Here is a 1,153,433-nt window from a genome sequence, read left to right as displayed (position 1 = left end):
CGCGACCGCAATCCCACGTTTCCTCCCAAACACTATCTGCTACTAATGCCGCTAACACCACCATACTTATGCACGACCGTAGCTAACAAAAGACAGGCCTAGGACAGCACAAACAATAAAAGTAAGACATGCAACGTGATATGCAGATGTGAAGAAATAAAAACAATAAAAAGGTGTAATGAAATTATCAAGAAATAAAATTAGTAGAACCACATAGGGAGCCAAACCGACACACTACACATAAAAGGCCAGGGATGCAGATAGTGCAACACTGCGTACAGGGTAACCTGCATAATCGCAGCGCATAAAATCTTCAGTGACGTAGTGCCATACAGTTGTTACTACAGTAAGTCGTCATTTCACTAAATCACAAAGCGTCACACTGAATAAAACTCGAGCATTATATAGGACCACGCATCCAAATGATGCCGCGGAGGCTTCAAGATCGTACAATCAGGACTGAAGATATATTTCACAAATTCCGAAAGAAAAGTAAGAACAGTAATTGAAGCGTAAGTTAGATAAGTTCGTAAAGAAAAGCTGGAGGTCAACGAGGCGGAGAAAAGGCCCCCAGCGCCATGTCATAATATAAGTGGTATTCAAAAAGAAACGAGCCGGAGGCGCAATTACAGAAGCCAGTACATGTATGTTAGAAGTATTGACCCTGGCTGTGAGACACTTGTCCCACTGCGACACAAGGCGGTGAATGGCTGTCTCATAAAATTCCCTGGTCTGCGATGTTAACCAGTTCCACATGTACAGCTGGATGTCGTCGTCCGAGGTGAATCGTTTGCCCCTCAGAGCCTTTTTAAGGATACCAAAAATGGCGTTGTCACAGGGAAAGAGGTCTGGACTGTATGGAGGGTGGCAGAGAACCTTCCATTTGAAAGTGCCGCAACTGCGTTGGCCGTATGAGGCTTTGCATTGCCGTAGAGCAGAATGACCACACGTGTGAGATTGTCTGGTCGTTTTGAGCTGATCGCTTGGCGAAGGGTGGTCAAGGTTTGCGAGTAACGCTGGGCATTCTCAGTTGTCCTGTGCTGCAGGAAGTGAATCAGAAGGGGGCCATCTTGGTCAAAGAAGAACGCCAGCATAACCTTTCCTGCACTCGCGTGGATGGCCTTGGCATTTTTTGGTGGTGATTACCTTGGATGCTTCCAATGGAGACTGTCGTTTTGATTCTGGTTCGAAGTGATGACACCATGACTCATCTCCAGCCACCACTCGTGCCAGGAACACATTCCCTTCCCGAGCATAGTGCTGCAGGTGAGCAAGTGGGTGGGCCATTCGACATGCTTCCTGGTGTGGTTGAAAACTGTGGGGCACCCATTGGGCACACACTTTGCCCATGTGCAGTTGTTCCTTCACACTTCACACTTCCGGCGCTTAATCTGCCTACGGCGACTGTGGCTTTCACTGTCACTCGGCAGTCCTGGTTAATGCGTGTAAAAAAAGTTCAAATGTGTTTGAAATCTTATGGGACTTACCTGCTAAGGTCATCAGACCCTAAGCTTACAAACTACTTAATCTAAATTATCCTAAGGACAAACACACACACCCATGCCGGAGGGAAGACTCGAACCTCCGCTGGGATCAGCCGGCCATTAAAATAGCTACACCAAGAAGAAATGCAGATGATAAACGGGTATTCATTGGACAAATATATTATACTAGAACTGACATATGATTACATTTTCACGCAATTTGGTTGCATAGGTCATGAGAATTCAGTACCCAGAACAACCACCTCTGGCCGTAATAACGGCCTTGATACGCCTGGGTGTTGAGGCAAACAGAGCTTGGTTGGCGTGTACAGGTACAGCTGCCCATGCAGCTTCAACACGATATCACAGTTCATCTAGAGTAGTGACTGGCGTATTGTGACGAGCCAGTTGATCGGCCATCATTGACCATACCTTTTCAATTGGTGAGAGATCTGGAGAATGAGCTGGCCAGGGGAGCAGTCCAACATTTTCTGTATCCACAAAGGCTCGTACAGCTGGACGATGTCATCGGCAATGCAGTGTGGTGCTCCAGACCGTGCATCATCGGCTGACTACACCCGTCCTTCCCTGAAGCGCTTGTGCCACGCCTTGATCCTTGCAAGGGACATGCAGTGTTCGCCGTATACTTGTGACATTCGTCGATGAATGTCCGCTCGTCCTACTCCTTCCACTGTCAGAAAACGAACAACACGTCTTTGCTCTTCATTTGACGCCTCCATGTCACTGTTTGCAATGCGACTCGCAGCGTTGGACGACTGATGCGTGCTGCTGCTGGCTCTGTATGCGTGCCCTCTAGCGACGGGCTGTGAACTTCCACGCTCTTGTCGGAACCACACCTCGTTATACACGCCACGATGTTACCTTCCTGTCCCTAGTTTGCGCATTCCACACTACGGCTCGTTTCTTTTTGAACGCCTCTTATACTTTAACGCTTCCTCAAGGGTTGGTAGTAACTCGATTCCACCCTGCAGTCCGAGGCGAGAGGGCGCGCCTCGGCAACGATAGGAGCGCCGACAATGTAACCAGACAGCACAGGCGGCTTCTGTCGGTTACAGTTAGGTACTGACTGAAGTAAAAACTTTATGCATCCCACCTTTACATGGCTTGTGTTTCTTGGGATTTCTTTTAATGTGCCATCAGCACCTTCTCACGAGCTGCTTGATTGTGAAGTAGCGGTTCCGGTTTCGTAAACTGATGTACGGCCAGGAGAGCGGTGTGCTGGCCATATTCCCCTACATATCCGCATCCAGTGACGCCTGTGGGATGAGGATGACACGGCGGCCGGTCGGTGACGTTTGGCCTTCATGGGCTGTTCGGGCGGAGTTTAGTTTTAGCGCCTTTTCCCGTACTTTCCTATATTAACAGTAGTAGCACTTCAAAAGTAAGTTCGACATATCGCCCCACGCAGTGCTCATGGCGCAACAAGAGTGGAACATTGTCAGAAGACAGTAGATGTTGTGGGCTTCTTGCAGGCACACTTCTGCTGCAGAATAACACAAGTATCACAGTTTGGGAATGAAATGACGCAGCAGTGACGTGGGACAGTATGAGTCTTGAGGACAAAACGTATTCATTCCGCTCAGATTCACCGTGAAATTCTAGCCGTGTATGTGAACCCAAGGCAATGTCGCGTTCAGCAGCAGTGAAATGGTGCTAAAAATATGACGTGAGTGATGCTGATCAGGGAAGGAGGACATCGACGTGACAAAGACGATAATGTCCAGAAAATCGAGGGACTGATTCGCAGCAATTGTAGATGTTTTGACCCTGAGGGCATCCACACAGCTGTTCTCTAATTGCTCCTGGACCAAGGAGCGGATTTCTGCTGTCGAGAAATAGAACCACTGGTAGAACGTTCAAACAACTGTTTACAGAGGCTTAATGACTATGTTAAAAAGAAAAATATATCGTACACGTGTCGCTTTGAAATGTAATGTAGTGTTTAATAAAAGTTACTTGGCTTGCCATAATGTGTGTAACTTAGTTTTTGAACTGCGCGCGCCTTGATGCATATGTATGGTCCTACATTAATGCACTAGGCTTGTACAGCGTTCGTTATCGCATGTTGTGATTTAGTGATCTGACGAGTAACTGCGGTAACAATCATACGCGATGTATACATTTTATAAAAATGGATGTATGTGTGTGTGTGTGTGTGTGTGTGTCTGGTGAAACGTTACGGGTATGAAGGGGACCTAATCGCCCGCTTAGAACTGGTGCGAGCTCAGGCGAAGTTGTTGGCGAAGCTGAGGCCCCAGGGCCGGGAGCGCTCTGCGTCTCGGCCTCTCCCAGGCGAGCCACGTTTGTTAGCGGAGGACCGGAGTCGGGGAAAATCCCTCAGCTGGGAATCTGGAAGGTTGTTACACTACTGCCCATTAAAATTGCTACACCACGGAGATGACGTGCTACAGACGTGAAATTTAACCGACAGGAAGAAGGTGCTGTGATATGCAAATGATTAGCTTTTCAGAGCATTCACACAAGGTTGGCGCCGGTGGCGACACCTACAACGTGCTGACATGAGGAAAGTTTCCAACCGATTTCTCATACACGAACAGCAGTTGACCGGCGTTGCCTGGTGAAACGTTGTTGTGATGCCTCGTGTAAGGAGGAGACACGTACCATCGCGGTTCCGACTTTGATAAAGGTCGGATTGTAGCCGATCGGTATCGCGGTTTATCGTATCGCGACGTTGCTGCTCGCGTTGGTTGAGATCCATTGACTGTTAGCAGAATATGGAGTCGGTGGGTTTAGGAGGGTAATACGAACCGCCTTGCTGGATCCCAACGGCCTCGTATCACAAGCAGTCGAAATGACAGGCATCTTATCCCCATGGCTGTAACGGATCGTACAGCCACGTCTCGATCCCTGAGTCAACAGATGGGGACGTTTGCAAGACAGCCACCGTCTGCACGAACAGTTCGACGACGTTTGCAGCATCATGGACTATCAGCTCGGAGACTAAGGCTGCGGCCACCCTTGACGCTGCATGACAAACACGGGCGCCTGCGATGGTGTACTCAACAACGAACCTGGGTGCACGAATGGCAAAACGTCATTTTTAGGTTGAATCCAGGTTCTGTTTACAGTATCATGATGGTCGCATCCCTGTTTGGCGACATCACCGTGAACGCACATTGTACGTGTGTATTCGTCATCGCCATACTGGCGTATCACCCGGCGTGATGGTATGGGGTGCCATTGGTTACACGTCTCGAGCACCTCTTGTTCTCATTGACGGCACTTTGTACAGTGGACGTTACATTTCATGTGTGTTACAACCCGTGGCTCTACCCTTCATTCGACCCTGCGAAACCTACATTTCAGCAGGATATGCACGACCGCATGTTGCAGGTCTTGTACGAGCCTTTGTGGATACAGAAAATGTTGGACTGCTCCCCTGGCCAGTTCATTCTCCAGATCTCTCACCAATTGATAAGGTATGGTCAATGGTGGCCGATCAACCGGCTCGTCACAATACGCCAGTCACTACTCTAGATGAACTGTGATATCGTGTTGAAGCTGCATGGGCAGCTGTACCTGTACACGCCAACCAAGCTCTGTTTGCCTCAACACCCAGGCGTATCAAGGCCGTTATTACGGCCAGAGGTGGTTGTTCTGGGTACTGAATTCTCATGACCTATGCACCCAAATTGCGTGAAAATGTAATCATATGTCAGTTCTAGTATAATATATTTGTCCAATGAATACCCGTTTATAATCTGCATTTCTTCTTGGTGTAGCAATTTTAATGGCCGGCTGATCCCAGCGGAGGTTCGAGTCCTCCCTCGGGCATGGGTGTGTGTGTTTGTCCTTAGGATAATTTAGATTAAGTAGTTTGTAAACTTAGGGTCTGATGACCTTAGCAGGTAAGTCCCATAAGATTTCAAACACATTTGAACTTTTTTTTTAATGGCCTGTAGTGTGTTTAGATGCCCTTTGTGCAGGAGGTGCTTCAGGAAACGGCGGAGTGTGAGACAATCTTAAAGATGGCTAAGTTACTGTTCTTTGAGACTCGACAATACCTCACATCAAACATTAGTGCATATCTGAATACATTTACGATCTCAGAAAAATGAGGTGCATCGAATGCCACAACAATATCTCAATATCTATAAAACTACAGAAGTGAATATCTCACAGCGAATAAAAATTTTCACAAAGACCTTCTGAATTAACAATTTTTAATTGCTTTATGCGATTTCAACAAACGTTACCTCCGATAATAGCATTGCACGATAACTACCGTCTCTGAAAGCTACGTATCTGTAGCTATTTTACTTCCTGATTTATTACGTTTTTATATCCTTTTTATTACGCAAACGTTTGTCAGAACATCCTATTCTCCGCATTAACACAGTAAAAGAACACAGTATCAGTACCTCATATTTTGTCATACTTGTGTTTGTACTTAATGAACAGTTTACAATTTTGCCTGTAACTTTATTTAAATGTTGATTTCAAGTGCTATTAAAAACTATGCTAAGTTAAAATTGGTCAGTCGCATGTGTTAGCGGACACCACAATAAAAAAAAGGATCAAAAGATGCTTCTGTCAAGAAGGAATAAATAATAAATAACTGTTTGAAAGATGTTTAATGTGGGCGCACTTCCGCAAGAATACCGGCTTATCAATTTATGGACAAACCCGTTTTTATGTTTATTGTGAATGTTCTGAGTGTGACCGAATGTTTACAACATTTGATTATTTAAATATTGTCGTAAAATATTATTTTGTCCGGGAAGTCACATCGTGTGTGTAGGTCGTAAGAATCTGGAGAATCTTTCGTGTCTTGTGATTACGAAATTGACTTAGTCAATTGAAGGGAATTGACACAATGAATCCTGTGGAGCTGCCCGGAAATCCGCAAGAGTACGAGGGGTTGGAGATCTCTTCTGAATACATGTTGCAAGGCAACCCAGATATGCTCAATAGCGTTCATGCCTGGGAAGTATAATGGCCAGCGGATGTGTTTAAGCTCAGAAGAGTGTTCCTGGAGTCACTCTGCAGCAATTATGGACGATTGGAGTGTCGCATTGTCCTGCTGGAATTGCCCAAGTCCGTCGGAATGCACAATGGACTTGAATGGATGAGAGTGATCAGAGAGGATGCCTACGTTTGTGTCACCTGTAGAGTCGTATCTAGACGTATCAGGGGTTCCGTATCACTCCAACAGCAAACGTCCCACACAATTACAGAACCCTCACCAGCTTAAACAGTCTCCTGCTGACATGCAGGGTTCATGGATTCATGACATTGTCTCCATACACGTACACATCCATCCGCTCGATACAATTTGAAACGAGACTCGTCCGACCAAGCAACAATCTTTCAGTCATCAATAATCCAATGTCGGTGTTGAAGGGCCCAGGTTGGAGCTGTAAACAATAAAGCTCCGAAAACCCGTATCGATGATCTTTTGTTGAAGTTTTTGAACGCTCACATTTGTTGATGGCCTAGCATTGAAGTCTGCAACAATTTGCGGTTCAAAATGGTTCAATGGCTCTAAGCACTATGGGGTTTACATCTGACGTCATTAGTCCCCTAGACTTAAACTACTTAAACCTAACTAACCTAAGGACATCACACACATACATGCCCGAGGCAGGATTCGAACCTGGGACAGTAGCAGCAGCGCGGTTCCTGGCTGAAGCGTCTAGAACCACTCGGCCACAGCGGCCGGCCGAAGTTTGCGGAAGGATTGCGCTTCTGTCACGTTGAACGATTCTCTTCAGTCGTCGTTGGTCCCGTTCTTGCAGGATCCTTTTTCGGCCGGAGCTCTGTCGGAGATTTGATGTTTTACCGGATTCCTGATATTCATGGTACACTCGTGAAACTGTTGTACGAGAAAATCTCCACTTCATGTTGTATCCCATCGCCCGTGCGCCGACTATAACACCACGTTCATACTCCTTAAATCTTGGTAACATGCCATTGTAGTAGCGGTAATCGATCTAACGATTGCACCAGAGACGTTGTCCTATATAGGCACTGCCGACCATAGCGGCGTATTCTGCCTGTTTACATATCTCCATATTTCAATAAGCAGTTTCTTTGAGGCTTCAGTATATACACTCCGGAAATCACTGTACAGTGTCTCTGAAGTGTAGCTTGTATCAATATTTGCAGTTTTATACCTCTATCAGGTTTGATTCCATGGGGAAGCAGTTGTGCCCAACGACTGTATCTACTTCAAGTAGTAAAAGGTTCTGGAGTCAATAGAGATTTCGTTCACTGTGTGGCCGTCTTCAATGCTAAACGACGTATAAAGACTGAGTTACAATAAGGTAACAGGCATGTATTACTAGAAGTACACTTGTATAACCTTTAAATGTGAGTCATTCACAAAATACATACCAGTAAATCTTACTTAAACATTAAAATCATTTATATATGCACATAGTCTTAACAGGACTATTCATGACGAAAGCTGAGTTCACTCTGAGGCTGCTGTTTAAAGTTACAACACAGATCGCTTCACTATACGTCATAAAAATTAACAGCGCCCTCTTTGCATGTGTGATGCGTTGAACGTGTATCTGCTACTATGGTAAAATTCGTGACAGCGTGGCGTCAGCTTCTAGAAAAATTGGCATAATGTGGCGTTTTCTACTACGGATAACTTGGGTAGAATTTTAAAAATAGTATTGAATAACGAAATGTTCGTGAGTCAGGTGCCTATAGAACTGAATGTCCCAACTTCAATGCTTGATATGAGGGCAAACTGGTAGACGGCTGATAACCATAGCAAACATATTGTATTAAATCGTAAAAATGCTTCCGAAGAATCTAATTTCGTTGCCCACCTTCTTGACCGTAGGCATAGTGCATCAGTTTTGTCCTCACTTATCAGGCTGCTCCATCCACGCGAGAAGGGAAGACGTATGGACCGTAATGAACACGTGGCCACAACAAGGTCCCAGTTTTGGGAATTGTTGAAAAATCATTGTGCCGATACCAACAGACGGGGTAATCTGTCAATAACGACCTAGTTATGATTACACTCCCTCTATATAGCATATGCAGACAAATATAATGTATTCCTGACATTGTTACCTAACTTACTTGAAAGTTATTTGTTTTAACACCAAACTATGTAAATTATAATGTACTTTTATGTGAAAACTACGACGGAGGACATGTTAAGGCAAAACAATTTATGGCCCTTTTGACATATCGCTGATGGTACGATAATTTATGACACCACTCTTGTACTCGTATGTTCCAATTCCTTCAACTGCACTTGGTATGTCACACGGTTTTAATAAAAATTTTATTCACTTTGGTATTTTGAACAAGATTTTTGTTTCTTTGTTGAAGTATGTTCAATTGTATAATGTACAAAAATCACCTGTGTCGTTGGCTAGCTCACACAATTAACACCACAAATAACCGTAGAACAGTGTCACTGGTTTTAGTTACAACCATCTCATTTGTTTTATGTACATAATTTCTTAAAAAGTATAAAATAATAAATGAAATGATAAAAATACGACGTATAAACTAAAGTTAATACACGTCGTCAAAGTATCTCACATGTAAAGTTCGCTTCGTAGATTGGTATGACGTACACTGGAGCCAGCTGGGTTGTAACTGTAAACAGTGGCCTCAGTGTGACCTCCACTTTTGACATGAATAGTCCACTTGGGACTATGTGCATTCATAAGTAGCTTTATTGTTTTAATTTACGTTTACCTGTATGTATTTCACGACTGATTCACCTTTAGAGCTTATACAACTGCACATTTGATAATGCATTCACATTACCTTACTGTAATCGGTTCTTTATATGTTCTTTAGCACTGAAGATGGCAACATAGTGCACGAAATGTGCCTATGCAATAAACATTATTTGCAGCTGACTGATATATCCTTTACTACTTGTATTTTGTATCCTATTCCACTTGCCTGCGAAGAGAGAAGAAAGAGACTTTTTATGCACCATAATTTATTTAATCGTATTTCCACTATTCCAGGGTGATGTACTGGGTTGATCAGTATTCCAGCAAAAATTTTCAGTGGTGGTAGTATGGAGAAAAACAACAAAAAGGTTTTTTAAACATGGACTCCAAAATGCATTCCTAAAAAGCTGAGAGCACTGTTCGTCTTCGCTACTGTGACACTTCTACTCCACTGAAAGCTCTTTGCTTTCCAAATTCTGAGAGGTGGTGGAAAGAACCGAAACAAGGAAAAATGTCCAGCAAACATGGGCTCTAAAATAGTGCAGTGTTGTCTCCTAAATACATGTGAAGCAAACTTGGTTCTCATAAAATGTATTCCTCATAAAAGAGAATTTTCATCAAGTAATAGGAGCTGGATAACGAAGTAGAATAATCTGAGTTATTCTCTACACAAAAATTCTTCTCAAGAAACTGTATTAAAAAGTTTGTCTCAAAAAATTTCCTGACTGTATTCCATTTACAAAATCTCACCAATGAAGGTTTAGCTAACAATAAGAAATTATTTCGTTACAAATTACGATTAAATAAGATCAACACTGGAGAAATACGGGGTGTTCAAGAAGTCTCTCCGCAGTGCCTTATGATTGTTGGCCGCGCCTGCCGTACTCGCCTGCCTGGGATTTTCAACGAAACAATAAATACACAACGATACTGCAGTGATATTCTGTACCCATTCATAGGAGAACTTGTGTTAAGTGAAATACTGAACGGTTATTTTCAACAAGATGGTGCAACAGCGCATACAGCTCGCGTTTCAATGTCACTGCTTGCTGATGTTTTTGGTGATCGCAGAATTTCACTGGGACTTTGGCCTTCACGATTGCCTTACCTAACACCACCCGACTTTTTCTTCTGGGGTGCATCGAAAGCAACTGTCAATAAAAACCGTCCACAATCCATCGATGAATTGAAGACTACAATATCCACTTTCACTGCTTCTGTTACAGAAGAAATGATCACACGAATTGAATTGTGTATTCAACAACAGAGGGGGACACATTCAACATTTGATTTATAAGTAAAAATGAGTATTCAATAAATTAATAACCTGCATTTCACTGAGTTTCATTTCGGCTTATTCACTGCGGCATAAGGCACGCGCGGCAGTCATACGGCACTGCGGAGACACTTTTTGAACAATGTACAAAAATTTGACTCAACATGAAAATTTATTCTAACGCTAAAGTCCTCATACTAATTATTAAATTCTTTCTTTTCAAATTCATTGACATTGTCTGTTACAAAACTTACCAAAATCGCAATAAATTCCTGGTCTGATGTCTGTGTTGAACCAAGAATGCGTAACTAAGTGCTGCTGAAGTAAAGTAAAATATGTACACTCACCTTTCAGCCGTAAGAAACGAATTTTAGAGCCCATGTTTACTAGGCATTTTTTTCGTGTCTTAGTCCGTGATAACACCTCTGAAAGTTTGTCAGTGGAGTTCTGGTTCACCTTGTAGACAGAAGAAGCGAAAATGTCGGGAAGTTTACGTTGATTATTAGACCTTTAAATTCAGGATGTAAAGGAAAAACGTCGTCTTACTTTGCAATATTCATTATTAAACATCCTGGCAGATTAAAACTGTGTGCCGGACCGAGACTCGAACCCGGGACCTTTGCCATTCGCGGGCAAGTGCTTTACCATCTTTTTTTCTCATTTTATTCTATAATGTTCATTGAATTTGTTCGGGACGGAAGTCCTATGACACCCGTTCAAGTTCGTTGTTGATCCTACTACTAGCGGACTGGCGGAAGTAGAATGTGAGGACGGGCCGTGAGTCGTGCTTAGGTAGCTCAGGTGGTTCGCCGCCACGGTAGCTTAGCGTGTTCGGTCAGAGAGCTGGTTAGCCTCTGTAATAAAAAAACTAAGTGAAAGGATCAACAACGAACTTGAACGGGTGTCATAGGACTTCCGTCCCGAACAAATTCAATGAACATTATAGAACAAAATGAGATAAAAAAGATGGTAAAGCACTTGCCCGCGAATGGCAAAGGTCCCGAGTTCGAGTCTCGGTCCGGTACACAGTTTTAATCCGCCAGGAAGATTCATGTCAGTGCACACTCCACTGTAGAGTAACAATTTTCTTCTGGATTCATTACAGAGGGGTCCAAAAAAATGTATCCACAGTTTAAAAGTCCATAACTGGCAAACTAATTGACGGAGTTGTCTCATCTTTGGTAGTGTAACAGTTTGTAGTTCCGGCAACCGCCACACAAGCGTTGTATTGCGTTGTTTTGTTTTGTCAGATGACAGTCGCCAGATAGTCAGTGTTTTGTTCTTAGTTGCACCCAGTTACTGCAGTAAACATGGCTGGCGCAAGGCTTACATTCGATGAATGGAAGTCAGTTTTGAAGTGGTATTTTAAGTACGAAAACATTTATGAAGTTCAACGGCAATGGCGAAATGAGTCTCAAACAGAGCCACCGACACGTTTAACGATTCCTCGTATTCGAGACAAATTTGAAGCCGAAGGCTGTGTTAAAGATGTACACAAACACGATCTGGATGACCTGTAACAGTAAAAAGCTCAGTTAACTCCCGTCGTGTGTTAAAATTCACTCGCTCACCACAGAAGTCTATGAGACAGTTTGCCCGTGAAACTGGAGTGAGTCGCTCAAGTGTTCGGAGAGTTTTGAAGACAGCAAAGTGGGAGTGCTACATCCCATGATTGCTACACGCAGTGAACGAGGACGACCCAGATCGTAGAATGGAGTATTGCGAGTGGTTTACTAACATGGACGCAACGATGAAGAGTTTGTAGAGATGATTACGTGGTCTGAAGAGGCACAGTTCAAACTCAGTGGTACAGTAAATCGCCACAATTGCATCTACTGGGCCGCCGAAAATCAGAACGTCCATGTAGACAAAGCCGTGAATTTGCCAGGAGTAAATGTATGGCACAGTTACTGGCGAGGTGTACCTTCAGAAGCTTCAGACATCCATTTTACCTGCCATCCGAGACTTGTATGGAGACGGAAGAGTTTACTTTTAACAAGATGGTGCCCCAGCCCACTACCAAAATCGTGTTAGGGCGTATCTCGACGGAAATCTACCAGGAAGATGGACAGGCCGTAGAGGTGCTGTGGAGTATCCACCACGTTCCCCAGACCTAACTCCTATGGACATTTACCTGTGGGGAACACTAAAGGACATCGTTTATCGACAAAAGCCACACACATTGAATGAAATTCGAGAATCCATCGTACATTCATGTGCAAATATCCAACTGATCCAACTGAACAGTCAGTAGTTCGGGCTGCACTTCGGCGCCATCGTTTGTGTGTGCATGTTAATGGTGACCATTTCGAACACCTGCAGTGGTATCTTTAAGTTGGACTTTAAGCTACACTTTCACCAAAGTGAAACAAGTCCGTCAATTAGTTTGCAAGTTATGGACTTTTCAACAGTGGATATATTTTTTGGACCCCTCTGTAGTAAGTTTCTTGAGCATTTCTACTACAGTTCTGCATGTACTATACTGGCAGGCTATGTTACTAGCACCACGTCTCTGAATTCTTTTTCGGTGTATGCCATCGTGCCTTTTGCCTGGAGCAACACCCAAAAATTGGTCGCTCTTGAGTATCGTACGCGATTTAGTTCAGAGATGCTCTTCATCTGTCCAGAATCCCCCCCAGCATACCGCACGAGCCCGCTAGATGCGGCCTTCTGCATAGTGTAGGATAGTCTACAGGAAGTGTTGAGGTGCAGCCTGTGGTGCGGCAAGCTGCTGATGAGACATTATTCTACTGACAGTCATTTACTTCCGAGAGTTTGATAATCACTCTTCTTTCCAGTGCGGCCTACTATCAGCCGTGGTGCACCTGCATTGCAGAGGGGCAGGGCAGCGCGTCAGCGCCCCGCGAGGAATCCGCTGGCGCAGCCCATGGCGTAGTCTGAGGTCAGCGCCGTAGCCTCCACAGGCTCCACTCGGCCGTGCGCAGCTTCGTAATAGCAAGCTCCGAAGATTGGCGTGTCACTCCGCCGGGCATGTCTGAAGGTGTTCTTGCGTCGTTCCTTGGTGTAGCTACTACATGTGGCCCTGCTGGCAGAACAACATTGTGTCTGCTCTGCACTGTTGTCGTAAGCGCTCAGTCAGCTGTTCCTGAAGTTCTCTCGCAGTCTGAGGCAATCAGCTCCATGCTTGTTTGTCTTTTGGCTCTTCCGAGTGTTGGCATTGGGTACGCCATAGTTGCGTACTCAAAGGGCGTGCTCCATTTAGTATCGTCCATGTCGGTTTTGACAAAATTTTATCCCTCGCTTAATTACTATTCAGCTGTACAACACTATCCATTCCTCTGCTGCTGCTTCATCCCATTTCATATCGCTTCTTTATATTACCCCTGCGTATTTAAATTAGGTGACGGACTCCAGAGACCTCCCATCAATATTGTAATCAGGTACGATCAGGTCCTTTGTCTATGATTTAAGAATTATCTTGTACTGAATCAGATTGAGAGGGAGCCACCAATAACTATATCGAGTGGAAATTTCAGCCAATTTTCATCTCATTGTGATCAGGCAACAACAATACTTTCCAACAGACAGAAACGTTGCCAACGGACAATGTGACATTGCTGCTGAACCCCATCTGATGAATCGTTACGTATGCCTAGGATATTAACGGTCCTTCATTTGAACGGCCCCATGTGCCACGCAGTGTCACGTACAAAGTCATAAATTGCTGGATCCAATTGCGTATCTGTGAACAAATAATGGGTATAATCGTGTTTTCTTTACCAGTTGGCAATGTGGTTCAGTTGCGAACGCCACTCGGAAAACTAGAAAGACCGAATCAGACTGTTCACCTGCATATACACACACCAAAAATGTTTTGCGTCACCCCGATTCCCAGAACTCCTGAAGATAGACGTTGATTGTGGATATTGTATCACAGACACAGTCCTTTTGACTATTCAGATATGTCAGTAAATGCACCCAAAGATGTAAACAACCACGCATGAGCAACGCCTATTAGATGGAGGGGTCTGACAGCCAATCAGTTCCAGTCATTCCACCAGGAAGGAGGTACACAGCTCGTGCTGTCTGTAGTTCAACTATGCCTAGGCGGTCAATACTACGGTTCAATCGCGTCCGCATTGTTACTTTGTGCCAGGAAGGGCTCACAACAAGAGAAGTGTCCAGGCGTCTCGGAGTGAACCAAAGCGATGTCGTTAGGATATGGAGGAGATAGAGAGACAAGAACTGTCGCTCAGTCCGCCCAAGGGCTGCTACTGCAGTGGATGACCGCTACCTACGGATTATGGCTCGGAGGAACAGTGACAGCGATGCCATCATGTTGAATGATGCTTTCGTGCAGCCACAGGATTTCGTGTTACGACTCAAACTGTGCGCAATGGGCTGCATGATACGCAACTTCACTCTCGACGTCCATGGCGAGGTCCATCTTTGCAACCACGACACCATGCAGCGCGTTACAGTTGGGCCCAGCAACATGCCGAGTGGACCGCTCAGGATTGGTATCACGTTCTCTTCACGGATGAGTGTCGCTTATGCCTTCAACCAGACAATCGTCAGAGACATGTTTGGAGGCAACCCGGTCAGGCTGAACGCCTTAGGCACTCTGTCCAGCGAGTGCAGCAAGGTGGAGGTTCCCTGAAGTTTTGGGGTGGCATTTTGTGGGACCGACGAATGCCGCTGGTGGTCATGAAAGGCGCCGTAATGGCTGTACGATACGTGAATGCCATCCTCCAACCGATAGTCTAACCATATCGGCACCATATTGCCGAAGCATTCGTCTTCATGGACGTCAATTCGCGCCCCCATCGTGCACGTCTTGTGAATGACTTCCTTCAGGATAACGACATCGCTCGACTAGAGTGGCCAGCATGTTCTCCAAACATGAACCCTATCGAACATGCCTGAGTTGGATTGAAAAGGGGCATTTATGGACGACGTGATCCACCAACCACTCTAAGGGATCTACGCCGAATCGCCGTTGAGGAGTGGGACAATCTGGACCAACAGTTCCTTGAAGAACTTGTGGATAGTATGCCACGACGAATACAGGTATGCATCAATGCAAGAGAACGTACTATTCGGTATTATACGTACCAGTGTGTACAGCAATCTGTACCACCACCTTTGAAGGTCTCTCTGTATGGTGGTACAACATGCAGTGTGCTGTTTTCATGAGCAATAAAAAGGGCGAAAATGATATTTAAGTTGATCTGTATTCCAATTTTCTGTACAGGTTCCGGAACTCTCGGAACCGAGGTGATGCAAAACTTTTTTTGATGTATGTAGTATTTGCCAAGTATGGTGTATGAACAAAGCAAACTCTGTTTCATGACTACTCTGCAATTCACGTTTAAGTGCTTGACAGAGGGTTCATCGAACCACAATCATACTATGTCTCTACCATTCCACTCCCTAACAGCACGCGGGAAAAACGAATACCTAAACCTTTCTGTTCGAGCTCTGATTTCTCTTATTTCATTGTGATGATCATTCCTACCTATGTAGGTTGGGCTCAACAAAATATTTTCGTATTCGGAAGAGAAAGTTGGTGACTTAAATTTCGTAAAAAGATCTCGCCGCGACGAAAAACGTCTTTGCTGTAATGACTTCCATCCCAATTCGCGTATCATATCTGCCACACTCTCTCCCCTATTACTTGATAATACAAAACGAGCTGCCCTTTTTTGCACCCTTTCGATGTCCTCCGTCAATCCCACTTGGTAAGGATCCCACACCGCGCAGCAATATTCTAACAGAGGACGAACGAGTGTAGTGTAAGTTGTCTCTTTAGTGGACTTGTTGGTTCTTCTAAGTGTCCTCACATGAACGGTATTCCCTGAATCTGGGCTTTTTCTTCGTCAGAAGCATCTTTACCTCCGGCAACATCACAATGTTTGAGCTTAATATATGATCTATAATCCTAAACGAATAGGTGTTAGCGGTAGCGGTCTGTAATGCTGCGCATTAGTTCTTTTTTCTCTTTTTGTAAACAATTGCGACTCTCTTGGACATGGTTCCGCTGCATATTCAAAGTAAAAACTATTAGTATTACTGCCAGGACCTGATGTCTTGATCGCTTTGATTAGTCTCAAAAGGACTTTTCCTGTCACGTTGAGTCGTGAATTTTACTCACTTTACATTACGAATAAATGCTATCAAAGTTATCAGAGTGAGTGGGGAGACGTCAAACGGAAGTGCAGACCATCGTGCAGCTGTGACCAGCCGCCTAGCGTGCGACCACTCGCCTCTCACAAGATCACTGGATGCTGCGCTGTGCTGTACCAATCTCAATCTCTCAGGACATTGCTGCATTCCTGATTGGACTTTTGTACGCATTGTACATTGCTACTGAGTGAAAGAATTCTTTGTATTTAGTTCCCATTCGTTCCATTGGTGTGGTATGCACATAACATTATTCGTGTTCTACATTTACATCTACATGACTAAGCTGCAGTTCACACGAAAGTGCCTGGCAGAGGGTTCATTGACCTACTTTCAGACTATTTCTCTGCCGTCCCACTCTCGAACAGCGGGCGGAAAAAGAGGAACACTTAAATCTTTCCGTGCGAGGTCCGATTTCTCTTATTTTATTACGGTGATCTTTTTTCCTGTATATACACTCCGGGAAATGGAAAAAAGAACACATTGACACCGGTGTGTCAGACCCACCATACTTGCTCCGGACACTGCGAGAGGGCTGTACAAGCAATGATCACACGCACGGCACAGCGGACACACCAGGAACCGCGGTGTTGGCCGTCGAATGGCGCTAGCTGCGCAGCATTTGTGCACCGCCGCCGTCAGTGTCAGCCAGTTTGCCGTGGCATACGGAGCTCCATCGCAGTCTTTAACACTGGTAGCATGCCGCGACAGCGTGGACGTGAACCGTATGTGCAGTTGACGGACTTTGAGCGAGGGCGTATAGTGGGCATGCGGGAGGCCGGGTGGACGTACCGCCGAATTGCTCAACACGTGGGGCGTGAGGTCTCCACAGTACATCGATGTTGTCGCCAGTGGTCGGCGGAAGGTGCACGTGCCCGTCGACCTGAGACCGGACCGCAGCGACGCACGGATGCACGCCAAGACCGTAGGATCCTACGCAGTACCGTAGGGGACCGCACCGCCACTTCCCAGCAAATTAGGGACACTGTTGCTCCTGGGGTATCGGCGAGGACCATTCGCAACCGTCTCCATGAAGCTGGGCTACGATCCCGCACACCGTTAGGCCGTCTTCCGCACACGCCCCAACATCGTGCAGCCCGCCTCCAGTGGTGTCGCGACAGGCGTGAATGGAGGGACGAATGGAAACGTGTCGCCTTCAGCGATGAGAGTCGCTTCTGCCTTGGTGCCAATGATGGTCGTATGCGTGTTTGGCGCCGTGCAGGTGAGCGCCACAATCAGGACTGCATACGACCGAGGCACACAGGGCCAACACCCGGCATCATGGTGTGGGGAGCGATCTCCTACACTGGCCGTACACCTCTGGTGATCGTCGAGGGGACACTGAATAGTGCACGGTACATCCAAACCGTCATCGAACCCATCGTTCTACCATTCCTAGACCGGCAAGGGAACTTGCTGTTCCAACAGGACAATGCACGTCCGCATGTATCCCGTGCCACCCAACGTGCTCTAGAAGGTGAAAGTCAACTACCCTGGCCAGCAAGATCTCCGGATCTGTTCCCCATTGAGCATGTTTGGGACTGGATGAAGCGTCGTCTCACGCGGTCTGCACGTCCAGCACGAACGCTGGTCCAACTGAGGCGCCAGGTGGAAATGGCATGGCAAGCCGTTCCACAGGACTACATCCAGCATCTCTACGATCGTCTCCATGGGAGAATAGCAGCCTGCATTGCTGCGAAAGGTGGATATACACTGTACTAGTGCCGACATTGTGCATGCTCTGTTGCCTGTGTCTATGTGCCTGTGGTTCTGTCAGTGTGATCATGTGATGTATCTGACCCCAGGAATGTGTCAATAAAGTTTCCCCTTCCTGGGACAATGAATTCGCGGTGTTCTTATTTCAATTTCCAGGAGTGTAGATGAGACTAGACAAAATATTTCCGAATTCGAAGGAGAAAGATGATGATTAAAATTCCATAAAAAGCTCTCATCACAACGAGAAACGCCTTTCTTTTAATGATTGTTACCCCAGGTTGCGTGTCAGATCCGTAAAACTCTCTCACCTATTTCGCTATAATACAAAACGCTCTGCCCTTCTTTGAACTTTTTCGATGTTCTCGTCATACCTGTCTGGTACGGGTAACATACCATTCAGCAATACCCCAGAAGAGGACAGACAAGCGCAATGTATGCACTCTCTTTAGCGAATTTGTTGCATCTCCTAAGTGTTTTGGCAAAGAAACGCAAGTTTAAGTTGTTCGTAATTGTAATTAAGGCCCCGCGAGTAGACAACATTCCGTTACAAACACTGACAGCCTTGGGAGAGCCAGCTATGACAAAACTCTTCCAACCAAGGTATATGAGACATGTGGAATACTCTCAGACTTCAAGAAGAACTAATAATTCCAATTGCAAAGGAAGCAGGTGCTCTCAGGCGTGAAAATTAACGAACTATCAGTTTAATAAGTCACGGTTGCAAAATACAGAAGAATAAAAAAACTAATAGAGGCTGACCTGGGGGAGATTAGTTTGGATTCAGGAGAAATATAGGAACGCCCGAGGCAATACTGTCCCTACGACTTATCTTAAAAGATAGGTTAGGGAAAGGCAAACCTACGTTTATATCACATGTAGATTTAGAGAAATCTTTGAACAATGTTGACTGGAACACTGTGATTCAAATTCTGAAGGTGGCAGGAATAAAATATAGGGAGTGAAAGGCTATTTATAATTTTTACAGAAACCAGATGGCAGTTATAAGAGTCGAGAGGCACGAAAGGGAACCAGTGGTTGAGAACGGAATGAGGCAGGGCTAGCGTGTCCCCGATGTTATTCAAACAGTATGAGCAAGCAGTAAAGGAAACAAAAGAAAAATTTGGATTAGAAATTAAAATCCAGAGAGGAGATTTAAAAACCTTGATATAAGATGAACATCAACAAAATCAAAACGAGGATAATGGAATATATTCGAATAACAAACAGCATTTATAACTTGGCAACATATTTACAAGAATAATATTCAGCGCAACTAATAAAACAAACTTTGCAAGACACGTAGAAAATGTACGATAATCCACAGGGTTGTGGTGTTATAAAGTGCCATTTTTGTTAAGTTTTTTGTGTTTGATGGATTGAGGATGTGTACGCAACAGCACTGCCTTTGCTTCCAGTGTTATTAAGGATTGTCTACCCTTTTCTCTTAACAGTATCTCTTCCTGAAAAAATTTACGTAAGGGTTTCATCCAAACGTCTATTTTATACTTCTCGTCCATTAATTCGATTGGTGTAAACTAGTTGATGAGTGTGGAAAATCATTTATTATTTGCTGAACGGACATCACGTCTTTAATCCACTAAGAGTGTGTGTGTGGTGTATACGTTCTGTTAAACCTGTTAAAATCACGAAATATCCGTTCTATTGGCCTGGCCTTCTAGAGATGAAATTGGGATACATAAATATGTTTCATGTTTTGTGACATGACAAATTCTTTGCACTTCGCGCTTGTGAAGCTAATTCATTATCAGTCAGAATAGTTTTTGGTTTACTCACTCTCACAAAATATTCTCTAGCAGTTTACTTGATTAAAGGCTCTGCTGTAACGAGTTTTAATGGTACACATCTGTAGCTACTTGGAAAACACATCGTACAATCCTAGTACGTATTTCAATCCGCATTTTGCTGTCGGAAAATGTCCTGGGGCGTCGACTGATACACAGTCAAGGGTTTTTACTGGTGTAATAGAATGTAATTCACTGGATCGTGATCAGTTTAAGTGTTTGGTCTTTTGACTGAATACACATTTCTTGATGACCTGTTGTGTTCTACATCCAGTGTTAGGGTAATAACAGTATGACCTTATTTTCTGAGCACACTTGGCTACACCGTAATGACCCCACAAGTTATATGTATGCCTGAATAAACTGTCTACATATGTTTAGGGTAAATAAAAATGCCAGTTACCAGATTGAGAATTCAACAAAAAAAAGCTCCATTATCCAACTCAACGTGTGCTCGAAACTGCATCATCAGTACATCTTGTTAGTTGTGTCTTACCTTGTTCCATCAAGTATTTTCCCCTTGAAGCTGACACATTTTTACACGTTTTCACCTAATAGGGCCTATATATACCATCACACGTGGGTAAAATCCTAAAGCTGGATGTTTCTTCTGTTAATTCCGTATATTCATTGATTCCATGTGGAAGTCTCGACAGGGCATCTGTCAAAATATTCTGTTTACTTTTCAGATAAATTACCTCAAAGTCGAACTCTTGAAGAAAATGACGTCATCTGGCTAATCATTCAAGCAAACTTAACATCAGTAAGAATGAAAGTGCTTGATGATCAAAATGTGAGTATGGTGTAATTTTCCCATAGGAAGTACTGGAACCTGCGGGATGCCAATACTGATGCGAGTGCTTCAAGCTCGGCTATGAAATAAGCTCTCTCACATTTTGTCGGTGTGGGGCTGGCAAAGCTGATTATATTTACATTTTCATTTTAAATATCATGTTTATCTGAAACAATATTGCCCCCAGAGCCTTGAACAACGCATCGGTGCTGATGCAAAACTCTTGTGTCATATAAGGATGTACTAATATGTCACAGTTTACGAAAGCTTGTTTTATGGCGTCAAAATCCTTCTGGCGATTTTCTGTCCACAGCTATGTGCGGTTTTTTCTCAAAATATTGAGCAATGCTGGTAAGGCACATATTTACAGAAGAATTAGACTACACCTAAGAACGCTTTTAACTGTTATTTTAGTTTATGGGATAGGGAAGTGTCTGATGGTGTATAATTTGTGTGGATGAGGCCGAATGCCTCGTGGTGAAAAAATGTGACCTAAGAACTTAATCTCATTTCTGTCAAATTCTGATTTCTTTAAATTAAATGTGACTTCATAAGTGGAAAATTTGTCTAGCACACTTCTTAACACTCACAAATTCTCATCCCATTCAGCTGTAGCATTAAGTAAATCATCCACATAGACTGTTACTTGACTCAATAATTCAGGCTCTAGTGCCTTATCCAAAGCTCCAATAAATACTGCTGCATTTAAAGTAAGTCCGAATGGTAAAGTGCCAAATTGATAACTTCTACCATTATAGACAAATGCTGTAAATTGTTGACTCTCTAGATGCAACAAGATTTGCCTGTAGATTCTCTTAGATCTGTTGTTGTAAGAAATTTTATCCCATGGAATTTTAATAATTGCTCCTCTAGGTTTTCTGGTTTGTTTCTTACAGGCATTGTGATTTTGTTAATTTCCCTTACATCCAAAACAAGTTGTACGCTTCCATCAGGTTTGGCTGCCACTAGATTGGGGCTGGAATATGGAAAGTGACATGGTTCAGTAACACTCCAGTTAATAATATGTTCGTTCTCATTTCTTACTGCTTCTTTCTTTGTCCAAGGAATTGTATATGATGTACGACAGAAAGTTTCGTGGGGTTATAACTTCCAAATGATAGACATATTCTTTAATTACTTCTGGTTTCTTTCCAAAAACAGTCAAATATTGCGATAACACTCTACCTATCTCTTGTTTCTGTATAGCTGATAAACTACACGATTCTTCTATCTTACTCTAAATAGCGTGTAAAATTGTCGTTTCCTCTGTGATCTGCTCATAGCATTGCTCATTCACATGAAAGACTTCTGCATACATCAGATGGACGCTAACTTTAACTGCTAACTGGTTATTCACACAAGACTTTCTTTTCATTAAATCAAGTGAAATTTCATTATCGCCTGAGTAAAGATAATATTTGCCATTGCCTAGATTAATTTTCACTTGTTGTTGCCTGAAAAAGTTCATTCCTAGGAGAGAGTTAACTATTACTTTTTCTACCACTAGGAATGTACAAATAACTGGAATATACGTTTGTAACTTGATGCTTTTTGAGCTACTTCCTATATCTGTTAAAATACGGCAGTTCTGCACAGGTAAAGTAGATCGGTTTGGTTTACCTTTTATTTCGTTGGACAAGCTGTGTGAAACAAGATTCGTACCCAGTCCTGTGTCTAGTATTATATTTAAATCTATTGTTCCTGTTTTGGCATTAATCTCCATCTTTACATAATCATTTATTCCTTTTATATCATTTATTTTATGTGTATATAGGTAATCTTGCAAATCGATTTCTTTGTCATACCTTAAGAAATAACTGTTTATTAGCATCATGAGTCATCATCCGTTTTCGGTCGGCGGCCAACCTATTGTTCTCTTTTGATTGACAGCTCCTTAATCTATTGTTTTGCTAAGAGGATTATAACATCCTTTTGAATGACAGGTTATTACACAGTTGTTTGGTTAAGTGTAGATTATTCAATAAAAATCCAGTCAGTCTTCCAAAGGGCAGGAGGCAAGACATTCACTCTGGTGTGCATGCTCCCTGCCCCGGGGGCCCCGCTTCGGCTCAAGGCATGGCCACGCGGTAGCCGCAGGACTGGCCGTGTACTTCCTGTAGCATTTGAAATATCTGCAGCCTTCCTCTTTCCCATCCCCGGTGCACAGATGCCTTTTGCTGTTGAACACGAACTGATTTTGGAGTTACCATAATACATATATAACTTGAAGACGTCACAGTAACTAAATGTGCCATTGCACAAAGAGAGTGAGTGAGCTTTGCAGATGACACAAGAATATTTAAACAATTTGCAATGTAATTACACGTACGTTTTATTCGGAGGAGTGCCATCACCCCCACTCTGGTATATGGACTCTAAAAAGAAAAAGAAATAGCGAAGCACACACTTGTGACACCATCACTGAGACACTTTCTGCACATTTGTGAGAAATGCCCTTGTCTTTGAGCACAAACTGCTTCAGGAGTTTCTAAATCCAATTGAATGTGCCTCTAAATCCACTTTCAAAAAGATCACTGCACAATAGTTTGTCTCAATTTTGTGATGTATACGGCCACACTTGATCACTGACACTAAAAAGATCACAGCATGCTTGTGAAACTTCCAGAGACACTTCATACACTTTTGTGGGAAATAGCATTGTCTTTGAACACAGGCTTCTTCAGGAGGCCTAAATCCAGTGGAATAGGTCTCTGAATAAACTTCAAAAAGAGATCGTTGCACAGTAGTTTGCATGTTTTGTGATGCATACTACAACGCTCGAACATGGGCTCTAAAAAGATCGCTGCACACTTGTGAAACCTCCCTGAGACACTTCACACGCTTTCGTGTGAAAAATATCCTGAAACCCATATCACCTGCAGTATCTGATTTTACACACCAAAAGACGATATTTGGAAGTCGAAATAAATATCTCTGTAACTGTAAATAGGACACTCATAACTTTTCGAGTTTTAGCTGCCTGTTTGAAAGCACTGCCAGAGGGAGAAAAATTTTTGAGCCCTACAGCTGGCTGTGGTGTTCATCACTTTCCCGAAAACAATGAGTGAGCTTAGTGTTATATTTGCTGCTACTGTAGTTAGAGACATTATTTTCCTCTGTTCTCGAAGTATACACTGGTGTCTACGCACAGACGGGAAAATTGGAACAATTACACCAACAGAATTCGAAGCACTGTTCTACAGAAGATAAAAATGGCTGTAATTTTCGGTGAATTTCCAATATCCTACAGTTGCTGGTTTGGAGGTGCTCTAAAGCCACAAAGGGGGGGGGGGGGAGAGAGGGAGGGGGAGGGATATCATCCTGCTTAATCGAACCAGAGGAGGATGGTCTGCTAGGACTTATCTCTGAACACGTGAACAAAAAAGACAACACGTGACTCTCAGACGTCACAGAAATTTCTGTACATACATTGCCACCATCTTGTTAGAATGTTAGAACCACTATGTAGGCACTTCTATGCTCTGCAGACAGACAAATTACAAGACTTTCAGTGGTAAAACTATTTTTGAAAATCGGAAGAAAGCATACAGCAGCCAAATTGCACTGAAAACTAAACCCTGCAAAAGTGGTCTACAGATCATGAAATATGGAAACTACCACCAAAGACACTTCCTCATTACACTGCTCTGCTACTGTCGAAGAAAGCTCGAATTTTTCTGTGTGAAACTGATCTCCAACTGGGGTATATCACCACATACATATACCTGTAGTAAACACAATCTAATCCTGCTCCATACAAAATCATCACATTGGCACCTGGCATATAGCTGTTGACCTCTAGACACTCGTACATATACCGCGCAGACAGACAGAAACGCAAGAACACACACTGTTATAGTCCTCACAGCACTAGATATTTCCCACAACGGTGGTCAGTCATCCACCGCGGCCAACGGTCACGGGTCAACTGCTCCCGCACACGCTCCCCAGAAACGCGACCAGAGTGCCCTCAGCAGACTGCCGGCACTCTCCGAACTGGTGTACAAATATTGGACTGGTTTGCCTGGCACAAAGGCGTTAATGTTTCAAGCCTCAAACTGCTTGCTTCTTTGCTGTCATACTTTCTACAGCCATCTTCAGACTTTGGGATTACAGAAACACATGTATTTTCACATGGTTTGCCAGAATATCATACTATTTATGCGATAGTTCTCGATATCAAGCAAATAGCAGTTTGCTGTCAATTCCTTGTACAGTATAATCCCGAAGATAAAGAGTGGAAATTATAGCTCTAGAAACCCAAAACTTTAGTGAAGTGCACCGAGGTGGGAAATCCAGCAAACCACTGAGTAACGAGAACTTATCTCATCTGCAAAGATCTTTACATGAATTTTGAAAATAGAGAATACTGATTCTCTGACTCGAATTTTTTTAACGTGTGCCAACGTCAATGATATGACAGATTCCAAATCATCCTTCAACTAAGGCGTTTCTCATGCACAGAGAACCAGCAAACGAGATTCCATCTGTCTTTCACCATCTAGATGCACACAACACACTCCACAATCTATGTTGTCTCAACCAAATAAATATGGGAGATGTGTAGAAGCAGCCAACTGGACAACTTACATGGAAGGGAATAAAGGTCCAGTGCAAACACACGCCTGTATTGAATCTTCTGAAATTTCCACGAAGAACACACGTCATCACGAAGGCTGCCTAACACATACTGAGTATTAGTTCGCTATTTAGCCATCTAGGGTACGACACAGTTAAGTTAACAACATTCCTGTACCCCAGCCTATTTTCCCATTAGGAAGGCTCGCAATGAAAGCTGGAAATGTCAATCGTTCTGGCTACAGGTCACTGCCACCACGTACTTCTCACACATCAGGCAGAATTTCCCTAGGAAAGAAAGAAACCACATACATATTACTACTGTGCTTACAGTTAAATATTACGATTGCAGCCTCAGTATGGGGTCATTCCATGTCAATTCAAACAATCTGAGAAAATGTTGCAGCTGATAGTCTCTTACTTATGCAGTAAGAGACTATCCATTTCAGATTCATAAGAAGACAGCGAAGAGTAGCCTCAGAGAAATTGGTATAAAATCAGTATTGAAAGTGCATGGGTCTTAACATGAAACCAGGACAAAAGTTATGTTCCAGGTGTGTTACACTGATAAAAAAAACTAAGAATATTCTGATAATTTAAATAACAGTGACGAAGAGTATCAGCCACCTACAACCACAGTGGATGGCCAATTAAATACTTCAGTGACCGCTCTTGGTTTGTCTACCATGAAGGCACACAAAGTTGGGGAAAGAGACAGGCCCAGTTATGGTAGAAGAAAACTACAAGAAGTTCAAATGGAATTAAAACACAAAATAGCTGACACACTAATGGTGGAAGAGGAAGAACTATCTGCTCCAAAGGAACAGAAATCATGCCATAAATGCTCTGATTTCGACAAAATTCTGCATGATTTGAAAGAAAAATGTGCCATATCCAGAAAAAGTAGCTATTCTTACCCTTGCACCTTCCAGCTGGTCTATTGACTACACTGCAAAGGAATTCAATGTTTCCACATATATGGTAAAGCAAGCTATGAAAATAAAAGCAACCCAAGGAGTGATTCCACAACTTCAGCAGGCTCAGGGTAAGCAATTGAGTTCAGAAATGAAGGTGGTAGTGTCAGATTTATGAAAATAATGGCTACAGCCGAATAATACCTGAAAAAAAGACTATGTAACGATGAAAATGGGAAATGTACATGTACAGATGCAAAAACGACTGTTGCTATGAAACATATCAGAACTATATGTAGAATTCACGGAAAAGTATCCGAATACCAAAGTAGGTTTATCGTCTTTTTTCAATCTTCAGCCAAAATGGGTTGTGCCTGTAAGTGCAAGGCGCACACACAATGTTTTCGTATGTGAGACCCATCAAAATGCTAAGCTGATGTTTGCTACTATAAAGGATTCTGGTCTGGATTACAAATGTGCAATGAAGCTGCTAGTGTATGACATCAGTTCCTACCAGTGCATGATACACAGGTCTCAAAGGAGTCCTGGTGAGGCAAATCTTGCAGAACACATGAATAACAAACAGTATGGTGAACTCCTTACGGATGACGATGAACTTGTTTCTTAAAGACAATGGACACACATGGAGGAGGAGGAGGAGATTAGTGTTTAACGTCCCGTCGACAACGAGGTCGTTAGAGACGGAGCACAAGCTCGGGTTAGGGAAGGATGGAGAAGGAAATCGGCCGTGCCCTTTCAAAGGAACCATCCCGGCATTTGCCTGAAGTGATCTAGGGAAATCACGGAAAACCTAAATCAGGATGGCCGGACGCGGGATTGAACCGTCGTCCTCCCGAATGCGAGTCCAGTGTGCTAACCACGGACACACATGGATCGCACAAGTCTTGAAACAAAGCAAAGTACAGTGGAAGATTTTGTTGAAATGTGTTGTCAAAAAACGGACAAACTGACCACACACAGCTTCACAGCAACAGCACAGTCGGCTTATCTCCAGTTTTGTAAGGATAAATTGAAACATGAAATTATAGTAACACTAGACTTTTCTGAAAATTATGCGTTTATAGTTCAAGATGCCATCCAAGGATATCATTGGGACAACAGTCAAGCAACTCTCCATCCATTTGCGATTTACTATAGAGGTGAATCAGGTGATGTGTCTGTCATGAACCTGTGCGTTTTTAGTGACTGTTTAATTCATGACGCCATTGCAGTTCATGCCGACATTCGCACTGTCATGGGATATGTGAAAAACAAGCTGCCTCACATACATTTTGCGAAATACTTCAGTGGTGGGGCAGCTAGTCAGCACAGAAACTTTAAAAATCTCAAAAATTGATGCATGCATTACCATGATTTTCAGATTCACGCAGAATGGAAATTTTTCGCAACAAGTCATGGTAAAAATGTATGTGATGGTATTGGTGCTACCATTAAGTTCATGGCATCACAAGCTAGTCTGCAGCACCCTACAGAAGGTCACATTCTAACACCTCTTCAATTATTTACCTGGGTACAGATAAACATCTCTGGCATTCAATCATTCTATGATTCGAAAGATGAGGTGAAATCAGTCGAAGAGTTGCTAAAAAGCAGACTAGAACACGTTAAAACTGTTGCAGGCACAAGGAGCCATCATCACTTCTCTCCAGCGGACTCTGACAATTTGCAGATGAGTAGACTGTCCGGTTATAACTATGGGTTCATGCACAACATCGGTCTTCAGAGTGTGTCTGACTCAGGATTCAGAAGCAAAAGCAGCAACATTCAACCAGGTTGCTATGTTATTGCTGTTTATGATGACAAATGGTACTTAAGATGTGTTGCAGAGTGCTGTGAAGCAGAAGGTGATGTGTTTGTGAACTTCATGGGACCAGCACGACCAGCAAGATCATTTCATTGGCCACGTTTGGCAGACAGGTGTTGGATTCCTTTTGAACATATTCTGATGACAGTTCCAGTTCCTACCACAGTGTCAGGAAGAAGTACAATTTGCCACTCAATTTACACAGTACAGTATCTAAAGTGTGGGAGAACTTCTGTTCGAAGCACAGTCGACTGGTTTTTAGCAGTTAAGGTGCAGTAAACATTAATGATAGGTTGTGTTAATCTGTCTATATGTTGTTGCTTAGTGATTAAACAGTTGTCAGGGAGGATAATAAGAGGCAGAACAGTTTACGATACGTTTTTACAAAATTGTGTTGTAGAGCAATGGCCACATCATCAAATACATCTGTCAACTTTCATTGTACACAATATCTTGAAATGACATGCTGAAATTTTGCGATATATATCATTATGGTCTACTTACTTATGCAGTGTGTGAAATTTGGCTTGGATACCACTTGTCCCTTTCGTGCTACCGCACTTAGAAAATTAATGTTTTTCAGGTAATTTTTCAAATTTTTGTATTTTCGTGTGCATGTAACTCTGTGTGACTGATATGGGCAATATGAGTTCTGTGTGTTTAGGCGACATTAAGCTTACCACAAAAAATTTGTACCCTTTTTGAGTGAATTATATTTGGCATAGAGCGCACTAACAATATGTAACTTTTAACTATTACATTTTTTAATCACATTTTGGAATTTTTTATTTTCCCTCAGAAATATGTTGTTGGTGGTTTGATTCATAGTGTGTTCTCTAAATGGATGTTACTGAGTTGTAAAAATTTCACTGGACTGTGCGGAATAGTTCCAAAGTCATTAAGACCTGAAGTTGGGTCTGAAGATAGATTGCCAGATGCGGTTTGCAATTTCCGGGTCATGCCACCTTTTTTCACAAGCCATAATTCTGGAACTAATTGGCAGGGGAAACTAATACTTTGTACACAAGTGTTCCACACATGGTAGAATTAGTGTACTGAATTTCAGTCAAATCTGAGACTATGAGCTGGAGCCCCTGGTTGAACTGACATGGAATGACCCTGTGATGACATCCAACAAAGAGTGATGGCTGGAAATATAAATATCCTTACCATTCTTATGACTAGATATAATTTTCCGCATAAAGAAATATTTCACCCTTTCTGCAGGACATAATCATTTTCTTTGCAGTTGTCGGAATGCTGAACACAGTACACATACTTCATAAGCATGTTGATCACAGTGAATCTATCAAACATCCCCTACTAAGAATAATACTTCACGAATAAGTGAATGCTTGTGACACCACACAATACGAAAGAAAATCCGCGATGGAAGGATATCTCTCTTTCTTTTGTGAGTGGTACCTTTGTGCTTTAGGAAGACAGACATAATTGTCTTTCAAGTCACCAGATGTTAAAAACACGATCGCAACGTCTAAGTTACTGTCGCCCTGCATAAAAAGTGGTCTTCGTTCTACATGTACACGCAAGTATTACTAACGATATCCATGTTAAAAACCATACAAGCTTTATAAATCGAGGTATGTTATTGCTTCCAAATGAAGTGGTCTTCCACACAAATACCGTGACATTGAATATAGTAGATGATTGCGGGATGTATACTAACAGACCGAAAGTGCAGATACATATCGCCAATGATGTAAGTTCGTAATAAAATCACCGAATTTAGAAAGTGATTCGGCTAAGGAACGTGGTATGAAGCCGGTTTTTGTAACTCCCTCATGCTACCGCTAGATATTTCTTCAGTATTTGTAATACATTCTATCCCGATGAAATGTCACAGGTTCTGCAGTATATCTGCAGGGGAGGACAATGGTTGATTGAGAATGGTCACATACAGTAGATGATGTGCTATGCGATGAATAACTTAAAAAAATGCATCGCTAGATTGATGTCACAAGAAATGTACACTGGATTTTCATATCTGTACTGTTATGATTTCTGGTAGAAATGCTGTCTGCGATTTGAAATCGGGTCATTACATTCAACCACATACCTGTGTTGGATCGCAGGAGATGTCTTTTAATGATACAGCCACAAGTCAATCATATTCGTGGCACTCTCATATCTAGAAATGAGTCACCTTTTTCGAAGCTATCTGCTACACTAAAACTCCAACATGGTTTCAGACGGTCCCACTGCATCTTGCAAGTGTTACTCAGGCTCTCCCTATCATCCATGTAGCGTTGTCTATGTGATCGCCCCAATTTAAGTCGGAACTGAGGAGAAATAAGAGAGCACTATATCTACCACCTTCTGCAACCCATGTAAAAATAGGGTGAGCTGTGTTAATGCGACAGGACTCAGTGGAAGATGGGAACATGTTGTTGTAGCTCAGGCAACCATGTACAGCATGTAAGGCCAACACCAAACGAAGCTTTCTCCTACAACACAAGGTTGTAGAAAAGACTGTACATACAGTTCCGGGATCTGGGAGAAGGAAGATGATTTTGTTACTGCATTGCGATGCCTTTCCAAACGACATACAGATACTGCAGACCGAAGGAGATCAGTATCCCCCAGAACACATTCTCACTTTTGCCCAAACATTCTCTCTATCATCATTACATTACACCATCCAACAGAGACAAAACCACAAACTATGAAAGCTCCACTAACTTCTTCAAACGGTGTGGGTTCCTGTTTTGTTGTTTCATACATGTTTTTTCTGCTGTAACGTGTTCAAGCAGTGCTTTGTACACCGCCATCCTTTTTGTTTTCTCCACCATGACTTTGAGGTCTGTGTTAGGCTCTAAGTAGACATTAACATATTTTGACCTAATGGCTCCCAAAGAAAACTGGAGATCACAGACTTTAAATTATGCTGCTGCTCCTACAACACATGTAGGATGACTGAAGTAAAACACGAAGGTGGTGCTTCTTATTGATAAAAATGTGGAAGATGTGAAACATATTGAAACTGGAAGAGTTTTGTGGAATTGTACAGCATCTCCAAACAGCTGCCCAAAGATGATTGATGACCTCTACCTTTAAACTCACCTTAACAGTGACAGCTTCCTCCATTAATCATGGACCTTGTCATTGGTGGGGATGCTTGCGTGCCTCAGCGGTACAGATAGCCGTACCGTAGGTGCAACCACAACGGAGGGGTATCTGCTGAGAGGCCAGACAAACGTGTGGTTCCTGAAGAGGGGCAGCAGCCTTTTCACTAGTTGCAGGGGCAACAGTCTGGATGATTGACTGATCTGGACTTGTAACACTAACCAAAACGGCCTTGCTGTGCTCGTACTGTGAACGGCTGAAAGCAAGAGCAAACTACAGCTGTAATTTTTCCCGAGGGCATGCAGCTTTATTGTATGGTTAAATGATGATGGCGTTCTCTTGGGTAAAATATTCCGGAGGTAAAATAGTTCCCCATTCGGATCTCCGGGCGGGGACTACTCAAGAGGACGTCATTATTAGGAGCAAGAAAACTGGCTTTCTACGGATCGGAGCCTGGAGTGTCAGGTCCCTTAGGTTAGAAAATTTAAAAAGGGAAATGGATAGGTTAATGTTAGATATAGTGGGAATTAGTGAAGTTCGGTGGCAGGAGGAACAAGACTTTTGGTCAGGTGAATACAGGGTTATAAATACACAATCAAATAGGGGTAATGCAGGAGTAGGTTTAATAATGAATAAAAAAATAGGAGTGCGGGTAAGCTACTACAAACAGCATAGTGAACGCATTACTGTGGCCAAGATAGACACGAAGTTCATGCCTACGACAGTAGTATAAGTTTATATGCCAACTAGCTCTGCAGATGATGAAGAAATTGATGAAATGTATGATGAGATAAAAGAAATTATTCAGGTAGTGAAGGGAGACGAAAATGTAAAAGTCATGGGTGACTGGAATTTGAGAGTAGGAAAAGGGAGAGAAGGAAACATAGTAGGTGAAGATTGGGGGTAAGAAATGAAAGAGGAAGCTGTCTGGTAGAATTCTGCACAGAGCACAACTTAATCATAGCTAACACTTGGTTCAAGAATCATAAAAGAAGGTTCTATACATGGAAGAATCCTGGAGAAACTAAAAGGTATCAGATAGATTATGTAATGGTAAGACAGAGATTTAGGAACCAGGTTTTAAATTGTAAGACATTTCCAGGTGCAGATGTGGACACTGACCCCAATCTATTGGTTATGAACTGTAGATTAAAATCTGAAGAAACTGCAAATAAGTAGGAATTTAAGTAGATGGGACCTGGGCAAACTGACTAAAGCAGAGGTTGAACAGGGTTTCAGGGAGAGCATAAGGGAACAATTTACAAGAATGGGGGAAAGAAATACGGTAGAAGAAGAATGGGTAGCTCTGAGGGATGAAGTAGTGAAGGCAGCAGAGGATCAAGTAGGTAAAAAGACAAGGTCTAGTAGAAAACCTTGGGTAACAGAGGAAATATTGAAATTAATTGATGAAAGGAAAAAATATAAAAATGCAGTAAATAAAGCAGGTAAAAAGGAATACAAACGTCTCAAAAATGAGATCGACAGGAAGTGTAAATTGGCTAAGCAGGGATGGCTAGAGGACAAATGTAAGGATGTACAGGTATCTCACGAGGGGTAAGATAGATACTGCCTACAGGAAAATTAAAGAGACCTTTGGAGAAAAGAGAGCCACTTGTATTAATATCAAGAGTTCAGATGGAAACCCAGTTCTAAGCAAAGAAGGGAAAGCAGAAAGATGGAAGGAGTATATAGAGGGTCTATACAAGGGCGATGTACTTGAGGACAATATGAAAATGGAAGAGGATGTAGGTGAAGATGAAATGGGAGATACGATACTGCGTGAAGAGTTTGACAGAGCGCTGAAAGACCTAAGTCGAAACAAGGCCCTGGGAGTAGACAACATTCCATTAGAACTACTGACGGCCTTGAGAGAGCCAGTCCTTACAAAACTCTACCATCTGGTGAGCAAGATGTATGAGACAGGCGAAATACCCTAAGACTTCAAGAAGAATATAATAATTCCAATCCCAAAGAAAGCAGGTGTTGACAGATGTGAAAATTACCGAACTATCAGTTTAATAAGTCACAGCTGCAAATACTAACTCTAATTCTTTAGAGACAAATGAAGAAACTGGTAGAAGCCGACCTCAGCGAAGATCGGTTTGAATTCCATAGAAAAGTTGGAACACTTGAGACAATCTTAGAAGAAAGTTTAAGGAAAGGAAAACTTACGTTTCTAGCATTTGTAGACTTAGAGAAAGCTTTTGACAATGCTGACTGAAATACTCTCTTTCAAATTCTAAAGGTGGCAGGTGTAAAATACAGGGATCGAAAGGCTATTTACAATTTGTACAGAAACCAGGTGGCAGTTATAAGAGTCGTTGTGCATGGAAGGGAAGCAGTGATTGGGAAGGGAGTGAGACAGGGTTTTAGCCTCTCCCCTGTGTTATTCAATCTGTATATTGAGCAAGCAGTAAAGGAAACAAAAGAAAAATTCGGAGAAGATATTAAAATCCATGGAGAAGAAATAAAAACTTCGAGGTTTGCCGATGACACTGCAATTCTGTCAGAGGCAGAAAAGGACCTGTATGAGCAGCTGAACGGAATGTACAGTGTCTTGAAATGAGGGTACAAGATGAACATCAACAAAAGCAAAACGAAGATAATGGAATGTAATCGAATTAAGTTGGGTGATGCTGATGGAATTAGATTAGGAAATGAGACACTTAAAGTAGTAAAGGAGGTTTGCTATTGGGGAGCAAAATAACTGATGATGGTCGAAGTAGAGAGGATATAAAATGTAAACTGGCAATGGCAAGGAAAGCGTTTCCGAAGAAGAGAAATTTGTTGACATCGAGTATAGATTTAAGTGTCAGGAAGTCGTTTCTGAAAGTATTTGTATGGAGTGTAGCCATGTATGGAAGTGGAACATGGACGATGAATAGTTTGGACAAGAAGAGAATAGAAGCTTTCGAAATGTGGTGCTACAGAAGAATGCTGAAGATTAGATGGATAGATCACATAACTAATGAGGAGGTATTGAATAGAATTGGTGAGAAGAGGAATTTGTGGCACAACTTGACAAGAAGAAGGGGCCGGTTGGTAGGACATGTTCTGAGGCATCAAGGGATCACAAATTTAGCATTGGAGGGCAGTTTGGATGGTAAAAATCGTAGAGGGAGAGCAAGAGATGAACACATTAAGCAGATCCAGAAGGATGTAGGTTACAGTAAGTACTGGGAGATGAAGAAGCTTGCACAGGATAGATTAGCATGGAGAGCACCATCAAACCAGTCTTAGGACTGAAGACCACGACAACAACAGCAACAACAACAGTGACAGGATAGCACATGGGTCGGTGTTCCCTTTTGTTAGATCCCTCATATTGCGGTCATGTACATGATCACTGTTTCAGTGCTAGCCATCCCTGGGAGGTGTTGCCCTCCACCAAGACCCTTTCTTCATCTCGAACAAGTTATGTCGGTCAATCATCATGTTGTCATCAACAGCATACCAGTGGATAGATGGGATGGAAAAGACACTGTCAATGTACTGTAAATAACATCTCAGTTAATAGTGCAATCAATTTTAGCAGCCATGTGGGGTAGCCTTGCATAGTTTGTGTGGCTCCCCCAGTCGGAGGTTCAAGTCCTTCCGCGGCCATGATTGTATGTGTTGTCGTTAGCGTAAGTTAGTTTAAGTTAGACTAAGTAGTGTGTAAGCCTAGGAACCGATGACCATAGTAGTTTGGTCCCATAGGAAAGTACCACCAATTTCAAATTTTAGCAGTTTTACCATTTTTTTTCTGTAATTTTAACGCAGACTCGGCAGCATGTATCATGGGTTCCGTATCATCGTTATACCACCCCTCACTATTTTTCGAGTACCATTGTGAGTGTAGATAGATGACTGTCAAGTACACTCATTCATTGTTAATTCTCGAACATATATACCAAAGGATATCAGATAGTGATCTACATATTTGCAGCAATTTGACTACAGTTCGTAATTTACGATGACGATTGCCCATTTTCCCCTATATGGATTGGAGTCACAGAGCATTCTCGCATTCTTAGGATGAAATTAGTGATTGAAAGACCTCTTCTCATTGTCTTTGACCAACCCTCCCTGAAACTCTGTCACCGATTTAATCTGCAGCTGACTAGACGTAGACCAATGCATTCCACGTCTCATGAAGGAGCTTAGTGAGCCAAGTCCGTAACTGCTGTTCTGCATGTATCTTACTCATGGCACTCTGCCAAGTTCACAAGATTTCCCTAGATATGTGCAGGAGGGGGTAAGCACCCCTTATCGGTGTACAGCAGGTGTAAAAGTGTTGTGATGATATAACAGACGGTTAATAAAAAGAAGAAACGTGTTGTTTTTCTGCATGATGGTGCTCCAGACAGATGGAATCTGAAGCATTTTATGTAAGTCAACTGCGCTATCAATTCTGAAGTATTGTTTAGTGTCTGGGGTCATACCAAGAAGTTATTGGTAAGAGAATAATGTAAACACATGCACTCTAATGCAGGACATAAATGTCCAACATCTGACATACATCTACCCCACTCACAATGGTGACAAACTTTAAGAAGACAAATCTACTTCCTTAAAGCATCGATACTGTGTGATACGTGCAAAGTAGAGCTTTCCAGAGATGTATAGCGCCCACTGATCACATTCTATCATGGTTCAGAAATTGTACTATGCTGGCATCAGTCCTATAAAAATAATGATCCTTAGTAACGTAATATAGGTACAATATTTACGTTGTTAAAAGCACAGTGTTCAAATAGATAGCTATTTCTAGTGGCAAAAGAAAAATAGTACATCACAAAAAAGAAGAAGGAACATGGCAAACAGTGTGAAAAAGTTCGGAATACAAAATTGTGCTTAAGTTCCGGAAATGAAGTGGTAGTGCGACCTCCAGACCAGATGAGAGGAAACGCATATCACAGCAAACTATCCTACTGAAGATGCCTTAGAGCAAGAAACAGATGAAACGCCTCTGGGAAAAATAAGCAACAAGGAAGGGCCATTTTATTTATAAAACAAGTATATAGCTTTCATATTGCACTGACAGTCAAACACTGCAGAAGTGGTCTACAGATCATGAATGGAATGGAGTGCGGTATAGTAGCCGCAGTTTGGGGTCTCTCGTGCGTGTCTCTATCGTCAGGGTACCGCAACGAAGGTCAAAACCGCCCAGTGTCCTAATTACAGATCACGTTACTAAATACCACCGACTTGGCCTTCTTTGATTTTGCGGTCCCCAAACAAAACATCAAGTGGCGGCATTCTGTTGACTGGGAAATACCAGACTCGCTTCCTGTCTCTGTCTTTCACAACAGGCCACTTACCCCAGGAAAATTAGTAAGAAATTAGCAAATGGGGAAAAAATGTATAAAGTTTTGAAACTTCGGGAAAATACTCACATGGGGCGTAGTAATAAGAAACAGAAAAGTTCCCCTTCTATCCCCTCCAAAAGTCAATTTGTACCATATTTTAAATTCAAATGCAAAAAGGTTCGTTTTTGGAACAGAGCTCTTATTAATAAAAATATTCCTCACAAAATTGTACACGAAAAAGATATTGTGCATCTTTTCATTTATACAGATGGTATTTGAGGTATGAGAATTGGAATAGAATCCCGTTAACGTAATAGTTTGCAGTTCTTGTTACTTAGCAAAGTATTTAAATGGAAAGTGTAATTGAGGATATGGAAATATTTCGCAGCCCACATAGTCTACTTCGTGATATTACTTTTGCGATCAGTATTGTTGAAATCAGGAGTATATGGCAACAATGAAAACGTCAAGTTCCCCTTACCATTCACTCAAGCGCTCCCCTACCACTATTGTCTCTGCCGTTTCTTCCTACCCAGTGTGCAGTTCAGCTGAGTTAATATTGTGAACTGTCAAAGTAGTGCCAGAGAGTTCTGTTTTTGTGACAGTATTTATGTTTTTGATGTTATGAAGCGCTTCTTCTTAGTCTCATTTCTTTTGTCTGGACTGAGAAAACAATAATGCTGGACCCTACTACCAGTTTTATTTGTGGTAAGTCTGTTTCTGGAGGAGAGACATCAGCAGTGACGAAGGGCTTGGAAACTCTAACACGTCAACAAGGAACGAAAGGATGGGGCTCATAATCTTCTACAGAACGCCGGACTGATTGAAGTGCGTAAGGTATGTCGACGTGAATATATTAAGAAACGTAATACAAGGAAACTAATTAATGAGAATGTTGTACAAACAGATGAGAAAAGTTTCAGATCTTCTTCCTCTCATCCATTCAATTTTTTAAAAAAAGATTGTTTCATATGTGCTGAAAAGTGTCACAGAGGCGGAAACAAAAAAAAAAAACATAAAAAAGTTCGCTCTTGAACTGTGAAATATACGCTGCTTGAGAAAGCAGAGAAATGCGATGATGATTTCGGTAGAAAGGTTGCCGAACGCATCAACAGTGTTTTGTGTTTAGTAGGTACAGAAGCCCATCATCATCAAGATTGCTGTGCTAAATTAGTGTCGAACTCCTCATCTGTTCGAAAAAGAGGCCGCCCTCAAGATAATAACTTTGATGTCGCTTTTCAATAATTACGCAAATTTATTGATAGTTCAGAGGAATGGCAATTTCACTGCTCGATTTGTTGCAGAAAGTTAATGAATGTCTCCAAGAAGGAGAGACAATGACTATAAAAACTCTGAAAAACAAACTGACTGCACACTTCGGTGATAGGGTCTTGTTTGCCACATTGCCAAAAAATCCCCCAGTTGTATGTTTTCGTGGCAGTAGCCACAAACTTTTGAATTAATGGTACAATGAACGAGCTGTCAATGAAAAAGATGAGAGAAAGAGAATGTTAGATGCAGAAGAATGACTCCTCACAGTATTGCCGAATATTTAGATATCAATGACTTGACCGAGAATGCTGAAGTTATGGTTCCTTATGTCTCGAATATGGGTCTCTGCTCTTCGTATAGCACTGTGGCTTTATTTGAGGCTTCTGCCATTCAGTTCTTGAAACTTAATATTTCAAATGATTCGTTATCACACTTTGTTTTCGATAATGTTGAGTTCAATATTGCAACAACGACGGGCAAAGGTGCATTCCACGCTATGGGTGGAATCAGGCGTGTGACTCCTGGGAGAGCGATGGAACATCGGAAAGTAACGAAACTTCCTGCAATGCCCAGCTCTACTGAAACAGCAAGTGCCAAAAAAATTACTCTGCTAACATTCCGAAGGCAGAATAGAGTTGGAATTGCAGAAATTGTTCAGCAAAATGTCTACTCAGAACAATGATTCATTAAAGCAGCAGTGCCTACCAATCACGATTTATACGTGGATGCTGTGAAAGTTTTCACAGCTTTCTATTACTGCATGGCGAGGTTTTATGGAGAAAATCGCAACTGGAGAACCTTATACGCATTCAAATGTATTAGCGCTTCCATTCATCAACAACTCGTCCACAGATTAAAGCACTATTTTAACTGCTTTAATTTATGACATCGTGGAGAGTAAGAAGACCACACAGCAAACATGTATCGTGACGTTTGATAAACCACTCTACATGAAAGCTAAAGATTTAGTTGCAGTAGAGGCTAATGGAGGGAATGAGCTATTCACTAATGCAGTTATTCGATTAGGAGGCTTTCACTTGATAATGTCTTTTCTAGGAGCAATAGGATTCTTAATGAGAAACAGTAGAGTCTCAACTTTCGGGGACCGTATATGCTGCAGCACCTGTTCCCCATATACTTTCTGGTTGTGCATACACGAGGACAATTCAGGCTCACTCTGCAGTCATAACACTGGAGAAAATGACAGTCAGGGAGGAGCAGAAGCAACATATTAAAGACTGTATGTCTGCTTTGAGTGGAGACGGTGCATCTTTCGGCGATTTGGAAAAAGGACAAGTGACTGGAAAGTTGAAAAATAAGTTTATCAACACAATGCTGATACCATTGCAAAAGCAGGAGAGAAATTTATACTCTCTCTCTACACACAAAAACAGTAGAGAGTCCTGATGGTGACAACTTAAATGCCATTCGATTTAAATGTTTTAATGTACTTATGGGTCAGGCAAACAATGCTGTCATACTCTCTCGTTTGCAACCCAGTACTGATGAAGGACGCCTCCATACTTACCGAGTTTACCTACAATCCAAACTCTGGCTGGAGAACAACTTGGATCCCAGAAACTGAGGCTGGAGGGAATCAAACTCATCCTTCTCCCCGATTCACATGAAACGACCACCTGCTCCAGAGAAAATACAGCTACTGATTTCATGCGGCTGCACTCAAGGCTGCGGAAGAAAGTGCGCATGTGTGAAGACTGACCTACATAGCACAAACGATGTGAAAAAGCTGTCGGGGACAAAGTTGTCATAATGTGCCTCGCAGTTATTTGACAGAAGATTTGGATGACGGTTTTATGTAAAAAAAAATTGCTAGATTTTTTTTGATAGATATTGTGGTATTTTCATTGTCTACATGCTGAACATATGATTGTAAATATATTACAACAAAAATAATTGTTGATTAGTTTTACAGTAATTCTTAATTTTCATGGATAACAATTTTCCTTCTAATATTTTAAGTTATATAAACATAAAGTAAAAGACTGTAAAGCAAAATTGTTCTGTATAAATAAAAGTCTGTTTTAAAAGACATTTCACTTTCTTTTACCTTCAAATTTTAGCTCTCATAAACTAATTACGTTGCTTAAACATGCATTTGACTCACCCTGAATAGAATTTCACCAGAAATATTTTCTGTCATATAAGTAACTTCGTTAAATGAGCCGTTTTCTGTAAAGCTTAAAAAAGGAAAATAAATTACATTAAGGGGTGGGGAGGGGAAAACTCTCGGATAGGGAAGGAACTCTTCTGTTTTTTACTGCTACATCCCCCAACAGTGTTTTTCCGAAGTTTGAAAACTTTATAATCTTTTTCCTTATTTGCCTGGACTAACTTCCTGAGTGTGTGAACCAACGTTCTGAAACATACAGAGGTTTCCATCTCTCTTCAGAATACAATGTTCCTATTGGCTAATGCTGGAGACAAAGGCAGACTGATACAAGAATAGAGTGAAATAAGCCATTTGCACTGTCCTTTCACATTAATTGTTTAACATTTTACATCATTCAAATAGATCGCTTAAAACACTCGCCTTCACCTTACGATAATTCTTCTTCATAATAAAACGTATTTTCTACGTTTTGAGTATCACATACAAACATTATGCAAACCAAGTAATGAAATTTCCACCACAAATAAATTTTAGTGCTAAATATATGCGAGGTCTTTTACGCACCGACGTTTGGGAGCGCAAACACCCTCCTGCACCAGAATGTTCCACACCTGAACTCATGTGTGCACACAATACAACTGTCAGAAACAATAAATTGATCGATCTGGAGGTTAAGTTCGCGATTGGGTTTTTAAAAGAACTGTAGAATTCCTAAAGAGGTTCTTCCACTACATACGGAAAAAAGGAGGATGAGGAAGGTTCTAGTGCGTGATAGGATAGAGACAACAGCAAATACCACTATGAGACAGAGTCCACTGCAATTTATTTAGAAACACTAAACATGACACACTTTAACCACGATCCACTCCGTAGCAGTAGCTGTCATGACTAGATGTCGGAGATAGCTGAAAACACTCGCTCACCCTTCGGTACCCTGTCCTGAGGTCCACACGCAACGTGCCCGCCCCCAATGTATACCGCCAGCGCCGCGTACAGAGGTCAATGAAAATTTCCGCCGCGGCCGCAGTCGCAGTCATGGATGCCAAGTGTATGCCAGAGTGCGCCACCCCCGGCAACGGGGGGAATCCGGAGATGACAGGAGTAGTAGCAATTCACATTTTATCAATATGTCCAGTGCAAATGTCCATCATTTTGAATCTTCTCTCACGCAAAACGCACACACATTCGCTTCTGTCGCGCACACCCAGCACACTGGTCACTTTGGCAGCCCTCTCTACTGTGGGCAAGTTAAGGCAGGTAGGAGCATTCTTTGCACATCTCAAAGGCCGAACTAATCCATTACTTCCAGTTGCCGACTCCTCGTGACCTCCCTTGCAGGCAGCCGCAGTGCACTGCGAAACAAGGAGCTGCTACGTATGCAGCAGTTCTAAACATAGACGCACCCGTTAAAAAAAAAAAAAAAAAAAAAAAAAAAAAAAAAAAAAAAAATTCTGTGTTACTCAATCCAAGGCATCGATGTTGTTGACCATACACCTCGAATTTCTCACGCGAAATGTATATTCATCCCGCTTATATGAATTATTTTCGAAGATCGACGAAATCGGACTATACATACGTTTCCATGTAGCTAAAGAATCTTTACTTCTTGTGAAAATCCTGTTCAGGACTATGGCATAGGCTATATTCCTTCTAAGCATTCTTTCATCAGGTAGAAAAATATATTTCTTTATCTGTCACGTCATGCACCACAGAACTAGAATATTAAACTCATTTTTGTCTCATGACGGAGAGCTAAAATCTACCACTGTCACAGGACGCCTCCTCACTTTCGAACTCTCTTAAGATAACCAAGGTGTCGCCACGTACGAAATCTCTTCTTATTGAGGAACACTATTGAGAACCGACATTTGAAGCTGACCACAGAAGGATTCAACCGCCGGCAACATACATTACGCATAAAGGCCAGACTACTAGAAACACGATCACAATGACTAAGTTGCCGTCACCAAGCATAAAAAGCAGTATTGGTTCTACAGGTACACACAAGAGTCACTGAAAATATAACGCTTTCAGGTAGAAATGCTGTCAGCGATTTGGAATTAAGTCTCCCCATTCAACCACAAATTGATTTGGATCCTATGGAGACATCTTTTAATGATTGCAGCCACTGATGAATAATATTCGTGCCACTCTCATACCTCGAGATGGATCGCCATTTTCGAACCTATCTGCTACAGCAAAACTCAAACGTTGTTTTAGACAATTCGTCTACTTCTTGTAACTATTCCCCTATCTCTGCCCCGGTCATCCTGCAGCATCGTCCCCGTGATCGTCCCAATTTAAGTCGGAACTAAACGGAAGACAGAGTCTGCTATATATAGCACCTTCTGCAACCAATGTAGAAACAGATTGAGCTGAATTAATGCAACAGGACAGCTTTTTGACCTCTTGATGGAAATAGGAATATGTTCTCATAGTTCCACCAATGGTGTACAATGTGAAGGTCAGCGCCAAAACGAAGCTTTCTCCTTCGACTCGAGGTAGTATAAAAGTACGAGCAGTTACGATGGAGATTCTTAACAGGAAACTTAGGAAGACTCGACATCATACAGGAAATGGAAGGAAGGACGTGGACTTTGTTAATGTATTGCGATGCATTTCCGAGCTACATACAGGTACTACAGTCTGAAGATCTGCGTACCTCAGGGAGCATTCTCGTCTCCCACCCAAAATTCTATCATCGTTCTTTTGTACTATCCAACAGAGAAAAAAACTACGAACTATGGAAGCTGTGCTAATTCCATCCAACAGAAAAAATGATAAAATTTTTACCGTACCTCTCTCTTCCGATACCGTCTGCTTGTTTGCATCGTGCATGCGTGGTGATCCTATTAAATATAGAATGATCGAAGTCGCTTGCACAGACCAGTGTAAAGTTTCATCGCATGTATTGTAAGAGAACCACATCCCACAGGCTATCAGTCGCAAGGGAGAGTCCATGTTTTGTTGTTTGATACACTGTTTGTTTCTGCTGTAACACGCTTTGTACACCGCCACACATTTTGTTTTTTCCGCCACAACTTCGAGTTCTGTGTGAGGTTCTAAACTGACATTAACACGTTTCAGATCCATTGGCTCTCACAGAAAATTGCTGTTCTTCACTATCCTATCATGCAGTAGGCGTTCTTTCTTACGAATGTAGTGGAGAAAACCAATTTAAGTATTCTATGGTGCTTGAACGGTTTATTTCACTCTATTTTTGATATCGAAATTGTATCTGTCTGCCTTTGTCTCCAGCATTAGCCACTAGAAACAATGTATTATGAGGAGAGATGCAAAACTCCATCTGCATGTTTTGGGACACTGTTTCACACAGACAATCAGGGAGTGGCCCCTTGAGAAGGACAGAGACAGGAAGTGAGTCTAGAATTTCCCATCAATAGAAGGCCACCACTTGATGCTTGGTTTGGGGGCCAAAAAATCAAAGGAGGACAATATGTGGTCCGTGGTCAGTGTATTTAGTAACGTGTTCTGTAATTAGGACATTGGGCGGTTTGGACCTTCGTTGCGGTGTCCTGACGATAAAGACAAGCACGGGAGACCCCAAACGGCGGCAACTATACCGCACTTCATTCCATTCACGACTGGTAGACCTCTTTTGCATGGTTTAACTGTCAGTGCAACATGACGGCTGCATGTTTCTCGATCTGTACAAAATAGTTTGCCACAAAGATTCTAGTAATTTGTCTGTCTGCAAAAAGTGATGGTGAGTTTCGAAATATTTCATGAACCTTTAGATATGTAATTGTTCTAATAAGAACTTTAACAGCTCTGACTCTGGCAGAAAATATAAACTAAGCGTACTCAGCGTTTCGAAGTGTGATCAGAATAAAAATGCGTCGCAATTGTTTAAATATTTTATACTGTGATCGACTTCCTGACAAATACTTTAAATAAACTATAATCCATACACCATTTTGTATGCTGTAAATTGTTTAAATAAAAATAAATAAATAATCTATATTCTATAGACCACCTTGTATCGCGAAACTGTTTAAATAGACAATATACCACACAATGTATAAATCTTTTACACCGTATTCCACATACTGCAATCGATTTCCTGACAAATTCTTTAACTAAATAAATGAACTATACTCTATACACTGCTTTCATTCCCTTAAATTGTTTAAATAAACAATAAATATTCTACACATTTTATAAATTATTTAAACAATATTCCATACAATGCACATGACTTCCCTCCAAATGACCTATCAACTGAGTCTTTTTCCAGTCAATTTTCGAGAGGGGGAGGGTAGGGGGAGGCAAGAGGGTTTCCCAGAGGGTAGGTTCAACTAACTGATGGATTTAGTTAATTAGTCAATCAAATTGATATCAAAAGTTTGATTGTGTTGGCGAGACGGTTTCCCTGAGGAAAGGGTGAGGAGGAGGTGGAGTGATGTAGGAACAACAGGTCAAGGACCTGTCAAAGAAAAGGATAGACTACCTCCTGGGTGTCTTAATACTCTTAGCAGAACAATAGGTCAAGGAACTCTCAATCAAAGGAGAACAATAGGTTTGCCCCTGAATATATACTTGCTACTGATGTAGGCAAACCTCACTCAGAACATACTTTCTCCCGCTACTGATTTTCCTTCATACTAGAATGTTTTTTGTCTAGCTGAATGTACATATTAGTAAGTTTGGTATCTAGTTTATTGGTTGCATCTGTCAACTGTATGTCCAAGACAGTATGCAGATTTTCAAAGTCATTCGAAAGTGTGACTTTTTGGTCTAATGTTCTATATTGTCAAGACCAGTGGATACGTTTCTGATTGTATTCACATCTGTGCGTAGCTCAGTAACCATTTGTATTAACTCCTGTAAGTATTATTCTATAGCTGATACCTGTGAAAGATGTGCATACAGTTTGAGTCTGTGTATATTCATTCCATTAACTCAGTATTGAGCTCGGAAAATTTCCTATGTCTGTTTCATTGCTTCTATCAAAATTATATTGAAAAGAGACATTTACTTTTGAGGACTGTGAATTAACCTCATCGACTGTTAGCGATGTGACATCGTTTAGTCAAACATTCTGTCCATGCATTGCAGTCAAGTGCAGTTTTATATTGTCTTCCAAATGTGTCATTAGCATCCTGTTGCGATGCATTGTCATATTCATTATAATGTTGTATAATACATAAGTTCTGCTCGAGTATTTTCGTAATCACTTCCGTTAGTATTAATTTTTTCAAAGGCACTTGATCCCATTTTTATTGACAATAAAAGGTACACACTGTAATGGAATTACTGAAATATAACAGAAACTCAATAGTTGTGGAAAAAATCACACATGCCAGATGTCACAAAGAAAAACAAACCATCGGAAAGAGTAACATGGGGCATTTCACAGACTTAACAATCCTCCATCAAAACATGCAATCAATAAAAAATAAAATACAAGCATTAGAAGTTGAGCTCCAATCTTTGAACTGCACAGTAGTTTGTATTACTGAGCACTGGTGTAGAGACACAGAAATCCAACATGTAGTATTATCATTGTATGAAAGGGCAAACTCTTACTGCAGAACTACTTCAAGGGGTGGAGGATCATGCATTTATATCAGAAAAGGAACACAGTTCAAATCTAGACATGACCTCAGTACAGTAAGTGAAGACGAACACATTGAAATATCAGCTATTGAATTATCAGGGCTCGATATCACCAAGAAATTAATCATTTTGTGTGTGTATAGATCTCCCAGTGGTAGTGTGGACACTTTTTTCAATAAATTAACAGAAGTTCTAGATAAAGTCTCAAGTACAAAGGTCAACATAATTCTGTGTGGGGACATAAACATCAACACTAATATCATAAATGAATCCAGCAGCACCTTCATAAATATCCTTCAAAGTTTTGGCATGTCCCTATTGGTCAATAGTGCAACAAGGGTTACTACAATGACTGCATCAGTAATTGACCATGTGGCCACAAATATAGACAGGGAAAAATGTGATGTAGCTGTAAAAGATCTCGGACTATCAGACCATCTCTGTCAAATAACAACAGTAAAATCAGGCATCGAATCATTCCCTAAACTACAAGCCTATAAACGACATCTATCAGAAATCAAAATAAAAGATTTTTCAAAAGAACTAGAAAAACAAAGCTGGGATGAAGTGTATAAGGAAACCAATGTGAATATGAAATTCTCAAAATTCTCCACATTGTTTAAATTGAACTTTGAAACAGCATTTCCAAAAGTATGCATGACTGTATCAACATCTCACAAAAACAGATGGATAACAGCAGGTATTAAGAAGTCCTCCCAAACACTTAAACACCTCAGTTCCATGAAAAAGATTCACAATGATCCAGAATTCTTAAATTTCTATCATAGATACAAAAAGATTTATAGGAAGGTGCTGATTGCTGCAAAAAAGTCATTTAATGACAAAATAATATATAATGCAGAGAATAAAAGCAAAGCAGTCTGGGATGTTATAAAAAAGGAAACGGGGAGAGGCAAACAAACGCAGAATAACATACTGCTAAGGGAGGGGGATAAGGTAATAAATGATCCACAACACTTAGCAAACTATGTAAACGAGCATTTTTCAAGTATTGCAGAGAAGTTACAGCAAAAATTCCCCAAAACAAATATAACACCTGCAAAAATTGTTGCACTAGATACAATGATGTTACTTCCAACCACAGAGAATGAAGTCAATAAAACTGTTCAAAAGCTAAAAAATAAAAAGTCAGAAGGCTTAGATGATGTACCAATGTGTGTACTGAAACAATGCATAGGGATTATACAAGGCCCATTAACAAATATAATAAATGAATCCTTCACATCAGGGACATTTCCAGAGCAGCTAAAACAGGCAAGAGTTGTACCTTTGCTTAAGAAAGGTAATGCAGAAGACATAGAAAATTACCGGCCCATTTCCCTGCTGTCAGCATTCTCAAAAATAATAGAAGCAATTAAGAAAGACACATTAATGAATTATCTGAATAAATACAATCTTTTAAGCAAATCACAGTTTGGTTTTTGAAGTGGCAAAAATACGGAGTCAGCCATAGTAGAATTCACAAAAGTTGTACTTAATGCTCTTGATAAAGATGAGTGTGTCACAGGCATATTTTTGGATCTTTCTAAGGCTTTTGATACAGTCGACCACAAGATTCTATTAAATAAATTAGAAGCATTAGGAATAAGAGGGGTAGCTAATGACTGGTTTCGATCATACCTAACAGATAGGGTACAAAGAGTAGAGATAACACATACTTCAAATAGATCTAAACATTTAGTAAAATACTTATCAGAACCAAAACATATTAATATAGGGGTTCCACAAGGTAGCATATTAGGACCAATACTATTCCTGATATACATCAATGACTTTCCCAGTAGTGTTACTCATGGTGAGAAAATTCTCTTCGCTGATGACAGCAATATTATAGTCACTGAGAGAACAAGAGAACTCCTTACCGAGAAAGCAAATGAAACTCTCAAGGAAGTTTACGATTGGTCAATAAGCAACAAATTGACATTAAACATAAAGAAAACTAATGCCATGAACTTCAGTTTGAAGAGGAAAAATGACAATGTTAAATTAAATGTAGATGGCACCTCTATAGACTGTGTAACAAATGCAAAATTTCTAGGAATGAATATTGACTCTCAGCTGAAGTGGTGCGAACACACAAAGGTACTTGCAAACAGAATGTCATCAGCATGTTATGCCCTTAGAATTCTATCATCTGTGTGTAACATGCAGTGTCTTTTAGTTACATATTATTCATATGTACACTCAATTCTTAGCTATGGCATTCTTTTTTGGGGAACAAATCCACAAAATATGAACACAATTTTCAAACTCCAGAAAAGAGCCATAAGAATAATAACCAGAAATAGTAGTCGAGCTCATTGTAAAGATCTGTTCAAAACACTGGGAATTTTAACTGCTCCATGTGAACACATTTACCAGTCAGTTGTACACATCAAAAGTAACATTGGCAATTACTGCACAAACAGCTCTGTCCATGACCATGCAACAAGAGATAGACTCAACTTACATTTACCAAGAAAAAATAAACATAAAACTCAAAACAGCATTTTCTACTAAGGAATAAAACTGTACAATAAATTACCAAAAGAGATTAAAGAAATTTCAAAAATACACTTATTTAAGAAGGCAGCTAAAAAGTACCTGTTATGCAATACATTTTATACATTGAAGGATTACTTAGATAAAGCAGAGTAGGGGTTTGATAAAAAAATGTTATACAAACAAATAATAATAATAATGACGATTATAAAACATCCAATATTCCACATAACACCTTCACTTTATTATTTTTCTTCTTTTTTCCTTTCTAGAGACACTCTCCCCTCAAGCTATGCATAGCACAATACTAACACCTCTTCCTCTTTCTGAGCTCAACATCTCACTCATTATGAAGGGATGCTGACTCAGTTTTTCAGGATAGCAAATGGGAACTTGCAGTACAGAAAATGGCCCAAGGATCACCTGTGTGTGTGTGTGTGTGTGTGTGAGTGTGTGTAGTGAGTGAAGTGTTATGAAACAATGTGTGTATAGTGTGTGCAGTGACTGATAGTGAAATATGAGTGAATAGTGTGGCATTACATTATTTAATGAGTAATTTGTAAATAAATTATTGTATACCAGGAGTAAAATCTAATGATTGTCTCTAACTAGAAGTCTGTAAATATATGTGTATACGAATTAGCTTATTGTAAATTGATCTAAGCTTGTAAATACTTTGACATGTCCTATATCCTTGTAAAAAGAGATCTACGGATGAATAAAACTACTACTACTACTAAATTTCACCCGCGATAAGCGTTAGCGACAAGATAGCTTGGCATTATTGTCACGGTTACTTATATGATAATCATTTACTACTACAATGAAAAATCAACTCCATCACAAATATTATTGCTTTCAAAAAGGTTTTAACCAGGTTAAGGATCAGGATACTGTGGCGAAATTGCTTTTGCGTGCTATGATCAATGGAATATACTTGATCCTACCTTTGGTTGACATACTTCTATTCACGTTCCGTAAGATTCAGTTACTTGTCTGTGGAGAAAATTTTCTTCACTTTCCATAATTTTATTCCGTTTTTACTGGTAACATTTTCCTATTCTCATTGTGTCGTCATTGTCGAATACGTGAATCAAAGACAAAATACAACTAGTATTTCAATAATCATTGTTAGAATTACCTCAATTTTTACTTCCGATCCGAAGATTGTGGGATCTGGTCTCTGTTCGGTTGTCAGTATATTCTGTTTTTACTACTGACTGAATAATGCACAAGAATTTTTGAATTGGAAGTATTTTATGATTTTTAACTGTGAAGTCATAAATGGAAGTTAATGAAATGCTTTTACGGCTGGCTGCTGAGCAGACACCAGGAACATATCTGAAAATTTTACTTGACTTTATTTATATGAACTAAAAATCCAAAATTATTGACAGAACTGTGACAATAGGAGGAGCTACATAATGTTTGCGTCATCTCTTCATCAAGACACACCATAGACTCCTCTCTTGCTGCCAATTTAAAAGAAGTGACAGTCGCATCTCACTCTTCTGCTGCAGCTATCGCTTCCTTACGTGTATCCCTTTGGAAACATCTAGCAACTGTAATTACAACTCTCAATATCTATCACATGGTCGCATAATGGACGGGCAGCGCAAAATTTTCTGTGAGACGCAGTTGCAACACCATTTAGAAAGAATTTAAAGATGTAACTGATGATGAAAGAGCTAAAAATAATAACGAGCGACAAACGATTTGTCGGGGTTCATTATTCTGTACATCAAGGAGCACATTATGTTAAAAAATCAGGCAAAGAACATGTGATGGAACTGGTGCTGCAAACCGTAAGTTTTTGAAAGTGGCAACACATTATTACATCGTCACTTGCAACAGTTTTTGATGAAACTGAGGATAGATTATGGAGACGCTATATGCTGCTGCACGGTACGTTAGTTAATTCAAATGACATGCCTGGGACGAGTTTCGATTTAAGATCCGCTACATTAGAATTTCTAAAGGAAGGAGGAAAGAAAGAATGAATATTAGAAGGTCTATATTGAATTACAGACCTTGCATTTTAAATAGTTTTGACTGCAGATTGCCGTCAGTAAGACACTGTAAGGCTAAAAGCAACTTATTACTTATTTCAGAGCGAAAGTGGATGTATTTAGAAAGAAATTCGCGTTGTGGAAGTGACAACTTCTGGCAAGGAACACCGTCCATTTCCCTAAGCTTACTGAATTCGAAAAAAATGCGACGTTTGAAAAATTCACTGTGGCTTTAAAATAATTACAAGGCCAGTTTTGTAAACGTTCTGAGGCCATTGGCAATCTTACTTCTGTTTTCGAGGTGTTTGCGAGACTGTTTGCCATTTCAGTTGTGCGGATGGAACTGACTGATCTGCTTTGTAAACCCATGAAAAAAATCTCTTGCACCACCTCGGTTCCGAGAGTTCCGGACAGAAAATTGGAATAGGGGTCAACATAAACATCATTTCCGCCCTTTTTATTGCTCATGAAAACCACAAATTGCATTTTGCACCACCATACAACGAGACATTCAGAGGTGGCGGTCCCGATTGCTGTACACATCGGTACCTCCATGAAGACGAATGCCTCTCCAATATGCTGCCGATATGGTTGCACTATCGGTCGGAGGATGGCGTGCACGTATCATACAGCCGCTACGGCGTCCTCCATGACCACCAGCGACGTACGTCGGCCTCACATAATGCCACTCCAAAACCGCAGGGAACCTCCACCTTGCTGCACTTGCTGGACAGTGTGTCTAAGGCGTTCAGACTCACCGGGTTGCCTCCAAACAAGTCTCCGAAGATTACCTGGATGAACACATATGAGACACTCATCTGTGCAGAGGACGTCATGTCATCCTGAGCGGTCCATTCGGCATGTTGTTGGGCCCGTCTGCACTGCACTACATGGTGTCGTGGTTGCAACGATGGACCTCGCCATGGACGTCGGGACTGACGTTGCTGTCAGGGTTCCTTCGAGCCACAGTCCGTAGGTAGCGGTCATCCTCTTGCGTAGTAGCCCTTGGGTGGCCTGAACGAGGCATTTCATCGACAGTTCCTGTCTCTCTGTATCTCCTCCATATCGGAACAACATCTCTTTTGTTCCCACCGAGACGCCTGGACAATTCCCTTGCTGAGATCCCTTCCTGGCACAAAATAACGATGTGGTCGCAATCGAACCACGATATTGACCGTCTAGGCATGGATGAACTACAGACAACATGAGCCGTGTACCTTCTTCCTGGTGGGATGACTGGAACTGATCGGCTGTCGGACCCCCTCCGTCCGATAGGCGCTGCTCTTGCATGATTGTTTACATCTTTGGGAGGGTTTAGTGACATCTCTGAACAGTCAAAGGGACTGTTTCTGTAAATACAATACCCGCCTACCTTCAGGAGTTCTGGGAGCCGGATTGATTCAAAACTTTTTTTATGTGTGTACTTCCCGTTTAAAAGACAACGCTTTTACGTTAATACTTTCTAGAAGTTCTAAGTTGTTATCCTTGGGAAGGGTTTCCGCGTCTCCATAATGAGGTTGTAGACGTGATACCAATGTTTCGATCAACATATGTGGTTGAAAAGCTTTTTTCGATAGCGATAATGAAACTGAAGAAGTCACTATTATGTGGCAACTTGGGTAGGGAAAATCTGCGAAACTCTCTGCGTCTGTCTGTAAGCCGACGTTCGTGCCAGATAAATTTTGTTTTTTCGTGCCAAAAATAATACTAAAAATTTGTTTTATTTGTGAACTATGTTGTTAAGAAATGTGAAGTGCGAAACAAAGCTGCAAGCCGCATCTGGTACTTGCCAAGTTGGCTCCCTGTCTCTTACCCTCTTTCCGCTCAAACACACAGCTTGGTAAAGGGGAAAGTGTGCACTTGGGTGAGAAAGATTGGCACGCATGCACGAGAACCACACGCGTGCAGTGTTCCTGGCCGTGCGTGCTGTAGATGATGTAGAACTGGTACCAGGTGATCACGTGACCCTCCGCTGCTGACATAACTCAGCGCAATGAAACGTTGTATATGTGCCACTCGGTTATATAACTCCAGAGCAGTAAGATGCGTCAACGTAAAGGCACGACAAAATGGCAGAGAGAAGCTACGCCCGTGACCATACCGTGAATAAAGTTTGCCAGATTTGTTGGTGTATCAGTATGAACTGTCCAAGATATTTGAAAGAAATAAAAATGTGCGCTGCAGCACTGATACAGAAAAAAAGGGGAATTAGTGATTTCTTCACAATATCAACGTCACTGCAAAGTGAAAGAAAGACATTTTAAGAGATATACGGAAACAACGAAAAGAATTTATGTAGAAGTTATAAGCAGGCTGTTTAGGTTTTTATGTTGGTAACGCAAGGTAGTGCTCTGTATGAAAGTCGCTGACTGCATTGTGTGCAGTCTGGCTGGTTGGACTCATTGTTGGAATATTCGCTAGTGTAGTGTTGGGCAGCTGAATGAGAACAGCGCATAGCGTTGGGCAGTTGGAGGTGAGCCGTCAGCAGTTGGGTTGGGTTGGGTTGTTTTCGGGAAGGAGACCAGACAGCGAGGTCATCAGTCTCATTGGATTAGGGAAGGAAGTCGGCCATGGCCTTTGAAAGGAATCATCCCGGCATTTGCCTGGAGCGATTTAGGGAAATCACGGAAAACCTAAATCAGGATGGCCGGACGCGGGATTGAACCGTCGTCCTCCCGAAGGCGAGTCCAGTGTCTACCCACTGCGCCACCTCGCTCGGTCCGGCAGCAGCGGTGGTTGTGGGGAGAGAGATGTCAGAGTTTTGAGAAGTTACTATAAGCGGATGATCTGGACTTTTGTCCGCCAGAAAATGGAAATTTGTAAAGATGGATGTCATGAATAAGCTTGCACAAGATAGAGTAGCATGGAGAGCTGCATCAAACCAGTCTCAGGACTGAAGACCCTACATCCTTCTGAATCTGCTTAGCGTATTCATCTCTTGGTCTCCCTCTACGATTTTTACCCTCCACGCTGCCCTCTAATACTAAATTGGTGATCCCTTGATGCCTCAGAACATGTCCTACCAACCGATCCCTTCTTCTGGTCAAGTTGTGCCACAAACTTCTCTTCTCTCCAGTCCTATTCAATACTTCCTCATTAGTTATGTGATCTACCCATCTAATCTTCAGCATTCTTCTGTAGCACCACATTTCGAAAACTTCTATTCTCTTCTTGTCCAAATTATTTATCGTCCATGTTCACTTCCATACATGGCTACACTCCATACAAATACTTTCAGAAATGACCTCCTGACACTTAAATCTATACTCGATGTTAACAAATTTCTCTTCTTCAGAAACGCTTTCCTTGCCATTGTCAGTCTAAATTTCGTATCCTCTCTACTACGACCATCATCAGTTATTTTGCTCCCCAAATAGCAAAACTCCTTTACTACTTTAATTGTCTCATTTCCTAATCTAATTCCCTCAGGATCACCCGACTTTATTCGACTACATTCCATTATCCTCGTTTTGCTTTTGTTGATGTTCATCTTATATCCTCCTTTCAAGACACTATCCATTCCGTTCAACTGCTCTTCCAAGTCCTTTGCTGTCTCTGACAGAATTACGATGTCATCGGCGAACCTCAACATTTTTATTTCTTCTCCATGGATTTTAATACCTACTCCAAATTTTTCTTTTGTTTCCTTCACTGCTTGCTCAATATACAGATTGAATAACATCGGGGAGAGACTGCAACCCTGTCTCACTCGCTTCCCAACCACTGCTTCCCTTTCATGTCCCTCGACCCTTGTAACTGCCATCTGGTTTATGTACAAATTGTAAATAGCCTTTCGCTCCCTGTATTTTACTCCTGCTACCTTCAGAATTTGAAAGAGAATATTCCAATCAACATTGTCAAAAGCTTTCTCTAAGTCTACAAATGCTAGAAACGTAGTTTTGCCTTTCCTTAATCTAGCTTCTAAGATAAGTCGTAGGGTCAGTATTGCCTCTCGTGTTCCAATATTCCTACGGAATCCAAACTGATCTTCCCCGAGGTCGGCTTCTACTAGTTTTTCCATTCGTCTGTAAAGAATTCGCGTTAGTATTTTGCAGCTGTGACTTATTAAACTGATAGTTCGGTAATTTTCACATCTGTCAACACCTGCTTTCTTTGGTATTGGAATTATTATATTCTTCTTGAAGTCTGAGGGTATTTCGCCTGTCTCATACATCTTGCTCACCAGATGGTAGAGTTTTGTCAGGACTGGCTCTCTCAAGGTCGTCAGTAGTTCCAATGGAATGTTGTCTACTGCGGGGGCCTTGTTTCGACTCAGGTCTTTCAGTGCTCTGTCAAACTCTTCACGCAGTCTCGTAACTCCCATTTCATCTTCATTTACATCCTCTACCATTTCCATAATATTGTCCTCAAGTACATCGCCCTTGTATAGACCCTCTATATGCTCCTTCCACCTTTCTGCTTTCCCTTCTTTGCTTAGAACTGGGTTTCCATCTGAGCTCTTGATATTCATACAAGTGGTTCTCTTATCTCCAAAGGTCTCTTTAATTTTCCTGTATACAGTAGCTATCTTACCCCTAGTGAGATAAGCCTCTACGTCCTTACATTTGTCCTCTAACCATTCCTGCTTAGCCATTTTGCACTTCCTGTCGATCTCATTTTTGAGATGTCTGTATTCCTTTTTGCCTGCTTTATTTACTGCATTTTTATATTTTCTGCTTTCATCAATTAAATTCAATATTTCTTCTGTTACCCAAGGATTTCTACTAGCCTTCATCTTTTTACCTACTTGATCCTCTGCTGCCTTCACTACTTCATCCCTCAAAGTTACCCATTCTTCTTCTACCGTATTTCTTTCCCCCATTCCTGTTAGTTGCTCTCTTATGCTCTCCCTGAAACTCTGTACAACCTCTGGTTCTTTTAGTTTATCCAGGTCCCATCTCCTTAAATTCCCACCTTTTTGCAGTTTCTTTAGTTTTAATCTACAGGTCATAACCAATAGATTGTGGTCAGAGTTCACATCTGCCCCTGGAAATGTCTTACAATTTAAAACCTGGTTCCTAAATCTCTGTCTTACCATTATATAATCTATCTGAAACCTGTCAGTATCTCCAGGCTTCTTCCATGTATACAGCCTTCTTTTATGGTTCTTGAACCAAGTGTTAGCTATGATTAAGTTGTGCTCTGTGCAAAATTCTACCAGGGGGCTTTCTCTTTCATTCCATATGACTTTTGAACATTATTAGCCGAACGGGGTGGTCGAGCGGTTCTAGGCGCTACAGTCTGGAACGGCGCGACCGCTACGGTCACAGGTTCGAATCCTGCCTCGGGCATGCATGTGTGTGATGTCCTTAGGTTATTTAGGTTTAAGTAGTTCTAAGTTCTAGGGGACTGACGGCCTCAGAAGTCCCATAGTGCTCAGAGCTATTTGAACCATTTTCGAGCATTATTGAGGTAAATGCCTTGTTTGTTCTCTATCAAAATCTTTCATTTGCTAACTATGCCTATCAGTAGTTAGTGCCTTCAGTAGTTTGAATCTTTTATTTAGCTGACAGTAGTGACACTCGCTGTATTGCAGTAGTTTGAGTAACGAAGATTTTTATGAGGTAAGTGATTCATGAAAGGTATAGGTTATTGTTAGTCAGGGCGATTCTTTTGTAGGGATTATTGAAAGTCAGATTGAGTTGCGCTAAAAGTATTGTGTGGCAGTTTAGTGATGATCAGAATCAGTAAAGAGAGAACTCTGACTACGTTCAGTTTTGTTCAGCTGTTTGAAAATTAAATAACGTAGAAGTTTACCAGCACAGACATTATTAATTTTCAAAGGGGACCTTTCAAAGTCTGGATGGCGATTTTAACGAATGTTAATCATGTCTTAGAATATCGCTCAAGTATGTGGGGCCTACACCAAGCGGAACTAACCGGTGATGTTGAACGTATTCAAAGAAGAGCGCCACGAATTGTCATGGAAATGCTGGAAACGCTGAGCTGACGGAGGCTAGAGGGTTAACGTCAACTATCCCGTGAAAGTTTGAATATTTTCACGCATAAAGGCGTCTGGATTGTATTTTTGCTACGTTTTGACTACTGCCATCATCGTTCATGTTGGCAGTTGACGCCCCTGTCAGGCATATGATTTATTACAACAGAAACTTTCACGAGTTGTAAGTATTGTTCTGACAATGGCAACAGGTGAAATGTCGTAATACATGTAAGTACATTAAGCGATCCAGACGGCTTCAGTCTTAAAAATAGTCAAAAATGCTCACTTGCACTTATGCTTGGGGACTGTACACGCAATGGTAACTTTCCAATGCACAGAAGAAGTATTCTATGACATGTAACACGGGTTAAAATTAGTTTGTCTAAATAATGCTGTTGTTATCTGTTGGGCTAGAAACGATGCCGCAACTGGTTTCAGTTATTGATAGTCTCTTATTACTTCACCAAAACAGCAAGAGAAGGAAGATTAGAGTTTAATACACCGTTGAAAGCGATGTTATTAGAGGTGTATGAAAATCTCGTGTCGGAAACGGAAAAAGACCGTATCCTTGCCAATGAAACTATCCTGGCATCTTCTTCAAAAATCCGAGAAACCCGTGGAAATCGCTGCTCTGCAAGGAGGGATGGGGATCCGTTCCGCCGTCCTGCAGCACACAGGGAGAGGATCTCTCACCACTTTTCCACTTAGCTCAGCGGCACCGGTAAAACTATTCATTACAGGGGTCTGCAGGTTATCGTGCAGTAATCTTGTTTTCTCGACAGAATCTGTCACAAGGAAGCACAATTCACGTCAGTTAGCTACGTTGCTAACTGATTTGTCCGACAAGAGCCGCGGAATTTAGGTGCACCGCGACTGCCCATCGCGCCCAGTCCGGAATATTTGCCCTCCGTCGAGATTTTCTAGATTTCAGTTGGCGGTGTCCCAGAAAGAAGCGGTGTACCGTTGCATTCTTCCGAGGTCTGCGTCTCCAGGTGACCCGCAACCAGGTGGAGGAATCCAAAGCACGCTGCCGGTGCGACCACGGGGACGAGGTACAGGTGACGACTTTGGCCACAAGTAGCACGATCTCGTGCGAAAGCGAAACAAAAGTCTGCGTTTTTTGTATATTTCAGGGCGCGTGCGATACTACAGATAAAAATTTTGGGCCGTCGAGAGTATGCTTTTTTATAGTCTATTATCCATACTAGTTGGAGGCAAACTATTTTCGTCAAATCCCAGAAACAACTGATGGCTTCCCCAGCAGGAGCACGCCTTACGTCTCACCGATTTTAGCGAACCTCAACGCTCTACTCGGGGAAGCGCTTAAGAGTAACTCATGTAGAAGTGTTTAAGTCACTATGCTTCCGTTTCTAAGACAGGCAGTTATGGTCACGGTACTGAATCCAGAACGGATCATTTGAAATCTGTAAAACAATTCAAAAAACTCTGTTTCAGGTGACAGGTTCGCGACTCAACAATTTTCAGAAATGGAATAATTAGTGATTTTCAGCCGCCTCACTAACACTTCGACAGCTACACTGATATACGTGAGTTTTCTGGGTATGTACCTACGAACTTCCACATGGGGTAAATTGTTAGAGCAGGATCTTTTCCTAACAATATCCATTATCGTTTGAGATGATGTAAAAACAGAAAAGCAGTCAAAAGTATTACGCTACTATTGTAGAGCCTATCGCCCACCACATTTCACTATCCTGTTTCCAACTGATGGAATTTCCAAAGGGCAAACTGGTATACGTTCTCCGAGGAACTTCATAAAGTAATGATACGGATACCAACTTTATCTAAAAATTATGACGAATTTGTTGCAGCCGTAATCTCGGCTGCAAAGAAGAATATGCCGAGGGGATACTGTCCCGGCAGCCGAAAGGGGCCTCCCGGCCAACAATGCCATCCAATCCGATCTTTTTTTTTTCACTGTAAGGAATATATTCCATGGTGGAGCCATGAATGTGAAGAACTGTATGAATCATATATTGTGGTTGGTGAACCTGATCTAGCACATGAAATGAAGTGAAAGTTGAATCAATCAAGAAGAGAGATATGGATCAAAACAGCAACCGACGTGAACTTTAATGTACCATGTCGTCAGTCCTGGAGCCTGCTGAAGAGGTTGGATGGAAGGAGCCCAACAATTCAAGTGGATTACTCGGCGACACCAGAACAAATAGCAAACTGAACTGTTTCACTCTCAAAAGCCGCACGAGTCAACAAGCATTTTCGAACATTAGAAAAGGAGCTTAGTAACATTCGGCCAGAAACACCTGCTAAGACACTGTTCTCTGACGATTCACACTGGAAGGACTAGAAACAGCTGTCCAGGATGTAAAGACAGGCAAGGCGCTTCGTTTTCATTGGATGCACCCTGAGTTGCTTACTCGCTGTGGGAAAGGACTAGAATATGGCTGATAAAATTTTTTACATCAATCCTAAAATCACGATGTTTCCCAAAAAGCTTTAAAAATTATTAATGTTATTGCTGCTCTGAAACCTAAGAATCTTTCGGATAAAGTAAAAAGCTGTTGTCCAATAGCATGTCTCAGTTATTGTTAAAAGGTTTTGGAGACACTTCTATTAGATACGTTAGGTACAACAATCTTTGAAAACGTCCATGCACATGAAACAGGTTTGAGAGTTAAAATAAGCTGCACAGACCAGGTTCTAAACTTGGTCACACATATGCAAGCTGGATTTCAGAAACAGTTGAAGAGATATACAGACTTTGTCGTCTTGGCTGACGCCCTACGATACGCCTCTTATACGGGGCATAAACAAAACGGTTGACAACGTACCACAATAGGGGAAGTCGTGAAGAACAGTTTAATGTAGGATTCTTGTCGTCCATGAAGTCGGGAAACTACCTCAAATTGGGGTACGAAAACTACCTAAGCTACAGCGCAAGGGTGTCGCGTGACATTTTCAATATTCTCTCGCTCTCGTAGTGCAAACTATTAGATCTAGAAAAAAAATGAATAGGACCTTTTGATATGAAATTTAATGTAGTTTAATTTTGTACTGGAATACGTTTTCGCTAGCGGCTGCGATTTTCGAGTAATTCAAGAAAAAACATACGAAAGTGACCTTCAAACACACCCGTACCACCCCTCCTCCCTCTCCCCACCGGTCACGTTTTTTAGTATGTTGCTCATGTCACTCCTTTCTACCGCTTTACAAAGTCTTCCTACTACACCAATTATTCCTCATATTCGACATATTTTGGTCTTCATTTACTGGGCTATTATGCCACTGGCTTAGTCGGTAACCTACAAATTGTAACATTGACGTTTCTGTCAACTGTACCTCAGAATTTTGTGAATTTTAACAACACAAAAATAAAATTAAATCTTTTTTTGTCTTCTTACTACTAAAATACTGTGCTAGTAAAGATTAAACTTAAGACGAATTGCTAACGTAATCTGCTATTGCATAACGTTTACAAGTCGTTTTACTTTCATTATCCTCACGGGAAAGTTTAAGTTAATAGTGTTAGCGAGATAGCGGACCCAGCTGATTGCGTGTAGCCCAGTCAATAAGGACCAAAAAGGCGAATATCGGGAATGATGGGTATAGTCGCAATTTTTTGTTGAGTGGTAGCAAGAAGTGTCGTAAACAACATACTAAAAATCCTGATCAGTTAGGGGTATGTCTGGGGTTGGTGGTGTGTTTGTAGGTTACTTTGTGCGTTTTTCTTTAATTACTCGAAAACAAGGTCTCTAGAGAAAACCTATTCCAGTAAAAAATTAAATTATACTACATTTCATACAAATAACTTATGATTCACGTTTTCTCTGTAACTAATAGTCTTCGAAAAATAGCGAGGTAACACTGAAAACCTTCCGCTGTGGTCATGCCCTGTAGGGTGTATCAAAAAGAACCATCCGATTTAAACAAAGAATCATAACCATTGTGTTATTTGAGATATGTGGGTGAACAACGTATTGTTGTAAAGAGCAGACTCTAGAGTATTACACAATTCCCGCTAGGTAGCAGCAGTGTGCGCCCACTTCAGTTCTAGTAAAAATGGTGTCGGAACAACGGAAAGCGTTATGTGTTCTACGTTTTGTGCAGTGTGGATCAGTAATAACCGTACTTTCGTACGGACCTTCCTACAGCACAGAGCATTAGACGATGGCATGAAAAGTTCCGAGAAACAGGTTGTTTGTGTAAAGGTAAATCGCCGGGCCGTCCCAGAATGTCTGACACAGACGCCAAACACATCCACCCTACTTTCACAAGCAGTTCGCATAAATCCGTTGGCCGTGCAGCTCGACACATCAACGTGCCCCCGATGTCCGTCTGGCGTGTGTTCCGTCGTGTTTACACGTGAAACGATACAAAATTTAGCTACTGCAAGCTCTTCGTGGACTTGACAAACAGCAAAGCCTGTAGTTCCGTAATTTCGTTCTTGGACTGTACCAAATTATTAAGCCTTACATTACTGGCCCCAGAGGTCGCCGGATTTGACTGTGTGATTATTTATTGTGGGGGTTTGTAAAAGACTCTGTTTATGAGCCTCCGTTGCCAACAACAATGTATGAACTGAAACATCGCATAGCAGCAGCTGCCGATGGTGTAACTCAAGAGATGCTCGCTGCAGTGTGGGAACAATTTGAATACCGCATTGAGATATGCCGTGCAGCTCAATGGGGGCATATTGAACACCTATGAAAAGGTACGGAAAAACTTTTTGAGTTTCTTGTTCATCAAAAAACAAAATTCATTGTACATGTTTATTAGCTTCAGAAATGTAGAAGTGCCAAACTGGGGGGTTCTTTTTGACACACCCTGTACCTTAGGTAGCTTTGTGGGTCAATCTGAAGCAATTACCTGACTTGATAGATCACAAGTGTCCAGTATCAAACTGTTTGTCTCGACTTCCTCTACACCACTGTAGTATGTTGTAAATAGATCTAGTTTATCCCCTGCATAAGTTGATTAAAGTCGTTCCTGCCTAACCACACTAAGAATAAAGAATAATATGCTTTTAGAGAAGCTCTTACGAGTAGTACAAAGTACTCTCAAGAGCTGTGAAGGAAACTAAATAATGGTCTACCTCAGAGGTCAGTAATATCCCCAATAATTTTCAATCTCTATATTTCTGTTACACCTGAAACGAGCAGGTCAACTCAAGAAATTTAAAAGTGCTGAAAATAATTTAACTGAATATGTCAACAAAGTAACTAAACGATTCACTGTGTGGAGAATCACACTTAATCTTCCTAAAACCTGCCATCAGCTTCCATTCCAACAGCAGTGCAGCAGACTACAAACTGGAGGGCCACATGAACGATACAGTGCTGCCCTATCAGATGCACCTAAATTATCTAGGGATGACTCTTGATAGGACACAACCTGCATGTATGGGATGAGCAGTCCAGCACAAGCTGTGATTATGGCGTACCGAACCAGGCTATAAAACATACTGTCAAGGAGTGTAAATTGAGAGAGCCTTCCTGAGTGATTTAAATGACTTTTTCATAGCTACACCATTGAGAATTGACTGGATAAGGAGATTAAACATTAGCATATAACAACTGTTTGTTAGTTTAGTGTACCATTTGTACTTATCCCCTGCTTTTTATGTATCTTTGATTATATTTCATATATAACGCTAAATAAATATATGTAATGGATGCACTTATTTTCGTATTATTTTGGTTCACTTTCAAAGAGTGCCATATGGTGTTCATCATAAGCATGGAAATGCTCTGCTTTAGACACTGCAGATGACAACCACCCTGGACCACACACATTTTTCACCAATTTTTCATTGGAAACCACAGTTGCTACATGCTCAACAATCTATCACTTGATTTGAAGAAATAAACTGAGAGACATGGGGCTAGGGTTATGAAGGAAACTGTATGAAGCTATTTGCAATAAAAGAAAGCCTTGATTAATCTGTTGCATAAATTGACAGAAAAATACAACTTTACTGCAGATACTATAATGACGTAGAATTTTTCAGTCAGTCAATATTTTTATATACTCCACAATTCCATGAGATTTAAGTCATTTATCATATCATTAATTACAAAACCTATGCAATCACACTCTGCTACCATGAAACAAATATCATGCAATTATTTGAAACAAAAGAAATGCCTTCTTTACCTACTAAAGGCAACGACAGGAAAATAGGGTTTATTAACACCAACGATTAACCACAATGAGTATGACTTCATTAACACCTTCAGTGTCATTCTTGAATGGAGGGAGTTGAATTATATGACTGCCTTAAGTTTTATTTTATTGTTTTTTTTTTAAATCTTTCATTCCAGCTCTAAAGTAGAGCATATCCCTTTTCAGCCAAGAGCCTTACTGCCGAAGGAAAAACCTCGCAGTCGAACAAAAAACCAGATGGAATTGGCTGTCTGTTGTTCGTCTTATATATCATCATATTATCTCAATGGTGTTGATAATACTATATCGATATCTTAGAATTTTGTTGATGTAGAAAACCCCCGTCTAATTCTGTGGAAGACCAAAAATTTGAAAATGTAGTCGGTGTAGAGAATATTCTCATCTTCTATAGCAGCTGACTGAAGTAATTTTACTCAATGAGCTGTTCTTTCTATACTAGCGTGCTACATCGTTCCAAATCCTTGTAGGTGTTCTTGGTCTGTTGATAATTTCATTGATTTCTTCGTTTTCTGGAGGATTTTGTTGATGAAATTTGATACTACTTCGAAAACACTGTAGGGAGGAAATACATATTTGAATTGCGGAAGGTTAAAAGGTGTAGGATTGTGCTACGGCGGTGACTGTAAGTCCATGTTACGTAGTTTCTTGAGCCCGATTCTGGTGATTTATTCTTTTATTCTGCCTAGCTTGTTTTTAGTTGTAAGTGTTTAGTGAAAAGAGTTTGTTGGAAAGTCACAGAGTAGATCTCCAGATATTCGAAGCATCCTCTGGTCAGCAGATAGAATTTTTTTCGTTTGACTAGGTGACATAATCCATGCTTGAGATCCATATTCGAGAATGGGTCGGACAAATATTTTGTACGAAAGAAGAGCAGCTGGTTGCTCGACTCCACATTTGGTATTTCATGAGAACTTTTAAATTAAGTCGGCTTTCAGCTTGTTTATTCTTTTCAGTCGTGTTTATCTGGTAATTTAAGAGTTCATCTAGATAGATTCCAAGATATTTGACGTTTGGTTATAGAGTATCTCTTGGCCAAAAAATCGAATGTTGCGTTTGTGGAGGTCCTGAGGTTGGCGACTCGTAAGATTTCTACATATGAAAAGGATAAGTTGACTTTTGGTTGGATTAGGTCGGATTCTCCATTTACTGAACCAGATTTCAAGTTTGGTGATGTAGCTGTTGGCTTGTTGATTTATTGCATTGCAGGTGGATGCATGACACCAATAAATGTTGTCATACGCGTACAGAGCCTTGCTGTCATTCCACAACCTGGGACTTAGGATGTCAGCTATACATATCTCTATAACAATGGGGAGATGACGGCACTCTGAGGGACTCCCACGTTGGGACTGCCGTAGGACGATTTTTGATCCCCAACTCATACTTGTATTTTTCTATTTCCGATGAATTTAGCTCTTAATTGCGACTATTTCAGGTGAAAAACTATTTTAGTATTTTGTGAAAAAGTCCCACATGCCATACATTATAAAAGGCACGTTCTATGTCCAGAGAGACAGGCTTCTGCTATTTTTCTAGTTAGTCGTAATAACGGATCAGCGGTAGTGTGTTTCCTAAAGCAGCTTCTTCATGTGGTATAATGATGATGCCTTCTGCAGACTGTTGTAATCTGTTGTTAATTATTGCTTCAAATATTTTGACAATTATTGGAAGTAATGTGATAGTTCTGTATGAGTCAAGGTTGTTTTTTGGTTTTCCAGGTTTCGGAATCGTTGTACTATGCGTGTGTTTCCATTCGGATGGTACAATTTTCTTAGTTAAGGTTTTAGTGTTTGAGCAAGTCTCAGTGGTAAAAGTAGTTTGACATGAAATCATTCAGTGTCCTCATTTGCAGGAGCTGTTTTTTTGTCTCTTAGTAAGCCAAATGATATCTCATATTCTGTTATTTCTTTCAGTTGTGGATACTAGTGTGGTATTTTTGTATAGGATATCCTTAGTAATAAGATCGCTAGTAATAAATTTCTTGTGTTAGCCGTCAAATTTAAGGCCTATAGTAGATTTATTTATTTTAAAGTGTTTCGATAATAATTTTTACCATTTATTTATGACATCATCAACATGTACGGTAAGTGGTAGAGGACACATTTACCAAAGTCCTTGGGTTATTTCATCTTGCGTCAATCCATTTAGAAAAAAATTATATACAGTTTGTTTTGTTAAAGAAATTTTGTATTACTGTTACTAAATGTTGCGGAAGATCCGTGCCCGATGAGACTAAATAAGTTCGTTCTGTTTACCACGTCAAATGCATCTTTATAATCAAGAAGAGAAATATAAAAAAGTATGTTAAATTCTCAGTGTTTTTGTATTAACTGTATTAACTGTGAAAACATAGTCTGTGAACTATCTGCTATTACAGAAATTGTTCTGTGCATCATTTGTAATAGCTTCTGTTATTATGGGAACTCTTATCTATACTGTTTTTGCGTATATTTGATGTACCGTGCATATCAAGCTTGGACTCCTGTAATTTGAGGTTTTAGTTATATATTTCTTCTTAAATATGTGAATTATGGAATTTAAAAGAATCTACTTTGCAAGCTCGCCAGTTCATGTGCATGCAGCAAGAGAGCAGTGCAGGAAACTCAGATCTTTTAAATTTTGAGGAGAATGGAGTCTGGTAATGTGATGCTTCACATTTGCTGTTACCCGAAATACACATCTGATTACTTTTGGGGCCGTGGAATGGATGGAGATCTGGGAAGAGAATGTGGCAATGTAAGAGTGGTCACAGGGATGGACCTTGTGTATGTGTGAAGGGGCTGGGGGACGGGGATGATTTGTTACTTCCCACCTACAATGTAATTTGTTGTTACCTTAACTCCTAATGTGCCGCCACCCATTTCTTTGATTTTAATGACAATAACAATATATAAATTGTTTTATTACAATAATAATCTTAATTATCTTTTACATTAGTGCTTATTACGCCGCTGTGGCATAGTATTCAAGTAACTGTAATTCAGTAACATACATCATTTTAAAAGCACTCGTCCGAAAATGGAAAGATCCCATTGACTGAGGCTGGACTCGGTCAGCCAGTGACTTTGCAGCCTGTCACATGAGTTTGCGGATGAGATTGTTCCTGGTGCAAGGAAGACGCCTCCTCGATGACTGCGAAACAATTGGGCATGTCCTGGGCAACATTGAGGGAAACCTCAACGGCTAGCCGGCTCCTGTAGCCGAGCGGTTCTAGGCTCTTCAGTCCGGAACCGCACTGCTGCTATGGTCGCAGGTTCGAATCCTGCCTCGGGCATGGATGTGTGTGATGTCCTTAGGTTAATTAGTTTTAAGTAGTTCTTAGTTCTAGGGGACCGACGACCTCAGACATTAAGTCCCATGGTGCTCAGAGCCATTTTTAAACCTCAACGGCTCAGTCTTTCATACCAAAGACACTACAGTGGTTCTATGATTGATTTAGGAGCTGTAATAGCAAAAACTCTCACAATGTCGACACCGTCATACAGTGCCCATTCACATTAATGTGACCACCTGTCAAAATCCGGAATTACCACATTTTGCAGCGCAGACCACTGTGATGAGTGCAGGAAGAGAGTCAATGAGGGTCTAGAAGGTACCGACAAGGAATATAAAGCCATGCCGACTATCATGCTGTGAGCAGTTGTGTTAGGATTCTCAGCTGGGGATCCATGGTGCGAAGAGACCGATCGATTGGATTTAAATACAGGGTGTTTGGTGGCCAGGGGAATACAGTGAACTCACGCTGGTGCTTTTAAACATTGCACATACATTGCTAGCTGTGCTACACGTAGCACTGTCTTCCTGGTAGATGCCATAGTGTCGAAGAAAAAAGCAAACTGCGTGTAGGAGTGCACATGGTCCCAAAGTGCAGATGCATTATTGTGTTGATCCATTGTACCTTCCAGAATGACGAGATCACCCAGGGAATCCCACGGAAACATTCCCCGGACCAAAACGCTCCTGCCTCCGACACAGGCCATTCCGACGATTGTTGCGGGGCCGTACACACCAACGGTGATCTGTCCGATGGAACATAAAACGTGATTCATCTGAAGGCCGCCTCTCGCTACTCACTGGAGGTCGAGTTGCGGTACTGGCGTGCAAATTCCAGCCTTCGTCGATGCTGCACAGCAGTTAGCATGGATACTGGAACCAAACGCCTGCTGCGAAGACCCGTACCCAGCAACGTTCGCTGAACGGTCGTTGAGGTGACGCTGATGAGAGCACCTTGATTCATCTGGTCGGTCCGTTGCCCAACAGTTGCACGTCTGTTCGATAGTAAACACCTCCGCAGCCGTCGTTCACGCCTGTCATCTATGGCCCGTAGTGCACCACAGTTGCCTTGGCGTCAGTTTTGGGTGGCACCGTTTTGTCATGCACTGTATACTTCAATCATGGCGGCACGCGAACTGTTCACAAACTTAGCCGTCCGAGAAATGCTTCCAGGCTTAGCCTGAACGCCAAAGATCATGTTCTTTTGGGTGTCGGGTAAATCGTTTCGTTTCCGCACTACGACAACTGCTGCACTGTTTTCCACGTCTCCCCGGCACGCTTTATATACCCTCCACTGCTACCTACCGTCTATGGGTGCTCATTGCACGTTTACGTTGAACATAGGCGGTGCTCATATTAATGTCAGTGGACCATGTAATTCACTCCTATAGAACTAAACTGCGCACACACTGTTTTACGTACTTCACTTGGTACTACAACTGTAAACGCAGGTCTGCAGTCAAGGCGCACGAGAACAGATAAATGAGGGAAACGTTGTTTCCTTCACCCGTTTCTCCTTCTGTTCTGTCTTTCTCTTTGTCCTGACTTACTTGGTTCAAATGGCACTGAGCTCTATGGGACTTAACTGCTGTGGTCATCAGTCCCCTAGACTTAGAACTACTTAAATGTAACTAACCTAAGGACATCACACACATCCATGGCCGAGAAAGGATTCGAACCTGCGACCGAAGTGGTCGCGCATTTCCAGACTTTAGCGCCTAGAACCGCTCGGCCACCCCGTCCGGCTCCTGACTTACTCAGCTCCCTGTCAATTACCCGTTTGGCTGGTAGACTCGCGAATCGTGTCGGATTTGTTTTTTGTCAGCAGGAGCGGAAAGCCACAATTTAAGGCAGTACATTATATGCAGTACTAGCTAACCCGGCGAATTCTATTCCACCTTAAAGCCAATAAATAATCAGATTTTGGATGTTAAGTTCAGTACAAACAAAAAATTAAGTATTTTAATGATTCTTTATTCTTTATGTTTTTTGGTGCATAGCTTCCACTCTTCAATTAAGTACCTTGTGATACACGACATTTTTTTGTTTTATTATCATGCGCAAGAACAAACAACGCAGATGGTCTTCCGACCCGTGAACATTTCACATATAATTGACCATGTGCAAAACATTGATATTCCAGATTTAAAACCACAAACTTTCAAGGATTGCCCTTGTGATTTGTTAATGGTCAGCCGGCCGCGGTGGTCTCGTGGTTCTAGGCGCGCAGTCCGGAACCGAGCGACTTCTACGGTCGCAGGTTCGAATCCTGCCTCGGGCATGGATGTGTGTGATGTCCTTAGGTTAGTTAGGTTTAAGTAATTCTAACTTCTAGGGGACTAATGACCACAGCAGTTGAGTCTCATAGTGCTCAGAGCCATTTTTTTGGTAATGGTCATGGCGAACGCAAGACGGATGGGAAATTGAAGTCTTTTAAACTCAAACAGCATATCGGTTGGGATAATCAGGATCCTCGGAATGATAACTTCCTCACCTTCGAATTTTCCTTTGAGTATCGTCGCGTAAATAACATTGTTACTTGCCACCAAACGCGTACCGTTGCACAGTTTTGGTTGGTTTATGTTTCGAAGCATGATTACTACGGAGCCAACTTTTAGGCATAAATTGTGCGGTGGTAAGCCAGGCACATCTAAGGAGTTTAAAAATTCAATTGGATAGTTGTTGGCTTCATCTTCATTTGTTACACCTTCAATAGACTTGAATGAATGCATTTTACCAATGATCTTATTCTGAATTATGTTATCTACATCTTAATTCTTAGCTGCTAAAACTGCTAGTTCACTCAACCATTCATTACTTTCGTAGTTAGTAATTATGTTTGGGAATACTTTGTTGATAAGTTCGTCTTTCGTTGAGCTATCGTATTTTTGGGTGTTTGCAAGAAAATGACGTGATTCGGGTGTTTCGCCACAAAGCAATGAATGCAATGGCTCAGGTGGCGAAGTCAATAATGGCAATTTCACTTTCCCACTGAGGCAGCACAATCCGTGCATTTCTCCGGAAAACTTCAATGAGCCACAACACTCGCAAACAACGTCCATGCAAAAGCAAGGATGCAAGCAGTAATCAGTGCTGCAATTGTATCTAAACGCTGCTCGATTCAAATCATCACGTGATAAATCTCTTCTTGTGCGTCAAAAATTATTTACATGTTGATCTCAGTTGTGCGCTCGACGATTTCGCATTGCCGACAGAGCCGTTTCCCGGGCTGCCTCACTTTGCTCTTGTGATTGAGAAGCACGAAGTCGAGCCATACTAACGCGGCGCTCTTCACGGGCAATTTATTGTTCTTCTTCAGTCCCTTCATTCGCAATGTTTTGTATCCTTCTTGCATTACGGCTTTGTCGAAAAATATTCGATCGTCTTGGTCGCGGCATTCTTAATGATGATTCAAAGAAAATACAAATTATTTCTTTATATTTTTAATTAATGGTTTATACTGATACTTAACCATAGACGTTGGCTGTCTTTTGCGTTTTGCTACTCCATGCCAGATGCGTTTTTGTTATACCACGTTTTATAGCGGTCGAACAGGGTAAAAAGTATCCTATGTCCGTCTCCTGGTTCTAAGCTACCTCTCCACCAATTTTCAGTCAAATTGGTCCAGCCGTTCTCGAGTTATAAATAGTGCAACTAACACGACTTTGTTTTGATATATATAGATTTCTTGACACCTTAAAAGCGTTTGGCTGATTACCACCCTACGCTTATTAGCGAAGGTTCAGTCTTATGGGGTATCAAGCGAAGTTTGTGACTAGACTGAGTAGGAAGGATGCAGTATGTTAATTTGAATGCAGTCTTCGACGGATGTCGTGCCCCAGGAAGGGTGTTGGTGTCCTTGGTAATAATGTTACGTATTAATGACATAGTAGAAAATATTAATACTAAATTAACACTTTTCGCAGATGATATACTTATCTACAATGAAGTATATTTAGTCATATCTTGATAAGATTTCAAAGTGGCGCAAAGACTAACAACTTGGTCTAAACGCTCAGAAGTAAAATACTGTGCACCTCACAAAACTAGTCAACTTTAAAATTACCTGGGTGTAGCAATTTGTGGGAATTAAAATTCAGGGTGAAAATATATCAAAGGTCAGATTCGCTGTTGATTTGCCTATCCTCAAGGAAAGTGACGAACAATTACCACAGGATCTGTTGAATGGAATGAACAGTCCTAAGTGTGCAGAATATGGGTTGAAAGTTAACCTGGAATTGTCAAAAGTAATGGGAAGTAGCAGAAATGAGAAGACTGCAAAATTTAAAACCAAAATTTGACATCACGAAATAGATGAAGTTAAGCAATTCTGCTACCTTGGAAGCAAAATAAACCGTGACGGACGTAGGAAGGAGGACTGGCTGAAAGAGCATTGTTATGTACTGACATCAAACACAGACCCAACCTGGGGAAGAAATTTCTGATAACGTACGTTTGGAACACAGAATTGTTTGGTAGTGGAACATGGACTGTGGAAAAACAGTATCAAGAGAGAATCGAAGCGTTTGAGATATGGTGCAACAGAAGAATATTTAAAGTTAGACTGACTGATAATGTGAGGGATAAGGAGCTTCTCATCAAAATCGGCGAGGGAAGAAATATATGAAAACCACTCACAACAAGAAGGGAAAGGATGATAGGACATCTTTTAAGACATCGCAACGTAACTTCCATGGTACTAGAAGAAGCTGTAGAGGGTGAGAACTGTAGATGAACATAGAGACCGGAATGTTGTTGTTGTTGTGGTCTTCAGTCCTGAGATTGGTTTGATGCAGCTCTCCATGCTACTCTATCCTGTTCAAGCTTCTTCATCTCCCATTACCTACTGCAACCTACATCCTTCTGAATCTGCTTGGTGTATTCATCTCTTGGTTTCCCTCTACGATTTTTACCCTCCACGCTGCCCTCCAATACTAAATTGGTGATCCCTTGATGCCTCAGAACATGTCCTACCAATCGATCCCTTCTTCTGGTCAAGTTGTGCCACAAACTCCTCTTCTCCCCAATCCTATTCAGTATCTTCTCATTAGTTATGTGATCTACTCATCTAATCTACAGCTTTCTTTTGTAGCACCACATTTCAAAAGCTTCTATTCTTGTCCAAACTATTTATCGTCCATGTTTCACTTCCATACATGGCTACACTCCATACAAATACTTTCAGAAACGACTTCCTGACACTTAAATCTATACTCGATGTTGACAAATTTCTCTTCTTCAGAAACGCTTTCCTTGCCATTGCCAGTCTACATTTTATATCATCTCTACTTCGACCATCATCAGTTATTTTGCTCCCCAAATAGCAAAACTTCTTTACTGCTTTAAGTGTCTGATTTCCCAGTCTAATTCCTTCAGTATGAACCGACTTAATTCGACTACATTCCATTATCCTCGTTTTGCTTTTGTTGATGTTCATCTTATATCCTCCTTTCAAGACACTGTCCATTCCGTTCAACTGCTCTTCCAAGTCCTTTGCTGTCTCTGAAAGAATTACCATGTCATCGGCAAACCTCAATGTTTTTATTTCTTCTCCATGGATTTTAATACCTACTCCGAATTTTTCTTTTGTTTCCTTTACTGCTTGCTCAATATACAGATTGAATAACATCGGGGAGAGACCGAGCGAGGTGGCGCAGTGGGTAGACGCTGGACTCGCATTCGGGAGGACTACGGTTCAATCTCGCGTCCGGTCATCCTGATTTAGGTTTTCCGTGATTTCCCTAAATTGCTCCAGGCAAATGCCGGGATGGTTCCTTTCAAAGGGCACGGCCGGCTTCCTTCCCTGTCCTTCCCCAATCCGACGAGAGCGATGACCTCGCTGTCTGGTCTCCTTCCCCAAAACAACCAACCAACCATCGGGGAGAGGCTACAACCCTGTCTCACTCCCTTCCCAACCACTGCTTTCCTTTCATGCCCATCGACTCCGTCTGCTTTCTGTGCAATTTGTAAATAGCCTTTCGCTCTCTGTATTCTACCTTCCCTTCTACCTTGCAACCTTCAGAATTTGAAAGAGAGTATTGCAGTCAACATCGTCAAAAGCTTTCTCTGAGTCTACAAATGCTAGAAACGTAGGTTTGCCTTTTCTTAATCTAGCTTCTAAAATAAGTCGTAGAGTCAGAGAGTGGAATACACATAGCAAATAATTGAGGACGTAGGGTGCAAATGCTACTGAGACATGAAGAAGTTAGCGCAAAGGATGAATTCGTGGCGGGCTGCACCAAACTTTTCAGAAAACTGTCGACAAAAATATTAAATAGAATGATGCAAAGACTCAGTCGTAGAATTCTTTACCATTTTCGAGAGTTAATTTTCATACGGTTACAATACAGCAAAGAGTTTAAAGACGCAAGATCCCTTTTGAAGTATTATATTCCGGTTGTTTTCGTGATTGTTATGTTTTTGTTTATTTATTTCTTTGTTAAATACTGTCAGTTTCAGTATTATGAAATGAATTTTACATAAAATATTAAAAGCAGTTTTTGTGAGTTTTGTATAGTAGACACACTGGCAATCTCAAGAACGTTGTTTTATTCTAAATTCAACGGTACTGTCTGAACGGAAAAATAAATTCTTTCGAGTATGCAGTCTGTAGCGACCACAAAGGGGACGTGGTTTAGCTGCCAGTGAAAGAGTGTGTGGCTCGGCGAAGTGGCTATGCGTACAGCAATGTCTTGCAGTTACGAGAAGCGATACAGTTCCGATGGGCCACAGTACAATGGTAATTTATTATGAGGGTTGAAGGGGATTGAAATCGAAGTATACTATTTGGCGAAAGCACGCGAAAGAAATATTAACTGGGATATGGACATATTTATTGTAATTGTTGTGCCGGAGCTACTTCTTTGTGTCACCAGCTTCGCAGCAGGTAAGATGGAAGTAGTCTAGATTCTTAATTTTGTGAAAGGCTTGCCATTACTTTAAAGCTTTCGGAATAATACTAACTTTTGTGAACTTCAATAGCTATTTTGTAGTCGTCATTAATTAAAGTCATTGCCACCAAAAACAGGAGACCTATCCTGTTATATTATGAATGAAAATAAAATACATTACCAAAAAGATGACAGTATAGTCGAATTTTCTATTGAATTGAAAGCTTTTTCATTTCATTTTATTTGGTTCTAAGCTAGGCCCATTTCACCTGAAACAAATATTTCACATAACGATACGGACAACGCATCGATCTGATTTCATTACAAAATATGAAATGTAGTTGAATGAAATAACTAGTAAACGAGGTACATTAGGCTAACTGCACCATCACATAAAAGCAACGAAATAATTCTAACATAAAAACCAGTTTATATATTGTATATTGTAATTGTTCGTGAATGAATGTACTTGCATTTATCACATACTGTTCGTATAGTACATACAACGTCCTCATCAGTGAGACAGGAATCACAGATTGCAGAGGGAATGAATTTTAATAAATGTCTCCTTTTATTAGTATTCATGTGACCTGCTCTTAGTCTGTTAATAGTGACAAATTGTCTTCTCGTAATCGTCAAGTCGAAAAACCAAGGTTGGCGTCGGATCTCTCCCCGAATCGCCCAACACCATGAACCTTTGGCGTTACGGTCCATGATCATTAACTTCGCACATTCAGTTTTTCTTAATTTGCGAAACTACTACGAAAATAACTGTGTGGTAGAGGTCTGTCGGTGGCAAGTAAACGCTGCACCATTTTCGCCAGTTAAGCTGCATGTTCGTTGCCCCTAGCTCCAACGCTTCCTGATACTCATTGTAAACGAATCAATAGATTGAGCTCGATCGCACGATTAACACTTGTTAGTATATCGTGTGCTAAAGGATTTCGCTTTTTCATTTGGTTACTTTCGTAAAAGACTGTAGGCACTCGTCGAGCCAGTACATATATTGAAACGTCCCGTTAGAAAAATTGTACAAGACTGTGCTTAAACTGACACACAATATTTTTAGCGCAGCGCAATCTGACTTTCAATAATCCCTACAAAAGAATGGCCCTGACTAACATTAACCTATACCTTTCACAAATCACTTACCTCACAAAAAATCTTCGTTACTCGAACTACTGCAATACAGCGAGCACCACTACTGCCAGCTAAATAAAAGATTCAAACTACTGAAGGCACTATCTACTGATAGGCATAGTTAGCAAATGAAAGATTTTAATACAGAACAAACAATGTATTTACCTTAATAGTCATAATATATATATATATCAGTTCGTGACACCAATTCTTACAAATTTCAAAACTCCGCCATCTCTCTCACCACGTCCACCACTGCTGGCGGCTCACCTCCAACTGCGCAACGCTACGCGCTGTTAGCATCCAGCTGCCGCTGCTCAACACTACAATGGCAGACAACAATGCAAACTAAACACAGACTGCGCACGGCACAGCCAGTGATTTTTATACAGAGCGCTACGTGGCGGCGGCGTTACCAATAAAAAAACCTAAACAGCTTACTTACAATATGAGTAATCTGTCAACTTGTAAGTCAACTATGTAAATACCAGTCATGTCAGTTACGATGGAAGTTCTCACTGCAGCCGGTGTTACAGAACCTTTAGTTATATAATCATCATACATATCACAAGGAATTTCTGTATAGATATCGTTTACTTGACACTATACTTCCTCTGCGAAACTGATGTTAACATTGTGCTGTCTGATGTTACAGGATTTCATCGTACTCTATGACAGGGGTTTGGGTTTTTCGATCAGTGTGACTTTGTAATGGAGGTAATTTCCAGCGCAATTGATGACTGATGGAGGATGTGACGCTCAGCTTGTATCGATCACATAAGAGCTTTCGTCTCATAACGAGTGGGGGCATTGCCAGGTCCATTTTCATTAGAGATACAAGTGTCGTTTTAATATAGCCGCCACAAATACACAGAATTGCTGATTGTATACGGTCTAGAATCTGCAGTCGTGACGTCGAAGTGGATTCATGTAACAGAGAGCCATGTTCGATATTGCTCTTAATTATCTGTAAAATTGTAAGAAGGTCATAGGGTCGGCTCCCCAGTCAGTACAAGACAATGTTTTCAGGACGTTAAATCTCTTATGGACATAAGGCATAAGTTCGTTGATATACTTTTGTAATGTCAGTCGAACATATAGCCACATGCCCAGAAATATAAGCTGAGTAGACTCCTAAATAATATGGCTATAAATTAGCAAGGAAATTGCTTCTTTCCCTGCGCTGCGTCTAGTAAAGTCACCCACAAGGCATTCCTTAGGCACCAAATCCATTCCTATACGAGTAACCTATTTGCCACACAACTGACACCTAATTGCAGGTAGTTCAAGGCACGAGTCTGGTCCTTGTGCTTGGTATAAATCACAAAGCCCTCTGTATACTGTAGAAAAATGACAGGATAACTTAATCGTTTGCCCGTTTCCCTTGTATATATATTAAAAAGTAACGGACTGGCGGGATCTCCTTCTGGTAAACATTTAACTGCAGTTCTGGAAATCAGTTGTCCGTCCCTCGTGCTCAGTCGTGAGATCATGCGGTGGAGTAAATTCGAGGACCATTTGACTGAAATGGAAGTTCGTTTATTATTAATTAATCAGAGTAATAACATAAATTTTGAACTACAACAACCACAATTTTGAAAGTAATATTTGTAATAGCTTTTGAAAACCGTTGACTCTTTCGAATTATATAAATTTGTCTCTTTGCTCAACTATGAAAATTACTTTTATGTGTTTTGGTAAATTTATGTAGGTATCAATGCCTTAGCGGTCGTATTTCGGTGTTGCCATGGTATTTTGTTCTTGTTTTGAAGTCCTTCAAATTTTATTATTATATTCTTGAGAGTAAATTATAATTACTTGAAAGGCTGGTTTATGAATATTAGTGACAGTATAGATTACAGCTCTGCATAATGCAATAATTCATTCATTTTTGATTTTGTTTGTAATTAATTTTAGAGCTTTAAACATTTGACTATATACTTGGATTTGATTAGCTAATTTTTTGTCACTTCCCTATACGTTGTCGCCCAAACAGGTTTTACTGATTGCTACGTTAAGTTTAAATCCAATCCTAGAACCAATTAGTTTCAGAAATAAATTGGGCACTTGAGGATTGGCGACTGTGTTATTTCTTTATTTAAATGAAATTTCGTTAAATTACGATTATCTCGTTTATGGCAAATTCGACTAACTATTCAAAATTAATTTCTGCAATAAAGTATGTTTTCACTCATTCGTTATTGGAGCAGTGTATACACTTGTCATATTAACGATCGGTTGTAAACCTTTCCACATTATTTCGGTTTGTTTTCTTCGGAATCGATACCTCTCCGATAACTTAGGTACCCATAACAGCGATCGATGGCAGCGTGTGCCCGCAGTAGTGACGGGTTACTGCGTCGGTTTGTTTACCGCTATGAACAAAATGACATTTAAAGCGGAATTTTATGTGTCAACTCGATAGAGCATTCCCACGTTAGTCTAGTGCAAAATTCGTTTTATAGCTGCTGAAGTACTGGTTCTTCTTCATGTTTTAATGTCCATATTAATACATATCGATAAAATGAATATCGCATTAAAGTAATATGGGACCGCTCTATCAAATGAGCACCCCTTAAAGATAATAATTTTGTTTGTAATGGGAAACAAATCGACACTTTCCATTGATACTGGACACCTCATGAAAGATGCAATGAGCACTGTTTATCTGGACTGACTTCGGCCAGAAATTGCGAAAACAAAACTGGAAATAACTGCCGAAACACCAGAGAAAATTCGCCTGAAAACCCTTAGGTATCGGATGTACAGGGAGAGGCCCTTAGGACAGGCCATCTGAATAACTCAGCCACTTTTAGTGATAGAAGAAATTCCTTCAAACAAAACCTGCTTAGCTTGAAGGCGGCCATATTTTGTGTTCATAATTTATTCGTACGTGGAAGAGTAGAGGAGATATGATAGTCAACTTTGTTATTTTGAATGGATTGGTCTGTTATATTACTTACCATTTTTATTAATACGTTTGGAGACAAGTACAATGCATTAGATTGTATTGGGTTTGTTGTGTACGAGGATCCATTAGTCATCCAGTATCAGGGACAAGGAACAGGTACACAACGTGGATGCTATAGTGTACGGGATAGTGCTTTTATCTGTTGCACGAAGACCATAGAATGTAAACAACATTCCACTCACTCAGCTTCGCGTATTTGTTGCATGAAGACTATTAGCCTGTAGTCTGGCGCCGTAGTGAGTAAACGACGTCTTCATAAAGTTATCAGATCTCAACGTAAAACCAGAGAAAGTTGATATGATTTGTATTTACGGCAAATGTTACCAAAATACGAGAGAAGCAGTGCGCTTGTGCGCTGAGAGATATCCGGGCGGTTCTGTTCGGCCAAGTAGCAGACAAGCTGATTGTGGGACAGATAGGGGATCTCAATCGGGAATTAATGGGATGGGCGTACAAGTTTCGGCATACGCCTTGCGACCAAGTGAAGCCTTCCCAAAAACGTAGTCGCCACCGGGGGATTGGAACCATGTTAATTTATTTCTAGGTCAACGTACATCGATTAGAACGTGCAACACGTTGGCGATCTACCTTTGCAAACGTAGTACAAACATTTCAGGTAACAGGAGACGTCGATAATAAAAAGACGCAAACAGCTTAAATCAGCAACCGAAGAGCGACGTGCAGTAGACAACTTAGCGGCTGCAGCACACATTCCACATGTTAGTGATGCTAGTGCAAGAAAGATCGAAAGTGAAGGCGGGACCAGTCAACGAAACATTCTGCGAATTCTGTATTCCAATAAATTTCACCCATACCATATACCACTTCATAAGGAGCTTCATGGCAGTGACTTTCAACGAGGGGTACAGTTCTGTGAATGGGGGCTACGGATACTGCGAACACATGACATATTCTTTACGAAGGTGTCGTTTACAGATGAAGAGCTATTTACATATCACAGTAACGTTAATCTTCGCAACATGCGTTACTGGTCGTCTGAAATCCGACAGTGGTTGACAGAATGGACAAACAAAGATGTTGGTCAGTCAACGTTTGGTACGATCTTCTAAATAACCGAATTATTAGTCCCCAATTTATTGATGAGAACTTAAATAGTACGAAGTATTTTGACTTCTTAAAAGGTGCACGACCACTATTGCTAGCATACATCCCACTGAACATACGAAAAGACACGTAGTACCAACACGATGGATGTCCTGAACATTTTGTACAGAGAATCACAGTGGCTCTGAATAACAAATTTGAAGAGCATTGGATTGGTGATACGTCAACAGTATATGGCCTGAACATTCGCCAGACCTAACGCCTCTAGATTTTAATTTGTGGGGTGAATCGAAACAGCAAGTTTACAGTGAAATTTCAACCATTCGTGAAGGAATGAAAGATCGTATTGCAAGGGCTGATAGCAGAACATGACTGAAGTAAAATAATTACCGTGAAACATAATGGAATGTACATATCTTCAAACATACACTATTGGCCATTAAAATTGCTACACCACGAAAATGACGTACTACAGACGCGAAATTTAACCGACAGAAAGAAGATGCTGTGATACGCAAATGATTAACTTTTCAGAGCATTCATACAAGATTGGCGACGGTGGCGACACCTACAACGTGCTGACATGAGGAAAGTTTCCAACCGATTTCTGATACACAAACAGTAGTTGACTGGCGTTGCCCGGTGAAACGTTGCTGCGATGCCTCGTGTAGGGAGGAGAAATGTGTACAATCATGTTTCTGACTTTGATAAAGGTCGGATTGTAGCCTATCGCGATTGCGGTTTATCGTATCGCGACATTGCTGCTCTGTTTGGTCGAGATCCAATGACTGTTAGCAGAATATAGAATCGGTGGGTTCAGGAGGGTAATACGGACTGCCGTGTTGGATCCCAACGGCCTCGTATCACTAGCAGTCGAGTCGGCAGGCATCTTATCCGCATGGCTGTTACGGGTCGTACAGCCACGTCTCGATCCCTGAGTCAACAGATGGAGACGTTTCCAAGACAACAACCATCTGCACGAACAATTAAAAAAAAAGGTTCAAATGGCTCTGAGCACTATGGGACTTAACAGCTGTGGTCATCAGTCCCCTAGAACTTAAAACTACTTAAACCTAACTAACCTAAGGACATCACACACATCCATGCCCGAGGCAGGATTCGAACCTGCGACCGTAGCAGTCGCACACGAACAGTTCGGCGACGTTTGCAGCAGCATGGACTATCAGCTCGGAAACCATGGCTGCGGTTACCCTTGACACTGCATCACATACAGGAGCGCCTGCGATGGTGTACTCATAGACGAACCTGGGTGCACGAATGACAAAAAGTCATTTTTTTCGGATGAATCTAGGTTCTGTTTACAGCATCATGATGGTCGCATCCGTATTTGGCGGCATCGCGATGAACGCACATTGGAAGCGTGTACTCGTCATCGCCATATTGACGTATCACCCGGCTTGATGGTATGGGGTGCCATTGGTTACTCGTCTCGGTCACCTCTTGTTCGCACTTTGAACAGTAGACGTTACATTTCAGATGTGTTACGACCCGTGGTTCTACCCTTCATTCGATCCCTGCGGAACGCTACATTTCAGCAAGATAATGCACGACCGCATGTTGCAGGTCCGGTACAGGCCTTTCTGGATACAGAGCACATTCTCCAGATCTCTCACCAATTGTAAACGTTTGGTCAATGGTGGCCTAGCAACTGGCTCGTCACAATTCGCCAGTCACTACTCTTGATGAACTGTGGTATCGTGTTGAAGCTGCATGGGCAGCTGTACCTGTATACGCCACCCATGTTCCGTTTGACTCAATGCCCAGGCGTATCAAGGACGTTATTAAGGTCAGAGGTGGTTGTTCTGGGTACTGATTTCTCAGGATCTATGCGCCAAAATTGCGTGAAAATGTAATCACATGCCACTTCTAGTATAATATATTTGTCCAATGAATACCCATTTGTCTTCTGCATTTCTTCTTGGTGTAGCAATTTTAATGGCCAGTAGTGTATCATTAAAAGGTAGAAAACATAACGTGCCATTCCATTTAAAATAAGAAAGATGACTATCATATAACCTCTACTCTTCCACCTACGAATATATGATGAACAGCACACGGTATCCTCCTTCAAGCTAAGTAGATCTGAAAGATTTTCTTCTATCACTAAAACTGGCTGAATTACTGTAGTGGACTGTTTTAGGTGCCTCATTCTGTATATCCTGGGTTATCCAGAACTCCACCATCAGTCTTTCAGAGGCTTTTCAGGGAAAGTTTCTGCATATTTTTATGTAAGAGCGGCTCACTACAGAGTTACTGCATTTCATTTTGTTTCAAGCCTTAATTAGCTTTACAGCTGCATTTCACTGAAACACTAGAATACAGAAGTGTACGGTATGCACTGTGTTTCTTGTTTCTAGTTGGTGACGAAACCTGTTGTTAACAACAGTAGTGTCCTCCTTGCATTCCGTACTGCTCCGTCCTGCTAGGGTTTTGTTCTCCGGCAGTGTTCGTTGTGCATTAACAGAGATGCTTAGCAGTGCTATGGATAGGTTTACTGACAAAGAGTTGGGCGATTTGCACCTCTTCTGAGGTCACTGAATGTAGTGGAAGAGCAGCATAAAGACACAAAGCCCGAACTGTTCCATTGTTTGAGGGTTGTTACGTGACTCTGCATAGTCTGTTAAATGTTTTGTTTGTTGCTTGCTACAGGCTTCTTTCTGTCAAGGTATTTTCGCAAAAACAAGGGTGACTTATGCAACAAACCGAATAAAACAATTACATTATTACTAACTAATGAGTCGACGGGGACCGTGAGTCCCTTATACAAAAATTCTTACGAGATTTTCCTGAACAACCTCTGAAGATTTGTCGGTGAAATTCTGGTTCACCCTGTATACGGGGTTTTAAGGATATAGTACGGACACTGTGATAATTGGGCCATTAATGTGTACCCAGTTCAGTGTGTTAGTTGCTTTTCCTCTCCGTCTAACAGTCTTCCCACAGACACATCACATAATTTATTACCTGGCGTTTTCTACAAGGTCGTAACTTAGCCGCCAAGTGGACTACGCCTGTCAGTATAGACGATCCGTTTTGCGTCCACACTTGTACACTTCACTAGCTGACCTGCGGCCCAGAGGAGAATAAACTTTAATGGCTTGTTTCTGCCATGCGTACTTGGAGCTCCTATGCAACGTAAAAACATACTACTCATGACAACTATAATTATTAGTTTGCAAATGAAGTGAAGACTGATGTATGCCAGTCAGTACACAGTCCTCAGTCATCAATAAAATTATCTGCACTTATACCCATAGCAGCCCGTACATACACAGCCTAGTAACATTAATGTGAGCGCCGCCTCGGTTCGACGACTACGTGCCGTAAACACTCACAGGCGACCGGTGGCAGCTCAGGGAGTGGCGGATATGCACAGTGTAGATTTTAAGCTGACAAACCATAATAACTCGAAAATAAGCTTCACACGAAGAAATGTGTAGTCACCAAAGTTGGTTATTTTCGACGGGGACATCTGCTGGTGCTAAAATTAGCCCGCCACCCTACCCTCCTGGGGGTGGGGCGGGAGGCAAGTTCAAAGTTTCAAACGGAAGCCCACATTTTTATTGCAGAGTCAGATGCTACATGAAAACTACGTACATTTTGTCTTAAACATTTGTTTTGATTCTTGGTTTTTTAAGGTTGGTTCAAATGGCTCTGAGCACTATGGGACATAACTTCTGAGGTCATCAGTGCCCTAGAACTTAGAACTACTTAAACCGAACTAACCTAAGGACATCACACACATCCATGCCCGAGGCAGGATTCGAACCTGCGACCGTAGCGGACACGCGGTTCCAGACTGAAGCGCCTAGAACCGCACGGCCACACCGGCCGGCTTTGATTCTTGGTAGTTGGCGCTGTAATTCAAGAAAATCCATATTCTCATTTTTGCGTCGAAAATGCTTACCGATAAATAAAAAATACTTATTTACTTAGTTAATTTTGATTCGCTAAAACTAAAACTCTTCCTCTCTCCCCATAGGCTATGGGGTGAGAGAGAGGAATTACGCTTTTACAAATTTTGACCATGAAATAAAGAAAACTTATTCGAATCTGCGGGAAAAATGTATATGTGAACCAACATTTGTAAAACTCTAATTCCTCTCTCAAACTCCACCCTATGGGGAGACAGAGAGAGTGTTTTAGTTTTAGCGAATGAAAATTTACGAAGTAAATAAGTATTTTTTATTTATCCGTAACCATTTTCCACGCAAAAATGAGAACACGGATTTTCTTGGATTACAGCGCCAACTACCAAGAATCAAAACAAATGTTTAAGGCAAAATGTACGTAGTTTTTTTATGTAGAATCTGATTCTGCAATAAAAAATAGGGGTTTCCATTTGAAATTTTAAAGTTGCCTTCCGCTCCACCCCCAGGCAGCTGGGGTACCGGACTAATTGTAGCACCAGCAGATGTCCCCGTCGAAAATAATCAACTTTGGATTCTACACATTTTTTCGTGTGAAGCTTATTTTTCGAGGTATTCTAGTTTGTCAACTTAAAATTTACACCTTGAATAAAGCGTGTTGTGGGGACGCGCTAAACAAAGCAGCTTTTGTTATAAAGCGGAGCGGAGCGATTTATGTTACGTCCAAAAGGGCATGATCATTGGCTTTCGTGACAAGGGTGGAAGCATTTCAAAAACGACTAAGTTTGTAAACTGTATACTAACCAACATGATTAAAATACACCGTTCATGGCAAAATACCGCTATCCAAAAACGGCGCTGAAGTAACTGTGGTACAAGAGAGACCATTGATGACAGGGCTGTACAATGACTGTGGAGATGTGTCTGTAAGAACAGACGCGCAACTCTTGGGCAACTGACGACCCAGATAAACAAAGAAGCTACCATCAATGGGTCCTCAATCACCATTCGGCAAACGTTGGTGCACATGGGCCTCTGCAGCAGGCACCTGGTTCATGCACCCATGATGCACGTGAGTACTGCAGTTGGATGTCCACTGACGACCATTGTCCTCTTTAGATTAATAACGTTCTGTGCTCCATCTGGCAGATGTTTGCTGGCGTGTACGGCTTGAAACAATTGAAAACAAACGTGTAGTAAGCAATCGGTGGAGAGTCCCAGGCCAGACAAGAGAGCGTTATGGCCTGGGGTGTTCTTCGCTGGGTGGTTTGTCATTCTTTAAGCCATAATGAATCATCAGAACTATGTATCTATCCGTGGGGAGCATGTCGATCCCTACATGCACTTTATTTTTCCTCGGTGTGATGGCATCTACCTGTAGGACAATGCAATATGTCACACACTTCGGAGTGTGCGTGGGTGGTTCAGAGAGCACCAGGGTGAGATTATCGTTCTCTCCTGGCCACCAAAGTTGCCGCATTTAAACCCAATGGAGACTCTGTGAGACCACCTCGCTTGGGCTGTTCGCAGCATGGGTCTTCAAACGACAAACCTAGCGCAACTGGCCACAGGATTGGAGGCGGCGTAGCTTCACATTCCTGTCGGTACCTCCCAGTATCTCATTGACTCTCTTCCTGCACGTCTCACAGCAGTTCGTGGTGCAGAAGGTAGTTATTCAGGCGTTTGACAGATATTCACATTAATGAGACTGAATAGCGTACATAAAATGGTATGTAAAACTTACTGACAAAAGTAACTTTCGCATGATATGTCACTGCCAAGTAACATAGCTGAATGGAGCATCTGAAAGAAATACGCATTGACACGAACAGAAGTTACAGTTACATACAGAAACATTAATACTCGTATATACACTACTAGCATTAAAATTGCTACACAACGAAGATGACGTACTACAGAAGCGAAATATAACCGAGACACAACGTTGTTGTGATGCGTCGTGTAAGGAGGAGAAATGCGTACCATCACGTATCCGACTTTGATAAAGGTCGGATTGTAGCCTATCGCGATTGCGGTTTATCGTAACGCGACATTGCTGCTCGCGTTGGTCGAGATCCAATGACTGTTAGCAGAATATAGAATCGGTGGGTTCAGGAGGGTAATACGGAACGCCGTGTTGGATCCCAACGGCCTCGTATCACTAGCAGTCGAGATGACATGCATCTTATCCGCATGGCTGTAACGGATCGAGCAGCCACGTCTCGATCCCTGAGTCAACAGATGGGGACGTTTGCAAGACAACAACCATCTGCACGAACAGTTCGACGACGTTTGCAGCAGCATGGATTATCAGCTCGGAGACCATGGCTGCGGTTTCCCTTGACGCTGCATCACAGACAGGAGCGCCTGCGATGGTGTACTCAACCACGAACCTGGGTGCAGAAATAGCAAAACGTCATTTTTTCGGATGAATCCAGGTTCTGTTTACAGCATCATGATTGTCGCATCCGTGTTTGGCGACATCGCGGTGAACGCACATTGGAAGCGTGTATTCGTCATTTCCATACTGGCGTATCACTCGGCGTGATGGTATGGGATGCCACTGGTTACACGTCTCGGTCGCCTCTTGTTCCCATTGACGGCACTTTGAAGAGTGAACATAATATTTCAGATGTGTTACGACCTGTGGCTCTACCCTCCAGTCGATCCCTGCGAAACCCTACATTTCAGCAGGATAATGCACGACCGTATGTTGCAGGTCCTGTACGGGCCTTTCTGGATACAGAAAATGTTCGACTGCCGCCCTGGCCAGCATATTCTCCAGATCTCTCACCAATTGAAAACGTCTGGTCAATGGTGGCCGAGCAACTGGCTCGTCACAGTACTCCAGTCACTACTCTTCGAGAGCTGTAGTATCGTGTTGAAGCTACATGGGCAGCTGTACCTGTACACGCCATCCAAGCTCTGTTTGACTGAATGCCCAGGCGTATCAAGGGCGTTATTACGGCCAGAGGTGATTGTTCTCGGTACTGATTTCTCAGGATCAATGAGTGAAAATGTAACCACGTGTCAGTTCTAGTATAATATATTTGTCCAATGCATACCCCTTTATCATCTGCATTTCTTCTTGGTGTAGCAATTTTGATGGGCAGTAGCGTATTACTAAAATGATCGTTGGGTTGGAGAGAGAGGGTGTAATGACACCCATTAAGCTTGCGCCCTTCCCCCTCTCCCGCCCCCCTCCCTGTCGCCTTCCCTCGGATCCGCACCTGATTGGGTATCGTGCCGAGGTGGCTGACGAGAGGAAACAACCGCCTATCGAGTGCGGGAAGAGCAGGGGATGCGAACACCTAGTGTCTCCGTGCGCCGTTAAGTGTGTGGCAGACTGGTGCGGAGAGGAGCCCGGCAGGTGCGTGCGGCGGCGCGTCAGCGTGCGTGTCGCGGCGCGGCCGCCGCGGGGTTATCGGCCCCTGGCCGGCCGCCGGCCGCTGCCGCTGCCGCCGCCGCTGCCGTGGCGCTCTCTGGCCGCTGTTTAAGCCGCCGCCGCCGCGGAATGCGCCGCGCGCGCCGCCCGCCTTATTACTCACGCACACGACGCGTGTTTCCCGGAAACAAACAATAGCCGCGCCGGCGCCGGCTCGCTGATTTGCGGTACAGTTAGCCGCCCGCTACCGCTTTCGCTGGCCCGGCCGCCGAAGACGCGCCCCCACCTGCCTCTCCGAGCCGCCGCCAAAAAGGACCAACTGCGGGGACCCTGACCGCTGTCACACTCCCCTCCCCTCCAGCCTGTCGTCACAGCTAGGCGCCGGCGCCACAGACTACTGTTACTGAAAGTGAAAACTCCAGTCCACCACTGTTAGCTACCCCTCTTTAATTGAAATACGAGGGGCGTTAAATAAGTAATGCAACACAGTTTTTTTCTGAAAGTAGGTTGGTTTCATTCAGTATTTCAGTACACCACTCTTTTGGCTACATTATCCAATTTTTAACACAACCTCAGTTCAGTGCGACGGCCTTACTCCACCTTGTGTTGTATTGTACTGTATGTTAACCGGGGGCCTAGAAACGACGGAGAGGCTCCGTCCCCGCCGCTGCTGCAGTGGTCCACAACCCCACGACGACTACCGCAGTCCACTTCACCCCTCCGCCGCCCCACACCGAACACAGGGATATTGTGCGGTTCGGCCCCTGTTGGACCCCCCAGGGAACGTCTCACACCAGACGAGTGTAACCCCTATGTTTGCGTGGTAGAGCAATGGTGGTGTATGCATACGTAGAGAACTTGTTTGCGCAGCAATCGCCGACATAGTGTATTTGAGGCGGAATAAGGAGAACCAGCCCGTATTCGCCGTGGCAGATGGAAAACCGCCTAAAAACCATCCACAGACTGGGCGGCTTACCGGACCTCGACACAAGTCCGCCGGGCGGATTCGTGCCGAGGACCAGGGGCTCCTTCCCGCCCGCAAAGCCGTGCGTTAGACCGAACGGGTATCCGGGCCGGCTATTCCACCTTACTGGCAGGGCCAGTATGCTCGTTTGGTCAATATCGGAGCCAACATCTTCCTGCATCAATACTCATCATCCACTTACTGCTTCCCGCGTAATGCATATTTTATTGGGCCATACAAATGGAAACCTGAAGGTGCGACAACTGGACTGTAGGGTGCGTGAGGAATAACAGTCCAGTGAAGTTTTGTGAGCTCCTCTCGGGTGCGTAGACTTGTGTGAGGCCTTGCGTTGTCGCAGAGGAAAAGTTTGTTCGCATTTTTGTGGTGACGAATGCATCGCAGGAGTCACAGCGACCAGTCGGCGCAAGGGAGATCATAAAGGTATGCCATCTTAGGCAATTTATAACACTTAAAACACTTGATAATGGCATTTTGAAGGCGAAATCAAGATTTTGTAAGTGTAAATGTAACAATGTAAATAAACAAAAGTCTAATGGCGGTACGGTCTTTAAAGAAATCATGAAGGTTTTCTCGACCTTGTTGCGATTATCACAGACACCTATTCCAACGACTCATCGTGCTTTTGTTCAAAATGGTTCAAATGGCTCTGAGCACTATGGGACTTATTTCTGAGGTCATCAGTCCCCTAGAACTTAGAAGTACTTAAACCTAACTAACCTAAGGGCATCACACACATCCATGCCTGAGGCAGGATTCGAACCTGCGACCGTAGCGGTCACGCGGTTCCAGACTGTAGCGCCTAGAACTGCTCGGCCACCTCGGCCGGCCTGCTTTTGTTCAATGCCAGATCTCAATAGACATTGTGAAAGCGCCTACGAATATCTGCGATGCTCTGGTTTTCCGCCCAAAGCAAATCTACGACAGGACCCCGCTTGGAACACACCTAAGTTAGAGACTCCATTTTTAGGCTGCGCATAACGCAACCATCTATAGGAACTTCATGAAACAATGGGGGCTGAAAAGGGATTATTCCACGATGTTTCACGGCAAATTTCGCATTATTTCAGCCGAAATTGGCCGCAAAAAAGTGTTGCATTATGTATTCAATAACCAAAAATGGTTAAAATGGCTCTAAGCACTATGGGACTTAACATCTGAGGTCATCAGTCCCCGAACAAATACACTTCTCGGGTTTACCGCCGAATATTATTCTCCAAATCCTATAATATTTCACTGATACAACTCTTCGACATCTTCAGGTGGTTGTAGTTGCTGCAAGACGCCACTGGTGATAACTGTGTTGTTTTGTTTTTTTTTTGTTTTTTGTAGTTTTCTCTTTATTGTTATGTCGTGCCCCTCACTCCATATGGGAAGGGGGTAGGATGTCAGCGGATACAATTTGCCGCTCTTCAGCCACATGAGAGTAAAACTTTTGAAAACATGTTATAAAAATGGTACAAATGGCTTTAAGCACTATGGGACTTCACATCTGAGGTCATCAGTCCCCTAGACTTAGAACTACTTAAATTTAACTAACCTAAGGACTACACACATCCATGCCCGAGGCAGGATTCGAACCTGCGACCGTAGAGCTCGCGCGGTTCCAGACTGAAGCGCCTAGAACCGCTCGGACATCCCGCAACTGCTATACTATTTAACTGTGGCATTTGCCACTTACACTGGATAACACAAAAACATCCATGCCCGAGGAGGGATTCGAACCTGCGACAGTAGCAGCTGCGCGGCTCTGGACTGAAGAACCTAGAACCTCTCGGCCACAGCGGCCGGCATGTTATAAAAATTACATATTACAGGTGACAAAAATCAATGTTTTTCATAATAAAAGACAGATCGTCAGTTGTGTAAGTCAAAATATATAAGGCTCAGTTGCTGATACGTTGCGATGTGTGTGGAAAATAAGTGTTGCACAAGAATATACAAAAACAGGCACACAGTTGCATACGGTAAAAGGCCAATGTGTTGACTGATTAAATTTGGTACGAGGATTGGAACTTAAATAGTGGCAACTATTTATTCACAACCCATACACCTGTTATTGTCCTTCAAAGTAGTCTCCAGCGTTGTGTAGAATCCGTTGTCAGTGATGTGGAAGGCGTAGTATACCGTTAGCAGAGCCTGTTCTGTTGATGGTGCGAATGGAGCGGTCTAAAGTTATGGTCTTCCTCGTGTACGACTGTGATGGTGCTCTCCTAACGTACTACGTTCCTCCGCGGCAGACAGTCAGTGCACAGTATTACTGTTCGTTTTTGGAGCATCACCTGCGACCAGCTTTGCGAAACAAGCGGCGACCCTACCTGCTCAACCCACCCAACATTTGCACAACAGTGCGCGGGCGTATAGAGCGCCAGCTGTGGCTGCTCCGTTCGGTCGATGGGGCTGGGAAGTACTGTACCATCCACCATACTCCCCGGACTTAAGTCTTCGTGACTTTGATTTGATACCGAATATGAAGGAACCACTTCGTGGCATTCGCTTCAGAACTGTCCCAGAGATTCGACAGACAGTAGACTGCTTCATTCGTACCATCAACAGAACAGGCTCTGCTAACGGTATACTACGCCTTCCACATCGCTGACAACGGATTCTACACAACGCTGGCTACTACTTTGAAGGACAATAACAGGTGCAAACACGTAACTCTTTTTGTATGGGTTGTGAATAAATAGATGCCACTATTTAATTTGCAACCCTCATACATAGATAAGTGAGGTGATGAATGGATGTAGACTGTCAGGATAATGGTATCATGGGAACATAGCATTCAAGGATGGTGTGTGGGAGGGGATTTGTGTAAATGGATGTTTGAAGGAGGAATTTGTGAAGAGTGAAGGGAGATGCGGTTCCGAACCAAGACTTACGAAATGTGTGGAGAGGAGTGGAGGTGAAGATAACCCTGAAAAGGGGAGGGTGGTAGCGTTCTCCTATATCTGGTAGGACTGGTATATAGTCACGGCGAATTTCTTGGCCGGGTAAGAGAAGGCGATTAAAGTTTTGTTGGGAGAGTGCGTGGGGAATATATTGCTGCGGAAATGTGATGATAGGCGTGGGGTGGCGTGGGCAATTTAGCAGGCCTGGAGCAAGAAGTACGCATACGTGAGAAGGCGCTCTTAGTCAATGAAAGCGGCCTCCTACCGGGAGCTGCAGAAAGGCCTTTGGCGCGAGCGCTGTGGGCAGTGATGGTGTGCCAGACGCTCCTGTGGTTAAAAGCTGAATTAAATCTCTGCAGTGCGCCGAGTGTCCGGCCATGAATCGAAAGTTCTTGTTTCACTCTTTTAATTTAATGGCAGCCAGCCTGGATTCCAAATGGCGCTTAACCAAATATCTGCATCTCTACTAATAAGTCTGTCCGCAAAAAATAGACCCAGAATGATAAGGCTGAGAATAAAACTTAAGTAAAACATTGCATGTCTCGTATTCAGCTAATGTTGCGTTACCGCTGATTCATCAGGTTGGCCCAGGTGTGTGTGTGGCGACGGTGTTCAACACCACAACATTCTTCCACGGTTTGAGATATCTGCCCAATAATATTTATTAAATGGGCATGGGATATTATATCGTCGCGTTCCCTCGGGCCAAGATCATCTGCCACCACCTGAGGATACCGAACAGCTCTATCGATTAAATATTGTGGGATTTGCACAATATCATCCGGCGACAAACCTGAGACGTGTGTTTGCAACAGATCCGTCGGGAAAGCCTGAAAAAAGTCGCAACGTTCGGAACGTTCTACCAATCGTTCAACTGTTCGACGATACAAATCCATTCATCGACCACAGATCCATTCGATAACTGCTTTGTGAGCGTTTTCATCATTGGACAATCTACTTCCTACAAGTGTTCTTTCGTTTGCCGAAAAAATGGAAACTGATTGATGTGAGATCTGATCTTCTGATCAGCATCACCAACATCTGTGTGGACTTTTTCAAATTGATGGTTCTGTTTCACTACGGCTATACGCAACACTGTATTTGCTCCATTTACCGCCAGAATTTCACGGTGAATCCATAGTTTATTACAGGGCTTCCCAACGTGTGGTCCGCGGACCCCTTAGAGGTCCACCGGCTCTTTCTAGAGAGTCCGCGGCCACCTTTCACCAAATCGTGTAAAATGATGAGTAAAATTATTGAATAAAAATGTGAAAATCAAACTCACCACTATTTTTCTTTTCGTGTGAAAAACATGTGTGCTTTTACTTCAGGTCGTCTTCCCAAGCAGCCTTTGCGGTTCCTAAGTGAGAACGCATACACAGTTTAGTGCCGGAGAATGCGGCTTCTCTGATCGACTGTTTCGCAACAATACGGGGGTCGTTTGTGCGTCGGCTCACGGCGCTAGGTGCGCTGAAACCTTTTACGCATGCGCGGAGCGAGCTTTGTCGACCAATCACAGCGCTCGCTGGCACTTATGCTGCCCCAGGCATTATTAAATGTTAAACTTGCTTTGTCAGTTCACTACCTATTTCATAAGCCGATTTTTGACCAGTTTATTACTTCTAACACGGATCGGTGGCTGAAGTCAGGATCATTGAAGAAGTGTGCAGTTTCTCCATTGCCTTCACAACAAGGAAAGTTTTCAGTTGAAATGAATGAGGAGAGAGGACGACCAAAGGAAGAAAATCACAAGAAGCTAAACAGCCGTATTTATTATGTGAAACGCTGCAAGTACTCCATTGGTTGCAATATCCTGTGGAAATGGAATAACCAAGAAGCGGAAGTACAACGAAAGCTATTTAGAAATGGGCTTTATGGAGACAAAGGAGGGTAAAACTCAGTGTGTAATTTGTGCGCGAGTCCTTCCAAACAGTTCAATGGTTCCAGTTAAATTGCGCCGTCATTTTGAAGGCACTCATCTGGATTTCCAGGCTGAAGACATTCATTTTTTCAACAGGAAGAGTGCTGAACTAGCTGCTTCTCAGCATTTCATGAAAACTCATGCAAAAACAATTAATGAAAATTCATTAAAAGCTTCTTTCTTGGTTAGTTATCGAGCGGCAAAAACAGACAAAGCTCATACCATTGCAGAAAATCTCGTAAAGCCATGTGTTAATGATATTTTTTCTTGCATGCTAGACGAAAAGGCAGTAAAGCTTGTATCTTCGGTGTCATTATCAAACAATACTGTGAAGAGACGCATTGTTGACATGTCTAATTATGTGAAAGACACTCTTGTTTCTAGCATCCAAGGCAATTCATTTTCTCTGCACATAGATGAATCCACTGATGTTGCAGGATTACCGATTTTATTGGCTTTTGTCCGTTATGAATATTATGGATGTTTTGAGGAGGATCTCTAATTGTGCAGACCACTACCTGCCAACACTACAGATGCTGAAATATTCCATCTGTTGGATGATTTTTTAAGGACTAACGAAGTTTCATGGTCTAATTGCACAGATGTGTGCATAGCAACTTTAAATTTCAGAGCTAAGCCCATGGGAATGGAAAGCTTCTTAGTGCAAGTGCCATGTTCCCAATGATCCGCCCCCCTCCCCCCCCCATAAGTATTAATAGTCTTTGTTTTAGAGATGAATGAAAACAACTTGAAATTAACGACCCAATTTGAATTCCTACTGTACCCAGACACTTACTAGTGGATTTACTCCTCTTGTTCAACACACTATAGCCTGATTACAATTACTTGGTAACTGGCGTTTCACATGTCGGAGCTGCCTATGGTATAAATACACTCCTGGAAATGGAAAAAAGAACACATTGACACCGGTGTGTCAGACCCACCATACTTGCTTCGAACACTGCGAGAGGGCTGTACAAGCAATGATCACACGCACGGCACAGCGGACACACTAGGAACCGCGGTGTTGGCCGTCGAATGGCGCTAGCTGCGCAGCATTTGTGCACCGCCGCCGTCAGTGTCAGCCAGTTTGCCGTGGCATACGGAGCTCCATCGCAGTCTTTAACACTGGTAGCATGCCGCGACAGCGTGGACGTGAGCCGTATGTGCAGTTGACGGACTTTGAGCGAGGGCATATAGTGGGCATGCGGGAGGCCGGGTGGACGTACCGCCGAATTGCTCAACACGTGGGGCGTGAGGTCTCCACAGTACATCGATGTTGTCGCCAGTGGTCGGCGAAAGGTGCACGTGCCCGTCGACCTGGGACCGGACCGCAGCGACGCATGGATGCACGCCAAGACCGTAGGACCCTATGCAGTGCCATAGGGGACCGCACCGCCACTTCCCAGCAAATTAGGGACACTGTTGCTCCTGGGGTATCGGCGAGGACCATTCGCAACCGTCTCCATGAAGCTGGGCTACGGTCCCGCACACCGTTAGGCCGTCTTCCGCTCACGCCCCAACATCGTGCAGCCCGCCTCCAGTGGTGTCACGACAGGCGTGAATGGAGGGACGAATGGAGACGTGTCGTCTTCAGCGATGAGAGTCGCTTCTGCCTTGGTGCCAATGATGGTCGTATGCGTGTTTGGCGCCGTGCAGGTGAGCGCCACAATCAGGACTGCATACGACCGAGGCACACAGGGCCAACACCTGGCATCATGGTGTGGGGAGCGATCTCCTACACTGGCCGTACACCTCTGGTGATCGTCGAGGGGACACTGAATAGTGCACGGTACATCCAAACCGTCATCGAACCCATCGTTCTACCATTCCTAGACCGGCAAGGGAACTTGCTGTTCCAACAGGACAATGCACGTCCGCATGTACTCCGTGCCACCCAACGTGCTCTAGAAGGTGTAAGTCAACTACCCTGGCCAGCAAGATCTCCGGATCTGTCCCCCATTGAGCATGTTTGGGACTGGATGAAGCGTCGTCTCACGCGGTCTGCACGTCCAGCACGAACGCTGGTCCAACTGAGGCGCCAGGTGGAAATGGCATGGCAAGCCGTTCCACAGGACTACATCCAGCATCTCTACGATCGTCTCCATGGGAGAATAGCAGCCTGCATTGCTGCGAAAGGTGGATATACACTGTACTAGTGCCGACATTGTGCATGCTCTGTTGCCTGTGTCTATGTGCCTGTGGTTCTGTCAGTGTGATCATGTGATGTATCTGACCCCAGGAATGAGTCAATAAAGTTTCCCCTTCCTGGGACAATGAATTCACGGTGTTCTTATTTCAATTTCCAGGAGTGTAGTTCTATATGTATAGGTGAGTCGATACAAAATTTAATTCATTTATTTCAAGAGCATCCAATCTTAATCCCATTCAGAAAGCAGAAACGGAATGTGAAGTGTAGATCACAGAACTGAAAACGTAGACATTTGAGAAAACAGGGAAAGATTTTTAAAATATAAGCCGAAGAAAAGCACTGTTATCAGTATCCTTTTCTTTCAGTGCTGCATAGTTGTAGACACCACGGCTGATATGAGCGAACACGTTTACAGACCGTCCAGGAGCAATTATTGGCGTGTATGCGTGTATGAGAGTGCACGAACGTCCAAAGACGAGAGAAACAATGATAGAGATAATTGGTGCATTAGGTATCTCTTTGGGAAGGCTTCACCTCTTAAAGCAAACCTGCCTGATTGGGAGAGATGTACTTTTGTTTCAGTCTGTGTCAAGGACAGGCGCGTACTATACAGGCGTAAGAAAACGTGAGACAAAACGCGTGCAGTGGAGCGGTCTCCAATGTAACACATGTGCAAAAGATCAGCTGAACTTCAAGTACCGCGGTCAAGAAAGCATGACCACATTAAAAACGATTTTAAAAAGAAAGGATTTAGGCCGATGTATGTGAACGAATTATGTGGCAATGACAATGAGCAGCAGATTGCAGCCTGCTGTGTTTTGATGGCACAATTTCTCTAAATTTTCTCAATAGTATTTCTCTGAAGCATCTCCGTAACATTTATGTGTTGTTCGAACCTACTAGTAACAAATCTAGCAGACCGCCTCTGAATTACTTCAATGTGTTCCTTCTATCCGACCTGGTACAGATTCCAAACACTCGAGCACTGCCGGCCGCGGTGGTCTCGCGGTTCTAGGCGCGCAGTCCGGAACCGTGCGACTGCTACGGTCGCAGGTTCCAATCCTGCCTCAGGCATGGGTGTGTGTGATGTCCTTAGGTTAGTTAGGTTTAAGTAGTTCTATGTTCTAGGGGACTGATAACCTCATAAGTTAAGTCCCATACTGCTCAGGGCCATTTGAGCCACTCGAGCACTACTCAGGAATGGGTCACATCAGGGTCCTATATGCGGTCTCCTTTTACAGGTGAACCACTCTTTCCTAAAATTCTTCCAATAAACCGAAATCAACCATTCGCCTTCCCTACCACAGTTCGCAGATGCTCGTGACAACCTCATATCGTTTTGCAACGTTACGCACAGATATATAAACGACTTGACTGCGTAAAGCAGGACACTAGCAATACTGTATCAACATTGCCGGCCGAGTGGCCGAGCGGTTCTAGGCGCTACAGTCTGGAACCGCGCGACCGCTACGGTCGCAGGTTCCAATCCTGCCTCAGGCATGGGTGTGTGTGATGTCCTTAGGTTAGTTAGGTTTAAGTAGTTCTATGTTCTAGGGGACTGATAACCTCATAAGTTAAGTCCCATACTGCTCAGAGCCATTTGAACCATTTTATTCGAACATTACAGGTTTGATCTTCCTACTCATCCGCATTAACTTACATTTTTCCACATTTGTGGCTAGCAACAATTCATCACGCCAATTGGAAACTTCGATATCTTGCCGTACACCACGGCATCGTCAGATAAACAACCGCAGATTGCTGCCCACCCTGTCAGCCAAATCATTTATACATATAGAGGACAACAGCGGTCCTATCACACTTCCCTGGGGCACTCCTGACGATACTCTTGTCTCCGATAAACACTTGTTGTCGATGACAACATATTAGGTTCTGTTGTCTTCGAACCGCTCACGTATCTGTGAGCTTATTCTATATGCTCGTACCTTGGTTACCAGCCTGCAATGGGGCTTTCCGGGAATCTAGAAATATGGAATGAACCGAGGGGCTAGCTACAGTGTCTCCTCAACGACCTTTCAGCGAACGTTGCTGCATCTGGACCTCCGCAGCAGGCGTCTGGATCGTGCAGTCGTGGTGACTGCTGTTCATCGGCGATGAAGGCTGAAATTGGCACCCAGTGCCGCAACTGGATCTCCACCGAGTGGTGACTGGTGCCGTTTTCAGATGAATTACGTTGTAAGCCCTATGACAAACACCCTGCAACAATCGTTGGAAGGGTCCAGGCCGGAGGAGGGAGGTTATGGCCTGGGGAATGTTTTTGTGGCATTCCCTGGGTGATCTTGTCATTCTGGAAGCACAATGAACCAACAGAAGTTTGCAGCTATCCTTGGAAACCACTCCACCCCTACATGAAGTTTGTTTCTCCTCGACACGATGGCATCTACCAGCAGTACAATGCAAGGTATCACACAACACGCAGTGCACGTGCGTGGTTCGAAGTGCATCAGGATGAGTTTACCGTACTCCCCTGTCATCAAAGTCCCCATATTTGAACCCAGTTCAGAATATATGGGACCACTTTGATCAGGCTGTTCGCGCCATGGATCCTCAACCGAGGAACTTAGCATAACTGGCTACGGCACTGGAGTCGGCGTGGCTCCACATTGCTGTCGGTACCTTCCAGAGCCTCACTGACTCACTTCCCGCACGTCTTGCAGGGGTCCATGTGTCAAAAGGTCACATTAATGTGGCTGGACAATGTAACTTGATGACACTCTTACCGAGTTTCTCTGAAATCGGCCCTCTCGCAGCTAGACCTAAACAAACGCCAAGTCAACACTGTCCCCATTCGCACATGTGATGTAAGAAATCACAACTGCACTTGAATCTGCTTCAAATTTTCGATCAGGTGGATGTAGCGTGGTTGTACAGTTTTCATTGCCCATCTGCACTGCTACGTCAAAGTATGTCGTATTTGATGGAACTGTTCAGAGACCATAGTCAAGATGATTCGTCGGACTAACATTTCCTTCGTATGAAAATTGTTTCAGAGTTTACGGACATATTATGAAAGTAAAACATTTCTGTTTACTTTGAAAGTTTATTAAGGTTGACCACGCAGTGTTGCTGCTTATTAAGTTTGAATACCGCAATGTTGTTAGCCAAGTAGGCACGAAACGACACACGGAAGAGGTGTAATCCCAGGGGAGATCGACACAGCTCTCCCTAGTCATTTTCGAGTCTGGCCGCTGTGCACAACGATAACGTCATCACAGTGAGAACAACAAGCTCAGGTGTGCACCGGGTTATGTTATTATTAATGGGTCGCCTAACCATGGAAAAGTTGTAGGTCAATGTAAAGGATCTTGAGATCTAAGTGAAAACTGAGTTTAATATAAATTTATTTGTTGTAATCACTGACCTAAATCACAATAAAATTACTCGAGTCAGGTTACGGAATTATCTGACGCTGTGGGGAGGTACAAAACGTGTGAATGATTATGTGGAGAAAGCGCAACAAAATGTACTCATCCGGACAGCTTGCGAAATCATGATCAGCGGCCCGCCGCTGTGGCCCAGCGGTTCTGGGCGCTTCGGTCCTGAACCACGCGGCTGCTACGGACGCAGGTTCGAATCCTGCCTCGGGCATGGATGTGTGTGATGTCCTTAGGTTAGTTAGGTTTAAGTAGTTATAAGTCTAGGGGACTGATGACCTCAGATGTTAAGTCCCATTGTGCTTAGAGCCATTTGAACCATTTGAACCACAATTACCGATACAGTGCAAGCAACAATTGATAACCAAATTGAACAGCACAGTTTGTGAGGCAAAGTAAGCAGGCAATAAGCTGCTCAGCACCTTACGGCAACTGCGATACTCACATCTCTAAAGCAACAACTAGTAAGCGCGAATCAGCAATAGATGGCGGCCCGAAGAGGTCCAGCGTAGAGCCCCATAGCAGAGTAGCCCAAAATCTTAGTTCACGAACCTCAAATGCCTAATTTTCGAAAATACCATATGGAGAGGACGACCCGTTCTTACTGCCAATGTGACAGACGCAAATGTCGTTTATTTCGTGAAAAAACAGGGACTGCATTGGAAACTTCCCACTCTTCCCATACAGAAAACTTCATGTAGGTACTGGGCTGTAGCAGTGTCTTCTCAATTGGTCTGCTTCTTCGTGGCAAGCACAATGGTAGAGCGACTCGAGTGGATGCACACAATTTTGGAACGAAAGCAAGCGGTTTTCTCACGCTAGAAGGACGGCTCTGTGGCGTCTCGAGCTCTGATGTTCAGTAATGGCGACTTGGCGCCCACTGCCGTCAGCTGGGTCAGGTTCCGGCGCTACTCGTAAAAGCCCAAGGCAGGCCGTAGCCTCACTTCCCTGGAAACTGCCTGTCTCCACGGGGTATTCCGTCAGTCGACAACATAACCGTGAGACCACACCAGAAACTCATCTTGTTCACGCAGCTTTCGCCCAAACCCATACGTCCACAACTCTTAATAAAACAGCCATCAAATAGTAGCAGAAAGTGAAATAATATCGTTTAGTGATGTATGAGCGTTATGTATGTCACAACTTGGTAGACTAATTAGCAGATGTACTTGTATTAAAACGAAAGTGAATGCCTATCATTTAACATTGATGACTAGCTACAAATATATTTGTTTTAAATTTTTCGCATGTAATTATACAAAATACACGAAGGATACAATTTTCACATCTAATATCACGTTACCAGTTATCTCTCAGTTCCCACGTCACGTTTTCAGTCTTTTGTACAGGCGATGTATATTACTAACGTCCATTTTTTTCTACAAATAAACAACAATATCTAGGGCAGTCGTTGCTCTGCGTAGAATCGAAAATCCGCTTCCATGATTCATTCCCCTGGTTCTGCTGGTGCTGTTTGCTAACAGTGTCATTATTTATTATTCGTCTGCTACTCCATCATGTAATAACAGCATATTTCGACAATAACTGCCCATGCAGTGTATAAAGGGTGGCCCACTGATCGGGACCCGGCCAAATATCTCACGAAATAAGCGTCAAACGAAAAAACTACAAAGAACGAAACTCGTCTAGCTTGAAGGGGAAACCAGAGTGCGTATGGTTGGCCCACTAGATGGCGCTGCCATAGGTCAAACGGATATCAACTGCGTTTTTAAATAGGAATTCCCATTTTTTATTACATATTCCTGTGGTACGTAAGGAAATATGAATGTTTTAGTAGAACCACTTTTTTCGCTTTGTGATAGATGGCGCTGTAATAGTCACAAACGTATAAGTATGTAGTATCACACAATATTCCTCCAGTGCTGACGGTATTTGCTTCGTGATTACCCGTGTTAAAATGGACCGTTTACCAATTGTGGACAAGGTCGATATCGTGTTGATGTATGGCTATTGTGATCGAAATGCCCGACGGGCGTGTGCTATGTATGCTGCTCGGTATCCTGGACGACATCATCCAAGTGTCCGGACCGTTCCCCGGAATAGTTACGTTATTTAAGGAAACAGGAAGTGTTCAGTGTGAAACGTCAACCACGACCTGCAACAAATGATGATGCCCAAGTAGGTGTTCTAGATGCTGTCGCGGCTAATGCCCACATCAGTAGCAGACAAATTGCGCGAGAATCGGGAATCTCAAAAGCGTCGGTGTTGAGAATGCTACATAAACATCGATTGCACCCGTGCCATATCTCTATGCACCAGGAATTGCATGGCCACGTCTTTGAACGTCGTACACAGTTCTGCCACTGGCCACAACAGAAATTACGAGACGATGACAGATTTTTTGCACGCGATCTATTTAGCGACGAAGCGTCATTCATCAACAGCGATAACGTAAACCGGCATAATATGCACTATTGGGCAACGGAAAATCCACGATCGCTGCGACAAGTGGAATATCAGCGACCTTGGCGGGTTAATGTATGGTGCGGCATTATGGGAGGACGGATAATTGGCCCCCATTTTATCGATGGCAATCTAAACAGTGCAGTGTATGCTGGTTTCCTACGTAATGTTCTACCGATGTTACTACAAGATGTTTCACTGTATGACAGAATGGCGATGTACTTCCAACATGATGGATGTCCGGCACATAGCTCGCATGCGATTGAAGCGGTATTGAATAGCATATTTCATGACAGGTGGATTGGTCGTCGAAGCGCGTCCACCGGATCTGACGACCCCGGATTTCTTTCTGTGTGGAGAGTTTGACCTATGGCAGCACCATCTAGCGGGCCAACCACAGCGCCATCTGGTTTCCCCCTTCAAGCTAGACGATTTTCGTTCTTTGTAGTTTTTTCGTTGATGCTTATTTCGTGAGATATTTGGCCCGGTCACGATCAGTGGACCACCCTGTATATCAAAGAAAAAAGTAATTTTATAATCCTATAATATTTTAGAATATTCATTCATAACTCATCCCCGTTAACTTACAAAATACGCTGGATGAAAGAAAAGACTGGCTAGGTGCGAGTAGGACTCGCGCAATCACGCTTCCGTAGAAATGTAATTACCTCTATAGACAACTCATCGATTCCGGGAATTGTCGACATTTATACTGATAAGATATCGGTCGCAGGGATACTTTTTCGGGAATGTTTTAATTTCAAGTTTGGCGTCGGGTAACAAATGACAAAAGAAATATTTTTTCGTATGATATATCTACAAATTAACAGTTTTCCGATTTTTCCTTTACTTCCACTGTGAAACCTTTCTTCTTGCCCAAACTTAATGATTCTACGTCAAGGGAAAGTACCCCATAGGTTCTGATGAGTGAGTTTGCGAGTATCGAAATATGTGACGTAACTAGCGCTATCTTCTGATTGTACACTCCTGGAAATTGAAATAAGAACACCGTAAATTCATTGTCCCAGGAAGGGGAAACTTTATTGACACATTCCTGGGGTCAGATACATCACATGATCACACTGACAGAACCACAGGCACATAGACACAGGCAACAGAGCATGCACAATGTCGGCACTAGTACAGTGCATATCCACCTTTCGCAGCAATGCAGGCTGCTATTCTCCCATGGAGACGATCGTAGAGATGCTGGTTGTAGTCCTGTGGAACGGCTTGCCATGCCATTTCCACCTGGCGCCTCAGTTGGACCAGCGTTCGTGCTGGACGTGCAGACCGCGTGAGACGACGCTTCATCCAGTCCCAAACATGCTCAATGGGGGACAGATCCGGAGATCTTGCTGGCCAGGGTTGTTGACTTACACCTTCTAGAGCACGTTGGGTGGCACGGGATACATGCGGACGTGCATTGTCCTGTTGGAACAGCAAGTTCCCTTGCCGGTCTAGGAATGGTAGAACGATGGGTTCGATGACGGTTTGGATGTACCGTGCACTATTCAGTGTCCCCTCGACGATCACCAGAGGTGTACGGCCAGTGTAGGAGATCGCTCCCCACACCATGATGCCGGGTGTTGGCCCTGTGTGCCTCGGTCGTATGCAGTCCTGATTGTGGCGCTCACCTGCACGGCGCCAAACACGCGTACGACCATCATTGGCACCAAGGCAGAAGCGACTCTCATCGCTGAAGACGACACGTCTCCATTCGTCCCTCCATTCACGTCTGTCGCGACACCACTGGAGGCGGGCTGCACGATGTTGGGGCGTGAGCGGAAGACGGCCTAACGGTGTGCGGGACCATAGCCCAGCTTCATGGAGACGGTTGCGAATGGTCCACGCCGATACCCCAGGAGCAACAGTGTCCCTAATTTGCTGGGAAGTGGCGGTGCGGTCCCCTACGGCACTGTGCAGGATCCTACGGTCTTGGCGTGCATCCGTGCGTCGCTGCACCTGCACCTTCCGCTGACCACTGGCGACAACATCGATGTACTGTGGAGACCTCACGCCCCACGTGTTGAGCAATTCGGTGGTACGTCCACCCAGCCTCCCGCATGCCCACTATACGCCCTCGCTCAAAGTCCGTCAACTGCACATACGGTTCACGTCCACGCTGTCGCGGCATGCTACCAGTGTTAAAGACTGCGATGGAGCTCCGTGTGCCACGGCAAACTGGCTGACACTGACGGCAGCGGTGCACAAATGCTGCGCAGCTAGCGCCATTCGACGGCCAACACCGCGGTTCCTAGTGTGTCCGCTGTGCCGTGCGTGTGATGATTGCTTGTACAGCCCTCTCGCAGTGTCCGGAGCAAGTATGGTGGGTCTGACACACCGGTGTCAATGTGTTTCTTTTTTTCCATTTCCAGGAGTGTATTTACTTAAAAGCTAAGGCATTTATACCGGCAATGGACCATAGACGGTCTTAACAGACGTAAGGACAGACAGACAGCCAGTTAAGAAATAACAAAAGAAATACGTGTATTTTTTCGTGTCATATAATTATAAGTTAGCAATATTCGTTTTTTTCCTTACGTTGTAGTGTGAAACTTTGCTTTTTGGTAAATTTCATGATTCTAGGTCAATAGGATGTACCCTCTAGGTTTTGCTGTGTGAGTTTGCGAGTATCAAAATACGTGACATAAATGGCCTGTATCTTGTGATTGCATTGACTCACAACCGCCTTTTTTTTTTTTTTGCACTACCAGGGGAGCGTAGACCATAATATGTGACAAACTGCAACTTGATACGCCTACGCATTCCTGAGAAAAAAAAGTGTTCTGAACAGTCGGAGAGACAAACAGGCAGGCAGACGGACAAACAGACAGATAAGAAAGTCATCCTACAAGGGTTCCTTTTTTTTATCGATTGAGGTACGGAACACTAAAATGAAAGAAAAAATATGGTGAGTCATCATTTCAGGAGAAAGTACGCTCTGACAAAGTGTCTACCTCCTGCAAAAATCATTTAAAAATCCTGAAATGGACGTATGGAATAGCTGTCTCTAACGTCTCCAAACAAGTTAGCAATCGGTTGTCCGTGTGAATTGCGGCCATCGTTGCCTTTTTTTTCTCCAAGTAGGCCAAATGTTCGCCTCCTGAAAAATTTCCTGCTTGGCAACTGGCAGGCACAATACTTTGCGCAGTGGAAGTGGAAACAAAGGGGAAGCCGTCGACGCTAGACTGCCGTTGGTGTACTGGTGCTGGTTGGGAGCTGCGCAGCCCGCTAGCTGTCAAACGTCAACTGCAGGTACTTTAAACAGGAGCGGGCGCCACGGCCCGGAAACGAGGAGCAGGTCGGCGATGCACGCCGCGGCCGTAGGAAAGCGCGCCCTGCACTACGTGCGCCGACTGTGCGCGGGGCGGGCGGCCGGCCAAGCGCTGTGGGCCAAGCGGGTCGGACGGGGCTCTGCCAGCGGCGCCCTCGCTGCTCGTGAAGCGTCCACTGGCGGAACTTAGCGACAGCGCTCTTTCTGAGGGAACCTAGCCTCATACCCTGAGTATTCGCTGTGTCAGTGCAGGAACTTGGTGGCATGTCCCTAAGAGCTCCAGTTCCGTATCCAAACCGGGCCCGGGGGAGGCGGAGTGTGGGTGGGAGGGGCTGTACCCACACACGCACGCACAGCCGGCCGGTGTTGCCGTGCGGTTCTAGGCGCTTCGGTATGAAACCGCGTGAGCGCTACGGAAGCCGGCCGGTGTGACCGAGCGGTTCTAGGAGCTTCAGTCTGGAACCGTGCGACCGCTACGGTCGCAGGTTCGAATCCTGCCTCGGGCATGGATGTGTGTGATGTCCTTAGGTTAGTTAGGTTTAAGTAGTTCTAAGTTCTAGGCGACTGATAACCTCAGACGTTAAGTCGCATAGTGCTCAGAGCCATTTTTGAACACACGCACACACAACATGCACACTCGTGCAAAACACATTATAGTGGAAGCGTTCATAACTTCACATAAATCAATTTCCAAAGTTCATTGCAGCTGTCGGAGAATAAAACAGCGTGTGAACCACAGAAACTCGAAAACGACATAGAATTTTATAAATTACGAGGATCATTTCAAAAGCCCTGCGCACTGCGTATGCGTGACAGTTGCGGTGGCGTGATCGAGCTGAAATTCATGTCAGCCGTTAGCAGGCGTGGCAGTCGTGTACAGTATGTGTTTGCTGATTCGCGAGGCTGTGTCGTGGACAATTCAGTTTTAAAATGCAAGCTGAAGCTGAATCAGGTAGGTTTACACATAGTGACCAGCATTCCTACATGAAAATCGAATCTCTACGTGCAATGAACTCAATGGAAATTTACAATGTTTTGAAAGAGGTGTGTGGGAATTGTGTAGTGGATCGTAGCACAGTATTACGGTGGTCTGCTCGTTTCCACGAAGGTCGGGTAAGCATTGGGGACAAACCAAGAAGTGAAAGGCCATCGACTGCAAAAGATTACACTTCTCAGCTTACTGTTGATAACATTTTGAGAGAGGATCGACGAAAAACATGCGAGGAAATAGCGTACGAGGCCAGAATATCTGTCATTTCAGTTTGCATTATCATAACTGAAAACTTAAAGCTGAGAAAAGCCGCTGCCGGATGGTTTCCCCATGATCTGAGGGAAGAGCAGAAAGCAGGTCGCAAAAGAATGGCAGAAGTATTGCTTCAACGTTATGGAACCGAAGGAGAAGTTTCTGAAAACGAATGTTGCAGTTAGGAAAACCTGGATACGAGCTCTTGAGCTAGAACTGTCTCAGACTTCACAATGGCAACCCTTCACGGCCGAAAAATGCCCACCGCTAACAATCAAAGGTGAAACTGACGTTGATCTTTGCGTGTGACCTGCATGGAATCGTAGCTACAAACAGTGCTCTAGGGGACGCTGTTTCTGCAAAATGTTTGTCACCCGAAAATTCGTCAACCAGGCCTGTGGTGCTTGCAGCTGGTGTTCTCATTTTTCACGATAACGAAAGACCGCAGACTGCCCTACAGGTGAGAGAAATATGGATGGAGTACTTCCCCACGCACCATGGTATCCTGATATGAGCCAACCAGACTTCGATTAGTTTCCCGAACACTGAAGAAGCAACTCCGCGCGAAACGCTTTGCTACTATTGATGGAGATTTTCGTGTGATCACCCGAGTTATCAGACAGCTCGACAATGAAAGTGCCCTATCCGAAATACGGTAGTTGGCAAAACGATGGAAAGCTGTCATAAACGAGACTGAAGATTATATTGAAGGCTTGCAAAGATATTCTGTAAAATAAATTTTCTTCACGTCTGTCTTACAGTGTACAGAACTCTCTAAATGACCCTCGTAGAAACTACGTTTAACACAGGGTTTCACACAACAGCTTGAGTGAGGGTCTGCTCACGTGTATGAGATTTCGGCCTGACCAACATCGGCTGAACGTGCCTGCCTTCAACAATAATTCTAACGTCTTTCGTGAGTCCAAAGGTAGAGTTGGCAAAACACAGGACGTAGAGAAACGGAAGACAGAAAGAAACTCCACCTAAAAAAAAATATAGAAAACCAAGGAGGGCTGACTTTCCAAATGTAGATGTGGACCGACAGAAACAGTGTTCCCGTCATTCACAAGCTTGCATAGCAATATTCTGTAGACCTTTGATCATAATGCTGGTGCAGTGTGAAATTCTAATAATGGTGAGTGCACACATCAATTTTATATCGTGCAAAGTATGATATTATCAAAGCTATGAAAGTTTATTACTATTAAGTTTCTTAAATCAGCTACATGACATATGTGCGGTAAAGTGGGGTAAAGGAAGATATTTTCGTGATACAAGTAATGTCGTGACTCTCTCTCTCTCTCTCTCTCTCTCTCTCTCTCTCTCTCTCTCTCTCTCTCTCTCTTTTTTTTTTACCTAACTCAACAGCAACCACATGCATCTGGTGGAGGACAACACGCGACTCCAGCTTGTAGTTCTGTGGTACATCACTGTTAACAGCACGTTGTTGATATGGCTGCAAGCGATCAGTCGATAGAAAAAGTTCGTACTTGTGTCTTTGTGAGCCTTGAGATCCAGTAGTTGTAGCGCTCAGTGATATAACCAGCCAAGGTAAGAGTAAAAGCTACTTATCAGTTTCTTAGACAAGCATCTGGCTAATTCGTTGTGTATTGCACTTTGTTTTATTACGTGACAGAAGATCCAGATTAAGTTTCCGAAGGAAGTCTTAGCGTTTGTAAAGGCGAAGTTAACGCGTGGCCGACTGTTTTGCGCTTTGTACTTTGTGAACATAGTGTACTAAGCAAAATTAATCTGCTGCGTTCCTTCACGTTCATGTAAATATTTTTTCGTGTCAGCATATCACGAAATTACGTAACTGAAAGAACTTTCTTCGTATTTCGGGCCAAAATATGCCTGTGGGGTGGGGCAGAGAGGGATACTCGAAGCAGAATAATGTAGGCGGTAAGTGCAGATATGTGCACTTTATTGCCGATTGCTCGATACACTGGAGAGTGCATGGGCACACAGTTACTATTCAGAATATAGTGCAGTATCGGAACTCTGTCCCGGTGACCAAAGGCAATAGATGGTTGCGTAGTCACAGAGCCCAGCGCCGGTAGATCATGAGTACTGCGAGAGAGGGGATGGGAGAAGAGGTAACCGTAGGTCGCTACGGATGACATCTTCGGACAGGCACGTGTGATCTGCCGTGATGTGGCTGGCTGCTGGCGCAGGACGTTTAGTGCCACGGTGCTGTAGAGGACGCGGTGTAGCAGTCTGCGTCGCGTCTTCATATAGTTGATATTGTACGAGGTGAGGAAGGAGAAGGAGCGGTCGGCATCAGCTTGAAAGTTGGTCTGCGTTGGAGGCAGGTGGAGGAGACAGGGCGCCAGGCTGTGTGGGTGACGAGGTCGTAGTTGCATTTGCATCTCTGAAACAAAAGTTATTTCCTTGCTGCCGTGACAGAAAGGGTTCCATTAGTGGTTGTAATCTCTTCTGGGTCTGTCATTCCCTCTGTTATCCTTAGATGGCATTTACCGGCATATCCTGTGCTTGAAAATGATATATATTAGTCGCACTACGAAGGTGTGGCTCTCGTCAGATGTATCAGACGCACTGACACTGTCTCAGGTAGTGTGCGAATTGGTATCTGTGTGGGCGGTAGCGTAGTCAGCTGTACCGGTGCTCTCGTATAGAATTCACGTGTGCTGATTGGCCTTGCGGACGAGTGTGGGGCATTCCTTGTCCATTGGTGGTTGTGCTGGTGATACAAAGTCTGCCATTTGTGTGGGAGGCTCAAAGTGTCGGATTTCCACTAAGAAGATGTGGAGGTCTACCTTACAAGCTGAACGCAAGCCTAAGGCTGCGTTCACACTGCCGGCCGTTGAATGTGGCACCAGCTGTCTACATATCAGCATTGTTACAATACTTTTCAGCTTCAACGTTGCATCCTTCTCTGTCAATGACAATATTATGAAGTAGACAAATGCACTTTACTAGGTGATCAGCTAAGCCAATGGATGTTTCAATTTCCTGCCTCAGTAGTCTGCATTTATTGGTCATTATACCAAATGCACATTCAACAACTTTTCTTGCTCTGGAATGCATTTCATTGTATAGAATCTTCTCGTTGTCCAAATTTCTGCGAGGAATAGGTCTCATCAAATTCTCCAATAAGGGGTAAGCTTCATCTCCCAAAATTACGTACGGTGGTTCCTGACACATTCCTTCGCGGTAATAACAGCTCCCCATTTGTAAGTTTCTTATATAACATACTTTTTTTAAAAAAAACGCCTGCATCAGACCGTTTACCGTAGGCACCAACATCTACAGCTATAAATTTGTAATTTGCATCAGCAACTGCTTGGAGTACAATCGAATAATACTGTTTGTAATTGTAAAACATGCTGCCAGAAAGTTTAGGACATTGGGCACGTATGTGATTCCCGAAGCAGAATAATGTAGGTGGTATACTTTATTGCCGGCATCACGATGCACAAGTGGTCTGTGCGCGCAGACATGCTGTTCAGAGTGAACTGCCAATCAATGACAGTGCCGTAGCAGAGCTCTGGCCCGTTTACCAAAGAGTCTGCTAAGGCAATTGATGGTTGAGTCGCCACCCGTCAAAGGAAAAGTCAGTATGTCGAAAATATTAGAGAAGTGCTGACTAACGTGCCCATGTAAGTTGTTACCACTTAGCATGGAGTAAGATGAAGGGAGGTATTTTCTTGATACAGGAAATTTCGTAATATTTTTCTGTTAACTCACTGTGATCACAGCTCTTAGATAGGCGACGCATAACTTCGGCTTGAAAGCTCACGAGACATCATTGTTGGCAGAGATTGTTGACCTAGCAGTACTCAAGTAATCTTCTTACAACTATCAAGAAATTACCTTACACCTATCATGAAGTTACCTACACATGTGACGAAATTCCGTACCGTGGGCCAGGCAAATGCCCATGGACATTTGTAAGCGGGTAATTGCCTTGGAAATTGCCCAAAGCAGTTTTAAATGCCAAAAATACGTGCATTTATCAAAAGCACTAAAAGTTTTTACTCCTAGAATATATAATTTATCAATCAGAGTAAAGAATGGGACGATACTCCTGATATTAAAAGTTAGTAAGTGTTTACATTTAAACCTGCAAATATCATTCATTGCCTTTATCGTTATTTTTTTTACCAAGGAAGGGCACGTGTTGCTGACAGCTTCTTATCGTTTGTAATGTCATTTTCCTTTTTACCAGTTTTACTCTCTCTCTCTCTCTCTCTCTCTGTCACACACACACACACACACACACACACACACACACACGCACAGTGTTGAAAAGCTGTATAGTAAGCAAAAAAATAAAATAATCGTGTGTTATTGTTGGCCGGGGGGCCCCATCTGGGGAAGTTCAGCCGCCGAGTTGCAAGTCTAGTTCAGTCGACGCTGCGTTGGGGGACTTCACGTGCCGGTGATGATGATGAAATGATGAGAACAACACGACACCCAGTCCACGAGCAGAGCAAATCTCCAACCCGGCCCGAAACCGCACCCAGGCCTGCTGCATCCTAGGCAAATACGTTACTACTCAGCTACCTAGGCGGACAGCTGTTTTGTGATAAGCCGGTAGAAAAGAAAGTCCTTAGGTCATCACATTCTAACGTAACACACTTTATAACGCGTATCAAATCTCTGAATATTATTGATGAAAGATTATTGACGACAAAATTATTACCAAATGTATTAAACAGCGGGCATATGTTTCTTGCTGACAAATGCGTTCTTAAATGTTAAGCTATTTTCAGTTTAAAAAAAGTTTTACTGTCAGATGTAGCGACATTTGAGATGGACTATACTTAAAGTGAATTTTATCCATAGTGGGTGCTGCTGAACTCCGTGACTGTTCGTTTATAGGGTGTAGAAAAATTACTGCTACCAGTCACAATAGAAGATTATTTATTCGTCACACGACCGGTTTCGGGCTTGTGCCCATCCTTGGGTGTTTATATATTCACGTACTTGTTTATACTGCTGGAGATCACTGTTTAAATACAAAGAAAATTATTTGTTGGTGACTAAACAGATACAAGTGGAACAGTTGTAAAGGCAAGGCAGCATTTTGCGTAAAATATGTTTGTCCTTACAAAAAGATGAAGCATCCTTATTATAATTGTGCTGTGATGACAGTTTTTCTACTTGGCTGCACATTTCTTATCATTTTCACATCCATGTTTCGGTTTTTGAAAATTTAGCTGGATATTTCACTACTATGCACACGCGATGTACACTGTGTTTACGTTCAAACATGTAGGCTATGGTCAAAGAGATGTAGGAGATGCAAAGATGTTCCTCATACAGAAACATGTAGGTTAGGTCAAAGAACTTAGCAACTTACAATTGTTCCACTTGTATGTGTTTAACCACGTGCAAATAATTTTCTTTGCGTTTAAACAGTGATTTCCAGCTATATAAACGTGAAAGTACAAAAACCCGCGGATGGACACAAGCCAGAAACCAGGTGAGTGAAGAATAAATAATCTTGAATTGTGACTAGTAAAGGGATTTTTTCTACAAACTATACTTTTCTATTCTGCTCCTTTCTGTATATACTTTTCCATGACTGCACAGGCGTGAAGATAAAATGAGAACACTAACATAAGAAAGATTTAATAACAAAGAATCGATTCCGGTACTAGTCGATTCCTAGAGAATTAGCGATTCTTGGAATGTGGAATAGGAATCGGCACATGACGCATCCCTAATTGAAAAATCATTGTGGATAAACGTTTTTACTCTTATTCCAACTATTCTAAATAAATATTAATGGTATTGCTATTACTGCAAATAGTAGATGAAATTTTGAGTGAGTGGCTGGTGATTTCAAGTAATTCATGCAATTCTGTCGATTGTTTAGTTACTTGGAATTGGCAACAGTGGTCTGACTGTCTGATAGCCATTCACGCCTATGTGGTTGACTGGGAAGCAACCTAGTTTTGTGCTATTTAACGTGCTGTAGATATTATCTGCAGTGTGGTGGCTGAGCAATCTCAAAAATGAATCCACTATTACCACCATAGTTTCAGAGCCTTAACCAGTTTTTGTTCGGTTTGCAATGACTAAAAGCAACAGCCACAATGCCGAGTACCTTGGTCACCTTATGACAAATGATTTGGGAGAAGCATGGATGAGAAAAGTTTCTGGAGGTGATAGGTGACAATGCTGCAAACATGAAAGCTGCAGTGAATCTGGTAAAGGATAAAGCCCTTCACATCGTTCCACTCAGGTGCCTAGCTCATCTATTAAACTTTCTGCGCTTAGATGTTTTAGGCTGTTAAACAATAAAAACTTTTATGGCAAATCAGTAAAAGTTGCCAAAACAGTAAAACACAACCACATTAGACAAGCAGTGTTCGATGAAATATCAGCTGAAAATAATTTCAAAGTTAGGATGTAACTGAAGTATCCAGGAAGAACAAGGTGGGGTAGCCATATTTTTTATCTTTAAAGTTTGCAGTCGAAAACAGTTATCTTACAAACCTTAGTTGTAAACGAAAAGTCGCAGTCATACCTGCAGCCTGAAATAAAAAAGACTCGACGATCATGATGATGACGTTTTCGGGGTTAGAGTTGGGAAATTGAGAGAACATTATAGTTCATTTATTTGCAGCTTTAGAGTTAAATGAGCCTCACGCTCACAAAAAAGCCACAAAGTTCAATAAGTTAGAAGAAGTTTTCATCGAGAAACTACCATCCTCTCCTCTGCAGTCTACAGCAGAAAGATCAAACTTATCTAAATTACAAGGAAGTCAGTGGGTCTTCTGTCCACCTTACAGCTAATCTTCTTGATCCAGCAATACAAGATAGTAACCTGAATCCTATCGAGATCTTTGAGGCAATAAGCTATTTTTGTGGCACAGCAAAGAACAATGGACAAAAGCTTATTCATGTTAGAGAGAACTTAGCTAATCATAGCGACAAACAAGAAGTTTGCCCAAAAAGTTTGTGTCGAAAGGAGTGGATCCTCACTCCCAAGAAGATAAAAATCACGTGTAAATCTTTTTTTGTGTTGGTGAGGTTTAAGAGAAACTTATGAATAGGCAGAAGTTGTCACAAAATTCTGGCCACACCAGCTACGTCTGCTGCTACAAATCATTCCTTCAGCGCATTTGGATGGATCCACAGTAAAAAAGAAACAGGCTCACATCAAAGGCATCTGCAAAATTACCTACCTCTCCTGTAACTGAAAGTTGATGAATGGAGCAGGAACACGGCCGCAGCCTGTTGATCACAAGGAAAGACCCACACTGAACAGCATAAGGAAAGACAAAATGAAAAGGAACCCAGTAGTTAGTGAGGAATTAGTTTCAGGAGAATCTGAGACAGAGTCGGAACTTCATGACTCTTCTTCAGCTTATGATGATCAACAAAATTTTTTTTTTGCAGTCGTATAGTATAAGTGAAAATACTACCTACAGGCTACTATTTAATATAAACGATACATTATTTCAAAAATTAGTTTTAAATTTGAATGTTGTTTTCCTATTTTATTACGTACTACCCCAAGAATTGGCATCATTAAAACGTAAATAGTTGCGTTTACAGTCCAATTTATTTCCCCTAATAAGTCTCCCCTACGTCTCAAGCAGCTTTTTCAACGTAACCACTAAAGAAGCAGTATTGCAAAACACTTTTTCCGATACAAAATATCAGCTTACAATTTTCTTATTAGCTCGGCTTATCAATTAATCTTTAAAATACATAAATGCCCGGACAGTTACGATTTTTGGGCATTTGCCTAGGCGTTTATCCTAGGAATTTGTCCGAACTTATAAATGCCTAGGCATTTTGCATTACTATCTGTGTTACTTCGTCATCATTTAAAATTTCACTTTTATTTGTAACATAAAAATTGTTATATTTCTATTTGTAGTTGATCCGATTAACATGATACACAAGGCATCTCACATAACTCTACGAACTCACATATTTTCGACATGAAACAAAAGTGAAAAACGCAATCGGCGTAAAATGGACCTTTGTCAGAGACTTACACAATGGGCAGGAGTGCACAAACGTAAACAAACATTACTTTCAACACAAAGCTATGTTTCTTTAAATGGCAATTGAATATTTTTGTACCGAAACACACATTAGAGGTACAGTAAGTGATGACAGACTTGGTTTCACTGTATTAAACCTCTTATCCTAACATTGGTCTGTTTACAGCAGGCTTCAGGGCAGGGCTAACAACCCTTGTTATGCGCTTTAAGACAGAAACTGAGGCACCATTGCCATCCTTTAATGTCTAAATGTTTCAGAAGATAAGAGTTTTGGAACAGTGAAAGCAAGACTTCTAATTATACCTCTAATTTGTATTTCGGTAGAAAAAAAACGTACATGTTCCATTTAAATAAAGGTGTTTTGGGTTGAAAGTGATATTTGTTTACTTCTATGCAGTATGCATTTATGCCCATTGTGTGAGCCCCTGACATAGGTGCATCGCTGGACAACTGCATTTTTCTCATTTCGAAAATATATAAGGTCGCAGAGTTAGTGGGACGCCATGTATATAACTGGATCAAATGCTTTCATGTTAATGTGTCCAGAATGTTCTAAATGTAAATCTGTCATGTAGATACCTGTCTTTACCTTACTGTTGCATTCGGGAGGACGACGGTTCAATCCCTTGTCCGGCCATCCTGATTTAGGTTTTCCGTGATTTCCCTAAATCGCTCCAGGCAAATGCCGGGATGGTTCCTTTCAAAGGGCACGGCCGACTTCCTTCCCCGCCCTTCCCTAATCCGATGAGACCGATGGCCTCACTGTCTGGTCTCCTTCTCCAAACAACCAACCAACCTTACTGTTAGTTCGTTTTTTGTTAGATACCTCTTTTTCAACACTCGTATGGCCCCAGTCTATACCTGTTACTGTTAAGGTGAAGTTGGGAATTATTTCCAATATTTGAAACTTTAGTTGGTCATCAAAATGTAAATAGATATTACAAAGAAAACTGCATAATATTCCTAAGTAAGGGGGTAGGTTGATACAATTCATCCAAAGACGCCAAGAAATAGTAACTGTGGCAGTGGAAAAACGCATGGTGATAAAATGTGTAGGAGGCCAAAGTTTGAATACACTAAACACGGGTTGACGTATGGCGCAATAGCTGCGCACAGATCAAGGGACTTGCACGGAGGAGAATAACTTTCAGAGCTGCACCAAAACAGCCTAAGGACTGAAGACAACATTTTTAACAGGGTATATAACAATCGGTGATTACTAACTTCCGGTGTACAGTAAAGGCATACACAAGCTATAATTAAATAAGCACAAGTTATTAAATAAGCAAGTTATCGACACGTATACCGATGCTATTTCTTCGAAGTACTAGTGTATCAATTTATGGTCTCCATCTCCAGATGTAGCCAACGGACTGTTGCATGGTGCCAGTAATGTTCTTGTGTTTATAATAAAGAGCGTGTGTCTGTCTGGGGGGGGGGGGGGGGGGAGGGGGTCTGTGGTGTACCTGTTGATTACCATGGTGCGCAGTTGTGGAGAGAATCTGGTTTCCTTGTGCTCCCGTAATTAGAAGGTCATGAACGTTCCGGTCGCAGGAAGTCACTGCCTTGCATGATTCTCCCAGTGTTGTCCAACAGTCACGCATCACTCTGACGGCAGCTTCTCAGCTGTGACACCTACTACAGAGATTCCTGAGAAGCAGATTTATTCCCCGGCAGAGTGCCGTAATTTTCATCGAGCGAGAGGGAAACAGTATTAAATTATAACTTGCGTTTTTCTCTGATATATTTTAAAGTTGAATTATAAGGTAAAATATAACACCAGTCTCCGGAGTGCATAATTTTGCTCATAACCGTCACTCACTCTGTATGTGAAAGTTTTGAGGCATCCCACCGCCGGTGGATTAGCGCCCAATTTGCATACTCGTACCTACTTAAATCTTGTTAAAGGCTCGACTCTGAATGAGATGGCGTCTGCTTGTTCGCCGTTTCCCTTGTACGGAAGCCCATCCGGGCCCACGGCGGACCGCAGGCTGGGAATTAACAAAGCTCCCGACACAATGTTATGAGTCAGCGGGACATCAGTTCTCATGGAGCCGTCGCAACGATTTGTTTGGGACACTATCTTGAAAAAAAAAAAAAACTTGGTATTTTTTATCAAGTGCGGGCCACCAATCAAAGTTTCTCAGCCGGCAGGGGCAGAAGTATATTCCTTTCATTAATTACCGTCTCGGATCCTATACTTCCTAAAAAAAAAAAGTTAATCGACTATCAGGTGCGGTTTGTGAACTCGTCGCTTCAGTGACTGCAAACTTGGCAACATTCATAGCGACGAATGGTTGTGATTAACTGGATGATCGAGTCCTTTGTTTTAAAACATTTAAGATTCATGCCTCCTACTTCGTGCTTTGTTCTTCTTCGCCAAAGTAATAATTCAGTTCCTTTGGCAATAATGAAGTGGGCTGTTTTGTTTACGTAAAGTAGTAAATTATATTAATGCATTACCAACAGCCGCCACCGACAATTATCCAGAAGCCGTCATACCACCATGAGAACAATCGCAAAGTTTTGGTGCATTATGCCAAAAAGCCCTGGTCTTTTACTACCATTCTCTATCCCAATGTAGAAAGTTCAGACATATCTTATAAAATTTCAGAGCAGTGCTAAGACTTTCTTTAATTATACAGAAATGAAAATAGTATCCTGTCAGTGAGCCACAGGTTGGGATCAGTCAGTTCATTGTAAGGAGGGGGTCGACATGTAAGGAGGGAGCATTAATGCTGGATGTAAATTCAACGGTTTAAGGATAAATTTGCATCTGACCCTAATATGTATGTAAACGCAACAGAAGTAAATAAGCATCTGACCTTAATAAATATTGAAAGACAACGGAAATAAATATAGCATCTGACCCTAATGAATGTGTAATACAATCTAAATGTGCACATAGATGTTTTGTGACTGCACTGGAGGCAATACTTCTATCTGCCCTATTATACTGTAAACAACCGCATATTGGATATTTGAGCACGCCTGCAAATTTAGGACACAATGTGGGGTCATCTCTGACCTTGATTCTAACGGTTCATACAGTAAAAAGAAATAGAGTGATGCCCGATCATGCAATGAACTTAGACCTGACCAAGTGGTCACCAAAACACATAATGGAAACGTTTGGTAAAATTTCTCGATGTAATAGTGCACTGTTCAGACGGAAGGTCTGTTTTAATAAAAATAATCGAAGCTACTGATGTAGGCGACACCTGATGAACAAGAACACTACAGATTCTTATATGTTAACAAACGTGAGGAAAATAAGTTAGCAAACATGAGAAAAAATGTGGGATAATTCATTAACCAAATGAGGTGCTTGGTGTGGTGACTCATTGCTTAAAAACTTCTAGAAATGCAATGTGCTCATAGTTCAGTCTTTGTGCCACGACTAACATAGTCTCAAAACAGGCAACGATTAAAATCCCAACACCCTTTATGTTTTTCGATAGATATTTTAGAGGTGCAAATACTATTGTACCATTTTACATAAAGATTGAGTGTTGTTATCTTCCACCTACCTAAAATGGCGCGTGTCCATGTTTGATTTTGGGCCTAGTCTCATTTAGCCATAGGATGAAATATCAGTTGCCTGTTTCGCATGTCACTTCAGCAAAGCAGGGGTGTTTTGTTCAGTTATAAAGCAATTTAGACGTGAAAATGCTGAAAATTACTCCTTTATGTATTTTGACACAGATTTTATATATGAAAATAACACTTTGACACTTTATACAAATAGTGTGTTCCTGACGTATTTTATTTAATATACGTTTTAGATACTGATTTGATGTGGAAATAGTATTAGTTAGACTCATCATTTTTTAAATTAATAACACACATGGTTTGGATACTTTGAACATGACGCCAGTTTCTGGAATTTAGATGAAGTTTACATATTTTGATAAGTAATAGAAGCCGCTGAGCTGCTTTTGAACAAGCCACAAAATTCAAGAGTGTGTGGGGAGGGTTGGGGAGGAGGGGATGTACTTAATTTGATGGCCCATTGTTCCTTACAGTAGGTATTGACAATTGCAGTTTAAGCTATAAGTTAGTTAACTGGGCCAAATCACACCAGTTTTGTCAATGTGTTTACGCATTTTTGGTGAATAATGGAATGGATTTCAGCAAGGTGCAAATGTACACAAAAGTAAGGTGAAGCTTATGTATTTTTGACATGGAATTCTGCGTGGACTACGATAACATATAGACCTTCTCCTACAGTAGTACTGCACCTGGAGCTACAATATAAATTGCGTTATGAATACATCTTATATATTACAATAGATACTACTTATCACCTGTTGTGTATATTATTATACTGTTTCATACTATGTTATTAATGCTGTTGTTCGTTTTGTAAGTAGTACCTAAACTTTGGACTACTTCACTGTTTACTCTTATGAATACTCATTAACACTTATCTCACTTTAACTCAACAATTAATTTCAGTTGTTTGACATCAGCTTTTATGCCAAATTTTTACGGGAGACTCCCAAATCTTCAATTTTTTCAAAAAAGTTTTAATGGCCATTTCAAATTTTTTTAGTGTTAACTGATAGATCCCAAAACGATTTGTCTGCATTCGAATTGCAAGTACATATAAAAAATATTTGAAATGTGGACTGCATGAGGAGCCATGGCTCACTGCCAGTCTAGTCAAGATAGTACCTATCAGAAACCTTCATGTGGTGCATTATTAACAAGCTGCACTAATGGCAAGATAAAATACAAATGAAGGTTTACTACGGTGTCATTTTATCCACGTGTCCCAAAAAACATCAGGACTTCAAGATTTCTGGCGTTGGTTTGCGCTGACAACACAACCTGCAGAAATCAAGGCGTGTTCTGTTTACGACGAACGGGTGGACGTCTAAAGAACTTGCGATGAATGAGTACCGACTGTATATTCAGAAGGTGGGCTGGCTAGGTCAGGAGCGACAGAGATGAAATACCATATGATATTTTATAGCAGCCAAAATAAAAGAAGAAAGAAATTTATTATTACAGATTTCCGGATGAAATAACACAGATTGTGGAGACTCAGAATCAGAGATAAATTCTTTAAATATAGTCTCACATGGGCTCATCCCCCAACTGAGTAGTGAAGAAGAGAAGGATGCTTTTTTTTTTAATTAAGAGTTACATGAAGTATTCACTGGATGTCCAAGAGGAGACTGTAAGATAATTTTTAAAAATATGAATGTTAAAATATGAAAGTAGATCTTTTATTGGAAAAATGTGCTCTACATGACAACTCAAATGACAAAGGATCAGAATTATACACTTTTCTTCCCCGAGAAATATGGTAGTGGGCAGTACAATTTTTAACCACAAAGACATACAGTACATAAAATGACGGGGAAATCTTCAGATGTGAATACATTTAATCAAACTGTCCATCTATAATAGATGTAGGACATCTGTCCAATGTAATGAATGATAGAAGCTATGATGATGATGATGAAGAGGTCCCATACTCAGAGGAGCATAGGGGACGATACGAAAGATCAACACCGCCGTATATGCTAATGTTGGTTGCAACTATTGCCTTGTAATAGCAACAGTCCGAAGTCGAATTTCTGATGCAAGAACAGTACGTGAATCTCATGTAAGAAAATTCGATACTGATACGCTCAGGGACCCCGAGACGGCTCACAGATTTTCTGACCCACCCAAGGAAGAACTGACACACTTTCATGGCAGTGACTGTATCAAAGAAATATGTAAGAACCTAAAAGACACCCTTACAAAAAGCTACTGACGAAGGTATAGGAAGAGAAGATTGGGTCATACAGAATGGCTGGTTCGATGAAGAGTGCACACAATTAAAAGCAATTAAAAATGAGGCGTACATGAGAACGCAAAAGGCAAGCCATACCCGAAAATATGTAAAAGGTTTTAGGATAACAAGAAGAGAGGAAAAGAGGTTGCACAAAAAGCAAAAGAGAGAACATGACAGGAAAGAACTGGAAATGAAATAGCTGAAAGAGGTGGATGAAGTGAGAGCTTTCATTAAATTTGAGTAAGAGCCAAAAGGACTTCCAGCCCAAGGCGAATTTATGTACAAACACAAATGGCTCAGTTTGAGTAGTGATGAATTTTTTCCCAAAGCGATATTGTGTCTACTACAGCCTACCATTTTATCACTTTACGCAGGCCGTAGTGTTCTACACAGACCTGTTAGCCAGTACCCATCACCCCGATCTTGCAGCAGACTGGTGCCACATGGCTGAGGCTGCACACATGGCTCCACGTGCAGCACCACGTGGAGGTGTGGCTGCAAGGAGTTCTTTTTTCTGCTGTTTGATTTGTCTTTTGTTTAGTTGTAGTAATTATACTTATCATTTCAAGAAAAAATGAGGTAATCTGAAATTAGGAAATTATAAATTTATGACATATTTTAAGAAGAGGACAAAAAGAGGACAGAAAAGAGTAGAAAAAAAATTTTGCCTTTACCAACACTAACATGGAAAGAAGGCTTGGTATTGAATTACAAATATGGCATCCCCGTGTGATGCTACCCATGTAAGTCTATTATCTGCATGAACATAGCTCTTCCGGAAAACTCGGTATGTTCAGACCATGTGGATCTAATTTAATACATATCTGTGTTGTCTGTTAATGTGCTGTGTGTGTTAACATTTATTGGGCTAAAAAACAACTACTACTAGCTTAATAAGTAAACAAACTTTACGTGGCTCTGAAACAATATCCTGTACGATCTACTCTTATTAAGTTACATACAGATGTTATGCAGCTGTAGAAAAATAAATGCCACAACCAACCTGATTATTACGCTTGTAAATGCACATTTGTATCAAAATTAGTTTCTCTGAGCAGTGTACTCGCTAATTTTGTATATATTAGTAATATCAATGATGTATAAAAAAAATGGTTCAAATGGTTCTGAGCACTATGGGACTCAACTGCTGTGGTCATCAGTCCCCTAGAACTTAGAACTACTTAAACCTAACTAACCTAAGGACATCACACACATCCATGCCCGAGGCAGGATTCGAACCTGCGACCGTAGCAGTCGCACGGTTTCGGACTGCGCGCCTAGAACCGCGAGACCACCGCGGCGCAATGATGTATCACTGCTCTATATTAACACTGAATTACAATTGTGTATTTGTATGTTACTTTATATTATATGATCTTGTTAATAATAAATGGTTACGTGAAAGCCTGCAACTATGAAAACAATGGGTTTAGAGAATGAGATTTTCACTCTGCAGAGAAGTGTGCGCTGATATGAAACCTTCTGGCAGATCAAAACTGTGTGCCGGACGGAGACTCGAACTCGGGACCTTTGCCTTTCGCGGGCAAGTGCTCTACCATGGGAGATACTGGCAGAAGTAAGGCGGTGAGGACGGGGCGTGAGTCGTGCTTGGGGAGCTCAGATGGTAGAACGCTTAACCACGAAAGGCAAAGGTCCCGAGTTCGAGTCTCGGTCCTGCACACAGTTTTGATCTGTCAGAAAGTTTCAACAATGGGTTTGTTTATAAATAACGTTCCTGCTACCAGTCACGATTTTCTCTCATTCAACTTTTACATGTGCGTTTCAGGAGATGATCCGCATTTTAAAGTGTATTTTCTCTGTGTACTATGCCATTTTATGTAATATTTTCGACATGTGCAGTGACACTTTCTTTGTAGACTTTATTGAAATGTATTAAAAAACACACAATTTTTAGTCAGTTACCGATTATTATTTGTAGTTACTGGCGAAATTTGGAAGAACTTTTAGTTAGTTTTTTGTGACACAGTTACAAAGTCATACAAAAAGAGTACATTCGTATTGATGAAAAAAGGAGCACGCAGAAAAAAATAATACTCATCGCATTAAAAAATAAGCAACAAAACAATTTTAAAGTAAAATTAAGGAACATCTAAGAAACATAAATTTACTGTTGACAGAAACTGAAAAGGAATATCTCACATTCGTGAATCCAAAGGCACTGTGACTATAAGTACAGCCAAAAATACACAAAGAAAGTAATTTGATACTTCCATGGTAAACAATATAAATAATCCAGTATATAGACTTATTAATGAAAAATTATACATATGAATCAACGTATTCTGTAAAAAACAGCAAGATACTAGCTGAAGAACTAAAACGCAAAAAACTTTCCCAAGATGCTCAGTTGTTATCACTTGGCATTATCTATCTTTACTCAAATGTAATTCAGAAGTTCCTTATAAAACATAAGAAACTTGCATACAAAGGGATTACTGGATTTATGAAACTTCTCTAGCTAACTCCAAGTTATAACTACTTTACCTTTAATGACAACATTTGTAAGCTACCAGATGACCTAGCAGTGGGATGATGTATATAAGGTACCATAGCTGACTTATACATAAATAACTAGGTACAAAAATTATTTAGCAGCCATGAATGCTGCCTATAGAAAATTGAGCTTTATAGAAGGTATGTACGTGACACACCACTGTTAGAAAAAGAGGATGCCAAAGACATAATAGACATTGTACATTGCTTCAGCACTCTATACGTGAAAATTTCATTTACAGTGGAACTTGAGCAACACGAATGCATCAGCTACTGGGACTTCAGTATCACAAGACACAACAACACATGCCGGCCGCTTGGCCGAGCGATTTCCAGGCGCTTCAGTCCGGAACCGCGCTGCTGCAGGTATCGCAGGTTCGAATCCTGCCTCAGGCATGGATGTGTGTGATGTCCCTAGGTTAGTTAGGTTTAAATAGTTCTAAGTCTAGGGGACTGATAAGGTCAGATGTTAAGTCCCATAGTACTTAGATCCATTTGAACCATTTTTGAACAACACATGGAAATTAAATATATGTAAAAAAAAAATACTATGACAGACGCCACAATCTGTCCAACCTGAATGTACATAAACAGGCAGTATACAGGTTGGTGATAGACAGGGCAACTAAAATACCTTTGAACCAAGAAAAATTGCAACAATAAATAGTGAAATAGATTGCAGTTGCTGATGGGTATACTGCTCCCATGGTTGATACAGTCCTAGACAAAGTGCAGAAAGATTCAAACACAAAGTGCACCACAGAAGAAAAAGAAAAAAAAAACAAATGTGTATCTAGTATCCCATACATTGGCAATATATCACAGAGGATTGCAAATATTTTCATAGATCCCAAAATAAAAGTTTGGTTCTCCACATCTAATAAACTACAACAAAAACTAATAACGTAATATAAAGTGTAATCGTGACAGACATTCAGACTTTTTAATATACAAAGTAACATGCCAGGAATGCTCCATGTTCCATGTTCTAGGACAAACCGCAATTCCAACGCCAGCTATATAGAGCACATTAAAGCTTAGATATACAACAGACACACAACAGTAGGAATAGCCACACATATACGTTATACAGGACTTCCATGTGGAAAAGAAGAGCAAAATGTCTAAGTACTATAGCGACCGAATAAATGACATAAAATGGGTTTGTCAGAAGAGCTGGAGATATGGCCATATTACAGAAAATATGAAGATAAACTGTTAAACGAAAAACTTGAAAGTGAGTTTCTTCAGATGGTTTGACAGTATACTTAAATAAAAATAGCAACACATAGAAATAAGCTCCATTGTAAAATAGATATAAGCAAATAATGATCCATATTGTTGAGATAAGCATATCACAGTCTGTAGAAGGCCTATAACATCATCTCTGTTGATATCTAAAACCAAATTTGTAACTGTTTGTTTATGTAACTTAGTCTCGATGTATATTGTGGACTACATCTAAAAACAACTTTGTAACTGTTTGTTTATGTAAGTTATTCTAGATGTATATTGTGCACAGAAAATTGTGTGTAATGTTTACATGAGACTCGGCCAAATAAGCGACAAGAAAGCTTTAAGTAGAAGTAATTCCAAATTTCGTCACTTACTACATATAAAAATCGATAATAACTAAAAATTGTGCGTTTTTATATATTGTGGTAAAGTCAACAAAACAAAGCTGATCATCACAAATCGAGAACATTACTAAAAACGGCATAGTACACAGTGAGAATGCGCTTGAAAATGGGATTATTTCCCGAAATGCGTCGTATAAAATATGAAATAAATAAAGTCGCGACTGGTACCAGGAAAGTTATTTATAAACAAACCCACACTTTATATTACATTCAAAACATTTGACGAACTGCTGTATAAGGGTTTAGATGAGAAACAAGAATCTTACTCCCTGTAAATACAAGGAACTCAGAAACAGGCGGACCAGCACCAACTTGGCGGCAGTGTTCAAGATACTGAAGAATAATAAAGCTGTAGGAATCCGTGTAATACTAGAAAAAATTAAAAACGTGGGAAATGAGTTTTTGAAACATTTCCCCTAGCTTGCAGTTAAGATATAGACAGATGAAAGTATCATTGTTGAATGGAAGCTAGGTGTCATATGCTCAGTACACAGGAAAGATAGCACGGTCTAACTGCAGGGGAATTTTTCAGTTCTCAGCGGGACTAAGCAGCAGAAGCAGCGTTCTCCTGAAGGCGGCGAACAGTTGGATCGCCGAAATACGGAATCGAGTTGATTTCGGGGCAGGAAACCCGAACAGACTTTCAAGATTTATTACGCCAGGAAAGCCTACAGAGTCACTACAGGTGAATTTGCCTATCAATTACGTACAACATATAAAATATTTCATAGTTCCCAATATCCTCTTTAGCGTACATGCACACAATGACGAAAATACTTTTGGTTACTGTCAATATAGATTTCATCAGGGAACATCTGCTGTTGATGAGATCTTTTGGGTAAGGTATGATACTAGAAAAAATGTAAGTAATTTGGGATTGATACACATCACCTCTTTCTGGGATGCAGACGAGCCTATGACGGTATTGACAAAATATATGTATAGCAATGGAAAAGTTAAAACTTCCTGATAAATTGATTGCTTTAGTGAGAGTCAAGTTAAAATACAGAATATGTTATCAAGTGCTGTTACTAAAAGAAAAAGGGTAAATTGGGTAGATACATAATCCTGCCTTCTGTTTAATACAGCCTTGGAAAATGTTGTAACAGATGTGGGTATCAATATTAGATGTACTGACTGTCCCATACAAATCAGTGCAGGTGCTGGCTTATGCATAAGATATTGATATAATTGCAACAACGCAAAGAGCAATGAAAGAAACCTTTACTAATCTTGAAAGAGCTGCTAGAAAGATGCAGTTACAGATGACTGAAGGCACAATATGTATCTGCTCATAAATAACAAAGGTTATGCTAATGAGCCGCCATTTATAGAAATTAGTACACATAACTTTCATGTGTGTATTTTCACTTATTTTGAATCAGAAGTAAATTCTGTGACCACTGTCATCTCTTAAACACAATAAAGAATATTGTCAGCCAGCAAGTGCTACCATGGCCTTAGCAAACATCAGAAATCTAAGCTGATGTTCAGAAAAACTGAAGTTATGGTGCATCAAAATTTAGTGAAGCCAGTGATTATATACAGTGGTCAAACAAGGACATTAACGAAATTCAATGAAAAGCAACTTGGCATATTTTAAAGATAGATCCTGAGACAAAGTCTTGGCACGGTGGAAGAAAATGGTGTCTGGTGGAGTAGATTCAACTACGGCTTATATAATCTGTATAATGAATTAGACATTGTCAGTTACATTAAGATTAAATGGTTGGAATGGGTGGGACATGTATTGATAGCTAAGAAAGAACGATTAATAAGATATTAACATATAATTAGAAACCAGCAGATGAGGTGGAAGAAAGGCGTAAGAGAGAACATAAGGAATATAGAAATTCAGAAACGAAGGAGTTTCGCACTAGAGAGGAAAGAATGGAATAATCTTCTACAGAAGAACACGGCTCACAAAGAGCAATCGTGGCGCTGATGATGATGACGATGATGATGATGATAATGATTATGAATTACAGTGCTGCCACTACACGAAAAGCAAGCTGAGGAGTCGCTACGAGCTGTTCTTGAGTTATGACGTTGCATGGGAACTGGAGGATATGGGCGTGCCGTGAAGGCTCATCTAGGCTGCGGTGAATTCGCACAGCCCCAGTGCGAGGTCGTCGACGTCGCTTAATGCACTACAGACGTCTTTATGACCTGCTCGCAGTCCGCCGACCTCTCAGTTCACTCCAGGGCTGATTTTCCACTTGCCGTATTCTGCGTCCCATCTCATCCTTACTTCTTTGACGAGTTTAAAAGCGACGAGCCTGCTCCAAAGGCTCCGAAGGCTTGACGCAACAAATGAAACGATCCACAGTGGTAAACTTGTCCAGCCAGCCGCAGCAAGAAAGCCTTGCTCATGAACTAACACAAACTACGAATACCAACGGAGTCAGATCCTCATTAGATGTCATCTATTCTCTGTATGTGGTTTCTCGCTGAGGGCAATTTAAAATGTCCGTTTCCTGATAGTGGAGTGGGTAGGGGAGAGTGTTGCACCCAGGAACATTTTACAGACTTCCACCTATAGCCAGATTTGTAATACACTGGGTGAGAAACTCAAAGTAATTTTGGGTGTGAGCCGTGCGTGGCTCGTGTTCCCGCCATCTCTTATTTTACATCCTGTTTTTTTTTCCACACTTCCACCTTGTTATGTTAGTTTCAATTTCTGTTGTCACTGAGTTGCTGCTATGCCTGCCCGTGAGCGGCAGCAACAGCGCTTATCGATATAGCCCTGCCGTATTATCTTTGCTGACTGCTATTACTTCCGGGTTGACGTCTGTCGTGCAGCGAGTTGGAACGCGCCAGCAGTGCAGGTCGGACCTGGCAGTCGTAGAGTTGGGACGCGGCGGAAGTCGGTCGTGTTGGAGCAGTAGTGAGGCTTGGGTAGCCATGACTCACCCGACCGTCGCCGGCACACCTGACTTGAACTGGGGACGGACGACGTGTATGTGCTCGCTGGTCGCTTATGGGTTGGCGGTGTGTGTCTCAACTCGTGGTTCTGCCGTGTCATAGCTCGGTCACTGCTTTTAGCACTGGTTGCGTTCTTCGTCCTAGTGTTTGTGAAATTGTGTGTAGCTTGTGATGTCGACTACTCAGTTATTTTAGTGCTGTTTCCGTGCTGGTGTGCGAGGAGTCGGTCGGTTAGTGTGGATCAGCCAGGAAATCTCCGCGCGGCGCAGTGGGCCGCGCCCGCTGGAGCTCTCTACGCAGTGTCGGAGTGTGTGGGAGATGTTCCGATTGCTACGAGGTTCGTGGCTCACCAACCCAGGACATCAAGACTGAGAGGTGATTTAATTACCGAAGACAGTCTGTTCACATTGTGCCGTTGGTTTTCATGCTTTGCTGTTGGGTGTATTCCCGTGAGCAACAGCGAGTGTTTCGAGTTGACGAAAATTTGGCCACCATCCGGTTGAGTTTAACTGTATTTTAGTTATTTTCAAGTCCAAGTGCACCAGCGGAATTTTCTGCCTTGTGGCCGGTAGCGTTCCGGCTACCTGCCGTGGCCGCTGACGTAAAATTCAGTCACTGTCTTTTCCTCACCGTGTTGTCGCTGTCCAACACGTGTATGTAGTTCTGATAGCTTATGCATACTTGATTGTGGGCGGCTACGTCTTTTGCGTTTTGGCATTGGAGTTTCCGTGTGTACTGGTCGGGTGGAAAGCAAGTCGTCTTGTCGGGAGGTCCGTTGACTGTCTCTTGGTTGGGCTGCCGGCGGATCGGATGTACTTGGCCCAACTACCTGTCTCACCTAAGCGAACGTTAATATTTCAAGTGCAGACCGACTCCCGGAAACTTCTGACCGCCGCTGACTGTACTGCCTTTTCTTATTGGTGTTTGATTGTGTATTTTAATGGATCATAGCCGATGGTTTTATTTGGGTTTTAAATAATGGGCCTTCAACCGTCTTAAAATTTAAATTCCTTACTTGTTAAATCTTTGATTGTTTGGGCCTTAAAGCCTTGGGCTTTATGCCTTCTAAAGATTTATTGTAGTTGTGTTTTGAATCATGGGCCTTCAGCCGTTTTAAAAGCAAAATTCCTTATTGTTAAGTCTTAGATTGTTTAGGCCTTCAGCATCCTTTTTCAAAAATATTTGAGGGTAAAGCTTTGGGCCTCCTGCCTTTGAAAATTTATTGTAGTTGTGTTTTTAAATCATGGGCCTTCAGCCGTTTTAAAAATTTAAGAGTTTGTGCCCTTAAGCCATAAGATTGTGTGACATATTCAGTCGATAGTTAAGGGCCGAATTTGCGCTATAATATTTGGGCAACTAAATAAAGTTATATGTTTTCGAGTGTAACTGACAGTCGCTCAATTTTGGGCCCTTTGCACAATTCCAACTACCTTTTCTGTCCTGCGGATTTAACCAGGCGTTTCAGTGTGATGTCACTGCCAAGCGACATAGATTAACGAGACTTGGACCATGTATAGAAGAAACTGCTTTACTGTAGTACAGAAGGTAACGAAGAAATACGCAATGAGACGAACAGAAATGACACATTTTTTGAAAAATAAAAATTACGCTGTCACCGTGATTTATGAGGTTCTTCAACAGACATTAAAAGAAGCGGAACGTGGTTCTTAGTAGAGTGTGTCATCACCGCAGACAGCAGTGCATGCTCTGACAAGGGCAGACACGCTGGCCGCAAGGGTTGTAATAAATTCTGGTGGTGGGGCGTTCCATCCTGCTAGCACTGCGGCTGAAAACTGCTGAATGGTCATTGGAGCGTATGAACGAGCTGAAAAACGTCTCCTCAACATATCTCACACTTGCTGACTGGAATTTAAGTTGGGGGGGGGGGGGATGGGGAGGCTAGTCCATTCGCTCTATATCCTCTCGATCCAAGAGCTCTTACATCCACGCAGTTCGTGGGGGTCGCGCATTGCCACCCATAAAAATGAAGTCAGAGCCGAATGCATCCCTGAAAAGACGCACATGTGGAAGGAATACAGTGTCACAGTAACGTTGACTGGACGGTGTGCCTCGTTCAAAGATCTGGAGTTCAGTACATTCACGCAGCATTATGGCTCCCCACACCATAACAATTTGACCTCGAAAATAATCATGTTCGTCAATGTTCTTGGGTGCATCGCGTGTTCCCGTCTCTTGCCATATCAGAGTACGTCCAGCTTTGTCGATCATGATTGTTTTGATGGTCTAGGTGCATGGCATGGGGAGGCATAATGTTGCATGGGCGTACTGACCTCCATGTCACTGAAAAGGGTACACCCACCTGCCAATGTTATTGTGATTCTGTGCTGCTTTCCACAGTGGAAATAAAAAGCCCAATTTCGTACGCTGACTTCACTAGACATACAGAGTGTCTGTTACCTCGAAAACTCCATGTCGTTCCAAACAAATGTTCTAGGTATAAAGTGAATGTTAGTAAATGGGAGATCTGTCCGTTCTACAACTGACCACCCCCTAACCACTTCTCCTATTTGGGCGGGATCAACTCTGTATTTGCAAACGTATCCCGCCTCCCCCAGCACCATTTCCATTGCCTATTCGGATTCTACGCCAAAAAAATACCCACGGTTCACTCAAACCATTGTTTTCCATTCGAGGCAGACGGCGCTGTAATCAACAAATATCAAGTCTGCTTTTTTTGCAGTTAAGAACCAACACATTTGATTCTACATTTCATGTACGGTACAAATGTAAATCTTTGTGTTCTAACCGTTCAGAGATGTTCAAATATTAGCTGAGTGTTGCAACTATGACTGTACAGTAAAAATAATGTGGCTAGATGTGTTGTTCCTGGCAAATACGCTCCTTGTACGGTAACGTAGTTTTCTGTTCCCTACGTGGTTGATTGTGATGAGTCACCAAGCCATCGAAATACTGGCTTTCGGTGGATGCCCTCGAATCCCGCCATCAGGGTGATTGATTTCGGTGTGTATTTGCACCCAAGTGTCATAACTCTAGCGCTAGCCGCTACGTGGCTACCTGCGGAATACAAACTACAGCTATTGTAGTAATACTATGAAAAGGATAGTTGCTACTCACCATATAGCGAAGATGTTGAGTCGCAGATAGGCACAACAAAAAGACTGGTACTTTTGTGCCTATCTGCGACTCAGAACGTACCCTCTATGGCGAGTAGCAACTATCTTTTTCATAATGGAAAATTATCCATCCTGGATTTTCCATCGTTTATGCAATCCAGTGGTGAGAGGCAAGAGGAATCGCCGACATCAAGCATCCCGATAGGAACAGAAAACTAGTACATCCAAGCCATAGATCCTGGATCAAGTTAAATGTAGTTTCTAACCAGAAATTGAGACGATAACCATACTCTTCTGTAAAATCAAATTTGCAACATTAAAGTAAATTTCGAACATAAATATCAACCGTTAGAACACAGAGGTTTACGTTTACACAGTAAATGAAATGTAAAATCAATTACATCCTTTCTTAATTTAAAAAAAAAAAAAACAAAGCAGACTTGATATTTGTCGTTTACAATGGTTTCAGTATACCATGCGTGCTTTTTGACGTAGAACTAGAATATGCAATAAAAATGGGGGGGGGGGATTCCCATTTGAAAATACAAAGTTGACCCCGCCCATGCAGGAGCGGTGCTTAGGAGATGGCCTGTTGCAGTACAGACGAATGTCCCCTTAAGTAATGTCAAATTTTTACCTAGAACATTTTTTCCGTAGATGCGTCGCTATCGAGATATTTAGTTGTTTTAAGTTAAAACAAACACCCTGTAGTTACAACATAGGCTGAAGAAGGATGTGACGAATTCAGATAATTGCTATGATATTGGGAATGATGGAAGGCTACATGAAGTTAGATGTTTCCCATGGGAGTGGGATATTCGCGACCATAAATTTCACTATATGAAAAGAAAATGGCAGTAATAAAGGTGGAATGTCTGCGTAACACATGAGCATGGCAACATTCTGAAAGTTCTTGAAGAAATACTGCTTCCATCATTTCACTCGAAGCTTGGTATAATGAACCAAGCTGGACATGTCACGGACTCAACAGGGAGAGGTTCTGCATATCCAACTGATAAATACTATCGTCTCACAGCTGCGAAGGTAACAGAAGATGTGTCTCTGAGTCGGAAATTCGGAGAAATTGAGGAGTGTCATTTTCGGCAGGCTTAATTTCAAAAGAGAATAGAGGATGAGTACGTTTCAAGGAGGTGACAGAAAACACCCTTGGAAAAAGAGTTACCGATTACAAATTGACGAAGAGTGGTATAATCGGAAGATATCAATGTCTGTGGTCCAAATATTTATCTAAAAGTACTTCGGACTATTTTACAGAGAGCTATAATGACATATCGTATGAGCATGCTGAAAGATTCGTTAGACTTTTTTTCCTATGTAAAGATGAAGTGAAGGTAAGTGATTCGAGAAAAGAGACACCTGGTACGAAAGAGAAAAAAGAATGTGTATAATTCTGTTTATCATGTAGATAAGATTGGCTATTATTTGTCGTCTCTCACTGAATTTTTCTTTCTTTTTGTTTTTCTTAGCCAGACATGTGTTTTTTAAATTTTTTAGCATTTGCAGTGGTTTCTGTGTCTCATAAGTCTCTTGTGTGGCCATTTCTGCTACTTTTTTGTAGTAAAATGTTCGCTGACCTGCATTTCACAACAACGCTGTTCCTTCTATTGAGGTTGGTTGTACATCAAATCCAGGAACAGTGGTGTTGCGCATTGCGCTTCGTCGATGAGATGGTTTGTATTATGGATGATGTCTGTTAGTATCACTTCATCAGGAGTCCCTCTCTTGCCTCTTGCTTTCAAGAACAGATCAGGTTCATCCGAGACGACCATTTCCGTTAATGTCTTCCGCTATTACTAATGACTGCCTAAGCATATGCTTAACACTCGGCAGAATACAATGGTAAGAACAAAGTTTTTATAAATGGCGAATTGGAGAAGTTCGGTTACTCACCCGCGTAATAACATTGTATTGTCTGAGCACCTTGTTACGAATGGGAAGAACCTGCAGCGATAGTCTACATGTCGCTGACGGGAGTAGCAGACAGATAAGTGTGCTAGAATCTACGGCAGAAATGTGTCCAACGTTTATTTAACGCGTTTATAGTCATACTTGAGTAGAATTACAGAAATCAAATTATAAAATTAAATGTAAAATGTTATTAATAATACTCTAAAAATAATGATATGTAAGAAAATATAATTATATGGGGACGACCGTAACTTCACCGACAAAATTTCGGAGGTTATCCAGGGTTATTTTTCCAGTATTTTGGTTTAAGGGACCCCTCGTTTCCAATGGCTCGTTACATAGAAATTACATTTATGTTTGCTCTATCACTGTTCATAGTTAAACGTGGCTTTGTTACGCGAATATGTATGATCTTGACACGGCTTATATGCTATGTCGGAAAATACCGTTTTGTTTGCCTGGATGATTTGGAACAGGGTTTCGATAATTCTAAATCAGTCGTTAATTAAACAAAAATTGAACCTTACAGCTTTGGCTGTTTCTATACCGAAATACATTTCGTTTAATTTCTTACTCATTGTGTCGGCATTGCACTGAAAAAATTTGCACAACAATGCAAATGTCAACGATATACACTGTGTGTCTTGTTTGGAGTCAAACTTGTTCCACTCACTCACGGTTCTTGCTGTTGACAACAGTAAGACGTATTTTACTCCTGGTGCTCAAGCTTGCATTCAGCACTGCTCGGTCCAGATGGTTACTTCAGCTGTGTTAGCTGTGCGTTAACAGCGTTGCTCAAGAGTGCGGATAGGTTTATTGATGAAGAATCGAGCGACATGGATCTTGTCTATGGAATCACTGAATGGAATGGATAATCGGCCTGATGACGCTGTGCTCAGCTGTTCCCGCAGTGACAGCAACCAAATCATAGTAGTTTTGCATCTGTACATAGGTGCCGACAAATAACCGCATCCTTTCGTGTTACTCCGTTTTGATGACAGCGTATTACAAGCCTGTTCACTGTTGTGAAAATATCTTCACAGTAGCAAAGATTATTTTGGTGAAAGAGCTGAAGAAATCATGATTACATTACTACTCCATAGCGAGTCGCCAGATATCACGGGTCTGTTATACCAAAATACTGAAAAAATATCCCTAATAACCTCCGAAATTTTGCCGGTGCAGCATTGGTTTACTCTGTATATCTGCGACATAAAATTAATCTCGTACGCTTTTCAAGAGTGAATCTAGCGATCGTTAATCTCTGAAACAAACGAGTACGAACGAGAAACAAACGATAAAAGTAATTTATAGTGGCTTAATGTACGGTATTTTTTAAATGTATGTTGTTTCATTAGGGACACAAGTTGAAATTAGAAGCGAAAAATGTCGGTTGTAGTTGTGTGTATTTGTGGAAGTGAAATAGTAATCGAGAGTTATGTTTATCGAGCTGGACAGAGGACAGAAAGTTGGACTGAATTTGTCGCCAATAAAAGGTGAGCATATTTATAACAGTCGCCAGAACACATTTGTAAGCGCGCTAGTTTATATTAATGAGTGTGTCGCTTGGTGCCAACAAATCCGCAGCGCCCAGTGATAAAATCGGCGGCTGCCAACTTTCCAGAAGTGCACCATACGTGAATGAACCAATTAAGCCCTTACTCCCGCCTCACACCGACTGGTGTATACTGCTATAGACTTTTGGTATATCTTAGCAGTGGTTTCAGTTTCTGTAGGTCCGGGAGACACGCAGAAATGATATTGGTCTAATTTATTGAAAACGCGATATCAAACTTCGCCATACTGCCGTACAATGGTAACGTTTGATAATAAATTGGACCGGGCACTTCATTACGTGGACAGCTTATAGCTTCACCGAATTGGTACGCAATAAACACCTGCTGAACACCACAGCATATCTTTGCCCGGCATGAATTAGCATAACAGGCAAAGACGAAATGTGAATTGGCGTATGTAGCAAATTCGAAAGAATAGTTCATCTTTTAATAATTCAAACAATGAAATTAGTTAAGCTTTCAGCATAGTTAAAGAATTATGCAACATATATTCAACATTGTCCACCGAACTATTTGGACAATATTAGTCACGGAACTCTATTACCCTCTGCCAGGCACTTAAATGTGATATGCAGAGTATCCATGTAGATGTAGATTACAAAACTTATCCTTCTTATTAGCTTGCTATCTTCAAACAAACTTAAACAAGTGACTAGAAGGAAACGAGAAATGGGATCAGTTTTCAAGCAGCCCACTCTTCCCTTCGGATTGAGGAATCAGAAATTACAAATATTAAAAAAAAATGACGACTGTTAAATAAACATCGATTTATTCTGTTACACACACTAACAGATTCAAATAGACACATCAGACGTTGTTAATGTGTCTGTCCTGTACACATTGTCCCTGCTCAGATAAAAGATAACTTAAAACCCATGATTAGGACCAAGGTTTTCGGGTGATTTTTGTTGGCTGAAAAGCAAATACTGCAATCGGATATTGTCTTCCCCCTAAATATTTCCGTATTAGAAATCACTCTGTCCCAATCACAGTTCACTCTGATCTGGCAGGGAAGTTCGGTGTCAGACAGCCTACATTGCATATCAGGATACAGAATAAAACGTAAGCAAAAACTCGGCCTAGGTAAATATTGTCGACCTGGAACTACTTTGAAACACAGCCTGCTTGCTGTGAGTTGAATCCGTCTGCCCTCATGTGAAGGTATCAAAGAACCAGAAACGTTTTGGGAGGTTTTCCTTGGTTATGAGTCAGTTATCGGAATTAGAAACCCCTCTCAAATATTCCTCATTGAAACTTCATCCTCACTCTCGGCTCACTGATATTTGGTCGAAAAGAACATCTTTTGTCACAGACAGCCGACCATGTCTTTTCGGGTGGTCAGTAAAACATAACTACAAGGAGGTAAATTGTACATTAATGAACAATCTATAAATAATCTATATAGTCAATGTGTTCATATTTATTTCGTGTACCTTAATGTGCATTAAATAACGAGGGTAACATAACTTAAATCACATTGCAGTACTCTCCCAAGGCTGTCAGCAGTTCTAATGGAATGTTGTCTACTCCGGGGCCTTGTTTCGACTCAGGTCTTTCAGTGGTCTGTCAGACTCTTCACGCAGCATCATATCTCCCATTTCATCTACATCCCCTTCATTTCCATAATATTGTCCTCAAGTACATCGCCCTTGTATAGACCCTCTATATACTGCTTCCACCTTTCTGCTTTCCCTTCTTTGCTTAGAACTGGGTTTCCATCTGAGCTCTTGATATTCAAACACTTGTTTCTCTTTCCTCCAAAGGTCTCTTTAATTTTCCTCTAGCGATCCGTGCTTAGCCATGTTGCACTTCCTGTCGATCTCATTGTTGAGACGTTTGTATTCCTTTTTGCTTGCTTCATTTACTGCATTTTTATATTTTCTCCTTTCATCAATTAAGTTCAATATTTCTTATGTTATCCACGGATTTCCACTAGCCTTCATTTTTTTACCTACTTGATCCAATGCTGCCTTCACTATTTCATCCCTCAAAGCTACCCATTCTTCTTCTACTGTATTTCTTAACCCCCTTTCCTGTCAATTGTTCCCTTATGCTCTCCCTCAAACTCTGTACAACCTCTGGTTCTTTCAGTTTATCCAGGTCCCATCTCCTTAAATTCCCACCTTTTTTGCAGTTTCTTCAGTTTTAATAATCTACAGTTCATAACCAATAGATTGTGGTCTGAGTCCACATCTCGCCCTGGAAATGTCTTACAATTTAAAACCTGGTTCCTAAATCTCTGTCTTACCATTATATCTGAAACTTCCCAGTATCTCCAGGCTTCTTCCATGTATACAACCTTCTTTTATGATTCTTGAACCAAGTGTTAGCTATGATTATGTTTTGCTCTGTGCAAAATTCTACCAGGCGGTTTCCTCTTTCATTTCTTCCCCCCAATACATGTTCACCTACTACGTTCCCTTCTCTCCCTTTTCCTACTGCCGTATTCCAGTCACCCATGACTATTAAATTTTCATCTGCCTTCACTATCTGAATAATTTCTTTTATTTCATCATACATTTCTTCAATTTCTTCGTCATCTGTAGAGCTAGTTGGCATATAAACTTGTACTACTGTCGTAGGCGTGGGCTTCGTGCCTATCTTGGCCAAAATAATGCGTTCACTATGCTGTTTGTTGTAGCTTACCCGCACTCCTATTTTTTTATTCAATATTAAACCTACTGCTGCATTACCCCTATTTGATTTTGTATTTATAATCCTGTATTCGCCTAACCAAAAGTCTTGTTCCTGCTGCCACCGAACTTCACTAATTCCCACTATATCTAATTTTATCCTATCCATTTCCCTTTTTAAATTTTCTGAACTACCTGCCCGGTTAAGGGATCTGACATTCCACGCTCCGATCCGTAGAACGCCAGTTTTCTTTCTCCTGATAACGACATCCTCCTGAGTAGTCCCCGCCCGGAGATCCGAATGGGGGACTATTTTACCTCCGGAATATTTTACGCAAGAGGACGCCATCATCATTTAACCATACAGTAAAGCTTCATGCTCTCGGGAAAAATTACGGCTGTAGTTTCGCCTTGCTTTCAGCCGTTCGCAGTACCAACACAGCAAGGGTGTTTTGGTTAGTGTTACAAGGCCAGATGAGTCAATCTCCAGACTGTTGCCCCTGCAACTACTGAAAAGGCTGCTGCCCCTCTTCAGGAACCACAAGTTTGTCTGGCCTCTCAACAGATACCCCTCCGTTGTGGTTGCACCTACGGTACGGCTATCTGTATCGCTGAGGCACGTAAGCCTCCCCACCAACGGCAAGGTTCATGGTTCATGGGGGGGGGGGGGGGGGGGGGGTTGTAATTAATGTATCGAAGTAATTTCATAATTTCAAAAGCTGTACATTCTCAGAGATAGAAAATGGTGTAATACTGGTTCATGCATAGAGAAAGTATGTTCACAATCATGTAAAACTTGTAGGGAAGCCCCCCCCCCCCCCCCCCCTCCGCAAGTGAAGTGGCTAGGCGGGAATAGAAAAGTTAGATCTGGCTGTGGAGCTGCAAGATTCCTGTAAGGCGCGAGTCAGTCACTGGCTAGTAAGCTAAGTGTCGGCATCTTGTGAACCGAACGAGGCGAGGAGAACTGCAATATATATATATATATATATATATATATATATATATATATATATATATATATATATATATATATATAGCCTCAGATGTGGACGTAATTTGGCTTATTATTCATGGCATACTTTGGCTGGATCTGTACCACGAAAATCCGACGCTAAGAAGAGAATTTTCAGAGCTATTTACACAGCAAGACCCATGGATACTTTTCCGTCTTTTTGTGAACAGCACGGGAGACCTACATTGCCACCACTTTCACCTAAAATTACCAGCTAAGTACTGTATAAAGGCAAGGACCAGTTATGTGTGTTCTATAAACTTCACGTTGAGCCACCGTATTTTATCTTTAGTCGTTTACTTATACAGGGTCCTATTCAAAGTGCCAGGGTAATTCCGAGTATCCCATTCACTCAACTGAAATGCAATTACCTCCCTTAACAAAGGTTAACAAACTTTGTGGATTTGTAGAGAACATAATTGTTCAATGAGCATAAGTTTTGAAATATTCAACATAATATTCTTACAAGTATAGTTAAAGTTCCATCAAAGTAGAACTGCTAACGGAAGGTTTAAAATATTGAGTTTAAAGATTGTTCTTATTCAAATAACATTGTTTATAATTTCACACGTCATGTTGTTAGCAGTGTTTCTAATACTACGTTGTGACTAAAATGTTCAGCTTAAATCCGAGTCTGTGTCCTCATGCTAATTGCTGAGGCAGATTAAATTACATGTTACAAAAACAGTACTCAAGAAGTGTAACTTCCACTCTTATAACTTTTGTCTACCACAGTAAGCAAATAGCTGCTAAAATACAAACTACACAGTAGACTCAGGTATCACATGACCCATCTGAGCTAAATAGTATAAGATAGTGAATCTCTTTTGAGAATACAAATAATAATCAGTACAAATGAGTCAATTACTTGAAATCTGCTTCAGTGCCAGAAATTTTCGATAATCAGACTGACAAAATAACCTCTTGTCCAAGTTAGTTGTGCTCCACCATTATTTATCATTTACCTGTAATAATCATTAGTTTCTTGCTGCAATGTACGGATAGTAAGTGTTAATGAAAGCCAATTATTGGCTAAACGTATTAATGGTCCTCCTGTGTCATTCATATTAAACTACCGTTGCATTACTTGCTACATTGCGTTACTGCGTTATACCCTATCAGCAAAACAGAATTTCAGTATTAAGTAAAGTTAATTCCAATAGTTAACTTTCTTTATGACTCCTGTTAGTACTTGGTACAAGTTTGCCTAATTCGGCTGGCGACCGTTCCCTACTGCATAATTACAGTTTACTTTATTGCTAACAGAATCTTGGTTCGATTCCTGATTGTTTTGCTATTGCTTCCTTTCATTAGCAATCTTTCCAGAGACGAAAACAACCGGTAGGGGAACTGGGGGTGGAACGGGATACTTAATGTTATCAATGTGTGTACAATAAGGGAACACAAGGGAACACTTCTTAAAGTCATAAAAAACACATTGTGGTGTAACCTAATGTACCTTATTTTAAAATCACTTAAAACAATACATTTTGCATTTTTTACAATTTTGCAAAGAAAGTCTTGCATATTTCCCGTGTTCCCCACCCACGGAGCAGAATGGGATAAGGTTTTTTTTGTTAAATTATTGCATAAACATTGAATTTGAATTACGAATATCGTATTAAGCTATGACAAAATTTTGTATAAAAGGCAATTCAGACTAAAGAATGTGTAATTTAAACAATTAAAAAGTCATTCTTGAAAATAAGAAAATATTTTAATGCCATTCTGAGAAATGTACAATGCTTAATAACCACCAAACCACTAACTACTAGTCCTTTCGACAATAGTCACAAATCAGTATTTCCTCTTCATCTTCACTGCCTATGCCAGCACATGGATTGTGTGCTCGTTTGAAACACCTCTGGCTTGCGACCCAGTCTTCAGTAGAGACACTCAGCACCCTCTCTCTCTCTCTCTCTCTCTCTCTCTCTCTCTCTCTCTCTCTGATTCTCTCTTCTCCTTCTTCCTTTTATTTTTCTTAAGGTCATTTTTTTGAGTGTACAGTTTGATATTTTTTACTTAAGCTGCATTGCACCTGACGTCTCTGTCCTGACACTGTTCATATTTGTGCACCCTCCTCCTTTCTGTATGCCTACTTTACGTGCGACAGCATTCTGCAGTTCCTTCTTATAACGAGAATCTATTAATACGACGGTTTTTCCTTTTCGTCTAGTAGTCCGCCGAGTATTTTGACATATTACTGGGATTGGAATGACAGCCTCGAGCGATATCTGGAAAGCTGAGTTGTTCGGCGAACATAGCTGTTTGGGAGAGTTAAACTGTGAAACTGCTACTTTGTGGAATCCCACTGTTCGAGCACCAGAAGTATTTTCTGGCTTGCTAATAGTTGGTGTAGGATGCCTTGTAATATATCCTTTAACTCAGTCTTGTCCAGCTAGACAAGTTTGTTTGTCAAATCTGTGTGGTAAGCCATTTCTTTCGGTTAGTTGATAGGCTAGTCATCTGAGATCTTTCATTGTTAGACTAAAACGTCTGCTTTCCATTGACTTGAGATATGTTACCAGCTCATGTTCTTGTGCTGCAGTGAACACTTTTTTAAATTTCCCATCTGATTTGTCAATTATGTAGCCAGGATTATTCGTAGCTTAAGGCACATATGTTTCCAATGTTGATTTCGGTTCGTTGAACAGCTTGGATGCTTTTAAAAATCCCATTTGGGAAGATGAAACGGCTAAAACTGCCATTTCCATCGCTTTTACGTCCCATTACTATCAGTCTTTTTGATATACGTTAGCACTATCTAAAACAGCAAGGGGGAAAGAAAAAGAATACAGTTTGCTTTCTACTTGCATCAAAATATGACGGGGCAGAACGGGACACTATCCCATTCTACCCCGTCCCGTTCCGCCCCAAGAGCACTTTTGAGGTTTACAACTTTTATGGAGTGTAATAACTGACGTATTTAAACGCATTAAATAACTAAAGTATAACAAATGCCATGCACTTTAAGGGATGTGTCATTTTAGTTTATACAATTAACAGTTAACAGCTTATCTGACGTTGAAATTCATCAAAGGTTAGAACAACGCAAGCGGTAACGTGATGGACAACAATTCACTTAGATCTCGCACTTCAAACTAAATAAAAATGGGTGCCCTAACTTCCCATCCATTCGGAGAAATAGTTACATGCCCATACAAAAGGTTGCAGCACTGTGTAGTCTAGAAAAGAGCAATTCTCATTGTGCCCCGCTATCTCGTTCTGCCCCGAGTTCCCCTACCTTTCCATTGCACACAGTCACTAATCAATTGGAATCAGGAAAGACAGAAGATTGTGACAACCGTGAAAATTAAAGTCTATTTATGTATAAATGTATTTATATAAAGTCTCTTTATGTATAAATATTTGCAAACTGAAAAATATGTGCACATTTATTTCGCAAACAACTACAATTTGAGAGATGTTAGTGGTGAACAGCCAAAGGCTCACATTACTCGGATGTGTGAGAGTTCACTGGCCGCCTCATGTGTTATGTACGAGGTGCATTCAAGTTCTAAGGCCTCCGATTTTTTTTCCTAATTAACTACTCACCCGAAATCCATGAAACTGGCGTTACTTCTCGACGTAATCGCCCTGCAAACGTACACATTTTTCACAACGCTGACGCCATGATTCCACGGCAGAGGCGAAGGCTTCTTTAGGAGTCTGTTTTGACCACTGGAAAATCGCTGAGGCAATAGCAACACGGCTAGTGAATGTGCGTCCACGGAGAGTGTCTTTAATTGTTGGAAAACGCCAAAAGTCACTAGGAACCAGGTCAGGTGAGTAGGGAGCATGAGTAATCACTTCAAAGTTATCACGAAGAAACTGTTGCGTAACGTTAGCGCGATGTGCGGGTGCGTTGTCTTGGTGAAACAGCACACGCGCAGCCCTTCACGGAAGTTTTTGTTGCAGTGCAGGAAGGAATTCGTTCTTCAAAACATTTTCGTGGGATGCACCTGTTATCGTAGTGCCCTCTGGAACGCAATGTATAAGGATTACGCCCTCGCTGTCCCAGAACATGGACACCATCATTTTTTCAGCACTGGCGTTTACCCGAAATTTTTTTGGTGGCGATGAATCTGTGTGCTTCCATTGAGCTGACTGGATCTTTTTTTCTGGATTGAAAAATGGCATCCACGTCTCATCCATTGTCACAAGCGATGAAAAGAAAGTCCCATTCATGCTGTCGTTGCGCGTCAACATTGCTTGGCAACATACCACACGGGTAGCCATGTGGTCGTCCGTCAGCATTCGTGGCACCCACCTGGATGGCACTTTTCGCATTTTCAGGTCGTCATGCAGGATTGTGTGCACAGAACCCACAGAAATGCCAACTCTGGAGGCGATCTCTTAAACAGTCGTTCGGCGATCCCCCAAAACAATTCTCTCCACTTTCTGGATCATGTCGCCAGACCGGCTTGTGCGAGCCCGAGGTTGTTTCGGTTTGTTGTCACACGATGTTCTGCCTTCATTAAACTGTCGCACCCACGAACGCACTTTCGACACATCCATAACTCCATCACCACATGCCCCCTTCAACTGTCGATGAATTTCAATTGGTTTCACACCACGCAAATTCAGAAAACGAATGATTGCACGCTGTTCAAGAAAGGAAAACGTCGCCATTTTAAGTATTTAAAACAGGTCTCATTCTTGCCCCTGGCAGTAAAATTCCATCTGCCGTATGGTGCTGCCATCTCTGGGACGTATTGACAATGAACGCGGCCTCATTTTAAAACAATGCGCATGTTTCTATCTCTTTCCAGTCTGCAGAAAAAAAAAAAAAATCGGAGGCCTTAGAACTTGAATGCACCACGTACAGAGCTAAAGGCACACATGTATTCCATAACTGAACAATAAAGGCAATATGTAAAGTAAAACAGTGCAGTTTAAATTCTATTAGGGAACAGCACACTGAGAGGGTCGCCTGGACTTCCAGAAAGGAGTGTTATATACTGCGCTGACAAAAGTCATGGGATATCTCATAATATGGTGTTGGGCCTTCTTTTGCCCGGCGAAGTGCAGCAATTCGACGTGGCATGGACTCAACAGGTCGTGTAGAAATACTGAGCCATGATGCTTCTAAAGCCGTCCATAAATGAGAAAGTGTTGCCGGTGCAGGATTTTATGCACGAACTTACCTCTCGATTAAGTCTCAAGAATATTCGATGGAATTCATATTGGGCGATCTGGGTGGCCAAATCATTCGCTCGAATTGTTCAGTAAAAATTCTATACTTGTTTGGAAACATGAAGTCCATGAATGATTACAATAACCATTTACGGTCAACGATCGTTTCAACTGGACTGGAGAACCCATTCCATACCATGTAAACAAAGCTATCACCATTATGGAGTGATCATCAGCTTACACAGTACCTTGTTGTCAGCTACCGTACATGGATTCGTGGGTTTTCACCACACTCGAACCCTACCCCCTACCATCGGCTCTTACGAACTGAAATCGGGCTCATCTCACCAGTCAACGGTTCTCCTGTAATGTAGGGTACAACCGATGTAGTCACGACTCCAGGAGAGACGCTGCAGACGATGTCGTGTTGTTAGCGAAGGCACTCGCGCCTGTCGTCTGCTGTCGTAGCCCATTAATGCCAAATTTCGCCGTACTGTCCTAACGGATATGTTCGTCGAACGTCCCACATTGATTTCTGCGGTTATTTCACGTAGTGTTGCTTCTATGTTAGCACAGACAATTCTACGCAAATGCCGCTGCTCTCGATCATCAAGTGAAGGCTGTCGGCCACTGTGTCCTCCGTGGTGAGAAGAACAGCCTGAAATTTATTATTCTCGGCGCCTTCTTAACACTGTGAATCTCGGAATACTGAATTACCTAACGATTTTTCTAGCGTCAACTACCATTCTGTGTTCAAAGTCTGTTAATTCCCATCGTGCGATCATAATACCTTTTATACATTGTGCACGCAGTACTACGACCATCTATGCTGACGCGCCAAAGAAACTGGTATAGGCATGCGTATTCATTACAGAGAGATGTAAACAGGCAGAATACGGCACTGCGGTCGACTAAGCCTAAGACAACAAGTGTCTGGCGCAGTTGTTATATCGTTTACTGCTGCTACAATGGCAAGCTGTCAAGGTTTAAGTGGTGTTACAGTATTCAGAACAAGACTGACCTTCCACAAAGGACTAGACAACTGAAGCTACTATGTCTTGCCTCATGCAGACGGAGCAACGCTTAAGTTGTTTTAGACAAATCTGCCGTCTGCAATTGAAAAAGAAAATACTCCCAGTGATTTCGTGGGATTGCCTTTACTCGTCACACACTTGGATTAGAATACATGGCGACAGATTGAACTGAACAACGCAACACGTGCTATAAACAATCTGCCACAAAAACTGAAAATTCAGCACACCAAACTGAAAATTAAATCGCAGAAACTGAATCTGAGAACATCGTTTACTGTTTCGCTACTTTTATACAATGCGATTTAAGCAAGTGCACTCGATGGAAACTGTTGCCGTGCTTACTACAAGATGGCTGCCTGCAGCCACTGAAGAATGACCTTCCATCTGGAGGACAGAACTGTGTGCAAAGAGAGACGGAAGTTCCCTGAACGCACGTCATATGGCTGGCAGAAACTACGTTGCCTTCCTGCAAAATTGAGACGTACTCTATCGTCCCTTTCTGCAGTTCAAAAGATTCTCCATGCTTCGGTATAGAAACCATTTCTTCTCCAAAGCAACTCTGTCAGTAACTACAAGAAAAAGAAAGAAAGGGGAGAGGGGGAGACAGAGGTACGGGGTGAGGCGGTGGTGAAGGAGACGGAGATACAAATTTACTGGTGCGCAAAAATGTAGACAGCTACTGCGTTTTTCTGCTACGTGCCTGACATAAATATTGTACCTATCCTTCACATTGAGATGTTGCAGAACTTAAAGGCTATCTTTCAAGGTCTATTAAGCTTTCGTATCACTGTCGATGTACAACAAATTTATACCCTTCTTAGATGTCTGCTATATCAGTAAAAGTAATAAACCACTAATTTTGGTTACGCGTTTTAATCTGGTTCAAATGAGCACTATGGGACTTAACACCTGAGGTCATCAGTCCCCTAGAACTTAGAACTACTTAAACCTAACTAACCTAAGGACATCACACGCATCCATGCCCGAGGCAGGATTCGAACCTGCGACCGTAGAGGTCGCGCGGTTCCAGACTGAAGCGCCTAGAACGGCTCGGCCACTCCGGCCGGCGTTATAATCTGGTATTATTTTGCTTGAGTCTCATGTATCCAGTGTAAGTGGCAAATGCCACAGTTAAATAGTATAGCAGTTGCGGGATGTCCGAGCGGTTCTAGGCGCTACAGTCTGGAACCGCGCGAGCTCTACGGTCGCAGGTTCGAATCCTGCCTCGGGCACGGATGTGTGTGCTGTCCTTAGGTTAGTTAGGTTTAAGTAGTTCTAAGTTCTAGGGGACTGATGACCTCAGAAGTTAAGTCCCATAGTGCTCAGAGCCATTTGAGCCACGTATGGTCAACAGTACACACTAACAAAACACCGCCACTGCAACTAGATTAAATTTCGTTATAAATCGACATCTTAAAACGCTTCATCCTGAAAAACCTTTGAAGGACGATTTATAAAAGCAGAGTGACTCTTCGCTGGCTTAGCACTTACGCTATATTTTGAATTACAGAGGTCTATCATTTCTGTTGCTTTTCTCCTGTTTTTGGAAAAAAACGTGGTTATTAGTTTTAGATATAATTATTTGTTTACATTGCTCTTTACTTCTTCCTGTAAATTTAGATACTTAATGCCTGTGCTCTCCTGAGTTATCAAGTAGTAGTTCTCAGTGCGTTCTTAGTATATAAAAATGCCTTTTAGTGAGTACTTCGCTTGAAGCACCATGGCCGGTCATCTAGTTTAAGTTATTGTGTCCGTACATTGCGAGAAATGAAGCTAAATCATTACAACAGCACAAAACAACATCGTCACGTTCATTACATTGTGTAATTAAACTTCTCGGTTCTTTCTTAGATCATTACCAATGCGATGAATTAGATGTGTGTTAATTTCGAGCGTTCTTCATCACTAATAGAGGAGCGTCCAAAGTTGTTAAACATTTGTGAGGAGACTGCTCCTATATTTTAAATCGATAAGGTGTGTCTAGATGATTCAGATGCGACCTCAATTACATTTTGAAGATGATCAACGTGAATGACGTCCAGAACGATCACATTTGAAATTTTCAGGAAGTGCACAATACGTCATTGGACGATCAAAGATTAGAGATTTGTAAAATATCTGATGTCATAAGGAGATCAAAGGACAGAGTGTCATGTATTACCACTTTAAGAATATTAACATAAAGAAAATTTTGTGTAAGAGGTATGTCTCAATTTTGGACTGCTGACCAAAAGAAAATGTGAAAACGAATTTATAAGCAGTTTTTAAACCTTTTAAAAATGCTAATACTGCTTTTGTGCTTCAATTTGTTAGTGCGTCCACAGTCTTACGCCAGGAACGAAACAATCGTTAAATTATTCTGTGATACCCAATGACTTCGTAACATCGACCGCATAGTCGTTTTCGCCTATTGAAAAAATTTTTCTTGCTAATTGCCTTGCAAAACGCAAAAATGAGCTGAGGAAAACTGCACTTGGTTTATGTTCACCTTGATAAACTGAGTAGGATGGACTTGCACTAAAAAAGGAAAAGAGAAGAACGAGCACCGTCAAATATCAAGCATCTTCCATTTCTTGCTGACTTGGTTCATCATCTCCTTCGAATATATATATTCTCTTTTCTTGTTTCTTCTTTTCTCTTCTACTTCTTCATTTTATTCTTTCACGCCTTCTGGCTGATCCATTTAATGCTAACGAACCGTACATTGTCATCTCCTTTCCTCACGACGTATGTTGTTTTTTTTTGTCATTGGCAGTTTATTTGCTCAAAGTAGGAGGACACTGTGTTACATTTAAAGCTTCAGATTCCTCCAGATTTAATGCCTACAATGTGCCTCTCATTACTTTTACCACACGACTTTCATTCGTAATGATAACACTTCAACGTATATTTTCGTCGCTCTCTGTTTCTTCAAAGTCTCTTCTTAAGCGCAGTTTGCTTCTCCCTTCCAATAAAAAACATTTTAAAATTTCGCACCTTTGAAATGCAAAACTCAGTAGCTATAGTTCTTTTATACCAAAAACATTTGTAAACCTTACACTAAACATGGGGGAAGTTGGGAGGGTTGTTATTTCCCCTAGCTGTTGACAGAATTTTAATGACTTAAGTAACATGTCACATATCAATCAATACATTAGTTTTCAATCCCCCCTCGCCATTTTTATAACATACCTCTGGTCAGTCACCATATTTTTCTTGTAGATTAAGCATTTCGGGCTATTGTTTACTTAAGAGTGAGCGGTACAGTTGGCCCACTTCTGTGATCTAGTCGATCTGGGGGTCTCATCCGAAGTTTCCACCAGTCTGAATATACTTCTTTACCTTACCAATGCTTTATCATATATTCGTTTCTTCTTACTGTAATGAGCAGCACATTGGTCTCTTCAATTCTCTATCGTATATTCGTTCGTTGTTACTGTAATGAGCAGCCTACTCTCTTGTGATTAAATCACTTCTCTCCTGTTGGTGCCCTCTCTCTCTCTCTCTCTCTCTCTCTCTCTCTTTCTTCTTCTTCTTCTTCTTCTTCTTCTTCTTCTTCTTCTTCTCCACTCTCTCTCTCTCTCTCTCTCTCTCTCTCTCCAGAACATTGTTTATTTCTCCTTCAACTACATTACTGAGCTAGAAGTAAGAATCTTTATTTCTCCATATTATTACCTGATCCGTCATTTTTCTCAGAGCTTTCTCCTCTGACGATCAACAGATGCAGTTTTATTGAGCAGTAAATGAATATGTTGAACATCTTCCTGTGGAACCGAAGGCCGATCTTTCTAATTACTATAGTCAGTCATAAAATAAAAAATATCAACCAACTTTTTATCTCTTAGAAGATCCTCCAGTTATGAATTTTTATAGCAGGGTAGTCTTACATGTACATTTATAGTGACAATATTACATGAATATTGCCCTGGAGTTAATAATGTTGATTTTACCGCTCACTGTTTGGCCAACGACATCACGGCTCCCCATTCAGAAGTATCAGAAACTTCGCATCTTTTTCTCGTGTCTAGATACTTCATTTATCGCACAGACGTGCTCCCTATTTCATTCAGTTTGCTCCCTTCCACAAATTCTGGATGCGACGTAAGTCCCACAACATTTTCAGTATTTTCCGGGATCTCTGGTTCACTGCCTATTTTTACATATTGCTCTACTTTAACCAAAATCATTACCCAAAATAAATATTCCTATTCTTTAGTCCCTTAGCCGTACAAAACTTAATAGTACTGCCACTAACCGTTGTAAGTGCAGTCGGTTCAAACACGGGCGCCAGAAGTTATTTGTGATTCTTGAAATATATTTGTAATGTTACTTCCTGTGGGTTAGTATGGACAGAGGTCATTGTTGGCAACCGGAATAAAATTATAATTGGATCCTTTTACCAACCTCCCAGTTCTGATGATACAGTTGCTGAAAGGTTCAAAGAAAACTTGAATTTCATTTCAAACACGTACCCGACTCATACGATAATAGTTGGTGGTGACTTCAATTTACCCTCGATATGTTGGCGAAAATACATGTTTAATTCCGGAGGTACGTATAAAATATCATCCGAAATTGTACTAAACGCATTCTCTGAAAATTATTTCGAGCAGTTAGTACATGAGCTCACGCGAGTAGTAAACGGTTGTGAAAACACACTTGACCTCTTAGCAACAAATAATCCTCAGTTAATAAAGAGCATCAAAATCGATTCAGAGATTAGTGAACACAGAGTTGTCGTAGCTAGAGGGAATATTGTAATCCCCAAATCCCCGAAAAATAAGCGAGAAATGTACCTATTCAGAAAAGCAGATAAAAATCCACTTGAAGCCTTCCTAAGAGACAATCTCCACTCATTCCAAATTAATAATATAAGTGTAGACCAGATGTGACTTAAATTCAAAGAAATAGTATCGGCAGCAATTGAGAGATTTTTACCAAATAAACTAACAAACGACGGACCTGATCCTCCTTGGTACACAAAACGGGTTAGAGCGCTGTTGCAGAAACAACGAAACAAACATGCCAAATTTTAACAGATGCAAACTCCCCAAGATTGGCGGTCCTTTACAGAAGCTCGAAATTTAGCGCGGAGTTCAATGCGAGACGCCAGTTTCCACAACGAAACTTTGACTCAAAACCTGGCAGAAAGTCCAAAGAAATTCTGTTAGCGGCAAGGAGCGTGAGTAACGTAGAAGTAAATATCCTCGGAGTAGTGAAGCAACTTAAATCACTTAATAAAAGCAAGTCTTCTGGTCCAGACTGTATACCAATTAGGTTCCTTTCCGAGTATGCCGATACATTAGCTCCATAATATAACCGTTCGCTCGACGAAAGATCCGTACCCAAAGACTGGAAAGTTGCACACGTCACACCAATATTCAAGAAAGGTGGTAGGAGTAATCCACTAAATTACAGGCCCATATCTTTAACGTCGATATACAGCAGGATTTTAGAACATATATTGTGTTCGAACATTATGAATTACCTCGAAGGTAACGGTTTATTGACACGCAGTCAACATGGGTTTATAAAACATCGTTCCTGTGAAACATAACTAGCTCTTTATTCGCATGAAGTGCTGAGTGCTATTGACAAGGAATTTCAGATAGATTCCGTATTCCTGTATTTCCGGAAGGCTTTTGACACTTTAGCACACAAGCGGCTCATAGTGAAATTGCGTGCTTACGGAATCTCCTTTCAGTTATGTGCCTGGATTTGCGATTTCCTGTCAGAGAGGTCACAGTTCGTAGTAATTGACGGAAATTCATCGAGTAAAACAGAAGCCATTTCTGGCGTTCCCCACGGTAGCGTTATAGGCCCTTTGCTGTTCCTTCTCTATACAAACGATTTGGGAGACAATCTGAGCAGCCCTCTTCGGTTGTTTGCAGATGACGCTGTCGTTTATCGACTAATAAAGTCATCAGAGGATCAAAACAAACTGCAAAACGATTTTTAAAAAATATGTTAATAGTGCGAAAAGTGGCAGTTGACCTTTAATAACGAAAAGTGTGAGGTCGTCCACATGAGTGCTAAAGGAACTCGTTAAACTTCAGTTACACGACAAATCAGTGTAATCTAAAACACGTAAATTAACTAGATACCTAGGTATTACAATTACGAACAACTTAATTTGGAAAGAACACATAGAAAATGTTGTGGGGAAGGCTAACCAAAGGCTGCGTTTTATTGGCAGGACACTTAGAAAATGTAACAGACCTACTAAGGACACTGCCTACACTACGCTTGTCTGTCCTCTTTTAGAATACTGCTGCCCGGTGTGGGATCCTTACCGGATAGGAGTGACGGAGTACATCAATAAAGTTCAAAGGAAGGCAGCACGTTTTGTATTATCGCAAAATATGGGAGAGAGTGTCGCAGAAATGTTCCCTCCAATGTCCCATCATCTACGCCACTACGGGCTAAGCTGTTCTGCACGCTCTCTTTCTATACAACGTGACTTCACAACAGGGCCGACCAGGCCAGTGAGATTAGGGAACTGGTCTGTGTTTGTCAGAATTAGACCATTCCACAATGCTATTTTTCTTTTTAAATGTATCCTCATCACATCACAAACATGTTGTTTCTCAACTTGCAGAGTCTTACTGTGGGCTGTGTAGAGTCAAGTCCACTTAAAATTCTGAGTCTCCAATCCATTCCGGGTACTCCGTTTTTCGTCCCTGCACTCCTTTTTCATTCATAAATTCGACACTAGGGGTTTAAAATCGAAAAAACGTTCCAGGTGTTGAGGCGTCGCAGCTAGCACGCGATCGCCAATTTGTTTATTAAAACTTTTTTGTATGAATGTATGTGGGCTCCAGCGTAAGCAGTCAGAATCTTATACGATCTGCAACGGGCGAGCTGTGTCCTGTTGAAGTGCGTCAGGACCATACGGCGTGACTGCAGCGTGTGAACGTAGCTTAGAGGCGCTTACAGTGTAGTTACATTCTCTGGAAATATAAAAATTAATTACTGATCTAGAAATAGCCAAAATAGCCTGAGGAACTTCATATTAGGTACATGACCTTCTGTTGTGTAAAGGAACAATCTGTCGAAATCTGAAGTCAATAACTGTCAAAATTTGGAAGTTACAAAAAAAAGCAAAGTCAGTAAAAAACGTAATTATCAGACACTTAAAAAACTAAATCAATATATATATATATATTAGTTCACAAACTGTGACTATTTGAAAAGATATGATTACACCTTCAGTGTTTAGATTCAAATTAGGAAAGTTCTCATTTTAGAAAACATTTCGTAATTTTGATGAAGTAATATTTTTAAGAATTTCAAGTAGATATTTATGTTTTGTGTTAGGGTGAGTGTGAAAGAGAGCACTTGTGTGAGTGTATGTGGGACATTGGCCAATATTAAATTTTCAGTTTGTAATTCTCTATAGGAACGTGCCTGTGTTCCAGCTTTGTACCGTGGGAACGAATCCACCAGTAGTTCGCACTACTAGTGGATGACGGATGTCCAAGCATGTTTGAATATGTAAGAGACAGCAAGAACGTTCGCCAGTATATAGTTAAATTCCAGACGTAAAGTACAGTTTATAGTTTATTTCATTTTAATCGTTTAACAAGAGAATTTTGAGTTGCTTATTTTAATGACATCGGTGAGCTGAGAGCAGTGGTTGGCTCTTGCTAGATTTTGACGGGAGACGCGCCCTGAAAGTCAGTTCTGATTGGCCCTAATTTTATGTAGCCAATAAGAAGTGAGACAGTTTGCCACCGAACGCATGATATAGAGGTGCTTGTAGAGATAAGAAGTGAGACAGTTTGCCACCGAACGCTTGAGGTAGAGGTGCTTGAAGAGGCAGAGAGAGAAGAAGGAGGTGGCGAACTAGCTTTCTAAGGAGCGGGTCTTGCTGAAATTGTCCGAACGCATTATGTGTAAAATGAAGTGATATTGTGACTTCCACTCTTCAGTACAGTGATATAGGTAGCTGGTGTTTACCGTTAACTATTTGTGAAATTTTAAGAGTCAAGAGATATTTTGTTCTGGAGAAAATCTTGAACTAAAAGCGTGACGGTTCTAAGTAATTTCTTTTTACTGAGTATTTATGGCGAGCAAAAACTTTATTTAAAGACAACCACTGAATTCCGAGGGCAAAATTAAATAGTCGTTTATTGAATGTGTTACTCTCGTAAATGATTTCGGAATTGGATAAGAAAAGTTCTGGCTGTTTGAGTGTGACCAGGACTGTGAACAGAAACTTTAATGATCTGAACACATGTGGGCTGATGATCTTGCTTAATAGCAATAAAACTACTAATGCAAGTTTAAAAGCCCGCCTCCAGTGGTGTCGCGACAGGCGTGAATGGAGGGACGAATGGAGACGTGTCGTCTTCAGCGATGAGAGTCGCTTCTGCCTTGGTGCCAATGATGGTCGTATGCGTGTTTGGTGCCGTGCAGGTGAGCGCCACAATCAGGACTGCATACGACCGAGGCACACAGGGCCAACACCCGGCATCATGGTGTGGGGAGCGATCTCCTACACTGGCCGTACACCTCTGGTGATCGTCTAGGGGACACTGAATAGTGCACGGTACATCCAAACCGTCATCGAACCCATCGTTCTACCATTCCTAGACCGGCAAGGGAAGTTGCTGTTCCAACAGGACAATGCACGTCCGCATGTATCCCGTGCCACCCAACGTGCTCTAGAAGGTGTAAGTCAACTACCCTGGCCAGCAAGATCTCCGGATCTGTCCCCCATTGAGCATGTTTGGGACTGGATGAAGCGTCGTCTCACGCCGTCAGCACGTCCAGCACGAACGCTGGTCCAACTGAGGCGCCAGGTGGGAATGGAATGGCAAGCCGTTCCACAGGACTACATCCAGCATCTCTACGATCGTCTCCATGGGAGAATAGCAGCCTGCATTGCTGCGAAAGGTGGATATACACTGTACTAGTGCCGACATTGTGCATGCTCTGTTGCCTGTGTCTATGTGCCTGTGGTTCTGTCAGTGTGATCATGTGATGTATCTGACCCCAGGAATGTGTCAATAAAGTTTCCCCTTCCTGGGACAATGAATTCACGGTGTTCTTATTTCAATTTCCAGGAGTGTATGACACAAAGTGCTTCTTGATGTACAGGACAATGAATCCCGTCTGTTGATCGTTATAATTTTTTGTTCACACCGTCAATTAAAACTTTAAAACCCTTCTACCCGGTATTGTAATGTCGTTTCATAGCAGATTTTCAGTACTCATCGATTATGCCACTGCATAATATTGCGAATTCTTATTTTTCTCTTCTGTCATTCTTAAGTGATTGTAACGATAGATCGCTGGACTGCCTCCTGCCTCTTTACGAGCAAACAGCCACTGGACCTGTGAACTTCGTTCGTACCACAAACAAATAGCGAAGGGTAAACAGTGCTGACACCCGGATTCTTTCGAATTGAAGAGAGTCGTGCCAACCGAAAAATGCCGCACCGCAATACTAAATAAAATTTCGCACTGTACCAGTTACTTCCGAGCAGGACCGAGCAATATTCAACACGCTACAGACAGATGTAGGGCTTTATTTAGCGCTCTCTCAAGGTACGCTATGCTCACCTGGGGTCTGCCCACTGAGACACAAGGACTATTTACACGTTGCGGTCGCAGGTTCGAATCCTTCCTCGAGCATGGATTGACTAGTTTGAACCTGGGACCTGTTGCTGGTAAGGAGACGCCAGACCACACATGACATGTAGAATTCAGAAGAGTTCAGTGAGATTAGCGATGATATAACCAAATACTTGATGATTTCAGCGTCAGCTCCACAGCACTCCCTGTAAAAGAATCTTAATACTAACTAGATTTAGTGGAAGGGATTCAAGGCTTTCCCATTTTTAGTTAGCTGGTAAAAGAACGTCGAAAAAGCAGTTAAGTTTAACATTGAAAATTTTATTCTACTCACAAAACATTGTTTATAAATTGCACTATTGATAAAAGGAAGTGTTTTAATACAGGATGGTAAAAACCAACTGCGTTCAACAAAAATGTGAACGAATATTCCCTGAATGGGTTTCCAAAGTTCTACAATGGATCGAAGGATGACTTATGCCATATCACATCTATTATCTAGGTTTAAATTAAGTTTCACAAAAGAGAAAACTATCAACATGGTCTACAGAGACCCTCAATTATCCTTAATTACTTATCTAACTTGTCGTAAATTACAGTGGCTGATGTGCCTTCTTAATAACTATATAACAGAAAAATCATCGCGTTTCAGATTTTTTACTTCAAGTGGCAAATGTAAACACCATGAGTTTTTTATTGACGATCGACACTAGTATTACGCAAAAAGGGGGTGTAACAGATGAGACTTCTGCAGTTCTGAGTGAAGCTTTATGCGCTGTTATGAGGCATCGCGTGCGTTCATTACCTTGTTGGTGTTCGTCAGGGGCGGCGGCTGGCGCAGTAGCCATCCAGCTCGCCGCTAAAACTTGCAGCTGGCGTTGTCCTAGTGGTTAGCTGGCGACGTTGGTGTCCAGTCCGTCCCTTACCATAGGGCCTTCTAGCTTAACACGGTTCTACTCTCGGCTTCTGTTCTCGTTTCTCCCCTCGGAACTGCGTCTTTCTCACGCTGGGAAGGTATGACATGCATTTAGGCATTCTTGTGTTAGTCTGTGGTATTCCATTTGCCCACTCGTTACTCGTATTACTTTGGTTAATTTAGTGTCACGATTTATTCGGAGCTATGTGACATACTATTGGATTTACTTATCATGTCAGGGTTTTCATGGAAGGTGTTGGATTTGCCTGACACCTTACAGTGTATGATGTCCTTAGGTTAGTTAGGTTTAAGTCGTTCTAAGTTCTAGGGGTATGATGACCTCAGAAGTTAAGCCCCATAGTGCTCAGAGCCATTTGAACCATTTTTTTTACTATTTACAAGTGAGATATTTCACCTGTAGTATTGTACTCCGGTTTGGAAAGAACCCCTAGAGTAACAATCTAACCACCTGAAAATTAATAGTGCACAATGACTAATCAGTTCAATGATAGTGAAAACCGTACGGCTTAGAAGATGGTTGCAGCTTTCTTCAAAAATAACTGTAAAGGATGAACGTTGGAGTGTACACGGATGGAAGCAAATCAGGTAGAGGAATGGGTTCAGGAGTACCGTTGTTTATCAGCCAGAAGGATACCCCTTAGTTGTAGCTCGAATTATGCAGTCAATGCTCAAGAAACCAAGCAAAGTAATTTCTAGTCTAAATCCTTTTGCGTCAATAACTAACCTAACGAATGTTGACAGAATTACAGCAATAGACCGACAGAAGGATAACGTTGGGCTCGTTACAAAATTCAAGTAAGCAGAACTTCTTGACTGAAGGAATATGATCCAAAATTAGAATATCACAGAAGCACAAGTGGCAGGTAGATTTCGAATGGCTTGAAGCTCATACAGGGGAATGGGACAATGAATTAGCTAATAATCTAGCTAAGAAACCAGCCTGATCACTAAAAACAGCCAGTTACAGCAAATTACTCTAAAACGCATTAAAGAAAGAACTAAGAGAAGAGTGTAGAAAGAAATCGGAGATTGAATGGCATCGAACTGAAAGCGGGGAAACAAGAAACCAAATTTTCCAACGTTTATGAATTAAGTTAGCACAATAGTCGGATTCTACGGCCATGTTAACTGATCACGGAAACAAGGCACCTGTTATAAATAATTCAAAATAACTGGAAACGCACTGCGCACATATAATGGAGAAGACAGAAGTATTGACCGCCCTCTTTTAGACCGCAGTAATTTAACAATAGAGAAGGAAGCTCTTAGGAAGCAAATAACTGAAAAAGGAGGACGATGGCCTAGCAACAAATCAGACTTAGTTCACAGTTCATAGTAGATTTATACAACTTACGTTATTCTAGAAGATTCTCAGGTGTATGACAATAACTGGTATCGATTATAATTTCATATATGGCTTGAAAAATCTAGGTGTATGCTAGAAGCCTAATAAATGTGTACTCCTAACTCTTACATTCATTGATTCAGTTATTAGACTGCTTCACAACACAAAGTACACCTATCCATGTTTCAGAGCTAATTTAAGTTGTAAATATCTTGAAGGCTAAATCTGTATACGTAAATATAAATGTTGAAACGCCCGCTAAACCTGCTGGGCAGAACAGATGATTAGGATTGTGTAAAGGGCCAAATAAGGTGGCGGTCAGTTCCACTTAGAAATTGTAATTTATTGTAATTTATTGTAATTTAATAACACATTTAAACCAAAACGACACATAGCCGCACCTTTACAACTACGAGTTTCAAAATCCAATTCTTTCACGGCTGAAGGCCTCCAAACAAGAAATCTTAAAAATAAACAAGATAAATTTCAAGTGACTGATGACATGCAATTAAAATTGGAAATAAAATAATTAATATATATATCACAGCTAGGCTGAAAGCCTCGAGGCAAGGTGGATAGAACAAATATAAACAAGATGCAATACAAACGGCTAAAGGCCACAATTAAATTTCAAAATTGTAAAATATGTTACCATAATCTTTTAAGGCAAAAGTTCGCAATGTTTTCGCTTGAGGAGAAATTTTAAGAATAAGGCTTAGAGTGGCTGAAGGCTCACAATTGAATTTCCAAAAATTCAAAAATACCTTAAACCTTTAAGTGGCTGACGGTGCACTAAATGAAAAGATAGCACAACAACAGTAACTTTCAGCAAAATATTCACTTGCCAGAATTTTAACTTACTTATATGGGCTGAAGGCCCTTGATTTACATAAAACACAATAATTTCTTTTAAAGCATTGGCTATAATAGATTACCAACAGTCCATTATACACCCATGAAAAGTACTGTATAGACAACGGCACTCAGACGGCTCCAGGGAGGGGAATGGGGAGGGGGTGGGGAGGGTTGGGTGAGCCTGCCCTCGAAACATTAACATTCACTTATGTGTGACAGGTGGAGGGCCCAACTACACTTAATCCGTCGGCAACCCAACCAAGAGACAGTCACGGACCGACCGACCAAAAGACTTGCTAGCCACCAATCGGTACATGAAAACTCAAAGACCAATCTGTTACGGATGTGATTATCCACAATGAAATATGTATTAAGCTGTCAAAACTAGACACCGTGTTGGACAGCGACAACACTGCCTGAAATTACGTTAGTGGCCAGGGCAGGTAACCGGAACACTAACGGCCACAAGGCAGAAAATTCCGCTGGTACACTTTAATTGTAGTGAACCAATATAGTTCATTCCACCGCACGACAGCTCGATATCACGACTACAACCACTCGGTGTTGCTCACAGGAAAAGCTCCCCGACAGCGCACCACCGAAACGAACGACACAACATGAACGGACGTGGCTTGAGTACTTAAGACACCACTCAATTTTGACGTCCTCGGTCGTAGAGCCACGAAGCTCGTAGCGATTGGACAGCTCCACACACGCTCCGACACTTCACAGTGACCGCCAGTGGACCCAGCTAACTACGCCGCACGGAGATATCCTCCCTGGTCCGCACCAACAGACCGACTGCCCTCAGAAAGCCGACAACATGTAAAATAGTCGTCAGTAGAAATAACGCCAACTACACACACAACCTGACAAACACTTGCATGAAGACCTGAACGATACCCAACAGTAACTAAGCAAGCACAAAAGCAAATCGGGAGTCGATGCGCGCGCACACACACACACACACACACACACACACACACACACACACACACACACAAAACTGACTCATGAACGATTGGCGAGCCAAAACGGGTTGTCCGGTATGACGACCGACCGACGATCCACCAAGACCATGGCCCGGCTCAAGTGATGTAGTGGTCGGGCGAGCCATGTCGACGCAGACCACACTGCTCCAATTCGACTGCACTATTTGTTTGATACCTCTGTACCGTTTCTGCTATCGATCTATAAATGTAATCATTTCATGTACTCCATATGCACTTTTACAACATTAAATCTTACGTGAACTGGAAACTTCTAAAAGCTTGTACTAATTTTTTTCTGGCTATAATGAGGCCTGTTCACGAAATAAATAAATTCCATGTGGAATTTTTTACGTAGAGTTGCCATCTCTGGCAGTAATAATGGCCCTGGATGCGCATCGAGTCGAAGTGAGCTTGAATGACAGATACGGCACTTTATTCCATGCTGATTCAGCTCTGTGTCAGAGTTCAATAATCCTAGTGGCTGGGTCTGATGGCGTATCAGACTCTCGGCAAACAATAACCAGATGTTTGCAGTGAGTGAGTGATAGGGAGAATGTGCTGGAGAGAATTCCATTCCAGTACTGTAAAGACGTAGGCCAGGACAGCATGGGCAACACGCAGTCTTTCATTACCTTATTGGAAGAAAACGTGATGGAGAACTCGAAAAAAAGGCACAGTCAGTGGACTCAGCATGTTATAAATGTAGCGACCGCTGACCAGATTACCAGCTAGGCGAATCAGAGCTGATCGTGTTGTTCACACAATGGTATCCCATCGTGTCATGTGTTGGACCAGTAGGAGAATGATGATTGCAATCTGACAACTTTCGTTCGCCTTAGATTCTCCATAAATGCCTATGTCTGCGTGATACTGTACACAGAACTGGGATTCATGTGGACAGACTATGTGCTGCCAGTCCTGTATCCAGTTTTGCTGGGCGCACCCCTCTTGGCAACTCTCACTGCAGCCATGTCAAGGGAATCTGCGGGAACCGTCGCTGTGTTGGCACTTAACGGTGCTCCTGCCGTCGTCATACTGTCTTTTTGGATACTTATCTTACTGCAAACACGTCCATTTCCTGAGTCAAGATGTATGATGTAGCTGTACGATTCTACACTGCAAGAAAAATGTCTGTCCTCTTGGGAACTAGTCACGTGGAGATTTTGAGATCCTTCATGGCGTTGAGTATGGGCCTCCTCGTGAACCCAGCGATTGCATACTCACATGACAGAAATGGGATTCTACGAGCAACAGCATTTGGTGATGACTGTTAGTGAGCATGTCAACTTTTAGTACACGTATTTGTGTCAAATCAGACTTACACTTTTTCCCTGAATATATTTCTAAAAACATTTCTTCCTTTCTTTCATCATGATTTCCGTGTGAATTAATTATCAGGATGCTATATGGTAGCCCATCCACAAACTCTCATGCAACACATTTCATGTAGTTGTAAGCACATCCCCATGGTAAATTTAGTCGACATTTTTCCACTCCATCACAACTGCAGACAATATTCAGTACTACTAGTGACTTCCCAGCTGATTACTTCGCCTCTTCCTTTACTTTTATTACAGTGAGGGGATCTCTTATTTTCTGCATTCTTGAAAACTTCTTGGCTGGATCACGTGACATAGAAGTTTACTTAAAGGGCCAGAAGGGGCTGCAAGCATGTTTAGAACTGAGAGCCGTCCTCCAGAGCAGATAGACAGCGCAGAATTTGCTTCAGCCAATCTCTACAAACAGCATGGCCCAAGGGTTGGTATGTCTGTCATAAAACTCCTTTGTACAACGCCTAAACAAATCCTTTTGGAAAGATAATGTGTGTAGCCAGGTGCAGACGCCAGAGAGAGGAAGGTTTGGGATGTGCCCTTATCCTCTGGTCTTAGCAGCAGAGAATGTTAGTTTAAAATACTTACAAAAGGCTCTCTTATTGGTTCACAACAATTATTTCTGTAGAACGCGCACTTTCGCGCATGTGTATGTGAACGCCATTTGATAAGCCAGAGCTTGAAACTAATCACGGAGTAGGAAAGATTTTCTGCCTTCCTCCCTACTCCAGGCTGTCATTGGTGTTAAACATGACAAAATCTGTGGGAGTAGAAATTTGTTTAACTTATTTACAAAATTATCAGACAGAACTCGCAAGGTCTGATTCAAATGGCCCGTGATACTGGTAGACTGGCAGAAAGAGACGAGTTTCAGAAAGCTAAGTCAGAGGATACTTGTAGAAAGACGATGGAAGAGACGACACTGGCTGCTGAGAAATGGAAAAATAAGGACCTGCTACAGATGTTAGATGAGACGTGACTTGCTGTCATACAGAAGGATGTCTCCATTTTAATAAAGAGTTCAGAGAACAACCCAGACCGCTTTCCACATTCACTCCGTATGAAAAAAGTAAGAATGAACTGGCAATATAGCTGCGCAATTTTAAGCTTCGCAACCAGTTAGGTGCCGCCATAAAGTACTTTGTTGATTCTGCTAGAGTTTTTAAACTTATTTTTGAGGGTTCTTTCTTTAATCGACTTACCATACTTGCAGTCGTAGGCCGTATTCGCGATTTAGTTTCATGTTTATTCCTCCTGTGCCAATTTTAGATTCCACAATTACAATACTTGCCCATTTGTTAATTGTCCACATGATTATCTCAGTGGGTAATTTATATTTTGATGCTTTACGGTAATAAGCCAGAGTGTTACAGCGGTAACTGCTTGTTTCTTTTGAAGGCAGATGATCCCCTTATTAATTATATCCATGTATGGTGTGGTACATATTTTCATGCCTGATTGGAACCCCCTTATTAGTTTTCTTTCAGTAAGATTTTTCCGTTGCATGTCATTATAGTTTTCTTAAATTTCTATGATCTTATGGGGAGCTTATCTTCTCTGTAGGTCTTAAGACATTGGACTTATTACATGTCAGGGGAATGCTGAAACAGCATCTCACAAGTAGTGTACAATCGGAAACTAAAACTACTTTATGTTTACTGTATGATCAAGGAGGCATCAAAACTAATGACGTGAAAAGTGTATGGTATCAGACTTTACTTGACACATTTCTTCCTCCCCCCTCCCCCCTCCCCCCTCCCCCCCACAACAACGTAGGCACGCATTCAGAAAAATGTGCTTTATGTTATTACAATATGAACAGCACGTGGCTATGTGACCTGCACTGCATAAATGATAACGGAACTCAAGCCGTCATTAACTATTATCATCCCTAACTTGATCGGTGCCTTCACTGGAATACTTTCAAAGACATAAGTGGGTAGTCCTACACTACCATTGTTACTTCGAGTATAATACATTAGGGTACTACGTCTGGTCATTTTCACACGTTATAAGGCAACAATAAGAAAACCTACGTTTGGAACATCTTTGCAATGAGTCTCTTCAGTGCAGCCAAACTGCTAAGTTTTGAGGTTAATCTTCCCCATGTACCGTCCCATTTCAATGATGAGGTACAACCGATGCGTCTATTTTTCAAAGTCATTGGACAGTCCAAAATCAAGATGCCTTTCAAGGGCTAGTTGTATGGACGGCTATTCACCGTGCTACTCTTGTGCTATTCTAGCAGAATCAAAGGCTACTAAGATCATTATACACCCAGACCACACAAACAAGGTAGGATGCTTTGAAGCAGCATGGTCTCTTAGCCCAACGGTCAGCCGGGTGTTTACCAGTCAGCAGGTTTACGGAAATTCCACACAGTGTACAACCTGTTGATTTGCTGTTGCCTGCATATCGTCTTCTAGAGTAGCATAGGCAAAAGTGTTCTGTACAACTACCAGTCCACAGGCATGCTGACGTGGGGCTGTTCAGTCATATTCCAGAGTGGGAACGCTGGTTGCCACGTGACAACCGAAATAAGATGGCATGTAGAAGACCATCGCCAGAATCCAACAATTTCGTCACACTGTAAAAGGCCGCTCTAAAGATTGTGGAAACGTCTGTTTTGCTTGTAATTATCCGAAGGATTTCATGTACTACAGAAGATGTTTCCTTATAAGGATCAGGACTGATCAAGTACGCGATGAAGTGTACGAGCAACTGACACGTGTGTGTAAACGTATAGTGTGTTCCCAACAGCAACAGGATCCCCACCACGTGCGGTGCCGGCGTTTCTGTGAGCCGTGTTCCGGAACAGGCTGCCATCGGCGTTGCGGGTGGTGCGTCCTCCAGGGGCAGGCGTCCCCACTGAATGAGCCGTCGGCCATGACACTGACACCGATAGAATTTCACAGATCGCGTGCTCCCCGCTTCACAGGCGACCGAACAGATTGTGGGGCTTCAAAAAACTACCGAATCTTCGTTCCGTGTTAGCTGGTCCAATGCTCTGCTTTCAAGGCGAAGCTCCGTCAAATTTGCTGTGGACAGAGTTTCTTGTATGATCACACGGCTACAACGCAAGGTGAAAAATACAGGGCAAGAGTCCTGTTTGCAAGAGAAAACAAATGATTTTATTACGTATCTGCAAAGTTGCTTTGAAAGTCAGACACTGGTAAATTTGAAGCACTACGAGGGTAGTCTGCAAAGTTTCCGACCTAACAGAGAAATAAGACATTTTTTCTTCAAATTTCTTTTTATTTTACAACATAATCTCCTCGTAAGTTTATACACTTCTGCCAACGATGCTCCCATCTCTTTAATCCGATAAAACAATATTTAGTGTCTTCCTCTGTAAAATAGTTGCTTACGAAGGTGTGAACCTCTTCATTCGACGAAAATTTCTGTCCTCCGATCTCAATTTTTAGCCGAGGGAACACTAAAAGTAGCTTGGGGCTAGATAGGGTGAATATGGACGGTGGTCAAGAAGCTGAAATCGCAGTTTGTGGGATTTCGCCATGGCAAAAGCTGAGGCGCGAGACGGCACATTCTTTTGGTGAAACAAATTTTTTTTCTTCTGCAAATGTGGCCGTTTTTCCTCAATTTCCACTTTCAGTTCGTCAAGTAATGTCGCGTAGTATGGTCCTGTAACACTGTTTCCTTTTTCCCTAGCAACGTTTCGTGAACTTGAGCAACGTCAACGTCATTGGTTGCAGTTCCTACTCGTCCTGAACGCTCATCGTCATCCAGGTTGTTAACGCCACATTTAAATTAAGCTGCCCAGAATTTCAAGGAGGCAAATGATGATGCAGATGCCCGGTAAGCAGCGTCCAACTCGTGTTTAATCTGAGTAAGCTTACTGCCTTTCAACATCAAAATTCTAATGACAGCTCGATACTCGATTTTGTCCATTTTCACAAAAACACTCGCGTCGACTCACTAAAACGGTATTCAGACAACAACTGCAATAATTACCTTCGTGTTGAGGTTGACAACTTTTCAGACTGCTCTCCAAGTTGTTGGAACATCCACCTCATTCAGTAAACGTGGCGCTCCGTAAGCTACTCCCATATCTAAAACTATTTGTGACTGAACAAAGTTTTGAATCCAATGAAAAAATTGTATCATGCGAATAGGATTAGGCCTATCGCGTTTCTAGAATGTAACATCCATACGAAAAAAAATAAATAGAAATAAAAATATAGAAAAATAAAAACACTCGACAAAGTACATTGACGTAAAAGTGCATTACTTTGAAAAGGGCATTTAAAGACCACGCCGTGAGGAATAACTTTTGTTAAGGCAAAATGTTCGCTGACACTTCCCTGCTGCCTACAATCCACTCACCTGCTCCACGTTAAAGAATGCAGAGTGGGCTTCTAAAATATCTTTCACCGCTTAGAGACACAAGTTCTTAAGGTTTTATTGTTGAAAATCACTCTATCAGTTTACTAGACTAGATACTATGCAGATGCAGCGCACCTGGATAGTAGATCCTGCTAGTCTGGTGAGATCTCATCGTCCTAGAACCGATGAATTCAATAAAAAGAAGAAGAACGACGCGTAAGCGAACATTTCATCTCTAACACGAGTTATTCCTCATAGCCACAGACGTGTGATGCGAACTCTATATACAGGGTGAATCCATGATGATGTTATAAACTGTCAGAGATGATGGAAAAGAGAAAACGTATCAACTTGAGGCAAGGGACCCTGGTCCGGAAACCGACCGAGTAGAAAGTTATGAGGGAAAATCTTGCTGATACCTCCGACAGTGTACCTCTTCTACTGAATGCGCTTTGCTTTCCACACTTTGGGAGAAGATACTATGGACCAAAACAAAACAAAAATACAATAAATATGGTCTAAAAACGCACATCATAAGAGGTATGAGCACTTATTCGGTAGAAGAGATGTGTTTCAAATCGTAAGAGGTATGAGCACTTGTTCGCTAGAAGAGTTGGGCTTCACAATACCGAATATGAATAAGTTCTCACAGCTCTCACGATATACACGTTAGAACCCAAGTTTACTGATTTTTTTCCTTGTTTTGGTCCATACTATTACCATGGAAGCAAAGAGACTGCAGCAGAAGAAATTCACGGTCGGAGGTATTAGAACAGTTTTCGCTTATAACTTTCGACTCGGTCGTTTCTGTACCAGTGTCCCTTTCCTCAAATTGATACATGTAAACTTCTCGATCATCCCTAATATTTGTAACGTCATCGCAGAATCACCCTGTATGTACGATGAGTTTTCATAAGTAAGTTACACATTATTATGGTAGGGCAAGTACCATTCACTGAATGCTGTACTACACTTCATAGTGACTGAGATACATGACGCTATTTTCAACAGTGTCACCATATCTCTGTAAATACCGGTCTGAACGTTCCACAAATCATTTAGTTTCTCGACGAGAAAAATCGGTTCCTTGATCGCGTAACCGTTCGACAACCGTTGTATGAAAGTCCTCATCGTTGGAAAATCTACTTCTCGCAGTTGTTCTTAAAGCTTTCCGAAAAGATTGCTGGACATCGTTACCGGTGGCCGACGGCGATAGCCTTCGTTCCCGATCAGCATTACCCATCTTTACGCTGCCTTGATCGAATAACGTTTTTTTGTTTTTTGTTTTTCTTTGTTTTTTAGTGAAAATTTTGTGTGAAAAATAAAACGTTTTGGCAATGACTTTTATGTTATTCAATAACAGTTGTGTGCGCTCTACAAAACAGTGTTTAGTTTTTTATGCGGATTGAACTTCTTATTGCTTTCAGATCGTTAAAATGGAAGGTCAAATTGACACAATACAGCATTTTCGACACCTTTTGCGTTCCACAAAATCAGCTCGAGAGATCTGTGATGTGTATGTCGAAGAAGCGAGGCCTCTTAAGACAGTTCAAAATTGCTTTAAGCGTTTTAAAGACGACAATTTCGACCTCAAAGACATGGATGATCACCCACGTACTCCTTGATCGGAACCCAACAGCGAAAGCGGAACTTTACGTCCAACAAATGCAAGGACTAAACAAAGCTACCCACCAAAAACGACCCGATCGGCGACACGGCGTTCTTCTGCAGCATGACAACGCCGTCACATCGCCAAAGAAACCATGCAAATGCCAAGAAGCCAAAGAAGCAGGGAAATACTGTCACATCCTCCATATTCTCCCGAATTGGAACCTTCGAATATCTGTCTGTTCCCGTCCGTTTCGAATGCGTTACATGGCGTTTCCTTCAATAATGACGTGGAATAGAAGGTTGGGCTGGACGATTTCTTCGCGTAGAAACCAGATGATTTCTACAGTCTAACACAGAACAGCTTGTTGGACGTTGGGAATAAGTTGCTGACAACAACAATGAAAAAAATTTTGACTGACTTGTGGTCATTTCTTGTTTATTTTCGCTATAACTTACGCGACAACAAAATAATTGCCTCTATTATACTACTTCTGTAGGTGACATTGCATTTGACCCACATATCGCCAGAATTTCACGGATAATATGTGTGCAATTTAGACGTTTTGCCCGCAAGAATCGTATTGTCCCGAGCACTTCAAGTTTGGGGTACGTTTTCAGTTGCTAAGCAATTTCTCCCGTACACGGTGATGCATCTGTTGTCTGCATTACAACAGAACTCTATCCGAGGGCACCCGACGTGTACTATGACAGTGTCCCACTCTTGTTTCGCAGTGGCCTTCACGTAGAATGACATGTGTAACTTACTTTTTAAAGTCCCTAAGTCAGAATTCCGAGTAGCGTAGTCTGTAACCAACATATTTGACTTTGGCACAGTGTATTGCCGTTGGCCGTTAGGTCTTTCTTATATGACTATTCTTCTTCCTTAAAGCATTCTCCTATAATAGTCGGCATGTAACATGTTCATGTAAATCTCTGCTACGCTTTTGCTACCAAGACTGTAAACTCAAATCCTTTCGCTAGAAGCAACATTATTATATCATTGTAGAACGGATATATGTTTCGCCAAATATTGATCTAACACGCACGTAGCTAAAGGTATTAATATATAATTCTAATTTCGTTCTAGACGGCTGCAAACTCCATATCCATATAAGTAAATAATAAGGAAGTTCGGAAAGAGCAAGTAAATCCTTAATAACAGTTTGCAGTGGTATTTACCACATTTTATGGCTGAATGTAAGTGTAGTTGTTGTTACATGTAACACATAGGCTCTTGTTTATCCTATTTGTACTAAACAGTAAAGAGCAATCAAGTATTACGCCTAGATATTTAGGTTACGGGTCGCTGTGTAACAGTGATCCACAGTCATCAATGTTAAGTTTTATGGCGACGGGCCTGTTACTAGTGTCGAATACACACACCTCTGTTTCACTGGTATTGGGATAGTGGCTCTATTGCTAAAAATACCTATTTAGCATATCTAGATCCTCTGAGGAAACTTCTCAACCTTGTTCAAAAATTTAGTTACTGTTTCTACAGCAGTATCGCCTGCGTAGCAAAACATGTTGCTGCTGGCATGTCGCTTATTTGTAATTTAAACACGAAGGGCGCCAACTCGATTCACTGGGTAAGTTCATTTTTGTTGTCTTATATGATTTACTTGAACGCTTTCACACGATTTATCAGAACGAGCGATTTTTAAGAACAGTCTCCAGTAATTTAGAGAGCTTAGCAAAGCTTATGGTCAGTTTCACCTAAGACAGTAGCCCACATAGCGATGTAATGTCGTACGCTATAGGTAAATAAAAAAAGGCAACAGGAGTATTCTGGCTTCTTTGAACTCCCGTTTCAATGAATGACGTTAGAGCTAACATCTGCTCGTAAGAACATCAGTGTAATCTAAATCCAACCATCTCCAGGGAAGTATGCTGTCAACAATTACTTTGCTGTAATTGTTTATAAGATATGCTCAACAGTGCGATGGGGCGATAAATTGCTAGGCTGTTGCTGCGTTGCCGCGGTTTTGTAATCACTAGCGTTTGAGCTTTTTTAAACTCTTGTGGGATTCATCCAGCAGTGAGACAGTGGGAGTAGAATTGTGTGGGTCATCTTGTAGCCTGCGAGCCCAAATTTTTAAAAAACTCCGAATGAATTGCATCATTTCCTGCAGCCTTCCTAAGCATGAGGATATTTATTGCTGTTTTAATCTTATCTTCAGTAAAAGGGTGACCAAGATTTTAATTTTGCTTAATTCTTTGTCAATATCTTCCAGTTCTTGCTTAACTATTTTTCAATGCAGATCGAGCGGGATTTATACTGCACAGTTTCTGATGTGATGAGCTACTACAGTGCTTGGCTTAGCACTGGCTTTAGTGTGTCGAAGCTTTCCGAATTCTGTGGGTGAAGATTTTGGTTTTCGTCATTCCATTCTATCTAGCTTTCCGAGGCTCATTTATCACCAACAGACTGCAGTATCGGTTTCACTACATCTTGGGTAAGTCTATGCTGATATTTATTGAAATATTTTACACACTCTGATTTCAACGGGGAGTGTCTGCCTCTCTACATCAGGGAGACGTATTTTATTTTCCCACAGCACTTATGATGCCTTGGAAACGATTACAAATTTCTGTGGTTGGTGTCACCCTGCGTAAATATGAGTCAACTATTTGTCTAACTCTCCCAGTTTGCTTTTCTAAAATTCCATATAACTTCTGAAATGCTTGAAACAAAAACAGTTGAATTCGGATGTTTAACGTAACTGGCCAATAATGATTGCGTCTGATGGTAGCGATAGATTGGAGCTATCAGTTCTAACATTGCATACATCCGAGTTTGTGACGCTTTGCTACCTTACTGACATGAAAGTAGTTCTGTCTTTGGTAATAAAAAACAAATAGAACCATCGCTGTTCTGTCCAGGTCACTAGACGTCCCCCATTTCGGTCATTTATTGCCTATCCCCATTTAATGTGTTCTCTAATGAAGACTCCAATGTTGATTAAGAGTCGGGAGAGGATTATATACTGACGTTATTGTAACTTCAGCTGTCTCAGTGCTGATGATTTTAAATTTGGTTTTGATGGAAGTAGTTAGTTATTTCATGTTCTTCTGTCTTCATGAATGTTACTAGGGAGCCATGGATATTTGCTGTAAAGTAATTTGCTCTGGCAGTGAGTTTGATGTATAACTACCCTGCTCATACGTTCATTCTTTTCTTTATTCATGTCATCTCTGTTTACCCGCAAGCTGAACCATACCGAAGGCATAGCGAGATAGGTCTCCTTTAAGAGCGCAGCAAAACTCATCAGAAAGCTTAAGAATTAGCCTACACAGCTCGCTCGTGTACGACAAAGGAGTTCTGGCAACTACTTCGCTACGGTATTTTAGATTTTCAAAGATCGGCGTGCAGATGCTGAAGCACATATGCTCTTTGTCCGAAGACTTCTTATTTTTCTCGCTTTCTGCCGACTGATGACTAGAGCGAGACGCGAGAATGGGTGAAGCAAGCAGAAAAGATAATGGGTTTATATGATGTGTACTAATCCCTCCAGCCAGTGCATCTGCTCTGCAACTTGAGCTTCTTGTGTATCTAATATTCAAATAATTTACCGGAGCGCAGGCGGATAATGTGCTTGACAATTTCCAATATTTCTAAAAGTGCACACGTCACTATTTTTGAGGCACAACACAAACGTGAGAATACTGTGCATGATAACTGGTCTACAAAAGGATGTTGAAGATTTGAAGATTAGATGGGCAGATCACTTAACTAATGAGGAGGTACTGAAGAGAACTGAGAAGAAAAGAAATTTATGGCAGAAGATGAGATCAGTTGATGGGACACATTCCGAGACAGCAGTGTATCACTAATTTAGTGCTGGAGTTAAGTGTGTGTGTGTGTGTGTGTGTGTGTGTGTGTGTGTGTGTGTGTGTGTGTGGTCGGGTAAGGAGGGGGGGGGCTAAAATCGTAGGGGGAGACCAAGAGATAAATACAGCAAACAGATTCAGAAAGATGTAGGTTACAGAAGTTATTCGGAGATGAAGAGGATTCTACAGAAAACAGAACAGAATAGCTTGGCGAGCTGCTTCAAACCATTCTTCGGACTGAAGACCACAACGATGCTTCGTTTCTATTAAACCTGTTTACAATGCGGGAAGTAATGGCACACCTCCGGCAGATCGCCCAGCGACGCAGCATAGCGATTACCGGATTATACTATACAATGGTGCAGGTTGTCTAGACGGCACACTCCAATATAATTTAATAAGGATTGAAAAATGTCCCTTATGTACTATTTACAGCTAATTTATAACTCCATTTACTTTGAATGTCTTCTTCGTATGCAGCGTCACAGTATTGGATTTATGCCTGAAATTCCTGTCTACGACAAAGATTGTACAGAGAGGTCCAAATCAGCCACAGACGACGGTGCAAAGCATAACGATTTTCTTCTACGATACTTAGACTATATTTTCTTCACAACTTTGTTTAATATAAAATCTTTTATCTACGAACGAAGACGTTACTTTTGAAGTAAATTGCTGATGCCGAGACAGTGTGATAAAAACATAAAGTGTTCGGGGACGACATTTAAAAGCGGAGTGTGAGGATGTTATTCGTTGTTCTCAGGCATAGCATATGGTGTCACAAAAATTCGTAGTACCATAGGACGAGATAAGAAACAGAGCGCCAGAGCACAGGCCATTCGGCATTCCGGATTCAATTCCTAAGTCTGCCAGAAAACAGCATAGCATGTATAGTACAAACACTATTTTCAACCCTCATAAAACATTCCCACATCATAAACAACGCTGCTAATCACGTAAATGTATCCCACACTACGAAACAACAGCTGTTACGTCGCTGAACACATGGCGTTTGTCAATGTAGTGAATGTAGCCCTCTGAAGGTGAGCAAATGTGTTCAAAACTGTTAACGGCAAAAAATAAATCCTTTTCAAAAGTATTTGTAACTTATTTCAGTTTATTCTAACAATTTTGATTTGAAGAACAGTCGTACGATTAATGGAGATTCATTGTGGCTAAAACAACACTCCTGCTTTTGTATTGCACTTTCAGTTTACCCTTCAGATACAGCTGATGTCTGCTATAAAGTCACTTGTCTCTCGACCTGAGAGAGGAATAAACAGCCCGTCGAAAAGCCCAAAAACCAAGTTGTACAGATGCCACCATGGTCTCAGATATATCCACAGAAGAGTAACATGTGCCAGCCCCGCAGTCAACGATTGGGTCTAGACCTTGATCTACATCTACATCTAAATAATTACTCTGCTATTCACAATTAACTGGCCGGCAGAGGATTCATCGAACCACCTTTAAGCTACTTCTCTACCGTTCCATCCTCGAACACTGCGCAGGAAAAACACTTAAATCTTACCGTGCGAGCTCTGATTTCTCTTATTTGATTATGATTGTCATTCCTCCCTGTGTAGGTGGGCGCCAACAAAATATTTTCATACTCCGAGGAAAAGGTTGGCGTTTGAACTTTCATGAGCAGCAAAAAACGCCTTTGTTTTAATAACTGCCATCCCAAATCGTTCATCACATCCGTGGAAACTCTCTCCCCTATTTCGCTATAACACAAAGCGAGCTGCCCTTCTTTGAACTTTTCCGATGTTCTCCGTCAGTCCTGTCTGATACGGATCCCACACCGCACAGCGGTAAGTGGGGTTAATACTGGACTTGCTTCTACTCATCGTACCGTTCCCGATGGTAACTCCTTTTAGATGGACTTTGATTGTTTACAACTATCGTGTGCTTTCTTCCCTGACTCATCACGAAGGATTTATCCGAATGTGACAAAAATCGGTAGATGTGATGTACATATACAGACAGAAAAATGATTACAATTTGAGAAAAATGCATGATTTATTCTAGAAAAAAAAAGCTTCACAAATTGAGCACGTCAATAACGCGTTGTTCCACCTCTGGCCCTTAACCAAGCAGTTTGACCTCGTTTGATAAAGTTGTTGTATGTCCTACTAAGGGATGTCCTGCCAAATTCTGTCGAATTGGCGCGTTAGATTGTCAAAATCTTGAGAAGTTTGGAGGGCCCTGCCCATAATGTTCCAAACGTTCTCAATCTGGGAGACATGCAGCGGCATTGCTGGCCATGCAGAACGAAGACAAGCAGCAGAAACTGTCGCCGTATGCTGAAATATAAGGATGGCATGCCGTGAAGGGCAACAAAACGGGACGTAAAATATCGGCAACTTTCCGCTGTGCTGTAAGGGTGCCGCGGGTGACAACCGAAGGGTTCCTGCTAGGAAAAGAAATGCTCGTTGTGATTTGAGAAAGCTCTTGTCACTACAAAACTTAACGATAAAGTTAGTCAGATACGGTTTATTCACAAAGGACTCAGATTTCATACAAAGGGACAGCATTTCAGGGCACAAAAACCCTTAAGAACTCACAGGTTAATGTAAAAAGTAGTGGAAGGCTTTCCACTGCCTCAAAGCTACAAGTACCGTATAACCAAAAACAAGACTATACTGCTCCAGAACAAATACACTGAATATGTTACGACAAATACACTTAAGATGGTACGAATGGATCACTTTACTTATTTTCATTTCAATAAGGATTAGCTATTGCAGTTGTGGAACGCACAGATGAATTCGTCTCTTATGGCCCGAAGATGACCTTTTGCGACCGGAATCTATGCTCAAAATAAGATTTAAGGACATCTGTGTATTTAATAATACAGTTCCTAACATATAGGAAAATTATCCAACACCACCTAAACAAAATGTACTGAAGATGCCTTTAATATAAAAAGCCAAAAGTGTTTGTAAAGTAAATAAATTTTATTGCAGCAAGTAAAACGCCGTTTCAAGCTGAAAAACGAATATTTGCGAGTTGTGTGCGAAAAATAAAGAGATCATCTTTTATCTAGCAAAGTTTTAACTTTTTTCTAGAACAGTGTTGTTCCCTTCAAAGTAGTTCCATTTGGCAGCTACACAGCCGCGGAGTCGTTGTCTGCAGTCTTGTAGCAGCGGTGAAACATTTCATCTGGTAGGACCTTTAACATGTTCGTCACAGTCCTTCGAATGTTTTCTGGAGTCCCAGAATGACGTCCTTTTAAGACTTTTGCCATTCTGGGAGAAGATAAAAGTCACAAGGACGCAGATCAGGTGAATGGAGGGGGGGGGGGGGGAGGGGGAGGAGCTGTGCGAAACCCAGATATGCCTTTTGAGGTAAAACATTCCGTGATGGAAGTGGCTGTGTGACACGGAGCGTAGTCATGATACAGCGTCTACTTATAAACCTAAAGATAATCAAAAATAATTAAACTTTAAACCCAAATAAGACATAACCTTTATAACACGAAAAATACCATTACCACCTAACTTCAATAAAACACCAGCAAGAATCATTCTACCTGAAATAGGGGCCTCTACATGAGCCTTAGGAAGCCATAAATGAACTAAAAATATTGACATCTTAACTAAAAAAGCCAAAATTATAAATACATAAAACATAAAATAATAAGAACCAAAATCAACCAATAAAGGGAAATATAAAGTATTAGAAAAATAATAAATCTTAAATAAAACCAATAATAAAGGTAATCTAGCAGCCAAAGTATAAAAAATTAAATAAACACCAGCCTGTCTGCAGTGTCTGGTCTCACTCGATCACCAAGATCTTCCTGAGCCGTTCAAGGACATCTTTGTAAAACACTTGGTTGACAGTTTGTCCTGGAGCAATGAATTCTTTATGCGCAACACCTCTACTGTCAAAAAGCAACTCAGCATTGTTTTGATCTTTGATTTGCTCATTCGAGCTTTTTTCGGTTGAGGAGATGTCTCAGTGTGCCGCTCTTCACTTTGCCGTATTGTCTCAGGATCATACTCAAAACCCCAGGATCACAAATTCGTGGTCATTGGCGACCCCCTTGAGAAGATCAACGAACACGTTTCTTAGATCCTCATTCTGCTCAGTTGCGAGATTTTTCGGCACTATTTTGGCTCAAACCTTTCGCATACCCAAAATTTGATGTACGGTAAAAGGGTTTAAGAGGTCACAAGTCATCCTTATTATTAAACACAGTCTGATCTCACAAGAGGACCCTCAGGTTCAGCGTTTGGTTTTGAAGTTGACGGTCTCCCTTAGAGAGGTTGATCTTCAAAATTTGTGCCAGCGAGAAACTTATGTTCTTGACAAGGAACATTCCCTAGAGGCCTGTTTCAACTTTTAACACTTGCAGAGTCCCCAAGTTTCACACAAAACTTGATGGCACTACGTTGCTATCAGTTATGCTATTCCACTTTCGTAACGCACAGCAAAAAGAAACTTCACTGATGGAGTTTCACAAATCGGAGCTGAAACTTGGGCTGAACATCTGGAAGGAATGAACGCAGCGGTCTATAGAAGTACAGCAACACAGCGTTGCCAGATCGCTGGCACTGTTGTCAGTCTCATTAATTTTCTCACACACCTCGTAAGTGTATTATGGTTCGCATCGCCCATCTTCGTATAAACGACATGATATGGATTCCACATATTAGGCCAGTATTCCAGTGTTTCGTAAACAGCTTTTTTTTATGGACGGACTTCAGTCTTCTTGTGTAACTTGTACGAACCGAAATTTACCTTTCTCTGTGCTTTGTTGTGCCATTGAGCCTAAGCAGTCATTTCTCATTCCTCCATCTTTGTTATTCCAGGTACTCGTGCCATAAGTTCCTATCCATTAGTTCTAGGCACTATATGTCCGAACTGACAGAACTAAGAAATCCTCAGGAAACATGGAGTTTCGTTTCGGTAAGCCTCTGCACTCGGTTTAAGAAGAAGTGGCGCCTGTCCACCTTACTGAAGCCGTTTCTGCTACATTTGCGCTAATGTACTGTACCAAGTACTTGATACTTATAATCCTGCGATGAAACCTGTGCCAAAAGATGTTCAGTAAGTACCAGTCGATACTTCAGCTGGTTGTTAACAAGGTAAATAATATCTATACTCCAGATGCGTCTTACTTCTTAAACTGGAAGCGAAGTCTGATGATGGCGCCTGCAACAATACACGTTCCACATTGACCTCAGTCTCCTGCAGGTTTTCGCACTGACAAGAATTTCAGAGCTCTTGTTGCAAATCCGACACTTTGAGCTAGTTCCAAGCAGCGAATTTCTCTAACTTCTCCTAAGACTCAGACACGACTGGACGAGCTACCATCAATCCATTCCACACACATGCGTACCATTTGTCTGTCTCACATAGAGGGTTACAGAAAGGTACGGGTAAAGTTTCAGGATCTATTACCCACACAGAGAATAAGAAAATACACTCCCTGACGACTAAGCGAAGCACAGGGAAGGGGATGAGAAAACTAAATGAAATTTCGTCGGTTCCGATGGAATGTTATGTTATTTCTGTGCTTAAAAAGCGAATAAAATATAGAAAGAACTTTGCTGTGTGAACCCACGCTCTACCCTCTATGGATAGACACACTGATTCGCTTAGGAAGAGAGCAATAAAACAGTTGTACCCTCTCCTGAGGCAAGCCGGCCCTCAGCTGTTGTAACTGGTCCTTGATATCCAGGGTACTGGACTAGGACAGAGCTGACGTTCGAGCTGCCCTCACACACGTTCTATTGGGAACAGATCTGGGGCTCGAACAGGTCAAGAGAGTACCTCAACATCACGCAGACAGTTCGCGCCGTATGTGGACGAGCATTGTTCTGTTGAAATATGGCACGTCACCGTCGCATGAGAGGTAATTCATGAAGATGCAGAACGTCCGTCACGTACCGTTGTGCTGTCAGAGCTCCCTCCATCGTTCCCAGCTGCGGTCTGAAGTCATACGCGATAGCTACCCACACCGTGACACGAGGAGTAACACATCTGTGTCTCTCGAAAACCTTGGCTGAATAAGACCTCTTTCGAAGTCGCCTAAATATTTGCCGGAGATGGGGCTGAGCAGAATTGCGATTCATTTGTGGACACAATGTGATGACATTCATTAGCATTCCATGCTTTCTGGTCAAGGCAACACTAAACGCAGCCGTTTCTTTTGTCTTTTGTGATGATAACGGAAACCTACGCATGGGACGGCAATTCCCTAGTCCGGTTGCTGCTGGTCTCCGACCAAAGGAAAGCGATGACACAGAATGTTGCAGCGTGTACATTACTTGATCGCGACTGGCAGGCGCAGATGTGCAGGCGTGGCGGTATGCTTGGTGCACAAGATACCAATCTTCCCCTGTGGTGGCCAGACGTGGTGTGGTCGACTGGAATCTCGACAGCGACTGTGCCTGCCATCGCGTTCACGTGCAGTCCAACATCAAACAAGTGTCTCACCGAATGCTCCACAAATCTGGATACTGCACGATTCGACCAGCCAGACAAATGTTGGCCCACAACACCACAGTTTCAAATTGTGTCAGGAGCTGATAACGCTGTCTCATACGAGTACACGACATACCCGTATACCTCACAGTGTTCACTCAACATCTCTGTTCACTCTCCTTGTGTAGCCTGCTAGGGCTGATAACAACACTAAACACAAACAAAGTTAATGCACACTGGCGATCATTCCACCTCTGACAAATAATTACAACTGTCAATCGTTTGTATAGCCACCGATGGTGTATACGTGTACGAAGTTACGTTGACATCCGATTATGTCTTGTGGGTGTTTCACTTTTTTGTCACGCAGTGTGTGTTACACAGGGTGTCTCAAACATCTTGGGTCAAATTTAAACAGGTGGTAGTTGGTCCGCAACTGATTTTATTGAGATAGGAAACCAATTGTCGCAAATGCATATTTAAGTAGTTGGTCGGAAATGCATATTTACATATTTATTGTGTTATGGACGTACACAGCCAACGCCGCATTACAACAACGTTGTTCATAGTAACTGTTCTCAATGCATGAAGCTCTGCTGCACTCTCTCAAAGATTCTTGGTTTCCGTTGTGCGAAGTGACAGGCACCTTGGATCATAGCAATTAGGTTTTAATCTATTTCCAAGGGGACTTCATACAGCAAAGAGTTGACGAAACCCAGAGAAACAGTCCAGAGGTGTCATATCCGGCGATCGCGCTGGCCGTGGGACAGGATCTCCCCTTCCATTTCAAAGATGAGGGTACGTGTTATTCAGCTGCTCGTGCATCATTTTGTTGAAACCACATCCTTTCGCAGGCAACAACGGGTACACTCTCCAAGGACTGCATGCTTTATTGCAGTACAAGCATTAAGACGTGATTGTCTGTTTGAACAATTACTGTGAGCTACATTGTTGTTATGTAGTGTAAACTTTTTATGTCCATATAAATATGCATTTCCGACTTATGGTTCCCTATCTCAATATAATAGGTTGTGAACCTACTATCACCTGTTTCAATTTGACCAAGAATGTTTGAGACACCCTGTATAAATGTGGATCAGGAGACGTTCTAAATATTTCCATGTACAAGAACATGCCCACATGATATTCTTACTTATATCTAATGTTCAAAATGCTATCCCTTAGTATTGATACTTGTGCTGAGATATCCCCGGAGGATCGCATTTGGTTTTACAGTCTTTGACAACACGGGCCCAAGGAACAATCTGCATATTATAACGGGTGTATATACACTATAGCTTTGAAACTCCTCCACAAATAAAGAGGTTAGTGATTATAGGTCCTGGAGATGTACAGGCTAGGGAACTGGTCTATATTTGTGTATCCATTTCTCACATAATCTGTTATTTTGAAGCAGACTGGTTTTAACAGTGAAATGAGGAAGACCCTACCTCGCACGAAGTAGGTGCTTCATCGCATCGGTGAAGGCACGTGTTGCAGCAAATCAACGTCAGTATCTCTGACGAAGCACTGCAAGTTCATTCGTCGAGCCTAGGTGACGCGTGGCTGCAATGCATAATTAAAAGTATGCTATAGGACGGCCACTGTGTTGTCCAGAGCCCCAGCCTCTAAAAGTGGGTATAAAAACACGTCCTAGCATCTGGAAACAATGCCTGCTCTAACACTGACATAAAATCTTCGTTGAATATGTGTTTTAGCAGACGCATGGTGACTGATATGAGCCAACACATGCTGATTGTGCAAATGTACAATGTGATCAAGCTAAAACGACGTTTCATCCATAACAGTTGCACTTGGTAAGAGTTGGTGTTTCATAAAATAAATCATGAGCAGAAGTTTAACCTTGCTGAAAGTGCTACACACACTGTAAATCGTGCGGATAAGTAGGTTATCATCATCTTGCCAGACAATCATGTGGTCAACATTAGCTGTTGCAGCCATTCGTACTTGTCTTGCGCTGACACAAGGATCGTCATTAACTTCATGATAAATTATCTGCTCCGGCTGCGGCGTACTCATCCTTCCGTGCTTTCCCCAGTAGCAGACTCAAATGTCTAGTACTCTTTTAAGATGACTGACAGTTGCTTTGAACGTCCTCCTGCCGGGACATTTTCAATTTGCACACCTCTTACGATAGAAGTATCGAGTGGCACATCCATTCCCATGCTCTAATCCATAGATGAATTGGCTATCGGCTTGTCAGCTACGCATTTGTGTATATGTCTATTGCACTGTAGCCACAATACCACCCCCGTGACGAACGTCAGTATGTAGTTATGTCCTACCGTAGTGATCACTTAAACCGCCGATGCTACGTGTAAGTAAGGCACTCAAATGAGGCATATATTAACAAAAGCATTTGTGTGGGTCGCAAATTAACATTACCTTCCGTAAAACGTAAAACAAAACACTGGGGGTGAAATTAAGAATTGCTATTTAGCCACTCGTAACGTAGAAGGCATTTGGCACGTTTCATGTAAGAAAGAGTTTCACATGGTACGCTGGTACATTCTGTTTCTTTACACTTCCCATTGATGATGCGCTATGAATAGTTGTAGAAAATTAGTTTTAACTTGTCACATGTTTTGTAACTGTAGTTCACGGTAAAAACATCTATATTTTAGATTTTCGTCTTTTCGGTTATTCGTGCAGCATTGGGTCCCTACTAACCAGGACAGTCGTCAGCTAGCTGCACTGTGAACAGTAACGGCCCTGACCCACTAAATTTTGTGTGTGGAGGCACATAAACCGTATTTCTTCTCCTAATACTTCGGCTTACCTTTACAGACACATTTAGATACAAATTTCTCACCATCTGTCACAGACGATGAGCGTCATCACAACTTTGGTTTACAAAGCACATAACAACGATGACGAGAGCAGTGAGCAGGATGAGCTTCTACACTCAGAGTTTTTGAAACAAATGGGTGTTCAAACAACAGGTACGTAAAAGACCACGAACTAATCCTAAAGTGGACACAACGAACAAGGAATAAGGCGTAGGGGTTTTTTAATGTGCATGTGCCTAGGGCCTCTTGTCAGGTAGACCCGTCACCTAGTGCAAGTCTGTTTTTGGTAACACCACTTCGGCGACTTGCATGTCGTTGAGGATGAAATGACGATGAAGACAAGACAGCACCCAGCCTTCGAGCGGAGGAACTCTCCGACCCAGTTGGAAAACGAACCAGCGCCCCCCGCATGGCATTCTGCCGCGCTGGCCACTCAGCTACGAAGGCACACGGAAGTTTTTAGTGCACGGCTTTCCTGCAACATGCCGGGAGCCCGTCATCAATACAATAAATTGGGTCCTCACCAAGCACAAAGTTAAAAGTGATTTTTCGCCCTCCACCAAATACGTCAGCACTTTTTGATTCAATCAAAGATGAGTTAATACTCGGCAAGACTGGGATTTATAACATGCCCTGCGAGTGCTGCCTTTCGCAGGTCGAGCAGGCGACTCGTATAGTCCACGAAAGATACACCGTATGCCGTAGCAACACCCGATTCTTAGTGCTCAATAAATCGGCTGCGGCAGAGCACTGTATCGACACAGGTCACTCTATGCGACATGCAGATGTCGCAATTCTAGCGCCGACTTCATTCAGGGACTAGCTGATGAAAAACGCAGTAACAGCTCCTCTGCTGAAGAATTTACTTAATAGATAGAGTGATTTCAGCTTAGAGAAAGCATAGAATCCGGCGGGCGATTTCTACCACTGAAGCGCCAAAGAAACTGGTATAGGTACGCGTATTCAAATACAGAGACATGTAAACAGTCAGGATACGGGGCTGCAATATTCAAGGCCTATATAAGACAATAAGAGTCTGCTGCAGTTGTTTTATCGGTCACTCGCTCCAATCGCAGGTTATCAAGATTTAAGTGAGTTTGACTTGGTGTTACAGTTGACGCACGAGCGATGGCACTCAGCATCTCCGAGGTAGCGATGAAGTGGGGATTTTCCAGTACGACGATTTCGCGAGTATACCGTTAATATCAGGAATCCGGTAAAATATCAAATCTCCGACATCGTCGCGACCGGAAAAAGATCCTGCAAAAACGGCACCAACGACGACTGTAGAGAATCGTTCAACTTGACAGAAGTGTAACCCTTCCTCAAATTTCAGCAGATTTCAATGCTGAGCCATCAACAAGTGTAATCGTGCGAACCATTCAACGAAACATCATCGATATGAGCTTGCGAGGCGAAGGCCCACTCGTGTACTCTTTATGACTGCACGACACAAAGCTTTACATCTCGCCTGGGCCCTTCAACTCTGACATGGGACTGTTGATGACTGGAAACATGTTGTCTGGTCGGAGGAGTCTGGTTTCAAATTTTATCGAGTGGATAGACGTGTACGGGTATGGAGACAACCGCATGAGTCCATGGACCCTGTATGTCGACAAGGGATAGTTAAAGCTGGTGGAGGATTTGTAACAGTGTGGGGCGGGTGCAGCCGGCGTGATATGGGAGCTCAGACACGACTGGATACGACTTTGACAGGTGATACTTACGTAAGCTTCCTGCCTGATCACCTGCACCCATTCATGCCCATTGTGCATCCCGACAGACTTGGGCAATTCCAGCAGGACAATGCGACACTCCACAAGTCCAGAATTGCTACAGAGTGGCTCCAAGTACGCTCCTGAGTTTAAACACTTCCGTTGACCAGCAGAATCCTCATACATTATTGAGCATATCTGGGATGCCTTGCAACGTACTGTTCAGAAGACCATCGTACTCTTAAGAATTTATGGACACCCCCCCAGGATTCATGGTCTTAGTTCTCTCCAACTCTACTTCAGACATTAGTCGAATCCATGCCACGTTTTGCTGCGGCACTTCTGCGTGCTCGCGGGGATCTTACACTATATTAGGCCAGTGTACCAGTTTCTTTGGCTCTTCAGTGTATAATAATCTCGTAAAGACTTTGCTACGGTGGTTCTCTTAATGATACTACGATGAACCAGCATGAACCGGCCGTGTAGCCACAGAGACAATTTTTGCTTACTTTTTTGCCGCCAATGAACGTCTCTGTATGAATCTGCGGCCGCATGCCCAGTGGAGCGGTCAGCGGGTTTAAAAAGACGGAGCGACTGCTGTACCTTCAGTCTGTCGGCTCACTCTGAGGATGACAGAAAGGCATACAGCCGAAATATTGGGTGGAGAAATAGGGCTTATGGGGCTGCTCATCCCGTATTTAAAGTATCGTTTATGAAGATGGTAGTGAGTGAGATATAATTTAAGTAACAGATTGTCGATTACTGAAGCAAAGTCGATCATAACACCTTGCAACAGACTCTTTAATCCTAACCTAACTTGATATTAAGTAAATTCTATTTTGGTTATACACAAGACATGTTTCCAATAACAGCACAACATTGCTGACTGTTTGCTGATTTTGTAGACAGCATATAACATTTCAGAAATTGTATTTTCAGATCCCTGTAAGAAATCCAAATTTCAAATGTGAATCCAGCTAAGTTCTTTGAGTCATATTTTGCTACCATGAACTGAGGATGTATAAGAACTAAGTACCATGTTAGGATAAAAGGTTTCGTGTGGGATGTGTTCTTTGGCCAATTACAAAATTATATTACATATTGACAAAGAAATCTGTTACGCATTATCAAAATTCAGTTAAATGAACTTTTGATGAGTAAAGCTCATTCAACTAACGTTAGAGGACAAAAGATAATATTTTAAACATAACGGGTGGTGATAATTAAAGTGCAGCTACTCATGGGGGTTCTTTGTTGGTTGTAATTATCGTATGGCAGCGAAACTTGGTAGAAGTGTTAATGCGACAATGCGCAATCGATTTACGCTGGAGAAACGTTAGTACCAATTTTGGTCACCAAGTGCAAATCTGCTTCTCATCGATGTCTCCGGTGCTAATATTGAAGAATTTGTGCAAGCAGTGGTTGCTAATAAAATCAACATTATGCCTTTCTCACTCTTTTAATCTTTACTGCCCACGTCCCGTTTATAAAGTGACGTAGCACGGAGAAATACGGTGTAGAGTGACTCCATAATCTGGGAACCCCATGTTGTGGCACACTGGACTCGCATTCGGCAGCTCGACGGTTCAATCCCGCGTCCGGCCATCCAGATTTAGGTTTTCCGTGATTTCCCTAAATCGCTCCAGGCAAATGCCGGGATGGTTCCTTTGAAAGGGCACGGCCGGCTTCCTTCCCCGTCCTTCCCTAATCCGAAGAGACCGATGACCTCGCAGTTTGGTTTCTTCCCCCAAACAATCTAACCCAACCCCCTATGTTATGGCAACGAAGCGGATGCAAAAATTTTTGTATGTAAAATCCGGATTGATGTGTAAAATCAGTTTTGAGTTGTTTCAGTTTCACATACGTAAACTATCTAAATTGTACTGAGTAATACATTTCTTTTCATATGAGTTACATGCCCTGATACCGCAGGAAAAGGAAGGAAAGCTGCAAAAAAAAAAAAAAAAAAAAAAAAATGCTGCTGCCGGAGCACAAAACAAGCGGTTATGTTCCTATTTATTTCAAAAAAACTTTGGCTGAAAAGTGAGATATAAGCTGCCCCATTCTACCTTTGTCAGCACCTTTAAAAATTAACCCAAAACTTTTGGCCTAAGGACATGTTATCGCTTTTTTATTATAAGACTGTAGAAGACAGTCGTAACTGCAAAGAGATGGAAAAGTACAATAGTAAAAACTAGAAACCAGCGATAATAAGAGACGAGTGTATGACAATGACAACGAGGAAGCGAGAGTTAGTGACAGTGAGAAAAGACAGCAGCAATGGGAAGGAATGAATAAGATACACTGAAGCGCCAAAAAAAACTAGTGTTGACATACGTATTCAAACACAGAGATATGTAAACTGGAAGAATACGACGCTTCGGTCGGAAGTGCCTATATCAGACAACAAGTGACTGGCGCAGATATTATGTCGGTCACTGCTGCTGCAATGGCAGGTTACCAAGATTTAAGTGAGTTTGAACGTGGTGTTATAGTCAGCTCACGAGCGATCGGTCACAGCATCTCCGAGTTAGCGATGAAGTACGGATTTTCCTTCAGGACCATTTTACGAGTGGATAGTGAATATCATGAATCAGGTAAAACATCAGATTTCCGAAGTCGACGATGTCGGAAAAAGATCCTGCAAGAACGAGATCAACGACGATTGAAGAGAATCGTTCAACGTAACAAAGCGCAACCAATCCGCAAAATGTTGCAGACTTCAATGCTGGGCCATCAACAAACGTCAGCGTGCGACCCATTCAACGAAATATCATCGATATGGGCCTTCAGAGCCGAAGGCACACTCGTGTACTCTTGATGACTGCACGACACAAACCTTTAAGCCTCGCCTGGGCCCATCAACACCGACATTGGACTGTTGATGACTGGAAACATGCTGCCTGGTCGGACGAATGTCGTATCAAATTGTATCGTGCGGATGGACTGTACGGGTATGGAGACAATCTCATGAATCCATGGACCTTGTATGTCAGCAAGGGACTGTTCAAGATACTGGAGGCTATGTAATGGTGTGGGGCGTGTGCAGTTGGAGTGATATAGGTCTCCTGATACGTCTAGATACGGCTCTGCCAGGTAACACGTACGTAAGCATCCTGCCTGATCACCTGCATCCATTCATGTCCATTATGCATTCCTACAGACTTGGGCAATTCCAGCAGGACAATGCGACACCCCAATCGTCCATAATTGCTACAGTGTGGCTCCAGGAACACTCTTCTGAGTTTCAACAGTTTCGCTGGCCACTAACATTCCTGAGCATATCTGTGATGCCTTGCAATGTGCTGTTCACAAGAGATCTCCAACCCATCGCACTCTTGCAGCTTTATTGACAGTCCTGCAGGATTCATGGTGTCACTTCTCTCCAGCACTACTTCAGACATTAGCAGAGTCCATGCCAGTCGTGTTGCTGCACTTCTGCGTGCTCGCAGGGGCCCTACATGATATTAAGCAATTGTACGAGTGTATTTGGCTCTTCAGTGTAGTAGCAGCGAGACAGACCAAGCTGGAGACAGAGTGAAAGGAGACTACAGTAGAAGGACATAACGAAGGGGATGCGGCTGCGACACAGCCGACAATGACTGACACAGTGACAATGAGGGGACTTAATGAGTGAGTGAGAATGGGCAAGTGGGAGGGGGTATGAGTTTTTTACTGCGATGGGAGTGAGTGAGGGGAGCTTGTGGGAGTTTGAGGTGAGCTGCGCGTTAAAAAAAAGGGGGAGTATGTTTTGAAAGTGCCGAGGATGTGACAGCTGGTACACAACCTTTCAGTCGTTCTCTTAAACAGGAACCTATTCGCACTCTTTGTGCACTTTCCCGCCGGTCGTTTATAGCCTTGATGTGGTAGGTAACGCCACACGGTCCTGTAACACTGGCTCGGTGTGCCGCAGAGTGTCGAGTGGGCGCTCCGGCGTGGCGGCGGTGCGTAGGTGAAGGACCGCGGCGGCAGTCAGGTGCAGCGCGGCGCGGCCCCGCCCTAATCCCTAATGACGAATGCGTGCGCCAGGGCCGGGCCGGGCCCGAGCGGTGCTGGCGGCCCCCGGCTGCCCTCTGGCCGTGCTGCGGCCTCCGTCGAGGGGCCGCGCCGGCGCTCGCCGCTCACCGCGCTCCAACCGGCGCTGCGTCACCCGTCACAGCAGCTCCACCAGCCCGTAGAGCCGTCGGCACAATGGACGAGGCAGCTTACGACTGGATATCCAACGTCACGAGACTCAGAGTCTTCGGAACTCGGCACGACCCACTTAACACGATTTTGTGCTCTCAGTGCTCTCCAGCAGCAGCTGTCGGCTTTATTTGGCATGAAAATCGTATAGTTTGTTCACGAAAATGGGCGCGAGTAGGATTCCAACTTAAGCTCTATTAAAGTGCACATTTCCTTTCTTGAACATATATTAGTCACGTTCTTCTGCCTGTAAACTCGTAATAGGGCAAATATGAGAGACACGTGTACATGCAGTAAGGACGTAAGCTTATAAAAGTTCACAAACTTACTCCCAACAAGCAGCGCACTTATATTTACGTAACATTACATATTACAGAACTTATTTGTATTAATTTCATAGGAAAGTCCCACAATCTTATATAAGAGGACGAAAACCTTCTGCCGATTCCCCCCCCCCCCCCCCCCCCTTTTCTGTAACGGGGCTTCACAACCAAGTACGCTATGCTGTAACTCTGCATCTTGCGATCTCATATTTTATGTTACAGTCTTATAAGGGCTTCAGACAACAAAATGTTATTAATTGACATTTAATTACAACAAATCCTGAAAAAAGCGGCCACTTTTCCATGAATCTGCGACAAGCCGTATCCTTAAAATGGATTTCTCGCATAACGCGCGAGTTACAACGCCAAAGTAACTAATTATAACAGATCGTACCAATAAAGATTCGTTCTCGAGACATTCAATGTGCTCGTGCTTAGAGGCAGCATAAATTCGTAGGGTGTAACGTATGACACCAAACCCACCGAATATGGGCTTCTGATGACCACGAAAAATACAGTATGGCGTCTTGCGTTCTTGCTGCCTACTGGTTCGACTATACGTGGAATTATTTTGAGTTTCATGTGACGAAATGGCTCCTCAACGTGAAATAGCAGGAACTGACGTCACAAAACTGGCAGAGCGCCCCACGACTCGGGGTCGGTATCTCATGGCGGCGAATCATACCGCGCCGATTCCAGTGCGTACATCAGGCTGCGCGCGGGACTGCCATAGCCAGCACGTGGCGGGAACCGCGTGACCACGTTGCTGCTACCGTCGCAGGCTCGAATCCTGCCTCGGGCATGGATGTGTGTGATGTCCCTAAGTTGGTTAGGTTTAAGTAGTTCTAAGATCTAGGGGACTGATGACCTCAGAAGTTAAGTCGCCTAGTGCTCAGAGCCATTTGAACCATTTGAACGTACAGCGCTAAATTAAATTTCATTTAGAAATAACTAAGTGCCATCACTGCTGAAGTCGGATTATTGTCTCTCAGCTTGAAATATAGTGAAAGGGAAATGCCGTTCCATCGAGAACGTAATTCTTAAGTAAATGCATGTAAATATTTGAATAAAGATCAGAGGAATGAAAAATTTATTCGTAAAAATACCATAATATATCAATACTGAATATATTTTATTCAAAAAATGATTACTGAATCTCATATTTCACATGCAGGTGCCCTTCGACGGACCGGTGACTCGATGTGACCATACATATGTGAAAGACAAGAAAAATCACCCTATATTAGTATTAACGCCCAAATTATTATTTAATTACCAATGAGATACTCAACTTGCAACCCAGATAACTGAAGAGAAACTGGACATTGGTTCCCATGCATTCTATCGAAACCGTGAACTCGACCAAAGAACTAACTTTAACTGCAGTGAATACCACTGCAGATATATCGCGTAAATAAATCTGACGTTGCACATTGCAGAAAAATGAAAATGCAGCAGAAGCAAGCAACCATCTCTCCATAATCCACAATCATATATATATTGAAGATGCTCATTTCTTTATCACAAGGCAAAGCCTCTGTACTAAAGTGATCAGTACGTCCTCACAGCACCAAATGGAAGAACAGAGTGTGTTGCTTTATCTCCTGACAATCCGGCCCTCGCTAACCGATTCTGCTCACCTGGCATTTATACTGCCACGCTCACCTCAGAGTTCCCATCAAAAGTTAATCTACTGTAACAGACGAACAAGTGATTAAGTTTCTTTGAGACAGTGAAGTGGTTATCGATGGGCACATGAATATATGGCTTGAAAGATGTACAACAGCAGCCGAGTTTCATACTTCCGCCATCGGCAGTTGTTCGCCTGCTACTTTCATTGTCTCATTTACTAGTCTAATTCCTTCAGAATCGCCTGATTAACTCCACTACATTCCACTACCCCTGAAACTTGAAGGGGAGGAAGGGACACGTACGCTATCATTTCTTGCGGAAGTTGAATAAACTTCGCAGTAAAAGTGTGAGATTTCAATGTGCACTTTCGTTTTAGTTACGGAGTCAAGACCGTAATGTTGTTCCAACGATTGCCAAACCACTAACAGTATCAAGCAATGGGCTCTTGTTCCTGAAAAGATACATTGTAATTGCTGACTAGGATTTCGTTTCTAAGAAGTTATGTCGACTGCATTTGATGGCTCCGTGGACAATTGCGGCAATTTCTTGGGACTGGCTGGACGGTGCTTCTTGATCACAGGCTGGCTGAGAATTATGTTCTGTCACTATGCAGCACTCGGCTACGTTTGAGCCTTTCCATAGCTTGGAATGTGATGTTACATCTCGACGTTCTGTGATCAGCCTCACGGAGAAAGCTTTGGGCGACGTAGCTTTATCCGTGGCAGGGAAAGGTATGAACCTCTCTCCAACGCCTAGACTTTTACTACTTGTTGATTTTATAAGTTCTGTCGAAGAGGCTGTTTTTAAATTACCTCCAGACTCTTGACATTAGGAGAGAAGCATGTCGTGTATTGACTGCGTGACGTTTGCCCAAGGGTAGCTTTACAGAGGCTGAGAGGGATGCTTTGCTTTCGTCCAGGGTGGATCCTGATATTATTGTACTCTTAGACGCGCGTAATTCTGCGGTTCTGTTGGACAAGCAGGAATTGTTGTACTGGTTTGATTTGACTAAGCAGGATATTGTCAAAAAGATCTTCTCACTGGATTTCTGAATTGATAAACCAACCACGTATGCACGTTTGTTGAAGTATGCAAAGGTTTTCTTTGTCCTTTCTTTTCAACATTAAACTCTTGTAGAGTTTCTTAGAATTTAAACATTGAAGGTCAGCTTTTTTCAAATTTCAGCCACCCTGTTTTCATCAGATTGACACCCTCTCCTTGTATGTGCACTTTCGTGTTAGTCATGAAGTTTCCAAAGTTATGGTACTTAATAACTCATTGTTAGACATTAGATCTGCTAGACTTCTTCCTCTTCACTGTGTTTATGACTTTGATCCAATCCTCTGGCACGTAAGGTAATATACTTTCCTGTTAACTTTTTACGATTATACCAAAACTCTAGGAACTACAAACATATACCAGAATGAGATTTTCACTCTGCAGCGGAGTGTGCGCTGATATGAAACTTCCTGGCAGATTAAAACTGTGTGCCCGACTGAGACTCGAACTCGGGACCTTTGCCTTTCGCGGGCAAGTCCTCTGCCAACTGAGCTACCGAAGCATGACTCACGCCCGGTACTCACAGCTTTACTTCTGCCAGTACCTCGTCTCCTACCTTCCAAACTTTACAGAAGCTCTCCTGCGAGACATGCAGAACTAACACTCCTGAAAGAAAGGATATTGCGGAGACATGGCTTAGCCACAGCCTGGGGGATGTTTCCAGAATGAGATTTTCACTCTGCAGCGGAGTGTGTGCTGATATGAAACTTCCTGGCAGATTAAAACTGTGTGCCCGACCGAGACTCGAACTCGGGACCCTTGCCTTTCGCGGGCTGAAAATTGTCTCAGTGGTGAAATAGAACAGGGAAATCCCAACCCCCGTTTTACGGAGCAGGAGTGTAGGAAAGGATGGACTGCGTTTCGCAAAAACTGCATTACATAAGATGCTAAAAGGAATTCTTTTCGGCTAGATAAGGTCTGACGGCCAGGAAAAACATACACCTTCAGACCGCCGGTCTAGCCATTGGATGCTCTCATACTATGCAATAAAGTTATTCGAACTTTGGGTAAGATTATTTGTGATTGACTCGAAGTAATTATTTCGATAAAGGCATGATTTCCCATGTGTGCCTATATGCAAGGCTTTTGACTGGCTGTGGTTGGAAATCTGTCATGTCGTGGGAGAGATTTCTGCCTTCTTTCCCACGCTGCACGTTTATTGGTTATTTATCACAAAGTCCGTTAGAATAGGAAACTGTTGTTTATAAAATTGCTATTAGTCGAAACGCACAAGGTCTGCTGCAACTAGCAGGCAATATTCTGACACTGGCAGAACCAGCCACGTTTCTTAAAGTCAGAATACACTTGCGGGAGACGCAATGACTAGTATACTTGTTTCAGGGATGTCACCGAGGCCGTCCTTCAGCTTAAGCAGCTGTAGAAGATACTCACAAAACGAGGTGCATCTGTCCCCTTAGCTGAGTGGTACAGTCGGCCTCTGGCTGTGGAGGGTGCGGTGCGGTACGTCCCGGCCACTCCGTGTAGCGTTTTCGGGTCTGTTGTTCTTTATCGCGCCAACGCGATAGTGTTGAGTGTTAGTCACGTTCCCGACATTCGAGGGCTCTTACATTCGAGGGCTCTTTTGTATCGGAAATCCACGATCAAACTGCGGTTTGACGAAACGTACGCTACACATAAGGCCCTCGATGCAGAGAGATTTTTACGAGACGTGGTATGTGTTGACCTGAAAGAGCTGCTGGTATCCACTGTCTATCGTCTCCAGCGTTGTATATCGACGAAGACTCTGACGATGAAGACTCATAAACTTCTCAGACGCTCGACGGGAGGTTACAGATTCTGCCACTCTGACGAAACGTGCATGTGGTAACACTTGAACGTACTGCAGTGGGAATACAAAACGTGCGCGCGTTTGAGCTACCATTTGAAGTACCAGCGGATTTGGTCACCCTTGCTCTTCGATCACATGGCACAGTCCTCGGCCATACGGCAAAAAAATGGAAGACCTACGAAACTTACTCTGCCCTTAACGGCGTGTGACAGGCCGTCTTGAACTGCACCGCCATATACCTTCGTATCTCACGGTCACCGGTTGGTGGGCAGTAACTACACTCCTGGAAATGGAAAAAAGAACACATTGACACCGGTGTGTCAGACCCACCATACTTGCTCCGGACACTGCGAGAGGGCTGTACAAGCAATGATCACACGCACGGCACAGCGGACCCACCAGGAACCGCGGTGTTGGCCGTCGAATGGCGCTAGCTGCGCAGCATTTGTGCACCGCCGCCGTCAGTGTCAGCCAGTTTGCCGTGGCATACGGAGCTCCATCGCATTCTTTAACACTGGTAGCATCCCGCGACAGCGTGGACGTGAACCGTATGTGCAGTTGACGGACTTTGAGCGAGGGCGTATAGTGGGCATGCGGGAGGCCGGGTGGACGTACCGCCGAATTGCTCAACACGTGGGGCGTGAGGTCTCCACAGTACATCGATGTTGTCGCCAGTGGTCGGCGGAAGGTGCACGTGCCCGTCGACCTGGGACCGGACCGCAGCGACGCACGGATGCACGCCAACCGTAGGATCCTACGCAGTGCCGTAGGGGATCGCACCGCCACTTCCCAGCAAATTAGGGACACTGTTGCTCCTGGGGTATCGGCGAGGACCATTCGCAACCGTCTCCATGAAGCTGGGCTACGATCCCGCACTCCGTTAGGCCGTCTTCCGCTCATGCCCCAACATCATGCAGCCCGCCTCCAGTGGCGTCGCGACAGGCGTGAATGAAGGGACGAATGGAGACGTGTCGTCTTCAGCGATGAGAGTCGCTTCTGCCTTGGTGCCAATGATGGTCGTATGCGTGTTTGGCGCCGTGCAGGTGAGCGCCACAATCAGGACTGCATACGACCGAGGCACACAGGGCCAACACCCGGCATCATGGTGTGGGGAGCGATCTCCTACACTGGCCGTACACCTCTGGTGATCGTCTAGGGGACACTGAATAGTGCACGGTACATCCAAACCGTCATCGAACCCATCGTTCTATCATTCCTAGACCGGCAAGGGAAGTTGCTGTTCCAACTGGACAATGCACGTCCGCATGTATCCCGTGCCACCCAACGTGCTCTAGAAGGTGTAAGTCAACTACCCTGGCCAGCAAGATCTCCGGATCTGTCCCCCATTGAGCATGTTTGGGACTGGATGAAGCGTCGTCTCACGCGGTCTGCACGTCCAGCACGAACGCTGGTCCAACTGAGGCGCCAGGTGGAAATGGCATGGCAAGCCGTTCCACAGGACTACATCCAGCATCTCTACGATCGTCTCCATGGGAGAATAGCAGCCTGCATTGCTGCGAAAGGTGGATATACACTGTACTAGTGCCGACATTGTGCATGCTCTGTTGCCTGTGTCTATGTGCCTGTGGTTCTGTCAGTGTGATGATGTGATGTATCTGACCCCAGGAATGTGTCAATAAAGTTTCCCCTTCCTGGGACAATGAATTCACGGTGTTCTTATTTCAATTTCCAGGAGTGTATTTACAACAGTCAGCCGAGAACCTACTCCAGGTCTGTACAGGTGGGCCATGTATGTACAAAATACCTGCAACGCCGTCTTGTACAGACGTCGATAGCAACCTCTGTGCCGATCACGTACGTTGCGGCGGCGAGACGGGAAACGATCCTTCTCTGTTCGCGCAAGCCTTGGAGGCGCCTGCAGCAGTTCCTGAGGAGTCCTCAGCGTCTTCTAGCGCCGATACCTCTGTTGCCCTCTCGTCGAGCCCAGGTGGAACGCACTCACCGCTGCAACGACAAGACGACTTTGCAGTGATAGTTGAAGAACATGATACCGCATCCACCCCCGCCCTTCTTCGAGGTACGATAGCGTAACAGAAATCCCCGAAGCGCCATAAGAAAGGGCGCGTAACTACTGAGGCAGCAGAACGGCCCGACGAAGCAACGGTGATTATGAGGTGCGTCAGCCGAAACAACGATCCGGCACGGCCGCTCCTAACGATCCACATGGGTCTATGTCTTCCCCCGCTACTGGCGTGACAGCGCACTGTGGGGATGCGGGAGATCACCGAAGCCCCGCCCCAGGGATGCACCCACCACTACGTCTGTCTCTCGAGATCCAGTGTCATCGACTTGCCTGTGAGACTGGGCGCAGGAGATGGAGATGCAGGAAGCGTTTCAGGACCTTGGCGATACACCGTTGCCGTTGGCCGCGTCTGCGTTGACGGCGAAGGAAGGTGTGGTTTATGCATGACGGAGCTCCTGATGGACAGAGTTTAAAGCATTTTATGAACATCAACTGTGTTATCAATTTTGAAATATTGTTCTAGTGGCTGGAGCCAGTACGAAAAGATATTGGCAAGAGAGAATTGATTGTAGAACATAAACACTTGCATTCCTAAAACTACATGGTTCTACATCTACATCTACATTTATACTCCGCAAGCCACCCAACGGTGTGTGGCGGAGGGCACTTTACGTGCCACTGTCATTACCTCTCTTTCCTGTTCCAGTCTCGTATGGTTCGCGGGAAGAACGACTGTCTGAACGCCTCCGTGCGCGCTCGAATCTCTCTCATTTTACATTCGTGATCTCCTCGGGAGGTATGAGTAGGGGGAAGCAATATATTCGATACCTCATCCAGAAACGCACCCTCTCGAAACCTGGCGAGCAAGCTACACCGCGATGCAGAGCGCCTCTCTTGCAGAGTTTGCCACTTGAGTTTGTTAAACATCTCCGTAATGCTATCACGGTTACCAAATAACCCTGTGACGAAACGCGCCGCTCTTCTTTGGATCTTCTCTATCACCTCCGTCAACCCGATCTGGTACGGATCCCACACTGATGAGCAATACTCAAGTATAGGTCGAACGAGTGTTTTGTAAGCCACCTCCTTTGTTGATGGACTACATTTTCTAAGGACTCTCCCAATGAATCTCAACCTGGTACCCGCCTAACCAACAATTAATTTTATATGATCATTCCACTTCGTTCCGCACGCACTCTCCCAGATATTTTACAGAAGTAACTGCTACCAGTGTTTGTTCCGCTATCATATAATCATACAATAAAGGATCCTTCTTTCTATGTATTCGTAATACATTACATTTGTCTATGTTAAGGGTCAGTTGCCACTCCCTGCACCAAGTGCCTATCCGCTGCAGATCTTCCTGCATTTCGCTATAATTTTCTAACGCTGCAACTTCTCTGTATACTACAGCATCATCCGCGAAAAGCCGCATGGAACTTCCGACACTATCTACTAGGTCATTTATATATATTGTGAAAAGCAATGGTCCCATAACACTCCCCTGTGGCACACCAGAGGTTACTTTAACGTCTGTAGACGTCTCTCCATTGATAACAACATGCTGTGTTCTGTTTGCTAAAAACTCTTCAATCCAGCCACACAGCTGGTCTGATATTCCGTAGGCTCTTACTTTGTTTATCAGGTGACAGTGCGGAACTGTATAGAACGCCTTCCGGAAGTCAAGAAAAATAGCATTTACCTAGGAGCCTGTATCTAATATTTTTTGGGTCTCATGCACCAATAAAGCGAGTTGGGTCTCACACGATTGCTGTTTCCGGAATCAATGTTCATTCCTACAGAGTAGATTCCGGGTTTCCAAAAACGACATGATACTCGAGCAAAAAATATGTTCTAAAATTCTACAACAGATCGACGACAGAGATATAGGTCTATAGTTTTGCGCATCTGCTCGACGACCCTTCTTGAAGACTGGGACTACCTGTGCTCTTTTCCAATCATTTGGAACCTTCCGTTCCTCTAGAGACTTGCGGTACACGGCTGTTAGAAGGGGGGCAAGTTCTTTCGCGTACTCTGTGTAGAATCGAATTGGTACCCCGTCAGGTCCAGTGGACTTTCCTCCGTTGAGTGATTCAAGTTGCTTTTCTATTCCTTGGACACGTATTCCGATGTCAGCCATTTTTTCGTTTGTGCGAGGATTTAGAGAAGGAACTCCAGTGCGGTCTTCCCGGAGTGTCTGGATATGCTGTTTCGAGCCACTTACTGATTTAACTTAAGACCAGAACTTCCTAGGATTTTCTGTCAAGTCGGTACATAGAATTTTACTTTCGAATTCACTGAACGCTTCACGCATAGTCATCCTTACGCTACTTTGACATCGTTTAGCTCCTGTTTGTCTGAGAGGTTTTGGCTGCGTTTAAACTTGGAGTGAAGCTCCCTTTGCTTTCGCAATAGTTTGCTAGCTTTGTTGTTGTACCACGGTGGGTTTTTCCCGTCCCTCACAGTTTTACTCGGCATGTACCTGTCTAAAACGCATTTTACGATTGCCTTGAACTTTTTCCATAAACACTCAATATTGTCAGTGTCGGAACAGAAATTTTCGTTTTGATCTGTTAGGTAGTCTGAAATCTGCCTTCTATTACTCTTTCTAAACAGATAAACCTTCCTCCTTTTTTTTCTATTCCTTTAACTTCCATATTCAGGGATGCTGCAACGGCCTTATGATCACTGATTCCCTGTTCTGCACATACAGAGTCGAAAAGTTCGGGTCTGTTTGTTATCAGTAGGTCCAAGATGTTATCTCCACGAGTCGGTTCTCTGTTTAATTGCTCGAGGTAATTTTCGGATAGTGCACTCAGTGTAATGTCACTCGATGCTCTGTCCCTACCACCCGTCCTAAACATCTGATTGTCCCAGTCTATATCTCGTAAATTGAAATCTCCACCTAAGACGATAACATGCTGAGAAAATGTATGTGAAATGTATTCCAAATTTTCTCTCAGTTGTTCTGCCACTAATGCTGCTGAGTCGGGAGGTCGGTAAAAGGAGTCAATTATTAACCTAGTTCGGTTGCTGAGTGTAACCTCCACCCATAATAATTCACATGAACTATCCACTTCTACTTCACTACAGGATAAACTATTACTAACAGCGACGAACACTCCACCACCGGTTGCATGCAATCTATCCTTTCTAAACACCGTCTGTGCCTTTGTAAAAATTTCGGCAGAATTTATCTCTGGCTTCAGCCAGCTTTCTGTACCTATAACGATTTCAGCTTCGGTGCTTTCCACCAGTGCTTGAAGTTCCGGTACTTTACCAATGCAGCTTCGACAGTTTACAATTACAATACTGATTGCTGCTTGGTCCCCGCATGTCCTGACTTTTCCCCGCACCCGTTGAGGCTGTTACCCTTTCTGTACTTGCCCAAGGCCATGTAACCTAAAAAAACCGCCCAGCCCACGCCACACAACACCTGCTACCCGTGTAGCCGCTTGTTGCGTGTAGTGGACTCCTGACCTATCCAGCGGAACCCGAAACCCCACTACCCTATGGCGCAAGTCGAGGAATCTGCAGTCCACATGGTCGCAGAACCGTCTCAGCCTCTGATTCAGACCCTCCACTCGGCTCTGTACCAAAGGTCCGCAGTCAGTCCTGTCGACGATGCTGCAGATGGTGAGCTCTGCTTTCATCCCGCTAGCGAGACTGGCAGTCTTCACCAAATCATATAGCCGCCGGAAGCCAGAGAGGATTTCCTCCGATCCATAGCGACACACATCATTGGTGCCGACATGAGCGACAACCTGCAGATGGGTGCACCCTGTACCCTTCATGGCATCCGGAAGGACCCTTTCCACATCTGGAATGACTCACCCCGGTATGCACACGGAGTGCACATTGGTTTTCTTCCCATCTCTTGCTGCCATATCCCTAAGGGGCCCCATTACGCGCCTGACGTTGGAGCTCCCAACTACCAGTAAGCCCACCCTCTGCGACCGCCCGGATCTTGCAGACTGAGGGGAAACCTCTGGAATAGGACAAGCAGCCATGTCAGGCCGAAGGTCAGTATCAGCCTGAGACAGAGCCTGAAACCGGTTCGTCAGACAAACTGGAGAGGCCTTCCATTCAGCCCTCCGGAATGTCTTTCGCCCCCTGCCACACCTTGAGACGACCTCCCACTCTACCACAGGTGAGAGATCAGCCTCAATGCGGGCAGTATCCCGGGCAACCAGAGTCCTAGTCCGATCGGGGGATGCGTGGGACGAGCTGGCCGTCCCCGACAAACCCCCATCCAGACCCCCACAGTGATGCCCACTGGCAACAGCCTCAAGCTGTGTGACCGAAGCCAACACAGCCTGAAGCTGGGAGCGAAGGGATGCCAACTCAGTCTGCAGCCGAACACAGCAGTTGCAGTCCCTATCCATGCTAAAAACTGTTGTGCAAAGAACGTCTGAGCTAATCTACAGAGAGCGCAAACAAATCAACGCAAAATTTAATCGGTTATTAAAATACAAGATTTCCTAGTAAATGCAGTAATGCTGCTACTTGCGCACTGCTGACACTGCTCGGCGGCGGTAGGAGACTACGCTATTTTACACTATTCAGGTACTAAAACGCGATGCTACAACTCTCAAATACTATAATACGCCCGAAATTTATGAATTAAACAATGCAGGTACCAAAAACACGCAAAGAAATGAAGAATTAAAATATGTAACAAATGCTCTTAATAACGCTGTAATGTTAAAACCACGTTGTTTCCGAAATATTAGTTATACAAAGTTCAACGCTCTTAATACTCTGATGCAGGACATATATGTCCAACATCTGACATATATCTACCCTCCAAGTTCTCTATCCCTTTCACTACAGTTACAAACTTTAAGATGATAAAACTCAATTCTACACTATAGAAAAACGTAGATTCTTTGTGTTACGTGCACAACATAGTTCTCCGGAGGTGGATACCACCCACGGCTCACATCCAATTACAGTTCTCATACTATGCTTGCATCAGCCGTGCCAGCCTGCTCCAATGGACCAATACCTATATACACACATCAAAAAAAGTTTGCATCACCTAAGTTCCGAGAGTTCCGGAACCTGTACAGAAAATTGGAATAGAGATCAACATAAACATCGTTTCCGTCCTTTCTATTGCTCATGAAAACTACACATTGCATTTTGTACCACCATACAGCGAGGTGGTCCAAACTGCTGGACACCCCAGTATCTCTAATACCCAGTAGCACGTCCTGTTGCATTGATGACCGAGCGAGGTGGTGTAGTGGCTAGCACACTGGACTCGCATTCGAGAGTCCTGATTTAGGTTTTCCATGATTTCCCTGAATCTCTTCAGGCAAATGCCAGGATGGTCCCGTTGAAAGGGCACGGCCGACTTCCTTCCCCATCCTTCCCTAATCCGATGAGATCGATGACCTTGCAGTTTGGTCTCCTTCCCCAAAATGAGCCAACCAATCGTGCATTGATGCATGCCTGTATTTGTCATGGCATACCGTCCACAAGTTCATCAAAGCACTTTTGATCCAGATTGTCCCACTCCTCAATGGCAGTTCGGCGTAGATCCCTCAGAGTGGTTAGTGGGTCACATCATCCATAAACAGCCCTTTTCAATCTATCCTAGGCATGTTTGATAGGATTCGTATCTGGAGAACATGCTGGCCACTCTAGTCGAGCGATGTCGTTATCCTGAAGAAAGTCATTCACAAGATGTGCACGATGAAGGCGCGCATTGTCGTCCATGAAGACGAATGCCTTGCCAGTATGCTGCCGGTATGGTTGCACTATCGGTCACAGGACAGCATTCACGTATCGTACAGCCGTTACAGTGCCTGCCTTCCATGAGCACTAGCGGCGTACGTCGGCCTCATACAATGCCACCACAAAACAGCAGGGAACCTCCACCTTGGTGCACTCACTGGTCAGTGTGTCTAAGGCATTCAGGCTGACAGGGTTGCCTCCAGACACGTCTCTAACAACTGTATGGTTGAGGGCATATGCGACACTCATCGGTGAAGAGAACGTGATGTCATCCTGAGCGATCCATTCGGCAAGTTGATGGGCCCGTCTGCACTGCACTATATGGTGTCGTGGTTGCAAAGATGGACCTCGCCATGGACGTCGGGACTGAAGTTGCGCATCATGCAGCCTACTGTGCACAGTTTGAGTCGTAATACGACGTCCTGTGGCTGCACGAAAAGCATTATTCAACATGGTGGCGTTGTTGTCAGGGTTCCTCCGAGCCATAATCCGTAGGTAGCGATCATCCACTGCCGCCCTTGGGCGGCCTGAGCGAGGCATGCCATTGACAGTTTCAGTCTCTCTGTATCTCCTCCATGTCCAAACTACATCGCTTTGGTTCACTTCGAGGCTTGGGCACTTCCCTTGTTGAGAGCCCTTCTTGGCACAAAGTAGCAATACGGACGCGATCGAACGGCGGTATTGACCGTCTAGGCATGGTTGAACTACAGACAACACGAACCATGTACTTTTTCCCTGGTGGAATAACTGTAAATGATTGGCTGTCGGACCCCCCTCCGTCTAATAGGCGCTGCTCATGCATGGTTGTTTACATCTTTGTGCGGGCTTAGTGACATCTCTGAACAGTCAAAGAGACTGTGTCTGTGATACAATATCCAGAGTCAACGTCTATCTTCAGGAGTTCTGGGAACCAGGGTGTCGCAAAACTTTTTTTGATGTGTGTATGTATTAGGATTGCAACATATCCTCAATGTCAGCACACAGACAGTGTTTGTCATTGAAATATTTGAAGAGAGGGATGCAGTAATATTTTATCAAATTCTGCGAATTGCGAAGTTTTTGTAGCTCGCAGTTTTTTGTGTTGTATGGTACAAACTAATGACGATAGAGAGAATGTTTGGGTGACAAACATGAATCAATCGTGAGGGAAGCATCTGCTTAAGACTGCAGTACCTATATGTAGTTAGGAAACGCACTGCAATGCAGTAGAAAAATCCTCGTCCTTCTTCCAGTCCTCGTATGATGTGGAGTCTTCCGCCAGCCGGTGTGGCTGAGCAGTTCAAAGCCTTTCAGACTGGAACCGCGCGACCGCTACGGTCGCAGGTTCCTGTCTCGGGCATGGATGTGTGTGATGTCCTTAGGTTAGTTAGGTTTAAGTAGTTCTAAGTTCTAGGGGACTGATGACCACAGATGTTGAGTCCCATAGTGTTCAGAGCCATTTTTTGTGGAGTCTTCCTAATTTTCCCCATAAGAAACACCACCATAACTGCTTGTACTGTCTTTTCTACTGCATCTGCGTGTATACAGTTGGCTGAGCTACCCTAACATGATCCCACCGAGTGGTCTAAACATGGTGCTGTCATATACGTTCATCCTTTCTCTCCACTGGATGCACAAGTTGGTAGATAGCGCTCTCCTGCTTCCAACTTCGTTTGGCCTGGTCTTACACGTTGTACACGGTTGGCTGACCTACGAATGAGTCGTCAAAACACAGTCCTGTTGCATTAACTCAGCTCACCTGCTTCTCCATGGGACTCAGAAGGTGCTAGCTATAGCACAATCCAACTTCCGCCCAGTTCCGACGTAAACTTGAACGATCACATGGACAAAGCTGTAGGAAGGGTGGAGCAGTGACTGAGATGCAGAGTGACTGTCTAGAACCGTGCTGAAGTTCTGTTGCATGGAGCTCTTAGCAGACATGTTCTAAAGAAGTGACTCGTTTCGAGATATGAGCGTGTCACTAGTGGCTGTAATCATTACAAGACATCTCCACAGGGTCCAACACAAGAATGTGGTTGAATGGACAGGCTTGAATCCAAATTGTAGAGAGCATTATTACCCGAAAACGTAACACTATAGATCTGAAAAGCCACGATCTTGCACATTTCTTATGACTTCAGTCTAGCATTGCATTTTTTAAGTGATTTCTGACATAGCGCACCATCTACTGTATGTGGTCATTCTTAATCAACCATCGTGCTCCCTCGTCTATAACCAAGTCGATATACTTCAGAACCTCTGTCACACTGCCTACATGGCATCAAGGTAGGATGCGCTACAATGCTGTTTGGTAGTGTAAGAAATATATACCGGTGGCACGAGGGATCTGCAAATATCGACTTAATACAACGCTTCTTAGTCAAATTAAATTCGGTGAGAAGTGTAATTTTATCATCAGCTTACAGTGCTAGCGAAGCGGGCTTGCGCTTTCGCGTTCTCCATCTATATGCAGTGTAGCAGTATTTGTGTGTAAGACCACTTTGTTTGGAAGCAATTTCCTGCCTCGATTTATAAAACTTGTATAGTTTTTAATCTTGATTCGTTAGCGATACTTGTGTGCATCTGTACAACCAAGACCACTTTTTTGCGGGGTGACAGTAAAGTTGTCGTTACGATCATGCTTTCATAGCCGGTCGCTTATCAAACGATTATGTCTCTCTTCCTAAGACACACTGGTACTAGCCGGCCACTGTGGCCGAGCGGTTCTAGGCGCTTCAGTCCGGAACCGCACGGCTGATACGGTCGCAGTTTCGAATACTGCCTTGAGCATGGATGTGTGTGATGTCCTTAGGTTAGTTAGGTTTAAGTAGATATAAATCTTAGGGGCTGATGACCTCAGATATTAAGTCCCATAGTGCTTAGAGCCAATTTTGAACACACTGGTACCATTCGTAAGGAAAACAAACGAGATATGTCCATCCATCACGGATTTGAGCTCAATACTTTTTGTCATCACCTTCATTCAGTTATCAGCGAAGTATTATACACTACTGGCCATTAAAATTGCTACATCAAAAAGAAATGCAGATGATAGACGGGTATTCATTGGACAAATACATTATACTAAAACTGACATGTGATTACATTTCACGCAATTTGGGTGCATAGATCCTGAGAAATCAGTACCCAAACAACCACGGCCTTGATACGCCTGGGCATTGAGCCAAACAGAGCTTGGATGGCGTGTTCAGGTACAGCTGCCCAAGCAGCTTCAACACTATACCACAGTTCAACAAGAGTAGTGGCTGGCGTATTGTGACGAGCCAGTTGCTCGGCCACCATTGACCAGACGTTTTCAATTGGTGAGAGATATGGACAATGTGCTGGCCAGGGCAGCAGTCGAACATTTTCTGTATCCAGAAAGGCGCGTACAGGACCTGCAACTTGCGGTCGTGCATTATCCTGCTGAAATTAGGGTTTCGCAGGGATCGAATGAAGGGTAGAGCTACGGGTCGTAACACATCTGGAATGTAACGTCCTCTGTTCGAAGTGTCGTCAATGCGAACAAGAGGTGACCGGGACGTGTAACCAATGGCACCCCATATAATCACGCCGAGTGATACGCCAGTATGGCGATGACGAATACATGCTTCCAATGTGCGTTCACCGCGATGTCGCCAAACACGGATGCGACCATCATGATGCTGTAAACAGAACCTGGATTCATCCGAAAAAATGACGTTTTGCCATTCGTGCAACCAGGTTCGACGTTGAGTACACCATCGCGGGCGCTCTTGTCTGTGATGTAGCGTCAAGGATACCCGCAGCCATGGTCTCTGAGCTGATAGTTCATGCTGCTGCAAACGCCGTCGAACCGTTCGTGAAGATGGTTGTTGTCTTGGAAACGTCTCCATCTGTTGACTCAGGGATCGAGACGTGGCTGCTCGATCCGTTACAGCCATGCGTATAAGAAGCCTGTCATCTCGACTGCTAGTGATACGAGGCCGTTAGGATCCAGCACTGCGTTCCGTATTCCCCTCCTGAACCCAACGATTACATATTCTGCTAACAGTCATTGGATCTAGACCAGTGCGAGCAGCAATGTCTCGATACGATAAACCGCAATCGCGATAGGCTACAGTCCGACTTTTATCAAAGTTGGAATCGTGATGGTACGCATTTCTCCTCCTTACACAAGGCATCACAACAACGTTTCACCAGGCAACGCTGGTTAAGTGCTGTTTGTGTATGAGAAATCGGTTGGAAACTTTCCTCATGTCAGCACGTTGTAGGTGTCGCCATCGGCTCCAACCTTGTGTGAATGCTCTGAAAAGCTAATCATTTGCATATCACAGCATCTCCTTCCTGTCGGTTAAATTTCGCGTCTGTAGCACGTCATCTTCGTGGTGTAGCAATTTTAATGGCCAGTAGTGTACTTAGTAGGTTCAAAATGGTTCAAATGGCTCTGAGCACTATGGGACATAACATCTATGGTCATCAGTCCCCTAGAGCTTAGAACTACTTAAACCTAACTAACCTAAGGACATCACACACATCTATGCCCGAGGCAGGGTTCGAACTTGCGACCGTAGCGATTACGCTGTCCCAGACTGAAGCGCCTAGAACCGCACGGCCACACCGGCCGGCGCTTAATAGGTGATGTGTGATAGATCGGCTATGATCAGCACGCTTATAAAGTATGTGTTGAGGTGAAAAGTTACTGTGGTCAGTGCTCCAACATCAACAAGGAAAATTAAATTTCCAATTAAGGGAAGTATGGATTTTACATGGAGAACTACAATTTCAGCATATGAGTAGCTGTAAGTTGGATGAAAGATTTTATACAGAAAATTATGTCCAGTCATAAGGAGGGTATAGATGATTTTTCCAGACGTGGTATTTCCGATATTTTGTGCCATTCGTAATATTTAATTGTAATTACAGTAATAAATATGTATCTGTTTTCCTATGACGACACCGTTTGGAGTGTAGGGCGTGTGGTAGAGGTAGTCGGTGCCCGGCATAAATTGACATTCCTGGCTTAAGGTACGAGCCGGCACAGTAGTGGCTGAACTGGACAGGCTGGTGTACAAGTGGGCAGCTGACGTAACCATGTCGCCCTCTTGGTGGGAGAATAGCGAAATGATACTCAGTGTGTGTTGTACAGCCTTCGTGATTGCACGTGTTGCGAGTATTCTTCGATGTTTATGTGGAAATTTGGAAATATTCGATATGCCGAGTGTTTGCGCTGGAGAATTATTCCCTCCCAAGTAAACCCACCAGTTGACTGCTTGTACTGCCATTCTACACATTTCCCGTCTTCATTTGGTTGAGAGAACATCGACTGTGATGTGTGTTGTTTGCATCTAGATGGCGAAGAACAGGTGCAAGAAACATTTTCTGGTTCTCTAGGCTTGAGAGACACATACCATTATGAATACTGAAACCATAGTTGACTTTGTAAAGTACAAGGATGATCTGGAATCTGTCATATCATTGACATCGGTGCGTGTTAAAATATTCGAAAGGAGGTACCAGTTTCCTCTATTGTCAAGTATTCATGTAAAGGTCTTCACAGACGAGAGAAGTTTGTACTTACTCAGTGGTTTGCAACACGTCCAACATAATGACCTTGCTAAAGTTTCGGATTTCTAGAGACACAATGTCCACTCTTTATCATCGGAATAGTACTGTGCAAACGATCGGTTGATAATGCTACGTGGTTGATATCTAGAACAGTTGTGTAAATGGTGTGATATTCTGGCTAACGGTGTGAATATACATGAAATTGCGGAAATTTTTATATGCTACTCGCTGATTTCAGAATAAACTGTCATAAATATATGATTTTTAGCGTGTAAAATCGGATATTGCCGCTGATATCGATTTCGAGACCGGTAAATGAATTCGCGTTTCATGAAGCATTTCTCATCGAAGTGCTCATAAGTAAATGTCCTGGTAATTCCAGAGTCTGGGGATGATTGCAACACATTGCAGAAACCACAATAGCAAGCAGGCCAGACCAGAGTCAGTACCGTTAGTGGATGCCTTTGTGCTGGGAGAACCAGCCCAGCCTTTCTACACCAGCTTGGAGAGCGACCGCTGTCTGCAGAGGGTGCTCTGATCACGCATCAGGCCAGCACAGGTAGTGTCAGATGCCTCATGACCATTGGCCATGGAGGATTACTGATCGGCCTCTTGGGAAATGTCTAACGCTGCGACTATATACGGTACATGTGCTTAGGTTTTTGAGATCTCTCTGTCTTCGCAGTATAGTGTCTCGTTGTCGATAGCTATATGCAGGATGCAGAAGTGATGATTTTGTATGTGCAGGATACGAATTTGCTTACTACAATGATATGGTATGGTGGTAAAATCTTGTATGGTGATATAGCCAGGTTGGAGATCGGTTTCACACCAAAATATTCGATCTTTCCTCAACAGTAGGCGAACAGTGCAAATGAGGAACTGTCTTTGAGGATAGTTTCCATATTTCAAGATCTGTAGACCACATTTACAGGGTTTCAAATGGTTCAAATGGCTCTGAGCACTATGAGACTTAACATCTGAGGTCAGCAGTCCCCTGGAACTTAGAACTACCTAAAGCTAACTAACCTAAGGACATCACACACATCCATGCCCGAGGCAGGATTCGAACGTGCGACCTTAGCAGCGCCTAGAACGGCTCGGCCACAGCTGCCGGGCTTGCAAGGTTTAGCTGTGTGTGCAGTATGACTGCATATGATTTTCGATCTATGAAAGTTAGTTAGCTTCTGAAATTCTCGTAATTTGTCCACCTGCAGAAAGTGGCAGACAGTGCCCCACACCAGCAGCAGCATTTTGCTGGATAAATTCTGTGAGGACCAATCGAACAAGACAGAGCCAAGATATCTACGGAAGTTCCGTGACATTCGAGTGTCACGTGATGTCTTCTCTGTTCGAGTGCTCAGAGACAAGTCCAGGCAGACCGGTATCCTCCGGCTCAGACAGGTGGGATGCTATTCCCCACCCACCATTATGGTTTTAGAGCATCCTCAGATGAGCAGTTGTAGGACATCGAAAATTCCAGCCATTTTTGTCGTCTGTAGGATGGTGTATCGAATTCTGATTGTGCTTGCCGGCCGGAGTGGCCGAACCGCTCTAGGCGCTTCAGTCTGGAACCGCGCGACCGCTACGGTCGCAGGTTCGAATCCTGCCTCGGGCATGGATGTGTGTGATGTTCTTAGGTTAGATAGGTTTAAGTAGTTCTAAGTTCTAGGCGACTGATGACCTCAGAAGTTAAGTCTCATAGTGCTCAAAGCCATTTTTTTCTGATTGTGTTTCTTTTCAAGATCTGTTGTGGGTTTCGAAATATGTTATGAACTTTTAGATATGTAATTAGTATAAATTTAATGACGGCGCTTAGACACCAGTGTTCTTCTAAAAGCGAGGAAGATAAAACACTAAGAGCCTTATCCTCCCTGACTCCAGCAGAAAATATAAGCTAAGCCCAGTCAGTGTTTCAGAAAAGTGATTAACACCACAGCAGCTGTAGAACTCAGAAATTTTTCTCTCTCTGGCAGTGCCTTCAAACAAGCAGCTAAAACTCGAAAAGTGATGAGCGTCCTATTTATAGTTACAGAGATACTTATCTCGACTTCCAAATGTCGTCTTTTTGGCGTATAAAATCAGATACTGCAGCTGATATCGGGTTTCAGGATCAGTAATTTAATTCGTGATTGATGGCTCATTGACACCGTTTACAAAGTAGATACACATGCTACTTTAGAGTCTGTGGCGGTCACAGCTACAGCTCTCATAATGCTTTGTGAAGCGAATTTTTGAATTAATATTTCTTGTAGCACATGTTCTGAAGCAGCAGCATTTGGAGAGTTTTGTGACATCTTCAGGATATGTGTGTGACAATATTCTACACATTGCTTAGACACCAGATTTAATAATCCCTGAAGCAATTTGTGTTCAATGACAAGGGGTATCGGTGTGCCACAAAAAAAAAGTGTACCAGGGAGTTGGAAGGCTGGGGTACTTCTCACATGACAGAAAGTGCTTAGGGCAGCTCTGCAAATGTTGCCGTGTCAGACCTTGGCCAGTGCTGCAAGCCAAGCACATGGCTCCTTACAGCGGACGTGACTCCGGTGGGTGGAGCGCATGGGAGAAAGATTTTCAGATATGTTTAGTGCGATCTGTGACAGTGTAATCACATGGTTCCTTTCGCTATTGGAATAACCAGCGTCAGTTTCGGGGTGTATTGTGATTTCAGAAATAAATAAGCAATATTCTTAAAAATTGTTTAAACAATGCCTTATGCTCGCTATGTTAGCATATGGTCGTGGGGTCTTTCCAGATCAAGATCAACAGCTCAACACAGACTGAGCGACTTTTTCGCCATTTTTTCCAGGCCATCATCTTGGATTACGAGACAGGAGGGGAGGGTGGCGAGGGGGAGGCGATGGGGGAGGGAGGGGGCAGGGAGTTCCCTGAGGGTGACCTATGTGCCAGCTGCGGAAATGCCTTAGCTTTATCAGGGAGTGGGAGTGTATGTAATTGATCAATTAATTAATTTGCGTAATTAAAGTGATATCAATATGTTTTCAAAATTGCACCAGAAACCGCTTTGTCCCATTACTAGCGCTACCTCGTCGAATGATCTGTACCAAACGACTGGAGAGTTGCTCGTGTCACATCGATACCCAAGAAAGAAAATAGGAGTAATCCACTGAATTACAAACCCATACCAGTAACATCTATTTGCAGTAGGATACTCGCGGTTCTAGGCGCGCAGTCCGGAACAGTGGGACAGCTACGGTCGCAGGTTCGAATCCTGCCTCGGGCATGGATGTGTGTGATGTCCTTAGGTTAGTTAGGTTTAAGTAGTTCTAAGTTCTAGGGGACTGATGACCACAGCAGTTGGGTCCCATAGTGCTCAGAGCCATTTGTACCCTTTTGCAGTAGGATTTTCGAACATATAATGTGTTTGAACATTATGCCTTACATTGAAGAGAGCGATTTATTGACAAATAGTCAACACGGATTAATAAAATATCGTTTTTGTGAAACACAACTAGCTATTTATTCACGTGAAGCAACGAGTGCTATCGACAGGGATGGCAAATGGATTCCACATTTATAGATTTCCAGAAAGTTTTTGACACTTTTCGTCTGCGACTTCTAACCAAATCGCGTTCCTATGGAGTGTTGTCTCAGTTCTACGACTTTATTTGTGATATCCTGTCAGAAAGGTCACAGTTCGCAGTAAACGACGATAGTCGTTGAGTAAAGCAGAAGTAATATCTGGCTTTCCACAAAGACGTGTAAAGGTTCTCTTTTATTTCTGGGGTATGCCAAAGATTTAGGAGACATGCCTCTTAGATTGTTTGCAGATGATGCTGTCATATACCGTCTATTAAAGTCATCATATGTGACGTAGCATGTGAAAATTGCTGGATTTGGACGGGTTACTCCTGTAACTGAAATATCAGATCTGAATATCGTTCTGAATGAACCGAAACCGGTCATATGAATAAAAAAAAATGCAATCAAGACGGTTTTTAAGTAACATTATAATGTAGGATCAATAAAAGAAACTATTCAGATCGTTAAGGGAGGCTGAAACTTAATTGTGATAGGTGACTGGAATAAGACTATACGAAAGAGGATGAGAAGGAAAAATAGTGGGATAACATGAACTGAGGAAAATGAATGAAAGGAGAAGCCGCTCGCAAGAGTTTTGCATGGAGAACAATTTAAACATTGCAAATACGTGGTTCAAAAGTTAAGAAAAAATGTTGTATACTTGGAAAAGATCTTACGACGCCGGGTTTTACGTGGATTATATAATGATAAGGCTTATCTCACTAGGGGTAAGATAGATACTGCCTACAGGAAAATTAAAGAGACCTTTGGAGATAAGAGAACCACTTGTATGAACATCAAGAGCTCAGATGGAAACCCAGTTCTAAGCAAAGAAGAGAAAGCAGGAAGGTGGAAGGAGTATATAGACTGTCTATACAAGGGCGATGTACTTGAGGACAATATTACGGAATTGGAAGAGGGTGTAGATGAAGATGAAATGGGAGATACGATACTGCGTGTAGAGTTTGACAGAACACTGAAAGACCTAAGTCGAAACAAGGCCCCCAGAGTAGCAACATTCCATTGGAACTACTGATGGCCTTGGGAGAGCCAGTCCTGACAAAACTCTACCATCTGGTGAGCAAGATCTTTGAGACAGGCGAAATACCCTCAGACTTGAAGAAGAATATAATAATTCCAATCCTAAAGAAAGCAGGTGTTGACAGATGTGAAAATTACCGAACTATCAGTTTAATAAGTCACAGCTGCAAAATACTAATGCGAATTGTTTACAGACGAATGTAAAAACTAGCAGAAGCCGACCTCGGGGAAGATCAGTTTGGATTCCGTAGAAATGTTGGAACTCGTGAGGCAATACTGACCCTATGACTTATCTTAGAAGCTAGATTAAGGAAGGGCAAACCTACGTTTCTAGCATTTGTAGACTTAGAGAAAGCTTTTGACAATGTTGACTGGAATACTCTCTTTCAAATTCTGAAAGTGGCGGGGGTAAAATACAGGGAGCGAAAGGCTATTTACAATTTGTACAGAAACCAGATGGCAGTTATAAGAGTCGAGGGACATGAAAGGGAAGCAGTGGTTGGGAAGGGAGTGAGACAGGGTTGTAGTCTCTCCCCGATGTTATTCAATCTGTATATTGAGCAAGCAGTAAAGGAAACAAAAGAAAAAAATTGGAGTAGGTATTAAAATCCATGGAGAAGAAATTAAAACTTTGAGGTTCGCCGATGACATCGTAATTATGTCAGAGACAGCAACGAACTTGGAAGAGCAGTTGAACGGAATGGATAGTGTCTTGAAAGGAGGATATAAGATGAACATCAACAAAAGCAAAACGAGGATAATGGAATGTAGTGGAATTAAGTCGGGTGATGGTGAAGCAATTAGATTAGGAAATGAGACACTTAAAGTAGTTAAGGAGTTTTGCTATTTGGGGAACAAAATAACTGATGATGGTCGAAGTAGGGAGGATATAAAATGTAGACTGGCAACGGCAAGGAAAGCGTTTCTGAAGAAGAGAAATTTGTTAACATCGAGTATAGATTTAAGTGTCAGGAAGTCATTTCTGAAAGTATTTGTATGGAGTGTAGCCATGCATGGAAGTGAAACATGGACGATAAATAGCTTGGATAAGAAGTGAATAGAAGCGTTCGGAATGTGGTGCTACAGAAGAATGCTGAAGATTAGATAGGTAGATCACATAACTAATGAGGAAGTATTGAATAGGATTGGGGAGAAGAGAAGTTTGTGGCACAACTTGACCAGAAGAAGGGATCGGTTGGTAGGACATGTTCTGAGGCATCAAGGGATCACTAATTTAGTATTGGGGGGCAGCGTGGAGGGTAAAAATCGTAGAGGGAGACCAAGAGATGACTACACTAAGCAGATTCAGAAGGATGTGTGTTGCAGTGGGTACTGGGAGATGAAGAAGCTTGCACAGGATAGAGTAGCATGGAGAGCTGCATGAAACCAGTCTCAGGACTGAAGACCACAACAACAACAACAAGACAGAGAGTTCTAAATCAGATTTTAAACTGCTAAACATTTCCAGGGACAACAAACGCGCTTTTCTTGATGACCTACGAAGTATGTTCAGTGGCAAGCAGATGCAAAACAAGTGAAGTATTCCTAGCCACTGCAGCCTCCATCCGCCATTCCAGCCGAGATTGGAGTTACTGTTCTAACTGCTTGTCCGCCGCCGGGGACTATCTGTGCCACTGAGTATAGGTGGTTCATCCGTCTATAGTTAACGTTTATCGACACAAGTGCGCGCCCTAGCCACTATCAACTTATCTGCCTCTCTCCAAAGTCGTTGGCATGGTAGCGGGGTCTCCTCAAACACTGTAAGTGCTTCCGTGGACAATTTTAATGTAGAAAAGACGTCGTGCCTGTAGATCCTTCGGTATGGTGTTGGTGTTGGTTTGAAACCAAAATACGCCAGTTAAAATTTTCTCAGTATGGCACTTGTATCATGTGAAACGCGATGCTTTGCAACTTTCATATTCATAAGACAAATCAACGTATGCTCCGTTCTTCAAAATAATCGGTAGCACCTGTATTTCTGCTTGTTCTATTTGAGCAAGCAGTTTATGACTCATACCTTAAGACGCGAGTCATCTGATTTCAAAGCCCAAAAAAAAATCTCATGTTCTAGTAGGTTATGTAAAACGATCTGTACAAGTTTCGTTCAGTCTCGATGCGAGACACAATGTCTAAATGCATATCCATAAAAAAATGCCCATTATACTCACTACGCTAAGGTTCGCACTTCAGTGTGTGTTGCCACCAGCAGGTCTTATAGAATAGATTGTAACGAGATTGACAATTTTCTTCAGTTTCAAAACAGTCAGAAGAAATCTTCAACATCGTTTCTGTCGTGTTTTCCAAGTGAAATACTTCCAACAATCTTATTATTAGTCAGTACCACATGGTTATACGGAGACAATAATAATTAATTACATTTCGGTAGAATAATTAAGTGCAACTAAAGTATATCTGTTGGAAACCTTCAACGTGGGTTTGAGTACATGAAGTTTGTCACTAACAACCTTCAAATCTTGTGGAAGACAATTGAATGTTGTCAGGTGCTGCAACCTCTTTAGAACAGTAATTAGGATGTGCTCGCAACAACTGTTGCTTCGTCTGTCGACATTAACTGGCTATATGTTAGAGTTCCTTTTAGAAGAGTATTTGGAAAGAATGCATGTATATTTAAAAACAAAAAAGCACACGATAGAATTCACGCATATGACATTTCATCCTGTGTGAGTTTCTTGTTGGTTCATCCACCTTTTCCCGCTCAAACTCAATTCCCCCCCCCCCCCCCGTTCCCCCCTCCCCGATCTCTCCTCATCTCTGACTCTCCCCTTTTTCTGACCCTCTTTCTCTTCACCCGCTCTCTCTTCTTAATAACAATTTATTTCTCCGTGATTCAAGCGATCAGAGGCATAGTTCATACGGACAATGACAGAGGAATGTGTCGGCCATAGCTTTGCTGGCGGGTTCCTCCTCTCCCTGAGTTCCTATCCAGTATCCTCATATACTTTCTCTGTCTCTTCATCTGCTGCTTGCTATGTCGACATCTATACCTGAACTATAGTGGTCGCTGTGGTTGATTTTCGGTCGATTCTGATAAGAACAACCCTGTCACTGAACTGTTCACAGTAACTTTCTCCCTGCCCTACCTTCCTATTCGTAACGAATCCTACTCCCGTTTCACCATTTTCTGGTGCTGTTGATATTTCCCTATACCCATTTGACCAGAAATCTTTGTCTTTTCCATTGCACTTCACTGACACCCACTATATCCAGGTTGAGACTTTGCATTTCCCTTTTCAGATTTTCTAGCTTCCCTACCAGGTTCAAATTTCTGACATTCCACGCCCCGACTCGCATAACGTTATCCTATCGTTGGTTATTCAGTTTGTTTCTCCTGGTCACGTCCCCTTCGGCAGTCCTCTCCCAGAGATCTGAATGGGGGACTCTTCCGAAATCTATTGCCGACGGGGAGGTCATCATCACACTTTTTCAATTACAGGCAACATGTCCTGTGCATACACGTTGTATACCTTTAATGCAGTGGTTTCCATTGCCTTCTGTATTCCCATACCGCTGATCACTGCTGATGCTTCCGCCTTTTAGGAGCAGTTTCCCACCCCAAGGGCAAGAGTGTGCCCTGAACCTCTGTCCGCTCCTCTAACCTATTTAAAAAGACCATTTCAGAATGAGGGCGAATTCTTATGCTGGAAATCTTCAGCCGCCGTCTCCGATGATTTTTATTCAAAATTTCAGCAGTGGCGGCGTTCGAATGCGGGACAGATGAAGTTTTGATTAATAATCAAAGGCGTTGCAAATACACCGCTGGTAAATGAAAAATAAATATGTAGAATGTTAATAACGTTTGCTTTTATTAAACAACTTTAAGAGCTTTCACATTAAATAATTCCGATACATAGATTTTCAGCACGCCCTCATAATACGTTACAAGATTAGACTTTCTCAATTTTCCGAAAGTTTAGTCATTCTACTTACATCACTGAGCATTTACCAGTCCTCCCAAGTCTCAATATAAGAATCAGTATTATAGTGAACATCTTTCCTATTTATTTTTTATTTCAGTTTTGTTTTCATTATGTTTTGCATCCAAGATATTTTCGCAAATGCTAAGTACTGCAGATAGTGCAAGAAGTTGAATTCCAAAGTTGAATCACTGAAGAACTACGCTACGATAGGTGCATATCTGTATGGTGAGCACAGAAAAGATGCGGAATTGTCATCCCACCAAGAGATTCAGATTCAAAGTAACCCGAAGACTGCTTGTGGAAGTCATTCATTGCTTTGCTACCAAATACAGTGCACTTCAGTACTGCATAACGTATACCTTTGACCAAAAGAGCTAAGCTGAGCTGCATCTCGAGAACCTAAAATATAAAAGGGGACATAGTAACTGGTTCACACTGTACAACATTAAGAGTATATGGACGAGTTATTTGTGCTCCTAGGCCTGGTATTAAGTAGAATTTTTGTTGCACGGCTGAACACTACGGGCCCAGGGAACAGAGCGAGCTGCGACAGCTGGATAGCTGACCGGGCTCAGGCGCAGAGACAATGAGCGCTTTGCTGGAAACGGGTAAATCCCAGAGTTGGGGATTTGGACCGCTGATGCTCGCATTGCCTTTGTGCATAATATGCTCCAGGAATTGTCGGAATGTCAGACACTCTTAAACATGGCCAAATTACAGCTCTTTGAGGTTCGACAAGAGCTCACATCAAATATTAAAGCAAATCGGAATATCTTTCCGACCTCAGAAAAATGAAGCGCACCCAGAGAAAATAATAGTATCTAAATATCTTTGTAATCACAGAACACAATTATTTACAGTGAATATACATTTTCACAATGAGCTTCTCAATTAATTACTATTAATCGCTTTATGCGAGTTCAACAAACGATATCTCAGAAAATAGCATTGCACTATACCGTTCATCACTGAAAGCTACGTATCTGTTTCTATTCCATTTATTGATTCGCGACGTCTTTTATACCTGTTTCATTATGTAAATGTTTGTCAGAACATCCTATCCACCACAATTTCACAGCAAATGAATACAGCAGGAATACCTCTGAGCCGTGGAAAAAATTGCTGTTTTGAAGAGCGCGCCGCAGCGCGTTGTGTGAAGCAGTCGCCCTCCATTTCTGGCGGTGGCACCGCTGTGGCAATCGCAGTTTTGGTGTCTTCCTCTGGAGGAAAAGGGGAAAGGTTGTCTGTTCACGTGCATTTAAGGGGTGCTATAAGCTCGCCAGTGGTAGATGGTCAGTCGGAGTGAGTCTGGGTTAGTCACTCGTCACCAGCTACTGGTCTGTCTCTCGTTCTCATTTGTGCGGCCGTTAGTGTCTGTCTGTCGTTCAGAGTGCTAGTAGGTCTGTCGTTTGGATCAAACTTTAAAGCCGGCAAAATGAGAGTCTTGCCAATCCGCCAGTAACAGAACTAGTGGTCGCCCGGTCGAGGATGAGTTCCTGCATCTGAGCCTGCGCGTTAGGCCGGGCGACGGTCATTGGCGGTTGGATCGATCGGTTGGTCGGTCGCGCACTGGGACACAAGATGACTTGTCCGACTTGAGCGTCAGCGCATGTGAGGCCGCCATCTGAGTCCAGTGGGCCGCGCCGTATAGCGAGGGATAGTGGCTTTGCCGCCGACACGAGAGCAACAACAGTCAACCTACGACATCGGCCTGGCGGGTGCGAGCTGCGACGCCGTGAGACGGGAGATCGGCGCGCCTTCCTGCGTCCGCTGTAGCGGCTGGCAGCGGACGGTTCGGGACGGCGTTTTGGAGGTGCTGCGACAGGTCTTCGGCAGAAATCACAGTTTATTAGAAGTTAAGTGACTGAAGATATGTTGTTTCATTTACTTGTTAAATTCTACTTGTTTTCTTGGTGAGGTCATGAGCCGCTTTTTGGGGTCGTCCCACCCTTCTTCTCCGTTTGCCCATCCGCGGGAATGTGGTTATTGTGAATTGGGTGGTCCGTTTTTCCCTTGTGAAGTAGGGGCGGGTTAGAGCAACATGTGGTTCGGGTTGTTCAGTAATCTCCCTGTCAATCTGCCATACGTTAGTAGCTGCCTCTGTCATGTTTCGCGGATTCGGTGTTAACGAATTTATTGCTTGAAGTGTAACGGCCGGATTCCTGAAATGTTTTTATCTTGCCTATCATCTTGAGAGGCGGTATATGTGTAATGTAGAGCATGTTTGGCTAACCTTGTATATTTTATGTAAGACTGCATTTCATGGGTTTTTATTTAAATGGTTATTTTAGTATTTAAAGTTGGCACCCTTCCACCGTAAGAGTTCTTTTTTAAAAAAATCAATTTGCACCTTCGGTGGCAAGTTAATCTTTTAATGTTAGTGTTTTGTATCATTTCCATCCCTCATGCGGGGTGCATAGTTTATGTGCTTGTGTGAGTTGTTAAAATTTTTAGTTTAAAGTAATCTGGTGTGTTGCAGATTTGCACCAGCGTAGTCTTTCAGAGGTTGTTGTGAGCGGTCGTGACTATGGCCGTGTCAAAACGGAGCGGCAAGGTTCTCAGCCCGAAAGCTCATACTGTCAAAAATTGTAACTAGATATTTAGAGGATAGAGGATGCTTTCTGATTATAATTTTGAAATCTTTTAATAAGGCTTTTAGGAATAAAATTTCCATTTGTTAAAAGAAATGTGATTTGTTTTCATCAATTACCCACTGACAACTACTTCCACGCTCACATAGTGTGATTAAATGTGTTAATGTTCTTGATTAATCGCTAGTAAATAAAGTCTTAAGAAAAAGTTTTGAAAGTAAATTCACGGTTCAACCTCATACTTGTGTTTATATTTAATGAGCAGTTTACTGTTTTTCCAGTACCTTTATTTAAAAGTTGATTGCAAGTGCTGTTACAGACTGTGCTAATTTAAAAGTAGTCAATCGCATGTGTTAGTGGACACCACAACTGAAAAGAGATCAAAAAGGCTCTTTGTCACGCAGGCCTAAATAATTGTTTAAACAATATGTAAGGACAATCTGTACTCGTTTAACATGAGCTCAATTACACAAGAATATTGGCTTATTTATTTACGTACAAATCTTTATTTATATTCATTGTGCATGGTCTGACTATGACAGAATGTTTATAACATTTCTTTATTTAAATATTGTTGCAATATTAGTTTAGTCTGGAACTGGTCAAGATGAGTCAAATTATGTATGTAGAACCTGAGAAAGATGTATACTGGTGGTGACGACATTCAGCCAATGAGAGTTGGGCAATGGCATAACACTGCTGGTGTCAAGAGGGGACTGTGACTTTTGGAGTGAAGAGCTCAAGAGAGCGATGGGGAGACTTTGTGTCGAGTGCTGGAAGAGGGCAGACCTGGCTCTGGTAACGAGTGTGATTCCATAGTGGAGGTGATTGATTCTGGGTGGTGAACGGCCGCTACAATACTTTTAACTTCTGAAAGGACTTTATTCTCGAGAGATTTGAAATTGCTCCGAATACGACACAAAGTTTTCCCGCTTGTATTAAGGAACTGAAGATAGTGTATGAGTTACAATTCTTGATATCGTGAGTGTTAATTTGTGAATCATCTTGTTGAACTCTGTACTATTATGAACTAGTGAATCTTTGGTGTATCGTGATCACGAAATGAACTTAGTTTTAGCGAGTCGTTGATGACTGTTTAGTCTGTGGATTCTGCTATCATTCTCTCAAAGCTCTCATCGTAACTTTACTGCATTTGATAAGGGTATGTTCTATTTGTCTCTTAACAGAATATCAAAGACCACTTCTCGTTTATTTCAGATGTATTTTCTTGAATAAACATTACTCAACATAATTCTGTCGTCTACATAAATTACAGACCTTAGAATAGAACCCATGTTATTTAACTTTTATTTACTATTTCCGTGTATTTTATTAACTTGTAATTCTAGCCAATGCTATTTGACTGCAGGATCACAGTTACATGTCATTATCTGCAGGCAGTTAGCTGCTGGGCATGAAAGCAGACGTGCGCGACTCGATCCTATGACTACATCGACCTATTCTTTTTAAACAGATACGTGCACAGCCCAAGTACCTAAAGTACGAGTAACCACAAGTAAAGACGCAACTGGTTTGCTCGTATGGGATGCTGTTTAGGAAGAACAACTGCACTAGCAGTAACCGTTAGGTATCGTCACGACTGCTTCATTACTTCATGACGAGCAGGAGTCGTTTTAATTTTAATTTCTTATATGATATCAACCTGTTACGCATTGGAACATAACCAATGTTTCGAAAACGCAACATACCTTTTTAGTTTTCTCTCTACTCGTGTCTAGGTTTATGTGAGACCAAAGTCGTCTTTGATTTCACTGAAAATATTCCTAGTAGGAGAAGAAAAATAAAATGTGTGCCTGTGAATGCTGTCCTGACTCACGCGAATTTACTTTCTGAATCTGAGCGGAATAGATCATACTATTCTGAACCTCCTAACTATTTTTTCTACACAACGAGTATTACATGATAATGTGAGACATCACAGCTTTACAGAAAAGTGCACCAGAAAGCTATTGGTGATAAGTTTAATACTGGAAATCTCAGTTATTTACATCTTGTTTAAACTGTATACAGGGTGGTCATAAACAGTCTTAAAAGCATGTAAGCATGTTGCAGGATGAACTGTGCTGAGAAATAATTGTTAAGAAAAAATTCGACACGTTGCGCTGTTTCCAAGTTAATTAACATTGAAGTTAGCCTATGAGACGGTTGCGCACGCAGATTCAAGTGGCCCACCAGATAAAATTTGTGTCAATTGTTCTCGTAGCGTATATGATAGCGGACCAGATGCTCGGTTTCGATTCTTACTACCGTCCGGTGTCCATTTTTTGTATCGCTCTCTTGTTCGGTTTTAGGAAACCAAACGAAGAACACGTTTGGCGACACTGCCTCTGGCGGGCCACTTGAATTTGAGCGTGCAACGGCCTTACCGACTAACTTCAACGATAATTAACTCGGAACCAGCGCAACGTATCGATTTCTTTTTCTTAAATTATGTCAAAGCACAACCTGCTTTACAATACCCTTACAAGCTTTTGCTACTGTTTCTGATCACCCTGCATATCTAATTTTAGACAGCATTCACTTCGTCGTTTCCACGCAGATGTTGCGATGTGAATGACATGGCAGATTTTCAGAACTGAAAAACCGGAGTCTGCATCGTTTTCCTGATGCTGTAAGAAATACTAGTGGGGAAAAAGCGAGAATAATGGGCATTGTTGTACATGAAATGCCTGGGCTAGCAGGCCAGAGCGGATTAGGTTGTGGAAAGGGGCCAAAATGAGTTGCTGTCAGTTGCACTCAACATACAAACTTGATTTATCAACACACAATATTACAACAGGGATGCAAAACACTCATAACTTTAATCGACCTCCTTTGAGTAACTTTAGATCAGCTGAAGTCCGCACTCAAAATCCAAGACACAAGGCCTAAGTAAACAATTGACATACAAGGCTCTTCTGGAGGTTTCACCCAAGAACATTTACTAAATCTTCGATCTAAACAGGCTGAAGGCCTTAGCAATTTAATTTTAATGGAACTCGGCTGAAGCAATAAGTGGAGTTTCAATCAAAAGGCAGAAGGCATTATCTTAAAACACTGAATGCAAAATTCGGCTGAAAGCCCATACAAAAGCATCATAATCTTATGCCTGAAGAGCAAGACAAGAACATTAATTTAAGTAATATAAAAACTCAGCTGAAGGCCGCACATCAACACAATAATTTAACGGCTTAAGGCCTTAAAAGATTTGATGTAAAATTCGGCTGAAAGCCCCATATAAGGAATAACAATCTTATGCCTAAAGCGCAAGACAGGAACATTAATTCAGGATACATAAAAACTCGGCTGAAGGCCACGCATTAACCAAAATACCAAAACTCAAACAGGGAAGTTACTATGTAACAGACACGGAACGGGTCGGCCTGGGATTGTAACACTAACGGCAGCCTGGCCAACAATCTCTAAATCGGAAGGCAACCCAACCGACAGACAGTCGACCAGCTACCTGATTTCGATCACCAGACCAAACACACTACAACCAAAATGCCAAAGCGACCAGTAACACTCGTCTTCAAATATTGGTCTGTTAATAAGCCAAGGCACAATAACTACTGACATACAAGAAAATCGCAACGACTGTGGAACTACACGCTGTGGCGGATAGCATCAAAACGGTAAGAAAACACTCACTCGCTGCTCTGTCGCAGCCGACCAACTGGCTACTGCAGTACGCAGACAGCGTTTAAAGCATTGCTCAGTCGGGCTGACACAGGATTTACAGTGTTACACGAAACACTGTCACAAGAAACTCTTAAAACGAATCACTGATGAACAACTAGAACAAATCACCGGCGGACACACACACAAACCCGAAGGACGGTCGGTGACGAAACACACCTCGTCTGACCAGACGACCGACCAACAACAAACCAAGGTGGTTGGCACTCAAACCATGTGCGTCCGCTGTCCGTCGGGAAATGGGAAACACGGCGATCAGGGCTCGGACCCAGTCATGCAGAGGTAACTCTTGCCCATTGGCCACGACGTCTCCGCACAAGAAGGAGCCGAGCCACGTCCACCAAGACGACCCAGTGACGAGGCCCAGAAACGGTCGAAATACCCAACTCACGTCGCCGAAAGAGGCGACCAACTGAACGACCGAGCAACGGTCGATCTCGCTGCCACCTGCGTCCGTCGGACAGTTCATCCTGTGTCGCGAGCGGTCAGCGAGTAATGGCTGTCCGCGCCTCCCTAGCGCTCCGTCCCCGACTGCTGCTACGTCCCGACTGCACTTCTGCCGCGTTCCAACTCCAACCGCTCCAGGTCTGATCTCTCTATACGACACGCTACGATCGGGAAGTAATAGCGGCCCAGCAATGATAATACGGCAGGACAAATATCGATACGCGCTGCTGCTGCCACTCACGGGCAGGCAAGACAGTTATTCAGTGACACCAATAATAGAAATTTAAAATGACGAGGCGGCCGTGCGGAAAAACAAGATGTTACATAATAGATGGCACGAACATGAGCCACGCACTGCTCAGTACACTTAACGAATAAATTCACTAGATTCGTTGATAACTTTGCTGTGGGACGAAAGTGGTCATCCAACAGCTTTAATACGTGGACGTGACTCCAAAAGTGAAAAACAAACATGTTTTTAAGTACTTTATCGAAGTATCTACTTCCATTTGAAATCTATAAAAGAGAGCAAGAAACATATTTCATATCAGCTGGCATCACCGGTAACATTTCGTAAATGACATAGAATTCGTCTCTTACACTGCCCTGAACGAACACCGATGAGCCAAAACATTCAGACCACCTGCTTAATAGCTTGTTTGTGAGTCTTTGAAAAGAAAAACGTCACTGATTTTGCATATCAGGTATTCGACTGTTTGTTGATTGGTTTGTGGAGGTATGTGGCGTCAGATGTCTACGATGTCAGGTCGTTGCAAGCTCAAATACAAGTGGCCCGCCAGAAGCAGTGTCACGTAAATAACGAGCTGCTGATTTGCTTACGCGACGATGGCGCCCGATAGCGATCCAGAGGGTTTCCATAGCGTGTACATCAAGCGAATTTGGTCTCCAAGACGTCAACGTGAGTTTACTATAATGTTTCTCACCACAGTAGCAAGATTCTGGCATAGAGAGACGGACAATTATACTGCTGAAAGATGACATCGCCTTCGGGGAAGACATCATTCATCAAGGGATGCAACGGTCACCGTGTTTTTGATTAGTGACACAGGTACCGTGCAAGCGCAGCAGAATGTCTCCCGTAGGATAATACTGCTTCCATCAGCCTGCGTCCAAGGCGCGCTCCACGTTTCACGCCGCTGTTCACCTCGATAACGGCGTTTGTGGAGACGACCATCGACCAAGTGTAGCAAAAACGTGTTTCACCCGAAGAGCCGAAACGTTTCCCTTGACTGACGTTCGAATCTCGATGCTCTCATGCCCACTAAAATCATAATTGACAATGTCATTGGCTCAGCATGTGAACACGTAGGGGCGGTCACCTGCAGTGCTCTATGTTCGACAATGTACGATGAAAGGTGTTCTCCGGAACACTTGTGCTTTTTCGGCAGAGATTTCACAGATGACCATCGACCCTAATTTACTTTTTCCTACTATCCGGACCCATTGTTCTGTGAAGAATGGTGTACTCCCCTCCGTTTAGAGCCTAGTGGTAGTTTCAATGCCTTTCTACCTCCTTTTGTAGATGATCACGATAGTAGCACGTGAACAGTCGACCAGCCTCGCCGTTTTTGAGATACGCAAGCTCTGCGTGATAATAATCTGCCCTATGTCAAAGTCGCTCATCTCAAAGGATTTCCCCATTTGCACCGCATAATTTCGCTAGGGTGACGCCCCGTCCGCGTCTGTTCCTCGTGTTTACTTTTGTTACCAGGCCATAGCGCGCAACGCCACCAGGAGGCATCCAACGTTGCAGTGGGCAGTGGCTGATCAGTGTATATTTAACAAGTGTAGTTCAGAATAAAGAAGTCCATAAGAAACTCATTAAGCGCCTTTGGGTCACCTAAATCTCATTAGACATGTGAATTCAGGTCTCTCTCTCTCTCTCAAACACACAAACACACTCAAACACACACACAAGCATTGGAATCATAAATGAATAGATCTCTAGAAAATATTGGCGGGCGACTCTTTCGTAGATAAATCAAATCCTTCCAGTTTCTGAAATTACTTTTCATCTACTAGTTTTGTATGGCAAATTCAATGCGTTGTTCTCCGAACAGTCAGAGCAGGATGCTTGAACAACGGCATTGATTCATGTTAAGTTCCTCTGATGGTGTGGTTCAAACAGTAGAACAGAATCTAATTAATTTTATCCCGCTAATACTTCAGAGAAACTGCGAAATATTGCACCACATACTGTTTTATTTGTATATTGTTTCTGATTTTCTGAGATATTTCAAAAGACCATAAATGTCTGAGCTACAATGTCATCTGTGAACACTTGTTTCGTTAAACGGTAGCTTTTGTTATGAATAACAACGGCTCCGCTGTTTTCCTCTGAGGCACAACAAATCTTAGATGAGTTTCTGAGTACGTATCCACATAATCAAAAGCTGTTTTTTGTTACCATGTTCATTGTAGACGTTCTGCTACCCAGTGGCTTTGGAGTAAACTGAGTGTAACTCAGGAAGAAACACTAGCCCGTGACATTACGCCAAATAAATCACGCACTTTTTTAAATTAAGTGCGACAGGGCCGTTACTGTTCACAATATTTATATGGAACATGTAGTGGGTAACGCTGGAATCTCCATTAGGCTGCTCCCAGGTGATTCAGTTGTCTATAAGACGGTAGCAACGCCGGAAGACTATAGCAATTGCAGGAAGACTTGCAGAGAATCGATGGTTTGTGCAGGGACTGACTGTTCTCGTGAACGTCAGTAAAGGTAGCGTGTTGCGCATAAATAGACGAAGATTGGTTTATTCGGTGGAAGGGGGACAAAGAACGAGGTCATCGGTCCCATTGGATTAGGGAAGGAAGTCGGCCGTGCACTTGAAATGGAACCATCCCGGAATTCACCTGAAGCGATTTAGAGAAATCTAAATCAGGATGGCCGGACGCGGGTTTGAACCGTTGTCCTCCCGAATGCGAGCCCAGTGCGCTTACCACTGCGCCACCTCGCTCGGTGATAGCAGAAGAAATCCACTGCAATCCAATTACACTATTGGCGAAAAATCTCTGGCAACACTAACGCCGAAGGAATACAAAGTGGAATATCCACATAAAACTAACTATATACAAACCAGATGCCAAGCTGAGTTCCACTGGAGGAATTTTAACGAAATGTGCGAATAATTTATCTACGAAAGAAGTAGCTTATATAACAATTGTTCGACAGATTCTTGAGTATTCTGATCCGACTGGGGTCGTTACCAGATTGCCTTAAGAGACAGAGAAGGCGCAACAAAGAGCGACCCGTTTCGTCGCAGAAGAGAGTTGCGCTCTATCGAATCTACGGTTCGGTAATGCTGGTACGGTACATAAATGATGTAGTAAATGGTAGGATTAGCGATAGTACTGGTAGCGTACATAATTAGAACCGCACTTCTTCAGTGTTGGTCCATTGTGTATTTTGTGTCCTTAATTGTGCTGTTACTCTGCACTCACCAGGACGAATACTCTTGAAGGAAATTGGTTCTGCTGTTGTGACAATTAATCACTTAGTGTCCGGACATATCTGTCCATCCGTCAGAAATTAAAGCGAGAACATTTGAGAGTTTATCTTATCTGTGACAACGACGTGAACACTTTGACAGTCAGCGTTGATCGACATTGTACCCATACTGTGGCGGCTAGGTGACTGTTAGGCAGGATGAATTGAATGAAAAGCTTTTCTCCAATACTGGGTCTCTGGCATAACGACGCTTCGAAAGCGTAATCAGTTCTTCTACGTCTGTCAGAAATTCTTGTAGGGCTGAATGTGTGCCCGATGAAACAGATGATGTGGTGTTCAAGAGACTAGTTCGCTCATCGGGTGAGGTCGCAGATATATAGCAGACATCAACGTTTCATTAGTTTTATCAGAAATGGTCTCGAAAATTTTCCTGACCTCTGGTTCCAGTGCAACACGCTTGGCAGATTGTGGACAGAGTTTGCATTTCTGAGGGTGATCTCGTAGATGATTAGCTACTGCATTATGATGTATAGTTCTACAGTAGTCGCACGTGGCTTCTGCCTTGTTTTCGGTGGTCATTGTATTGTACAATTCCCAGACTTCCAAACGATGACACATGCAGAAGAGCGTTGGTCCCTTACTAATGTTCCGCTGGCTACACGGTTCTTTATACATCCTCACTTAGTTTCTAGACGACTCTGCGCTTCCGGTTGCTAGGGGAATCTAGTAAGACAATGATCGCACACGTAAGCAAAGCGATCAAAATGAGGTAACGCCCGATAGATATACAACACATCTAATGTACAGGTAACGCGGACAGGTTCTTAACTTACCAGGTGTACTGGGAAAACTACCGTAGTCTACACGTACGTCTGATAGTCTACGATAGACTACGATCGTTTTACTACTCTGTCACAAAATCACTCCGTCGGTGCCCGTGCGTTAAGGAAATGCTCAACGTACTGCAGTGACAGACACTACAAGAGAGGCACTGTGCATGACGCGGAAATGTTTGCTATTGAATTTCCGACAGAGTGCTTGCTGGGAAGAGTAGGGCAACATATCACTTCCTCCTACGTACGGCTCGGAAAACGATCACAACAGGAAAGTCCAAGAAATTACATCTCATATGGAGGTTTACCAACAATCGAGTTCCCACAAAACTGCCGCGAATGGAACTGGAAAATGGGGACACAAAGCGTTAGGTGCCTTGCAGAGTACAGAAGTAGCTCTAAACGCTATTTTTCCACGTTGGTATGCAGTTGAGTCTGTCGGTGGAGACCAATGAATCGCTGCAAACGAGAGACTATTTTCATTTACGTCGCTATCTGATGCAGATGTCACCATCTGATTAAGAGCTTGTTAAGGCTTAACAGCTACCTAACTGACTAATAAACGTTTCAAGAGTGAAATAGAGACCGGTTTCTGTTTCCTAGGTAATCATCCTCACCCTGTAGACACAAGTTTTGAAACTGTGCAAGAATACCAAAAGAAATAAATTTCATTGGTGGGATCTTCTCAGCGCTCATTTCTCAATGAATGAATGTGGCTGTAACAGTATTCAGACTTAGTGGTCGGAACGGTAAGCAACGGCGTCACATAACCGGAGCCGCCTTTTACGAACTCTGGTAGCGTGTGTGTTCCTCATCCAGCCCGCCGAGATGAGGACGGTTGGACTTGTATTTTGACGGACGAGACACTTGTTAAGTGACATTGATGCCAAGTAGGAATAATGTCACCATACGGCATGTCACTTGTGGAGACTTCAATGCACGGTAGGAACACGAACATTAGCTTCGCACCCATAGTCCGCTCGTGTGGAAAACAGCCCTGGGACGCACATTTCGGGCAAGAACTATCAACATTGCTACGCTGCGGGGCGTGGGGGGCCTCTGGGTTAGGCGGCCTGCCGTGCCCGTGTTGAGTCAGCCGTCGGCGCTCTATTAACCTGCAAGGCAGAAGTACGACCGCGTCGTTGAAGAGCGATAGGGGGGGAGCAGGTGAGAGAGAAAGAGAAAGAGAGAGAGAGAGAGAGAGAGAGTGAGAGAGGAGCAGTAGTGTGAGGAAGGTGGGAGAAGTCTGTCTGTGCTGGGGAGAATGTCTGGAATCCCCTCCCAGCCTCCCAGGGCGCCGAGGTGGGGCAAGGCGTCGTCGACGTGCGTGTTGTTGACGACTCGGCAGCACGGAGGGGGCCGTGCGCGTCTCGCTGTCCGTGTGTGTGTGTGTGTGTGTGTGTGAAGCCGGCGGCCAGGCCGGCCTGCCGGACGGACGGACGGCCGGAATAATAATTGTGAATTCCTTTCCCCTGGTGGCGGCTGGCTGGCCGCTGGTCGTTGCCCCCTCGCGGCGGGCCGCCTATTGGTCGCCCGCTGGCCGCTCGGCTTCCAGCGACCGGCTCCCGGCTGGCGGCTGGCGGCCGGCGGGCGGCGGCCGCGACTGTGCGCAGGCCGCGCCGCGCTCGGCCGCTCAGTCTGTGTCGCGAGCACATGTGGGCCAGTCGGCAGCCGGGCTCCGGGCACCGCGCAGCTACCGCCACCAGTCACTGGCCGCCCGTTATGCGGCACCGCAAGTAGCACACGCAGCTCGCCTCGCACACAGCTCGCGGACGCTCCGCCACGCCACGCGACGAGTGCCGACCACAGCGCGACGTAACGAGCCGACGGAGCAGCAGCGAGCCGCTAAGGACCCAGCCATGCGCCGCAGACATCAGTCGCCGTGCTTCTAACAAGGTAAACTACACATGTCACACGCAGGCGCCCCGCCGGATGCGCCAATACGTGTGCCGACTGCGCAAATAGCTGACACGGCGGCGCTCGTCGTTCTCGGTACCGATGACAGCTGCTTCTGAAGTTGTTAGGCACTCGAATCACAAACGACACCTAATTCTGTGGCACTCAGATTGTTACGAAAGTGTTTCCTATAGGACCGTGAATTGCACGTGTTAAATACGTTCTGAAAAAGCGCCGTTAAAAAGCTAGTGTCTTGCGGGCTCGATCAGTTTGTTGTAAGATGCCATGTGTGGTTTTGTCGTTCACTGACCTCCGCTGCTTACACACTTTCGGGTCACCGAAGCGTACCGTTAATACTTATCGATTTCTGAAAAAAGTTTCTTTGACGTCTTTGGAGCGTTTCACACGCACAGGAGATGTAGTAACCCACAACACGCTTCACGTTGCAGTTTTGTCCAATTTGAGAGCTTTAAAATGTGAGACTAAGTTGTAAAATAAAATAGCAGCAGCAAATAGCTCAAGCGAATATATATTTACTTGACTAATGTCGCAACCTATTCCCGTCGAAATTTTTACACTCGTCACCATAGATTCTTGCATTTAAAATAATGTTTTATGCTTTCTGTAATAGTGATTCACGAGCATAAAATTTCCGTGTAATTTTCGTCTTCAGTCCACCAAGCGGTATGAGCAGCTTCCAACAGTTTCCAAATTTTATTGTTTCTGTTTTTGTCATTGAAATTCGCAATTAAATGTTTTTTTTTCCAGTCTTTGATCACAATATCAATTATTTAGACGATGACCGGTTTCAGTACGAAATGACCATCCTCAGATCTTTTTACACCATGTCCTAAAGTGATAAGGCCATAACGGCATCGTCAAACCATATAAATATAATCAGCGTAGCATCGTCACATAGATCTAAAATAAGGTGGCGATGCTCTGCTGATTATATTTATGTGTTTTGACGATGCCATTATAACCTTATCACTTTAGGACATGAGGAATTGATATTGTGACCAAAGACTGGAATATAAAACATCTGACGGTTTTGGATCAATGTGCGTATACGCGATTCTGTCGCGTGTCTCTATTTATCCGTTCACGGCGTTCGTTTTGTAATTTTCAGTGAGGAAGACTGCAAATTTTGTACTATCTTACGCCAAAGCGACTCACGAATCTGGTATTTCATATTTTCATTTATCTGTGAAATAATTATAAATTTTAAATTTTAATTCATGTACATTAGGTCTTTTTTGGCTGTCCACCTCTTCCTGAGACGTACCACACTACGTCTTCCTGACGATGCAAACGCAGTTTTGGTACGCGATTTTCGTACAGACCTGTAACATGTTTGGTCCATTTCTTATGGTAAACATCAGTTTCCGTCGTAACGAATGTGTGTCTAATTGTCTTTCGATGTTATAATTTCTCCTGTTATCTCTTTTGGAACAGTCCTTCAGTTCACATACAAACCTCACTTCTGTTGCCTAGATACACACACTTCATTTTCAATAGATTTTTTTTCTGAATTCGAGACGGCATCATACTATCAGATGGCCCAGCATACGAACGCTCTTTCAAGTGGCCTGAATCAGGGACGCTCTCTATACAGTAAACATAAGTGAAGCGGTAGCAGGTGCTTGTATTGAAACTGACAAGCACGTATGCATCGACTTCGTGCCCAGTCCTTAGTGTTTGTACCGTTAATTTCTTCGTGTCTGAATTAAGCGTTTTGCTGCCAGAGGTATAAAAAACGTGTAGAGTCACATTAATTCGTTTATTAACAACGGAAAATGTTCCCTCGGCGACTGTGCGACAAGAACATAAGTACTGTGTTGTTTCCTGAATTAGCTTATTCGTAAATTGTTTTGCACCCAGAGGAGTCAAGAAACAATTAAGTCACCTTACTTCGGTTGTTAATAATGAAAACGGTCTTCCGGAACCTATGCGACAGGAACCTACACACCACACGTACTTTTAAAAACAACTGAGTTGATGATCTGGTCCTGCGTCGCAGTAGCTGTATTGGATTCAGTTATTCGCCGAAGGCACATCTGCCTGGTACCGGAGAGGATGGTGAATGCATAATTCGTCGAAGTGACACGTTTACGACCACGAATACTGTTGCGCAACGCGCGGTGAGCCGGAGGGACAGGTGCACGTACGACGTGCGTGGCACGCACCCAGCCGCCAGCAGCGATCCGGCGATTATCGCTGGAGCTCCGAGCCGCCAGTCGCTGTGGGAACGGCCGGCCGCGCGGACGACACCACACGGCCAGCCAGCCCTCGCCAGCACGCGCCTCCGCCGTCTTCACTGCGTGCACCAGCCTCGCAGTTGGCAACGAGGTCAGGATACAACACGTAACAATACATTCTGCAAATACCGTTCCGTAATTCAGCGCTGGCGATCTTGTAGTTTTTCATTTTTTGTCTTCTCCGCCGTGCACAGAGTGGTCCGTGGCTGTGTATTGAAATGTCACTATTTTGTTTTTATATCTTTGCTCTGTACGAAGCGATTCGTGGGCGTGCTCTTATCCTCAGGTGCCTTTACTTTAAATCGCGTTTACACGGAAAATGTTTCTTAACTCAATTCAGTAGCTATGTACCACTTTTGTCCAGTCTGAAGACCATACTGGTCGGAAAATGAAATCAGGTGATCAGCAATGTACTCGTTGTGGCTGACTGTTTACTTTGAAAAAATGTCAGAGAAATGGGCTTGCTTATGCCTTGCGCGATCTTGAAAGGCAGTATGGCTATCTTGTGACACATTTAAAAAGGCAAAAACATTGCTTGCTTACAGTAAAAAGTTAGGAATATGGTAGTTCTTCTTTAGTTTCTTACACTGAAGAACTTCGCCGTCTTCAGATGCTTTCGCACAGCTGAAACTCACACGTTGTTACGAAAGCCATTATCAAGTAAATATAATTTAACGTAGAACCATTGACGATCAAGGTGTGTCAATTAAACGCATCGTACTGATCAAGCAATTAAAATAAAATAGCGCTTCATATCTATCTTCAACGGTTTCTGTTCTAAGACAGTTAACCTTCAATCGCTAAAAAATCTCTCTCTCTCTCTCTCTCTCTCTCTCTCTCTCTCTCTCTCTCTCTCTCTCTCTCCTTCTCACTCTCTCTCTGTCTCTCATTGTCTCTCTCTCACACCTCACACACACACATACCCGTATACACACGGAGAGAGAGAGAGAGAGAGAGAGAGAGAGAGAGAGCGAGAGCGAGAGAGAGAGAAAAGACTCATAAGACTTTGTTCTTTTTCATATCTTTGCTTCACGGTAAACGATAACAGCCAAACAGTTGCAGGTTAAAGATTTATTAAAATTCTTGACCACCGTTTCGGTATATCTAAATATACCTTAATCAGAAGTAAAATACACCTGTACAGGAAGACACCTTCATTAACAAAAACTTTGCATCGGAAGTGATAAAGAAAAAACACTATAGCTTAAGTAACTGTAAAATTACCAGAGTATTATAAGCACAAAAACTTCTAGTCACTAAAATCACATCCTGCACTGGAGATACATTAAAACAATTGTGCCAAAGGCGTCGTCAGTAGCTAAAACATCATCTCCATTTATACAACATAATTATGGACAGAGGGCTGATACGAACACAGCATAACACCATTATCTCGCCTGAACTAGCGTGAAGAGGGTGTGAAAGCCCTAGGGCAGACAGTTTCACCGAGAGAGGGCTCTTGTGGCACAATTGTTTTTATGTATCTTCAGTGCAGGATGTGATTTTAGTGACTAAAAGTTTTTGTGCTTATAATACTCTGGTAACTTTACTGTTACTTAAGCTATAGTGTTTTTTCTTTGCTAATGAAGGTGTCTTTCTGTTCAGCTGTATTTTACTTCTGATCAAGGTATATTTAGATATACCGAAACAGTGGTCAAGAATTTTAATAAATATTTATCCTGCAACTGTTTGGCTGTTATCATTTACCATGAAGTATTTCAACAGTTGCTGTTTCAGCCATGTTTAAAATCTTATCATATCTTTGCAACTGAAATTCCTACTAAGAACAGAGAGATTTCTCACGCAGACTTTCTGATGTATTACTAGGCCAATTGGATTGTTGAATGGCGAAATCTGTCTATAATCTTAAAAAGTAACGTTTTATCTGCCTTTCCTATGTACCTCTTGAAGCACTGTTAGATACTTTGGATTTCAGTTACTAATCAAAGCTCTTCATTCAGTTGTTAAAAAGTCTCAAAATCCGCAACATCAATGTTTTGCTACGTCCCCGCATACAGAATCGCAACGTAGTTCTTTCACATGTTTGCCTTGTACATAAACTGGAGACGCAGTGCTTTGTACAAGCCGAATTTAGAACAGGCGGATCTGTGAACACCAGACACCCTGCGATGTCATGGACGAAGGGGCAGCACGTCATTCACAGATACGCAAGCCTCCGTTTTGACAGCTTAATTAAGCCGCTACAGTCGCAATCTAATTCCCTGGCGATAAAGTTGCGCTTCGAAAAGTAGACTGAAGGTTAATAAAAACTCAGTTTTCAAGACAGCTGACAGAATTTTTCAGTACACTATATACCCCATTGTACTATAATGCCGAAACGTGAAATAGATAACCGTAGGATGACTGTTTTCTTCTCCAAATAAATGCAGCGCTCTAACCGTGTTGTTACTGAATACTGTTAAACATGTTTGGGACATCATCTTGTCAGTATCAACATCGATACATTCTAAATATATTTTTCCTCGTAGGTTCAGTGTTTTCTTATAGTCACATCATTGATGTCATGGCCGATTTTTCACAATATTTTGCTGCTTAAGATCTGCTATTACCCTTGGTAAACACTTCAGAGTGTGAATTCTCCGTAGTGTTTGAATACTCTCAAAGGACGGAAGTTTCTATTTATTAAATTCCGTTAATTTGTGGGATTGGAACTTCCCCTTGCCATAAATTTTTCTAGCCGGAGCTTCGTTCCTCTTTATGTGGACCTGCAGCCTTACTTATGTTATTCATCGAGAGAGGTGAAACTTCGATTCACTTCTGTCCTCCTCGCTTGATTCGCGCAGAAACCAACATTCTGTTCTTGCAAGATGTTGTATGTACTCTATATCGCTCAAGTATTGCGCATTTTTTGCATCCTCCAACTTCCATTTTTTTTTCAGCAGAGTTGTAACTCACTTTATTCTGTAGAATTATAGTACATTGCTTACAGTACACACACAATATTGCGGCAGTCGATAATCTTCGTTTTCCTCGTTCGACCAGTATTTCCTCAAGATCTCAAATAATAATTCGATTTTTCTCGTTCTATTACATTGTTTCCCGTTACAGTTTGTAGTCTTAACGATACTCATGGAACATATTCTAATAATGTCGGTCATTTCTTTGGATAGTATATAGGTCACAACACTCGCCTCAATTTTGGTAGCACTATGTCTAGAATCTCACGTTAATAACTGCTTTGAGTTGTGTCTGCTACAGAAATGGTCACGCGACCGTGTTAGATGAAACAATTGCATCAGAAATCGATTTTGATTTCGTTCGATGCTACTTGCTTAGCTACGCAGTTCAGTTCAAATGTATTTCGTTAAAGAAATCTATTATCTTCAGATTCACATCTGAATTTTTCAGAATCATTTAATGTCGAAAACTTACGCAGTAAACTATTTGGTATTATTTGAACAGTCCAGATTGATGCAGATATGATTTCAAAATATTTTTTTAATAAGATATAGTTTGGAAGTCAAATCACGCGCATTACATAACTCGAATTGTAGATGAAATACACACAAGTGGGGTGTTATAAGGGAAATTTTGGTACAGACAATACAGCACTGAGATTTCCAATTGTTCAATCTAAATCTTAATAGGGGTAAACTTATTGCGTAGGGCACGCGACGGAAAATAATTAACAACGCTTAAGAACGGTTTATCTCCATGTTGGACATACATAATTGTTCAACTTCGTCTTTTACACGTTAAGAAGCAGACACCGTCTCTTATCAGTCTAAAAGATTTTCTTGCTAAATTTTATTATTAACTCTGTTACCTAGACTTTAGTAACAATAATTTTATTGGTTGATGAGGTAACAAAGTTCTGGAAATTTTCATTCATATTCTCTATTAAATTGTAGCGCAACAGTGTTGAAGATTCTGAAAGAATCGATACACATTTGTGATTACAAGGGAGTTTAAGTACGACTGTAATTTTGTACTCTCGGTTTATTGTGGATTGTTCTAAGACAGTAGCAATTTCTAGTAACTTACTACGTGCACCGTGAATATTTCCAAAGCTGTCTACTTGATTACTAGAATTGAAACGGATTCGACTAATACCGCCGACGTCATTATACGGAGTATACGAAACACCGTGCTCTCGCTGTTATGACATTTAGCATCTAGACATCTAGATGCGTATTTTTCGTCCAAGCAGGAACACCAAAGTCAGCTAAAGACACATAAAAATTGCCTGAAGCGGTCCGTACCTGGGAAAGGATATAGATTTGATCCCGTTTCGATGATGTGCGAGTCATTCTGTTTGTTTCGTTATTTGTGTAGCTGCTCAGTTCTCCGCAGAAATCTGATCGCCATCCTGTCTGTTCGGTCAGCAAATATCGCCACAATTTTGTGAAATAAATGAATGGTGCCACTTGAGATAGATGCCTCTGGTGTTTTCTGAGGAAGTGTTTTATATAAGCTGTCGGTACAAAACGAATCACAAGCCGGGTAGATTTTATTTTAAAATTCTGTCAACATGACATTGGTTTTCACGTGATATAAAATATGCAACAGTGTTTCTCAACGCTCATCATCTCGTTTACTTTTGGCTCTTTGTTCAAGTTTCGAGACCCTTGTGTCACATTAAGCTAACATTGGGTCTCTCAACGCTGCTTGCAGTTTCCTTCGACAGATTCCGTGCGTGTGTTGTAAGGAACTTACAGGCATTTACAAAATAAATCTGTTATTAAGGAGGCTGAACTGAGCACCACAGAAGCTCTGTCCGATGTCCTTATCTCCCTCTGACTCCAAATCTGACTCATCCAGACGGGACCTACACTCTAGCCTACTGCAGATCTCAGTAGCGAGACAGCAGTTCCGATCGTTTAATCCTTTCATATAAGGTTAGTGCTGTTTGCATGATTACACGTATGTATCTGCTGAGACTGCGGATTCACCGACGTCGGCAAGACGTTAAGCTCGAACCTTACTTCTTTACTTTTTCCAAAACGATAATTTTGTCGATTAGTCATCTAAATATCTTAATAACTGCGACTGGGGACCTACAAAATGACTAATGACTACGTAATTAAGACCTTAATCCACCGCATTTATCGTTTCGTAAACCGAACAGCATCTTATTATCAAAGTAGTATATGTTTTCGCGATGTTTAATGTACCGTATATGTATTTATATAAGTATATTTCAATCGGCAAAACAGCCACAAAGCACGAGTAATTACTATGCACGTTATCGAATTCCTAAGATGTTGTCTAATACCTCTTATAGCTGCAAATGTTTAGCGTATTCCTTTTTCAGTGCCAAAAGTTCTCTCTCATTTGATCACTAATTTTTGTTGCGTGCACTTACATGAAGATAATCCTTTTTGTTGACAGCTCCCTTGAACACAAGAAGGAACGAGTAACTAGTAACATTACTGACGTCAAGAAATACTTCTCCGATCATTTTTTTAAATCGTTGTTTTCTTTTTAATGCCAATAGCGCAATACTCTAATTGCAGTTGCGTGTCTTTTGTGTTAAGATCTTTAAAAGAGAATGAAACAAGACAACAGACAATTTTCACTTTAATTAGGACGAAAGCTGAGAGATTTTAAAACTTGTAATAAGTGAAAAAGCTAAACTTAATCTCGAGTGCCAGCAGATCGATTTCCGTCACGCTGTCCACAGACAACTACATATTGTTAACTATTGGTTTGGTGAACTGTTAGCAAACATACTATTTGCAGAGCTTTCGACAGCCTGTGACTTACGAATAGTTAACTGGGTTAAAATAGTCGCCTGTTGCCGGGAATTCGACGCCGAACAATTTCTAATCGTAAGAGTCAATCGTTGTCTGTGGAATTAAAGGTTATGTCTAAATTAAAATGCTTTGACTCCTGCAAAAAATCTACGGTATTAATTTTATTTCTTTCCGTTTATATATTTTGTTGTTATCAGAAGTGGATTATTTAAGTGATATTTTCCATAGTGCTTGTGTACTACTCGAAATAATGATTTCAGATTCTGCTAAATCGTACATTGGATTATTCTTTAGTAGACGAAACTCGTGAGTTCTGATAGGAAGAGTGCTATATCGTATTTCCTAAGAAAGGTTAAAAATTTACGCTACTCGAAAGCGATTGATTTATAATTACTGATGAGAACCTGGGCGCTTGTAATGCTGCAATAGCTGTTCCACTGTGAGGTCTTGGAATTTATCTCATTTATCAATCCTAATAATACCTACATGCGTTAGGAATAGGAAGCTTACTGACACTAGAAGTGAACAGCAGCGAAATCCTAAATTCAGATTGGAATACATTTATATTCGCAATAACAGGCTTGAACCCAATGTTGGCGCCGTATTTATTACTGTAAAGAAGGCGATGATATCTGGTAAGGTTATTATAGATTCCGAATGCGAAGTACCGTGAATGAAGGTAAGCATCAAAGGCGAGTCACACATGGTAATCGGGTGCTTATCAGAATACCTGCGTCTGGAGCTATAGGGGCAGAATCCTTTAGGTAATACCTGAGGAATGTAGCGGGTAAATTTCCTGCTCTCCTGTTGTAATAAAGGAAGGCTGCCATTTGTCAGCTACTAAAGCTAGTACCACAGTCGAGAATTCGTGTAAGATTGTTCTGAATGTCGTATATGTAGTGTTATGAGTTACGATTTTATCGTCACCAGAATTTTTATTGTCTGTGCAGCAGTGATCTTTTGCGCCAATGCGTATTGCTCTCTTTCTCTGCTGCCAGTATTTTGTTCATTATCGATTACTCTAAGAAGGGATGAAATATTAGAGCTCTGTATCGATTACTGAAATAAGTTAGATGTGTCCTTACTTGGGTTAGGAAATTGTCCCTTTGATTATTAACACATGGTATCGAGACTTGTGGACTGTAACTGAAAATATCCAAAGAGTCTACACTACACTTATGGCGAGACTTACCCCTGTATTACAGTATACGCATAGTTATTGCGAGATTGGAGGATTACCTGTTTCTATCCTTTCAGGCTTAACATTTTTGCCATGATTCATATTGTTAGTTAATGGTGCAGGGATATCGAAAACCTGCATTCGGTGACGAGTTTAAACGTATTATTCTTACTGTTTCCAAATTTTATCCATGACAACCATTACCATCACAATCGAGCGAGCATTGCACAACACCAGTGACTACAGGGGTTAAAATCATTGTTGAGAAAGGTAGGAAAATATTTTTGCTTGACATATGTACCGGGAAAATATTATCTGAACAGTCACATCAAACATTCATCTCTGAGGATGAACTTGTGGAGGACAAATGGACAAAATTCAAAATTATTGTGCAATATCTTTTAGAGATGTGTCTGCCGAGGAAGATTGTAAGGTGCGGAAAAGATCCGCCGTGGTTCAATAGCCGTGTTAGAAAGTTACTGCAAACCAACGAGAATTTTAGAAAGTATTTAAACGAATTCAAAGTCGAGTTAAGAAGGAAAGGATAAACGAAGGCAAAATTAGAATAAGGAGATCGCTGCGAGAAGTGTTCAGTGATGTCGAAGGTAAAATTCTGATACCGATCTGCAGTTTTCGTCTCACATAAAGTCAGAGAAAGTATAAAAATAATTTATTCAGTCACTATGTGATCATACTAGTGCCAAAAAGGAAGATATCTGGCAGAGGACAGTAATACTGAACTCCTTCTCCCGAAGATAGCAAATGTATTCCTCCTTTCAGTGTTCGTACAGATGCCGAAAATATTGAGATAAGTGATCGCGGAATAGAAAATTAATTAAAGTTGCTCAATAGAAGAAAAGAAATTGCAACTGATGAAATATCTATAAGATTATACACAGATAACGCTGAATAACATCGTATGAAGCTGCGACACCGAAGTCTCCCAAGCAATTGTAAAAAAAACGCAGGTCATTCCCGCTTTCACGAAGGGTCATCACACAGATGCACATAATTAATATCGCTGACGTCAGCAGGTTCCGGAATTACTGAACACGTTTCATGCTTGCGTATTATGACGTTTTTTGGAAAAGAAAAATCTTCTATATAGTAAACACATGTATTCAGTAAAACATAAATTATGCGTAGTTGAGCTCACTCAGATCGAGAGAACGGTAGACAGGTACAAGTAGATGCCCAGTACCTTGACTTGTGGAAGGTGTTCCCTACAGTTCCACACTGTCGTTTAGTGAACACAATACGGTGGTGGTGGTGGTGGTGGTGGTGGTGGCGGTGGTTAGTGTTTAACGTCCCGTCGACAACGAGGTCATTAGAGACGGAGCGCAAGCTCGGTGTAGGGAAGGATTGGGAAGGAAATCGGCCGTGCCCTTTCAAAGGAACCATCCCGGCATTTGCCTGAAACGATTTAGGGAAAGCACGGAAAACCTAAATCAGGATGGCCGGAGACGGGATTGAACCGTCGTCCTCCCGAATGCGAGTCCAGTGTGCTAACCACTGCGCCACCTCGCTCGGTACAACACAATACGAGCCTTCCGACTGAATTAAGAATCTCCTAGTAGAGAGAACCCAACACGTCGTTCTTAACGGAAAAAATGTAAAAGTTAGCTCGTAAGTAGTCCTAGTGAGTGTTATTGGGCCGCTCCTATTCATTATATACCAAAGTCCCGTAAGGTTCTTCGCGGATAACTGTGTGGTATGTGGTAAAGTTGCACCAACAGAAAATTGGTAAAATGCAGAAAGATCTGCAGAGACTGCAAAATGACATTCTCCGTAAAGAAATGTAATGTATTGCGTGTAAATACTCGGAAAGAGCAATTAGTCTGCAACTGTGATAATTAAGTGTCTAGGAGACTGTACGAAAAACCAATGGCAAACTGAGACTCGTTGGAAGAATCCAGAATTCTTCTTGTTCGAATGATCCTCGAATACTGCTCGTCTGTCCTGGACCCATGCCACTAGATACTAATAGAATAGATAAAGAAGACCGATAGGAAAGTGAGGTGATTGGTCACGGGTTCGTTTACCAAGCGCTGCGGAGATCAAGCTTTAAACTCCAGGGATAATACAGAACAGACGCTGTGCATCACGGAGAGATTTATCGTTAAAACTCCTAGAGGGTAAGTTACAGGCTGACACCGACAATACACATCTCCTGAAATAACAACGTAATTAGAGAAAATCAAGGTTTACCGCTGGTCATCCTTCCACGAAGTACTTCCAAGTGGAATAGGAAGGAAGGGAAAATACCCTTCACCGCACATTGTAAGGTGGTTTGTGGAGTGTTGATACAGACATAGATGTTCTACTTGAAAGCATGCATTTACCGCTCCGAAGGCCATTGATTGTTATTCCCTAATGTAAAACTAGGAGCTTCTCAAAATCAAAATATGTCATGAATCTCTTTTGCTGCGGAACTGTTTAAATACCTCATTTAAAGCAGAAAAATGTCACTTCTCTTACGGATATGCTTCATCACGGACGTACCCGTAGATATTTCAGTAATACTGCGTCTGCGGTCGGTGATCATCATAGTATTACGATACGGTAGCGTTTAAGTAGCAAATGGCCATGTCTCCTAACATACCGAATAAGAAATCAAATACATCCAACGCAATTTTCACTGCAGTCGTAAGTATAATCTAGTTGATTTGACAGCACGAGTACGTGCATTTTACGACTTTTTACTGGACTTCACAGTAAAAATTGATTCCGCATTGAAGTGAGTACCAGTTGATTCGTATCGAACACCTTCAGCTTATTCAACGGTGCGGGTCTGAATAGACGTATATTTAATTATTGTCTGCTCTCCAGTGTTATACGAAATCTACTTGCCTATACGCTAGCTTTGTCAGTGGGTTTATGTCTCAAATGTTTTGGTCAACAGCTATCTGCTGATTGACAACAATTATATTTTCAAAATGTATTATGTCGATCATCGTCGAAAGATAGGTGCTCTACGTATCGGCAATCACAAAACACTGCTGAACAGGTACTGTAGATTTTGTTTCCAAATTTGTGTCTGATGTTGATGTAAGATTCCCAGAGATGACATTGTGTGTCGAATGTGTCCAACATCAAGTCAGAAGCCGGGTAAAATATATGATAACGTTTTCTGAAGTCTGTACACCATGACTCATATGAGATGTAGTGTTGTTCAATGAAGCTAAGTAATTATAGTATTTATGGGATATTCTGCCAATACATGGTGGAGCATAGGTATGTTAAAAACTATAATGCACAGTACTTGTGTACCACAATAACGAATTATTTTATATTTTGTTGTTCCCAGATACACTGATAGCTTTCCTGGCTGCTTATGTGGTATATCTTGACTAGTGGTCTTACGTTGAGTTCTAAGATTTGCGATTGAACCAGTTGTGTTGTGTGGCTTCAAACTTGTTCATTAATCTTCTGTAAATGACGGACAGTTCAGCTACGTAAGCAAATCTGATAAGATTTATGAAGCATTCAGTCGATACTTGTAGGAACATATAAGTATTGATAACTGAAATACACAATATTAGTCTTAATATAAAATAAATATTATTGTAGAATGTTAATATAATGTATTGTAGTTTTTTATAAATGATTATTGTTTTGTTGCTTTTGCAATAGTTCAGGGCACCTAAAGTATGTAATCCTCGATTAGCAAACTTATTCCAACAGCAACCAACCGTCGTTTAACTGCTTTATTAAAATGGTGAGTTTCGCTCTTAGGCTTTTAAACAGAGGTAGCGAATAGAATGGTCAGTAACATGGAGTTTCTTTTAACTAGGATACCAATTTTCATTCATTCAGGTAACCGGTAATGTTCATTATCGTGCGTAAACCTTCTTCCTGGTCTTCCTGCATTCGTTCATTCGGGTTAAACGTAAGCAAGATACCGGTATCGGTTAGGTAAATTAACTTTATAACATGAAGGTGATTGACTGCTGGAACACCTATCACTTTCACTGTCATGAAGGTCATCGTAGTATTTCGTAGGAAAACTACATTGTGCTATTATACACTAAAATGGATGGAAATACACCCAACGTTGAGGTGAGCGAAAGATTGCACTTGTGAAACTCCAAATAGCTCGTACTATAAGAGGAAAATTGAGTGACTATAACATATAAAAACTTTCGGCCGTAGCCGAGGTCGCTAATGTACGCCTGAGCAGTGGTGTTCAACTCGGAGGTAAGTGGGTTCGAATCCTGGTGGTGGATCATTTTCACTGTCGGCATTTGGCCAGCAAGGGCAGGAGAGGTGACTGCGTGAAGTTTCCGATCACCAGGCTTTGTGTGAATGTCCTGGATTAAATTCCAAAGATCTTCGCAGGGTCTCATAAAGTGAGGGCATGTGATACTGTTGACGGTCATCCGTCCGCTGGAGGGGGACGTTAAACTCGATGGCACCCTTGGTGTTATTCGAGAGTAGGATACATAGCGGCATCGGATTTCACCCTCTCCCACCCCTTCAGCCATAACAACACAAAAGCATCTCTACACTATACAAGCACTGATCAGCAACACACATACACACACGCAAACATACATAGACACACTTACTTTATACTTAATAACAGAGCAGAGGAAGGCAACACCAAACCATCTCCACTAGGACCTTGCCTAGATCTGTGGTGCAGATTTCTTGCATGTTCTCCCTTACGCTCATTCACTGAGCATTGGACTACTTTGACTTGAACGTACATAAGAGGAAATTTACGCTTGCGGTAACACCTACGTAGTTAATTTATTCACTTTTCACGTACGTCATAATGGATTTCTTCACAGAATTAATTTTGTGAGCATCGCATTGACCTAAGCAGTTAAGTCCACATTTATTCACTGTCGTTTCTCATAATTTCAGTATCTCCTCAGCAATATCTCCAGCCTGGATAGCATTCTTTATTTTTCGTAATATCCCGTTGCATAAGAAACGTTCACCGTCTGCGTAAACTGTGTCTTATTAAAGGCGCTTACTTTTCAATGTGGTCTGTGTACTTTATATAGCCTTGCAGTGTAAAAGCCGTTGGCACGTCTGTAACTTTGGAAGCAATGATGTTCGCAATCTTATTTACAGCCAACCCACACGGAAGCCACGAATTTAAATGAAACGTGTAGTGTATCCTGCCCCTCCGTTTTAAGAGTTTACCTAGGAAAGATATAGTATTTATATGTAGCTACAGCTCTAGAACAGCTCTAGAAACAATCTTCAGGTAAAACACCGTTCAGTAAAAATTGGAACTTGGACCATACGTAGAAAGAACTACTAAAGTATATATACTGCGAGATTGTGAGATAGATAGATAGATAGAGAGAGTGTGTGTGTGTGTGTGTGTGTGTGTGTGTGTGTGTGTGTGTGTGTGTGTGTGTGTGTGTGAGAGAGAGAGAGAGAGAGAGAGAGAGAGAGAGAGAAGGTAACTGAAAAAAATATGGAATCATGCGAACAGAGATTACACTTTTATTCAAAGACATTAATTACATTGAAGTCACCGCGATTTATAGTGGTCCCCTGGACACAACAAAAGGCGCGATATGTTTCTTAGTAGAAGTTGTGACCACGACGGACGGTAAAGCTTGTTCTGCAACATGCTGCCCTGCCGGCCACTTGACTAGAAAGTTCTTGTCGTAGGTCGTCTCAGTCCTCCACCAGCTCGCGGTCACGTATGTCATCCACATAAATGAAGTCAGAGCCGAATGCACCCCTGAAAGACGGCGGAGGGGTACTGTGTCATAGTAACGTCGACCGGTGACTGTACCGTGTTCAAAGGTCTGGAAGCCAGTACACCCATGCAACATTATGCCTCCCCACACTTGCACCCAGCCGGCCGCTGTGGCCGAGCGGTTCTAGGTGCTTCAGTCCAGAACCGCGCTGCTGCAGCTGCGGTCGCAACTTCGAATCCTGCCTCAGGCATGGATGTGTGTGATATCGTTAGGTTAGTTAGCTTTAGGTAGTTCTAGGTGTAGGAGACTGATGACCTCAGATGTTAAGTTCCATAGTGCTTAGAGCCATTTTTGAACACTTGCACCACCAAAAGGATCAAGTAAATTCAACTAAATACCTAAGTATTACAATCACGGAAAATTTAAATTGGAAATAAACAGAAAATGTTGTGGGGAAGGCTAACCAAAGGCTGCGTTTTATTGGCAGGACACTTAGAAAATGTAACAGACCTACTAAGGAGACTGCCTACACTACGCTTGTACATCCTCTTTTAGAATACTGCTGCCCGTTGTGGGATCCTTACCAGGTAGGACTGATGGAGTACATCGAAAAAGTTCAAAGAAAGACAGCACGTTTTGTATTATCGCGAAATATGGGAGAGTGTGTCACAGAAATGATACGGTATTTGGGCTGGAAATCAGTAGAAGAAAGGCGTTTTCCGTTGCGACGGAATCTTCTCACGAAATTCCAATCACCACCCGCTCCTCCGAATGCGAAAATATTTTGACACCGACCTACATAGGGCGAAACCATCACCACTATAAAATAACGGAAATCAGAGCTCGTACGGAAAGATATAGGTGTTCATTCTTTCCGCGCGCTATACGAGATTGGAATAACAGAAAATTGTGAAGGTGGTTCGATGAACCCTCTGCCAGGCACTTAAATGTGATTTGTAGAGTATCCATGTAGATGTAGATGTTCGACAGTGTTCCTGGCTGCATTACCCGTCCTCACCTCTCGCCACTAGAGGGAACGCCCACAATCACTAGTCAGACTGAACCCGCTCTCATCCGCGAAGAGCACGCAACTTCACCCCTCGTTGGTTCAGTCCCTACGCTCTACGCACCTCGCAAACGGTGTGGCCGATATGTGGGTGTCAACGGAACATAGCCTACTGGTCGCACAAAGAGAACACCCGCATGGAGTCGGCGTGCCACTGTGCTGCATGATATTGCATGCCTGTTAAATTACGTTGCAATTGCACCCGCTGTTTCGCGTGGGTCACTTCTTGCCGGCAGCATAACGTAAAGTTCATCTGCTGCTGTAGCTGGCGGTCGTAAAATACCTCCTCTCCTTCGGACAGCAGTGGTTCGCCACTCTCCCCATACACGTGAAACAGTGCTGTGAGCAATACCAAACTCTCCTGCTACATTCCACACACTTGTGGAGCGGCACGTTTCTTTTTACCGCCATGCCAGTGTCCAGCAATGTTCATTTGTCTAGCTAAAAGCTGTAGTAGAAAATACTAGACCACTACTGTCTATTGCAGGTCGCAACATACATGGAATTGTCCGGTGAACGGGATGTGGTTAGTACTGAAATAAAAGTTTTAACTTGCCAATGTAAATTTTCAGGTGTATTTTTAGGATAAAGATCACAGTTAATACTGCCAAGTCCGTACTAAGTGTTTACACAATGTAAAGTTCCCACGCACACCACAATCACACACGTAGCCAGTTTATGGTTTTTACACCCGTTACCGAAGTTCACTGGATCGTTTAGTTATGAAAATGCTCGCTCAAATGTTGTGCACTCTGTTCTACACGTAATACCTGTTCCAGTCTTAGATCGCACAACATGCCACGCGGTTTTAACTAACAGACAAAAGCAATAATTTTTATATTCCGTCCGAAATTCCACACGACTTTCACTATACCGTTCACTAAAATACTCTTTGTACTACTTCGCGAACTCGAAATTAGCATTTTTTCCGCGATTTTACAGTACTTTCGTCGAAGCTGCTTTCAATGAGATATTACTAGTTCGAACCCTCAGTCCCGACTTCCTTAGATCACATCAAAGGCTTTGTTCCCAGCATAGATTGGCGCGAGCCTGTATTTTTCTGATGGCTGATATCACAAACAGTAAATCAGGTTGCAGCATTATCGCGCGCTGACTCGCGCTTTACTTCAATGACCAATCATAGTAAAACATTTCTTTCTATGGCAATTCTTAAATAAATAAATTTAGAAAAGTATCAAATATCAAATTACTCCTTCTGAAATTACCGATTAATTTGTGGTCTACTCGCGATTTATTAGTACCATAAATTGACTGCACATTTAATTATAGTAAATCCCCTGTATAGTTTAACTGGTACTTTGTGAATAAACAAAACAATTTTCATTTACTTCTGTCCTTCACTCATACAACACCCACACTGCTAATTACTACACATATAAAACAATTATAAGTATGCAAATACATTAAATATTAATCAAACTTAACTTTACATTGTTTTGACTACGACTGCTAGCACTGTCCGTCAACTGCTGACCTCTGCCGCCTACTAGTACAACTACATGCAGCTGTGTAACTCAGGTCCATGTCAGCTGGTGACATCTGTCGATGACTCATGCCTATAACGATATCGTCTTAACAAGTGACAGGAGCGATGCGAAGGCGCTACGCCTCACACTTGTCCACCTTCCGTTTTCACCCTGATTCGTCTCCGTGTGAAGTCATCGATTGTTGTCTCAGTGTCATGTTGTAATGAAGAAAACCACCGCTGTGCACAGCAACTGCTCGTTGATTGGCACACACTGTCTTTTCCCGTTCCTTCAAGTGCCTCGTGTTGTGAGGCCAGGCCCATTTGGCGCTGTAGTCTCACCATGCAACGTCTTTCTGTGCGCGACTGGGAGACATGTAGCAACATGCTCCCGCACATTTATATGTTTCCTCCGAGTAATGTGTTAGTTACTTTATCTAGCTCGTCTTTAAGTGTTGCAGTACAGTATACATGCGACCTTTACATTCATTTAAGTTATTGCTGCATATCACAGCAGTTCCGGAAAGAACATTTTCTTTTCTACTGAGAAATCAGTCAATTCATGTAATGACATGTGTTAACGAAAATGAAATTTGCTTTTCTCGTCACACTGCTATGATTTGCTACATAGCAGTTACTAAAATGACCACACCTGATCACACAGTCCTCTGAAGCTGAGTAAAAGGATCAGAGGAAAGCAACAGTTGAGAGTGCGGTAAAAAAGCAATTTGCGGCTAGCGTTTGAATCAAGTCTGGCGCCTCAGTTACGTCTTTGTGTGATCACATAAAAAGTTGACCAAGGGCTGTTCACAGTTCGATAGCGTAATCGCATTCGTGAAAAGTTTTCATTCGATTACTTTTGTTGGTGTAGACGGTGGACAAGACTAGAATCAAATGCTCACCCAGCCTTCTGACTGTACGTATTTATTTTTTCCTGAAATGATTTATGTCGAAATATATTATGCATACCTTTCACACGAGTTCGGTCTCATCCTTCGCTCCGTTCATATGTGACTGAGTTAGAGCAATGAATTTGTTGTTGATATAACATTAAACACAACATGTAACAGGCTGCCTTTCTGTAATTATACTGTTCCTGCAAACAAGTTACGTATGCAGTAGCAAAATATTACCGGATTTATTACTCAAGTTAAATCCACGACGACTTTGAGACGCTAACTGTACTGAAGTGGAATTGCGTTCTACGATAAAAGTCAGCGGCAAGGTCATTATCGGCGCAGCGCAAGCTGGACCAGAAATGGAGAGGAAAAGCGCAATGTTCTTTTCAAGGGAATCGTGCCGCTAGTCATCGTGGAGGGAAACCAAGAAAAAGCTTTATTTGGATGACTGCCCAGAGATTTGAAACTCACTCCTCAGGAATAGCAGTGTTGGACGACTGCTCACCTCAGCCCTGGCGTGTTCCAAGACGAACAACCAGCACCCTGTAGCTGTTCTTCCGCCCTTCATTTCATTTCGAAACTACTAATAACACGTGAAGCAGCTGTGCCCAGCGAAAAGAAACTGTCCAGGGTCATGTTTCTTAATTTGGATACTGTAGTTATACATTTGAAGTTACGTATATTTCATTTGTTTCATAATTTTTAAGGAGATAAAAAATTTGAAATAAAAAATGTTCGATGCTTCACTAAAAATCAGGTTCATTTTTTCGTTTTCTAACAAAAAATTTGCAAACTGAATACCATTTCAGCGCCGGGTTTGGTCATCTAGTCTTCATATAACTGAGAGGTGCAGGCTAGGTTAGTCAGACTGAAATATATGTGGTCCGACCAAGATTCGTGCCGTAACATTTCGGTTTCCAGGCTAGCACCTTACCAGTAGATCACCAGGCCCCACTCCGAACAGGTAATTCGGTGTCTCGCAGTCACAGTCATTCTAATATTGGGCTTCCACTGTGTCGGTAGTGGTTGAGTGAGTCGTCTTTCTGCAGCTGTTTTGTCTTGCTGGCGAATGTTGCTCTTATTCACTTGCACTCTGACAAGGAGAGGCCAAGACGTCGAGATCACAGACTTACTTCAAACTCTGTACACCTTCAGTCAACTAGTAAGGTTCACTGCACTGGCAATTCCGAGAAAATCGCAAGGGACATTGTACTCGTCTATTATGTAACTGATGTACCTGTGCCAAGGTACTTCCCGTACGAAGTTATTGTGGTCAAGTGGTAGCCGGCACGGTGGCTCAGCTTGTTTGGTCAGAGGGATAGTTGCCCTCTGTAATAATAATAATAAAAAAAGATTAACTGAGTGAATAGATCAATGATGAACTTGAACGGTTATCATGGGGCGTCCGCCCCGAACAATGACGAACAAAATGAGATCAACAAAGGAAAAAAAGTGGTTAGGTTTGCGATGTGCAAGCGTGTCTTGGGCGAGACGACGTTTCGAATCCTGCTAGCACTTACTTTTTAATCTGCTATTTTTTCTCCTAACATTTCGACAATAGAAAGTACTTCTCCAAATTTCATTGCATCTGCAGAAATCGGAGGTGATTGCTCTATATCAATAAGATCCGCCTCATGAAGAATTTCACAGTACACGAACGCTTCTTTTAACAGACGTTTTGTAACTGCATCGTGCATCGGATCCTCATGACATTCATGAACTGCAATAGTCGAAGAGCAGGGAATCACGTTTATTTTTTTAGTACAAGTGTAAATTCTGTAATATTCAAAAAATTTTCACCTACACCATTCGTTCCTGCTACGCTAGCAACGTCTCACCGCTACGCATGTTAACTGCCTAATGGGCGTCTGCCTCTGTATCTGCAGTTCGAAGTGTCGAGGTGCAAACTAGTTCCAGACAGCATATATAAGGGATTTTGCAAATCACGACAGGCATACATTTTCAGGAAAACTTTATGCGTGTCTTCGTTTTACATCTTAACTTGTCGGTAATTATAAATATATTTATTCTAATATATAAATTAAATTAAAAATAATAAGTAATCAAATAACACGAAATTCATTGTAACTTCATGTAAATACACGTGTTTCTTTAAAATTATATTGCCTATCAAATGAAGTATAAATTAAAAAATATGACCAGTAGCGCAGAAAAATATAGGTTAAAAATTGTCTCAGAGAGTGTCGAACTGTCACCACATCCACATTCGCTTTACGAATCTCGAACGCCAACCGCTACACCACCATAAACTCTAACGTCCGCCACCGCCCACAGATACATTAGGTAATACATAGTAGCCGCATAAAATGTTTCTCGTGATTTTCTCGGAATTGCCAGAGTAGTGCACCTTCCTACTTGCAGATTATGTTGTTTTAATGGCCTACTGAAGCTTTACAAAGTTTGAAGTAAATCTGTGAGCCCAACGTTGTGTTCTCCCCTAGTGAGATAAATCTGATAGAGAAACCGTCCTTTCGTTAGGTCAGCGTGGTTTACCTCTCCTCTTATCTTACGACGAACTTAATTATTTGGACAAATCATTGATGTTAAAACAAAAAATGGATTCTCCGTATTTCGAGAGCCGTCCTGATAAAGTTCCTCTGTGGTCCTATGAACAGGTTCGAGAGAGAAGCAACAGTGTGTGCCTAAGTATCTTTTCGGTATCGCACAAGAATGAAATCACTCTAGTTTCTCAACAGAAGAGTCAGAAAGCGATTACGGGTATTAATCGGTTGCGACAAATTTGTTGTTTAGGACATCGTGTTAATAAAGGCCCGAAATGATTCGTTTGCTATTTTTGTTTCGGGATTGCGGCCGGATAACGTCGACTTCTTGCTACGATATTTCGGCTAACAGCCATTCGGCCGTCTTCAGGTGAGTGTTTAGCACTGGAGGTTTGCTAGTTGATATCGAGAAGTTCATACCAACAAATTGGGCGGAGACGTATGCGCAAAGGCAGCCACCAATTTCGCGCGCTCTTCGAATATTGCTTCATGTTCCAAAAACATATTTGTAGGCGTGTACGGCTCCCATTCTCTACCTTACATGAACTGCCAGCCATGTAGTGTCTCCAGCCAAGAACCAGCCTAGCCTGTGCTGTCAGGATTATCCGAGGATGGGTTTGCCGGTTTTAAAAATTTACCGTTCGCGGACAGAGGCATTTCCTCGACAGAGTAATAGTGTTTTCCAGGTATCATGTGACCGTAGATGTTTGTGTTCCCTCTCTGTTTTGGCAATTTCCAACGAGCAGTAGCAAGTACGAGTGGTCCGAGGGAGAAGTTCCACAATAGATGTAGTCGCAACTCCATCGGTATTCTATCTTACAACCACTCGGTCAGAGAAACGCTTGTTCCAGCACAATCTGTCACGTGGCGATAACATCTGTAAGATCGTGCGACACAAGTGTCACAACATATAGCTTCGGCAATTTGTGGATGTAGGAGATCAGCGCAATTCTGCTCGTTTGGAAAAAAGAGTAAATCACGTTCAGGAGAAACTCTTGCCATATTTTGTGAATGGTAGATCGTAAAGACGTACACTGGATTCAGTGGAGAGTTTTCTTGGAGTGTGAACACTCTAGTAATCTATAAGTCTGTACACAGGAAACCACCGCACGGTGTTTGGCGGAGCGCATGTAGTGAACCACATCACCTCCGTCCCTCCTGTTTTCGTTCGCAGATGGTACTCCGTAGGGATACAATCGGTACCCCAAATATTTACATTTCCCCCGACCTCCTCGTTACGCGAGATGTTGTTTTTTCTAATACTTCAAATAAATCATTTATGTAACTTTATACAGAATACGCTACTTTATGAGGCAACGGCCTTGCCGCAGTGGATACAACGATTCCCGTCAGATCACCGAAGTTAAGTGCTGTCCGCCGTGGCCGGCACTTTGATGGGTGACCACCCGGCCCGCCATGCACTGTTGCCATTTTTCGGGGTGCACTCAGCATCGTGATGCCAATTGAGGAGCCACTCGACCGAATAGTATCAGCTCCGGTCAAATAAAAGACGACAGGGAGAGCGGTGTGCTGACCACGTGCCCCTCCTATCAGCATCATCAGCTAAGGATGCCACGGTGGTTGGATGGTCCCGATGGGCCACTTGTGGCCTGAAGACGGAGTGCGCGTTACACTATGAAACGTCCCCTTTGAAAAATTTATACACGACTGTGCTTAAGCTGACACACAATATTTTTAGCGCAACGCAATCTGACTTCAAAAAATCCCTACGAAAGATTGGCCCTGACTAACATTAACCTATACGTTTCACAAATCACTTACCTCACACAAATCTTCGTTACTCAAGCTACTGCAATACAGCGAGCGCCACTACTGCCAGCTAAATAAAAGATTCAAACAACGGAAGGCACTAACCTCCAACTGCGCAACGCTACGCGCTGTTAGCATCCAGCTGCCGCTGCCCGACACTACAATGGCAGACAACAATGCAAACTAGCCACAGTCTGCGCACAGCATAGCCAGTGATTTTTCATATAGAGCGCTATGTGGCGTTACCAATAAGAAAGCCTAAACAGCCTACTTACAACTATCTTATTAGAAGTATCTGGTCACCTATTAGTGGACATTAATATATCGTCTGTCCACTATTCGCCTTTATGATGAGTTGCAGTCTGCTGGGGACAGTTTCAGTGAGGTGCCCGAATATCTGTGGAGGATTGGCAGCCCCTTCTTTCTCAAGAGCCGAAACCAGAGGAGGTAGTGATGTCGGACGCTGGGGTCTGGTGCGAAGCCGATGTTATAACTGATGCCAGAGGTTTCCCATTGTGATCAGGTCGGGACTTCGGAGAGACAAGTACATTTCAGGAATGCTATTGTCCATACAGAATTGCCTCACAGATGCTGCTTCATGGTAGGCTGCACTGTAATGCTCATGTAAGTACTCTTCGTCTCTATACTATTCCTCGACAATATGCAGTACACAACGCTGTAAAATGTGATTATATCGGTCCGCATTTAGCGTTTTCTTAACCACAAAAAGGGAACACAACCTTACCACGAGAAAAAAAATGAAATGATCGTATGGCATTGCTGGCCGGGAGGAACCACCCGGGGAAGTTCGGCCGCCGAGTGCGATTCTTATTGCATTCGACGCCACACTGGACAACTCGCGTGCCGGTGTTGAGGATGAAATGATGATAACAACACAACACCCGGTCTACGAGCGGAAAATATCTCCAACCCGGGCGGGAATCGATCCCGGGCCCGCTGCATGGGAAGAAAGGACGTAACCACGCAGCCAAGCAGGCGGACACTACTTCGATAAACGTCCCCATACTGTAACACCACGACCTCCATACTTCATTGTTGGCAACGGGGAACGTTCTCCAGGCATTCGCCAAAACCAGACCCTTCCATCGGATTTCCACAAAGTATTAGCAAGATTCGTCAGACCAAATCACTGGTCCGCAATTGCCCGCTGTCCACTGTCGTCGCTCTTTATACCATCTCCAGCGTTTCTTAGCAATGACTGTTGATATATGTGGCTATAAGGAGCAGCACGACCACGTAACGTGGTCTTTTTAACTCCCTGTGCGCAGTCATTGTGCTAGTTGGACTAATGGTATCACTTTGGAACTCACTGCTGATTCCTTCCACTGATTGCGTGTTATTTTTTGCAGCCACTCTCTGCAGTGCCCGACGGTCCCCGTCCACCTGTAAATGATATCTGCCTGGTATTGGTTTAGCTGTGCTGGTTCCGCCGCGCCTCGAGTTAGCAACAGCCAGTTTGGGTAGCTTTAGAAAGTTTGAAATGCTCTGTCTGGTTTGTTAATCACGTAACGTACAATGACTAGTCCACGTACGAAGTCGTTGAGCTCTCACGACTGACCCATTCTCCTGCTGTTGCTGATAAAATAGTAACCTCCGCCTCATTTTATACTGGGGAGACCGCCTGCCGCGACATCTACTTGTCAATTCCGCATTGCATATGTAACGGTGTACATTATTATTGTTTTTGTGATGTGTTAGTTATATCTAGCCGACCGCGGTGGTCTCGCGGTTCTAGGCGATCAGTCCTGAACCGCGCTACTGCTACGGTCTCAGGTTCGAATCCTGCCTCTGGCATGGATGTGTGTGATGTCCTTAGGTTAGTTAGGTTTAAGTAGTTCTAAGTTCTAGGCGACTGATGACCACAGACGTTAAGTCGCATAGTGCTCAGAGCCATGTGAACCATTTTTTGAGTTATATCTAATTTCATTAGCAAATGAATAGTTTGAAAAATGGTATTGGTATATATAACTCTTCGATGCTAAGACCGCCAGAGTACATTTAATGTTAAAACGGTAACGTAAATATTGATTTTAGGAAGGATATTGCAATAATTTTTATGTTTTTGTAGGTTTAGTTCTGTTTCTGTATCACGTGTTTGCTTGCGGCAGTTGGTTCGGCGTGCACAGGCGCGTAATTGCTTCGTTCACGTAAACGCGCGGCAGTAGCCACGATGGCTCCACAGCAGATGTTGTGTGTGCTTTCTCTCGCTGGGCTAAAGTTTGTTACACTGGTGCAACATCGTTTACGGCGTGAGTATGGACTACGACCAACTGACGATGTTCTCACTTACGTAACAGTCAAGAAATGGGACAACCGGCTTCGGGAAACTGGTAGTTTGCTTTCGATGTCGAGCCACGAGACCAAGCACGCAGTTCCAGAGGCTGTTGCTGAATTAATCCGTACGTCCTTCCAGCGGAGCTCTCGTAAGTCATTCCGACAAGCAAGTAGGCAGTTGCAGTTACCTTGTTCGACAGTACACGATGTCGTCCATAAAAGGTTACTACTATAAGAGTATAAAATGAAGTTTCATCACAAAATCAAGTCTGAGGACAGGCCACGGTGAAGGCATTCGCGGACACAATCCTAGCAAAATTGTATGAAAAGGAGGTGTTTCTCGATTTTGTCTGTTTGTCGTTCGAGGCAACATCCCAGACTTCCGGCACGGTAAATAGGCGCAGTTGCCTCCATGGGGAACTGAGCACCCTATGTAGTTATAGAGTGCGAAAGTAACTCTCCGAAAGTGAACGAACGTGGCTCTCCAAAAGTGAACATAGTGTGAATTATTGAAGGATGGGATTAGAGGCTCATTCTTCTTCACAAAACCTACAGTTAATTCCACAACGTACGGAGACATGTTGGAGTTATATACTGTGCCATCATTCACTCGTGATGTTTCAACAAGATGTTACACCATGGCATTGTTCGAACATTGTGAGGCGGTTCTTCGGTCATGAATTCCCAGATCGCTGAACTGTCAAAGGTAGTTCAAATGTGTGTGAAATCTTATGGGACTTAACTGCTAAGGTCATCATTTCCTAAGCTTACACACTACTTAACCTAAGTTATCCTAAGGTCAAACACACACACCCATGCCCGAGGGAGGACTCGAACCTCCGCCCGGACCAGCCGCACAGTCCATAGCTGCAGCGCCTGAGACCGCTAGGCTAATACCGTGCGGCTGTCAAATGTAGTCCGTCTATTGCTTGAGCCCTAGAAGCCCAGACACTACACTACTTGTTTTTTTTATTCTGTGGGGTTTTATCAATAACCAGATGTACCAGATACCAGTTCGTAATCTATCAGGTGTGCGCCATTGCATTCGAGCAGCTATCGCAAATGTCACGCCTGCAGTGTTGCAAAACACTTGGAGAAAAGTGGCAGACAGATTCGATATCCGTCATGCCACTTATGGTGCCCATATCGAAGTGTTTTAGGTGTGTCAGAAACGTTTTGAGTTACCATGCTTGCAGAAACATACCGTTAATAAATACACTGACGGAAAAAAATATCACAATACCAAGTAGGAGTTGTGCGGCATTAACGAAAGCTGTCAGACACGTTTCTACATCTGAAAGAGGATGTCCATTCTGAGTTCGCGCCAGTCATATAACAGTGGGGTTTGCTTCAAATATAAGCTGTAACGGCCGCGAGCGTTAGTTACCTTCGAGGTTGGAGGTGGTTAATTGATGTTAGTGGAGAATGCTTTTAAGGCGACAAAGACACCGTTTCAACACCTGACTGAGTTTGATGGTTCAAATGGCTCTGAACACTATGGGAGTTAACTTCTGAGGTCATCAGTCCCCTAGACTTAGAACTACTTAAACCTAACTAACCTAAGGACATCACATACCTCCATGCCCGAGGCAGGATTCGAACCTGCGACTGTAGCGGTCGCGAGGTTCCGGACTGTATCGTCTAGAACCGTTCAGCCACTCCGGCCGGCGTGTAATTAGGCTACAAGAAGCTAGATGTTCCTTCTGCGATATTGCAGGAAGACTTGGCAGGAATGTAGGCATTCTACATGATTTGTGGTAGCGGCGGTCACGAGAATGTAAGGTCGCAAGCAGACCGGTCTTTGGACTGCCAGCTGGCATTACCGAGAGTTGGCATTACGTACACGTCCAGAGTGTTCAGCACACAGACAACAAGCCCTCAATTGGCCTCGTCCTAACCAACACACCGAGGCAGAACCTACTTTCATCAGAAAACACAACTGACCTCCACCTTGCCCTTCAATGAGCTCTCGCTTGACACTACTGAAGTCGCAAATCGCGGTGGTTTTGGGGGCAGTGGAATGAACGCTACAGGGCTTCTGGGTACATGACGTAAGCAATTCGTAACATCTCAAATTGCTCCTGCAGCTGCAGCACGATGTGCCGGAGCCATATGCCAAACACGATGGTCTTTTCTCTCGGTAATGCCAACTGGCAGTCCAAAGACCGGTCTGCTTGCGACTTTACATTCTCGTGACCGCCGCTACCATAAATCATGTAGAATGCCTACATTCCTGCCAAGTCTTCCTGCAATATCGCAGAAGGAACATCCAGCTTCTTGTAGCCTAATTACACGCCGGCCGGAGTGGCTGAACGGTTCTAGACGCTACAGTCCGGAACCGCGCGACCGCTACAGTCGCAGGTTCGAATCCTGCCTCGGGCATGGAGGTATGTGATGTCCTTAGGTTAGTTAGGTTTAAGTAGTTCTAAGTCTAGGGGACTGATGACCTCAGAAGTTAACTCCCATAGTGTTCAGAGCCATTTTAACCATCAAACTCAGTCAGGTGTTGAAACGGTGTTGTGGAGTTGTAGTTTGGAGTGTCATTTCTGATGATGGCAGGAGTACACTTATGGCTACCCCACCATCCTGACTGGAAATTTGTACGCCGGTCTGGTGATTCGACCAGTTGTGCTGCCATTCATCAATAGCATTCCACTGGGTGTTTTCCAGCAAGATAATGCTCGTCCACATACCCCTGTTTTAACCCAACATGCTCTACAGAGTGTCGACATGTTGCCTTTGCCTGCTCGACCACCAGACCTGTCTCCAGCCGAGCACATACGGAACTTTATCGGACGACAACTCCAGCGTCATTAACAAACAGCATTAATCGGTCTTGTACTGACCGACCAAGTGCTACAGGCATGGAACTCGATCGCACAAATAGGCTTTCAGCACCTGTACAACACAATACTTGCATCGTTGCATGTTTTCAATCAACATTCTGGTGGTTACAGCAGTTATTATTGTATGAGCACTTCACTTTTGGGATGACTTTTGTCACGCTTGCATTAAATTCTGATCATGCAATGTTAATCACTTAAATATGTTATCTAGACATACGTATTCCCGGAATTTCATTAACTATAAATTAATTACACTACTTGCCATTAAAACTGCTACACCAAGAAGAAATGCAGATGATAAACGGGTATTCATTAGACAAATATATTATACTAGAACTGACATGTGATTATACTTTCACGCAATTTGGATGCATACATCCTGAGAAATCAGTACCCAGAACAACCACCTATGGCCGCAATAACGGCCTTGATACTCCTGGGAATTGAGTCAAACGGAACTTGGATGGCGTGTACAGGTACATCTGCCCATGCAGCTTCAACACGATACTGGCTTATTGTGACGAGCCAGTTGCTCGGCCACCATTGACCAGACTTGTCAGTTGGTGAGAGATCTGGAGAATGTGCTGGCCAGGGCAGCAGTCAAAGATTTTCTGTACCCAGAAAGGCTCGTACAGGACCTGCAACATGCGGTCGTGCATTATCCTGCTGAAATGTAGGGATTCGCAGGGATCGAATGGAGGGTAGAGCCACGGGTCGTAAAACAATTGAAATGTAACGTCGACTGTTCAAAGTGCCGTCAATGGGAACAAGAGGTGACCGAGACGTGTAACCAATGGCACCCCATACCATCACGCCGGTTGATACGCCAGTGTGGCGATGACGAAACACGCTTCCAATGTGCGTTCACCGCGATGTCGCCAAACACGGATGCGACCATCATGATGCTGTAAACAGAACCTGGATTCATCCAAAAAATTGTCGTTTTGCCATTCGTGCACCCAGGTTCGTTGTTGAGTACACCATCTCAGGCGCTCCTGTCTGTGATGCAGCGTCAAGAGTAACCGCAGCCATGGTCTCCGAGCTGATAGTCCATGCTGCTGCAAACGTCGTCGAACTGTTCTTGCAGATGGCTGAGATGGTTGTTGTCTTACAAATGTCCCCATCTGTTGACTCGAGGATCGAGACGTGGCTGCACGATCCGTTACAGCCATGCCGATAAGATGTCCGTCATCTCGACTGCTAGTGATACGAGGCCATCGGGATCCAGAACCTCGTTCCGTATTACCCTCCTGAACCCACCGATTCCATATTCTGCTAACTGTCATTGGATCTGGACCAAGGCGAGCAGCAATGTCGCAATACGACAAACCGCAATCGCGATAGGCTACAATCCGACCTTTATCAAAGTCGGAAACGTGATGGTACGCATTTCTCCTCGGTACACGAGGCATCACAACAACGTTTCACCAGACAACGCCGGTCAACTGCTGTTAGCGTATGAGAAATCGGTTGGGAACTTTCCTCATGTCAGCATGTTGTGGGTGTGGCCACCGGCGCCAACCTTGTGTGAATGCTCTGGAAATCTAATCATTTGCATATTACAGCATCTTCCTGTCGGTTAAATTTCGCGTCTGTAGCACGTCATCTTCGTGGTGTAGCAATTTTAATGGCCAGTAGTGTAGTTTTTTGGTGTTGTGATTTTTTTTCTGCCAGTGTATCAAATCATTTCTGAAGTTTCCACATTTTATATTATTATACGTTTAACCCAGACATCCCGTATAACTGATTTTGATCGTTCTTGAATGGAAATATGATTCACCCGCCACGGAGTAAATACCCAACTTGAAATTCCATTCGTAAGGTCAGTATTTGGGCCCGAGGTGTGAGGGGTTATCGGCCCATTGAGGTGCCCACACTGGAAGAACCGTTGGGTCTGACTGACCATCCAGCGGAAAAAAGAAAGTTAACTCGGGGCAAAAAGAAGAGCGCCCCGGAGTCTGCGTTTTCGCCGCTCCCAGGCGGGCACGCCAGCGCCAGACACCATCATCTCGGCCGGCGCAGCCCGCGGCAAGCAAATTTTGTGGTCGCCGCTTTTGGTGCCCTTATTGGCAGGCCGGGGTGCAGCCTCTGCATCGCGGCGCAGCGGCCGCCGGAAGTGCAGCACCGTCTCACACAGAGTCACCTCGCTGCGTCGCCTCACCTGCAACTCACTGCCAGGGAGCAGGAAAAAGCAACTACCTTGTTCACTGTTGCTAACGATTCGGTACCGCAAAAATCAGGGGCTGACAGCTGTAAATACTACCAGTTTAAAATTCGTAGTCGCAAAATTATAACACTTAATTTTTACAGAAGAATAGAAAAAGTGGTAAAAGCTTACCTCGAAGAAGTCCAGTTTGTGTTTCACGTAGGTACACGCGAAGCAATACTGGCCCTACGGCTTGTCTTAGAAGATAGGTTGAAGGAAGCTAAACGCACGTTAATAGCATTTGTAGATTTAGATAAAGCTTTCTGTCTACATCTACATCTACATGGATACTCTGCAAATCACATTTAAGTGCATGGCAGGCGGGTCATTGAACCACCTTCATAATTCTCTATTATTGCAATCTTGTGTGTAGTGCGTGGAGAGAACGAGCACCTATATCTTTCTGTACGAGCTCTGAATTCCCTTATTTTATTATGGTGATCATATCTCCCTGTGTAGGTTGGCGTCAACAAAATATTTTCGCATTTGGAGGAGAAAGTTGGTGATTGGAATTTCGTGAGAAGATCATGTTGCAACGAAAAACGCCTTTCTTTTAATGATGTCCAGGCCAACTCCTGTATCAGTTCAGTGACACTCTCTCCCATATTTCGAGATAATACAAAATGTGCTGCCCTTCATTGAACTTTTTTGATGTACTCAATGGGTCCTATCTGTTAAGGATCCCACACTGCACAGCAGTATTCTAAAAGAGGATAGACAAGTGTAGTGTAGGCAGTTTTCTTAGTAGATCTGTTACATTTTCTAAGTGTCCTGCCAATAAAACACACTCTTTGGTTAGCCTTCCCTACGACATTTCCAATTTAAGTTCTTCATAATTGTAATTCCTAGGCAAACAATCAGTTTAATGAGTCACACCTGCAAAATGCTAACGCGAATTCTTTACAGACGAATGAAAAAACTGGTAGAAGCCGAGCTCGGGGAGGATCAGTTTGGATTCCGTAGAATTATTGGAACACGTGAGGCAATACTGACCGTACGACTTATCTTAAAAGCTAGATTAAGGAAAGGCAAACCTACGTTTCTAGCATTTGTAGACTTAGAAAAAGCTTTTGACAATGTTGACTGGAATACTCTCTTTCAAATTCTGAAGGTGGCAGGGGTAAAATACAGGGAGCGAAAGGCTATTTACAATTTGTACAGAAACCAGATGGCAGTTATAAGAGTCGGGGGGCATGAAAGGGAAGCAGCGGTTGGGAAGGGAGTGAGACAGGGTTGTAGCCTCTCCCCGATGTTATTCAATCTGTATATTGAGCAACCAGTGAAGGAAACAAAAGAAAAATTCGGAGTAGGTATTAAAATCCATGGAGAAGAAATAAATACCTTGAGGTTCGCCGATGACATTGTAATTCTGTCAGAGACAGCAAAGTACTTAGAACAGCAGTTGAACGGAATGGATAGTGTCTTGAAAGGAGGATATAAGATAAACATCAACAAAAGCAAAACGAGGATAATGAAATGTAGTCGAATTAAGTCGGATGATGCTGAGGGAATTAGCTTAGGAAATGAGACATTTATAGTAGTGAAGGAGTTTTGCTATTTGGGGAGCTAAATAACTGATGATGGTCGAAGTAGCATTTTCTAAATTTACAAATTCCATTGCGTTGATTGCACCACAGTCTTTGCAATTTTTGAAGGTTGCACGGAAAAAGTGCTTGGAGCAAAAAGTTACTTGCAGCTTGTACAAAAAGCAGATTGTTATTATAAGAGTCGAAGGAAGTGGTAGGAAAGCAATGGATGAGAACGGAGACAGGGTGCTAACCTATCCGCGATGTTAGCCTATACACTAAAGATAAATTAAGAGAATAAAAATTCAATGAGAAGAAATAAAAACTTTCAGGTTTTTCGATGACATAGTAATCTTGTCACTGACAGCAAAGGACTTGGCGGATTAGTGAAACAGAATACATAGTGTCTTGAAACAAGGTTATAAGATGATCATTGACAGAAGTAAAACAGAGGTAATTGACGGTAGTCGAAATAGGGTTCGACTCAAAAGTAGTGGATGAGTTTCGCTATTTGTGGAGCACGAAAATAATTTCTGAAAATAGGAATTTTTTTACATCTAATATAAATTTAAATGTTAAGCAATGGAAAGTCCGCGTTGGAATATGAACGATATTATGAAAAGGATAGATTGCTACCCACCATAATGATGACACGTTGAGTTGCAGGTAGACACAACGAGAAAACTGTTATACACTGACCTTTCAGCCAAAGCGTTCTTCAGAAGATACAATAAAACACACAAACGTTCACAAAAGCAAGCACGTGAGTGCTCCCTCCGACTGATGCTGCCAGAATATATGAAGCCACACACGAGACAGTCCATATACAGTATAGCTTAAGGAGAACCAGAATTACTGTGGTTCAGCATACGGTATGATATGGTGTTGTAGTGAAAGGACAGTGTTTTCATCCTTAAGGTATACTGTAAATGGACTGTTTCGTGCGTGATTTCATATGTGGATTGATAATTTATTTTGTATCCCACATCACGTGGCGATGTGGTGCATATTGTTGATATAGACGTGCTTGATAATAACATGGTAGTCGAAACCGGCCAATCGAACAACAAGTAAATGATGATACAGTCTACAACGAACACTTTCTTGTACATTTATAAAATAAGAGCATCTGACGCAGAACGTTGTCTTTATAGTGCGTTGTTAATGAGACGCAAGTCCCAGGATAACAGTTCATTACAGATATAACAAAATTTACTCTCGCATTACATGGGAACAGAGGAAACTTATCTGTCCAGTACAAATATGGGGTTTATGTAAATGGATTATTTTAGCTTTGCTGACAGTTGTCGCGCAGTACTGTAAGTGAAGTGCCAATTTGATCTGTGAAAAAGTTTCGTTTAAACGTCTTTTTAAAGTATTCCTGTTGTTTCTCAACCAAGTTGATCACTTGAATACAGTATCGTAACAAAGTGATTTTTTTGAACAGTTTAGCGTTAACAGAAGTACATCCAAAGATGTCAATTTACGTCCTACCCATCACACCAGTGAAGAAACAGGTCGCTGTACTCAACGTAATGGCAGTACTCTTGACGGTTATGACTTCTCTGTATGGGTCTCTTTAAGAGCTGGAGGACTGGCCGTTGATGGATGCGATCTACCCATAGGAAAATCATTGGACATAGTACACGTGTTGAACAAAAATATGTAAACACCACGAGACATTGATACTTGAACGTAATTGCAAGATGCTAGGCCAGGCTGCAGATTGCACTGTTGTATTTGATAACGAACAGCAACTGCGCAACGTCCTCAATGCATAGCAAGTGCTAGTCGTGGTCACAGCAGCGTGCTGTATAGTTATGAGTGAACTGCGTCGTAACTAAGTGAATTCGAACGTGGCCGATCTGTTGGTACTCGAATGATTAGGACTCCCGTAGCAAAAGGAGTCAAAGTGTTTCTTGTTTTACGAGGCACGCTATCGAAGGCCGCATGCAGGGAAAGCGGAAAAACATCGTTGAAGTCAATGGTGATGAAAAATAAGAAGACGACAGCTGCAAAAGTCGCTCTCAACTGAACATCGCACTCGCGCACCCTGACAGCACCAAAAAACTCGAAGGGACCACCTTAAGCAGGAAACTGTTGGAATTTTAAAACCAGTCATGAGTAACCGGAAAATTTGGTGTCTAAGCAATAAAACCTGGACTATGGAGCAATGTAAGAAAGTCATACGGTCGTATGAGTCTTCTGTCGCACTGTTTCGAACTTCTGGTCGAGTTTATGTCTCAAGAGTGAAATAGGGCGGAGTTCGGTGAAGATTTCGGTAGGCATATCGTAGTATTTCATCAGCCCGATCGGTATACTGCAAGGTAGCATTGCTGTCAAGGTATATGTGAGCACTTCTGCTGATCAGGTCCATCCCACAGCACAATCTTTGTTCTGCAATGGAGATGCTGTGTTCAACGTCGACAGTGCCCCCGATCTAACAGCTCGCATCGTCCAGAGCGGGTTCCGCGAGCACGAGGATTAAATCCTTAGCTTCACGAATTAAAATTTGAAATTTCCTAGCTGATTAAAACTGTGTATCGGACCAACACTCGAACTCGGGACCTTTACCGTTCACGGCCAAGTGCTCTACCGAGTGGCTCCCGGAATACTCTTCTGAGTTTAAACGCTTCTGCTGGCCACCAAACTCCCCAGACATGAACATTATTGAGCATTTGGGTTGCCTTCCAGCATGCTGTTCAGAAGAGATATCCACGCCCTCGTACTCTTACGGATTTATGGACATTTGTCGAGTCCATGCCAGGTCGTGCTGCGTCAGTTCTGCCTGCTCGCGGGGGCCCTACACGATATTAGGCAAGTGTACCTGTTTCTTTGGCTCTTCAGTGTATTTTGCAAAAAATTGGCTCTGAGCACTATGGGACTTAACATCTGAGGTCATCAGTCCCCTAGACTTAGAACTACTTAAACCTAACTAACCTAAGGACATCACACACATCCATGCCCGAGACAGGATTCGAACCTGCGACCGTAGCAGTCAAGCGGTTCCAGACTGAAGCGCCTAGAACAGCTCGGCCACCGCGGTCGGTTAACTTACACCGTATTATTCGTGCTAATGTGTTGTGTTTTCTATTTTTGTCCCACTCCTATATACTTATTAGAAAACTACGTCGAAATATAAGTCCTTTTTACCTAAAATTGACAATCTTTCAGTACATCATGTTCAACCTATTGTTGTAAGCCAAGTGGTACTTCCGAAACCGAATTGTAACGTAACACGAAATTTTTCTGATACGTGAGATTAAGTGGCGACTAGTAATAGAAAGAAATCGTCGAATCGACCGAAGATCGAAATACGCACTTTGGACATACTGCCCCGTTATAACCAAGTTGATGTTGTGGCGATGATGGCCCATGCTTGATGGATGGAGGCGTCGTAAATCCATCCATTCCAGGCCCCGGTGCAAGAAGCTGCTGGTCCGTCTCCCGGTAACAGCAAAGAGGAGAGACCGGCGGCGATAGTGTCGGGTTCACGGTCGCCTCGACTTCTTTGGCGGCTGGCTGGCCGTGCCGTGTGGGAACTGCGGCCAGCCGGTACGCCGCGTCGTCTGCGGCGCCCGCCTGACTCGAATACGCAACGAGCGCTACCGGGGAAAGCGGCCGTCCCCTGCTGCTCAGCATTTCCTGCGCACTGCTCGTTCGCGTCTAGTGCAAGTTTTTCCCTAAATATTACCATTTCCTGCTGGACGTCTGCGTCGAGAATATCTGAAAGTGATTAGCGACCGCAAAGTCGCCTTCGCTCGAGCCGGGCGCTGCAGTTCGTAAGCGCGTTTCTGCCGTCAGTATCTCGTGGTGTTATACTTGTCCAATATCATTATCTAAATAACAGAGCTGTCAGGACGAAGTGCCAGGGGAAACAGGCCTGAAATGAAAATTACCACTATACTGCTTCTAAACAAAGTGAAGCTACACTACTCGCCATTAAAATTGCTACACCATGAAGATCACATGCTACAGACGCGAAATTTAACCGACAGGAAGAAGGCGCTGTGATATACAAAATTATTAGCTTTTCAGAGCATTCACACAAGGTTGGCACCAGTGGCGACACCTAAACGTGCTGAGATTAGCAAAGTTCCAACCGATTTCTTATACACAAACAGCAATTGACCGGCGTTGCTTGGTGAAACGTTGTTACGATGCCTAGTGTAAGGAGGAGAAATGCATGCCATCACGTTTCCGACTCTGATAAAGGTCGGATTGTAGCCTATCGCGATTGCGGTTTGTCGTATCGCGACATTGCTGCTCGCCTTGGTCCATATCCAATGACAGTTAGCAGAATATGGAATCGGTGGGTTCAGGAGGGTAATACGGAACGAGGTGCTAGATCCCGACGGCCTCGTATCACTAGCATTCGAGATGACGGACATCTTATCCGCATGGCTGTAACGGATCGTGCAGCCACGTCTCGATGCTCGAGTCCACAGATGGGGAAATTTGTAAGACATCAACCATCTGCAGGAACAGTTCGACGACGTTTGCAGCAGCATGGACTATCAGCTCCGAGACCATGGCTGCGGTTTCCCTTGACTCTGCATCACAGACAGGAGTGCCTGCGATGGTATACTCAACGACGAACCTAGGTGCACGAATGGCAAAACGACATTTTTTCGGATGAATCCAGGTTCTGTTTACAGCATCATCTTGGTGAATGCGCATTGGAATCGTGTATTCGTCATCGCCATACTTGCGTATCACCCGGCATGGTGGTATGGGGTGCCACTGGTTACACGTCTCCGTCACCTCTTGTTCGCGTTGACGGCACTTTGAACAGTGGACGTTACATTTCAGATGTGTTACGACCCGTGGCTCTACCCTTCATTCGATCCCTGGGAAACCCTACATTTCAGCAGGATAATGCACGACCGCATGTTGCAGATCCTGTACGGGCCTTTATGGATACAGAAAGTGTTCGACTGCTGCCCTGGCCAGCACATTCTCCAGATCTCTCACCAATTGAAAACGTCTGGTCAATGGTGGCCGAGCAACGCGTCACTACTCTTGATGAACTGTGGTATCGTGTTGAAGCTGCACGGGCAACTGTACCTGTACACGCAATCCAACCTCTGTTTGACTCAATGCCCAGGCGTATCAAGGCCGTTATTACGGCCAGAGGTGGTTCTTCTGGGTACTGATTTCTCAGGATCTATGCACCCAAATTGCGTGAAAATGGCAGGCGGGGTGGCCGAGTGGTTCTAGGCGCTACAGTCTAGTACCGAACGACCGCAAGGTTCGTATCCTGTCTCGGGCATGGATGTGTGTGATGTCCTTAGGTTAGTTACGTTTAAGTAGTTCTAAGTTCTAGGGGACTATGACCTTATAAGTTAAGTCCCATAGTGCTCAGAACCAATTGGACCATTTTTGCGTGAAAATGTAATCACATGTCTAGTCTAGTATAATATATTTGCCCAATGAATAGCCGTTTATCATCTGCATTTCTTCTTGGTGTAGCAATTTTAATGGCCAGTAGTGTACGATATGAGGCGTCTGGCCGGAACGTTTCGAGACTGGATTAACAAAAATAGAGAAAGTGAAGATGATGGTTTTAAAGCTTCATCCGTTCTACATAGTCTCTCCCCACTTGTGTACGTCTCACAGAACTATTATTCAATCATCTAAAACTGTCAGCCGGCCGCCGTCGTCTAGCAGTTCTAGGCGCGCAGTCCGGAACCGCGCGACTGCTACGGTCGCAGGTTCGAATCCTGCCTCGGGCATGGATGTGTGTGATGTCCTTAGGTTGGTTAGGTTTAAGTAGTTCTAAGTTCTAGGGGACTGATGACCACAGATGTTAAGTCCCATAGTGCTCAGAGCCATTTGAACCATTTTTAAGTCAGAGTCGTTCTTCGGGATGTTGTTCAACTCTCGCGGCACACTGTTTTATATAGCGTGTCCCGGGAATGAGTCCCACATTTCAAAATTAAATATCTTGAAAACTGAGATCAATAGATGAGTGTAACAAAAGTTGTGTTTATTGTGAAAGCTTAAGAATTGTATACAGACGTTATACAGCAGTACTTCGAAAAGCCACTAGCAGATGGCGCTGTCCGCTGTCCAGCTCGTACAGTATCAGGGTGCATAATTAAACTCGTCCTCTGCAAGCAGCTTTTCTGTCACATCACAGGCTTTTAGATATGGTCACTACTCGCAATACGGTGGTAGCGCAAGTAAAAACTGATATTTGCCATCTGACCCCGTAGTGTATCACCCGAAATGGATTCAGACGCCACACACATTGTCGATTCAGGTTCGTCCAGCGTCGTGGGATGGTTCTTGTAAACAGAGTCTTTTAATGTGCCCCGCAAAAAAGAAAGTCACAAGGCGTCAGATCGGGCGATTATGGAAGCCGATCCATCCCTGCGCCAGCAAATTTGCAATAATCCAACGCAGTTACCAAAGAGACTGCTTACACCACGTTTGTCCGCCCTTTTCTGGAGTATTGCTGTGCTGTGTGGGATCCGCATCAGGTGGGACTGACGGATGACATCGAAAAAGTAGTAAGAAGGGCATCTCGTTTTGTATTATCGCGAAATAGCGGAGATAGTGTCACAAACGTGATACGTGAATTGGAGTGGCAATCATTAAAACAAAGGCGTTTTTCGTTGGGACGGGATCTTCTCATGAAATTTAAATCACCAATTTTCTACTCCGATTGCGAAAACATTCCGTTGGCACCCACCTATATAGGGAGAAATGATCATCACGATAAAATAAGAGAAATCAGCTCTCGCACAGAAAAATTTAAGTGCTCGTTTTTCCCGCTTGCCGTTTGAGAGTTTGACGGTAGAGACACAGCTTGAAGGTAATTCATTGAACCCTCTGCCAGGGACTTTATTGTGAATAGCAGAGTAATCACGTAGATGTAGATGTTCTCCAAGTACCCATCAAGAAAGTGAACCACCCGTTCGGTACGATGTGGTCTGTCCCCACTTTCCATGAACCACTCGTTGCGTTGTCGATCCTCTGAATCTGGCCGTGTGGCGAAATATTGTTCCAAAATTGGAACGTAACTTACACTAGTGTTTATTTCTCGCATGAAAAAAGATACAATAATGCCGCTGCTGCTTACCACAGCACTCTGGAAGAAAAAATGTGGTTTCGCTTCACATGAATGGTGATTTTCGAAACCCCAAACTCACCAGCTTTGTTTATTCTCTATGTAATTCAGGTGGAAGTACGCTTCATCTGTGAACCAGACCCAGCCAACATCAAAGCCTTCATTATAAATAATTAAGAACCTGGGCAGCAAATCCAGCCCTATAGGGCATAGCTCTTACAAGTATCAGCTGGTGAATTTGGATTTTGAATGGAAACACGGTCGTGTCTGCCTCAGTATTTTCTGCTTGCTGGAACGCTTCAAATTAGTCTCTGCTGCGATTCCCTGGGATTTTGATGAATAGTTCCAGAAATCGTGACGACGTTTTAGGGAGTATATACAGTTTTCCCGGGGCCAACATTCCCCGGTAGGTCATCAGCCACGCTGCCTGTCGTTCGAATTTGGCGAAGAGCTTGCGAAAGGTTTTCGGATCGGGTCCCTTTGGAACATTAAACCGTGTTTAATAACTGTGCCTTGTTGCCGTAAGACTGTGTTCTACCCTTTGGTATTCCAGTACCAGAAAAAGACGTGGTTCAATGGAATACATTATTTCAATCTCCTTCTCCGGTACGCTAACCCCTTTCCACGTTTCAACGATTGAAATGACCGCTCTGAGCTGTGGTGCAATATTTTTGGGCACCATGTATTGCGATTACAGCGCCATCTGTTAGCAGCTTTTCGAAGTATTTCGAAACTTACGTGTAACGTCCGTATAAAATTCTTACAGTTTTCACAATAGACATACCGTTTGTGGCACTCGTCTATCAGTCTTAGTTTTCGAGATATTTAATTTTGAAATCAGGGACACCTTCACTGGGCATCATGCACGTCGGTTACGTCGTCAAAGCGTTCACCCTTCATGTGAATTTCTGTCGTTTTGTGGAACAAGCAGTCGAAGTGGCGGGACAAACTTTGTAAACACTTTTCTCTTCTTCGTAACATTTTGGAGAATGTCTTGAATACTTGATTTAGGGATGTTGCTCCATAGCGATTTGTGACGCAGCAGCACTGACACACTACTTAACACTGCCTGCTCAGAACTGCCTGGTCGAGTGCACGTTTATTTTTTACTGTTGTTAGTTAAGTTGCCACCGAAGCTACTGCGTGGTCGTTGCTTATACGCCAGAAATAAAATCATTCTCCGAACGTTCAATGGGCAGGGGCTTCTTATATATGAATAATAATTGACACGTCTTACCCATTTCTTATTCTGTACAATCTTCTGTGTGTGATCGCTATCCAACTCCGCCATCGTTTTATGAACTTGCCGCTATTTTGCAGGAAGATTCCCTTGAATCTGTGTTTACCCATTCCCAGGCGACTGGAAGCTGAATGTTTCAAATGGCTCTGAGCACTATGCGACTTACCTTCTGAGGTCATCAGTCGCCTAGAACTTAGAACTAATTAAACCTAACTAACCTAAGGACATCACACACATCCATGCCCGAGGCAGGATTCGAACCTGTGAACGTAGCGGTCGGAGGTTCCAGACTGAAGCGCCTAGAACCGCACGGCCACACCGGGCGGCCGGAAGCTGAATGCCAACAAATTTCTTACAACGTATTACGTACGGAAATATGTTGTGGTTTTGGTGTTTCCATATTTTTGCCCACCCCTTTGTCAGGTGGATGTTATCGTGAGCAAGACTATAGCTCTATCAACGGCCGTCAGTTACTTGATGTGATGAACGAGTAAGACGTAAAAAGATATAACAAGGGAAACTCCCCATCTCACCCCCCTCATATTTAGTGGTAAGATGGCCCGCTGGATAGCCCGTTAAAAACTAAACACAGATCAAGCCTGAAAACAGAAAGAAGGTGTACTGGACTGTGAAAAAAAAGACACAGTGAATGGTCCAAGAACAAGAAGTGCAATATAGAGCAACCAGCAACACAAGTGGCGTTGTGGTTAAGTAAGGGCTGCGTGCTCTCTGCAATAATAATAAAAAAAACTGAGCCAAGGAATCAACGATTAACTTGAACGGATGTCTTGTGACGTCCACCTAGACCAAACGCAACGAACTATATCGAACGAAATGAATAAAAAAAGAGTGGTTACGGTATTGCACTGCCAACTGGGAGCGCCGTGTTCAAACCTGCGTCACGTCAATATTTTTTCTTTATTAATATTTGTGTCTGTGTCCTGGTGTAATGTCCGTTTGCAACAGCTAGGTGTAAGGTAGGGACCTATATCGACAGCTGATTCTGCACGACACTCTATTAACAGCCGAAAGGAAGTGGCCTCCGAATAAGAACCGCAAACGTTTGATGGCAAGGCGACAAGTCAAGCGAATCCTTCACCGGATAACACATCTGGTGTGTCACACACGACATTGGTGACAGTACATGTGTGATACCTAGGAATCTCTTATCGATGCACCTAATTTGTACGACTGGTACGTGAGTGAGATACGCCTCCTTGCCCGATATAGGTGTTCGTGTGAATGTGACTGCGATCACTCCCAAGGAAATTATGAAAACATAATAGTTTGTCTCATAAGCTGCAACAACTGAACAATCTCACAATCACACAGTTTCTCTGTGCTCTTTCAACGTTTTTAAGGTTGCGTTCGGTTTTGGAAATCTTGACTCTTGAATTCCTTTGTTGTAACATAGTTCACAGCCGTTAATTTCTTGTTTTCATTTCTGTGAGACGTTTATGTGATATCTCGCCTGCTCTCACTATTCATCACATGTACTTGCGATGGTAACGTTTTCTTATCACGTGACTCTTATTCTATAACCAATGTACAGTATGACAACTGGGAAGATTACGGAAAGAGATCAAAAATTTCAGTGATCGGACAGACAGTTCAGAGTGTTCAGAGAGAAAAAAAAATGCACGAGGGACGTTTGAAAGTGGTTCGGCCGCTCGACAGTTCAACACCATGATCATTTACCTACAACGGTGCTGCTGTTTCAGATTGCTCTTTACTGCACTTCTTGTTCTTGGACCGTTCACTGTTTCTAATTTGGTTTTTTTCCCTACAGTACAGTACACCTTATTCCTGTCCTCATTCTTGATCTGTGTTTTTATTGTTTAACGGGCTATCCAGTGGGCCATCTTACCACTAAATCTGAGGGGGATGCGATGGGGAATTTCCGTAGTAAGAACTGTTGAAAGTTTTGCACACTTAGATAAGTGTGTATTTAATACGGTTGGACGACATATCCGTATAGTTTATATTGCTTATCATTTACGTTACGAATTGCTTCTTTTGTGATAACGAAATTATTCGTATCTCTGTTTAAAGTAAATGTAGTCACTCCACGGCTTGATGGACGGAGACTGTCATTTACATTACATCACACGGGGAAGGATCTGAAAATAAAAGTTCCGCATTTGTAACTGCCCATTATATAAAATATAGAGTAATGAAAATTTTTTTCATCATGTAGATTCAAATATCCTTCGAGCTTGACGTGTCCGTTGAACAGTAATCTCCACCTCATAGTAGGCTTCATTGATAAAAAAAATGGTCGTTTTAAACCATCAAATGCAACGATAACGAATCGTCTAAGCTACGTTTTAAGGAAATTAACTGAACAAGATAAAGAGAAAACTTTTTCATTTGTCTGTCGTTCGTAATAACGCACTCGTTGACAAATAGATGCGCCTTAATTTCTTGGCAGTCTAAAACCAGGACATGCTTCTGAAGAGGTTTTGTTAGCATTAATAAACACTTAAAAAAGACCGTTGTTAACAATGAGTTAATTACGTAACGAAATTTTTCTTGTTTACCTATACGCGGTTTTTACAGTCACGATAAGGCCCCTGAGACATTCAACCGTACGAAGTGTGCTGAACGTTTGTCTGCTATAGCATATTCCAAAATCTGGGCTCGCAACGTTGATCGCGCTGATCAACACAAGACGCGTAGTGTTAATACAATGCTCTGCTTCCATTTGTAACAAACATTCCTCTAACGTTCTATTATCAATCAAATCACCATTTCATGTCAAATTTCAGATAAGCAATATAGCGAAAGCAATACAATCACGGAATAACAAACTTCTTATGTAGTCGATGTTGTAAGATAGCTGCCAGATGAGAGAAGATTAGCAAGATCGCTGGGCTACCGTAAAAAATGGACGTATTCTTTGCCTTTTTCAGAAGTGTGATCTCGTGTTTAGTATTCGGTTTTTAAGAACAGAACTTCGCGGCAGAGTTACTGCTTTAAATACATAAGACGCACATCAATACCGAAAATACACGGTTGTCTCGAAAAACATTATGATATCAAGGCGCACGTTAGCTTACGCTTCTGAATGGCGTACACGATTTCTTGATGAACTGTTACGTTAATGAGAAACAAGGAATACAGATTAATTATGATCCACTTCTTTTCATGGCCAAGTGATGGGACAGATACATATTAGGGAGGATAGAGGATACGGAACAGGAGATGGGATTCTGTAAGTTTACTATTTTGTTTTACGTTTCTGTTGCCATTCTATTGGAAGCTACATGCCGGGTTAAAGAGAAATATTCGATAAGAGTCGTTGGCTTTGACGCGTGCCATAGGCAACATGCGGCAAATGGTGTAAATAACGTGGCGATTAAAACATGTTACCACTTGCGATTTGTTCAGATCAGTCTGTCGCCACAACTCATATTTTTAGTTTCACATTCGGTCATATTCCCACCTATCCTAGACCTCGGGTTAAGCTATAGTTCAGTCTGTCACCACAGCCAACAACAATACTGTAAATGTACCAAAATATGAGGTCTCAGCTGCCATTAACATTGCATCACTGGACAAAGGCGACAACTCGTATCGAATATTCCTCTTGACCTACATTTCGTACGATTCAAGTACTATAATGCTATTTCGTCTCGAATTATGTGATCCTGTGAACGTGTTGTCCCTGTCTAAGAACCAGAAGGAATCCTTGTTTCTTTCTTTCTTCCTTTCTTTACGATCAATCTTAACGGAGAGCAGAATCATTTTTCTCGCAGGTACTAAGGCGAGCTACCATATAAAAATATTGATTTTTGTACGTTATGTCCTCGTTATTAATGCTCTGTACAAAGCGTGTATATAGTTCCTTTTAGTCTTTTTTTTTTTCGAAGTACTTCGGATTCCTTTAAAAAGCTTCAAGATAATAAAGACAACAGTCTTGTCAACGACAGACGTCGCATATGGCATGAACGGTTCAATGGCGGTGATTTATTGTATGTATGTTACTACAGGGTGTTTCAAAAATGACCGGTATATTTGAAACGGCAATACAAACTAAACGAGCAGCGATAGAAATACACCGTTTGTTGCAATATGCTTGGGACAACAGAACATTTTCAGGCAAACAAACTTTCGAAATTACAGTAGTTACAATTGTCAACAACAGATGGCGTTGCGGTCTGGGAAACTCTGTAGTACGATATTTTCCACATATCCACCATGCGTAGCAATAATATGGCGTAGTCTCTGAATGAAATTACCCGAAACCTTTGACAACGTGTCTGGTGGAATGGCTTCACATGCAGATGAGATGTACTGCTTCAGCTGTTCAATTGTTTCTGGATTCTGGCGGTACACCTGGTCTTTCAAGTGTCCCCACAGAAAGAAGTCACAGGGGTTCATGTCTGGCGAATAGGGAGGCTAATCCACGCTGCCTCCTGTATGTTTCGGATAGCCCAAAGCAATCACACTATCATCGAAATATTCATTTAGGAAATTAAAGACGTCGGCCGTGCGATGTGGCCGGGCACCATCTTGCATAAACCACGAGGTGTTCGCAGTGTCGTCTAAGGCAGTTTGTACCACCACAAATTCACGAAGAATGTCCAGATAGCGTGATGCAGTAATCGTTTCGGATCTGAAAAATGGGCCAATGATTCCTTTGGAAGAAATGGCGGCCCAGACCAGTACTATTTGAGGATGCAGGGACGATGGGACTGCAACATGGGGCTTTTCGGTTCCCCATATGCGCCAGTTCTGTTTATTGACGAAGCCGTCCAGGTAAAAATAAGCTTCGTCAGTAAACCAAATGCTGCCCACATGCATATCGCCGTCATCAATCCTGTGCACTATATCGTTAGCGAATGTCTCTCATGCAGCAATGGTAGCGGCGCTGAGGGGTTGCCGCGTTTGAATTTTGTATGGATAGAGGTGTAAACTCTGGCGCATGAGACGATACGTGGACGATGGCGTCATTTGGACCGCAGCTGCAACACGGCGAACGGAAATCCGAGGCCGCTGTTGGATCACCTGCTGCACTAGCTGCGCGTTGCCCTCTGTGGTTGTCGTACGCGGTCGCCCTACCTTTCCAGCACGTTCATCCGTCACGTTCCCAGTCCGTTGAATTTTTTCAAACAGATCCTTTATTGTATCGCTTTTCGGTCCTTTGGTTACATTAAACCTCCGTTGAAAACTTCGTCTTGTTGCAACAACACTGTGTTCTAGGCGGTGGAATTCCAAAACCAGAAAAATCCTCTGTTCTAAGGAATAAACCATGTTGTCCACAGCACACTTGCACGTTGTGAACAGCACACGCTTACAGCAGAAAGACGACGTACAGAATGGCGCACCCACAGACTGCGTTGTCTTCTATATCTTTCACATCACTTGCAGCGCCATCTGTTGTTGACAATCGTAACTACTGTAATTTCGAAAGTTTGTCCGCCTGAAAATGTACTGTTGTCCCAAGTATACTGCAACAAACGGTGTATTTCAATCGCTGCTCGTTTAGTTTTTATTGCCGTTTCAAATATACCCTGTAGTTGATTAATCACTTAGTATGAACGAGTCGTTCAAATTTCGTCTTTCCTATAAACATTTCATGAATCTTTTTGCCCCTCACTCCAATTATTAAGCTTACGCTCTCGTGCAAAGTCTCATGAAACATGAAAACTTAGTCGTAGCAGTAGTAACGCGACCACATTGGGAAACAAATCTGGTGGACGTTCTGTGAAGCGAATAAGTTAAGTAAATTCTAGATAATACTTGTCAGGATTGTATGTAACATTTGAGAAATGTTACATACCAGATAGCGTCTTGCGTAGCAAAGTGATTATTCTAGAACACGAGCGAGCGGAAGATGAAAAGATCTTGGAGTCTGTGTGAAACTGGGAAGGCAGCAACCGGCACTTGTGTAGGCACTCCTGAATGAAATATGTAATTGCCTTATATTACTGGCGCGCAGGTCGGAGCATTATATCTCAGCTGTCATTGGGAGCTGGTCTGCACTGAAGTTCTTTGCTTATTATATCTACGGAATAATCACTCGTCCTCTGACGCACGATATTTCTTGCGTCCAGTTTACCTGGATGGCTGACGTGGGCGAAAACTGTGTTGAGTGAGATGAAAGCCTGCCGACTCTGTAACTCCTCGCCTCTGTTTCATGTAGTGTCGTGTAACAAATCGTGTACTCCGTGCTTCATTCAGCAGCAGGCAATTCCTCCGTTGCGAGTGATAAGCTCGACTGAGAGGTGACATGGTGCACGTGCCCTGTTTCAGAACAAATCTTTCACTCTGCGGTAATGGAAGTTCCTGACGAATATCACCTGTACTGGACATAGGCTACTTTACAGACTGGGCTGTTACTTCGGCCAAGGACGCGGAAGTCGTGTTGACTAATTGAGTCAATGAATCCAGCGCCGATGATTTCTCCGGTAGCTCAGTTGGTAAGAGCGTCACCCGCGAACGCAAGCGTCAGTTTTCCAGTAACACATTTCAGCTCTTAGGTTCGCGGCTCAGTGGTCAGATGCAAGACTCGCTTTCAAAACTTATGAAAGACTGTATTATCGTAAACGGGCACATATGGGCGAAAGCTAACGACATTAGTGAATTGCTGTTTGGCGCTTCAGTGTACGGTCAACCTACATGCATAGAAGAAAACAGGAACATGAACGTATGCGGAAAAGGTTGTTAGAAAAACAAAAACGAACATGACGAGGCAGTCATGGCGAGAATGACAGAGAGACGAGACGGTCACTCAGCTTGCAAGTGGATTTCCTTCATTTATTTATAGCACTTACGTTACGCCCACGACTAAGAAAAACTAGGAGAGATGGCTGCACTAGTAGAATATGCAGCGTTATGAATTTGACGAACCTAGCTTTATTTCACCTCTTCCATTAACGAAGAGAAAAAAAAGTGGCACAAAGCGCATCAGTGGAGAAAGAGACTTTTAAAGAAGAAGCATAATATTTTATTTTTTATTACTTTTCTTTTTGCAGCATCTTAGTTAAATTCCAAAAACGTGCTTTCATTTACTTACATTACGCCTGTAGTTTGTTGTCATGTTCGAACGAGGTAACGGCAGAGGCTCTTCAGTTCAAGTTAGAAGGATTTCTGCACATGTCGCGCAAGTAATGTAAGTGAACGACGAAGACTCCAGGCCAAAGAAGGCATCTCCGGGGAACGAAAGTAAGTGCTGAGAGGGAGGAAGGACACAAATAAAGGTGGGAAAGTGTCTGACTACAAATGCAAAGCTCTCGGGTTCGATACCCACTCATTCCTACCGACCGAGTCGGCGACGTAGTCAGCACACTGGACTCGCATTCGGAAGAATAACAGATTTAGGTTTTTCTTGATTTCCCTAAAATGCTCCAACCAGATGGTGAGGCGGTTCCTTTGAATGGCGCGGCCGATTTCTTACCCCATCCTCGACACAGTTTGAGCGTGTGCTCCATCTTTAACGACTTCGATGTCGATAGGACGTTAAAACCTAATCTCCCATTTTTCCTTCCCAGTCATTCCTAGGATTTTTCTCTTTCACTTATCACTTTTTTCACCTCTGGAAATGTTTGTTGGTGTGAAAAATGTCAGATTGCAACACGATTCGAAGAACACGTTAATATAATGTCTCCTTATAACCGGCTGGGTATCTCATTTGGACGGACGTAGGAAGCCAATGGTATACCACCTCCTTTGGAGCATGCTTCGTAAAGCAGTGTGGCGTTCAAATATTCAGTCTGATGACTGGTTTATCGCCACCCCACGTAATTCGACAACACGTTTCAGTTGGTATAACTTGCGTTTTCTGTACTTGTGTGTGTATTTACCTACTCATCCCGCAAAACACCGTATTTTTAGCTTTAAACATACTATGGATGTGCAGTGCGCACTAATTTATTTGTAGAATGGTAAAGCATGAACATCATATCTCTTCCAGCAATTTTATTCAAATCACTTCGTGTCGCCAAGACCTAAAAAAATGGCCAGGTGCGAACGGATTCTCAAACAGAGGGGTCCATAGAAACTATATTATATATACATACTTCATCCATTCCGGGAGACCAAGATCTCGACAATTTTTGCCTGTTATCGACATTCATACTAGTAAGATATCAGTGCCGTGGATTCTAAGCCTTTCGAGGATGTTTTAATTTCAAGTTTGAAGCCTGATATAGACAGTTTTCGGATTTTTTTCCTATGGTTGTATCATGAAACTTTGCTTCTTACCCAATTTCATGATTCTAGGTCAACGGAAATACCCTGTAAGTTTTGATGACTGAGCTTGCAAGTCTCAAAATATGTGATTAATGGTCCAGTCTTTTGACAGCATTCGCTTAGAACCTAACGTTTATTACACCGCGAAGGGACCGTAGGCCTTAGTATATGACGTAAATTTCAACTTGACGCGTATACCCTTTCATGAGAAAAAGGTTTTTGAACAGTCGGACAGCCAGAAAAAGAAACGGGCGGACGGTCAACAAAGTGATGATATAAGAGTCCCGTATTTACCTGTTGAGGTAAGTTACGGAACCCTCAAAATATCTTAAACTAGTCAAGAAAAAGTGTCTTTAATTATTTATTTGGAGATAAGCTCTGCAGTGTTGCTTATCGTAAACTTTTCCTACTACAAATCAATTTTTATGTTGTTATTGTTGTGGTCTTCAGTCCTGAGACTGGTTTGATGCAGCTCGCCATGCTACTCTATCCTGTGCAAGCTGCTTCATCTCCCAGTACCTACTGCAACCTACATCCTTCTGAATCTGCTTAGTGTATTCATGTCTTGGTCTACCTCTGCGATTTTTACCCTCCACGCTGCCCTCCAATACTAAATTGGTGATCCCTTGATGCCTCAGAACATGTCCTACCAACCGATCCCTTCTTCTAGTCAAGTTGTGCCACAAACTTCTCTTCTCCCCAATCCTATTCAGTACTTCCTCATTAGTTATGTGATCTACCCATCTAATCTTCAGCATTCTTCTGTAGCACCACATTTCGAAAGCTTCTATTCTCTTCTTGTCCAAACTATTTATCGTCCATGTTTCACTTCCATACATGGCTACACTCCATACAAATACTTTCAGAAACGACTTCCTGATACTTAAATCTATACTCGATGTTAACAAATTTCTCTTCTTCAGAAACGCATTCCTTGCCATTGCCAGTCTACATTTTATATCCTCTCTACTTCGACCATCATCAGTTACTTTGCTCCCCAAATAGCAAAACTCCTTTACTACTTTAAGTGTCTCATTTCCTAATCTAATTCCCTCAGCATCACCCGATTTAATTCGGCTACATTCCATTATCCTCGTTTTGCTTTTGTTGATGTTCATCTTATGTCCTCCTTTCAAGACGCTATCCATTTCATTCAACTGCTGTTCCAAGTCCTTTGCTGTCTCTGAGAGAATTATAATGTCATCGGCGAACCTAAAAGTTTTTATTTCTTCCCCATGGATTTTAATACCTACTCCGAATTTTTCTTTTGTTTCCTTCACTGCTTTCTCAATATACAGATTGAATAACATCGGGGAGAGACTACAACTCTGTCTCACTCCCTTCCCAACCGCTGCTTCCCTTTCATGGCCCTCGACTCTTGTAACTGCCATCTGGTTTCTGTACAAATGGTAAATAGACTTTCGCTTCCTGTATTTCACCCATGCCACCTTTAGAATTTGAAAGGGAGTATTCCAGTCAACATTGCCAAAGCTTTCTCTAAGTCTACAAATGCTATAAACGTAGGTTGCCTTCTCTTAATCTAGCTTCTAAGGTAAGTCATAAGGCCAGTATTACCTCACGTGTTCCAGTATTTCTACGGAATCCAAACTACTAGTTTTTCCATTCGTCTGTAAAGAATTCGTGTTAGTATTTTGCAGCTGTGGTTTATTAAACTGATTGTTTGGTAATTTTCACATCTGTCAACACCTGCTTTCTTTGGGATTGGAATTATTATATTCTTCTTGAAGTCTGAGGGAATTTCGCCTGTCTCATACATCTTGCTCACCAGATGGTAGAGTTTTGTCATGACTGGCTCTTCCAAGGCCGTCAGTAGTTCCAATGGAATGTTATCTACTCCGGGGGCCTTGTTTCGACTCAGGTCTTTCAGCGCTCTGTCAAACTCTTCACGCAGTATCTTATCTCCCATTTCGTCTTCATCTACATCCTCTTCCATTTCCATAATATTGTCCTCAAGTACATCGCCCTTGTATAGGCCCTCTATATACTCCTTCCACCTTTCTGCTTTCCCTTCTTTGCTTAGAACTGGGTTTCCATCTGAGATCTTGATGTTCATACAGGTGGTCCCTTATCGCCAAAGGTCTCTTTAATTTTCCTGTAGGCAGTATCTATCTTACCCCTAGTGAGATAAGCCTCTACATCCTTACATTTGTCCTCTAGCCATCCCTGCTTAGCCATTTTGCACTTCCTGTCGATCTCATTTTTGAGACGCTTGTATTCCTTTTTGCCTGCTTCATTTACTGCATTTTTATATTTTCTCCTTTCATCAATTGAATTCAATATTTCTTCTGTTACCCAAGGATTTCTACTAGCCCTCGTCTTTTTACCTACTTGATTCTCTGCTGCCTTCACTACTTCATCCCTCAAAGCTACCCATTCTTCTTCTACTGTATTTCTTTCCCCCATTCCTGTCAATTGTTCCCTTATGCTCTCCCTGAAACTCTGTACAACCTCTGGTTCTTTCAGTTTATCCAGGTCCCATCTCCTTAAGTTTCCATCTTTTCGCAGTTTCTTCAGTTTTAATCTACAGGTCATAACCAATAGATTGTGGTCAGAGTCCATATCTGCCCCTGGATATGTCTTACAATTTAATACGTGGTTCCTAAATATCTGTCTTATCATTATATAATCTATCTGATACCTTTTAGTATCTCCAGGGTTCTTCCATGTATACAACCTTCTTTCATGATTCTTAAACCAAGTGTTAGCTATGATTAAGTTATGCTCTGTGCAAAATTCTACCAGTCGGCTTCCTCTTTCATTTCTTAGCCCCAATCCATATTCATCTACTACGTTTCGTTCTCTCCCTTTTCCTACACTCGAATTCCAGTCACCCATGACTATTAAATTTTCCTCTCCCTTCACTATCTGAATAATTTCTTTTATTTCATCATACATTTCTTCAACTTCTTCGTCATCTGCAGAGCTAGTTGGCATATAAACTTGTACTACTGTAGTAGGTGTGGGCTTCGTATCTATCTTGGCCACAATAATGCGTTCATTATGTTGTTTGTAGTAGCTTACCCGCATTCCTATTTTTCTATTCATTGTTAAACCTGTTCCTGCATTACCCCTATTTGATTTTGAATTTATAACCCTGTAGTCACCTGACCAGAAGTCTTGTTCCTCCTGCCACCGAACTTCACTAATTCCCACTATATGTAACTTTTAACCTATCCACTTCCCTTTTTAAATTTTCTGACCTACCTGCCCGATTAAGTGATCTGACATTCCACGCAAATGAATTATTTCTTCTAGGCTTGTGAGAAGCGCCTACATCTCCATATATGTATATTGTTCTTCAGCCACAGCATATTCCATGGCGCTGTGTTTTCTGCACCACTATCAGCCATTCACTGTCCTATGCCGTTAGCTGTGCATAGAACGAGGAAAAAGTAACTGTCTACTTTCTCTGTACGCACCCTAAGCCCTGCTGTATTATTCTGTTACTCCCTAGCCACGATATACGAGGAAACAGCAGAATTCTTGCACAGTCTCTCTCGAATATCGATCTTTTAAGCTTACGCAATAACGTTTCGTTTCAACATCGCAGTTTTTTAGAGCTCATTTTAAAGTTACCTGAGGTTCGTTATTACGCTTTCGAGTGGGCTACATCGTTATGCTTCGATGCTAGAATCTAATACACCTTTTCCTTATCATACATCCTGTACTTCCCCAGAAACTTCCGACCAGTTCAACCCTTCTAATTGCCTTCCCTACTTCTGATTTTATTTTTTTGTGGCCTTGACTCTAGAAATTTAAACAACGAGGCGGACCCAGACGTTTGCCCCCGATCTTGTAACAAAATATTATCAATTTCTTTGTCTTTTATATGGTCCATCATTCTCACTTTAAGAATATTACTATTCAGCACAAAAACGGAGATATTGTTTCCGTCGTTCTGCACTTCCTCAAACCCAATTACACTTTTTTGTGACAAAAACTTTGTTACTTTCGTTTCTATAGTACATAGCTCAGTATAATGAACCGAGATATATATGTCAGAAATTGGAAATTTATGCTGCTGCTGATGAAATTCTAAACCAACGAGTACGTGACGTCTCCGTGTTCTTCACAGTGATCACGTAACATCTGACTCTGCTGGCGCCTCTTGTATACCCTGCTAACATCACTATACCCGAACGACATTAATGCACTCTGGTGACGGATTTTTTATCCCTATGTCTGTATTCCAGCAAGTAATTTATCTTTTAGATCCGTACAAGAACCAAATATTAATAAGAACAAGAGCTGTTTACCATATATGGTCAATTTTATTGTTTCCCAACTTCGACGGCTCACCGCATCATATATCAAATTACTTCATTGAAAAACCTCTGCGGTTCTGCGTAGAGTTTTAAGAAATAACATATAGCACGGCGTGTGTCAAACTCCGTCGAAGCCAGGCATACGAAAAATATTTTCCCACCTGTACACCTTCTCGTAGTTTTACTTGGTGGTTTCTTCGGCCGTTATCCCATCGTGCCACTTAGGATAGCAAAGATTTACAACGGTGTTTCAGATCACAAGTACGTCTAACTAATTAACACAAATGCGCACAGTACAACGAACACTGTATGAAGAGGATACACTTTTTGTGAATCCCAGAATCATAATTGAAAACAGAGTAAGCGCGTATTAGTTCCATTCCGAACCTACGATAGGAATATTGGGGCCTTTAAAAACAGAAACCTCGTATTCCGTCACTTTTACTTGAGAAGAAAATCTTAGCCGAGTAATGGATCGTAGTAATTACTTTTCATACTATTATTATATAGAGAAAATTAATTATATTCATCATGTTGACTTGTTCTTGTACACGCCGTGTTTTCAGTTAAAAGTATTGGATATAAGGCCCACTTCTCCTGCTAAACACTGTTTTCTCACGTGTCCATGCGGGTCACATGAAAAAACAGTGTTTTGTATGACGGACCTTATATGCAGTAAAATTAGTCATAACGTTACTACAATTCTTTTATTTTGAGTAACTTTGAGTCTTCACGATCATCGTTACCACCATATTATTTTGAGGAGTGCCGCCTTTCAGCCAAAGTAATCCGGAATTGCCGATCACCAACTTCTACGGAATAGAATCTGATTCCCCAGCTCACCTTAAAATAGCGCTGTGTGTACTGTTGTCTCGTCTCCATTCTTCGAGTATGCTAGGTAACCAGAGCTCTTGTCCAAAGACACCAGCTATGGAAATATTTGCACCTAGGACAGAATTTAGTCTTTGGCGCGAACTTACAACTAAGTTCTTAAGATGGAATTTGTAGACTTTTTGTTCTACCGCGACGAGCAGGTTATTGATTTTGTACGCCATAAACGCTGTAGATACCTTAAAACTACTCGGTGTGCTTCAGACCCAGGCTTTAAGCAGGTACATCCAGCTAGTCCACGTGAGTTTCATAGAACCGTGCTGAAAATGATGGAGAAGGGTATTACCATGCTCACGCATAAAAGATATGATTGGAAGGGTTGTCAGATTTAAGCAAGTTAAGCATTATCTGAAATATGCTAATGCATCTAAAATGGTTGTCATTCAGAAAAGCCATTGTTCCGGGCCCAAGCGAAGCATCTTATCAGATCCCACTCGCCATACGAAAGCTCCGTCGTATACTACTCTTCGTGAATTTGCATAAACTAAGAGTGTTATTTATTTCACTTTAAGGGACGTTAATACTTCCTGCTTGTACAGAAGACATAAAGCTTAAAAGATTTAATAGGAGCTTGGGAAGGGAAAACTACTGCTTGGGCTAGGCAGAGCATGTGTCCGGAAACACATGGCGAATCGTGAAAAAAAAGATACTATTACGAATATCTTACAAACGATATCCTGACTGAAAGCTGCTCTATGAACTGCGAGACAGAATTATAATTCATCTTGCGGTGAAAGCTCACTTTTTGTGTCCGTGTTTCCTGTAACAAATAACCATCTCTTGAAAGGATTCAATATTTCGTATAGAGGGGTATAGTGTGTGTTTGCAAGTACAGTTTGACAGTCGTGTCAACGTAGAAACCACGTGGAAAACAAGAAATAAAGAAACCCTACTGACGAATGTAAATGATCACTGAAACTTGAATTGGTGAAAAAAGAAGACAATTGTGTTTTCCAAGACGGAACGTTTTCAATAAAAGTTTATTAGTGTTAAAACTGTTTTACTGCAACTTCATGATAAAAGACTGTAACAATCAAATTCCCTTCAGAATTATTCCAAGATCTAATCATTGAACTGATGTAGCCCCACTTCTGAAAATACTCTATGTTACGCTACTGAGCTAATAGCGAACTAATGACTGTTTTTGTTGAGGGAATGCACACGGCCTCGTTTGTTAAAGGAGGAATAAATTATTTGTTTGTTGTATCACTTTTTAACTCTTGTACTTTAAAACCACTTTTGTTTCATGAAATACAAGGAAGTTCTAATAACTTCTAGGAGAATTAAGTAGACGTATAATATATACTCTAGTGGTCGGATATGACGTTCTGAGTGCAGTCAGCTGATATGGGGTCGCACATCAGCGGCGTAGAATTTGAAACTGATTAACCTTCTCTCAGTTTCAAAGCGAGGCTGGCGGCACATACTGAAGTAATTTCACTAGAACAGGCGGATAGAAAGAAATTCCAGAGGCGCCAATGACATATCTCCCGTGATGAATTTAGGTTAATTACGCGCAATAAGAAGGGAAGAAACGCAAGATAAGAATTCAGCATGTCTGGTTGACACGCGGATGACCCGATTCGATCGTAGGTACTAAAATATACTTTTCCTTGGTGAATGAACTGGAACGGCCTCATTCAGCTCTCTGAGAAAGAATGAGGAACTATGTGAAGAAGAACAGTTAAGAAGAACAGTAATGCCGTCGTCAATTAATGTCCTGGGGCTGACGATGAGGAAGCGTCGTTCCTCAGCCTTGATCGCAAACACAGTAATATTTTTTATTTATTTTTTACTACTGTGCTATACTCCACTGACAGAAAATAAGACTACGGCCGTTCTTTCTGTGTATGCAGTTATATATTATTTTTATTGGTGGACAGATTACCAAGAAATAAGCATAGTTAATGCTATAAACGTCTACCGAAGAAGGTCCGGTTAAGATGTCCACGTGTCGTACCCTGAGTGTCGAGTATTCAAACCGTGGGCCTAACACAGATGTGGGCCTTGAGGACTGATTTATACGCTGTGCTGGGTACTCCTGGCGTGTACGCAACTGTTTCTCCCGGCCTCGACGAGATCACTCTTCCGGTCGTAAAGCCACGTCTTCTTGTCCCGTTAAACGAGGCAGCGGGAAAGATCGTGGGCCCGGAATTCACGGTGAGGAAAATTAAAAGTTAAAATAAACGTGGAAGAGAGAAAAATCATAAATCCTGGTTGCCCAAAAGCACGTCCCCTTGGGTAAACACGCGACGGCGTCGGGAATCCGGGTTCGCCTGCGCCGATCGTCAAACAGCGGCGCGGTCTGCGAGCAAACAACGTGACGAGCGAGTTGCTCGCTGCTCTGTCTGGCCTGGCGCGCTGCCTTCCAGCACCTCCACCCTGGCCGGGAATGGCTCATATACTGAAGAGCCAAAGAAACTGGTACACCTGTCTAATATCGTGTAGGGCCCCGCGAGAACGCAGAAGTGCCGCGACACGACGTGGCATGGTCTCGACTAAAGTCTGAAGTAGAGCTGAAGGGAACTGACACCATGAGTCCTGCAGGGCTGTCCATAAAACTGTAATTGTACGAAGGGCTGGAGATCTCATCTGAACAGCACGTTGCAAGGTATCCGTGATATGCTCAATAACATTCATGTTTGGAGTGTTTCGTGGCCAAAGAAAGTGTTTAAAATCAGAAGGGTGTTCCTGGAGCCACTCTGTAGCAATTATGGACGATTGGGGTGTCGCATTGTCCTGCTGGAATTGCCCAAGTCCGTCGGAATGCACAATGGACATGAATGGATGCAGGTGATCAGACAGGATGGTTACGTTCGTGTCACGTTTCAGAGTCGTTCTAGACGTATCAGGGGTCCAATATCATTCCAACTGATCACGCCCCACACCATTATAGAGCCTCCACCAGCTTGAACAGTCCCTTGCTGACATGTAGGGTCTATGGATTCATGAGGTTTTTCCCATACCTGTCCACGTCCATCGGCTCGATACAATTTGAAACGAGACTCGTCCGACCAGATAACATGTTTCCAGTCACCAGCAGTCCGATGTCGGCGTTGACGGACCCAGGGGTATCGTGAAGCTTTGTGTCGCGCAATCATCAAGGGTACGCGAGTGGGCCATGGGCTCCGAAAGCCTATATCTATGACGTTTTGTTGAATGGTTCGCACTCTGACGTTGATGGCCCAGCATTTAAATCTGCAGCAATTTGCAGAACGGTTGCACTTCTGTCCCGTTCTTGCAGGATCTTTTGCCGCCCACAGCGATGTCAGAGATTTGATGTTTTACCGGATTCCTGATATTCACGGTAAACTCGTGAAATGGTCGTACGGGAAAATCGCCACTCCATTGCTACCTCGGAGATGATGTGTCCCATCGCTAATGCACCAACTATAACACCGCATTCAAACTCAATTAAATCTTAATAACCTGACATGAAGTAGCAGTAACAGATCTAACAACTGAGGCAGACACTTCTTGTCTTGTATAGGCGTTTGCGACCGCAGCGCCGTATTCTGCCTACTAAAATATTTTTGTATTTGAATGCACATGCCTATACCAGTTTCTTCGGCGCTTCAGTGTAGCACTTCCCTTGCGAACGTGGGACCTCTGGTTAACTTGTTAAGGACCACGTACCAATGAGGTCATGCCAATTTCCCGGGGAACAGCGGTCAAATCTAGCGAGGTGTCACACAGGTTAAGACACAGGCTTGCAGTTGAACGTATGGTGGTTCAAAACCTCGATCAGTCTTCCAGGTTTAATTTTTCCGTAGTTTCCCTAAATTTCTCAAAGCAAGTAGGTTACAGCAAAAGCCAGCATGGTCCTTTTGAAAAGAACAGCGGGCGCATTGCTTCCCCACCCTTTTCCTATCCGAGCTTGTCCTCCGTTTCTCATTCTATCCTCGTCGACAGGACGTCAAATCTTTGTCTTTCCATATCTTGGTCAGGTTACTTTCCATTAGGAAAGTGGGTGCACTCAGCGACTGTTATGTGATTTATAAATGATAGAGCGCAGCAATCAGTCGTCCTGTTTTTTCTTTGCAGGTTTTATCACGCAAATCCAGATTGTGTCTAGTGCCTAGCCATTATCAATGCACTATTTTTTTTAAACTCGATGTATGTTAGTTCCATGTTGTTCGGGCGTCAGTCACAGTTCTTTGAATACTGCGGTCTAGGCAGTAGCCGAAATCTAGATTTGCATAATAAAATCTGAAAAAAAGGCGGACAACTGATTGCTCCGCTCTGATACCTTATCTTCCTTCTTTTTCCGATCATTTGACAGGATGATGTGTTGCTTAAGGATAGTTGCTCTGTCATGGGTAACAAATTCTCGAAAAGAGCACTAATCAGTCACCGTACGGCAAATACACGGTCCAGTAACATTAATGTGGTCACTGCCTGTGTTCGACGTCAAAGTACAGTAACTGCTCACAGACGGCAGTTGACAGCAGTAGCATTGGAGGATATATAAAGCGTGTCGTGGGGGGGGGGGGGGGGGGGGGGGGAGGTAGGGGGGACACGGAAAACCACGACGGGCCGTTAATCACAGGGATGATCGACATTTGCGGAGGTGTTTTCGGACGGTTAGACGTGCAGTTGGTGAGTACATGACCGCCCAGATGAATCAAAGGGCATCAACAGTGTCTCGTGAATGACCGTATAGGGGACGTTGCTGCGTATGGGCCTCCGCAGCAGCCCCCTGGTTCATGTGCCCATGCTTAGTGCTGTTCATCGGCGACGAAGACTGGAAGTTCCACGCCAATACCGCAACTGGACGTCCACTGAGCGGCGGCGGGTGGTTTTTTCAAATGAATCACGTTTTATGCTCCATCGGACAGATGGTTATTGGCTGTACGGCCTCAAATGTCTGAAAACAAAGGCCCAGGCTGGAAAAGGATACAGTCTAGGGAATGTTTTCGTGGTATTTCCTGGGTGATCCGCCATTCTGGAAAGCACAATGGATCAATCCAAGCAGGCATCTATGCTTGGGGACCATGTCCACCACTACATGCAGTTTGTTTTTCCTCGGCATGGTAGCATCTACCAGCAGGATAATACAATTGAGCACACAACTCTCAGTGCACGCACGGAGTCCGAAGAGTAGCAGCCATCAAATTCCCCAGATTTGAACCCAATAGAGAGTCTGCGGTACCATCTCGATCGCACTGTTCACACCATGGATCCTCAACCAACCAACGTAGCTCAGCTGTCCAAGGCACTGGGGTCCGCATGGCTCTACGTCTCTGATGATACCTACCAGAACCTCACTCACTCTCTTACTGCAGTCCGCAGCTCGTGGTCTCACGGTTGCGTTCTCGCTTACCGAGCACGGGGTCCCGGCTTCGATTCCCGGCAGGGTAATGGATTTTTTACCTGCCTCTAGATGACTGGGTGTTTCTGTTGTCCTCATAATTTCATCATCATTCATGGAAGTGGCGAGATTGGGCTGAGCAAAGATTGTGAATTTGTACGTGCGCTGATAACCGCGAAGTTGGGCGCCCCACAAACGAAACATCATCATCATCATCATCATTTATTCCTGCACGTCTCGCAGAGGTCTGCGCTGCAAAAGATGGTTATTCAGGTTTTTGACAGGTGGCCACATTAATGTGACTGGAAAGTGCAGTACTGTCTAGCATTCCTCGTTTAAAGTGATAGCTTAATATCTAGGAACACTAGACAACATCTAGAGATTTCCTTGTCACGTACCGTCCACAACGTTTGGGATGTGGAAAGTTTTTTTCTGTGCGTTTAAGAACGCCGAAATTTCTCACATAGTTTACATATTTTTACAATCGCGTCTGTAAGCGACTGTGTAGACTGGCTGCGAGTTCCTCAGGATAACCCGTTCCGCCCTGGGCGTTGTCTCGTTAAGAGTAGGAAGCCTGCCTCAGTGTGCAGCCTGCAAGGTGACGTCACTGTGTCTACAGTGCTCTCCTCTGGCGGTGCTCGCGAAGGAAAAGAAAAAGAAAGAATGTATGTCATGCCTGTAAAAAGGAGGGGTCTCAGTTACCGCAGAGACCTCCAATATTTTGCAGAGAGTTGAGCATATATTTGCTTTTAGTAACGATATACACGGTACGTAACTTAAAATTTCTCGACCTCTAGCAGAATGCGGCCTGCATGAATCATGCATAGCGTCCGCGCATATAATAAGCTCTCGACTAACAATTGTTCCGCGTACTTTTCTTAGCCGGCACAGAACATTACTGTGTTCTGCCTGCTGTGTACTGCAAGCGCTTTTCACAGCATTTTAAATAGAGATATCCAAATGCCAGATTCGATAGATTATTTGGTATCGACTCGAATACCTAAAATTGTATCGATGTCTTGACAATACCGGAACAAAAGTATCGATACAGAAGATATCGCAAAAACCTGACTGATTGTGTGTTTTTAAGCTATTCGTGAGTACAAACGGGCTTACTAATGCAAGGCGAAATGTAAAAATTACGCTACTCATACTTCAATATGTCCCCAGCTCGTGGTCTTGCGGTAGCGTTCTCGCTTCCCGAGCAAGGGGTCAGGGATTTTCACCTGCCCCGAGATGACAGGGAGTTGTTGTGTCGTCTTGATCGTCATTATTCATCCCCATTACGGTTGGAGGAAGGCAACTGCAAGCCCCCTCCATTAGGACCTTGCAGCGTACTGCGGTGCGGGTGTCCCGCATCGTTCCTCTACCCTCTGTCAAGAAGCATGGAACTTCATTTCCATACTTTATTGTAAAAGTAAATACAAACGTAGAGAGTAAAGGACAAGTATTTCTGCTGTAAACAAAATAAGGCCCATGACATCAAATTTATGGCATCAATATGCGCTATTATTAATGTAAATCGTCAGCAGCTAGTGGTCTTGTGGTTACCGTTGCTGAGTGTCACTCTCGGGGCCCCGCGTTCGATTCCCAGCCGGATGCGGGATTTCTCCAGCTGGGTTGAGTGTGTGTTTTGTCTTCATCATCATCATCGACGTGCAAGTCGCCGAAGTGGCAACAACTAAAAAGACTTGCACCAGACGGCCGAATGCCCCGGAAGGGGGATCTCAGCACAAATCCCATAAACACATCTCATTTTTCTGTTGACCAGTACGTTCTCTTTTCGACAAAAGCTTTATTTAAAAAAAGTTTTTTTTTTCAAGAACTGCTCATTTTGAATATGAGGCATAGTATGAGACGTTTGCTACGCTTGCATGTCCAACTCGGGTATCAAAACGCGAATCATTTTCCCAAGACAGTGCATTCACACTTAATATTATTGTTGTGTGTTGTTGAAATCTGCCATGTTTGTTGTAGACTGAACACGGTATGTCTTTTTCTTATAAACTTATTTTTCCTGCATATTACATGGATACTGCATACACATTTCTCGTTGAACAACAATTCTCAAACTTCATTAGTTACTTTCTTTACCGGTAATCTGATATTTCTTACGACGCTATGAAATTATAGAATACTTGGTATCCATACCGGTCCAAAGGTATGGAATTAATAACATTAATATTTCATTATATCAATAATACCTGTATTTCTATACATAACTACAGGATGGGGTGCATTCACAATAAACAATCTGGAAACTGATAATGCTGCGTATCTTTTATGACAAAGTTTACATAGTTGCAAGCGGCATTTTTCGTAACAACACATCCATTATTCTCTTTCCACTAAAGTCAGAATCAACGAGTCTGTCGATTTTGTTGTCATGGCTTTTTACGTAAGTCATAGTTTTAATAAAATCCGCGCTGATTCAGTTAGCATTTTATTTAAATACGTCGTTAGTTTGATCGAAACTTTAATCTCTATCATCCGACTGACGATCGCTTGCCCGTGTCAACACTCAGCCGATTGTCGTACTCTTTAACTCGGATTTTGACGAATCTTTTACTTCTCTCGTGAATAGTAATTCGCGATACTACCGTATAGGTAATTTTACACCCATATCCTTTTTCATCTTGCCCGGCGATTTACGCGCCTCACGTTTCCGACCGTCGATTTTGGTTTACAATATCGATCTACGATTACATCACCCGTGTGCTCGCGTCATATGATCTGTACACTAAATACTGTCAGTTCAAAATATAACAGCATGCTCGTAACTGCTCAGAAATGCTTTCGCTATTTTTAAGGGATTCAGTCAAAAATGGTTCAAATGGCTCTGAGCACTATGGGACTTAACATGTGTGGTCATCAGTCCCCTAGAACTTAGAACTACTTAAACCTAACTAACCTAAGGACATCACACACATCCATGCCCGAGGCAGGATTCGAACCTGCGACCGTAGCAGGGATTCAGTCGATTCACTCATTCGCTTGCATTCAGTCTTACCGCCAACGGACTATCGGTGACTTAAAGTCATCGTGAACTACAGTGGAGATCGAGTAGTAACTGGTGATTCATAGAAAAAAATTCTTTTACTCATGACGGTGTATATTTTGACGGATTAAAAACTGCAGTGGTGTGCGCATGATGTCTCACTGCCAAGTAACATGCCTCGATGAAACTTGGACTATACAGGGTGGTCCATTGATCGTGACCGGGCCAAATATCTATCGAAATAAGCGTCAAACGAAAAAACTACAAAGAACGAAACTTATCTAGCTTGAAGGGCGAAACCAGATGGCGGTATGGTTGGCCGGCTAGATGGCGCTGCCGTGGCTAAAACGGATATCAACTGCGTTTTTTTTTAAAATAGGAACCTCAATTTTTTATTACATATACGTGTGGTACGTAAAGAAATATGAATGTTTTAGTTGAACCACTTTTTTCGCTTTGTGATAGATGGCGCTGTAATAGTCACAAACGTGTAAGTATGTGGTATCACGTAACATTCCGCCAGTGAGGACGGTATTTGCTTCGTATGACAGAGTTTTTGCATGCGTTCTATTTAGCGACGAAGAGTCATTCGCCAACAGCGGTATCGTAAACCGGCATAATATACACTATTGGGCACTTTGTGGGGTTAATGTATGGTGCGGCATTATAGGAAGATGGATAATTGGCCCCCATTTTATCGATGGCAATCTAAATGGTGCAGTGTATGCTGATTTCAAAATGGTTCAAATGGCTCTGAGCACTATGCGACTTAACTTCTAAGGTCATCAGTCGCCTAGAACTTCGAACTAATTAAACCTAACTAACCTAAAGACATCACACACATCCATGCCCGAGGCAGGATTCGAACCTGCGACCGTAGCGGTCACGCGGTTCCAGACTGAAGCGCCTAGAACCGCACGGCCACACCGGCCGGCTATGCTGATTTCCTACGTAAAGTTCTACCGATGTTACTACAAGATGTTTCACTGCATGACAGAAAGGCGATGTATTTCCAACATGATGGATGTACGGCACATTGCTCGCGTGCGTTTGAACCGGTACTGAATAGCATATTTCATGACTGGTGGATTGGTCGTCGAAGCACCATACCATGGCCCGCACGTTGACTGGATCTGATATCCCCGGATTTCTTTCTGTGGGGAAAGTTGAAGGATATTTGCTATCGTGATCCACCGACAACGCCGCGCGGGTTTAGCCGAGCGGTCTTGGGCGCTGCAGTCTTGGACTGTGCGGCTGGTCCCGGCGGAGGTTCGAGTCCTCCCTCGGGCATGGGTGTGTGTGATTGTCCTTAGGATAATTTAGGTTAAGTAGTGTGTAAGCTTAGGAACTGATGACCTTAGCAGATTTCACATATATTTGAACATTTTTTTCCAGCGACAACGCCTGACTACATGCGTCAGCGCATTGTCAATGCATGTGCGAACATTACGGAAGGCGAACTACTCGCTGTTGAGAGGAATGTCGTTACACGTATTGCCAAAGGAATTGAGGTTGACGGACATCATTTTGAGCATTTATTGCATTAATGTGGTACATGTACCACATTGGAACAACAGAAATAAAATGTTCAAAGACACCTACGTCCTGTATTTTAATTTAAAAAACCTTCCTGTTACCAGCTGTTCGTCTAAAATTGGGAGCCATATGTTTTTGACGATTACAGCGTCATCTATCACAAAGCGAAAAAAGTGGTCCAACTGAAACATTCATGTTTCTTTACGTACTACACGAATATGTAATAAAAAATGGTGGTTCCTATTTTAAAAAACACAGTTGATATCCGTTTGACCTATAGCAGCGCCATCTAGCTGGCCAACCATAGCGCCATCGTGTTTCCCCCTTCGAGCTAGACAAGTTTCGTTCTTTGCAGTTTTTTTTTCGTTTGACGCTTATTTCGTCAGATATTTGGCCCCGTCACGATCAATGGACCACCCTGTATATGAAGATAGATGTGTAACTAACAGAAGAACATAATTGCAATCGAGAGCGTGCAGTAGTGTACGCAGACTTCTAGTTGTTAAGTACTGAGAACGTCGCCACGGGTGTTCCCAGCGATAACAGCTTACTTGCAGCCCTGGCTCGCGGAGCCGTGACAAGTGAGAGCCGTGTCTGCAGCCTGCGCGGTGTTACTGCAGGGCGCACACACAGGATAGTGCACGGCTCTTCCTTTTTCCTGGCCGCTAACGACGGGCGAGCGCGCCGTTTCCTGCGGCCTGCTCTTAACAGCCCAATTTGCATTTTGGGCAAACAAGCCGCGCAACACCGCCTCCCGCCCGCGTGTTAACGCCGCGCCGCACAGCGTCCTAGGCAAGGATTCACACCGCACCGGCCTCCACATACTGCGGTATCCGGCATCAGACCAGCACACGCTCATTTTCACGATTACTGTCTGCTTCCGGTCGGGAACAATTTTCCTGCTGACATCGGTGTAAACCTTCACCCGTATCACAGATGGGTCTGCAGATGTCGTGACAGCTTATAGACATGTTAGCTGGCATGCCACATCGTGAACTAACAACATACCTTGAGTAATACGGCAGATAGTTGACGCTAGGACTTTGTTACTTGTGTTGCGCCTGCGCAGTGGATACATTCTTCTTACCGTGCCCTTGCCCTCTGACGGCGGATGTTTGGAAAGCGACCATAGCATGTCGTTGTTATGCCTGATTGTAGTTGCAAATCATAGCTTACAAGATACTTGAGCTGTTTGTCTTCGCGTACTGCAAGCTGAGATTCTGATAAGTTGACGGCATGGAAGGCTAGAAATAAGTTTGTTTTTAAGTAAAAATGCACTTACCTTTCGATAAAGTCTTCTTTGAGATGTAACGTTTCTCCAGCGACTGAAATCCATTCGAAAACTTAGATTGGGTAAAATCTGCGACATACGTATGTATGCTGCCATTACCTTTTCACTGCACTGAAAATATGTTCCAGTCACAAATTTCGTCACATGTGGGAAAAGGTGGGGGTGAGTCAGTATCATGTCTGGTGATATATCAACAACCTGACCTTCATGCAGGCTACATCGTTTTCTCATTTTCGAGGTACCCATTCGGCAGCTGCACTGCTCTAAAGGAAAATGTCTTGTTTTATCCGTTTGTCTATTGAAATGCCTTGTTCTTGATACGATATAACGTGTATTTACGTTCCAACCGCATCTCACCTGTTATAAAAAAGGCATCGTTGCCAGTTTTAATCTGGAATAATACAGGTTTGTTTTTACGTGCGATTCTTATACATAGTCTACGAAACAATTACACCATAAGTTTTACACGAATGAAATGTTGCTTTTGGTAACTCGTCTGTCCAGTAATTAAAATTTTAGTCGTGTAAACATCATGGTGAAAACTGTTTCGAAGTACGACTTGCAAGAATAAAACTGTATTATCGCAGATTAGCCCTAGCAATACCTAGGCATTTTCCATAACGTGCACTGTGAAAGGGGGGTGGGGAGTCCTTCATGCCGAACCTACAGGAAATTTTAAATTAGGAAATTCGTGAATTTTTTTTGAACTTTATATTAACAACGTGCTTTTTAAAGAGACACTGATGTGTAAGTAGGACCCCGAACCTGAAGATAGCTTTTAGCACACTTAGCAATATCAACGCACATTCAGTAACGTGTACTACCGACTTGTGACCACCACAAAAAAAGATTATTAAAAATGCAAATTTCATTCATTGGTGTTGACTTACTCTCAGCATACGTGTTAGAGAGATACTGATGTATAAGTAAGGCCTTGAACCTGGTAATATTGTATACGGCATTTGCTGGAGGAAGTGACGTCTACTAATTAAACTTAAATTTTTGTGTTTGATTTAACTGAAAAATTTAAAACATACAAAGAATTTGATACTAGAGTTAATTAAAAACAACAAATATGTTTTCAGAATTTTTAAATAGAAAGTAGCCCATTATATTACAGTAGTTTCCAAAAGTGCGCACAATAACCCCCCACCTCCACCCCTTGATATCGCGAGGCTTAAATCCACTGAAGATGGCTTTATTACGAAAGACGAAATGCATCCAGAATGTACGTAAACACTGTATTGCAGTAGTAAAATGACGTTTGAATTAATAAAACGAATACCTCTTCTCTTATTGCAGAAAATGGCCATATCACCATCGGTGTCTTTTTTTCTCATTCGAGGCTTTGTCTCACGTTTTTTTCAGCCAATTGATTGACTCGCGTAATCTCACCATTTAATGAATTTTCTGTCACTACTTAGTCACTAAATTAATGTGCCAACGGACTTGCCTCAGTGGTAACACCAGTTCCCGTCAGATCACGAAAATTACGCGCTGTCGGGCTGGGTTAGCACTTGGATCGGTGACCAACCAGTCTGCCGAGCACTACTCGCAAGCGGGGTGCACTCAGCCCTTGTGAGGCAAGTTGAGCAGCTGCTTGATTGAGAGGCGGCGGCTCCGGCCTCGTAAACTGACATACGGCCGAGAGAGCTGTGTGCTGACAAATTGCCCCTCCATACCCGCATCCAGTGACGCCTGTGGTCGGAGGATGACACGGCGGCCGGTCGGTACCGTTGGCCCTTTATGGCCTTTTCGAGCGGAGTTTAGTTGTAGTTTGCCGGCCGTTGTGACCGTGAGGTTCTAGGCGCTTCAGTCCAGAACCGCGCTGCTGCTACGGTCGCAGGTTCGAATCCTGCCTCGGACATGGATGTGTGTGATGTCCTTAGGTTAGTTAGGTTTAAGTAGTTCTAAGTCTAGGGGACTGGTGACCTCAGATATTAAGTCCCATAGTGCTCAGAGCCATTTGAACCTTTTTTTTTTAGTTTTAGTTTTATCTGTTTAATGTACAAGTTTCGTGTTTCGTCTAAATAAATTGTTTTTGGCTGGCAGACGTGTTTTGCTTTTTTTCTGCTGCAGCCTCTGTGGCAACTTCGTGTGGCCCTTTCTAGAGATACGTTGCGCGATGGAACTCCGTACCGATGTCTTGTACCGAGCAGGGTGTCCTGTTCTTGGTGTTTGCGTATTCAGTTCACTACATATACTTCGCGCTTTCACAAGCATGTTTTTAGAAACGTGTATTTACTCTGTGTTCCACCGCCAAACACAGTTCCATCGCGCCACATGTGTGAAGAAATGACCACGGTGAACGACCTCTGAGGATGCTTCGAAAATAAAAGAGCGTAAAGTGTCTGGCAATCAACTAGCAGCATTTTATTTTCTCGCGAAGACTGAAGTTATACCCAAAGCACGTGTTACTAATTAGGTTGCGTAATGTTCTCTATACATTGTTTATGGATGTTAATCATGGACTTTGGAAAATTGGAAAAGAGAAAAAGCGAAGTGTTCGAGAAGTGATGTCACAGAAAGATGCTGAAAATTAAATCGCCTGATAACGTAAGAAATGAAGAGGTTCGCTGCAGAACTGGCTAAGGAAGTAATATGTGGAAAAGCGCTGCCTAGAATCCTGTATGGGTGACAGTATATACACTGATCATCCAAAGCAGTAAGACCACTTGCTCGACGGCGTGTGGGTCCACCTTTGTAACGCATAGTAGCATTTCGCTGTGGTATGGATCCAACAAGTTCTTTCTATGTATACGAAGGTATGTGACATTAGATATCTATCCACAGGTCACGAAATTCCCGTAAATTAGAGACCAGTGACTTTTGGGCCCGTAGCTGACGCCCGACAACGTCTTAGATACGGTCCATCAGGTTACGATTAAGCGAATTTAGTGGCTATGTCACCATCGTAGTTCGCTGTCAAGCTCCTCAAACTACCGTAGTCCGTTTCTGGCCTTGTGACGAGGGCAGTTATCCTGCTGGAAGATATTATGCCGCTGGGGAAGACATTAAGCATGTAGGGATACATATGGTCTGCAATAATGTTCAGTAGTGCACTACTGTCATGGTGCCTCCGATTACTGCTAAGTGTTCCACAGAAGCCCAGGTAAATGTCCATCGTGGCGTAATACTACCTCCACCACCCTGCATCCGTAGCGCGCTGTGTTTCAAACAGCACTTTGCTTGAATAACGGCATATCCAGACACGATCATCGTTATCGTGTCTTTTGATGGACGCTCCTATCTCAGTGATCCTGTGCCCGCTGCAGTTGTAATTGACGATCTCGATGGTCAACATGGAACAGGGAGAGCTCGATTGCGGTGTAGCTGTACGTTCTACTACGTGCGTGGAGCAGTCTGCTCTGAAACTTTGGGATTGTGCAACCACTATCATGTCTTCCACAGATCGTCGCCTATCCTGGTTTACAGAGCGGACAAGACTCCGAGCTCCACATTCTGTGACCAGCTGTGGACGTTCAACGTTTTATTAGCTCTTCGTGGTTTCGACGTCCTTCAACCCCTTCCACTGATGCTCAAGACACAAGCACGTGAACAGTCGATCAGCTTCGCCGCTCCCGAGATACTCTTGCGCAGGGGCCAGAACGTAGAATTCTGGTTTTTGTGAAAGCCTTTCTTGTCTGGGGATTTTGACATTTGCGAAACGTTTTGTCACTAGAATTATTTCTTATTCTTCACTGCTCCACTTACAGTGATCACAACTGATTGCCAGTGACGGTCATTGTAGAAATGGAGCTAGCTGATGCGTAGAAAGGCCTTGTATCCTATGAATGCGATGCTCTGTTTCCATGGTGAACGACGGTTTTTTTTTCCTCCTATTTACCGAAAATGCTTGAGATTTTAGAGGGTTCCAGGAGAAAAATAAGCTGCAGATGAAAATCCCTGTCCAAAACCGTTATACACCAAGGCAACAGAGCTTCGCATTAGGATACAAGGTTCAAAAATGGTTCAAATGGCTCTGAGCACTATGGGACTTAACATCTATGGTCATCAGTCCCCTAGAACTTAGAACTACTTAAACCTAACTAACTTAAGGACATCACACAACACCCAGCCATCACGAGGCAGAGAAAATCCCTGACCCCGCAGGGAATCGAACCCGGGAACCCAGGCGTGGGAAGCGAGAACGCTACCGCACGACATGGAGATGCGGGCATAGGATACAAGGCCTTTCTATCCAGCCTCGATGAACATTGACGATGTAACTGAAGACGCCCCGGACAGCGATGGGCAACAACTTAACTGTGACCCACTGTACGAGCTGACAGTCAGGAGTGATGGTCTGTTGTACCATTTCACTGCGTAGCACGATACCCTTGGCTTTCATGCACAGGACCATTACAGCACAGCGGTACGTCGGCGATATCCTACAGCTCGTTTTGTTGCTCTAAATGGGCTTAAATTTCACTACACAGCTTGTATTTGTGCTTGCAAAACCCTACATTGGCCAGCAAGGCCACCAGATCTCTCCCCACCTGAAAAATTTTTAAGGATTATGGGCAGGATCTTCCAAATAGTTCGGGATTTTAGCACTCTGATGTGTCAATTGGAGAGAATTTTGCATGATATACCTCAGGAGGACATCCAACAACTCTGTCAATCAAGCCATGTTGAATAATAGCTTGCTTAGTGATTTGGGAAACTCTTTCTCTTGAGTATATCATACATTTTTTCCTGAAATTATCATTTGTTCGTCTGAAAATGTACATCACATCTACCAATTTCTGTCTCATTCAAGTAATTCCTTTGTTGATGATGTTTGGTTTGTGGGGCGCTCAACTGTACGGTCATCAGCGCCAGCACAAAGTTCCAATTTTAGCAAAGTTTAATTTTCACTCAATCCAATCTAGCCACTGTCACGAATAATATAATGACATGATGAGTACAAAACAAAGACCCAGTCCCCAGGCAGAGAAAATCCCCAACCCATCTGGGAATCGAACCTGGGACCCCGTGATCCAGAGGCAGCAATACTGGCCCCTACACCACGAGCTGGGGACATAATTCCTTTGTGGTGCATTGTTTTCTTTTTTCTTTTTCTTAGATTATATTATTGTAGTATTTTTATGGTTGATTAGCAGACCTACTTTCAGACTCCACTTGCTGAACTCTTCCATTAATGGCAGTTAACTCCATATTCTCTGCTGGCAATCGTGGCAATTAGTCGCGATCACTGAATAACAAAACAACATTACGAGACTTTCCGCCTACTGTCCGTTAGCGTACAAAACCAAATTTGCTGCCTAGGGGTGGCCTAGTAGCAGACCCCGGCCTCTATAGCTTCGACGCTCTGTAGTGGTCTTGGACGATATTTCCGGAAACGGGTTCCGATTCTCGATTTCTTCCTCAAGACACCACTCTACAACCCCTCCAAGTCTGTCGCAACATTTCTAGGACATCCTGAATACCTTTCTTATTGCATGGCGCGCTATAATGCCACCAGGCGGCATTCGGTCTCGTGTTTGGCGGTAGTCATATCATTCGCATCAGAACTGTTCCAAGGATTCGACAGGCAGTAGACCGCTTCATTCGCACCATCAACAGAACAGGCTCTGCTAACGGTATACTACTCCTTCCACGTCGCTGGCAACGGGTTCTACACAACGCTGGTGACTACTTTGAAGGACAGTAACAGGTGCAAACATGTAACTCTTTTGTATCGGTTGTGAATAAATAGTTGCCCCTATTTAAGTTCCAAACCTCGTATAAGCTTCCGAATTGCATCGCTACCAGTAAATGACCTACGTGTTCTCTATTGAATGAAGTCTGTAAACAAAAGAAGAAGCGACAAGAGAAAAGAAACGCAAAATAAGTACAAGCTTTTGCTTGGTTACACTAGGATAATAATTTTGTAGCTTCTACGTATACAACAGATCAAACTGACAAAAGATGTTCGCAAACAGAGTAGCCTAGCGGAGTGCTGTGTAGCACCGGCCCCTACTAGCGAGGGCAGTATTGATAAAGGCTAACCGCGAAGTACATCATCTGCTAAAGTCACATGTTCAACATTTATCTCCCACTTTTGGGGTATTTTCCGACATTTGCGGCCTCAAGCGTCTTATATTAACCTACTTGTCTTAGCGTCACCTACGTCGCTTCGTGGGGTTTTCAACGTTAATAATAATCATCCTGTATATCTACGTCTACATCTACATCCATACTCCGCAAGCTACCTGACGGTGTGTGGCGGACGGTATCTTGAGTACCTCTATCGGTTCTACCTTCTATTCCAGTCTCGTATTGTTCGTGGAAAGAAAGATTGTCGGTATGCCTCTGCGTGGGTTCTCAACTATCTGATTTTATGCTCACGGTCTCTTCGCGAGATATACGTAGGAGGGAGCAATATACTGCTTGACTCCTCGGTGAAGGTATATTCTCGAAACTTCAACAAAAGCCCGTACCGAGCTACTGAGCGTCTCTCCTGCAGAGTCTTCCACTGGAGTTTATCTATCATCTACATAACGCTTTTGCGATCACTAAATGATCCTGTAACGAAGCGCGCTGCTCTCCGTTGGATCTTCTGTATCTCTTCTATCAACCCTACCTGGTACGGATCCCACACTGCTGCGCAGTATTCAAGGAGTGGGTGAACAAGTGTAATGTAACCTACTTCCTTTGTTTTCGGACTGCATCTCCTTAGGATTCTTCCAATGAATCTCAGTCTGGCATCTACTTTACCGACGATTAATTTTATATGGTCATTCCATTTTAGATCACTCCTAATGCTTACTCCCAGATAATTTATGGAATTAACTGCTATATTGTAGCTAAATGATAAAAGATCTTCCTTCCTGTGTATTCGCAGCACATTACACTTGTCTACATTGAGATTCAATTGACATGCGACAATTCGTTGCAGATCCTCCTCCATTTCAGTACAATTTTCCATTGTTGCAACCTCTCGATACACTACAGCATCATCTGCAAAAAGCCTCAGTGAACTTCCGAAGTTATCCACAAGGTCATTTATATATTTTGTGAACATCAAAGGTCCTACGACACTGCCCTGCAGCACACCTGAAATCACTCTTACGTCAGAAGACATCTCTCCATTGAGAATGACATGGTGCATTCTGTTATCTAGGAACTCTTCAATCCAATCACACAATTGGTCTGATAATCCATATGCTCTTACTTTGTTCAGTCAATATCCTCTGTTAGTCGTATTTGGTATAGGCCCTACACGCTTTAGCAAAATCATACCGTACTCTGTGTCACACAACTATTTTGGTAGCAGTCTCCGTTTAGACTAATTGGATTTTTGCAGTATTCTACGGTTGTGCCGAAGTCTGCCACCTGCTTTGCCTACATCTAAGTCTATGTACTAGTTTCATTTCATATCCCTACAAATGATTGCATCCAGGAATTTGTACGAATCGATTTTAATAGTGACGCGTTGATATTATTTTACATTCTTCTTTTAAATATCAGAGCAGTTAAAGCAAATTACCAATCTTTGCATCACTTTGAAATTTTATTAAGATCTGACAACGCCTGTGCAGCTTTTTTTTCAGACAGTTGTTCGTTACAAATAAATGTACAACCTGTGAAAAATCTGAGAGTACTATCGATGTTGTACGCCTGGTAATTAACATACAACATGAACAGCAACGGTCCCACCGGCACGTCTGAAGTTACTTCTGCTTCTGTCGGTTACTACGCATCCGAGACGGCATACTCCGTCCTCCCTAACAAGAAATACTCAATACAGCCACGAATTTGGTTTGACATACGATCAGACTTCCGTTAATAAGCATTGGTATGTTACTGAGCCAAAAGCCTCGATCAATGGCTTTCTGCATGTGATGCGAGATAAGAAAGTGCTGGGTTTCACATGAACGATGTTTTGCAAAACCATGCGGGTTAAAATGGAGAAGGTCATTCTGTTATACTTCGTTACCTTTGAGGTCAGAATAGGTTGCAATGTGTACAATAAAATACGATTTCATTCTCGACGTGTGAAGTGCACCGCAACAGCCATTGCTAAATCAGGGATGTTTTAGAAACACGGGAATTGTCTCCTTCAGGTAACTACACTTTCCTAATTTTAGTATGATAGTTCTCTGTCACACGCGGTGAGGACAGCTTAGCGTCGTGGCCTGTTCGTTCGTCCGACGTGTCACGTACAGAGTACGCTTATGTTATGGTTGATCACCACCTCGTTCGCCACTGTTGTCCAGAAACCAGTTTGATTCATTGTGGGCAATCTGCGTGAACGGACATTCCTCAGGGATGTACACGCCCTCTCTCATTCAGCTCTCGGTATTTAGAAGTTACTCATTGTAGCACTTGACAGCCTCATATTGTACTGAATTCTCATAGTCTCATATAATATACAATAGAGACATCATTATCATTTCTGTGTTATCATAGACATAATCTGTGATGTAAAGTTCATATCAGTTACAACCATCCTTCTTGGTATTGAAATTTTCCTAAATTTCCATGGGTTACTACAGCTACAAACAAACAACGTCCTCACATATAAGAAACCAGCATGTCGAAACTAATACGTGTATTAAGATTTAGGTAGTGTGGTTCTGCGATAACTTTAAGTTAACCACATCCATATGCGCCACCACGTTCGACCTGTGGACAGCGTTTCTAGTCGAGATAAACCTTGAGAAGAAATCACTTCTCTGTTTATAAAGGAGTCTCAACGATCTCGCCAACTCGATCTTGAACACGTGTATTCCGAGCTGGAGCTGTGCTAAGTGCTAGCGAAGGAATGCGTCTTGATGATGAGAACCTACATCCCATGCAACCTGTTGCTTGCTCAATACTTTAAACTCACATGTCCTAAGCGTTTCTTTGTGATTCACCGTGGTTCGTTCGAATTTAACCGTAACATCGTCGATATACCACTAGATTACGTCCGCCTGGTTGTGTAAGTTAAAATCACTGCTGGATATGCTTTATAGCTTGAACTTAATCGAATAAATTAGTTGGGGTTTTCGATGTCAACACATCTTTTCGTTATGCATGTAACCCTCTCCGCTTAGTATCAGTGAAGGTATTGGGAAGAGTGTTACATTGCTGCACCGTACGATATATTGTGGAACATATTGTAGTGGCATCTTGGCTTAGTTTCATATTAAGAAATAGTTAAGTAAACTAAAACGAAGTACTTATGTCAAAGTACAGAACCCTCCATCTATGTTCCCTAATCTCACTGAGTTGCCATTGGTGTCAATAATCTTCCATTGTCCTACGATCATTGCCACGATACGGGTAACGTCACGGAAATAGTATCTCCGAAGTTGTAATGACGGGCTACAAACAATAAACAACGTCCTCGATCGTAACATTGAAACGCAGCATTTGAGATCTCCCTTTCTATATACTATGCAAGGAATGTTATCTTGCTCATTGCTTTTAACCGTGTGCTGCAAAAGATTTGCCAAGCGTGTTTTTTATTCTCTAGATGCTTGGTGCAGCTGTCGAACAGAAGGTAACATATACCATCTACGCAAGTTTCTTCACGAAGGATATATTACCGGCCAATGAAAAACACAGAACAGAGAGACTTCCCCGGGAAGAGCCATTAATTGCGATCTCAGACATCTGGCGACAAACACTTCTTATGTCAGTCACGTAGTTAGTACCACCTGCCCTAAGATACATCGACTCAGAAAAAACCGTTAGCTGTGGTACCCTCAGCGCTGTCGTCTCTAACGGAACAGCGACTTCTGCGTAAAAGCCAATGAAGGAAACCATTCCCCGTTATCACCATAAGCTCCTTCTTCCCCTTCCTCGTTCTTGCTTTCTAGGACCTAAGGCTTTTTCCGGAAGTTTAAATGGGAAATTCAGAAGAAATATTGTGACTACTTTACAGTTTTTTTATTTATCAAAAGTTCGACGACTACATATTGACAAGATGACCTAATGAAAGTTCCTAAGTTGGCTAGAGAAACTCCACAAGGAAATATTTCTACACTGATGCACACATTTTAATTCGGGGAAAATATAAACTCGCATTTGGATCTAGGATTCATTTTTTATAGTTCTCGATGTCTATCTTCCCAAAGCCGTCGTCTCACGGGGCGTGGAATAAGTAAGTAGACGAGGAGCTGGTGACAGCACATTGTGGAGCGTGAAGTAAAGAATCTGGCACGACTGATTTTTACCTCGTGGAGAGGAATCCGGCTAATGAGATTCGATATAGTTTTCCATAACATGCAGAACAAATGAGCCGCCATATTGACGGACGTTAAGCATCGTGTTTTGTGGGATCTCTCTGAGAAAGAGTATTTGGTATGAATATAAGCTGCTACAGAGCATCAGCAAATTGAGGATCTCTCGATAATGCATCGTTTTAGCTACGGTTCGTTATGATAAAATGACAGAAAATTGCATATCGATAGCTAAAGGCTTCCTATAGTTGACGTTTTTAGTGTTATAACTTTGAAACGTCCCCTTTGAAAAATTGTGCACGACTGTGCTCAAACTGAAACACAATATTTTTTAGCGCAACGCAATCTGACTTCCAAAAATTCCTATAAAAGAATGGCCCTGACTAACATTAACCTATACGTTTCACAAATCACTTACCTCACAAAAATCTTCGTTACTCAAGCTACTGCAATACAGCGAGCGCCACTACTGCCAGCTAAATAAAAGACTCAAACTACTGAAGGCACTAATTACTGATAGGCATAGTCAGCAAATGAAAGATTTTAATACAGAACAAACAATGTATTTACCTTAATAGTCATTTTATATATATATATAATGTCAGCTCATGACATCAATTCTTACAAATTTCAAAACTCCGCCATCTCTCTCCCCACGTCCACCACTGCTGGCGGCTCACCTCCAACTGCGCAACGCTACGCGCTGTTCACATCCAGCTTCCGCTGCCCAACACTACAATGGCAGACAACAATGCAAACCAGCCACAGACTGCACACGGAACAGCCAGTGATTTTCATACAGAGCGCTACGTGGCGGCGGCGTTACCAATAAAAAAAACCTAAACATCCTACTTACAACTTCCGTGGTACGAAAATATACCTTTTCAATGCTAGGGCATAATGACGATCTATCAAAAGCACGTCTTTTTGGTACAATTTGCGTATTAAATACTAGTAATGATATTTGTTGATATTGTCGTTGGACGCTGTATATCATATACGGAAGGCTGGAAGCCGTGTTGAAGCTAGATTGATAGCGTCATGAGGTGAAAGGCAGAATGTTGCACGTTCGCGTTCATCTCTTTCCAAAATTTTGTTTTGTTTACCTTTTTTTTCGTAAACGATTCTTGATCTTTCTTATTAACCTAATAGTAGGACTACCTGCAGCAGCCGATGTTATTTGTTATAAATAGCGTATTTGCTTTCATTCCTGTTGGAGAGGCCACCGACTGGAATGTTTCCCCAGTGGAGAGAAATCTTCAAACGAGTGCCAGTCTATATGAGAACGTAAACACGAGTTACACAGTGGGAGTTCTTGGTATTACGAAACATTCTGTAAGTTTATGTACCTATCTCTGGGTTTAAGGAGTGGCTGATGTTTGTACCTTGTCGGTAATTATCTATTTCAGTGATGGTGAGCAGCTTCAGAAAAATCTCCTCTACCATTAGAATGTCGATCTTGATGTATGTTACTCATGATACTCTTTTTCATTCTCCACTCCTAGGAGTGGAGCTGACTGTTCGAGACGCGGCCCATTAAGAGTCGCGTTTGTATTCAGCCAATTATCAGACAAACTGGTAGTGGAGTAATGGAGGATCTTAACTGATGTGCAAATGTTTCGTCATTCGCCTTCCAACCAAGACAATCCTCCCCCAAACCTTGGTCTGAAGTAGGGTAGTGGAACTATATTATTTTATTTCTGGGTCGTCGTCCTTCGTTGGGGATGTTGTTCCAGCCAAAAATTAAAATGTTGTGTACGTGTGAGCAGTGTAAGTGTTGTGTGTGTATATGTGTGTGTTTTACTGAAGTGTTGTTGGTGTGAAATATATATGATGAAGTACGGTATTTCAGAGTCTTGGTAGTCAATGCAACATCGAAGATTACGCATACCAAACTGTCATTGGCCACTATACCTTAATTATATTAAATTTAAAACCGAAAATTGTATGAAAATTCAGTTAAGTCAACGAATCACCTGTTAGTATGTATCTCAGATCGTTATACAGTGTTACGTAGTATTCCTTTATCAGAAATTCGATGTTTCTAGCCATCCAATTCAGAATGTTCGAAGAGATTTTTTCCGCCCTTCTACGACAGTCGCTAACAAAGTTAAGGCACCCATTTCATGCGTGTTCACTTTCGTAACTAAACTGTGACGTTTGCGAGACTAATAAAGCCGACAACGGCCGCTGGAGAGCGCGAATCACGCCGGGCATCTACCGCGTACCGACAGCACTGCCTCTGGTGACGTCGGAGTTCCCCCTCCGTGTCGACGTCAACGTTAGCAACCTCCTCCCGCCCGAGGACGGCATTAGGGTGAAGAACCATGAAACTGCCAGCATCAGATGAGATCTACAGACAGCTTAGAGGCTTGTCTGTCGTACGTGCCTCACAACTGAACGATATATATATATATATATATATTAGAGAGAGAGTTTCCACCCGTATCCTACCCTAACGAGAAATACAATGCCACGCCAGCGCGTTACATGCTACCATTCACTGTACGCCCGTACCTGTTTAACGAGACATTCCACGTGTCGCCCTCTGATTTGGATGTGATACTGCGCTCGTGTCAGAAGTGAGTCACTAATTCTTTCAAACGTCGCTGTATCGTATTCTAAATCTTAACAACACTGTTTCAGCTCTTCATCTTTTTCATTAGGAGTGCTGTACAATTCGATTCTGAGATGACCTCACATATAATTCAGATGATCGTGAAGGCTAAGATCCTGCTCGACGTACCATCTCGGTCTACACTGTCGCATTAGCTGTCGTCTTACGTCAGAAGCAAAAATACATGTTCCACATGCCGAAACCAAGGGCTATGAGTGAAATATGAATCTGATTCGAAGGTGACTTAATCTGAAGGTACACTTTTGTACTAACTAGGGCAATACTTTGCACTGAAGTCAATGGCGGCTCGTAACCACAAAATGATAGTTGTCGCGCAAACGGCTCGCTCTGGACCCATGTTTACTGGAATATCTGTGCTTCTATTAACGTATACTTCCAACAGTGTCAGTTTTATGATATTAACTGTGGTTCAACGTGTGTGTTCTGTAAGCAACTGTAATGATACTTCGTACCAGTATTAGCCTCTTTCTTCGTTGGTATTTCCTGGTCTGTATCTTCACATTACAGTGCTCTTCAGACATGTATGGAAGTCGTAATGTTGATACAGACACTGCATAAACATAAGCATTATAACCATCAATGATGTATCCATGCATCGAAGGGCTAAAATGACGATAAAATATTTGTCTCTCTCTGGGAAGGAATCACGAAACGTGTGATGGTAAGGGTTATGGACGCCGTGTCGTCTGTCCTGGGAGTGTGCACGGATAGCCGAAGTAATTAAGTTGATCGCTCGCTGTAAGCGGGAAGTGTGTGTTCGAGTATCGGTGTGACGCGATGTTTCATCTGCCACAAACAGCTGACGTCAATTCCGATTTGCAAAATTCCAATCAATTTCGTAATACTCAGAAACCCCTCTGCATTAGTACCTTCTTGATAAGAACTCCAAATATTGGAACGGTATTCTGGAGCAGGTCGTACTTATGTCTTGCATGTATTATCTTAACAGGTGCACTGTACTTTCCACGAGTCCTCCTAATAAAACTGTTTCTTCATTCACTTTCTCTGCTACTGATTTCGCTGTAGGCTCCTTTTCGCCTTTTTGCATTACCCTCAAGGTTCTTAACGATGTGACACTTACCTGGTACTACATGTTTTTCTCTTGTCTAATGGGTTGTTTGGGGGGGAGGTGGGAGACCAAACAGCGAGGTCATCGGTCTCATCGGATTAGGGAAGGAAGTCGATCGTGCCCTTTCAAAGGAACCATCCCGGCGTTTGCCTGTAGCGATTTAGGGAAATCACGGAAAACCTAAATCAGGATGGCGAGGCGTGGGATCGAACCGTCGTTCTCCCGAACGCGACTCCAGTGTGCTAATTACTGCACCACCTCGCTCGGCTATCTCTTGTCAGTGTCCATTGTCTTGCATTTCTCTACATTTAAAGTGTAGAAACGCTATGTTGTTCTGCATTTCCTTATTTTTACACAGCGTCTTATATGATGGGATTGAGATTCGACTGAAGCACTACTACAGTTGTGACTCTTGAATTAAATATTCTCAGTTCATCTTTTAACCATAACGTTAGTGACTCCCTGTCAGTTCTGCCAAACTGAAGTACTCTCTTAGTTTTCTTGATGGACTGTTACCTTCGGTGAACGTCGTCCGTAACATATGGATACATACGAGGGTTGGAACTTAAATAGTGGCAACTATTTATACACAACCGATACAAAAAGAGTTACATGTTTGCACCTGTTACTGTCCATGAAAGTAGTCACCAGCGTTGTGTAGAGCCCGTTGCCAGCGAAGTATGAGGCGTTGCATGCCGTTAGCAGAGCCTGTTCTGCTGATGGTGCTAATGGAACGGTATACTGTCTGTCGAATCTCTGGAACAGTTCTGAAGCGATTGCCACGAAGTGCTTCCTTCATCTTCGGTATCAAATCAAAGTCACAAGGACTTAAGCACGGGGAGTGTGGTGGATGGTACAGTACTTTCCAGTCCCATCGCCTGAACAGAGCAGCCACAGCTTGAGCTGTATGTGCCGGCGCATTATCGTGCAAAATGATGGGTGGGTTGTGCAGAAAATGTCGCCGCTTCTTTCGCAGATCTGGTCGCAGGTGACGCTCCAAAAACGAACAGTAATACTGTAGTTTGTTGAGCGTGTCTCTGACGCTCTCGTGACGACTAAAGAATCCCGTGACGAAACGCGCCGTTCTTCGTTGGATCATCTCCATATCTTCTATCAGTCACACGTGGTACCTCTCCCAGACAGATGAATGATACTCAAGAATAGGTCAAGTAATCGCCCCGTATGCCACTTCCTTCGTGGCTGAATTCCATTTCCTTAAGCTGGGATGTGCTTTTCCTACCTACTATTTGCTTTATGTGATCGCTCCACTTAAGGTCGCTCTGGATAGTTACTTCTAGAAATTTTACTGTAAATACTCTTTCCAGCAATTTGTCATCAATAGTGTAGTTGTGCAGTAGTGGATTTCTTTTCCTATGTATGAGCAATCCGTTACATTTATTTACGTTTATGGTCAACCGCCATAATGTCCTTGTAACGTGACGGCGATAATGAAGTCAAGTATTCACTTAGTACTAGCTGAGTTATTTAAAAAATTGTCCAGAGTCATTGCTGAATCAAGCATACTGATATTAACCGAGGAAAATATGAAATGGAAGAGTTGACACTGCAGTCGAGACCTGTATGTATTCACCTCGACTCAGCTGTCGTAATAACTAAGACGCATTGATTGGTGTATGTCACAGAACATGTAATGCGGTTGTAACACAAACGCTCTTCTGTTACATGGTACCTGCCGGTAGGAAAGAGAATCAACGAGAGAACGGTTCACCATTCACCGTTGTCACACGCTTTATTCCCGTTAGGTGACAAAGACAGACAGACAGAGAGAGATGAGGGAGGAGGGGAGGGGGGGAGAGAGATGGCGTTTAGGACTTGTCGTGGCGGTGGCGGCGTGGCCTGGGATATTCTTCACTTGCTGTCGCGCAGGAACTGCCCTAAGCGCAGCGGACTCCCTTCTTACAGTGACGGTTCGCGGAAGCAGACTGCAGCCCGAAAAACTGAAGTCGCCGCAAAAAGACTCCGTCACACGCGTGAGTACTGTGCGTCGTTTAGAGCTACCGCGAAATTTCCACTGGTGGCATCTAAATCGCGTAAGCAGAATTAGCGAATGGCACTTTTCTGGAAACTGCCCCTTCTAGTGGAACAGATCCGCAGATTCTTGCGCTTCCGCAAAAACGCTGAGGACTATTTACTTTACAGCAGCGGCGTAAATTTACTGCGGGAGAAATAAACTGCTTGATACATGATCGGATTGAGAGAACTACGGTGTTTGGAATGTTCTTTAACACACATCAATTCAGATCAAGAAGCATTCCTCAAACTTAAGGAGAAACAGAACTTATCTTTCCTCCCTGTATTTCAGTAACCTGTCGGAGCCGAAGCCACACTAGTTTTAACGCTGGAACCATCGTTCCGACATTTACAGCATGGGTACGTGCATTATCATTAAGCAGCAGCATGGAACTTGGCACACCATTCCACAACGGTGGGTTTGACAGGCATGCTGCCCCATACACATTCTCCATCTTCCGATGGATATTTACCGGTGTTCTTAATACGGAAGCCAAAATAAGAATAATAGCACGTTGGTCCTGTTTGGACGCATTTGGTAATAACATCGCCATCGTTCATGTTTCTGCATTCACCGGGCGCGCGTCGGATAGACACGAGTGCCACACTGATCCGTTGCCGGTAAGTCGGTGCTTATATACCCGCATCGGAGTCGCGTTACGTTGCATATACGCTGCAGTAACGAACTCAAGTGGAAACTCTTTGACCGTCTCTTCTTCTGAAATCGCTTCGGCATCTCCGTATGTATACTGTTGGTTGCTGTGAGGTGCCCGGCAGAGCGTGTGTATTCCCTTAGTGAGGATGGCATGTAATGTATGTATGCCTGTGCGAGAGATGTCACTGACTAAAGAATATTTCTGCACAGATTCCTGATATATTCTCGAGATGTCGGGAGAGCTGTTGGGAAGGTAATTGTTCATTCTTATTCAAATTCTAGCAGTCGAAACTGTTCATCATTTCTATGGTGCTCACTTTCGAGACCACCACATGGAACAGTGACGTCTAAAACCCGGTGAACACTAAGGTGGCAAACTTCATAGGATAGCGATATGCACATATACAGCTGGCCGTAGTATCGCGTAGACAATGGATACAAGGGCAGTGCATTGCCGGAGCTCTCACGTGCACTCAGGTGATTGATGTGAAATGGTTTCCGACGTGATTATGACCGCATTAACAGACTCTGAACGTGGAATGGTAGTAGGAGCTAGTCGCATGGGACATTATGTTTCAGAAATCGTAAGGGAATTCAGTATTACGATACACAAAGTGTCAAGAGTATTCCGAGAACGCTAGATTTCAGGCATTACTTCTCACCTCGGGCAACACAGTGACGGACAGCCTTCATTTAACGACCGAGAGTAGTGACGTTCGTACAGAGTGGTCAGTACTAACACATGAGCAAAACTTCGTGAAATAACCACAGCTATCAGTGCGGAACGTACGACGAACGTATCCGTTAGAACAGTGTGGTGAAATTTGGTGTGAATGGTTTATGGCAGCAGACGACCGACGGGAATGCCTTTGCTGACAGCACGACATCGCCTGCAGCGCCTCTTCTGGGCACGTGACCACATCGATTGGACCCTACACGAAGCAATGGGCCCAAGTTGTCAACAATGAACTGTCCAAGACGGTGGTGGTTGCATAATGGTAAGGGCTGTGTTTACGTCGAATGGACTGGGTCGTCTGGATCTTCGGCTGTTTGGAGACCATTTGCTGTCATTCATGTTTCCAAATGTCTCTGAGTACTATGGGACTTAACATCTGAGATCATCAGTACCCTAGAACTTAGAACTACTTAAACCTAAGGACATCACACACATTCCTGCCCGAGGCAGGATTCGAACCTACGACCGTAGAGTCGCGCGGTTCCAGACTGAAGCCCTAGAACCGCTCGGCCACATCGGCCATGTTTCCAAACAAAGGTGGAATTTTTGCAGATGACAGTGCGTCATGTCACCGGGCCACAGTTGTTCGCGACTGGTTTGAAGAACATTCTGGACAATTCGAGCGAATGGTTTGGCCACCCACATCATCCGAGGTGAATCCCATCGAAGATTTGTAGGATATAATCGAGAGGTTAATTTGTGCAGAAAGTCCTGCACCTGAATTTATGGATGGCTATAGAGACAGTGTGGCTTAGTGTTTTTGAAGGGGACTTACAACGGCTTGTTGAGGCCTCACCACGCCGAGTCGCTGCAGTACGTCGGGCAGAAAGAGGTCCGACACGATGTTGGGTGGATCCCATGACTTCTGTCATCCCAGTGTACATCCAAACTGAAGTGCGCTGAGGCCCCGTCAAGCCTGAATCTCATGGACTGGACAACCGAACTGGTAAGGGCACGTAATAGAGGAATATAGAAAACTAGAATGCAGTCGATTCATTCGTCTGTTTAATATGCATGGTCAATTAAGTGGTAATGGATAGCAGCTCATCACAGATACAGTCCCAATAGGTATTGATTAGCGAAGGCCACAATGCTTTACATAACATAATCAGATCGAAACAGAAAAACCGTAACATCAGCATGACTCGATGTAAGGGATTTATCCCTCCAATGCATATGGCCATGATCATTCTCCAGCTAGACGTGGAGATTATATCCCATTGTTAGTTTAAACAAGTTTTAGAAACGTGACTAAATATTAAACTGCCACATAAAAACAGTGAAACATCTAAGTTGCACTGACCTCGATCCTTGCAATTCCCCCTTGTGCGATGACTGCGTTACATGCGATACCTCATCACACCAGAACCACGCGATGCAGCCACAGCCGGTAGCCCGCCGTCAAAGATTGCTAGCGTCAACTCAAAGAAGTTTGTGCACCCGAGCTACCAACCATGCATGTTCCATTTAGTTCGATAAGGGAGAGGCCCTCACAGCATCAATGCATCTAAAATGTAGAACTGTGCAACTTGACGGAAGGAGGAAGAAATGAACCAGACGCCTTCCATAGTTTTCTTTTCTCGATCCTGTTTTTGAAATTCAACTCTTTGACAAGGCTTCAAAATATTTCACTCTTTGGAACTCCTTCAGTGTTCAGTCCATGAGATTCTGACTCTGCATTTAGTTATTTCGTTCCGGTTTCGTACAATGTCCGTGCCATTCCCCCTGCAGAAGTACATCAACATATACATCCATACTCCGCGAGCCTCCTGATGATGTGTGGGGAAGGAGGATTCCTGTACCTGTGTCTCTTCCTCCATTTCTTGCTACAGTCGCGAATGGAACGGCGGAGGAACGATTGAGCCCCCACATGAACTCGAACCTTCTCGTTTTGCCTTCATGGTCTTTTTATAAGACATAGATAGGGAGAAGTAATACATTGCTTGACTGTTGTAGTAATGTACGCTCTCTGAATTTTAATCATAAACCACACTGTGATGGATAGTTCCATGCTTCCAGCGGCTGCCAGTGGAGTTGGCTGAACATCTCCCTGACGCCTACTAAACGAGTCCACGACGAAACATACAGCATTTCTTCGGATCTTTTTCACTTTCTTCATCTGCCCTGCCTGGTGAGGGTACCAAATAGTGAAGAAATACTCAAGTATCGATCGAAGGAGGGTTTTATAAGTTACTGTACCTATTTCGTGGGTGGGCTGCACTTCCTGAGGATTCATCCAATGAATCTTAAGCAGCCATCTGATGTTTGTACAATTGAGGCGCTGAGAACCATAAGGGCTTAAAGCCCATCGTCGTTAATTCTGAGACTGTAGCAGGTATGCATGCTCCTGACATCTGTTGAGCTTTCCGTGAACCAGCTTTATCAATACTGTACACCTACATATATAGGTATGAACATTTTTGAACAGCTGTTTCGCCAATTTATCTGATACTCATCTCCATCTGGGCCCAAAGCACAAATTTTCATTGTTGTAAGAACGCTCACTGGTTACACTGACGCCCATTTCTTCATAAAAGCTGCACAATCTCGTACGAATGCCCCATCATAACCTGACGTTTCATAGTTTCAGCATTCTAGTCAGTAAAATGGGCGCTGAGGATTTCAGAATTTTTAAGAATGTTATGGTCGTCACGATCAAACCAGAAGTTTATGTTCGTGGCAACAATGTACATTTCAGGAATTTTACAATGATGAAGTGTTCAACAAGTTGTCGTGGAGTGTTTTTTATATTAAAATATTCTTCTTTAAAGTTGTAGGAGGCCATCGTTTTCTTCAAGTCACATCCAAGGAGACCACAATTTGTTATATCCTCACAATCCATAGATGCCTTGCAAAATCTACCGCCCTAATACGTAAGCGGAAGAAAATATCAACCTTGAAACACGAGGACCTAACAAAAGCTTCAAACAAATCGACTTAACAGAACTACCAGATTTTATGTCTGAAGTGAACAGCCATTTCTATCTGAACCTCAAGCCAGAGATTGTGCTTAATGAAAATGTGATAACGATGACCATGAAGCATTAGGATATGTCATGATTGTGTGTATGGTAGATTTAGTATCCGTTCTTTACGTTCTGATTCTAGTTGCACATTAATTGCAGACTACGCAGCAGTCAAAAAGACGCTATTTCCACTAGCCTATATAAGAAAATTTTGTGGATTAACATTAATAATAATAATCCCGAATGTTAACTAAAATTTCATAACATAAAGTGGGTCCATTATCTTTTGTAGGAAACATAGAGTGTTGAACTTGGTTGAAAAACACGTCAAGCCTGTGGCAGAAATTTGATTATCATAAGCATCTATTTTTCTCAAAACTCTGTGTCTATGCTTTGGCCCCTCGTGGTTCTCACAAGGGAACCTCCCCATCGCACTCCCCTCAGATTTAATTATAAGTTGGCACAGTGGATAGGCCTTGAAAAACTGAACACAGATCAATCGAGAAAACAGGAAGAAGTTGTGTGGAATTATGAAAAAATAAGCAAAATATACAAACTGAGCAGTCCATGCGCAACATAGGCAATATCAAGGACAACCTGAACTGAGGAGCGTCGTGGTGCCGTGGTTAGTGTGAGCAGCTGCGGAACGATAAGTTCTTGGTTCAAGCATTCCCTCGAGTGAAAATTTAATTTTTTTTATTTGCAGACTTATCAAAGTTCAGGCGCTCATACATAATCAACTTTGCTCTCCAAAATTCCAGGACATGTTCAGATTTGCTTGCACATATGCAGGATTTGACGGTCTACAAACGGAAAAATTTGAAAACGTTAAAAACATATGTTTTGACAGAGCACAGGGAAAACTGTGCGACTGTGAAATTGTTGCATTCATTTGTTGCAGTTTACGTGACAAACTGTTGTCATCACTTTTTTGGGAGTGATTATCACATCCACAAGAAAACCTAAATCGGGCAAGGTAGGAAACTCTTTTTACCCATTCACGAAGTGTACAAGTTAGGTGGGTCGACAATATATTCCCGTCATGTGACGCCCATGCCGTCACCAGGTTCGTATAAAATATATCAGGCGTGTTTTCCTGTGGAGGAATCGGTTGACCTATGACCTCGCGATCGAATGTTTTCGGTTCCCATTGGAGAGGCACGTCCTTTCGTGTACTAACCGCACGGTGCGGTCGCAAAACACAGGCACTGAGCTATTACAGTGAACAGAGACGTCAGTGAACGAACGGACATAACGTAACTTAGCGAAAATAAAGTAAGTAAACTTTTCACTCGAGGGAAGACTTAAACCAAGGATGTCTAGTTCCGCAGTTGCTCATGCTAACCACGGGACCACGGCGCCCCTGAGCTCACACTGTCCTTGCTGTTGCCTATCTTGCATATGGACTACTCAGTTTGTATATTTTGCTTATTTTTTTCATAGTTCCACACAACTTCTTCCTGTTTTCTCGATTGATCTGTGTTCAGTTTTTCAAGGCCTATCCACTGTGCCAACTTATAACTAAATCTGAGTGGGGTGCGATGGGGAGGTTCCCTTCTCAGTGCCTCAGATAGTTTTATAAGGTCATTCCACCGTAGATCGCTTCATAAGCATACGCTCAGATATTTGGCAGATGTGAGAGTTGGCAGCGATTGTTCTACAACCGTATAATCAAAAATAATGGACTTCACGCCAGAACTGTGGCAGGCTTGAGTCGCCTTAGCATCGTGCATCTTAAGACTGGGATCGAGAGGCGCCGTCTTGTCGTGCGTTGGAGAGTTCTGTGAAGGAGGCGGCATAGTGAGCTCCAAGGCTCAGTAAAGGGACAACTGTTCAGAAAGGTGTACAGCTCGGCAGAGGAGACATGTGGTGCGTGGCGAGCAGCGAAAAGCGGCAGATGGCGGGATGCAGGTGAGGCGGGGCGGCCTGAGGAATGTGGGACAGGCCTGGGAGCTGCGGCAGCATTCCTGGCGGCGCACAGGCCTCCCCTCTCTCACACACACCGGGGGCCGGCCCATTTTTTCTCTTTGGCCGCAGCGCCACCGTAGCGCGCCCTGCGCCTCTGCAGCCTAGACGCTACACGCCTCATTACTCTATAGCCGCCGCTGTTGCGGCCGCGTGAGCCGCGCTGGATCGTTCCGACGCGAACCCGCCTTCCAAATCACAGCGCCTCCAGAGGCATTTCACCAGTCATTCTTCCCGCACCACGTACACGAAGGGAATGGAAAGATACCCTAACACGCGCTACAATGGGAAGTACCTTCTGCCGTTAACTTTACACTAGTTTCCTCGATATGAACACATGTCTAAAGAACTCATTTGAATACAGCTTAAACCTTTTCCACAGCGGTCGAAAACGAATTATCGCTCGATACTGCGCTTTATCAATGTCCTGCGTCATTTTGTTTTGGCTGCTCTACCGGTGTGTTAAGGTACGTGTGGCGTAGGGATTTTAGTGTGTACCAAGACTGTAGGCATGTAACTAGAAACAACCAAAAAAATATTATTCTTGAAGTATTCTTTGCGTAAAGAGTATTCCCTGAAGTATTGGGGTTGGAATACTCTCTTTCAAATTCTAAAGGTGGCAGGGGTAAAATACGGGGAGCGAAAGGCTATTTACAAAAATGGTTCAAATGGCTCTGAGCACTATGGGACTTAACATCTATGGTCATCAGTCCCCTAGAACTTAGAACTACTTAAACCTAATTAACCTAGGGTCATTACACAACACCCAGCCATTACGAGGCAGAGAAAATCCCGGACCCCGCCGGGAATCGAACCCGGGAACCAGGGCGGGCTGTTTATAATTTGTACAGAAACCAGATGGCAGTTATAAGAGTCGAGGGGCACGAAAGGGAAGCAGTGGTTGGGAAGGGAGTGAAACAGGGTTGTAGCCTCTCCCCGATGTTATTCAATCTGTATATTGAGCAAGCAGTAAAAGAAACAAAAGAGAAATTGGGAGTAGGGATTAAAATCAATGGAGAAGAAATAAAAACTTTGAGGTTCACCGATGACATGGTAATTCTGTCAGAGACAGCAAAGTACTTGGAAGAGCAGTTGAACGGAATGGATAGTGTCTTGAAAGGAGGGTATAAGATGAACATCAACAAATCAAAAACGAGGATAATGGAATGTAGTTGAATTAAGTCGGGTGATGCTGAGGGAATTAGATTAGGAAATGAGACACTTAAAGTAGTAAAGGAGTTTTGCTATTTGGGGAGTAAAATAACTGATGATGGTCGAGGTAGAGAGGATAGAAAATGTAGACGGGCAATGGCAAGGAAAACGTTTCTGAAAAAGAGAAATTTGTTAACATCGAGTACAGATTGAAGTGTCTGGAAGTCGTTTCTGAAAGTATTTGTATGGAGTGTAGCCATGTATGGAAGTGAAACATGGACGATAGTTTGGACAAGAAGAGAATAAAAGGTTTTGAAATGTGGTGCTACAGAAGAATGCTGAAGATTACATGGGTAGATCACATAACTAATGAGGAGGTATTGAATAGAATTGGGGAAAATAGGAGAATGTGGCACAACTTGGTAATAAGAAGGGACCGGTTGATAGCACATGTTCCGAGGCAGCGTGGACAGCAAAAGTCGTAGAGGGAGACCAAGAGATGAATACACTAAGCAGATTCAGAAGGATGCAGGTTGCAGTAGGTACTGGGAGATGATGAAGCTTGCACAGGATAGAGCAGCATGGAGAGCAGCATCAAACCAGTCTGAGGACTGAAGACCACAACAACAACAACAACATTGGGGTTGTAGCCGGATGACATCGACTCCTTGCCACGATATTTCGGCTGACTACTATTCAGCCAGCTTCAGGTGAATGTTTTGCACTGGAGATGCTAGCCCTTTTTTATTGTGATTTCATCCGTCTCGGCCCATATGGGCTGAGGGTGGGGGTGGAGGGGTGGGGGGGTGGGGAGGGCATCTTGCACCGGTACATTCAACCTATTCTTCAGCCAGGGGACTACACACACTTAGGTGCTAATACCTAAACATGAAGACATAATGACAACAATTTTAAAATACTGGTGAAATATGAGGATTGTGAAAGACTAACGTAATAAGGGTGGTGAATAGTAAGATGCTATTTCACATTCCTGATTTTATACCAAGAGTTGGAGCGAAGACGCATGCGCAAAGGCAGCCGCTGTGTGAGTGACCTCTTATCGAGGTACTCGTGCTCGTAGCATTCCAACAGTGCGCACTTGTAGAGTCACCATTACGTATGCGCCTGCGCGCAGTATTCGAAGAGTGCGCGAAACTCGGCAGAGGTCGCTCACGTAGCGGCTGCCTTTGCGCATGCGTCTCCGCGCCAGTTTTTGCGATGTGAGCTAGCAATTTCCAATGCATAACTCGCCTGGAGATTATTAATAAGCTTATCCATGCCCACCCGGTTAGCCGAGCGATCTAACTCACGGCTTTCTGGGATGGGAAGGAGCGCCTGGTCCCCGGCACGAATCCGCCCGGCCAGTCTGTGGATGGTTTTTAGGTGGTTTTCCATTTGCCTCCGCGAATGTTGGCTGGTTCTCCTTATTTCGCCTCAGCTACAATATGTCGGCGATTGCTGCGCAAACAAATTCTCCACGTATGTGTACACCGCCATTACTCTACCACGCAAACATAGAGGTTACACTCGTCTAGTGTGAGACGTTCCCTGGGGGGTCCACCGGGGGCCGAACCGCACACTAACCCTGGGCTCGGTGTGGGGCGGAGAAGGGGTAAAGTGGACTGCGGTAGTCGTCGTGGGCTTGTGGACCACTGCGGCTGCGGCGGGGACGGAGCCTCTCCGTCGTTTCTAGGTCCCCTGTTAACATATAATGCAATACAATGCAAGCTTATCCAATACGGATATTTTATAACCCGTGACTGTTAACTGAATGTAAATTCGTAAAAAAGCGCAACCAGTCACTATTTTGAATAGTTATTTATTATTCCATGAACTGGTTTTCGAACCTTTTCGGAAGTTACATATTCATTTCTAGCAACACCCAGCATTATGTTAGAAATAGATATGTAGCTTCTGGAAAACCATCTGAGGACGAACCCGTAAAGGTTCTGAAACCGGTTCATCGAATAATAAATAACTATTCAAAAAAGTGACTGGTCGCAGTTTCATGTATTTACTTTCACCTGAAGATGGCTAAATGGCTGTCAGTAGAAATATCATGCAAGAACACGATGCCATCCGGCTGAAATCCCGATACTTCATGGAAAAAACAAAAAATGAATTACGTAACTTCGTTTTCTCGAGGAGACAGTTGGAAATGGAAATGGCGTGTGGTTAGTGCTTCCCGTCGGGTAGAAGGTTCCCCTGGTGCAAGTCTTTCGAGTTTACGCCACTTCGGCGACTTGCGTGTCGGTGGGGATGAAATGATGTTGATAAGGACAAAAATGGTTCAAATGGCTCTGAGCACTATGGGACTCAACTGCTGTGGTCATTAGTCCCCTAGAACTTAGAACTACTTAAACCTAACCTAACCTAAGGACATCACACACATCCATGCCCGAGGCAGGATTCGAACCTGCGACCGTAGCAGTCGCACGGTTCCGTACTGCGCGCCTAGAACCGCGAGACCACCGCGGCCGGCTTGATAAGGACAACACAATGCCCAGTCCCTGAGCGGAGAAAATCTCCGACCCAGCCGGGAATCGAATCCGGGCCGTTAGGTATGACATTCGTCGTTCTGACCACTCAGCTGCCAGGGGCGGACGAGCGGCGAGTTAAAACTGTATGATTGCCCTTCGTATGATGCTGACGGAGTGTACCACGTACGGAAAAATAGCACCTTCCTAGTGCAGAATGTGCTGAACAGGATAGACGGTTCTGCAGTTCTATTCTTTCTCCTTTTAAAATATTTTATTTTGCAATCTTGGGCTCTCCTATTTCTTTGCCCTGCTGTTGTTTAACCATTTGCAAGGTAATCAGCAAACATTTGTTTTCGTCCTATTAAACGCCGGTCATCCTTTCAGGCAAGTAAAATCTACTGTTCATCACCATTCAACAAATCCAGCATTCACATAGCAAAAAGTTCTCTAATAGTTTATTCTTCATATAAAACACGCCGCACTCTTTTTCAGCTACAGTTCTGTGGCCAAGTACTTGTTCAATTTTAAGCACTCCGTGCCCATCATCACAGTTTGCACATCCTTGATAGTTTCATCTGCCGAACTTCGTTAGTACGTGTAGACTGTAGAGCTTGTCGACATTCCCTAAATGACCCTAAAACAAATAAACAGAGCTTTGTGATAGCAACGCAACATGTAAAAAAATTCTAACCATGAACCTAAAATGCAAACGCAAAAGACAGAAATAACGGCAGAGTTCGTGCAAATGCAACGAAAAGATTACTGGACACAAGGTCCGCCTGTTATGCGAAACACTTGTGTTTCCATATATACATATTGAAACACCACTGTGACATTCTCAGTGAGTTTTCTTTATTTAATTTTGCTGTACCGGTAGCTTGTCATATTTAGTTTTCGCAAATCATTTTTCATGTGCCTTCTTCTAAGTTGTTGTCAAGCGCACACAAATACTACACATATTTGGCATAACTTCACTTGTAAATAACACCGATCAATCTTTTACACAGCAATGTGTAATTTTTATTGTGCGCCCTGTCTCAGACTGTGCTTCTCAACAACTCAAGATATGCGAGAACTAACTATGAAAAGCTAGCAGTACACGATAATGTACAACCTGTGAACACCGTATAAAGCAAGGTTTAGATAAAGAAAACCCACTGAGGCTGGCTCAAACGTGATGAAGCATGTTTAGGTCTATATGAAAAAAAATATTTTGCGTAACAGGCGGACCTTATGTCCAATAATTTTCATCTGCAAGCACGGGCAAGGCAGGAGCAGCAAAACCTGACGATGAATAAATACAACAGAGTGTTAAGAATAGATGCTCCCGAAGACTACGTCTGAAAAACGAATCAGAAAGCTACTGGAGTGCTGCGAAACTGAAACAGCAGGAGTGAATGGCGAGTCATAGCATACTAACAGCTCCGCGCGTGCGATAATGTAAACTAGGCAACCACTTCACAGACAGGCAAGCAGACGCCTGGTAAGAGCCAGAAATTTATTAAAGACAAACGTAACAATAACAACCGGTAAATCTGTCTCATCATTCGATGTATTTCGTGCCCCCAAAAAAACTACCGTACCCATATACTACGGGAACGAGCAAAGAAGTGTTGTATGTGGGGCGGGATCACAGCTGCTGCATTGCTGGTTTATCCGTTAGAGAATTTCCTCTATATAGTCCTCAGATGTCCTTCACGCGAATAAACTCCAAGAGAAAAACAGCTTCGTCTGAATTCAGTCGCATTTTTCTTAGCTGTTGAAAACACAGACTTTTTATAAACCGGACCATTTCTGGTTGCATATTCTTTGGTGATAAATAGCAGAAAACAAAATGTTTTATTATAGCATGCGGGCTTTCGCGGGCAGTATTTGTGATGTTGATATCTGTCTTACAGCCATTATGCCGTGATCCAAAGGCATAATTCTTTTCCTAACGTTTTGTCTTCCAGTGCTGGAGACATCATCAGTGGCTATAACAACTCAGAAAGCAGTTATAGCCTGAAACAAGCATGCTGATGTTGTTTGAGACTGTACCTGTTTTCTGAGTCGTTATAGCCTCTGATGATGTCCCTAGCATTGGAAGACGAAACGTTAGGTAGAGAATTATGCCTTAAAGCACGGCCTAATCCCCTCATACAAATATCAGCAATGAAGTATTTTATGTCTCGAAAACATCCGCCTTGACGATACAAACGATTTATTTACAAAGCCATATTAAACCTAGAACACTACAGGGGCAGTTATAGCCTGAAACAAGCATGCTGATGTTGTTTGAGACTGTACCTGTTTTCTGAGTCGTTATAGCCTCTGATGATGTCCCTAGCATTGGAAGACGAAACGTTAGGTGGAGAATTATGCCTTAAAGCACGGCCTAATCCCCTCATACAAATATCAGCAATGAAGTATTTTATGTCTCGAAAACATCCGCCTTGACGATACAAACGATTTATTTAGAAAGCCATATTAAACCTAGAACACTACAGGGGGAAAATGTTACCATCAGCACTAAACCATAGTAAATATTACTAATCTAAATTTTATTCAAAGAAAGACATACCTTATAGGTTGTGCATTACTTAATTACAGTTATTAGATGTCCAATGGTATGTTACATACCAAATTAACCACAAAATGTCCTGTCTTATACCCTACTGCAATCGTAAATTTTACAAGGGTTTAGTAATCTAGGATTAAGAAAAGAGTATGATGGAAAAGCACTGAGAGTATGGGAAAGATCTGATGATGACATTTATTGACTTAGTGAAGGCTTAAGATAGCGTCCCAAGAGAAAAGTTATGTGAAACCCTGCATAGAAAGAGCGTTGGAAAACAAAGAATTGAAATGTATGATAAAAGCTTCAGCTGTGTCCAGATCCAAGTTGAAAGAATTGATTGGTTTAGGAATGTTACGGGATTGAGGCAAGGAAGGGTAGTGTCTTCATTATTATTTATAATGGCGATGGGTGAAATTGTGAAAGAGACGAAGGAAGATCATAGAGCTAGGGAGATAAAATTATTGCTATTTGACGATTATATTGTGGTGTGGGGAACTAACACTAAGGAGATGCAAGAACAAATGGACATTTTAAATGAAACAATCGAGAGTTATGGAATGAAATGCGGTGTGGAGAAAAGCAAGAGTGTAGTGGTAAGCAGAGGAGACAGAGAAGGCCAGGAAGAAATCAACAATAAAGGACAGGATATTAATATTGCGTATAAATTTAAAGATATACGAAGTGTGATGCTGAAAAATGCAAGAATGGAAGCAGAAGTTTGCAAAATAGCGAAAGAGTACAACAGAGCAATGTATTTTACTAGTGTGGGAGGGCTTAGTCTGGAGAAGGGAGGTGGCAATTAATTGCAAGGAAGCGCTGTACAAGACGTACTTTACATCCATGCTGGTATATGCATCGGAGACATGGACAATGAGAAGAAGAGGAGAGTAGAAGTATATTATAGAAAATGGGAAGAGCCAGAGTGAGAAATGAAAACGTCAGGAACGAAATTGGAGTGGAAAAGCTGAATGAGAGAACTGAGAAGAACAGTTTAAAATTGTGTGGACAAGTAAAACGAAAGAAAGATGGAAGAATACCAAAGCGAAAGATGGAGACCAAGTTTGAGGGCGAGAGAAAAACTTAGAGCAAAATGGATTGAACCAATAAAGATGAGCTTGACAAGAAGAAATCTGGACTGGAAGAAAACAGTTATAGGATAAGAATATTGGGAAGACATAGGAAAGTGGAAAAGTACCATGAATTTCCAACCTGGCCTAATGCTGGATAAAGGAAACAAAGTAAATGACGATTAAGGAAACCAACCGCAGTTCAAACATTTTTTGTACGACGTATACTAACATAATTAAAAAACTTTCAGTAATCTCGAATTCATCTCTGTTCCAAATGAAAAATTTCCTCGTTTTTCTAGTGATAAGACTCCACAGCACCCGTTCGGGTAGCCACCTCAACTACGTGATTCGCAAACATTTCGAAAACGTACTCACAGTTCCACATGGAATAACACTAGACGCACACGGATTGGTTGCACAAAATTCAATCCCGGGAGGGAATGGGTAGACACAGGAAGGACACTCGATCATCCTCTACCACTAACATTGCTAAAGCCATAATGAAATGCTGGTTCCGTGAAGACACGGGATATTCCCAGGAAAACGAAGAAATATTTAGCAACCAACCAGATAGTTTTTGTGATCTGCGCGCTTCTGGGTTCTGTAATTCTTTCGTGCAGTTTTTAGCCAGTGGCGGATAAGGTAGTAATTTCATGTTTTCGTATCGAAAGACCGCCCTGTATATAATAACTGGGAACTTACTGGGTTGTAAGTAGCTCGCTAATATGCTTCACATTATATGTGATTTTCTGCATTTGTTTTATAGTTCTGTAACTTTTATTCATAAAATTTTAATACGGGCAGTGAGTTCTATAGGGTCACATTTTCTCTGCTCACTTGACTTGTCGTCTGACAACAACAGCTTGAAGCTGGCGCGCAAGCTACCGAATTTTCATCATAGAAGAATCTATAGCATTCGCAACTCAAAGAGATAGGACAGACTTGCTCCGTAATGTTTATAAGCTTGTTTGTCGGTCTCGTATCCATTAATATGTGGATGGCATGTTTCTCCCTCGTCAGAGCTCTAATACGTGTTTCCAGTCGACCAATACAGATTACTGGTTAGCCGCCTTATTAATACTGCAGCGTTCCATTAATTCTCATGTACGTGTATTCAGAACTTAAAGGAACCTCCCTCCGAAGCACTATGCTCTCACACGACTTTCATTTATACTAAAGTCTCTCCGTTATTAGAGGCCCGCTTGTCTTTCTAATAATAGTTTGCAGCCATTTCTTGTGGCTGCCGTTAAGCGATTGCGCGCGAAAACAGGTACTTCTGCGTATTACTAATGCCACAGCTATCACTGCACCCGTCTGCTATTACAAAACGCGCATAGCTGCTGCGCAAGGACGTGACCCTGCTTAGCTGGCTGAACTTGTTCCTAGTCTGCTGAAAGACAGCGCGCCATTTGACTCCTAGGAGTTTCTCTATTTGTAACTCGGACGTGAGGAAAACGTGCCGCCAGCCGCCGTGTTACAACTTGTCTAATCTTTTACAAGCCGCATACACTGCTGGAGCGCGCGTGTTTGCAAACGCGCCGTTAAGGAACAAGAAAAGATGTTGAATGAGCGTGTCTGTGCAGAGGCAGCAGACGCCTAAATGAAAAACAAATGCCTCACGCAGTTAACACAGACGCCTGAGCGCCGGCGGTAAGTAAATAATGCGGAGAACAGATGAATGCGAACGTACTTGTCCGAGACGCGGCTGGATATGAATGGGAAATTCCATGCTGCGCGGCAGCTGCTGAGTCTGCGTGACAGATGGGTTTAGCTCCCCGTTCCTGGTGCGACCGGCCGCCACCAGAATTCCCACGGTTATCCCAAATCATTCGAAAACAAAAAATCATAATGGATAGTTCCGTTTAATGTGGCACCTCGACCTTGCTGTGTTTGTCAGGTTCGCTTCAGAAAGGGAATTCGGAATACGTAAGGAGTAGCAAAAGAGCTAAAAAACGTATTTGCAGATCAGATTATCAAAATTACACCCTTTTGGTAATACTGATAATCCACAGATTACTAAGATGGCATTGGAGTTAATGTTTCATCAGTTTTCAAGATATTTCGTCAGGCTGCCTGTCCACCTCCTTCACGACTGCTCGACTGTCTCCACCCCAATCAGACTGCGAATTTAGTCCACTCCAAACACCGCCTTTTACAACAACGATCGTTCTCCGGTGCCGAAATGGCGTTTTATTTCAAACCTTTATAATAATGATGTGGTTTCTGACGAGATCAATGTAATTTAGCGCTGGATACCATGCTTCCCTTAAACGAACGTCTCCGTCGCCATTGATTAAATAATCCAACATTAGAATCTCGATCGACTCCTATATTAGCTGTCTCAGGCATTCTCGTATTGGAAATAAAACTGTTCGCTAAATCATTAATTCATGAATAGGAATGGTCCTGGAACAATTTTCTTCGAGCAAATGCCAAATGTTATTTTTACATGTAAATCTACAATTATTCTACGAAAGCCACTGTATGGTTTCTTAGATAGGACACCGTGAAACCTCTGTCGCTTATCTCCGCACCGAGTCCAGTTGCGAACAGTTTTCGTAAAGAACGATTGCTGGGAAGCCTCGTGGTTCATGCAAAAGAACACAGTATGGTGGTCGACTCTTCTGGAAACGACAGACCTGGGTATCTTAGCAGTAGATCACAAGGCGATGCACAGCACCAGTCGTGTAGGTTCTGCCAAGTGAAACTGGATGAGCATTTTCGTGACACGTTCGTGGTTATTAAACAAATATGTGACGAAAGACGCTGCTCTTCTTTGGATCTTCTCTTTCCTCCACCAAACCTATCTGGTGCGGACCTAAGAGTGATGAGCAATACTCAAGTAACAATCGCGAAATTTGTGCTACAAAAGTTGACTCTAACCTAAAAAAAATGACAAAACGTAACATGGTAACATACTGTAACCACCACAAAACACATTTATTACATGTATAAAAATAAACATTTACTACAGGCCACTGAAGATGCTTCACAAATAAAAGAAGCGAAACGCGTGTCGCAATTAAAAAAAAAAATACTATCTTCAGTCAGTTTCATAAACGGAATATACTTCCACGAATTTTCAAGCAACTAATGGACTATAGAAAACAGAAAAAATGACTAATATATTTTCTTTAGTAGAGGTCGATGTGGTATGCGGTTGGAAGCCTAGGGCACAGAATTTGTCTGGTTACTCTGTCCTTGTTATCTAGAACGTAGTTTGCGGAGAACGAGAGTTAGGCAGCGAACACTCAACTTTTTCAACACTACTTATACTAATTAACATACTGAAGAATCAAAACGTTACGGTCACTATTTTAACAGGCTGCTGGTCCATCTTTGAAACGGAATATAACAACGGTTGTTCGTGATATAGATTCGACATAGAGGTTTTCCCGAGTTATGTGGTACTAAATGTCTAGGAACAGATCACAAAATTCCCGTAAATCACGGGTTGGCAGTTTGTGAGTTCAGTATCATGCTCCAAAAACCAGTAGCACGATTCAGGCGTTGTGACACGGAGAGTTACTCTCCTGGTAGCTGCCACTGCATTCAGGTAACAAAGTAACCACGTAGGGATCCAGGTGGTCAGCATTAATATTCATGCAGTCCACTGCTTCACGGTGCCTTCGATTAACACCACAGATCCCAGTGATAGCCAGATGGACTTCTCCCAAAGCATAATACTACCCCCATCAGCCTGTGTCTTTGGAGCAGTGTATGTTTTGAGACGTCGTCAGCCTGGATCACAACATATCCGGCCACAACCACAGACCTGGTGCAACTAGAAACATGGTTCATCCGACCAGGGGACGCGTCTCCATTGATCGCTGTCCATTATTGATGTCGAGTGTCCACTGCAGTCGTTACTGACAATATCGTTGAGTCAACATGTAAACACGTAGAGATTGTCTGATGCGGAACCCCAGGCTCGACAATGTCCACTTAACGGCATGATCCCGGCATTCTACCCTGTCGTCAGATCTGCTACAGGTCGCTGCATTTCCTGGTTTAATAGGGGAAGGGGGGGGGGGGGGCAAGTCTCTGGTTCCCACGTTCTGTAAGTACTTCCAATATCTTGTCACCTACGTCTGGTTTCACCGTTCTTGAACCACTCTCAGTAGATGCGCATGACAGTAGCATGCAACACAGTCGATCAGCTTCGCCCTTTCCGAGATACTCGTTCCCAAGCACAGGGACATAACAATCTGCCCTTTGCCAAAGCCTTTCATGCTAGCAGATTTCCATATTTGTTACCTATTTTGTCGCTAGAAGAAGTCCCAATTGTTTTCTGCTTCGTTTTTACAGGGTGTAACTGAGGATGGTATACAGAACAACATTACATCAGTATTTCCGTCATTTGCAGAGTAATAATTGTTACTAGCTATTACAAGTCGTACGTTTTTAGGTTGGTTAGTACCTGCAAATACTTGCAGCAAGAGCAAGTCATCAATGCTTATAATTATACTCCTAGGCAGCATGTCGCTTGTTAGACCCGCCAGGGTAGCCGAGAGCGCTAACGCACTGCTTCCTGGACTCGGGTAGGCGCGCCGGCGCCGGATCGAATCCGCCCGACAAATTAACGACGAGGGCCGATGTGCAGGCCAGCTTGGATGAGGTTTGTAGGCGGTTTTCCACATCCCGCTAAGTGAATACCGTGCTGGTCCCCACGTTCCGCCTCAGTTACACGGCTCGCAGACATCTGAACACTTTTGCACTATTCCTTGGATTCCAGTCGACGCAGACAGTTAGGGTACACTAATTCCATCTCAGGGGGTACACGGTAGCGGCAAGAAGGGCATCCGGCCACCCCTTAAACTTTAACATGCCAAATCCGATTAACGATGGGGATCAGGGATTTTCTCTGCCTCGTGATGACTGGGTGTTGTGTGATGTCCTTAGGTTAGTTAGGTTTAAGTAGTTCTAAGTTCTAGGTGACTGATGACCATAGATGTTAAGTCCCATAGTGCTCAGAGCCATTTGAACCATTTTTGAACCGATTAACGATAGCTGACCCTGTGTAACTGCGGGACAAGGCTCAAGCGATAGATAGTCAACAAGCCGCTTGTTGAAGTGTGTACATGTGGATACAAAACGGTTAGCGTAAACTGACAGATGTAGTCCATTTATGGGTGCAGTTATGACTGCGCAGAAAACATCAGGTAGTAACTTACATGACGTGTGTGCGGGAGGACTGTTAGATGCAGAGGAAAAACAATCAACACGCTGCTGTGCGTACATATTAGGATACCACTCATAAAAATATCTGTAGTTATACTTGTTACATCCTGTATACTTCCTTTACCACATCACGTGTCTTTAACGCCACCAGGCGGCAGTGTTCACAGTATTCTGACTGATCAGTGGGTGTCACTTGCATTTGTAACAACGCGTCAGTTCAAGGTGTTCACTTCTATTGATGCAGCTTGCGTAGGTACGTTCAACATTTGGAACACTACTCTTGAAACATGTAGAATAATTAAGAATAATTATGCAAGTGACAAAGCAGATTTTAATTATTCACTCTTTGTTTTCAAATGGTTCCACTGACTTTCACACCTTCGGTGTTAGTTTTCACCATTACTGGAAGACGTGCGTTTGCTAAAAGCCGAGGCATAAGATGACATAGGTTCCACTCTTCAAGGGAGTATACATTGCAATGAACATTTGTTGCAAGTTAAAGCTGTGTGCCGAATCGGGCCTCGAACTGTGGATCACTCACGAATGGCTGCAGATGGCCTCCAAGTAGCCAAAATTAACCATTTCCAGTCAATAATCGCTTCAATTGGACCAGAGGACCCAGTCCATTCCATGTAAACACAGCCCATGGAACTACCGCCAGCTTGACAGTGCCTTGTTGACTACTTGGGTCCATTGCTTGGCGGGATATGCGCCACACTCGAACCCGACCATCATCTCCTACCAACTGAAATCGGAACTCAACTGACCAGGCCACGATTTCCAGTCGTCTAGAGTCCAAACGATATGGTCACGAGCCCAGGAAAGGTGCTGCACGCGATGTCGTGCATTTAGCAAACGCACTCGCATCAGTCGTCTGCTGCCATTTCACATTAACGTCGAATTTCGCCGCCTTGTCCTAACGTATACGTTCGTCGTTCATCCAACATCGATTCTGCGGTTATATCATGCGATGTTGGTTGTCTGTTAGCACTGACAACTCTACACAAACGGCTGTGCTCTGGCCGGCCGCTGTAACTGAACGGTTCTCGGCGCTTCAGTCCGGAACCGCGCGACTGCTACAGTCGCAGGTTAGAATCCTGCCTCGGGCATGGATGTGTGTGATGTCCTTAGGTTATTTAGGTTTAAGTAGCTCTAAGTCTAGGGGACTGATGACATCAGATGTTAAGTCCCATAGTGCTCAGAGCCATTTGAGAGCATGTGCTCTCGATCGTTAAGTGAACGCCTTCGGCCACGGCGTTGCCCGTGGTCAGAGGTAATGCCTGAAATTTGATATTCTCGGCGCACTCGTGACACCGTGGATCTCGGGATATTGAATTACCTAACGTTTTAGGAAAGATAATGTCCCATGCGTTGAAAGTCCGTTAATACCCATTGAGCGGCTATAATCCATAAAAACGTCGCAAACCTTTTCATATGAATTACCTGGTTACAAATGACAGCTCCGCCAATGCACTGTCCTTTTATATTTTGTATACGCGATGCTACCGCCATTTGCATATGTGCGTATCACCATCGTGACTTTTGTCAGCTCAGTGTATTTCATCATACTAGCTACGTGTGAGTTAATTTCACTTGCACAACATCTTCATCAGTACCATCCATCTAATCAATACCCTCTCCTCCCACGCTCGCGCTACTGCTATCCCTTGCTGGTCTTCCTGCAATTCGATGCAGTCTTATGAAGTTGCTACCTTCTCCGAAGCAGCTGCATCGCTTAGTGTAGATACTGATGCGGGTGTGGTGTCACCGCCAGACACCACACTTGCTAGGTGGTAGCCCTTAAATCCGTTAGTATACGTCGGACCCGCGTGTCGCCACTATCAGTGATTGCAGACCGAGAGCTGCCACACGGCAGGTCTAGAGAGACTCCCTAGCACTCCCAGTAGTTGTACAGCCGACTTTGCTAGCGATGGTTCACTGTCTACATACGCTCTCATTTGCCGAGACGACACTTTAGCATAGCCTTCAGCTACGTCATTTGCTACGACCTAGCGAGGCGCCATATTCAGTTACTATTGAGATTGATATTGTGAATCATGTACCTTCAAGAGTGACGTTCATCATTAATGGACTAAAATTAAGTATGAAAGTAATAACGTCCGCTTTCTGAATTCTCATTCCTTGTCATGTTCCAGACCTCACGTCAGTATAGTTCTTCCCTTCTCATGCCAGACTGCGTGAGCTAAAACGCGTGCATTTCGGCCTCCTCTAGTAGCACGGTGTTGGCTCTTCTGACAACCCAACAGCGGGTATTACACATTTTGTAGTGCACTCCAAAAAAACAGATGCTCTCACTGCACCAGTGGTAACCACTGTGACGAAGAATGCCAGAGCTGGACGCCGTGGCACTATGTAGCGTTTACGCACAGGAGCGCAGCCGGCTCGCCTGCGCGTTGTGCACGTGCATTACCTCCGACAACATTGGCTGACTCATTCGCTATGCATACTAACTGGCCGTTCTTGCGCTGGTGCTTATGCGCGCAGCGAAATATCCATTATCTAGTTCGTTGTAGACTGCAAATCAGCTCGTTCTGCCAAACAGTAAAATTACAGTATTCGACGACAATAGATCACTGACAAACAGTCATTATCTACCTTGAAGAATGCGGGCGTGTAGGGAAAGTAACTGCCGCCAAAGTCATTAATAATAATTGACAGCAGCTTTCCAAACAGCTTTAGCATCACGAGGAAGTGTATGTTTTACGTCGCCTCTCTATGTGCTTATCCTCAGTAATTGTGCATTTATGTTGGCTGTGTGTTAATTTATGCTCAGTCTCGTTACAAAGTGATACTTCCAATATTAACACCAGCTCGTTTTGTTACACCGTCGTTGCGCATACCTTACCGGCAAAGGATCTCTCCAGATGAACAAAAGGAAGCAAATCAAAATAGATGGGTCTTTAGTCACTGTTTTTCGATGATTATCAATTCTTTCCCTTGGAAATGTTGCGCAAATGGCTGAAAATTGCCGTAATGCATAGCGATCCATAACTAAGATATCCCTGACTCTTTTTCCATGCACTACTCAACAGCTGGTTCAGAGATTCGCAACATGACTGCAACGCGTCTTATCGCCAAGATATGGTGTGTTGCACTTTTCTGTGCTCGGCGACGTTGTGCAATGTTTAAGACGTTCAAGTCGTATTTCGATTTCGAACCTGCTTTCTGTCCTCCTGATTTATGTTTTCCATAGCTTCCCCTTCAACAGCGTGCGACAGTGTTCACCATTTCTTATACAAAGCCAACGAGCGAGTTGGCGCAGTCGTGAGGCATTCGACTCGTACTCTGGTGGACAAAGGTTCGAAACCCGTCCAGTCATCCCGATTTAGGTTTTCTGTAATTTCCCTAAACCGCATGAGGTAAACTCCGGGATTAGTTCAAAAAGCCACAATTGATTTCCTCCGTCATCTCCCATAATTCGATTACTTCGTTAGTTTAGATTAACCAAAGCCTCCCTCATATCGCGTGGTTACAATTAAAGTGCAGATACTCACATAGCTTCAGTGTGGGCTGTAATTATCACATGGCAGCGAAACTTGGTAGGAATGGTAGTGAGCTAATGCGGAACCGATTTACGCTGGAAAACATTAGTTCCAACCGTGGCCAGCAGGTTCAAATCTAGCGTTGTACACTGTCTGTATGATGGTCATTTAACAAGCCATAACGTGAGTGGGCAGCATAGCTTTCGAGAAGAGAGGCCGTACTCTGTTAGTGAGATTGTTTTATGTGAGCGGCAGGAACTACAGCGGCGCATTGAGAGAGTATTGCCAGCTGAAAGGTCTGGGGATTGACCCGAGGTCATTAAATGTTTTAAAGAAGATGACACGTAAATTCGAAACTGTTCTTGATGTGACATTCGGAAAGGGAAGTAGTCCTGTCCCGTGGAAGTTCTGGACGATGCTGGAACTGACCATGCAGCGTGTGTTTCGGGTAGCGCTAGTACTTCTGCTGTGCCAAGGGAACCGTCCATTCACGGTCAACAGTACGGAAAGTTTTGCGGTGTATTTTACACTGGTGTCGGTACAACATCCAGACGGTGCAGCAACTTAGACCTTATGATCCGCAGCAATGTTCTGAATTTGCTCTCCTGTCACTGGCACAGATCGGATTGGCTGGGCAATTTTCTTAGCAGTGACGAGACGCGTGGGTCATGGTGTGGGTTCCTGTGGTCATGTCCTAGTTCATGAACCACGGGCAACGTATGAGTGGCCAAGTAAGTGGTCCCGACAGTCGGGATACCAGTTACTTTGGAAGAAGGCTGGGCATCTCGGACATATTCTGAGTCGTGGTCACCTTTGTGCTCATACGGCAAAGACTACCAAATCCACCGGTTAGTCCCTCAACCGTTAGGGGTAAAACCCAATGGGACTCGGGGCAAGTAAGGCTAGCAACCTGCTTCCCTGGTACTTTAAATATGATGCTGGCAACAATCAGAGCAAAATGCCTCGTACCTTTGGAGATGAAGGAGTCCCACCTCTGACAAACCAGGGACTCCTAAGATACGACTTGGCAAACAAACGGTAATGAGATGGGGACCTGTTAATATCAGTGGGGGCTACTCAGGGAAGAAGGTAGAGCTGGCAGAGGCTGCAAGTAAGATGGGGCTGGACGTTTTAGCTGTTAGTGACATTCGGGTAAGGGGTACGAATGAAGAGGAAGTGGGAGAATACAAGGTCTACCTGCCAGGAGTCAAAGCAGGAATAGCACAATGGGGTGCAGGGCTTTACATCAGGAAAGAAATGGAACCCAGCGTAGTTGCAATAAGGTATGTAAACGAACGACTGATGTGGATAGATTTGACAGTGTCTAGCAAGAAAATTAGGATTGTGTCAGTATATTCGCATTGTGAAGGGACAGATCAAGATAAGATGGATAGTTTTTATGAGGCACTCAGTGATGTAGTTATTAGAGTAAAGGACAAGGACAGTGTTCTGCTCATGGGGGATTTTAATGCCAGGATTGGAAATCGAACAGAAGGGTATGAAAAGGTTATGGATAAATTTGGAGAGGATATGGAGGCCAACAGGAACGGGAAACAACTCCTGGATTTCTGTGCCAGTATGGGCTTAGTAATCACAAACTCCTTTTTTAAACATAAGAACATTCGCCGGTATACTTCGGAAGGCAGGGGAACCAGATCTGTCATTGACTATATAATAACAGATCAGGAATTCAGGAAGGCTGTGAGGGACACACGTGTATTCAGGGGATTCTTTGATGACACTGATCATTATTTAATCTGCAGTGAAATTGGGATTGTGAGACCGAAAGTGCAGGAGGTCAGGTCCATATGTAGGAGGATGAGAGTGGAGAAACTTCAGGATAAGGAAATCAGGCACAAGTACATGACAGCGATCTCAGAAAGGTAGCAGTTAGTTGAATGTAGTCAATTACAGTCATTGGAAAAGGAATGGACAAGGCACAGGGACACAGTACTACAAGTGGCTAAAGAATGTCTTGGAACAGTAGTGTGTAAAAGTAGGATGAAGCAAACAGCTTGGTGGAATGACACAGTCAAGGAAGCCTGTAAAAGGAAAAAGAAGGCGTATCAAAAATGGCTACATACTAGAACTCAGGTAGACAGAGAAAGTTATATTGAAGAAAGAAACAAAGCCAAACAGATAATTGCAGCATCCAACAAGAAATCTTGGGAAGACTTTGGAAACAGGTTGGAGACTATGGGTCAAGCTGCTGGAAAACCATTCTGGAGTGTAATCAGCAGTCTTCGAAAGGGAGGTAAGAAGGAAATGACAAGTATTTTGGACAGGTCAGGAAAACTGCTGGTGAATCCTGTGGATGTCTTGGGCAGATGGGGGGAATATTTTGAAGAGTTCCTCAATGTAGGTGAAAATACGATCAGTAATGTTTCAGATTTTGAGGTAGAATGGGATAGGAATGATAATGGAAATAGGATCACATTTGAGGAAGTGGAGAAAATGGTCAATAGATTGCAGTGCAATAAAGCAGCTGGGGTGGATGAAATTAAGTCGGAACTCATCAAATACAGTGGAATGGCAGGTCTTAAATGGCTACACAGGATAATTGAAATGACCTGGGAGTCGGGACAGGTTCCATCAGACTTGACAAAAGCAGTAATCACACCAATCTTTAAACATGGAAACAGAAAAGGTTGTAACAACTACAGAGGTATCTCGTTAATCAGCGTTGTGGCTAAAACCTTCTCAGGTATTGTTGAAAGGAAAGAGCGAGTATTAGTTGAGGACCAATTGGATGAAAATCAGTGTGGGTTTAGGCCTCTTAGAGGTTGTCAGGACCAGATCTTTAGCTTACGGCAAATAATGGAGAAGTGTTATGAGTGGAACAGGGAATTGTATCTATGCTTTATAGATCTAGAAAAGGCATATGACCAGCTTCCTAGGAGGAAGTTATTGTCTGTTCTACGAGGTTATGGAATAGGAGGCAAACTTTTGCAAGCAATTAAAGGTCTTTACATGGATAGTCAGGCAGCAGTTAGAGCTGACGGTAAATTGAGTTCATGGTTCAGAGTAGTTTCAGGGGTAAGACAAGGCTGCAACCTGTCTCCACTGTTGTTCATATTATTTGTGGATCATATGTTGAAAACAATAGACTGGCTGGGTGAGATTAAGATATGTGAACACAAAATAAGCAGTTTTGCATATGCGGATGACTTAGTTGTGATGGCAGATTCGATTGAAAGTTTGCAAAGTAATATTTCAGAGTTAGATCAGAAATGTAAGGGCTATGGTATGAAGATTAGCATCTCCGAAACGAAAGTAATGTCAGTGGGAAAGAAATATAAACGGATTGAGTGCCAAACAGGAGGAACAAAGTTAGAACAGGTGGACGGTTTCAAGTACTTAGGATGCATATTCTCACAGGATGGCAACATAGTGAAAGAACTGGAAGCAAGTTGTAGCAAAGCCAATGCAGTGAGCGCTCAGCTACGATCTACTCTCTTCTGCAAGAAGGAAGTCAGTACCAAGACTAAGTTATCTGTGCACCGTTCAATCTTTCAACCAACTTTGTTGTATGGGAGCGAAAGCTGGGTGGATTCAGGTTACCTTATCAACAAGGTTGAGGTTACGGATATGAAAGTAGCTAGGATGATTGCAGATACTAGTAGATGGGAACAATGGCAGGAGGGTGTGCACAATGAGGAAATCAAAGAAAAACTGGGAATGAACTCTATAGATGTAGCAATCAGGGCGAACAGGCTAAGATGGTGGGGTCATGTTACACGCATGGGAGAAGCAAGGTTACCCAAGAGACTCATGGGTTCAGCAGTAGAGGGTAGGAGGAGTCGGGGCAGACCAAGGAGAAGGTACCTGGATTCGGTTAAGAATTATTTTGAAGTAGTAGGTTTATCATCAGAAGAGGCACCAATGTTAGCACTGAATAGGGGAACATGGAGGAATTTTATAAGGGGGCTATGCTCCAGACTGAACGCTGAAAGGCATAATCAGGATGATGATGGTGGTGGTGGTGACGAGACGCATTTTACACTACAGAGTGCAGTGAATACACAGAACTGCCGAATTTGGGTAGTGTTAAATCGCGTGTTGCACACAAAGAGCCATTGCCCCACGCGGAAACACAAGTACTTTTATTCGCGGTTCGTTCTTCTTTGAAGAGAAGAGGGTCTCTCAGGTGTACCGTGACGTCTGCCCGTTATCGATACCTCATTCTATAGCATGTGATTCCTGCTTTTTAAGAGTGCAACTGTGCGGAAACCACTGTTTTCGTGCGGGATGGGGCAACACCTCATGTCGCTCACTGTGAAAGATGTGCTACGAACGTGTTATCTCCAGGAGTTCCCCATACGATGGCCTGCGACATCACGTGACCTGAATCTATGTGACGTTTGATTCTGGGGATATATAAAAAAAACGCTTTTACCAGGTACACGTTCGGTCTCTACCTCATCTGAAGGCAAGTTAGTATACAGGAATACGTCACACAGATTCCACCGGAAGATCTTATTGAACAAAATGTTTAAGCAGCGGTTAATAATAATATCACCATTGGGTCTTTCTCAAATGTTTCACCTTGTCTGCACACATCCCGTTCCTAACCCATTACATACGAAAAAAATTCTATACGTCTTTCTTGCACTCACAGCGTCAGATATGCACCTGGTGTCCAAAACTGGAACTAATGTTTTTTTTTTGTTTTTCAGCGTAAATCGCTGAAATAGTAAGAAGTTTCATGGTCATGCGATTATAACAGCCTACGCTGGACCTCTATGAGTAGCTGTACTTTAATTACAACCACCCGATACGTACCACAACGAGCCACAGAACCGTCTCCAAAGCTTTCAAGACAGTCAAGACTTTAAAGTGTAATCTACACTACTAGCAATTAAAATTGCCACACCAAGAAGAAAAGTATATGATGAACGGGTATTCATTGGACAAATATATTATACTAGAACTGACATGCGATTACATTTTCACGCAATTTGGGTGCATAGATCCTCAGTAATCAGTACCCAGAACAACCACCACTGGCCTTAATAACGGCCTTGATGCGCCTGGGCATTGAGTCAAACAGAGCTTGGCTGGCGTATACAGGTACAGCTGCCCATGCAGCTTCAACGCGACACCACAGTTCATCAAGAGTAGTGACTGGCGTATTGTGAGAGATCTGGAGAATGTGCTGGCCAGGGCAGCAGTCGAACATTTTCTGCATCCAGCAAGGCCCGTACAGGACCTGCAACATGCGACCTTGCATTATCCTGCTGAAATGTAGGGTATCGCAGGGATCGAATGAAGGGTAGAGCCACGGGTCGTAACACATCTGGAATGTAACGTCCACTGTCTAAAGTACAGTCAATGCGAACAAGAGGTGACCGAGACGTGTAACCATTGGCACCGCATACCATCTCGCCGGGTGATACGCCAGTATGGCGGTGACGAATACACGCTTCCAATGTGCGTTCACCGCGATGACGGATGCGACCATCATGTTGCAGTAAATAGGACCTGGATTCATCCGAAAAAATGAAGTTTTGCCATTCGTGGATCCACGTTAGTCGTTGGGTACACCATCGCAGGCGCTCCTGTCTGTGATGCAGCGTCAAGGGTAACCGCAGCCATGGTCTCCGAGCTGATAGTCCATGCTGCTGCGAACGTCGTCGAGCTGTTCGTGCAGATGGTTGTTGTCTTGCAAACTTCCCCATCTCTTCACTCATGGATCGGGACGTGGCTGCACGATCCGTTACAGACATGCGGATAAGATGCCTATCATCTCGACTGCTAGTGATACGAGGCCGTTGGGATCCAGCACGGCGTTCCGTATTACCCTCCTGAACCCACCGATTCCATATTCTGCTAACAGTCATTGTATCTCGACCAACGCGAGCAGCAATGTCGCGATACGATAAACTGCAATCGCGATAGGCTACAATCCGACCTTTATCAAAGTCGGAAACGTGATGGTACGCATTTCTCCTCCTTACACGAGGCATAACAACAACGTTTCACCTGGCAACGGCGGTCATCTGCTGTTTGTGTATGAGAAATCGGTTGGAAACTTCCCTCATGTCAGCAAGTTGTAGATGTCGCCACCGGCGCCAACCTTGTGTGAATGCTCTGAAAAGCTTATCATTTGCATATCCAAGCATCTTCTTCCTGTCGGTTAAATTTCGCGTCTGTAGCACCTCATCTTCGTGGTGTAGCAATTTTAATGGCCAGTAGTGTACCTTCCGCTTTCCATTTCGTAGTACGTAAACGGTATTTGTGATGCCTGAAAACCTTGTGGCGAGTTGGGAAAGTAACTCGGATCGGACGGGTGAATTTAGCGCACAGATTTCTTTCACTTGTTGCTACTAGTCACACCTCGTTACGTCGCCTCAGAGAACAATAAACTGAATGTGCGGTCGGTTCTGCGTTTCTTGTTTCTTTCCGTGATGCTATCCTTACTGTACGGCGGGAGAGCCTCTTGTGAGAGTCGCAGTATTGAAGAGAACTGGGGCGAAGAGTTCCGTTCACAAAGTGCTGAGATGTCACAAATATTCAGGTGATTTCATTTCAAAACAATATTCACAATACTCTTTCTATCTCATAAAAAGCGGGTGCATAATTTTCCTGCTTGGATCGATTTGTTCCAATATCAGTTTCTTCGGCGCTGTGCCATTCCTTCATTCGACACACTGTAGTCATGTTTTGTTGCCTACGGTGACACAGCTTAAAATACAGTTTTGATTGTAAGCCATCTCCTTCGTTACAGTGTCATGTGCGAAAATGAGACGCTCTGACAAATTGCCTAGTTTGGTGCTCCCAGGTGAACGTAACTTCGTAGATTTCAGCGACCAGTGTGCTCACCATAGACAAGATCCCTAAATCGACTATTTCTTCTAAATAATGATACTGTATGTGGGGCGTCCCGTTCCGTGCTCCATCATGCTGTTCAGGTATACGTGGTTGTTCTCTATTAGCTAGTTTTCGACGAAAAATTCTGTACAAATCCTGCTCCTGAGTAGCAGTGGTTCAGCAATACGCATGTAATCTGACAGCGGCGTGTCTCACAGCGTATGCGCTGTTTGGTACGAGTGGCTGCTGTTACACGAAATCTCATGATATGATTCATTCTGTGTGTGTGTCCATCGTGAGCTGTATTGAAATTCACTTTATCGAGAATGCACGAAATGTTGTCCATTTATCTCCGCCTGTAAAACTTGAAACGAATTATAGAATAAGTGAGGCGGTGAAATTACGGTTGTCTTACATCCTCTTAAGGAATAACACAACACAGTACGTGCATAGGAGGCAATTATTGGAGTTTAGTCACGTTGTACGACAGCCACCAAAGCTACCTTTCGTTTCACATAAAATTTTCAGTCCCTATACAGGGTGTTCGAAAATTTCCATTGTAAACTTATAGCACTTGTACAGGGAAGAGAGCACGTAATAATCAGAATAGGAACTCATCTCCAGAAGCATACTTTTTTCGTCATACAGCCGATTGGGAACATATTTGTTAGGAGGTATCCAACAGGATAGTCACGTTGGGGGGAGGGGGGTGGTTACTTACGTTCAAATGGTTCAAATGGCTCTAAGCGCTATTTGACTTAACATCTGAGGTCATCAGATGGTGGATGACGTTGAGTAGCCTGTACCATTATTAGTCATTTCCTTTCCTCCTCCACACACAAACAGAGCGATAGAGATACGACTGTCTAAATGCCTCCGTACAGGCCACAATTTCACTTACCTTCGTGCTCCTTATGCGGAATGTCCATTTTCGGCAGAAGAATACTTATGCATCTGAGGTCATAAGTCCCCTAGAACTTAGAACTACTTAAACCTAACTAACCAAAGACGTCATACACATCCATGCCCGAGGCAGGATTCGAACCTGTAACTAGCAGCAGTGCGGTTCCGGACTGAAGCGCCTAGAACCGCTCTTCCACGGCGGCCGGTTGGTCAGCTGATGTAATTTAACGCCTATTCCACCACTCTGGCGTGTTTGGACCCTCATCCACGTGTCTGTGAGCGTTAGCGGAGCATACCTTCTGAATATCGAAGCTCACGTTAATGGAAGAGTTGCTCGTCGCCTTCATCAAGATCGTTCTCCAGAACGTCAGATTTCCTCACACACCCTTTTCGCCAGAATTCCGGAACGGTTTCCAGAAGGGGTACCTTCACCATCAGCAGGCATGGCTGTGGTACTCCAAGGAGACGCCGCACACCCGAATTGGAGGTGGCCGTATTGCATAATGTTGAAACGAATCCGTAAACGAGTACAAGGGCAATTTCTTTGGCTGTTAATGAGTAAAACCGTTAAACAAGTGATGCAAAGGTCAAACCAAATCAATTACTTGCCAGGTTAATTCAAATGGTTGTAGTAAGGAATCTGTACTTTTCCGGACATGAGTTCCAATTCAAATTATTATATACTCACTCCCCTCTACAAGTCTTAGAAATTTGTAAAAGGTACTTCCAAACACCCTGTATCGGAGTATATAAAGTACAACGAACTTACACGAGTGAACTACGTGCACCTCAAGAGAGCGAAGCAGAAACTTGATATGTAAAGAGGGCATTTAATAGTGACAGAAATTGTGAATACTCGATTCACGAACAGCTACTAAAATCCTCAAACTTATATCAGATCAGCAGCACTATGGAGTGCTAAAAGCCTGGTATGTTGCATAAGATAAAGCACTGAATGCATCTGTATTTTACATCATTTTCTTACGCAGGCAGTTCTAGCATACCGCATGAATGTATCGACTTTCTGAAGGACACTAAGTTACTAGAGCTTAGTTTATTTGTATTTTCGTTATTGTGTCTTTGATTAGTGAGATAAACAGAAATATTGCGCCATCCGTAGCTGTATCGGCCTTCCTTGTGCAGCTGTTTTGCGAACGGAAGAAATCAGAATGTATTTACATTGGCCAGCGCAGCCGTGTCCTTTTGATGCAACTCTGTCTTGAAAGCTTGCCTTGGGCGCGGCACATAAGGATTTTAAATGAGACCGTGACCTAGGGGTCCATCATTGATCCAGAGATTGGAAAATTGTGCTAACTTGTTCGAAATCGATATCTGCTGCCGTAAAACATACTAAAGTTATAACGTATCATTCGCCTTATTCCTCAGTGCAGACTGCAGATTACTAGTTCGTGTAGTATAGAGAGTTCCGCGGAGTATTATAGTATTTGATGGATGATTATGCAAATGAAGCGCAAGAAGAGGATGAAACTGTAACCAGGCACACGGCGTCTCGAACAGCTCGGTGTGGCCACGAAGCCTGCCTGACATCTCCCTGCATCAAACGGGCCGCCATCAACAGTATCTTATGACCTCGCTCCGTGATATGCTGTGGAGGCGTTTGTGATGTAACCCAAGACGCTGACGCACAGCTGGGAGTACACCTCCAGCGCTTCTCCCTTCTCACGCTTACTACATTGAAGAGCCAGAGAAACTGGTACACCTGCCTAAAAACGTGTAGGGCCCCCGCGAACACGCAGAAGTGCCGCAACACGACGTGGCAGGGACTCGACTAGTGTCTGAAGTAGTGCCGGAGGGAACTAACACCATGAATCCTGCAGGGCTGCCCATAAATCCGTTAGAGTATGGGGGGTTGGAACAGCACGTTGCAATGCATCCCACATATGCTCAATATAGTTCATATTTGGGGAGTCTGGTGGCCAGCGGAAGTGTTTAAACTCAGAAGAGTGTTCCAGGAGCCACTCTGTAGCAACTCTGGACGTCTGGGATGTCGCATTGTCCTGCTGGAATTGCCCAAGTCCGTCGGAATGCACAATGGACATGAATGAATGCAGGTGATCACACAGGATGCTTACGTACGTTTCACCTGTCAGAGTCGTATCTAGATGTATCAGCGGTCCCATATTACTCAAACTGCACACGCCCTACACCATTACAGTGTCTCCACCAGCTTGAACAGTCCCTTGAGGACATACAGGGTCCATGGATTCATGAGGCATACGTACATCCGCTCGATACAGTTTGAAACGAGACTCGTCCGAGCAAGCAACATGTTTCCAGTCAGGTGGTGACTTCAGTTTACCCTCGATATTATAAGTTTAAAGCCGGCAGCAGGCATAAAACATCATCCGAAATTGTACTGAAAGATTTCTCAGAAAATTATTTTGAACAATTAGTTCATGAGCCCAGTCGAAGCGTAAATGGTTGCGAAAGCATACTTGACGGCTTAGCGGCAAATAATCCTGGACAAATAGGGTGTATCATGACGAATACAGGGATTAGTGACCACAAGTCAGTTGCTGCTAGGCTGAATACTGTAACATTTACAACCATAAAAAAGAAACGCAAAGTAAATCTATTTATGCCCGCCCGGTTAGCGGTGCAATCTAACGCACTGCTTTCCGGATTGGGAAGGAGCACCTGGTCCATGGCACGAATCCACCCGGTGGACTTGTGTCGAAGTCCGGTGAGGTGGTCAGTCTTTGGATGGTTTTTAGGCGGTTTTCCATCTGCCTCGGCGAATGCGGGCTGGTTCCCCTCATTCCGCCTGCTGCGCAAACAAGTTCTCCACGAACGCGTACACCGCGCAAACATAGGGTTGGGTTTACACTCGTCTGGTGTGGGACGTTCCCTGGGTGGGGGGGGGGGGGGGGGGGGGGGGAATCCACCGTGGGCGGAACAGCACATTAACCATGACAGAGTGGTTCGGTGAAGTGGACTGTGGTAGTCGTCGTGCGGTGGTGGACCACTGCCGCTGCGGCGGGGACGGAGCCTTTCCGTCATTTCTAGGCCCCCGGCTAACACACAATATAAAATCTATGTAACAAATCTGATAAAAATACTCTAAATGCCTTTTTAAGAAACAGTCTCCACTCCTTCCGACCTGATCTTGTAAGCGCAGGAAAGATGTGGAACGATTTCAAAGAGATAGTATCGACGGCAATTGAGAGATATGTACCACATAAATTAATAAGTTATGGTACTGATCCCCCATTGTACATAAAACGAATCAGATCGCTGTTGCAGAAGCAACGAAAAAACCAAGCCAAATTTATAAGAACCCAAAATCTCGAAGATTGGCAAAGTTTTGCAGAAGTTCGAAATATAGCGCGTATTTCAATGCGAGATGATTTTAATAATTTCCACGATACTCTGTCTTGGAATCTAGCAGAAAACCCTAAGAGATTCTGGTCATAGATAAAGCTCACAAGTGGCAAGACGCAATCAATACCTTCATTGCGTGATAACAACGTTAAGTCACTGATGACAGTGCCACTAAAGTAGAGAAATTAAACAAGATTTTCCGGAACTCCTTCACCAAAGAAGACGAAGTAAATATTCCTGAATTCCAATGAAGAACAACTGCCAAGATGAGAAACATATAAGTAGATATCCTCGATGTACCAAAGCAGCTTAAATCAATTCATAAAGACAAGGCTTGCGGTCCAGATTGTATATCAGGCAGGTTTGTTACAGAGTATGCTAATACAATAGCTCCATATTTCGCAATTATATACAACCGCTCGCTCACAGAAAGACTGGAAAAACTCGTTACATGAATACCCGAAAACGGAAGTAGGAATAATCCACTGAATTACAGGCCAATATCACTAAGGTCGATTTGCAGTAAGGTTTGGAACATATACTGTGTTCCAACATTTTGAATTACCTCGAAAAAAAAAACGATTTATAGACACGTAGTCATCACGGATTCAGAAAACATCGCTCTTTTGAAACACAACTTGCTCTTTATACTCATGAAGTAATGAGTGCTGTCGACAGGAGATGTCAATTTGATTCCATATTTTTAGATTTCCAGAAGGCTTTTGAACTGTTCCTCACAAGCGTCTTCTAACCAAACTGCGTGTCTATGGAATATCGCCTCAGTTCTGCGACTGGATTCGTGATTTCCTGTCAGAAACGCCACAGTTCGTAGTAATAAATGGAAAGTCATCTTGTAAAACAGAAGTAATATCCGGCGTTCCCCATGGAAGTGTTATAGGCCCTCTATTGTTCCTGATCTATATTAACGACATAGGAGATAATCTGAGTAGCCGTCTTAGATTGTTTGCAGAAGATGCTTTCATTTACCGTCTTCTGAAGTCATCAGATGACCAAAAACTGATGTTGTTGTTGTTGTTGTCTTCAGTCCTGAGACTGGTTTGATGCAGCTCTCCATGCTACTCTATCCTGTGCAAGCTGCTTCATCTCCCAGTACCTACTGCAACCTACATCCTTCTGAATCTGCTTAGTGTACTCATCTCTCGGTCTCCCTCTACGATTTTTACCCTCCACGCTGCCCTCCAATGCTAAATTTGTGATCCCTTGATGCCTCAAAACATGTCCTACCAACCGATCCCTTCTTCTAGTCAAGTTGTGCCACAAACTTCTCTTCTCCCCAATCCTATTCAATACCTCCTCATTAGTTACGTGATCTATCCACCTTATCTTCAGTATTCTTCTGTAGCACCACATTTCGAAAGCTTCTATTCTCTTCTTGTCCAAACTAGTTATCGTCCATGTTTCACTTCCATACATGGCTACACTCCAGACAAATACTTTCAGAAACGACTTCCTGATACATAAATCTATATTCGATGTTAACAAATTTCTCTTCTTCAGAAACGCTTTCCTTGCCATTGACAGTCTACATTTTATATCCTCTCTACTTCGACCGTCATCAGTTATTTTACTTCCTAAATAGCAAAACTCCTTTACTACTTTAAGTGTCTCATTTCCTAATCTAATTCCCTCTGCATCACCCGATTTAATTTGACTACATTCCATTATCCTCGTTTTGCTTTTGTTAATGTTCATCTTATATCCTCCTTTCAAGACACTGTCCATTCCATTCAACTGCTCTTCCAAGTCCTTTGCCGTCTCTGACAGAATTACAATGTCATCGGCGAACCTCAAAGTTTTTACTTCGTCTCCATGAATTTTAATACCTACTCCGAATTTTTCTTTTGTTTCCTTTACTGCTTGCTCAATATACAGATTGAATAACATCGGGGAGAGGCTACAACCCTGTCTCACTCCTTTCCCAACCACTGCTTCCCTTTCATGCCCCTCGACTCTTATTACTGCCATCTGGTTTCTGTACAAATTATAAATAGCCTTTCGCTCCCTGTATTTTACCCCTGCCACCTTTAGAATTTGAAAAAGAGTATTCCAGTCAACATTGTCAAAAGCTTTCTCTAAGTCTACAAATGCTAGAAACGTAGGTTTGCCTTTTCTTAATCTTTCTTCTAAGATAAGTCGTAAGGTCAGTATTGCCTCACGTGTTCCAACATTTCGACGGAATCCAAACTGATCTTCCCCGAGGTCTGCATCTACCAGTTTTTCCATTCGTCTGTAAAGAATTCGCGTTAGTATTTTGCAGCCGTGGCTTATTAAACTGATAGTTCGGTAATTTTCACATCTGTCAGCACCTGCTTTCTTTGGGATTGGAATTATTATATTCTTCTTGAAGTCTGAGGGTATTTCGCCTGTCTCATACATCTTGCTCACCAGCTGGTAGAGTTTTGTCATGGCTGGCTCTCCCAAGGCCGTCAGTAGTTCTAATGGAATGTTGTCTACTCCGGGGGCCTTGTTTCGACTCAGGTCTTTCAGTGCTCTGTCAAACTCTTCACGCAGTATCGTATCTCCCATTTCGTCTTCATCTACATCCTCTTCCATTTCCATAATATTGTCCTCAAGTACATCGCCCTTGTATAAACCTTCTATATACTCCTTCCACCTTTCTGCCTTCCCTTCTTTGCTTAGAACTGGGCTGCCATCTGAGCTCTTGATATTCATACACGTGGTTCTCTTCTCTCCAAAGGTCTCTTTAATTTTCCTGTAGGCAGTATCTATCTTACCCCTAGTGAGATAAGCTTCTACATCCTTACATTTGTCCTCTAGCCATCCCTGCTTAGCCATTTTGCACTTCCTGTCGATCTCATTTTTGAGACGTTTGTATTCCTTTTTGCCTGCTTCATTTACTGCATTTTTATATTTTCTCCTTTCATCAGTTAAATTCAATATTTCTTCTGTTACCCAAGGATTTATAGCAGCCCTCGTCTTTGTACCTACTTTATCCTCTGCTGCCTTCACTACTACATCCCTCAGAGCTACCCATTCTTCTTCTACTGTATTTCTTTCCCCTATTCCTGTCAACTGTTCCCTTATGCTCTCTCTGAAACTCTGTACAACCTCTGGTTCTTTCAGTTTATCCAGGTCCCATCTCCTTAATTTCCCACATTTTTGCAGTTTCTTCAGTTTTAATCTACAGGTCATAACCAATAGATTGTGGTCAGAGTCCACATCTGCCCCTGGAAATGTCTTACAACTTAAAACCTGGTTCCTAAATCTCTGTCTTACCATTATATAATCTATCTGATACCTTTTAGTATCTCCAGGGTTCTTCCATGTATACAGCCTTCTTTCATGATTCTTAAACCAAGTGTTAGCTATGATTAAGTTGTGCTCTGTGCAAAATTCTACTAGGCGGCTTCCTCTTTCATTTCTTAGCCCCAATCCATATTCACCTTTTATGTTTCCTTCTCTCCCTTTTCCTACATTCGAATTCCAGTCACTCATTACTATTAAATTTTCGTCTCCCTTCACTATCTGAGTAATTTCTTTTATTTCATCGTACATTTCTTCAATTTCTTCATCATCTGCAGAGCTAGTTGGCATATAAACTTGTACTACTGTAGTAGGGGTTGGCTTCGTATCTATCTTGGCCACAATAATGCGTTCACTATGCTGTTTGTAGTAGCTTACCCGCATTCCTATTTTCCTATTCATTATTAAACCTACTCCTGCATTACCCCTATTTGATTTTGTGTTTATAACCCTGTAGTCACCTGACCAGAAGTCTTGTTCCTCCTGCCACCGAACTTCACTAATTCCCACTATATCTAACTTTAACCTATCCATTTCCCTTTTTAAATTTTCTAACCTACCTGCCCGATTAAGGGATCTGACATTCCACGCTCCGATCCGTAGAACGCCAGTTTTCTTTCTCCTGATAACGACATCCTTCTGAGTAGTCCCCGCCCGGAGATCCGAATGGGGGACTATTTTACCTCCGGAATATTTTACCCAAGAGGACGCCATCATCATTTAACCATACAGTAAAGCTTCATGCTCTCGGGAAAAATTACGGTTGTAGTTTCGCCTTGCTTTCAGCCGTTCGCAGTACCAGCACAGCTAGGCCGTTTTGGTTAATGTTGCAAGCCCAGATCAGTCAATCATCCAGACTGTTGCCCCTGCAACTACTGAAAAGGCTGCTGCCCCTCTTCAGGAACCACACGTTTGTCTGGCCTCTCAACAGATACCCCTCCGTTGTGGTTGCACCTACGGTACGGCCATCTGTATCGCTGAGGCACGCAAGCCTCCCCACCAACGGCAAGGTCCATGGTTCATGGGGGGAGGCAAAAACTGATTACAAAATGATTTAGATAAGGTATCTATATGATGCGAAAAGTGGCAGTTGATTCTGAATAAAGAAAAGTGTGAAGTTATTCTAACGAGTTCTAAAAGAAATAATCTAAATTCCGATTACGCAATAAGTCATACAAATCTGAAGGTTGTAAATTCAACTAAATACCTGGGGAATTACAATTACAAATAATCTAAAGTGGAACGATCACATAGATAATGTTGTGGGTACAGCAAACCAAAGACTGCGATTCATTGGCAGAAAACGTAGAAGGTGTAACAGGTCTACCAAAGAGGCTGCTTACACTACGCTTGTCCGCCCTATTCTGGAGTGCGGTGTGGGATCCGCATCAGGTGGGACTGACGGATGATATTGAAAAAGTTCGAAGAAGGGCGGCTCGTTTTGTATTATCGCGAATTAGGGAAGATAGCGCCATAGACATGATACGTGAATTGGAGTAGCAGTCATTAAAACAAAGGCGTTTTTCGTTGCGACGGGATCTTTTCATGAAATTTCAATCACCAGTTTTCTCCTCCGATTGCGAAAACACTCTGTTGACACCCACCTACATAGGGAGAAATGATCATACTGATAAAATAAGAGAAATCAGGACTCGCACAGAAAAATTGAGGTGCTCCTTTTTCCCGCGCGCCTTTCGAGAGTGGAACGGTTGAGAGACAGCTTGAAGGTGGCTCATTGAACTCTCAGCTAGGTACTTTATAGTGAACAGCAAAGTCATCACGTTGATGTAGATGTTTCGTGTAATGGTTTGCACGCTGACACTTGTTAATGACCTGGGATTGAAAACTGCAGCAATTTGCGGAAGCGTTGCACTCTGTCACGCTGAATGATTCTCTTCAGTCGTCGTTGGTCCTGTTCTTGCAGGATCTTTTTCGTCCACAGCAACGTCGGAGATTTGACGTCTTACCATATTCCTGATACTGATGGTACACTCGCGGAAAGGTCTCACGGGAAAATCCCCACTTCATCACTACCTCGGAATGCTGTGTCCCATCGCTCGTGAACTACTGTAACAACACGTTCAAACTCACTTAAATCTCGGCAACCTGTCATTGTAGCAGCAGTAACCGATCTAAAAAACTGCGCCAGACATTTGTCGTCTTATGTAGGCGTTGCCGACCGCAGCGCCGTATTCATGTCTGTGTATTTGAATACGCATGCCTACACTAGCTTCTTTGTCGCTTCTGTGTATGTTATAAAAACGTTTTCCATCTCGTGTATTCACATCGGCTACCCCCAGTTTGAAGGCGGTAACTCCGTCAATTCAGAAACAGAGTTGAGACCGTTACCGTACCTGTTCTCAGACAGAAATTGTACAAATAATTAAGATCTTAAGGTAAAATCCAGATATTTGAACACAACTATTATACCTACCGAGGTGATCCAATGGTTTATACGATGGCCTCGCGCTCTAGAGGATGAAGGTTGACATCTACATCTACATCTACATCTACATCTACATCTGTATTGCGCAGGCCTGTCACTCTCGACTTTTTCCTGTTGCATTCGGGAATGGCGCACAAGGAAACCACTCCGCAATCAACTAAAATTTCTGATTTTCCCATCATAGCTATTTCGAAAGCTGTTCGTGGGAGGAAGTAGCATGTCGCCCGACTCTGTAAGTTTCTCGCGATGCGCAGCACCTCTGTTGCAGCGTCTTCCACAGTGGTGTGATGCGCGTCGGTGTGACGCTCTTACGGTAAATGAACGAACGTGTGCCTAATCGAGCCGCTACTCTTCGGACCTTCTGTATTTTAACTTCTGATCCTTCCTCGTAAGGTCCCTGATTGGCAAGTAATACTATATAATCGGTTAATTACATTATTCTAGAAGTACTATAATGAATCAGTGTGTCACTTTTAGAGCCTATTGCACTTTAGCTCGCTTCGCGCTTTCCATTCCGTCCGTACAGATTTGGATTTTAGTGGTTAAAAAAAAACTGTGATCCTGGGTCTTATGTTTTGAAAAGGACAGGCTTATTTACTTCTCCATCCTTGTCCATTCCGCCCTATGTCTCACAAACAATAGGCACTGATGAATAGGCTGATATCGTCTTTCTGCATTCCACAAAGGCGTTCGACTTTGTGTCACAATACTTATTGATAGTAACGATGCATCATGCGCAATGTTGTCTCAGATATGTGACTGGTCACAGTTCGAGGGGCGTTCAATATGAAATGCAATATATACACTCCTGGAAATGGAAAAAAGAACACATTGACACCGGTGTGTCAGACCCACCATACTTGCTCCGGACACTGCGAGAGGGCTGTACAAGCAATGATCACACGCACGGCACAGCGGACACACCAGGAACCGCGGTGTTGGCCGTCGAATGGCGCTAGCTGCGCAGCATTTGTGCACCGCCGCCGTCAGTGTCAGCCAGTTTGCCGTGGCATACGGAGCTCCATCGCAGTCTTTAACACTGGTAGCATGCCGCGACAGCGTGGACGTGAACCGTATGTGCAGTTGACGGACTTTGAGCGAGGGCGTATAGTGGGCATGCGGGAGGCCGGGTGGACGTACCGCCGAATTGCTCAACACGTGGGGCGTGAGGTCTCTACAGTACACCGATGTTGTCGCCAGTGGTCGGCGGAAGGTGCACGTGCCCGTCGACCTGGGACCGGACTGCAGCGACGCACGGAGGCACGCCAAGACCGTAGGATCCTACGCAGTGCCGTAGGGGACCGCACCGCCACTTCCCAGCAAATTAGGGACACTGTTGCTCCTGGGGTATCGGCGAGGACCATTCGCAACCGTCTCCATGAAGCTGGGCTACGGTCCCGCACACCGTTAGGCCGTCTTCCGCTCACGCCCCAACATCGTGCAGCCCGCCTCCAGTGGTATCGCGACAGGCGTGAATGGAGGGACGAATGGAGACGTGTCGTCTTCAGCGATGAGAGTCGCTTCTGCCTTGGTGCCAATGATGGTCGTATGCGTGTTTGGCGCCGTGCAGGTGAGCGCCACAATCAGGACTGCATACGACCGAGGCACACAGGGCCAACACCTGGCATCATGGTGTGGGGAGCGATCTCCTACACTGGCCGTACACCTCTGGTGATCGTCGAGGGGACACTGAATAGTGCACGGTACATCCAAACCGTCATCGAACCCATCGTTCTACCATTCCTAGACCGGCAAGGGAACTTGCTGTTCCAACAGGACAATGCACGTCCGCATGTATCCCGTGCCACCCAACGTGCTCTAGAAGGTGTAAGTCAATTACCCTGGCCAGCAAAATCTCCGGATCTGTCCCCCATTGAGCATGTTTGGGACTGGATGAAGCGTCGTCTCACGCGGTCTGCACGTCCAGCACGCACGCTGGTCCAACTGATGCGCCAGGTGGAAATGGCATGGCAAGCCGTTCCACAGGACTACATCCAGCATCTCTACGATCGTCTCCATGGGAGAATAGCAGCCTGCACTGCTGCGAAAGGTGGATATACACTGTACTAGTGCCGACATTGTGCATGCTCTGTTGCCTGTGTCTATGTGCCTGTGGTTCTGTCAGTGTGATCATGTGATGTATCTGACCCCAGGAACGTGTCAATAAAGTTTCCCCTTCCTGGGACAATGAATTCACGGTGTTCTTATTTCAATTTCCAGGAGTGTATATTTGGTCAATTTCAGTTGAAAATCGCGCTTGCGGAGGAATCGTGGATTATTCCCGCTCGAGCCCCTGTAGTTTCATGGCGTTCCAGTAGGTGGCTGCGCTATACATACTCTTCAAAATGACATCGGTAATAGAGGTGCGTTCCAAGCGGAGAGCTGTCACTGAGTTTTCTTTAGAGGAAAACCAAAATGTCGCAGGTATTCATGAACACTTGCATAATGTCTACGGAGACCTGGCAGCACGGTGAGTCGTTAGGGGAGGCGTCTTTCATCATCGCAACAAGGTCGCGCAAACCTGTCTGATCTCTCCCGCCTGCTGGGCGACCGCAGACAGCTGTAACGTCTGCACTGTTGGAACGTGTGGACACTCTCATTCGAGGTGATCGGCGGATCACAATCAAACACCTCGCTTCTCAAATGGACGTCTATGTTGTTAGTGCTCACACTCTCGTCGACCATTGGTCACTCAGGATTCTTCACCGTCCAACAGAAGACCATAAAGAGCAACGAAGGGCCATCTGTGCGGAATTGTTTGCGCGTTACGAGGCTGATCGTGACAGTTTTTAGCGGATTTTCGTCACAGGCTCCGACATCGACCAGTAGAGTGGTACAATTCGGGCATACAGGCCCTCCCAGTAAGATGGCGCAAGGCTTTCGCATTGAGCAGAGATTATGTGGAAAAATAGGGTATTGCAGCCAAAAGAGTGAGAAATAACATGATGTACTGTAATTCCGAATAAAAAAACCTGTTTTTAGAAAAAAATGTCTTCCATTACTTACAGAACGTCCCTCGTATTTAGAATCGACAGAACCCGTTACTTAAAAGTGAGAAACAAATGTTCAAGGACAGTAAAAATACAATCGTGTGTGGCCTACGGAAGCAAAATGGAACGACAGATGTACTCACAATAGATAAACAATTTGTAGGATGGATACAGTAGCGAGGAGCGCGTCCAGATCGTTCGCTGTCGATGCTGTTACCTTTGGGAAAGTATCTCCAATAGACTGATCTGAGGAAGCGACGTAACATTCCGAAATCCAAATGAAAATAATCTCTGCCTGTCTTGATAAATGTACGTAAAGCCCATAAAACGACGAAAAGGCAGGCAGTATGGGATTACAAAATAGGCGGTAAATTTCTATTGCAAGGCACGAAGCGTTATTGAACGAACTCGCGAATTCGGTAATAGGGAAGTCGAATGGAAGATATTTACCGGCGGCTTGTTGTAGACTACTGCTTAATTTTTTGAACTTCTCATTAAGTATGCATGACAACAGACAGCGTAGGAGATTCAAAAAAAGAGCTGCTAGAACAGTAACAGTTCAACGCAGCCATCACAAATGTGTAATTACATTTTTGTCTCTGCATACTAGATAATGGAAAAAGTGGTAGAAGCTGAACTCAGAGAATGGTCATTTTGGATTCCGTAGGAGAAAGGAAAACCTACGTTTCCAGCATTTGTAGACTTGGAGAAAGCTTTTGGCAATGTTGGAATACTCTTTCAAATTCTGAAGGTGACATGGGTCAAATACAGGGAGCGAAAGGCTATTTACAATTTGTACAGAAATGAGATGGCAGTTATACGAGTCGAGGGAAGCAGTGGCTGAGAAGGGAGCGAGACAGGTTTGTAGCATATCCCCGATTTTATACAATCTGTATATTAAGCAAGCAGTAAAGAAAACAAAAGAAAAATTGGGAGTAGGAATTAAAGTACAGCGAGAAGAAATAAAAACTTTGAGGTTTGTCGATGATATTGTACTTTTATCAGAGACAGCAAAGGACCTGGAAGAGCAGTTGAACCGAATGGACAGTTTACTGAAATGAAAATGGGACACTTAAAGTAGTAGATGAGTTTCGCTATTTGGGGAGCAAAATAATTGATAATGGTCGAAGTAGAGAGAATATAAAGTGTAGACTGGCGATGGCAAGGAAACCGTTTCTGAAGAAGAGAAATTTGTTAACACCGACTATAGATTTAAGTGTTAGGAAGTCTTTTCTGAAAGTATTTGTGTGGAGTGTAGCCATGTATGGAAGTGAAACGTGGACGACAAACAGTTTAGACAAGAAGAGAATAGAAGCTTTCGAAATGCGGTGCTACAGAAGCATGCTCAAGATTAGACGGGTAACTAATGAGGAGGTACTGGATAGAATTGGGGTGAAGAGGAATTTGTGGCACAACTTGATAAGAAGAAGGGATCAATTTGTAGGACATTCTGAGACATTATTGGAAGGAAGCGTGGAGGGCAAAAATCGCAGAGGGAGACCAAGAGGTGAATACACTAAGCAGATTCAGAAGGACGTAGGTTGCAGTAGCTACTCTGAGATGAAGAAGCTCGCACAGGATAGAAAAGCATGGAGAGCTGCATCAAACCAGTCTCCGGACTGATGACCACAACAACCACAACAACAAAAACATCGGCTAATCCACAACCAAGGCTCTTGTCAAAAGATATTGTTGATGATAAGCCGTGCGGTTGAGCGAGATGGGAGGATTGGCGGTGACACAGTATTGTTCGATTCGCCGTGTTCCTGTATAGCCTTTACGCGTAATCACCAACTAAAATACTGCAGTATTCGTCACATGACAATTATCTACGTTCACAGCTGCGCACTCTACAGTCTATGCTGGCAAACGATGGTCTCTGAAGAGAGCCGGCGGAACAAGAATGAGCACGAACGGCTACAACAGAGAGATGGCTACGCACTCAGTAGTACGTGAGGCCATGCGTCTAGTGCATAGACAGCGCTGGCGGTAAAGGCAGCACGGCAAGCGAATCTGTGGCATAAGCGCCAACGTAATCTTTCGTCGTATGAGGAGCAACCGCGTCCATTGGTCCGAACGTCATAGATGGACTCCCTCCAGTTTCGTAATCTCACGAAATTAGTTTACCGATTGTTAGTTGTGTAACGGCGTAAAAAAAGGTTAGTCGAAAGATCCTTTTAACGAAATGATACGGAACGAGCACGTTTACATAACATGCATAACTGTTGAAAGCTTGAAGTTTTGTGAAGAACAATGAGTATCGGGTTGCGAGGGATTTCGAGGTGATCTGATAACATTATATAACATGACTCTTATCGCTTGTGCTGTGTTCTTTCGATTTTGCAGTTGCTCATAATCGACTAAACCTAATATAGTTTTCCCAGAAACATCACATACGAGGTACTCAAAATCGTCCGAAAGCACTGGCTGTAGACTTCAGTGGAGACTATCTGCAATGTTGCGACATTAGGACGTCTTTTCTAGAGACTGACATTTAGTGCTAGAATATTTTGGCTGTTTCTACAGGTTCGATACCCACCGTAATGTCTTAAATGTATTTGCCACAATATATCGTTAACGGGTTTGCAACTTAGTTCAGTTTAAGCATCAGCCCCTCATTGTAACCGGTGCTGTGCTTTTTACGTTTTCACATCTTTACCTCAAAATGGTAAGGTAATAGGAATCCCACTAAACAAGTATCTTTATTTCTTTTCAGTACAATATGTCCACGAAGCGTCACGCCCTAGGTACCAAATGAACCAACACCACAATGCTTTGAAACGAGATTGTTGCCTTCCTTTTTACACTGAAGCGCCAAAGAAACAGATATAAGCATGCATATTCAAATATAGAGGTATGTAAAAAAGGAGAATACGACTGCGATCAGCTGCTACAATGACAACGTAAATGAGTTTGAAGCTTGTGTTGTAGTGGGCGCACGAGCGATGGGACGCCGCATCTCCGAGGTAGCGAGGAAGTGGGGATTTTCCCTTACGACAATTTCAAGAGTGTACCGTGAATATCAGGAATCCGGTAAAATATCAAATCCCCGGCATCGCTGCGCCCGGAAAAAAATACTACAACAACGGGAGCAACGACGACTCAAGAGAATCGTTCAATGTGACATAATGGAACCCTTCCGCAAATTGCTGCAGATTTCACTGCTGGGCTATCAACAAGTGTCCAAGTGTCAGTTTGCGAACCATTCAACGAAACATCATCTATATGGGCTTTCGGAGCGGAAGGCCTACTCGTGTACCCTTGAAGACTGCACAACACAAAGCTTTACGCCTCACCTGAGACCGTCAACACCGACATGGGACTGTTGATGACTGTAAACATGTTGCGTGACCAGACGAGCCTCATTTCAAATAGTATCGAGCGGATGCACGCGTACGGGTATGGCAACAAGCTCATGAATCCATGAAACCTGCATGTCAGCAGGGGACTGTTCAAGCTGGTGGAGGCTCTGCAATAGTGTAGGCGTGTGCAGTTGGAGTGATATGGGATCCACGATACTTCTAGATGCGACTCTAACACATACGTAAACATCCTGTCTGATCAGCATCATCCATTCATGTCCATCGACACCCCACACATCCAGAATTGCTATAGAGTGGCCACCGGAACACTGTTCCGAGTTTAAACACTTCCGCTGGCCACCAAACGTCTCAGACATGGACGTTATTGAGGGTATTTGGGATGTCTTGCAACGTGCTGTTCAGAGGAGATTTCCATCCACTCGTGCTCTTACGGATTTATGAACAACTCTGCAGGTGTCAACTTTCTCTAGTACTACTTCAGACATTAGTCTAGCCCAGGCCACGTCGTGTTGAGGCACTTCTGCGTGCTCGTGAAGGGCCTACACGACATTATGTATGTGTACCAGTTTCTTTGGCTCTTCAGTGTATATTAAACTGAGACGTCAACATTTCAAAGAAGGCTTATCTTAAGCGGTATAAACGAGACATGTGTTAAAACAAATGTAAACTGATAGCACCTACAGGCGTTCTGAATTGCATATGTGTCTCATAATCTTTGCTGTATGGAAGTGGTCATCAACCGTAGGCAATCTTGAACTCTGTGGGCGTCAAACAAGAGCGTTATGTCGGTGGTAGTGCGTGTTTGCCTTCCTCCACATGAAAACTGGCTGATTCAAGCACTTATAAGAGGGTTTAAATTAACATGGAACTCGAATCGCGAAGCAATTTAATGATTTTACACACTGGAAATATTGCCAGGATAAAAGTCATATTAACTACCAGAGAAGAATCGCACCGAAGACGAATAGATTTGTAGCCCACATTAAGCCGTGCAGCTTGTAAGACGTAGTAATACGAGTATTAAGCAGATTATTGCTTCCAGTTCTTGCCGGAGGGGGGGTCTGTTATGTTTTAGTACTGCATCCGCAACGCCAGTTCTTCAGCTGTTTTCAAAGTATCCTGTCTAGCGACATCAGCCTCTAATTGGTCAAGATCTATGTGGTACGTGGTTCAGTAATTATCCTGTTGCAGGCCATCGACGATTTGTTGAATTTGCACCCTTAGCTCCTGTTTCTGTTTCTACAGTAAATAAGCGTAATTGGGCAGTTATAGCGAACTCTGATCATGAGTGTACGCTGTGTCTTTCGTAGTCTGGACACCGAGCGAGGCAGCGCAATGGTGAGACGCTGGAAACGCATTGGGCCGGGGGGCTGTTCGATTCCCCGTCCGGCCATCCAAATTTAGGTTTTCTGTAGTTTCAGAAAATCTCGCAAGACGAACATCGGAATGTTTCCTCTGAAAACCGTCAGAAGCAGAAACACGGTTGGATTCTGATGGGTCACAGTTTCTTACTTCCTTCTCCTCTTTCCCCCCTTCTACTTCCTCCTCCTCCTTCCACTTTCCCTCAATGTAATTTCTTGTCATCGTTACCGTACCTGGCGGCACAATATAAAATGTTTTAATATAATAATAATTTGTTTATATTAACTTGCAAGAAATTGCAGTTCAGAATAGTATACTGTCTTAAATTCTTTGTATATTTAGCTGGCGGTGGTAATCGTAAGATATTAACTAACCTGCTAGTGCCCACGCTGCTAGGCACTCAGGATTTTCATCTGTTGCAGCCAAACTTCCATAGATGGTTGCTCGCTTAGTTTTCCTCAATTTGGTGGCTAGGCGATCGGCTTCACAGTCTCTGTATGGTGAAGTGGAACGTCTACTGCTTGTTGGGGAATGACATCGTGCATGGTATGAGACTTCGTCGCATAGGTCTACAGTAGTCTCCAGTTGACTGGCATGAATAGACTATTGTGATGATTGACACTTGGTGGTGTAGAGGTCTTGAGCATCCACACTGACAACTGACTGGCATATTGTCCTCCGTCCTCCAAATGTCTTTTCTTCTGTGGAGCGTTTTACTTGGTTGAGGAAATGGTTGTATCTGCGTAGGTCGGTTTCTGGCTCGTCGTTTCTCAGCGGCGTTAATTCCGTATTGGCCAAGTCCATTGTTCTGCATTTCACTGATGGTAGAGACTGGTGCCAAAGATTGATACACCTCTTCTTTGACATTCTCTATTATCTCCTGACGTATGGGATCGACATTCGTGGTAGTTTCCCTTAAGTACTCGACCTGACAGTTCTGGCTGCTGTAAAATGCTGTATCACTTCTCTTACAACCTGGCGTACGGGAGAAGTGAGGTCATGGTGTCCCACAACTACCATACAGCCCACATTCGGCAGACGACCATACTCCTTTCGGCCCATTATCTTGTGCAGCATTACCTCGATTCGCTGCCACCACTTGATGATTCTTCTGTTGTCGTGACATCCTTTTCCAGAAGAGTTTGGTACGTGTCTTCCGCAACTTCTTTCATCAAATGTTAGATTTAGTTGATTTCACATATGGATTCACAAGATTGCAAAAAGCCAAAGTATTTTATATGCATGAGTGTGTTGTTTCGCTATGACAATGGGCCCTGTTCTTCAATTGCTCTGCTAAGCAGACTTGCTGTAAAATGTCACCAAATGTTTTCTTAAGTTCGGCCAGGAATCTGTCTCAGCTATTGAGCTTCTCTTGTTTACGAGGAGAATAATGCATGTGTCAACGCAATTGCTTGAAGGGCTATAGTAATAAAATATCACAACTTTGGCAATCTCATAATTTACGCGATACAAAATCGTAGTTTGCACAAGCTGTTTCAGTATTACACTTAATATTGCGATTGTGAACACAGGTGTGCAGACTATGGCTATACGTATGTAAGGTACGTCCACAGGCCCTGGCGGCCCTTCGGTACTGACCGACCGCCGTGTATTCCTTTGCCAGTAGCGTCACTGGATGCGGTAAGGAAGGGCGTATTGTCAGTTTGTGACGAGCAACCGCTGCTACTCTGCCAAGTACCTCCTCAGTTGATATCACGAGGCTGAGTGAATCCTGTTAGTGCTCCCACCAACCCATGGCAAAACTGGGTATCAAACCCGGATCCTCAGCATGGCAATTGGAAACGCTGACCACTCAGCTACGGAGACGTATAGAGTAAGGCTGTGCGAGGGTGTAAATTTGGAGGGGTGGGGGCATGCTTCTTGTTTGTCAGTTTCACTTCCGTTCGAGAAATGTAGTGTTTCTCTCTCCCTCTCTCTCCTGCTTTTTTTGCAGGGTTTCCCTTCTGTCTGCTTTTCTCAGTTTGCTACGTTTTGCTGGTTTTGTCTGTGGATTCATGAACCGTGTCGTATTTATTGTTGGCAGCAGCTATAGCCAACCTGTGAATGGGCGCCTTTCCGTGGCTGGGATGTCCTCTGCAGCCGGCCAGGACGCAAGCGCGTCTGTGTATGCTAGCAACCGGAAATAATCCCATGTTAAAAGCGGACTACAATTTTCCAGGATTTCTTGCCACTGCAGGTCTCTGGGTTTTCATGCAACTTTCGTTTCTGAGTATTAGCTCAGAAACTTCGAAATTGATATTCACTGAGGTGACAAAATCATGGGCTACCTCCTAATATGGTGTCGGACCTCCTTTTGCCCGGCACAGCCCAGCAACTCGAGGTGACATGGACTAAACAAGCCGTTGGAAGTCCCCTGCAGAAATACTTAGCCATGCTGTCTCTGTAGCCGTCCATAACTGCAAAAGTGTTGCTGGTGCAAGATTTTGTGCACCAACTGACCTCCAGATTATGTCCCATAAATGTTCAATGAGGTTCAGATCGAGTGATTTAGCTGACTAAATCATTCTCCTGAATCGTCCAGAATGTTCATCAAATCAATCTCGAACAATTGTTTCCTGCTGACAAGGCACATTGTCATCCATATAAATTGCAGCGTTATTTGGGAACACGAAGCTCATGAATGCTGCAGATGGTCTCCAGGTAGCCGAACATAACCATTTCCAGTCAATAATCGATTGAATTGGACCAAAGGACCAAATCCATTCCATACAAACACAGCCCACACCATTATGGAGCTACCGCCAGCTTGCACAGTGCCATGTTGACAACTTTGATCCATTTCTCAGTGGGGTTTGCGCCACATTGTAATCGTACCATCAGCTCTTACCAACTGCAATCGGGGCTCATTGGACCAGGCTACGATTTCCAGTCGCCCATATGACCACGAGTCCAGGAGAGATGCTGCAGGCGATATCGTGCTGTTAGCAAAGGCACTCGCATCGCTCGTGTACTGCCGCAACACATTAATGTCAAAATTTCGCCGAACTGTTCTAAAGGCATGAGATCGTCATACATCCTATATTGATTTCTGCGGTTATTTAATTCAGTGTTGGTTGTCTGTTAGCCCTGACAACCCTACGCAAATGCCGGGCCTCCCGGTCGTCAAATGAAGTCCGTCGGCCACTGCTTTGGCAGTGGTGAGTGGTAATGCCTGAAATTTGGTACTGTCGGCACACTTTTAACACTGGAAGTTCCGAAATGGAATGTCCCGCGTCTAGCCCCAACTATCGTTCCGCTTTCAAGGCATGGTAATTCCCGTCGTGCGGCCGTAATCACTTCGGAAACTTTTTCACATGAATCACCGGAGTACAAATGACAACTCCGCGAATGCACTGTCCTTTTAAATCTCGTGTACGTGAGACTACCGCCAACTGTTTATGTGCATATCGCTGTACCATAACTTTTGTCAACTCAGTGTATGCAAAGAGACAAACATCTTTACTAAAATGTTCCTTGTCACGCTGGTGAGCTTGTACTCCGTATCTGTTGGGTTCGACTACACAAACTTTTTTCATTCTTCCCCAACGAGTCATATTACGTGTATCTCCTTCCAACAGTGGCTTGCTGTGAAGTCGATAGAACGAACTAATTTTCTAAAAAACTGCTCAATAGCGCTCCGGGGCAACTCCACAGCCCTTATTCGGCCACATTTTATGTTAGACGGCAAGGTGTACACGCTACAGTGTTGGACGGTAGACGGGCGTTTGTTGACGGGCAGCGGCAGTGGAGAATGTGTGAAGGCGCGCCGCGGCCATTGAGCGCAGGTGTAGTTGCCGCAGGCGGCCGCCGCGGGCGCGCAGATCGCGCCCGATACCCGGCCGGTCCGTGTAATGCCCGCGCTAATCGCCGCTGACGTCAGCCGGCAGGCCACTACAAACAAACCGCGGCCATTACGGACCGCTAGCCGCTACCTGGACCACGTGTGCCTTCAGCAGCCCGTACCCGCGATGTACGCCGACACGTTTCATAGAGCTGTTTCCAGCGCATTCCAGCCGAGGAACTCGTATTCAGAAATGTATGTTAAGAGACTTGAATTCCAGTTCTCTCTGCATGAGTCAAAAAGTACGTAAAAGATGACTTTCTTTTACTTAACCATTTTATATTCTCTTCAGAAGACAGTTTTCATGGCTGCATTTAGGAGCATGCTCTGCGCTACGTAGTGCGCTAAAGTGTTGTCTTACGTGACCTACAGAACAGGCAAGAACAGCGTAGCGCAACTGACATGGAGACGTCTTCGACGGAAGTGCCCGTTCCTGGAGATACGAAGTATGTCGCCGACTTTCTGGGCGCTTAGTATGTAAAATACACTGAAGCGCCAAAGAAACTGATATAGGCATGGCTATTCAAATAGAGAGAGATGTAAACAGGTAGAATATGGCGCTGCGGTCGGCAGCGCCTATATGAAACAAGAAGTGTCTGACGCAGTTGTTACATCGTTTATTGCTGCTACAATGGCAGGTCATCAAGATTTAAGTGAGTTTGAACGTGCGATGGAGCACAGCATCTTCGAGGTAGCGATGAAGTGGAGATTTTCCTGTGCGACCTTTCCGCGAGTGTACCATGAGTTTTAGGAATACGGTAAAACGTCAAATCTCCGACATCGCTGCGGCCGGAAAGATATCCTGCAAGAACGGGACCAACGACGACTGAAGAGAATCGTTCAACGTGACAGAAGTGCAACCCTTCTGCAAATTGCTGCACATTTCAATGCTGGCCTATCAACGAGTGTCAGCATGGGAACCATTCAACGAAACGTAATCGATATGGGCTTTCGGAGCAAAAGGCTCACTTGTGTACCCTTTATGACACCACGACTCAAAGCTTTACGCCTCACCAACGCCCGTCAAAACACCGACATTGGACTGTTGATGACTGGAAACTTGTTGCCTGGTCGGACGAGTGTCGTTTCAAATTGTATCGAGTGGATGTACGGGTATGGAGACAACCTCATGAATCCATGGACCCAGGATGTCATCAGGGGACTGTTTAAGCGGGTGGAGGCTCTGTAATGGCGTAGGACGTGTGCAGTTGGAGTGGTGTGGGATCCCTGATACATCTACATACGACTCTCACAGATGACACATACGTAAGCATCCTGTCCGATCAGCTGCATTCACGTCCATTGTGCATTCCGACGGACTTGGGCAATTCCAGCAGAACAATGCGACACTGCACCCATTCAGAATTGCTACAGAGATGCTCCAGGAATACTCTTCTGAGTTTATACACTTCCGCTGGCCACGCAACTCCCCAGACATGACCATTAATGAGCACACCTGCAACGTGCTGTTCAGAAGAGAACTCTTTCGGAGTTATGGACAGCCGTGCAGGATTTGTGGGGTCAGGTCCCTCCTTCAGTACTTCAGACTTTAGTCGAGTCGATGTTAGGTCGTGTTGCAGCACTTCTGGGTGCTTGTGGGGGCCCTACTCATTATTAGGCAGGTGTACCAGTTTCTTTGGCTCTTCAGTGTATGCCAGTATGTTCTATTTCTTCACGCCTTTTTATTTGCGTTTCACGTTCGAGTCTCGTTCGACAACGAACAATGTACGATACTGAGATGGCAAATTGTGGTACTTGATATTCTACAGAAAGTAATACACTCCTGGAAATTGAAATAAGAACACCGTGAATTCATTGTCCCAGGAAGGGGAAACTTTATTGACACATTCCTGGGGTCAGATACATCACACGATCACACTGACAGAACCACAGGCACATAGACACAGGCAACAGAGCATGCACAATGTCGGCACTAGTACAGTGTATATCCACCTTTCGCAGCAATGCAGGCTGCTATTCTCCCATGGAGACGATCATAGAGATGCTGGATGTAGTCCTGTGGAACGGCTTGCCATGCCATTTCCACCTGGCGCCTCAGTTGAACCAGCGTTCGTGCTGGACGTGCAGACCGCGTGAGACGACGCTTCATCCAGTCCCAAACAAGCTCAATGGGGGACAGATCCGGAGATCTTGCTGGCCAGGGTAGTTGACTTACACCTTCTAGAGCACGTTGGGTGGCACGGGATACATGCGGACGTGCATTGGGTTCTATGACGGTTTGGATGTACCGTGCACTATTCAGTGTCCCCTCGACGATCACCAGAGGTGTACGGCCAGTGTAGGAGATCGCTCCCCACACCATGATGCCGGGTGTTGGCCCTGTGTGCCTCGGTCGTATGCAGTCCTCATTGTGGCGCTCACCTGCACGGCGCCAAACACGCATACGACCATCACTGGCACCAAGGCAGAAGCGACTCTCATCGCTGAAGACGACACGTCTCCATTCGTCCCTCCATTCACGCCTGTCGCGACACCACTGGAGGCGGGCTGCACGATGTTGGGGCGTGAGCGGAAGACGGCCTAACGGTGTGCGGGACCGTAGCCCAGCTTCATGGAGACGGTTGCGAATGGTCCTCGCCGATACCCCAGGAGCAACAGTGTCCCTAATTTGCTGGGAAGTGGCGGTGCGGTCCCCTACGGCACTGCGTAGGATCCTACGGTCTTGGCGTGCATCCGTGCGTCGGTGCGGTCCGGTCCCAGGTCGACGGGCACGTGCACCTTCCGCCGACCACTGGCGACAACATCGATGTACTGTAGAGACCTGACGCCCCACGTGTTGAGCAATTCGGCGGTACGTCCACCCGGCCTCCCGTATGCCCACTATACGCCCTCGCTCAAAGTCCGTCAACTGCACATACGGTTCACGTCCACGCTGTCGCGGCATGCTACTAGTGTTAAAGACTGCGATGGAGCTCCGTATGCCACGGCAAACTGGCTGACACTGACGGCGGCGGTGCACAAATGCTGCGCACCTAGCGCCATTCGACGGTCAACACCGCGGTTCCTGGTGTGTCCGCTGTGCCCTGCGTGTGATCATTGCTTGTTCAGCCCTCTCGCAGTGTCCGGAGCAAGTATGGTGGGTCTGACACACCGGTGTCAATGTGTGAAGGAGATACTCTTTCTCAGAGAGATACAGCCTGTCGACTTCATGCATCATCGTCATCATCTCTACGGGCGAAGTATTCATCCTGTCTGAAATCATCGTTACCACCGAAATTACTGTATATTATGTTATTCTCTGATATTTTTGGGCCTACCATTGATACATTTTTTCATCCCTAAACTAGTGTCGGCAACAATTCCGACATCATGACTCGACTTGTATTCTAAAAACGCATATAATGTGTTTGTATAGACAGTGAAATTATATCAATTTAAATGCTGTTTCGTGTTGCTGCTGATGTGTTTCAGTATGTCAGTATGATACTTCTTCCTCTTTCTTTTCTTTACGTGCAAATTTCAGCAGCTCGCTGGAGTTCCTGTACTAAGCCAAAGTTACAAACGTCACCGTAGCATGAGCTTAGGAGTAGTAGCGCTGGACGCACATAGTGTCCTTTCCATTGCAATTTAACAAATGCGTCTTTATGGTTATGAATATAGCTGTGGTCGTAACAGTCACGTTATTTAGGTACTACTTCCGTGAAAAACATATTTTATCGACCCAGAGTGGTGAAAGATAAATATATTTGTTGGCAGATGTATGCATCCATTTTGTTAACTGCAGTAACCTGGTGGAGATGTGTATTTTAGCAAGACAATGTCCGCCCACGGTAGCTGAGTGGTCAGCGCGACATATTGTCAATCCTAAGGGCCCGGGTTCGATTCCCGGATGGGTGGGAGATTTTTCTCCGCTCAGGGACTGAGTGTTGTCTTGTCCTAATCATGATCATTTCATCCCCATCGACGCGCAAGTCGCCGAAGTGGTGTCAAATAGAAAGACTTGCACCCGGCGAACGGTCTACCCGACAGGAGTCCCTAGTCACATGACATTTGCAGTTTAGCAAGACAGTGCACGTTCCCACTTGTTTGTGCCGGAGGTGAGCTTTCCTGCGATAGTTGCGTGGTATTCCATATCTTCTGATACCGAAAAAATTTAGTACAGGTACAGGCAGCGCGTATGCATTGCGTCTAAACCGATTTACCTCTGTGAGTTAGTGGAGAGCACACTTAGAGCAGTCGTATTAGACGATGCTGAACGTACGCTCATATGGGAAGAGTTGGGAACACGCAATCATCCCAGGAGCATTGTCGAACATGATAATTTTGGTGGCCAAGGTGTTATGGTGCGTACTGACCTCCAAATCCTTAAAAACGGAATATCACTGGTCAACGTTACTGTGACACTGCACTCGCCGTATTCGTCTATTAGGGATGCGTCGGGTCTTGGCTTATATGGACGACAAAGCACGGCCCCATCCAACGGCGCAGGTGGCGCAGCTCTTGGGACGAGAGGATTTTCCTTGAACAGACTTGCATTCCCGTTCCCCTGACTTAAATCCCATTGAGCACGAGTGGAATGCGTATTGCAGCAGGCCCGCATGCACCAACGAGCATCCAGCAGTTGTCAGCTGGTGGAGAAATGAAACGCCCCACCACAAGAGCTTGTTACCAAGCTGTGGCCGCCATGAGAGCATGTTGCAGAGCATCATCTGCCGTCCGAGGTGATCACACACCCTATCAAGAAATATGTATTAGCTTTTTTAAGGTCCATGGGACCATCATAAATTGGTGTGACTTCGGTGTAAAAATTGTCTTTGAATGAAAGTATCATTTCTGTTCGTCTCATTGAGTATTTCTTTCAATTTCCTTGTACATTATACTTTAGCAGTTCTTTATATGTATGGCCCCAAGTTTCATCGAGCTTTGTTACTTGGCTGTACACAACTTGCGAAAGGGAATACAGGCTTCTTCGAAGAATACCATTGATGAAATTTCTCGGGTTATTAGCCGGGTTGTGGCGACGTGTTGTCGCGAGAAGATTTTTATCAACGAAGAATTTTGTGAATTGTCAGTCAACAAGTATGTCGAGCCCAACACGTGTGCGCTGGTGCCCAAAATTAAAGTAACAAATGGAAATTTTCAAGGTTGCGTAGATTTTCCTACAAAACTATATAAAAAAAGTGATGGAAAACTGGAATCAATGTAAAGAATACAGAATGTGAGCACCTGTAACATTCATAACAGTAGACGGGATGTTGCTCGTTTTTTCCAACTTTACAGATTTGCACTCACATTCCGACAGCTGAATGTGCTCACTACAGCGTGTGACCATCTCTGTCAGCAATACATGCCTGACAACGACGGAGCATTTTGTGAATAGCGTCATCAATGTCATGTTGAGGTAGTAACGCCCATTCTTCCTGCGGAGCTGCTCGCAAGTCTTGGAGAGTGGTTGGTGGATGCTGACCTGATGCAAGCCGTCTCCCAAGTGCAGCCCAGAAATGCTCTATTGGATTCAAATCGGGAGAGTGAGCAGGCCACGCCATGCATGCAGTATCTTCCATTTCCAAGAAAACATCGACCACTCATTCTTTATGAGGTGGAGCCCATCGATACCAAGTCTGGGCACACAGCACCTCGCAAAAACCATACATGAGGTCCCAAGACCTTGTCACGATACCTGACAGCAGTTAAACCTTTTCGGTTCACTCGTACAATATCATGAAGGGGTGTTCGAGTGGTCAACATAATCCCTGCGCACACCATTAGCTATCCTCCTCGATATCGGCCTCTTTCCACGATGATCGGGTCTCTAAATCGTGTTCCACGATCCCTTCACATGTGAATCCGTCGAGAATCAGTCTGGAGACCAAACTGGGACTCATATGTGAAAAGAACGTTGACCCACTGTCCTGCCATACAGTTGGCATGTTGACGACTCCACTCCAGACGTTCCCTTTTGTGAAGACGGGTCAGAGGCACACATACAGTAGGTTTCCGCCAGTAAATGCCACTCTGTCAAAGCCTTCTCTACACCGTTTGTCTCGATACAACATGTCCAGTGGGTCCTGCGGGGTCAGATGCTAGTTGCTGCGCAGTACTACGGCGGTACCGTCGTGTCGTTACAGCAAATAACTGGTGTCACACGTGGTCGGCCATGCCCTACTCTTCGGAATATAGTTTAGATGTCTATAAACTGTCGCCGCATCCTAGAAACGACAGAGCGATTCACGTTAAGCCATCGGGCCACATGAGTTTGCGACTGTCCTGCTTCCATTCTTCCTATGGCCCTCGACAGCGAACCTGACAAACACTACTCCGTTTGATAGCTGCCCTGACGCCATCTTCCATGCAGAACACGATCGTACGGACATCTGTTGGCATTTTGTGTGATTATGTAGTGAATTATAGACAGGACGGGGAAACATCTATTTAGGCGCACTACGAATGTAGTGGTGTGGACATGTTGGGAATGTGGGTCTCACGGGGAGCGTGCAAGGGGTAAGTCCCTGCAGGCTCACTATTCGCTGTGCCCTCGCTGGCTCAGATGGATGCCGGCACGGTAGCTCAGCGTGTTCGGTCAGAGAGCTGGCTGGCATCTGTAATAATAATAATAATAAAAAAATTAAAACAAAACTGAGTGGAACGATCAACAAACGAACTTGAACGGATGTCATGTGACTCCGCAACGACCAAACACAACGATTAACAACAAACAAATTGCCAAAAGAAAAAAAAAAAAAGATGGATAGAGCGTCTGTCATGTAAACAGGAGATCCCGGGTTCGAGTCCCGGTCGGGGCATACATCTTCAACATCTCCCCAATATTGTATATCAACGCCTGTTTGCAGCTAGGGTGTCGATTTAATTATCATTTCAAACCGCAGTTTGTTGCTTTAATTAATTTTGGACACCAGTGTACATTACTCTTTGAGTAATACGTGTCACACTCTCCTACGGCTCCAATAAAAATACAACCACTGTTGTAAATTTGCAGCTTCGTAACGTAGTTGTTTAAGGTTAACAGTAAAATGCAAAAATGGGGCGCCCATGCCCCAGATGGCTGCTGTATGAGGAAACGGAGCATGAAGCGAACCAAATCTTATTTGTATCCCGAAACTTGACATCCAATGTTTTGTCAGATAAACTGCGGCGCTCTGGTTTATTCATCGAGTTACACATTGTACTACGCAGCCATGAACGGGTCTTATCCGCACGTTGTGATAGCAGTTGCTAGCTCTAGCAGATGTTTAAACTCAGGTATGATGAAATGTTGTGCTGTTCTCATCTTGTTATTTCTTAATCACAGTACAAGACCTGACGGGATGGTCACAATCCATGCCAAATGCTAGTAGGGTCTATGATAGCAACTATTTACAATTCAACTGCTTCATAACTGTATAGGGTCAAAATCAAACCTTACGAGTATGTCCCCTAATTATGCTCTACGACTTCGTACTTTCTCCTACTGTAGCTGTGCTCCTCGCGAGACAGCACAGAGTCAAAACACTAAACGCAATAGGCTCAAGCTTTCCACCTCCTCCCCAACAGTCCTTCCGTTACGGTATATTGTTAATTTTTACATGTTGACCGCCTTACTTCAGCTCCAGGCCACTGAAGATGCCTTGCAGAGAGTAAAGGCGAAACGCGAATGGTACGAAAGTAGTTTCATTCAAACGGTCAACAAGTAAAAATTAACAATATACCGTAATATTAAACGCAACTGAGGAAGACAGGACAGCAAAAGTTAAAAAAGTGCTTCCGTTGTTTTCTTAAGTGGTTAAAATGCTAGAACACTTCCTGTCACATAACCAAAGGCAATACCTTGTCTCCACACACACACACACACACACACACACACACACACACACACACACACACAAAGCCGCGCGCGCGCACTCACAAAACATTAATAAAATAGACAAACTGCAAGGATGAGTTTGTGACGGGAAAGGAGAGAAAGGGCCTGTGCGTCGTTGTCACAGTAGATGGCGCAGACTAATGACGGTTCCTCTGACCCGAAGCCAAGATGGTGTTTGTGTACGGCCAAGCAGATGGAAACGATCGAGAGGCTGTACGAAAACAAGTACCCTCACAGACACTAACAATATCATACAACATTTGAAGCGCTTTTTGGGCGTTCGTTTGATCATGGGTCCTTTCAGACAGACGAACGAACAGGGAGACGGCGACCTTTGCATGCATCGGATTCGGAGGACCGGGTTCTACAGGATACTGAGACAAACTCTAGTACAAGCTCAGGGCAAGTGGCCCGCAACATGGTGTATGCCAAATTACGATTATGTCTATCCTGCGGCTGCTACTATTTCCATCACCTGCAATCCCAAGGAGACCACTTTGATAGCCGGCCGGAGTGGCCGAGCGGTTCTAGGCACTGCAGTCTGGAGCCGGGCGACCGCTACGGTCGCAGGTTCGAATCCTGCCTCGGCCATGGTTGTGTGTGATGTCCTTAGGTTAGTTAGGTTTAATTAGTTCTAAGTTCTAGGCGACTGGTGACCTCAGAAGTTAAGTCACACAGTGCTCAGAGCCACCACTTTGAACATCTGTTGTGACGTGGATGCGATGCAACTCCACTGTGTGTGTGTGTGTGTGTGTGTGTGTGTGTGTGTGTGTGTGTGTGTGAATTCCTAAGGAACCAAACTGCTGATGTCCCTAGACTTACACACTACTTAAACTCATGCCCGAGGGAGGACTCGAACCTCCAGCGGGAGGGGCCGCGCAATCCGTGACATGGCGCCCTAAACCGCGCGGCCACTCCGCGCGGCTCCGTATTGTGTTCCTATACGATTTGTAATCGTTGCACGCACACCGTCTATTTCCAAACACACATTTATAGGACCCCTTTTCCTCCATCTCTAGTGAGGAATCCGTCCCTCCAGTTTGTCGTTTATTACTATTACCATTGTTATTATTAATGTTCAGCCTGTATACAGGGTGTAAATTTTAAGTTGACAAACCAGAATAACTTCACACGAAAAAATGTGTAGAATCCAAAGTTGATTATTTTCGAGGGGGACATCTGCTGGCGCTAAAATTAGCCCGCCACCCCAGCCCCCTGGGGGTGGGGCGGGAGTCAACTTTAAAATTTCAAATGAGAACCCCCATTTTTTTATTGCAGGATCAGATTCTACATAAAAAACTACGTACAGTTTGTCTAAAACATTTGTTTTTATTCTTGGTAGTTGGCGCTCTGATTCAAGAAAATCCATGTTGTCATTTTTGTGTGGAAAATGGTTACGGATAGATAAAAAATACTTTTTTACTTCGTAGATTTTGATTCGCTAAAACTAAAACTCTCCCTCTGTTCCCATAAGGTGGGGTTTGAGAGAGAGGAATTAGAGTTTTACAGATAAGAACTTTTATTGATCAATGGTGTCGGTGCTGGAGTAGTGTTTATTCTTAGAGTTTTATTGCCTCTGTTAATATATATCGATAAAACAAACATCGCACTAGAGCAATCTGGGTCCTTTCGCGCAATCAATTGGTCACCTGTTGGCATCGGTCATTTAAAAGATTTTGTAATCGAAATGTGGGACGAGTCACTTCACGATATGTATACATGATTAGTTTCATTGGATGGCCACATGCTCTCCATTTACACGTTTCTAAATGACACAGATTTGATGATGACATGGTTGTGATGGCAGAGAGATGCAAGAGAGATGGAACAAATGTTACATGATCTAAACACAAAATTAGAAGAATATGGGACGAAGATTAACAAGAAGAAAACAAAAAGCATGGTAATTGGAGGAAAGAGGAGAAAAAGTAGGCGGGAGAGGAAATACAGCAAGTGAATAACTTCAATTGCTTTGGAAAAGTAATAATGGTTGATATGTATTGCTCAACAGAAATTATGAAAAGAATTGCAACGCCAAAAGAAGGATTCAAGAGGAAACAAAAATTAGCTTGTGGACCACGAAGCAAAGATCTGAGGAAAAGACTTGCCAAATGTTACATCTGGAGCGTTGCACTATATGGTGCGGAGACTTGGACGTTGAGGAAGGGATATGAAAGAAGATTGGAGGCACTAAAGATGTGGATACGGAGAAGAATGGTAAAAGTGTAATGGGAAGACCGCGTAAGGAATGAAGAAGTATTAAGAAGAGTTGGAGAAGAATGAAACATGCTGAAAGTTATCAGAAAGAGGAAACGGAACTATGGTGGAGGGAAAAAGGGGAAGAGGAAAAAGAAGATATCAAATGCTCGACAATATAAAAGGAGACAAATATTCAGTAATGAAAAGACTGGCTATGGACAGACAAAACTGGAAGAGGCTTAACCCACCACAAGACCTGACGTACGCCAGAATACCATACTACTACTACTAAATGGCACAGAAGCCAAAATTTAACATGAATTAACTTACGAAATTCGACCAAAATGATGCCTTTTTCGGTCTCAAACCACTGAGGCCATGTTCTTTTTTTGCCCGAAATTGTGATTTTGAGTGTTTTGGCAGATAGGGAATATGTGTGACGCCACTGGGAAAACTGTCTTTTTGTTTCAGGCTTGTACAACAGAGCTCAGAAAATCCCCCCTTTCGACTGAAGTCGCTCAAGGAACTCGCGGGCACTATTGACACGATTTTTCTCGTGCTCCTCTATCAGCTGCTTTGGGGCCCGCCTTGCGCAGTTTCCGGTGTCCCAGCGTTGCTGTAAGTGTCTCGTATGAGAGAGTCCTGTAGAGTCGTGGAATAAACACTGCAGAAATTTTATCCACTTTCAATCGGCGGTCTTCACGAACAGTTACCTCGAGTTTTTACATCAACTCATCAGTTAAAATGGAATGTCTTCCACTCCTCTGTTCGTTATGAGCATTTGTTCTGCCTCCACTAAGCTCCCTACACCACTTAAACATACTCGTTCTGTTAATAACATCTTCGCCGTAAACCGTCCTGATTCGTGAAAAACTTTCGGTAGGTGTTATTCCTTCCGCGAATAGGAAGCGGATTGCAGCACGTGGCACCAACGTCTTTCACCACGCAAAGTACACAACAACGTGAGTGTACGTACTGCTGTGTTCTTGTGATTCTCGTTGTGCTCGGGGGATCCCCCTCTACAACTCATTATTGCGAAACCTCAAGAGACAAAAAACCACAGCCCATTACGGTGACAGTACACTCTCTTTCTGAACATCCCTCGTACTATTTTTCAGTGCTATTCAGGCAGCTGCCCTTAAAACTAGTTTTTTGCAGGCCACCAGCTGTTCAAATAAAAATTCGATTACGAACAGATGGAGTTGTCCAGAAGAAGAGATTTTAGGTTACATTTAAAAATTGCTTTACTATCTGTCAACCATTTTATGTTGTTGGAAAAATGATAAAAAATTTTGTTAGTGCAATTGAACTCATTTGTAAGCTATAGACAGTTTTACTAATGAGTAATACGAGTAATTTTTTTCTCGTAGCGTATGTTCCTTTAATAACACACTGTTGCTGACCTAAGCAAGTCCGTCCCGACCCGACAATTTCTACTTGAATTTATCGCTCTGTTCAACCGTTTCGATTCGACAAATAATTCAAACAGGTCGTGAAGCTCTAGGAAAATGGATCTAATAAGATCTCTTCGCAATTCTCTCTCTGTTCCTTTGTCTAGCTGTGGCATTCGGTGTGTCGTTACATTGGAAAGAGCGTTTAAAGGTCGCCGCCAGGTATTTGATAAAAGTGTGTGGCTTTGGTTATTTATCGCTGGTTTTTCAGCGAAAGAGTCAAATGTTATTGGAGCTTTTCATTTCGTTCACTCTCCTTACATTGTACTTTTCTATACTTTTTTACATTGATAGTTAACTGCTAGGCAGTACATCATGATTCTTGGATTCACTAAGTTTCCGTGCGAAAGGAACGCTGTTCTATTAAGTACAAATGATCTACAACTTACTGTATATTGTCCACCTCATTTGTATAATGAATGAATGACTGCAGTCCTTTGTCACTATTTTATGTGCACGTTTATAGCATTATGTTTATTTTTACCAGCATACTTACTTCTTCCCGGCGATAACCCTTCAGCCCAACAGCTAAGCTGGCCACATATGCCGCACTCGTATTTCTTTAGCAGGCGTCAGTGTGGCTTTGGTTGAAAGACATTCTAGATAACTCAGGCTGAACTCTCACATCTGCAGCCGTCTCAGACGATATTCGGTGAGCAGTCCTTAAATATTTACTGGGGCTCCTCAAGAAATTCTCAGACCAATACTGCTGAGGAATTGCTGCATGCTGTCGAATGGGGGGCATGCCTCGGATCGTTTGCGCAACTAGTTACAACTCGAGCAATGTCTTTTTCACCAGATTTCTTGAACAATAGCTCCGTCACTACGAGGTTGATGTTATAGGAGCGAAAATTGTCTATCGCATGTCTGCAACAAGTTGAATAATTGATAAAAGGCCTGCAGCTGAGCATCCATTCGCAAAGTCGTGCTGCAACCCAGGTTATTAATGGGTACCGTACGGTAAACTGCTGTTTAAAAGACGGCACGCCATGTTACTTATTCAGCGTAAATCCTTACAGGGGAGCCCAGGTAATCTGCACGTTCTCTCTGCTAGAGTCTTTGACCTTGGCGATGTTCATGCTGTATCCGTGGTAACTTACCCTTACAATGAGGGCGATAAGTAACTTCGACGTCTTGTTAAGTTTTATTTGTTATAGTGCTAGCATTCCGGTGTCGACCACATGTTAAGATTAATTTGTAGTTTCCTGATGCTATCGCGAGTAACTTATTTGTGTTCATCATTACATAGCAACTCTAGTGGTTACTTAACTTCACCTTAGAAATCACGCAAAGAGGAAATTGGAACTGTCATTCTGTCACAAATCAGTTTATAATTGGTTACCTAAAACTGACAGTTCACTGTGAAGCTATACTGAATGGAAATTATTGTTGGACGAACAATGAATATGAATTAATGTTTCCCGCCTCGCACCAAAGACTGAGTGTTATTCACCTAGTACCCTTGTCGTCAATACAGGAGTCAAGAAATTAAATTGGGCCATTTCCTTATTTCATTTTCCTGTTTATAGTGTTAATGTTTCTATTCTTGCCTCCGACCAGCTGTTATTCTTTTGTTTCTCTCGAAGCTCAGGTAAACTTGTTTGGAAACACCGTTGCCGCTGCAACACGGACGTGATTCAGATCTTCCTTTACTGCTAATGTTGCTACGTTGTCAGCAAGCGGTATCGTGTCGATCTGTTCTTAATGAACCGACGACCGCGTGTGTAAGTTGCCCTAGGCTGTGGCTCGACTCTGCTCTGCCGGTCTGCATATTTTAAGCAAGTGCTGATGATAATCACCTGCTTGTAACGCCTCCGTCCGGTTTCATCCGGACTGCATTTAATGGCACGTATCTGATCGATTTATTTCGTTTCATCTCAGAAGTAATAGACACCACGGGCCGCGCCGCCGTTCTGTTTTCAGTATAATTACATTTGAAAATGCCTAAGCCCGCGCCCCTCTCGGCCGGCGTCTTGCAAACGAGTTTGATTCGTATTCCGACGTAGCTCGGCTCGAAGCCACTCCCTGCCCAACTTATTTACATCTTACGCGAAATTTCTTTGCGCTGCTTAATGAGAATTCCGGAATGAATTCGTATCAAAAGCAGCCACAGATTTTCTACTTAGCGCAAACAAATTGTCTCGTTAACACCTCCCCCCCCCCCTCCCCCCTCTACCGAACCCGTCCAGCTCACTTGCGGAAATCCTGCAGTTTCAGTGTAAGCGATTGATCTGGAAATGTGATCTGAAGGTGCAGAGATAAGGACAAATCCGCCTGGATTTCTAGCAAATTGCTTTCGTTCGCAGCTATCTTATCATGCCGTTCGACTGACTTGCAGATTTTTTTTTTATCATGAGCTCCATTTCTGCAAACTTATGTATTTCTACTATACATATTTTCGGATTTATTTTGTTTGATAGTGATGTTGTGTTTGCAGAGATGTTTCACAGAGTTAAATCGATTAAAATAACAAAAATATACATCATACTCGATCTCTACATCAACTATGAACAGTCCTTGCTAAGTACTGACTTAGAGGTCTGAGAAAAAAACAGTTCGCCCTTAGTCACATCTGTTTAGTTGATAATCTGATCAAATTCCAGAGATACCGTCACTGTAAGTCGTTGTTTACGTAGACAATGTAGACAAATTTGTCCACATTAAGTTGTATATGGCTGCAGATGATAAACTGTGAAAGTAAACAGGCACTTTAAAAAACAATACATCAAGAAAACCACACCATGTGGTAAAAAAGTATGAATACATAATTTTATGTGTTCTTAAGACATCTGTAATTACTATTTTAAGAACTAATCTTTACATGTATACAAACAGTAAAGAACATTCTTTGTGTTTAACAGCCAGAAAATAAAATCCCACTGATGATGGTGCAACCGCAGTGAAACATGTGTGGGATAAAAAACAAAATTGTGTTTTGCTAAAGGCGAAACCCCCTCCAAAAACATATGTATTGTTAAAGCAAACGCGGGCGAAAGAGCTTCAACCTCGAGATGATTATCCCATGGGGAAATTCGTTTGCACTGTTGTGGTGAAGAACACGCTGGAGTCGTTTCTCCAATTTCCTGGGGGTATCACGGTACACTTCAGACTTTATCGTTGAACTACGAAGGAGGGCATTTAACAAAATAATCCCTTCAGAGTCCTAGAAGACGCTCGCCATGACTTTATTGGCTGAGGGTGCGGCTTTGTACTTTTGCTCTGGAGGAGAGATGGTATGGCGCCACTCCGTGGATTACCGTTTTGTTTCCATTTCGAAGTAATTAATCCATGTTTCATCGCCTGTGACGATGTCTGACAAAAATTGTCACGATTGGTCTCGTAACGCGCGAGCAACTCCGCGCAGACGGCCCTCCGTTGCCCTTAATACCCTTCTTTTAAAATGTTTTCGGTGGTGCTCAGCCACAGTCATTTGACGGTATATTACTATATTTTTCTTCTGTATTATTTAGATTTAAGCTTTTACGCCACTATCGAGTACAATGTTAAACTTTTAATGGTCTAAGAGTGATTTCAGATGTGCCGCAGTGGAGTGTCTTAGGACTGTTGCTATTCACAATATACATAAATGACCTTGTGGATGACATCTGAAGTTCACTGAGGCTTTTTGCGGATGGTGCTGTGGTACATCGAGAGGACGCGTGGTGCAGGGAATGGCAATTAAATCTCTATGTAGACAAGTGTAATATGCTGCGAATACATAGAAAGAAAGATCCCATATCATTTAGCTACAATACAGTAGGTCAACAACTGGAAGCAGTTAATTCCATAAATTATCTGTGAGTACGCATTAGGAGTGATTTAAAATGGAATGATCATATAAAGTTGATCGTCGGTAAAGCAGATGCCAGACTGAGATTCATTGGAAGAATTCTAAGGAAATGCAATCCGAAAACAAAGGAAGTAGGTTACAGTACGCTTGTTCGCCCACTGCTTGAATACTGCTCAGCAGTGTGGGATCCGTACCAGATAGGGTTGATAGAAGAGATAGAGAAGATCCAACGGAGAGCAGCGCGCTTCGTTATAGGATCCTTTAGTAATCGCGAAAGCGTCACGGAGATGATAGATAAACTGCAGTGGAACCGCAGCTCGCTACAGGCCTTTGTTGAAGTTTCGAGAACATACCTTCACCGAGGAGTCAAGCAGTATATTGCTCCCTCCTACGTATATCTCGCGAAGAGACCATAAGGATAAAATCAGAGAGATTAGAGCCCGTACAGAGGCATACCGACAATCCTTCTTTCCACGAACAATACGAGACTGGAATAGAAGGGAGAACCGATGGAGGTACTCAAGGTACCCTCCGCCACACACCGTCAGGTGGCTTGCGGAGTATGGATGTAGATGTAGATTACCATTGTACTCGATAAGTGCACAAAAGCAGAAATCTAGATAGTATTTAAGAAAAATAAATAATATACAGTCAAATGGCAGTGTAATTCTTGAAAAAAAAAAAGCTCTTCTATTTTGCGATGTGGAACCCAGCGGGCATACACATTTGGCTACCACAACTGGTGAATGAGTGTGTTAGCATTACGAACAGATACGTCGAGCTGTGCAGCCAGATCTTTGATTGCGATCCGCCGATTACCTCGAATGAGTATGTCCGCACGTTCCAGCATTGCGGGAGTGACAGCTCCTTGCGGCCGGCCAGCACGTGGAAGATCAGACAGGGAGCGACGTTGTTGCGATGATGACAGACGCTTCGCCCAATGACTCATAGTGCTTTTGTTCACTGTCATGTCTACGTAGACATTCTGCAACCGACTATAAATATCTGCGGTGTTCTGGTTTTCCGCCAAAAGAAACTCAACAGCAGTTGTCTGCTTGGAAAGCAATTCCATTATAGACGGCATTATGAAGGCTACGTATAGCGCCGCCACCTGCCGGAACTTCATGAAACTGCGGGGCTGAAGCTGAAGTATTCCGCCGTGTCCCCCTCAAGTTCCACATTTGTTCAACCGAAATAGGCCGAGAAAAAAAGTGTTGCATTACTTATTGAACGTCCCTTGCTAGTTAGTATATATTCCACGTGTGTTCAACAGAAATATACATTATTTCATTTCATTTATTTATTGGTCCATTTGATTCATTATATACTTAAACAGTACATTGAATACAGGACAAGTCAAAATTGCGAATTGCGGAAGGAGCAGAAAAGCACACACACAGACACAGACACAGACACACACACACACACACACACACACACACACACACACACACACACACACAGAGAGAGAGAGAGAGAGAGAGAGAGAGAGAGAGAGAGGGCATGACAAAATTAATTACAGATAACAATCATAAATTACAAGTGACAAATATAGAAAATGGAATTTAACCATTATTACATAATCATTGTTTACAAGGCTATTTTTTGTAATTTAAAATTCTTTTACAGACTAAAAACGTTTTTCCACTAGAAATGACTTATTATTATGTTTAAAAAATTTTTAAGTTGCTGCGATTTTAAATCACTAGGTAGGCTGTTATATATCTGAACTGTTATCTGTGATACACTTTTTTGGTACAGTGCTGTTCTACACTGTGACATGTGGATATTATTTGTGTTTCTTGTATTGTGACTGTGAATATGCTTATTTTGTTGAAGATATCCAGTTTGGTTTAAAGGATACTCATTTGCGAACAGGATACACTCATATATGTAAAGGCTCGGTAGTTAAGAGCCAGTCTACTGGTCCAAGGTCTGTTGTTCAACTCCCCGGTTAGTTCTTGGATTTTTATCTGTCGCGTTACTTGTTTTCTTACTCGTGATGCTTATTAATGCAAAATACCTAGTTGCGTAGTGATAACAGGTTGTCTTTAAACTGTAGGTCCCTCTATTACAGGCTCGGTAAGTAACTTCAGAGGTAGGAGGAAGGCGAGGGAATACATTGTCCTATAGGACCATGCCTAGTACAGAACTGTAGTGTCCAAACCAACGTTCGGCTTAATGATAGCTTTAGTATGTATGAGTATGAGTAACATTTATTTGGAGACATCGTTCTAGAACAAAACATCCTTAGTTTTCTTGCAACATTTAATTTTCGAGAAATGTCTGTGTGAAAATGATATCTCCACAATTTTGAAGGTATACATGTAAATCGTTTATAACGTACAACAGTGGTGCAGTGGAAGTCGAGACGAACGACTTGATATAAAACACTGATAGACTTATCAGTCTGGGAAATAAGCTCAAGCTAACTTGCGAAAGCCGCAGAGCGAATGCGCGCTGCGAGATTTTCAACTCCCTCTTGGCGCGATCACTCAGGAGACTTGAAATAATACATACATAACTTTTCGCATTGGTAGCATTGTTTCTGGTTGAGAAAAAAATGCGCTGCATTACTTTCTGGGCAACCCTCGTGCTATTCTCCACAGGAAAACACATCTGATATATTCTACACGACACTGGTGAGGGCATGTGCGTCATGTGACAGGAATATATTGTCGACTCACCTAACTTGACGAATGGGTAAAAAGATTCTTCTACATTGCCCGATTTAGGTTTTCTTGTGGATGTGTGAATTACTCCCAAAAAAGTGATGAAAACATAAGAGTTTGTCACATAAACTGCAACAAATGAATGCAACAGTTTCACAGTCGCACACTTTTCCCTGTGCTCTGTCAAAACATATGTTTTTAACGTTTTCAAATTTTTCGGTGTGTAGACTGTCAAATCCTGCATATGTCCTAGCAAATCTGAACATGTCCTGGAATTTTGGAGAGTGAAGTTGATAATGTGTGAGTGCCTGAACTTTGATAATTGTCTGAAAATAAAAAATTAAAATCCTTATTAGAGGGAAGACTTGAACCATGGACCTCTCGTTCCGCAGCTGCTCACGCTAACCACGGGACCATGGCGCTCCAGAACTCAGTACATCCTTGATGTTGCCTATGTTCGCATGGACTCCACAGTTCGTGTATTTTGCTTACAGTTCCACACAACTTCTTCCTGTTTTCTCGTTTGATCTGTGTTTAGTTTTTCAAGGCCTATCCACTGTGCCAACTTATAACTAAATCTGAGGGGGGTGCGATGGGGAGATTCCCTTGTAAGATAGGTTGAAAGTGGGAGGGTGGTGGGAGGATAAATGCCACCCCCCCCCCCCCTCCTTTTCCCTCCGCCGAGTACACTAACCCAAAAAGAAGCATTGACACTTCCAGAGACGTCCTTATCACAGATATTTTCCGACCTCAACTTGCTGCTACTATCTCGATGCCTCTGAACGAATGTGGCCTTCCCAGTTGTTTCCTCACACGCGTCATATGCGACCCTACTTCCACGCGTTCAGCTGTCAGATACGTCCTGATGAGGAAGCGGAATGTAGCGTTTCATGTTTCCATGTGACAATTAGCTGCAGGAGTGCCATGATAACAACAGACTGAGCTGGAAAAGAGCACAGGTAGTCCCAGTCTTCAAGAAGGGTCGTCGAGCAGATGCGCGAAACTATAGACCTATATCTCTGACGTCGATCTGTTGTAGAATTTTAGAACATGTCTTTTGCTCGCGTATCATGTCGTTTTTGGAATCCCAGAATCTACTCTGTAGGAATCAACATGGATTCCGGAAACAGCGATCGTGTGAGACCCAACTCGCTTTATTTGTTCACGAGACCCAGAAAATATTAGATACAGGCTCCCATGTAGATGCTATTTTCCTTGACTCCCGGAAGGCGTTCTATACATTTCCGCACTGTCGCCTGATAAACACACTAAGAGCCTACGGAATATCAGACCACAGGGGAGTGTTATGGGACCATTGCTTTTCACAATATATATGAATGACCTAGTAGATAGTGTCGGAACTTCCATGCGGCTTTTCGCGGATGATGCTGTAGTATATAGAGAAGTTGCAGCATTAGAAAAATATAGCGAAATGCAGGAGTATCTGCAGCTGTTTGGCACTTGGTGCACGGAGTGGCAAGTGACCCTTAACATAGACAAATGTAATGTATTGCGAATACATAGAAAGAAGGATCCTTTATTGTATGATTATATGATAGCGGAACAAATACTGGTAGCAGTTACTTCTGTAAAATATCTGAGAGTATGCGTGTGGAAAGATTTGAAGTGGAATGATCATATAAAATTAATTGTTGGTAAGGCGGGTACCAGGTTGAGATTCATTGGGAGAGTCCTTAGAAAATGTAGTCCATCAACAAAGGAGGTGGCTTACAAAACACTCGTTCGACCTATACTTGAGTATTGCTCATCAGTGTGGGATCCGTAAGAGATCGGGTTGACGGAGGAGATAGAGAAGATCCAAAGAAGAGCGGCGCGTTTCTTCACAGGGTTATTTGATAAGCGTGATAGCGTTACGGAGATGTTTAGCAAACTCAAGTGGCAGACTCTGCAAGAGAGGCGCTCTGCATCGCGGTGTAGCTTGCTCACCAGGTTTCGAGAGGGTGCGTTTCTGGATGAGGTATCGAATATATTGCTTCACCCTATTTATACCTCCCGAGGAGATCACGAATGTAAAATTAGAGAGATTCGAGCGCGCACGGAGTCTTTCCGGCAGTCGTTCTTCCCGCGAACCATACGCGACTGGAACAGAAAAGGGAGGTAATGACAGTGGCACGTAATGTGCCCTCCGCCACACACCGTTGGGTGGTTTGCGGAGTATAAATGTAGATGTAGATGTAGCTTCATGCCAGCCGCCATTTACTTCCCCAGTGTAATGCTGTTGCTTTGATTGTTTCTTATTTACGTGATCAGTGTGGTATTACATCTATCTAGCCGCAAGTGTGTCGGCTATACTAGCAGCATAGCCCGTAGAACAGGCAAGTTTGCTGTCGGAAGTATCTCGTGCTGAGCATCGACATGAGTGGAGCAGGGGCAGCGGCCGGGCCGCATTCTTGCGCCAGATAATTGTGGGAGCCGTCGTCCGTCCTCCGTTCTCCCCACGCGCGCCGCCGGCCGCAGCACGAGCCGGCCTGGCCGCGTCCTCGCACTCAGTAGCTCGCCGACAACGGTGGGACGCGTCCACAATTCCCCGTGCCTCACGGTATGATTAACACAGCGCTGACAAGGCACCGAGGACACCACGGATGCATCCGCCGCTGTCGCCATCGCTCGCGCACGCGGCGTCTATGCGAACTACCTTACGTACATGGTGGTTCTAATTACACTTTCGCTACTTGAGCCAGTGGAGACGGAAAACTATTCACCGTATTCGACGTTATAGGAATGATGTCCAGACTGTGCACTGCAGGATTTGGGTTGTTAATGGTATGTTAAAACAACAGCTGATTCCTCAAACTGGGGGGTGGGGGCTATCAAGTACGTGGTCCCACAGGGTTCGGTCTTAGGTCCTTTACTGTTCTTCATATACATTAATGACTTACCATTCCACATTGATGAAGATGCAAAGTTAGTTCTTTTTGCTGATGACACATGTATAGTAATAACATCCAAAAACCAAGAACTAAGTGATGTAATTGTAAATGATGTTTTTCACAAAATTATTAAGTGGTTCTCAGCAAACGGACTCTCTTTAACTTTTGATAAAACACAGTACACACAGTTCCGTACAGTAAATTGCACAACGCCAGTAATAAATATAGACTTTGAACAGAAGTCTGCAGCTATGGTAGAATTTTCTAAATTTTTTGGTGTGTCCATTGATGAGAGGTTAAACTGGAAGCAACACATTGATGGTCTGCTGAAACGTTTGAGTTCAGCTACGTATGCTATTAGGGTTATTGCAAATTTTGGTGATAAGAATCTCAGCAAATTAGCTTACTATGCCTACTTTCATTTACTGCTTTCGTATGGCATCATATTCTAGGGTAATACGTGGTTGAGTAGAAAAGTATTCATTACTCAAAAACGTGTAATCAGAATAATTGCTGGAGCCCACCCACGTTCATCCTGCAGACATCTATTTAGGGATCTAGGGATCCTCACAGCAACGTCACAGTATATATATTCACTTATGAACTTTGTTGTTAATAATCCAACCCAGTTCAAAAGTAATAGCAGTGTACATAGCTATAACACCAGGAGAAAGGATGATCTTCACTATGCAGGGTTAAATCTGACTTTGGCACAGAAAGGGGTAAAGTATGCTGCCACAAAAGTCTTTGGTCACCTACCAAACAGCATCAAAAGCCTGACAGATAGCCAACTAACATTTAAAAATAAATTAAAAGAATTTCTGGATGACAACTCCTTTTACTCATTGGCTGAATTTTTAGATATAAATTAGGGGGGAAAAAACCAACTTAAACATTAGTGTCATGCAATATTTTGTGTAATGTAATATCTTGTACATACATCTTTTATTAACCTGACACGTTCCACATCATTACAAAGTGTCGTATTCATGATCTATGGAACAAATATTAATCTAATCTAATCTAATCTAATCTATTAGTGTCATGACTTTCCGCCGGGTACCGGTGCTGGTTGAACACAAGCATCAGTGTGCACTGCAGTAGCAGACAGTCAACACGGGTCTGGACAAGATTGGCAGAGCCTCACTCGTAAGCCTGTTTTATCAAAACAACGGCCGTTGTGCTACTGCCCTTCGCGAGTATCCGCGCATTAAAGGAATATGGAGAGATCCTCTTTCCGCACCGAGGTTGACGAAATTACTCCTGGGAGAAGCCGACGACCAGTGCGCCACAAATTGTTCAAGAAGTTACTGTTGCCATACCTGAAAATGCTGGACGCCGTGTGCGACCTTCAAGATGTACACAAGCTGTGTCACTACAGCTGAACTTTCCATCGTTCTCCATTGTTTCGGGCAGCAGTAGAGCAATGTGTGGTACGGTTCCAGGCTGATGTGGATGCAGATAGTCGTCGTATTGAGCAACTTTTGTAGCCTGGAACTTAAACATGGTAAGAAATTAACAAATGTGACCCTCTAGCCTGTTTTGCAACCTGCACCACGCAAGTAACGAGCAGCCCTTAGTGGCCCGCCATCTCAGTTTTCTTTATTTCTAATATCTTTGTGACTAATGCACTTTTAGCATATTTATTATTTTATAAATGACATATAAGTACTGCCAGTCTTTAACGACGATTCCGTACTTATACCCTATCATACGTTTTTAGTCATTATTCTGTGATCATGTTGCCGGCCGGTGTGGCCGTGCGGTTCTAGGTGCTTCAGTCTGGAACCGCGTGACCATTACGATCGCAGGTTCGAATCCTGCCTCGGGCATGGATGTGTGTGATGTCCTTAGGTTAGTTAGGTTTAACTAGTTCTAAGTTCTAGGGGACTGATGACCATAGATGTTAAGTCCCATAGTGCTCAGAGCCATTTGAAACATTTTGTGATCATGTTATAGAATATAGACCATTCTTTGTTTTAAATTCTGAAGAAGAGACTTCTAGCAGTGTTGAAACCAGGTTAATTTGTTAAAAGTAGTGACAGAGGGCTGTTTTTCTTTTAATTGTATATGTTACCCTCTCCTGTTTATTCATTATTTCTCTTCAGCATGTCCTTACAAATGCTTCCACGAAGTTTCATTGCCCTACGATCACTAGTTTTTCATGGAGGCCTTCCCAAGTACCGAAATTTTAATTACAGCCACCCTGTACGTAGGTTTCGATTAACGAGAACATAGTACAGAATGTTGAAAAAATTAATACAGCCTTACAGGGAAATATCTAAATCACAAAAGTCCCTGAAAGTAGCCTCCATTACTCCATTCGTATAACTGAAAACGACGTTGCATGTTCTCAAAATTGTACTCCTTTGTAGAGGAATTACCGCAATGCATCGCTCGATTTATTTCTGCAGTTCGAGAACAGTGTGTCAGCAGTGGAAGCAGCATCCTTAAGGCATCTCGTCAACAAAAATTCGCATGGGGATAAATAGAGAGAGAGCTTCAGCCCATTCGAAAACAGCGTTGACGAAAACACCGATCCAGCACAGACACGGTGTAGTTCAAATGGTTCAAGCACAATGGGACTTAATATCTGAGGTCATCAGTCCCCTTGACTTAGAACTACTTAAACCTAACTAACCTAAGGCCATCACATACATCCATGCCCGAGGCAGGATTCGAACCTGCGACTGTCGCAGCAGCGCGGTTCCAGACTGGAGCGCGTAGAACCGCTCGGTCACGGCGGCCGGCCACGGTGTAGTATTTTGCGGATGAAGCCACGTGTGCTTCAGCTGCTATTCGCTTGTAGTTCTTATAGATTGTAATATTTGCACGTGGCACTCGGTGTTCCTCGTGCAGTGGAAGAATGTGCACAACATACGTCTATGTGAAACTACACACTAAACATTTAAATATCATACCTGCCATTGATGTGATTCGCTGTGATCCAAATGCTTCAGTTCTGCCATTCACATGTCTTTGAGAAAACGCGTGACATAAAACTGTGTCAGTCTCTTGTTTGTTATTGCTACCGGTTTCGGTAGTAAAAAAAACGACTTCCTCGTATCTGCGCCAACGAAAAGATGAAACCAGCTATTGAAAAATGTGCATAAACATTATTAGGTTAATGGCTAAAAACAGGGTATTACAAAAAAACCTAATATTACTCAGCTGGCATGGGAAATCACATTTTAACTCTCAAATCTTAATAATGATGTATCTTTAGCACAATAGTAAATGTTCTAACACACGAGGCTATGGAGTAACTCATTCGACATCAATATCAACTGATGGTAATGTAGTGAGCATAAAAGTCAAATCACATACCAAAGATGATCGATCATGGAAGTTAACAGTGCAGAGATGTAACTTTTAAATTTCACAAAGTCGATTTTACACACTTGCATGATTGATCATCTTTGATATCTGTTTTGTCTGTCTGCTCACTACATTACGATCAGTTTTCATTGTTATCTAATGGGTTGCTGTTTACCGTATGTTAGAAGTTTTCCTATTGTGGCGAAGATGCGCCATTGTGAAGAGTTCATAGCTAAAATGTAGTTCTCCATGTCAGTATATATAACGACACCTATGTCGTTTTACGTGTTATTTTGTATTTACCCCTTAATCTAACGATGTTTGTGTATATTTTTTCTGTGATTGGATTTCTCTTTATCGTTGATACAGACATCTCGAAGATGGTATTTTACGGAAACCGACACTAACAACAAAGAAACATTAATATAGCTATGTGTCATCCGCTTCCTTAAGTACATTATGGCTGATGGAAGTCAACTGAAAGAAAAGTACGTTCACATGTCCATCAAGATGGTACCGTGTTTCGTCAGATGAAAAGAAACCATATTGTTCGTCTCATAGTGTTATGGGTGACATCAGCCATTGATAGAAAGGTACTCATTTTCTACTGTCTTCAAGTAATAACTCATAAGCAGGTCCTAATCGTACGGATAAATCTTTAAACGCCTGCGCTGTACCGTGTCGGCATTATCAACGGAGAGACTACATTAGCTAGATAGGGGCCGCAAAGACTTCACGCTACGTACGGAACATGTAACTTGCACTTCGGTCAACTTTTCTGCTGTTAGCACTTTCGGTCGAACACTTTTGGCAACCTCTGTTACGAGTAGATTTTCTGTCCTCTGTAACTTCTGGAGGAACTGTTTGGTGCATTCTTACCAGAATTTTCTGCGAATGTGTTCCGTGACTTAGTATAACTGTCAAATTTAACGTACCGGAAACCAAAGGATTCGTTCTGCTCTAATTTGCCACCCATTTGTTTATCAATAAATCAAGGTATCGTACCTATAAAATACGTGTTTTACCTTTGACGCAAAGGCACTTTTTTTCTTTCCATAGTCCGCAGCTCGTGATCGTGCGGTAGCGTTCTCGCTTCCCACTCCCGGTTTCCCGGGTTCGATTCCCGGCGGGGTCAGGGACTTTCTCTGCCTCGTGATGACTGGGTGTTGTGTGAGGTCCTTAAGTTAGTTAGGTTTAAGTAGTTCTAAGTTCTGGGGGACTGATGACCATAGATGTTAAGTCCCATAGTGCTCAGAGCCATTTGAACCATTTTTTTTTCTTTCCATACCACAGATTTGGAGTTGCATCTCTTCCAAATGGATGTCTCACCAGATACTGCGGCTGTTACATTACTTCAGAGAAAACAATAGTCGTTGCTAGTATAAACTGAAGTAACTTCTGGGAACCAGAGTGCAACAAAATGTGATTGAGGATTCATCAAGAAGTGCACTTGTGTGAAGTACTGTAACGCACACTATTGGTCTCTTAAAAATACACAATAGAGCAGCGATTCTGCGTGCCATGGATTCTACAAGTCGTTGTTAGATTTCCGGAGGTATGTGGCACCTAGTGTCTGCTCACAGGTCACACAGTTCAAATAAATTACGGGGCTGTGGTTTGTAGGCATGGAAGTGGTGTCCCAGATGTGTGCCATCGGGTTCAGGTCAGGCAAATTTGGTGGCCAAAGCATCAGCATATGTACACTATACTCCTTCTTAAACTAGTGTAACATGATTCTCGCCTTGTGATACCGTCGCCATCCGGGAAACATCATGCATTACGATGAAAATTCAGGTTATCCACAGCTGTCATAATGCCCTCAAGTACATCCTATTCTAAGTGTTTTACACTATTTTTCAACATAGTCCCCATACCGATTCACACATTTATCCTATCGCAGCACTAATTTTGAGATGTCCCTGTGGTATAATTCGTACGGCTGACTATGGAACCACCGTCGAACTGCTGTCTTGGTTTCATCGTTACTTTAGAATCGCTGTCCTGACAGGTACTTCTTCAGCAATTCGAACCATGGATCTTGCCGTTGGTGGGGAGGCTTGCGTGGCTCAGCGATACAGATAGCCGTACCGTAGGTGCAATCACAGCGGAAGGGTATCTGCTGAGAGGCCAGACAAACGTGTGGTTTCTGAAGAGGGGCAGCAGCCTTTTCAGTAGTTGCAGAGGCAACAGTCTGCATGATTGACTGATCTGGCCCTGTAACAATAACCAAAACGGCCTTGCTGTGCTGGTACTGCGAACGGCTCAAAGCAAGGGGAAACTACAGCCGTAATTTTTCCAAGGGGCATGCAGCTTTACTGTATGGTTAAATGATGATGCCGTCCTCTTGGGTAAATTATTCCGGAGGTAAAATAGTCCCCCATTCGGATTTCCGGCCGGGGACTAATCAGGAGGACGTCGTTATAAGGAGAAAGAAAACTGGCGTTCTACGGATCGGACCATGGAATGTCAGATCCCTTAATCGAGCAGGTAGGTTAGAAAATTTAAAAAGGGAAATGGATAGGTTAAAGTTATATATAGTAGGAATTAGTGAAGTTTGCTGGCAGGAGGAACAAGACTTTTGGTCAGGCGAATACAGGGTTATAAATACAAAATCAAATAGGGGTAATGCAGGAGTCGGTTTAATAATGAATAAAAACATAAGAATGCGGGTAAGCTACTACAAACAGCATAGTGAACGCATTATTGTGATCAAGATAGACACGAAGCCCACGCCTACTACAGTAGTACAAGTTTATATGCCAACTAGCTCTGCAGATGACGAAGAAATTGAAGAAATGTGTGATGAGATAAAAGAAATTATTCAGATAGTGAAGGGAGACGAAAATTTAATAGTCATGGGTGACTGGAATTCGGTAGTAGGAAAAGGGAGAGAAGAAACGTACTAGGTGAACATGGATTGGGGCTAAGAAATGAAAGAGGAAGCCGTCTGATAGAATTTTCCACAGATCACAACTTAATCATAGCTAACACTTGGTTCAAGAATCATAAAAGAAGGTTGTATACATGGAAGAACACTGGAGATACTGACAGGTTTCAGATAGGTTATATAATGGTAACATAGAGATTTACGAACCAGGTTTTAAATTGTAAGACATTTCGAGGGGCAGATGTGGACTCTGACCACAATCTATTGGTTATGAACTATAGATTAAAACTGAAGAAACTGCGAAAAGCGGGGAATTTAAGGAGATGGGACCTGGATAAACTGAAAGAACCAGAGGTTGTACAGAGTTTCAGGGGGAGCATAAGGAAACAATTGACAGGAATGGGGGAAAGAAATACAGTAGAAGAAGAATGGGTAGCTTTGAGAGATGAAGTAGTGAAGGCAGCAGAGGATCTAATAGGTAAAAAGACGAGAGCTAGTAGAAATCCTTGGGTAACAGAAGAAATATTTAATTTAATTGATGAAAGGAGAAAAAAATAAGAATGCAGTAAATGAAGCAGGCAAAAAGGAATACAAGCGTCTCAAAAATGAGATCGACAGGAAGTGCAAAATGGCTAAGCAGGGATGGCTAGAGGACAAATGTAAGGATGTAGAGGCTTATCTCACTAGGGGTAAGATAGATACTGCCTACAGGAAAATTAAAGAGACCTTTGGCGATAAGGGACCACCTGTATGAACATCAAGATCTCAAATGGAAACCCAGTTCTAAGCAAAGAAGGGAAGGCAGAAAAGTGGAAGGAGTATATAGAGGGTCTATACAAGGGCGATGTACTTGAGGACAATGTTATGGAAATGGAAGAGGATGTAGATGAAGATGAAATGGGAGATACGATACTGCGTGAAGAGTTTGACAGAGCACTAAAAGACCTGAGTCGAAACAAGGAACCCGGAGTAGACAACATTCCATTGGAACTACTGACGGCCTTGGAAGAGCCAGTCCTGACAAAACTCTACCATCTGGTGAGCAAGATGTATGAGACAGGCGAAATTCCCTCAGACTTCAAGAAGAATATAATAATTCCAATCCCAAAGAAAGCAGGTGTTGACAGATGTGAAAATTACCGAACAATCAGTTTAATAAGTCACGGATGCAAAATACTAACGCGAATTCTTTACAGACGAATCGAAAAACTGGTAGAAGCCGACCTCGGGGAAGATCAGATTGGATTCCGTAGAAATATTGAAACACCTGAGGCAATAATGACCCTACGACTTATCTTAGAAGCTAGAGTAAGGAAAGGCAAACCTACATTTCTAGTATTTGTAGACTTGGAGAAAACTTTTGACAATGTTGACTGGAATACTCTTTTTCAAATTATGAAGGTGGCAGGGATAAAATTCAGGGAGCGAAAGGCTATTTACAATTTGTACAGAAACCAGATGGCAGTTATAAGAGTTGAGGGACATGAAAGGGAAGCAGTGGTTGGGAAGGGAGTGAGACCGAGTTGTAGCCTCTCCCCGATGTTATTCAATCTGTATATTGACAAGCACTAAAAGAAACAAAAGAGAAATTCCGGGTAGGTATTAAACTCAATGGAGAAGAAATAAAAACTTTGAGGTTCGCCGATGACATTGTAATTATGTCAGAGACAGCAAAGGACTTGGAAGAGCAGTTGAACGGAATGGACAGTGTCTTGAAAGGAGGATATAAGATGAACATCAACAAAAGCAAAACGAGGATAATGGAATGTAGTCGAATTAAGTCGGGTGATGCTGAGGGAATTAGACTAGGAAATGAGACACTTAAAGTAGTAAAGGAATTTTGCTATTTGGGGAGCAAAATAACTGATGATGGTCGAAGTAGGGAGGACATAAAATGTAGACTGGCAATAGCAAGGAAAGCTTTTCTGAAGAAGAGAAATTTGTTAACATCGAGTATAGATTTAAGTGTCAGGAAGTTGTTTCTGAAAGTATTTTTATGGAGCGTAGCCATGTATGGAAGTGAAACATGGACGATAACTAGTGTGGACAAGAAGAGAATAGAAGCTTTCTAAATGTGGTGCTACAGACGAATGCCGTAGATTAGATGGGTAGATCATATAACTAATGAGGAGGTATTGAATAGGATTGGGGAGAAGAGAAGTTTGTAGCACAACTTGACTAGAAGAAGTCTCTGGACTGAAGACCACAACACTAGAGGCGAGGTCGGTACTGTTTGGTGGGTGGACCACAAATTTCCTATTAAAATGCCTGGAGCTTCTAGGCAGTTCTGTTTGCCACATGTGGTTTCGTATTGTTGGCCTAATCACGTTGTCCACACCGAGAATCCCTCGGTGCCTTCGCCAGGTGGTAGCCCTCAGACGGGACAGTGTAGAACAATAACAGTCTGGACTGATGATTGCACCTTGTGGCATGAAATCCACATGAGTGGTTCACAGCTATCTCAGAACATGTTTTCCAACAGATGGCGCCGAACGCCATTTCTTTGTCATAAAACCCATATGTCTCAAATGGTTCAAATAGCTCTAAGCACTAAGGAACTTAACATCTGAGGTCATCAGCCCCCTGGACTTAGAACTGCTTAAACCTAACTAATCTAAGGACATCACACACATCCATGCCCGAGGTGGTATTCGAACCTGCGACCGTAGCAGCAGCGTGGTTCGGGATTGAAGCGCCTAGAACCGCTCGGCCACAACGGCCGGGACTATATGTTTCCACACCATGCTCTGCTGCTTGGATTCCAGCGGGAAATGCAGCATCAACGTTTCATCGTCAGGTACAATGCGGACCAGGAAACCTTCACCCTCCTTGGAGTACCGCTCCATATGATTCAGTGAAAACATCATTCGTTTGCCTTTGGTCATGTCATCCAAATGCCTAGTACCCACCAACGTGAACATTCCGGTACCCTAAGGCCCAGTGAACTATGTAGTAGGCACTCCCACACGATATGCCAAGCTCCCGGAAAATGGCCGTGATGTGTACACGCTGATCTGCTTTCACCATTGCATCCACGCGCACCAAGTTGTCGTCAGTCATCAACGAACGCGGTCTCCCCGATCGCTCATTGTCATGCAAGACTGCAAGGCCTTTGTCGAACTCAAAGCGAGACAGCTTTCCTCATATGTGAACTGCATTTCCCTGTAGATTTCTATCGGCTTTCCTCCCCTGCTCCATAGAAAACAAATAACACTTCGTTGCTCAAACGCCATGGACGTGTGAAGCACAACCACTATCATCTTTAACAACTGACAGCAGTGCCTTGTGGCAGAGCTACCAGTAGATAAGGCCAGCACGAAACAAGAACGATGTTGACTTAGCATTTACAGGCGTAATTTGGCTTACAACAGGGGCAAAGACTTTCTGATTTGCCCTCGTATTATCGCAGGTCTCATGGAAACACGGATGAATGTCCCGCGAAGTACAATACTGCGCCCATTGGCCTCCATCAATCGCACGGAGCTTATTTCCAGCAGCCGTTTGCCTGGATGACGACGTATCTGGACACAACCATAGACCTGGAGTAAGAAGAACCGTGATTCACACGACTAGGCGACACATTTCTATTGATCCACGGTCTAATCTTGATGATCCAGTGCCTACTCTAATCCGAAATGACTGTGTCATTGGGTCAACACGGAAACGCGTAGAAGTCTTTCGCTGCGGAGTGCACTGGACGGTTTGCTCCGAAACACTAGCTCCGTACACTATCGCCAGATATGCCACACAGATTGTCGTCTATCCTATTTGACGAAGCGGCCGAGCCTCCAACCTCCACGTTCTGCGATAAGTCATGGACGTCCAACTCCTTGTCGCCTACTCGAGGTTTCACAGCGCTAGTACCACTTTTCACAGATGCTCACGACAATAGCTCGCGAAGAGCCGATCACTATCGCACTTTGCGAGATGCTCGTGTCCAGGCGTCGAGCCATAATAATTTGCCCTATTTGCAAGTCGGTAATGCCAGTAGATATTCCTATTTGCCGGCTGTAACGTCACCCCGCTCGTCCCTGCTCCGCTGCTATGCTTTACTTACTGTGCTTCTTACTCTCGGCGCCACCAGGCAGCATTCAATTCCACGCTGGGCAGTGGTTAAAAGGTTTTGGCTCATCAGTGTACCTAATTCGTAGAAACTGGAATATACATAAATCGTTCATGAACCAGTATTTTTGTTGTTTATTGAAGTAATTATTCCGAAAACTAGTTTGACGCAGATCTTTACGCATCTTTACGCATCCATTTCATCGTGTAGTCAAGCTTTGCCACCCCCCCCCCCCTGCCTCTTCGATTAAATACTCCCCACTATCTCCTACATAATCCAGATTAAATACTGCTGGTCACGTACAATCCACACCTTTCAGTCAATTTGTGACACAAAGCTCTTTTCTTTGCATTTCGAGATTCAGTGCCTCTTCATAGTTTCTCAAATCAGTAGATAGGTCGATATAAGGGGTGTGCAATAAGTAATGCAACATAGTTCTTTCTCGGCCAGTTTCAGTTGAAAACGCGGAACTTGTTGTGGATCGTGGAATGTCCCCGCTTCAGCCTCCAAAGTTTCATGAAGTTCTGGTAGGTGATGGCGCTATACGTAGCCTACAAAATGGCGTCTGTAACGGAAGTTCGTTCCAAGCAGAGAGCTGTCCTTTAGTTTCTTTAAGAGGAAAACTAGAGTATCGCAAATATTCAGAGGCGCTTGTTGAATGTTTACGGAGACCTGGCAGTCAACAACGCAACAAGGTTGCGCAAACCTGCCCGATCTCTAGTCTGCTGTCCGGCCGACTCCAGCACTGTTGAAACGTTCGGTCACTTTCATTCGAGGTGAGCGACTGATGACAGTCAAACCTAACGCTGCATAACTGGACGCCTCTGTTGATAGTGCTGTTCACTCGTCCACCAGTTGGGGTACTCAAGAGTGTGCCCGCTGGGTTCCTAACAGCCCAACAGAAGACCATAAAAAACAATGTTGGATCATTTGTGCAGAAGTGCTTGCGCGTTACGGGGCTGATCGTGAAAAATTTTTGTCGAACATCATCACAGGCGGTAAACATGGATTCATCACTGCGAATAGGAAAAACATAGTCAATCCATGGAGTGACACCACACCATCTTTCCTCTTAAGAAACTATTCAAAGTCGCCCCCTCAGCCGATGAAGTCATGGAGACTGTCTTGTGGGACTCTGAAGGAGTTACTATGCTTGATATCCTACTCCTGAACTATCAACTGTGAAGTGTTTCTGCTACCCTCAGGACATTGAAGAAACGACCTCAGCGTGTTCGTCGCCACAAACGAACTTCTCCTTTTCCAGAACGGACTGTTCTTCCTCATCCACTCTACTGCCCAGATTTCGCACCTTTCAACTTCCGTCTGTTTGGCCCAACAGAGGACACGCTCTGCGGGAAGCAGTACGTGGATGATAGGGACGTTATTGATTCAGTAAGACGTTGACTCCGAGTTCTACAATGCGGGCATAGAGGCCCTCTCAGCAAGGTTCGGTAGGGCCGTCGCAATGAACGGAGATTATGTTGAAAAATAGGATTTTGTGACCAAAAGAGTGGGGAATAATAAGGTGTATTGGAATGCTGAATAAAACCAATCTGCTTTCAGAAAAAAGTGTTGAACTACTTACTGAATGCACCTCGTAGTTACGTGATCATCTCAGTCGACATAGTTACTTTGCACTATTGGTTTCCAAGCGCTACCTCCCCGTGGAATATTTTCAGAAATACTTAAGTCAAGCAGACAGGACTTATTCGGACTGTCAGTTATTCATATTGTTTGCTGGCGAGCCAACCTACTGCTCCAGTGACAACCTCTTATGAAGGTCGCCAGCCCATACGCCGTATCTACCTGCCCGTACAATGTCAGTGTCGCTGCTTCCTGGTGATAAACTTTCTGCCTATTGGGCTCACTGTCGCTCTTTGCACGTCTATCCTCTCACGGGCTGTCACTGTGAGAATGGTATGTTTACCTCTTTAAAAAATTTGCCTCATAAAAATTTGCCTCTGTGCTGGTTAATGAATTAATACTACACGGGTTAAGCCACTTAAGTCGTAACTCCACTTTAATTTTTATGACTGGTAAGCAAATATTATTGCATGTTTAATCGTTTCAACTCTTCTATCAACTGGGTTAATGAAGCAAGTACTTTACAAGGCGATATATCTCTTTAACACCATGCGAAAGCTCTTGAAAAGACGAGTACACTGACATACATACGCATCTACTTCTATATCACACTCCGCGAGTCACCTAATGGTGTGTGGCGGAGGGTACTTTTTGTACCATTAACTGAACCCTCCAACCCTTACCCAGTCGCGAACAGCGATTGGGGAGAATTATTATCGGTAAACCTCTGGCTCTAATTTCTCGAATTTTCTCCTCATTGTCATTACGCGAGACGTAAGTGGGGGAAAGTAATATGTTGTCCGTCTCTTCCCGGAAAGTGCTCTCTCAAAATTTCAGTAGTAAACGTCTCCGTGGTGCACAACGTCTCTCTTGTAATGTCTTCCAATGACGTTTGCTGAGCACCTCCGTAGCGCTCTCTTGCCGACTAAACGATCCCGTGACGAAACGTGCCGCTCCACGTTGGATCTTCCCTATCTCTTCCGTCAGACCTATCTGGCAGCGATCCCAAATAGAACCACGTAAGTCGCTTCCTTTATGGATGAGATACATTTTCATAAGGATTGTTAATGTCGGAGCTGAAAATTTTCGCAAAAGTATCCGAGAAATATGCCAAAAATTGAAAAATAAGTCTGCCGGAATTGACTACTGCAAGTCTACGTTATTATATGCAATAAGAAAATAAGGCATAGGCTATCAAGGCAAAAGACTGGCCCTTCTTTATACGACATAGATACTGCGTCAGCATCCATTTTTGTAGATGGAACTATATGCTAACTTCTGGCGTACCAGAACGAACGTGGAAAAATAATCTAAAATGAGTGTACGTACTGATGCTTAAGTGAATAGCTTTTGTGAATAAAAGTAAAACAATGGAGGCCCAACTGCCGGTGTTTACACCACACTAGCAGTTTCCGACCGTCTTGCCTTTCAATTTTAGCACATTTTTCGGATATTTTTGTAAAGAACTTCAACGGCAACATTACCAAGACTGGCGCTTACTCATGTTTTCTAGCGCTTTCGAATGCTCTTAAAAGATGTATAACGTTCCGTTTAAAAATACCATACTTGCTTCAATATCTCGGTTGATATAAATCAGCTAGACATGCAACAAAGGTATGTACTTCACTGTGTTTTGTAATTTTCCGAAAACTTTGTTTCATTACTTCTAATTGTTCACGAAAGAAAAGGCGAATTACGTCTTACTTGACTCACCGTGTATATTATAAAGGTTAAAGCGTGCGTATAAATTGTTTTTCCCATTGTATCACTTTATGAAACATGTGAATTTCAAAACCGGTTCAACATACCGCAGACAGTCACACTCTCCGAGTCTGTCATAGCTTCGACGCATTTATATTCTCGAAGTTATATGAGAAATGAAGCGTTGAGATGAAAGATAAAACCGTTCTTTTCTACGCACACAACGACGTCAAATAACATTTAAAACTCGATGAAACGTATAAGTTCGTACATAGTGATTTCTGGAAATAGCACGCAGTTCCCAGCCGGCCGCTGTGACCGAGCGGTTCGAGGCGCTTCAGTCCGGAACCGCACTGCTGCTACGGTCGCTGGTTCGAATTCTGCCTCGGGCATGGATGTGTGTGATGTTCTTAGGTTAGTTAGGTTTAAGTAGTTCTAAGTCTAGGGGACTGATGACCTTAGATGTTAAGTCCCATAGTGCTATGCCTCTCGCAGTTCCCAGCGAGAGGCATGGCAGTTACCAATGTCATAATGTCACTGTACTTTACCGAGTTATGAATGACTAAAATAAAATGATTGGGAAGATCTGCCACAGTGTAATGTTGTGACAAACGAATGAAAGCTGAATCGCCATCACAAGACAGTCTTTCTGTTTTGAACGGGAGGAGCCGGCTCTGGAACATGTCTGGTGCCAGCGCGATCGGCAGAAGTTATCCCAGGAAAGAGAACCCCGCAGCGAATCCGTGGGAAGCGCAGTCTTTCGTCATGCAGCTGTTCTCAAATTGTTACAGCTCTAGCAGCAGAGCTATTATCTTTGCTGATGTTATGATTCTTTCACTACTCGTGAGGTAAAAACAGGAGAAGACAGACTCGTCTATAATCACTTTTCAGAATAAAATCAGTCTTGGTTCTAAGTTATTTAATATGAATTATGCATTTCGCTCCTTTGGGGGCACCATCAGATTGTGTAAATGTGGGTGGATATCTAACCCATTCGTCATAAAATCATATAGAATGGTAACTGATCCTTAAGTACACCAGGAGACTGCGCCATAGCGTCGATTACGTCGGATACTAACTGAACTGGGAGTTATCTGTTGAATATGCATATGTTTATGTCACTCTATGTCATCGGGAAATGTGTCCATTGTTCAGGAAAACACAGTTCCAACAACCTGCCAGCATCTGTAAAATTATCAATAAAACACAGTTTAAAGGGAGACTTAATGATTGTTTAGTGGTCAACTCTTACTACTCCGTTACTGACTTTTTCAGTACAACGAACTGAATGTATACTTTTAATTACACAGAAGGTCCAAAGAAACTGTTACACCTACCTAATAGCGTGTAGGATCCTCTCGAGCACGCAGAAATGCCGCAACACTACGTAGCATGGACTCGACTAATATCTAAAGTAGTGCTGGAGACAACTGACGCCATGAACCCCGCAGGACTGTCCATAAATCCGTAAGAGTGCGAGGGAGTGGAGATCTCTTCTGGACAACACGTTGCAAGGCATTCCAGATGTGCTCAATAATGTTCATGTCTGAGGCGTTTGGTGGCCAGCGGAAGTGATTAAACTCAGAAGAGTGTTCCTGGAGCCACTCTGTAGCAATTCTGGATGTGTGGGGTGTCGCAGTGTCCTGCTGGAATTGCCCAAGTCCGTCGTGTAATGGTACTTGAATTACGTAACCATTAATTCACCTCAACTCTTCCTCTCGACACCAGCGATATTCTACTGTGTTTCTGTTAACTACTTAACATAGTTCTGAGACAACAATCAGATTTGATTTCATTTGGGATACATCGATATGTTTATATTGCAATGATATTATTCTTATGTGTATTCTTTCTTTTGTCACTATGATCTTTGATGTACCTGTAACTCAGATTTTTGGGCACGCAAGCGATTAGTAGTTAGTTAGTTGTTACAGAGTCGGACCTTGAAAAACGTGAAGTCTTGGATGTCATTCTGGAAAGACGCATAACGTAGTCAGCTTATAAAATGTGAACTTTAACAGTGAGGAAGATGTTTTCAAGTATGTTTTGTAGTGTAAAGTGATGTTTTGTGTATAACGTGATATTGCAATAAAAGCAATTAAAAGGAAGTGTGACTTAAATTCGGAGTGCTGATTATTTTTTTTTTAATATCACTATTGTGCTAACTTTGAAAGGTTTAATCTTCAAGAATGGTTTGTGAAGCGCATCTACAAAACTTTTGAATATAGCAGAATAAAACCTAGGACTTTTTGCATCCGAGCTTGGAATCATCGCCACCTAGATTTTCGACGATTGAGCCATGATTTTACAACGAGACCAGCTTTGGAAACACGAAAAGATGAGTGCCTTGTTTATTCATTATTACATGAATGACTTTATTAACTGTGCTCTAATGACACCTGCCACATAATGACTTTGTTGTTGCCCGAAAATTCAGTATTTAGCAGCGTCAACAACACCACAATCATTATTAAATTTTGACCTTTGTTGTGTTATGGTTGTTAGAGTCGGAATGCACAATGGACATGAATGGACGCAGGTGATCAGACAGGATGCTTACGTAGGTGTCACCTATCAGAGTTGTATCTAGACGTATCAATCAGGGGCCCCATATCACACCAACTGTACGCGTCCCACACAGTTACAGGGCCACCACCAGACTGATCAGTCCTTTGCTGACATGCAGGGTCCATGGATTCATGAGGTTGTCTCCACACCTGTACACGTCCATCCGTTCGATACAATTTGAAGCGAGACTCGTCCGAAAAGGCAGCATGTTTCCAGTCATCAACCGTCTAATGTCGGTGTTGACGGGCTCAGGCGAGGAGTAAAGCTTTGTGTCGTGCAGTCATCAAGGATACACGAGTGGGCCTTCGGCTCCGAAAGCCCATGTCGAAGAAATTTCGTCGAATGTTTCGCACGCTGACCCTTCTTGATGGTCCAGTGCTGCAATCTACAGGAATTTGAGGAATGGTTGCGCTTCTGTCACGTTGAACGAGTCTCTTCAATCGTCGTTGGACCCGTTCTTGCAGGACCTTTTTCCGGCCACAGCGATGTCGGAGATTTCATGTTTCACCAGATTCCTGGTATTCACGGTACACTCGTTAAATGGTCGTATGGGAATATCCTCGCTTCATCGCTACCTCGGAGATGCTGTCTCCCATCGCTCGTGCGCCAACTACAATACCACATTCAAACTCACTTAAATGTTGATAAGCTGCTATTGTTGCAGTAGTAACCGATCTAACAACTGCGCCAGACGTGTTATATAGGCGTTGTCGACCGCAGCGCCGTATAGTGCCTGTTTACATATCTCTGTATTTGAATACGATTGCCTACACCAGTTTCTTTAGCGCCTCAGTGTAGCTATGTCACAGAACGTAAAAGTTATTTAATACTTGATTTCATCACAGCTCCACTGAACTAATGTGATCTGTTTTACACACCACATAATGTTGTTGCGAATTCGATCCGACCTGTAGCTCTCCACGCCAGTCACATCGCTATCCCATACAGATCAGCTGCCTGCTCTCGGAGAAAACATAAATTCTGTTTCATGGCTGACTTACGCGTAGCTTCATAGTAGCAGTACGATCTGTGTAAGTAAGCCTTGACTAGAGGCTTTCTTGAACGATACTTTGACTACAATAACCTAAGAAGCATCACATGCACTGTAAATATTTGCATTAAATATTTGTTATGAACTTTTTAATGAACTATAAATGAAAACACGTTTAAAACTATTCACATGACATAGGGCCCATGAAAGAATTATGAGCTTGTCTGTTCTTTTGTAAATGTGCTTCACGTATTTTGTGTTAGTCCACATTCCCAAGGATCTTCTCACTGGGATTCTACAGGACGAACTATGTAACTAATCTAATTTTAGTTAATCCGTTCTATTTTACGATAGTGTCTGCCCAGTGTTTGTCCACAGATTTAAAATTCATTGACCTGCTGATTACATCACTAGTCTCCATCCCTTGTGTACTAGTTTGCTCCGCAGTAAAATGTGCTTTGAAATGTTAGAAATGTTCTGAATCACGCCGTATCCTTAACGAAGCATTTCGTCGCTATGAACCGGTCTGTTTCCCTGAGATTTTGATGGGGGGCCGCCCTGGAGATAACAGTGGAACAAGGCAGCCGTTTTTTACCGGCTAGTGGGTGAAGCCCGGGAAGCTATTGGATAGAACGTGTCGTGTTAGCACGTAAAAGCCTTTCCGTGTCACTGTCCGGTAACAGGATTCTTGACGTATCGGTCCACTCTTTTTTATAAAACTTGTGAACGAAACCTTGTTGCTATTCAGCCTGTTGTCTTCCAGATATTTCTGTCGGCGAGTGTTTCGATGACGCCTTCATCGACCCTCGTATAATGAATGCCCTGCGGCATCCGTGTCAGCAGAGGGTGCTGTGGCGCCACAGGCAGACTTTAATCTCATTATTATGTTTATCTCAAATTACACGCATCACGTTTTTTCTACGACTGGTGTAAAACATTCCGTTTCCACAGAGAACTGCTCTTTGTCTGAAAACGATGTAGCGTCCAAATGTAACTGTTATTTTGGTAATCGTGAACTGCGATATTTTATGAAGCCAGTATATCTTTTCTCGCATTAGTGTGTGGTTAATTTCGCAACCGCTACATCTGGCTTCGTGGACCGCCTCTTGTAATCACGCTGCAATGTTTACAATATGATAGCCAATAAATGCGCCGATCGCACTTCACTCCGCTGTCTACGCAGAAGATTCTTATACAACTTTTATCGCATTACAACAGTCTGATACAGGCTACAAGATACAAGCAAAAGATAATGTTACTACTGCAAATACTATCAATGGTTATTTGGTAATTAGAGCTACAGCCACGAAGAATTCCTTTCAGTATTCATTGTTTGAAATAAAGGCTATGATACGATTTAACAAATCATTTCTTTCTTTTGATACAGGAACACATGAATCAAGCTATCTGTACTTGTTTCTGTAAATATTCCCATTATTTTCAAAAGCAAACAGTTATTATTTTAAAATTCATAGCGTTGCTATGGTTTTAGTTTCAATTTTCTAGCCAGCCGAGATGACCGAGCGGTTCTAGGCGATATAGTGTGGAATCGCGCGACCGCTACGGTTGCAGGTTTGCATCCTGCCTCGGGCATGGATGTGTGTGATGTGATTAGGTTAGTTAGGTTTAAGTAGTTCTAAGTTCTAGGGGACTGATCACCTTAGAAATTAAGTGCCATAGTGCTCAGAGCCATTTGAACCTTTTTTTTCAATTTTCTAGTTATTTTCGCTCAAAAATTTCGACATACATTAAACAAAAATGGTTCAAATGGCTCTGATCACTATGGGACTTATCATCTGAGGTCATCAGTCCCCTAGAAGGTAGAACTACTTAAACCTAACTAATCTAAGGACATCACACACATCTATGCCCGAGGCAGGATTCGAACCTGCGACCGTAGCAGTCGCGCTGTTTCAGCTTGAAGCGCCTAGAACCGCTCGGCCACACATTAGACAAAGCGGAAGATATTTACATAGCAGTTCGTAACGTTTCAGCTATGAAAAGACATAAAATTCAGTTCTTATGGGACGCTTGGCGGCAAAAACATTGCCTGTTATTTGACATGTGCAGTACTACTGCTTTTGGAGTTCGCAGCAAATCTACTGCGTGAAGTACTAGTGATATCTATTGCGTGAATTTAATCGTTGTCCTAACATCGCAGCGCACCGATTCAGTCACACAAATATAAGCTTAAGTGAAATACAGTCGTTAACTCTTCTGCTGTCATAACTAAAATATGTATTACAGTACATGGTGTGTCAGAAGGAATAGTAAATAGTTTAGGATCTGATAGCATGGACTAATTGGAATAATACATTCCATAAAAGATATGCCCATTTTTTATTGGTTACAGAGAAGCGGGTTACACAGATGCGTTTTCATTTCGTAGTTTAGTACTCTAACTGCTATGGGTTTATTCATCCATTACCGCCGGTACTGTCACGTCCTCGCCCGATTAGAGAAGTTAACCGACGGGTCCGTTTAGAACTAGGAAGGGTGACTGACTGCGAACATGGAGCGCCGTTGGCTCAGGACAGGCATGTCGCCGTAGTGGCGTGCAACTGAAGGACTTGCCCAGGGCCTTACAGCCCTACGACTTTATTAATATTTAACGATTGTATTTTTGTTTTTAAGTTCAAGATGTGAAGCTGTGCTTGAGTTTACGTAATTGAAATTCTAACTGCGATTCTGATTTGTTGGCTAATTTTACTGTATCGTTTAAGAATGTTTCACGTATTTACAAATGCTGAGCACGGAATACCAACATGGCATGTGTTTACGGCTGTTATAATGGATATGCTGTTGCTTGGAGAGAATGCGGTAGACGATTTCATAACCGCAAAATACTAGATTCGAGAGTGTTTACTCGTGTTTTCATGTGTGAATTGATGCAGTACATCAGAACGTTCACTTGGACAGTTTGGGATGAAGCAGAAGACTTTATTCAGTTGCTAGGGAGTTATCGTTTAAGAATCTCAGTCGTAATTTCTACAGGTACTGGTGCCCAAAATACAAGAACATAGCAGACATTACATGCGCACGGCCTCTATACTGATCGTTCACGGCATCACCTCCGAGAAGGAGATGAAAAATTAAAGGGAAGGAAGTAATCCCTTTCAGTTTCCTCATGCAGGCGTGAAAGTATTAATAACAGTCCTAATTCACATCGATGGTCCAACGAAAACCTACACGCCTCTGCCGAGACACTTTTTCAAGAATGCTTCTCTTTAAATGTGGGGTGCGGTATGGTAGACAATCACATGTTTGAGAACGTTGTGTTACCGCATCGTCTTACAAGATCAGACACTTATTCTTGAAAAGAAGCTTCCATAATTATTGGAAGAGGTTGCTTTGGCTACAAGGGCTGCTATATTCTTCCAGCTTCACGGAGGTCACGCATGTTCTTGTAGTCAGGAGATATTTAACTCTGACATTCCCTGGAAGATGGATCGTCAGAAATACTCGCTTTTTGTGGCCACTAAGGACGCAGACCTCTTCCCATGTAGATTTTTGCCTATGGCGATGGATGAAATTCTAAGTCTACAAGGAGAAAGCAAACACAAGAGATGAACTGATCGATCTCGCGCTATGAATAGTGGTGTTCTTAAAAAAGAACGCCAGGACGATCTCAGAAGAACTACAAGTGGTTTTGTCAAGAGAATTAGAAAAAGCATTGAAGCCGGAGGTGGAATATATGAAAATCAGCTCTGAACTTAAAAATTGCCTTTACTCAAGGCATTCTGCGAGTGTTTGTTGCAGTTTCATTCTATCGGTTGTGCCTTTGTATTCACTAAAACCAAGACACATGTTATATGGAATGCTTTATCCTGAATGAGATTTTCACTCTGCAGCGGAGTGTGCGCTGATATGAAACTTCCTGGCAGATTAAAACTGTGTGCCCGGCCGAGACTCGAACTCGGGACCTTTGCCTTTCGCGGGCAAGTGCTCTACCAACTGAGCTATCGAAGCACGACTCAGGCCCGGTACTCACAGCTTTACTTCTGCCAGTATCCGTCTCCTACCTTCCAAACTTTACAGAAGCTCTTTTGCGAACATGCAGAACTAGCACTCCTGAAAGAAACGATACTGTGGAGACATGGCTTAGCCACAGCCTGGGGGATGTTTCCAGAATGAATGCATTTTCATCTGCCAGGAAGTTTGCTTTATCCTATTTGCTATTCTTCCTTAAACACCGCGTACGGTGGTTTTTTTCTTATCTCCGTCTCTAGTGAGACAGTACCGCAGCAACCCGAAGTAATGGTTGGCCAATAAGAAAATAAAAAAGGAACCAACTTACCCTGTGGTTCAGAGTCCACGATAAACTATAGGTCTCCTGTAACATTGTGTTTAAGTGTAAACTGATTTTATAGGTACATGTGATTTGGGGAGCAAATTGTATGTGGTCTTGTTTGAGGAACAGAACTGCCATTCTACTGCAGTAGATTAATTAGAAAACCATGGAGAACATTAATGTAGATGGCCAACCACAGATGTGAACCACTCCCCCACAGAATACGACCCCTGTGTTAGCCTCTGCCCGAGGTCTACAGAAGTCTTTTTTTTTCCTTCTTCTTCTTCTTTTTCTTTTTTTTTCTTTTTTTTTTGGCTTCTTGGAAATAAGACGAAATATTAATACGGAAAGCTGCTTTATTTCTGACGTGAAATTCGAGATCTGTCACATCCTTTGCATTTAATTTTTGTAACTCAGTCAAGAAAGTGTCGAGACATTGAGTTGTTACCACGGACATACTTAATACGTCAGAAAGGTTACTAATAACGCCGTTTCACGACAGGAAATGTCAGATTACTCTCTGGGAAATAACTACGTAATACGAGTGAAGTGGAAGACGGATAAGTGCACGGTCACGACTTCATGCTTGCTAAGGGAAGAACTGCTGCACCTTCTCCCAGAAGCCTTTAATGCACAAAAACTGATTTTGATTCTTTCTTTGCTGCAGTAAACTACACGAACAAGTACCCGAACGACATAAAGCAACATAGTTTCTTATATCGTTTATGTTGCCTTCGTTCAAAACGCCTCTGAGGACAATTGCTAATGTCTGTGGAGGTTAAAGAATTCTTCTTCTGCAGAAAAATTCGTTATTATAACAACGAAGTTGCTTGAATATAGTGACTGCATCAGCATATTTTTCTGTTAGCGAGCGACAAGTATAATGCAGCGAATTTTCCTATGCCCAGTATGTACGGATCGCGTAGCATTATCTCAGTCACTGCATTATCTCTGCTCCTCAGCAGCAGCTAGGCCTAGCAAGACGTCCTCGCCTTCGTAAAAACATTAAGTTTCTGTCGGATTTCAGAGACGAAGATGTTGTTAATACATATATTGTCTGACAAAAAAAAGGGAAACCATCCGGAAGACACGTACACACCATCGAAGAATATGTAAATGATTCCAGTTGAAATTCCCTGTGACAAGCAGAACGACCACTGGAGTGGACTGGTGTTGTTAGTGCTTAGTGTTATTACGAGGCCTGGTAGAGCATACAAGGGACGTGAACAGCGTCACATGTTGAGTGATCGCTGTGAAGAACACAGGGATGCCACACATTGGTGTGAGTCAGCGATGAAAGCAGGTGGCGGAGTTTGAAAGCGGCGTCATCGTGGGTTTCTGTCTGGCTGGTCGAATCATGCAGTTTTAGATTTTTGTGGTATCCAGATGAGACAGGCACCCGATGTTGAACGGGATGGGAACTTGAGGGCACGCATACGCGTCTGACCACCACAAGGATGGATTGCTCTAACGTGCACAAAGGACACCGAAACCACTGTACATTTGCACGTGCCGTTCGAGGCACAAGTAACGGACACGATACGATATGGCAGTGTCTATTATTCCGATTTACGATGCAAAGTTCATTTGGACATGCGTGGAAATCGAAATAACATGGGCACTGTACTATCGTATTTATCCACCGACACCGGGCAAGCGACTTTCAAGTAAAATGTCTCTCCTGTATGGGAATATACGTAGTGGATGTACGGGTACAGGCTGTAGACGCATGGCTGGCGTCACGTCCAAGTTTGGGTCTGGCGGTGATCGTGCACGGATAGCCAAATGGTAAGGCGACTGTTGGCGGTAAGCAGGAAATTCGGGTTAGAGTCCTAGCCCGGCACAAATCTTCATTGTCGTTATTCCATTCTACAACTGACGGTTGTCAATATTCGCAATTGCGAATACATTTAATGCACAAGTAATGGGCCCCCTACAACATGCGTCTCCAGTAGCCCTATCCCATATTCTTTAAAGATTCGAACTTCCATGTACAAAAAGCTTCCAGCGCCTGATCACTTTACGAATCGTTTGTTGCGTCGAACGTTAAGCATGTAAGATCCATTTTAAGAAAAGCTAATATTTTACGCTGCATATCAATTGAACTATGTGTCGTACAATGATGTAATTTTGCAGCTACATCCAGAGGTATATCAAGACACGGCCAGAAAAATTTCTTGCGAATATAGATAGTAGTGAAGAAGTAACAAATTAGAAACGCTAGCCTAATGCTGAAGTTTTACTGTTAAACAACGAAAATGTCGTAAGCGACAAAATTTTTTACTTTTATTATTTAATGGTAAATTCAAGCAAGAAAAAGTTTAAAAATGGGTTGGAAATTATGTCTAAAGTTCGCTGGAAGTCTCAAAGTGCTCTCATTCTCAAATACGTGATGACTGTAGACTGGGGAACTTGTACGCAGCGAGTTACCCTGCCTTAAAACAAGTGCACAGTTTCTAACTTTAGTTCGAGAAACATTATCTAAGTAACTTTCTTTGCATGATAACAACGTGAAGAGTAATCAGTTGGATCCATTACTCACACAGGACTTTCATTTCAGTAAATCTGATGGAAAATGTGGTTTCTATTTTTAAAAATTCTAAAACTGCTGTGCTAATATACGTTTACTTTGCTGTCGATTGTAATTCTAAGATTCACAGAACATTTATTCTCTTCATATAGTATTCGTTGTACTGTCCACATATCTTAATTAATTAGGCATACCTGAGATCTGAACAGCGTTAAAACTGTTCGTTACCCGACGTGGCACAGTAGGATTTCGACTGAAGACATGGCCAATGCAAACTACGAGAAGGCAGCAACAGCGGAACACGTGGAGAAATATTTTTCAGTATTCCGGATGCCGCCAGATTAATTTCACACACACCGTGCCACAGGTTTTTCTGAACACTCTACGTAGCATTGTAAAAGATTTTAAATGAAGTATTTTAATACACGACACGTTGAGACTCCGCAGCCCAGAATCACTAAAATTGGCCATATGTAACCAGGTCTTGTTTTTGGTTAGTATTTGGATCTTGCACGTATCTGGAAGCTAAATTATTTGCGTGAATACATACTCAAAGACAAATAAAATTAAAGCACCCAGAAGTTGTAGTCTGATGTCCATATACACTGAAATGCCAAACAAACTGGTACAGCTGCCTAATCTCGTGTAGGGCCCCCACGAGCACACAGAAGTGTCGCAACACGACGTGGCATGGACTCGACTAACGTCTGAGGTAGTGCTGGAATTGGCGCCATGAATCCTGCAGGTCTGTCCATAAATCCGAAAGAATGCGAGGGGGTGGAGATCTCATCTGAAAAGCACGTTGCAAGGCATCCCAGATATGCTCAATAATGTTAACGGCTTGGGAGTTTAGTAGCCAGCGGAAGTGTTTAAGCCTAGAAGAGTGCTCCTGGAGCCTCTCTGTAGCAATTCTGGACATGTGGAGTGCCGCATTGTCCTTCTGGAATTCCCCAAGTCCGTCGGAATGCACAATGGACATGAATGGATGGAGGTAGGATGCTTATGAACGTATCACCTGCCAGAGTCGTTTCTAGACGTATCATGAGTCCCATATCACTCCAACTGCACACGCCCACACCATTACAGAGCCTCCATCAGCTTGTACAGTCCGCTGCTGACATGCAGGATTCATGAGGTTGTCTCCATACCTATACATGTCCATCCGCTCGATACAATTTGAAATGAGACTCGTGCGACCAGGCAACATCTTTCCAGTCATCAACAGCATTGTATCGTACAGCCATCAAGGGTACACAAGTGACCCTTCGGCTCCGAAAGCACTTATCGATGATGTTTCGTTGAATGATTCGAGAGCTGACAATTGTTGATAGCCCAGAATTGAAATCTGCAGCAGTTTGCAGAAGGGTTGCACTTCTGTCACGTTGAATGATTCTCTTCAGTCGTCATTGGTCCCGTTCTTGCAGGATCTTTTTCCGGCTGCAGCGATGTCGAAGATTTGGTGTTTTATCGGATTCCTCGTGGAATGGTTGTACTGGAAAATACTCTCTTCATCACTACCTCGGAGATGCTGTCACCCATCGCTCGTGCACCGGAATAGCACCACGTTCAAACTCACTGAAATCTTGATAAACTGCCATTGCAGCAGTAGTAACCGATCATACAAGCGTTGCCAACCATAGCGCCGTATTGTGCCTGTTTACGTATATCTGTATTTGAATACGTATGTCTATACCAATTTCTTTGGCAATTTAGTGTAACTTCGTTTACACGTGTACATTATCGGCGCTTGTGTAAAACGATTAGAGGTGCAATTCTCTGTGTTGGTAGACAGGCCACCAGAGTGCTTTAGTGGTGTTCGTGTTCAGTGTTCAGTATTGCCAGCTGAGGTACATAAGGGACGCGAACAGAGTGACATGTCGAGAGACCACTGAAGGACGCGGAGATGCCGCGTACTCGTGTTGCGCAGCCTTATCAGTACCGGACATGGTTTGAAAAGGGCATCATTTTGGGTTTCGATTTGGCGAGCTGCTCGAATTGTGCAGTATTTAGATTAAAGGGGCATTCGGATATGACAGTGGTCTCATGTTGAACTGCGTGGGATCGTGAGGGCAGACATCCTCGTCGTGAAGGTTCCGATCGACCACATCCGCTCACCACAATGGAAGACCCCCGTATTGCGCACCAAGCACATACTCACCCGTTCACATTTGCAACGTCCAGTTCAGAACAAGTAATGGAAGTCCTGCAACACTGTGTCATCTCGCATCTTTGGTCGGAGACCAGCAGCAGCCGACTCGGAAATCACCGTCCCATCGTAGGCTGCCGTTAACACCACGACACAAACGGCAGAGTTCGGTGTGGTGCAGGAAGCACGGTCTGCTGATGAATGGCATCGCATTTTGTTCATCGAAAAATCACAGTTCTGCTCTACTCCGGTTGACTAAGGTCATCGAGTAGTACAGCGACCTGAGATGAGGTCCCATTCTTCCAATCTCTTTGACAGGTACACTGATGTTACCCCTGGTGCCATGGCGTGGAGAGCCATCGGGTATGGCTTCAGGTCGCGGGACTTTGATGTCACAACGGTATGTCATGGGGATCTGCCGTCGTCGTGTGTTACCTTTCACGCGACACTATCGTCGTACCATTTCTCAGAAGGTAGAAGCTCGTCCACAAATGGCACGTGTCACTATCTAACATTCATGGTGGTGTCTGATTGTTCTATACCGTGTCTCCCTACCACTTTCGCGCAACGACGCTCTGAGCGTGTTTTTTAGGGTATTGACTAGTTTGAACCTGGGACCTGTTGCTGGTAAGGAGACGGCAGACCACACATGACATGTAGAATTCAGAAGAGTTCAGTGAGACTAGCGATGATATAACCAAATACTTAATGATCTCAGCGTCAGCTTCACTGCACTCCCTGTAAAAGAATCTTAATACTAACTAAATTTAGTGGAAGGGGTTCAAGGCTTTCCTATTTTTAGTTAGCTGGTAAAATAACGTCGAAAAAGCAGTTAAGTTTACCATTGGAAATTTTATTCTACTCACAAAACATTGTTTATAAATTGCACTATTGATAAAAGGAAGTGTTGTAATACAGGATGGTTAAAACCAACTGCGCTCAACAAAAATATGAACGAATATTCCCTGAAAGGGTTTCCAAGTTCTACAATGGATCGAAGGATGACCTATGCCATATCACATCTATAATCTATTTTTAAATTAAGTTTCACAAAAGAGCAAACTATCAAAATGGTCTACAGTGACCCTCAATTATCTTTAATTACTTATCTAACTTGTCGTAAATTACAGTGGCTGATGTGGCTTCTCAATAATTATATAACAGAGAAATCATCGCGTTTCAGATTTTTACTTCAAGTGGCAAATGTGAACACCATGAGCTTTAATTTACGATCGACACTAGTATTACGCAAATAGGGGGTGTAACAGATGAGACTTCTGCAGTTGTGAGTGAAGCTTTATGCGTTGTTATGCGGCATCGCGTGCGTTCATTACCTTGTTGGTGTTCGTCAGGGTGCCGCGGGCAGCGCAGCAGCCATCCAGCTCGCCGTCTCGGAACTAACTCACCTCTCTTAACTTCTCCTTACTACAATTTACCGAAGTTGGTTTTAAAACAAAATTATCAGGCTGTGTTTTCATCTGACTAATCAGGGTCTCAATGTTAACCTTAAGCTCCGCCTACAAAAATTCTGTCTATCCAATGAGAAACGTTATACTTTTGGTGGTGGGGCAATGTTTTTAAAGTTTGCAACGTAACAGAGACGCGAAAAAGTCTCACGCTAAAACTTGCAGCTAGTGTGGTCCTTTTAGCGTTATCGTAAGATCTATACTGTTTTTCTGGAGGGCTCTATCTTTTAACGTGGGCTGGGGGGTGGTCCTAACGTAACAGAGACGCGAAAAAATCTCACGCTATAACTTGTGGGTGGTGTGATCTTAGCGGTTAGCTGGCGACGAGGGTGTCCGTCCATCCCTTATCGTAGGGCCTTCCAGCTTAACGCGGTTCTGCTCTCGGCTTCTGTTCTCGTTTCTCCCCTCAGAACTGCGTCTGTCTCACGGTGGGGAGGTATGACATGCATTTAGGCATTCTTGTGATTAGTCTGTGGTATTCCATTTACTCACTCGTTACTCGTATTACTTTGGTTAATTTAATGTCACGATTTTTTCGGAGCTATGTGACATACTACTGGATTTGCTTATCATGTCAGGGTTTTCATGGAAGGTGTTGGATTTGCCTGACACCTTACAACTATGAACTGTGTACGTGATGCTGAGGTACTCCCATGGCCAGAAAGATCCCCAGACCCCGTGAAATTTCATTTCGTTTCCTCCTCCCCTTCTGGGTGCTTCACTTTTTCGTCAGCTAGCACGTATCCGTCAGTTAAATTCTGGGCATCTTACGTACTTACTAGGAAAATAGTTCTGACGAAATATCTCTCTTCTGTAAAGTTCGCAAATTTTGTACACCTTGCGTGAGCAGAAGGTTATGCTGGAGTTTCTGTACCGTTTAGTTCACTGGGTACGTTTGCTGGATATTCTGCAGGACACCAAGGGAAACTGAGAATGTGAGAAAGTTCCAGTCCCGATGACCTGTCGTCGCTCGCATTACTACCACGAAGATTACATAGAGATCTTCAGCGAAGACTGTAAAGTGATCAGGTAGGTAGAATCTCAACAGGCTGCCAGAGAAAAGATCTGTGATGCTTGGAACCGTCAACGTTGACGACACTAAAATAATGGTCTTCATTTAAAAATGCACAGAACTTAATCAGGGTTGCATATTTTTTGGTAGTTCGGCAAATTAAATAATTACCTGGTCCTCGCTAATAGCCAAGGCCGGTGGTTAGCGTGTTGTATTGTACACCCTTAGTATAGTGAGGCCTAAGTTTTCGTGAAACAATAACAACGAAGACCCGGTTGCATTCAAAACGCTACCACTGAGGCAATTTGGAATGTTTCGAGTCTTTAAGTGTTGTAGCCAGCTAAGTTTCTCGTTAAATACGAGGTTGAGTTCTCTTTCTTGTCCTGAAAATAGAAAACTGTGCTCCTTACTCGCATCGTTGATTTTTTTGTAGTAAAAAGTGTGACGCTTAACACACACCCTTGAAGAAACTATTTCATTGGAGCATTAAAAAAAAAATACAGTGCCGTGTCGAGATCGGAAATATTGTTTGGGAAGGAGATATTGCAATTTAGCTGGATGGCAACCACGAAACCTCTGATTATGTATTTGTCACAGAATGTTACACCGCAAGGTAGTATCATAGAACTTTTCAATAAAGAAAGAAATAAACATAATAATTGCTGTCAGTACGCAAATGCCGCCTCTAACAGCGACGCGTTGTCAAGTCTCTTCTAAACAGACACTGAATATTGTTTTATTAGCTTCCTGCAATCAAGGCCCCATACTAAATGACAACAGATCATACGCGGCGCTGTTAAGATATTTCGATTTTGCCGAACTGAAATTAAGATGACTTTTACCAGTCAATTCCCCATGAAAAACCTTTATGAAGAAGAACCGATGATCGTATTTTATGTCGGTTTATGGAAGTTACGAGCCATTATGTAGGCGACATGTGTGGTGTGATTGTGTTATCAACTACGTGGATGGATGGCGTTACCTTAGCTCTGCATTTAATTTTTTTGAGTGACTACCTTTTACTTGTTGATTGTACTAAACTTTTGATGGACTAGGGCTCTTTCCACGACTTTCTTTCACTGTCCTTAAGTATACGTGTAGTAATCCAGTAGCTTGCGTTGTTCTCATCGTCGGATCTTCTTCGAAACAATGTAGCGGCGTCTATCTTCCTGTGATCAGTGAACGGCAATCGTCATTTTACCAGAGTGGCACGGTAGCTGAAAAGTGTTCTTAAGAACTTCGAAATGAATGAACCCACAGTTGATGAACCACCCTACAGCCATCACTGTTCTTCATCCCAATCTGTTCCGGCGTCAGCGGAGTCTATTTCCTCAACTCTTGGAAGCCCAATTTCTTTGCGATTTCTTCTGTCTTCTTGCCAGAGACCAACAACATTACAACCTCATCTTACGATTTAACTTTTTTCACGGTGGTATATTAGAGTATTCGAAGGTACACTCGTCTCCGTAAATATGTAGTGATCTTTCACGCAGGTTATTTTCGCCAATAACTTTTTAGATTTTTCCGTTATATGGAACATATTAAATCTACTACCACTTCAGGAAGACAATGATGTAGGTAACTGACTATACGGAATTAAATCATACAGTTCATGGCCTATCAGTTCTTTTCATTTCAGCGTTCAAAGCAGCTCACGTACTCCGGTTCCAGACTTCTTTAGCTACGTCTGAACCTACATATATACTCCGCAAGCCACCTTACTGTCTGTGGAGGAGGGTACTTTGTGTATCAGTGCCATTTTCCCGTTTTCCTTTTCTAGACCCATACGGTTCGCAGAAAGAACGATTGCTGGTAAGCCGTCGTGTGGACTCGAATCTGTCTCATTTATCTTGATGGCGTTTTCGCGAGGTATACGTAGGAGGAAATATTGGTCGACTCTTCCAGGAACGTACACTCTCGGAATTTTAAAAGTAGATCATACCGTGATGCGCAACGCCTCTCTTGCAGCATCGCCACTGGAGTTGGCCGAGGATCTTCGTGACGTTTTCGTGCTTACTAAATGAACCTGTAACAAACGGCCGGTCGTCGTTGGATCATCTCTATTTCCTCTGTCAGACGTGTCTTCTACACATCCCAAACTGACGAGGACTATTCAGGTATTGAAAGAAGGAATGTTTTGTAATATGCTTCCTTTGTCGATGGACTACATTTTCTGACTATTCTTCCAATGAATCTCACGTATCTCAGTCTAGCATCTGCCTTGGAACACGTTGCTGGGTGGGAGAGGGGGGGGGGGGGGAGACCGAGACACAACTTCCATTACACAACCGACTGTGTCGTTGTCCTGATTAAAACTAGCTGAAGCTATCTGCAGACAGGTTTCTGTTTGATCGGTTGGGGAGCGCGTCACAGATGCGAGATAAACTCCAGCGGGAGAGTACGAGGAAGGCGTCGTCATGACGTGAGGAGTTGCTTGCAACATTGCGACAGTCTGTCTTCTGAACACTTGTTGCTCACACAAACACGCATAACGCGGTGACGTTCGACGTTAACATCGGGGCGTACGCAGTAGCGCCCACTTGGTCGATGACCCCGCGCAGTTCTCTAAGGAAGGAAGATTAGAGGTCACTTCTACGTGTTCAGCAGGGTCACTTACGACAGGACAGAATATGAGAAGAAATCAGCCATGCTGTTTTCCAGATGACTTACGGAATTCGCAGCTAAAGTAGCATGCCAGGACAATGGTTTAAACGCCGGTACTTCCGAAAATGAGTCTAATGTCAGTCACTTGGCTCACTTTATCACAGAGTCCGAGAGTACTTTACTAACACCAGATACTGAAAGTGGAACACCAAGGTGTGCAGTGTCAATGGACAGGTGTATCATTTATAATGAATAATTCCACTAGTCACTATTTTTTTCTTACATCTCTAACGTAATTCTTCCTTGTGCGGGAGAGAAAGCTATTGTGATGTTTAAAAAAGCATAAGACACTTTTTGGCAGATATTAAGCTGCGATGGTATGTTGTAACTTTTTCCTGGATTCTCCAGCTGGTCGACGTTCAAAGCGCGATGTTACAACTGACGCACTCTTGCCGACGCCGGCAGTTCTGAAAATGGCCACTTCGAGGGAAATCGATGATTACAGTTAAATAAAAAAACATGATCGAGACTTTTTTGTTCATAAAAATATAAAACACCAGATTTGTGCCACAGTGCTGCATTTCTGATAATACATTCTATGAAACGGTGGTTAATTACTGTAGTAACGTAATGAAAATTTTTGCCTTTACTTGAATGAGAAGTTTCTTATGATGCACATTTTCAATTAACCCAGCTCTTTCCGAACTGTTGTGAACAAATATGTATGAAAAAATGTGCCAATGAACAAAATCACCACAGTATATAAAATATAAAAATAGAAAAAAATTATATCTGAAGGAAGCAAAGACAATACTAACTACATTAAATATTGTATGCATATACTCAGCTGTAGAGCTAGCCACTGCTGTACGTAGTCTGTATAGCGATACCCACGTTGAAAAGATCTCTTCGCTTCCGGCTGGAAGTTCTTCGGAAGGCCCCAACCAATGTATCAGATGATCGTTGTATGTTCGCAGCAGTTCTAACCTGATCTACTGGACTGACTGAGGCAGATGTACGTCTGAGTGCTTAAACCTTGCGCTGCTTCAATCCTAATGTCAGGAAGTGCTTCTTCGACGTGAATGCCATGTCTTGTGTTGCTTACATGTATTTTGTTGTGTGGTAGTATTCTGACTGGGTTCCGTCCCTTTCATTTTGCAGAGTTCTTGATGTTTGTTTGTTTCTTAGTTGGAAGACACAGCAGTGGGTTTTGGGATGGATGGTTTGGAAATAGTTCATTGTTCTAATAGTACGTCGTCAGTTCTATTAAGGCTTCGTACAGATTTTTTGTCGACACTTTCGAAATTGTCTGCACGTGCTGTAATAGTACGATCGTCTGCATAAATGAAGCTCTGCATCTACACTCCAAAAGCTACCTTACGCTGTTTGGCGGAGGGTACTCCTGTAATCACTATCGGCCCCCCTTCCCTGTTCCATTCACGAATGTCGCGTCGGAAGAATGATTATCTATAAACCTCTGTGTTAGCTCCAGTTTGTTTGATTTCTTCGTTGTAGTCATTTCGCGAGACGTATATGGGAGGGAGTAATCTGCTTCCCGACTCTTCCGGGAACGCACTCTCTTGTAAGTGGAGTAGTAAAAGTCTCCGTGTTGCACAGTGCCTCTCTTGTATTCTCTGCCACTGGAGTTATTTATTTATTTATTTACTTATTTATTTATTTTTGTTGCATCTACGCAACGATCTCGCGCCGACTGTCGACTTCACGATCCTGTGGTGAAAAGTTCCACTCTTCGTTGGATCCTCTCTGTTTCTTCTACTAGCCCAATCGGTAAGAGTCCCAGACTCGTGAACAACATTCAAGAATAAATCGAACAAGTGATGAAATGATTGATGTTTTCGAGCCGCAATAATCGGCCAATTAAATTTCTGGAGTGCAGCTGCATAAGCTCTATTTCTTTTCTTTTTTTCTAATATTTCCACCGCTCAGCTACAGTTCGCTACAGTACTTGTTTCGTCGACTTAAACCACAGAAACACAAGAGTCAGAAACGTTGAGCAATGTCAAAGATTATGCATAAATTAAATTTGTGGCTACGCGGTCGATCTATGTTGCGATTTCGATGTATCAGGGTTTATTACAGAAATCTACGGATTCCATAATTAATGTAAGTTGAAGCCATTGTCTTTGCTAATTAATACCTCGCCAAATGGGTTTCAACTGATTCTTTTGGCACCGAGTCCCATAAAGATGGAAGTCGATGCTAGAAATCCGACATTTTCATACCGTATAGAGTGACTAGTATCGATGAAATGCTCTGCTACAGCTGATTTATTGGGCAGGAAGTCTCGAGTGTATCTACGGTGTTCCATGCATCTCCCCTGGATCGTAAGAGTCGTCTGCCCGATATAAGGCCGAACTATTCGAAGAAGAAGAAGAAGAAACAGTGTTTATGCGGCTGAAATCCTGAAATTTAAATGATCAAATGTTTTGTAAGCTACTTCTTTCGTGGGGAATTACCTTTATTCAAGATTCTTCATGTGGATCTCACGCCAGTACCTGTTTTTCCTATAAATTTTGTGTAGTCATTTCACATCAGTTCACTCCCGTTAGTTGCTCTTGGGTATTGTACGGTAGTTACCGTTTTCAGTGATTTGTCGTATGTAATAATGCCAAATAGGTCACCGCAAATTTTTCAGTTGGGCGCCACTTCGGCGACTTAAGTGTCCCTGAGCTAACGGCACCTGGCGCACCCAGACGGTCGCTGAGCCAAGTAGATCTAAACGGGCCGGGCGTTGCTTAATGTTTTTGATCGGGCGGTAATCGGCGTTTCCAACGAGGCAAGGCCGTTTGTTGCCAGTAGCGTAAACGTACAGTAGTGGATTTCTTTGCTTATCTAGACGCAGTACATTACACTTAGTGACGTTGAGGTTCACCTGCCAATCCGTTCGCCAACCATCGATCCTAGGCGTTCTTGCAATTCGCGACTGTCTCCAGGCGTTACTGCCGTCTTATTGACAATTATATTGTTAGCAGACAGCCTCATAGAGCTTCCGACGTTGTCCACTATATCGTTTGTGATTCAGCTGCCCCTACCACTGGGTTTTATGCAGCCCGCAACGCCTTCCAATACCGAGTGCAAGATCTTGATACTCTCTCGCATACTACGTGCAAACTATTAGTCGTATAGAAAAAAAGAAGAGACTCTTTTTGTAGGAAATTTAATGTAGTTAAATTTTGTACTGGATACTTTTTCGCTGGAGGCCGTGGTTTTAGAGTTATTCATGATAAACGTTTTTGAAGGTCACTTTTCTAGGTTTCTCTTCAATAACTCGAAACTGCGGCCTCTAGCGAAAACATATCCCCTTACATTAAATTTCCTATAAAAACGTCACGTTCATTTTTTCTATAGGACTCATAGTTTGCACATAGCGAGTAAGACAATACGAAAATCTTGGGTGTGATATTTGAAGGCGTTGGGGGCTGCATATATCTCAGGGGTTGAGGGATACCTAGTCACCCAGTACAATGTATGCAGTGATGGTCCTATCACTCTTGGGTGGGAACTGCTAAAATTATTTTTACATCTGTGATTTATTTATGTTAAGAGTGACATATTGAGTTCTACGTGCGAGAAAATTCTGTGTCTGGTCACAAATCTGATCTAAAACTCGGTAAGTTCGTACATCGTTCTCTGTTCAGTTTCTGGCGGTGCAGAAGCTTGACCGCCATATCAGCGGAAAGTGCTAGACACGCAGAAATTCTAGTTACGCCGCACCGCGTCGCGTCGGCGCAGGAAAAGCGAACCAGAAGGCGAGAAGGGTAGAGAGACGCGCGGCTGCTTCTGCGCCCGCCGTGCCGCCATTACGGAAAACAACGAGGCACCGCCATTACGGAAGCCGGTAATTGCTCGAGTCCGAGCACATTACTCAGTTATGGGCTTAATAACAGTTTCGCACGCCGGCTCGCTAATGAAGCTATTTTCCAAACCTGCCGCTTGTAATCAGCTCCCAAACAGAAAACAAACGGAGGAAACATTTACCCTCCGCAAATTAAGTTTCGTAGCCGCCGCCGCCGCCGTCGCCGGCTTCGAAAAACCACTGGCACGGCGCGCCTGACTCTTCCGTAAGTTCTTGTTTCCTGTAACTGTATTCATCACGCGAAGCAGTGTTCAGGACCGACATATACGTTCGCTTCTTGGAACCGCGCGTGTACAACATTTTCGATCATTTTAACCGAGGTAACAAAAAATAACGAACTTGCGGCCTACACCGCAGCATATAACTTGATTCTTGTTTCAGTTAATTAGGAAATAACATCGAAAAATTACTTCGCAATTTTCGGCGCGGGATGTATTTGGATACGTGTGACCTTGCAGTTCGAGGAAGAAGTGCGAGTATCTAGCGTGGTTGCCCTCGGCAAAATACAAGCAGAAATCGCCCATAGCTGCTTCATCGGAGCATTGGAAACGCCGAGTCATGATTGTTTACATCTGCATGTGGAGTCTGAAATCCACTGTGTGGTGTGATAGTGTTCGATTCTGGGTGGAGGATGAGGGGTACTGTTTCTTACTGCCCCTCCCCCCCCCCCCCCACCCAAATATAACTTGCCGTTTAACTCAGGCCGCGGTGGTCTCGCGGTTCTAGGCGCTCAGTCCGGAACCGCGCGACTGCTACGGTTGCAGGTTCGAATCCTGCCTCGGGCATGGATGTGTGTAATGTCCTTAGGTTAGTTTGGTTTAATTAGTCCTAATTTCTAGGGGACTGATGACCACAGCAGTTAAGTCCCATAGTGCTCAGAGCCATTTGAACTCAACACATATACGTAAGACTTTAAAATAATAACAATACGCCAATATACTATTATTAGTATTGTGTTAAACAGTTTACATAGTTTTTTTCGACCAGTACGTAGTACACTGCTTAAGTATAACTTCCAAGAAATTGCAGTTGAGCTACATACACTATTCATCAAAAGTATCCGGACACTCATTAGTGAGTATTAATTTGGGGTATGTCCACCGCCCTTATGACGGCTTGAGCTGTGCTGAGGGCACAGTCAGTGAGGCAATAAAGTGTTTCAATACCTGTGGGGGAATGGCAGCTCATTCTTCTTCAAGGGGATTAAAAAACAGAAAAGGTAGTGGTATAGGACAGTTTGGTCTGGAGCGAAGTCTGCGCTCTAAGTCTCACCAACGGTACTTGATTGAGTTCAGGTGGGCAGGTAGGCTCATTTCAAGAATGTTGTTGTTTACAACACACATTATTGCCTCACAGATGCTGCTTTATGACAGGGTGCATTCTCATGCTGATAGAAGCAGTAGTCTCCGAACTGTTTCTCTTCTACAAGCAGTACATAGAGCTGTAAAATGTGTTTGTACACGACGGCGGGTAACGTTCTCAAGGAGCCATTAGAGAACGGCAGTGTGAACGTTCTTATTATTCGAAAAATCTCGTTCAGCCCGAGATGTTATTCCAGTTTGCCCAAAAGATGGAAATCGCATGGCGCAAGTTCTGAGTCTCCCGACCGGCTCCATCCATGCCTGTGCAGCCTTGGCCAACTTGTACGCATCCCTGCCGGCCGGAGTGGCCGTGCGGTTCTAGGCGCTACAGTCTGGAACCGCGTAACCGCTGCAGTCGCAGGTTAGAATCCTGCCTCGGGCAAGGATGTGTGTGATGTCTTTAGGTTAGTTAGGTTTAAGTAGTTCTAAGTTCTAGGGGACTGATGACCACAGCAGTTAAGTCCCATAGTGCTCAGAGCCATTTTGTACGCATTATCTCACTACGGATGGGCGCGACGTTGCATCTGCTCCACACCCCCTGAATTTCAAAGTGAACCTGTCCACAATTTAGATTTTTTCCCACAAGATCCGTACTGTCCCACGCACTTCACATTTGAATTTTTTTTCCAATTCGCGTGCCATTTTACTTGCTACAGAACTGTGTCTACAGTAAATGCTGAACACGTATTATCTTCTGACACACAACGTGGCCTTCGCTGTGGCGTTTGTGACAGAACTAACCAATTTGACTTTCACTCCATGGATGCTGACATAAAACGAAACTCCGTCCGATCAGGCCTTGGAAGGGCCAACGGTACCGATCGGCCGCCGTGTCATCCTCACTGGGTCACTGGATGCGTATATGGAGGGGTATGTATCAGTACACCGCTCTCTCGCTCGTAATGCTGACATAATCCGTAATAAATATCTTCCATAAGTCTACAACAATTACACTATGTGATCAAAAGTATTCGGGCACCTGGCTGAAAATGACAAGATTGTGGCGTCTTCTTTCAGTAATGCTGGAATTCAGTATGGTGTTGGCCCACCCTAAGCATTGATGACAGCTTCCATTCTCGCAGGCATACGTTCAATCAGATGCTGGAAGGATTCTTGGGGATGGCAGCCCATCTTCACGTAGTGCTGCACTGAGGAGAGGTATCGATGTTGGTCGGTGAGGCCTGGCACGAAGTCGGCGATCCAAAACATCCTAAAGGTGTTCTATAGGATTCAGGTCAGGTCTCTGTGCAGGTCAGTCCATTGCAGAGATGTTATTGTCGTGTAACCACTCCGCCACAGGCCGTGCATTATGAACAGGTGCTCGATCGTGTAGCACGAAGCTATCGCCATCCCTGAATCGCTCTTCAACAGTGGGAAGTAAGAAGGTGCTTAAAACATCAATGTAGTCCTATGCTATGACAATTCCACGCAAAACAACACGAGGTGCAAGCCCCCTCCATGAAAAACACGACCAAACCATAACACCACCGCCTCTGAGTTTTACTGTTGTCATTACACACACTGGCAGATGACGTTCACTGGGCATTCACCATACCCACACCTACCCATCGGATCGGCATATTGTGTACCGTGATTGGTCACTCCACACAACGCTTTTCCACTGTTCAATCGTCTAATGCAGGGGTCTCCAAACTACGGCCCGCGGGCCGAAACCGGCCCGCGAGGGCCAGCAAACCGGCCCGCGAGGGCCAGCAAACCGGCCCGCGTTAGCTGGCTCATAATGACGTTTAATACTGTATTCTTTGAAGACTGATATTGCTTCATTTCAAATAATACACATTGGTTTGTTGCTTGACTCCACCACGAAATATTGACATCCCCCCTGCTCTTTAAAAATTCTTCATTCACTGTCAACCTTTCGTTTCTTTTTCATATCTGTAAGAACTTCACAAAAGATTGTAACCTGAAAATAAAATTGTGCTATTTAATACTAATAAAACTAGGGAGTATTCTGCCTAAACAAAATGCAATGAATTTATTTTTAAGAGCCCCATTCTGCTCTCTCACAATGTCTAATGAGGTCGCTGATATGGAGTACCTGGCAGTAGGTGGCATCACAATGCACCCAGCATGAAAAACGTATGTTTTTGGGGGTGGCCGCATACTTTTGATCACATAGTGTAGTTTTTAGTGAGAAAAGTGTGGAATGGCCCTTTTGTATTGAAATCTTTTTCAAGAAGGAACGACCAGCGGCTTCTTGCAATCACATGACACGACCCTTGTTCCAGTGATGTACAGCAGGTTGTTGCTAGAAGTGAGCCCATTCCTTCACATTTACGGCATACAAATTTAAAGCAGCCTTTCCATGACCTCACCTGTTTTCCAATTCTGAATGAATTCACTTCCATTTCGCATCTGTCCTATGGCCAGATGAATAAAGTTTCTTTCTCTCTCTCTCTCTCTCTCTCTCTCTCTCTCTCTCTACATAGCTACATTTCGATACAACACTGTACCTCACATGTGTTATTTTAGGTAAGAATGAAAATCGGGATACGAAGATAAGTGAGCCCAATACTGGTATGCAGAGCATCTCTGCTGAAAAACTCAGAATCTGGTCACCGATGAAATATCCTCATTTGAAAAGTGAAGCCGGCCGCAGTGGCCGTGCGGTTCTAGGCGCTGCAGTCCGGAACCGCGGGACTGCCACGGTCGCAGGTTCGAATCCTGCCTCGGGCATGGATGTGTGTGATGTCCTTAGGTTAGTTAGGTTTAAGTAGTTCTAAGTTCTAGGGGACTGATGACCATCGCAGTTAAGTCTATAGTGCTCACAGCCATTTGAACCATTTTTTTGAAAAGTGAACCGTAGCTACCAGTAATCCATGCGTATACTCTACGGGATGTTGACTTCATTCGTGTTGCGGACAATCATATAAGTATAAGCAAGTGTCAACCAGTAGTGTTACCTGACAGGAAAATACCAGTGCCGCTTTTCTTCCCCTTTAAGAGTATTCCGTTGTCCTGTTTTCGTGGTAAGAGTCTCATTGTCTCAATGGCTACGCGGGTCTCCCGTGTTAGCATCCCAATAACAATTTCAGGTATTCTGCAGCATGAAATGGTTTGTTAGACGGAAAACTCGATTTTTTGAGGTCCACCCCAGGTGGCACTGGTTAGAAATATAGTTCGCTCAAAGTAATGAGTTTCCAATCCAATTGCGAACAATTCCACTGTATAACACATGAACAACGTTCGTCTACTTATCAACAGTAAAAAAAAGTCAATACTCTGAGAAGACTCGATAAATTGAACTTCCCTACTTAAAAACAGAATAACTGATGGCGAAAGGCTTCTTCCTCTCTCTATCCTTTCCTCGGTTTCACACTCGCACACTTTTCTTGTCTCTTTAGACTAATGGTGTGATGAAACATTGGTTTCCAATTCAGGAATAAGCGGGTCGAATTCCGACACAGCCAAGCTCTTAACGGAAAAACCTGCCAACTTTTATAGGTTCCACATAGTTCCTTTAAGAATTTCTCTGCTGGTTCCGCTTTCTATTCTATTCGTATGTACCCACTTCTCACTATTTCCACCTCATAATTTGTCATTGTGCCGATGGTAAATTTTATAAAAATGAAATAATCTTTTATGTATCCGAATCAAGTCTTCCCACCGTAGCAATGTAGATGGGGATTCATGCGATGTTGCGCGAAGGGGTTAAGTAATTTTATGTAACCCAGAGAGTTACACTGTCATTACCTACATCTACCAATTCAGACCCTTCACAAAATCTCCACTGTGGATTTGATATGAAGAGAGATGTGACGAGAATATTTTGTTATCTCCCGGCAGCGCATTTTCATCGCTGTCTATAAGACGTCTCGAAATTTAAATCGTAACCTACTTGTGTATGGATAAAACAATTATTATAAATTGTCTGATATATATTTTATATAGCACCAAAATGTTTGGCAATAAATGAAACTTTATTGTACTACATAACTAAAGTTACACAGGCAACCACAACTCCACCGACAAAATCTCAGAGGTTGTTTAGGGATATTTTCCCAATCTTTTGATACACTATGTGATCAAAACTATCCGGACAGCCCTAAAACATACGTTTTTCATATTAGATGCATTGTGTTGCCACCTACTACCAGGTACTCTATATCGGCGAGCTCAGTAATCATTAGATATCGTGGGGCACTCCGCGGAACTCACGTACTTCGAACGTGGTCAGGTTATTGGGTGTCACTTGTGTCAGACGTCAGTACGCGAGATTTCCACACTCCTATACATACCTAGGTCCACTGTTTCCGATGTGATACGAATCACGGTACACAATGTGGCGATCCGATCGCAGGGTGTAGGTATTGCGAATGCCCGGTGAAAGCCATCTGCCAGCATGTGTAGTGACAACAGTAAAATTAGGAGGAAGTGGTGTTATGGTATGGTCTCGTTTTCCATAGAGGGGGCTTGCAACCATTGTTGTTTTGCGTGGCACTATCACAGCACAGGACTACATTGATGTATTAAGCACCTTCTTGCTGCCCACTGTTGAAGAGCAATTCGGGGATGGCAATTGCATCTTTCAACACGATTGTGCACTGGTTCGTAATGAACGACCTGTGGCTGAGTGGTTACACGATAATAACGTCCCTGTAATGGACTGGCCTGCACAGAGTCCTGACCTGAATCCTACAGAACAACTTCGGGATGTTTTGGAACGCCGACTTCGTGCCAGGCCTCACCGACCGACATCGATACCTCTCTTCAGTGCAGCACTCCGTGAAGAATAGCTGCCATTCCCCAAGAAACCTTCCAGCACCTGCTTGAACGTATGCCTGCGAGAGTGGAAGCTGTAATCAAGGCTTAGGGTGGGCCAACACCATACTGAATTGCAGCATTGCCGATGGAGGGCGCCACGAACTTGTAAGTATTTTCAGCCAGGTGTCCGGATACTTTTGATCACATAATGTATAAGGGACGCGTGGCCTCTGGTGACTCATTCCAGTGCAATTACGCATTGTTTTACTTCTGTTCCCATTTTAATCTTGCGTTGTACTGAAAATATATACCCAATAGCGCAAATGTCAACAGTATGCTTAAGTCACAATTCACCTCATTTTTCTAAGCTTACCGGACGGAATTACTCACAGACTTGCAAGAGCACAGTGATCGCTTTGGAGCACTATAGATATTGTGTTTTGGTGCCCGGAGATCATGTGGCCCTCCAATGCTGACGTAAATAATAGCAGCAAATTGGTGTGCAGCTTTTAGTGGATGGTAACGAATCGGCTCAGTAAAATGGGCCTGTGTAGAAATTTGACATAATGGCAGAAGGGAGATATTGTGTATCGACGTGCGGAATTAGGCAAACCAGTTATGAACTTGCTACAGAAAGGTCCTAGAATCAGTATTCCATTCTTACGGCGTTTCTTTCCAACAGATAGAAACCTCTTAGGAAACGAACTAATAGTCTGATTTCCAAATCCATTGGTCATACATCAAGGTCCAATCCTGCAAAAGGGGTAACATTATTCCACACTTGTGGAAAGTAGGCACGTTTATGACGTGTGTGCTACATTCAAAATTCCCCGTATAACAGTGTTATATGTTGCTTTTCCTACAACAAGACTATTTGTTATAAGTGAAGGTCCATCTCAACTAGTTTCCAAACGAACATTGCACAAGTAAATGTGCGCAATGGACATTCGGAACCTTGTACATCACAAAAGATCAGTCCTTAAAAAAAATTAAAAGAAGAGTCGAGTCCCCTCATTCAGGTTAATGTGAACATGAACCAGAATGTATATTCCAACATTCATGGTAACTAAATGTTGTGCATAAACACGAAAACAATTCCGTCTGTTACGTTTTCACGGCTAAAGCACAGAATCAATTTTGCCGAAATCTGGTATGAAGATAGCTTGAACCCTGAACAAGCACACAGACTATTTTTAAATGTGTGTAGTATAAGATATTTACTGATTTCAAGAATATTACACAAATTATGAAAAAATATTTAATTTTTGAGAAAGCTAATTTCTCTTTGCCTTTTCTACTTCACCATATTTGTAAAATACTTTAGTTGGCAGATTGTACTCATTCAATGTAATGAATACAATACTTATACTATCCACAACTTGTTTAATCCATACTTAGATGCAAATATTATTAAACGCGGAAGTACCTCCGTCTGTTAACGTTTTCGTGACTAACAGACTAACAAGCAAAGTGCTGAATCGATTTTGATGAAATTTGGCACGGAGATAGGCTGAAGCCTGAGGAAGAAGATTGGCTACTTCAGAAAGTAGATCTATACAGCGAGAACACTAAAAAAACGACAAACAGCCGGGTCAGGTTCTTGACTGAAAAGAGAGGAAAAAAGGTCCTATGAATATGTTTCCGGAAACGCATCGTTGCCGCGGTAGATGGCACTGACGAATGATAGTTCCGTTGACTACGTGCCGTGTGTTCCTTGTGTGCTGAGGGGTTTGTGATTGACGCAGCGTAATGTAAGTGGCAGAATGTTTCGTTGGAAAAGAGGAATGATGATAGAAATCTCATTATTGTAATGGTCTGGCGCGAACACCATCGACAAAATCTTTCCCGCAGAGTGAAATCCGTTGCTGATAACCTTTGCACTCGTTGCGGTTTTCATGCAGGATACCCTACACCATGTTCGTGGGAGACTTACCTGGAGCTTGTACTAGCGTTCGCCTCAATATCCTGTAGTATCTGGTCCTCCATATCTGGTGTCCTCGCATTCCGCTGCCTCCCTGCAAGGATCCATGATCCCACAAGCAGCCAAAAAGGACTTAAAATCCTGTGTGTATAGCTATACTGCCTCTCGACCGTTTCCATACCTTGACAGTACTCAAACACCATTTTGGCTCCTTCTTGAGAAGACAAATACAGTGATATAGCGTTTGTTAATGTTGACGTGTCGTAAAAAACATTCGAGAAATGTTCTGCAATGTGAGAGAACGGTGGCCGGAAACTGCATTTGCGGTGCAAACGCTGCCAGGCAAGCGTCTCGGACCGGGCAGCGTAGTTGCGCTGCAGTCATGGACCGTGCGGCTGGTCCCGGCAGAGGTTCGAGTCCACCCTCGGGCATGGGTGTGTGTGTTTGTCCTTAGGATAACTAGGTTAAGTAGTGTGTAAGCTTAGGGACTGATGACCTTAGGTGTTAGATCCCATAAGATTTCACACACATTTGAACATTTTTGTAGACCTGCGCTACGGGAATAAAGCTTTATTTCTCATTAAACCAACTTACTGCCTAGCTGTAGGTACACTTACGAATGTTATATATAAAAATACGACATAGGCTAGACCCTAGTGTATCACAAAGGGCTTAGGAAAACTATTTCCCATTTGTGTATCCTCCCAGTTTCACGTGAGCTGAAACAGAGAAATCAACGGTTCATTCCTTAGAAATAAAGAGGTTTTATGCGCTGCAAAAAGCAACTACTATATTAAATATCTAAATGTTAGAAGGAAGCTCTGACCTATCTTTTCCTGTAAATGGCTGTATGCTTCTTAAAGGTAAAACATACGCTATCGGATAACTGTCTGTGCCTACACTGCTCTAAATTATATCACATGGGATATATTCATTGAACTAAACATTTTGTTAAAAATACTTTGGTGACCACCTGTACACTCCAGAATAAATATTCTTCTTAACGAAACGTCGTTTCGCCGGCCGCTGTGAGCGAGCGGTTCTAGGCCCTTCAGTCCGGAACCGCGCTCCTGCTACGGTCGCAGGTTCGAAGAATCCTGCCTCGGGCATGGATGTGTGTGATGTCCTTAGGTTAGGTAGGTTTAAGTAGTTCTAAGTCTAGGGGATTGATGACCCGAGATGCTAAGTCCCATAGTGCTCAGAGCCATTTGAACCATTTGAAACGTCGTTTCATGCTGAACGTAAGCTCGTAATGACAGTGTTACCAGCTACGTGGAATACACGCTGTCGACTTATCTGATACTGCAATGAAATTTTGTACACACGTAAATGAAATAAACAGTTTACTAACAATGATTTTATAACCACACAAATGATACAACATTAATTTTATTGTCCAAAAAAAACTTTATTCTTTATTTAAGCGTGTGTTCAGATCGTTGATCATGTATTCAAAAGCCACATCTGCAATCGCCGTTTGAAAGAACGATGAACAGATTTAATTACAGTGGATGGTAGAGCATGCACTGGCGATTCGACGACTCATATCGTCTGGCGTAGTGGGGACTCCGTTGTCGACTGCATCTTTGGGTAATACCCAAAGAAAGAAATCAAGAGGAGTCAAATCGGGGGACCTCGCAGGTCATTTGACAACACAATTTCGTCCTAATCAAGTCCAGAAAACTTCTCATTCGGTATCAGCTGAAGGGCAAACCGACAAAATTCTGTACGGCCCTCGAGTGCTTGATATAACGAGAGATGATGGGGATGGAAATTCTGTCGATGCAGGAAGCGAGTGACACTTGTCTGGCTGATTTCACATTCCTTGGCAATATGTCTCGTAGTGCGGATTTATTGGTGTCTCAGCCAGAACAGCTTCTTTGTGTTCTCTATCAGTTGAAGTCTTCCTTCTGTCCTCTTTTTGACGTTCAATGAGCCTATACGCATTAGCGCCTTAATAATTCGTACAAATGAATTCGAACAAATGAAAGTGGCCCGGAGAACAGAGTTCCAGGTACAAAGAAACACAGCAGAGGATGTTGAAAGCGACCACCATTTATCTCTTGCCACTTTTGGGCCTTGGTCAGCAAGTTGCGGAAGGCGGATCGAAGCCGGACTGCTGGAATTGCTGCATTTCTTGAAGACTGCGAGGGTTGTTGCGATAAGCCTTAGACTTGAGGGCTCCCTATACAAAGCAATCGCACACTGACAGATCAAGTGATCTGGGTGGTCAGATAGGGCCGCACCAGACTGCTGGTCCAGGTGGAGTATTCGTCTATTCGTCTGCATGATCGGCGTGATATGCCAGTCTCTTGTGACAGGTGTCGCGCTGTTTTGGAAGAAATGTGACGAATTTTCTTGTGAACTACATCCACGTTTTCTGATGAGTAGGCACGTTTCGGAATGCTTTTTGAATGTACAAAACAGATCCTGTCTGACTCCATTTTCGGAATAAGCGTTGCATGGCCCTCTTCGGTGGCATTTTGACACTATTAAACTTCCCAGCAAACAACTGATCGTACCGTCTCCACGACTGTTTTGTCGGGTAACTTTCCACAGCGGCCGTCCGCTGTTCCACTTTGAGTACGATCGTCCCCTTTTCAGCACTTTAGTCACACTGACACAGCCCGTACTACTTTCAAACCGGTGTGGGTGACGTGGTGGGTGTACACGTAGTGTGCGCGTCACGCCCTTAAGAGGGTGAAGTCGGGAATGGAACATGTTTTTTACATCAGTGAATGTATACCATGATAAAAAATTATTAATTTGTTGTTTAATGTACACGTTGTATAATGTACAGCTACACTACTGGCCATTAAAATTGGTACACCACGAAAGTGACGTGCTACAGACGCCAAATTTAACTGACAGGAAGAAGATGCTGTGATATGCAAATGATTAGCTTTTCAGAGCATTCACACAAGGCTGGCGCTTGTGGCGAAACCTACAACGTGCTGACTTGCGGAAAGTTTCCAACCGATTTCTCATACACAAACAGCAGATGACCGGCGTTGCGTAGTGAAACGTTGTTGTAATGCCTCGTGTAAGGAGGAGAAATGCGTACCATCACGTTTCCGACTTTGATAAAGGTCGGATTGTAGCCTATCGCGATTGCGGTTTATCGTATCGCGACACTGCTGCTGGCGTTGGTTGAGATCCAATGACTGTTAGTAGAATATGGAATCGGTGGGTTCAGGAGGGTAATACGGAACGCCGTGCTGGATCCCAACCGCCTCGTATCACTAGCAGTCGAGGTGACGGGCATCTTATCCGCATGGCTGTAACGGATCGTGCAGCCACGTCTCGATCCTGAGTCAACAGATAGGGACGTTTGCAAGATAATAACCATCTGCACGAACAGTTCGACGACGTTTGCAGCAGCATGGACTATCAGCTCGGAGACCATGGCTGCGGTTGCCCTTGACGAGGCCTCACAAACAGGACCGCCTGCGATGGTGAACTCAACGACGAACCTGGGTGCACGAATGGCAAAACGTCATTTTTTTCGAATGAATCCAGGTTCTGTTTACAGCATCATGATGGTCGCATCCGTGTTTGGCCACATCGCGGTGAAGACACGTTGGAAGCGTGTATTCGTCATCGCCATACTGGCGTTCACCCGTCGTGATGGTATGGGGTGCCATTGGTTACACGTCTCGGCCACCTCTTATTCGCACTGATTGCACTTTGAACAGTGGACGTTACATTTCGGATGTGTTACGACCCGTGACTCTACCCTTCATTCTATCCCTGCAAAACCCTACATTTCAGCAGGATAATGCACGACCGCATGTAGCAAGTCCTGTACGGGCCTTTCTGGATACAGAAAATGTTCGACTGCTGCCCTGTCCAGCACATTCTCCAGATCTCTCACCAATTGAAAACGTCTGGTCAATGGTGGCCGAGCAACTGGCTCGTCACAATACGCCAGTCACTACTCTTGATGTACTGTGGTATCCTGTTGAAGCAGCATGGGCAGTTGTACCAGTACACGCCATCCAAGCTCTGTTTGACTCAATGCCCAGGCGTATCAAGGCCGTTATTACGGCCAGAGGTGGTTGTTCTGGGTACTGATTTCTCAGGATCTATGCACCCAAACTGCGTGAAAATGTAATGACATGTCAGTTCTAGCATGATATACTTGTCCAATGAATAGCCGTTTATCGTCTGCATTTCTTCTTGGTGTAGCAACTTCAATGGCCAGCAGTGTACTTTAATAGCACGATACACAGATGCGCGCTCCTGCCCGCGCCCCAACGCCCATCGGTGGGCAACGACGCTGCGCGTGCTACGCCGCCGTGCGCTGCGGCGGTTGGGGAAGGACAGGAGGGCGCAGATCAGGACCTGTGATTCCCTGAACAGACAAACACGCGAAGGCAGCTCACATTATCGTACATACAACAGTTTACTTATTCACCATCTCTTGTCATAACAAAACCGTTGATATACGAGCTAAACTGCAGGTAACATTTAGTCGTAAGTATTATATAACAGTTCCTACAATAAATGAAGGTATTCTTTTTCCACCTACTCGTCTTAGTATTCTCGAAAAAAATCTCAAGTTTTTCTAAATTTATTGACACTTAAAGACAGCAGCTGCAGAGGCGGACCAGTAATTTAGACACTGAACTGGTGCTGAGAAAGAGCAGGATTGTAATCGCCGAACAACAGTCTCGATTTGCTTTTACTGCGATTTCATTAAATTAAAAAAAAAGTTCAAATGTGTGTGAAATCTTATGGGACTTAACTGCTAAGGTCATCAGTCCCTAAGCTTACACACTAATTAACCTAAATTATCCTACGGACAAACACACACATACCCATGCCCGAGGGAGGAGTCGAACCTCCGCGGGGACCAACCTCATTAAATCACTTCAAGTGAATGCCGGACTGATTCCTTCTTTCTCGATATAGTTGACGTTGAGCATCAACTTCCTGTCCTGCTCTCTCTCATTAGACATACTACTAAATATTTTTTTATTTCTCTGTTAACACCTTTTCTTCTTCTTTTACAGGTGAGCATTCCGAGACAAATAGCAGATTTCAAGCAACTTCTAATGGTAAGCAAAGGAGACAACGAAACACAGTTAATAACTAATTTCAGAACTACGCACTCGATCAGCAGTTGGGAAATTTATTCGAGTGACATCCATTACAGAAGGAAAACTCATCTTCTTCTAATGAGCTCTTAAACTGTCGATATAAATCATCTATGTTCATTTTATTGTTTCTACAGGCACAAATAAGAAACTGGCATCCATGTACTTCCTTTAAACGAATTTCTTTCTAATGATACACAGCGCTTACGGGGGTTGGAGGTGGGAGTGGAACAGAATAAACGTTGCAACGAATACGAGTAAAGGTTACACAAATAGGTGGTTGCATAATTATTGTCACAAAACTAGAACACTTTTAAATCATCTCTATTAAAGACAAAACCGAACCCCATCGATAAAGTTCCGGAGGCAGTTCGAGGATATTTTCTGAACATTTTGGTGTAAGGTACACGTGATCATCGGTGGCTCGTTACGGAGTAGTTACTTTTCATTTCATTCGTTATTTCAACTTATCTTTGTATCGGTTTTTCACGGAAAATATGGTATATGCACAGCAGTGCAAATGTGTACTTGTTGTCGACAACAAAATGGCTCTGAGCACTATGGGACGTAACTTCTAAGGTCATCAGTCCCCCAAAACTTAGAACTACTTAAACCTAAGGATATCACACACATCCATGCCCGAGGCAGGATTCGAACCTGCGACCGTAGCGGTCGCGCGGTCCCAGACTGTAGCGCCTAGAACCGCTCGGCCACCGCGGCCGGCTCAACGACTTCCTCGCAATATTTAATTGTGCTTTTTTCCTCTATCCCTTTAAATTTCTTAAATTTCTTTGTTACTTCACTCCATAATCTATATTTGCGTCTTTTAATTGGTTTGGACAGTAACCTGTATTGGAGCATTTCCTTCATGTAACCCAAAGAAATACCATCAGATTGATGTCGCAGTATTTTCTCTTCGTGTTCTTCGTACGGATCGTCAACAATCTCATCACCTGGTACATACAGTCCCGCAGCAATCAGCAAGGTATCGTCATCACCACATGTACTGTTTATCAACAAATGTAGGAAATAATCATACAAATGTTCGACAATTGTTCGATCCCTTAAGGAACTTTCAGATTCCTTACAGTTCGGAAAATATTCATTGACCTTGTTATTTAACTAGCGAGCTATATTTGCTGTATTCATATTGCCCACGGATTACATCTCACGTATTTAATGCACTCTCGTCCAAAGTAGCGAACAGTCAACTGGCAGCCAGGGAGCCTCGTGAGCAGGAATACTATCTCCTCCGTGCGCTGTAGTCGACTGACGTCGTGTGTTTCGATGTTTGTTTAGCTGTAGTGTCCCCATACTACGGCGCAGTTACCTCGCACCAGACGGACAGATAATAATTGTCTGAAAATAAAAAAATTAAACTTTTCACTCCAGGGAAGACTTGAAACAGGGTCCTCTCATTCCGCAGCTGCTCACGCTAACCATGGAACCACGGCGCTCCTGAGCTCACATTATCCTTGATGTTGCCTATTTTGCGGATGGACCACTAAGTTTGTATATTTTGCTTATTTTTGTCATAGTTCCACACAACTTCTTCCTGTTTTCTCGATTTATCTGTGTTCAGTTTTTCAAGGCCTATCCACTGTGCCAACTTATAACTAAATCTGAGGGGGGTGCGATGGGGAGGTTCCCTTGTTAGGCGTGGCCCAGTACAATTGTTGCAATCCATCTGAAAAGAATACTGACTCGTTCCGTTATTACTTTCACATTTGCATTACAACTTACACCTTATGGTTTACATTAGTCGACAACAACAAGAACACAGCATCTACGGCACCAGCCGCAACGCACCGATGCATTACAACAGCGGCTCGATGTGGCGACCACCAACGTTGTTACACACATTGTACCTCCGAAGCATGCTCTGGTACACTCTCCGTCCCACCTGGTGTCTCTTCAATGTCTTGTGCAGCGGCCGGAACTCGTGCCAGCAGATGTTCCTCTGTCTCTACAGGTGTCTCATAAATTAGGCTCTTCATACGACCCCACAAGAAGTAGTCCATAGGGGTTGGACCACCACGGCCTATCCATCTTTCACCATACCGTCTGTTGAGAAGTCTCCGGACAGCCAGTGAAAAGTAATTTGGTGCTCCATCATCCTGAAACCACATTTCCGACGGACATTCAATGGCACAGCTTCCAAGAACGAGTCCATTACGTGCCGTAGGAAGACTAAGTATGGGGGACCCGTGAGCTTGGATGGAAGGAGGTGTGGTCCAATCACATGACGGCCCAGAATACCTGCCCACACGTTAATTCCAAACCTGTCTTGAAATCCCTGAACATGCGTGGCATGAGGATTTTTGTCCGCCCAGACATGGCTATTTCGAGCATTCAGAACACAGTCCCTTGTGAGCCTACATTCATCTGTGAAGAGAACTCGATGTGGAAACAGGGGCGAGTCGATGCAACGGTGCAGGTACCATGTGCAGAAGGCGACGCGTTGTGGAATGTCTGTTGGACCCATAGCGTGTACCCGTTGTAAGTGGTACGGATGTAATTGTTGCTCATGCAGGACGTCCAAGACGGTACTGTGACTAACAGACATTGCACGCGCAATTCTTCGCGAACTCGTTGACGGGCTATCTTCAGTGCGACGCAGTACACCACCTTCAAATTCGGGAGTGCGGCGTCGCCGTGGAGCACCACAGTCCTGCCTCCTCACCCGTTTCTCGTAGCCGTTGTGTAACTCGGACAAACAGCTTATGCGATGGAGTGTGACGGTGTGGAAAACGTTCGTGATACAGCCGACTAGCAGCTCTTGCCTTACCTCCAGCTTCGCCATACACAAGGAGCATGTCTTTGCATTCCGCAAACGTGTACTGCACCATGTTGCCTCTATCGGTGATGCATCTGGGAATCGTTTAACGTAGTACACATCATCGTGTCTACCCTGTTGCATACCAGGACAGGGAACTCTGAGACGTTTCTCTTGCCCTAAGCAGACGGTGACGAGGTACACATCTGAAATGAAACTGTCGTAGAAAGGAAACGATACGATTCCGGACATGGGTTCCTATTCAAAATGTTCTGTAATCCCTACTCTCTACATGTCCTAGAAGTTTGTAACGGGAATTTTACGACCACCCTGCATAAAAGCTGCAGAGCACGTGGACCTTCACTGATGCCGATCAGTGCCGTAACAGTTTGAAATATAGTAAAGTACAGCTTTTCACAGTAAGAAATTTTAAATTTCCCCTGTTTTAGTACCAGAGTTTCACAAATTCCATTGGAAAGCTCATTGTTTCGTCCTCATCTACGAGGAGGAATGCCTTTTAACAGACCGAGTGTAATCTGTATTGACTTCCAAGTGTGGATGATTAACATCGTAATGCAAAGTAAACTATCGTTGAGGTGCCGTCAGCCTAGACATGTCTTACTTTTTTTTAGAGATCGAGTAATAGAAAGTTGTCGTTACTACAGGTATGGCCCCACAGTGCAAGACTGGTACCCTTCCTCTTCAACTCTGAAAACCAGACGCCATTAATCTTTTCTTTCTCCTGTAAAAGCCACAGGCGTCTTTAGCGCTCCCTGTCGTCCGTATATACATTCCATTGCAGTGTCCGCTTGTGGCCTCAACGGGCTGGTCTTATCATATAGAAACGTTGGTTTACTGCAAGCAAACTTCGTTTCGCTTACGCAGATTTACACGTTTCTCCCCATGGTATGTTGTCTTTATATTACTTTATCCGGTTTTCTGTTGATTTATTGTAATATCCATTAGATAAATTTTATATATATTTCTGTTAGAATATCGGCCGGTTTGGCCGAGCGGTTCTAGGCGCTACAGTCTGGAACCGCGCGACCGCTACGGCCGCAGGTTCGAATCCTGCCTCGGGCATGGATGTGTGTGATGTCCTTAGGTTAGTTAGGTGTAAGTAGTTCTAAGTTCTAGGGGACTGATGACCTGAGCAGTTAAGTCCCATAGTGCTGAGAGCCATTTGAACCATTTTTGACAGCACACACATCCATGCCCGAGGCAGGATTCGAACCTGCGACCGTAGCGGTCACGCGGTTCCAGATTGAAGCGCCTAGAACCGCACGGCCACACTGGCCGGCTTGCCTTGTACTCCATAATTCTGATTATTCGCAGATACTGCTAAGTATTCGGAGAGATGCTATCAAATAATCTCGCAGAAAGAATTTTTGAGCTACGCCGACAACGTAAAATGTATAAGGTGGCCAAAACAATGTGAATCGACTGTACGTAAGTGGCTATGCCCTAGACGCACGTGTAAGGTTCAGTCAGGGGTAGGCCCGTCATTATGACACCGAAATGATACAGAAACAAGTACGAACACGAGCAGCGCCGAGATTGCGGTCAGGCTGGAGCCGCCTGTGACGCAGGCACTCCTCTCGCGGAACCAGCAGGCCCTGTAGGCGTGACACGAAACCGTGCCGGCGCTGCTGCGCGGCCAGCGTCGCGTGTCGGGCCAGACGGTAAGTTACCTTATTTACGCCGAACGGCGCGTCGCATTTACGCCGTGGGGCGGAACTAATGACAGGAAGCGTACCGCAATAAACGTAATTGGGGTAACAAGGCACACTCGCCGAGGAACGATTTCAATTTGGCATCCCACAGCGCAAAACGAAACACGCAGGCGGCTCTTCCGTCTCGCCGAGGCGCGAAGTCCGAGGATAGCGGGAGCTGTGGACTGGAAGTGGTCTTGTAGGAACTGATGCTGCACAAACGGCACTGACCCACAGTCTGGGATCCTGACTGGGTTTAGACAGTGGCGGCTGTCGAGCGAGAGCAGAAGAGCACGTGAACACCCCCAACTTTTGATACCTTGCAGATTTGTTGGCTACTTTTCCTTGAATGATCTTAAACGTAATATAGGTACGGTAATCTGAAATACACGGCCCCATATCCACCACGCTGTGCTACATATTGCTCCACTATACTCGGTGAAACTTGGCATCAGGGTCGTGAGGACACCTTCATTTCTGCACGTTTTGCGGAGATTCTGCACATGCGCAAATGGCATGACGTAATTGCCTTACGAGCCAAATACATACAGATTTGATAAACGATGTGCACGGTTCATGGCATGCACTACTAGCCTTTACCACTCAACTACTAGTTTATGTCAATGCCACCAGGTGGTAGCACACTTCACAGATAAGCGAATTCACACACTATATATAAAAATTAGATCGAACATCAGTGTATGTTACACTTATACTGAGAGAAAAGCTTATTGCGTGGGATTCTGAATATGGCACATGAAGTTTTGAATTTTATCACAGAGAAACCCATTTGAGGTTCCTAAAGCACATTATTGACGATTGTGAGACTGTAGCATTTATTTGTGGTTCTAACATCTGTTGATCTTATGGTTTATCTGTACTGTAGGCCCACACTCTACACATATTTGAACATTCACGAAAAGCTATCTCACTGGTTTCTCTGATATTAACCTTAAATAAAGGGGGGCATCGAAGACGACGTGCTTGTGGGCCTTATGTCTCTCAGCGCCTCATTTGTGCTCTAGTCGAGTAACCTTGTTGGTAGACGGTACAACTTGAATTTAACTATTTCCACAAATGGCAGCTTGGGTTTGGAGTTGGTGTGCAGGAATCGGCTTTACTGTGGAGTCTCAACGTGAACTCTGTTGAACATTGTATTAAGAGCAAACCGAAAGGAAAATTACCAGGAAAATTAGCCGCAATGAAACCAGGACATTCCAGATCAGATTCAGTGTCTGAGAAAGTGACGAAATCGTATAAGCGTGATGATAAGCAAACATTTAACAAAGAAGTGCACAATAAACGTAGGAATGCCTGATTCACAACCCAGACGTTAATTCGTTAACTAATACCATGAGTCAGGGGTCTTGTACATTTGGCCGAATAAATAAAAAAGCGCGAAAAGTCCCATTCACACAAAAATGCGAAACGGAAAGTAGCGAAAGCTTAAACAATATTTCGTTCTCGCCATAAACTGTATTTAATTATGTACGAAACAATAAAATTCCACAAAAACCGGCTGAAGTTATATAAATATGTTGAAGAGCGTAACTGTTATTCAGCAGATGCTATTAATTTCTCTCTCTCATATTTATCTGAATTTAAAAATTTGTGAACATCCAGAATGTATATCTGCGTACCGCCACTGGGTTTAGTCTCTGTAAATAAACCGATATCGAGAGATATACTTTGCGAAAAATTCACCGTGAATTTATCCGAACTTTTTGCGTGCAAAAACGTAATGAAATAAATTTTGATTATTTTAGACTCAAAAGAACCGGTTCGCCTACCGAAGCTAATAAAATGAACTGCATCAGAATTTGGTTAGCAAACTCGAAAGTATAAGTAGTACTTTGTAAAGAACAGTGGAACAAGCTGCTCAAATGTAACTACGAGATACAAATAAATCCGCAAGCGGTCCTGAGTATGCTGTAGTACGACAATCTATAGAATGGAAAAATAGCCCTCGTAGCAACACAGCTGTGAAATATGAAGTTCCCACCTACTGTCTGCCTTGAATGAATGGTAAGAGAGCAGCTTTAGTTTTATTGGCTGGCTCTCGGAAATTAATGGCGTACGGCAGAGATCACACAACCTATCGCATGTCGTAGCAAACCACGTAAATCCTCCCAATGTAAATACTGCACATATATTGATCAGGTGCTTGTAAGACTCCTGGTCTGAAGGTTCCGTACAGACTTATTTATGTTAATTCAAATAATCAACAACCAGTCGCAAAAAAATAAATTTTATTTTATTTTCCGATTTCTGGCATCTACTGCCCTTCTTCAAAAGGTTATAACCATTGCATCACCTGCTAGTGTCAAAAATACGATGCATGCAGCACATTTCTGTGGTCATATCGTCCATATTGCCGGTGCAAATATGGTAAGGACACCAAACAACAAGGTGAAACATCGCTTGAGAGCTGTATACACATACACTCCTGGAAATGGAAAAAAGAACACATTGACACCGGTGTGTCAGACCCACCATACTTGCTCCGGACACTGCGAGAGGGCTGTACAAGCAATGATCACACGCACGGCACAGCGGACACACCAGGAACCGCGGTGTTGGCCGTCGAATGGCGCTAGCTGCGCAGCATTTGTGCACCACCGCCGTCAGTGTCAGCCAGTTTGCCGTGGCATACGGAGCTCCATCGCAGTCTTTAACACTGGTAGCATGCCGCGACAGCGTGGACGTGAACCGTATGTGCAGTTGACGGACTTCGAGCGAGGGCGTATAGTGGGCATGCGGGAGGCCGGGTGGACGTACCGCCGAATTGCTCAACACGTGGGGCGTGAGGTCTCCACAGTACATCGATGTTGTCGCCAGTGGTCGGCGGAAGGTGCACGTGCCCGTCGACCTGGGACCGGACCGCAGCGACGCACGAATGCACGCCAAGACCGTAGGATCCTACGCAGTGCCGTAGGGGACCGCACCGCCACTTCCCAGCAAATTAGGGACACTGTTGCTCCTGGGGTATCGGCGAGGACCATTCGCAACCGTCTCCATGAAGCTGGGCTACGGTCCCGCACACCGTTAGGCCGTCTTCCGCTCACGCCCCAACATCGTGCAGCCCGCCTCCAGTGGTGTCGCGACAGGCGTGAATGGAGGGACGAATGGAGACGTGTCGTCTTCAGCGATGAGAGTCGCTTCTGCCTTGGTGCCAATGATGGTCGTATGCGTGTTTGGCGCCGTGCAGGTGAGCGCCACAATCAGGACTGCATACGACCGAGGCACACAGGGCCAACACCCGGCATCATGGTGTGGGGAGCGATCTCCTACACTGGCCGTACACCTCTGGTGATCGTCGAGGGGACACTGAATAGTGCACGGTACATCCAAACCGTCATCGAACCCATCGTTCTCCCATTTCTAGACCGCCAACGGAACTTGCTGTTCCAACAGAACAATGCACGTCCGCATGTATCCCGTGCCACCCAACGTGCTCTAGAAGGTTTAAGTCAACTACCGTGGCCAGCAAGATCTCCGGATCTGTCCCCCATTGAGTATGTTTGGGACTGGATGAAGCGTCGTCTCACGCGGTCTGCACGTCCAGCGCGAACGCTGGTCCAACTGAGGCGCCAGGTGGAAATGGCATGGCAAGCCGTTCCACAGGACTACATCCAGCATCTCTACGATCGTCTCCATGGGAGAATAGCAGCCTGCATTGCTGCGAAAGGTGGATATACACTGTACTAGTGCCGACATTGTGCATGCTCTGTTGCCTGTGTCTATGTGCCTGTGGTTCTGTCAGTGTGATCATGTGATGTATCTGACCCCAGGAATGTGTCAATAAAGTTTCCCCTTCCTGGGACAATGAATTCACGGTGTTCTTATTTCAATTTCCAGGAGTGTAGTTCACCCATCCCGAGAATCTAGAAAATCCTGACGATTTTTTGCGTGTTATCGACACTGACACTGGTAGGATATCGGTCTCGGGAATTCCAATACTTTGGAGGATGTTTTAATTTAAGTTGGAAGCTGGGTAACAAATGACAAAAGAAATATGTTTTCGTCTGATATTTTCACAAATTGACTTTTTTTTGCCTTTTTCTTGCCACATATAGTAACCTATAGGTTTTGATGAGTGTGTTTGCATCAAAATATGTGACATAAATGGACGTATCTTTTGATTGTCAAGGGACAGTAGACCTTAATCTATGATATAAATTTCAACTTGATATGCGTACCCTTTGCTGAGAAAGAGGGTTTTTAACAGTCGGACATAGACAAACGCATTACAGAGTGATCCTCTAAAGGTTCCGTTTTCATCGACTGAGGTACGGAACCCTAAAGACACATGCAATAACAACTACAATAAAACAAAAGAGAAAGGTGGAAGAGATAAATATCAACGACTACACTTAATAGAATTCAATAGCGTCAACACTAATGATGAACACCCTCACCGAGAACTATATTTATTTACAGAAAAGCCTATGATTTCCAAGGTTCATTACGAAGAGCAGAAATTACAACTGAAACTATTTTAAGAGTCTTGACTGAGGGAGAGTGAGCGAGAGCTTCGCTTGGAGCTTAACTGCTCGTGTGGTCGGCGAGATGCGACGTCGCTGGCGGCTGGTCGGTGATGGCGGCTTAATTAAAGTAGTTCCATCACTCGTGAAATTGCAATAGATACATCCTCTCGCTTGGTATACGATTCTCCATGCGGTAATATCATCCTCCATGCGGTAACTTTATCCTGCGCGGCAATCCTTTGGTAACAAACTGGTCGAAAGCAATTGTTGCTGTATGGGTGTAAGATCGTATGTGTACGACTATAACGCACACATTGCTGCTATTAATATCCGGTACACAGTTTTGTAACGCTGTAAAATTTACTTTAAGTCGCTGACCGCGAAACTACAGTACGTCTGCTTTCAGCATTTTCGTTACGATCGCGAATACATTATTTTGGCAAGCCAGTTTCACATACATTAAACAGTTTCAGTGTTTCCAAAAATGACGGTTAAAGTTTCAAGTCGCATGGTAGCTCCTTAAATTGCAAATAAAGTAAATTAGTTTGTGCAATTCGATTAGCTGGAAACAATTTCGTTCTAATAACAACAATCACAGTTCACTCAAGCGTACATTGTCACTGCTGTTTATAGCTCTCCTCGAACCTCACAGTATTCAATCTAACATTTTCCTTCATATTGTTCACCTTCGTATCTAGTCCAGGCTCAATCCGAAACAAAAGAACTCGACCGCAGCTTTTCATGCAACATAGCATGATTCCTATGAGAGTATAAAAGCACCGACATGTAGGTAAGGGATTAGTGAATTACTGAGGCATTCTTGTCTTTCTGACGAGCGTGCGGTAAATGGAGAAAGATGAACTATGGCGACGTTCTCATCAAATGCATCCCAATCGGACCAACGTGCAGTTATTCTTTTCTTGGCTGCCGAAGAGAAAACACCGGTAGACATCCATCGGACGGTAAACATCCATCAGACCAATGAGGGGCAGCATGTTTGTATAAAACCATCGTTCTGGAATGGTGCGCCAAGGTTCGTGCTAGTTGAGACTCGAGACAAGAGTCGGGCAATTCTGGAAGGCCATATATTATGGATAAAAACTCAAGAGCGATACACACGAACACCCGCCCTATACACCTGACCTCTTCCTTATGCTATTATCACGACTTCTGTCTCTTAAAAAAAGACTTGAAGGGTCGACGATTCCTGTCCGTCGAGGATGTGCAGCAAGCAGCTGCGGACTTTTTATTTTACCAAACGGGTATCGTAACCTGATACGTCGGTGGGATGATTGTCTCAGTGCTCACGACGATTTTGCATGATTGGCATAACGATTCTAAGGTGTATGGGCTTCTAACGAAAACGTTTTGGTCGCCCCTTATACTATCACGTTACCCTATGTTCTCGTCTATCCACTCCACTGCGCGCACAATGGCTCTCTCTGCCCTACTGCGACTATCAATATCGCTCTCGTATCGCAATTTGTATAACAGTTTAGCATATTACATTTAATTTTACATGGTCTATTTTTAAAAAAGCGTTACAAGGAAGATAAAAAAGAAACTGAAACTTTTGCACATTCAATTAGTAAGAGATTCGCGTAGCAACATAAACAACGTAAAACACAGTTACATTTCATAGTCTAGACCGAAACAAAAACTATTGTAAACCATCAGAGTTAAATAAATGGAGTGAAAAGGAACGAAAGAAAAAGAAAGGAAAAAAAATCATTATCATACACAATTAGCAATACCTTCACGAATGATGGGAAGGCGAGAGGGTATCAAGAAAACGGTTGTACGACTTGTCACAGATCTGTTTAGCCAATGGGAGACATTGTCATGATTCCAGGTAAAGAATAGAACAACTAACTAAAAAAGTTATTTTCCATAGGGTGTAAAAAAGCAACGAAAATCGGCCCTCGGTTTTATACCTCACGTACAAAGGGATACACAGTGAGGAAAAAAAAACAACCCGATGATAACGTCAGTGGAGGGCAAGCAAAAGCGGATCGAGCAAAATTTTTCAAATAAGTATCGGCGGGAAATGTAGCGTTGTATAGCTACTGACATATAGCTACAGCCAATCAGCGATATTTGTCCGGTAAGCGAGCGTGTTTCGGTCTGATTTTGTCCGACTAAACTGCTGCTACCGTATGCTCTTGGCAATTCAACAACGTAGCGATGTTAGGAGACACGGATTTCGTACGTTTACTGAAAAAATGCGATTTGAGAAAAAAGATTGATCAACATTTAATTTCTGTTTCCTTTTTTCATTATTGCCTTAATTGACACATACTAGTCTTCACTAATTGTTACATTTAAAGTTCATTCAGGTTCTCTGTACATTATCAAAATTTAAAGCACTTGGTATTAGATTTCATTATTAATACCATTCCATCTTATGAAGTTCCATGTGTCGACTGCCATGCTGTTGTTTCTGTAGTGCAGCTAATCGTCTTACAAAATTTGTGGCACTACGGTACTCTGAGCACAGTTCAGAGTAATAGCGAAGCCTTCCTAGTAAACATCACGTAAGATTAGCGTCTAACGAAACTATCCATGGATATGAATGTAAAGTTCGCTTAGCTCTGACTTTTCAGCTGAAACCAACATCTTGAGCGAATTTAATTAGTAATTGCGGTCCTTATAATAACAAATATTAGCTAGGAAACACCAGTCCGTAACTGCCTGTAGTTACAAATTATTACCAAGTTGTTTTTCTCCAACCTCCATAAGCAAGATTGTCACTCGACTCGAAAATAGTAAGAATTTGAAAAATAAACCCTATAGATTTACGCATTCGGCTCTAGTACATCAGAATTGATACAGCCAAATGAATACATATACATATAAAGTCAGCATTGGTCACCGAAATTATGAAATCAAGTCCCCTTGTGTTTTCACCGTCCACGATGTCCTTTTATGTGATTTATAATTGGAAGCCTATACGTAAATGCTGAAAACACTAGCGCACCTGAAAGTGGATCCTAAATGTTATCGCACACAACTTAAAATAAAGTTATTTTTTGTGACTGAAGGCTGTATTTGTACACACATTGATCTGATTACTGCAGTCATTGCTGTTTGTAACGTAATGGATAAAATTCACAATTGGTTCTGCGAGAAGGTTTTCAATAACGACTGTAATACTGAAGTGGCAAGAGGAGTGTCAGGGACATCGAAATGGTCTTACGGTCAGGAAGGAGACGGTGATCAAAAGCTTTTCGTTTAGTGAAAAGAGTAGTGGTAGGCTCTTGGAAGAAATCGTGGATTTAGACTTAGAGCTGCTTACCACATCAGTCCAAAAAGTTTCGAGATTGGATTAATAAAGAAAAAAGAGAGAAAAACTACGATGATGGTTTCAACGCTTGAGGTGCTCTACATAGTCTCTCCCCACTTGATTACAAAGCACAGAACTTTCGTACAACTAATTCAAACTGTCAGGAAAGTCTTTTTCTGAGATTTCATACAACTCATGTGTCAGATTTGCTTGAATATCGATCATATCGTCAAAGTGCTGGCCCTTCATGTGAATTTCTGTACTGCGTCGTTCTGTGATAGGTTCGCATCGGCAACACCGAATTTCGTCTCGTCACCCGTGATGATTTTTTGCACACAAGAACTATCCGCGCTTTTCATTCACTCAGTTCGCGGCAGGCGGCTACATGTTGTTTTCGTTCGGGTATCAAGGTATCCGGTAAAAACTTCACAGGAGCTCTTCTCTTCTTCAAAAAATTCTAGAGAATGTCTTGAATGCACTTCCTGCTCCCAACAGACTGGTCGAATGCGCATTTATTGTTTACAGTTGTTAGTTCAAGCTACCACCGTAGTTATTGCGTTAAAGTCGCTCATACGCCAAGAATTTTTTGGTCGGACCGTATAAAAGCCCATCGACGTTACCTGGTTTCATTGAGAATCAAGAAATGTACAAATGACTAAACAACACATATCTATTGTGTATATGTTTATGCATAGTTCCTAGTAAGTGTTTCTGAGGGGAAATATGGAAACCGGCCTGGTAATCACCTAGCGGGATGTGGGAAGCCGCCTAAAAACCATATCCAGGCTCGTCAGCACATCGACGCCTCGTCGTTAATCCCCCGGGCGTATTCGATCCAGGGCAGGCATGCCTCCTCCCCCCCCCCCTCTCCACCCCCCCCCCTTCAGGGAGAAGGAGAGAGAGAGGGAGAAGAGAAGAGAAGAAGGCTCACCAATTAAAAGTATGCTTAGTTGTAAGGACAGTAGTGTACATCATAGGATGGGTTATCTTTAAAATTCTAGAACAGATCGAGTCAGTAAACATCACTTTGTGCCATAAAACCGGCTCCCTAATAACCATGACAATAAAACTAGTCAAATCTTGACGTATAATTTGAATTTCGTACGTACTATCCGCGAACGGAAAAGTAAGGTGGGAATATCATATTCATAAACATCGCACCCTCCAACACTCAATACACGACGACCTACGGACTACAAATGTGGTATCGAGAAACTGCCATAAATCTCGTAACCGTTCGAACTCTTTCGAATCACGGTGTTGGAGAGTAATTGGTCTGTAAGAACAGGACATAATGAGGACATATATGGAAAAAGCGTAATTAATAGCACCATCTGTGATTACCCTCAAGAACCTTTTAAATCCTACGGACAAATACAAGGACAGAGTGAGAAGTTCTCGGCTTTCCAGTGAAGTATTGTGGCCTTCGTTGGGTAAAACATTCCGCTATTTTTCGACATATTACTGTACAATCCAGTTCTGCCAGAGCTTTTGCAGTGAACCTCGATTCTGGAAGAGCTGTAAAATAACTGTTTACGGCTGCCATAGCCCTTCATTCAACTCGGAACGTTTTATAACCACAAATAGCATTCTAATGTTGCATGCCAAAAGGCGGGAAATGTGCGGCATAAAGTGAGCCGTAGCTAAATTCCCACAGTTTTCTCATTGCCCAATCACCTCTCTAGCAGATGCATTGTTCTGATGAGGCGTTTTTTTCCTAAGTGAAGGGCCCTTTTAATGTCTGTTTTAATGTATGTAGTACCAAGGACTCACGCAATGTTTGTTGGTTATAATTTTTCCATTTACATGCAATAAGTAATAAAAAATATCTTATCCTTATTGAAATCGAGACTCACGACACAGTTCGTGGATAACAGTGATAACAAAACAGCTACACTTGCAAGTAATTTTATTAGCATAACTAGTATTTACCTTAAACAAGATAATTTCGAATGACAACAGACACCAGAACAAGAAACATGTAATACAGGTATTATAAATAAATAAAAACATAAGGGAGATTGAGATATTCAATCGGAATAGCAAGTAAAAATCCACGGCGTGTTCAGACTAGAGGTAAGCGCCAGTAATGTAAAGTACGTAAAATTCAAAAACTATCGTGGTGTGCTTAAAACTGCGAACCAAAAATAAATTAGAAATATCTTGCACCTAACTTCGAGGAGTGCTACTCCGGGAGCACTAGTTCGGAAGATAGTTTCAATTTGACAGGAAAGTCCAGCAAGAAATTATGTTAAGGTCACTTGCAATCAACTCGCCAAAATAATGCATCAAGACGTACGTCTACAGCGTAACGGAAAGGGAAAATGTTTGCCATTTTAAGGGGACTGATGATCAACAGGGAATTGTACTTTTTCTTGTGGATCTATCAATGTCTTCATACATACTACCTGTCAAAAAAGGGTAGCAGGATGCCAATTTGACTTCGTATACGTACATACCATTGACGAGTATGCAAATGATAAGAGTTACAACTCTCCGTGACAGGCGGAACGGCACCCAGAATGCCTTAGCGTTGTTCGTCTGTAATGTTGCTACCAGACGTGATAGGGTACAGGGGCATGAATAGCGTCACATCTTGAGCTTCACTGTGAAGGATGTGTGAGACAGCGTTGTCAGAACCTGAAAGGGGCATCATTGTGGGTCTTCATTTGGCCTGCTGGTCGAATCGTGCAGTATCCAAATTTGTCGCGTCTTCTCACATGACACTGACCCGATCTTCGACTGCATAGGCATGTGAAGACAGGCGTACTGATCCTCGAGATTCCGTTCGACAACGTCTGACCAGCACAAGGAAGGATCGTCACATTGTGCACAAATCACATCGTAACACATTCATTTCTGCAGCTGCCATCTGAGAACAAGTAATAGGCTTCCAGCAAATTTCTGTGTCATCGTACACCATTGGTCGGAGATTAGCAATAGCCGGACTAGGCAATTACCTTTACCTGTGTAAACTGCCATTAACACCACAACAGAAACGACTGCGTCTGGAGCCGTGCCTAGGCTAGATAACATGGGCTAGATAACATGGCTCGCATTGTGTTCAACGATGAATTGGGGTTCGGGATCATCGTTGGCGAATATGGTGACGACCTGGGAAAGGTCCCATTTTTACAATGCTTTCAGAGACGCACAGCTGTGTTACATCTGGTATCGTGGTGTGGGGAGCCCTCGGGTATGACTTCAGACCACGGCTATTTGCTATTAAGACAACTCTGGCGACAGAATGGCACGTCACGGACATCGTGTGTCCCCAAGTGTTATCGCTCGCGCAGCAGTATCGTGCTGTCATTATTCAACACGACAATAAGAGTCTACACATACCACGGGTCTTGCTTCAAATGGCTCTGAGAACTATGGGACTTAACTGCTGTGGTCATCAGTCCCCTAGAACTTAGAACTACTTAAACCTAACTAACCTAAAGACATCAGACACATCCATGCCCGAGGCAGGATTCGAACCTGCGACCGTAGCGGTCGCGCAGCTCCAGGCTGTAGCGCCTAGAACCGCTCGGCCACTCCGGCCGGCATACCACGGGTCTCTATGAAATGTTTGCATGAGTCTGAGGTACTCCTGTGACCAAGAAGAGCTCCAGATCTCTCCCCAATAGGACAGGAATTGTACTAGATCGTCCTAGTGCCAGTATCAACAGCTGCGAGCCTTCTTGCCTCAGGAGAGAATGCAACTGCTTTAAGACATCCTCGCCAACCGTATCAGTGTATGCGTCCTGGCCATAGCACGTATAGCGCCATACTGATAAGTGGGCGCATACTGCCAATTGATTTGTAAAACTGACTCGAATTTGTAATGACTGCAATAACATCACATACCCATTCAACCCGTGAAGTCTCATTTCATTTCCTCCTCTCTTCTGGCTGTAATTTTTTTCCAGGTAATGTATATTCTACAAGACAAGCGCATTGCGTGACCGAGCGTACTTCGTAGCAATTTAGCCACCTTTCGCCAGTTTGTTTCTCGTTTCAACCGAGAGAAAACGCCTCCGTGCACTTCATAATCTCTATTACATTATTTCCGCGATCCCTACGCCAGATACAAGCCAGCGGCAGTTAAACTGTTGACAGTCTACCTCAAATACCGGTTCTCTAAATTTATTTGACATGCTATCGCAGTAACTTAGTCGGCTATTCAGAGTTCCCTTTGTAAATTCCCAGAGGATCTTTGTTACATCTTCATATGAGCTACACTGACCTGTTACTATCGGAGCTGCGCTTCCTACAATGGATACGGTATCTGCAGGACTAGGTAATAACTCCAAACATTGGGACACGTCCTAGGAAACGTATCACTAGCGTTTTACCACAATTTCAGTAGATTATAACTTGCCCTCTGCCAGAACTCCCCCAGCAAATCTGTTTCGCAATCATCTTCTTACGACTGATATTAGCTGTTCGTTCAGTTTCGAATCGCTTCGCAGTAGAATCCTTGTTGCTGTCGCTGTTGCTGTTGTTGCTGCAGTAGCCTTTACTCCGAAGACTTGTATGATTCAGCTCAGTATGCGAGCGTGTCCTGTGTAAGCCTCTCCGTCGCCGAATAATTATCGTAAGCCACACCCGTTTGAACCTACTTACTGTGTTCATCCTTCGTTCTCCTTCTCCAATTTTTATCCTCCACACTTTTCCCCATTTCCTTGCAACCGCAGGATGCGCGCTATCAACTGATCCCTTTTTTAGGCAGGTTGTACTATGGGAATTTCTTTTTTCTCTAATTCGATTCAGTATCTTCTCATTATTAATCCAATCTACCCATCTAATCGTCAGCATTATCTTGTTACGGTACGTTTTAAAAGCATCTATTCTCTTCTTGTCTGAAGTGCTTATGGCCCACGTTTCACTTCGCAACGAGGCTACATTCCAAACAAATGCCTTAAGGAAGTGTTTTCTAACTTCTTCTTATTATGCGTGGGAATTTAAGCTTTGTGACAAACTTCAGAAGCTTAACATTAGTGGTACAACCTGATACTGGCTCATTCATTCTCTTGTTCGTGGTCATGATCTTGCTTTTATCCACATTAAAAGACAGCTGAATTCCCATATATACTTTCATGTAACCAATGGCGTTGTAAAGGTAAGCGAGAAGGACAGACATACCAAACTTCACAAAGAAAGGTCGTTGTTATCTGTAAGGAATGATCTACATCCGAATCTCTGTCCAAACTCCACAAGCCACGTTATGGTGTGTGGCGGAGGACACTTTGTGTACCAATATTACTTCCCCCCATTTCCCGTTCCAATGGCGATTGGTCCGCGAATGATAAGCCTCGGAGTGAGCTCGAAGCTGTCTAATTTTTCGTTCACTACCTTTTCACGAGATATACGAAGGGTAAAAATATTGGCTGACTTTAAAGTACGCCCTCAAAACTTCAATAGTAAACCACACCTTGGTGCACAACGCTTCTGTTGTTGCGTCTGCGTGACGCTTCCTCGCGTTCTAACTGAACCCGTAAGGATACACGCTCGTCTTGTTTGCGTTTTCTCTATTTCCTGTTCGGTTCTATCTGGTACGGAAGCAGTATTGAAGTATTAGTTGAATGACGGTTTTGTAAACTTCTTCCTTTGCGAATGGACTAGCTTTCCTGAGGATCCTTCCACTGAATCTGTCTGGCATCTGCCTTACCTGCGATTAGTTCCATGTAGTGGTACACTTACGCATATTATATTTAATGGTTGTGACTGATTCCAGTTCTTGTGGTCATACGCTAATTGTTGTTTTGTCTATTTACGGGCGATAAGTGACTTGTATTTACGTTGAGGGTCAACTGCCAATCTCTACGTCTATCTTCTGCAGATCTCTGCTCATTTCAGAACTATTTTCTAGCATACCAACCTCCCTGAATGCTACAGCATCATCCGTGAAAAGCTTCTCGGAACTCCCGATGTTATAATCAATGGATGCGGATATGGAAGGGCATTTCCCCGGTCTCTGTCAGGTTTCGTCACTGGATTGGCCTGACGAGGGCTGAGTGCACCCAGCTTACTAACAGAGCGCGGCACACCGGAAAGGTCACCCATCCAAGTGCTAGCCTTAGCCCGATAGCGCTTAACTTCGGCGATCTGACGGAAACCGGGGTTACCGCTACGGCAAGACCATTATCACCCACATTTATATATCTTGTGACAAGTAATGATTCTATGAATATCCTCTGGAGTACACCCAAAATTACTTTTACGCTCTCGTATGATGTTCATTAGGAGGAACTGTATCGAACGCCCCTGCATAGGGGCCTGTATTTACTGCTTTCTGGGTCTAGAGCATGAACGTAACGAACTGGACTTCACACGACGTTTGTGTGGGAACACATGTGGATCGTACAAATGAAATTTTTGGTCTCCAGAAATGTCATAATGCATGAGCGTAAAACATGTTAAAACTTTCTACCGCAGACTGACCTTAGTGGCTCAAATGGCTCTGAGCACTACAGGACTTAACTTCTGTGGTCATCAGTCCTCGACCTTTGTGATACAGGCCTGTAGCACTATGCATCTATTTGACGACTCTTCTGGAAATCAGGAATGACCTGCGCTTTTTCCAGCCATGAGGAACGCTTCGCTCCTACAGTGACCTACAGTACACTTATGCCAGAAGAAGAGTAAGATATTGTTTCACTTAATCCATTTGGAACAGTACTGGTGTCTCATCAGGTCCACTGGACTCTCCTCTGTTTAGCGATTTCAGTTGATTTTCCACCCCGTGTTCTCTTATTTCGATAGCTGTTATTTTGACGCTCCTGCTACGATTTGAAGGAAGGACCGTATTACGATATTATTCGGTGAAACATTTTTGGAAGAAGGAGTTTGGTATTTCGACCTTATGCCATTAACGACGTTAACTGTAGTACCAGGGATGCAGTATGTGGGATGAAGCTTGGTGGAATACTGGGAAGTATGAGGCATTCCGGGTATAAGAGTGTGATAAAAAAGTAACGGGAATTTTTGTTCCTCTTAAAAAATCTTTGTTTAGAGATCTACATCAGCTTTGCCCCCTTAAAAGTAATCCCCCTTGGTGGCCTTTCTCCAGTCTTGGTCGTACTTCTGTAACTCACTTTTCGTTATCGTGTTTAGCTCCTTCAGCGATTCTGTTTTCGTCTCCTCAGTGATGGCACAACTACGTCTTTTGATGGTTCTCTTGAGCTTCGGGAATAGAAAGAAGTCTCAGAGAGCCATGTCCGTCGGAAACGTTGGCTGAGGCAACATAAGTTTTGTTTTTTGCCAAAACATCACGAACAAGCACTATGGTGTGAGAGGGAGCATTATCGTGCGCAATTTCCTGGAGTGGTTTTACCACACCTGGTTGTTTTCTCTGGACTGATTCACGCAAATGGCGCGTAACTTCCAAGTAGAACTCCTTACTCAGAGTACGACCCTAAGACAGGAACTCATGATGCACTGTCGCATTGTTGTCTAAGAAAACAGTGAGAAGAACCGTCACGTGTGATCGAACTTCTCTAATTTTTTTCAGTTTTGGCTCTTCAGGTAATTCCCATTGTGACGACTGGGCCTTGGTTTCGGTGTCATACCCGTACACCCAGCCTTTGTCATCTGTTATAACCTTATTTGGAAGTTCTGGATCGTTGTCGGCTTCCCTCAGACATTCCTGAGCGATGTCTACGCGACGTCGTTCGTGGTCGCAGTTTAACAATTTCGGAACAAACTTTTCTGCTACAAGTCTCATGCCCAACACATCCAAAAAAATTGCTTGGCATGAGCCAAGGGATACGCAGACATCATTAGCAACCTGACTGACGGCGGTTCGGTGATTTTCCAGAGTCATTTTCTTTACTTCTTCCACATTGTCGTCAGTAATTAATGTCCTAGGGCGTCTTGGGCGGTCGTCGTCTTCAACGTCTTCTCGACCGTCTTTGAAACGTTTATACCACTCGTAAACTCTTGTCTTACTCATAGTAGATTCGCCAAAAGCCACAGTAAATATCTGGAATGCAATTCTGCACTTTACTCCATTTGCAAGCAAAATTTAATGCAAATTCTTTTATCCGTCTTTTTCGAAACTAAAAATTCGCCGAGCACTCGAAAACACGGATAACCTTTTCGACTGTCAATGATAAATATTCAAAATAACTAAAAGTGCAAATATATATCAGGAACACGTGTTCCACCAAGATAAAAATTTGAAAATGGGATGTATAAAGCCCGCGAAATTAAAACATTCCCGTTACTTTTTGATCATATCTCGTAAGTAGGGGATATTGCCCTACTTTCCGAAAGAAACTCTTCATGATTCAGAGAGAGTGGAATGATTAAATGCTGCGGCGTCACTGCACGGTTCCATTGAAATTGTGAGGAGTAAGCAGTGTAAAATAGCGACCGCTACGGTCGCAGGTTCGAATCCTGCCTCGGGCATGGGTGTGTGTGATGTCCTTAGGTTAGTTAAGTTTAAGTAGTTCTAAGTTCTAGGGGACTGATGACCTCAGATGTTAAGTCTCATAGTGCTCAGAGCCATTCACTTACAGATATTCTTTCAATTACTCAGAGCAGTGGAATTCAATTTGTGTGATGTTCCAGTCGTACTGTGTCGGCGCTTAGCGGATCTCACGAGAAGAGGTGGTAGCAATTCTTGTGTGCTTCGCCCCGTTTGCGGACGGACGTCGGCATTCATCAGATCCTTTTTGCTTACTTTGGCCTATCTATTAGGCCCAATTTAGCTTAAGTTGATACGTCAGTAAAGACATATCTTTAGTCCCCACTGCTAAAACCACTTAATCTTGTCCTGAATCCTTGCTATTGTCACTTACTGCTGAATCTTTTACGGGAAACTGTTACACCGTACTCGAATAAGCTACTTTCTCAATAAACTCCCTTTAAACTGCGTAAAATATTTACATTCATACGCTTATTCGAATTCATGACAAGATTACTAAATGAAAGTGTGACAAAATGTAACCGTATGGTAAATTACGTATCGAGTGCATGCAGTAACGGAGAATAGAAACTATTATGTCTGGAATTAAAATATTTCATGAATGATATATTTCCCCGTATTCAGTTTTTTCGAAATCCGAGCGAACAGTAAAGATCGTTGCTTGGATGTAACATTAGATACTAGTATAAACCAAGTTTTGTCTGCGAGAAAGCTCTTTGCATCCAGTGTAGCAGACGAAATGTTTAAGCTAGTTGCAATATCTTCTACTGCTAAATCTCTCTTGAAATAATTAACTGACTATAATAAATAATTCGGGCAGCATATAGTCAATTAAGCATTTCCACTAGATCAATAATAATTTTCACTAGGAAATATAATAGCAATATTTGCGTCCATTCTGTGACAGTTTTCTTTTCATCCGCATGTTTTCGTTATTATTTTGACTGGGTGATTGGCAATGTATCTTTTTACCTAGCTGACGTCACTGATTGCTGTGGCGTAAAGCTGTGTTATCACTGGTCCTCTCCGGTCGTTGTCCGTTACAAATGACGGCCTTTGGCAGCCATTTTGCACAAATTACGTTTAAGATTATAGCATATGAAAATCTTGCTCCTGGATGACAACATATGCAGAATAAGAGTTTTAAATAATCGAAAGGATGAGGTTAAATGAGATGTTACTAGAAAAACATAAGGTTGTACACGCCTGCTTGTATTTATTTGTTAAAAGATGTGAACAGTTCGGGCGGTAGCTCTCGTACAGTGCCAATCTCCGCTGTCGTTGCTCCTAAGAGAAGCAAAACGTTAGGGCGAACTACAGCTAGGCATAGTAGCCTGGACAGCCAGGCTTAGGGATTGATCCGTAAAGGTACTCTCTAGGCGTATGGCGCGACGAAATTGCACTGCGTGCAGTGAATCCGGTGATAACTCAGTAAAGTTGGATCTGGAAATCCAACCAATAATCGTTGTTGTTGTCCTCAGACTGAAGACTGGTTTGATACAGCTCTCCATGTTAGCTTACGTTGTGCAGGCCTCTTCATCTCCGGATAACTATTGTAACAAACATCTTTCTGATTCTGGTTACTATATTCATCTCACAGTTTCCCTCTACGATTTTTATCAACCACACTTCCCTCCAATACTACATTGGTGTTCCGTTGATTTCTCAGAAAGTGTCCTTTCAACCGACCCCTTCGTTTGATCATGTTGTGCCACAGATTTCTTGTCTCCCCAATTCTACGCAATACTTACTCATTAGTTACGTGATCGACCCATATAATCTTCAGCATTCCTCAATAGCCCGACATTTCAGAAGCGTCTGTTCTCTCCTTATCTAGACTGTTCATTGTCTATTTCACTTCCATACATGGCTAACCTCCAGACAAATACCTACAGAAAATACTTCCTAACACCTAAAAAAATCGTTATTCGATGTTAACGAATTTCTCTTCTTAAAAACGCTTTTGTTGCCATTGCAGTCTACGTTTTATATATTCTCTACTTTTCCCATATTTTGTTGTTCCCGATGACATCCTCCTGTGTAGTCAACGCCCGGAGATTGGAATGGGGGACCGAAATACTTACTCAAGAGGATGCCATAATCATTTAATCATACAGTAAAGCTGCATGTCCTAGGAAAAAATTAAGGTTCTAGGTTTCCCTTTCTTTCAGCCATTTTCAGTACCAGCACAGTAAGGCCGTTTTCGTTTATGTTACAAGACCAGATAAGTTAGTCATCCAAATTATTGTCCCTGCAACAACTGAAACAGCTGCTGCCCCTCTTCAGGAACCACAAGTTTGTCTGCCCCCTCAACAGATATCCAGTCACGCAAGCCACCCCGCCGATGGCAAGGACCATGATTCATGGGGGGCTGTATGTATTAGTTTTGATATCTTAAGGCCTTACATCATGCGAATCTCTTATTCCAATACTTATTAAGACTTTCTTCATACTAATAATTAAGTTGAAGAAATCCGTCCGAGCACGCCACAGAAGAAAGGTATGTAGCGATACGGTGACAACGCTTTGCGTATTACTTGTCACGGACACACCTGTTTGTAGATGGACTTTCATGTGTTATGTCATGTTCGGCTTCATTTTCTTGGACATCGATGGTTCAACTCCCTTTTTCCCGTTTGGAAACGTCACGTCATCAATTGTGGATGTGAGAACTATTTTTTGTCCCTTCATATAAACTTCTACATCGGGAATTAATATGTATACTGTGCTGTTTAGAGTAAATCGGCTACACAGACGTCCTTGTCAGCCTATGCGTACTGCCACATTCTGTCTTTATGACACACATGGTATGTTTGTATCAGATAGGCGTCCGTTTCCGTATCGACACACTTACAGAATTACATACCGCTTGGATAGGTTAAAATTATATTATATAGTTGAAACAGAATAATGCGTTACCAAACAAAATTCAGAACTGATTATGACTGAAAATCACGTCTGATACCATAGCATAACATGATTAGTCCACTGAGTGCCTGCTTGACTACCCCAAATGTTCTTGTTCTTGTCAGTTGTATTGGAGGCGACCTCAGAATTTAAACATCGGTGTTCTTCTTGTTACAAATGGTATGAAGATGTCGATTTAATTTCGCTGTAACTAATAATCCCTGTGTATTTTTGTTCGATCTGGGGAATAAACTTCTGTAACAAGATGAACAACCGTGTTCTAATTGTCATAAACCTTCTGACTTCACATTTAGACACCACCTGAGATACACTCCTGGAAATGGAAAAAAGAACACATTGACACCGGTGTGTCAGACCCACCATACTTGCTCCGGACACTGCGAGAGGGCTGTACAAGCAATGATCACATGCACGGCACAGCGGACACACCAGGAACCGCGGAGTTGGCCGTCGAATGGCGCTAGCTGCGCAGCATTTGTGCACCGACGCCGTCAGTGTCAGCCAGTTTGCCGTGGCATACGGAGCTCCATCGCAGTCTTTAACACTGGAAGCATGCCGCGACAGCGTGGACGTGAACCATATGTGCAGTTGACGGACTTTGAGCGAGGGCGTATAGTGGGCATACGGGAGGCCGGGTGGACGTACCGCCGAATTTCTCAACACGTGGGGCGTGAGGTCTCCACAGTACATCGATGTTGTCGCCAGTGGTCGGCGGAAGGTGCACGTGCCCGTCGACCTGGGACCGGACCGCAGCGACGCACGGATGCACGCCAAGCCCGTAGGATCTTACGCAGTGCCGTAGGGAACCGCACCGCCACTTCCCAGCAAATTAGGGACACTGTTGCTCCTGGGGTATCGGCGAGGACCATTCGCAACCGTCTCCATGAAGCTGGGCTACGGACCCGCACACCGTTAGGCCGTCTTCCGCTCACGCCTCCAGTGGTGTCGCGACAGGCGTGAATGGAGGGACGAATGGAGACGTGTCGTCTTCAGCGATGAGAGTCGCTTCTGCCTTGGTGCCAATGATGGTCGTATGCGTGTTTGGCGCCGTGCAGGTGAGCGCCACAATCAGGACTGCATACGACCGAGGCACACAGGGCCAACACCCGGCATCATGGTGTGGGGAGCGATCTCCTACACTGGCCGTACACCTCTGGTGATCGTCGAGGGGACACTGAATAGTGCACGGTACATACAAACCGTCATCGAACCCATCGTTCTACCATTCCTAGACCGGCAAGGGAACTTGCTGTTCCAACAGGACAATGCACGTCCGCATGTATCCCGTGCCACCCAACGTGCTCTAGAAGGTGTAAGTCAACTACCCTGGCCAGCAAGATCTCCGCATCTGTCCCCCATTGAGCATGTTTGGGACTGGATGAAGCGTCGTCTCACGCGGTCTGCACATCCAGCACGAACGCCGGTCCAACTGAGGCGCCAGGTGGAAATGGCATGGTAAGCCGTTCCACAGGACTACATCCAGCATCTCTACGATCGTCTCCATGGGAGAATAGCAGCCTGCATTGCTGCGAAAGGTGGATATACACTGTACTAGTGCCGACATTGTGCATGCTCTGTTGCCTGTGTCTATGTGCCTGTGGTTCTGTCAGTGTGATCATTTGATGTATCTGACCCCAGGAATGTGTCAATAAAGTTTCCCCTTCCTGGGACAATGAATTCACGGTGTTCTTATTTCAATTTCCAGGATTGTATAACCACAATGTATTATGTGGAAACATGTATTTGCATTTGTATGGCTAATGCCAGATATACAATTCACTCTATGTCGCGTTGTCATTAATAGGCTCTCACTGTTACGCTTATAGGAAACCCACTTGTATCAACTGGACGACGAGTGTGTTGGATTTTAGGCAGCCATATGTAACCTATTGAATTCAAAATTATGTTTCTGCCGTACATACATGGACATTTTACCCATTCAAATGACACCTTGTACACCACCGCATTTGAGTGTTGTTTGTGACCAGCACAACAGGTCCTCAATAATCCCACGTATCTAGAGTATAAACTTTTAGGTTTCGTAATAATTATTAAAAATTTGTTGCAGTGCAAATACGATCGATAACTGATGTCTCAACAGTTTTAATACTATTCTAGTCACATACAGATATGTAATGATAATTATTTTAATGTAACACAGTTAACATTTGGCCTCTCAAAAAAATAAATATAGATATCACGATGTTACATTTTGTTTAGTACGATAAGCTATGTGTCTGCTGTATCTAGGAGCCGAAGAGGGTTCTAATCGCTCTGAGCACTATAGGACTTAACTTCTGAGGTCATCAGTCCCCTAGAACTTAGAACTACTTAAACCTAACCAACCTAAGGACATCGCACACATCCATGCCCGAGGCAGGATTCGAACCTGCGACGGTAGCTGTCGCGCGGTTGCAGCCTGTAGTGCCTGGAACGGCTCGGCCACTCTGACCGGCGCCGAAGATGGTGAATTGTATCACCGAAACCGGACGTAAATAGATAAACCTAATCCATGCACCTGAAGCTATTGTCATTATTGCTGATGCAAAGTAATGTGATCGATTGTGGAGAAAAGCAGACCTTACATGAAAATTAAACGAGGTTTTAACAAGAAACAGAAACGAATTTGTTTTAGTGGTTGCTCAACTGACTGAAACAGGAGTGAACATCCTAGTATAGAATTTTAAAACCCACAGGCTCGTTTTTGCTTCATTGTGCAAGTGAAAATGGTATTTAATGAACATTGCAGGCCATTAGGCTACGCCGCTGCCAGCCTGCGTGTTGTTCTTGACGCTTCGCTGGCAGTCTTTTTCTGGGGTTTCTTCTTCCTTCGACAGTCGTCAGCTTTGTAACCGCTACGGTCGCAGGTTCGAATCCTGCCTCGGGCATGGATGTGTGTGATGTCCTTAGGTTAGTTAGGTTTAAGTAGTTCTAAGTTCTAGGGGACTAATGACCACAGCAGTTGAGTCCCATAGTGCTCAGAGCCATTTGAACCATTTTGAGCTTTGTAACCAGGTTATGTTCACATAATCACTGACCGTCAGATGCGCGCTAAATCTCCAAAGATAATAAAATAAAATGGTTAACGACCTAAGGCACAACCGCCAGAATGTTGTAAGACACGCTTCAGGTACGTATGTGTTGCTGTGTAAGACTAACATTTTAACACTTTACTGCGAGTTCAGAGGGAGCTTCGTCAGAGCTGAAGCCTTGCTGACAAATGGAAGCCAAGAAAAGTTAAAACGAGCATCGGGACGCTCTTGTTAGACTCCTTTAATAATTTTCAGACTGCACTGAAAGAGGTTTGATCAGCAGTGAGGCTCGTTAACAAATAAATATCATCCAAGCAGTAGTGCATTCAGCATACTAGAACCACAACGAAACATGACAGGAGGCTCAAATACTAAGCTCTGTGTTCGGAAATTCTATTGTTGAATAACATGAAATTGTAATTGCACCTTCGTTACGTACATAGACGCAAAAGCAACACAGAAGTTACTATTAAAAAATCGAAAACAACTCAATTCGCTCGATAGGATATGTACGAGCGGCCTTGAAAAAGTAATGCAGTACTTTTTTCTGAAACCAGGTGAGTTTTTTTTTCAGGTTTTCAGTACAACATATTATTCACAACTGTTATGTCTACAAAACCTTATTTTTCAACATAATCTCCGTTCAATGCGACTTACTGGAAGGGTCTGTATGCCCCCACGCCACCACTCTATTGATCGACGTCGAAACCAACGTCTTGCAGCATCAATAACATTCCCATCTTCAACGTTTTGCTTCCCGCGGAGTGTATCCTACTTTGGGCCAAACAGATGGAAGGCCTTTATGGCCATATGTTAGGCCGTGCAGAACCAAGCTGGCACACACCTTTGAGTACGCTAATTGGTGGTCCCGTGTGATACAGACGTCCAGTTGAGCAACCGGGTGCTTGATTGTGATCCATCGATCGGCACGAATGAATGTCCGCACCTTACATCATGTAAGGACTGTAGTAGGGAAGGCGAATGGTCGACTTCAGTTTATTAGGAGAATTTTAGGAATGTGGTACGCCTGTGAAGCTCATCGCATATAGAACAGTAGTGTGATGTATTATTCAGTACTGCTCGATTGTTTGGGAACCGCACCAAGCCGGATTAAAGGAAGACATAGCATTTATGTGATTGGGTTAATATGTGTGTTTTCCTTATCGTTATATTATTGTCAGCGGAGAGTTTAACACGCCTGAAATCACCGTTCCAAATAATCTTTACTTTTCCTTACGAGCGGCTGGATGTTAATCCGCCTCCAGAAATCGGGCAGTCGCAGTTTGTCGAATTTGTAGGGTAATGTTATTGTAGTTAAATGACTGGACAAGTCTTAACGTAGAGGGGCGTTCAGTAAATATTTGAGTGTTAAAATGACTGTTAAGGCAGCAAGCAAAATATTTCTCTTTTGCAAGTGCGACCAGTAACAGGGAAGACAAAATCATCGTTAACTGCCGCATAAGTGACTTTTAGCGATTACCCGGACACTTGACATGAACATTTGGCTGGCTCTGAGCACTGTGGCACTTAACATCTATGGTCATTAGTCCCCTAGAACTTAGAACTACTTAAACCTAACTAACCCAAGGGCATCACACAACACCCAGTGACATGAACATTTGTCTGGAGATAAAAAGTGGAGTATTAACGGATAAAATTCAAGCGTTTTGCTGTGTCAAGTAGGTTTATGAGAAATGGGAATCATCCGCTGCGGTTTAACACCCGTGTCATAAAGTTTTTGTGAAAACAAGAAGAGCTGCTACACAAATTGAAACGACATTGACAAACAAAAAATGAAATAAGTGGAAATTAGCGGAAGACTAATAATACAAGTAGCAATCAAAGTGTTCGAATTTAAAGTACTGGGCCGTTGTGGCAGAGCGGTTCTAGGCGCTTCAGTCTGGAATCGCGCGACCGCTACGGTCGCAGGTTCGAATCGTGCCTCGGGCATGGATGTGTGTTATGTCCTTAGGTTAGTTAGGTTTAAGTAGTTCTAAGTTCTAGGGGACTGATGACCTCAGATGTTAAGTCCCATAGTGCTCAGAGCCATTTGAACCATTACAGTATTGTCTACCAATGCGACGAAAATAAACTGACGGAAGTTCTACATATGGCCGCTTAATGATCACATTGATAACGAACCAGAGGACAACACACGGAATACTGAAATACAGAATTCGTCCTTCGTCATTTTTTTTCAATGAAAATCCTATTACAGTTCCTCATTTAATTCGTCACACGACCTCCGAAGTGACGGGTATTGTTGTAAAAAGACAAGAAATACAGAAACTCAAATAAAAACAAAAAAACAAATTATCGCTCAAGAGGAAAGACAACTGTATCTGCTGTGATGCCAGTACGATTCTGTATAGATGATTAGGAAAGAAAGTGCTTCCCTCTCTAGCAGCAGTGTTTCGTAGGTCGCTTAAACAACGAAACGTTCAGATCGATTGGAATAAGTCACAGGCCAAATATTGTCGTCGGACAGTACCACAAAACTATTCGTCTATGTCGATGACGTCAGTAAGGTGTATATTTATGAAACTAGCTTTACATTCTTGTCTTAAGATTTTTCTGAAGAGTGAAAGTCACCTCTTCGGGAATGGACATAAACTCCACAAACAGCAATCTTCTGAAGCTCAGCTCACTACGTTCGTACGTGACAGCAGATGGTAGCAGACAACGGCCCCAGGCTGATGCCGCGTTCCTCGACTTCTGGAAGGTGTTCCATACAGTTCTACACTGCCGCCTAATTAGCAAAATAAGTGAGTACGGAATATCACTTCTGCTTTGTGACTGAAATTAAGACTTCAAGACTTCCTATCATACAGAGTTTAACACGTTGTATTTAGCGGGAGAAATCGTCAGATGTAAATACAGCTTCGGGGATATTCCACGTATTATAGAAAATTTACGGTTCACGACGTATATAAAAGGTTTGGTGGGCAACGTTGCAGGTTCCGGGAGATTGTTTATGGAAGATGCAGTTGCGTATTGGTAACTCGCAACGCGCCAACGTTGTGGCAAAATGCAGTAATATGCGAAAGAGAGTGCAGCTTTGTGGAAGGACGGGCGACGTGAAGTTAATGAGTATTAATCACAAGAATTACAATCGTTTAATATGTAGCAGTATCCGTCAGGAGAGATACATTGTAATTAATAAAATTATAGATATCACATCAGACATTAATACAGATAGGTAATAGGTTTCTTATTTCTGAGGGAAATGAAAATAGCCTGTTCTTGACATTGGTAATTTTATGCAACGTCCTTGTTCCTTTTCTTCACACTTCCTCTAAATGATGCCTGAGTTACAGCGTTCATCTAGGAACAAAGGCGGATTTTATTGACAGGCTGGTTGTCACAGATGGTACGCAATCATTTGACGTGCTACTGATAGTTTGATGTTTTGCACCGCCATTTGAGCCCAAGAAGTGTGTAACGTTACACATATGTTCTACAGTTACAGTCGACCAGAGAGTGTGAGGTATATATCTTGCCATCGGTCATTTCTCCTGTAGGTCGTTTCCCACGTTCTCAAAGTGTGCAAGAGCCCAGCATACCTCGACTGTCAGCTGGCAGGTAACTGACTGAAAAGAACAGGGCTCTTCAGGGGCTTCAACCTTGAGCAGCCTGCTCTAACATTTGGGGTGGAGAATGGAAGATGATTAAAGTACATGACGCAAAGCCAGCGCGTTACAACTGCGGCGATTTTAGAGCCCCGTATTCTTCGCAGAATCAGCGCCCGATTTGCAGTATTATCGACGCTGCACTGCTAGTGCTCTTAAAACGAATCACTAAAGGCAGTTGTCTGACCTAGAACTTTGCTTGTTTGTAGAGAAAATGCAGTGCTTTAAGAGGGTTATAAATAAAGGAGCAAATGGACTCAGAGACATGTAGCATTAAAATTTTATATCTATTATAAGGAGCAATCGTCTCACTTTCAGTGAGCTTAATAATTCTGGGGGAATGCTATCTGTTCAAGGTGCCCTTTTACGAACTGATGTTTCAGTGCTTTGTAAAATTCTTCTCGTAGTATACATCATCATCCAGTTCCTCTCCTTTTTCCATAAAACTGTTATGAAGGCTGTGTCCATTTTACAGCCCAGGACCTGAGTCGAAACAAGGATCTGAGTCGAAACAAGTCCCCGGGAGTAGACAACATTCCATTAGAACTACTTACGGCCTTGGGAGAGCCAGTCCTGACAAAACTCTTCCATCTGGTGAGCAAGATGTACGAGACAGGTGAAATACCCTCAAATTTCAAGAAGAATATAATAATTCCAATCACAAAGAAAGCAGGTATTGACAGATGTGAAATTACCGAACTATCAGTTTAATAAGTCACAGCTGCAAATCACTAACGTGAACTCTTTACAGACGAATGGAAAAACTAATAGAAGCCGACCTCGGGGAAGATCAGTTTGGATTCCGTAGAAATGTTGAAACACGTGAGGCAATACTCACCCTACAACTTATCTTAGAAGAAAGATTAAGGAAAGGCAAACCTACGTTTCTAGCATTTGTGGACATAGAGAAAGCTTTTGACACTGTTGATTGGAATACTCTCTTTCAAATTCTAAAGGTGACAGGGGTAAAATACAGGGAGCGTAAGGCTATTTACAATTTGTACAGAAACCAGATGGCAGTTATAAGAGTCGAGGGACATGAAAGGGAAGCAGTGGTTAGGAAGGGAGTGAGACAGAGTTGTGGCCTCTCCCCGATGTTATTCAATCTGTATATTGAGCAAGCAGTGAAGGAAACAAAAGAAAAATTCGGAGTAGGTATTAAAATCCATGGAGAAGAAATAAAAACTTTGAGGTTCGCCAATGACATCGTATTTCTGTCAGAGACAGCAAAGGACTTGGAAGAGCAGTTGAACGGAATGGATAGTGTCTTGAAAGGAGGATATAAGATGAACATCAACAAAAGCAAAACGAGGAGAATGGAATGTAGTCGAATTAAGTCGGGTGATGCTGAGGGAATTAGATTAGGAAATGAGACACTTAAAGTAGTAAAGGAGTTTTGCTATTTGGGGAGCAAAATATCTGAGGATGGTCGAAGTAGAGAGGATGTAAATTGTAGACGCAATGGCAAGGAAAGCGTTTCAGAAGAAGAGAAATTTGTTAACATCGAGAATCGATTTAAGTGTCAGGAAGTCGTTTCTGAAAGTATTTGTATGGAGTGTAGCCATGTACGGAAGTGAAAGATGGACGATAAATAGTTTCGACAAGAAGAGAATAGAAGCTTTCGAAATGTGGTGCTACAGAAGAATACTGAAGATAAGGTGGATAGAGCACGTAACTAATGAGGAGGTATTGAATAGGATTGGGGAGAAGAGAAGTCTGTGGCACAACTTGACTAGAAGAAGGGATCGGTTGGTAGGGCATGTTTTGAGGCATCAAGGGATCAAAAATTTAGCATTGGAGGGCAGCGTGGAGGGTATAAATCGTAGAGGGAGACCAAGAGATGAATACACTAAGCAGATTCAGAAGGATGTAGGTTGCAGTAGGTACTGGGAGATGAAGAATCTTGCACAGGATAGAGTAGCATGGAGAGCTGCATCAAACCAGTCTCTGGACTGAAGACCACAACAACTACTACTCGTATATATCCCTTTAACCATACTGTCTTCTTTTCCTTGCTTAATAGTGACTCTCCGTCTGTTTACACCTCCGTACGTTTACACAAGCGCTTTCCTTTCCTCAAAAGTTTCTGTATTTTTTTATGTGGGACATCTACCTTTCCTACATTCATGCATATTTCTACAGTTGTGCATTTCTCCTCTAACCATTCCTATTTTGCAACTTTGCACTTCCCATTAATGTCCTATTTTAGGCATTTACTCGTGTATTCTACTTTTTCTGTTTCACATCGTGAATTTTTATGTTTTCTCCTTTCATCAATCAAATTTAGTAACACCCCGTTATTCATGGTTTTATCATGAGGTTTGCCTTTTTACTTAGTTCTTCGTCTACTAATTTTCCTACACCTCTTAAAGCTACCCATTCCTCTTCTATTGTATTCCTTTTTTTATTCCAGTTAATGGTTGCCTAATGCACTGTTTGATACTCTCCACGGTCTCTGGTTCTTTCAACATATCTAAGTCCCATCTCGTATTAACGAAATGAAACACTTTTTACATAGTTCGACAAGCTATATTATTATTGTACGACGTATGTTTCGCGTTACTAGCCCATTTTCAAGTACGTAACTGATCCCAGATATGACAGCCTAGAGGAGATAAACACGTCAACTTCTTAATATATTAATTCTTGAGTTAAACTATTAAAGTGGAAGATTAGTGTTTAATGTTTCAGCGACAGCGACATCGTTGGAAACGGAGGAGCACAAGCTCGGATTCGGAAAGGATGGAGAAGGAAATTGGCCGTGACCTTTTCGAAGGAATCGTCCGTGCAGTTGCCTTATGTGAGTTAGGGAAATCACGAAAAATCTCATCTGGATGGCCGGATGGGGATTTGAACAGTCGTCCTCCCGAATGCGGGTCCAGTGTCTGAACCACTGCGCCACCTCGCTTGTTACTGGTCCATGTTTTCTTATTTCTCCTTCCTTTTTCTTTCCAACTATCGAATTTCTGTTCCCCGTCAAGATTAAAGCTTCGCCTATTTTAATTTCCTTATTTCCTGATACATTCTAAATCTTTTCATCATCTGTGACGCTGACAGGGATCAGTACTTGTAGTAATGTTGCGGGTAGTGTCCTTGTGCCTGTTCTGACGGTGATAAGCCTCTCACTGCCGCTCTCGATTCTGCAACTGAACGTGTCGAATGGGATTGTGCGATATGCTTTATGCTTCAGTTACGCTAAACGGTAGGTGTCGCGAGATGTTCGGAGTTGGCAAAATAAAACTGATGCGGAATTGACCCTTGTTCATGAACAAAATTCTGGAAACCGAGATGTCGATACACCAATCATCTGCTGCCAGATAAGCATGCGCATCACCCGCGCGCTTTGTCCCGACCACTTGGCTGTGTCACTGCGTTTGAATGAGTGAGAGGAGGAGAGTGTTTCGTGAGCAGTTGAATGCAACACAGAATGGTGCTCACAACAAAACATCCCTTGTTCATTGAGAAGTGCTATGCAAAGCCCAGTTCGTGGAAAACGTGTGCGGAACTCTGTGCGCAAGAGTTTAAGAATGAAAGTGTTTCGGCAGAACCTCCAACAGAGTCTTCAGTGCTAAATTTAGAGCCATAATGGCGAGAATGGGCTCAGTAGCGAACATAAACCTTAACTATTCGAGAAGATCTATTGATCTGATGTAATTACGTTTTCTTGCAGAGACACTGAGCCTCAACTTTATCTGCGATAAGGTTAGAAGCTGAAGTAATGAATCTCTGCCAAGGCTGGTTTCCTACTTACTAGTCAGATGTGCTATCCACCACATCACCCTGGCATTATTCCTAATACAGCTGCAAAGAATATCCTAGTCCTGTGCCCTCCCTAACACAAACTTCAAATCACATCTCAGATCATCTTCATTTTTCCCCTTCTTAAATCATCAGTACTGCTGAGGCTGCCGGCCGTTGTGGCCGAGCGGTTGTAGGCGCTTCAGTCCAGAACCGCACTGCTGCTACGGTCGCAGGTTCGAAACCTGCCTCGGGCATGGATATGTGTGATGTCCTTAGGTTAGTTAGGTTTAAGTAGTTCTAAGTCTAGGGGACTGATGACCTCAGATGTTGAGTCCCATCGTGTTTAGAGCCATTTGAGCCACTTTTTTTGCTGAGGCTCTTCTGTATTGGAATAGCAAAGTGGTTCAAATGACTCTGAGCACTATGGGACTTAACTTCTGAGGTCATCAGTCCCATAGAACTTAGAACTACTTAAACCCAACTAACCTAAGGACATCACACACATCGATGCCTGAGGTAGGATTCGAACCTGCGACCGTAGCAGTCGCGCGGTTCCAGACTGTAGCGCCTAGAACCACTCGGCCACCGCATCCGGCATTGGAATAGCACCACAGCGTTGTACGTAATGCGGAAATCCTATCTGTATTTTAGCGTAAGTGATCTATTTATCTGATGTAATTACATTTACCGGGAGACATATTCAGTCTCAATTTTATCTTCAATGAGGATGGAAACTGAACTAGCGATTTAAAATGTGTGCCAAGGCCGGGACTTGAACGTGGGTCTCCTGCTAAGTTAAAGGTTGTATTAGGGGAGGCACTAGACTAGAGTATTTCGTGCAGCTCTCTTAAACACAAAGCCAGGGGGGTGTAGTGCCTCGTAAGCAGGAGCCTGGGTTCAAGTTGTAGCCTATGCATAAATTTTAATTTATTTCTTCAGCTTCTATCCTTGTCCCAAAAACCGTTTGAACATGTGAGAATACAGCTCAAGTGAACGAAAGCCTGGAACAATACCCGATGATTTCTTGGCACGTGGGAAAATTAAGAGAGCATCGTATCGAAACATTATCAGAAACGACCGGTAACTATGTCCTTACAAATTTACTGTTATGCATGAGTTAGCGTTCAGACGAACCTCCACACATTAAGTTGTGCCGGTGGTTTCTGAGTGAGGTTGAATCAAAACTTTTTGATCCACAGTTTTTCATTTCTTCAAATAAGGCCCGGTTCAGCCTATCAGGGTATGTGAATTCACAAAGCATGCTTCATTACACAACAGAAAATTCCCATCAGTACTTTGAAGAGCCGTCGCACACTGTCGAGAATGGCGTTTGGTGCGCAATGTCTGGTATCCACATCGTATACGACGATGCTGTCACCAAATTTTTAATACTAACCAATATGTCCAGAAACTGTGCTATCAGTATGTGGATCAACTCGCAGAAGATAAAAAAAAGCAAATCTTCACATTCTGGCCCAGATGGGTCAATCGCAACCGATTGGCCGCCACGTCATGTCGATGGCGTCATTTAGATGCTGTGTGAAGGTGCGTGGGTCAGCACACAGCTCTCCCGGCCGTTGTCGGCTTTCTTAACCTTGGAGCCCCTACTTATAATTCAAGTAGCTGCTCAGATGGTATCGCGAGTCTGAGTGCACCAACTTCCAGGCCCCCCACCGAGAGAAAAATCCCTGGCAGTACGGTGTATCGAACCGGAGTCCTCCGCTTAGCAGCCAGACGTGCTGGACACAGAGCTAGGGAGTAGACCACAGAACTTAAATGACTGAATAGATTTCTTCAGCAAGACAGAGCAACAGCGCACATCATCTTATCAACCTTGTGACGAGTGCGTGAGGAATTCCGTGAGGAGGGGACAGTCAGCAGAGGGAGTGCAGTCTTCTGGCCAGCTTGATTGACTGATCTCTCTCCATGCTGATTTTTACCAGTGGAGAAAGTTGAAGGGTCGGGTGTACTGAGTAATCCTCACAAACTGGAAGAGCTACGTGGCATTGAAAACACTACTGCTGCTATCCCTCTGTCAGTCTCACAGCATTAATAAGGGTCAATCCTGTGTCAGTCTCGTTGTAAGTATTTTCCGGGCGAGTGTTACGTTGCCCAGACTGTACAAAGTGTTCCAGTGCGGAGAGGAGCTGTCAGGGTAACGAACGCGGCCAGCCCTTATCGGGGCGCGCGCATGCGCAGACACGCGTGACGACGGTTCTTCCGGAGGCCTAATGACTTGGGCTAATTGCCGCCGTCGCTACGGAAACAGCCGCGGCTGCGTGCTGTGACCGCTGCCGGCTTCTGATTCCCCGTCACAAAAGGACTGTGTGCGCTAACAACCTTCTAGGCTTTGTGGCACATATTGTCGAGTCACATTATAATCCCCCCCCTCCCCCCTCTAAGTGGGCCGTTTTCAGGTTGCAGTCGAGACGTCCACCGTCTTGCAAGAGGCGCATAGGCAGTCAGTTAATACGTTCAAAACGATCTTGCAGGGATTCGGCTGGGTCACCTCTTCGATAACCACCGACTTTTCGACAGGTGAACCCATTGGCATTTTCAAGACACAAATGACTGGGTGTCAGTTGTAGAAATAACCGGTCATGTCACATTAATGTGATCTTCTGCGGCGCTGACGAGCAAGAGGAGAGTGAGTGAGGTTCTGGAAGGAAGTCCAGTGCCGTAGCTAGCTGCGCGTTTGTCGTTTGACGAAACATGGCACGAACAGGCCGATCAAGGTGGTCCCACATATTCCCGACTGGGTTTTAATCCGGGGATTTTATTGGTCAGACGAGTGTGGTAAACTCATCTTGATGCTCTTCGAACCATTCACGTACTCTGCGATCTGTGTGACACGGCGCATTGTCCTCATGGCACACGCCAAACTGCATGGGGGGTTGGACATGGTTCCGAAGGATAGATGAATGCTTGTGTTAATCCATTCTGCCTTCCAGAATGACGAGATCACGCAGGTAATGCCAGAAAAAAAATCCTTTCCTGTGGCCTGGACTCCCTTGCCTCCAGATGTTGCAGGCCGTACACCCCAATGGCTGTCAGTCCGATGGAGCATAAAATGGGATTCACCTAAAAACGCCACCTATGGCCAATCAGTGGACGTCCAGTTGCCGTATTGGCGTACAAATTCCAGCCGTCGACTCTGATAAACAGCAGTCAGCATGGGTGCACGAATCAGACGCCTGTTGAAGAGACCCGCTTCCAGAACATACGCTGAACGGCCATTGAGGAGACACTATTGGTAATTCCTTGGTTCATCTGGGCGGTCAGTTGCTCAAGTTGCACGTCTGTTCGCCCGCACTCATCTCCGCAGCTGTCATTCATTCATTCATTCAGATGACTCTTAATGTAACCGCGATCACTGACGCACATCTGCCAACATTAAGACGTACGAAGGTTTATAAGATGATGCTCCACTCGGAGGTGGCTGCTTTGAGGCCTGCTGCTGAAATACTTGTCGTCGTCAGTATTTGGGCAGTAATGGGAGGAGAGGGGGTGGCAGAACTACTGGAAAATTTCGTGATAAATGTAAATCCGCCAATCGAAATTTGTGCACTATCTCTAATAACCTCATAGTCACCTTCCTTAACTGCAGAATTTGAGTAGACATAATCCATCTAAGCCTTAACTAACTTTTTGATGACTATCGATTGGTGACACACTGCCCAACACAATAAACTTTATGACTACATGTATTTTATTTTATTGATTTCAACTAAACACACTCGGTTATGCTACAAAGGTGTGTAAACGGACGAAACTGACATGTGACTAGTATTTTTGCAACGTATGCCAACACGAAATTTTATCGACATCAGCGCCATTACTGAAGAATCCGATCCAGAGCGGGAAAGAAATGTTATAAAAATCCTTGCGGAGGCTATCAGTGAAATCCCATTGGCTAATAAAGCATGCTTGTTTGCTGTAGAAACGTTCTGTAAATTAACGCTCACGTCAATGTACATTTTTGCGGCAGATCGGTAGCCGCACCTATAGCCCTAGCTTCCACTAATTTTCTCTTTTCACAGTACATTTCGTGTTAGTTTATGAGTGAGAAAAGAGACTCTGAAGTTCCTGCAGTGTTACTTTTTCGTGTTTATAGCTCCATCAATTGAGACGGTTCTGATATACCTTGAACTTCAAAAAGTAAGTTCTGGATTATTATAGCAGGCCAGGAAACTTTAATTGAATGCTGCACTACACTTCAAAGTAACACAGACTCATAACACCATTTTTCGACATAAATACCAAGACACTGCAGATTATGGCCGGAACCTTATGTCAATCGTCCATTTTCTCGACAAGTAAATTGTGCTCTACGGTCACCGAGCCATTCCAGAACCCGTGTGTGAACGTCCGCATTGATGGAAAGTCTGTGAGTGCTGCGAATCATTTCTTCGATTGCTGAATGTTGACGTCTGTGGTCGGTGTTGATGGCTTTCCTTTCCGATCACCGTCACTCATTCCTGTGCACCCTTGGTTAAATTGCTGACATCATTTCTCTACGGCTGGATGGCACATTACATTTAGTCCACATACTGCCAAAATTTCACAATGAATATGTGTGCAATTTGGATGTTTTGCCCACAAGAATCGTATTTCCCGTTACTTCAGCTTCGGAGTACGTTTTCAATTGCTGCTCCATTCCATTTCCATACTGCGATGCATCTATTGTCCGCCAGCAGCGGAACTGTTTCTGCAGCAAACCTGTAACATGTACTCTCATCTGACAACGCGCCTTCTTGTTGCACAATGATCTTAGCGTGGGAATTCCCTTCATACATACTGTTCGTCGCCTTAGTCAATCTCTGTTCCATGAGGGCCGTGTGTGCCGTAAGCCGGTTACCAGATAAAATGACAACGCTTGGTTCTCTTGCACTGCACATGTATCTTAGTATATCGTTAGAGTTACCTGAAAATATAATTGTAATTATGTAGAAAAATAAAATCCATTTTCAGAATTACCGCAATCACTGTCGCTTCCGGATGCTAACATGTCGTACTTTAAAAAATGTGTATTGTAGGACATTCGGAAATATTATCTTGTTCGACCAACCAGCGACAAACGAATACTTTCATATTATTGCGAAACTTATTTTACCGACAAACTCCGATTTGCATTTTTATGAATATTCTACGTGATGAAGCTACTGTAGGTATGTACGACCTTTTTTTATGTTGCATACGCTCGCGAAATGGTAACCATAGCGAAAATCAAAAATATTTCATTTGCAACATTTAGCTATACCTTCCAACTACTTCTCTACATAGTTACCACTCCGACTCAGACAGCTGTTGTAGGGTGTCACCAAATTTCCAATACCGTCGTCATAAAAGGCAGCCGCCTGTGCTTTCTGCCAACTCTCTACGTTGGTCAGCAGATAGTTTTCTGTTCCAAAATACTGTTCTCGGAGCCAGAGGTTCACGTGATCAAAGAAATGAAAATCAGAGGGAGCCAAGTCTGGGCTGTGTGGTGGACGATCACTAATCAACGCAAACGCTGCAGGTACGTCTTTGTTGCAGCTCCGGTGTGCGAACAAACATTTTCATGAAAAAAGGCAGTACCTGATGGCAACACTCCTCTTTCCTTGCCCTGAATTCGCCATGTAGACAATTTTCTCGAATCGCCCGATCCACTTGCTGAACGAGATTGTGGGGTGAGACTCACTTCCTTCTCTGACCGCCTACATCATCAACGTCTGTACGTTCTGCACCATTCCTGCAAAATGGCTCAAATGGCTCTGAGCGCTATGGGACTCAACTGCTGACGTCATCAGTCCCCTAGAACTTACAACTTAAACCTAACTAACCTAAGGACATCACACACATAGATGCCCGAGGCAGGATTCGAACGTGCGACCGTAGCGATCGCGCGGTACCAGACTGTAGCGCCTAGAACCGCTCGGCCACTCTGGCCGGCCATTCCTGTACCATTGTCGCTCTTTTTTCGCGCATGACAGTTATGTAGACTGCATGAAATCAGGCGAAACCACTCATCCTGAAGGAATCGAATGACTGTACGCACTTAAAACTTGGCGGGAGACTGTTGTTCTATGCATGTTTACACGCTCGCTGCGCGCTCGGAACTGAGAAGTCGTACGTCAGGCGGTCGACGGGAAACGAGAAACGCTGTGCAACACATCCACGCAGAGCTTCGTCGGATTTTCACAGTAGTACACTCTTGAAGCTAATTTACGTCACACGCCTGAATCGAAGCCACATCATGCCGTTAAGGAGACCAGGTTTTCACAGTACGTAAAAAGAGCAGTCTTATTTTCCCGGCTCAACAATATAGTTACGACTGATTGCTTGTAGTACTGTACTATACTTTTATCCCAAAGCAACTATGTATCCTGTTGCACAAAAATGATCGTGCTAAATGAGTGTCACGGACGTTAACGGGAAGCCATAAACACTATTTACTAGTTACGTAGCAGAGGTTACTGCAGCCACGGGTAATTATGAACACCATTAGATCGCCTCCTTATTGGTTCCCACCATTCGCACTCACTAATAACTTTCGTCATGCGGCACTTAGCTTAATGAGGGTTCTAAAAAGGACTTACTTACATGGCACATCGATACCTATTTTTTTCCGTTCAGCTACCGTTCTTTGACTCGCTAAGGCTGAAATGGGTAAACCCATTATAGGAATTAGTTTATTACAGACAACAGGTAGGTGGTGCAGATAGCGGAGCTTTGCGAAGTGACGTCGTGTAGCGAGAACACACACACACACACACACACACACACACACACACACACACACTCGCGCGCGCGCGCGCTTCGGTAAGCACAAATCTCGCTGCATTTCAGCTGGTAAGCGTCGTAACCTGCTTCATACGAGTGACTGCCGGTCTCAAGTGTCGAGACGCCCTTCATACGGAGCATCCTCAAGTGAAGTGTGGCCGCTCAAGAATTCAGTCGCCCACTTCATAACTGTTGGGACTGAAGGAGCGCGTCCTTGAGAACCTTCTCCAGGTATTGATGAATTTCCATAGACGACAAACAGTCAAAAACAAAATAATTGATGATTGCATGGTTTCCAAAAAATCTACTTCAGCCAAACACGCACACAATGATTGGAAACAGTAAAATACAGCAGTATGTCTAGGAATGGAGCAACGTGAATTAGAACTAACACACAAAATTTCTTGCGAGGCAAGTACATGCTATACTAAGATTAACTGAAAGAACACAAGGAAATGTAATTTATCTATGAGAGTATTAGTCTACAAAACCATTGATAAATCGATGCTTCAGTATTATTAACCAATCTGAGTCCCTTAACAGGAAGAGTTAATAGGATAGATAGATATCCAAAGAAGAGCTGCTTGTTTTGTTATGAGTTAGTGACGAACGCGAGAGAACGTTGCAGAGACGCTTATCTAACTCCAGTGATAGACGCCATAAGAAAGGGATTATGCGTCACGCAAAAGGTTGAAGTGATTCCTTTCGTGCCACTCATTTAATTTTCAAGGCAACAGTATTTTTAAAAGTATACGTCGGAAGAAGTTCGGTGGCAGGAGGAACAAGACTTCTGGTCAGGTGACTACAGGGTTATAAACACAAAATCAAATAGGGGTAATGCAGGAGTAGGTTTAATAATGAATAGGAAAATAGGAATGCGGGTAAGCTACTACAAACAGCATAGTGAACGCATTATTGTGGCCAAGATAGATACAAAGCCCACACCTACTACAGTAGTACAAGTTTATATGCCAACTAGCTCTGCAGATGATGAAGAAATTGAAGAAATGTACGATGAAATAAAAGAAATTATTCAGATAGTGAAGGGAGACGAAAATTTAATAGTAATGGGTGACTGGAATTCGAGTGTAGGAAAAGGGAGAGAAGGAAACATAGTAGGTGAATATGGATTGGGGGTAAGAAATGAAAGAGGAAGCCGCCTAGTAGAATTTTGCACAGAGCACAACTTAATCATAGCTAACACTTGGTTTAAGAATCATGAAAGAAGGTTGTATACGTGGAAGAACCCTGGAGATACTAAAAGGTATCAGATAGATTATATAATGGTAAGACAGAGATTTAGGAACCAGGTTTTAAGTTGTAAGACATTTCCAGGGGCAGATGTGAACTCTGACCACAATCTATTGGTTATGACCTGTAGATTAAAACTGAAGAAACTGCAAAAATGTGGGAAATTAAGGAGATGGGACCTGGATAAACTGAAAGAACCAGAGGTTGTACAGAGTTTCAGAGAGAGCATAAGGGAACAATTGACAGGAATAGGGGAAAGAAATACAGTAGAAGAAGAATGGGTAGCTCTGAGGGATGTAGTAGTGAAGGCAGCAGAGGATAAAGTAGGTACAAAGACGAGGGCTGCTAGAAATCCTAGGGTAACAGAAGAAATATTGAATTTAATTGATGAAAGGAGAAAATATAAAAATGCAGTAAATGAAGCAGGCAAAAAGGAATACAAACGTCTCAAAAATGAGATCGACAGGAAGTGCAAAATGGCTAAACAGGGATGGCTACAGGACAAATGTAAGGATGTAGAAGCTTATCTCACTAGGGGTAAAATAGATACTGCCTACAGGAAAATTAAAGAGACCTTTGGAGAGAAGAGAACCACGTGTATGAATATCAAGAGCTCAGATGGCAGCCCAGTTCTAAGCAAAGAAGGGAAGGCAGAAAGGTGGAAGGAGTATATAGAAGGTTTATACAAGGGCGATGTACTTGAGGACAATATTATGGAAATAGAAGAGGATGTAGATGAAGATGAAATGGGAGATACGATACTGCGTGAAGAGTTTGACAGAGCACTGAAAGACCTGAGTCGAAACAAGGCCCCCGGAGTAGACAACATTCCATTAGAACTACTGACGGCCTTGGGAGAGCCAGTCATGACAAAACTCTACCAGCTGGTGAGCAAGATGTATGAGACAGGCGAAATACCCTCAGACTTCAAGAAGAATATAATAATTCCAATCCCAAAGAAAGCAGGTGCTGACAGATGTGAAAATTACCGTACTATCAGTTTAATAAGCCACGGCTGCAAAATACTAACGCGAATTCTTTACAGACGAATGGAAAAACTGGTAGATGCAGACCTCGGGGAGGATCAGTTTGGATTCCGTCGAAATGTTGGAACACGTGAGGCAATACTGACCTTACGACTTATCTTAGAAGAAAGATTAAGAAAAGGCAAACCTACGTTTCTAGCATTTGTAGACTTAGAGAAAGCTTTTGACAATATTGGCAGGAATACTCTCTTTCAAATTCTAAAGGTGGCAGGGGTAAAATACAGGGAGCGAAAGGCTATTTATAATTTGTACAGAAACCAGATGGCAGTAATAAGAGTCGAGGGGCATGAAAGGGAAGCAGTGGTTGGGAAAGGAGTGAGACAGGGTTGTAGCCTCTCCCCGATGTTATTCAATCTGTATATTGAGCAAGCAGTGAAGGAAACAAAAGAAAAATTCGGAGTAGGTATTAAAATTCATGGAGAAGAAGTAAAAACTTTGTGGTTCGCCGATGACATTGTAATTCTGTCAGAGACAGCAAAGGACCTGGAAGAGCAGTTGAACGGAATGGACAGTGTCTTGAAAGAAGGATATAAGATGAACATTAACAAAAGCAAAACGAGGATAATGAAATGTAGTCAAATTAAATCGGGTGATGCTGAGGGAATTAGATTAGGAAATGAGACACTTAAAGTAGTAAAGGAGTTTTGCTATTTAGGAAGTAAAATAACTGATGATGGTCGAAGTAGAGAGGATATAAAATGTAGACTGGTAATGGCAAGGAAAGCGTTTCTGAAGAAGAGAAATTTGTTAACATCGAATATAGATTTATGTATCAGGAAGTAGTTTCTGAAAGTATTTGTTTGGAGTGTAGCCATGTATGGAAGTGAAACATGGACGATAACTAGTTTGGACAAGAAGAGAATAGAAGCTTTCGAAATGTGGTGCTACAGAAGAATACTGAAGATAAGGTGGATAGATCACGTAACTAATGAGGAGGTATTGAATAGGATTGGGGAGAAGAGAAGTTTGTGGCACAACTTGACTAGAAGAAGGGATCGGTTGGTAGGACATGTTTTGAGGCACCAAGGGATCACAAATTTAGCATTGGAGGGCAGCGTGGAGGGTAAAAATCGTAGAGGGAGACCGAGAGATGAGTACACTAAGCAGATTCAGAAGGATGTAGGTTGCAGTAGGTACTGGGAGATGAAGCAGCTTGCACAGGATAGAGTAGCATGGAGAGCTGCATCAAACCAGTCTCAGGACTGAAGACAACAACAACACGTCGGAAGAAACCACTTCAGCAATAGTGGAACAGAAATGCTTTACTTTTCATATCTAATCAGGAATTGGAATTTTGATTACTTTTCTTAAATTTCCTTGTAAATTATTTATATATTTCTTTTCGTTCAAAAGATTGAAGTTACAGACTAGAAGTCAATGTTGGTATGTATAGAGATTGTGACCCTCTAAGTAAATTAATATTCACACATAGGGAAATGTTTTGAAAAAAAATGTTTATCGGACACCGTAATAAAACTGTGGGCCCGACTTTAAGTAATGAAACAGCTAACGGCCGGCCTTTGTGGCCGAGCGGATCTAGGCGCTTCAGTTTGGAATCGCGCGACCGCTACGGTTGCAAGTTCGAATCATGCCTCGGGCATGGATATGTGTGATGTCCTTAGGTTATTTAGGTTTAAGTAGCTCTAAGTTCTAGGGGACTGATGGCCTCAGGTGTTAAGTCCCATAGTGCTCAGAGCCATTTGACCCATTTGAACTAGCTACCGACAGAGTAGTGATCGCGCTTGAAATGTCAGCCTAGGATGGCTTGCCACGGAGGGCAAGAAACTGGAGTGTAGAATAACGTTGACGTACCACTGTGTTATAAGGGTGCCATGTATGATAACTAAAGTTGTCCTGCTATGAAACGAAATGGCGCACCAGGCCATTACTGCTGAATGTTGGGCCGTAAGACGGGCGACTGGCAGGTTGATATCCCCCGGTGTCCGGACAGCAGTGGGGTACCAATCTGACTGTCACCCACCATACGACTAGAGAAAGAGGAGTGACGCGCAGCGGTGCCATCTCTTTTCGTAGCAGAATCCCTTTGGTTGTCATCCGCAACGCACTTATAACATAGTTGTACGCCGACGATATTCCGCGCCCCGTTCTGTTGCCCTTCATGGGGAGCCGCCTGGGCTTACACCACAGCAAGACAATACCCGCCTGCTCACAGCGCCAGTTTCTACTGCTTGTCTTCCTGCTTGCCAAACCCCACCTTGGCCAGCGATATCACTGGATCCCTCCCCCAACTGAGAATGTTTGGGCGTTGTGGGCAAGGTTATCCATCCAGCTCGGGATATTGACGACCCAATGCGCCAATAGGATAGTTTGGCCCCTCAGGAGGACATCCAACAACCCTGTAAATCAATGACAAGGCGAATAACTGTTTGCATAAGGGCCAGAAGTGACCCAACGCGTTAGTGATATGCTCAATTACACTACTGGCCATGAAAATTGCTACAGCACGAAGATGACCTGCTACAGACCGACAGGAACAAGATGCTGTGTTATACAAATGATTAGCTTTTCAGAGCATTCACACAAGGCTGGCGCCGGTGGCGACACCTACAACCTGCTGACATGAGGAAAGTTTCCAACCGATTTCTCATACACAAACAGCAATTGACTGGCGTTTCCTGGTGAAACGTTGTTGTGATGCCTCGTCTAAGGAGGACAAATGCGTACCACCACGTTTCCGACTTTGATAAAGTTCGGATTGTAGCCTATCGAGATTGCGGTTTATCGTATCGCGACATTGCTGCTCGCGTTGGTCGAGACCCAATGACTGTTAGCAGAATATGGAATCGGTGGGTTCAGGAGGGTAATACGGAACGCCGTGCTGGATCCCAACGGTCTCGTATCACTAGCAGTCGAGATGAGAGGCATCTTATCCGCATGGCTGTAACGGATCGTGCAGCCACGTCTCGATCACTGAGTCTTGCAAGACAAGAACCATCTGCACGAAGAGTTCAACGACGTTTGCAGCATCATGGACTATCAGCTCGAAGACCATGGCTGCGGTTACCCTTGACGCTGCATCACAAACAGGTGTACTCAACGACGAACCTGGATGCACGAATGGCAAAACGTCATTTTTTCGCATGAATCCAGGTCCTGTTTACAGCATCATGATGGTCGCATCCGTGTTTGCCGACATCGCGGTGAACGCACATTGGAAGCGTGTATTCGTCATCGCCATACTGGCGTATCACCCGGCGTGATGGTATGGGGTGCCATTGGTTACACGCTTCGGTCTCCTCCAGTTCGCATTGACGGCACTTTGAACAGTGGTTGGTAGCCCTGCGCCTGCTATACGGACGTTTGAGTCACAGCTCCCGTACAAGATAAGTAATTTTAGTAGTAATAAACTGTTTCTAACACTTTAAACTAATTTATTACGTTAATTATAGTGGTCTTCAAGCGTACCATTAAAAGTTTTTCTTACTCGCGTATTTTCACAGTAATCACGCAAAGATCGTTTTGTTTACATATCGCGGCCAGGCCGAACTTTTGAGCTTTCAGATTAAACTTCATACCACAATTTTAAGTGCATTTATTGATAGTTTAGTGTGCCAAATATGTTTGCTGCCCCTTTATATCTGTAGAGTATCGTCATCTCTTAAGTAATTTACAGTAAGAAACTTATGAACCATTGTTTACATTGTCACGAGTAGGCCTAATTTTTTGTACACGTATTTTCATTGTTTTCCGGTAACTTAATTGTCTTTCTGTCACTAAAATCGATTTGTACCATGAGTGTAAAGTGCCTGACGTGCAATAGAATCGTTAGCTCCGGGGTCTGGTGTGATGGATGTAGTAACGTTTTTCATTGGGGAGATTGTAGTGGCGTGGGAACTGGGAAAATGAGCGAGACTCATCAGTGGTTCTGTAGGCTATGCAGTAGAGATAGAAAGATTGTGGAACAGGAGGGGAAAATTGCTGCCCTTCAGGCTGAGTTAGATGAGTCTAGGCGAGGACTGTGCAGGTTAAGGGGGGAGAAGTGTAAACCGGGGTGGGAAGTGGCAATAGGCATAAGGAACAAGCCAAGAAATTCTTCGGACAGCTTTGTTATTAATGTACAAAATAGGTTTGACCTATTGCCTCAGTCGGAAACTGATGAGCCTCTCACAGAAGTAGATGTAGACAGGGCTCAACAAGCTTACAGCAGCAAATTGAATAAGAAGGTAGGGAAGTGTGCGAAGAGAAAGAAAGTCTTGCTGCTAGGTAGTTCGCATGCTAGGGGTGTGGGCCAACTTCTGCATGAATTAGGGTCAGAATACCAGGTCACAAGTGTTTTCAAACCTAGTGCTGGACTGGGGCAGGTTACAGAGGATTTAGGTTCACTATGTAAAGGTTTTACTAAGGAAGACACCGTGGTTATTGTGGGTGGGCCGGGCAACAGTATTGACAGAGATCCGGGGTACAGCATAAAGTGTGACCTGGCAAAGATTGCATCGGCATCGAATCATACCAGTGTTGGGTTTGTGTCGGTTCTGGAGCGCCACGACCGGCCTCATTTGAGCTCTTCTGTCAGGAGAGTTAATTTGGAGTTGGAACGGCTACTTGGATCTGATGCAGGGTCACACATTGGTGTGGTTCCTGTTGATTCCCTCTGTAGGTGGGACTATACTAGACATGGCCTACACCTCAACAAGAATGGGAAGGGTAAACTGGCTGGGCTGATAGCAGGAAATTTAAAGGGGGGAGGAACTACATCTCATGGTGGTAACTCTTTTTTAGTGTAAGATCAGTGCCCAGTGGGAAACTCAGCCAGGCAAGTACTAAAGATGTTAAAAAGTTCAACATACTCACAAAAGTAAAATGAAAAATGTTAGTATATTTCATCAAAATATTGGGGGATTGAAGAATAAAATTGATGATCTTCTGCTTTGTTTAGAAGATATAGAAACTGAGAATGTAATAGATGTACTATGCCTGTCTGAGCATCACATTGTCACTGATATGCAAAAGGTTAGCATCAATGGGTACAAATTAGCTGCACATGTAAGTAGAGATAATATGATGAGAGGAGGAGTTGCCATATATGTCAAAAGCTTCCACAGCGAAAAACATTTAGAAACTAAAAAAATATGTGTAGAGCAACATATGGAAGCATGTGCCACTGAACTAAAACTAAATGATGGCACTTTCATAATTGTAACAGTGTATAGGTCCCCCTCAGGGAATTTCCAGCTATTTCTAGAAAACTTGGATGCTTTGTTGTGCTATCTGTCAGACAGGGGGAAGCAAATTATCTTTTGTGGGAATTCAATGTTGATTCCCTGAAAGAGTGTAATAGGAAGAATGACCTTGTAGTATTACTCAGTTCTTTCAATTTGAGCTCCGTCATTGATTTTCCTACTCGGATAACAAAGAACAGCAGGACATAGATAGATAACTTTTTTATAGACTAAGATAAGTTTAAGGACGTAAATGCTTATCCTGTTGAGAATGGTCTTTCAGATCATGGTGCACAGCTAGTTACAGTACATGACATAGCTACATGCAGTATATCAAATCAGAATTTCAAAGCAGTGCGTTCAATTAACAATATAAATACTGCAAACTTTAGGGAAAGCCTAAAGGAGCTAGCCTGGGATGAAGTGTATATGGAACCCGATGCAAACTTGAAATATAACTTACTTAACGATACATTTTTAAGGGTATTTGAAAATTGTTTTCCCAAGAAAATAGTGAAACATAATTCCAAGAAAATATATAAAAAACCTTGGCTAACTAAAGGAATAAGAATATCTTGCAACCGTAAAAGAGAACTGTATCTAACAGCAAGAGGGAGTACTGACCCCGAAATTGTTCAATATTATAAAAACTATTGTGCAGTACTAAGAAAAGTTATTAAAAGTCCAGAAGCATGTGTATCATGTCTGAGATCAGTAACTCTGATAATAAAATTAAAGCAATTTGGAATATTATTGAAAGGGAAACAGGGCAATCAAGAGCACAGGAAGACTTTAGTGCCATAAAACTGAATGACAAGTGTACTAACAAACAATCTGAAATTGGAAATATTTTCAATAATCATTTTTTAAATGTTGTGGAGAAAATAGGATCTAGATCTTCACTAGAAGAGGCAAGGCTTCTAATAGAAGAGGCCATACCTGTGCAGTTTGAAACAACTGTATTTCCACGAACCTCTCCCTCTGAAATCAGTAAAATAATAAAGTCACTGAAAAGTAAAAGCTCTTACGAAATTGATGGCATTTCCAGCCATATACTTAAAGCTTGTTCCCCACAGATAAGTAGGATTCTCAGCCACGTATGTAATAGCTCTTTGGAGCAGGGTGTTTTCCCCTATAGACTGAAATATGCCACTGTAAAACCATTGCGTAAAAAGGGGGATACGTCGGATGTCAACAACTATCTCCCGATCTCTCTTCTGACAGCTCTAGCAAAAATTTTTGAGAAAGTAATATATTCAAGAGTAGCCTCCCATATTTGTAAAAATAAAGTACTAACAAAATGTCAGTTTGGTTTTCAGAAAGGCTTTTCAACAGTAAATGCTATATACGCTTTCACTGATCAAATATTAAATGCTCTGAATAACCAGACATCACCCATTGGTATTTTTTGTGATTCTCAAAGGCCTTTGACTGTGTAAATCGTGGAATTCATTTTGATAAGCTAAATCATTATGGTTTGAGGGGGGCAGTGCACAAATGGTTTAATTCATACTTAACTGGAAGAATGCAGAAAGTTGAAATAAGTGGTTCATGTAACGTTAATACAACAGTTGATTCCTCAAACTGGCAGGCTATCAAGTACGGAGTCCCACAGGGTTCGGTCTTAGGTCCTTTACTGTTCTTGATATACATTAATGACTTACCATGCCATATTGATGAAGATGCAAAGTTAGTTCTTTTTGCTGATGATACAAGTATAGTAATAACATCCAAAAACCAAGAACTAAGTGATGTAATTGTAAATGATGTTTTTCACCAAATTATTAAGTGGTCCTTAGCAACCGGCTCTTTTTAAATTTTGATAAACCACAGTATATACAGTTCCGTACAGTAAATGGCACAACTCCAGTAATAAATAGAGACTTTGAACAGAAGTCTGTAGCTAAGGTAGAATTTTCAAAAATTTTAGGTGTGTCCATTGATGAGAGGTTAAACTGGAAGCAACACATTGATGGTCTGCTGAAACGTCTGAGTTCGGCTACGTATGCTATTAGGGTTATTGCAAATTTTGGTGATAAGAATCTCAGTAAATTAGCTTACTATGCCTACTTTCATTCACTGCTTTCGTATGGTATCATATTCTGGGGTAATTCATCGTTGAGTAGAAAAGTATTCATTGCTCAAAAACGTGTAATCAGAATAATTGCTGGAGTCCACCCACGGTCATCCTGCAGACATCTATTTAAGGATCTAGGGATCCTCACAGTAACCTCACAGTATATATATTCACTTATGAACTTTGTTGTTAATAATCCAACCCAGTTCAAAAGTAATAGCAGTGTGCATAGCTATAACACCAGGAGAAAGGATGATCTTCACTATGCAGGGTTAAATCTGACTTTGGCACAGAAGGGGAAAAATTTTTCTGCCACAAAAGTCTTTGGTCACCTACCAAACAGCATCAGAAGCCTGACAGATAGTCAACCAACATTTAAAAATAAATTAAAAGAATTTCTAGATGACAACTCCTTCTACTCATTGGCTGAATTTTTAGATATAAATTAAGGGAGGGGAAAAAAAACTAACTTAAGCATTAGTGTCATGCAATATTTTGTGTAATGTAATATCTTGTACAGACATCTTTCATTAACCTGACACGTTCCACATCATTACGAAGTGTCGTATTCATGATCTATGGAACAAGTATTAATCTAATCTAAGTAGACGTGACATTTCAGATGTGTTACGACCCTTGGCTCTACCCTGCATTCGATCCTTGCGAAACCTTACATTTCAGCAGGATAATGCACGACCGCATGTTACAGGTCCTGTACGGGCATCTCTGGATAGAGAAAATGTTCAACTGCTGCCCTGTCCAGCAAGTTCTCCAGATCTCTCGCCAATTGAAAACGTCTGGTCAATGGTGGCCGAGCAATTGGCTCGTCACAATACGCCAGTCACTACTCTTGATGAACTGTGGCATCGTGTTGAAGCGGCATGGGCAGCTATATCTGTACACGCCATCCAAGCTCTGTTTGACTCAATGGCCAGGCGTATCAAGGCCGCTATTACGGCCAGAGGTGGTTGTTCTGGGCACTGATTTCTCAGGATCTATGCACCCAAATTTCGTGAAAATGTAATCAGGTGTCAGTTCTAGTATAATATATTTGTCCAATGAATAGCCGTTTACCATCTGCATTTCTTCTTGGTGTAGAAATTTTAATGGCCAGTAGTGCATGAAGCTCTTTCTCTTGAATATCCAGTTTTTTGAAATTGTAATTACTTGTTTCTTTTTGTTTTTGGTTTGTTATAAGTACATCGCATATACCGATTTACGTCCCTTTTGAGTAATCCCTTTGCAGTGTGTCGTTTCTTTGTCTTTCAGCGAATTCTCATTACTGAATTAGCATAAAGGGAATGCACATAATGGATGTACGAATACAGGTCATAGACGCATGGTTGGCGACATATGGAAGTTTGGGTTTCGCTGTGGGTCGTGCACGGATAGCCAAATGGTCAGGCGGCCGCTCGCGATAAGCGGGACATCCAGGTTCGGCACAAATTTTCACTGTCGTCATTCAGTTGTACAGCTGACGGCAGTCCTTATTCGCATCTGCGAATTCATTTGATGTGAAAACCTTGACTCGTCTGCTGAATTAAATACAACTTTATTATCCATAAAATTCATATACCACCAAGAAATTACTTACGTAGCATTCAGCGTCGAGAAAGAGAAGAAGGAATACTTACGAACAATCTAACAGCTTTTGTTCTCTCTTTTTTACACAAATAATCATTACTTGAAAAGGTGGTTGTAACATCGCATACGTAACATCGCATACGCTGCAAGGTTACTGTTGGAATCCCAGGAGCGTACACCCAAGAAGAGACAGACAACATATTACTTTGCCCCATACAAATACCGTGAAGGTAGAACTATCAAAACTAGCTTTAATACAGATGCTAACTGACGGTCGTTTTTCCTGCTCATCATTCGTGAATGTAACAGGAAATGGGAAAATTATTTTTTAAAAATTAATTTTTAAGACAAGACGTTTTTAATTTGAATTGATAAGTATAAAATAATTTAATCTAGTCGTACATCGATTCCAAACCCCGTTCAGATACTCCTGAAAATTTATGATTGAGAATTTTTAGTAGCTCTGAGAGTATTTGTAAGCTTTATAACGAAAAACATATATAAAAACTTGTTAAACGCAACTTCGCTAATGTGTGTGTATGTGACCCTCTCTTCGTGTTATCTGCCCTTTTCCCCATCCCTCTGCTCAGCCGTGCCTGTCTGGTCTCACACCGTGTGGAACGCGTTGCCGCACTACTCGTACAACAAGCCAGTCCTGTAGGGTGGCCGAGATGTCGCGCATTACCCAACTCTTTCAACCCTACACACAAACACAGCGAACAAACTGACAAGATAGCGAGTTAATATTGCATTCTCATCTACTTCCGAACTATATTTAAATTTTCAGGTCCCTAGCTCATCGCGAATTTAGCTTAAAATCAATTGCAAAATTTGTGCCGAGCAGACAGATAGAAAAGAAAGCGATAATAAAAATCTGTTAAGATGATAGTGGTCGTAGACGAGGTACTTTCTGACGGAAACAGTAAATTAGCTTGCGGAACATAGCTGTAGATGTAGATAACGGCTGTGTTTTTATTTCTCGAAAAGGCTCGTGCACTCGTAACTGAGGCGGTGACTGACTGCAGGTACTTGTCACGTAATGCACACGTCAGGGGAAGCGTTTGTCGGTGTGTTGGAACACTGCGCACTGCACCGTGGGATGTCGTGCGCCTGGGAAGTGTCCCGCAGGAAAGCGGCCATTAATTTCGCAAAGCGGGCTTAATGGGCGGCGCGACTTAATTCGCCGTCGTTTTGTCGACTAGGCGTATCGCGGCGCGTCTGCAGCGGCGCTCAGAAAAACGGCGCGGTGACAGCAGCGGCAGCGGCAGCAGGAGCGCAGACGGGCTGGCCGGCGCGCCGGTCTCGTTAGTCTAGGGCCGGGTAATAACTGCGGCCAGACAAAGGCCAGACGGAGACCGAGGCGCAGGTCACCCGCAAAAAGTTGAGTCTCCACTCGGCGCTCCGCGGCAGACCGGCTGCGAGCCGTTCTCACCAGCGTCTGGCCGGTCGCCGCCGCCGCCGCCGCCGGCACCGCACCACTTTCCTCCGTTACGCTCCCAGCCGTCCTCGGGACCTGCTTTCGTCCTCCGTTTCAGCGTATCTCGCGCTGGGACCTCCGACGTCAGCACAATTTTCATCTTACGAGGGGTGTTACAGACTGGCTCTCTTCGATTTCCTTCGCACTTGCAGAATCTCAAGGTTTTGCCCAGACATCAGTTTCGCAAAGTAATACACACACACTTTAAAATAAGAAATTTAAAAAATTGAAAAAACGCATTTGAAGTTTTGAAGGTTTCGAAGCACTGTTGATTACAAAATACAGGGTACTTATAATAAAACTTTGGCAACTTCAGAGGACGCCGTCGGCCGGGGTGGCCGAGCGGTTCTACGCGCTACAGCTGGAACCGCGCGACCGCTACGGTCGCAGGTTCGAATCCTGCCTCGGGCATGGATGTGTGTGATGTCCTTAGGTTAGTTAGGTTTAAGTAGTTCTAAGTTTTGGGGGACTGATGACCGTAGAAGTTAAGTCCCATAGCGCTCAGAGCCATTTCAGAGGACGCCCAAGAAAGCGAGTGATCATAGGACAATGAATTTTTGTGGAAACATCTGCACCTACATATATATCGACATCTGCATCATATTCCGCAAGCCACCTAATGATGTGTGGCGGAGGGTACTTGTGGTACCACTAACTGATCCCCCCAACCCTGCACCAGTCGCGAATCGTGCGTGGGAAGAATGAATTTGGTGAGTCTCTAATTTCTCGAATTTTTTCTTCGTGGTTATTACTCGAGATGTAAGTCGCAGGACGTAATATTTTTTCATACTCATTATGGCTGATGTAACCTAGATTTTGGCAGGAAATTCGTCTCTGATCCCAAGGGAGTGTTTCTCTAAACCCCCCCCCCCCCCCCCCCTCGCAGAAAAAAAATCCCAATGTGCACGCCACACGTACACGGCTATTCTAGCAGCCACTTCCTGCATGTCGTGCACATCTGACCTATTAAGGGGAACCGTAAAGTTCTGCAACCAGTAGCAAAGGTTGACAATTCGCATCCGATACCATCGCAGAGTCGTCTGATCCCCTGGATTAGACTCCCCACTCTGTTCCAAACTAGAGGAACGCGATCAACCCCGGGTACGATGCTACAAATAGACAGCATTGCCTACACCTCGCGTGCGATGCTAGTTGCCTTCACCATATCAGCCATCTGCCGAAAGGAACTGAGGAGGACCTCAGAATACAAGCGGCAGATTCATTCGTGCTGACACGTGCCACTGTCTGCAGCCGGCTGCATCTGTTTGCAGCCGGTTGTATGCAGTGCGCTCTATTTCTATGGCCATGCGGAAGAGAAATATCGAAAAATCATTGAAAAAAAATACACATTTTAATTTCCACATCAGAGTATAACATTTGTTACATGCGAGCCACGTTTTCGTTCCGGTTTAGAAACGTTGCTCATTGCTTGAAACCACACTGGAGATTGCAGGATAATCGCTCGTAGAGCTTTTCTAACAGGGGGCGAAGTCAGAGCTTTTGCGCTGCTTAAAGGTCGCACATTGCTCAAACATTCTCAGCCACGGCAACAGTAGCTCCTTCAACATTTTGCGGCGCAATAGGCCGTCGGCTTCTCCCAAGAGCAATTCCCAAATCGCTACTTAATTCTAACTCCCAAATCACGTCCCACAACCCCGGTACAAAAAAAAAAAAAAAAAAGGCTCTCTCCGTATTCCTTTACTACATCGAAACTCGCGAAGAACAGCATTATTATCGGTGTCGTTTTGATAAAAAAAAGCTTTACGAGGAAAGCCCGGCTCACCTTGTTCCGTCCCATGTTGACTGTCTGTAACAGCTTTACACATTGATGCTTGTGTTTCAATCCTGTGTCGCCGTACCTATCACGGCGCCTAACGACAAGCCTTGAGACTAACACTACTAACGACACAAATCGTGATGCGCTCAGTCAGCATCGTTCCTATAACGTTGCGTTCAAGTGGTTCAAATGGCTCTGAGCACTATGGGACTTAACATCAGAGGTCATCAGTCCCCTAGAACTTAGAACTACTTAGAACTAACTAACCTAAGGACATCACAAAGACCCATGCCCTAAGCAGGATTCGAACCTGCGACTGTTGCGATAGTGCGGTTCCAGACAGAAGCGCCTAGAACCGCTCGCCCACACCGGCCGGCTAACAGTGAAGTCACTGATGACAGTGCCACTAAAGCAGAGTTATTAAACACGATTTTCCGAAACTCCTTAACCAAAGCAGAGGAAGTAAATATTCCTGAATTCCAATCAAGAACAGCTGCCAAGATGAGAAACAGTAAGATATCCTCGGTGCAGAAGAGCAGCTGAAATCACTTAATAAAGACAAGGCTTCCTATCAAGATTGTATACCAGTCAGGTTCCTCTCAGAGTTTGTTGATACGATAGCTCCATATTTAGTAGTTATATGCAATTGCTCGCTCACAGAAAAATCCGTACCTAAGGACTGGAAAATTGCTGAAGTCACACCAATACCCAAAAAGGGAAGTAGGAGTAATCCGTTGAATTACAGGCCCATATCACTAACGCCTATTTGCAGTAGCGTTTTGGAACATACACTGTATTCTAACATTATGAAGTACATCAAAGCAAACAATTTATTAACAGACAGCCATCACGGATTCAGAAAATAGCCGGCCGCGGTGGTCTCGCGGTTCTAGGCGCGCAGTCCGGAACCGCGCTACTGCTACGGTCGCAGGTTCGAATCCTGCCTCGGGCATGGATGTGTGTGATGTCCTTAGGTTAGTTAAGTTTAACTAGTTCTATGTTCTAGGGGACTGATGACCTAAGATGTTAAGTCCCATAGTGCTCAGAGTCAATTAAGAAAATATCGTTCTTGTGAAACACAACTAGATCTTTATAGTTATGAAGTAATGAGTGCTATGGAGAGAAGATGTCAAATTGATTCCATATTTTTAGATTTCCAGGAAGGCTTTCGACACCGTTCCTCACAAGCGACTTCTAACCAATCTCCGTGCCTATAGAATATCGCCTCAGTTGTGCGACTGGATTCGTGATTCCCTGTCAGAAAGGCCACATTTCGTAGTAGTAAACGGAAAGTCATCGAGTAAAACAAGTAATAACCGGCGTTTCCCTCTGTTGTTGCTGATCTATATTAACAACATAGCAGATCATCCCACTAGCCGTCATAGATTGTTTGCAGATGATGCTGTCATTTACCGTGTTGTAAAGTCATAAGCTGACCAAAACGAATTGCAAAATGATTTAGATATCTGTTAGGTGTGAAAAGTGGCAGTTGACCCTGAATAAAGAAAAGCCTGAAGTTACTCATATGCGTATTACAAGAAATCCACTAAATTTCGATTATGCGATGAATCACAAAAGCCTTAAGTCTGTAAATTCAACTAAATACCTAGGGATTACAGTTACAAATACCCTAAACTGGAACGATCACATAGATAATGTTGTGAGTAGACCAAACCAAAGACTGCCATTCATTGGCAGAATACTTAGAAGGTGCAACAGGTCTACTAAAGCGACTGCTTACACCACGCTTGTCCGCCCTATCCTGGAGTATTGCTGTGAAATGTGGGATCCGAATCAGATGGGACTGATGGATGACATCGAAAAAGTACAAAGAGAGGCAGTTCGTTTTGTATTATCGCGAAGTAGGGGAGGTAGTGCCACAGACATGATACATGAATTGGAGTGGCAATCATTAAAACAAAGGCATTTTTCGTTATGACGGGATCTTCTCATGAAATTTCAATCACCAGTTTTCTCCTCAGATTGCGAAAACATTCTGTTGGCACCCACCTACATAGGGAGAAATGATAACGATTAAATAAGAGATATCAGGGGTCCCACAGAAAAATTTAAGTGCTCGTTTTTCCCGCGCGCCGTTCGAGAGTGGAACGGTAGAGAGACAGATTGAAGGTGGTACACTGAACCCTCTGCCAAGCATTCTATTGTGAATAGTAGAGTAATCATTTAGATGTAGATGTTGCTTGTTTCTTTAATTTGTTTAAAGTAAATCCTTCACTAATCTAGTAATTTGAAGGATGTGTTGATAGTCCTTGAATTTTGGGTAAACATTTGTACAACGCAATAATTCATTACATTTCAGCACAATGAAAGCTTTTAGTCTAAAAAAGTAGCTGAGTTAATAGCCTGTAAGTCGTGTAATTATCCGAGTGGGACTGGAATGGGCAGATGTGATGTAAAGGCACAGAGAAACACATGACTACGATTTCAGAAAAAAATTGGACGAGTTATTCAAGCGAAAGAGCTTCACAACATGAGCAACTCAATAGCGTGTTGGTCCACCTCTAGCCCTTATGCAAGCATTTTGTCATTGATTAATAGAGTTGCTGGATGTTCTATTGAGGGATGTCGTGCAAGATTTTCATATTGGCGTCTGAAAAATTAGATTAATACTCAGAGATTCAAAAACCTAACTACGAAGCAGTCAGTTTACCTTCTGACACAAAAGAAAACGCGAGAAATGGGGCCATTGTATATTAAATTAACACTCAGAAATCAAGAAACCAAACTATTAACGCACACACACGATATTATAATTTCGCTCCTGGTTATGAAATCGTAAAAGTCGCAAAATCGGTTACTTCCTTGTCGCTGCTTCTCTCTCGGCCGGCTGCTGCTGCCTGACTGAGTCAGTTAACGCTATTATGTTTCCACATACCTGTGTTAGTTGTCTTGACATTCTTGCTCAGGTCACACGCAGACTGATTCAGTGACGTCCATTGTATCAGATGAATCAACAGCGGTAGAAGTATTAATATATTTAACTCTTTGTAGATGTCTTAACTCTTGAAGCGAACACACACAGAGGAGGTGCAGTAGTTAACATGCTAGACTATTACTATTACTGAAATCATCGAACGGCAATCTCGCTTTACGTTCACCTCGCTTTCATTAAATCTCTTCAAGTGAATGGCGGATTGGTTTCTTCAAATATACGGAGCGCCATTCCCTGTCACCATTGCTGTTCATCTGAGTTCAAGCCCCCTCTACACAGACGAGACGTTGAACGATACCATCCTGACTATCTGCTTCCTTTCTCTAGATATATTACTATGTAAGCTTTAACATTGTTACTTAAGCATTAATTTTTTCTAACATTTTTTTTTCTTTTACAGGTGAGCATATCAAGACAGGCTGCAGATTTCCCGCAACTTGTTATGGTAAGCAAAAGAGGCAACGGAACTCAATCAATAATTAATTTCAGTCCTAAGCATTTGGTGAACATTTGGCCAAATTTTCGAGCGTCAACATTAAAAGATATCATAGGCTTTTAATCAACGGTTTAACCACCGACAGGAATCCACAATATTCATTTCAGTGTTAATGCAGCAACTAATCCTTAGATCAAATCTTTAGATCAAATCGTGTTTGTTTAAACACACTGGAGAGATGAATTGTAACACTAAGAGTTAATTAATGAAACTGAGTGTAAGCTATGGCAAATATTTCACACAATTACAAAAACAGATGCTTACAATTTTTGTGTATCAAGGAACAGATATAGATAGATAGATAGGTAGATAGAGAGAGAGAGAGAGAGAGAGAGAGAGAGGGGGGGGGGGGGAGATCACTGCACAGATTTCATACTTGTTCTACAGGCAGTTGCGAATGCATAGGCAGTTGAAGAAGCCGTACCTGCAGGACAGCGAGGAATGCTTGATTGTTTGTGCTGTTTGGTGAAACCTAAACATCAGTCATGTACAGGCTAGGCCTTTTCCCCATCGCAGGAATTGTTTTCAAATTATTTTGATACATAAAGATACTAAACAGAGCCATACTTGCCGATCATCCTGTACGGACGTGTCACACGGCGAAGTGTAAAGTTCTATGTACGGACTTGGCAGAAAATCGTAAGAAATTTTGGTCTTATGTCAAAGCGGTAGGTGGGACAAAACAAAATGTCCAGACACTCTGTGACCGAAATGGTACTGAAACAGAGGATGACAGACTAAAGGCCGAAATACTAAATGTCTTTTTCCAAAGCTGTTTCACAGAGGAAGACTGCACTGTAGTTCCTTCTCTAGATTGTCGCACAGATGACAAAATGGTAGAGATCGAAACAGACTACAGAGGGATAGAGGAACAATTAAAATCGCTCGAAAGAGGAAAGGCCGCTGGACCTGATGGGATACCAGTTCGATTTTACACAGAGTACGCGAAGGAACTTGTCCCCCTTCTTGCAGCGGTGTACCGTAAGTCTCTAGAAGAGCGTAGCGTTCCAAAGGATTGGAAAAGGGCACAGGTCATCCCCGTTTTCAAGAAGGGACGTCGAACAGATGTGCAGAACTATAGACCTATATCTCTAACGTCGATCAGTTGTAGAATTTTGGAACACGTATTATGTTCGAGTATAATGACTTTTCTGGAGACTAGAAATCTACTCTGTAGGAATCAGTATGGGCTTCGAAAAAGACGGTCGTGTGAAACCCAGCTCGCGCTATTCGTCCACGAGACTCAGAGGACCATAGACACGGGTTCACAGGTAGATGCCGTGTTTCTTGACATCCGCAAGGCGTTCGATACAGTTTCCCACAGTCGTTTAATGAAAACAGTAAGAGCATATGGACTATCAGACCAATTGTGTGATTGGCTTGAAGAGTTTCTAGATAACAGAACGCAGCATATCATTCTCAATGGAGAGAAGTCTTCCGAAGTAAGAGTGATTTCAGGTGTGCCGCAGGGGAGTGTCATAGGACCGTCGCTATTCACAATATACATAAAAGACCTTGTGGATGACATCGGAAGTTCACTGAGGCTTTTTGCAGATGATGCTGTGGTGTATCGAGAGGTTGTAACAATGGAAAATTGTACTGAAATGCAGGAGGATCTGCAGCGAATTGACGCATGGTGCAGGGAATGGCAATTCAATCTCAATGTAGACAAGTGTAATGTGCTGCGTATACATAGAAAGTTAGATCCTTGTCATTTAGCTACAAAATAGCAGATCAGCAACTGGGAGCAGTTAATTCCATAAATTATCTGGGAGTACACATTAGGAATGATTTAAAATGGAATGATCATATAAAGTTGATCGTCGGTAAAGCAGATGCCAGACTGAGATTCATTGGAAGAATCCTAAGGGAATGCAATCCGAAAACAAAGGAAGTAGGTTACAGTACGCTTGTTCGCACACTGCTTGAATACTGCTTAGCAGTGTGGGATCCGTACCAGATAGGGTTGATAGAAGAGCTGGAGAAGATCCAACGGAGAGCAGCGCGCTTCGTTACAGGATCATTCAGTAATCGCGAAAGCGTTACGGAGATGATAGATAAACTCCAGTGGGAGTGTCTGCAGCAGAGACGCTCAGTAGCTCGGTACGGGCTTTTGTTAAAGTTTCGAGAACATACCTTCACCGAAGAGTCAAGTAGTATATTGCTCCCTCCTACGTATATCTCGCGAAGAGACCATGAGGATAAAATCAGAGAGATTAGAGCCCACACAGAAGCATACCGACAATCCTTCTTTCCACGAACAATACGAGACTGGAATAAAAGGGAGAACCGATAGAGGTACTCAGGGTACCCTCCGCCACACGCCGTCAGGTGGCTTGCGGAGTAGGATGTAGATGTAGATGTTATGTGATTAAGTTGAAAGTTCTACTAGCGAAGAATTATCTGGAACTCGGACTAGATAGTCGTGTCTCGTCCACACGACTCAGAATGCGATTGCAATTTGGACAATGGTTTTGAACAATCAGAACATCTTACAACTCTGTCACTGGATACTACCGTTTAGGACAGCTATCACAAATTACGTCTTCTCTCACCAGCAGGAATATTGTACAGGCCACAGGTTAATTGATAACCTTTCTTCATCACATTTGTGGAGACATAGATTAGAGTATTGCGTGTGGAGTGCTCTGATAAACGGCAGACGAGAAATACAAAGGTTCAGAGTTAGATCCGTAGCGGGATATAGAATTTTTCCCTCCAAGGAACGTGACGTTGGTTTATGTGCAAAAAAGTGAAGGCGTTGTGGTTTCGATTCCAAATTAAACAGTTGGGCCTGTTATAAATTATCGAGGGTACCAGTTAACCGCTCCAAAGAGATTCTGGTCGTATGTGAAGTACGCTAGCGGCAAGACACAATAAATGCCTTCTCTGCGCGATAGCAATGGAGATACTATCGAACACAGTGCTGCCAAAACAGAGTTACTAAACACAACCTTCCAAAATGCCTTCACAAAAGAAGACGAAGTAAATATTCCAGAATTCAAATCAAGAACAGTTGCCAACATCAGTATCGTTGAAAGTAAATATCCTCAAAGTAGTGAATCAACTTAAATCACTTAATTAAAGCAGGTCTTCCGATCCAGAATTTATACCAATTAGATTCCTTTCAGAGTATGCTGATGCGATAGCTCCATACTTAACAATCATATACAACCGTTCGCTCGACGAAAGATCCGCACCCAAAGAGTGGAAAGTTGCACGGGTCACACCAATATTCAAGAAATGTAGTAGGAGTAATTTACTAAATTACAGGCCCATATCGTTAACGTCGATATGCAGCAGGATTTTGGAACATATATTGTGTTCGAACATTATGAATTACCTCGAAGAAAACGGTCTATTGACACACAATCAACATGTATTTAGAAAACATCATTCTACTGAAACACAACTAGCTCTTTTCACACACAAAGTGTAGAGTGCTATTGACATGGGATTTCAGATTGATTCCGTATTTCTGGATTTCCGGGAGGCTTTTGACGCTGTACCACACAAGCAGCTTGCAGTGAAATGCAATGGAATATCGTCTCACTTATGTGACTGGATTCGTGATTTCCTGTCAGAGAGGTAACAGTTCGTAGTAACTGACGGAAAGTCATCGAGTAAAACAGAAGTGATTTCTGGCGTTCCCCAAGGTAGTGTTATAGGCCCCTTGCTGTTCCTTATCTATATAAACGATTTGGGAGACAATCTGAGCAGCCGTCTTAGGTTGTTTGCAGATGACGCTGTCGTTTATCGACTAATAAAGTCATCAGAATGTAAAACAAATTGAAAAATGATTTAGAAAAGAAGGTACTTACCATTTTCAATAGGCGTATGCCGAGAAAAGTATTAAGGTGTTGAGAGCAGTTGACGACTTAAGGATTCCTTTGCTCATCTGACTTGATAATAAATTCGTATGGGCAGTGATCTTCCTTTTCAGCGTAGCAGATTGTGTTCATACTCGCTCGCGACTGGTCGATCACATGTGTGGGGTACAGTAACGTGAAAACTGCTGGTTAAGCGTATGCGTGACGTACAATGACGTGACGATTAACTTACACTCTAAGACAAAAAAACAAAGACTACAATATCGCTGACGTAGCGCTTTGCTGCAGGGATGACGCAGATGACAAACAAAGGAGTCCTACTGTGAAATAAAATGTCATCGAACACCGTGACTCGTGGTTGTCAGGCCGTATGGCGACAGACGGGCAGGCTGGTATCCCACAGCCGCCCGGGACGTCTCCAGACACGTCATCGGGACTCATTTCGAAGCACGCCTCGTCACTAAAGCCAGTTATACTCAGCCAATACGATTCCAGGCCGAATATGCCCAACGAACACTTAAAACGGGCTTACTGGCATTTATAGGTCAATCGTAGCCGACCCAAGAGGCGCCGCGAGCTTTGCCCCTTCCTGTGAGCCGCCTATTAACGGTCATTGTGGCCATGAAGCTCCAGTTTCACGTCGCATCGATGATAATGATGAATCCAATGCTCTTAGTGCCCTCGTGACGATTCTTCGGTCCTCACGTTCTGTAGTCTCTCTACGACTTCCTCTTCCTTCTTGACTGTGTTCGGCCATGGTTCACCCATTCCTGCCAATATCGTCGAATAGTAGCATCGCTCTTATTCAAATGTGGACCGATTCACTGATTAATCCAGCCGGCTTATTTGAGCCCTACTACACCTACTAACCCAAATGCTGACATCTGTGAATATTAGAATTATATATTAATACCTAGAGCTACTGACGGGCGTTGATTTATATCAACGGGGACAGATGAAAATGTGTGCCCCGACCGGGACTCGAACCCGGGATCTCCTGCTTACTTGGCAGACGCTCTATCCGTCTGAGCTACAGATTGCAGAGGGCTATCTCGCGCACGCCTCCCGCGAGACCCACATTCTCACCTTGTATGTCCACACACTACATTCGTAGTGTCCCTACCCAACATAATCACTACTGGTGGAAGAAATTATTACCGAGTCCCGTAAGAGTTCGGGTAATATATGTGCATCCGCACAGAAGAAGAAAGTCATGGCCTGTATTGCCAGAAGTATATACTTATCTAATTTTGGACATGTCCGAAAGAACAGGCACCATATCCATATAAAGTATATAGCTCTGGCAATACCGACCATGACCTTCTTCTTCTGTGCGGATGTACACATATTACCCAAACTCTTATGCGACTTGGTAAGAATGTCTTCCACAAGTAATGAGTGTGTTGGGTAGGGACATTACGAATGTAGTGTGTGGCATTTAAGGTGAAAATGTAGGTCTCGCGGGAGGCGTGCGCGAGATAGTCCCTGCAGTCGCACTATCCTCTGTGCCCTCGGTGGCTCAAATGGTTCTGGTTGGCCTCTGTAATTAAAAAAAAAAAACTGAGTGAAAGGATCAACAATGAAACTGGAGGGATGTCATGCGACGTCCACAACGACCTAACACAACTATCAACATCGAACAAAAATGAAAAAAGAAAAAAAAGTGGACAGAGCGTATGCCATGTAAGCAGGAGATCCCGGGTTCGAGTCCCGGTCGGGGTACACGTTTTCACCTGTCCCCGTTGATATGTATCAACGTCCGTCAGCAGCTGAAGGTATTGGACATGTCCGAAAGAACAGACATCATATCCATATAAAGTATCTGTGAAATTTGTTCACGCTCCTGTCTGTGAGGCGTAGTTACTGTGCAACTCAGCACATAAAACGAAATTCGCAAGAACTCTGGTATCCACATGTCCCCTGATTATTACCCTTGCCAGCTGCGCGGCGAAATTGCTCTGCAGCGTTAATGTTCATCCACCGAACACAAAAGTTCACAATTTTACATTTCCCGTCGATGCCTGTGTGAATATCAGTTCGTGACGAATTTGCATAACTCCATCATGGCGCGTCGTTTTCTTATCTCAGAGTGTGCCAGTAACGTTTCTGGCTCTGTATTTTCGAAAATCATCGTGCCGTACTGGAGGAGGAAATTTGTTGCAACTCGGAGACAGTGTGTTAGATCTGCAACAATCAGTTCGCGACAGGAATCTTGCGATTTTACGTGGGACTCTTTGTAATAAAGACTTTATTTTCATGAATTATTAGTATACAATTATGCAACTGACTCACTCACAGACTTCGCTGCAAGGCAACAACAATGTAAGAGAGTTTCGTAACGTTAGGAGGCACTGGATAACAGCTGTTAAGTATTCTTTGAATGTCATGTTTTATCACACCTTTTGAAAGGAAATAATCTTTATTACACAACCGGTTTCAGTCTGCTATCGACCTTCATTAGGTGTCATAAAGAGTTCACATACTTAACTGAGCTCTAAAGGTTTATTGCTACTATTAGTAAGTGTCGAAATGTCCAAAGAAGTGATCATATATGTGAGTTGCAATAACATCTTAATCAGCACTGTGCAATGTGGAACGTGTTGTAAACAGTATGAAAAACTAGGGTCGTGTAGTTGAAGATGCAGACAGCCAATTTACGTCACTCAATTTGCGAATCGAACAGAAATATATTAGAGTTTTCAAATTTTTCGATTCGATCTTACAACTTAAGTAATCACGTACCTCAGTATACAGTGGCATCGCGAAGTCCTGTGTGATGTTTTAAGAGGCCACTAAATACATAAACTTTGTAAGTTGGAGAACAGAGCGCAATCGTTCCGATTTGACGCCACACCAGTGGTTAACGTTTCAGTTTATGGAATTTTTTACTCCTATTCAGTTTTCCACGCGGGGCCACGAATACCGTTTTCCAGGCCTACCAATTCCAGAACCATCTGAAGTGGACTCCGTAAATCAAACCCGCGTGCTCCTCCTCTTCTTTACCGATGGCTGACTTTATCACTAGACTACGGAGTCGCTGAGTTGTTTCTTTACATCAGTTGGTAATATGAAGCATTAACTCATTTTTCTCTACAGGCTATTTCATGTATGATGTGTGCATGGCTTTGATCGTTAACCAGCACAGGGCAGGCAGATTCCGAGCACCGCATCGCTCCGATGCACTCCTGGGACTTTTGACAGGTGGCATATCGGTTTTAATGGAACTTTTGATGAGTTAGGAGCGGCCTTTTATCACTTCAGACTGGTGAGTCGGCAGTGTCTCCTCACAGTGATACGTCCAAGCGCAGATCGAAACCTTACAAAACAACGGTAGTGCGTCGATTAACCGGCTCAGATACTGTTGCTCGATGTGAGTATTGTAACTAGCGACTGCATTCTGTGTGTGGTCGATAGGTTGATCCTGAAAAGCACTTTTTTTTTCTTTGAAACACGACTGCATTTATCGTGGTACATGACTCGCAGAGGAATGGACGTTGGAGTTCCGAAAATCACCATAAGTTATACCAAGAGTGTATGGAACGATGTAGAAACGACTATCTACACGCTTCGGTACGAGTCCTGATTTTCCCCATCTTGCCTTCTCTGTCCTTACTCAAAATGTAAGTTGATGGTGGTGGGATCGTTCTGTAGTAGGTCGGAACTGTTGGTTGTCCAAACTTTCTTAGTAGCGTTTCGCTAGAAGAACGTCGTCTTCTCCTCCAGAAATTCCCATTTGAGTTCAGGAAGCATCTCCGTAATACTACACGGGTAGCAAATCTAAAACCATGCTTCTGAATGCTTAGATGTCTACATCTACATCTACATACATACTCCGCAATACAACATACGGTGCGTGACGGAGGGTACCTCGTGCCACAACTAGCATCTTCTCTCCCTGTTCCACTCCCAAACAGAACGAGGGAAAAATGACTGCCTATATACCTCTCTACGAGCCCTAATCTCTCTTATCTTATCTTTGTGGGCTTTCCGCGAAATGTAAGTTGGCTGCAGTAAAATTGTACTGCAGTCAGCTTCAAATGCTGGTTCTCTAAATTTCCTCAGTAGCGATTCACGAAAAGAACGTCTCCTTTCCTCCAGGGACACCCACCCGAGTTCCTGAAGCATTTCCGTAACACTCGCGTGATGATCAGACCTATCAGTAACAAATCTAGCAGCCCGCCTCTGAATTGCTTCTATGTCCTTCCTCAATCCGACCTGATAGGGATTCCAAACGCTCGAGCAGTACTCAAGAATAGGTCGTATTAGTGTTTTATAAGCGGTCTCCTTTACAGATGCACCACATCTTCCCAAAATTCTACCAATGAACCGAAGACGACTATCCGCCTTCCCCACAACTCCCATTACATGCTTGTCCCACTTCGTATCGCTCTGCAAATTTTACGCCCAAATATTTAATCGACATACTAATGTAGTATTCAAACATTACGGGATTCTTTTCCCTATTCATCTGCATTAATTTACATTTATCTATATTTAGAGTAAGCTGCCATTCTTTACACCAATCACAGATCCTGTCCAAGTCATCTTGCATCCTCCTGCAGTCACTCAACGACGACACCTCCCCGTCTTCCTTCAGTTCGACATAGAGGGCATCCCAAATACTATTTCACTTTTCAGTAATGGTTCTGTTGTTGTATACGCGATCTCATTAATAGATGAACTACCTTTTCCTAAAATTCTCCAATTAACAGAAGTTGAGCATACTCGTTCCCTCCTACCGACCGGACATGGTCATTACGTTTCATATCGCCTTGCAGCGTTACTACGCCTTGCTATTTAAGACGTCATATGTCAATAAGCAAACTATTAATAATGTACAGGGTGTTTCAAAAATGAGCGGTATATTTGAAACAGCAATACAAACTAAACGAACAGCGATAGAAATACACCGTTTGTTGCAATATGCTTGGGACAACAGTACAATTTCAGGCAGACAAACTTTCGAAATTACAGTAGTTACAATTGTCAACAACAGATGGCGCTGCGGCCTGGGAAACTCTATAGTACGATATTTTCCACATATCCACCATGCGTAGCAATAATATGGCGTAGTCTCTGAATGAAATTACCCGAAACCTTTGACAACGCGTCTGGCGGAATGGCTTCACGTGCAGATGAGATGCACTGCTTCAGCTGTTCAATTGTTTCTGGATTCTAGCGGTACACCTGGTCTTCCAAGGGTCCCCACAGAAAGAAGTCACAGGGGTTCATGTCTGGCGAATAGGGAGGCCAATCCACGCCGCCTCCTGTATGTTTCGGATAGCCCAAAGCAATCACATGATTATCGAAATATTCATTCAGGAAATTAAAGACGTCGGCCGTGCGATGTGGCCGGGCACCATCTTGCATAAACCACGAGGTGTTCGCAGTGTCGTCTAAGGCAGTTTGTACCGCCACAAATTCTCGAAGAATGTCCAGATAGCGTAATGCAATAATCGTTTCGGATCTGAAAAATGGGCCAATGATTCCTTTGGAAGAAATGGCGGCCCAGACCAGCACTTTTTGAGGATGCAGGGACGATGGGACTGCAACATGGGGCTTTTCGGTTCCCCATATGCGCCAGTTCTGTTTATTGATGAAGCCGTCCAGGTAAAAATAAGCTTCGTCAGTAAACCAAATGTTGCCCACATGCATATCTCCGTCATCAATCCTGTGCACTATATCGTTAGCGAATGTCTCTCGTGCAGCAATGGTAGCGGCGCTGAGGGGTTGCCGCGTTTGAATTTTGTATGGATGGAGGTGTAAACTCTGGCGCATGAGACGATACGTGGACGTTGGCGTCATTTGGACCGCAGCTGCAACACGGCGAACGGAAACCCAAGGCCGCTGTTGGATCACCTGCTGCACTAACTGCGTGTTGCCCTCTGTGGTTGCTGTACGCAGTCGCCCTACCTTTCCAGCACGTTCATCCGTCACGTTCCCAGTCCGTTGAAATTTTTCAAACAGATCCTTTATTGTATCGCTTTTCGGTCCTTTGGTTACATTAAACCTCCGTTGAAAACTTCGTCTTGTTGCAACAACACTGTGTTCTAGGCGGCGGAATTCCAACACTAGAAAAATCCTCTGTTCTGAGGAATAAACCATGTTGTCCACAGCACACTTGCACGTTGTGAACAGCACACGCTTACAGCAGAAAGACGACGTACAGAATGGCGCACCCACAGACTGCGTTGTCTTCTATATCTTTCACACCACTTGCAGCGCCATCTGTTGTTGAAAATTGTAACTACTGAAATTTCGAAAGTTTGTCCGCCTGAAAATGTACTGTTGTCCCAAGCATATTGCAACAAACGGTGTATTTCTATGGCTGCTCGTTTAGTGTTTATTGCCGTTTCAAATATACCGGTCATTTTTGAAACACCCTGTATTAGACATTACAGGGTTGTTTTTCCTACTTATCTGCGTTAACTTAATTTCCCCCCCATTTAGAGCAAGATGCCATTCATCACATCTAAAAGAAGTTCTGTTTAAGTCATCCTATATCCTACTAGAGAAAAGGAAGAGAGGAAAATTAATGTTGCACACTATTTACCCCGCGTGACGCACCATACGGTGAACGGCTGCGACGTCGCGGCGAACACGTGCCTCGCGCTGCGGATGCTGCGTGACTCACGAGGGCCACGCACGTGCTAAACTGTGCCCCATTCATTTCCTCAGTTCACACACCGTGAAAATTGCTCATAATAACTTGTGAATACAGCTGCGATTTAACAAATTTGTTCGTCGTGCGCGCTATTCGTGAACCTAATATCAAAGAAAAATCTGTCCTACTGAACATAGACATCTGAAACAAAGCATTCTCCTCACTTATATGCGCGTATTCTCTTAGCTGGCAAGTGTTCACATCCGTAAATGCTAATAGCTGTGAGTGCGCACTTTGCAATTGCTGAAGACGGCCTGATCTCCTTCTCCCCCCTCTTCCTGTCCATATCCCCGTCGCCGTATCTTTCTCCATATCCTCCTAATCCCCCCTCATTTCTGTCCATTTCCTTGTTAACCTCTAGCTGACCTTGAGCCTCCTTTATTGTTACGGAGAACGAAACCTCGATTGGGAACTGAAGTTGCTTAAACTGAGTAAGTCAAACGGTTGGGTTCATTGGTAGATTGGGTATGAGAGACTCCTTATTCCCGCTGGATCTGTAAACATAGTCCCTTCAATGACAGTATTTCGCTTAGTTTTAATCTATAAACGAATAGAATTACAAGATCTCGTGTGATTCAAATTCTGCAGCAGTCCTGTAGTCATATGCCCATAAGCCATAAATATAGTTTTCCTGTTTTCTGTAAAACAGACTGCGCTGAAGAAAACAAAGCTGACCATCGAAGAGTGTACAATTTTTGTTTAAATCAAGTCAATGTCTTAACAGGCTGACTCACTCACTCACCACCCAACCCAAATTACTACGGACAGAAACTTGAAATTTGCAACAGGGTGCTAATGTTATCTGTAGGCGTTGTTTAAGAAGGAATTTTTCGAAACTCCACCCCAAGAGGATGAAATAGGGAATGTAAGATTTTTTGATTATAGGTCCCTCTCAAGGTAATTTTGAAGCTAGAACTACGTAGACTTGTATTTTGTTTCTCGGTCAGAAATAAAGAAGTATGTGTTCAGCACTTTTCGTAATTTTACCCCTACGGGGGTGAAACAATAGGTCAAATTGTTTAAAAAAAATAAATCGTTATTAAAGAACTGCTAAAGTATTTTTAAAACTGCATCTATGATAATTGATATTTGACTTAACTGTTACAAATCAAAAATACGAATTTCTGTGTTTTTGGAAATTCAGGCCTAAGCAGGTGATATACGAGATGAAATGTTTTATGAAAATATTTTATTATGAACGCAGTGCTAAATCTATGAAAATTTGAATTTCGCTTCCGGCTTAGAAGTAAAACATATACGTGTTTCACTGCATTTGTAACCTAAATCAACAAAAATTTGTATTTGACTTCTCAGTTAAAAATGAAAAAATACGTGTTTTACTGTTTTTGGAAATTCAAGACCTATTGGGCTGAAATATCGCCAGACTAATCCACTGGCTAACTGTCGCCAAGACCAAACCGTTAAGGATAGAAACTTCAAATTTGGTAAAGGTGTGGACCCTATACTGCAGGCATGGCTTGAGAAAGGACTGTTCGAAATTCTTCTATTAAGAGGGTGAAATAGGTGATGAAAGGCTTTTTGAAAATACATCACTATTAATGCAGTTTTGAAGCTAGTCCTACGGAAATTGGTATTTGGTTTCTCAGAAGAAAAAAAAACAACGTGTTTCAGCGTTTACGGAAATTCAACCTCTAAGGAGCCGAAAAATGGGATGAAAATTTTTTAAGAAAATATGTCATTATAATAAAAAATATTAAAGCTAATTCCATGAAAATTCGTATTTCACTTCTCTGTAAGATGTAGAGAAACATGTATTGGGTGATTAAAGTTTCTATGGAAATATCACCACAAAACGAAAAGGTATGATTAACTAAAACTTTGGATTTCGACTACCAAAATACATTTGGGTCAGAAATACATTCAGGAAAGAACAAGTTTCGATGGCCTTCGTGGAAAACAGAGAAGGTGTTGCTATTTCTGAACAACATAAAAATTCGGTTAAAGAAAAAAAAAATCTGTGAAGACCATACAGTCTACACGAGCGAAGCCAGTTTTTTTTTTTTTTTTTTTTTTTTTTTTTTTTTTTTTTTAGAGAGAGAGAAAGAATATACATAGCCGAAACAATGTGTCTAGTGGTTAAAATCATAGTCTGATTGCAAGAAAGAATAAGAAACCGCACGTTTCCACAGCACAGCATGGTAGAGCAATTTTCTTTCTCGCAGTCGATTTTGACGAAGAGCATATACATTATGATTTTTCAAAAAATATGGCGTATGTTAGTCGCAGTGTAATAAGGGTACTACGTAAAAATTGAGGTAAGTCAGTCAAGAACTTTTCGTGATTTTTGATAACAACTTTTCCATATAATATACTATGTGTACATTCTAGTATATTATACATTTTGAAACATGTATAGCCTATGCCTGCCCAAATGTCCCATATAATATCGTGTAAAAATTTAACTCAAATTGGTCAAGAACTTTTTTCGAGAAGAAACATTGTTGGCAAAAAACTTGAAAAAAGTTCTTGACCAATTTAAGTTAAATTTGTACACGATTTTATAAGAACTATTTGGGCAGGCTATATATTTTTCAATATACAGCTTATGTCATCCGAATGTTTATTAGACAATTGTTTAATAATTTGAAGTAAATCGGCCAAGAACTTTTCGACATTTTTGTAAAAATGTTTCCCCTGTTTGTTTATGAACAAGATATATTAAAAAATATGTAGCCTTTGTCCGTCCGAATGTTTATTAGACTATCGAAAAAATGTGAAGTAAATCGATCAAGAACATTTGAGACTTTTGCTAACAACATTTTACATCAACTTGTTTTTATAAAGTACTGTAGGTTTTGAATATATGTTTATATACCACATACATTTTAAAAATATGGAGCCTCTGCCTGCCTGAATGTTTATTAGAGTACAGAACAAATATGTCAGTAAATTGATCATGAACTTTGCGATATTTTTGGTAACAACGTTAAACATCAACATGTCTTTATACAGAAGTATAGGTTTTGAATATGTGTTTATACACCACATATATTTTAAAAAATATTCTGCATGTGTCCGTCCGAAGGTTCATAAGATTATCGTGTCAAAATCTGAAGTAAATCGGTCAATGACATTTCCAAATGTTTGCTAATAATACTGCCCATTTACACATACTTATATACAACATGTATTAAAACAAATGTAGCCTATGACCGTCCGGACGTTTATTAGAGTATAGTGTGAAAATATGAAGTAAATCGGTGAAATTTTCGGACGTATGACTTTCGAAAGCTAAATTTTTCTAAAATATTTTTTTTCTAGGACATTATACTAAAGGAATGTTCTATTTGAAACTTCCTACCAGGTTAAAACTACTTGCCGGAGCGAGATTCGAACTTCGTCCCGAGTTCGAATTTCGGTCCGAAAGACAGTTTTAACCTGCCAGAAAGTTTCATATAAGCACACACTCCGCTGCAGAGTGAAAATTTGATTCTGGAATGTTCTGTTTACTGATGTAAGCAAATTGTTACTATTACAGTGAAATATTTTATGTACTCTGTGGTAGCTAAGCAATATATTATAATATTATTGTTGTATTCTGTTATTATTAAATAGTCACAGAACTACGGCATGCAGAAAGCAATGACGCTGGCAAATTATATTGGGGTGGAGGGGGGGGGGGGGGATGGAGTGTAAACCCCCATCCAAGAACCGAACCCTTCATTGCCCGCCTGCATTGGCGCTTTCTACTCTTGCATTGTCTGTATATACCTGCAGATATTTTTGTTAGTTGTTAGTTCTCAGGGAAAAAAAACTTGCAGTATGTTGTTTACACGTCTACCAGAAGATATGGTTCGGTGGAAAACGATAGGTCCAGGACTTCTCTAATTCTGGCACAAGGAACTGTCCGTCGCGCCGTATGGTGGCTTGCGGAATACGTATATAGATGTAGATATTCCACTTGTGGCTGGTATGCGCAAGAAAGTCTACCAGTAACTCTTTGTACGGGCCCGAATCTGTCTAATTTTGGTGTCGTGGTCATTAAGCGAGATGTATTATAACTATTTCGTAGATCATGAGCAGTAAGGATGAAAAAGATCCCCTTTCTTATGGTGCACGTGACGCTGAGGCAAGTCAAGCTTGTTTTCTTAATTAGTAACATGGTCCAAAGAATATTTAACGATTTTTTTATTGAAATAGTACGGAACGAGTTGGTTTATGGGATATGTATGCACTACTGATATCTGTGATCACTGGCAATTTACACGTCCCTAAATGGCTCACTGTCTAAATTTAACAGTAATGAACATATTTTTCAGTCCTCCTCAGTTACACTTAAAATAAATTTTTCCCTCAACCTACCGGCAATTATTCTGTGAAGTAGAAGGAGTTGTTCAGAAAAAATGGTTTTAGACTTATTTAAATCTTTTACGCTGCTTGGACTGCTTGTGTCGCTTTAGTGGTCAGACAGGAAGACCAATCACAGGAGTGACAGTCGCGAATGTGTGTGAGACTATGCTTGTAACGGAACTTTGCCGATGCCAATCTTCCGGTAGGTTGGCAACAGAGGCTCTGCACTCTCCAAGACTTCTCGTCATATTCTCCAAGCTAAGGAGTACAGAGCAGTTCGAGGAAACAGTTCAAGATTTCAGTTTTAAGCTAATCGGCATTGCTTTCCCCTCTTTGGCTTGCTCCTCAGTGACGAAGTACAGGCCCATATCCAAGGGAAGGAGGATGTCGTGGGGTCATGATCTAAGCTGATAAAAACTTTTCACTAAAAGTGGAGCCGGCCGATGTGGCCGAGCAGCTCTAGGCGCTTCAGGCTGGAACAGGGTGACAGCTACGGTCGCAGGTTCAAATCCTGCCTCGGGCATGTATGTGTGTGGTGTCCTTAGGTTAGTTAGGTTTAAGTGGTTCTAAGTTCTAGGTGACTGATGACCTCAGATAGTGGTGAGAGACATTTGAACCATTTTCAGTTAACGGTAGGTTTCAATAAAAGTACCGGGTGTCCCCCCTAAGAATCGTCAGGTGCCACTTTCTCTGCTGTTGTGGGAGATATTCGCAATTTCGTTTATACAACGTGTACATAGAGTCAGTCCAGACAATGGCCATCACAGCTTTCATGCGATGCCTAGTTGTCGACGGAAAGACTCAGTTCGTTTCCCATTATGAACAAAATGATTTAAAGGTAAATGTTACGTGCTTATTCGGTACTGAAGTGTGATAGATATTAGTTTTAGCTATATGTATCAACAGAGTCAGTAAAATACGAAGACTAATTAGTACTCCAGCAGCAACAGCACCACCCTAACCTGCGCTGATTGCTTCCGCCTTGCAGCAGCTCTGCTCAGTCGTTAATAGAGTACTGTTTATTCTCTGTGTTTTACTGTCCATGTTAATGCACATAGATAAAACAAATATTGCACTGCAGTTATCTGGGACCGCTCTATCGAATGGGCACGCAAAATTGTTTGTAACGGGAAACAGAGGCTTTCTAGCGACATCGAAAACAAAATGAGAAGAATTTCTTTAGGTTGACTCCAAGTACACATTCCAAAAACGAAATTGCAAGTAGCTGGCAAAATATGAAGAGTGAATGCACCGGACGACTTCTAGGAGGAACACTCTCAGTTAACTTTCGGAGAACAAAGTAGCATGAGAACTAACTGTTTCGAAAAAAGCTAGCAATTGTAGAACTTACAAGTTGCGCTAAATACGAAATACTTCTGAGTTGCTTGGTTGAAGACTCTTCGACGTGGACGGGCTCGCGGCTTAACCGCCTCCAGCGATCATTTCAGTCAGGAAAAGGCGACCATTTACGGGCTGACCGTACACGCTGCCAACAACAAATCCGACACGGTTTGAGAGGCCACAAGCAGAGCTGACAAACCACAAGAATTTGAGTAAGGGAAGCCAGAACACGACAGACCCTACACACACACACACACTGACTTGTCGAACGGAGGCGGGAACGACTGAAAGATATAGTATTACCCACATTTACTAGCTCACTTAAGTCGTGTTCCTTAGATCCGAGTTCACAAACGTAGTGCCAGGGGAAATACAAGGGTCGCACAAAAATATGGAAACACCGCGAGAGATGCACTCTTGAACATAAATCAGATGCTAGCGAAGCCTGTAGATGGCCATCAGCAGCCTCAGTGACAAGAAAATGTGTCCTCATTCCAGAGCATTCACGGGCCACACTTTGTGTAAAATGAGTTCACAAATTAAAATTCCAATCGCGTATTTCCTACTATGTTAACTTGTTCCCACAAGGCTTAAAAATGAGTTACTTTTCTTGTCAAGTACTGTGTCTTGCATTAAATTATCGGGTCATATCTCCCTCACGACGTTAAATGACGCCTGCTATCGCCAAGTCTCCTTTGAAGTGCAGTCTGAGCGCAGTAAAAGTTTGCAGTACCTCCTACATGCAACTGTTATCATCGTACTTGGTTCCGTATATTACAATATTGCATAATAACCGTTGATACGAATGTGCGATTTGCTTTCAGTAATGGCTAAGGCGGTTCTTAAACTACAGTATCGCTCATATCAACTGCAATAATAATAATTATAACAATAACCTAAATGAAAAATGCGCCTACCATATCACAAGAAAGGTAAAAATGGCGTGTCCTGTACAGATTTTGGAATGGAAAGGAAAGAACTATCTTTTCGATTTCTCTTGCAGCTTCCAAGACATTTAAATCAAAACATCCTAACATATTGGTGCTTTTCTCATGTAAAATAACGCTTCGTGTCGCGTAAAGATAACATGATACATGATATCATGTCGTATAACATGACACATGCTATCGCATCATGCTTACTAAGAATGGAGAATCCTTTGGATTTTGGGTACAGGAGCTTATAAATTACAAGAAGCAGGTTGCCAACACCCTGCAGCTAAGAGAGCTCACTGCGCTCGGGAAGTAGGATTAACTCTTAAAAAAGCGCGAGTATGTCAAGCTGTTTTGATTTAAATGTATTTGAAGCTGTCAGATAAGTCGGAAAGCTCGGTCCTTCTTTTACATTCCTAACTCTGCCCATGACATATTCGCCTTTTTTGCGCTATGATAGCATTTTTCATTCTGGTTTCCAACTTTTACTCTGTCATAATTTTAAGGTTAGACCGCCATAACTTGGTAACCGACGCAGATTTTTGTTGACTCGAGCACGATTGATCCGGCAGGGATTTTTTTACTGTCTTTTGAGCCATGTTCGTTGTATAAAGTTTTCACAAAACGACAGTATGACCATTAATTACAAGTATCTGTCTACTGTCTTACAAAATTTGAACTGATTAGCACAAGTTTGGAAAACAGAAGTGGCACGTGCAAAAAACTCACAAAAACGTGTTTTTGCAAGGTAAATCCGAATAAAGCTTGACCTCTGAAAGCGAATCTCCATGTTTATCGTAGGGATGCATTTTTTTTATTTATTTGATTGACTTTAAATCGTTTCCGCGCATTCGACTCAAGTAAGAACGAATTTTATATGCCACAATTAGCTCAACTTTAAATTATCATATCTCTACAACGGATAAAGATCATTAAAAAAAGTTTCTTTTTGATTTTATCCATTTATCTACCTTCGAGCAAAGTTTGATTCGACTCGTACACGTTTAAAGTTTAGAAGTGGTGCCCCTCAAAAACCACCCAAGAAAAGGGTAAAATGCAAACGAAGCAAGATTTTTTGAAATGGTTATAACTCATCTTAGACCAAGGCCCGATACACCGGTGGACCAAATTTGAAACATGAATCTCCCTCCAGTCCGAAGTTGTTTAAGGGCGACTGTTTCGGCACGTAAAACGCGAACGTCGTACATACAAATGGTGCCATTAGCTGAGAATTAATTTCAACTCAATTAAAATCTTTTGCAGAATAATCGATTCGCAAAATTTACCTGGGCACCAACTCCATTTCATCGTTCAAATCTTGCTTAATGTGCTGTAAAATAGGTACAGTAAGACAGATATTCGAAAGGTTAAACAAATGGTGGATGATCCTGGCTAAACCAACAACTTTTTACCCCAAAGTCCTGGCTCAAATGGCAACCGAGCCCCATTCCCCCCCCCCCCCCTCCCCCCCCCCCAACCGCGATTTCTGCGCGCGGCCTTTTCGAACATATTTGTTACAGTGCTGATGGCTCTTACTCATCTGTATGTGGAAGCATGGGTACACTTATACCACCATAAATACTTCCATTCGGGCGGCTGGAAACTACGTTCCAGCATGTCATAACTACTTAACATTATAGACTGGCCTTTGACACACGTAGGTACTTTTTCTTAAGTTATCATTCTTAACTTTCGTGTTTTTCTGTTTTTAATGGCAGTGATTTTCATTTGGTGACAATGACTGCTCTCAGACTGTTTCAAATGACAAAATGTCGAAATTGCAATGGTAATAAGTATTTATAACAACCGTAAACGGAATGACTACTATTTAATAATTAGATTAAGGCTGTGGACTCCGTCCCCAACTAAGGTTTGAACAATTTGTAGTGCTATCGCAAGTTTCTATCTTCGTTCATGAAGAAGATAAGGTCTTGTGAAAAATTATGAACAAACGTCATATCTCCCGGAGTATGGGACGTATAATGAGATACTTTTACAAGTACATTCAGTGGCATGCAAGTACATTGAGTGACGTATATGAATACTGTCTGCAAACTGAGAGGCGAGTGAAGCAAGTAGTAAAGAAGTAAGAAATTACGTAAATCGGCATGTCTGATACAGCTATTTTACCGCATGAACGGCGGAAATATAGTAAGCGATGAACTTTTCACATCTCATCATTTTCTGGGGACTGAAAGCGAGAAAAAGATTCGCAATGGTTTGAAATTATGTGTTAAAGTTTGTTGGAAGCCGCTAGATGCTGTCATTCTCAAATACTGGGTGAATATACTCTGGGTAATTTGCGCGCCATCATTTACTCTGCTTCAAGACCCACAGGATGGTCACAAAGAGTCTGAAGAGCTTTTAATGGAGTCGCAGGATAGGCTAAGCTGAGAAATAATTGTTAAGAAAAAAAAAATTGGTCCGTTGCGCCGTTTTCGAGTTAATTAGTGTTTTAGATAGCCAATCAGGCCGTTGTGCGCGCGTATTTAAGTGGTCCACTAGGGACAGTGTCGCCAGATATGTTCTCCGTTTGGTTTCCTAAAACTGAAAAAGACATGGGACGGTAGCAAGAATTGAGCCCCAGCCAAAGGCAGAGCAGTCTCGTGCTCTATCATCTACACTGACACTATTTGTATCTGGCAGGCTGCTTGAATTTGCACGCGCAGCGACCTGATTGGCTAAATTCCCTGTTAAATAGATCGGAACCGGCATAACGTAACTAGTTTTTTCCCCTAACAGTTATTTCTCAGCGCAACCTTCTTTCCAACACCCTTACAATTTTTCAGAGCGTTTTGACCACCCTGTATACACATTTTCTAAATGTAATACTTCAGTTATTGTGGTCAGCCTCAAACATAAGATAAATCACTCAATGAGTATATTATGACAGCATTTTAGATGGATGTATATACGAGAAGCTTTCATTAAGAAGTGCAACACATTTTTTTCTGAAAGCAAAGTGGTTCCATGCGGGATTCCAGTATACCAAATGATTCCTCATTCTTTTGGTTACAAAAACCTATTTTTCAACACAATCTCCGTTGGATATGACGGCTTTACGCCACCTTACTGGGAGGGCCTGTATGCCCGCTTGGTACCGTTCTACTGGTCGGCGTCGAAGCCAACGCCTTCCTACACCTTACCATCATCCAATTACTGCTTCCTGTGGAAGATGGAAGTCGAAATGTGCAATATCCACTCTGTGTGACGGATAAGGGAGAACAGTCCAACGAAGTTTCAGGTGTGCAGGCTTGTGTAAGGTCTAGCGTTGTCATGGAGAAGTTCGTTTGCATTTTTGTGGTGACGAACACATGATGTTGTTTCTTCTGGTTCCTCAGGGTTGCACTGTATACCTCAGAGTCGATCGTTCCACCTTAACAGATGCCATGGAACAGAATAACGCCTTCAGAGCCTCAGAAGACCGTCTCCATGACCTTACGAGTTTGAACTTCGTCTTCGGATGAGAACATTGCAGGAGTCACAGATGCGTACAGCCGGCCGGCAAACAGGAAATCGGACAGGTTTGCAAGAACTTGTTGCGATGATGACAAACGCCTCGACGAACGACTCATCGTGCTTTTGTTCATTGCCCAGGCCCCGTCGAAATTCTGAAAGCGCCTGTGAATATTTGCGATACTCTGGATTTGCGCCGGGAGAACTTCAGTGACAGCTCTGTGCTTGGAACGCACCTCTGAAATAGACGCCGTTTTGAAGCCTACGCATGGCGCCGCGACGTGTCGGAACTTCATGAAATAATAGCAGCTGAAGCGGAAATAGTCCACGATGTCCCACGAGAAATTTCGTAATTTTTCAGCCGAAATTGACCGAGAAAAATATGGTTTGCGTTACTTTTTGGACGTTTCTGGCCATTAAAATTGCTACATCACGAAGATGACGTGCTACAGGCTCGAAATTTAACCGGCAGGAAAAAGATGCTGTGATATGCAAATGATTAGCTTTTCAGAGCATTCACAAAAGTTTGGCGCCGGTGGCGACACCTACAACGTGCGGACATGAGAAAAGTTTCCAACCGATTTCTCATACATAAACAGCAGTTGACCGGCGTTGCCTGGTGAAACGTTGTTGTGATGCCTCGTGTAACGAAGAGAAATGCGTACCATCACGTTTCCGGCTTTGATAAGGTCGGATTGTAGCCTATCGCGATTGCGGTTTATCGTATCGCGACATTGCTGCTCGCGTTGGTCGATATCCAATGACTGTTAGCAGAATATGGAATCGGTGGGTTCAGGAGGGTAATACGGAACGCCGTGCTGGATCCCAACGGCCTCGTATCACTAGCAGTCGAGATGACAGGCATCTTATCCGCATAGCTGTAACGGATCGTGCAGCCACGTCTCGATCCCTGAGTTAACAGATGGGGACCTTTGCAAGACAACAACCATCTGCAAGAACAGTTCGACGACGTTTGCAGCAGCATGGACTATCAGCTCGGAGACCATGGCTGCGGTTACCCATGCCGCTGCATCACAGACACGAGCGCCTGCGATGGTGTACTCAACGACGAACCTGGGTGCACGAATGGCAAAACGTGGTTTTTTCGGATGAATCCAGGTTCTGTTTACAGCATCACGATAGTCTCATACGTGTTTGGTGACATCGCGGTTAACGCACATTGGAAGCGTGTATTCATCATCGCCATACTGGCGTATCACTCGGCGTGATGGTATGGGGTGCCATTGGTTACACGTCTCGGTCACCTCTTGTTCGCATTACGGGACTTTGAACAGTGGACGTTACACTTCATGTCGGTTACGACCCGTGGCTCTACCCTTCATTCGATGCCTGCGAAACCCTACATTTCAGCAGGATAATGCAGGACCACATGTTGCAGGTCCTGTACGGGCCTGCAAATCTCTCACCAATTGTAAACGTCTGGTCAATGGTGGCCGAGCAACTGACTCGTCACGATACGCCAGTTACTACTCTTGATGAACTGTGGTATCGTGTTGAAGCTGCATGGGCAGCTGTACCTGTACATGCCATCCAAGCTCTGTTTGTCTCAGGCCGTTATTACGGCCAGAGGTGGTTGTTCTGGGTACCGATTTCTCAGGATCTATGCAACCAAATTGCGTGAAAATATAATCACATGTCAGCTCTAGTATAATATATTTGTCCAATGAATACCCGTTTATCATCGGCATTTCTTCTTGGTGTAGCAATTTTAATGGCCAGTAGCGCATATATATGCCCCTGGAAGCCGTTAGAGACGCAAAGTGCAATTAGGGTCGTGCCCCCGTTGAGCAAAATGGATGTTTTAGAACTGCGTTGTACTTGGAGCACGAAAGCTACTGCGAGCGCGGAACCTGGTTAGGGACTGGCTATGGTGACGTTCCTGCGTCGCCGGCCGGGGAGGGAGGGCGCTGGGAGCGGAGCGGGGCCGGACAGTACAGAACGGTACGGTGCCGCGGTGCGGCGCGCGGGGCCGGAATGCCACGAGGTCGGGGGTCGCAGTGGCCAGCGGCGCGTCACACGCGCATGCGCGGCCGCGGTCAAGGGCACGCCGCCGGCCGGCCTCGCCTCGCCTCGCCTCGCCTCTGTGCATCCGGGAAGGCAGCGCGACACGCCGCGACACCCCACGGGGCAGAGCGCTCTGCCCTGTCGTACTGCGACCGGAGCGGCAGCTTCTGCCAGTTCTGCGTAGCTGTGCGTTGCTACGACACCTCCCACAGCTGTCGTGGATGTGTAACGGAGGCGTGCTACAGCACTCGCAAACAACAGATGCATATATCTGTGGATGTGTTTTCCAGCTTACCCACCACGCCAATATGCTGTCGACACAGTTTACCTAACTACCCAGTACACCTCCCAACTCTGGAATGGCTGTCTTTAACCTCACGTGTGCCTCCTTGCCTAGTGGTGTAACAAATGGAAACTACAGCAAACTCTCTGAACAGCCATGTTACCTTCCTTAGCTGTATCACTCGCCTATTCCGACTCACCAACTTCCACTTCTCCATGTTCAATCAACTCAGTAATCTTAGTAACACGATGCAGCACTTGGAGCTAATCATTCATAGAAAATTAACGTCCGCAGCTCTTTGTCTTGCGGTAGCGTTCTCGCTTCTCGCGAACGGGCTCCCGAGTTCGCTTCCCGGCGAGGTCACGGATTTTCCCTGCCTCGAGATGACTGGGTGTTGTGTCGTCTTCATCATCATCAGTCACCCCCATTACGGTCGGAGGAATGCAAGGGCAAAACACCTCCGCTAGGACATTGCCTAGTAGAAGGTGTTGGTCTCCCGCATCGTCTCCTACGCCCCTCGGAGTATGGGACCTCGACATAATCATCAGAAAATTAACGTGGGATGCATACTGCGTCACCATCTAACACAAAACCGAAACTGGCAGAAACTACTAACGAGCTGCACCTGGAGTGTACATAACTGGCGACTCGTTGTTATGCAGTAATGTACTCAGCACACTGTAAACATAGCGCTAAAACTAAGCCATTCCTTTTTGAATGAGAAGTGAAAACCGCACTAAAATCGCTCAATTTATCTTTGAACGCGAATCAGAAATCGCACTTAAGTTACGCCATTTATCTTCAAATGCGTGCCAGTGTGCTCTGTCTCCGCAATAACAAGTAACCATTGTCGAGTGACGAAATGATGGTCAACGTGCTACGATCAACTCAGAGAGTCGGGACGCAGCTGTCTGTGACGTCATCCCTGCCACCACAAGTGCTAGGTTGCTCACAGCACCAAGTCAGTGTTTTTTTTTACTGGGTGTAGCGTATTATGCAAATGTAGAGTATGTGGAATTTGTGAGGAGCCTTTGTCATATTGGTGCCATGGAGCAAGTGCTGTAGTGCGTTGACTCGCTATTCGTCGACTCTGTTCGATTCCCGCCGTTACCAATATTTGTCACTAATTCATTTTATTCCACACAATGTTAAACTATCTTTTAGAAAATTTGAATACATTTGAAGTTCAGTTTATATACATAAAATCAAGACATTCAATTTAGTTACGACTACTAGCGTTGTCAGGTACAAGTCTCTAGGCCACCACATTGTAGCACATTGATAAAATTTTCCACGGGCCGCCACTGGTTACATCCTACTGAGATCTCAGTGGACGCCTCAGGGTACGACAACATAACGGTCGGGATGTAGGTGCAGGTTGAGTTTACGGAAAGTCATTTGTTGCTTCACAATAGTTGGTAATCCTTTATTTAACAAGATATACCAAAAACATCAGTAACATATAGATCAATAGTAACTGTAAGCTTCATTTCAGGTTGACAAACCTCGAAAACCAGACTGCTTAAAATAACAAGTTCTACATTCAGAGCCTTTGAAGCACTCCTAAAATTCCAACCAGGCAAATGTGACTTCACCACAATTACAGAAAAACTATTACCATTACAATATGAGAACACTTATTAGACAGTAAACTTTAAACAAAGAAGGTGGCCCTCGTTTGGAAAAAATTTACGAGCACAAGATTCTGATTAAAATAAGTTAGCGTTCTTTTGGCGCTAGCAATTTAGAAACAGAAGGATAACCCCTTTCTTTGTTTTAAGTTTGCAGGTTCAGCGTTTCACAAAACTGGAGGCGGTCTTTGACATCAGTAAATTTTCAAACAGGAAGACAACAATATTCAAAATTTTACAAGTTCAGCAGTTGACAATATTTTTAAATTTACTGATCCAGAACTACGATAAAGATTTTTAGTGCCCTTCAGGCACAAGGAACTGAATGGTAACAACGATTCTATAATTTACAGCTATCTAGAATTAAGGATTGTAAGATATTCAAATCACGCAAACATTAACGCAGCAATAACAAAGGACGGACTGGACGAAGCAAATCTTGGCTAGGATGGCTTATTGTGGTGGACAGTTTGATTTAAACTTAAGTTCGAATGCGATACAGATTAAGAACTTAACTTACAGAGAGAGACGCCGTAGGAAACACGGAGGCCGCGTCGCCTCAGTGGATACCGCAAGACAGGAGTTGGAACACCACGCCGCACACACGTACACAGCCGACATGGACTATCCACGCCCAGTGAATCGGCGGGTAGCGGAGAACACGCCAGAGACAACGGTTTCAACGCTACGAATAACTCGGGAAGCCTAGGGCAAACAAACAGACACAATTCATGCAAGACTGAGCATCAAAATAACTGATTCTCGAGGCCCGACCAAAGAATACAAAATGCAAACTGCTCCAGACCCCGACCAAAATCTAAGTGTTACAATGACTCCATAATTAAAACAAAGATTAAACGGTTAATCGTTTAGCGGTAATAGCCAAACACTGGAATCAATTTGATTAAACAGCCAACTGCTAAGAAGACCCCTAAAAAAATTCGCTTAAGTAAGTTTAAAACCAAGACGAAATACTTAAGCGCTAAGACCCAAGCACGAAATTACGGTAGTAAAACAATAAATTCCTTCTTTTAAGGGAACTACTTCCAAACTTACAGAAGCTCCCCTGCGAACCTTGCAGGCCGGCCGCGGTGGTCTCGCGGTTCTAGGCGCGCAGTCCGGAACCGTGCGACTGCTACGGTCGCAGGTTCGAATCCTGCCTCGGGCATGGATCTGTGTGATGTCCTTAGGCTAGTTAGGTTTAAGTAGTTCTAAGTTCTAGGGGACTGATAACCACAGCAGTTGAGTCCCATAGTGCTCAGAGCCATTTGAACCATTTTGAACCTTGCAGGACCAGCACTCCTGAAAAAGAGGATATTGCGGAGACATGGCTTAGCCACAGCCTAAGGGATGTTTTCAGAATGAGATTTTCTCTCTGCAGCGGATTGTGCGCTGATATGAAACTTTCTGGCAGATTAAAACTGTGTGCCGGACCGAGGCTCGAACTCTGGACGCGGGAAAGCGCTCTACCAACTGAGCTACCCAAGCAAGACTCACGCTCCGTCGCCATAGCTTTACTTCCGCCAGTACCTCGTCTCCTACCTTCCAAACTTGCAGAAGCTCTCCTGCGAATCTTGCAGGACTAGCACTCCTGAAAGAGAGGATATTGCGGAGACATGGCTTAGCCACAGCCTAATGGATGTTTCCAGAATGATGTTTTCACTCTGCAGCGGAGTGTGCGCTGATATGAAACTTCCTGGCAAATTAAAACTGTGTGCCGGACCGAGACTCGAACTCGGGACCTTTACCTTTCGCGGGCAAGCGCTCTACTAACTGAGCTACCCAAGCACGACTCACGCCTCGTCCTCACAGATTTACTTCCGGTAGAGCGCTTGCCCGCGAAAGGCAAAGGTCCCGAGTTCGAGTCTCTGTCCGGCACACAGTTTTAATCTGCCAGGAAGTTTCAATGCTTTTTTTTCTTTTTTGCATGGACGTGAGTGTAGTCGTGATACATATTGAAATCCCCGTGCCACAGTACTGTAGCACGTTGATAGAACAGCCGAAATAAAATGTTGCAGCTCATGCATGAAATGGGATTTCCTTCTTCATAGCGATAATCCCGTCTAGTGCAGGGTGTGCTGTAGTCACGATTTGGCAAATTTAATTCATTCAACTTTGCAGCAGGATACCCCTCCGGTTGTCGCAGTCGTCACTAAGGGGGGGAAGTCACATGCTCCGCCTGTCTGTGAGTATTTTGTGAGGCGGAAATTAGGGACCAGCGCAGCATTTGCCTTAACGAACGTGGGAAACCACCTAAAAATCACAGTCAGAGTGGCCGGTGAACCAGTCCGTCGCGACCCGAGGCTACGTCAGCCGCCTGTCTCACTTGCTCCTTCCTTTAATCTGTGGTAGATATTTTATCAACTTCAGAATTCTCACGTATGTTTAGAAATGATGTCTCTCCTATTCAACCACATGGCTGGGGCCGCGCAATCGTTTTAGTAAATAGTACGAGAGGCATTGAACAAGTACCGCAACACATTTTTTGTCGAACAACTTCAGTTGAAAAAATGTGGAGTTAGTTGTCGGACATCGTTGAACATTCCGGCTTCAGCCTGTATACTGTCATGAAGTTTCGATAGGTAGCGCCTCCAAAATGGCGTCTGTAAGGAGGTGCGTTCCAAGCACAGAGCTGTCACTGAGTTTCTTTTGGTGAAAAACCAGAGCATCGCAGATATTCATAGGCGCTTACAAAATGGACCTGGCAGTGAACAAAAGCACCGTGAGTCGTTGGGCGAGGGATCTGTCATCGCAACATGGTCGTGCAAACCTGTCCGATCTCCCTAGCGCCGGTCGGACTCACACAACTATGCCTCCTGCAACATTGGAACGTGCGGACACTCTCATTCAAGGTGATGGACGAATCACAATCAAACACCTCGCTGCTCAACACGACGTCTCTGTTCATAGTGTTGACACGCTACTCCGTCAATTGGGGTACTCAAAGCTATGTGCCCGCTGGGTTCCTCGCCGCCTAGTAGAAGACCGTAAATGGCTTCCGTCCTTGAGACAGAAAGTATTCATTGCACAAAGCGTGTAATCAGAATAATAGCTGAAGCCCACCCAAGATCATTTTGCAGACATTTATTTAAGGAACTCGGGATATTCATAGTACCCTCGCAATACATGTATTCACATATGAAATGTGTTATTAATAATCCAACCCAGTTCAAAAATAACAGCGAAGTGCATAGCTACAACACTGGAAGAAAGGATGATCTTCGCTATTCCTTATTAAATGTCACTTTGGCACAGAAAGAGGTGAATTATGCTGCCACAAAAATCTTTAGTCATTTGCCAAATAGCATAAAAGTCTGACAGATAGCCAACCAACGTTTAAAAGAAATTAAAAGAATTTCTGAATGACAACTCCTTCTACTCGATAGGTTAATTTTTACATATGAAGTACTAACTGTAAAAAAATTAATTTATTTTTTGTGTAAAGAAAACTTAAGTTAAAGTGACACGTTTCACATCATTGCGAAATGTCTTATTCAAGATCTATGGAAAAAGTATTAATGTATGTATGTATGTCGATAAGTCATATAAAAAAAATTATAACTGGGCGCTACTCCAGGTTATTCGTTTTAACTGAACACATTCTTCGTACCTACTTTAAAAAAGAGGAATAAACTACGAATTCCGCAAACTTACGTTATTGCACAACGTATACACACATATTAACACTAAACATAAGTGGCATCAGTACCATCTCTGTGACGGATCGACAAATTTTCAACTTGCCGCCGTACACCTATGGAAGGAAGAAATGCAGAGGCAGATTCCTTCAGTAGGACCTGGTTCAGCAGAGCAGCTGAGAATTTACGTGTTATGCGGGACAAAAGCTGAAGCGTTTGGCAGCCGACCGATGTCTGCGCCGGAGTGTTCGTCGTGTGACGCGTCACGGCCCCGCCACCTCCTTTGTCCGGCGGCCACAGAGACGTACTGCACGTGCAGACATTGCGACAGGGAGACGTGTCTGCAAACGTGCTTCACTTCTATTCTCTTGCGCGCAGAATAGAGAAACCATCGCGTGAATGGGAGAGAGCATCCCCCTTTGCACTTGGAATCGAAAAATCCGAACTACAATATCCCGCCGAAGTGAATGACAATGTCGGATTGTATAGAGTAATACGACAAACGGGAGACCATGAAGCCCACTAGCTCTCTTCTGAACGTTCAGAGGAACTGTGAGCTTTCTCTTCAGAGATCGGGAGAAAGGAAGGCGCCACCCACGCCTTTTTTCGATCCCGGAGTCAACAATTTTTGTCACAAGTAGTCACTGCATTTGCGCAAGTGGTTCAAATGGCTTTGAGCACTATAGGACCCAACTTCTGTGGTCATCAGCCCCCTAGAACTTAGAAATACTTAAACCTAACTAACCTAAGGACATCACACACATCCATGCCCGAGGCAGGATTCGAACCTGCTACCGTATCGGACGCACGGTTCCAGACTGAAGCGCCTAGAACTGCTCGGCCACACCGGCCGGCTCGAAGCTGTACTTTCGGCGCCGTCGTACACATTAGTTTTGTAAGCAGATGTTAAGTCCCATAGCGCTCAGAGCAATTTCAACCATTATAATTTCTGAGTTATTCAAGGTGGCAATAGTTAGTGACTCAAGCTGTATCCATCTGGAATTCTATTGCTATTGCATCTCTTACAACGTCATTCATACTGTCAAATGCGCTTTGAAATCGCCGACCTGCTCTCTGCAGCTGTAGCATGCGGTCGTACACATCAGCGTGACGCTAGCCACGGAGCCCTGTATGTGGAATATGCATACGTCACCACTCGCTTTGAATTCTTAACATCACCTTCAAAGCGAGGCTTTATTTGTTGCACAACTATTCTTTTCTTCCTTTTGCTACTGCCTTTATCCCGCATTGGACAGGGTCTGCAGGGTTAAGTACGGATTTGGCATGGTTAATTTTAAGGCGTGACCGGATGCCCTTCCTGCCGTCACCCCATACCCCCTGGGACGGAATTAGTGTGCCCCAGCTGTCTGCGACTACTGTAAATCGTGAAATAGTGTGAATGTGTGTCAAATGTCTGCGAGTCGTGGAACTGAGACGGGACGTGGGGACCAGCCCGGTATTCACCTAGTAGGATGTGGAAAACCGCCTAAAAACCACATCCAGGCTGGCCGGCACACCGGCCCTCGTCGTTAATCCGCTGGGCGGATTCGATCCGGGGCCGGCGCCCCTACCCGAGTCCAGGAAGCAACATTCATAAACACAGCACTAGAAAGAGAAATGAGTAATACTATCCGTCATTCAACGTCAGTGTGGCGCAGAGAGGAGTGAAGTATTGTGCCCTTCTCTTCTCTTGGAGGTGGAGGAGTGGGGTGGTAGCTCGGCGTTTTGAGACAAAGCTGTCAGCGAAAGTGCGCTAATGTACGAGACATGTCCGGGACGTTAAGTACCATTTTGGAACAAAACTCATAAAAGCATTTCGTTTTACAAACCAAAATTTATTTACACGAGAAAGAGCATTTATTAAACATTTTTCCTACGTAGTTGCAGCCATTGTTCAGGCATTTGTCTTAAGAAGAAACTCTGCTTGATGAGTTCCTTCCCAGAGGTGAAACCGTCAATGCAATACGATACTGTGAAACACATAAGACTTCGACATACGGTTCGGAAAAAAATGCTCTTAATTCACTTACTTTCGATTGTTGCCCATGCAGCCATGTCAGTACTGTAAAGACGATACGACAGTGTGTCTGAGGCAACTTTCGTATCAATAATGGAAATATGAGTGTAAGGACAATGCCCAGTCCCTGAGTGGAGAAAATCTCTCACCGATCAGGATTCGAACCCGGACCCCTTCAGTTAGCGACGTACGGCGCTGACTCCGCACCTGCCACGGTGTACTATTGTGTTGCTTCATGTCAACGCCCGTCCCCGATCTACTGGTGTTACGCAAAACCTCATTCAGCATTTCGGTTGGGAGCAATTCGATCACCCCCCCCCCCCCCGTATATTCCCAATCTTGCATCTTCTGACTACCACTTGTTCTTGAAGTTGAAGCGTGATTTTGGAGGAAGTCGCTGTCACAGCGAGGAGTGGCTGAGGAGTGGCTGGCAGCATCTTGGTGGCATGAACAGGCTCACAAAGCCGCGAAAGAGGCTATCAGGGAACACACCATTACAGAATGCGCCATTCCCCTGGACTCAGCCATTTCGCTAGTGGGTCATAAATCCCTGCAGTTATGGGAGGAAGCGGTGATGGACAATAAGCTGCAGTTAGTGACGGCAACTGTCCGAGCACGGAGGTCGTACCGGTCGCCCCGGCGCGGTGAGGTGAGCCTGACCCGCCTCCGCATTGGGCACTATCTCATCACGCATGGTTTCTTACTCCAGCGATGCTTGTGACTTTCAAGTCAATGTACACCACATTTTAAATGAGAGCGTTTTATTTCATGACGAAAGGGCAGAAGCAAATTTAAGAGGGCGACCTGCTCTCTATTTTATCTGATGACGAGACGACTGTGATGATTTTAAAATTTTGTGATATATGTAGACTCTGACCCAAACGTGTAGGTCGTAACTACTGGCCATTAAAATTGCTACACCACGAAGATAACGTGATACAGCCGCGAAATTTAACCGACAGGAAGAAGATGCTGTGATATGCAAATGACTAGCTTTTCAGAGCATTCACACAAGGTTGGCGCCGGTGGCGACACCTACAGCGTGTTGACATGAGCAAAGTTTCCAACCGATTTCTCATACACAATCAGCAGTTGACCGGCGTTGCCTGGTAAAACATTGTTGTGATGCGTCGTGTAAGGAAAGGAAATGCGTACCATCACATTTCCGACGTTGATAAAGGTCGGATTGCGGTTTATCGTATCGCGACATTGCTGCTCGCGTTGGTCGAGATCCAATGACTGTTAGCAGAACATGGAATCGGTGGGGTCAGGAGTGTAATACGGAACAACGTGCTGGATCCCAACGGCCTCGTATCACTAACAATCGAGATGACGGGCATCTTATGCGCATGTCTGTAACGGATCGTGCAGCCACGTCCCGATCCCTGAGTCAACAGATGGGGACGTTTGCAAGACAACAACCATCTGCACGAACAGTTCGACGACGTTTGCAGCAGGATGGACTATCAGCTCGGAGGCCATGGCTGCGGTTACCCTTGACGCTGCATCACAGACAGGAGCGCATGCGATGGTGTACTGAACGACGAACCTGGGTGCACGAATGGCAAAACGTCATTTTTTCGGATGAATCCAGGTTCTGTTTACAGCATCATAATGGTCGCATCCGTGTTTGGCGACATCCATGTGCACGGACATTGGAAGCTTGTATTCGTCAACACCATACTGTCGTATCACCCGGCGTGATGGTAAGGGGTGCCATTGGTTACACGTCTCGGTCGCCTCTTGTTCGCATTGACGGCACTTCGAACAGTGGACGTTACATTTCATGTCGGTCACGACCGCATGTTGCAGGTCCTGTACGGGCCTTTCTGGATGCAGAAAATGTACTACTACTGCTGCCCTGCTCAGCAGCAATTGAAAACGTCCGGTCAATGGTGGCCGAGCAACTGGCTCGTCACAATACGCTAGTGACTACTCTTGATGAACTGTGGTATCGTGCTGAAGCTGCATGGGCAGCTGTACCTGTACACGCTATCCAAGCTCTGTTTGACTCAATGCCCAGGCGTATGAAGGTCGTTATTACGGCCAGAGGTGGTTTTTCTGGGTACCCAAATTGCGTGAAAATGTAATCGGATGTCAGCTCTAGTATAATATATTTGTCCAATGAATACCCGTTTATCATCTGCATTTGTTCTTGGTGTAGCAATTTTAATGGCTAGTAGTGTAGATTTTAGCGTGTTGCAGTCTAGCTCGTTCACACCCTTTTCTTCCAGCAATCAGCCAACAGCAGTTATCTGCTGTCTTCTTTTAATTCTTTACACTGATTTCTCCCTCTAGTGTTGGATTTGACACTATGGTATGTGTGTGTGTGTGTGTGTGTGTGTGTGTGTGTGTGTGTGTGTGTGTGTGTGTGTGTGTTGTATGTATGTTTAATTTTACGTTTTTATTCATAGTTATCATGTTCGTAATTTTATGAGATTCCTCCACACTCGTCTCATTACGTTTTATTACTGGCGCTAAAGATCTCGCTGTCGTGCGCTCTCAAACTCTTATCATCATCATCTATGAGGAGGATATAGAAAAGCTGCTTTCCCGCTATCACAAATTTCTGAACAATACTGGCAACTATGTAGAAAAGTAGTTCAAGAAATGCTCTTTCTTCTAAAAATAAATTTTGATTTGGTAAGTATTTTTGTGAGGTTTTTTTTCTCTCACAATAGTGCTTGGTTTCCGGACATGCCTCGGAATGTGACTCCGGCGCTCAGAGCCTGTTAACTCGTCGAGCGGAAGCTGGCCAGTGGGCCCCGTTGAGCTGGCGTGCAGCCGGCAGCCAGCGCGCGCCACCGGCCGCTAGCTCGCCCCCTTATCACCGCCACTTGCTCTTACCGTCTGACAGCGCCACGCTCCGCCGACTCTCCCGCTACGCCAAAAGCGGCCCGCACATCCGCCCCACAGGTGGACACTTCCGTACATCCTACAGCCTACTAACAAAGTCCAGTTTTAACCTACTTACTTACTTTTTTAACACGGTTCGCGTATTAGCAGTTTCTAGGAACGTTAATAAATGACCCAGAATTATCGTACATAATAACTCAGAAGAATGTACTGATCCACTTGGCTTCCTTTCCCTTACCAGCGTCGCGGCAGTATCGCTGAAGGCCAAACCGATTAATCTACACTAGCGAGAAATGTCATGGACAGCGATGTGCACATATCCAGGTGGTGTTAATATAGTATCGTCCACACAAGGCATACAAGGACAGTGCGTTGGCAGAGCTGTCGTTTGTACCCAGGCGATTCATGTGAAAAGCTTTCCGACACGGTATGTTCAAAAGTGTGTAAATTCCTAAGGTACCAGACTGCTGAGGTCATCGGTCGCTAGACTTACCCACTACTTAAACTAATTTATGCTAAGAGCCGCACGACAGGATTTAACGGACTTTGAACGCGGCGACATTCCACTTCGAAAATCGTCAGAGAATTCAATATTCCGAGATCCACAGTATCAAGAGTATGCCGAGAATATTACATTTCACGCAGTGGCGGACGGCCTTTACTTAACGACCGGACTTCTAAAAGTTACTCCAAAAAATTTGTTATAGTTTCTGTTGTAGTTTTCGGTCTTTGACATTAGAGAGAGTTGTCTTGCATTATGCATTCAGAACTCCTTCTTACTTTTACTGGTTATTTCTGAGACAAAGTAACTCATTGAATCCCCAGCGGCACTGTCTTCGTTTGCGGGATGCTTCCGCGCTCCACATTGCAACGCAACCGTGGAGAGCTGCTTCCGCGGCGAGCAATCTGCTGGAGGTGTCCCATTTCCAGGGTGCTGCGTACGTATGTCCCGTTGAGCGAAAAGCAGCGGACACGGCTCCGTGAGTTCCGTTTGCAGGCGCGTCCGTCACGTCACGGGGCGATGCCAGGAATAGCGAGCGGCCGCCGACTAGCGAGCGCGCCACGGGCTGCGGCCACAAGCTGCCGCTGCCGCCGCGGCCACACGACAACAGGCAGCTGGGCCGAAGAGGTAAGCAGCGGCCGCCGTACCATTACGTTAACGAGCTGCGCGCCGCCGGCCGTGTGGCTGCTCTCCGTAGAAAGCAAAGGGGGGGCGCTCAGTGCTTAAAGCGTGGTCAAGAGTGCGAAATCTAATCGATTAGCACGGGGATCGCAGTATTTCTGGAGGAACCTTACAGGCTTTCACCTTACGTAATTTAGGGAAACCATTAGAAAATCTAAATTAGGATGACCAAACTGGGATTTATACTGCAAATCTCTCGCATACAGATGCAGAGTCTTAACTAAAACACCAGCCTGTTCGATGAGGCCCTGTAAACGCAATTCCATTTCTGAGGAGTTATCATTATACTTATTCAATGACAAATTCTCCAAAATTTCCGTAATATCAAATTCGTACTTTTTTTTGTCTCTTACACTCTACTTCAGGTGAAACGTGGTCGAGCGGTTCTAGGCGCTTCAGTCGGGAACCACGCGACTGCTGCTGTCACAGGTTCGAATCCTGCCTCGGGCATGGATGTGTGTGATGTCCTTAGGTTAGGTAGGTTTAAGTAGTTCTAACTTCTAGGGGACTGATGACCTCAGATGTTCAGTCCCATAGTGCTTACAGCAATCTGAACCGTTCGGGTGAAACATGAACATAATATTCGTTTTGATGAACATACAGACGGCTCAAAAACCAGCCTGTCAAATGGGCTTATTGAAACCGGGCCTCCTGAGAACGTTATCTTCATCCATCTCATTATTCACTCTCGCTGTCAGCCAACAGCGAACTTTGAACGCTTCACGCATTCTCCCTAGTACTAGCTCGACACTGCATACACTAAAATTGGAATGATATTAACAAGATGTTGACGTAGTGGTCTAGTGAGCAGAGGACTAGATTTTCCTCTGCAGCTTCCGGGTTCAATCCAGGATAGGTGCGACGAGTTCTTCTCGTTCCAGTCCCTCCAGGACGGTTCCACGTCTAGTCATCCTGCTGCAGTTCAAGGAAAGCTCGTGGTATCGTGATGGTCCACGTGGCTCCGAGCACTATGGGACTTATGATCTGAGGTAATCAGTCCCATCTACATCTACGTGACTACTCTGCTATTCACAATTAAGTGCCCGGTAGAGGGTTGAATGAACCACCTTCATACTTCTCTCTACCGTTCCACTCTCGAACGGCACGCGGGAAAAACAAGTACTTAAATTTTTCTGTGCGAGCCTTGATTTTTCTTGTTTTATCGTTATGATCATTACTTCCTATGTAGGTGGGTCCCAACAGAATGATTTCGCAATCGGAGGAGAGAACTGGTGATTGAAATTTCATGAAAAGATCCCGTCGCAACGAGAAACGCCTTTGTTTTAATGATTGCCACTCCAATTCACGTATCATGTCTGTGACACTGTCTCCCCTATTTCGCAATAATACGAAACGAGCTGCCCTTATTTGTACTTTTTCGTTGTTATCCGTCAGTCCCACCTGATGCGGATTCCACACCGCACAGACATACACCAGAATACGGCGTACAAGTGTAGTGTAAGCAGTCTGTTGGGTAGGCCTATTACACCTTCTAAGTATTCTGCCAATGAATCGCAGTCTTTGGTTTGCTCTACCCACAATATTATCTGTGTGATCGTTCCAGTTTAGGTTATTTGTAATTGTAATTCCTAAGTATTTAGTTGAATTTACAGCTCTCAGATTTGTGTGCCTTATCGCGTAATCGAAATTTAGCTGATTGCTTTTAGTATTCACGTGAATAACTTCACACTTTTCTTTATTCAGGGTCAATTGCCACTTTTCACACCATACACATATCTTATCTAAATCCTCTCGAACTTAGAACTACTTAAACCTACATCACAAAAATCCATGCTCGAGGCAGGATTCGAACCTACGACCGTAGCAGTCCAGACTGAAGCGTCTAGAACCGCTCGGCCACAGCGGCCGGCTCATGATATCGTGAAATGTTACTAATTTTTGCTGAGCTGAACATAGCGCGTATAGTTACTTATAAAAGTTTTCATCATAACTCCGTCCGAACAGGCCTCAGAAGGTCCAACGGTAACTACCGACTGCAGTCTCATCCTCTGACGATGAGCGTCACTGGATGCGTATAGAGGAGCATGTGGCCTGCACGCCGCTCTCCGTTGTCAGTTTTCGTGGCCGGAGCCGCTGCTTATCAATCAAGTAGCACCTCAGTCGGCATCACAAGGGCTCAGTGCATCCCGCTTGGCAACAATGCTCGGCAGACCCGGACGGTGACCCATCCAAGTGTTAGCCAAGCCCAGCAGCGCTTAACTTCGGTGATCTGACGGGAATCGGCGTTGCCATTGTCGCTTGGCCGTTGGATTTTTGTCATAACGCGAAGCCGATATACACGCTGAACATTAACAAAACCGAAATTGCAAGGACGCATTCCTGGCTGGAAATGGAGGAAAAAACAATCATTCGGAAATATGTCGACACAGTATATAGCGCTGATGAATGACTGTTGCTCTGACCACGTGCCGTGTGTTGCAGGCTGTGTGACTGACGCAGCGCAGTGTAAACAGCTGAATGGCCCGATATTCATGTCGGGAACAAGCCGAGATTGTGTTTGTGTACGGCCAAGCAGATAGAAGCGGTCGAGAGGCAGCATGACTATAACAAAACAAGTATCTTCACAGACAGCATCCACATCAAACAACATTTCAAACCCTTTTTGGTCGTCTGAGTGATCATGGGGCCTTTGAGTAGGACGAACGAACTGGGAGGTGGCACACGGTGCGTACGCCGGCCGGAGTGGCCGAGCGGTTCTAGGCGCTACAGTCTGGAACCGCGTGATCGCTACGGTCGTAGGTTCGAATCCTGCCTCGGGCATGGGTGTGTGTGATGTGCTTAGGTTAGTTAGGTTTAAGTAGTTCTAAGTTCTAAGGGACTGATGATCACAGCAGTTAGGTCCCATAGTACTCAGACCCATTTGAACGGTGCGTACACCACATAAAGAAAACGAGGTTCTGCAGGCTGCAGGAAAATGTCCCGGCAACGTGGTGTTCGCCAAAGTACGATTATGTGTATCCTGCATGACAACCGCTACTATTCCTATCACCTGCAATTGCATGGAGGCCACTTTGAACATCTGTTGTGACGTGGATGCAGTGCAGCTCTGTACTGTTTTCTGAAACGATTTGTTGTTGCCCGCACACCGTCCATTTCCGGAAAAATGTTTATAGGACATTTTCCTTCCATTTCCAGTCAGGAATCCGTGCCCTTGCCAACGGCCTTGCCCCAGTGGTAATGTCGGTTCCCGTCAGATCACCGAAGTTAAGCGCTGTCGGGCTGGGCTAGCACTTGGATGGGCGACCATCCGGTCTGCCTAGCGCTGTTGACAAGCGGGGTGCACTCAGCCCCTGTGAGGCAAACTGAGGAGCTACTTGATTGAGAAGTAGCGGCTCCGGTCTCGGAAACTGACATACGGCCTGGAGAGCGGCGTGCTGACCACGTGCCCCTCCATATCCGCATCCAGTGACGCCAGTGGTCTGAGGATGACACGGCGGCCAGTCGGTACCTCTGCGCCTTTATGGCCTGTGCGGGAGGCGTTTAGTTTAGTGTTTTAGTTTAATCCGTCCCTACAGTTTGTCGGCTTTATTAATGTTCACGTTGTACGTTTGATGTACGTCTCACGTTATAATGTGCATTACTTCTCGTGTAGGTAGTTTAAAAAAAAAGAGTAGAAAGTACCAGGAACGATACTGGTACTTACTACCTGCTGCTCGGAGCGGTTCAAACCTCCCTAGTAGGTCAATGATTCTATAATAATCCAGGGCCAAACCTCCACTCACTGAAAAGCTGACTATTTCCTAAGACCTGTAGCAGGAGGTAAGTGATACCCCAAGACGTTTGGATGCCGTAGGGGCTCTTTACTGGGAGATTATAACCTCCCTCCTCCCTAATCCTAATAGCAAGACTTTTTCTCCTACGTATGGCACAAATTCAGTCTCACAAAAGTTGTTTTGTATTATTTGGCTGCAGAACATCCAGTAATTACGTTCAGAACTAATTCGTCAATAACTTTAATTAAAAGTGATAATTAGTTAGATGATCCGTTGTCGGAGATGATGTGAAATTCAGTGAAGCGGATAATGGGAGTTATGACCGACAGCTTTTATAAGGTGAGAGTCATTTTACAGGTGAGGGATGTGGAGTAAGAGGACTACAGGCAAGAAAGAGACTCAGTTTGTCGGTAGTAGAGACGGAGGTTAGAAATTAGAAGTCAGGTGTTTTCCTTTAATATCATCGGCATTGGCTTCAAGAATTAAGACTACATTTGTGATACTTGTTCGATAACCATGGTTACTTCTGTAGATACATTGCCTACGCTTCATTCTCAATTCAGAATTTTGACGGTGTTGAAAATTTCGATAACGTATTTTTAGTCGATGATCTACACTTCCGTAACGGGTGGTTAAACACGTAAAAGATCTTTAAATGTCTTATATTCGTCAGTATTTAACTTGATTGAGGAGCGAATAAGTAATGTTATGTTTCAGTGAATAACATCGTTATTATACGGAGAGTGTACAGAACGGCATGTGTGTGTGTGTGTGTGTGTGTGTGTGTGTGTGTGTGTGTGTGTGAGAGAGAGAGAGAGAGAGAGAGAGAGAGAGAGAGTGCTATGATTCGTTCGTATTTGCATTAAGTGTATAAAGAGGCTAAGTGCCATATTTAGGAAAGATAAGATATTTCATTAGGAATGTGCTGTTAGTCCATCAAAATGGCAATGGCGAGTGTTGGAGGGTGCAACCATGAGGACCTCCAGGTGGCAGAAGGCCGAGTCCTCTGACTCGTACCTATGAAAGAACCGCTGCTATTTGTTTGTTTGTTGGCTTTCCTCGTCATAAGAAGGAGGAACAAGAATCTGATAGTAACATTTCTTTGTCTCTTGCTCGAAAGATTGGAACAGTTGCTTTCGTCGTTGCAGCTCCGCTGTCGTCTTAACAGAGAGAAGAATGGTAGTCAGGAAGGCCTTTATACCAGGCGATTTAGGTATAGTTTCCAAAGCCATCATCAGCATCATTTATGAGCCATGAGATTTATGCAGGGTAGTATATTGTCTATAAGAGTCGTTTTTAGATAAAAACACTTGAATTATATCAGAACACCCGAAGCTTTTTCTACATTAAAGTTACTTACAAACGGAAAAAATGCTCTTGACTCCGTAGATGCCCCGGAAAGAACACTACGGACTTTGGTCTCTGAAATGTGGAATGTAGTTGCGGCGCACAACAGATATCACAGTTCAAAAATGGTTCAAATGGCTCTGAGCACTATGGGACTTAACATCTGCGGTCATCAGCCCCCTAGAACTTAGAACTACTTAAACCTAACTAACCTAAGGACATCACACACATCCATGCCCGAGGCAGGATTCGAACCTGCGACCGTAGCAGTCGCGCGGTTCCAGACTGAAGCGTCTAGAGCCGCTCGGCCACATCGGCGGCGATATGACAGTTCTAACGAACGTTGTAGCTTTGATAAATGTCAGTGTTTGTATTCTGATCACTACTAGCACACTCTAAGACAAAAAAATCGACGCACCAAGAAGGAATTATCCGAATGGGACGGAAATCGGTAGATGCGATGTACACGACCGACGAACAAATGATTATAATTTCATAAAAAATTGGGTGATTTAATCAAGAGAAGAGAGCTTCACAAATTGAGCAAGTCAATAAAGCGTCGGTCCACCCCTGGCCTTTAAGCAACCATTTATTCAGCCTGGCATTGATTGGTAGAGTTTCTGGACGTCCTCTTGAGGGATGTCGTGCCAAATTCTGTCCAACTGGCGCATTAGATCGTCAAACTGCAAAGTTGGTTGGAGGGCACTGCTCATAATGCTCCAAAGGATCTCGGGTTGGAAGAGGTCTGGCAACGTAGCTGGCCAAGGTGGGATTTGGCAAGCACGAAGACAAGGAGTAGAAACATTCACCGCGTAAATGTAATGCCTTCCACGGAAGGCATTAAAACGGAGCATAGAATATCGCCGATGTCCTGCTGTGATGTACCCCAAAGGGTTCCTGCCATAAAATGAAGTAACATCCCAGACCATCACTCCTGGCTATGGGCCACACGGAGGGTGACAATAAGGTTGGTACCCCACCACTGTCCGGGGCATCTCCAGATACGTCTTCGCTGGTCACCTCAGCTCGAAGCGTGAGTCTTCACTGAAGACAATTTCACTCTACCGGTCAGATTCCATATCGACGACAAGCCATCCTTACAGCACAGCGGTACGTTGAGGATATTCTACGGCCCGTTTTGTTGCCTTTCAGGGCAAGCCGTTGTGCGCTTACATTTCAGCAAGATAATGCCTGCCCGCACACGGCGAGAGAGTTTCTACTGCTTTTCTTCGTGCTTGCCAAACCTCACCTTGGCCAGCAAGGGCGCCGGATCTCACCGCAATTGAGAACATTTGGAGCAACACATCTATCGATTTCCGCTCCATCGGATAATACTTCTGTGGTGCGTCGTTTTTTCGTCTTAGAGTTTTTTTATGTATCTATTACTCAGTCCCAGAAAATTACTTAAAAAAAACACTCCGTCTTCAGGCGTCAAGTGGCCCATCGGGAACATCCGACCGCCGTATCATCTTCAGCTGAGTACGCGGATAGGAGGGGCGTGTAGTCAGCACACCGCTCTCCCGATTGTTATGATGGTTTTCTTTGACCGGAGCCGCTACTATTCGGTCGAGCAGCTCCGCAATTGGCGTCAACAGGCTGAGTGCACCCCGAAAAATGCCAACAGCGCATGGCGGCCCGGACGGTCACCAGTTCAAGTGTCGGCCACGCCCGACAGCGCTAAACTTTGGTGAACTGACGGGAACCGGTGTGTCCATGACGGAAAGGCCGTAGCCTAGAAAATTATTAAGAAAACGATAAAATATGCAGGGTTTCCAGAATAACCGGCACTCACTCCCGGTCCGGCACAGAGCTTCAATCTTCGAGGAAATTTCGTATGCACGGCTTATTTATTGTAACTTACATTGACACTTTGCAACTTTTTATCGTGATTAGTACCTTTACGTGAACCTTGCGTTGAAATCTATTCAGGGAAGAAACACGAATTTTACAGAACTGGCGCGTTATGGATCATAAATTTCCTAGGTTCTGTGGAGTCGTATCCTGTTGCCAAATTCCCGGTCGCTTAAAAATTGAAACAGATTTTCTGGTCGAAGGCAGTTGCACTGCCTCACTCTGCTGCCTTGCATAGCTGTTGCACTAGAAGAAATGTGCCCCAGTTTGCGGGAGCGGTAAATGTTAAATGGCCGCCAGTATTTCAAATTGATTTCCTATGCATTATCAGCTTTGTAAGGCTTCAGCAACGTTGATACTTGAAGGGGGCTCCTGATTTGTTTGGATACTGGCAAACACCAATAATAAATCGGAGGTGAGCAAAATGGAATATTAAGCCGAGGGCAGTGTTCGCTGATGTTACACGGCGACGAACGACTCAAGGAACGTGTATTGAATCATATCTAAATACACAGGACTGCGAACAAATCGGAGACAGAATGTTACACCGTGAGAAGCAGATGAAGGTGATAGAGGAGAAAATTGTGGTGAACTTAACACGTGACTGGTGCCACTGGTTTGTCATGTTAGCCCGAGTATGTGAACGAATCGTTCCTTGTACTGGAATGGCGTTATTGTCTTCTGTGCCAAATAATGAATAGTTACACTGCTTCTGCTAGACGGTGGTGGATGCCCATAGAAAGACGCGACCGCAATCGGCGAGGAGGCAGCAGCTACGGGTCTTTCTCAACCTTAAACTGAATGGGGCGGATGCGACGGCCAGTCCTGTTATGAGTTGACTAGTGCGACAATCCGGTAAGTTAAGAAAAAGGGTCACTGCAAACTACGTGGCAGATCAAGGGACCGATGCTGCATGCTGAGGCATAGTAGATGAGTACATCCCCTTTTTCTCACACTGTCACCGTTTTGAGTAATTTATTGGCTCCTCTCAAAACGACAGCAGCTACAATTTGTTTCCAAATTTCGGTTCTCTGCATGTTAGGAATACTTAACATGCAGTTTCTTTTTTCCGGGAAGTTTGTTAAAGGTTTAAATCGCGACTGAATTTGCAGCATTCAGCATTCTTCTATAGCACCACATTTTGAAAGCTTCTAGTCTCTTCTTGTCCAAACTATTTATCGTCCACGTTTCACTTCCATACATGGCTACACTCCATACAAATACTTTCAGAAACGACTTCCTGACACTTAAATCTATACTCGATGTTAACAAATTTCTCTTCTTCAGAAAAGCTTTCCTTGCCATTGCCAGTTTGCATTTTATAGCCTCTCTACTTCGACCATCATCAGTTATTTTGCTCCCCACACAGCAAAACTCCTTTAGTATTTTAAGCGTCTCATTTCCTAATCTAATTCCCTCAGCATCACCCGACTTAATTCGACTGCATTCCATTATCCTCGTTTTGCTTTTCTTGAGGTTCATCTTATATCCTCCTTTCAAGACACTGTCCATTCCGTTCAACTGCTCCTCCAGGTCCTTTGCTGTCTCTGACAGAATTACAATGTCATCGGCGAACCTCAGAGTTTTTATTTCTTCTCGAGGCATTTTAATTCCTACTCCGAATTTTTCTTCTGTTTCCTTTACTGCTTGCTCAATATACACAATGAATAACATCGGGGAGAGGCTACAACCCTCTCTCACTCCCTTCCCAACCACTGCTTCCCTTTCGTGCCCCTCGGCTCTTATAACTGCCATCTGATTTATGTACAAATTGTAAATAGCCTTTCGCTCACTGTACTTTACCTCTGCCACCTTCAGAATTTGAAAGAGAGTATTCCAGTCAACATTGTCAAAAGCTTTCTCTAAGTCTACAAATGCTAGAAACGTAGGTTTGCTTTTCCTTAATCTTTCTTCTAAGATAAGTCGTAGAGTCAGTATTGCCTCACGTGTTCCAATATTTGTACAGAATCCAAACTGATCTTCCCCGAGGTAGGCTTCTACCAGTTTTTCTATTCGTCTGTAAATAATTCGCGTTATTATTTTGCAGCTGTGGCTTAGTAAACTGATAGTTCGGTAATTTTCACATCTGTCAACACCTGCTTTCTTTGGGATTGGGATTATTATATCCTTCTTAAAGTCTGAGGGTATTTCGCCTCTGTCATACACGTTGCTCACCAGATGGTAGAGTTTTGTGAGGACTGGCTATCCCAAAGCTGTCAGTAGTTCTAATGGAATGTTGTCTACTCCCGGGGCCTTGTTTCGACTCAGGTCTTTCAGTGCTCTGTCAAACTCTTCACGCAGTATTATATCTCCCATTTCATCTTCATCTACATCCTCTTCCATTTCTATAATATTGTCCTCAAGTACATCGCCCTTGTATAGACCCTCTATATACTCCTTCCACCTTTCTGCTTTCCCTTCTTTTCTCAGAACTGGGTTTCCATCTGAGCTATTGATATTCATACAAGTGGTTCTCTTTTCTCCAAAGGTCTCTATCATTTTCCTCTAGGCAGTATCTATCTTATTTCAGATAACTCGAGATAAATTTTATAGGAAAATTGTGGATACACCGGTAAGTGGTTCATTACTAAAGAGTCCTGAATTTGTCACGTGATTGATTACTTATTCATTCGTATTCAACCCTTTCTTTGCATTTGGATTCGAGCGGCCGCCGACGCGGTTGTCTCGGGATTTGGCCGGTTCGGAAGATTCGTGATATCTGGCGTTACAAAGTGTGGGAGCAGGCAGCTTCGGTCTCAGAGAAAAGCTCTTCCTGGCGCCTGAGTGCGGGTAGCCTTGGCGGCTTGCGCGCGCCGGCTAGCGGTGCGCTGCGTGTCGTGTCGCTCCGTGTCGTGGCGTGTGTCCAGCAGCGTGCGCCGCGCCGGCTTCCGCTGCAGCGACGGCGGGAAGTCGCTGCGCCAGAGGTCACGCGGTCGCGGCCCGCACTCCTCTCCCACCACTTCCTCACACACTCCTTCTCTCCCTCCACTTCCTCACACACTCCTTCTCTCCCTCCACTTCCTCACACACTCCTTCTCTCCCTCCACTTCCTCACACACTTCCAGGGCTACGCACTACTCCTGCACCTTCCGTCTGCTTTTACGGTTACATCGCAAGACACCTTACCACAATCGTGTTCTTCTTTTCCTTTTCCGTTAACGAATGATGCCTGGAAGGAACGGCTATCGGCAAGCCGCCATCTTAGATTAGATTTGTTTTTCGTTCGATAGATCCGTGCTGAGGACATCCTCGTGGATGTGGAACATGTCAGTTTTTTTCTCCTTTTTTGTAAGCTGAAATAATAATACTAATAGCATCAATATATACAATACATCATTTGTTTCTACTAAAAAATTCGTCAATGGAGTAGAAGGAGTTGGCCACTAGTAAGTCTTTCAGGCTCCTTTTAAACTGATCTTTTATTTTTGCTTGAAAATGATTGAAAATGAGTGTTCCTGAGTAGTGGACCCTTTTTTGAGCTAAAGTGAGTGCTTTTAAGTCCTTGTGCAGATCATTTATGTTCCTGGTGTTGTATGTATAAACTGAGCTGTTTGTTGGAAAAAGAGATATATTATTTAGGACAAATTTCATTAAGGAGTAAATATACTGAGAGGCAGTAGTTAGTATACCCAGTTCTTTGAAGAGGTTTCTACAGGACGTCCGTGAATTTACTCCACAAATAATGCGTATTACACGCTTTTGGACTCTGAAAACTTTTGTCTGACTTGAAGAGTTACCCCAAAATATTATACCATATGATATTATGGAATGAAAGTAGGCAAAGTATGCAAGCTTTTTCATTTTTATGTCCCTTAAGTCTGCTAACACTCGAATTGCAAATACAGATTTGTTAAGGCGTTTCTGCAGTTCTGTGGTGTGTTTATTTCTTTCGTGTATCTATCTTATGACAGGTTTCAACGATAGGCTCTCCACCGTGTCCTCTTCCTTCATCTCTCTGTATATTCGTCCTCTTCTAATATCGTCCATCATTTCAGTCGTCTTCCCATCTCCTCCTTCTATACCGTCCATTTTTCCCTCTATAATTCTTTGTTGCAGAGAATTGCTGCACAGTACATGTCCTAGGCAACATTTTTTCCCCTTGCTGATCACTTTAAGTAATCTTCTTTCTTCCCCTACTTTGTCCGCCCCCGGTAGCTGAGTGGTGCCGGCACGGTAGCTCAGCGTGTTCGGTCAGAGGCGTGTTCTGCCCTCTGCAATAAAGAAAACCTGAGTTAATCGATCAACAACGAACTTAAACCGATGTCTTACGACGTCCGCCCCTAGCAGATGCAACGAACGAAAGCGAACAAAATGAGATTAAAAAAAAAAAAAAGGTCAGCGCGACAGAATGTCAATCCTCAAGGCTCGGGTTGGATTCCCGTCTGGGTCGGAAATTTTCTCCGCTCAGGGATTGGCTGTTGTGTTGTCCTAATCATCATCATTTCATCTCCATCGACGCGCAATACTTTCTAAACATTGTCCTCCTTTCTTTTTAACTGTCCATTATTCACTGCTGTACAACACTGCTCTCAAAAAATAACATCTAGCATATCTTTTCCTCAGCTCCATTGGAATTTTTGTAGCTGTTAGTAACTGCCTCACCTTCTCAAATGCTCTTTTTCCCATATACTCTCATTCTTATTTCTTCTGCACAGCTTGCATTCCATGTCATTAAATTTCCCAAGGACAGAAAGGATTTTACTTGTTCTATCTTTTTTCCATCTAAGAAAAATGTTAAGTGTCACTTCCTTCTTGCTTATTCTTATCACTTTTCTCTTTCCTGTATTTATCTTCATAAAATACTCCTCACCCGCTTTTGTAATACTTTTGCATCTGGCGTTACTCCTCTTCTCATTCCCCTAGCACTGTTTGATCATCTGCGTATTTCATAGCCTTTATCCTTTCTCCTCTGTGGCCTTACTTATCAGTACTTCGCCATATATGTTGATTGCTTTGGTGACAGTGAGAATCTTTGCCTTACACACTTCCAGTGCTCATCTCTTCCGTCTCCTCATACCCTACATCTCCTTCGCAAATTTTCTAGCTTTTCATTCTAACTAACATCTTTTAAAATCCTCAATAGTAAGCCGGCCGGTGCGGCCGAGCGTTTCTAGGCGCTACAGTCTAGACCGAAATATATTCTTCCCACGTACTGTGCAGAGGATACAGGCTGGTATCTCTTGCATGCGCCATCCTCAAAGGGGTTCATATCACAACCGGCGGATTGTTTCCCTTTCAGTATCAGTGTTGAGTGAGGTGGCTCGGGAAACAGAATCAGTAATTTTGTCGTCCATAATATAATCGAACAGGAAATGACCTTTCCACTTATTTATAAGCAACACATTTAAGATCAATTGCAAGTCTCTGCATCAGCTGTCGATGCTCTGCAGGTGTTCCTGTATTTTGCTACCGTTTTTTTCACTTTGGAACTTTGCTGTAGACAGCAGCATAGTACACGAACAATCTCACGGACGTTGTGACGTTACGCACTCGATCAAATGATCTGCGAAACTCTATGGAAAACCTTCCGAAAGTCAAGGAACGCAGCGTCAACCTTCACGCCGAATAGAGCGAGCTGAGTTTCCTATCATCTCTGTTTGAGAAAAGGATATAGGCTCCTGTAGAGAAGATTTTCTTTTTCCGAAAACGCCATTATACTTGAGCAGAAAATTTGTTCTATAATTCCTCAGCAGACCGATGTCAGTGGTATAAGCCAATAATTATTTACATCTTTCCGAAGGCTTTTCTTGGAAAAGACAATGACCTCATGTTTTTGGCCGAAAGCTTGGTGTTTTTAATGGCTCCAGCGAACTAACCAGTTTCCTTCCCGTAATCTGTATAATACTGTTATTGGTCGTTTACCGATTCATGTTAGTAAATATACAACAACTACAATGATTTAAAATGGGTTTTGATTAATAGGGTGGAATTGAATACCTCGGAATGGTGTTTTGTTATAAAATGATAAAATTATTAATATTCTAACTGATAGAAATAGTGCAATAACACCAGATATCTCACCAGATCCAAATGACTTCCCTCTGTTAAATGATTTTAACCGATTTTCTATACTGCGACTACTTGTCCCAATATATGCAGTTTCGACATTCGTGAAGTGATCATCCCTATAGCAAGCAGAAATCTACTAATACAAGCATTGATAGCCTCTGTTTTGGCCAGGACTGAGGTGAAATCTTCCTACACGTCGGTCATGGTCCTGATGATGGCGTAGCAAATGACTGAAACTCGTAGCCAAATAAAATAAGTTTGGAAACTACACGGCTGAAGGGAGTTTAATTTGACATCCCGTATCGAACAACCGAGTCCAGCAAACATCACTGTTTGGTCAATGGTAATGGCAGGTCAGTGGTGGTGTGCACCTCTCGCTGGCCAAATATTTTCAGTGGCTGAGAGATATGGAGAACGTGTTGACCGCAGCAACAGCTGAGCAACCTCTGTATTCTGACAGGTCAAGACAGTGTGGGCAACATCCGCTCTTGCGTTACCTTGTTGAAAAACGTCACAGAGACTTCTAGCTAGAGCACAAGCGCCAGCTTTAACACGCCAAAATGGAACGACTGCTGTCCAAATCACTGTCTATGCGAAACAGATGTAATATTGTGCATCCAGCGCCACCACGGCGCCGGCCGCTGTGGTCTCGCGGTTCTAGGCGCGCAGTCCGGAACCGTGCGACTGCTACGGTCGCAGGTTCGAATCCTGCCTCGGGCATGGATGTGTGTGATGTCCTTAGGTTAGTTAGGTTTAAGTAGTTCTAAGTTCTAGGGGACTAATGACCACAGCAGTTGAGTCCCATAGTGCTCAGAGCCATTTGAACCATTTTTTTGAGCCACCACGGCAAGGGCTGAGCCCCTATGAAGATGACAAATGCAACCTGGGAACGTTCGCTCCCCACACAGCTTCCACACACATGCCCCTTGTGACGTTGTACCAGAACTACGACTCGACCTAAAAGAGAAACGTAGTGCTACTCATCTGTCCAGTGTTGTACAGCGGTCGACTGTCTGCGTGCTTCTCTCTGCGGTCGCGTCAGATGAACGAGCAATAAATAATACTTACCAATCCAACAGTCCAAGGTGATCCAACCGACTTCACATTGTCCGTGCAGATGCCTGCCTCACTGCAAACGAACCGAGATCATGACTCAAGGTACGTGACGTATTTGTACGACCCTGCACAGCAGATCGAACAATACGTTTGTCCCCTCGGGCGCTAGTCACGTGTGGCCATTAAGGTCCTGTACGGTATTGAGTATAGCCTTTCTGAACCCGTCCATACCAGTTAGCATAACAGTCGTGGGATTCCGACCGACGCGAGCAGCAATATCACGGAACTTTAAACCGCGGTATCAACATGCTACTATCCTGCTGCTGTCTAATTTCGATACGACATTATAGACGTTTTTTCTTCTGACAAGAGACATAACACGATCTGTCAGAAACAACAAACATTTATATGCGGTTTCTGAATTAGGAACCCGCTGATTAATCTTTCTATGTATACCGAATGTAGATGGCGTTATTCGTATCTACTTTATGCAATTGCACTGTAATGCTAACCATTCGCATATCCAAGCATGTCGTATATTTCATTACAATTTAACGGTTGCTACATGATTCATTTATGGTGCTGGAATTTTAATGGCCAACAGTGTAATAACCTTATATCCAGCAGAAGGTATGAATCAGTTATGCATTCAATCCAATCCCAGTCCTGAATCGAGTACTCTAGTGGCGCGCAACTGTGAGTTACCACAGATGACCGTCAAGGGCTCCACCCCGTCAAGATTAAATATTCGAGGGGCTTACAATAAATAATGCAAAACATTTGTTCTGAAAGCAAGTTGGGTTTATTCAGTATTCTAATAAACCATATCATTTACCATTCTTTTGGCTACGAGCCGGCTGCGGTGGCCGAGCGGTTCTAGGCGCTACAGTCCGAAACCGCGCTGCTGCTACGGTCGCAGGATCGAGTCCTGCCTCGGGCATGGATGTGTGTGATGTCCTTAGGTTTAAGTAGTTCTAAGTCTAGGGGACTGATGACCTCAGATGTTGAGTCCCATAGTGCTCAGAGCCATTTTGGCTACGAAACCCTGTTTTTCCACATAATCTCCGTTCCATATGACGGTATTACCCTACCTTACTGGGAGGGTCTGTGTGCCCACATGGTACCATTTTACTGGAGGATGTCGGAGCCAACGCTTTGCTGCATCAATAACCTCTCCATCATTCACGTACTACTGCCCGCAGAATGCATCCCTGACTGCGCCAAACAGAAGTCTGAAAGTGCGAGATCCGGGCTGTAGGGTCGATGACGAAGCACAGTCAATGAAGCTTTGTGAGCTCCTGTGTGTCAGTACTACCGACAGAGAGGTCCAATTGAGTAGCGAGGTGTTTGATTGTCATCCGAATGGGAATGTCCACACGTTCCAACGTTGCAGGAGTCACAGCTGTGTGCGGCTGGTCGACACGCGGAGTGGTTCAAATGGCTCTGAGCACTATGGGACTTAACATCTGATGTCATCAGTTCCCTAGAACTTAGAACTACTTAAACCTAACTAACCTAAGGAAGTCACACATATCCATGCCCGAGGCAGGATTCGAACCTGCGACTGTAGCGGTCGCGCGGTTCCAGACTGTAGCGCCTAGAACCGCTCGGCGCGGGAGTTCGATAGGTTTGCGCGGCCTTCGTGCGACGATGACAGACGCCTCACCCAACGACTCACTGTGCGTTTTGCACTGCAGGTCTCCATATCCATTCTACAAGCCTTTAAAATGGTTCAAATGGCTCTGAGCACTATGGGACTTAACTGCTGAGGTCATCAGTCCCCTAGACACACACATCCATGCCAGAGGCAGGATTCGAACCTGTGACCGTAGCCGTCGCGCAGTTCCAGGCTGTAGCGCCTAGAACCGCTCGGGCACTCTGGCCGGCTGCAAGCCTCTACGAATATCTGTGTCAGTATGGTTTTTCGCCAAAATAAACTCGATGACATGCGCCTGCGTTACGGATGCAATTTTGAAGGTTGCTTATAGCCCAGCCATCTGTCAAGCTTCATGAAACTTCAGTGTTGAAGCGGGAATATTCAACGGTGTCCCATAATGAATTTCGCATTTTTTTGATCCAAGTTGGCCAAGGAGAAAAATATGCGGCATCATTTGTTAAACGCCCCTCGTATTTCATCTCCGGTGACAGATTAATTAGGAAGAAAGCATCAGTCCACTTAGACAAGGAGTCAGTCGCGACGTTGTCGAGAGAGTCGACGCAACACTCACGGCGGGGGGGGGGGATTAACGGGTATGGCCGAGAAGAGGCTCCCTTCGAAGGCGACGACAGTGTTTTAACCTCTGCGCCGGGAGGGTCAGTATCGGACGCTCCATTCAGGCGGTGTCAGCCGGCGTGCCGATTTGGCGGTGACTGCAGCTGGGAGCGCGCACCGTATTTCACGGCGGACAGGGCGCCATACATTAGTGTCGCGCCTCGACTGCCGCCGCCGGCCGCGCTCGCCGCCAGCGCTGCACTGCGGCCGTGAGCGGCCCGCAATCGGCGTGACAGCGTAATGACACCGTGAAACGCCGTAACCACCGCCTGCGCCGCGACTCTGCCGGCCCGCCAGCCGGGTCTGCGCCGACGCCGCGTCGGCACAAACGCGCGCGCCGTGACCTACGCCAGCCGCTCGCTCAGTCCCCCTCCTGCCGAAAATACCCATCGCCGACAAACCTGCAAAGCGCCACTCCACACGTCTCGCAGAACTTTCTAAAAACAGCAATGGCGCCCCAGTCTGTTCGCCATTGAGATCTACACTGAAGCGCCAAAGAAACTGGTAAAGGCATGCGTATTCGAATACAGAGATATGCAAACAGGCAGAATACGGCGCTGTGGTCGGCAACGCCTATATAACAAGTTGGTTGAAATGGCTCTGAGCACTATGGGGCTGAACATCTGAGGTCATCAGTTCCCCAGAACTTAGAACTACTTAAACCTAACGAACCTAAGGACATCACACACATCCATGCCCGAGGCAGGATTCGGACGCAGGTTCGAATCCTGCCTCAGGCGTTGGTGTGTGTGATGTCCTTAGGTTCGTTAGGTTTAAGTAGTTCTAAGTTCTAGGGGACTGATGACCTCAGATGTTCAGTCCCATAGTGCTCAGAGCCATTTCAACCATTTACACCTAACTAACCCAAGGACATCACACACATCCATGTCCGAGACAACAAGTGTCTGGAGCAGTTGTCACTCGTAGATCGGTTACTGCTGCTACAATAATTATTCAGAATTTTATCCTTTGATTCTCAACATTCTCATGAGCCCAGGAGACGAACTTTGAGACTGATTGCTCAGATAATCTGCAGTCTGTATCATGTCGCTCTTCGTGAGCAGAAATATTTTTCTACCATTTTTTTACAATCCATTAAACATCTGTAGTCATGGACGATACGGCAGGCAAATGGTTCCTAATTCTCTCCCCGACGTTAACTGACTCGCAAGTTTCTTGTCTGTCAAAATAATTAGCAAAATGTAAATTGAATAGCAGCACTGGACAACTTTTGACTGGCTGACCTAGTTCTTACGAATGCGCTTATAGGCCTGCAGTGTTATTGAGTTTCAGCTTCTGTTTATTCTTTGTTGTTATCCTCTGATGCAACATAACTGTGCAACCAGAAAGGTGTGACCGAATACGTATAATTCCGAACCAATATGATGAACGTATCTGGCTCTGAGCACTGTGGGCCTTAACATCTGAGGTTCAAATGGCTCTGAGCACTATGGGACGTAACTTCTGAGGTCATCAGTCGCCTAGAACTTAGGGATACTTAAATCTAACTAACCTAAAGACATCACAAAATCCATGCCCGTGGCAGGATTCGAACCTGCGATCGCAGCGGTCGCGCAGTTCCTCACTGAAGCGCCTAGAACCGCTCGGCCACACCAGCCGGCTGAACTTATTTAATGCACATCTTACGTGTGCATTAAATTCTCTCTTTCTAAGGTTGTACGTTATCGAAGGTTCCATGTACGATCTTAATAAATAAGTTAGGAATAAAAAGTTTTCATCACCTACGAGTACACGAGGAGAACGTATGTGTAAATCCGCCACTTGATAGACAGAATACTGAATGCTGAATTTACAGAAACAACTATCTTTATCTCTTCATAGTGACATTACAGCACTACAACGATGAATTGTTACTCGTCTGAACTACATAATTTAAATACTATTAGTACTTTTTAACGAAAGCTGAAGCCACACTGCACGAAAACTAGTACAGCATGTTTCAAGAAGAGAGCAACCATAAATGATCGTACACACAAAGATATCATGTCCTACAGAACTTTGGCACATCGTCTACCACCACGACAATCAATGCCAATGTGGACGCACATGGATGATCTGCATAAACGTTCCACGAGGCAACTTCTTTCTCGATGTTATAAAAATTATAAACAACAGCAAGATGCACCAATACTGTGAGGAAACTACATAACGTCCGTTGAATGAAGGTAGACTTTAAATATAGGAGGAAACAATAAATTACTGTGTCACTTGGATCCAATCTGACGAGACAGCAGAACAGAGATGCGTCCAGTCACAAATAGAGGAAGGGAGGGGAGGTGGGAGGGGGTGGGGGGTGGGAGGAGTCATAGTTTCAAAGCCACAGTTCTACAAGCAAAGATAACGTCAGAGTTAAAACAGCAGTATTGACGTTTTACAATAACAATACTTAAGTCTTCTTAGTCAGACAACGTTTTATCCAGAATCAGAACCGGAGACGATTATTTCGAATCTTGCATTTGTTCAGCACTCTTCTTTTTAGCATTTAAACAAATAATATCGTAGGCCGTCCGTTGGTGGCCGAGCGGTTCTAGGCGCTTCAGTCTGGAACCGCGCGACCGTTACGGTCGCAAGTTCGAATCCTGCCTCGGGCATGGATGTGTGTGATGTCCTTAGGTTAGTTAGGTTTAAGTAGTTCTAAGTTCTAGGGGACTGATGACCATAGATGTTAAGTCCCATAGTGCTCAGAGCCATTTGAACCAAGTAATATCGTATGATCTCTGCTTAAATCAGATGAAAATTTTAGATCATACTATAAAAATGTGGGACAATGTCTGGATGACATTCTTTGACACTATGAAAAGTCGAACACAGTAATATCAAGGGGCAGTACCAAACAAAATAATTACAATTTGTGCCGGTCAGAGTATAAGGCATCTCTGCGGTTTCACTTCCTAATGTACTTCCTTCAGCATACCCTGATTTAATTTGACTTTATTCCATTCCCATTGTTTTATTTTGGTTGATATTCGTCTTATAACTATTTACGAGACACTGTCCACTAGGCTGAGCTTCTCTTTCAAGTCCTTTGACGTCTCTGACAGAATCGCAATGTCATCGGCAAACCTTCATTTCTTCCCCCTGAATTTTAATTCACTTTTCAAATTTTTCTTGCTCATAGTACAGAATCAAAGGTTTAGGGGATAGACTGCAGCCCTATCTCAGTTCCTTCTCAACGTCTGCCTCGCTTTGACTCTTATAACTACAGTCTTGTTTCTGCACAAGTCAAGAGCTGTTCATCAAATAGCTTTCTGTTTACTGCCTCTTACTCGTATTATCGTCCGATTACCTTCTCTTTTCACAAAACTATTTACAATAGTCTGCAATGGACGTATTTACTGCTGTGTCAAATAAAATAAAAGCCATTCTGCGTCACGGCTGTCAGTAGTAAAACACATTATACCGTCAACACTGACGCGGTTACTCAGTTTTAGTACACTGTCATAATCAAGTTCCATATTTCCGTGTGAGGTGTGCTCTGCACACGGATACATTTTACTACTGGCGGCAGTGACATAATGTGGCTTTTATTCTACATTATGCCACAGCAAAAATGTTGCTATACAGGCTGTTGTAAATAATTTTATGGTACCTTAATATGATAGAAATCGTTAGTTTATTTCATCAGCTACTTTGACTGCTACGAAATACGATTTTTTTTTTATTTTCAATATTCCAGTCAACATTGTGAAACGCTGTATCTAAATCTTCAAGTGCTACAAACGTAGGTTTTCATTTCTTTAGCCTATCTTCTAACAAAGATAAAACGCAGTATGGGTATTGCCTCCTGTGTTGTTACATTTCCCTGCAACTCATTACTGATCATCTTGGTTTCTATCAGTCTTACGTTGTCATATCGTTGCAGAAATTATTTGTGGATAGTGTCTATTTAATGTAGGAGACAACGGAGGAAAAGAGTCTATTTTCATTCTTGAAGCAACCAAGCAGTCACTAGCGCAGTCATTTACTAGAGTGCCAGGTGTTGTCGGTACCACAGAGAGCCCGGTAGATTGATGGTCACCGATTCAAGTTTGTGTTCGAAAACTGTTATGGCAATAAGATACGTGCGCTGGCCTGGAACACGAACTCAGACCTCTGCCAGCGGCAAACGTCCTGCCGACTGAACAGAGGTGTCAGGGAACGACTCTCGGAAACACACAACTGTTCATCCACGACTCTCGCGGCTAACCGCAGCAGCCGTAACAATGTGAGTTTTACAGCTAAGCCTTCATAGAAGAACACCTGCCACTGTGTACATACCCGTCACTGTCACTCTTGCTGCTTGCCTTAAATCCCTAGTGCCAGTTATTTACTCACTACGTTTACATGCGACAAATCTTACGAAAACCGAATTTCGGAAACAGTTTTTCGCTGTGGCGTTTACACGTTAAGGTCTGAAGCGGATTTACTAGCCCAGTTAAATATGGCGCCAGGAAAACAGTTGTTATAGTTCATGATTCTCTTCAGTTAGAGGAGGTGCAAACGGCTTCAGTCTAATATTTCCACTTATCCCCCACTGTACAAAAAGCCATACCGTCCGTATCAGCACAAAATTTTTAAAACCTGACAGCCCAAGCACGTCTCAAAACCGGTTGCGTTTACATGGGAGCGAAAATCGATTGCGGGAAACCGGCAACCAGAAGTGAATTTTCAGAATCGATTTTGAAGTTCAAAAATGGTTCAAATGGCTCTGAGCACTATGGGACTTAACTGCTGAGGTCATCAGTCCCCGAGAACTTAGAACTAGTTAAACCTAACTAACCTAAGGACATCACCCACATCCATGCCGGAGACAGGATTCGAACCTGCGACCGTAGCGGTCGCGCGGTTCCAGACTGCAGCGCCTAGAACCGCTCGGCCAATTCGGCCGACGATTTTGACGTGATTACAAGACCAGCGAGAATCGATATTGGGAAGTCGTTTTCCGAAATCCTGTTTTGGGAGCACCATGTAAATGGGGCGACTGTGAGTGCCGTCTAATTGCCTTTCCCATGTCTTTAAGCAACACTATTACGACTTGTTTTATTCCTTAAGGAATATGCTAGTTAAAGTTCTGAAAAATCAGTTGCAAGGCCATCACTTTGACTGTCCGAGTAACACATCGCGGTATATGGCAAACACGCAGTCCCCAAATGACCCTCCTGAGTAAGTAACAGCCTCTATTGCACTTTAAAACCAACTGAAGACATTTCGTGTCCTAGAATAATGATCCAGATGTTAAAAGGGAGTTTATGTTACAAAAGGACAACAACAACAATGGTTTTGAGTAAACATAGCCGTTTTTGATAAAGGTACACGTGAGGCAATACTGATCCTACGACCAATCTTAGAAGCTAGATTTGTAGACTTAGAGAAAGCTTTTCACAATATTGACTGGTATACTCTCTTTTCTGAAGGTGGCAGGGGTAAAATACAGGGAACAAAAGGCTATTTACAATCTGTACAGAAACCAGATCCCCAATGTTATTCAATCTGTATATTGAGCAAGCAGTAAAGGAAACAGAAGAAAAATTCGGAGTAGGTATTAAAATCCATGGGGAAGAAATAAAAACTTTCCGGTTCGCCGATGACATTGTAATTCAGTCAGCGACAGCAAAGGACCTGGAAGAGCAGCTGAACGGAATGGACAGTGTCTTGAAAGGAAGATATATAATGAACATCAACAAACGCAAAACGAGGATAATGGAATGTAGTGGAATTAAATCGGGTAGAGGCCGACGGAATTATATTAGGAAATGGGACGCTTAAAGTAGTAAATCAATTTTTCTATTTGGGGAGCAAAATAACTGATGACGGTCGAAGTAGAGAGGATATAAAATGTAGACTGGCAATGGCAAGGAAAGCGTTTCTGAAGAAAATAAATTTGTTAACATCGAGTATAGAGTTAACTGTCAGGAAGTCGTTTCTGAAAGTATTTGTATAGAGTGTAGCCATGTATGTAAGTGAAACGTGGACGATAAATAGTTTAAACAAGAAGAGAATAGAACCTTTCGAAATGTGGTGCTACAGAAGAATACTGAAAATTAGATGGGTAGGTCGCATAACTAATGAGGAGATATTGAAGAGAATCGGGGAGAAGAGAAATTAGTGGCACATCTTGACTAGGAGAAGGGATCGGTTGGTAGGACATGTTCTGAGGCATCAAGGGATCACCAATTTAGTATTGGAGGGCAGCGTGGAGGGTAAAAATCGTAGAGGGAGACCAAGAGATGAATACAAAAAAAATGGTTCAAATGGCTCTGAGCACTATGGGACTTAACATCTATGGTCATCAGTCCCCTAGAAATTAGAACTACTTAAACCTAACTAACCTAAGGACATCACACAACACCCAGTCATCACGAGGCAGAGAAAATCCCTGACCCTGCCGGGAATCGAACCCGGGAACCGGACGCGGGAAGCGAGAACGCTACCGCACGACCAGATGAATACACTAAACAGATTTAGAGGGATGTAGGTTGGAGCAGGTACTGGGAGATGAAGAAGCGGTGAGCTGCCCAGTCTCTGGACTGAAGACCACAACAACAACAACTAATCCAGACGGCGTTGACTGTGAACATGATGCCGAATCTCCTACGCTGTCAGAATTGAGCTAGCAGACCACTTATCATAGGGAAAAAAGAAGTCATGTGGCCCTCGATTACTTAGTTTCTTATGTGCCCGGAAAACTGTAGCGTAGTATTTTCCGCAGCTGACCAGAAATATGCCCCATCTTCTCTTGTGCTGTCTTTTTTTTTTCGTCGTTGTTGCCCGTTGAATCGTTGACGACCACAACGCGCTACGAGCGAATCCACCCCCTTAAACTAAGTTATCTGCGCATGGCTGTATATGCGTTTTGCAAGCAATTAATTTACGTTACTCTAAGTAACTACGTCGCGAATAAATTTTTGACTCTGCCGTTTACACTTCCTTAAATTCTTATGATATATCTCAGCCTTACGTTTTCGGGCCGTGCGTGGAACCCTTCCGAAAGGTATTATGTATTTTCACGACTATGTGCCCCTCTGTTGGAGTCGGTGGTGGCACAGATTCCCTTCGCCAGACCGGCACGAGGAAGGTGGCGAGCAAGGCCGGTGCTCGGAACATCAGTGATCTTGTCGAAAAATGTCCTGTCTGCACCTGTAATGATAGCGCGGCCTCGTTGGGGTTGAGAGCCGTTTGTTTGAAAAGAACTCAGCGTCCAAAACGTATGCGTCACGCGTAGTCATCACTTTGTGAACCGCCGTTTCGAAGCTAAAATTGCGAAACGTGGCTCCTCGGTATGTTCTTGAGCTATCGCAGCAAAAATCTATACACTAATAGCGCCTCACTACATTCAGGCATTTGCATACGTTATTGCATCATTTTCCCGACTGTGCGCGCTAACTAGGCATTATTGTAGTTTACTATATTCACTCGTTGCTGTCTTGCTTAACACTTTGTCTGTTAAGATAAGCTCTTGGAACTCGAAAGGCCATCGCAGTCGCGGCAGTTGGTGTTATGTTACGAGTATATTGGAACAGATTTAGTACTCACCTCTTCTTTGCAAGAGAACTCGACGGAAACACAATCTTCTCTGTTCTTAAAAATTGTCAAAAGTTTAGATTTATCAGAAGCAACAATTTCAGATTCCTGAAAGGTTGTCAGTTGCTTTTTCTTCCTGTCGTCTGTGATATTCTCTTACTTCTTCGCTTAGTCGATATTTGAGCTGATGTGGTAGAACTTACTAAACGTTCACGGTTGCGATTCTCAGTGTAATATGTGGAAAAAGAATGCTATTTTCATGACTGATTTGCTGGTTTTTGCTATAACTAAAGTATTTCATAATTTTTTTTAACTTCAAGATGGAATGTAGAAAACGTAGTGTGTCAGTCCAAGAACGTAGTGGTAGTGCTGCCCTTTGCATTAATTGTGTTGACTAAGGTACTGACCTGACAGACCTTGCGTTGTCCGGACATTCAATCTGCCAATTTTCTGTTAGCAACTAAAACAAAAACTGAACAGTGTTTGTATGAGATAGGGACAAAAAATTCATTTCTGTGTATTCGTACAAACACTTTTGAAATTTATGAATCAATCCTACAGAGAAATGTGCAGAATGTACAAATGTGTAAGTGCAGTATCCAAATTAAGAAACATGATCGTGACAGCAGTTGTTTTGTTTGTCTGCAACGCGATTTTGTCAATGTCTTCACAGCTCTATAGACAGCTATCGTCTTCGACCACAACCTTTAGCGCTTCGCAGTTGAAAGCTGTCAGAAGCGCAACTAGATGTCGAGGATTTCCACAAGTTGATTCTGCTGTAGGAGTATCTTAGTAGTAAAGAAGAAATGTATTAAAACTTCAAATATGATACAGCATTTTTTCACATATCTCAGTGTTTATGACCTCTTTTCTGGTGAGGTATGTGTGGTACATGATATAATTTTGTAGGTGAATCTAGCTGTGCAGAAGTAATACATTTAATCGCTAAGCATGATGCAGCAGTTTCTCACGTATCGCATTATTTATGACGCCATATCTTCTGAACTGTGATATCTAGGTGGTTCTTACCTTCACAGCGATTGTTGCCTGACAGTAAGTGATATGTGTGCCAGCTTTGTTTGAAATAGACCCAGTGCTTTACTTAGACGTATACATACATTGCTTATAATATGTGTAGATGTGTTGGGTTTTGCGTTAGTACAATTTGCACGTGCAACCTGGAGATTAAATTCTCGGTAAGGAAGTGGATCCTGGACTGATTAAAGACAGTCCACAATGGTCACCTCCAGCTGGAATGTCTGCGGGCAGCCACTGCCAATGCCACGAGCATTTCTACAGCCGCATGTTGTAGTCTAGTAAATTACTTCTACATGGAACATCTGCCAATGTGATGCCGCACATGTAGTCTCCGAGAAGAACTTCAACACAGTTCCATGATGTCAGCTGGTAAACGGAGCATATGCTTACGGAATGTCGCGACACTTGTGCGATCGTAGCACTCAGTTCGTCGTACATAATGGGGGTGCATCGCCAAAATAAATAAATTACCGGACAGACAACGTTTGTAGCTCTGTGGAGCTGTGACGAACCTGCTGTCTAAAGCGAGCGCACATAGCTACAAAATTGATAAAAATTACGAAAGGGCATGCAAATGATAAATGTTTGGTGCCAAGACTAGCAGCTTCAACAAAATTCAATCATATCTAATACATACGAGCAGACTGGAGTTATCGATTCTGTTCGAGTACACGATTGTTGATTAGTCATTGGACTCAGCCAGTCGCCAAATATGTAAAAGCACCTATTCAGAGTGACTTGAAATGAAAGAACTGCATAAATCAACCCCTCCGGTAAGGCAAATTTCAGGCTAAATGGTAAAACACTCATCATTATCACCAAAATGGTTTTTTATCATCTCATAACGCGTGTCTGGAGAACCGTATCATCAGACCTATTAAAATCAATACGGAGTATATTGTCGCTTCCTACTCCCACCACCCAAGATGGTGTTTTGGAATGGAGTACAGAGCAATAACTTGCTCTATATTGATTTTAACAGAACTGATTGTGTGGTTCTACCGAAACACGTCATGAGATGACAAAATTGTTATAGATGTCAAGACAAGTCTTTCATCATTTAGTGCCATTATAGTCGCAGATCTCATTTGGAGGCTTTAAAGTGCTATAACTGATATTGTTGAAGCTGTAGAAAACGCCAAGGTGGCGGGCTAACATTAATTCAGACATGTTTTTAAATCAAATTTATTAACAATAAGTTCCTACTTAAACTTAACAAAAATCGTATGTTGCCCAAACCCCCCCCCCCCCTTTTGTTTTAGAGGTAACCAATACCCTACCCTGTATTAAATATCCTGATGCAATACTGATGGCAAATTGTAGTGATACCATGATATCAAATTTAAGCTCAAGACAATTATGATGACATCAGTTAAATATTTTAGCTGCAACTAGGTAACTACTTGACATTAAAATTTAGAACGCCAAACCTGTCTTAAAAATGCATATAGTAAATCCTTAAGCAAAATTTATAATGGTAAACTGACATCAGTTCAAATTTCGAAACAACCTTCAGATAAAATGAATTTAGTAGCAGAACTTAAAACACACAACAACAATTAAAGCGAGAGCCCTACTCACAAGTTTCATGCACACCAGTTTCACTCGTGGCACAATTTAAGATTTCTTAAAGGACTGTACGGAAGTACCAGACAACTTCGAAACAAGCTTAGGCACAGAGCGCCTTAAGATGAACGCCAAATAAGGAGACGCGAATTGCTCAATTACAAAATGTGATTACTTTTGCAATTCATCCATGGCCACGTCAGTAAGTTTACAGTGCAGTAAGCTTGTAGTCATATTTTATGTCACGCTTCAGTCCTGCGTACACTTCTTGGCGATACATTATACACGTCATTAAATTGGCATGATAAAACCTGGTACATAAATCAAATTCCACCGGCCTCACACGTACACACAAGACAAGTGGCGCCTACACTAGCAGACTCAATAACAGCCTTTACAGCACGAACAGATAAAATAAACAGATCACCAGCTATTGAATAGTAGAGCTACCCGGTTTGGCGCGGGGTGTACGAGTACTCTTCCACAAATGGAGCCATGGTACAGCGATAGAGAAGTGAAGGCTGTACAAACCTTCCAGCTTTGCTTTGGCCAACAATCTCTTCCGGACAACGGATACAGTATCCGAAAGTGTAGGCACTGTTCACTATCATCGCGTCTACGAAAAGCAAAACAGTGCGACCAGCGAACACTTGAATCTAAGACGTTTAGAAGTATTACTTCTGTTTAACTAACTGTATTCGCAATAACTTTCGCAGCAGAATCGACATCTGCCCCTAATTGCACCTACAAAAGTATATCATGGTATCACACATAGCTCAGGAGATATGACGTCATAAACACTCAGATATGTGAAAAAATATTGCATCGTGTATGAAGCTTTTATACAATTATTCATTACTACTCAGATCTTCTAAAGCAGATTCAACTTAGGGAAATACCCGACATGTGGTAGTGCTTCTGACAGCTTTCAACTGCGAAACGCTAACGGCTGTACGCGAAAACGATAGCCGTCTATAGTTCTGTGAAGACATTCATCAAATCGCGCTCTAGACTCACGAAGTAGCTGCTGTCTGTGATCATGTTTTTTAATTTGGGAACTGCTCTTGTACATTTATACATCATGCATATTTCTTTGTAGTACTGTTACATAATTTCAAAGGTGTTTCCACGAATACACGGAAATGAAATTTTTTCCGTATTTCATTCCAAACACTGTTCATTTTTGGTTTTAGTTGCTAACAGAAAATTGGCAAATTGAATATCCGGGCAGTGCCATGTTTGTCAGCTAGTAAGTCAACACAATTCGTGCAAAGCGCAGCAGTGCCGTTACGTTCTTGGTCTGACACGCTACGTTTCCCACATTTCATCTTGAAGTAAAAAAAATTGTTAATTACTTCAGTTATAGCAATAATCATCAAATTAATTATGAAAATAACATTCTTAGTCCACATACTACACTAAGAATTGTAACCGTGAACGTTAAGTCAATTCTACCAGATCAGCTCAAATATCGACTAAGCGAAGAAGAATGAGAATATCAGAGACCGCAGGAAGAAAAAGCAACTGTCATTTTTTATCTTACAACCTCTCAGGAGTCTGAAATAGTTGCTAATAGTAAAAGAAACACTTTAACACTTTTTAAGAACAGAGAAGATTGTATTTCCGTCGAGTTCTGATGCAGAGAAGAGATGCCCACTAAATCAGTTCCCACATACTCGTAACATAACGCCAACTACCGCGACTGCGACGGCCTTTCGAGTTCCGAGAGCTCATCTTAACAGACAAAGTGCTAAGCAAGACAGCAACGAGTGAATACACTAAACAATAATAATGCCTGGTTACAGCGCACAGCCAGGAAAATGATGCAATAACGTATGCAAATGCCTGACTGAAGTGAGACGCTACTAGTGTGTAGATTGTTGCTGCGATATCTCAAGAAAATACCGAGTAGCCACGTTTCGCAATTTTAGCTTCGAAACGGCGGTTCACCAAGTGATGACTGCGCGTGACGCTAACGTATCGAGCGCTGAGTGATATACAACAGGACATGGTAGGTCGCTGCGGAACTCGTGGCTCCTCATGCCACTGCACGTCAGCGCGGATATACTAAACTACTCCAGATATTAGCCCATCTCAGTCAGTTATGTTTATGTACACGCCTCGTCTAGTGTGGCTTTCCACCCTACTAGATCGCAGCGTTTGAAGATTCAGGGGATCAACGGCGAGACTATTAGAGTCCTGTTTATCTGTAACGTGTGGTATATACTGACATACATATCCATATGATCGTTTTTAGTTCAGGTCTTAAGGCCAGTGCGTGTGATATAACATTACTTAGAGAGTTCCACTGAAGATGGGCTGTATGACAGAACAAAATATTTTTAAAAAATTGTTAATTTATATGTGGTCTTCATCCAACGATACCATCCGTGTAAATGCCCTTTGATTCATGAATTACGACGTAGACAATGAATTATTTAAGTAGAACCAATTTAGACACAAAGGGGCTATTGTTGCTGAGTTCTGGTATAAGATCGGAGTTTGTCTTCTATCGACGTCTCTTAGGTGAGATTTCTTGGTAATTTTAGGTTGGAGAAATGTTAGAGCTGTTGTACTGTACTGGAGTGGTTTGTTGACTTACAACACAAAAAAGTAAGAAGTCGATGGTTTCCTTGGAAGTGATGAATCACCATCCATCAAAGAAGTAATTCTCAAACGGTGAACCTATGGACTTGAAACCTGGGCCGGCCGCGGTGGTCTAGCGGTTCTAGGCGCGCAGTCCGGAACCGCGCGACTGCTACGGTCGCAGGTTCGAATCCTGCCTCGGGCATGGATGTGTGTGATGTCCTTAGGTTAGTTAGGTTTAAGTAGTTCCAAGTTCTAGGGGACTGATGACCACAGTAGTTAAGTCCCATAGTACTCAGAGCCATTTGAACCATTTTTTGAAACCTGGACTGAGCGTCTCAGCTCAAGATACATATTCTTATCTGTTGTGCAGACGGACAAATCTGCACTTGAACATTTACCAGATATGTTTCGTCATTTCGACAATAGTCAAGAACATCATAGTTCTGGTGCAATTTATTATCGTTTTAGAAAGGCCGCAATGAAATGTACAGTGTAAGTAAATCCCGTGAGATTGCAATAGTTCGCGTGATTCCTTTTTTGCATCACCGTGGTTTTGATTTTCAAACATGACACACAGTCATCGAAGTAATCTAAAGCCCATGTAGGTAAATGTCGAAAACTGGTTATCTTAATCTTGGTAGAGGGGGGATTGGTAACGAATGCATAACCATGCTTCTCCTTTGTCCTGCCCTTGAGGATTTTGACGCTGCGTTAAATTCTGGTATCAGAACTATCTGTAAACATCGCACCGAAGAAAAAAATGTTTTCCACCTCATTTTCAAATACTAACAGCGTGCATCTCGTCTTTGTACCATACTGACAAGGGAAGAACCTTAACTCGAAAGAGTTAAAACTGAGTTGCTTTTAATATACGTAGATGTGTCTGTTCTGCTGCCCATCAAGATCTTTACTCTGTACATCTCTCCATTTATGTACAATCGGTGTTTGAACGTTAACGAATCTAAAGATAATAGATGCAAAAGTCGATGGAGAAACAAACGGCGTCACAACAACTACAACTAGAGGATTCACGAGGATCATAAGGCAAGCACTATTTACCATAAAGCAAACCACGATGTACGTCAACAATGGGTCATAAGTTCAGAGTTATATTCCACCAAACAGACGTTCCTGTGTTGTTGTGCATTCGTCTCTCATTCATCGAAGTCCATAGGGACATAGATTGCAGAGAGTCTGAGTACATGCTGGCCAGGCATCTTCCCCTCTTAGATGATCGAGAAGATCATTGCAAGCAAACGAAATCACTGAATGTCAGTTGGGAGTACCCCCAACTAAAGTTTATAGAGGACCATTATTATTCAAAGTATTTACACACTTTATTTCTTTTTTTAATTTTCTTACGCCAAGTGTAGTTTCCAAAAATGGTTCAAATGGCTCTAAGCACTATGGGACTTAACATCTGATGTAATCAGTCCCCTAGAGTTAGAACTACTTAAACCTAACTAACCTAAGGACATCACAAACACCCATGCCCGAGGCAGGATTCGAACCTGCGACCGTAGCAGCAGCGCGGTTCCACACTGAAGCGCGTAGAACCGCTCGGTCACAGCTGCCGGCAGGTGTAGTTTCTTTTCAGATATTGCACTAGTGTATTTTGATGTGCTGTACGCTGGTTCAATGAGAAAACCCGCATAAGCGTTGCATTTTTCTCTTTTTACATACGTTCTTCACGTCTGAGACAGTTGAGCTTGTAACTACCATGGTCGTAAGAAACAGTTATTAAGGACGCCATCAGATGATGACTAATATATGGAATGTAAGATGCTACACAGTTACATTTTTGCTGTGATGCAAAAAACAGAGGCGTGTATTTTTTTGGGACGTGTATTATTTATTTTGTTTTTCGTTTGTTCTTGAAGCTGCTGTAGCTTTCGATATATTTTTTACTACCAGGTAGCTTGAATACGCCCAACGCGCGAATTTAGCTATCGTATAAATCATACAATAAACTGATTATTTCGAAATACGCGTAAATACAGCCTATGCAGGAAAATTGTTTCTCTTAAGAAATTCACAGCGGCTGTGAATCCACACATAAAAAGGCAGTTTGCACATGAACTAGCGTACAACGTCAGAGACTCCATGAAGCTGTTGGCTGATGATCTACTGAGTACACAACTTTCGCAGTTCTAGTAAATTACAGCGAAATGAAGGAGGAGCTACAAATAATTGACGCTTTATGCAGGGATTGTCTGTTGACTCTTAACATAAAAAACTGCACTGCGCATAAGTAGGTGGAAAGGGCGGTTATTATTTCAGTACACGATAGTCGAACTGTTCTGGAAGAAGTCACATTCCTTAAACATGCGAATAGAATGCTTTAATGGTAGACGTTCTATTTAGCGACGAAGCGTCATTCACCGACAGCGGTAACGTAAACCGGCTTAATATGCACTATTGGGCAACGAAACATCGACGATGGCTGCGACAAGTGGAACATCAGCGACCTTGGCGGGTTAACGTATGGGGCGGCATTGTGGGAGGAAGGATAATTGGCTCTCATTTTATCGATGGCAATCTAAATAGTCCAATGTATGCGGAGTTCCTGCGTAATGTTCTACCGATGTTACTACGAGATATTTCACTAGATGACAGAATGGCGAAGTACTTCCAACATGTTGGATGTCCGGCACATAGCTCGCGTGCGGTTAGAGCGGTATTGAATAGCATATTTCATGACAGGTGGATTGGTCGTCGAAGCACCATACCATGACCCGCACGTTCACTGGATCTGACGTCTCCGGATTTCTTTCTGTGGGGAAAGTTGAAGGATATTTGTTATCGTGATCCACAGACAACGCCTGCCAACATGCGTCAGCGCATTGTCAATGCATGTGCGAACATTACGGAAGGCGAACTACTCGCTGTTGAGAGGAATGTCGTTACACGTATTTCCAAAAGCATTGAGGTTGACGGACATCATTTTGAGCATTTATTGCATTAATGTGGTATTTACAGGTAAGTCACAGTATAACAGCATGCGTTCTCAGAAATGATAAGTTCACAAAGGCACATGTATCACATTGAAACAACCGAAAAGAAAATGTTCAAACGTACGTACGTTCTGTATTTTAATTTAAAAACCTACCTGTTACCAAATGTTCGTTTAAAATTGTGAGCCGTATGTTTGTGTCTATTACGGCGCCATCTATCACAAAGCGAAAAAAGTGGTCCAATTAAAAAATTTATATTTATTTACGTAATACACGAATATGTAATAAAAATGGGGGTTCCTATTTGAAAAAAAACGCAGTTGATATTCGTTTGACCTATGGCAGCGCCAGCTAGCGGGCCAACCATAGTGCCATCTGTTTTCCCCCTATCACAGCTGTGTTTGATCCATTCATTCTGATTTGTGTTCGCATTCCATAAACGACTGGAAGCTGACAAGATTGTACTGCCAACAGAGCCAGCAATAGCTGCTTCTCCATTCTTTGTAAGGATGATCTCGAGATCGAGAGTTGCGTACAACGTGCGTTTTACTAGACCTCTGAAACAAACAAGTCGTCTAGACACGTATAAAAGTTCTGCTCCTTGTCTAAATATCTTATCGCCAAAGCGATGTCATCTATCCTCCATTTCATCGCCACATCTTGATACTGCTGCATAAACGCCAACGCTGCTCCCATTGGTTTTGTTTTGAGGACGGCTGAACGTCTTGACATTCACCTGGCACTCAATTTTCGAAACAACGGTAAGTATCTGCTGAGCCTCGTAATTTTAAAGAGGTGGTTCTCTATAATGTGAGATTGCACGTGCTTCGTCGTTTAGAGGGACGGCGGCACGGTGCGCTTTTGATCGTGGACAGTTTATCGAAACATTGCTCCAACGACCCAAAAATTCGATCAATGTTACGTTCTATAAATTGAAAAAACTTTATAGCACACTTAACCTCACAGGTGGCCGAAGTAGGCACGGTGTTTTTGATCGCTGTCTTTTTGTTTGTGAAGAACAGTGACTGGGTAATCTCTACTGGTTAACATTATTTCTATTGTATCAACAGCATTTCTAGGTAGCAAGAAGAAGCAGACAGTTCAAAATAAGAACAGGGGAATATACTATCTGACAAAAAATGTGAAGCACCCAGAAGTGAGGAAAAATGAAATGAAGCTTCAAGGCGTGAGAAGATATGTGATGTTATTTCAATGATTAGATAATCTACGTGTAGTCACACTTACAAAATAAGTCGGCAGTGTTAGGTCGTTTATTAGTTTGATGTAGCACCCCCTCTGATCTGGGAGCATGCACTGATTTGGTTGGAAAAGGTGTCATAAGGTCGTTGTATCCTCCCCTAAGCCAACCTGTCACACGACTGTTGATTTACTGGATACTGGTGTTAGGACGGAGTTTACATCCGAACAGGTCCCACGTATAGCCTATCAGGGTGAGATATGGGTATCTTGCGGCCACTGGAGTACCTCAATATCACGAAAACATTTCATAGAGACATGTGCCAAGCGTGGATGAGCAAAGTCCCGTCGAAATATGGCACCACAGCGCTATCGCATGAGAGGTAACAGGATGTACGTGGGTACCGCTGTGCCGTTAAAGTTCCCGCAGTCACTACTATCTGTGACCTGTCATACCCGATTTGTTCAAGTGGCTCTGAGCACTACAGGACTTAACTGCTGAGGTCATCAGTCTCTTAGAACTTAGAACTACTCAAACTTAACTAACCTAAGGTCATCACACACATCCATGCCCGAGGCAGGATTGGAACCTGCGACCGTAGAGGTCGCGCGGTTCCAGACGGAAGCGTCTAGAACCGCTCGGCCACACCGACCGGCATACCCGTTGCTCACCACACCGTGACTCTGGGAGTAACACCACTACGCGCTCCAAAACATTCAAGTCGCCGTTATAGTTGTCGACGATGGTCATCCTGAGTTGTGCAGAACCGCGACGCATCGCTGAACTCAATGCGACGCCATTCATCAGCAGCCAACGCTTACCGGTCGCGGCACCACTCCATAGGTGTCTGTATTGTGGAGGTAACAGCAGCCTGAGTATAAGACAGTTCTTGCAGAGTACAGCTGCGACTCATCTCTGATCAATGGTGTGAAATGAACCAGAGTTTTGCACGTAGCCCATTAGTTGGTCTCGGAGGTCAGGCGCGGATGTGAAGGGGTTACGATGTGGTTGGTACACAATACCGCTATGGTCTTTGGTGGTGGTCAGGCGCAGTCAACTGAAACCTTGACAATTAAAATTTAAAACAGTCTTGATCGCAACTTTGTTAATTTTCAAAAGTCTTACGAAACCTTGACGACGAGTATGCCTGTCCTCACTTTACTATACTGTCCAATATCTGGCCACGATCACGTCCGAACTCCCCGCGGAAATTGGATATTACACTGTTCTTCCAGGCGGACGTATGGACACTCACAATAAAAACACTGTCAGGTGCTGATAACGCTATCTCTCAGGAGTAGCGGCGCGTCCGTGTTCTTCACAGCGGTCACTTCATATGCGATGCTGTCCACGCCCCTTCTATACCCCACGAGGCCTGGTAACAACACAGAACTCGAGTAAACAATATAATGCACTCTGGTGAGCGCTCTGTCACAGACAAGTGCAGCTTTATGATTGACGTATCCGCCGATGGCGTGTAGGTGTACGAAGTTACACTGACATCCGACATTGTCTTCTGCGTGCTTCAATTCTTTTGCAAGACAGTGTAATTGGAAGTATTAAAAACCATGTGATCAGGAAAGCTGTTCCCTCTCGGGACGATTAAGCTAACTCTGACGTGGAGCTAAATAAGTGGTGGTGGCTCCAAAATGGGGTGGGATGTATTTACTTGGCATGGACTGGCTCTTCTCGTCCAATTGAACCGATTATTGACTGGATGTGGCGACACAGATCGCCCAACGTAAATTCTGTCGAACATTTATGTGACATAATCGAGAGTTCAGTTCGGTCGCAAAACCCTGCATCGGCAACACTTTCACAATAAGGAACGGCTAAAGACGCACCATGGCTTAATACACTACGTGATCAAAAGTATCCGGACACAAGGCTGAAAATGACTTACAAGTTCGTGGCGCCGTCCATCGGTAATGCTGGCATTCAGTATGGTGTTGGCCCACCCTTAGCCTTGATGACAGCTTCCAATTTCGCACACATACGTTCAATCAGATGCCAATTCTTTACGGAGTGTTGCACTGAAGAGAGGTTTCAATGTCGGTCGGTGCGGCCAGGCACAATTTCGGCGTTCCAAAACGTCCCAAAGGTGTTCTATAGGATTTAGGTCAGGACTCTATGTCAGCCAGTCCATTACAAGGATGTTATTGTCGTGTAACCACTCCGCCACAGGCCGTGCATTATGAACACGTGCTCGATAGTCTTGAAAGACGCAGTCGCCATCCTCGAATGCTCTTTAACGGTGGGAAGCAAGAAGGTGCTTAAACCATCACTGTAGGCCTGTGCTGTGATAGTGCCACGCAAAACAACAAGGGGTGCAAGCCCCCTCCATGGTAAACGCGACCAAACCATAACGCCACCGCTCCGAATTTTACGGTTGGCACTACACACGTTGGCAGATGACGTTCATCAGGCTTTCGCCATACACACACCCTGCCTTCGGATCGCCACTTTGTGAACCGTGATTCGTCACTACATACAACGCTTTTCCACTTTTCAGTCGTCCCATGTTTCCGCTCCTTACACCAAGCGAGGCGGCGTTTGACATTTGCCGGCGTGATGTGTGGCTTATGAGCAGCCTCTCGACCATGAAATCCAAGTTTTCTTACCTCCCGCCTAACTGTCAAAATACTTGCAGTGGATCCTGATGCAGTTTGGAATTCCTGTGTGGTGGTTTGGATAGATGTCTGCCTATTACATATTACAACCCTCTTCAGCTGTCGGCGGTCTCTGTCGGTTAACAGACGAGGGCGGCCTGTACGCATTTGTGCTGTACGTGTCCCTTCAAGTTTTCACTTCACTATCACATCGGAAACAGTGGACCTCTGGTTGTTTAGGAGTGTGTAAATCTCGCTTTCAGACGTATGGCACAAGTGACACCCAATTACCGGACCACGTTCAAAGTCTGTGAATTCCGCGGAGAGCCCCATTCTGCTCTCCAACGATGTCTAATGACTACTGAGATCGCTGATATGGAGTACCTGGAAGTAGCTGGCAGAACAATGCAGCTAATATGAAAAACTTATGTTTTGGGTAGTGTCTGGATACTTTTGATCACATAGTCAATGTCTGCAGCGGACTTCCTACGATTTGATGAGTTTCTGCACTGTGCAGGAGGAAACGGTGTTAGAAGGTATCCCTTGACTTCTGTCAATTTAGTGTGTACTATACGCAGAGCAACATGGCCAGCGTATGAAAATGGGGGAAAATGTGCGCTTTAGTCGAGGTAACGTAGGAATTTTACGAGCATCTATGTTCGTAAACAGCCGAGCGGTATTAACCGAGCGGTCTTAGGCGCTGCAGTCATGGACTGTGCGGCTGGTCCCGGCGGAGGTTCGAGGCCCTCCACGGGCATGGGTGTGTGTGTTTGTCCTTAGGATAATTTAGGTTAAGTCCCATAAGATTTCACACACATTTGAACATATGTTCGTAAACGAACTGCACATTTTGAGAGCCAGATATAGCAGCCGCTTGAGAGCGCTACAGCGGCAAATTACATTAACTAGCACGCCCCGTGTGACGATGGCAACGTGTCTGGTGAGGTCGATTTCCCACCCGCGTCCTAGCCAACATTAGCTGTCTCGTCCCGTTTGAGGACGGAGGACGGCTTAACGAATGGCCTACCATATTTTGCCAATGTTTGAGATTTACTTCCCGGACAACCGCCGTATAACGCATTCGCTGCGGGAGGGATGTTGGTTGTGGAAGAGACGGACGTGCGCGGGCCGGTGTGTGGGTAACCGTAGGGAGAGGGGCGGAGCGGCCAGTGGGCAGCGGGCTGCACCGTTAGGGCCTCTTAGCTTTGCGGCGCGTGGGAAGCCGCCGGCGCCCACCGCGCCAGCCCGCAGGTCGTGCTCGCCGGATAACATCGCCGCCAATAAGCCCGCCGCGTCTGTAGCCGCCGCTCTAAATTAATGTGTGCTCCTCTGCCGATAGGCAATTACTCCCGCTGTGAACGTGCAAAGCCAAGTGACGGTGGCGCGCCACTGTCCAGTGGTTATTCGGCCTATCACCTGGGAGGCTTAGACCTCGCTCGAGCGCGCTGGAATCTCCCCTTCGCCAGATGTGTCCCACGTGGATCTGCTGGAGTAGATCTCTATCCAAAGCGGCTGTGCTGTGCTATGTAGTCCAGGTCTCTGACGCTTGGCTGTGCGGTGGCGCTCGATGCCAAGGTAGCTGGTCGGCGGAATTTTCAGCACAGGCGTCTGACTGGCAAGGAGAGGAGAGGCGATGGCGAAAGTTTATGATTCCCCGACTTTGCTCCAACCTCCTGGATTACATGCCACACCTCGGCGCAGGGTCTTACGGAGTGAGGGCCTGTGACTCTGTCCATCGGGATCTGCTGGCTGAATGAGGACGTCACGCTAGGGATGGGAAAAACCGACCGGTTGCAACCGATACCGATAGTCCTGAGTAACCGTTATATTTCGGTATTTCTTTAGTCTCGGTTAAAACAGGTGATTTTAAAAAGAAATTCCTGATAATAGGGTAAGAGAACCGAAATATCAGTTACCAACATGAGCAGGGCTAAAAGTTTAAAAAATAGTTATTTCTATTGTTAAAATTTGCATTGATATGAAATATTGCTTTATAATAGATAATAAAAAAGCAGAGCTAAAATTTTTCTTTTTTAAACAAACCTTTTTTTGAAAAAGAATATTTTTTATTCCTTAAATTTGCATTGATTTGAAATATTGCTTTATTATAGAACATGGGAAAAGCGATCAGTGCTATTTTAGTAACACTGCAGACAGAAACGAGCAACAAAAATGGAGCATAAGAATTGGTACAGCGTTGCCGGGACAATAATGTTCCTGTTGCTGTGCGTCGTGGCGTACCGTACGCGTTTCTGTGCTCTGTTCACGTTTTGACCCCCACCTGATTTACACAGCAGTTTTTTCGCTGTAGTTGTCGGACATGCGTCGTATTGCAGAATGGCAGCAACCCTGGTTTGGAAATATGTTTTTCAAGCGTCGTAACAATGAAGTACAATACCTCATTTGCTTCAAGAGATTAAAGATTTGTCTGCATTTCTGTGAAATAATAAAAAAAGGAAGGAAACTATGGTAGAATAACAAATTAAAAATTTAACAATTCATTCAAAGTATACAGTAAAAATGGAAAGTAGCAGATCTGCTGCCTGTGTTTATATAATATGTCTTTACCAGCTTGTAGCCGTTCAAAACTAACAAATTAACAAGAATAACAGAGCTCACTTTACTTTTCATCCATGAGTAAAGAGTGTTCGTAATATGATGCCTGTTTACATTCTTGAACAGAAGTTCAAAAATTAGAATCAATTGGAAATGTTTTGTAGCATTCAGCCACTTACTACTTTTCGAGAATAGCAGCTAACAGTGGCAAATTCAGTTTCATTCTATTTGCTTATTTAATTTAATATTTTATTTGAATGTATCTTGAAACTGAGAGAGCCAAATTTTTTTCAATCTTGTTGGATTCATACATTTACCTCAAGAAATAACAGGAATAATCGAAAAACTGTTGTTTCAGAAACCGTTTATTTCGAGCGGTTTTAACAGTCATGTTAAACTGGCTTGGAACAATGCCGATATAACTGAAAACGGGTATTTCAGCGATAGCCGCAATTCCTACGCTACGCCCTCCGGTCACTTTGCTGCTGTCCGAGAGCGGAGTTTGCTATCGTGTTTTATACTCTCCCACTCACCTACACTTGCTAAAAAGGCTTGAGACACGACTCTCATACACCGCAAGAAGAAAAGTCATCGCATTTGGAAGAGGAAACGTCTTTCCGATTAACCAACAATGCCAAAGTTCTTTCTTTATCGGTGCTTATGAAGAGTATAGCTCATCTTATGTTGTTTGCTGATAAAACTGGAAGAATGAAGGACATCAAACCCGATCCCGAAACATAGCCTACTCTCTTAAGAAGCTATCAAAAGGCTTGAAGAATTTGTATTATTATTAGGCTGTCGTCATCATTTTACTTAAGAGGGGGGGGGGAGGGGGGGAATTAAACTAATTTATATTAAAATTGCTCATCTCGGATGCCAATATTGCGCATTGTGAATTTTATGATATAACATCTAAAAACATTGCGCTACAAATAAGTGTGTACTATACAGAACAATGTTTTAACGATGTGTAGATACCTGAACATTGCAGAGTGGAGCCAAAATGAATGATGTCAAAAATCGTGTCAAAATATTTTTGACAATGGAATACCTGAAACAAAAAATGTACAAAATTTTATGAATTAAATATTCTGTTTGAATCCAGCTTTCGATCCAGCCACATCAGAATCGAATGCTACGGTTGTAGCCATGACTTACTGGGCGCAGATTCAAATACAGGCATTGTAAATACATGTACATCTGCATCTACATGGATACTCTTCAAATCACATTTAAGTGCCTGGCAGAGGGTTCATTGAACCGCCTTCACAATTCTCTACTATTCCAACCTCGTATAGCGCGCGGAAAGAACGAACATCTTTCTGTGCGAGCTCTGATTTCCCTTATTTTATCATGGTGATCGTTTCTTGCTATGTAGGTCGGCGTCAACAAAATAATTTCTCATTCGGAGGAGAAAGTTAGTGATTGGATTTCCGTGAGAATATTCAGTCACAACGAAAAACGCCTTTGTTTTAATTATGTCCACCCCAAATCCTATATTATTTCAGTAACACGCTCTCCCGTATTTCGCGATAATACAAAACGTGCTGCCCTTCTTTGAACTTTTCCGATGTACTCCGTCAATCCTATCTGGCAAGGATCCCACTCCGTGCAGCAGTAGTCTAAAATAGGACAGAGATGCGTAGTTCAGGCTGTCTCCTTAGTAGATATGCTACATTTTCTAAGTGTACTGCCATTAAAACGCAGTCTTTGGTTAGGCTTCCCCATAAAATTTTCTGTATGTTCCTTCCAACTTAAGTGGTTCGTAATTGTAGTTCCTAGGTATTTAATTGAATTAACGGCCTTTGGATTTGACTGATTTATCGTGTAACCGAAGTTTAACGGATTCCTTTTAGCACTTATGTCGGTGACCTCTTGCCAATTTTCGCACCACATAGATATATTTTCCAAATCATTTTGCAATTTTTTTTATCTTCTGAATACTTTATTAGTCGATAAACGACAGCGTGATCTGCAAACTACCTACGGCGGCTGCTCAGATTGTCTCCTAAGTCGTTTTTATAGATAAGGAACAGCAAAGGGCCTATTACACTACCTTGGGGAACGCCAGAAATCACATCGGTTGTATTCGATGACTTTCCGTCAGTTACCACGAACTGTTACCTCTCTGACAGAAAATCACGAATCCGGTCACATACGTGAGACGATATTCCATAAGCACGCATTTTCAGTACAAGCCTTTGGTGTGGAATAGTGTCAAAAGCCTTCCGGAAATCCAGAAATACGGAATCAATCTGAAATCCCTTGTCATTAGCACGCAACCACTCAACACTTCATGCGAATAAAGAGCTAGTTGTGTTTCACAAGAACAATGTTTTCTAAATCCATGTTGACTGTCTGTCAATAAACCGTTTTCTTAGAGGTAATTCATAATGCTCGAACACAATATATGTTCCAAAGTACTGCCGCATATCGACGTTAATGATATGGACATATAATTTAGTGGATTACTTCTACTACCTTTCTTGAATAGTGGTGTGACCTCTAGTTCTTGGGAGTCCTCAGGTACTTCAAACGCTATTTGCAATTTTGTTTTGAACAATCAGTACACGTGCACACTCGAAGTGTAAATTAGTGAGAGATGGTACTGATCCCCTATGGTACACAAACGCAAGTGAGAAATCTGTTTCGGAAGCAACGAAAAAAGCATGACAAATATAAAAGAGCTCAAAACTCCCAAGGCTGACGGAGTTTTGCGGAAGCACGAAATATAGTACGAACCTCAGTGCGAGATTCTTTTAATGGTCCCCACAAGAGAGCTTTGCCTCCAAATCTGACAGAAAACCCACAGAGATTCTGGTCCTATGTAAAGTACACCAGTGACAAGACGCAGTCAACACCTACACTGCGCGATAGCAATGGTAATGTAACTGATGAGAGTGCCATTAAAGCAGAGTTAGTAAACACAGTTTTTCGAAATACCTTCACCAAAGAAGACGAAGTAAATTCCAAAATTAGACTCAATAACAAATGCCAACATGAGTTACTCAAACGTAGATATCCTGGGTGGAGCGAAGCAGCTTAAGTCACTTAATAAAGGCTGTTCCTCTAGTCCAGACTGTATACCAGTTAGCTACGTTTCAGAGTATGCTGAGCCAATACTTCCTACTTAGCAATCATATACAATCGCTCATTCGTTGAGCGATCCGACCCTAAATACTGGAAAGTTGCACAGGACGAACCAGTACTCACAAAAGGAAAAGAGAGTAATTCGCTGAATTACAGATCCATATCACTAACTTCGATTTGTAGTAGGTTTTGGAACATATACTGTGTTAGTATATTATGAATTAACAAAAAAAAGATTTATTTGACAAGCAGCCAACATGGATTCAGAAAATATCGTTCATGTGAAACACAGTTAACTCTTTGTTTTCACGAAGTAATGAGTGCTAGCGAAAGTGGATGTCAAATTGATTCCATATTGCTAGATTTCCAGTAGGCTTTTGGCACCGTTCGACGAAAGCTACTTCTAACCAAATTCCGTGTCTTCGAGGTATCGTCCCAGTTGTGCGACTGGATTCGTAATTTCCTGTTAGAGAGGTCACAGTTCGTAGTAAGCGATGGAAAGTTGTCGAGTAAAACAGAAGCAATATTTGGTGTTCCCCAAGGAAGTATTATAAGCCCTCTCCTGATCCTGGTCTATATAAACTACTTAGGAGACAATCTGAGCAGCTCTCTTAAATTGATTGCAGATTTACATCCCGTAAAGTCATTAGGTGACCAAAAACAATTGCAAAATGATTTAGAAACGATATCTGTGTGGCGTGAAAGGTGGCAATTGACACTAAATAATGTAAAACGTACAGTCATCCACATGAGCACTAAAAGGGTTCCGCTGAATTTCGTTTACACGGTAAGTCACACAAATGTAATACTTACGGATTAAAGTTACGAATAACTTAAACTGAACGATCATGTAGACAATTTTGTGAGAAAAGCGAACCACAGACTGCGATTTATTGGTAGAACACTTAGAAAGAGAAACAGGTCTATTAAAGATACTGCCTACACTTCGCTTGTCCGTGCTCTTCTGGATTATTGCTGCTCGGTGTGGGTTTCACATCAGAAAGGCTTAACAGAGGATAGCGAAGAATTCAGAGAAGGGCAGCTCACTTTGTATTATCGCGATATAGGGAAGGGAGTGTCACAGGTATGATTGAGACATGAGGTGGCAATCATTAAAACAAAGGCGTTTTTCGATGCGGTAGGATCTTCTCGTGTAATTTTAATCATCAAATTTCTCCTCCGAATGCGAAAATATTTTGCTGGCCTCCACTTACACAGCGAGAAATGATCGACTTAATAAAATAAGAGAAATCAGAACTCGGGCGTAAAGATTCAAGAGTTCGTTTTTCCCTCGCGCTGTTCGAAGGTGGAACGGTAGAGAAATAGCTTGAATGTGATTCGATGAACCCTTTGTCAGACTTACTTATCTGTGGCTTGGGCCTCAGTGACCATATGCGTGCTCCACACTTCTCCTCCATCGCTCCCGGTTGCGACCCTTCTGCCACCAGTCTCTCGCTCCTAGACCCATGTCCTCGGTGTACTTGTCAATATTGCCCTTCCATCTTGCCCGCTGTCGTTCCCAGCACCTCCTACCAGCTACAGCTCCAGAAACACATCAAGGGGTATCCTCCCTTCATTCATCCTTGCTACATGTCCAGCCCTGGCCATCCTTCTTATTATTCTTTTTATAATGTCAGGCTGTACGTAAAGCTCTTTTAATTCTTGTTTTTTTTTCGAATTCTCCATTTCTCTGTTTGTGAATCTATCTCAGGACGATATTTTTCGGAGGATGTTTCGTTTGAAAACAAGTAGTCCGACATTTAACTTTAAATTGCAGAGTAATCATGTAGATGTAGATGTAAATGCATTGCGTAAGTATATGAATTTCTCCTTAAAAGATCCAAAAAAGGAAAATTATGTTGTTAACAAACAGTAGTCATCAAAGTATTTAAATCAATAAGTGAAAGGCGGCACCAGTTGCGCCAGCTAATACAGAGAGCGTGAGGTACATACTCTTGACGTTATGCATACCGAATACCGAACAGCTATATCAAAAGATGAATTGGTAAACGAGCAGCGTATCTTGAAACTGAATTTTTTAAAGTGAATTTTATATGTTTCTGTTTTAAAAGCACAATAGCACCTTTTATGCTGAAGACTCGTCCTGAGATTTCCGTGATACCGCTGAGAATCGTGCTCACCATTGCTACTGATATTCTTGTGAGCTTGTTTCGAGCCTATGCAGTTGCGTGTCGTTCCAAGACTTCCGGAACACGCTGTTGCAGTAGGAAATATTATCCAGACGCGGACGGCATTCTTTTGCTATTACGTATTGAATAACAGATCACCAACAAGCGAATGTTTTAGATGTATAACTGTAGCTGCGCATTTCTTCAGCGTATTCGTTTTTTCCTCAGTTGCGAGCAACCGCATGCGGAAGGATTGGATTCCTAGGTGGTACTGAAAAGAAAACGCGCTATAGTTTTATGCTAGCCGCACATCAGAAGCTTCATCTGCCCTTTATAAGGTATCAGATTACCGTGACTAATGAGTGGGTGCACGTTGGAAGAAGGGAGTGAACGGGGAAGGAGGGACATGTGGTATGTCGTAAATTCTACTATAAAACACATTATATTGCTTGTTTATTTTTTCTATGAGGAGGAGTCGCACTACAAAACATGTTTATTAGTGTAACAAATATAGAAGTTCTTGAGTGATATTTGCAAGCAGCCTGTTTTGCAGGTTACGGTCAGCGGACTTCTCGTAAACCCTCTCCCGGCAGTAGTTAAGCCATCCTGTATTACATATGTACAGAAAAACAGAATATTGTAGATAACATTCACAGCTGTACGAAAACAATGAGTTTTAGTAATATATCGCAGTTTTCTTTATTTTTTTGAAGATGGTCTCAAATATATGGCAACTTTCAAATATGTGGCAACTCTTTGACACAGGTACACATAATTGCAGATAAATAAATGACAATTTTATAAATTAACATATTTCTGCAACAACTGAGTCAAGGAAAATGCAAAATGTGAGGCTCATGGCTCATACTTTGGTCTTTATGTACAGATCAACCTCGATTCATCAGTAAGTTTGTTGTTAAATTGTCTTATACCAGTTCATTATATGGCGACATTATTAACACATGCTTACGAAGGAAATACCAACATTTTTGACTTCACTAGTCATTAGGAGCAAATTAAATCCATAAAAATTAAATATTTTTATTTTATGCCAGAAAATGAAAATAAATGCCATAACTGTTTTCGTGTTTTATTTTTAGCGCAACGCAATCTGACTTCCAAAAATCCCTACAAGAGAATGGCCCTGACTAACATTAACCTATACGTTTCACAAATCACTTACCTCACAAAAATCTTCGTTACTCGAACTACTGCAATACAGCGAGCGCCACTACTGCCAGCTAAATAAAAGATTCAAACTACTGAAGGCACTAACTACTGATAGGCATAGTTAGCAAATGAAAGATTTTAATAGAGAACAAAAAATGTATTTACCTCACTAGTCATGATATATATAGCAGTTCATGACACCAATTCTTACAAATTTCAAAACTCCGCCATCTCTCTCCCCACGTCCACCACTGCTGGCGGCTCACCTCTAACTGCCCAACGCTACGCGCTGTTCACATCCAGCTGCCGCTGTCCAACACTACAATGGCGAGTATTACAACAATGCAAACCAGCCACAGACTGCACACGGCACAGACAGTGATTTTTCATACAGAGCGCTACGTGGTGTTGGCGTTACCAATAAAAATACTTAAACAGCCTACTTACAAATTCAACTAAGTACCTGGGTGTTAAAATTACGAACAACTTCAGTTGGAAAGACCACATAGATAATATTGTGGGGAAGGCGAGCCAAAGGTTGCGTTTCATTGGCAGGACACTTAGAAGATGCAACAAGTCCACTAAAGAGACAGCTTATACTACTCGTTCGTCCTCTGTTAGAATATTGCTGCGCGGTGTGGGATCCTTACCAGGTGGGATTGACGGAGGACATCGAAAGGGTGCAAATAAGGGCAGCTCGTTTTGTATTATCACGTAATAGGGAGAGAGTGTGGCAGATATGATACGCGAATTGGGATGGAAGTCATTACAGCAAAGACGTTTTTCGTCGCGGCCAGATCTTTTTACGAAATTTCAGTCACCAACTTTCTCTTCCGAATGCGAAAATATTTTGTTGAGCCCAATCTACATAGATAGGAATGATCATCAAAATAAAATACGAGAAATCAGAGCTCGAACAAAAATGGTTCAAATGGCTCTGAGCACTGTGGGACTTAACTTCTGAGGTCATCAGTCCCCTAGAACGTAGAACTACTTAAACCTAACTAACCTGAGGACATCACACACATCCATGCCCGAGGCAGGATTCGAACCTGCGATCGTAGCGGTCGAGCGGTTCCAGACTGTAGCGCCTAGAACCGCTCGGCCACTCTGGCCGGCTTCTGCACTGAGTTTGAATAGAATAAATATATTTCATTAAGAACATTTAAAATAACATTTAAACTGGTGATGAATCACTTTATCGTGCCAGAATGCATGACATTTATAGCATTATTGTTATTTTTGAGGGGCTGTTTTATGTTGGGACTGTGGCTCAAGCAGTCGAGAAGGAAATAAAAAGAAGTATATCTTTAGACAGTGATTTTTCTTCGCCACCAACCTCAAACATTTCAATAAGTCACGACTTACAATAAACCGGGCAAAGAACTGAACCATTACATCACCTTCCAGAGCGCGAAAAGTGCACTAAATTTTACGTGCAGATATTACAGCTACCAGTGTTTTTACAATATTGGCGCCAACGTGTTATATAGTGCCAGAGAATATGTTGCTATATAAAGTGTTCCAATATCGACATAAAGGAAGGATATCGACTATCGACATAAGTCCCTCATGTCTAAATAAGTCCCTCATGTCTAAATGTCTCTGTGCCTTGGTTTGTGCCTTTGCCCGATGGTCACTCAATGTAATGGAAGACGATGACGACACGACACCAGGATCCCAATGATGACATCACATCTAAACATACCGGTACACATACTCTGGTGAGCCAAAGCGTTATGACCAATTATATAATACAGGCTTCCACGGCCACATTTGCGCCCGATTCCAGCAAACTCCTTTCCTCGGTGCTATGGTTTTATCTAGATTCAGTAATTAGGTGGAAGGGGGGGGGGGGGCGGAGCATATTAGGATGTACACAGAGATCATAGAAATTCACAAGCAGTAAAACTACTTTAACAGAAAAAAAGGCCTGACATTATACAAATTGTAGACCTTAGTGCTAATTAAAGATAGCAGCTCCACACACACGTCGGCGCTATTCCGCGATCTTAATGTGGCTGCAGACGTAATTTCATGCTTGACAAACACGCGTACACAAAGACTGCTTGTCTTAGTATGCCTGAGCGTGTGCACGATAAATTTGCGCAACCATCAGGCCTGTGCAAGCAGCTTGATTCTTGATCGAATTTCGGTTAAGCAAATGCGGTTATGCTTATGCAAGCGTTCAAGCGTATGCATACTTGAGTGTGTGTACCCAGAATAGGGAGGCTTGTGAATGTATTGTTCAGTGATTTGATTCGATTCAATTTCTTATTTGGTCCTGTTAAATTACATTCTGTATGGAGGATGTACTGTAGTGTTGGACAAGTCAAAGAATACAATATTACACGAAGAAAGAGGAAAGTAAAGCAGCAATACTGTGAGGCAGTTTCCTAGCGTATCTATTGCAAATAGTTACTACGGGAATAATATTTTCGTTTCTTAACCAATATTTATTCCATCTGTCCTGTTCCCCACTTTTTAATTCGTGATATAATCAAGAAGGTTGCGAAAGCGAGCGCGTCGTTGACTGAACTCTACATTTTCTGGTTGACAGGGTGATACTTGTACATGCATGTTTGAGCTGTGTGAAAGCGCAAGAAATTTATGAGTGCTTGCGCAAGCACGTCTGCGCATGCGTGCTTCTCAAGCACGCGTTACGTGTGTGGCCACTTTTAGGCAACGGTCTGAATGCACCGTTCCGTGGATTTGTTTGGATACTGAGTTTGCTTAAGACTGTCTGGGTTTTGTGAGTTGTAGTAGCCACTGATGATGTCTCCAGCACTGGAAGACGAAATGTTAGGCAAATAATATGCCTTGGATCACGGCTAATAAAATACAAATCATTATGAGCACTGCCCATCACGAGAGAGAATGCCGTGTGACCTAGCTGCGGGAAAGTGGCGCTTTAAGGGAAGTATATAAGCGGAGCAGAGAATCATTATAGCAACGATACAAGCCGGAAACGTGGAAATCCATCGAAATATGAGACTTTGACAAAGGGCAAAATGCTATGCCTCGGGGACTGGGAACGGCAAAGCTGAGAGGCTGTTTGCCTGCTACTGCCGTGAGCCTCAGGAAGGACGATAAAACTACGAATAGGGGAGAAGGTCTTGGACGTCCACGGCTCGTCGGGAAGTCGGAGGTTTGCCTGCTCTGTAAATTAGGAAAGGAGCTATCAGCGGTAGATCTGGCGACAGAGTACAGAGCTCATATAGGTAAAAGTGTTTTGGAGCTCACAGTTCAGCGCACGCTCAGACAGCCCCTACCTGTTCCCATGTTGACACAACGACATCGTCAGTCACAATTGCAGTGGGCACAAGATCATCGATATGGGATGGTGGGTCAATAGAAACGTATAGCCTAGACGGCTGAATCAATTACATTTCTTGTTACACCAAGTCGGAGGTCGTGCCCGTCCGTCACGGAAACTACTCTCGAGACATCCACCGTGTCACAGGCGCCTGCTGACGGGGACAGTATTATACTTCGGCAGAATTTCACCGGGGCTCTCATGGGACCTGTGGTAGTAATCCAAGGCACCGTGACATGTGTGACTATATAAACATTAAAGCAGACTACCTGCATCTCTTCATGTTTCAAGTTTCCCCGACGGCTATGGCATCTTCCAGGAGGATAAACTGTCTATGTTACAGTCCGATAATCGTGCGACAGTGGTTTGAGAAGTATGTTGGTGAACTCATTTTGACGTTTCAGCCATTAAATTCAACCGATCTGACCCCATGGAATACATCTGGGATACTGTCAGGCACCAGCTTCGCACCCACAAACCACCGGCCCGCAGTCTAAGAAAACAGCGTGAGCTGTGAGTGGACATGTGACGCCACTTACCTCCGGAAACCAACCAAAGACTTATCGAACCCATGTCGAATAGAATCTCTGCCGTATTGTATTTCCAAAGTGTACCACAACCCTGTTAAGCAGGTCGCCATACTGTTTTGGCTTATTAATGTAGTTATGCAAAATGCAGAACTAAAAGAAAGTTATTTACGTTAGTTTACACAAAGCAGAACTCACGAAAGAGATACGCTACCTGTCAAAACTTTTCGATCGCCTATCACAACTATGGATTTGTCGTTGAAATAGGAATTTCGTTTTGAATATTCTATCATATTCCCGTTCTGATAATAAAACGAGCATAAACATGTAAAGACTGATTGCCCTTGTTGTGTTTGACCGGTTGTAGGCAGTGAGGGGTAAGAACGTGCCTTTACGTACGACTGTTCTATTCAGGTATGTCAAGCTGTCTGTGTAGAAACCAGTTAGCATTAGTTTTCAGTACACTGCGTGCATTTAGCAGCGTGTTCGTATACACGATCAGCTTCATACCGTATTATGTCATAATGGGACGGAAATAGGAGAGCTGAATTGAAAAAAAAAACTTGTTGTAATTGTAGCCCTGCATCAGGAAGACTATTCTAGTAGGACAATAGCAACAGGAAATGCCATATCCCTGCCTACAATGGTGTATACATTCCATCAGTTCAAGCAAACTGGTGCAAATGCAAGTGTTTCACGTGCTAGAAGACCCCGAAAAGCACCATACAGGGAAGATCAGTTCATATGTGTAGAGAGTAAACACAAGAGGACTCGTACTGCACCTGAAATTCCCGAGGAAATAAATAGTGTGCTAGTGTTTCAATCTCTGTCTCAACAGTGCAACGCCGTCTTAGTGAACAAGTTTTAAAAGGCTGGGGCAAGAAACCTTTATTACGCTAACAAAATAAAGCGAAACGTTTGCAGTGGGCTCAGCAACATAAAAATTGGAGTGTGCAGCAATGGTCCAAAGTCTTATTCACGGATGAATCTGAGTTTAAATTTTTTGGAGGCAATCGTCGATCACTTGTTCGTCGACTTTGTGGAGAACATGTGAAGAGGTAGTGAGTAACGCCAACGGTGAAGCATGGTGGACGTTCGCTCATACTGTGTGGAAGTTTTGCGGGTGATAAAGTTGGTGACCTAGCGAGAATTAAAAAAAAACAATCGCCGCGCGGGATTAGCCGAGCGGTCTGGGGTGCTGCAGTCATGGACCGTGCGGCTGGTTCGAGTCCTCCCTCGGGCATGGGTGTGTGTGTTTGTCCTTAGGATAATTTAGGTTAAGTAGTGTGTAAGCTTAGGGACTGATCACCTTAGCAGTTAAGTCCCATAAGATGTCACATACACTCAAATTGAGGGATATCACAGGATGCAGTTCCTTCTGCCAACGAATGTACTGTCGTGGGTTTGTTTTGCAGCAGTAGTATCATCACAAACTTACTTACAAATTATGAAGAGAGTATATCAATAGAAAAGATAAAAATGGTGACCAGAAGAATATGATTTGGCCAACTCAGTCAGATGTGTTAAATCCCATTGAACTCTTATGGGATGAACTTGGGAAGGAGATCAGAAAGCTAAGTTCATGTAATGTTGAATATCTATAGAATAATTTACAGACATGTTGTACTTTAGTATCTGCAACAACACTACAAAATCTTGCCCCTAGAATGCCAAGAGTTCGTGCAACTGTTCTGAGGACTAAAGGTAGATACTTTGTAGAGACTAAAATCTAAACCATGTTATACTGCACTTAATGATAGGGAGAGAAAATATTTATTTTCTTGTTTTATTTAATCTGTGCGATGCGTTTTTACATTGAAATAAAGTGTATAGTTTTATCATGGGTAAAGGAAAACTCGTGACCCCTAGTGTAACTCTAATAATCAAGACATCGAGCTGGCAAATCAAAGAGCTGTGTGATATTCGGCCGTCGAACTTCTTGAATACAAGCGTCATAGACTGTTGGGGCATAACGACCTACGTATAAAACAACTTGTGTCACCTCCATTACACTTGTCTGTCACGTTTCTACGTAAGAAATAGTGGATGTCACCCTCTACGTATACGATAAATATCTCACACGTGAGGCACCCATTCAACAGGTGTTTGATGGATGTTAACGGGCCACAACTTCTCACTAAAACAAAACACGTCCGTTGTCACTTTGTTAGCTAAACCGGAACAGATTCACGAAGAAACAGTTATCCATTGACCTGCAACCGACAATACAAGTAAGTTCGCCAACTGTTAACGATTCCTGACGTGAGGAGCAGTTAACGGTACACACGTGGATGGTCGTTACTCACACACATCACCTTCATGAAATATTCTGAACACAGTGCTCAACGATATCGACATTCCGGTGGCAGCTGCAAGGCAGTCAGTAGACGCGAATGGATCACAATTCAGGTGATTCGAATGCATAACGGCAAATACGGGTCACCCACGAATGCTACAGGCCTTTGCCAGCCCTCACTATGTATTCAGAATTTACACCCAGGTTTCGGTATGGTATGTGCACCGCTCGCTACGTTAGGACGGTAAATATTGTATCAGAATTGCAGTGAAGTAACAAACGTCATGGGATAGCAATATGCACATGTACAGGTAGTGGTAGTGTCGGGTATACAAGGTATAAAATGCAGTACACTGGCGGAGCTGTTACTTGTACTCAGTTGATTCACGTAAAAAGATTTCCAAGGTGACGTCCTATTTCGGAAATCATTAGGGAATACAATTTTCCGAGATCCACAGTGTCAAGAGTGTGCGCAGGCATTACATCACACCAAGGACAGCCAAGTGGCTGACGGCCTTCACTTAACGACCGAGAGCAGCGGCGTTTGCGTAGAGTTGTCAGTGCTAGCAGAGAAACAACACTGCATGAAATAACCGGAGATATCAATGTGGGACGTACGACGAACCTATCCGTGAGAACAGTGAGGCTTCATCTGGCGTTAATGGGGTATGGCAGCAGTCGACCGACACGAGTACTTTTGCTAACAGAATGGCATCACCTACAGCGCCTCTCCGACGCTCGTCACCATATCGGTTGTAGCATAGACGACGGGAAAAAGGTGGCCTGGCCTTGCCGGATGAGTTCCGATTTCAGTTGGAAAGTGCTGATGATAGGGTTCGGGTGTGGTGCAAACCCCACTACGCCATGGATCCATCTTGCCTACAAGGGACTGTGCAAGCTAGTGGTGGCTCCATAATGGTGGGGGCTGTCTTTACCTGGAACAGACTGGGTCCTCCGGTACAACTGAACCGGCCACTGACTACAAATGGTTATATTTGGCTACTTGGAAACTATTTGCAGCCATTCATGGTCTTCATGTTCCCAAACAGCTACGGAATTTTTATGGAGGACAATGCGCTATGTTACCGGGCCATGATTGTTCGCAACTGGACGCGTCGGAGAGGCGCTATAGGTGATGTCATTCTGGACAATTAGAGCGTATGATTTGTTCACCCAAGTAGCCCGACATCATCCCTTCGAATATTTATGGGACATAATCGAGAGATCAGTTCGTGCACGAAATACTGCACCGGCAACACTTTCGTAATTATGCCCGGCTATAGAGACAGTATGGCTCACTACAATATTTTCTGCATGGGACTTCCAAGCCGGCCGTTGTGGCCGAGCGGTTCTAGGCGCTAGTCTGGAACCGCGCGACCGCTACGGTCGCAGGTTCGAATCCTGCCTCGGGCATGGATGTGTGTGATGTCCTTAGGTTGGTTAGGTTTAAGTAGTTATAAGTTCTAGGGGACTGATGACCTCAGCAGTTAAGTCTCATAGTGCTCAGAGCCTTTTTTTGGGGGGGGACTTTCAATGACTTGGTGAGTCCATGGCACGTCGCGTTGCTGCACTACGGCAGACAAATGGAAGCCCGACAGCTACTTTTGTCATCTCAGTGTGTTTACCACAGGATATGAATATTGGAAGAAGTAATGCGTTCCTAGATTCATAATCGAATGTGGATTCTCGACAATTTAAGAAGTAAAACACCTTCGTGCAACGCCTTTTTTCAGCGTTTCTATTAGAGTTTGTTGGACGTTTTTGTGGTGCGCTCGAACTGTCCAAATAATCACGTGTCGTAATGCACCGCTCTTTGTTTATTCTCCTCCATTAGTTCCGTTAAAATGGCTTGGTAAGCGGCCACAAGAGTAGTCAAGAGTTAGTCGAACAACGATCTTGTAACGGAACTCTTTGTGTATTTTGTGAAGTAATGCTCTTCGCGTTGTACAACGCCATTTTCCCTGCGTTTTTATGAGAGTTTGTTGAACATTTCTTTGTCGCTCTCGCGCTGTTCAAATAATCACGTGTCGAAGTGAGCGACTCTTTATTGATTCTTCTCTTAACCGTTAAGCCTACTGGATAAGCGTCCAGAAATACAATCAATCGTTATCTGAACAAGGATCCTGTAATGGACCTTTTTTTGTCAATTACAGCTCCCTTCGATTGTTCCGACAAGTGTGTCTGGTATTTGCCTTGGTCACATAAGTTTTTACAGTCGTCCCACTGTAATCGTAGACAGTCGATGGCACTTCTTATATGTTTATACGCATTACATCACATTTATTTGATACAACCATCCATTTCTGGGTTAACTTGCCCCGGACCCCCAAATGAAGTTTCTTCGGTAGATGTCTCTTTGATGACATTCGACCACAGCAGCTTTCAGGCTGACAACGCCGGCAGCCGCTCTTCTCCCAAACGTGCAATGTTCTGTTACATTAGATTATATGTTTTTATTTAGTACTACTGAAAAAAATGAAACGAATTTTTGTGTTAAGTGCTGTGTTTTAGAGGAGATATTCGACACTTCTGTCCCACCCCAGAAAAGACTTGCCATCCAATCCAGCTAACAGATTTCTTCTTGTTTTCCCTTTTCCAGCGTCAGAAATTTACCCTCACAGGTTTGATTTCTGTTTCTTTTATGGCATGAAATAGAGAACAGATCTCATCCACCGTGCTAAATCAGTGTAAGACAATATATTTTTACATATATTGCAGAGAAATTGGGTTTTTTCAGTTACTTTGGTCAGTATTGTGACATTAACTTTAAATAAAACTTTCTTCTGATACGACGTCCGAAAGAACTATTTCTTATAGGTTTATTCGCTCTTCGCACAATTCCACATTGTGCGCACAAAAATTATGTAAATCTAGTTGACGTCTGACTTACGCTATTGCTAAGCACCTGTCAACTTAATTTCATTTCAGAACTTCATTCTTATCTTCGCCATTACTGTGCCCTGCCTTGATAAATACAATTCTTATTTCCAGCATTGTAGTACTATACTCAATGTGGTTACTAATCTATTTTAACCAGCGTGTTAAGGTACGACGGTGTGCTAAAGAGTAATGCCTCCGAATTTTTTGTGAAAAGTTTTACAGTTTTTAAATAAAACTAACGTTATCAACATTCTACATCTTTATTCTCTATGTCTACATATTTGCAGTTCTCTGCCACTAGGGGGCTTCATATTGAAACATGTAACATGGCGGTGTGCACGTTGCGCGAAAACAGAGTGCTGTAATCGAGTTTCTAACTGCAGTAAACGTCCACACATGAAGCGCCATCTCCTTCAGTGTGACAATGCCAGAAGACACACGGGAGCTTCGATATCTGTAACGCTCCCACACCTTGGGTTCACTGTTATCTATCATCTTTCATGCAGTCCCGACTTCGTCCCATCCAACTTTCAACATTTTCCAAAACTCAAAGAGCACCTATAAAATCTTCAAAAATGGTTCACATGGCTCTGAGCACTATGGGACTTCTGAGGTCATAAGTCCCCTAGAACTTATAACTACTTAAACCTAACTAACCTAAGGACATCACACACATCCATGCCCGAGGTAGGATTCGAACCTGCGACCATAACGGTCGCGCGGTTCCAGACTGTAGCGCCTAGAATCGCTTGGACACCCCGGCCGGCAAAATCTTCAATTTGGTAATGATTAAGCGATGCAAACAAAGGTGTGGTTGTGTCACCGTCAACAAAGTTTAACATTCTACAGTGACATTATCAACAAACTGGTCTCTCGATGGATAGATATATGTTCGTCGCTACGGTGGAGAAAGTACAAACATGCAGAATGTTAAGAATGTTTGTTCTATTTAAAAAGCTTTAAGAGTTTTCACATAAAAATTCGGAAGCATTGCTTTTCAGCACGCCCTCATATGTTCATTATTTGGTGTCAAAGTCATGGTTGGTTGGTTGATTTGGGGAAGGGGACCAAACAGCTAGGTCATTGGTCCCATCGGATTAGGGAAGGATGTAGAAGGAGGTCGGCCGTGCCTTTTCAGAGCAATCATCCAGGCATTTCCCTGAAGCGATTTAGGGAAATCAGGGAAAACTAAATGACGGTGGCTGGACGCGGGTTTGAACCGTCGTCCTCCCGAATGCGAGTCCAGTGTGCTAACCACTGCGCCACATCGCTCGGTCTAAAGTCTTGTAAGAAGAACGTCGCCTACCAATGAAGATGTGAGTGGATGCTGGTTTCCACGGATACGTTTGCGCTATGAAGATCAGTGAGTTGTTATAAGGTCAGTGAATCTATCAACGTTCTTCTGAAGTGTGTTAACAAGTACACACTGCAACACTTTTTACATAGGAAAGTACAATATGTTAAAATAACCTTAATTTATGGTGAATTAATGAATATTTAAGTAACGCCCTACATGACTAACATTTAACAGAATGCAAGACGGAAAATTGTAATATGACTTCATCTGACTTTACCGTGCTGTGAAAATGAGCCAAGAAAATTTCGCAAATTCTCCTTCAGTAATTACGGCAGAAAACTGTAACCTACGAAGTGTATCAAGAATGTGACACCTTTTCTGCTCCACCATTTCTGTTGTCACCTACACGCTGCTTGTGACGAATTATTTAACCGATAAGGACTTTTATTTCTTGTGTAGTTGCTGTTGTGGCGTTGTGTCGCCACGCCGGAGGTTCAAATCGAAGTCTAACCAACAACTAGACGAACCCGCATAAATCTTCATTCACTTAAAATATTCTATTAAATACTATTATTCAATTGCAGATTCTTTTCTCTAACAATAACGAGACACAGGCATAATTTTGGAGGTGAAATGTTGAATTCCGTTCGTGGCACAAAGTTTGCTGTTTTCTGAAACACAGGCAGTATCAGTCAATCCATATTCACACAGTCCATTAATCTCTGGAGGCAATGTCGTACTTCATGTACATTTCCTTTCGTAAAGCCTTATCGCAGTCCATAAGCGTCTAAATAACTGCCCACAATTTAATATAACTATTTGAACTTCGTTAGTATAGGTACAATACCTATGTTCACTTCAGATATGAATCTTTGTCAGAGATAACACGCTCACTAAGAATCAGGATAATATCTGTTAAAAATCACCTCGGTATCTGTTATAGTGGGCTTTAAGGATAGCACCAAACACATAACAGGCATGGTTTGATTGTATAAGTTCTTCACCAAAGCGTAACTACGGTTAATAAGTGAATTCAGATCAGTCGGTGTAACTCGCATTTACTAAATTCAGAATTTCCGTAAGATAGTTTTTTGGTTTCCTTTTACTGTTAATTCTCTATTAGTGAGTGTCACTTCTTCGAAAGTTTAGTACATGACTGCGTACTGACGTGCAAAATCAGTCAAAATTTTGTGGAAATTTGTGTTAAGTTCCTATGGGACCAAACTGCTGAGGTCATCGGTCCCTAGGCTTACATAGTACTTAATCTAACTTACGCTGAGGACAACACACAAACCCACGCTCGAGGGAGGACTCGATCCTCTGACGTGGGGAGCTGCGCGAACCGTGGCAAGGCGCCCATGACCGAGCGGCTACCCCACGCGGCGCGAATAAGTAATCGAGTTTTGTTACTAATAACCTTCAAGACATTATTTTCACTTCCGAACACACACAGGGTGTAATAGCATTTATTGTCATTAAACTTCCATTTAGCTTCTTTAAGGCTCCATATGAGCTATGAGAATTTCCATTAAAGTTTCTTAGCGAATCGTCCTGCAACTAGAAACTCTCAGAATTAAATATCCTACTATTTCGTACCTCTCCTATTCGAGATATCACTATATTTCTTCTCAGCAAATCTCATGTACATTGAATTACCAATAGACACATATTTGGTAGAAAGTAACTTTTTGATGTTCACCATTAGGGGTCAGATACAACAGTGGCTACAGTTCCATCATTCCATTTATTAAGCAAGACATTTTAATAATCAAGAGTGAGACTCAACAACATCTGCAGCTCGTCTGCCGTCCAATACTCGTTGGATGGACTCCAGTAGCGCCCAGTATACCCGTTGCCGCATCATCAGAACACCGCTGGAATACCTTGTCTGGGCTTGATCGTTGAGCATGAAATACAGAGCAAACACTGCATTTTAGTTCAACAATTCATGCAACGTCTATAGTGCAAAATTATAACACCTATTTATATTTACCCGACGTCGCTCAGCGGACCATATCAGCATTTACATATACATCTACACTCCGCAAGCCACCTGACGGTGTATGGCGGAAGTGTGGGCTCTAATCTCTGATTTTATCCTCACGGTCTCTTCGCGAGATATACGTAGGAGGGAGCAATATACTGCTTGACTACTCGGTGAAGGTATATTCTCGAAATTTCAACAAAAGCCCGTACCTAGCTACTGAGCGTCTCTCCTGCAAAGTCTTCCACTGGAGTTTATCTATCATCTCCGTAACGCTTTCGCGATTACTAAAAGGTCCTGTAACGAAGCGTACTGCTCTCCGTGCGATCTTCTCTATCTCTTCTATCAAACCTATCTGGTACGGATCCCACACTGCTGAGCAGTATTCAAGGAGTGGGCAAACAAGTGTACTATAACCTACTTCCTTTGTTTTCGGATTGTATTTCCTTAGGATTCTTCCAACGAATCTGTCTGGCATCTGCTTTACCGACGATCAACTTTATATGATCATTCCATTTTAAATCATTCTTAATGCCTACTCCCAGATAATTTATGGAATTAACTGCTTCCAGTTGCTGACCTGCTATATTGTAGCTAAATGATAAAGAATCTTTCTTTCTCTGTATTTGCAGCACATTACACTTATCTACATTGAGATTCAATTGCCACACGGGATACGTTATATTTAAGTGTGGTCATGATTGCTCTCTACTTTATTCATCAGTGAGACATAAATTACGACGTCAGATTTCAGTAGACGAAAATATCGGCCTGGCGGAAACTTTAAGCCGGTGTTCCGGCGTACTGAAGGAGATTAAACTGGTTCACAAAAAGTTTTAATATCCACGGATCCGCGGATGCATGCACGCAAATATCTACCCGTAAAGTGAACGTAAGCGCCACAACGCGGCCTGGTAGCAGCAGATCCGTAGGTGCGCTGTGACAGAGCAGAGGTCCCAACACAATCCCCCGAGGAGCAGCGTCGGCAGGACACGTAACGGCGCGGGTCCGCCGGGCCACTGCCAGCTGGCAAACCGCCGCGCCGCGACGCTCTGCGGTCACCCGTGCGCTACTAGGGGAGCGCGACGCGAGGCATTCTGCACACACACACTCGGCCAATGCCCTGCTCTCGGGCGCGCAGCTTCCGGGAGTCTCATCCCGGATTACAATGAGTGTCATACACACAGCGGTTCTTCAGTAAGTAGCGTCTCACCGTAACCGTCAAGACCGTAAAGGATGCATGTGACTGAATGAATCGCACACTGCAGATCCGGTTCAAGACAACAGACACACGCGTAGGATTACAGGACTTCCGACTTCGTGAACTCGGTGTAGTGTGACGAGCCCCACTTACTGCAGTCGGAATCTCTAACTATTGTGGCATGCAACGGATGAGGTCATCAATGTGTTTCCTTCGCGTCGTTTACTTGCGTCTCCCCACTGCTGTTGCTAGGGGTAGTCACTGTGATTCATTACAACAGTGGTGGAACCTTTGTTTGCAAGTAGGATGATAAGGACAGGATATTTTTTTTTAAGATTGTGTATGGCTGTTCTTTCTTCTTCTGGAAGGTTGATGTAAGAATAAACCTGGGGAAGGCTAGTGAGGGCCACTTGGAGGTAAGAAATTACTGCAAGGTGACCAGTGGTGGGTGGTTAATTGGGAGGGGGACGATACGTCTGGATACTGGTATGAATTGGTAGAGGCAGGATTCAATGTTGGAAGTAGGTTGGCTTTGGTTGAAGAGATTGGTGGCAAGAAAGTGTTCCCTTTGCAGGGATCGGAAGAAGGATAGTAGGTCTCTGGCAAGTCTAATTTTGGTTTAAAGCTAAAGGTGAGGGGCAAACATGCAAACCAGAACAGTAGTTGTACTTGCATTCGAAGCTGTGCATGTTACTCGTCATTGTTGGCCACGCATTATCCTACTGAAATATGTCGTGTGCAGTTACCTCATAGAGGAGTACCATCCCCGTCCTCTAAAGCCAAGTAGATGCTTCGGTTGCTGTTCACATTACTTTTAATACGTAGAAATCGTGGGCATATGTTATATTCCACGATATCCTGAAATTATCACAGCGTTTGTATGCTGGATTCCAGACACCATACTTACTCGTGTGTGGACACTACCATAGAACTGGCTGTATTGAGACTCGCCCTAAACACTATGCTTAGGCACTCAGCACGTTGGGGACGGTGTTCACATGCCCGCCACAGCCAGTTGTTAGTTTTGGTCCGTGGAGATGGTGCAATGGTATATGTACTACCAACCTAGCGCGTATTAAAACCGTCAATGCAGACCGGTCCACATACGATAAAACTTTCTAACGTCAAGCCAAGTATGTGGAAGGAGTTATAGAATCTGTAACAGCTATCACGTTCAATGAAGTTGGGGCCCCATAATAACCTTAGAGAAGGGTTGAATCGTCCGGAGTGTCAGCAGTCTAAAAGGATTTCGAGTACGTCGAGCTGTTGCACATCGCATTGGAAACTATCGTTTTCGATCGCAAAATGTGTGAAAATGGAAAGCGTGGTTTCATTGACATCCTTTATGCCTCCTCCCGAGGCCTAATCGTCTCGATTCTGAGCGGCGGGAGTCTGAAATTTTTTCCTCAGCCACCCATAAGAAAATATTTAAACACTGATCGTTGCTTTCTGACCTCAAACGCAGAGGTGTCAGAAGAAGGGGTGAAGTGATGGTAAGAAGAGGTGTGACGACCTTCCAATCGTGTGACATGTCGACGGTGGTGTTTGGCAGAACTGCGCTAAAATTTGGTGACAATGTGATATCATTAATACTCCTTACGCCTGACATGAGCTTCTGAGCTCTGACCTTTTCTTCTTCTTCTTCCTTTTGCATGTGTCGACAGTTTGCTGCCTGAAGCGTCACCGAGCCCGAGAATGACATCACAGGACGCCACGCTTTTGCACCGTTACAGAGAAAGGTTTTAGATAGATTTAACACTTCTGCGTCGCAGTGGGAAAAAATTACAGTGTTTCAAACAACTTTCCGTGTACTTGCGTTGGGTAGTGTATTTGCGTGATATCAGCTGGAAGCTTGACGGTCATTCCAAATGTTCTGCACAGTGTAAGAGTTTATAAAAATAATTTATTTTACAAAATACTTCTAAAGACCTTCAATACAGTCTCCATTCCTGCTTGTGACAGCTTCCCAATGTTTTGGCAACTTCTATATTCCAGGTAAGGCACCTTCATTGTTGAGCTGTCTGATTACTCGAGTCACGGCACTGAAAACATCAATTGTGTCATAACATTTTCGATGGAGTCATGGAGTCGTTTCATCAATTTAGGAAACAAATCAAAGTTTGGTGGACTGATATCGGGGCTATATGGTGGGAGGGAAAGTATTTCCCATCCATATTTGTCGAGTGCCTCTCTCACTGGTAGGGCAATATGCAGTCTTGCATTGGCGTGAAAAATGAGGATACCAGCGGCAAGCGCGTTAGGCCTTCTTTGATGAATTTTCGGGCGCAAAACATTTGACAGAAACGGCTTGTAGTACGCGCCTGTTACAGATGTCCCCTAAGGCGCTCTATTTGTAGCTATGACTCCATTCATGTCATACACAAATATCTTCAGTTTCTCCTTTGAGTATTGCCGGTGAACATTTCCAGGCGTGGAGAGTCGTAACTTTTCAACTGCGAACACTGAAATGTCAGTTCTGGCTCAAAATCTCGCATCCAGGATTCATCAAGTGCAATAATCCTTTTCGGAAGCTTTCTCCGTGTGTTCGTTAACGTTGAAGCATTTCCTCTTTAACTTTTCAGTTATGGTTCTGTAAACTGAAGTGACAGACATTCTGGCCTCATGTATAATTTCCTTACACGTTTTTCGTAGACCCTCCCTCAAAATGTCATTAATAATAACGTGAGAGGAGTAATCTTTAGTAGTTGATGGGCTTCTACTTCGTGCGTTATCCTCACTGCTTACCCGATCCCTACGGACACGAGCAGACCACCGTGATAATGTGCTAAGATCCACTACACTATTCCCACACACCTCTCTCAGCGCATTGTAAATTACCGTTGGTTTCTTTCGACGTAGGTATTCGATTGTGATGTAAGTCCGCTAGCGACTACATGTAATCCGAGCTGACTGGGTTTCTACTTCCATTTTAAAACTGAATTACTCACGACATAGCCATGCGAACCAGCAAACGCATATACGACCGTCACACATAAAGCACTCGCTCACAGTTGACATGAACAACTTTATCTCGCCACCGTAATGGTGGCGCATTCGCAGTGTGCAGGACTTCTGAAATGATCCTCGTAGTCTGTGTTTTAGTATCCTCAATGGTGCTGAACCACAACTATGGAGACAGTTTGAATGACGTATGGCGGAAGTATACTACATTCCGTGGTATGTGCGACCTCTATAACATCTATGCTTAACTACTCGGAGGCACACGGTTGAGTGGCCTTGCAGTGTGGCGCATTCTCTGAGTGCGTTTGTATGCCTTATTTATTGATGGACGCAGTGCACTCTGTTCATGGTACTTCACAATTTAAAATCAGACATCCCTGACAACCAAATTACGACTCAAATACCGTGTTGTTTACATGTAGCGAGTATCAGGTAATGAAAATCTGGCAAGTCCAGAATCGACGTTGGAATGTCTACGTTACCATCCAGAAGCGGTATTGGCACATCGGTTCGCACGAAGGCTGTTCGGAATGTAAGGTCCGATCGCTCTTGAAATGAAAACCACATTGAAAATTGAAATTTTTTTATTCGCAACAGTTAGCCACACCTTCCAGCTACCTCTCCAAATAGTCGCCGCCCCGACTTAGACATTCGTCGTGGCGTTGAACAAACTTTCCAGTACCCTCGTCACAGAAAGGAGCCGCCTGTGCTTTCCGTCAATTCTCTGCGCTGGTCTGCCTTTCGTTGTTTGTGCCAAAATATTGTCTTCGTAGCTAGCGGTTCATGTGAGCAGAGATGAACAATGGAGGGAGCCAATTAAGGGCTGCATTGAAGGTGATCAAAGACTTCCCATCAAAAATGGCTCAGGAGCGTCTTCATTGCCCCTGCAGAATGTGGCTGAAAATTATCTTCAAGAAAGAAACGCATGACATTTGTGTTATGTGGGCTGCCTCGCTTCAGGCGCAAGCTCTCACGAGATCTGCACTGTTGTTTTAGGCATTTCTTCGTGATCACGTCGCGCTCTGAACTGAAAAGAGCGATGTGAAGCGATCGACTGGCACACTAAAGGCATTGCCCAACACATCTGTGCAAAGTTACATAGGATTTTGACAGTGGTTTTCATTTCACACCTAATCAGACCTTACTTTCGGAACACGCCTCTTATGAAACATTAATCGTTGCGAGTAGAGTTGTGATCTACTAAAAATAGGATTTGGTAGTTTTGCTACAGTACATAAAAGGTGGAGTAAACGGTAGGATTACCGGCACTATTGGCAGCATTGGTAGGGAACCAAAGGATTGTGTAAGAGAGAAACTGGGAGCAGATGACTTGTCCTTCTTTGTTTGGCTCATAATTAAAACAGCACATCTTTCAGTAGTAGTCCATTGTGTATTTTATATCCACACGAAATATAAATTGCATTTTGTAAGGATTAAAAATTATACGATCGCTCAACTTCTGCGTTTTTATGCAACCAATTACTTTTGATGCAAGTATAGTTTACATGCACAAACATAAAAAAATCTATATTATTATTGTTGTTATTTTGTGCTCGGTAGCACGTATTTCATCATAGCCAAAGGCAATGGTTTCCTGTTATTGCTGATAAATGAGAAATGTGTTTTACATAAGCTCGTTGAGCCGATGTTTGATACTTTTCTGTGAGGAGATTACGTTTGATACCGCTGTTTTACAACTACGTATTATTGTTATTATTGTTAGTTCAACATCCCACTGCTTCACTTTTAGATCGACAATTTTCGAATAATATCTGAATTAAAAATTGTCAATTTCAACTGTAGCAATACAGCTTATTTTTAAGTAACAGACAGGAAGAGAACCATGTAGAACAGAATTGTTCCGTACGTTACACACCGCTTTATACACCGAAGAGCCAAAGAAACTGGTACTTCTGCCTTACACCGTGTAGGCCCTATACGAGCACGCAAAAATACCGCAACACGACGTGGTATGGATTCGACTAATGTCTGAAGTAGTTCTGTAGGAAGCTGACAACATAAATCCTGCTGGGTTGCCCATAAATCCGTAAGATCACGTTGCAAGGCATCCCAGATAGGCTCAATACTGTTCATGTGTGGGGAGTTGGTGGCCAGAGGAACTGTTTAAACTGAGAAGAGTCTTCCTGGGACCACTCTGCAGCAATTCTGGACATGTGGGGTGTCACGTTGTCATGCTAGAATTGCCCAACTTCATCGAAATGGACAATGGACATAAATGGATGCAGGTGATCAGAGACAGGATGCTTACGTACTTGTCACCTGCAGAGTCGTAACTAGATGTATCAGTGGCCCAATGTCACTCCAACTGTACACGCCCCACACAATTACAGAGCCTCCACCACTTTGTACAGTCTCCTGCTGACATGCACGGTCCTCGGATTCACGATGTTGTTTCCATACCCGTTCACGCCCATCCGCTCGATACAATTTGAAACGAGGATCGTCAGACCAGGCAACGTGTTTCCAGTCATCAACAGTTCAGTGTCGGTGTTGACTCGCCCAGGCGGGGCGTATGGCTTTGTGTCGTGCTGTCATCGAGGGTACATGAGTGGGCTATCGGCTCCGAAAGCCCATATAGATGATGCCCCTTTGAATAGTTTGCATGCTCACATTTGTTGATGGCCCAGCATTGAAATCTACAGCAATTTGCGGAAGGGTTGCACTTCCGTCACGTTGAACGATTCTTTTCAGTCATCGTTGGTTCGATCTTGCAGGATCTTTTTCCGGCAGTGATGTCGAAGGTTTGATGTTTTACTAGATTCCTGATATTGAAGGTACACTCGTGAAATGCACTTCTTCGCTATCTCGGAGATGATGTGACCCATCGCTTATGCGCCGACTATAACACCAAGTTGAAACTCACTTAAATGTTGATAACCTGTCATTGTAGCAGTAGTACCCGATCTATCAACTGCGCCAGACACTTGTTGTTCAAAATAGTTCCAATGGCTCTGAGCACTACGGGACTTAACTTCTGAGGTCATCAGTCACCTACAACTTAGAACTACTTAAAGCTAACTAACCTAAGGCCATCATACGCATCCATGCCCGAGGTAGGATTCGAACCTGCGGCCTTAGCGGTAGCGTGGCTCCAGACTGTAGCGCCTAGAACCGCTCGGTCACTCCGGCCGGCCTCACATGTTGTCTTATATAGGCGTTGCCGATCGCAGAGCCGTATTCTGCCTATTTACATATCTCTGCATTTGAATACGTTTGCCTATACTTCAGAGTGCATCCTCATTCAGTTTCTCGGGGAATCAAGTAAGGCACTGATCGCATACATAACTAAAGCGGTCGATATGATACAACGTCCAATAGGTATGCAACACATCTATCGTGCAGGTACTATCTTAACAGATCAAGGCTATTAGGAAAACTACCTTAGGTTACTAAGCCTGCTAATTACAGTCTACGGTAGCCTACGGTAGTTAACTCTAGTTGCGATTTATACCGAGGATACGACTACAGCCAATGAATGCCGTCGTAATGCTGTGAGTGGTTTCTAGGTGCTAGGTAAGGGCCGAGTGGGCTGCTGGGGGGCCGGAGCGGTCGCGTGCCGCGAAACCTGAGTGGATGGCGCAGCCGGCCGCGAAACCCGAGCCGCGGCGCCACGCACAGGTGCTGCCACCGCCAGCTGTGGCGCCCCACTGGCCCACAGCGCACACCCGCACTCCGTCCTTGCTGCCTGCTCCCGTCCTCCGTCCACTGGTGACTCACTCCTCGTCTCGTCACTTCGTATTCCCTGCCCGATCAGTACAGGGTGAGACAGAAAAGAAAGAACATATTTCAATCGTTTGTTACAGACAAACTGCGAAACACATTGCACTTCTCGCTGGATAGACGAAGGTTCAAAGTTTTATATACCATACGTTCAGAATGAGCTCCATGCGTTGCTCGAGAAACATTTCACTCCGCACACGAATCAACAGGTTTATTGAATCGACAGCTCTGAACCGTGGATTTACTTTCAAAATCTTTTCTTAAAGAATTTACTTTATTAACTAGCGGTCCATCAAGAACATTAACACGTTTAATCACACAATGTGAACGTGGAAGTAGTTGACAGTGGGTAACTGATGAAAACAAATTTCTTTCAACGAATGGAAATTTTATTCCTAAAAACAATTTTAAAAAAATAAAACAGCCTTAAAAATTATAATCAGAAAGCACCCTCTAAATATCAAGTTACAATTTATTCAGAGGCAGAAATTTTTTTTTATTATTTTTTTTTTTTAGTATGACCTTTTCGGGCTGAGAAGCTTGCCTCTCCCTTTTTAACACGGGCGGGAGTGGTCGTGCGGTTCTAGGCGCTACAGTCTGGAACCGAGCGACCGCTACGGTCGCAAGTTCGAATCCTGCCTCGGGCATGGATGTGTGTGATGTCCTTCGGTTAGTTGGGTTTAATTAGTTCTAAGTTCTAGGTGACTGATGACCTCAGAAGTTAAGTAGCAAAGTGCTCATAGCCATTTGAACCATTTTTTAACACGGTCGTAGTCACGACCGCTCACAACAACCTCTGAAAGACTACAATGGTGCAAATCTGCAACACACCAGATTACTTTAAACTAAAAATTTTAACAACCCACATAAACACATAAACTATGCACCCAGTAGGAGGGATGGAAATGGTATAAAACACTCACATTAAAAAAAATTACTTGCCACCGAAAGTGCAACTTGTTTTTAAATGATAACTCTGACGGTGGAAGGGTGGCAACTTTGTATACTAAAATGACCATTTAAATAAAAACCCATGAAATGCAGTCTTACGTAAAATATATAAATATCTCTATATTACACAAATACTGCCTCTCAAGATGATAGACAAGATAAAAACATATTTCAGGAATTCGGCCTTTACACCTTAAGCAATAAATTCGTTAGCACAGAATCCGACAAACAGACAGAGGCAGCTATTAACGTACGGCAGACCGACAGACAGACAGAAAGACATTAACTGCCTAACAAATGCGGACGAGAGACAGACGAGCAAGCTGGGGACGAGAGGTTGACCAAGAAAACAAGTAGAATTTAACAAGTAAATGAAACAACATATCACGAATCACTTAGCTTCTAATAAACTGCGATGTCTGGCGAAGACCTGGCGCAGCACCCCCAAAACGCTCTCCCGAACCGTCCGCGGCCAGCCGCTTCAACGGACGCAGGAAGGCGCGCCGATCTCCCGTCTCACGGCGTCGCAGCTCACACCGGCCAGGCCGATGTCGTGGGTTGACTCCTGTTGCTCTCGTCTCGGTCACGAAGCCACTACCCCTCGCTATACGGCGCGGCCACTGGGCTCACGTGGCGACCTCACTTGCGCCGACACAAGTCATCTTGTGTCGCAGTGCGCGACCGACCAACCGATCGATCCAACCGCCAATGATCATTGCCTGAACAAACTGAAGCAGACATACTGGCACTCCGGACGACAGACAGACACTTACTGCCCCACACTGACCCGGCTGACCAGCTGACCAGACTCGCCGACACTGACAGACTGACCAACTGCCGAGCTCATAGCGCCCCTTAAATGCACGTGAACAGAAAACTGTGTCTTTTATGTACCCGCACAGAACCAAAATCACAAGGTGTGAAGTCTGGTGACTAGGGAAGTCAAACCCAACGAACAAGATCTTGTTGTTCACCTCTTTCAATCCAACATAATGGGGGGATGTTGTTAAGACAATGCCGCACCTCAAGGTGAAATTGAGGCGCGGCTCCGTCACGCTTAAAAATGAAATCATTGGAATCTTAAGTGGAGTTGAGGAATCGCACAATTTTGCTTGTCCAGGTATGACACAGTTCCCTCCGCAGAAAAGATAGATCCCTAAACTTTGTCAACAGAACGCAGCATGTCATTCTCAATGGAGAGAAGTCTTCCAAAGTAAGAGTGATTTCAGGTGTGCCGCAGGGGAGTGTCATAGGACCGTCGTTATTCACAATATACATAAATGACCTTGCGGATAATATCGGAAGTTCACTGAGGCTTTTTGCGGATGATGCTGTGGTATATCGAGAGGTTGTAACAATGGAAAATTGTACTGAAGTGCAGGAGGATCTGCAGCGAATTGACGCATGGTGCAGGGAATGGCAATGCAATCTCAATCTAGACAACTGTAATGTGTTGCGAATACATAGAAAGAAAGATCCTTTATCATTTAGCTACAATATAGCAGATCAACAACTGGAAGCAGTTAATTCCACAAATTATCTGGGAGTAGGCATTAAGAATGATTTAAAATGGAATGATCATATAAAGTTGATCGTCGGTAAAGCAGATGCCAGACTGAGATTCATTGGAAAAATCATAAGGAAATGCAATCCGAAACCAAAGGAAGTAGGTTATCGTACACTTGTTCGCCCACTGCTTGAATATTTCTCACCAGTGTGGGATCCGTACCAGATAGTGTTGATAGAAGAGATAGAGAAGATCCAACGGAGAGCAGCGCGCTTCGTTACAGGATCATTTAGTAAGCGTTACGAAGATTATAGATGAACTCCAGTGGAAGACTCTGCTGGAGAGACGTTCAGTAGCTCGGTACGCCCTTTTGTTGAAGTTTCGAGAACATACCTTCACCGAGGGGAGTCAAGCAGTATATTACTCCCTCCTACACGTATCTCGCGAAGAGAGCTTAAGGATAAAATCAGAGAGATTAGAGCCCACACAGAGACATACCGACAATCTTTCTTTCTACGAACAATACGAGGCTTGAACAGAAGGGAGAACCGATAGAGGTGCTCAAAGTACCCTCTGCCACACACCGTCAGGTGGCTTGCAGAGTATGGATGTAGATGTAGATATAGAAACGGCACAAAACACATTCAGTTTCGATTGAGTCTCTTTCATGTTCAACGACGAGACCAGGATTTTGTGACCTATAAATTCTCACACCATGGCAGTTTCTTTACCCTATACGTGAAACGTCGATTCTTCCGAAAAGATGAGTCGTTCGGAAAGTGTCCTCTGCCATATCCTGGAGAAATGAAATGCAAAATTCGTAACTTGTGTTGTGGTCGTCGGGGCGCAACTGCTGCAGTGAATGCAACTTCATAAGCGGACGTCTTTCCAGAACACACCACACCATTCTTTGAGGAAGCTGAAGTTCCTGGCTTGCCCGTCGTGTGGACTTTCGAGGGCTCCGTGTGAACACATCTAGTATATACTGACATTTTCATCAGACTTGCATGGCCGACAATTGCTTTCCGGTTTCTTTTATTAATTTTAGGAAATTGCGTTTTTAGCGCTATATCATAAATCTGTATTGTTGTTTTATTTTTTACTACAACATCCCTCCATTTTACGTTACAAATGAGCAATGTATGCAACATTTGCAACCAACTTCCAAGAAAATTTTATACCACCCACCAACCTGCTTACTCTGTCGAATCGCAGAGGAATGCACGTTGTACCTGAACAGTTGACTGACTTCGCGCAAACTGCAACACACAAAATAATTTATCTTGTGGTGTAATCGCCTTGTTGTTACAAACACAATGCATTTCTATCTTTTATAGTTTGCCTGTAACAAACAAATGAAATGTGTTCTTTCTTTTTGAATCACCAGGTTCTATGGAACAACCTGTATACAGTGTGAGGCGCTGAGGCGCCCAAATTCTTCAGCTCAAATAACTTTTGACTGTTTAAATATACTTCCAATTTCCCTGCACTCAGGGAGTACAGTTATGGGAGGTGTAAGCGAAGCGGTACCCCCCCCCCCCCCTCCCTGCTACAGACGAATAGCTAGATGGAAGTCGCCTATTGGCACGTGGCACGCTAACTACATACTCTTCAAAGGACAATCAATATCTCTGAAACAGACAAACTGTGTTAGTCGTCACCAGACTAGACCAGCAAAAGCAAACCAAGGTCATCTCACCTTCTTATAGTATTGCCAGTTAGTGACGGTTTCAAATGTTACACAAAATTCCGAGGAAAAATATTTTTAGTCTGGTATGACAGAGTATTTTACATCTAAAAATTCTTAACGATCATTTCGAAAAAAATAGCAACTAATGTTACAAGGAATTTTCAAGAAAAACCTTTTTTTAGTTCATCGCGTGGGAAAAATCGGAAACACTAACGTATTTCGACTCAGAAAATACAACAAAGTTCTCAAAGTTTATAGATGCATGTGATACATGTTTCACCATGGAAACATAAAAGCATTCCGAAGTACAGTAAAAAATTGAATATGGTAAGAGGTGCGAAACAGACATGCTTGTCTAAAATATCGCTCATGAATTTGCTTTCTATTTGACTTTGTAAAAATTTCTGGCAAGAAAGACATAAAATTATAAAATTAATCTTGTTAACATGTGAGACATAAATCCTCGAAGTTTCGTGGTGATGAGAGTACGGTAAACTCATCCTGGTGTTCTTACGTACACTGACAGCTGTGTCACAGGTTGCGTAGTGCTGCCGGTAGACTCCATCTCGCCGAGGAAAACCAAATTCCATGTAAGGCTGGACGTAGGCTCCAACAGTGGATGCATACGAGGGTCACGCCAAAAGAAATGCACACTATTTTTCTAAATCCATCTTTTATTCTACATGTTTGGAATTCTTACAGTGTGTAGATAAATCCTTTTGGAACAATATTTTCATTTCTCCACATAATTTCCATCCCTCTCAACTGCCTTGCGCCATCTTGGAACCAGCGCCTGTATACCTGCACGGTAAAATTCTGGACCAACCTGTTGGAGCCACTGTTTGGCACCGTGCACAAGGGAGTCATCATCTTCACACCTTCTTCCACGAAGAGAGTCTTTCAGTTTCCCAAAGAGATGACAGTCACATGGAGCCAGGTCAGGACTGTAAGGCGGGTGTTTCAGTGTTGTCCATCCGAGTTTTGTGATCACCTCTATGGTTTTTTGACTGACATATGACCGTGCATTGTCGTGCAACAGCAAAACATCCTGCTTTTGCCGATGTGGTCGAACACGACTCAGTCGAGCTTGAATTTTCTTCAGTGTTGTCACATATGCATCAGAATTTATGGTGGTTCCACTTGGTATGATGTCCATAAGCAAGAGTCCTTCAGAATCGAAAAACACCATAGCCATAACTTTTCCAGCAGAAGGTATGATTTTGATTTTTTTTTCTTGGGTGAATTTGCATGATGCCACTCCATTGATTGCCTCTTCGTCTCTGGTGAAAAATGATGGAGTCATGTTTCATCACCTGCCTCAATTCTTCCAAGAAATTAATCTCCACCATTCTCGTACTGTTCCAAACGTTCGCTGCATACCGTTTTTCTTGTCTCTTTGTGAGCCACTGTCAACATCCTGGGAACCTACCTGGCACAAATCTTTTTTAACGGCAACACTTCATTATTCTGTAAACACTTCCTTTCCCTATCTCAATGTAGCGTGACAATTCGTTCACTGTGATGCGTCTGTCAACAGTCACCAATTCGTTAAGTCTCTGCACATTGTGTGGAGTGTGTGCAGTACGAGGCCTACCGCTGCAAGGACAATCCTCAATACTGCCGTGCCCACTTTCATCATGTAACCTGCTTGCCCACCGACTAACTGTACTACGACCGACAGCAGCTTCCCCATACACCCTTTTCAACCTCTTGTGGATGTTTCCCACTGTCTCGTTTTCACAGCACAGGAATTCTATGACAGCACGTTGTTTCTGACGAACGTCAAGTGTAGCAGCCATCTTGAAGACATGCTGTGACGCGCCACTCACGGGAACAGGTTGAACTAAGTTTGGAAACAAGCGGGAAAGATGTATCTACACACTGTAAAACTTTCACACATGCAGAATGAAAACTGTATTTTTACAGAAATAGTGTGCATTACTTTTGGAATGACCCTCGTACTTGTCTTGATGCATTGTTCCTTCCAGAATGACAAGATCACCCAAGGAAGGCCACGAAAACATTCACCAGACAGTGTTGCTCCCTCCTCCGGCCTGGAGCGTTTGCTTTCAGCCGTTTCACTCCGTACAGGCCAACGGACATGTCCCATAGAGCATAAAGCGTGATTCATCTTACAAGGCTGTCTTTCGCCACTCATTAGAGTGGCGTGGAAATTCCAGCCTTCATCTCCGATAAACAGCAGTCAGCATGGCTGCAGGAACCAGGCGCCCACTGCGCAGAAATGTTCGTTGAACGGTCATTGAGGAGACACTGTCGGCAGCCCCTCGGTTCATCTGGGCGAGCAGTTGCTCAACAGTTGCACGTCTATTCGTCGCCGGTTACACGTCTCCGCCTGCCAGAGTGGCCTAGCTGTTCTAGGTACTTCAGTCTGGAACCTTGCTACCGCCATGGTCGCAGGTTCGAATCCTGCCTCGGGCATGGCTGTGTGTGATGTCCTTAGGTTAGTTAGGTTTAAGTTGTTCTAAGTTCTAGGGGACTTATGACCTCAGATGCATAAGTATTCTTCTGCCGAAAATGGACATTCCGCATAAGGAGCACGAAGGTAAGTGAAATTATGGCCTGTACGGGGGCATTTAGACAGTCGTATCTCCATCGCTCTGTTTGTGTGTGGAGGAGGAAAGGAAATGACTAATAATGGTACAGGCTGCTTAACGTCATGCACCATACGGTGCTTCGAGGAGTATGTACGTTGATGCAGATGTAAAGTAACGCATTATATTTCGTGCATGGAACCCAAAATTTAATGCGTTGTACATTACGCCGCGAAAAGTTTCAAATGCCCATAGATGTAATAGTGTTTACTTGACGCATCGCTCATCGTACGTGTCTGGAATATGGTTAGTCGGCAGCATACATGTCACGGTCCTTCAGCAATAACAGTCTCCACTCAAATCATTTGCATACCACACGCTTCGAGAGAGATTTTCCAGGCCCTCTTTTATTCCCTGCAACAGTGCTTTTGACATTCGTATTGCAAGCACGTGTGCACTTCACGATACCACTTACTCTCAGAGTCAAAGGTCATGTACAGTTCTTTATCCTAGTTTGTGCATTGTCTTGCATCCAAACTGTGCTATAAAGTTTACTTCTGCCACACGTGTCCTCCTCGGCGCTGTACGTTACACAGTGTTTGGTGTAAGTTTCGCGCAGAGAAACGCTTTGTGAGCCAGCCTGCTGAGAAGACACTGGTTGGCTACTCCGCGGAGCCTCGGGCTGCCAATAGACAGCGCATGCCATCGGCGTGCGATGCCGGAGATAGGCCGCGAGCCTGTGTTTGGCGACCGCCGCTGACCCCGGGTCGAGGGTCCCGCGTCGCCGCTGTGAGAACTCGGACGGCGGCCTGCGCTCGCTCCTCGCCTCACCTCTGCCTGTAACGAGCCGACTCCACCAGGGCCTCCGCTGGATGGACACTGCGCGCCCAACACCTGCTGCCGAATCCCACGGCCTGTCTCCCAGACGATCTCATTTCTCGTTCTCGTTACCACGCCACTGTAATCACGTTGCCGCTCCAGCAACATCTATCAGTGACCCATGCTTTACTTCTGATTGGTATACATAAAAAAAACTAATTTCATTATGCATTAAGGGGTCTATTCTCCACATACGGCCTATAAAACTAGCGATTTTTACGAACTTGTTTTGTAAAAAGTAATGAAGAAATCAACGTGAATATTTTTACGTATTTGATTGGCTCCAATGGCTCTGAGCACTATGGAGTTAACTTCTGAGGTCATCCGTCCCCTAGAACTTACAACTACTTAAACCTAACTAACCTAAGGAAATGACACACATCCATGCCCGAGGCAGGATTCGAACCTGCGTTCGTAGTGGTCGCGCGGTTCCAGACTGTAGCGCCTAGAACCGCTCGGCCACCACGGCCGGTCGTATTTGATTCTTGGTCAACATTTTCTTTCTTTTTTAAAGAAAGTCAGTCCTCATTGAGGCATATCCGAGGAATTAAAGATGCTCTGTCCAAAATGAGGACCGAGAGACGTGGCGAAGTGGTTAGCACGCTGAACTCGCCTTCGGGAGGACAGCAGCTCAAACCCCGTCCGGCCATCCTGATTTTAGTTTTCCGTGATTTCCCTAAATCGCTGTAGGCAAATTCCGGAATAGTTTCTCTGAAAGGGCACGTCCGACTTCCTTCCCCATCCTTTCCTAATCCGATCGGATCGATGACCTCGTTATTTGGTTCTTCCCCCAAATCAAGCAACCAACCAACCACAATGAGGTGTGTCCATGACGAGAGTCCTGCAGTCCGCTAATCTTACCTGAAATCCAAGAATAAACAATTATCTTAATCTAAAGGATATTGTGCACGAAGTCAGCACAGTTTTTTCAAGTTTGAAAAAATAATGAAATGGCGGACGTACGAAGCAAAGATTTAGTTTTGTCGTGCGCTTTTGGTCACGTTTTTTTGCAGTAACTAATGAATAAATTGAAATGAAAGAATTAACCTTATTACTCCTTGGTGACATGCCCGGAGATTAATTAAGCCAAATTTCAGAAATTTGTTAATAATATTGTGCCCACAATGAATTCCGCCAGCTTGAGATACAGCGAATAAACTGTATAGACACTGTCTATACATCTTTGTTTTAAACGTCCGCCGTTTTCTTATTTTTTCCCGCCTGGAGAAAAGATTGCTACTCCTACTGGCAAGGAAGGCGAGCGGGTTGTCGCTTTCGCCGTCACAAACTGATGTTTAGTTCCTCCTGTCTCTCTGTTTCTCCATGCCGACTAGAACTCGGCATCAAGAAGAAAACTGGCTGTTTACTAAAATTGCAGGTTACTGGCAGTCGGATTCATTATTTACTTAAAGGCATGGGGGTTATTATTCCAGAATATAGCTGTGGCTGGAATAAGTGCACAGCTGAAAATGAGGGACCACAAAGATAGCGGTTCAAAAAACTAGTATAACAAGTAGAATGACAAATGGAAAGCAAGTGGATTGTATTCTTCAATAAAGAATGAGACTGATCCAGAAAGAGAGATACTGACAAAATATAGTAGCTGCGTACTGTGCAAAACAGGTACTGCATGTTAATGATTCACGGGAATCATTAACGGAAAAATTTGTGTTGTATTTTTTTGTATGGAACTGGGGACCTAGAAACGACGGAGAGGCTTCGTTCGCGCCGAAGCCCCCAGTGGTTCACAACCCCACAACAGGCTACAGCAGTCCACCCACTCCACCGCCTCCACACACAGAACCCATGATTATTGTGCGGTTCGCCAACATAGCCTACGACTTCATATTGAATACTCTTGGGTATCTATTTTCCATTTCAAGTTTTCAGCACAATCAGTAAACATTTGTCGCTATTTTGGTTAAAAAATTAAGAATGAGAAAAGTGCCATAGATGGAACAACATAAAGGCTGAAGCCGTGTGTGGAACAGATAACAGCGGCATGAGTACTTTAGAATCATATTCTTCTTGGAGAGGTGATCCGTCTACGAAAGCAGTTAAAAGACTGTATAAAAACTGTTAAGGCTTTCGTGACCACTTGTTGACAAATTACTTGTTGACTTCTGTCTCAAGTTCTTCACCGACGTTAGTTTGATGTTTTTTTTTTTTTTTTTTTTTTCACGTTTCACCAGAACGAGTGAGTGGCATTGTCAAAGCTATACCCTCCATTGCCGGCGAATCGTCAGAAAAATCATCAAACCAACTTCGGCCGAAGAACCAATGACAGAAGGCAATAGACAAGTTGTTAAAATACTGTTTGTTCTAGTGTTATACACATTACGCTTCCTTTTATTTGCAAAAGCATGCTCAGTGAAGCATTTACAAAGCCTATATGTATGTTCTATGTAGAAAATAAATGTGTTGTGGAATGCATCAAGGTATGTTACTAGTCGTATATTACAGTTTTTTCGGTATTCCCTTATTAAAAGGTAAGAAACAACTTTTTTGGGGCGCATGTTAGTAAGGTTAATTTACTAGTGGTTCTGCTTACGGTTTTTTGAGAGCGTTTTATCACATACGTATTGACCTGGAATTGTGCTTCGGTGTCCCGCGTATACCAAGATGTCCGATTTCCGGCGTTTGCAACTATGGTTCACTTAAATATCTCATATACTCTGAGTGGTATTTAAAATCGTGTGTTAGTTGTTTGTTCACTGTTTATAGTGTTGCCAAATATCGCTACGTGTTCTTTGGTAGTCTTTTGTTTGCACTGTGGTGTCGTAAGCTGTATACTGTTCGTTTGTTTGTTTGTTTGTTATATTGGTTCTTGTGTTATTGTGCGTTTTAGGGGAAGCTCTGGGAAAAATGTGGAACCTGAGTGGAGGAAATTGCAAATGCGAAGTATTTTTCTTATTTCCTTTATGTGTGTGTGTGTTTTCTTCCCATGTGGATAAAAGTGCCAGTGATGAGGAATTGAGTAAGTAAGTTACTATTTAGTCTGGTTATGATGTTTGTTACTGTTCGAATAGCTCTAAGCACTATGGGACTTAACATCTGAGGTCATGAGTCCCCTAGACTTAGAACTACGTAAACGTAACTATCCTAAGGGCATAACACACATCCGTGCCCAAGGCAGGATTCGAAACTGCGACCGTAGCAGTCGCGTGGTTCCGGACTGAAGCGCCTAGAACCGCTCGGTTTGTTACTGTATTAGTGGTCAAAACGATGAGTGAGTTGTTACTTACATTAATTTGCTCATTTATTACCTTCTTGTTCTTTGTATGTGAACAGTTTCCTGTAATGTTAGAAGTTTTCTGTTGTCGTTGCCCATTCTAGTGATTTTTATATCCTGATCCATGCTAGACTGTTGAGGATTTCCGTCTGAATTAAATCTTTTACTATTATCCTGGCTGCTGCTCAGAAGCAGAGAAATTTTGATACAACACGCTGCTATACTACAATGTTTATTGGTGTTCCCAGATTAGAATTAGCAGTGGGATAGCCCCTCTGTGAGTCAAAGCAGCTTCACCGACTTTTTTCTCGACACACACGCTCAATTTTTTGGCTGTTTGTAAATATTCCAAATTCGTGGACAATGCTTCGCCGACACGGCATTACAGTTTTTTACTGCGCCGTCGTAGGTGGTGGCAATGAGAAGAGTGTGTCAGGTGAGAGGAAGACAGAGCTGCAGCAGTGGACGCGTCGCGCGTGCTGCCGTGCCGGCCGCTGCTGTCGTGTCGTGGCGGGCCAGCCTGACCCCTGCCCCCCGTCTCCGTTACCCCGTGTCGCAACTCCGGACACAGTCGCGCTAACCGTCACCGGCTGTCCTGCTTTCGTTTCACAGTTCAGCGCACACCATGTCTTATCGTAGTTGGCGATTCACGGCGTAGAGCAACGAGAAAATACAAACCTGGCAATGAAAGGCTGGAAAATTTGCTGAAAAATTAGTTCACTTTTTCCATTAGCGTGGTTGTCCAACGTTTTACGAGTAAGTAGATTCCTTTCCTGTGTGGTGTTGTTAGACACATATATTGTACGCATCTCCTCTTCCCTCCTTTTCAGTCTCCTCCAATCCCTCTCTACCACCAAATCTTCCTCCCCCTTCCCTCTCCCTGCATCCTATTCCCTCCCCGCTCTGTTCATCTCATCCTCCCGCCCATATCCTTTCCCTCTCTCTATACCGGTCGCCTCCTCTCCCCTGTCTGTCGAACATCTTTTTCCTCCTTTCTCTGTCCACTTCATCCTCACATTTATCTCCTTCTCCCTCTGCTCAGCTGTACCAACATGCACACATCACCCAGTGAGGTGGCGCTGTGGTTAGCACACTGGACTCGCATTCAGCAGGACGACGGTTCAAACCCGCGTCTGGCCATCCTGATTTAGGTTTTCCGCGATTACCCTTAGTCGCTTCAGGCAAATGCCGGGGCATTCCTTTGAAAGGGCACGGCCGACTTCCTTTCCCATCCATCCCTAATCTGATGGTAGTGATTACCTCAATGCTTGGTTCCCTCCCGCAAATCAACCAAACAACCTGCACATGTAGTTCTGCAGGGCGTTTCAGTACACCTGCACAACACATCTTCTCCCCTTTCTGCCCATATCCTCTTCACCCTCTCTTTGGCCATATCGTCGTCCCCCTTTCTCTGTTCATTTCATTCTTCTCTCTCTCTCTCTCTCTCTCTGCCTGTTCCCTCCTGACCCTTCTCTCTCTGTTTGTCCCCTCCTTCCCATCTATCCCCTCCTCTATCCATCTCAGCTGTGCCCATCCACACTTGTAGCCTCTGCCTGTCGTGCAGATCAACCTTCTTCACTGGAAGAAGCCGGACAGTATCACGTTGAAGAGAACCCGTCAACAAGTATACGAGCAATTTCTTTGGCTATTAATGTTTGCAACTGTAAACCAAGTGAAGTACTGCGTCACACCTAGTCAATTTCTTGTACAAGTGCACGGGAACATTACGTTTCTGAAATGGATTCCAGTTCAAAATATTATCTTCTTACTCCCCTGTACGAGCCCTTGGCGTTATCACGGGAGTTTTCGAACGTCATGTAAACGAAGCTATTCCGAAGATCAGACACTCTGAGAAAACTCATTCAGTTGCAGCAAAATCTGCTTTATCAGTTCATAAGGGAAACAAACCTATGTCTGTATACTAAAGAATATGTGTGTCAACGCTACTTCTTCCTTCAGACTTCATTGGATTAGTTAGGAATTCAAAACTCTGACAGCCTTCAGCCAAGGAGACTCCAGGTCACGAAAACTATTTTCAACAGTCCTAAAACAAGTCTTCAGATGGTTCAAATGGGATAAGCAAGAGGAATTAAAATTCCTTTGTTAACTGAACATATGTGAGCTGTCTCTGTCCTGCTGATAATGTTGATGCACTGTTTGTCTATAGAGCAGATAAATTTCAACATTGAATGAAAAAACTTAACATTTTCAGTTTAAAAATAGGCTTAAAATCCATTAAATTAAAATCTAAAATAAAGTATAATGAATATATGGAGAAGAATTAGAACAAGTTAACAATGAAATCATACGACAAAGTCGAGGTTCAAAATTAATATTATGATGGATTTGTCAACAATCAGGACTGTTATTAATTTTTACATATGGCACACTACAATTCAGTCTAGTATCTGCATGTTCAATGTATTGTAGTTGTGATCTCTTTTTTGTTATGTGGAATGAGTCAATTTTATGATAACTATACAACACTTTCCCACTGAAAAATATTTTAATATGGTCAACATTTACCTTATTGTCAAGAACTACTTTTTATTTTATAACATACAGTGGACTGTACTGAAGTGCAGACTTAAAAATGTGTAAACTATCTGAAACCAAGCATAGTTCAGCGAGCAACAGAGAGACATATATTGACAATTTTAGCAGAACAAGTCAACAAACCTGATACTACTACCACTACACACCTGTTGTGCAGGGCAAACTACACATGAAGGGCCTGGAAACCATTTTCTTACTCCTGACATGTATACTGCCCTGCAAAGCAGGTCGCTAAGGCAAGCCTGTGCTAGACAACACATCTGTTGTGCAGGGCAGCCTTGAGTTTAGCATAGTCTGATGATGCTACTTGGTACCAAAACAGGCAGTCATTAGACAAAATGAAAGTGCAGTTATAGATTAAAGCAAATAATGTTTTTTCTGACTCCATTTGTCACTGTTATGACCAATAATATTTCAGGAACATGTAATTATCATTACAATATAATGTGACAGTTTTAGGTATTGTGTTTGCAATCTGTGATGTTGCATTATTCCAATGACTTCAGAATTTCTGGTGTCGCATTACGAAAACAGTTTACAAATATTATACAAGGGCTATTCGGAAAGTTAGATCTGAGAAGGTCGCGAAGTAGAAACGACAGTAAAAATCCAATGAAGCTATGCATAGATGTGTTGGGCACTGCCTCTAGTATGACAGTCAATTGTCTCAAGTCACTTTGCAGTTCTGGGCACACAGTGAGCACATAAAGGGTTTTGAACAATAGAGTCTCCCGTCAAGTATAGGTGGCCACTAGGAGGGTTGGTCTGATTTCATGCAACCCATGCCATACGTTTCCTTCTTTGTGACAATTCTCGGCCGCACACTGCAGGTGTAATGAGGACCCCTTGCATCGTATTCGGTGGGAAGTGTCTGATCACTCATCAATACAGCCTGGACTTCGTTCCCCCAGAGGGTATTAGAAAGTTGGTACAATGCTATCACAAATATGTAAATCGGACATGTGACTACTTAGAGAAGTAGCTGGCAGGTGTAGCGAACTATTGCATAAAAAAAATCGCTGTGGTTTCCATTTCGCGACCGATTGGACGTTACCTTACAATTAGTCCTAGTATATCTCTTTCACTGCCCAAAGCGCACGTTAAAATTGTAAACATAGAAAATTCGGAAAAACGCTCTGACTCTTATGATGGTTGATGGTTGGTACACCGTTTGTGGACATATGGGTGTCGCAAGTTACCACCGTGCTCCTACTTGTATGAATTTGGTGCAACAGTGTCGACTCGTGCCAAGAATACATTAACGATAATCGATATTTAGCATTGGGTTTGAGTATTTGAGTAAAAAGATGGAAGTAACGCGACAAGAATGACATCACAAGTCAATTAGAAGCGCAGTAAATTTGTTTCTACAATTACAGTGTGACACGAGCTGCATAAACTGAATATTGAAAGAAGAAAGAGTTACTAGGACGCAAATGATACCTAGAAATGGCGGTATAGATAAAACATGATTGAGAAACAGTAATACGCCCTGTTAGGACCGAGCGAGGTGGCGCAGTGGTTAGCACACTGGACTCACATTCGAAAGCACAACGGTTCAAACTCGTGTCCGGCCATCTTGATTTAGGTTTCCGTGACATCCCTAAATCGCTTCGGGCAAATGCTCGGATGGTTCCTTTGAAAGGCACGGCCGACTTCCTTCCCTATCCCTCCCTCATCCAGTGGGACCGATGACCTCGCTGTCTGATCCCTTCCCCCGAGCCAACCAACCAACCCTGATGGGTCTCCCTCAATCTTGTTTCATATAACAGACCGAGCACACAGATGATGACACTTTTCGGAATGCCTAGTTCGTGCAGCTAGACATAGGTGTAACTGTAAATTTTATATATTTGGTTATCCATAGATTGTAAGTATGCTATAACACACAGATTAAGCTGCTGCTCGAATCAAAATCACATAGATCATCATCAGACCCAAAAAAATCAAGTGAATGTATTTAACATTAGTTAATAAGCGATAAACATTGCGGTTCGACGCTGTATTGAGCTAGTCTAACTGGGTAGCACAACAAATATTGCTCTTGCATATATCAAACTGAAAGCGTTTCTCATTATCATGACCTTTTCCTATCTACCAAACTTTCTCACTATCCGCCGCTCGTCTTCCCGCATACAATTCCTATTACGAAAATGATTGCAGAATGGGTATGTTCAGTGTTTTGAGCCTGGCAGAGAGATGGACGAGAAATCAGTGCTTTTATTGGCGCGAATTAAACAATGTTTTTCAAGAGTCAAGATCTGCCGATTACTGTTGTTTGCGACTTTTATTTACACATTGCGTTCAGTTGTAATGAGTGAATTGCAATACTGGCCATTTTTAATTCTTTTCTGTTTATTATTAACGAAAATTCATTCTAAATTGTTGAAAGAATCTGCTTCTCCATCCTCAGCTTCTCAGAAAAGGTTGGCTGAATTCTAAGATGGTTGCAATTTTCTTGAACATGTTTCGGGTGAAAGATATAGCGAAGCTGCAGCGACAGATAGTAAAGTATTACTTGTGTTCGTCGACAAGGCTGTGTGGAGCGACTTGTGGGAGTAGCCATCGGCTAGAAACTTTGTGTGTAGCCTTTTAAGCTCAGGTGTTATGTTTCAAGCGTCACTATCTTTTTAAAATGATGACATAATGGCATGCGCAGTGAACAGTAACAACAAAATATAAGGGACACTGCCTAGCTAGAACGCTCCAGTAGACCAAGAAGAAGGCCGCTGCAACCATGGCCGAAACGTTGTTTGTGTGGACTGACTATGGCCGCGGAAGCCTAAGCAATTATACACTCCTGGAAATTGAAATAAGAACACCGTGAATTCATTGTCCCAGGAAGGGGAAACTTTATTGACACATTCCTGGGGTCAGATACATTACATGATCACACTGACAGAACCACAGGCACATACACACAGGCAACAGAGCATGCACAATGTCGGCACTAGTACAGTGTATATCCACCTTTCGCAGCAATGCAGGCTGCTATTCTCCCATGGAGACGATCGTAGAGATGCTGGATGTAGTCCTGTGGAACGGCTTGCCATGCCATTTCCACCTGGCGCCTCAGTTGGACCAGCGTTCGTGCTGGACGTGCAGACCGCGTGAGACGACGCTTCATCCAGTCCCAAACATGCTCAATGGGGGACAGATCCGGAGATCTTGTTGGCCAGGGTAGTTGACTTACACCTTCTAGAGCACGTTGGGTGGCACGGGATACATGCGGACGTGCATTGTCCTGTTGGAACAGCAAGTTCCCTTGCCGGTCTAGGAATGGTAGAACGATGGGTTCGATGACGGTTTGGATGTACCGTGCACTATTCAGTGTCCCCTCGACGATCACCAGAGGTGTACGGCCAGTGTAGGAGATCGCTCCCCACACCATGATGCCGGGTGTTGGCCCTGTGTGCCTCGGTCGTATGCAGTCCTGATTGTGGAGCTCATCTGCACGGCGCCAAACACGCATACGACCATCATTGGCACCAAGGCAGAAGCGACTCTCATCGCTGAAGACGACACGTCTCCATTCGTCCCTCCATTCACGCCTGTCGCGACACCACTGGAGGCGGGCTGCACGATGTTGGGGCGTGAGCGGAAGACGGCCTAACGGTGTGCGGGACCGTAGCCCAGCTTCATGGAGACGGTTGCGAATGGTCCTCGACAATACCCCAGGAGCAACAGTGTCCCTAATTGGCTGGGAAGTGGCGGTGCGGTCCCCTACGGCACTGCGTAGGATCCTACGGTCTTGGCGTGCATCCGTGCGTCGCTGCGGTCTGGTCCCAGGTCGACGGGCACGTGCACCTTTCGCCGACCACTGGCGACAACATCGATGTACTGTGGAGACCTCACGCCCCACGTGTTGAGCAATTCGGCGGTACGTCCACCCTGCCTCCCGCATGCCCACTATACGCCCTCGCTCAAAGTCCGTCAACTGCACATACGGTTCACGTCCACGCTGTCGCGGCATGCTACCAGTGTTAAAGACTGCGATGGAGCTCCGTATGCCACGGCAAACTGGCTGACACTGACGGCGGCGGTTCACAAATCCTGCGCAGCTAGCGCCATTCGACGGCCAACACCGCGGTTCCTAGTGTGTCCGCTGTGCCGTGCGTGTGATCATTGCTTGTACAGCCCTCTCGCAGTGTCCGGAGCAAGTATGGTGGGTCTGACACACCGGTGTCAATGTGTTCTTTTTTCCATTTCCAGGAGTGTATTAGGGTTGGACAGTACTACCGCATCCACCCTACAGCCCCCTCGGACTTCCACTTGTTTGGGTCATTACAGGATGTCATTCGTGGAAGACATTTTGAGAGCAATGAGGAGGTGATTCACTTAGTAAAGCCACCAGGACAAGGATTGTACGACAGGGCATACACGCCCTTGTTTCGCGCTAGAGGAAGGTCATTGAAAGGGATGGAGATTACGTGGAAAAATAGGGTGTGTAGATAAAACACCATTCTGTAGGTGTGTAATTCTCATTATGTTCAATAAAGAAATGTTGAGAAGAAAATGCGGTGCATTACTTTCTAGGCAACCCTCGTATTACAGGAAAACCCAGGGTTCATATTCAATCCTATGCAATACACTACCCACGAAAGGAGATGTAAGTCCTAGATGTTATAAGATGTAGTGGAGAACGCTGCTGTCGATGGAGAAGGGTAAAAAACAATAAAGACGAATTTTACGTAATGTCACAATCGATAAGAAGAATGTAATAGGCACTCATTAAACGTCAGTATGTAGAAGTGAACACCCACTATCACATCGTATCTAGGTGACAGTCCACTGGCTGAAAACTTTTGCCGCCATACTAGCAGTATGTCAAGGTAAATGGACCGCTGTGTAAAGGTTCTACTTAAAACCTAAAATAAAAAATGGTACTATAACAAACTTACGTTATCATGACCTGAAGGTTTAGCTAGCAACCCAGATAACCTAAAGATGGCATGAAATTAGACACAGACAGAAATAGAAAATACTAGCATGTAGGTTAGGAGCAACAATAAGAAAACTAAATCGTACCCAACAACAGGATGATACACTGCAAATATGGAAGGGTTGATGAAGTCTGATTACAAAGAAAGCACTCACCAAAAACAGAGGTAGGCATCGATATGGGCAGTCTTCACCAGAGTGCCCAAGCACATCCGAGAGTCACCCTGACACTGCAGTCTAATATCATTAACATGCTCCTATTATGCGGCAAAAGCTTTTCGCCGGTGCACTGTCATCCAGGTACCATGAGATAGTGGGTGTTCACCTCAACAATTTGTGAGTGCCACTTACATCTCCTTCTTATTCATTGTAACATCACGCAAAATTGTTCTTTATTGCCCTAGTCCATAGGATTTACGGGAGTGTTCTCTACCGTATCTTAATACTTGTAATACATACGTCTTTTTTGCATATAATCTATTGCATGGTACTGACTATGAACGCTGGATTTTCCCGTAATGTATTGTTTATGACATGACGCGACTCCGGTGAGTACATTTTTCATTACGGTTTCATCTTAGGTTTGGGATTATATAATTTTCTACGCAATTGATTTTCCCCTTATACGCAGTTTTATATCTTAAGATGCAACTGTAAGTGCTGTGAAACTGATAGTGTCTAAGACTAAAAGGATTTCAAGGCTGAATTGTTTTTTATTTCTAAACGTGATTTATTATGACTATGGCTGACCAGGCTATAAAGTTCCTCGAATGAGGTCGGTAAAAGTGACATGAGTGCGACACTAATAAACAGCGCAACTGATGATATAAAATTTAGCCGAGGATAGGCCGTGTTTCGAAATCCACTCTAAACTGTAGGTTCCCCTATAACTGATTGAGTACATCTTTTCAAAGATCGGAGCAAAGGCAAGATCTATTAACTTCAGTTTGACCATCTCCATCGAAACAAAGCGGTGTTCAAACCAACCATCGGGCCTTAGGCAGCTTCTGATAAGACAACAAGGGGCTGTTTTTGAGTTCTATATGGATATCGCTCAGTAGTAAATCAGTGACGGCGACGCCTGCAGAGCAGCTGGTGAGCCTGCGGGCAAAGTACTCAGCGCTGGCGGCAGACACGGCTGCATTCCGCAGGAAATTGTGTGGCGGGGCGAGCTGCGCGGAGCATAGTGCCGCATAGCTGAGCTTCCAAGCGCCGACCCTCGGCAGGAGATACGACCAGGGGCTGCAGTGTCGGCAGAAGCCTCCGCACAATCCAGTGGCACCGTACCCGAATCAACTAGGAGCTCCTACGTCTTCAGTCGCGATCTCGTTGCTGCAAGGATCTATAGCAGACCGTCTCCAATTCCGTCTATTCCTATGTTTCCCTTGGTTCACAGAAAATGAATTCACGAAGGTTACATAGTTCTGCATCTGATATTTGGTTATTTAGATCTGGAACAGCTCAGAATGACTTTCGCGTCAAGTGACTTAGATGCAAAAAGGAACTCCCGAATATGTGAATGACCATACTGGCGATATAGACGGATATATACTCCATTACTTCAGTCACAAATTCAATATTTTAACCACAGCACCACTAAAGTGTTTTATTTAAACTGTGCTAAGTGAGCAGCTGCTGTAGGAGCCACTGATTGAGCCCGAAAGCCTCATTAGGATGCTTCGCAGCGCGATCTATCCGCAAAATAAGGGCGCTTTCTACTTGGGTCAGCTGGACGGTAGTCGGATCTTTCACAGTGGGCCCTGCACATACCTACGAGCCTCGTGATCACATCGCAGACCACTGAGTCACGGCGGTCGGAAATTCCGTTCGCGTCCTCGCTGCGGAAGATGGCATGCTGCGCGCTCGCCTGCGGGAAACACTGGCTGCGAGAATTCGCAAGATGGGGGGGGGGAGTCGGTATCAACAAGAATCTGGAGTATACAGTTTTTATATTTCATTTCAGAATTCACATACACTTCAATGCTTGAAATGGCTCTGAGCACTATGGGACTTAACGTCTGAGGTCATTAGTCCCCTAGAAACTAGAACTACTTAAACCTAACTAACCTAAGGACATCACACGCATCCATGCCCGAGGCAGGATTCGAACCTGCGACCGTAGCGGTCGCGCAGTTCTGGACTGGCGCCTAGAACCGCTGGCACACTTCAATGCTCTGGGATATTATAACTCTTTTCTGTCACCTATAAAATGTAGTTCTTTTCGCAAGACATTTTTCGAAACTTACCAACTCATTTATATAAAAAATTGCAATTTTAGAGTTTCGTCCCCCTTCCCCACCTTTGATAAATTTCTGCGGACCCCCGAAGCTTCATGTAGCGTCCTGCAACTTGGGAAAGCAGAGTCTGTGATTAAATGCTCAGGGTGACCTGAATCCGTGGACATTGAGGCACTGTTAACTGCTCAGCTCTTCCTTAAAGCCTTTCGCTTTATGCTGCAAGCCACTCCAGAAGTCTTTGGAACGTTTTATTGGCTTTATTAGCATTATCTCGATATTGCTACTAGTGTTGCGTACTCAATTACAAATATATACTAGAAGTATACAATAGAGTTCTTAGGCTCTCGCTGTGCTGTCATGAAATCAAAAACTATTGACCCAATACTAGCAGATACTTAAGGTTTAGCCTATGTGTAGATCCTAATTTGGGTTTTAAGGCACTGCTGCTATTAGAAATCATTGTAGTCTTATTAGAAAGGGGTCTTTGAGAGCAGTGTACATCAATACTTACTACAATTACTGTCGAGGAAAAATATTACAAATGACGTGAAGATAGGTTCTTCGAATCGTCAAATCACTGCGCTTTAAGACAATGAAGCTGTGTTATTGACAATATTGTGAAATTTTGATGCTCAGTGTGGACGAAACGAGAAGTATTCCCTTTGTATATGCAACTAATTTTCAAGAATTTTGTACGCCAGTTATACATTTACTTGTGCAGAGGCGGCTTCTTTCTGAGTCAACGGAGGAATGCACGTTACACTTGAACAACGAATTGACTTCGCACAAATTCCAACACACAAAATGATTTCTCTTGTGGTTTAGTAGTCATGTTGTTGTAAACAACAGCGCAAATGTGTCAATACTTTGGACCTTCCCCTATCCAATCACATATCCAGTGTGTTTCTATCTTTTATAGTGTGTAACAAACAACGAAAATCTGTTCTTCCTTTTTGAATCACCCGGTAATACAAATGCGGAAGTTTGTGTGTGTGTGTGTGTGTGTGTGTGGGTGTGTGGGTGTGTGTGAGTTGGTATGTTTCTTAGTCCTTTACGCTGAAACCGCTTTGGATGAAATACAGAATGGAAGTAGCTTATACCATGAATAAACACATAGCCTACCTTATACATGCATCCCTACCGAAGGGGTGGTGGTGAAAAGATGTGTAACCCAACACGTGTGAATTCCCATACTTCATTACTTCTTTCATCCAGTATTTAAGAATGAGAGCACTTAGGGACATGCAAAAAACTTCACACGTAATATTAAACCTTTATGAAACTTTTTCTTGCTGACAACGCCCACAAAAGATGAAAAAAATTCATCGCTTATTATATTTTAGCTATTCATGAAGTAAATCAGCGGTATTAACCATGGCGTTTTAAATTATTACTTCTTTACTACTAACTGTATTCACAACACATTCACTTATACCACTGAATGTATCAACAGAAGTATATCATCGTACGACATAAAAAGTGTACAACTTTGCTTCCACCGTTTGCCGTTAGGTGGAGACAACGGTAAGTAGCGGTCGAAAGAAACAGATCGCAAACGTCAGGCAGTTAGCTTGAACCTCGGTCAACATAACTTCATTCAATGATTAGTCGATTTGAGTCTGCATCATACAGTTGTTCTTGATTGAAAGTGTCCGCTATTTGCGGGAGGTGTTACTGTTTTGTTTCAATATGAAGAAAACAGCGGCTGAGTCTCATCGAATGCTCTCAAGTACGTATGGTAAGGACGCTAGTGGTGAAAGAACGTGTCGTGAGTGGTTTCAAAGCTTCAAGAACGGTGATTTTAACGTCGTAGACCAGCATAGAGGTGCAAGAGAGAATGTTTTCGAAGATGCAGAGTCTGAGTTATTGCTGAATGAAGACTCGCGTCAAACTGAAGAAGAATTGGCACCATTAGTGGGAGTGACACAGCAAGCTATTTCGAAACGTCTCAAGGCTATGGGTATGATTCAGAAAGAAGGAACTTGGGTCTCGTGTGAGCTGAAACCAAGAAACGAACGGCAGTTGTGTGTTTTTGAACAGTTGTTTGCCGGCCGCTGTGACAGAGCGGTTCTAGGCGCTTCAGTCCGGAACCGCGCGCCTGCTACGGTCGCAGGTTCGAATCCTGCATCGGACATGGATGTGTGTGATGTCCTTAGGTTAGTTAGGTTCAAGTAGTTTCTAGGCCTTGGGGACTGATGTCCTCAGGTGTTACGTCCCATAGTGCTTAGAGCCATCTGAACCATTTGAACAGTTGTTTCAGAGGCAAAAACGGAAGGGACTTCTGCATCGCATTGTGACCACGGACGAAAAATGGGTTCATTACGATAACCCTAAACGCAAAAAATGATGGGGATATCCTGGCCATGCTTCCACGTCGACGGCCAAACCGAATATTCACGGCTCCAAGATCAAGCTCTGCATTTGGTGGGACCAGCTCGGCGTCGTGTACTATGAGGTGTTAAAACTAAGTGAAACAATCACAGGTGCTCGTTATCGAACGCAATTTATGCGTCTGACCAGGGCATCAAAAGACAAACGGCCGCAATATAGCGAAAGGCACGATGAAGTGCTTTTGCAGCACGACAACGCTCGACCCCACGTTGCAAAAGAGTCAAACGCACTTGGAAACTTTAGAATAGGAAGTCCTACCCCACCCGCCGTATTCTCCAGACATTTCTCTCTATGACTATCACCTGTTTAGTTCAATGGCACATTTCCTGGCTGACCAACACTTCCGATCTCATGAAGAAGTCACAAATTGGATCGATTCGCGGATCGCTTCAAAAGATGAAAAAATTTTTCGACGCAGGATTCGTACACTGTCCGAAAGATGGGAGAAAGTAGTAGCCAGCGGCGGAAAATACTTTGAATGATACATGTGTAATCAATTTGTTTCATTAAAGCCTCAAAAAAAAACGGCGGAAGCAAAGTTGGACACCTTGTATATTTCAGCAGATAATGACGTCATAAAAACTCAGATGGCTGAAAACTGCCGCATCATGCATGACGTTTAAACGTATTACATCTTTACTACTAACTGTATTCACAACTAACTCTATTCACAGACAGCAGCCGCATATACCATTGGATGTACCTGCAAAATTATATCGTTGTAGAAACACAGTTATAGAGATACGACTTCATAAACATTGAGCTGCGTGAAAATGAAGCTACAGGGCGAAATTCGCTAAAGATACAGGTGAAATATGCGTTCAAAGTGTGTAAAATGTGTTAAACACATGTGAAATACATTTGAAACCTGTGTAAGTGGGCAACGCCTTGGGTAAAAAGTTCATCCTAAATTCCTGGAACGATTTCAAACAAATTTGTTACACATATTAGTTACGATATGGAAAGAAATACTGTGGGCGTAAGAACGTCCAGCCTCCTAGTGGGATGTAGGTGATAACGTGGAGAGAGAAGGGAGGATGAGAAGATGGATAGACAGAGAGAGGGGGGAGGAGGAGATGGACAGAGGGGGTAGAGGAGTAGATGGACAGGGAGAGGGGAGTGGGAGAGATGCACATAGAAAGAAAAGCGGAGTAGATGAACAGAGAGGGGAGGGAGGAGGAATTGAGTGCTGAGAAACAAACATGTAGACATGAAGAATAAAAATGTAGAATTTTGGTAACGTCCGTTTTACTCTAAAAGTTTTAAGGTTTTTCACACAAAAAATTCAACAACACTGCCTCTCACAGCAACACAGCATATGCAGCAACGTGTGATGCCGCCAGCAGTGGCGTGTTAGCGATGCACAGAACGACTGTCGTAGTTCTTGCAATGTTGCTCTCGGCGCAGAAGTGATGGGGGGCAACACAAACAGGTCCATTGGAAGTCGGGTCCTGGCACCGGCCTGTGCAGTACATACTACGAGTAGTTCGACGACGCGGATATTAGTTCATGGATAAGTACTGCGCGGTCAGTCGTTGCCTTGTAGTATGAAATCACAACCTGATGCACCGTCGTCGATACACCTATATAGACATATTTCTACACCGAATGACGTGGAAATTCGTGTGCTCTCTAAAAAGCAGTATATCACCCCCCCCCCCCCCCCCCCCCCGACACACCCACACACACACAAATACTGCCGCCTCTGGATGGCTGGACAGAGATTACAACAAATGACTTCCCGAATGTGAGTCCTGTCTCTTAACTAATTTGTTATCTCACCCGATGCAAGCAACGCTCATCATAGCCTTTTTTCACTTATAACTAAATATTATGGATCCCAATCCGTGGCTAGAAGTTCTTTTCGAAGTGCACGAACAACATAAAATGCATCATTTGACCAATTGGTCACCGATGTGAATTACGTATGCCTTTTTTATTTTTTATTTCATTTATTTGTCAAGGTTTTTGGACCATTTGAACCAAACCTACTTGGGCATGGAACGAGCCGTACATAATTGACAGAATGCTGGTTACAAAATTTATAAATAAAAGGCTAAAGTATCAGTGAAACAGGTGAAAAGGTGTGAAAGAGTAAATGAATAAACATATTGCAGAGAAAAAGTTCTTAACTACTTCGAAGAGCTTACTGTACATAATAGGAGTGTGCCACAAGGAAACCTTTCCATTTAGATCTGAAGACTTGGATTTATCACTCGTCTTATTCAGCTCTATCGTATGTCATTTTCACTGAAAGAGGGCTTTCCGTTTAATTAAAATTTATTTGCGTTATTTTGTGATCTAAATCCGCTACTTCTGTAGGACGCTTAAAGACATTATAAAAATCGCACAATGTTCATCACTCTACAAAACAGTAATGTCCATTTTACATGGAGACAGTATTTCAGTGATGCCATACCTCCTATGTACCATTCCAGCTGTCTTCGCTGCCCTACCGCTAAACACGCACAAGTGGACTACCTAATACTGGCCGGCCGCGGTGGTCTCGCGGTTCTAGGCACGCAGTCCGGAACCGTGGGACTGCTACGGTCGCAGGTTCGAATCCTGCCTCGGGCATGGATGTGTGTGATGTCCTTAGCTTAGTTAGGTTTAAGTAGTTCTAAATTCTAGGGGACTAATGACCACAGCAGTTGAGTCCCATAGTGCTCAGAGCCATTTGAACCATTTGAACCTAATACTGATACTAGCGAATTTCAGCGCGGCTGGTTTTCATGTAGTAGACTAGTACACCACTAGTGCAGTAGTGATATGCAGTCTGCCTGCCAGCTGTATCTACAGCAGCCTGCTTCTGAGTTCAGAATCGCTGCAAGTGGAAAGCCTGTGGCCATGTGTTTTCGTCCGTCTACTTCCAGCTTCACACCATTCTGGCCACACCTGTGCTGTAGTGCGCATTGTTGAATGCCATTTTTTTTAATACTTTGCTGGGTTCATGCTGTATTGAGTGACAACAAAATTTCTGGCTAATTGCGGGCACTACGTCTCCCTCTCTCAAAGGACGGCAGAATGAAGTTTAACGTTCCGTCGACGAGAAGGTCATTGGACCACCAGGGCGTATCAGGGAAAATTGAAGATGGAAATCGATCGAGTTCCTTGCAAAGAAGCCGTCGTGGCAGTTTCCTTACATGATTTAGGGAAACCAGTCCATGCTACTAAATGGCTAACCCAGTCCATTTGCAGCTTCCGTATGTAACGTGCTCCAGGGGCAATTTTCAGTATTTCATATAACTATTGACCGAATTTATACATTTAAATCTTACTCATTAAGATCTGTAATACTATGTTAAAAGTTCAGCGCAGTAATACAAGTATTACAGTTAGAAAATGAGTATATGTGTTGAGGCAACGTATATCACACAGAGTAAACTATCCAGACTACATTCTATTTCAAACGTTTACAAAACTTTTTATAGCTGGCACGTCTAACAAAACGACGAAAAGAAGAGTGTTTCGTTTACTACATTTTCTCTGTTCCTGCAGTAAAACGTTTTAATTTATTATTTTTTCACTACTAAATCTATTCGTAACAGATTTGGCAGACTGCATCCCAATTTAGTATCCGCAGGTAGTATCTGCATATTCCATTGCAAGTACTTGCAGCATTATATCATTGTACGACACATAGTTCAGGAGATATGACGTCATAAACACTGAGACGCGTGAAGAAATTGTTTTTGCTTAAAACGGAGTGCAAATTACCCAGTAGTTTATAATGAGAGCACTTAGGGTCTTTCAGCAAACTTCAAGCTTACTTTCAAACATTTTCTAAACTTTGTCTCGCTTTCATGGCAAAAAAGAAATATTTAACACACTAAATGATTAGTAAAGCAATCAGACTTTAGAAGCTGTTTTACACACCTAAGTTCGATACTTTGTAGAATTAGAGGTCCACGGTTTACTGGTGTAAATCTAAATGTAGGTGTCCGGACGGAGATCTGAACCACCGTCCTCCCGGGTGCAAATCCGTCTTCTTACGACAGTGACACCTCACACGGTGCCTTCTTCAAGCGTATTTGCTTTGAACTGCACACTAGCCGCAAATATGCTGTAGCGGCAGAACTGCATGAGAGAGAGAGAGAAGATGAGTGGTTGTTCCTTTCCCACGGCAGTCTACGTGCCGCTTCAAGCTTCCTCTCCCCCCCCCCTTCCCACCCTCTAAAAGAGTCAAGGACAAAGTGTACAGGCTGAACTGAAATAGCGTGTCAGCTGCGTAATTCACTGTTCTTGCTTTATAGAATCTATACACTGCCGGAAATTTCAGGACACCTCGAAAGACAATGTCGATTTTGATCCGATGACGACGTGGGAGATAGTAGACGTACTGATAATGGTTTCAACGTCCTCCACCAACATATGGCTTGTGGCGTAGCTACCAGAGCGCCCTCTGTATCGACTCGTTAATAGGGAATGCTCATAACCAGAAGGCTCAGTGTGGTGCCCACACGTCTTGCCCGTCTTGCACTCACGCCACAGCATCGACGTGCAAGGCTCAACTGGTGCCGTCAGAGGATCACCTGGAAAATGGAATGACGCGCCGTGGTCGTCAGCGATGAAAGCAGATCCTGCCTACACGCAAGTGATGGTCGTTTGCGGGTACGGCGTAGGCCTGTTGAACGCAGTCTCGTAAGGGGCATTCGTCCAAAACACATTGGACACACCTCAGGTCTTATGATCTAGCTGCGATAAGCACTTTTGGTGTTTCTGGAGTTGATATTTAACAGCGCTCGGTACACCCTTTCTTGCAACGGGAAGGTGATATGTGGTTCCAGCAGGACAATGCTCGCCCACACACTGCCCGTGCAGCTCAATGTGCTCTGCTAAACGTGCAGCAGTTTCCCTGGCCAGCACGATCTATGGACTTGTCTCCAATCGAGCACTTGTGGGATATGGTGGGACGAGAAGTGACTCGTGTATCTCGTCAACCAACAACTCATACAAAACTACGTGAACAGGTTGAGCAAGCGTATAACGTATCCCTCGACAGTATTCGAGGTTATCAGCGCCCGTACAAATTCCCAACCTTTGCTCAGCCCAAACTTGCCACTTTCATGAATGATGATGAAATGATGAGGACCACACAAACACCCAGTCATCTCGAGGCAGGTGAAAATACCTGACCCCGCCGGGAATCAAAACCGGGACCCCGTGCTCGGGATCGACGTTCGTGGAGGCTACACCACGTACTAATATGAGTGTTTCAGCATGGGTCCATACCTGATATCTCAGAACAGCTTGTGCTATTGATCTGTAACTGTAATCATTTCATGTACTCCATATGCACTGTTGCAACAATAAATCTTGAATGAATTGGAAACCTCTAGACGGGTGTACTAACTTTTCCCGCAGTGTAGAAATCGGAAAACACTTAGGCCGTAGCACTCTGTCATGAGCCAAAACTGAATTTAATATTGTGGTCCCGCGATGCAGGTCGTGTCGGATACTGCACTCAGGTTCTAGTTGGCTACTGCAACACAAACGTCACGCTTCCTTAGGATCGCGACCATCCTGGAACGCAGTGGCTCCGCTTGATGCGCTTTCCGCAGCAGTCGTGTGTCGTCCTCGCTGCCGTCCGCTCTCCAGTGGCAGTGTGGGCACAGCTGCGTCACTGATTGCGAGGCGGGCGGCGGCGGCGATCCGCGAGTGCCTCTCGGTTTCGCTTCTGCGCGCCCAGCGGGTCGGAACCGGGGCCTCTCCACTCTACTCGGCTGCACACAGCTTGCCGATAGCCAGCTACTAAGGCGGCACTGCGTCCGTTGCCTGTGGGAGCACATGCTGACGTACCCTGCGGCTTTTGTGAACTGCCTGTCTCATCGGCAAAGTGCTGGAGATGAGAGGCGGACTTTAATACATTTCAAATTACTCGGCGTATGTGGGGACAGCCTTCGTGCCTCCCCGCCCCTCCCTCCTTCCACTGCGAGAATGGAATGCTGACTTTTCGTCAAGGCACTGATAACCACGATTTTGGGCGCCCCACAATCATCAGCACCATAAACTGTTGCCATAACGACACAACGCAGCAGATCGTCGATAGAGATCAACTATAATAAAACCATAAGGTTATTATTGACGAGTGGTCTCCGGGAATTGCCCGTATAGCGCTATCGAAAATCGGACTATACCAAATTTGGGTGGGTGAGGGCCAAACCTCCGGTGCGTTGTGCTAGAGGCCTTCGTACTGCCAGCCGAAGTAGTGTTCGCCTCGGCTCGAGCAACGTTACCGCTTTGGCGAGGGGGCACTGTGCAGTTCCCACAACAATCACGGTGGTTTGGTGCTCGCCAGGCAGTGCGCTAGACACTGTTCTGGCATGTGGTAACAATTGCTTTCCACTGGCGGGTCCAGAAGGAGCACCATTGTCGACTATGGCTTCCGTCTCCAATGACCGCAGTGTCTACCGCATGTTAAACTCTAACCTTCCTTCCCTTTTTTTTGTGTGTGTGTACTGCATGTTGTACCTAGTGTAGCAGTTGTCTTCCCTTGAGTGCTTCGAATAGTCGCAACGCTAGGTCACAAAATTCAATACAGCTCTCCTAATTCTTTCTTTCACTTTAGGTGATACGCTGCTTGCCAACAGATACTGTTGGATAGGAATAACACCAGGCAATGTTGGACGACATGAAACACAGTACAAACGTAAGAGATGGAGTGGTATATTTATAACGAAAAATGATGCAGATTTCACCACTGGGGAAAGCAGGATAACAGACGTTAATGCTTGACACAGGTCAGGCTCCCAACATAGAGTTTGATATCGTACTCTCAGTAAAGAAAATGCCCTCCTCGGGCACTAATGCACATTTTGCGCCTGTTATTCATGCTGGCTACAGAATTATTGAGGATATTGTCCTACTCCTCTCTGATAGCAATTTTCAGTTCTAGCACGGTTCAAGGACAGGTTGTTCGTTGAGAAACACGTCTGCCAACGGAATCCCAGGCATGCGCTTTAGGGTTTAGGCCCGGGGAGTATGCAGGCCATTCTATATGATCAATATCTTCACTTCCCAGTGTGTCCAACACCTCAGCAGTCCTGTATGGACCGACACTGTCGTCTATAAACAGGAAGTCGGACCATCCGCACCCCTAAACAGACGAACACGATCGACAAAAATCTGCCTGCAATACTACTGTGCCGTGACAGTACTTCGCGCCAAGATATGCGGGGGTGTTCGGCTATTATGAATAATGTCTGCCCACACCGTAACGTCGGTGGCACGCCGATGACGTTCATGAACTTTCTGAAGTGTGTAACGTGATTCCCTCTCTCTCCAAATTAACTGGTGGCCAGATTCACTTGACACAGTGAAGCAGGATTTGTCGGAGAACATCAATGGTTCACCGTTGCTAACCCTACACCAACGAACTATTTCTCGACGATGGCGCGGTTTAAGTAAGATACATTTTACAGGCTTCCGAGCCTACAAACCAGCGTGATTTAATCACCGCGATTTGGTTCTGCAGAGACACGTGTACCGCTAGCGGTTGCAAAGTCTGTGGCGATCTTCACGTTAGTGAGATGTCTGTTCCCTTTCGCCATTAGGGCTACGTATCGATTCTCTTGCGGTATGGTGGTCCATCTAAGACCACCAACATACTTTCGCATGGCATTTCCACCTTCAGCGGCCTTTTTGAATTGTGAGAAGACATTTTCGAACATACCCATTACTGAGGCCACAGCAGTGACACCTTGACCGACTTGGAGGCGTCCGTGGTAGGATGTTCTGTAGCAATTGTCAGTTGTGCTTTCGCGATTGGCGGTTGTTCGTTAGCTAGTGTCAGTTGTTCTCTAGCATATTATCAATCAGTGTATTATGGAACATATGCATATCAATAAAGAGGCAATTACTGCACATATCGTAAATTATTAATCTTTGTACTCAGATGTACTTCCTGAAAATGCTATGAAACGCCGTTTTACCTTACACTAGTTCAGAAAGTAAGTTACACGTCCCACGCTAAGACCACTGGCCAGTACATTGATGCTCTTTCTCTTGAATAAGTCATCCACTTTTTTTCCGAAATTGTAATTATTTGTTCATCTGTCATGTACATCACATCTACCGATTTCCGTCCCATTCCTATAATTTTTTCGTGAGGGGTCCGGGGGCATTTGTTGTGCTTGAATGTATACAACTTACTTTTTAAAGTCCCCTCGTGCTGCTGCTACTGTTCCCGTCCAGTCTTTTACAAGAGTGCTTTACTAAATGTGTTAAACGGCCTGAAACGGTGAAGGAATATATCTTCAGCATTTACAACGCCTCAAAAATCAAATACCTTAGTGATTTCGTCACAAACAAAGTCCATAGAATTCCGTACGTCGTGCTTCACTTACAGATTCAACGGCCGTGCCGAGATGAATTCTCCTTTGCCGGTCGAATCACCGAAGCTAAGCACCGTCGGGAGTGGCCAGTTATTGGATTGGTGCTGTTGACAATTTTCCATTTGCCTTTACAGCAGAGGTGACAGGAGGGATGGTGACGTAATGTTCCTTATCACCAATGTTTGCGCCGAGGTCCTACATTAAATTCCAACTCTTGTTCAGTGCCTCATGAAGCGAGGGCAAGTCACACTGTTGATGGTGAGCTCTCCGTCAGATGGTGAATCTCAGGGACTCCCTTGGTGCTATTCGAGAGCCAACGCACCGACTTTCATCCTCGCCCTTCTCTCTTCATGTCCATCACGAACATGGCACTATGCTACACACACACACACACACCATTGTAATCACCTACATGTGACACATACGCTCCTCCACACACCTCTCATACTTCGCGAAGGAAAGGTGCCTGCGGGTGTGGAAAATAGGGAAAACCTGCCCTTCGCGGTCTCCCAGCCATACATGCCATACGACTTTAGTTTTACTTTACTCGCTGATCCGTATTTTGCTTCAACACATACAAGTTTCTTATTGCATGATGTCACACTTATTTTCTTTAACTATTTCAATCTCAAAGTTGTCACGGTATTTCTGACTGCAGAACTGCTAAAGAAACTGCAAGATAGTATCAACTGCTACCGACAAATACGTACAGTGGCTCAAGTAGTAATGGAGAAAATCCACGGAGGTGGCCGCCGGCCTATCGGGTTGTGCGTAGGAACGCCTTACTGTAGCAGTGTTCGCGAAGGTAGTGTTCGCAAATGATAGCTCGCGCACTTTGGAGAGCGTCTTCCGTACCTCTCGCATTGGTCTACTCGGGACTACACGCAGCAATGCTCTGTACATGCAACACGCAGAACATGTTATCATTTGAAAATGCATGTGTAGGATTTTTATAGAAAACTAAACATCGTTCAAATTCTGTCACGAAAAACCAAATTATAATGTAGGGGAACTATTACATTATGTAAGTTGAGGTTTTGTGAGCCTGTATTCAGATCGTTTGCTTTTCACATGCGCCGATAACTTCGGCCTTGAGCGCCCGTAAGCTTCACACACACACACACACACACACACACACACACACATGCTAATGCACGCTCTTCTATTTTTCACCTGTCGAGGGAAGTAGATTCGTGAAGAAGTGCGTGCTGATAGGCAAAAGGTAAATTTCACAACATACCGCGAAGGCTTGATTGTGGTATTTAATAAAAAGGATACTATGTAACACTTCAGATCACCGTTGATTAGTCTGTATTCAGTCAGTCTATGTTTCCGCCATTCTTAACCTTTTCACTTGCAACTCATGAACTTAAATCACGCTAGCAAGGGAGGTGTGTGACCTCGAATGTTCAGAACCGCACTGCCAATGCAAACAGTATCGATGAAACACTTTCTCGATACATGTCTCTGATTTTAATACTATATTTATGACATCATTAACCGAATTCAGCAACAATTATTTGAAACTCCCACGATTAATATTTGTAATTTGTTCACATTCGTACATTTGCTACAAATATCGTCTAGTGGAAGAACCTTTTATTTCGTTTCACAATTCTACATGAATTATTGGGTTTCTGTTTACACAAGAAACGATACCAGCAAAAGAGGGAGACTTAAATGATGTCTCGCTTTACTCAAGCTCGCTTTCAGCGACCGCTGATCTCCAACATATACATTGCTATTAATAAGGTACAGCATATAGCGTAAGTGAAAAATCCGTTGCATCATCACAGCATATACTTCGCCAGTCGTCTTAACGTGAAAAAAAAAGAAGCTTTGCGAATATTCCTGATACTAATCACTTTTCTCGCATGCTAAGTACTGCTGACAAGGCAACATTTTTGTACGTATTCTTTCTTTTTCATCATTTCCAAAGATCCACCCATGTCACCTTCGTTAAGGTGCAAAAATATGTCTGTGGTTCTGTGACGAAAATGACATGGTTTCGTTCTTTAATTTTGAATTAATCGTCATTACTTGTATTGTACTCACTGTTGCACGCAATCTCATTGAATCATATCAGGTTATTCACTTGTGTCATTGGGCTGAACTTAACGAATTTCTCCAAAATTCTGATAATATATATTTTGTTTTCTTTAGTCTGCAACAGATTAAATTAACGAAAAAAGGAATTCGTTATTGAAAATATTTATTGCGCAAAAATTGCAATTGTTAGGATAAGTAGGTAACATTGTTTTTTATTGAACTTGATTAAATAAGTCTATGACAAAGAAATACTCTATGCGACACTTTGAGACTTTTTAATGTATTTGCCGCTTTTCATTACACATAATCGTGAGAAGTGCCAATAGGCAGCTGATAACGAGTGTCCATAAACATTACTTTGTATTTGTATACACGGAATTTTGAAGTACGCTTCCACTGGGCAGTTTCTCTTCGTCGGGAGTGCACCATCTATTGCTCGCATCACCCGACAGGTAAACTATTAATGGGCAACATACGAAAGTCACTAAACGTTGGCAAGGTGAAACGTTTTCTATCTGGTATGAAACACTGTGATTTTAGATCAAAATACGCGTAGCATTTGATTCAGTCTCTTTCCAAGATAACGAACTTAGTGTAATGTTTTTCTAGTTAATAGATTCCATCTTCGAATTGTGATTTCGTAATGCTTGCAAAATATCCATTCCTGACCGACATCAGCTTCGCATTGTGGTCAATTCCTTATGAAGCCACATTTTCTTTTTTTTAAATGAGTGACTGAATGTAAGGACAGTGGTACCGAATATGGTGAACAGAGTCGACGTCCCACTGGAAAAGCAACTTTGTGGGCAAATTAATTCTTTCGATGAAGGTAGATATCCTATATTTTTTCCCTTTGGTATTGATACCCTTTGTCACGTATTTTTCATGCTGTTGGTATGAAAGGCTTGGTATATATCAAGTATTTTTTTAATCCCTTGCAAGATATTAAGTGGCAGAATCCCTTATAAAGCCCGGAAAACTCTGTGTGTTATCTTTCTAGCGGATGAAATCAACTTCGGCTGTAGAAGAGAAAACTGCGTGGATTGCTGTTTCGTTTTGGGCGTGGATTAGTAAAATAACAATGCATGTATGGTTACAAATTGGGGCTCAAAATCTCTTTAAGCTTTACAATACGAAGCAAATGAAACTGCGTTCTAAATCTGTAGGAAAGTGGGGATTATGCCTCAGTTTAGTGATGTAGGAAACTGACACAAACAAGATGTCGGTCTCCCTGACGTGTGGCAGAGAGATGTAGTACGTCTGCTGCGGTAGTCCGCCACGGGCCATTGGCCATCCCTCAACTTCTGCTGCAGAATGGTCCATCGAGCCGCGTGCTCTACCGTGACCAGATATTCAGCCCCACACATTTACCGCCCCATAATGGGTACGTGCCGCTTTATAATAGGACTCTTCCCCTGCCTTCTCTTGTGGGTGCACACACGGAACTGAGATATCTTCAATAATGCTAAGGAATGGACATCTCTAATGAAACGTGGGCGAACGGTTCTTGACGATAATCAAAGTGAAAGGTACCCAATAGCTGCGTCAACGAATGATGTAATAGAAAAAGGGCACGACCAGTTGTTGGAGGTGTACGAAGTAGCTGGAACCATACACATATGAAAAAAAGAGTGAGGAACATTTTACACGAAAAATTAAGCATGAAAAATATCTGTAAAAGATGCGTGCCGCATAAGTTGAAGGCTGATCAAAAGCAAAATGGATACCAACTTGCAGGTCTGTTCGTACCGTTTTGCTAAGAGTTCAAGGGATTTTGAGATCCCATTTGTTACCATACACGCATTGTTATTTTGCCAATGCACACCCAAAACGAAACAGCAATCCACGCAGTTTTCTCTTCTACAGCCGAAGTTGATTTCATCCGCTAGAAAGATAACACACAGAGATTTCCGGGATTTATAAGGGATTCTGTCACTTAATATCTTGCAAGGGATTAAAAAAATACTTGATATATACCAAGCCTTTCAAACCAACAGGATGAAAAATACGTGACAAAGCGTACCGATACCAAAGGGAAAAAAGTATAGGATACCGACCTTCATCGAAAGAATTAATTTGCCCACAAAGTTGCTTTGCCAGTGGGACATGACTCTGTTCACCATATTTGGCACCACTGTCCTTTCATTCAGTCACTCATTTAAAAAAAAGAAAAATGTGGCTGTGCGCACTCATGTTGCTCTTGGATATTTCCCAACGTCATCTGCGCACGTTTCATACGGTCGCCTTCTCAGTCTTTCGTTATCTCATAGAATCCACCATAAGGACATTCTTTAACTACTTACGATCGATTCACTCTTAATTGTTGACTTCCTTGGCTTGATAGTAGCTCAGTTTTGAAAGCTTTATGTAGTTCAACAAAAGTAGTCCTACATTTCTACTCTGTCCATCTAGTAGTTGTCTGTAAAAACGTTTTGTTCTATACCCACTGTAAACGTTGGTGCAAAGGAATAGTATGTGGCAATATGTACAACACAAACAGGACGAATCTTTGACATAATGCGTTGGGTTTACGTTCCTGTCTGTCATACATTTGCGAGTTGGTAAGAATACTTATTACCTCTATATGCGTTCAGCTTTCCACTTCCGTAGCTATGGTCAACGGTTTAAATTACACTGTAACTGTAAACATGATCGCGTGGCACAATTTTCACGTACTTACACAAAGTGTCGACAAGATATTACGTTTTTAATGAATTTTTAAATCCCTTAATACGAGGGATACTAAAAGATTTAATTCCGTACTGAATAAAATAAAGTTAGGTTCTTAATTTTTTGTGTCCTAGTTCACACTGAAATCCCAGCGCCACAGTACTGTAGCATGCCAAACGAAAACGGTGCAGCCCGTTGATATAAAGTCGACTCTCGTTGCGATAATTCATTATCTGCATTTGAACGGCAACAACGCCGCAACTATCCATGTTGTTTTAGTAGAAGTTCGCGGCAAAAATGCACCAAAATATGACGCAGTGGTTATATGGTGCACACGCTTCCAGTGTCATCAGACAAATTTGAACTACGAAGAACGAAGTGCACACCATATCTCTATAAAGAACAACTAACGCAAGAGAAGTAGAGGCTCTGCTGACGGCAGTATCGCAATTGAGGCGATAGTGGAAAAAGAAAACTGTTATGGACCAGTTTTGAAGACTTGCACGGCATTTTCAAAGTCGTCGCCTACTGAGTTCTGCGAGTGGTCAAACCCATTCAAAAAGCCCGTAGAACCGAGACAACAGTGGAAATACTGCAGCCGTGTCGGTCCTTCCCAGATGTCTTTTATAGTCTCCTTATCACATGGTCTAGTGATGGGTGTACCTTTATGATACCGAGACAATGGAACAAAAGAAGTAATGGAACATGTAGATTCAACAAAGCCGAAAAAGGCGAAGACTCGCCAGTCATCGCAGAAGTTGATGCTGAGTGTGCTTTTTGGTTCAAATGGTTCAAATGGCTCTGAGCTCTATGGGACTTACCATCTGAGGTCATCAGTCCCCTAGAACTTAGAACTATTTAAACCTATGTACCCTAAGGACATCATACACATCCATGCCCGAGGCAGGATTCGAACGTGCGACCGTAGCGGTCGCACGGTACCAGTCTGAAGCGCCTAGAACCGCTCGGCCACACCGAACGGCCTGCTTTTTGATCTGCCATAGCATGTGCTAATAGATTACGCTCCTAAATTTCAAACAGGAGAGAACTACCGAAATCTGCTGATGATGTTACGGGAAATTATCAAGACGACGTGGCTTGGGAAGCTGTCCAAGTGGATGTTTCTGCTCCATGGCACCACTCCTGCTCATTCAGCACAGGACACGATCACACATGCCGCACCTCTGGGCTATCACATTTGGCATCAGCCTCTTATTCTCCTGACATGGCACTCAAGTGACTACTTCCTCTTTCCTTGGGTGAAGCAACCACTGCGTGGCGGACATTCCAGATCAGAGCCAGGGCCGGTTCAAGGCACATACTACACAAGCCGCAGCTTGGGCCGCGTTGGTTCAAAGCTCTAAGTACTATGGGACTTAACATCTGAGGTCATCAGTCCCCTAGAACTTAGAACTACTTAAACCTATCTAACTTAAGGATATCGCACACATCCATGCACGAGGCAAGATTCGAACCTGCGACCTCAACAGCAGCGCCGTTCCGGACTGAAGCGCCTAGAACCGCTCGGTCACAACAGCCGGCTGCGCGTAGGTGAGTGAAGCGCCAGAGGCTTCACAGTTCTAAGATTTCTGTACAGGACGTACCACAATTAGTAGCAGCTGCTTCAGGTGCCAAGCTGAGCGTCCAGGTGAACGATTTGTATATAGTGCATATATCAATTAGCAGCGAGAACTGACGTGGGTGAAAGGTAAAATTTTGGAGTCGGGTGTGGAGTCACTACTGGCCATTAAAACTGCTACACCAAGAAGATATGCAGATGATAAACGGGTATTCATTGGGACAAATATATTATACGAGAACTGACATGTGATTTTATTTTCAGGCAGTTTGTGTGCATAGATCCCGAGTATCAGTACCCAGAACAACCACCTCTGGCCGTAATAATGGCCTTGATACGCCTGGGCATTCAGTCAAACAGAGCTTGGATGCCGTGTAGAGGTACTACTGCCCATGCAGCTTCAATGCGACGCCACAGTTCATCGAGAGTAGTGACTGGCGTATTGTAACGAGCCAGTTGCTCGGCCACCATTGACCAGACGTTTTGAACTGGTGACAGATCTGGAGAACGTGCTGGCTAGGGCAGCAATCGAAGATTTTCTGTGACCAGAAAGGCCCGTACAGGATCTGCAACATGTGGTCCTGCATTATTCTGCTGAAATGTAGGGTTTCGCAGGGATCCAATGAAGGGTAGAACCACGGGTCGTAACACATCTGAAATGTATCGTCCACTGTTCAAAGTGCCGTCAATGCGAACAATGGCACCCCATACCATCACGCCGGGTGATACGCCAGTATGGCGATGACGAATACACGCTTCCAATGTGCGTTCACCGCGATGTCACCAAACACGGATGCGACCATCGTGATGCTGTAAACAGAACCTGGATTTATCCGAAAAAATGACGTTTTGCCATTCGTGCACCCAGGTTCGTCGTTGAGTACACCATCGCGGGCGCTCCTGTCTCTGATGCAGCGTCAAGGGTAACCGCAGTCATGGTCTGAGAGCTGACAGTCCATGCTGCTGCAGACGTCGTCGAACTGTTCGTGCAGATGGTTGTTGTCTTGCAACTTCCCCATCTGTTGACTCACAGATCGAGACGTGACTGCACGATCCGTTACAGCCATGCGGATAAGGTGCCTGTCATCTCGACTGCTAGTGATACGAGGCCGCTGGGATCCAGCACGGCGTTCCGTATTACCCTCCTAAACCCACCGATTCCATACTCTGCTAACAGTCATTGGATCTCGACCAACGCGAGCAGCAATGTCGCGATACGATAAACCGAAATCGAGATAGGCTACAATCCGACCTTTATCAAAGTCGGAAACGTGATGGCGTCATCACGTTTTCGAGCCACGCATTACTCTTCCTTACGCGAGGCGTCACAACAACGTTTCACCAGGCAACGCCGGTCATCTGCTGTTTGTGTATGAGAAATCGGTTGGAAACTTCTCTCATGTGAGGACGTTGTAGGGGTCGCCACCAGCGACAACCTTGTGTGAATGCTCTGAAAAGCTAATCTTTTCATATCATAGCTTCTTCTTCCTGTCGGTTAAATTTCGCGTCTGTAGCACGTCATCTTCGTGGTGTAGCAATTTTAATGTCCAGTAGTGTAGTATTTATTAAGAGGTATTCTCGTACCGGCCCTCGCTGAAACCACTCCTGAACAACTAACTTGCAGACTTATACAACCGAGGTCTGTCCCAATCAATCCATTGTTGGGAAACAACTGTCCTATTGAACGGCGAAACGTAGAGGGGGATAGTTAAATCCGTATGACTATCACTACTCCTTACGAACGTAATTCTCTGTAACTGATTTCCTAAACGAACTACATGTTTAGTTTCGTCATTCACTGTTCTGTTCTAAGAGATCAGTGACGATGTTTCACAGTCCAAAGTGTAGCTACAGGCTAGCTCCGTGTTTTCCGCTTTTGTTCACTGGCTCTATGAACGAAAACTCGCTTAAAGTTCAGGTAATGCAAATGTGTCAGTTGACGGCAAGACAACGGAGATGGGCTACAAAGTACATAAGTGCCGGGGACGTAACGCAGGACCACTACAGACGTGGGAGGAGTCTGAGGCGGCCGCCTCCCGGAAGTGAGCGGCGTGTTTCCGGATGTGAGGCTGCACCGGCCTCGGCCTCGGGCCCGTGCGGCGCGCCTACTGCCACATGCAAATGCCAGCCATGCATATGCATGAATTATGTATGCCACGCCGCCAGCCGTAAGGCACTCCATTAGCGACGGCGTCCCGTGCCCTATATTTGCAAATAACCCGGCGTTTCTTAGCGCGCAGCCCTCCGCCCGATCCTGCTACCCACTGCGCTGAAGGCTCGTCGAGCTGGAAACGGCACTCACGTAGGGATTGTCTTCCCACGACGCTCATAACCCCGCCGCGACTGGGCGCGGCCTGCCCGGCGTCCCGCGATAAGGGCGCCCGTCGTGAAAGAGTGATGGATCGCCAATAGACCGGTTGTCGTAAACAGAAAGGACGACTGCGTAATTTCCTAGAGAGACCCAGAACACACCAAGCGAGCCTCCACTGCGCAAGAACATTTCCTACGCTTACGTACAGCGTCAGTGACAATGGAACAACAAAAACCACGCTTTACAATTGTAATGGTTTTTTATTTACATGACAATTACGGCACTCCAACCCCAGTTCTCGATACCATTAATATCGTACTACTTTTCTACGAAGTAACAGTGTTGTGTTGGCAGAAGTGCCAACACCGTGTTATGAATGGAGGCCGAAATGCACGCGTTTTAGCTCACGCAGGCTGGCGTGAAGAGGGAAGAACTATACTGACGTGAGGTCTGGAACATGACAAGGAATGAGAATTCAGAAAGCGGACATAATTAGTTTGATACTTAACTTTAATCCATTAATGAAGAACATCGCTCTTTAGGGTACATAATTCACAATATTATCTGTTTAGGATACAGAGTAACTGAATGTGGCGCCTTGCTAGTTCGTAGCAAATGACGTAGCTGAAGGCTATGCTAAACTGTCGTCTCTGCAAATGAGAGCGTATGTAGGCAGTGAACCATCGCTAGCAAAGTCGGCTGTACAACTGGAGCGAGTGCTAGGGAGTCTCTCTAGACTAGATCTGCCGTGTGGCGGCGCTCGGTCTGCAATCACTGATAGTGGTGACACGCGGGTCCGACGTATACTAACGGAGCGCGGCCTATTTAAAGGCTACCACCTAGCAAGTGTGGTGTCTAGCGGTGACACCACAAACAGACATATTTTTGTGACAATATTCACACTTGGCTATATTAATGTATAGGTACTCCGATGTATCGATATATTACAGTGAGATGGTTCTTATGTGTATTCATTTCTGTGAGACTGTCATAATCTTTGACTTACTTGTAACCGTTTTGGCGTGAATGCGCACAGAGCAGTCTTTGTTTTACTTTGCAGAAGTTAAGTTGTTATTTCGCTTTGTAAAAGAACAGTCAAGTCTTGTGTTTAGTTAAAGTGCAAATTAAATATATGAAGATTGATACAAAACTCTTTTCTTGATGATATGACAATTAAGAAGAAGTATATGTGAATTTACGAGAAGTTTAATAAAAATGTGGATCGTGAACACCAAGTCAAAAATTATTTTTACCATACCATTGTTCTGATCTGGGATTGTTTGATCATTAAGAATTTCCTGAAAAACGCATTTGTTGGGTCTTCAAATATTGCTAAAATACAGATCTGGACCTTCTAGCAGTCAAAGTGGAATCAACCTAGAATCAACAAGATGAGCCATAACAACGTAGACGAAATCTGCGTGGGAATCCATTCAAAATAAGTGCCAAAATTAATGACTTTTTACAGTGACTTCATTATTTCCATTCTGACGATACCATCCACAGTCAATAACTTTGTTGTTGCCCGATAATGCGAACATATGCTACGTGAGTAACATTATTAATCTGATTTCTAACCTACTTTGCAAGTGGTGGTATTGTTAGACAATATAATTAAATTTTTGATTGAAATATCATCATGCACAATAGCTCTATTCCACTTTGTTTCAAACAACCAATTTCGATCAATCAACAAACAGTTCTCTAATATAAAACGACATCAGTTACCGAACAAATGTCAAACTGTGACAACTTGCATCTAGAGCAATGCTGTACACCAAATGCATCAAAACCATAGAATGCAGAATTCCACATAAAGTAATATACGGGATGGGACAGATAAAAAACCCGGTCGAGTGGATACGGTTGAACATGAATGTGTGGATGTAACCACACTACACAGAATTGAAACTTGAAATACATTTACGCAATATTCACGCGGTACAGAGTTGTCAGCAGCTATTAGTCTGGTCGCGGCTCTAGCTAATCACCCAGGTCACCTGATCTGTCAGTTACTTTGAGTTGGGAGCCATCCAGTCTAAGATGTATCGCAACAATCCTCGTGGTCCTCAAGGACTGTGGCGGAATATTTCGGATGAGATTCCAGCAATTCCAGCAGTCCTGCTTCGATCCGCCTTCAGCAACTGTTAACCAAGGGTCAAAAGTGCCAAGAGATGAATAGTAGTCACTTTTAGCATCTTATATAGTTAGTACTGTATTTCCTTTCCTCTACTGTGTTTCTTTGTACCTTGGAACTTTGTTCTCTGGGCCGCTTTTATTTTCTCCACTCTGTACTAATAGGATGAAGCACATGGCTTGACTCCCAATCAGACTAGGTATGTGTTTCACCCCAGTGACAGTCTCGCCATGTGCTTTGTCTTATTAACAGTATGGCCATATGTGTCACCCCATTAACAGTCTGTCAATATGCTTCACCCCATTAACAGTCCAGTAATGTGCTTTCCCACATTAATAGTCTGGCTGTGTTTTGTCCCACTAACAGTCCAGCCTTATGCTTCACTCCATTAATAGTCTGGCCATGCGCTTCACTCCATTAACAGTCTGGCCATGTGCATCGCTCCATTAACAGTCCAGCCACATACTTCACTCCATTAACAGTCTGGCCATGTGCTTCGCTCCATTAACAGTCTGGCCATGTGCTTCGCTCCATTAAAAGTCTGGCCATGTACTTTGCTCCATTAACATTCTGGCCATGTGAGCTTCCTCGTTAACAGTGTTTACCATGTACTTCGACCCATTAACATATGCCTTTTTCGTGAGTTGGGTGCTTTCCTACATTTTGTTGTTTTCGTGCAGTTGGTCTATATAGTTGATTTTGATACCAGTTCTCATGATTTGACACATGCCTTGTAGCTGATGGCCTGTTGTTCGAATGCAACTGGTTGTTTTTAATAAAGTGACATACAGGTATTGTGCAAATCATGATTTTACATAAAATATTTAGAAGCTGTGAATCATCACATCCTTAAAACAGTAGAATTAAATTTATACTACATGTTAGATACACGAAAATACTCTTACCACAGGGGTAGGAATAAATACAATACATGAGTAAAGCCTCCAAAATGATTAGTAACAGTAGAATTAAAATTTGATGACAGTTGCGAAGCATTTGTTTATTTGTAGCTTAAACACAGAGTAAGAAAGCAGTCTATAAAACTTGCTTATGTATGAAAAACGATACGGTTTACAGAAATAATTATCTCAGACCCTGAGAATTCGGAATCATGTAAATCCCCCATGTGCTGCAATCTAGACAATCAACAACACTGAAGAAGATTCGGATATGACATTCCAGAGAAACCTCCCTCCGCACTGTGCGAGTCAAATTCGCACTTACAATCGCTGCTCAAACTTCGTGATAGATTAATAATATGTATAGACAGCAAGTCGAATTCGGAACACCGCCTTTCGCGGACGATGTTCTTAGAACTCGCGACTGATCCTCACAGCTTCTGCCAGTATTTATGTTCTATTTCCAAACTTCATAAAAGCTCTCCTACATACCTTGCCGGATTAGCAGTCTTGGAAGAAACGATATCGCAGAGGTTCAAATGGTTCAAATGGCTCTGAGCACTATGGGACTTAACATCTTTGGTCATCAGTCCCCTAGAACTTAGAACTACTTAAACCTAACTAACCTAAGGACATCACACACATCCATGCCCGAGGCAGGATTCGAACCTGCGACCGTAGCAGTCGCCCGGTTCCGGACTGAGCGCCTTAACCGCGAGACCACCGCGGCCGGCTATCGCAGAGGAATGGCTGCCAGAACTGACTCTGTAAGGACATATCGGGACAACGCTCAATCAAATTAGCAGTGGTACGCATCGTTCTTCGAAGACGGCTTGCACATGATCACAACATATAACAGTGTAATAAACTGAAATGGGAACAGTATCTAAACCCTACGACGCTGTTCTTGACATTCGGGTTTCGATCAATATGTACGAGTAGAGATCGAAGGGCGTATCCCACATCGCTATCGGCCACCAAGCTTTTGTTTGTCCGCTACGCCCCTTAACACTGCAGGCTGCCACAGTGACATACGCAACAACCGGTGTGGAACAGTCTGGAGAGGGACTCGTCAGGCAAGAGATTTTGCCTCTTCGCGCATCAACGATGGCTATCACACGTCTATAACAGACTGAAACGTTTATGTTTTCTGGATGATGGATCATGCCGCGTGACATCCGTGTAACGCATTCAATCCGAAACAGAAAATATCAACAGTCGACGCAGACAGGTACACAATACACAACCAATGCCAGTGTTGAACTAACGCAGCCCGTGAAGGTCATGGGGGAAAGGTAATGACTATCTTGTACAAAGGTCATTTTGTGTGATTCTATACCCTCGCGACGTACGGCTGTCGTATCTGCTGTTGCCATCCACGCATCACTTAATGGCAGAATGATGTGTACGAACCAAAGTGTCACGGTATGGTATTCCCATTGCACCGGGAACGATCAGTCATCTCCGTACACACAGTTCTTGACTAACATCAACTGACCATGCCCATTCCTATTGCACCGGGAACGATCAGTCATCTCCGTACACACAGTTCTTGACTAACATCAACTGACCATGCCCATTCCTATTGCACCGGGAACGATCAGTCATCTCCGTACACACAGTTCTTGACTAACATCAACTGACCATGCCCATTCCTATTGCACCGGAAACGATCAGTCATCTCCGTACACACAGTTCTTGACTAACATCAACTGACCATGCCCATTCCTATTGCACCGGGAACGATCAGTCATCTCCGTACACACAGTTCTTGACTAACATCAACTGACCATGCCCATTCCTATTGCACCGGGAACGATCAGTCATCTCCGTACACACAGTTCTTGACTAACATCAACTGACCATGCCCATTCCTATTGCACCGGGAACGATCAGTCATCTCCGTACACACAGTTCTTGACTAACATCAACTGACCATGCCCATTCCTATTGCACCGGAAACGATCAGTCATCTCCGTACACACAGTTCTTGACTAACATCAACTGACCATGCCCATTCCTATTGCACCGGGAACGATCAGTCATCTCCGTACACACAGTTCTTGACTAACATCAACTGACCATGCCCATTCCTATTGCACCGGAAACGATCAGTCATCTCCGTACACACAGTTCTTGACTAACATCAACTGACCATGCCCATTCCTATTGCACCGGGAACGATCAGTCATCTCCGTACACACAGTTCTTGACTAACATCAACTGACCATGCCCATTCCTATTGCACCGGGAACGATCAGTCATCTCCGTACACACAGTTCTTGACTAACATCAACTGACCATGCCCATTCCTATTGCACCGGAAACGATCAGTCATCTCCGTACACACAGTTCTTGACTAACATCAACTGACCATGCCCATTCCTATTGCACCGGGAACGATCAGTCATCTCCATACACACAGTTCTTGACTAACATCAACTGACCATGCCCATTCCTATTGCACCGGGAACGATCAGTCATCTCCGTACACACAGTTCTTGACTAACATCAACTGACCATGCCCATTCCTATTGCACCGGGAACGATCAGTCATCTCCGTACACACAGTTCTTGACTAACATCAACTGACCATGCCCATTCCTATTGCACCGGAAACGATCAGTCATCTCCGTACACACAGTTCTTGACTAACATCAACTGACCATGCCCATTCCTATTGCACCGGGAACGATCAGTCATCTCCGTACACACAGTTCTTGACTAACATCAACTGACCATGCCCATTCCTATTGCACCGGGAACGATCAGTCATCTCCGTACACACAGTTCTTGACTAACATCAACTGACCATGCCCATTCCTATTGCACCGGAAACGATCAGTCATCTCCGTACACACAGTTCTTGACTAACATCAACTGACCATGCCCATTCCTATTGCACCGGGAACGATCAGTCATCTCCGTACACACAGTTCTTGACTAACATCAACTGACCATGCCCATTCCTATTGCACCGGAAACGATCAGTCATCTCCGTACACACAGTTCTTGACTAACATCAACTGACCATGCCCATTCCTATTGCACCGGGAACGATCAGTCATCTCCGTACACACAGTTCTTGACTAACATCAACTGACCATGCCCATTCCTATTGCACCGGGAACGATCAGTCATCTCCGTACACACAGTTCTTGACTAACATCAACTGACCATGCCCATTCCTATTGCACCGGGAACGATCAGTCATCTCCGTACACACAGTTCTTGACTAACATCAACTGACCATGCCCATTCCTATTGCACCGGAAACGATCAGTCATCTCCGTACACACAGTTCTTGACTAACATCAACTGACCATGCCCATTCCTATTGCACCGGGAACGATCAGTCATCTCCGTACACACAGTTCTTGACTAACATCAACTGACCATGCCCATTCCTATTGCACCGGGAACGATCAGTCATCTCCGTACACACAGTTCTTGACTAACATCAACTGACCATGCCCATTCCTATTGCACCGGAAACGATCAGTCATCTCCGTACACACAGTTCTTGACTAACATCAACTGACCATGCCCATTCCTATTGCACCGGGAACGATCAGTCATCTCCGTACACACAGTTCTTGACTAACATCAACTGACCATGCCCATTCCTATTGCACCGGGAACGATCAGTCATCTCCGTACACACAGTTCTTGACTAACATCAACTGACCATGCCCATTCCTATTGCACCGGGAACGATCAGTCATCTCCGTACACACAGTTCTTGACTAACATCAACTGACCATGCCCATTCCTATTGCACCGGGAACGATCAGTCATCTCCGTACACACAGTTCTTGACTAACATCAACTGACCATGCCCATTCCTATTGCACCGGGAACGATCAGTCATCTCCGTACACACAGTTCTTGACTAACATCAACTGACCATGCCCATTCCTATTGCACCGGGAACGATCAGTCATCTCCGTACACACAGTTCTTGACTAACATCAACTGACCATGCCCATTCCTATTGCACCGGGAACGATCAGTCATCTCCGTACACACAGTTCTTGACTAACATCAACTGACCATGCCCATTCCTATTGCACCGGAAACGATCAGTCATCTCCGTACACACAGTTCTTGACTAACATCAACTGACCATGCCCATTCCTATTGCACCGGGAACGATCAGTCATCTCCGTACACACAGTTCTTGACTAACATCAACTGACCATGCCCATTCCTATTGCACCGGAAACGATCAGTCATCTCCGTACACACAGTTCTTGACTAACATCAACTGACCATGCCCATTCCTATTGCACCGGGAACGATCAGTCATCTCCGTACACACAGTTCTTGACTAACATCAACTGACCATGCCCATTCCTATTGCACCGGGAACGATCAGTCATCTCCGTACACACAGTTCTTGACTAACATCAACTGACCATGCCCATTCCTATTGCACCGGGAACGATCAGTCATCTCCGTACACACAGTTCTTGACTAACATCAACTGACCATGCCCATTCCTATTGCACCGGAAACGATCAGTCATCTCCGTACACACAGTTCTTGACTAACATCAACTGACCATGCCCATTCCTATTGCACCGGGAACGATCAGTCATCTCCGTACACACAGTTCTTGACTAACATCAACTGACCATGCCCATTCCTATTGCACCGGAAACAATCAGTCATCTCCGTACACACAGTTCTTGACTAACATCAACTGACCATGCCCATTCCTATTGCACCGGAAACGATCAGTCATCTCCGTACACACAGTTCTTGACTAACATCAACTGACCATGCCCATTCCTATTGCACCGGGAACGATCAGTCATCTCCGTACACACAGTTCTTGACTAACATCAACTGACCATGCCCATTCCTATTGCACCGGGAACGATCAGTCATCTCCGTACACACAGTTCTTGACTAACATCAACTGACCATGCCCATTCCTATTGCACCGGGAACGATCAGTCATCTCCGTACACACAGTTCTTGACTAACATCAACTGACCATGCCCATTCCTATTGCACCGGGAACGATCAGTCATCTCCGTACACACAGTTCTTGACTAACATCAACTGACCATGCCCATTCCTATTGCACCGGGAACGATCAGTCATCTCCGTACACACAGTTCTTGACTAACATCAACTGACCATGCCCATTCCTATTGCACCGGGAACGATCAGTCATCTCCGTACACACAGTTCTTGACTAACATCAACTGACCATGCCCATTCCTATTGCACCGGAAACGATCAGTCATCTCCGTACACACAGTTCTTGACTAACATCAACTGACCATGCCCATTCCTATTGCACCGGGAACGATCAGTCATCTCCGTACACACAGTTCTTGACTAACATCAACTGACCATGCCCATTCCTATTGCACCGGGAACGATCAGTCATCTCCGTACACACAGTTCTTGACTAACATCAACTGACCATGCCCATTCCTATTGCACCGGGAACGATCAGTCATCTCCGTACACACAGTTCTTGACTAACATCAACTGACCATGCCCATTCCTATTGCACCGGAAACGATCAGTCATCTCCGTACACACAGTTCTTGACTAACATCAACTGACCATGCCCATTCCTACTGCACCGGGAACGATCAGTCATCTCCGTACACACAGTTCTTGACTAACATCAACTGACCATGCCCATTCCTATTGCACCGGGAACGATCAGTCATCTCCGTACACACAGTTCTTGACTAACATCAACTGACCATGCCCAATCTAAAAGGTGACTAACGCTCACGACCGCTACAGCGTGTATTTAAAGCAAAACTGATTTCCATCCTCGTAGCAGGGCTGCTAGCAGATGTAGAAACACACCTACAAACTTTCGTTTGTCACACAATTCCTTCTTGACGTTGCGATGTTTTTTTTTTCCGTCAGTGTATTTAACCTTCGACTTAAACTCTTGCTCTTACTTTTACATTTGGTTTGATGTATATTTAGTTGCGAACTTCGTAGAAGACAGAATTTCGCGGTAGCTCCCGGCAAGGACACTGCTGCGAATACATGTATACCGCCTTAGTCAATTACTGCTGAACACAGATTTACATGTCCTCTGAATTTGTGGGTGTTAGAGGCAGCACAACGTTTAATACACGATTTGTAGCGTTCATTTAGTATTTTCTAGTGTGTCTAGATGTGTTGAGGGACCTAAAGTGCTACAAAGCAAGATTCTGGAGGCCATTGCTGCATCCAGCTCGTAGATTGTCAACTAATGATGTAGCTGTTTAGTTGATTAAAATGGACGCATCGCGTGCCGCTACGGATTTCAATCTCTGAGCCGCCTCCGCCTCCGCCGCTGGCGCTGCCCCACACACGCATTCCCCGCTACAGGAAATGCCGAGGCGCTCCTCGCTTGTTTTCCGCTGAATTCTAAGAACTGGGCCCCCGGCAGAGTTCTAATGCGCCACAACAACACCGAATTGAAAACCGCAGTACTTCGCTAGGCTCGAAATAAAAACAGGGCAATTGAGGAAAGTGCGAGGTCGAGTGGAAAACCGACAAAGGCAGCCGCAGAAGGAACATGTGACGTAGCGCGGGAAAAACTACTGTACCTAAAGGGACGTGAGGGTAACAGAGTGTTATACGACCAGATACATCCAGGTGTACAATGAAATAATGAAACTGAAAAAAATTTAATTAAGATGTGAAGAGACGCAATGCATGATAATGTTTTTGAATACGTAAAGTACTCATCTACGAATCGTGAATTTAGTGTCCTGAAAATGAAATATGACTGGTAGCTAAAAGAGACAATAACTGAACTACATTAATAATTACCTATGGAGTTTATGTTATGGCCTTTGTAAAGGAGCAGGTCAATAGCTCACCTTTCGCAATGTACAGTCCTTTTCGATACATTGAAAGAAATTGATTACTTGATACACATTATAAATTTGCTACCGGTACCCCTAAGTTCGAAGTTGTAATTTCGCGTACCACACAGCTACAAACAGAATATGTGTTCAAATATTAAATCTAACATAAATACATTGATTTTATTATTGTTCAAAACATTAATAATTTTTTACGTGTTGAATTTATTTCGAAATTTACTTATTCCATTTTAATTCCATCTAAAATCATAGACATTAAAGTTAGTTATAAACTTTTAAGAAAAGACTTCGAAGAAAAGGCTATAGATAGGTATTTCATTTGTTGTGTAAAAGAATTTCTGTGACTCATGTGTGATGTCTGTTCTTGTTGGCGAGTTGTGGTTACAAGAAATTTTGAATAAAGTTGGTGGGAAGTTGTTGTTCTCTGTGAGTCCTATGCTAATCTGAATTTCTGACATATTTGAGTGTTGACATTGTGATGTCTCGTAGTGAAGAGAATTAAAGCTCCATACAAAAGGTAAAGTGCGTGCAAGATGTTGTCTTAACATACATATTCTAAACAAAAAACCTAACTGTCCCCCTACAAGGAGAAATATACTTATAGTTGTCGGGCCAATATAACTCCGAATATGGACTGTGAGTTAAATAATGAAAATTACTGAATTAATTTTTATCACAATCTTTATTTTGTGAATAATTCCTCTACTTGTCTTTTTCCTCAGTGACCGAACATACGGCGGGAACATGTGAGAAGAAAAATTTGCGAGGTTTGTTATAAAATTTAGTATTGGATACGAGAAAAAGAGATAGGAACTTGCGGCAAGGTAGAGGTTCGAATAGGTTCGTGAAGTGTGCTCAGCCATAATTAGTAGCGCACTGCCAGGTCCGACACACAGTTTGATCTGGTTATAAGCAGTTTTTGGCATTTTTTAAAATATTGTCACCGTTATTATTGCCATCAGTGCAGCATTGTTGGCTGGAAGACCAAGAGGGGTGGTTCAGCTGACTAATGTGAAAGGATTTTCTTCCTCCAAGCACAGTGACCGCTCTCCTAGCGTTGTTTGAGTTGTGTTGTAAATGTATCTAGAGAGCATAGATGATTGTAATGCCAGCGCGCGGGCGCGTGTATGTGTGTGTGTGTGTGTGTGTAGTATGTTGGCCTTCTTCTGTTGTATGGCACCGGTGTAGAAAGAGACCTACTTCTCTCAAACACCATCATGGGGCCCGCCGAGCAATTGTCCCCACCCAACGGACGAATTACACATCGTCAACCGTGCCACGAGTCTACACCTCATGAGATGTTGACGAGAGGTTTTGAATTTAATCCAGGACGTTGAACCGAAGTTTGGACATCAGGAACTTTATGTCTTCACCACCCCTACATTTGCCATTTGCCTACATTTGCCCTACTTTTTCCAACACCAATATTCGAACCGGATACTTCCCAATCCCCCACCTCACTCCATCAGCCGTAGTCAACGGCCACCACACAGGCTTGCTTCAGCCACCTCGACTGCCGAGACGGTTGTTGTCATCAGTATTCTTCTCCTTACGACAGTAATTTACAGTAATTATGTGTCAATTATTCTTATCAATTGAATAAACCAATATGTAGCTTGCCGGCCGGTGTGGCCGAGCGGTTCTAGGCGCTTCAGTCCGAAACCGCTCTGCTGCTATGGTCGCAGGTTCGAATCCTGCCTCGGCCATGGATGTGTGTGGCTCAGAGCCATTTGAACCATTTTTTAATATGTAGCGTCATATTTGGATGCGAAATTAGCGATAAGAGAGTGACTCAGAGGCCTGACCTTTTAACGTTTTTGTTTGGTTCGCGATGTGACAACATGATAGTTGGTACACTAATGTCGTCGAGTATAATAAACTGAAAAATAGGTGCAGAAACGTAATGACCTCCAACTTAGAAACAGAAAGAGAGGGAGAATGGAGATTAAAGCTCCGTCGACGAGGAGGTCATTAAAGACGGAAGACAAGTGTGAGTTGATGAGATTTGGGGAAAGAATTGGACGGCGTGACTTTCAAAGGCATCATTTCTAGATTTTGCTTTAACAACTTAGGTAAACTGCGGAAAACTAAACTGAAACGGTCGTGCAAGGCTCTGAACGCCGATCCTCCCGAATGTGAGTCTAGAGCCGTAAATAACGCTCTCAGTGCAGAACCAGTAACACATGGTCACTGAACTAGAGAAACAATCACTGTGAGTGCTTCGTAAATACAGTAAGGAAACCGAAATGCTCTCGCTAAAGTTGTGAAAACTTTAATTCAGTTGCGAGATCGACCCGGCATGTACAGAGTTTTACGAGAGCTGTCTGAACAGAAAGGTGGTAGAAAGGACGGTGAGTAGGAGGGAGGGAAGTTGCAGGAAGTGGGGCGGGATTAAGAGCGAAACCTTCTTGCCGCCAAGAGCGCGGCTGCTCAGTAGCCATCCAGCGGGGCAAGTGCTAAGCTTGCGCTAGCACTCTTCTGCCTACAAACAGCATGACGAATAATTCACGTGTTCTGCTGTGTATTACCGACCTTAACGGGATTCTTGATCAAAACATCGAATGGTAAGTCAGGCGCTGGCTAAACAAGATATTTCCCGATTGTGAACGCACTACAACTTGAAATCGATGCTAGAATGATCTCAGCATTAGGAAGGAGTATCATCTCAGATTTTGTGAGGCTCGCTTCTTACGTCGCTGTTTGTTCAATAAAGAAAACACTTTTGAGCAGAACACCGTCTTACACGATTTTCACTTTTACTCGAATATGCCTGGCGGGATTAGCTGAGCGGTCTAAGGCGGTACAGTCATGGACTGTGCGGCTGGTCCCGGCGGAGGTTCGAGTCTTCCCTCGGGCATGGATATGTGTGTTTGTCGTTAGGATAATTTAGGTTAAGTAGTGTGTAAGCTTAGGGACTGATGACCTCGGCAGTTAAGTCCCATAAGATTTCACACACATTTGAACATTTTTTACTCGAACATGTTTCGGTAGTCTTGCACTAACATCCGCATTTCTTTTCTTTTTTTTTGTTTGTTAGTTAGTTACATGTTCCATAGGTCATTTTAACTATTCCTCTATCGAAATCACGTGTAACTATTAAAACGTAGAATACATCGACAATTATGAATAGATAAGAATATGAACACAATTTTCATCGCAAGTTTTTGCAAATACTGCCCTTCAGCTCAACATTTTATTATTGTTATGGTTCTCTGTCTTCGGTGTACCATGTTTTCCAATATATTATGTACTCGGCAATAATTGTGTTTTCTGTTTAACATGCCTTCACTGATAAAGATTATGAATAAAACTCGTAAAACTCAAATTACCCCAAAGTGTTTGTCTAATTACCTTTTGGCACTGATGCTGCGGTTTTTTTATCGCATTACCATGAAAACTCTACAATTTCTTTTGTTCATACTAATCGCATTACCATTGAATCTCTACGATTTTTTATTCATACTAAGATCTAAACGATTTACTATTGCCCAAAAACTTCAAATATCGTCACTGAAGTCTAAAACAAAGAATTTTACGAAGTGACAACTTGCACATTCGTTAAACGTCATAAATGCGTAAATGTTAGTGGTGATTATAGAGCAACATTGTAGCTTTAAACAGTAGTTAGTGAAATTTCTGTATCCATATCAGTGTTGAATTTATAGCCAAACTGATTCTGCTATCTAGATAGCATGTGTACTGCTGATTTAATTGATTGACAGAGCTCCGGCAGAAAAATACAAACGACAATAGTTAAACTGTATGTTCAGTGGCCGACACCTCGTGATATTTTCTTTTCCGGTTTCTCATGGAAACAGATTTTTGGTAGACGTATGGCTCAAAAAATTGTGTATTGCGGTAACTCATACAGCCATCCAGGTATCCCATGAAGTAGCTGAAGTTGCTTAGTGTTCTGTAGTGAAAGTTAGGAACAGAGTATCGTCAAGAAATGGCAAGAAACACATTGTGTGTAATGTTTCTGAAATGGTTTTAGAAAATCATCCTTTACTACCGACAAAGCAGATGTGCCTAAACTACATTAGCAATATGTTGACTCGAGGCACTGTCTCTGTAGTAGTTAGCCTATCTAATGTCCTTCATAGGCAAAAAAAATTGATTTTCAGTAACTCACGTAACGAGTGACCGCATTTAGAAAATTAGGAAGATTCCATAATCTACTTATTAAGAAATATAATCTTACGTTAAAGGTTCAACACAGTAAGATACATATTACAGTAGAGACTGTTTTTATGTCTTGACATAGTGTTAACTCATGGCGTGAAAATCACCCAGCTTGTGCTCACCCAATATCTGAGAATGTTCAAAAGACACGGTTTTGTTACATAACTACTTTCGGTCATAAACAGACCATGTTGAACTGTATTGCGACATAGTATTCAGATGTGACAACCCGTAACCGCTATTAAGCATCAAGTGAAAAAGCAGATCAGCTGGAAACGTGGAGCACATGTAAGAACCGCACATATGGCATACAGTACCTTTTGTGAAGACTTTTCTAACCTTTCTCTTGTTTACACGGTTAAGGTCAAATATTTAACATTAACTCATTTGTAAAGTAATCAGAGTTTTTAAGCTGTTTTATACACAGGGGTTCGACTCTTTAAAGAGCCTGGGTGAAGGGAGAGGGTTGCTAGTATGAACATAAGGGGGGTAAGCTGTCAAGCAGCTATAACAGATCAGGTACTTCAACAGCTAAGTAACAAATGGACTGCTTATACTTTCCACTAGTTATTGAATTATGTTAATTGTCATTTCTTAAGTAGGAAACAATATAGCTAACGCAGAAAGACGACAGGTCCTTGTGTAACATTCATGACTTGAAGCGCAATGAAGTTAAGATTTATAACCTGCCAAGACTTTACTTAACCCGAAGATGTAACGTAAAATATTGACCGCCAAAAAGTGAGTGGTAAGATACAAGCTTTTCCTGTTGATCTATAATACCGAATAAAAATTGACGGAAAAATATGGAGGATTAATAACATATACCTAGCAACTGAACTTTCATGAAGGATCTTCTTTTGATTTTAGAACTTGGAATATACCTAGAGATGAATAACAAAAGACAAATTGTGATCCGTTTCAAAAATGGTTCCATAGTGCATTAACCATATTAGAGCCCTCCAGCGTTATACTCGACTGACAACAGCAGTTAAACACCTAGCAAGGAATGATCCGATGACGACGTACTTTCATACAAATACATACCATCAGAGGACATGTAACTGATTGGAGTAGCAATCATCTTGAGCCGGGCAGAAGTGCTAATAGAATGCAATTGTGTAGTCACCGAATAACTCCCTTTTCAGCCCTCACAGATTGAGCCAAGTATACACGAAAACCATCTACATTATTTTGGGATCTGCTCACAGCTAATTTCTATTTTGCTATAAGGTTCATTTTGCCTTCCGTGGCTCGTTAACAGAGTAATCGCATTTTGCTTGATTTCTTACCACCATCTGCCTTTATATTTGCATAGTATTGCAGATGTCTATGGTATGCGTGGTGTGTCTTGTTTGGAAACACATCTCTTCCATTCACTCACGGAACTAACCGAACACGATATTATTTCACTAGGACCCCCGTGGCCGTTATCGGTAACACGAAATGATGTTAGAGTAAAGAAGCAGAGTGGAGACTAAGAAAACTCATCGTGTTGTGAATTATTTCAAATTACTTGTGCATATACTCTCAAGTGACTCGGCATGCCCCCGTGAAATATCACGATAAAAACTTCAGGTAAGCCGACCAACGCGCCCTCATTCCCAGGTGAAATAATACTGTGGTCAGCTATTACTAGCTGTTGTCGACTCTTTACTCTCCAACCTCAAGTTTGTCTTCCGGGACTCTTTTCACAGCAGTGTTTGTTGTACGTTAGCAGTGATACCCAGCAGTGTGGGTAGGTTTATTGATGAAGAGTTTGCCTATATAGATCTCGTGTACAGTTTTTTTTCCGCCGGAGAAAAAACTCTTACCTAGCCATCGAAAAAATATGATTACAATGTGAAGAAAACACGAAATACATCTTTGCAGATATAAGAGCTCAAGCTGTCACGATTCTGTCCACCATAAATTGTCGACAAACCGATTTAGAAGTAAATTAGACAGTTTTGATCTATAAGTTCCCACGATTTCTGCAATTTCATCACAAGCCAAACATAAAAATGAAATACTTGTACCATTTAAACCTACAGATTTTATCCAATACTCTTCAGAAAATTAAGAGTTACTTTATGAAGGAGAATCTCTTTGGTAAACAAAAGACGCGAAGTTTGAGGGAGGTGTATATCCCTTACTTTTTCAAAAAGTTCAACCCTCACAGACGAACGTGGGACACGAAAACAAATGTGGTTTAATATCAGCTTGCGAGACAGAGTCACTCAACCTGCTGGAGAACTGTAAATGCTGATGCGATTTAAAGGAAGAAGGAAATAGGCGTGGTTGAAGCGGAGTGGAATGATAGTGGAATCGTGTGTGCGTTCACCGGAAATAAGCGTTTGGCGTCATTGGCCGGGAGGCCCCATGTGGGGCAGGTCCGGCCGCCGTGTAGCAGGTCTTATTACATTCGACGCCACATTGGGCGACCTGCGGGCCGGATGGGGATGAAATGATGATGACGACAGCACAACACCCAGTCCCTGAGCGGTGAAAATCCCCGACCCAGCCGGGAACCGAACCCGTGCCCGTCACGCTGACCACTCAGCTATCGGGGCGGGCTGTGAGTTCACTGATACAGTGGCAGAGTAGAATCACAACGCTGCACCTAGTTGTTTCTGGAGCGACGGGAACACGGCATACTACTGTTGCATATTTACATAGGCGCCTACAGAAACTGGATCTTTGTGTGTTATGGAGATCGCGTTATTACAGACCTTGTCACTTTTGTTACTCTATATCCGTGTGTAATGGTCCTGCTCGTATAGCGTAACGCACAGAAAGCTAACTTAAAAGACAGGGAATCAGCCAGACCCGGATCGAATACGCACGGCTGAGAGCACCTTATTGTAGTTTTCACTCAGTTTTCTACGAATGATTAGGCAAGTACCGGACTGCTCCCCTATTTTCGCCTCAGAAAGTACAACACACAAACAAATACAGTACCATCACATTAAGAGCAAAGTTTACACAATTCCCAGAGAGCGCACGTGACTTTAGTCTGACGATTGCGGCAACAGATAAGGCATTGGAACGCAATATTAAATTTAAAAAAAAACTTACATGATCCCACATGTAATTGAGTCCATAGTAGATGGGGATTACCACTAATTGAAAGACGGAGAATTACAATACTGCCCATTAAAATTGCTACGTTACGAAGATGATGGGCTGCAGACGCGAAATTTAACCAACAGGAAGAAGATGCTGTGATATACAAATGATTAGCTTTTCAGAGCATTCACACAAGGTTGGCACCGATGGCGACACCTACAACGTGCTGACATGAGGAAAGTTTCCAACCGATTTCTCATACGCAAACAGCAGTGACAGACGTTTCCTGGTGAAACGTTGTTGTGATGCCTCGTGTAAGGAGGAGACATGCGTACCATCGCGTTTCCGACTTTGATAAAGGTCGGATGGTAGGCTATCGTGATTGCGATTTATCGTATCGCAACATTGCTGCTCTCGTTGGCCGAGATCCAATGAATGTTAGCAGAATATGGAATCTGTAGGTTCAGGAGGGTAATACGGAACGCCGTGCTGGATCCCAACGGCCTCGAATCACTAGCAGTCGAGATGACAGGCATCTTATCCGCATGGCTGTAACGGGTCGTGCAGCCACGTCTCAAGCCCTGAGTCAACAGATGGGGACGTTTGCAAGACAACAACCATCTGGACGAACAGTTCGACGACGTTTGCAGCAGCATGGACTATCAGCTCGGAGACCGTGGCTGCGGTTACCCTTGAGCTGCATCACAGACAGGAGCGCCTGCGATGGTGTACTCAACGACAAACATGGGTGCGCGAACGTCAAAACGTCATTATTGCGGATGAATCCAGGTTCTGTTTACAGCATCATAATGGTCGCATCCGTGTTTGGCGACATCGCGGTGAACGCACATTGGAAGCGTGTATTCGTCATCGCCATACTGGCGTATCACCCGTCGTGATGGTATGGGGTGCCATTGGTTACACTGTTGTAACCGCAGAAAAGCCAAGTCTAAATGCAGTTGTTCTCAGACGATACACCAGAAATCATACGGGGAGATAGAGTTAACAGGGGACGCCAGGCGTGTCAGAGGGGTCACAAAAGATGACGCAGCCAAATAGCCGAGGCGGCGGTCCAAGCGGCCAGGCAGCTGCGCGTGATAAGCAAGGAAGCAGACTCAGCTATTAAGATAAACAGGGCGCTCTGGGCAGGTCCCTTAATAAACAATAACTTGCAGTATCAATACTCTTGGCTAGAGGGAGAAGTCTGGGAGCGGAGAGAGAAAGAAAGAGGGCCCTAGGTGGGGACCGCACTACGTCATGAGGAGCCAATGAAGGGCTCAGGACGCAGTGCGTGACCATATAGGGAGAGGCCCCTCTACCCCTCCACCCAGCTTCTGAAGAAAAGTACTGAAGTTAATACTAAAACAATCCCTAATAAGGAAAAGTTGCACTCGACGCTACGTCATGCCAAGCGCTGGCGGGGTCGAAGGGGAAGAGCTAACAAAACTCGGAGGCACGCCGCTCCGGAGCTCTCTCTCTCGGGTTTAGGCAGCGACGGTAGTCAGCGTGAGTAGCAGCCGACTTGGGCTGAGGGCGGGCTGCAGGCAGACAGTTGGAGATAGTCGCCGATGAGCGTTTAGGCAGCGACCGCAGGACTCTGACGTAGGGTGCTAGTGTGGGCAGCAAAGTGCTGGAAAGTTCTATCAGGCAGCCAGAACGGTGGAAGTCAGTCACCGTCTCTGTAATGGGCTTGGCTATTCTGTAGGTACAATCACTACGCAGTTAGGGTGATCTGTATTCTTTATGAATAAATTAGAACTTTTATAACGTCCATACGAGTTTACTTCTACCAACATCCTAGCCTTGTACCTTCACACCAGGGAATTTAACATCTTAGCCAGATCAAAAGTCTCCCTCTCAATTAGGTCAACCGGCTAATTCCCGTCTACGAACCGTGTCGCTCAATCCCTCGCAAAACCCACGCTTGGGACGCGACAACACGTCTCGGTCACCTCTTGTTCGCATTTATGGCACTTTGAACAGTGGACGTTACATTTCAAATGTATTACGACCCGTGGCTCTACCTTTCATTCGATCCCTGCGAAACCCTACATTTCAGTAGGATAATGCACGACCGCATGTTGTAGGTAATGTACGGGCCATTCTGGATACAGAAAATGTTCAACTGCTGCCGTAGCCACCACATTCTCCAGATCCAATTGAAAACGTCAGGTCATTGATTACCGAGGAAGTGGCTCGTCACAATACGCAAGTCACTATTCTTGATGAACTGTGGTATCTTGTTGAAGCTGCATGGGCAGCTGTACCTGTACACGCCATCCAAGCTCTGTTTGACTCAATCTCTATGCGTATCAAGGCCGTTATTACGGCCAGAGGTGGTTGTTCTGGGTACTGATTTCTCAGGATCTATGAACCCAAATTGCGAGAAAATGTAATCACATGTCAGTTCTAGTATAATATATTTGTCCAATGAATACCCGTTTATCATCTGCAATTCTTCTTGGTATTGCAATTTTAATGGCCAGTAGTGTACATTCATCGGATACTATGTTTCTTCGCTTTGCGAAGTGCACAATTTTACATGTATGAACATTTAAAGGAAGTTGTCAGTATTTGTACCACTTTGAAATCTTATCAAGGTAGGACGGAATATTTGTACAGCTTCGTCAAGTTTGCATTTCACTGTAGATAACTGCATCATCTACTAACAGTCTGAGGTAACTCTGCAAGATCATAAATATACAACATGTACAGTAAGGGACTCAATAAACTTGGGTATCAAATGGAACTGTTTGGTTCCATAGATCTTTTCACGTCTCATATATATATATATATATATATATATATATATATATATATATATATGATGAATAAAGGCTGGTATTCGAACCCGGATCTCCTGCTCAAGTAGGTAGACTTGCTAACCAATATGCCACTCTGGTATAATGGCTTTGCACAACTGTACGGTCTATCCTAGAGCAGCCTCCCACCTAAATCCTAATTTCCATTCACGTCTCAGCCCCTTTGTATTCCCCCTAAACTCGAACGGCTTGGGTTCCAGGCAGGATCTCTCATTTCGTCTATGCTAAGGTTCTACTTCAGTACAACTGGAGAAACTCTGCAACGCTGTGCGACTGTACGGGGAATACCAAGGGGGCTGAGGCGTGGTTCAAATGGCTCTGAGCACTATGGGACTTAATATCTGAGGTCATCAGTCCCCTATAACTTAGAACTACTTGAACCTAACTAACCTAAGAACATCACACACATCCATGCCCAAGGGAGGATTCGAACGTGCGACCGTAGCAGTCACGCGGTTCCGGACTGACGTGCCTAGAACCGTACGGCCACTGCGGCCGGCGGCTGAGGCGTGAATGGGAATTTGGATTGAGAAGGGACGTGTACTAAGGTAGTCCTTGCAGCCGTGCAAAGCCGCTGTTCCAGAGTGGTGTAGTGGTGGTTAGCACATCTGATTCATGGTACGAATCGCAGCCTTCGTAAATATTTTCATTCGTCACTTCAGTCTACATACATACACTCGCGTATACACTTAGCCACCAGTCTGCCAGGGCATAATAACAGCTACTTCGCTGTGGACCTGTTGTCGGCGTGTGGATTGTCGCAGTGGTTGTTGTTAAGTTCTGATAGCGTACGGTAAGGAAACTTTTTTTTAATAAGGTCCCTAGACATTTGTTTCTTCTTCCTTCTTTTACACCTGATTGAAACCAGTGCGCATATACTGAGCCGAAAGGCTTGTGGCTGAAACTCCGTGGGCACGGCCGTCTCGAGCAGGCGAGCGGTGCAGGGCCTCGGCGGCTATTAAGCCACCTGCGGAACGGAGGCGAGTAGCGCTTTGTCCGCGGAGCGGCAGGTGTGACGTCACGAGGCGGCGGTCGCCCGCGGCGCCGGCGTGGATCAGCGTGCGTGTAACGGAGAGCAGAGGAAGGGAGAGACAGGGAGAGGGAGAGAGACGGGGGGCTGCCAGGTGTGGCCCGCAGCTGCGCTCCCACGGCAGCCTCAGCCTCTGCACGGCCTGCTGATTCACGAGGCCCCCGGACCGCGGGCCGCTCTTAAAGGCCACAGCTCGCAAACAATTCCCTGTGCCCACTCGCCTCTCAGCTTTCCGGTATATCGTATCGTGCCAACCGCCATATACAGGTATTTCGCAACTTAACAATAGTAGGAGAACGTGAGTTATACCATTTCGTTTACAGGCCACAAGTGGGCCATCGGGACCATCCAACCGCCGTGTCATCTTCAAGGAGGATGCGGATAGGAGGGGCATAGAGTCAGCACACCGCTCTCCCGGTCGTTATGATGGTATTCTTGACCGAAGCCGCTACTATTCGATCGAGTAGCTCCTCAATTGGCATCACGAGGCTGAGTGTACCCCGAAAAATGGCAACAGCGCATGGTGGCCTGGATGGTCACCCATCAAGTGCCGACCAAGCCCGGCAGCGCTTAACTTCGGTGATCTCACGGGAACCGGTGTATCCACTGCGGCAAGGCCGTTGCCCTGAGTTGTACGCATCCTCTGAAGTAATACCTAAATTTTAGTATAAGGGAGGCGAAGCAACTGATGCTGCGGAAACTCGGAAGGAAACGATCGGTGGAGGTGTAAGCGAAGTGTCAAGATATTGTGAGTGTCCTCAGGAACTCTAAGATAAGTGTAGCGAGATTCCTTGCGGTGCTCCGGCTGTCTTAGTGCATCGGTTCAGAGAGTCCTGGGAGCTCTAATAAATTAACTGGTAGCTTAGATAACAGGCTTGCTGTGCCATGGGAGTTGAACCACTACTTCGAAAATGCCACGACCGAGTAAGTGACCAGGGTGTGACCTAAGGAGTCTTCATAGGAAAAATGGTTCAAATGGCTCTAAGCACTATGGGACTTAACATCTGAGGTCATCAGTGCCCTAGACTTAGAACCAAGTAAACCTAACTAATCTAAGGACATCACACACATACATGCACGAGGCAGGATTCGAACCTGCGACGTAGCAGCTGCGTGGTTCCGGACTGAAGCGCCTTGAACCGCTCGCCCACAACAGCCGGCTCTTCGTAGGAGAAGATTTGCACAGGAGAACATTTACTCTAGTCACGGACGATTGCCGGCCGGTGTGGCCGTGCGGATCTAGGCGCTTCAGTCTGGAACCGCGTGACCGCTACGGTCGCAGGTTCGAATCCTGCCTCGGGCATGAATGTGTGTGATGTCCTTAGGTTAGTTAGGTTAAGTAGTTCTAACTTCTATGGGAATGATGACCTAGTATGTTAAGTCCCATAGTGCTCAGAGCCATTTGAACCACTGACGACTGTTGGTTTACTTTCGTATCTGGGAGTTAGGTAATTGTATAAGGAGAGGGGGGAGGCGGTAGTATCAGAGAGAAAGACTTGAACAAAGCGTAGGAATTGGCGAGCGGGACAGCGAAGACACTGGAGAAATGATGAGAAATCGCAGGCTTGAGCATCCGAAAGTAAACCTCTAAATCATTTCGTCTGTATTAGACACATGTGTTTGGGTGTGGAATACTGAGGCGCTGTATCGTAGGAGGGACTAGTAACAGAGAACTGTCAAATAGTTTTTCGATAGCAGAGAAGCACGCGCTTCGACTGAAATACGTTTCCAGTGCGATAGCGGCGCTCGTAAGCATGACATAAAGCGTGATTACATAAGGGCCGATAAAAAAAATTTCCTTTAGAAGGCCGTACCGTTCACAATCGGTTCGCCAATCAGGCAAAATTGCCGTGAGCACTGAGGCAATCATCCCATCGACGCACCAGAGTAAAGATGCCCTTTTGGTAAAATACCGTGTTCTGCTGCGTGAAGGAGTCCGTAACTGCCTTCTGCATGTCCTGGGCCGACAGGAATCTACCCTGGAAGGCCTTTGTCAAGGCACCGAAGCCGTGATGAGCACATGGGGAGAGATCAGGACTATATCCGCGTGATCGAGTGTCTGCCACTTGAGTTGACATTTGGGATATGGGTGCCTGCGTTATCACCCCTTTCGCACTTTTCCACAACGGTGGTCTTCTACAGACATGCAGCCCCATACGCATTCTCCGGCGGATGTCTACAGGCATTTGTCCTTCGACAGCTAAGACAGGAAAAACAGCACGTTGGACCAGTTAGAACGCATCTGATATCAATGTCGCCATGTATCACGTTTCCAGATGTATCGCACACACGTCGAAAAGACTCGAATGCCACATTAATCTCTTTCTTACATTTCGGTGCTTATATACCAAAATTGGAGTCGCGATACGTTGCATATACGCTGCAGCAACGCCGTCGAACGGCACCATTTTGATCGCCCCGTATACTTTCCTAAGTCGACATGGTCCGCAGGTGTTTTAAAGTAAATAAAGTTTATTTCGTAGTTCTATTTAAATTCATGTGTTCCCTTCACCGTAGTTAACCGTACTTTGGGACACTTGAGTAAAACCTTTATTATGCAATGGTTGTCCAATTGACAATCTCCCTCCACTTCACCGATCCAATGAAGGGGCTTCGGATCATCGAGACTCATACAATATTGCAGCGCCTGCGTTGTTCAAAAATACGCTGTGAAGTTCCTTCGAACATGCACTGCGGCGACTACGGTCTTGATGATATACATTAAATGTATTCACAGTTGCCAGTATGGAAGATCATCAGCTGTGTAATGGAATGACGAGTATGAAAATTTGTGCCGGACTCGTACTTAAACCCGGATTTCCTATTTATCGCCAGTGGTCGCCTTACCATTTGGCTATCCAAACGCGATAGGCGGCCACACCTAAACTTCCGTATGTCGTCAACCATGTGACTATAACCTTTACTGATACATTCGTTATGTGTATTCCCATACGGGAAAGACATTTTACTTGAAAGTCACTTGGCCGGTGTCGGCGGATGGATACAATGTTGCAGTGACTGTGTTCTTTATCCGCCGACACCGGGCAAACGACTTTCAAGTAAAATGTCTCCCCTGTGAGGGAATATACACAGCTGATGTATGCGTACAGAATGTAGACACATAATGGACGACATATGAAAGTCTGGGTCTAGCCAGGAGTCGTGTTCGGATAGCCGAATAGTAAGGCGACCCCTCGCGATAAGTGGGAAATCCGGGTTTAAGTACGAGTCCGGCACAAATTTTCATAGTCGTCATTCCATTATACAGCCGATGGTTGTCCATATTCGCAACTGTGAACACATTTAATATACATAGCGACTGAAGTAGCCCGATGCCTAACAACGTCTAGTAGGTTGACAGGCCTGTCTCGGAGAGTTTTCAATGTAAATTGAGCCTCATAGCCCAAATATACACTCTGTGACGCATGGAGAGAGCCAAACACCCAGAAGAAATGGGATGGTGTATTATGTTGAGGACGATACAGATCAGCTGCGAAGTGCTGTAGGCGTACTAATGTTTACATACGATTGGCCACAAATCAGGAACCTATATCATTCCATGTAAACATCCCGTATGTACGAATATCTACAAAACGATAATGTTGAGCCGGCCCTGTGGCAGAGCGGTTCTAGGCGCTTCAGTCCGGAACCGCGCTGCTACTACGGTCACAGGTTCGAATCCTGCCTCGGGCATGGATGAGTGTGGCCAACGTTATTGTGACACCGTACTCCTTACCCATGTGCGTCTTTTCAGCGTATATTCAGCCCTCACTTCATTTTTATGGAATAGATGCAGGACCTCTTGGAACGAGAGGACACTCGGTAGATGAACTGGCCTGCCTGTTCCACCGCCCGAAATCCCATTGAGCACGTGTGGGATGCGCGGAGCCACTTCTTGCAGTCGGTCCACATGCATCAATGACCACTCAGCAGTTGGACGCTCTAACAGAGGAACTCCAGGCCCTACCAAAACAACTTATCAACCCCATGGCCAGCGTGGGTGCACGGTGCACAGCATGCATTGCTGTCCGTAGTGATCACACATCCTATTAAGAACCACGTTTCGCCTTTTCTAATGTCCAGGCAACCATCAAAAATCAAGCTGGCTTCAGTGTATTTGAATAAAAATGACATTTCTAGCCATCTTTTTCTTTTTTTTCTTTCTTTTTTTTTTCGAGTGCCGTAGAGCTTTTTCACTTGGCAGTGACGCAATATGCGAAAGTTACTTTCGTCCTGAAGTTGATCACACCAGTGGGTGACCAAGTCCAAAGTAATTTGAAGCTACAATAGTAGATGTTTTGCAAGATCATTCAACACAAATACACAGCGCGATAAAAGAAGGTATTCTAGAGTTTGTGAGATGATAGTGTGAGCCAAAACAAGAAAAAGTTTCCACTATACTCTCATTCTATAGTACAACGCTTAAGAGTTACGAGCACTTGTTAATCTTCGTTAGTGCGAAACGGAACTATTCTACTGAAAAGTGCTCATAACTCTTAACGTATGCGTCTTAGAGCCCATGATTACTGGCCATTTTTTCCTTGTTCTGGTTCATACTGCCACCTCTCAAAATATGGATTACTTTGCTTAACACGCTGCACAATTGGTTAACGGTAATACGCCCCTGCCACGCATAATGCCTCATACGATTTAGTTGTGGTAGTCATAACGAAAAGAAGAAGACCTGACAGCAATCCCAAACCTTTCCCAAAGCGATGTTTCTCCACACACAACCTTACTTAGGGTAAGCTTTAATTTCACACTGACATATTAATGTTGTATGTCACGCACCTGATAAGGGGAACCCACACCAAAAGAGACATTTAATGCAATTACCACGTTATCTTATCATAACCAGTAGCGACTTAATAATCGTCATATTGAGGTGAGTGGTTCTGTTGTAAATGTATTACCATGTGTCTGAAACAAATCTTATTACTGTCTTACCCGCATACGATAATACATTTAGTTACTTCATCAAATGGTACATCAAAAGAGAGTCATACAAAATGTGATTACTTTCTGCAGTGTTGCGGCATAGTGAAAATCCGATGAAGTTTTGCACAGGTATGTTGGGCAGTGTCTCTTGTATGCCCGTTAATCGCGTTACGTCCTTCTTTTTAGTCCTGAGCACACAGGGAGCACATAAAGATATCTAGAACCATAGTGTCTCCCACCAAGTATGAGGGCCTGGTGAGATATTTCGCCTGATCTATGCAGCCAACATTACACAGCTGTCTTGCGTTTTCTTCTCTCAGCCGCATTCTGCAGGGGCAATGCAGATGCTCCTACATCGTTTTCTATTGGAAATGTTTGATTACCCACAATACAGCCCGTAATTGTCTCGGTCTGAGTTTCATCTCTGCTCACATGAACCGCTGGCTATGAAGACAACGCTCTGTAGGCCAGCGTAGAGAATTGGCGGAAAGCACTGGCGGCGGTCTTCTATGACGAGGGTGTTGGAAAGTTGGTACAACGCTCCGACAACTGTATAAGTTGGAACGGCGACTATATAGAGAAGTATTTGGATAGTGTAGCTAACTCCCGCAAATAAAATGTTTCTGACTTTTCACTGTGGTTTCCATTTAGCGACCGATCGGAACTTACTTTCTGGACAACCCTTGTATAGCAACGTGTCAAAAAGTGGAAAAAGCTGGATGGTTGTAACATAATTTACGATTAGGAATTATCTTGTTTCGTGACCAGAAAGGCATACATTACTATGAGTAGCCATGATAACTCCGTATGCCCGCACGAGATGCTACTGATAGAAATATGATCTGTTGTAATGTGGTCACCCTTGTCTATCACCAAGAGTGAATTAGCTCAGACAAAAAGTCTGAGCCGTATAGTTATCAGAACAGAGGATACTGGAGTATACTGAACCGATATACTTGCAGTGGTAAAAACACATCGATGAAAGCGTTAAGGTACCGGAAGACGATGCAGTAGTTGCTTCGAAATCGAAAGGAGAGAAATAAAAGCAACAAACACAGATAAGAGGACGAAATAGTAAAAGTAATAATCATTTTTACCCATATTATCGCAAAATAGGGAAGTCAACGCAAATGACATAAAACGTGAAGTGGTGTGGCTGTCATTAAATCAAAGGCGTTTTTCGTTGCGGCAGGATCTTCTCCTGAAATGTCAACCGCCAACTTCCTCCTCCCATTGCGAAAATATGTTGTTGGCACCCAACTAAGTAGCTAAAAAAAAAAACGGTGCTGAGGTTACTAGACTATAATTATACGTGTCCGTTCTTTTACTTATCTTATTTACAGTAATCACCTGCGCTTTTTTCCCAGTCGCTTGGGAATTCTCACGATGTTGTTAGAGCGCCTTTTAGTGTACATAATATCGCCGAGCACCTCATTGTTTCGTAAATCTTGAAGGTTCCCCGAGTTGCGCGGTGAGTATAGGTATTGGTTACTCACACTGCGGCGAAGATAGTGCTTTTCGTGGCAACTCCAGTAGTGTGTTAACTTTGTAAAGTCTCTCGTTCGACAGTGAATGGTGAGCTGAGCCCCACTGCTGGCTGCAGCTGACACTAGGCTTTACTCGGCATTACGGCGCAGAACCGGCGGCTGTAAACGTAGCTAACCGCAGACCGTCAGGCGAGCGGGTCGTAGCTGCGGGGCGCCGCCGCGCGTCGACTGGGTGCTGGCGAGGCGGGAGGACGGCAGCAGCGGCCGGGGACAGGTTGAGGCTGGGCTGCGTCCCACAGTCCCACGGACAAATGTGAGGAGTCGCTGCGGGCCAGACCCACGTTTCCGGGACGTACATCACCGTCCCAGCCGCGCATTCTCTCCTGACACCACTGTTACACGCTTCCCTAAAGTTCAGTCTCCGAGAGCGCCAATAAGGAAACAAAACCTCGAGCCAATGACCCGGAAGCTATAGCAGCTCGCCTACGTTACTCGGCGCTGTGACCGAAGAGTAAAATACCCGATGGATTGGTCGTACTGTCTTCAATAAGTACGGACTGTCTTCAATAAGTTGGACTCGTTTACGATTTGCTTCGCCGTGAAGGAAACTCTCTGGGAGGGTGAAAACGGCGGAGCCCTTGCTGTTACCGTCCTTTTTTATTTCTGGTAAGACTGTCGTCTAGTTAAGGGGGATAGGACGTCAAACAGGCCGACTTGGAGCAGGAGAGGCACCACACGACATTTTAATTTCCACTGTCTATAATTTTACAAGCAAATTCATAAAACTTTGTCAGCATGACCAGGAAGGATTCAGGATACACACTCGTAGCAGCGGAAGTGAAAAACGTAACAAAATATTTTTTTTTACATATGAAATTTCATCAATTTTTCACTTACTATTGGCTGTATTTGTTGCTATAGGTACGCTTTTCTTCGTAAGTAAGAGAGACTGTTCGATGAATTTTGTATAGCATACAAACCATACTTACAGGTGTCTGAAACTCTAGAATCTATTTAATTTATGAAAAAATGAATGAGCTGTTACGTTTTAAACTTTATGTTTAGAAAAAAATCAAATTCTGTAGTTAATTATCTCAATTTTTACCACAGTTTTTTATAGATTTGGAAAATTCTAGAGTTTCATACACCTGTAAGTATGGTTTGTATGCTGTGCAAAATTCATCAAAGAATCTCTCTTACTTGTGAAAATAAATGTACCTATAGCAACAAATGCAGCCAACAGTAAGTGAAAAAATGATGAAATTTCATATCTAAAAAAAATTATTTTGTTATGTTTTTGAACATCCACTGCTAGGATTGTGAATCCTGAACCCTTCCTGGTCATGCTGACAAAGTTTTTTGAATTTCTTTGTAAAAGTATAGACAGTAGAAAATAAAATGTCCTGTGGCGCCTCTCCCGTTTGACGTTCTACCCCCTTAAACAGAATGAGTGCACACGGAATACAAAAAAAGCGCATGCGATTCAATTGCAGACGTCATGTGTATCAAAGATAACTCATTACCTCGATCTTAATTAACAGTGGGTATTACAAGGAATGGAAGTAGCAGTCTGTATAACAAAACCGCTGTCCCGTATCCCTATATGAGTTAAAGTTTGCCTAACAGCTTTCAGGAGCAACAAAAACTTGATTTTCAGTATTTCATGTAGTTATGGACTGATTTTATAAAAATGTTGCCATAAACTACTCATTAAGAGGTATCATACTCTACCAAGTTTAACACTATGAGAGAAGTGTTTGCCGGCCGCGGTGGTCGAGCGGTTTTTAGGCGCTTCAGTCCGGAACCGCGCGACTGCTACGGCCGCAGATTCGACTCCTGCTTCGAGCACGGATGTGTGTGATGTTATGTTAGATAGGTTTAAGTAGTTCTAAGTTCTAAGGGACTGATGACCTCAGCAGTTAAGTCTCATAGTAGCACGTCAAATGATTGCGTACCATCTTCAACAACCAGCCGCTCAGTAAAATCCTAAAATAATATTAAATGATGTAACGTTTTAAAGATGCGCAGTAAGGAGTAATTCGCCTTTGTTCCTAGATGGACGCTGTAACTCCGGCATCATTTAGAGGAAGTGTGAAGAAAAGGAACAAAGGCGTTGCATAAAATTACCAATGTCAAGAACAGGCTATTTTCATTTCCCTCAGAAATATGTGCATTAATGTCTGACGTGATATCTATAATTTTATTAACTGCTTCATTCAAATTACAATGTATCTCTCCTGACGAATACTGCTACATATTAAACGATTGTAATTCTTGTGATTAATACTAATTAAGTTTGCGTCGCCCGTCCTTCCACAAAGCAGCACTCCCTTTCGCATATTACTGCATTTTGCCACAACGTTGACGCTTTGTGAGTTAGTAACACACAACAGCATCTTCCGTTGACAGTCTCCTGCAAACTGTAACGTAGTCTACCTAACCTCTTACATACGTCGTGAACTAGCCGCCGATGTGGTCGAGCGGTACTAGGCGCTACAGCCTGGAACCGCGTGACCGCTAGGGTCGCAGGTTCGAATCCTGCCTCAGGCATGGATGTGTGTGATGTCGTTAGGTTAGTCAGATTTAAGTAGTTCTAAGTTCTAGGGGACTGATGACCTTAGACGTTAAGCCCCGTAGTGCTCAGAGCCATTTGAACCATTTTGAGAAGTGTTTACCGATAGAAACTGTGTGTGTTTCTGTCTTCCGGCAACCAACTGGCTGCGCCCAAATACCCAGACTATATTCAGCACGTACTCGTATTTTGATGATCCGCCCGGATAGCAGTGCGTGTCCAAGTGTTGCGAGATGCGCCGGCCCAGGATCGGATCAGCCCGGCGGATTGACGATGAGGGTCAGCGTGCTGGACAACTTGAGGCTTTTAGGCTGTTTTCCACATCCGACTACGTGAATACCGGTCTGATACCCAACTCTCACCTCAGTTATTAGATGAGCTTCTGCACACTTTCACTCGCATAACTTTACACAAGGGGGGGAGGGGGGGGGGGAATGAGACAGCGACAAGAAGGATATCTGGACAAACTCTTAAAGTATCCATGCCACAGCCGTTATTAACGATACCGACTCTGCGCATGTGCAGGACAAAGGGGCAAGAAAAATAAAGAGATATTTATCCAATATTTGACAATGACAGCACTTGCCCACTTCCAATAAGCTTTACACATAATTTTAAACCTTTTCTCGGTGACACCCTCCACAAACTGATAAAAGGAAAAAAGCCTATTCCTTACTACATTTTCGCTGTTCGTGCAATAAAACATCAGCCTCAGGCATGAAACTTTAATTTATTATTTGTTTACTACTAACTATTCGCAACACACTTTGCAAACAGAGTGTACGAGGACGTGATGAAGAGTAATACCACCGAATTTTTCATGTAAAAACATTTAACGCTTTTTTAAAAAACGAACGTAATTAATTTTTACATATTTATTCTTCATGTCTACACATTTATTTCTCAACGTAGTCACCCTGACAACGAACACGTTTCTACCAACGAGACCAGTTTGTTAGTATAGTCAGAATGTTTGACTTTGTTGACGGTGCCACAACCTCACCACTGCCACTATCAAACTGAAGTCCTTAAAGGTGTTCTTTAAGTTTCGGAAACAGGTGAAAATCGGGTGGAGGCTAATCGATGACAGTGAAAGCAACGCCTCGGATTGTTGAAGGTGTCACAGCTCTCCTGCGTGGTTTGGCATTATGCTGAAGGAGAGGGTGCTCCACGTGCGGACGAATTCCTCGAATTCGGAACTCGATTACAGCACGCTGTTTCTCACGCACCGAAATAGTTACGCTACACACCGTCATGTTACACTCCACAACTCGGAGCCCTCTCGGTAGAGGATTGCAAATATGTAGACATGCAGAATAAAGATGTAGAATGCTAACAACGTTTGTTTTATCTAAAAAGCTTCAAGGGTTTTCTCCAGCTCTGGAGCATTACTTTTCAGCGCGGCCTCGTACTAATATAGCTGAATGTACCTGCAAAAGCGTGTCATTGAACGACATGTGGCTCAGGAGCTAAGACGTCGTGTACATTGAGATGCGTGAAAAATCTTGCTTCTGCTTGAAATGGAGCGCAGGTTACGCAGAATATATTCGTCCAGTGTTTCACAATGAGAACACTTAGTGACTTCCAACGAACTTTAAGCCTAATTGCAAACCTTTTCCTAAACTTTTGTCGCTTACATGTTTATAGAGTCAAATAGCACATTAACTCATTTGTAAAGTAATCAAGCGTTTGAAATTGTTTTATACGTGTGAGTCCGATTCTTTTACAGAATGGGGAGGTTCACTGGTACATGCTGATGGGGCAAAACATTATAACCACTGCCAACAGCATGACAATCACGCTTGGTGGCGTTAATGGGATGTGGCGCTGTAAGCAATCAATATAAGGGGAGCAGAGACGGTTAGGGAATCATTCCAGAGCCGATACGGGGAGCAAATGGGGAAATCCATTGACATAAGCGACTTTTGCACTTCTACGGATCTCATACGTACTGTATCCCGTATAATGTGAATTTGTCTGGCTACACCACTGGCTACCATTTGTTTCGATATAGTACCGGGTCTGGCGTAACAAACTGATCGCGAAATTGTATTACCTACTCGTCCTTCCTGACTACTGCGGCAAACGAATCATCAGCTTGAGGACAACGCTGCAGTCCTTAGGGATCGTTTTGTCGCCCATTCTCTTTGTCGTCTACGTTAAGTACCTTCCAGCTCTGCTTTTAGTGGTGCTTAGCCACTTTGCTGATGATACGGCTTTGTTGACCGGTAGCCGACAAGTCAATGCCGTCATCAACAGCCGCCAGCCCAACTGACGTTAACTGAGCAATGACGCCGCAAAACTGTATCAAACTAAATGCAGGAAAAACGAACGCCGTGATGATTACACGCCGACGCCCGATCCCGTGATTGCCTGATTCTGCACAGTTGACCTCTCAGCTGGATGGACAGAGATAAATATTTTGGTATTACCCTGGACAACAAGTTACTTTTTAACACACATGTACCAGAGAAACGAAGCAAGATGCTACGCCTTCTCCACAGGTCTACCCAACACTGGCCAGCACGTAACTACGGACCTGGACCAAGTTCCGCCTTTATTCTGCAATAAACTTCTGACGTTACTTTACGGCTACTTGACATGGAGCACTGTTTGCCCCACATCCTTAGGCCTCCTCCAGGCATCTAGAATTGGTGTTGGGCCATATTACACACTCCTCCGTGGTCCCTGATCCAGGACCTCCATTTTGAATTTGACATGCCACCCCTTAGCGATCAGATTCGGATATCCACAACGAAACTCCTCAACAAGGTTGGATTATGACGTCCGACGTTCTCCATGGTGGCACACGGTCAAGATACGCCGAACCATTGTAGAAGATCTGCCATAATTACGTAAATTGGAAGCCAAGTGAAGGCAAAGAAAATAAAATATAACGTTAAAATAAATCAGGAATCACCACCTCAACAGGTTCTACAAACCTAGAGTCAAAGACCCTGCTTAAGAATAATAAAGATGAATTCGATCCATTTGCATTCACCACAGAAGTCCAGCCACTCGGAGGGAATGCCACACACACACACACACACACACACACACACACACACACACACACACACACTAGTGACTTTGGCAAAGGATATTATGGCCCGGCGCCTGGGAGCAAGTACCTCGCAAACTGCTATTGTCAGTTCGCCTGTTGCTGTCGTGAGAAGTTTGGAAAGAGGTTGGAGGACAGAGAAATTTCGAGTAGACTAAAAGCTACTGGCCATCCACTCCATATCACAGAATGTGGAGGTCGGACGCTTGACCGCTCTGATCGGCAGGATAGGCGAAATCTGTGGCAGAATTGACGACACAGTACAATGCTGGTCCAGGCATAAGTGTTTCGGAAGACACGATCTTCTTCGGGGATTTTCAGTACCCTACAACAGAAAACCGCAGCTAACGACTTCAATTAGGCACTCAGAGTATTACAATTTATAAACGGCGACAGCTTTTGTCTAGTTGAATGAAATACGCTTGGAGATACATGAATATAGATTTGTGCTAGCGAATCAAACTGTAATTTAGCCTGTAGCATACTAACGCGATGTGATATAACTTAGCGGAACGCCACTGAGCGTCTATTATATCTCTTTCTTGAGAGTGTGGCCTGTTTCTGACCACCGTTTTCTTGTGTCTTTTAACGAGTGGGAATATATGTCTCCTGGATGGATGGAGATAAGCTCCATTAGCAGAATTCAGCTTTAAAGAAACAAATAAATCAACGCTTAAAGAATAGCGTTCACCTTTCTCTCTCTCTTTTTCTCTCCCTCGACATGCTTTGTACTTTATTTTCCGACGACTTAAATTATATATGTATAAACGAATACTTTGTGGCGTATTATCAAATAATTTCTTTTCTTCCTGTTTGCAGGTATGTACAACGCAACATCAGAGCTGTTCGGATGGGGCAGGCTGTAAATAATTCATCGACGAATGCGGAGGTAAGGTTGGCTTAAAAAATCAATGAGAATAACCGAACATTTTTTTAGGTCTGCTACTTCCTCTACATATAGACTTTGTTATTATTTCTGAGTGACAGAATGTTCGCTTATTCACAGTATAGTTAATAAAATGTTGCATGCCATCTGCTGCAAGTAACAATAAGGCTGAATAACAGCTACAGAAATTCTGTTGCGAAATGAGAACGATATATAATCTTCAGTTCGGCCCTTACAATACTCTCCCTACACAGGGCAAGCTAGCGAGAGAGTGTGCTTTTTAGGGCACAAATGCACTCCTTACGACGTAGTCCGCTTTCAAAACAAAGCACTTTGTTTAGTGTTTTTGAGTAGATATTATTCTTAAAGCAAGATTTTCGAATGTCTACTGAATACAGAACTGTGCTCGACATCGGAACTACATTGGACGCAAGACACATGCCAATCCTAACTTTTCTTATACAGGAGGGGTGTAGAACGAAGTAAGAAGATTCTGAATGCACTCCAGATGTCTCATTTTTCCCATTGCCATAGCACACCTGATAAAAGGTTCTTTTATAAAATATATTTACATGGGCCATGACCCATTTGTCTTCCACAGCCACGAATATGTAGTCTTCCTGTTCTGCTGCCCTGTTGTGATTGTACTGTCGATTTGGTCTAGTCTGATCTGATTAGCCGTAGAAGCAGATGTACGTGTGGCGGCCTATGTTTTCGCCGATCAACGGTACATGTGTCAAATCTCGGACCAAATATATATGGTTTATTTATAAAAAATAATGGGGTTCAGAATTTTAGATAAAACACCTGCCTTAGGGTTTTGCATTAGGATGGATGTTATCTTCAATGTTTGGCGTATTCAGATTACACGTCATCGTGATGGAAAGGTCAGGTTTTCCGTAATTTTTTTGCGTCTGTCAATGCGTCTTGTGTCTTTTTGTGTAGATATACTGCGTCTTTTGTAACAGCTGATGGCATTATTACCAATTGTTGCTACGTTTTTCTGAATGCAAGGCATCCTGCAAGAGAACAAAATTTTCGGCGCGATTTCGCTTTATTGGAACGTATAAACGTCAGATGTTTCGATTTGGCATGGCCTGATAGTCGGGTGTCCTTAGCCTGTCACAGTTAGATGGAAAAAAGCATCGTTTCCATAGCAGCAGAGATTTTTATTTATCACGGTTCTGCCAATTTGCACAAAAATTTTTATAAAACATATACGCAAACCTCCCTCGTAATCAGTCTATTACGGAAAACCGTATCAAAATCCTCAGATTAGCCTGAATTTACAGACAGACAGCGAGCACAGGACATCAGTTTACGAGGGCGTGCTGAAAAGCAGTTTCTCTTACGTGAAAACGGAACGAACGTAATTAATATTCTTCTCCTTCATTCTTCAAGTCTATTTATTCCTCAGCATAGTCTCCTTGGGGACGAACACAACACAACGAGAGACCTGTTTGTCGATACCGTCATTGTAGAATGTTTGACAGAGTAACGCTCTCAGCTCCGCGTGCGCCGCTTCATCACTGCCAAAGTAAAGTCCTCGAGGGCGTTCCTTAACTTTTGGAAACGGGTGAAAATCGAATGGGGCCATCTCGAGACTGCATTGAGGACGATCGACGACAGTGAAACCAAGGCGTTGGATTTTTCCAGATGCCGCAGAGCTCGAGTATGGTGTGGAACTGACATCCTCAAGGAGGCGGTGCCCCATGTGTGGACGAACTCTTCGAATTCGAAACTGGATTACAGCACGCTGTTTCTCACCCACAGACATAGTTTTGTCACACATCACCGTTTTAAGCGCTACAATTTGGAGCTCTCTAGCGGTGGAGGGCTGAAAATATGTAGACATAGGGTGGTCCATTGATCGTGACCGGGCCAAATATCTCACGAAATAAGCATCAAACGAAAAAATTACAAAGAACGAAACTTGTCTAGCTTGAAGGGGGGAAAGCAGGTGGCGCTATGGTTGGCCCGCTAGATGGTGCTGCCACAGGTTAAACGGATATCAACTGCGTTTTTTAAATAGAAACCCCCTTTTTTCATTACATATTCGTGTAGTACGCAAAAAAGTATGAATGTTTTAGTTGGACCACTTTTTTCGCTTGGTGAAAAATGGCGCTATAATAGTCACAAACATGTGGCTCACAATTTTAGACGAACAGTTGGTAACAGGTAGTTTTTTTTTAAATTAAAATACAGAACTTAGGTACGTTCGAAGATTTTATTTCGGTTGTTCCAATGTGATACATGTACCTTGGTGAACTTATCATTTCTGAGAACGCATGCAGTTATACTGTGATTTACCTGTAAATACCACATTAATGCAATAAATGCTCAAAATGATGTCCGTCAACATCAATGTATTTCGCAATACGTGGAACGACATTCGTCTCAACAACGAGTAGTTCGCCTTCCGTAATGTTCGTACATGCATTGACAATACGCTGACGCATGTTGTCAGGCGTTGTCGGTGAACCACGATAGCAAATATCCTTCAACTTTCCCCACAGAAAGAAATCCGGGAACGTCACATCCGGTGAACGTGCGGGCCATGGTATGGTGCTTCGACGACCCATCCACCTGTCATGAAATATGCTATTCACACCGCTTCAACCGCGCGCGAGCTATGTGCCGGACATCCATCATGTTGGAAGTAGATCGCCATTCTGTCATGCAGTTAAACATCTTGTAGTAACATCGGCAGAACATTACGTAGGAAATCAGCATACATTGCACTATTTAGATTGCCATCGATAAAATGGGGCCAATTATCCTTCCTCCCATAATACCACCTCATACAGTAACCCGCCAAGGTCACTGATGTCCCACTTGTCTCAGCTATCGTGGATTTTCCGTTGCCCAACATAGCATATTATGCCGGTTTACGTTACCGTTGTTGGTGAATGACGCTTCGTCGCTAAATAGAACGCGTGCAAAGAACCTGCCATCGTCCCGTAATTTCTCTTGTGCTTAGTAGCAGAACTGCACACGACGTTCAAAGTCGTCGCCATGCAATTCCTTCTGCATAGAAATATGGTACGGGTGCAATCGATGTTGATGTAGAATTCTCAACACCGACGTTTTTGAGATTCCCGATTCTCGCGCAGTTTGTCTGTTAATGATGTGCGGATTAGCCGCGACAGCATCTAGAACACCTACTTGGACACCATAATTTGTTGCAGGTCGTGCTTGACGTTTCACATGGGGCTGAACATTTACTGTTTCCTTAAATAACGTAATTATCCGGCGAACGGTCCGGACGCTTGGATGATGTCGTCCTGAATACCGAGCAGCATACATAACAAACGCCCGTTGAGCATTTTGATCACAATAGTCATAGCGACATCGACCTTTTTCCGCAATTAGTAAACGGTCAATTTTAACATGGGTAATGTATCACGAAGCAAATACCGTCGCCACTGGCGAAATGTTACGTGATACCACGTACTTATACATTTGTGTCTATTACAGCACCATCTGCCACAAAGCGAAAAAAGTGGTCCAACTAAATCATTCATATTTCTTAACGTGCTACACGAATATGTAACAAAAAATGGGGGTTCCTATTAAAAAAAAAAAACGCAGTTGATATCCGTTTGACCTATGGCAGTGCCATCTAGCGGACCAACCATAGCGCCATCTGGTTTCCCCCTTCAAGCTAGACGAGTTTCGTTCTTTGTAGTTTTTTCGTTTGATGCTTATTTCGTGAGATATTTGGCCCGGTCACTATCAATGGACTACCCTGTAAACAAGAAAAGATGGTTGCTTTTCCATCTACATAAGAGGATAATCTGTGGGTCATTGTGACACTGGTAATCAGATGAGGGATAGAGATGTGTTCTCGATGAAGAACAATTTTTTAAGAAAAAGATCAGCAGTATCTCTCTTCCTTCCTATAACTTTTCACCTACTTGTGACAATTTGTCAACTCTTTTTCCTCGCGACTGCCGTTCTTTGTGTCCCGTCTTTTATGACAAGGAAAGATGTAGAAGCGGTCGCCCTCCTTTAGTGCGCGGGCATGGCTGTGTGAGGGGCAGGCGCGGACCGGATTCCGGTCCATAGCGCGTGTGGCGCGGCTGCCTGCTCAGGACGCAGGCGGGCGTCAGGTGGCTGTGCTTTCTTCGGCACAGCGGGACCTCGGCTATCTGCCGCCAGTAAGTAATGAACGCGCAGACAGCCGGCAGACATAAATTGCCGCCATCTGCCGCCGCCCATTGTGACGAATCGTTCCCTCGCTTTTGTGGCTCTCCGCTGCTAGCCGCGAGATCCGGCCGTACGCCACATTCGGGTTACGTGTCCATACTACATGTAAATCTACATCTACATATATACTACGAAAGTCACCACGCGGTGCATGTATGAGCATACCTGATACCACTACTAGTTGTTGTTGTTGTTGTTGTTGTTGTTGTTGTGGTCTTCAGTCCTGAGACTGGTTTGATGCAGCTCTCCATGCTACTCTAACATGTGCAAGCTTCTTTATCTCCCACTGGCAAATTGAGCGTGTAAAAAACGAGTGACTATGTCCTCCGTGTGAGCCTCTCTTCCTTTGTCTTGGAGGGCATTAGGCGAAATATATGCTCACAGCCTCAGAATCTTTCTGCAGTCAGTCGCAAATGCCACTTCTCTAAATTTCCTTGAAATGTTTGGCTAGATGAACTTCGCCTACCCTTCAGAGGTTTCGATTTGAATTCACGGACCATCTCCGTATTACCCGTTTGTTGATCGAACCTGCCGGCGACAAATCTAGCAGCACGCCTCTGAGTTTCTTCAATGTCATCCTTTAACACGACCTGGTGGCAATCCCAGACACTGATGCACTACTCAAGATCGAATAAACAATCTACTTTGTATGTGAATGACGCTTTTCCATAATTCTCCCAATAAACCGAGGTCTATCATTCGCCCCTCCTTCCACAATCCTCGTTCCATGTCACATCACTTTGCAACGTTACGCCTAAATACTCAACTGTGGTGATTCTGTCAAGCATCACCCCACCCATAAGTATTTGAGCTTTAGAAGATTGCTTTTCCTTCTCATTTAAATGAACTCACATTTTTTCCGCATTTAGAGCAAACTACCACTCATCACATCAAATAAAAATTCCGTCCTTCATCCTTTATTCTACTACAGTCGCACAAGGACGACTCTTTCCCGTTCACAGCGTCATCAGCAAACAGTCGCAGACTGGTGGTCACCCTATCCTTCAGATCATCTATAAATATAGAGAACAACAGCGGTCCTACCACACTTTCTGTGGCACTCCTGACCATACCTTTATCTCTGTTGAACACTCGCTGTGCAGGAAATCGTACGGGGTTCTAACGCCTATAAACTCTTCGAGCCACTCTTACATCTGGGTAGCTAATCAAAATCCTCGGACCTTCGTCGACAGCTTGCAGTGGAAAACTGTGTCAACTGCTTTCCTGATTTTTTTTTAACAGAGGTAGAGCCCCTCCACGCCCACACCGGCATGATGGCCAGCTCAAAAGGAGGTCTACTGCCATCTATGCATAAGGGTTAGTTTTCACTAAAGTGAGTTGTCGCAGGATGTGGGTACTGCGATGTTTGCGTACGTCTGGTTAAGGTTAACCATTAATACGCACTCATCTGGAGATAGACTGTGTCCAATTCGAACGAAGGGGAGCGGTTTGTAGGGCAGAGGAAAAAAAAGTGACAAGGAAAAAAACCTCTGCGATAGTTTGGTCGGGTGGTAAGAGCAGTAGCGGATGTCTTGCTGCCTGCAATAGGCCGTGCAAGGCTAGGCTTTGTGAGTAGTGGGTATCATGCATGTCGATAACTTTGACGTTGAGCGGTGGTGTTGCTCGGCAGCTGCCGCTGGGTGCCGGTGCTGACCTCTTGTTCAGCGTCAGCAACCTGCAACAGTATGGTTTATCATCGTTTTGTGTCCGATGGGTCATATATCGTATGCACAGTGTAGGGTGGTGTCGGCGAATTGTTTGTGCGTCAGTGGGCGAGCTCGTCGGTGTCCCTGCTGTGGCCTGTTGGTAGACTCTAATAGCAGCTGGTAATGACCAGTCAGTGTTGCTGATATGCAGGGGCTTGCCGACGTTTGTCGCTTATTGGTGTATGTTAGTTTACCATAGGTGGCTATGCCCTAGCTAGTAGTGTCTTTTGCCGATTGTGCTTCCACCTATGGTTGTTCTTTCCGCTCCTGTTCACTTTATTATCATAGTAATTCTTACTCCCTGATTCCTACTTTTCGTTGTTTGTTTGGTAGCGAAAATTATAACATCGAGAAATAATGACTCGAAAGTGCCCAATCCTTCAGGGTATGTAGATTAATACAGGATGGGGCAATAAAAGTGGCCCAGAGAACAGAGTTCCAGGGTACTAAGAAACACAGTAGAGGAAAGAAAATACAGTACTAACCTGACTATATCAGACGCTGAAAGTGACCACTATTGATCTCCTGGCACTTGTGGGCCCTGGTTAGAATGTTGCTGAAAGCGGATCGCAGCTGGACTGCTGGAACTGCTGCAGTCTCATCCAAAATGTTCTGCAGCAGTTCTTGAAGACTATGAGGGTCGCACTATGAGCGTTTTTGCTACACATCTTAAACTTGAGGGGTGCGCACACAAATAATCTCCCACTGACAGATCAGGTGACCTGGGTGGCCAGCTAGGGCCGCTACCAGGCTGGTAACAACTCTGTGAGGCGTGAAGATTGAGTAAATGTGCTCCAAGGTTCGGGTGGCTATATGGGCAATTGCTCCCTGTTGGAAGCAACTCTCGGTCTTTTCCTCCTCCGTTAATGCTACCACAAGTGATCTGAAAACGTTCGGGCCACTTTTATTTGCTACGTCCTGTACGTGCTGTCAAGTTCGCTGAAAGGTGTTACACCAACAACCTTATAGTTTCATTCCTGACTATCAGTTCTCGCACTCTACCGTTCCTTCAGCAACACATCCACCGCAATCTCGGACATATACACTCTCTATATCTTATCCTAAAGAAACTCTAACCGTCTCCCCCTACTTGAACGCGAAATTCGTCCAGAGATCTACATCTACATCTACATCTACATCCGTACTCCGCAAGCCACCTGACGGTGTGTGGCGGAGGGTACCCTGAGTACCTCTATCGGTTCTCCCTTCTATTCCAGTCTCGTATTGTACGTGGAAAGAAGGATTGTCGGTATGCTTCTGTGTGGGCTCTAATCTCTCTGATTTTATCCTCATGGTCTCTTCGCGAGATATACGTAGGAGGGAGCAATATACTGCTTGACTCTTCGGTGAAGGTATGTTCTCGAAACTTTAACAAAAGCCCGTACCGAGCTACTGAGCGTCTCTCCTGCAGAGTCTTCCACTGGAGTTTATCTATCATCTCCGTAACGCTTTCGCAATTACTAAATGATCCTGTAACGAAGCGCGCTGCTCTCCGTTGGATCTTCTCTATCTCTTCTATCAACCCTACCTGGTGCGGATCCCACACTGCTGAGCAGTATTCAAGCATTGGGCGAACAAGCGTACTGTAGCCTACTTCCTTTGTTGTCGGATTGCATTTCCTTAGGATTCTTCCAATGAATCTCAGTCTGGCATCTGCTTTACCGACGATCAACTTCATATGATCATTCCATTTTAAATCACTCCTAATGCGTACTCCCAGATAATTTATGGAATTAACTGCTTCCAGTTGCTGACCTGCTATTTTGTAGCTAAATGATAAGGGACCTATCTTTCTATGTATTCGCATCACATTACACTTCGCTACATTGAGATTCAATTGCCATTCCGTGCACCATGCGTCAATTCGCTGCAGATCCTCCTGCATTTCAGTACAATTTTCCATTGTTGCAACCTTTCGATACACCACAGCATCATCTGCAAAAAGCCTCAGTGAACTTCCGATGTCATCCACCAGGTCATTTATGTATATTGTGAATAGCAACGGTCCTATGACACTCCCCTGCGGCACACCTGAAATCACTCTTACTTCGGAAGACTTCTCTCCATTGAGAATGACGTGCTGCGTTCTGTTATCTAGGAACTCCTCAATCCAATCACACAATTGATCTGATAGTCCGTATGCTCTTACTTTGTTCATTAAACGACTGTGGGGAACTGTGTCAAACGCCTTGCGGAAGTCAAGAAACACGGCATCTACCTGTGAACCCGTGTCTATGGCCCTCTGAGTCTCGTGGACGAATAGCGCGAGCTGGGTTTCACACGATCGTCTTTTTCGAAACCCATGCTGATTCCTACAGAGTAGATTTCTAGTCTCCAGAAAAGACATTATACTCGAACATAATACGTGTTCCAAAATTCTACAACTGATCGACGTTAGAGATATAGGTCTATAGTTCTGCACATCTGTTCGACGTCCCTTCTTGAGAACGGGGATGACCTGTGCCCTTTTCCAATCCTTTGGAAAGCTTCGCTCTTCTAGAGACCTACGGTACACCGCTGCAAGAAGGGGGGCAAGTTCCTTCGCGTACTCTGTGTAAAATCGAACTGGTATCCCATCAGGACCAGCGGCCTTTCCTCTTTTGAGCGATTTTAATTGTTTCTCTATCCCTCTGTCGTCTACTTCGATATCTACCATTTTGTCAACTGTGCGACAATCTAGAGAAGGAAGCACAGTGCAGTCTTCCTCTGTGAAACAGCTTTGGAAGAAGACATTTAGTAATTCGGCCTTTAGTCTGTCATCCTCTGTTTCAGTACCATTTTGGTCACAGAGTGTCTGGACATTTTGTTTTGATCCACCTACCGCTTTGACATAGGACCAAAATTTCTTAGGATTTTATGCCAAGTCAGTACATAGAACTTTACTTTCGAATTCATTGAAAGCCTCTCGCATAGCCCTCCTCACACTACATTTCGCTTCGCGTAATTTTTGTTTGTCTGCAAGGCTTTGGCTATGTTTATGTTTGCTGTGAAGTTCCCTTTGCTTCCGCAGCAGTTTTCTAACTCGGTTGTTGTACCACGGTGGCTCTTTTCCATCTCCCCATGCTTCCTGCTTTAACAAAATAGTACTTTCCCTCCCCACGTCAGGATTCCTCTTCTCACCGCTCTGCCCTCTCCTATTTCAATAGATTTGTTGAGAACCCATTTCCCCATCTTTCCCGTCCCATACCCTGACTGGCGAGGTAATAAAATGACGATAAAATGAAAAACGAATAAGATATGGTGCTGAGACAGATTAGCTGGGCCTCCCCTTGTGTGACTGGAGAGCTCGCCGTTAGGCCAATCTCAGACAGTAAGGGGCCCTGAAACGATGGGAGAGCGTGAGAGGAAGTGGTGGATGACTCTTCCAGCTCACAGCTTGTGAGGGAGTATAGATGGTGTAGAATTATCGAACGCTCATAAATGGGCCTCTCACATCATTCACTGGACATTCCGCTGTGAGAATCGTGTGTGTGCGTGTAGATGTAGTAAATTAAGGGGATAGCACACAGGATGAGACTTCGTCCATAATGTTAATCGACGCCGGCACACCGTAGTGAGTGCGGAGTTGTGTGTGTCGATGATTCGAAGCGTTCTGAGACGTGATGGACTTAAAGCATGCACTGAAATGCGCCATTTCTGGTAGTAACGTTTTCATACGAGTACACAGCTTGGAGAAAAAAAGACTGATAATAAGGCTCGGAGGCGTAGAACCGAGAAACAGGCTGGTATTGCACCGTAGTGGAGCTACACCCATAAAACGACAGCCAGTCATCGATGAGAGCGCGAAAAATTGTCTGGTAAGGGAAGTTATTGGAGTGTGTCTATCAATACGCTTTCAATGGATCAAACTCCTGCTGAACTTATTGGAATAGAAATTTAAACAAATCACTTGACATTAGTAAAAATTGAAACATGTGGTATTTCAAAATTTAATTGTTAATAACATTGCACTTACTGATCATCCTTTTACAGCGCTGTTTTTGCTCTCCGGCTTTTTACATTACAAAAATAGTGGAACCGCGGTAGTCTTAGCGTAGATGATTTAATATTCAAGGTACTCATCTTGTTTTGAAATTCACTTTTTGTCCATGTTTGCTTTCAGGTGTATAATTATGGAAATTTGATTTTGCCTTGAGCAAATACAAATTCTCCTTTTTCAAACACCCGAAAATGTTTCACGGAAATTTCCTCATCGTCAGCGGGTTCATTTATTTTCTTAGTATCATATTTTGATGTTTATCTGACTGGCTGTCATTTACGGTACAGCCTATATGTTTTGCTCCAGTTTTTCATTTTTTCTTGCTTCCACTTTTTCATGCCACTTTATGAACTGTACTTTCTAGCACGCAGTGTATCACAGTGAATTAGACGTTCACATATTTCGCCATCTTGTTTTGTGTTTTATGCTTGAGAGCACATAAAACAAAATTTTTCACAGATGAATGCCTTATAAACGCAGTGCGTGCCAGATAGTACAGTGCACATAGAGACAAGAAAAAGTGGAAGCAAGAAGAAATGACAAACTGGAGTAAAAAATATCGGCTGTACAGCCAGAGGAAAAGCAATATGTGAAGCTAAGAAAATAAATTAATCCACTGATGATCGTGAAACTTCTCCGAAACATGTCTGGGTGCTAATAAGGAATTTGTGTTCGTTCAAGTTAGACCCATTCTTCTATAATCATATTAATAACAAAACTTTACCCAGTAAACGTCACAGAAAATTCGTGTCCATCGTAACCAACCATGAACATAAAAATAGTTTTCCCAGCTTCGACTGCTCAAGTGAAACCATTGCACTCGGATAATTTAATTGTAATTACGCTCTCTAGTGTAACAGAAATTAGCTGGGGCGAATTAGTTTAAAGTCTCACCTGCGCACTCGGCACTGGTTGCTGTCGTTTTATAGTGGTTATTTATAGACATTTTATTTTTTGTACGAAGTTCCGTTAATCTGTAGGACCGTGGAAAATTCATGTGGCGTCGGAAGTTGTAAGTATGGCATCTAAAATGACGCATTATACACCAAATGGTCAACTTATTTATCAAACCACACGCGTCTAAATGTTATGTTATACATGTTAGTGTGTAATGGACTTTTTTTTTGTGACATACGTCCGACTTCCGGGATCACATGACGGCGCCACGATCCCAACTACTAGCTGCACGGGCGTAAACATTTTCGTCTACGTACATACACTGCAAGACACCCTAATAGAGCATCGCGAACGACACTTACACCACTCCTAGTCACTCCCTTTCCTATTTCAGTCACAAATGGAACGAGGGAAAATCGACTATCTATATGCCTCCGTACGAGACCCAATTTCTCTTATTTTGTTTTTTGGACCTTGCGCGAAATGTGCGCTGACGGAAGTAGAATTGTTCTGCAGTCAGCATCAAATGGCGGTTCTCTAAATTTTCTCAACATTGCTTCACAGAAAGAAAGTCGTCGTCCCTCCAGGGATTCCCATTTGAGTTACGAAATACCTTTGTAACTATCGCATGTTGACGGAAGCTGCTTGTAACAAATGTAGCAGCACACTTATGAATTGCCTCGACGTCTTCCTTTAACCCAACCTGGTAGGGATCCAAAACGCCTCGAGGTGTACTCGAGAATCGGCCGCAGAAGTGTTCTACGTGTAATGTCCATTATATATGAGCTACAATTCGCTAACACTCTCCCAATAAACTGTAGTCGAACATTCACCCACTTGTTTACCGACCTTGCGTACTCGTACAATTTCACACCTCTTTGCAGCGTTGCGTCTACGTATTTAATCGAAGTGACTGTCTTAAGCACCACAACACTAATACCGTATTCAAAGACAAGGTGCCCACAAATATCCATCATCTGACGGTGAGCCTACGGTGCCATGAAAACTAAGGCGATGAAAAAAGTGTAAAAACATTATATAGCGGCTGGTTGGATTTCCGATAGAAATCATCCGCTATTGTGTTCTATGACGAGTCCTCATTCAATCTGTTCCAAGGCAGTGGCGGATACATATTGTGGGCGCGCGGAGCGCTCCCTCGCCCCCCCCCCCCCCCCTGCCCCCCCTCCAGCGTGGTCGATCTCATTGCCACCCGCGTCGGACCCACCAGTCAGCCCACACACTTTCGTTCTTTTCTTTCGTCAGTCGACTCGACTGCATCGAGGTTTCGAGTAGTTGTACTTCCTACCTGCACGCTCGTCCGCGTCGTCGTTTTTTAAACGTTTCTGTCTGGCACGGAGATAAGTAACACATACCTACGAGAAAAGTCGCGATCATTCCAGTGATCTCGATACGTTATTCTGTCCGACATTTGTTCGAGAAAAGTCGCGAATATTCTACTGTTTTCTTGTAGAGAGAGCCTTCGATACGTAGCGTTATAAATACGGAATATTCGCCGAATTTCGCTATTTTATATTCAGAACCACAAATATTAAGACTGAAGGTTGAACAAGTAAAAAGTCCTAGTTGTAGCAAGTGAAAGTGTGAAAATTAGTCAAGAGTGAGAATGATCAGTTAATTGTGAAGTATTAATAATAGTAATTCACAGTAATTTCTCAGCAGAAATATTCGTAATAGTAACGAGTCTCGCAACAGACTCGAAACAATATTTTTACTAATAACGTAACAATAGTTTCACATACTTAACTAGTAATACGAGTTAGGTATGGGAAACTATTGATGCGTATATCTCCAGTAATAGTGACTTTCGAGAGGACGCATTGTTACTATATGGGCTCTCTATCTAATGCACTAGAAAGGAACGGAATCGATAATAAAAGTTCCACACACATTAATTGCCGGATGAAGTCATCATTGCAAACTCGCGCTTATATTATACGTCGTAAGATGCATAATGGCTTGTCGGTTTCACAGTAGGTAGTTGTTCACACTGCATAAAAAGTCTGGAAGCGAACATCCTGGCAGCAAATATTCTCGAAACAACCGAGCCACATATATAAAGAAGCATAGTCGCTGCCAGGTAGTCAGTTTGAAAGCTGCGATAAGTTGGAAGAGATAAAACGTGAACAACTGCGATTATTGGCTATTACCACGGACTTCAGTCAGTGGCGTGCTTGGTGATATTAGAAATAAACGGAGTGTGACCGTGTGTGTTTTAGTGTTACATTTTTCAGTGCGAATCAAGTGTTTATTCGAGAATAATTGGCATCTAATTTACCTGCGTCGTAACAGTGTAGTAAAATGGGTCGTTACGTAATAAGAAAAAGAAAAGTATAAACATTCGAAGATTCCGGTCACCATTCAACCGCAAAATCACCACCAGATGTACAGGCACAGCCCAGCACTTCGTCGAAACTTCACAATAATGTTCATCTACTGATACCTTTAATCCCACGGATATTGACAGTTATTTGGATATATTAGCACCAGGAAAATTAGTGATGATATTAAAGACAAGCTTCTCTCAGCTCCAAGGAAAGCTTAAAAAGGTTATATCTTACCTACTACTGAGCACAACGAGAGGGGACGATTTGAACGCAGACAAGTGCTCGATAATCACTTTGAACAGTATCCGTGGCTGGTGTTCTCACACGTTAGAAAGGGATTTCTTTGCATTAACTGTTCAATTTTTGTGAATAATAACATGGTTGGAGGAAAGAAATCCATTATCGCCAAGAAACTTGTGACTGAACAGATAACAAAGTTTACCAACGTACTGGTAAAGATGGTGACCTTGAGACCCAGTCTGAGCTCAAGTACCACGTTGAAGCGTCAACAGTTCCAAAATTATTTTTGGCGACACGAGGCAACCGCGAACTTGAGGCCATAAATGAATTGTCAAGACAGAATGGAAAGCATTAGGGAAAACAGAGACCGTCTTGTACCTATAATAAAAACAATCATATTTCATGAAAAGCAAAATATTCCTCTGCGGGGGCATGGAGATGATGGGATTCAATTAGAAAATGAAAATGATCATGAAAGTATAGTGAGTGGCGAGGGAAACTTTAGAGCTCTTCTAAGATTTATAGTTGACGCTGAAGACTGGCAACTAAAACATCACATTGAGACCACTAAAGCGAACGCCACTTACATAAGTAAAACAACGTGTAACGAACGTATTTCTTGCTGTGAAACAGTGATGTTATCGAGAATACTGGAGGAAATCGAAGATTCTCGTTATTACAGCATAATCTTCGACGGCTCTACGGACATACCGCACATCGCCCAACTGAGTTTAGCTGCAAGATATGTTGAGGGTGACGGCAAATTACAAGAAAGATTTTTGGGTTTCGTTGACATCTAAGACAATGATTACAGTGGAAACAATTACGATGAACCTCAAGAGAGTAAAGATGAAGAGCGTAGCGTTACTGGTGAAGTATTAGGTACTGCGATTGTAAGGAGAATGGAAAGGCTTTCTTTGTCGGAAATCCAACCATCCGCTATACAGTATAATGTGGGTATAGGCTTTGATGGTTGCTCAGTTAGTATGTCAGAACTGAAAGGAGCTGTGGCTACAATAAAAATGAAAGCTATCAACGCGCAAGAAGCACTTTGTTGAAATCGTCAGCTCAACCTCGTTGTCTCTCGCAGTTGCAAAGTTACAAGTGTGAGAAACTCACTTCGTACTATTGAAGTAGTATCGTTCTACAGCGTCTAGCACGCACTTCGCAACATTGTAGAGTCACTTAAAACGAGTCACTCAAACGAGATGAGTTGAGCGACGTGATGCTGTTATTCAATTCGCAGCTGATCTCGGAACAGTTTGCAAGGCTCTTAAAGAAATACAGAGTTGGAGGAATAGAACAACGGCTGCCAAAGCCAATATTCTCCTTCGCGCTCTCTCTAATTGCGAATTATTACCAATCTTTACACTGAGTGACATTACGAGCATAACATATCAGGTCAGCAAAATCTTACAAGACCCTAGATTGGACGTCGCCATGGCAAAAGCAAAATTAGATTCGACGCTCAAGGCGTACGACGGCACGAGAGCTAATTCTGACAGCCACTTTGCTCGTATTGTTGAAGAGACGAAGGCAGTTGTGGAAGAGTTATACGTGGAGATGAGTGTTCCTCGTCTTACAGGCAGACAAAGACATAGTGATCATAATGATGATGCTATGACATATTGGAAAAGAACTGTTTTTATTCCAACACTGGACAATGTTACGTCTGACATGAGAGGACGTTTTGCTGAAGAAAATATTTATCGTTTAAAATTCAACATACCTTTGCCCTCACAACTACTGAATGCGACAGTAATGATCTGGCACATAAATTGAATCAGTGCTTAACTGAACTACCGTTCTTTGAGGAAGAATCACTCTTTTTGATTAAAAAGAGACTAATGGGAGAGATTCTTCAATACAAGCAAACGAGCATAAACGCCCTTAACGATCGTGATTCTGTTATGCAAGTGTTGTCTGTTTGTCCTAGATCTGACTAACCTACTTTGCATACGCTGCATCTATTGCTACAGTAGAAAGAAGTTTTTCAACACTGCGGCGTACAAAGACATGGCTGAGGTCGACATTGAAGGGGGATCGACTTCATGGCTTAACCCTGTAGAACACTGACCTTGACATTGATTGTCCTATTGACGATGTAACTAATCAATTTGCTAGGATGAATAGGCGCATAGCATTCATAATTTAAGGAAGAGAACCACAATTGCAACTTTTTATATCATAAGATGGCAGTGTCTTATATATGCGTATAATCACTTTAAATAAAACTTTCTTAATCTTTGCATGTGACTTGATTATATTTTATTACGGTAAAAGTAAAGGTAGCCCCAGAAAGCTTTAGCGCCCCCTCCTAGGTGATGGTTGTATATGCATTAGTCAAGCACAACTTTTTTCATGAATAAAATGTCAGTTGTTGAAGTGGCAACGGATTTCGTGTGGCGACTGAGTGTTATATTCCTTTTTTCCAGATTTTAGTTCTTACAAACGACTTCTCTAGTGCGCCGCCCTCACCCTGAGACAATGGATCAAGTCCTACTTTGCTTTGGTTATTTGAACTTACAAGTAGCCAAATAAAACTATGGAATACAGCAAGTTTGTTTTTGTGACACACGGTTCCAGAACTCCACAACCAGCTTCCGTATTGCAAGTCGCTGTTTCACGTTATGAGACTTCAGAAACACATTGTTCACAAAGTTGCCAAAGCTTTTGCTGAGTGCTATTGTTGTAACACATTCATGGGACTCTAGAGTGACTGCAAGGAATGAAAGAAACAAACGCCGTCTTCTGTGCCGCGCATTGTCTGCCTGCGACACAGCACGCATAGGCAACAGCTAACGGACACCGCCAGCATCGGCGCTGCTTACTGATGGAAGACGACTGCAATCCGTTCTCTACGTCGACCCTCAATATCACTGCAACGACTCATCAAGTGATAACGAGCACATACGCTGACGATTTTCTAGTGCAGACGGTAGAAAATTAAATTTGCAATATTCGTACTAGCGCTGTGCGTAGTGAAATGATGACAGTAACCGCCTACCACTGTAACTACATTCCTTGATTCACCCAGAATACATGATCGGATGTAAATGTAACTTTGTACACACCAGTGGCGGGTGTGTAAACGATTAGAGTTGCACTTGTCTTCCATAGGTAGGGTGGTCATAAAAGTGCACTAATTTCGTTCGTGTTTAGTTCAAAATGGTTCAAATGGCTCTGAGCAATATGGGTCTTAACATCTGTGGTCATCAGTCCCCTAGAACTTAGAATTACTTAAACCTAACTAACATAAGGCTTCACACACATCCATGCCCCAGGCAGGATTCGAACCTGCGACCGTAGCGGTCACGCGGTTCCAGACTGAAGCGCCCTAGAACCGCACGGCCACTCCGGCCGGCTCGTGTTTAGTTTTGTGGTCAGATATGATAGGGTATATAAGGGGCGTGAAGAGCGTAAGATGTTGAGTGATTAATGTGAAGGAGACAGAGATGCATTGTACTCATGTGAGATAGCGTTATCAACAGCTGACAGAGTTAGGAAGGGACCTCATTAAGGGTCTCCAATTGGCCAGCTGATGGAATCGTGCAATGTCCTGATTTGTGGGACCTTTGGGTGTGACAGTGACCCCATGCTGGATTGCATGAGAACGTGAGGGCAAGTATATTCGTCGTCAGCCGGCCGCTGTGGCCGAGAGCCTCTAGGCGCTTCAGTCCGGAACCGCGCTGCTGCTACGGTCGCAGGTTCGAATCCTGCCTCGGGCATGGATGCGTGTGATGTCCTTAGGTTAGTTAGGTTTAACTAGTTCTAAGTCTAGGGGACTGATGACCTCATATGTTAAGTTGCATAGTGCTTAGAGCCATTTGAACCATTTTTTTTTTTTATTCGTCGTCAAGCTTCCAGTCGACTATGACTGACCACCACAAGGGAGGATCTCGGTATTATGGACCAGATACATGATAACTACTTCATATCTGTGCCTGCAATCCAAGAACAAGTAATGAGCTCCCTGCAACATTCTCTGCCATCTGCACCACTGGTCGGAAACTGGTTGCAGCCGAGTAGGGAATTACCGTGTTATGCGCAGGCTGCGTCAATACCACAACACACTTATCTGCGTTTGGAGAGTTGCCGCGACCGGGAAGCATGGACTGCCGATAAGTGGCGTCGCGCTGTGTTCAGCGATGAATCGCGGATCTGCGTTACCCCAGTAGACCTTCTTCAGCCGGTATGGCAGTGACCTGGGGAGAGAAACCATCTTCCTATGTTATGGAGAGACACAGCGACATTACTCGTGGCGTCATGTTGTGGGATGCCATAAGGTATGACTATAGGTCACGGCTGGCTGTGATCGACTATAGACTGACGTCATGGATGTACTGCGTCTCCTTGTGTGTTACATCTCATGCGACAATATCGTGGTGCCATTTTGTAACAGGACAATGCTCGTCCACATATGACACGTTTCTCTGTGAACTGTCTGTGTGATGTTGACGTATCCACGTGACTAGCCCCGACAGAACTCGTGTGGGACCAATTTGGGCGTCAGCTCCGCCCCAATGCCAGTATCCAGGATATAAAGGACCAGTTACGACAGTTCAAAATGATTCAAATGGCTCTGAGCACTATGGGAATTAACTTCTGAGGTCATCAGTCCCCTAGAACTTAGAACTACTTAAACCTAACTAACCTAAGGACATCACACACTTCCATACCCGAGGCAGGATTCGAACCTGCGACCGTAGCGTCGCGCGGGTCCAGGTTGTAGCGCCTAGAACCGCTCGGCCATTCCGGCCGGCTTACAACAGTTGTTGGTCTGCTTTCCTCAGGACAGAATACGACGGCTTTATGACGCCCTTCCGAACCATAACAATGTATGAATCTAGGCCAGAGGGAGTGCAACTTCGTAGTGATAAGGAGACTCATACTGCCAGGTTCTTTGTAAATGGGACTCGAAGTTATAATCACTGAAATAACATCGTATACCCTCTCAACACGTTTCCTTCCCCTCTTCATGGTACTTCACTTTTTTTGATCAGCAGTGTATTACTTATTTCCCGCTAATGGCCAGTTTCGGTTATTGTGCGATTTCCAAGCGATAGTTAATGCCTTAGTAACCAATAATTCGATGAATTTCCTTCGGGCAGGTACCAAAGCCGTCCAAAATTTGCAAAGTGACAACATTTTCCACTTTCGTGTATAATTTTTATGTTGCATGATTGTGGTATCTGTCGGAAAGAAAGGAATTCGACTTTGCTGAGTATTTCAGTATAGAACGCTGGTGGATACCTACCGCGAACCGACATACTGCAAACAAGAAGCATCTCACCAACCCTCGCCGTTTTTCCTTTCCTTCTGGCGTAGTCTGCTGTAATATACGAGAACGTTCACTTTATAGGAATGTTGAAAGGCTTTTGTGGAGCACTTGCACCATGGACCAACAGGGCAAATTAGTACTCTCCTGGCGGTAGCAAAAGGAAAACATCTTCACTGGTGGGTAGGAAGTCTGGTCCCTTCAATACTGTGAGAAGGAATGGCTCAAATCCATTCATTAACTTCGTAATTTTTCCAGCTACGCACGATGGACCAGAACTTCTCGTGCTGGCATGTTAATTTATTGTTCCAATTGCGAGTTTAGTTTATGTATCCTGTATACACCTCTTAATGTTACTGATCTTCGAATACTGATCATTTATTAACAGAATTTGTTTTGTACCATATTTTATGTAATAGACAGCTTAAAATACACTCCTGGAAATTGAAATAAGAACACCGTGAACTCATTGTCCCAGGAAGGGGAAACTTTATTGACACATTCCTGGGGTCAGATACATCACATGATCACACTGACAGAACCACAGGCACATAGACACAGGCAACAGAGCATGCACAATGTCGGCACTAGTACAGTGTATATCCACTTTTCGCAGCAATGCAGGCTGCTATTTTCCCATGGAGACGATCGTAGAGATGCTGGATGTAGTCCTGTGGAACGGCTTGCCATGCCATTTCCACCTGGCGCCTCAGTTGGACCAGCGTTCGTGCTGGACGTGCAGACCGCGTGAGACGACGCTTCATCCAGTCCCAAACATGCTCAATGGGGGACAGATCCGATGATCTTGCTGGCCAGGGTGGTTGACTTACACCTTCTAGAGCACGTTGGGTGGCACGGGATACATGCGGACGTGCATTGTCCTGTTGGAACAGCAAGTTCCCTTGCCGGTCTAGGAATGGTAGAACGATGGGTTCGATGACGGTTTGGATGTACCGTGCACTATTCAGTGTCCCCTCGACGATCACCAGAGGTGTACGGCAGTGTAGGAGATCGCTCCCCACACCATCATGCCGGGTGTTGGCCCTGTGTGCCTCGGTCGTATGCAGTCCTGATTGTGGCGCTTACCTGCACGGCGCCAAACACGCATACGACCATCATTGGCACCAAGGCAGAAGCGACTCTCATCGCTGAAGACGACACGTCTCCATTCGTCCCTCCATTCACGCCTGTCGCGACACCACTGGAGGCGGGCTGCACAATGTTGGGGCGTGAGCGGAAGACGGCCTAACGGTGTGCGAGACCGTAGCCCAGCTTCATGGAGACGGTTGCGAATGGTCCTCGCCGATACCCCAGGAGCAACAGTGTCCCTAATTTGCTGGGAAGTGGCGGTGCGGTCCCCTACGGCACTGCGTAGGATCCTATGGTCTTGGCGTGCATCCGTGCGTCGCTGCGGTCCGGTCCCAGGTCGACGGGCACGTGCACCTTCCGCCTACCACTGGCGACAACATCGATGTATTGTGGAGACCTCACGCCCCACGTGTTGAGCAATTCGGCGGTACGTCCACCCGGCCTCCCGCATGCCCACTATACGCCCTCGCTCAAAGTCCGTCAACTGCACATACGGTTCACGTCCACGCTGTCGCGGCATGCTACCAGTGTTAAACACTGCGATGGAGCTCCGTATGCCACGGCAAACTGGCTGACACTGACGGCGGCGGTGCACAAATGCTGCGCTGCTAGCGCCATTCGACGGCCAACACCGCGGTTCCTGGTGTTTCCGCTGTGCCGTGCGTGTGATCATTGCTTGTACAGCCCTGTCGCAGTGTCCGGAGCAAGTATGGTGGGTCTGACACACCGGTGTCAATGTGTTCTTTTTTCCATTTCCAGGAGTGTATTTTACTCGACAACTTTCCATTTTTCTAAATTTTGACTTTTTCATCGCTACCTCCCCCCATGAACCATGGACCTTGCCGTTGGTGGGGAGGCTTGCGTGCCTCAGCGATACAGATGGCCGTACCGTAGGTGCAACCACAACGGAGGGGTATCTGTTGAGAGGCCAGACAAACGTGTGGTTCCTGAAGAGGGGCAGCAGCCTTTTCAGTAGTTGCAGGGGCAACAGCCTGGATGATTGACTGATCTGGCCTTGCAACATTGACCAAAACGGCCTTGCTGTGCTGGTACTGCGAACGGCTGAAAGCAAGGGGAAACTACAGCCGTAATTTTTCCCGAGGACATGCAGCTTTACTGTATGATTAAATGATGACGGCATCCTCTTGGGTAAAATATTCCGGAGGTAAAATAGTCCCCCATTCGGATCTCCGGGCGGGGACTACTCAGGAGGATGTCGTTATCAGGAGAAAGAAAACTGGCGTTCTACGGATCGGAGCGTGGAATGTCAGATCCCTTAATCGGGCAGGTAGGTTAGAAAATTTAAAAAGGGAAATGGATAGGTTAAAGTTAGATATAGTGGGAATTAGTGAAGTTCGGTGGCAGGAGGAACAAGACTTCTGGTCAGGTGACTACAGGGTTATAAACACAAAATCAAATAGGGGTAATGCAGGAGTAGGTTTAATAATGAATAGGAAAATAGGAATGCGGGTAAGCTACTACAAACAGCATAGTGAACGCATTATTGTGGCCAAGATAGATACGAAGCCCACACCTACTACAGTAGTACAAGTTTATATGCCAACTAGCTCTGCAGAGGATGAAGAAATTGAAGAAATGTACGATGAAATAAAAGAAATCATTCAGATAGTGAAGGGAGACGAAAATTTAATAGTAATGGGTGACTGGAATTCGAGTGTAGGAAAAGGGAGAGAAGGAAACATAGTAGGTGAATATGGATTGGGGCTAAGAAATGAAAGAGGAAGCCGCCTAGTAGAATTTTGCACAGAGCACAACTTAATCATAGCTAACACTTGGTTTAAGAATCATGAAAGAAGGTTGTATACGTGGAAGAACCCTGGAGATACAAAAAGGTATCAGATAGATTATATAATGGTAAGACAGAGATTTAGGAACCAGGTTTTAAGTTGTAAGACATTTCCAGGGGCAGATGTGGACTCTGACCACAATCTATTGGTTATGACCTGTAGAGTAAAACTGAAGAAACTGCAAAAATGTGGGAAATTAAGGAGATGGGACCTGGATAAACTGAAAGAACCAGAGGTTGTACAGAGTTTCAGAGAGAGCATAAGGGAACAATTGACAGGAATAGGGGAAAGAAATACAGTAGAAGAAGAATGGGTAGCTCTGAGGGATGTAGTAGTGAAGGCAGCAGAGGATAAAGTAGGTACAAAGACGAGGGCTGCTAGAAATCCTTGGGTAACAGAAGAAATATTGAATTTAATTGATGAAAGGAGAAAATATAAAAATGCAGTTAATGAAGCAGGCAAAAAGGAATACAAACGTCTCAAAAATGAGATCGACAGGAAGTGCAAAATGGCTAAACAGGGATGGCTAGAGGACAAATGTAAGGATGTAGAAGCTTATCTCACTAGGGGTAAGATAGATACTGCCTACAGGAAAATTAAAGAGACCTTTGGAGAGAAGAGAACCACGTGTATGAATATCAAGAGCTCAGATGGCAGCCCAGTTCTAAGCAAAGAAGGGAAGGCAGAAAGGTGGAAGGAGTATATAGAAGGTTTATACAAGGGCGATGTACTTGAGGACAATATTATGGAAATAGAAGAGGATGTAGATGAAGACGAAATGGGAGATACGATACTGCGTGAAGAGTTTGACAGAGCACTGAAAGACCTGAGTCGAAACAAGGCCCCCGGAGTAGACAACATTCCATTAGAACTACTGACGGCCTTGGGAGAGCCAGTCATGACAAAACTCTACCAGCTGGTGAGCAAGATGTATGAGACAGGCGAAATACCCTCAGACTTCAAGAAGAATATAATAATTCCAATCCCAAAGAAAGCAGGTGCTGACAGATGTGAAAATTACCGAACTATCAGTTTAATAAGCCACGGCTGCAAAATACTAACGCGAATTCTTTACAGACGAATGGAAAAACTGGTAGATGCAGACCTCGGGGAGGATCAGTTTGGATTCCGTCGAAATGTTGGAACACGTGAGGCAATACTGACCTTACGACTTATCTTAGAAGAAAGATTAAGAAAAGGCAAACCTACGTTTCTGGCATTTGTAGACTTAGAGAAAGCTTTTGACAATGTTGACTGGAATACTCTTTTTCAAATTCTAAAGGTGGCAGGGGTAAAATACAGGGAGCGAAAGGCTATTTATAATTTGTACAGAAACCAGATGGCAGTAATAAGAGTCGAGGGGCATGAAAGGGAAGCAGTGGTTGGGAAAGGAGTGAGACAGGGTTGTAGCCTCTCCCCGATGTTATTCAATCTGTATATTGAGCAAGCAGTAAAGGAAACAAAAGAAAAATTTGGAGTAGGTATTAAAATTCATGGAGACGAAGTAAAAACTTTGAGGTTCGCCGATGACATTGTAATTCTGTCAGAGACGGCAAAGGACTTGGAAGAGCAGTTGAACGGAATGGACAGTGTCTTGAAAGGAGGATATAAGATGAACATTAACAAAAGCAAAACGAGGATAATGGAATGTAGTCAAATTAAATCGGGTGATGCTGAGGGAATTAGATTAGGAAATGAGACACTTAAAGTAGTAAAGGAGTTTTGCTATTTAGGAAGTAAAATAACTGATGATGGACGAAGTAGAGAGGATATAAAATGTAGACTGGCAATGGCAAGGAAAGCGTTCCTGAAGAAGAGAAATTTGTTAACATCGAATATAGATTTATGTATCAGGAAGTCGTTTCTGAAAGTATTTGTTTGGAGTGTAGCCATGTATGGAAGTGAAACATGGACGATAACTAGTTTGGACAAGAAGAGAATAGAAGCTTTCGAAATGTGGTGCTACAGAAGAATACTGAAGATAAGGTGGATAGATCACGTAACTAATGAGGAGGTATTGAATAGGATTGGGGAGAAGAGAAGTTTGTGGCACAACTTGACTAGAAGAAGGGATCGGTTGGTAGGACATGTTTTGAGGCACCAAGGGATCACAAATTTAGCATTGGAGGGCAGCGTGGAGGGTAAAAATCGTAGAGGGAGACCGAGAGATGAGTACACTAAGCAGATTCAGAAGGATGTAGGTTGCAGTAGGTACTGGGAGATGAAGCAGCTTGCACAGGATAGAGTAGCATGGAGAGCTGCATCAAACCAGTCTCAGGACTGAAGACAACAACAACAACAACATCGCTATGGTGGAACTGGTTTGTACTGCACTCTGGCTGAAATATCTTGTTAGTATCGATCTCTGCGTTCCACTGATTGCTCACACTGTTAAGCAGTTAACCTGTTCATACGTCACCTGTAAGTACTGTATGTAACTCTTCGCGTCGGTTTTTATACCCTGTAACGTTGTTGTTCAACTTTAACCTGATTGACGTATTTTTGTCAATGAGTGTGTCGATAGCTTCGTTTCTGTGTTTCCATTTTCGTAATATGTAGACAGCTTTTGTTCGAGTTTCGTAAGTGCTACATGTATTGCTCTTGACATTTACATTTTATTTTTTGGTTATAGTTACATTTGTGACTCATGCTTCAATTACAATGATACAGGTGTCGGATAATAGTTTGGTACCGAAACCGGTAGTACAACAAAAGAACCAAATACACTTCTTGGTATGAATTTTGTGAAACATATTTGCGCTGCTGACAACAGCCTGAAGAAAATTTCATAATTTCGGAGGATTTACAGGGATATTTTTTGAGCACTTTGGTATAAGGGACCGTAGCCTCCGATGTCTCGCTTGCATTTCGTTTTATGTCCTACACCCGTCTATGTTTGTATCTGAATTGCACTGAAAATACGTGCACGTCAGAGTTAATGAAATGTTGACGGTATAAACTGTCCACCTTGTTTGTGAACAAAATTGATCCATTCTCCGCGGTACTTGGTCTTAAAACGAGAACGTCCAATTTACTCTTTGCCGTCAAACTTGTCTTCAAGGCTCTTTTTCTTAGATTTGTTTTTTTCGGCAGTGTTACTTGTTCGTCAATAAAAGAGTTGGCCGATGTGCATGCACCTCGTGTATGTGTTTACTGAATGCATTGGGAGAAAAGCACAACGACGCTATGCTGATCTGTCCACGCGATGAGGGAAGCCACATCGCACTGCTTTTGCATCTGAGTGTTTTTGTATAACTCTTTGCTTTTTTTTTCTTTTTTGCTGTACGTTTTGACAATTCCATAACAGAAAAAGAAGAGTACAATTTGAACAAGAAGCTGATAGTAGGGAGTTGTTATTTAATCTTCTTCTAGCTTTTCAGTGTGCCCCGATTGCAGAAACCCTATTAAAGCCTCCATCTGTAGATATGTTGTGGCAGTTTCTGTGTAAACACAAAAAAAGCGTGGCAATAAAAGCAAGCTGTACTTATTTTTCTTAATATCCGTGGTGCTATATAAAGTTCCCCGTCTACATAACGGATCATTCTGCACATGTTGCACAGAGCGCTGAAAAGAAATAAAACACGAAAACAATATGTGCGTTAGTATATACAGATAAGTAACTCAGTAATGTGGGATGGCGAGGAACTCCTGTGCAGAATGGAAAATTGTACTAAAAGGATTTTTCTCTATTGGATACCTAGCTTCGAAGTATTAGAGATGTACAAAGTACAGTATATCCCGGTCTGTGTTGTTAATTGTAATTTCATTGTAAGTAACTGTGAAAGTCTTATAATGAACCACATGTTTACCTGAGGACACCTTGTAGCTGACAAAAAGCTGGTGAAGGAGTGGAGATGTTTCCGTCGTGTCAACGTTAAAGGTAAATTATTCACGGATTTTCGGAGCGTATCATTACATAACGAAGAATGCAGGCTGTGTAAAAACTGACAATGCCGTTAGTATCTTCACATCAGAACTGGTTGCATCATCTTCGTACGATTTTGGGGATCGAGAATCTTACACTGAAGTTAAGAGGATCGAAGCTGGAATTCATAATCCTCAAGGCCTTTGCCAATTCTCAGAACGATTAGGAAGTAGGATGGCCTGCTTGTTTTGTAATGCCAGTTACATCTATGCAAAAACGCGGAAATCTGATTAAGTAATGTTTATGAAGGTTCAGAAATGAAGCAGGTTGATATCTAGAAAAGAGTTTAATTTCTGTTAATTATATCTTTTGTCTAATATTATTGTACGTGATAAACGGCGCTTAATTGCAAAACGTGTTTCGTACTGAAACATAAGTTACTGCTCATGAATTGCTCCAAGCGGACCTTCAAGGTTAAAGTCTCCATCTTATGGACGATCCACACACTCTTAGCTCATTACGCGCTTTTGATGAGTTTTTGTATTTAATCTGGTCCAATGATATGAAACTATATACCGTTGCCTCCCCAGTTAAAAACTGGAAAATTTTCAATAAACATATTTTTGAATTGCGTTATTTAGTATCAGCCACTGGCGCATTTGCCTCTGATACTTAAAACGAAGATGTCCAATATCTGTCTGTCAGATCCTACAGTCTTATGAACATAAGGACGTGACTATTCGTAACGGATACAATAAAGTTTTGGCAAGCAATTGTACTTCATGTAACGTCAAACTGGAGAGCAGTGGGAAACGAAGGACCAATTAAAATTTTTATTTCTTACTGATGACTTGTCTGAAGCCAGTAAAATTTTGAGCACGACAAAAAGAACCATGGTGGTCTGCTTATACGCCCTTTAGACTAAATGCACTCAATTAATCAGAGAACGGTTGGTAAAAATGACGAAAAAATATCATACCAGTACCGTTATGAAACTGCACACACACACACACACATATAAACACGCGCGCGCGCGCGTGTCACTTATAAATTTGAGTTTCACAATAACTCATATTGCCCATTTCACACAAGTCAAAATAGAGTCAAGAAATAGATAAACTAATAAAGAAGCTTAGTTCGGAATGTTTTACAGTAATGAGTTAATGGAAAATGTCTTAGCTTTATTTAGTTACATTCTACTTTCTTGTGGAATTATTTTCTGGGGCAAAACGGCTAAAGCAAAAAAAAATTAATTACTCATCAAAGTCTAAACCTAAGAAAACCGTTTGAAGATAACAGTACATTTTCCAGAAGCTTCTTCAACCGTGGAATTCTGACCACAGATACCAGTAATTCATTTTCTATTACTATTTGTAGCCAATAATAAGAATTAGTTTGAGATGAACCATGACTCACACTAACATTACGTGGATACAAAAATAATTGTTATGTCCACTCCGTCTCCTAGTCTACGGTTTAGGATGACGTTCTACTTTCTGGCACGAAGCTACCATCAGACGTAAAGTAATAAATTTGGAATGTTTAGAAATTCAACTATTGTCCAATCTTTTTGCAATTTGTCAGGTTACACAGTTAGTTAATTGTGTTCCGTAGACCGTTTAATAAAAATGAACGTAACTTAGATTTAGCTTTCTTTTATTACCTACACACGCTACCAGTTACAGTTTTATTATTCAACCAATTAAATGTAATCTTCATAAATCAAATTTATTTACTTTATTGTGTACTTTGACGTAAGATGTAAGTAGGGAAATGACATTTAGTCAATAGAAGTACCCGTTAGTTTCACGGTACGTAGAAATGTTCTGTGCAACAGACCATTTTCATGGTGCGAGGATAACTGCCGTTCTGTAAAATGGAAGTCTTCTACCCAGTCACTCGTCGCCCAGGTTGGTGTGGCAATAGAAGACAGCAAAAGGAAAGTTGAAGTTTTAAATTTCGCGTTTAAGAAAACATTCACGCAGGACGATCGTACAAAGATATCGTCGTTTGACTGTTGCGTAGACTCGCACATGAAGGATATAGAAATACACACACCTACCGGAGAGAAGCAACTGAAAGAGTTGAAAAAAAAAAGTCACCAGGTCCAGATGGAATCCGAATTCGGTTTTACAGAGAATGTCGGCCGCGGTGGTCTCGCGGTTCTAGGCGCGCAGTCCGGAACCGTGCGACTGCTACGGTCGCAGGTTCGAATCCTGCCTCGGGCATGGATGTGGGTGATGTCGTTAGGTTAGGTAGGTTTAAGTAGTTCTAAGTTCTAGGGGACTAATGACCACAGCAGTTAAGTCCCATAGTGCTCAGAGCCATTTGAACCATTTTTACAGAGAACACTCTGCAACCCCTTACCTAGGTTGCACTTATCGCGAAACTCTCGCCCAAGGCAAAGTCCCTAGTGGCTGAAAAAAACGCAGGTGCCTCTTGTATAAAGAAAGGTAAAAGAACGGATCCGCATAATTACAGACCAGTATACTCAACGTAAGTTTCCTGCAGAACCTTGAAAACAATTTGAGTCCGCAAATCAGCACTGATTTAGAAAGTATTGCTGGTGCGAAACTAAGCTTACCTCTTTCTCATATGATATCCTACAAATCCTAGATGGAGGGCAACATGTAGATTTCATATTTGTAGATCTCCGGAGAAAGTTTGACCCGGTGGCCCACTGCAGACTAATGATGAAAGTCCGAGCATACGGATTAGGCTCCCAGGTATGTGAGTGACTCAGAAACGTTTTAAGTATCAGAACGCAGTACGATGTGCTCGACGATGAGGGTTCAACAGAAACAAAGGTGACGCCAGGAGTGGCCCATGGAATTTTATTAGGGCCGGTATTATTCTCTTTATACAGAAATGATATAGTGAACAGGTTGAACAGCAGTTTACGCTGTTTGCTGATGACGTCGTCCTGGAATGACTGTTGGGGATACAAGATGACTGAGACGGAATTTCTAGTTTATGTGATGAATGGCAGCTTGTTCTATATGTAGACAAATGCGGATGAGTAGGAAAAACAGTCCAGTATCGTTCGAAAACAGCATTAGTAAAGTGGCGCTTGACACAGTCACATCAATTAAATACCTTGCCGTAACGTTTCAAACCGATATGAAGTGGAACGAACACAACAGGGTGGTAGTAGGGATGATGACTCGATTTCGCCTTATTAGGAGAATTTTGAGACAGTGTAACTCATCTGTAAAGAAGACTGCACAAAAAACGATAGTGCGACCCATTCTTGGCTACTGCTCCAGTGTTTGGGATACCCACCAGGTCGAATTAAAGGAAGACATCGAAGCAATTCAGAGACGTGCTGTTAGATTTGTTATCGGTATATTCGATCAATACCCAAGTATTACAGAAATGCTTCTGGAATTCAAATGGGACTCCCTGCAAGAAAGATGACGCTCTCTTCGAGAGAACCGACGTTTTAGGCTGACTGCAGATGGATTCTGCTGCCGCCAACTTACATTTCACGGAAGGACCAAGAAGATAGAAATTACGGCTCGTAGGTAGACTTATAAATGGTCGTTTTTTCCTCGTTCTATTTGCGAAAAAAACAGGAAAGGAAATGACCAGTAGCTGTACATGGTACCACTCACCTTGCACCGTACGGTAAGTTTGCAGAATATGTACATAGAAGCAAATTAAATAAACAGCAAGCTTGCGGTAAATGAACAGCGACAGTTTGACACAACTGAGAATACTGCAACGTTTTGGTAACAGTTGGCTTTCCTGCTAAATTTGCTGTCTTTTTTAGACTGTTTAAGCACAAATCGATTATATCAGCTGAGGTGATTAAATATTCATGTAATGCTCGCCGTTGATTCTTTTTTGGTTTGCCTGAACTCGTTCCTCATCAATGAATGTGGAGTTTAAGGCCAGGGATGATGACCTATTTATAAGACAGAATTGCTTGAACGCTTCGTGGCTGAGAAATTACAGTTGCAGAATGGGGCACCTAAAAGCTTCAGTACACAGATCATTACTTGTTGTTGTTGTGGTCTTCAGTCCTAAGACTGGTTTGATGCAGCTCTCCATGCTACTCTATCCTGTGCAAGTTTCTTCATCTCCCAGTACCTACTGCAATCTACATCCCTCTGAATCTGCTTAGTGTATTCATCTCTTGGTCTCCATCTACGAGTTTTACCCTCTACTCTGCCCTCCAATACTAAATTGGTGATCCCTTGATGCCTCAGAACATGTCCTACCAACCGATCCCTTCTTGTAGTCAAGTTGTGCCACAAACTCCTCTTCAATCCAATTCTGTTCAGTACCTCCTCATTAGTTATGTGATCTACCCATGTAATCTTCAGCATTCTTCTGTAGCACCACATTTCGAAAGCTTCTATTCTCTTCTTGTCCGAACTATTTATCGTCCATGTTTCACATCCATACATGGCTACACTCCACACAAATACTTTCAGAAACGGCTTCCTGACACTTAAATCTATAATCGATGTTAACAAATTTTTCTTCTTCAGAAACGCTTTCCTTGCCATTGCCAGTCTACATTTTATATCCTCTCTACTTCGACCATCATTAGTTATTTTGCTCTCCAAATAGCAAAACTCCTTCACTACTTTAAGTGTCTCATTTCCTAATCTAATTCCCTCAGCATCAATCGACTTAATTCGACTACATTCCATTATCCTCGTTTCGCTTTTGTTGATGTTCATCTTATATCCTCCTATCAAGACACTGTCCATTCCGTTCAACTGCTCTTCCAAGTCCTTTGTAGTCTCTGACAGAATTACAATGTCATCGGCGAACCTCAAAGTTTTTATTTCTTCTCCACGGATTTTAATACCTACTCCGAATTTTCCTTTTGCTTCCATCACTGCTTGCTCAATATACAGACTGAATAACATCGGGGAGAGGTTACAACCCTGACTCATTCCCTTCCCAACTACTGCTTCCCTTTCATGCCTCTCGACTCTTATAACTGCCATCTGGTATCTGTACAAATTATAAATAGCCTTTCGCTCCCTGTATTTTACCCCTGCCACCTTCAGAATTTGAAAGAGAGTATTCCAGTCAACATTATCTAAAGCTTTCTCTAAGTCTACAAATGCTAGAAACGTAGGTTTGCCCTTTCTTAATCTAGCTTCTAAGATAAGTCGTAGGGTCAGTATTGCCTCACGTGTTCAAATATTTCTCCGGAATCCAAACTGATCTTCCCCGAGGTCGGCTTTGACTAGTTTTTCCATTCGTCTGTAAAGAATTCGCGTTAGTATTTTGCAGCTGTGACTTATTAAACTGATAGTTCGGTAATTTTCACATCTGTCAACACCGGCTTTCTTTGGGATTGGACTTATTATATTCTTCTTGAAGTCTGAGGGTATTTCGCCTGTCTCATACATCTTGCTCACCAGATTGTAGAGTTTTGTCAGGACTGGCTCTCCCAAGGCTGTCAGTAGTTCTAATGGAATATTGTCTACTCCTTGGCCCTTGTTTCGACTTAGATCTTTCCGTGCTCACACAGATAATTTCATAACAGAACTTACAGAACACGATAAACGAATGAGTGAATGGATTGGGCAAAATGTTGCGATGATGGCTTTGAGCGTCTCTTAAACGTCGAGGCTGAAGCATCCAGGAACCGAGTAAAAAGGCGGAAGCGGCATTTTGGGGATCCAGCGAAATACTGCCCCGAAGTGATTTATGAGAATCTTCGTCAGAATGGTTGAACGGTGAATTGAAAGCTCGCTTCTGGCGATGGAGAGTGCGGTGCGTTAACCACTGGCCAGCTCGCTCGCGGGTGTGAGCTGGCGCCGGCTGATGTAGGCTAGGTGTGCACGGAAGCGCTGGCGGCTGCCAACACGCGGACGGGCTACCGGCATTCCGAGGGCAGCAGTCACGCCACGCGAGCTCTGGCTGCCGCCCAGGCACAACGGCGGGCTGCCCGCTGCCCGCATGACGATGCCGTCGACGTAGCGGTACAGGCCAGACAGCGCTGCTCAGCGCTCTACAGAGTCCTAATCTCACGTCCGTAGGATACGGAATCTACGCCGAGAAACACTGTGTCTTGGCGACATTAAGCGGGCTTGTTTGTAGCGCAAGACGTTCAGTAGGGGTCACACCAATACAAATCAGCTGACCGGGGGAACATAAACCCAAAGGGTCACAACATTTGTTCATATTTATCGCTACTGTAAACGTACGTTTACACCTGTGCAGCTGTGCTTGCACAGGCCCGTGTCTCACCGTATGATGGGAAGAGTCCTTTGCCTCCGTTCGCACAGTTCAGAGGTATGCGCTACTTTGCACCGTTGCATGAGCCTCGTTGCCTCTTCACGCAATGGCTGCATGCGTCTAGTCCGCACGGAAAGTTACACAGGTGTAAATTTCGATGTGGACTTCTCACATCGAGAATTCGTGGTTCAGGATCTTAAGAGTCTATTAAGTACCCTACGAGAGACCCAGTCGTCCAGCAACACCGTTATCGCAATCTGCCGATAGGGTGGCAGGCTACAAGTCTCCCGTACTTCGGATAACGTCATTTTTTCCTAATCTTCTATCGCTACAACGAATCGTGTTTTTTTTTTCAGAAAATAACAATAATCATATTAATAATAATCATTGTTGTTGTTGTGGTGGAATATTCATCGTGGGATTTAATCAAGATATAATACGAAATAAAGGGTGTCCGAAAAGTATTTCCCTGATTACTTGCCGACCGATGTGGCCGAGCGGTTCTCGGCGCTACAGTCTGGAACCGCGCGACCGCTACGGTCGCAGGTTCGAATCCTGCCTCAGGCATGGATGTGTGTGATGTCTTTAGGTTAGTTAGGTTTAAGTAGTTCTAAGTTCTAGGGGACTGATGACCTCAGATGTTAAGTCCCATAGTGCTCAGAGCCATTTTGAACCTGATTACATAAATTGATATTTCAGGCTAGAAGCAAGATACAAATATGAAACTGATGTCTAATTCTTTACAAACTATCAAAGTTTTTTTCACACATCAGTAAACTTCCACATGAGCACCCTTGGTAGCACGTAGCACATCTAGGCGATATTCAGTTTCCGTCCACACGTTAGTCAACATCACTGGAGGGATCGATTCAGCGACTGTGGTTATCCGTTGCCGCAGGGTCTCAAGATCTGGTACACGTGTTCGGTAGAAATGGTTCAAATGGCTCTGAGCACTATGGGACTTAACTGCTGTGGTCATCAGTCCCCTAGAACTTAGAACTACTTAAACCTAACTAACCTAAGAACGTCACACACATCCATTCCCGAGGCAGGATTCGAATCTGCGACCGTAGCGGTCGCGCGGTTCCAGACTAGCCCCGAGAACCGCTCGGCCAATCTGGCCGGCCCTGTTCGGTAGGCCTCGTTCTTGACATAACCCCATAAAAAGAAGTCTAATGGGGTTATGCCAGGAGAGCGTGGAGGCCGAACTGTTGGTCCATCACGACCAATCCATCACCCAGGAAAGGTCACATCGAGATAGGCACGGACGTCCAAACCCCAATGAGGCGGTGCACCGTCTTGCTGAAACAAGACATCGGGGTGATACTCAAGCAGGTGAGGAACAGCATACAGTTGCAACATATCCTGATACACTGCAGATGTGATGGTAGCCTCAGAGAAGAAGAATGGCCCGATAATTCGATCGTCCAATAGTGCGCATCAAACATTCACCTTTGGACTGCCTCTGGTGCTCTCCATGATCTCGCCAGGGGTCGTGAACCCCAAATGCGCACATTATGGCGATTCATTACTCCACTGACAAAAAAGGTCGCTTCATAGGAAAAGGCAATTCGTCTGAGATATTCATCATCGTCCTCAATACGTGATAGCATTTCGACCGCAAAGTCATATCGACGTGTCATTGGGCAACAAGGCCTGAACGATGTGCACTTTGTATGCACGAAACAATAAACGTTTGTGTGAAATGTCATGGAGAGAGCTTTTTGGAATCTGTAATTCACGTGAAGTCCTGCGCACCCATTTCTTCGGACTTCGCAGAAAAGACTGCCTTACATCTTCCACCCTGTCTGCTGAGGCTCTTCGTCGACCAGACCTGGGAAGGTCAGCAACCGATCCTGTCTTCTTGAACTTCTCGTACCAGACTTTAATGCTCTTGACATCAGGTGGATTCCTTCCAAATGTTTTCTGGAAGTGTCTGTGCACTGTGGTTGGTACTCGTGCCTCATGGTACCACAGGACACACTGTGCCTTCTCTTGATTGGTTAACATGGCTTTTGGGCTCTGCGCCTCATCCACTACTTACGTACTGCGAACCTAAAACAGAAAAAAACTTTGATAGTTGTAAACTATTCGACACAAGTTTCATATTTGTATCTTACTTCTAGCCTGAGTTATCAATTTATGTAATCAGGGAAAGACTTTTCGGACACCATGTATATCGATACTTTCAAGCTTCATAGTGGACTCATATTTCACTATTCTTGCTTTGAATAGCGTACAGTTTATTTGCGATTGGTCTATGAATGTGCTGATAAAAGAAGTTCATGCCACCATGATTCCTTACTATACCTCGATTTCCAAGCCTCAGACATATCTCATTAATTATCATACGTTATTATTATTATTATTATTATTATTATTATTGTCGTTATTATTCCTATGTGAAAAAAGGTGTTTCGTTGTTGTGCCCACAAAAGTGTTCGGTGAAAGATTAGAAAAGAGAAAAAAAGTAAAAATAAAGTAACGTGACTCGAATGCTGTGCGGGCGGTGAGTCTGTAGTATTCAGTTGGCCTGTTCTATGGCTGACGCTCTCGTATTGTATTCAACAGGCTCTTAAAACTTTTGAATCACGATTTCTCGAAACCGCTTGAGACGTGCATCGTTCTAGAACAGCATTCGTTATATGTAGGAAACGACAACAGTCGTGTGACCAGCAAAACCACTGATCCTTTGGGTGCATGATTTCCTTGTAAGTGTGCGGGTAATATTCCGCTTGGGTGCATCATTGACAAATTAGAGGCCGGCAACAGGAGGCCCCAAGTGTTGTGTGGCATTCGAAGTGCCAAGGCATGGCTGTCGATGGGGTTCCAGATGGTAGGTAGCATTCGAGGACAGAATAAGCAACACCGTCTGCAACCAACCTTGTCTTAAATTGTGCAGACGTCCAACCACATAACTTCCTGCCTTGAAATCAAGTCATATATCTCCCTTCATACTGAAAACTTCGGCAGTTTACTTTGTAAATATGTCCGACGCCTCATCACACAAACTCCCTTCACGCGTTGGGCACGCTTGGACATCTAATGTCTCATCTCACCCAGTACAAATAACGCTCAGGAACAATTGGTAGTGTCGTATCCACAGATGAGCCTCGCTTTTGCCTAGATAGAGATTCTTACCCTCTGTCCATCTGGCTCTTCCATGGATGACCGTCTGTTTGGCGGTGGCAGTGAACTCGTCTGGGGCGTCATGATGCTAGCAGCACATATGCTGTGTGTCGTAACGTTACTGTGACGGCTGCTGTCTATTGGTCCTGCAACGGCATGTGCACGTTTTTCTACATATACTTCTGCTTCTGCATCGATACTCCGCAACCCACCTTACGGCGTGTGGCGGACGGTACCCTGTACCATTAGCAGTCTTTTCCTTTCCTGTTCCATTCGCAAACAGAACGAAGTAAAAACGACTGTCTATTTGCCTCCGCATGAGCCCTAATTCCTCGTATTCTTCCTGGTCATTACGCGCAGTGCATGTTGGAGGCAACAGAACCGTTCTGCAGTCAGCTTCGAATGCCGGATCTCTAAATGTTCTCAATAGCGTTCATCGAATATAATGTCGCCTTCGCTCCAGGGATTCCCACTTGCGTTCCCTAAGCACCTCCGTAATACTGTCATCTTTTTCAAACCTACCAGTAACAAATCTGGCAGCCCGCATATGAATTAGCTCCATGTCTTTCTTTAATCCGACCTGGTAAGGATCCCAAACACTCGAGCAATTCTCATGAATAGGTTGCACTAGCGTTCTATATGCAGTCTCCTTTACAGATGAACCACACTTTCCTAGAATTCTCCCAGTAAACCTATGTCGACCATTCGCCTTTCCTATCAGAATCCTCTAATGCTCGTTCCATTTCATATCACTTTGCAGCGTTATGCCCAGATATTTACACGACGTGACTGTGTCAAGCAGGACGCTGCTAATACTGTATCAGAACATTACAGGTTATTTTTTCCTACTCACCCTCATTAACTTCATCCTAACATTTCTGTGACATTTCTGTGACAAATTCCGTGTTTAGGTTCGTCATGAACAGGCCACTCTTTTCTGAGTCTTGGTTGGTGCTGTAGTTGTCACATATAGTATTCCTACTCATGCCCTCAGTGACATCTTCAAAATTGTTTGATTTTAAGGAAAGGCCAGCCAAATGTTTGTCATAATGCCCTCCGAAATTTAGGGCATAAAATATCTTTGTGACTAATGGCATATATTTTGGTACCATACTTTTCAGGTTTATTTGTTACGTACTGCAAAAATCCACAACGGCCTCTAAAAGCTACAGTATTTAGCTAAATATAAAAAGTAGCTGGTAGAGTGAACATATTCTGCCTCCCGCCCTGCCACAACTGAGCATGTGATCATTCCATATCATATCACTTCATTTCCCTACAGACTATTACACCCAGGTATTTGTGTGACCTGACTGATTCCATGTGTGAGTTACTGACGTAGTCGCAGAATATAGTACATTTAATGTTCTATGTATTGCACAATTTTACATTTCAGAGAATATAAAGCAAACTGGTAATGTTTGTACTTAAATAAAATCTTTTGTAATGTCTGATTGGATATTTGTGCAGCTTTTTTCAGATAGTACTTCATTGGAGATAATTGTATTATCCGCAAAATGTCTGAAGTTACTATTAATATTGAATGAGGAGAGCGTGCCCGCATCTCGTGGTCGTGCGGTAGCGTTCTCGCTTCCCGCGCCCTGGTTCCCGGGTTCGATTCCCGGCGGGGTCAGGGATTTTCTCTGCCTCGTGATGGCTGGGTGTTATGTGTACTTAGGTTAGTTAGATTTAAGAAGTTCTAAGTTCTAGGGGACTGATGACCATAGATGTTAAGTCCCATAATGCTCAGAGCCATTTTGAGGAGAGCGTATTGCCGACATGACTGAGGAAATTACTGTAACAGTCGTGGAGTCTGTTTGAACTGCTATGCATTTACATATGGTTAGAAAACTTTTCATATTACAGTGGGAATTAATATTTTCGAAGTAAGGTCTGTTCAATCTTATGTAAAAGATTTAATTTACACTAAGAAAACACTTGCCCATTAGTTCCTCGTTTGATGTGAATTCCATCTGCACTGGCAGTGAATCAGAGGTGTTGTCAATATTGTTTGAAATTATGCGTGTGACGCACCAGACAGCATGCAGGTTTAATCATATAACCCGAGTGTGGCTGATGTTTATGTGCTTTTGCATCTCATGTGCAGAAATTACACATTGTCCAGTCCCACTAATGCCACCACCTGTAAAAAGCCCGACTGCTGAAAACATGCAGGAGGAGAGTCATTGGGGTTTTGTATGTGATGTGGATCCATACCAACTCCAGTGCCACAGACATTAGCACGAGGTTTCTCAACAGAAGACGAATGGCAAGATCAGCCCCATCAAGGTGAGCTCACAGATTCTCGATTAGGTTTAAATTTGGGAACTTTGGTAGCCAGAGGAGTATGGTAAATTCCTCGATTCCTCGTGCTCTTGAAACCATGCGTGTACACACGTGCAAAGGAAAAGCGGGGAGCCGGCCGAGCGGTTCTAGGCGCTTCAGTCTGGAACCGCGCGACCGCTACGGTCGCAGGTTCGAATCCTGCCTCGGGCATGGATGTGTGAGATGTCCTTAGGTTAGTTAGGTTTAAGTAGTTCTAAGTTCTAGGGGACTGATGACCTCAGATGTTAAGTCCCATAGTGCACAGAGCCATTTGAACCATTTTTTGAAAAGCGGGGATGGACGTGGTACCCAACGATAGCTGCATCCACTGTGCTTTCCAGAAATATAAGATCACTCAGAAAAGGTCACAAAAACATTTCCCAGACCATAATGCTCCTTCCTCCTTCCAAGGATTGCTGCATTGTGTTTGCATCTGTCCAGTGGGGCATAAAACGTTATTCATCCGAAAACACCACCTGTAGCCACTCAAGGGCTTGCAAATTCCAGCCTCCGTCGCCAAGGAACTACATTCAGCATGGGTGCATGAACCAAGAACCTGTTGCGGAGGCCTGTACACAGCAGTGTCCACTGAAGAAGCACTGTTGGTAGCCCCTTGGTTCATCTGAGCGCTCAGTTGCTCAACAGTTGCCTGTATATTCACTCGTACACGTCTCCACAGCCGTCCTTCACCTATCATCTATGGCTCATAGTGCACCACAGTTCCCTCAGAGAAGGTTTTGGAATGCACAATTTGCTATGCATGGTATACCTTAACCGCGAACAGTTTACAAACCTAGCCGTTTTGGAAATGCCTCCAACACTGTTTCTAAAGCCAGTGATCATGTCCTTTTGGACGTCAGATAAATTTTCCCGTTCCCACATTACAACAACTGCATTGCCCCCCCCCCCCCCGCCCCCTCGCCTCTGACACACTTCATATATTCCCCACAGCTAGTGCTGCCACGTGCCACCCATGAGTGGTTGTTGCACACAGACATTAAACTCAGGCCTCAGGCGCTGGTCATATTTATGTGACTGGACCACGTGTTGCGCGTCAACATTACACTAGGACAGAATCTGCTCAAGTGTTTTTCACGTTGCACATAGATTTCGGTACCATGTAATGGAACGTGATGCCCGACCACATAAGACTGACATGCCGGAGGAGTTCCCTCAACATGAGGATATTCATACGTCTAGAGTGGCCAGCTAGATCCCAGCATTTAAATTTTTTCTAAATATGGGTACAGTATCTACTAGGAGTAACATCGTCGCCACGGACGGACCACAGAGGACTCAAGGAATGGACGTCCTACCACTAACAGTATGCTCACTATGTTTAATATGAGTATGGGTAATGTTCTGTTGCAATACCTGTGGTTGGCATGTCAAGCAATTGCAGAGGAGTTTCACGTTGGGGAAAAAAAGAGTTCACACCATTGGCGATTACCTGGAAACAGAAAGCACTCCATACTTCATTGATGCTGTTGTTGAGGAACTGGTATCGCACTTGGGAGTGGCAGAACTTTAACCCTCACCCGACAACAAAGAAAGAATTGTACTGACATAGTTTCTCTGAAAAGGGTAATTCTGAAATTTTGTACAGTTCATGAGCAATATGAGCTTATACGTTGTCTCTAACGGCCGGGGTTTCCTCGTGTTTCCCCTGAGACTTATTCGGACGTTTATCCGTGGATTGACGTACTTTATTTTTTTGTTATTCGTTAAAATGATCACGGAGCTGTTGGATGCCTATACTTTTTCAAGTGCTTCAGTAAGAAACGCCGAGAGTCCCGGCGCAGCGCGCTTCGCGAGGGCAGGCAGTTACTGAAGCGACCACTTAAGTTGCAGACTGCAGCGGGGGAGAGTGTCGCACGGTTGTCTACCGCGCAGGGGCCCCTGTTCGCGTTGCGTCAAGCCTTCACACAGCGTTGCATTACTTATGTGTCCCCGTGTCTTGATGAACACAAGATATAAAATACGATAGACTCTTTACTATCATATTACACCCTATTGACGAATCCATCTCGTGCGGAAAATTACTCGAAATTAAAATTTTCATTAAAATTCCAGTTAGACAGTATCGGTTTAAAGTTTCTCGCGACCAGCATAAGTAATTCTGGGTTCCGTCTATATACTCCCACGAGACTACTACAATTCCTGACAAACGCACTGAACAAAAAAAAAAAAAAAACAGATTTTTCCCTCCGTTAGACTTGTTGGCATATAATATCGACGATACTCTATACTTTTTAATTTTTTCCAAATTTTCCAGCTGTGAAGGCGGCTGAAGGCGTTTTCATTCAAACTTCCTGTAGTCTCTATACTGTTAGAAACGCGAACAATGTTCAATTTTAATTCATTTTCTAGTTTAAAAACTTAAGAATCGTAGTTTATTTTTACAAAATGTTACTCTTGGTATAGTTTGTATGACAATACTTGCATTTACTTTGGGGACAAGACGAAGCGTATATCTTGAACTCTGTTTCACTTGCTCTAAAAATTTCAGTTTTAAATTCACATAAGGTGCACATTTTTCCTGTAATTATCATAGCTCAGGAAAAAAAGGAAAAAGGCAAAGGTGTAGCCAATAACACTTAACCATCCGCTTACCTGATCTTTCATTGTGGGCACTTTTTCATTAAATTTAACGGACGTAATGAGAAAAGGTGATTATAACAGTGTCTTCTAATGTTATGGGAAAAGGCTGCCGAGAAGTACGGTGAAGAACGTAACCGAAAGCGTAATTTCTATCCTGGTGGATCTCTTCTTCCGTCTTTTGCTAATAAGTAACAATCATACTACTGTGGCCGAACACAGAGCGTACCTCAACCTATACCAAATACCAGTATTATCAAAGGTCACTGTGATTGCGAGCCTTTCATAGCTTTACTGCTGCATCAAAAGTTAGTGTCTGCCTCGGGATGTTTTCAGCTCTAAGTTCAGTATCAGTGTGGCTGCTGCAACATGTATACCACAAGGGAGTGACTCGCGATACGAGACAGGGTCGTTTTGATTGTGTTTCATATGAAAAAAAGTGTGGTGTACTGTAGCCACTAACAGAAATGATCACACTGATAGAAATGATAGAAACAAACAACATTATATCATCTTTGGATATGAAAAGTTTTCAGGTAAGCATGTCGTACATCTCTCGTCTCTGCTCTCATCAAAGTATGTCACTGATAACTCATTTCACTAATAATGGTGATGTATGTGGGGTGGGTATGGGACCGCTCCATGGCGTGATGTGGTCGCATATCCAGAAGAGTTTTATTGAAATGGACCCAGGCAACGAAAATCAGTGCTATGATATTTCACTTGTTTTGTCACTCTGTGAAGACTAGATGCGTCTGAAACCTTTGGTGCACAGCTTCATAAAACTAAGGTAACAGAAATACTAATAAAACACCAGCACCTGCCTTCAAAGAATTTCCCTTTGAGCTCAGTTCACTCTGGGAAACATTTGTAAAGTTACGGGAAAGTGCCGGTAGAGACTTCCAGTGGAATATGCATAAACACTGATGTTGCACGTCTTTGGATGCTGATTTGAATATGAAGCAAAAGCCGTATACTATGGACGTGACGATTTCCTACTCCGGTCCTAACTAGTTTCATAAGATCACATCTTCTGTGATGACAGTATCCGAGAAACACAGACCTTACTCACATATGTGAATTGAATTTCTATCATTTTCTATCCGTGTCACCCTCTTCTCGCTCGCTCGTCAGTTCTTGCGATATGAGTCGGAACTAGTCTTCTGTTCACCCAAATCTTTGTAAATGATCGCGTGAATACTAATTCCCGATTCTCCAATGTAAAGATTAGAGTCCCCGACACTGTGAACCAGAAGTAAGCACACACATTTTCCACTCCTACATTCTATTCTGTACAATTTCGAGATCACATTGACATAGAAAAGTCCCATTCTCTCCGTTGCCATTTTGCTAAATTTTTAACATAAGAATGTCAATGCCTTGCAATCGTCCTATAAGAGATTTTGGTTCGCCGTGCTGTGTCATCATCATCATCCTCGTCGTTGTCGTCATTATTATGTTACCTCATTACACTAAGACACGAGTCATCATGTTCACTTTGATGGATTGGCAGCAGCAAATCTCCTTCAGCTGAATGTGTTCAATGCTGTGTAGGATTTCTATGTTAATGGACTCTTTTTAGTACTAGTTTCCCATTTAGGTAATTATCGACATATTGACAACTTCAGACGCACCTTGCACTACGTAGAGAACTTAAAACAAGTAATGTTCCGTGTCAGGCATAAAGATGACCTACAATCGGTTCCTAGACGGCTCTCAAAACTGTCCCCTGAAATTTCACCATTAACTTTAATCTCACATCCAAGTAATACTAAAGGAATTCTGCCTTGTAAATAAACGATTGCTTATTGTCTTCAACAAAAGAAAAATCGACGATTCGGGTTATGTCAATGACATGCATCTTGAGTGAAATGAGCACTCGTTCATGTCAAGGGGAGAACTTTGTCTTCCCTACTCCGTGATATATAGCTGGGTTCCCTCACCCCCTGTTTCACCGATCGACACAGCCTCTCTGGAGACAGTTAGGAAATCCATCAAGTCTATGTGACTTACCGTATTTCACAGAGATCACACGACCACGGGAAACCAGCGGCACTTTTCTATTGTACTTGGTATATCGTTATTATTAATAATATATTTCCCACTCTTGATGAGTCCGACATCTGTGAGTAGTACCACACAAAAATAATTAGCTGTTGTAAAATGGCCCCGTCGGAAATTGGCTGCTGCTTTCTGGTGTGTTGTCAATGAATCGTAGAATATTATCTTTTACAGCTGAATCTAACTGCTTCTCCAATCGAAGGCTTCTGAGTTCCTTGCTTTCAGCGGAGCTAGCACACCGATCTTTATAGCTGTGGTCGTCACTGGAAGCTTTTATACCAGCGCCCGATTGGTAGGTAACTTATAATCTTTGTTTTGGAAGGTTTCTTCGTTTGCAGCTTTTGGCAGGCCATTGGCACTCGTGAAAAAAACTGTGCCGACCTCCCATCGTGAATCGTCAATCTTGGAGATTTTGCGTTCGTTTAAATTTGGCATACTTTTTTCGTTGTTTTTGCGATAGTGTTCTGATCTGTTTTGTGTACCATGGATGATTAGCTCCGTCTTTCGTTAATTTATTTGGCTATCAATACTATTTCTACATCTGGTATAAACTTAAATTATTAATTTGGAAGGAATGGAGATTGTCTCTCAGGAATGCGTCAAGCGAATTTTATTTGCTCTCTCTGAATAGACATAGTTGTCTGTTATATTTGGTGGATTTGGGAATTATGGTATTCAGTCTCGCTACGACACCCTGTATCCGTATTGATGCTCTTTATTAGCTCAAGATTATTTGTTGCTAAAAGGTCAAGTGGCTTAAGAACTAACTGCTCGAAATAATTTTCAAAGAATTAATGTAGCACAATTTAGGATGATATTCAATGCGTATCTACGGTTTTAAACATGTATTTTCGCCAACATATCGAGGGTAAATTGAAGTTACTACCAACGATAATTGTATGGATCGCGTACGTGTTTGAAATTAGACTCAAGTTTTCTTTGAACTTTTCAGCAATTGTATCATTTGAGAAGGGGGGTCAGTAAAAGGATCCAATTATTATTTTATACCGGTTGTCAAGAATGACATCTACCCATACTAACCCACAGGAACCACGTACTTCAATTTCGCTACAAGATAAACTACTTCTAACAGGAACAAACACGCCACCGCCACCCTTTCTGAACACCATTACGTCCTTCGCAAAAAAAATTCGGCTGAACTTATCTCCCGCTTTAGCCAGCTCCCAGTGCCTATAATTTGAGCATCAGTGCTTTCTATTAGCGGTTAGAGCTCTGGTACTTTTTTAACAGAGCTACGAGAGTTTACAATTGTTATACCGATGGTCCCTAGATTCTTTCCGTGTTCGACCTGTATCGTTTGTGGCTGAATCCCTTTTTGTGTTTCCCCGTTGTGGGAACGGAGTGCAGCGATAAAGTTCAACGGAGGGGAACACGCTTTTATCATCGAGACATATGGGAGAGTGTGTTACGGACGTAATACAAGATTTTGGGTGGAACTCATTACAACAAAGCCGTTTTTCGCTGCGGCGGGATCTTCTCAAAAAGTTTCAATCACCAACTTTCTCTTCCGAAAGCGAAAACATTTCGTTGAGCCGACCTACATAGGGAGAAACGAGCATCATAATAAAATAAGGGCAATCAGAACTCTCACGGAACAATATAGGTGTTCGTTTCTTCCGGGCGCTGTTCGAGAGTGGAATAACAGAGAAATATTGTGAAGGTGATTCGATGAACCCTCTACCAGACATTTAAGCATCATTTGCAGAGTTGCTATTTAGTTGCAGATCTATGTCGAAAAACACCAAAAAATGCAACCTTTTTAGTCGCACGGCGAAAAGATTTCATAGTGGCCGAGTATTTCATGACAATGTTACTGAGCCTCGTTATTTAGAGATGAGCACCGCTACTACTACTCCGTTTTTCAGCTAAATCGAAGCGACAATTAATTATTCATCGTTCGTAGACTGGAACCGACATCCTTACTCAGGCGTCACTTCATCAGTGCATTTTAACGAGCTCGGTCGCAGTGGCACTGTACGCTAACTAAACTGACGATTACGTCGCCACACGCTAGTCTGCTAGTTCCCAGAACGGCCTACGCAGTGAATACCGCCTACTACTTAACCACGGCATCCGTTAGCAATATTCTGTAAATGCTGCAGTTTCATCAATTCGTTCCGCCATGCCGTGCGCGGCCGGCGCTTTTTGCCGGCTGCGAAGACCAGGGTATTCTCTTAATGGGACGCTCGACAGCGCGCTTAGCATAAAAACAAAAAGCCGACCGGCGTCGTCCGGCGGGTACGATATGATTTGTGGCGGAGGCCGGCTAATGGGCGACACTAAGAGACGACCGCGGTGCAGTATTTCACATTAGCAGCCGCTAATTGGCACTTCTCATCCAGAGCGCGTCCCTGCGTGCCGTACCGTGCAGATGGGCGCCGGATAGCGCCGCCAATAATTGCAATTTATACGTCAACAGAGCCGGCGCCGGTCGTTAGGCGTCCGCATCTGCGCATGCGCAGGCCCGTGTCGCGGCCTTGTTAGGAGCGCCAGTGACTTAGGAGCTAACTCACTTCCTGCGGAGGAGTCCAGCAGCGCCGTTGCCAGCGGGGCTACACGCAGCGAGCTAACTCTGAGCTGACTGATCCGCTCCCTAGACTTCGGTCTGTAGAAGTCGGGACTCTTCGGCCGGTAGTCACTTGTTCTTGATTGTAGCCAACGTCACCAACTGATAGCACTGCGCGAGGTAGCCATTGTTGTCTGCTGTGTTACTATTTTGCACATTACTTTGTTTCACGTGTTTCAGTTCCTTGTGATAAGTGTGTAATTGTGCGATTAGGATCTTCACTGAACATGTCAATATACGAGGGCGAGTCAAATGGAAACCTTAAATTTTTTTAATATCATTTATTGTGCGGACTTAGTACAAAGCTGTATCACTTTTCAACATAATCTCCCCCACGCTAAATGCAAGCCCTCCAGCGCTTACAAAGTGCATAAATTCCATTAGAAAAAAATTCATTTGGTAGTCCGCGCAACCACTCATGCGGCGCGTGGCGCACCTCTTCATCAGAACGGAATTTCTTTCCTTCCATTTCGTCTTTGAGTGGTCCAAACATATGGAAATCACTTGGGGCAAGGTCTGGTGAGTATGGTGGATGAGGAAGACACTCAAAATGCAGGTCTGTGATAGTTGCAACTGTTGTACGGGCAGTGTGGGGCCTTGCATTATCATGTTGCAAAAGGACGCCTGCTGACAGCAATCCACGTCGCTTTGATTTGATTGCAGACCGCAGATGATTTTTTAGAAGGTCTGTATATGATGCACTGGTGACAGTGGTCCCTCTAGGCATGTAATGCTTCAAAATGACGCCTTTTTCATCCCAAAAGAGAGTCAGCATAACCTTCCCTGCTGAGGGTTCTGTTCGAAACTTCTTTGGTTTTGGTGATGAGGAATGGCGCCATTCCTTGCTCGCTCTCCTCGTTTCCGGTTGGTGGAAGTGAACCCAGGTTTCGTCCCCAGTAACGATTCTTGCAAGGAAGACATCACCTTCTCGTTCAAAGCGCCGAAGAAGTTCTTCACAAGCATCAACACGTCGTTCTCTCATTTCAGTAGTCAGCTGCCGTGGCACCCATCTTGCAGACACTTTGTGAAAGTGGAGCACATCACGCACAATGTGGTGTGCTGATCCATGACTAATCTGTAAACATGCTGCAATGTCAATTAGTGTCACTTGGCGGTTTTCCTTCATTGTGGCTTCAACTGCTGCAATGCTCTGTGGAGTCACAACTCGTTGTGCCTGACTTGGACGCGGGGCATCTTCCATTGAAGTCACACCATTTGCGAACTTCCGACTCCATTCGTAGAGTTGCTGCTGTCACAAAAATGCAGCACCGTACTGAACCTTCATTCGTCGATGAATTTCAATAGGTTTCACACCTTCAAAACCGAATAACAGAACGCTGTTCTTCCCTAGTGCAAGTCGCAAATCGGGTGGCCATCTTTATATTGATACTGCGACGGTATTTGTGCATCTGCATTATGCTGCCACCTACAGGCCATTCTGCACTCTGTTTGTAGCACGCTCACCAACTTACAGAATAACGCCGCGAAATTTTGATTTGTTATTGCAAATTTAAGGTTTTCATTTGACTCACTCTCGTATAAGATCATTGCAGTTTCAGTTACGTATAACGTTTAAATGAGCTTCACCGCTGTACTTGACTTCAGCTTTTATGAAAGCATGTCGCACAGGTTAACGTGTCTGCCGTGAGACTTGCTGCCCCTGCAAGGCTCCTCGCCCTATGGCGGTCTATGTGGGGGGCCGGGGTCGCTTCCTCCTTTGTCGTCATCCCCCTGTGGAAATCGAATACTTACAGTTGATTACTGGACAGGAGCTGGATGAAATAAAATCAACTTTCTAATAATGTGCGCCAGTGTTTGTGATAGCTGTAACAGCGATATGAACGCATGTGGCTGAAGTGAATTCATACCACTAATTAGGGACCTTAATGACTACATAGGTTACTATTACATAGTGATGATGTATCTGAATCGAGGACTCTGGTCTTGCAGCATATAAATAAAGCCTGAGGATTGCTACCTTCTACGTCATCCGCAATGACATATTCAGCTAGTTACTTACATGTTTCAGGGATCATTTGCACGAAAATCGTAATCATTTTAAATTCACATTGCAAATAAATTTGTAAATATGGCCACATGCTGAACATTTATAAGTCTTTTGGTTTTCGTTACTATTACTAAATACACAGATGTGTGCCGCGCGGGATTAGCCGAGCGGTCTAGGGCGCTGCAGCCATGGACTGTGCGGCTGGTCCCGGCGGAGGTTCGAGTCCTCCCTCGGGCATGGGTGTGTGTGTTTGTCCTGGATAATTTAGGTTACATAGTGTGTAAGCTTAGGGATTGATGACCTTAGCAGTTAAGTCCCATAAGATTTCACACACATTTGAACATTTTTTTACACATATGTGAGTTAATAAGTCCTACCCACCACATTTTACACATTATAAAAAAAAATCTACCTAATAAAAGGAATTGTCAAGAAGAAACTTCTTCAGTTTGTTCTAAAGTTTTACTTTGTTGCCTGTCACACATTTTATATCTCTGGGTAAGCTATCAAAAATTTTAGTCACGTCCATGTGCACCCTTTTTTGTGCTAAAAACAGCCTTAAAGTGAAGTAATGAATGTACTTTTCCTTCTCGAACTGTAATTATGTGCATCATTGTTACTTTTGAATTGCAGTGAATTATTTACAGCAAACTTCATGAGGGAATGAATATACTGTAAAACAGTAGTCAGAATGCCCAACTCCTTAAATAGATGTGGGTGAGTATCACATATTTCTCTTACAGCACGTTTTTGAGGAATGACGACTTTCTTTCTTAAAGATGAGTTACCCCAGGACATTATTGCACGTGACAGTACTGAATGAAAATATGCAAAATATGTTAACTTACTGATTTGTCTCTTCCCAAGAGTTGCAGTGATATAAGTGCAAATGTAACTGAACCTAGCTGTTTTAGGAGAACCTAAATATGTTTCTTCCACTTTAAATTCTCATCTATACCGGGGCCTAAGAATTTTGAAGTTTCCACCCCATTTATTATTTCCTCAGCGAGTGTTAGACTTATCACGATGTAGTACCCCAAATAGGCAAAACTGAATACTTTGTGTCTTTTTAAAATTGAAGGTGAGCCCACTCACTGAAAAACATTCAATCGTACCTTGTTTACCAATTCTTCTGTTGCTGCATGTATGCTTGAATCGATTACAAAACTGATGTCGTCTGCAATCTTTGTAGATATAGAAAATGTTTCTATTGGTCTCCAAGGAATTAAAGACTATTTGCTTACCTCTGGTTACAAATGTTACTTCATTGACTACAACAATATCTTAAATAGGGAACTATCAGCTTATTAGCACGGTATATCATGTATTTAGTAGTATATTGTAACACCGTGGCATTAGAACGGCATGCTGTGAACCGGGGCCTGTGGCGTTCCGGGTAAAATAACAAGGCTGTTCCGCCACTCCGACCCCCACTGTACTATTGTGGATGAAGCCTTCAGTGAGTTCCGATACCTGTGCGCGGCGCGGCTTTGCTTTGTTTACACTATGGGCTTCGTTCTTGGCTTCTCGACGGGGCTAACGACTACTTTCTGAGAAAAGGTGAAACTGCCTGGCTTGTAAACAAACAGCCACTATCCTGCTTAGCCGAGCGGTCTAAGGCGCTGCAGTCATGGGCCGTGCGGCTGGTCCCGGCAGAGGTTCGAATCCTCCCTCGGGCATGGGTGTGTGTGTTTGTCCTTAGGATAATTTAGGTTAAGTAATGTCTAAGCTTATGGACTGATGACCTTAGCAGTTAAGTCCCACAAGATTTCACACACATTTGAACATGTTTTGAACTATCCTGCTGCCTGACCGGTCTGTGCCTAAAGCATCGAATTCATCTCCTATTGCAGTTTTCATGAGAGATTATGGACTCGAGGCAAAAGATCCACTGATAAATTACTTATGAAACTCACACCTTTGAACAAGATAGAAATGGCACTAAAATAGATGGCAAAAATTCGTGGACATGAGGTACTTATTACTGGACCGAGAGATAACGGACGGTCAATCAAGTAAAACCACACTCATAAGCGCCTGATCGACCAAGAAAAACCACAGACGTATCAGAGGACATGTATAAAATGAAGAAATAATATAATTGTGGGCGAGTCACGGAGATACTGTCTAATGATAGTACCGTACATGGCAGCAGAACATGGCAGATTACCTTAGCGGTGGCATGGAAACATCACTGGCCCGGATGCGATCGTAATTACGAGCTGTCATCGTAACTCCGGATGATTTGATTGTCGCAATTAGCGAGCAACAAGATCATTAACTGTTTCTTGACGAGCCGGCAATTTTATCGACCCTTCCGGTGCCTGGAGCACCCGACTGCCTCAACATGACTCTTAAACAGTAGGACCGTATGATCTGGAGATTGACTGTACCAGACACAGAGACCCATCTCGATGACCGAAGAATTCGGGGCCCCAGTGAGGCAGAGCTCTTGCTGTGGGGGTTATTTTCGAAGAAAACGACCGACTGTACAGAGTTCCCTATTTCCCGTGAGTAACCTGTGTTCGTCGCCACAGTTTTGGAAGATTGCTCGGTTACGTTAGGTTGCCAGAAGCTGGATTCCCCTAAGGGACAGCGCTGCTTCTCCAACGCCTCTCTCGTGTATTTACGAGGCGCGTTTGAAAAGTTCATGCAAAAATAAAAATTATTTACGTGTTTGGGGTAAACCCTTTTAATTTTTCGACATAGTCTCCGTTTCGACTTATACACTTCGTCCAATGCTGTACTGATTTGTTGATCCCGAATAACAGGAATTGTCCAAGTCTGCAAAATAGCTATTAATTGCTACAATCAACTCCTCGTTTGAATAAAATCTTTGTCCCGCCAGCCATTTCTTCAAATTGAGGAACAAATAGCAGTCCGAGGGAGCCAAGACTGTAGAATAGGGGGGGATGTGAAACGAGTTGGAATCCTATTTCCACTAATTTAACTGCTGATGTGTATGCTGGTGCATTGTCGTGATGGAAAAGGACATTTTTGCGGTCCAATCGCCGGCGTTTATCTTGCAGCTCTGTTTTCAAACGGTCCAATAACGATGAATAATACGCACCTGTAACAGTTTTGCCCTTTTCCAGATAGTCGATGAGGATTATCCCTTGCGAATCCCAAAAGACAGTCACCATAACCTTTCCGGCCAAAGGTCTAGTCTTCGCCTTTTTTGGTGCAGATTCTCTCTTGGTAACGATTGTTTAGATTGTTGTTTGATCTCAGGAGTATAGTATTGTATCCATGTTTCATCCACCAATTAAACTTTCAATGAAAAACGCCATCTTGCCGAAAATTAGTAACTTACGAATTAATTGCTATTTGGCATTCCTCATCCATTCTCGCAACACACGAGGGCCTTTCAATAAGTGATGCAACACTTTTTTTCTCGGCCACTTTTGATTGAAAATATATGGTATATGTTGTGGTACATTGAGGAATATTTCCGCTTCAGCCTCCACAGCTTCATGAAGTACCAGTAGGGGCGGCGTAACACGTAGCCTTCACAATTGCATTTGCAACGGAGGAGTGTCTCAAACAGAAACCTTGTCATTGAGTTATTTTTGGGAGAAAACAAGAGCATCTCAGGTATTCATAAGCACTTACAGAATTACCTGCACGTGAATGTAACAAAAGCACGGTGAACCGTTAAGCGAGGCGTCTGCCATCATCGCAACAATGCCGCGCAAACCTGTCAGTATCCTGTGAGCCGGCCGGCAGCACAGAGCTGAAACTCCTGCAATGTTGTGACGTGCGGACACTCATAAGAGGTGATCGACGAATCACAATCAGAGACCTCGCTGCTCAGCTGGACGTCTCTGTTGGTAGTGCTGGCACACTGGACCACAAATCGGGACACTCAAAGGTGTGTCCCGGCTGGGTTCCTCGTCACAGACCACGAGGCAGTCCTCGGCATGTCTAAAATGTACGAGCAGGTGACCGTCACTTGCGTGCAGGCAGAGTCTGCGTTCCTCGCTGAAGACCACAGCGCGCCATCCCATCTTCCAGGTGATCTCCTGACAGCACCACTCTAGCCGTGCACATCGACCTAACGTAAAACCGTACAGAACAACGAAGAACCATTTGAGCGAAACTGCTTGCGAGTTACGAGGCTGATCGTGACAATTTTTTGTCGAACATGGTCACAGGCGATGAAGCATGGGTTCACCACTTCGAACCAGGAATAAAACAACAATCCATGGAGTGACGCTATACCATCTCTCCTCCGAAGAAAAAGTCATGGTCCTCCGGAACTCTGATGTCATTGCTCATGGTGCAACGACCGACTCGGAGGTGTATTGTGCTATCCTCCGGAAATTGAAGAAGCGATCCCAGCTTGTTCGTTGCCACAAAAAGGCAAAGTAGCTTTTCCAGCTCTATGAACGCAAGGCCTCACGCAAGTCTGCGCACCCAAGAGAAGCTCACAGAACGTCGTTGGACTGTTCTTCCTCATCAACACTACAGCTCGAAACTCGCACCTTCTTACTCCCATCTCTCTGGTCCATCGAAGGATGCACTCAGTAAGAACCAGTACGTGGATGATGGGGGAAGGGTGCGTAAGGCAGTGGCATCGAACGGAAAATCCAGTACGTTGTCCTCGATGGTGAGTGTTCATTGGAGGTGAGGGTATCATCTGGAGTGCCCCAGGGAATTGTGGTAGCTCCGCTGTTGTTTTCTATCTACATAAATGATCTTTTGGATAGGGTGGGTAGCAGTGTGCGGCTGTTTGCTGATGATGTTGTGGTGTACGGGAAGGTGTCGTCGTTGAGTGACTGTAGGAGGATACAAGATGACTTGACGGGATTTGTGATTGGTGTAAAGAATGGCAGCTAACTCTAAATATAGATAAATGTAAATTAATGCAGATAAGTAGGAAAAAGAATCTTGTAATGTTTGAATACTCCATTAGCAGTGTAGCGCTTGACACAGTCACGTCGATTAAATATTTGGGCGAACGTTGCAGAGCGATATGAAGTGGACAAGCATGTAATGGCAGTTGTGTGGAAGGCGAATAGTCGTCTTCGGTTCATGGTAGAATTTTGGGAAGATGTGGTTCATCAGTAAAGGAGACCCCTTATAAAACACTAATACGAGCTATTCTTGAGTACTGCTTGAGCGTTTGGGATCCCTATCAGGTCAGATTGAGGGAGGAAATAGAAGCAATTCAGAGGCGGGCTGCTAGATTTGTTACTGGTAGGTTTGATCATCACGCGAGTTTTACGGAAATGCTTCAGGAACTCGGGTGGGAGTCTCTAGAGGAAAGGAGGCGCTCTTTTCGTGAATCGCTACTGAGGAAATTTAGAGAATCAGCATTTGAGGCTGACTGCAGTACAATTTTACTGCCGCCAACTTACATTTCGCGGAAAGACCACAAAGATAAGATAAGAGAGAATAGGGCTCGTACACAGGCATATAGGCAGTCATTTTTCCCTCGCTCTGTTTGGGAGTGGAACAGGGAGAGAAGATGCTAGTTGTGGTACGAGGTACCCTCCGCCACGCACCATATGGTGGATTGCGGAGAATGTATGTAGATGTAGAACGGAGATTACGTTGAAAAATTGAGTTTGGTATTCAAAAGAGTGGGGAATAATTTGGTGTATTTGAAGGTCTACTCACAGTTTGAGCTGTAATGAGCTGTATGAGAAACTTGGTAGATATTCTAATGCGTTTATGCAGAAACGATTTACGCCGGAAAAAAATTAGTTCCAGTTCTGGGCACCAGGCTCTGTACAACATTTTGTCGACGTCTCCACCGCTCATATTGAACAAATTGTTCGACTATTGTACTGCGGTTTTTGCATAAGTCTGAACACTTCCATGACAATCTTTTTGTGCCTCTCAGTGACCTTAGTACAGGATGTTAGAAAGTATTTGTCCACTGTAGTTTAATTGTATGCTGTAAATAATTCTACTTGTGACCGTGTAGTAGCGTAGCTTTCGCAATTCTACAGTTCACTCAACTATGTCTCAAGTCACATTTTAGTATGGAAGCAGTAAGATAGGAACAGCGTTTGCTGATCGTTAAGAGACTTCACACAAATTCCGGACGTATTGTTTTGATGAGGCAGGCGTTCTACAACACATTTAGTCCAAGAACAGCACCATCCAGAATAACCGTTCCTCGATGAGATTTCAGCACAAAACTGAAGTCAAACTGAGATGATAAGATTTAAGCATCCTCTGATGCACGTTTTGTGTGATTTTTTCGTTTTTTTAATAGATTGATGAACTGTTTTGAAAAGTACATATCTGTACATGCTATCAGGAATGGCCAGTCACCAGTTGTAACCCTGGAGAATTTGGAACGAGTGCGCACTTTATTCAGTGAGGGGCGCAACACATCAGCAAGAACACGTGCAGCACAGCAACTGAGGATACTATGACGGTCCCTCTAGAGGATCATGAAACAGAAACTTAATCTTTTCCCTCGAAAAATTCAACGGTGCCAAGCTTTGAAAGACAGGGATTTGGAGCGACGATATTGTTCTGGAAACGAAATGACGGAGGTCATTTTAAAAATGAAGCAATAGGTGCGCATTTTATGTGGATAGTGATGAAACACACCTCCGTCGCCATGGGTACGTCAACAAACAAAACTAATGTCACTGGGCTACTGAGAATCCACATGTTCAAGCTGCTGCTCCACCTCACCAACAAAAAGTCGTTGTTTGGTGTGCAGTCAGCGCATAATGCATTATTGGGCCCATTCTTATTGGCGGGCTTGTCATAGCAGAAAAACAGAGACGCGTACTGGAACATGAATTTGCACCTGCTGCACAACGCGGCCGAAAGCCCCGAAACTACTGGTTCACGCAGGATGGAACATGCGCACATCGTGCCTCCGACGTCTTTGTTTTACTTCAGGAGACATCATTCAAAGACCAGATCGTTCCCCTCGACGCCTTAGCATTCACTAAAGATGATGCAGAAGGCCTCCCTATAGTCCCGATCTGAACTCGCGCGATTATTTCTAATGGAGTTATCTGATGGAGAGAGTCTTCAAAGGTGCATCTGCAACACTCCAGGATTTTGTTACTGCAACATCCACAGAGATTCACGCAGTCTAAAAAAATGTTCTTCAGAACATAATCACAGAATTCAGTCCAAGGCTCTAGAAACTCAATGCTACAGAAGGAAAGCACTTTGAAACCCTTCTGTATTAACTTAAAGTTTATGTGCAGTAGATAAATATGGAAACAAGAATATATCACGCCATATTATCTTGTAGAAGACAAGAACTTTGTAACACCCTCTTTGCGCCACGCTGTAGATGTGGTGAAATCAGAATGGTGTTCGAGCCCACCTCCCGTGGAACACAAATCTTGCCCGGCCTGGGCTCTGCTGCGTGCTTTTGCTGGCAGTGCGGGCCCGCGGCGATTAGACAGTGGGTTTGCGCACACGCTAGCTGCCTCAGCAGCCGGGCCGCACTTCCTGCTGTGGGCACGTTCTCACGGCACCCACACGTCTGCCGTCCGCAGAGTCGGATGCCGCGTCCAATCGCAGCCAATTACGTCATGCACATTCTTCTCCACCTCCCTCCTCTCTCTTTCGTCTCTCTCTCTTTCTGTCTGTCTGCAAACCTACCTACCCCCCCCCCCCCCCACCCCACTCTCTCTCGCATCATCAATTATTTCTTTCGGACATCGGAAATACTTGTTGACACATTGTCAGCCTGCTTGAAACATAGAGTAGCAAGGTGGAACATCCTCAACTATGAAGCCACCCATTAAATAAACAATCGTTTTCTTATCTGGTACCCTTTTCTACACATAACGCTAAAAGCTTATTCGCGTAATATTTCGCTGAACTTTATTATATTTTCATATTTATATTATTGCATGTAGTTTTCAGAATGCTGCAGATAACAGTATAATTCGTTTCTGAGGAAAAAGCTATATTTAAAAAATAGTCACGACATAAGAGTCAATTAAACCGCGAGCATAATTCGACCACAGTAACAGTTATTTGTTTTATGACTGACATATCTTATTTAAAAGCCCTATTCCCTTTTTTGAAACAAACGTTTTGTGTTTTTCGTAAACTCAGTATTTCAGCAGTTATTCCTATGTAAAATTATGGTATTCTGGAATGTTCGAGTTTTAAAATGCAATCCTTCCGATATTTCAGTGTGTCTTTCAGTCTTAACCTTTCTGATTTCAAAACGTAAATTTTTTCTAAAATAACATATTAGTTAATGAAATATTCAAATTAGAAAATTTCGCTCTTCAGAAAGTTAAGAGCATTCCAAAACTTCCGCCCTATAAAATACGTCCATTGTTTGTACTACTTTAAAAACACAGATGCAATAGTCAGTCAAACCAGTGTCTGTGCCTAATGTATTTATGTACTTTTCAGTTTTCTTGTCTTTTATGCTACAATTGATTATATAATACTTATGGTTTTATGATTTTGTAGAAACTATTTTATGTGCGTCTTTAAATAAGCACCGTGCACGAAGCCAGACTCATGCGACAACTCACATCTAAAGACAGCACTTATAATGTTAGTCAGTCTGAGTAGTCAAGTCATATTTGCATCACATTCTAATCAGGCAGTTATTTGTTTAGTTGTGAACAGCCACTGATTAAATTTTGCTGGTTACTTCAAACATACATGAGCTGCTTAGTATGTTAAGTCTAAGGTACTACCAGCAAACATACCATTATGTGTTTAAGAGTAATAAATGTGAATAAAATGAAAAGTAAGATCGACAGTATCGTGTTCAGTCATTATTAATTGTTTTAAACACGTAATAATCATCGAAAGGATAGCATTAGCAGAAGATCTAAAACGGAGGTGGCCAAGAATTCTGCACATCTGCAGAGATCTTGCAGACATGCGGAGCTCTGTCGCCCGAGTGGACATGTCTCCCACTACTACTCCATGCTGTCTGAGTGGGGAAGGGGAAAGAGAGGAGAAACTGGAATGCGCTGCAGTTTTCAGTATTATTTAATCACATTTGGCACGCTGAAGATATAATAAAAAAAATTATATCTTGCACAAACTGTCGGCATACCGACAGATGTAGGTAATTTCGCAGATTTCGACACTGTAGTTGACATGTAATCGTGACTTATCTAGTTTCATAGTCGAAAAAAGTCTTCCACGCACATATCTTGATCGAAACTTTGTGTGACGTTTGAAACTTCAGTATGGAGGCGTGGTAGGACTTCCTGACGAAAACAACAGAAGACTCCTGGACATAATGATGATGATTGTCTGGCACTGATGACCGGGAGTGCCCACCAGGGTAAGTACGGTCGCCGAGTTGCAATTCCAGTTGACGCCATTTAGGCTGTCGATGATGATGACCACAACACAATACCCAGCCTCTCAACGGAGAAAATCTCTGAACCGGCCCGGAATCGAGTCCGGTACCGCTGCATGCCAGTCGGACGTGCTGTCTACTCAGCGAAAGACACGGACACTACTGAACAGTTTTAATGTAAAATATTTCGTCTTTTAAAAGCAAATTACACTGCACATCGATCAGTTCCGTCTATGTTTATGCGGGGGCTCTCTCAACTAAGAGGGCAAATCGTGTCGAAAATAGCTCCAAAAAAATGTAAGATTGTCAATGTCCCCAAAACTTTTAGGAAACCACCCTTGTAATTCTTTCAACGCTACAATGTATTCTTAAAAATTCGCTTTTTTATTTTTAATTTTTTTTTATTTTGAGCTTACGGAAGTGGAGGAGTTTTATCTCAGAAGTTTTCCCTTCCACAATGCGATTTCCTTTTTAAATGCAGCCCCATCAAATAAGAAATAAGTTGTTTCTTACCATACAAAGTCATACTATCGGCAGTTTCCAGTAAAGTCCACGTAAAATACAATGTGTGCCATCCATTCTAGACATTTTAATTTTCCTTACTGTTCTTCATTGTCTAGAACCGCGCGACCGCTACGGTCGCAGGTTCGAATCCTGCCTCGGGCATGGATGTGTGTGATGTCCTTAGGTTAGTTAGGTTTAAGTAGTTCGAAGTTCTAGGGGACTGATGACCACAGATGTTAAGTCCCATAGTGCTCAGAGCCATTTGAAGCATTTTCGAGTACAGATGCCGACGTACACGACGGCGTCTTCAGGGGCGGGGCACAGGCTCGTACAATGGACAAATAAGGAAATCGTCCGTATCCTGTCTAAAAGGAACCAGTGCAGCATTCGCCTTTACATAATTAGGACAGCCACGGGAAACCTCACTTGGAGCGCGTATTAGCAAGGCCGCACGGACGACGCCTGCGCCCAAGACAATAGGGCGGCCCAGCTCGTCGTGTGGGTCCGGGAAGAACATCGCTCGTGCCAGTGGTGATCGTCGGAGACTAGTATCTCCGACGACGATGGAACCAAATCGAAGGGGCATAAGCGTTGTTATTTGTGCCTGAAATTTGACAGCGATCAGATTGAACAAATCACTGTCAGTGGCTATCGTATCGTTGTTTTTTGTTTTTTACACGTCCAGTTGGTTTCACACAACAGAGTTCGGTATTGCCCCTGTACAACCCTCTAAAATGTGTTCCTCAATTTTTGTTATTAACTGCCTTGCATCGCTATTTGAACACCATTGTTCACTTCAGGACCGTGCCCTTGATCCTCTACACGGTCGAGTTATAGCATTTCAGCTCCTGCTAATACACAGAGTAACTAGCGTTTACAACACTGACAACAAGTACACGAACTAGCCATGTGGGAGGCACATTACCTTTCTTAACAAATCCATCTGCCCAAGGGCCCGCATCTCGTGGTCGTGCGATAGCGTTCTCGCTTCCCGCGCCCGGGTTCCCGGGTTCGATTCCCGGCGAGGTCAGGGATTTTCTCTGCCTCGTGATGGCTGGGTGTTGTGTGTTGTCCTTATGTTAGTTAGGTTTAAGTAGTTCTAAGTTCTAGGGGACTGTAAGTCCCATAGTGCTCAGAGCCGTCTGCACTTCTTCAATGGGACAAACAACGTGTGTTAGGATCCCTCTATTAGGTTATATTGAATATAAACCAATATGTTTATTTCAGCGATCTAGGTAACCAACTGTTACATCTTTCTTTACATCTTTATGATGAGTATGATGCAATCGACATTCCCGTCACGCAAGATGTCAATAGCCATGTTCACGGGCTGCATGCAAGCATTCCTCGTGTGACGAACACTCACGCTCCTCGGCTGGTTCGCTAAATAACCCGATCTTAATCCCACAGAAAAATATTTGAGACTATTAGTAACAGCTGGTGAAACGTAGCAAAGATGTAGTCTGCTTCAGTCAAATCTCGCACTGGCAAACGCCAATTCTGGAACACTTTGAAACTGAGCTCAATAATTCCGCCATCATCGATCAAAGAAGTATCTCATGAAAATGTGAAATACATTTTCCTTCTAGAATGAAATTTTCCACTCTACAGCGGAGTGTGCGCTGATATGAAACTTCCTGGCAGATTAAAACTGTGTGCCGGACCGAGACTCGAACTCGGGACCTTTGCCTTTCGTGGGCAAGTGCCAACTAGCAGTTGGTAGAGCACTTGCCCGCGAAAGGCAAAGGTCCCGAGTTCAAGTCTCGGTCCGGCACACAGTTTTAATCTGCCAGGGAGTTTCACATTTTCCTTTCTTGATACAAGGCACAGGTTACACACCATTTGATGACTACAGTTTGCATATCACAATATTTAAATGCTTCGCAGCACGTCTGCATTAAGTGTTACCAGCGATAGCAAAGCGGGGACGAACCTCTATTACTTTCAACTTTGCCGCTAGAAGGTAAAGTCCCATTTCCGATGCTGTTTTGGAAGGAGGTTGATGAGAACATACATTTAGCTGCAGACTGTAAGACAATGAAACAACTAGCAGCTGGGTAAGCCATTCTGCTCCGTAATTTTCCCATCAGTGCATTTGAACATCAACGCACTTATGCTGTAGAGAAACCGTGGAGCTCGGTAATTAACACTTTGCCGTCCGGCGACACCACAATGTTGTCGTGTACATAGTATCGCGCAGTGGCCGGCGACAGCACTTGAGTACCTTTTTCATTCTGTTTTTGTTTTTTTAAGTACTTGGGCACGTTCATCGTGGTAGACGAAAGAGACGATACGATTATTTACGATGAATGCGCGGACGTCTTGTCTGACGTTCCGGACGACTTGGCCGATCGGGGCGAAGACATTGGATATAAAAAAATGAACGTGAAGCAGAATCGTCGGAAGATAGTGAAATACGTCCAAGAAGAATTCGGCGTAAGCTACTGTTGTCAACTGATTCGGATGAATCAGACGAAGAAGACAGACTATGGTTTACTGAGGACCAACAATAATTTTGAATGATCTCCGTATCCACACATATTTCCCAAAGATACACATAGCGAAGTGGATGTCGTAGAATTATATATTTCGGACTATCTGTTTGAATATATTAGCAACGAACCAACAAGTATTACAGTCAAAATTCCAATAGAAGGAAACTGGATTTAAAAAAATGTTAAATGTGTCGACGTTACGGGACCCGAACTTATAAAATAGGATTGGGCTTCCTATCCTGATGGGAAATGTAAAAAAAATCAATGACCGATGATTACTGGTCAACGAATCCGTTGATAGACACACCGAAGCCGGCCGAAGTGGCCGTGCGGTTCTAGGCGCTGCAGTTTGGAATCGCGAGACCGCTAAGGTCGCAGGTTCGAATCCTGCCTCGAACATGGATATGTGTGCTGTCCTTAGGTTAGTTAGGTTTAACTAGTTCTAAGTTCTAGGGGACTAATGACCTCAGAAGTTGAGTCCCATAGTGCTCAGAGCCATTTGAACCATTTTTTAGACACACCGACATTTCTCGAAACGATGCCCAGCAACCGATTCAGACAAATATTATCATTTTTACATTTTTCCGACAACAACAATAAATCGGATAATGCCGACCGGATTTTGAAAGTGCAATTCGTAACTGATTATTTTTTCATAAAGTTTAAAGAAACGTTTAATCTAAGTCAAAACATCTCAATTGATGGAGGAATGATACCGTGGCGTGGACAGTAAAATTTTAAAGTTTACAATCCGTCTAAAATTACGAAATATGCCAATAGTCGTTGTAAGCTCCGCACTGAATGGGTTCCAATAGCGTAACCAAGACAGCCCAAAAACAAGCAGCGTCGTTGAGGCCGTAGCGATAAGATGATGGACCCTGAGTACTTTATACACGGAGCGAAAGATGACTGGCCACCCCTACTCATTCCGATGCTGTGTGATTCGAGTACGGAATACATTTCCTCATTCAAGATATAATGTAAAATGCGCCCTTTCCGTATATATTCCAGCGAAGTTTAGAAAGTATGAGACGAGGTACTGGCAGAATTGAGGTTGTGAGGACGGGTCCTGAGTCGTGGTTGGGTATCTCAGTCGGTAGAGCAGTTGCCAGCGAAAGGCAAAGGTCCCGAGTTTGAGTCTCGGTCCGGCACACAGTTTTAATCCGCCAGGAAGTTTCATTTTTGTTGATGCTGATATCAGAGGTCAGCGTAGACTGTCGCAAATAATAACAGCGTACGAAACTGCTCGCCAAATCAATGCTTAACAATGCTAACTGGTGAGGAGTCATACTGTCCAGATCCACCTCCTCGCTTATGATGTGCGTAAAAGTCAGCACCCCAAACGCGTGTCCCTGGTCGCCACAGAACACAAAAACGATGGGCTTAGGAGGAACGCCACTGGAGGTTCTAAACAATTTTAAATGCGTCGTTTCAGAATATACATGCTGGTATACGCCGGTAACACGATGCAGCTGTGCCTACGTCGAAAGCCACACCAGGCTATACATCCAGTTTCCCAACAGGGCACCGTTCAGGCAAATGTTGGAGATGCTATCGTAGGGGAAATGTTTACAAGCGATGAGCTAGGGACTTTGATGGATCTGCCGCAGTCTCTCATCGGCGAACTCTACAAGAAACGATCGATTTGTCCAACTACATGATTCCAAAGATGGCCTCTGTGTTTACTTTGAGCAAGGCCCATCCCTCTGGATGTATATGCTAATGGTTTGATCAGCACTCCACGAATTTGATAGTGCTTTCGTGGTTGCCAAGGACGCCTAATGTCAGTCCTGTTGAGCTCGTTTCTAACATCTGTGTGCATCTGGGACTCATGTCCAACAAATGTGCGCCGGTTGTTGACGGCTGCCAGCCGCTATGGGCGAGTGGTTCTCGGCTCCTCAGTCTGGAACCGCGCTACCGCTACGGTCGCAGGTTCGAATCCTGCCTCGGGCATGGATGCGTGTGATGTCCTGAGGTTAGTTAGGTTTAAGTAGTTCTAAGTTCTGGGGGACTGATGACAGTTGTTAAGTCCCATAGTGTTCAGACCCATTTCTGAACCATTTCTTGACGGCTCTAGGACGGCCTTGGAACAGGATGATCCCCATCATCGTTTTTTTCGTTCCCCCGCCTAAATAGCGAACATCGCTACGAAAATGACCGCCTCTGGTCGCAGGGGGTGGAATCGAAGTGTCAGGTAGCCCGCGCCCCTTACACGATATAGGCCAGTAGAGGTAGCCAGTCATCTTTCGCTCCGTGTAAAAAGTACTCAGGGTCCATCATCTTATCGCCACGGCCTCAACGACGCTGCTTGTTTTTGGGCTGTCTTGGTACCGCTATTGGAACCCATTCAGTGCGGAGCCTACAACGACTATTGTTCTGTTTACGATTTGACTTCCGCATCGGACATGGACAGAAAAGTACAGCGTCTGGTAAACTCCTTGCCACACGTGTCTCCAACGTCATCAGATTGTTACGGAGTATGTCGGCAAACCCAAGAGCGAGCACACAAGACCCCTTTCTCTTAAATCAGCTTCGTCACAAGGAGCACATACAGGCTATTTCCCAATGTTATACCAGCCATTTCGCGGCGCTGTTTTTAACTCAGAAGTGTCGCAGTACTTAGGATGTGCTGTTGAGCGTTTATTTTACACTAAATGCCTTAAAACTACTCGAAAACCGGGATCATGTCGCCTGCTTTCGCAACAGAGCGTTGTTGACTTTTATAGCGTAATCCCTGAGGAGGTTAGTTCCGCCACCATGCACGCTGGTCGATCTTCAGTGTACACATATGGTCTCTCTGTTTCAGTTGCTAATTATTGTTGGGAGAAACGAATGACAAAAATGCCGGAGAAAATATTTTACTGTACCAATACGAAAGTGGACTTTCCGAAATGTCTCTTCTTTAGGATGGGGTTAAGTATATATTAAAAAATTAAAAAACCGCCTCGATTGCGAAAAAAGCATCTAGTGTTAAATGTTAACCCAGGTTTCGGCGTAGATACTACATCTTCTTCAGAACAACAATAAAACCCACAAGTGCCTAAGAAGACCTTTGTCAATGATTAAAAGAACACCATAGCTATACATTTATAAACGAAAAAGAAAAGGAAAACACAACAGTACATATGTACAAAGTCAAAACCACTACTTAACTTAATGGTGTACGCTCCACCTCTCACCGGCCTATGTTCGATGACGGGTCATGGCCCATCGAACATAGGCCGGTGTGAGGTGGAGCGTACACCATTAAGTTAAGTAGTGGTTTTGACTTTGTACATATGTACTGTTGTGTTTCCCTTTTCTTTTTCGTTTATAAATGAAAGCTATGGTGTTCTTTTAATCATTGACAAAGGTCTTCTTAGGCACTTATGGGTTTTATTGTTGTTCTAAAGAAGGTGTAGTTATCTACGCCGAAACCTGGTTTAACACTTAATATTAGGTGCTTTTTTCGCAATCGAGGCGTTCTTTTAGTTTTTTAATATATTAATCAATGATGGCGGACGCGCTGCGACGTTGAAGGTTCTTGGGTCAAGTATATCCTGATCCCTGCAAGTCACAGCACTCGGACAGTGAGTGATACAAGGGTCGTGGGGACGGATTTAGTGAGTTCTGCTGCACACTTGTAAGCAATGAGCTCTGCTAACTATAAGTGGTACTGGGCCGCGTTTGAAATCATAGTGCTACCCCGTGTTTGTGGGTTAGGCATTTGGACTTCAAGGTTCCGCTGAAGTAGCGGTGCCGCGGGCGATGGGCAAATTACCCCGTGACGTGACGTGACGTGACGTCTTGTTCCAGCGGGCGGCTCGCTTTGCATAATTCCCCCGTCAGCCCTAGCGTGAGCGCGGCTTCTTTGTTTTCCAAGGCCGTTTACACGCCGCGATGAAAGCCTGCGCCCGCTGTCTCCTTGGACGGCCAGCGCAACCTCTGCCGCCTTGCGGGGGTGCCGCATCCACTACATACCCATCCTGGCCTTCTTACTGTGCCACTGCTCTGTTACCACGCTCACAGACCTTCTAGATCTCGAACGTGGAGGGGCGAAATACCTTGAGCTGGCTGCGTTACAATCTGTTTCTCATTTCCCAAATGTAGTCTACTTATTTTGACGTTGTCTTCTAAATAAAATGGTTCAAATGGCTATGAGCACTATGGGACTTAACATCTGATGTCCAGTGCCCTAGAACATAGAACTACTTAAACCTAACTAACCTAAGGACGTCAAACACATCCATGCCCGAGGTAGGATTCGAACCTGCGACCGTAGCGGTCGCGCAGTTCCAGACTGAAGCGCCTAGAACCGCTCAGCCACACCAGCCGACCCATTCTCTTCTTTTAGGTAAAATAAGGAGATGGTGTTGCCAGCTGACAGACCCAGTGTTTTCTTCTCAGGCTCACAAAAGCCCCTTTCCACCAGGGGCATGAGGGCTGTGACGTAGGTATACCTGTTGAGTGTAGTTAAATGTAATGAACATGTATACAGGATAACTCAGGAGGAAAGGTACATGCTTTGAGGGATGATAGTATTAATGGATCTGAATATAAAACATCACGTGAATATATATATCTAGGTTTTAACAGTTTCCGAAGAAACTAACCAAATCAGTGGGGAACAGGACAAATGCAAGTGACAGTAAATGAAACAATGTAATCTAATTTTTTGCTTAATTGCTTACACTTCCTCGCAGAAGGTGTTCAGTCCACCGTCAACTGCAACGCATTTTACAGCTCTTGTAGACAGCTACTGTGTTGCTGATTTGAGCCCATTCATACAGTCCTTTACTTGAGCACACGCATGTAAAATACGAGCGACAGTTTCCTCCTCCTTTGTGTCTACTCTGCGCTTGTACTCGTAAGCTTACTCCACGTGATGGGTAAGACTGGGTGACTTCTGTGGCCAAGAAATGACTGGAAGACGACCGATCCAAAGCGCAGGATACGTTTCAGTGAGGTGATGCCACTGGCCGTACGGAATGTGCAGGAGCTGCGTCATGCTGTAATTACATACGACGTAGTGCTGCCATCATGAATATCCTCCAACTATTCTGCTAACACATTTTGAAGGTCCAAATGTGTTTCGAGGACTGATGTTTCAGTTCACTTGTGAAGTAACTGCTAGCTTTGGAGGCAGTATAGGGTTGACTCTTGCTGTTATCTGGGGCAGTCATGCTGATTATGATGGCCTTGAAGCTTTCCCTGATGGAAATATAATTATGTGAAAGACCTGGAGTATAATTGAGAGTTCTGGGATATTAGTTAAGATTTCTTACGGTACTTCGGTCCCCAATAAGCCATTTGTCTTGTCAACAAGAAAGAAGAAGAAATTGAGCGTCGACGAATATTTATTTATTTGGGTCAAAGTTGGCAATGGAAATTGTAACATATAAATATTTGGTGACTGTGTGTAGCATTATAGACAATAAATGTAATTTCCTTGTCTCCTTTTCCCAAATTCCTTAAAAAACTGAACATTAAAACAAACATGTGTCGGATACGATTAAGAAAAAGCCATATCTTAATTTGAATCTTTTTGTTCAGAATCACCAATATTATCACCCCAGAAAGCACGTACTTTCCTCCTGACTCACCCTGTTATAGTATGGTGTCAGGTATGTATTACATGATGGTGAGAGAAGAGAGAGGGTGGAACGCGGTACCTGCACATACCCTACTCCTTTCGAATAGCAGCAAGGGGCTCACCGAGACTAAGATCTCCTACCGACAAACTGAAATTAATCCAGGACGTTGGTGCAACGTCTGCTGATCAGAAACTTAACGCCAAACACTTCTCTTCCTCTTTCCGCCTAAAGACTGGTTGCGAACATATCTTCCAGCTCCTGGATTCGAACTAAATGCCTCGGAGCCGAGCGCCGCAGCACAGGAAAGCTCTTTCGACCTCGACCAAGAAGGTAGATTCCTTCCAGGTTAATGCTCTTTCTCGTGCGTAGATTCCGTCTATGAAGTGTGGTTCTGGAGGGCTTTCAGAACACCTATCTGAAGCTACCGTTACCTCGTCGTTGGACTGAAAAAGTGTCCCAGTCGTAAATTTCTTAGACGTGACAATTGGTAGAAATCAGAGAGAGCCAAATTTAGTGGTCGGGGTGGATGGAGAAACTATTTGTATCTTCAGTCGTTCAATTTACCTTCTGTCAGTGTTTCTTTGAGCAAACAAGTACCTCATTTTGGTGTAATCAGTGCCCAGTTTCACTCATTTTTGGACCATTTTCGTACAGAAGAATGTTCAGAGTTATTATTTCACCTTTATTAATGCAACCAATTACAAGAATCCATTTTTAACCATGTAAACCTCTGCTGATAACCTATCCAGCAGTTGAAATCCCACTCGTCTTCATTTGTTCAAGACCGCTGGCATCATGTGGTGGTCCACTTCCTATCCTCAGAAACTTGTCTTGTTATAATAACATCTGTATCATTTTTAAAACGATTCCAATCTTGGAGAGAAATTCGATTTCATATTTCATTGGTTTTTTGTCAGCACTTTGGCCGACTTCTGTCTAGCAGTTTTCCTGACGCTTTGCCAACGTGAGTGGCTGATATCGTCAAACGTCGCCCTCCATTTGCTGGTGGCAACCTGGGATCGAGCCCGTGGCCGGAGATTGTAAGTTCCTGTCGCGCAAAGCGTCTTTTCCGGACCGTTGCTGTAGAGAAGAGCTACAACAGCTGCTTGTAGGCAGAAAGCTATAGAAATTCACAAACATGACAACAGTTTAACAAGTAAGAAGGAAGTTTCAATGTAAAAGACGCTGACTTCTCGTGCTGTAGCGAACGACCGTTGCAGGTAGCAAAGGGAGAATGGTTCAAATGGCTCTGAGCACTATGGGACTCAACTGCTGTGGTCATTAGTCCCCTAGAACTTAGAACAACTTAAACCTAACTAACCTAAGGACATCACACACATCCATGCCCGAGGCAGGATTCGAACCTGCGACCGTAGCAGTCGCACGGCTCCGGACTGCGCGCCTAGAACCGCGAGACCACCGCGGCCGGCAAAGGGAGAATCACAGGGGTAATGACTAGGGAAAGCCGCCAGTGATGGCGCGACAGGTACTTACAATCTGCGACCGCGGCTCCTTTCCAGTCAGCCACTTCAGCAGTGGCGGCTGAAGCTTTGAAAATATCAGCCACTCGTGATGGCGAAACGTCAGAAAAATCGTCAGCAGACGTCAGACGAAGATCTTGAGACAAAAGCCAACCGTCAATACATCAATAAGTAGCCACGAAATCTCAACAATTTTGTAGCATCTCTCAGTTAACATTTCGTGTAAAATGAACCGTACCCTTTCCTTTGAAATCCCTTTGACGTCACCTATTTTTCCTCATTGGTTTTAGCACCGTTTGCAGTTTTGAGGCGAACTTCACGTTTATCGTCTTCGAGTGAATTTATGCCTCATTTAAAGTTTTAACTTCCATATAAAGGTCGTTGTTGCGATGAGAACGGAAAATCAAACGAAAAAGTGCGGAAAGGAATCGTAATGTTAAGTAACTAATATATATCGAGATGTTATTAGTGTAGCTCAAAAGTGACAACTCAGAAGAAAATAAAACTAATTCATGGGTAAAATGATTTTTTCTGTGTTACCAAACGGTTAACCTGGCACACAGACACAGTTGCAGTTCGCGTGTCTAACGGATTCCACGGACAACAAAAATTCGATTTTCAGTATTCCACACGAATTTAAAATTTTAGAATTCTGTCGTAATCTATTCAGTAAGAGTTATATTGAGTCAAGTTGATAGTTAAGAATTGGATGTATGTCTTCAGCTGACATAGCTCACGCTGCGCAAATTACCCGGACCTCATTCAACCAGTATCTCAGAATGAGAGTACTCAGCGACTTCCAACAAACTTTACAAATAACTGCAAACATTTTCGAAACTTTTTCTCGCTGATACCACGGAAAACGATCAAAGAAAAAAATTTATCGCTTTCTTCATTTCAGCTTTTACTTCAGTAAAACTGCCCCATCAGACATGAAGTTTTAATTTATTACTTCCTTTCTACTAACTCTATTCGCAACAAAGTTTGCAGAAAGTATCCACATAAACACTGCATGTACCTGCAAATTTATACATTAGTACGACACATAGTGCAAGAACTGTGATGTCATTAACATTGTGATGAGTGAAAAACTAGCTTTTGCTTACTACAAAGCGCAAATTAGGCTACACTAATTCAGCGCTTGATAACGAGAGCTTGTAAAAAACATGTAATTTCGAATCTTTTTTCCCGTTACGTGCTTAATGTCAAACATTTAACATATTAACTGACTTCCAGCCAGACAGTTGAAGCTGTTTTACACATCTGAGCTCTATTCTTTGACCAATCGAAGAGAGGGGAATACTAGTTATAAAGATTTCATGGAGCTGTTGCATCTAAGCGAAGCACGTGGTCGTAAAATACTTCGTGTACAAGAAGTACGCTGGGCGAATAACCCATACAAGGTTTCAGTAGTGAAGCAACCGGAAGGACAACTGTAGCGCCGGAACACTTCCTCTGGGCTCGGCTGGAAGCGTTACTTGGTGTTTGTAGTGTAGCGAATGCGGCATATTTTTCCTTGTACGTATCCGCCGTATATTGTCTACACGAACCAGCAAATGCCACATGTTGTATTTGTCCTGACATCCAGACGCGGCTGCCTATTCCACTCAGAGCCGGTTCTTGAAGGTCCTTCCTACACAGAAAAATTACATTAATTATTTTCTAAACCGGTTGCCAAACAAAAAAATATAGAACAGGTTTTTTTCGTTTGGAAATTGTCTGCATACATTATTTGGTTCTGATTCTAAATAGATGACGCACACTTCATGCAACTTTAAAACGCACACTCATGATAGATTTGTGGTTTCCATTTTAAGAGTCAGTGACGATACTAAATACCAAAGTCCAAAATTTTTGGCACTACAGAATCGTCGGAAAAAACTTACAAGAAACTCAGGACATGCAGACGACTCGAAATAAATGGTAAAAACTAGTAAACTGCTCACGGATTGTTTACATTACTTTACGCAATCCTTTGGACTAGGCAGTCATCAGAAGGGATGAGCCTTTTTTTCGGAGGAATCGCTACGCCTCACCGAGCCGTAAGGCGCAATAAAAATATGAGCGAAGTACAGACAAGGCAGCTGGACCGGCACCGGCAATGGGCCTGTCACGTTGCTGTGCGTACGTGTCGTGACGCCTCGACTGTGCCCTGCTGTGCTTGTATCAGGGGGTCGCACGAATGGAGCTTCCGTCAATGGAGCGTAAAATGTGACGCCGCCACGGCTTGGCAAGCATCTGATTTACTCGCCGGTGAGAAACCGCGTCGATTCTTGTTTGGAGCTACGATAAAGTTGGGGCATCAGTACAGGTTATCTGTTTTCACGCTTCGATGGTGCCTTCTGAGCAGTGACTACGTGCAGAAATTGCTATGAAGCATGAACCGTCAACCCGCCTTCGCAACCGAGCTTGCTAACTTAACGTTACGTCGGTGGTCCTCGCTCCAGATGTAGCTCGTTCCAACCCTGGTGGTCCGAGAAACTTCTATAACGACCATTTAACTTCCAAGGGAAAACGAGGTTGTTTTCTATAGCTCGCGATCACGAAACTGTACACCAGCGCTGTGAGTCAGATCCCCGTCCTCTGCGAAATACCTGGTGGAATGAGGCTATGCCTTGTGGCTAAGCCGGCCGCGGTGGTCTAGCGGTACTAGGCGCTCAGTCCGGAACCGCGCGACTGCTACGGTCGCAGGTTCGAATCCTGCCTCGGGCATGGATGTGTGTGATGTCCTTAGGTTAGTTAGGTTTAATTAGTTCTAAGTTCTAGGCGACTGATGACCTCAGAAGCTAAGTCGCATAGAGCTCAGAGCCCTTCGAACCTGTGTGGCTAACTGGCATATAATCCTACCAGCGGAAAAATGCTCCTATCGGAGCACAGAAAATATGAGTACGTTCCTGCTTATTTAAAAGACTCTAGATGGAAAATGGGGTGCCAACTACCTAATGCACTTTAAATATTTTCGCAAAATTTTGGCGTGCGAAAATATTCGCGTTTTTTTTTATTTTTTTTTTATTTTACGTGCTGTTCACCTCAAACTCCCCAAACTGCAACTCACCCACATACACTAGGCCATTGCTGCGAGTCCCTCATATCCATATACTTCCAGCGTCCCTCTCTCTATCTCCCACTCACTCATCGAGCCCAACTCACTGTCATTACCTCTTTGTGTCTCCCAGTCATTGTAACCTGTGTCACAGTTACAGTCCCCTTTGTCCTGTTACTGTGTCTTACTGCAACTGTATCGTTCATTGTTGCTGCCTCTCCTCTCTGTCACTGCCTCTGTTTGCCTTCTTGCTACTGTCATACGCACTGTGTCTCATTATCACTGGCTCTCACTCACTTCCAATTCCTTCTTCTCTTCATTCCTGCCCCACTGACACTATCTGCTTCACGCTTTTCCTAGCACTATCCACCAAATTTCTGCTATGTTCCACTGCCACTGTGTCCCTCTCTTTCTCTCACACTGCCATTGTCTCCTTCGCTCTTTCTATACCACTACCACCGTCTACGATGTTGCAGTATTCATTACTTTTCCATGTATTTCCCACTGATTCAAATAGCTTTGAGCATTATGGGACTTAACATCTAAGCTCATCAGTCCCCTAGAACTTACAACTACATAAACCTAACTAATCTAAGAACATCACACACATCCATGCCCGAGGCAGGATTCGAACTTGCGACCGTAGCGGTCGCGCAGTTCCAGACAAGCGCCTACAGCCGCTCGACCACAGTGGCCGGCGTATTTCCCACTATCACCGTCTCCTTCTCTCACAGCATAAAAAATCGTGAATATGTTCACATGCCAAAATTTTTGGGTACATTTTTTACAGGTGCTGAGGAAGGTAGAACGAGGCAGCTGGCAGCCCACTTTTCAGTCAGTCTTTTCAACAGGAGCAGATTCGCCTTTTTTGTTTTCCGATAGAAGCATTTTTTCCCGGTTGTGCTCTTTTCCCTGCTATAGCAGGGCATGTCATTCACATGAAAGTAACTTTATTGGTCGGTAAAATTTCGATAGTTTACGTATGTGAGTCTGAGATAACGCAAACGTAATTTTACATCGCAGACAGGATTTTACGTGCAAAAAATTTTAGTAATCTTCGGGACTATAAAAAGGGATTTCCAGATGATAACGGAGACAGTTTACAACTTATTTCTCGCTGCTACGTCAATCTATAAACTATGTTTCTACCTCACGCGGGGTTTTACGTGTGCAAGAAGGATAAATTTTAACCTCTGTATCTCGGAAACGGATAAAGATATGAAAATAAATTTCAAGCTTCTTCGAGACTGGGACCTTAGAAATACATCGTAAAAGTTATAGTAATTTGCTGTGCGTAGCCATCTCGGAATCCTCGGCTGGGTTTTGATCCGCTGGTGACGGCTAAATTATAGTAAAAATAAGATAAATAAATAAAAAATTTTGCTTGAGGTTTTCCGGGGAACCGCCCATGAACTAATGGTGTGTCCGTAAGTCCCGTCAAGCGCCCCGTAGACCACATTAACTGCAAAAAGCAAATAACCGATTTGCTCCATTTGCCTAAGCAGGAGGAACTGCGTAATACTCATACTTTGACCCTGTACTGTAGGTTAGTGACACTGAAACGTTCCTTGTGTTTCGTATACATATGATACCTAGCACAATGGCTATCTAAACCCGTTGACCGTATCTTTTTATAGCCAATAGAATCCGGCGTATTAGCAACGTAAAATTCTGTTTTTATGCATACTTTGACCCTGTACTGTAGGTTAGTGACACTAAGACGTTCCTTGTGTTTGGTATACAAATGATACCTAGCACAATGGCTATCCAAAACCGTTGACCGTATCTTTTTATCCCCAATGGAGCACGCAGTATTAGCAACGGAAAATTCCGTTTTTATGCGCGGCGTTCTGGAACATGTTAGGTATGCATGCTGTTGCATGCTTACCTATAAGAAAGAGAGAAGACTCGACAGCAACGGATTACAAGATTAGTGGTCAACATCTTGATCATATAAAATCGTGTAAGTACACATGGGTAACACTAAGAAGGAGCTATATAAACTTTGAGGAACATGTGAAATCAGTAGTAGGGAAGGGGAAAACACGACTGGTTAGTTGGGAGCGTTCTATGAAGGTGCAGTGCACCTAAAAAGAAATTGCCTACACGATACTACGGAAACAATTCTAGATTTTCGTTCTAGTGTTTGGAATCCCTTCAGCTGCACTTGGTAACGCACATCGAACCACTGCAGAGTCATTGCTAGTATCGTAACATGACGGTGAAGCCCTAATGAATGTGCAACGGAAATCCTTAGGGCACTTAAAAGAGAATTTTAGGAATAAACGCTTAGTATTTCTCGTGTAAGTCTGTCAGGTAAATTTAGAGAGCATCGTGGAAGACCGTGCTACCATTCTGCCGACGCCATCTTATATCTCCGTAGCGTTCGCGAGAATAAGACGAGATCAAGGCGGACTTAAAGGGAGACAAAAAATTATTTTTTCTCGGCTCAATGCGTGAATGTAATAGAATAAGAAAGTCGCAAATTTTTTTTTACAAAGAGCCGTTCATTATCCTGTATACAGTGGCTTTTGGAGCTTGTACACTATCCGGTCAAGAATATCCGGACAACCATACGTAATGCGGAATTGAGAACAAGGTGTCATTAGAAGCTGACCTGCTACAATAGAAGTAGGCTGGGAGTACTGAGTCAGTAGGGAGCAGTAACAGCAGAATGGAGTGGTCAGGACAGCTCAGTGACTTTGAACGTGAACTAGTCATTCAATGTCACCTGAATAAGAAATCCATCAAGTCATAAATGAAGGCTTTCACGATCGGATGTTTCCTGTACCGAGAATTCTCCCGGGTTGTATGGCCGTGGTCTATGGAAATCTTCTGTCCCTGACGTTTCGTCCAAAGCTACTTTGGACATCTTCGGAGGTCCCCATGGTTGTGCTGAGTCTTGCCGACTGACGATTCGGACGTCTAAGAACGGCCTAAATACCGTAGAAGTGGGCGTGGTCTGGATTTCATGTGATAGCAGAGATAAACCTTGTCAAGGATAAAATATAACTATCGATCATAGTACGTAAAAGATAAAAACTTCTCATCGATTCTGTAGCTCCACTGTCCATATATCGCTGAGGTTCATGGCTTCTTCTTTTCTGTTAAAATTATCCCCGTGTTTATATATTTCGATGGCTTCTCTATATAGCCGTGGATAATAGTTCGTCATAGTACATAAAATTTCAGTTTCCGAAAATTTCACTACGTGATCACACGACTGAAGAGAGCGTTCCGCCACGGCTGACTTGTCAGTTTTCCCTAGTCGGCAAAGACTTTTATGTTCCTTCAACAGTGTATTCACACTTCTCTTTGTAGTTCCAATGTAGACCCTACCACATGTACACGGAATCTTGAGACGTCAATCCTTAACGGAACGAAGTGCTTGGCCTATTTTCTTAGTTGGGATGAAAATCGGTCGGACCTTATGTTTCCTTAAAATCTAGCCTCTTTGCTCCGTTACTTTTTTGATTAAGGGTAGAGAAACCGCGATCTTCCATCGCTGTGTCCTAACGTTGTCCTTAGGCCTCCTGTTATATTAGTAAGGAAAGAAATAGAGTTTTGCGACCGAATAACATTTCGTGATGCCAATTGAGGAGCTACTCGACCGAACAGTAGCGGCTCCGATCAAAGAAAACCATCATAACGACCGGGAGAGCGGTGTGCTTACCTCACGCCCCTCCTATCCGCATCCTCAGCTGAGGATGACACGGCGGTCGGATGGTCCCGATGGGCCACTTCTGGCCTGATAACGGAGTGCTTGAGTGCTACCTGACACTACACAGGCTTTGTCGTATGTACTTGTTACAGCTGTCAAATGTTAACAGAAACATTTCTTGGTTGCATTGAACACAACTGTCATAGAATGAAAACATGGAACTGGACAGGCCAATGAGTCTAAACTAGATGTCTCTGTTTATCCCTGAGATCACATTTATATGGTTCAAATGGCTCTGAGCACTATGGGACTTAACAGTTGTGGTCATCAGTCCCCTAGAACTTAGAACTACTTAAACCTAACTAACCTGAGGACATCACACACATACATGCCCGAGGCAGGATTCGAACCTGCGACCGTAGCAGTCGCGCGGTTCCGGACTGAGCGCCTAGAACCGCTAGACCACCGCGGCCGGCTCACATTTAGATACATCGGGGTGACAGATATGTATTAAATACTGTGCTTTGACAATTTGTATGGAAGTATAGAATGAATAAAGTATATTATTGTAAAATACATATAAAGTTATAAAAACTGATGTTGATTGTTATGAACATCATATTAAGATGGCCATGATGCAAAATCTGTGTCCACCAGATAACGAGGTAGTCTACTCGTACATTGATGTAATGGTGAAGCAACGTATCATGTTGAGAACCACCTCCGTCTCCTGCATGAAAAATTGAGTAATCTGACATGATATGTTGGTTCACCATTAGATCCATGTCCGAAATGACAACTGCATTATATGGTAGATACAAATTTTTCATCATGGCCATCTTGATATAATGTTTATGACAGTTAAGAATTTATAACTTTATTTGGATTTTACAATTATACGCTTTATATATTCTATACTTAGATACTGTCAATGGACAGTATTTAACACACATGTCACAGACGTATGTGAAAGTGATCTCATGGAGAACAAGAGACACGTAACACAGACTCTGACCTATCCGTCAGTTCCAAGTTTTCATTCTATGACAATTGGACACAACTGGACATAATTGTCATAGAATGAAAACTTGGAACTGACGGATAGGCCAGCGTGTATGTTAGGTGTGTCCGTATTGTGTCCAATATGGCGAATAAAATTCACAGTTTAACATATGACTACCTGTAACAACCACATACGACAACCTTTGTAGAGTGACGTAGGACACGTGTCACATACTATCGTAATCGCATAGAAGTAGCTATAATTACATTTTAAATATCTGCAGGGTTGTAATTTTCTAGACGGTCATCCATTTTTATTTCATAAGTAATTTATAACTGACATGCATCTCATTTGATATAGAGGTACATAATTTGTTAGTAAATTTATGTTTCCGCTTTTACGTATGTATACAAATGTTATGTTGTAGATATGGATTTGCATACAATTGTTTGCTGATCCTCTGTATCAGATGCCACTGAAGATGGATTGGACACCCGAGTACGGGTTTGGCTATTGAGAATTTTACATGCAGATCGTGGGGTTTATAAGGTGTCTTTTAACTGACACTGACAAACGCGGAACACCAAGCATGCAAGATTTTCGAAATACACTAACGCAAAAAAAGGAGAAGTTTTGCGATATAAACGAGAGAAGGCGTGTTTCTACATCTGAAAGATGATGCCTATTCAGATTTCGATACATTCGCATTAGAGTGGCTCTAGGTTAGCTTTCAATTAGGTTTGCTTTAAATACACACTGTTACTGTCTCGAGCGTTAGTTCCGTTTGAGATTGGACATGGTGAAATGAAGTTAGACAAAAATGTCTTTAAGGCGACAAAGAAAACAATTTTCAACACCTTACTGAGTTTGTTCGAGGTTGTTAATAGGGCAAAGGAGATGCTGGGTGTTCCTTCCGCGATACTGCAGAAAGACTTGACTGGAATGTAGCCACTGTACATGATTGTTGGCAGCGGTCGTCACGAAAATGTACGATCACAAGAAGACCAGACTCTGGCCGGCCACGTAGCACTACCGAGAGGGAAGGCCATTGCGGCCGGCTTATGATTCCGCCGCATCGTACTGAATGTCCAGCAGAAATCTTAGCACCAGTTGGCAACACAGTCATACAACGATGTGTTTACTTCAAAGACAGCTCCAAGACAGACGCCCTGTAGCGGGCATTCTACTGACCACAAACCACCGCTGTTTGCGACTTCAGTGGTGTCAAGCGACAGCTCACTGGAGCGCAGGGAGGAAGTCTGTTGTGTTTTTTTGATGAAAACTGGTTCTGCCTCGATACTAGTGATGGCCCTGTCGGGATTAGAAGAAGAGCAGCTGAGGGCGTGCAAACAAGCTGTCTGCTCGCTAGACTCACTGGACCTACACCTGGAGTTATCGTCTGGGTTGCGGTTTCGTATGACAGCAGGAGCTTTCTTGTAGTTATCCCAAGCGTCCTGACTGCAAAATTCTATGTCAGTCGGATGATTCGACCTGTTTTGCTGCCATTCATGAACAGCATTTCGAGGGATGTTTTCCAACAAGATAACGCTCGTCCACATACCGCTATTGCAATCCAACATGCTCTACAGAGTGTCGACATATTGCCTTAGCCTGCTAGTTCACCAGATCTGTCTCCAATCGAGCACATGTGGGACATCATCTGACGATAGCTCCAGCCTCATGTACAAACAGCATTAACCGTCCTTGTATTGACCGATAAATTGCAACAGGGATGGAACTCAACTCCACAAACCAACAACCGGCACCTGTACAATGGCTCCAAGCACTATGAGACTTAACATCTGAGGTCATCAATCCCCTAGACTTAGAATTACTTAAACCTAACTAACCTAAGGACATCACACACGTACTTGCCCGATGCATTATTCGAACCTGCGGCCGTAGCAGCAGCGCGGTTCCAGACTGCTGCGCCTAGAACCGCTCGGCCACAGTGTCCGGCTGGCACCTGTACAACACAATGCTAATCGTTTGCATGCTTGCATTCAATATTCTGACGGTTACGTCAGTTATTACGTACCAACATCTCACATTTTCAGTGGATTATATCGCGCTTACATTAACCTGTGATCTGGCAACGTTAATCACTTAAATATGTTACCTAGACAAACGTATTTCCGAAATTTCATTACTTTAAATTTATTATTTTGGTGTTGCGATGTTATTCGTCATTGTAATTATTTTACAGATTCCTTACAATTATAGGGACTCGAATTTTCCATGCTACATTACCAGCCGAAAGTTATCTGAGAAATTTGGAAGTGGATATAGAATAAAAGTGAACAGTTTCATCGCTGCCCTGGACCAGCGCCCGTTCCCGGAGAGCGTTTGTTGTTAGCTACTTTGCGGACAGAGGCGCGAAAGACGCGGCTCGGACGTGCCTGCACAGCAGCTGTTTACGAGGCGGCGGGCTTATCTGCAGCCCACTGAGGAGGGCAGCCTTGCTGCTGGTCAGCGCTCTGGCCACTGGGCTACAAAGGCACTTGCCTGGGCCGTCGACTCCAATCTCTTCGGCAGGAACCGGTTTCGTTTGCCGGTCTGGCTATACCAATTCAGCTTACCCGTGGTCTTCGGACACCGGCCCACTCAAATTTCGCAATAGTCCTACGGAGGAGAGTGTTTTCGTTCTGAAACAAGGAGGAAGTACTGTATATCCCTTCCATTAACTTCATTGTCTTGTCTCGTTCAGCATTGTACCTATTTCAAAGCGCTACACTATGGTGTCACGTCATATAGCAAAAATTAGTAATTTGAAATTAGTGTCTGTGTGTGTGTGTGTGTGTGTGTGTGTGTGTGTGAGAGAGAGAGAGAGAGAGAGAGAGAGAGAGAGGGAGAGAGAGGAGAAAGAGAGACAGACAGACAGACAGAGAGAGAGAAATTGTGTGATGCTTTTGAACAAGCAAAAGCCAGTGATATACAGGTTGACCCAAAGGCCGTTAACATTTAAAAATGCGCAAATTCACGGAATAATGTAGGTCAAGAGGTAAACATTGCCACATATACCTGGAATTTCATGGGGTTGAACTGAAACCAAAAACTGGCCAACAGATGGCGCTTAACAGCAACACGTTAGTGGCGCCGCATATGAATCGTGTTTAAAATGTACAGAAGTGGTAGAGGGAGTTAGATGCTCCAGCGTCATGTTGACTTCACCAGATAAAGCACTGTTACTGAAACTATGCACTACAGTCTGGAGAGCAATGAGGCGTACCTTCAAATGCTATCCGTACAAAATCCTGCGTCATCATGAAACGTTAGCCACTAATTTGGTGACGCGTGGAGCATCTGGACTGTAGGCATTTCAAAAAGTAGGAGAAGATGACGATTGGTTTTCAAAAGCGTTGTAGACCAACGAAGCACATTTCACATTCCGAGGATCTGTCAATATCCACAACTGCACAATGTGGGCTACCGAAAATCCTAGAACTGTCGTGGAAACCCCACTGCATGATGAAAGTTACGGTGAAGTGCGGGTTTACCTCATCAATCGTGATCGGATCCTTTTTCTTCTACGCAATTCAGGGTGCTGTCTGGCTGATAAACATCTACTCTAATGTTCGACTTTCATGCATGATGACGCTACACCTCATATTGCTACACGTGTAAAAGACTTTTTGAGCATGTCGTCTGGTGAAGATAGCGTGCTGAGCCGCCACTTCCGTCATGACTGGCTTCCCAAGTTTCCAAAACTGAATCCCTTGAAGTCGCAAGTCTGTCACAATCGTCTGACCCCTATTATAAATGCTAAAGGACAACATCCGACGGCAATTTCTCACCATACATACTGATATGCTGTGCAGTGCTGTTAACAACATTTTCACTCTACTACAGGTATTGTCGATAACTGACGGCTGATGAGTAGAGCATTTGTTATAAAGAACATCGTCTTTGCTAAAAATCAGTTGCTGCTTTTGTATCATATGAAGCGCCAGCTACTGGTCATTTTGTACACTTTTTGATTTCAGTAAAACCCCATGTCACTTCAAGCCTGTGTGTCAATTTTTGCCTCTCTACCCACCCTACCGCGAAGTACTGTATTTTCAAATGTTAAGAGACTTTTGGGTCAGTCTGCATATGTTGGACACCCCATATCGTCCGTCCAAAAACTTTCGAGACTGATTATATCCCTGGCTTATAAGCAATTTCAGGGCAACAACGACGGTGGAAGCTTGAACTAACAATAGTAAACCACAGATGTGCTTTCGAACAGTCAGTTGTGAGCAGGGGGTGTTAGTGAGCAGGGGTGGTAGTGGACATGTGGCCGGAATGTGTCAAACTTGTTGCGTCACAAATCGCAATGGAGCAACGTCTCTCAATCAAGTGTTCAAGAGATTTCCCAGTATGTTTTGAAGAAGAGAAATGTGTGTGCAAAGCTTGTCCCGCACATCTTGACTCCAAAACGCGAGAAGCCTGCTGCGAGTTGACTGAAATGCAAAATGCAGACAATTCTTTTCTGGAAAAAGCCATCACGGATGACGAGATTTGCTGTTATACAGAACTCCCACAAAACGACAAACAGCGGAAATTCACATGAGGGGTCAACATAACCCGTCATCCGAGCCATTGTGGCGTGCGAGTTAAACAACAATCCTCAGAAAGACTTTTCTTGACAGTTTCACATCGTTGTGTGGACGTTATATGCGTTGTACTCAAGTGGGGCGAGACTACATACAACACCTGAAGCATTAAAATCATCACCTTAACTCTTCTCTACTTTTTATTAATCCAGCCTCGAAGCTGTTTGGACTGATGAGGTACGCTGCGTATCGATCAAATTTGTTGATAAACACCAGAAATGATAATAGCGAACGCTGTTCAGCGTGGTAACAGTTTTCGACTATTGTCACTATTATCTCGATCTTGCATCCAGCTTCCAATACTTTTGGTGTAATATAAGGAGCTCAAAGGGGTTACTTTCGACAAGTAGAAGGCGATACTGCACTTAATTACCTGTCAGCCCCCTAGGCAAAGAAACAGCAGAAATCCTGTACGCTATTGTGAACTGCCGTCCAAACTATTCTAGTTTTTATTGACAACTGGTTTTTTAATATTAACTGTTACAGAGAAATTTACTCATACGATCCCAGAACCTTATAGTGCGTAGACGTAAAAATTTAGCGTACTTAGATAAGCCAGACTGTATGTGTATAGTGTAGCACAAACGACAAAAAACGGAAAGCAGAAATTGCCTTTTTTCATAAGGCTCATTATTAGCTACCTGAATGTTATGTCTCCTACATCGCCTACGACACAGATGCTTTGGAGAAAGTTTAATAAAGAATCGCAGAGCATAAGGTGTGTAACCTCACTGCAAAAAAAAAAAAAAAATCGACACCATTGATGTGTGGTCAGCGCGGAAGAATGCCATGCGAGGCGCCCGGGTTCGATTCTCGGCTGGTTCGGAGATTTTCTCCGCTCGAGGACTAGGTGTTGTGTTGTCTTCATAGTTATTTAATCCTCATCGACGCACAAGTCGTCGAAATGGCATCAGCTCAAAAGACTTGCACCGAGCGGCGGCGCTCCCGGCCTAGCCAAAAGCATTGTTAATGCGACAATCACATATCAGGCAAGCGGCTACGGAAGGCGCTAATGGGATAATCAACCCGTATAGTAAATTAGAACTATTCAGATTTTAATGGATTTAGCGTCAATTCAAACCGACGAAGATCTAAGGAGAAGTGAGGATGCGCTCAGAATTCGTCTCCGTTTCGAAAATGCAAGGAACCACTCATTGTGTTTAACATGTGGTAAGCTACACGTCTTCTCCGAACAGATTCCGAGATTCTAGCAGGATACTTTAGTATTACGACCCCCAACACCCCGTAACAGTTGTGTATAGCCGGAGATAGCAGCGCTTTTAAGACACTGTAGTTGTTTACAATAATTAGCTGGCTGCGCTCGGCTGGGCATATGTAAACACCTGTTCTGCACTGCAGCCGATTCACGGCTGGCGCAATCAAGTTATCGTAACTCGGCGCAGCTCTTGTCTTCTGTTCGCGCCGCTTTTTACATTCTACCTCGCTCCTCTTCTACTGCTGACTCTCGCTCGTGCGCAAACACGAGCGCACGAGCACGTTTTATCGTTTCTCCGCGGAGTACCCATGGAATGCCTCCAGCATAATAAATGTGAAGAAGAGTGTAAGCACTAAGTGCTGTTAAGACGTTAATGCTACTAAAGTTCTCGCGACGAGCGGCGACTGCGGCCTGTGGTTTTAACTGTAGTTAGCTTAAGAGACACACCGCCTGCTCGTTCCCTGTGCACAAGGCCGTCTATCATCCAAGAATGCCAGTCGTAGGTTCACTGGGAGCTCTCGTCCTGGAGAAGTGAGCAGACCCCACAATAAATGACACCTTGGCCAGCGCCATGGATAAAAGAATATACATTTGAAATTTTGAGTCAGAACATAAAAAGCCCGTTGAAGCTTGTAGCACTATGTTGTTGCTGTTACGGTCTACAGCTCGAAGACTGGTTTGGTGCAGCTCTTCACGCAAGTTTGTCCAGTGCAAGTCTCTTCATCTCCGCATAACTACTGCATCCTACATTGATTTGAACCTGGTTACCGTATTTCAACTTTGGTCTCCCTCCACCTATCGATCGATCCCTTTTATTTTTTAGTCAGTTTGTGCCTAGATTCGTTTTCTTACAGATTCGATTTAGTATCATATTGAGCAAGCAGTAAATAAAACAAAAGAAAAATTCGGAGTAGGAATTAAAATCCATGGAAAAGAAATAAAAACTTTGAGGTTCGCCGATGACATTATAATTCTGTCAGAGGCAGCAAAGGACCTGGAAGACCAGCTGAACGGAATGGACAGTGTCTTGAAAGGAGGATATAAGATGAACATCAACAAAAGCAAAACGAGGGTAAAGGAATGTAGTCGAATTAAATCGGGTGATGCTGCGGGAATTAGATTAGGAAATGAGACACTTAAAGTAGTAAATGAGTTTTGCTATTTGAGAAGCAAAATAACTGATGATGGTCGAAGTAGAGAGGATATAAAATGTAGACTGACAAGCGTTTCTGAAGAAGAGAAATTTGTTAACATCGAGTATAGATTTAAGTGCAGGAAGTCGTTTCTGAAACTATTTGTATGGAGTGTAACCATGTATGGAAGTGAAACGTGGACGATAAATAGTTTAGACAAGAAGAGAATCGAAGCTTTCGAAATGTGGTGCTACAGAATAATGCTGAAGATTAGATGAGTAGATCACGTAACTAATGAGGAGGTATTGAATAGAATTGCAGAGAAGAGAAATTTGTGGCACAACTTGACTAGAAGAAGGGATCGGTTGGTAAAACACATTCTGAGGCATCAAGGGATCACCAATTTAGTATTGAAAGCAGCGTGGAGGGTAAAAATCGTAGAAGGAGACGAAGAGATTAATACACTAAGCAGATTCAGAAGGATGTAGGCTGCCGTAAGTACTGGACAGGATAGAGTAGCAAGGAGAGCTGCATCAAACCAGTCACTGGACTGAAGACCACAACAACAAGAACAACATCTCTTCATTAGTTATCCGATCTACCCATCTCATCTTCAGCATTCTTCTGTTGGATCACATTTCAAAAGCTTTTATAAGAGGGCGATCAAAAAGTTTCCGTTCGATGGCTGTACAGTCCAGAACCGGTATGCAAATCAGGCAAAATCAACGTGAGAATTGAGGCAGTCGCCCCACCGACGGACCAGGTTGAAGATATTCGTTTGGTAGAGCACCATGTCCTCCTGCGTGAAAAAGCCCGTAACTGCCGGCCGCACATCCTCGCCCGACAGGATTGTTGATCCGTCAAGGCGTTTTTTAAGGGACCTAAGGCGTGATAATCGCATGGGAGAGATCAGGAGTACAGGGCGGGTGTTCGAGTGTCTTCCACTTGAGTTGGCGTCACTTCTGCATTACGACATCTGCGTTATCATGAAGCAGTAGTAGAGAACTGGCCGTGCCACTGCACAACGATGATTTTCGACAGACATGCTTCCGCATACACATTCTTCGTTCTTCGTTGAATGTCTACCGTTGATCGTCGTTCGGTAGGTAAGAAGAACAGCACGTTGGTCCTGTTTGGACGCATTTGGTAATAACGTCTCTATAGTTCACGTCCCCGCACGTCGGAAAGACATAAATGGCACATTAATTCCTTGCCTACATGTTGTTGCTTATATGAACGCATCGAACTCGCGCTGCGTTGTTAGATCGTTTACTGCTGCTACAATGACAGTATATCAAGATTTAACTGAGTTTAAACGTGGTGTTACAGCCGGAGCACGAGCGATGGGACACAGCGTCTCCGAAGTAGCAATGAAGTGGGATTTTCCCGTACGATCATTTCACGAGTGTGCCGTCAATATCAGGAAACCGGGAACCCATCAAATCTCCGACATCGCTGTGGCCGGAAAAGGATCCTGCAAGAACGGGACCAATGACGACTGAGGAGAATTGCTCAACATGACAGAAGTACAAACCCTCCGCAAATTGCACCAGACTGCAGTGCTGGGCCATCAACAAGTGTCAGCGTGCGAACCTTCCAACGAAACATTATTGATATGGGCTTTCGGAGCCGAAGGCCGCTCGTGTACCCTTGATGATGGCACGACTCAAAGCTTTACGCCTCACCTGGGCCCTTCAACACGGACATTGGACTATTGACCATAGGAAACAAGTTGCCTGGTCGGACGAGTCTCTTTACAATTATACCTCATGAATCGATGGACCCTGCATGTCAGAAGAGAACTGTTCAAGCTGGTGGAGGCTCTATAATGGTGAGGGGCGTGTGCAGTTGGAGTGATATGAGACCACTGACACGTCTTGATACGACTCTGGTAGGTGACACGTACGTAATAATCCTGTCTGATCATCCACATTCGTGAGCATTGTGCATTCCAACGGACTTGGGCAGTTCCACCAGGACAGTGCGACACACCATACGTCAAGAATTGCTACAGAGTGGCTCCAAGAATACTCTTCTGAGTTTAAACACTTCCGCTGACCTAAAAATTACCCAGGCATGAACATCTGGGATGGGTTGTAAAGCGCAGTTGAGAAGATATCTCCGCCCTCTCGTACTCTTACGGCTTTGTGGACAGCCTTGCAGCATTCATGGTGTGAATTACCTCCAGAACTACTTGAGACATTAGTCGAGTCCATGCCACATTGTGTTGCGACACTTCTGCGTGCTCACGGGGCCTTACAAGTTATTAGTCAGGTGTACCAGTTTCCTTGGCTCTTCAGTGTATAATACGAAGTCATACCTTGAGAATTAAAAACGAAGCGTGACATTAACCAGCGTTGTCACTTGAATATAACTAAATTAAAATTAGGGAAGTATTAAGTATAGTGAAGAACATAAATGATTTGATAAACATTAGGAGAACTACCCAAAAACTATGATAGCTGCTGATGACTGATAAAAAGTCTAAACACGTCCATACTAGATACAGATAGAAGAATTCTGGAACGGACTTTTTATCTGATTTGTAGCAAAGAGCTTACATCGTGAATGAGATTTTCACTCTGCAGCGGAGGGTGCGCTGATATGAAACTCCCTGGCAGATTAAAACTGTGAGCTAGACCGAGACCCGAACTCGGGACCTTTACCTATCGCTGGCAAGTGATCTAACCCTAAGAGCTACCCAAACACGACTCACGACATGTTCTCACAGCTTTAATTCTGTCAGTACCTCGTCTCCTACCAGCCAGAAGCTCTTCCGCGAAACCCTGCAGAACAGCACTCCTGGAAGAAACAATATTGTGGGGATATGGTTTAGCCACAGCCTTGGGGATGTTTCCAGAATGAGATTTTCAGTGTGCAGCGGAGTGTGCGTTGATATGAAACTTCCTCGCAGGTTAAAACTGTGTGCCAGACCGAGACTCGAACTCGGGACCTTTGCCTTTCGCGGGCAACTGCTCTACCAAGTGAACTAACCAAGCAAGACTCACGACCCCTCTCCGCAATATCCTTTCTTCCAGTAGTGTAGGTTTTGCGAGGTTTCGCAGAAGAGCTTCTGTGAAGTTTGGAAGGTAGGAGACGAGGTACTGGCAGAATAGAAGCTGTAAGGAGGGCTTCTGAATCGTGCCTGGGTAGCTCATATGATAAAGCACTTGCCTGCGAAAAGCAAAGGTCCCGAGTTCGAGTCTCGGTCCGGCACACAGTCTTAATCTGCCAGTAAGTTTCAACTTACCTATTAATTTTACAAACGAATATTAATGACGTGCATTTCCAACTATTAAAAATGACCTTCAAGTACGACAAGCAGGGATCAAAAGGGGCACACTAAATGCATCTCTGTGTATAAAATTCCTAGTGTCCAGATAGTTAGTAGACTTAGGTGACACTAGCACGTTACCTAGACAACCAAGAAACTTAGTTTTGTCTGCTTTGAACTTATAAATCTTTCTCATGGCGCTGACATGCCGACGGGATTATCTATTCATATTAAGTCTCTCCAGTTCCTAGCCAAGGTTTAGTTTGCAATAAAAATGAATGCGGATCAAGAAAGAGGGAAAGAGGTGATGGACAATAGAGGAAGGGGTAGGAGATGGACAGAGAGAGAGGAGGAATAGGGAATGAACAGAGAGAGGACGAGGAAGGGATGGAAAGAAAGAGGAGGAGAAGGGGATTAGGACGTATTTTCAGTTCCTATACATATTCACCAATAGCGAAGCATTGCCGGGTTCGCTAGTATTGTAACAAATTCGGTAACCGAGGGTTTTTAAAAGCCGCTTGTGGGACCTTGAGGTTCCTTCACTCACCTTCCAAATCGTTTACTACCGAGTGAAATACGTGATTAATGATAAGAATACATTTAGTATGAAATGTGATATTCAAAAATGCAATACTTATAAGGTCAAAATAATTTACATACAGACTTTGCGGCTTGATCATGACGTTTTCTAATCTGATGAAAACTTATTAGCATGATGTGATGGCGGCAGAGTCAACGCAGAAAGTCAAAATCCGCAGATATTCAATACTAAAGGAACAGAATACCTAATTAACCATTCACTCTAAAATTTATTACAATAGCAGTACTTCGCGATGTATAATGTAGTCAACTGTATTACCCATATGAAACATGTTTTAAGTTTCCAGCATACGAGTATAGATTTCTGATACTATTCTCTGAAATCGGTAAAAGCAATGTGGCAAGATAAAAGCAGTCGCTTAGTAGTCTAAGAATAATAGCAAACGTGTTTCTACCGAAGTAGCGGCCTTACTAGTAATATTCGTACACAATTAACTGATTTATGGTGATTAACTGACATTTTTACTATGTTGGACTATCTGAACACGGTTGCTCTTCTTCTTATTACAGGTGTTTTGCGCCCACATCGCACCAAACATATATATTAAATCGCCCTCTTTAGATCATTTGTATAGAAAAGAAATTTTTCAGGGCCAAATCAGTTCGTCGACTGTTCATAATAGCTCGACACAACTGTAATGTATATAAAGATACAATTACGAAAAATTCTAAAATCAAACCAACATAAAATGCATACAAATTCAAAGTAAACATGCCTTATAGTGACTACTTTCCATACCACCGTCTCTCGTCATACAACAAGAGAATAGTTGTGCGAACAGTGCACAATTGCTATAAATAAATTGCGTAAGACGCGATAAAATGTTTTCATAATGTTGTGACCTTGTTGAAACCTGGTACGAAACTGTTATGAAGCAAACAATGGAATACACCGCGTTTTGAGGCGCCTCCAGACAGCAGCAGTCTAACAATGTAAGATTAAGTCTTCAAAATACAATGTAAAGAATTTCTTTTAATATATACATAAGGTGTTAAACTGTTAACGATACAGTGATAATTTCATCGTACATAGAGATTTAAAATATGAAAATCGTATTGTGTGACTTACAACGATATATCTTCAAAGATCACCTAATATGTGTTAAGTAGCTCGAGGTCTATGTTATGGTCAAATGTATTTAGGCTGTTATCTGAGTCATGATCATCGTCACGATAAGTGTAAAATATTGGCGCATTATATAAAACGTTTTGTATAAAACGCGCTGTTGAGCCCTATTTTATCTATTGCGCCATCTTCCAGCGTAATATCACGTATAATTGTGTAACAGATAAAAATATAAAAAAAATACCAATGTGGTACATAAAAAACATCTTGCCTGCAATGGTTGTTCCTCCATGTTGCAGTATAACTTCACTCGTTTCTACGTTCCTGAAGCCTCTTATTCATGACGGAGTTTACGGAACTCGGGTTATAACTAATGAACGCTGAGAACAAACACATGCAAAGTACCTCACAGTAGCTTCCTATCATATTTCCAGTATAAATTGTTTGAAGATGCTAACATGTACCTCTGAAAAAACACACATGATGCATTAGTATTAATTCACAAATTCAAAAAAGCTCGATAACAGGCAATACGCCTTACATTCAATAAAAACTTAATGAAAGTAGAATTACGAGAGTGTGCTTAAAAGTAATGCCTTCGAATTTTTTACGCGGAAGCTCTTAGAGATTTTTAAATAAAACAAACTTTATTAACATTCTGTATCTTTATTCTTCATTTCTGCATTCTTATTTCTCAATATAGTCATCTTGGCGACGAACATATTTCTCCCAAAGTGAGACCAGTTTGTAGATACGTCACTGCAGAATGTTTGACTCTGTTGACAGAGTCACAAGTTCGGCTTTACTCGCACCGCTTCATCATTATTAAAGTGAAGTCATCGAGATGTTCCTAAGTTTTGGAAACAGGTATAAATCGGATGGAGCCACATCGGGGTTGTGTGGAGGATGATCAGTGACAATGAACCCAAGGCTACGGATTGTTGCACATGTCGGGGGCTCGTGTATGCTCTGGCATTGTCGTAGTGAAGTGTCTTAGTGAAGGAGAGGATGTTCCATATGTGGGCGAACTCTTCGAATTAGTGTTTTCAGTTTCCCGAGTTGTTTATCACGCACCGACATAGTTACGTTACTACAATTCGAATTCCTCTAGCAGCAGAGGTTTGAAACTTGCGGTAGTAAAGTAGGGAAGTCGGCCGAGTAATATGCACGACATGTAATACCTCGACTGATTTTCAGAACAGTCTAAGCCGCTGCAGTCATGGACTATGCGGCTGGTCCCGGCGGAGGTTCGAGTCCTACCTCAGGCATGGGTGTGTGTGTGTTTGTCCTTAGGATAAATTAGGTTAAGTAGTGTGTAAGCTTAGGGATTTCACACACATTTGAACATTTTCAGAACAGAACATTCGGAGGTACTGTATTACTATTTTTGACCGCTAAATTCTATTCTGTGATAATTTTTAGTCCCTATTATAACAGGCGTCCCATTTCACCATTACTTGATAGTCTCTGTGATATACGTAAGACTCGAAGCTACATGGAAAACATGTAGGATATTAACACCAGATTTCAAACGCAGCCACCCATTTGCCTGCTTGAGATCACTAAATAAGTCGGGTGAACATCGAACAGATACTGCTATCTCGTTAGAGTAATGGCTGACATACAGGGTTGGACTAAAATATGGAAACATGGCGGGAAAAGCGTGTCTGAACGTAAATGCATATCTTAGCCAGCCTGTTGGTTGTTCTGTTGTGGATGACCATGAACACCACCTGTGCAGTGTCCTCAGTACGTTGCAATGGTCAGTCGTGGCCAGAACAGTGTTCTGTGTACTAGCGAGTTCCCCTTTTATGATGCTTGAGTTAATGCTATGGAGCCTCATTAAAGCCCTTTTAAGGTGAAAAATTAAATTTAATTCACGTTGGTGGTTTATACTTTGTAAGAACTGTTAACGTATATGATTTAAGTTCCATTAATGATATAGCATTCATAACTGTTCATTACAGTACTTATTAACTTCTATGGCTTAAGACTGAGTGTGTTTTTTTAGTTAGTAGCAGGTTAGTTACTACCTTTAGTAGTTCCGCATTACGATACCACTTACACCTGGTTTCCATCAAGAAGTACATTTACCGATCTGTATTTCGATTTCAATGTATTCCTTCATCTTGACGAAGGTACTAAGATAAAGATTTCATAACCTCTCTACTATATTTGTTTCTGTATGAAATTTAGCCCAACTTTACCTCCCACATATTCAAACTGTTATCCAACTTACACTTATATGCTAACCTTTGACTAAGCTGAACCTAATTTGAACTGAACTGTAACTGATCTGAATGTAGCTTGTCTTTGTATTAAACGTACAACGTAAGCAAAAACAATTGTTTGGCCCTAATCAAAATTTCCACTTTCCTCGAGTCTTGACAACACTGTTGCAGATTTCTCGAAACCACAACAGCAAACAGCAAGGAGGCAGCGGCTAAGTTAGATTTCTGTTTCTGAATACATACTCAAACTGTTGCATGAGGTAATGCGTAATGATAAACAATGGGGTAGGAAGAGTAACTATTCCTATGAAATGATAATCCAAGACAACGATTTTGGAATGAAATATATCTTTAAAAAGACAGAGTAAAGCTTAGCGTGATCTTCACACATAACATTGGTCTGAACAATACTATGCTTAACAAATTGAACAATTATTTAAAGAGGGTACAATGTTAACAGAGAAGTTCTATAAAAACCAAACAGCTTCATCATTTAATATGATAAATGATAATACATGACTCAGGGGAGTGGGGGTGCTCTTCCTCTCAGCGCTGACAAGTTAACTAGCTAACAATAACCATTCCGACAAATTAGCTGTGCAGTGGTGTAGTCGTACCTCACTCTTCTTCACTTCAAGAACAATCACATTATTCAAAACTTATATTCCTTTCACCTTTCATTATATACATTATACGCGTAATCATCCTTGCTGTCATGTCTTTGTCTGACGGATACAATCGCAAATCCACACAGCACTACTAAATACTTCCATCAGCTACCGCACTTCGTCTAAGAATGTGTAACACTGCGCAGAAGCGAAGACTGTGCCACGACAAGACCAAAGATTGTTTAACAGTAACGTAACTTGTTCTCTCTCTGACGTGCACATCGATGACATAACATACACTACTGGCCATTAAAATTGATACACCAACAAGAAATGAAGATGATAAACGGGTATTCATTGGACAAATACTTTCCTGGAAATGGAAAAAAGAACACATTGACACCGGTGTGTCAGACCCACCATTCTTGCTCCGGACACTGCGAGAGGGCTGTACAAGCAATGATCACACGCACGGCACAGCGGACACACCAGGAACCGCGGTGTTGGCCGTCGAATGGCGCTAGCTGCGCAGCATTTGTGCACCACCGCCGTCAGTGTCAGCCAGTTTGCCGTGGCATACAGAGCTCCATCGCAGTCTTTAACACTGGTAGCATGCCGCGACAGCGTGGACGTGAACCGTATGTGCAGTTGACGGACTTTGAGCGAGGGCGTATAGTGGGCATGCGGGAGGCCGGGTGGACGTACCGCCCAATTGCTCAACACGTGGGGCGTGAGGTCTCCACAGTACATCGATGTTGTCGCCAGTGGTCGGCGGAAGGTGCACGTGCCCGTCGACCTGGGACCGGACCGCAGCGACGCACGGATGCACGCCAAGACCGTAGGATCCTACGCAGTGCCGTAGGGGACCGCACCGCCACTTCCCAGCAAATTAGGGACACTGTTGCTCCTGGGGTATCGGCGAGGACCATTCGCAACCGTCTCCATGAAGCTGGTCTACGGTCCCGCACACAGTTAGGCCGTCTTCCGCTCACGCCCCAACATCGTGCAGCCCGCCTCCAGTGGTGTCGCGACAGGCGTGAATGGAGGGACGAATGGAGACGTGTCGTCTTCAGCGATGAGAGTCGCTTCTGCCTTGGTGCCAATGATGGTCGTATGCGTGTTTGGCGCCGTGCAGGTGAGCGCCACAATCAGGACTGCATACGACCGAGGCACACAGGGCCAACACCCGGCATCATGGTGTGGGGAGCGATCTCCTACACTGGCCGTACACCTCTGGTGATCGTCGAGGGGACACTGAATAGTGCACGGTACATCCAAACCGTCATCGAACCCATCGTTCTACCATTCCTAGACCGGCAAGGGAACTTGCTGTTCCAACAGGACAATGCACGTCCGCATGTATCCCGTGCCACCCAACGTGCTCTAGAAGGTGTAAGTCAACTACCCTGGCCAGCAAGATCTCCGGATCTGTCCCCCATTGAGCATGTTTGGGACTGGATGAAGCGTCGTCTCACGCGGTCTGCACGTCCAGCACGAACGCTGGTCCAACTGAGGCGCCAGGTGGAAGTGGCATGGCAAGCCGTTCCACAGGACTACATCCAGCATCTCTACGATCGTCTCCATGGGAGAATAGCAGCCTGCATTGCTGCGAAAGGTGGATATACACTGTACTAGTGCCGACATTGTGCATGCTCTGTTGCCTGTGTCTATGTGCCTGTGGTTCTGTCAGTGTGATCATGTGATGTATCTGACCCCAGGAATGTGTCAATAAAATTTCCCCTTCCTGGGACAATGAATTCACGGTGTTCTTATTTCAATTTCCAGGAGTGTATAATATACTAGAACTTACATGAGATTACATTTTCACGCAGTTTGGATGCAAAGATCCTGAGAAATAAGTACTAAGAAAACAAACACCTCTGGCCGTAATAACGGCCTTGATACGCCTGGGCATTGAGTCAAACAGAGCTTGGATGGCGTGTACAGATACAGCTGCCCATGGAAATTCAACACGATACCACAGTTCATCAAGAGTAGTGACTGGCGTATTGTGACGAGCCAGTTGCTCGGCCACCATTGACCAGACGTTTTCAATTGGTGACAGATATGGACAACGTGCTGGCCACCGCAGCAGTCGAACATTTTCTGTATCCAAAAAGGCCCGTACGAAACCTGCAACATGCGGTCGTGCATTATCCTGCTGAAATGTAAGGTTTGGCAGGCATCGAATGAAGGGTAGAGCCACGGATGTTAACACATCTGAAATGTAACGTCCACTGTTCAAAGTGTCGTCAATGCGAACAAGACGTGAACGAGACGTGTAAACAATGGCAACCTATATCATCACGCCATCTGATACGCCTGTATGGCGATGATGAATACACGCTTCCAGTGTGCGCTCACCGCGATGTCGCCAAACACGGATGCGACCATCATGATGCTGAGAAAAGAGCCTGGATTCATCCGAAAAGATGACGTTTTGCCATTCGTGCACCCAGTTTCGTCGTTGAGTACACCGTCGCAGGCGCTCCTGTCTGTGATGGAGCGTCAAGGGTAACCGCAGCCACGGTCTCCGAGCTGATAGTCCATGCTGCTGCAAACGTCGTCGAACTGTTCGTGCAGATGGTTGTTGTCTTGCAACGTCCCCATCTGTTGACTCAGAGATCGAGACGTGGCTGCACGATCCGTTACAGCCATGCGGATATGATGCCTGTCATCTTGACTGCTAGTGATACGAGGCCGTTGGGATCCAGCACGGCGTTCCGTATTACCCTCCTGAACCCACCGATTCCATATTCTGCTAACAGTCATTGGATCTCGGCCAGCGCGAGCAGCAATGTCGCGATACGATAAACCGCAATCGCGATAGGCTACAATCCGACGTTTATCAAAGTAGGAAACGTGATGGTTTGCATTTCTCCTCCTTACACGAAGCATCGCAACAACTTTTCACCAGCCAACGCCGGTTAGCTGCTGTTTGTGTATGAGAAATCGGTTGGAAACTTTCCTCGTGTCAGCACGTTGTAGGTGTCGCCACCGGCGCCAGCCTAGTGTGAATTCTCTGAAAAGCTAATCATTTGCATATCACGGCATCTTCTTCCTGTCGGTTAAATGTCGCGTCTATAGCACGTCAACTTCGTGTTGTAGCAATTTTAATGGCCAGTAGTGTACAATACAAAATGGCATGACCATCTTACATTATAATTTGTACTGTTTAAGCCGAGCATGCTTCTGCACTCTGTGTTGTTAGAGATGGTCCCATTCCTATAAGTGTCGTATAGAATAGGAACGGCATTTTTTATAATGTGACAGAGATGTTCATACCATGGCTGTGATAGATTACTTCATAACAAGCCGAATGAGTGTAGTGTTTTCATATTCATGCTCTCATATTTTATAATTAATAATAATTATTGTATTTTCGTCTATTCTGCTTTGTGGACATCTGATGATGTCAGTTTAGCTGTCGAAACCGATCAACTTCGTCTTTATATCTACTAGAATAAAGACAATTTTAATGAAAGCGTATTTTATGGTGTAATCTGTCAATTATTAATAACAGTACAGTCACCTTCGTCTCGTGAGACCAAAATGTTATTTAATAAAAGTAAATTCGGATGTGTGACATAAGTTCATCAGACAAAAAATTAGTCGCCCCTAGAAAAATCATTGCGATCCTCATTTAACAGCGTGTGCTTCCGCCCCTGGACTTGATAATCATGTGGATCCGGTTAGGAAGTGATTCCACAAGGTTCTGCAGGTACGCCGTGTTCAGCTTAAGCCATTCGCTGAGGATTTGATAGCGCAATTCCACCAAATTATGCGGATGCTGATGTCTGCGTTTTACACATTGTTACAACACGTCAGTTGATACTGCACACAGATCGAGATGTAATTGGGTGGGGGAGTGTTCAGAAAACCGTTCACATTTTCTTGTAGTCTGATGAACTTTGTTGCTTTCGTCTTTATATACCAGTGAGACCAATGGCTTCTTGCAAGGTAACCGATTCCGAATGTTCTTTGTGTGCAGTTCCCGTTTCGATGTTCTCTCGCTAACAGGCAGCAGTGTCTTCGAGTTTGCAAGTGACCTCGATTCATAAGCCGTGATACGCTTCTCCGGTCCCTCTCAGTCAGAATCTTTTTCCGACTATAGTTCTAACACCGTGTTTCGTTACATCACTGACTGTGGACACGAACAATCCGTTGAGGAATACCAACAAATCCAGCAACTTTACACTCTGTTAGGCCATGGGCACAGCCTAATACTTTTCTTTTTTTGCCCTTCTATGACGTTTATGTACAATGTCCGCCTGAAACACGAACGTCTCGCTGATAGTGTCTGATGCTCACGTAGAGGAAGTGCGCGCACGGTTGATCACGTGACTTGACCACTGCGCCATCTGTAAACGCTTAACAATTCATCTGCGCGTGCACACTGGGATGACGAATTTTTTGTCCGGAGAGCTTATTTCTCTTTTTTAGGAAAGCTTTTCTTGCTGTTGACTAGCAAAAAAACGGCGTAGCTCTGGTATGTTATTTCCGCGTGTACCGGGTGAGGTGGCCCAGTGGTAAGACAATAGATTCGTATTCGGTAGGACCACGGCTCAAATATCGCCGGTCTAGGGCGCTGTAGTCATAGACTGTGCGGCTGGTCCCGGTGGAGGCTCGAGTCCTCCCTCGGGCATGGGTGTGTGTGTTTGTCCTTAGGATAATTTAGGTTTAGTAGTGTGTAAGCTTAGCGACTGATGACCTTTGCAGTTAAGTCCCATAAGATTTCACACACATCTGAACATTTTTCAAATATCGCGTATGGCCGTACATATGTTCATTTTTCATCATTTCCCTACTAAAGGCGAATGTCGGGATGGCTCCTTTCAGAGATTGTGCCCCATCTTTAACGACCTGATCGGCGATGGGACATTAAAGTGAGATCTTCCTCCCCTCACTTCATTTTCTAATCTTATTCCCTCAGCATAAACACACTTAATTCAGTTGCACTCTTTTACCCATGTTTATCATACACTGAAGCGCCAAAGAAACTGGTATAGGCACGCGTCTTCAAATACAGATGTATGTAAACAGGCAGAATACGCTTTGCGGTCGGCAACGCCTGTATAACACAAGTGTCTGGCGCAGTTGTTAGGTCTCTTATTGCTACCACAATGGCAGGTTATCAAGATTTAAGTGAGTTTGAACGTGGTGTTATAGTCGGCGCAGTAGTGGTGGGACACAGGTAGCGATGAAGTGGGGATTTTCCCGTACGACCAGTTCAGGTTACCGTGAATATCAGAAATCCGGTAAAATATCAAATCTCCGACATCACTGTGGCCGGAAAAAAATCCTGCAAGAATGGGGGCCAGCGACGACTGAAGAGAATCGTTCAACGTGACAGAAGAGCAACTCTTTCGCAAATTGCTGTAGATTTCAGTGGTGGGCCAACAACAAGTGTAAGCGTGCGAACAGTTCAACGAAACATCGTCGATAAGGGCTTTCGGAGCCGGAGGGCCACTCGTGTACTCCTGATGACTGCACGATACAAAGCTTTACTCCTCGCCTGGGCCCTTAAACACCGACACTGGACTGTTGATGACTGGAAACATGTTGCCTGGTAGAACGAGTCTCGTTTCAAATTGTATCGAGCAGATGGACGTGTACGGGTATGAGGACAACCTCATAAATCGATGAACCCTGTATCTCAGCAGGGGACTGTTCAAGCTGGCGGAGGCCCTGTAATGGTGTGGGGCGTGCGCAGTTGGAGTGATACGGGGAGCTATACTACGTCTAGATATGACTCAGACAGGTGACACGCATCCTGTCTGATCACTTGCAACCATTCATGTCCATTGTGCATTCCGACGGACCTACGGCAAATCCAGCAGGACAATAAGGCACACCACACGTCCGGAATTGCTACAGAGTGGCTCCAGGAACAGAGTTAAAACATTTTCGCTGGCCACCACACTCACTAGACACGAACATTATTCAGCTTATCTGGGATGCCTTGCAACGTGCTTTTCAGAATAGATATGCAACTCCTCGTACTCTTACTGAATTATGGACAGCCCCGCAGGATTCATGGTGTCAGTTCTCTCCACACTGCTTCAGACATTAGTCGAGTGCATGTCACGTCGTGTTTCGGCACTTCTGTGTGCTCGCGGGGACCTCCACGATATTAGGCAGGTCCACCAGTCTCTTTGGCTCTTCAGTGTATTTATTTCTCAACATAGTCACCCCGGCGACGAGCGCATTTCTCCCAACGAGAAACTAGTCTTTTGACACCGTCACTGTCGAATGATTGACTTTATTGACACAGCTGCAACCTCGGCGTTGGACGGCTTCATCACTACCAAACTGAAGTCATCGTAGATGTTCTCTAAGTTTTGGAGACATGAAAATCGGATGAGGCCAAGTCGGGACTGCATGAAGGATGATCGATGACAGCGAACGCAACGTGCCGGGTTGTTGTAGATTACATGTTGAAGGACAAGGTGCTCCGTGTGTGGACGAACTCTTCGAATTCGAAACTAGATTACAGCACGCTGTTTCTCACGCAATAACGTAGTTAAGGTACACACTACCATGTTACACCCTACAGTCGGGAGCCCTCTGGTGGCAGAATGGTGGAAATATGTAGACATGAAGAATAATGATGTAGAACGTTAATGATGTTTGTTTTATTTTTAAAAAGTTTAGAGTTTTCATATGCAAAATTCGGAGGCATTACTTTTGAACACTCCCTCGCAATATACTGTGAAACTATAATGAAAACTCAGAACTGCTCTGCTAGAACACATTGATGCAAATTTCGTATCTGTGCAGTGAATAGTTTGTCTGCTTGAGACAGTTGAAGAGAGTGTAAGATTAAGCTTGTGGTACGTGGCGATGGATAATGGAATGTAGTCGAATTAAGTCGGGTGATGCTGAGGGAATTAGATTAGGGAATGAGACACTTAAAGTAATAAAGGAGTTTTGCTATTTGGGGAGAAAAATAACTGATGATGGTCGAAGTAGAGAGGATATAAAATGTAGACTGGCAATGGCAGGGAAAGTGTTTTTGAAGAAGAGAAATTTGTTAACATCGAGTATAGATTTAAGTGTCAGGAAGTCGTTTCTGAAAGTACTTGTATGGAGTGTAGCCATGTATGGAAGTGAAACATGGACGATAAATAGTCTGGACAAGAGGAGAATAGAAGCTTTCGAAATGTGGTGCTACAGAAGAATGCTGAAGATTAGATGGGTAGATCACAAAACTAATGAGGAATTATTGAATAGAATTGGGGAGAAGAGGAGTTTGTGGCACAACTTGACTAGAAGAAGGGACCGGTTGGTAGGACATGTTCTGAGGCATCAAAAATTTAGCATTGGAGGCCAGCGTGGAGGGTAAAAATCGTAGAGGGAATCCAAGAGATGAATACACGAAGCAGATTCAGAAGGATGTAGGTTGCAGTAGTTACTGGGAGATGAAGAAGCTTGCACAGGATAGAGTAGCATGGAGAGCTGCATCAAACCAGTCTCAGGACTGAAGACCACAACAACGTGACAACTCTGCTCTGTGCCTCCACGTAGTCCTGCGGAACTGTCAACCCTGAAGTAATTTTGAACAGACTTTAAAATAGGCGTTGCTGATTGTAATATCTGAGTCTGGCTGAACGGTTAATGTTCGGAGGCAGTTAATAAACACGACGAGACAAGGAACGTGCGGTGCGCTCCGGAAGCTGCGGCGTGACGTCAGCGCGTCTTCCTGTGTGAGGCACGCGCGCTCGTCTGGCGGCGGCTGACAAACGTCGATGGTCGGAGGGGGCCGGGCCATAGGTGGGAGGGGGGGGGGGGGCAGAAGTCCAATTAGTGAGGAATGCGGGGGCAGAGCCTCGGGAGCCTTAACGGTGCCACGCCGGGGGCCGGCCGCCGCGCCGCACGCTCTCTGATTGCGGGCCTGCTCTCCTTCACACTCATTGACAGGGGCGCGCGCCAGAGTGCGTAGTGTACGAGTCATTCGTAAAAGTAAACACTTGTCCCGGCAGTAGACAGAACCACGTAAACACGTTGGTCGAGCGATTATGTACAGCCACGTTCTAGTGCTTTACAATCTCTCAATGGAAGCGCGAGCAGTGGTCTCGGAAGACATCGAGCCCTATATGATCCTCATTAAATTTACTGCCGATAAGGAGAAAGGAGGATTTGTTTCCAACAGAGACGGCGTGGACTGAGGAAAGTGCTTACAAAATTTTAAAATTGGTCGAGTGACGATGTCTAAATCCCATGGAGCCGAAACCGAGTATCTGCCTCAAAGACTCGGAGCAATCAGCTGCGTCAGGTATTCACAAGAAAGGGAGACCCATCGTGGTTTAAGAGCCGAGTAAGAAAACAGCTCGTAATCAAAGAGAGCTTCATCAGAGATGACGGACAACTGCTGAACGAAGCGAAAACGAGCATAAGGAGAACAATGAGAGAAGCGTTCGTTGATATTGGAAGTAAAATTTTGCCAACAGATTCCAGAAAAAACTCTAAGAGGTTTTGGTCTTACATAAATTCAGTAAGTGGTTCGAAATCCTCTATTCATTCACCACGATAAGCGATCTCGTAAGACGAAGGCAACTACAATCGCTTGGTAGTGGAAACGCATCAGGACTAGATGCGATATCTGTAACATTCTACAAAGATTATCCGAAAGAACTTGCTCCCCTTCTAACATTCGTTTTCTATAGCTCGCTGGAGCGACGAATGGTACTCAGCGATAAGAAATAAAACGCAGGTCATTCCCGTTTTCAAGCAGGATCGTAGGACAGATGCACATAGTCTTAGTCCAGTAGAGTTATGGGACATTGTTTCATGTTCAAGGATTTTCTCCTCTATAAAAATCAACATGGCTACCGTAAACACAGATCGTGTAAAACTCAGTTCGCTTTGTTCCTCAATGAGAAACACAGAGATGTAGACAACGGCGCTTGGGTCATTACCTTATACCTTGACTTCAGGAAGTATTTAGACCCTGCCCAGTACCACCCTTTAGTGAACAAATAGTACCTTACCGATATCGGAGCAGATTTGCGACTGGATTCAAGAATTTCTTGCAGATAGAACTTAATACGTCCCCCATGACGAAACAAAAACGCGATGTAGAGGTTATTTCTGGAGTCCCTGAAGAGAGCGTGATAGAACCTTCACTGTTTACAATTTACATAAATCATCTAGAAGTAAGTATCGAATGCTCTTTAAGACTGCTCGTAGGTAATGCGGTTGTCTATAACAAACAAACAACGCCAGAAGACATTGATTTGGTGAATGACCAACAGAGGATTGTTAGTATGATCGAAAATAAATGTAACGTACTTCGTATACGTAGCAAGATAAACCCACTACTGTACAACTACACTATCGGTGACAAATTGCTGGAAACTGTAGCGCAATCCACACACGATGGAGGTATTTCCCAGAATCCTCTCTCGACAGGTACTTGAGCACTGCTCGTGAGCCGGGGACCCCATCGCTCTCGTCCTCCAATGGAACGACTATGCAGAAATGCACAACGAGCGACTTTGCCATTCTGGTTTCGCACGCAGCAGGATCCAGTTGTTCTTAACGCGGATAGTATCTCTGTGGTGTGGTTGGAGTCGTTCGCCACCCTGGTTAATAAGAAGACACAGAGTTATTTTTAGATTTATCAGTGTACAAAATGAATTATTCTCTGGACTATATTTTTTAAAACGACGTTTTACTAATTTTATCCGACCACTGTGTATGTTATAGTTTGCGCTCATGGGTCTAAGCAAGTGAAATCCATAGGCTACGCTGTGCTTATTCCAGAACATGGCAAGATGTGCTTAGCTAATAGGCACACAGTGTATGGCTCTGAATTATGTGCTATATTGAGATCACTGGAATAGATACGATGTAAATATGCTACCAAATACCTCATCTGCACCGAGTTCCTAAGTACCCTTGAGGCTATTCATCACCGTGCACACAGAAGAAAACCACATTCAGATGATTCTCGGCACCATTTTCCAGTTACAATGGGCGTGTCGTTCTGCTGGCTACCATAGCACGCGTGAATTCGGGATAATGAAGCAGCTAAGAATGCCTGCTTGGAAAATACAGTTTCCGAATTTCCTACCCATGTACATCTCTGTCGAGACACAGGATCATGCGTCTGTGGGAGGAGTTTGAGGAACAACAAACTGAAGTTGAGGAAGTCGATGAAACGAACAACACAGCTGTAGCGTTCCTTCTTCAGGCTGCTGTTGCGGCAGCGCGCCTCCGGTTAGGGCACTGTCCTCTGAGGCGTTGCTTCATGGATTCCTCCCCTGGCGGACGGAGCCAATTAATAGAGTGCTTGTGGTGCACAGACGCCGGTATACCGCATTTCAACAGAAGAGTTTTATACCAAGATATAAGGATTGCAACTGTTTTACCAGGTGACCTGCTCGTTATTTTATAAGGCGATGAATCGAATTGGTTCGTGTTTTAAGAGTCTGGGTGATGTTCGACCTTCTAAATACTTTCATAGGTGTAAGACTGTAATGTGTTTCCAGGATGACTGCTTCATCTATTATTTTCACACGAGCTGCGTCCCGTGGTATTACCGCGGTTAAACTGTTATTAATGAAGAAATGTTAACGCCGGAAAACATTATCCAAGCTTATGCGCCACCATAAAAGTTCTCCCTTGGAGGTATCAAGCGCAAGCCACTTTGCGCCCAGCAAACCGCGCGACATCGAAAAAGTATTTGAAACGACGGGAGAAGCTGATAGAATAGAGTCTTACGCTAAAACGTGCGGGTTGTGTGGCCCTTTTTTGTGTTGTCGTAAGATCTATACTGTTTTTCTGGAGGGCTCTAGCTTTTAACATGGGCTGGGGGGGTGGTCCTTGACGTACCTGAGACGCGAAAAAGTCTCACGCTAAAACGTGCGGGTGGTGAGCCCTAGTGGTTAGCTGGAGACGTGGGTGTCTGTCCCTTATCGTAGGGCCTTCTAGCTTAACACGGTTCTGCTCTCGGCTTCTGTCCTCGTTTCTCCCCTCGGAACTGCGTCTGCCTCACGGTGGGAAGGTACGACATGCATTTAGGCATTCTTGTGTTCGTCTGTGGCATTCCATTTGCTCTCTCGTTACTTGTATTACTTTGAGTAATTTAATGTCACGATTTATTCGGAGCTATGTGACATACTACTGGATTTGCTTATCATGTCAGGGTTTTCATGGAAGGTGTTGGATTTGCCTGACACCTTACAAATCTTCAGTGTGATCTCGAATATCTCTGACTTTCCCAATCTATTTGTGGGACGAAGCAACATATTGCTTAACGTTCACTGCTACATACGCGCTTGGGATTATAGGTTAACAGTAAATATTTCTCTGATGAACAATGTTTTTCTTGCTGTTTCTGCCCCTGTAGTTCGCATCACAGAGACGTTCTCACGCTTACCAGACTAACGCAGGCGAGACGTCGCCGATCTCCACTGGACCTCGCTTGTCGGCTTTATTAGTACTACGTGGTGCAATCCCACATTGATGGACTACACGATAGAATCGGCCGAACGAGGCTTACGCACCCCCTGTTCCATTCGTGAGTGGATTAAATTTCCTTGGCGTTCTTCCAGTTTAAATCATTCTGGCACCCGCTTTCCCTGCAACCAGTTTTATGTTGTTATTCCACTTTCAGTCGCTCCGGGCGCATGCAGCTGGATATATGACGCTAGTTACTGTTTTAGTCTTTGATCTCCAATTGTATAATCGAAGAATAATGGGTTTTGTCTAGTGATGCACAAGTGGATACACTGAGGGTCAACTGCCAGTCGTTGAACCAAGAATCAATACTCTGCAAGTCATGCTCCATGTCGCCACAGTTCACTGGCGTTACAACTGCCCGGCGTGCAACAGCGTCATCCGTGGGCAGCCTTGGGAAGATTCCGACGTTGTACAACGCTTTATTTATACAGTCCGAAAATCTTGTAAGGTTGTTACAGAGTAGGGTGTGCTCAGACCTAATTGTTAAGAAAAAATTCGATACGTTTCGCCGTTTCCGAGTTAATTAGCACTGAAGTTAGTAATGCAGGTTGTTGCGCACGCAAACTCAAGCGACCCGCCAGAGACGGTGTCGCCAAACATATTCTTCGGCTCCCAAAACCGAACAACAGAGCGATACAAAAATTGGACATGGGCAGTAATAACGGTCGAACACGAGCCAAGGGCTGAGTGCTCACGTATCCTTTACGACAGTGAGAACAACTGACACTTACTGTATTTGTCGGGCCGCTTGAATTGCTGCGCTCAAAGGCCTCATTGGCTAACTTCAGTCAATCTGTCGAATTTTTTTCTTAACAATTCTCGGTATAACCTACCCTGCAACCCTCAACGTACCCAGGAATTACTTTCACATTTGAGCATTTTTCCCCATTAAGGACGAAGCCATCTGTTAGGAAGTTTCGAATGCAGTCAAAGAACTGGTCCTATTTTGTTAACTAGGCAAGACTGTGAACTGTATCGAATGCCTTTCGCAAATTAAGGCATTTAACGAGGTCGCTAGTGGCGAAATGTAGTGTTTTCGGGAAGCATAGCGGATAACCGACGATTTTTGAACGCCATTGGCTGCAACTCTTGCGTACTGAGGGCAAGCTGAACAGTAAACACTTTATCTTCAAGTTTTAGATCCCCAGGAATTATTGCACAGCTGGATTTTCAAAACCTTTGTAAAGACACCTCGGACACTGTGCCTACACAAATGAAGAATTTAATGACAGCCCTTATATGTTCGTGAATAACCCAACTCTCGCTTAGAAGCTCTCGGGGAAAAATCAAGCTGCCCTAACAGTGGGAGAATCAGCTATTCCAAGTGGCTCCCGCGCTAGCGATTTAAATAGAACCCTGGAACAGCGCTGCCTTTTTTCTTTCTTCTTCAGGAAGAAGGCACTCGGCTAAGTGCCGGCGTGATGTTGGAGCGGAACTGCGTAAGAAGCTGCTACCGCACGCGGGCCTCGTACGGGGAGACGGGCCCTGGGCGTTTCCCGGTGTGTTTGTGTGCTCAGCCATATCTGCCCAGCGCCGCAAACACGCCTAATGCCGGCCGGCATTAGCACACAGACGCCCAAACCCTGTCCAAACATCCGCAGCGCAGCGCAGCGGCGCGCCTGCGTCCCCTGGCTTCCAGTCTCCACCGGTGTCCGTCGCGGTCCGCCTCTTCAGTGCCGGCGTCCGTCTTCTGTCGACAGGCTTGCCAACTGCTGACAGCTTTCGCGATTGCTGTCGTCTACACTGATCATGAAACTGTAAAATCGTCGTGTTTGTACAACGAAAACATTTGCCAAAAACTGATTGCGGGTGGTATAGGCAATATAACAGGATACAGCAAAACTATTTTCAAAAACTTCGCTGTCTGTTTGAACACTCTAGTCTCCAAAACTATGGTCGAATTTTCATGTGTTTTCACAGGTAATTTGAGCGCGATTTGGGGCAACATATAGGATTCATTTTATCAAAATCGGATCACGAAAAGAAAAAAATATCTTAACTAACACTTCGAGAAGTCTGCTCAGCTTAGTATCTCCAATGTTTACCTACGTGACGATTATCATAAGGTAATCAAAGAACTAATCGACAGAAGTATTTTCGGAAGTTTACGTCTCTGTGCGGCTGGTCCCGGCGGAGGTCCGAGTCCTCCCTCGGGCATGGGTGTGTGATTGTCCTTAGGATGATTTAGGCTAAGTGGTGTGTAAGCTTAGGGACTGATAACCTTAGCAGTTAAGTCCCATAAGATTTCACACACATCTGAACATTTTGAGTTAACGTCTGTGACAGGATTAAGCCGCGCAATATTATCTTTCCGAATACAGACCAACATTGAATTTACTTGGATAAAATACACAGACTTACTGATTTTGGTTCGTGTGTTAGAAGCTTAACGACATTGCTTTGCTTCTTCGATAGGTTATGTTTATATTTTTTTGGCTAGGACTCAGGTGCTTACTTATTACAATTTGATTCCACTCTGTTTACAAACAAAAATGCCTAGAAAATGGTCGAGTCTTTCTCGATACACTAGAACGGCTAAAAGACTGAGGACCATACTATCTCAAGAATCCATTACAGATCGTGAGCCGACCGGAGTGGCAGTGCGGTTCTAGGCGCTACAGTCTGGAACCAGGCGACCGCTACGTCGCAGGTTCGAATCCTGTCTCGGGCATGGATGTGTGTGATGTCCTTAGGTTACTTAGGTTTAAGTAGTTCTAAGTTCTAGGGGACTGATGACCTCAGAAATTAAGTCGCATAGTGCTCAGAGCCATTTGAACAGATCGTGAGGCGGGACTTGCTCTGGCTCAATAATACCAGGCTGTAACTCGCTCTCTGGAAACTCCTTCCAAAAACGAGGCATAATGTAACTCTATTTGAGAGCGTCATGCATTATCTAGTTGCTTACTATGCATTATTAACAAGTTGTCCGGCCATGGATATTTAGTGCTAACTATGTAGAACTGGAGTGGGTTGCTAGTTTATACCACAATCGCTAGCAAATAGTGACAGTGTTTCTTCGTCTCTTAGAGATCACCGAAATGATATGCTATGGAAATTCGACCCTAATTTCAACGAGTGACAACGCTTCGATAGCTGATTCCAAACGATAAGTTGTAAGCGTTTTGCAGTTAATATTTGGTGCTCACTAACAAAGAATAACGCTTCTAGCAGGAATGCTATTGCTACAGCGCATTCCACCGGCTATAAACAGTAAATATTTTAGCAGGTGGTGGTGTAGAATACTTCAAATAAAACATTCCATATAACATAAGTCCAGTCTTCACTGAGTACAGAAATACAGCTGCTAGAACAAAGCAAAATACTCACAGAAGCTGTTAAATAAAGGCAAATGATCGATTTATAAGTGTATTTTCGTAAATTTCACCTCCTGCTTCACTTTGAAACACGAACATCTGCTAGCATGAGTTTCTTAGAAGTAGATACCTTAGGGGTTGCGAAGCAACTCAAATCGCTTGATACGGGCAAGTCTTCAGGTCCAGATTGTATACCGATTATGTTCCTTTCAGATTACGCTGATACTATAGCTCCCTACTTAACACTCATATACAACCGCTCGCTCACCGATAGATCTGTACCTACAGATTGGAAAATTGCGCAGGTCGCACCAGTGTTCAAGAAGGGTAGCAGGAGTAATCCATTTAACTACAGACCTATATCATTGACGTCGGTTTGCAGTAGGGTTTTGGAGCATATACTGTATTCAAACATTATGAATCACCTCGAAGGGAACGATCTATTGACACGTAATCAGCATGGCTTCAGAAAACATCGCTCTTGTGCAACGCAGCTAGCTCTATATTCGCACGAAGTAATGGCCGCTATCGACAGGGGATCTCAAGTTGATTCCATATTTCTAGATTTCCGGAAAGCTTTTGACACCGTTCCTCACAAGCGACTTCTAATCAAAATGCGGAGCTATGGGGTATCGTCTCAGTTGTGCGACTGGATTCGTGATTTCCTGTCAGGAAGGTCGCAGTTCGTAGTAATAGACGGCAAATCATCGAGTAAAACTGAAGTGATATCAGGTGTTCCCCAGGGAAGCGTCCTGGGACCTCTGCTGTTCCTGATCTATATAAATGACCTGGGTGACAATCTGAGCAGTTCTCTTAGATTGTTCGCAGATGATGCTGCAATTTACCGTCTAGTAAGGTCATCCGAAGACCAGTATCAGTTGCAAAGCGATTTAGAAAACATTGCTGTATGGTGTGTCAGTTGGCAGTTGACGCTAAATAACGAAAAGTGTGAGATGATCCACATGAGTTTCAAAAGAAATCAGTTGGAATTCGATTACTCGATAAATAGTACAATTCTCAAGGCTGTCAATTCAACTAAGTACCTGGGTGTTAAAATTACGAACAACTTCAGTTGGAAGGACCACATAGATAATATTGTCGGGAAGGCGAGCCAAAGGTTGCGTTTCATTGGCAGGACACTTAGAAGATGCAACAAGTCCACTAAAGAGACAGCTTACACTACACTCGTTAGTCCTCTGTTAGAATATTGCTGCGCGGTGTAGGATCCTTACCAGATGGGATTGACGGAGGACATCGAAAGGGTGCAGAAAAGGGCAGCTCGTTTTGTATTATCACGTTATAGGGGGGAGAGAGTGTGGCAGATATGATACACGAGTTGGGATGGAAGTCATTACAGCATAGACGTTTTTCGTCGCGGCGAGACCTTTTTACAAAATTTCAGTCACCAACTTTCTCTTCCGAATGCGAAAATATTTTGTTGAGCCCAACCTACATAGCCAGGAATGATCATCAAAATAAAATAAGAGAAATCAGAGCTCGAACAGAAAGGTTTAGGTGTTCGTTTTTCCCGCTCGCTGTTCGGGAGTGGAATAGTAGAGAGATAGTATGATTGTGGTTCGATGAACCCTCTGCCAAGCACTTAAATGTGAATTGCAGAGTAGTCATGTAGATGTAGATGATCTTTGTAATCATCTTCGTAAAACCATGCGTAGCCGTTCTGGCGCCATTTTGCGTGGGCAGCACATTCATAATAGGAAAGCTCCATTCGTCTTTTGGGTTTAGATTGTGTGTCATCCGACAACGCGAATGAATTTGGCCCCGTCATCTTGGAAGAACATACCCATCATTTCGGCCAAAGGAACGTCTTCCCAGAATGGTGGAAGCTAGTTTCCAAGAAAGTCTAAATACCGGAGGCTCTCTAAGACAATGCAGTAGCACAAAAGACCCAATCACCTGATTGTCTATAATACCATACAAAACATTTACAGAGAACCATTCTTTAAAATGCGTATCGTGAAAGGCACGTCGTTTTTCGTAATACTACCGATGTGAGATACGAGTGTAATTGATGCTGTCGCTAGGGACAGTGGCTTCATTGGTAAACAACATTAACGGTGTAAACCAACGGTTTCCAATTAGCCAGGGACTAAATTGCAATTATTTCGATTCATCACCTTCTAGGAATATGTTCAGTCCGCTGCAAATGATAAGGATGGGAGCCGTGCATACGAGATGTTCGCCATATCCTTCTACCAGTACGTGGAACACAATACGTACAGAAATTCGTTGTGTTCTACCACTGAACAATGTCTTCTAATTCACCCACACTCTGTTCATTTGCACGTTCGTATCCAGGACTGCTGGACGTTGCACCAGTCTCACACAGTTTAACGAAAACATGATTTCACAAGCTTGAATCTGATACTCTGTGGTTAGTAAATCGTTTACCGTGTACTCCAGATGCAGCGGCAGCGATTCCATTACAAAACCCGCGCTTTGACCTGGGTTGGGATGATTTGGTGGAAGAGACCAAGCAGCGAGGTCATCGGTCTCATTGGATTAGGGAAGGAAGTCGGGCGTGCCCTTTCAAAGAAACCATCCCGGCATTTGCCTGAAGCAATTTAAGGAAATCACGGATGGCCGAACGCTGGATTGAACCGTCGTCCTCCCGAATGCGAGTCCAGTGTGCTAACCACTGTCTCACTTCGCTACCTCGCTTGGTCTTCGACCTGGGGATATGGAGTATTTTTAATACTTGTAGGTAGCCATAAAAACTTCCAGTTCCAACCCTGTCAAAAACATGCGGGTAAACAACTTTTAAATTATTTTCTTGAAAGACAAGCACCTCACTTCAATACATAGGGTGTTTGGAAATTCCCGTTGCAAACTACCAGGACTTGTAGAAGGGACTGAGTAGATAATATTTTGAATTGGGACGCATATCCAGTTTGAAAACATCTTGGTAACGCGACTTTTACAAATAATTTAGTAGGCATGACCCAGCGCATCACTTATGTACCAGATCCGCTCATTAATGACCAAAGAATCAAAAAGGAAACTTGATCAGTGTCGTCCTAGCCAAATGGTAAGGCGACCGCCCGCGATAACGAGAAATCGGGGTTCGAGTCCCAGTCCGGCACAAATTTGCATTGTCGTCATTCAATTGCACAGCTGACGGCAGTCCATATTCGCAGGTGCGAATACATTTCATGTCTTTATTTTCTCTTTTCCTTGGGAGCAGGGGGTGGGGGTGGGGGGTCGGGGGACTTGCAAGGACGCCCTTGTACGGAAGCGCATTTTATGTTGTAACAGGCTGTCCGAGATACATTTTCATATGCGAGAGAAAGTATTAGGTTTACTAAGGTTTCATCGCAATAAATCAGCATCCCTTGCTGCCAGGAAGTTTCATATCAGCGCACACTCCGCTGCAGAGTGAAAATCTCATTCTGGAAACATCCCCCAGGCTGTGGCTAAGCCATGTCTCCGCAGTATCCTTTCTTTCAGGAGTGCTAGTTCTACAAGGTTCGCAGAAGAGCTTCTGTAAAGTTTGGAAGGTAGGAGATGGATACTGGCAGAAGTACAGCTGTGAGTACCGGACGTGAGTCGTGCTTCGGTAGCTCAGTTGGTCAGTCGGCTTTCGGCCGTGGTCGCGTGCGGACCGGCACCGCGCGCCGGACAGCGCACCGTAGTTTGTTTACTTCCGCGTCGCGGTATTTCGTGTTGTGTAGCGTCCATTTCTATTGCACCTCATGGCGCACTGTTACCGCCGAGCGACAGTTAAAGTAACATTCCAAGCCGAACATGCTAGACCACGCGCTTTTGAAATTGAGCAATTCATTCGCGAAGAGCTACGTCTGGACCCTCAGGAAGTGATAGGTATTCATTTCTCTATCACTAGCAGCATCGTCTATATTAAGATGACGACGGAGGAAGCGTGTGCTAACGTAGTTCGACAACACGCACGCGGACTCAAGTTCAAACATTCTGACGGGCATATTGGAGAGGTGACGGTCAATCACGCTGGTTTCGGACTTCGAACAATCCGGGTTTTTGAGCTCCCTTTCGAAGTGCCGCAAGATGTGGTCGTCGAAGCTTTCCGACCCTATGGCAATGTTGTGGGGCACATCGCGGAGAAATGGCAGACATTCACGACATACAACGTGTTGAATGGTGTCCGCCAAATCAAAATCGAACTCTCCAAACATGTACCATCCTATCTGCTGATAGGTGGCGTGCGAGCCATCGTTATGTATGATGGCCAGCCGCGGACGTGTGCCGGTTGCGGACAGGAGGGCCATGTTCGGTCAGAATGTCTCCGCCGACGTTTGCTCCAGGTCCCGACCAGTGACTCAGCTCCCAAAGTGACGGCCGCTTCTTTACCAGATAGCTACGCCACAGCCGTACGCAGCCCCGATGCGTCACTTCAGGAAGCACCTCTTCTCCACCCGGCACTCCCCACTGGAAATGACGGTGCTGCCATGGCCTCACCGGCACCATCTCCTCTGACGGCTACGACACCACCAACTCTCCAGAGCTCGATGGACATAGACGCGAATGCGGTGCCTACCTCTGCCTTTCTTCAGACTGGCGCGACCTCGGACATCGAACATCCACATTCTGATTCAGAACAGCACCTCCGAAAGCAACGGTCGCCCAGAAAACGGAAGAAGAGGAGTCAAACGCCATCTGACGACACACTTCTTCATGTGGCATCACAGGCAGTGGAGCTGATACACGACAGTGATCTCCCTTCGAGCGTTCTGACGACAGGAGAGGCTGCTCCTGATGTCCCATCTGAAGAACGATCTCACACGAATATGACGGATTCCAAGGAGGGTGCCTCCCTGGACCCCACTACAGCAGCGTCGCTACAACTCGCCCTCGAGGAGTGTGACAGTCGCTCACCGTCTGTTCCAGTCTCCTGGGCTGATGATATCGACGAAGGAGCAGTTCGAGAAGGTGGTCCTCCCATCAGGCAGTGCCCCATGGAGGTGCCTGACCCACCTTCCAGCCAGTGATTACGACAACGGTGACTACGTCAGATGTTACACGCCAGCCAGACATCTCTGCCGGAACATCTGTGCCAATGGTGGGAGCACGCCCCCAACATTACCGCATAGCGACGATGAATCTGGCCACCATTCGGGCCCCCCATAAACTGGCAATGTTCCGTGAGACCATTTATGCTGCTGATGTCGACATTGCCCTCCTCCAAGAAGTGTTTGTCGCCGATTTCCATGCCCCCACTGGCTACGTGGCACACATCTCCCATGCTTCTGACAACGGTAGTGGAGTTGCCATCCTCCTCCGTTCTGGACTCCCTGCTGAAGATGTAGTGTACCTTGCTAATGCTAGGGGTATGGCTCTCACGCTGTTCGGCGTCCGTATCCTCAATGTATATGCGCCGTCCGGCTCCAGTCGACGTCGTGATCGACACACTTTCTTTGCTGACGAGGTAACGCCGCTGTTTGAGGGTCCCCTAGATGATATGGTCCTCGGTGGCGATTTCAACTCCACGCAAAGGCCTGAAGATCAATTACCGCATCATTCCCCTTGTGCGGCCCTCTCCGTCATCATCGACAGACTCCAGCTTGTTGACACATGGACAAAGGTGCATGGCACCCGTGCAGGTTTCACATATTATACGGCGCATTCATCTAGTCGTCTCGATCGTATATACCTCACACGTTCCCTTGCTGCCGACACTCGACATGCCGAAGTATGGCCTCTGGCTTTCTCTGACCATGACGCCTACATCTGCGATGTCGTCCTTGCCCGCCAACAAGTGTGGCACAGCCGCGGCTTGTGGAAATTCAACGTTTCCCACCTGACTGTCCCTGACTGCCGACGAATCGTTGAGGATGCGTGGGCCCTCTGTCATCGTCGTCGCCCCGCCTACGCATCCACCTTATCGTGGTGGGTATCATGCGCGAAACCAGCTCTGCGCAGGGCGCTGATAGGATATGGCAAAGACTTCAAAGCCTGGCAAGCGAGCACCATGGACTTTTATTATGCAGTCCTTCGTGACTGCACTTCGATGGCCTTCTCTCCTGATCGTCAGATGATGGTGCATCGTGCTAAAGCGCAGATCACTTCCCTCACGCGACGGCGCTTAGAAGGGACTCTTGTCAGATCCTGCACCCGTGACCATATGCCTCATGAAACGTCATCGATGTACCACCTTCTCAGGGAACGCCGACGTCGTCGTCGAACCCTCATCCACGATCTCACAGATGCGGAAGGACGACGACACACTACGCAATGTGACATTGGTCACGCTTTCTATTCTCATTTCCGTCAACTGTTCGCTGCCGTCCCTCATCCCCCGACCTTAATTGAGGAGGTGGCAGCAATGACTGTCAACACCATGCCAGAGGATGTGGCTCAAGAACTTCAGGAACAAGTGACCTCTGATGAAGTCCTAGATGCAATCAAGGTGGGGGCTGCCAACAAGTCCCCTGGACCTGACGGCCTCCCCCTCGACTTTTACAAGTATTTTAGCTACCTTTTGTTACCTGCTTGGACGTCCATCTGTCGTGAATTGATGTCACCCACAACGATGATCCCAGCCACCTTCCTTGATGGGGTCATCATCCTGGTCCCTAAGCCACATGGGCGATCACGGATCTGTGATTACCGGCCCATCACTCTACTCAACAGTGACATGAAAATTTTCACCCGTTTGTTGGCCTCACGCCTCAAGAAGGCAGCAAGATCCGTCACCTCCCTTGATCAGACTTCGTTGGGCGGTGACAACAACATCCATACGGCCCTTTGCCGTTATAGGGACATGATTGCGCTCGCGCGCTCGCGACATTTACCTGGCGCATTGGCATCGCTTGACTTCCGTCAAGCTTTCGACCGTGTCGACCATACTTTTCTGAAATCGGTCCTCCAACACATGGGTTTTCCGGTTCGTACAATCACCGTGGTAATGCGGCTCTTGAGCGGCGCAACTTCAAGAATACTCTGTAATGGTCGCCTCACCGCGCCTCTAGCGATCGAGCGCTCTGTCCGACAGGGATGCCCACTTTCCACGATACTGTATGCTTTGGCATTAGAGCCCCTCCTACAGGGGCTTCGCCAACGCCTGGTGGGCCTGACATTGCATGGGCACCGCTTCTGTTGTACAGCCTATGCTGACGATCTAGTCCTCTACCTCCGCAATGAAGACGATGTTCGCGCTGCTCTAACTTGGGTGACGACTTATGGGGAGGCATCGGGCAGTTCTCTTACCATTTCCAAATCGAAGGTTCTGCTCATTGGTGAGGGTCTACCAGAAAGATCTGTCGCTCCTCTAAGTGTGGCCACCAGCGTCCGCTGTTTGGGCATTGATTTTATGAATGACCTCCGTCGCTCAGCGGCAAACCAACGGTCGACGTCTCCTACAAACGATCAGGGCTGGCCTTGTGGACCACCGGCTTCGATCCCTCGACATTATACAGCGCGCGCAATACGTGAATGTTTATCACGCCTCACGCATCCCCCATGTGGCACAAGTGTTCCCGGTTCCGATTACCCTCGCACGTCGTATGTTGATGGCGATGGGATCCTTTGTCTGTGCCGGGATGTTATTTAAAGTTCAATATTCCTCCCTTGCCCTCCCGCGGGAGCGTGGTGGAGTGGGCTTATTCCATGTGCCAGACAGTGTTACCGCACTTTTTGTTAGCTCCCAACTGAAAGTCTGGCGTCGCTGCCCGACGAGCCTGACCGGACTGCTTTTGCGTGAATACGCACCAGTCTCCATGTCAGCCCCGGTCATGTTATCCGACATTCCACCCCCCTTTTATCACTTTCGGTACTTCTTCTTTGAAATCAGTTACATTCTGCACTCCTTACCCCTTCTCCGTATACTCCAGACAAAGACTGTATACGACACCTTACAAATGTGTCAAACCCCCAACCCCATTGAACACAAGTTTCCCCAGATCATATGGCGCCGTGTGTGGAAAGCAGTGCATGCTGGTTACCTCGACACCAGCGTTCAGTCCACCTGGTATATCACCGTCAATGGCAAACAGGTCAACCAGTCTCGTTTGCACCGCATCCGCCTTGCTGACACACCACTCTGTGTTCACTGTGGTGTAGAGGACACGGACGCTCATCGGTTCTCATGTGGTCCGTCTGCTGACGTCTGGAGGCTCGCGCAGCGTATCCTGGCTTTCCTCACCCGACAGCCGCCTGCTCAGATTATTTTCCTGACGCTTCTATTCCCGGATGTGATTCATTACCCCACAACAAAAACTAATGCCGTGAATTGGATACGCGGTCATACAGTTCGCTACCTTTTTGGGCCCGATGAGAAATCAGAACTAGGTTATTGGACGTACCTTAACGATCGACATTGTGCACTTGTTCGCAACCCCAGATACAAGCAGTTCTTTTCCAATTTTCTACGGAGCGCCTTTCATGACCCGCCTTCCAGCTGGAACGTCCAAGCCATGAGATGCTGATGTTTTTTTTGCCGATATGATGTTCTGAACGTACTACACACGGAATCCCCACTAATATTTCGAGAAGACACGTTTGGATGTTCCGCCAATCAGACGGCGCAAGCGACTCCTAGAATTCTGGTGCAACGACTGCCATAATACAAAAAAAAATGAATAAATAAAAACATACATACAAAAAAAAAACAAAGAAAAATAAAGAAAACAAAAATGCAATACAATAAACTAAAAAAAAAGAAAAAGTTGGTAGAGCACTTGCCCGCGAAAGGCAAAGGTCCCGAGTTCGAGTCTCGGTCGGGCACACAGTTTTAATCTGCCAGGAAGTTTCAGATTTTATGTTATTTCGTGTTGCTGTCTCAGTGTTAGATTTAGGTTGTAGATAGTAAGGTGATACTATTGTCTAAAGCTAGCGTGCAGTGATCTGAAACTGCTAACACCTACCACTTGTTAAAGTAGTTTCGTAATCGTTGCTATTTTCATGTAGGGAATAAGCTTTCTACTTTTCCACTGTGACAGGCATGAGATGAGAATTAATGTGACGTGTATGTGCTGTCTTTGGTGCAAGCACAGATCATATCTACGTAGACTTTTATGTCGTACCATAATTTACTTAGAAATTGCAGCACTTTCGTTTTTTGTTTCCTGAAATCTGGATGAGTTAGACGAGTTCGGTCGAACAAAAAAAGCATTTCAAATGTTAGTGCTCTCATATTTTAGGAGATATATTTGAGAGTTTAATTTTTTTGAACGATACATCTGCGACTGAATTAGTCGTGTTTTCAGGTAATCTTACGAATGGCCCTAGACGTGTTTGCTAGCTGGACCCCAACTCCATCAGAGATAACATGGGCAGTTTACAGTCAGAAGGTGCCTTTGTAAGGGGAAATCATCAGGTCGGCCAAAATGAGTGAAAAAACGTTAAGCCAGTGCAAATGATTTTCCTAAGTATCTACCGACTTCAAGATTTGGCAGGTTTTACGAAGAAGACTGAAGTGCAAACGTTCCCGCCTCCTAGTACTTTAATCTCGGCCATTGTAAGATAATGTTCGACATTTTACGAGTTTTATACGAATGAATTTCTAGTGAAAATTGGCTTGTGTTATAAAGGTAAATTTCTTTATGAAACTTTAAAGATTACGGGCCTGCGTTTTGATCAGAACAGACCTATATCTCACCAGGTTAAATAGATAAATACAGAAAAACGTTTATCACAATATACTTGAAGGAACATTGATCGGGACGGCAATTATGCTCCGACGAGAGGTAAAAGATGAGGTTCAGCGTTTCCTAAAGGATTTAATGTCGAGCTGGTATGACACAGATATTGTAAATCTGCTACAGCGTCCACAAAAAAGCATTGACCGAAATGAACATTACGCACAAAAATGAAGCATTCCTCAAACTTTAAAACGAAGTGACTGCTATGGAAAATAAGTGGTTGCTTGTACAGCTAAAAGTGTAGTAAACCTAACTTTTGGAATTGCCCTAGTAATGAAGTGGCAGCAAATAATACCACGATTTCGATCCCTTCGTTAGTTTAACAGAGCACGTGAATTAGGACACGTATTTCAACATTCTCCGTGACTTACTGGTGCCCTTTGTCGTACATTCCGTGGACACCCCGTCTTGCAAGATGGGGAAGAACAACAGCGATCAGTCGTGAACAATCCGAATTTTATTGCAGATCGATTTCAACTATACAATAGCGCTCTTCACTATTAAAACAGTACAAAAGACAAAAATCAGTAAAGTAACAGTCCTTACAAACAGTGTCACACAACCATTCAAGGCACAGTATATGTAAAAGACAACTTACCGTAAAACACCTAGTGTTGTCAAATTTATATAATCTTCAGTGCATGTAGACCACAATACAGAAATATATGTATCAGTCTTTACAAAAGATGCTACCAATGGAACCAAAGTTGTGGGAGTCTTAATATAAAACTGAAAGCTGTTGTTTACAAAAGACTGCAACGGCCTCTCATTCCGTCATATCCGAACATTCATGGCCTCTATGTGGGCTTACCATTAATTTCGACAGATAAAACAAGTTTATTCTAAACGAATTACAAAAATCAATGGGTATTTATTGCATCAAAATATAGGCGTATAATATTGTGAAATATTTTTGAAATGCATAAAAGTAGTAAACAATCAAAACTGAAAATTTTTACAGCTAAAATATACTGCGGCAAAAATAGCATGGATCGAATGTGCATGCCCTATATAAGGGCAACTCATTAACTCTGTCAGATCAAACTATTTACTGTAAACAAATTAAACAAAACAGTCGGCATTTACTGCATCAAGAAGTAGGCGTATAACGTATTGAATTTTTTTCGACATTTTTTTCCATAAAATGGGTAAACAGTTAAAACTGAAAATATTTAAAGCCACAGGACTCTACTGTGATTACTTCATAGCAAAACTAACGTGAACATAAGGAACTAAAACCCCATATACATAAGAAAAACATTAACAACTAAAGCATATTGGAGTAAAATTGTATGGATCTAACATAGATGACAAAAACCTAGTGTATGCATACATCAGGTTACAAATAATCATAACACGCTGGTTATAAAAAGACTAAGAATATAAAGAGAGAGATCGCAGAAGGCCAAATTTGCGCAAGAAGAAATGAACGTAGATGACGCTGACGAACTTCGGATCTAAAAAGATCAGCCATTTGACAACCAAAAGTTAAAACCCAAATTTAAATATTCTTTGAAAAAAGAAAATGCTCATGAAAACCAACAAACATTGTTTGGCTGTATGGCACTGGTAGTAAGCACTGTCAATTTACTTATTTTCGTCTTTTGTATTGTTTTTAGCACTGATGATGCCTATTCTATAATTGAAATCTATCTGCAATAAAATTCAGATTGTTAGCGACTGATTGCTGTTCTTCATTCCTAATAATCCAACAGTCGCTGCCTAACGGAATCTTATGGATTCTAACATGAATTAAACAGACAACAGTCTTTTTCATAGGACTGCATGCATTCCTTCCTTTTTCTCAGCCAACCGCTCATACCTCTACTGCTCAGATAAATCACTCGATCTTGAAGTCATAGTCTTCTACTTCTTCTTCTTCTTCCATTCTGCCTAGGCTAAAGCCTGTTTCCTTCAGTACCCCTCATTCTACTCAGAGGTTGTCGCTCCATCTTTTCCTTGGACGGCGAATATTTCTTTTACCAGCCAGTAACTTATTTCTTACGATTTTCACAATCTTCCGTTCATCCATCCCGTCTATCTGCTCGTTCCATTCATGCTTTTTCTTAAGTACCCATCCATTAATTGAGCCCACTTTACATCCTTCTCTAAACCTTTCACATATCTCTCTATCTCGCAGTGTTTTCCCTGAAATCCTTCACAGATTTTTCATTTCCGTGGTTCTCAAAAGTCTTTTTCTTTTTGATGTTTCCGGTCTTCTCTCAGCTGTGTATGTCATAATTGGACTCTCACAATTGTTTTACATATTCTAGCCTTTGTATCTTTTCGAATACGCTTTCTTTTCGAAGTAGTATCATTTAAACACCCTGCCACTTCATTTGGTTTTGTTACTTCTTCTCTACCTTCCTTTTTGACATTTCTGCCACTATGAAGTTCAATACTAAGTTACATTAAGTTATTTAAGGTTAATTACTTGTTGAATAATTCTGCTGTCCATTTCCAGTTGCATCTGATTGGTTTCACAGATGTGATCATGCGTTTGATTTTTTTGAGTGGATATTGCCATATCTAGGTTTCTGACTGCCACGTTAAATATATGAAATAGTTTCTGCAGGTTATCTGTTTCCCATCAGAACCACATCGTCTGCGTAACAAATGATTTTTATTTCTTCGTTCCCCATTCTATAACCATTTCCAGCCAATACCTTCTTTATCACCTCTTTAGCGACCACATTAAAAAGTAGCGGGCTCAAAGAATCACCTTGTCTAATACCATTTTTAACTGCTATGTAGCTAATTTACGTGGAACCAATTTTCGCCTGGAGGTAGTTTCTGGAATAAATGTCTTCAATTGTTTTTATTAAGCTGGAAGGAATCCTCCGATTGTAGAGCAAGTTTACCACATCTGTTAACTAAATCCTATAAAAAGCCGTTTGTAAATCAATAATACAAAGATAAGATGATCTGTTGTATTCGACGGACTTCTGTTCAACTTATCTAAGAATGGAAACAACCTTTGTGCATGACCTATCGGATCTAAAATGTTACTTTTTCTTTTATTGCCTGTTATTTTTGTCATGACTGTGGAACTGAACGGAGTAGGTTTTGGATGGGTCTTTCTACCTACTTTTTTGTACGCTGTAATTGTGATACTACACCAAGAAGAAATGCAGATGATAAACGGGTATTCATTGGACACATATATTATACTAGAACTGACATGTGATTACATTTTCACGCAATTTGGGTGCATAGATCCTGAGAAATCAGTACCCAGAGCAACCACCTCTGGCCATAATAACGCCCTTGAAACGCCTGGACATTGAGTCAAACAGAGCTTGGATAGCGTGTACAGGTACAGCTGCCCATACAGCTTCAACACGATACCACAGTTCATCAAGAGTAGTCACTGGCGAATTGTGACGAGCCAGTTGCTCGGCCACCATTGACCAGACGTTTTCAATTGGTGAGAGATATGGACAATGTGCTGGCCAGGGTAGCAGTCGAACATTTTCTGTATCCAGAAAGGCCCGTACAAAACCTGCAACATGCAGTCGTGCATTATCCTGCTGAAATGTAGGGTACGCAGGGATCGAGCCACGAGTCTTAACACATCTGAAATGTAACATCCACTGTTCAAAGTGCCGTCAATGCGAACAAGAGGTGACCGAGACGTGTAAACAGTGGCAACCCATACTATAACGCCGGGTGATACGCCAGTATGGCGATGACGAATACGCGCTTCTAATGTGCGTTCACCAAGATGTCGCCTGGATTCATCCGAAAAAATGACGTTTTGCCATGCGTGCACCCATGTTAGTTGCTGAGTACACCATCGCAGGCGCTCCTGTCTGTGATGCAGCGTCAAGGGAACCGCAGCCATGGTCTCCGGGCTGATAGTCCATGCTGCTGCAAACGTCGTCGAACTGTTCGTGCAGATGGTTGTTGTCTTGCAACTTCCGTTGACTCAGGGATCGAGACGTGGCTGCACGATCTGTTACAGCCATGCGGATAAGATGCCTGTCATCTCGATTGCTAGTGATACGAGGCCGTTGAGACCCAGCACGGCGTTCCGTATTACCCTCCTGAAGCCACCGATTCCATATTCTACTAACGGTCATTGGGTCTCGACCAACACGAGCAGCAATGTCGCGATACGATAAACCGCAATCGCGATAGGCTACAATCCGACCTTTATCAAAGTCGCAAACGTCATGGTACGCATTTCTCCTCCTTACACGAGGCATCACAACAACGTTTCACCAGGCAACGCAGGTCAACTGCTGCTTGCGTGTGAAAAATCGGTTGGAAACTTTCGTCATGTCAGCACGTTGTAGGTGTCGCCACCGGCGATAACCTTGTGTGAATGCTATGAAAAGCTAATCATTTGCATATCACAGCATCTTCTTGCTGTAGGTTAAATTTCGGGGGTGTAGCACGTCATCTTCGTGGTGTAGCAATTTTAATGCCCAGTAGTGTAGTTAGTGATTCATGGTGTGGGTTCCTGTAGTCATGTCCTAGTTCATGAACCACGGGCAACGTATGAGTGGCCAAGTAAGAGGTCCTGACAGTCGGGATACCAGTTACTTTGGAATAAGGCTCGGCATCTCGGACATATTCTGAGTCGTGGTCACCTTTGTGCTCATACGGCAAATACTACCAAATCCACCGGTTAGTCCCTCAGCCACTTCCCTGGTACCTTAAATATGATGCTGGCAACAAACAGAGCAAAATACCTCGGACCTTTGGAGGTGACGGAGTCCCACCTCTAACTGACATACCAGGGACTCCTAAGATATAAGGGGGCTATGCTCCAGACTGAACGCTAAGGGCATAATCAGTCTTAAATGGTGATGATGATGATGATGATGATGATGACGATGAGTAGTGTAGTTCTCCATTCGTTTGGAATTTTATTAAGTTATAACATTGTTAATCATCTTGGTTAATTGTTCATTTATATGTTATCCTCCGTATTTCAGTAACTCATGGGGGATCCTATATTTACGTGGAGACTTACTAGTTTCAACAGATTCGCAGAAAATGTCTGAAAGTTTTTGGAACCGAGGGTCAAATGTAGCAGTGACCACCTTAGACTCTGGTAGCGTTGTGCGATCCAATCATCAATGAACGGCATACTCGATGAAACTTATGGACTCACTTCCTCGCCGAACTGAGCCGATTATCAAGGCCGGACGGGGTGCTACGTAGTATAGTTTGCTCATTAGCCTAACCAGCTACGATAACTAGGAGTGAGGTGCTACGAATGAGGGAATGTGCTCTGCGAGCTGCCGTCCGAGTGGTGGCGGCGGGCAGCGGCCGCGGTGCGTGGCAGACGGCTGCGTGTAACGGACCCGCGCAAACCGGCTACTCTCGTTTTTCTCGCGGTTCCTGGAAGCGGGGACTTTCTACTGTCATCGCCCTGCCCCTGGCGCTGCCGTGCCGTACCGCGCTGTGCTGAGCTGCAGACGTTCCCACACCCGCCGTGGCCGGCCGCGGCAGCAGGGGGGCGCTGCCCGCAGCTCTGGCCCACACCGTCCCGAAGCCGCGCTGCAGGAGGCGTTTTGGGAGCGAAGCGATGCGATGCGTTTGCCCTAGCAGCTAACGGCAGCTCTATGTCAGCGAAGCAACGGAACCACGAAAACTGTGACCCCCTACTTTAAGTTGCGCCTACCTCTCCGTATTCGTCTAACGCTCTGGAAAACATAGCTCACACTAAGAATAAAGGCCAAGTACTTAGGTGTGCACTAGATAAATATTTACATTGGAAACACACTAGAAAGAGACGCTAAGCAAAGTAAGTAAGTGACTGTAGAAGAATACAAGTTGACTTAGACAAAATTTCTAGTTGGTGTGATGAATGACAGGTAACTCTAAATGTAGGTTCAGATGCAGCATTAATAGTGTCGTGCTGGCCACAGTCACGTCGTTCAAGAATCTGGGCGTAACGCTGCAAAGCGATATGAAATGGATCGAGCATGTGGGGATTGTGGTAGGGAAGGCGAATGATCGACTTTGGTTTATTGGGAGAATTCTAGAAAAGTTTGGTGTATCTGCAAAGAACAACGCATATAGGATGCTAGTGCGACCTATTCTGAGTACTGCTCAAGTTTTTGGGATTCGTACCAGGTCGGATTAAAGGAAGACCTCGAAGCAATTCAGAGACGGGCTGCTAGATTGGTTGCTGGTAGGTTCGAACACCACGCAGGTGTTACGGAGATGTTTCGGAAACTCAGATGGAAGGCGACGTTCTTTTCAAGGAGTGCTATTGAGAAAATTTACAGAACCGGAATTTGAAGCTGACTGCAGAGCGATTCTGTTGCTTCCAACACTATTCCTTCCAACACTCTTGCACCTAAGGAACACGAAGATAAGGTACGAGAAATTATGGCTCATACGGAGGCTTCTAGACAGTCGTTTTTCCGTCGTTCTGTTTGCGAGTGGAACAGGGATTATCGATGTAAATGCAGATGCACATGTAAGGAAAAGACAAGCATTAGCAAGTGCAATTCAAGGTAGACTGGAAGAGTGCAGCACTGGTATAGCAATTCGTACATACAAAACCTTTATTCGGGCAATTCTAGAATACGGTGCACCAGCTCTAGCGGGTATGACACGCAGCATAGCCAACAAACTCTACTCTACCAATAAGAGGCTCCTGGGAAGCTTCATGAGGTTGAACAACACTACACTGAGGGAAGAAGTGTATGAAGCAGCAACAGTGACCTCGCTACAAACACGGTTAACCAAGCTCGGAGCAAAATACGGTAAGCGCACCCTAGAAAATAGGCCGGATTTAGAATACTTACTAACGCACAAACCAACAAAGACCGAGAAACCCAAATACAAGTACACGCGCCTAAACAGAACTATGACACAAAACACTACAGAAATCTTCCCAGAATTAACGCTAACAATGCTGCCCCTAACTCCAAACGAAGATGAAATAACGTAAAACAACGAGATCTACAAAACAACAGGAAGCACAACAACAAGACACCATCCACAACGAAGAAGAAACGAAGTCCCAACTAAGGACACAAACTGTGTAGTAAACAGCCACTGCAGATTATAGTGGGATATGTAAAATGTAAAAACTAAATATAGGTTCACAGATAATAAGCAAAATCTTTTACTAATATTGTATAAATTTCAAACAAAATGTATATGTAAACAATACAAAAATAAAATACGTAAATAAATATATGTAAAATTACATGGCTGATTAGAGCATTTTGCTCTCAAACAACCCGCCCTCTTCCCGTGAGGGATTGGGAATGAAAAGATTTAAAATGAAAAAAAGAATCTGGCACAGATAGTTTTAAGGCGGAGCTTTAGCGAAGGTGAAAAAATAAATCAAAATGTTAGCTACCGACATCAAAATGAAAACCTCAAATAACAGCAACAACCTTGCGAGCCACATATCCCGGGCGGTCGACGGACGTTCCTGTCTCCAGAATATCTCAGCAAGGGTGGGCTTAAGGCCCGAGCGACACAAGCGGCAGTCTGGGGACCCAAGTTAAGTCAGAGATGCCCCTAGTGCAAGATTTGCGCACAACGTGTATCATAATTAGTGGCGATAAAAAACCCGTTTCCGCGCTCACTAGATTTAAATTTATTTTTAAATGTCTTAGAAGGAGCCCAAGGAACGTCAACTACTGTGGGGGGGGGGGGGGGGGGGCGAAGGGGGCGAGAAGGCGCCAACTGTCGCTTATGTGGAGAAATGGAGGGCACCAAATTATATGTTGTTTGCGTGCGTTCTCAAACCGGCTCTGATCTGAGCCCACCACAAAGAAATATCGCTGTTTGCATATGACGACCATGGGCAGTCGTAAAGTTTTAATTATTACCTTGAAAAAATTAAGTTGCGTTATTTTTTTTTTTTTTTTTTTTTTTTTTTTTTTTTTTTTTTTTTTTTTTTAGGTACACATCTGCAGTCGTGGTACACATTGATACCCCCGCGCCATATTACCGTAGAACGTCACCAGAGGAACCAAACAAAATGTCGCAGGCCGCTAATAAAGCGGACTAGAATCCAGCAATTCGCTTTCTGGTAAAGAAGTCATCCGGGTTAGCCTAACAACGCTGCAGCATTTCGCTTCTGTCAAAAGCGAAATACCACACGAGACTCCAATTTGTTGTAATGGGCTGTGCCATTCTATTTTGATCCTTCAGAGACGTATTACGGTAATACGGCGCGGGGATTTCAATGCATGCCAGGACTGTAGATACGCACTTGCATACAGACAAAAAATTAATTACTTACTTAAATTTTTTGTGACAATTAAAATTTTTATGGCTACCCTTTTTACCTGTTAAGCTAGCAAACGTTACATACGACCATTTGTCCTTGAAGGATAGTTACATCTCAATAAATCGGTAACAGTTCTCCAAATATTCGAAATGTGGAAGTGATGATAATACCAACATTTTATCAGTATTTCCCTCAATTCACGCTCTGCAAGATAGTAAAGTGCTAACAAGTCACAAATTAAAATAAAAGTACGTGCTATTGAAAAATTACATTCAGAGTTTGATGAACGGCTTTACCTTTGTGTTCGCAATAGTCTTAGCTCCGCTATATAAAGCTTTTCAGCGAAGACATTACAGAAAATTTTCAACACGAAGTAATGTATTTTACTGATTTGTCATATGAGTCTCTTAAAGAAAATAAAGATACTGACCCCCCTACGGAAAAAAAACAAGCAACTATAGAACAGTCAGCACAAGCTACTGAACCTCGCGCGAATAATAATAAATTATTATTTACTAACTATCATTTACCAGTGTTAGAAATGTATAGTTTTGATATTAGGTTATTGCATCATATCCAGTAATAGTTTATTATTATTACTATTCCATCAGCAGTTTCTGTACAAACAATTTTATATAAAAGAGAAGCTCACTGTTTTACACAATACTGTTGTTTTTCAGAATTCATGATTACGTAAGTACCACCTGCAACTTAGGATCCTATAAAACAACTCTGAAGCTTGCGACCTTGGCTTCAGTTGCGACACCACCACTACTGTTATATCCCTAGTTCATGGACGGTACATCGAAGAATGTAAGAAAATTGTCTCCTGTTCGGGGGAAATGAGATTCAGTTTCGTGTTCAACCATTATAGTCCAAACGATTGGTCTCGGAGAAACGCGCAAGCTATAGATTTGCCCCCCCCCCCCCTCCAATAACTCTCCGCCAGTCATGGAAGATAGGGTAGGCCGGGGGTTGCACTGCGGCCTACTGTAATGTTTATCAATACATACAGAGAACAATGTGACACTAAGCGAGGCAAAAGCCAAATATGCCATTTCGATAGAGTTGGTTCAAAACCTTCACTCCACAAGGCCAGTAAAAATGTCTATTTATTCCTTATCGTACAATACCTGTTTTTAAGCCTTAAATTGATCTACATCCTACACATACTTCTCTTTCCAGAATCCATTCTCACCCGCATCATTGTCTCACCAAATTGCGACTATCAAAGAAGCCTCTTTCGTCTACGTCGCCCCCAACCTTATTCTCGGCGAGCGGTTAGCCTCGTGATGGTCAGCACTCGCTCCTTTCCTGAGCTCACTACCAAAATCGTATGACTTCGTCCACAAATCACAAGCGGGAAAGGAAAGCTGGGCATATTCTCACTCGCTTACTGATGATGAAGACTGGTTCCCCTCCCCCCACCCCTCATCCATTCTATAAAGTAAACCTGATTCGACTCGCTAACGGTGTTCCGGGTATCCCTTCACAGTGCTGGAATCGTTATGCTGCCGACCTTCATGCAGTTAAATGTTGAAAAAAAAAACGATTTTCTGTAAATGGAGAATGTATTGACGTATTACAAACTCCGTTTTATTTCTTTGAGACACAATCAAAAAGACTCATTCCCCGTTTCGGTCATTCACTGTCCATTTTCAGTGTTCACGCGTCATAGACGATATAAGAAGAACAACTGCCCACGATATGTGTTGTTGCACTATGTTGTTCGCGGTTTTCTTAAGATACGCACTGCACCTTGCCTGGATTTAACCCATATATCTAACTTCCCAATCGCGTTCCCAGCTATTAACTTCACGTGCTAGCATTTGACATTAAAATTAAGTGACAGACTCCAGAGATTTACTGCTAATTATGTAGTCACAAACCATCGGGTCGTTTTTCTGGTTTATGGCGGCTATACTGCGTTTATCCACATACAAAAAGAGTTGCTATTCAGTATGCAAGTGGAAATGCCGTATACGCCGTTCTGCATTTCTTCACAATAACTAAAAGAGAATATTTCCCTTTAGGCAATAGCATAATCGAAGGCTGCTGTTGATCGTGTCTGAAACACCGTTTGTGGATGACAACATAGACAAACTTGATTCGCTTCCCAGTGACACATCCGATGTCACTTTCATTTCTGATGAACATTGGTTCTCTATTTTACAATGTTCTGTTAGTAAAAAAAAGAATATTTGAACTAATCACATAACCATGAAGGTAGTACATATGATCATGTCTTAGTTATAACAGTCGATATGAGGCAATGTCAAGCTACTGTCGAAGGAATATGGAATATTTGCAACATGTGTGCGAAAAGGAAGATATAACTCAAACAAATGGTGTTTCCTGAACTTGTACTAGTTCCTCGAAATATACACCCTTGTATATAGAAACCAGTACATAGCACTCGTCAATGGCAGAAGTGAAACTTTTCTCACGAAAGGAAGAAGAAGAAGAATACTGGGGAACGCGTTAAATGTGAGTTCGACGTCGGGTGGTATAGCACAAGTTCAGGGCAACCAGACTATGCTACCAAGGGAGTGCGATGAAACACTAATCGCCGCTCACACATTTAGCATAACCACTTTCATAATCACATGGTCTAGACTACGAATCATTTTATAGCTCTGTACTGCTCTAGCGTTTACAGCTCGTGCTTCGTTAAATTACAGAAAAAAATCTCTTCATTGTACCAGTGTATGAAATTTGAATTATTGACTGTACAGCAAACTTCTATATTTTCACGCGGCTGCAAAATATTGAGCGTATTCTGACTTACATACTATTTACAATAGTCTACGATATTTTTTTGAAAATGAATACTACTGTCTGAACTTTAGAGTCATACAGAATAAATTAACACTGTGTTTGCAGCACTCCATTCGTCATTTAGAATTTAAACTTTAAAATAATGTTCTATATTAATAGTGACTGTACAATTGTACTAGATGTTATGCATTCGGTCTGTAATTCAAAAGTGGTTACTGCATTTTCTGGACGCGACTAGCGGTATTTTGACTCTGTTAATAAATATAGGTGTGTCAGTGCTAACGAAAACGGTTGTGGCCGCTGAAAGACAATCTTCCTGATGGCCTTTTCCTTTATGTGTCAGTAGTCGCGCATTTCTTACGTTCCAGTATTTATCGAAAAGAGGTTGTCGACCTGTCCCGTTATCTGACACCATTCCTGGGAGTTCAGCATTTATCCCCCCTATCGTCCACGCTAGTGGAGAATATGGCGTTAAACCGCGTCGACACGGGGTATGTGACAACTGTATTTTCTGCCCCGACCGTTCCACCTACTGTACGTTATTTAGCTTCTCTCAAAAAGATGAAAACATTTATGAGAGGGAATCCTTTCCCGCTGGCGACGCGGGAGATATTTCATTCTCCTGCTGCACTACCGCTTGTAGGTTCCCACCCATGGCCGAACGCCTGGCGTACTGCGTGATGCAGCGTGCAAAGCCGGCCTGCCGTGCAGTGAAGTCTGCCTGACGTCATCAGGCGAGATACGCTCCCTTACTTCCCGAACCTGCCCGGGAAAGCAAATACCGATTCACTTGAAGCTGGGAAAGAGGCTTAGTACAGGTGTTTTAATTGTATGACAGGCTCTTTTTTTAAGACTCAGACACCATTTCCTTAACTAAAATTCTTTACTATTTACTAAATTACTTAGTGTGCGCGAAGAAAGGCATTCCACGCAGGACTATAAACCATTTCAACACGTTCTGGCCTCGTTCAAGGGCCTTGATTTGTGATCATCTACCGTCAGTAACCACATAGCTTTATTAATTGTCATCAAGTACGTACCCAAATGCTCTCTCTCTCTCTCTCTCTCTCTCTCTCTCTCTCTCTCTCTCTCTCTCTCTCGCTTTGACAAATTAGTCTTCTGATTTTCACAGTATCCAACTAAGTGCCATTTCACTGATGCCTTTTCGTATGCTTTTTTTGAATTTTCAAAGAACATCATTTTCATTTGATTTGACATTTGGCTACATAAACGATGTAACGGAGGCAGTTGGTACAAGCGTTTAGAATTTTATTCACTTTTTTCGCTGTCCTGTTTCATATTCATATAGGAGGTCATTTCTCCAGGGAATCGTAAGCTTTGTAGTTCCGTGAAGACTGCTCGTGCTTCGTAGTTTCTGCTTTTTACGTCTTATTGAACACCTAAGCCATTGTTACGGTATTGCTGACTAAACAAAAAGTGTGTTGGACTCTTTACAATTCCCACGAGAGATTCAATGTAGGGATTTCATACCTCTCCTCCACCATCCCAAGGTGTTGCTAAAGACATCGTCCTATACGACTGGAAACATTATCGGAGAGAGCTAGTACTCATTAAAGAATTCAATAATGTTAATCGTAAAACAATCTAATTGAACTAGACATCCGCCGGCCGGAGTGGCCGAGCGGTTCTAGGCGCTACAGTCTGTAGCCGCGCGACCGCTACGGTCACAGGTTAGAGTCCTGCCTCGGGCATGGATGTGTGTGATGTCCTTAGGTTAGTTAGGTTTAAGTAGTTCTAAGTTCTAGGGGACTAATGACCTCAGATGTTAAGTCCCATAGTGCTCAGAGCCATTTTTTGAACTAGACATCCGATTACGGTTTACAAACAATCAGCACCAGATATAAGAAACAAAACGAAAAACTGCGTCCTAAAACATACAAAATTTTAAAAAATTAAAACTCTAAATACAGTTATGATTGGTACCTGAAGGATCATACAGTGTTAGCAACCTCAAAACTGCTAAGTATGACTGACTCATCAAAATATCCCAAATGTGGACAGAGAACGTTTGTCACCATATACGCATAGAATCGAAAGGAGACTGATCACCCCGCCTGCATGCTACCATCATCGTGGTTTGGCAGTTACAATCGACCAATGGCGCACAAGGGCATACATAGTCACAAATTTTAGAATCGATCAGAAATAGCTACAATTACGACAACATTTATAAAGTTATTGAGCCAGTTACAGAGCCGTACATCAGGTTAAAGAACTAAATAGAAATAGGAGACTCATGAAAACTGCGTCGAGACTGTATCTTGCCAGACGTTAGCTACCTAAACTGTACGAAAGGGGAATGCAAAACAGAAAGTAATACGAACAAATGTAACTGCCATGTTTTGAATGAATGTGTACAAATAATGGCGTTGCTCCACTCAAATATTGAAACTGCTGTAAATCGACAGATGTCGCACACAGTTGCTGAGCGCAACAACCTCGTGGGTGTGTTTAGCAGGACCGATGTCGTAGCGCGGGAGCAGGAAGTCGTGAAGAAGATTGCGACTCTGTGCTGCGAGTCTTTTCCTAGATCTGCAGATCATTGGCAGCCCGCTGTAGCCGGTTAGCTAATTAATTTTAGACTGGATTTTGATCAAGAGTATCAACATCCATACATATTATAAAAATGTGTGTGTGTGTGTGTGTGTGTGTGTGTGTGTGTGTGTGTGTGTGTGTGTGTGTGTGTGTGTGTGAGAGAGAGAGAGAGAGAGAGAGAGAGAGAGAGAGAGAGAGAGAGAGAGAGAGAGAGAGAGAGAGAGAGAGTTTTACACATCTTTTCCTAAACCACTGGGCCGGTTTCGACCAAACTTGGCGCACATCCCTTACTGCCGCGCGGAAATCCCAGTGGGGTAAAAACCGAGTATCTATCAAAGTTCACGAGATATGACGCCATAAACAATGAGACGCGTGGAAAAATCCCGCGTCATGCATGAAGTATTAAGTCGAGTACGTTTATTCTTTATTACTAACAAGGGAACCTCCCCAGCGTTCCTCCTCAGATTTAGTTATAAGTTGGCACAGTGGATAGGCCTTGAAAAACTGAACATAGATCAATCGAGCAAACAGGAAGACGTTGTGTGGAACTATAAAAAAAATAAGCAAAATATACAAACAGAGTAGTCCATGCGAGAGATAGGCAACATCAAGGATAGTGTGAGCTTAGGAGCGCCGTGGTCCCGTAGTTAGTGAGAGCAGCTGCCGAACGAGAGGTCCTTGGTTCAAGTCTTCCCTCGAGTGAAAAGTTTAATTTTTTATTTTCAGACAATTACCAAAGTCCAGACACTCACACATAATCAACTTCGCTCTCCAAAATACCAGGACATGTTCAGACTTGCTTGGACATATGCAGGATTTACGGTATACACACAGAAAAATTTGAAAACGTTAAAAACATATGTTTTGAAAGAGCACAGGGAAAACTGTGCGACTGTGAAACTGTTGCATTCATTTGTTGCAATTTATGTGACAAACTCTTATGTTTTCATCGCTTTTTTGGGAGTGATTATCACGTCCACAAGAAAACCTAAATCGGGCAAAGTAGAAGAATCTTCTTACCCATTCGCCAAGTGTACAAGTAAGGTGGGTCGACAACATATTCCTGTCATGTGACTCACATGCCGTCACCATTGTTTTATAGAATGTATCAGATTTGTTTTCCTGTGGAGGAATCGGTTGCGGTGCGGCAAAATGAATACCCGGACAATGCTGGTTTTGTCAGCTAGTATGTAATAAATGATACACAGACACTAAACTTATTACAGTGAACAGAGACGTCAATGAACGAACGGGCAGATCAGAACTTTGCGAAAATAAAGAAAGTAAACTTCTCACTCGAGGGAAGACTTGAAGCAATAACCTCTCATTCCGCAGCTGCTCACGCTAACCACGGGACCACGGCGCTCCTGAGCTCACACACTCCTTGATGTTGCCTATCTTGCGCAATGGACTACTCAGTTTGTATATTTTCCTTATTCTTTTCATAGTTCTACACAACTTCTTCCTGTTTTCTCGATTGATCTGTGTTAAGTTTTTCAAGACCTATCCACTGTGCCAAATTATAACTAAATCTGAGGGGGGTGCGATGGGGAAGTTTCCTTGTAAGACACTCCTGCAGTCTAGTCAACGTAAGGAAATCCCCTGATACCAGGCAGAACTTTTGATCAACGGTTGTAGGCGAGAACAATAGCCGTTACCATGGAGACGTTCACAAAATCGTGCTGCAGACACGCGAAGCAGCTGCGCAAAGCTTACAGAAACTGTCCAGGATCATGTTTCCTAATTTCGATGCCGTACTTACACATTTGTACATCACGCATCACATTTGTACGACTGTTTCATAATTTCAAAGGTGTTTTCCCGAATGCATGGAAATGAAATTTTTTCGATACTTCACTTCAAACGTCATTTTTTTTTTTCTAATGGAAAACTGGCAAAACGAGTACCCGGACAATGCTGGTTTTGTCAGCTAGTATGTAATAAATGATACAGATCGCTCCTTCTCCTTCAACAGACGTGGGGTTTTTGCAAAGAGCTGGAATTGGTAGTGGCGGTAACCTGTAGGCCCAGGAACCTGAAACAAAGCTGTGTGTGCGTGCGTGTGTGTGAATGTGTGACATTTGGAGAGGGCGCGGCACGGCACAGCACTAGCGCGGCGTCCAGCAGAGGCGGTGGATGGGCCAGACGCCGTTAGCTGTACCGCTGCGCGCCGTCCCCTGGCGCAGCTAGCCACGGCCCCGGGACCTTACCGCCGGCGACACGTCCTCCCAACACGCTAGCTGACGCCCAACTGCTCCAGCAGAAATCGCGGAGCGAAAGAAAGGTCATGCAAAACGTGTGTAGAAACTAAGCTGCAGTACTAAAGAGACGAACGTTGCGAAAGAGAATCAGTTGTTGAAAAGGGAGTGAGAATGGTTGTAGCCTACCACTGATGTCCTTCAGTCTGTAGGTCGAATAATCCCCGAAGGAAACAGAAACAGAATTTGAAAAATAAATTACATTTGAAGGAGAAGAAATCTAGATATTGAAGTCTATCGATAGCATTGTAATTCTGTCAGATATCGCAAACTACTTTGAAGAGCAGTTGAACGGAATGGATAGTGTGTGAAAAATATGTTATCAAAGTTACATCAACAGGGGTGAAACAAGAGTAGTGCAATGTAGTCGAAAAAAAAATCAGGCAACGTTAATGGCATTAGATAGCAGATGGCACACTAAAATTAGGCACTACAGTCAGGCACCGCGCGAGCACTACGGTCGCAGGTTCGAATCCTGCCTCGGACATGGATGTGTGTGATGTCCTTAGGTTAGTTTGGTTTACGTAGTTCTAAGTTCTAGGGGACTGATGACCTCAGATGTTAAGTCCTATAGTGCTCAGAGCCATTTGAACCATTTGAACTCAAATTAGTAAATGGGTTTTTCTTTTTGCAAAGCGAAATAAGTGTCTATGGCCGAATTAGAGAGGGTATAAAACGTAGAATGCAAATAGCAAAAAAATAATTTCTGTAAAAGAGATGTATGTAGACATATAATATGAACTTAAGTTTCTTCTGAAGTTACATTACTAAAAAAATTATTACTTTTACGAAACCCTGTAATTGTCTCCCATTGCGAAGCATAAGGTTGAAATCTGGTTCAAAGGTGCCTGCAACATGCCTCTATAATGGTGTAAAAGTGTGGCGCCCTACGACATCACCCTCGGGTAAGGCGATGCTTCAGAACAGCAAGGTGTCGAAATATGTGAAAGAAAGGCCACAGCTTAGAAGTTTATGAGAGATGTAAGTGTTAATGATGTCACAGTGAAACCAAATTTCACCACAATTCCACTCAACGCCTTACTGGACGTGCCAGATGATTGAAAGATCGTCACAACTCCTCTTACCCACATTTCACCCCTCCTTTTCACATCTCTGCGATTCCGAGTGTTGGAATCACGCGATTTTCTAATGGGTGACCGAGAAAAACATTTCAGACTCACCGCAGTTCAGAATCGACGTAAAAGGCCTTTGGCAGATGACATAAATGGCCTAAACGAAACCATGCCTTCCCATGGGGCTTTGATTCCCACACATTTCGTCCTCGGAAAAGACTTCGCAGCTCATTCCTGACAACGTTCGACACCGAAATTACCCTCCGAATGATTCATCTCTACTCTGAAGACATCGTAGGCGCCCCTTCGACACCCCTTAGATGGGACTGTTTGCTCTCAGGCGCTGGAGCAGCTGCGAGGCTGCATTCAGCTGAGTGGAAGTCCAAGCATATGACAGGCACATTTTTAACGTGCCCAACAAAGGTGCATGGGCGACACCGCGGATGTAGTCGAAATGTGCGGGGAGAGGGAGGGAGGGCGTAGGGGACTGTTACGGGGACCGTTCGCCGTATTATTCATGCACATATCAACGTTGCACCCCACCAAGATAGCGCCAGAGGAGGCAATAAACATGAGGGATAAGGTAGCATAAATACCCGCTGCGGCTTCGGATCACGTTCAGATTTCATCAAACGTTTTTGAATGATACCTAGTGGTTCCATCCTGTATACCAGAGTAAAATTCTAGTCCCACTACACTCGAAAGGGGTCAGACAATGCTCAGTATACACACCTTAACAGATGTCTGGAATACCATACAGTTTACTACAACGATTTCTTATAGTACACCGATTGGGGTTTGTACAATACGAGGTTCGTTTCGGTTAGGGTATGTTAGGTTTATTAACAAAATAAACCTAATTCCTTCTGAAAACGAGAACGATTTTGGTTAGTTACAGAAAATCGTAACCAAACAAAGCAGGCTCCCTCCTAAGTGTATACCTTGAAAACAAAAACTGTGAAATCTGTAACTCACGATGATAATTATCAGTATTTTGCAGTGAGTATGTCCTCCCCGCACACGGATGCGTTCTTACACTCTGCGAGTATCTTGCGGTATGAGGTCCCACTCCTCAGTGGCAGCTTCAATGAGGCCCTGTAGATCGTCATATGGATTAGGACGCTGTGCAGTGCCCACCTTCAACAGATCCCATGCATACTCAATAGCATTCATGTTTGGGGGTCTGTGTTGTCCAGTGCATTCGGCTGATGTTTCATCTTTGAAAATACCAAGACATTGCTAGAGTTCGCTGCCGCCTTGCATTTTCATCGACTAGTACGAAGTTGTCACCGACTTAACGTCTGTAAGGCCTTACAACCGTTTGTAGGACCTCCTGGAGGTATCGGGGACCTGTCAAATTGTCGTGGATAAAAATTAGAGGGGTCCGCCAACCCATCATTATTGCCACCCTGAACATTACACTTCCACCTGCAATGGACTTTCTGGACGTATTGGCGCTTTTGGTGTCGTTTTGCTAAACCGGTCGCAAACCAATCCTGATCTCTTCAGCAAACATGACATTACTCCATTCTGCAATGGCCCAATGTTGGTGTGCAAGAGCCCGGGTCCTTTGATTGTTTCCGTTCAGTCGGTTCAGTGCAAAACTTCTCACTGGTCTTCTGCAACGCAGATCATTTTGATGCTAACTTCAACGCACTGTTTGGTTCGAGGTACCCGGAAGAAGCCATGTCCAACGTTTCTCCCCGTTGACGCTGCTCGCCTGCGAACCGACATTGGAAAGAAACGATCCAGCACTGGTGTTTTCATACCAGGACGACCACTGATAGGTCACTCGTTCATATTTACAGTCTCTCTGTACTTTCTTCTCGCCACAGACACACCACTTTGAGTGACATCTAATCTATCGGCAACATATTGGTGAGTATGACCTATTGAAATTAAAGTCGCTATCCCGTCTCTATCAAAGTGCTGTATGCCTCTACGTGGCATGTTACTGCAGTGCTGAATGAAGCTGTTGTTGATAATGAACTATTCGCGGTGTCCAGCTGCTGCAGCGGTATGTTTAAATAGCTGGAAAACGGCCACATAGCATGCCAATAGTAAACACCATGGGCTACAGTGTGTGGGCTCTGGTTACTGGGTCTATGAGGCCTCTGTATCGTAGACTACATTTTACAATAGTATGCGAAACTTTTGTTGAACACTGAAGTTGCAGCCTTACGATTCCTTAGAGTAGATTTGAATTGTCCGGAGTGAGGAGAGGGAGGGTGCGTGGGGATTGTGGCATATCAGCAGTGTCGAACGCTGCATGTCAGCAGTGTCGAACGCTGTTAGGAACTTCTTGCTGTTGCAAATTGCACTGCGAACTGTCCTTTTCGACATGTGCAGGACTCGATGTCCCCAAGAGAATGGGTGATTTCATTGACGTCCTTCATGCCACCTCCCGAGCTGTGGTGGTGAGTCTAAAATGTTTTCTTCGGCCAGCAATAAGAAAATCGAGTGATTACAACGCATGTTGTTGTGGGTCTGACCTCCATCTCAGAGTTGTCAAAAGAAGGCCTGGAATGTAGGTAAGAGAAGATGTGGCGAGCTACCAGTCGAGTGACACGTGCACAGTGGCGTTGGGCAGAACTGTGTTGAAATCTGGTTTCATTGTGACATCATTAACCCGCCTTAGAGGTCACTCGATTCTTGAGCTCTGGACCTTTTTCTTCATGTTTCGACATCTTGCTGTGTGAAGCGTTGCCGAACTCGAGGGTGATGTTGCAGTGAGCCACTCTTTTGCGCCATTAAAGAGGAAGGTTGCAGGCAACTTAGAGTCAAATTTCCAACTTCTGCTTCGCAATGGGAGACAATATCACGGGGTTTTGCAGAAGTGACTTTTTTTTTTAGTCGTTTATTTATCTGGAGTGTATTCGTGTACGGAAGCGAAACGTGAGAGATAAACAGGTCAAGAGGACGAGAACAGAAGTTTCCGAAGTGTGATGCTACAGGAAATTGCTGAAGCTTAGCTGGTTAGATCTAGTAACCAATAACGAGGTATTAAATCGAACTGAAAAGAAAAGTAACTCATAACACAACTTGAGTAAAAGAAACTATCGAGGGAGAGGCGGCACCTTAAGGCATCAAGAAACTGTGACTTTGGTAACTGAAGAAAGCCTCAGCAGAAAACAAATCACACAGAGATCTGGAAAACCAAAGCTTGAATATAGCAAGCAAGTTCAAGTGGATATAGGTCTAGTAGTTATGCAGAGATGAAAAGACTTGCATAAGGTAGATTAGCGTGGAGGGTGGCGTCAAACCAGTCTTCGAACTGAAGAACACAACAACAATATATACTATTTTTCTCCCTTATCTGTTCCACCTTATCTGTGTGGCGTGTGTGGAGAACGACTATCGGTAATCCTCCATATATGCTCTAATTCCTCTGATTTTGTCGAGTTGTCAGTTCACGAGATCTATGTGGAGGGAAGTAATGCGTCACTAGACTCTTCTCGGAACGTATGCCTTGCAGATTCCAACAGTAAATTTCTGCAGTCCGTCAATTAAAGCGTCTGCGTCTGGTGTTTGGTGGGTATCCCCGTAACACTCCTACGCTTACTAAACGATGCCGTGGCAAACCACTCTGCTTCTCTTTGGATCCTTTGTTACTCCCACCTCCTAAGAGCCTAGGCTGACGAGCAACATTCGAGCACTGCTCGAAAGAGTGGTTTGTAAGCGATTTCTTTCGTGGATGAACTACAGTTTCTTAGTATTCTTCTGATAAATCTCAGCATAGTATCTGCTTTTCCTAGTCTTGTATTATTGGTCTTTCCAGTTCAAGTCGCTTTGAACAGCTACTCCTATTTATTTTTGGATGTTACTATTTGCACTGATTTATCGACAATTGTACAATCATACAGTAATTGATGTTTCCGCTTACTTATGTGCAATACGTTATTTTACTTATGTTTGGGCTCACCTACTTGTTCTGCACCACTCATTGATCATCTGTACGCATTTCGAAATAGATTTCTGATTTCCTAGTCTCCTTGTGCATAACTGTTTGTCCTTGAATAGGTTCAGAGATTTATCCACAATACTCACCAGGTACATAGCGAGTACTAACAACCCAATTACATTTCTGTAGTAATTCTACTTTCTACATTCTACTTCCGCTTTCTACGATGTCTGTCCCCCTAAAAGGCCATATTCAGCACTGTTTTCTAAGGAGCCTTCACTCCTTAGCGTGTCTCGTTACAGTTTGCTAAAGCGTCAGCTGCATCAAACGTTTACCGGCAAACAAGAAAAATGGCAACAACTCAGCTACAAAATCTTTAACTGTCGCTCACCTCTCAAGTGATGAAAGAAGATTGACTTTTCGTATGACCAGCTTTTTCAGAATCTATGTTGATCTTTGCCCAGCAATTGTTATATTAAAAAAGAAACTATTAAACGAGAGCAAAAACATGTTCCCAAATCCTAATATCAATGGAACATCAACTGTTGAAAGCTGATAACTACCATTGTTGTGGTAACGCTAAAAAATATTTGTCAATTAGGTGTTAAAACTGTACTATGAATTCCAAAAGGGCCACCATTTGTGTCAAGAGATTTTTTATATCACAGGAAAAGACGTGTTGATAGTTATCCGACGGCGATGTCGCTAACGCACGGCTTTGATTTAAGGTGTTCGACTCGATATGTGCCTAACGTAGATGGAAATCCCTACAGTTCCACATTAGTTGAAGAAACGATGGGTCAGACTAGTACATTTATAAAAGCTCTTTTCTTTGCTTCTTTTACGGGTCCAATTCAGCTGTTTCTGTCGCCTCATTCTTCTCCAAGAAACTTTCAGATCAGTTGAGCTTTCGTATTTCGTGGACAATTTTCAGTTGGCCAGGGGCTCTTCTGTTAGGAAATTTCTACTGCTCTGCATGTGGCTTCTTATCTCGAAAACGATTCGTTTGCTAGGGATGAACTTTATATGTGAAAAAGGACGTATCTGCCCTTCAGTCACGTATCTGAACTATATATACAGCCCGCATTTATCTTCCTCTTTGTATGAGATAAAACCTCTGACGACACTTGGAGAAACTAGAAACTTGGCGTATACAAAGTGTCTGGTCGTAAGACACCGTCATTTGGAAAAATTATTTTGCAGCGTACTGACCGGAGTGTGTATTTCTAACAAAGAATCATCATTAGAGAATTATCCTATACGATTCCTCCCATCTTCACGGGGAATGCAGAGATGTCGGTTCTGCTTATTGTACTGGATGTATAAAATTTCGCGTCGTTCATGACGGAGAAGTCAAGCTAACCAACGCTCAATGCCACAGTGTGCTTAGCAGCAAACTTCCCAAGAAAATTCGCCACTATTAACCAATTCTCATCTTTTCAAGCGTGTTTCTCTACTAGGTGCAGAACACGATCTCGTTTTGTGATTCGATACTCTCTGTGCCTGGATACTTAATCTCGACCCACCCGCTGTTGTTTAGATAATCCGACGGAAACATGTGCTATCTTATAACGAGAGATAGAAGAAACCTCCTTCACCTGCCCATGAACCGATATGCTCTAATCTGTTGCCTACTATGTACTTGTGACAGAACAGGAGAAAGAGTGTAGTATTCCATCCCAGAATACGCCCGAGAGGAGTGCCACAGTGCCCACATTTCGTCATCTGTGGCTCACCTCGCCGCCCTGGGACCCCGTCGGGTAACTTAGTCAATTAACACTCCGGACCAGCCGGTTCCAAGAAACTATAATTAACGCCACAGCGATGGTCTCACGTTGTGTGCTTCATTAATATGAGAACGAGCGACACAAGACACGGGTGGCCCAATCCTAATGAATGTGTGCAATTAAATCGATACCCATTGGCCAGGCTGACTGAAAGTTCTGCTATAGAACGTTTCTTTTCCTTGATACATGAGAGACGTGTGCGAACAAGAAATAATGTAAATGGTTCCCAAGAATATTCCGCAGCACGGTAATAGTTCACACGCTGTGCTTTGTCCTGCGACGTTGTCAGCCTTCACAACGTAGTTTAATAAACTTTTACTTTTGTAGTTCGAACAAATCGTCCTTCTATACACCATATATACGTAGTCTGAGAAAAAAGTGAAGTACCCAGTAGACGTGGTCGGATGGAAATCTAACGTTCCACACAGACAACCCGTCGGCGGGTACGTAAACGATTAGAGTTGTAGCTCTCTCTGTGCAAGTTAGGACTGCCACCAGAGTGCAGTAGGGTAGTTACAACGTCGGTAGGGTATACGAGGCGTCACACCTAACTCGGCCACCTCATATCCGAAGAAAAAGGAGATGCGCAAATACAGTTGGCTAGGAATGCACCTATGTCAGGGGCTCACACAATTGGCAGGAATGCACAATTTGTAAATGTAAATAAACATCACTTACGACATAAAACTACGTTTTTTTAATTTTTATTTAATTATTCTTTTTATTTGCACATATATAAGGTGACAATTATTGAACTATACGAAATAAAATCATCATAATTTCTGAACTGTTTGCGTTAGGACTTCAGACTATATGTTGGCCGCGGGGCATGATAGGAATTAGTATGCGAATGCTCACGTTAGCTTAGCGACATTTGGATTGGTTCGTCAATAAATAAAACTGGCGCATTTGGGGGACTGAGAATCCGCATTTCGCAAGCGAGAAGTCTCTTCACCCTCCACAGGTGACTATGCAGTGTGCAATGTCTAGCAACGGAATAATCGATGGAATATTCTTTGATGGCACGGTCTCTACCGAACGGTACGTGAAGGTTTTGGAAGATTATACAAAGTGACGCTGATTTCAACAAGAGGTGGTTCTTGCAAAACGGGGCTTGACCGCGTTGTAGCAGGAGAGTGTTTGATGTCGTGGAGGAGCACTTTGGGGCAGCATTCTGGCTCTGAGGTAACAATTTTATTTCAAAAACATCAATGTATTCTTCTTTTAATTTATGTTTTTGTCATAAGTAAGAAATGGAAAGAATATTTCCCTCCGTTTCGTTTTCAAGGGGTCTCGGGGATGGGGGTAGGTCATACAGGATTATTCATAAGTGCGAGGACTGTTCGGAAACTAAGGTTCTTTTGGGCCCAAAACGGAAACCACAGTGAAAATCCAATGAAGCATTGCACAAATGCGTTTGGGGGTAATGCCTGTCGATCGCGTCACTTCACTCTTTTCAGTTCTGAGTACACGTTGAGATGTCTAGAGAATAGTGTCTCCTATCAAGTATGAGGGCCTGGTGAGAAATTTCGCCTGATATCATGCAGCACACATAACATAACTGCCATGCGTTTTCTTCAAAAAAAAAAACAAAAACAAAAAAAAGGTTTAAATGGCTCTGAGCACTATGGGACTTAACATCTGTGGTCATCAGTCCAAATGGCTCTGAGCACTATGGGACTTAACATCTGTGGTCATCAGTCCCCTAGAACTTAGAACTACTTAAACCTAACTAACCTAAGGGCATCACATACATCCACGCACGAGGCAGGATTCGAACCTGCGACCGTAGCGGTCGCGCGGTTCCAGACTGAAGCGCCTAGAACCGCTTGGCCACTCCGGCCGGCTATAAGAATTCTGCTTCGCTTCATCAGTGGGACATTATTACACAGCAATAACATGCAACAAATTCCAGTTGTTTCTCTAATAACCTATCCTGAGACACATGCTTCCCCTCGGTAGCCAAAGGGTTACGGCAGAAACTGTGGCACCGTTTCCATTATTTAAAGTCTTAAGTATAAGGTTCAGGGCGGCGAAACCAATTCTGCCATATCTAATTATACTTCTAGTTTCCATTCCGTGGAAAATCATACATGTACCATTAAAAAAACATAACTCTGAAGAAAATGATCGTTTAATGCTAGGGATTGCGCTTTCCTCCAACTATGTGAACACGTAACACAGGTACATCCCAAGCCAGTTGCATTTTTGATAGTTTGATTTATTCAGGAAATATATGAGGTGGAAACGTTAGGTGGGACATCCTGAATAAGAGGCGTGAACAATGTCAGATGTTGATGTGAAGGACACAGAGTTGCCGCGTACTTATGTGAAACAGCGTTATCAGCACCTGTCGGACTTTGAAAGGGGGCTTCCTTATGGATCTCCGTTTGGCCAGATGGTCGAATCTAGCAATCTTGAGATTTGTGGGGCATTCTGATGTAGCAATGGCCTGAGGTTAGGCTGCATGGGAACGTGAGGGCAGGGCAGGGCAATGAAGGCATTCAGGGTTTCGGTCAAATACCTACGACCACCACAAGGGACGGTCGCCGTAGTGGGCACCAAGTACGTTGTGACCCGTTCAGATCTGCGGCTGCCGTCCGAGAACAAGTGCTGGGTTGCCTGCAACACCCTGTGTCGCCCCACGCAGTTGATCGGAGACTGGCAGCAGCCGGACTTCCCATGCTTGGGCTGCGGTTAACACCATAACGGCGGCCGTGACCGGGGAGCACGGGCTGCTGCTGAATGGCGTCTGCGATGAGTAGCGGTTCCGAACTAAGCCAGATGACGATCGTCGGTGACTATGGCGACGACATGTGGAGAGGTTTCATTCTTTCAATCTACTTGTGAGACACAAGATTGCTAGTTATTGAGAGAGTTGTGACGGCAGTACGAGACGTCAAGTACATACTGCGTCCTCGTACGTTACCCTTTTTGATTTGGGAATGAACCACTGCGTCCTTCTTATAAGATGAATATAGCTGGTGACGACTCTACGTATAGTATGCAAAAGAACTTGTTCCTCTTCTAGGAGCAGTGTACCACTGGTCTCTGGAGGACAGAAGCGTTCCTTATGATTGGAAAGAAAAGCAGATCATTCCCGTTTTCGATAAAAATCGTCGAACAGACTCACAAAAACCATGGGCCTATATCTGTGACGTCAGTGTGTTGTATAATTTTGGAACATGTTTTTTGCTCGCGTATTATGACATTTCCGGAGAGTTAAAATCTCTGTAAGAATCAACTTGGTTCCGAAAAAAACAGCTGTGTGAAACCCAGCTCGCTCTGTTCGGCCACGAGACCCAAAAAGCCTGGGTCGAGATAGTGTTCCTTGTCTTCCGGAAGGTACTCGACACAGTTCCGCACTGTCCTAATGAATGTGTGTGGAATATCAGATCAGCTGATTGGTGTTATTGAAGAGTTTCAAGCAAACAGAACACACCATGCCACTCTCCACGGAAAGAAATCTTCAGACGTTTAAGTAACTTCGGGCGTACCCTATGGAAGTGTTTTACAACAAGTGCTTTTCTAAATATTCAGGGTGTCTCAGAAATGTTGCGACAAACTACCAGGGGTAGTAGAGGGTGCCTCGAGGACAAATAGAGGATAGAAACCTGTGTCCGGAATCGTCGTCCAAAGACGCTACAAAGCGTCGAAGCTATAGGCCCTGGCGCATGCCAATAGGCAACCCCTTCGACAGCAAAGATGACTTATATATGAGGGACCGTACGCGGAACGTCCCGCAATGTTGTTCGTCATTCAGTGATCGCGACGGATTTCCTCGATCTCCAGTTTAGACAGGCCTTGTCTCCTACGAATGCGATGCTCTATTGCCTTGGTGGATGATGGTTTCAGACACAGATTTAAATCTGCATTGTCTCCTGTCTACCGAAAAACACTGGAGATTTTGTAAAGGTGTAGGAGAAAAATAAACTGCGGATGGAAACCCGTGTCCGAAACCGTCGCAATCACGATATACCGAACTACACTGCGAGACGTTCCGCCTACGGTTCCTCAGCGTACAAAGTCACGTTTGGTGCTGAAGGGGTGGCCTAAGGGCGGGCGCCGGCGCCTATAACTATGGTGCTCTGTAGCGTCGTTGGATAACGTTTCCGGACACGGGTTGCTATCCCCGATTTGTTTATCAAAACATCCTCTCCAACCCATCGAAGTCTGACGCAACGTCAGGGTGAACCACAATTCATCCGAGAAACTTGGACCAAAACAATAAAAAATGTACGGTAAACATGGGCGCTAAAATGCACATCGTAAGAGCTATGGGCACTTATTCAGTAGAAGAGATTTTTTTCTTCAAAGTAGCGAAAATGACCAAATGCCCATAGCTCTTAAGTTGTATACTTTAGAAGGCATGGTTACTAGACATTTCTCCTTGTTCTCGTTCATAGTACGAGTCTCGGCGGACTTCTGGTTCGCCCTTTATAAATAGCTTAGTGAGTAATGGTGGAAGTTGTATAAGGCTTTCCGCGGCTGATGCTGTTTTATACACAGACTTTCGCAACGCTAGAAAACTGTATGCAAAATGCAGGAATACCTGCAGAAGATCGTCAGTTGGTACAAGGAGTGTCAATTGACCATCAACATAAACAAATAAACATAAACATAAATAGGCGGAAAACTTATTGTTGTGCGATTCCACGATTGCAGTGAAAACACCGGAAACAGTAACTTCCATAAAATGTCTAGGAGTGTTTACTGGAAGAATCCATAGGAACCGTAGCTTACGAAACACTCTCCAACCTACGCTTGAATTAATGTTTGTCAGTATGGAATTCATAGCAGTCAGGATTGATAGAGGAAACAGAGAAGATCCTAGCAAGAGCGCACGTTTCGTTATGGGCTCCTTCAATGAGCGCGAAGGACTGAGAAATGCTGAGCCAACTCTAGTGGCCGATGATGCAAGATAGGGTTGTGCGTCATAGCGTTTTTCGAAAGCGTACTTTCCTAGAAGAGCCAACCAATATACAGGGTGGTCAGAGACTGTCTGAAAAGCTTGTAAGACTGTTGCAGGGAATATTGTGCTGATAAATAATTGTTAAGAAAAAAATCGTTACGTTTCACTGTTTCGAGCTATTTAGCATTGAAGTTAGCCAATCAGGTATCGTGGGCGCAAATTCAAGCACCTGCACGCGATGAGAAGCGGTAATGCGTAGACACCTGCGGGTCCGTGAGTTACCACTTGATGAAATGCTCATTACCGGTTAAAATGTGCCATTTTTGGAAATGATAAATTTAAGCTAGGTGAGCAAAAGCTACGTTTATTCGTTAAAAGGGAACCAAACGGAAACAGCCTCTCTTGAAACACCCTTACAAGCTTTTCGTATGTTTCTGACCACCCTGTAATTGTTCCACCAATGAAAATCTTGCGAAAAGATCATGAACGTAACGTTAAGGAGATTAGGACTCACACAGAGGCTTGCCAATGTATTTCCTTCCAGTGAACCATTCGCGACAGGAACAGGAAAAGGGGAGAGAAACAGTGGTACACGAAGTACCCTTCGCTACACACCATAAGATGACTTGCGGAGTATAGATGAAGGCCGTAGATGTAGAAACCGGTAATATTGTAGTTGAAATTATAAATACGATTGTGGCGAAACTTACACCATTTGAAAACAGTGCAAAAATCACTCTTTTAAAAAATTTTAATCTTTTTTTGGTGGGTAGTGGAACCACAAGACTGACTCCCTTTCGGAGTTTATTCGTGGTGGGTGATCGGTACACACATATTATGTCACTTTATTTAACAATTTACTATACACTTTGTTAGATAACTGGTCGAGCGTTGGATCCATTGCTCCTCTAATAAGGTACCGTTTTTATTTACGATATAGGTATTTGGTGTAGTAGGGGACCTTCGTTCAACTCGTTCCACGAGCCATGGTAGTCACAGCTTTTCGATGATTGGTGCACCAGGTTATGCCAGGTGCGAGCGGACGAAGGTCCGTGGCACTTTGTACTTATGCCAGCGCTGGGGTTAAATCTTGCCTATTAGCCGGATCTGGGGTATTTCGTCCCTTAAGTGACCCACTTTGGTAAAGAGCTTCGTGGCACACTCCGTTGTGTTTTCGTGCAGATATTTCTGCTTTAGGACTTAGTGCAGCTCCTTGGTTCTAGTCCATCGGAGAGCCCCCAGCGTCCACCTTAGGCATCGTTCTGTTTTAGTTGGACTGCACCTTTATTAGTATCACTCGCTGTGCAGCCGTAGAGGAGTTTTGCCTGGACTGTCGATGTGTAGGACTGGTACCCGGTCTTGGCGTTGAGATGGGTGTTGATAGTATCCTTCTCTCGTTGCTGTATATACACTCCTGGAAATGGAAAAAAGAACACATTGACACCGGTGTGTCAGACCCACCATACTTGCTCCGGACACTGCGAGAGGGCTGTACAAGCAATGATCACACGCGCGGCACAGCGGACACACCAGGAACCGCGGTGTTGGCAGTCGAATGGCGCTAACTGCGCAGCATTTGTGCACCGCCGCCGTCAGTGTCAGCCAGTTTGCCGTGGCATTCGGAGCTTCATCGCAGTCTTTAACACTGGTAGCATGCCGCGACAGCGTGGACGTGAACCGTATGTGCAGTTGACGGACTTTGAGCGAGGGCGTATAGTGGGCATGCGGGAGGCCGGGTGGACGTACCGCCGAATTGCTCAACACGTGGGGCGTGAGGTCTCTACAGTACATCGATGTTGTCGCCAGTGGTCGGCGGAAGGTGCACGTGCCCGTCGACCTAGGACCGGACCGCAGCGACGCACGGATGCACGCCAAGACCGTAGGATCCTACGCAGTGCCGTAGGGGACCGCACCGCCACTTTCCAGCAAATTAAGGACACTGTTGCTCCTGGGGTATCGGCCAGGACCATTCGCAACCGTCTCCATGAAGCTGGGCTACGGTCCCGCACACCGTTAGGCCGTCTTCCGCTCACGCCCCAACATCGTGCAGCCCGCCTCCAGTGGTGTCGCGACAGGCGTGAATGGAGGGACGAATGGAGACGTGTCGTCTTCAGCGATGAGAGTCGCTTCTGCCTTGGTGCCAATGATGGTCGTATGCGTGTTTGGCGCCGTGCAGGTGAGCGCCACAATCAGGACTGCATACGACCGAGGCACACAGGGCCAACACCCGGCATCATGGTGTGGGGAGCGATCTCCTACACTGGCCGTACACCTCTGGTGATTGTCGAGGGGACACTGAATAGTGCACGGTACATCCAAACTGTCATCGAACCCATCGTTCTACCATTCCTAGACCGGCAAGGGAACTTGCTGTTCCAACAGGACAATGCACGTCCGCATGTATCCCGTGCCACCCAACGTGCTCTAGAAGGTGTAAGTCAACTACAATGGCCAGCAAGATTCGGGATATGTCCCCCATTGAGCATGTTTGGGACTGGATGAAGCGTCGTCTCACGCGGTCTGAACGTCCAGCACGAACGCTGGTCCAACTGAGGCGCCAGGTGGAAATGGCAAGGCAAGCCGTTCCACAGGACTACATCCAGCATCTCTACGATCGCCTCCATGGGAGAATAGCAGCCTGCATTGCTGCGAAAGGTGGATATACACTGTACTAGTGCCGATATTGTGCATGCTCTGTTGCCTGTGTCTATGTGCCTGTGGTTCTGTCAGTGTGATCATGTGATGTATCTGACCCCAGGAATGTGTCAATAAAGTTTCCCCTTCCTGGGACAATGAATTCACGGTGTTCTTATTTCAATTTCCAGGAGTGTATATCGTGAAGGTCAGAGACTTATCCAAAATGATCTCCAGATATTAGGTCGAGACTGTGATCAATCGATCACACCCTTAGTGGTTAATGTAGTACCGGTAGCCTCTTCTTAGTAAAGAGCACTGTGGCAATTTTCGTGGACTTGATTGTCATTTTGTTGGACTGCGCCGACTCTATGATATCTATTTGGCATTGAGCACAATTTATTAGCTGGTCCAAGTTAGGGCCCGTCATGACAAAGGCAGTGTCGTCGGCAAATAAACTGCAGGTCACGAGGGGAAACGATGGCAAGTATTTATACACTGAAGAGCCAAAGAAACTGTTACACCTGCCTAATATCGAGTAGAGCCCCCGCGAGCACGCAGAAGTACCGCAGCACGACGTGGCATGGGGTCGACTAATGTGTGAAGTAGTGCTGGAGGGAACTGACACCATGAATCGTGCAGGGTTGTAAGAGAAAGAGGGGGTGGACATCTCTTCTGAACAGTACGTTGCAAGGCATCCCAGATAAGCTCAGTAATGTTCATGTCTGGGGAGTTTGTTAGTCAGCGGAAGTGTTTAAATTCATAAAAGTGTTCCTGGAGACAGTATGTAGCAATTCTGGACGTGTGGTGTGCCGTATTGTCCTGCTGGAATTTCCAAAGTCTGTCGGAATGTACAATGGACATGGATGGATGCAGGTGATCAGACAGGATGCTTACGTACGTGTCACCTGTCAAGAGTCGTATCTAGATGTGCGAGGGGTCCCATATCACTTCAATTGTGCACGCCCCACACCATTGCAGAGCCTCCACCAGCTTGAATAGTCCCCCTCTGACATGCAGGGTCCATGGATTTATTTAGTTGTCTCCATATCCGTACACGTCCATCCTGCTCGATACAATTTGAAACGAGACTCGTCCGACCAGGCGACATGTTTTCAGTCATCAGCAGTCCAATGCTGGCGTTGCGGGGCCATGCGAAGCATGTGTCGTGCAGACGTAAGGGTACAGGAGTGGGCCTTCGGCTTCGAAAGCCTATATCGATGATGTTTCATTTACGGAAGGATTACACTTCTGTCACGTTGAAGGATCAGTTGTCGTTGGTCCCGTTCGTGCAGGATCTTTCTCCAGCAACAGCGATGGCGGGGATTTGATGTCTTAACGGATTCCTGGTATTTACAGTACGCTTGTGAAATTTGCGTACGGGAAAATCCCGCTTCGTCGCTACCTCGGAGATGCTGTGTCCCATCGCTCGTGCGCCGACTATATCACGATGTTCAAACTCACATAAATCTTGATAACCTGCCATCGCAGCATCAGTAACTGCGCCAGACACTTGTTGTCTTATATAGGCGTTGCCGACCGTAGCGTCGTATTCTGCCTGTTTACATATTCCTGTATTGCAATGCGCATGCCTATAAGTTTCTTCAGAGCTTTAGTGTATATACGTCGAACATAGTGGCAGATAACAGATCCCAGACGCCTGTAGTACGATGGAAATATCATTGTAATTCTTTGCAAAAAAATGTTTTCTTCGCAATCAAAGGGAAGATAGTTATCGAGCTGCCCTAGTACTGAGAGGGTGACTGCTCGTCGTGAACTACAAACGACGAAGAAATCGCGGGAAAGAGCGGCAGGTGAGGGACGGCGGGCAGTGGCGAGCGCGGGCGGAGGAGGCAGCGGCGGCGGCAGCGGCAGGAGGTGGAAGCCGGCCGGACGGTGTCGGCGAGCGGCCTAGCCGCTTCTTGCGCCGCTCGCCGCGCCGTCCGCGGCAGTCGTCTAGGCGAGCCGAGCCGGCCGACGCGCCGTGTTCGCTCCTAATATAGCGCCGGCCGCTGCTCACTTTATTGCGCTGTTTCAGGAATCAGAAGTGACCGACCGCGGCAGTCGCGTCAGCGCAAAATTCCTGTCGGGCTGCGTCTCGTCGCGTCCCCAGGCCGGGACGAACACGCCGTTTGTCTGCGGCAGGGAGCGGCCGAGCCGGCGGCTGCGGGCCAGGCATCCGGCACACGGCCGACGCCGCCTGCCGCCTCGCCAATATCGCGCGTCACTAGAAGCCTCGGCGTTACTCGCACGATCTAAGAATTCTTCAGTGCTAATCCCAACATCCGGTTACACACTTCTAGCTACAGCGTTAGACGCGCTTTAATGCAATGTTAATTGCTGCAAATCACAATCATCATCCCCGAAGCTTCGATAATCAGCTCGCTGCTATATCCTTCCCTGTTTTACGAGCGGTAGCCATAACGTTATAATTTGTTGTTGTTGTTGTGGGCTTCAGTCCTGAGACTGGTTTGATGCAGCTCTCCATGCTACTCTATCCTGTGCAAGCTGCTTCATCTCCCAGTACGTACTGCAGCCTACATCCTTCTGAATCTGCTTAGTGTATTCATCTCTTGGTCTCCCTCTACGATTTTTAACCTCCACGAGGATGATCCACTGATGCCTCAGAACATCTCCTACTAACCGATCCCTTCTTCTAGTCAAGTTGTGCCACAAACTCCTCTTCTCCCCAGTTCTATCCAATACCTCCTCATTAGTTACGTGATCTACACATCTAATCTTCAGCATTCTTCTGTAGCATCACATTTCGAAAGCTTCTATTCTCTTCTTGTCCAAACTATTTATCGTCCATGTTTCACTTATCAACTCGAAAAAATACTCCGTTAAATACTTTCAGAAACGACTTCCTGACACTTAAATCTATACTCGATATTAACAAATTCCTCTTCTTCAGAAACACTTTCGCACCGGATTAGCCGAGCGGTATAGGGCGCTGCAGTCATAGACTGTGAAGCTGGTCCCGGCGGAGGTTCGAGTCCTCCCTCAGGCATGGGTGTGTGTGTTTGTCGTTAGGATAATTTAGGTTAAGTAGTGTGTAAGCTTACGAACTGATGTCCTTAGCAGTTAAGTCCCATAAGATTTCACACACATTTGAACATTTTTTATAAACGCTTTCCTTGCCATTGCCAGTCTACATTTTATATCTTCTCTACTTCGACCATCATGAGTTATTTTGCTCCCCAAATAGCAAAACGCATTAACTACTATCACCGTCTCATTTCCTAATCTAATTCCCTCAGCATCACCCTAGTTAACTCGACTACATTCCATTATCCTCATTTTGCTTTTTTTTATGTTCATCTTATATCCTCCTTTCAAGACACTGTCCATTCCGTTCAACTGCTCTTCCAGGTCTTTTGCTGTCTCTGACAGAATTACAATGTCATCGGCGAACCTCAAAGTTTTGTTTCTTCTCCATGGATTTTAATACCTACTCCGGATTTTTCTGTTGTTTCCGCTGCTGCTTGCTCAATATACAGATTGAATAACATCGCCGGCCGGGGTGGCCGAGCGGTTCTAGGCGCTACAATCTGGAACCGCGCGACCGCTACGGCCGCAGGTTCGAATCCTGCCTCGGGCACGGATATGTGTGATGTCCTCAGTTTAGTTAGGTTTAAGCAGTTCTAAGTTCTAAGGGACTGATGACCTCAGAAGTTAAGTCCCATAGTGCTCAGAGCCATTTGAACCAGTTTTGAATAACATCGGGGAGAGGCTACACCCCTGTCTCACTCCCTTTCCAACCACTGCTTCTCTTTCATGTCCCTCGACTGTTATAACTGCCACCCGGTTTCTCTACAAATTGTAGATAGCCTTTCTCTCCCTTCTATTTTACCCACGCCACCTTCAGAATTTGAAGGAGAGTATTCCAGCCAACGCTATAATTATCAACTCGAAAAAATAAATGGAAGTGAAGTCCCATGGTGCTTGACAGTCCGAAGGGGTACGCTGCGGGAGACCCACACCGCTGTACCAGACAAGGTCCTCATTTAGGTGGTTTGCCGTTGCCTTCCTCCGACCGTAATGAGGATGAATGATGATTATGATCAAGATGACACAACAACACCCACTGATCTCGGGGCAGGTCAATATCCCTGACCCCGCCGGGAATCGAACCCGGGACGCTACTGAAGACCACGAGCGGCGGACGAAAAAATAAAGTTCGAAGATTTTTCCCCTCTCCAGTTACAACCTGCAATCCAGGGTCACACTGAAGTTTTTGATCCACAGTAGCGTAACACGCCGCTGTAGGAACCAAACTAAAATGATGCTGCACGTTCATAAATTGGAGAACCGTACGGTAATTCGTTTCCTCTCTGTTTGAACTGGAACAGCGCTTCCAAAATCCACGCTGAGTAGGTAGAAGCACGGATACTAGAATACACAGCAGGGATCACGAGGTGTATGCGCGGTAGCAAATCCCACCGCTGACATCAGAGTGAACCCAACCAGCACTCAGCAACCTGCGACTGCCGTTAAGTACCGCGTGGTAACTGCGCTTACGAATGAAAACAAGACTTTTTACGGCAGTGTGAATTTTTATTAGTTTCTGGCGATTGAGTACAGAGTGACGCTGTAATTACCGGTATGTTGAGGAATCTTTTTATAGTAAGTTTTGAAAGGAAAAACAATGATATGCTGCGCGATCGCCAGTTGTTCTAACCACAACTTTCAACAAAATAAGTTAAGACTTGAGTTCCACACATTTCCTGAAAAAAATTATACGGAACGAAAATGGATAAGTGCTTGAAAACATGCAGATCCGTTTTCAGCTGAAAATGCTCGTCTCCAGTTGAAAATGCTCGTGTCTGCTCAACACATTTTACTGATTCGGATTATGAGAGGGATTCGAATTACAAGTTGAAGACTGATGCTGTTTCAGTTATAAATGTACCATCCTCCAGACCAATGACAGGAATATTTGAGCACAAAAACGAAGATACCATAAACAGGTATAAGATATTTTACAGTTCAGTGTACACTACTGGCCATTACAATTGCTACAGCAAGAAGAAAGGCAGATGATAAACGGGTATTCATTGCACAAATATATTATACTAGAACTGACATGTTATTACATTTTCAAGCAATTTGGGTGCATAGATCCTGAGAAATCAGTGCCAAGAACAACCACCCCTGGCCGTAATAACGGCCTTGATACGCCTGGGCATTGAGTCAAACAGAGATTGGATGGCGTGTACAGGAACAGCTGCCCATGCAGCTTCAACACGATACCACAGCCAGTTGCTCGGCCACCATTGACCAGACGTTTTCAGTTGGTGAGAGATCTGGAGAATGTGCTGGCCAGGGCAGCAGTCGAACATTTTCTGTATCCAGAAAGCCCCGGATAGGGCCTGCAACATGCGGTCATGCATTATCCTGCTGAAATGCAGGGTTTCGCAGGGATCGATTGAAGGGTAGAGCCACGGATCGTAACACATCTGAAATGTAACGTCCACTATTGAAAGTGGACAAGAGATGACCGAGACGTGTAACCAATGGCACCCCATACCATCACGCCGGGTGCTATGCCAATATCGCGATGACGAATAAACGCTTCCAATGTGCGTTCATCGCGATGTCGCCAAACACGGATGTGACCATCATGATGCTGTAAACAGAACCTGGATTCATCCGAAAAAATGACGTTTTGCCATTCGTGCACCCAGGTTCGGCGTTGAGTTCACCATTGCAGGCGCTGCTGTCTATGACGCAGCGTCAAGGGTAACCGCAACCATGGTCTCTGAGTTGATAGATGCTGCAAACGTCGTCGAACTGTTCTTGCAGATTGTTGTTGTCTTGCAAACGTCCCCATCTGTAGGGATCGAGACGTGGCTGCACGATCCGTTACAGCCATGCGGATAAGATGCCTGTCATCTCGACTGCTGGTGATACGAGGCCGTTGTGCGTTCCGTATTACCCTCCTGCAGCCACCGTTTCCATATTCTGCTAACAGTCGTTGGATCTTGACCAAGGCGAGCAGCAATGTCACGATACGATAAACCGCAATCGCGATAGGCTACAATCCGACCTTTATCAAAGACGGAAACGTGATGGTACGCATTTCTCTTCCTTAAACGAGGCATCACAACAATGTTTCACCAGACAACGCCGGTCATCTGCTGTTTGTGTATGAGAAATCGGTTGTACGTGTCGCCACCGGCGCCAACCTTGTGTAAATGCTCTGAAAAGCTAATCATTTGCATATCACGGCATCTTCTTCGCGTCTGTTAAATTTCGCGTCTGTAGCACGTTATCTTCGTGGTGTAGCAATTTTAATGGCCAGTAGTGTATCACTAACTAATGAAAAAATTACTACTAGACAAAACGTTATCCCCGAAAACACACACAGCTGTGAATGTGTCAGTGCGTGCTTACGCTAGCAATTAGAAATTATGAGAACATAAATAAAAGATCTTAGGTAAAAGAATGTAGATTTACAGGATCGTCTCACCCTATGTAGCGCTGACTCACTGAAATTGAAACATGGTCAAAATGTGATGCAGAGTTCATTTTCCGTCAACAGCAAGTGGTTATGAAAGTGCCGTGTTTAAACTAATCATATGAAGATAACGCAAAGGCTGCGATTTTACGTTGCCTATCTTGTAAAGAATTATCCTTTGTCAGGACTTTCCTGTAATGTGTTTTGTAAGGACACTCACTTTGATCAGAATGAAAGCTATCAACAAGGCCAAAAAAATGCAAAAGTGGGAAGTGAACTGAGACTGAACAAAGACAAAAACTGAAAAAAGTTGTAACATAAGTTTCCCGGATAGAAAAAAAAGAACTGTAAATACAGTTAGAGTTTGAATTGACATTATAGGGAGATTCTCTGTACTAGAGCCTGAAAAAAAGTAGTGCCTTCTGACATGGTGAGAGAGGTTGACGTCCTTCAGAGGCTTTACAGTAGAACAAGTTGTTTACTGATGTAAAGCTTAATAAAAACAGTAAATAAACTAAAACATGGAAAATCTCGGTTACATTCATACATGCATATGAGTTAAACACGTGTGCCAATAAGCTCCAATAACATCTGTGGATGGATGTCTACGCCAACAATTGTTGGGTGTCACAGATGCTTCCAGCGTAGAGTTCTATACTATCGTAAGTAAGCATAGACTACGGTAGCTTTCCTAGAAGCAGTGGTCAGTTAAGATTCCAGCTGCGTTACCCGCACGCCCAGCGCGTTGCATACCTATTGGGCGTCGCCTCATTCGATCGCGTTGTCTCCGTATCCGACTAGTGTCTGGTAGCGGTGAACCGTCAAGAAAGTGAGTGAGGGTATATAAAGGGCTGCGTAACCTATGGAACATTTTTGTTCTTCATAGTTATCCTTCTGTCTTTTACTTAAAAATAAGCAGTATATATTGCAAAATTTGAAATTGTCAATCTTTAATTTAGGTTTTATTCGAAAACTGTTGAACTGGGACGTTGTAGTAAAAATAAAGAAATAATACAGATATGTCATGCAGCGCTAGAAAATGCAATTTCTTGGAAAAAAGGTAAAGCTAAAAAAATTCGAAATAGAAGCATATCAGACATCGCTTCAGTGCTTCGTCGAGCTTTAGAGGACATGTTTCTGCTATTTGTAAACAATTTTCATACTTATCAACAATAACAGAAAACTCTTGCTTTTGATCATGACGTTAGTTGAAGTACAAAATAACAACAATAATTATGTAGATTTTTTTATGTTTGTGCATGTAAACTGTACTTGCATCAGAAGTAGCTGTTTTGATAACATAAAATCGCAAAAGTTCCGCGATCCACTAATTTTTATTACTTATAAAACGCAACTAATATTTTGTACGGACATGAAAAAAGAAGTCGTCGACTGCCGGTTTCTCTCACACATTCACTTGCGTTTCCTTCTCTACCATTGCTACCAATAATACCGGCAATCCTACCATTCAATAAGTCATTTATGTACCGTATCAAAACTACCGAACAATAGTTTTGGTAGAGCGCAACTCTTTTCCATTGCGACCTCACAAGTCTGAATGACGAAGAACGAAGTAGCAGATCATATCTCTGTGGGAAAGTGGGAATCGCAAGGTGAGTGGAAACTTTGATGCTCAAAGGCGGGCGTATAACAATCGATGCGATAGTGGAAAAACTGTAAATCATTCGTGGATCGGGTTTCAACATCTTACACGACATTTTGAACATGACAAAACCCACCGCCCGCTGGGTTCCCCAACTGTTCACACATATTCTGGCGAGGAAGCCATTATGAGGCAAGTATTTCCAGAACGACCACGTTGTTATTTTCAAGGTAAAACGGTTCCTGGAAACCTAAATTCAGACTTCTACAATCTCGGAGATGGTTCTGGAACTCAAATGAGAATCACTGGAGGGAAAATTACTCTCTTTTCGTGAGGTACTACTAAGAAAATTTAGAGAACCGGCATTTGAGGCTGACTACAGGGCGATTCTACTGCTGCCAACGTGCATTTCGCGTAAGGATCATGATGATAAGGTTAGAGAGATTAGTGCTCTTACGGAGGCACATACACAGTCGCTTTCTCTCGCCCTATTTGCGAATGCAACAGAAAACGAAATGACTAATAGTGGTACAGGATACTCTAAATAGTAAAAAGTAACTTACTTTTTTCCATCTGTCTAGTTTTCTTTAGACTACCCCTTATGTAATTCCATTCAGCAAAAGAATCCGATATCCAATCACTCGACAGTGAAACTTACACCGCTAACAGTCAATACAGCGACTGCAACTGGTTTCTACCAACTTCAGCCGATAACATCCCCTAAGCCAAACAGATGACAGTGCAATCAATAAGATAAAAGACACCCGAAAACACAAGATGTAAGTTTCCGCGGGAAATCGTGTGACTACAGTTACAGTTCACCAAGTGCGACATTTTTATTTTACACCACCTCTAACTAGCCACGCTTTGTTATGGGGCCTCTTCTTACCGAGAGGGAGCACTCTCATTCAACTGCAATACTCGCCTAGAAAACAGGAAAATGGCTATCCGGAATTCGACGTCCGCGCTTGGGATTACACTTTCGAATTACCGTAGGCTTTCCACACAGGAAAGGTAACATTTCTGACCGCGAAGAGTCAGTGGCATCTGCCTCGAGAGTCGGTTAAACTTTAAAAACACCATCTCTACCCCAAAAGCCACATTATTCGCTCTCTGCATATGGGAGGATTGCCAGCACACTCCTCGATCGCGCGAGCTACATGCAGTTCCACGAAATTGTTTCAGCATTCAGAGCTTTCAGCCACCTGCCCCCAGCGGCAGAAGACGAGCTCTTTGATTGGCTGTTTCCTGGTAGCACTTCCCTGAATACTTCAACTTCCTGCGAGGACCTTACGGAGATTTATTTTAACAGCTGCTGGCTTCATGGGTAACTCCCTAACCATTATGCGAAGCTAGTAGGTTCCTACCGTAGACCGCTTAGACATACAGCTAGAAAGTAGCTGCGGCCTTGTCAATAGCCGAGGGGACTATGTAATCAGGAACAATAAATTACGAAACGTATTTTTGCAACATGTCGTCTAAGAGTTCTGACTCGCGAGGAAAGAGGTTGATACCACGAAATTGTGAACTTAGTAACTATTTCTGAACATAACAAATATATGTCCTCTGAACAACCTCCAACATGTACGGTCAATCTCCCCAAATGTTCAAATGTGTGTGAATTCCTAAGGGACCAAACTGCTGAGGTCACCGGTCCCTAGACTTACCTACTAATTAAAATAACTTAAACTAACTTACGCTAAGAACAACACACACACATCCATGCCGGAGGGAGGACTCGAACCTCCGGCGGGAGGGACCGCGCAATCCGTCACATGGTGCCTCAAATCGCGCGGCCACTCCACGCCGCTCCATCCCCCCGATGATCACTTTCAAAGTAACACCAATTCAGACCAAACACGCCTGTATTCGTTACTTCCGCTACACAGAATATTTCTGCACAAAATTTTTACGGAACTACGCTAAAACTATTCCCTTGTGACTGAGCGAAATAAAACATATGTTGTGAATGTGTCTTCCACTGCCATTCAGTTAAACGATTTGGATGAAAAGTTTCACACAATAAGAACACGGTGTATGGTCAAAAACCAGTGACGCATTAATCACCATGAAAAATAGTTAGTTGAAATGCTACCGGTAAATATCACCCTCCCCCCCCCCCCCCCCACTCCCTTCAGCGATCCTTCAAAGAATCGAACTCCGATGTAAAAAACCGCTTCTAACTTTACAAATGAGTTAAGGTGTTACATATTTTACATTAAGTATGTAAGACAGAATTTTTTTAAAAAAGATTTGAAACGAAGTTTAAAGTTCGTTGTAACTCACTAAATACCGTCATTATGAAATACTGAATGAATATACTCTGGGTAATTTACGCTACGTTCTATGTAGAAACAAGTTTTTCACGCATCGCAATATTCATGACGTGATACTTCCCGAACTGCGTCGTACATCGATATAGTTTTTCAGGTGCATTCAGTGGTATCTGTTATCCAGCAGACACGCTATCGATACCAACTGTGTGTGTGTGTGTGTGTGTGTGTGTGTGTGTGTGTGTGTAAGCCTGGAATATGGTTATGAACATCTGTTCCTGCCTTAGTCCGGTTGTCGGCAGTTAGTACAGCTCAATCGTTCTTAGGTACTGCTTCCAACACTGCAAAAGTGTTGCGAACAGAGTTAGTGAAAAAGAAGTAACAAATTTTAACGTCAGTGTAGAGTTGTGCTCTACAAAAATTCCGGTTTCCTAGTTTTGATACTGCACATAAACGACGCAGTAAATAGCAGGTTTACCGGTAGCACTTGTGGCATTGGTATGGAAACAAACATAAGTGAATTTTGTTTTGCACATAATTAGAACTGCTCATCATTCAGTGTCAGTCCATTATATATTTTATATCTACAGAATATAAATCGCACTTTCGTTTTATAGGTAATAAAAATTAGTTGAGCAGATAACTTCTGAACTTTACGTAGCCAAAGCGCTTACTTTTAATTCGAGTACAGTTCACATGCACAAAAATTATGTATATGTATTTCTTATTTTGCACTCAATAGAACGTTCATCGTGATCAAGAGCAACAGTTTCCAGTTATTATTGATAAAAACAAAAGTTATTTATGAATAACAAACATGTTTTATATAAATTGGACAAAGTATCTTTTTTCAGGAAACTGCTTTTTCTATTGCTGTGTTATAAATTTGTATGTTTTGTTTATTTTCACTACAACATCCCCCTCTTTCACATTGCAAATCAACAATTATCGAATAAAACATGGGATTGAACATTTAAAATTTCAATTTTGTTACAAATACTGTTTATTCTTTAAGTAACAGGTAGAACGATAACTATGTAGAACAAAAATGTTCTGTAGGTTACCCGGCCCATTATATATCCTGACTCAGTTTCTAGACGATTCACCACTTCCGGTTTCTTGGGGAATGTCGTAAGACACTGATTGTCATAAAGAAAGCAATCGTTGGAAGGTATCGCCCGGCACATATGCAACACACCTAACATATGGGTAATGCGGGCACGAACTTAACTGACTAAAATTACTAGGAAAACAACAGTAGTCTTTGGATAATTGTGGTAGCTTACAGTAGTATAGTGTGTGATGCGACACTTTTACTGCAGAACATCAAAATTATAATTGCCTCAAATGACAGGAAAATGAGGTCTACTACGAAAAGAAATGTCAGACCACGACTCCTGGAAGTCGGGCCCTATGGCGGGTGACAGTCAAGTCGGTATCCCACCGCTGTCCACGGCGTCTCCAGACATGTCTTCGCTGGTCACCAGGGCTCAGTTCAAAGCGGGACTCACCACTTGTGAGATGACAAATCTGCTTCAGCCAATGAGATCCCAGACCGTAGACATGTCTGGAGACAACCCTGAATAGTGGTGGGATACCAACCTGCCTGTCGCTCTCCATGAAGCCCGACAACCGGGAGTGATGGTGCGGCGTGCCATTTCTAATTCGTAGTATGACCCTTTGTATATCAACCGCGGCACCCTTGTAGTACATAGGTAAAAAAAAAAAAAGCAGAAGCACTCCGTCTTCATGCCACGAGTGGCCTACCGGGACCATCCTCAGAGGAGGATGCGGATAGGAGGGGCGTGGGGTCAGCACACCGCTCTCCCGGTCGTTATGATAGTATTCTTGACCAAAGCCGCTACTATTCAGTCGAGTAGCTCCTCAATTGGCATCACTAGGCTGGGTGCACCCCGAAAAATGGCAACAGCGCATGGCAACCCGGGTGGTCACCCATCCAAGTGCCGACCACGCTCGACAGTATTTAACTTCGGTGATCTCACGGGAACCGGTGTATCCACTGCGGCAAGGCCGTTGCCCTACATCGATACATCCGTTGACGATATTTTACACCCGGTTTTCTTGCCCTTCACGGCAAGCAATTGTGGGCTTACAAGATAATGGCTTCCCAGGCACGGCGAGAGTTTCTACTACTTGTCTTCGTGCATACAAGCCACCCTGGGTATACAATATAATAGCCTCCCACACACGGTGAGAGTTTCTACTGCTTGTCTTCGTGCCTGCCAAACCCTATGTTGGCCTGAAATGTAGCGGATCTGTCCTCAATTGAGAAAGTTTGGAGCATTAGGGGCAGGGGCCTCCAACCAGCTCAGAATTTTGACGAGCTAACCCTCCAATTGGACAGAATTTGGCACAATATCCGTCAGGAGGACGTCCAAAAGCTCTATCAATCAATGCCCAGCCGAATATATGCTTTCATAAGGGCCCTACGTGGACAAACACATTACTGACTTTTCATAACTGGGATTCACAGTCTTGTGAAATTTCTTGAAATGTGTCAGCTTGTATAAAGTAGACATGGCTTAAAGCCAAAACATCTCCACTTGATAATGGTCTAAGGCCGAAATTGCAACAGTAGAAATAAAAAGTTTAACAATCACTGGCGTAAACATGGTGTCTTTCAAGACATTATTGACTTGACTAAATCACACAATTTTCCTGAAATTTGTTTATCTGTACGTGTGCACCACATCTGTTGTAACCGCAGAAAAGCCAAGTCTAAATGCAGTTGTTCTCAGACGATACACCAGAAATCATACGGGGAGATAGATTTAACAGGGGACGCCAGGCGTGTCAGAGGGGTCACAAAAGATAACGACGCAGCCAGATAGCCGAGGCGGCGGTCCAAGCGGCCAGGCAGCTGCGCGTGATAAGCAAGGAAGCAGACTCAGCTATTAAGATAAAAAGGGCGCTCTGGGCAGGTCCCTTAATAAGCAATAACTTACAGTATCAACACTCTTGGCTAGAGGGAGAAGTCTGGGAGCGGAGAGAGAAAGAAAGAGGGCCCTAGGTGGGGACCGCACTACGTCATGAGGAGCCAATGAAGGGCTCAGGACGCAGTGCGTGACCATATAGGGAGAGGCCCCTCTACCCCTCCACCCAGCTTCTGAAGAAAAGTACTGAAGTTAATACTAAAACAATCCCTAATAAGGAAAAGTTGCACTCGACGCTACGTCATGCCAAGCGCTGGCGGGGTCGAAGGGGAAGAGCTAACAAAACTCGGAGGCACGCCGCTCCGGGGATCTCTCTCTCTCTCGGGTTTAGGCAGCGACGGTAGTCAGCGTGAGTAGCAGCCGACTTGGGCTGAGGGCGGGCTGCAGGCAGACAGTTGGAGATAGTCGCCGATGAGCGTTTAGGCAGCGACCGCGGGACTCTGACGTAGGGTGCTAGTGTGGGCAGCAAAGTGCTGGAAAGTTCTATCAGGCAGCCAGAACGGTGGAAGTCAGTCACCGTCTCTGTAATGGGCTTGGCTATTCTGTAGGTACAATCACTACGCAGTTAGGGTGATCTGTATTCTTTATGAATAAATTAGAACTTTTATAACGTCCATACGAGTTTACTTCTACCAACATCCTAGCCTTGTACCTTCACACCAGGGAATTTAACATCTTAGCCAGATCAAAAGTCTCCCTCTCAATTAGGTCAACCGGCTAATTCCCGTTTACGAACCGTGTCGCTCAATCCCTCGCAAAACCCACGCTTGGGACGCGACACATCTACAGATTACCGTCTCATTCGGAAAGTTTCTTGATGGTGGGTCGGTTTTTCTGTCGTTGGACGTATACAGCAGTGCCGTTTCTAACTGTGTACGTGTGGCTGATTACAGAGGAATTTGAGCCGCAGTGACCACGTGACTGGCTGTTTGTTGCAGAGCGAGGCTGCGGCTACGATGAGGAGCGGCGTGACGGAGTGGCGGCCCCGCACGCCGGCCGCCTCCGCGCCCCTGCAGCCCGGCCCCGGCCCCTGCCTCCGCCTCTGCCTGCTGGCGCTGCTCCTGGCCGCGGTGAGTACTGACAACTAACCCTCACTACACTCAGCAGCAAGCTGCACTCTTCTCTCTGACACCGCAGTACCTACTCTGACAGTACCGTCTACAAGCCGACCAGTCGATGACGCGTGAAATTGTCTCAGTTTTCCTCATTCCTCGACAAGAACTGCTACGCCTTGTCTCAGCAAATTGTGACACCTGTGCGTCACCATGCATTCACCAACTTATGTCGAATGTCAAAAATGGCTCAAATGGCTGTGACCACTATGGGACTTAACTTCTGAGGTCATCAGTCCCCTAGAACTCAGAACTACTTAAACCTAACTAACCTAAGGACATCACACACATCCATGCCCCAGGCAGGATTCGAACTTGCACCGTAGCTGTCGCGCAGTTCCAGACTGAAGCACCTAGAACCGCTCGCCCTCTCCGCCCGGTGGTCGAATGTCTTTTGGCATCAGGTGTAGATTACTGAAGACATCACACAACGGTGATGTGAGTCGCAGGTAACTGAAACCTGCCGATTTGCTTTAGCGACACGGCCATTTCATTTTATGCAAAATCAGTTTTATTTTTAAACTACCGCTCGTAAAATCTGCTACAAATAATTTCGTTGATAGATCATTACAAATATTACGTAAGCTATAGAAAAATAAAATCATGGATGTGATGCAAGAAATTGAAATTTAATTCCATCTACAAGACCAATCAACATAGTTTTAAATTAAAATGGAAAATTCCTAGTTAACTTTTTACTAGTTCTGCGATGAAGCATTATAGAATCATAGGATGTCTAATCATCGTTAATAAATATTATTGTTTTGCGAAAGATCACACAACCATAAAGCAAGTCGGAAGAGGTTTTACTCGATTTTCATCGTTTTCAATATTGTTTCATTACCGTACTGTAGTCGACTTATATTCATGACAACTGGTCGAAAATGATGTGCTTCCACAGAATAGAGCAAATAGTTACAAGTAATTTTAAGGAAATTCCATGCAATCATATTTACACCAATGATGGGCGATAATTAAATATAATTGAGAAAAAAAGACATACATATAGGAATTAACGAATTTCTGTAAAATAATCACAATCTTTCTAGTGTAAAGACGTTAAAAGCCTCGGCTTTATATGTTAGAACTTTGCAACAACTGCTCAACAGTAACGTGCTCCTAAAAAACGAAAAACTATTTATAATTTATTTTATGACAATTACATGCAATCATAAGAGCAAAGACGTTTATGGCATAATATACCAGAATAGTCCATGATGTGAGTTACAATCTACCTACTATATCTTGCAATATCGCTTGTCCGTATGTTACATTTATAAGTGATACTAACTCATCCGATGTATGATGCTTCTGATTAAGATACTTCGAGATGGCATAAGGCCGAAATTGTACAATCGTACATCAAATAAAGAGAATGTCAGCTGAAGCAATCACGAAATCATTCAAAAAATTCATCATAGCTACAAACTCAATCGCACTGAAGATTATATCAGTAAAAATTAAATGACAGAATTTTGATTAATACGGTCAAACTACAAATTTACTTGTATAAAATCTGTCGTGACATCGATAGCTGTATATTAAGGAACACGCAGACCTTATATGTTCGGCAAAGCCGGTTTTATCGCATAACAGGGCGAGGTGGCGCAGCTCTTAACACATTGCGGGCGAATCTCGAGTTAACTCGTGTTTTTATAGGCGAAAGAACGAGCGTATGCGTCTGCATTCTTGCGCAGGATGGGACGTTGTCGTGTAGAATAAACAGTTCCGCGACGTTTTATCTTGACAGCCTCCCGTAACACCGATAGGGGATTTCGGTAGTATGCACTAGTGACGGTTTGCCCCCTTAAGAGTACAATCTGTCAGCAGCATACGTGTTTCTGTTATTTGTTTTTCTCCTTTGTCACTGAGTTAAAACAGTCCTAACTTCTTCTTTACTTTGACCAATTCCGATTTACCGCTGCTTTTCAGTTAAGACTGTTTTTATGGAAAGTTTAAGGTAGTGTCATTCGGTTACGTGTTGTATAATACTTCATACACTATTCTACAAGTAAACACGCAGGTGGTATGTTTCCCCAATCTTGTCAATTTGCTTGTAATATCGTAAAGCTCCTTACAGCACATATCCCATAGAGGTTCTGTGGCAACACGTTCACAAAAATCGTTATGATTAAAGCGCAGCGTATCTGTCCATTTAATCTAACTCTAAGCAGACTGTTTCTGTTCTGGACTTATATCTCTCTACTTTCTGTAGGTAGCATGTATCTCCAAGAAAGAAAGACTGAGTCGCTATTAAGGTACACACATACATACTAAATAAATATATGTGAGACACAAAAACAGATCAAATTCCCGCAAATATTATTTGTGTAAATGCTGGTGCCGCAATAAATAACTTTGGTTTACTGATTGCTAAGGAAGATAGATATGTGGGTAGGCAGTGCGACTTCGTTATACAAAAACGTCTTTCACTAAGTTAGCAAATGTGAGGCGTATTGGCTTATTACTGTAAGCAACTTAGCTCTGTTAGTATTCAGAATGTCCTTGGTGGAAAACTTTAATTGCTAAGCAGTGCAATCGACAAACAAGCAAATAACATAAAATTGTTCACTCATCTCCAGTATCTTTAAAATATAGTTAGTTAAATTATTGATTTGGTATTACCACGAATTAACAAAGTAAGAGAGAACTAATGTCTTCATCGTAAACGCTATGTCAGCTCACTTTGTCATGTGATAACTACGTAAAGTCCTGAGAATGAAGTAGCCTTTGACACCACAAATGTAATTTTAATTTGAGATATAACTGGAGGAGAGGTGTTGAAAGATAAATCGAGAACTGACTTGAATGTATGTAGCATACTTCAATAACATTTTTCTACAAGTGTTTCTTTGTATTGATGCACAGCAGAAATGAAACGTCAGTCAACAGTCGATAGTGTGATTGCAGAGATGTGAGTGCTGCAAGTTCTTACCATAGAGTAAATATCTCTGGACTGAGCATTCACATGCGCAGAACAGATTTTGTGTTGTCAACATAGATTGCCGGTCTTGTCACGTGTTCTTGGGACGTCGTTTGTTTGTCAGTATAGCGCCCTGTGTATTTAGAATGTCACTACACCCCTAATACAGACGGATTCTTTTCGTATGTGTCGTGGATTATTTATACATGCTGCGCAGGCATTTTAACAGTGTCCATTTGATACCGGGAATTGACCAGCTACGTAACTTCTAAGGGCAAGTGATATTACATCCTGCTTCTTTGCCATAGGTGTCACAGTTCACATGCACTCTATTTTTGGTAGTTTTCGGTATGATACGGCACTTTTTAGTATTACAGAGCCTGACGTACATTTTTGCTGTGAAAACGACTTGACAGTACGCTAGTACTCTTGCAAGTGTCCGAAAAACACTGAATTTGCCACACATTAGCGATTATATCCCTGCTAATTCGTCCTTTTTTCTGCCATTTCTGCGTATTTATTTTCTCGTTTTTACCACCTAAAGCACAATTTTTCTTGAAGCATTTATTTAACGCAAGTTTATTAAATAAATAGTAGACTGAGTAATCTATATACATAATCGACAAGTCACTGATAAACTCTTGATATTATAAACTTCAAACGTTGCAAAAAGCACACACGCACAGCGAAGTCCCGAAAACACGTGACCGTCCTAGTTTAATGTTGACAACATGCGCAGAACGCAATGCTCACTCCAGAGATATTTACTCTATGGTTCTTACCCGAGACGACTGCTGTAGGATCCCTGGTGCCGACGTTCTGTTGTCTCGTCGATCACTGGTCCGTCAAAATACACCATAACAAACTTTGCCTGTTTCTGCAAGCGGAACTGAGCGGAGCTGGTCGGGTTAGTTGACAGCTGGTCGAATATCAACTCTGACGTGCAGTCCGCCCGTTTATTTGCACATCACCAAATCTAAACTGTTCAGAAGCCTTGCCCTTATAGATTCTGATACAGTTTCGGGCACAGCCAGCCAGCCAGACAATACACAACGTAATACCCTAATGACAACAGTCAGTTTTACTCATGTATGTCACTCCATTCACAGTTACCACTCTCCATAGCTCACCATCGCTCCTCGTGTGTTTCTTCGTAACGTTATTCACAGATGTTAATTTTCCTAAAGGGTCAAAGCTCTTAAAATTACAAAGAAATTACATACATACATGGAAATAACATTACACAACAAATAACACTATTGATTTTACATAAGTTACATTCCATCTATACACACCAAGTCATTATAGTCCACGATAAGTAAAATTAAGAATGTTTTACAGAACTCTAACCAATTAATTAGTAGTGGTAGATATACAATACAGTAACAGTTGTAAGATACGAGGGTGGTTTGATATGTCTGGTAAAAAAGCAAGAAAAATATCTTTGTTTCGGAAGCAACTAACCTTACTTCATGCTATAAGTCTCCTTTGAGGGATATACACTCAGTCTCCTTTGAGGGATATACACTCGATCCAGCAATCCTCCAGCTTTTTCATCCCATCGGAAAAATAGGTTCTGTCAAACTCTGCAAAATACTCGTTGACTGCAACTATCACTTCTGTTTGATGTAAATTTCTTCTCAGCAAGCCAAAATTTCAAGTTAGGGCTCAGGAAGAAGTCACTTGGACTAAGTCTGGTGAACAGGGTGGACGAGGAACCAATTCAAAGCTCAATCAATGCACTTCTGTCACCGTTGCCGCTGTCATGCAATATTTTGTGTAATGTAATATCTTGTTCAGACACATTTTATTAACCTGACACGAAGTGTCGTATTCATGATCTATGGAACAAGCATTAATCTAATCTAATCTACTGCACCAACCTTGGTCGTTCTGCAGACAACGCGAGTATCAAACGATCCAACAATGAAAAATAATAGGATCCACTTAGGAGTCTACCTTTTATCAAGTAATCTTTGAGGATTAAGCCTTGGTAATAGGAAAAGACAGTGGACAACGCCTTACCAGCTGACAAAATGGTCTTTACCTTCTTCGGTGCACTTTCACCAGTCTAAGTCCATTGTTTTGGCTGCCATTTTAACTCTGGTGTCTAATGATAAATCAATGTTTCGTCAACAGTCACAAATGGGCGCAAAGAGTCTTACGGATCACCAGCATTGCGAAATGTTGTACCGGATGAGCAACCGCGGTACACACCTCACGCACAGCTTCTTCATAGTCAACTCTCCGTGTAGGATATTATGCACTACCTAAGTTGAGACGCCTAGAGTCTCAGCACTCTCACGAATTTTTATTTGTCTGTCTTGCATTACCAAATCACGGATTTTGTCAGTGATTTCCCTTGTAGTGACGCCAAGTGCACTAGTGCGTATCCAGCCTGATTTGAATCCATAAATCCCAAGTAAATAGTCTTCGAATCCTGCCTCGGGCATGGATGTGTGTGATGTCCTTAGGTAAGTTAGGTTTAAGTAGTTCTAAGTTCTAGGGGACTGATGACCTCAGATGTTAAGTCCCATAGTGCTCAGACCCATTTGAACCTTTAAATAGTCTTCAGTGATGGTGCAGGGCCTGCATGAACTTCATCCAGTCTGTTTGGATTTGTGCAACAGTCCAACACTTCAAATGAAAATGTTTAATAACAGCACAGAATTCTTCTTTCCCCATTTTCAATTGCAGTCGAAATGCTGACCAATTCAGACGGCTGTGAACAATGAGCAGTACGCAATACAGTACTGGAATTCGATATAGATTCTTGCATTAATCAAGCTTACCAACCATGAGGCGTAACGAATATGTTCCATTGTTTCGTGGGAATTTACCAGACATATCAAGCCACCTTCGAAAGTACGTTATAGGATCATAGTGATATGCTCACCGCTAGTACATGGTAATTAGGCCAATAAAGAAGTCATCTGAAATTATCTGTTACACCTGAAATATTTACGCTGTTATCTAGATTCGGCGGGTTGAGGAACCCAGCTGGCTTCGACATTCGGCATATTCAGAATTTCATGGAAGGTGCTGGAAACTGATGCTAGAAACTGATTTTAAATTTGTCTGCTATTGCTTCGATTGTGACACACCGGGATTAGAGCACCAGGCTTCCATTTCTCTAGTGATTCCTGGTTCTTCAAAAGAGCATTCTGTTTTACCGTACTGGAAGCGTCAGTGTCACTTAATCGCTGTATCACGTGATGGTGCGTTGTTGCCGTATAGTTCCAACTTTTGCTGCGTTGTTCCACTTCAGATAGATAAAACGAATTACAGCACGATACTCCTCTTCATGAATTGGCTGTTCCAGTTCGTCTGTCTCCTGTAGCGGCGTGCTAAGATATCATGGCGCGGGTATTTCAATGTACACCTCAAATGCAGAAAAATACCTGCAACCAGACAAAACATTAATTGCGTAACTTTATTTTTTCGAGGTGTCTATTCCCTGTATCTGGGTGCCGTACGATCGGTGGATCGGTGCTTCACGAATCCGCGTCGATTGTTACCGTCCCGTCCCTAGCTTGAGTTTTATCGGGGATTGAGAGAGAGGGACTCGCCAGGAGTGAATTAGCCGGTTGGGCTATGTGAGAGGAAGTCTTGACCTAGTTATTACTCCTTGCAAAATATGATAAGGGCCGGAACGTAGCTTGAAATGATCTCCACAAGAAGCTCGTTGCGCTTTCTAGTTTATTTCCTAAGCGTCTGTTCTGCTACTCTTACTGGTTGGGCTTCGTACCCGCAAAGAGACCAAGTGTTTATACCGAGACGGTGGTTTGATGGCACTGTTCTGTATATACTGAATATCAGTGTTGACTGGGACTGCACCCACTCCACGACAGAATTCCTGATTCTCAGACTTTCTGTCACTATTTCTACTACTCTCAGACCATGTTACTGGGGTGGCCAACTCTCCTGTCTTTTCTGGGATCTCCCGTATTATGGTAATATTTTCTTAATGCTCCCGGCTCCGTTATTGACAGCCTTTTTCTCCCGGATATTTCGTCAGCGAACACCGTAGTATACATTAGTCTTGCGATGTACTCTCGTTGGTTCAAGTTTCCTGGCCGACAGATGACGAAAAGTTTTCGTATTATAATCGGTACTGTTGTCGACATATAGTCCTTTTTTCGGTTCGTATGATACAAGGGAATGCGGGGAGGGGAGAAATTATGACATAGCCTACGAGTATAGAGGGGTCGTGAGGGGGGGAATGTTTTCTTGTTTCTCGGATAGTACTGTACTGGCAACACATGGACGCGCTCGCCACATACCGCTCAGCAGCGGTTAGAACTGTACTGGCAACACATGGACGCGCTCGCCACATACCGCTCAGCAGCTGTGGTACAAATAGTTCACGGAAGTAACAAAGACTCACGAAATACGATTATAGAGACGTTCATGTTTAAATATGCTTATTATGTTATTTACTTCTCGAATGACTCACACAACAAGAGGACATTTTGCATCGCTTCGAAAGAGTTATTTCTCTTACAAATAATAAGTGACCTGTTCAAAAAAACAGCAGCAGACTAAGTCAGAGCTTGCGACTGAAATCAGTTTGGATTATAATTGCAGTAGTAATTTCAGTTCGCACAGGAAGATAAAAGCCAGTATGGTTCTGCAAGAGTAATTGTAACAGGGCACACATAATAGATATGTCTAAATTAATTAAACTTTATTGTGATTATATTTGTGTATTATATGTGATGAACAAATAAATTGTTTTGTTTGCAGTAATTACATCCATTTTTCATTGCGCAGACCCAAAACTGAGAGGTTAGTTGTAGGTGTGGAACATGTTAGAAAACATAATATAATAAACGTATTTCTAAAACATGAGTGTAACATTCATTTCTGAATTTACACTACAAATGAGTCTTATTACACTCTTTTGAACTCTAAAAACTGTTTCTCGGCTTGTGGAGTTACCCTAAAGTATGATACCACATGACATAATAGAGCAAAAGTAAGAAAAATACTCCAGTTTTTTTCTATATTTATGTCTACATTGTCAGCAATTACAAGAAAATTCAGCATTGTTATGCAGTTGAAACCTCCCTTAAAATCATGGTCGTAATCTCCCTTCAAATCACGAGAAAATGTTGGTCGCCCTAACTGCTCCTTCCGTGTTTTGTTCAGCCTTTCCTCTTCATCCCACTCTGTCTCTGAGATGACGTGATGCTGAAGACGTCTTGCCTTCTCATTGGCCCTTATTTGCTCTCGTCCTTAGTAGCTTTGTAGAGGCTGGGTTTCTAGCATGTCATCTGCTTCACATGGCCTATAGGTTCCATTCTCAGAACACCCCTCCCTGTTTTATGCTAGCCCTGGGCTCAAGTTACTTCTGAAAACTTTCCGATCCATCATTTTTACTACCTAGTTGTGTACCGAGCATACCTGGCGAGGATACAATGTAATGCTGCTGTGTTCACATCCCGTCCGGTGGTCGCCAGCCTGGCGCCGGCTGTGAATTCGTCGTCCGTGACGCCTGGCAGGGTGCCGATTCTCCCTACCGGATTCGATCTGATTTACAAGACTTTACCCTTTTCCCTTTTTTCCGTGGATACAACATCATAGTCTATTCACCGAGAGCAGGGGCAAAACAAACAGTTTCACGTGACTGACCACCACCCGTTCCAGTGAAAGCAGGGGTATCTAAAATCCTTGGTGTACACTGTGCAGTTGGCCGCCGAGCATGTCGTGAAGCGAAGCGTGCGTCGCTCGTGAGAAACCCTGTATTGTGAACTTTGACCACAATGTGATGGAAGAAATTTAAAAAAAAAACCGACAGGTGGCATAGAAAATTCAAAAACAAGCGATTTTAATAACAACACCAGTTTACAATAATGTTAAAGGATAGATCAAACTAATTTCATTCTCCCGAACTCAAACTATTTACATTCAAGTTTACGACAAAACGCTCTTCTCTTTCCTCTATAATGCAGTCTAATTCCCACATCTGCAACTTTTTCCACTACATGGAGGACACATTTTTCCACTCTTCTGCAATCACTGTCCTTACCGGTTGTTGTAATACTTTTTTTGTCTTCCGCCATTTTCTATGTACTATATTTTGCTGCGACATATCTTTTGATTCTTACCCGAACTAACTCGATTACGTTTAATTCGCAGTGGTACAGAGGAACTCGAAGAATAGTTTTCCCTGAATTATTATCCACATCGTCTACTGCATATTCTGTGCGTGCCACTCTGTTTTATTCAACGATTTCTTCCTTCAACTCATTGTCTTCAGCAGCGTTATTTTTTGATTTTAACTATTCTGATACGTCTTGCTTGTGGTAATTCGCATTAGGAACTTTTCCTTTTCGTCGAGAATGTTACTGCGCCTCATCAAGAACTATAACTGCGTTTTCCTGAAGCCGAGGAAGAACATCTTTAAATCGGCGAAGATATCGACGCACATCTCTCTCCTCATGATAATCTCCAATCTTCTTGGATTCGAAAACCCACAAACAGATGTGTGTGATAATTGGACGTTTCCCTTTACACGGTGGGCCCTCGTTTCCGGTGGATAATCCGGACAGAAAAGCCTGTTTAGAGGATTTTATGGCCTTATCTACCCAGACGTTACTTCAGGTATGTTCTGCATTGAACTCAAATGGCTCTGAGCACTATGGGACATAACATATGAGGTCATCAGTCCCCTAGAACTTAGAGCTACTTAAACCGAACTAACCAAAGGACATCACACATATCCATGCCCAAGGCAGGATTCCAACCTGCGACCGTAGCAGTCGCGGCTGCATTCAACTGTCTCGTCCAAACAGTAAATGCATGTTCCTTCATCTATCGACAATTTAATGGTTCGTAGATAATGCCGCCTCCATAAAATAATGTCATCCCTGTCTATTGGCAGCGTCCACGCCGAACAGATTTGAAATTCATTGCTTTTAATAATTATAAAATATAGTTCTCCGAAAATTGCCCAAATCTGGATCTTCGTTCACAGCACCAAGGACTTTGTCAATTGTTAGCAATTCGTTACGAAAAAAAAAATCATTTACTTTCAGTCGTATTGCATTTCTATCAAAGGTCAACACTTTCTGAAAGCTTCCGTCGTGATTTTGCCTTTTTGGGAGATTTTAAAGCGTGTGTATGTGGTGTTGCATTGACTTTTCAGACGATACATTGAAGAACGACAAATACCCGTAGATACAACTGTTTTCAAAACACTATCAGACATTGACTGCTCTGGATAGAAGATCCGTTTTATACACGTTATGAACCACGCGATTCTTTGCAGAACTTAATGACTTCTCCTTCGATCGCTTCTTGAACGGACTCAAAACTAACACGTTGATCTCGCTCGCTGGTACGTGATACAAATCGGAGAAAAAAGAAAAGGTATTGGGTGGGCACAGAAACAATGAATGGTGAATGTAATTACGAATACTGACACGCTAATAATCAAAAGTGTTTAAAACGTGATAAACTTTACGGTCGGATTCTGAGGACCTATATACTCGCAACCGATGCGGCCACACTGGGCGAGCGCTCCCTATATTGTTCACCTCTCGACGGCAGCGCTGCGATCAAGTTCCTTGATGTGTTTACTGTCTGTCTCCCGTTTCAGTGAATGGAGTGTACAGACCAGATATGTTGGGTCAAATGGGGCAGCAAGTGTAGAAGGAGGCGGCGGTTGCAGGGGAGTGTAGTGGTGGCGGTGCGTGCGGCAGCTCGCGGGCAGGTGGCGGAGTGGCCGCAGGCGGAAGCTGCGATCGCGGCGCACGTGGGCGGCCGCGGCCTGCGGGCAGCTCCAAAAGGAGGAGCGCCGCCTTTATCGGGCGGCGAGGCGCGCAAAAAGGCTGTCCGCGCTGAGGCGGCGGCGGCCAGGTGCGCGCGCCACCCCACCCCACGCCACACTACAACCACACGCTGCGCTCCCACGGCCTCGCCGCCAAGCGCACACACAGCCCAACCCCGCTCCCCGAAGCCCGACGCTTCCCGCCTGATCTCCGAACAGATACGGAAACCTTCTCTCACGGCGAGTAAATTGAGCGCAGCCTCTTAGAGTTCCGTCTGGAGTTCGCTGCTGACTTGTGTATCTATGTATCACTTACAACTTCAGGTGGACCATGGGCGTCCGCAGAAAATTATCCAAGAAGGGCAAGATTCTACAATTGCCATTTTAATACAATTGATTAATCTTATTGTACCTCATACACTTAAACGACAAATCTCGTGGGATAGCAATATGCACATACAGGGTATTACAAAAAGGTACAGCCAAACTTTCAGGAAACATTCCTCGCACACAAATAAAGAAAAGATGTTATGTGGACATGCGTCTGGAACGCTTAATTTCCATGTTAGAGCTCATTTTAGTTTCGTCAGTATGTACTGTACTCCCTCGATTCACCGCCGGTTGGCCCAATTGAAGGAAGGTAATGTTGACTTCGGTACTTGTGTTGACATGCGACTCATTGCTCTACAGTACAAGCATCAATCACATCAGTACGTAGCATCAACAGGTTAGTGTTCATCACGAACGTGGTTTTGCAGTCAGTGCAATGTTTACAAATGCCGAGTTGGCACATGCCCATTTCATGGATGGATTAGCACGGGGCAATAGCCGTGGCGCGGTACGTTTGTATCGAGACAGATTTCCAGGACGAAGGTGTCCCGACAGGAAGACGTTCGAAGCAATTGATCGGCGTCTTAGGGAGCACGGAACATTCCAGCCTATGACTCGCGACTGGAGAAGACATAGAACGACGAGGACACCTGCAATGGATGAGGCAATTCTTCGTGCAGTTGACGATAACCCTAATGTCAGCGTCAGAGAAGTTGCTGCTGTACAAGCTAACGTTGACGACGTCACTGTATGGAGAGTGCTACGGGAGAACCAGTTGTTTCCGTGCCGTGTACAGCGTGTGCAGGCACTATCAGCAGCTGAATGGCCTCCACGGGTACACTTCTGCGAATGGTTCATCCAACAATGTGTCAATCCTCATTTCAGTGCCTATGTTCTGTTTACGGATGAGGCTTCATTCCAACGTGATCAAATTGTAAATTTTCACGATCAACATGTGTGGGCTGACGAGAATCCGCACGTAATTGTGCAATCACGTCATCAACACAGATTTTCTGTGAACTTTTGGGCAGGCATTGTTGGTGATGTCACACAACATCAGGTGGTTTGCGGAGTATGGATGTAGATGCAGATTGGGCCTCATGTTCTTCCACCTACGCTCAATGGAGCACGTTATCATGATTTCATACGGGATACTCTACCTGTGCTGCTAGAACAAGTGCCTTTACAAGTACGACACAACATGTGGTTCATGCACGATGGAGCTCCTGCACATTTCAGTCGAAGTGTTCGTAAGCTTCTCAACCACAGATTCGGTGACCGGTGGATTGGTAGAGGCGGACCAATACCATGGCCTCCACGTTCTCCTGACCTCAACCCTCTTGACTTTCATTTATGGGGGCATTTGAAAGCTCTTGTCTACGCAACCCCGGTACCAAATGTAGATACTCTTCGTGCTCGTATTGTGGACGGCTGTGATACAATACGCCATTCTCCAGGGCTGCATCAGCGCATCAGGGATTCCATGCGACGGAGGGTGGATGCATGTATCCTCTCTAACGGAGGACATTTTGAACATTTACTGTAACAAAGTGTTTGAAGTCACGCTGGTACGTTCTGTTGCTGTGTGTTTCCATTCCATGATTAATGTGATCTGAAGAGAAGTAATAAAATGAGTTCTAACATGGTAAGTAAGCGTTTCCGGACACATGTCCACATAACATATTTTCCTTCCTTGTGTGTGAGGAATGTTTCCTGAAAGTTTGGCCGTGCCTTTTTGTAACACCCTGTATACAGATGCGGTAGTATCGCACACTCAAAGTATACATTGGCACTATATTGGCGGAGCTGTCATTTCTTCTCAGGTGATTCATGCGAAAAACTTTCCGACGTTACTAAGACCACACGATGGGAATTACGAGACTTCGAACTCGGAATGGTGGTTGGAGCTAGATGCATGGCACATGCCGTTTCGTAATTCGTTAGAGAATGTAATCCGAGATCCACAGTGTCAAGAGTGTGCCGAGAATACCACCACGGGGAACAGTGGCCGACGGCCTCCACTCAACGAACGACAGCAGCGGCGTTTGCGTAGAGATATCAGTGCTAACAGGCAAACAACACTGCGTGAAAGAACCGTGGAAATCAATGTGAGACGTACGACGAACTACCCAACAGGACAATGCGGCGAAATTTGGTGTTAATGGGCTATGGCAGCATACGACCGAAACAAGTGTTCAAATGGTTCAAATGGCTCTAAGCACTATGGGACTTAACATTTGAGGTATCAGTCCCCTAGCCTTAGAACGACTTAAATCTAACTAATGTAAGGACATCACACACATCCATGCCCGAGGCAGGATTCGAACCTGCGACGTAGCGGTCACGCCGTTCAAGGCTGTAGCGCCTAGAACCGCTGGGCCAATCCGGCCGGTGATGCAAGTGTCTTCATTAACAGTACGACACAGCCTGCAACGCTTCTCCTCGACTCGTGACCATATAGGTTAGACCATAGAAGACAGGAAAACCGTGGCCTCGTCAGATAAGTCCCCATTTCAGTTGCTAAGAACTAATGGTAGGGTTTGAGTGTCGCACAAGCCCCACGGACCCATGGCCGCGAGTTGTCAACAAGGCATTATGCAAGGTGGTGGGGGCTACGTAATGGTGTGAGCTGTATTTACATGGAATAGACTGGACTGCGTCCCATGGTCCAACTGAACCGATCATTGACTGGAAATGGTTATGTTCGGTTATTATCAGCCATTCATGAACCTCTGGTTCAACTGAACCGATCGCTGTCTGGCTACTTCGAGACCATTTGCAACCAACCATTCGTGGGTTTCAGGTTCCCAAACAACGATGCGCAATCTCAATGGGCCACAACTATTCGCGGTTGGTTTGAAGAACATTGTGGACCATTCGAGCGAATGATTTGACCACGCAGATCACTCGACAGGAATAGCATCGAACATTTATGGGACACAATCGAGAGGCCAGTTCGTGCCCAAAACCCTGCAATACGTTCGCAACTATGGACGGCTGTCGAGGCAGCATGACTCAATATTTCTGCAGAGGACTTCCAACGACTTGTTGAGTCCATGACACGTCGAGTTGCTGCACTACGTCGGGCAAAAGGAGGTCCGACACGGTATTAGGTCTGCCATGACTTTTGTTACCTTAGTCTGTGTTCGATACTTATACTCTCAGTATGTAGTTTAATACAAGATTGCGTTCATATTTAAAATATAAGCGTATTTCTTTAGTACCGGCATAATACCCATTCTTTATTACTATTAGCCAACAAGTTACAAAATAAAGCTCGATAATATTAGCAAAATGCACTTTATTCATACGTGAGTAATTTGTTGTTACTGAAAGAAATCGTATTGAATATAGTGAAAGTGTACAGTAAAAACTGCTCCGTTCGAGGCTCCTCTAAGTGGAGGAACAGCAACTAAACTTATAAAAAAAATAGCACTGATGAACGTCAGTATCATCAGTTCTGCTTACAGAGCTTCTCATGTACTCATGTTATTGCTTTTATTTCATTATTTCTATGGCTTTTATTGTTTGATGTTGATTGTCATAATAAAAGTTCAACAAAATATCATTTTAAAGCTACATTTTTTGGGTTGTTCAGAAACAAACTGGTAGAAATGACTTAACAGTTTAGGGTTGAACGCAAACAGTCCTCATCTCAACAGTTTCATACGTTGTCGAGCAATCGTGTCAAATGTGCTACACGAATGGTAACACCATGCCTGCTTATTGGAAGACTGGAGGCTATATATCGGCAATGTCCTCTAAGGGTCACCACATCTGCCACTACTTGAAAGAGGGCCTAAACCTCCGCGGTGCCAAGGAAACGCTGTAATGTACCGTCAAAGTTCGGGCAACCGGATGAGCCCAAGTAATACAGTACTTGATAAAGCCACAATATTCCCCTTGCCACTCAGCATTGCAAGATCTGAGGTCTAGTAGCAGCATAGACAATCGTTTGGAGAAAAGAGTGGGAATCCCGTTATGAATAAGCTGTAAGTGATCCACATTCGAGGAAGGGGACGTTCCCCGTCTTCCCCCCCCCCCCCTTTCCCTCACCCACACTTGCTGCCGCCTGTGGGAGGATCTCAGTGGTGTCCTTGACTTATGAGATACACAGCTCTTATTCGATCCCATCTAATACCAGGAGCGGATGCAAAAGGTGGTTTGGATGGGGGATCATGACCTCATCCCCCCGTCCTCTGCCCTCCTCCCCCCCCCCCCCCCACCGCCACAAAAAAATCAGAAACAACGTATGTTTAACAATTTCCAAATCTCTCAGTAAACTATTTACAACAAATTAGCGGGAAAACAAAGAGTCTCGAAAGTGGCAAGGGATTTTAGAAATTAAAAGTTCTTAAATGCGAGATAATTCTCAGTTGCTTACAAGAGGGCCCGCCCGGGTGGATGGACTTTCAGATCAAATTCCAGCCAGAAAAACGCGTACATTCACAGGACGACAGTACCTGCTGTCAGCTACGGTTTGTGAGTCCCCAGGTAGAACCAACAAACACTAGAGGATGCGTACAGCAAGACAGAAAAGGAAAGACACTGCTCAAGAAAAAAATAACAGAAAGACTGACTTCTCGAAGGTAGGTGGACGCTACTAAAAGAAACAGTATTCCATTCGTTTACCCAACTGCATAGCCATAGTCTGCAGGCCTATGTTCGGAAACGTTGTTAAGTTAATCGAACTTCCGCATTGTGGCCGTAGACGGGCTAAACGGGCCCGACTGATCACCGTGTCATCCTCTGCCAATCGTGTTACTGGATGCGATATGGAGGGGCATGTGGTAAGCACACCGCTCTTCTGGTAATTGTCGGATTGCTTGTAGACACCAGAAACAGAGCGAGTAAAAGTCTAGTGTTGAGGGTTCCATACGTTACGTATCAAGGCGCCGCTGTTACATCAGTGTGAACGGGCTTCCTGCGAACCGTTGTATTTCAGCGAGTATGACGAGTCTGAGAATGTGACTCTGCGGTCGTTACATCTTCGTCGACTCGTTCTCTCTTACTGTAGCATGCAGGACTGTAAGGCTAGTACAACACCTTGCCACATTGAAGTAGTCTTGATTACGCGAAGTTCAAATGATTCAAATGGCTCTGAGTACTATGAGAATTAACATCTGAGGGCATCAGTACCCTAGAACTTGGAACTACTTAAAACTAACTAACCTAAAAACATCACACACATCCATGCCCGAAGCAAGATTCGAACCTGCGACCGTCGCGCTCACACGGTTCCAGACTGAAGCGTCTAGAACCGCTCGGCCACACAGGCCGGCCAGCGCGAAGTGACCGATTGTTCGGATCACATGGCCTTTCACGAAGCTGTGTTTTGCGAGACTGTGGAGGGGTGTAAAACAAAACTTAATTGATACAGTATACGCACTTACAAATGTGTTCCATTAGAGAGAAGATGATGTTTGAAATAAGGCCTATGCTGTAGTCCATGCTGCAGTTGGCAAACATACCATTTTTGTCCAATGCAAACAAAATGGTTGTGTTCTTGTTTATTTCACCTCCGCCACGAGAAAACATAGGTGCTGTGTCAAACGAAATCTGGGCACAGAGCAGCTACACTGTTATATCCCAGCAACCTCTAAGCGAGCTATTTCTAGATTCTTTTGGTCATGACAACCTCTGTTCATGGGCTAATAGCGAGTTGTACAGCTTATTATTCGTTTCTGTAAATTTTTCGAAGGTTTGAATAAATCTGTTTCAATAACTAATGACCATTTAGAGATTGTACTTCACCTTCATGGCATATTTTCTGGCACTGCCGCTACAGATTCGGTAACGTCTCGAAAATATGTGTTTGCCAATGTAATTATTAGCCATTCTTTGAATAGATACTAAGTATTCAAATAAATTTACAGCAGTCTTCAGAAAAGTATCATATCTCACACATACACACACACACACACACACACACACACACACACACACACACACACACAGATAGAGAGAGAGAGAGAGAGAGAGAGAGAGAGAGAGAGAGAGAGATGTGTGTGTGTGTGTGTGTGTGTGTGTGTGTGTGTGCGCGCGCGCGCGAGCGTTTGTGTATGTTTATAATATATTAACATACATCTATGTAAATGTATGTCTAAAACAAATAATTTTTACGGCTAACTAATCACTCATTGGTATACAATGATGACCATGACCAATAGCTGCTTATGTCTTCTAAGCAGGTCGGACATTTTGTGGCATTTCAACTTGCACTTGAGAATTTGAAAACTGAATAAATCACGGAATAATGTAGATAGAGAGGTACAAATTGACAAACATGCGTGGAATGGCATGGGGTTTTATTAGAACCAAAAAAATACAAAAGTCCAAAAAATGTCCAACAGCTGCCGCTTATCTGATCAGAATAGCAATAATTAGCATAACAAACTAAGAGAAAGCAAAGATGATGTTCTTTACAGGAAATGCTCGATATGTCCACCATCATTCCTGAACAATAGCTGTAGTCGAGGAATAATGTTGTGAACAGCACTGCAAAGCATGTCCGGAGTTATGGTGAGGCATTGGCGTAGGATGTTGTCTTTCAGCATCCCTAGAGATGTCGGTCGATCACGATACACTTGCGACTTCAGGTAACCTCAAAGCCAATAATCGTCTGGGGACCTGGGAGGCCAAGCATGACGAAAGTGGCGGCTGAGCACACGATCATCACCAAACGACGCGCGCAAGAGATCTTTCAAGCGTCTAGCAATATGGGGTGTTTTTTCTTTTTTTTTGTTCTAATAAAACCCAATGTCATTCCAAGCATATGTGTCAATTTTTACCTCTCTATCTACATTATTCCGTGGTTGGTTTATTAAGTTTTCAAATTTATACTGACTTTTTGATCACCCGGTACTTTGCATACCTCCACTCTCTGATGTCATACGGAATAATATTCTGGGGCAACTCAACACTTAGGCAAAAGGTATTCACTGCTCAAAAGAAAGTGGCTAGAATAATGTGTGGGGTTCATAATCCACATCTTGTAGGCATCTGTTTAAGGAGTTAGGAATTCTTACAACTGCTTCACAGTACATGTACTCAGTAATGAAATTTTTTCTCAACAACATGGACCAGTTTATAATCAACAGCGACATTCATGATTACAATACCAGAAAAAAAGACCTACACTATCCTTTACTTAACCTATCTTTGGTACAGAAAGGGGTAAAATATTCTGCTATAAAACTTTTTGATAAATTACCAGATGAAATAAAATGTCTGACAGACAGCAGTAATAGTTTCAAAAACAAATTGAAATCATACTTCCTTAACAACTAATCTATACCATAGATGAATTCTTGAATATGAGTAAATACATCTGAAGATATAATATATGCATTATGTGCTATTTAAGGGAATGGGATAGATAATAGAAATATTTAGGTGTAACACTATAATGTGAACAAAACAAAGAAAGAAAAGAAAAAGTTTGTTTCCTGTGCGCATTTCTTGTGCATTTGACACGTTCCACATCATAACGGTTTTTCCGTGCTATTGATCAATGGCACACGTAACTAACTAACTAACTAACCTGCACCCATTAACCTCTATCTTCACGCCACTAGCCATCACCATCCGTCACAAAGAAACTCAATGCTAAAGACTCAGGTCCATAGAGCTCGCCAAGAAATTACAGTCTCGCCAGGAAATTACAACACTTAAGATTGCTCGTCTGAAAGATTGGCTACTCAGAGCATCAAATTGAATGGGCGATGCACTGAAAAACAAGAACATCTGAAAGAGAGGTTCAAACTGAGACCGAAGAAGAGAAACTAAAAATCGCTTATCTGCCTTTTGCTGGTCCAATATGCGGAAAGATTGGTCGACACCTACGGAAACATGGTATCCAAAGTATTTCGCTTCCTTCAGCTGAGATAAAAAGTATTTTTTGTACTGTTAAAGACTATCTAGTGCTCCGAAAGCCGGGCATGTATCACATTCCTTGCGAATGTAGCATGTCTTACGTTGGGCAGACTATTAGAATAGTCGAGTGGAGGTACAAGAAACATCAGCGACATACCCGACTGAAACCAGACAAGCAAATTAGCGGTCGCCGAGGACCGCCTCGGATATAATCATGAAATAAAATACGAGACGAGTATTGTGGTACAAAGGATACCTTTGTGGGACAGAATAATTAAGGCGTCTCTCGAAGTAAAGATGTCAGAAAGCCTAACAAACAGGGATGGAGGTTTCAATTTAAATAACACTTGCGGTCAGACACTGAATTTATTAATATCTCTCTGAGTATCTCATCCATCGGAACTGGAAAACGCAGAGGGAGTTTGCGTTTCACAGAGTATCAGTGCGTGGTGTGTAAAACAAGAGAACATCAAAGGGCGCAGTGGACGTCGGGAGTCAAAGTCGGTTACAGATAGCGGCGAGAGATCAACTGGGACAGAATAATCTGGTTGGAGTCCAGGCGAGTACGCGTGACAACAAAATCTCGCAGGACCTGAAGAAGATGGCTGGGTCGGTTGTCGAAAGATTATAAGGAAAATGGAAACAACAACTCGGCTGAACACCCGAAAGCTCAGTATTAATCTTGAATCCAATGGCGGAAATTTCTTTCAAAAAGATTGCGTATATAGTGGTAATGCTGCGAGTCCGCGGTTATACACTGAAGCGCCAAAGAATCTGGTAAACTGGTATAGGCATGCGTACTCAATTACAAATATATGTAAATACGGCGCTGCGGTCGACAAAGCCTATAGAAGACAACATGCGTCTGGCGCAGTTGTTAGATTGGTTACTATTGCTACAGTGGCATGTTACCAAGATTTAAGTGAGTTTGAACATGATGTTAAAGTCGGCGCACGAGAGATGGGACACAGCATCTCCGAAGTAGCGATGCAATGAAGTGGGGATTTTCCCGTACAACGATTTCACGAGTGTACTGTCTATATCAGGAATCTGGTAAAACATCAAGTCTCCGACATCACTACGGCCGGAAAAAGATCCTGCAAGCACGGGACCAATGACGACTGAAGAGAATCGTTCAACGTGACACAAGTGCTATCCTTCTGAAGATTGCTACAGATTTCAGTGCTGGGCCACCAACAAGTGTCAGCGTGCGAACCATTCAGCGAAACATCATCGATATAGGCTTTCGGAGCCGAAAGCCCACTCGTGTACCCTTGATGACAGCAAGACACAAAGCCTTACGACTCGCTTGGGCCCGTCAACACCGACATTGGACTGTTGATGACTGGAATCATGTTGCCTGGTCGGACGGATCTCGTTTCAAATTGTATCGAGCAGATGTACGTGTACGGGTATGGACACAACTTCATGAGTCCGTGGACCCTGCATGTCAGCAGGAGACTGTTCAAGCTGGTAGAGGCTCTGTAATGGTATGGGGCGTGTGCAGTTGGAGTTATATGGAACTCCTGATACCTCTAGGTACGACTGACAGGTGGAATGTACTTAAGCATCGTGTCTGATCAGCTGCATCCATCCATTCAAGTCCATTGTGCATTCCGACTGACTAGAGCAATTCCAGCAGGACAGTATGACACCCCACACATCCAGAATTGCTACAGAGTGGCTCCAGAAACACTCTTCTGAGTTTAAACACTTCCGCTGGCCACCGAACTCCCTAGACATGAATATTATTAAGCATATCTGGGATGCCTTGTAACGTACTATTCGGAAGAGATCTCCAGCCACTCTCACTCTTACGGATTTATGGACAGCCCTGTAGGATTCATGGTGTCAATTCTCTCCAGAACTACTTTAAACATTGGTCCAGTCCATGCCACGTCGTGCCAACGGCCTTGCTGCAGTTCCGGTTCATGTCAGATCACCGAAGTTAAGCGCTGTCGGGCTGGGCTACCACTTGAATGGCTGACCATCCGGTCTGCCGAGCGCTGTTGGCAAGCACTCGGCCCTTCTGAGGCAAACTGTGGAGCTACTTGATTGAGAAGTAGCGGCTGCGGTCTCGTAAACTGACATACGGCCGGGAGAGCGGTGTGCTGACCACGTGCCCCTCCATATCCGCATCCAGTGACGCCTGTGGGTTGAAGATAACACGGCGGTCGGTCGGTACCGTTGAGGCTTTCAAGACCTGTTCGGATGGAGTTTAGTTTAGTTTATGCCAAGTCGTGTTGCGGCTGTTCTGCGTGTTCGAGGGGGCATTATTAGGAGGTGTAACTTGTTACAAAAAGTTCATTAATTTATATTTTATTAATACCTTCTAAGATGAAGAGATTGGATGGTCACTTTTAATGCGCGCGCCGTCTGTAGCATACAGGTTATCTAAGCTGTATTCCAGTTCCATGTCCGGCCCAGGATGTCCTCATTAAAGTGTGCTGTAATGCTGTTGCTGTTCTGATGCGGGCTCACAGTTCGTGCAAGTCGTGCCCGAAGAAAAAATGTAAAGGGATTCTGCAGGACCTGGATGTCAGATCTGGTCTGTTCAAACCATTCCCCATACTGTGCCAACTGTCGTAAGATGGTCAGTCAATAACTAACATCGGAAAACAAGAAGAAGAAAAAAGCTTTAGGCGTGTGTGAACATTACACCACAAGTCAGACCTTTCTACCTATTCCCATTTCTAAAATATACGTAATAGAAGCTGTAAAGACAATTTTGGAACATACTGTTTGCGCATAGGAGAGCAGGTTTATTCCAATCAATCGAATTTCGAGAGTCACAAATAAAGGTTCTGGTTTACCCCGGACAGTTGTATTAAAAATTCCTTCAGCACACCTCTGTATGCCTTTAAAACTAGGACCAATCGCTCGAAATCCGGACGTACTGCAGCCCTATTAGGGGTGCAAAGGTGAATGCCATGGTTCTCTTGAAAAAGAAAGGAATCTTGTCTCGTTTTAGTGACAGTTTGCTTTCCGTTTTATAGGCAATGCGTGATGATGTCCACAAATGCAAAATCATTTTTTTTATATTTAGCCATTTATTTGTGTGGAAAGAAAATATTTTGCACAGAAAACTACGTCACCACGTTTTCAGTTTTACAGGTAGTGTTAAAACTATTAAAAATTTACAAGCATAAATTTTCAGGACTATCTGTATGACATTATGAATCCGTATGGGGCTTCATCAGTCCGTTTTAAAACGGCGTTACATTAAAAAGTTTTTCTATTTAAGTAGCTATTTTCTACTTTTTAGTCTTGTGTGCGTGAAATTTTTCAGTTGATTTCAAACGTTTTGATGAGATTACAGCAGGACACGTGGTAAACTTCAGGTTTATTTCAGTTTCTCTTCAAATGAGTCACCCAATATAGTGCTTTCCTCGTTGGCATATCTCGCAAGAAGAACACGAATGTAAAAACTGAGGAGAATCGAGGTGACAGGGAAGCTTTGCAGCAATAGTTCTTAAGTGCGAAACATTCGCGACTGGGACAGGAAAACAGGGAAATAGCAGTGGTACCTACTCTCCGTCACACACGAGAAAAGACAGCGAGTTAATGTTGCAGTCATCCAGTTCTGACCTGAGTTGATAGCTTCAGATCTACAACTTATGAGGATATTAGTTTAAAATCAATTGCAAAGTTTATACCGAACAAACAGAGACTGGCAGACCGAAAGACAAAGTACCCTCTGCCGCACACTCCGACTCGAAAGGGAGTTAATATTACACTGTCATCCAGTTCGGAACTATGTAGAAAGTTTCAAGTCTCTAGTTTAACGGGAAAGCAGTTTAAACCCAATTTCAAAATTTGTAGCAAAAAACCAGACAAGAAACCGACCTAGAAAACGTATTAAATAGTGATTGTTCATTTATATATATATACAAATTAACAGTGCAGAAACAGATATTAAATTTTTAAGACCAACCAAATAATCGACTGACCAGTCAATTGTCTTAACACTAGTTTCTGTAGCTTCAACTGACATCGGTCTCATATAGTGTGGAACATGTAGTTCCAGAGATGGTGTACGAACATCCAGAAGCCGCCCATGTTATTCGGAATCCTTGAAACGATTCAAGGTCGTTCATCTCCCTCAGATGATCCATGTCCATATAAACACTGAAAGATGGATGCGAACCTTTTGTCAGCTGGACGACCTCTCGGTCGTTTCCAAGTGTTTGACTCTAGAGGGAAACCATCTCGACTTGTCATTGGTATGAATAACATACCACCATCGTTCTACTTGCTGAAATCACACAACCTATAACACAGAGAATAATGTTACTCATCGGTATCACCTACTCTGTTAAATATGCGTTTACTAAATTCAAAAATGGCGCCATGTCTTGGGAAGTGTGACCCTTCCGTTATAATAAATGAATAAATACCGTCCGGATCTAAACTTTTTATACACCGACAACCGGTTTCATTCTGCGTTGTATATCACCTTCAGGTCTGGCGCCGCAAAGAGCAGTTCGTTAACGTCGTGTGAGTCACAGACCTGAAAATGATCTGCAACGCAGATTGAAACCGGTTGTCGGTACGAAAAAAGTTGTGATCGAGACGGTGTTTGTTTATTTATCATGCGTTAATTACGTAATAAATTAATACCACATAATGTGCCACATAACTAACTGCTTTGTTGCAGACTCGCTATCCATTTCGAGAGATACATGGTGTCTCTAAAGGTACGGTACAAATCTAATGTATTATAGCATCCAAACTAATTAAGATATTCACACTATGTTTGACTTATGTGGCACACAATCTCACAAAGTTTTTGTGCTATTCAATCAGTTTCAACATATGCGCCTTACGTGACACTCGCAACATCTAGTCTTCATTCAGGCTCTATCCACACTCGGCGCAACATATCCGCATCATCTGTGGCAATGGCAGCAACGACTCGGTTCTTTAAATCGTTGATGTTGTTGACAGGCGTTTAGTAGACACTGTCCTTCACATACCTCCGTAGAAAGAAGTCCGTCGGTGTGATGCCAGGGGACCTAAGAGGCCAAGGAATCGGACCACCCCTGTCAATCCAGCGATCTGGAAACACCTCGTCTTGAGCATCAGCACAATCTTAGTCCTTTGTGGCGGTGCACCATCTCGTTGGAAAACGACAGTCTTGGCGGTCAGCCGGGTGCGGCAGTGCAAACAGCTCCAGCATATCAAGCTAGTTGTTACAATTAAAGGTTTTTTTCTGAGAAGAAAATGATCGACCATCAAACAACACCACACATTCATTTTTGGGCTACCATGTACCTCTTCCGTCACAGTATGCTCATTGGTCGTGCCCCACTTTACCTTCCTACACACGTGGAAAACTACTTTGTCAGAAAAAGCTAGACTGGTTAGAAAATTTCCAACGTCCTCTAAACGGTGAAGAACGTCCACAGCGAACTGCTTACGTTGTGGCTTGCCGTCTGGTTTCAACGCGTGCAACAGTTGCAGACGGTATGGATGACAGCGGCACGTAAAGTTGCCCTCCGCCACACACCGTTGGGTGGCTTGCGGAGTATAGATGTAGATGTAGACGTAGATATTTCTGTAAACGTTTCCGAAGGACCCGGTGCATGGTCGCCAGAGGAATTTGCAGCTCCTGCGATGCCCTCCGAGCAAACTTCTGGTATGAACGTTGTGTGTCGGCTTCACTTGTTCCAGATCGTCCAGTATAATGCTCCACATCAACACCTCCCGCCTGCATATAATTCCTGTACCAGCGACGCACCGACGTTCGCGAGGATTAGTGCTTCCTACACCGTGATTAGAAGTGCCTTTGAATCAGCATGTTCCATTTTGGTATGAATAAACCATTCTACACACTGAGCCCTTTCTTGAACCGTTGTCATTATGCTTCTCTCACGACAATCTGAAACATACACAAACAAAACTTTGTGAGTTTGTGTGTCCTCACACAAGCCAAGCAAGGTATGAATATCTTTGTTAGTAGAGTGCAAAAGAACATCGAAGTTTTTGCGTACTATTTGAGATATCCTCCACATCGACATGAACTTCTTGGTTCCTTGTCTTGTCAAGAACCAACTTCTGCAATTATATTTTCACAGTAGAACTGCATTTTCGGAACACTGTTTTCGGCACACAATTGTAGAGATTTGAGGTTCCTTTTATTCCAACATGTATTTCGATACTTATGTCTTTTCCAGGTAGTTCTGCAATCATGAACTTTGACGGAGTCAATTTTTTTGGCCCATTGTGGTTCTATTCTAGATTACACGCTGTCCTAAATCACTCCAATTAAGATTAATATGATTCTAAAGAAGGGATACGTTGGCAGGAGACATCCCGACGCCTCGAAATTAATTTGAAAACTGTAGAGAGAAACTCAAGGCTTCAGCGCAGTAAGCAGATTAAAATGTACATAGAACGCAGTAGCTGTAAAGCTGGACTTACGTGAAGAGCTGCATAAAAAGAAAAAGGCTCTGACCACTATAAGACTAAACATCGGAGGTCATCAGTCCCCTAGACTTAGAACTACTTAAACCTAACTAACCCAAGGACATCACACAAATGCGTGCCCGAGGCAGGATTCGAACCTGCAACCGTAGCAGCAGCGCGATTTCGGACTGAAGCGCCTAGAAACCACTTGGCCACAGCGGCCGGCAGAGCTGCAACAAATTTAGTCTTCAGACTAATGACTGAAACAGCACAAAAGGCATATTAATTGTTCGAGGGTAGTCCTTTGCAGCCGTATTCATCTTCAACAAAACTTTTCCCGGTATAATATTACGCCATCATGTTGTTTTGCACAGATTCCAACAGTGACTTAAACATTTGTCTATAAAACAACGTGAGGCACAGTTACACAGGCGAAAAAGTTTTATTGGATATTATATGAACCGCATTTTAAGTATTCACGTACTAATATGATATTGCAGAACCATTTGAGAATGACATACAAGCTGAAACTTAACGTGAAATGAAAAGGTCATCATATCTCTTAAGAGTCATCGGACGAATTACTATTTTACAAATGAAAAATATTTTCACTATAGCCGACATGTTCGTCTCCAGAAAGACAACAACTGTATTGATATTTAAACTAATGCTCATTTATTCTTCAGTATCAGTTGTACATTTGTAATTACATGATATGTTTCGATCACTCTGGGTCATCTTCAGATCTAAGTTGTTGCTCCGTTTTGTCTGTTCAGAACCTGATATCAGAGTACTGTAAAGAGTGCATATGATCCAGAATGATCGAAACATGTCATGTAATTAAAATGTGCAACTGAGATTATTCAAAATAATATTTAGTTCTGGCAAAGTTTTCATTCGTCACATATTCGCTACATTGCACGTTAAGCATTTCTGGGTGGATTTTACTGATATCATTTAACATAAGAAAAGACTCTGATCACAATGGGACTTAACTGCTGTGGTCATCAGTCCCCTAGAACTTAGAACTACTTAAACCTAACTAACCTAAGGACATCACACACATCCATGCCCGAGGCAGGATTCGAACCTGCGACCGTAGCGGTCGCACGGTTCCATACTGTAGCGCCTAGAACCGCTTGGCCACTTTAACATCACTGATTCCAATTATTTCAGTATATTTCATTCAGTTTGTATAGATGTTTGAAGTTCTTTGATCGATGTTCAGTCTAACACAATAGTTCAGCGACGCATCGGAACGAACGTTCCCGAAGATGCTTTGAGTCTCATCTCTATTTGGCAATGGTATGAATTGTTTACAGCCTCGGGATTCTTCTGCAAGGGTAAATCAACAGGTCAGCCAACAGTGACTGAAGAAAGAGTTGAACGACTGCAGATGCGTTTCCTACGTAGTGAAAATGAGTGAAGCGACAGAATGATCTCGGAACGCTGAACATTCCACAATCGAAGATTTAGAATATCTTGTAGAAACGCTAAAGCACGAACATCAGCATGCACAATAGCTAACGCACTGACACTCAAATGAGCGACTTTCCGTTTATTGCTAGTGCAACTTTTCTACGTGGAAGGAGAGGGTTTTCGGGGGAAAAAAATTTGTTTGGGCTCACCATGAGCTAATGTGATCCATGCGACCTCACAATGCAAAGTTTACAGACACATTTGCCTTCGCGGAACCTTTGCAGGACACATATATCTGGACATGCAGCAAAGCAGATTCATGTCAAAGCTAGAGATTTCCAGCGTGAACTTCATATAGCCACATAATCATGCTCCATCCAACTTTCATCTCGAAGTTCATGAATCCTCAAATATTGATTTTTGTGTAGCATTATATTTAACAATCAATATTTTTGCCTCTATCACCATTGCCAAAACTAAGAGTTCCCATCAAAAACGCCTTACAACAGATTTATGTGAAGATACTACGTCGATTGAGTGGTGAGATCAATTATAGACTGAAATCTGCAAAATCAGCAGCGACGAACACAATGAGCACGTGCAACGAAATATTTAGACGTTTCTCTGTGTGGCTGCAGTGTTCCGCAATATTTTGCAGAATTCCAGCGGTGATACATTCTGAAACTAGCCTAATCTTTCGTAATAACCCTCTACAGGAGCATCGACTGCAGTTAAATTTTTGTTTCAGTACAATGACTCCTGTGGCAAATTTTCTGACTATGATTTCCACTTTAAAAAAGAAGTCGGTTTTATTATCGATGCGGTGCGGTTCGCCATGGATTTCCTATACTGTGCCAATTTCTTCATCTAATGGGACTGAACAGCAAAATAATAGTATGCCAGTTGTCAACCACTGGGATCTGACTTGTCAAGCAAAACATGTTTACTGCTAAACAGAATTAGAGCCCATGATCATTTTTTTACACAAATGTGTTAAGAACCCATACCCATCTTGCGACTGCAGAGAACTACAGGTCATCACACATCACAGAATAATGCCCTCTATAAGATCATTCGATGGCAGAACAGACAACTTCCTACGTGTCTCAAAACTCGACAGATTGTATAATTGCTTCAAATGTTCCTTTATAAGATTTTATGTTGTAAGTATTATGCTGAATTATTTGTTGCACAAGGGGTAACCAAAGTTTCAGTTCTCATCTCGTAAACATCAAATTGCGGCCGTGGAACTTGGTGACGGTGCTGGTCCTTCCATACACTGACACCCCTCAATGCGACATTTTCCCAACGATGAATGACTAGACAGAGACATTTAGAAACGTCCCACCGCGAAAATCATCTCTTCCTAATCCTCTAAAAGTCAGCGACACAATGGTTTCTTCATGCGAGGGAAGAGGAAGAAGTCAATGGATGTCTTGTCAGGAGAACATGGGGGTGAAACAAAATTTAATAGTACACCCACACAGGGAGCTTCCTACCACACGTCGTCTTAGCAGTCTCTCTTACTACGTCAGGAGATTTCAGTAGTATTCTGCAGTGCCGATTAGCCCATTACGAACATAATCCTTTGGCACCACACCGTGGCAGTCCCAAAAAAACACCCAACATCAACTTGCTTGGTGATTGTTGGGTTTTCGACTTTTTCGGCGATTGTTTGATGATCAGGACCCTCCCACCACCGCATCTCCTTCCCTTACAAGCCAAAAGACTAATGACGAAAATTTCCTCCATCACCAAATATAGGACATGCTACCTCAGAGCTGGCCACCATCGTGCAGGCGGTCATCAGCGACATTAGCTACGAAAGCGGGTACTTCAGAACACGTTGTAATGGCACATTTGCAACACTGTTCCTCTTTTAAAAAAATTAAGCTATCGCTAATATTGTCCAAATAGTTTAACACTCGTTGAGCACCCACCGTTGGCCAGTAATGTATATCCTCCAGTCTTCTATTAGACGACCTACTCCTTCCCCCTCTCTATCTGCTCCTGCCCCCTAATTCCATGTCCTCCTCCTCCTCTCTTCTCTCTTCTCGTTATCACGTTCGACCGAGGAGGAGGGTGATGGTTCTTACTCCCAGAGTATTTCTTTCCATAGTGCAACTAATGTCTGTTCCATATTTAGTTGAAATCGTTCTAGGGGTTTAGGATGAGCTTTTTGCTCTTGGCTTTGCCCTCGTACGCAAATGCCAAAAATATTTCACATATATTTACCAAATTTCACACGGGTCTGTACACACGTTTCACCCGTATCTTAAGCGAATTTCGCCCTGCAGTTGCCTTTCTACGCAGCTCAATGTTTATGACTCAGTATCTCTTGCATTGTGTCATACAGTGACATCATTTTGTAGGTACACCCAGTAGTATAAGTGGGTACTGTCTACGAAAAGTTTTTGTGAAGACAGAGGCAAAGGATCAACAAATGAAAAAGTCAGGTATGATGCGGCAATTTTTCATACATTTCAGTGTTTATGACCTCATATCTCCTGATTGTGTGTCGACAAATGGTACATTTCTTAGCTTACATACAGCGGGCATATGGATACAGTCTGCCAAATCCGTTGCGAATAGAGATAGTGGTAAAGAAGTAATAAATTAAAACGTTATACACGATGCAGTAGTTTTTCACCCATCACAGTATTTGACTTCATATCTCCTGAGCTATATGTCGGACAATGATATCATTTTGCTGATATATTCAGTAGTATATTTGAATACTGTCTGTAAAATCCGTCGCGAATACAGTTAGTAATGAAGAACTAATAAATTAAAACGACATGCTACATGTGGCAATATTGCTTTGGGGGTCGTCAGCGTGAAAAAGTTTCGTAAAGGTTTGAAATTATGTGTAAACTTTGTTGCAAGTCGCTAAGTATTGTCAAATAACGGATGACAAAAGTAAGGGCATATGCGTGTCGTGGGCTACGCTGCTCTTTCACCCCCATCACTTTGATACGTAGGTGGTTCTTACCCTAACAGTGATTCTTTCCAGACCCAAGTTTGGGTGGAATCGGTCGAGTGGTTTACGAGGAGATATAGAACATAGTCTTATATACGTAAATCCATTTTATTGTACGTATTGATAACATAAATACCTGTAATGCGCTGGTTTCAAGTAATATATGTGTAAGTTTCAATTGGGACGATTGGACAGTTTTCTGATTGGGTGCTGCAGGGCGCACAGGCGAGCTCGGACCTGTGGCCGCTGGAGAGGCCGGAGGGCATGCCGGCCATCCAGTCGCTGGAGGTGATGTGCGGCAAGGACCACATGGACGTGCACCTGTCCTTCACGCAGCCGTTCGAGGGCATCGTGTCGTCCAAGGGGCAGTACGCAGACCCGCGCTGCGTCTACGTGCCGCCCTCCACTGGCAAGACCTTCTTCTCGTTCCGCATCGCGTACGAGCGCTGCGGCACCAAGCCGGACCTGCACGGCCAGTTCTATGAGAACACAGTCGTCGTGCAGTACGACAAGGACCTGCTCGAGGTGCGTAAGGCATTACTCACTTACATCATCCACCAAAGATGCCTTTAGAACAGAGGGTGCTGAAGTTCCCCACACATATTATTTTTTTGGACTGTTTGCTATAGTTGTCAAGTTGTTACTCCGCTATTTTGTAATTTACAGTGGTCATATCCAAGAGATGAATACACTAAGCAGATTCAGAAGGATGTAGGTTGCAGTAGGTACTGGGAGATGAAGAAGCTTGCACAGGATAGAGTAGCATGGAGAGCTGCATCAAACCAGTCTCGGGACTAAAGACCACAACAACAACAACAGTAGTCATATACTACATCGTTCATCCATGTTTAAAACAATCAGGCCATTACGTCAGTAATTTTCAGTATACAAGGTGTATCAAATACATTGTAAGGAGAAAAAAAAAAAAAGACGCACCACGAAGGAATTATCCGAATGGGAGAGCGATTGCTAGATTTGACCAACGATTACAGCTAAACAAATCATTACAATTTCATAAACATTGGATGATTTATTCAAGAGAAATAACTTCACACTGAGCATGTCAAAAATGCGTTGGTCCACGTCGAGCCCTTATGCAAGCAGTTATTTGGCTTGGCACTGACTGATAAAGAGTCTTTGGATGTCTTCTTGAGGGACATCGTTCCACATTCTGTCAATTTTGAGCGTTAGATCGTCAAAATCTCGAGCTGGTTGGAGGGACCTACCCATAATTTTCCAAACATTCTCAGCTTGGGAGAGATCTGGCGACCTCACTGGCCAAGATAGGGTTTGGCATGTTCCAAGACTATCAGTAAAAACTCACGCCTCGTGCAGGCGGGCATTATTTTGCTGGAATGTAAACCCATGATGGCTTTCCACGAAGATCAACAAAACGGGATGTAGAATATTGTCTACATACTGCTGTCGCTATCTTGAAAGGTTTCTGACGACCAAAGGCGTTCTGCTATGAAAAGAAATGAAACCCAGACCATCACTCCTGGTTGTCTGGCTATATTTAGGGCGACAGTCACATCTGTATCCCGCCACTGTTTGGGGTTGTCTCCACACACGTCTTCAGTGTGAAATCTCATTGACTGAAGAAGAATTGCCTTAAGTGATGAGTCGCACATTGAACTGAGCCCTGATGACAAGTGAAGACGTGTGTGGAGATCCCCCAGACAGCGGTCAGATACCAAACTGACAGTCCTGCATTTTCCTGCTGGCAGATGCCCTCGTGCAAAAGAAAACTAAACTTCATGTAGGAGTGGACACAGTCCCCAATGACAGATGCACACTTGTGTGATCCACTGTGCCTTCCAGAGTGACAGGATTATCCAGGGAATGCCACGAAAACATTCAGCAAATCATAACACTCCCTCCTCCAGCTTGAGCCCTTCCGACGACTGTTGCGGGGTTTTTGCTTGTGGACATTTAACGCTGATGGAAAATAAAACGTGACTGATCTGGAAAGGCTAGCTGTTGCCATTTAGCAGATGTGCTGTTGTGATACTGGTGTGAAAATTCCAGCCTTCATTGCTGATGAAAAGCAGTCAGCATGGCTGCATGTACCAGGCACCTGCTGCAGAGACTCATTAGCAGCAACGTTCACTGAACGGTCACTGAGGAGAAACAGTTGAAAGCCCCTTCGTTCATCTGGATGGTCAGCTGCTCAACAGCTGCGTGTCTACTCAACCATACACTTTTCCACAGTTGATATTCATTTCTGTCATCAATGGCCTGTGGTGAACCACAGTCGCCAAGGTGCTGGTTTTTCATAACCCCAGTTTTCCATGCACAGTATACTTTAACCATGGCAGCATGTGAACAGTTTATAGAAATAGCCATTTTGGAAATGCTTCCACCCTTAGCATTATACCCAACGGTCATATCTGTTTGGACGTCACATAAATCGTCCTGTTTCTGCATTACGACGATGACTGCACTGTTTTCCACGTATCCCAAACATGTGTTAAATACCCTCCACTGATAGTTCTGCCACCTTTGAGTGGTTATAGCATGCTGACATCAAACATAGGAAGTGGTCACATAATTGTGACAGTTGTGTGTGATTTCAATGCAGCAGCACAATAATGTACAACCTCTTGCAGGAATACAGTAGGGGTGCAAGTAAAGAGAAATAATGGACAGGGGCATTTGGAGATTTGGGTGGTATAGGGAAGGTGCTTGGATAGCTGAAGCAGTTAAGGTGAGTGCTGACATAAACTAGGAAATATGGTTTTGAATCCTGGACCAGTACAAATTATCATCTGTCACCACAGACTTATGTCAATGCCCTAATGTACCAGAAATCAGATTTTTCTTAGTGCAGATGCACAATAATGTCTGACCTCTCATGGGGACACAGTAGGGCTGTGAATGAGAAACTGACACATGTTGGATAAATATTCTTTTGCCTTCAAACTGCTCTGAACATTTCAATTGTAACATCATTTTGGCTGTGTGGACCTTAAACAACAGAAAATGATGAGTGGGCATTGCAGTTTTCATCCAGGACCTTGAAATGAACATTCAGTGAGACTAACCTTCATTACATGTAAATGGATCAACAACAACTGTAGAATATTGTTGAAATAGAGAGAGACAGAGGAGCGACATGCTGTATTTAAGAAACAAAGCTCCATTATTAATGAGAATATTGAGACAAACCAGGTTCTGTAGTTAAAGGTTAACTCTGCTATCATTTAACTGTTATACTTAAGAAACAATAAATGAAATGAATCAGAATGTCCAAACAGAAAAATAAGTGCAATAGAACTTTACAGTGTGCGTAAGACAAGGTTCTTTAGGCTGTAGTCAAGAGGGGATGTTCAAGTACAGTGGAATAGAATGAAAAATGTATTTACCACAGAATTTGAATGAAGAATAGCACAAGTGAGAACTGTGATTGCTAAACATTGAAACTTGGGAAGGAACTGTTGGAAGAAATGGAAAAAATACCATCTTTCTGAGAAACAGTATAAAATATGTTCACTGGAGATGAGATTCCAAAAACATATAGGCACAAAAAACTTTCTACAATTAAAAAGCTCTACCAGCATCAGATATTGGCTTGGGGTTGAGGAGGAAGTTTCTGACACCATACACGAAATTTGGGAGTAAAATGTGAAAATCAGCAAAAAATGTGAAGAATAACTGCAAACATCTGAAATACGGGTGGCAGAATTAAGCGGACAGAAAATGTACAAAATGAAGAGATTATAGAAAAATAGGCAAAAGAAGAATTCTACAGAAACCACACAGTAAGCTTGGCAGTAAAAATGTCAAACTGTAAAGGTGGACACAAATTAGAATATGTAAAATGAGTTATTGTGTATATTCGGTTTAGTACATACGTTGAAATGACAGAAGTTAGACAACATAGAAACAGATGAAGTCTGGCATCAAACTTGTCAAAAGAATTATTACAACTGTTGAAATAGGAGGCTGATCCTGTTGCACTGTGAAATTCCCCAGTATATGCGCTTAGGCTAAGCAGCTATCAAACAGGTAAATGCTGATTTCTTTGTTTAACACTACTAACCCTTCAGAACGTGCTCTTGCATGTTGGATGGACTCCTACAAACTATTTATCATTTTGACATCATAACTTTGGAATGCGAACTTTCCGTATTAAGATTTCTTTACCTTCGCTACACTAATTTGATAGAAAAAGGGAAAACATTAGCCAATTAAAGCACTGGTTTGTTAGTTGTAACATTTGGGTTAACAACAGATTTACTTCCACCTCTTCAGTGAAAATAGAGCTTGTTACCTAACCTTAATTTTGTTAATAGCATTAAAGATCTTAAATTCTTATTTCTCACTCTTTATTGGAGACTAAAATGTAAGTAGAACACTTCCCTGAATAACTCTTGTTCTAAACCGCATTGATGCTCTGCCCTCAGGTGTGGGATGAAGCGAAGCGTCTGCGCTGTGAGTGGTTCAATGACTACGAGAAGACAGCATCCAAGCCACCTATGGTCATCGCTGACCTTGATGTCATCCAGCTTGACTTTCGTGGTAGGTGGCACTTACTGTCATAATTCACTCATACTCAATAAAGTTATTTATATAAACATTCCCTTCTGAAGAATAACAAAAGTGAAAATAAAGATTATATTTAAATTGAAACATCAGACACAAGAGTACACAGTTACTACTAAAAGTAATATCTGTCTGCTGCATGTATGATCAATTAGGCAGTCTAATACTACCACAAAATGTTTCACTTTCTTCACAAAATTTTCTAAGATGGAATTATTTTTATATGAAGTGTGATACCAGTGTCTATTTGTTTGCATTGCTCCTCATTTCAGAGCATTATGCTTGAGCTAGCCATTTCTCAGTTGAGCTCATCCCTCACCTTTTTTGAATCCAAGAGGTAGAGAGCCGTCCACTGGCCAAGAGACATCAGGGGCATAAATTACCATTTATTTCCAAATCTATTTCCATATCTTATTGAAATTACACAAATCACCTGTAGCTTGTAAGAAAAATACTCACTCTTTTGCAATTTAAGTAAGTGCATGAGAAATTTCATATTCAGCTCTTAAATATTACTACCAGGCACATGTGTAATTTAAGTTTTGAGGAGCTGAAGTAATCACATGCCGTGCAATTACTTTCACATATGAATGAAAAAGCCATTTTAATTATCATAAATTAGAAATTTTTATTGCTGGTCTATCCTTAATCTTGCATTTTTCATCTTGTTTACCTTTTCAGTGACTAGCCTAACCTGTTGGTAAAAAAAAAAAAAAACCATGTCAGTGAAGCTGGTCTAATACTAGCCATACAAACTACTAATGTGACTTTGAGTGAAAGCTGTACATATGATTCATCACATTATTCGAAATCTGTAGACAGAGGATATTTTTCTGATAGCGGTAAATCATGAACTGAGTTCTAGAATGCTCAGTATTAGGTAAAATGTTGTTACTGATACTAAATATTTAAATAAACTTCTCTTGAATTCACATAACACTAAATTAGTTCTTTTTGCAAATGGTTTTTCTGCTGGTCCATTATAGATTTGCAGCAGCTGCATCATCTGAAGTAAAGTAGACGTGAACAATAATGTGTGGGACCTTCTTTGCTGCTCTTACAGCAAATTCAATAATTTGGGTAGCCCTACTAAAATGGCATAAGTTTAATTGTGTCCTTTCTTCCTGAAATATGGTCAATAATTGTTGCCAGATTTTGTAGCCAATTGATTTGGCAAGCAAGCAACATTTTAGTTAATCACAAAAGTGTGACGTGTTTGGGACTGTAGACCTCTATTATTTTGCATGATTGAGGTTTATTCAATATCTTTGAATGAACAAATCAAACACATCCTCCCAACGTAGTTCAAACCATGACACAACAGTCATAGCTTTGCAGACAAGAGCATTATCTTGCTGATACTGAACAGGCAAACTCCTGAAATAGTGTTGGAATAATTATCTAAAATGTTTTTTATGGACACTTGCATCATTTTGCTATTTATTGAAATTAGTGGTCTGGACATAAACCTGAAAGAACAGTCCCACACAGTCTATACTGAATTTTAATGCTGCTATTAACACTCTTGGGTAAATACCATTCATCAGGTCTTTACCAACTCTACACTTTCCCACTCGAGTGTCACGCTGGATAGTTCCACTGCTCCGCAGACCAAGGACACAGTTGACTCCACATGCACTTTCACTGTAGCGATTCAGAGCAACAGCGCAATCATGAAAACAAAGTCTTTGAAAGTCACTGATCTCTATACCCCACTTGTAAAAAGTCGTCATAGCTTGACAATGATGTTTGAGAACTGTGTGGTACAGTGTGATTTAGGAAAAGAGAAGGGGGTTAGTTAATGTATCATGCATGACATCATCATCAGAGATGGAGCACAAGCAGAAGCTGCAAAAGGATGGGAAAAGAAATCAGCCATTCAAATGTGATTTAGGGAAATCACAGAAAATATAAATATGGATGGCCAGACTGTGAATTCTGAAAAGACTGCACTAGCTCTTTTAAGTTATGTGATGTCCACAGATGTTTAGCCTTACAGTGTACAACAACAATATATGCCTGATAAAATCTCATTATATTTTTATTTATGTTTTGCAAAATAAAATAAAAAATGCCTGCAATATTCATATATTACAAGTGTTATTTATAGAGTCTGAAATCAAATACAGTTACATATTAAATTTTTTGGTACATGTCTACAGTCCTGGTGCATACTGTAATCCCCATGCCATAGTACTGTAACCATAAAACCTTGCCAGAATGGCCAAAGGAAAATGATACAGTCTATATCATTTTGATTTGTCTCCTCTGGCAGTGTGCTACAGTTCTGAGGTAAGGGTATGCCTGTGTGTACCAGAACATTATTTTTCCAGGGTGGTGATTAAAACTTCATGACTACCACCCATAGACTGACCATATTACATTATATGTAGAATTATATCCTTAATATAGTGCAGAAGTGTCTTCGAAAAATTGTTTCTATAATATGTTTTTAGGGGACAATGTTGACTGCTGGATGGAAATACAGCATGGAAAGGGCCCTTGGGCACCACCTGTAAGTGGTATTGTTCCATTAGGATCAACACTAACACTTGTTGTGGCTATAAACGATTATAGAGGTGAGCATACTTTAGTTGTATATTGTGTTAGTAAGATAATTTAAAAAGAAAGAAATAGCTACATAACTACTGCTATTGCTTATTCACAGCTTTAATTTATTTTTATTTATGGTATCTATCTTCAATCATTATATCCCCACAAATTTTACATTATCAGCAGATAAATCATACAGAAACCAAGAACTGAAAATAGCTAACTGACATTTTGAGTAAACAGTTAATTTGTCTTTCAAATAGTAGAAAATAAAAAAAAACTGAGAGGCTAATAGCAGTTACCAAACTGACCAAGAAATTGAGACTTCATAGCAGTTTATTTGGTTTGCAGAGCGATTGGAAGGGACAGGAAAAACAAAAGTGAGATGGGAATGGCAGATGACATTGTTACAGTTTCCTCAAAAATTAATACATCTACACACAACGTTACATGACAAATAGCAGTAACGTAACAGTCCATTCCATTGAAAATTGTCTTTTAGCAAACTGTTACTGACAGAAAGCGACATGGTGGTTACAGTATTTACAGCAAATTATAGTACTTCTTATTTAAACTTACTTTACTATTTGTGGAATAAGTAACAAATCTTATGCAGCTGAATGTATACCTCAAATAAAATAACTTTGGGATTGACAGGTATCTGTGGCGGTCACAATAGCGGTGGTGGGGATGTACTTAAAGTTGTGGTCTGGCACATAGTTTTAATATAACAGTAATTTTCACATAAACCTAATAGTAGGAAAAGCAGGCACCAGGCTCAGATTCAATGGATGACTCCCATTAAAATCCGAGAATGTACATCCCAAGAAGGGTCAGGCGATATTACTTCCACATGTATCTCACAGAATAACAACAAAATCAGACACATTCAGACTCATATAGAAGCATACAAACAGCAGTTCTACCTGCACACCACTCACAAAAGGAATAGATAAGGAAGGATTCAATGGTGGTTCCTAAAGTATCCTCAGCTGCATACAGTAAAGTGGCTTGCATAGTATGGATACTGATATAATATTTTTCAAGAATATTATAATTATTGACATTTATTAGACTGTTTATGCTCTTACATAATAAAATGCATCACAGTTTTGTAGTTCAACCTGATATATTGTTTTTGTGTTTTTTGTAGGTGAATTTGATATGAGGGTGAAGTCCTGTGTTGCATCGGATGGAGGAGGCCATGTTATTCAGCTCTCAGATGAGCATGGGTGTGTACTTAGGCCAAAAATGATTTCCAGATTTTTGAAGGCGCGTACAGCAGATGAGAGGGCTACAGTCATCACATATGCCTTCTTTCATGCCTTCAAATTCCCTGATGCTCTGAGTGTTCACATAAAATGCAAGGTAAGAGTGATAATTAGTGTTTCAGCTGGTTAGTTGACGTAGCTTGTTGCCCTTATCAGGAACTCAGGAAATTGCAACAACTATTGTATTAACTGGAAAAAGAAGTATACTCTTATGCTATTGCAATCCAGTAACAGTGAATTAATGCAGTATACAACAGTTCTCACATAAATATCAGCATTTAAATAATTCGTTATACAAATTATGTTCGGTTCACTTTCTTTGTACTGTTGTGTCCTGACGGACTAGAGAAAGTGTATGAGAACTTAAGAAAAGTGCCAGGTCATTTTGCTATTTCTGAATGGTCAAAAACAAATACAGAAAGACACAGTTCCAATTATGGCATATGATTGATCATATCAGCACCAAACAGCCACAGTGCACCTACTTAAAGGTGCAGATTTTAAGACTTGGTAAGGATACTTGCAAAAGACTCAAGAAACTCAAAGGTGTGAATAATACTTGTTTATTGCATTCAGATTAAACCATTACACTGAAGGCAACTTCTAGACATGAGAAAAAGCAAATGGTTCAACTGTTGAAACAACGTAAGTTAGCATCTGAGTTCAAGGGCAAGAACTTACAGAATTTAGCAATCACTAGCAGCATATTAAAATGCAAGCATTAGAGAGCAGCAGTCTAAGGGAGAATACACTTTACAGTGTGCGTAAGACAAGGTTCTTTAGGCTGTAGTCAAGAGGGGATGTTCAAGTACAGTGGAATAGAATGAAAAATGTATTTACCACAGAATTTGAATGAAGAATAGCACAAGTGAGAACTGTGATTGCTAAACATTGAAACTTGGGAAGGAACTGTTGGAAGAAATGGAAAAAAATACCATCTTTCTGAGAAACAGTATTAAAAATGTTCACTGGAGATGAGATTCCAAAAACATATTGGCACAAAAAACTTTCTACAATTAAAAAGCTCTACCAGCATCAGATATTGGCTTGGGGTTGAGGAGGAAGTTTCTGACACCATACACGAAATTTGGGAGTAAAATGTGAAAATCAGCAAAAAATGTGAAGAATAACTGCAAACATCTGAAATACGGGTGGCAGAATTAAGCGGACAGAAAATGTACAAAATGAAGAGATTATAGAAAAATAGGCAAAAGAAGAATTCTACAGAAACCACACAGTAAGCTTGGCAGTAAAAATGTCAAACTGTAAAGGTGGACACAAATTAGAATATGTAAAATGAGTTATTGTGTATATTCGGTTTAGTACATACGTTGAAATGACAGAAGTTAGACAACATAGAAACAGATGAAGTCTGGTATCAAACTTGTCAAAAGAATTATTACAACTGTTGAAATAGGAGGCTGATCCTGTTGCACTGTGAAATTCCCCAGTATATGCGCTTAGGCTAAGCAGCTATCAAACAGGTAAATGCTGATTTCTTTGTTTAACACTACCAACCCTTCAGAACGTGCTCTTGCATGTTGGATGGACTCCTACAAACTATTTATCATTTTGACATCATAACTTTGGAATGCGAACTTTCCGTATTAAGATTTCTTTACCTTCGCTACACTAATTTGATAGAAAAAGGGAAAACATTAGCCAATTAAAGCACTGGTTTGTTAGTTGTAACATTTGGGTTAACAACAGATTTACTTCCACCTCTTCAGTGAAAATAGAGCTTGTTACCTAACCTTAATTTTGTTAATAGCATGTTAACTTAAAGATCTTAAATTCTTATTTCTCACTCTTTATTGGAGACTAAAATGTAAGTTTACCCAAGGTTGGCATCAAGCCAGACGTCCAAACACTCTAATTCAAGACTACTTTGAATATGAAAATCTGGTGATTTTGAAGGGTTCTGGTGCTGAACTGGTTCACCTCTGCAGTCAGATCGCTAACACTACCAGCACTGTACAGACATCAGGCAATCTGACATGGAGCTCTGTGCCTCCCTGGTGCCTCCAGCCAACAACATTCAGGTCATTTCCTTTCTCTCATACTGTAGGTGAGGTATTCATGAGTTTGGCATTAATAATCTCCTTGTTTGGCAGCAACAGTATTCAGCTGAAAGCTAAACATCATTGCCCTTCCTTGTGTGGCTAGCAACAACAGTGCTTTAAGTCACTCTGCTCCGTCCTATGGGTGGAGACTTTTAGCTCCTGAATGGAGACTGCTTTTGCAACAGTTTCACCCACTTTCCATCTCAATCTAAGCTGTACCAACCCGCTGACTTTGCAGTTCTCAGGAGCAATAATCATACCCCTGCAAATGCTAGGGTGTGCCTGTTTGCAACTACAGTCCAAAGAGCCACTTTTCGGAAGTATCTAACCAGTGTATGGAGTCACCAGCTAATGCCCTGAGCTGAAACTTCTGCCCTAGAACAGCTGCACAGAGCAATTGCAATTCATAAACTTCTTCAGTTACTGTTTTCCTTTTGTAACCTGAATTCTACCAACTGTGTGTGCCACTTGCATTAAGCCTCAGGTTTCCTGCCTTGGAGTACTCTCAGTGGCTTCCAACAACCTCAAGCTTAACAATGAATATGTCAATAAGTAGTCACTGCACTATAATATTTGTTAAAAATCTTAACGGATTCTCTCTTTTTAAACAATTTTGAATGGTAAGTTCTAAACATTGACAATAGCACAATAGTACTTCAAGTAAAATAAGTAAATCAAGTGAAAAAATGCATGAATGTTAATTCAACCGGTGTGTGTTGTGTGTTGTGTGTGGGGGTGGGGGTGTCAAAACTGGATTGTTATAATATATTCCAGCTATTAACACTGAAGTTACAAGAGATGTGTGTTGCTCCTTCAGTATCTTAATACAAGAACATTCTTCACATAGATATAGGGCAACACATATGGTAATGCTTAAATGATATGATATAAACGTAGCTATAAGTACATATGGTGGTAGCTTTCACAGCCACAAGTTCACATATTATTGCTTCCTGACTTTCATCTCGGGATCTTTGGCCAATTTTTCTGAAGTTTCATCAGCATGAGTGGCTGACATTGTAAAATATAACCCTCTGCTACCTTTGACAGTGCCAGCCAGTTGTGCTGGCAAAATATCAGAAAAATCACTAAACAAAAAACATCAGCAGAAGATCCCAAGACAAAAAACTTAGTTTTGCCAACTGAAATGGACTTTGAAATGCCTCATATCTCAGTTAACTTTATACTCACACTTTGTAATACCACAGGTCATTTAGCTTTCACACACTTGCCTGAAGCACAGTCCCACACATTTCTCCCTCCTTTTGATAAATAATTTTCAGAATCTACTTAAAGTTATTTGTTCCCCTCAACACTCTTTACTAATTCAGTTTTGAACAACCTCCTGTGCCATTACGTTTCTTACATTTTCCACTGGTCAGCACTGTTTCCCTGTAGTACTGTACACAGGAATATTTCGGAAACCCCAATTTGTAGTACCATTAGTCCCCTTCCCACACAAAGTAGAGGTTCTTTTTCTTCACCATCTTCTTGTTCTTTTTCTCTTCCTTACTCTAGCCTCCTTGCATTGTTATGTCCCAATTTCAACTTCTTCTGCATCTTCTACAATTTAAATGTTTGCTAATCATAGTTTGACATCACACAATTGCTTTCACCTTTTTCTGTTTATCTTTAACTGAATTTTGTCCCAGTGCCCTAGCTATGCTATTTAAAAGTCCTGGTAGAGCTTTCATATTTTCAGAAAGATTGGAAAGATCATCAGTAAACCTTATTTGCTTGTGCCATTTTCTTTTCCGTATTTGTATATTATGGTGCACAATACCCCTTTTTTCCACCTTGTCTGTAGGTCAGCCTTACAACCTCAGAATCCTGAAAATTTTACGAGGTACAAAATGAAAGACATTTCTTTATTTCAACAAAGGCCATAAAGGTAACATGATATTTGTTCATTATTCATCCATTAGTAATTTAAAAATGTGCACTGCATTTTTTTGTTGGACTCAAAGCAAGTACTGTGTGCCATTTTCAACCATGGTGCAATAATGATTTTCCAGAAACTGTGTCAAAAGTCTTCAACTTTATGGGATTGAAGTCACTATGTTGCAACTGTCTAGTTTTAGCTCAGCTTTTTAGTATTCTATCAAACAGCGCAACAGTGCCGCATCATCAATCCATTTCTGTTTAACAATGACTTAGCATGTGCTATTTGTGAATGAAGTGTGTCTGTTTAATTAGTGTTGGCATGGAGACTGTTTCTAGCATTATTATTTACATATTGCTTAGACTACGTCCAACTATCACACAACATCACAACTATGCATAAATTATGTTCTAGGTGGAGATATGTCGCCATGGGTGTCCGGAGCACTGCCAACATGGTCCATCTGAGAGACGTGACACTGCCGGCCCTGCTCCGTCCGCACCACCTGAATTACTGTTGTATGATGAACTGGTGTCTGATGGAACACCTGCTTTTGCAGATGAGCCAGCAGTGCACATGGCAGGCAACAAGGGAGCAACAATTCCAAGGCAACCTTTCCAGGTTTGTATTTAGTAGTGTTTTCTGCCTGTTTCATGGAGAAACAAATATTTTTGCAAGATGAACTACAAATTATGTCAAATTTACATAAACAGCAAGAACGAACATGGCTTTCACAACATCCTATTTCCAATATACCAGATATTTCTGAATAGCAATCACAGCAGCATTTGAAGTATGAAGTAACGGAATGTGGATGCAAGTGGTATTTTACTCAAATGTTTGTATGAACTTACAATTCTTTCCTGAAGAAGTATTTCATATTTCTTTAAAATGGGGGATGGGGAGGGCGGGATTAAACTTTCTATGATAGAAACAGCAGATTGCAAGGTAAAGATTAGGGGGGAGAGGGAAAAATATAAACTGGACAGAATAATGGATTAAAAAGATCTGAGATGTGTCTTATTGAGAGTTTTTGTGACTTGTTTGTGTAATTAAGAAAGTAAATATTGTGTTCTCGATCAAAGTTTTCTATTTCACTTATCTTCTATTCACAAATTTGTATTTTCTCTTTCTGATCACACAAATTATTTTATACAAAATTCCAATGAAAAAGTTCATGCAGATGTTTCCTTCCTCATATTAGTTACATAACAACAGCCACAAAAAATATTTAAGAAACTTATTATCACAATATTCATGAATTAAAGATCCCATTGCTGCATTTATGCATGTGTCAAACTGAATACCAACTTACTGTACCACCACTTTTCCATACTTTCTTTACATTTGCGGTTGGACTATTTCTCCTTTCTATGAATATGTACAAAATTACACTAAACAGACAGTCAGAGCAGAAGCATTTGGAAATGCATGTATCTATCTTTCAAAGAGAACATGGGAACAGCAAGCTTGGAAAGGATATAGCTGTCTCATCAACAGATATTGTTACTGCAGAAAACTATTATCCTGTACTGAACAATAATTCTTATAATCCATGCATTTAACACCTGAATTGTGTATATGTTTGAAGAATTTCCTTTGGTAAAATTTTTCATTCTTTATAGAGTTCTAGCACATTTCCCCACAGTTCTTCAAGTAAACCCCCAACAGGAGTGCTAGAGAATTCATGTTATCTTCCATAGCTCTAAACAATGGTAGAAGTAAAACTAACATCTTACTGTACAAAGTAATTTGTATTATGCATTAGAGAAACACATTTACCTTAAGTTAAACACTGCCCTTTCCTTTCAAACTGGAATTCTGACCCAGAGCAATTACTTGTATTCATCCCCAGGATTTTCTGTGTATTCCCATATCTAAGTGTCAAATCATGAAGACAAAATAAAATCTGATAGAACACTTACTTTTAAGTGAGGACAACTAACATGTAATTAACAGCATTAAAAAATTACAATTCACTAACATTTCATACAAAACTTTAATTTAAATATATAGATCATAAATATACATGTAACAGAAGTTTATAAGACAACTGTGTATTTTACTGTACACTCTTGTTATGAACTTTTACATGTGATGGTTACTGGTTACAAACAAGTATAAAGAAGTAAAAAACAATACATCCAGAGGCTTGACTGTATAAAAGAAGTGGCTAAGAGAGAGAGAGAAGGAGAAGGAAACACCATATGTAAATATTAGTGAATACAGTTTAATTTTACAATTAATTAAAGATGAAATGCTACAAAATATTATCAATGTAGGTAGCACTTTGTGAAAAATAAAAATAAATTATAGTAACACTTATTACATCAGTAATTCAGAAGACAGCTAGGAAGTAAGTGTAACAATACCATCACACTTGTCAAATCACTATATCACAATTTCAGTTCTGAACAGGGCAATTTATAGTACACTGTAGCAAAAATAACATTTTTTCAAGAAAACAATGATCAGTTTCCTTTAAAAGGTTATTGCTTATGTACCAGTAATTTTCAACTTCATCAGAGTACAAGAAGTAAACAATCTATTTAACTTGCAAAAAATAGTAAAGCTAATTTAATGATCTTATGGTCACAAAAATCTGAAACATTTTGTTTGATGGGTTTCTTATGCAGACATAACTGAATAGATATGAATGGTAATTTAATGCTGCTTTAGTGGAAATGACATTTTTAGTATTTGAAATAAATCATTTCAGGAACAGCCACATCCTGGACACCGTGATGGTCAAGAACGTTTTCCACATGGGCCTCGCACTCTCAGAAGCACCGGATTTGCAAGACCACGCCGTTCTGTAGCTGTACCAGCAGGAGGCAATGCTGATGTTGGTGTCAGTGGGCTGTATGATGTCGTGTCGGAGGCAGACCTAGCCTTTACACCTGACTCACGACCCGAGGCAGTAACAGTATTTCAAGGACGAACACGTGAAGAGGAGGTAGTGTATGGAGTCTGCCTGCCTGTGCCAGGGTTTGGAGCACTGTTTGCACTGGCAGCCCTTTCGGCTGTAGCAGCTGCTTTAGTCGCTGGGGCTTTGCTATACCGGTACCAGGTGCGGCGTGAGACTGCGGCAGCAGCCCAAACATCAGGCAGCAACAATACAGGAGGACGTAGCATTGGCCGCCAGGCAAATGGCGTGCCACTTGACGCACTCGGTCCTCAGCCACAGGCACATGCACATGTGCAGAGAGCACACCGATCTTCTGGACAGTCAGAAACAAGTGGTTGAATAGTAAAGTGTGTAGCTGTGTCTGAATCACAATTAAAACATGTCATAGTACTGCAGTACACACACAACAGATGAATAGCGCAAAAACATTGATTCCAATTAACATAAACTGCATTATGTGAACTGGTGTGAGTGAAATACTCTTTGTGTCAGTACAGCATCAAAATAAGCAGCCAGTATCTTATATTATTGGACAGGAGATAAGGTTGCCAATAAGTGACGTGCACATAATTTATGACAAAGCCAAATCCTTACACAAAAAGTAGATGTTTGTACAGAACTTTCAAAGATGTAGAAAATTAAAATCAGTTATATGCGTGTATATATTATATATTTACCTCTAATGTAAACTTCAATCTATCTCCCCCCCCCCCCCCCCCCCCCCCCCTCTCTCTCTCTCTCTCTCTCTCTCTCTCTCTCTCTCTCACACACACACACACACACACACACACACACACACACACACACACACACACACAAAATATGGGAATCATTCTTATTATGACTGCCAGTAACCATTTCACAAGTGAAAGGATTTCATACAAGAATAGCATTGGTACGATATTACAAAACTTACATGACAAACATTTACTGTTGAATAACCGAATATAGATGAAAACAACATTTGACAGAAGATGCAGTTAGTGATGAACATTTTATGCTGGTGAAACACTTTTTTGTGTGGTTTTAATGGTTTATAATAGATATATGCTTTCATAGCAGTTGTTAACAAAAAGGATACAATACTCCTCTTCTCTACTATACACATCATCCTAACACTAATGATCACTTACCTAGGACACACCTTTGCATGGTGATATGACAAAGCTTGACTTGGTATTAACTATCTGGATACCAGTAGCAAACAAGGAAAACATCTAGGATTAATCACTGCACATTACAGGCAAACTATAAAAAGTTCTATGATGCAGTTTCTAATCATTACGCTGTGCACCAATGCCATAAATTTCTATCTTCTCTGTGATATCTCATGGATACTGATAACCTCACTATTTATGAGTCATTCATTACTCTCATTCTGTCCCTGGTAGCTGAGTGGTCAGCACGATGAAATATCATACAGCCCAGGTTCGATTCCCAGCTAGGTTGGAGATTTTTTCCGATACGGGTCTGGGTATAGTGTTGTCCTTATCATCATCATCATTTCATCCCCATCGACACACAATTCGCCGAAGTGGAAATCAACTCAAAAGACTTGCACCAGGCCAACAGTCTACCCAAAGGGAGGCCCTAGCCACACGGAATTTCCATTTCCATTACTCTCAAAAGACTGTGTGTGTGTGTGTGTGTGTGTGTGTGTGTGTGTGTGTGTGTGTGTGTGTGTGTAAGAGAGAGAGAGAGAGAGAGAGAGAGAGAGAGAGAGAGAGAGAGAGAGAGAGAGAGAGAGAGAGATAGAACTGCATCTTTCTTCCAGGTCACTGCCATAAAATTAGTTTGTCATGGCAGAATCCATATTCTGCTCACTGAAAAATTGAGGTATTCGGCTCTTTTCAATGTATCCATTTTTCTTTGTAGAGCAAACTATGATACATTTCTCTAACAGTTTCTGGTGCTGATCCAGGACCAGAGTCCATGCAGTAATATGATAATTTAATACACAGAGTCACAAAGTGAAATATATAACTTTCACAATCTCTCGTCAGAGGATTATTTGGTGTTCTTCAATCACTTTCACTGAAAAGTGTGTGCTCTGTGGGGCCAGTAAAATGGTGCACAAAACAGTGCTCACTAGTATCACATTTCTGTTTCTCCACTTTCAAACAAGGAATTTGAAATACAAATATGTTTTACTATTCCTTCACGACTTTTCATTTTATCATAAGGTTTAGATCATGGATAAAGTGTATTTATAAATGTTTACTCAGTTCAGTTAGTACTGTAAATGATTACTTTTGTCAATGTTTGTTGAGATGACAGTTTTGCGAAAACAATCTGGTGCTACTGAACATGGTGTCTGTTGACAGGGTTAACAGGGAAACAATGGACATTAATGTTAACCTGTAAGGCACCACACAACCAAATCATTTGTGTATAAATGTATATTACTCATTTTAAATATTAGTATTTAATCAAAAATAATGCCTTAATAATGTCATAGTCATTATTGTGAATTTTTATTTGTGCTCAAGATTTAGTTTTAAAAAAAATGTAACCAGGAGATATAGTTCTGAGAAGAAATACTCCAAAAGATAAGTAAATACAATATTTACAAATATTATTGTGTTCCTTATGGAAGATTCTGGTAATATATAACAATTGTTCCCCCATAGGACATTTAGTCCATGAATAATAAGTTTGGGACGGAATAAAGCTATTAACTACAATGTTTCATTACAATACATGAATTATTAGTCGCTCAGTAATAATGTTACAGCTGGCATTTATCAATAACTAAAAACTCATTTTATATTGTTCTGAAATAAGTCTTGACAGATGTAAAAACAGGCTTCCAAATCAGAAAGTTTGTTACTTAATATGAGATTTACCATTACTTTCAAAATAAGGTATAAAATGTTAAATGTCTATAAGAAATTCTTAACCAGAAGGTTTCACTGATCAGTTCAATTCATTTTACTCAGTTTACATTTCCTTATCAACATGTCAACTATAACCAATTTCTTGACTTGTGTGAATGGTTTGAGTCTTCCTTTTTACCAAATTATGTCATCTAATAAATGAATCATTACATATTTATCAGTATTTCTTCCATAACTGTGGATGTTCAGTCTACAGCAATATATATGAATACATCAAGAGGTGCTTTATCATGATTGTTAAACAATTTTATCTGTAGCAAAACAAACACCTTGTTTCCACTCAAAGATGTTTGTCAAGATATTTATGTACTGCCAACCATATGGGATAAGATTACAAATTAATGAATACCTATTAATTTGTAGTGTTTTATGTATCCTTTATAATGCGAAATACCCTCAGCACACATTAGTTTTTTAATTTTGATAGAGAATTTAAGAAAAAATTTAGGCTACGATTATTTTCTAACAATCCTGATGAGATATTGAGCCAATACGAACAATTATGATGAAAAAATCAAACAATCAGGAGGAAAATGACATGAAAAGTTCACACAAACCTTATTGCATGTAATTCTATGACAAACACATCAAAAGAGTTGAAACAATATTTCTGAACATCGTTAAGATTAAATTTTCAAGGAGAATCTACAGTTAAGGCAGAAACTTTATAAGCTGAATTTATTGCATCTTTGTGTACTTTCTTTTTGCTCAAAGTAATTTATACTATTAGTCCAAACTATGGTTAAAAGTATGGATAACAGCGAAAGTATTAGTTTATTTCTTGTCACGGTATTTTTGACAATAACGTAAGTAGTCCAACACACAGATTATCAACAAATACTGATACACTAGTTTGTTACAGGCAGTCAATATGGATTATATTACTGTTGCCTCTGGAAATGTGAACCACTACCATGAATTATATTTTTGTTTTACACTAATAACAATAGAGAAATCATGAGCAGAAAATTTTTGAAGTTAAATATTTAAAGTCCAAAAGATAGAAAAGTGTTCTCCCAAAGTCTGCAGCTGCAACAGTAATATGGTGGGTACAATGCAAATTATCTGAACAAGTCAAAAACTGCTTCAGTAATAATTCAGCTTTGCAAATCAGAGCCACTGCATTATTATATATGTTAGTTGCAGCTTCTCAGGGATGCCAAATCATACGTATAAATTTCTGAATATGGAAGATACTGTGCTAGTGTATCACCTGTGTTTTATGGCAAGGATTCATGAAAATTTTTTGTTCCTGTCACTTTGTCCAGAGCTGTGTTGGACATCTTTGGAGACGCACTTACAAAGATATCCAAAGCTGCTTTGGAGAAAACACTGGGAATGAAAAAGTTTCATGAACCATGGATATGCAACCCGAAAGATTCCCCAGCAGCTAAGACAACTGGTTTTGAAAGCCTTATTGTGCAAAAATTTACTTAGCAAAATCAGCAAAGTAATGAACTGTTATCTGTTTCCCTACACATTAACTAAATTATATTGTAGACATTAACCTAACCTAACCTAACCTAACCTGATCTTGATATTCAAAAGTTACAATTGTATAGAAATTCTAGGCTTCAGTTACAGACTCCCAAAAAGGCCTACAATTGAAAATAACTCCACAGAAGTTCTATGTACATAATCATTCAAAACTGAATTCTTGTGTATACTGAAATAATCAAGAATATTGGCAAATGTTGTTACCGAATATATTGATGTCACAATTAAATGCAGTAAGAGGCAAGCATTCATTTCAATATTGCTATATTTTCCCAAGTGATAAAATGCCAGTTTTTTAAATTATAAAGAAGTCTTTTTAAATACAATGTAGTCTATTGATTTAACCATATCTCTGATCTTGCATTAATAATTCACATACATATATATTAATGAGATGATAGCACTTTAAATGCAACTTGCATTTTGAACTTTTAAGACTGAAATGTGCCTTTCATTTAATGACTTTTCCTTAGTATGTTACACTGTCATAGTCTTCCACGTACATTTGTGTAAATTCACATTCATAAATACTTTGACCGGACCTAAAAAAAAAAAAAAAGAAAAAGAACTTTATATCTCAACATTTTCTGCAACCACCTGCATCCCCCCCCCCTCCCATCCTCCTCCTCCTCCTCCTCCTCCTCCTCCTCTTTCGCAGTCTTTATGTATGCTCACTTAGCACTCTTGACATATTTTTTCTTGCAAAATATGTATTACATGCCCTTTTTCATTATAATACCCTGTAATCATGAGTAAATCCTCTATGTGATTACACAACATGACAGCTTCTTCAATTGACACAGTTATCTTACACTAAAGATTATTTACTTTCTTATAAGTGCCATACAATTTCTGTCATGTAATTATACTAGATCATATTTGTAAGTCATCCACAATTCAGACTGGTTTTGTTGTAAGATTACTTCCACAAAGAGATTGAATACCATTGTCAGTCATTTTTATCCTCTTCATAAACAACAATAGCCATGCTCTGTATGTCGCCATTTTACACAGATAATTTTTCTGTACTATATATTTGGTCACTTCATTCCATTGTTGTATTTCAACAACATTTTACTGTATAAAATACTGACACACATTCGTCAAAACTTATCAGGCATAAAACACAAATACGATTTCCTGAAATGTGGCATAGCAACAATATAATTTTTGTGTGTTCCTAATATTAAGATGAATAAGGTCAATTCCTGTTTCTTTTCAAAAAATGCACATCTCTGCAATGAAGTACATGTCTATACATTCCCAGCAGCTCCTTGTGCCACAGCAGGTGTCATTTGTAGTCATGGCAGAAATGTGTATATTTGTACTGAGTCATCAGAATGGGTCAATTTGTGACTACAAAGCATTAAGCAATGGGGAAGTTTGTATTTGGATCAGGCTGTTCACAAATGGGAGAAAGAATGTTCTAGATAGAGTAATGCTGCTATTTGTAATTACAGCTGACCAGATTCCTCAGTAAACCCAATCCAAGAAACTAAAAATTTCAACACTGTTATTGGAATGTTTATACGTTTTGGCAAGAGCTAACCCATGATCTAAGCTGTGAAGAGGCAGGCAGTGGGAGTACTTTTATTAGTTTCATGAAAGAGAAGGGGTGGAAAACTAAGCACAATTTCTTAAAAAATGACACTCAAAAATATTGAAAAACTGTTTTCCTTAATCCCCAAAAATAATAATGCTGTCACTATGTAATAGATAACAGCATGTACTGTCTACAGTTCACTTAACTGAGATATTCAAGATAGTATGAGATCTGTATCCTTGCCATCAAGCAGGTAATGTTCAGACACATGCATATACTTTCTATGTATATGTTATTAATAATTTTTATATTTGCTAGTAACACAAAAAAATATTGCACATACAAGATTTCTTCCAACTTATAGTGAACTGACATGTCAGCCTGTTTAATGAGGCTAAATACATGTTTGGTGGCAAAGATGATCTGAGCCCTTCCTGTGATTCTATTTGGAACTATACACTGGAGTTGGAAGGGGTAAAGTGGACCTATATAGGTCAACCCTCTGGCTATTGCCCATGATAACAACTACTGTAATCAAGAGAAAAATAGCAGCAACTGCTAGTCACTATCACTCTTTCCTACTGAGATTAGTGGAGCCATTTCTGGATGTTACCATGTAGTTACATACTCATTTAAAATTTCATGAAATTTAATATTTAAAACATATACAGTATAACAACTCCATAAAACAAAAATAATTTTTTCCAGTAACCAGGACAGCAGTCAACTCACACTCTGGCTTAGAATTTGCATTGTTACCAGACAAAGTGCAACAAAATCATTCTTTGCTTGAAAGCAAAACTATCTGTCAACTCACACTCTGGCTTAGAATTTGCACTGTTACCAGACAAAGTGCAACAAAATCATTCTTTGCTTGGAAGCAAAACTATATGGTTGCTCATGAATAATTTATGAAAGTTAATTCCTTATCAATTCCAACACTTCTGTACCTGGTAAGACAGACTTGAGGAGGAATCCATACAAATGACGCACCATGAGAGGCTGTCATTGGATAGTAAGAGGGGCTGATCTTATGGGAACCTGTAAAACGCCTTATCCTCTCATTCAGAACTGTATCGCTAACCTCAGGATTAGTAAGTGTTACTGGTTTTTAAAGTGAGAAATCATACCAAAGCTGAGACAGCACAAAAGCTTTAAAGAACATGTAGCTTATCTGTATACTTGGAAGCTTCATATCAAATATGAGACTCATAAACATCATCAAATCTTATGGAACCCCATCCTTCTAACCCTTCTATATCCTTTCATGAGTTGTCAACTACTGTGTTGCTACAGCAGTTTAGAAACAAGAACAAAAAATTGGAAAAATGTCAATGAATGAGAACTGGAATGGATTCCTCAATGTGGATTTCAAGTTATTAGTGGCAATAGTACAAATGATTATGCTTAAGATACTTCTTTAAGGGAAGTCTTCTGTTTGTCAGACAAAACCTTGTCAAACCTACAGCTAAAAACACTTCTATGGTAGGAAGGATGTAAAGAATACAGGTGGAAGACCACAGGCGTACCAATAATGAAACCTCAAAAATATATTGTGCCACCAGGTAGCACTGAAAGCACTTTTGATATAAAAAGTATGCCTGTTCTATGCAGCCTTTGTATGAAGGCCTACTGTGTAGCTGCCTCCACCAAGATCAGGTTTTGATGGTGAGACAATATCTAACAAAAGAATGCTCAAACCAGCTTAATTGGTCTCTAGCATCCAGGTTAGGTAATGATTTACCATTCACTCCAACGTATATCCTGCACAAGCTAAACAGCAAAGTATGAGGCACATTTGATTCTCCTCCACTTGGAGGAAGGTGAACAAAATTGTCCCTCTCCAAGAGTTTGGATATTGTCTACCAGCCATACATTACGCAAAAAGTTTTAGAAGGCTTTTTGTTGGCACACCATCAAGTTGCCTGTGTTTTATTAATTATTCAGCCATGATAAGATGTAGTATCACGAACATCACACAGAACCAAATCTACAGTTTGAGACATGGACAGAGATTGAATTGTTGCTGGCTGGGCTGCAAGTGACAGCTGCGGTAAGAACGTACGCGTGCTCTGAACTTGAAGCTTGGAGAGAGAATTTGTTGCTTGCCACCAGCATCAACCATGACAAATTACAACAAATGGAATAAAAATTCACTAAATAACTTGCTACGATCACGTTTATAGCAAGCAATGACCAAGACATTCACAGCAGAACATTATAGAATGCTCAGTGGGTGTTGGAGAACATATGACATAGAAGCACAGAACAAGCTTAAACTCGACTGCCATCGTTCGTGACTCCAAATGTAACTCCCATTTTGAAAAAAAGTCATTAAATGAGCTGCTGTTCAGCCTACTCCTATCAACAATTAGTTAATGCAAATGAAGTGCCAGATTCAGGCATCAGTGGCAATAATCTTCGCAAAATGCTCCATCACTGTATGGTCGATGTCGCCAGACATTTCGTAGGATCCTTGCACTGCAGTCAATAGAAATGTTTAAAATTACACCATCTTCAGATATCTGTAGCTGTATTGTATTATTGCAAAACTACATGTATCTGAAGATTATAACATTTAAAAAATCTCTAGGTAGTGTTTAGAGACCCTACTACAGGTCCACTGCTAAACCTAACCTACTGTGTTTTTCAGTGGCTTCCTATACTCATGCTGAGCTAGTGGAATATCTGGAATGCTCAAAGATACTCGTAATGGCCAGTTCTTGCTCGCTTTGATAGTTTCATAACTCACTGGACATGGTACTTGTGACCTGACAGGCTTCAAAGGTCCTCTACAATTAGCTAGTACTTTATTTTTGAAGAGCCTTATAACTGTCACTGAACAGCATTTCTCTATCAACCAGGTAACAGGCCATCTTTGTAGCTGGTCTGAAAATTCTGGAAAGGCTTCAACAGCTGAAAGGTGGATAACATATTTAATATGAGCAGTGGACAATATATTCAGCTACCTATGGCAGACATTCGGGAGGACGATGGTTCAATCCCGCGTCCGGCCATCCTGATTTAGGTTTTCCGTGATTTCCCTAAATCACTCCAGGCAAATGCCAGGATGGTTCCTCTGAAAGGGCACAGCCAACTTCCCCATCCTTCCCTAGTCCGATGAGACTGATGACCACGCTGTCTGGTCTCCTTCCCCAACCAACCAACCAACCTATGGCAGAGAATGACACCATAGTAGTGTGGAATTGCATGGTCTGCCCCAATTTTATAAGGCATAAAGCTTCTGAAAATGTGAGGATTTCAGCAGCTCAACTGGGAAGGGGGGGGGGGGGGGGAGGGGGAGTGGTGGCTGATAACAAAATTCAATAGAACATTATGCACGTTTAAATGGAAGAGCTCTTTGCCTGCAGTATCATTAGCAGATATATAATCACTATACGTACAGACCCACACTACTTCAGAGGCTGCCTGTGTATTGATCATGAAGGGGAGAGACAAGGATGGCAAATTTCTTTAATTAAGCTCGCTATACTACCTTTAGCTGTCTCCCTATTAATGTCATCCTTTTGGTACAGACTATAGCCTCTTCACAATGGTACACCAGTACATTTAAGAGGAGTCCCTTTGAGACAATGGTCCAGTGTCTCCCCAAAGTGAATAGTTATGGTTTCTTAACTTGCCCTGAATAAGTTACAACTGCAAAATCTGGGGCATTTTATCAGTTATGTCTGACTGTCTCTGCCTAATTTTCCTTGCTGCTCACATATGGCAACTGAAAGTTCAGAGGGACCAGAGGGACTGTTTGGTTCCCTCTGGCAGACTTCATAGGGACTGTTTGGTTCCCTCTGGCAGACTTCATAGTCCATTAATTTCATGGAAAGGAATATTGTGGGATGGTCAGACAATTTCTGACATACTTTTTTTCTGAAAATAGTCTTCATTCAGTGTTTTCTGAACTCCTTCTCCAGTACTGTTTACAGAGCACAAACAGTAAATGGATGGTGGGGAATGCAACTTCCACCTGTATCAAATCACTTGGTTCTGATCGATTTTGTAAATCTTCTGTCCATTCTTCAGTGTTACAGAATTTTAGTGTTAGACAAATTAAAATTCTCCTTCCAACAGTTTACGCACATTTCGAAGCTCTTGTAAACAAGTGAGAAATCTGAATTCAGATTAGTTAAGTAATTTTTATGCCAAATTACAAAGTTCAAACTTAAGCTACATAATGTCTTACCATAATATAATGGTGCTATTTCCATGGAGGTTTATTACTCTTCATATTTCGTGTACCTTTAACTGTGTCGTAAACATCTCTAGATATCATACCCAGCTGCGATGTACTAGCAACAGATGAAATGGAAGCCTGTAATAATGAATAAGAATAAAGCATGTGAAGCTTGCCAAACATGCAACATTCGCCACAACTGTACAAATTACAATTAAATGACAAAAAATCAACCTGATCAGTGCCAACTGGTTCCCATACAGGAACAGAGCTGACTGGATGTTCCATTTCTTTGTCAATATCCCTCTCTGCTGATTCTTGTGCAACTTCTTGTATAGGATTTCCTGGTGATCTATCCAAAAGCTGAAATACATAAAATAGAGGTAATCTTACATTCCTTGTATCACATTTTTTCTGGATTTCCGAATGGGTTGTGTAGCTCTATACTGTTGTAATGATCTAATACTTCATTTATACATATGAGTATTGAACAGAATTTCATGCTTTTATGATCAGGGTGGAGACGTGTCTTGACACAAGCACCAGTGAGAATTTCTCATACACTTGAGGTTATTGCACAATTAATTGGCCTGGCTCGGAAAGAGATGGACGATGGTAATGAAAGAATTTCCAGGGGTAGCAAGAACTTATAATGTACAGAACTGTTGAAAAAATTGTAATTTCTAAGTGAAATGGGAACAAGTGATGTGAAAACTTAAAATGCATCAATTGCAGCCATAAAAAAATCCTCTCACTAACAACAAAAACTGATTCAAGTAAATTTGACATTTCATCCTGGAAAAACATGGAAGTCTCATGGAAATCTGTTGATGACACAAAGTCATCACCCTGATCGTGTTATGTTCACGTTATGCTGGATCTGTTTTGGGCAGTGCAAAACAAACAAAATTTTACATGCATTAAATAAAAAAAATAGCAGCTGTTGGTATGTCCCACAGCCTAAGGCATTTGAGTGTCTGGATCACAAGTTTCTCCAATACAAACTAAGGTTTTACAGAATTAATAGTATAGCCAACCAATGGATAATATTACATCTAACCAAAGAATGTAGGAATAATTCAACCAATGTAAGCAGGGAAGAAATTCTCATAACCTCTCCTCCTATAGAAAAAGACACTGACCATTTCCTCCACTGAGTTCCCATAATTCCAGTTTCTCTACCAATCAGTGCCTCGCACTATTGATGCCACCTCCCTCTACACTAACATTCCTAATTCCCATGGCTTTACCACTATTGAAAACTACCACCGCCCAGATGATTTCAAACCTACAACCTCCTTCCTAGTCATCATGACCTTACCCACAATTACTCCACCTTCGAATGCATCATCTACAAGCAAATCTACAGGACAGAAATGGCCACCCACTTGCCACCATCCGATGCCAACCTATTCATAGACTGTCTAAAGGAATTCCATCCTAACCACCTAGAATCCCAAACCCTGATGACATCTTCATGATCTGAACCTTATCCAAATTCCTCCAAAACTTTAACATCTTTTCTCCCATTTGCTTTACCTGGTCCTCTTCGACCCAATAAGTCACCTTACTCAATGACAGTTACACGAGTACCACTGTCCATATTAAACCTACCAACCATCAGCAGTACCTCCACTTCGACTTCTGCCACCTTTTCCGCACAGCCTAGCCGACCATCTGTAGTGATGAGCAATCCCTCTCAAAATATACCAGCCGCCAAGGAACACTCCTCTGACGACTCGGTACCACCCAGGACTGGAGTAACTAAATCACTTTTTTCACCAGGGTTTCGACTGTCTCTTGTGATGCCCTGAAATGAGGAATATCCTACCCACTATCCTTCCCACCCCTCCCACAACGGCATTCCACCACCCACCAACTCTATACAGTACCCCATTCATCTCTACTCCAGTCTGTGGCACCTGGATATCGCCTACCAACATCAGCTTTTCTGAATTGGACAGGTGGGAATTGTCCCTGTAATTTATCTTACATTCCCATAACACCCAGACCTCAACAGTTATTAGTTCCTATCTTTCATCCACCTATCCCCTTACTTGCTCCCACTCCAGTTTTCTATTCTACCCAACACACCCACAAGTCTTTTTTCCACCCTCCACTACTTATCTGCTACCACATCCCCCCCCCCCCCCCCCAAAACTTCCAACTGCACCCAACTGCCCTACCCTGTCCCTGGCGCATGGTCCAACAAGCAGCACTTTGCTATCCCCACCCCTACCCTACTGCCCGCTCCTTCTCACTGACCTCAAGAACTGAACCATGATTTTGGCAGAGGAAATGGCAAGACGTTACAGATTACAGAAAGATAGGACCTTAATGGAAAAAGATGAAAGATTAATCAGGAAAAATCTGAGTGAGAAGCAGTTTCTTAAAGTTAATCTAAGAAAATTATAAACTATTTCACAATACAAAATTACTGAAATCTATATAAAAATACAATAATGAAAGCACTACATCAGTGATCTGTAGATAACATCACAAGGACTTCAGATTCTTGAGAAGTAATGTATGGAATCTACATCTAACATCACTGCAAGTTCGTTGCAATGGTCAAGGTGTGGCACAAGTGATTCAAGGAAGAACACATCATTAGCTGATTACATATGATCTTTAATGCCACACCACATTACCGATACCACTGTCCAGCAAGTGGATACCCTCATTATTGCAGACCAGTTAGTTATAGTGGCAGCCATTGTCCTGGAGGTCAGATTGAGCACTGGACTTGTAATGGACATTCAGTGGCCTCCATACAGTTGTGCCATTCTTTGATGAATTTTCATTCTCTGCACCCCTTTCACTGTAAGGAAACACACTACTCCTCCCCCAATGCTCTTCTTTTAAAGCCTACATGTCTGTTTTCAGCATGGTCAACATATGCATGTGCTTGCTCTGTCACACCTGTTGACGCATGCACATGCCCATGCCCACTCTGTCCTCATGTGGGCATGCGCCCATGTCCCTAGCAGCGTGTTAGGAGCCTCCCTACTCTTATAGGGAACATACCTTCTTCTGCAGGCAATGGCAGTACGATTCCTTCAACAGTTTTCATTTTACAGCGTCCAGTTTATTTCTTTCTGAATAACTCAATTACATCAGAACGTTAGGTCCAAGATTTTATGAAGATGGACAATATGGACTAAAAGACAAAATAATTTAATCTATAACAGTTGCCTTGCAATGATGAGAGACTGAATTCAATATTTATCTTTATCTTAATCATATGTGAAAAAACTTACAACATGGGTAGAGAAAACCTACTCACCAAGTGGCAGCAAATGGAAATAAACAGAAATTCAATACACTTTTGCACTGTCATTTAGTGAGCAAAATATGAGCTTAATGAGTATCCAACCACACATGCGACTTCCTAGCACATAAATCAGTTAGGTTCTCAACAGGACTAAACTGACATATGTAATCATGATTTTAGAAGTACCCAAAGGAAATGCTATAGGGCCATTAGAGTTTACAATACATATAATAAATGATCTAGTGGATAATGTCAGAAGCTTTGTGGAGTTGTTTACAGATGATGCTGCTGTCTATAGGGTGGTTTCAATAACAGAAGACTGTAGCAAAATGCAGGAAGACTAGTAGAGGATTGACAACTGGCTTGGCTGTTGATCCTGAACAGAAATAAATGTACAACATATTGTGCATAAACAGGTAAAGACACACTTTACTGTTTCATTTTGGTACTGGTAATAAATTGCTGGAATAGTAACAACTGTACATCTGAAATGGAATGTCCACATAAAACTAACTGTAGGAAATACAGATGCTAGGCTGAGACTCACTGGAAAGTATTATAGGAATGTAATTCATTAACAAAACAAGTGGCTCAAAAGCATTTGTTTGATTGATTCCTCAATATTGCTCTTCAGTCTGAATATCTTACCACAATGGAATAATAAGAGAGATAGGAAAGACCCAATGAAGAGCAGCACATTTCACGATCATTTAGGAAGTGTACGAGCATTATGGATAGGCTCAACAAAATCCAATGGAAGACACTATAAGAGGTACACTGAGCATCATTTACTATTGTAAATGTAAGAGCATATGTTCTAAGAACCAACACATTATTTACTCCCACATACAATTTGCAAATGGAACAGGGTAGAGACAAATTCATAGTGGTACAGAAAGTATCCCCCACCATGTATCAATAGATGGCTCATAGAGCATACATGTAGATGTAGAATGACAAAAAACTGCTAGGTTTTGTAACCAGGGGCTACTTCTGCTAGAGTCATACATCCTCCTTTCTAAACAGTGTAAAATAATTTAGTTACAAATACGTGTGATGATGGAAGACAACTGCTTGTCACATATGCAAAATCCATTTCACCACTACTAAAAGAATAAAAATTGCATATTCTATTTTGTAAAGTAATATCACAAATTCTATTCAAATTGTCACCTAAAATTACCAATCAAGAAAATTTATCTATCCAAGTTTTCTTCAGCTTGTAACAAGAAGTCACTATCAACATTTACTAACTTTTTACTCAACATGCAAACAGAACAAAACAAGACACTTGGTGCCACTGCATCAAGCATCTACATCAATACCCAGCAAATCACTGCAAAATGCATGATAGAGGATATTTTGTACTGTTATTTGTCGCTTGGTTTCCTCTTTCAGCTTGAATGGAGCGTGGAGAAAAAATTTAATATTTTTATGCCTCCATATGTATCTAAACTTTATCTTGTTTCTATAGTTGTACTACATTTTATGAAAAATGTTTTCAAAGAATCCCAAGCAAGATTACCGAGACTCTTGGCGACTATCTTGTGCTAACAAACTGCTAGTTAGAAAATCTAGCAGAATATCTCTGAATTACTTTGAGTGCATCAATCAACAGCTGGCAAGTATCTCAAACAAAGTAACATTACTTAAGAACATGTCACAAAAGGATCTTCTATGCAGTCTCCTTCGCACCTGGTCTATATTTTTCTGCAATTATCTTAATAAATATAAGTAGATTATTTACACTCTCGGTATTATTTTTGTATGTTTGTCTCAGTTCAGCTCCCATATGAGATGTCAGTAGCAACTGTTTGCTATTTTTTATTTTTTGATAAATTTCAATATTTGTTTAACACTTTGTCAAATTGTATATTTAATACTTTAGCTACAAACAATATGCTAGTTAGTTCTCATTTGTTTCATTTTTTTGCAAGGTGAAATATCTTCAGCATTTACATTCGAATGTACATAGTCAGTTGAAGTTTTGTTGTGCAGCTCATTGCACGGTAAGTACTGTTTCTTGTCTAGTATTCAGTAGTTCTTTCTTAACAGCAATTTAAATGTAGGTTGGTGTTTTCCTGATATTATAAAATTTGTGTCATGTATGCAGATGTTGCAGTAAGTTATGAAGCCTGGGAAAATGTGAAAATTGTCTGTTATTTTTTCACTGGGGTGATCTTAGTGGAGAAGTTAATGAAGTATCAGATGAGGCTCTTCCATGAAATTTCAGATTATGCAGGCTGGACAAGGAAAGAAAGATTTGTGACCTTTAATAGAATTAGAAAGAGCTTATTTTGAATTAAATTGGCAGAGGAGAGAGAGAATGGGAATTGGGACAGAGCAACAAATAAAAAGCAAAAGAAGAAAAAGCTGAAAATCACATTTGAAATTCCAATTAGCAACCATTCTGACTTCTCTGAAACAGATTTAAATCGAAGTATGGTGAATCAGAAACATAGAAGCAACATTAAAGTTGCTGTAACCAAGAAAGAACAAGGGTTTGTTGCTATGGTGCATTCATTGCAATGTGCAAGCCAGCTACTACAGGAAAAGCTAGGTGTAAGATTCCTTATCATAAGCAACATCAAACGTAAGTAAAATATAAACATACAGTAACAAATATTGAAATAAACAGTGACCGTGTAGCTTGAAACTAGAAGCATGTGGTTGTGCGTTGTTACTGCAGAGTATTTCTCAGATAATAATTGTAATGATCATCGTGAATTAGGAAACTTTCACATGTTTAAGAGAACACGTTCCACATCATTACGAAAGAATCGTGTTCATGATCCATGGAACAAGTAATATAACTAACTAACTAACTAGACTCATTTTATAGTTCGTGGAGATTTCAATATGGATGACTTAAAATTTTTCTGACAAATCCAATCCGATTTCAGTGGTGACTTTTCCAACTATAGTGTGCAGTAACAATTAATAGGTAAAAATGTTTATCCTATCGTTAATATACTATCTAGTCAGGATGCCCAGGCACAGTTAATGAGGTTGAAAAATGTAGCACATTGTACAGTCCTGAGACACAACAAGAGGCTCATTAATGATTCTAAGATGCACTGCAATATTTTACAAAGAAGATAAGAAGAGATGGAATGAGATATTGCATATATGCAGACAGATTAATGTGAACTTTTAATATTGCATGAAAAATTTGTATCAATGTTTGAAATTAGCTTCCCTAGAAGTCAGCCAGAAAGTCTAAAAAAAGTAAAACATGGATAACTAAAGAGATTAAAATACCATACAAAAAGAAAAAAAGAAATGTCCATGAAAGGAAGAACTAATAAAGGTCCTGAATAAATTGTATATAAATATTTATTATTTTCAGGACATTTATTAAAATGTTCCAGAAATAAATATATCATGAGAAATTATTTGTTACTAATAATGGAATTAAAACTTTATGAAATATTATGAAATGAGAGACAACATAACTAGTCAGTGCACAAGATACTATCACAACTTAACTGAATGACTTTGTTGTGACTTGTAACAATTACATTGATCAAGTATTTTTAATGCTCACCTTCTAAATCCTATAACAAAAGAAGGATCAAATAGCTCAATTCAAGAAGCAAGCAAATACTTTAATATCACTCCATACCCTGACTGTGTTGCTGTCAAGCCAAGCAGACACACACGACACATTTAAAAAAAAACACAACAACAGTAAACGACATTATTGAGAAAGTTGTTAACTAATTTCACACAAATGAGTCAGATTTAAATTTTGACAAATAATGGGAGGGAGAGGGAGAAAAGAGTGTGTGTGTGTGTGTGTGTGTGTGTGTGTGTGTGTGTGTGTGTGTGAGAGAGAGAGAGAGAGAGAGAGAGAGAGAGAGAGAGAGAGAGAGAGAGAGAGAGAGAGAGAGAGAGGGGGGGGGGGGGGGGCATTCTACCTCTTTGTTCTGGTTCCGGAAATAAATTTATCTCTTTGCTCTATAATCATAGATAGACTCATTTGATATGTATAATCTAGAGGTATTTGCAGAAGTAAAGCTGGGAGGGTGGGTTGTGAGTTGTGTGTGCATGGACAGCTCAGTCGGTAGAGCACGTGTCCACAAAATACAAAGGTCCCATGTTCAAGTCCCAAGGTAGGACACAGTTTAATCTGCCAGGAAGTTTTAAATTAAATTTATATTACAAAACAAATGAAAAATTCTATCAGAAAATCAAGCTGTTCAAAAAACTGCCCAAATAGATTGAAGAGCTAATTAAACATAACATAAAAAAGGAGTTTAAGTTTATTTCTTAAATAATACATACTAAATGTAAAGGATTATTTAGGTAAGACAAAGTGTGGAATGATAAAATGCAATGCAAATTAATAACAAAATACATATGTTATTCTTCAATATACTTTGGACAGTGCAATGCGTGTTATTGGAAAAGTGTATGCACAAGAACTGTGAAGGATAATGCTAACCTCTTTTCATCTTTTTGAGATTAACATTCTCTCCATTGTGTTGGGATGCCGACTCAGTTGAAAAGGTAGGGCTATAATAATGGAATTTATACCAGTGGAAAGGCTGTACGTGTGAGTACTGATAATCCTGATCAAGCTGTGTGTGTGTGTGTGTGTGTGTGTGTGTGTGTGTGTGTGTGTGTGTGTGTGTGTTTGAAAAATTATGTGTGTGGATGAGCAAATAACTAATAAAGGAATTAACTAACTTACATGCTAATTAACAGATGAAGTATGTTGGAATGAATATTTAAGTTGTTTCTCCTTAATAAAGCCTCCTACACTATGGATAAATTTCTCAACAGACAAAAGTAGTCTACAAAAAACCTGTAAAAGGCCAGCATGTAGCCACATAATTTTAAGATACTGGAGTTGGATAAAAATGTGAAAACATCATGAGAAATGCATGGTTGAACATAAATGCAGATGCTAGCCAAGCCTGTGGGTTGTGCTGTTCTTTCTGACTATGAACGACACCTGTGCAATGTCCTCAGTATGTTGCAAGAGTCAGCCACGGTCAGAACAGTTGTTCCGTGTAGTTGTGAATGCATTATGTCATAGCTCATTGCAGTCGAACTTAGGCAAATTGTTTGTAGTCATAGTCATACAGTCATATTGAATATTTAAACAGCATACAGGGAAAGCAGAAAAACGTCACACACTAAGTCACAATGCATACAAAAGAGTGTGTTCGATGATCATCACAACCGGTCATGGAAAAGGATTGTGGAAAAAATTATGATGAAGACAGTTGCTAAATCACTGCAGAACTGAATGTCACACTCACACAAAGCCACTAATCAGTGACAAATACCAAAAACAGGAAAACATCATGCAAAAGCCATAATACCTGGACTATGGTGCAATGGAAGAAAGTCATTTGGTTAGATGACCCTTGTTTCACACTGTTTCCAGCTCCTGGCCGAGTTTAGGTCCTAATAGTGAAACAGGCAGAGGGTTCATTGACGACTGTTCATTGGATTCTATGAGCCCCTGTGGTTACTCGGCAAGGTCACATTACTGCTAAGGATTATATGACCATTTTGGGTGATCAGGCATATCCCATGGTACAATGTTTGTTCTTCAATGGTGATGCTGTGTTCCAAGATGACAATGCCCTTGTTCAAGCCAGTCACTGTTACCTGAACTTGCCACCATTCTACAAGAACCTTGAAAATATACAGGACCTGTATTTATCCATTCCAAGACATGTGGTTGTTCTGAATGCCAACTGGTTTCCTACACCACATTACGCATGGTAATATGTTGTGTTTATGGAGTTCCCACAATTATGTTAAAAACTTAAACTAACTTAAGCTAAGGACAACACACACACCCATGCCCGAGGGAGGACTCGAACCTCCGATGGCGGTAGCCTCCCAGACTAGGACAAGAGGCATCAGACCACGCGGCTACCCCACGCAGCTGTCCTCATGTAAGAAATTATCTGTCAGACAACTGTGAACAAAACAATAATGCCCCTGAAGCCTATTTTAAGTGGGATTATGCTATTTAAAGCAGCAGTAAAATCTATGTCTAATGAAGAAGTTTCATACACCACTTTTATTTGTGGGTAATGTTTAAATTTTTTGTCTGCTTATAGAATACTTTTGTGGTCTACTGGAAGCAGTGTTGGTTGCTGACTTGGGAATTCCATTGCCGGTAGTCACCACTGATTTTTCTGTGGAGAGAAGGGGTGGATTGTGGTACACTCAGCCATGTATAATGAAACAAAAACTTTGTTACCAAAAATGCAGCGATACAGTCTGACTCCGCCAAAGTGGCGTCAAATGAAAAGCCTAGAGCCACACACCTATTTATCAGCTCCCTGACTAAACTGTATCATCTGTTATGAGTGAACTTCATTCAACTTACATAGTTTGGAGAGAGAAGAAGAGTCGTGGGAAGGTGGTGCCATTGTACTGGGCAAGAAAAAAAATAAAAGAAAAAAATAAGCACAGAGAATTCCTGAGAAACAAATTACCAGATGAATGAACGTAGATGGCTCAATGACTTGGGGCACAACATTGGTACCAATCTGACGAGGATTTTTAAATTGTATCATGCTCTTCGTTGGATATTCATGATAGATAGCTAAATATAGATTTTAACGAGAGTGCACAAAATCTGAATTTTTTATTGCAAGGTTGAGGAAATTCTCCTTTAACGCAACGAACTGTCAAACATTTTATTTAGCAATTACTAATAAACTTTCATTAAGAAAGACAATGTAGTTGTCCTGCTGTCAAGCAGCAAAATGTCTCCCTGGACAAAGGTGGAGTGACATGGTTAATACAAAGCTCTATGGTGATTGTGCACTTACAAGGCATGTGTGCAACTGACAGAAAATGGCATAGCAAGCTGGAAGTTGATAGCTGGCTGCACTGAGAGGAAATCAATACAAAAAGACAAATTCATGCAGATCAGTGCATGTTGATTGTTGATTTTTGTTGGAAGTTGTTGAGTATCAGGCTACCAGGCATATACAAGGTAGTATGTACATTTGGAGCCACCCTTCTAATACAAAAACTGCTGGATGAACGAAAATTGAAAAATCAGGTGGTATGAGATGGGAGAGTGAAAAATCCCTGAGCCATTTTGGAAGCCACCTTGTTGGCTGCAAATCTTGATTTTTCAAATGAAAAAGGGGTTATGTGACATTAAATAGAAAATTAAATAATAAAAACCATTATGCCTTTCATTTGAAAGTAGCCTCAGTCAGTTCTGAGTTATTATTGATGTGTCTCCCTTAAAGACACTATGAAAACTGATGGCATTAACACAAGCCAAGTGCATTGAGACAGCTGAGTAAAAACCATCACTCTCCCAGTGACATACTTTTCACAGATGATCTCTATGTGAATGGTGATGTAATTGAAGAAAATCACAGATAATAGTCAGGTGTCAACCAGCACAGGATGGATCCATCAAAGGTAGTCGGAGCATCAAAAGTGATGGTCTTGTGTGGAATATGGGGCTCTCCTATTGCAACATCATAGATGTTCACAGAGGTCCAGTGGAATGGCCACCATATTCTCCAGATTTAAATCCATTAGATTTCTCTCTGTAGAACATGTGAAGGCGACTGTGTATGAAACCACACTGGTTTCAGCTCTCAGAGAATGCAGACGTGTGTGCAAGTTGCATTTGCATGAGTGTGTGTGTGTGCGTGTGTGTATGTGTGTGTGTCTACTGCTGACAAAGGCCTTAATGGCCGAAAGCTATAATTGTGTGAATCTTTTTGTTGTGCGTATTGTGACTCAGCATCTCTGCTATATGGTAAGTAACATGTTGCACCAAAGATGGTAGCTTGCAAAATGATTGCCATGTTAGTAATATAGCCTCAGGTTTCCCCCATCTCCCATTTCATACTACTTGACTTTAAATTTCTGTTTATCCATCAGTTTTTGTTTTATAATGGTGGTTCTACACCTATGTGAAACACTGCAGACCATACAAAGGTTTAAAAAGTCTGAAGATTGTTTTCTTTTTCTTTTAAGTTGAATAAGATCTGAGGTCAACGTGGTGAGCATATAATTTAACAGCCCCAATCTGCAGTAGAGGGTACTTGATACACATTCATTTAACAGCAGTTCTCTTTGTGTCATATTTTAATGGCCTTCAGTAGTGGGTAAAAAATTAGATGTATTTCTTCTACTATACTGGTTTTCAAACTGTAGCCATTTAGAATATGAGTGTAGAGCATGTCCTTTGTACCACACAATGCAGTATGAACAGCACACAAATGTCACTACACCAACCAGAATGAGGTAGTTTTATGTCATACCTGAAATTAATAACGTGTGCATCACATTCAGGATGTGCTTTTCATTTGGCACCATTTAGGAGAATTTGTGACTTCTGGACTGCTACAAACATGGTGAACATTATTCACAGTTCCTAAATAAATAGTCTTCACAAAAATAATGGAATGTTCCACATTATTATCCATTCCTAACACACATGTTGAACATAGCCACAATAAAACTGGTTGCTTGCAGTCTTTACAAAAATAAACAAAATTTAATAAATTCTAAATTCTGACTACTGATGAGGAAGGTACTCCATAGTATATATTACACATGATCATATGAATACCAAGGACCTTTGATTATCACATTTAATAAACTGTTTTGATTTGGAAATTCAATTAACTGTAACAATAAAAAAAAATCCACCACAACCACCACCACCACCACCACTACTACATATATTGATTGTATAGTCTAGAAAACCAACGAATCCATTACTGACAAATTCAAAAGCATAAATGCCATAAAAGCAAGTCCCTAAGAAGAAAACAATATTTATCGCCTACATTTAATTTAATATATGTATAGCCAAAAGAAGACAACCAGAGTTTTCAATGAAAACTTTAAAGGCAGTAACAATAACTGCACAAAGTGCCAAAAAGAGTTCTCTTAACATATCAGAAATGACACTACAAGTGAAAGAAACAAACAATTTAATTAAATTAGTGGTTAACTAATTTTCCCTCTTTCGGCTTTATAAAGCGTGAATATATATATATAATGATGATGTCAATAAAATAGAAAGAAACTTCCACATGGGAAAAATATATTAAAAACAAAGATTCCAAGACTTACCAAGCGGGAAAACGCCGGCAGACAGGCACAAGAACAAAACACACAAACACACACACACAGAATTACTAGCTTTCGCAACCGATGGTTGCTTCTTCAGGAAGGAGAGGGAAAGACGAAAAGATGTGGGTTTTAAGGGAGAGGGTAAGGAGTCATTCCAATCCCGGGAGCGGAAAGACTTCCCTTAGGGGGAAAAAAAGGACAGGTGTACACTCGCGCGCACGCCCACACACCCACACACACCAAAAGAAGACAACCAGAGTTTTCAATGAAAACTTTAAAGGCAGTAACAATAACTGAACAAAGTGCCAAAAAGAGTTCTCTTAACATATCAGAAATGACACTACAAGTGAAAGTGTGTGTGTGTGTGTGTGCGTGCGTGTGTGTGTGTGCGTGCGTGTGCGTGCGCGAGTGTACACCTGTCCTTTTTTCCCCCCTAAGGGAAGTCTCTCCGCTCCCGGGATTGGAATGACTCCTTACCCTCTCCCTTAAAACCCACATCCTTTCGTCTTTCCCTCTCCTTCCTGAAGAAGCAACCATCGGTTGCGAAAGTTAGTAATTCTGTGTGTGTTTGTTTGTGTGTTTTGTTCTTGTGCCTGTCTGCCGGCGTTTTCCCTCGCTTGGTAAGTCTTGGAATATATATATATATATATATATATATATATATATATATATATATATATATATATAAGCGCCGGCAGACAGGCACATGAACAAAACACACAAACACACACACAGAATTACAAGCTTTCGCAACTGGCAGTTGCTTCGTCAGGAAGGAAGGAAGGAAGGAGAGGGAAAAATGAAAGGGTGTGGGTTTTAAGGGAGAGGGTAAGGAGTCATTCCAATCCCGGGAGCGGAAAGACTTCCCTTAGGGGAAAAAAAGGGCAGGTGTACACTCGCACACACACACACACACATATCCATCCGCACATACACAGACACAAGCAGACATATTTAAAGGCAAAGAGTAAAGGGCAGAGGGCAGAGATGTCAGTCGAGGCGGAAGTACAGAGGCAAAGAAGTTGTTGAAAGACAGGTGAGGTATGAGCGGCGGCAACTTGAAATTAGCGGAGGTTGAGGCCTGGCGGATATCGAGAAGAGAGGATATACTGAAGGGCGAGTTCCCATCTCCGGAGTTCGGATAGGTTGGTGTTGGTGGGAAGTATCCAGATAACTCGGACGGTGTAACATTGTGCCAAGATGTGCTGGCCGTGCATCAAGGCATGTTTAGCCACAGGGTGATCCTCATTACCAACAAACACTGTCTGCCTGTGTCCATTCATGCGAATGGACAGTTTGTTGCTGGTCATTCCCACATAGAAAGCATCACAGTGCAGGCAGGTCAGTTGGTAAATCACGTGGGTGCTTTCACATGTGGCTCTCCCTTTGATCGTGTACACCTTCCGGGTTACAGGACTGGAGTAGGTGGTGGTGGGAGGGTGCATAGGACAGGTTTTACACCGGGGGCGGTTGCAAGGGTTTGACTCCATCAAACTCCTCACCCCACCGTCACCTCGCACTCCTACCTTCTACCACTTCCTAAAATTCACAAACCCAAACATCCTGGCCGCCCCATTGTAGCTGGTTACCAAGCCCCCACAGAACGTATCTCTGCCTACGTAGATCAACACCTTCAACCCATTACATGCAGTCTCATATCCTTCATCAAAGACACCAACCACTTTCTCGAACGCCTGGAATCCGTACCCAGTCTGTTACCCCCAGAAACCATCCTGGTAACCATTGATGCCACTTCCCTATACACAAATATCCCGCACGTCCAGGGCCTCGCTGCAATGGAGCACTTCCTTTCACGCCGATCACCTGCCACCCTACCTAAAACCTCTTTCCTCGTCACCTTAGCCAGCTTCATCCTGACCCACAACTTCTTCACTTTTGAAGGCCAGACATACCAACAATTAAAGGGAACAGCCATGGGTACCAGGATGGCCCCCTCGTATGCCAACCTATTTATGGGTCGCTTAGAGGAAGCCTTCTTGGTTACCCAAGCCTGCCAACCTAAAGTTTGGTACAGATTTATTGATGACATCTTCATGATCTGGACTCACAGTGAAGAACAACTCCAGAATTTCCTCTCCAACCTCAACTCCTTTGGTTCCATCAGATTCACCTGGTCCTACTCCAAATCCCATGCCACTTTCCTAGATGTTGACCTCCATCTGTCCAATGGCCAGCTGCACACATCCGTCCACATCAAACCCACCAACAAGCAACAATACCTCCATTATGACAGCTGCCACCCATTCCATATCAAACGGTCCCTTCCCTACAGCCTAGGCCTTCGTGGCAAACGAATCTGCTCCAGTCCTGAATCCCTCGACCATTACACCAACAACCTGAAAACAGCTTTCGCATCCCGCAACTACCCTCCCAACCTGGTACAGAAGCAGATAACCAGAGCCACTTCCTCATCCCCTCAAACCCAGAACCTCTCACAGAAGAACCCCAAAAGTGCCCCACTTGTAACAGAATACTTCCCGGGACTGGATCAGACCTTGAATGTGGCTCTCCAGCAGGGATACGACTTCCTAAAATCCTGCCCCGAAATGAGATCCATCCTTCATGAAATCCTCCCCACTCCACCAAGAGTGTCTTTCCGCCGTCCACCTAACCTTCGTAACCTCTTGGTTCATCCCTATGAAATCCCCAAACCACCTCCCCACCCTCTGGCTCCTACCCTTGCAACCGCCCCCGGTGTAAAACCTGTCCTATGCACCCTCCCACCACCACCTACTCCAGTCCTGTAACCCGGAAGGTGTACACGATCAAAGGGAGAGCCACATGTGAAAGCACCCACGTGATTTACCAACTGACCTGCCTGCACTGTGATGCTTTCTATGTGGGAATGACCAGCAACAAACTGTCCATTCGCATGAATGGACACAGGCAGACAGTGTTTGTTGGTAATGAGGATCACCCTGTGGCTAAACATGCCTTGATGCACGGCCAGCACATCTTGGCACAATGTTACACCGTCCGAGTTATCTGGATACTTCCCACCAACACCAACCTATCCGAACTCCGGAGATGGGAACTCGCCCTTCAGTATATCCTCTCTTCTCGATATCCGCCAGGCCTCAACCTCCGCTAATTTCAAGTTGCCGCCGCTCATACCTCACCTGTCTTTCAACAACTTCTTTGCCTCTGTACTTCCGCCTCGACTGACATCTCTGCCCTCTGCCCTTTACTCTTTGCCTTTAAATATGTCTGCTTGTGTCTGTGTATGTGCGGATGGATATGTGTGTGTGTGTGCGAGTGTACACCTGTCCTTTTTTTCCCCTAAAGGAAGTCTTTCCGCTCCCGGGATTGGAATGACTCCTTACCCTCTCCCTTAAAACCCACATCCTTTCATTTTTCCCTCTCCTTCCCTCTTTCCTGATGAAGCAACTGCCAGTTGCGAAAGCCCGTAATTCTGTGTGTGTGTTTGTGTGTTTTGTTCATATATATATATATATATATATATATATATATATATATAATGCTTTCAACATTTCATGATTTTCACACCAATGTGAACAGTTCATCATCTAATGGCTTCCTTAACAAGAATGTAGTACTACCATAGTTGATATAGGCACATCTGTCAGACAGAAATTCACATATGTGTGAGTTCTGCCCATACTTAGTATGATTCTACATTATTGTTTTGTGTAATATCACTTGATAATGTCCAAGGGAATGAAATTAGCTAACCAGTAATGAAATATAATGTTTATTCAAAAGAAAAGAAACCAATTTCATACAGGAAATGATTTCTATATAAACTGATGACCAAAATTAAAGCAACAAATGGGAATTTTGTAAGGTTGCATCTATTTTGCTGAAAAATAGTACAAACAGGTGATAAAAAAGTAAAACCAATGTAATGAATACAGAATGTAAACGACTACAACACACACAACAGTAGACAAAAATGTTCTTCGCCTTTTCCAACTTAACTGATTTGCACACACATCTCAGTATGGGATGTGACCACCTATGGCAGCAATACAGGCCTGACAATGATAGGGCACATTGTCAATGTTGCCATCAATTTCTTACTGAACAGCAGCTCACAGGTATGGGAGAGTGCTTACTGGATGCTGACGTGCACCCCGTTCCCTTAGCGCATTCTAGACATGCTCTATAGGATTCAAATTGGGAGAGCAAACAGGCCATGCAGTATCTTCCATTTCTGAGGAAACATCAGGCACCCATGCTCTATGAGGTCGAGCATTATCGTCCATCAGTACGAAGTCTGGGCACACAGTATCTCTCAATAACCGCACATAGATGTCCCAAGATTTCGTCACGATACCCGACAGCAGTTAAACCTTACTAATTCACCTGCAAAATTTCATTAAAAGTTGTTTGAGTGGTCAACATGATCCCTGCTTACACAATAAGGGATCTTCCTCGAAACATTAGCCCACTGTTTGACCATCCTTGTAGCATGTTGACGACTCTACTCTACACGTTCCCTTCTGTGAAGACATATTGCAGGTACACATACAGCAGATCTGTGGCAATAACGACTACCCTGCTGAAGCCTTCTGTACACTGTTTGCCTCAATACAACACATCCAGGGAAGCTGCGAGGTCAGATGCCAGTTGTAGTGCAGTACTAAGGCGGTACCATCGTGCCCTTACAACCAATTAACGGTTGTCTATTTCTGATGTCACACATTGACGGCCCTTGTCCTCGTCTTCAGGATACAGTTTTGGTCTCTATAAACTGCCGCTACATCTGAGAAACAACGTAACAATTCACATTAAGCCATCTGGCCACATCAGTTTGTGACTGTCCTGCTTCCATTCTTCCTATGGACACCCACAGCAGTCTCATAGGCATCTTATCTGTGCCACACTGCAACATCTGTGATAAGTGTACACAGTGACTGTGGATGTGGTACTCCCCGGCAAACAATACCCCATTTGATAGGTGCCCTGATGTCACCATTGGCGTCATCTTCAGTTGACTGGAATGCTATCTTCCCTGCAAAACACGATCGAAGGGACATTTGTTGACAGTTCGTATGATTATGTCCAAATTAGAGATAGAATGCTAGTGCTTTAATTCTGGACACCAGTGTATATACTCTGGGCAGCATATGTTACATCTAATATCTTTTGAATATCTCTCATTCACATTACTCGATATTCCTATACAGGGCAAGGCAGAAATACTGTAAAAAATAAATAAATAAATATTCACTCATTTGAAGGCAAATAAACAAATACCAAAACAAGGAACAAAAAATCGTTTATAAAAATCATAAACATAATTAGTTCTCAACCCAAAGATTGGTTTTACTGTACAGTGATTTGCTACAACCAATTTTAGGAGGAAGTATGTGCTTGTTTCCCTTAGAGTGGCTCATCTACCCAGTACAGACATCCTCAACTAAAATTCAAATAAAATAAAAGAGTCATCAAAGGAAGTGTCCAGTTTTCACAGAAAACAATTGCTTCTCAGACTGTACCAGTTACAGTCAGGGTGCATACATATGACAGGAAAGCTCTCAGAAATTACGTTCATAATGAAAAGAATGAGTTAGACCCAATCAAGGAAAACATGACAATGCAGATATCATGCCCTAAGATCACATCTTGGAGGATCTGGAAGGTTCGCATACTGCTCATGTGCCAGGAAAGCCATCAAGTCTGCAAGTAATAGTGTCTTCCAATAGTGAGTCAACCTCTGTGTCATCTGTAATACATTTGGTCATGAGTGCAGCATATTTTGACTCATCATGCTGTGCGCAGTGTGGGCTGTCTGCAGTAAAGCACTTCATCAACAGTTGCATGATGTGTATTAACAGCTGCCTCACACGAACATATGGTTTTGACACTGGAATCTCCTTTTATAGTACAGATTAGTGCAATTCCTAGTGTGATACACAGTTTGAATTGTAATCGATCTGCCAAGTATAAAATGTAATATAAATAGGTATTATATTGTGATTGGGGGCATATTCCTTTTTGTCATCAATTCCAATGACAGCGATAGCTGAAAAGCATAAAACTGTATAAGGAGCTTAAATACATTTGCTACCTGTGAGAGGTGTTCAATATACAATGCAAAACTTTTTTCTGAAAGTGGGTTGGTTTCATTCAGGATTCCAATACACCATATATTCCACACACGTTTGGTTACAAAACTCTATTTTTCAACATAATCTCCGTTCAATGTGACAGTCTTTTGCCACTTTACTGGGATGGCCTATAAACCTGCATGGTGCCACTATTCTGGTCAACAGTGAAGACAACATCTTGCTGCATCAATAAGTTCCCCATCACACAAGTATTGCTTCCCACAGGATTCATCCTTCATTAGGCCACACAGATGGAAGTCAGAAGGTGCAAGATCCGGGTTGTAGGGTGGGTGAGCAAGAGCAGTCCAATGAACAATGAAATTTTTTAAGCTCTTCTCAGGTGAGCCCTTGCATTGTCATGGAGAAGGAGAAGTTCGTTTGCATTTTTGTGGTGATGAACATGCTGAACTCTTTTCTTCAATTTCCTGTGGGTTGCACAAAATACTTTAGAGTTGATTGTTGTACCATGAGGAAGGATATCAAATAAAATAACTCCTTCAGAGTCCCAGAAGACCATCATCATGACTTAAGTGGCTGAGGGTGCAGCTTTGGACTTTTTCTTTAGAGGAGAGGTACCTGCACATTCCAACATTAAAGGAGTCACAGCTTTGTGAGCCGGCCAGCACATAGGAGATCGGACAGTTTTGCGCGAGCATGTTGTGATGGTGACAGGTGCCTACCCAATGGCTCACCACTTTGTTCACTGCCAGGTCTCTGTAGACATTCTGCAGGTGCCTGGTTTTCCACCAAAAGAAACTAAGTAACAATCATTGCTTGGAATGTATCTCCATTACAGACACCATTCTGAAGTTTATATATATATATATATATATATATATATATATATATATATATATATATATATATATATATATATATATATATATATATATATATATATATATATATACTAGAACTTAATGAAACTATAGGGGCTGAAGCAGGAACATTCCACAATGTCCCACAACAAACTCTGCATTTTCTCAACCAAAATTTGGCGTGAAAAAAAACTCTGAATGAGAAAAAATCTCTTTGATTGAACATTGGTTTTAAAATCTAGATATAGGAAGGTAGCATACAGTCATGATACTTTTCCATATTGAACTTCTTTTATACTTCTACTTTTTCTCTTTGTTCATGTGCACAATTTTTCAATTACACCACTGGCATAAAATTGTAATGCCAATAGGGATAGCAAATAACACATCATTCTACTAACTGTGTGGGTATAGTACAGTAATGGTATGTCACTCCACAATGCTTCTACTCTATGCCAGAATTCATCAAAGGGTCATTCCATATCAAATCACCCAATAAAAAATAAATTTTACACCCATCTCCTTAGATTTTCATGAAATTTGGCTCAAATGGTTGTAATACCATCCTGACAACACCAGCAATTTTTTTTGCTGTATCTCTTATAGTTTTTTTATAAATTTTTAAAGTTTTTATGTTTTGTGTTTTCCGAACCTTCGGAAATGGTAAATTTAATTTGTATTCAAAACATTAAAATTGCTTATCTTAAAAACTCTTTTAGATACCATCATGACTTTTTGCAGCAAGTTTATTTATTATACATATTTGAAGATAAAAATACTATTAAAATAAATTAATATTTTCTATGAAAAAAATATATGTATCTTTTTCTTTTTTTTAACGGATGTTTTGTTTTATAGGAACTGCAATATCTAGAGTCTCAGACATAGTAGAATGCTCAAACTTTTTTTTTTTTAATTTACTCTTAAACATATAGGCTACTTGATAAAATAAAAATAATGATGGCTTTTTAACATGTTTATTAATTATAGTAGATTACATTAGAATTATGTACAAAGATAGTGTACCTAAGACACTTGTGTATAAACAAACTGATTGCCTGAAATATTGAATTTTTTGAGTAATTTTGTATTTTTAATAAACATTAATGCTGATTCAAACTGTTTTTCCACTTCATCCAAGAGCTTTCAGTTCTTTTGATACAGACTTTTTTGAAGTAATATATTCTTCCAGTGCCACTTGATTGAGGTGCGTCCACTACACAGACTATGTGCTCCAAAGGCACTAAGCAAGAATCTTCTCTTTCAGGCCAATAAAATGATGCAGCTGGTCCTAAAGGATGTATAAATAGAATTTCTGCATCTTCTTCATCATTGAGTATTGTTTTTACCAGTCCAAAGTACCGGTTACCATCATAATTTGCAGCCACATAGCTATTTATGGATGGTTCAACACGAACCCAATCAGAAGAAGAATGGAAAGAAAAGACTAAGGAGGGTTTTACACTATCTGTAGTCCTTCTAATTTCAAGGTTGTTTTTTGGAAGTGGTTTGAAGTTATGAAAACTTCTTGTTCCAGGAATGGTTTGGGTTGCTGAAAAACGTTTTTCTAGTTTTATCCATAGCAAATCAGCTTCTTTTTTGTCAATAAAGTGAAAATGAATGTTTTCAATATTTTTTTTCACAAAACTTGTACACATTGATTGCTGTCATTATAGTTCCTCCTAGGCCATCACAAATTGACTTCCAAAAAAAAAAAAAAAAAAAAAAAAAAAAAAAAAAAAAAAAAAAAAAAAAAAAAAGTGTGTGTTGGGCCTTCAAATTAAAGTCTCTCAAGTTTTCAGTCAGATTTTTAAAACTGTTTCTATTTGTACTTCCCAGCACAACCATCTGTAAAGTAGTGAACTGAGTCAATGTCAGTATGATGTAATGACAGCCACTTGGTAATTTCTTTTTGTACAAAGTTAACAAAACCAGTGTCATGTTCTTGGTCATCACTAATAAAACAGTGGTTGGAAACAAAAACATTGTTTTCCTCATTTCTTAGAAAAACTCCAATTGGGTGTAGAGTACAACCACCTCTATTCCAGTGGTAACTTTGGATCTCATTTTGTATAACAAAGGAATAATTTTCACTGAAATCCATCACAATAATTGCTGTTTTGGGTGGGGGGTCTGGAATCCTTACCCAGTCTGTTACCCCCGGAAACCATCCTTGTAACCATTGATGCCACTTCCCTATACACAAATATCCCGCACGTCCAGGGCCTCGCTGCAATGGAGCACTTCCTTTCACGCCGATCACCTGCCACCCTACCTAAAACCTCTTTCCTTGTCATCTTAGCCAGCTTCATCCTGAGCCACAACTTCTTCACTTTTGAAGGCCAGACATACCAACAATTAAAGGGAACAGCCATGGGTACCAGGATGGCCCCCTCGTATGCCAACCTATTTATGGGTCGCTTAGAGTAAGCCTTCTTGGTTACCCAAGCCTGCCAACCCAAAGTTTGGTACAGATTTATGGACGACATCTTCATGATCTGGACTCACAGTGAAGAACAACTCCTGAATTTCCTCTCCAACCTCAACTCCTTTGGTTTCATCAGATTCACCTGGTCCTACTCCAAATCCCATGCCACTTTTCTTGACGTTGACCTCCCGACCTGGTACAGAAGCAAATAACCAGAGCCACTTCCTCATCCCCTCAAACCCAGAACCTCTCACAGAAGAACCTTAAAAGTGCCCCACTTGTGACAGGATACTTCCCGGGACTGGATCAGACTCTGAATGTGGCTCTCCAGCAGGGATACGACTTCCTAAAATCCTGCCCCGAAATGAGATCCATCCTTCATGAAATTCTCCCCACTCCACCAAGAGTATCTTTCCGCCGTCCACCTAACCTTCGTAACCTCTTGGTTCATCCCTATGAAATCCCCAAACCACCTTCCCTACCCTCTGGCTCCTACCCTTGTAACCGCCCGCGGTGTAAAACCTGTCCTATGCACCCTCCCACCACCACCTACTCCAGTCCTGTAACCCGGAAGGTGTACACGATCAGAGGCAGAGCCACGTGTGAAGCATCCACATGATTTACCAACTGACCTGCCTACACTGTGACACTTTCTATGTGGGAATGACCCGCAACAAACTGTCCATTCGCATGAATGGACACAGGCAGACAGTGTTTGTTGGTAATGAGGATCACCCTGTGGCTAAACATGCCTTGGTGCACGGCCAGCACATCTTGGCACAGTGTTACACCGTCCGGGTTATCTGGATACTTCCCACCAACACCAACCTATCCGAACTCTGGAGATGGGAACTTGCCCTTCAGTATATCCTCTCTTCTCGATATCCGCCAGGCCTCAACCTCTGCTAATTTCAAGTTGCCACCGCTAATACCTCACCTGTCTTTCAACAACTTCTTTCCCTCTGTACTTCCGCCTCGACTGACATCTCTGCCCAAACTCTTTGCCTTTACAAATGTCTGCTTGTGCCTGTGTATGTGCGGATGTGTGTGTGTGTGTGTGTGTGTGTGTGTGTGTGTGTGTGTGTGTGTGTGTGTGTGTGTGTGTGTGTGTATGCACGCGAGTGTACACCTGTCCTTTTTTCCCCTAAGGTAAGTCTTTCTGCTCCCGGGATTGGAATAACTCCTTACCCTCTCCCTTAAAACCCACATCCTTTCATCTTTCCCTCTCCTTCCCTCTTTCCTGAAGAAGCAACCGTCAGTTGCGAAAGCTAGAAATTCTGTGTGTGTGTTTTATTTATTTTGCCTATCTACTGGCGCTTTCCCGCTTGGTAAGTCTTGGAATCCTTGTTTTTAATATATTCTTCACTTAGTTTTTCAGCTTAGTACTCAGTTAGGGCAGTATTTGCAGGACAGTTGTCGCAATGATGTAGCATGCAGGTTTGGTTTTCCGTCTTGCACACAAGCATCTTAATTACGTCTTTATAAGATTCTTCAATTTTCACAGCATCCAGTAATAGTTTAACGTTCTGGTGGATACTGCATACACATACAGTGTGTGCACCTGCAACACCAGCAAGGATACACCATTTAGGTCTCAAGAAACAAAATTTTGTAAATCCTACTTCTACCTCGGAATTCTCCCACTTGAAAGAATAATAGAGTTCTCTCAAGTTACACAAAATGAGTCTTTTTTGCATGTACACATTTTTTGGAACACTTACTTTGTCTTTTGTTCCAGGTAGCACTCTGGAACTTTCATCCTTTTCATAAAAATCTGTCACAAGTCTTACTGTATTTTCAGAAAGAGTTTTACCTTTTTTTGGACCAGGAGTTTCCAAAATACCCTTTTCAGATTTTAGCTTTCTAGCTTGTCGCACCATGTACTCACTTACATTAAATTCTTACATCACTTTATTTTGACTCCAAGAATCTGGAGCCAAGGTCAGAATCTGGATTTTTCTAGACCTCCCAACAGATGAAATATTCTCTTTCATACTAAAAATCATTATATCAAAATCATTTGCTTTCTCAACCCCACTTGTATCTTATTCGTCATCATCAGAACTTGGTGCATCATATTTTAATGCTTTTGAAACCGCCTTTTTTGCAGTCTTTTCAATACTGCTAACCTTCTTTTTAAAATAAGACCCTTTACTTTGTTCTGACAAGCCATGAAGCTTTATTGGTGTTAAACCTAAATTATCAAGAGCAATGTTTGTTTGTACGAGGGATTCATTTCTGGATTCCAATGATTTTAATTCAACCATGATTTCATCATCTGTTTCACTTCCATTGACTTCAACTCTTAATTTTTCCTCACAAAAGTTATGGCATGTTGAGCAAAGCTTTTGTCCAGGTTTTATGCAAATATTTTTTTAACAGTAATTGTTTAGAAAGATCAAAGGCTACACTTCTCAATGATTTTTTGATGGGCTTTTTGTGTTTTTTTAGTGGGTCTACACATGTTATTTGATACTTTTCAAAAACATTTAAAAAGTAGTAGCTGTGGTGTGAACATATATTCTTAAATTCACACAGATTAATTCCAGATCGTAAGTGGATCAAATCTTTTTCTTCCTCACTCAATTTAGATTTTTTAAATAACCCTATGCTACAGGTTTGAATATCTGACATACTGATTTCACTTTTGGTCTGATTACTGTTCTGGTTACTTTTATAGGATATTGGAAAAGAATCTCTGTAAACTAAGTAACAGTACTTACTGAAAGTTCGAATAAACTTAATAAAATACTATCCAAGCACTATTTAACACTGTAATAATTTTTTACTTCAAAACACAGGAGTAACAAAACAAAATGTAAGCGTACATTGTTACTCCAAGAAGACAAAAACTTATTTTCGGTGTCTAAGTCACTTGGTACTTTTTATTTTTAAAATACAATTAATATTATTTTAAAATTTAGATAACTATTAAACAGGTTAAAAAGCCAACATAATTTTTCTTTTATCTAATAGCCTATACAATTAAGAGTATTTTAAAACACATTTGAGCTTTCTATCAGGTCTGAGACTCTAGATATTGCAGTTTTTGGAAACTAAACATCTGTTAGCTAAAAAACTTGTAAATTTTTTTCATTTGGAAGATTTTAACATATCTTTATGGTAATCTTTTTTTTAACATTTAGATATAATACACAAGATATCAGTATGAAATTTTGGAATAAGTTTGAGTATTCTTTAATGTACACATTTTTTTAGTTGTGAGGACTTGTTTAAGTTACGATTTCCGACTGCTGAAACAATGCCAAATCTAAAAAACTTTAAAAATTTATAAAAAAAAACTATAAGAGATAGAGCAAAAAAAATTTACAAGTGCTTTCAGGATGATAAAAGTAGTAATTGTATCAAGTTTCATCAAAATCTGACATGGTTGATGTCAAGGCCTGGGTGACTTGACATGGAATGACCCCAAACACAGTGGCTGGCAAGTTGTGCCATGCCAGTCTCTCAGCCATGAATAACCAGATGTTTTCAGTGAGAGAGAGATCTGGAGAAAGTGAATGCTACGGCAACGATCCGATCAAGAAAACATCAACAGACACCTTGAAGATAGGGCACAGGAGCTGACCTTGACAGCATCACAAATATCACTCTTGCTATCCAAATTACCAGCTATGCAAACAAGAGATGATGTGCTGTGTACCTAATAGCACTCCATATTATCTATCATACCTGCTGCTGGGCACTTATGACAATGACAAATGTAATCTAGCAATCTTTATTCCCCTTGAAGCCTTCATACACAGCTATGTCTACTGTGAATGTGTACTGATACTGGTGTTTGTGCATAGCTATCAACCTCTACCCACTGACACATCACGAGACTGTACAACAATGGTAGCCATGATTACAGTCCATTGTGCTCAAGAGGTCATTGCACTGTCTATGTGGATGCTACCTTCTGTAAACAAGCCCATTTCCGGACTCGAGATACTTGACATGGCTGCAAAATCCTGCATGGACGAGTGAATACTATGTATATTCTCATGAACTAAAGTTGTGTGGGGCCACTGATTTCCTGTGTGACATTGAATAAGGCCCTCGTGATCACAACAGGTCCATATTCACATGACAGTCGTCATGGGATCCTGACCTATGATGAGCAGCAACAACATGTAACGATAAACCACTGTCTTCATAGACCGCGACCCAGCCCTCTCGAGTTCCAACACATGCTGATTGATTTTTCTGCTCACACAAGGTGTAACACAACTCTCTCGCAGATTACTAATATCCTAATGTGATTTATGAATGAGTAACTCATTGCATAACATTTTTCTTATATACAGAATGTAGACAGTGTCATTCAAACCTACTTTGAACAGCTGTGCTAAAATTCTGTTTTAACTAATTGTACAGATAAGCATGCACTACACTTAATGTCAATTTGATGTTTGTTGCATGCCACCTTCAAGTTAGTGCAATTTTAATGCCCAGCAGAATAATTTGGCTTTGTAGCCACTGTTTATATCTATTATATTCTTTACAGATGAATGGAAAAACTGGTAGAAGCAGACCTCGGGGAAGATCAGTTTGGATTCCGTCTGTAAAGAATTCGCGTTAGTATTTTACATCCGTGACTTATTAAACTGATAGTTCGGTAATTTTCACATCTGTCAGCACCTGCTTTCTTTGGGATTGGAATTATTATATTCTTCTTAAAGTCTGAGGGTATTTCTCATGCCTCATACATCTTGCTCACCAGGTGGTAGAGTTTTGTCAGGACCGGCTCTCCCAAGGCCGTCAGTAGTTCTAATGGAATGTTGTCTACTCCCGGGGCCTTGTTTCAACTCAGGTCTTTCAGGGCTCTGTCAAACTCTTCACACAGTATCATATCTCCCATTTCATCTTCATCTACATCCTCTTCCATTTCCATAATATTGTTCTCAGGTACATCGCCCTTGTATAGACCCTCTATATATTCATTCCCCCTTTGTGCTTTCCCTTCTTTGCTTAGAACTGGGTTTCCATTTGAGCTCTTGATATTCATACAAGTGGTTCTCTTTTCTCCAAAGGTCTCTTTAATTTTCCTGTAGGCAGTACCTACCTTATCCCTAGTGAGGTAAGCCTCTACATCCTTACATTTATCCTCTAGCCATCCCTGCTTAGCCATTTTGCACTTCCTGTCGATCACATTTTTGAGACGTTTGTATTCCTTTTCGCCGGCTTCATTTACTGCATTCTTACATTTTCTCCTCTCATCAATTAAATTCAACATTTCTTCTGTTACCCAAGGATTTCTACTAGCCTGCGTCTTTTTACCTACTAGATCCTCTGCTGCCTTCACTACTTAATCTCTCAAAGCTACCCATTCTTCTTGTACTGTATTCTTCTTCTACTGTATTTCTTTGCCCCATTCCTGTCAGTTGTTCCCTTATGCTCTCCCTGAAACTCTGTACAACCTCTGGTTTAGTCAGTATACCCAGACCCCATCTCCTTAAATTCCCACCTTTTTTGGAGTTTCTTCAGTTTTAATCTACAGTTCATAACCAATAGATTGTGGTCAGAGTCCACATCTCCCCCTGGAAATGTCTTACAATTTAAAACCTGGTTCCTAAATCTCTGTCTTACCTTTATATAATCTATCTGAAGCCTGTCAGTATCTCCAGGCTTCTTGTATGTATACAAGCTCCTTTTATGATTCTTGAACCAAGTGTTAGCTATGATTAAGTTGTGCTCTGTGCAAAATTCTATCAGGCGGCTTCCTCTTTAATTTCTTAGCCCCAATCCATATTCATCTACTACGTATCCTTCTCTCCCTTTTCCTACTACCAAATTACAGTTACCCGTGACTATTAAATTTTCATCTCCCTTCACTATCTGAATAATTTCTTTTATTTCATCGTACATTTCTTCAATTTCTTCGTCATCTGCAGAGCTAGTTGGCATATAAACTTGTACTACTACAGTAGGCATGGGCTTCGTGTCTGTCTTGGTCACAATAATGCACTCACTATGCTGTTTGTAGTAGCTTACCCACACTCCTATTTTTTTTATTCATTATTAAACTTACTGCTGCATTACCCCCTATTTGATTTTGTGTTTATAACCCTGTATTCGCCTGACCAAAAGTCTTGTTCCTCCTGCCAGCAAACTTCACTATTAGTACATCTCAATGAAAAGTTAATTTGTGTACAGGTGGGCCTACAAAAAAATTCTTGTTTGACCAATTCTCCAGAATTTTTCAACAATCTAGCATCCCTAATTTGTTGAACTATCAGAAGGGATAGCAAGTATTCAGAGAGAATCTGTGTGGTGCATTTAGTAACTGGCAGGAATGGCACAGAAATGCTCAACAAATTGCAGTTGGGGACAACAAGAAAAGCAATTTGCATTATGGAACAGTATACTAACAATATTCTGAGGGCCCAAAGTCTGACAAATGTAAAGACACGATACTCCTTCCAAGCTATATCTTTCACAATGACTAAAATAATTAGAGAAATACAGGCTTATTAAGAAGGAGTACCAATAATCTTCCATCCCATTTATCATCCTCAAACAAAATAGGGAGTATAGACATATTCTGTAAACGGTAAATAAAAATGAAAGAGGAAGAGACAGAAGTCAGTAAATCTCCCTTGACCTTTGGTTCTTGGTGACTTTTCCAAACTTGGTGACTTTTCCAAACTCTCCCCATTTCCTAAGCCTCGTCAGTCTTTTTGATTCAGCCCTCTTTCTTCCCCTTCAACCTTTCTGCAGAAGAAGGAGCCACTGGTTCTGAAAGCTTTCAAATGTTCTTAACCTCCATATGTACGTGGATTTTCCCGCTGTCACTTGATGGTCCACTTCTTAAAGAAAAACGTTAAGGATCATACACACAGTTGCAGAAGGGAAAGAAGAGTCTTTCCAAAATCTGGACCAGAAAAATAAAAAAAAGCACAAAGAAAGATTCAAATAGTTTATTCCAAACCATTTCCTAAACTTTGTGTTGACTTTTCCTTACCTTCAGCATTATCTGTAAAACCTTTCGTTTTCTCATTGCTCATGTTTATTCCAATACAGCATGGCGAGAATTTAAAATGCTATACACTGAACAGCATTTTTAAATATACTCTTCCACCAAAAATTATTTTCAGCGTAAATTTTTACTTTCATTTTAAACAGGTCCCCATTTGTATTTTCAAATAAGACTTTCTGTAGTATGTCAATCAGGGTGAAGTACAGCAAAAACATTTATTTACTGGAGATGGTTACTTTTTAACATGTACATCTGAGAAAAAATAGGTATACTGACATCATAAGTGAAAGGAAAGATGTGTGTTCATATAAGAAGACAGCAGTAATAATAACAAGAGTTCGCCCACAAAAGCCAGAAGTCTTGGGCAGTGAAAATATAGTATCTTTCCAAGTGTTTAAGAGGTAAAAAGATACTTTTAAAATTAGGCACCATATTTCAATAACGCATTGCTATCAAAACAACTGGTAACATTGGAATGGAAGAACTGACGGAGCCAGTGTGAGAGAACTGGGGAAGTGTATTTGAGTGAAAAATCAAACGGTGTGTCGCACTCTAGCAAAGTATACGTGAGTTTCATATTTCATATTCGTCCTGGATGATGTCCGGTGCTCCAACTGTGGCCAAAATTATAGTCCGAGGGGGGAAGGGGGGGGGGGGTTCCATCTATGACAAGAGTACTGATGAATAAAACTTTCCTTCATGCAATGGTCCTTGAAAGAACTGTGGTCCTCATTCCAAATACCTGCAAGTGTAACTGCAGAGGAAACCAATTTTTCACTGTCAAACTGAATAAACATTTGCACATGGCCTAAGATAATGAAAAGGGCATTTATAATGTTTGTTTATAACAAAAAATAACAGTATGACAACCTCATCCTTCAAATTTGAAAGAGGTGTCACTGAAATTTAAAACAGTGGTGTTAATGTACTTGCTAAATGCAGATCCCTGTTATGTGTAAACAACAAGCCTGAAAACATGGTTTCCATCACTGGCAAAATTCAATAACATCCTTTATTATTGTCAAAAGAAATTTTGCTTTGGTGACATTACTAAGCTGAGGGCAGAAAACTGCACAAATTAAAAGACAGTAAATGGCCGCAAGAATTCTGTCATTGTAGAACAAGAAACATAATTGTAAATTCTGGTGGTTCTTGTTGGGATGACACTTCCTAACTACTTCTAGATCCTAGCATATGTCCACAGTGAATACAAGTGACATGAAAATTGTGATAGGTCATCCAGGAAGGAAAAAAAAATTACTGTTGTGGGGATACAATAACTTACATTTGTGGTGTTGTAAGAGAACTGCTTTAGCTAAGAATATGTACTGATTGCATTTTGTTTTAAGTGGTACATAATTGATATAGTCATTTCATGTAACATTCAAGCCATGATTAATTGTTCAAATGGATGAATGCTGCAGCAGATTATAACACAAAATCTATGACATTTACAGAGACAAATCACAACGTAAACCAATGACTCACAGATGGGCAACACTGCTCGATATAGAGCATGTATGTTTTCACAATGAAAACCAAGTGACACAGAAATTGGTCAAAAGGGCCTAAGAAGCAAAAACTGGAGAAATTGATTTTTCAATAAGTGCAATAATCTGTCACATGCTGGCTAACATCTCACACGGCAAAATTATTGTACAAATCCAAACAAGCTGACTATGATCTGTTCATCATAAGAATAAACCTGATGTAAACAAACATAAACATCATGACTGGTCAGAAGCTGTAGCACACACAGACTGGTGTTGTTATGCTCTTGAAAGTAGGTCCTACTTAGGTATTAGATATATTATTACTAAGTTACGAACAATGAATCTTTATGATATTGACAGCCATCAACGTTTTTCTTAATCACACTTCAGCTACTTAGTTTTTATTTCAAAAATCGTGTACAGCCACAGCCTCTGCAGTGTTGTGCTCTGATTGTTGCACTGTTAATGCGCAGAATTAAAATGGCTGCTTTCTGTTCCATAATGAAATATGCTGTGGAATATGGTAAAGTGCTAAGACGTAGGTTGTTCTTTATGTTTTTCTTAAACTTATGGAGGTACTTGGCTTTAAAGTTTTCCCACCCACTGTATGTAACACAGCTGATGTAATTATTTACTTGCCCCGTAAGTGTAGGGCAGTCGGTAGCGTACTGGAATGCTAGCCAAGTACAGATTAAGCTTCGTTGGTTCAAGTCTCCCCAGTTTCATTTTTTTTTCCTCGTTCAACTTGAAATACCTACATCCCTTTACTGTATGGTTAAATGATGATGGCGTCCTCTCGGGTAAAATATTCCGGAGGTTAAATAGTCCCCCATTCGGATCTCAGGGTGGGGACTATTCAGGAGGACGTCATTATCAGGAGAAAGAAAAGTGGCATTCTACGGATCGGAGCGTGGAATGTCAGATCCTTTAATCGAGCAGGTAGGCTAGAAACTTTAAAAAGGGAAATGCATATGAAACTTCCTGGCAGATTAAAACTGTGTGCCCGACCGAGACTCGAACTCGGGACCTTTGCCTTTCGCGGGCAAGTGCTCTACCAACTGAGCTACCGAAGCACGACTCACGTCCGGTACTCACAGCTTTACTTCTGCCAGTACCCGTCTCCTACCTTCCAAACTTTACAGAATCTCTTCTGCGAACCTTGCAGAACTAGCACTCCTGAAAGAAAGGATACTGCGGAGACATGGCTTAGCCACAGCCTGGGGGATGTTTCCAGAATGAGATTTTCACTCTGCAGCGGAGTGTGCGCTGATATGAAACTTCCTGGCAGATTAAAACTGTGTGCCCGACCGAGACTCGAACTCGGGACCTTTGCCTTTCGCGGGCAAGTGCTCTACCAACTGAGCTACCGAAGCACGACTCACGTCCGGTACTCACAGCTTTACTTCTGCCAGTACCCGTCTCCTACCTTCCAAACTTTACAGAAGCTCTTCTGCGAACCTTGCAGAACTAGCACTCCTGAAAGAAAGGATACTGCGGAGACATGGCTTAGCCACAGCCTGGGGGATGTTTCCAGAATGAGATTTTCACTCTGCAGCGGAGTGTGCGCTGATATGAAACTTCCTGGCAGATTAAAACTGTGTGCCCGACCGAGACTCGAACTCGGGACCTTTGCCTTTCGCGGGCAAGTGCTCTACCAACTGAGCTACCGAAGCACGACTCACGTCCGGTACTCACAGCTTTACTTCTGCCAGTACCCGTCTCCTACCTTCCAAACTTTACAGAAGCTCTTCTGCGAACCTTGCAGAACTAGCACTCCTGAAAGAAAGGATACTGCAGAGACATGGCTTAGCCACAGCCTGGGGGATGTTTCCAGAATGAGATTTTCACTCTGCAGCGGAGTGTGCACTGATATGAAACTTCCTGGCAGATTAAAACTGTGTGCCCGACCGAGACTCGAACTCGGGACCTTTGCCTTTCGCGGGCAAGTGCTCTACCAACTGAGCTACCGAAGCACGACTCACGTCCGGTACTCACAGCTTTACTTCTGCCAGTACCCGTCTCCTACCTTCCAAACTTTACAGAAGCTCTTCTGCGAACCTTGCAGAACTAGCACTCCTGAAAGAAAGGATACTGCGGAGACATGGCTTAGCCACAGCCTGGGGGATGTTTCCAGAATGAGATTTTCACTCTGCAGCGGAGTGTGCGCTGATATGAAACTTCCTGGCAGATTAAAACTGTGTGCCCGACCGAGACTCGAACTCGGGACCTTTGCCTTTCGCGGGCAAGTGCTCTACCAACTGAGCTACCGAAGCACGACTCACGTCCGGTACTCACAGCTTTACTTCTGCCAGTACCCGTCTCCTACCTTCCAAACTTTACAGAAGCTCTTCTGCGAACCTTGCAGAACTAGCACTCCTGAAAGAAAGGATACTGCGGAGACATGGCTTAGCCACAGCCTGGGGGATGTTTCCAGAATGAGATTTTCACTCTGCAGCGGAGTGTGCGCTGATATGAAACTTCCTGGCAGATTAAAACTGTGTGCCCGACCGAGACTCGAACTCGGGACCTTTGCCTTTCGCGGGCAAGTGCTCTACCAACTGAGCTACCGAAGCACGACTCACGTCCGGTACTCCGCACTTGCCCGCGAAAGGCAAAGGTCCCGAGTTCGAGTCTCGGTCGGGCACACAGTTTTAATCTGCCAGGAAGTTTCATATCAGCGCACACTCCGCTGCAGAGTGAAAATCTCATTCTGGAAACATCCCCCAGGCTGTGGCTAAGCCATGTCTCCGCAGTATCCTTTCTTTCAGGAGTGCTAGTTCTGCAAGGTTCGCAGAAGAGCTTCTGTAAAGTTTGGAAGTTAGGAGACGGGTACTGGCAGAAGTAAAGCTGTGAGTACCGGATGTGAGTCGTGCTTCGGTAGCTCAGTTGGTAGAGCACTTGCCCGCGAAAGGCAAAGGTCCCGAGTTCGAGTCTCGGTCGGGCACACAGTTTTAATCTGCCAGGAAGTTTCATATCAGCGCACACTCCGCTGCAGAGTGAAAATCTCATTCTGGAAACATCCCCCAGGCTATGGCTAAGCCATGTCTCCGCAGTATCCTTTCTTTCAGGAGTGCTAGTTCTGCAAGGTTCGCAGAAGAGGTTCTGTAAAGTTTGGAAGGTAGGAGACGGGTACTGGCAGAAGTAAAGCTGTGAGTACCGGACGTGAGTCGTGCTTCGGTAGCTCAGTTGGTAGAGCACTTGCCCGCGAAAGGCAAAGGTCCCGAGTTCGAGTCTCGGTCGGGCACACAGTTTTAATCTGCCAGGAAGTTTCATATCAGCGCACACTCCGCTGCAGAGTGAAAATCTCATTCTGGAAACATCCCCCAGGCTGTGGCTAAGCCATGTCTCCGCAGTATCCTTTCTTTCAGGAGTGCTAGTTCTGCAAGGTTCGCAGAAGAGCTTCTGTAAAGTTTGGAAGGTAGGAGACGGGTACTGGCAGAAGTAAAGCTGTGAGTACCGGACGTGAGTCGTGCTTCGGTAGCTCAGTTGGTAGAGCACTTGCCCGCGAAAGGCAAAGGTCCCGAGTTCGAGTCTCGGTCGGGCACACAGTTTTAATCTGCCAGGAAGTTTCATATCAGCGCACACTCCGCTGCAGAGTGAAAATCTCATTCTGGAAACATCCCCCAGGCTGTGGCTAAGCCATGTCTCCGCAGTATCCTTTCTTTCAGGAGTGCTAGTTCTGCAAGGTTCGCAGAAGAGCTTCTGTAAAGTTTGGAAGGTAGGAGACGGGTACTGGCAGAAGTAAAGCTGTGAGTACCGGATGTGAGTCGTGCTTCGGTAGCTCAGTTGGTAGAGCACTTGCCCGCGAAAGGCAAAGGTCCCGAGTTCGAGTCTCGGTCGGGCACACAGTTTTAATCTGCCAGGAAGTTTCATATCAGCGCACACTCCGCTGCAGAGTGAAAATCTCATTCTGGGGAAATGGATAGATTAAATTTAGATATAGTAGGAATTAGTGAAGTTTGCTGGCAGGAGGAACAAGACTTTTGGTCAGGCGAATGCAGGGTTATAAACACAAAATCAAATAGGGGTAATGCAGGGGTAGGTTTAATAATGAATAGAAAAATATGAATGCGGGTAAGCTACTACAAACAGCATAGTGAAAGCATTATTGTGGCCAAGATAGACACGAAGCCCACGCCTACTACAGTAGTACAAGTTTATATGCCAGCTAGCTCTGCAGATGATTGATAAAATGTATGACGAAATAAAAGAAGTTATTCAGATAGTGAAGGGAGATGAAAATTTAATAGTCATGGGTGACTGGAATTAGAGAGTAGGAAAAGGGAGAGAAGGAAACATAGTAGGTGAATATGAATTGGGGGTAAGAAATGAAAGAGGAAGCCGTCTGGTAGAATTCTGCACAGAGCATAACCTAATCATAGCTAACACTTGGTTTAAGAATCATAAAAGAAGCTTGTATACATGGGAGAATCCTGGAGATACTGGAAGGTATCAGATAGATTATATAATGGTAAGAAAGAGATTTAGGAACCAGGTTTTAAATTGTAAGACGTTTCCAGGGGCAGGTGTGGACTCTGACCACAATCTATTGGTTATGAACTGTACGAGGTGCATTCAAGTTCTAAGGCCTCAGATTTTTTTTTCTAACTAACTAACTCACCCGAAATCAATGAAACTGGCATTACTTCTCAACGTAATCGTCCTGCAGATGTACACTTTTTTCACAACGCTGACGCCATGATTCCATGGCAGCGGCGAAGGCTTCTTTAGGAGACTGTTTTGATCACTGGAAAATTGCTGAGGCAATAGCAGCACGGCTGGTGAATGTGCGGCCACGGAGAGTGTCTTTCATTGTTGGAAAAAGCCAAAAGTCACTAGGAGCCACGTCAGGTGAGTAGAGAGCATGAGGAATCACTTCAAAGTTGATATCATGAAGAAACTGTTGCGTAACGTTAGCTCGATGTGTGGGTGTGTTGTCTTGCTGAAACAGCACATGCGCAGCTCTTCCCGGATGTTTTTGTTGCAGTGCAGGAAGGAATTTGTTCTTCAAAACATTTTCGTAGGATGCACCTGTTACCGTAATGCCCTTTGGAATGCAACGAGTAAGGATTATGCCCTCACTGTCCCAGAACATGGACACCATCATTTTTTCAGCACTGGCGGTTACCTGAAATTTTTTTGGTGGCGGTGAATCTGTGTGCTTCCATTGAGCAGATTGGCGCTTTGTTTCTGGATTGAAAAATGGCATCCACGTCTCATCCATTGTCACAACCGACGAAAAGAAAGTCCCATTCATGCTGTCGTTGGGCGTGAACATTGCTTGGCAACATGCCACACGGGCAGCCATGTGGTCGTCCGTCAGCATTTGTGGCACCCACCTGGATGACACTTTTCGCATTTTCAGGTCGTCATGCAGGATTGTGTGCACAGAACCCACAGAAATGCCAACTCTGGAGGCGATCTCTTAAACAGTCATTCGGCGATCCCCCAAAACAATTCTCTCCACTTTCTGGATCATGTCGCCAGACCATCTTGTACGAGCCCGAGGTTGTTTCGGTTTGTTGTCACACGATGTTCTGCCTTCATTAAACTGTCGCACCCACGAACGCACTTTCGACGCATCCATAACTCCATCACCACATGTCTCCTTCAACTGTCGATGAATTTCAATTGGTTTCACACCACGCAAATTCAGAAAACGAATGATTGCACGCTGTTCAAGTAAGGAAAACATCGCCATTTTAAGTATTTAAAACAGTTCTCATTCTCACCGCTGGCGGTAAAATTCCATCTGCCGTATGGTGCTGCCATCTCTAGGACGTATTGACAATGGACGCGACCTCACTTTAAAACAATGCACATGTTTCTATCTCTTTCCAGTCCGGAGAAAAAAAATCGGAGGCCTTAGAACTTGAATGCACCTCTTAGATTAAAACTGAAGAAACTGCAAAAAGGTGGGAATTTAAGGAGATGGAAAGTGGATAAATTGAAAGAACCAGAGGTTGTACAGAGTTTCAGGAAGAGCATTAGGACACGATTGACAAGAAGGGGGGAAAGAAATGCAGTAGAAGAAGAATGGGTCGCTTTGAGAGATGAAATAGTGAAAGCAGCAGAGGATCAAGGAGATAAAAAGACGAGGGCTAGTAGAAATCCTTGGGTAACGGAATAAATATTGAACTTAATTGATGAAAGGAGAAAATATAAAAATGCAGTAAATGAAGCAGGCAAAAAGGAATATAAATGACTAAGAAATGAGATCAACAGGAAGTGCAAAATGGATAAGCAGGGATGGCTAGAGGACAAATGTAAGGATGTAGAGGCTTTTCTCACTAGGAGTAAAATAGATATTGCCTACAGGAAATTAAAGAGACCTTTGGAGAAAAGAGAGCCACTTGTATGAATATCAAGAGCTAAGATGGAAACCCATTTATAAGCAAAGAAGGGAAAGCAGAAAGGTGGAAGGAGTATATCGAGGGTCTATACAAGAGCGATGTACTTGAGGACAATATTATGGAAACGGAAGAGAATGACGACGATGAAATGGGAGATATCATACTGCGTGAAGAATTTGACAGAGCACTGAAAGACCTGAGTTGAAACAAGGTGTGAAAATTACCAAACTATCAGTTTAATAAGTCACAGCTGCACAATACTAACGCAAATTCTTTACAGACGAACGGAAAAACTGGTAGAAGCCAACCTCGGGGAAGATCAGTTTGGATTCCGTAGAAACGTTGGAACACGTGAGGCAATACTGACCTTATGACTTATCTTGGAAGAAAGATTAACGAAAGGCAAACCTAAGTTTCTAGCATTTGTAGACTTACAGAAAGCTTGTGACAATGTTGACTGGAATACTCTCTCTCAAATTCTAGAGGTGGCAGGGGTAAAATACAGGGAGCGAAAGGCTATTTACAATTTGTACAGAAACCAGATGGCAGTTATACGAGCCGAGGGGCATGAACGGGAAGCAGTGGTTGGGAAGGGAGTGAGACAGGGTAGTAGCCTATCCCTGATGTTATTCAATCTGTATATTGAGCAAGCAGTGAAGGAAACAAAAGAAAAATCCAGGGTAGGTATTAAAACACATGGAGAAGAAATAAAAACTTTGAGGTTCGCCGATGACATTGTAATTCTGTCAGAGACTGCAAAGGACTTGGAAGAGCAATTGAATGGAATGGACAGTGTCTTGAAAGGAGGATATAAGATGAACATCAACAAAAGCAAAACGAGGATAATGGAACGTAGTCGACTTAAGTTGGGTGATGCTGAGGGAATTAGATGAGGTAATGAGACACTTAAAGTAGTGAAGGAGTTTTGCTATTTGGGGAGCAAAATAACTAATGATGGTCAAAGTAGAGAGGATATAAAATGTAGACTGGCAATGGCAAGGAAAGCGTTTCTGAAGAAGAGAAATTTGTTAACATCGAGTATAGAGTTAAGTGTCAAGAAGTCGTTTTTGAAAGTATTTGTATGGAGTGTAGCCATGTATGGAAGTGAAACGTGGATGATAAATAGTTTAGACAAGAAGAGAATAGAAGCTTTTGAAATGTGGTGTTACAGAAGAATGCTGAAGATTAGATGGGTAGATCACGTAACTAATGAGGAGGTATTGAGTAGAATTGGGGAGAAGAGGAGGCATCAAGGGATAAGAAATATAGCATTGGAGGTTAAAAATCATAGAGGGACACCAAGAGATGAATACACTAAGCAGATTCAGAAGGATGTAGGCTGCAGTAGGTACTGGGAGAAGCAGCAGCTTGCACAGGATAGAGTAGCATGGACAGCTGCATCAAACTAGTCTCAGGACTGAAGACAACAACAACAACAACAACATCTCATAATTAGAAAATCATTATCATTTTTAATGAAAAATGTGTGTCTTCTTGTTTCTAATTACATATTGAATGCGAAATTCCTGCTTTCATTTCGAATACAAATTCTTAATTATCGGTGTTTTATGAAAGACTTCATAAAATTTTCTTAAAATAAGACACCATAACCATTTAATTTTTTAACACAAAAATGAATAAGCAAATCCTCTTTATTTACACTATTCCACTGTTTTATACCACAGAGGTAGATAAGTATCGAAGAAATACGGGAAACAATCATTTTCACAGCATCGAGCTTATCATACAAATGCTGCATTTTTACATTTGCTAATGTACCATTACAATATGAACCTAAAAGAACTGATCTGGAGCCAAGTTGTGGGGTTTGGCCCAAGAAGTAACAAGACTGTTAAGCTGCCAGACGTAATGTAACTAACACATGCAGCATTTTCACATGTCACTGCCAAACGCTGGCGGGATATAGAACGGCTCCTCGTAAAAGAAGAAGAGAATATGCGGCACCTGGTTGGCTTCGTGGATTCTGTTGTTGATAGGCTCATTATCAATGTAGCAGGTGACACTTGCAGAACTAAAATGTATTTCTCGGATTTGGATAAGGAAGGACGTAGGAGATTACCAGATGACTGACTGTAATTAATACCTTCAGTGGTTTCAGTATTCAACAGTACAATGAAATCTCTGCCGTATGCTTTTGCATTACACACAGCTCTCTCACAAAAATTACCCTATGATTAAGTTAGAAATTTTCATCATTCTTGTTTGTAATTAGAGTACTATGTCAGGTGAGAATGAATGCATTTTATGCTTTCTGTCTGTTCACCTAAGAAGTGTGTGGTAGTGCTGGAGTTTCTCCAAATATTACTTCAGTCTCTTTAAAAATTAAATGACATTCGAAGGTATATTGTTTCTTTGCCCGTCTCTTTTTACATCTGAACTGCAACTCACATCACTGCAAGTTAGTTGGACTGTTGGCTTGCCAGTGCTGTCCAAGTCTGATGTGCCGGTAAAGCTGTTGTCCCACATTATCACTCAGTCTATGTGTACGTAGCACAGCACAAAACGTATCCTTTAGATCCTACTTGACTGTAATGTTCACAACTTGGCTTCTGCTCCATGTGAAACAAAATCCAATGAGATTCAAGCAAATGCGGAAGAATACATGACATAATGTTTACATAAGGTTATTCTTATGATGAATAGAGTATCACCCTAGTGTTTTGACATCTGAATTAAAGGAGTATGTAACTACAATATCACACACAGGCCACAAAGCTCAATTATTTGATGTTTGTTGATGGACAACTGCTTAGTGCTAAGTGTAACATTCAAATAACTCATTCATGTAGCTGCTTTCATGGATGAGGGCATCAACAACAGCCATAGCTTACATCTGTGGTGTGACAAAAATCCAAATTTCATTCGAAAAAATATTTTCTGTGTCACTACTACGTAAACTTTAAGTATGATGTGGTATGTAATTAGTTAGTTAGGTCCATTGCCTTAACTAACTTTCTTACAAAACACAATAAGCACATTTCCTGCAAAGTGAACTGCCACTATTATTGGATAAGGTTCCTTTCACTACAGGGGTGGGCATTTTCTTTCTGCACATTTTAACCACTAGATAATGTATCATCTAAATGTAACATATCTCAGACCCGACTTCAATACAATTTTATCTATGTGGATGGATGGAAAATGAAGTTACAGGAAAAAACTAACACAAGGCAAAATTTGCCACAAAACAGAATTACAAGTGCACCGAAAGATACTCAGAATAACTAAGTGTAACACTGTGATGAGATGTGAAGAGTTATTTTAAAAAAATAGCCCATTCTCTTCTAAACAATTCATGTTATTTCTGCTGACTGGGTGCACATTGCACTTGTGCCAGTGAGGATATCGGAGATGGGGCTACACTAGGCATGGTCTACATATCAACAGGACTAGGAGAGGAAGATTGATGGGGTTTACTTACCTAGAGTATAGCAGGAGGATGTGGGGCCACACATGGTCAAATCCCTGTCACTGTGGTTTTACAATAAACCATGCTACAGATTCCCCTGCCTTACATGTATTTCAACTAATTTAGAGATTTCCTCACTGAGTACAGAGAAGAGAGAATGTACCACACCAGAGTTCACAATGATCAGAGAAATTTGCTAGGAATCATCTTTCTTCATAAGAATGCACAGTCTATTAAAAATAAAGTACACCAGCTTGAAACTGAATTACAGTCTTTGAGCAGCATTGTGGTATGCATTACAGAGCAATGGTGCAAAAGAAAATCAAACACAGCATATAATGCATATGTGGTATGAAGCTGCAAGTTGCTACTGTAGAACTACTTTAAATGATGGGCTATCATGTATTTATGTCAGAATTAGCACACATCTTTAAGTTAGAAATGATCTGATCACACTTAATGTAGATAAACATGGCAGCCACAGAAATAACAAAGCTAATCATTCTGCATGTGTACCATTCACCTATTTGTAGAGCTGACACTTTCTTTAACAAAACTCAGCACAAAATGCTGAATAATATGTGGAGACATGAATACTAATGCAGGTTTACAGGTGTTCTGGGCAGAGGTGAATCCAGGGGGGAAGACAGGGTGGCTATAGGGCTGCAACTGCAGCCTTCCCAGACCTAAAAAAATGTAGCTTTGTTTACTCTACAGAATTCAGAGACAGTGCAGTGATATACGTGACTCAGTTTTTCACGTGAACTGAGAGGAATCGTGGCAAATGTAAAGGCTTGAAGTCAGCTTTCCAGCCAATTTGGAGTTGGTGCAAGGGGCATAGCAACAAGTTTACAGTGCTGGAGTCACCAGTAGATGTAGTTCAGGTGTGCAGCAATGATGAGAAAAACTGTGTTCACATCAAAGAATATTGTACATCTACATCTACATCTACATCTACATGACTACTCTGCAATTCACATTTAAGTGCTTGGCAGAGGGTACAACAAGGACCAATTGAATGAGACAGCGCAGTTGTTCATAAGCTGATCTCATATTCAGGAAAGCATACTTCCAAGGGAGGATTGGAAAATAATACAAAATAATTTTTCCCCCCTGATATTTCAGCTGGAATGTTGAAATTTCTTGACAATATAATCTGAAGTCTGTGCTACACAAAATATTTTGCTTTCATGCGCAGCTCTAGCGAGAGAAGCCTGTACATGGCGTGCATGCTACTGTCAACTTGTGAATAGTGGAGAAGTGTAATCTGATATTTGTGGGCCAAAGGGCATAAACTGAGTGAAATTCACAGGGATATGCGTGATATGTGTGGGGACAACTGTATGGACTGTATCAGTCTCTCCGAGTGGTGTTTATTCTTTCAAGATCTGAGCCTTGTGAACCTTAGTGATATGCCATGCTCTGGGCAGCTGGTAACAGCTGCAACACCTCATAATATCAGAGCTATTCAAGCAGCAATTTTGAACAAACAGCATTTGGAAATGTGAACATTATCGCAACAGTTCAACATTTTCTATGGTGCCGTGTGTGATACTGATCATGAGACACTGAGAAATTTCGTAAAGTCAGTGCTCACTGGATGCTTAAGTGAGTGACTGATGACAAGCTTGGATCACTTAACACATTACGATGCAGAAGGGCATCATCAGGAATCATCACTGGTAATGAGTCATGGGCGTATCACTAACCACTCAAAACCAAGCAGGCCTCTTTGAAGTGGAAACATAATGGTTCCCCAGTACGAAAAAAAAAAAAAAATTCCAAGTGCCTCAATCTGATAGGGAACTGTTTGTGATAGTGTTCTGGGATAGGCATCATGTGTTACTTGTTGGCTTTGCTGAACAGGAGACCAACATGAATGATGCAACCCACATGAAAACTTTGGTTCAGTTGTATCACACCCGACAAAAGCCACAACATTAATGCTGACAGTGTCAAACTTCTTCATGACAATGCTCGCCCCCGTGTTGTTTTTGAAAAAACTTCTAAATTTGAGTGGAAGGTGTTCCAGCATCCTCCATACAGTCCGTCTAGTACCATCAGACATTCATCTGTTTGGTCCCATGAAGAAATTCCTGGCCGGTGAACACTTTGCAACATATGTGGCAATGAATCAGAAGTACTCCAACCAAACAGATTTTTCTACAAAGAGCATATTGAAACTGGTACCACGATGGGAGAAATGTGTTGAGAAAATTGGTGATTATGTACAAAAAATAGGTAAAAGATGTAAGTACATTTGTGATTTTTTTCTTTTTGTTACCTATTAAGCTTCTTGGCAGTAAAATTATTGCGTATTACTTCCCTCATAGATTCTGCGCATGCGTGTATTATGATGACAAGTCCAAAATCATTGTAAAAATGATCCCTGGATAAATAAATAAATAATAACAATAATAATGCTATAAGGTTTATAATTTATAAAAAAAACAGCTACCAGCCACATGTGGCTGGTAGCTGTTTTTTATAAATTATAAACCTTATAGTACAACAGCCATGTTTCTCAACATGTCGACTTTCGACAAAATAGTAATAATAATACTGTTTCAGTAAGTTATCTGTGCATTCTTGCTCATTATTGTTAGATTTTTTTATGAACAATATTCAAACAGCTATAACTTTGCAAAAACTGGGAATTATATTTCTAAGAATTGTTATATTTCAAGTTGTTCTGAAATATTTACCGCACTTCCTGAAAATGTTGTATTTAATTTCCAACCCAAGTATGATGAAATACGCAAATACCTGTTACGATCTAAAAGCCTGCAAGCAAGAAATAAAATAAGAACAGTGAAATTAGGTAAACAGATCAACTGGGATGAAATGAAGGAAGGTGCAATCACCTGAAACAATATTAGTGGAATCCATTCCACCTGCAGTATCATGAATGTGTAATGACAACTGAAAACTTGCGCCAATCCAGGACTACAACCCAAATTTCCTGTTTGTCATGAGCAGCCACTTTAACAATTAGCTATGTGAGCATGGCTCCAGGCCTGGTTCAAACTTTCATTGTGCTCACAACTCAGAGAAGCAAACATGGCTGAGGATGAATTTTTCAGTCAGGTGTGGAAGCATGCAAAATAGCCTAGGCATGTTTCTGCGAACTGCTGACCAAGATTCTGCTAAGTCTGTTAATGTCTACAAGGTAAACATCAAGGTAAATATTCATAAGCTCTTTTACAACACAGTACAGTGTACTCTAGATTGTCCACAGTAACTGGTGACTTGAAAATCATGGATAATTGAATTCCGCAGATAACCAACACTTCAAGTACATGGTAATGTATTAGAGTTGTTCAAAAACAAAAATTAATCACAATGTCATAATTAAAATCACTCAAATAATGTTTAAAATAAATTCTATTTTATTTATCATATTATGCATGAGAATACAGTACTTACAAAGCATAGAGTGGCAAGTCAGTTTCACATTACACTGCACTACTTTGAAACAAAATATTCTTGAATTGATTTCTGTCTCAATGAGGTACACCTTTTACATAACATGCTATGAATTTTACACACTACCAACTTGTCAGAAAGGGGATCATGTCCTTGCTGTTCCAGGTTGTCCAATAACCCTTCACCCCACTCAAGTGCTGATGCATGACTGATTACTGTTTCTGGAATTAGACAAATGTTATCTTTGTCACTGTCATTCCCCCCCCTCCCCGTACCCCTCAGATTTCTCTTGTTCTTGGTAACAGTAGCAATGTCACTCAACATCCCATGACCTAGTTCTATGCGGTCCACATCAAACAATTCAGAAAAACCTTCTTTGTCAAATTTCACACCCCAGAGTACTTTTCAAAACAGCAGCTAACATTCTCTGTGTGTTCCAAATCAAACAGAAATACTTTCTTTGTCAAGTTTCACACTCTGGAGTACTTTTCAAAACAGGAGCTAATGTTGTTAATGAGCAGTGTTCTTCATCATTGGAATCACCAATTTCATCAATTTCAGGATTAATGTTTTTCCATGAATTGGCTGTGGCTGATTGTTTTACCTTAGACTATACCTTCCACACTTCATAAATTGCACAGTCAATTGTTTCCAAAATGTTTGAAGACTGCTGCCCTCATCAATAAGATTTTGTAGCAGATTTCCTCCATATATTTTCTTCATTGCAGCACTGACACCATGAACCATTGGCTGAATTAAAGCTGTCACATTAGGTGGTACGTATTTTACAAATATCATCCTGTTATCCAATTTCAGAGCAAGTTCATTTAGATGCAAGCAGGTAGACCCTTCAAAGTTAAATGTTCTCGGACCTGTAGCATGGAACACTTATGCAGCCATGTTTGAAATATCCTGCAGTCCATTCAGTCTCTTTCTGATGAAAATAATGAACACATACATGTACATTTCTTTTTCTTTGAAAGAGAGCAGTTTTTTTTTCATTTTACCTATTATACCAAACTTAACTTTATACAATTTTGTATCATTAGCACAATACAACACAGTTATCCTTTCTTTTTTGATTTATAACCAGGTACACTACGCTCTGTCTCGAAAGCTTAAGTCTTTGTTGGTAGACACTTCCAAAACAGCCCAGTTTCGTCCTTGTTGTTTATTTGCTCCAGTTCTAAATTTTCTCATACTGTACACTCATGGGAATCACAACAAAATTCAGAAGCAGGCTTATTATCTGCTTTTAGCTTTTCTCATTAGATGGCGATCTCCTGGATACCATGACACTGTTTAAATCTACTTAGCCAGCTGGAAGATGCATTAAAATATCCTTCAATCCCCAAGGTTTTGAAGAAAAACTGGGCCTGTTTGGCACTTATTGATCCAGATACTAGTCTGCCCTCTGTTCTTTTCTGCTGAAACCATTACAGCTTGGCTTTATCCAGTTCTGTGTTTGTAGATATTTTCATAGCCTTTCACTTTCACAAACCTTTAAATGAGTCAGACATGCTAGCAAATTTGTTTTTCCAAGTGTCACAGATCACAATTCCACCCACATTGTAAATCAGTTCCAGATTCCACGTATCAATACTGTCTTCAAGTTTGTGTATTATCTCCAGCTTCTGCTGTACTGTTAGCACAACATATTTTCACTTTTCAGACATTGTTCAGCACTAACAGAAATCAAATGACTACAATATTCACCACAGCAATGCAATCCAGCACTTGAGGTATTAGAGCAGCACACTGTTAACTAGTGTTGTAACATGACATTATCATTCATTGGCAAGTGCTCCAACATAAAAGAAAAATTTTCAGCAACTATCAAAGAACTGGGAGAAATAGGCTGCAGGTAATATGCAAAGCGGATAATAATTGAGAGTTTACTGTACCAATAAGTTATGCATAGATAAACAATTCTGCACTGTTATAATTTACTTCATGTTCTTCGGCAATCCAACATTTTGCTACAGTTGACATACTGAACTACAAGAGCTATGTATGATTCTAGTGTTACAATTTGGAGAGTGAATACTGTCTTGTCAGCATATGCTATGCCACATTTGGAAGGAATAAGGTAAATGCCTAGCCTGAGAAGGCCATGATGATCAATCACAAGGAGCAGTTCATAGCCTCAACTGGAGAGCAAATATGCATTGCAGACAATAAATAAATAAATATAGAAGATTTCAAGAGAATAACAGACAGAAAAGTGCCTTTCACCTACTCTTAGACTAACATAATGCAAAGCAGTGCACGCCACAGAGATTGCGCGTGTTAGTGTATCAGACATTTCATGTGCCACCAATTTATGTCAAAGAATCATGAAAGTGCTGTAATTTCATCTGACCTGTTCTCAGGAACTATACACAAGTGCAAATAATGTCCTTCATCGTGTCTAAATATGTCAATTTATGATTTTAATTCTGATAACAATGCCCTATATATATGTATACAGGAAAATGCCTGCATTATGGATCGCACATAAGAATGAAATAATTACTGATCTTGACTATATGAACTGTGTGTGCCTCTCCCACCTCCAGTAAACAACTTTTAGTGATAGGCTTTCCCAGTCCATTACCTGTTGAATATATTTCCTGAGTTCTTCTCCTGGACTAACAGAATGCTGCTTGTTTTCCTGTACTCTGTACGTAAGTTGGTCTTCTTTACTAAAAGGCTCATCGTCTACAGTCGATGCTGCACTTGATGTAGGAAGAGTCAATGGAGGGATATCAGAGTGATATGCCTCCTGGAAAGCTGTGGCATTTTTAACAGTATCCAACATCTTTGCAAACTGGTACTGTGAATGGAGAACAAAAGAATACACACAACATTACGTCTTATTTTTTCAACATATGCACCCATCTTTCTCAGTTGCTACTTAAATAATCTTTATCTTGTAGATTAGAATAGCTAATAACTATTGCTATTTTTTCAATCAAATTTTATTTTTTGTCCTTAACCAAACATGATTCGTTTACAGCTAAGTGCTTGAAGCTCTTCAGTTATGTCTCTCTCTCTCTCTCTCTCTCTCTCTCTCTCTCTCTCTCTCTCTCTCTCTCCTATATTTGATGTATTTCATTAATTCTTCTGTTAGCATTTACACACACAAAATTCCTTGTACAGATATTTGCACTGAGCTGCATTTTGTTGTTACTGCACTTATCCCTGCTCTCAGTGTAATGACACACAGCTCAGCGTAAACATTTATGAAAGGAAGTGAGAGTCTGGAAATGCTAATAAAAGAGTAAATTAAGATAGATCAAATAGAAAACATAGATCAAATAACACTAACCACTGAAGATGTATAAAACAATAAAATGAAATTTCAGAAACAAAAGTAAAATTCAGTTGCAAAAGATAAGTAGCATAATAATTTTACCTGAAAGATGAACAACGCAACACCTTGCGTATCATTCTTCCACATGCAGCAGATTAGGAATACCAACCATACAGAATGATGTAAACAACAACACAAAACAATTAAAGATGAATAAGCTTTACACAATTTCTTGCTTGCACAGAGAATAGCAAACACCACAGAGAAGAAAAGCTGCAGAGAGATTGCACATGCACCAAACAAATATAAACGTTCAGGATGCTCAATCAAGAAAGAGAAATAAAATAAACAAACAGGCACTGACAATGGAATCATGTGTTGTATGTGTGAATGGTTGTGACTGCAACATTTTTCATTTTTTCTTCTTCTCTACAATCTTGGCTTGTGAGTGTGTACTACTGCAATATGTTGTTGATTATTCACATACAAACACCAAACATAATATTACAATGTCTGTAGCTTATTTGGAGTATAACTCAGACTAGTATTTAACAGGTCAGAGCCCTGCACCTTACTTGTCAGATTACCACAAAGATTAACGGCAACTGAATTCACAAATAATAGGGTATTCCTAATATCTCTGAACCTTGAACGTAAGTAATAGTAACCATTCAACAGTGGGGAAAAAGAGTCAAGACAAACACTAATAAGTGAGAATATTTTGTTCTTACACCAGTAACTGTTGTTCCCGCTTATGGAGCTTATTTCTCAGCAATATTTCCTGTTTTACATACCAATCTAAGAAGTCAGTTGCATAACTGGTGAGTAGGAGCTTTTTATCATTATACATGATGCCAATCACTTTTCTTAAACAACAACAATCATGGAAATTCCTGGATGGAACATACAAACACCAAGGGAAAGGCAACCAGCCATTGTTAGCAGACTGATGTGTGGAGCATAGCAACAAATAACAGAAAACAGTATTCACACAAGCTGTCATGAGCCTATTCTTTTTGTACTAAAAACAGACACACTTAAACCACACCACACAGACACCCAAACACACATTCCTATGACTGTGGTGAGACTGGTGATTATGGTCAATTATTAAATCAATTTCCTGAGCAGATGGAAACTAAGATGAGGTGGGGAGAACACACGAGGCAAAGAGGGGGTAGCAGGATAGAGCAAGACCAGTAGTCTTTCAACAGATGACTCAGCAGTTCCACAACATGACAAAAGGAGTTAAAAGCACAGAGCATGAGAGAGAGCAGGGGCAGGGGGACGAGGGGGGGGGGGGTTGAAAAGAAGAGGAATTTGAGGATGAAGGAGGAGGCAGGGGGGGGGGGGGAGAAAGAGAAAAGTGTGTGTGTGTGTGTGTGTGTGTGTGTGTGTGTGTGTGTGTGTGTGTGTGTGAGAGAGAGAGAGAGAGAGAGAGAGAGAGAGAGAGAGAGAGAGAGAGAGAGAGAGAGACCATGTGGGAGGAGCAAGTAGTGGCAGAAGACAGTACACAATCTGGATGGTTGAAGTGTGATGTGGCCGGAAGAAAGAGGGCAAAAGGGAAAAGGTGATGTGAAGCAGTGGGAAACATGTTAGCAGATGTTTAGGCCATGGGGATTGCAAGAGTACAGGATATACTGGAGAAAGACTTTTCATCTCCGAGGTTTGGAAAAACTTGTGCTGGAAGGGAGTACCCAAATGGCCTGCCTAATGAAGCAGCTGTTGAAGTCATTTGTGTTGTGGTATGTAGCATATCTGGCAACTGGGTGGTCTAGTTTGCAGTGTTCCAGAGTTTGTTGGTGACCATTCGTATTGTGGTGTGTAGAATATCTGGCAACAGGATGGTCTAGTTTGAAGTTTGCAAGAGTTTGTTGGTGACCATTCATTCATGTGAGGAGATGGCTGGTTGGTTACATGTCACGCCCACATAGAATGTAATACAGTAATAACAGCATAGCAGATATATAATATGGCTGCTTTCATATGTGGTCCTGTCTTTCACTGTGTAAGAAGTATCTGTTACTGGACTGAAGTAGGAGATAGTGAGTGGGTGTATGGGCCAAGTCTGGCACCTGTGAAGATCACAAGGAAATGACTCATGGTGAGTAGGTCTGGGATAAGGATACACTATGACATTCTGTAAATTCAGTAGCTGGTAGAACACTAGTTTGGGTGATGTGAGGAGGATTTTGGGAAGGATATCTCTCATCTCAGGGCATGATGAGAGATAGTTGAAGCTCTGGTGACATGTAGTAGAACTATTCAAGACTGGGATGTGACTGGAGTTATAAGAGTGCTGGTTGCTAGCTGGTAAATAGGTTTACTAGTGTCAGGGGAAGAGATGTTATGGGAGATATGTTTATGAATGGAGTGCTCTTGCCAATAAAGGCGCTAATAAGGTCATCAGTATATTTTGACAACTTGTGCTTTCTGCTGCAGATAGAGCAACCTCAGGTGGTGAGGCTGTAAGGAAGAGACTTTCTGACATGACCTGTCAAAGAGAAGATACTGTTATGGTTGATATATATATTTATGGAGATGGACATCTAGGGAGGTAGCTTGTTGAGCTGAGAAGGACCAGGTAAACGAGATTTGGGAGTAGGTGTTGAGGTAATAGAGGAAAAAGCAAAGGTTGTGCTTGCCACAAGTACAGATCATGCAAATGTCATCAACAAATCTGAACGAGAAGAGCGTTTTAAGGCATTGACTTGATAGGAAAGATCACTCCGGATGGTCCGTAAATAAGTTGTCATAGATTGATGCCATGTGGATACCATAGCAGTTCCATGAATTTGTTTATAGATTTGGCCTTCAGAAGTGAAATAATTCTGGGTCAGGATTTGGTTGGCTAGCAAATTAGGAAAGAGGCGGTGGTTTTGGTATCAGGATGGTGTTGGGAAAGGTAGTGTTCCATGGTCTCAAACTTGGGCAAGAGGGATGTTTGTGTACAAGGATGGCACATCCATAGTGACTAACAAGGAGCCTGGTGGTAACTGTGGAGAGACGGTGAAGGAAGTGAGCAGGGTCTTGAAGATAAAATAAGTGGTTATGAACAACAGTTAGGACATGTTAACAAAGGCAGAAGTTCATTCTGCGGGAGCACTGTGCCCAGTGACAATGGACAAGTAATGGTGAGACCTATAGTGTTGGGTTTGTGGAGTAGGTAAATGGTAGGAATGTGTGGGGTCGCTTATGTGAGGAGGGAAATGAATTCAACTGTCAGATTTTAGGATGGACCTAAGGCTTCAAGGAGCTGCTGGAAGTCATGTCGGACTTCTGGGAGGGGATCATGGTCATTAAGGTTTGTATGCAGAGGTGCCAGAAAATTGGCAGAGACTCTCAACTACAGAGTCACCATGATTCATGACTACTGTGGTGGAGCCTTTCCCCACAGTAAGGATGAATGGTCTGGATTGGTTTTAAGGTTACACATAACTGTACATTCCATAGACGTGATGTTAGGTTCATTGAGGAGGAATTTAGGAAAGAAAGTTGAGGCCTAGTTAGAAGTGAGGTCCTGAAATATTACCAGGGGATGACGATGTGGAAGGGTAGGAGGATAATGATTGGAGGGAGGTTGGAACTGTTTTAAATAGGGTTCTACATGGCGTAATAGGTGGCTATATGGTTGCTACCAAAGGATGACAGGGCAGCACTGCTCGATAGCTTGCAGGCTGCTCAATGAGTCAGTACACAGGAGAAATTACTTGCATGGGCTTGAGCAGATGTGCTCAAGAGCATGACATATGGCTGCCAGCTCTGCAGTGAAAACACTGCAGCCAGCTGATAAGGAGTGCTGTTCTATATGTCCCCCATGAACATAAGCAAAGTCAATGCGACCATCAGCTATCGAGCCATCAGTGTAAACCACTTCATCACGCCAGTACATGTCAAGAATCGAGGGGAAGTGACAGCACAGGGTCGCAGGGTTAAGTGAGTCCTTAGGGCCTAGTGAGAGGTCCAGGTAAAGCCGTGGCCTAGGTGTACACCATGGAAGTGTTCATGAATGAACCTAAAGTGTATGTGGTAAAGGCAAGGACTCCAGTTCGGAGAGAAGGGATCGCACACAAACTGCAATTGTAAGCCCTGATCTGGGCCGCCGATGAGGGAGATGAACTGCCGTGGGTGGGAAAAGGAGAAGATAATTCGGATGCGGAGGAGAACTACAAATGTGTGCAAAATAACTGGAGAGCAACTGTGCATGCCTAACCTGCAATGGAGGGACTCCGGCCTCCACCAGGACGCTGGTCACTGGACTCATTCTAAAAGCTCCTGTTGCTAGGTGAGTGCCACAGTGCTGCAGTGGGTCGAGTAAACGCAACACTGAGGGTGCCACCGAACCATAAACCATACTCCCATTGTCAAGGCGGGATTGAACAAGGGCTCTGTAGAGCTGCAGCAGAGTAGAGCGATCTGCATCGAAGTTGGTGTTGCTCAAGCAGCAGAGGGCATTGAGGTGCTGCCAGCACTTCTGCTTAAGCTGATGGAAGTGAGGAAGCCAATTTAATCTGGCATCGAAAACCAGTCCTAAGAATCGGTATGTCTCCACTATGGTGAGTGGATCATCATTAAGGTAAAATTCTGGTTCAGGATGAACGGCACGACGCCGACACAAGTGCATAACACAAGACTTTGTGGCCAAAAACTGGAAACTATGAGCTAGAGCCCATGACTGTGCCTTGTGGATGGCTCCTTGTAGATGCCGCTCAGCAACACCAATACTGGTGGAGCAGTATGAAATGCAGAAGTCATCTGCATACAGAGAAGGTGAGACAGACGGCCCTACAGCTGCTGCTAGACCATTAATGGCCACTAAAAATAGAGATACACTTAATAAGGAGCCATGCGGGACCCCATTCTCCTGGATATGGGGGGGGGGGGGGGGGGGGGGGGGGGGGAACTAAGGAAGGCACCAACTTGGACATGAAAAGTATGAAGCAACAGGAAATTGTGAACAAAAATCGGGAGCGGACCTCGGAGACCCCACTCGTATAATGTAGTAAGGATATGATGTCACCGGATCATGTCATACGCTTTTCGTAAATCAAAAAAAGACAGTAACCAGGTGTTGGCGTCTGGAAAAGGCTGTTCAGATGGCAAGACTCGAGGGACACAAGATTATCAATGGTACAGCGAGCCTGGCGGAAGCCACCCTGACATGGAGTCAGTATGCCACGTGACTCCAGGACCCAACCCAACCGCCAACATACCATACATTCCAGCAGCTTACAAAGAACATTGGTGAGGCTGATGGGTCGATAGCTAACCACATCAAGTGGTTTTTTCCCAGGTTTAAGCACCGGAATGATAGTGCTTTTCCACCATTGTGATGGAAAGACGACATTGCACCAGATACTGTTGAAGATGATGAGGAGATGTCGCTTGTAGTCAGATGAGACATGTTTCATTATCTGACTGTGGATCCAATCTGTCCCAGGAGCTGTGTCGGGGCAATGTGCAAGGGCACTGAGGAGTTCCCACTCTGTAAATGGGGCGTTATAGGCTTCACGGTGGCATGTAGCGTATGAGGACTTTTCTTTCCATACGCCGTTTGAGGGTAAGAGAGGCTGGGGATAGTTTTCTGACGTAGGGGCTCGAGCATAGTGCTCAGCAATTGCATTTGCATCGGTAGATAACATGCCATTGATGTTAATGCCAGGGACACCTGTAGGCATCTGGTACCCAAAAAGACGTCTGATCTTCATCCAGACTTGAAAATGTGACATATGGCACCCAATGGGTGAGACGTTTGTCTCCCAACACTGTGCTCCAGGGAAGGGCGCCACTTATGCCACTGTAGAGCTCCTCGACGCTCCTTAATTGTCTCAGCAACTTCCGGCGACCACCAAGGGACCGCCTTTCGTCTAGGGCACCCTAAAGAGTGAGGGATCACGTTTTCCGCCGCAGTAACAATTGTTGTTGTCACCTGCTCAACTGTCACAACGATGTTACCGTGTGGGGAAGAGTCGATGGTGACCGCAGAGGTGAAAGTTTCCCAGTCTGCCTTGTTTAAAGCCCATCTGGACAGGCGTGCATGGGCCTGATACAGGGGCAGTGACAGGAAGATGGGGAAGTGGTCACTACCACACTGGTCGTCATGTGTTCTACAGTGGATAGATGGGAGAAGTCCTGGGCTGCAAATGGATAAATCAATGGTCGAGTAACTACCACGAGCCACACTGAAATGTTTGGTGGCCGCAGTATTTAAGAGGCAGAGGTCGAACTGAGACAGTAAACTTTCGACATCTCTGCCTCGGCCAGTACGCATGGTGCCTCCCTACAAGGGGTTATGGGCATTAAAATCTCCCAAAGTAGGAAAGGTTTAGGGAGTTGATCAATCAGTGCAGCTAATACATTTAGGGGTACTACACTGTCTGGAGGAAGATATACATTGCAGACAGTTATTTCCTGTGTCATCCTTATTCTGACAGCCACAGCCTCAAGAGGGGTTTGAAGGGGTGCAGTTTCACTACAGACTCAGTTTGGGACATAAACTCAAACTCTACCTGACACTCGATTATAGTCACTACAGTTCCTGTAATATCCCTTATAGTCGTGAAGGGCAGGGGACCGCATTTCCAGGAACCAGGTTTCCTGGAGGGCAATGCAGAAAGCAGGTGTAAAGCTTAACAGTTGCCGCAGCTCAGCCAGGCGGTGGAAAAACTGCTCCAATTCCACTGGAGGACGACATCATAGTGAGGCATGGAACATTCAATGGGGTAGTTTACACCTCAGGGTCACCTGCTGCCACGGACTTATTGCTTGAACAGTCTATATCCATTGTGTCTGAGAGTCCAGCAAGATCTAGGACCTCAGCGGACACCAGAATCTCCACCTTATCCCCAGATGCAGAGCTTGTAGGTAGCGGTGGTGTGGGTGCCACTGCAATTTTCTTAGCCTTAGGGGTCTTCTGTTTGGACTTTTCTCGCTGCTCCTTGGGTTTCTCTGGCTGGGAGGGCTTCACTGATTCAGTCTCTGGGACGGAAGACGATTGTGAAGCCCTACGACCAGCTGCTTTTGGGCACTTCAGCCACTGGCAGGCATCATCTTTCCCATTAGCAGAAACCTGGGAAGGGAGTAACCCAAGGGACCCCTTCATGACGAGAGGGGCCAAAGAAGACTTACACTTCTCTGGCTCAGAAGTGGGGACTGGAGTCCCCAGTGGTTGGGGGGGGGGGGAGGGGGGGGAGACAGTGCTTCTAAGGTAGGTGGTGCGGGAGTAAAAGGGGGGGGGGTACTTGCCACCCCCCACCTCCGCCACCTCCAACCCCCCATCACCACCACCACCACCACCACCACCACCACCACCATCAAAGAGGCAGGTGTAGCCTTCTGGTTCTGAGAGTCGACTGGAATTTGCGGAACAGATGAGGCTTCAACTGTTCTCGTAGCGGTGATGTATGAGAAGGCCATAGCCACAGGATGTAGGCGCTCATAATTTCTCTTAGCCACAGTGCAGGTCAGTCGGTCCAGAGTCTTTTATTCCATGATTTCCTCTCTTTCTTTAAAATCCTGCAGTCGGGTGAGCAAGGTGAATGATGCTCTCCGTAGCTGACACAGATGTGAGGCAGGGCACATGGATTATTGGGATGTGATGGACGTCCACAATCTCAACATGTGATGCTGTAAGTACAGCAGGAAGACATATGGCCGAACGTCCAGCACTTAAAGCACTGCATCGGGGGAGGAATATATGGCTTGACATCACAGCGGTCAACCATTACCTTGACCTTCTCGGGTAAGGTGCCACCCTCGAAGGCCAAGATGAAGGCACTGGTGGCAACCTGATTATCCCTTGGGTCCCGATGGACACACCACACGAAATGAACACCTCGCCACTCTAAATTGGCACACAGCTCGTCGTCAGACTGCAAAAGAAATTCCCTGTGGAAGATAATACCCTGGACCATATTAAGCTCTTATGTGGTGTAATGGTAACAGAAACATCCCCCAACTTGTTACAAGCCAGCAAAGTCCGTGACTGGGCAGAGGATGCTGTTTTTATCAAGACTGACCCAGATCGCATTTTGGACAAACCCTCCACCTCCCCAAACTTGTCTTCTAAATGCTCACAAAAAGCTGTGGCTTCATTGAAACAAAGGAGTCCCATCAGTTCTCGTACATACGAGGTACCGGGGTGAATAAGGTTTGCTGCCGTCCTTAGCCTGGCATTCCTCTCATGGTGTGGCTAGGGAGAGGAATGATTCAGTGTTGTACTTTCTTCCACTGTACTGAGACTTGTAACACTAGGAGACTGCTGGTATTTGATCACCAGCAAGTGATGAAGTGGTACGCTTCATCACATGTCATCCGCCCTGATGCCACCGGCCCCGACCAGTTGCCCTCACCACAGGTGCCACCCAGCCGCAACAAAGGCCACATGACAGGATGGCCATTGCTGGGAGTCCCAATGCCCCAGAATGACGGGCATCTACTCCTTGGCATACGTGGGGTGCTATTGGCGCAGGCATCAGCAGAACGATTCCTGTGTTGTCAGGGGGCTACAACCAACAGCGTACATGGCGGCCCGACCACAATGGACTGGCTACTGTGCTGGATATGAGGTGCAAAGAAGTCCATGGTCATCGTCAGTGCAAAAAGCAACACTGAGTAGTGCATGGTGGAAAACACATCCATGAAGGCGTCCTCGCCCAAGAGATGGAGAATGAGCTGGACTACAGTGTGACAACGAGAAAGTGGGCTAAAATCTCAAGGCACGATGGACACGATGCACCACTTAAGGCGCCCTTCCCCAGTTGGCTCGCTGTTCGAGAAAATTTTGAAAAATGGAGGTCAAACCCTGCAGGGGACCATCACAAATAGGCCAAAATGTGTGAGACTCCTTTTAGTCGCCTCTTATGACAGGCAGGAATACCTCGGGCCTATTCTAATTCCCAGACCTGCAAGGCGGGACTAAAAAGGATTTTGCAATAGGAGCAGAGGCTGTCAAGTACAGTTTGAGCTTCGATTGTGTGACTGTGAAGACCTGGATTAGTGAGGGCAAAGACTACCAGAAAGGTGAAGGTTCTTGCAGTAGGATGGGTGACAGCCAGAGATGCCAATTTTAATGCTAAGCAAATCAGGTGGATATCATGTACCAGACAAGATTTCAGAAAGAGGAGAGTTTTCAGAATTCATGAAGGAAGAATGAGGAGGGCTTTGTGGTTGGAGGGTCAGGAGACAACAGGAGTGGCTAAAAAAATAGTTATAAAGGCTGAAAATAAGGAGCTGAAAACTATATGGAGATAAGAACTACTCGTACACAGGAAGTTAGAAGGGAGGTCAGAAAAAATGCATGAGGTAGTAGGTACGCTTGTAAATAAATATGCTCAATCTCAAATTGATATGAGCAACAGTAAGAAACATGTGAGATAGTACAATCTGTTCATAAATAAACATATAAGACAAACTAACAGTTAGGCAGCATGAATTAGCTGTAGAGAACATGTTAAAAACAGCACTGGAACTAATGTCCAAAAATCAGCTATCATAGTGAGGGTAAGGAGTTGTTGCGTGGCACTTATTAGTGTGGAGGGCCATTGAAACAGTGAGTGTTCACACTGCACAACAGAAGGTGGCTGGTGCACATTTTGAAGGCAGATGCTGAAGAGGAGAAGAAAGGATAGACATCTTAATTAATAAAGAAATGGACAATGAGGTGTGGGTAAGTGAGTAAAAGACAGTAACAAAACTAAAAGGGTATGGGAAGCGAAAGAGTCAAAAAAGCAATGTATAACAATAAAGATGGGACAATTAAGAGAAAGGCAACCAGTCACTTACAGCTGACACTCACTTGTGGAGTATAGCAACATATAACAGTAGCTACAGTAGCTTACACACACACACACACACACACACACACACACACACACACACACACACACACACACACACACACACACAGTCTCTCTCTCTCTCTCTCTCTCTCTCTCTCTCTCTCTCTCTCTCTCTCTCTCTCTCTCCCCAAAAAAAAATATCACTCCTTTTTCCACTCCTCTTCCTTTCTATCTCTCCTTTCTGTTTCTCACTCCACCTAGACCCACCTCACCTTTGCCCCGTCCCTATATCTCTTATATGCTCTACCCTCCCCTTTCATCTTGCTGTGCAGCTGATGAGTCACCTGTCAAAAGACCTGCCTTACCCTTACACCACTGGCCACCCCTTGCCTCATGCATCCTTCCATAACCCTCACTGCAATTACCAGCCCAGCCTACTGCTTTCCATGATTGATGGTCAGTAGCCAGTCTCACATTGACCATGGGACTGTGCATTTGGTGTTTGTACTTTCACTAGATAAACAGCAAGAGCAGGAAAGCTAGAGTGAATAGCTTTTCTGTTATGTGTTGCCACACTCCACACATCAGTCCACTGTAGATGAGTGGCCGACTTTCCCTTATTTTATGTATTATTTTTAAATAAATCTATGAATGGCAATAAAGTACTATGTGAAAAAAATGGAAACTAAACCATGAACAACAATATGGGTACACAGCGAGGTGACTAAAGCCATGGGATACTTCCTAATATTGTGTTGGACCTTCTTTTGCCTGGCATAGCACAGGAAGTTCCCTGCAGAAATAGTGATCCATACTGCCTCTATAGTCATTCATAATTGTAAAAGTGTTTCCAGTGCAGGATTTTGTGCACAAACTGACCTCTCAATTATGTCCCATAAATGTTTGAGAGGATTCATGTTGGGTGATCTGGGTGGCCATATCATTCACTCGAACTGTGCAGTGTGTTCCGCGAATCAGTTGCGAACAATTGTGGCCAATAACATGGTGCATTGTCATCCAAAAAATGAAATCCATGAGTGGCTGAAAATCATCTCCAACTAGTCAAACATAACCATTTGTTTCAGCCGGACCAGAGGACCCCGTCCATTCCATGTAAACACAGCCCACACCGATATGGAGCCACCATCCCAGCTTGCACAATTCCTTGTTGTCAACTTAGGTCCACAGCTTCATGGGGTCTGCACCACACTATAACCCTACAATCAGCTCTTACCAACTTAAAAAGGGGCTCATCTAACCAGACCATGGTCGTTCAGTCATCTAGGGTCCAATGATATGGTTAGGAGCCGAGAGGTCTGCAGGAGATGATGTGCTGTTAGTGTAGGCACTTGCTTTGCTCATCTGCTGCCATAGCTCATTAACACCAAATTTTGCTGCACTGTCCTAATGGATACATTTGTCATACATCCTACATTGATTTCTGCGGTTATTTCACACAGTATGGCTTGTCTGTTATAACAGACATCTCTACGCAAACTTCGCTGCATTTGGTGGTTATGTAAAGGCCATTTGCTACTGTGTTGTCCACAATGAGAGATAATGTCTGAAATTTGGTATTCCCAGCACATTCTTGACACTGTGGATCTCAGAATACTGAATTCCCTCATGATTTCTGAAATGGAATGCTCCACGCATCTAGCTCATTCGACATTCAAAGTCAGTCAATTTCTGTCATGCGGCCATAACCATATTGGAAACCTTTTCTCATGAATCACCTAAGTATAAATGACAGCTCTGCCAATGCACTGCCCTTTTGCACCTTGTGTACACATTACTACCACTATGAGTATAAGTGCATATTGTTCTTCCATGACTTTGTCACCTCTGTGTACTTTCTAAAGGATCAGTGTAGTCTTTCAAGAGCTGAAAGATGGGAGTCAAGAATTCAGAAGTATCACAAAACAGGATGATAGTTTGAAGATAATCATAATAAGAGTATTGAGGGATTAAGTGCCATCAATAATCTCTAAATATGTAACATTTACGATAAATGCCATAAGCAAGTGATGAAAGTGAAGGTAACAATCCACAACAAATACCACATGTCTGGGGATACTGAATGTAATTACAGAAACAGCATATTACAAGAATAACCAAGCAAATAAGAAAAAATATTTGCAGCTGCAACTTGTATAAAATATGTAAGATTTACATGCTTTTGTAACATACCTTGTCAATGGCCGTAGTTTCAGGCACTGAAACAGGATGGTCCTTTGTAGATGGGGATTTTCTTTGAGAGGGGCTGTCCACATCAATAAAATGACTTGTAGTCCATGCATCACCTTTACCTTGCTGTTGGCAGAATAAAGGTTATGGTACTTTACTTCAGAAACTCAAAACATAGTAAGTAACTACTAAATATTAAGCAAGTATTTGGACCACAGTGAGACAATAAGAAAATCCATTTTCATACTATCTAAGAACAGACAACTTCACAAAACAACTACACATTTCTGTGCATAATTAATATGGTTCACATTGCTAATTACAGAAAATATATAAAACTGCTCAAAAATGGCAAATGAAATCTCCTCGCTAAGAATCAGTTTCTGTTAGTCTGTGAAGTGGTTTTAGCAGTACACAGTCAGCATATAGCTACTAAAATTAGTCAGTTCACAGTGTCAATGCTTTGAGATTGTTTCAAGTGTAGAGTAAAGCATGGCATGCCACAGCACATCAGTCTTCTCTAGTATAATGGAAATTTTTAAGACAGAATTCTGAAATTTAGAGAAACAAATAAAATACTGAATTACACCTAGCATGGATTCAGAAAATCTACAACGTAACAGCTGCAGATGTAATATCTCTCTTAATACCAACCCTTGATGAAAAGTCCATGGTTATTTCCTTGGTCTTTCAAAGAAATCTGACTGTGTTTGTTACAGCAAATAAACATAAAAACATAGTTGCATAAGCATAGGTTAACATAAATATTTTGTGGTAAACTAAGAGCAGTGTGTGAAAATAAAGGTGTAAAATCTATAATACTAGTGTCAACAGTCACTCAATATTTGCAGGATTTGAAGTATGGTGTACTTAAGGGATCATGTGAATTATTTTGCAAATGAAAACAAGACATCACACAAGCAGATACATGCAAAGACATGGTGGATTCTTAAGCTTGGAGACAGGGTCCCAAAAATCTGTGTATTCAAACTGACAAACATTTGACAGAGGCATACCATATAAATGAAATTTAGTTCAAAATATGCACCACTACATCCCTAATGAAGGAGGTATCTGTTACAGAAACTGCACACAGACTTTAACAATGCACTGTGGCCTATTCTCTCTTGATTTACCTTACTGAATCACAATGCAGAAGCAATACAGTCTATATTCACACAAAGAGATAAAAAAAAGCTACCAGATGAAAGATATCAGATGCATTAAAAACTTACTCCAAAAACTTTCCTGCGGAGGTTTTTAGAGCACCTAGTACCACAGACAATAGAAAGCACTGACAAGACTATCTATATTTATTTGAGCATCAAATATGCATTGATAAATGATGACAACAAGATAAGAAACACAATTCATATCAGTAAAAATTTGGACAACAGGGATCTCAGTTTAGAAAGCAATTGTATGGACTATGTGTTGAATAACTTTTGTTGATCAACAGGAAGTGCAAAATGGCTAAGTAGGGATGGCTAGAGGATAAATGTAAGGATGTACTGACTTATCTCACTAGGGGTAAGATAGATACTGCCTACAGGAAAATTAAAGAGACCTTTGGAGATAAGAGGACCACTTGCATGAACATCAAGAGCTCAGATGGAAACCCAGTTCTAAGCAAAGAAGGGAAAGCAGAAAGGTGGAAGGAGTATATAGAAGGTCAATACAAGGGTGATGTACTTGAGGACAATATTATGGAAATGGAAGAAGATGTAGATGAAGATGAAATGGGAGATACGATACTGAGTGAAGAGTTTGACAGAGCACTGAAAGACTTGAGTCGAAACAAGGTCCCCGGAGTAGACAACATTCCATTGGAAATACTGACGGCCTTGGGAGAGCCGGTCCTGACAAAACTCTACCATCTGGTGAGCAAGATGTATGAAACAGGCGAAATACCCTCAGACTTCAAGAAGAATATAATAATTCCAATCCCTAAGAAAGCAGGTGTTGACAGATGTGAAAATTATCAAACTATCAGTTTAATAAGTCACAGCTGCAAAATACTAACACGAATTCTTTACAGACGAATGGAAAAACTAGTAGAAGCCGTCCTTGGGGAAGTGGCGGTGGTGGTGGTTAGTGTTTAATGTCCCGTCGACAACGAGTTCATTAGAGACGGAGTGCAAGCTCGGGGTAGTGAAGGATTGGGAAGGAAATCGGCCGTGCCCTTTCAAAGGAACTGTTGTGATAGTGCCACGACATTTAACAGTGCCGCCACGACAGTACGCACAAACGGCGATAGAGGCGCTCCGCAAATCAGATGAGCGCGGGAGCGCCACCTAGCTACGAACGGCACCGGCCGCATGTCACGGCACAGCAGTCGAATACGAGAGACTGAGTTGTAATCATGTGATCAGCTATTGTTTCTAAGAGAGAGTGTGAAAATCCACGCAATTATTGTGATTAAAGGTTATAACACTTTTTGGCGACGAGGTCGGGATATTTTCACCGCGTTGTGGATTTGCGTGTTCGTGACGGGGCAGACATGGAACAGCTTATGCAAGCGCTCATTGAACAACAAACACAGCTGACGGCAGCGATTCAGGCGTTGTCGACGTCGCTTACTCATCGTCTGTCTTCCTCTTCTCCGCCTCCATTCCCTCCTTACGACGAGGCCGCTGAAGACTGGGAGAATTATGAGAAGCGTTTGCGGCAACACTACTTGGCTTTCGGCGTTGTCGACGCTCCTATGTGTAAGTCGTTATTTCTATCTTGGATTTCCCCTCGGGTCTATCAGCTGCTATCTCAGTTAGCCCCTCTGCGGGAACCAGCCTCCCTGTCCTTCCAAGAAATGTGTGACTTATTGTCTGCCTATTATCGAACAAACACCCACGTCGTTGCCGCCCGCGTGGCGTTCTACCGGTGTCGTAAACAGCCCCATCAATCTTACCGGGCTTGGGCGGCGGAACTACATGGCCTGAGTAGGAAATGTCAGTTTGTCACGGACACTCATCACGAGTCTTATGCGGATTCAATGGTTAGGGATGCTATTCTACGGCTTGCTCCTGATAAAGAAGTTCGGCAACGTGCCCTACAACTGCCAAACCCGTCGTTGTCGGAAGTTCTAAGCATCGCTCAATCCTTTGAAGTGTCTCACGCTGCTGGCGCGCAAATAGACGCGTGGTGTGATGTAGGCACTGTACAGTCAACTCTCGACAAGGACAATTTGCCTGTTGCACAGGAGAACGAAGATGTGGCGGCGGTTCACTCGCGTAAACAACGTCGCGTTGGGCCGCAACGCTCGCAGCGAAACCAGCAACCACAGAAGCCGGTTCGTTCCGCGCTTCCTTCTTGCCCCCGTTGTTTCGTACAGCACGACAGGGCAGCGTGTCCAAAACGTTGGGCCACGTGTAATTCATGTAGGAAAAAAGGCCACATTGCTTCTGTGTGTCAGTCCCATAAAGTTCCTGTCGACGAGGACGAGGCGTCGGACATGGATGTTCACTGTGTGCTTTCACAAACAAATAAGTTGTTTGTTACTGTTCGTGTTCTGAATAAAGACATCCGCATGCAAGTGGACACTGGCTCTGCAGTAACTCTCATTAATTCTCGCACGTATTTGGCGTTGGGCTCCCCTCCTTTGTCTCCAGTTACGCGCAATCTGAGGACTTATAATCAGCAGAAAATTCCTATCATGGGCCAGTTTGATGCTTCCACTGCCTACAAGTCTGTTGTTCGGCCCCTCACGTTTTATGTGGTGGATCATGCGGGCACTGAAAACCTGTTCGGTTATGATGCTTTCCAGTTGTTTGGGTTCTCCATTGATGATGATGTGCACCTCATATCTGAGGACATTCCGTATCAACAGCTTGATGGATTGTGTTGTGAATTTTCGTCCGTGTTCTCTGCTGGTCTGGGTTGTGCCAAGGATTTTGCAGCCCACATTACTCTTAAACCTACGGCTCGCCCTAAGTTTTTCCGGGCACGCCCTATTCCAGTGGCGTTGCGTGCACCTGTCAAGGCTGAGCTAGACAGGTTAACAGCTTCAGGGATTCTCCTTCCGGTTACCTCCAGCGAATGGGCATCGCCGATCGTGGTGGTTTCTAAACCAAACGGGAGTCTGCGATTGTGTGGTGACTTTAAAGCCACTGTCAACGCTCAGAGCGTCATTGACACTTATCCTCTTCCTCGTCCTGAGGAGTTGTTTACCAAGCTCGCTGGGGGCCAGTTCTTTTCCAAACTTGACTTATCGGAGGCGTACCATCAGTTGCCGTTGGACGCTCCTTCCAAGGAATTTCTCGTTATCAACACTCCTTGTGGGTTGTATCAGTACCAGCGATTACCATTTGGCGTCGCTAGCGCACCGGCCATTTTTCAGCGGTTTTTGGAACAGCTCACGGCTTCCGTTCCCGGCTGCATAAACTATCTGGATGACATTGTTGTCACGGGAGCCTCCACTGCGGAGCACCTTCGTAATTTACGTTCACTGTTTCGGGTTTTGCATTCGGCTGGGTTGAGGTGCAATCTGGACAAGTCACAGTTCTTCCAACCCTACATTGAGTATCTTGGTTTCCAGTTGTCCCGTGAGGGCATACGCCCTCTCCGTGAGCACGTTGCGGCCATTAACGCTCTACCCCGGCCGTCTACGGTCAAAGAACTTCAGGCGTTTCTAGGCAAGATTGCTTATTATCACAAATTCATTCCATCCGCAGCAGCGGTAGCTTATCCTCTGCATCAGCTGTTACGCAAAAACGTCCCCTTCTGTTGGTCCGACTGGTGTGAGCAGGCTTTTGTCCGCCTGAAGGCTCATTTGCAGTCGGCGCCTTGTCTTGCCACATTCCGTCCGGGTCAGCACTTGGTTCTGGCGACTGATGCGTCACAGTATGGCCTAGGGGCTGTTCTCGCCCATCGGTATGAGGATGGGTCGGAACGACCCATTGCCTATGCTTCCAAGACCCTCAACGAGGCGCAACGGCGTTACTCTCAAATCGAAAAGGAGGCGCTCTCTATCATTTATGCTCTAAAAAAGTTCAGCGTTTTTTTGTATGGTTCTAAGTTTCACCTCATCACCGACCACAAACCGCTGGTCTCTCTGTTCAGCCCCTCGGCGTCACTTCCGGATAAGGCAGCTCACCGCCTGCAACGTTGGGCCTTATACTTGTCTCGTTTTCATTATGAGATTCACTATCGCCCCACGGCCCAGCACGCAAACGCGGATGCATTGTCGCGATTGCCGATGGGCCCCGACCCTGTTTTCGATCGCGATGAACTCCTCTGTTTCCACATTGATGAGGAAGAACGTCGTGCAGTCGAGGGCTTTCCACTTACAGGTTCGCAGGTCGCGTCAGCTACTGCGCGGGACCCGGTCCTGCGTCGGGTGATCGGTTTTGTTCAACGAGGTTGGCCAGACAGGACCGGGGGCCGGGCATCGGATCCCCTTCGCAACTACCATGCCTTGCGCCTTCGTCTGTCTGTTCGTGATGGTGTTGTTCTTCTGGCCACGGATGGCGCGTCTCCACGGGTCGTGGTGCCAGCCTCTCTTCGCAAAGATGTTCTCAAACTGTTGCACGGAGGCCATTGGGGTATTTCTCGGACTAAGTCCCTGGCCCGCAGGCACGTTTATTGGCCCGGCATTGATTTGGACATCGCCCATATGGTTGCTGCATGTGGCCAGTGTGCTCAACAACTGGCGGCACCTCGTACAATGCCCTCTCCGTGGCCTGATCCAGCTCAGCCATGGGAACGGGTGCACGCCGACTTTGCTGGCCCCTTCCTCGGTACTTATTGGCTACTGTTGATTGACGCCTTCTCGAAGTTTCCATTTGTTGTTAGATGTCCGTCGCCCACCACTGCGGCGACGACGCTGGCTTTGTCCAAAATCTTTGCGCTAGAAGGTCTGCCATCCACGATCGTCACGGACAATGGCCCTCAGTTCTCTTCGCAGGCCTTCCGTGATTTTTGTACTGGACAAGGGATTCATCATGTTACCGCACCTCCCTTCCATCCGCAATCGAATGGGGAGGTCGAGCGCCTTGTCCGCACTTTCAAATGCCAGATGAAAAAATTCCTTAGTGATTTTTCCACAGATGACGCCCTGCTGCAATTTCTGAGTTCTTATCGCTTCACGCCTCTGGGTGATCGCAGCCCTGCTGAACTCTTGCATGGCCGCCAACCGCGCACTCTACTGCACCTGCTTCACCCTGTCAGGCCTTGTACTGTGTCCCCTAGTGCGGGAAAATACTCGGTGGGCGCCGACGTGTGGGCACGAGGGTATGGATCTCGCCCTAAATGGATTCCAGGGGTGGTCAAGGCTCTTCGCGGCCGCCGGCTTTGTGAAATCCGTACGGGCAACGGCACAGTTGTTCGCCATTACGACCAGATGCGCCCACGAGTGGTGGCCACGCCTGTGCCACCGCCCCATCCTTCGCCTCCACCAGCTCGAGACGCCAGTCCTGTCGCTGCTGCCGATCTACCGTCCGTGTTGATGCAGCCGCCGTCGCTGCCGCTTCCAAGTACTCCGGAACCGGCCCCAGTCGCGACGCCGCCTTCTCCGGGACCCATCTCGCTGGAGCACACTCCCAGGTCAATGACACCTATGGATGCTGCTCCGGAGTTTTCACCCATCATCTCATCCAGGAGGCACGTTCCTCGCACGAGCTTCCGTCCTGGACATTTTCGACCATACTCCCGTGTCTCTGCGCGGGATCTCCTCGGGGCCTCACAAGAGGCCATGGATGTCTCTGCGCTGACCATGTCTCCAAGGAAGTGAGTGTTTATTTTTTTCAAGGGGGGAAAAGTGTTGTGATAGTGCCACGACATTTAACAGTGCCGCCACGACAGTACGCACAAACGGCGATAGAGGCGCTCCGCAAATCAGATGAGCGCGGGAGCGCCACCTAGCTACGAACGGCACCGGCCGCATGTCACGGCACAGCAGTCGAATACGAGAGACTGAGTTGTAATCATGTGATCAGCTATTGTTTCTAAGAGAGAGTGTGAAAATCCACGCAATTATTGTGATTAAAGGTTATAACACGAACCATCATGGCATTTGCCTGAAATGATTTAGGGAAATCATGGAAAACCTAAATCAGGATGGCTGCAGACGGGATTGAACCATCGTCGTCCTGAATGCGAGTCCAGTGTCCTTGGGGAATATCAGTTTGGATTCCGTAGAAATGTTGGAACACGTGAGGCAATACTGACCATACGACTCATCTTAGAAGCTAGATTAAGGAAGGGCAAACCTACATTTCTAGCATTTGTAGACTTAGAGAAAGCTTTGGACAATGTTGATTGGAATACTCTCTTTCAAATTCTGAACGTGGCAGGGGTAAAATACAGGGAACGAAAGGCTATTTACAATTTGTACAGAAAGCAGATGGCAGTTATAAGAACCGATGGGCATGAAAGGGAAGCAGTGGTTGGGAAGGAAGTGAGACAGGGTTGTAGTCTCTCCCCGATGTTATTCAATCTCTATATTGAGCAAGCATTAAACGACACAAAAGAAAAATTCGGAGTAGGTATTAAAATCCACGGAGAAGAAATGAAAACTTTGAGGTTCGCCGGTGACATTGTAATTCTGTCAGAGACAGCAAAGGACTTGGAAGAGCAATTGAACAGAATGGATAGTGTCTTGAAAGGAGGATATAAGATGAACATCAACCAAAGCAAAACGAGGATAATGGAATGTAGTTGAATTAAGTCGGGTGATGCTGAGGGAATTAGATAAGGAAATGAGACACTTAAAGTAGTAAAGGAGTTTTGCTATTTAGGGAGCAAAATAACTAATGATGGTCGAAGTAGAGAGGATATAAAATTTAGACTGACAATGGCAAGGAAAGCGTTTCTGAAGAAGAGAAATTTGTTAACATCGAATATAGATTTAAGTGTCAGGAAGTCATTTCTGAAAGTATTTGTATGGAGTGTATGGAAGTGAAGCATGGACGATAAATAGTTTGGACAAGAAGAGAATAGAAGCTTTTGAAATGTGGTGTTACAGAAGAATACTGAAGATTAGGTGGGTAGATCACATAACTAATGAGGAAGTATTGAATAGGATTGGGGAGAAGAGAAGTTTGTGGCACAACTTGACTAGAAGAAGGTATCGGTTGGTAGGACATGTTCTGGGGCATCAAGGGATCACCAATTTAGTATTGGAGGGCAGCATGGAGGGTAAAAGTTGTAGAGGGAGACCAAGAGATGAATCCACTAAGCAGATTCAGAAGGATGTAGGTTGCGGTAGGTACTGGGAGATGAAGAAGCTTGCACAGGATAGAGTAGCATGGAGAGCTGCATCAAACCAGTCTCTGGACTGAAGACAACAACAACTACTACTACTACTACTACTACTACTACTACTACTACAACTTTTGTTTGCATGTTGTCATGCCTTTATTACTGAACAGACATTGTGGGAATATGTAAAACACTTTGTCCTCTCTTTGTGTACTTTGACTTCCAGTAGTAGTATTAATTTTATTTACCATTACATCATTGCGCAAACAGTCTGAGGCATGTTAACTTACACAGAAACATATACACACATTATTGGCATAACTGAACTACAACTACATTTCAATGTTGTTATAATTTACTCTCAAAAGACTCACTGATTTATTTGTATATCACCCCGCTTTACTCACTAACTTCTGTTATACGTAAATGGAGGTGAGCTCAGGTTGTCACACAATTTATAAAACAATATAATTTGGCTCAACAGGAATCAAATTTCAGTCTAAGTTTTTCAAGAAAAAGGAGCTCTCTGCTTCATGAAAGGCATACAAAAATATTCACAGTATTAAAAGTGCTTGCAACTTTTAAAACAATTAAAATGTTGGAGCAAACAGTTACTGAAATACTTTAAAATGAGAGTGGCTTCTTACACTACAGACTCTGTCAAATAGTGTTTTCTCCCACTGGCTGGCTAACATACACATTTAAGAGAGTGCTTGTGTATTAATAGTACACCTACAACCACAGCATGATTCAGCAGTCTATTGAGCCACTTGTTGTTGTTATGCCAGTGACATGAGAACATAGTCACACTTGAAGGTTCTTTTACGCCTATCCTGAAGTGAGTGCTTGTTTTGAACTGTGATTCCTACCATTAAATGTGTAGTTGGAACAAATTGCATCATTTCATATATCACTCACCATACTCCAACTCCACTAAAAGCCTTGCTTCAGCAGTCTGTTCTATATTTTAACTTTTATGTTTTGAGTCAAACATTTTGCACATCTTTGCATAGTATTTCTTCTTTTTACACCTATTTCAAATTGAAGCACTGCAATTTGTGCTTTTCATAAAGATGCATAATCTTCAAAGTGTCACATATCTTTGGAAACAACAGTCTTTTTCCAGATAGCAGCTGTTGCAGATGATGTGTGAACTGCCTGCACCGTCTCAGGTTGTCTGACAAAGGCCAACAAATCGAGTTCACAACGAAACATAAAATAAAGGTTGTTGTGGAATGTTAACAATGTGTGTATCAATTTTCTTTTAAATGCCATTAAGGAGTAACAGTATTGGCGCAGGGGTAAATATCACAAGGTCCATGAAGAGACAGCAAACATCACAGATTTTCATAAGTCCTCCAGCTGAAATGTATCACAACTCCCCTGGCAGCAACATAACTCTTTCCATTAATTTTACACAACTTCTGATCTTTATTTTCTCAGCAATTATTCTTTATTGTCAAGTAGGTGCTCATCTGAGCAATTTACTCTCTGCTGCCATCTCTTTTTTTTTTTTTTTGGCTGTTTTGACATAAATGAAAACAGTAAGAAACAGATGTCATTTGTGATCTCCAGGGAGTAGAGTAACAGTTGAATGGTCTCTATAACATACAAGCTATGTAATGTCACATAGTACTCAGCAGTCGGACATAACTTCTTAGACCAAAGAAACATGTACATTTGTCTGCTAGCTACAATTCAAAAGTTGATGTAACACAGAGACTTTTCTCATGGCAGTTTTAAGTGTTGGGTGTTTTGAACTGTGGTTGCACCAAATACAGCTAGAAGTCAAGCCATAACTATCTTGTTTACAACACACTGCCAATCACAGTAAGCAATTACATAACAGCCTTTCCCTGTTTCGTGGTTTTTCTTTTCTTATTCTGAAATGAGTGAAGAGACTAGTCCTGATCCATCATGTAATATGATTCTCACAACGCCAAAAAGGATCAGCAATCGCCGTGACCACGTACAGTCTGCTTTCACAGAAATGTAAAGAATACTTGTAAACTACTGCCCTGCCAGAGGGAAGCGGGACTTGTTTCTCTGCGCCACTCCTATCCCCTCTCATGGTCAAAATTCTGATTTGCTTACACTCCCAGCCATCTTTCAATTTATAGTGTCTGCACTCCGCACTATAGCAACTGCAAAACAAATTTGTTGGGCTATTTGGCCATAGCAAAATCTTCTCCCTAATGTCCAAATAGAGTTATTTTCAGTTCTACTTCTACACTAAATGCCTCTTTGGTTCAATGTGTAGCACTGTCATGTATGGATACCATGGATATGAATGCCTATGAAGGGTCAAAATTCATATTCTGCCAATTTTGTAATTATGGAATTGGCCAAGAAGACAATGTCGAGAAACACCTTAAATCAGACACACATTCAGTTCAGCAGCAGAACAATGTTGCTGCTTCTCAACAGAATAAGGATTTATTGAAAGCTTAAATACAGGAAAAAGAACAAAACAAAGGCCATCTCAGGGAGAGAAAAAAAAGACTATTGAAGTTTTTGCAAAAGCAAACTTTCCAGTCAAGAAATTCCCCAAGCACCATTTCTTAAGGGGGGTATTATCTTTTGGTTCAAAAAATTGATTTTTTTAAATTGCATTTTTGGACCCATAAAAGTGTTAAGAATACACTCCTGAAACGGTTTTTCCAAATACGGTTGAACAAAAAAATGCACCTGCCTGAAATCGGCCTTTTTCACACACCAGTTGTTTTCTTTTAGAGGACGCGTTGTTGTACCAGTGCTTGGGAGGAAACACACAAAATTCAAATGAAAGTTTGAGCATGTGTGTTTGGAAGTTAGCTCCCAAGCATTCGCATTCTGGTGCGAAGACTGGGGAGATTGCGACTTTACTGGCAGTGAGCAGCTTCAACAAAGGGTATTCAGCAATTCTGAACACCATGACAATGATGTACGTCACCCTGGGACTCTATTCAATGCAGTTCAGCAAGTATTCGGACGACCACCGGATTCAAGCGGCCAAAAACCGCTTGTCATCAGCTGTACGAGCGGCTCTGGAGCAGTGCAGGATGGCCCAGATTGAGCAGAGCACCCTCTATGAGGAAGAGGAAGGTCTAGGTTATAGACCTGGAATAGCAGATTGAACGTACGTTGCATAATATTGCATTTATATGTAGTCCAAACTTCAAACACGTTTTTCTCGAAATGGTGCCTTTTTTATCGTGCGGTATGGTAACTTCAAACTACTGAACCGATTGGCATGATTCTTTGTTTCCGACAAAGCTAACTAAATTGTCTAGGAGTTGTACCACTTATTTTGATCAATCAACTATAAATATTTTTAACTGGGCCGACGAAGTCGAAAAATCGATGAAAAAAAAAAACACCTTATTTTTATCCAAATAACTTAAGTGAGGTACAACTCCTAAAGAATCTTATATACTTTGCTAACGTCAACTGAATTTTGATTTTAGACGAGCCGGCTGACCAGTGACGTACTGTGCATAGAGGACTACATTGAAATTTTGTTTCATTCTGACAGCTCTCCCGCCTTTAATCTTCAACATTTCTGCTCAAAAAAATTCCAGTTGGTAGAGGAAATATCTATAAACATTTTGACCAAATTTGACATTGATATCTATAACACATCCCGAGAAAAAAATTCTCAAAGAACATAGTAAACCTCCTCTTAAAAAAAACACAGATAGTTTCAAAGCACTAAGCTTCGTCTGCAGACATTAGTGTGACAATCTTTTAAATTTGTGTTGCTTATCAAATCATTTACAAAAAAATTAGATGCAAATTTTGCTGAAATAAATGTGAATTTTGACAAAAATAGATGCAGTTTTCACCAAAAACAGATGCTACATTTTCTGGTCCATAGCTATCATGTATTCCTCCACAGAAACTGGTGGCTCACTATGTAAATATGACCCACACTGTATAACTCTTTTAAACAACTGCAATGAGGCACAGTTGGATTGTTTGGAGGAAAGAGACCAAACAGTGAGGTCATCGGTCTCATCAGATTAGGGAAGGACGGGGAAGGAAATCAGCCATACCCTTTCAAAGGAGCCATCCCGGCATTTGCCTGGAGTGATTTAGGGAAATCACGGAAAACCCAAATCAGGATAGCCGGACGCAGGATTGTATAGTCGTCCTCCCGAAAGCAAGTCCAGTGTGCTATCCACTGCACCACCTCATTCGGTAATGAGGGACGATGTGCAATTGACCCATGGATTCTTATGGTTCATGCAAAACACCTACTATGAGAGCCTTCTTAATAGGCACAGGTGCACTGTAAATAAGAAGAATGGTTACATAGCTATGTCAGTAATTATATCAGCTTATTCCTTACACAGAGGATGTGGTTGATTCTTGAAATGAGTTCAAATTGTAAATAAACGTGGCTAGAATAATGAGAATATTAAAAAAAAAACTAGTTTCAATATTTTAGCAAACGGAAAATTCACTTGAGAAATTTTTAAGACATACCTTCAGAAGGCAAAATTCTTACTACTCTTGACAGTTACATAAAACTATTTTGAGGAGTAACAGTAAACTCTTGAGAGACGAGAGAGAGAGAGAGAGAGAGAGAGAGAGAGAGAGAGAGAGAGAGAGAGTGTGTGTGTGTGTGTGTGTGTGTGTGTGTGTGTGTGTGTGTGTGTGTGTGTGCGTGTGCGGGCGCGCGCGCATGTGTGTGTGTGTGAGCATGTGCGTGCGCGCGTGTATAAGTTTCCTGAAAAACTTAAGTAAGCATACCAGATAGCAGCTGTAAAGTCAACTGATTATTAGAAACAACATGATGAAAGGCTGTATTTATAGTACCTTAAATACAAAAATCTGCATTCATTGCTCTTATTTATACATGGTTTCCTCAGATGCTTTCTGTTTAATTCAAATTCCCTGGAAGCTACACACCAATCTGAATAAAAAACATACTGCTGGAAACAAACTGGGCATCATTTAAAAATTTTGAGACTCACCACCATACGTAAAGCCTCCTGCCACTGAGCCTCCATTGCATCATGAAGTTGCTCCAAAAGTTCATTTCGATGTTTAGTTTGCAACTGAAGCTGTGCCTGTAATTTTGCAAGCTGCTGATTTGCCTGTGCTAGTTGTATCTTATACAACTTCATTTCATCTTGTTGTTTCTCTTCTAGTAGCTTTACTTCCATCTGATATCTACAAATCAGAAACAGAGGATTCATCAACAATTTTAACCCATAACTGGAAATACTTGTACAAACAACAAAACCAGTCATCACTTTCTATACTAAATCAATTTAGACATTGATCAGTGTTGTACATTCAAGGTGTGGCAGAACAAGTGCTGTATGATTTGTGAGACACAGAGGTGAGTGAGTGTACCAGGACTTACTCCAGTTCACTGCTACTACCGCATCATCATCATAGCGCACCTGTGTGTAGCATACAAAGTATTGCACCATGATCTAAGAATGAAATTAAAAATTAAAGTAACTTTTCCAAACTTCGTCAATATTATCAGGAATATTATTATGCGAGTGCATATGAACTTTTACTGAATATATTAATCAGTTAGAACTCAAAACATTTATTTTTCGTCATAGTTCCTGATCCTACTGTGTAAGTAGAGAGCAAAAACATTTTCTTTCGGGGAGCACAAGAAGAATGTGGACTTACAGACTGGAAATTATGGTCAGTATGTTCTTCATTGGCTTCTTGCTGACCACAAAAATAGTTTCCAGGCTCTTGTAAAAGACTGAGACGAATATTTATATATTCTATACTATTATCCACCTGCCACCACATACATGGTTTTAATTGGTCAGGAAATTTCAGTGAAAGTGATCAGCACTAAACGGGGAGCTCGGTAGGCACTAACGGGATACCGCAGTGAAATATGTTGAGACCAGTACGAGAACAGTGCCAAGATTTACTCACAAGTGTGGAAACTAAACTGTGAATGTTAGCCACAGTAACCTTGATTGTGACAGAAGGGGGCAAGAAGACACCACCAGAACATGACTACCATGAGTGCTGAGGTTAGAAGAAGACAGCGCATCATCATAAGAGATGTGTGGACTTGTGAGCTATCTGCAACCTACTGCACGGGCTCACCAGTGGCCAGCTCCCCCTGGAGCTACAGCAGTAAGCGTTACTCGCTGCCATCCTCACCACCACAGCTGCTACTGCTACATGCATTACTTTGTGACTCATCACATCATGTTCGCTGGTACACCTCACTGGCACTTTTTGTCGAGGTCAACCAATTAAGTCAAGAATATTTGAAGTATTTGTTAATTTATTTTAACAGGCTACTGAAAATGGAATATATTGGTAAGAATAGTGCAAAAGTTAAGATGGAACCAGTCTCTGAGAAGTCAGAATTCAAAACTGAAATTAATGACGATGGTTCAGTCAAAGTAATAAATCCAGAATTGGAAGTAAATTTTTAATGTTACTGCAAAGTTAGGACCAGTTTCTGATGATGAGGTGATTGAAGTAGAGGTCAAAGAAGAAGAAGTAGAATTAATAGAGTTACCAGATAATGAAACTGAGTGCAATATGTCTGAAATTCAGCCAAGTCAGGGTATGCTAGGAACTCCTTTAAAACTGGTGGAAATGCCAAGTGCCAATGTAGAGGCACCAAATTGGATGCAAATTATTGTTTTCTAAACTTGAATCACATAACATAGAACTGAACAATAAGATGGAATCCAATAATAAACAGTTACGTAGCAAGACAGTCTAGTAATAAAGAACTAAAGGATAGTAATAACAACCTAAAAGATAGTAATATAGAACTTAACAGTAAGATTGAATTTATTTGTAAAGAGCTAAAGGGTGAAATGTGCTCACAACTGAACAACTTAAATTAAAAAATTGATTCTGACCCCAAAGTAGGGCAACAGCTAAATAAATTGCATAGTATTTTCAAATACAAAATTAAGGAAGTTCGCAAAGCTTTTAAAAGGATGAAGTTGAACTTAGGGAAGGCAGGTTGTCAGAATAAATAGGCACTGAATCCACACTTCGCTCTAATTGATTTAAGAAGTAACTACTAAAGTAAATGCTTGTCAAAAAGATATTAAGAATGTAAAATCTGATTGTGAGTAATAATGTAAGGATGTTGATAAAAGATTTTCTGGCAGAGTGCAAGCAGTACAACTAAATACTAGTATTACTAACATAGAAAATAGAGTAACCCCTGGTAGTTTTGTAATACTACTGTACAGCATGTTGCCTCAGTTGACGTCACTTTCATTGGATGTCATCAATTTTTAGGTTTTGATCCAAACAAATTCTGTGCCAAATGCATGGTCAGAACAAGAGAAAATTTCTTTCAGAAGAAGTCATTTGTCAGGGAATGCTTTCCGTGGTCAGATGATGTAATGATTAGAGGAAAAACTCTATCTAAATTTAAAACTGCATTTCTTAATGAGTACTAGTCACACAACAAACAAAACAATGTCTGGAGAGAGTTTTGGAGTGGTAAAAAGTTTGTTCCAGGTCGTGAACCAGTAAACTAGAACTCTGGAAAGGAGGGGCTGTCACATTTGACAGAAAAGTTGAAACCGGAAATGATTATCATGGGATTAGAAGGTAAGCTGCCTTGGTATTGCCAGAAAAGAATCATTTCCATACCTAGTGATAATGTGGATGGGTTAATTAGGTACCTGGAGTGAGTAGAAAGAGTAGCCTGTTTGTGAGCAGATGTAAAATAATAATAGGTCTTCTAACAATCAATTAAACAACAGAAATAATGACAGTGGGAACATGAATGTTAGAAGTTTGGAGGTTCAGAATACAAAATCTAATTATCATGGTCAAGGCTGTGGTAGAGGAGGAGGGCGTTGACAGCCACCTCGCTGTAGAAATAATTATTATGATGAAAGCAGAAATTTACATAATGTGCCAATGAGACAAGACAGAGAGCAATATTCTGCCCCATATGATTCTGTATCTAATGATCACAACAAGCTGCATGTGGGAAACTAAGTCCCGTCTGTGAGGAAACTGGTGTTCACAAGGTGGAAACCGTAACACAGCCAGTAACAGAAACACATATCACAGTCAGTCAGCACATGCAGACTGATAGTAAGGATGATTAAATAGGAACAGACAGTACCACTGATGTGCTAAATCACTCACATTATATATTTTGACAGCATTTTGGAAACATTAGAAAAATGGGTCGAGGAGGAGAAAGAAAATACTACAGATAATAGGAAGGAACAAATTAACAGGTTGGAATTTAATAAGGACGAAGATGAAATAAAGGCCAACACCTTTGACGATAATGGCAATCTGCAGGCTAAAGTTTCGGTAGAGGAGGTAGAGTCAGTTTTGCAAGGCTTTGAAGAGGAGCAGTTGAGATACCAAGGGGGAGGTAATAATAATGAGGCCATGAACCTATTAGCTGTGTTGACTTGCCACTACTTATAAAAGCCAATGACATTGTTATAGATAGCAATGTTGCACAGGGGCGCATTTGCCCAGAGCGAGAGAGTAGTTTAGCTGATGTGCAGCAAATTAAAGTAGAGGAATTGGTGAAGTGCTCTGATTTAAAACTGGTGGACAGGTTGGAAAATACAGCTGAGAATGGAGAGATTGATGACCCTGTGAATCTAAATTCGAATGTACTTGCAACTGAACAAAACTACAGACTGAAAAGGATTTATTAGAAAACTTTTGAGGAACCTGCTAAAACTAGAATAACTCACCCTATTATAATTAAACTAACATCTCAGGAGTAACAGTGTGTTATCTTCTTGATAATGGCAGTGAAGTAAGTGCTTTATCCCAAGCATTTTTTGATTCTATTCTCAATAAGAGTGAATTAACTGACATGAAAGTAAGTGGCTTAAGAGTAATAGGTACCACTGGAAAAGTTTCTAGACCAGTACAGCATGAGTCTTTGATACCAATTGGTACAAGCCTCGTAATAATAGATTATCCAAACAAAGATGTTTATGCATGTTTATCAAGGACCATTTGGGGTAATAGGTAAGCCTCAGGCAAACGCATACCATTTTGAACACCTAAAAAGTAAGAAAGAACTAGGTATTATGAAATATTGTAAATCTTTAGGAAGTTTGCCCTATCTGGCAGATACACAGTTTGGCCTGTTGTGCGGTCCCAGGTGTATGAAACTTTATATTCATTTTCCTTTCATGTTTCATTCTCGTCTTCTGTCCTATCTATACCAGTTTCTGTAAGGAGTCGGCCCCTCTTTGGCAGATATACAGCTTGACGTAATGTGTGGTCCCAACTGGAAAAAAAACTTTATTTCCCTTTCGAGTTTCATTCTCTTCTTCTGTACTACCTATAGTAAATAAGGAATATATGTTTTCATATTGTACATATGTTATTAGTTTGTAATGTGTTCCTAGTGAGTAAGAATGATCCTTGAGAATGACTATACCCGATTGATGACTTACAAGATAATATGAGAGGTAGTTTGCGGAGGGTAACTTTTGAGTATCATAGCAAAAATTATGGCTGAAGTAAATAAATAATAAATAAGATCCATAAAAAGGATTAGGAAAAGTAAAATACATATACTTTGCAGTAAGGAAAGTAACTGCAGCTGAAAATTTCTAAAATCTGAAACAATAAACTCTGCAAAATTTATAATTTACAATTGGGAGGAAATTTTTCTGAAGGTAAGAGAGAGTAATAAAATGATTCCACTAGATGCAAGCCAAAACATTTTAATATTAATTAAAGGAAATATGTGGAAGTGGTGCGAGGATCACACTAAAATTGTATGTAAATAATTAGGTTGGTAGGCTGACAAAGATAAAAGGAAGAACGAAGCGTCAAAGACACGAATAAATGAAAATAAAGAGGAATAAGTGTAATGAAGTCAGTAGGTTAACATGCATGGTGAATTAACAGAAAATGGGTGTGAGAAATTCCTCCCATCTTATAAAAATGAAACTTGCTCAAGGCAGATGGTCAGTTAACAGATAAAAATTGACACATAGAGACAACAATACAAATAAATGAATGTGTTAAGAAATGCACATTGTAGAATATGGGTATGTTATGGATGTTCACAGAAGTTCCTAAAATATGTTCACAGAAGTGCCTAAAATGTATAGTAACTTCATTTGTTTCTATCATTTAATTTTATTCAACAATAATTTTTTCACAAAAATAAACAGGGTATGATTGTCGAAACAAGCACTGTACCATTTGAGAGATACGGAGGCGAGCAAGTGTGCCAGGACTTATCCCAGTTCACAGCTACTAGTGCCACATCATAATGCACCTGTGCATAGCATACAAAGTATTGTGCCATAATCTAAGCATAAAATTAAAGTAACTTTTCCAAAATTTGTCAATATATGCTTCAGTATATTAATGTTAAAGTAGTTAAAGCTCAGAATGATCAGATGAATCTGTTTCACCCAGTACATTGCTTTAAGAAAAAATGGCACTAAATAATAAAGCTAGAATGCTAAAAATTGTTCAGTACATGCAAATGTATGTCACAATCAACTGTTCCAAGTCTCAACTTGATCGGAGCAATATTTTGGTCAAAACTGGCATTTTTACGAAAAATTGAAAGCGCTAAATATTAGGCACAGAAAGATGAAAATTCATTTGTGGCCTCAGTTTTGTATAAAAACATTAACTATGTGACTTCATTAAGGTACCTCTAGTAATTTTCAAGTAATTTAATAAAAACTACGTTGGAACAAAAACGTCCTTATTCATAATAGATTAAGGATCATATGTATTAATGACAGAAAATACTAATTACAGCACTTTGTTATATCCATTAAATAATACTATGGTACCCAGTTTCAAGACTTTAATGTAAATAATAATCAATACAAGGACTCTTAAAGAAGTAGTTTGGAGGTCATGTGTCAGTTCTATTATAAAAATTCTAGCTGCCAAAGTTTAACTTCAATCGCACTGAAACTTTTCCAGTAACTGAGCCAACTTAAATTATATAAAAATTATGAATATTGTAAATTGATATACAACAGAGTTATTAAATAACACGTGTCCAAGAAAGTGGCAATTTAGATGACACTACCTGGACAGAGAGCGATAGACAGCAGATGTTACGTTCAGCTGTCTGTTGCACTCAGATATTAATACAGCCAGAGAGGCAATGAAGACACACTTTGCAACGAGCTATCAACCAGTCCATGTCAGTCAAATGCCGCCACACTTTGTGTCTCGGATGACACCACAACCAGGCAGATATTAATACAGCCAGAGAGGCAATGAAGACACACTTTGCAACGAGCTATCAACCAGTCCATGTCAGTCAAATGCCGCCACACTTTGTGTCTCGGATGACACCACAACCAGGCAGCTACCAAATGTATGTTTTTGGTAAAAGTAAGAAGTGCACTCAGGGGGACTGTATACCATCCTGGACTGCTTAGATTTCATGGAAGTAAATGTTCGGGTGCTGCCCCTAATGTTGACAAAACTACACGATACATGGTGAGATGATTTTCCACTTTTGTGGCGAGTTATTAATTTTGATGATTAAAAGTCAGGGGAAAGACCATTCTAATTGGAATTTAACACAGGTCCTCTTAACTGCTCAAAGTGCTGTTTATGATAGGGACACCATCATCATCATCATCATCATCATCATTATTATTATTATTATTGAATTTTTCTCAGACGTTATGTCTGGTTAAAAATGGAAAGTGACGCAGACCTCGATCAAGCATAACTTCCTTTTAACTGTATGGTATATGTTACATTGCATTTAGGAACTTTCGGGTAATTAAACATGTATCAATAATTACAGATTTCTGTAGTTATATATATATGTTTGGATGTAGCTGTATTGTGTTGATGTACTGGTGGATATTGTGTGGTATGACTCCTGTAATTGATAGTATAATTGGTATAATGTCTACTTTATCCTGATGCCACATGTCCTTGACTTTCTCAGCCAGTTGGATGTACTTTTCAATTTTTTTTCTCCTGTTTTCTTCTGTATATTTGTTGTATTGGGTATGGATATTTCGATTATTTGTGTTAATTTCTTCTTTTTATTGGTGAGTATGACGTCAGGTTTGTTATGTGGTGGTGTTTTATCTGTTATAATGGTTCTGTTCCAGTATAATTTGTATTCATCATTCTCCAGTACATTTTGTGGTGCATACTTGCATGTGGGAACGTGTTGTTTTATTAGTTTATGTTGTATGGCAAGTTGTTGATGTATTATTTTTGCTACATTGTCATGTCTTCTGGTGTATTCTGTATTTGCTAGTATTGTATATCCACTTGTGATGTGATCTACTGTTTATATTTGTTGTTTGCAAAGTCTACATTTATCTGTTGTGGTATTGGGATCTTTAATAATATGCTTGCTGTAATATCTGGTGTTTGTTATTATTATTATTATCAGGAATATTATTGTGTGTGCGCGCCTTTAGGCTCTTGTAAAAGTCAGAGGTGAATATTTAAAACAGGGTTGGAACTTAAATAGTGGCAACTATTTATTCACAACCAGCATTGTGTAGAAGCCATTGCTAGCAATGTGGAAAGCGTAGTATGTAGTTAGCAGACCCTGTTCAGTAGATTGTGCGAGTGGAGTGGTCTACTACCTGTAAAATCTCTGGAACAGTTCTGAAGCGAATGCAACGAAATCGTTCCTTCATCTTCGTAATCAAATCACAGTCACAAGGACTTAAGTCTGGGGAGTATGGTGGATGGTACAGTATTTGCCAGTTCCATCAACCGAACAGAGCATAATGTCGTGCAAAATGATGGGTAGGTTGCGCAGAAAGTGTCGCCACTTCTTTCGCAAAGCTGGTCCCAGGTAATGCTCCACAAACAAACAGTAATACAGTCCTTGTGACTTTGATCTGATTCTGACGATGATGGAACCACTTCATGGCATTCGCTTCAGAACTGTTCGCAAAATTTGACAGGCAATAGACCGCTCCATTCGCACTATCAACAGAACAGACTCTGCTAATGGTATGCTACACTTTCCACATTGCTGGCAACAGGTTCTACACAAAGCTGGTGACTACTTTGAAGGACATTAACAGGTGCAAACATGTAGCTCTTTTGTATGAGTTGTGAATAAATAGTTGTCACTATTTAAGTTCCCACCCTCGTATATTCTATATTATTATCCACCCGTCGGACCACAATGGGCTATTGTGTCAGGTTAAAATAGTTTTCATAATAAGATTATGAAAGATAATGATTTTACATTCTTGAACATCAGATTGTACAATTCTAAGACTCCTTAAAAAGTGGGAATTCTTCTGAGCACTACCTTCATATTAAGGGCATCAGTATGCATGGACTACCAGTATGTTCCAAAATGCCATGCATGGAAATGGGATTTTTCCTCTAACTATCCTACAGTACAGGCAGGGTCAAAGTTTGAATACTGTATTACACTCTTCCCCCAGCTTAGGCAAATGGAGCAAATCAGTTGGCCCTTTAAACTTTAGATGTGGTCTATAGTGCCCCTTAAGGGGCTTATGGAGGCACCATTTAATTCACGGTGGCTCTTCAGAGAACCTGAAAAGCATTTTTCACCATATTTCCTCTGTCAGCACCAGATATCTAAATCACTAACAGCAGCAAATTGCTCAAATTTTAACAGTATGTTATCTACGTATTTATCTAAAAGTGCCGTCTTCCAGTTTTCAAAAATCTTTATCTGTTTTCGAAAAGCACATCAAAAAACATGATTTCGGGTACCAAAACCAAGTTGCAGATTCCAAGACGGCTATACACACAAAATGGCTGTATTTTTTATGACACTTTCCTAAGAACTCTATCACACACAGCCTTGAAAGTTTTCTTGATATTTTTATCCATTTCTGAGATACAGAAGTTCAAACTTATCCTACTTGTACATGATGTAAAATACACAAGTAAAATCCAGTATGAGGCAAAGATGTAGTTTATGAAGTGACAAAGCATGGAGAGATATGATGTAATGTGTCTCTGTTATCATCATAAGGGTTCTGGGAACCCCACATTCTAGCACTATATAACATGTAAAATTTTTGTGCAGGTAAAACATGGTCTGAGGTGTAAAATTAGTTTTGCATTATTTCAACTTCATGTAAGCAAATTATCTAAATTTTGCTGACCCATAAATTCTTATCATGTGGGTGACATGCATGCTGTAGCAGTGAAAAGAAGGGAATCAGTAGAAAAATATTCATATTGGAGCACAAAAAAAGGCAACTATACTCCTGTTTAAAAGACTGACTGAAAAGTGGAGTATGAGCTGCCTCATTCCTTCCCTAGCATCTTTAAAAATTTATCAAGTGTTTTGGCATGTGAACATATTCACATTTTTTTTATTCTCAGAGAGAAGGAGACAGTGTCAGTGTGAGAGAGATGGAAAATTAACAAATACTGGAAGATACCTAGGCAGTTGTTGCAGTATAGAAAGAGCAAAGGAGAAAAGACAGTGTGAGAGGAGGAGAGGAACACAGTTGCAGTGGAACATAGTTGACAGTGACAGAACACTGCTACAAAAAGAGTGAAGGAGATAGTGCCAGTGGGAGAGAAATAAGGAGAATAAGGAAGTGGATATGGGTACGAGCCAGCGATAATCAGAGACAGAGTCTATGACAATGAAAACAAGGTGAAGAGAGAAAGTGATAGTGAGAAGAGACAGCAGCTGTAGGAAGAAAGTAGCAGTACGAGATGGCAACAGGGAGACAGTGACAGTGAAAGGAGACAGTAATAGTGAACACAATGGGGGAGACTGTGGCCAACAGACAGAGAGACACATATACACAGAAATAATGAGGTGAGTTAGAATGATCGAGTAGGAGTGGATGTGTATGAGCGACTTATAGCGACGGATCCCTCCTTATCCCATGAACACATGTACCTTTAAATAGTGCTCAAAAATAGCTAAGTAACTGAGAATAGGCCTTTTCAATATGGAAGCATTTGTGAATGGAACAGAGAGGAAAATGACCAATGGTGGTACAATATACCCTTGGTCAAACACTGTATGTCAGGTGATGTCACTTTGTCATCACCACTGGTCTTCTCTTCATGAGAACAATCTCCAGGAAATTAAATCTCTCGCAACAGCTCGGCCGACCTCCTCTCAGCCCTCTCGTCACTATGTTGCGTATTGGGCACTGTCTTTCAAGCCATCATCATATGTTGAGTGGTAATCCGCCACCACTTTGTGCTCATTTTTGTCAACCTTCGATGGTTTGCCATTTCCTGATCATCTGTCCTTTTTTTTTAAACTGCTTATGTTCTGGTGTAAATTTGCCATCTGAGTTATCGGCCAATTTAGCGAACAAGCACAGGCTGTTGACCACATTTCACTTTTTATCTGTCACAGCAATATGGAGAGTAACATTTAATATTTGGTTTGGGACCTCTGCTGTCTCTACGGCAAATCTTGTGGATCTTTCTCCAAGAAAGAGTCCTTGTTTTCAGCTCTCTTTCCTTCTGTCGATTGGGCTTAACAAGTAATCACTTTTAACTTTTTTTTCTTACTAGTGTTCTAAGGTTCCGACATAGTTGACAATCTACTCACTCAGCCATTACTTTTGGTGTCAAACAACATGCGTCAACTAAAGACCATAATTAGAAAGCAAATGATTTCTAGCAATGTGCTGACATCATGACAGTTATGATGTTGTTGAAGATTAAATAAAACGAAGGAGGTCAATTTGCCTCTTATACAACAGCACTTAAAAAATAAAGAGGAACATTCATTAAAACGTTTCCATGAACTAACGTACATTTACTAAAAAGCTTTTTGTGTGTTTTTATACCATTCTTAAACAAATTTTTAGTAACGTATGAAGAAGAATTTAATTTTGATTCATACGAATAGTAGCTTAGTGCCTGCTGCTTGCTCGCATGGGCTGTATGGCCTGCAGGGACTTTTTTGGCTTTTATTTAATTGAATTTTTATGTTGATCACAAATTGTACACCCCCCCCCTCCCCCCCCCCCGCCCATGAACCATGGACCTTGCTGTTGGTGGGGAGGCTTGCGTGCCTCAGCGATACAGATAGCTGTACCGTAGGTACAACCACAATGGAGGGGTATCTGTTGAGAGGCCAGACATACATGTGGTTCCTGAAGAGGGGCAGCAGCCTTTTCAGTAGTTGCAAGGGCAACAGTCTGGATGACTGACTGATCTGGCCTTGTAACGTTAACCAAAACGGCCTTGCTGTGCTGGTACTGCGAACGGCTGAAAGCAAGGGGAAACTATGGCGGTAATTTTTCCCGAGGGCATGCAGCTTTACTGAGAGCTGCATCAAACCAGTCTCAGGAATGAAGACCACAACAACAACAACAACAACACAAATTGCAACACCTTCTAAGTGTTTCACACTATGTAAGACCATATAAGTATGGTGTTTTCCGAATGTACTTCGGAGCAAAAACTGATTCTGGTAGCTGGAGTCCAAAGGGCCTTTCGCATTTCTGTTGAGATAATCCCCCACCAAACATTTCTTTTTATCTAACAGAAAAGTAAAACACAACTTTTCATAAATTTTGCTTCAAAATTACTTAAAAAATTCATCCAGTACTGGACTCCCTTGATGGTTGAATTTTCAGGAACACTGAAACATGTATTTTTTTATTTCTAACTAGGAAATTAAATACCAACATTCACAGATGTAGCTTTAAAAATAATTCAATAGTTCTTTAATAATGATATATTTTCAAAAAACACTTTCAACCACTATTTCACCCTTGTAGTGTTACATTTCCAAAAATGCTAAAACATGTATTTCTTTATTTCTGACCAAGAAACCAAATACCAATTTTCGTAGGTCCAGGTTCAAAATTGCCTTAATAGCAACATTTTTTCAAAATATTCTTCATCCCCTGTTTACCCTCTTAGGGTCGGAATTTGAAAAAATCCCTTCTTAAACGATGCCTGCAGTATAAGATACACACATTTTCCAAATTTCAAGTTTCTACCCTTAGCAGTTTGGGCTGGGCGATGTCTTAGTGTATAGAGATCTCCAGTGTATTCCACACACATATATCACCCCCTCCCCTCTGCTCCCCTCCGCAACCAGCCTGACCCCCCCCCCCCCCCTCCCTACTTTATCTAATAGACTTATGCATGAAATCCCCATAAAAGAAACCCTTAAGAAAAGCGAAAATGACTGCTTACATATTTCAATAAAACAAAAGGGGAGGTAGCTGTTCTCCTTCAAATGGTTGAACTAGTTCTATCTCTCAATTACTTTTAATTTAAATATTTGTAAATATTAGGATGGTTTAGTATAAGTAAATAGTTTGATAGGGATTATGGCAAACATTTAATAAATTACCTGGAAATTCTTTGATGCAATACTCAGAAGGTTTACTTGTACCGATACCACAAGTAAGGGGTTCATTCATTGATATAAATGGTCAATTTCAATGTGATGAGGACTGAGTTACTGAGATGCTATTTTAATTAACATGAGAGGAAATGGAATGTTTTGAATGATAGTTGTGATTAGCAAACACAATCCAACAGATGCATAAAGAAAAGCAATTAAACAAGAAAACAATGATAACTACACTTGACAGACAACAGTAAAAACAAATACCTCATCATCACCTGGGTTCCACTCAAACATGACAAAAATTACATATTTAGACCAAAGAAATTAGTAGTACCGAAAGTTTCTGGTTAGAGATGTATATGAAAGAAATGTTTGGAGTGTGACACACAACATATACACTATGTGATCAAAAGTATCCACACACCTCCCTGAAAATTACTTACAAGTTTGTGGCACCCTCCATCAGTAATGACGGAATTCAGTATGGTGTTGGCCCAACCTTAGCCTTGATTACAGCTTCCACTCTCACAGGCATACATTCAATCAGGTGCTGGAAGGTTTCTTGGGGAATGGCAGCTCATTCCTCACAGAATGCTGCACTGAGGAGAGTATTGATGTCAGTAGGTGAGGCCTGGCATGAAGTTGGCATTCCAAAATATCCCAAAGGTGTTCAATACCATTCATGTCAGGACTCTGTGCAGGCCAGTCCTTACAGGGATGTTATTGTCATGCAACCACTCCACCACAGGCCATGCATTATGACCAGGTGCTCGATCGTGTTGAAAGATGCAGTCACCATCCCCGAATTGCTCTTCAACAGTGGGAAGCAAGAAGGTGCTTAAAACATCAATGTAGGCCTGTGCTGTAATAGTGCCACACTAAACAAGGGGTGCAAGCCCCCTCCATGAAAAACACAACCACACCATAACACCACCACCTCCGAATTTTACTGTTGGCAATACACAAGCTGACAGATGATGTTCACCGGGCATTTGTCATACCCAAACCCTGCTATCGGATCACCACATTGTACATTGTGTACTGTGATTTGTCACTCCACACAACATTTTTCCACTGGTCAATCATCCAATGTTTACACTCCTTACACCAAGCTATGGTGTCATTTGGCATTTACCAGTGTGATGTGTGGCTTATGAGCAGCCACTCAACCATGAAATCCAAGTTTTCTCACATCCCATCTAACTGTCATAGTACTTGCAGTGGATCCTGATGCAGTTTTGAATTCCTGTGTGGTGGCCTGGATAGATGTCTGCCTATTACACATTACGACCCTCTTCAACTGTTGGTGGTCTCTGTCAGTCAACAGATGAGATCGGCCTGTATGCTTTTGTGCTGTACATGTCCCTTCACATTTCCACTTCTCTATCACATTGGAAGCAGTGAACCTACAGATGCTTAGGAGTGTGGAAATCTCACGTACAAATGTATGACATAAGTGACATCCAATCACGTGTCCACATTCAAAGTCTGTGAGTTCTGTGGAGCACCACATTCTGCTCTCTCATGATGTCTAATTACCACTGAGGTCACTGATATGGAGTACCTGGCAGTAGGTGGCACCACTATGCACCTAATTTGAAAAAGTATGTTTTTGGGGATGTCCGGATACTTTTAACCACATAGAGGATATGATACACAGGAAGAAACTTCAAAATCTTCTGTAAGCACACACAAACACAATGTAATAAGATTGCTTGTAGAGATTTTACGCAGGATACACAGGCATAAATATAGGTCCTGTAGTCAGACTTGCCTTGAAACAATTTTACCTACGGTGGTTCAAGAACACGTTGTTATTGTAAATATCACTGAAGCAAAACTTGTAGTCAGTCATATTTTCTGAATGGATGATTTATTTCACCAAAACTGTTTTTGTACCTTTTTAATGAAAGTAAAATGTGAAGACCTTGTATCAGGCAGTTGTAATTAAAGTGCTGCTACTCACGGAGGTCCAGTGTGAGATGTAATTATTGTATGGCAGCAAATCTTGGTAGATATGGTAAGGAGTTAATGCAGAACTGATTACTGTTGGAAAAAAAAAAAAAAATAGTTCCAGTTGTTGTCACCAGGTGCAAATTTGGTGCTGTACACTGGTTGTATGACAATATGACATGCATACTGTGATTTGGCAAGCCATAGCATGAGTGAACAGTATGGCTATTGAGAAGAGAGACCATGCGCCTTTAGTAAAACTGTTTCATGTGAATGGCAGCAATCACAGTGCAGCACTGAGAGGTCTGAGGAGAGGCCCATTGTCATTGAATGGTTTAAAGAAGAAATTTGGGACACTGTTAAACCATGTGTCCCTCTTAAGCTATCGGTGGTGCCTAAATTTTGTTGCCCCCACCCCATTCCCTCCTCCATGCCCGACAAGGTAAAGGCCAAGTTGCAGTGTTGGCAGGATCAGAGCAACATTTCTCCTGTTTAATCATGTATGTAGGCCATCCATTTGGTGGTGATTCAGAAGCCTGACAGCACCGTGAACCTTTGAGGTGAGTTTAAACAGAAGGTCAATGCACATTGTGTCAAGGAGGGTTGGGTTGTTTGGGGAAGGAGACCAGACAACGAGGTCATTGGGCACATTGGATTCGGCAAAGAAGGGGAAGGAAGTCGGATGCACCCTTTCAAAGGAACCATCTCGGCATTTGCCTGGAGTGATTTAGGGAAATCACGGATAACCTAAATCAGGATGGCCGGACGTGGGATTGAACCTTCATCCTCCCGAATGCGAGTCCAGTGCCTAACCACTGCGCCACCTAGCTCAGTATTGTGTCAAGAACTAGTATCCAATTCCATAAGCGCAATAATTTTTGGCAAAGCCATCAGGGAGACCAGTATTTTTCACACAACTTGTACAATGTATACCTGCAGCTGCTGTTGGATGCAGTTTCTCAGACTTTCTTAGTATTCAACACTCCCTTTGGGCATTACCCATTTAATCACTTGGCTTGTGAAAGCTCATTTGCAACTGAATTAATCACAATATTTGTAGCAGTTGACTCAGGAAATTCCCTGTTGCATAAACTACATCAGTGACATCTGTGTTATGTGCTCTACACAAGAGGAGCATTTATGAAACCTACAGATGTTTTTCCAGTGTCTTCTGGGGAATGGCCTCCATTGCAATCTGGAAAAGTGCAGCTTTTGCTCCTCAACACTGCATTTTTGGGACAAGCTTAGCAAAGAGCGCTTCATCCCTATGGATGAACAAATTGCAGCCCTAGACAGCACCCAAGAACCTGAAGGAGCTCCCGTCTTTTTTGGGCACGATTTCGTATTATGCCAAGTTCATTCCCTTGGCCATGCACATCTACCCTCCCCTTAATTGGCTTTGGCAAATGGACTTTAACTTTGTCCACTGTCAATGGACTTTTCAGTCCCTCAGCAGTGTTTGTGCTCTGCTCTCTATTTGGCTTCTTTTACAATGGGTAAACCTTTAACCCTCACCAGCAACATGTCCCAGTATGGCACTGGCAAGATTCTGTCCCACTGGAACATGGATGGCACCGAACAGCCAGTCACTTATGCATCAAAGACATTACCCGCAGGACAGCTTAATTATTCATAGGTGAAGAAGGAGACACCGGAATTAAGAGTTTCAAGTTTTCTGGTACGGAGTAAGTTTTCTCCTCATTATCAACCACAAGCGGCTGGTTAACTTATTTTGCTCTTCCATCAGACAGGACTGACCACTGACTGCACAGATGGGCCCTCTTTGTTAGTAATTATTGCTATGACATTTTTACCACTCCTCCAGTCAGCATGAAAATGCTGCTGCACTACTACCTGTGGAGCCCAATCGTTCAATCAGCACAAGGCTCTAGTGTTCACATTGAATAATACCTTGCAGCAAACCTTGCTGGATAGTCTATTGACAGTACAAGAGGTTGCAACCACCATAGCTGCCGACTCATTTTTCCAGAAAATGGTTTCGGCTGTCTTGGTGAGATTGCCGGAACATCTCTCTTTGGGTGAAAATTGAGCATTTTTTTCTCCTCAGAGATCGACTCAACATTCTCCAAGCGGTCCTCTTGGTTGCCATGGAGGAGCAAAGCTGTTAGGTGGTAGTCCCCCTAGCATTGCATCCTCACAAACTCCAGCTGCTGCACATGTCACACAGAGGTATGACTTGAATGAAGGCATTGGCATGACATTGTGTCCAAAGGCCAGTGATTGATTGCCACATTGAATATCTGGTGTTTGTTTACTTGCAGGGCATGAGCACAGAATCAGGCTACACCGTTGCAAAAGTTTACTTCTTGGCCAGTCCTGGAGCACACTTTGGATAGTGTGTGGCTCCGTTTTTTTGGGCAGCACGTGCTTGTTAGTGTCTTTTGAAAGCTCATCTGCAACTGAATTTATCACAATATTTGTAGCAGTTGACTCAGGAAATTCCCTGTTGCATAAACTACATCAGTGACATCCGTGTTATGTACTCTACACAAGAGGAGCATTTATGAAACCTACAGATGTTTTTCCAGGGTCTTCTGGGGAATGGCCTCCATTGCAATCTGGAGAAGTGCAGCTGTTCTTCACATCGTCGACAGACACTATTTGCACATTGCTGTCATTTTTTCCATTACTCTTGTGTTCACTACACTATCTGTCTTCTGACTACTGCCCTATTTTACCTGGCTTTTAACATGAAGGTGCAGCATTCTGTGTATACTCAAGACCCAAATGAAGATGTTAGTGTCTGCCTCTTCCCTTGTCAATTGGTTGTCAAGTTTTCTGGTTATGTATCGGGTGACGCCAGTCAGTGGGTGCAGTCTGGCATTAGCCGTTGGGTCTCCTCAGTTCATTGTACACTGGGTCACATTACTTGTACCACCTTGGCCTACCACACTTTCTCTCCAGAACTGCTGTTAGGGTCCAGTCTTTCAGTCAGCAGCATGGGTAGCTGCCAAGTGTCATAGTGGGCCATGAAGGTTGGCATTTGTTTGTGGTGGATGTAGGTCAGGAGCATCTGGACCATCATGCAAATCAGTGTTGCCTCAGCCTCCACACTGCTCACCCCTCCAACACAGCCAGTAGCATCAGCATTGCCTTCTTTGGTGGTTGATCCGCTACTCTGGCCTAAGGTGCTCTCTTTAGTTCTGCATCAGATGTCCATGCCTGGTCATTTTCAGCCTACATGGCCTTTTCAGGGAGGAAGAATTTAGTATTCCCATCAGTGGAAACTGGAAGCAGATGAGCTGGCATGTATACTGCAGCAGACTAGTGTGACAACTGCCCATGGAGAGTGCACGCAACACATAGTATGGGCTGACCAGCTGACTGAACTATTTATCCATGGGTGATGGTAAGCCAGACAGAGCAGTTCTACCATCTGGTTCTACACTGTTGTATGATTTTGAAACCCCATTACCTAAGAACTTAGAATAACAAAATACTTTTTTCATTCATGGATCAAGTGAAAACTCCAATATCCATTCCACCATACGTTTCCTCACAGTTCCTTTCATAGATATGTTCTGCTTGGTTTGCTGACTTATTTTTATTTCAATGTTTTGTCAAAATATGGAAGTCTATTACCTTTCTGGTATCTACATTGGTCACCGTAGAAACAGAGTTCTTAAAACTTCTACAACAATACTGTATTGTTTTCTAAAGTGGCTTCCCATGTACACATTTATTAAGTAAGTTGCAAATTTTATATTGTGATAAAAATTCCAAAATGTAAAAATTTCATCCTAATGCCCATCAACTCCAAGTACGTTTTGTACGCATTCATGTTAAGTTGCTGATTCATTATGTATAGTGAACACATTGCAAGTTGCAAGCAAGAATTGTGTGACAGCACAACTGTATTAAAAGAACATTGGTCTCTGTTGTACAGAGTGACACACACAATGATTCTTATTATAACAATTTTCATGTGGAGCAAGTGCAGTGAGGAATGTTGCACTTTTTCCAGGTGGAAATATCATCTTTAAGGAGGACAGTGCATCTAGAAATTGTGCAGTACCTTGAGAAATCTACATGCCTACAAGACCTAAATATTATAGAGCACATGCCAGAATTCACAGAATGAAACATCAAGTCACACTGCAGTTGGCCATTACCAGTGCTATTCAATATTCCTTATGGTACTACTGTGTCAGGTTTGTTGTTACACACAAAGCAAAAGGGAGATGTATAAGTTGTTATATAAATAACAACATTTCAGTGACTAGACTGTACACTTTTCAGCTCTAAGTATATTGAAATACTGCCCAACAAGAAGCAGGCATTTAATTTTCAAAGCAAGTCAAAATGAACAGAAAGAATGGTACCAAAAATTAGTGTACTCTAAGACAGTGCCTTCCACTAACATTATAGACACTGCCACAAGTCTTTGAAATTTGCCTTCCAAAGAATACAATGGCTAAGAAAGAGCAATCAAAATTTAACTCACTTTTCTGTGAGAAGTTTGATTTGCTGTGACGTCATTTCAGCAAGTGTTTTCTCTCGTTGCTCCAAAGCTGTCTCAGCAGCATCCAGCTGTGACTGGAATTCTTGGACTTTCTCACGGACTAATGTTTCTACCTGCTGTTGGTATGAATCACGAAGTTTTAGCTTCTCTTGCTTCATTTGTTCCACAACTTCCTTCAGTTCACTCTGTCTCTCCTTCTGCATGTGTGCAAAAGAAAAGTGGTGAGTTTTAAAAAGAGAAAACTCGTCATTAGGAAATCAGACAAACAAAGTTCAACAACATATTCACAGTTTAATTTAGACAGTTACATTTAAATCCGTAGTGAAGATAAATCAGAGCAAAAGAAGAAACCTTAATCAAGTATCAAATGAGGCCTTGATACACGTTTTTGGTACACTTTAATTTCACAGCAGAGGAAGGAAGGAAGGAAGGAAGGAAGGAAGGAAGGAAATACCAAAGCAGGAAAGAAGGCAAGTTTAATGATTGTGTTATTAGATATAGATTACAGATATGAACTGAATTACAATGCACAAGAAAGTCTGCTATGTCTTTTTCAGAAAAACTACTTCAGCAACTGCCTCACATAACTTAGGGAAACCATGAGAAACTTAAATGTGAATACCTATATGGGGATTTTAGCCTCGTTCCTGAATGCAAGTACATTGTGTTAACCATGACACCTCATCTCTCAAGTTTCAAAATACAAAAGAATATGAAACTGTCACTGTTAGAAATAAAAGGACAGCAAAGCTGTAACTGGCCTGAAGGAAATATCAATTTGAGACAATTTCCGTGTGTTCCAATTCAAGTCCCTATACCTGTAAAAGACTATTAAAAGAATTATTTTCATTTGAATATGATACATCTCGTAAGATTATTTCTTCACACAGTTTTTGAGATTTATACTCTAAGAAAATAAAAGGATGTCAAGTTGCAAATGTGGCAACTGATCTCAGAGGTTACAATCAAACTTCTTGTGTCAGTACAACTGACCTCGAAGTCCAAGCCATTAAAACAGCAATCCTTAATCTTTGTGGTTATAAACTCATGTTTATGACAGTGCACTATATTATGTTTCAGTTCTCTCTCTCTCTCTCTCTCTCTCTCTCTCTCTCTCTCTCTCTCTCTCCTCCCCTCCCCCCCCCCCCCTCTCTCTCAGATGCAGCATCAATCATATTTAACATTAAAATAAATTATGGCAGTGCTATTGGTCTATTAATATGTTGTCTGTTGAGCAGGCTCCATCCCAATTACTCCATCTCTCACATGCATCACCAAATTGCTGCCGCAATGACAGAACACAGAAACATGTTTGTTATCACTAATTCCCCCATAGCAAATGAGGCATTTGATGTCATTCACTTTCCCCAAGCATGGAAGATGTAACAAGAAAATTCACTGGCAATTGATTAATACATCTACTCTCATTTACATGAGCAATTACAAAGTGAAACAATGGTCCCATGAATTCCACAAGGGTCAATGACATTCTTGATGAAGATGGCACCGAGGAAATCTACTATGAGCAACCATCTTATGCCAGAATCAGACAGTTGGATCAAGAAAAACACTGATTCACTGCAGGCAAACTATCAGATGACTTGCCTAAACACAGGTACAGCAAAGCATGTTACTTGTGTTATGGAACTAAGGTAAAACCAACACCAGGCACAGCATGTGAGAGCACCACCAATGATTCTTCACATTATAAGGATGCTACAATTTAGGAAGCTCTAAGAAGTGCTGTCTGTTAGTTCAATAGCTTTTTTTATGACTGTATGAGAAGCAGCAAAAGTTTAAATTATACCATTGAAAAATAAAGTTACATAATTAATTTTTTCTGTTTGCAGTTACACATTGAACTACCCACATCGCAGTATCACTGTACACCATTGGATAAGGCAAATCAAAATGGCACAGCCATTAATAAAGAGGAATATTATGCAGTGCAATCTGCTTTCGGCACCAGTGGAAACACTGCAGCTGTGTCAGATGAATGCACATGGCTAAAGAAATCATCGAAGTTGGCTTGATGCAGGTGCAATATTTCCACTGCTGCCGAATGCAGATTACTATAGTTTATCAGTGGGCTGCACCATTTTGTTTTAGTTCTTCTGGTGGCATGCCACATTACTGTGACATAGGAATCCAAACGCCTACCAGAATTGCAGAGGTGTTCCTCAAAATAAACAAAAAATTAATCAATCAATGAAAATAAAAATTTTTGAAAATATAATGCAATTGGATAGATAAAAAAAAATTCCCCTCACCAAGCAGTGGCAGGAGAACACATGTATAAACCGTATTATGTATGTAAGCTTTCCGAGCCAGTGGCTCCTCCTCCTGGCAGAAGATTTAAAGGGAAAGGAAGAGGGGTGAAGATAAAGGACTAGTGAGGTTTAGGAAAAGGGGTAGAGTTTGTGAAAGTCGCCCAGAAGCCAGGGTCAGGGGAGACTTACTACATGGAATGAGGAGGAAAGACTGATTGTTGGGGACTGCACTGAACGAGATTTGAAAATATGAGAGTTTAAAGGTGGAAGATACAGTAATATGCAAGACAGATGTTACTGCTAAAACATCATGCAAGAGTTAATCTCTATCTTGCACATTACCCTAACCTGTACATGTTGTTTTAGCAGTGATCTCTGTCTTGCATATTACACTATCTTCCACACTATCTCAGGTTTTCAAATCTCATCCAGTGCAGTTCCCAACAATCAGACATGCCTTCTCATCCTGTCCGGTAGTCTCCTCTGACCTGAGTTCTGGGCAACTTTTTCAAAATCTACCTCATCAGTGCTTTTTCTTCACCCTCTTCCTTCTCCTTCAACCCTTCTACCAGCAGAAGGTGCCACTGGCTCTGAAAGCTTGCATACATAATACCATTTATATGTGCATTCTCTCGTCACCACTTCGTCAGTAATTTTTGTTTTTTTATCTATCCAATTACAAAAAATTAATTAAGTAACTTTATTTTTTTTAGGAGATAAGTCAAATTTCATGACTAGCCATTATAAAATGGTAAAGCTGTAAAATTTCATTAGAAACAAAGCAACTAGTAGAGTGAGAGAAGTTTCAAGCCAGACTGAAGGATGGTTGTTTACCTTCATGCCAGAATGCTACGTAAATACTATCAGTAGGCTGCTATGATTAATGTTCCTGTTGAGGTGGCCATAAATTGTAACAAATCATTGCTTTTAAACTTGATTTTTCATTTGTTTTTGTGTTAGCATGACTAGCTCTCCAAGTTCATATTGTTTGATCTTTGAAAACATAATCGTTTCAGCGACTGTGATATTGTTGTTCTCACTTTAAACTAATGAAAATCATTTGGTTCTTGCAAGTCATTCTTTTATATTTCCCTGTGTGGGGGGCTGAAGAAACAAACTATATTCCCTTCTATACACCTAAGGGGTGCACATGCCTATGCAATGTGCTATTTAAGAAAACGGCAGTAAATGAAGGAAGGCGCTGGAAGGGCCATGCGGACTGGTTCTAACATACTAACCCAAAAGCTAATGACTAAAGTAACATCCAAAACAATGGATTAATACATCTTAATCAAGGAGGGTCTGGACCAGACAGACCATGGCTGGCTTGGAATCTTTGTTCAGAGTCATCTGGCAGTGTGGGAAAACCCGCTTCAATGGAAAGGAGTGCCAAAAGGGACAGGAATAGGAAAGTAATAAATCGACTTGGTAGTCCTGGTGCACACTGCATTCCACTGCACTATTTGCACTACACTGCAAGCAGTATTCCAATTGCTGATACCAAGGGGGACAAACTGGGCATCCGGCATCAGGCTTTGTTCTCCTGCAGTCAGCACAACCGCCTCGAGAAGATGCAGCTTGGGAAAGCAGTGTGGAATAAACACGGTAGCACTCCTCTCATTAAATAGACCAATACAGAACAACCAGCAATGAGTGTGGGACAAGAGTTCTGCGGTTCCCACATGCCCTGGCAAAATGCAGTGAGCAATGACACAGGCCAAGTGGCATTGTGCAGGCGACCTGCTGAGAGCACGGCTGGGGATGTTGCCTCGTCAAAGCGGAACAAGAGACGGCTCAAGCGATGGTTTAGCATGCCTAGTGTCCAGAAAGTGTGGCCGTCTTAATTGCTCCCCTGGCGGAAGTGACCAGCGAGGGTGTTGTAGGGTTGGTTTCTAGTTTGCACAGCCCGTCGTCTGTTGCTACAGGTGGAGGCGCAGAAAGGAGTTGCCAGATGAGCATTTCATAATCAATCTTGAGTAATATGGATGATCTACGTACATAAACTATAAAACAATCTATTCAGCTGATTCACTATCTCTCCCCCCCCCCCCCCCACCTCTGTCTGTCTCTCTCCACTTGCACATCCCTTTAATTCCCTTAAGATAAGATCTATAACTATCAGAAAAGAATAGTATGCATTCTTCCACTGGTGTATCTATGATATAAGTTTTGCTCTAGAATCAGAAACCACAAATTACTGTGGAAAGTTGCACACTTTACTGCAGGAATGCCAGAGCCAGAATTTAATTTTTATTATGTGACTGTTTATTGCTCAATGCCTTAATTACTTGGGTGACCGTTACATTTGCAACACTATGAACGTAGCAGGCAGCAGACATTAAACTGGCATGAAGTATGTGAGCTGTTTGAATATTTTCTTTATACGGAAAGATTACATACCGGATTCTCACTCAGAAACTTTATGTAGATGTCAGTTGTGTAGATGAAAATCATATTATGCCTCCTCATGTATGTCTACCAGCATGCATCAGAATTCAACTGTGGTCTATTGAAATTGTGGTTTATGAGTATTGTTCCAAGATAATGCTGCTTGTGTTGGTTGGGACTCCATGACTGTCACATGTATACAGAATCAATGGGTTCAGGAGACCCACACTCAGTTACAAGCAGGATCTCAATGACCACAGCTGATTAGTACCCAAGAGCACAAACATATTGTTCACTTGGCTGTGCAGGATTCTATAGCTAGGCAATCTACCTTGAATCAGGAAATTGGCTTGGAATGAGAAAAATATCCACATGTATAGTGCAACAACATCTGCAGCACCAAGGACTACCAGAACTGTGATCAGCATTAAGGCTTTCCTTGAAGTGGCAGCAGAGAAGGGAATGCCGACAACATTGGACACACCAGAAGCACCATGACACCATCTCAAGACAAGTCACTGATTAGCATACAACATTACATTGTCTGTATCCATCAGACTACCTTCCACTAGGAAAGTGGAATGTGCTCCACAACTCTGTTGTAACATTCAAAACAATAAGGAGCAGCAACCTGTCATTGTTTCCATTTTAAATTGATTAGAGCGGATCCAGATTTTGCCTAGTAACTAGCTGTTACCAATGCCAAAAAATACAGTAAGCAGATAATCAAGCATAGTACAGAAAAAGTTACAACTCTGGGTATACCCTATATTGCTTGTACATTAAATTACATACCAGTATTTTGGAGTTTTTATACATGCTCGTACATCTGCACCTGTTTTTTAGGTTCTTGTGACAGTCCATTAAAGACTATGGTATAATGAAGATAGGCTTTGTAGGGAACACATTGGTTGGCTTTGGGGTGCCCACTATATGAACTACATAATACATAACCTCCAGAGTAAAGCAATATGGTCTCCAAGGAAATTTATAAAATTTGCATAGGAATAAAATACAAGTAAAATTATTGACATTGTTGTACTGACTTGTTGCCACATTTAACAGTTAACATTAGAAGAAATAAAAAATCCCAGCTTCACTCCCTGTGAGCCAATTATTTAGTTAATGTTTAAAAGCATAGGGAAAATAAGTTTCATAAAATTTACGAATAGCTAGGAGACACATGATGTATACTGTGACTATTGGAATTAATTTGAATATTTTTCTTTTATACTTTATTTAACCATTGTGACGAGGTATGTGGTTCGTATTACTTATTGAATAGTTCATAGGTGGCTCCAGGTATCACCAAGATATTGTTGGTGTGATTTGACAATCCGTAACGGATGTAGAGACTCTTCATACAGATTTTAAATTATAAGTACAATAAAAACAGGATACTAAATTACTGTTACTAATCATGTACGTGCCTCTAAGCCAATAGAACATTGACTCTGATATCTGATGTGAGGGTGCTGCCTAAGGGTGAGAAGGGCAAGTTCCCCGACTTCCTAGGAGAGCTGGAGAGCTTTTGAAATCAGAAAAATTTTAGCTGCAATCTGATTAATGATCATATTATTATGAAAAATGCCCATTTTTGGGAATTATTTGAAAACTGCTTTCTTGGAAGCATTGAAAAACACAACCCAATGTGTCCCCACTTCTTGCTAATACATAGCAGCCACTGACATAAAACTGTACGAATACAAGTTATAATATTGGACCTATGTAACTGTTTCCCTGTTATATTGGTTTAGAAGCTTGTACATTGTTAATAATAAAAAGTCTGTATCTTATTTTTATTGTACTTATAATTAAAAATCTGTATGAAGTGCCACAGAGATCAATACTCTCTACATTTGCTACAGACCTACAAATCACACCACATCTATCTTGGTGATATCTGGCACTATCTATGAATTATTCAATATGTAATATGAGCCACATACCTTGTCACGATGATTTGAAAAAAGTATTAAAGAAAAATATTCAAACCAATCCAAATAGTCACAGTATATATCATGTGCCTCCTGGTTGGTTGTAAATTTTATTAAAAAGATTTATTAACACAATGCCATCCGCAGACACCACAGTGGTGTCATGCGTGAGATAGCAGTCAATGACCGGCGACACAACAGTGGTGGTGTGAGCATAAAATCGCCCAGTGGCCAGTGACAGCAGTTCTTTTTTCATTCTGTTGGTGTTTTGTTTAAGTAACAATAAGTTACATACGTCAGCAAGCTTTTTTGTTTTTATAAGTACTTGTGCACTTTCATCATGGCAGACGAAAGAGACAATACGATTATTTATGATGAGTGCACAGACTTCTTGTCTGACATTCCAGACAATTTGGCCGATTGGATATCAAAAAATGAAAGTGAAGCAGAATCATCAGAAGATAGTGAAATACGTCCAAGAAGAATTTGGCGAATGCTACGGTTTCCAACTGATTCAGATGAATCAGTTGAAAAAGACAAGACTATGATTTGCTGAGGACCAATAACAAATTTGAAGGATCTCAGGGTCCACACACATTTCCCAACGATAGAGCGTCCTGGATATCGTAGAATTATATATTGGGAACGATATATTTGAATATATTAGCAACGAAACCAACAAGTATTACAGTCAAAATTGCAATAGACGGAAACTGGATTAAAAAAATGCCAACTTTGTCGACGTTATTGGACCCGAACTTAGAAAATGGTTTGGGCTTGCTATCTTTATAGGAATTGTAAAAAAAGCAGGGATCAATGATTACTGGTCAATGAATCTGTTGATAGACACACCAATATTTCGCAAAAGGATATCCCGTGGCCAATTCAGACAAAAATTATCATTTTTATATTTTTCTGACAACAACAACTGGATAATGCCAACCGTCTTTTCAAAGTGCAATTCTTAATTGATTATTTTTCCAAAAAGTTTAAAGAAACATTTAATCTAAGTAAAAACATCTCAAATTATGAAGGAATGATACCATGGTGTGGATAGTTAAATTTTAAAGTTTACAATCCGTCGAAAATTACAAAATATGGCATACTCGTTTGGATCCTGTGAGATTCAAGTACGGGATACATTTCCTCATTCAAGATATATTCTGGCACTGGACAACCTTTAGCAAAAACCGTGACGGAACTACTGACACCTTCTTACGGAAAGTGGCACCACCTCTACATGGATAATTATTATAACAATGTAGAACATGCAGAGAAGTTACTTGAAAAGAAAATTTGAGTTTGTGGAATGATACAGCAAAATAGAGGCATTCCGGAAAAATTAAAGCACGCAAAAGTCAATGTGTTTGAAGCTTTTCATCAACAGAAAGGTGACAAGCGGCCAGCGACAAGCCGTGTAACCCGAATTAGCATTGAAACCACCAAGCGAATAAATCTGAACAAGACATGTGGACGGCAAAGTGTTAAAACTGATTTTGCTTTTGCTTTTAAAGATAAACAAAATAATTGGCTCACAAGGAGTGAATCTGGGATTTTTTATTTCTTCTAATGTTAATTGTTAAATGTGGCAAAAGTGAGAAAGGAAAGGGAAGAGACTCATGATGTCAGCTGCATCGAGACGAGACTTTACATAAAGTCAGCAGAACCGAGAAAAAACGTATGTTGGACCAGGATTCGAACCTGCGATCTCCTGCTTACTAAGCAGTTGCGTCAACCACTGCACCATCTGGACACACTGTTCATTGCAAATGCACGAGCTATCTTCACTCGCTCCCCAGCTGATTCCCATTCCCACCTAGCACCACCTATCCGCAGTCCTACCCCTTGTCCTCCATTTTTGCTAATTTTAGATTACTGGTGGAGGTCAAAGAATATTGTGCACCTACACTGAAGGTTGTGGATTCATTGCCCATTGAAGTGAATCAATTATACGAATGTGTAGTGTCTGCTCTTGTAGACATGTTCAAAGTAAGACACCAGGCATTCATGTAAGTGAGTTGCCTTCAGTATACAAGCACAATCACGTTTGACCTCCTGTGAGAATCTCAAAGTAGTGAATATGGAGGACTTGGAAAGGGACTGCGAACAGGTGTTGCTGGGTGGAAATGTGGGCCGGCCAAGCGGTATACCAAAGACAAACCACGCAACTGCGATAAACTCTGTGTCCAGATAGCATACTGGTTTATGTAACTGACTTGTAAGCACACGGCCCTGGTCTGAATCTCTGTATGGCACACATTTTCATTCAGCACTGCAGACTCCACAAAGTCCTGATACAGCCGACATCATAAATTCATTCCATTCCTTTCCCTTCCCTTCCCTTTCTCCCCCTTCGCCCTAACTTCTCACCTTCAATTTACATAAACTGTAACACAGCTGCAGATTCCCACGGTATCTGTCCTTTCGGAAACAGAAACCATGCATTCATATCATGCAACTACACTTAAAAACAATATTTTTATGCATGCTACCAGTTTTTAAACAGAAGTTCATCCACAGAATAGAAGGAGTTGTCCACAAGAAATGAATTTATGTTAGATTTAAAATCTGCTTTGCTGCCTGTCAGACATTCTATGTTATGGAATAGATTCACATATTGGGATTATATGTTGGTGCCCGCTGTTTGGGAAACAGGAAAATTTGTGCCAGACTTGGGACTCAAACAAAGATTTCCCACTTATCACAAGCAGGCCCCTTAACCATCCATCTATGTAAGCAAGTCTCCAGGACTGATCCAAAATTCCATCTGGCATACAGTCAAAACCCTTACGCTTGCACAGAGCATCATTCCCACACAGGGAGACAAATATTTTATCGTCATTTAGCCCATCAGGGCACAGATACATCACTGATGATTACAATGCCTATATCTTCACAACATAACGTGGAGGTATGCTTGGACAGCCAAATTACTTTAAGTGACCACTCAGCATAAGCAGGAAATCTGGATTCAAGTTCCAGGCTGACACAAATCTTCACTTGTTGCCAACAACTGACATCAATGCATAGCTGCAATATGTAAATCTATTTCATAACGTTTACCACAGCCATAATTTCCAGTGACAGTGACTTATTTTGAAGATAAATAAAACAGACATTATATCCATCATCAGTGATATTTTGTGTTATTGGGCAAATGATCAAATTTTTTGTTGCTGAATCACTGACAGCTTTAATAATGTGAAATAAAGGTCATTTTCCCCCTCCAGGATAGTAGGCATGGATCTCATTGTTCTTAAATTTTGGTGGATTATTTATGTGGAATTCCAGTGACGAATTTATGTAGTGTGGCAGAACAGTTAAAATGCCTAATATCTTGAGTTGAACACATAATATTCTTATTGATCATTTTTGTGCATTCAAAACTTCTTTCATATGGTAAGTTACCCCAGAAATGTATTCCATAATACATTAGCGTATAGACATATGCAAAAGGTGTTAGGAGGTTCATTTGTTTGTTTACAAGATAAGCAATGACATGAAGAGCGAAAGTAGCTGAAGTAAGGTTTGAGAAGTTCAGTAATATGCTTCTTCTAGTTAAAAGTTTTCATCAATAAGTAGACCCAAATATCTGGAGCATTCTACACCATTTACTGGCTTCTGCTCATGTGCTACAACTGTTGGTATTATTATTTGTTGTACAAAAGTTTAAATTTAGGGAGAGTTCATTTTTTGATAGCTACTTAATAATTCTTTGAAATACGTAATTAACAATTTCTTCTGTTCTCTAATGGGATTTATTATAAATTAGTATCGTCAGCAAAAAGTACCAATTCTGTTTGTTGAATGTTAAGTGTATGGTCATATAAAAATAAAAGGAATAGGAGAGGACCCAAAACTGAACTGTGAGCTCCCCACTCACTAAATTTTCTACCCTTCAAACAGATTCAAACCATCTGTGGGTAAAGCAGCCCAGCATTTTCCACAGCTAAAAAATTTTCCTTTTCTTAGAGCATGTGACTGATTTCCAAACATGTGAAGAATTTTGTAAAGGCTTTTTTTAGTTATACAAATATGATTTTGTACTTTGTAATTAATAGTTCACCTTCTGTGAAGAAAAGTTATCTATTCGGCCCCAATTTGTCACGACTCAGTCAGTTTTGCAAACAATATCATTAAATATAAGTCTCAATTTCTGTCACATAGAACACAAATATGAAATATTCTTCATTCATCATGTACATACCATGCAACTAAACAATGTGTACTGGCTGTAAGCAAACTCACTCACTCACTCACTCACTCACTCACTCGCTCACTCACTCACTCACTCACTCACTCACCTCCTCCTCCCCCCACGCCACACCCCCCGTCTCTCTCTCTAACTGAAGAGACAATATTGTACAGTTTCTTATTTCTCTTTAGAATTTAGTATGCATTTGTATTAAAAAAGTCTGTTACGTGACAACTCTACCTTTACAAAAACAAATGTTAAGTATTCTCAACTTCTAGTTACACGAAAAGATAATTTATCCCTTGAACAATGTAACAAATAAACTGAGAAAAACATATCTTTATGAGCAGCACTTTAGTACAATATTATGCAAAAATGGCTGCAGGAAATATTCTTCCGATTATGTTAATCTTGTGAACATATGTAACTCAATCAGCTTCTGTCTCTCAGTCAATACAGACTCGAAGGATACTGTAAATATTGTATGCTCTGCATTTCTCCATTCATCAAGCTGCAGTTTCACCTCACATAAATTTAACTTTCTTATCCTCTAAGCCAGTACACACTACACAAAAATTAAAAGTAATTTATTTACATATTACGCTGTTGCCACAAAACCATAATGTAAAATATTGTGTCCAATGGATGACTTGTTCAGAACATATATTTACAATTTTGAACTTATTTCTGTTATTTTAAAATGAGGCCACACAATATGTATGCACAATAGCTGAACCACAATAATTTATAGCTTCTTTGAATAGAACTCTCCAAACAGTTAAAATCTTTTTAAAAATCGTCAAGAAGCAGCAACTACAAAATGAGTATGTCCAGGCATCAAGATTACCTCCTTCTTTTTAGTTTCTTCCAAGGCCTTTTGAACAGCTGTCTTACTATTCTCCAATAGCTGATTCTTTGACTTTGCCTCATTTAACCTTAACAGTAATGTTTCACTTTGCTGCTTGAGAGAATGAATTTCTGCCTCTTGGTTCGACATTGTATCTTGCATTTTCTTCATTTCTGCCTCAGCTTCCTTCAGTAGGCTTCTATCCTGTCAGAAGAATTAATGGCATGTACAAAAAGCCTCTAAAACAAGCAAAATTGGACGTAGAGGAGCAGGGGGGGGGGGGGGGGTAGATGAGGAGGAGTGGGAGCAGGCGATATTTAAGTTTAACAACCTCTCAAAAACAAATTTCAGTACTACTTTTGTCAAGTGAGAAAGAAGAAATAAGCAATGGCTGTATTTTCTCAAGTGATTTGAGGTAAACAGAAAAATTAAATTAGAACTACCAGAGCTATTACTAAGATTGTTGATTATTTCAAGTGATATTTCCAGAAATTGAACAATCTGGAAGCCACAGCGTAGTATGTTATACAATGTTTTCACAATAGCACAAAAAAGAATCACAACTTTTGATTAGTGTATGTAACAAATATATTAATTAGATAATGTCTAATTATCAAAGATGCATCTCAGAGGCAGCCCTGTTACACTGTCTTCTTTATATAATCTTTGTCTATTAAGGCTATCACAGCATGCTCCAAAAACCATTCACATCTTTAATACTATGAAAAGGATCGATAGTTGCTCACCATATAACGGAGATGTTGAGTCGCAACAAAAAAGATTCGTAAACAGGTAAGCTCTGGCCAAAAGGCCCCCTTCTGGATTACACACACACACACACACACACACACACACACACACACAAATGCAACTCACACACATGACCACTGTGTCTGGCTGCCGAGGTCTGGCCTTCACAGCCAGAGACCTGCCCCACCCTGAACTGCATTTAAAAAAAATTGTGGTACTATGTTGCACCTGTAGAGAATATAGAGAATGTGAAATGAGCAGAGTAAAGGAATTACTATCCTTACAATGTTTTTGGTGCTGAATTGACAGTGTTTACATGTTATTCATCACTTAATATTCCAGTTGAACCCCTTCAACTTCAATAAACATCTGAAATTCTGTCACCTCCTCTCAGGCAGCATACATTACCTTAGATACTTGGCATCGATCACGCCAGTTTTCTTGCACTGCCTATTTTATTTCCACCTACACGTATAACATAAGGCCCAAGCATTTTGCAATATATTGTCAATCAATATGAATAATCTTACTTTGTTCTATAAATCCCATGCACTATCACTGACAGTCTAATGTGGCAATATTTATATAAGAAAATAACACCACCAGAAAAACATTGAAATTTGGATGATGTGACCCTATAAGGAAGTTAAGCATTTTAGCCTTTCCACATTTGTTCACATAGGCCTCTTTTACTAACATTTTGTTGTGAAATTTGATCGTAATTTATACTCTGTAAGGATCAGAAAGTGATTTATTTGATTACAATTCCATCTTTTCTACAAACTGAATCATGAATGTGTTCGACATGTTGTTGTAGTTTAGTCCATGTACTGGTTAGTGCAGATTTTTATGCTAGTATATCTTGTGCAAGCCTCTTCATCTCTGCATAACAACTGCAACCTACATCCATTTGAACTAACTGCATTCAAGCCTTGGTCTCCTCCTGTAATTTTTACATTCCATATTTCCTTCCATTATCTAACTGACTATTCCTTGATGACTCATGATGTGTTGTACAACTGATCCCTTCTCTTGGTCGACTATTGCCATAAATTTCTTTTTTTCTCCAAACTCGATTCAGTTGCTCCATGAACCTATCTAATCCTGAACTTCTTTTTTTTCCTTTTTTTTTCCTTCATAGTACATTTCAAAAGCTACTACTCTCTTCTCTGAAATGTTTCTCACCCAAGTTTCATGTCTGTAAAAGCCTACACTCCAGACAAATACTCCTCAACATTTAAATTCATACCTGATGTTAATAAATCTATGTTTCTCATATATGCTTTTCTTGAAATTGTCATCTAGCATTTTATATTCTTTCCACTTCTGCTACCATCAGTTACTTTTGCTGTCCACATATCAAAAGTCATCTACTTTAGGGGCTCATTTCCGACTGTTTCCCTCAAGATCACCTGATTTAATTCACCTAAATTCCATTACCTTTGTTTTACATTTATTGATGTCCATCTTATTGCCTCTTTTCAAGACAGTGTCAATTCCACTCAATTCTCTTCTAAGTATTTTATCAACTCTGACAGAATTATGATGCCATCAGTTTCAAAACTGTTACTACTTCCTGAATTTTTAATACCCTTTTCAAATTTATCCTTGGTTTCCCATGCAGCCTGCTCAGTGTACAGACTGAATAACATCAGTTATAGGCTAAAAATTTGTCTACCTACCTTCGCAACCACTGCTTCCCTTTTCATGTTCTTTGACTTTTATAGCTGCTGCCTGGTTTTCTACAAGTTGCAGATAACCTTTCGCTCCTTGTATTTTATCACTACTACCTTCAGCATTCAAAAATGTAAGTTAGTCAACACTGCTAAAAGCTTTCTCTAAATCTACAAATGCTAAATACAAAAGGTAAACCTTTCTTCAATTCATTTTTAAAGATATCTCTTAGGGTTAATAATGTCTCACATCTTCATCTTCATACATTTATCTGGAACCCAAATTGATCTTCTCCAAGGTTGCATTCTACCAGTTTTTACATTCTTCTGTAAATAATTTGTGTCAGTATTCTGAAACCATGGCTTATTAAACTAAGAGTTCACAGGAAAATAAATACCTGTCAGCATGCATCTGCTTTCCTTGTAACATCATCTTTAATTTCAAGGGCACTTCCCCTGTCACACACATCTTGCACACCAGGTGAGAGAGTTTTGTCATGGCTGGTTCTCCCGAAGTTCTCGATAATTCTGAGGGAATATCATCTAGTCCAGAGGCCTTGTGTCCACTTTGGCATTTCAGTTACCTGACAATTCTTCTCACAAGTATCATATCTCCCACTTCATCTTCAACTACCTAATTGTTTTCAAGTTCACTTTCCTTTGACAGCCCTTGTATATATCCCTTCCACCTTTCAACTTTCCCTTCTTCACATAATACTGGCTTACCCTCTGAGCTAATTTTCATACAGCCTACCTTTTCTTCAAATTTTCCTATAAATGGCACCTAAATTCCCACTAGTCACACACACTGCTAGAGCCTTGGATTTGGTCTATTTTTTTTTTTTTTTTATCTGTTGAGATTTTCCTCAATACAAAGGTTTTTTTTCCCCAACATAACAAATATCCAGAAATGATTACTACTGTTACATAAGATCTTAATTTATCTCCTCAGGAAATCCCTCCAGGTATTCCAATCTAGTATATCTTCTTCCTGTGTACCAAGTCTTCTCATTGTTAACTGTACATTTTGGAGCCAGGTGGTCATAAGGAGTCCTCTTCTCTTCTTTCCCTCCAGTTACCATCCCAAATCATTTTCCGGCTTCCTCCAGTTTCCTTACATGGTTGTATCATCGTAACTTCCTTCTATAGATCATGTCATGTATTCTTTCTCTTATTTCCATTCTCTCCATTATTTCACCTTTTTTAAATTTTCTCGTTTATAGAAATTCTTAGTACCAATTTATATATGACTCTTTTGGTTCACTTTATTACATTTCTGCTCCATAAGATTGAGTTGAGCATCCCAATGATCTTCCTTCCACTGCTAATTCTTCTATTAACTTCTACTTCTGATTTTCCCTCACTATCTAAAATGGATCCATGGATCCCCAATAGCAGAAAATGTTGACCGCCTTATTTACCTTTCCCTCTGTGGATTACTACTTGGCCTTGCCCCCCCGCCCCCCTCTTTTTTTTTTTTTTTGCGGCAACTAGAAATTTGCGGAGGTTGAGGCCTGATGGGTAACGGGAAGAGAGAATATTTTGAAGGGCAAGTTCCCATCTCCGGAGTTCTGATAGGCTGGCGTCAGTGGGAAGTATCCAGATAACCCGGACCGTGTAACACTGCGCCAAGATATGCTGGCCATGCACCAAGGCATGTTTAGCCACAGGGTGATCATCATTACCAACAAACACTGTCTGCCTGTGTCCATTCATGCGAATGGACAGTTTGTTGCTGGTCATTCCCACATAGAAGGCTTCACAGTGTAGGCATGTCAATTGGTAAATCACGTGGGTGCTTTCACACGTGGCTCTGCCTTTGATCATGTACACCTTCCGGGTTACAGGACTGGAGTAGGTGGTGGTGGGAGGGTGCATGGGACAGGTCTTACACTGGGGGGCAGTGTAAGACCTTCCCTACCTCTGGCTCCTTTTTTCTAAAAGGTGTTGGAGTCTGTCAAGTATAAGTGTTTAAATTTATTCATCAGTATGATTTTCCTTTTTCTACCTCTAGTACACTGGACACTAATTTTATATTTGTTACAAATTTGGTTTAATCAAAGGGGATCTGGAGTCCCACATTTGCTGCCTTTGTCTTACAGTCATTGATCTGTTCTGTGAGGCAGTTAATTGTCAAACCAAGCTTAATCTCACTTTAAACATCTTTGTTTCTTATTCCTTTACGTTACTGGCCAGTGAATTAATTGAGTACCCAGCAGTAATAAGGTTTCATATGCTTGCCTGACTCCTGTCCTGGTTTCAAAAGCATCTGATATCTACCCATAAATTTTGTTATGGCTGTCGTGTAGACTTGTTGGTTGTACTTACTGAGACTTCATTTTAAAGATTATACAAGTCTTGGATATGGTTCTTGTCAAAAGTAAGTTTTAACCTGTAGGTAGCTTTGTCCAGTTATCTTGATTTTTCCAGAAGTTCCATTTTTGGCAAGCATGCTGCCTTTGCCACAAAACCACATCACATTCGCAGGTCCAACACAGATGTTAATTTGGTTTTGTTAGTTTGGCTGCTTTGTTGGCTGTCTTGACTAGTGACTTGCAATTGCTCCCCATTTTCTGGCTCTTGGGACTCCAGTTTCTGGACAAACTCTTTGACACCTCTGAGCTGCTCTATGTTGAACCTGCTAATTTTTCTCTGTTGGGTATCACTGTGCTCCTTGGAAAACTCTTAACTTACATCTATGAGAGAAATTGATATGAATCGAGATTTGCACTTCTCAGAACTTCAGTATTTTGGACCCCCACTGCACTCTCTGTATGATAAAAACACGCTCCTCTTCGAACCCATCAGGGTTGGCTTCCATGGGCAACCAACATTTTTGTTTCCAGTGTGCTAATTTGAAGACAGTTGATTTCACAATTACATTGACTGCCTTTCTGTAAGTCCTTTCCAATTTGATTTGGTCTATGTTGAAGAGGAAAGGGACCCTCACAACCATCTGAACAGCATTTGGCAAAAACCTGGCATGCAAAGGTTCTGCACAGTGACATAGACTTGTTCACTAACTCAAAAATGAACTGCCAAAACTAAGTCCAACAATCAGAACAAGATGCTAACATCACAGGTGATAGCAGCCTATAAACAGTGTTCTCTATCAACCACATAGTACTTTGCCATATCAAACAGCGATTTAACGTATGGCATACAATATTTAACGCACAAGCCCAGCATTTGCTCTGTTTTCTGGAAATATATATCTAATCTATGCACAGTCTTAATTTATTTCACTTGCTGCCATTCCAGTGCAAAATTATTTTTACAACAGTGATCTTGGTTAGCTGTTCACATCTGAACATCATCTGCTACAGAGCTCTTTGGAACATTCACTGATGTTAGGATTCTGTTCACATTGCAGCAATCACCTCTGATCATTTCAGTTGAAATGCTACACTGTTGAATGAGTTAAAATAAAGAGGCTCCTATTAATAAACTGTATAATAAATTGAATGCTGTGCATGAGCAAGTTTGGTGGAAATGCACACTCACTATTTGGTTAAGAGATGCACAAATAAGTTCACAAAGAACTTTAGCTGACCAAATGTAATACAGTAAGAAGCAAACTCAATTATATTCAGTCCTGCTGATTTTGGAAGTTACCTAAGAGTAGAAGGATGCAAGAATTTGATGGCTGCTAATGCCAGTGATAGGAAATTTTGACACACAGACTGCCAAGTTATCAATGTGACATTTTGGATTATGTGATTCAGCAGGAGAAATTTTAAAGTGTGTAATATGCCACCATGATTATAATTTAGCTGACAATTTTAACACTCTACATTTATGATCAGCAGCTCACATCAAAAGTAACTGAAAAACAAGTTTGGCTTAAATGACACAACACAGTAACGTACTGTACATCTTTGACTTCAAAACAGATTAATGCAGAAACAAAAATGCAAGTATGAACAAATTTGTTATTGTGGAATGCCAACATTTATTACTGCCCAATCTGCTACAGAAAAATGATACCAGTCAGTTTGTTCAGTTATTCTGTAATTTTTCTCATGTTGTTTGTTCCCTAGCTGATGAACAAAGTCAAATTCCTGTCACTGGAGGTACATGTTTCCAGAGATTTTGTTTTTAGTTAAATAGCTTGGTATTCCGAAAGTAGACACCTATGACTGCTGCTTCTTCTACAACTTCTGAATCTTACTGTAAATAAAATGTCACAACAGGAAATTATTCAATATTGCTCTTAGCTATTTTACTGTGACAAGTAGTGTACAGCTAAGAAGAACTGATTACCTGAACTATAACAGTCATTAGCTTTGCATGTGTGTGCATCCAGTCCCAACAATTAGACAAGACAGCTTGGTGAAACTGATGAGGCAGTCAACATTTAGTGCAGTTAGGAATTTATTCAGTATGTCATCTGAAGATGAAATTAAATTACTATTAGTGGTACCTGTTGTGCCACATTCAGCCACAGATCAGGCACTAATTAGGGTAACAAGTGTTTTTTCAATTACATCTTGGTAATTTTACACTAATGTTCTGATAGCCTAAGAGGCATTGTCAGTGTGTAATTATCAGACACTAAATAAGGAAATTCAGTGTCAAAATCATACAATTCTCAGCAGTTATACTGCTGCAGCTACATAAAACAAATACTGGAGACTGGAACTTTCTATACAATACTTCCCTGCATCCCACATCATCCTGGACTTAACCTCTGATACTGTTGTGGCCAGCAGTCAGAAGAGTGGTTTGATGCAGTTGTATGTGCTAATCTACCTTGTGCAAAGTTCTCCACCTCAGAATAATTACTGCAACCTACATCCCTTTGAAGCTATTTACTTTACTTTTATTCATGCCTTGGTCACCCTCTACAATTCTCTCTCTCTCTCTCTCTCTCTCTCTCTCTCTCTCTCTCTCTCTCTCTCTCTCTCTCTCCCCCCCCCCCCCCCCCCCCCACATACACACACACACACACACACACTTCCATCCATTACCAAATTGATGACTATTCGGGATGCCTCGGGATTTGTCTTTTCAATCTCTTTTTATCTCTGATTTGATTCAGTACCTCCTCATCAGTTACTTGAGCTACCAATCTAATATCCAGCATTATTGTTAGCACCACATTTCAAAAGTTTCTCTTCTCTTACCATCCATGTTTCACTTCCATACAAGGCTACTCTCCAAACAAATACCTTCAGAAAACAGTTCCCAATGTTTAAACTGATATCAGCTGTTAGCAAATTCCTCTTTTTCAGATATACTTCTCTTGCTATAGCCAGTCTACATTTTATAACCTCTAGTTCAGTCATCTTCATTGATTAATAACAGCCAAACACATCTATTACTTTCAGCGTATCATTTTCTAATTACGTCCACCACCATCGTCGTCAGCATTGTCATCTTCAACAGTTTCCAGCCTCAGGCTGGGTCTGATTGGAATATAAGCCTCCTGTTTTCCCACCATCTTTCTGTGTTCCAGTCCTTGACTCTTTTTTTCAGTGCACTACTCCACTTCTTTCAGCCATCTATCCCTTGGCCTCTTGGTCATTTCCTCCACACCTCCACTTCATGTATTTTCTTGGGAATTCTCTTGTTTCCCATTCTCTTTTAGTGCCCATATCATCTTGGCCTTGATGTTTCTATCCTGTTCTTCAAGGGTTCGTCGTTCACTATTTCCCTTAGTTCTTCATTCTTCATTTTATCCCTCCCTGTTATTCCTATCTTACTTCTGAGGAACTTCATTTAACATGCCTGTCATCTGCTAATATCTTTTTTTCTTCATTAGCCATGTTTCAGATTCATAAGTCAGTATTGGGACATAGTAAGTTCATTATATTATTTCTTTGCTTTTCTGTGGGACGTCATTATTCCACACCAAGCTCCTACCACTTTGCAGGAATGCTTCTGCCTATCTGCCGCATTTGTTGTTCTCTTTCTTATTTCTTCAATTTTCCTCCACCAAACTTCTCAAGTATTTGACACTTTCCACCTTCTTCAGTTGTTCACAACCAATCCTTATTACACTAGCTGGTCTATCTTTCTTCCCCTAAGCATCGCCTCATTTAATCTGACTGCTTCCATTACTTTTGCTTCACTTCTACTGATGGTCTGATTCAAAGCCTTTTTTTTGTAATATTTCTTTTTATACTCATTGTTTTTTTTTTTTAAGTTTTTTCTCTCTCTCCCCCTCCCCCCCCTTCAGTTTTTCTACATCTCTTTTCCTCCTACTTATTAACAGCACTATTTACTTCTCTTCCTCTTAATTCAACTTTATCATTCTTTCTTTTGTCATCTCTGGGAAAGAGCTAGTACACTGGTTACCAGCACACAATTTTTTGCCTCCTACTGCCTCCCCCTTCATTTTTGTCTCGCCCCATCCTCCCTACAGGCAGGTCTCTCTCAACTTGACATCTGAGTGACCAGCCCTTCCTTTCTGGAAGAATCAACCCCTCCTTTCTCCCTGGGGAAGACATTACCAGTTGCAAAAACTATTTAAATAATCCTACTTATCTACTATCAGGATATTTTGGAATTCTGATTCCTAATGGTAAGCACTAGTCAAGCATTATATCTCCTTGAAATTTTTCAGTATTATTTCTTGTAGTTGTCATTCCTATCCCACATCAGTGGGGTAGCAGTAAGTAGCTAGTTGTGAATATCTAGGTTGCTGTTAGTTTTATTACTCTTGTCATCAGAAGTAAATTTCTGTGAACATCCACATTATTTCTGTGAACATCCATCACATCATTTCTTCTAGAGTAAGAAAGCAACTGCAATATTATCATACACAAGTAGTGTGATTCATGTAGTACTGCACAGATCATAATAGATACTCATTTCTCAAGTCACAAAAAAGTACCTTGTATAAAAAAGGTAAGAAGAAGCAGCCAAATCTGGAGTTGCACCTACAAATATCTCCATGAAACTTCCATTCACCTGTAGAGACTAGAGGTGAACATTTTTTTCTACATTACTATAATGCATAGTTTGATAATGAGAGCATATCCAACGGGCAGGATTCCCCCCCCCCCCCCCCTTTTTCCCCCCTTGGTGTAGGTATAGACTACTTGAGGTCCAATTTCACGCATTTCAGACACATCAGTAGTGCAGTGAACTAACTCTGGACTTGATTTCCACAAGTGAACTACTGCTCTCAGGTGAAACAGTGTTGGTTGCAAATGGATGTTTGTGATATCCCAGATCTGCAAACAGTTGTACGCTGTTATCAGAACTCAGAAGTTGTTGCCTTTAGAGCTACAGTTCTCTGATCTGAGTTTTCTTACAGTTTTCTCAATTTCTGTTACTATATCAACATGTCTTGTCATATTAAACAAAACAAGTAAAACACTATGGAGAATTAAATAAAATTACCGATGCTAGTTTAGGAAACATTCAACTGTTTCAAGTACTTTTTTCCACTTAACTAGAAACTTGTCCTTTCTGGCTGTTTCGGTTGTACCTATAACCTACTAAACCATGGAACAAATTCGTAATTCAATAAATTCCTTTAAGATACTCAAAATATCTGCATAGTCCTTTTAATACAGTGGAATAAATGTTTCACAATTTCCTAGTCCTCAAAGTCAAAGAGTGACTTACAGTTTGACAGCTGAATGGAATCTTGCAGTCATGGGTTGGAGAACCAAGAATTTACTGCACAATTGTCTGCTTCAAATAATTAGTAGGTAGAATGTGAAAGTCCTTTTCATGTATTGTTTCCTAAAATCCTACATAACAATAGCATTGAGTAAAATTTCATTTCGTAAACACCAATATTGCAAATCTCAATTTGTACACTCCTGGAAATGGAAAAAAGAACACATTGACACCGGTGTGTCAGACCCACCATACTTGCTCCGGACACTGCGAGAGGGCTGTACAAGCAATGATCACACGCACGGCACAGCGGACACACCAGGAACCGCGGTGTTGGCCGTCGAATGGCGCTAGCTGCGCAGCATTTGTGCACCGCCGCCGTCAGTGTCAGCCAGTTTGCCGTGGCATACAGAGCTCCATCGCAGTCTTTAACACTGGTAGCATGCCGCGACAGCGTGGACGTGAACCGTATGTGCAGTTGACGGACTTTAAGCGAGGGCGTATAGTGGGCATGCGGGAGGCCGGGTGGACGTACCGCCGAATTGCTCAACACGTGGGGTGTGAGGTCTCCACAGTACATCGATGTTGTCGCCAATGGTCGGCAGAAGGTGCACGTGCCCGTCGACCTGGGACCGGACCGCAGCGACGCACGGATGCACGCCAAGACCGTAGGATCCTGCGCAGTGCCGTAGGGGACCACACCGCCACTTCCCAGCAAATTAGGGACACTGTTGCTCCTGGGGTATCGGCGAAGACAATTCGCAACCATCTCCATGAAGCTGGGCTACGGTCCCGCACACCGTTAGGCTGTCTTCCGCTCACGCCCCAACATCGTGCAGCCCGCCTCCAGTGGTGTCGCGACAGGCGTGAATGGAGGGACGAATGGAGACGTGCCGTCTCCAGCGATGAGAGTCGCTTCTGCCTTGGTGCCAATGATGGTCATATGCGTGTTTGGCGCCGTGCAGGTGAGCGCCACAATCAGGACTGCATACGACCGAGGCACACAGGGCCAACACCCGGCATCATGGTGTGGGGAGCGATCTCCTACACTGGCCGTACACCTCTGGTGATCGTCGAGGGGACACTGAATAGTGCACGGTACATCCAAACCGTCATCGAACCCATCGTTCTACCATTCCTAGACCGGCAAGGGAACTTGCTGTTCCAACAGGACAATGCACGCCCGCATGTATCCTGTGCCACCCAACGTGCTCTAGAAGGTGTAAGTCAACTACCGTGGCCAGCAAGATCTCTGGATCTGTCCCGCATTGAGCATGTTTGGGACTGGATGAAGCGTCGTCTCACGCGGTCTGCACGTCCAGCACGAACGCTGGTCCAACTGAGGCGCCAGGTGGAAATGGCATGGCAAGCCGTTCCACAGGACTACATCCAGCATCTCTACGATCGTCTCCATGGGAGAATAGCAGCCTGCATTGCTTCGAAAGGTGGATATACACTGTACTAGTGCCGACATTGTGCATGCTCTGTTGCCTGTGTCTATGTGCCTGTGGTTCTGTCAGTGTGATCATGTGATGTATCTGACCCCAGGAATGTGTCAATAAAGTTTCCCCTTCCTGGGACAATGAATTCACGGTGTTCTTATTTCAATTTCCAGGAGTGTAGAAGGTGTTGGGAATGAGGATGAGAAGCGAGAACAGAAATGTGTATATGAGTACAAATAAAAAAGCAAAGGCTCTATAGATCTGGAAATTTGCCTTCAGTCCACATTTCTTTATAAAAGAATGAAGAAATTTTTCTCACAAATTTTGGTTAAGGTGTTTCTGCATACCATAATTGCACAAATCTGGCACAGGAGAAGAATGGTGAGCTGTAAAAGTGTGCTATCCAGTTGCAACATTGAGAAGGGAAAGGTACGGAGCAGGCTGTTCCAGCTTGAGTGTTCACCTAAGGGAAGCCAGTTGCCACTGGTAGCAGCAGGCAAACGGCTGGTGCACAGGCGTTCAGGCTGCAGCCTGTGTGTTCATGCTGCCCCAACTGAGCACCCACAGGTACGAGTAGTGAAATGGATCGTGCATGCACAGAGCAATTCTACCTGGCACGTAGCCTATGCTCACTGTCCCTGCTTGCAGCTGAGCTGACAGATACTAGCAGAAGTTCGTGGCACATGAGGCAGCGTTGGAAAACTCTGGTGTAGACTACTTCACTGTAGTGCACCTGGAACCCTTCTTGTTCTCTTTAATGGTTCGCAAGGGGTTTTTTCCTGACTAACCAAAAGATGGCAAGGTTCTGTGTACAGTTGTCTTAAATCTTCACAGCAGTGCCTGCCTGTCACTTGCAGCAACTGACACCCCTCTAAAGGAAATGGTGATCTGAAGATTCCAGTATGGATGGAACCTGTAAGAGTAGATGGCATTAGTATTGTGATCTGCCCCATCTCGAATATGTCTTGGCATTCCAAAGCAAACAGTTTACCCAAAAACTCGAAAATGATCACTTCAGTGAAGGTCATCTACTAACTCCCCATGAGCAGACTGTGACCCTGAAGTACAAACTACATTACGAAGGCATACATTTTCTGAACAAAATTTGCCTTTAATTACTCAATTCCTTGGGTAAGCAAACTTATGGTCTCAAGCACCACAACATCCGCTGAACTCCCCAAATAGGAGAAATGGTGTGAAGTGCTGGTTGACCAGCTTTATTGTCACCTCGCTACTCCTGCAGCAATAAATAAATTGAGTATGTTACAAAGAGAGGCACTTGCAATTGTATTTCAACTGCCTGTAGGGTGTGTGTTGTTGTTGTTGTTGTTGTTGTTGTTGTTGAACAGTACCACAGAAATTTTTGTTGTCTGTTTAAGGTTGTCATTTCCACATAACACAGAGTTTGGCAGAATACAACAATGAAGGGAACAGTTTTACTTGAGATATTGGTGCTGGTTACCAGCAGTTTTTATGAAAACTTCCACACATAAATAGGGAAATGAAAGAGAGACCATTTTAAATTATAGCTGGCATTGTAAACGATATTTCATTGTGAAGTTAATAAAAATTAAAGAGATAATTGGCTATTAATGTTGTTATGATATGCTTCAGTAGTAGTCTCCATATCAATCACAGAAAGCATGAAAGTTGTGTAAACTGTGACTGGACACAGAATACTGAGAAATAAAGAACTTTCAAGGTCTTCTTCAGATGAATGTTGAATATAATGAAAAAGAAAATCAATTACTTAGTTTTATAGTGTTTGTTTATTTGTATTGGAAAGTACAATGAAAAGCATATTATTCCGCAGGCATCAAAGAGGACTGGAAAAATAAGGAACTGAATGAATAGTGAAAATTACTCTCTTTACTACATAACAATTACAAAATTTTATGTTGAAAACTGAAAGTAAATTTGAAGAACTAAATTTATTAAAGATTACATGGTAGTCTTGCATATCAATCTGTTCTTTTCAGCTGAACTACTCCAAGTTCTACAAGATGGAAACTATTACCTACTATGCCTCCTTAGCTATCCAACTGGGCATCACAGGCATTCATCAGCCATCAGCTAACAGGGGTGTATGTCAACAACCCTCCACATGAACTTGTAATTGCACCAAATAAACAATAGAGACCACACAATTGTCAAAAGCATCAGTTACATTACCTTATCATATTTGATGGGACACATGCTCTACTAATGCATTATATAGCTATGAGCACTGGAATGTCTATGTCCAGTCTGTCTCATTCTAACACACAAAGAGAAACTTTTGAAACTTGAAGAAAAATACTGCACACCTTGGGCTGGATATATAGAGTGTCGTACACAATCAAACAGGCTGGTGTATGTTTATAGTTGGCATTGTGCATATGTTCTACACAAATTAAGTGAAATCACCATCTTCTCAATTCCAAGAATGTCTCATGTGAGTAACTGTCTCTCATTATACAATATACAGATTGTTTTGAAACATTACTATACTTCACAGTAATTCCTGGACGTTACATAATTTGTAATCAATAGGATGTATATCTCCAAGCAAACTTCAAAATTTATATTAAAAACTTTGTATGTGATATTTCATACTTTTCACAGCCATGAAAATAATGTGTTTTGCTACTCACTTGTTATGCTTTTTTCTTGTTTATCATTCAGGTAAAGCCTCTCAACAAACAAAACTTTAATTAAGCTCATGGGAAACATGGGTACCACCATACGGAGTTGTGTGTGTGTGTGTGTGTGTGTGTGTGTGTGTGTGTGTGTGTGTGTGTGTGTGTGAGAGAGAGAGAGAGAGAGAGAGAGAGAGAGCGAGAGAGAGAGAGAGAGATATCTATTGCTGACAAAGGCCTTAATGGCTGAAAGTTTTAATTGAAAGAGTCTTTTTGTTGTGCCTCTCCGCTATATGGCGAGGGGCAACTTTCCTTTTCATAATATTAGTACCAACATACTGGTTTTTTAAACTCATTATCACAATTTTTTTGTCAGTGAAAGTGTAATACTGATCAAAAAAGAAGACAGTTTTTCATCTTTTATTTATAAAATGTGTGTAAATCAGTTTTAAATATTGTCACAGAAGAAGCTGAGTTGCACAGTCACTGTAGTGTAGTGGTTATGATACTAGGTAGTTGCTTGGAGAGTTGTTAGTTTAAAACTCAACTGAACTGTAAAATTTAAATTTCTATATGCACTTTGAGTACATTCGAGAAGTATCCACAAATACTAGATGTGCAAGTGTGGAATAAACTTTCGTTAAGTGAAGTTAGTGTTCGTCATTCATCTAACTACATCTTCTACTACGTGACAAGACGAAAGGGTTAATAAAACAGTGGGTCACAGTTGTAACTAAGATTGTGATTACAAGCCAGCTTTGTATCCCTAATGGGGGGAAGGGGTTGTTTATTGACCATTTCTGGATTCATCATGGGCTCTACGAACAACATCCTTGAATGCTGTGTATCTCAAATACAGACAGTTGCATGTCTAAAGCTCATTATTTCTATAAATTTCTTTTTAATTTAATTTCCATAGTAAGCGACATCTACCGATAGCCATCTGATTGTCATGTACACTGAAGAGCCAAGGAAACTGGCACGCCTGCCTATTATTGTGTAGGGCCGCTGCTAGCACGCAGAAGTGCCGCAACACGGCGTGGCATGGACTCAACTAATGTCTAAGTAGTGCTGGAAGGAATTGACACCATGAATCCTGCAAGGTTGTCCATAAATCCATAAGAGTACGAATTGCTGAAAATCTCTTCTGAACAGCACATTGCAAGGCATCCCAGATATGCTCAATAATGTTCATGTCTGGAGAGTTTGGTAGCCATCGGAAGTGTTTAAACTCAGAACAGTGTTCCTGGAGCCACTCTGTAGCAATTCTGGATGTGTGTGGGTGTCTCACTGTCCTGCTGGAATTACCCAAGTCTGTCAGAATACGAAATGGACATGAATGGGCGCAGGCAACCAGACAGAATGCTTACATACATGTCACCTGCCACAGTCGTGTCTAGATGTATCAGGGGTCCCATGTCACTCCAACTGCACATTGCACACACCACACATCATTAGAGAGCCTCTACCACTTTGAACAGTCCCCTGCTGACATGCATGGCCCATGGATTCATAAGGTTGTCTCCATACCCGTACATGTCCATCAGTTCGATACAATTTAAAACAAGACTTGTCTGACCAAGCAACAAGTTTCCAGTCATCAACAGTCCAATGTCGGTCTTGACAGGCTCAGGCGAGGCGTAAAGCTTTGTGTCGTGCAGTCATCAAGGATATACGAGAGGGCCATCGGCTCTGAAAGCCCATATCAATGGTGTTTCGTTGAATGGTACACACACTGACACTTCTTGATGGCCCAGCAAAGAAATCTGCTGCAATTTGCAGAAAGGTTACACTTCTGTCACACTGAAGGATTCTCTTTAGTCATTATTTGTCCCATTCTTGCAAGATCTTTTTCCGGCCACAGCAATGTCAGGGGATATGAAGTTTTACTGGATTTCTGAAATTCACGCTACACTTGTTAAATGGTCATATAGGAAAATTCCCACTTCATTGCTACCTCAGAGATGCTGTGTCCCATCGATCATGCGCCAACTATAACACCACGTTCAGTCATTTAAATCTTGATAAACTGCCTTTGTAGCAGCAGTAACTGATCTAAGAATTGTGTCAGATACTTGTCGTCTTATATAGGCATTGCCAACTGCAGCACCGTATTCTGCCTGTTACATATCTATGTATTTGAATATGCAGGCCTATACCAGTTTCTTTGGCGCATCTGTGTATGTGCCCAAATCCCAGTAAGTGGTTTGGGGTACCCACTTCACATCTTTTAGTTCTGTCTTACACACCTTCTAGAGTCTCAACATATCAAGAATGGTGTGCTTATACTGGTATAGCCCTCTCTATTACACAGCCCACATTTGATATTCCAGCAGAATAATGTCTGGACCAACTTTAATTTCATTACTAAAAACTTTTGCCTCAATAGTGGTCTTTGCTTGACCTACTTATTCTCCTGATACATTAATTACTGAATGTGAGTAGAACTTGCTTTCCAGAGACTACGGTCTTCGCAACATCAATGAGTACTGGCCTTATCAGGTCCAAAGCCTCTTCCCTATAATATCGCCTCACATGCAAGTTCATCCTAGTGTGCTGGAATTTTCATTCACAACTAAATTTCTCATCACATGGCATGTAAACTATTTAAATAAAGGCAGTAGCCATTTTACTTCATTTGCCCTTGATCAGTTATTTTCTTCAACTCCAATGTTCATAAATAAAAGTGTGATATGACTTTTAAGTTGCCCAAACTGCAAGTTAGTAGAGATGTCCTCTCTCACTGTATATAAGCTACTATCTTTCTCCACTTCATTTCCACATACCCATGCTATATACCCAATTTTCGAATGAAATGTTCATGAGTTTTTCACAACAATTTTCTCAGTCTCCCCCCACCCCCCCTACTTTGCCAAATAATTACACTACATACTTAAATATTGGCTTAAATATTTATCATACAGCTAAAATTTTCTTAAGTAAAACAAAAAGCCCCTCTTCATGAATAAAAAAAGTTTTTTTTTTACCTTTGTTATGGCTGTTTCAACATCAGATACACGTTTCAACAACTGGTCCCTTTCAGCAGTAATAGAAGCAATTTCATTGTTCAGATTTAGCATCTTTGCTTCACTGAGAGCCACCGTAGCCTCTGTACTGCTCTTTGCTTTGACCAATTCACATTCCATTTCAGAGCATCTAGTCTGATAACCCTGTGCTAGTTCCAGAGCTCTTGAAAGTTCTCTCTCCACAGACTTCACTTTCTGTAAGAGACAAAATGTATAACAGTAATAGTAATAATAATAATAAAAATAAAAATAATAATAATAATAAGCAAACAAATAAATATAGTATATAAAGGTAGTTGAAATACCACAATGGAAACATTTGTTGAAAATAACTACAAACTATCCAGAGGCAAAGTGTTTTAATCAGAAATAATAGAAATTTAAGGTATTGGCACTACAGCAGAATAATGACTTGACATTTCAGAAAGGGTTGTACTTAGAAATCAAGCCTATCACTGTCACTAAAGAAGCAGAAAAGGTGCATATGCAAAATAAATGTCATCTGCAAACAGTTGTAATCAGCTGGAGAGGCACCTGCATCACATTGAAGGAAATGATGAGATTCCTACTTTTTAGGAGGCGAAAAAATTCTTTTTTCACTTGCTAAAATGAAGAGGAAAATTGGGAAATCATAAATAACATTAAAAAATTTTTTTAGTATCATGATTTTCCTCTTATTAAGGTTGAAGCCCATTTTTGTGTCCCTTCTTGACAACAACTACATTTGATTTTGGACAGTTTACACACTTTTCTAGACAGATATGTAGGGCTGAAGTTGTAGCAGTATCTGTGGCAATTTTTGTAGCAAATATGTAAACATCCTTTTAAACAATGGAAACTCCATGTACAAATCATAACATGTAGGCTTCCAGGGCCGGTGTCTTCATTAATTAAAACCTCCAGGCTAAGAGGCCGTGGTTGAACAGTAAAAATTCTTCCTCTTGACATTTTGTTGCCAACTGTGGGCAACATCTACCGACATGAGCCAACGACTGGCTGCTAGGCCGTGGAGGTCCCTTTTACATAGAACGCATGGAGGGCACCACAACTTGTCACATGTTGTCGACAGTGAAACTATCTTTGATTAATGTCATTACTCTCGATCAAAGGTAATCGACTGTCAGCAGTTAGATAAGATATGGTGGTCGACTTTGTAGCAAAGATATGACAACCGATTACCTTTGATCAAGAGTAATGGCGTTAGTCAGAGATAGTTTCACTGTAAACTGCATGTGACGTGTGGTGGCACCCTTTACGCGCCCTATATAAACAAGACTTTCACAGTCTAGTAGCCAGTCGTTGACTCACCTCGGAAGATGTTGCCCACAGTTGGCAACGAAACATCACGAGGAAGAATTTCTGCTGTTCAACCACAGCCTCTTAGCCTGAAGGAGTTATTTAATGAACCACTTAGGAATAACAACAATGTAGGAAAATACAGATTGCTACTTACCGTAAAGGAGATGCATTAAGTTGCAGACACGCACACTTAAAAGACATTCACACAAAGCTTTCAGCTACAACCTTCATCAGCAGAAGAGAAACAGAGACACACACAGCAGCCATACAACAAACAAAGAAGCACTCCTCATGCACACATGACCACCAACTCCAGCAGCTGAGGCCAGAATGCTAGGACTGAACTGCCAGAGTTGCGTTTATGTGCGTGTGGAGTGCTTGGTTGTGTGTATGAATGATATGTGTTTCTCTGTTTCTCTTTTGCTGATGAAGGCTGCAGGTGAAATCTTTGTATGAGTGTCTTGTTACTGTTCCTGTCTGGAACTTAACATGTCTTGTTTATGGTAATAACAAATTAGAGGCTACTGGCATTTTCTGTGATCTGTCAAAGGCCTTCATGTGGATTACAGCATTCTCTTAAGTAAATTAGATTGTTATGGTGTTGCTGGCTCACAGTGCTGCAAATGGTTTAAGTCTTACCTAACTACCAGGAAAAAAAGGGTGTGTTATGAAACGCCTGTGGAGAAAGCATTCAGTCTTCATCTTATTGGAAATAAATTACATGTGGTGTTACTCAAGGTTCCATCTTAGGTCCATTGCTTTTTCTTGTGTACATTAATGACGTCTCGTCTGTTAACATTGACGTATGCTAAGTCTGTTTTATAATTGCGTAGGCTTTCGCAGCCAGAGTCAGTTGACATAAAAGTTTTCTGGGTATGATACCGCGTCATAATGTATAAAACTACTGCTCCTGGAGAAAAACCAACATTTCGGCCGCTGCAACCATGGCCGAAACATTGATTTTTGTCCAGCAGCAACAGTTTTATACATCATGATGCAGTGCCACACCCAGAAAACTTTTATGCCGACTAAGTTTGTTTTGTTTGCACAGGATACAACACTGCAATAAATAGCAAGTGAAGTACAGATGGCTGTTAATCAAATTATCACTGACATTAATAAGTGATTTAAAGCTAATTCACTGTCATTAAACTCTGAAAAGACCCACTATATGCAGTTCAGAACCTGTAAGAGATTTCCTTTCAGCACATACATAGCATATGAAGATGTGCAGATCGAAGAGGCTGACAGTATTTAATTTCTGGTATTACAACTCAATAATAAACTCAGTTGGGAACAGTATAGTACAGAATTTCTGAAGTACCTAAACAAGTCTGTATTTGCAATGTGATTTATGTCAAATGTAGGAGATATAAATACATATATTAAAAAAACCTGTGTACTTTGCTTACTTTCATTCCATTATGCCATACAGGATCATATTCTGCGATAACTCATCAAACCGAGCAAAAGTTTTTTGAGTGCAAAAGTGTATCATAATACTCATTTGTGGTGTAAATTCAAGAACATTATGCAGAAACCTGATCAAGGAACTGCGAATTCTAAACACTGCTTCTCAGTGTATTTATACCTTAATGAAATATGTCGCAAATAATACGTCTATTTCCAAACATTTGTTCAATACGTAGTACCAGTACTCAACAATGGAAAACTCAGGATAGATAACGACAATATTACGAAAAGGATAGTTGTTATTTACCATATGGTGGAGATGCTGAGCCACAAATAGGTGCAACAAAATGACTTGTCAGAAAGTAAGCTTCCAGCCAACAAGACCTTCATCGGAAATCCCCTTCATCGGAAATCCCCAGGAGAGATCACGTTAATACCTTGCAATACTGCCTCTGGCCTTCATAATGGCCCCATTTTGGCAAGAAACAGTGTTCACAAGTTGATTCAGGTATGCCACAGCCAGCTCATGCCAATCATTAATGAATAGATCCCATCAAGTTACTAAATTGTGAAATTGTTGATTGCTACATTTCATCTACTTTTCCTAATACTCCAAACATTTTCTTTGTGATTAAGTTAAGGTTATTCAGAAGGACAGGCATTTTGCACTAAGAAGTACAGGTGTTTGTCAATACATGAAAGTATGCAGACAGTCCTTGCGAACACAGCTATTGTAAGCTTGGTAGACACGAACCCCTGCAGCATACTCATCAATGAAGATGTAGAACGGGCCAACACTCTGTTACCGAGAACGTCAAAATAAATATTCTAGTTCATCTTTGTGATAACCTGAATGAATTGGCTGACCCACTTCATGGTGCAAAAAGTATCTCCAGAACCCCACAGAACGACCTGCAGGATTAAAATACCCTTCGCACAATGCAGGTTAAACGCCTCATACAGCTATCTGTACACTAGACACCTTGCATCATTTGATAAGAGACAAAATGGTGACTCATGGCATCACACTATGTTTCTCTGCTGATCAGTTGTTTGGGACACTGAAGATGTGCACCTTTATGTGCCGCTATGGGCGATGGACTTTTGTGAGGAACCTAACTCTAGATGTCCAGTGCTTGCATTCCCTCAGAAACTTGTTTAGATCGAACCGAATTCCTCAACAGTAGGTTCGAAACCAATTGTCATTGACGAGGTGTGATACTCATCTCCAGTTCCAGTCAGCTAGGGTTTTTTTTATGGCCACTGTTCTTAAGCTGTGCTACGTGGCTGCAAGTACACTATCATCATATGTATTTTGATCAGTCCACATTGACACATCAACAAATTTGTCAACTTCATTCATGAAGTGTGCATGGGCACGTTCAAATACAATAGTTTCTTTCTGCTATTCTGTCAAGTCTCTATGTTTACCCATCTTACTGCACAGATACCACACCACTTCACTGCCACAACTTATGTCAGTGGCAGAAGATCACGTGACCAACTGGTAGAAGTCGTACATCATTTATGGTGCTACAAAGGTAGCTGCATGACTAATATTTTATCTGGCAAGCTGATCAATGCCTTAAATTATATAACAATTTGCATCGGTTGGACTTGACAGAAGTGCAAAAATGTAATACAACTCACATCCTGACAATGCTGCGACATGAGATTAGATTAAATTACATTAGTACTTGTTCCATAGATCATGAATATGACACTTCGTAATGATGAGGTTTACAGCATCCATGTACATTTATTTTTATGAAACGTAATTGTGTTACTGCAAGAAAATGGATTACATCATGTACTTCATGGGACCAGGCATTGCAAGTGCCATCACAAAATCTGAAGCTGTAACTGACAATCCTTACATTCAGTAAAGTATTGCTAAATTATGACAAAAACTGATAAATGAGGCATAATCATGGTGAAGGATACAGAAATCCTCTTTATAATATTTTAAGAATATTTAACAGTCTTTAATCAAAAAACTCACCACATAGCAGATATGTTGAGTTGTAGATGGACACAGCAAAAGAACTGTCAAATAAAGTAAGCTTTCAGCCAAAAAGTCCTTCATCGGGATTTCATGTGCATGTGCTTGTCGCCTAGTTCGGATGAGGCCCTTTTTGGCCAAAAGTTTACTTTCTCGACAGTCTTTCTGTTGTGCTCATCTGTGATTAAACATTTCCGCTGTATGGAGAGTAGTAATCTATCCTTCTCATATTACTGATTTTTTTCCAGCCTGGATTTTCCATTGTTTAATCAAAAACGTTTTTGTTTGATGACTGCCATCTATAAAATCATCCTCAAACGTTTCTTTAAAAAAGTGCAAATTTAGCAGTGAAACTATTATAATAGCACACAACAGTACTGAGAAAATTATTTATATAATTTATATGAAAATCACAGAGGTAACATACCTTTGATTGCAAACTATTATATGAACATAAAAGAAACTCTGTAGCCAAGATAAGTACAGCGAAAAGACATAAAAACATAGTCAATATGCACTATAAACATTAGCATGATTTGTCCATGTGTACCACTGCAGCTACACAACCAACCCCCACAGTTATATGGTTCGGTAGCCTACTATCCCCCCATCCATTAAGGAGGTTATGGTTTGGAGCTGTAGGCGTTAGGTTCAAAGATATGGAAGTCAAAGAGAACATCACACCAAAGGGCTTCTTGTGGGAAGTCAGTGAAGCAGCAGGGAATTGAATGCCAAGACTGACCAGAATGTTCCTTCTAGAATGTTATATAATCTTTCAAAAGGTACCAGAATTTACTAGAATCTCCAGAATGTTCCAAGATTTTCTTGAACATTCTGTTATTCTGTTGTGGGGATACATTCCAGCACAGAAAGGTATACATAGGTGATGGCGAGATTTGTCTGTAATGTTCTTGAGTTTTTAGGAATATTCTTGAATATTAACGAACAATTTCAAATATTCTACAATCAGGGTGCATTTGCAGACAAGGAAAAACAAAATTTCTGTGTTTCTCGGTTAACAATACACATTTTCCTGGGTGAAAATACACTATCTCCATGTTAAGTGACAGTCTTCCCTCTCAACTGCAAAACTTGTCAATCCTTTGAATTGTAAACATTTTATGCATCGGCATAAAACTTCCCGGCACTTTAGGAAAAAAAAAAAACAGCAAAAAAATAACATGTCTTGGGAAGATCTTTGATGCGCAGCAACATTTGCACTGCATATTTTTGTATTACGAAGTGTAACTACAAATTCCATCACATACAGCATGTTAGTTTCCATAGCACTGAAATCGAGATTGCAATGTGCTTCTGTCAAACTCTTGTCATGTTATCTGAAAAGCAAATGACAGCAGATATTCAGAGTATAGGGCACGTAATAGTCAGCCAATAGCAATATCACTGTTAAGCAGCACAAGCACACAAATAGAAAAAGTTTACGGTTTAAATTAATAGACATATAACATAGCTACAACAAAAGCTAAGCTATTTGAGATATTATCAAACACAAATGCACCAGTAAAATTTTAAATGATGACATGTTCAGTTTTGAATGATAGTCAAATGCTCTGAGATTGAAGAAATTCATTGCACATTCTCACACTTAACATAATTTATCTTGCGTAAAAGGAAATTTACTTTGAAAGTAACACTTCTCAAACCACAATTTGCAATATTCACCCACGACCTGTTAGCAATAGGTTCGTTTCAGCAGTTGCCAGTTGCTAGAAGAAGACAGGTGTTATTTCGCATCTACAGTTATGATGATGTAGGAAGCTTAACGTAAAGAAGATATGTTAAGTTGCAGACAAGCACAATTAAAAGACACTTATATAAAGAGAGAGAATGTCGTGCGTGCGTGTGTGTGTGTGTGTGTGTGTGTGTGTGTGTGTGTGTGTGTTTACTGATGAAGGCTGTGGCCAAAAGCTATATGTGGATGTCTTTTAATCGTGCCTGTCTGTGTCTTCTTTGCCATAAGTAGCAATCTGTTCTTTCCAACATTGTTGACATTGCTAAGTGGAGTTTCCATTGTTTGAAAATATTATCAGATTTCCTGGTTGTCCCAGGACATTTACACCCTGAAAATATTCTTGAATGCCCTGGAGCAAAATTTTTCTCTATATCTTCAACCAGCATTTGAAGCTGTATATTCAGACTCATCACGTATCCACAGAACAAGCAGATGTCATTGAAGGAAAAGAAACTCTTGAAAAGACACTCAACATACAATGGATAATCAGGAAATCACAAGAGTTTGGTGTTCCTCTTCTCATCTTCTTCCTTGACTATAGGAAAGCCTTTGACTGTGTTGTCTGAGAACAGTTGTGGCAGCTGCTAGCAGACCTTGGTGTCCCACCACACTTCACAGCAGTAATCAGAAGTCCATACAAAAATCACCTTGCAGTTGTGAAGACAAGTGCTGGCATGTCTGATTTCTTCAATATATCAAAAGGTGTCAAATTTGGTTGTGTTCTCTCTCCTCGGCTGTACATTTCATTAGGAATGCTCTTGATGGATGGACTAAGGATATCTCAACTGACAGAAGAACTGTTAACATTCTGAGCCCCAAACAAAAGTAAAGGATTTAAGTCTATCATATGGATTAGGCATCAATCTTAGTAAGTCCGAACTCACGATTATTGATCCACAAGCACAAGTTCAACTCACAGGTTTATTAATGGAACTAGAAGTAATATTTTTTTCATCTATTTTGGATCAACCACCAGTGACACAGAAAAGAGCGAAGATGAGATAAGAAGACGGATTGTGCTAGGACAAGTGACTATGAAGCAGCTCACCAAGATTTGGCAGAACAGGGTGATGACAAACACTGCAAAAGTCCAGCTTGTTGAAACACTCGTGTTTCCTGTCTTCATCTATGGTTGTGAAATATGGACCATTAAGGCCATTTACAAGCAGCATATTGATGCATTTGAGCTATGGTGCTGGCACAAGATGCTATGCATAAAATGGATCAAAAGGAAAATGATTCTGTCCATTACTGAGCAACTGAATATCTCCAGGCGCCTTTCTTCACATGTCAGTCAAAAAAATTCTCCATTTCTTTGACCATATAATATGACAAAAAAAGAGGAAAACAAGCATTAATCACAGAATGGAAGATTGAGGGCAAAACACTGAGGGGAGAACAGTGAGCAGGTAGATCAAATCACAAAGATCTCTGGTCTACTTCTTTAGCAGGTTCATGAGGTTCAGGAGGTCACAGCACTCCGCAATCAAGCACACCTTGTGGTGGTGGTGGTGGTGGTGGTGGTGGTGGTGATGACAATCGATGATGATCAAAATTATCGCAGAGTAGTATTCTACAACTTTTCAGAGATTCTTGATTACTTTAGAATGTTCTCGGTGTTCCGTAAGGAAATGGAAAAGTGAATGACTGAAAAATATTTCAAAATTAGGTTACTGTTGAACACTTAAGTGGGTTTATGAGCACAGAAGAGTACTTTTCAGCATTTAAGAGTTTTTGACTGTGAAATTCTAACATTTTTATGACTTTTTTGAATGTTCAGTTTTACGACGTTTTTGAGTAATTATATAAAGAAACTTCCACATGGGAAAAATATATTAAAAACAAAAATTCCAAGACTTACCAAGCGGGAAAGCGCCGGCAGACAGGCACAATGAACAAAACACACAAACACACACACAGAATTACTAGCTTTCGCAACCGATGGTTGCTTCTTCAGTAAAGAGGGAAGGAGAGGGAAAGACGAAAGGATGTGGGTTTTAAGGGAGAGGGTAAGGAGTCATTCCAATCCCGGGAGCGGAAAGACTTACCTTAGGGGGAAAAAAGAACAGGTGTACACCCACACACACACACACACACGCACACACACACACACACACACACACACACACACACACACACACACACACACACACACATCCATCCGCACATACACAGACACAAGCAGACATATTTAAAGGCAAAGAGTAAGGGCAGAGATGTCAGTCGAGGCGGAAGTACAGAGGCAAAGAAGCCTACTACAGTAGTACAAGTTTATATGCCAACTAGCTCTGCAGATGATGAAGAAATTGATGAAATGTATGATGAGATAAAAGAAATTATTCAGGTAGTGAAGGGAGGCGAAAATTTAATAGTCATGGGTGACTGGAATTCGTCAGTAGGAAAAGGGAGAGAAGGAAACATAGTAGGTGATTATGGATTGGGGCTAAGAAATGAAAGAGGAAGCCGTCTGGTAGAATTTTGCACAGAGCATAACTTAATCATAGCTAACACTTGGTTCAAGAATCATAAAAGAGGGTTGCATACATGGAAGAATCCTGGAGATACTAAAAGGTATCAGATAGATTATATAATGGTAAGACAGAGATTTAGGAATCAGGTTTTAAATTGTAGGACATTTCCAGGGGCAGATGTGGACTCTGACCACAATCTATTGGTTATGACCTGTAGGTTAAAACTGAAGAAACTGCAAAAAGGTGGGAATTTAAGGACATGGGATCTGGATAAGCTGAAAGAACCAGAGGTTGTACAGAGTTTCAAGGAGAGCATAAGGAAACAATAGACAGCAATGGAGGAAAGAAACACAGTAGAAGAAGAATGGGTAGCTCTGAGGGATGAAGTAGTGAAGGCAGCAGAGGATAAAGTAGGTAAAAAGACGAGGGCTGCTAGAAATCCTTGGGTAACAGAAGAAATATTGAATTTAATTGATGAAAGGAGAAAATATAAAAATGCAGTAAATGAAGCAGGCAAAAAAGAATACAAATGTCTCAAAAAAGAGATCGACAGGAAGTGCAAAATGGCTAAGCAGGGATGGCTAGAAAACAAATGTAAGGTTGTAGAGGCTTATCTCACGAGGGGTCAGATAGATACTGCCTACAGGAAAATTAAAGAGACCTTTGAGAGAAGAGAACCACATGTATGAATATCAAGAGCTCAGATGGCAACCCAGTTCTAAGCAAAGAAGGGAAGGCAGAAAGGTGGAAGGAGTATATAGAAGGTTTATACAAGGGCGATGTACTTGAGGACAATATTAATGAAATGGAAGAGGATGTAGATGAAGACAAAATGGGAGGTAAGATACTGCGTGAAGAGTTTGACAGAGCACTGAAAGACCTGAGTCGAAACAAGGTCCCCTGAGTAGACAACATTCCATTACAACTACTGACGGCCTTGGGAGAGCCAGTCATGACAAAACTCTACCAGCTGGTGAGCAAGATGTACGAGACAGGTGAAATACCCTCAGATTTCAAGAAAAATATAATAATTCCAATCCCAAAGAAAGCAGGTGCTGACAGATGTGAAAATTACCGAACTATCAGTTTAATAAGTCACAGCTGCAAAATACTAACGCAAATTCTTTACAGACGAATGGAAAAACTGGTAGATGCGGACCTCGGGGAGGATCAGTTTGGATTCCGTAGAAATGTTGGAACACGTGAGGCAATACTGACCTTACGACTTATCTTAGAAGAAAGATTAAGAAACGGAAAACCTACGTTTCTAGCATTTGTAGACTTGGGGAAAGCTTTTGACAATGTTGACTGGAATACTCTCTTTTCAATTCTAAAGTTGGCAGGGGTAAAATACAGGGAGCGAAAGGCTATTTACAATTTGAACAGAAACCAGATGGCAGTTATTAGAGTCGAGGGGCATGAAAGGGAAGCAGTGGTTGGGAAGGGAGTGAGACAGGGTTGTAGCATCTCCCCGATGTTATTCAATCTGTATATTGAGCAAGCAGTAAAGGAAACAAAAGAAAAATTTGGAGTAGGTATTAAAATTCATGGAGAAGAAATAAAAACTTTGAGATTCGCCGATGACATTGTAATTCTGTCAGAGACAGCAAAGGACTTGGAATTGCAGTTGAACGGAATGGACAGTGTCTTGAAAGGAGGATATAAGATGAACATCAACAAAAGCAAAACGAGTATAATGGAATGTAGTCAAATTAAATCGGGTGATGCTGAGGGAATTAGATTCGGAAATGAGACACTTAAAGTAGTAAAGGAGTTTTGCTATTTAGGAAGTAAAATAACTGATGATGGTCGAAGCAGAGAGGATATAAAATGTAGACTGGCAATGTCAAGGAAAGAGTTTCTGAAGAAGAGAAAGTTGTTAACATCGAATATAGATTTATGTATCAGGAAGTCGTTTCTGAAAGTATTTGTTTGGAGTGTAGCCATGTATGGAAGTGAAACATGGACGATAACTAGTTTGGACAAGAAGAGAATAGAAGCTTTCGAAATGTGGTGCTACAGAAGAATGCTGAAGATTAGATGGGTAGATCACGTAACTAATGAGGAGGTATTGAATAGGATTGGGGAGAAGAGAAGTTTGTGGCACAACTTGACTAGAAGAAGGGATCGGTTGGTAGGACATGTTTTGAGGCATCAAGGGATCACAAATTTAGCATTGGAGGGCAGCGTGGAGGGTAAAAATCGTAGAGGGAGACCAAGAGATGAATACACTAAGCAGATTAAGAAGGAAGTAGGTCACAGTAGGTATTGGGAGATGAAGCAGCTTGCACAGGATAGAGTAGCATGGAGAGCTGCATCAAACCAGTCTCAGGACTGAAGACAACAACAACAACAACAACAGCAACAACAACATCCAAAGGCCTCACCTTCAGCCCCACTCCCAGGTTCAACCAAACTGCCCTTGTCAAAGATTTACTGTCCTACACTCGTAGTCTCTGCTGGAAATATCACTTTGCCACAAAGAAAAATAATCCTGATCCCACTCCTAATGATCCAACTCCCCAAGACACTATCCAAATTGAACTCTGCCTGGAAAAGTTCCGTCCTCCATCACGGTGGGACCCACCTCCTCTTCCTCAAAATCACCCTCTCCAAACCTTCCAGGAATTTCTCACTTCCAGTCTTGCCTCTCAATCTTTCTTGAAAAACCTTAATCCTACTCCCAACATCACCACAGCCGAAGCCCAGGCTATCCGTGATCTGAAAGCTGACCGATCCATCATCATTCTTCCGGCTGACAAGGGTTCCACAGCCGTGGTACTTGATCGTCGGGAGTATGTGGCTGAGGGACTGCGTCAGCTTTCAGACGACACTACATACAAAGTTTGCCAAGGTAATCCCATTCCTGATGTCCAGGCGGAGCTTCAAGGAATCCTCAGAACCTTAGGCCCCCTTCAAAACCTTTCACCTGACTCCATCAAACTCCTGACCCCAGCGACACCTCGCACTCCTACCTTCTACCTACTTCCTAAAATTCACAAACCCAAACATCCTGGCCGCCCCATTGTAGCTGGTTACCAAACCCCCACAGAACGTATCTCTGCCTACATAGATCAACACCTTCAACCCATTACATGCAGTCTCCCATCCTTCATCAAAGACACCAACCACTTTCTCGAACGCCTGGAATCCGTACCCAGTCTGTTACCCCCGGAAACCATCCTTGTAACCATTGATGCCACTTCCCTATACACAAGTATCCCACACGTCCAGGGCCTCGCTGCAATGGAGCACTTCCTTTCAAGCCGATCACCTGCCACCCTACCTAAAACCTCTTTCCTCGTCACCTTAGCCAGCTTCATCCTGACCCACAATTTCTTCACTTTTGAAGGCCAGACATACCAACAATTAAAGGGAACAGCCATGGGTACCAGGATGGCCCCCTCATATGCCAACCTATTTATGGGTCGCTTAGAGGAAGCCTTCTTGGTTACCCAAGCCTGCCAACCCAAAGTTTGGTACAGATTTATTGAAGACATCTTCATGATCTGGACTCACAGTGAAGAACAACTCCAGAATTTCCTCTCCAACCTCAACTCCTTTGGTTCCATCAGATTCACCTGGTCCTACTCCAAATCCCATGCCACTTTCCTTGACGTTGACCTCCATTTGTCCAATGGGCAGCTTCACACATCCGTCCACATCAAACCCACCAACAAGCAACAGTACCTCCATTTGACAGCTGCCACCCATTCCATATAAAACGGTCCCTTCCCTACAGCCTAGGCCTTCGTGGCAAACGAATCTACTCCAGTCCTGAATCCCTGGACCATTACACCAACAACCTGAAAACAGCTTTCGCATCCCGCAACTACCCTCCTGACCTGGTACAGAAGCAGATAACTAGAGCCACTTCCTCATCCCCTCAAACCCAGAACCTCTCACAGAAGAAGCCCAAAAGTGCCCCACTTGTGACAGGATACTTCCCGGGACTGGATCAGACTCTGAATGTGGCTCTCCAGCAGGGATACGACATCCTCAAATCCTGCCCTGAAATGAGATCCATCCTTCGTGAAATCCTCCCCACTCCACCTAACCTTCATAACCTCATAATTCATCCCTATTAAATTCCCAAACCACCTTCCCTACCCTCTGGCTCCTACCCTTGTAACCGGCCCCGGTGTAAAACCTGTCCCATGCACCCTCCCACCACCACCTACTCCAGTCCTGTAACCCGGAAGGTGTACACGACAAAGGCAGAGCCACGTGTGAAAGCACCCACGTGATTTACCAACTGACCTGCCTACACTGTGAACCTTTCTATGTGGGAATGACCAGCAACAAAATGTCCATTCGCATGAATGGACACAGGCAGACAGTGTTTGTTGGTAATGAGGATCACCCTGTGGCTAAACATGCCTTGGTGCACAGCCAGCACATCTTGGCACAGTGTTACACCGTCCGAGTTATCTGGATACTTCCTACCAACACCAACCTAACCGAACTCCGGACATGGGAACTTGCCCTTCAATATATCCTCTCTTCTCATTATCCACCAGGCCTCAATCTCCGCTAATTTCAAGTTGCCGCCACTCATACCTCCCCTGTCTTTCAACAACATCTTTGCCTCCACACTTCCGCCTCGACTTACATCTCTGCCCTTACTCTTTGCCTTTAAATATGTCTGTTTGTGTCTGTGTATGTATGGATGAGTGTGTGTGTGTGTGTGTGTGTGTGTGTGTGTGTGTGTGTGTGTGTGTGTGTGTGTGTGTGTGTGTATGCGCGTGAGTATATACCTATCCTTTTTTCCCCCTAAGGTAAGTCTTTCCACTACCGGGATTGGAATGACTCCTTACCCTCTCCCTTAAAACCCACATCCTTTCATCTTTCCTTTTCCTTCCCTCTTTCCTTACGAAGCAGCCGCCGGTTGCGAAAGCTCGAAATTCTGTGTGTGTGTGTTTTATTCATTGTGCCTATCTACCGGCGCTTTCCCGCTTGCTAAGTCTTGTAATCTTTGTGAGAGAGTTGGGTCACTTGGAGGGCACTTTCCTGGGATCCATATGCCCTCAGCCCCTGAAATGGTTTAGATACATTGATGTCATCTTTGCCACATGGACTGACCTGTTTCCATGCTACTCTCCTTGATGTTGATCTCATCCTCACTGAAGGCCAGCTACACATTTGTGCCTGAAGAAAATCGATGGCCACGAATGTCTTCATTCAGGGCTCCAAAAATAAGGAATTGTTTTGATTGTACTGCAGAAGTCTCACTGGAAAGTGCTTACACATTTACAGTGTCTCTCTCCGCACAACTTATATATTTTTGAGGCTAGAGGAATGACATCTGTGGCCTCGATTTGCTATGGGTGGAGAGGTGTATGCCTGGGTATAATCACGGTTCTGTAGGCAAATTAAACCATTTTTCCAGGAAGGTGTTTATCATCTTGTCTCATAGTGGGAGAAATGGATTAACAGTTTTGGAAATTACTTTTGAAACAAACAATAATATATTTCTTCCATCTGTCTCATTTTCATTTGACTTCCCCTAATGGGTTCAGCGAACATACATCCACAGAACAAAATCATATTCTGATTACATCTTACAGAACACAACTACAGATAACGACTTGCAAGTACTGCACACTGCACCAAAAGGTCAGTTACTGAATCTCTTAGAACTACAGATCTATGGACACAAGAAACACTGCCCTAACAAAATTCTGAATGAACAAAACAAATTTACACTGAATACTTCTCTTTCATTATCTGACAGAAATTCTAGCATACTTACAATCTTTCTGACCCAACTCCTTTTAATTTCTGTTCCCAGCCACACACCACCCACATCCAAACCAGTCAGAGAAGCATGCACCACTGTCCAATATCAGTAAGGTCACGTATTTTGGCACCTCCTTGGCTTTTTTTTCGCATGCCCATTGTGTATTCTGTTTCTTTTGATAGTTGGTCTGCTGCTTCCAAAGCAATACATAGTATACAATACATATCTTAAATACATCCATTTTAAAATTGTAGCTAGTACAAGGTTCGTTCAAAAAGTATGGTCTCATATTTTTTTTAAAAAAAAAGTCGTTAATATACACAGACAAACGTCCCTGTTGGTGCTTCACATCTGATGTTTGTTCTGCGCACTGATGAAGTTTTGAACCATTCTGGCAGATGGCAGTGTCAAAATGGCGTCTACATACGACTCACATTACAAGCAGTGTGCTATTATTAAATTCTTGGGTGCAGAAAAAGAAACCATGGTGAACATCCATAAACGTTTGTGTGCAGGTGTAGCAATGCTGCAGTTGATAGGAGTACAGTTGGTGATGAGTAAAGAAAGTTACAGCCTCAGGAAATGCAGAAACAGAGCTCCATGATCAGCCACACTCGGGACGTCCTGTCACAGCCACTGCTCCAGACTTGCTGAATCATGTGGATGCCATTATTTGTGTCAACTGGCACATCACAACTCGACAATTGGCTCTACAGTTGTCGGTCAGTATTGGATGTGTGTCTGCAATGATCGAGACTCTCATATATTCAAAGAAGTGCTCACAATGAGTTCCACGAATACTCACAGCGGACCACACGATTTAAAGAAAAGCTATTCCATCTGAATTGTTGGAGCATTTTGAGACCAACAGAGAGGCCTTTCTGACATGGTGTCATGGATCGTTACGGGGGACGTAAGTTGGGTGCACCAATTTGCACTGGGAAAAAAAAGACGGTCCTTGGAGTGGCATCATCCTCATTCACCTCAAAAGAAGAAATTCAAGACAACCCCGCCTCTGCCAGAAAAGTCATGGTGACAGTCTTCTGTGATTGTGATCATGTCATTCTCATGGATGTAATGCCAAGAGGGTCAACCATCAATTCAGAGGCATACATGAAGAGTCTGAATAAACTCAAGAATCGTTTCTGACATGTTCAATCGGACAAGATCCAGCAGAAACCTTGCTTCAACATGATAATGCACACCCACACACAAGTCTGAAAATCCTGAAACACATTGCCAAATTGGGTTAAACATCATTGCCTCATCCACCCTACAGTCCAGACCCAGCAGCCTCGCGTTTCCTTATCTTTGGGCCACTTAAAGATTCTCTACAGGGAACACACTTTGAAGCCTACAGGACAAGGGCTTTTATCAGCTGGGAATACATGCTCTTCCACAACATTGTCGTAGGGCCATAGAACGTGATGAGGACTACGTAGAAAAATAGGGCATGGACAAGACATGTTGATGTATATTATCACCATATTCTGACTCTTAACAATAAATATGTTCTGAGAAAAAAAATGTTGGGCATTACTTACTGAACGACCTTCGTACTTTATCGACAGAGGCCTAATTATATAGTTCAAGTACTATTTCTATTTTATTATTAGCTCACAGCTGTTTCATTTATGCATATTTTGCTATCCATAATAATGTTTTTTAAATATATGACTGTCAGCTGTGCTCAAATGGAGTGACATTTGGTGGCCAAATCCCTTCAGTTGCCTGCGCCATAGCTGCAAGTACTTTATGCTAACAGTGACCTCACACTAAAGGTTGTCTGTGTTTGTATGTTATAATTTCTATTATGTTTTAACATCTTTTGATACAGCTCATCTGTCTAGAAGTTTTTTGTGCTTATATAACAGTTTCGAACGAAAGGCGTGTTGGCTCTAAACAGACTTTCAAATAATTTACATATGAAAATTAATGGAAATGACAACCATATGAACCCGAAGGACAGTGCGGCAAAAATCTACAGCTGAGTGTGGATATATATCTTGTCCCAGAAGGGGTATAATCCATAAAACTTCATATAGACATGTGCCCGATTCCGAATGGTTTCCAAGATAGAAAACATTTAATGAATATTGTTATTTATTTTCTGTGTTACTCCATATTGTGAAGTTTACTTACGTACAGAGTGGTTATAATTAAACTTTAGCTACTTGAGTCAGTGTAGAAAGAAAACTGTTTACTGTATGGGTACCTAACTCTATAAGAATGATGCTCAGACTGTATGCTACAGGATATATATTGCCAGTAGTGTTAGTCTTATGACTTCCCATTTGCCACTGGTACTGACATGTTTGACATGGGAGGATCTCAAACACCAAGAACCGAGGACATTGAGCACAAACAGCACACATTACTCTGATCTGCTTCATAGACTTATCATCCCTGATCTATGGGAGAAAGGTGCTTTGGACTCAATTGTTCTGATGCACACGGAGCTCCACATCACACTGCTCATGAGGTCATTTCGTTACTCTGGAGAAAACCGAATCATTGGCCTATCATTCCAAACTGCATGCTACCACAATAACCAGATTGGAACCTAGGTGATTTTTGGCTATTGGATTACCTGAAGAACAGTGTTTATCAATGGCACACTGGCACACGTTGGAGGTCGAATATGAGCATAGCGAGGGAGGTAGCCAACATTCCACCTGAGATGTTTTGGGCAGTAATAGAGCAATCTCTAGAGCAGTGCCAGGTCCTCCCACTGAGCATTTTTAACCTGGAATGTAAACTTGGTACACACATCCGTACAAATATTCCCATAAATATTCATTGTCCTATGAGATCACTTGCTTTTCGTGGGGGCCCTCTCAAGTAGTGAAAGTTCAATTATAACCACCCTGTGCAACAGTTAATAAGCATCACAATATGCATTTTACAAAGGATCAGCATTATCATACACATCATATTACAGCTGTTGTATAGTTCATAATAAATGTTTGAATATAACCACCACCAACTTCAATGTATTTGTGCAGTATTGGGAGAACATGTCACCTGAGTGCCTGTGCACGATCCCTAACGAGAGCAACACTGTCCATGATTTGACCAAACAGTTCATCTTACGCATTCACCTTTCATTTGTACACCCCAGACTTCATCCGACCTCATAAACAAAAATCTAATGGCATAAGATTTAGTGATCTTGGTGGCGAGCTGATTATGCTACTAATCCAGAGATAGGATAAGTGCAAATAAGATATTCCCTTACACATCTGGTAAAATGTGTAGGTGCTCCATTATGCTGAAAATTGCAGTCAGCTTGGCCAAAGGAATGTTCGCAAGGTGTTCAACAAAGTAATGTTCCAATAATGCAAGTAATTCTGCCCCGTCATTCACTCGTAAAAAATGACTGGACCTAGCGACATGTTGCTATTTACACCGCACCAATCATTGATCAAAAAAATGAATGTGGAACTCGGTTTCCACTGGAGTGTGCAAATTTTCCAGTGACCATAGATGATTATTATGTTCACTGTTAATTCCATTCCATGTAAACACGGTTTCATCAACGAACAGTATTAATGGAAGCAAATGATGACTGTCATTTAAACAAAAACAAAACTCAAGTCGTAAGGCATTGTCACCAATGTGAAGGCTACGGGAAATGGGTAAAAGATTTTTGCACGTAATATTCACCATACATGTGTTCATGGGATGTTGCCATATGCACAGTATTGAGATGCAGTTGGTAATAAGACTACACTGCACCATTTCAACAATTGGTTGCTGTTCCTGAACAGGTTGTTGAACTACACGTTCAGAAGAAAATTGGGAACTTCGAAGAATACACGTTTCATGAAATATGTTGATAACTGTGGTAAGTACTGTACAATCAAGAATTCAACGTATTTGAAAGCACTCTAGGTAGTTTTCGACAGCAGCAGGAGTGCTACCATTACATAAGCAGTAAAAATACACCATATCTGCATATTACACATTAGTGTAGGTGTGTGGCATTTTAGCCAGCATGTGTACAAACACAGTTAACAGAAGTTTCTCTCTGATACACTCTGCTCACAACACATAAAGGGCAACTGAGTGTTGGACGAGCTAGTTTAATGGCAGAAAGACATTCCAAGGAAAGAGATTGAAAGCAACCAGGTAGTTGGGCTAGATCAATATGTCAGACAGGTTAAGACACAAATGTGCATGCCACTAGTCCAAAAACAAATGTACATTAAATGTGTTCTATTTCAGAAATCATTTAGAACAGGGCATACATCCATATGAATGAGTGTTCTTGCATGTCACAGCCCCAAATATTGATCATTTCTTCAATGACACCCCATACTGTTGTCTGATTGGCTTAACTGATGTGAATCTATAAAATTTGCAACTGAAACATAACTGTATAAGACAGTTTTGTACATTTTGTCAAAAAAGTAGTTTGTTACTATGAATGTTTTTAATGAAATATACCTTGGGCACTATGGAAATAAAGAGAGTTATGTTACCATATTAAACATAGGGCTCAGTAATTAATCTTGCTGATTAACACTTATTTTTCCATTAGATGCTCCAAATTTTCATGTGTATGAGAATGCAAATTTTGCTAACTCGGTAATATTGCCGAATGAGGTCTTGAGCATGTTGTCAGAGTAAATTTTGTGGGGTCCACTATGCAATGAGAGGAATTCACAAAACTGAAATGAATCATTGGGGGACGTGGATAAAATTTCTGGAAACCGTGTACTTGACTGGGTGGCACTTTCAGTTTCTGTACAAAGAGTAAGAAAATGCATTGTAGCAATTTAAATCATGATAAGCTTGTATTCTGTTTATTTAGGTTTGATTTGTTTGATTGTTATTCTTTATTTCTATTATTCGGAATCTTTTTTTTTTTTTATTAAATTGAGCCTGAAACTTACGTAATAAATACTTCGCGTGAAGTACGATTTGCAGCATAAACAAAAATTAATTTCGGAAATGTAATCCACTGAATATTAAAAGTAAAGCTTTTGAACAATGCGCGTGACTGACTAGGTACATTCAGAGGGTACGTACATTCGCGTGCGAGTGGTTGCGGTCTGATGAGAAATTTTCATTGTGAAATAATTTCGTCAGAGTAGAGGCACGTACGTCCTATCATTCCCCGTGGCCTGGGTAAAAGAATGGCAATTATTTAAATCTAAGAGTATTTCTTTTGCATCGGACTAGTATTTTTATAAGAAAAAGAAGATTGCAGGTTCTGAATGTCTCGGCAAAACGAATCGGAAGTAATTTTAGCGGCCACGAAAGGAAAGTAGAGAGCACAATCACGTACCTCTATTGTTGAGCAGTGCCGTTTTGAAGATCTTCGGTTCCATCTAAAACTCGCCTTCTCTGCTTAACATAAATACGCCATAGGCATGGGAATAAGGCTTGTTGTGCGATGAAAATAATATAAAACACATCTTGCGTCTTAACTCTTTCATTTACCACACACACACACACACACACACACTAGTAATTAGACAGTACGACATCCCACCAGCCCATCAGAACAAAAAGTAGTCGTTCATACAAGAAATAAAAAACAAAGAGCGAAATTGTTCCTATGTCTCTCAAAGATAAAAAGTTTACCAGATATTTCTCTGGTGTGTCACTGGAACAATTTTTCAGCACCTCTGCGATTAAATCACAATATTTTCAGTTCCTTTACAATGGGATCCTAACCATAATTTCATCAACAGCTTGCATCCTGTGTCCTTTTTAGTTAACTGAAACAGAATGACTTAAAAGTGAACAGTAAAGTTTCTATCATGATTAAACTGCAGCCATCAAACCCTCATAATACGTACAGAAGACAAAGCTAAGGTTTCTAAACGTTATAATAATAATTATTATTATTATAGTAAATCATTAAACGCATGTGTTAGTGATCCTCACTTAGACTGTAATGACTTTTCTTTCAAGCTGAATAACCTTTGTTTCTCTGTTATGTCAAAGAAGTGATTGTTAAAGAGGCATGACAGCTGTTATGAACCATTTCAGAGTTTTATTTAGTTACTAAACGTGGAAGCAACACAAAATGGGTTACCAATTTTGTTCAACTTTTGCATGGTTGTAGTGGATACTTAGACATAACAAAGGCTGCTCTATTACGACAGGCTTCTTAAGTGTGTCTGAGAAATTCAGGTTCAACATTTTACAAGCCTGTTGAATACCGCATGAAAGTGCCAGCCACAGATGAGCAGCATTAGTGCAATTGGCAAAGGTGGTTGACAAGAAATCTCTAGGCATGTTTGAGTCACATCATTTTATATTTATCTCCTTTTTTTCAAGCAAGCTTGAATCACTACAATAAATGTTTTAAGGTATAATAATAATAATAATAATAATAATAATAATAATAATAATAATAATAACAATAATTGTTCTGATATATTTGTGGTGAGGTATAATGAAGATATTATAAGGAACTGTGACAGAATGATCATTTATTTATTGATACATTCATGTTGGTATGGCACTGAAGGCATACCAGGCTAATGCTGCCACCAACATATACGTCTCATGTAGGGATCATAAGAAGAAGATAAGAGAGATTAGGGCCCATATGGAAGCATTTTGACAGGTACTTTACTTTTCCATCCATTTAATATGCAAATGGAATAGAAAATAAATTAGATAATACTGGTATGATGTACCCTTTGTGATGCAAAGTGTAGTGGTTTACACAATATTTATGTAGATGTGGACAAAAAAATATCCGTCACTGTATTTGCAATATGTTCAAAATATTATCAATATGTAAACTATCATTTCATCAATACTCCTTATTATACCTGATTATACCTCATCAGGAATGTACCACAATGTTTATCATTATTGTTATTATCATCGTTCCTTTTCAGTGAGACAGGGTTTGTAGTGATGCAAGTGTTTGGTGGAAGATGGAAGATTGGTGGTAAGAGGAAAAAAGGAATTTGAACACAATACAGCAGATTTCTACATAGTCTGCTGCCTTTATCAGTTGTGCTAACACCACTGCTCAAGGGCTAGCATTCTTGTATGGTACTCAACAGGATTGTGAAGCACTGAACCTCAATTTCTCTGAAACACTTTATAAGTGCATCATACTAGAGCAGCATTTCTTGTATTTAAGAATGTATGATATTAATGCAAAAGAAGAGCAATAACTGGCGACTAGTTCTGTGTGTGCTCCAAGAAGCATGGCAATTTCTATAATATGAAATCAGTTCTAAATCCATTCTTATCTTGACCGTACTGTACAGATCTCTCTTTCAGCTACAATATATTTTAATGTATTGTTGGGTTGGGTTGTTTGGGGGAAGAGACCAAACAGCGAGGTCATCAGTCTCATCGGATTAGGGAAGGAAGGGGAAGGCAGTCGGTCGTGCCCTTTCAAAGGAACCATCCTGGCATTTGCCTGGAGCGATTTAGGGAAATTACGGAAAACCTAAATCAGAATGGCCGGACGCGGGATTGAACCGTCGTCGTCCTGAAATGCATTGTTATTCAGGACTTCTTTGATTCACTACTGGCGCCACATTTTACTTGGTGCCATATTTTTCTGTTTAAGCTGAGAACCTGTTGTCAATAGTAGACTCCAATTTACTTAGAAGTGCATCACATTAAAAGTTTACATTGACCACTGTATAAGCTAAAAAAATGAAAAAACACAAATTCTCCACAACCACTTTCATTTCCTCGGATTAATTTAAAAACACAGTATGAGGAAGAAAGTCATCACAATAAGCAGAAATTGAGCACACGGCATATACTGGATAATCATACGCCATTATGAAAAGTGGATTGTCTCTTGTATTCAATGTGAACCATTGGGATCACAACCTAGAGCACCAGAAATTTAGATTCTGGTTGATTCTCGCCAGCTATACAGCACTGATTATAGTGATGAGAACAACTGAATGAAAAAAACTGATTCAGTCAGTTGTAGTTTTACGTATCAATTGGGTTATTATTCACTCATTTCTTTTAAGTGCAATCAGTCTAAGATAGTAACCACATGAAAAGTCTACAAAGTCCTATGTAGTTGTGTATTGAGGGAAATATTCATTCCTTATTTTCAAGTGAAACTAATATGCTTTTATCTGTCGATTGAACCATGTATCCTCCTTTCAACTGAATCCACTCTTTTAGTGCTTTAGTTGACTGAACTATCAATTCATTCTTCTGAGTGAAACCAGTGTGTAGAACTTTCATTAGCTGAATTAAAGAAGCAGTATACAACCAGAGTACAGATATCACAGAGGGGAGAGCAGCCCTATCCCAGGGTACTTAAATGCATCTCAGGGGGTAGGCCACAGTTAAAATAAGCTTTATATATATTTATTTAATTAGCTTTTAAGAGTACCTCCACCCAGCTGCAATGAAATGGTACTAACAATTAAACCAAGCCAATCAAGCTGAACACTGACCAAAGACAACAATGTCCAGGCAACTGAGGAAATGATACGCAGTGCTCGCAGATTTTCCATTCGCACAGTGGTTCTCAAATGGCTCCATGAGTGGGGAAGAGTGGACTTCTGTCATCAAGGAAGTGAAAGACTAGTACAATGTTCCAAACATTGTTTACAGGCACTTGGTGATTATGATGAAAAACAGTGTATTACCATGAAGTGTAGTGCAATATTCAATAAGTTACTTGGCCTGCCATAATAATGTGTAACTTACTCTTGAAGTCACCTTGTATGTACTGAATAGAGTAATCCTTTTTCTAGCTGATTAATATATTGCTGCAGATTAAGTTGTTCCAGACACAAATAACACATAAATGAGATAACGTATCATTGGGGTTATAAAGTTGAGTATAAAAGTTCACTTAGGAGCACGTGAAGAAGAAAGAAACACTCAGAAATTTTAGCAACTGTTTACAGACTGTGTTACCAAAAAGTGTGATGATGTCCAAAAATCATTTGAATGTAGCCCTTAGACACCTATTCTGACATTTATCTGTATGAAAAGCAAAGATGTTGTGCAGAAAATTACATTTCTATGAATGTACAAATCTTACCTATGCACAAAACCTATTAACATTTCACAGCATCTGAAAAGTAGTAGGTATGGTATTTCATGGGCATGATGAAGTACTATTCACACTTACACATTGGTACTTCAGTTTGGAAATCAAGTTTATCTCTAGCGATCACTGTAAACAGTCTGTTACATCTGCATCCCTCAGGACAACTGACAAGGAGAGGTCCCCAGCAGTGTGATCGACTTTTTGAAACCATCTGTACTGTGATGTAGGTTAAGGACCAAGGTATCACACATTGCAGCCACTCACTCTGGTGGCTCTCTGACTGCGAGTAACTGATTTGGGGGGGAAAAAAAAAAAAAAAAAAAAAAAAAAAAAAAAAAAAAAAATCAGTATTTCGTGTAACATGCAATGGCATTAAAAAAGTTCGTATTCCATAGTCCGATTATGTGGTATAATGGATAGGAGAGACACAAACACCATTCATACACACAAGAAAGCACACCTCATGCACACATGAGCACCAACTCCAGCATATCAGGTCAGAATACCTGGCGTTCCAGCTCGAGATGCTGGAGATGGCACCATGTGTGCATGAGGTGAGCTTGCTTGTTTGAATGAATGGTGTGTGCCTCTATCTTTTGTTGATGAAGGCTGCGGCCACAAGCTTCATTTAAGTGTCTCCTAATCATGCCTGGAATTTAACGAGACCTGTTTATGGTAAGTAGCAATCTGTCTTTTCTTACATTGTTAATATTCCTACCTGGAGTCTCCACTGTTTAATAAAATCACACAGAATTACCTCTTGTAGCTCAGTAACCTCCTGGGCAGCAGTGATTTTATGGTCTTGCAGTTGCTGTGCTAGCTCATTACGCTCGTCCTCAAGATCATTCCAATGGCCAACCAACTTTTCCCAAGCAGTCTGTAATTGGGAAATGGCGTAGTCCTTGCTCTCATCAACTCTCATGGCGACTGCAAGCTTCTCACGTTCCTCCAACAGCTGCCGTTGTAATTCTTGAACAAGACGTTCACAGTGCTGCAATAGTAACAGTACTGGCTCTTACGGGGCTGACATCTAAAAAAGTATTTTACATCTACAGGCTGCAATGTTTCGATCTGAATTGGAGACCAAACAGGATAGGCAGGGATTACAGAGGTACAGACCATGTGATAAAATCAATGTTTGTGTTATATTTTAATATATCAACTTAAAATAATGAATAATCAAATCTACAGCACATGCATCAGGCTAATGTCAAATATACTGACCTGACAAAAGAAGAAGGGGGAAAAAATATTCTGGAAACTAAATTGCTATCCAAGACTCACTCCATTCAGTGGTCCTCGTAGAAACTATGTTGTAAAACTGTACTAAGACAGAAAATTTTACTTGCATTTACATTTTAATTACTGGAAAATATCTGAGAGTTATTTAACATCTGATCATAAATGAGATATCATGAAGAATGATTTCATGCTGAAATCTTCTACATATAATTCCATAATTTATTGGTTTTGTTTAAAATGTTGCAAACAGCAAAATCGATACATACAAGATATTAACAGTCTCCTGATAATGAAGCAAACAGAAACATTGTGGCTTTCCACTGGGAGCTATATCAGAATTCCTTTGAAATGATGAAGTGCAAATAGAGACAAGTGAAATTCATATAGCTGGCCACCATTCACAGTAAGTTCCACAATACATCAGTGTCTTTAAAGTTGCGTCACTGAGCACAGATGAACTCTCCACAGCTAAACTGTATCAGCTGAATACCTAGTTCCAGGAGTGCAGTTGAGTAGCAAGACTGGAGTGCAGGGTTGTTGGGTTGGCTGAGGTCAGTGATGGTACCGAAGAGTGAAATGGAGGATTGAGGAAATGTGGCTGATGGTACAGAGGCAGGCATAGGTTTGGGAGAGAGGAATGCAGGAGGAAGAGGCACTAGGTGCACAATGCAGGGATTTGATGCATTGGCAATGGAGCTGCTGTGTTCATAAAGTGCACAATGATGATGATTTGAGAGTGCGGATTGAGAGGGTCGATAGATCAGAGGAAGGGGTTACTGGAAAAGAGAACATGGGTGCACGGAGTTAATAGAGATTTAGGCCAGGAGTACTATGGAAACAACAAAGGATGAGTTGCAAGGAAACTCTCATCTATGTGTGGTTCCAAAAGCTGAACTGATGCTGATAGATGGAGCAGGCATTTATTTGGGATGGGTGCAAGACCTGCCACATTCAACCACTCAGCACACCCTACTCTACTCTCATCAAAGGCTTATCCTATCATCAGCACAGGGCTACCTGCAAAAGTGGACACGCCATATACCAGCTCTGCTGCAGTTCCTGCACAGCATTTTACATGGGCATGACCACAGCCCTCTCGGATGCCTGTGCGTCACATCCAATCGCACTTCACATAACGTGTACCTGCTGCCTCTTACTCTCCCTCTAAGCTACCCTCCCTTAATGCTCCCACTCCTGCTCATCACCTCTTTTCTCCCCTCATCCACTCAGCCCAACAGGAGACCTCATCACACTCTACCTGCCGAACTGCAGTCCTGGCATGGGTATTCAGCCAGCACAATGTTACCCTACATACTATCCATGGCTGGCACCTTGATACCAACAACAAACCATACAACAGTGTTTCCTTACAATGACAGACCATGTATTCAACTGTACCTTCAAGAACTGTTATCAAGTGGTACGGTTTCTAGTTAGATCATGACGATCTTTCAGCTGTATTCGTTCAGCTTTTCAGTTGCTACTCAGAACCTAACATTAAGGTGTATTCTCTGGGACAGTAATAAAGTAGACACCCCCCCCCCCCTCTCTCTCTCTCTCTCTCTCTCTCTCTCTCTCTCTCCTGGTACCATGCATCACTCATATCACAGAATACAGAATCACATGTAATGCAAAATTGTCCATTAAATGTCATGAGAGGCAGCCCCCGCCCCCCTCCAGTATGAAAGGAGGCAGGGAGTATTGTGTTGTCAATAGAGAAGCAGTCACAGCAGAATTTGTCATGAGAGCTCTGCAACTTCAAACATGGATGAGGCATTGGATGTCAGCTGAGTAACGGATCCTTTTAAAGCTCAGAAAAACCAAGACAATGTACATCTTATGTACTGATAGACAAGGTCCATCGAGTGTTGCAGAGGATGGTTGTAAAACATTGCATGAAACCAGTAGAAGAAATTACTCGAGTACCAAAGTGCTACCAGCAGTCCAGTTAGCACAATGACAGTGCATAGAAAGTTAAAAAGAATGGCGTTCCATAGACAAGTGCTCCTCATTAACCACTCAATTCTAAAGTCAGTGCTTAACAACACCTGAGGTAGTGTAAAGAGCGGCGCCTCTGGATAGTGGATGACTAGAAATGAGTGATTTGAAGTGATTAATCATGCTAATCAGCATCACTATCTTCTCTGGTTTCAGTTCTTGAAAAAGAATGGGCCGTGATTCCTCATGGACATTCAGACACCTCACCGAAAGAGTCTAACAGAGTTCCAGCCACCATAAAGGTCAAGTGTGGACACACCTCACAGTAATGTCCACTAATAGGTGTCCAGATATTTTTGATAAAACACTGTGTAAGTACTGTATGAAAAAGGACTTGTCAGAAAGCTATCAAAGTTTCACTACTTCATGTGTTCCTGTTGACAACTCAATACACGCATAACACTTTGACACGGCTACTTCTTATATCGAGTACAGCTCTGAATTACTCACACAAATGAGGAAAACGAGTTTTTATGACTCGTGGAAAGGCTGTAGCATTAAACTATCAAAACATTACCTACATTGTAATAATGAGTAGCTCAGAAGACCAATCTTGGAACCATATTTTCTACTAAAGTGAGGGCACATTCTGCCAGGGCAACCACAGGTTCCTGCAGATTATTTGTCAATAGATTTTCTTGCTCTTTCCTACGGCACCATTTGTTCAATCTTAGTCTTCACCACTGGTTTTCACAGTATTATAAGCCATCGTAAACAGCCCAATGCCACATCGGAAGATAGGAGGTAGTAGTTTCCCAATTACTGGCTTCAATTTAGTAATTTCTTTTAAGTGTTACTTAAGAATGTCTTTGTACCATTTCAGTGACCCTCCTTGCCTTCCTTGTCCATTTTTGAGTTGGGGATAAACTATCTGTTTTGGTACATGTATGTCAGGCATGCTGATAAAATGACCGTCCATCAAAGTTGGTGTTTGACGATAATGGCCTCCATGCTAATAGTATTTGTTTCCTATAGAATAATAATATTGCTAAGCCAATCTCACCATTTAAGTTTAAGTTCTCTACTGAGGCATCGCTGATGATACTTCTCGAGGAGCGTCACATGTCTTTTATATGTGGTCCAGACCTCAACTCATAAGTGACAGTTGGTACAATGATAATTTGATAGACAAAGAGCTTAGTGTGAATGCTGAAGCCATGGTTATTGAAGACTCTGTTCCACAAATGGCCAAAAGTTGCACTAGTACATCTTATGTGATACTGGATTTCAGTATCAATATTTGTGTTATTTGAAAGATGGCTGCAAAGGAATGAAAAATGCTCAACATTTCACAGGATTTCACTACTGTGTGTTACAGTTGCATTTTTACAGTTAATATCTGGTGAAGGCTGATGCAAAATTTGTGTTTTCCTGATTTTGACATTCAGGCTGATGCTCATTATGCATTCGAAATAGACATTACAAAATTATCACCTGGATACTGGAGTTCGATGACAGAGGTTGTGATTACCTTGGCTGTGGGTAAGAGAGGTAATAGACAGCACAATATAGAGGGAGACCAGTGGCTCTCAACAAAAGTAGAAAATAAGTACTGAAAATGTGACATACAAAACAATTTGATATGTAGGGAGTATAAGTACAAGGTTTGGCTACAGGATCAATTGTGTAGAAACATCAGGCAAGGGAATGTAAGCATAAACAGATGACAGTAAGAAGTAATGAAACAGAGGTCTAGTTCAGCACATTTGCAAGAACAGAAGGTATTCTGGGAGAAAAGTTCCCACCTACCTAGTTCCGAGGAACTGATACTTTGGTGAGAAGTGGTGGAAAGGAAATCAAAACAGCTTACAGGCTTACACCTTGTGGTGTCCTGCATGTTTATCAACAGAGTGGTCATTCATCTGGCTGAAGAACTGGCTAGTTGCTCTTGTAGTTTTCACAGCATACCAAGTACTCAGCGAATGGTGGTTATAGTCAATAGTCATTTACTTTTAAGCAAAATGTTTCAACTGGATATCTGCCAGAGATCTTTAGGCAAATTAGCGAAGAATGGCACACACTTCCATGGAGCACTGTTAATTAGTATACTCTACATAATTTCAGCATGGGGAATGATTGTAATACCAAGACCGTCCACACTACCTATAATTGGATAAGAATAAAAAAGTAATTGACAGCTAGTTTATTATAGGACAGCTACCACAGTAACGAACAATCTGAGCATGAGTTTGGTCACATCTTCCATCCTGTAGACAACTGTCATATCGCTCTGCTACCTTAGTTGACCATTACCACTTATCGGTGGACAACAATTGGGTTTGTTGGGTAACTGTTGTGATTTGTTTTTATATGCTTTGTTTCTCGGTGCAGCATGTTTCTCTTACCGAATTTATGAAGATAATTATGAAATTGAGTAGGAAAGTGATAGGACTATCACAATCTTACAAAAAGAATTCATATGAGTGTAATCAGTATGCAACTACACAGCTGCTGCTACTGGAGTTATATTGAGCTTGTACATAATAGTGAAGCAACAAAATCCTCTCTTTCATGTTCAACTGTCAGCCGCATTGTAATGGTGATATACAGACAATAGCAATGCCATTGACGGTGGACGTGCAAACTTCAGCTGTTCAAAGGACTGTTGCATTCCGTGGGGTTCAGTTTATTCTACTTTTTATCATGTTACATCTAATACGGTTTCAGCAATGCACGTCTCTATGGCTCTCTAACAATGGAGCCAGAAAATGACGTCGTTGCAACAAATATTTTTAAAGTATATATTCTGCTGAATATGGAGACACGGGGCTCAGCTACAGCAGACTTGTTGGGATTTATATTCACTGCAACACTTTTTCACAGTGTATATTGTCTGGCCGATAAAAGCCGCACCATACTAGCAAGGTATTTTATAAACTCCAGTCTTCTGCAGTAGTAAATCATCATGTATCAATTTCAGAATGGCTGCGCTTAAGGAGGTAGCTGGAAAATAACTTAAATTCAAAATCATCGAAGATTAAGACAGCACATTACTAAAGATAACCAAATGCTCCGGAGAGCCACCATTTTTATGTCTGACTACAATGTCCATGAACAGTAAATAATTGTCTTTTCTATTTCTATGCAAAATGTATATTCTTATGACTAGAATTAAGACGTCATAAAAAACTCCATTAAGTTTCCACATAGGGCCACAATATGAATTGTCACTATACCTCCAAAAAAGAGGTTTTACTGAAAAGCATATCTGTATGAACTTTTCAATAATGGAGTCTCAAAACACTGTTGCTGTAGCTAAAATTATAGTTTCCTCATATTCCAGTCAAGGCCTAATGGAAATACAGTGCTCACCAATAGCAGGCTCAGCAGGTTGCACCTCTCTCCTCAAACTCCTACATAAAAAACCGGATGCAAAGGTATAAAGATGGATTCCAACAGTACCCGCCAACCTTTCAAATAAATTCATGAGTACATATAAATTCGGGAAGCATTACCAGAATAAAGCAGGGATGCCCATCTTAAATTTTATGATAACCAATGCTAAAGACTCTGCAAGTATGACGGTTGGGAATAGCGAGACCTCATCAACACTAAGTGAAGTGAGCTGTTTCGATGGAAGGCCCCAAGTCTAAGCAATGTCTCTGCTATATTCTTTTTTCCACGACTGCTCCTCCTGCAATTTTCGCATAAGAACTTCTGTGAAATTTAGAAGGTAGGAAATGAGGCACTGGGGGGAGTAATCCTGTGAGGACTGGTCATGAGCTGTGCTGGGTAGCTCACAGGGTAGAGCACTTGCCCACGGAAGGTCCCAAGTTTGAGTCTAGGTGTGGCACACAGTATTAATCTGCCAGGAAGTTTCATATCAGTGCATACCCAGCTGCAAAGTGAAAATTTGATTCTACTGATGAAGTCCACCACGTTGTATATATGTTTTTATTACAGTGAACACAAACATTGCACTCACTTACTGCAAACCACCTATTGGGGAGCACTTTATATCCATTAGACATTGACTGGAATATGAGGAAACTGTAATTTAGCTACAGCAACAGTGTTTTGAGACTTCATTATTAATAAGTTCATACAGAAATGCTTTGCAGTAAACATTATTAACCATGGTAGCAGTAATCAACTGAATGTTGCATGGAATCTGAAAATTTTCATGAAGTCCTCAAAGAACGTTTAACAGAATAAGGCCACAACAATAAGCACTTAAAAAGATATGAAAGGAAGATTGGGGTTCAACATTCCACTGATTATGACATCCTTAGAAATGGAGCCATAGCTCAGACTGGGGAAGAAAATCACCACTCTCCTTTTCAGAGGTGCTATCCCAGCATTTGCATTAAGTGATTTTAAGGAAACAATGAGAAACCTAAACCAGGATGGCACAATGGGCATTTGAAACACCAGCCTCCCAAATGTTATTCCAGTGACTTAGCACAGTACCACTTCAGTCAGTACCTCATCAAATAGCTGAGTTTCATCACGACACACTTGGTGCTGTTTGTGTCAGAGGTTGGTGTGGATAGCCTTAAAAATAAGAACAACAGCTGTGCACAAAACATAGTTTTCTAATAAATAGTGCAACATGGGAGCCTCTCCAGTTTTTGGTTACCAAAAGATGGATGGCAGGTGTCCAGTTGAAACATCATGCTTGTATGTATGTGATGACCTGCTGCTAACATGAAATATTATACAGTATTGAATATGCTGGAGAAAAATGACAATCCACAATCAGCTAGTTGTCTATCCATATTAAATTTGTCATGATAATTTGATCACTACAGAGCATGGCATTGTATGACAGCTAAACACAGACTGTGGAAAAAACACAAGAGAATCAAAGCATTTGAGATGCAGTGCTACAGAAGACTGTTGAAAATTAGGTGAACTGGTAAGGGAAGGAATGAGGAGGTTCTTGGCAGAATCAGCAAAGAATGGAATATATGGAAAACACTGACAAGAAGCAGGGGCAGGACAGTAGGACATCTGTTAAGAGATCACAAAATAGCTTCCACAGTACTAGAGGGAACAGCAGAGGAAGAAAAACTGTAGGGGAATGCAGAGATTGGAATACATCCAGCAAATATAAGGGAGGATCAGAAAGCAACACACAATAATTTTTTTGCTCCCCTGGTATTGCAGCTGGAATGTTGAAATTTCATGACAATATAGTTTGAAGTTTGCACTACAGAGGATATTTTAATTTCATGTGGAGCTCTAGCGAGAGAAGCCTGAGATACAAAGCAAAAATAATGTGCATGTTATTGTCTTCAACTTGTGAAGAGCAGCAAAGTGCAGTTTGATATTTGTGGGCCACAGGACATAAACCAAGTGAAATTCACAGGGACTTGCATGGTGTGTATGAGGAAAACTGTTTGGACTGTAGCAGTGTTTACAGGCTGTGCACATATTCCCAAGTGGTGATGTGAACCTTCGTGATTCGCCATGCTCCAAGCGGCCAGTAACAGCTGCAAGCCCACAGAATGTCAGAGCTACTGAGGGTGCAATTTTGAACCTTATAGCAGTGGTTCAACATTTCCTACGGTGCAGTGAATGATATTGTTCATTGCATGCTGAAATTTCATAAAGTCAGTGCTCGCTGGGTGCCACAGAACATGACAACAACCACAAGGACCCAACTTTATGAAAGGAGTCATCACTGATGATGATTCATAAACATATCACTACACGCCTGAAACCAAGCAGGCCTCTACGGAGTGGAAACATGCTGGTTCACCCGTATGAAAAAAAATACAAAGTTAATCAATCTGCTAGGAAATTACTCTGCTACGAAAGTGCTTCTAGCCGTGTCCTGGGATATGCATAATGTGTTACTGGTGGACTTTGCTGAACACGGGATCACTGTGGATGCTACAGCTTGCATTACAACTTTGCTTAAGTTGTGCTACACCCTTTGTGACAAACACAACAATAATTTTGATGCTGTCAAACTTCATGAGACTGATCACGCCCATGTTGGTGCTCCTGCTTGTGATAAAATCATCAAATTTGGGTGTGAGATTGGACTTTCACCTGTCTGGTCCAAAAAAGAGAGTGCTGGCCAACTAATACCTTGCAACAGATGTGGAAGCAAAATCAGCAGTCCACAAATGGATATACTCCAAACAAATGGACTTCTATGAAAAGAGCATAATGCACCTGGTGCCATGATGGGAGAAATGTGTTCAAAACATTGAAGACTGTAGAAAAATTGGTAAAAGCTATAAGTTCATCTGCGATTTTTTTTTATTTTGTTACTTATTAAGCTTTTTGGTAGTATTACTTTCCAATCTTCCCTCATAATTGAGGATGTAGGTTGCAAGTGCTACTCTGAACTGAAAAGTAGTGGCAGAGGAGAGGAATTCATTGCAAGCTGCATCAAATCAGTCAGAAGACTGACAACTCAAAAATAAATAAATAAAATAGAATAAAATAATGTAAAATTATTCAACTACAGTTTTGTTCAAAACAAGTGACAGATGAAGCAAACATTACATTTTCTATCTATATTTTTCAGGTGGGGAAAGAAGTCTAAATCACATCATCTTGACCTCCTTCTGAATTATAATTTTTATTTTGCCTTCTGAACATACACTAAACTTCCAGTGGCCTTACATTGCAGATCTACATCCACATCTACATCTACATGACTACTCTGCAATTCACATTTAAGTGCTTGGCAGAGGGTTCATCGAACCACAATAATACTATCTCTCTACCATTCCACTCCCTAACAGCGTGCGGGAAAAAAGAACACCTAAACCTTTCTGTTTGAGCTCTGATTTCTCTTATTTTATTTTGATGATCATTCCTACCTATGTAGGTTGGGCTCAACAAAATATTTTCGCATTCGGAAGAGAAAGTTGGTGACTGAAATATCGTAAAAAGATCTTGCCGCGACGAAAAATGTCTTTGCTGTAATGACTTCGATCCCAATTTGCGTATCATATCTGCCACACTCTCTCCCCTATTACGTGATAATACAAAACGAGCTGCCCTTTTTTGCACCCTTTCGATGTCCTCAGTCAATCCCACCTGGTAAGGATCCCACACCGCGCAGCAATATTCCAACAGAGGACAAATGAGTGTAGTGTAAGCTGTCTCTTTAGTGGACTTGTTGCATCTTCTAAGTGTCCTGCCAACGAAACGCAACCTTTGGCTCGCCTTCCCCACAATATTATCTATGTGGTCCTTCCAACTGAAGTTGTTCGTAATTTTAACACCCAGGTACTTAGTTGAATTGACAGCCTTGAGAATTGTACTATTTATTGAGTAATCGAATTCCAACTGCAGCCTAACAACACACTTTTTTTGTGAAATACAGTCCTCAATGATAAAGGAAATTTTTGTTATTTATAACAACTGTTCATGCTTCCTGTCCTTTACTATTGTTTGATTCAATGACACTCAAGTGTAGTTTGACATTCAAGAAATTTAGCATGCTGAAGTTTTGGCTCTCACGCATCAAGAAAGTTAATACAGAGTTTAACATTGCCCTCTTACAAGAAATTCAGTGTGTTGGAGTTATTGCTCTCATGCATACAGAAAGTAAGTACAGAGCTGTGAACTTGAGCTTCTGATGTATTGATTCCATCACTGTAAAATGCATTGAAAGTCAACTATTCTATTTGCTGTGGAGTGGTACTGTATAACTACTGTAAACTCTTAAGTTTAAGTTTTCTTCACAGGAGGTCTGAAGTACCACTCAAGATCTTTCTTTATGTTGAATATTAACCATTTTTCTTCCTTGCAAATGTGGTGAAATGTGCTGTATGTTGTTAGAAGAAATAATAGCTCTACCCCTGTGTTGTTGTACATCAGCAACTTGATTCTTCTTATTCAAAATTAAGGAGAAAGTCTGAATGTTAGCAAAAGAGAATGGCTTCTAATGAAAAAGAGTTAAGTTATCTGGTTTAACAGTTTCTGTAGTGACCATGTTTACTGTATTGCAGCACCAACTGGAAGTATTAGCCAGTGGTTCACTGTTGCCCAGGGAATGCCCCAATGGGAATATTATGATTAGTGCACTCTTCTGGGAGGCTCCTCCACTTTCTGTGACCCATCATATGCAGGAAGTATATCATGACTGAAATTTTATTCTGATCTGTGCTTCCATATGAAATTAAAAATAAATCTCTCACCAAATGTTGCTGGTTTTTTGAGTGGTGAAGCAATAGAGATAATCACTTCTTTCTGCCACTTCTTTAAAACTCCTTTATGCTTGGGAGAATAGGTTCAGGAGTGGTTTATTTTGTAAATTATTTTTCTGATTGTTGGCTGAAAGACTGAAATATTTTACATGCAATGAAGAGATACATTAACCCTTGCTGAGCACGTTGCATGAAGAGTACTTTTAATTCACAGATTGTTCTCATTTTCTTAAATGAAATTTTATTTGCACAACCAATTCAATCTTGTCATTAACATCAGTAGTAGAAATCTGCTTTTATCAAATGTATCACAGATTGAACAAGTAGCACATTGGGCACATCCAGACAGGATACTGTAACACATTATCATTAGAGTCTGGGCCAAAGAAATGAGATACTCTCATAGAAAAAGTTTGTGCATCATCTTTACTGCAATATTTCAGGCAGATATTGCTAATATAGAGACTGATGGAGTGAAAAATTCCTGGTTGAGATGTTCAAAAAGCTCTCTGCAAAGCCAGGAACTGCACAGAATCTGTTATTTAATTTGGTTCGAACACTTTTTTCGGCTGGTTTACATGTTCTTTGTCCATCAGCCTTGAAAGCATCGCTCTTCCCTCCCCGCTTCCCCCCTCCCTCCCTCCTGCCCCCTCCCACTCTCTCTACCCCCACCCCTTCCCAATCATGGAACACTGATTTCAGAATACATTACAAAATCACAACCACGGACTTAAAACAGATAACAGTCATTGTCAATGGCAGGCTGTTTCTGTAAGAAACATTTGGGGAGGAGTTGTTTTTATTGAACCCAACATATTTTTAAGCAGCAATAATTCAGGATTTTGGTTATATTTGAGAAATGATAACAGTGAGTTTTAGCCATTGCTATCAAAATTGTGCCAATATCATAAAAAGGATTAAAAAGAATGATCTTGTTATAAATTTCTGAACTTTTATTCTATGTGGTGTCTATAAGTGTGGCTCATCAGAAAAAAAAAATGGGGCTAATATTCAGCTACAATTGCCTGTGAACAAGCAGAAAACACAACATAATACTAACAAAGCCCATTATATCCTGTCTCATCTTTTTTCATTAGATGAAACTTCTGTCAAAGTTAGTTCTTGCATATCTAGAGTAATAAGCAACTATCCTGGAACTCGGTATCAGTTGCATATTGCCTATCTAATTGCTTTCAGAGGCATCAAAAGTTGGTTTTCATCATTTCAGATAATTATTGACCAAATTCAAAAATTTTAAATGTATCATAATTATTCATTAAGAGATATAATCTTAAGTTAAAAGTTTAACAGAGTAAGACAAATATTACAGTTAAAAACTGTATGTCTTGAGGCTGCATAACTGACTTTACTCATCCAGTATTTGATAATGAAAGAACTTGGCAACTTCCAAGAAACTTTACACATAATTGTAAACCTTTAAGGAATTTTTTTTCTCACTCTGAAATCCACCACAAAATTATGAAAGGAAAAAACGTTTATCACCTCCTATATTTTCATTGTTCATGAAGCAACACTTCAGCATTAGACACATTTTAATTTGTTACTTCTTCACTACCAGTTCTATTCATAATACAGTTTGCAGACAGTACGCATACATACCACTGAACATACCTGCAAAATTATATCATTGTATGACACACAATTCATGAGATATTCGAGATGTGTGGAAAACTTGCTTTTCCTTAAAATAGAGCACAAATTACCCAGAGTATATTCATCCAGTATTTCATAATGGGAGTGCTTAGCAACTTATAACAAAAGTATAATTTCAAACATTTTGTAAACTTTTTCTTGCTTACATGCTTAATGTCAGATATTTACCACCTCAACTCATCTGTAAAGAAATCCAATGTTGAAATCTGTTTCAAACATGAGAGTTCGGTTCTTTAAAGAATCGGGAGTTTACTGGTCATCTATAAAGAAGAACATAACTAGTGGATCATCCCTGACAACGGCACTTAATCTGTTATGGGTGTGATGATGATAACATGCTGTATGTCCATTTCACTTATTTGTATACTGTACCCATTCAGTTGCTTGAGAGCTAACATGTTGGTGAAGCTGTTAAGGTGTACAATATGACGAAGTTTCAGAGAGAGAGAGAGAGAGAGAGAGAGAGAGAGAGAGAGAGAGAGAGAGAGACAACATCAAAACAATTATTTATTTCACACCATTCAAAGGAAACTACCATGAATCATTGCACATCTTTTTAGTATCAGTTCCAATGTAAACCATAAATAGATAAACAAAAGACTAATTCTTCCACAGCAGACCTATAATTTTTACAGAATTTACATATCACAACTTTTAATTTAAGAAAGTAATTTTGTTCTGTTTAAATATAATGAGTTTTGTGTGAAAGCTGTTTGCTATCTTATGCATCAGAATGAAATAACAGATAGAAAAATTGACAAAACAGTAGCTTGAGGTGGAAATTACAAATCTTAATATCTAACAAATCTTACATATTATTAATTTATTTTTAATTTTTCCCTTCAAATAAAATCCACTTGAATATAGTCTTGCATGTTAATTTTATGGAGCAATACTGGATTATTTACTTTTATAAAAAAGACTGCAGAAGTAGAGCTGAGCTATTAAGTGAGGGGCAAAAGTTGTGATTTTATTCCCTCTTCTATAGGTGATCTACATCTGAACCTACAAGGGGCGTTCAAAAATAAACAAGACAAGAGGCATAATTACAGAAACCACTACCTGTATGTGTAGGAGTATTGACCCTGGCTGTTGAGACACTTGGCCCACTGTGACACAAGGCGGTGAATGGCTGTCTCATAAAATTCCCGGAGCTGCGATGTTAACCAGTTCCACATGTACAGCTGGACGTTGTCATCCATAGTGAATCCTTTGCCCCTCGGAGCCTTTTTAAGGGGACTCCCTTCTGATTCACTTCCTGCAGCACGGGACAATAGTTAATGCCCAGCGTCACTCGCAAACCTCGACCACCCTTCACCAAGTGATCACATCAAAACAACCAGGCGATCTCACTCATGAGGTCATTCTGCTTGAGGACAATGCAAAGCCTCATATGACCAACACAGTCACAGCACTCCTGCAGAAATTCAAATGGGAGGTTCTCGGCCACCCTCCATACAGTCCGGACGTCTCTCCCTGTGATTACACCATTTTTGGTCCCCTTAAAAAGGCTATGAGGGGGCAAACAATTCACCTCGGGCGACAATGTCCAGCTGTACGTGCAGAACTGGCTAACATCGCAGCCATTCACTGCCTTGTGTGACACTTCTAACATACAGGTACTGTTCCTGTAATTATGCCTCCGGCTCATTTCTTTTTTTAAGCCTCTTATAAATCTACATGGATACACTGCAAATCACACATAAGTGCTGGCAGAGGGTTCATAGAACTACCTTGATGATAACTGTCTATTATTCCACTCTCAAACAGTGTGCAGAAAAAACCAACACCTATATATTTCCACACGAGCTCTGATTTCCCTTATTTTATTATGATAATTGTTTCTCACTATGTAGGTTGGTGTCCACAAAATATTTTCGTATTTGGAGGTGAAAGTTGGGAAGTAAAATGTGTCACTCTCTCCCCTATATCTCTTCTTTGAACTTCCTCGATGTACTAAGTTAATTCTATCCCATAAGTATTGCACACTGTGCAGTAGTGCTCCAAAAGAGGATGGACAAGTGAAGTGTAGGCAGTCTCTTTAGTAGGTCTGTTGCACCTTCTAAGTGTTCTGCCTATAAAATGCATTCTTCAGTTTTCCTTCACCACAGCATTTTCTATGTATTCTTTCCAATTTGTTTGTAATTGTAATTCCTAGGTATTTAGTTGAATTTACACCATTTAGATTTGACTGATTTATTGTGTAACCAAAGTTTAATGGATTCCTTTTAGCATGCATGTGGATGATCTCACATTTTTCATTATTTAGGGTCAACTGCCAATTTTCGCACTATACACATAGCTTTTCTCAATAATTTTACAATTTATTCTGTTCTTGTGAGGATTTTACTAGACAATAAATGGCAGCATCATCTACAAACAACCTAAGAGAGCTGCTCAGATTGTCTCCTAAATCTTTTATATAAATAAGGTACGCAGAGGGCCTATAACACTACCTCGGGGAACATCAGAAATCACTTCTGTTTTACTTGATGACTTTGCCAATTACTATGAACTGTGACCCCTCTGACAGGAAATCATGAATCCATTCACATAACTGAGACGATATTCCATAAGCATGTAATATGACCACAAGTTGCTTGCGAGGTACAGCCTTTGGAAATCTAGAAATATGGAATCAATTTGTAATCCCTTGTCGATAGAACTCAAAACTTTGTATGATTAAAGAACTAGTAGTATTTCGCAAGAACGAAGTTTTCTAAAAGCATTGACTGTGTGTCAATAGACTGTTCTGTTCGACGTAATTCATAATGTTTGAACACGTTCCAACATCCTGCTGCATATCGACATTAATGATAAGGGCCTGTAATTAGGTGGATTACTCCTATTGCCTTTCTTGAATATTGGTATGACCAGTGCAATTTTCCACTCTTTGGGTATGGATCATGTGTTGAGCAAGCAGTTACATATGATAGTTAAGTTTGGAGCTATTGCATCAGCATACTCTGAATACTCTGAAAGGAATCTAAATAGTATACAGTCTGGACTGGATGACTTGCTTTTCTTAAGTGACTTGGTTGCTTCACTACTCCAAGGATATCTACCTCTAAGTTAGGCACATTGACAGTAATTCTTGATTGGAATTCTGGAATATTTACTTTGTCGCCTTTGGTGAAGATAACAAAACAGTTCAAAGTCATATGTCTTTACCACCAGACTTCTTCTTACAAGAGAAACTTTGTGTCATATTATGTGTTTCAGTTAACACATTCTGCTCACCTTCTTTTACAATAATAGGCTGTACATTCACAAGTTTCATTTTTCACTTTGTGTTTCATTTAAAAATATCTTCCTCTGCATCTTTGGGCAAGTTACATTCTTCAGAATGGTTCTGGGCTCTTCACTTGGTGTACACTGCAAATTTTACACTCCAGTACAGTGAGTTGAGATATATAGCTAATCCTTCACATATGATATCATTTAGTATTCAGTATTGATTTTAAACTGTTTTCTTCCTGGTTTTGTACATATTCCCAATTTAATACCCTTTTTCTTGTAGACGTCTCACTGTCTTACTTTTCTAGTGCTTTTCAACATCACCTATGTCATGGCATCTGTGCACAACTAAATCAGCACCGTGGTATCAACAATAATCAGCAAATACATTCACATAAATCAACCTAATGTTTCTGCAAACAGCAAACTCATTCAAGGTAACAACTTATATCGAATATGTAATTCACAGTAGAAGACGACTACCTCCCAGATTACATCTTCACTATGCAAGTATTCACCAATAGATACGCAAAACTATGTACTCAATGCAGAGAGAAAACACAATAAAATGAGGAGCATGAAAACAAAATTGTCTTTAGGAGCAACAAGATTATGGTTTAAAAAATCAAGGACTCTACTATTGCACAACAGTAGTACAGTAAATATAGTATGGTACAGCTACATACTTTTCTCACTGATCCAACAAGAACGACGACAAAAATTACTATGAAAGAGTTTGACAGAGAATATGACAGCAATGGAGTTGTGCCCAATCCAAATTTTGCACTTGAATTGCACTTCATATCCATAAACTTTATATGGCAAATTGTAATGTTTGGATGTTTACATTATCCAATTTTAAAATCAAGAGACAATAGTTCAGATGCATATGAACTACAATAGGCAAGTAAAAGCTACTACATATTACGTCTATCAGGCTAACAACCACTCATCAGAGTGCTTACAGCACAGAACACAAAGGTATCAACAAGTTTCAGATCATAAATCATACAATCTGGTGAAACTCACAAAATATCGCTTAAGAAATATGACTTCTGCTCATTTCTATTGGTAAAAGTATACTGTTACCTTTAATTTGCATTTGTAAGGACAGTAACATATTACATCTGGGCTCTTGCTCATTCCAAATTCAACTAGGATTCAGTCACAAAAAATATATTATCACTATCAAATCTTCACACTTAATTTCCGAAGATGTAAATGAAAAATGGTATTACTGAGAAGCTCAAATCATTTTTCATAAGCAATCAGTATTAAATTTACTAAGGCATCCAGAGTGACGCCAGTGTAAAAAAAAAAAAGTCAAAATATTAATTACAACTTAATATACGAAAAGAGTTTACATAAATTATTCTAGCCAGAGAATACAAAAGGAAAGAGGCTCTGAATCAAAGAATCATTCCTGTCTGCTATGCCATCCCCAAAAGAAAAAAATTTGAATACCTTAAAATTATAAACAATGAAAATAAGAGGGGGGCTGTTTCTAAAACTGACTAGTATATTTCTACCCACACAAATCTAGAAATATTGTACTTATCCTCACCTCAAAAATATGTATCTCAAGTATTTGGTAAATGAAAAGTAAATAAAAGTACAACTGGTGGGAGCAATGGGTAGAATGGTACCGACAGCTAACACAGCACTGAAATTTCCTTCTGTTTTCCTTTTTCTTTAACAAAAAAACGGGAGGGGGAGGGGGGGGGGGGAGACACAATATTAAGATTTTTCGGCTACAATACAAGTCTTGTACACTATTTTTATTGTTTACACTCTGTCTACTGATAAGCCACAGAAACCTTCCTTATTGTTGTGGAATCCGCAACATAATTTAGGAGAGGATCACTGGTTTGACAAATTTCTATTACCAGTTCTTCCAGAGTACAAACTAGGTTGTGCTGCCTACAACTCAAGATTTTCATATGAATACATTTGTAGTGATTGTATGTAGCAATGACGATTATAGTGACACAACACAGTGTGCAAAGTATTTATGTTTAGTGATACGTTCATTGACAGATGTTTATTCTTTGCTTCAGAGTAGTTAATTATTCCTTGCTCCTGTTGAATAAATGTTGTATGCTACTTGGATATGATGCTTTGAAAGTATTGATGCCTCATGGTAACTCTTATGAACAACACTTCTATCAAGAGTACGGATAATTTGGTTCACAATATTAATGACACTGTTTTGCTTTAATAAAGTCACAAAAAGATAAATAATTTTCAAAACAAAATTTACAGTATTCAGATATATATGGGCTGAAGTGAACCTTCAGAACGCAGCACAATCAACCCACAAGATCTGTTGGATGTTTCACAAAAAGGCATCTGTTTTTAAAGAGCAAAGATATGGGTTTGGTCCCACTGTGGCACAAATTTTTAATCAGTCAAGAGGATTAAAATAAGCAAATAACTGTCAAGTAGAAACACATCAATGGGCAAAAACTCTTTTTACAATCACAAAATTGGTTAGAAATGTGAACACACAGACCACATGCACAGACTAGGCAGAAGACTCGCAGGAAGGAGGTGAGCATCAAATAATAGAAGAGGTCTGAGATATGTCAGCTTAAATAACAATAACTCAATAGCTAAAAGCAACATCACATTGTTAAATATAATAATGTCCAAAGAGACCAGATTTACTATCAGGTTACAGGCAAAATTTCTGTAACTAGGATAAATACACAATCTTTTCTAAAAGATTGCACAAAGTACATAATAAGCTACCTCTAATACTCTCAACATTTGCCTTCATATTCATGAATGAATGCAGAAGGAAGGCAACGAGGTGGAGTAATAGACAGTCCACATCAATGGACACACAATAACTATTCACTAAGAAAAGTCCAATTTTCTAATACAGTGAAGCTGTAGAGCTGGGAAAATGTAAATGGAATGTGTGTGGACCTATGCTCAGAAAAAATATCCTTGTTCATAATCTGAGTTACCAGGCACAATTCTTTTTCAACACTTAGAAACATGTAGTTTCACACCAAGCAAAGAGAATAATGGGGCCCTGTGTAATATATTTAACTGATCAAAAAAACGTTAAATTCAACAGTTGCACATTCGAAGTTTGCTTAATGACAGAACTTACAACAATGATTAGAATTTTTGGTGTACCTTTTTAATCAAAGTGTTAAAGACGTTTCCTCATCTAATATTTGTACCTTGTGCTAAATAATGAACGGTTCAGAATTATTTTTCTTATGCTTGGGTTCACAGCTAACAAATTTTGATTAAAAGAAGTCATGGCCCTGCTGAGAATTTACATTATTTGAATAAGATGCTTATTCACAACTATTGGCTAATTTCAACCTAACACCCATTTTCAACTGTACAGTCTTAAACATAAAACCTAGCCGTCACAGAGGGTAAATGTCAGTTGTTAATCTAGCCACCACAGAGGCTACATGTCAGTTGTTCACTTAGATCCCCCCTCAGAATTCTTAGTCTTGCCATCTGCAAGGTCTGGCATCACTGTAGGATGCAGAATTGTGTGGAGGAAATGTTGTCTTCTGCTCCATTTGTTACAGTATTGTATCTGCTCGTTGTCTAGTGGTAAATGTCATACAGTGTAGACAAGAAGTCGCAGATTTGAGTCCACTCCTTTCTTCATTTTTTACTTGCAGTTCAGCTCCCTGGTAACAGTATTAGTCTGGTGGAACGTCAAAGATAATTTGCTTCACTTGCTAACATATCAGTAACAGCAAAGCCTTCCAGAAACACTTCCATGAAAGAGCTTGTTGATGCCTCAAGATTAGAACAGTTTATGCTCAAAAATTCCTCACACTATAATGGACACTGACGGTCCATCAATGAATACTTTGGCACCAGCTACCTTCTGACTGGGTGACTCAACTGTAACGCTACTTGAGTATGATTCTGATCTCATGTTGTAGTTTGATTTTCCTCATGAAATAACTTCAATAAACTGAGTGAATTCCCTGCAGTTACACACGGCTGCTATGAGTGTACTTATCAAAAGTCATTTTCTCATACGAAATTCTAGTAGTTCTTGTAGGAATGTATGGGATTTTTCATAGTTGAATCCTATGAATATTCAGAATGAGATTTCCACTCTGCAGCGGAGTGTGCGCTGATATGAAACTTCCTGGCAGATTAAAACTGTGTGCCCGACCGAGACTCGAACTCGGGACCTTTGCCTTTCGCGGGCAAGTGCTCTACCAACTGAGCTACCGAAGCACGACTCACGACCGGTACTCACAGTTTTACTTCTGCCAGTACCTCGTCTCCTACCTTCCAAACTTTCTTTGAGGAGTGCTAGTTCTGCAAGGTTCGCAGGAGAGCTTCTGTAAAGTTTGGAAGGTAGGAGACGAGGTACTGGCAGAAGTAAAGCTGTGAGTACCGGTCGTGAGTTGTGCTTCGGTAGCTCAGTTGGTAGAGCACTTGCCCGCGAAAAGCAAAGGTCCCGAGTTCGAGTCTCGGTCGGGCACACAGTTTTAATCTGCCAGGAAGTTTCATATCAGCTCACACTCCGCTGCAGAGTGAAAATCTCATTCTGGAAACAACCCCCAGGCTGTGGCTAAGCCACGTCTCCGCAATAGCCTTTCTTTCAGGAGTGCTAGTTCTGCAAGGTTCGCAGGAGAGCTTCTGTAAAGTTTGGAAGGTAGGAGACGAGGTACTGGCAGAAGTAAAGCTGTGAGTACCGGTGGTGAGTCGTGCTTCGGTAGCTCAGTTGGTAGAGCACTTGCCCGCGAAAGGCAAAGGTCCCGAGTTCGAGTCTCGGTCGGGCACACAGTTTTAATCTGCCAGGAAGTTTCCTATGAATATTGTTTAAGCATTATAAAATTGAGATTTTTCTTCCACATTCAGGAAGTCTTTATAAGTGCCACACATGATGAACAGCGGCCATTTAGTTTACGTGCAACATCTGCATTCAATGTGCAAGTTTCAGTGGTCAAAGGATAGGAGAGTATGCTGGTTAAGGAAAGGCAAACTTACATTTCTAGCATCTGTAGACTCACAAAAGGCTTTTGATAATGCCGACTGGAATACTCTCTTTCAAATTCTGAAGATGGCAGGTGTAAAATACAAGGAGCAAACGGCTATTTACAACTTGTACAGAAACCAGATTGTAGTTATAAAAGTTGAGGGGCATCAAAGAGAAAGCATTGGTTGAGACAGGAGTGAGACAAGGTTTTAGCACATCTCTGATCTTATATATATTGAGCAAGCAGTAAAGGAAACAAAAGAAAAGTTCGGAGTAGGTATTAAAGTCCATGGAGAAGAAATAAAAACTTTGAGGTTCGCCGATGACATTGTAATTCTGTCAGAGACAGCAAAGGACTTGGGAAAGGAGTTGAATGGAATGGACAGTGTCTTGAAAGGGGGTATATGATGAACATCAACAAAAGCCAAACGAGGATAATGGAATGTAGTCGAATTAAATCGGGTGATGCTGAGGGAATTAGATAAGGAAATGAGACACTTAAAGTAGCAAATGAGTTTCGGTATTTGGGGAGCAAAAAACTGATGATGGTCAAAGTAGAGAGGATATAAAATGTAGACTGGCTATGGCAAGGAGAGCGTTTCTGCAGGAGAGTAGCTTGTTAACATCGAGTATAGATTTAAGTGTCCAGAAATCTTTTCTGAAAGTATTTGTATGGAGTGTAGCCATGTATGGGAGTGAAAAATGGACGATAAATAGTTTAGACAAGAAGAGAATAGAAGCTTTCAAAATGTGGTGCTACAGAAGAATGCTGATGATTAGATGAGTAGATCACATAACTAATGAGGAGGTACTGAATAGAACGGGGGAGAAGAGGAATTTGCGGCGCAACTTGACTAGAAGAAGGGATTGGTTGACGGGACAAGTTCTGAAGCATAATGGATCACCAATTTAGTATTGGAGGGAAGCATGCAGGGTAAAAATCATAAAGGGAGACCAAGGGATGAATACACTAAGCAGATTCAGAAGAATGTATGTTGCAGTAGTTATTTGGAGATGAAGAGACTTGCACAGGATGGAGTAGCATGGAGAGCTGCATCAAACCAGTCTCTGGACTGAAGACCACAACAACAACAAACAGAACCATTATTCAGTCTACAAATGCTGAAAGAAAGACAAGTATCATCCTCTCATAATGACTACAATATAACTATTACTGATGCTTTGTCAAAAAAGCAAAAAGCATCCATGTTGAAGAGTTTTCAACTTTCAATAAGGTAAAGACAGAGAGAACCAAAAATAACAATAAGTTACCTATTGTTACCAATCTGAGCTCAATTCTGATTGCCTCTGTGGTGCCTCACAGTCAGCACAGGATGTTATTACACAAGCCTCTGCTCAGCAATTATTTTTTGTAGTTTTCACTAATGTGGAAGCCACTGTCTTACTGAAAATTTACTGTAAAAATTACTTACTTGACTTTGTACTAATATGAAAGAAGAGAAGCCAAATTATAGAAAAGTGATGACAATATAGAATATATACATTCTGCAGTACTTAAGTACTGCTAGGGGGATATTTGGCAAGAATGCTGGGCACTACGGCAGTGGCAAATATTTTTTTTAGTTTGGTACTGTCCTCTATCTGCTTCTATGTTGCACCAAAACTTTAATCTCTACATATCTATTACATATAGTACCTCATCATTTGTTTTATATATTCTAATATCTGCCTACTGCAGCAATTATTCCCTGTTTTTTACCTTCTAGTACGAAGTTAAACATTACTGAACACTTTGTAAAATGTTGCACTAGCATTGTCCTACTTGTAGGTAACTTCCCTCTTCCTCTGTACAATCTAGTACATTTTGGCATAAAAGTTAATAAATGTCACTTTCATATTTAATGACAATACAAGTGAAGATAGCACACCATGGTAATATACCTTAAGTAAAGTAGTAAGTACATCACATGACAGTTATCTGATAAATGAGGACTTACTTGTCGACGATATACTTCTTCTTCAAGACGTTGTTCTATATTTGATGATTTTCGATTATGCCCGCTACTTTCACTACCCCACAATTCTGACAGACTCAATAATGGTCCACTACTGCAACAAAAATAGGTGAATTATTCAATGAAGGATTAAATTTTAGAGTAGTTCAAATTTAAATGGACCTGTGATAATATTTTTCTAAATTATCAGCATCAGCATTTTTCTAATTTCTAATATTAACAGCATCAACATTTTTCTTGACAAGTAATTTTTAATGGTGTTTTCAAAGCACCCAAAGCATGTTAGCTTATTGCTTTAGTGTGAGACCTGGTGTTATTATGCCAGAGCAAATAAGTTCTGACATGGGTGAACATAGTGCCTTTTGACTTGTAGGCAATTCAATCTTAATGAAGATCACAGTATCAGGCAACACTAATGTTGTCATGCTCCTTTTGGAAATTATTAGCAGGTTGTGTATACTACTTCAGAGTACAGTGGCCAAGGCTTTCCAAGCAGGAATCAGCACCAGCTTTCAGCGAAAATCCCTTGTAACTTCATACTGGCTCTCCATTTAAAGAGGTAATGACTATTCCTAGTCTCATGACAAGATCATTTCTGCAAAAAAGCATTATCCCCTTGCCACATAATGTGAAATGCAAATGATTGCAACTCATCAAGGCACCAACTTTTTAGGTGAAGATGAAGAGAGATTTGAAGCACTGTTAAATGCCAAAATTCTATGATAGGCCCAATATTCTGTCCTACCATGTCTGTTTACAGAAGCAAGGGCTCTGATACGGTTTCAAAGAGATGATGTCCTCTCTCAAACTAATTACAACAAAGCATTTTTTCCCATAGTTTGAGGATAAACCAACATATTTAAAAAGTAGTAAAACCTTCATTCACAAGAAACTGTAAACTATGTTGCATATTTCCAGGGTGCACCTCTCACTAACAGTACTGGATGGAAGCCGAGGTTTGCAACAAAGATCCGTGCTTTCTTCCAGAAAAACCCCTGTACTTTCCCTGGCTACCACCTCAAAATGTTTCATTTATATGTGACTTGCCCTTGTAATAATGAAATGAAAGCATTTGCCCCAAAATGAGGGAATAAGTTTGCAGAAATCTGTAAATTTGTCTTACAAAACTGAAAAACATTACTTGATAACTGAATAATTTTTGGGTACCAAAATGAAGAAATTTACAATATTTAATTACTTCTACTTAGTTAATGTACCAGAAGTAATCGGCAAACTCCATTGTCTGCTTCTGTAAATAAAGCTGTGGCCCCAATGCAGCCCAGTCACTTTCGCATCATCTGGCTTCTATCTGCCTGGTGTACTCAATTGAAATATATGTGACAGAACAGACTTTATTACTCTCAGCATTATTTGGAATTGTTCTTGTACCCCGTTGACTTTTACAAGCCTTAAAACTGGAACAGAGAGGCCTTGTTTCGAAACCTTTGTGTTTTTGACTAATGATAATTAGCCTGGGATGGCTGTCAATTTTCTGGGTGTAATACAATTCATAAATGGGACTTTAATGTATACAAATAAAAATCTATATCTAGGCAGACCATAAACTGCAAGGATTCAGTCCAATTCAGTTAGTGGTGTAACATTATTTACACAGAGCAGTACAATGGAATCAATAACAAATAAGCAGGCTGCAGGAGAAACCACATAAAGAGTTCTGCTGACAGGATCTTAACCACCATTTGTTCCACCACAGTTTAATATCCCCACCAGCAGACAACTTCAATAACAGCATGAAGACATTACAGCTTATGAAAACAGAGAATCATCAGAGGCAAGTCACTTGGGTTCAGCTGCTCTCTCAGAACAGGCCAAGCAAGCAGCTGCAGCTCAGTCTTAAATAGCAGACCGCACGACCTCTTTCGAATTTTGCATAGCTGCTATTTGAAAATATCTGCCTGTGGACTTGGATATTCTGGTTATCACTGTTGGCATTCCTTCTGTGTTCTGCTCATGACGAACCTGACTTGTTTATGGATTATGCGTTCGTATCAGGCACATCACAAAACAGAGAAGTCAAGAATAGGAGCATTTACCTGCAATGTCATCAGCTTCACTATCGGGTGCATAATGTAACAGACCATGCTGTCACTATTCTTTTATTTTATTGTGATCTAACCCTTGCATATTGTGTTTGTTTTGTAGACGAAACACCTTGCCCAATACCAGACCTCTAGAATTTTTGGTAATCTGTAGTTTACTGAGTTATTTTATTACAAGAAAACCCACTAGATGGAAAATGGCACCATCAAAAATGACCTGGTCAGCTACATAAACCCTGAACAGCCTGAATTGGCCTATTTAGTACTGTAAGCTCATTGCTTTGAGCCAGAAATGTAACTACTGTTATGCATATTCATTCATTCATTCATTCAAGACGTGGTAATATGGTTTGCACCTGACCAGGACACCAGAGTGATAACATTCAAGTTAAGCAATTTTTGTTAGCTCAAGCTTTTAAAATCACTGTGAGTGCCACTGGAAAATCATGATGAATCAAACAGAAACCATTAAGGATGTTCCTTGACATTCGTTCTCCAGTCAGTTACCAATTTCTAAAGTTTCAGTTTATTATATGCCCACAGGGTTGTGAGTGTAATTTAAGAAGGCTGAGGTAGAAGCTATATCTGGCACTCTGCACCATTCTTCCTCTATAGTACAGTCAACAACTTTTCCCTCAGCACCGTCGGTTTACCAACAACCACCCAGCATTCAATTTTCACCATGAGACATAAAACTTTTCGGTGAGCAAAATGACATACCACATTTCAAAACCACACCACTTCACTCTGAAGCAAATGGCCTCACTGAAAGTATTGTAAGCATATTAAAAACCTCATAACAAAAGCCAACACAGCAGTACAATAAGGATAATGCACTATTGATTTTTCTTTCACAATAAAGAGGCATTCCACATGATACAAAATCACCAGTAGAAAAATTGTGTGGAAGACTGCACTGTACACTAATGTCAATACTAAAGCCACTCATTCATCTAGAGACCAACCACACTCAGCCAAGAATAAAGTTTTTCAAAGTCACTGATCAAGTACTCATTACAAAAATGGAAAGAAATAGTGGGTACCAGCCAAGGTGATATATTTCTGAACATAATGTACAGGGTCAGAACTAATAACGGTGTCAAAACACGGCATAGAAACCAAATGAAGCCACAATGTGTGCAAGCACATATACTGGGGCTCCTAGGCCATATCTTTTACAGACTCATATGACTAAGATGCAGCCAGCTGTCTTGGTGGAATTACAATTGCAGCCAGCAGTTCTCCCCAACTTCACCGCAAGCAGTGAGACCCAGATGCAGCAAACCAACAACATCCTGATGGAGGACGGCATAGCGCCTCACCCCACAGACAGAGATATGATGTTGACGCAGCGGATTAGCTGGACCAAGTACCCATCACCCAGGTTTTAGGTACAGCTTTCCTCTGCTGCAGGGGGCAAATGCAAGGGGGAGCAGCAAGTATGTATCTACTATAATTCGGATGGTGGTAGTCCCTATGAAACACGAAACAATCTTTGTCAACACCCCATTTCTCATCCAACAATGGAACCTGTATCCTCCAGAAAATATAGTATACAGTCTACATAGATGAGCAATAAGCTGCTTATGACTCAAGAGCCAAGGACTATATCACATCCAGCCGCCAAACATTAATAGAAGCAGACAAACAGTTCCACTCATCTTGGAATACCTCAAAACAATCAGACAGAATCAGAACATTGTCGTAGGACTCGTCTGCACTCTCCACCAAGAAGAGGCAAATTGGACATTACACAAGTGACAGTAGTCACTGTTCACTGCACCAGTAATGAAAGATGGATCAGTACAAGTGAACTTTGAACTACATTACTATCACTAAATCATTGTAAATTGTTGATCATCTGTACTGTAATCTATTTTTGCCATTGCTGTTGTCTAACTTTACTTGGTCTCATGATGGATCTGTATAGTTGCTGCATGCAAGCAAACCACCACATAACATTAACTACTTTGGTAATAGGGAGGGATGGTGAGGGTTATCTTCCTGTCACATTTGTATGTTTGAAGTAAAGTGCATTTGGTGAATACAACAGGAGACCAGCTTTAAGAAACAGTACTGCTAATGTCAATTTTGTGGAATGTAATATTCTACTAAATACAGGGGCAAAAAATTATGGCCACAAGCCACCGCGTGGTCGAATGGTGGTGCTACAGGCATGTGGCTCAGTAAAGAAAGCATAAGTGAAGCGAGTTAAAGAGCAATCATTCCAATGATTATACAGGTCATAAATGGGAAAATCCACCACCATGAGGGACTTTGACAAAGCATAGACCGTTTTGGTTCATCGCATGGGAACGAGCACCTTGAAAATGGCAAAGCTGGTTGGCTAGCTACCTGCTACTGCCATGAGAATCTATGGAAAGTAGCTGAATGACAGTGAAACCATGTGTGTTCGACAATGTGCTGGACATTCGCACCTCAGCACAGAACCTGATGGTTGGAGGTCTCCACACACTGTAAACCAGGACAGGTGGCAATCTGTGGCAGACCTGATGAGAAAATTCATTGCTGGTGCAGACAAGTATTTAGGAGCACACCGTTGAGTGCACACTGTTGATCAAGGAGTTCAGCAACAGGCGACACCTATGTGTTCCCATGCTGACAATGACATCATCACTTACAATAGCAGATGGCACAGGATCATCAAAACTGGAAAATGGATCAGTTGAAAGGTGTCATATCTTCAGATGAATCACATTTCTTGTTACACCAAGTCAATGGTTATATCCAGATACGCACCGGTATAGCTGAACGTCTGCTTGAAATGTGTACTGTGCCATGAACAGACTGGTGGGACAATATTATGCTTTGAGGACCATTCAACTTGGCTTCCTTGAGATCTGTGATAGTAATCGGAGGCACCATGACAGAACAGAATTATGTGAACATTAATGTTGACCACACATCCCCGATCATACCTGAGGTATTTCCTGATGGCAATGGCATCTTCCAGCAGGATACCTGTCCACACCATCGGGCCAAATCATCTACAGGAGTTTGAGGAGCATTACAATGAATTAATATTGGTGTCTTGGCCACCAGATTCATCCAGTCGGAATGCAATGGAACCAACACACCATTAAGCATGTGATCACTATACTTTAGCTTGTCACAGTATATTCAGTCTCAAAAAGTGACTTTTCCACTCAATGGCAGAATCAGACAGGCATTTGGGTTTGTACAGTCCTTTCCAGATCACTTATGTGAGTTAAGATACGGACATCTGGACCACACTACACTGAAAATGAACTGGGCTAACTAATGTAACAGGTCACTGAGCTGCTGCAATATGAAATAGTGAACGCTAGTGTTGTGATGGATGTTTCCCAAATTATTCTTAGAAGATGTGCTTGAATATTTCAAAATTGTTACAGCTACATTCTAGCCTAGTCTTTTCTACAGCTATCCTTTAGCATCAAAATACAGGACTTTGACATTAAGGTAAAGTCTGTAGTGCACATTTTACACTAACTTTCTGTGTTTGAGAACCAGTCATAAAGCTTGGAACAGATACATAAAAATACTTGATGAGGTGTGGACCATTTTACTCATGCCAAAAAGTACTCATTGGAATGAGCTGTCTTTCAGTGATGGTCATTGCTATCTTATTGATGTTGAGTATTTCTACTTATCACGATCACTGTCTTGCAGTTGTCACTAAGCAACTGTCACCTACATCAGCCACTCCTTATATATCATCTGAGGTTGTGCTCACATCAAAAGATGATTAGTTATTCCCTGGAATGTGAATAACATAAACACTAAAACAAAGTTCTGTTATTTCATATGGGAAATTGTAAACATCGTATTCGACAGTCAATATGGTATAGCCAACAGCATTAATCGACAGGTACCCTACATATCATGTACACTGAATGACATGCACAATGCTGCATTGCATCTAAAAAAATTCAGCACACTGTCACAGCAATTTGCAGACATAAGATCATTTACAATAAGGAGAAGGCATTGGAGCAGACCTTGCACAGCTCTCAAACTGGAAATGGAGGCGCAAGATCTGTAATGAATAGAAGATGACTCTGAAAAAGGTGTGGAAGGAATTGGATCTGCCGCTCTTACATCCCCAGTTCAGCACAAGTATTTATTTGAACGATATCATTTACAATGTGAACAAATAGTCAGGCTCCGTCAGACTGCAGTTTTGTCAACAGATTCTAAGATGCAGCATAGGATGAGCAGGATTCACACACACTGAGATGATAAATATTGACAATAATCACATATGGGCAGATGTAAATCTTTGAGAAACCACGGAAGAAAGGCATCGGGTCACTTTGGACAGGAATTCCCAGAGATACAGTCACAGGACAAAACACCTTTCCAGATAAATTAACAAGTACTGTTTACTATAAATTATCTGCACTACTGGAGAATATTATCCTTGAAAAAAGCCATAAATGTTTAGATGACAAGTGAATGCTCAAGAAAGTCCAGTAGCATGGCCTCCACATTCACTTCACCTCAATCGCTTAGATTTCTGCTATGGGGACCTTTAAAAGCATTACTGTGTTCCACATTCATCAACAACATGGACACATTACAAGACTGTGTGTCCAAGCATGTCACCAAATCTGAGGGCAGTCAAGTGTGCTCACAAGACCTCATGATTCTTGAATGAAAAGGCCTGAAATATGTGTAAGAATGAGTGGTAACCACACTGAGTAGTTCCTGTAGTGTCATCAGACAGAGGAAAGGAAAAAGATATGAAACACTCAGTGAGAAAATGAAGCACACTTGTAAAGCCAAAAGTTGATTGTTAAAACTTATTTTCAATACTGTGTTGCGAAAGAAAGGATATTTCTTTTCAGCACTAAATTTTGTTGTAGCTGTGAATATCCATGAAGTTCAAAAACATTATACTGGAAAGTTCCTGTGAAACTGTGAATGCCATCATAAGTTTCATTAAGCCCTGAAGAACATTACTTACCTATTGCATAAAATATACATTCAACAACGATCATACGGTCATGGCACCGTTCCATGATTTTATCACCAGTAGACTGTAACTCCAATTGAACAGTTCAATGCATTACAAAGTAATCCTCAGTAGGCACTGTTTATACTGCAACTGTCACTTATGTAATTGGGCAACACATTTCTGAAGTAAACTGAAGTGACTTAATAAACTGTCTGTAATACTGTCACTAAGCAACTGTCACCTACGTCAGCCACTCCTTATGTATCATTTCAGTTTGTGCTCGCATCAAAAGGAGATTAGTTATTCTCTGGAATGTGAATAACATAAACACTAAAACAGTGTTCTGTTATTTCACATGGGAAATTGTAAACATCAAATTCGACAGTCAATATGGTGTAGCCATGTTTCAACAATAATCTAATTTTCCTATAAAAACTGATCAAAACCGTAAGAAGATCAATCCTCTTCTGTACCCTGTCATTAGGTATGTTCACTTCCAAAACACATTTATGATGTAAAATTACTGTGGTAGCAATTTTCAAACAAGCTGTGTGGTTTCCGTTTGATTATTTAAATAACTTTGATATGTCAGTAGTAGTTTTATTTAATGAAGAATGTTTTTTTTTTTTTTTTTTTTTCATTATATTCGACACAACTGACATTGAAATACTCATGTAAATTCCCTGGCTTTTCATCTGGATATTACATGGGTTCAGCTGAGAAAGTTAGCAACAAGAATTTCTACAGGTTTCCAGAACAGTCTCAAGAGTTACTTCTGAAATGGAAAAGTTTTGTAAAGTGTCAACTGATGTGAACTGTGATAATTATTTTGTTTGAGAAGATCATTTTTTCGAAGAAGATTCTATGAATAAAACTAGGCACAGGCTAAACAGGGGTATGTTTCCAAAACATGTCGCAAGTGTTCCCTGTGAAATTGCTAATATCAATAGTGAATCAGGTGAAACAGTTGTTAATAGCAAATTAGGCTTACCAAGCACTAGTGTGCTATGGCAAGTGTTCATTATACAGCTGCTAATACAAGAAGTGAAACTGGTGTTAATGAACTACAAAGCTTTAGTTGTGCTGTGGCAATTAGTTCTCATGCAGCTGTGTGACAGATAAAAGAAAATTTTTATTGTGTGCTTGAGAAATAAAAAGTAAGTTTTGTTTTCATTCCACTGTTTTTATCCACCTTTCCTACTTTTGGTACTTAGTATTGATGTCTTCTTTTTGTGTTGAAGCACTTACAATCTTAAGATGGAGGAACATTTTTTTAAGAAACTAATGGTCAATAGTACAACTTCCCAGGGTATTTACTCACAAATTACAGTCCTGAGCAAAGTTGAAACAAATTTTAGAATTCTTCATTAATTAACACTGTGATATAATATTTCTTAATTGAACCTCTTTAACTGCCAATTATTCTCTTAATAATAGTTTTCTTCCCCCCCCCCCCCCCCCCCCCCTCGACCGCGCAGCTTGTGAGCCATCAAAGTACGACATTACTCAGTAATATCTGTGGTCCAATTTAGCTAATACAGTTTTTATTCAGCTTGTGACAGTTATTTAGACTACAATCTTGTTTCGAGTTCTGTCAGTTTCAAGTGTTGCGTCTAGTTCTTATGATGCACAAAACGTCCTGGAGCTTTTATAGGTTGGTAGAAATCAATATGTGTCAGTTTGCAAGACTATTTTTGATGTTTGCATCCAACAGCAGCTGCTCAAGAAAACATCACAGGAGCAGCCGCTGTCAGATACAAACGTCAAAAATAGACTTGTAAACTGACACACTTATATTGATTTCTATCAGCATATAAAAGCTCCAGACCCAACACTTGAAACTGACAGTAAGTCAAAACAAGCTTTTAGTGTAAATAACTGTAGCTAAATAAAATTTAGCAGCTAAATTGGACTACAAATATTCCAGAATAATAGGTTTGTCACCGCTGTATTCTAATGTGCTGTAGAAGTGTTTAAATTGTTTTGTGTGGTTTTTTTTATGATGCTAGCTAACAAATAGAATGCCCAGAAAACTGAGATAAGAAAATTAAAAGCCAATAACACCTACAATGTACATAAGCTAGGAGGGATGTAATCTGCAATGTTTATTCTTTTTTAGTTCATGATCATACCACTAGAGGTGCTGCTATCGGTTTGTTTTTCCCTCTTTTAACATGGGAGTTGTGTTTCTCTTTTCTTGTTTTTCTGTGGTGACACCTACCTTTAAATATCTTGCTATGTGTTTAAATAATTTAATGTTTTATGGCAGTCTACATCATTCTGATCACGTGATTTTTAGCAAGCTTGGATACATAACACAACAGCTACTGGTATTATGTGTGTTTCACTTAATGATTTATACTGTTCACTATTCTTTTTTACATATCTCAAGCCCAAAATAAACAAATACTCCAATAATTTTACACACAGAAATTTACCAGATGCCCTTGTATTCTAATTCTCACTTCACAGACATATCAAATCTTACCTTGTTGAAGTGTTATCATAATGGCCACTCCTCCTCATTTGGAATACATTTGACCCACCTGAAAATTATTGTTGCAAAAATGTGACTACAACTGCTAATACAATGCGACTATTTCAGAATTAACTATAATCAGACTACTAACAAGATTTCCAAAATTAATTTACTTTAAAATAGAGGACGTACATAATCCTTTCTTGATGTGCAAATCATAGCATTACAGTTTTCTACCAAGGCCACTAGAAAAAAAAAAAAAAAAAACATTTTAATACAAAGTACACTAAATTCGATAAAAATGCCACTATATTATGGGAGGTACAAAAGCAACACAGAGCTGCAAATCTTCAATGGACCAGACACACAGATACTGTACAGTAGATGGCTGGAAGGATGTAGTAATGTAGTATGGTCTGATGAGTTGTGATTTTGCCCCTTCTCAAACAACACAAGGTGCTGAGTGCACCAACTGCCCATGTAACTCGCATGTGTGGCGAATGTAATTCAATCTGGAGGTGATCCTCTCACACTTCAAGGTGTTGTTTTCCATACCATTACTTGGGATCACCCATTCAGATTGATACGAAAACGAACCACAATATTTGTTTCCTTATTCTTGCTAAGGATATGGGAGATGTTAGTGAGGAGCAAGGAGAGCATTTTCACCAGGGCATTAAAGTGGTGGAAAAACGCTACCAAGGCCGCTGGAACACCAACATGATGGGGGACTACTTTTGGTCACTTCATCGAGAAGTCCAACAAGCAACTCATCATAGAAGAAGCTACACAAGAAGCTTCAAAGAAAAAAGAGTAATAAAATACAAACCAATTCCAGCTGACATTTGAAACCTCTATTAACACACATCATTGTTTTAAGTAGCTTACTGGAAACACAAACCATGGTTATGTTGTAGCAAAGTGTTTCATTAATTTCCCCGTTTACCGTATAGCATAGGATTTTTATACTAAAGGCTAGATATGGATTCAGCCCATAAAAATCTATAAAGATCAGCTATCAAAGTAAAAAAAGTTTTTCAAAAAAAGTTTTTCGTTGGCCTATGTTATTGATATAACCACTCCAAGGCAAGTAACAATGAACGGTCCAATAAATTAGGACAGATACATTCATGCACATCCTTCAGAGCACAAGACATTCTGTCATGCTGCCATTCTGTCTGTGCCAACGAATCAGACAGAATGACACTCTAATGAGTTTCAGTGAAACCATGACAAGCACTTTGATGATGGCCAGCATGCTATCTGCTTGCTGACTGCAACACTGAGGCAGCCAAACATGATGCACACAACAGCCATGATCTGGCACTGCTGCCTACTTGGTCACTGCAGATGACAAGACTGGTGAGTGGCCAGCCCTCCTCCACTACTGGATCATTGCAGATGATCTGCAAGCCACCATTAATGCATCGAATGGGAAAAGTGCTTCCCACAGCCTCCTTGCTGATTCGCGAGAATGCTGCAGTTTCAGTCAATCCCATAGTGGTGACTGGAGCCACTCCACGCAACCAGCATTTTTGTCCACAGGCAGCAGACTGCACCTTCAAGAGTGCTGAGGTGGTATCTGATCTGGGTAACTGCAGTACACCCGGCAGGACATACCTGCCTTGCCTGCTACTGTTGCAAGCACCGCACGCAGCCGAGTCTCTGACCTGCGGCAGGGACGTCATGTCGAGACATCAGCATTCCTCCACAGCACGTAAAACTGCACCCCACCTCTGCTGCAGCTTTGAAGATGCTTTAGCTTTGTAAACTTGTCTGACTGATAATTGTAATTACAGATAACACTGTATCATTGACATCTCGTGGTGTGCATCAAACCACTCACCCTCACACTTTGCTCGACCTCTTGATTACAACATGAACCGAGCCCCAGGTCACTATGCATACACCGAAAATGACATACAAGAAGTGCTGAAATGAAATGATGACATCCTTAAGCATGCGAACAAAGGCAAAAAGCAAATGTACCAGAAAACATATTAAACACCAAGCCAGATTGATGCCAGTGAAGAGGCATTCAGGAAACAGAGAATAAGGGCTAAGAATAGACAATATTGCATTGGAACCTGAAAATGTTCAGCTTAGACCAATACTTTGGTATATAATACCCATGAGCTGGAAAACAAGAGAATATCATCATGATCAAAAAGAAAGGGAAAAAAGCCATGATTACAGGCAACTTCAATGATGGACATAAAATTGCTCCTAATTACTACACTTCATTTTGTAATAGAAGACCTCTATTGCAGGAAATTATACCAGATTATGTAATGATTATCTATAAGTGAATGCTATTTCCAATATTCAGTGGTTCACACAAGAAAGGCAACAATTTAATCAGACACGTTGTATTCAATGATTACTATGTTTGTAGCCATAAAAACAAAGTTCTAATTTCAAACAATAAATATAATTAAATGTAGAATAAATGACATAGGCCCACAGACAGGTGCTCCTTGTGAATGTGAAACAGATTAAGTGAAAAAACTTCATGTTTCACATATGAATTAGTATGATATGTTCATTCCACTAATCTCAAGTGAAGGATGTGAAATGCATAAAAAAATTTAAATTACTTTTTACATATTTTTGATATGAATATAATAGAGGGAGACATTCCACGTAGGAAAAAATATATCTACCAGCACTTTCTCGTTTGGTAAGTCTCAATATATTTACATATTTTCATTTACATACTACTAAAATAATTGTTATAAATATAAAATGACAAATGCAAAGTCCATACAATCAGTCCTAAGCTGCAGTATCTAAGTGAAAGTTCATAGTGTTAACTACTTCTGATTGTATTACCACACTTACGATATGTGAAAAATCAAGTATTACATACCACTTACATGCTCTTGGACTCAAAATACTTTAACTTAGATTCAGAAATTATAATATCATAAGTCATTATGAAATGAAAGTAAAATAAGCATGATACTCTTTCCTTTATCCAAATGTGGCATTGCCAATAAAAATTTGTTAAGACATTTCTATACTGTGGAATACCCCTCTCAGTAGAATCTGTCATCAACTTGTAATACCATGAGCTTATCTTTGTACCCACATATTTTACATGTAAACTGTATGTAAGCTTCTTAGAGGTTCAGAAAAGCATACAGTGAGTCTTTCCAGTGTTTAATCAGAATGTATTCCACAAAAAATCCACTATCAGCTCTTCCTTAAGATTAGAAAGATTTTAATTTTGTTACCAACTACAATGTTGCTTATAAAAAAAACTTAACATCTGAGAATGTTATTGATAAGAAGACATTAAAATCACCATAAACTACAATGGATATTAGAGGGCACTGCATCGGAATTGCAATTACACTCAATCACAAAAGAAATAAATCAATACTATCTGCCAATAACAAGCAGATCATAGTCTCCTTCCAAGAAAACTTAAAAGAACAGCATACTTTTGTTTCATAACACAGCACATAAAACACCGATGTTTCAAAGAAGAAAAACCAAAGTGAATCTTTGAAGATAATAGCTATTATGAAATCAAAAATGCTTAAATGATACCTGACTTGAGAACATATCAAGGAATAACTGTCTTGGATGTCTTATATTTGAATGCGAGGTAAATAAAGGGAAATTTGATATGTAACACAATTAGGACGGCATCCAAACACTGCTGTCGAAAAAAAAACAACATTAAATTTTAAAATAATATTGGTACACCTTTGGGAAATGACAAAAAGGGATAAAACAGAGCATTAAGTGCAGTCAGTGTTTATGCCTGGGGGGCCTCATTCCAAATGCTGATGGGGCTGTTCTGATAGCCGTTAATGGATTGCATGTTGGGACGAACAATGCCTATTGTTTGGGTCCACAGTCATACTTGATCATTCTAGTGATGGCAGACAAGGCGGAGAAGATGAGACTTGAAATGACACATTTTCAGAGACTACTGGTCTCACACAGGTATGATTTTATCTATTTTAGGTTTACATACTGCAGCATCAATTGAATATTTGTACCAAGGCTGGGAATTGAACTCAGGTCTCCAGATTACTAGGCAGGTGCATTAGCCCTAAGCCACATGGGCACAATGGTTTGCATAACTGCACAGATTACACTGGCACACCTTCCTCCTCGACACAAGTTCTCACGGCTGCCCCAGTTCCTTTAAATTACGCCTTACACATGAACACAATTGGCGAGGCTCTCCACGTTCTACCTAGAAAGCAGGAGATCCGTGTTCGATTCCCCACCCTGGTACAAATTTTCACTGGTCAGAGTTTCTGAAACTGTTATTTCATTTGTGAAGTACCTGCTCCCGGGTTTGAGGCTGGATTCCCCATTTATGAAAAATTCTGAGGTAAAATTCCAGAACTTGGAGATCCTTGGCAATTCTGTTCATGTGTAAGGTGGAATTTAAAGTAGACTGGGGTGACAGAATTTGGACTTAGGAGGGAGGCATGCCACAGTAATCCGTGCAGTAGTGTGAACTGCTGTGCCGAGGTAGCTTAGTTGCTAACATACCTGCCTAGTAAGTAGTATACTCGGGTTCAACTCTCAGGCTTTGTAAAAATTTTCAAGTGAGTTGAATGGAACTGTAGTGCCCCCCTAAATGGGTCATATGTGCGCTACACATCAGTGTTTGTTACCTAGGTAGCTGACTGTGCCTATGGGGTGCATATGAGGGCTTTTTTTTAGACTAGGAGACTCTCCACCCAGTCCAGATGACTGCTGTAGGAGACCCTTGAGTATTGATGTAAAATTCAAAGAAATGCACCCACAGGAGAGAGTATTTAAGACCTAGCGATTAACTAAAACGGCAACATGCTCCTAAAAAGCAGTTGGCTCCCATAATGCTAAATACAGAAAGCTGGTTAAATCTCAAAACGAGTAGCAGTACAGTTTTTGGGGTAATTCAAGTGTGTACCAACAGGATAGGCTAATGGGAAATGGAGTGGGTGTATTTGTCAAACGAGCAACTCAAAGCCAACAAGACAGAGACTGAAACTGCATGTGAGCCTGTCTGGCTGTCTGGGTAACACTCAATATCATGAGTGAGCAGAAACTTTTAACTGGGTCCTTCTACTGACTGCCATAGTCAACCACCACCACCCCCCCCCCCCCCCCCCCATCCCAAAAAACTTTAAAGAAAATCTCTGTTGCTGGTACATAAACCCCCATTAATAATATCGCCAGAGGAGGCATTAACTATCCAATAATCAACTGGGAAAACAACGTTTTGTAAGAGGTGAGAGTGCCAGGATGTCATGTGGAACATCAGTGAATCACTTCTCTAAAGACTACCTAGAACAGATAATTCTGAAGCTGACTCTTCTAACAGTAACAAATAGACATGGTCTATTTGGGGCAATAACAACAATGATTAACACAGCACAAGGGGAGCTAAAATAAGTAGAAGGATTTACATTTTTATAAAAGTAGATAAAGAGGCAGTAGCATGAAATCTCAATAAAGAACATGAAACACTTAACTCTTGGCAGGAGCACATAGAAGAATTTTGGCTGAGGCATTGTAGAATAGTCGAGCAAGCACTTAACATGTGTGTACAATAGGGAAAAGCCGCCCCCCCCCCCCCCCTCCCCCATAAACCAAGGACCTTGCCATTGGTGGGGAGGCTTGCGTGCCTCAACAAAATAGGTAGCCATACCGTAGGTGCAACCACAACGGAGGGGTATCTGTTGAGACGCCAGACAAACTTATGGTTCCTCAAGAGGGGCAGCAGCCTTTTCAGTAGTTGCAGGGGCAACAGTCTGGATGATTAACTGATCTGGCACTGTAACTCTAACCAAAACCGCCTTGCTGTTCTGGTACTGCGAATGGCTGAAAGCAAAGGGAAACTACAGCCGTAATTTTTCTCGAGGACATGCAGCTTTACTGTATGATTAAATGATGATGGCGTCCTCTTGGGTAAAACGTTTCGTATCTCGGGGCGGGGACTGCTCAGGAGAATGTCGTTATCAGGAGAAAGAAAACGTGTTTTACGGAACAGAGCGTGGAATGTCTGATCCCTTAATCGGGCAGGTAGGTTAGAAAATTTAAAAAGGGAAATGAATAGGTTAAAGTTAGATATAGTGGGTATTAGTGAAGTTCGGTGGCAGGAGGAACAAGACTTTTGGTCAGGTGAATACAGGGTTATAAATACAATATCAAATAGGGGTAATGCCGGAGTAGGTTTAATAATGAATAAAAAAATAGGAGTGCGGGTAAGCTACTACAAACAGCACAGTGAACGAATTATTGTGGCCAAGATAAACACGAAGCCCATGCCTACTACAGTAGTACAAGTTTATATGACAACTAGCTCGGCAGATGATGAAGAAATTGATGAAATGTATGATGAAATAAAAGAAATTATTCAGGTAGCGAAGGGAGACAAAAATTTAATAGTCATGGATGACTGGAATTTGACAGTAGGAGAAGGAAGAGAAGGAAACGTAGTAGATGAATATGGATTGGGGCTAAGAAATGGAAGAGGAAGCCGCCTAGTAGAATTTTGCACAGAGCATAGCTAACAGTTGGTTCAAGAATCATAAAAGAAGGCTGTATACATGGAAGAAGCCTGGAGATACTGACAGGTTTCAGATAGATTATATAATGGTAAGACAGAGATTTAGGATCCAGGTTTTGAATTGTAAGACATTTCCAGGGGCAGATGTGGACTCTGACCACAATCTATTGGTTATGAACTGTAGATAAAAACTGAAGAAACTGCAAAGAAGTGGGATTTTAAGGAAATTGGACCTGCATAAACTGAAAGAACCAGAGATTGTGCAGAGTTTCAGGGAGAGCATAAGGTAACAATTGACAGGAATGGGGGAAAGAAATACAGTAGAAGAAGAATGGGTAGCTTTGAGGAATGAAATAGTGAAGGCAGCAGAGGATCAAGTAGGTAAAAAGACGAGGGCTAGTAGAAATCCTTGGGTAACAGAAGAGATACTGAATTTAATTGATGAAAGGAGAAAATACAAAAATGCAGTAAGTGAAGCAGGCAAAAAGGAATACAAACGTCTCAAAAATGAGATCGTCAGGAAGTGTAAAATGGCTGAGCAGGGATGGCTAGAGGACAAATGTAAGGATGTAAAGGCTTATCTTGCCAGGGGTAAGATAGATACTGCCTACAGGAAAATTAAAAGAGACCTTTCCAGAAAAGAGAACCACTTGCATGAATATCAAGAGCTCAGATGGAAACCCAGTTCTAAGCAAAGAAGGGAAAATAGAAAAGTGGAAGGACTATACAGAGGCTCTATACAGGGGCGATGTTCTTGAGGACAAAATTATGGAAATGGAAGAGGATGTAGATGAAGATGAAATGGGAGATATGATACTGCATGAAGAGTTTGACAGATCACTGAAAGACCTGAGTGGAAACAAGGGCCCGGGAGTAGACAACATTCCATTAGATCTACTGACAGCCTTGGGAGAGCCAGTAGTGACAAAACTCTACCATCTGGTGATCACGATATATGAGATAGGCGAAATTCCCTCAGACTTCAAGAAGAATATAATAATTCCAATCCCATAGAAAGCAGGTGTTAACAGATGTGAAAATTACCGAACTATCTGTTTAATAAGTCACAGCTGCAAAATACTAACGCAAATTCTTTATAGACGAATGGAAGAATTTGTAGAAGCCGACATCGGGGAAGATCAGTCTGGATTCCATAGAAATGTTAGAAGAAAGATTAAGGAAAGTCAAACCTACGTTTCTAGCATTTGTAGACTTAGAGAAAGCTTTTGACAATGTTGACTGGAATACTCTCTTTCAAATTCTTAAGGTGGCAGAGATAGAATACAGGGAGCGAAAGGCTATTTATAATTTGTATAGAAAGCAGATGGCAGTCATACGAGTAGAGGGGTATGAAAGAGAAGCAGTGGTTGGGAAGGGAGTGAGGCAGGGTAGTAGCCTATCCCCGATGTTATTCAATCTGTATATTGAGCAAGCAGTAAAGGAAACAAAAGAAAAATTCGGAGAAGGTATTAAAACCCGTGGAGAAGAAATAAAAACTATGAGGTTCGCCGATGACATTGTAATTCTGTCAGAGACAGCAAAGGACTTGGAAGAGCAGCTGAACGAAATGGACAGTGTCTTGAAAGGAGGGTATGAGATGAACATCAACAAAAGCAAAATGAGGATAATGGAATGTAGTCAAATTAAGTCGGGTGATGCTGAGGGAATTAAATTAGGAAATGAGACACTCAAAGTAGTAAAGTAGTTTTGCTATTTGGGGAGCAAAATAACTGATGATGGTCGTAGTAGAGAGGATATAAAATGTGGACTGGCAATGGCAAGGAAAGCTTTACTGAAGAAGAAAAATTTGTTAACATTGAGTATAGATTTAAATGTCAGGAAGTCGTTTTTGAAAGTATTTGTATGGAGTGTAGCCATGTATGGAAGTGAAACGTGGATGATAAATAGTTTAGACAAGAAGAGAATAGAAGCTTTCGAAATGTGGTGCTACAGAAGAATGCTGAAAGATTAGATAGGTAGATCACATAACTAATGAGGAGGTATTGAATAAAATTGGGGAAAAGAGGAGCTTGTGGCACAACTTGACTAGAAGAAAGGATCGGTTGGTAGGACATGTTCTGAGGCATCAGGGATCACCAATTTAGTACTGGAGGGCAGCGTGGAGGGTAAAAATCATAAAGGGAGATCAAGAGATGAATACACTAGGCAGATTCAGAAGGATGTAGTCTGCAGTAGGTACTGAGAGATTAAGAAGCTTGCACAGGATAGATTAGCATGGAGAGTTGCATCAAACCAGTGTCAGGACTGAAGACCACCACAACAACAACAGGGGAACAGTTCATGATGACAGGAAGCCTCCCTGGTACAAAGTCAATGTATAGGATTTCGTAAGGAAAAAGACTACTGTATAATAGGTGTAAAAGAAAGCACAAGCTTATAGACAGAGGGATGCTGAATGAAAAGCATTTGCCTCTCAATACAGCAATGTATGAAACCTTCAATGACTAGCATAACAAGATATTATTGACAGATCTCTCAAAATTTCAAAGAAACTTTTGTCATATGTAAAGCCTGTTAATAGATTCCAACGTTAAGTGTCCAGACACTCATGGGTGAGAAAGAAATTGCAACTGAGCATAACAAAACCAAAAGTGGAAATGGTGAATTCCATTCTCAAACGTTCGTTTACAGGACAATATCCAGGAGTATTGCCCAAATTTAATTTTCACATCACAGCACAGATGAGTGATATACACTATGTGATCAAAAGTATCTGGACACCTGGCTGAAAATGACTGATAAGTTCATGGTGCCCTCCAGCAGTAATGCTGGAATTCAATATGGTGTTCAATCAGGTACTGTAATGTTTCTTGGGGAATGGACCCCCATTCTTCGTGGGGTGCTGCACTGAGGAGAGGTATCGATGTCGGTCGGTGAGGTCTGGCACGAAGTCGGCGTTCCAAAACATCCCAAAGGTTTTCAATAGGATTCATGTCAGGACTCTGTGCAGGCTGGTCGATTACAGGGATGTTATTGTCATGTAACCACTCCACCACAGGCCATGCATTATGAACAGATGCTTGATCGTGTTGAAAGATGTAATCACCATCCCCGAATTGCTTTTCAACAGTGGGAAGCAAGAAGGTGCTTAAAACATCAATGTAGGCCTGTGCTGTGATAGCGCCACGCTTAACAACGAAAGGTGTAAGCCCCCTCCATGAAAGACACGACCGCACCACAACACCACCACCTCCGAATTTTACTGTTGGTACTACAAACGCTGGCATTTGACATTCGCCATACCCACACTGTGCCAACGGATCGCCACATCGTGTACCATGATTCGTCAGTCCACACAACTTTTTCACTGTTCAATCGTCCAATGTTTACACTCCTTACCCCACGCGAGGTGTCTTTTGGTATTTACCGACCGGCATGATAAGTGGCTTATGAGCAGCTGCTCGATCATGAAATCCAAGTTTTCCTTACCAGCCACCTAACTGTCATAGTACTTGTAGTGGATCCTCATGCAGTTTGGAATTCCTGTGCAATTGTCAGGACAGATGTCTGCTTATTAAACATTACAACCATCTTCAACTGTCAGCGGTCTCTGTCAGTCAACAGATGAGGTCGGCCTGTACGCTTTTGTGTTGTACATGTCCCTTCACGTTTCCACTTCACTATCACATCAGAAACAGTTGACCTAGTGATGTTTAGGATTGTGGAAATCTCACGTACAGACATATGACACAAGTGACACCCAATCACCTGACCATGTTCGAAGTCTGTGAATTCCGCAGAGTGCCCCATTCTGCTCTCTCACGACGTCTAATAACTACTGAGGTCGCTGATATGGACTACCTGGCAGTAGGTGGCAGCACAATGCCCCTAATATGAAAAACATATGTTTTTGTGGATTACTTTTGAAAATGTTTGACTTTTGATCACATAGTGTAGGTATTAGTGTCAGTGGTGTAAAACAAAGTGAAATCCTTAATACTGAAAAGGGTTCCAGGACCTGAAGGATTCCCTATCAGATTCTATACCAAATTTGCCACTGAGTTACCCACTATTTTAACCACAACACACTACAGATCCCACAAACAAAGGAAAACTATGGTTCAAATGGCTCTGAGCACTATGGGACTTAACAGCTGTGGTCATCAGTCCCCTAGAACTTAGAACTACTTAAACCTAACTAACCTAAAGACATCACACACATCCATGCCCGAGGCAGGATTCGAACATGCAACCGTAGCAGTCGCACGGTTCCGGACTGCGCGCCTAGAACCGCGAGACCACCATGGCCGGCAAGGAAAACTATGCCCAGTAGTTGGAAGAAACTATAAATCACACACTTCTACAAGAAAGGTAGCAGAAGTGATCCACAAAGTTACTGCCCAATATCCCTGACGTCCATCTGTTGTAGAATCTTAGAACATGTTCTGAGCACAAACATAATGAGGTATCTCGAACAGAATGATATCACTGCCAAACAACTGAAGTTTCAGAAACATCAATCGTGTGAAACTCAAGTCGCACTTTTCTCGCATGGTATCCTGAAAGTCATGGGTCAAGGCAGTTAGGTAGATGCTGTACTTCTTGACTTCCAAAAAGCATTTCACCCTGTACCACACCTACACTTATAATCAAAAGTTTGGCTGTATGGGTTATTAAGCAAAATTTGTGACTGGACTTAGGATTACTTATTAGGGAGAATGCAGCATTTTATCTTGGATGGAGATTCACTGTCAGATGTATAAGTAACTTCAGTTGTGCCCCATGTAGACCCCTGCCGTTCATGATGAATGTTAATGACAAATACATATCTACTCCATAAGCCTTCACACAGCTCATGGCAGATTGTATCTTGTACCACTACTAGATGTTCCCTTTCCTGTTCCTCTTACAAATGAAGTGACAGAAAAACAACTGTCCATGTGTCTCCCTATAGTCCTAATTTCTCTTATCTCTTCCTCATTATCCTTAAGTGAAGTATTTGTTGGCAGCAGTACAATCATTCTGAAGTTAACCACAAATACTGGTCCTTAGACTTTTTCAACAGTGATACATGAAAAAAAAATCTTCCCTTCAGAGTTTCCAATTTGAATTCACAAGACTCACGTGTTGATCAAAACTGCTGCTGATAACAAACCTAGCAGCAACAGTACAAAGTGCTTCAGTACCTTCCTTTAACCTGACCTGACAGGGATCTCAAACACTCGAGCAGTATTAAAGAATGAGTCACACTAGTGTACTATGTCTCCTTTATAGATGAGCTACACTTGCATAAACTACTCCAAATAAATAAGTCTATCATGTGCCTTACCTACTGCTGACATTACATGCTCATTCCATTTCATATCATTCTGCAACGTTACAACCACATATCTGATCACCATTACTGTATGATGCAGCAACAACCAACATCGTATTTAAACATTACAGGGTTGTTCCTCCTACTCACCTGCCTTAACTTAAATTTTTTTTTTTACATTTAGATCAAGCTGCCATTCATCTCATCTCATAGGAATTCTGTCTAAATCATCCTGTATCCTCCCCACATTACAATGACACTTCCCCATATCCTACAAAGTCATCAACAAACAGCCACAGATTGTTGCTCAGCCTATCCATCAGAATGTTTAGGTATATAGAGAACAAGAGTGGTCTTATCACATTTCTCTGGGGGCACTCATGAAGTAGCCTTGTCTTTAATGAACACTTGTCATCGTGGACAACATATTGGGTTCTATTACTTACGAAGTCTTCAAGCCACTCACATATCTGGGAACCTATTCCATGAGCTAGAGCCTTAATTACCAGTCTGTAGTGGGGCACCGTGTCAAACATTTTCTGGAAATCTAGGAATATGGAATCTGCCTGAAGCTGATCAGAATGAGATGTGCTGTGCTGTTTTAACTATTGAACAACTTGCTCTTGAAGCTATTGAGACTTCCACCATGTATATGATGGTTAAAAATCTGATGCGGATTTTGTTCACTGTAATGTCACTGCATGTGTCCGATAACGGCCACGAAAGGCCAAGTACAATAATATTATGGTAGGGTAGTACAGTCATACAGTAAGCTTTCATTTTATTTCTATCATTATTTCATCTGTAATGTCCCACTGTTAGAATTGGATTTTCAGTTAATAGTCTGTGCTCACATATTTTTGATTGATTATTGTAGCACGGAGTGCAATTCATATCCTGATTAACCCTTTTGACTGCTGTTGACAAGTTTACTCTGCCGGCCCCAAGTGCTGCTGATGAGTATAGATGCGCCGCTACTTGAGTGCCGATGATGAGATAAGTTGCACAGCAGACTTCCTGCCCCACGCCTCAGTAGTATTTTGCAATTGTGGACACTAGCTTGTCATCTGATTCTTTGTCTGTCATGAGCCTAGGCTTCACACTATCACACTACAGTTCACTGTTCATCGGAATTTACATATGCGTTCTTCGCATCCTATACTTTACAAAACAAATGGCATGACGTCATGGGCGCATTGAGGGAGAAATCATTGAGATTCATACGAGGAGTGACAGTGAGAAAGAACTACTTCATTTTGATGAAAGTGATAGCTCTCCTACAGAATAGGGAAGCTGTAGTCATAAACCATTCACATCCGCAGGGGACATTACATAGTCTCATGTTTCAACAAGAGAGTCTAAAGTATCAAAAAGTGATAGTGAAATGCCTATGAACAGATCACATCTTGGCAAAAAGGGATCACCAATTTAGTACTGGAGGGCGGCGTGGAGGGTAAGAATCGTAAAGGGAGACCAAGGGAGACTAAGCAGATTCAGAAGGATGTAGGCTACAGTAGGTACTGGGAGATTAAGAAGCTTGCACAGGATAGAGTAGCATGGAGAGCTGCATCAAACCAGTGTCAGGACTGAAAACAACAACAACAACAACATTGTTTCACAGCTGTTTGTCTTCTGATGCGTAGTGTGAAATAACTGAAAATTAGCAAATACTAGACCAGAGATGATGTTCTAAATGCTCCAATTCTTAGTGAACTTTTATCAAGAGACTATTTTTTGTTACTTATGACAACGTTACATTTCAATGACAACTCTGCCAATACTGAAGGAGACAGATTACTCAAAATTAGGAATACTGTCAATAAAGTCTGTACAGCTTTGTGTTATGTATTTAATCCACATTAGAAATTCCGAATTCATGGAAGTTTGTTATCATTCAAAGGACTCTTATCTTTCACACAATTCATTCCATCGAAACAGAGTAGATTCAGAATAAAAACATTTGTGTTATTTGATTGTAAGACTGGTTGTGTCTTAGAATTCCTTATTTATACAGGGACATCAACAGAAACAGAGTTTCACAATTTGGGGGAAACTGGTGATGTAGTGGCTACACGTATGAAGTCCTACTTAGAATGGACATACCCTCTACCTCGATAATTGGTACTCAAGCCTACACTTATTTTCCTTGCTGCATAGTCATGGTTCAAGCACACTTTTTTTCATATAGTTCAATAACTGTCACCTTGTACCATTGTGCCGAGGAAAAACAAACTGCTTGTGGAGGTGGACATAGTCCCCAAGCATATATGCATATTTGTGTCTATATGTTTATCCATTGTGAAGATCACGTGGGGAATGCCAAGAAAACTTTCCCCCTGCCATTATACTCTCCTCCAGCCTGGACTCTTCTGAAGATTGTTGCAGGGTGTTTACTTTCAGAAATTTCACCCTGTACACACCAATGGCCATGTGTCTGATGGAACGCAAAACATGATTAATTAATTAATTAATTAATTAATTAATTAATTAATTAATTAATTAATTAATTAATGCCACATCATCGCCAATAATGGCAGTCATATCAAACATGTCAAAACCTACATCCGAATATCTGCAGTGATGTTTACATGTTGAATAAAGTGTGTGCACACCGTAGTTTATAACAGTAGATGAAACTCTGCTATCGACATTTTACAATGTGTTCGTGGCCTGTTTGGGACATGAGCATTTGTTATAAACTACGGTGTGCACACACACTTTACTCAACATGTAAACATCACTACAGATATTCGAATTAAGGTTATGAGATGTTTGATATGACTGCCATTATTGGTAACGATGTGGTGCAAACGAATAGAGAAATTCTGCATGACTCGCTGAAGTGTCGGAACATTGATGGTGTCAATGACCTCCTGAATGGCTGTTTTCAGCTCAGCAATGGTTTTGGGGTTACTGCTGTACACTTTGTCTTTAATATAGCCCCATAAAAAGGAGTCGCATGTGTTCAGATCCGGAGAATATGGCTCCAATCAGGGCCTACGCCAGTGGCGTCTGTATATCCCAGAGCCAGAATGTAGTACCCAAAGTGCTCCTCCAGGAAATCAAATACTTTCATGCTTCGATGGGGTTACGCACCATATTGTATGAACCACATCTTGTCAGAATCAGGTCACTTAGGATAATGACGATGAAATCATCTTCCAATATCTTCACGTACCATTTGGTAGTTGTTGTTGTTGTTGTTGTTGGGATGTTTAAGGGGGACTAAACAGCTAAGGTCATCAGTCCCCCATTCCAAAAAACCGGCGAAACAAAATTTACGGAACAGGTAAAACCCCAAGGGGGGAGGAGACGCCCCTCCCCCCAGTCACTGAAAGAACACCAATGTGTCAGCGAACACTAGAGACAAGAAGAGTACAGACGAACACTGGACAGAAAGAAACGGAAGAAAATAAGAGGGTCGGAGACTGGTTGACTGACCATGGGTACAAAAATTGGGAAAGAGTCAACCATCCGAATACACACATTAAAATCTGCAACCAATGAGACACTCGAGGACAAGATACACAGAAAGGGAAAGGGACAGGTCCCCCCTAAATGGAACCATAAAAAGGACTACCACGGATAAAATTTAAAACGTCGTCAGCCATGGAGGCATCGTCGCATAAAACCAAAGGCAACGTGCCCGGGAGATGAAAAGTCTGTCGGAGGATGCGCAGGCGGGGACACTCCAACAAAATGTGGGCGACCGTCAACCGGGACCCACACTGACACAGGGGGGGATCCTCCTGACGCAAAAGATGTCCGTGCGTCAGGTAGGTATGGCCGATGCGGAGCCGACACAGGATGACAGAGTCCCTGCGAGAAGCCCGCAGGGAGGACTGCCACACATCGGTCGTCTCCTTGACAGCCCGCAGTTTATTCGGAGAAGTCAGGCTACGCCACTCGTCACGCCACATCTGAAGCACCTTACGGCGCAACGCCAGCTGCAAATCACGAGCCGGGAGGCCGATCGCCAAAGTGGGGGCGTCGACCGCCCCTTTGGCCAGCCTGTCGACACGTTCATTCCCCGGGATGCCAACGTGACCTGGCGTCCAAACAAAGACCACCGAACGACCAGAGCGGGTAATGGCAAAAACAGACTCCTGAATAAAGGATACCAGAGGACAAGAGGTATAGCAGCGGTCGATAGCCTGGAGGCTGCTCAGGGAGTCACTGCAGATGACGATGGACGTACCTGAGCAGGAACGCATATGCTCAAGAGCGCGCAATATGGCCACCAGCTCTGCAGTAAAAATACTGCAGCCAGCCGGCAAGGAGCGCTGTTCAACATGGGCAGCGTGAGCAAAAGCGTAGGCAGGACGGCCATCCACCAGGGAACCATCGGTGTAGACAGGCTCACAGCCTGAAAATGAGGCGACGAGCGCAAGAAAACGGTGACGGAGGGCCACATGCGGAACCGAGTCCTTGGGTTCCCGTGCCAAGTCCAGGCGGACAGACGGACGGGTCATACACCAGGGAGGCGTGGGTGCACAGGCCCGGAAGGGCGGCAGAAGAGGGAACGACCCCAGTTCCGACAGCAGGGACTGGACACGGACAGCAATGGAAAGCCCAGACCTAGGTCGCCGGTCGGGCAGAGGGAGGACCCTGGCAGGGAAAAGCAGGCGATGATTGGGATGGCCCGGTGAGCAATGCACATGGACAGCATAGTCGGCGAGCAGTCGGTGGCGGCGAATCCGCAGCGGGGGAACCCCGGCCTCCACCAGCAGACTATCCACGGGGCTCGTACGGAAAGCACCAGTTGCAAGCCGAACCCCACAGTGGTGTATGGGGTCCAACAACGTCAACACTGAGGGCGATGCAGACCCATAGGCCAGGCTCCCATAATCAAGCCTGGACTGCACAAGGGCTCTGTACAATCGCAACAGCGTGCTGCGATCTGCACCCCAAGACGCATGGCTCAGGCAGCGGAGGGCGTTGAGGTGCTGCCAGCACTTTTGCTTCAGCTGAGTAATATGAGGAACCCATGTGAGCCGGGCATCAAAGACGAGTCCTAAGAAGCGGCTAGTGTCCACCACTTCAAGTAGGTGACCGTCGAGGTAAAGTTCCGGATGAGGGTGGACCGTCCGACGCCTGCAGAAGTGCATAACTCTAGTCTTGGCCGCAGAGAACTGAAATCCATGAGTCAGAGCCCATGATGCCGCCTTGCGAACGGCTGCTTGCAGCCTGCGTTCGGCGACTCCCGTAGTTGTTGAGCTAAATGAGATGCAGAAGTCGTCGGCATACAAAGAAGGAGACACCGACGACCCCACAGCTGCAGCCAGACCATTAATGGCCACTAGAAATAAGGAAACGCTCAATACCGAGCCCTGCGGGACCCCATTTTCCTGTATATAAGATGAACTAGAGGCGGCACCGACTTGCACCCGGAAAGAGCGGCGCAATAAAAAGTTTTGAAGAAAAGCTGGAAGCTGACCACGAAGACCCCACTCGCGCAACGTAGCAAGGATGTGATGCCTCCATGTTGTGTCATATGCCTTCCGCAGATCAAAAAATACAGCAACGAGATGCTGACGGCGGGAAAAGGCCGTACGGATAGCAGATTCCAGCCGCACCAAATTGTCCGCAGCAGACCGGCCCTGACGGAAGCCACCCTGGGATGGAGCGAGGAGACCGCGCGACTCAAGGACCCAACACAAACGCCGCCCCACCATACGTTCGAGCAATTTGCACAAAACGTTGGTTAGTGTAATGGGGCGATAGCCGTCCACCGCCAGAGGGTCCGCACCGGGCTTCAAGATGGGAACGATAACACCCTCTCGCCATTGCGACGGGAACACGCCCTCGCTCCAAATGCGGTTAAAGATGGTGAGGATGTGTCTCTGGCAGTCCCTGGAGAGATGCTTCAGCATCTGCGCGTGGATGCAGTCCGGTCCTGGCGCTGTATCAGGGCAATTGGCGAGGGCAGCGAGGAATTCCATCTCGCTGAAAGGAGCATTGTATTTTTCAGAACGACGTGTGTGGAACGATAACGGCGTCCGCTCGGCGCGCTCCTTTAGAGAGCGAAAGGCAGGAGGGTAAGTTGCAGTCGCAGAGCTCGTAGCAAAGTGCGTGGCAAGGTGGTCAGCAATGGTGGCGGCGTCCGTGCAGACAGCGCCGTCCAGGGAGATTCCAGGGACACCCATAGGGGTCTGGTATCCATAAATCCGCCGGATGCGGGACCACACGAGCGACGGGGAGACACGGGAGCCCAAGGATGAAATGTACCTCTCCCAGCATTCCTGCTTACGCCGTGCAATAAGACGACGGGCCAAGGCACGGAGCTTCTTAAAGGCGATGAGGGTCTCCAGAGACGGGTGCCGCTTATGACGCTGGAGAGCCCGCCTACGGTCGCGAATAGCCTCAGCAATCTCCGGCGACCACCAGGGGACAGACTTCCTCCGAGGGAGTCCAGAAGAGCGAGGGATGGCAGTCTCGGCCGCAGAAATAATTGACGAGGTCAAGACACGGACCACCTCGTCAATGTCACCCTGTGGGAGAGAAGTAATGGTGGCAGCGGAAGTAAAAGCCGGCCAGTCAGCCCTGTTGAGAGCCCAGCGGGGCAGGCGCCCAGAAGAATGACACTGGGGCAGTGACAAATAGATGGGAAAATGGTCACTACCACACAGGTCAGGATGCACTCTCCAGTGAAGGGATGGGAGAAGTCCGGGGCTGCAAAGAGAGAGATCGATGGCCGAGAACGAGCCATGGGCCACACTGAAATGCGTGGGAGCACCGGTGTTCAAGAGGCTAAGGTCGAGCTGAGCCAACACATGCTCCACAGCGCGACCACGGTCATCGGAGACAGTCCCACCCCATAGAGGGTTGTGGGCATTGAAATCGCCCAGAAGCAGCAATGGCGGCGGGAGTTGAGCCAGCAGCGCAGCCAAGACATGTCGGAGGAGTTGCCCATACGGAGGAATGTAAACAGAGCAAACAGTAATAGCCGGCGAGAGCTCAATCCTGACAGCGACTGCCTCTAAAGGCGTCAGAAGGGGTACTGGTGAGCTACGGACAGAGTGGTGAACAAAGAGGCAAACTCCACCTGAAGCTCGTTGACAGTCAGCGCGGTTCTTATAGTATCCCCGATAACCGCGAAGGGCAGGGGTCCGCATTGCTGGAAACCAAGTTTCCTGAAGAGCAATGCACAGAACAGGGGAAACACTCAAAAGCATCCGGAGCTCAGGCAGGTGGCGGAAATAACCGCCGCAATTCCACTGGAGAATGGAAGCAGGAAGGGACTGGGAGGGCGTTAAGTCCACTAAGAGACAGACGGCGCCGCAGAGTCAACGGCCGCCACCGAGCGAGAGTCAGCTGTGTCCATAGGAGAGGTCCCCGAGGGTTCCGTGAGGGCGAGATCCGCGGCAGAGGCGAGGATCTCCACCGCATCCCCAGAGCCATAGCTATTGACAGCAGGCGGTACTGAAACTGCCGGAGCGTCCTTCTTCTTGGACACGTTCCGGTCCTTCTTCTCGCGTCTGTCCTTTGGCTTAGAGGGCTGGGAGAGTTTCTCTGAAGGAGCGTCGGAGGCTGACGACGACGCAGAAGCCCTACGACCAGCAGGTGGATGAACCTTCAGCCACTGGCTGACATCCGGCGGGGTAGCAGAAGAACCAGAAGAAGGGAGGGCCCCGAGGGACCCCTTCCGCGAGAGAGGAGCCGGCAGAGACGACGCCGGCAGAGAAGGGGGAGGGGGAGGGGGAGGGATCGAGCCCCCTGGTTTTGGAGCAGATGTCACTCCTGAAGCATGTGCGGGGGGAGTGACAGAAGGGGGTTTGCCCCCAACTGCTAAGGGGGCAACAGAGGAAGGCTTGCCCCCAGACACAAGGGGGGCAGACAGAGATGGACGGCCCCGAGGGCCAACTGAAGGCGGCACAGAGGAGGCGACAACTGCCGCCCGCGAGGGCGACGATAACGTAGCTGCAGCATAAGAAGTTTGAAGAGGGACAGGATGCAACCTTTCAAATTTCAGTTTTGCCTCGCGATAAGTAAGCCGGTCCAGGGTCTTAAATTCCATAATCTTCCGCTCCTTATGAAGAACGGGGCAGTCCGGCGAGCATGGAGAGTGGTGTTCCCCACAGTTGACACAGACAGGCGGAGGCGCACATGGAGAATCGGGATGGGAGGGGCGTCCGCAATCTCGACATGTGGCACTGGATGGGCAACGGGAGGACATATGCCCAAACTTCCAGCACTGGAAGCACCGCATCGGGGGAGGGACGTATGGCTTGACGTCACAACGGTAAACCATTACCTTGACCTTCTCAGGCAATACAGCACCCTTGAAGGCCAAGATAAAGGCACCGGTGGCCACCCTGTTGGTCTTGGGTCCTCTGTGCACACGACGGACAAAATGCACACCACGTCGTTCCAAGTCAGCTCTCAGCTCGTCATCGGACTGTAACAAGAGGTCGCGATGGTAAATAATCCCCTGGACCATATTTAAGCTACTGTGGGGAGTGACGGTAACAGGGACGTCTCCCAGCTTATCACACAAGAGCAACGCCCGTGACTGGGCTGGGGAGGCCGTCTTGAGGAGGATGGACCCATTCCTCATTTTAGACAAACCCGCCACTTCCCCAAACTTATCCTCCAGGTGTTCCACAAAAAACATAGGCTTTGTCGAAAGAAAGGAGTCACCATCACTTCTGCTGCAGACAAGGTATTGTGGTACATAAGGCTCCTGCTTGGCACTAGATCTGCGTCCCTCCCATGGCGCAGCCAACGAGGGGAACGACTGAGGATCATATTGTGCAGCATCGAATTCAATTTTGCCTCGCTTAGAGACGCTGGTGGCAGTGCGACCACCAGCTTGCTGAGATTTATTGCGCTTCATTGCGCCACATCCGCCCAGATGCCACCTACTCCGAACGAGGGCTCTCCCCAAGGGCGCCACCCAGCCAAAGCAACGGGTACCTGGCCGATATCCCATTGCCCGGAGTCCCCGTGCCCCAGACAAGATGGGCACATACTCCTTGGCATGCATGGGGAGGAAACAGCTCTGGCATCTGTAGTGCGATCCCTGCGTGGTCAGGGGGCTACCACCAAGAGGGTACATGACGACCCCACCACAACGGACTGGCTACCGTGCTGGATTTTAGGTGTTGAAAGGGTCCACAATTGCCGTGGGCGCTAAGAAGGGGATTGCGCACAAGACGAGGAGGCAACCCAGAAGACATGGGGTGTAAATCCCTCCACACGACAATAGATAGCATGCAATATGGAGGTGCACGATGGACCAATAGAAAAACACCACGTAAGGCGTCCTTCCCCAAATGGCACGCACTAACAACGGAAATTTTGAAAATGGCAGGTCAAACCCAAGTGGGGACCATCACATAAGGCCGAAACTTTGAAGACTCCTTTTAGTCGCCTCTTACGACAGGCAGGAATACCGCGGGCCTATACGTACCCCCGAACCCGCAGGGGGCCATTTGGTAGTCACCATACCAACAAGGAATATTGCACTAATTATTCCATGACTGGAAATTGCACACCATAGTCACCTGTTGAGGACTAATTGTGAACTGTGTATTATCATTCCCCCAAAGTCCCAATTTTGTTTATTAACAAACTCATCCAAATGAAAGAGGGCTTCGTCACTAACCCAAATGTGCATGCACATACTAACTCCCATTATGCCCCACGGCCAACTGTGCAGTTTGAATGTCCTAACACAAACTGTTCAGAAGTCATGATGATTTTATTTAATATAGTTCAATAACTGTCACCCTGGATCTACCACCAGGACAACACAAGTCAAACAGCTAGTAGTGTACAAGCATTCCTCAAAGAGCACCAGGATGAGTTTGCCATATTCCCCTGGCTACAAAACTCCCCACATTTAAACCCAACTAAGAATCTGTGGAATAAACTAGATTGTGCTGTTTATGTCATGGATCTTCAACGAATACACTGGTGTTGGCTTCACTCCACACCTCTGTCAGTATCTTCCAGAACCTCATCAACTCCTTTGCTGTACATCTCGCAGCAGTCCGCACAGTGAGCGGTGGTTATTCAGGCTTTTGACAGGTGGTCACATTAGTGTATATCCCAAGTACAAATTATCTAAGTACTTATTATCTGCACCACATTACTACTGATACCTTTGTCATCATCTTTCAACATATCCACTCATAACATTTTGTTCTCTGTAATAGGTGGCTTGTGAAAATGGGCAAAGCCAGAAACTACACTGCCAATAAATAAATAGTACCTTTGGTATAAACAATTAAAAATGTCTTTTCTTCAATATCCGAGAGCTGCAGGAAGCAAAATACTGAAAACCATTAGAAAGAGTAGTAGGTCACATGGCCAAGTATGGTTAAGGAAATCAGCAGCAATCCTGCTGATGCTACCTGCCAGCAGTCACTTGTAATGCCTTATGGCAATGAAATAAAGCCACATAGTCAAATGTTCCTTATTGCGTCTGACTACACCCAAAACTTCCTAACGTGTGTGTGTGTGTGTGTGTGTGTGTGTGTGTGTGTGTGTGGTGTTTCAATGAGATTTTCCTTTATTTATCAAGTTTTCTTGAAACTAACCTTCCAGATTCTCTTGTTTGATTTAATGTTAAGGTTTCTCAATAGCTGCTGAAACAACTAAAAATATTTAACCAAACACAGACGATCAATGTAGAGTTTAAGGGATTCTATGGAATCAAAGGTCTTCCCAGGCACTTCTTTTCAAATCTGTGAAAGCCAAAGAAATTTGGGAGTGATTTCTGCCCCAGATTGAAAGAATTAACTCACATGACCAGCCTATAGCTCACCTTGAGACTGAACAAAACCAAATTTGAGTTACATCCATTCACAATCAATGAAATATGTATGGAATTTATTGTATTTAGGAGCCGATGCCTTTAACTAGATCTTAAAATGCCCTCAATTTGCTATCACTCATAGGATATGTGCCTTTTTTTATAGGAAGAATATCAACCAAACGGCTTCCATTTTTCTTGCTGGCCTGTTATAGAAACTTACATTTCCATTACCAGCATTGCACTATAAAAGAAAAAAATTATTACATCAACAATAAAAGGTAAAGACTATACTTTTTAAGGCAATTTTCTTTCTATTGCAAAATAAGGAGATGAATTTCACATTACGCCAAGTCCTAAAACAAGTTGTACCACTGACACATCAAGATGTTACAGTCCAGATTTTGAACTAATCATGGTTGAAATATTCAAATTCAAATTTAAATGTGACGAGCTAAAAATTTTAACTGTATCAGGATTTACTGCCAATGAAACCTATTTTAGAACTTGTTATAGTATGAGAGTTAAAATATTCAAATACTTAGAATATTCTAGGGCTTGAAATAATATATTTGTAAGCTTATGTTATGATATAAGGAAAATGAATAAAAAAACAATGTGTGTGAATCTTTTACTTTACATTACTGGCAAATATAAGTTCCAAAGCAAGTCTGCAAATAAAGTTCAAAGAAAAAATGCAGCTGTTATGTGGATATTTTTCCCCCGTAAAATGGATCACACAGCTCAGACCAAACTCAAGTATCCAGTATGTGAAAATGCATCAAGATATGTGTCACTGAAAAGAATATCATAAAAACACCAACATTACTCCCATGATCGAGAGTGGAAGCAAGGCAGCATCCAAAATTAGGAACAATACATCAACCTAAATGACTAGTTTATAACTGTAACATCCAGTACTCACATAGTACATGCACTGTCAACAAAAGAAAACAGAAATGCACTTCATGCACTAAAATATTTGATTGATTTTAATTCTTACCATCAGTCCATGATCCTGATTTGCCTTTGATGTGAGTGTTAGAGGATTCTCTGGAAAATTCAACTTTCTTCTTCATGAATTTCCCAGAATATGTATGACCACTGAAATCCATCCTCCTGCTAGGCATTTCCCTCACTCTTCTGTTTGTAATAGTGTCTGTATCATTTGAGTTCTTTCCACTATTAACAGCCTGGTCCACTTGTTTCACAACACCAGAATCAACTTGCTCACCACATTTTGTCATATTGTGGAAGCCCTGATATTCATTGGGAACAATCTTATCTCCCACATTGTTCATTGAGGAAGCAGCAATACCAAATGGTTGCTGCAACTTACTTCTGTTATCTTCTGTGTAACATTCTGTTTCATTCTTGTTATTTTTTTCATCAATTTCAAGTATGTTGGTGAAATGTCTTGAAGTAACTCGCATTGAACCTTGAGAGGGTAGCTGGTATGGTTTATCCAGTATTTGACATAACACTTCATTTTCTTTTTTGCTGGACTGCACTGTCAGTCTGCCTTCATTGTTTACCGGTAGGGTTACATCGGTTCTATTACTTGCGTCTGATGTATTTGTAGGGTTCGTGCTGGGTAAATGGTTCAACGATTCACTCATACTTATTAAATTAGTATGACAAGCTAGGGTATTTGCACTTGCAATACTGTTTCTCTCATCAGTTGAAACATTCTGTGTTGGTGGGTGGTTTGCATTCTCTGAATGCTGCACCATTAAGTTTTGAACACCATATTCTGAGTCTGGCACTGAGACAATATTATCCCTAAGCATAGAAGCACACATTGATTCTTCTGTGGCATATTGTTTAGGAACTTCGTTTCCTTTTACACATATATTTCTACTTCTAACATGTCCTCTCTGATCAGCTGAATTAGTTAGCAGTGTCTCGTGATCTGCACTGCTTGATGGCTGCATCATTATGTTTCGAACACCATATCCTAAGTCAGGTACTGAACAGATATTATCACCTACAACAGATAATTTTTTAGATACTGACATTTTCTCTGCTTCTTCTTTCTCAAGAGATTTTTTGCCTTCTGTACATACATCACGTGCAGCAGGTAGCATTTCATCATTCACCTCTTTCCATCTGCCATTGGAATTTACAGTTCCATTATAACTTTGAGAGTCAGGTACTGAAAATTTACTGTGATTTCTATCATCAGACTGCTTTCTGCTATCAGAAAATATGGAAGACGGTCTATCACAACTGTATGACACAGGCACTGAAGAGTGATAAGAAGGTCTACCATGTTTTAGTTTTTGCTCTATTTCAGACTGTTTTTTCTCCATTTCAAAAAGTAGTTTATCAACATCAGACAATGTTAACCTTTTCGTATCATAAACAATAGAATTCACATCCGGATGGAATAATGAAGAAGGCTTGTTCATACTGTCAAATTCTATAAAGCTGCTACCCTTTTTATTACTGTTTATATTGTTCTTTTCCAGTTTACTTTTAAGGTCATTGTTTGCCATGAGATCAGCTGTAATCTCATGTTCTCGTGAAACTGCTCTTTTACTTTCAAGGAATTCATCAATTTCACTCAAGAAACTCAAGTCTTGATAAGACATTGTTCTTTGGTCATCTGGTTCTGAGAATAGAGGGTAACTATCACTGCTGTCAGATAACGCAGTCCGAGCTGAATCATTATTTGGTAAATTGTCTGCAAGTGATGTGCTGCTCTTTATTCTGTCATCAGGAATTCTATTTCCTGCACATGAACGAATATTCTCTCGTCCATGAATTGCATTAGTGTAAGAGTGTCCTAAAATATCAGGTATTAGCTGAAGCCTCTGGTGATGGGTGCTTGGAGTAGTAGGGAGCGACTGGGGTTTCTGCTTCCAAGATGTACGCAGTGCACTTCTGTTACAATCTAAACTGGTTCCAAATCTATAACCTGTTGATGTCATTGAATAGAAACTAAGAGCCACATCACCGTGCTTTATATCTGCAGAGTCGACGGCCACTGAGCAGTCAAGACTTCTACCATTTGAAACTAGATTTTCCTTACTTTCAATTGTACACACTCTGGACTCAAGTTGATTAACATGATTAACCAGGTCTTGCACAATGTGACGACTGATGTCAGAGTCTCTTCTGATAACCGAAAATTCTGAGTCCTCGGAATCAGATGAGTGCACATTAAAAAAATCTGGAGGAATAATCAAAAGGAGATCAGTATCATCAGTGTCACTCATATCTTTTGCCGTGGATACCTGCAATCATATTCCATGAAAAATAAAAACACTGCATTCTTCTCACTGATCAAGTTGAGAACTATTAAGCTGTAGCTCGTATTCCTCCCAATTATGTTTATAACCATGCCATACAAGAAGCACACCTGAAAAATAATTATATTCTGTAATTAGCAATGTTACCAAACTAAACACAAGCAATAAAAGTGTTATAGTATTGTCATATCGGTATGCAATGTGAATGGTCATCAGCCACCTCTAAGATAAAAGACATACTGGCTGACAGGTACATAATACCTAGTGATGTCTAATAATATTTTGAAATTCTTGTACTTTTTCACAGCAGGTAGTCCAAACATACAGGAAAAGTCCACTTTACTAGTGATGAGTGTGCTGATACGGGAAGCAGAAGATGGAGAGAACACAGAAGTCAAGTGAAGAAAGTTGGTCAAATAGTGTGCATATTCAAGACAGGAGCAGGACACAGTAACAGATATTAATGGACTTTCCTCCAGGTAACTGATGGTGGCAGGGTGGAGGTACAGGGGAGTAACAGGGAAAAGGAAATAACTGAAAGGAGAAGGAAGGAGAGCAGAGAGAAAGGAAGAAACAGGAATTAAGTGATGGGCAATCAAACCTAAAGAGAAGAAACAAACCACATAAGATAGCATTAAGCAAATATCAATGTACACTTCCAGTTTTTATAACATGTAACTACTGATATTGAAATTACTATGCAGAAAGGTAAAAAATGAGAAAACATATACAACAATAAGTGTATTTGGGACTTAGCATATATGCAATGCACATTGTAATAAAATGGTATCAATCTCTCAAAAATAATAAGAAGTTACATATAAATTTAAAAACCACTAACTAGTAATCAAAATAGCACTTAGCAGAAAGAAACAGGGGAAAAGATCATACCACTGATCCTTACAACAAGGTGAAAGAAAAGTGAAACAGGGAGAAAATAAGGCCTTATTACATTGAGTATTCAACTTTTCTCTCCACTCTTGCAGTTCACTGTCCACAACCCCAATAAAAAACTATGTACAGAAGATTGCTATTATACTTAGACATATGCACAGAGTAAAAATGTTTCATATCTCAATAGAATAAAAAGATGCTGATAAGGCTCTGTCAATTAGTTGCCTTACTAATAATGCAAAGGTTTAAGGCCATGTCTCATTACATTAAGTGGTATACGCAAATAAGTGCCATAATTCACTTTTCAACGGAACTATAGGTTGGTTCACAAGTCGTATGAATATATCAGAATCATGCATAACACAGAAGAGTTGTTTGTCATTAATGACATCAATGTGAATCAGTCTGTAATCTCCTCCGTGACTAAGAAACCACATTTTCCAAATCAAATTTTGGAGTTAACACATATTCTTTTTTCTTCTTAAACCAGATTGTTGCTTGTACTCTCAAAATCTGTTCTGAAATTTTGGTTTCTCTAATGCTTAATTCACTTGTTATTCATGAAATTCATTAAATACAAAATGATAGCACTATGAATTCTTAGCAGTGACCTCCATCTAATGAAGTGTTGAAGTACAGCAGTCTGAGTGTGCTGTGTGTCCTATTTAGTAGCTGTCATGCTGAAGTTAGGCAAGAAAAAAGTGTTAACAGGACAAAAAAAGACAATACTTTCCAATTCTGTACCCAAACAGATTTATTACACTGGAAGTTTCAGATTTCTGGAGAACAAACTGAACTTTTTCAAAACTGTTACGAAAAAGGGTGACAGCTCTACTTAAAATTTCAAAACTTACATTTAATCTGCACATAGGCAAGCTGATAATAAAGTAAAATTTGTTTTATTTTCACTTATGTTTTACTTATTCATTCCATTTTTGTGTAAAACCACCTCATGAAATGCAGCAGAAATCATTAAATTAGCGGCATCCGGCGAGCCGTGAGGACGCACAGCAGAGCAGCAGCAGCACTTGTGTGATAAACAGTAAATTAATTTAGTCTTTGTATTTTGTTCACGTACTTCTGCAAAGAAGTCAACTGTACATGTGTATTTTACTGTGTAGACGAGTGGTTAGAAAATTAATCGTAGTTTTAGTTTTTGCGTAAGCCTTGTGAATATCCTTGTGCAGGGCGGCTTCCTAATGTAAATTTCCATGTAGAGAAATTTATTTCTGTTTAATAGTGTTACTTCATTCTCCTTCAGTATATTTTCAAACTCAGTAGTGCCATTTGAGACCTTATATCTATTTTATACACAGTACGATATGGCTAGGGACTGTGCTTGTTGTGAGTGGACACAAGGAGAGTTGGCTATTGTCTGTAAACAGCTGGAAGCTGCATTGGCTACTGTCAGCAAGCTTCTAGCTAATGCTCGAAGTTGTGGTGACATCGGGGCACCAGTGACGAGACCTTCGGTGCCACTGGAATCCATGGTGACACAGATGTTGCTGCAGCTTCCGATACACGTCTGACTGGTCCATCCTCACTCCAGAGTGGGTGGCAGACAGTGGTGGGTTCGCATATCACTGGGCTGAAGGCGAAAGAGATAGCAGGCCGCACAGCTGGCTCCCTACATGTTAGCAACAGGTATGAGGTGCTTCCCAGTGTTGTTGATAACTCCAAAACAGCACGGGATGCCTCTCCCGTTGGGCCAGTGGTCGATTTACCTGCCGAGTCCGGACAAGCACAAAGGGTTGGTATGCTAGTCATTGGGAGCTCCAACGTTAAGCGGGTGATGAAGCCCCTCTGGGAGATAGCAGGCAAGGCGGGAAAGAATTCCAGTGTGCATTCAGTATGCTTGACAGGAGGTCTCATCCATGAGCGCACTGGGTGCAACCGGCTGCATGTAGTGGCACATGTCGGCACAAGTGATGCCCGCCACTTGGGTTCTGAGGCCATCCTCATCTCCTTTCGACGGCTGGCTGATACGGTGAAGGCAACTAGCAATGCACGTGGGGTGCACAATAAGCTGCCTATTTGTAGCATTGCACCCCGAGCTGATGGCAGTCCTCTGGTTTGGAGTAGACTGTAAGGTCTAAACCAGAGGCGAAGCAGTTCTGCGATGGTACTGGATGCAAATTTCTTGACCACCACTATAGGGTGCAGAATTTTACTGTTCCCCTTAATAGGTCAGGTGTGCACTACAAGCAGGGTGTGGCTACAAGGGTAGCGGAATATGTGTGGAGTGCACATGGGCCTTTTTTAGGTTAGAGCACCCCTCCCTTGGGAAAGACAATTTGCCTGTTAAATCAGCCACAGCAACCTCAAGAGAATCTTGGTCCCCACAGACCAGAGATAGAAAAGATTAATATGATTTTAGTAAACTGCAAGAGCATCCAAGGAAAGGTCCAAGAATTAGTATCACTTACTGAAGGTTATAATGCACAGATAGTATTGGGAACAGACAGCTGGTTGAAGCCAGACGTCAATAACATTGAAATCTTAAGTTCGGACTGGAATGTTTATTGTAAGGGTAGGTTAGTCGCCAATGGCGGCGGTGTGTTTATTGCAGTAAAAATTCGATAAAATCAAGCTAGGTTATCACAGATTCTGAATGTTAATTAATCTTGGTGAAAATGAGGATCAAAGAATGGTCAAAAATGGTGATTGGTTTCCTTTCAGACCACCTGGGTCAGAATCTGTAGTTATAGAGCGCTTCAGAATATAATTAGTAATGTCCACCTCTGTAGTGCGTACCACGCAAGGAGGGCCGGGTTCGATTCCTGGAAGGAGAGTGGGTGTTGTGTGTCCATCATCATTGACATGCAAGTTGCCGAAGTGGTGTCATGTAAAAAGACTTGCAATATGGCGGGCGAACCCCGAAGGGGATATCCTGACCAATAAATGCCATATGATCCCTTCATCATTAGTAATTTTCCTGATCATGCCGTTACAATAGGGGGTGACTTCAATTTGCCAGGTATAGGTTGGGAGTGTTATGCCATCAAAACTGGTGCCAGAAACAGGGAATCATGTGGCATTGTTTTGGATGACTTGTCCAAAAATTACATTGAGCACATAGACAGAGAACAAACACGCAAGGGTAATGTCTTAGACCTCCTGGCAACAAACAGACCTGAACTTATCAAATCAGTAAATGTAGATGGAGTACCATCCGGGACTGGAGCAACTGAATTGCGTTCTCCGCCAGGGCTTCGATTACCTCTCGTAGTGCCCTGAAATGAGAAATGTCCTACCCACTATCATTCCCACCCATAACACACTCATCCATCCTTACACAACCCCTGCTCCCAATCCCTTACCTCATGGCTCATACCCCTGTAACAGACCTAGATGCAAGACCTGTCCCATACATCCTCCTACCACCGCCTACTCCAGTCCGGTCACTAACATTACCAATCACATCAAAGGCAGGGCTACCTGTAAAACCAGTCAAGTGACCTACAAGTTAAGCTGCAACCACTGTGCTGCATTCTACGTGGGCATGACAACCATCAAGCTGTCTGTCCGTATGAACGGCCACTGACAAACTGTGGCCAAAGAACAAGTGGACCACCCCGTAGCTGAACACGCTGTCAAACATGATACCCCTCATCTCAATGACTGCATCACAGCCTGTGCCATATGGATCCTTCCCACCAACGCCAGCTTTTCTGAATTGCGCAGGTGGGATCTTTCCCTGCAATACATCCTATGTTCCCGTAAACCTCCTGGCCTGAACCTTCATTAGTCACTGTCCTCGCCCATCCAACCCCCTCCCTGTTCCCATTCCAGCACTACACTGTCGTCATTTCACCAACACACCTAGTCTTTTATTTTTATTTCTTTCCTTTCCGCTACTTACCCCCTCCCCCCCTTCCCAACTTCTCTCCTACCCTCCCTCTAAATTGCAACACTTCAGTGTCTGCCATTCCCACCATACTATCCCTCCCCCTCCCCACCCCAGCCTCCTCCTTAACCCCATCCAGTCGCCACTCCCATCATGCACTGGTGCTGCTGCTCGCGGTGTAGTTTCAGCTATCTGAGACTGCAGATGTGTGTGCAAGTTGCACCTGCGTGTGCGTGCGCGCGTCTGCGTGCGCGTCCGCACAACGCTCCAGTCACCCGGTGTTGTAAGAAACCGTTTCTGATTGCACTCTCTACTACTGAGGCAGAATACATATCTGATTTGGTGAAGGCTGCCGGTCTTGCTTACGAGATGAAGGCAGAGCTCACCATCTGCAGCATCGTTGACAGAATCGACTGCGGACCTTGCAGAGCCGGGTGGAGGGTCTGAATCAGAGGCTCAGACGGTTTTGCGACCGTGTTGGCTGCAGATTCCTTGGCTTGCGCCATAGGGTGGTGGGGTTTCGGGTTTCGCTGAATAGGTCAGGAGTTCACTACACTCAGCTGGCGGCTACATGGGTAGCGGAGGCTGTGTGGCGTGGACTGGGCGGTTTTTTAGGTTAGAAAGTACGTGTCAAAGGGTGCATGGCAAATACAGGACGTGCTTGGATCAAGAAACAGTCGGAATTATAGTTGTAAATTGTTGTAGTTGTGCTGGGAAAGTCCCTGAGCTTCAAGCGCTAATAGACAGCACAGAAGCTGAATTGGTTATAGGTACAGAAAGCTGGCTAAAGCCTGAAATAAGTTCTGCAGAAATTTTTACGAAGTCTCAGACGCTGTTCAGGAAAGATAGATTAGGCAGAATTGGTGGTGGAGTGTTTGTGTCTGTCAGTGGTGGTTTATCTTGTAGTGAAGTCGAAGTAGATACTCGATGCGAATTGGTATGGGTGGAGGTTATACTTAACAGCCGAACTAAGTTAATAATTGGCTCCTTCTACTGACCCCCAGACTTCGATGATACAATTGCGGAACAGTTCAGAGAAAGTTTGAGTCTCGTAGCAAATAAATACCCCACTCATACGGTTATAGTTGCTGGGGACTTCAACCTTCCCTCGATATGTTGGCAAAAATACTTGTTCAAAACCGGTGGTAGGCAGAAAACATCTTCCGAGATTGTCCTAAATGCTTGCTCCGAAAATTATTTCGAGCAGTTAGTCCACGAACCCACGCGAATTGTAAATGGTTGCGAAAACACACTTGACCTCTTAGCCACAAACAATCCAGAGCTGATAGAGAGCATCATGACTGATATAGGGATTAGTGATCACAAGGTCGTTGTAGCTAGGTTCAATACCGTTTCTTCCAAATCCATCAGAAACAAACACAAAATAATTTTATTTAAAAAAGCGGATAAAGTGTCACTAGAAGCCTTCCTAAAAGACAATCTCCATTCCTTCCGAACTGACTATGCAAATGTAGACGAGATGTGGCTCAAATTCAAAGATATAGTAGCAACAGCAATTGAGAGATTCATACCTCATATATTGGTAATGGAATGAAACCCCCGTGGTACACAAAACAGGTCCGAACGCTGTTGCAGAGGCAACGGAAAAAGCATGCGAAGTTCAGAAGAATGCGAAATCCCGAAGATTGGCTAAAATTTACAGACGCGCGAAATTTGGCACGGACTTCGATGCGAGATGCCTTTAATAGGTTCCACAACGAAACATTGTCTCGAAATTTGGTAGAAAATCTGAAGAAATTCTGGTTGTATGTAAAGTACACAAGCGGCAAGACGCAGTCAATACCTTCGCTGTGCAGTTGTTACCGACGACTGTGCCGCTAAAGCGGAGTTATTGAATGCACTTTTCCGAAATTCCTTCACCAGGCAAGACGAATGGAATATTCCAGACTTTGAAACACAAACATCTGCTAGCATGAGCTTCTTAGAAATAGATACCTCAGGGGTTGCGAAGCAACTCAAATCGCTTGATACAGGCAAGTCATCAGGTCCAGATTGTATACCGATTAGGTTCCTTTCAGATTACGCTGATACAATAGCTCCCTACTTAGCACTCATATACAACCGCTCGAACACCGATAGATCTGTACCTACAGATTGGAAAATTGCGCAGGTCACACCAGTGTTTAAGAAGGGTAGTAGGAATAATCCATCTAACTAGAGACCTATATCATTGACGTCGGTTTGCAGTAGAGTTTTGGAGCACATACTGTATTCAAACATTATGAATCACCTCAAAGGGAAGGATCTATTGATACGTAATCAGGATGGCTTCAGAAAACATTGCTCTTGTGCAACACAGCTAGCTCTTTATTCGCATGAAGTAATGGCTGCTATCGACAGGAGATCTGAAGTTGATTCCGTATTTCTAGATTTCCGGAAAGCTTTTGACACCGTTCCTCACAAGCGACTTCTAATCAAGCTGCGGGCCTATGGGATATCGTCTCAGTTGTGCGACTGGATTCGTGATTTCCTGTCAGGAAGGTCGCAGTTCGTAGTAATAGACGGCAAATCATCGAGTAGAACTGAAGTGATATCAGGTGTTCCCCAGGGAAGCGTCCTGGGACCTCTGCTGTTCCTGATCTATATAAATGACCTGGGTGACAATCTGAGCAGTTCTCTTAGGTTGTTCGCAGATGATGCTGTAATTTACAGCCTAGTAAGGTCATCCGAAGACCAGTATCAGTTGCAAAGTGATTTAGAAAAGATTGCTGTATGGTGTGGCAGGTGGCAGCTGATGCTAAATAACGAGAAGTGTGAGGTGATCCACATGAGTTCCAAAAGAAATCCGTTGGAATTCGATTACTCGATAAATAGTACAATTCTCAAGGCTGTCAATTCAACTAAGTACCTGGGTGTTAAAATTACAAACAACTTCAGTTGGAAAGACCACATAGATAATATTGTGGGCAAGGCAAGCCAAAGGTTGCGTTTCATTGGCAGGACGCTTAGAAGATGCAACAAGTCCACTAAAGAGACAGCTTACACTACACTCGTTTGTCCTCTGTTAGAATATTGCTGTGCGGTGTGGGATCCATACCAGGTGGGATTGACGAAAGGGTCCAAAAAAGGGCAGCTCTTTTTGTATTATCGCGTAATAGGGGAGAGAGTGTGGCAGATATGATACGCGAATTGGGATGGAAGTCATTACAGCAAAGACGTTTTTCGTCGCGGTGAGATCTGTTTACGAAATTTCAGTCACCAATTTTCTCTTCCGAATGCGAAAATATTTTGTTGAGCCCAACCTACATAGGTAGGAATGATCATCAAAATAAAATAAGAGAAATCAGAGCTCGAACAGAATGGTTTAGGTGTTCGTTTTTCCCGCGCGCTGTTAGGGAGTGGAATAGTAGAGAGATAGTATGATTGTGGTTCGATGAACCCTCTGCCAAGCACTTAAATGTGAATTCCAGAGTAGTCATGTAGATGTAGATGCTCAATGTTGTTAATAGATGAAGGTTTTGAAGACTTTCATAGAATAATTGCTGAATAAAAACATTAAAATGACACTTTGTGTGGATAACAAAAGTTATAGCAATGATAAAAGCAAGCCAAATGTCAAGAAGCAAGCAAGCACATTGATGTGAACTAGCATTTCATCAGTGATGAACTGAATCTTGGCTGGTTCAAATACAATACCGTCAAACTTTTTGACCAACTTGCTGATTTTCTAACAAAACATCACAGTATTGCTTTTAAAAGACAGAAAGAAAAGTTGATTTTTAATTGAATGTAAAATCTTTTATTTGTTTAAAAGATTTTTGTGAGACAAAAAAAATATTGTTTTGTTTCAGGAAGTATGTTGAGATTTAAAGAAAGAGAACATAGCAAGCAAAAGTAATATGCCTGTGTTACTGCATGGATGTGGTTGGTACATACTGCAGGCAGTATGAGTGGGTTGCTACTTAAAATAAATGAAGTCTGTCGTTTCCTGTAGCCTTGTTTTCTAACGCGTTATTTTTAAGAAAAAGACAACTGTCAGACTTTACAAGTTATCTTGGCAAAGAATACATAGATTAGCATACAAATCGTTATAACAAAGTTAATACACGCACTGTGTAGTTCAGGTATTTTTCCAGAATACCTGAAGCATGAAATAGTTGTTTCCTTACTAAAAACAGGTATAACTCAGCAAGTATAGAAAACTACAATCCAGTTTCACTACAGTCGGCATTCTTAAAAACAAATGAATCAATCATGAGAGCTAGATTAATGAGTTACATGAATAAATTAAAACTTTTTAACTAAGCATGAATAAATTAAAAATTTTAACGAAGCACAGATTGATTTCCAAAATGGGAGAAGTAAATCACTGGCTGTTGCGCAGTTAACAAAAGTGGTACTTGAAGATCTTGACAAGGGTAACTGCGTTACAGACATATTCTTAGACTTGCCCAAGGCTTTTGACAGCATTCACCACAAAATACTACTAAACAAGGTAGAAGTATTAGGTTTAAGAGGAATATCAAACAAGTGGTTCCAGGCTAAAGTGGAAAATAGGGTGCAAAGGCAGAGTGTATTTATATCTGCTTATGATAAATCTTTAGCAAAACAATTGTCAGACAAGAAATACACAAACTTTGGTGTGCTTCAGGATACTGCATTGGGGCCAATTCTTTTCTTAACCCTTAACTCACAAGGTGTGGTCTCTCAGATTGCATGAAAATTTTTGAACTCACTCTCCATGACCAGTTCTAACAGAATGTTACTATACACCCCTACCTTCCTTATATCGCAAGTCCTATAATGTCTTGTCATCAGTTGCATGATCCCCTTCTTTGTTTGCTGATGACGCGTGTTGTTGACACATGTTGTGGTCTCCTAGACAGCACCTCATGAATTACATACCTGTTTTCTTCCATATAGTACAAAATGTTCACAGAAACATGTCAGTTTTAATGATGCTAAGCTTGATGAAATTGTTAATCAGTGGATGGATGAAGATGACAGTGATACAGATCAAGAAGTAGATGAAAAGGATGATTTCACAATATCCAGTGGTCACAGTTCTGATAGCAAACAGGACGGTGGTTCAGACGAAGAACTTCAGGACATAAACATTCAGATTTTGTTTCTATCTTTTTTACTTTGGAAGCAATAAGTTTGAAATCTGTTCCTTCTTTTTGATTAGCCCTGATATCAATAACTTTCCAGAGAATGTAAGACCCGGAGAAAAAGTTCTGTGTGTTGACGACAGCAAAACCACAGTAACAGATAAAACACCATAACTCCAAACAGAGAAATTATGTGAAACCCTTAATGAGGTTTGCAAGTGAGCAATACGTAACAAAGTAACACTGAACATAAAGGAAACAAGTACCTTGCATTTCAGCACAAAGAGGAGAAACAGCTCTGTCACATTGAGCGTAGATGATAATCCTACTGATTATGTAACAAACACAAAGTTTTAGGAGTGAACATTGATTTTCAATTAAAATGTAATGAACACTCGAAGATGTTTGCAAAAAAGATCATCAGCACGTTAAATAGTTATGGGATTCTTTTCCAAGGAACAAAGGTGCAAAACATGGACACAGTTTACATACTAACAACACTGGTCTGTGTCATTTTTGAGGTCACTGTTTAGTAAGTTAATTCTTAATATTACACTGCATGCCAAACCCAGAAATGCAACTCATTTTGTTGAGTCAGGTCAGGTTTCATTGCTACTTCACTTCTTAAGATTCGACATTTCAGAAATTTTTATATATAATATATATGCTGTTTATGAATTCAAAACAGTAGTTTTTGGATTAAGTCTAAATTATGTAATAAGATCATACATTAAAATTAATTTTATGCAAGAAAGTCTTTTTGAAGGTTTCGTAAGTGTTCTGCATTTGGAATGCCTCTCTTGAGGCAAGAGCAATAGTCCACAGGCATTTTCACATCCTATTGTCCCTGATAACTCTCCTCAATCACTCTAATATCACTTTGAAAATGCTCAGCCTGCTGCTTGCTATAATCTCCACATTTGTCTGGAATGCAATCTAAATGTGAGCTCAGAAAGTGCATCTTTTATTGACATACAAGCACCAAAAACCTGGAAGTTTTGAAGTAGTTCCTCGATAGCATTTTCAAACTCTGGGCTCCTATAGTTGCCAAGAAAGTTGCTTGTTATTGATTTCAATGCTAAACAAGCTTTCCTCTCTGTATCCTCCACACTCTCACCAAATTTTGGATCTTTCATAAGCTCCCTGATCTGAGGTCCATCAAAAATACCTACATTAAGTTTGGCCTCACCAATACATGGAAATAAATGTTTTAAGGAAGTAAAAGCCCTATTTTCTTTGTTCACTGCCTTTATAAAGGATTTCATCATACCAATTTTAACATGCTGCAGTGGAAATAGAATTTTTTAATGCTCTCTGAAAGCTTGTGATTGGGAAGAGGGGGACTGGTGGGATGGATGCTACCAAAGGATGACAAGGGTAGTACTGGTCGATAGCTTTCAGGCTGCTCAAGGAGTCAGTACATAAAAGAAAAAACTCCCCAGGGCAAGAACGGAGATACTGAAGTGCACGAGATATGGCCACCAGCTCTGCAGTGAAGAATACACTGCAGCCATCGGGTAAGGAATACTGTCCAATATGGCCACCAAGAACATAGGCAAACCCAACACGACCATCAGCCACCGAGCCGTTGGTGTAAACCACATCAGAGCCCTGGAACAGATCAAGAATCGAGAGGAAGTGACAGCGGAGAGCCACAGGGCTAACGGAGTCCGTAGGGCCACATGAAAGGTCCAGGCGAAGCTTCGGCCTAGGGCGACACCTTGGAGGTGAACGTGAATCGACCTCGAGAAGAGGTGGTAAAGACATGGACTCCAGTTAAGACAGAAGTGATCACATGTGAACCCCAATCGTTAGCCCTCACCTGGGCCACCCATGCAGGAGGTGACCCGCCGTGGTTAGGATGTTCAGGAGAGTTATGAATGTGTGCAATGTAACTGGCGAGCAATTGCGTACATCTGATCTTCAATGGAGGGACTCCAGCCTCCACCAGTACACTGGTCATTGGACTTGTCCTAAAAGCTCCTGTTGCCAGTCACACTCGGCAGTGGAGCAATAAGTCAATCAAACGCAATGCTGAGAACACCACTGAACCAGAAACCAAACCCCCATAGTCAATGCGGGATTGGAAAAGGGCTCTGTAGAACTGCAGCAACATAGAGTGATCAGCACCCCAGTTGGTGTTGCTCAGGCAGCAGAGGGCATGGAGGTGCTGCCAACATTTTCATTTAAGCTGATGAAGATGAGGAAGCCAAGTCAAACGAGCATCGAAAATCAGACTTAAGAATTGATAGGTCTCCACGACAGTGAGTGGACCATCATTAAGGTAAAGTGCTGGTTCCGGATGAACAGAACGACAGAGACAGAAATGCATGACACATGTCTTCACGGCTGAAAACTGGAAACCATGAGCTAGAGCCCATGCCTGCACCTTGTGGATGGCTCCCTGTTGGCGATGCACAGCAACACCAGTACTGGTGGAGCAGTAAGAAATGCAGAAGTCATCTGCATACAGAGAGGGTGAGACAGATGGCCCAACAGCTGCTGCTAGACCGTTAATGGCCACTAAAAATAAACACACACACTCAATACAGAGCCCTGCGGGACCCCATTCTCCTGGATGTGGGTGGAACTATGGGAGGCAGCAACTTGGACATGGAAAGTACGGAGCAACAGAAAATTTTGGAGAAAAATCAGAAGCGGGCCTCGGAGACCACACATGTATAATGTGGCAAGGATATGGTGTCGCCAGGTGGTATTGTATGCTTTCCGTAAATCAAATAAGACTGCAACCAGGTATTGGTGTCCGGAAAAAGCTATTCGGATGGCAGACTCGAGGAACACAAGATTGTCAGTGGTAGAGTGACCCTGGCAAAAGCTGCCCTGACATGTAGCCAGTAGGCCACATGACTCCAGGACCTGACCCAACCCAACTGCCGACACACCATACATTCCAGCAGCTTGCAAAGAACGTTAGTGAGGCTGATAGGCCAAAAGCTATCAACATCAAGCGGGTTTTTACAGGGTTTAAGCACCAGAATGACGGTGCTCTCCTGCCACTGCAATGGAAAGACGTAATCGCACCAGATCCAGTTGAAGATGACCAGGAGACGTCGTTTATAGTCAGATGAGATATGTTTAATCATCTGACCGTGGATCTGATCTGGGCCAGGTGTTGTGTCAGGGCAATGTGCAAAGGCACAGAAGAGCTCCCACTCTGTAAATGGGGTGTTACAGGATTCATTGTGGCATGTAGTGAATGAGAGAACTTTCCCTTCCAGCCGCTGTTTAAGAGTGCGAAAGGCGAGAGGGTGGGGAGGATTTCTACAACGCGGAGGCTCGAGCAAAGCGGTCGGCAATTGCATTTGTGTTGGTAGATAACACGCCACTTATGGTAACACCAGGAACACCTGTTGGGGTCTGGTGCCCGAAAATACGTTTGACCTTTGCCCAGACTTGGGAAGGTGATGTGTGACACCCAATAATCGAGTCATATCTCTCCCAACACTCCTGGATCTGTCGTTTGAAAAGTTGGCGAACTTGGGCACGGAGCCGTTTAAAGGCTATGAGATGCTCCACAGCAGGGTGTCACTTATGTCGCTGTAGACCTCGCTGACGCTCCTTAATTGCTTCAGCAACTTCTGGTGACCACCAAGGGACTGCCTTACGCCAGGGACACTCTAAAGAGTGAGAGATCACGGTTTCTACCACAGAAACAATTGTAGTCACCTGCTCAACCATCACATCGATGTTACCATGTGGGGGAGATTCAATGGTTATAGCAGAGGTGAAAGTTCCCCAATCTGCCTTGTTTAAAGCCCATCTGGGCAGGCATCCGTGGGCCTGACACCAGAGCAATAACAGGAAGATGGGGAAGTGGTCACTACCACACAGGTCGTCATGTGCTCTCCAGTGGATAGATGGAAGATGTCCCGGGCTGCAAATTGATAAATCAATGGGCGAGTAACTTTCACGAGCCACACTGAAATGTGTGGCGGCCCCAGTATTTAAGTGGCAGAGGTCAAACTGAGACAGTAAACTTTCGACATCTCTGCCTCGAACCGTAAGCATGGTGCCACCCTACAAGGGATTATGGGTGTCAAAATCTCTCAAAAGTAAGAAAGGTTTAGGGAGTCAATCAATTAGTGCAGCTAATATGTTCAGGGGTACTGCACCATCTGGAGGAAGATACACATTGCAGACAATTATTTCCTGTGTCATCCTTATTCTGACAGCCACAGCGTCAAGAGGGGTTTGAAGGGGGCACAGTGTCACTACAGACTGAGTTTAGGCATAAACGCAAACTCCAGGTGACACTCGATTGTAGTCGCTTCAGTTCTTGTAATATCCTCTATAGCCACAGCGGGTGGGGGTCCACATTGCCGGGAACAAAGTTTCCTGGAGGGCAATGCATATAGTAGGTGTAAAGCATAACAGTTACCGTAGCTCAGCCTAGCGGTGGAAAAAACCTCTACAATTCTACTGAAGGACGACGTCATTGTGAAGCTGGGAAGGCATGGAACATTCAATGACGCAGTTTACGCCTCAGAGTCACCTGCTGCCACCGACTTATTGCCTGAGCAGTCTATATCCGTTGTGTCTGGCGAGATCTAGGTCCTCAGCGGACACCAGAATCTCCACCCCATCCTCAGTTGCAGGGCTTGTAGACAGCAGTGGTGTGAGTGCCACTGCAATTTCCTTGGTCTTAGAGGTCTTCTTTTTGGGTTTCTCTCGCTGCTCCTTGGGTTTCCCTGGCTGCAAAGACGTCACTGGCTCAGTCTCCAGGACTGAGGATGAGCGTGAAGTCCTACAACCAGCTGCTTTTGAGCTCTTAAGCCACTGGCGGATGTCATCTTTCCCACAAGCAGAAACCTGGGAAGGGAGTGACCCAAGGGACTCCTTCCTAGCGAGAGAAGCCAAAGAAGACTTACACTTCTCCACCACAGAAGTGTGTTGCTCCCTAAGTAGGTGGTGTGAGCGCAAAAGTGAGGGAAATGCCCCCTTCTCGCACCATCAGGAGAGCAGGTGTAGTCTTCCAGCTCTGAGAGGTGGCTGGGGTTGGGGGAGCTGATTGGGCCAGAACTGTTGTAGCGGCGGCGTAAGACAATGGCATACTTACAGGATGCAGGCATTCAAATTTTCTCTTAGCCTCTGTGTATGCAAGTTGGTCCAGGGTCTTGTACTCCATGATTTTCCTTTCTTTCTGGAGAATCCTGCAGTCTGGCAAGAAAGGCGAATGGTGCTCTCCGCAGCTGACACAGACGGGAGGCGGGGCACATGGAATATTGGGATGTGATGAGCATCTGCAATCTCGACATGTGATGCTGGAAGAACAGTGGGAAGACATATGGCCGAACTTCCAGCATTTAAAGCACCGCATTGGGGGAGGGATATAGGGCTTGACATTACAATGATAGAGCATCACCTTGACCTTCTCTGGTAAGGTGTCACCTTCAAAGGCCAAGATGAAAGCACCGGTGGCAACCTGACTATCCCTCCAACCCCGGTGGACACGCCGGACGAAATTTACACCCCACTGCTCTAAATTGACACGCAGCTCATCGTCAGACTTCAAAAGAAGGTCCCTGTAAAATACGATAGCCTGGACCATATTTAAGCTCTTTTGGGGGCATGGCAGTTACAAAAACATCCCCCAGATTGTCACAAGCAAGTAATGTATAAGACTGAGCAGAGGATGCTGTTTTGATCAAGACTGACCCAGATCTCATTTTGGACAATACCTCCACCTCCCTAAACTTGTCCTCTAAAGAGTTATCCCTTAAGATATATCAAACACAAATATAAAGGTAAAATTTTGAATAACGACGTAAATGGCTGGTCTTCTGGCCCTGAAATTTTTCTATATGGCTAGTCCTCAAAGCGTTAACTTTTGAATGCAAGTCAAACACTCCTTGATTTTACAAATTCATCATACAATCTGCCATGTAACACAATTTATCTTGTGTAAAAGGAAATTTAGTCAAAGTAACACTTCTCAAACCACCATTCACAATATTTTCCCATGACCTGTTCGAAATGTAAACTATTGTGACATCGCGTTCATTGAAAGTGGTCTTTTGTTGTTGAATATTGCATAGTTTTCGTCATAAGACGTTTGACACATTTTGCTATTGGTAGATGCTTGTGTGTGCATCGTGTTTTGTTGCTGTTGTAAATGGCTAATTTTCTTTGCAATGTTTTTTGGGTGTCATTGTCTTGTTTATGTTTTATTACTACACTATTGTTCTACAGTTGTGGCATAAAGTGAAATTATTTGTTAGAGTATCAGTTTGTACCAGTCAAAATTATAAACATTTACCTGAAATCTAAAACAACAAAAAATTCCTGGTATTCTTAAAAATTCCCAAGCTTTTTCCAATAAAAAGATAAGTTCTGCCCGGTTCTACTGGGGCACTCAGTAATGAATACATAGCGTATTGATAGTTGTACTGTAGCTTGGGTTGATTGTGCGTGTACTGTTTGAGCAATAAATTACTATGTTCTGGGTTTAGAATACTTTTTGGCAATGTGTGCAGTATTCATTTCCATGTGTTTCACATCAGTCATTAGTCCTTTGGCTTTAGATTTCAAGGCAGTGCTTAAATCCCTTCTCGGGCAACAGCAGGTGCTGAGAATTGCTATTTCCAGTTTAATGATTACATTGACACAACCTGTGGTCTGATCAACAACATATCCACCATCCTTCCCTGCGTATGACAGTAAAGCAGAAGACTACAATGCTTATGAAAAATGGCTGCAACAACATTTCCAGCTCCTTCATTTGAAGTAACAGACTTAAACATGTGCAAGACGGATTTCACTTCGCGGGTTTCAGTTGTTGGGTCAGCTTGCCACCTTACAAGAACCTTCAAGTCTTTCTTTTGATCAGATGTGTGAGTTTCTTTCCATCTACCACTGTGAAAGTGCTCAATTTATTTCTGCTCACGTGGAATTCTACCACTGCCGAAAGCGGCCAAACAGTCGTGCAGGGCACGGGCAGCAGAACTACATGGACTTAGACGTTGTTCGGATTTTGTGACAAATGTTCATAAGGAATTCTATGTCAATCAAATGGTTTGTGATGTATCACACATTTTGCTCCTAATAGGGACATTTGAGAGTGAGCTCTACAGTATGAAATTCTTACACTTACGGAATTACTGAACATAGCTCAGTCATTAGAAGTTTCACGGGCTGCAGGTAATCGGATATAAGCCTGGCCCGAAGTTTCAGAAATCAGTTTCTTTTATCCTTCCCACCCTTCAGTTAGTTCACAAGGGAAAATAGGTAATTGACATTCAGCCTCGTGTTCTGCCGCCTTTACGTCCATACTACTTCACTCAACAAGAATGGACCATGTGTCCCAAGAACTGGGCAATGTGTTGGTTGGTTGGGTGTGGGATTGAAGGGACCAGACTGCTAAGGTCATCGGTCCCTTGTTCCACGATAAAATCACACGAAATAAAAACTGTCAGTCGTTAAAAACGGAGAACTGAGACAAGGGACGACACAATACAAGAAAGACAAAGACCAGACAAACGGAACTAAAATCATACCAAGTGTGAAGGTGGTTGGCCGACCATGAAAATAAGGAAAAGCCAACCACCAAATGACATTAAAACCCACAGTTTAAAACCACAGGCCAAAGGCCCAAGTCAATACAGGAAATAAAAGGACAAACACTCAAATCATACGATAAAAACCCCCTCCCGAATAAAACTCAACACGAGGTCCGCCATAGCAACGTCATCACATAAAAGGGCAGGGAGGGTATCAGGCAGCGCAAACGTCTGCCTGAGTCCTGTTAAAAGCGGGCAGTCCACCAAAATGTGGACCACCGTCAGAGCTGCCCCGCAGCGACATAGCGGTGGGTCCTCCCGGCGCAACAAATGGCCGTGCGTCAGCCACATGTGGCCAACGCGCAGCCGGCAGAGGACCACAGAGTCCTTCCGAGAGGCCCGCATGGAGGAGCGCCACACACCGGTTGTCTCCTTCACCGCCCGAAGTTTGTTGGGCATGGGCAGGGTGCGCCACTCGTCACCCCAGGCACCAAGCACTTTCTGACGCAAAAGCGACAGGAGATCACACTCCATAAGGCCGAGTTCCAGAGCCGGTGAACTCACTGCCTGTTTAGCCAGCGTGTCAACCCGCTCATTGCCCGGGATGCCGACATGACCTGGGGTCCAAACAAAGACCACGGAGCGCCCGCAACGGGCAAGAGCATGGAGCGACTCGTGGATGGCCATCACCAGACGGGAATGAGGAAAGCACTGGTCAAGAGCTCGTAAACCAGTCAGGGAGTCACTACAGATGACAAAGGACTCACCTGAGCGGGAGCGGATATACTCTAGGGCGCGATAGATGGCAACCAACTCGGCAGTGTATACACTGTTCCCGGGTGCCAGCGACCGTTGCTCACAATGATCCTCTGGAGTAAGAGCATAACCAGTGCGACCAGAGACCATCGAACCGTCGGTATAGGCCACGGCAGATCCGGGAAACTCGGCAAGGAGAGAAACAAAGCGGCGGCGGAGGGCCGGAGGAGGGACTGAGTCTTTCGGACCCTGTGCCAAATCCAGCCGAATGCATGGTCGGCGCACACACCAAGGGGGCAGACGGAGATTGGCCCGGAAAACAGGCGGGAGAGGAAAAAACTCAATCCCACACAGTAGAGCCCGGATGCAAACCGCGATCGTACACCCTGACCGGGGCCGCCTGTCTGGAAGATGGACGATCGAGTGCGGGAACAGGAGACGGTAGTTGGGGTGCCCTGGCAAGCTACAAACGTGGGCAGCATAAGCGGCCAGAAGTCGGTCGCGCCGGATCCGCAATGGAGGAACACCAGCCTCCACAAGTGGGCAATGTGTAATAGGTGCCATAAGAAAGGACATATTGCTTCTGTTTGTAATCCTTTCCAAACCTGAGTATGACAAAATTAACATGAATGTGAACAGTGTGTCAGTAGTGACAGTGTCTTAAAGCAAGTTATACAATGAAATGCGTGCAGTTAACAAGTCACTGAAAATGGAGGTGGATACGGGTGCAGCAGCAACATTGGTGAATTCTCAGACTTAAGTGGACCTTGGTTCTCCCCCTCTGACTCCAGTGTCATGGAGGCTGACGAGTCATAACAAAAACAAGTTCCCATCATGGTCAGTTTTCTGCATCTGTGACTTACAAGAATGTGGTTGTTCACCATTCCTAGTTTTTAACAATGCTTACACTGAAAATGTTTGGTCAGGATGATTTTAAAGTCTTTGAATCCTCCATCGATGAAGAAGTGCATCTGGTTTCTGGTTAAGTGCATTTGGTTTCTGGTAAAGTTCCATATCAACAATTAGATGCCCTCTGTGCTGACATTCCCTTTCTATTTTCACCAGGACTGGGTTGAGCAACAGAATTTCAGGCTCATATTATGATGAAACAGTGTGCCTGCCCCTGTTTTTTCTAGGACCAAATGGTACCGGTACCTTTATAGGAGCAAGTAAAGGCAGAATTAGATCATCTTCAAGCACTTTATATTATTAGACTTCCTTCTTCCAGTGAATGGCCAGCTCCAATGGTGACAGTAAAAAAAGTTACCTGCAGTGATTTTTAAAAAATATATTAAAAACAAAGATTCAAAGTCTTACCAAGCGGGAAAGCGCCGGTAGACAGGCACAATAAAACAACACACAAACACACACACACAAAATTTCGAGCTTTCGCAACCAACAATTGCTTCTTAAGGGGAGAGGGAAGGAGAGGGAGAGACGAAAGGATGTGGGTTTTAAGGGAGAGGGTAAGGAGTCATTCCAATCCCGGGAGCGGAAAGACTTACCTTAGGGGGAAAAAAAGGATAGGTATATACGCGCGTGCCCCCCCCCCCCCCCCCCACACACACACACACATATCCATCCATACATATACAGACACAAGCAGACATATTTACAGGAAATATGTCTACGTGTGTGTGTGTGTGTGTGTGTGTGTGTGTGTGTGTGTGTGTGTGCGCGCGCGCGCGCGCGAGTATATACCTATCCTTTTTTCCCCCTAAGGTAAGTCTTTCCACTCCTGGGATTGGAATGACTCCTTACCCTCTCCCTTAAAACCCACATCCTTTCGTCTTTCCCTCTCCCCTTAAGAAGCAACCGTTGGTTGCGAAAGCTAGAAATTTTGTGTGTGTGTTTGTGTGTTATTTTATTGTGCCTGTCTACCGGCGCTTTCCCGCTTGGTAAGTCTTGGAATCTTTGTTTTTAATATATTTTTCCCATGTGGAAGTTTCTTTCTATTTTATTTAAAAAAATATATTAATACACAGTTAATCACTGATACCTATCTTTTGCCGCACCCTGATGGGCTGTTAGCAGAATTACAAGGGAGCCATTATTTTTCAAAAATACACTTAACAGAGACATATGTACTCCAGCTACTCAACGAAAAATTTAAATGACTTCTAGTTACCAATAGTCCACCGGGCTTTATCAATACCAGAATTTTACTTTTGGAGTGGTAAGTGCATCAGCTATTTTTTTAATCCTTTTTAGAGCAACTTATTGCATCAGTTACAGGCTGCACCATCTATTTAGATGACATATTAGTGTCTGGCGCCTCTAAAAAACATTTACAGAACCTTTGTGTTCTATTTTCTGTCTTACGGTCTGCAAAGCTTAAGAACAATTTGGACAAGACACGGTTTTTTCAACCCTCCATTATTTATTTGAGTTATGAAGTGTCGCATCCTGGCATTAAACCACTGTGCCAACATATTGAAGCTATTGCCACATTGCCACTCTCATCCGTCAAGGAGTTACAAGCAGTTTTAGGCAAAATTGTGTACTACAACAAATTCATACCAGACACTGCTGCTGTGGCCCAACCACTCCACACATTATTATGGAAAGATGTTCCTTACCACTAATCCCTGACTTGCAAGCAAGCATTCAAGTTGATGAAATTTAAACTGTAGTTGGTTTCTTGTTTGGACACTTTTCAGCTGGTAGAGCAACTTAAGTTAGCTACGGACGTGTCTCAGTTTGACCTCGGCATCAGCCGTGCTCATACGTATGCAGACAGTTCTGAATGCCCTGTTGCATATGCCTCTAAATCCTTAAATTCTGTGCAAATAGCATTATTCTCAGATAGAGAAATAGGGTTTGACAATTGTGTATGCTCTAAAAGAATTTCATGCTTTTCTATAAGGATCTAAGTTTCTCCTAACCATAGGCTACAAAACCACTGATGTCTGTTTTTAACATTTCGTTGTCTTTGCCAGACAACGCTGCACATCACTTACAGCAATGGGTTATTTTCCTATCTCGATACAATTAAGATATTCATTTTCAACCTGCGACACAACACATCGATTAGTCCAGATCCAGAGTTTAATGAAGAATCATTACTTTGTTTTCATTTAGATGTGGAAGCTCAAAACGTTGTTGATATTTTCCCACGAGTAGCATTACAATTGCAGCCACAGTATCAGTGAACCCTGCTTTAAATAAACATTCAGGCCATGCTTTTGATCCTTTGAGAAATTATTTTGCACTACAAAATCATCTTTCTGTTAGGGACAGAGTGCTTCCATGAGTTACAGCAGACACCGCTCCTTGGGTTGTAGTCCCATCAGCCCTTCGGTGTAAGGTTATGCATTTGTTACATGTAGACCACTGGATTGTGTCACGTGCAAAGGTGTTAGCACATAGACGTGTTCTCTTGCCAGGCATTGTTGGGGAAATAATGCGAGTTGTTGCAGTCTGCCCACAGTGTGCCACCCATCAGGTGGCTCCCCGTGGTTCCTCGTAACCATGGCCAGATCCACAGCAACCTCGGGAACAAATTCATGTACATTTTGTGGGACTTTTTTTTTTTTTAATTTCTACTGCCTTGTAACTGATGCTTATTCTAAGTTTCCATATGTATTGTGTTGGCTGCTTTGTCAATTTTTTTTTCTTTTTCTTCTACATGTTAGTTATCAACAACGGCTGCAGTTCATATATCAGGAGTTTGAAGATTTTTGTAAAAAAATTAGTGTTCGCCACGCCACAGCTCCTTCTTTCTACCATCAAACAAATGGAAAAGCAGATCTACTAGTACGAACATTTAAGACTCAGATGAAAAAATACATTTTGGATGTGTAACCAGAAACACCTCTTCACCAGTTCCTCAGTTCTTATAGGTTCACCCCTGTTGGCGATAAGAGCCCAGCAGGATCGATGCACAGTTGTCAGCACCAGACTCTACTACACCTGCTTCGGAAAACACCAGGCCATCCACCGGCACCAGTGCTTCAACACTTCTGGTGTGGCACAGCTGTTTGAACTTGCAGATTTGGCTGCCAGCTGAAATGGGTGCCAGTGGTAATCGAAAGTACCAGTGGTTGATCCCTCTATGATGTTCGCACAACTCAGGAGGTGGCATCATAACACGTCGACCAACTATGACATTGTGTATGGGACTATGTACCTGGTGCACCTCTCCCGCTCTTGTGTGCCCCTCATGCCCCATGTCTTCCATCTGCCTGGATGTCTCCTACATTGCAGCCGGTGTCCTCATCTTCTCCACCACTGCTGCTGATGTTTACACAGCTGTCTCCTCTGTTGTGGGTGCCCCTTCAGCTGTCGGGAGCCACAGTGGGATCCCAGCTTTCATACTGTGGCAGCTAATGCCTCTGCTGCTGGCGCCACCATCGCAGCTGGTACTGCCTGTTCGGCCCGCCACAACCTCCTTCCTTGGGGATGGACTGAGAGGTGGAAATGGACACTGCACCAGTCTCACCTGTCCTACCATATGGCCCCTCACTGGGAGGCAACCGCCGCACCTGTCTGTGCTCTTATCACTTCCACAACTATGTACCAGTGATAGAGCGTCACGAAGCAACAAGCTATGTCGATCACAGAAGAAATGGACATGAGGACAGTGCTCAAACAAAGGCAGAGGAGATCTGTAACTACCAATAATGTGGGTGCGCCATTTCATAGTTCGTGCTTGATTTGGACATTGCTAATATGACAGCAGCTGCATGCGCAGCCTGCCGGGTGCATCCCGTTGGCCAGAGCATAAGGCTTGTATATTGCTAAATGTATTGTACCTTGTCTTCCACGGAGGTGTACTGTTCGAGCAATTAATCAGTGTGTTGTTGGGTTAGAACATTAAGCATACACTGTGCTAAGCTCAAAAACTAACTTTGTCTCCATTTGTGATGATCATATTTCAGAGCTGTTCAGAGATCTTCCATACTACAGTAGGTTTCAATCAACTGCATTGAATGAGCGACTGGAAGAGAAGCTATCACACTGCACATGGCGAGCGGTTCAGATTTCAAACTTCTGCTTGATGAATCTATGAAAAGCCACCATTCAACGTATTTGTCAGACAGATAAAAAAAAGTCTACTCACCAAACGGCAGCAGGAACACACACATTACAAAAAAAGTTTTACTAAAAGCTTTCAGAGCCAGTGGCTCTTTCCTCCAGCAGAAGGGTTGTAGGGGAAGGAAGAGGACTGAGGAGGATAGGAAAATGGGTAGAGGTGTTTTTTTTTTTTTTACTACCATTCCAACTTGCTGTACCAAGGAAGGCCATGCGCGCGCGCGCGCGCACACACACACACACACGCGCACACACACGCACACACACACACACACACACAGTGCTAAGCCAGTATCAAAAAATTTTGTCCTTGGGTCATCGCTTTGCAAAGTAACACACTATAATCTGCAACAAATCTCTGAATATTACGAAAGAATGATTATTGTTAAAATTATTACTGAACATATTAAACAAATGGCATGTGTTTCTTGATAAATGTATCCTCAAATGTTGAAATATCCTCAGGGAAAGAAAAAAAGGCTTTGTCAGATGGAGTGACATTTGAGACAGACTAGTTTTCTATTCTGCTCTTTTCTTTATCTACTTTCGTACGACTGCACTGCTATGAAGATAAAATGAGAATACTAACATAAAAAAGATTTAATTGCAAAGAATTGATACTGGAGACACTGGAATGATTTAATTCCAGTGCTAGTTGATTCCTACAGAATCGACGATTCTTTGACTTGTGAATTAAGAATCGGCACAAGACTCATCCCTAATTAAAATCATTATGGATAAACTGTTTTAACTCTGATATTTTTTCAGGAGTACAGTGTAAGTAAGATTACAAAATACAGCCTGCCTACTTAATATAAACTATAGTTTATTTCAAGAATTACTTTTTGAACTTGAGTTTTGGTTCCTTTTTTTATTACAGTAATTACTACCCCAAGAACTGACCTCATTAATAATGTATAGTTACGTTTACAGTTGACTTTAATTCCCCTAATAAATCTTCCCTAACACTCATGTAGATTTTTCAATTTGGTTGCCTAACCACTACAGAAACATTGTTGCAAAGCACCTTTCCCAATACCAAATATCAATTTAAATTTTGTTTATAAGTGCCATGAATTCCAGGCATTTACCCCAACTTATACATGGCCAGGCATTTTACATCACCAGGTACATCCAAACCACGACACTTCTGCTGCTTTTTGCTCCAACACCATAAACTTTCAACACACTTTTTACAGCATATGTGTTGTGTGAAGGGCTTGTCCTAATCACTAAGTCCAAAGTATGCATCATACATTTTCCTTACAAAAGGAGTAATTTTTAACTTCCTAGGTGATATGATAACTTTACCACAACAAGAAAAATCAGTCGAAAAGATTCTTTCACTTTCGATTCATTTTGTAAAAAATGTTGCTTTCACTCAGAGAGCTCAAGTCACGTTGCAACAAGCTAAAAGCAAGATCAGCTCAACCCCCACAATTCTTTCCCACAGAGATGCCACCTTCATCTCTCTATACAGAGTAGCCAGCTATGGCTGTACCTCTAGGGTCATTTTCAACGTCTTAAACAAAACACAGATAATTAGAAGTATGTTTTCATCCTTCTTAATTACATTTATTTGGATATGATACATTTAATATAGCTATACAATTTGGAAATAATTTTGATTGCGACAATAAACTTAAAAATTTTAAACATTTGGATGAATTATATACCTAACGGACTACTACTATTACTAGTACTACTACTTAAATATTGAGGCAGTGACGAAATGTGACCTGACTGAGCAACACGAGTTACATTTTGAATTCACTATGCCCTAAATATAAACGATCACATAAAAAACTATCACCTCAAAAAAAAAGTTTTGAAACACAGACCAGTGCAATAATTAATAGTAGCAGTAGAGCTAATTTTAAAGAATTATGTGACAATTATGTATCCTTATCTACATCCACACTCAGAAAGCCAGCCAACGGTGTGTGGCACAGGGCACTTTACGTGCCACTGTCATTACCCCCCTTTTCGGCTCCAGTCGCGTATGGTTCACGGGAAGAACGACTGCCGGAAAGCCTCTGTGCACACTGGAATCTCTCTAATTTTACATTTGTGATCTCCTCAGGAGGTATAAGTAGGCGGAAGCAATATATATTCGATACCTCATCCAGAAACGCACCCTTTCGAAACCTGGACAGCAAGCTACACCGTGATGCAGAGCATCTCTCTTGCAGAGACTGCCACTTGAGTTTGCTAAACATCTCCGTGACGCTATCACGCTTACCAAATAACCCAGTGACGAAACACGCCACTCTTCTTTGGATCTTCTCTATCAACCCAACCTGGTATGGATCCCACACTGATGAGGAATACTCAAGTGTAGGTCGAATGAGTGTTTTGTAAGCCACCTCCTTTGTTGAGAGACTACATTTTCTAATGACTCTCCCAATGAATCTCAACCTGGCACCCGCCTTACCAACATTTGATTTTATATGATCATTACACTTCAAATCCTTCTGTATGCATACTCCCAGATATTTTACAGAAGTAACTGCAACCAGAGTTTGTTCCGCTATCATATAATCATACAATAAAGGATCCTTCTTTCTATGTATTCACAATACATTACATGTGTGTACGCTAAGGGTCAGTTGCTACTCCCTGCACCAAGTGCCAAACAGCTGCATATCTTCCTGCATTTTGCTGCAATTTTCTAATGCTTTAACTTCTCTGTATACTACAGCACCACCCACGAAAAGCTGCAAGGAACTTCTGACACTATCTACTAGGTCATTTATATATATAGTGACAAGCAATTGTCCCATAACACTCCCCTGTGGCCCGCCAGAGGTTACTTTAACGTATGTAGACTTCTCTCCATTGATAACAACATGCTGTGTTCTGTTTGCTAAAAACTCTTCAATCCAGTCACACAGCTGACCTGATATTCCATAGGCTCTTAATTTGTTTATCAGGTGACATTTCAGAACTGTATCCAACACCTTCCGGAAGTCAAGAAAAATAGCATCTACCTGGGAGCCTGTACCTAATGTTTTCTGGGTCTCATGAACAAATAAAGCGAGTTGGGTCTCTCACGATCGCTGTTTCCGGAATCCATGTTGATTCCTACAGAGTAGATTCTAGGTTTCCAGAAATGACATGATACGTGAGCAAAAAACACGTTCTAAAATTCTACAACAGATCGATGTCAGAGATATAGGCCTATAGTTTTGCACAACTGCTTGATGGCGCTTCTTGAAAACTGGAACTATCTGTGCTCTTTTCCAATCATTTGGAACATTCCAATCCTCTAGAGTCTTGCAGTACACAGCTGTTAGAAGTGGGGGGGGGGGGGGGGCAAGTTCTTTCGCGTACTCTGTTTAGAATCGAATTGGTATCCCGTCAGGTCCAGTGGACTTTCCTCTGTTGAGTGATTTCAGTTGCTTTACTATTCCTTGGACACTTATTTCAATGTCAGCCATTTTTCGTTTGTGCGAGGATTTAGAGAAGGAACTTCAGTGCGGTCTTCCTCTGTGAAACAGCTTTGAAAAAAGGTGTTTAGTATTTCCGCTTTATGCGTGTCATCCTCTGTTACAATGCCATTGTCATCCCGGAGTGTCTGGATATGCTGTTTCGAGAGCCCCTTACCGATTTAACATAATACCAGAACTTCCTAGGATTTTCTGTCAAGTCGGTAAATAGAATTTTACTTTTGAATTCACTCAACGCTTCAGGCATAGCCCTCCTTACACTGACTTTGACATCGTTTAGCTTCTGTTTGCCTGAGAGGGTGAACCACGGTGGGTTTTCCTTCACCCTCACAGTTTTACTCGGCACATACCCGTCTAAAATGCATTTTACGATTGTCTTGAACATTTTCCATAAACACAAAACACTGTCAGTGTCGGAACAGAAATTTTCATTTTAATCTGTTGGGTAGTCTGAAATCTGCCTCCTATTACTCTTGCTAAACAGATAAACCATCTTCCCTTTTTTTTTATATTCCTATTTACTTTCCATATTCAGGGATGCTGCAACAGCCTTATGCTCACCGATTCTGTGTTCTGTGCTTACAGATTCGAAAAGGTTGGGTCTGGTTGTTATCAGTAGGTCCAAGATATTATCTCCACGAGTCTGTTTAATTACTCAAGGTAATTTTCAGATAGTGCACTCAGTATAATGTCACTTGATGCTCTGTCCCTAAACATCTGAGTGCCCCAGTCTACATCTGGTAAATAGAAATCTCCACCTAAGACTATAACATGCTGAGGAAATTTATGTGAAATGTATTCTAGATTTTTCTCTCAGTTGTTTTGCCACTAATGCTGCTGAGTCGGAAGGTTGGCGAAAGGAGCCAATTATTAACCTAGTTCGGTTGTTGAGTATAACCTCCACCCACAATAATTCACAAGAACTATCCACTTCAGGTAGTGAAGGGAGACGAAAATTTAATAGTCATGGGTGACTGGAATTCGTCAGTAGGAAAAGGGAGAGAAGGAAACATAGTAGGTGATTATGGATTGGGGCTAAGAAATGAAAGAGGAAGCCGTCTGGTAGAATTTTGCACAGAGCATAACTTAATCATAGCTAACACTTGGTTCAAGAATCATAAAAGAAGGTTGTATACATGGAAGAATCCTGGAGATACTAAAAGGTATCAGATAGATTATATAATGGTAAGACAGAGATTTAGGAATCAGGTTTTAAATTGTAGGACATTTCCTGGGGCAGATGTGGACTCTGACCACAATCTATTGGTTATGACCTGTAGGTTAAAACTGAAGAAACTGCAAAAAGGTGGGAATTTAAGGACATGGGATCTGGATAAGTTGAAAGAACCAAAGGTTGTACAGAGTTTCAAGGAGAGCATAAGGAAACAATTGACAGCAATGGAGGAAAGAAACACAGTAGAAAAAGAATGGGTAGCTCTGAGGGATGAAGTAGTGAAGGCAGCAGAGGATAAAGTAGGTAAAAAGACGAGGGCTGCTAGAAATCCTTGGGTAGCAGAAGAAATATTGAATTTAATTGATGAAAGGAGAAAATATAAAAATGCAGTAAATGAAGCAGGCAAAAAGGAATACAAACGTCTCAAAAATGAGATTGACAGGAAGTGCAAAATGGCTAAGCAGGGATGGCTAGAGGACAAATGTAAGGATGTAGAAGCTTATCTCACTAGGGGTAAGATAGATACTGCCTACAGGAAAATTAAAGAGACCTTTGGAGAGAAGAGAACCACATGTATGAATATCAAGAGCTCAGATGGCAACCCAGTTCTAAGCAAAGAAGGGAAGGCAGAAAGGTGGAAGGAGTATATAGAAGGTTTATACAAGGGTGATGTACTTGAGGACAATATTATGGAAATGGAAGATGATGTAGATGAAGACGAAATGGGAGGTAAGATACTGCGTGAAGAGTTTGACAGACCACTGAAAGACCTGAGTCGAAACAAGGCCCCCGGAGTAGACAACATTCCATTACAACTACTGACGGCCTTGGGAGAGCCAGTCATGACAAAACTCTACCAGCTGGTGAGTAAGATGTATGAGACGGGTGAAACACCCTCAGACTTCAAGAATAATATAATAATTCCAATCCCAAAGAAAGCAGGTGCTGACAGATGTGAAAATTACCGAACTATCAGTTCAGCTGCAAAATACTAACACGAATTCCTCACAGTCGAATGGAAAAACTGGCAGATGCGGACCTCGGGGAGGATCAGTTTGGATTCCACAGAAATGTTGGAACACGTGAGGCAATACTGACCTTACGACTTATCTTAGAAGAAAGATTAAGAAAAGGCAAACCTACGTTTCTAGCATTTGTAGACTTAGAGAAAGCTTTTGACAATGTTGACTGGAATACTCTCTTTACAATTCTAAAGTTGGTAGGGGTAAAATACAGGGAGCGAAAGGCTATTTACAAGTTGTACAGAAACCAGATGGCAGTTATTAGAGTCGAGGGGCATGAAAGGGAAGCAGTGGTTGGGAAAGGAGTGAGACAGGGTTGTAGCCTCTCCCCGATGTTATTCAATCTGTATATTGAGCAAGCAGTAAAGGAAACAAAAGAAAAATTTGGAGTAGGTATTAAAATTCATGGAGAAGAAGTAAAAACTTTGAGGTTCGCCGATGACATTGTAATTCTGTCAGAGACGGCAAAGGACTTGGAAGAGCAGTTGAACGGAATGGACAGTGTCTTGAAAAGAGGATATAAGATGAACATCAACAAAAGCAAAACGATGATAATGGAATGTAATCAAATTAAATCGGGTGATGCTGAGGGAATTTGATTAGGAAATGAGACACTTAAAGTAGTAAAGGAGTTTTGCTATTTGGGGAGCAAAATAACTGATGATGATCGTAGTAGAGAGGATATAAAACGTAGACTGGCAATGGCAAGGAAAGCGTTTCTGAAGAAGAGAATTTTGTTAACATCGAATATAGATTTATGTATCAGGAAGTCGTTTCTGAAAGTATTTGTTTGGAGTGTAGGCATGTATGGAAGTGAAACATGGACGATAACTAGTTTGGACAAGAAGAGAATAGAAGCTTTCGAAATGTGGTGCTACAGAAGAATGCTGAAGATTATATGGGTAGATCACATAACTAATGAGGAAGTATTGAATAGGATTGGGGAGAAGAGAAGTTTGTGGCACAACTTGACCAGAAGAAGGGATCGGTTGGTAGGACATATTCTGAGGCATCAAGGGATCACCAATTTAGTATTGGAGGGCAGTGTGGAGGGTAAAAATCGTAGAGGGAGACCAAGAGATGAATACACTAAGCAGATTCAGAAGGATGTAGGTTGCAGTAGGTACTGGGAGATGAAGTAGCTTGCACAGGATAGAGTAGCATGGAGAGCTGCATCAAACCAGTCTCAGGACTGAAGACAACAACAACAACAACATCCACTTCTATTTCACTACAGAATAAACTACTATTAACAGCGACCAACATGCCACCACCGGTCGCATGCAATCTATTCTTTCTAAACACCATCAGTGCCTTTGTAAAAATTTCAGCAAAATTTATCTCTGGCTTCAGCCAGCTTTCCGTACCCATAACGATTTCAGCTTCGGTGCTTTCTATCAGCGCATGACGTTCCGATACTTTATCAACGAAGCTTCAACAGTTTACAATTACAATACCAATTGCTGCTTGGTCCCTGCATGTCCTGACTTTGTCCCGCACCCTTTGAGGCCCTTTCTGTACTTACCCGAGGCCATCTAACCTAAAAAAACCACCCAGTCCACACCACACAACCCCTGCTACCCGTGTAGCCGCCTGCTGTGTGTAGTGGACTCCTGACCTATCCAGCGGAATCTGAAACCCCACCACCCTATGGCACAAATCGAGGAATCTGCAGCCCAAATGAGTACACCTATCAATCTGTTTGCACAGCACAGAAAACATTACCACATAGTTCACTAACAGCTCTATACATAATCATGGAACAAAAGCCAGTTTGAACTTATTTACAGTACTAAGGAAAAATGAACAAAAAATCTGAAACAGCATTTTTCCACCGGAGAATAAAACAATGTAATAAATCGCCAATGAGTTAAAAAGTACCTAAAATACATTTCTTATGTAATGCACACTACAAAATTAAAGATGAGATAGAGGACTCACAGTACGGAATAATAATGAAAACAGAGAACTACAACACCCTGTCACATTACCATCACAATACCAATGTAATGCTTTTACAAGTGAATACGCCTTGATATATAGTGAATAATACTAATGCCTTGTCATTCTCCTGACCTTTACAACTCACACATAAGGGATGATGGTGACTCAGTTTTCCATATGGACTGAAGGAAGGACATGGAAATGTGCATATACTTGGACCTGGAGACATCAGTGGGTATCCTTAGTGCAATCAGTAGGGCATTGTGAAACTCTGGTTTTATTATACATATTTGGTGCAAATTGTGAATGATCAAAAGAACACTGACGAGTAGGGACCAATCGAATGAGGCAGTACAGTTCTTTCGAATTGACTTCATATTTGCAAGGATGGGGTCTGTCCATCTTTATTTCCTTTTCATAAATGTCAGGAAGGTTCCTTCAGCAAGGCCATGAGCTGACCACCCATCCAATTCACATACTTACATGTTCTGTGTATATGTATATTGGAACTATTTCATTTTATTATGACGACTTCAAGACAGACCAGTTGATTTCAAATATTTTACAAAAAGTACCAAAACAACAGTAACTATAGAAATACTGTTCAAAAAATGACAAATAATTGTTTTTGCAGCACATGATCCTTTGAAATACAATAAATTGAAGTACTAAGACAACACAAGCAACTTATAAGGCAGCTCTACTGAATGAGATTGCCTGCGTAAACAAACACAGACTGTCACAAATTCACAATACACTATGGAATGCCCAGACATGTGCTTTGATCTTCCAAAATGAACCACTGGTTCCATGTAGCACAATATGCTGTCTCACAAGTTGGAGGAACTCTTAATAACAGGCATATTGACATCCTACCAACATTCTTTCAGGCTCTATTAAATCATATTGAGCAATAGTACTAGAGAACAATATCACACTCCCTGAAAGAATAATAAAAAAATGGTCCCTTACGTTTTCAGTTTTCTAGCAGCAGGAATCCACTTCGAGTCGCTTCAAGAGTGTCATTTGTCCCTCTTTGACTCTGGCAATCTGTTGTGCACTTAAGTAATTCTTCAGTTGCAAATAATAGTCATCCAGTGGCTCTGCTTACTGTGTGAGAATAGGGGAAAAAATAGAATACTATTTAGATGTGTGTTACTGACATAATGGATTGTGTTGAAATAGTGTGTACCTATCCCATGCAAAATTTTGATTTATTAAATATTCTAGTACTTACAAGTGCATATAACCTTTTTATTACATGAAAACATTCACACACGGTACAGTGGTAATTCCAAACAATAGCCGGTTACAATGTAAAGTACTAAACGCTTTAGTGTAACTTAGCAAAAACTGCTATTTTATCCATAGGCCTCTACTGCCCTGAAATTTGGGTTTTGGTGATAACCTATCCACCGCAGCGACACATGGATTAGGGCAGAAAGTGGCAATATGTTTGAAAGTAGGCGAATCCAACAAATATTGAGCATATAGTAACAGATAAATCAGAACCGTACGGCTATAGTTACATATCCGTTGCATTTAATGCACTTTTCCGTATGTCAAACTACTATATGGTAAATTTAGAAATAAATAACAGAAAAAATCAAGACGTATTTTGATGCATATAATGTACTATGTACATACTAACAAGGCCCGAAGAGGCACTGTGATCATTTTCGTCTACAAAATGAGTTATTGCTACCACCTTCTCAGATGTAAATTAACGTTACTTTTTCTGCTTTATAATAATGCTGCAATAAATACAAGTTCTTCTCCAAAAATGTAAACAGAGCATATCACGAAATATAGACACAATAATCAATCAAATACAACCGATATCTACTGACTGTCTGATGCAGGCTATCGTCTCATTACCGATCTATTTAATCTCACAAACAATCACCACGAAATCATGCACATATTAGGCTGAACGTATCTTGACAACTGCAAAAAATTAACTACACGTTCACTCATCACTTCAGACTTGTTTTCACGTTCAATGTCGGTAGTACTGTGGTAGTTATAATAATTTATCTTTCTTAATTACTTCCCACTCTATTTACTATGCATTTGCTTACATTAGCACTTACGCGTACATTTGAAATTGACGCATAGCACCCGTAAACAACATGTTACCAAAGTATAGACAACGTGGAAGTAACACTTCGCCAGTGCCCACCGTTTCACGATTGCATTGACAAATTTGGATTGACTTGGATACAAAATTCTGTATCAAAGAAAAGAATAACGCTTGTATTAAGACACGAACAAAACCGAAAGAATAAAAACAAAAACAATAAATGGGAAAAAGTTATATCTCCTCAATTTAATTACGGAAGTGAATCATTTTGTAGGATAATTCGAAGGAAGGACGGAAGAAACAACACTGACAACAGAGATGTCTAATGAATATTTTCCGGCTAAATACACTCGAAAACATGTTTAACGTTAGAGAACACTAAGTTTCTCATTGTTCCTCTCATTCCATAATGGGAAATAATACGAAATGAAGGAGAAGTTATCCTGTGACCAGTGCAATTATCTGTCTCCTACTTTCACCTTCTGTCTCAGGATGGTATATGGGGTTTAACGTCCCGTTGACAACGAGGTCATTGGAGATGAAGTACAAGTTTGGTTTTGGAAACGATAGGGAAGGAAATCGGTCGTGTCCTTTTTAAACGAATGACAATGGCATTTATCTTAAATGATTTTAGGAAATCAGAGAAAACCAAAATCTACAAGTACAGAAACATTCCGTTCTCAAACCAATGTAAAGTGGATGGCAGTGGCAACATCCCACTGTGCCATATATCATGGCTTCTTCCCAATACATTCACGTGTACGGAACATGGGAAGAGTGATCACTTAAAAGCCACTGTACACGCTTCTACAGCTAGATCGCTTAACGGGAATTTTACCCGCCGCTCTTCCACATCAGTCTCAGATGTCTTAATCCCTGCACTACCTGTCATTGTTTCTGTTTGAATTCTTTGTAGCCGCCTGCTGAGTGATGTCCAAAAAACAGTTTTTCAACATCTGAAAGTACGTCCTCTTGAGATCGCATGAATTTGACAACTGTAGACGAAGAAGAAAGAAAAAAAGAGGCAACTGTAAGGCACCTGCAGGTGCCATAGTTAACAGATTTGAAACTTCGAATATCTCTCGCAGAGAGCATACTGTGATGCAGTAATGCTGAGTTTTAACTGGTAGTGGCTGCAAGCTCCACACACAGTTCACAAACACTTCAAGAAAAAAAGAAAGGTGATTTAAGTCCAATACACACTGGTCATCACGTCAAATCACGTCACATCATGGCACTCGCCTGTCAGGAGGTAATCAAGCAATTAGCAGAGAATCACTGACGTCAGTACTTTCTTCCCAGTGTCAGCATCTGGTGTCAGATTACCGACAAGGTAACTGCATGACTTATTTTCAACATCACTTTCCCTCCCCTCTTCTCCAACCCCACCTCACACTCCATCAGCCCTCCACTCCACACAACTACCCCACTTTATCTCAGCAAACTGTGATACATCAGTAGCATGATACTAAAGCCTACTTTACACGACGACATTGGGTTGCGCCACTCGTTGAGTAGAATGAGTTACATGGAAGTGGTTTCATATATGACTGTAGACACGGCGACACCAGTATACACTTCAGTTTGGTCGTTTTGTGGATCCCTGAGTCGTGTCTGAAATGAACATTTAGGCAGCTGCATGTCGCTTGTTGCGTGGAATCGCTGCATAAGAAAAAAAGAAAGAAAGAAACATGTTTGTATTCGTGACTGGATGAAGATAAGACTTCATCTCGGTTGCTCAGCATCCTTGCTGAAATAATTTATGACAGAAGATCCAAGAAGTTCTTTTAATTATCTCAGAATGTCCCCACAACTGTTCACGCTTCTTCTAAATAAAGTTCATTATCCGATAAGGAATTAAGGTACTGTAATGTATGAAGCACTGTCGCCAGAATTGAAATTTCATGTCATATTGCGTGCATTACAATTGAGAACACTCAGCATGTTATAAGATACAGTTTTAGTTGGTGATGACTCTATTTCATTAACACCAATAATTATTAACATTAACAGTAATAATTAGGCCGCATTAAGAAGAGAATGGTTTGCAATATTTCAAAATTCTAACATATGTGAATGGGGAGCACTGCAGTGACGTTTTAAATAATTGAACATTGAATAGAGAATGCAGCTACTTGAATTTGTATAGTATTCCCACCTGTCAACAATATAGTGAGCGAGGTGGCAAAGTGGTTAGCACACTGGACTCGCATTCGGGAGGACGGCAGTTCAATCCCCCGTCCGGCCATCCTGATTTAGGTTTTCCGTGATTTCCCTAAATAGCTTCAGGCAAATACCAGGATGATTCCTTAGAAAGGGCAAGGCCGATTTCCTTCCCCGTCCTTCCCTAATCGGAGCTTGTGCTCCGTCTCTGATGACCTCGTTGTCGACGGAACGTTAAATAGTAATCTCCTCCTCCTCCTCCTCTGTCAACAACATTCCTTAACAAAGATTTGGTCAACTCGAACGATGGGATTTTAGTCTTGTAGACGAGAGCATTGCCACAGCTAGAATTACACTTGCGTGTATTTTTCTTAATTCAGTTGTATATATGCGCCTAACTCAATAAATATTACCCTGCAGCTCACATATTGTCAAACCATCCGTGTTATGATCGGACATGACGGTCTCAGTGGCAGCAACATGTTGCTTATTTTTGTAATCAGCGTCACTGAAATCCTTCAAACACCTATGCAAAGCATAGATATCCAAAAAGAGAACATTATTCTCTGTTCCCTGTTTCATATTTCAGTTTGTCTCATGGAGGTAAGAATAGAGGGAGACGCCGTGACGTCACAGCTGCGAAGCTATGTAAAGCCGAGGGTAACCATCTCAATCCCACCAAAACGTAGCTGCTGTAAGCTTGTGTGCATAGGCTTGACGCTCGCATTTGGAAGGATTTTGCACTATTATGGTGACTTGTGTGGTGTTCGGGTGTACTAATCGTTCTGATTGTGATGCGAAATAGAATAGAATGACATTTCATGTGTAAGTTGTCTCGCTAAATGTGATTTTACAACTTTATTATGAACGAATGTGTACATCTCTATTCGTACTACAGCGTATTTTTCTCCATTTTGATTTTAGATTTCCTAAAGATGAAAGTCGGAAAGCTCTGTGGGAGAATGCCGTGAGGAGGAAGAATTGGTGTGCGTCTAAATGGAGCACTATATGTTCTCAGTATTTTCGAGAAGAGGACATTGACCGAACTTCCCTTTCGACAGTAAGGCTCCGAGAAAATGCTGTACCATCAGTTTTCCCTACACACCCAAAACATTTGCAAAAGGTATGTTAATTCAAAGAATTAAATTCTTAGTTTTCAAGTTCACGTTTCAGTATAATACATATGTATCGTCGATAATCGAAGTGTTGAGTAACTCACTTTGTCTTCATCATGTACCAAATAAAAAGCTAACACTACATTAAATGGCGTAAAGTATAGGCATAAACAGGATACTGTGTAGATTTGTCATTCTATGTACCGTATTTCAGTAAATATTGGTGGTAATGAACAGCGTTTCCCAGTAGTGTAACGTAACTGAAATGTTCCAGCACGTATTACAAACAAGATGTATTTATGGGGCTTTGGAGGGAGGGTATAACTAACTTAGTTTTCAGTTTCTATTATTTAGCTCTAACTCCGAAAGTAATTGAATACACATGTGAAGTAAATGTTATCTGTTGTGTGAATTTACCACTGTAAATACCAGTCAGCTTGACAAGAAAAGCTTGCATTTAAAAGAATGAAAATTATAAAATAGGGAATGGCATAAACAAAGCTCAATGTAAAATGGTTTATGCCTAAGCTATCTAAAAACATTGGGATATTGTTACCCTGTTAAGAAATCTCTTTCATACCAAAATAAGAAATTGGAACCTAAGGTAAGTAAGCAATAAGTAGAACTCCTTACTAAGTAAATGACTCCCATACAAGATGAAAATTGGAACACTGTTATACTGCCTTGGCTAACAGACATGTCATGTAAGTGCTGCTGCGGCAGTTGATTTGTTAGTTACTAAAAAAGTGTCCTAGTCACATACTAGAGCTGCTGCAGACCACTTAAGAGAAGAAATGTGAGTATGTGCTGAAGTATGTATGAACTGTATGGCAAAGAGTTTTGTTTTCTTCCTCAGGGTCAATGTTATCCAAACTGAAAGTACCTTTTTTGTGTATAATAAACACCTAATATATATTTCTTGGGATTCTCTGTCGTTCATTCCACTTGGCAACAGAATGAAGTTGTGCACAATGTGACAGGTTGTTGGCTGAACATTAACTCACATTGAGTTATTTTATCAGACTTATTTATCTGCTGCTTCATTGTTTAAGTCATTAACAACAAAGACAGATCATTTGGGTACCTCTTCAGATATGTGTGGTGGTCAACTATAATCAGTATGTTACACATTAGTAAATGGCTGCTACAATAAATCATTCTGAATTCAAACAACTGAAAAGTTTTAGTTTGTATGGCACGAAAATCGGAAAAGACATCGTCACTTTTCGAAAATCTGGCATTGCTTCGTCCAATCAGATGGTTGTATCAGATGATCGTAAGAATTAGTAAAGACAGAACCCGAGTTTGTGATACACGTTTATTACTGAATTAACAAAATTGTATCGTTTACATTGAAGACAGGCATACACTACTAGCTATTTATAATATTACATTAAAAACTATTTTTAATCACAAGAAACGTGGAATTTCGCCTTTACATGATTTTATTTTAAACAAAAACTTTGAAACAACCAATTTGATGATATTACATGTGTATATGGTGCAATTCCCCCCCATGAACCATGCACCTTGACGTTGGTGGGGAGGCTTGCGTGCCTCAGCGATACAGATGGCTGTACCGTAGGTGCAACCACAACGGAGGGGTATCTGTTGAGAGGCCAGACAAACATGTGGTTCCTGAAGAGGGGCAGAAGCCTTTTCAGTAGTTGCAGAGGCAACAGTCTGGATGATTGACTGATCTGGCCTTGCAACATTAACCAAAACGGCCTTGCTGTGCTGGTACTGCGAACGGCTGAAAGCAAGGGGGAACTACAGCCGTAATTTTTCCCGAGGACATGCAGCTTTACTGTATGATTAAATGATGAAGACGGAGGTAAAATTCCGGAGGTAAAATAGTCCCGCATTCGGATCTCCGGGCGGGGACTACTCAGGAGGACGTCATTATCAGGAGAAAGAAAACTGGCGTTCTACGGATCGGAGAGTGGAATGTCAGATCCCTTAATCGGGCAGGTAGGTTAGAAAATTTAAAAAGGGAAATGGATAGGTTAAAGTTAGATATAGTGGGAATTAGTGAAGTTCGGTGGCAGGAGGAACAAGACTTTTGGTCAGGTGAATACAGGGTTATAAATACAAAATCAAATAGGGGTAATGCAGGAGTAGGTTTAATAATGAATAAAAAAATAGGAGTGCTGGTAAGCTACTACAAACAGCATAGTGAACGCATTATTGTGGCCAAGATAGACACAAAGCCCATGCCTACTACAGTAGTACAAGTTTATATGCCAACTAGCTCTACAGATCATGAAGAAATTGATGAAATGTATGATGAGATAAAAGAAATTATTCAGGTAGTGAAGCGAGACGAAAATTTAATAGTCATAGGTGACTGGAATTCGTCAGTAGGAAAAGGGAGAGAAGGAAACATAGTAGGTGACTATGGATTGGGGCTAAGAAATGAAAGAGGAAGCCATCTGGGAGAATTTTGCACAGAGCATAACTTAACCATAGCTAACACTTGGTTCAAGAATCATAAAAGAAGATTGTATACATGGAAGAATCCTGGGGATACTAAAAGGTATCAGATAGATTATATAATGGTAAGACAGAGATTTAGGAATCAGGTTTTATATTGTAGGACTTTCCAGGGGCAGATGTGGACTCTGACCACAATCTATTGGTTATGACCTGTAGGTTAAAACTGAAGAAACTGCAAAAAGGTGGGAATTTAAGGACATGGGATCTGGATAAGCTGAAAGAACCAGAGGTTGTACAGAGTTTCAAGGAGAGCATAAGGGAACAATTGACAGCAATGGAGGAAAGAAGCACAGTAGAAGAAGAATGGGTAGCTCTGAGGGATGAAGTAGTGAAGGCAGCAGAGGATAAAGTAGGTAAAAAGACGAGGGCTGCTAGAAATCATTGGGTAATAGAAGAAATATTGAATTTAATTGATGAAAGGAGAAAATATAAAAATGCAGTAAATGAAGCAGGCAAAAAGGAATACAAACGTCTCAAAAATGAAATTGACAGGAAGTGCAAAATGGCTAAGCAGGGATGGCTAGAGGACAAATGTAAGGATGTAGAAGCTTATCTCACTAGGGGTAAGATAGATACTACCTACAGGAAAATTAAAGAGACCTTTGGAGAGAAGAGAACCACATGTATGAATATCAAGAGCTCAGATGGCAACCCAGTTCTAAGCAAAGAAGGGAAGGCAGAAAGGTGGAAGGAGTATATAGAAGGTTTACACAAGGGCGATGTACTTGAGGACAATATTATGGAAATGGAAGAGGTTGTAGATGAAGACGAAATGGGAGGTAAGATACTGCATGAAGAGTTTGACAGACCACTGAAAGACCTGAGTCGAAACAAGGCCCCCGGAGTAGACAACATTCCATTACAACTACTGACGGCCTTGGGAGAGCCAGTCCTGACAAAACTCTACCAGCTGGTGAGCAAGATGTATGAGACAGGTGAAATACCCTCAGACTTCAAGAATAATATAATAATTCCAATCCCAAAGAAAGCAGGTGTTGACAGATGTGAAAATTACCGAACTATCAGTTTAATAAGTCACAGCTGCAAAATACTAATGCGAATTCTTTACAGAAGAATGGAAAAACTGGTAGATGCAGACCTCAGGGAGGATCAGTTTGGATTCCGTAGAAATTTTGGAACACGTGAGGCAATACTGACCTTACGACTTATCTTAGAAGAAAGATTAAGAAAAGGCAAACCTACGTTTCTAGCATTTGTAGACTTGGAGAAAGCTTTTGACAATGTTGACTGGAATACTCTCTTTACAATTCTGAAGGTGGCAGGGGTAAAATACAGGGAGCGAAAGGCTATTTACAAGTTGTACAGAAACCAGATGGCAGTTATTAGAGTCGAGGGGCATGAAAGGGAAGCAGTGGTTGGGAAAGGAGTGAGACAGGGTTGTAGCCTCTCCCTGACATTATTCAATCTGTATATTGAGCAAGCAGTAAAGGAAACAAAAGAAAAATTTGGAGTAGGTATTAAAATTCATGGAGAAGAAGTAAAAACTTTGAGGTTCGCCGATGACATTATAATTCTGTCAGAGACGGCAAAGGATTTGGAAGAGCAGTTGAACGGAATGGACAGTGTCTTGAAAAGAGGATATAAGATGAACATCAACAAAAGCAAAACGAGGATAATGGAATGTAGTCAAATTAAATCGGGTGATGCTGAGGGAATTAGATTAGGAAATGAGACACTTAAAGTAGTAAAGGAGTTTTGCTATTTAGGAAGTAAAATAACTGATGATGGTCGAAGTAGAGAGGATATAAAATGTAGACTGGCAATGGCAAGGAAAGCGTTTCTGAAGAAGAGAAATTTGTTAACATGGAATATAGATTTATGTATCAGGAAGTCGTTTCTGAAAGTATTTGTTTGGAGTGTAGCCATGTATGGAAGTGAAACATGGACGATAACTAGTTTGGACAAGAAGAGAATAGAAGCTTTCGAAATGTGGTGCTACAGAAGAATGCTGAAGATTAGATGGGTAGATCACGTAACTAATGAGGAGGTATTGAATAGGATTGGGGAGAAGAGAAGTTTGTGGCACAACTTGACTAGAAGAAGGGATCGGTTGGTAGGACATGTTTTGAGGCATCAAGGGATCACAAATTTAGTATTGGAGGGCAGCGTGGAGGGTAAAAATCGTAGAGGGAGACCAAGAGATGAATACACTAAGCAGATTCAGGAGGATGTAGGTCACAGTAGGTACTGGGAGATGAAGCAACTTGCACAGGATAGAGTAGCATGGAGAGCTGCATCAAACCAGTCTCAGGACTGAAGACAACAATAACAACAAAATGGTGCAATTAGCAACTTTAATACACTCAGCGCTATAGCACACTGTCAATGTGTTGATCAGTGTGTCATTGCAGCGAGCCACGCCCCCATGGCTTCATAACGTAGTACGGCTGGGATACGTAGCGCCATCTCTCCTTATTCTTACGTCCATGTTTTATCTACACTCTACAAATACACATAACCTCAAAACTCAAGCAACTAGTGACGCCAAAGGTGGAAAGTTGGAAAGTGTTTAGTTTCACCAACGAGATGCGCAAATGCATGGGGCGCATGCACAATGGCCGGTAGAGCAGTTGCCTGCAACCTAGTGTCGTAGTGTAAACTTGCTTATGTCCAATAGCACGGCAGCCTGTATTAGAGGCCGGAGGCCTGAAATGTGGCAACGTTACGTTAAGGCCTACCACATGGCTGTGGCTATAGGGTAGCGAACGGAAGCAGTTGTTTACCTACTTTCGCGGTGTCTGTTTTATCCGACATTACAGTGTAATTATGCTATACTGGACTCTGCAAGAATTATAGCAAGTAGTCGTGACTACAGTCGAAGATATAACACAATGTAAGTATACAATTCTGTGAAGTTTTTAGTGTTTCTACATGTATATGTGCAAGTGTGCTACACGATCGACTTTCGTCTACACAATTGCAACAAAAGTTCTACTATACTCTAGATACATTTTGAAAATATCTTGACAAATTTTTGGCTTGGTTAGAGAGATGGAGGGCTTTGGACACTACCAGTTGTCTGACCCCAGACACACATCAAGCATTGTATCAGAGTACTACTGTTATTTCAGAAGTTGTTGAATATTCTTTCAGTGGTGTAAGTGTGCAGTATCTTCTGACGGGAAAACTACAAACTGATTATTTGGAATCACAGTTTAGTAGGTATCGTCAATTATCGGGTGGAAACTACAATGTTTTGTAACCCAGGTATTTGAATCTGAAAAGAAGTTGCGTATAATGAGTGTTTTGGGAATAAATTCTGCAAAATATGGCCCAGCAAAATTTTCTCCAGAAATAATGAATGACGTAAGCATCTCAGATGTAATGCCTACGGATGTTGATGTGAATCCATTTGAAAGTGTTTTGAACAACATAGGCAATGAAAATGGTGATGTATATCAATCTGTGCTTCTGTATGTTTGTGGTTATGCAGCACAGAAAACAACACAATTGCTCAGTTGTAGAACATGCACTGATTTTGTTTTGGACACACACAGCACAGATAAATATTTTGATAACCTTGCCCGAAGTGGATTGAGAGTGCCATCAGATATTGTTGTGGAACTTGGTACTTTTGCATATACAATTATGCAGCTTTTAATATCTGAAGAGTATGGAACAAAATTCCTCACTTGTCAAAATCAAAAGCAGTTACTACTCAATCTGGTTGCCAAGGAGTTGAATCACATGTTTCTCTGCAAATATTTGTAGCAGATTCATGGCTCTATGGAAGGTCACTTATTGATATCTACAAAAAGCTGGTTTCCATTATGTCTAACATATTGTTAAATAATTATACCAAACTCCAAAATGACCATTTAATATTTTCCAAGAAGGAGGGAGTTAATAGAAAATTGAAAACATTACATAACATTCGACACAAAATTATGAAACTCCTTTCTTACCCTTAACCTCAGTCCTTAAATGCTCTGCTTAGTACTGGCAAGAAGGAGGTGGCCACTATGAAAAAAACTTTAATGCACTTATAAATTTCAGTCATGCTTCTTATGCAAATCCTACAGCAAGGTCCCCAGTTCATTCAGTCTCAGAAATATGTGTGAAAGTATTTAAATAGTTTGTGTATGACCTGTGATTTAAAAAAATCAAACATACTAATGAACAATACAAAAAAACGTTCGTTAAAAATTATTATTATTATGGCGCCCTTATCTATAAAGGTGCGAAAGATATGTTGCAACTGTCAGAAACTTTGATATTAGTTTGTCATTTATATAGGATGGAATATCATAACACATTTCAAACAACAGACTGAAATAATTGCAAGTCTGCAAATAATGTTAGCAGACACATCACAAAATTGTTTGCTGAACTTTTATCTCCAAATCTCGAGTAAGAAAGGTCATAATATACTGCTATGAAGCACATGTGAGTTATTGAAAAGTTCATCGTTGCAAAGAAACGAGAATAAAATGCGTAATTCCGACATAAAGTCGGCGTAATACTGCGAGAAATTAGCTTTTACAGGTCACCGTGTTATTTATAGGGACCAAATCTACAAAAAAGAAAGTATTGCATATTTATATCTGACACATCATCTGCATTAGACCAAATCTATACTTCAGTCTCGGCCTAGCTGGTCAAGCTAGACGGCGTACTGATGTGACAGGTTACAACATTGTCAGCTTGACACCTCCCGCCTCTAATACAGGTGGCCATGCCAATAGCCACAGAGCCCCACTAATCTCAACTAAAAGGGATCATAACAGACCTGCGTTTTTTAGTAAGAGTGTCAGGTAATCAGTATTAATAACAACAAATTAATTTTATTATTATTGTTTCAATTATGTGGGTTTAGTCATTTGAGACCTGTACATCATAGTTAAATGATCACACAATGTGTTATCACCATGGGCCAGCCACTATCTACAGCCAGAATAAAAAGCAAAAGGAGACAGTTCGATTTGAGAGTAAGTATGTGTGCATCAGACCATGATTACTTTGGTTAATTGCTGCAAACAGGCTAATATAAAATTGGCAAATTGTTAAGAGAGGCCAAAAATTGGCAGACTGACATGGTGCAAAATGCAGAAATTGACAAATTCCTGGGATAGGTTGTGAAATTGGAATATTGATAGAAGAGGCCAAAATGCAGATGTACCTGCCAAAAACTGAACACTTTATACAAAAAGGTAGCCAATACGACTGTAATTAATTAGACTAAATGGTCACCTTTAAGTGCTGTATCTTAATTAACACAATTACAAACAAATTATTGGTATTTTTCCTGTAAGCACTCCACCTACCATGGTAATATGAGGACAGACCAATCTCCTTACATAAAAATATTGTAAAATAAATTAATTTTATTGTTATTCCAGTTACACAATCTTCTTCATTCAATGTATTTATACTGTACTTAGAAGACTATCAACTTATGATATAAGATGATTTTATATTACAGTGTGTGTGTGTGTGTGTGTGTGTGTGTGTGTGTGTGTGTGGGTAAATTAATGATGTAATGCCATATTCTGTAAAAGATTTTAGAAAGGTTGTTGCATGTGTGCAGTGTGATTTGTCTGTAGTGTGATGTGACTCTTTTCTGGTCTATCACACATAGATCTTGCTAGGCAGAAGTGCACCTCATGTGCCCACCCAGATTAGATTATGCATACCTCATCAGGTCTCTATCCAGACATTAATATGAGATCTCTCTCCTAGTGTGTTAAACCAGTGAATGACAAGTGTGACAGCCAGTGCTCTCAGGCAAAACAAAGAAAGAGTAGGAAGACCTGTAAGAACACTTAACACACAACAACACGATATTTAAAGAAACTAGCTATTGCTATATGCCAAAACTACATCACCCCTACTTTATTAGTGTGTGTGTGATCCCATAATCCATGTTAAAACAAGCCTGAGTTCATAATGACACATTTATTATATTTTAATTATGTCATAGTTTTTCCTGTAAGCACTACAAAGCATGATCACTGCCAGCTATTCCTAAACACATACAAAAATACGAGATAGTTGAATGTTTAACAAATTCCATAATGCATAGCAAGTCTGAACGATTATCACACTATTAGTGCTATGTCTCTATAAGAATGCCCTAGTGTACTCATGAATAATAAATGATAGAAAATTAGAGTGTGTCCAACCACTACACACTGATATTTACACGATTTCATCTATTTGTTTTCTCCACAGTATAGGGCTTGTCAACATGCACAATGCAATATTTAAAACTATTGCTACAAATAAAAGCCATTCAAATATTATGAGACACAACATATACCTTAATTACTGAAGGAGGAAATGCAGACAGTGTATACACTTCAGCAGAGGAAGCAGTGTGACAGTCTATCTAGTATACAACAACTGTTCCTGATCGTTAATCTCCCATTATCGACTACATCATCAACATTTGTCACACCTCTACCATGCTATGCCTAACCACTGATAATGATGTTTCCTATAACTTACAACCTAAGTGTGAGTGGTAGTAAACATTTTTTGCAGGTTTATCCTCAAAATACAAAAGTTCAAAAAATGTCTGACAGATGACGCTTCATCTGATCAGAATAGCAATAATTAGCATAACAAAGTAAGACAAAGCAAAGATGATGTTCTTTACAGGAAATGCTCAAAATGTCCACCATTATTCCTCAGCAGTAGCTGTAGTTAATGAATAATGTTGTGAGCAGAATTGTAAAGCATGTCTGGAGTTATGGTGAGGCACTGGCATCAGATGTTGTCTTTCAACATCCCTAGAGATGTCGGTCGATCACGATACACTTGCGACTTCAGATAACCCCAAAGCCAATAATAGCACGCACTGAGGTCGGGGACCTGGGAGGCCAAGCATGATGAAAGTGGCAGCTGAGCGCATGATCATCACCAAACGATGCATGCAAGAGATCTTTCACGCGTCTAGCAGTATCGGGTGGAGCGCCATCCTGCATAAACATCATACATTGCAGCAAGTGTATATCAGCCAGGCTGGGGATGATGCGATTCTGTAACATATCGGCGTACCTTTGACCCTATAACAGTACATGTGGCAAATGAAACTCATACTGTGACTTTCTCGTCGTGCAATGGAGTTTCCACGACAGTGCTAGGATTTTCGGTAGCCCAAATTCTGCAGTTGTGGGGGTTGACACACCCTCAGATCGTGAAATGAGCTTCGTCGGTCCACTACATGTTACTCAATCAATCGTCATCTTCCGCCATTTTTGAAACGCCTACACCGCAAATGCCCTCCCCTTCACTGCATCGCCAGGTAACAGTTCATGATGCTGATGGATTTTGTACAGATAGCATCGGGAGGGTACGCCTAAGTGCCAACCAAACAGTAGTGTAGGGAATGCCGGCGCGATGTGCTACTTCCCTGTGCATAGACGAACCCGTTAGTCTCCATTTCTTCCTGAACTGTCTCAATCTGCATATTAGGAAAGGTCTCCTATCCTCTTTCTTATTGGTCATTAGAGCAGTAAGAGATCTCACAAGAATCCATCTACAGCAGTGTCATTGAAGATGAAATGCAGATCAGCTAATATCCGAGTCTATTCGATACATGGTCTCACTATTACTGTAAAAGATATTTACCAAGTGGCTGTTTCGTGGCTGCAACTAGAATGACTGCCACAGCAGTCGACAGGGTACACTGTACAGTCGGTACCAACTGCCAGGTAGCAGCTGAGATAACGAATGCTAGCAATTTCGTCTTGTCAGAGAACATACAGGGTATGCAGATAACCTAAAAAAATATTTTTATGACACATATCTCTCTGAATATTTTCGGTAATGACGTATTATTAACAATATATGCACTAGCAATATCTCCATTACAACAAACATTTTGGTTAATTACGCTCCACTGGAAAAAAAATTGTCCCTTTACGTTAATATACATTAATTTCCAGGCGTTTTCGGTGTATGGTTGTGTGTCAATTATACCACAGTGCTGGCAGTATGTTTTTTTCTTTTTATTGCTATGGTGATGTGGTGCTGTCGAGATTAAATCATATACGAGACTGGGCATTTCTGTGAGCTAATACAGTCTTTCACTTTAAGTATTTGTGTTTAATTTGTCTTGAAGTTTTCTTCCTCTTACTTACTTTGTCATCTGTTTCCATTCTACCATGTGACGTCACTATAAGGGTGTCTTAGAGATGCGCATCAGGTTTAAATTGCTGGATGCCAAGATTTACCAAGAATACGCCTACCTGCATGTTTCGCATGTGCTGAGAGTACAGTAAGAACACTGACAACACTCCATCTACGACAATATCATTTAAAACGAAACAAAAATTTGTGAATATTCGAGTTCTATGGACTTACCTAAGTATATTCGACACATTACATCAAACAGATGTATCGCAATATTACCGACAGAAAAAATGTATTCCAAATATTTTCCGCCCTGTTAAACGACTACCAAATTGTGATGAAACAATGTCATTATCTGACAGAATGTTGAACTGCGTACAAAATGATTTTATGTAGCCATTCGATACAGTGATCCAGAAATTAATAATCTAATTTGATATTCATTTAATCGATATATAATAACAAGTACATCAAAAATCATGAATAATAGACATTACCTCCAGAATATATGTATCTAGATACAGATTGTCAGTCATAAATATCAGGAGTATATTTCAGTTGGAACACATCATTGTATGGCATTAACAATAAGATGCGTTCTTTACTGCATTTCTTCTAGGCAAGAGCATGTAGGGATTTTAATTTTACCTCTTATTTCCTGCATAATACAATTCATAAAACAGCCCATACGTTACTTGCTGTATGCTGACAGTTCTCCCATCCCATACAACAGTGAACCATCTCCTTTATTGGTCATCGCCATTTAACATTTTTAGACTGTTTTTCACCAAAATACCACAATTTCCATTCTAGTAAGGTATGTAAGCAAATACAATTTCATGACATATTCTGCAAAATATCGGATAATTGTAGTCCTCTAGGTGAATTATGTATAACCACAGCATATCCTCCAATATCATAATGCGATTTTGTTAGTAGTCTAATTATAAATGCGAATTGCACCATTTGTAACCAAAAGTGACGTCATAATCAAGTGATATATTGCCATTTGTACGGCTTGAGTAATAGATCCTGTAATCAGCCCATAACATAGTTTTGTACTGTGGTAGGTATTGCATTCTACAGTGTTCTCAGTTGCAACTTCAGCTGAAGTTACCTGAGCCTTAGCAGATATAAAGCACTATAAATGCATCAAATATGCATTTATATTTGGCTATTGTAATATTTATCCCAAGAATTTATTCCGATAAACATATTCAAGAGCCTTCCAACCCAACGAAATACCATTCCCAAAAACATAGTTTCTACTTTGCACATAACTACGTTTTCTACTCACAGAATCAAAATTTTAATGACATTTGTTGACTTCCATGCACCAAACTTTTGTGTGGGCAATGATAACGTTTAAACTACATGAAGCGTCTGATAAACGTATAAAACCTACACATTTAAGTAGCTCCTTGAAATTTAGCATAAACCTTCTTAAATACAGTACAACTGAGCTTCCTCACTTTCTTAAACAACGAATCTAATTATGGTCTGCAAAGCACAGCACATCAAGACTTGTCTGACCAATATTTTTCCTCCTTGCACAAAATTGTGCCGCCATACTTTATCACATATATCTTAAATTAGCAAACAAGAATTCTTTTACAAAACAGAAATAACTCCAAAATTCTTATATACGAGGGTGGTTAGAATAGTTCTCGGAATCATCACAAAAGGTCAGCGCTAGCGCAACTAGTTGTTCACATGATATTCGTTAGACTTTCGCCTGTAAACATGTGTCACGTCAGTGCTCTTGGAAGAGAACTGTGGCAGTGATGTGGCTCTGTTGTTGTGCCTGCATAGTGATTTGTGGAGATGGAAAAAATCAAGATTCGTGCAATGATTAAGTACCTCATAAACAATCACATGAAAACAAAGAACATTCATGCCGATTTCCAGAATAAACTGGGGGATTCTGCTCCATATTCAACAGTTACCAAGTGGGCAACTGAATTTAAAGTTGGCCGGTAGAGCGAATATAATCCACGCAGTGGTTGGCCAAAATGTGTCACTACTCCATAAATCATTACAAAATTGCACAAAATGGTCATGGAGGATCGCCGATTGAAAGTGTGTGAAATGTCTCACGTTTGCCAGATGTCATCTGAAGGGGCACATCACATTTTAACTGAAGAATTAGAAATGAAAAAATTATCTGCAATATGGGTGCCGCGACTCTTGACGCTGTATCAAAAACGTGTGCCATCGCCATGGCACAGTTACAGGAACTAAAGTATGAATTGTTGCCACACCCGCTTTGTTCACCTGATATGGCTCTGTCAGACTTCCATTTCTTCCCAAAACTGAAAATATTTCTTTGATGACGAAGATTCACTTGTAACGAAGAATTGATAGCCAGAGTTGACAACTATTTCGCAGGCGTGGATGAAACACATTTTCGAGATGGGATTAAGGCACTGGAACATCGTTGGACCAAATGCATTAATCTACAAGGAGACTACATTGAAAAATTTAAAAAAATCAGTGATGTAAGTACTTTTTTCCTATTCCGTTCTGAGAACTATTCAAACCACCCTCATAATATATACACTGCTGGAAATGGAAAAAAGAACACATTGACACCGGTGTGTCAGACCCACCATACTTGCTCGGGACACTGGCAGAGGGCTGTACAAGCAATGATCACACGCACGGCACAGTGGACACACCAGGAACCGCGGTGTTGGCCGTCGAATGGCGCTAGCTGCGCAGGATTTGTGCACCGCCGCCGTCAGTGTCAGCCAGTTTGCCGTGGCATACGGAGCTCCATCGCAGTCTTTAACACTGGTAGCATGCCAAGACAGCGTGGACGTGAACCGTATGTGCAGTTGACGGACTTTGAGCGAGGGCATATAGTGGGCATGCGGGAGGCCGGGTGGACGTACCGCCGAATTGCTCAACACGTGGGGCGTGAGGTCTCCACAGTACATCGATGTTGTCGCCAGTGGTCGGCGGAAGGTGCACGTGCCCGTCGACCTGGGACCGGACCGCAGCGACGCACGGATGCACGCCAAGACCGTAGGATCCTACGCAGTGCCGTAGGGGACCGCACCGCCACTTCCCAGCAAATTAGGGACACTATTGCTCCTGGGGTATCGGCGAGGACCATTCGCAACCGTCTCCATGAAGCTGGGCTACGGTCCCGCACACCGTTAGGCTGTCTTCCGCTCACGCCCCAACATCGTGCAGCCCGCCTTCAGTGGTGTCGCGACAGGCGTGAATGGAGGGACGAATGGAGACGTGTCGTCTTCAGCGATGAGAGTCGCTTCTGCCTTGGTGCCAATGATGGTCGTATGCGTGTTTGGCGCCGTGCAGGTGAGCGCCACAATCAGGACTGCATACGACCGAGGCACACAGGGCCAACACCCGGCATCATGGTGTGGGGAGCGATCTCCTACACTGGCCGTACACCTCTCGTCATCGTCGAGGGGACACTGAATAGTGCACGGTACATCCAAACCGTCATCGAACCCATCGTTCTACCATTCCTAGACCGGCAAGGGAACTTGCTGTTCCAACAGGACAATGCACGTCCGCAGGTATCCCGTGCCACCCAACGTGCTCTAGAAGGTGTAAATCAACTACCCTGGCCAGCAAGATCTCCGGATCTGTCCCCCATTGAGCATGTTTGGAACTGGATGAAGCGTCGTCTCACGCGGTCTGCACGTCCAGCACGAACGCTGGTCCAACTGAGGCGCCAGGTGGAAATGGCATGGCAAGCCGTTCCACAGGACTATATCCAGCATCTCTACGATCGTCTCCATGGGAGAATAGCAGCCTGCATTGCTGCGAAAGGTGGATATACACTGTACTAGTGCCGACATTGTGCATGCTCTGTTGGCTGTGTCTATGTGCCTGTGGTTCTGTCAGTGTGATCATGTGATGTATCTGACCCCAGGAATGTGTCAATAAAGTTTCTCCTTCCTGGGACAATGAATTCACGGTGTTCTTATTTCAATTTCCAGGAGTGTATAATACCACATTTAAATACAAACTTGAAGAATTGATAGCCAGAGTTGACAACTATTTCATAGGCTTGTATGAAACTCATTTTCGAGATGGGTTTAAGGCACTGGGACATCGTTGGACCAAGAGCATTAATCTACAAGGATACTACATTGAAAAATTAAAAAAAATTCAGTGACGTAAGTACTTTTTTCCTATTCCGTTCTGAGAACTTTTCATACACCCTCATAATATATAAAATACTACACTTAAATACATACTCACATGGCGCGTTCTACTTTCACTGATGCCATTGCTTCTTACAACATTTTTCTCTCCAGGGTGAGTACCGTTTGAAACTCACCTTTTTACACTTTTTTATATGCTCAAAGTAGAGGCCACTCTCCTCGTTCGTCAATGGACTCATTCATTTACAACATACTTTTTGACTACCGCTGGAACAGTTCTTTTATACACGAGAAATGTGTACTATCTTTCTTGATAAACATCATCTCCCAAACTAATATTTTCCTCATTAACTATTTCTATATTTTTCCATTACTTCTAAATCATGTGTAGAATTTAAGTTATCCTCTAATTTCATCGTTTCATCGTCCTCTTTAGCATTATATATATTATTTCCTCCCTCCAAACTAACGGTATTATAGCTGAAAAATCATCACAATTAACCACTCAACGTACAAATTCATCTCCCTTAAACAAAACCTCATTTTGTTTCCGCCAAATGACTAAAAACCTCCTCACAATTAACTACATTAACATTTCCTGATATCCAATAAGCTTCAGTGCTTAAAACTTCCTTTACATCCGTCGATTCACTATAAATACCACAACCGATAACCTCGTCGGCCTCCATTAATACACCACACAAACTGCTGCCCACATTGCACCATGTCAGATTCATAGTGCACTCAAATCCGCCAAACATGGATCTGACACTGTCTTCATTACATTTTCTCTCTTCTCAGACTCCCCTGCCACTTTACATTTTGACCGCCGTCTAACAGGTTATTTCTTCAATGTCCATTCATACTTCATGTTTCCCTCAAGAGCCATTGGTTCACTTCTTTCAGAAGAAATAAATGCAAACATTACTTCCTCAGAGATATCTAAATCTGTAGCTTCAATCTTCGCAATTTCAGAAACTAAAACATCACTTTTGCCTCCTATTAACAACAAATCACCCACTTCCAGTGACACGTAATGGAATTCATTAGCAGCTGGGCAAGACTGCCACTATGCCACCACCAGAAATATCTTCACATATTTCCATTGATGCACCAGAAAATTCATTTCCATCTGACGAGACTATCACTACACGACCTTTGCAGATACCTTCATCAACTTCTACCAATACAAAATCATCTCTATTACTTTCATTTACATTATCATAATTGTTTCTAGTGATTAGTGCCTCATCAGAATTCATCATACATCCCACGCCCAACAAATTCAAATCCACAGCAGCCCTTCTGATCACAGAATGTTCTGTCAAACATACATTACGTTCATCTGTCACTTAGCTTTCACAAGGCCGGCCGGGGTAGTCGAGCGGTTCTAGGTGCTACAGTTTGGAACTGCACCACAGCTATGGTTGCAGGTTCAAATCCTGCCTCGGGTATGGATGTGTGTGATGTTCTTAGGTTAGTTATATTTAATTAGTTCTAAGTTCTAGGGGACTGATGACCTCAGAAGTTAAGTCCCTTAGTGCTCAGAGCCATTTGAACAACCCTTTCACAAAATAAATTTTTCAGAACCATATCATCATTATTAAATTTCTCAACACATTTTACAGTATTTATTGCTCTCTCTCTCTATCTATGGTTGTGCTGCTTAAAATTATTACCCTTTATACTCTTAGTTTTTATTACCTCCATTCCAACATTTGTGGCTTCTTTTTGGAATTTTCGACAACCACAGCATTTTTAAAATAATGCGTCCTTGTCAACGCCGATTTATTTTCCCATCTCTGGAACTGAGGTTGGAGAGCTCTAGCTTCCTGACCTCTTGTTCTGATGTCGCTTTTCACCAGGTGCCTGCCCGTCATATCTTCATTCCCAGTTTTGCTTCCCATGCATGATTTAACTCAACTTGACCACTTTCTACACTACACTAATACATTATAGTTAATATTTCATTTAAGGCATATTCTAAACATTAAGTCAAACTCAGATCATTTACAATAAATACAGACAATAATTTCTCATACACAAATAAAATGAGATCTTGCTCTTGTACACGTAGGTTAAATGGCAGCAAAATGTTGTTCAATATTGTTTCAACATTTACTTATGTCTACTTGATAGAAAGCGTCTTTAGGTATTCTTTTCAATGATGGTATCAGCTCACAGATGTGACTGGCCACTTTTAAATTACCATGATTTTTAATATCGATTGAAATTATATTTAATTAAAGTTAAAGAATAAGAACATATCCCTTAAATAACTTCACAGCTATGTCAAGATATGAGGTTTTCATGTTGCACTTAGTTACTGTATTGTTGTGGAGGATACATTGTTCTGACTAACATTTAAATAATGAGAATGTCATAAATACATAATAGTACAATAACTGAGATAGATACAGATGTGTAGCTTTCAGGATAGGTAACTATAGTGCAGTACTATCATATGTTGTATCATCTGTTGAAATCACTTGAAGTGTTTAAAAGTTGTTAATTCCAAAGTTCATTCTGAAATTATTTATTCACTGTAAAACATTACATTTTGTTGTTTTTAACTTATTTAAAAATTACTGTGTCGTTTCTTGTGCCACAATTTCCTTACACTGCAGATGTGTTCAGATTTTTTTATCACATAACAATAATTTATTATTGAATTTGTTATAGCCATAAGTATTCATACTGTCATGTAGAAGAAGGTGTAATTAGATCAATGATGAACACTAACTTCACTTAACAAAGGTTTATTCACCACTTGCACATACAAGAGTGCAGAGCAAATTGCCTCAAGCCAGAACACATACGGTATAGATACAGTTACAGAACATTCCAGTACAATGATTCTTTACATTTGTGTACACTTCTAGAATGTACTAGAACTAAATATAGAAATTAAAATTTTAGAGTTCTGGTGAGTTTTGAATTCACAACAATCTAGTATCATAGCCACTACACCAAGGTGACTCTACTACTCACTTTCTTCAGTGACAATATTTAAGCCTGCTTTACTCTCTGCACTGTATCTTCTGTCCTCTAGCTAACTTGGCATCTAATGACTGCATGCCTTGGAATTTACCCACATCCTAGCACACACTCCTCACTTTTGTACCTGGGCTGAACAGTAGCAGTTGGGTCAGTTGAGACGGGCATGCTACATCCTGAGCTCTCAGCTGAGCAGATGGCACTCAACTGTACAAACAAATTGACGTTTCTTCATACCAGTTCTAGAAGCTGAAAAACTCGCCTAAGTACTTGTAACGTTACAGAGTTACTATGGATGATGAATGAAAAGAATGGAGATAATTTTACATGGTATGTTCTGTAAAAAATGTTTGCAACAAACACATATCTATCCTATTTAAATAAATAACAAAACACAAGAAATACATACCACACCAAGTATACATTATCAGATTGTGACATTGATATACGATTGCCTCACATATTCTCGTAAATAAATGTTGGAGAAAAAATTGAAAAATTTACATTGTAAAAGAACAATTGCCCTTACCAGCATAGGATGGAAGCAGAGAGGTCAAATACTTTATTTAAAGGAAATTAAGATGGTAGAGACCTGTATGTAATCATCCAAACTTGAATTACCTGATAGCAGGCTGGAAAGACGCTGCCTCAGCCACTTGCCACACCAGCTGCTGCTGTCTCGAACATATGTATGTGTAACCAATGGCTGGTATGACAATTTTTCAATTTCTGGAATCTTAACAATTTGCTAATTTTATGGCTATTTTTGTGACATAATCTGCAAATTTGCCATTTTTTTTTACAGTGAATACGACCAATTTCAGGATTTGGTATCGCTGAACTGATATTTCCCGCCTTTTTGTACAATCTGAAATGCAAAAAAATGGCCATAAGAACAAAACTTAGAAGCAATCTCACGCTTTGTAATGAATTTGTTAGAGTCTTCTGCCTTACTGAATTTATTTTCCACTGTTATGCAGAATATCTTATGATTTCATTAATTTATACACATCTCAATGCCAATGTAACTTACATTAATAGTTACTGCCATTTTTTGCAGATTATGTCAAGACATTATTAAATTATACTCACTGTAATGTGAAATTATCAGACATTAAATTTACTACCATTTTTTTGCAAAAAATGTTGTGTTGTTGTTTGTGTGGTCTTCAGTCCAAAATAGTTTTAATGCAGCTTTCCAAAAACCCTATAATATGCAAGCATTTTCATCTTTACAGAACTGCTGCAACCTACGTCCTTTCGAATGTGGTTACTCTACACATCCCAGGTCTTCCTCTAAGAAATTTGCCCCACACATTCCCCTTCAGTAATAAATTGGTGATTCCTTGGTGTCTCAGAATGTGTTCTATCAACCGATCCAATGTTTTAGTCAAGTTGTACCACAAATGTCTTTTCTCCCTGGTTCTGTTCAGCACCTCTTCATTAATTACACGATTTACACATCTAATCTTCAACATTCTTCTGCAGCATCACATTTCGAAAGCTTCTATTCTCTTCTTGTCTACACTGTTCATTGTCCACATTTCACTTCTGCATCGTTATACTCCAGACAAATACCTTCAGGCAAATACCTTCAGACAAGAGTTCCTAACGATTAACTCTATATTTGATATTTACAAATTTCTCTTCTTCAGAAACGATTTCTTGCAATTTCCAGGCTACATTTAATATTCTCTGTTTCAAAAAATGATTCAAATGGCTCTGAGCACTATGGGACTTAACTTCTGAGGTCATCAGTCCCCTAGAACTTAGAACTACGTAAACCTAACTAACCTAAGGACATCACACACATCCATGCCTGAGGCAGGATTGTAACCTGCGACCATAGCGGTCACGCAGTTCCAGAACTGCTCGGCCACCTGGCCAGCTCTGTTTCAGCTGTCTGTTTCAGCTGTCATCAGTTATTTTGCATCATACATAGCAGAATTCATCTGTTACTTTCAGGATCTCGTTTCCTAATCTACTTTCCTAATTTAATTCGACTACTGTCCATTATTCTTGTTTTATTTTTTTTAAATTCATCTTATATCCTCCATTCAAGACACTGTCCATTCCTTTTAGCTGCTCTTCCAAGGCCTTAGGTGTCTCTGATGGAATTACATATCATTGGCAAACCTCAAAGGTTTTCTTTATTCATCCTGAAGTTTAACCTCTACTCCAAATTTTTCTTTGGTTTCCTTTACTACTTACTCAATGTACAGATTGAATGACATTGAGGATTGTCTACAACCCTGTTTCACTTTCTCCTTACTACTGATTTCCTTTCAAGCCCCTTGACTCATATAACTGCTGTTTTGTTTCTTTACACATTGTAAATAGCCTTTTGCTCTCAGTATTTTACCCATGCTAACTACAGAATGTCAATGAGAATATTCCAATCAACATTGTGAAAAGCTTCCTCCAAGTCTACAAATACCATAACATAGGTTTGCCTTTCCTTAAGCTGTCTTCTAAGAAAGTAATAGGTCAGTACTGGCTTACGTGTTCCTACATTTCTTCAGAATCCAAACTTATCTTCCCCAAGGTCAGCTTCCACCAGTTTTTCTCTAAAATCCAAACTTTTCTTACCTGAGTTTAGCTTCTACCAGTTTTTCCATTCTTCTGTAAAAAAAATAATGTTAGTATTTTGCATATCGTCACACAGTGGCTCCCAACAGGCCACGACACAGCTGCCGCTTACGTGGCGAGAAACCCAAGTTCGGGCCATATTCAACAGTTTGCAATCTACCGGAGACGGAAGAAGAAGAGGTCGTTAAAACGACAGTAACTGTGTGCCAGCACATGAGACATCCTTCTGGGTTCTCTGGTGACGATGACCAATGTCCAATCAAGTGGCTGAAAATATATGAGCGTATAGGCAAATTTAACAAATGGGATGACACTGTGTGTTTGACTTACGTATTTTTCTACTTGGAGGGCACTGCCAAGCAACGGTTTGAGAACATCGAGGAGAAGTTCACAAGCTGGGAAGTATTCCAGGCAGAACTGCGCAGGTATTTTGGAGACACACAACGACAGATGTGCAAGGCTAAAGATAAATTAAAGTGCATGACACAGCTCCAGGAGACACTACAGCATCATACATTCAAGACATCTTGGAGCTGTGTAAAATAGTGGATCCTAGAATGAAGGAGGAAGATAATGTTGCACATCTCATGAAGGGTGTTGCTGAGGACATGTATCAAGCCCTACTCCTGAAGATTTCGACAGCACACAGCTTCATAAAATGGTGTCAGAATATCGAGACAATGCATCAAAAAAGAATTACACGCATGAAGTTTGAACGACTTCCAAACGTCGTATCGATGTCTGTGATGGAGGAAGGAACTGATTTCACAGTGTTCTTCGTCAGATAGTGAAAGAGGAATTTCAGAAGGCACTTGGATTGCACAACGAGCAAAAAGCCGAGACGCTTCAAGAGGTCATATGGGAGGAAGTGGAACAGACATTGAACCCAAACTCTCGTTCTTCATGTCCCTTTAAAACGGTGAAAAAGTCAAGACCCAGGCGGAGGTACGTTCTACAATGCCACATGAGGAACCTGTTTGGGCAGCAAGGAAGACAGACGGCTGGAGGACCCAGGATAACCAACCAGTATGTTTCCACTGTGGACGACTGGGACATGTGGTGCGCTAGTTTCGAGAATGGCGGCGGATATTCGATGAAGCCCGCGCCAGAACACAGCAGACCGATCTTAGCCGACACCAACTCCGCAACGACGAAGATGAACAAGATGATGTGGGTGCAGGACGAAGTAGGTCACCATCGCCGCAAGCTAACCGCTGTAGAGGACGCTCCAGCTGGCCACCTAGCCGACGCAAACTGGAAAACAAAAGGGTACGACCTTCCTTGCAGGTGAGGCCACCGAAGAGAAAAATCCTCCGCCGTCGATCACTACAAAAATGATAGGAAACTACGTCGATATCCTCATGGATGGTCGACCAGCCCAAGCTCTTGTGGAGTCTGGAGCATCATATTCAGTCATTTCGGAGAAGTACCGTCGCCAGTTGCAGAAAACCGTATTCTTCCACAGCAAAACGTCTCTGCTGAAGGTGGCTAACTGGGAAGTAGGTAAAACTTACTGGAAGATGTGTCATTCTGTGTATATAAGTGGCCAACCGCAGCCCTTAGAATTCATCGTCTTACAAGAGTGTAGTCATAACGTCATTCTCGGATGGGACACTTTGAAAGAATCGCAGGCAATTATAGACTTTGATCGCTCAAAGAATATGCTAAACGAGATGTGATATGTGTACAGGAAGATGCGCATCTGAGTGTGTGGAGACTAAGTGTGCTGGATGAAGTGAACTAAGTGTGCTGGATGAAGTGATAATTCCTGCAGTCAGCGCTAGAAAGGTAACTGTAATGCATCATGCCATGCATCAACTCGTGGATTTTGTAGTGAAATGTAAGAGAAGCATACCGCTTTAGAATAACTTGGTCATCCCAGCCTCTGTCGTCTTATTTAAGAATGGATTCGGTGAATTGTGGATAGTTAACTGTCACCGAGAACTGCAGACCGTTCCAAGATGCAAGTTCATAGCAAACTTTGAGCCATTAATTGAAGAACAGCTGAGCGTCATAGAAACCTTCCATGCCGAGTATGTGGGCGAAATTAGCGCTACCACTAGGTGACAACATCATCTAGCTCGACTATCACCAAATCTCACTAAGTAATAACAGAAGAAGCTACTTGCCATTATTCAAGAGTTCTCTGAACGCTTCAATCCACAAGTGAAGAACAAATCGGCAGTGAAGCACAGGATTATCAATTATAAAATAAATAAATAAGAAAAATAAAATAAAATATTAATTATTGTATATGTATGATAGTGATTGGTTGCAATTAATATTTGCTTATTTGGAACGTGGACATTTAATTATTTGGTATCAGACACTTGACAATGGCTTTTTCGTAAATGCAATGTTATTCGTAGTTGACCGTGAAATGTAATTTAGATAATTTGATTTCGTATTTAAATCGTTTCCAAAGACTGCTGCGGTAGGTGCGGACTCAAAATCTCAATATTAGAATAATTTGCCAGCCATGTCAATATGTCATACAGAGGTGACTGTCTACTAAACATAAAAAAGTTTACACAGTTAGTTAAATCAGATATATTCAACGAATAAGCCTACAGTTAAATAATTCAACTTACTTTCATAAATATAGAATCTTTACAGATTCAAGTGCCTAGTGAAATCGCAACTCGCAGTGTTCATATAACATCAAATATGGCAGTGTGCCAGTTAATAAAATATACCTGCTTCCTGCAGCAGCTATTGTACAAGACCTACTTCTTCTTAATGAAACATAAGAGTATCGTAATTGTATTTTGTTTTATCAGCGGCATAGTGCTGCAGTTCTGTGCCATGTGCTTTATTTATTTGTCAGAGATTAATTATTTAATTAAGATTTCGCGTTTCCAAGGAAACTCAAGCACGGCAAGCAAGTGTGCCTTTATGCACTGGACACCATCAACCAATAAGCCAGAAAGGATACCATGTGTCAGAAACGGAACGTCGAATAATTTCCCGACGAGGTTGAGAAAATGATGAAGAATGACGTCATTCAGCCTTAGCAGAGACTATGGTCGTCACCAATGGTCCTCGTCAGGAAGAAGCGTTGATTTCAAAAAGCTTAATAAGATAACTGAAAAGGACGTTTACCCTCTTCCAAGAATTGATGATACCCTAAATTGTCTGAAGGGTGCTAAGTTTTTCTCAACCATGGGCATGTACTCGAGATACTGGTAAATCGAAGTAGATGAGGCTGATAGTGAGAAAACTGCATTCATCATCCCTGAGGCGCTGTATGAGTTTAAGGTAATGCCGTTTGGTTTGTGTAATGCACCAGCAACTTTTGAACGAACGATGGATAATCTTCTAAGTCAACTGAAGTGGACCATGTGTGTTTGCTATTTAGATGACATTATAATGTTCTCAGAGACATTTGATCAACATATAAAAAGACTGAGGGCCGTTCTTAAGTGTCTCCAACAAGGCGGACTGAAACTTAATCCAAGAAAGTCTCTCTCGCTGAAGGTATGACGGGAGCCACTGCCCTGTTGTCTACCAGCCTGGATCTTCACTCCTGTTCGGAAGGTTGGTCTCTCTGAGAAGCTTCTCAGGCGCTACTTGGGACCTTATAAGGTTGTAAGACAGTTGTCTGATGTTATTATGAAGTTGAAGATTTCGACCCTGACACAAGAACAGAGGTGCGGTCCACGTCCTTCGATCCTATAAGGATCCTGTAACTCAGGGTAAATTGGAAGCTCCAGCAACAGGAAACAAGCGGAAAGGTGACGAAGAGCATAGCAGCAAAAGAAGTTCTAAGAAGATCACGTCCAGGTCGAGAATCAGTCATCAGGAGTGGGAGTATGCAGGACCGATGACTCGTTCCTGGATTAGAAGGACGTAACACTGAGACGCTGTTCTCTTAAGGAGGGTGCAATGTCGCAGAAGAAGATGAGTAGCACAGTTACCATTGTGTTGTGATTATTATAATGAACTGTTGCATGTAGGGTCTTGAGTTCAAAACTGATGTGGCCTGTACAGTTTTAATTTCTATATTCTGTTCGAGTACATTATAGAAGTATCCACAAATGTCAAGAATCATTGTACTGGAATGTTCTGTAGCTGTATATAATGTATGTGTTCTGGCCGGAGGCAGTTTTCTCCGCGCTCTTGTTTGTGCAAGTCCAGAAAACCTTTGTTAAGGGAAGTTCGTGTTCATCATTCATCTAATTACACCTTCTTCTACATGACAATATTGCTTTCAAGATCATCTTCCTTTTATAGACTCTCTATATACTCCTTCATCCTTTCAGCTTTCCCTTCTTTGCCTACCAATGGCTTTGCATCTCAGCTCTTGATATTCATACAGCTGGTTCTCTTTTCTCCATAAGCCTCTTTAATTTTTCTGTAGGCGGCATCTATCTTTCTCCTAGTGAAATATACTTCCAAATCCTTATATTTGTCCTCCAAAAACTTTCTTTTAGCCATTTTGCACTTTCTGTCACTCTCATTTTTTAGACATTTGTATTCCTGTCTGCCTGATTCATTTGCTGCATTTTTATATCTGCTTCTGTCATAGGTTAAATTCAATATATCCTATGTTACGCAAGAATTTTTACTGGGTCTCGTCTTTTCACTTATTTGTTACTCTACTGCCTTCACTATTTCGCCTCTTAAAAGCACTCATTCGTCTTCCACAGTATTCATTTCCCCTGCGCTTTTCAACTGTTGACTAATGCTCCCTCTGAAACTCTCAACAACCTCTGGTTCTTTCAGCTTATCCAGGTCCAATCTCCTTGATTTCTTACCTTTTTTTTCAATTTCTTCAGCTTTAATCTACAGCTCACAACCAATAAACTGTGGTCAGAGTTATCACTGCTTCTAGAAGTGACTTACAATTGAAAATACGCTTTCAAAATCTTTGTCACACCATTGTATAATCAATCTGAAATCTTCCAATGTCTCTGGGTCTTTTCCACATATACAATTCCTTTCATGATTCTTAAACAAGTAATAGGGATGATTAATTTATGCTCTGTGCAAAATTCTTCCTCTCCCGTTCCTTTCTCCCAGTCCACATTCACCCACTATTTTTCTTTCTCTTCCTTTTTCTAATATAGAATTCCAGTCCCCAATCACAATTAAATTTTCATATGCCTTAACTACCAGAATAATTTCATTTATCTCATCAGAAATTTCTTCAATTTGTTCATCATCTGCAGAGTTAGTTGGCATATGAACTTGTACTATGGCATGTGTTGACTGTGTGTATCTTGGCTATAATAATTCGTTTACTATGCTGTTACATAGTACCTCACTCACATTCCTATTTCATTATTTATTATCAAGGACACTCCTACATTACCTCCACTTGATTTTGTATTTATAACAATGTATTCACCTGACCATAAGTCCTGTACCTCCTCTCATCAAAATTCACTAATTACCACTATTCCTAACTTCAGCCTGTCCATTTCCCTTTTTAAATTTTCTAGCCTACCTGCTCAATTTAGGAATCCATCATCCCATGCTCTGGTCGTGGAACGTCAGTTTTGTCTCTCCAATTACGACATCTTCCTGCGTAATCCCCACATTGATAGTGACCGGGCCAAATATCTCACAAAATACACATAAAACGAAAAAACTACAAAGAACGAAACTTATCTAGCTTGAAGGGGGGAACCAGATGGTGCTATGGTTGGCCCGCTAGATGGCGCTGCCATAGGTCAAACGGATATCAACTACGTTTTTGTAAATAGGAACCCCCATTTTTATTACATATTCATGTAGTACGTAAAGAAATATCAATGTTTTAGTTGGACAACTTTTTTCGCTTTGTAATAGATGGCGCTGTAATAGTCGCGAACATATAAGTACGTGGTATCACGTAACATTTGCTTCGTGACACGTTACCCATGTTAAAATGGACCGTTTACCAATTGTGCAAAAGGTTGATATCGTGTTGATGTATGGCTACTGTGATCAAAATGTCCCAAGGGCTTGTGCTATGTATGCTGCTCGGTATCCTGGACGACGTCATCCAAGTGTCTGGACCGTTTTCCGGATAGGTACGTTATTTATGAAAACAGGAAGTGTTCAGCCACATGTTAAACGGCAACCACGACCTGCAACAAATGATGATGTCCAAGTAGGTGTTTTAGCTGCTGTCGCGGCTAATCCTAACATCAGTAGCAGGCAAATTGCACGAGAATCGGGAATCTGTAAAACGTCGCTGCTGAGAATGCTACATCAACATCGATTACACCCGTACCATATTTCTATGCACCAGGAACTGCATGGCGACGACTTTCAACGTCGTGTAGAGTTCTGCCACTGGGCACAAGAGACATTACGGGATGATGACACACCTTTTGTACGCGTTCCATTTAGCGACGAAGCGTTATTCACCAACAGCGGTAACGTGAGCCGGCAAAATATGCACAATTGGGCAACGGAAAATCCACGATGACTGCGACAAGTGGAACATCAGCGACCTTGGTGGTTTAATATATGGTGCGGCACTGTGGAAGGAAGGACAATTGGCTCCCATTTTATCGATGGCAAACTAAATGGTGCAATGTATGCTGATTTCCTACGTAGTGTTCTACCGGTATTTCACTGCATGGCAGAATGGCGATGTACTTCCAACATTATGGATGTCCGGCACATAGCTCGCATGCGGTTGAAGCGGCATTGAATAGCATATTTCATGACAGGTGGATTGGTCGTCGAAACACCATACCATGGTCCGCACGTTCACCGAATCTGACGTCCCCGGATTTCTTTCTGTGGGGAAAGTTGAAGGATATTTGCTATCGTGATCCACCGACAACGCCTGACAACATGCGTCAGCGCATTGTCAATGCATGTGCGATCATTACCGAAGGCGAACTACTTCCTGTTGAGAGGAATGTCGTTACACGTATTGCCAAATGCGTTGAGGTTGGACATCATTTTGAACATTTATTGCATTAATGTGGTATTTACAGGTAATCACGCTCTAACAGCATGCGTTCTCAGAAATGATAAGTTCTCAACGGTACATGTAAAACATTGGAACAACCGAAATAAAATGTTCAAATGTACCTACATTCTGTATTTTAATTTTAAAAACCTACCTCATACCACCTGTTCATCTAAAATTGTGAGCCATATGTTTGTGACTATTACATCGCCATCTGTCACAAAGCGAAAAAAGTGGTCCAGCTAAAACATTCATATTTCTTTACGTATTACACGAATATGTAATGAAAATGGGGGTTCTTATTTTAAAAAACGCAGTTGATATCCGTTTGACCTATGGCAGCGCCATCTAGCAGGAAAACCATAGCACCATCTGGTTTCCCCCTTCAAGGTAGACAAGTTTCGTTCTTTGTAGTTTTTGCGTTTGACGATTATTTCGTGAGATATTTGTGTGTGTGTATGTTTCAGTGTCTATATAAGTGTTGGCATTTGTATGTATCAATTTGACAATTTTTATGGGCAATTTGCCATTTCTGAGTTTGATGTTCTACCAGTTTGCCAGTCGTATAGTCAGTTTCATGATGTATCCTGTCAATTTTCCAATTTTACAGCTAATTTTACCAACTTCCGGTAGAATAGCACTCAGTCACACACAAGTTACCAAGAAAGTTTTAAGTTATTTTTTGTGGTGTATTACAGGCTGCAATAATTTCTCATCAGCCTGTGGCCCTTACCTGGTTGTATCCATCACATACCAATAATGCATCAGTAGGACTCTGTTGATAGCGTACAGTAGATAATAGGTAACTATCATTAACATTTTAATAGTAGAGTCCTTTACTTTGGTATATTTATTAGTTAAATATGAGAGGATATAAATGCATTGGATACTACCTACAAACGAAAATACTTTGAAAATTTATCCTCTTAAAATTCGTTACATCATTCAACAAATGTCTTCACATTTGAAGAAGCAGAATAATGACAAATTCATTCTATTCATAAAAGCTCTACCACTTTAAAAAAATGAAAAGAAAGAAACAAAATCAGATATTGAAGACAACACGATAGTCGATCGACTGCCATGTCATCTTCCGATGTGGTACACAGGGGCCTTGGGGCCAGCACACAGCAATATAGTCGTTGCAGATGATTTTTCCTATGACCCTCTATCAACTAGCACCTCATTTGGCATGATGAGGCTGAGTGCACCCTGGTCAGTCTTTTGACCAAGGAAAAACCCTGGTAATATCAGGGTTTCCCCAGGTATGAATTTCTTACACATGTAGCCCCTCACCACCAACCTTAAAGACACATTAGCATATCCATATACTGGTGTTGGAACCACGACTTATGTTACTTTCAAGATAAAGGAAATTCATATAGGAATTGTGCTGTTTTTAGCCAAAGAGCATACAGTGACGTTGAGGAAGATGAAACTGACTCTCAGCTGTTGGATATCGAAATGAGCATCTTATAAAAATCATTTGGGCACCAGAAATGGGCTAATAAGTTGTTTTCTTAAGAGGAGAGGTTTCATTCGAAAATAATTTTCGAATGAATAAAATCAATTTTGCAATCATTTTGAGCCATATTTATGGCTCTGTACAAACATTTAATTCATGTGTGTGAGATGCTGTGCCATCTTGCATTAAATTACTAGTATTGCTGCAATATATGGGAACTGGAGTTTCTGCAATAGAAGTGTTGCCACTAGTTCTAAATTTTTAAGTAATCTACAATACACTGGAGGTAAACTGAAAACTAAGGGTTTTGTTTCCACAGTTAAGCTTTTTTTCAGAGTTATTCAAGGTGTTAATCGGTCACAGGTGCTATTAATATTATTTCTGTATCGCTAGTATGGTACTTAATTTTGTAACGAAACATTGTATTACTGTGCAGATGAGTCATTACTGTTAGATACACAAACTCATACCAACAGTTTTTTGGTTTCTCCTTTCTGTTATAATTACTTGGTAGTTATTATGTGTTCTGGGGGGTGTAGTTGTTGTTATGGACGTACTATTTCAGAAAACTTTCACATTTATGTTAAAAAAGGCTCAACAAAATGTTATTGACCCAGACACAGGTGTGAAAGTAAGGTTTTATAATTGTTAAAATCGAATTCATGCACGTAAATCCTGAGCCATGTGCGCAGACCATTAATATTTTGCCGATTAACTATTCTTGAGTGCAGACTACCGAAATTTTTTTTCTTTTACTCAAAGCTAAAAATAAGTGGTACAACCTCAACTGGACTTCTAGTGGTTGAAAAGTTGATCAGGCATGAAAATTTCTCGACGTGGAAATTTTGCAATGATGGTGTATTTGGTCCAATGAAGGTGTATTTGGTCCATGACGAACTGTGGGAAGTTGTTGAAATGGGACAGGTCTTGGAAGGCGAGAGACAAAAAGGCACAGTTCCTAATTATAATTTTCGTCGACAAGATGAATTATTCCCATGAGAAAGTGATACATAGACGTCAGCAGAAGCTTGGATGGGCATGAATAAGGCATTTGAAGACTCAGGACTCACACATAGAGTGAACTTACGTATCTCACTAATCACTATCAAATTAGATAAATGCAAGTCAGTAAACGACTACTGCATTGATAATAACGACTGCGTTTAAGTTAAATGAAATGAAGTTTGTGAATGAAGAGTGGATAGGAACTATGTTTGTGGCTAGATTATCTGATCATTATCAGGCTATAATCATGCCACTTTAAAACAGTGGCACACATATCATGGGAGGTTCTATCAAACTGAAACTGCTACAAGACATCAAACACAAAGAAGCAAATGGAAATGAAGAATCTGTTCTATATGCAAATAAGAAGAGGGCTACAAAACATATTATTAAATGCTGCAAGTGCAATAAACCGAATCATATTGCTAAATAAACTTTTAGACAACAAAGTTGTATGGAGATAAGCAGCAATTAATTTACTTATAATCAATTATTCACAATGACAGTCACAATCGCATTATTTATTTTGCTGCCAACCGGTTTCACCCTGGGACGGGGTTGGTAGTTACCAACCATGCACAGACAGGGCGACGACTCCAGCGAGCGCCCAAATGGTGTAAATTGCCCTGAAGATGGCCCCATAGTGGGTTAAAAACGGTTGGTGGCAAAACAAATTATGCGATTGTGACTGTAATTATTAATAATTGATATTGCTAAATATTGTTCTAGCAAGGACAAAAACGAAGAACCCCGTTGAAAAATAACAATTATGGATATGTGTTTAGGAAACAGACACAAAAAGAAAGCTTTTCTTGCTGTTGATGGTAAACAGTCTCACGAAAATGATGTGTGGTTTTTATGTTCCTGTGCGTCGACTCATATTACTAATGATGGAAAGAAGTTTCATATTGTCAAGCCATGTAATAGTTCAGTGACCAGTGTGGGAAGTGTTGGCTTAGTAGCAGAGACTACTGGATGTGCTAATCTGGCCTTCTGCACTTGTTGTAAAACAGTAGAACTAGAAGCATCTGATGTCATTCATATCGCAAACTCAGCTGTAGATTTGCTCTCAGTTAGTAAAATTGTAAGCAAAGGGCGCGAAATGACTTTTAACAAAAAAAAAAGTTGTTTCACCTACGATGCAGAAGGTGAACTAATTGCCAAATCGTTGCCTAACAATTTCATCTATTGTCTACATGCAAGTGAAATGAAACAGTGCTACTATACTAAAGATAGTGGATTCTTATAGTATCGCAGGTTAGAACATAAGAATTGCTAAAGTATTCTGAAGTTGTCAAAGGTTTCGACAGGACTAAATGAAGATGTTGCGGTTAAGGATCCCTATGAGTTGCGCATCATGAGAAAACAATCACGTCTTTCATTTTTGTGGCCAAATGGAGACAGACTCTCTTGGTGGAAATCATTATTTTCTCACATTTATTGACGACTTTTCAAAATTTACTTGAAGAAAAATCTGAGGTAACACAGATATTTAAAAATTTCAAAGCCATTGAGGGAAAGCAGACGGGCAGAAATATCAAGAAGTTGCGGTCTGCCAAGGAGAGGACTATTTCAACAATGAAATAAAAGGATTTCTGGCTTCTGAGGCTATCATCCACCAGCTTACATTATGTTACAGTCCACAGCAAAATGGTGTTGCTGAGAGATATAACAGAACATCGGTTGAAAAGGTTTGTACTATGAAGTGCATTGGTAATCTACCAAAGGAGAATTGGGCTGAAGCTGTGTTTACAGCTGATTACCTATCATATCGTTCACCGTCCAACCACACTTGGAGGTAAGATGACATATGAACTTTGACGTAGGAGAAAGCCTTGTTTATCACATCTGAGAATTTTTGATTGCAGTGTGATGGTTCACTTTCCAAAATCCAATAGCAAGAAGTGGGATAAAAAGGCACAGAAATTTACATTTGTAGGCTATGTCAGGCACCCAAAGGCCATAGATTCATCAATTGGGAGACTGACCAGATAAAAGTAAGCAGGTATGCAAAATTCCTGGAAGATGCGTGTTTTTTCAAGCTCAAAAACAGAGGAAATTAATACCACAAATTCCTTAGGATTGAAACAAGAAGCAGTTCTTTAGGATGTAAGGTGGCATCATTTTCAGCCACATTGCATCTACCACGCCTTTAATAGTATAAACATCGAGACAGGAAACCATTAACGGTACTGACATCGGCTAGGGATCTTAATTTGTAGTAGAACATCTGCACGTTGGGCGATAGTGAAGGGGACGGGAGGCTGGCAGGGAAACGAGAAAGACACAAGCGCGGCAGGCAGGCCTGAGAGCTGAAGACAACAGCGCCCGTAAGCTACTGCAAACCCCAGGCAGGTGAACCGCGGCTTAGCTTCGGTCGGTTGCAAAACTGAGATTGGTCGGCGCTCGGAACCGAACGCCTTCCAGCAACATGATTGGTCACGCACATTAAAGGGGGGAAGGAGAAAAAGAACAGGAGCTACGAAATAGCGTAGCGACTAGGAAACACTTGTTCTTGGAGCGTCTAGGAACGAGGTTGATCCTGGCGAGGTGTGCGACTTCGTTACTGGGACAGAGTGCTTGTAGCGAGAGCCTGAGGATCGTCTGGTGTTCCACGGTAGCCGTGGAGATGCCCACGGAAGCGTTTGGTGTGGTAGAATTTATGTTATCTCGCTGAGTCGAGAACCTTCTCAGCGATAAGCGTCAGATCACTGTAGTGGTCGTACATTCGCAACAGCGGTTAGGGAAGTAAAGTAAATTGCCGATCGCGTGTCTTTTTCGTTCTATGCTGAGGCTTCACGTTGCTAGTCGCGAGTGTAGTTCTAAACATAATTGCAATTGCATAGCTGATGTCAGTATTCCGCACTTGAATTAACGACCGTGAATATATCACAGGACAGTGCCAGACAGAGCGATTACCAAATGTGAATAGGCAGAACTATAATGTTGCTCGCACTGTGTAATCTTGAATAGAGTGAATTGCAGAAGACTAAAGAATTTAACACTACTGAGTGTATCATTTCATATCTAGTACTTTCCTTGGTCATTTTATTATCTCCATATTTGTGTATTTCAGGTTTGCAACAACCTGGTGGAGGCAGTGTTTGTAGGTCAGCACATCTGAACATTCTAGCATATCCTGAGGATATGGTTAGAAACCAACCAGATTTGCATACGACTAGTTAATGTCACAGATGGAGCAAAAGACAAGCTTACCCTTCTGGAGAGCGTATAAGTGTCAGGGCGACAAATTAGCGTTATAAAATCCATTGTGCAAAATTTTTCACTTATACGTAAGGGTCGCAGGCTTATCCATCAGCAGAAAAGAGCAAAGCAGAAGCGGTAGCTTACAATTGGCTTACCCTGCCTGGATAAGTTCCTGAGAATCCTGAAACACAGTCAGCAAAAATTCGAAGAGATAGCAATTTGAAGTCTCAGTAAATAATTACTTACATATTAATCGTGATCTCAGCTTGATTGAATAAATTATGCGTAGATGTATAGAACCACGCGTTATAAATGCTAGTCTAATAGGAATTGCATTTGCTGTCGCGCTTTAGCGTCTGCTCTCTGGCTTTAGTGTCTTATAATAATTATATATAGAATTACTACTGCGCTTGAGCGTCTGCTCGTTGGTTCCAGTGTTTTCAGTTGTTTGAAATAGTGAATTGTTTGAGCGTCTGCTCGCTGGTTGGAGCCGTGAGAAGTGTTTTATATATGTGTTTGTATGTGAACTGCGCAATCACGACGTTGTGTAAGAAAATTAAGTGATTACGATGTTATTTCTTGTAGGTGTGCGTATGACAATTTAGTTATTATTTGTGTGAGGGATAATAGTGAGTAAGCCAACGCCTCATGCTAACAAGAGCTAAAGCTCGGTTACAGAAAAAAGTAGATACAATAGACAAAATCAATAGTGAAATGGCGGGGATAAATAGGAGCAACGAGAATCGATGGGACGAGACAGAATTGAAGATGCTGGGTGCGCAGGTTACTGATGAGGTGAACGCGAATCACAGGGAGTTTCTGAAGGAAGATAGATTCAGCCAAGCCAGGTGACGAGAATCTGATAGCGAGGAAGATCTTAGAGAACACGTAGATGCAGTTGTTACCATCAGAAACTACGGTGTAGTTAGCCCACGTGAACATAAGAGCGACAGCAATTACTACGACCGATCACAGTCAAATACGTCAGCACGCAGCCACTCATCTGGTTATAGTAGGTACAATAGGCAAGAAGAGGTTGATAGAACACAGTACCGGTATGTTCGCCCTTGTTCAGAACCTATTGTGTCAAATAACGTGCAAGGTGTTGACGCGCTAGGAATGGCAAACATACTCGCGTTTCTTAAAAATATGACTAATGAAATGCAAAGTTGTTGTTGTTGTTGTGGTCTTCAGTCCTCAGACTGGTTTGATGCAGCTCTCCATGCTACTCTATCCTGTGCAAGCTTCTTCATCTCCCAGTACTTACTGCAACCTATATCCTTCCGAATCTGCTTATTGTATTCATCTCTTGGTCTCCCTCTACGATTTTTACCCTCCACGCTGCCCTCCAATGCTAAATTTGTGATCCCTTGATGCCTCAAAACATGTCCTACCAACTGGTCCCTTCTTTTTGTCAAGTTGTGCCACAAACTCCTCTTCTCCCCAATTCTATTCAATACCTCCTCATTAGTTATGTGATCTACCCATCTAATCTTCAGCATTCTTCTGTAGCATCACATTTCGAAAGCTTCTATTCTCTTCTTGTCCAAACTATTTATCATGCATGATTCACTTCCATACATAGCTACACTCCATACAAATACTTTCAGAAACGACTTCCTGACACTTAAATCTATACTCGATGTTAACAAAATTCTCTTCTTCAGAAACGCTTTCCTTGCCATTGCCAGTCTACATTTTATATCCTCTCTACTTCGACCATCATCAGTTATTTTACTCCCTAAATAGCAAAACTCCTTTACTATTTTAAGTGTCTCATTTCCTAATTTAATTCCCTCAGCATCACCAGATTTAATGTGACTACATTCCATTACCCTCGTTTTGCTTTTGTTGATGTTCATCTTATATCCTCCTTTCAAGACACTGTCCATTCCGTTCAGCTGCTCTTCCAAGTCCTTTGCTGTCTCTGACAGAATTACAATGTCATCAGCGAACCTCAAAGTTTTTATTTCTTTTCCATGAATTTTAATACCTACTCCGAATTTTTCTTTTGTTTCCTTTACTGCTTGCTCAATATACAGATTGAATAACATCGGGAAGAGACTACAACCCTGCCTCACTCCCTTCCCAACCACTGCTTCCCTTTCATGCCCCTCGAGTCTTATATAAAGTAATAAGACAGAAATCCAAAATAGTAGGAAAACCGAAATTAAGGGAATTCACAGCCGGATAGATCACGTTAGTATGGATATTAATGTGATTAAGACGGAAACGAAAGACATGAAAGACGATGTAGCTTCGTTGCAAGCAACATTGGCTCGTGAGGCAGCGGAAATTAAAAGAACTTCAAACGAAGCGAAATTAATAGCAAAAGGCGCGAAGCGCATGGCTCGTTTAGCCAAAGAGGAAACATTGCAAACCGCCAAAGTCGGAAATTGAGCGATACACAAACTCCAGAACCGGATAAAGAAGGTCGAAGAAGCACAATTACGTACCAAAGACGCACCACAGAACGGAGCACCCAGTGTAGAGCTCGAACAACTAAAAATAGACGTGGCTAAGGAAATGGAGCGGCTAGCAGGGGAAATAAAGTCACTGAGCAAAAATGCAGAGACTATAGAAGACCGAAGCAACAGCCCCTCAAGTACAGAGGGAACGACGAGAACAGGAGCAATTTCTCTGCCAACCAGTCACATGCAAACGGCGAATAGCGGATCAGAAATTAGTATAATCCACCATGGGAACGTGGAGAGGGAATTTAATATGACCAACGGTGGCATAGAACGGACAAATCCCTTCAATCCACCTGCCCCTCTAATCAACAACCGTGCGAATAGCAACATCACGATCGACTCAAGTAATTGTAGTCCGTTAATCCGAACCACTGCACATCAACTGTATAATCCCGAATGGGCCGTTACAATGAGGAACGAAAACTGCCCTTACAGTGAACAGGAAGCAAGACGAGAAAGACGTGAGATACCGAAGTCAGAAGACAACTTCCATTTTAAGCACTTTATATCGATCCGGCGCACTACAAAGACGACGGTAATCTGTTGCACCCGAAAACATTGGCTCTGATCACTATGGGACTTAACATCTATGGTCATCAGTCCCCTAGAACTTAGAACTACTTAAACCTAACTAACCTAAGGACATCACACAACACCCACTCATCACGAGGCAGAGAAAATCCCTGACCCCGCCGGGAATCGAACCGGGGCGCGGGAAGCGAGAACGCTACCGCACACGACCACGAGCTGCGGACCCGAAAACATTCATCGCACAATTTGACCTAAGTTTACCACCGCATTGGCTGCTCCGATATCAACTAGACTTTGTCTGTTCACATATGGATGGCGCCACCGCAGAGTCGATGTGAAACATTGCGAGAACTTGCAATACCTATGAAGAATTCCGTACTGCGTTCCTCAACAAGTATTGGTAGAAAGAAACGCAAGGCAGAATTAAACAAGAACTCATGATGAGCCGAAATTTTGAAAGGTCAGGTTTCCGTAGCCCCGTCAAATATTTCGAAAACATGATGAAACGAAACCAGTACTTACACCAACCGTGTAGCCAAGCAGAAATAATCAGATTATGCTACATGAAATTACCGATCGCGTATCAACAAACCCTAGCTGGTAGATGCGGCGACAACAACGAGATATTTAAAGGTGCGTTAAGGGAACTCGATTTCGCTTTTAATGAGCAGCAAAACAGAGAAAGGAAAGTGCAAAAGGACACACAAAGGGCTAATTTGGAAAACCAGAATGAAAACGGTATAGGACAGGACTGGCACAATGATGGTCGTAGATCGCCTCAGCTAAACTTCCAACGTGAAAATCAAACAGGGAACAATCCCAATTGGACAAACAATCGAAATAACAGGCAGCATAATGATCAGAGAGCGAACACGTGGACAGTGGAGCAACAACAGAAACCACATCCGAACGCAGACGTATCAGAATTGGCAAGGAAGCGTACGCACCGAAAACAGGCATGAAGTTGAAATTCGGCCACCAAATACGGGACGTGTACAAGCGATCGAAGTAGACAATTATAATTGACTAGGCCACAGGTCGGGCACGACACAAAGACAGCCCGATACGGTCAAATGAACATGTTAGAATACGAAGATATGGGTGAACTACTATTAGAAGAAAATGATACGAAATGTAGGGCAGAAATATACCCTCTGGTAAAAATAAAGGTAGGCGAGATCAACTGCACGGCGATAATAGACAGTGGAAGCGAGCTGTCAGCAATATCTGACTCCCTATATAATGAATGTAGAGACTCCGTAAATCCACCAACGCTTGCAGTAAGGAAATTGAAAGTGAGGGGCGCGGTAGTGGTGAAAGTCACTGAAATTTCGCAAAAGACGCAAAGTGACTTTGACTGCCAAGGGCACAAACTCACAGAAAATCTGTTTGTCATTCCCAGATTAACAGCAGACATCACAATAGGGGTTGATTTTCTCTCCGCACAAAAGGCAATAATAGATTTGGGAAGAGGCGAACTTACTATAGGAGAAAAAGAGAGAATCACAATCAGGTTTGACAAGGAAACCATAAAGGCGCAAATCCCGACGAACTGCCGAAGGTTACAGTTTACTGACCGACAGGCCGAAAACGACAGTGTTCCCCGGGGAAAGATAAACAGTAAAGAACCTTGCATGACGGAGAGAGAAGAGCTACGGAAAATTCATCAGGAAATAGACACTAAAATGCAGGCGTTAACGAACATACCTCGTAGGTCGAAACAAGAGTTTGAAGTGACGCTGCACTATAATGCAAAAGTCTTTCTACCCAAGACCGGTACAGTAAAAGGATACCGATACAAATTCAATGTCAGGAAACAGAGACCTTTCCGCGTCCCACCCAACTTCACACCTTGGGCATACCGAGACAGAGTTTTGTCAGAATTACAAAAAATGAGGGATGATGGAGTCGTTGAACCGGCAACATCAGAATACAATAGCCCTTTAAGAGTAGTCGAGAAGAAGGATGGCGGAATCCGTCTTGTATTAGATTCGCGTCAGATCGGTACAATTATTGTCCCGGAAACGGATAGACCTGAACGATTAGGGGAACTACTCCAGAAATTCCACGAGATCACTGTATTCACCTCATTAGATATGAAGTCTAGCTTCTGGCAAATTGAGCTAGATCAAGCGTGCCGTAAGTACACTGCATTCATTGCATTTGGACAGTGCTTCCAATGCAGTAGGTTGCCATTCGGTTTATGTATCTCGTCAGCCGCATACGTTAGAGGCTTTAGTAGTATATTAAGTGACAACCTAAAAGAAAGGATCACTTGTTATGTCGACGACGTCCTCATAGCTGAGAGCACGTGGGAACGACATAACGCGCTACGGGGGTAAATGTTGGGCAGACTGAAGCAACATGGGCTAACGGCAAACATCAGGAAATCATGTTTTGGAAGCAGTCAGGTGCACTTTCTGGGTCACATAGTAAATAGTGAAGGTATCTCTCCTGATGCCGAAAGCCTGGCGGCTATAGCCGAATTTGCTACTCCAAAAATGAGGAAGCAACTGAGGGGATTCCTCGGAATAACCAATTTCTACAAGAAATTTGTTTATGTAAGCTCTTTAGCGACGCCTCGCCTCTGTCAGTTAACGAGTAAGAAGACACCATGAGTATGGGACGAGAATGCGGACAGGGGGTTTCGGGCGCTCAAATCAGGACTTGTTACGGCTCCCATACCGTCAGACCCGGATTTGTCGCAGGAATTTTGCATGGCGACGGATAGCGCGAAGACTGGATTAGGGGTGATGATATTTCAGGAGTACGACCAGCACGGAAAACAGGTACACAAAACAATCGCGTTTGGGAGTAGAGTTTTGACGAAGAGTGAACGCAATTATTCGGTGACGGAACTCAAAGCCCTAGCCATAGTTTGGGGTTTTCAAAAATTCTGATATTTCCTTTTTGGCAGAAAAACAAAGGTATATATACCGATTACAAGGCACTTGGATTCCTGCTGACTGCCAAACTCACGCACGGAAGACTGGCTCGATGGATTACCGCATTACAGGAATACGAGTTCACGACAGTACACGTACCAGGGTCCACCAATGTTATTGTCGACGCGTTGTCGAGTTCACCGTTAGGCATAACTTAACATGCCAGCAGAGGAGCTAGAACACGAACAGTTTTCATCAGTTCAGAGTGCGCCTGCTACACGGACGTCTGAGTCACAGCTCTTGTACAAGATAAGTAATTTAAGTAGTAATAAACTGTTTTTAACACTTTAAACTAATTTATTACGTTAATTATAATGCTCTGCAAGCGTACCATTAAAGGTTTTTGTCTTACTCGCGTATTTTCACGGTAATCACGTAAAGTTCGTTTTGTTTACATATCGCGGCCAGGCCGAACTTTTGAGTTTTCAGATTAAACTTCATACCGCAATCTTAAGTGCATTTACTGATAGTTTAGTGTGCTAAATACGTTTTCTGCCCCTTTATATCTGTAGAGTATCGTCATCTCTTAAGTAATTTCCAGTAAAAAAACTTCTGAACCACTGTTTACATAGTCGCGAGTAGGCCTAATTTTTCGTACACGTATTTTCCGGTAACTTAATTGTCTTTCTGTCACTAAAATCGATTTGTACCATGAGTGTAAAATGCCTGACGTGCCGTAGGATCGTTAGCTCCGGGGTCTGGTGTGATGGATGTAGTAACTTTTTTCATTGGGGCGACTGTAGTGGCGTGGGAATTGGGAAAATGAGTGAGACTCATCAGTGGTTCTGTAGGCTATGCAGTAGAGATAGGAAGATTGTGGAACAGGAGGGGAAAATTGCTGCCCTTCAGGCTGAATTAGATGAGGCTAGGCGAGAACTGGGCAGGTTAAGGGGGGAGAAGGGTAAACAGGGGTGGGAAGTGGCAACAGGCATGAGGAACAGGCCAAGAAATTATTCTGACAGCTTTGTTATTAATGTACAAAATAGGTTTGACCTGTTGCCTCAGTCAGAAACTGATGAGCCTCTCACAGAAGTAGATGTAGACAGGGCTCAACAAGCTTTCAGCAGCAAATTGATTAAGAATGTAGGAAAGTCTGCAAAGAGAAAGAAAGTCTTGTTGCTAGGTAGTTCGCATGCTAGGGGTGTGGGCCAACTTCTGCAGGATGAATTAGGGTTGGATTACCAGGTCACAAGTTTTTTTAAACCTAGTGCTGAACTTGGGCAGGTTACAGAGGATTTAGGTTCACTATGTAAAGGTTTTACTAAGGAAGACACCGTGGTTATTGTGGGTGGGCCGGGCAACAGTATTGACAGAGATCCGGGGTACAGCATAAAGTGTGACCTGGCAAAGATTGCATCGGCATCGAATCATACCAGTGTTGGGTTTGTGTCGGTTCTGGAGCGCCACGACCGACCTCATTTGACCTCTTCTGTCAGGAGAGTTAATTTGGAGTTGGAACGGCTACTTGGATCTGGTGCAGGGTCACACATTGGTGTGGTTCCTGTTGATTCACTCTGTAGGTGGGACTATACTAGACATGGCCTACACCTCAACAGGAAAGGGAAGGGTAAACTGGCTGGGCTGATAGCAGGAAATTTAATGGGGGGAGGAACTACATCTCATGGTGGAAACTCTTTTTTAGTGTAAGATCAGTGTCCAGTGGGAAACTTAGCCAGGCAAGTACTAAAGATGTTAAAAAAGTTCAAGATACTCACAAAAGTAAAGTGAAAAATAATGTTAGTATATTTCATCAAAATATTGGGGGATTGAAGAATAAAAGTACTAAAGATGTTAAAAAAGTTCAAGATACTCACAAAAGTAAAGTGAAAAATACTGTCAGTATATTTCATCAAAATATTGGGGGATTGAAGAATAAAATTGATGAGCTTCTGCTTTGTTTAGAAGATATAGAAACCAAGAATGTAATAGATATACTATGCCTGTCTGAGCATCACATTGTCACTGATATGCAAAAGGTTAGCATCAATGGGTACAAATTAGCTGCAGATGTAAGTAGAGATAATATGATGAGAGGAGGAGTTGCCATATATGTCAAAAGCTTCCACAGTGCAAAAAATTTAGAAACTAAAAAATTTTGTGTAGAGCAACATATGGAAGCATGTGCCACTGAACTTAAACTAAATGAGGGCACTTTCATAATTGGAACAGTGTATAGCTCCCCCTCAGGGAATTTCCAGCTATTTCTAGAAAACTTGGATGCTTTGTTGTGCTATCTGTCAGACAGGGGGAAGCAAATGATCATTTGTGGGGATTTCAATGTTGATTCCCTGAAAGAGTGTAATAGTAAGAATGACCTTTTAGTATTACTCAGTTCTTTCAATTTGAGCTCCGTCATTGATTTTCCTACTCGGATAACAAAGAACAGCAGTACATTGATAGATAACTTTTTTATAGACCAAGATAAGTTTAAGGACATAAATGCTTATCCTGTTGAGAATGGTCTTTCAGATCATAGTGCACAGCTTGTTACAGTACATGACATAGCTCCATGCAGTATAATAAATCAGACTTTCAAAGCAGTGCGTTCAATTAACAATATAAATATTGCAAACTTTAGGGAAAGCCTACAGCAGCTAGACTGGGATGAAGTGTATAAGGAACCCGATGCAAACTTGAAATATAACTTATTTCACAATACATTTTTAAGGGTATTTGAAAATTGTTTTCCCAAGAAAATAGTTAAACATAATTCCAAGAAAACATATAAAAAACCTTGGCTAACTAAAGGAATAAGAATATCTTGCAACCGTAAAAGAGAACTGTATCTAACAGCAAGAGGGAGTACTGACCCCGAAATTGTTCAATATTATAAAAACTATTGTGCGGTACTAAGAAAAGTTATTAAAAAGTCCAGAAGCATGTGTATCATGTCTGAGATCAGTAACTCTGATAATAAAATTAAAGCAATTTGGAATATTATTGAAAGGGAAACAGGGCAACCAAGAGCACAGGAAGACTTTAGTGCAATAAAACTGAATGACAAGTGCACTAACAAACAATCAGAAATTGAAAATATTTTGAATAATCATTTTTTAAATGTTGTGGAGAAAATAGGACCTAGATCTTCACTAGAAGAGGCAAGGCTATTAATAGAAGAGGCCATACCTGCACAGTTTGAAACAACTGTAATTCCACCAACCTCTCCCTCTGAAATCAGTAAAATAATAAACTCACTTGAAAGTAAAAGCTCTTACGGAATTGATGGCATTTCCAGCGAAGTACTTAAAGCTTGTTCCCCACAGATAAGTAGGATTCTCAGCCACTTATGTAATAGCTCTTTGGAGCAGGGTGTTTTCCCTGATGGACTGAAATATGCCATTGTAAAACCATTGCATAAAAAGGGGGATACGTCGGATGTCAACAACTACTGCCCAATCTCTCTTCTGACAGCTCTATCAAAAATTTTTGAGAAAGTAATGCATTCAAGAGTAGCCTCCCATATTTGTAAAAATAAAGTACTAACAAAATGTCAGTTTGGTTTTCAGAAAGGCTTTTCAACAGAAAATGCTATATATGCTTTCACTGATCAAATATTAAATGCTCTGAATAACCGGGCATCACCCATTGGTATTTTTTGTGATCTCTCAAAGGCCTTTGATTGTGTAAATCATGGAATTCTTTTAGATAAGCTAAATCATTATGGTTTGAGTGGGGCAGTGCACAAATGGTTTAATTCATACTTAACTGGAAGAATGCAGAAAGTTGAAATAAGTGGTTCGTGTAATGTTAAAACAACAGCTGATTCCTCAAACTGGGGTGCTATCAAGCATGGGGTCCCACAGGGTTCGGTCTTAGTCCTTTACTGTTCTTGATATACATTAATGACTTACCATTCCACATTGATGAAGATGCAAAGTTAGTTCTTTTTGCTGATGATACAAGTATAGTAATAACATCCAAAAGCCAAGAACTAAGTGATGTAATTGTAAATGATGTTTTTCACAAAATTATTAAGTGGTTCTCAGCAAACGGACTCTCTTTAAATTTTGATAAAACACAGTATATACAGTTCCGTACAGTAAATGGCACAACTCCAGTAATAAATATAGAATTTGAACAGAAGTCTGTAGCTAAGGCAGAATTTTCAAAATTTTTAGGTGTGTCCATTGATGAGAGGTTAAACTGGAAGCAACACATTGATGGTCTGCTGAAACGTCTGAGTTCAGCTACGTATGCTATTAGGGTTATTGCAAATTTTGGTGATAAGAATCTCAGTAAATTAGCTTACTATGCCTACTTTCATTCACTGCTTTCGTATGGCATCATATTCTGGGGTAATTCATCGTTGAGTAGAAAAGTATTCATTGCACAAAAACGTGTAATCAGAATAATTGCTGGAGCCCACCCACGGTCATCCTGCAGACATCTATTTAAGGATCTAGGGATCCTCACAGTATATATATTCCCTTATGAAATTTGTTGATAATAATCCAACCCAATTCAAAAGTAATAGCAGTGTGCATACCTATAACACCAGGAGAAAGGATGATCTTCACTATGCAGGGTTAAATCTGACTTTGGCACAGAAAGGGGTAAATTATGCTGCCACAAAAGTCTTTGGGCACCTACCAAACAGCATCAAAAGCCTGACAGATAGCCAACTAACATTTAAAAATAAATTAAAAGAATTTCTAGATGACTACTCCTTCTACTCATTGGCTGAATTTTTAGATATAAACTAAGAAAAAAAAACTTAATCATTAGTGTCATGCAATATTTTGTGTAATGCATCTTTTATTAACCTGACATGTTCCACATCATTACGAAGTGTCGTATTCATGATCTATGGAACAAGTATTAATCTAATCTAATCTAATCTAATCTTTTCGTTGTTTTACCTCTGAAAGGTGGCGTTCGAGAATTTCATTACCGTCACTATGCAGAATACCATGACGGAACAGGACAAGGATCCCACACTCCTGGAGATAAAACGGAAATGGAGGGATCATACACACGCAAATATACGCCAACACTACCTCCTTAGAAAGGACATTCTCTTTTATAGAACGAATATGGATGAGTCACTATGGGTAGTGTGTGTGCCAGAAGAAGTCATCAATAAATTAATTTGGTACACCCACTTAAGTTATGCACACTTTGGTGCTCGTAAATGTTTTCTAAAATTAAAATGTATATGTCCCTTTGAAAACAGAAAGGTGATGGCCGTCTGCAAAAGGTGCCAAAAGGCAAAGACGACAACAATAGAGTTGCAAGCCCCGATGTACCCAATCATACCCAATAAATTGCGCCTTATCGCGACCACTGATTTAATGGGTCCTTTGCCGGCGACGTCAAGGGGATATAGGTACATCCTAGTAGTGTTAGAACTAACGTCTAAGTTCGTTACTCTGACACCACTATGGAGAGCCACAGGCCTCACGGTAAGTAAGGCATTCTGCAAAGACTTCTTGACCGAGGTCAGAACGGTTGATGCAGTTCTTTCCAATAATGGCCTGCATTGCAAATGAGAGATTTGGAAGAGAATGTTACGGAGGCACAAAATAAAGCCTGTGTTCATCTCAAGGTTTAAACCCAGTTCAAACCCCTCAGAGAGAACCCCTCAGAGAACCCCTCAGAGAGAATAGGTTTCCTTATACCCACTACTTGCACCATATAAAAACCTGTGTACCTTCCTATCGACCAGTTATCTGTCTCAGTGAAGAAAACCCATGAAACTGCCCATCAATTCAGCACTTTGCCTTGCTGCTCACCTTGTGAACACACGTCACTGAACCTCAACGATCAGTGATAATCGACGAGAAAGCAGAGTGCCCATGGACTTTATTGCCAAGTTACTAGAGTGAATTCAGGCCAGAGACGCGCGTAGTTCATGCACACAGACTACAGTGTCCTCCTGTAAAGAAACTAGCATCGATAGTGTCAGTGTAATGTCAAGCAGTGCCTACGTGTTATGATCATACAAACAGTGGAGCTACATCAGACAGACTTGTACTAACACCCACAGACAAAACTTTATCGATGCCTTTTGTTTTTTATTTTGTAAACTGTATTAATTTAAAGCGTATCTGATTAATCATGTTTACACATTTTCCTGTTTGTGAACTCACTGAATACTTATATATTGTTTTCTTTATGATATTGAGAGGTCGATCCAAAAACAGGCATTGGTAATTTCCTTTAAAACAAATTGCCAAAGTAAATAACAATACTGACTCTATTGAATTTACAAGATGTACACCAAAAGTAAGTACTGGACTTACCCAGACAGGTTATCAATTATGTAAAGCGAACTGACTCATACACAGGAGACAGAAACACTTACAGACGCAATTACACAGGAAATTGTATATGTGATGAATATGAATTAGTTAGAATTAAATTGAATATCTAATTGTTTAAACGAACTGATAATGACGACACTGCCCTCTGCAAACATGAGAAGTGTTAATATTGGACGATCATGTGTATCAAATATGTTTTATGTTGCATTACTATAGATTCAGTTAGAGAAGGATGAGTGGTTACATAACAAGAACTTAATTTAAAATAAAGGGACTACCATTTGCCATAATTAGATAGAGAAATGTCATTGTTAGTTTACAGTTTTCTTTTGCTGACATAAGTAATTTTGCACCTGAACATTGTAATCGTCATGCCACAAACAAGGACTATTAACAACATGAAGCACAAACAAACCAATCTATAAATAATTATCATGTCAATTAATTTAAATTAAATTTAACCAAAGTTGGTAGAATCCCGAGTATGAATGATGCAATAAAGACACATTGGTTTTTATCTGTCCCACTGCCTTCGTAAAATTTGGAATGATAACGAGGGGAAAATGTAAATGAATTTTGTACTGCATAAGATGACACTATTAGAGTCACCTTGTGCAAGTACAAAATTGCTGGGAACGGGAAGGTATTGTAAGGTGGCATCATTTTAAGCCACATTGCAACTACCATGCCGGAAAGAAGACCCTTTAATAGTATAAACATCGAGACAGGAAACCATTAACAATACTGATATCGACTAGGGATCTTAATTTGTAGCAGAATATCTGCACATTGGGCGATAGTGAAGCGGATGGAGACGGGAGGCTGGCAGGGGAACTGGAAAGACACAAGCGCGGCAGGCAGACCTGAGAGCTGAAGACAACAGCGCCCGTAAGCTACTGCAAACCCCAGGCAGGTGGACCGCTGCTTAGCGAGAGCCACGTGGCCGAGGACAAGGAGAAGACGCAGGGGCTCGCTCACAAAACGCGTGGCGGCGTGTAGGTGGTTTTTCCAACGGCCAGAGCGGAAGCTTCTGGAACAGTCTGGAAGCTTCTAGAAGCTTCGGTCAGTTGCAAAACTGAGATTGGTCGGCGCTCGGAAACGAACACCTTCCAGCAACACTATTGGTCACGCACATTAAAGGGGGGAAGAAAAAAAAGAACAGGAGCTACGAAATGGCGTAGCGTCTAGGAAACACTTGTTATTGGAGCGTCGAGGAGCGAGGTTGATCCTGGCGAGGTGTGCGACCTCGGTACTTGGACAGAGTACTTGTAGCGAGAGCCTGAGGATCGTCTGGTGTTCCACGGTAGCCGTGGAGATGCCCACGGAAGCGTTTGGTGTGGTAGAATTTATGTTATCTCGCTGAGTCGAGAACCTTCTCAGCGATAAGCGTCAGATCACTGTAGTGGTCGTACATTCGCAACAGTGGTTAGGGAAGTAAAGTAAATTGCCGATCGCGTGTCTTTTTCGTTCTATGCTGAGGCTTCACGTTGCTAGTCGCGAGTGTAGTTCTAAATATAATTGCAATTGCATAGCTGATGTCAGTATTCCGCACTTGACTTAACGACCGTGAATATATCACAGGACAGTGCCAGACAGAGCGATTACCAAATGTGAATAGGCAGAACTATAATGTTGCTCGCACTGTGTAATCTTGAATAGAGTGAATTGCAGTAGACTAAAGAATTTAACACTACTGAGTGTATCATTTCATATCTAGTACTTTCCTTGGTCATTTTATTATCTCCATATTTGTGTATTTCATGTTTGCAACAACCTGGTGGAGGCAGTGTTTGTAGGTCAGCACATCTGAACATTCTAGCATATACTGAGGATATTGTTAGAAACCAACCAGATTTGCATACGACTAGTTAATGTCACAGATGGAGCAAAAGACAAGCTTACCCTTCTGGAGAGCGTATAAGTGTCAGGGCTACAAATTAGCGTTATAAAATCCATTGTGCAAAATTTTTCACTTATACGTTCGGCTCGCGGGCTTATCCATCAGCAGAAAAGAGCTAACCAGACGCGGTAGCTTACAAGGACAATAATACTTCACAAACTGAAGAAGTAGTTTATCAGAAGACAGTGACTATGAATCCTTTCATGGCTTTGACAGAGATTCAGTAGGAACTGAAGCTCAAGAAGAGGGTCATGAGATTAAAAACATACCTCGAAGATTAAACATAGAACCAATATATCAGATGTGGTCTGATCATGTTACTTACTATCTGAAAGAGGGACTTCCATATGAAGACACTGATGTCAAATAAGCTTTGAAAGGGGCAAATAATGAAGCATGGAAAAAAGCAATTAAGAAAGAATTTTCATCTCTAGTTCATAATAACACATTTGAAGAAGTAGAGATACCCAGGGAACACAAACCACTCAAGACTAAGTGAGTATCAAAGATAAAGCCTGGGACTAGCAGTACACCAGACACATTTAAAGCACACATAGTGGTAGAAAGATGTGCTCAAGTTCAAGGTGTTGATTATCAAGAAACCTTTGTACCAATGGTCAGGCATGTATCCATTAGATATCTCTTGTCGATGGCAGCTCGAGGTGACCTGGAGATCGATCATGTTGACATCACTACTGCTTATGTGTATGGAGACTTAAATGAAAAAATGTGTGTCATTCAACCAGAACATTTTGCAACTCTTGGAATAGTATGTAGGCTGAAGAAATCTGTTTATGGACTCAAACAGGTTGGGATGAATTGGAATAAAAAAATTGAAGAAGTGTTAATAAAACCGAAAATCAGCAGATCACACACTGATCCATGTATCTGTTTTCACAGAGATGGCATCAAAGTAGTCATCATAGCTTTAAATGTCGTTATGTTATTATTCTTAAATGGCAGTAGTGTTTTGGATTAATTCAAAAGTTCTTTGAAGAGATTTTTTGAGAGAAATATTTGCCATTGGAAATTATGTGGGATTGTGATAAAGGAAAACTCAGGATCTCTGAGAAATCCTCTGCAAAAAAAGTTCTGAAAAAATTTGGAATAAGTGAAACCATGACAGTGTCAAAGGAAAAATCTGGATCTCTCAGAAATCTTTTGCAAAAAAAGTTCTGAAAAAATTTGGAATAAGTGAAACTATGACAGTGTCAACCCCTCTTGAACTTGGTTTGGACTTTGAAGGTGATATCAAGGAACCATATCAAGAAGCAATAGGAAGTCTTCTATATCTATTCCAAATCTCCAGGTCTGATATATGTTTCACTGTAAATCTCCTTAGCAGATATAATCATTGATTTAAAAAGATTCATTAGTTGGTGGTAAAAACATTCTTTATACATTTAAAGGGAACCATGGACTACAAGGTAGAATTTTCTAGAGATGGTAACAGAGAAATAATGGCCTTCAGCGATGCAGACTGGAAAATAAAATCAATGGCAGACGATTTGTAACTTGTTCATGCATAAAATTGCAGAATTCTTTAATTGATGGTTTAGTGGAAGACAAAGATTATTGCACTTTCTACTTGTGGAGCTGAATATATGGCCTTGGCATCAACTGTTCAAGGTTTACTGTGGTTAAAACTATTTATTTTCGAGGTAAATCCAAGCAGTGTCATAAAGCCATTTAGAGTGTATTGCGAAAATAAAGGAGCCATTCAGTTAGCCAAGAATCTAGTGACAAACTATAGATCAAAGCATATAGATATAAGAATTCATGTTGAGTCAGGTGTTATCAATGTTGAACGTCTGCCTTCTGGAAAACGGTAATTAATGGTTTCACAAAACCACTTAGCAATGCCAGACATAAAACGTGTGTAAGAAACTGTGACCTTGTGAAATAAGTGAAGGCTTGACTGTACATTTAGACTTAATACTGTGTGTCGATGTAAGTTTAAGGGGATGTGTTAATGTATGTTAATTGTATACTCTATTGTGTTATAATTACTCAGTGGCTGTTATGTGTTCTGATGTGCATAGTTGTTGTTATGCACGTACTAATTAATTAATAAAACGTCGTTTCAGAAAGCTTTCACGTTTATATTATAAATACTCGGAAAACTTCTGATTTCAGTGGCGCTTGAGCATCACTATGATTGCTATGCTATGGTCTTAATGCTATTTTCACCTTAGCAAACGAATAACCATTCTTGAGCAATGCAGTGGTGAGATGTTTTAATTCTGTGTCAAGCTGCTCTGATTCACAGATTTTCCTTACTCTATCTGCCATAGTTTTTATGAAGCCTCGTTGTTGTTGTGGGTGGTGGTTTATGAAGCCTCGTTGTTGTTGTGGGTGGTGGTTAGAATCCAGGTGTAGGTAACGGTCTCTGTGTATGGCTTGTCAGTAAACTGTGTGTCCCAAGCTATCATCTTCTTTCTTGAATACTAGTCAATCAAGAAATTTCATCTTCCGCCTGGCTCCTCCTTCTTGGTAAACTGAATCTTCGGGCTGATCCTGTTAAGATGTTTGTGAAAACAATCCAGTTTCTGCCTGCCATGCCGCCACAAAACACATGTATCATCCACGTAATGGAACCAAATATTTGGTATTTTGTTGGCTGTTTCCAATATCTGCTCATCGAATTTTTCCATAAAGAAATTCGCTATTATCAGGCTTAAGGGGCTCGCCCTAGCAACACCATCCGTCTGTTCACAGAACTCTTCGTTCCATTTGAAATACGTGGTTGTGAGGCAATATTTAAACAGTTGCTCAACATTGGAACAGAAAATGTGATTCAGCTGTTGCAAGACTTCCTTGAGTGGAACCATACAACTATTTAGAAATTAACAGACTGACAGATCAGCTGTTGTGGAACATGCTTTACAGCCAGGAGACCACCACATTCATTTTGAGCAGACTCAAGTACTGGCAGGGACAAATGGATACCACCAAAGGCTATACAGAGAGGCCATAGAGATTGTGAAACACCCAGAAATTTTAATAGGAAGGAGAAGGACGTGAAATTGAATGAAATTTGGATTCAGGTGCTGAAGAAGATGTATATCAGTCTTCCATCATGGGATGATAGTAACACCAGACGACGTCAGTCGAAAACGGCCAGTTGTGCTAGCGTATTCAAAAAATTTGACGTCACGCCACTGCGTGGAGGCTGCGGAAGCGCTTTTTACTGTAGTGAGTAGCAATCCAGGGTGTGAATCGGATATTCAACGAATTTACGATCCCCCTTGAAAATGTCCTCCGCAGATGGAGACGAAACGTCGGGTTTTGAAGTAAAATCCTTTAGACCGTGGCATAATAGCCCATAATATTTCATTAACTGCGACAATTTCAGCTGTGAAAGTTTACATTTTACAATTACTCAATGACAGCGCCATTACGATACTGTTATATTTACATTGGATTTTAATGAGGTTCAAGAATAGTTTTAAATATCTAAAGCCAGAAATAAATTTCTGTTCCACAGTAACAATTACAATCAGAGAGTGAAGCAAAAAATTATTATAAATATAACAAAATAAAAAAATCCTTTACATTATTGACTGTTCTGTCGTAATACAAACCTCAGAAAGTTCACATATTCAGTTGCAGTACTTTTTAACCCACTTCACCACTTCAAACAATGATGTGCTAAGGGATTGTAAGGAGTTGCTGAATGCTAGGATGATACTTCTATCGCACTGTCCATCACGGCACCGTCACGTCAAGCTATTCTTCACGTCAAGTCAATTCAAGTCACATGATCTCAACTAGCATGGCTGTCCACAACTGTTTTCACGAGACGAATTTCAACTGTTTCTATGCTTGAAATGCACATACACCCCGTGGTACCTCATATATGCGGAGACTTGGTATGCACATTGGTACACAAATGACACTTACTGGATTCAAATGCTTTCCAGCTTGCAAAGATAGTCTGTATATTAGAGAAGGAAGAAGTACAAAACAGCACAATTCCAAAAATATCATTACGTGGTACAGAAAGTGACTTCCATACACTATACAAGAAGCTAGGACAGGTTTTGTTATTAGTCCAGTGAAAATCTTTGTGCGATCGTCATATCTTCCTCAATACCTATCACTTCAAGATCTTTAATATTTTCTTTACGTTTCGTGTTTGGTTTTTAATAGTTCAAGTGGCATATTTATACTGGGGTTATATAGTGAAACTGTGTAAACATTGACAACTGATGGCTGCAAAACTGTTTCACCCAGAATCCAGAGAGCAATTTAACAATAAATAAACTTGTCACAAATTCATATTTAAACAAACAACTTGCACTGTCTGTAGTTTTCAGTCCATTTCGTTACTGAACCCTGCATATTCCTGATTATATACAAATAAATTCCACCTACTAATCAATCTGTTTCTATCTACAGTACTTTTTTTGCTCCAAGTTGCACCCATATTGCGTGCATTTCATTGTAAAATATTAAATACCATACCGATAAGTATAAAAATCCACTTTATACATGTATTAGAGGGTGAGTAATTTAGTACACTAATACCATACAACTCAGACTGCTGCCTCATTGCTTCAATTAATCTTTTGTCATTTATCATAAATTCTAACAACAGAAATAACGACACAACCCAAAAAAAAAACTGGTATTAGCAACTAAGGAACAGCTGATCCAAATATAGACAACTGATAGACATCTGCGAATAGTCGTACACTAGGAGGAATGGACGACGTCAACTTTGACATTGCCATAATGTGACGTGATGGGACGGCCAGGGTGAATGCTGCCATTTGAAATGCACAGCTGAATTTGTTGCTGGAGGGGGGGGGGGACGTGACGGCCATTGTGAATTGTCCTTAATAACATTTTGCCACTTTACAAAGTATTTATTCACTTTGTTGAAGAGTAAGCGCTTTAATGTGACATGACGCTGATTTTCCATGTACATAAAGAAACGACCCTAGATCTGTGCTATCGAAGAAACCTGACGAGGATCAGAACCGATCCACCTAATGGCAGTTGCTGGAACTCGTGCATGAGTGTGGTGAAGCGACATCCAACTACCGTAAATTAAGCGTAAAAGTTGTCATGACAGTGTACAAGTTGAGTGCTTCCACATGTAAGTTGACTTACGCTACTGGTGGTGGGGGTATGCACCTGTAAAGGCCGCTTTAAGCGATCAAACATGTTTGACAAGATCGCTCTTATCTAGCCATGGATTTGCCAAGCCAACCCTTACACATTCATACAAGTTTGATAATTTTACCTCATTTCCAAGCAGATGCTGTTCGATTCGTGTGCATTTTGAGAGAAGTGAGAACGGCCACAAATCCAGACAAAGCAGTCCTGGCATTCCACTTCGTCACTGTGTTTAAAGAACAAAAAGACATAGCAAAGCTTATAGGTGACAGCATAGGTGGGGGTGGTGGGATCACTCATGGGAAAATTCTTGCAGTAGTGGGTGTTAGAGCTGCACCTTTTTTAGATTGAAGTCAGCTGATAGGTATTCATTCTTAAGGGAAGTCTCTCTAACAAAGGAACGACTTTTGACAAAGCTTAGGTATCCGAGTAATGAGGAAATTAGTATATTTCATCAAAATATACACGGTATTAGAGATAAAGTTAGTGAACTGCTTATAGATGCTGACTCTGAAATTATTTGCATATCTGAACACTTCTTAAGTAAGGAGATAATTCAGAGGCTCCCTTAACCAGGACACAGGTTGGCTGGCAGCTTTTCTAGAAGCTCTTTGCGGTGTGGGGGAGTAGCCATGAATGTGA

At 42.6% G+C, this 1,153,433-nt stretch overlaps 2 protein-coding genes and 3 pseudogenes across 14 annotated transcripts; 2 read left to right on the top strand and 3 right to left on the bottom strand.

The window, feature by feature from the left end:
* Positions 1 to 219,588: 219,588 nt before the first annotated feature.
* On the top strand, positions 219,589 to 853,885 carry LOC126268104 (uncharacterized). Of its 3 annotated transcripts, none has more exons than XM_049973628.1 (8): positions 219,589 to 219,859; positions 807,857 to 807,988; positions 837,956 to 838,264; positions 842,146 to 842,260; positions 844,741 to 844,863; positions 845,991 to 846,205; positions 850,468 to 850,674; positions 852,773 to 853,885. In XM_049973628.1, the coding sequence occupies exons 2-8, from the start codon at positions 807,875 to 807,877 to the stop codon at positions 853,298 to 853,300; spliced, it is 1,611 nt and encodes a 536-aa protein (XP_049829585.1). In that variant the 5' UTR covers positions 219,589 to 219,859; positions 807,857 to 807,874; the 3' UTR covers positions 853,301 to 853,885. The 3 variants fall into 3 exon arrangements, with proteins under 3 accessions (XP_049829585.1, XP_049829594.1, XP_049829575.1); XM_049973637.1 differs by lacking the exon at positions 219,589 to 219,859 and adding an exon at positions 222,120 to 222,208; XM_049973618.1 differs by lacking the exon at positions 219,589 to 219,859 and adding an exon at positions 650,960 to 651,020.
* Positions 515,500 to 515,617, top strand: LOC126291472 (5S ribosomal RNA; annotated as a pseudogene).
* LOC126291169 (5S ribosomal RNA) lies at positions 638,582 to 638,698 on the bottom strand (annotated as a pseudogene).
* Positions 805,886 to 806,003, bottom strand: LOC126289187 (5S ribosomal RNA; annotated as a pseudogene).
* On the bottom strand, positions 852,034 to 1,097,553 carry LOC126268066 (centrobin). Of its 11 annotated transcripts, none has more exons than XM_049973525.1 (15): positions 1,097,376 to 1,097,553; positions 1,096,255 to 1,096,392; positions 1,062,323 to 1,064,683; positions 1,038,769 to 1,038,826; positions 1,029,243 to 1,029,354; positions 1,006,796 to 1,007,029; positions 982,303 to 982,536; positions 965,258 to 965,461; positions 953,603 to 953,817; positions 934,889 to 935,087; positions 921,741 to 921,863; positions 909,073 to 909,291; positions 863,322 to 863,450; positions 863,097 to 863,225; positions 852,034 to 853,274 (listed from the first exon to the last, which is right to left on the bottom strand). In XM_049973525.1, exons 3-14 carry the CDS (start codon positions 1,064,538 to 1,064,540, stop codon positions 863,112 to 863,114), a joined length of 4,059 nt encoding a protein of 1,352 aa, XP_049829482.1. In that variant the 5' UTR covers positions 1,064,541 to 1,064,683; positions 1,096,255 to 1,096,392; positions 1,097,376 to 1,097,553; the 3' UTR covers positions 852,034 to 853,274; positions 863,097 to 863,111. The 11 variants fall into 11 exon arrangements, with proteins under 11 accessions (XP_049829482.1, XP_049829507.1, XP_049829462.1 ...); XM_049973550.1 differs by having other exon boundaries at positions 1,029,243 to 1,029,351; positions 1,097,376 to 1,097,499; XM_049973505.1 differs by having other exon boundaries at positions 1,097,382 to 1,097,499.
* Between the last annotated feature and the right edge of the window lie 55,880 nt (positions 1,097,554 to 1,153,433).

The sequence above is a fragment of the Schistocerca gregaria genome, chromosome 1, assembly GCF_023897955.1.
Source record: "Schistocerca gregaria isolate iqSchGreg1 chromosome 1, iqSchGreg1.2, whole genome shotgun sequence".
In the NCBI taxonomy this organism is placed as follows: Eukaryota; Metazoa; Arthropoda; class Insecta; order Orthoptera; family Acrididae; genus Schistocerca; species Schistocerca gregaria.
The sequence above is the reverse complement of the archived record's forward strand: the minus strand, read 5'-3'. Positions and strand labels throughout refer to the sequence as shown.

Bases quoted from the DNA above. Each gene is read 5' to 3' on its own strand.
- LOC126268104 (XM_049973618.1), top strand. From the start codon at position 650,982: ATGGGGCAGGCTGTAAATAATTCATCGACGAATGCGGAG. The intron at 838,265-842,145 runs GTGCGTAAGGCA...CTCTGCCCTCAG, and splicing joins ACGACAAGGACCTGCTCGAG to GTGTGGGATGAAGCGAAGCG. The intron at 842,261-844,740 runs GTAGGTGGCACT...ATATGTTTTTAG, and splicing joins CATCCAGCTTGACTTTCGTG to GGGACAATGTTGACTGCTGG.
- LOC126268066 (XM_049973525.1), bottom strand. From the start codon at position 1,064,540: ATGAGTGACACTGATGATACTGATCTCCTTTTGATTATTCCTCCAGAT. The intron at 935,088-953,602 runs GTGAGTTAAATT...TCTGATTTGTAG, and splicing joins ATCAAACTTCTCACAGAAAA to ATATCAGATGGAAGTAAAGC. The intron at 921,864-934,888 runs GTGAGTCTCAAA...TTCTGCCAACAG, and splicing joins AGGAGGCTTTACGTATGGTG to CAAGGTAAAGGTGATGCATG.